Source organism: Hypanus sabinus, chromosome 8 (assembly GCF_030144855.1).
Source record: "Hypanus sabinus isolate sHypSab1 chromosome 8, sHypSab1.hap1, whole genome shotgun sequence".
In the NCBI taxonomy this organism is placed as follows: Eukaryota; Metazoa; Chordata; class Chondrichthyes; order Myliobatiformes; family Dasyatidae; genus Hypanus; species Hypanus sabinus.
This window is the reverse complement of record NC_082713.1, coordinates 23,069,050-24,222,482: the sequence shown is the minus strand read 5'-3', so window position 1 is coordinate 24,222,482 and position 1,153,433 is coordinate 23,069,050. Positions and strand designations below refer to the sequence as shown.

At 42.1% G+C, this 1,153,433-nt stretch overlaps 4 protein-coding genes and 1 long non-coding RNA gene across 14 annotated transcripts; 3 read left to right on the top strand and 2 right to left on the bottom strand.

Moving 5' to 3' along the window:
• The first annotated feature begins 94,219 nt into the window (after positions 1–94,219).
• Positions 94,220–141,134, top strand: LOC132397974 (insulin receptor substrate 2-B-like). The gene is made up of 2 exons (XM_059976830.1): positions 94,220–98,031; positions 138,626–141,134. The coding sequence occupies exons 1-2, from the start codon at positions 94,434–94,436 to the stop codon at positions 138,628–138,630; spliced, it is 3,603 nt and encodes a 1,200-aa protein (XP_059832813.1). The 5' UTR covers positions 94,220–94,433; the 3' UTR covers positions 138,631–141,134.
• A 60,349-nt stretch (positions 141,135–201,483) lies between these two features.
• col4a5 (collagen, type IV, alpha 5 (Alport syndrome)) lies at positions 201,484–477,929 on the bottom strand. 3 transcript variants are annotated; one of them, XM_059976826.1, is made up of 53 exons: positions 477,819–477,834; positions 477,537–477,679; positions 367,950–368,009; positions 365,419–365,508; positions 362,650–362,694; positions 361,270–361,314; positions 358,335–358,397; positions 358,192–358,245; positions 355,497–355,523; positions 355,326–355,406; positions 353,636–353,698; positions 352,048–352,083; positions 351,925–351,966; positions 351,666–351,755; positions 350,262–350,315; positions 350,120–350,179; positions 347,413–347,457; positions 346,750–346,803; positions 344,044–344,085; positions 341,593–341,683; positions 341,445–341,480; positions 338,669–338,836; positions 331,995–332,084; positions 330,101–330,190; positions 324,508–324,578; positions 323,379–323,570; positions 317,863–318,031; positions 312,529–312,621; positions 309,279–309,383; positions 302,607–302,704; positions 300,809–300,959; positions 288,213–288,326; positions 282,465–282,632; positions 280,139–280,228; positions 276,243–276,374; positions 274,239–274,337; positions 273,850–273,939; positions 269,737–269,876; positions 267,868–267,994; positions 259,475–259,555; positions 257,661–257,759; positions 255,949–255,999; positions 253,659–253,844; positions 230,538–230,671; positions 227,272–227,344; positions 226,094–226,165; positions 225,678–225,806; positions 225,216–225,314; positions 221,349–221,558; positions 219,174–219,351; positions 210,654–210,768; positions 205,915–206,087; positions 201,484–202,802 (listed from the first exon to the last, which is right to left on the bottom strand). In XM_059976826.1, exons 2-53 carry the CDS (start codon positions 477,621–477,623, stop codon positions 202,721–202,723), a joined length of 5,034 nt encoding a protein of 1,677 aa, XP_059832809.1. In that variant the 5' UTR covers positions 477,624–477,679; positions 477,819–477,834; the 3' UTR covers positions 201,484–202,720. The 3 variants fall into 3 exon arrangements, with proteins under 3 accessions (XP_059832809.1, XP_059832808.1, XP_059832810.1); XM_059976825.1 differs by having other exon boundaries at positions 477,537–477,929; XM_059976827.1 differs by lacking the exons at positions 477,537–477,679; positions 477,819–477,834 and adding an exon at positions 426,080–426,157.
• On the top strand, positions 202,395–288,176 carry LOC132397972 (uncharacterized). 3 transcript variants are annotated; one of them, XR_009513499.1, is made up of 3 exons: positions 202,395–202,536; positions 202,941–203,144; positions 288,161–288,176. It is a non-coding gene; the product is annotated as an uncharacterized LOC132397972 (long non-coding RNA). The 3 variants fall into 3 exon arrangements; XR_009513498.1 differs by lacking the exon at positions 288,161–288,176 and adding an exon at positions 258,873–258,889; XR_009513497.1 differs by lacking the exon at positions 288,161–288,176 and adding an exon at positions 217,797–217,815.
• A 137-nt stretch (positions 477,930–478,066) lies between the features above and the next one.
• Positions 478,067–883,668, top strand: LOC132397969 (collagen alpha-6(IV) chain-like). 6 transcript variants are annotated; one of them, XM_059976818.1, is made up of 48 exons: positions 478,069–478,224; positions 478,622–478,756; positions 478,925–478,973; positions 630,371–630,454; positions 726,169–726,303; positions 729,547–729,591; positions 734,189–734,305; positions 735,612–735,680; positions 736,842–736,877; positions 738,014–738,076; positions 740,634–740,669; positions 742,523–742,564; positions 749,442–749,543; positions 752,913–752,966; positions 753,906–753,968; positions 760,646–760,690; positions 762,200–762,253; positions 764,205–764,274; positions 766,970–767,080; positions 769,527–769,676; positions 773,207–773,302; positions 776,197–776,354; positions 777,989–778,061; positions 781,711–781,817; positions 785,163–785,346; positions 789,259–789,312; positions 794,451–794,522; positions 795,685–795,792; positions 801,365–801,586; positions 803,913–804,071; positions 812,195–812,362; positions 819,088–819,231; positions 834,451–834,564; positions 842,105–842,286; positions 843,972–844,035; positions 847,811–847,885; positions 848,673–848,780; positions 850,301–850,408; positions 855,205–855,276; positions 857,272–857,397; positions 858,355–858,471; positions 861,275–861,436; positions 864,004–864,102; positions 869,579–869,725; positions 871,331–871,447; positions 875,353–875,544; positions 878,464–878,750; positions 879,747–883,668. In XM_059976818.1, exons 2-48 carry the CDS (start codon positions 478,746–478,748, stop codon positions 880,005–880,007), a joined length of 5,112 nt encoding a protein of 1,703 aa, XP_059832801.1. In that variant the 5' UTR covers positions 478,069–478,224; positions 478,622–478,745; the 3' UTR covers positions 880,008–883,668. The 6 variants fall into 6 exon arrangements, with proteins under 6 accessions (XP_059832807.1, XP_059832801.1, XP_059832803.1 ...); XM_059976820.1 differs by lacking the exon at positions 749,442–749,543 and adding an exon at positions 748,851–748,943; XM_059976819.1 differs by lacking the exon at positions 478,069–478,224 and adding an exon at positions 478,384–478,518.
• An 18,481-nt stretch (positions 883,669–902,149) lies between these two features.
• Positions 902,150–1,152,678, bottom strand: eda (ectodysplasin A). Its single transcript, XM_059976828.1, has 8 exons — positions 1,152,373–1,152,678; positions 1,013,815–1,013,926; positions 962,955–962,978; positions 958,396–958,557; positions 953,652–953,686; positions 941,661–941,712; positions 931,985–932,115; positions 902,150–908,187 (listed from the first exon to the last, which is right to left on the bottom strand). The coding sequence occupies exons 1-8, from the start codon at positions 1,152,676–1,152,678 to the stop codon at positions 907,942–907,944; spliced, it is 1,068 nt and encodes a 355-aa protein (XP_059832811.1). The 3' UTR covers positions 902,150–907,941.
• Positions 1,152,679–1,153,433: the final 755 nt, after the last annotated feature.

The window sequence follows — 1,153,433 nt, the reverse complement described above, 5'->3', positions numbered from 1 at the left end:
AATTGCTACAATGAACTAGTGTGTTCTTTGGAATGCATTAGAGAACGCTGAATGAAAACATCCTCTATAAGTGTTTCCTTGGATTGTTTATAATGTCTTTTTATAATTTGTTCCAAAATGAAAGAGTTCCCATGGAAACAGTATATTATCTGGTTGTTTGCATGTAATTTGGATGTTTTTCTATTCATTCTGAATGTTTGAAACAGTTCTCTTGGGCGGTTAGGAGTGTCAGGATGATTTAAAGTTTACGAAAAATAATCTTACATGCCACTACTAGTTTCACTGTCAGTTGAGCAACATGGGGAATGCAAACTCCAAACAACTTTATTTTGAGTCAGATGTCTGCATTGTTTCTCTGGTAATGCTCTGATTCTTACCTGTCACATTTTCTAGTTTCTGATCATTGTATTAAAGATCCTGGTGTTTTGAGTTCATTATTCCATTCCCTGTGTTGTTACATGAACACTGAAACAAGTAGTGGCATGTGTAATTATTGTTCACAATGTTTAAGTCATCTGGCCCTCTGAACCAACCAGGAGTATTGTTTCAAACACTTGCAATGCATATACTTTTCTGTTCATTCAGTGTCACCACTGTTTCCATGACAACTTTTCATTCTGGAACAATTTATAAAAATATATTATAAATAACTCTCAGAGATACTTATAATGAATGTCTTAATTCAACATGCTTCTGGATATCAGAACTGTACAGTTAGGCCTTGTGCACTCAAGTGCTGAATGCTCCTTGTAGTCAGATACTGGTCACAAACATGAGAACGTCTGCAGATTCTGCAAATCCAAGGCAACACACACAAAATGCTGAAGGAACTCAGCAGGTCAGGCAGCACCTGTGGAAAGGAATAAACAGTCAACGTTTCAGGCTGAGATCCTTCATCGGAAGAGGGGAAAAAAAGGTGAGAAGTCTGAGTAAGAAGGTGGAGGAACCACTTTGAACTTCTTCCTCCCCTTCCCCCACTTTCTCTTTTTGACTTCTCATCTTCTTTTCCAATACTGATGAAAGGTCTTGGCTGAGTACCAGCCAGATACCAATGACTGTTTTGGCTTTATCCTAGTCTCCCACTATTACAACTACTCCACCCATTTTCCTTGAACATTTAATTGACATTAAGTAGCAATCTGGTTGGGGAGCCCAAATGTAAAGAATGTTAAATATCTGAATGAAGGGTCTTGGCCCGAGCATTTGAAGACTCTGGGCCTAAGGAGGGAAAGCATCAGCCATGATTGAATGGCGGAGCAGACTCAATGGTCTAAATGGCCTAATTCTGCTTCCAATGTCTAATGACCTTATGTACTAGTTCACTTAGCAGAGGGGTTCCCAAACTTTTTCATTCCATGGACCTGTAACATTAACCGAGGTGTCTGTGGACCCCAGGTTGGGAGTCTCTGATTTAGATAAATAAGTGGGGGAAGGGTAGAAAATCTCATTGAAACCTACCGAACATTGAAAGGCCTAGACCAGGGGTGGGCAAACTTTTTGACTTGAGGGCCACAAAGGGTTCTAAAATTTGACAGGGGGGCCGGACCAGGAGCAGATGGACGGAGTGTTTTGGTAATACACCTCATAAGAGAAAATAAAATATCATGGGATATGTAGAAAACATGTGCTTTAATTTCAATTGAAAATGAACAAATGCATTACAACAAAATATCTGTCTTTGAAGTCCCATGGTATTTAGCTATTTATTGAAATGACTTTTAAAACACTGAAAATTAAATGAATAAAATACAGCTTTTTTTTAATAGTAACAGTTATTATTTTAAAGCACTGAAAATTCTGTTATCCTTCAAGATATTATCATCATCACTCTCCTCCTGACTGTCTTTATTTCAAAAATGGTAGGAGATGCAGGTCTACTTGTCCTGCTCCTTCTTACTCAATTGTCCCCTGTGCCAAAACTGTGAGAGCGTGCCAGTATGCGGAGCTCTGTACTCGCAAATCCCCGCAGGCTATCTCCCTTAGTCGGAACGCTGGCTAATTGTGAGCCAGTTTGGATGTGCCAGGAAATGGGTCGCCACAAGGTCACAAAGTAAAGCGCAAATGTGGAGTAATACGCTGCACCTCAACAAAGGTCAATGTATATAGAGTGCGTCATCTATTGGGAAAACGCCAGAATTGCGGGGAAAAAACGTTAACAAGGTTTATTAATATAATTTCATCAAGTTCTGCGGGCCGGATTAAAAAGCTTAACGGGCCGCATATGGCCCACGGGCCGTAGTTTGCCCATGCCTGGCCTAGACAGAGTGGATGTGGAGACATGAAGTGGACATTTCCTACAATGGGGGAGCCAAGTCATTGGGAATAGCTGAGTGGAGATTGATCAGTTCTTGATTAACAAGAGGGTCAAAGGTTATGGGGAGACCTCAGTCTCCTCAGGAAATAGAGACAGCTCTGACCCTTCTTGTAGACAGCCTCAGTGTCCTTTGACCAGTCCAGTTTATTGTCCATTCGTATCCTCAGGTATTTGTAATCCTCCACCATGTGCACACTGACCCTTTGGATGGAAACAGCAGTCACCGGCGCCTTCATATAAGTTTTATATGTCTCTATTTCCTGAGGAGACTGAGGTCCTTTAACATCTGCCGGACGATGCTGAGGATGTTCTACGAGGCTGTGGTGGCCAGTGCTATCATGTTTGCTGTTGTGTGCTGGGGCAGCAGGCTGAGGGTAGCAGACACCAATAGAATCAACAAACTCATTCGTAAGGCCAGTGATGTTGTGGGGGTGGAACTGGACTCTCTGACGGTGGTGTCTGAAAAGAGGATGCTGTCCAAGTTGCATGCCATCTTGGACAATGACTCCCATCCACTCCATAATGTACTGGTTAGGCACAGGAGTACATTCAGCCAGAGACTCATTCCACCAAGATGTAACACTGAGCGTCATAGGAAGTCATTCCTACCTGTGGCCATCAAACTTTACAACTCCTCCCTCGGAGTGTCAGACACCCTGAGCCAATAGGGCTGGTCCTGGACTTATTTCCACTTGGAATAATTTACTTATTATTATTATTTAATTATTTATGGTTTTATATTGCTATATTTCTTCACTATTCTTGGTTGGTGCGACTGTAACGAAACCCAATTTCCCTCTGGATCAATAAAGTATGTCTGTCTGTCTGTTTATCCTAAGGTGATTAACTAGATTTGGTACAAATACAGGAGTCTGAAGACCCACATTCAACATCTTAGGAATAGCTGCTTCCTGTCTTCCATCAGGTTTCTGAACAGTCCATGAGCCAGTGAACACTTCCTCATCATTCCTTTTTCACAATATTTATTTATTACTTTGTAACATTTTTTTATGTCTTGCACTGTATGGCTGCCACAAAACAACAAATTTCACAACATATGCCAATGATAATAAACCTGATTTTGATTCTAAAAGCAAGTACTAGTGAAAAGTCAAGTCTTTTGCTTTTTATGAATTCTCAAGGATATGTAATTGATTTTGTGCTGTTTTCCCTGATCCAATAAAATACTCCTTACAGTCTCCAAAGACTACAACACCATGACTATTGTCAATTTCGCAGTCTTTTACAAATGATTTTATATACACAAAGCTATTTTGCTCAGTAGGAAGTGAAAGATGTCTCTCTGAAGAGGCCTTTGAACCTGAAGTTACACAAGTACCTTGCAAATATTACATGTTTGCTCAAGAATTGATTTGGAGATATGGATTCTGTGTACAACCAAATGCCATCTGCTGCTGGATCAACAGATATCAACAAATGCACACTTCTATAGTACCACAGCTGGAGGAACTCAGTAGGTCAGGCAGCATCTATGTAAAGGAATAAAGAGTCAATGTTTTGCGTTGAGACCCGTCATCAAGGCTGGAAAGGAAGGGGTAAGAAACCAGAGTAAGGTGGTAGGTGGAGGGGAAGGAGTACAAGCTGGAAGGTGATAGGTGAAGTCAGGTGAGGGGGAAGGTAATTGTGTGGGGGTGGGTGGATGAAGTGAGAAGTTGTGAGGTGATAGGTAGGAAAGGTAATGGGGCTGAACAAAAAGGAATCTGATAGGAGAACAGAGTGGACCATAGAACAAAGGGAAGGAGGAGCGGTACGAGAGGAGGATGATAGGTGAGAAAAGAAGAGGTAAGAGAGAAGCCAAAACAGAGAATGGAAAAAGTGAGAAGGGGAAGGGCTTGGGGAAGAAATTACTGAGAGCTAGAGAAATTGATGTTCCTGCCATTAGGTTGGAGGCTACCCAGATGGAATATGAGGTGTTGCTCCTCCAAGCCGAGAATGGCCTTATTGTGATCATTTTTTATTTTGCGAACAATGGATATTAAAACATTCACTATCTGTAAACTGGACCCTTCAGTATACTGACATGTATATCATCTGTTCCATCACCTGAAGAATTAACTTCATAGTATGACGTCCAAACTAGCCGCAAGATGTCTATTTTCATCTTAAATAAGTGAAATGGGAAACATGTTTCCTAATAACTTATACTGTATTTGTATTTTTAGTAAAGCTTAAGATTTGGATTGACTGAGACATTTTTACAAATTTAATCCCATTAATTTTCACAGGAATTGAAAAAGCAGATCCTCCTCCTATGCCAACACACAAGAAGGATGATAATTCACAGACAGTATTTGATAATTTCCTTACCACATTAAACATACTATTTCAATGTTCCCTCATGTCCTTGCTTTCATACTAACAAGCTATTCAGAGCCCCTGAGTGGAAAGATTATCTGGATCAGCTGAAACAAATGAAAGGCAGGTGTTTCTAGATGTTATGAGCATAGATAATTTGACTATGGTTTTTCTTTAAATTTGGGAAGTAATGTAATTTGTTCCAATACTAAAAGCAATATTTTTTTGTCATTAGGATTGTATTATCAATCATTACTGACCTCTCCCGTTAACAAGGAGGCAGAATGAAGGAGGGAGATTGAAAATCCCACAACAATAACCAGTGAGGCTGGGCACAGAAACAGGCCCTTGACCCATCTAGTCCATGCCAAAGTATTATCCTGCCTGGTCTCATTGACCTGCACCAGGACCTCCCGTCCATGCTCTTATCCAAACTTCTCTTAAATTTTGCAATCAGACCCGTATCCACTACTTACACAGACAGCTCGTTCCACACTTGCACCACTCTCTGAGTGAAGAAATTCTCCCTCAGGTTCCCTTTAAATATTTCACCTTTCACCCTTAGCCTATGACCTCAAGTTCTAGTCTTACCCCACCTCAGTGTAAAAAGCCTGCTTGTAGTTACCCTATCAATACCCCTCATAATTTTGTACACGTCATATTTATTACAGCTCTTGCTCTCAGTATTTATCTTTCTATTTGTACAAGTTGTCTTCCTTTGCACATTGGTTGTTTATTGGTCTTTGTTAATGTGTGTGTTTTTTTGTAAATTCTATGTATTTCTGTATTTTCCTGTAAATGCCTGCAAGAAATTGAATGTCAAGGTAGTGTATGTAGCGTATGGTAACATATACACATTTTGCAAATAAAGTTTACTTTGACTTGAAACAGTCGGAATGAATAGCACATTGAGCAGGCAGATTGAGTGGATTGCAGTAAACAAGATTTCTTCTTGGGCTTTCACTCTGGTTTTGTGGGTTCTAAAGTGACCCTTGGGGCCAATGTGGGAACTACAGACTCTTCCCGAGATGAGACGATGAATGGTAAGTGTAGGTGGGTGGTTTGCGGAGGTGTCGTTTTCCTTTTGCAACTTACACTGGGCTTCTACGTGCTCCTGATGCACAGTCTTACAGCCTTCAATTACGTCCCAAAATGCTCCTTCTCCATTTTGAGTGGTCACAGACCAGAAGCCAATGGAGATGTTGCATTTTTTTCCTAAGAAAACGTTCAGCACATCCTTGAATCTTTTACTTTGTTCATCAGGAAATCTCCTCCCATGAAGGAGCTCAGAACAGTAAGCCTGTTTCATGCAAACCATGTGGCCCATGTGATGTAGCTCAAAGAGCATAACAAGGGCCTCAGTGCTGACAATGCCTGCCTGGCACTGGTTCACTTATCCTTTCAGTGAAATTGGTGGATTTTGCAGACATGACATCGACTGTATCTTCAACTTCCTGTGGTAGTTAGTCCAATAACCTCACTAGTTGAGTGCAGTACACAGACAATGCTTTTTTCTTCACACCCCAAGAGCAAGATCCAAGATACCACAAGTAAACTAGAAACTCTGCTTGGGTCCTGCATTGTAACCTTAATTATTAAGTTGGTACAATCTGATTCCAGGCAATTGAATTCCAGAGATTCAAATCAGGTGTTTAAGAGTGGGGCTTTGAAGCATAATCATTCTTAAGTGGGGGACTTGTTGAATAAGTGAGATGATAGTGTTTAGAGCAACTTGGTACTGGTATTGTTTTTGCAGTGGTATATTTGAGTAGCTGAATGGTGAGTAGTTAATGAGCATTTTCTGTGAAGGCTCTGCAGGTTTTAATAGGGTGCAGGGAGCTGGGGAGAGAAGCTACTTCTTTGGTGGGTCTCCGTTAAGTGGTTAAGATCAATTCTACCCCAAAGGTTCAAAATAGTACAGAATTGTTGCTAAGGGAACAACTACACAAGGAAAAGGAAAAGAACTAATTATGCAAAGAAGCTAATACTCATTAAGTTTGGAAGGGGAAATTCAATTTATAAAACAGAACAATCCTCCTCTCTAAAAGGAAAAGCCCTTGCTTGCTCAACCTATCCTCATGCTTTCTAACTCAGGCATCATCCTGGTACATCTCCTGTGCACCCCCTCAAAAGTTTCCACATCCTTCCTTATAACAACACACACAAAATGGCGGACAAACACATCAGGCCAGGCAGCTTCTATGAAAAAGAGTAAACAGTCAATGTTTTGGGCCGAGGTGCTTCATCAGGACACTTAATTATAATGGGGTGACCCGAATTGAACATATTACTCCAAGTAATCTGATTTAACTAAATTTGAAAAGCAGTATAAGAGACTCTGCTTGTATTTGCATACCAAGTTTGGTGTAAAGATATGCAGATGGTAACACACCATGTGGGGTGGAACACTCAAGTGGGTTATGGTACCAGCAGTACAGCAGCACTCTCTCAGCAAGATTTTTTTTCATTGTTTAAAACTCATAGCTGGATGAACACGATGATGATGATGATTAATAACACAAGTAACACTTTTTTTTCCCCTGAAAAGATCAACAATATTAATTGAAAAATTGCTATGGTTACAAATCATCCTTCAGACCTCTGTATTTGAGCCAGAAAGACTCCATGCTAGCAAAATACAACACCCACATAGTGAGAGAAAATACACAGCCAGCAAAATGCTGATTGATCCGATGACTCAGAGAGGTTTTACTCATAACATAAAAACAGCCTTGTAAGTGCAATAATAAAAAAATTGTACTCACCACCCAATGTTTACCGGGGATGAATCAATGCCCTAGTCATCAGTATTGCCGCGTTATGTTCAATATACCAATTAGAAAAGCAATGCAGTTGCTGTGGAGGAGGGAGGGGGTAGTGCCTGGGAGGAAAGGACAGTGCGTCAAAGTTAACCTGATGTCATTCAATTGATTTTAAGTAACTTTACAATTATATGTTTAAATCATTATTCATCAGTTCAGATTAAAAATAAGCTCATTTTACTCATTACAACGTTCATATTACTGATATTATCTTTAATAACCAATGTATTGTTTTATAAACAGTTTTTCTTTAGAACATAGAAAAGTACAGCTCTGGACAGACCATTCAAAAGATATGAGACTGTAGTTTTACATACATGAAAAGTTCAGATTTGAGCCAGCGACTGCTTAGCATGTAAGAGCTGCAGTGCAAGTGAGTGGAGCAAAGTGTATTATTGGGAGAATTTCACCCAAGTTAGTAAGCTATTTTCTTGAAGACCACAGCGTGGATGTGGCCCCTCCAGTACTGCAAAGGAAGATAAATGTTAATGCTCGGACAGGATTATGTTTCGTACTTCAAATCCATGAATTCAGTGCCTTTTATATACACCTTGAAAAGGAGAATAGCACTATCCCTCTGTGAATCCCCAAGGCAATTGTGATCCTGTATCTTGGAGGTTGACATCAGGACATACTTTGGAAGGATAAGCCCTCAGAAGGTGTTAGGCCCTGATGAGGTGGTTAGACAATGAGCAGAGATGGAGTTGCCTGGGACTGTACATGCTGGAACTCAAAAGAATGAGAGGAGATCATATAGAAGCAATATAAAAGGGATAGACAAGATAGAGGCAGGAAAGTTGTCTCCACTGATAGGTGAGACTAGAACTGAGGGTCATAGCCTCAAGGTTTGGGGGAGTAGATTTAGGACAGAGAAGAGGAGGAACTGCTTTTCCCAGAGAGTGGTGAATCTGTGGAATTCTCTGCCCAATGAAGCAATGGAGGCTACCTCAGTAAATATATTTAAGACAAGTTTGGATAGATTTTTGCATAGTAGGGTAATTAAGGGTTACGGGGAAAAGGCAGATAGGTAGAGATGAGTCTATGGCCAGATCATCTATGATCTTATTAAATGGCGGAGCTGGCTCATCTGGCCAGATGGCCTACTCCTGCTCCTATTTCTTATGTACAGTACTTATGATGGCAGGGTACTGAAAACTAATGCTGACCAACTGAATGGAGTATTCAAAGACACCTCCAATTTCTTACTGTGGCAAACAGAGGTTCCCACCTGCTTCAAAATGGCATTAATCATACCGATGCCCAAGAAGCACAGGGTGAGCTGCCTCAATGACTATTGCCTGGCAGTGCTCACATCTACTGTAATAAAGTGCTTTGAGAGGATGGTCATGATTAGATTTAACTCCTGCTTAAGGAAGGACTTGGACCCGCTGTAGTTCACCTACTTCCACAATAGGTCTACGATTGATACAATTTCACTGGCTCCCCACTCTACTTTGGAGTACCTGGACAACAGCAATACATATAGTACGGCAGTTTCCTGTTATCAATTACAACTCAGTGTTCAACACCATCATCCAATTAGTACTAACCAAAAAGGTTCAAAATCTGGGCCTCTGCCCATCTCCAACCATCAGGCCAAAGTCAGTACAGATCAGTAATGATATCATCCCTTCACTGACCATCAATGTCGGTGTGCCTCAAGGATACGTCCTCAGCCCACTGCCCTATTCTGTCTATGCTGTTGGCTCTTTGAATAGGTGCAACTCAAATACCATCTATAAATTTGCCCTTGACACAATTGTTGACAGAATCTCAGATGGCAGCAAGGAAGAGTACAAAAGTGAAAAAAATTCGGCTGGTTGAGTGGTGCCACAACAGCATCCTTGCAAGTCCATTGAATTTACAAGGAATTGATTGGGTCTGATTTTGGAGTGTGGAGATGGTTTCTTTGGGCAACTTTGAAATGGCAGTGAGATGGAGGGAGGATGGAAGTGGGCCAAGGGAACAGCTGAATTTGACAAAAAGTTAAATGGGTATCTGTGTAGATCTGGTTCCCAAGTAACACATGTTGATAAGCATGGCGGTCCAAAGAATGATGGTCACACCTCAGAACAACATGTGTAAATTTTTCAATTCACAATCTTGGTTCTGCTCAGGCTGATTTCATTTACATTTCACCTCCTTTAAACACTGGACTGGATTGCTCACAACTTATAAAAACTTGCATCTATAAAAATGGTCTGCATCATTCATGGACTAAGAAAGTGTGACTGAAATCTGTGGAAATGTAGTCCAGAATCTGAGGACAATATTCATCACTTTTAAAATTCAATAGCTACTGGCTTAAGAATGCATTATTGGAATGCCAAGTTTTCAGTCAGATTTGATTTATCTACACATTATGTTTCTATAAGAACAAAAACTTTTCTTACTTTTAACATTCATCTTACATTAAGTACACCTAAATAATTTACAAGGAAAATTTCCCCAACAAACGTGGCGCAATGTTCAAATCTTCACCTAGTCTTACCGTCGATGTCAGTGTTCCACAAAATTAATTAAGACTTGAGATTCCCTCTTCAAATCATAATAGTCAATAATCAGCCTCAGCACTGACCAAATGGTACTGTTTAGTTAAAGTACATTAGATATTAGTTACCATCACGTTCCTGAACTGATGTGGATAACTTCACTTACCTCAACTCTGAACTAATTCCACAACCTACAACTCATGTTCTCAGTTTTACTTATTTATATTTATATTTTATTTGTACAAGTTGTCCTCTTTTGCACACTGTTTTTTGTCTGTCTTTATTTATGTATGGTTTTTCACAAATGCTATTGTATATCTTTATTTTCCTGTAAATATTTGCAAGAAAGTTAATCTCATGGTAGATTGGGGTCAAAGGCAGATGCAATCTCAATGGCTCTTCACACAGCCTTAGATCACCTGGACAATACAAACACCTACATCAGGATGCTGTTCATCAACTATAGCTCAGCATTTAACACCATCATTCCCACAACCCTGATTGATAAGTTACAGAACCTGGGCCTGTGATAATAAATTTACTTTGACTTTAACGAGTTACTGAAACATCTCCTTATAATAAAGTTGTCATTATGAGGGTTAGGGTTCTATCTTCATCATATTCTAAAGTGACTGTAGGATTTCTGGATCATCAATTTCTAAATTATTTCACAATTGAGAATCCTGCAAAATGCACGCTGTTTTGTACAGTATGTATGGAATTAAATGTCAGCACTAATAAAAAAAAAGGAGTGCCTACAGACCAAGATAAAAAATCAATGCAAAATGAAAAATATTTTTTCTTGGACTATGGGATCCACTGCTAATATGCCAGGATTTGTTTTGTAGTCTCTGGTTCCCAGTTTCTCTATAGTACCTTCAGGACTAATTGAAAGCTGAATGTTGTTTTTCCTTTACCATATCAGTCCTGAAGCACAGGAAATTAACATGCTGCTGTAAGTGTTAACTGGCTGCAGCTGGAAACAGGAAGACAGTGCCAAAGCGACAACTTGTGGACATGTACCTGCATCTTGCCGAGGTGATTATTTTCCAGAGAATAGTAGCCGAAATAATTATGCAGAAGGAAAACTTTTCAAAAGTTAAAAAGTACCTTGGATCCATAATACCAGAATGGCCCAATTGGGTTTACAGAAATTACATAATGTGGAATATTGTTCCAGCATCCTGCGCACAGTTAGAGGCAAAAGGTGCTTGAAGCCACAGCTGGAGTATTACATGAGTTCTAGTTGTCATACTATAGGAAGGATGTGATTGTGCTGGGGAGCACATAGGGAAGGGAGGACATCACCAGGATTTTGCTCAGTTTGGGGCACTTCAATTATGAGGATAATTGGATAGTCTAGACCTATTCAGTTCCTAAGGTTGTCATAGCCGGGGGTGGTTGTGGGGATAAGCTCCCACTACCTATAAAGTGCTCCAAATGGCATGTGTCTCTAACAGCTTCTGACAACCAAGGCCTTCTTGTGTGGCTTAGCTATTAGCCTAGTGGAACTGTTTCTAATGACAAGAGAAGGCATAAAGGTAGACCACTGGCGCCTCAAAACCAGATGCTTCAGGCAGGTGGGGCTCGTCAGCCTTGGACGGCAGCCTGCCTAGCAGAAGGAAAACTCTGATTTTAAGTCTCTGCTGCCTTGTGGCCATACCCACCCATGGGAAAGACTTCGGGAGTAAACATCAAGGAAGAAATCCAGAGCCAAGATGCCTAAGGCAGTTTGATGTTGTTTACAACTTCACTCTGGCAGCCTCTGTGACGACACTGGTGACAAGCTGTATCAGCACTTGCCCTTCCCTTGGACTACATCAGTGACGTGGAGAGGGGGAACCCACGGCATGGGCAACAGCCAGTTCTTCAAATCTTCCCGCCCAGGCTCGCACCCTGGAGTGGACATAGTCCACCAGGGACACAAACTTATAATACCCTGGGATTAATGGCTGCCTACTGCTACTAGACTTCTATTCCCTGGAGCAGAGGGGGTTGAAGAGGTGACCTGGCAAAAGTGTATACAATTATGAGGGGCTTAGACAGGGTAGATAGAAAACACCCATTTGTAAAGATGGGGCGACTAAGACAAAAGAATTTAGACTGAATGTGAAAAGTTGGAAGCTTATATGGGATTTGAGGGGGAATATTATTGTTGAAAGTGGTTTGTAGAGGTCTGGAATGTGCTGCTTAAAATGAAGATGGAGGCAGATGTCCTCACAACATTTAGGAAGATCTAGATAATTCTTGGATCCCCAAATCACAGAGAGCCATGGACTTAATGTGGGTAAATGGTCTTAGTATGGACAGGTAGAATTGGAGGCATGGAGGTGACGGATAAACAGGCATGTTGTACAGATCGATGAATGGGTTGTTACATGGGTAATGAAAACTGTAAAATCAGTGTAGAGATTCACATTTACCATTACTTTTCTTGACATGGTCACCGAGTCATTTGGCTTCAAAATAGGCCCTTCAGTCCACTGCATCGGCACTGAACATTGAACGCCTATCTACACTAATCCCATTTCCCCCTCTCACACCCCTGTCAATTCTACCCATTCCTATTCTCAATTCCCCTGCCAGTAGAACATAAAACATAGAACGTAGAAGAGTACAGCACCAGACAGGCTATTAATGCAGATCTTGATGCTGATTTATAGTGAATGTCCTCTTCCTGTGTGTCATCCATATCCCTCCGCTCCTTCCATAATTCATGGATCTATCTAAAAGCTACTCCAGCAAACAGACTGATTTCATTAATACCCCCAGTAACCCCACTCATTGAATAAAAAAAACTTGCCCCTCACACGGCCTTCAAACATTCCCCTCTAACCTTAAAAGAATATGATCTGGTGTTTGACATTTTAAACACTTCTGTCAGGTCTTTCCTGGCCTCTGATGGAAGGACAACCCATGTTTTTCCATGCTGTCCTTATTGCTCTTATCCCCCAATCCAGGCAACATCCCAGTGAATTCTGCATTTTTTCCCCAATCTCCACATCCTTACTATAAGAACTAGCATTGCACACAATACTCCAACTGTGGTCTGAATAAAGTCTTGGAGAACTGCGGTGAAACTTGCTTACTCTTGTATTTAGCTCTTCTACCAATGAAGACTAACAAGCCAAACACTTTCTTTACCATCTTATCACCTGTTTGAGCACTTTCCTGTTATAATTATATTCCACAACGGCCCAGTCTGACTTTATAAACAAAAGAGATTCTTCAAATGCTGGAAATGCAAAGCAACATACTCAAAATGCTGGAGGAATTCCCCAGGTCAGGCAGCATCTATGGTAATGATTAAGCAGTTGAGGTTCCAGGCTGGGCCCTTCATCAGGACTAGAAAGGAAGGGGGAAGAAGTTAAAATAAGAAGTGGGGGGAGGAGAAGGAGTGCAAGTTAGAAGATGATGCGTGAAGCCAGGTGCATGAGGGAAGGTGGGGGGAGGGCGGTGAAGAAATAAGCTGGAAGTGATAAGTGGAAAAGGTAAAGAACTGGAGAGGAAGAAGGAGTCTGATAGGAAAGGAGAGTGGGCCATAGGAGAAAGGGAAGGAGGAGGGGACCCAGGGAGAGGTGATTGGCAGGTGAGGAGAAGAGGTAAGGGGAGAGCAGAGTGGGGAATTGAAGAAGACAGAAAGGGACAGCAGAATGGGGAATGGAAAGAGAGGGAAGGAGTAGGACGGAAAAGTTACCAAACATTGGAGAAAAAAATGTTCATACCATCAGGTTGGAAGCTACCAGTTGGAATATGAGGTGTTACTCCCCCAACCTGAGAGTGGCCTCATTGTAGCAGTAGAAAAGGCATGTTGGACATGTTGGAATGGGAAAGGGGATCCAGCATTTTTGGGTGTGGTGCCTGTTTGATTTTAGCTTCCTAAATCGTACTGTATGTATGCTTCCTTTTCCATCTTCATTAAATTTAGGAACTCTCAAGTCATCCAAGGTTCCCTTACCTTACCTTCCTTGAGCTGAATCCTTAATGGACCATGCTGATCCTAAACTCAGATCAATTTGTCTTTAAACAAATATTTGTCAAATGTGAACTTGTCTAAAAACAGCTACTCACAATTAATGTCCCTCAGCTCCTGTCTTATCCTGTCATAACTTACCCTCCCCTGCTTAGTACTTTCCTGCAAGATCCTTTTTCCTATCTTAAAATATAATAAGTTGTCTCTATTCTCACTTTCAAGTCTATCACCTGCCCTAATTCATTTCCCAAAATGAGGCTCAGTATGTTCTCTCCTCTAATTGGATCTCTCTTGGATATGCCGAAGAAGTACTGCCCCACCTTGCATTAAGGAAGTTCTAACTAATAGTGGGGAAGTTAAAGTCCCCCAATATCATAACTGTTGTTTCTGCACCTTTCCATAATCTATCAATGTATCTGTTCATCATCTCTTGGTAGCAGTTGGGAGGACTGTAATATACTCCCTGTGAATAATTGCACCTCTACTACTTCTCTGGTCTATCCAAACTGCATCTGTGGAAGAGCCGTCTAGTGTGTCCTTTCTGAGTACTGAGGTATCCTACATCCTTATCAGTATTGCAACCACTCCACCTCTTTTAACCATGTCTCATCATCATCATCATTCTGTGGTGTGTTGTATGATGTGGGAGATCATGGCCTTGCCCATGACTGTTCCTGGCAAATTTTTATACAGAAGTGGTTTTCCATTGCCTTCTTCTGGGCTGCCTTTACAAGACGGGTGACCCCAGCCATTATCAATACTCTTCAGTGATTGTCTTGCTAGCGTCAGTGGTCACATTACCAAGACTTGTGATATGCACCAGCTGCTCATATGACCAAACACCATGTGCTCCCATGGCTTCATGTGACACTGACCAGGGAGCTACGCAGGTGCTACACCTTGCCCAAGGGGGACCCGCAGGCTAGCGGAGGGAAGGAATGCCTTACAGCTCCTTTGGTAGAGATGTATCTCTACCCCGCTACCCAAATTATGTCTGTTATTTCTAAAAGAGGAATGCTGAGCAGCCAATCTTGTCCCTCATGCATCCAGGTCTCTGGAATGACAGCAACGTTGTAATTCCATGTACTGATCTAGGCTTTAAGTTCATCCTCCTTACCATAATATTCCCGGTGTTGAAATAAACACATTCAGCTCATCCATATTTATTAATATGTCTCTTGCTCTCTTTCCTTTCAGTATTGCTTGTCATACTATCTTTCTTGCCCTCAATCCCACCACCTGCTGCCCTGCTGCTGTGGTTCTTATCCTCCTGCCACTCCAGATTAAACCCTCCTAAGTAAAACTAGCAAACCACTTGGCAAGAATATCGGTTCCCCTCCAGTTTAGGTTCCTCTCCAATACTAGAGGCAATTCCACAGGAATCAATTCCCCAACCAAACATCACATCTTTGACATGCGGGAGGAAACTACGGTATCCAGGGAAGCTCATATGATCACAGGGAGCGTATCCAGACTCCACACAGTCGGCATCCAAGGTCAGGATCAAACCCAGGACTCTGGGGTTATGAGGCAGCGGTAACAATTCTCATTTCATCAAAGTTCAAAGTAAATTTATTATCAAAGTACATACATGGCACCATATACAATCCTGAGATTCATTTTCTTGCAGGCATTCACAGTAGAACAAAGAAAAATAATAGGAGCAATGAAAAGCTACACACAAAGACTGACAAACAACCAGTGTGCAAAAGAAGACAAACTGTGCAAATACAAAAATAAATAACATGAGTTGTAGTGTCCTTGAAAGTGAAATGCAAGGTACTGTAACCAGCATATACTGCATTGGAATGGGTAAATAAAGGATAAAAGAGAACCACAACTTTGTCATTGGGTTTGGAGGTTTGTATGCTTCAATGACCTGGAGAGCTGGAGTCAGGGCTTTATGTCTTGGCTCTTGGTAGCATCACCAATGTAAACAGGTCATAAGGTAGAGGCCAGATAGAGTGGTCCAGTGGTCCTTCAGGTTCAGGGGTTCCATTCAGGAATAACAACCCTGACTGGTGAAACAAAATTGTTATGGAAACAGAAGTGAAGAATCCTTTTGAGCGTGACAGTATTCCTGGTCTCCACCTGGGACTTGTGTGACCAACAGTAAAACCAAGAGGAAGCTACTGACATGATGAACACCGTCAGAGATGCAGGACCTTCATTGCTGCCCTAAACACCAACAGCACTATGGACAGTAAGAAGTAAGACACATACACTCGGATGCTGTTCATAGACTTCAGTTCAGCATTCAGCACAATCATTCCTCAGAAACAGATTGGAAAGCTGAGCCTACTGGGCCTGAACACCTCCCTCTGCAACTGGATCCTAGACTTCCTGACTGGGAGACCTCAGTCAGTCCAGATCGGGAGCAGCATCTCCAACACCATCACACTGAGCACGGGGGCCCCCCAGGGCTCTGTGCTCAGTCCACTACTGTTCACTCTGCTGACCCACGACTGTGCAGCAATACACAGCTCGAACCACATCATCAAGTTCGCCAATGACACGACCGTGGTGGGTCTCATCAGCACGAACGACGAGTCAGCAACAGAGAGGAGGTGCAGCGGCTAACAGACTGGGGAAAAGCCAACAACCTGTCTCTGAATGTGAACAAAACAAAAGATATGGTTGTTGACTTCAGGAGAGCATGGAATGACCACTCTCCGCTGAACATTGATGGCTCCTCCATTGAGATTGTTAACAGCACCAAATTTCTTGGTGTTTACCTGGCAGAGAATCTCACCTAGTCCCTCAACACCAGCTCCATAGCCAAGAAAGCCCAGCAGCATCTCTACTTTCTGCGAAGGCTGAGAAAAATCCATTTCCCACCCCCCTCCCCCCATCCTCACCATATTCTACAGAGGAGGTATCGAGAGCATCCCAAGCAGCTGCATCCTGGTTTGGGAATTGCACTGTCTTGGATCACAAGACCCTGCAGTGGATAGTGAGGTCAGCTGAGAAGATCATTGGGGTCTCTCTTCCCACCATTACGGACATTTACACCACACGCTGCATTCACAAAGCTAACAGTACTGTGAAGGACCCCACTCACCCCTCACACAAACTCTTCTCCCTCCTGCCATCTGGCAAAAAGTACCGAAGCATTCGGGCTCTCACGACCAGACTGTGCAACAGTGTCTTTCCCTCTTTCCCCAACCCATCAGACTCCTCAATACTCAGAGTTCACACTGACATCTACATCATTTATTATTATATTGTAATTTGTCCTCTACTGTGCCTATTGTCTTGTTTATTAATTATTGTACTGTTTGTGCACTTTATGTAGTCCTGTGCAGGTCTGTAGTCTAGTGCAGTTTTTATGTTGTCTTACATAGTCTAGTGTAGCTTTGTGTTGTCTCACATAGTCTAGTGTAGTTTTATGTTGATTCATGTAGCACCAGGGTCCTGGAGGAATGTTGTTTCATTTTTACTGTGTACTGTACCAGCAGTTTATGGTCGAAATGACAATAAACTTGACTTGTCTTGACTTGAAGAAAAAATAAATGGTGAACAGATTTATGTTCATAACTCATGGCAATGACCTTCCTCCATCAGCTGTGTAGGCAGAGCATAAACACAGAGCAAAGAGTGAGACATTTACCACATGGAAATATTGGGAAGCAGAAAATGAGCACCACAAAACCAAATCTGTACCTCTTCTACCATGTGGGTATAGAGCGGTTTCAGGAAACATGTTGAAGGTTGCCTACTCACCATCTTTCTTTAATTTAGTATCGATGTTAAATTAAATATTAACATAATGCTTTGGACAGTAACTGTCTGTATTGATAAGCTGTTAGAATTTCAGACATCATTACCTGCTACCATTATTTATATTGATAAAGTATAATATTTAAATCAATTAAAGAGAGCATGCAGAAATCGCCCCTCAACAGCAACAGATTGAAACAGCTAAATTATTAACTCAAAGAATGTGAAATACTAGAATAAGAATTGCTAGTTTACTCAAATCCTTTAAGGCAATTATTGTTTTGTAAACCTTGCAGATAAATTTGAAATTTAGCTCCTGTATGTAATCAGAATTGTCATTTACTTACATATCTGAATCTCATCACTAAGACTAGTAAAGAAAGTCAAAGATTAGCCTTATCTGTCACATGTATATTGAAACACAGAGTGAAATGTGTCATTTGCATCACTGACCACCACCGTCCGAGGATGTGCTGGGGGCAGCCTACAAGCATTGTCATGTTTCTAGTGCCAACGTAGCACGCCCACAACTTACAAACACTACCCTGCATGTCTTTGAAATGTGGGAGGAAACTGGAACACCAGGAAGAAACTCATGCGGTCACAGGGAGAATGTAAAAATGTACAGATGGCGATGGGAATTGAAACCCGATCACTGATTGCTAGCGTTGTAAAGTGTTGCGCTAACTGCTATACTACCATACGACCCACTTCTCTGTGCCACCCACTGAGTTTCTCCACCATTTTCTGCATGTTGTTTCCTTCACAATCCGTCACTCCAGGAAGATTTCAAAATGCAGTGAAGCAAAAATATCTTCCAGGAAACCTTTGACTTGATCTAGTTAATGCATTTGTAGTCATAGTTACATCAAATGCAATCATTGCAATGATTGACAAGAAAATATAGCATAATCACTATGTTCATTGCATTTTAATTTGCAGCATACACCAACAACCTTGTCTAACTTGTTAGTAAATCGGAGAATGTAGATTGCTGTCCTACTGTAGTCTTGTATCGGCATTACTGCAGTCTGGGCGAAACAGAAATAACTAATTAAGGGGTTGCCTTATTGAATCATGCTTATATTGCAGTGCATAATTAATAGGTAAATCTTTGTCTGTGTGATGTATTATGATTATGATGTACATTGGATAACAGTGTCTAAATGAAGTCTTATGGGACTAATAGTAAGTTATTGGTCCCAAGTGACTGTAGAAATTGGTGATCTGATTGCTCAACTGTGCAGCAAATAACAGAACTTCACTGCAATCCATCAGACTCAAAACTGCAAATGAAAGACAGCTTGTAATTAGATACTGCCAGGTTACTTATCGCTAATATCCCTTCTTTTTAACTTACCAGCCAACTTCTAGGAGCTACTCAGAAGGCCAGGCAGCATCTATACTTTTTTCCATAGATGCTGCCCGGCCTGCTGAGATCCTCCATCATTTTGTGTGTGTGTGTTGCTTGGATTTCCAGCATCTGCAGATTTTCTCTTCTCTGAAATTCTAGGAGCTGCTGGATTTTACTATCACATGCACTGAAATACAGTGAAAAGCCTTTCTTGCACACTGTTCATACAGATCAGATCATTACACAGTACACTGAAGTTGGACAAGGTTAAATAGTAACACTACTCTGGTACACAATAAGATGCAAGTTCATACCGAGGCAGATTATAAGGTCAAGAGTCTAACTTGTACCTTTTAGTAGTCTAATAACAGCTGTGGTACATATTAATCATAATATGAAATTATCAGCACCATCCATTATCCTCCCCTTTCACTTGCACAATGAAAAACAAATAGAAATTCAAAGAACAACCTATAAGATACACCACTTACCAAATGCTGGCAGCTTATAAAATGTATAGAATATCATTAACGTGACAAAGTCTGCTGATGCTAGAAGTCCAAAGCAACACACACACAAAATGCTGTCGGAACTGAGCAGGGGCATGTTGGAATCGGATGTTTTTATTATACTTTTTCTAAGGTATTAGTTGAACTAATGCAAGACTAAAATCATAGTTTTAATCATAGTTTTTTACTGATATTATTTGCATTTTTAACAAACTCACGTATTTTCATTTTTATTTTAGAAGGCAGTATAGCAGTTAGATGTACTCTTTCATTTTTAATTGGCTAAGTATATTAGTACATTATACACATGTTATAATGGTTTGAATTATAGAATCTTTTGATTGGATTCTGCTATTTATGGAATTTTTTGTTATCTTGAGCATACAGGTGATAGATTTTCAAAGGAACCATCTTTTTATTGAAACTCTTTAATTACTCATCTCTAATCTGCGTTGTTACTTTGGTCTCATGGGAACTGTGCTTCCCTCAATCACAGGACTCTGCAGAAAGTGGTGTGGAGAGCCCAGCGCATCTTTAGATGTGAACTTTCCACTATTCAGGACATTTACAAAGATGGTGTGTAAAAAGGGTCCGAAGGATCATTGGGGACCAGACTCACCCCAACCACAAACTGTTCCAGCTGCTACCATCCGGGAAACAGTACTGCAGCATAAAAGCCAGGACTAACAGGCTCCAGGACAGCTTCTTCCTCCAGGCCATCAGACTGATTAATTCATGCTGATACAACTGTATTTCTATGTTATATTGACTGTCCTATTGTTCATACCATTTATTATAAATTACTATAAATTGCACATTGCACATTTAGATGGAGACTTAACATAAAGATACTTACTCCTCATGTACATTAAGGATGTAAGTAACACAGTCAATTCAATTTGTTTAAGCTTTAAAATGAATGATTGTGAAGAACGATTCTTGCTCATTCCTAAGCTCTTAAAAGAACACAGGGTTAAAATTACCGAGACCCAACAGGCAGCATCTATGTAAATGAATAAACAGTTGACGTTTTCTGCCAAGACCCTTCTTCCGGCAAGTATGGAATGTATGATCTTGCAGCCTCTGGGTGTTAATTTAGTTCTGGGCAGAAATTGATATCAATCAATATTCAACACCAATTTTAACATTAACAAATTATAGCTCAGTATTCACTAAATTGTGCAAGTCAGATCAGACAGAGAAAAGAAAAGATCAGCCAGCAGTCAAATTTAAAATGAACATCTGCTACATTCAGGTTAGTTGCTCATTGATTTCTTGGATATTGCAAACACCACTTTTTCTGGAGTTTCTAAAACATAAACTCAGTGGCCACTTTATTAGGTACCTCCTGTAACTAATAATCCGTAAGGATTCTCTGTACATCCTCCCCGTGGAATGTGTGGATTTTCTCCAGGTGCTCTGGTTTGCTCCCACTGTCCAAAGACATACCGGATAGGTTAATCGGTCATTGTGAATTTTTCCATGATTAGGTTAAAGTTAATTGGGTTTCTTCCCCATTCTAATGCTTCAGCTGAACAACTGAACCTCTTGACCATGCCTTCATGCTCTACGCATTGAGTTGCCAACACGTGATTGGCTGAATAGATTATTGCATTAAAGAGCAGGTGTACGTAACTATGTAGCCACTGAGTGTGTTTTTTTACTCTCTGATAGAATCTGCTGTCTGATGACACATTTATGTACTTTGCCAATGCCTCTACTCCTAAATGCCGGGGATCAGCAATTGCTGAGATACTCAAAGCACTCCTTCTGGCACCAACAATCATTCCACGGTCAAAGCCACTTAGATTAGATTTCTTCCCCATTCTGATATTTGGCCTGAACAACAAACAAACTTCTTGACCATACCTGCATGTCTTCATTATGTTGATAGTTGCATTAATGAGCAAGTGTCCCTAATAAAATGGCCACAGTGAGTATATAAAGTTGTGCAGGGATGTTGAAGGAGGACTCAGTCTCAACTTCAATGTATATACACAAACCAGCTGCTTTTTGAAAAGCATGCTGCCACATAAGTGCATGGTAATTGGGGAGCAATTCTCCTGTTTGGTTGCCAACAATGAATAGGACAGATTTCAGTGCTGACAGAGTCAATTCATGGAAACAGAGCCTTCAGCTCAGTCCTCCCAGACCAAAAAAGATGCCTTCGTGAGCTAATGATTCAGAGGGGAAGTTCAAGGATGAGTGATTTGTGGGCATGAGGGAGAAATATGATTGGTGGTCAGGATGGCTCAAATTGGGCCAAGGTCATGAGCTGGACAACAGGTACTATCTTAAAGGAAAACAGTTAGGTTACCAGCTATTTAGGGACCTATCTGAGACAGATTCCCTGGAACCTGTCCAGGCAGCCTTTACACTGCACAGGTGCTGAGGAAGCCTGCTTTTCCAGGACTTTCTTATCTTGGATGCCACTGCAGGGACACAAAAAAACCCTGGAATGTAACATGGCCCAAGCAGTGAGTCCATGATTTAATCCACTATTTTTCACAGAAATTAGGCTATAAGGCAATGGCACAAGGTGATCTTTCTGTGAGGCAAAGATTTCATGACTTAGTAATTTTTGGGTCATTTTTAATATATCCTGTTAAAATTAAGTTGATGTACTTTCAGATATCACTTGAATATTAAAAACTATTTTGTTTGAAATAACAGTAGGCTTCAAAATGGCAGAACGTATCAAAATATGAAAGTTCTGGCAAAGTCACTGGATTCTTCTATATAATTAATCACCCCTGTAAACGACACTACTCAAATCTTCCTTCAGTAAATTCTAAGTACAATATTGATGCAAACTGCTCTTTAGTTAACAATGGAAGCAATAGTATATAGCCAACAAGTAGATTATGACAAATCAGTGTCTCACTGGACTTTAATTTGGCATTACTGTATTTATTTTAGAGATACAACACAGTAACAGTCCCCTCTGGCCAAAAGAGGCTGTTTCATCCAGTTACACACATGACCAATTAACCTACAATACACCTTTGGCATGTGGAAGGATACTGGATCACCCAGAGGAAATCCACGCGGTCACAGGTAAAACATACAACTTCCTTACAGACAATGGCAGGAAGTGGACGGAGGACACTGGCATTGTAAATAGCATTACAATACCACTACGCTACCCTGCTACCTCTTTTCACACAGGCTTTATGTTCTTTCTTGGAGGATTTTGAAGTCATAGCTGTTTTTTTAAAACTGACAAACCTGCTGCTGTCACTCTCCCTGTGACCACGTGGGTTTCCTCTGGGTGCTCTGATTTCCTCCTGCATTCCAAAGGTGTACGGGTTAGTATGCTAATTAGTCACATGGGCATAATTTGGGGCAGCACAGGCTTGTTGGGCTGGAAGGGCCTGTTACCCTGCTGTATCTCTGTATCCATTCTAAAGAATGAGTGAATGATCTGATGAATGAAAAGTACATACTACTGATGTGTGCTAGAAGGATGTAACTCATTCATAAAAATATAAAAATTTGGGTCAATTAAAGATCTGATTTACAGGTATTTCCCTTGGCAAAAGTATTGAAAGGTGCAGACCTATGTCATGTGTAAGGAATTTAGATTTGGATTAGCTGTGATCTAATTCAATGGTCAAACACAAAAGGATAAATGTCCTTTTCCTTTACTGCGTGATTTGACCTAAATTTAGTTAGCTGGTTAGTAGGTTGTTCCTGTTTCAGTTAACTGAATCCTATTTATGAACTCACAGTGCAACTCAAGAAGACTAAATAAATCACCATTAATGTTGTCTTATTTAATTTCATAAATCCTTGCAGGTAATTACCTAGTAAATGGTCAGTACCATTAAAGCCATTAAGGTTGTTTACTGTAGTCAGCAACTATTTTGATCATAGGCCCGATATTAGAAAATGTAATAGTGCACGGGGCCCAAGGCGCAACTGAAGACCTTGAATACTCAGGGCTTTGCCATTGTGCACACTAAGAAAATCAGGCCTGCCAGGGGCCTGGAGTTAAATTCTGAGATATACGGGGACAGAGGGATGGTTAGCATAAGTCTAATCGGTAAAAGTATGAGTGGTTGATCAGTAATACTGGGCAACAAAGATTTTGCTTCCTGGATACACTTGGGTGTATCTTGGGGATTTTGGGCTGCTGATCATCAATATTACCATAAAATTTCCCAATTAGGCAACATTTTTTTAAATGCCTATTTGTTATTTCAACTCATAATTCAAATCAGAATAACTGATGCCAAGATTAAGGAAGACAATTTTGTTGTTCCACAAATCAATGACAGGCAATTTGAAGAACTTCTAGCAGGACCAGAGAAAATCTCATGGAAAGCATTCAAGGATGTTGCTGAAATTTTTCTTGTCAACTACAGTGCACCAAACTACATGCTAAGTATATAACTAAAGATTCATTTTCTGCTTTCCTATTTAGACTTCTTCCTTGCAAATCTTGGCGCTGTTAGTGACCAGCATGGTGAAAGGTTTCACCAGGACATTGCGGTCATGGAGAAATGGTATCAGGGCAACTGGAATCCCTCAATACTGGCTGATTATTGTTGGACACTTAAGGAAGAAACCTCAGACACGGAGTGCAAATGAAAATCAACAACAACACATTTTAAGCTCAGTTAAACTATTGCAAAGCGCAAGCACCATTATGTAATTAAATACATTATATTCAATAAACATTAATCTCTTGCTTCTCCAAATTCTTACGTGATACAAGTAGTTTGAAATCATATTTGTGTTCAGTTCAAGCAGTCCAGCATAAACAAAACCACTTTCTGATGAAGCAACACTAACAAAAAAAAAATTAGTTGTCCAGTGTAATTAGAGATTGTGTGCCTCAGTTGTCAATGGAGACAGCGGGGAGAGAGCAAGTGTAAACCTGGCATTTGGAGAGCAGCTTTGGGATGGGAAGAAAGGAGAGGACAGATGCTGCATCTGCTGATAAAATTTTCTCATCATGCAGAGGTCTAGTTTTAACAGGAAAAACAGTAATTCACTTGCACTTCTGTTAGTGAACTACATTTTCATATTCACAATCAGAATCAGAATCAGACTTTAATCGCCAAGTACCTGTGCACATACAAGGAATTTACTTCCGGCAGATGTTGTCTCTCTGCTCATAACAATAATAGTGATAAATATAAATGAAAATATAGATTATACATACAAGTAGTGCAATCCAAGTAATAGTTAGCCGACAGTTAACCGGCAGTTAACTGTTCAGCAAAGTGACCGCAGTAGGGAAAAAACTTCTCCAGTGCCTATTTGTCTTAGTCTGGAGGGATCTGAAGCTCCTACCAGACGGAAGCAGTTCAAACAGTCCGTGCGCAGGATGGAAGGAGTCCTTTATGATGTTCCCCGCCCTCTTCTTCAACCTGGAAGTGTACAGGTCCACAATAGAGGGCAGGGAGGCTCCAATGATGCGCTCGGCAGTCCTCACTGTGCGCTGTAGTCTGGTTCTATCCTGCTTGGTGGCGGCTCCAAACCACACAGTGATGGAGGTGCACAGGACAGACTCAATGACTGCAGTGTAGAACTTCAGCAGCAATTCCTGAGGCAGACCATATTTCCTCAAGAGCCGCAGGAAGTACATCCGCTGCTGGGCCTTCTTCAGGATGTTCACAATGTTGTCATCCTCACGGATGAAGGGGGATCTGAAACTTACAGAATATTAAATGATCCACATAGAGTAGATGTGGAGAGGATGTTTCCTATAGTGAGAGAGTCTAGGACCAGAGGCCACAGCTTCAGAATAGGTGCATATCTCCTTAGATGGTGCTGAATCTATGGAATTCATTGCCACAGACAGCTGTGGAAACCAAGCTATTAGGTAGATTTAAAAGGAGGTTGTTAGGTTCTTGATTAGTAAGGTTATGGAGAGAAGGCCGGAGAATGGGATTAGAGAGATAATACATCAACCATGATGGAATGGCAGAGCAGACTTGATGAGCTGAATAGCCTAATTCTGCTCCTATGTCTGATGATCTTCCATTGTAAATACTGAAAAAGTCAAAAATGGGTGCCACAATAGTGTAGCCATTACAGCTTGGAGCGTTACGGAGTCTGGAGTTCAACACTAGCACTGTTCTATAATAAGACTCTTTGAAATTATCCCCGTGAATGTGTGGGTTTTCCCTGAGTGCTCCGGTTTCCTCCCACAGTCCTAAGACTGGGTAGGTTAATTGATAGTGTTAGGATTAATCGGGGTGGTATGGTTGCTGGGGCAGTGTGGCTTGAAGGGGCAGAAGGGCCTACTTTGTGCTGTAACACAAAATAAAACAAAATAAAATAAAGAACAGATTAAGACTGCAGGGTTGACCATGATCATTCTCTGGTACTTGCTCAATGATCTGCTATTTGCAACACACCAGACCTTTTTGTCACCCCCTAACTATGCACATTAACAACTCATTGCCACAGCAACCCTGGCCTGAGCCCAGCATACAGAAGGTTCCCACCATTGTTTCCATCCCTCAATTTACGGTTATTTTTTTCTCCTTTTCTCCTACTGTAATGATGGCTCTTCAAACTGAACCATTAACTCTATTTCTCCTTCCTCAAAAACTGTATGACCTTCAGATTATGATTAGGCTTACGTGTCACATGTACATTAAAACACCAAAACATAAAGAGTAAAAGCACAAAATGCTGGCAGAACTCAGCAGGCCAGACAGCATCTATGGGAGGAGGTAATGACGATGTTTCAGGCCGAAACCCTTCATCAGGAGTGATGCTGTCTGGCCTGCTGAGATCTGCCAGCATTTTGTGTTTTTATTTATTTCCAGCATCTGCAGATTCACTTGTGTTGCCTTTGAAAACATAAAGAGTAATGTCTTGTTTCTGACAATGGTCAACACAGTCCAAGTACGTGCTGAGGGAAGCCAGCAAGTGTCACCATTCTTCCAGCACCAACATAGCATGCCCACAACTTACTAGCACTAACCCCAGCCTGTATGTCTTTGGAACGTGGGAGGAAAGCCATATGATCATGAGGAGAACACACAATGTCCTTACTGACAGCGGTGGGAATTGGGAGGGGGGGGAGAGTAAGGATTGATGGGACAGTTATCCATGTCATGATGGGGTCAAAGTCATGAAGAATTAAAGCCACGAGCAGGAATGTGTTACCAAGAGCCAATGCTATCCTATAATGAAAACGTTAATGAGCGCAGATGCTCGAGTCCTGAGCAACACGCAAGACACTAAAGGAACACAATTGGTCAGGCAGCATCTATGGAAGGTAATGGGCATTGATATTTGCGTTAACATTCATCATCTGGATGCAGTCCAAACGATGGGTGTTAAACCAAAAGGGCAGTAACTCGAAACATCAACTGTCCATTTGCCACCATAGATAAACACAAAGTACACTGCAAAAAAGTATGTGTTGATGCCACCATAGATGCTGCCTGACCCGTTGAGTTTCTAACCCATAATGATTTCACAGTCTCAGGCTACGTCCACACTACATCGGATAAATCAGTTACCGAAGCTTTTCCTCTTAGTTTTTACCCTCTGTCCACACTAAAATGGCGTTTTCGTCCCCCGAAACTGGAGCTTTTCAGAAACTAGGGTGTGTAATTTTGAAAACGTCGCTTGGGCAGATCAGTGTGGACGGAGTAACTGGAGAAATCTGAAAACGCTGTCAGGCCGCAGCGCGCCATTTCATTGTTTTCCAGAACGCAGCTTAACAATTTCAGAACAGATGGCAATGAGACTGAAGCCAGAAGAGTTAGAAATGTACTCACCAAATACTTTGACCCATAACTTACTGAATAAATAAGTATACTCACTTGGCCCTGTTTTCTGTCCTTGCTTCTTTGAAGGTGGTTTACCTATTTATCCAAGTACTTCTCTGACAGTAGATGTGTAACAGCCTAATGTAACATTGTATGGAAATACAAGGTAACACTGATGCAGACATGTTTTATACATTTAACAAGGTGCTTTATTAATGCAACAGAGTTAGTCAGTTTTTCAATGTTCGTCATCAGCCGGGTCATACAGTCCGTGAACTCCCTGTCGGTTGCCTCCATACGCTCCAGTATTTGTTTTTTTTTTATTTTTATGTCTTCCTGCGTGAGAGCCAACAGCTGCCCGTTGTTAAAGTTTTTCTAGTCTATAACTGCACAAATGCACACTTTCAAGGCGAAATTTGACAACAAACATGTCACTTGTTTTCGGTAGATGTGTCCTGCGCATGTGCAGTAGGAGGAGTTTCACCGAAATATCCATTTCAATGTGGATGGGGATATTTTTAAAAATGCATAGTGTGGGCGTCTATCGTTTTTACGCAAAACCGGCATTTTCAAAATTATCTGGTCTAGTGTGGATGTAGCCTCAGTATTTTAACAAGAGCTCTCAGAACAGCCTGATTTCTCTCCCTGTCATGCTTCAAAAAGAACTTTGCGTTGGGAAAGATTTTATCCCATGCAAGACCAACATAAAAACTGTATCAGAATGCAAATGTGAATGGGACCCAAAAGACTCCAGTCAGATTTCCATTGCGACACAAACGAGCCAGAAACAGTCATTGCCATGTAGGAAGGAAAATAACTGTGGTATGCAATAGAATTTTAAACTTTCTTTTCTTAAGTTATGGGATGTAGATGTCTCCATTATCACAGTGTGGCAATAAATAAGTGGAAGAAGTAGAACTAATTAGAGAGTTTGGAGAGGAGGCTTAAAATATTCAAAACTGTGGCAACCCACTTTTTGCGCAGGCGAACCAGCTCACAAATAGCCAGCACATGGGAGGAGACTTTGGTAATGCACCTCTGACGTCATTTCCGCCCGGAGAGGGCGGGCGCTAGGGATTAAATGCCAGCGCCGCGAAGTTTGAATAAACTCGTCTCCAAACGACTTACCGACTGCGTGTCATTATTTCAGCGCTGTGTGTAGCACATCGCTACATTGGTGACCCCGACGGTCCAAACGGGATTTGGACCAAAGATGACCGACTCTTCATCTGTTCATGCAGTTTCGTTAAAACTGCCGACTTTCTGGATGCTGCGACCATGCGGGTGGTTTAGCCAAGCAGAAGCCCAGTTCCAGATTTGGCAGATATCTTCTGATTCCACGCATTACTGCCACGTGGTGAGCGCCCTCGACCAGGAGACAGCCGCCCAGGTTGCGGATTTCATACAGTCACCCCCAGAAGAAGGCAAATATGAAGCATTCAAAGCGCTGCTCATTGGGACCTTTGGCCTCTCACGGCGTGAGTGGGGTGCTCGCCTGCTTCACCTGGACGGTTTGGGAGACAGACTGCCGTCAGCATTGATGAACGAGATGCTGGCCCTGGCTGATGGACAGAAGCCCTTCCTCATGTTCGAGCAAGCGTTCCTAGAACGATTGCTGCCGGCTGATGCAGATTTCAGCGACCCCCAGAAAGTGGCAGCCCAGGCAGACGTCCTGTGGAAAGCCAAGAGGGAGAGCGTGGCGTCCATCAGTCAGGTTACCAGGCCATGCGACCAACAGCGGACCAGACCAGGCCCGGCAGGGGGTCGCACACAACACAGAGGCAGGAGTGAGGAGGCCAGTGAACAGTGGTGTTTCTACCACCAGCGGTGGGGCACAGAAGCCCGCTGTTGTCGCCCGCCCTGCAAGGTCCAGGGCCAGGGCCAGCCACCGCTAATGACTATGGCGGCTGGCCACCAGGACATCCTCTTGTACTCCTGGGACAAACAGTCGGGACACCGCTTCTTGGTTGACACCAGAGCGGAGATCAGCGTCTGGCCAACGGGGTACAACACCTGCAACAGGAAGCCAGGACCCACCCTGAGGGCCACAAATGGCAGCACGATACGGACCTACGGCACCCGCACAGTGCAGCTGCAGTTCGGGACCAGCTGGTTCACGTGGGACTTCACACTGGCTGCGGTGGCCCAACCACTTCTGGGGGTGGACTTCTTGCGAGCTCACAGCCTGCTGGTTGACTTGCAAGGGAAAAGACTGGTACATGCTGAGACTTCCCAGACGTTCTCCCTGGGTGAAGCCAAGTTGCCCACCCCACACCTGGACCATCACGCTGTCGGACAATGAATTCACCAGAATCCTGGCAGACTTTCCATCGACTCTGGCACCGCAGTTCACGGCAGCCATGCCCAGACACAGGGTACAGCACCACATCCCGACCAAGGGACCACCCCTCCACGCCCCCGCACGAAGGCTCCCCCTGGAAAAGCTCTGCCTGGCGAAGGAGGAGTTCAAGAGGATGGAGGAACTGGGGATCATATGGAGGTCCGACAGCCCATGGGCCTCCCCCCTGCACATGGTGCCCAAAGCGACAGGGGGTTGGAGACCATGTGGCGACTACTGCAGACTGAACGAGGCTACCACTCCAGACCGCTACCCCATGCCGCACATACAGGACTTTGCAGCAAACCTTCGCGGGGCAAGAATCTTTTCCAAAGCAGACCTTGTCCAGGGATACCATCAAATCCCGGTGCACCCCGAAGACATCCCCAAAACAGCACTTATCACCCCGTTCAGCCTGTTCAAGTTCCTCTGAATGCCACACAGACATTCCAGTGGCTAATGGACGCGGTGGGACGCGACCTGGACTTTGCGTTCATCTATTTGGACGACACCCTTATAGCCAGCAGTTGTCGTCAGGAGCACCTGTCCCACCTCAACCAGCTCTACTCCCGCCTGAGTGATTTCGGCCTCACGATCAACCCGGCCAAATGCCAGTTCGGTCTCGATACCATCGACTTCCTGGGCCACAGGATTATCAAAAATGGGGCAACACCTCTGCCCACCAAGGTAGACGCGATCTGCCACTTTGCCTGGCCCAACATGGTCAAAGGCCTGCAGGAGTTCGTTGGTATGGTGAACTTCTACCACCGTTTCCTCCCCTCAGCAGCCCGTATCATACGCCCTTTGTACACCCTGATGTCGGGTAAAGGCAAGGACATTACTTGGGACAAGGAGGCCACGGCCGCTTTTGTTAAAACCAAGGAAGCCTTGGCAGATGCCGCAATGCTGGTGCACCCCAGAACGGATGTTCCGATTGCCCTCACAGTGGACGCATCCGACACAGCAATCGATGGGGTGCTGGAGCAGCTCATCGAGGTGCGCTGGCAACCTCTGGCGTTCTTCAGCAAGCACCTATGACACCTGAACTCAAGTACAGTGCTTTCGACCAGGAGCTGTTGGCACTGTATCTGACAATCCGGCATTTCAGATACTTCTTAGAAGGCAGGCCGTTCACCACGTTCACGGACCACAAACCGTTGACCTTCACATTCACAAAGGTGTCTGATCCCTGGTCAGCTCACCAGCAGCGACATCTGTCCTACATCTCCGAGTACACAACGGACATCCAGCATGTCTCGGGAAAGGACAACGTCGTGGCGGACGCACTCTCCAGACCAGCTGTCCAGGCCTTGTCCCTGGGGGTGGACTATGCAGCACTGGCGGAGGCGCAGCAGGCAGACGACGAGATGCTCAGCTACAGGACCACAGTCTCAGGTTTGCAGCTGCAGGACTTTCTCGTAGGCCCAGGTGATAGGACCCTCCTGTGTGACTGGCCAACCTCGCCCCATCGTCCCGGCAGCCTGGAGGCAGCGAGTTTTCAATTCCATACACGGTTTGGTGCACCCATCTATCAGGACAACCGTCTGGCTGGTCTCCAGCAAGTTCACATGGCACGGACTTCGCAAGCAGGTCAGTGAATGGGCCAGAACGTGCGCGCAGTGCCAAACAGCCAAGGTGCAGCGGCACACTAAAGCCCCACCACAGCAGTTCAGACCCACCCACTGGAGGTTCGACCACATTCATGTGGATATCATGGGCCCCCTACCAGTGTCCCGAGGAGCGCGGTACCTCCTAACTATGGTAGTCCGGTTCACGAGGTGGCCAGAGGCGGTTCCGCTCACCGACACAACTGCCGATTCCTGCGCCCCGAGCGCTGATTGCAACCTGGGTAGCACGCTTCGGGGTACAGGTCCCCATTACCTCCGACAGAGGCACCCAGTTCACCTCCTGCCTGTGGTCAGTTGTGGCCAGCCTGTTGGGAACGCAGCTACACCACACAACTGCCTACCACCCACAGTTGAACGGACTGGTGGAACGCTTCCATTGTCACTTGAAGTTGACTCTCATGGCCTGCCTGAGAGGACCTAACTGGGTGGATGAGCTTCCCTGGGTCCTGCTTGGAATTTGTACAGCACCCAAAGAGGATCTGCATGCCTCATTGGCCGAGTTGGTGTACGGTGCGCTCCTGGCCATCCCAGGAGAGTTCATACCAGCCCAGGGGAGCAAGGGGAAGAACCCGCAGCAGTCCTGGACAGGCTATGCGAAAGGCTTGGCAACTTGGCCCCCATACCCACTTCACAGCATGGACGGACCCCGACCCATGTACCCAAAGACCTGCAGAACTGTAAGTTTGTGCTTGTATGAAGGGGCGGACACCGGGCACCGCTACAGCGGCCGTACAAGGGGCCATTCAAGGTAATCAACAACAACAGGTCCAGGTACGTTCTGGACATTGGGGGGAAAGAGGAGGTTTACACGGTGGACTGACTCAAACCAGCCCATGTGGACTTGGCGCAGCTGGTCGAGGTTCAGGCACCACGGCGCAGAGGCAGACCTCCCAGACAGAGGCTGATCCAGACTGTGGACATTGGGGGGTGTATCGCCGGTTATGGGGGTTGGGGGTGTTATGTGGTGACCCACTTTCTGTGCAGGCGAACCAGCTCACAAATGGCCAACGCGCGGGGGGAGACTTTGGTAATGCACCTCTGACGTCATTTCCGCCGGGGAAGGGCGGGCGCTAGGAATTAAATGCCAGCGCTGCGAAGTTTGAATAAACTAGTCTCCAAACGACTTACTGACTGTGTGTCGTTATTTCAGCACTGTGTGTAGCACTTCACTACAAAACCATCAGCTTTTGGAGATTAACAGGCAGATTGGAATTGAGTGGGAATCTTAAAAGTTTTTTTAAAAGAAGGAAAAGCAAGATTGGTGTTTTCTGCTTCTGTTAAAACTACTATTGGACCTCTGGGTCCGCTTGAGCAATTTCCCCTTTGAGTCACACCAATTAGAACTTGTAACCTTAAAAGGGCATGCAATACCAGACTAGCAACAGAGTGTACTGTGGACTTTATGATATAGGAAGCAAAGCATTTCTTAAATTATCATGAGTATTGTTATAGAGATATATATAAAAAAAAGTGCAAATGTTCATACTTATAATGGCTGAATAAAATTATATCATTGCAATCATTCTTGGATGTAGGAGATGGTTAATTTCACAAAATAAAAATCTATTTTTGATCATATGAATTCTATGCTAAGTGTCCTTAAATGCTTATAACTGCATATCTCACTAATACTATGGGCTTTGTCTGTGGAAGCAGTCCTGGGCTTTGGCTAAGTGGGCTTCGGCGTAAGGGGACTTCGGTAAGCCTGTGTGATTGCTCGCTGAGGGGAAGAAGGTAAGGTCGCTAGGTGCTTTTTAGACTTATTCTATTAATTCAACACAGTTGTCCCTGATGACCACACCTGCAAGAGGTGCGTCCAGCTGCAGCTCCCATCAGCCCGAGTTAGGGAGTTGGAACAGGAGCTGGATGAACTACGGATCATTCGGGAGGCAGAGGCAGAGATAGATAGGAGTTATCAGGAGGTAGTCACACCAAAAAACCAAGAAGTAGGCAGATGGGTGACGGTCAAGAGAGGCAGGGGGAGCAGGCAGAGAGAGCAGAGCACCCCTGCGGCCATTCCCATTAACAATAAGTATACCGTACTGGATACTGTTGATGGGGATGACCTACCAGGAATGAGTTGTAGTGGTCCTGCCTCTGGCACAGAGGTTGAACCCTCAACTAGAAAGGGGAGGAGGGAAGAGAAGAGAGCGATAGTTTTAGGGGATTCTATAGTCAGGGGGGCAGATAGGAGATTTTGTGGGGCAGATCGGGAGTCTCGGATGGTATGTTGCCTCCCTGGTGCCAGGGTCCGGGACATCTCAGATCGGGTGCAGGCTATTCTTGAGAACGAGGACATGAACCCAGATGTAGTGGTCCATGTAGGGACCAACTATGTAGGTAAGGTGAGTGAGGTGGTCCTGCTTAGAGAGTTCAGGGAGTTAGGAGCGAAGCTGAAAGGCAGGACCTCCAGAGTGACAATCTCGGGATTGCTACCTGTGCCACGTGCGAGTGAGGCGAAGAATAGAATGATTATGCACATTAATACGAGGCTGAGAGCATGGTGCAGGAAGGAAGGGTTCAGGTTTTTGGATAATTGGTCTTTGTTCCAGGGACATTGGGATCTGTTTCAAAGGGATGGTCTACATCTGAACCGGAGGGGTACTAACATTCTTGCAGGAATGTTTGCCAGTGCTGCTCGGGGGGTTTTAAACTAGATGTGCAGGGGGCAGGGATCCAGATCCAGAGGGTTGGTCAGAAGGAGCATGGGGTTAAATGTGTAGAAGGTTTGGGTGAACTTGAGAAGGTCATCAAAATTCAAGGTGCAATTAGCCCGATGGAAGTTCAAGGAGCTGGGTTAGGTACAATAGACAGTGTTTTAAGCAAAGAGAGGAGGAATGGGCTAAGAATTCTATACTTGAATGCGCGTAGTGTCAGAAATAAGACAGATGAGCTTGAAGCTCAGATGAAAATGGGGAACTACGGTATTGTTGGGATAACGGAGACATGGCTGCAAGGGGATCAGGCCTGGGAATTGAGTGTACCAGGGTATACGTGCTATCACAGAAACAGAAATATGGGAAGAGGGGGTGGGGTGGCCCTGTTGGTGAGGAATGAGATTCAGTCCTTAGCAAGAGGTGACTTGGGAACAGGGGAAGTAGAGTCTGTGTGGATTGAGCTGAGGAACAGTAAGGGTAAAAAGACCCTAATGGGTGTCATGTACAGGCCTCCAAACAGTAGCGTGGATATTGGGTACAAGTTGATTAGGGAGTTAACATTGGCATGTGCTAAAGGTAATGCAGTCGTTATGGGAGATTTCAACATGCAGGTGAACTGGGAGAATCAGGTAGGTGCTGGACCCCAGGATAGGGAGTTTGTGGAGTGTCTAAGGGATGTATTTTTGGAACAGCTTGTGCTTGAGCCAACCAGGAACGAGGCTATTTTGGACTTGGTGATGTGTAATGAACAGGAATTGATAAGTGATCTTGAAGTAAAGGAGCCATTAGGAAGTAGTGACCATAACATGATAAATTTTTATCTACAATTTGAGAGGGATAAGGGCAGATCAGAGGTGTCAGCGTTGCAATTAAATAAAGGAGACTACGGAGCCATGAGGGAAGAGCTGGCCAAAGTTAAATGGGCCGATGCCCTGGCAGGAAAGACAGTGGATCAGCAGTGGCAGATATTCTTGGGGATAATACAAAAGATGCAAAAGCAGTTCATTCCAATGAGAAGGAAGGATTCAAAGAGGGGGAAGGGGCCACAGTGGTTGACAAAGGAAGTCAGAGATTGTATAGCATTAAAGAAAAAGAAGTATGACAGGGCTAAGATGAGTGGGAATACAGATGATTGGGAAAGTTTTAAGGAACAGCAGATCTTAACTAAAAAAGCAATACGGAGAGAAAAAATCAGGTATGAGCTCAGTCTAGCCAGGAATATAAAAGGGGATAGCAAAAGCTTTTTTAGCTATGTGAAGAGAATGAAGATAGTTAAGAACAATGTTGGCCCCTTGAAGAATGAATTGGGAGAAATTGTTATGGGAAACAGGGAAATGGCAACAGAATTTAATGCGTACTTTAGATCTGTCTTCACCAGGGAGGACACAAGCAATCTCCCAGATGTATGGATGGGCCAGGGTCATAAGATATCAGAGGAATTGAGACAGATTGACATTAGGAAAGAAACTGTGATGAGTAGACTGGTAGGACTGAAGGCTAATAAATCCCCGGGTCCAGATGGTCTGCATCCGAGGGTTCTAAAAGAGGTGGCTCAGGAAATTGCGGATGCATTGGTAATCATTTTCCAATGTTCCTTAGATTCGGGATCAGTTCCTGAAGATTGGAGAGTGGCTAATGTTATCCCACTTTTCAAGAAGGGAGGGAAGGAGAAAATGGAGAACTATCGCCCTGTTAGCCTAACGTCAGTCGTGGGGAAGATGCTTGAGTCCATTATTAAGGACGAAATAGTGGCACATCTTGATGGCAGTAATAGGATTAGGCCAAGCCAGCATGGATTTACCAAGGGCAAATCATGCTTGACTAATCTGTTGGAGTTTTTTGAGGGTGTAACAAGGATGTTAGACGAGGGCAAGCCAGTGGATGTTCTGTACCTAGATTTTCAGAAGGCATTCGATAAGGTGCCACATAGGAGATTGGTGAGTAAAATCAGAGCTCATGGCATTGGGGGCAGGGTTTCAACATGGATAGAAAACTGGTTGGCAGATAGAAAGCAAGGGGTAGCAGTGAATGGGTGTTTCTTGGACTAGCTGGAGGTCACTAGTGGGGTACCACAGGGCTCTGTATTGGGACCACAGCTCTTTACGATTTATGTCAACGATTTAGATGTGGGCATTGAAAACTATATCAGCAAGTTTGCTGACGATACTAAACTGGGTGGCAGTGTGACATGCGAAGAGGACGTTAGGAGAATACAGGGAGACTTGGATAGGCTGGGTGAGTGGGCAGATACTTGGCAGATATCATTCAATGTGAACAAATGTGAAGTTATCCACTTTGGAAGCAGGAACAAGAGGGCAGAGTATTGTCTGAACGGTGTAGAGTTAGGTAAGGGAGAAATGCAAAGAGACCTAGGAGTCCTAGTTCATCAGTCAATGAAGGTGAATGAGCAGTGCAACAGGCAGTGAAGAGGGCAAATGGAATGTTGGCCTTTATTACAAGGGGAATTGAGTACATGAGCAAGGATGTCCTTTTGCATTGTACAGGGCCCTGGTGAGACCACACCTGGAATATTGTGTACAGTTTTGGTCTCCAGGTTTAAGGAAGGACATTCTGGCAATTGAGGAAGTGCAGCGTAGATTCACTAGGTTGATTCCTGGGATGGCAGGGCTGTCTTACGCAGAGAGATTGGAGAGATTGGGCTTGTACATGCTGGAATTGAGGAGATTGAGAGGGGATCTGATTGAAACGTTTAAGATAATTAAAGGATTTGATAGGATTGAGGTGGGAAATATGTTCCAGATGTTGGGAGAGTCCAGTACCAGAGGGCATGGATTGAGAATAAGAGGTCAGTTATTTAAAACAGAGTTGAGGAAGAGTTTCTTCTCCCAGAGAGTTGTGGAGGTGTGGAATGCACTGCCTCGGAAGACGGTGGAGGCCAATTCTCTGGATGCTTTTAAGAAGGAGCTAGATAGAGATCTGATGGATAGGGGAATCAAGGGATATGGGGACAAGGCAGGGACTGGGTATTGATAGTGAATGATCAGCCATGATCTCAGAATGGTGGTGCAGACTCGAGGTGCCGAATGGTCTACTTCTGCACCTATTGTCTATTGTCTATGGTACAGGAAGCTATCATACTCTTTATCTTCTCCCTGCTTTTCATTTCATCCCCTCACCCCCACCCACCTACCTTCCCTCTCAACTAGTTTCACCTATCATCTTCTAGCTTCTACTCCACCCCCCCCCCCCCCAAATCTTCTTATTCTGGCTTCTTCCCCCTTCCTTTCCAGTTCTGATAAAGGGTCTCGGCCCAAAACATCGACTGTTCATTCCTTTCCATAGATGCTGCCTGACCTGCGGATTCTTCCACCATTTTGTATGTGTTACTCTGGATTTCCAGCATCTGCAGAATCTCGTGTTTACTCAGTAGGAAGGAGCTAACCTAAAAACCAAGTAATTAGAGGGATAACCAATGCTTACTGCATTATTAGTCCTATTGCATTTATTAAATTGTGACAGAAATCTCGGCAAATGTACTTAACATCTCTCTTTAGAAAGTTATTAATAAATGTGCTTTAACCATCCTATTCACATTATGCATTCTAGGAGTTAGATAAATTTTAATTCACAAATAAAGCTAATCTTTAAAAAATCTTTCAATCTAAATTGCTTGCCTTTTTGTTTCATTTAGATTATTGCTTTAATCACAACTGCGTTAAATTAGATGCCTTCAATAAATTTAAGAAACTTTGATGCAATTTATTCATTGTGGCATATAGAACTGAAAGAGGCCTCTCAAATGAGCCAAAATAAATTGAAAGAAAATTTAAAACTAGAGTTGGTTACCTCCCTGCTGTGTTTCGATGTAATGATACATTCATAGGCAAGCTAACTGCCAGGGGCTTGTAGTTAGCCAGTGATTCACAAATTGCTGAACAGACGGACATTTATCTGCTTCACTCAGCACATAAAACAAATTGTTTACAAACAATTGGAGCTCATCTGTAAACCTTGGTATCCCCAGTATGTCAAGGCTGGCACATCAGCTGTTGAGGCTACTTATATAAAACACAAGAAAACAATGTATAGTACTATGATAATCTATGCCCCAAAATCTTGCAATTTTAGTAGAATTATATTTGGCTGTAATCCCATTTGTCGCGTCATGTAGACATTAATATAACACGATCAATTTTGCCAAAATAAATGACTTTACTATCTTTTTTATGCCTCTCTTGCTTGCTGTTAAGATTTACTGGAGGCTCCATCATTTGGGCATATTTGTACAATCCCAAATTGAAATCAAATCATGTTTCTGAGCAGGTCTTAGGAACCTATCTTTTGAGTATATGTGAATTTTTACATGTTTAGGGGATGTAATTCTGTGACTTCTCCCGAAATTTAAGAGTTAAAATTGGGTGGTGGACAGGATTGGGAGGTGTGCGGTAGACATCAGGATGAAACGCATAGGTATCTGTACTTACAGTATTTAATGATGTTAGTATTACTAGAAAGTTGTTGGATGAAACATGCAGTACGATCTCTATTTACCATCAAACATCTCTGGCTGACATTAATTATATTAATTATTGTAGTAGTACTCCACCCCAGGGGGGCACATGAGTGGCAGCAGTGCTATTGATGTGTAGGAATATAATAGAACAATACAGAAAACATTGACCATGAATGTAAAGACTGAAAAAGCATTGCATGGTTTATTCTCATAAATATTTTAAATCTCTGGCTGATATTTCAAAGTAGCTATCTAAAATTTTCTTCATCCTTAAGACCCTTGTGAAACTGGATCCCAATTTCCTCTCAGTTCGGATTGGTCACAGTATCTCCTCCACAATGTCCATCAGCACTGGTGCATCACAACACTGTGTGCTTAGCCCTCTGCTCTACACACTTTACACTTATGACTGTGTGGCTAAGCACAGCTCCAACACCATATTCAAGGTTGCCATTGACATCACTGTCGTAGGTTGAAACAAAGGTGGTGATGAATCAACGTATAGAAAATCTGGCTGAGTGGTGCCTTTTCAACAACCTCTTATTTGATGTCAACAAGACTAAGGAGCTGATTATATACTTCAAGAGAAGGAAACCAGAAGTCCATGAGCCAGTCCTCATCAGAAGATCAGAGGTGGAGAGGGTCAACCACTTTAAATTTCTCGGTGTTTTTATTTCAGAGGAACTGTCCTGGGCCCAGCACTTAAGTGCAATTATGAAGAAAGCACAGCCATGCCTCTACTTCCTTCAGAGTTTGCGGAGATTTGGCATGACATCTAAAACTTTGATGAGTAGTGAAGGGTATATTGACTGGCTACCTCACAGCCTGTATGGAAACACCAATGCCCTTGAATGGAAAATCCTACAAAAAGTAATGGATACAGCCCAGTCCATCATGGGTAAAGCCCTCCCAACCATTGAGCACATCAACATACAATGCTGTCACAGGAAAGTAGCATCAATCATCAGCAACTCCCACCACCCAGGACATGCTCTCTTCTCACTGCTGCCACCCAGAAGAAGGTACAGGAGCCTCAGGACTCACACCACCAGATTCAGGAAAAGTTACTGCCCCTCAGCCATAAGGCTCTTAAATCAAAAGAGATAACTTCACTCAACTTCACTTGCCCCATCATTGAAATGTTTCCACAACCAATGGACTCACTTTTAAGGACTCCTCATCTCGTGGTCTTGATAGTTATTGCTTATTTATTTATTGTTATTATTCATTATTTTTGTATTTTCACTTCTTGTCTTCTGCACTCTCGTTTTATGCCCAAATTGATGTAGTCTTTCATTGATTTGATTATAGTTATTATTTTACATATTCAGTATGCCTGCTAGAAAATGAATCTCAGGATGGCATATATGTACTTTGATAATAAAATTTACTTTGAATTTTATGAGGTTTATATATGGTAAGACTCTTGGCAGTGTGGAGGACCAGAGGGACCTTGGGGTCCAGGTCCATAGGACACTCAAAGCAGCAGGTTGACTCTGTGGTTAACAAGGCATACGGTGCATTGGCCTTCATCAGTTGTGGGATTGAGGTTCGGAGCTGCGAGGTAATGTTGCAGCTATGTAGGGCTCTGGTCAGACCCCACTTGGAGTACTGTGTACATTTCTGGTTGCCTCAGTACAGGAAGGATGTGGAAACCATAGCAAGGGTGCAGAGAAGATTTACATGAATGGGGAGCATGCCTTATGAGAATAGGCTGAGTGAACTTGGCCTTTTTTCCTTGGAGCGATGGAGGATGAGAGGTGACCTCATAGAGGTGTATAAGATAATGAGAGGCATTGATCGTGTGGATAGTCAGAGGCTTTTTCCCAGGGCTGAAATGGCTAGCATGAAAGGGCACAGTTTAAAGGTGCTTGGAAGCAGGTACAGAGGAGATGGCAAGGGTAAATTTTTTACTCAGTGAGTGGTGAGTGTGGAATGGGTGGCTGGCAATGGTGGTGGAAGCAGATACGATAGGATCTTTTAAAGGACTCCTGGAAAGGTACATGGAGCTCAGAAAAATAGAGAGCTATGGGAAGCCCCAGGTAATTTCTAAGCTAAGGACATGTTTGGGACAGTTTTGTGATGAATAGTTTAATTTAATGCAATAAGGTAGCCCACAATTTACTAGAAAATAGACAAAAATAAGATAATAGCTATTGGCCTGAAAGTTTGTAACATGCCAATGAACACTTTGATCATGAGCTTACTGTTAGGAAATTCAGAAGGGAAACTGAATACAGATTAAGCATTCCTCTCAGAGGGAGCTGATCAGGCAAGTAACGGTTAAATCTCATAGCAGCAGGCTTTACTGGTGCTGCAGAGGCATGATATAACAGGGTATGAACAAAAAAATGAAAATTAAGGAAGTACACATGAGCCTGGCATTGTGGCAATTCTGGTAATGGACATTTTCCCTTATACAATTTACTGATCATAAACCAAAAATATGGAGTATGGAATAAAAATTCAGTTTTCTGAAATGAGTGAAAAATGGTAATCACGTAAATAAACACAATATTTATCCTTCTCCAACTTGACACTTTTAGCCCAGATGATTCACATTCGCAATACGGAAAATCACAGTACAGACTCTATTCTAGGAAAGCCACCCCTCTGTAACAGGGGCATTTGTAGTATCCTTATATGTGCATTGCACACTGTTGGATACAACGCTCGTATTCTGAAAACTTAGTCCATGAGTTCATCAGAAGCTTGGGAGGCTACAGAAAAATCATGGACTTGATGGAACACAACGCAAAATGCTGGAGGAACTCAGCAGGCCAGACAGCATCTATGGAAAAGAGTAAACACTCCATCTTTCCGGCTGAGACCCTTCATCAGAACTGGAAATAAAAGATGAGAGGTCAGAGTAAGAAGGTGGGGGAAGGGAGGAAGAAGTACAAGTTGGTAGGTGATAGGTGAACCCAGGAAAAGGGGAGGGGTGAAGTAAAGAGCTGGGAAGTGGATTTGTGAAAGGGATAAAGGGCTGGAGAAGGAGAATCTGATAGGAGAGGGTAGAAAAGGTCTCGGCCTGAAACACTGACTGTTTGCTCTTTTCCATAGATACTGCCTGGCCCACTGAGTTCCTCCAGCATTTTGTGTGTGTTGCTTGGATTTCCAGCACCAGCAGACTTTCTCTTGTTTATGATGAACTTGATGGAAGGTGGATGAAGTCCCAAATTTTAAATTACAGTTAATTTATTTTTGAATTAAAAAAAACATGGAGGTATATGATCCATTGTCAAGACAGGAGAAAACTGTATGAGCCACGCATCTATTTTCTGTCTGTATTGTATTTTGTGGCATGTTTATTATGGGTAATCTGTCACGTGGGTAGGACCACTGTAGAAACAAATGAGTATAGTTACGTATTCACGCTTTGGGTTAGTTAGTTACGAATAGAGAGGCGTTGAGTCACAGGAATGATATTTTGTTGTCGACTACTTTCGATTGTTAATAGCAACATTATCAGATCACTTAAATGCTAATTAGGATGTTATTAGAATGCTAACTAGATTGCTTAAATACATAAAGAATACTAATTCTGATATTGCTAATTAGAACACTTAATTATGCTGATTTGAATGCTAAGATCGCTATATTGCTAATTTAGTTTTGTTAGCTTTTATCACTATAAGATTGTTTGTCTTTGCTGATTTCATAATAAAGGATCAAACGTACATTTTTCAACTTTGGAACTTCGTTATTTGGAAGCATGTCAAGCTCCCGGTTTGGTCTCTCAGCAGTTTTGGTTTGTTTTAATGTAACCAGTACAACAAAATCCTATTGACAGGTCCATAATTAAAAATAGACTGCCTCAGGTTATATTCTTAAATTGACACGTCTAAAATAAAATTAAGAGTGGGGTGCTGAAGGAGCATCCATACCTCAGATCTGGGAATTGTTCCAAGTTCCCTTGCTGCTGTTGAATAAATCAATTATAATTGTTCCCGCCAATGGAAGGGTCAATGACTTTCCAGGGTAGACACATGAAGAACCAGCCACTTAAATAATGGCATTAACACTTAAGTGCACCCACCTTCTTATTGTGGCCTCTCCCTCCCTCACCACCTTCCTCTCCAGTCCTGATGAAGGGTCTAGGGCCAAAATATTGACAAAATAGGTTTATTCCTCCCCATAGGAGTCCCCAGAGGAAACCCACATGGTCACAGGGTAAATGTACAAAATTTTTACAGGAAGCAGTAGAAATTGAACTGTGCCAGCTATCACCTCCCAGCTTCTTACTTCATTCTCTCTCCCACAGAATGTTACCAATGTTACTTCCTCCTAACATGAACTGGTTTCACCTAAAAGCTGCCAACTTGTACTCTTTCCCTTCCCATCTCCCACCTTATTATTCTGACTTCCCTCTTCCTTTCCAGCCTCGATGAAGAGTCTCGGCTCAAAATGTCGACTGTTTATTCAATATAAACAGTCTGCCTGGCCTGCTGATTTCCTCCAGCATATTGTGCATGTTACTCTGGATTTCCAGCAATAGATGCCTATACATGCAGGAAGTGTACCCAACTTCAGCTCCTGACTGACAAGGTCCATGAACTGGAGTTGGAGCAGGATGCCCCCAAGACCATCTGGGAGGCTGAAAACCCCACAGCTGAGACTTTTAGTGAGGTGGTCACACCCAGAGTGCCGGCTTCAGATGGAAGATGGATGACCACTAGTTGAAGTAAAGGGAGCGAAAATTCAGTGCAGAGTTCCCCTGTGGCTATTCTCCTCAGCAACAAATATACCCTATCAGGCCAGAGTAGCAGCAGCTAGGCCAGTGACTCTGAGGCTCAGCAGGGAAGGGTGAAGTCTGGCAGAGTAATAGTGTTAGGAGACTCAATAGTAGGGGGGTGAACAGGAGATTCTGTGGCTGGATTTTGCATGGTGTCCCAGGTGCTAGGGTCCAGGATGTCTCAGAGTAGTTGCAAAAGATTCTCAAGAGAATGGATGAGCAGCCGGAGGTTGTGATGCACATTGCTGCCAAAGCCATAGATAGAAAGATGGAAGAGTCCTGTGCAGCAAATACAGGCAGATAGAAAAGAGGCTGAGGAGCAAGACATCCAAGGTAGTAATCTTTAGATTACTCCCAGTACCACGTGATTGTCAAGGCAGGAATAGGATGATAGTACTGTTGTGTATTTAATGTCTCAGTAGCATTGTAGATACAATGCCTATAAAAGGTATTCACTCCCCATGGAAGTTTTCATTTTTATTGTTTTACAACATTGAATCACAATGAATTTAATTTGGCTTTTTTTGACACTGATCAACAGAAAAAGATTCTTGTGTCAAAGTGAAAACAAATCTCTACAAAATGATCTAAATAAATGTACAAATATAAAACACAAAATAAGTGATTGCATAAGTATTGACTCCCTTCAAGTCAGACAGACAGACAGACAGATATACTTTATTGATCCCAAGGGAAATTGGGTTTTGTTACAGTCGCACCAACCAAGAATAGTGTAGAAATATTGCAATATAAAACCATAAATAATTAAATAATGATAAGTAAGTTATGTCAAGTGGAAATAAGTCCAGGACCAGCCTATTGGCTCAGGGTGTCTGACACTCCGAGGGAGGAGCTGAAAAGTTTGATGGCCACAGGTATTCAGTAGATGCGCCTTTGGCAGTAATTGCAGCCTTGATTTTATGTGCATAGGTCTCTAACAAGAGAAAATCTGCAGAAGCTGGAAATCCAGGTGATACACACAGCATACTGGAGGAACTCATCAGGCCAGACAGCATCTATGGAAACGAGTACAATTGATGAGTACATTGACTTAACTATACTCCAAGGAATATTCAGTGATTTGAAGTTCTCTTGTATCCATCTTGTGACTTGTGCTTTTCAATAACCTTTTTGCAGAGTTGTTTTGAGTGTTCTTTTGTTTTCATGGTGTAGTTTTTGCCAGGATACTGACTCACCAGCAGTTGAACCTTCCTGATATAGGTGTATTTTTACTGCAATTCAATTGAAACACCTTGAATGCACACAGGTTTATATATAGGTAGAACACTGAACTAATTATATGACTCCTAAAAGCAACTGGCTGCACCGGGAATGATTTGGTGTGTCATATTAAAGAGGACAAATACTTATGCAATCAATTATTTTGTGTTTTATATTAATAATTGATTTAGATCACTTTGACATGAAAGGGTCTTTTTCTGTTGAACATTGTCAAAAAGAGCCAAATTAAATCCACTATGATTCAATGTTGTAATACAATAGAACATGAAATCTTCTGGGGCAGGGGGGGGTGTTGAATACTTCTTATAGGCACTGAATATCGTTTGATTAAGCAGTCTTTGTTGTTTACATAATTCATAATGGATTATGTGTAAAAGTACGTGAATGGCACACATCATTATGCCACCACATCATAAGAGCATGCCTCACTTAAAGCCAAAATAAAATGCATCTCTCGAGCTCCCTTGTTTTTCTTTCAGTTAGTTTTATGTTTTAGAGTTACAAAATGGAACATATTCAGATGAATATGTTGAGGAGCTGTTGTAGGGGGCAGGGCTTCAGATTTCTGGATCATTGGGATCTCTTCTGGGGAAAAAAAAGGACAGGTTACACTTTAATCTGAAGCAGACCAATATCCTCGCAGACAGGTTTGCTAAAGCTTTTGGAAAGATTTCAACAAACTTGCAGGAGAATAGGAACTAGAGTGATAAGCCCAAGGATGGGGCATGTGAGGAAAGACAGGCAGATGATAGGGCAAAATTGTAGACATTTCAAATTTCAAAGTAAATTTATTATCAAAGTACATATACAACCATATGATCCATTTTCTTGAGGGCATACTCAAATAAATCCAAAATAGAATACAACCATAATAGAATCTATGAAAGACTCCATCAACTTGGGCTTTTAACAGATGTACAAAAGACAACAAATTGTGCAAATACAAAGAGAAAAAATAATAGTAAGCAAACAAACAAATAAATAAGTAAGCAATAAATATCGAGAACTTGAGATGAAGAGTCCTTAAAAGTGAGTCCATAGGTTCAGGGAACATTTCAATAATGGTCAAGTGAAGTTGAGTGAAGTTATCCCCTTTGGTTCAAGAGCCTGATGGTTGAGGGTTAGTAATTGTTCTGGAACCTGGTGGTATGAATGCTACGGTTCCAATACCTTCTTCCTGATGGCAGTAGTGAGAAGAGAGCATGACCTGGGTGGCGGGGTCCCTGATAATGGATGCTGCTTCTAATTTCTGACAGTCAAACTGAGCATAAAGGACATTGAGTTAATCTGGAAGCAAAGCCTATGTTGCTTGATTTCACTTTATAAGAGATGATAGCATGTAAGCCCTGCCACAACCATTGGTCCAGAATTGTCACTTTGCTCATCAGATACCTTTCCAGAGATCATACCTGGACCCCTTTCATTTTGTTTGGTTGCCAGACCTGAATGCCTCTGATCAGGCTATAGCATATGATGGATCTCATGATTCGTCCTGAGCTTCTGGTCTGGAAGACCAGCATGATTTTGTGAGGACACACTTGACAATGATTATTTTTATAAAGTCCGTGACAACTATGGCATATTTGACCAGATCCTCAAACCAGTCTTTAAACACAGCCCAGTCCACCAACTCAAAGCAATCCTGTAGCTGTTCCTCTGCCTCCCATGACCACTCCTTTGATGTCCTTTCTTCTGGAATCTTACTCTTTAGTTTCTGTCTGTATACAGGTTGGAGGAAGATAGTCAAGTGACCAAATTTCCCAAATGTGGTCTGGGCATGGAACGGGCAGCATTCCTTATCATAGTATAGCAGTGCTCAAGTGTGTTGGGACTCCTAGTGCTGTAGGTGATTTGTTGGGATAACTAGGCAGAGATTTTTCCAAACAAGACTGATTGAAGTTGCCAACACCGATTTTAAAGGAATTTCTGGTGTTTATTAAAATTCAAATAATTTGCACTAAATATTTTGTGCTATACCTTTAGAATTAGGACATACAATCTTTATTATGACTTTTGTTTGTTTATCATATGTAGCAGGGGTCCTAGCTTTTGTGACCTTCAACAATCCAGAAAATAAAATCATACTTTGCGAACGTTCACTTACTAAGTCCATTGTGAATTTCTGCCCATAAAATCCTAAAAAACAGAACCAATTGGCATACATGTGTTTTATATATCTTGAGATGTACACTCAATGGCCACTTTATTAGGTATACCTGTACCTCTGCTTGTAAATGTAAATACCTAATTAGCTAATTATGTGGCTACAACTCCATGCATAAAAACAGACAGGGATGGTCAAGAGGTTCAGTTGTTGTTCAGACCAAATATCAGAATAGGGAAGAAGTGTGATCGAAGTGACTTTTAATGTGGAATGACTGTTGGTGCCAGATGGGGTGGTTTGAGTATCTCAAAAACTGCCAATCTCCTGGGACTTTCACACACAACAGTCTCTAGAGTTTACCGAGATTGGTGTGAGAGAGAAAAAAAATACAATGAGCAGCGATTGTGTGGGTGAAAATGCCTTGTAAATGAGAGAGGTCAGAGGAGAATAACCAGAATGGCTCAAGCCAACAGAAAAGCGACTGTAACTCAGATAGCCGCATGTTGGTGTGGAGAAGAGCATCTCTGAATGCTCAGCATGCCAAACCTTGAAGTGGTTGGGCTACAGAAGGAGACTTCACTGGGTTTCACTCCTGTACCTAATAAAGTGGTCACTGAGTATATAATGCCATTTAATAGTAATAATTGTGAATACGAAGCATTTTTGAGTCAGAGATGTTATCGAGATGAAGGACGACCACACTACAGCTTGTGAGTAATTCTGAGAATATTTTACAATATGACTCATTAAAAATCTACAAGGAGCAGCTACTGGATGTTGAATAACATTACATGCTGTCAAAACAAGTTTGTACCCATCTTGTTTACTCTAAGCACAATTTTGCATGGCTGACTTGCTTTTGATAAATGCTACACAGACAGCTGTAGGAAAAAAGTTCATGAGGCTCAAAATAAACAGATTTTGGATTCAGTTCTTGTTACTCGGCTGGGAGTGAAAGCTGTATTATCAGATACTAGATATCTAGAAATCCCATTCAGAGGGCACCTAGTGACACAAAGTGCATGGAACGCAAAACAATACAGCACAGTACAGTACAGTACAGGCCTTTTGGCCCACAACGTTGTGTTGATCTTTTAACTATTCCATGATCAATCTAACCCTCCGTCCTGCATTACCCTCCATTTTTCTTTCATCCATGTGCCCATCTAAGAGTCTCCACTTGTGCGGTATCTGGATCTACCACCTCCCTTGACAGTGCTTTCCACAAACCCACCACTCTGAGTGTAAAAAAATACCTCTGAAATCCCCCATAATTTCCTCTACTCACCTTAAAATTATGCTCCCTTGGCTCAGCCATTTCCATCCTGGGAAAAGTCTCTGGTTGGCTATCAATGCCTTTTATTGTCTTTTACACCTCTATCAAGTCGCCTCTCATCCTCCTTCCCTCCAAAGAGAAAAGCCCCAGCTCACTCAACCTATCCTCATAAGACATGCTCTTTAATCCTGGTAGCATCCTGGTAAATCTCCTCTGCACCTTCTCTCGAGCTTCAACATTCTTCTGACAATGAGGCGACCTGAACTGAGCACAATACAGTAAGTGTGGTATAACCAGGGTTTTATAGAGCTACAACATTATTTCCTGGCTCTTGAACTCAAGACCCCAACTGTTGAAGGCCAACATACCATACGCCTGATTAACCATCCCATCAACAGTTGTGACAACATGGACCCTGAGATCCCTCTGTTCCTCTCCACTGTTAGGAATCCTCCCATTAACCTAGTGCTCTGCTTTCAACCTCAACCTTCTAAAACATATCACTTCACAATTTTCTGGATAACACTATCTGTCACTCTCAGCAGCAGCTCTGCATCCTATCAATGTTCCGTTGTAACTACGACAACAATCTACACTATGCACAACACCACCAACCTTCAAGCCATCTGCAAACTTACTAGCCCTCCTTTCCAATCAAGAGAAAATCTGCAGATGCAGGAAATCCAAGCAACACACACAAAATGCTGGAACGACTCAGCAGGCCAGGCAGCATCTGTGGAAAAGTGTACAGTCAACGTTTCCATCCAAAACCCTTCAACAGGGCCGTAAAATAGATGAGGAGTCAAGGGGAGGAAGAACCACAAGGTAATAGGTGAAACTGGGGGGAGGGGAGAGAGGTGAAGTAAAGAGCTGGCAAGTTGATTGGTGCTGTGTGCATACATCTACTGATGCTTCTGGACACATCATCAGTGATGTTCCTGGAATCATCGGATGTTTCGGGTCTTTCAACATCATACACCCTTCTCCAGGTGACCCAGCCGGGGCTGATCAGACCCCAGCTTGTGTCTAGACGGCTAGCTACACATGGCTCCATGGCTCCCCTCTCTTGAGCCACAGCCACCTCGAGGCCCTCTCTGCCACATCGGTGGTAATGTGGAAGGCTCTCCTCTTCCTCGTTCCATCAATGCCCAAATTGCTGTAGGCTCTGGCTAAGGATTGGGCTGTAAATCCCCTACAACCAACCTCCACTGGGAGACACCTCGCTCTCCATCCAGCCTGCTGGCAGTTGCTGACCAGTCCTGCATACTTAGATAGCTTCCTTTCAAAGGCCTCTTCCAAGTGATCTTCCCGTGGGACTGTCAGCTCCAGAATCACCACCTGCTTCGTAGACTCAGACACAAGGACAATGTCTGGTCACAGGGTGGTGGCTGCGATATGGTCGGGGAACCTCAGCTGCCTTTCGAGGTCCACCAACAGCTGCCAGTCTCTTGCAGAGGTCAGGATACCTGCAGATGTTCTTTTGTCAGCTATTGGCTGCTCACCAGCTCTTAAAAAGGCAATAGTCTGCTTGGAGGGTTGGGACCGCTTCGCCCACTCCACTCCTCCACTGATGGCTTCAGCGATGGTCTTCAGGACCTGATCATGTCTCCAACAGTACCGTCCCTCACCAAGTGCCCTTGTGCAGCCACTGAGGATGTGCTCCAGGGTTCCTCACTTGGAACACAGTGGGCATGCTGATGACTCTGCTTTGCCCCATATGTGCAGGTTTGATGGGCTTGGAAGCACATCGTACACTGCCTGGATGAGAAACTGGATGCGGTGTGGCTCGGCTTTCCAAAGCTCAGCCCAGGTCACTTTCCTCACCACCGCATTCTCCCATCTTGTCCAAGCTCCCTGTTGCTTCATTCCCACTGCTTTGCAGGTTCTCGTCTCCTCTACTGCTGCTCTCCCCTCCTCCTGAACTAGGCGGCACCTTTCCTTCCCTCTGACGGTGTCCATTTGGGGAGTTGGAAAGGATCCTGGCCCAGCTCGGCCTCGTGTGACCACTCCCACCAGCCTCCTGTGACACAGCCTTTCCTCTGCTTCCTGAACAGCTTCCTCTGCCCTCCACTTCCTGCCGGTCCTCACTTGGATCCCTGCTCGAGCCACCTTCGGATCACTTGAGTCCCTGTACTGTATCACTTCTCTGGCTCTTGTTACCTTGAATTCCTCCTCCAGGGATTTGAAGGGCAGTTGCAGTTTGTTGTGGTGTCCATAGAGTGCGATGCTGCTCAAGCTCTTTAGCAGCCCCAGCCATCTCCTGAGGTACTGACTCTCCTCTCTAAGGTTTCGACTGTCAAGATTGGAACTGCATAGACAAGGAGGGGCCACAGGATTCTGGGAAGAATGCCCTGCTGATACACCCAGACTTTGAACCTCCCAGGTAGGCCAGACTTGTCCCTGGATTTTTGCCAGCAATCCAACTCGGTGCAGGTCACCTGAATGGATGCCGCGTCCCTTAGTGAGCTGTCAAAAACCTTACAGGTGAAAGAGATACAGTGCTGTAGAAGGGGGAATCTGATAGGACAGGACAGAAGGCCATGGAAGAAAGAAAAGAGGGAGGAGGACCAGAGGGAGGTGATAGGCAGGTAAGGAGATAAGGTAAGAGAGTGAAATGGCTACCTAGATGGAATATAAGGTGTTGCTCCTCCAACCTAATCATGGCCTCATCACAACAGTAGAGGAGGCCATAAACTGGTATGTTGGAATGGGAATGGGAAATGTACTTAAAACAGGAGGCCACTAGGAGATCCCGCTTTTTCTGGTGGATCATGTGTAGGTGCTCGGTGAAGCAGTCTCCCAATCTGCGTTGGGTCTCCCTGATATACAGGAGGCCACACCGGGAGCACTGAATACAGTAGATAACTCCTGCAGTGAAATGTTGCCTCACTTGGAAAGGACTGTTTGGGGTCCTGAATGGTAGTGAGGGAGAAGGAGTAGGGGTAGATTTCTAACTGCCAACAGAATATCAACCATCTCGACTTCACCGCTACTTTCTCCAATTCCAACCTCACACTTTCCAAACGCACTGCTCTCCATTCTCCCTGTGCTAATCCTAACCTCACTATCAAACCCACAGATGAGGGGAGTGCTGTAGTAGTCCGGTAGACTGATCTCCACCTTGCTGAGGCCCAGCAACAAATGTTAGATACCTCCTCTTACTTACCCCTCAAACAGGAGCTGACGAAGGAGCGCCTAGTCTCCCACATCATCACCAAAATTATTAACTCCGGGTATCTCCCATCCGCTGCTACCACCCTCATAGTTCCTTCACTCCACACCTCCTGCCCAAGATCAACCAACGTGCCTGTCCAGGTAGACCCATTATATCAACTTGTTCCTGCCCCACTGAATTTGAGGCCTTCCTGGTGGAGGATGCATACCTTGACTCAGTTTTATTCCCCCAGTTCAGTCCCTTCTTACCTACATCTGTGAAACTTCACACGCTGTTGATCTTTTCAATGATTTCAAGTTCCCCAGCCCCAAGCATCTTATCTTCACCAAGACAAGGCCTCAAAACTCTCCATTTCTTTCTGGACACCAGACCCAACCAGTTCCCCTCCACCACCACTCTCCTCTGACTGTTGGAACTTGTCCTCAATAATTTTTCCTCTGGCTCCACTCACTTCCTTCTAACAAAAGGTGCAGTCATGGGCACTCACATAGGTCTCAGCTATGCCTCCCTGTTTGTCGGCTACATGGAACAGTCTATGTTTGAAACCTACACTGGTATCAGTCCCGCACTTTTCTTACACTACATCAACCACTGCATTGGTGCTGCTTCCAGCACCCATGTAGAGCTTGTTGACTTCATCGACTTTCCCTCACAGTTCCACCCTGCCCGCAAATTTAACTGGTCCGTTTCTGACATCTCTCTCCCCTTTCTCCATCTCTCTGTCTTTGTCTCTAGAGACAGCTTATTGACTGATTGTTATTATAAACCCGCTGATTATACCTCTTCCCACCCTGTTACTTGTAAAAACACCATACCCTTCTCTCAATTCCTCTGTCTCCACCACATCTTTTTTCCCATTCCCATTCCGACATGTCTGTCTATGGCCTCTTCTACTGCCATGAAGAGGCCACACTCAAGTTGGAGAACAACACCTTATATTCCGTCTGAGTAGCCTCAAACCTGATGATATGAACACCGATTTCTCAAACGCGGTAAAGCCCCCCATCCCCCTCCTTCACGATACCCCATTCCCATTTCCCTTTCCAACCTTAAGTCCCTACCTACCTATCACCTCCCTCCGGTGCTCCTCCTCCCCCTTTTCTTTCTTCAATGGTGCTCTGTCCTCTCCTATCAGATTCCCTTTTCTCCAGTCCTGTATCTCTTTTACTAATTAACTTCCTAGCTCTTTACCTCACTCCTCTCCCAACCCCCTCCTGGTTTCACCTATCACCTTGTGGCTCTTCCTCCCCTTGTCCCAATTTCTTACTCTGGCTCCTCATCTTTTTTTCCAGTCCTGCTGAAAGGTCTCAGTCCAAAACGTTGACTGTACTTTTTTCCATCGATGTGGCCTGGCCTGCTGAGTTTCTCCAGTATTTTGTGTGTCTAGTCCACCCTTCCACTTTCTCACTCAAGTCATTCATAAAAATCACAAAGAGCATGGGTCCCCAAACAAATCACAGGTCACCGACCTCCAGGGAATATTGGGGTTGTTTTTATTCCATTAGACATTACACCATATAAGTACATGTTGAATCATGGAGCAGTTAAAACTATCTTAGCAATTAGAATTGTCCAAAGTGAGTGAGGAAACTGGAGTGAATTGTTGGGAATATGGGGAAGGTAAGTGTAAGATTGTTGAAAATTAATTCTTGATCCTCAGTGATGATTTAATGGAGCCAAAGTCCGATTCTCCATTCTGTGACACTCCATTACTAACTTGTCATAACAATGGAACCAATAGACATTCTTTCCAAATCAGGTCGTGACTGTCTAATAAAGAGAGGAAAACTTTTCACCCAGAGGGTGTTTGGAACCTGGATCACACTGCCTGAGTGGGTGGTGCAGGTTGGTGGAACATTGATCAGAGCAACAGTACTGCAGAGGAAGCAGCTATTCAGCCTACCCAGCTATTATCAACTGTTACTCAAGTAACTCAATCTATCTTTCAGTAACCTTGTTTGACTTGGAAAATTTTCATTTCTTTTGTTTATTTTGTATACACTGCAGTAACTATGAGAAGCTCAAGAAAATAAAGCTTTCGTATTTCAAGTACAAGGGTTCTTTTGAGAAGCATTTAAGGTACTCTGACAAGTAGCTCAACAAGCACTTAAGCCGTCAAATCATAGAAAGCCATGGACCAAGTGCTGGTAAATGGGATTAATATAGATGGTCAACAGGGTCATGGTAGTTCTAGCCACAGACCTGCTTCTGTGCTGTATAACCCTGTGTTTTTGTATTTACTGTGAATGTCTCACGGTTGTGTATGGTAACATTTTATGTACTTACACACACACACACACACAGCCCCCCCCCCAAACAGAAAGTGATGGACACAGCCCAGTCCATCACAGGTAAAGCAACAAGTGCATTTTGATGGAGTGCTGCCACAAAAAAGCAACATCCATCATCAAGGACCACTACCCTCACTATAACCTCTTCTCGCTAAGTCCCGAAGTCCTTAAAAAGGGTCTCAACCCAAAGTGTCAACTCTACAACTATCAGGCTAGTAAGCCAGCACAGATAACTTCATTCACCATTACTCTACAATCTACACTTTCAAGGACTCTATACAACTCATATTCTCAGTATTATTTTTATTTTCATAATTTGTCTTCTTTTGCACTTTGGTGTTTGTCAACTTTTATCTGTTTATGGATTGTTTTGTGTAAAATTATATTCTATTTCATTTTGTCAATGCCTGCAAGGAAAGGAATCTCAAGGGAGCATATGGAAATATATAAATACTTTGCCACGGGGAGACCATCACAGGAGTTTTTCTTAACAACCCTGAGTCCTGATTAAGGATCTCTGCCCAAAATACAACTCATTATTCCTCTCTGTAGATGCTGCATGACTTGCTGAGTTCCTCCAGCATGTACTTGTGCTGTTCCTAAAACTTTCAGTGTGCGTTCAGAATCCTGTACTCCCTTCCTGATGGTAACAATGAGAAAAGGGCAAGTCATGGGCGACAGAGTCCTTTATGACGGATGTCACTTTTTTGAGGCACTGCCTTTTGAAGATGTCTTTAATGATGGCAGGTCTAGAGCCCATGATGGAGCTTTGTTTCTGAACCTGTGCAGTGACCTCTCCATACCAGACAGTAATGCCTACAGCAAGTCATTGCTTTCCAGAGATTAAGATTCAGATTCAAATTCTTCTATTTATCACATGTATATCAAAACATACAGTAAAATGTGTCATTTGCATTAAAAACCAACACAACTTAAGGATGCGCTTGGGCTTCCATTAGATTGTGAACTCGTAGACATTGGACCTCCAATTTCCCCAGAGCACTCACAGACTTGGCTTTGGACATCAGGAGGTGAGAAATAGAGAGCAATGTGAGAGCAAATACGTCTATCAAATTTGGAATGGCTGTTTTATAAAGAGCTTGTGAACTACTGATCCAGCCAGAAATGAGCACAGATGCAAAAACTTCTTATGAAGTATAATTTGTGGAGATTGATGAGATGAGGCATCAGAAGACAACAATACAGCTTGTCTTCTGCTTCTGGTGGAGCACACCAACTCCAACACTTCACCTCCCAGTGGCTGTAAATGTGGTCTGAGGCCCAGTCCTCACTACGACCGAGTCCACCCAGCTCCCCGGCTGTCCACCAATAAACCATTGAATCGGACTTGCAGCATTCCACATTAACAACGTCCAACAGGGTCTTGCAGTCACAAGAGAAGTGTTAGACTGCACACCATCTTCGCGCATCGACTCCTCCAATGCCTCTCTGATGCAGGCAGCAACATGATCCGCACCAAGTCCAGCACCTTCACTTTCTCCATTAATGTCTCCACTGATGGTGTAGACATGCAGTATTTTAAGTTCTTAACGTCCGTAGGAGTGAACATACCTGAATATCTTTTCAAAAAAAGTCTGATAATGATCAATTATTTTCCCAACACGGAGAAAGATGTTAAATACCACATTTCATGAAAAAGCCTGTGGAAAAGACTCTGCAGAGATACATCAACAATGCACTGCAGTTCTTTAAATAGAACAAATACTGTATTCTCCAGTTCAACGAGACCAAAATAGGTAGCAACAACTGATGATTTGATCTGGGAAAATTGTTCAACCAAGCATATCATGGAATTTGTTTTAGAGTAGACATACATTTATGTTGTTGGATTTGAAACATGGATGGAATCTTGGACTGAAAGATTATGTCAAAGAGTAGCTTGAAGTGTATGGAAACAGGTACACATGCATTTAGTTGGGTTTATTGAAACATCATGAGTATGATCTCTCTGTAGCTTTGAAAGTTGAATCAGAACATCATTAAGGAAATATAAAAGGATGTAGGAAATCTGGTGGCAGGCCCTATTAATAAAAAATTGTAAACCACAGGCACTTTTAGGTCAGAGGATCACCCATTTTTCAGACTGGGAGAACATCATAAAACGTAATTCACAAAGAAGCCACAGAACGTGATGAAGACTATATAATTTCAAGAAAGCAAGATACTGAGAGTGGCAATGTAACACATTGCTCAATCTGCACTGTAAAATCTTATCAAATTCTAGTAACAAAACTTGTATCACTCATCAGATTCTTTCCCGAAAATAAAGAAAAATATAACCTGGTGACATCATGTTAGCAGGTTTGCTTTTATTGTTCATTTTCTATAGCTCCAAGAGCAATGATGAGTTATTTCCTTAAATCATTACAGATTCCCTTTTATTGTTCATTTTGAATAGCTGCTATACTCTATTATTGTAGAATACAGAAGTTTTTTTAACGCATAGTTCATGATTTGCACTTGTCTGGTTATGTTTTTAAACTTCAGGCCATCTGTAACCAGTGAGGCGCTTTAGAAATGTAGCGAGAGCTCAGGACCTCTCAAAAGTTGATTAGGCTGAAATTAGGTTTCTCTTTGAAACTATGTGTGATCTAATAAATAATGCAGTATAGAATCTATACAATGTAAAAGAGACCCTGTGGCGACCCATTTCCTGGCACATCCGAACCGGCTCACAATTAGATAGCCTACGGGGGTTTGCGAGCACAGAGCTTTGGAGCCTCTGCGCCACGGGGGGCAGGTTGAGGGAGGCTTAAAAGTGAGGCTGAGGATTTCAAATAAAGTTTTTTTCCTTCGACTGCAGTTACTGACTCCGTGTCGTAATTTTAGCGCTGCATGTAGCACACCGCTACAACCCTGTATTTGTTTAGGGAGAAAGCTTATCATTGGTACAAAGCAATGAAAATGCTGAATGAAAACAAGCTTGCCAACATGATGTGACAGCATGACTCAAAAAAATTCTGAGCAGAAATATTTATTGAATGACTGGCTCTTGAAAATAGCCAATACCAGCCACCAAGCATGTTACCTCACATTAGTAAACCCTATATTAAACTGGACATATAGTAAACTCTATATTAAACTGGATATATAGTAAACTCTAGATTAGACTGGATCCATCTGTGTCAGGTTGGCATTGGAACTGGCTTTATTGTTGTCACATTTGCTGAGATATGGTGAAAAGGCCATTTTGTGTACAGTTCATACAGGTCAACTCATTAAACCATCCATTGATGTGGAACTGGGTAACACAACAACAGTATTCAGAATGAAGTGTTGTAGCTACAGGGAAAGTGCACTGCAGGTAAACAATAATGTGCAAGATCATAACAAGGTAGATTTTGAAGTCAAGAGCCTACCTTAATGTATGAGGAACTAGTCAGTAGTCTTACAACAGTGGGTAGGAACTGTCCTTAAGCCAGGTGGTGTATGCTTTCAGGCTTCTGCCCAATAGAAGAGGGGAGAAGAGAGAATGTCCAGATAGGTGGGGTCTTTGATTACGCCGGCTGGAAAGAAATGGTTAACATTTTAAGTCAATTACCTATCATTGAAGCTCTGATGTTGTTTTTCTCCCTATGCATTGTGACTGACTTGATGAGTGTTTTCTACACATTTATTTTTGTTAAATTTTGGACTCACTATTTTTCCATTTCAACAAGTAAGCTGCCTTGTTGATAATGATTTGCTCTGTATAGGATACCAGATTGCATTACTTTCTACCACTACAAGACAGAGTCATTTGCTCCATGTATGACACATGCATGTATACAATGTTCAGTATAAATGAGCTTTTCTAGACCAAGTTATTGATGATAACATTTATTCCATTCATCTTTAACCAAAAGTTAAAGTCCACTTTCTCTGTAGCTGTTACACTTTCTTTTGCCCCATGAAGGACCATGTAATTAATTGATCTGTATGAAAAATTTGTAACACAAGCTTTTCAATGTACCTTGGTATATGTGACAATTATGAGCCAATTCCAAATCCAATTCTACTCTCTTCAGGTAGTGCTTAACAAAGAATGTTCTGCTGGCCTGGAGAAAGAAGGTTGGTGAAAAATAGTTTACTGAGCAGATAGTCAAAGTAATTTGGCAGAATGCCAGAACTCCCCCTCACTGCCAAACTTGCTGGAGGCACATGACAAGATAGGCCAAAGCCTACATGGTTTCCTGAAAGGAAAATCCTGCCTGAATAATCTACTGCAATTTTTTGAGGAAATTACAAGCAGGGTAGACAAAGGAGATGCGGTAGATGAGCTGTACTTGTATTTTCAGAAAGCCTTTGACAAGGTGCTGCACACAAGGCTGCTTAGCAAGATAAGATCCCATGAAATTACAGGGCAGTTACTAGCATGGGTGAAGCAATGGCTGATCGGCAGAAAACAGAGAGGGAATAAAGGGATCCTATTCTGGCTGGCTGCTGGTTACCAGTGGAGTTCCACTGGAGTCAGTGTTGGGACCACTGGTTTTTACAATGCATGTTAATGATTTGAACTATGGGATTAATGGATTTGTGGCTAAATTTGCCGATGATACAAAGATAGGTGGAAGAGTGGGTAGTATTGAGGAAACAGAGAGCCTGCAGAGAGACTTAGATAGTTTAGGGCAATGGGCAAAGAAGTGGCAACTGAAATACAATTCTGGAAAGTGTATGGTCATGCACTTTGTTGGAAGAAATAAACAGGCAGACTATTATTTGATAGGGAGAGAATTCAAAATGCAGAGATGCAAAGGGACTTTGCATTCCGAATGTTAAAAGCCCTGAACAGATTAGATATGACAAAGTTATTTCCCATGGTTGGGGTGTCCAGGACAAGAGGGCACAACTTTATGATTGAATGACATCCATTTAGAACAGAGATGCAGAGAAATTCCTTTAGTCATAGGGTGGTAAATTTGTGGAATTTGTTGACACGAGTGGCTGTGGAGGCCAAATCATTGGGTGTATTTAAGGCAGAGATAGATAAGTTCTTGATTAGCTAGGGCATTAAAGGGTATGGGAAGAAGACAGGGGAGTGGGAATGACTGGAGGAATTGGATCAACCCATGATTGAATGGTGGAGCAGACTCAATGGGCCAAATGACCTACTTCTGCTCCTATATCTTATGGTCTTATGAAATGCTGCTGTCTGGCACTTTCCAAGCTCCAGGAGTATGTCCTGAGGGATGCATTGAAGTTTGATGCAGCCAACAAATGGTTTCGTGGGGAAGGATTGCAGTTAAAGACCCTGTTGCCCCTAGACACTGTGGAGCTCAAACACATAAAATAGGTATCATTCAGAAAGGACACATGAGCACCTTGTACAATCTACAATTCATTGATGTGATAACGCACGATTATTTGGACTGGTCGACACCATGAATGTAAAGAATGCCATGCACTTGTTTATTGTGTATCTTGTATTTTTATGAAAAAAGTTTATTTTTGAAATATTAAAAAATGTTCAGCTTAGAGAATCTACTAATAGTGACTTTATCTCATGAAGTAAATGTTCTCTTTTATTCATAGAATAAACACTATATCAACAATTCCCACATGGCATGTCATCTCATGAATAAGATAAATGGAGCCATGGTTTTCCCATGGTGTAAAAATCCACACCAAAAGACAGATATTTACAATGTACTGCAACTACGTTTAATTATGCTACAAAAGTTGATATACAAAGTCATTAACATGCACATTTAAATTTCTCCACATGACTAATAGTCGTGAAGATATTCACAAGACTGACACCAGACTACTATAACACGCTCTCTTCCAAACTGTGATGGGAACAGATTGCTGACTGATCAGATGCATAGATTGAATGATACACCGAAAACATCACAGAAAAATAATGCATCGTTTCTTCTTGACTCTAGGGCTCTCCTGACCAGGAACGCACAGATTAGAGAAATAGCATTCAGGATGGTATCAAGAAATCTGAGTTCATGCTTTAAAGTTTAAGGTAAAGTAATTATCAAAGTTATGTGTATGTTAACATCGACTACTCTGAGAGTTATTTTCTTGCAAATACATACAAGAGAATCCATGAACAAAACTGCTTCTTGGTGAACAAACCAATGTGCTAAAGAGAAACTGTACAAATGCAAAAAGACTAATAATAATTGTAATAAATAAATTGTAAGGATGTGCCAAAAGGGAGATCAGTGGGGAGGGATGAACAATGGACAAGGAAGTCACATAGGGAGTGACCCCTGCAGAAAACAGAAAATGGGGAAGGAGTGAAAATGTGCTTGGTGGTGGGATCCCATGGGAAATGGCGGAAATTATAGAGAATTATGTTCTGGACGCAGAGGCTGGTGGGGTGGTAGGTGAGGACAAGAGGAATCCTATCCCTGGTGGGGTGGTGGAAGGATGGGATGAGGGCAGACTTCTGTGACCACCATCAATGCTGCCCTCAACTGCATCTCTTCCATTTTGCACACGTTTACCCTCATCCCATCCTCCCACCACCGCACCAGGGATACGCTGCAAGCAGAACAAGTGGTACACCTGCCCTTTCTCCTCTTCCCTCACTACCAATCAGGGCCCCAAACAGTCCTTCCAGGAGAGGCGACACTTTACCTGGGAGTCTGTTGGGGTCACATACTGTATCCGGTGCTCCCGATGTAACCTCCTGTACATCGGTGAGATCCAACGTAGATTGGGAGACTGCTTTGCCGAGCACCTACGCTCCATACACCAGAAATAGTGGCCACCCATTTTAATTCCATTTCCCATTCCCATTCTGACTTCTCATTCCATGGCCTTCTGCACTGTCGTGATGAGCTCACACTCAGGTTGGAGGAGGAACATCTAATATTCTGTCTGGGTAGCCTCCAACTTGATGGTACAAACAGCGATTTCTCAAACTTCCGGTAATGCCCGCCCCACCCCACCTTCTCCATTCCCCATTCCCATTTCCCTCTCCCACCTTATCTCCTTACCTGCCCATCACCTCCCTCTGGTGCTCCTCCCCCTTTTCCTTCTTCCATAGACTTCTGTCCTCTCCTATCAGGTTCCCCCTTCTCCAGCCCTGTATCTTTTTCACTAATCAACTTCCTAGCTCTTTACTTCACCTCCCACTACCTCCTGGTTTCACCTATCACCTTGTATTCCTTCCTCCCCTCCATCCACCCTCTAACTCTGACTCCTCATCTTTTTTTCTCCAGTCCTGATGAAGGGTCTCAGCCAAAACGTCGACTGTACTCTTTTCCATAGATGCTGCCTGGCCTGCAGAGTTCCTCCAGCATTTTGTGTGTGTTGCTTTGGATTTCCAGCATCTGCAGATTTTCTCTTGTTTGTGACTTGGTTAGAGCAGAATAGCTCAGTTGGTTCCAGTAGCACTTCTCTGGAATGGTAAAAAAAAATCTTCCTTTTTCACCAGCTTCAAATGACATCTTCAGGAACAATCAGTTACACTGTTCAACACTTGATCCAAATAACTAAGACAGCACCATTTTTACTGTAACATAATGAAGTACAACTGATTTACATTTCTTAATTGTGACTACAGCCACCTCCTTTATGCCGATAAGTGTTTTTTTTTGCGAAGACTTAATTTTGTTATTGGTGCACTTGATAATAGACCTCCCTCAATGCTTTTGTTGTGTGATAGTTTATGGATTTGGACTATGGACTTATTTCTGTCTTATAATTTTTATATTCTGTGCTTTTGTCCATTCTTTCTTTTTTTTTGTGTACAGAGGGTTGGGGATCAATGTTCCTGTTCCGTTTTTTTGTTAGTTTTTTATGTGGGGAGAGGGGTATTTGGATGTCAATGTTCTTGGTTTTTGTGCGGGGGATGAGTTTGTTGTGTCTCTCTGAACTGACTTCCATGGTTTTCTTTGTTTCATGACTATCTGGAGAAGAAGAGTCTCAGAGTGGTATACCGCAAAAATGTATACTTTGACAGCAAATGATCCTTTGTTTTGTTGTCTCTAACACCACTGAGGCCATGGTGCTGGGCTGGACAAATCAGTACTGAACTTTGCCTGCATCTGGGGACTCATGCAAGCACTTGCAGCATGATGGTTACTTGTCTAGTTAAAAGCCTTATCAACATACTATTTAAAGTACTGCATGTTAAATTGCCGTCCATGTCATTGGAAGAATAACAATGATTCAGGGTGAATAGACAAAACATATTATGGGATTGCTGCCTGGTATGAAGAAAAGCAAAAAATACAGAAGATCTGATGATCAGTGCCTATTAGTCGAATAATATACTGTAAATCACAAAGCAAATTATAAATGTTTAAAACTACTAATTGATGGAACAAGGTAGACGGGGCAGACTATTTTTTCTCAATGTAAACGCAAGAGATTCTGCAAATGCTGGAAATCCAGAGTAACACACACAAAATGCTGGAGAAACTCAGCAGGTCAGGCAGCATCGAGAGAGAGGAATAAAGAATAAAGGACTCAAGTCCTGATGAGGGGTCTCAGCCTGAAACGTCAAATCTTTATTCCTAACCATAAATGCTGCCTGACATGCTGAGTTCCTCCAGCATTTTGTGTGTGTTACATTGCTTTCAATGTTTACACCATTCTCTGTTGCATGCCAGTGCTTGTAGGTTTTGTTTCCTCACCCAGCCCCATTCTTTTCTCATTCTTAAAAGAAAGTAGGTATCAACCAGTAAAGCAACTCTCAGTTAACCCCCAGTTGTGGCACACTGCAGCTCCACCTCATTATTTGGCTAAATCCATGTTCCCCATCTGTATTTTGCCAAAGCACACCAATCCCATTAAGCCGAAGTTTCGATAGTTCTGGATGTTTTGAAGAATGAGAAGTAAACTCAAGATTGTGAGGTAGGTGACAGGGCAGGCTATGAGGATGTTTTCTTCCAGTGGAGGAGACTAGGAACTAAGAGTCAGAGTCACACCAATCAATGATTTAAACGTTCAAAGTTCAAAGTAAATTACTCATCAAAGTACTGTACTTGTCACCAGGAGATTCATTTCATTGCAGGCACTTACAAGTAAATAAAGACTTACAGTAGAATTTATGAAAAATTATACATAAGAAAGACTGACACATCGAACAAGCAAAAGAAGGTGAATCATGTAAATAGTAATTTTTTAAAATTAAGTAATTCTGAGTTGTTGAGTCCTTGTAAGTGAGTCTGTAGGCTGTGGAATCAGTTCAGCATTGAGGAGAGTGAAGTTTTCCACACTGGTTCAGCAGCCTGATGGCTTTAGGGTCTGTGGTAAACTATGTGTATACCTGTCTGGACAAGCCCCTCTGCTGACTGCTCCTGTGGCTCCTCCCACAGACCCCTGTATAAAGGCGATTGGAGGCACTGCTCCTCCCTCAGTCTCCAAGATGTTGTGGTCACTTTTGCAGCTAATAAAAGCCTATCGTTCGCCTCCCGTCTCCGAGAGTTATTGATGGTGCATCAGGGTCATAACTGTTCCTGATCCCGGTAGTGACGGACCTAAGGCTCCTATACCTTCCGACCGATGGCAGTAGTGAGAACAGAGCATGGGGGCACTTGACAATGGATGCTGATTTCCTGTGGCAGTGCTCCTTGGAAATGTGTTCAACACTTAGATAAGTATGATTTCACTCCTTGACACTCATAAATATTTTAATGTCTTTATCCCAAAGAGGTGTGGGTGCTGAGTCATACATTCAATTCTATAGTAGAGTTTTGGACTGCAGATTAATGCGGATCAGGCAGGAATATGCAATTGAGGCAAAAGGTCAGATAACTATTCTTAGCAATAAAACAGTCAGGGAAAAAAAGGTAAAGACATTATGTGTTAAAAAGAGTTTGTGGTGGTGAAATATTTATCATTTTCACAAAATAATTGACAGAATTCAGTTTGCAGACTACTGGTAAAAAAAAAACCCTACAGTTTTCCTTTTTCAAACACTTCAAATTTGTTCTCTAGGTATTCCCAAATTGCCTCAACCATGTCTACATTTCAAAGTGGAAATCTTATGACCCAAGCAATTTTATCAGAGATCTGTTTATAATAAACAACATTGAAAATTTACACATTGCCTGTCAACATTTCTAATAATTGGACTTTTCTTGAGAATAACAATGAGGATAACTGCGAGTTACACAGCAGGCTTCGGTCTGTAACACAAAGTCTCCAGAAGATGCGTCCCCAGATGGGCCTCACTCCCACAAATTCAGCAAAAATGACATCTTGCTCTCTAGTTCTATACTAAAATGTACTGAAAGCCGTTAAGTTCCCGTACTGTCATCACAGAAGTAGATCAAACTCACTCTAAAAAAATCTACCCTGACACGGGAGCACCTTCACCAGAAGGACTGCAGCAATTCAAGGAGACAGCTCACCACCATCACACAGGTGGTTAGGCATGGCTTTATTATTGAAACTATAAAAATTGCAGGTAATGGGGTACGTGCATCAGGGTGGATTCTTTTCAAAGTTCAAAGTAAATTTATTATCTAAGTACGTACAGGTCATCATATACGTTCATGAGATTCATTTTCTTGCAGGCGTACTCAATAAATCCAATACGTGCAATAGAATCAGTGAAAGACAACACCGAGTATTCTATTGTGGTTACTGGATTTAATCACCTGTGTGATGGTGGTGGGCTGTCCTCTTGAACTGCTGCTCCCGCGTCAATTAGGTGCCCCAGGATTTTCAACCCAGTGGTGATAAAGGGACCTCAGATTTACTTACATGTCAGAACATTAAGCATCTTAGAGCAGGAGACACCAACCTTTTTTGCGCCACAGACCGGTTTAATATTGACAATATTCTTGCGGACCGGCCGATGGCGAGGGGTGTTAATCATGACCGGAATATAGGTGGTAGGTCAACTATGAGTCACTTATTAGAGGCTAATACACTCAATTTCGTTTCTAAAAGGGTTTATCTAACAAATTTAATATTAAACACACAGTGCATATTTTCCTCGCATGAATATAGTGATAAGTCAATTATAAATCACTTATAAGTAAATAGCATCATAACATTTTAAGTAACGTTTGGATATTAAACACCCAGCACATATTTTCCTCATGAACATATAAAATCATTGCAACACATCAATATCGCTGAATTAGTGGGAGCCCTGGGCTTGTTTCCCTGCAACAAGACGGTCCCATCGAGGGGTGATGGGAGACAGTGTTACTCGAAGGGGGTTCCTTATGTCCAGTCTATTCTGCAATTTAGTTTTCGTGGCTCTTAGCACTTGCTTCTGTCCCACTCACTTTTTTTCCACTCAAAAAACTCAATGGGTTTGTCTTTAAGTGCAGGGTGCTTGGACTTAAAGTGCCGGAGCAGTTTCATTGCCTCATTAGACAGCCTCCAGGCCCGAACTCCAGCCTCCCGCCTGCCGACAGACGCCTTGGCCGGGTGCGGCAGGTCGAGGGTGGGGTGAGAGGGCCCTGTGCCGGGGCCGCGGTGGTCGCAGCCCAGAGAGCGAGGAGGAGTGCGAAAGGTCACGCGCTCACCACCCCCCCCTGTAGATAGGTAGGATCTATCAGCCGACAAAAGCTTGGCTCGAGGGATGACTTTCAGTAGATCACAGAGAGAGAGGTAGCTGCTCTGCTACTTATGAAACCCTGAGCCTGAATTAGGTCGTCTGCAAATGTTTTAGCACTGGATTCCCCACGAACATTCAGTGTGCTAAAAACAGGTTTAGAGGCGGCGCCCATCTGTCCACGCTCCAAGCCAGTAGCAATGGCACTTCTCGGCGGCCGCGTGAGGTGGCCAGATACCCGAGGCCAACCAGTGATCCTTGGCGCTAGGGTATCACTGCATTCAGGCGACTGATGACTTCGCGTGGGTAATGACTTCACCTGTGTTCGGCTTCAACAGTTGGCGTGACAGGGAATGAGGAAAGGTGCAGCTGACTCATGTCATTTCATATTGCCAAATCATATCGTTTCCTCACGGCCCAGTAGCACATGCTTTGTGGCCCAGTACTGGTCCGCGACCCAGTGGTTGGGGACAACTGTCTTAGAGAGCTGGGTTTCCCAACCTTTTTCAGCCTTGGACTAATATCATCAAGCAAGGGGTACATGGACCCTAGGTTGGGCACCCCTGTTGCACAGGAACCTGCTGACAGTGAGCTTCCTTGTTCTTCGAGATGGTAGAGCTTGTAGATTTAGGGTGTGCTATAGGGGTAGCCTGGCTGAGTAGTTGCAGAGCGTTTGCTAAACACTGCGCACTGTAGTTGCTGTGTGATGGAAAAAAATTAGTGTTTAGATTGATGAATGGGTGCCAATCAAGAGGGATCATTTGTCCTGGAAGGTATTGAATTTCTTGGGTGCTTTTGGAGCTACACTCTTTTATTTAGGCACTAGCTGCCTAAGCAACCAGGATATCTTCAAGGAGTGATGATTCAAAAAGGCAGCATCCATCATGAAGGGTGGTCATCACCCAGGACATGCCCTCTTCTCATTGTTACCATAAGGAAGGAGTAACAGAAGCCCAAAGGCACACAGTCAATGATTGAGGAATAGCCTCTTTTCCTCTGCCATCAGATTTTGGAACTGACATAGAAACATAGGTGCAGGAGTAGGCCATTCGGCCCTTCGAGCCTGCACCGCCATTCAGTATGATCATGGCTGATCATCCAACTCAGAACCCTGTACCTGCTTTCTCTCCATACCCCCTGATCCCTTTAGCCACAAGGGCCATATCTAACTTCCTCTTAAATATAGCCAATGAACCGGCCTCAACTGTTTACTGTGGCAGAGAATTCCACAGATTCACCACTCTCTGTGTGAAGAAGTTTTTCCTCATCTTGGTCCTAAAAGGCTTCCCTTTTATCCTTAAACTGTGACCCCTCGTTCTGGACTTTCCCAACATCGGAAACAATCTTCCTGCATCTAGCCTTTAGAGTTTTATACATTTCAATAAGATCCCCCCTCAATCTTCTAAATTCCAGTGAGTATAAGCCTAGTCGAACATTGAACCCATGAACACAACCTCACTACTTTTCCTTTCTTTTTGTACTACTTACTTGACTCAACTTTATATATATATGTAATATTTTTATATATATACATATACATGTCTATATACCTCAAACTGTAATTTTACAATTTTTATTATTATGTATTGCAATGTACTGCTGCCGCATAGCAACAAATTTCACGACATATGCCAGTGACATTAAACCTGATTCTGATTCTGATTATTTTTTATATTCTTATCTGCTTTCACAGCTAGCAAAATACAAGATTGATCCTAAATGCATAAAGCACTGCTCTATTCTAATTAAAGTGTCTTGTTTGTATACTCAACATTAAAAATAGGATTATATAGGACGATATTCTTAGCAATAAAATTGTTAGTGACTAAAGGTAGCATAGCGGTTAGCGGAATTGCTTTTCAGTGCTAGTGATCACCAATCAGTGTTTGATTTCTGCCCCTGTCAGTCAGGTGTTTGGACTTTCTTCTTGTGACACTGTGGATTTCCTCTGAGTGCTTTGGTTTCCTCCCACAGTCCAAAGATGTAAGATTAGGGTTAGGGTTAGTCAGAGGTGGACATGTTATTTTGGTGCCAGAAGCGAGTTGACATATAATTTGATGCAAATGATGCTTTTCAATGTACATCTGGAAAAGTTAATATTTTTCTTTAGTTTTCCATTACAGCAGAAAGGCCCTGGGCAGAAAGGACAGGTGCAAGTCATTCAATGCAAGACATGTTGCAAGTTACCAAACCTCTGGGGCGCCTTGAGACGGCGATCTTGTGCAGCACAGATCACTGGATACGATTAAATATTCCCATTATAGCCTGATACAGTTGAGAATCACAACTGCATCCAAAATTTGTACAGTTAATAAAAATGTCTTAATACAATTGAATAATCCATTGTTGCTTAAAACTGACAGAAACAATACCAGTTGTGACCATACTTTTCGCTGGACTCCTTGTAGGAAACGTAGCTGTTGGTCAGAAATACAGGTGCATTTAAAAAAATTGGGGTCTTCGATTCCCAATATCTTGCTGGCAAACGTACTGTCTTGAGTACATGTAAATAAAATCAAAAATCTCAGAGCTTGGGGCGCTGTATCAGAGGGACATTAGGATCTCGTGCGTCATTTGTTTCATGGAATCCTGGTTAACCCCTTCCATACTGAACACAGTGATTTGGAATAATGGGCTTACCATACACAGTTAGGATAGGACTGTCAAGTCTCTCAAAAGCAGAAGAGGACATGTATGCCTCATGATCAACTTCTCACTGCACAAATGTATCAGTGCTGTCCCAAGACCTGGAATGTCTTGCAATTAAGTGCCGTCCAGTTTACCTGCCGCGGGAGATTTCTGTGATCATTTTGGTAGTGGTATGCATTTCACCTCAGGCCAATTTCAAATAGGCTCCAGATGATCTGAGCAATGGGATCAACGTACATGAAACAGCACACACTGATGCCTTTACGATCCTTTTGGGGGATTTTAAACAGGCCAGTAGCACTCACATCTATGATGAAGAAATGCTTTGTAAGGTTGGTCAGGGCTAGAATGAACTCGTGCCTCAGCAAGTACCTGGACCCACTGCAATTTGCCTATTGCCACAAGAGGTCTATGGCAAACGCAATCTCACATGGCCTTAGATCACCTGGACAATACAAACAACTATGTCAGGATGTGGCTCGGTGTTTAACACCATCATTCCTACAGTCCTGATCAATAAGCTACAGAACCTGGACCTTTGTACCTTTCTCTGCAATTGGATCCTCAACTTCCTATTCAGAAGACCACAATCTGTGCGGATTGGTGATAATATCTCCTTCTCACTGATGATCAACACTGGTGCACCACAGGGATATGGGCTTAAACAATTGCTCTACTCGCTCTATACCCATGACTGCGTGGCTAGGTATAGCTCAACTACCATCTATAAATTTGCTGATAATACAACCATTGTTGGTAGAATTTCAGATGGATACGAGAGTGCATACAGGAGCAAGATATATCAGCTAGTTGAGAGGTGTTGCAGCAACAACCTCGCAATCTCTGTCAGTAAAACAAAAGAGCTGATGTGAACTTGCGAGATTTATGAGATTTGGTTTATCAAATAAAACACTTTAAAATTGGACATTGAATCCATGAAAACTACCTCACTTTTTTTTATTATATATTATTTCCATTTTTGTGCTATTTTAATCTATTTAATATACATATTTACTAACTGCAGTTAGCATACTTTTTTTTCTATATTATCATGTATTGCATTGAACTGCTGCTGCTAAGTTAACAAATTTAATTACACATGCTGGTGCTAATAAACCTGATCCTGATCTGACTTTCTGATCTTTGACCAAGAAATCTTCCTAAAAATTGAGTTTTACATGTTTTGTTTCTTATTTTACAGCTTTTTTATATTTTCATGGAGAATTGAGAACAATTCGTTTAAACTGTTGTCTCCTTGTGCAATCATATCCTGGATTACCTTGCTTGCTGACCCCAGTCAATTTGAATTGGCAACAACATCTCCTCCACGATTTCCATCTAAGCTGTGTGCTTAGCCCCCTGCTGTACTCACTTTACACTTGTGACTGTGTGGCTAAGTACAACTCCAAAGCCATATTCAAGTTAGCTGATGACACCACAGTCATAGGCCAAATCAAAGGTGGTGATGAAACAACATATAGGAAAGAGATTGAAAATCTGGCTGAGCAGTGCCATAACAACAACTTCTTACTCAATGTCAGCAAGACCGAGGAGCTTATTATTGATGTCTGGGGAAGGAAAGCAGAGGTCGATGAGCCAGTCCTCACCGGAGATAGAGAGAGTCAGCAACTTTAAATTCCTTGGTGTTATTATTTCGAAGGACCTGTCCTGGGCCCAGCACTTAAGTGCAATGACAATGAAAGCATGGCAGTGCCTCTACTTCCTGAAGAATTTGTAAAGATTTGGCATGACATCTAAAACTTTGACAAATATCTACAGATGTGGATTGGAGAGTATATTGTCTGGCTGCATCACAGCCCAATAAGGTAACACCAATGCTCTTGAACAGAAAATCCTACAAAATGTAGTGGATACCCAGTCCCTCATGGGTAAAGAGCTCCCCACCGCCGAGCACATCTGCACGAAAAGTTGTAGCAGGCAAGCAGCATCCATCATTAAGGCTCTCACCACTCAGGACATGCTCTCTTCTAACTGCTGCCATCAGGAAGAAGCTACAGGAGCTTCAGGACTCACACAACCTGGTTCAGGAACAATTGCCACTCATCCATCAGACTCTTGAACCAAAGAGGACAACTTCACTTGACCCATCATTGAAGTGTTCCCACAATCTATGGACTCACTATGGACTGGAGAATAAGAATTTTAACAAAGACGAAGGGCTGACTCTAAGAAAGAACTGGAATACTATTTTAAGCAAGGTGTGACAGCGGAAACCTGTTTGTTTGAGGACTAACCAATCAGGAAGGGCGAAAGGCAGGAGTTGAGTATATACACCACCAAACTAGACATGCCTGGCATCTTCCTGATGAAGATCCGGAATTTGTCATCAAAACATTGGTTAAAATCAACACCTGTATTTGGCTGGAAGCCTGAGAAGAATTTATGTGTTATATGTAATTTGATAATAAATTTACTTTGAACTTTGATCTTTTATAGTTCTCGTCCAGTCTTCAATCCCTTTGCTTTGGCATCTAGATTTGATTTAACATTGAAGTTCTTATTCTAATCTATATTTTCTGGTTCAGACTTTAGCTAAGGAAATACAGTTACATTCCTGATTGACATAGATTCTAAATGTTCAGCTAGGAGTGTCAAGCTGTTTGCCTGTGCTGGAGATAGCAATTTTCTGCACACAGCACTCATAAAAGTCTATGGGAAAGTGCAAGTGGAATGCTCACAATAAAATCTGATAGTTAAATTCCAATGGCCACAAGGAAGTTATAATGGAACTGCCCACACAGACTTCTCAGTATTTAATTGCAGCTTTCTTCCTTCCCCCTGTGGAGATATTGCAATACCACAACAGAAGCAAGGATATAATTACAAGCTTGCATGCAGCATTTCCATGAGAAACAAGGGCAAAGGTACTTACAAGGAGAATGCAAAGCTTTAAATTAGAGACTGACTGCTATCACCCAGGCCATGACCTCTTGTCACCAGTACCATCAGGCAAGAGGTATAAAGGCCTTAGATCGCACATTGCCATGTTCAGGAGTATCTCACAGAAAGCTGGAGGAATTCAGTAGGTCAGGCAGCATCTATGTAAAGGAACAGAGAATCAATGTTTCAAGCCAAGACCCTTCATCAGGACTGCCTGACCTGCTGAGTATTTTGTGTGTGCTGCACTAGATTTCCGGCATCTGCAGGATCTCTTGTGTTTATGATTTGCTACTCCATCAGGTTGAGTAACGTTTATTACCCTACAACCTCCAGGCTCTTGAACTGGTGTGGACAACTCTGAATTGACTCTACAATCTACAGACTCACTTTTAAGGATTCTTTACAACTCGTTCTCAGTATTATTTTTGTTTGCATAGTTCGCTTTTGCACATTGGTTGTTTGTCAATCTTTGACTGTTGGTGTATAGTTTTTCATAAAATTCTTTTAGTTTTCTTTCTTCCTTATAAATTCAGCAAGAAAATTAATCTATGGTAATGTATACTGTATGTACTTTTTGAATTACATGTTTGACCTGGTACAATTATCCCCTGCTATCTCACGTTACTTTGCCTGAAGAGCAATTTCTCTCTATATGAGTTGCAATGCTATTGATGAATTCAAATTTTACAATTAAATGCTGATCTTTTCAAAATTAGATGAAAAGGTACTATATTTATTTTAAACCTTCAAAAGGAGAAACTCAATTTTAAAGTTGAATAGTAAAATGAATGAAAAGCAAAATAAAAATGAAATGCTGGAAAATAAACCAATTAACCTGGTTTGCAAGAAACGAGCTGACATTTAGAATGAACTTTCCTTCACAGGCATTAGAGTAGGATCCGCTCAAAATACTAAAATGTCTGCACCAGGAAGGTGGTAAACTTATGGAATTCTCTAACTAGTGGAGGTCAAGTCATTAAATATGTTCAAGAAGATGGTAAATGTTTTTCTTAATATAAAGGGATCACGGAAGAAGTAGGAAGATGGAAACACTCATGATCACATTAATTATGTGTATGTTGGAGAAACAAAATAGTCCTTTCATACTTGTATCTACTCGGTTTCTCCTTTCAGATTTTGTCAAACTTAATTTGCATTTCCAATATACATTTAAATCATCTCAAGAATAGGCTCTAAGGCAGTGGTTCCCAATTTCGTTAATGCTATTGACCCTCATCATTAACCAAAGTATCCAGGTTAGGAGCACCTGCAGTCTAAGGCAATGTAGTCTTGTCTTTCGAGGTTGGTTTGGGGTGAATTTATAAACCTAATGCACCGTGGCTAATTTTAAGAAACCATATTTGTATATATAAATGAAATCTATGTTCCTAAGATTGTGGTTGTCAAGGTTATTAGAAGTAATCTGAAGCTTGATACTTTCATCTTAAATTTACAGAATGAAAAAAAATTATAAAGTTGTAATTGTACATGTAATACCAACTGCTGTGCAAATTACTTTCCAGCTTAACTGCTTAACAACTGTTCCAGCAAGTCATAAATAAACACAAGATGCTGGAAATCCAGAGCAACACACAAAATGCTGGAAGAACTCAGCAGATCAGTCAGCATCTCTGGAAATTAATAAATTTTTCATTCCACCTAAGGTGTACATGAACACGTCTTTTGCTATTAATGAACAAAGGAATTTAAACCGCACACAAAAGATTGTGACCCTTTACCTTGTTGGCATGTTAAGTATATTTCATAATTGTACACAATTACATTTCATTTTCCAGTTTCTGATGCAGATGGTGTTGACAACATGGAGTTTGCGATGATTTGTCAGCAGATTTTAGAACTGGATTATTTATACTGTTTTTATTGAAGAAATTATTGATTCACCATGTTGAATTCAGGTCAAAAAGCGCAAAAGAACAGCCAGTTGACACAAAGGTTGGTGGTGCTGTGGATAGTGGTGAGCGTGACATTGATAGGATGCAAAACTGAGCTGAGAAGTGGCAGTTGGAGTTCAACCCGGATAAGTGAGAGGTGGTTCAAATATGACAGAATATAGTATTAATGGTAAGACTCTTGGCGGTGTGGAGGATCAGAGGGATCTTGGGATCTGAATCTATAGGACACTCAAAGCTGCTACACAGGTTGAGTCTGTGGTTAAGAAGGCATATGGTGCATTGGCCTTCATCAACCATGGAATTGAGTTTAAGAGCTGAAAGGTAATGTTGCGGCTATATAGGACCCCGACTAGTGGGCCAAAGGGCCTGCATTGTGCTGTAGGTTTTCTATGTTTCTTCTATGTTTCATTAAAAGTGGAATGACTTAATGAAACAGTAGAAACATCTACACTGAAAGCTCGTGAGGTCAGGTATGTGCGGCTACAAGAAATATTTATGTACGGTACAGAAACTGGTGCCACCTGCGTGTATTATTGCGATGCTGGAGAATTTGCAAGTGGGATGAAGAGGGGTGATATTTAGAAACGACTTTTTAAAGCATCATTTAGCAAGCAAATCACATATGGATGGTGTGCATAAGCTCGGGCGAGAAACTCCTTTATTATCCACTCCAAGCCTGCTACGTATGTTTTGTGAGAGTGCAGATGAACAAGTGCAAAAATGATCAAACCCAGAGGAGATCAAAGTTCTTATTGACAGTGTTTTGTTAGCAGTTAAAATTAATATCTCTATATATAAAATTCAGTGTGCACATGTTGTTGTCACTGGGCAGAAAATCGCACAACACAAGATTTTTGTGCACTCTGGTAATTACAAATTAGAGGGAACATTGGTGGGGGGAGGGGAAGGAGGACAGGCTAGAAGGTGATAGGTGAAGCCATACTGGTGGGTAAGGTAAAGGGGTGGAGGAGAAGGAATCTGATAGGAGAGCAGAGTGGACCTTGGGAGAGAGAGAAGTTGGGGTCATCCAGGGAGGTGACAGGCAGCAGAAGACAAGATGTAAGAGGCCAGATTGGAAAATAGAAGAGAAGAGAATGGGGAAGGGAAAAAATAAATTTACTGGATGAGGAGAAATCAATGTCAAAGTCATTGGGTTGGAGACTACCTAGATGGAATATGTAGTATTACTCCTCATTGTGGCAAAAGAGGATGCCATGGGCCAACATGTCAGATAGGAATGCAATCTGTTGGCCACTGGGTATTTTCACTTTTGGCAGATGGAGCGGAGTTGCTCAACAAAGCAGTCCCCCAAAAATTACTTCAGGTCTCATCAATGTACAGGAGGCCGCATTGCGATCACCAGATACTATAAGCCCCAACAAATTTGCGGGTGAAGTGTTGCCTCACCTGGAAGGACTGTTTGAGGCTGAATGGTGGTAAGGGGGGAGGTAAATGGGCAAGTATAGCATATGTGTCACTTGCAGAGCTATGTGCCAGGAGAGAGATTAGTGGGGATGGAGCATCCCTGTGGAAGTGGAGAGTGGGAGGAAGGTCAAGATGTGTTTGGTTGTAGGATTGATTTTCTGGTGGTACTGTTCCATCATGTTTTCCAGCCAATTTGCTGACCTACCATGTCTATTCGAATTGTTTCCCATCTTGCCTGTTTGTTATCCATCTCATCAGTCTCCTTTACAGCCCAGTTACCTACCCAGAGTGAAACTTGATTAGGCATCGTAGTGTTCCTTCCATTAAAACACGAAATAGAAGGGTTCAATGAGATAGAGCGAAACACAAGAAACTAGGAGCAGGAATAGGCCATCAGGCACTTCAAACCTGACCTGATATGCCATATGATCATGAGAGATCGGTGCTGGCCTCAGCCTCTTTCCTGTGCCTGTTCTCTAGCTGTACCGTTATAACATACCAACAAAAGACCTTAAAGAAAATCAAATTTCCTGCAATGAAATACTTCATGTCAAGCTATCGAATAATGTTGAGCTCCAAAGACATATTGAACTCTAAATGACTAGATTATAACAAGAAGTAGCTTCCATTTTGATCCTCCAGACCAAGATATTTTTTCCCTGAGGTTCAGCATAAACCTTAGTGCAGTGCACTATTGTAGAATTAGTTAAAGTAATAACTTAAAGAGTAAGATTTTTTTCCAAATAGCAGAAACTTCTAGATTCAGTATTAAAAATTGTTTTGTTTTTTAATTTATCCCTACAAAAATAATCTCAAACATAATTAACAGCAGAATAATGTTGAACATTTAGTCTCGAGCATCATGAGATGGCATGGTAGCACAGCAGCTAATGTAAGGCTCTATAGCACAAGCAGTTGGTGTTCAAGTCCGACAGCTATCTGTAAGGTGTTTGTACCTTCTTCCCATGATCATATGTGTTTCCTCCAGATGCTCCAGTTTCATCCTGCATTCTGAAGTTCAATGGGTTACTAAGTTGCAGGCATGCTAAGTTGGTGCCTGAAACATGGCGACACTTATGTGGCCCCCAGCATTCACTCAGACTGTGAGGGTCATCAACACAAACAATGCATTTCACTCTATGCTTCAATGTACATGCGACAAATAAAGCTAATCTTTAATCTTTTAATTCACGAAGAAGTTTGTTCCCAGAGAGACCATCCGCAAATAATTTTTAAGCAATCTATTTTTATCCCAAATGTAGTGGGAAAGAATTCTTCCAAGGTTGCTTTGACAAACATTCAGGCTTGGGCACATACTTGTGTTGTACGGTGCTTCTGAAATAGAATTCCATTAAACCACATTGGTCTCTGTTTCCAAAATTTAGTTACACTGATGTTGATGATCAAATTTCAGAAATGGAGTATGATATATATCCGGTGACATTTTGGCATATATTTTTTAACAGCATGTAACCAGGAACAAGTTCTTCTCGAGATTCCAGATCAATTTTTTTTCATTATGATTACATACTTTTCCTTGGCACTATTAGATTTAAAAATTGATTTAAGAAATTATTATATATAAAAGTGAGTGCCATATAGACAAAGCATTCCAATAGGGTACTGATCTTTGCTTGTGTGTGCAAAACAAACAGCAGAAATAGTTAAGGGAATAAAAACTGGTTTCTGAAAGAAAATGATCACTTCTGGAGAGTAACAGGTATTGTAATGAAGGAAAACCATTCGCCCATCTTCCCTTATCAACGTCCTACAAACTGCAAATGGGTGCGTGACTAAATAATTTTCCTTTAATGATGTTTGTGTAGAGGTAACTGCTGCTTTATTTCTAAATGATAGCAAATATCATCAGGGATTTTTGACTGAGATTTCTCAGCAATATCACTTCCAGTTCTGTGATGAAACTCAACAACATAACAAACAGGATCACTTCAGTGTCTGTAGTTGGTGGGATATTCTCACTGAGAGAAAACATAACAGCATGGCATTCCATTTCCATCCCTCTGCGAAGCTATCAAGAAACCCAGAGGGCATGAACAGATGAAGGAAACATTTTTAGGATCAGTGAAAATAGCAAGATGTTTACATAAACTTTAGAGTCTTAACATACCCTTTCACTGTTCAAGAATTACTTACTTAGCAAATACAGGATGTCACTTATTCAGTAAATAACTAGATATTTTACATATGCACACTTGAAAAAAGTCACAAGCTGGCAAAAAACAGGCATAAGGCAGGCAAATTTAGTACAATTATTGAAGTTTAAGGAGTGCTGAAATTAAGGAAAGACCTTTAATATTTATTTTAACAAAATTTTGTTCTACAGCTTTAAATAACATTACATGGAATACTGAAAAGAGAACTACAAATTACTTTATTTCTTTAATTTTACCTTCCTCTAAAGTATTAGGATATTGTTTTAACTGATGACCCAGATCAATGTTTATATGTCAAATAGTAACAGGGCTTACTTTGTTGCTATGGTTTTGTTTTGTTGTTCTATGAAACATGGTGGGCAGGCTATGTTGGCACTGGGAGATGTGGTGACACTAGCGGGCTGCCTCCAGTGCATCCTTGGTTTGTGTTTATTTTTAAGGCAAATGTCACATTTATATGTATGTTTTAATGTACACGTTATAAATAAATTAATCTAAATCTGAATCTGAAGAAAATCAATTTTTTAGGGAACTTTATGATGCAGGTAACTGTACCACCTCTGGTAGATTGGCAAAATGGTAAAATATCAAAATTCCTGATTTTGGAGGAACATCATTATTCTGAGATTTACAACTTTGTATGGCAAGATGCGGCATATTTACTCTGGACTCAGTTGTCATCAATTTTTTTTTCTCTTTTGGCTGAGGAATACAAGAAATGGTGGCTGAAGTAAGTTATTCAGCCCCTTTTATCTGCTTGTCTGATACTTTAACTCAGTGCACTTTCCTGCATTAGCTTCACACCTCTTTATTCCAAACATTAACTGATCAAGGGCAGAATTATTCAGCATGATGGCGGATTTAGGAACTGATCCTAGGACTTCTGATCTGTCCTTTGCCATGTGTATCATTGTTGAAAGGATGTTGCCTATCAAGAGGAAATTCTTCAGAATACATTTACAGTGATTGCATGCACAGTCCCCTAGTAGATCAAGACTGTTTCCATGTACTGTACTGAAATATATTGTAATCCTACTTAGGAAGCCTCCTCCAAAACTCTGCAATTTATTCATAATAGTAAGCAAAATTAAGAGCAATTGGCATGTTCACTGTTGTTAAGACTCTTACTTAGTTTCATGGATGAACATGCCTTGTCCACTTTTTCACTCAATCCCAAAGTGTCCTAAGAGCTATTATAGTATATACACAGAGACTGAATTACCACATCCCTCTGAGATTGAGAATGAGAAAAGATTTACAGTCTTCTAAATAGTGTAATTTCTCTTCATCTCTGACATAATTAACTGACACCTACCTTGTTTGTGAATTAGCTCCCTAATTTTGGTCCTGTCAGAAGGACTCTCAGCATTTATCGTGTCAATCCCCTCCAAAATTTGTATGTTCCAGTGAGATCACTTTTCAGCTCTTAAATACAGTGAATTAATTGGGCCAGCTGCTTATTTGGGACAACCCTTAGAGAATGAAAACTAATAGCCGAGAATCCCTTTGTTTATTTGGGACACAATGCCACTTAATTGGGACAGAGTACTGATGCCGAACAATTTCTAACTTGCGTAGTTGTGTGGCTTTCAGTTCAAAACAGTGATTTTTATCATTGATAGTTAGTGAGAAATAAGCAGTACATCAATTCAGAATTGTTTTGCTCACTTAAGTTTCAAGCATTCAGGCTTAGATATGCCAGAAACAGCCACTAGACATTACTAAGCAAACAAATTTTAAATAGCACTGTTCGCATGTGCTTGTATTATGTTATACATTTAAGCCGATGGACTCTGATTCAAAGAGTAATAATTTTGTTTTTTTAGTTTGACGTTATGCAGGAAGGAATGAAGGTAGTCCATTATCTGCACTAGGAATCTGTGCTGATTTTGTCCATTTACAGCCAATCAAAAGAACATGGCAGCGATGGAGTCTTCCATTAATAACTATTATGAACTAATGCATAATTTATATTACTGTAGTAGTATGGTTAGTGTACTAATTGTAATTTATTTTGTAGGTTTTCACAAATAAAACAGTGGAGGAGATGAATGCTTAAGAAAAACCATAGCAACTCATTTATTGAGCACCGAAAACTGGACACAAAGTGTGATAAAAATCCTTTACATAATTACCTCATCACATCAGACCAGCCTCTTAAAGTGAACCCCAACACCATGTTGGTGTTTGTGTACTCTGTACATTTCCACCAATTACATTATTCTACAATTTCATTTAAATGAATAATTTGTTACTCAGTTAAATAGTATGGAGTTTGTCTTTGCTATGCTTTTTAACTACTTCCATGAAACCTCGGCTAATTAGAGCAGCCACTTAACTGGGCCTAAATGCACTGGCCCTATGTGTCCCAATTAACCTGAATGGGCAAGGATGACCAAAGCTGCTAAATGCCAATCTCATTATTTCTTCATCCCACCGTCAAGTTGACCCCTCTGTCCTTGGCCTCCTGAAATGTCCCAACAAAGATCAACATATGCTTGAGAGCACGACCAGCATCAAATATCTTTTCATTTTCAAAACAATTAACCTAGAACATGATTTTTAGGAGTGCATAGTAAAGGGCCACTTACTTCCTGTTTAACAATAAACCCTGAGATGGTATCATAGAATAACTGCTAGTACACAATAAAACATTCACAGACATAAATGATGTACTTGGTAATAAATGATAATTATCCAAAGCTTTATTAAGAATGAAAACCACATATCAGTTCTCAGCTGCCAGACCAATGGTTCACAATTATGGTCTTGGCTTCCAAGTGGAACTGGATGCTGAAGGCTGGCACACACTTGAGTAACTTGATGTACTTGGCAATGTTTGTTACCTTCTGCTGCAGAAGGAACACAGTACTAACGGTTGCTGTAAATTCAAAAACCTGCTGTTAAAATTCATGGAGTGGATACTTTTGAAGGTGGATGTTAAAGGGGGTAAAACATAGGAACAGAATTGGGCCATTCAGCAGATCAAGACTGCTCTGCCATTCCATCATGGCTGATTTATTATCCTTTTCAACCCCATTCTCCCATCTTTTCCCCAACACTTTTGATGCCCTTAAAAATCAAGAACCTATAAACCTCTGCTTAAAATTTATCTACTGACTTGGCCTTCACAGATGTCAGTTGCAATGAATTCCACAGATTCACCACCCTCTTGATGCACCATCAATAACTCTCGGAGACGTGAGGCGAGATATAGGCTTTTATTGGATGAAAGAAAGAACAAGCAGCAATTGACCACCACACTACATCCTGGAGACTGAGGCCGGGGCTGTGTCTCCAATCGCCTTTATACCGGGGTCTGTGGGAGGAGCCACGGTCAGTGGGAGGAGCCACAGGAGCAGTCATTGGGGGATTGTGTCCAGACAGGCATATGTAGTTCACCACACCTCTGTATAAAGAAGATCTTCTTCATCTTTGTTATAAAGGGAGTTTTTTTCTATTTTGAGACTATGCCCGTTGATCCTAGGCACTCCCACTATTGGAAACATTTTCTCCGCATCCACTCCAAAACGAACCTTTCAATATTTGATAGGTTTCTGTCAGATTCCCCCTCCTCTCCCATTCTTCTAAACTACAGTGATTACAGGCCCTGTACCATCAAATGCCATTACATATATTAACCCTTTCGTTCCTGGGATCATTCTGGTGAACATACTCTGAACCCTCTCCAATGCCAGTAGATCTTTTCTAAGGGGCCCAAAACTGCTCAATATACTCCGTGCAGCCTGACCAAGGCCTTATAAAGCCTCAGTATTACATCCTTGCTTTTATATTCTGATCTTCTTGAAATGAATGCTAACATTGCCTTTGCCTTCCTTACCACCGATTCAACCTGCAAGTTAACCTTTAGGGCATCCTGCATGAAGACTTTGAAGTCCCTTTGCACCTCTGAGCTTTCTTCACATTTAGAATACATATTATGGTACAAAGACCCGGATTATGTTACAGTATACATGATAGGATATGAGAAACTAGATACCTGTGCAGTCAAGAAACATCCCTCCTCAGACAAGGAGTGCGCTGTCATATATCCTAAAGAACAATACCTAAATATTTTCCAAGAGAATAATAATATGCATTTGTGATTCAATTACCTGTCTGATATTCAGAAAATCTAATGAAGTTTTTTGTTCTGCACACAGCAGAGTCACAGCAGTTAGTGGCTCTCATTATCATTATATGCCATTAGTATGATGTCTATTGACCATGATTGTTCTTGGAATTTCTTTTTACTAAAGTATTTTGCCATTGCCTTCTTCTGAGCAGTGTCTTTACCTCAATACCAATGTTTTCTCTAATTTGTAAAGACCAATGCGTGCAAAAATCTTGCACTGTGCAATTTTTTGCTCAGTGACAACATGTGCGCCATTACACCTTAAATGAACTGGCAGTTGTTTTGCGCTTCGTGCCCTGAATTTGACATGGTGAATCAATAATTTCTTCAATAAAAACAGTATAAAAAACCAGTTATAACATCTGCAGGCAAATCATCAGAAACTCCACGTTGTCAACACTGTCCACATTAGACACCAGAAAAGGAAATGTGATTGTGTACAATTGTGAAATTTACTTAACATGCCAATGAGCTGGAGGGTGACAACCTTCTGTACGCAGTTTAAATTCCTTTGTGCGCTAGTAGCAAAAGATGTGTGTGCGGGTATATGTGTACTCCTTTGAGGAAACAATGCTTGCTACCTGTGGTTAGAGACCACATAACCAAATATTTTCACACTGACTGTACTGCTGCATGAGAAAGAAACTTTTCTAACATTACGTCAGTGGAATTCTTATTTTTCCCTCATTTGTGGCAGTAATACTTCCCACATTTTCCATATTGAGGCTTCAGTCAGCTAAGACCTTCACAGGAAGTTGTTCTGCTTATTGTCAATCAGAAGTTATGCTGAGGGCTTCTTCATAAGAGAGGGCAAATTGCATATCATCATTGAAAGGATTTAGGAAGATGTTTGTAACAGATACCAGATGGTGCACTTTTGTATTTTGCACAGTGCAGGTTAGTTCCTTTTTCAAGTGTCTCTTCAGCTCTTCAAATGGGGAAGACAACTCCTGCTCTTACCAAATCTTCTGGACTTTTTTTTTAAACTTATTGGTCTTCTACCAGCAGGAAGTCAGATAATTTCCCTGTCAGTGTTATATAAATTAGCTGGCTCTAGAGCTTCTGACAGGGTCAGCTTCCTCTGTTTGTAGGAGGCAGAAATATCTTATAAATTTATTACAGTACACAATTCAAAGTACAAAGTAAATTACGAAACGAAGTACATATATGTCATCATATACAACCCTGAGATTTATTTTCTTGCCACATACTCAATAAATCTATTATGGAATAATACCATAATAGAATTAATGAAAGACTGCAACAACTTGGGTGTTTAACCAGTGTGCAAAACACAATAAACTGTCCAAATACAAAAATAAAGAAATAATAATAGTCATAAATAAATAAACAATAAATATTGAGAACATGTGATGAAGAACCAGAATCAGGATCAGGTTTACTATCACCAGCTTACGCCATGAAATTTGTTGTCCACGTGGCTGCAGCACAATGCAATAATTCTAATAGAAAAAAACATGAAATATATACTGAAATATAAATAAATAGTTAAATTAAATAAGTAGTGTAAAAATGAAAAAGAAACAGTGAGATACAGTTCAATGTCCATTCAGAAATCAGATGGCAGAGGGCAAGAAGCTGTTCCTTAATCGCTGAGTGTGGGCTTTCAGGCTCCACTAGAAGAAAGGCAATTGTGGATTGGGTGTTGTGTAATGAACTAAATTTGATTAGGGAGTTTAAGATAAAGGAACCCTTAGCAGGTAGTGATTATAATATGATAAATCTTCAGAAGCTGGAAATCCAAAGCATTACAAACAATATGCTGCAGGATCTCAGCAGGCCAGGCAACGTCCATGAAAAAGAGTAAACAATCAACATTTTGAGCCAAAACCCTTCATTAGTGATCAAAGTATTTTAGAACTCACCCTGCAGTCTGAGAGGGAGAAGCTGGAGTTAGATGGATCAGTGTTATGGAGGAATAAAGGGAATTACAGAGGCATGACAGAGTAGCCGGCCAAAATTGATTGGAAAGGGACATTAACAGTGATGACAGCAGAACTGAAATGGCTGGCATTTCTGAAAGCAGTCCAGAAGGTACAGGATAGATACCTCCAAAAGATGAAGAAGTATTCTGAAAGGAGGATGACACAACTATGGCTGACAGGGGAAGTCAAAGACAGCATAAAAACAAAAGAGAGGGCATATCACAGGGCAAAAATTAGTGGGATCAGAAAGCTTTTACAAACCAACTGAAGACAACTAAAAAAGCCCTAAGGAGAGAAAGGATGAAATATTAAGGTAGGTTAGCCAGTAATATAAAGAGGCTACAAAAATAATTTTTCATGTATATAAAGAGTAAAAGAGAACAGAGAGTGGATATTGGACTGCTGGAAAATGAATCTGGAGAGGTAGCACTGAGGGACAAAATGGCTTAATAAGTATTTTGCATCATTCTTCACTGTGGAAGACACTAGCAGTTTTAAGAGTGTCGGGGGTAGACATGAGTGTAGTTGATACTACTAAGGAGAAGATGCTTGAGAAGCTGAAAAGTCTTTACGTAGTTAAGTCACTGGGACCAGATGAACTACAGCCTGGGGTTCTGAAAGAGGTAGCTGAAGAGATTGTGGAGGTGTTAGTAGTGATATTTCAAGAAGCATTAGATTCTGGAATGGTTCAGGAGGACTGATAAACTGCAAATATCACTCCATTCTTTAAGAAGGGAAGGAGGCAGAAGAGAGGAAATTATAGGCCAGTTAGCCAATCAGTGGTTGGGAAGATATTGGAAACCCTTATTAAGGATGAGGTTTCAGGATACTTGGAGGTGCATTATAATGTAGGTCAAAATCTTCATGGTCTCCTTCCATCTGTTGGAATTCTTTGAGGAAATAACAGTCGGAATAGAGAGAGTCAGCGAATGTTGTTTACTTGGATTTTTAGAAAACCTTTGACAAGGTGTTATACATGAGGCTGCTCAACATCATATTACAGGAAAGATATTAGCATGGACCGAAGATTGGCTAACTGGCAGAAAGCAAATGATGGGAATAAATGTGACCTTTTCTGGTTGGCTGCCAGTGACTAGTGATGCTCTACAGGGGTTGGTGCTGGGACTGCTTTTTATATTATATGTCAATGATTTGGATGACGGAATTGTTAGCTTTGCAGTCAGATTTGCGGACAATACGAAGATAGGAGGTAGTGCAGGTAGTGTTGAGGAAGCAGGGAGTCTGCGGAAGGGGTGTGTGTGTGTGTGTGTGTGTGTGTGTGTGTGTGTGTGTGTGTGTGTGTGTGTGTGTGTGTGTGTGTGTGTGTGTGTGTGTGTGTGTGTGTCTTTTGACTATAAAAACTGGGCAAGAGCAGAAGCATCTATTTCACAGCTGTTGGAATTTTCCTGACTGCCAACTATGCTATCAAAACTTACAGCATAAGTTGCCACTACTGGAGGGATCCTGACTTTGATGGAAAAAGAATAAAAAAATGTTTCACGATCATTCCAAGATGTTATGGGATACTGTGATTCTGTCACAGAAACTTCGGCTGAAAAAAAATTGAGGACTCAGTTTTATTACTACAGAAGCTTCCAAAAATAAACTACTAAAAATATAAAGAAGTGCTGAAAAGAACTATTAAAAATTACTTTTCAAAACTGCTATCAAAAAAAAAAATGTGTGAAGAGCTAGCCAGGTGTGGGAATGTCTTTGTAACCAGGAGGAAGATTATTATAGAAACAAAATAAAACTATCTTTCTCGGTAACTAGATCTGAAGGTTAACATCTAAACAAAGTAGCAAAAAGCTTTGAAACACAGACTTCAGTTCTAAATATCATGCACATGTCATTGGCCACGTGGAATACCTTCACCACTAAATTTGAGAGTTTTCTCTCTTCCTGGACAACATCTCCCACTCCAATAGCCCAGAAATAGAGAAATTGCTTAAAGTAGCCCATGGAATGTTGACATCAGATTAAGTTTTAATAAGGGTGGTGTTGGGGCTGGAGTAAGAGTGTGAGTTTGTGTTGGGGGGGGGATTGGTTGTGATTCTGCAGGTGAGATAGGGAGAAAGAAAGTATGGAGGGTGGACGGGAGAGGGTCAAAGGAAAGAGAAAAAACTTAAACAAGGCAGCAGTGGTCAAGGCTTCTTTGTCATTAGAAGAAATCACAGACATGTGTCCTCCATTATTCTCTGTGAAGTTTGGAACCTGCAATATCAAGACGGCATGGTCAGTGAAAAAAATGACAAACTTTACATCATTCTATGCTCTCATTAGGGAAATATCTTTGCTGTGTGAGATTTTAGGCCCAATAGCTCTAAATGGAGAAGGAGCATTCAGGATGGCATTAAGAACCTGAGTTGCTTTGTTCAGAGCACAAAGAACCCAGCAAAATCAGAGGAAGGAAAGCTCTATATCCCGAACTATCTACTGATCTGCCTCATTGACTACCTCATGCATGAACTGTGTCAATGGGTCTCACATTGGCTCCTACAACCCTCTTAGAATTTACTAAGGCGTTAAACTGAATCCTAAAAGACGACCTCAGAAGGAGAGCAAGATTAACATGCTTATACTTGGCCTTCTGGATTTAAGGAACAAAGTTGGGAGCAAAGTCAGGGAGAGCTTCCAGAAGGGAGAAAGTGAAAGGTATCGTGGGTGTAAAAGTTCAAAGGTGGGTTTAAGATGAATGACTAACTGCAAGTATTATGGCGAATGATGAAATAAAGGAGAGACAGGATGGAGCGCTGAGGAGTCAGGAGCAATAGCCCCATCCCTGGAGGGAATGTCATTGATAATAGAGCTGAAAATATCCTAAAATATTCTCAAAGGAGTTTCCTGAACGAACTGCAATGTCATCTTACATTAATCTCCAGATCCATTAAAGCCAGTAACGTTATCTAAATGCAAAACCAAAAATAAAAGGTTCCTTTATTTGTCACATATACAGTGAAACATTGAAACATACAGTGAAATGCATCATTTGCGTCAAATCAAATTAGCGAGGATTGCCTGAGTAATTCAAACATACCATAAATGTTACATTTAAACAGAAAGAATAAAACTCAATACAGGTATCCCACCTGTCACTGTTCTAGGTACAAAATTTGGAAACAACAAAGTCACTCAGAGTTCAGGCAGCTTTACTAAGTCCTCCTCATAAATATTAGGACGCTAATGCCTAATTGGAAAAGCTATCCCCCAGACTAGCCAGGCAACATACTTACAGATTTGTCCTTTCTGGATAACATGTGAAACTCCAGCACAATCCATGACATCCTGTCACACCGGCAGGACACCCAGCAGGGGAAGCAATGCTATGACATCCGGGTAAGAGTGGGAAAACCTGGGAGTTATCAACATTGATGCCACGTCTCATGAAACTCATGGCATCAGGCAAAAGAAACTAGCCCTGATTAAAACTTCCGTTTTCTCTCACTGAAGCAGCGCTCTTCATTTTGACCAACACTTGGAAGAAGCATTGAAAGCAGCAAGAGTACCATCTGTAATTTGGTTGGGAGACAGCAATGTTTATCACCGAGTGGTTTTAATACATAATCACCCAATGAGCTGTCCAAATCCAGGATATACTTGTCAAATCGGCTCTGCATCAGTTGGTGATTTAACAAAAAAAAGGGAATTAACTGAGACCATAGCCTCACCAGTCTACTTCTTGCACATGCATCTGTCCACAATAGCATTGGTAGAAGTGACTACCATAGTCCTTACGAAGACAAAGCCTGTCGCACCAAAGACATTGTTCATTGTATTGTGTGCTACTCTACTCATGCTAAACAGGATAGACTCTGAACAGGTCTGGTAGCTCAACAATAACGTCCATGATGTGCTGCAGACAATTGACAGCAGAATAAACGTCTACTGCCACAATCTATAATCTCATGGCTCAGTATCTCTCTTGCTATTATTATCCAGCCAGTGGATCAACTCTATTTCGGTTCTGCCATCCTTTTGTGACTGACAGTTAAATGGCTGATATGAAGAGGCCACTCTAAAAACATTCCTATCCTCAACAATGGCAGGGCCCAGCCAATAAGTATAAAAGTCAAGACTGATGAATTCACAACAAATGTTTAGCCAGAAGTAAGATCCATCTCAGTTTCTTTTTGAGATCTCCACCACCACAAAAGCCAGTCCAGTCAGTTCAGTTCACTCCACTTGATATCACAAATTTGCTAGGAACATTACATAAGCAAAGCCAATGAGACTAGACAAAATCCCAGCTGCAGTTCTCCAGAACTAGATGTACTTCTTATCAAGCTGTTCTGATATAATTACAACTCTGGGAGCTCCAAAATAATGTGGAAAAAATTGCCCATGTATGTTGTGTTCACAAAAATCAGGGAGAGTACAATCTGGCTAACAAATGCCAAATCAGTCTACTACCAATCATATGTATAAGTGATGACGAGCATTATTGACAATAGTACCAATAACCCACCTGGTTTTCGTCAGGATCTCATGACTTAGAACGTATCATAGTCCAATCCAAACATGGACCAAAGAGATGGACTGCATGTGAGGTGAGATAGCTTACCTTTGGCATCAATGCAGCACCTGACAATGTAGCATAAAGGAGTTGGAATTATAAGACCACAAGACATGAGAGCAGAATTAAGCTATTCAGCCCATCGAGTCTGCTTCACCATTCCATCAGGCTGATCTATTATCCCTCTCAACCATATTCTACTACCTTCTCTGCATAGCCTTTGATGCCCTTACTAATCAAGAACTTGTGAACATCCACTTTGAATATACCCAATGACTTGGCCTTCATAAAGGAAGGTGATCCTGGTTGTAGATTAATCATCTTGGCCCCAGGGCATCTCTGCAAAAATTCTGAAACTTATCTATCTTCAGCTGCTTCATCAATAACCTGCCTTCCACTATAAGGTTAAAGTGGGATGTTACAAATGGGCAAAAGTGTTTAATTCAATTTTCAACTCTTCAGCATGATTAAACAGTTATTGTATGTGTCAACTAACACCTAGATAACATTCTGGCATTGTCTGATGGAACAAATAATATTTGTAAACCAAAGTACAGACCAAATGATTTAAGGTGGCAGTTAAAATGAGATTATATTTTTTTTGTCTGTTGTGAGAACATGCTCGAAGGCTTTTCTATAGAGTAATATAGCATGGAAACTGGCCCTTTGGCCCAAGTGACCCATGCTGACCACAGCATTCTCCCTGCCAATCCTGGTTGTCTGCTTTCAGCCCTTCCATCCACATAGCCTCTGAAGGCAGGATGGCCCACTGGCTACCCATTTCAAATTGATTTCCCAGTCCCATTCTAACATCTCTGTTCGTGGCCTCCTCTACTGTTGTGATGAGGTCAGACTCAGGTTGGAGGTGCAACGCCACATATTCCATCAGGTAGCCTTCAACCCGATTTCTCCAACTTCTGGTAACCTCTCCCCCGTCCCCTTTTTTTTTCTATTCCCATTCTGGTCACCTTCCCATTCCTTTACTTCTCACTTGTCCATCAGCTTTCTCTGATTCTCCTTCACCTTTCTTCCATGGTTCACTGTCCTTTCCTTTCAGATTCCTTCTTCTTCAGCCCTTTATCCCTTTCACTCATCCCCTGCCTAGCTTCTTACTTCATTCCATCTCCCTCATTCACCTACCTTCTCCTCCACCTGGTCTCACCTATCACCTGCCAGCTTGTACTTTTTTTCCTCCCCCCCATTTATTTATTTTATTTAGCGATACAGCATGGACTAGGCACTTCTGGCCCTTTGAGACACGCCAATCCAGCAACCCCACAACTCCAATTAACCCCAACATAATCACAGGACAATTTACAATGACCAATTGATCTACCCAGTACATCTTTGGACTGTGGGTGGAAACCAGAGCACCCGAGAATACCTATGCATTCCATGGGGAGGTGAAACAGATACTCTTTAAGAACAGTGCGGGAATTGAACTCCGAACTCCTACACGCTCCGAGCTGTGATATCATTGTACTAATTGCTGCGCTACTGTGGTGCCCATGTTCTGACTTGAAGTTCTGGCATGTTCTTGCTGTGGCTTCTGCTTCCTTCCTTTCCATTCCTGATAAAGTGTCTTGGCCCCTCCATAGCTACTGCCTGATTTGCTAAGTTCTTCCAGCACTTTTTCTGTGTTTTAAAAGGCATAGGAGCAGAATTAGGCCATTCAGTCCATCAAGTTTGCCCCACCAGTCCATCAAGGCTGATTTATTTTCCCCCCAACCCAATTTTTCATCCTTCTCCCCATAACCTCTGATACCCTTACCTTACCCTTCCATTTTAAATATAGCTAATGACTTGGCCTCCCCAGATGTCTGTGGCAATGAAATCCACAGAATTACCACACTCTGACCAAAGAAATTCCTCCTCATTGCTGTTCTAAATTGATGTTCCTCTATCCTGAGGCTGTGCTCACTGGTCCTAGACTCTGCCACAAAAGGAAGTCTCTCCACATTCATTCTATCTAGGTCTTTCAATATTTCATAGGTTTCAATAAGATCCCCTCTCATTCATCTAAACTCCAATGAGTACAGGCCTGGAGCCATCAAACATTCCTTATATATTAACCCTTTCATTCCCAAAATGATTCTTGTGAACCTCTTCTGGATCCTCTCAAACACCAGCATGTCTTTTCTCAGAAAAGGGGCCTAAAGCAACTCACAATACTCCAAGCCCGGACTGAACAATGCCTTATAAAGGCTTGGCATTACATCTTTGCTTTTATATTTTAGTACTCTTGAAATGAATGCTAACATTGCATTTTCCTTACCACCAACTCAAACTGCAGATTAACCTTTAGGGAATCCTGCCCAAAGACTCCCAGGTCCCTTTGCACCTCTCATTTTTGAATTCTCTCCCTGTTTAGAAAATGGTCTATGCCTTTATTTCTTCTACCAAAGTGCTCAACCATATACTCCCCTACACTATATTTCATCTGCTACTACTTTGCTCATTCTCCTAATGTGTCCAAGTCCTTGTTTCCTCAACATGACTTACCCCTCCTCTTATCTATATATCATCCCCAATCTAGGCTACAAAGCCATCAATTTTGTCATCTAAATCATTGACATTTAATGTGAAAACATGCGGTCCCAACACCAATCCCTGCAGAACACCACTAGTCACCAGCAGCCAACCAGAAAAGGCTTTCTTTGTTCCCACACTTTGCCTCCTGCAAGTCAGCCAATATTCGATGCACAAAACCATTAAGACTATTCTTGATCAGGTCTTAACTAGCCCAATGATGGTAGATCTTGTCCCTCAGCAATGCTTCCCTACAAACTAAGTCATACTCACCAGCTTGTACTTCCCTGCCCTCTCCTTGTTACCCTTCTTGAACAATGGATCAACATTAGCCACACTCCAGTCCTTTAGAACTTCACTAGTGGCTAACAATGGAGCAACTAACTTTACACGGGCCTCCACAATTTCTCTGGCCTCTGATAAGCTCTGAGGGTGTACTTAGTCAGGTTCTGAGGATTTGGCTACCTTAATGTGCTTCAAGACTGCAAATACCTCCTTCCTCATAAAATACATATGATCCAAGACCTCATTACTTACCACCCTATTTTTTTTTGGCATCCACAATATTCTCCTTAGTGAACACTGAAGAGGTATAGACATTAAAAATGTTGCCCATCTCCTGTGGCTCCGCACAAAGGTGGCCCTGATAGACCTAGTTTCTCCCAGTCACCTTTTTACTGTTATATTAATGCTTCTAATATGCAAACACTAATGGAGAAAGGAAAACTGAGGTAATATCACAGTCAGATGAATGGTAGAAATGGTTAGTTTGATACATATAGAAAAGACGAGCTTAAGTTTGGAGAGTTCAATATGCAGTCTGAAAGGCTGCAAATTGAGCAGAGAAAAATTGAGGTGTTGTTTCTCAAGCCTGCATGAGAATTTGTTTTCATCCTGCAGGAGCCCACAGATAGATGGCCTCCTGATGCAATCCTGATGAAGTGTCTTGGCCCAAAACATTGACTGTTTATTCTTCTCCATAAATGCTGCCTGGCCTGCTGAGTTCCTCCAGCATTTTGTGTGTATTGCACAGATAGGTCAGCATCTGACAATTTACAGTGGCCAAGTAACCTCTGACCGTAAGCAGAGATATATAAAATCTTGATAACAAAGTGGACAAAGAAAAACCATGAGTAGATGGGAATGCAGGATTGATTAAATGGTGGAGCAGGCTTGAGCGACCAAATAACAACTGCAGTTTTCACATTGTATGTTCATAGTCCCTTAGGAGGCTAAAGACATTTAGCATGTCCCCATCTGCTCTTACCAATTTTTATCAATGCACAATAAAAAAAATTCTGTCTGGATGCATAGTGACTTGACTGGCAACTGATCTACATGTGATCACAAGGAACTGCAGAGAGATGTGGACACAGATCAGCACATTACAGACCAACCTTCTCTCTATGGACTCGGTCTATACTTCTTATCGCCTCAGTAAAACAGCCACCATAATCAAAGACCTCACCCACCCCCAGATGTTCTCTCTTCTCCCCTCTCCCACTGAGCAGAAGATACAAAAGCCTGAAAGCACTTACAACCAGACTCAAGGACAGCTTCTGTCTTACTGCTATCAGATTCTTGAATGGACCTCTTGTACAATAAGAGGCATAAACAGTCAATGCTTTGGGCTGAGATGTTTTGATGAAGGATCTTGGCCCAGAACAGTGACTGCTTGTTGCTCTCATAGATGCTACCTGACCTGCTGAGTTCTTCCAGCATTTCATGTGTGTTGCTCTGGATTAACAGCATATGCAGAAACTCTTGCATTTATATTTTGCAGTCATAATATTTTACTCAAGGGAGGGAGGATTAACTTGCCAGATTATATTTAGCACCTTTGTGAGAAGAATTCTAAATCCTGTACACTAAAACCAGGCCATTGCTAGGCACCATAACCTTGACTATGTCTCATTCATGTAAATATCAAGTGGAATATTTTAAGATGACTGGGCTTTGGTCTTTATGATGCTTGGGATGTTGGAAAGGGAATCACTCTGGACCAATGCAAATTCTTCACGATTATGTATGTTGTGATCCACCTTAGTTGACAAGTGATATGTTCACAGAACATTTACCACCACCTTCCTGACAGAAGCACATGTTGGAACTCATTCATTCTTTGCCCACACCTAATTGCTCTCAAGAAGGCGATTATAGTGAGCAGTCTTCAAATGAGTTAGTTATTCACTAGGGAGTTTCAGAGGGCATCTCGGGTGAGTCTGGAGTCACATATTGACCAGACCAGATTAGGGCAAGGGTGATAGATTTTCTCTTCTCATGGTGATTAAGCAACCAAATAGGTTTTAAAACAATCCAGTAACTTTCATCATCACTTAGACCAGCTGTTATTCCAAATTCCACATTATTATTCAGAATATAAATTTCACAGTTGCCAAGGAGGGATGTGAATTTGGGTCTCTAGATTGTTATCCAAGCCTCTGGTTTACTAAATAAATGCACACCACTAATGTACAGGGGCTGTCAGTGTTTGTTATGATTATCATTCAGCTAGCACTTTCACAAGGCTGGTATCTAATTATAAGGTGTATTGAGTGTTAAATTTGACGCTCTATTTTCCAGTTTCTGGTAAACCACAGCCGATTTCTCAAGAAATGAGAAATGTACCTGGATAAGAAATTTTAGATAATTGTAATATTCAGTTGCACTGTTCCTGTTTATTACCGACACTTTATTCAAATGTGGAATTACTCAGAACAGATTTTATTTAATTGCATTAACTCCACACTGCAGATTGAACTTGTTTGTCAAGGTGGTAACAATATTTTTGTATTCACAATGAGATGGTCATACTAACCAATAATTTGGAGGGCAAGTAGGCAGGCTGGCGAGATGAAGGTAAAATTTACCCTCAAAATGTGTCGCAAGGCAGTTTTACAACCATCTTTTAGGATTTGGATGATCAGTAGTTGTAACACTGAGTCACTGTCAGCTGGAAGGACAGGCGCACTAACACCAGCATACTAGAGGAGGCCAACATGAGCAGCATCTTCACCATTCTAAAGCAATACCGTAGCAACTCCAATGGTTAGATCATGTCTCTCGGATGACTTAGTCAGGTCTCCCCAAAAAGATCCTTTACTCCCAGACTGAGGAGGATCAGCGAGCCCCTAGTTGGCAAAGGAAATAACATCAAAAACAGCCTGAAGAAATTCAACATTACATCTGAAAACTGGGAAGACATTTCACTCACTGGATACCAGGAGATCAGGATCCAGTTTGACCAGGAGATCTGGTCAAGAGGGAGCTGTACTGCAGAGAACAAACCAAACCTGAGACTGAACAACCAAGAACACCCAACTGCTAACCACAGCCACCACATACTGTACTATTGCCCGCACTGCACCAGAATATGTGGATCCCAGATCGGACTCTAAACCATTTGAGGACCATTTACAGCCAATAAACAACCACTTAGCAGAACATCTTATCAGATTGGAGTGATTGTACTACTACCAAAGCCACTGTGGTAGTTAATTCCCGTACTCAGAAAACATTGTATTGTTTATCGAAAAAATAACTTGCTCATAATGACTGTTGATTGGGGGAATCTGAAGCACAAAGTGCATACGGCTAGAGGGAATCAGTGGGTTAAGCAGCATCTGTGAGAGGAAAGGAATTATAGATGCAAGGTCTTGACCTGAAACAGCAACGATCTCTTCTGCCCCACCCCCACTACCACAAATGTTGCTCGACCCGCCAAATCCCTCCAACGGTGTGATCTTTGCTTTCTCTTAGTGATGTTTAATGTATTTCTTCATCATGTCGACACAGTTTGGTATGATTGGTGATTTCAAAATCAGTAATGTTTTGTTTTCGTTTAACTGGAACTCTATAACATCTCATGGATTCCAGTCATATTTTATGACTCTAGCGACTATATCCTTACTTGAACAAACATCACACTACATTGCTTGCGGTTGTTATGTAGACAAATACATTTTTTACTGCTGTCTCCACTGTAACAATGCGTGTTTTTATTAAATAAAGTGGACCACAGCGTGTTAAAATTCACATATTTCCTTATATTTCCATTTTTGTGCAGTAATTTGTACCTATTTATCATTTAACTTTAATCATCTTGGGGACGATTGTTGCAGCAGGCAGGTGCCCTTGAGCCAAATAAGAGAAGCAGTTTGTTCCAGATTGTAGCGTACGCGCGTGCATTTTTTTTGTAAATTAGAAATAGAGGCCTTAATCAGTAAGAACATCTGTTTTTACGAGTCACAGATCTGAGAAACATCACAGTAGATTTGCAGTATTTTATCAACCTGGTGTGTGTGTGTGTGTTTTTAAAGCAGCATAATTTGGGAACCAACAGTTCTAAAACAAGTGCGGGATAAGGCGTATTTGAAATATCAATGAATCAGTAACGTAGAACCGCCCTGTAAAGACTGTCATTCCATCCGCCTTTATTTCTCATTATCAGTCTTAAGAACTAAAAGTGTCAGAACAGGAATATGTAGAATAAGCAGATTGGATTCATTCAATCTCCGGCATACCGAAGTGCGTATGAAGGTAACAACATCTCTTTTCACTGCGGATACCAAACGCTTATTCATCACGGATTTTGGTGTAAACAACACAAGAATGCGCAGGGGGTGGGGGTAAAAAAGCACGCCTGCGCTTGCACGGCGTTCTGGCAAATGCAGTTTTCTCAAAGGATTCCCTTTCGCGGAAAAAAAAAGTGTTTATCAACTACAACTCTCAGGAGGAATGAACATGGTGTGCCTCAACGTTTCTTCAAAACCGTTCGGGAGAGGTTGTCGATTTAAATGTAAATATAAAAGTTACAAATATATAAGACTTAAGTGAAGTTATATATTAAAAGCAAAACAAATTTTGCAAATCTGTTTCCCTTTCAAACGTTTGTTATATCTCAATTAACTGCCGGTTCTGCAGCATTAACTATATTATTCATCTCCCTTCCACTCCATTAGTCTTTCTGATGATAGCGAGGAACTGCTGGATGAATGTAAATTAACGAAAGATTTTTCCTTAAAAAAATTAGCGTATTGCAGCTTTAGCACCACCACTTGCGCAACAGCCAATAAGAACTGAAATTACTCAATTACAAACTGATTTACACAATACCTCGCCTCAGCAAAGCTTTGCAGGTCCAACAAACTTGGCACAGGGCGGGAGCGGAAAAAAAACACAGCCTACTGATCCCGCCCTCCTCGTATGCGATTGGCACAGCTGCAAGACGAATGAAAATGTACCAATTGACGTGCCGATCTATAGGCCACCGGCTTACGATTGACAGTACACCTGGAGAGCTGTGCAGTAGTAACTGGCAGGCCGCTCTGCCAATAAACTGGAGACCCCGCCCACCCACGTTAGAAGCAGCAAGTACGGTTCACTCTACGGAGCGTACGTCACAGGTTGTTTTTTTTGCCGTGACTGAGAAAAGGGGGGCGGGGAGAAGGGGGTAAAAATTAGTTCGTTCCGATGTGTGTGTTTTTTACGGGCAGCCAGGGAGATGTTTATGCAGCCAAAACCCTGAGGTAAAGTGATAGCCGAGCAATTCCGCGGGGAGGAGGTGGTGGCAGGGTTTCCTTCCATCAGGGGGCAGCCGGTACAATGGCGAGCTCGCCCAATTATTACCACCAGGAGCATTTACTACTACGCCGACACTACAACAACAGAGGGGACAATGAAAACAACAGACGCGCCGGAGATACGGCTGCCAGGAGAAGGACAGTGACAACGGCGGTGACGACAACAGCAGCAGCAGCAGCAACAACAACAACAACAACACACACGCCGTCGGTACCGCCACCGTCGTCGCCGGCGACAACGGTAAGAGGTGGACACGCGCCGGAGTCGGCGCCGCGCGACAGGCTCGCCGCCAACAACAACAACACGGTTCGGCTCGAGCTCGGAGTTCAGGCGCCTCCGCCGCGCGAGGCAGCGGCGGCTTCGGCTTCCAATGCGCGCGAGCCGCTGGCGGCCGGCGGCGGCGATGACGGCGGGGGCGCGCGGGAGCCGGTGGTCCCCGCGGCGCGAGCGGCGGCCGCCGCCACCGCTACCACCTCCACCTCCACTACTATGGACGGTTACGAGGACGTGAAAAAGCACGGTTACTTGAGGAAGCAGAAGCATGGTCACAAGCGCTTTTTCGTACTGAAGGGCCAGAGCCACCTGGGTCCGGCTAGGCTGGAGTACTACGACAGTGAGAAGAAATGGAGGAACCGGTCGACCGCCCCGAAGAGAGTCATCCCCCTCTATCAGTGTTTCACGGTCAGTCGGAGAGCAGACGCCAAAAGCAAGTACCTGATAGCCCTGTACACAAAAGACGAATACTTTGCCATGGTGGCAGAGAACGACCAAGAACAAGAGAGCTGGTATTTGGCCATAAGTGAACTAATGAATGAGGGGAAGAAGACGGTTATGGATCCTGATGAAGTGGAAGAAAACTATGGCAATTTTACCCCCGGTACTGTTTTTAAGGAAGTGTGGCAGATTAATGTGAAGCCAAAAGGGTTAGGGCAAACTAAGAACCTGACTGGGGTGTACAGGCTGTGTCTTTCCAGCAAGATGATCCATTTTGTTAAAATCAATTCTGATGTGCCTTCTGTGCATTTGCAGTTGATGAACATCAGGAGGTGTGGCCATTCTGAGAACTTCTTCTTTATTGAGGTGGGGCGTTCTGCTTCAATTGGCCCTGGTGAATTGTGGATGCAGGTAGATGACTCCGTGGTAGCTCAAAACATGCATGAAACCATTTTGGAGACGATGAAAGCTTTAAAAGCTTTTGCTGAGTTTCGTCCCAGAAGTAAAAGCCAATCCTCTGGAACTAATCCCATATCATTTTTGACTCGGAGACACCTTGGTAATTTGCCGCCTAGTCAGACTGGATTGCAGAGGCGTTCTAGAACAGAGAGTGTGACTGGGACTTCGGCATCCAAAAATGAGGCGTACCGTTTTCGAACATCTAGTGAAGGTGAAGGTACAATGACAAGGCCATTTGGGTCTGTAACTGGAAGTTTAATCCACTTAAATTCTGCAAGAATGGGCTTAAGTAGGGGAGATGGGGGTAGTAGGTATGTAAAGCCACCATTTGGCCCTTCAAACCATAGTAGGTCAGTATCTCTGCCAGTGACATACCTCCCATCTACCACAAGCCCTGTAAGTGTTTCTTCCAGTAGCGGACATGGTTCAGCATCTGATCCCCTCACTCGTCCATCAAGTTCATCTATTTGTGGCTCCCCAAGTGATGGTGGGTTTATTTCCTCTGATGAATATGGATCTAGTCCTGGGGATTTTAGGTACTTCCGGGTTCGGAGTAATACACCAGATTCACTTGGTAATACGCCACCAATTCAAGAAGAAAGTTGTTTGTGTGATTACATCTCAATGGACAGACATATTAATGCTGTAAATCCTGAAAGCAGAATACGAGATGACTACATGATTGCTGAGAAAGGATACAGAAAGAGAACCCATTCTCTAACCACCCCTGGTGCAGTGATTATGCATCAAAAGACTACGCAGACAACTTCATCTTTGGAAGAGTCTAATGTTGATTCAAACTATGGGGGTATTGGTAATCAGCTCTCATGTTCTGCATCACCAAAGTTGACCTGTAATCCTTACCATGGAGATTATAGTGATGTTGAGATTGGGTCATCAGTTAACCAAAGCCAAAATAGACAAAGAGATGATGGTTATATGCCAATGATGCCTGGAGTTGCATCTGCCAGCCATAATAGAAATCATGATTATATGCCAATGAATTTTAAAAGCATGTCTGCTCCAAAACAAATTATTTCTTTGCCGATAAGTCAAATGGACTCCAGGGGATACATGGTGATGTCCCCGAATGATAGCAGCTCTCCAGTGCGAAGCATGTTTACAGAATATAGTTCCAAACTATTGAGCAGCAACAATGAAAAGTTATCAAATAGTGACTATATGGACATGTCCCAAAGAAATCTAAATACACGGAAATTATCTAGTGATGTTTTCTATAATCACAATAGCCCTGAATCTCAAAAGTCTTACAGCTCGTATTATTCACTGCCTCGATCATTCAAAACTCCTTCACAAGAAAACGGTGAGCATGATGAATATGTTCCTATGTGTTCACCAGGAAGGTTGATGTATGGTGAGGCATCATTGTTTACTGGCAGTATTACCAACAGTGGTTTAATTCATGAGACATCTCATTCTCCAAGGACACTTAGCCAAGGTGATCGTGTTGTACAGAAAGGCAGGGTTGAAAGACCTACAAGATTATCACTGGGCATGCCGGAAGTAAACAGTTTACCACGACTGTTTGAGCAGAGTTTGCCGCCTGAGCCAAAAAGTCCTGGAGAATATATTAATATTGCTTTTAGTGAGAAAATTAGTAATACGCCATACTCACTTTCAGCAGAAGGATCCCCTTCTTCTCTTGGCTCCAGCAGTGAGCATCGACGCTCCCCATTGTCAGACTACATGAGTGTGGATTTGGATGTACAGTCACCAAAACCAGCTACTCTTTCCTCAAATTCTTTGACTGGTATACCCATTGTTTCAAGTTCAAGTGTAACTAGAAGCCAGCCAAATGATGCCTACATCAGTGTTCCTCTTGGTGCTGCTTGTGTCAACACGCCTGCGGAGGTAGATGATTACACAGAAATGACTTTTAATTTGGCGGTAACAGCCACTCCTTCTGCTTCGCCAAAGCCTGACAGTGCAGAGTTGGCTAGTCCTACTGACATTGTAAAGCGTTTGTGTATTATTGATCAGTATCCTAGTATAAATACCTTTCCTGTCCTCAATCCTCCCCCTGAAGCCAATCATGGTCCAAAGGTGATCCGTGCTGACCCACAAGGAAGAAGGCGCCACAGTTCGGAAACATTCTCCTCAACACCCTCAGTGGCATCCTCGTCTCCTTTTTTTGCTGATGGGAGTAAAAGGCACAGCTCTGCTTCATTTGATAATGTTTGGCTTAAACAAAATGATGTCAGTGATGAACACAGAAGTACCATGTGCAGGAATACATCTGCAGGATTTCAGAATGGATTGAACTATATTGCTTTGGACTTGAGGGAGGATCACGGATGTTGTGAACCGAATGGAGGTGTGCAGACTTCAGACCGACCCCACGTTGCCAACAGAATAGATTCTGGAGGCTATGCCAGCATAGATTTTACCAAATCTGATGGGTTGAAATATACCTCTACATCTGAAGGTTTGTTTTGCTTTTGTTTTCCATTTTTCAGGCGATCAAAGTACAAGGTTGTATGAAGCAATGAAATATTAACTGAATGTCAAAATGGAGGGTAGGAATTTCTGTAGGGACTTGACAAGTTGTATGCAGTGAAATGGATGATCTATAGTCTTGGGTTTGTATGCTGTAGATGTATTTAAATCTGGTTTGTTAAAACAACATTGGGAGGAAGTAAGAATAATTTGACTATCCTATTTCACTGCAAGTTTGCATTCACTCCACATTGAATGCATTATTTCATTATTTTCAGATATTGGCTTTTTAATGCAGTTTTGCACAACTACATTTTTCATCTTATACTTAAATGGTAGCTTAGGACAACAGATGTCTTTTTTTTAGTTTGCAGCAGTAATCACATACAGAGAATTAACCTTTGGAATTGGGGTAGGTAGATTGTATAGCTATTGTTACTTTTTTGTTCTGTATGATTTTACAATTGTAATTCTTGGTTTAAATTTGCTTGGGTGGGTTTGTTTCACTATACTTTAGCACGTCTTCCAGTCATTGGCTCCTCATAACAGTGGGGGGAAAGTGATCTTTATAACTTAATGTTTAAAGCCTGATGAATGGTATAGATCTAAATGATAAAACACGGTACTTTTGTTTGCTCGTTGTAGGACTAATCCAAGTAATTGTAGATTTTGGTCTGCAGGCTGGTTATTTTTGAGAGTATGGGGAAATGGACGCAAATAATTGACTTCCACTTTTGCTGCTTTTAAACTTGTGATATTTCTCCTATGAATAGTTAAACTCCAATCAGGAGAGGACAGGGGTTCCCAACCTGGGTCCACGGACCCCTCGATTAATGGTAAGAGTCCATGCCATAAAAAAGGTTGGGAACCCCTGGGATAGGGGGAAGTAGCACAATATACTATCAGAAGTGTGTTACACAAACTGAAAAGGGGATTTTGTTGATAATGAGGATGAGGAGTGTTACATTTTCATTGTTACTGCTGTGATATTGCCATATTCATTGTCTTTGTAAAAGTTAACTGATCTGATAGTCATCTTGAATTTTTGCCAAATTCACATATCCTAATGCTTCTTTAAAAAGGAAGTCATAATTAACTAAGCATGGAAAAATTTCATATTTTCTAATAAAGTATGGGATTTTTGGTTAACCAGGGTACTGTTATAGCAGTAATACTTATACCTCCAGTGATTGTTGAATTAACTGTTGTCTAGATCATGTTTTAAATGGTGAGTTGGTGATCTGTTGGCTTATTGATCTGTGAGCTTCAGAACAGCACAATGAGAGCCTAAGCTGTGGTTTCAGTGATGAATAAAGAGTAAATGTTGTAACACAATTTCTTACTGAAACAAAATGATGTACATTGTGCAAAAGACACCAGGACAAATGAGTATTATTGTGAGTGATGTTTTGAAATAGTATAGAGGCAGTTGAGGTAAACAACTTACTAGTTCAGCACTGCTTTTTCAGTTTACTTTAAGCACCAGTTTAACTTTTTCTATTATGTTCACAATTGTATACAAATTTAGAACTACTGAATAGTTAATGTTTTAATCGCATATTTGGAAAAAGACAAACTATTCATGCCAGGCATATAAAAGTTGATTGCATTACTTTTGGTCAGTGATTGTCGTTTTCATTTTATGCTTTGAAATTTAGCCATCGTATTTCTGGCCATCATACACTTTTGGGTGCAAATCCAATGAAGTTTAACACAAAAATCAGTTGAGTTAAATAACTTTCCAATTAAAAATCAAGCAAAATTTTATGATTTTTATTGTGTTTTGGTTGATAGATGATATGAAAGAATGCTACCAACATTGAGATATTTTATTACTTTGTTTAAAAACAAGGAAGTCAGAGATATATTAGCAAGAATATTTTTAAAACTACTGTAAATCACTACATTGCATGCAAACAAGGGGAATAGAAAAGTGTCTGTTTATCTCACCTTAAGATGGAAAAGTATTCAAAATCTTCCAGGGGTATATTCACACCTAAAATGGATGCTTACAAAAGATTGAGAGATTTAATTAAGAATGGGGGGCGATTGAGAGATTTAATTAAGAATGGGGGGGGGGGCGAGTGGAATAGTGAAATGTCCAAGGGTTTTGTTAAGATTGTGGGGAGACCTGGGAGATGGCAAATTTACAGTGTAATAACCTAAAAAAGCACTGGGGATGACAGTGACAACTGCTAAAATCAGTGGAATTGGCAAAAAAAAAGGCAAATGAAAAATAGGTTGGAATGGTATATACAGTGGTGCTAGAAAGTTTGTGAACCTTGTGGAGTTTTCTCTGTCTGCATAAATATGACCTAAAATGTGATCAGATCTTCAAGTCCTAAAAGTAGATGAGGAGAACCCAATTAAATAAAAACAAAAAGTTTGTTTATTTATTGAGAAAAATGATCGGATATCACATGTATCTGTTGGAAAAAGTAATGCCTTCTACGAAAGCTATTTGGAGTCGGGTGTTCCAATCAATGAGATGAGATTGGAGGTATGGATTGTAGAGGTGCCCTGTTGCCCTATAAAAAAGACTCAAGGTCAGGTTCCCAACTTAGCGCTCAAGAAAAACCTGTTTAATTGCACCATGCTTCAATCAAAACAACTTTCAGAGGACCTTGGAAGAAGAATTATAGAGTTGTGTGAAGCTGGGAAAGGCTGCAGAAACTTTTCTAAAGACCTGAGTGTTCATCAGTCCACAGTACAAGAAATTGTCTATGAATGGAGGAAGCTTAGTACTATTGCTACTCTCCCCGAGTAGATATCCTGTAAAGATCACACCAAGAGCACAGTGTGCAGTGCTGATGGATGTGGAAAAAGAACAGCAAAAGACCTGCAGAAATCTTTAGAACTTGGAAGTCTCTGTTCATGTGTCCACCGTAAGAAAAACACTGAACAAGAATGGTGTTCGTGGAAGGACATCATGGAGGAAACCACTGCTGTCCAAAAAGAAAACATTAATGTGCATCTTAAGTTTGTGAAAAGCCACCTGGATGTTCTACAATGTTTCTGGGATAATGTTCTGTGGACAGATGAGATAAATATTGAACTTCTTAGCAGAAATGCACATTGTTATGTTTGGATAGAAAAGGGCACAGCACACCAACACCAAAACTTCACCCTAACTGTGGAGCATTGTGGTTTGGGGCTGTTTTGCATCCTCAGGGCCTGGACAGCTTGCATTGAGGGAGCAATGAATTCAACATTGCATCAAGATAATGTACAGGAGAACGTTGTCTGTCACCTGAAGCTTAGAGTTAGATAATGCAATGAGTTAATGATTCTAAAGACGAGTAAATCAACAACAAAATGGTTTTAAAAATAAGAAAAATCATGTTTAGGAATGGCCAAGTCAAAGTCCTGACTAATCCTATATAAATGTTGTGGAAGGACCTGAAGCAAGCAGTTCATACAAGGAAACCCACCAACATCCCAGAGTTGAAGTAGTTTTGTAAGGAGGAATGGCCTAAAATTCCTCCAAGCTGATGTGCCTGACTGATTGACAGTTATTGGAAATGTTTGGTTGAAGTTATTGCTGCACCAGTTACTGAAAGCAAAGTTTCACATTTTTCCAACAAATACATGTAATATTGGATTAATTTTCTCAATAAGTAAATGAGCATGTATAATGTATTACAGATTTCCTTCTCTATCCGAATGTGGAGCATTCCTATGAAACCGTTTGTAAACCAAAATGTTGTAAAGCGAAGAAGCAATTACCATTAATCTATATGGAAAAATTTGAGTATTCCCAGACCCAAAAAATAACCTACCAAATCAAACCAAATAACACCTAAAACCTAAAATAACACGAACATACAGTGAAAGCAGGAATGATATGATAAATACAGCTTGTATACAGTAGAAGTATTGTATGTACGGTGTAGTTTGTCAAACTCGGGAAGATAGTGAGCCAAAATCTATTCGGAGAAAAAAAATCAGCACGTACACACATGCGCAAACAAATGCCTGCACAAGGCTTCACGGTCATTGTAGTCTTTCTCTGGGTAAACACGCGTATAAAGCAGATGTCTTTTTTTCTTAAAAGCAAAAATCCTCTTTGGTTAGCGAAAACAAGTGCGGTTGTAGGTCTTTGGTAACAGCGAGCTGTCATAAAGTGAACGTTTGAAAAACAGGTCACCTGTATTTATTTAATTAGATTATCTTTGTCTACTGATATTCTAACACTTCATGTGCCTTTACTATATATTTTTAAAAAATCATTGAACAGTCACCCCAAATTGCCAAGTAAATTATTGGAATATGTACTATATTCAGTAATGAATACCATGCAAACATGTTACTAGAAAAAATCTTTAAAAATGTACAGGTAATTTCCATAATGTTAGATCCAATGTTAGTCGACCAATGTGTTATTTTATGTGGAGGGTGGGATCGATGGTTACTGAAATTCATGTAATAAATTGGAAATGTCAATTATGGCAACCCTTTTAATCTACTTGAATGTAGTTTAAAAATGATGGTATATGTGCTAATCACACACACAACTATTCTAGAAACCAGTGACCATAATTTTTCACTGTCCTACTCTGATTAAATTTTTGGATCTCTTTGAATGTCAGTTTAAAAGCAGAATTTTTCTTTTGAATCAAAATAGGGAAACTCCAGTATCTCATTGCTTCGTAATCAGAAAGTCCAACTAAGTGTGCACAAATCACAAATTTCCATAACCTGCTTTGAAGGGAAAAAAATGGAAGTTTTTCAAGTTTGGATTGTGCTGTTGTCATTGTGACTTTTGTAACTGCAGCACTTACGATTTCATCCCTAGTATTTATAGCCCTCAATACCTAGGTCATCAATCAAAAAATATTCAAGATGCATTATTAATGAAAACAGTTGTGCATCTGTTGCTCTGTGTATAATTGCCAAGAATTTTCCTTAATAGTCCATTTTCATGATGCACATGAATATATGCAGTAAACAGTCTTTTCAATTTAGTTAGATGCTATAACCTATGTAAATAGGTTGTGAGCTTTCTTTTAGCTTGGCCATTTCAGGCTTATTGGTCATGTGTTTCGTGGATAGCAAAAATTTTTTTTAAATAATTTGCACTGATGTATCTTTAATTTTGCCCTTTTCCCCTCTTTTGAGGTATTTTTTGTATATTTAATTGGACTTGGAGAGCATCCTGCAGATAATGATATTTCCATGCATCTGTTTTTATCCTTGATGGTAGAGACTGAGAGTTTGATAAATGCTGTCAATATTATCTTGTATTTTGTATATTTTGGAGATGGTGTGCACTACACTGGTGAAGGCTATGAATATTTAGGCTGTTGGATGCAGTGCTTTGTTGTGGATTATATCAAACTGCTTAAGACTTTTGGGAGTTGCATCCAGGCAAGTAGAGGAGATTCCATTACACACCTGATTTGGGTAAAATTTAGTTTGGAGTTTGGAATGTTTTATTTTTTTTCTTTAAGCATGCATTGTGTGTCTCCCCACCCCACCAAATTGGCAACAGTAGATACTTTCTAACTCTTAACTAAAATGAAGTTCTCTCTCAATTGTGACGCATTCTTTGAATTTTTTCTCATTCATTCCTCCAAATGCAAACTCCTGAATTCCTCATTTGTATGATCTAGTCATTTCTCTTAAATTGTTTAGAAAACCAAAGCAGCTTTAAAAATGACTACATTTATGAATGTTGTGTTTTCCCCAGTAGAATTAACCTGTTAAGAATGTAATAAATGCCCAATCCTGTAATCTGGAAGAAAATGATATATAAACCATAAGCAGAAATAACAAATGAGTCATTGACTTTACTAACAAGATATCTCAATTGCTGCATATTACTGTCTGATAGGATACCTTATAAACATCTGGAACAGCTTTAAATTGTTTGAGTTTAACTTGAATTCTGGGATGTTCGTGTGTTAACTTGCCATTTCCCTTTAAACAGGCAAACCCAGCAAAAGTTTGACTATTTAAATCAAGAGCATAGGTACATTGAACATTTCTTTTTCCTGGTTAATGACTTTGCTTTGCCCTACCTAATAGAAACAATGTTTTAAAATTATTCTTTGTAGGCTGCAGAAATAATAGGCTAGGTCAACATTTACAATCAAATTTAATCTGCCTCTAATCTGAACAGACATTAAAGGTTGACCACATTGGTGGATCTGGAATTACAAAATAGACCAGACCCCATTAGCCAGTTGGTTTCCTTTCCCAAACGAGATTTGTACAAAGTTGATATTTCATGTGGATGTGTGCTTTTTATTCTAGACCTGTTTAAGTAAACAAAGTGCTCATCTTTCTCTTACTCTATTCCTGCACACCCAATTAGCAAATAAACTTCATTTTCAAGACAGTTGTTACTAATCTGTCAATAGTTCATTACTATTTGTGATCAGTGAAATGACAAGTGTTTATATATCTTTGACACATAGCAACCTTACATGTGTGGAATTCTTCAGTTGTCCATGCAATGTTTAAAAGTTCAGACCTAAATTATTTCATTGAACGCAATAGATTTGAATTAAAGCTATAGTTAATTAATGTGAAGCTACTATAGCTCAGGGTATTTTGGAGTTCAATTCTGGCATCACCTGTAAGGCGTTTGTTCTCGCAGTGAACTGTGTGGGTTTCCTCCAGGTGCTCCAGTTTCCTCCCACAGTCCAAAGACTTGACACTTAGTAGGTAAATCGTCCTGCTATTAGGCAAATGTTAAATAGGTGGCTTGTTGGGCCAGAAGGGCCTGTTCCACACTATATCTATAAATTATCCAAATAAACTATGCTTACAGGCTTGCAGATTGAATGACTGAGACAAAATTAATTTTGCATTGTTGATTATTCAACACTACATTTTGGAGTTCATTTGAATACCACAGAGGGGTTTGGGTAATCCCATGACACCCTGCCAAGTAATAAAAATTGGGATTTTATAGTACAGTACTAACATTCTTTTAATGCCATTCATACAATTTAGTTGGTTGGCATGCTACATATGTTGCTGTAGCATTTTTCTTATTGATTGCGTCCCTTTGTTTAGGATTTTATTAAACTTGTTAGAACGCATTAAATTTGATCAAAAATAAACTGCATGAGGAACTCAAAAGAACAGGCAGTATCTGTAGAGACAAAAGGATGGTTGATGTTTTCGGGTTGAGATACTGCATTAGTGTAAAAATAGTCAATATAAAGATGTGAGCAGTGAAGCAGAAGCTGGCCTTGTTTTGTCAACCCCCGCCCCATCTCCACCTCATGGTTCTATTTATCCACTACACTACACATAGTTCACTCACAGGTTCCTCCTACCCACCCCATCTGACCATCCAGTTCTGGTTCCCTCTCCCATTCACCTCTCTCCTAATCATCTGATAATTTAAAGCTGTACGAATGAGAATGATTAGAGTCCAGTACTGGTAGCCCTTTGTGTTCCAGTTTATTTCACTCCAGCAACTGCCTCCAATCTTTGCACTCTCCCAACGTGTTAATTCAGTTCATTCTATTTTTAACCTTTCTCTGCTTGTCTGCCTCTGTCTATTTTTCACTTGCTTTTGTCTCCCAGCTACATCTCTTCTCCCCTTCCCTATCTGGTGTAACCTGCCTATCATCTATTACCCATCTGTCCACTAATCATATTGGAGTCCCATCTCACTACACTACTTATTTTAAACTGGCCATCTTCTCTCTCAACACAGGTCCGAGACAGGGTTTTGTACTGAAATGTTAACTTCCTTTCAGGGCTGCTGTTTGACCCAAGTGATAGGTAGAATCCACATGAGGGGTTGATGGTGTCAGCTGGAGGAAGGGGTGGATATAAGTGAAGGCTGGCAGGTGTTCTCTTTATGCCGAGTTCCTGATTGACTTATTTAGAGATAACAGCACAGAACAGGCCTCTCCAGCCCAACAAGCTGCACTGCCCAGCAACCCACCTATTTAATCATAGCTTAATCACAGTATAATTAACAATAGCCAATTAACCTACAAACTGATACATCTTTGAAATGTAGGAGGAAACCAGAGCACCTGGAGGAAATGCACGATTTCACTGGGAGGATGTACAAACTCCATACAGACTGTTACAGAATTGAACATGAAACTCTGTGCTGTAACCGCATTGTGCTAACTGCTACACTATCATGGTGCCTCTTTGCAGTTTAATTTTGGTTCTAAAATTGGAATGTAGTTCTGATACAGGTACTCAGGACATCAGTAAACTTCCATGAAAGCAGTGCAAAATTAGTTTAATACAAAGTTGTCATCGAATAATAAATTAATCCACAATCTAGATTCCCACAATCTCAATGCATCTGTTGGACTGGTGTAATTATGGATCCAAAATTTAGGTTTTTTTTTCATAGTTAGGTTTACTTTCCCAAGCAAGTTCTTGTGTGGTCGCTTGTTGACTTGTACTTTTCAAAGCTAGGTAATTATCAAGCATAGAACAGAAATTTACAAATGTTTATTGTAGTGTATATCCACTCTTAATTGCTATATTTATAAGTGGAATGTGAGTTATAAATGTTGGAATTCATAGAGCATTCAAAACGTGTTTGTTTTCTGTCAGATGACATCAAGAGAAAGAAGAACAGCATTGAATCACAACTGTAACACTATTCATTGGGCGACAGGCTATTATACCATATGCTTGTGGAATGTTGGTTGCACTTGCAAGAAACTGTCGGATGAAAGTATGTCATTTAGTTCAACTAGTTTAGATGATCTTTCTCCTCAATGTGACCAGTTTATTCACCACATGAGTAGTGGTCCTAATCTTGTATTTATCTACACTTTTGTCATATTGCAGTCAGCCAAATTTATTCTTATCATAGGCATACATAGTGTAGATAGTTCCATTTATCAGAGAACATATACAGTATGCAACTTGAAACTTTTACACTTTGCAGACATCCACAGAAAACAGAACCCCAAAATAATGAATGACAGAAAAACAATTAGAACCCCAAAGCCCCTTCCCCCACCCCAACCATTTCAGCCAAAGGCATCAGTGCCCACCACCCACCAAGCAATAACAAAGTCCCCAAAGAAAGATCATGACCTGTAGTCAACAAAAACTATTGTTTACCCAACAGTTCGACAGGCTATTTCACGCTAACAAGGGACAGAGAGATGTCACCTATTTCACAGTGAAAGGGGAGATCACCAGTTACTGTTAGTATGTTACAGTCTGCCGCATCGCTTTTTAGTTGGAGATTCTCCAACTCAAGAACCTGAAGCATTCTTCCCACCATTGTGTGTGTGTGAGAGAGAGAGAGAGCGAGCGATCATTCAAGTACAGAGATCTCTGTCCGCAGCACCCACTGCCGCAAAATCCTGATGTTCCTTCTGCTGTGATGCCTCAGTCAGCAGCACCAGCCTGGAATTGGTTGTCCACAGAGCCACACTGTGGAGGTGCCATCTTCCATCCCATGCCTGGAGAATATTGGAAAATAGCTGGTTGGTCAGTGAGCTCCAAGAACAGGAACTCATCACCATGAAAAACTGCAATTTGAGTACTGTTGCTGATCAGGGTCCTCGATAGAAGCCCAGCTGCCTTGAAAAGGAAAAAAAAGAGATGTTAAAGAGAGGAATTTGAGCTGTTTCCACGGATCAGTTCAAAAAGTTAGTCATTTAGTGCCGCCATAGCTTCATGAAAATTGAATTGAGGAAAAAAGTGGAAGGGGAAAATACAGTCCGAAGTCATGTCAAAGTTTTTCCAGGTTGGTTCAAGAAAATGGGGAAGAAGCTGCTTTTGGGTCTTGAGATGAGGGCATAGTCCAGGAGATGGCAGTCCCTGATGATGGATTGCTTCTTGTAGATGTCCTCGATGGTGGGGAAAGCTGTACCCATATTGGAACAGACCAAATTCTCTATTCTCTGTAGTTTCTTGCGTTCTTGTATTCCCATTCCCGGCCATGATGCAGCCAATCAGAATGCTTTATTCATGTAGTTAGAGATAGGCCTATATGTGCATTCCGCAGCATTTCAGCTTTTTTGATCTATTCTCTTGTCTTTATATGAAAAAAATACTGTAGCTCTTAGAAATCTGAAATAACAAATTGAAAACTCTGAAATAAAAGCCAGTTCAGGGAGGCAGGAGGGTGTGACCACAAGGTGGGTTTATGGTACTGAAGGTGGTATTTGCTCTTCCATTAAGTGTGGAAATTATTTAGCCTTTATGCACAGGAGCAGAATGGATGAACAACTAATCACAGCATAATACTGAGGATTATTTAAGTTGGCTTATGGAAAAGCATAGTTGTGATGGGCACAATATGGCACTTTAATAAGCAGAACCATAAGCTTATATTCTTTGGATGATTAGCTAAGCCACATGTAACTTGGCATAGGGTCAGTAAGATCAGTGTTTCATACATTGGTAGAGTAAAAACATTTTCAATTTGTGTGGTATAAGCCAAAGAACAAACTACCACTGGGGCATTTGAATTGGTTTAGAACATGCTGGAACTTCGAATAACTGGGTATGTCAAATAATTTGGAATGGGGACCAGCTAGGAGGATACTGGTGAGAGGAAATTTACAAAGTTAAAGAATAAGACTAAAGTACAGTGTACTGAAATAGTTATTATTGATGTGTCGAGGAGAAACGGTCCACAAGTAATAGAATATAGAGTGGAACAGCAATTGCTAGGCCACTCGTTGATAACTGTCCCCACTACATACATTTTTAGTTAACTAGTAAGAGATTGGCCACCTTATTTCCAAAGAATCTAAGTTCCATTCTCCACCAGCGGCTCTTCAAACATAGGACACTGAATGTTACCTTTGAATTTACAGGAGATCTTCATCTGAGCCTAGTTTGTCCTCTTTATTGTATAACTTCCAAGAGCTGTTAAAATCACCAGAAATAAATTATATTTATATCGCCCCCTTTGTACTGCTTCTGCTGTTTTTGGTTTTCTCTAGATAGGGCTAATCCTGTCCTAGCAAACAACTTACTTTACATGTTTGATTTGGAATACTGGTGTCCACTGCATCAATAACTGTGTTTTGTAAAGTATCAAGCATGGCTTCCAATATAATGTAAAGATTCTCTCAATTCCAGGTTCATTGTTAGCATGGAAATGGGGCCCTTTGGATCAGTGTTCGTGTGGGCAGTCAGCTAAAAATCAATAAGAATGCTATTTTCCAAAACTGGGCCAATAGCCTTCAGAGCTTAAGTGTTCATCAAGTTCAAGCTTAATTGTCATTCAACCATATATACGAATACAGGGAAATGAAACAGCATTCCGCTGGGGCCAAGGTGCAAGACAGTACCAAAATGGTCACACAGCACAAGACACATATAATTATGATAGCAATTAAATGTACAGTCTCAAAAAATAAATAGCTCAAGACCCTGAGTTTCATGGTCTGTAGATTGGTACATGGGATGATTGTCCTGGAGTCACATTTCTGCAAGAACAAGTGCACAGCAGTTTTTCACATGCTAGTGCAGCTGCAGATGAATGGATAGTATTGATGGGTGGGAAGAGAACCCAACCCAGCCCAGACGCCTGCCACACCACATTGAGGGCCTAGTCTGTGAAACAACAGGGGCAACAAATTCTAATACTTAAAGTACATTGTCATCACCACCACATCAGATTGTGTTCCAGATTTTGACCATTGGCTTTACAGGGGAAAAATATCTTCAACTCCCCTTCCCGTTAATGTAAACATGCCACTCATCATAGACAACACTGCTAACAGGAAACAGTATCTCTCCTGTAGGTACCCTGCATAATTTGTGAGCACCTTTTAAGGAAAATAAACAACCTCATAAATTTTTGGTCCGGTTAAGATGGTGCCTGTGTACAATACTCCCACAGTCGACATCTGTTAGCCCACAAAACTATTTAATTTCACTACTTTTATCTTTTTCATCTGTTTTTCATCTTGAATGTGTTTCTGGAACTGTTGAAGCCTGTGATTTGCAATTTGGAGATTGGGTGATCCAGTGCTTTGCCATCTCCGAGAGGATTCTGGGAGATATCGAGCGTGAACCTCGTGGTGAGGAAACTGTGGGATGGGGTGCAAGCCAACATCCAACTCCATTTTGCCTGTTAAAGCTTCCATTATTTGCTGATTAAAGCAATGAGGAAGATTGAAACTTCAAGGCAAATGCAAAAGGTGAGCTCCTGCTGCCTGCCTTTTGATCACTGGCAGAATCGTTCTGCTGGAGAGGGGGCAGTCTGCTGCTGTGCTGGGAGAACGTTACCCAGGTTTTCTGCGTTTTGGATATGGATATGTTCTCAAATTATGGACAGTTTTCCAGTTTTATAGTTTTTTATATTCTGTTTTTTATCTGACCTTCCTTGGTTTTCTGGTGCAGGGGGGAGGCAGATGTAGGAGTCAGTGGTCCTGTTCCATTTTTGTTAAATTTTTTGTGTGGGGGAGGGCTATTTGAGTGTTGATCATGTTGTCATTCATTTCTCTTTCGGTTTTGTGGTTATCTGGATAAGGTAATAAATGAAGCTTTGAATCTGCTCTCTTGATCTTTTGTAGAGTAAAGTGATCAGAACTGCATAACAGTGGCCTAACTGTGAATTTATACAGTTGTATCATAACCTTTCTGCTCTTGCCCTCATAAATCAGGGCATAGAGTACAAGTAAAATGCTTTATGCCTTTTAATTGGCTTATCTACTTGATTCATCCTCCTTTGATCCATGAACTTGCATACCAAGATTATTCTGTGTTCTTCGTAAACGCGAGATTTTGCAGATGCTAGAAATACAGTAGCACACACAGAATGCTGGAGGAACTCAGCAGATTAGGCAGCATCTATGGAAAAGATTAAACAGTTGATGTTCTGGGCCACAGCTCTTCAAGAGTGGAAGGGAAGGTGGAAGGGGAAGGATTTCAAGCTGACAGATGATGGGTGAAGCCAGGTGAGAGGGAAGATTAGGTGGATGGGGGGGGAGAGGGGAGGGTTTGACTCCTGTCTATAAGGAGCTTGTATGTTCCCTCTGTGGATTTCCTCCAGGTCTTCTGATTTTTCTAATGCATGGGTTAGGTTTAGTAAGTTATGGGCATGCTATTTAATGCCAGAAGCTTGATGACATTTACTACAGGCTGCCCCAGCTTATGCTCGATGATTTGATTTAGTATACTGTTTCAATTGGACATGTGACAAATAAAGGTAAACCTAATCTAAGTCTGTGCTGGCCATTCAGCACCCATATACCCTAATTCTATTAGATTGTGTCCATAATCCTATCAATTTCCCCCAGATTCTACCACTTGCTCACATGCAAAGGCCAATAAAGCTATCAATTCCCAAATCTTGTGAGGTGGCATTACACCTTTAAAGGTCTGTGCAAAGGTCTTGGGCACAATCTTTAAAAATTCTATAAAACAAAGATGCTTTAAAAATTAATGAAATGGTAATTTTCTGAATATTAATTCCTATAAAGAGTAGCAAACAGTTTAAAAAAAACACTAAAATCAATATTTGGTGTGACCACTCCTTTGCCTTTAAAACCGCAGCAATTCTCTTGGATATACTGTTGTGCAGTTTTGTAAGAAAATTGGCTGACAGGTTGTTTCAAGCATCTTGGAGAACTTGACATAGTTCTTCTCCAGACCTTGGCTGTCTCACTTGCTTCTTTCTCTCCAGGTAATCCCAGACAGCCTCAGTGTTGTTGCCTTCGGGATTCTGTGAAGCTATACCATCTATTGTAGAACTACTTGTTCTTTTTGCCGAAGATAATACCTTGGCCGTGTGTTTGGGTTCTTTGTCCTGCTGGATAATGAAGTTGAGACTAATCCAACGCCTCCCTGTTGGTATTGTGTGATAGATGAAAATCTGCTACATTTAGTACTGAGGATTCCATTAATTCTGACCACATCATCAACTGTTTGCAGAAGTGCAGTCGCAAACCTGCAGGGGACATCTTCTATGCTTCACTGTTGGCTGCAGACACCCATCCATGTCACTCTTCAACTATTCCACCAGCTGTCTCCTGTTTGAGCCAGACATTTCAAATTTTGACTCATCAATCGAGAGCACTTGCTGCCATTGTACAACTCTCTAGTCTTCGTGTTTTTGTGCTTAGGTGAGTCTCTTGGCTTTGTTTCCACTTCAGAGGAAGGGCTTTTTGGCAGCAACTCTTCCATGAAGCCCACTTCTGACAAGACTGGACTGTAGAGGAGTATATGTGAGTTTCAGTAAGTTCAGAGCTGATAGTAGTGCTGGACTAATTCTGATTTAGAAGGGATGTTAGTTTGAAGTATCTCATCTACTCCATTCAGTTTCCATGACTGACCACCACATTTCTGTCCTCAATTTGGACTGTTTCTTTGGGCCTCTTCAGAAGAGCTTGGACAACACATCTTGAAACTCCTGTCTCCTGTGAAATTTCTGGTGAGAGATCCCAATTTGATTCCTCCTTGTTTCTGTTTCAGTTAATCAGTTTAGTTCATTCAACTCAGTATGCCATTGATCATTAGCACCTATTATCAGTGGCATCTTTGTTTCAAAGGTACATTTAATGTCAGAAATGTGTACAATATACATCCTGCAATTCTTTTTCTTTGCAACCATCCACAAAACTCCAAAGAATGAATGACAGTTAAATGTTGGAACCCCAAAGCCCCCCACCCCATCTCCCCCTCCCACATATAAGCAGCAGCAATGCAATGATTACCCCCTCTCACCAGCAAAAAGCATTGCCCCCCCTCCCACTGAGCACTCAAGCATGCAGCAAAGCATCAATAAAGACTCAGACTTGCAGTACCCCAAAGACTACTTGTTCACCTGGGAATTTGACTTGCCACAGGCCCTTGCACCCCCCCCCCCCCATTTCACAGCAATAAGGGAGACATAGCGAACAGCTCACTGACTTGCTAAGTCTGTTGGGTGGCTTTTTCTGAGCTCTGTGCCCAAAGAACTCAGGTCTCCGGGCATACGGCCAGCTTGCTGCTTTTGACCTTCTGCCTCCCACGACACACCAATTCCCTGCAGAGGCACCAACCTTGAGTCTACCTGCCTGTAGAGCCATGAATTCCTGAAACTCCGAAGGCACGCTAAAATTCTTGGCTGTGTCCTTGCTGTATTGAATAACAGCCAGTCATGAGACCCCGACTGGTCTCACTCCCGCAAAGAACCAAAATCAGTGTGTAACTCAAAGTCAGGGTTTTCAAAAGAACCCTGAAAGGGAAAAATAGAAACATTAAAGATAAATAGAGCTGTTTCTGAAGATGCAAGCAAAGGTGTCGTCGTTAAGTGCTATTGTCTCTAAGCTCTAAAAGTTGTGTTTAATTATGCACTGGGCTATATACCTACAAAGTAATCATGTTTTTATTTGAAATGTGGTCTGTTATTTAATGTTACTTTAACAAATTACGAATTTCTCAAACATATAATTTTTTGGAAAGTGAATGTTTGGAAGTCTATTATTCACTATTCTCTACTGCTACACTAATGCAGAAGACTAAAAATAAACATCTAAAACAAAATTTATATAAAAAATCTAGGGTACCTAAGATTTTTGTACAGTACTGTACTTGCACTGCCATTTTGTGGGTGGGCAACTGTTGCACATGGAAAATTTACCTGGTGTGTTGAATGAAGATCATGTTTGAATATAGTGTACATCCTAGAACAGTACAGTACAGGCCCTTCAGCAACCTTTGGAACAAGTGTCTACTGAACTTAGTTTTGGAACAAAAGTAATTTGAGACTAGGCTTTGGTGTGCTGGCAATTTGAACTTATGGAGAAATGTGTAATTTCAGTATTTTCAACCTTGAGCAGAATTAAAATTGTCATGGGATAAAGTTGTTCACTGTCTACCCAACCTATGTCACTCTAATGTACATCTCAGTCAGTTTCCTCTGTCAGCCACCTCTACTTCAAGAAAAGCAAACATCAATGCTGTCCTTGTCATTGAAACATTCTATCCAGAAGATATCCTGGTGAATCTGTTGTGCACTCTCTCTACTATAATCATGTCCTTCCTATAATGTGGTATCTGGAACTACACATAATGTTCCAACTATGTTCTAATCAATGATTTATAAAGTTCTACCAAAATCTCCTACACTTCTACTTTCATTCTAAGTGAATGAAAGCAAATATTTAGTATGTCTTTACCACCCCACCTAACTATACTTTCAACTTAATAATCTTTGTTCCTCTATTCTTGGGCCCTTCCACTTATTGTGTATGTCCTCATACAATACATCACCTTGCACTTGTCAGGATTTAATAGCATCTACTGTTGTCCTGCCCAACTTACCAGCTGATAGGTAATATTATGTAGCCAAGCATTATCCTCTTATCAAAAACAAAATGCTGAAGCAAGTCAGTCATCATGTATGGAGTGAAATAAACAGTTGACATTGCAGGTGTGATCAGATCATCTCACTCTTACCACCAACTTGGTGTCATCTGTAAAGTTATAGCTCATGCATTCACATTTAAATGTGTGTGTATATGCATACACTCTCACACAGATGTGATATATCTCAGTACAAATCCCTATAGTATGCTACTGGTAATAGGCTTCCAATCCCAAAGACAACCCTTTGCCAACACCTTGTTTCCAATTACCAAGCACATTGTGTATCCAGCTAAACTTGAATTCTATGGGCTGTAACCCTTGGAACAGCCTTCCATGTGGAACCTAGCAAAAGGTCTTGCTGAAGTCCATGGAAAACAACATTAACTGCATTGCCCTCATCCATACTGTATATTTAGTTACCCTAATTGGTCAGACGTAATCTGAGTATAATGACATAATGCTGAGTATAGATTAATACTGTCCTTCAGGACTTTTTCCAATAATTATCCTACCACTGAACTTGGGCTCCCTACTGCCTTTCTTGAGAGTCATAGTCATGTCAAAGAGACATGCCATTTGGTCGAGGCATCTACCATGATGATTGGCTACATATCCATATTAAATCTTTCAGCAATTCAGCTACTCATTTAGACACTTAAAATTTGTCAACAACTCTTATTCCACAACACACTTGGGCAGTGTATACTGGATACTCACCCAATGATGAAAGGAGTCTCCCTCAGATCCTTGAACTTCCCAACTTAAATCTACATCCCCTGGCTTTAAGTACCTCTATGGGGTCAAATTTTCTGCAGTCCACCTTAACTCTATCCTTCATATTTTTACATTCCTCTGTTAATTTCTCTTAACAACTTCTGGTCTAGTGAAACCAGGTGTAGCCTATAATTTCTTCACAACTGGAACACTCTATCCTAAGTATATTGTGGTGAATTTCCTCTATACCCTCTCTAGCACTATCACCCTTTCCATGTTGTGGTGACCAGATGTACATGCAATATGTCAACTTAACTCTTGCCAATGTTTTATAAGGTTGGAGCATTAGCTCCCTGCTTTCGTATTCCCATCTAATGCAGGCCAGTATTCTTGTATTATCTGTGTCATCTAGTAATGCTGAGAACTTCAAGGATACTTGTACACCATGTTTCTACTGTTCCTCGGTACTCCCTAGGACCCTACCATTCATAGTGTACATCCTAGAACAGTATAGGCACAGGCCCTTTGGCCCATGATTTTGTCAATAATTGCCAAATTAAACCAATCCCGTTTGTCTACCTGTTGACTGTGTGCCTCCATTCCCTGCTTATTCAGGTCTCCAATCAAATGTTTCTTAAAAGTTTATGTCATACCTACTTCCATCACCTCCCTTAGTAATGTGTTCCTGGCATCCACCACACTACATTTTTTTTAAAAAAAGCACATACCTTGTAAATCTCTTTTAAACTTCCATATCAGCTTAAAGTTAAGCCATCTAGTGTTAGCCCATGGAAGCAAGGCTATCTGCCCTATCTATGTTTGTCCTTCCTATGTCAGATAACACTCCAGAGTTTTAAATCAAAAATATTATATAGCTGCAATATGGTTTGCAGACTTTTATACTTGTTGACCTGACCAATGAAAGCAAACATGCCATATGCCTTTTTAACTACCCTTTTCATTGTGTTGTCTCTTTCAGAGAGCTGTGAATTTGCACCTTTGCTTTATATTAATGTTCCTAAAATGCCTTCCCTCACATTTATCAGGATTAAGTTTTATCTGGCATTCTTGAGCCCATTTCACTAATACAGTGATATCGTACTGTAGACCCAAGACTACTCTCAATATGGCCAGACCACCAATCTAGTCTCATCTGCAATCTTATACCACCACATCTAAATCATTTATGTATATTACAAACAGCAATGGTACCACAGCTCATCTCTGAAACACCACTAGTCACAGACATCCTATCATTAAAAACAACCCTCTATATTGCTCTCCTATTGCCAATAGTGTCTTGAAGAAAGGTGACACATTTCCTGTCTTCCAATCAAATGCTTGGCACATTTACTGCAAAGATTTAACTATCTCCATCAGCAGCAGACAATTATTCTAAACATTGGTGCTCCACAAGATTGTATCCTCAGTCCCTGCTCTACTCCTTGTACATTGCACGGCCAGATTCTGTTCCAACTCTATCTACAAGTTTGGTGCTGATTCTATCATAGTGGGCTGTAACTCAAATAATGATGAGTCAGAGTACAGGACAAAGATAGAGAGCTAAGTAACATGGTGGCAAGACAACAGGCTTTTTCTCAATGTCAGTAAAACAAAAGGCCTTGGAAATATAAGGGTAGTGGCATTAGGGGAAGGCTGGAAAAGGAACGTGGATAGAGAGGAACATGAGGAAACTGCACTTGATAATTTCTAAAGTCAGATATTTAGCCATTACTTAAACCAGGAATCTCACGGGAATTGTGGGCAACAACTCAGGAATTTCAAAGATTTGAACAAAAATTCAAGAAACAGAATACTGATAAATTTAATCTTGACAAGTATATGGTGTAGAAATATTGGCATCATTCTTATTTACGGATTTATGTTGAAGTACGTAAAGATGAAGTTAAAAAGAACCATGGAACATGACAGCATAGAAACAGACCTTTGGCGCTTCTCGGCTGTGCCGAACCATTTTTCAGCCTAGTCCCACTGACCTGCACCTAGACCATATCTCTCCATATCCCTCTCATCCACGTCCCTGTCTAAGTTTTTCTTAAATGTTAAAAGTGAGCCTGAATTCACCACTTCAACTGGCAGCTAATTCCACACTCCCACTACTCTGTGTGAAGAAGCTCCTCCTAATGTTCCCTTTAAACTTTTCCCTTTTCACCTTAACCCATGTCCTCTGGTTTTTTTCTCCCCTAGCCTCAGTGGAAAAAGCCTGCTTGCATTCACTCTATCTATACCCATTATAATTTTATGCACCTCTATCTGTTCTGGGACCTCTACTTTTTGTGATTTTTTTTTTTTATTAACGACCTGGATGTGGGGGTAGAAGGGTGGGCTGGCAAGATTGCAGATGACGCAGAGGTTGGTGGTGGTGTAGATAGTGTAGAGGATTGTCGAAGATTGCAGAGGGACATTGATAGGATGCAGAAGTGGGCTGAGAAGTGGCAGATGGAGTTCAACCCAGAGAAGTGTGAGATTGGAAGGACAAACTCCAAGGCAGAGTACAAAGTAAATGGCAGGAAACTTGGTAGTGTGGAGGAGCAGAGGGATCTGGGGGTATATGTCCACGATCCCTGAAAGTTGCCTCACAGTTAGATAGGGTAGTTAAGAAAGCTTATGGGGTGTTAGCTTTCATAAGTCGAGGGATAGAGTTTAAGAGACGTGATGTAATGATGCAGCTCTATAAAACTCTAGTTAGGCTACACTTGGAGTACTGTGTCCAGTTCTAGTCGCCTCACTATAGGAAGGATGTAGAAGCATTGGAAAGGATACAGAGGAGATTTACCAGGATGCTGCCTGGTTTAGAGAGTATGGATTATGATCAGAGATTAAGGGAGCTAGGGCTTTTCTCTTTGGAGAGAAGGAGGATTAGAGGAGACATGATAGAGGTGTACAAGATATTAAGAGGAATAGACAGAGTGGACAGCCAGCACCTCATCCCCAGGGCACCATTGCTCAGTACTAGAGGACGTGGCTTTAAGGTAAGGGGAGGGAAGTTCAAGGGGGATATTAGAGGAAGATTTTTCACTCAGAGTGGTTGGTGCGTGGAATGCACTGCCTGAGTCAGTGGTGGAGGCAGATACACTAGTGAAATTTAAGACACTACTAGATAGGTATATGGAGGAATTTAAGGTGGGGGGTTATATGGGAAGCAGGATTTGAGGGTCAGCACAACATTGTGGGCCAAAGGGCCTGTAATGTTCTGGACTATTCTATGTTCTATCAAATCTCCCCTCATTCTTCTACACTGCAGGGAATGAAGCCCTAACCTATTCAACCTTTCTCTGTAACTCAGTTTCTCAAGTCCTGGCAACACCCTTGTAAACCTTCTCTGCACTTATTAATATCCTTCCTATAATTAGGTGACAAAAACTGCACACAATACTTCAAATTCGGCCTCACCAACGTCTTATACAACTTCAACATAACATTCCAACTCTTATACTGAATACTTTGATTTATAAAGGCCAATGTACCAAAAGCTCTCTTTACGACTCTACCGGTGACGCCACTTTTAGGGAATTATGTATCTGTATTCCCAGATTCTTCTGTTCTACTGCACTCCTCAGTGTCCTACCATTTACCTTGTATGTTCTACCTTGGTTTGTCCTCCAAAGTGCAATACCTCACACTTGTCTGCATTAAACTCCATCGGCAATTTGTCAGCCCATTTTTCCAGCTGGGCCAAATCCCTCTGCAAGCTTTGAAAACCTTCCTCACTGTCCACTACATCTCCAATCTTTGTATCATCAGCAAATTTGCTGATCCAATTTACCACATTATCATCCAGATCATTGATATAGATGACAAATAACAATGGACCCAGCACTGATCCCTGTGGTGCACCACTAGTCACAGGCCTCCACTCAGAGAAGCAATCCTCCACTACCACACTCTGGCTTCTCCCATTGAGCCAATGTCTAATCCAATTAGAAGGAAATTCTAATTAGAAAGAAAGAAAGAAATTTGGTATATTCAGTACTCAACAGACCACACAGTAAAGATCACAATCAAAAGTTCAATAGAATGTTGAGATACAGCCACCAAAACAATGGTATATAGATTGTATCTGTTGGGAGGGTGCAGGAAAAAGTGATCTAGTTATACAAGGCTTTAGTCGGTGTATGCTTTGAATTAATGCTTCCATTTGTGGCCTTTCAGAAACAAAGGTAGCATTCAAGCTGGAGAAATGTAGAATTTCCACAAAAATTAGTCTTCTGAGAGAGAGATCATTTCTTGAATTAACCATAAATAACTATCAGTATCAGAAGAAAATTTTGGATTGTGTGATTTATGCTTGGAATAAAATTCCTGGGGTGGATCTCTGAAGGCAGTAATGCCTGAATGATTAAAAAAAATGAACAACAGTAGTATTAGATTCAGATTTATTATCACTAACATATATTGTGAAATTTGTTGTTTTGAAGCAACAATACAGTGCAAGACATAAAAAAAAATTACAAGTCTCAAAATAACAAGAGGGCATGTCCTGAATGTTGAGGGTCTTTAATGATGGATGCTGCCTTTTGAGGCACCTCCTCTTGAAGGTGTCCTTGATGATGGGGAGGATCATCAAGGACACAAGTAAGTATACAACAAGTAGGTATACAACCTTCTGCAGCTTCCTGAGATCCTTTGACGCCTCTTCCTGAACATGGAACAAAGTCTCTGCATTAAGACGAAGTGCAGGCCTTTTCTGCCTGGTGTTTCTGATTGATTTATTGCCAAACAGCAAATTATAAGCTACTTTTATTTTGTCTGTGCCTACTTCCCTGCTTTATCCCTAAAAGACATTTATATTCTTCATGCTTGTTATATTATTTGCTTCTCTCTGCCATTTTTCACTATCTGCCTGCCCACTGAGTTTCCTCCAACCTGTTGAATTGCTGTTAAGTGCAGCCCAAAAGCTTGATTTACTAGAATGCTGCTAGACACCAGGAATTTGATCTATCAAATTAGATTTGATAAGCTTGAACCATCCTTGTGGCAAAAAAAATACAGACATGAAAGAGGTATACAAGATCATGATAGGTATAGATTGTATAAATGGAAAGAAAGCATTAGCAGATGGTTCAGTAACAAATTTAAAGTATTGCTTGAAGGGATTTAGGGAATTTTTTTTATGCCGAACGTAGTTTTGACCTGGATCTCTGCATGTAAAAATTGTAGAAGCAGGCTCAATTGGAGCTTTGAAAACAATTGCATAGTTATTGAAAAATAATTTTCAGGGCCTGCGGAAATTAACAGGGAATGGGATTGAGATAGTTGGTCTGCTGGGAACTGGTATAAATTTGGTGGGTTGAATGGCAACCCTTTGTGATGCAAATACCTTGGGATGCTAATACTGCTCAAGGATGTTAGGGTTTCAGTGAAAATGTGTAAATGAGCATCACTAGAACAAAACCAATTTTACCTAACCTTCTTGGAAGTGGCCTATACTGGTCAATCAAATAATCACCTACCAGCAGCCAATAGTGTTATGAAGCAATGCATACAGTATGTGATTAATGGCAAATAGTTCAATTGATTAAGTGGGTACTTGTAATCTTTATTAAATTTTTGTTGATTACAGAGATGGGAGAATTTTACTATGATGTCGAAACTTGTAAATAATTTTCTGATTTAGTTAAAATGCTTGGGGTTTAGATTTCCAAAAGATGTGTTCTGTGTTTGGTTTTGTTTAAACTTCTCTGATATGCGCCAAACCTTCAAACAACGTTAATAATCTTGTAAAGTACTTTCTTTTCACTGAGGAAACTTAAGATGTTAAATTATGTAATTAAAAATAGTTTTCATTTGTGTTAGCATAGAGCAAATGGGCCTTAGTGTAGCCATAATATATGTGGATGAGAAAACTTTTAATACACTCAGACCCTACATAGCGCTGATTCACTACAACGCAGTTATTCAATTATTGAAATTTTTTTAAATGACCAAAAAATCATTTTAAACAACACTTCAAACTTCTCAAGAGTGGCTGCCATTACAGTAAGCATTTCAACCAGCTAATGAGCCATTCACAGCCAATCACATATTAGTTGATGCACTGGCTCCTCTGCGTGTGTAAATGTTCTTGCTCCCGTGCCAATTTCTTACTTTTTTTCCACCTCTGTCTGGAAAATGGCCTGGAACTTCCAGTGAGAGTAGTGCACCTAAGATGTCTAGGAAAAGCATTAGCATGAATATGAATCTACAAGTGATACGGCATATGGAAGCCAGTGAGCATCAGGTTGATGTTGGCACTTCTTTGAAGTTGCCTGCATTGATGATCAAAACAATTTTTAAAAAATGCAGAGAAGATAAAAGCTTCTGCAAAGACAACCTCAAAGTTATCATCAACAAAGGTAACTTGATCAAGAAGCCATTTGCTTGAAAAAATGGAAAGTAGACTAAATATACATGTGGATGACCAAACACAACAAAACGTGCCCCTAAGCCAGCTGATGAAAAAAGGAAGAAGCATCTTCGATCATACACAAGAAGAAGATACGTTGGTAACATTCACAGCCAGCGGAGGTTGGCTTGATAGAATTAAGCAACGCGGTAACCTCCATAGCATGAGCAGAGTATGGAAGAAGCTATGAACAGAAGTATGCAGCAACATCCAGGATTTCAAACTGAGCCAGTCATTCAGAGCATTGTTGATATGACCAATGAAGTGGGATTCGAGGATGATAATGGTGATGTTGAAGAGTTACTGCATTCTCATGGTAAGAGATTTAATAACAAGAACTTCAAGAATTGGCAGAGCAGACCAGGTGGGTGAATCTGAGGACACGGAGAAGAGAAAATGTGAGAAACCTCATAACAAAATTCCTCAGCACTAGTATGGCCTGTTTCTGTGCTGTAATGTTCTATGGTTAGTATCACTACAATCACACAAATCGAGGGCCAGTTCTTTGATAATAACCCTAACTGGGAGCAAAGCAATAAGGCAAAGAGAGGTGTTCTCAACATGATTTCCTGCTACTGAGAACAGCTTCGTGATAGCAGACTTAAGAAAGGGTAGTCAACTCTTGACCACCTACTTGAAGAAGAAGCCAAAGTTGAAGGAGGAACCACAGCCTTGTCCCTCCTCTAAGATGTAACCACCACCTGCTTCCCTCTGCTGCCATTGCAATGAGTTGCTGCTCCACTGATGTCCAGGTTAGGCCTATTTGCGTCTTTGTTACTTGACGAATTACTGTGTATACATAAAATTATATATCCAATATCTTAGCTTTGATTTTTTTTAAACAGGCACACGTGTCGATTTACGTAATGTTAGAATAATCCCGCATATCATTGACTTACATAGCGCTCAACCTCTGAGGAACGCATCCTCAGCGTTAAGTGGGGTCTGAGTGTGTATCTCAAGTATTCAGCAAAGGAAATTTTTAACTGTGGTTTATATTTGTTTTATTCAGGAATAGTTTATGTACACAAACTGCATTATTTATACTACAAATTATGGAACTTCATTGTAACATAACTTTAAATTAATAATTTTAACATTTCAGAACTAGAAAAAGTGTTAATTTTGAAATGCAACAATCTTGGCACCCTTTCTTAATGGAAGAGAAGCTGCATGAAGGGTGGGTTTTCAAATGTCTGTAGTGAGCTACTGTTCCAAGAAGTTTTGCGTTGAAATGGCACAGTTGTACATACTACATCCAGCCATTTTAAATACCCATTTCGACTTGTAGGGCAGGGTTAAGTGTTAGGAATTCTCACAACACAGATTGAAAGCAAGTTCTGACCACACTCCAATATCTAGAGAGCAGAGAATATGTAAGTTGAGTAGCCCCAGAAGGTATTTGTACCTGATATCTATTCATTGTCTGTAGTAATAGCCTATATAATTGTCTCAACAACTCTGATAGTTAAGTTTTTTTATTTAATGTTTTTCGTTTTTTGGTTTGATTTACATTGTTTTTTTTTAATTCATCCTATTATAGAACACATTCATTTGAAAAGGACAGTTATAAGAGGAAAAAAAACTTTTAGAAATTTTAAATTGTGTCCTACAGATCAAGTTCTCATGGGTGACTGAGGAATGAAATCAATTTGATATACCAAGCCCAATCAAGCCACATTTGTTCCACATCAATCACCTGCCAACACATGTCTGGGCCTGATATGGAAGGCACAGCGAGCACAGCGACTCTGCATCACTAGGGGTGAACAGCAAAGTATACCAAGGCTCCAGATAGTGAATGGACCTCAAAATACAGAGGCAATCTTTAAACAAGAGGGGACAGAGCCTCAGTATTGTGCATTAACAGAGTTGGGGGGCTGTACAAAACAGTGATCTAATTATGATAACTTGATGTGAAAAATCAGAAAATGATTTAATTCAATCTGTAACTAGGGTTTAATATCTGAATAAAGCAAACCATAAGGGCATGAGGTATGTGTTGCTTATGGTAGATTGAGATATGATAGGTAATATGTGGTGGCAAACAAAGATTTAATATATTTATTATTTGTGAACTATTAACGCAAAAGAACAACTCAACAGGTATAGTGGTACAGCCACTGCAGTCTAAAAAAGTTAAAGGTGATATCACCTTTCAGTTCCATTATTTTCTTTAGTACTAATTTTATAATAATTTATTTGAGATCCTCATTTAGAACTGCAGTTCAGTATTTCCAGAAGGCTATCACAGCCATCCTGATGCAAGGTCTCCACCCAAAATGATCAGCATCCTCCTGCATCCAACAATTACTGCTTGATCCACTGATTTTCTACAGCATTTTGCTTTTTCCTCCAGGTTATGGCTTATGTCTCCAGCTGACACACACATTTGTTTAATTCCTGCCCCATTTCCCAATATAAGTTGCCCAGTACTGGTCTGTAAGGGGCCCAAACTTTGACTGAAAGGATAAAATACCTAATCTTTTCCTTTTAACATCTGCATGGAAGCTCTTTACAATTTGTTTATTTCTTGTTAGCTTACACTCATTTTACTATTCTTTCTTTAACAATACTTTGGTTCTCTTGTGAATTCTCAAATGTTCTCATTCCTCAGGCTGTTGTTCCCTTTGGTAATATTATAATGTTTCTGACATGATGATGTGCAATCTGATGGTGTTTCCACTTGCCTACTAGCTTATTCTTAGCGATTAGAAGCTTTGGTTTAGGCATATGTGAGTAACTGCACTGCATTCAACATGATACAGTCTGCAGCCACTAATGGCGGTGGACAGATTGAATGTTTAGGGTGGTGGCATGATTGTTATTCAAGCAGGCTGCTTTGTCACAGTTAAGACCATAAGATATAGGAGCAGAATTAGGCCATTTATCTGCTCTGTTATTTCACCATGGCTGATCCAATTTTCCTCTCAGCCTCAGTCTCCTGCCTTCTTCCCGTTTCCCTTCATGTCCTGACCAAACAGGAATCTATCAACCTCTGCCTTAAATATACATAAAGAACTGGCCTCCACAGCTGCCTGTGGCAAATAATTCCACTGATTCATCACTCTCTGGCTAAAGAAATTCCTCCTCATCTCAGTTCTAAAAGGATGCCCTTCTATCCTGAGGATATGTCCTCTGGTCTTAAGACACTCCCACTATAGGAAACATTCTCTCCACATCCAGTTCATCAAGGCCTTTTCACTATTTGATAGGTTTCAATGAGGTCACTCTCCACCCCCCCATTCTTCCGAATTCTAGTGAATACAGACCCAGAGCCCTTAGACACTTGTCATAGGATAAGCCATTTGATCATGGAATCTTTTTCATGAACATCCTTTGAACCCTCTCCAGTTTCAGCGCATCCTTTCTAAGAGACCCAAATTTGCTCAAAGCACTCCTAGTGAAGCCTCACCAGTGATCAATAAAGCTTTAACTTTACATCCTTGCTTTTATATTCTACTTCTCTTGGAATGAATGCTAACATTGCATTCGCCTTCCTCACCACAGACTCAACTTGTAAATTAATCTTTAGGGAATCCTGCACAAGGACTCCCAAGTCCCTTTGCACCTCAGATTTTTGCATTTTCTCTCCATTTAGAAAATGGTCAACTCTCATTTCTTCTACCAAAATGCATGACCATACACTTCCTGACACTGTTTTCCATCTGCTATTTCTTTGCCCATTCCCCTAATCTCTCAAGTCCTTCTGTAGCCTTTCCACTTCTTGAAACTTAACGGCCTCTCCACCTATTTTCATATCATCAACAAAGCCATCAATTCCATCATCCAACTTTTGCACTTCAGATACCTGAGAAAACTTTTGGTATCCTCTTTAATATTATTGACTAGCTTACTTTCGTATTCCATCTTTACCTTAATGATTTTTTTTATAGTTTGCTTCTGTTGGTTTTTTAAAAGTTTCTCAATCCTCTTAACTGTCCACTAATCTTTGCTCTATTATATACCCTTTCTTTGATTTCTCTTGTTAGCCATGGTTGTGTCATCTCTCCTTTAGAATACTTCTTCCTCTTTGGGATGTAATAATCCTGTGGTTTTTGAATTGTTTCCAGAAATTCCAGGCATTACTGCTCTACCATCATCCCTAGCAGTGTTCTTTTCCAATCAATTCTGGCCTACTCCCCTCTCATGTTTCTATAATTCCCTTTACTCCATTGTAGTGCTGATACATCTGACTTTAGCTTCTCCTTCTGAAATTTCAGGGTGAATTTGATCAATTACGTCCACTTATCCCTAAGGGTTCTTTTACCTTAAACTCTCTAATCAATTCTGGTTCATTGCACAACACTCAATGCAGAATAGCTTATCCTCTAGTGGACTCAACCATGAGGTGCTCTAAAAAGCCACCTCATAGGGGCTCTAGAAATCACCCCTCCTGTAATCCAGCAGCAACCTGATTTTCCCAATTTACATGTATAATGTTGTCCCCCATGACTACTGTGACATTGCCCTTTTGGTATGCATTTTCTGTCTCCTGTTATAATTTGTAGTCCACATCCTTACAACTGTTTGGGGGTCTGTATACAACTCCCATCAGGGTTTTTTAACCTTTGCAATTCCTCAGCTCTATACCAATAATTCAACACCTTCCAACCCTATGTCACCTCTTTCTAATGATTTATTTTTCTTTACCAACCAAGCAATGCCACCCCCTCTGCCGTCTTGCCTATCCTTTCAATATAGTGTGTACCCTTGGACATTAAGCTGCCTGCTATAATCTTTCAGCCATGATTCCATGATGCCTGCAACATCATACCTGCCAATCTGCAACTGTGCTGCAAGTTCATCTACCTTATTCCATATACAGCATGCAATCAGATACATCATCTTCCATCCCGTATTCACCCTTTTCGATTTTGTCACACCTTGCTCAACCTTTTTGTTTCTTTTAAGGTCTTGCCAACATCTGCCTCTGCAACCTCTCCACTAACTGTTCTAACACTGGTTCCCATCCCCCTGCAACTTTAAACCCCAGCATGCAGCATTAACAAGCCTTCCCTAGGATATTAGTCCCCCTTCAGTTCAGTTGCAAACTGTCCCTTCTGTACAGGTGCCATCTTCCCTGCAAGAGAGCTCGATGATCCAAAAATCTTACACCCTCCCTCCTGCACCAACTGCTTAGCCACTTATTAAACTGTATAATCTATCTAGTTCTAGCCTCACTAGCACATGGCAATGGCTTGCAATCCTAAGATCACAACCCTGGAGGTTCTGCCTTTTAACTTAGCACCTAACTCGCTGAACTCCCTATGCAGATCCTCGTCACTCGTCTTACTTATGTCATTGATACCTGCATGGACCACGACTTCTGGCTGTTCACCCCCCCACCAATGCTGATGACTCGATCTGAGATATCCTGGACATTGACACTTGGGAGGCAACATACAATCAGGAATCTCAATCTCACCCACAGAACCTCCTGTCAATTCCCCTAACGAATCCCTATCACCACAGCGTGTCTTGTCTCTTCTTCCCCCTTCCCTTCAGAGTTACAGAGGCAGACTCTGTCAGAGGCCTGACCGCTGTGACTTTCCTTTGTTAGGTCAATTAGCCAACAGTATCCAGAGTAATATACAGTGGCATGCAAGGGTTTGGGCACCCCTGGTCAAAATTTCTGTTACTGTGAATAGCTAAGCGAGTAAAATATGACCTGATTTCCAAAAGGCATAAAGTTAAAGATGACACATTTCTTTAATATTTTAAGCAAGATTACTTTTTTATTTCCATCTTTTACAATTTCAAAATAACAAAAAAGGAAAAGGGCCCAAATCAAAAGTTTGGGAACCCTGCATGGTCAGTACTTAGTAACACCCCCTTTGGCAAGTATCACTGCTTGCAAATGCTTTCTGTAGCCAGCTAAGAGACTTTCAATTCTTGTTTGGGGGATTTTTGCCCATTCTTCCATGCAAATGGCTTCTAGTTCTGTGAGATTGTTGGGCCGTCTTGCATGCACTGCTCTTTTGAGCTCTATCCACAGATTTCCGATGATGTTTAGGTCGGGGGACTGTGAGGGCCATGGCAAAACCTTCAGCGTGCGCCTCTTGAGGTAGTCCATTGTAGATTTTGAGGTGTGTTTAGGATCCTGTTGTAGAAGCCATCCTGATTTCATCTTCAGTTTTTTTTATAGACGGTGTGATGTTTGCTTCTAGAATTTGCTAGCATTTAAATGAGTTCATTATTCCCTCTACCAGTGAAATGTTCCCTGTGCCACTGGCTGCAACACAAGCCCAAAGCATGATTGATCCACCCCTGTGCTTAACAGTTGGAGAGGTATTCTTTTCATGTAATTCTGTACCCCTTTTTCTCCAAACATACCTTTGCTCATTGTGGCCAAGAAGTTCTATTTCAACTTCATCAGTCCACAGGACTTGTTTCCAAAATGCATCAGACTTGTTTAGATGCTCCTTTGCAAACTTATGATGCTGAATTTTGTCGTGAGGACACAGGAAAGTTTTCTTCTGATGACTCTTCCATGAAGGTCATATTTGTGCAGGTGTCGCTGCACAGTAGAACAGTGCACTACCACTCCAGAGTCCATTAAATCTTCCTGAAGGTCTTTTGCAGTCAAACGGGGGTTTTGATTTGCCTTTCTAGCAATCCTACAAGCAATTCTCTCGGGAAGTTTTCATGGTCTTCCAGACCTCAACTTGGCCTCCACTGTTCTTGTTAACTGCCATTTCTTAATTACATTACGAACTGAGGAAACGGCTACCTGAAAACGCTTTGCTGTCTTCTTATAGCATTCTACTTTGTGGGCATCATTTATTTTAGTTTTCAGAGGGCTAGGCAGCTGTTTAGAGGAGCCCATGGCTGATAATTACTGGGACAAGGTTTGAGGAGTCAGGGTATCTATAAAGCTTTGAAATTTGCATCACCTGGCCTTTCCTAATGATGACTGTGAACAAGCCATAGCCCTAACAAGCAAATTAAGGCCTGAGACCTTGATAAACGTTACCTGAGAGCTCAAATTTCTTGGGGTGCCCAAGCTTTTGCATGGTGCTCCTTTCCTTTTTTTTTCCACTCTAAAATTATACAAAACAAAAATAATACACTAATCTTGCTTAAAATGTTGAAAAGTATGTTTCATCTTTAACTTTGACTTTTGGAGATCATTTCATCTTCTACTCACTTAACTATTCACAGTAACAGAAATTTTGGCCAGGGGTGCCCAAACTTTTGCATGCCACTGTTTCTATTGTTGAGGGGGATGGCTATGGGGTACTTTGTGCTAGCTCCTTAACCCCTTTCCCATTCCTCACAGTCACCCAGTTTTCTGTGTCCTATCTATCACCTCTTCATTCTCTTGAATGATCTGGTGTTCATTCAGTTCCAGCTCCAATTCCTTAACATGATTTGGTAGAAGCTGCAGCTGGTTGCACTTCTCACTGTTGTAGTGGCCAGGCTTACTTCATGTCTCCCTGCCTTCCCATCCTGTACAAGAGGAGCATTGTACTATCCTGCCTGTCATCTCTACCTAGCTGAACAGCTATAAAGAAGAGAAGGGAAAATCTTGTACCTTTTTTTTTCATTTGCTTTCTCTGAATCAAGCCTCTCTTTGCTGAGCCTCAAGGTGCTAAAGCCTTCGTCTGACCACCACTCAGACGATGGCCACTGTGCTTGCCCTTGCCTTCCTTTAATTTGCTCTTACTAATTACACCAATTGGCCGCAGTTCAAAGCTCCACTACACTGCCACAAACCACTCCTGCCTTTTATCCTCAGGCAGTGAACCTGATTGAAGTCCTATCTTCTCAAAACTTCTGAGGTCCATATTGGCCACTGGTCAAAGCTCTATTAAGAAGCCTCTTTAGAATTGTTGGATACTAAGAAATCTCTTTAGAATTGTTGGAACTCTACTCATTCAGATGAATGGAAGTTATTTTATCATGTACCTGCTTGTGCATTGCAGGCATTTTGGAATTCAGGCAGTAAAGTCACTTGTCACATGTTACCCAGCTCTGTCACATTCTTGTAACCACTTTATGTGTGGCTGGACCAGTTGTGTTTCAGAATCTGATTTGTTATTGCCTTATGTGATGAGAATTTTGATTTGCAGTAGTACAATATAAGGACTAAATTACAATGAATTTCAGAATAAATGGTGCAAATAATGAGTTGGTGTTGATGGGTTCATGGATTGTTCAGAAATTTTATTGTGGATGTGCAGAAGCTGTTTCTGAATTGTTGAGTATCACTTTTCAGGATTCTGTATCTCCTCCTTGATGGTAGTAATAAATGAAGGAAATGCTCTAGATGTTCAGGGTCCTTAATGATGGATGCTGCCTTCATGAGGGGTTACCTCTTGAAAATGTCCTCAGTGGTTGAGAGGGTTGTGCCCGTGATTGAGCTGGTTGAGCCTACAGCCCTTGATATCCTCCATATCAAGCTGTTTTGCAGCTAGTAAGAATGCTATCTACAATATACCTATAGAAATTTGCACATGGTGATAAGCCAAATCTCCTTATTATCCTCATGAAGTATAGCTGGTGGCTTTCCTTCATGGTTAGCGGTATAAATCTATTTTAATATATTGGTTGGTATTCCAATGAGAGCCATGGATGCTTTGCCAAAGAGAATTGTACAAATCTAGTTGTTTTTGTAAAGGTTTCTTTTCATGTTTTTCAAAAGGTCTGATGCCCATCAGTATCCTGACCCAATGTTTATTGCTCTGTCTCCGTAAATAAAGTACTGTCTGGTCAGTTAGTTCTTTATTCTTGCCTCCTTCATGCTAGGAAGCTGTGTTTCCTACATTGCAACAGTTTCAACATTGCTGCATTGAACTATTGATTTCCTGATCTTGCATTTCAAGAGTACTGGTACTGTGCATGGGTAATTGTGGCTGTACAAACAGAGTGCTATTTCCTTGTACTCAACCTGGGTGCAATTTTAGATATCACCAGTATCTGTTGGTAAACATTGTTTATGGTTTTACAATAATATTTGTAAATTTGGGGGCGAAATAACTAATACAATGTTAAATATATTAAAAAAATACAATGTACAGGCTTTAAGTCGGATTTGTACGTAAGTCGGACAAGTACATCTGGTATTATTTAGTGTCAGTTTGTCTTAGTATATATTTTACCTTTCAATGCATATAAAACACTTAAGAAACGTATGTATTCCAATAATTAAACCACTGTGTTGCTTAATAATAATTGTAGCTTTCATTGGGCAGGGCCTTTCACTTATCTCCATTGTTCTCACTTTATCTTTTAAAATTGTTCCGATCATTGACCGACTGTAGCCTAATGCTTTTCCAATGACCGAGAGCGTTTCATATCTTTCCAAATGCTTTATTATTTCCACTTTATTTTCAATCGCAATCGCTTCTCGTCAATGGAACAGAAACACTATGGGTAGTGGGTCCTGAGGTGCGCCGGCTCCTGAGGTCCGCTGGGTCCTAAGGACCACCGCAGTGAATTCCCCGGATCCAAAAATCCACTGCAGTGAGACAGGTTAAATGGGACAAGTGGGGGCTGTGCTGGGTTTGGGTATTTGATCCTCCACAATATTCCGCGTGGTAATTTAAACTGGAGGAGGCAGTGTTGCTTTTACGAGGTCAAGTTGTGTGCTCAACATCAACCTGGCACGGATGGTACGGGAGTCACTGGATCGACATCAACCCAGCACAGGAGCGGTCTGTCACTAAGTCGAACTCGGGAACCTCTGTTCTCTAGCCTGGCGCTCGCAACCAGCCGACAGGAACGTGGGATGGGGGTGCAAGGTCTGGGTGGATCTTACTAAGAATATTTTAAGCCAAATACAAAGTTAAGCACTCAACACAATGTCAACGGCAACGACTTAAAATGGCGGATGGCGTTCTCCTTTCTGGGTTTGTAAGTACGAGTTGTCCGTAAGTTGGACGTTCGTAACTCTGGGACTACCTATATTACAAAAACAGCTTGGGCAATAAAGAAGTATTTCCCAAATTTGAGTTAGTGCAGTAACTGAAATTCGTTCAGCAAATGTGAATCTCTGCGTAGTGAAATTTAAAAATCGCAGAACGATTTTTTTTAAAGAGACATTTATTACTTGAATTTTCTGAGTAGCTTCCTGGTTGTGAGCATTACCATGTGCTATTATTTAGTCAATTTTCCTGTCTAGCTGTAAATTGCTCTGTTTTACTGTTCATAAGTGTAAATCAGTCATTTCAGTAACAACATGCCAGAATGTGAATTTATTATGTTTAAACAATGTTGTTTGCTCTCTAATCATAAACCAAATTATATTTAATGTAAAGTATAGGTGATGTTATTTGTATAAACCTAAGATTTAGAGAACTTCTATAGTATATTTTTAAAGTGATGCATAAAACCCACTCCAAATGATAAACGAACAGAGTTGATGTGTGTGGTTAACCTACTGATGCAGTGGAATTTGAGATTACAATCAATTCTTAATACTGCATTTAAGTATCTAAACTGGTATTTCTCTCTTTTACTAATGCTCTGATTGTGACATATGTTAGTCCTAACCAAATAAATGTTAGTTGTTTGTGTTTTGAAAAAACAATCTTATTATATCTGGTACTAAGAAACCATAACTTAGATGGTTAGATAACATAGATCAGGGTTCTATATTAAATGCAAACACACAGTCACTGATAATTCTGCTTAGAATTTTTTGCTAAACCTGTGCCACTGAAGTCAGATTTTGTGGCTGTCTGCTCTTGCCCCCATTTTGTAATGCTCACATTTTATGTGAAACTTTGATTGGTAGATAAGTTGTACTTCATGGGTTGGATGGCAGTCTGAGGTACTAAAAAAATGAATGCTTCAGAATGTCTCTTGGGCATATATAAACGAATGTCTCTTCAACATATAAACTGAAGTATATTTTTTAAAAAATGTATAAAAAATACCCAAATGTAAAAACAATATAAAGCATTTCTAAATAAACTGAAATCATAAAAAAAATTGCTTAGATTTAGGTTCTTGCAGTTCAAGTGAGTGGAAATAGTACTTCCCTGATGGGGATTTGTAAACTGGAATTCCCAAGGAGTTTATCAGCAAAGAAAAGCTGGGAAAAAGCTGATAAACCTCTGATAATGTACGAAAATAATGAAATTGTGGTTAGGACTTGCTATCCAAATCACATTAAGAAAGTAGCATGCCTGTGTTAGAAGATGAAACCTAACTAACGTATGAGGTTGTGACAGAAAAATAATTAAATGCTAATGTAAAAATAATTAAACTGTGGAAAATTGCATAAAATGATGTGAATTTGATTTCTAACGCAGAAATTAAGAGCAATTCTCAAAACATAACTGGGTGGACAGTAAATGTTGACTTTGCTAACAACCCACATCCTGTGAATGAACTATAATTAAAAAGACTCTGAGCTGCAAGATTTTAAATAAATCTTGGAAAAGAATACAAATCTAATTGGAGAATGGAATTGGAGTGCTTGAACATAATCCTGGAGGAAGAAATATTGAATGTCATTCAGATTATTATTTAATCTGACAATTTTAAAAAAAAATTGCAGAATGTTTTGGTTCCAAGCTCTAGATTTGTCACATTTTGAGTGGGTGGTATAGATAATGTAATCAGGAGGCATTCCATTAATACTAAATAAAGCGTGTTGGATGATGTATATAACAAGGCAAGATAATACCAAGTATAAATTGCTAATGTAGTAAGAATGGATGATAGTTGTTGATAGAAGTAGCTTGTGACTAGGGGTTTTGTTTTAACTACTTCCACAGCACATACTATTCCCTTAATAGTAAAATAAAAATAACATTCAAAATGGTTGTGACATGATAAATCTCTAAGCTATAATTTTTAAGAAAATCACCAAAATATTTCCTGAATTGGCTATTTGGAGTCTTTGCAGCTGCAGCCCCCTCTTTTGTCTGTCTTTGGCTTCTCAAAATCTATTCATGTTGTCTCCAGCAACATCATTCAAAGATAAAGGATTGACTTCTGGTGACATACAGCCCCTTAACCACTTCTCTGAATAGTTTCACTAAAATGGTTTTCTTAACAGGATTTATCATTCATTCTTTTAGTCATTGTTCTTCCTGGGGAATACTAAGAAGGTTGTTAGAAATCAAGATCAAAGCTTAGTCAAAGAATAATGAAAAAGAAGGATTTGAAAGGGAAGAGATGGTATTAGGGAACCAATTTTCAGAGCTCAATATCCAAAGACAAAACTGAATGAAAACTACTTAAGAGATCAAATAAATGAAGTTTTAAGAGAATTTTGACACTTGAGGCTGTGGCCATGGATGGATTGTCTATCAGAAACTTGAGTGAATATGGAGGCAACCAGAGTTATCATGAGTAAGGGTGAACAGCTTTGGTGTTGAATAAGATGCGTGTTGGCTGGCAGGGACAAGGGAGAGCAGTATTTGGTAAGGATAGGATGTGCTGCGTCCTGCTTGTACTGAGGTGTATTAAATGAAAAAGGAACAGAAACAGGAACAGCACTACATTTTCCAAGTGGCTATGCTGTTTCCAGGAAGGACAGATTACTCGCTTTCTGTCTATGATCACTGACCATTTCTGCCCAGTGTACTCCATCTGTGACATTGGCTCAGTTCTATTCTCTGCATTCATACATCCCATTGAGTGGCAGGGTGGAGATGCTTCTCTACCAAAAGAGGTGTAAAGTGCTTCTTCCATCCACTAGCCTGCAGGTCACCCTTGGGGAAGCTGTAGCACCTGCTTAGCCAGCCGACTAGGGTCACGTGTAGCCATGGGAGCAAGTGGTGGATGGTCGTATGAGCAGCTGGAGCATATCACAAATCCTGGCTATGCAACTGCTGATGCCAGGCAGACAATCTCTGAAGTGTACAGTTGGCCCTCCTTATCTGCGGGGGATTGGTTCTGGGACCCCCACGAATACCAAAGAACGCAGATGATCAAGTCCCTTATATAACCTGTCTCAGTGCAGTGGACTTTAGGACCTAGTGGAGCACCGGACCTTATTTAACCAGTCTCAGTGTGGTGGACTTCAGGACCTGGCGGAGCTTGGGACCTGCCGCTCACAGCTGCTGCTGAATCCACAGTGTTTCTGTTCCATTGATGGAAAACAATCACGATTGAAAATAAAGTGGAAATAATAAAGCAACCGGAAAGAAGTGAAATGCCATCGGTCATTGGAAAAGTGTTAGGTCAATGATCGGAACAATTTTAAAAGATTAAGTGAGAATAATGGAGCATGTAAAAGGCCCTGCCCCAGTGAAAGCTACAATTATTACTAAGCAACACAGCGGTGTAATTATTGGAATACATATGTTTCTTAAGTGTTTTATATGCATTGAAAGGTAAAATATATACTATATACTAAGACAAACGTTTGACTAACTGACGCTAAATAATACCGGATGTACCTGTTCCAACTTCAAATCCGACTTAAAGGCGGACTCAGGAACAGAACTTATTCATAACCCCGGGACTGCCTGTACTTTCAAATCATCTCCAGATTATTTATAATGCCTGATACAAAGTAAATACTATGTAAATAGCTGTTATACTGTATTGTTTAGGGAATAATGACAAGAAAAAAAGTCTGTACATGCTCAAACAATGAGTGCTGGAGAGAAAACCTCCGGGTTTTCCCGATCTGCGGTTGGTTGAATCCATGCATGCTGAACCCGTGGATAAGGTGGACCGACTGTATTGATAATGGCTGGGGTCACCCGTCTTGTAAAGACACTGCCCAGAATAAGGCAATGGCAAACCACTTCTGCAGAAAAAAAATTGTCAAGAACAATCAAGGTCAAGACCATGTTCACCCACGTCATATGACATGGCACATGATGATGATAAATACATCCCAAAACACAGAACAAAGTACAGTCGGCCCTCCTTATCCGTGAGTTTTGCATACATGAATTCAACCAACTGCGAATCGATAAAACCCGGAAGTGCTCTTCCAGCACTTGTTCGAGCATGTACAGACTTTTTTTTCTTGTCATTGTTCCCTAAACAATGCAGTATAACTATTTTACATAGCATTTACATTGTATTAGGTATTATAAGTAATCTAGAGATGATTTAAAGTAAACGGGAGGATGTGCGTAGGTTACCATGGATTGGGATTGAAAAAAATCAGAAGTTCTCTTATTATGTAAGTCGGAACAGGTACATCCGATATTATTTAGCGACTGTTAGTCAATTGTTTGTCTTAGTATATAGTATATATTTTACCTTTCAATGCATATAAAACACTTATGAACATATGTTTCAGCGCTGGGCTCGAGAAGTTCCTGAGTTCGATCCAGTGACAGACCACTTCCGAGTGCGCTCTCCTTCTGTGCCTGGTTGATATGGAGGATCAAAAACCAAAACCCAATAATTAAACCACTGCGTTGCTTAGTAATAATTGTAACTTTCATCGGGGCAGGGCCTTTCTCACTTTATCCTTTAAAATTGTTCTGATAGTTGACCGACTGTAGCCTAACGCTTTTCCAATGACCCATGGCATTTCACCTCTTTCTGATTGCTTTATTATTTCCACTTTATTTTCAATCGTGATCGTGATTATTTTCGTGAACAGAAGCACTGCAGATTCAGTGCTCCGCCGCCGGGTCACAGCACTAAGACATGTTAAATAAGGTCTGGGGTTCCGCTGAATCCTAAGGTCCACCGCATTGAGACGGGTTGAATAAGGGACTTGAGCATCTGTGTTTTTTGGCATCCGCGAGGGGTCCCGGAACCAATCCCTCGCGGATAAGGAGGGCCAACTGTATAATCATCGTCGTGCTGCATCATTAATTCATTTGACCCAGTCTTGCTCCATTCCAAATATTCCCCTTTTTCCTTTCCTTTATCACCTTCTCTGTAATTTAAAGTCATCTCTTCTAATCTCTTTCCCAGTTCTGAAGAAATGTTATTTTTGTACAGAAGCTACCGGAGTATCTCCAACATTTTCTGTTTTTATTTTGGATTTCAAGCATCTGCAGTTTTATTTGATTTTTATTTGAAAATATGCTGTCTTCATTGGAGAAAAGGGGATCTGGATTAACCATAGAACATTACAGCACAGAAACAGGCCTTTTGGCCCTTCTTGGCTGTGCCAAACTATTTTTCTGCCTAGTCCCACTGACCTGCACTTGGCCCATATCCCTCCACATACCTCTCATCCATGTACCTGTTCAAGTTTTTCTTAAATGTTAAAAGTGAGCCCGCATTTACAACTTCATCTGGCAGCTCATTCCACACTCCCACCGCTCTCTGTGTGAAGAAGCCCCCGCCCCCATGTTCCCTTTAAACTTTTTCCCCTTCACCATTAACCCATGTCCTCTTTTTTTTCCTCCCCTAGACTCAGTGGAAAAAGCTTACTTACATTCACTCTATCTATACCCATCATAATTTTATATAACTCTATCAAGTCTCCCCTCATTCTTCTACGCTCTAGGGAATAAAATCCTAACCTATTCATCCTTTCTCTGTAGCTCAGTTTCTCAAGTCCCGACAAAATCCTTGTAAACCTTTTCTTCACTCTTATTAATACCCTTCTTGTAATTCGTTGACCAAAACTGCACACAATACTCCAAATTCAGCCTCACCCAATGCATTATACAACCTCACCATAACATTCCAACTCTCATACTCAGTACTTTGATTTATAAAGGCCAATGTACCAAAAGCTTTCTTTACTACCCTACCTACCTGTGATGCCACTTTTAGGGAACTTTGCATCTGTATTCCTAGATCCCTCTGTTCTACTGCACTTCTCAGTGCCCTACCATTTTATCACATTATCAACCAGATCAATGATATAGATGACAAATAACAATGGACACAGCACTGATCCCTATGGCACACCACTAGTCACAGGCCTCCACTCAGAGAAGCAATCCTCGACTACCACACTCTGGCTTCTTCCATTGAGCCAATGTCTAATCCAGTTTACTACCTCACCATCCAACTGAATCTTCCTAATTAACCTCCCATGCGGGACCTTGTCAAAGGCCTTACTGAAGTCCATGTAGGCAACATCCACTGCCTTCCCTTCATCCACTTTCCTTGTAACCTCCTCAAAAAACTCTAATAGATTTATTAAACATGACCTACCATGCACAAATCAGTGTTGACTCACCTTAATAAGTCCCTGTCTATCTAAATACTTGTAGATCCTATCTCTTAGTATTCCTTCCAATAATTTACCTACTACCGACGTCAAACTTACCGGCCTGTAATTTCTTGGATTGACAGTGTAGCTCAGGAATGAATAGGAAGTTAGTGTTATGGAAGGTAGATGAGTAGATTTAATGAGAAAGATGGTGTTTGCAGAAAGATCTGAAGACTGCTACGTGGATGATGGAAGAGTTCAGGGACGTCAGGGAAGGGTTAAGGAATATTGTACATTCATGTTGAAATTGACCTAATATTTGTCCAGCTTCACCAAGAACTACATTTAAAACTTGGGGGCTGTAAAGTGAATGATGCAAGAGTGGGAAATTGGGCAGTTGTAGATGCTGTGGTTAAAAATGAATTGGTAAAATGAATGTTTTCAGTAATTCTTTCTGTAAGCTATTCACAAAATAGAGTGCTTGTCGCCCCAGTTTTCAAAAATAACTATTGTCATATTTCCATGTGGGATTAAGAAAACAGCTTTTGGGTTCTAACCCTTTGCAGTATTTATACTCTGTAATACTGTGAATGGCTTTTATAATCCATGGTACATGGAGGAGAAAATTACTATTCACCTTTTTACTACCCTGATTCTGATAGTATCATCCAGACTTGTATGAATGTTTAAAGTAGTAGGATATTTCTGTTACTTACAAACTTAGAACACATGTCACTGTCAACTGAAAAGAATTGGAGCATCAAATTTCTGGAAGAGAGTTCCTAAAACTCCATTTATTACAGACTGTTATAGAATACCAGATTATATCGAAGTCACTAAATAAAACCCATTGAAGCATGTGCAAATGAGGTTAGATTCACTATTGTGCTCTCCATGATGACTTTATTATCGCACAGGAAATTTACTGATAGGAATTGTTCCTAGAAAAAGAAATAGTACTTTTGCAGCAAAATGTACAGAAGCTTGTTGATCAGCAGAATGGAGTTTCATATAGTCTTATTGAATGTTGTACTAGTTCTGAACTTGATGTTTACAATGAGTGAAATCTTGAACGACACACTTTAATGGTTCGCTGCATTTTGTATTTGTAGCATTCAGATTTTAACCAATTTATTTTTTTGTCTCCTACAGATTAATTACACCAACATGATTAAAATCCATGTCAACAGAGGAAAGGATTGAATGTACCTTTTCCCATGGTACTTACCATGCAATTGTACAACCTACTAGATGGAACTGGTACTGTCTGAAGCAGTCAAACTTTGCAAGAATACACACATCTGCTATTTTCCCATGAACAAGGTTGGGAAATGTCAACACATGAATCTCAACAGGACAAGGACAACAAATTTCTGCCTTTTTGGTACTTCCTTCAACAAAAAGACACTCTTCCTACAAGTTTCAGCTCAGCAAAAAAGAAAAAAAAGAGCCATAGCTAATGTGAACCTATTTACTGAAACTTTTTAAATCCATTTGAATGTTAACAAAGTAGTTAAATGTTCACCATTTTTGCAAAACATTTCACAAATATGTTAAAAAATCTTTTTATTGATGTTCCCCAGTTCAGGCACTAATGGGCTTTCTTCGATAGTGCCGCGTGGAGTTAAGAAAACAAAATGATTTGTAAGAAATATTACAATCATTTGTGGAACATAATGCATGTTCTGTGGGGATATTTAAGATTGTTCTGTTTTACTATGCACCCAGATATGTTATTTTGAAAGGGTAGCAATTTTGGGAAAAATACTTCTTACAAAGGACTAACAAGTTTTATAGATCACTTGTTTAAGTTTCACACCTTTGGAAAATCAAGAAAGTGTAGTTCAGCAGATCCCTCAGCTTCTCAGACCAGCTGTATATAGTTCATTGCTTTCTTCTTTTTTAACTTGTGCTGTTTAAAGGCAGTCATGTTGGAAATCTTCTGTGGCCTTGAGCCAAGTAGGCCAAATTATTAAACCTCGTGAATGTAGTATAGGTTGACACAAAGTTCAGACTTCTGTGGGCAAGCTATCTACTCTTGTCAGGTCAAACAAGGAAAATATTTGTAAACCCATTGAAAAGTTTATTTTATCAGGTATTTGATATGTTCACAATGTCATTTATGCCTCGACTTTGCTAAGACACTTTTCCTGTTTAAAAGCTGCTTTATTTCACTTTTTAAATCTATAGTGTTGTTGCTGGCTTTTGATCTGCATATGCATTATGTCAATGCAAATGAAAATCCACTGTCAGTATCTCTGACAGAATTAACCATTCAGGAATGTGCAGATTGCATTCTCCCTAAAGGCTTATCATGGTGCATGATTTTAAAAAGTAGACATTGACATTTACACTTTTCCTCCTTGCTGTTCTCTGGGTTTGTTAAAATTTTTGTGACACTGCCTTTGTAATAACACATATCTCCACATCCTCTTCTACACAACTGCAGAGGGAATGATGCCAAATATAGTCATCAATAGTGATTTTCTTTTCTGTCCCTTGATTTAATCTACTTGCTGTACAGTTTGAGTTTAATTTGGCTAGTGAGTGTGATTTTTGTCTCTGCCTCCCAACAATATTTTTTGTCCAAACCATAGCAAGGAGCATTTGTTTTCCTGTGGGTACAGTTTTGGACAGCTTAAGTTGAGGTTTTTCCCCCTATTTTATATTGAACAGAAAAACGTGAAAAGGTTTTAAAAATGTTTGTATTTTGTGTTAAAGAATGTAGCTTTAATTACTGGTATGTGATGGACTATATTTATTCTGGGTTAGAGGGGTTAATTTTGGTTCCAAATAAGACTACCCAAACTTCATTGTAGTCAGAAGTACTGTTTATGAAATCACATAAGCAGTACTTTCAATAAAGGGCATAATTGAAAAGGAACTTCAGTCTACCCTGTAACATTAGTCATAAGAGTTATGGACAATACAAATGTGCCACACCTTAACATGGGGATTCAAAGGTACTGGATGCAACCCTGATTGTTGTAACATTTATTATCAGATTCATGGAATTTATTGAGTGGTTCACTAAAGTTTACTGCAGATTTTCTCCTATTTTATATTTTCCTGAACAATTGAGATGGTGTTTATTATTTATGGTACCAACAGTTTATGGACTGTAGTACTACCCTTCAACAGTGTTAATCTAGTAGAAGATGTGATGAATGCTGGCTGCTTTTAACAGTGGTCTAAGTAATCAGTGATATTCTCACTGCACAAATTGCTCCAAACTACAGGATTTAGTATTCAGTTCAATTGGTCTATCTGTCTTTCATAAATTCTTAGATTGTACTTTAAAAATCATCAATTTTCTAATGTTGTTTCTGAAAAACAAAACAGAAGGTCTTTATTAAATCCAACTAATCTAAGCCGTCAGAATACGAAGGTGTATAACTTTGTCTTTGGTTGCTAGTGCTAAAAAGACACTAAATATCTTTTGCCCATTGTAAATGTTACTTAGTTCACATTAAATCAGTAGCTCCTATTTGATATGTTTCATCAAAGAACAATTTCATACCCATGGTTTTTCACTGATGGATAAGTCTGAATAAACACTAAAGCATTGTGTTTGTCCTGTTGAAGGTGATTGCATTGAATTTTTTTATTATTAGGTATATTTTTAATTTACCACACAACATATGGACAGGAGAATGGGTGGTTGGCAACAGAGTCAATCATGCTCTTCATTTTTTTTTTGTTTTATTCTTCTATTGTATATTACCCATCTAGCTGAACTGGGAAGTTTTGAGTGTCTGGAAACCACTGGTGCCTGGTTTCCACTAGAACTGTGAAATTGTTTAGTCTCCTTTGTGTACTCGCTGTTGTGCACAGAACATGTTTATACCAGTTTACTTGACCCTTTGACCTGAGAAAAGTATATGAAGATGAGAGAGTTTTAATTTTAAAAATTTTTGGGTAAGGTTTTGAATGATAGGCATAATATAAGTTAGTTAATCCTTTGCCAATCTGTAGGAATTCATCCAATTAATTTCTTCCCTTATTACAATTTTGTGCTGAATTGGAAAACAAGGGATTTAGCTTCCTATATATTAACTCAAGTGATTAATCATCTGAGATTCACTGTATTGGACAATGTTTCAGAATGCATTAAATAATTCATAATGAGATCCATCTAAATAACAATTAAAGTAAATTGGGTGCATCAGAGAGTCAAATTTGAGCTGGATTTACAAATGCAGTATAAATCATGGGTCCCCTCTCCCCACCCCACCCCATTCATGAGCTCTCCTTTTGCATTAGATGTAGAATGTTCTGTTTGGAAGAGTGGTTAAAAATGTATATCAAGTATCATCTGCACTTTCTTTTGCAGTAGCTATTGTAACCTTTAGTTAAAAGTAAGCAAGTTTTAAAGTTGGAGAGAGGCAGCTTCTGGAATGAATGATGTCTTTATTATATGCATTGGTGTATTCTCAGCTGTCTATACTCTCCGTCCCTTACTCTCTCCCCCTACAGTTTTTCTAAAATTTAACTTAATTTAATTGAAACTGGCAAGACAAAGTGATCTAAGCCAAAATTTAAAAAAAAAATAAAATGCTGGAATGACTGGGCCAGGTCAGGCAGCAGTGACTTAAACCAAGTTGGGGTGTATTTTCAGCTTTAATTTCCTAATATTGATCTTTTTCTCAACTGATCATTACCAATTACACCGTTTACGAGCAGCAATAGTGAAATGGTCTGAAAGCATATTGATTGTAATGATTTCTCCATTAGAAACCTCGACACATTAATTTCCATGGTTGTGTCATTCAGCTTGTTCACACCATTATTTTAATTTCACAATAGAGGAAATGGAAAAGAGCAAAAATTTGTAAAAATCTCAGATTAAAACAAAGCTAGCGAAGAAATAAAAGGGCTGGAAATTTGACTCTGATGTTGACAGTATGATTTTTGTTTCCAACTGCAGCTGATGAAGTTAAATATTGGGTGTTGTGAATAACAGGAATAATGGGATGTTGCCTATTTTGTGCTACTACCAGCATCTAATTTCTTTCCTCAATGGATTCATCTTGAGGTCAACCAGATAAAACAATTTGCACATTCGAGCACCTGCCTTTTCCTGTAAACCTCAACGAGCTGCAAAGAATGTTCTAATAAAGGTGATGTGCATTGGTAAATATATACAAATGTGAACCACCTTTACTTGAGCATTCTGATGGCATCCTAAATGAAAGGGGAATTTCAATGATTAACAGTAATACCCTAACATTTGTTTACTTAAACCCCTGGCTGCTTATGATGTTTGTATTGAGCTGTGTGATGAACTGCATGGCATAAGTAAAAGGTAATATAGGTGGTTACAATAATTATGAAGTGCGAAATGTTGCCTTTTGCAACAGTTGGTTGTGTTATCTGGTTTTCGATTGCTGCTAAATTTAGATTTTTATGCTATTGGTACAATAACTGCTACTTGACCTGTACTAAGGTAATGCTATTCTACAGCTTGTTCTAATGACTGCAGATTGCACCACTGGTAGTAAAGGTATGTGCTGACGTTGGACCACAGGTGGTACTATGTGGAATATATAATAGTAAGGTACAAATTTTAGTTACTGACCCAACCCAATGAGAATTAAGTGGTTCAGTGATAATTATAAACACCAGATACTGCATGAATATGTAATTATAGAGCTAGGAATACCATTCTGTTAAGAGATCTATACCAACAAAAATTGGGTGGGGGGAGGGAGGGATGGGGTTAGGGTTTTTTGGGATTCACAAATGCACATCTATTGTAAGACCACTATAGTTCTTAGGGGATTAACTATCCTATGTAGTTTCCTGAATTTAGTATAGTTAGAGATAATATTCTAGTACCAAAAGGTACTGAATGAAAAAATGTAGTAGATCTAATTGGGCTGGTACATTTTGGTACTAATAGGGTTTTTAGATTTTTTTGAATAGTTAAAACATAGTCAACATGTGCTGAGAAAGGAATACCAGGATCATCATACAGTTTAGTTAAGAAATCAAATATCTAGGTCCTGAAGGTTATCAGTGCAAGAAACTGAGCACTGGCAACTTGTGTGCTGATTTTATACAGTAACCTCAAAAGCCAACTTATGGCCAAATAGGTATGGCATATACAGTATGCAATGTTTTTCCTCAGTCTATATAGCTTAGAGTTATATAAATTATTCAGTATTGTGCTGGAAAGCTAATTCCGGATAAAGATTTACATATCACTTGGTAGGTACTGAAAAAATTGTTAGTGGTAGAAAGCAACATAAGAGCAAATGAGAGAAGGTACCTGCTTCAGTTTCAGGGGTAAAAAGCAGAATGATGAAGTTACAAATTCAGGGTCATCAAGATATGTTAACTATTTTTCTCAGTATATTGGTTAGTACCTATAATTTCTGTCCATCAAAAGACCCTTGCTGTGTTTTTTGTATGTAATTGGACTTCGCACAAATTGTAAAAAAATGAGTTGAGAATGGTATGCATTAAGTACAGTTAAATCAATGTTTAAAAATAATGGCTAGTTCTATAACTTGGTAAAGGAATGCCTTAATTTGAATATTGATTATGAACTAATGGGAGGAAGGGGGTAGAATAGAGAATTGGTTTGGATGGTTTACACTACACTTACGCAGGTACCTTCTCTCGTCTCATACATGCAAAATAAAAGTTGCATCTTCCAGACAATAGTATGCTGCTGTATAATAGTAAAAAAAACAAAGATGGAGCAATTGTATTCCTTTTGTAAATTAATTTGACAAATGGACATAGTTTTTCTTTTGGCTGTACAGAAAAGCAGAGGGTTGATACTCTATATATTGCTATTCCTGCACCACACACAACAGAAGGTTAAAAATATCTAACTTTATCTTGCTGTGTCTTCCACTGTAAATATTGTTTAGCATTTTAATGTTAATCCACCATGTCTGTGAATGGGAGACTGGCTTAGAGTTCTGTATAGTGTTTATATTTATCGCAAATGCTTTCCATAGAGCTACATGCAATAAAATTGTGTTCATGTTATTGCTTACATCTTGTATTTTTTTTCATTTAATTCCTATGTTTAGGAAGTGAACTGTTCTTGCTCAAGTTTTGTTTCCTGGTGCTCCTATTCTGCATTTATAATATTCACCCATATAACCAGACCTGGTTATTAATATCCTTTTGAACGCCTTTAATGGGGATTATTTGGCTCTGCAAAAAACTAATGCATTTCAGGTGTCCAATAGCCTATATTGATATCTGCTTTGTCCCTTGTCCAGTAAGGTAATTTTGCTTTTTTTTAAGAATATACTGCACATTTTGTATTTTCACAGTGCACTGAAGGAGGATCTCCTCTCATACCAGCTCTCAGAGCAATTCCATTCTGGTCGTATTTTCCCTGCAATGTACTTTTTATCCCAGCATACCTTTCCCATGCTTCCCAATCTGCACGTTTAAGTTGTTAAAACCGAAAGCCTACAGAAGGAAGTAAGAAATTCCACAATCCTGTGTAGTTATATCACAGCAGTTCAAAACAGCTGCACACTCTGCTTCACACAATAGGGATTTCTGTTTAACAGGCCCAGATCACGGGAAATTTAGCTTGATATGGTGAATGTAATGGAGCATTATATTACCGTAATTCCTCATAGGACATTTCAACTTATTTGGTCCATGCCCATTTACAGAGCAATCCCATTCTTGTCAAATATTCATTGCAATCTTATTCCCATAAACTACTCCCAGATTCTATAAGCAATAGGAGTAATTTACAGTGGCCAATGAACAATCCATGCACCTTTGGGATATAAGAGGAAAACCACATGGACTCAGGAAGAATGGAAACTCCACACAGACAAAAACAGAGAAGAATCAAACTTGAATCAATGCAGATGTGGATGAGCAGCTCTGTTAACTGCACCTCTGTACAACCATTTTATAGACCTTGAGATATCTTCAGGATATCTTTGTAGTTCAACCATTATGCTTGCTGCAACACTTTTAATTATAGCAGTGTTTCATTTCCTCTTTGGTCTTCCAATACTAACCATACCCCCCCACCCTTTCATTTTTCGTGATATGTTCCAAGTTTGCATTCTCCTAGAGCAAGAAAGGCAAATTTGAGTGCAATCTGCTTTGACTTCATTGCAACTAAATCTTACCTGTACTAGTTCACTGAAGATGTAATATTCAGTCACTTTTTCTAACATGATATTTTGGTCACAATGGAAAAATTAGTACTAGCAGAAAATATTCATATGTATTTGTTTTTAGGTCACAGGTAACAGCAACAACACAAATAACCTATAGAAGTGACTAAGTACAGATGATACATATACAATTTTAATCAATGAAGTACTACTAAATGTTTAAAACAATTCTTTAAACATATTTTGCGTGCTATTTTGTTAAGCCATCGTTTTTCATGGAACCATAGACGTATGACTTCTTGGTTCAGAGGAGCGATCAGAGAAAGAGTGTTATTTAATAAATTTAGTAATCATCTAGGAAGTGATACCATTTCCAATGGAGACAAATACTTTTTTTTATTTCAGCACAAGGAACAAAGTATTGACTTTGAATTCTGTCAATATTTTAGTTGCATCTCCTTTGTTGGATTTGGCAGATAGTGATTAAAAAAAAACCTTTAATCAACAATTTGCTGTTAACTTACAAGCAAATTAGCCTCTACAACTTTTTTAACAAAATGTTTTTCCCTGTAGAAATATTTCTATTATTCTCACTGATTTTAAATTTTCGATTTCTTTAGAATTTTGTTTCTTTACCTTCCTTGTGTGACATCCAGTTTGATTGTAGTAAACGGTCTCTCTTTATGCTCACACGTGACAGCACCCATAGAGTTTTTTCTTATCTGGACAGCTGTAAATCAGTTTTAGTGTGATAAGTTTCTTCTTGTAGCCAGGGAATCTCCTGAACTGATTTAAGTTCCTGCTGTTTTGACATTATTTCAAGTTCTCCAAGGACCCATTCCCTGGCTGCATCAATATCTCATCCGTATGCTGTCGTTCTCGAGCAAAACCTAAAAACATGATAGTGTCCACATACAAGATTATACTCTCATCTCATTACTACATGTCTCAGCAATTTTTACAGACATTGATTTGCAATGCTGCTCCTCATCTATAGTATTACATCACTGCAAGTTTCTTCCAAATGCAGGAAGCCAGGCCTTCAAATTTCAAATAAATTTATTATTCAAGTACATATATGTCACCATATACCACCCTGAGAATTATTTTCTTACCGACATTCAAAGATTCAAAACACATTTATTATCAAAATATATATGCAGTATACAATCCTGAGATTAGTTTTCCCACAGACAGCCATGAACCAAACACCATGGAATCTATTCAAAGAAACATCAAACACCCAATGCGCAAAAAAATAAATTGGGCAAATGACAAAAAAATGAGCGATAAACACAATATAAGATATCAAACCACAGTCACTGAAACAGCCTAAGGATCAGTTACAGTAGTATGTATATAATAGTTTGTATATATTTGAGATGATTTCTCTATTGAGTAGGATTTCATGGCTAAGTAGGGAGGAGTGTTGTGTATTTAATATTTGAGTAAACTTGCAAATAGGTTGATTAAGTATTCTTGTTCACTTAAATAATTCATTATTAATTATGTATAAATGTGAATTGCATACGTCATCACAATATGTGCACGCTTCACTTAAAAGTAAACACAAAGTTAGACTCTCATTCCCAGACTCCTGTGTTTTCCTTTGAACTAGTTTAATGTTTTGAAGTTACAAAGCATAACATTCACAGTAGATACAAAGAAACAAGAGAATCAATGAAAAACTACACACGATAGACAAACAACCAATGTGCAAAAGATGACATTGTGCAAATACAAAAATAAATGTGAAATAATAATGGAAGAGTAGGATGGAGAGAGCTTTAATGCTTTCTTGGTGGGGGATAGGAACTGGACATTCATGGTGAAAATGAAACCATCAGGGCCAGGGAATTGAAAGTTTTCTGAGGAGATTGTGAATATGAGAAAAGTGGCAGTTGTAGCTTTGAAGGGACTGAACCAAGTGCGATAGTTTGAAGTTGAAGTATGAGGACATGGGTTCAAGTGGGGCAGCAGCAAGCAGAGGCAATAGGCCTACCCGAAGAGTCAAGTTTGTAGATCTTGCGCAGGAAGTAGAAGCAAGCAGAGTGGGGTAAAGTGGGAGTTCTCCAGAGTTGATGAGGTCAGTGATGGTGTTAGAGACAGTTTTCTGATAGTCAGGAATGGGGTTTTCTTCAAATCAATTTATATTGCTACAGATGATTTTATCCGATGCCTTTAGCCTTGCTTCTCTGTGCCTGTGATGTTGTTGCAAGTCAGTTCTTCATTGCACCTCGACATACATGTACTTGTGTAAATGACAATAAACCCAACTTTGAAAAATCTATCCATTCCATTAACTAGAGAAACCCTTCTAACTTGTTCTCTTTACCTTTCCTTTCTTTCCCTGTACAACTGAACAACCTATCATCCTATGGTCTTGGCTCTGGCTGAAAACTTCCTCTCATCAGTATCAAGAATTGAATACTTCATAGAGAATAACATGAACCGAGGGGTTTGGAATACTCTGCTCCTCAGATTCAGATTTATTTATCACTTGGACTTTTAAGCATAGGGTGAAACAACAGACCTGAAGAAAGGTCTCAGCTCAAAGCATTTCAATAGATGCTGCCTGACCTGGTGAGTTCCTTCAACAGTTTGTGTGTGTCGTTTCGTGTTTCTGGCATCTGCAGAATTTCTTGTGTTTATATCATGAAATACGTTGTGTTAAAAGCCAACACAACCTAGCAATATGCTGGTGGCAGCCCACAAGTGTCATCACACATTTTGGTGCTCTATCATCCGGAAATAGTCTGAAGATCGAATTGGGTTTTACTGATACTTCTCCACAGTATTGTACTTATTGTATTGGCACGTGTCCAAGTTAAGGTTAAGGTGCTTGTCTAGTGAGCTGAAGGTTGTCTAGTGATCTTGGCTGAGGCTGCGTGTGTGTCCTTGAGCAAGGCACTTAACCACACATTGCTTTGCGATGACACCAGTCCTAATGCTCTTTCCTTGGGCAACATCGGTTGCGTGGAGAGCGGAGGCTTGCAGCATGGACAACTGCTGGTCTTCTGTTAAAAAAAAACCTTGCCCAGGCTTGTGCCCTGGAAACTTCCCAAGGTGCAAATCCATGGTCTATGGAGACTAACGGAGGCCTACATACTACATATTGTACTTATCCAACCATCATCTGCCAATGAGTGGTCCGAATCATCGACTGTTTACTGCCCTCCAAGGATACTGCCTTACCTACTGAGTTCTTGCATCATTTTGTGTGTCACTCAAGATTTCCAGCCTCTGCAGAATCTCCTGTGTCAGTCATCTCCTTGGCTTTCTCATGAAGTGTGGCCCCATGGGTGCAGTATATCTACTCAAGGTATCTTTATATCCAACTCACAAGCTTCATTCCCATATGGGGCCTCTGTTTCTTGTGTTTTTTTTTTATATTTAATGGGGCTGTTCCTTGCTCTCCTTCCATTCTGTATGTTGGGATCATTGAAGTGATTAGTATTTGTTCTCGTTCCCTAACCTTTGAGGCTCAACCCAGAAATACACAAGTGTGGGATCTTATTTAATCCTCATCTGAGTTTTATCATCCCATAACAAATAAGAGCAGGGAATCAGGTACTTTGAGTCTGCTTCACAATTTAAGGCCAATTTTTCTACCTCAGCATAATTTTCCAACATAACTCCTATTAGTTTAGGAAAACAGGGCCTTCCTCAGTCTAGAAATGTATGAATATATCATTTGAATGAACCCAATGACAGGACCTTCACAGACCTCTAGAATTGAGAATACCAAAAGGTTCCCCTCCCTTTGAATTAAGAAAGTTTTTCTCATCTCAATCCCAAATGGCCTACGCTAGTTTATTCTGGTAGTATGTCACATGATCTTTGACCTCTCCACATCTGGCATTCAAGCCCTTTAAGAATGTATAGCAACACATGAAGGAGCTGGAGGAACTCAGCAGATCAGGCAGCTTTTATGGCGGGGAATGGGCATTCAATGTTTTGGATTAAGACCCTTAATCAGAATGTGTTGTGTGGACATTCTCTTTCATTGTCCCAAATTGTCCCATTCTCATTCTCTCATAGCATATCTGCCATCTCTGGAACTAATTCAGTGAAGCTTTGCTGAACTTGTTCTAAGACAAGAAAATTATTTCTTTGGTAAGGAGAACAAAAATGCCCTAAACAACTGCAATGAGGCCACCTTACTCCTGTATTTTGATTCTTTCGTCACAAAGTTTAACATGGCATTTGGCCATGTAATTGCTTGCTTCTCCTACATGTTGTCCTGCAGAGATTACAAGCGTGCCTGGATCCCTTTGAACATTAACTCTGTTTGATCTCTACCTACTTAACAAACATTCTACTTTTCTATTACACACGTCTGTTTCTGTTACTTTCCACGTTTTACTCCATCTGCAATGTTTTTTTGTCCACTCACCTTGTCCATGTCTACTTGAACCCCTCTTAGTTACAATCCCAACTACTTTAATAGCCTCAGCAATGTTGGAATTATGGTATTTGGTTCCCTCAGCCAAATCACTGATATCGACTTGGTAAAGCAGGCAGACAAGCATGGATCTCTGCTGTTCCCCACCAGTCAGAGCCTGCCAGTCTCAGGAGGGCCCATAAATTCCAACTCAACTCCTTCTGCACAATAACCAATTCACATTCCACACCATTATATGACCACTAATTCCTTCTGTGTGGGCCTTCCAAAGATCCAAATACACCATATTTACTGGTTTCTCCCTTTTCTATTCTATTAGTTATGAAATGACTAGAGTAATACAGCACAGAAACAGGCCCTTCGGCCTAACTCGTCCATAGTGAACACAATGCCCGTCTAGGTTGGTCCCACTAAGTCCATATCCCTTTAAGCATCCTCAAAGAACTCTAGAAGATCAGGCAAACAGAATTTTCCTTTCATGAATCCAAGTTGGTTCTGCCCAGTCCTATTATCATTATCAACAACATTATCTGTCCCCAGCTTTAGGATATATTAATATCATAGATGTTGTGCTGATCTTCTCCGAGTATTAGTCAAGTCAAATTTATTTATAAAGCACATTTAAAAACAACCCATGTTGACCAAAGTGCTGTACAAACAATAACAGGTAGCTAAAATCACAAAAACAAGAAACACAGATATAAACAACAAGGCACTCAGCTTGTAGGCACAAAATAAACAACACATGAGCCTAGGCACAAGCCAAATATCAGCCACATCAGGAAGATTCAAACACTAGTGAATAAAGGTAAGTTTTGAGCCTAGTCAATGGAGGTGGCAGATCTGATAGGGTGGGGAATGCTGTTCCACAGTCTAGGGGCTGCAACAGCAAAGGCGCGGTCACCCCTGAACTTAAATTTAGATCGCAGGACAGCCAGGAGCCCCAAGTCAACCAACCTGCGGGGCCTGGAAGTAGAATAAGGGGTTAGAAGGTCTGCGATATAGGAGGGTGCCAGCCCATTTAGGGCTTTATAAACAAACAGGAGAATTAATGCATATCCCATTGCTGCTCATATTAGTATGTGGCTTGCGATGCAGCTAGTTCAATTGAAATTTCCATTTTCATCACGTTTTAACTACTAAAGATCAGCTTTGTTTGCCACGTTTACATTGAAGCATACAGTGAAAAGCATAGTGTGCTGCTTGTTGGCGCAAACACCGAGAATTACGCTGGAGGCAGCCCCTAAGTATCACCACGATTCCAGCAGCAACACAACATGCCCACGACTCAGTAACCCTGACCCGAATCATATGGGAGAAAACCGGGGCACCCAAAGGAAACCCACTTGGTCATGGGGAGAATGTTCAAAATCCTTACAAACAGTGGCAGGAATTGAATCCCGATCCAGGAATCACTGGAGCTGTGCTAACTGCCACATTACCATGCTATTCCTAGTTTACTAGTAAAGGCATCTAAAGATAAAGGTCAAGAATATAATCACAGCACATAGCACATTCTAGTTTTACTATTCATGGTGATTTGAAGCAATTACTCCTGATTTCCATCCAGATTTAAAGATTCTTTATATTGAAAAAGAAAATCAGCTTAAATAATTTTCTTCAATATTAAGAACTTTCCATAGAGTTATTTTATTTCTTTAATTTTTAACCTTACAAGGTCAAAAATGCTGACTCTTGTAGGTTTCAGTCTATTGTTGCTGGAAGCTCTCCCCATCTAGTTGACATTTGCAATACTTATGCATGAAGCTTAATAGTGAATAAGTAGTAAAATATTTGATCATGGAACTCTTGCTAACTTTTTCCATTCCATAACAATAAGTCACTGAGTTCATATGAAGCATGTCTACTGCCATCTGTTTGAGTCAGTTAGATCTGCACAATAAGGGCACAAACTGAGACCTTCCTCGTTTGTATAGATCTATTTAATTCTATTTTCAAGTCAGTGATCAGGATGAAAATATCTTGGAGGTAAAAAAAATTGTTAATATTCTTTTCAGCCAAAGGTGAGATACTCTTTACTTCCTAATTAACAGTTGTATTGTGGTCATAGTCATGTCAAGCCCGTTGCATCTGTGCCCTGGAACATTGAGCTGCCCATCCCTCAGCCATCTATGAGAAGAAGCCATTATACTGTATCTCAATCCCACATGCCTCTCTATGCCCTGAGCTCATTAACTTTCCGATCAAATATCTTGCATTAAAGTAAATGCAAGTTTAGTCTATTTGACTTTCCCAGATCCTTGGACTTGCTTTAATTTCTATACCTATCTCATACATGGGACCCTAGCAGGGTGGTTAATTTTACAGCGCTAGCTTTTACCAATTTCAATTCCCACTGAACGCCTGTAAGGAGTTTGTACGTCCTTTCCATGACCACATGGCTGCTCTGGCTCCCTATCGCACTCTGAAAGCGCATAGTTTAAGGTTAGTGAGTTGTGGGAATGCTGTGTTGGCACCGGAAATGTGGTGACACTGCGGGTTGCCTGGCATGTCCTCAGGCTGTATAGGTCTTTGATGCAAATAATGTATTTAATTCACTCCATGTTTCAATGCACATGTGACAAATAAAGCTATTATTTTTTTTTCCCCTAATCTTTGTTCTGCCATAATTCTGGCTATTGTTGCTGCTGTCCTCTGAAAGGCCATCTCCTCCCAGCTGTGCCCAAAATGATGTACATGTCATTAATAGGAAAGGCCAGAGGGAAATACTACACTCCTAGTCTACACCACCTGTCTTTCCTTGTGGTTACCCAGCTAACTGCTGCCTGTGAGCATCTCTCGAAAGTCGTTATTTAGGGACGTGGTATTTGGCTGCATTTGGTATCGCAACACGAAAATGAAAATCCCAAAACAAGTGTACTTGCTGGAAATCTCAAAATAAAATCAGAAAATACTGGAAATTCAAGCAACACCCACAAAATGCTGGTCGAACGCAGCAGGCCAGGCAGCATCTATAGGAAGAAGCACTGTTGACGTTTCGGGCCGAGACCCTTTGTCAGGTCAGGAAATCTGCTGATTTCCTCATAAATACTGGAAATACGCGCAGGTCAGGACGGATTTGTGCAATGAGAAACAGAGGTAGTGCTTGGGGACCCTTTGTCAGTACTGGCAGTGAATTGTTTGGGTTTAACTAATGTCACTGGGGAAAAGAATTTTATTAGTCAATTATCCACTTGAAGTGACCTATAAAGATTAGCTTTATTTGTCAGATGTACAAAAAACATGCAGTGAAATGTGTCAGCTGCATCACATCAAATCAGTGAGGATTGCTGCCACGCTTCTGGTGCCATCGTAGCATGCCCACAGCTCACTAACCCTAACCGCATGTCTTTAGAATGTGGGAAGAAACTTGAGCACCTGGAGGAAATCCACACAGTCATGGGGAGAGCGTACAAACTCCTTACAGACAGCTGTGGAATTGAACCCCAATCTTTACAACTGGCGCTGTAAATAGATTTCACTAACCGCTATGCTACGGTTCACTCTACTGTATTCTCAACATGAAAATCCATGCTATATTACTTTACGTCCCACTTATTTAACACCATTCCCTGTTAGTTGCTGGCATGCAAACCAGAAATGAGCTATCTCTTAACAGCTCCGTGGGATCACCTTCAAGTTGTCATCCAATCATAAACATGTATACTGCCAAATGAAACAATGTTCCTCCAGACCAAGGTGCACCACACAGTACATATTACTCACACGCAACACATAATGTAATATACTGTACCACAAGTAAGTCACATTTATGACACAAGTTAAAAAGTGAACGGTATAATGCTACCACAAGGAAATCTGCAGATGCTGGAAATTCAAGCAACACACACACACAAAATGCTGGTGGAACGCAGCAGGTCCTGACGAAGGGTCTCGGCCCGAAACGTCGACAGTGCTTCTCCCTATAGATGCTGCCTGTGGTCCACCAGCATTTTGCGTGTGTTGCTAGTATAATGCTGCTGATGTTTGAAACCTTCACTCTATGGATTACAACAGGTCATGATGATAATGTACCATTACCTTCCCTAAGGCAATAAATTTTACTCTTACAAGTAACCATTGCATGTCAGGAAGTAATTTCTTGAAGCATATAGTAACTTTGTCCTTGGTATCTTTTTGATACTCTGCAAGGATCTGTGAACTTACTTCAGAGAGAATAACACATGATAATGGGGGAAAGATATTTAATATTTTTACATTCTAGAAGACTTTGTTCACTCAGGCTCGTTGATTAAATACATAAGGCATCTGTTGGCAGATATGGTAATAAATTGGATTGCACTTTAGCTTTGTGGGAGAAGCCTGAGAGTGGTAGTGGAGGATTGCCTCTCTGAGTGGAGGCCTGTGACTAGTGGTGCGCCACAGTGAGCGCTGTGTCCATTGTTGTTTGTCATCAGTATCAATGATCTGGATGATATAATGAGGTTAACTGGATCTGCAAATTTGATGATGGCATCAAGACTGAGGGTGTAGTGGACAGCGAGGAAGACCATCAGAGCTTGCAGCAGGCTCTGGTCCATCTGGGGAAATGGGCTGAAAAATGTCAGATGGAATTTAGTGCATACAAGTACGAGGCGTGGCACTTCGATAGGATCACCCAGGGCAGGTCTTACACTGTGAGCGGTAGGGCACTGAGGAGTCTGGGAATGTGGGTCCAGAATTCATTGGAAGTGGTGACACAAGTAGATAAGGTCATAAGGAAAACTTTAGGCACATTTAGGCACATAAATCAAACTAATGAATGCAGAAGGTGAAATGTTATGTTGAAGTATAAGATTTTGGTGAGAGTTGATCTCAGTGTTGTGTGCAGTTTTGATCACCTACCTATAGGAAAGATGTAAATAATATTGAAAGACTACAGAGAAAATTTACAAGGATGTTGCCTGGTCTGGAGAAGCTGAGTTATAAGGAAACATTGAATAGGTTAGGACTCCTTGGAAATTAGAAGGTTGAGGAAAGATTTGTAAGCGATATCCATAATTATGAGAGGTATAGATAGGGTATATGCAAGCAGACTTTTTCCACTCAGGTTGGGTGGGACTACAACTAGAGGTCATGGGTTAGGAGTGAAAGATGAAATGTTTAAGGGGAACACAAGGGGAAGCTTCTTCAATCAGAGGGCTGTGAGAGTGTGGAATGAGCTGCCAGTACTAGTGGTACATGTGAGCTTGATTTCAACTTTTAACAAGAGGTTTGGATACTGAAGGTACACGGATGGGAGGGGAATGGAGGGCTATGGTCCTGGTGCAGATTAATGGGACTAAACGGGTTAAATAGTTTGCCATAGACTAGATGGGCAGAATAGTCTCTTTCTATGCTATCCTCTATTTCCAGGAATGCTTTAAAGGGCAGAAAAAATATTAATGCTCAATATTCTATTCACTACCACACTGTAATATTTGTCTATAAAGTAAAATGGAATTGCTTTAAACAGAATTATTTGATTAAAAGTAACGATTCAAAGGAAGCAGCAATGAACTCAATTATGCTCATAGTACTGCCAATTTTTCAATTGCAGCCTAACCTTAAATATTGACATGGAGAAAGTTAGTTCTTTTATTTTACATCCAGAAAATAAATCCTTGAAAAATTTCTTCCAAGAATCAGCAAGCTCATTGGCACTGCAATCTCCAGTTTGGCATGTTGTAATCACCAAGGCCATAAAGGTGGGAGACCAGGTTCAGAAACAATTATCACCCCTCAGCCATCAGGCTCTTGAACCAGAGTGGATAACTTCCCTTTGACTTCATTTGCTCCGTCTCTGAACTGTTGTCACAACCCATGAACTCACCTTCAAGGACTCTTCATCTCAGGTTCTTGATATTTGTTGCTTATTTATTTATTATTACTATTATTATTCTTGCTATTATTAAAATTTAGTATTTGCAGTTTGTTGAGTTTTGCACACAAGTTATCCATCCTATTGGGTGCTGTCTTTCATTGACTCTATTATGATTATTGGATTTATTGAGTATGCCCACAAGAAAACTTATCTCAGGGTTTGACATATGTATATATACTTTGATAATAAATTTATTTTGATGTTTTGAGCTTCTACAATGTCCTCTGGTAATGAGTTATCAATCTCGCCACCTACTGGTATTATATACAATCATGGCTGTGAATTGACACCCAATAAGCATTTGAGAAAATTGTAATTTTTCCCCCCATTATTAGCATTTCAGTCACAAATTGAGTTGCTCCTGTCAACTAATATCGCTGACTATTTTTGGTTAGTTAATTATCTGCTTGAAAAAAAAAACCCTAAGCACATTCTTCTGCTACTTTGCCAGGATTTATGCTTCTGCGCAGGTTAGAGTCCATTGCCTACCCTCCTGTTGGCTCCTGCCCAATGTCCTTTCCTCCTTGGAAAAGACAAGATTGATGGCTCCTGACAGGAAAATGAACAGAAGGTTCCGTCTACACCCTTTGCTCAAGGTTATTTCAAAATTTAATGTCTGTGAAAGACTTGCAGTTTAAATTCATGAAGTGTAAAAATTATTTAATCTTATTGTAAAATACTGGACAGACAATATTTGCATACAGCACCTCTGTTCTATTATCTTAATAATTTCTTATAAAAAGCAAATATGGAGAATGGAACAGGTGTATAAGACCATAAAACCATAAGGTATAATCATATAACTATATAGCAATTACAGCACAGTAACAGGCCATCTCGGCCCTTCTAGTCCGTGCTGAACACTTACTCTCACCTAGTCCCACGGACCTGCACTCAGCCCATAACCCTCCATTCCTTTCCTGTCCATATACCTATCCAATTTTTTTTAAATGACAATATCGAACCTGCCTCTGCCACTTCTACTGGAAGCTCATTCCACAAAGCTACCACTCTCTGAGTAAAGAAGTTCCCCCATGTGTTACCCCTAAACTTTTGCCCCCTAACTCTCAACTCACGTCCTCTCGTTTGAATCTCCCCTACTCTCAATGGAAAAAGCCTATCCACGTCAACTCTATCTATCGCCCTCATAATCTTAAATACCTCTATCAAGTTGCCCCTCAATATAGGAGCAGAATCAAGTCATTTGGCCAGTGAGTCTGCTCTGCCATTCCGTTACAACTGATATATTATTTCTCTCAACCCCATTCTCTTGCCTTCTTCCCATTACCTTTGATGCCCTTACTAATCAATAACCTATCAATCTCCACTTTAAATATACCCAATAACTTGGCCTCCACATCTGTCCATGGCAATGAATTCCACAGATTCACCACCCTCTGGTAAAATACATCCTTCCTTATCTTTGTTCTGAAGGGACATCTTTCTATTCTGAGGCTACACCCTCTCTCCTAGACTCTTTCACTTTAAGAAACATCCTCATCATGTGCACCCCGCCTAGTCCTTTCAATATTTTATGCATTTCATTGAGATCCTTCCTCACTCTTCTGAACTCCAGCAAGTGCAGGTCAGAGCCATCATTAACCCTTTTATTCCCAGGATTATTCCATAAACCTCCTCTGTATACTTTCCAATGCCAGCACATCCTTTCTTAGATATGGGGCCCAAAACTGCTCACAATACTCCACGTATAGTGCCTGACCAATACCTTATAAAGCTTCAACATTACATCCTTCCTTTTATAATTCTAGTTCTCTTGAAATTAATGCTAACATTGCATTTGCTTCATTACTACTGACTCAACCTGTAAGTTAACCTTTAGGGAATCCCACACTAGGACTCCCAAGTCCCTTTGTGCCTTTAATTTCTGAATTTGCTCTCTATTTTGAAATAACTTATGCCCTTAATCCTTTTACCAAAGTGCATAATCATAACCTTCCCTACACTGTATTTCAACTGCTGCTTCTTTGTCCATTCTCCTAGTTTGTCCAAGTTCTTCTACAGACTCCCTGCTTCTTCAACATTATCAGCTCCTCCACCTGTCCTCATATCATCCACAAACATTGTCCCTTGATATTTTGTTTAATATCCTTAATCAGCCAAATAAAAGGACTCTCAGCCTAAAAGCACCAACTCACAATGTAATTGCACCCCGATAATTCTCCCTTATGGGGCTAACAACATTGGTAGAGGCATGGGGAATTGTTCCCCCTCGTTTGCCACCTGCATTTCTGTGTAGGAAGCAGAAGAATAAAAATAAGTCACAAACAAAAGAAAATCTTCGGATGCTGGAAATCCAAGCAACACACACAAAATGCTGGAGTAACTCAGCAGGCCAGGCAGCATCTGTGGAAAAAAGTACAGTCAACGTTTCAGGCTGAGAGCTTTCAGCAGTACCGAAATGTCGACTGTACTTTTTTCTGTTGATGCTGCCTGGCCTGCTGAGTTCCTTCAGCATTTTGCATGTGTTGTTTGAATAAAAACTTATCTTTATATTATAAATGCAATTATTATTCATATTACATTATTAATAATATTAATTTTTAAGCAGCAATAAACAGTTTAGTGAGCATCTCCAGGAAACCAACTTAGTTTCCCCAGTTAAGACTTTTTATCAGAACCTACAACGGCCAGAAGGTAAAATGACCTCATTCCTTTGTTATTTGCTGAGTCATATAATGTAGACGATCACGGTCTTTCTATGATTGTGATCGGACTTGGCAAACTTTTCCACAGAAGTGGTTTGCTAATACCTTCTTCTGGACAGTGTGTTTACAAGATGGGTGACTCCAGCCATTACCAATAGTCTTCAGAGAATGTACCAGCTGTTCATATGACCATCCACCACCTAATCCCATGGCTTCACGGGACCCTGATCGAGGGGGTGGGGTCTATGCAGGTGATACACCTTGGCCAAGGGTGATCTGCAGGCTAATGGAGAGAAGGAGCACCTTTCACCTCCTTTGGTAGGGACATACTTCCACCCTGCCACCCTTAAAATTACATACGTGGGTATATTTTAAAATCACAAGAAGTGTAAACAAGGATTGATAGGATTTTCAATTACATTACCCTCTTTTGGTACAGTATACCAAAAACAAACTGCTCTCACATGAAATACCTTTGCTTCCTGATGGTGCTGACAGGAATATTACTGAGCGAGTCAGGAACATTGATCATGCTGACAGAGTGAGGCAGAACAAGGTAGGAGGAGGTTTGAATGGAATACAAGGCCGAGCATTAAAACTTAGAGCAAATAGTTTTTGTAGTTTGAATTCTATGTAATCCTCTCAGGATAATGAAAATGCATGTTCAGTTAAAGTGAAGCTTCGACACTTTTACATTGAAAGCATTTACTTCTGTTATGCTATTAATCAGGCTGGAGGTACTGAAGCCTGGAGTCCAACGATACCAGGCTCAAGAACAACTAATTGCCTTCACTCCTTAGGTTCCTCACCACCAGCTATTAACCTTTAACCATCAGGTTGCTGAACTAGGTGGATAACTTCAATCACCAGTACTCTGAACTGATTTTAAAGCCTCCAGACGCCCCTTAAAAAGACTCTTTGCAACTCATGTTCTCAGTAATTTTTTTAATTTGCTCAGTTCATCTTCTTTTGCACCTAGGCTGCTTGTCCATCTTTGTGCATGTATAATTTTTTGTAAAATTCAATTGTATTTCTTTTTTAGAAACATAGAAAATCTACAGCAGAATACAGGCCCTTCGGCCCACAAAGCTGTGCCGAACATGTCCTTACTTTAGAATTACCCAGGCTTACCCATAGCCTTCCATTTTTCTAAGCTCCATGTACCTATCCAGGAGTCTCTTAAAAGACCCCATTGTATCCGCCTCCACCACCATCGCCAGCAGCCCATTCCACACACTCACCACTCTCTGCATTAAAAACCTACCTCTGACATCTCCTCTGTACCTCCTTCCAAGCACCTTAAAACTATGTCCTCTAGTGCTAACCATTTCAGCCCTGGGAAAAAGCCTCTGACTATCCACATAATCAATGCCTCTCATCATCTTATACACCTCTGTCAGGTCACCTCTCACCCTCTGTCGCTCCAAGGAGAAAAGGCCGAGTTCACTCAACCTATTCTCAGAAGGCATGCTCCCCAATCCAGGCAACATTCTTATAAATCTCCTCTGTACCCTTTCTATGGTTTCCAAGTCCTTCCTGTAGTGAGGTGACCAGAACTGAACACAGTACTCCAAGTGGGGTCTGACCAGGGTCCTATATAGCTGCAACATTACCTCTCAACTCTTAAACTCAATCACACCATTGATGAAGGCCAATGCACCGTATGCCGCCTTAACCACCGTAGCAGCTTTGAGTGTCCTATGGACTCGGACCCCAAGATCCCTCTGATCCTCCACACTGCCAAGAGTCTTGCAATTAATGCTATATTCTGCCATCATATTCGACCTACTAAAATGAACTACCTCACACTCATCTGGGTTGAACTCCATGCAACTGCCTTCAAGAAAATAAATCTCAATGTAGTAGAGGGCTATGGGTAACCCTAGGTAATTGCTAAAGTAAGTATATGTTCAGCACAGCATTGTGGGCTGAAGGGCCTGTATCGTGCTGTTAAGTTTTCTATGTTTCTATTAGTATATGGTATCATATATGCACTTTGTTATTAAATCTACTTTGATCTTCGAACTTTTATTCATGCTATTATTAACTCGACCTGCACAATTGTAACTCACCACCTCAGTGTCTAAGAATGTATGGATATGGCCCAAGTGTAGAGAGCGACACACTGAAGCGGGTTAACAGTTCACTGACTTTAATGAGAACTGTTGCAGAATTTAAAGGAAAAGAAAAACAAATGCTAGGCCAACAGGGCCATTAACAAACTCTTAAACTGGAAGCTAAACGCCAACTCTGTGGGTGGAAGCCATAACTAAATTTTAAATGACTACCACTCCTTCACAGTATCAGTAGAAATGGTTGTCCTCTTTCCCGGTCAAGGATGATCATAAGCAGGGAGTGTAAATGCTGCTGTACTTTTGGTCAAGTCTCAATATGGCTAGAGGTTAACTGCCACCGTAGTGAGACAGTAATTAGCTGGGAAGTGTATACCAGCACAATTCCCAAACCTATTCCACAGCCGGCCTGCGCAGAAGCGTAGACCCCACAGCAGAGTTCATAGTTGTGATCACTTTGCACTACAATGGGCTTTTTGTTTGCTCCAGGCTTTAGACCACCTGGACAACACAGACACCTACGTCAGGATGCTGTTCATCGACTATAGCTCAGCATTTAATACCATCATGCCCACAATCCTGATTGAGAAGTTGCAGAACCTGGGCCTCTGTACCTTCCTCTGCAATTGGATCCTCGACTTCCTAACCGGAAGACCACAATCTGTGCGGATAGATGATAATATTCACTCCTTGTTGACAATCAACACTGGTGCACCTCAGGAGTGTGTGCTTAGCCCACTCCTCTGTATACACGACTATATGGCTAGGCATAGTTCAAATACCATCTACAAATTTGCTGACGATACAACCATTGTTGGTAGCATCTCAGGTGGTGACAAGTGGGCGTACAGGAGTGAGATATGCCAACTAGTGGAGTGGTGCTGCAGCAACAACCTGGCACTCAATGTCAGTAAGACGAAAGAGCTGATTGTGGACTTCAGGAAGTGTAAGATGAAGGAGCACGTACCAATCCTCATAGAAGAATCAGAAGAGGAGAGAGTGAGCAGTTTCAAATTCCTCAGTGTCAAGATCTCTGAGGATCTAACCTGGTCCCAACACATTGATGTAGTCATAAAGAAGGCAAGACAGCAGCTATACTTTATTAGGAGTTTGAAGAGATCTGGCATGTCAGCAAATACACTCAAAAACCTTTATAGCTGTACCATGGAGATCATTCTGACAGGCTTCATCGCTGTTTGGTATGGAGGGGCTACGGCACAGAACTGAAAGAAGCTGCAGAAGGTTGTAAATCTAGTCAATTCCATCTTGTGCACTAGCCTACAAACTACCCAGGATGTCTTTAGGGAGCGGTGTCTCAGAAAGCCAGCGTCCATTATTAAGGAACTCCAGCACCCAGGGCATGCCCTTTTCTCACTGTTACCATAAAGTAGGAGATACAGAAGCCTGAAGACACACACTCAGCGATTCAGGAACAGCTTCTTCCCCTCTGCCGTCTGATTCCTAAATGGACATTGAAGCTTTGGACACTACTTCACTTTTTTTTAATATATAGTATTTCTGGTTCTGCACATTTTTAAAAAATGTATTCAATATACATATTTGATTTTCATGTTTATTTATTATTATGTTTTATTTTATTCATTATTATTATTTTTTCTCTCTCTGCTAGATTATGTATTGCATTGAACTGCTGCTGCTAAGTTAACAAATTTCACATCACACGCCGGTGACAATAAACCTGATTCTGATTCTGAAACTGTAGATAGCTTATGTTGAATTGATGTTTTTCTTGAGAATGCTGCTTATCTGAGGTCATGTATCCATGATGCTGCTACAAGTAAGTTTTTCATTGCACCTGTGCACACATGCGATTGTAGCGCATGTTAATAAACTCGAGTTTGCCTTCTGACTACAGGGCTCTGCTTAATTTGCCTTCATCTCCTATCTTGAAAATTGAAGAAGCATAACGTGCACGTGAAGCACTCATGAATTTCTACCTAGATACATGCCCTGGCATCCAAAGAGTGGCAAATGCAAATACTTCCATTCCTTTTGAGTTCATATTGTTCAGCAGTCAGCAGCAAAGCCATTCAGCAATCCTAACATCCCATGATGACTTATAAAAAAACTTCCTAAAAAGAAGACATTGCCAATGATCTGGCTCTGGAAATCTTCTCTCTGCTAATCTTGTAAAGTAATAATTGTATCCTGTGTTCTGCAATCCACTCCAGATTAGTGCACACAGGGAAGTCATTGAGTGCTGGAACTCCCTTCCTATTCCCATTTAGCAAATTGAGTCTATCCGATTCGGAAGTTGCAGCTCGGCCAAGACTAATTTGATTGTGGCTGGCATTATGCCTGGAGTCAAGTAAGTCAAACCAGATTAGTTTATGTTAGAGAGAAACTGCTTACAAAACTCAGAATCAGAAGCTGCCACTTGTCTATAAAATAGTAATAAAAAGAAGTGTCTTATTATTAAACAACTATGTTAACTAGAGATAAAAGAACAAAGTTCAGCCAGCCCCTTGAGGAAAGGACAATTATCATGAAATTGCTGATAGTTTACAAACCACAGTCCGTGATGGCAGAAGAGTTGAGCAGATTAAATCTGTCTTTGTATGGTAAGTGTGACATTTTCAGCTTTGCCAGTCCTGCTATTGGGAAGGAATTAGTCACCGCCAGTGACCTTTGCCCAGTATTTCCACAGTTTATTTACACAGACACAGATGGGAAAACACATTCAGTTAGTCTAATCTGGTTTAACACTTAAAGCACATTTTCACAATACCTTTGCTAACGTGGAGCAGTTTACCTCTACCATAGTTATAATGTAAATGTAATGCTAACCCAAAACTTAAATTTGGTGTCAGGGCCCAATCCAATATCAATAAAAGCAGTTCAAAATTCTACAGTAATTGGCCAATTACAAAATATAATAGATGCTGAAAACCTATAAGGGAAATAGAAAATACCTAATTGATGTATAGAGAGGAAGAGCACAGAAATAGGCCCTTTGGCCCATCATGTCCATCCCGAACACAAAGCAGCCATTTTTTCTCTCATCTCGTTTTAATCTGACCACACTTCATTTAATTCCCCTTGCCCGCAACTCCTCCCTCAGCCAAGTTTAACCACTTATCTGTACAGTAAAGACAATTTACATGTGGCCAATTAATTCACAGCTTGAACATTTTGTAGGTTCTGGGAGAAGCCAAAGTGGACAGAGCAATCCTGCCTAGGCACTGAGTGAACATACGAACCCCACACTGACAGCACCGATTAAACCTGGGCCACCGGAATTGAGAGGCAGCATCTGTTGAGAACTAATCAGGGTTAACATTTCAGCAGAATTGGGAGCAATTGGAAACACACCGTGTTAGTAATTTATGAAGAAAAGGTGGAAGAGGGATAAAGAGAGCAAGGAAGGAGGCCTGTGTTAGGATGGTGTCCATGAGGGATTAAATAAAACAGCTGATACTGTTGCCCAATGAAAGAATGAGTATCTGAATCAGATACTAACAGGAGCAGATGAATATTGCACTTCAGCTTCAATAAACAGCACATCTAGTCCATCTTCACTGCATCAGGAAGGCTAACTGTATTACATAGGATGCCAACAACCTGGCTATTCCCTTTTCTTTTTTTTTCCTTCTTGGAGAAGATACCGATTTGAATGCTGGGATGACCAGACACAAGAGCAGCTTCCTCCCGTTTGCTATCAGACTTCTGAACCCAACCACCTCTATCACATCTCCTTTCTAGAGGTGCTGCCATGTTCTTGAACTATTAGTTCCACCCCTTGCCGTATTTTCATTTTAATATCGCTTTTTTCATTACGCTCAGTCAGAGGGTGGTGAGAGCTGCCAGCAGAAGTTCGATTCCAACATTGAAGAGAAGTTTGCGTAAGTACATGGATGGGAGGGTTATGGAGGGCGATGGTCCTGATGAGGCTAAACAAGTAAGTCTGGCATGGGCTGGATGGGCCAAAGGGCCTGCTTCTGTGCTCTATGACTCTGCTTCGGTTTGCACTATTGTACTTTACACCATTCGAGTGTGTTCTGCTCATCACTATATGTGTCATGATCAAGAGAAAGTCTGCAGATGCTGGAAATGCAAACAACTCACACAAAATGCTGGCAGAACTCATCTATGGAAAAGAGTAGAGTTGACGTTTCCGGCCGAGACCCTTCATCAGATTTATAGGTATCATGTTTATTATTGCCATGTATATTGTTTGCCCTTTGGGCTTCTTATGAGTAAGGTACTATTTTGCAGCCTGGTGTATTTGACAGAAAGGGTAATCTGAATCAGGACTAAGGGAAAACTGTTCGTCATACAGGACTGCACTCCACAACTAAGGCCCCCGGTCTCGGTAACTGAGCTGCACCAGGCAAGAGTCACTGGTGCTTGCACAGAAGCTGAGGCTAAGAAATCACTGAACATTGAACATATAATAGGTTCGAGGGAGGTGTAGAGCAAGTGGTGCAGGGGAGAGTGTCAGAAAACAGAAAATCATGGAGAGTCTGGTCTCTGTGGAACGCAGAAAGGGGTGGAGAGGGGAAGGCGTGTGAGTGGTGGTGTGTCCCTGTTGCAGATGTCCAGTCTGGTAGCATGAAAGGTTAGGATAAGGGGAATTCCTTTTCTCCTCTGTCCATCAGAGAGCTGTGAGAGCAAAAGTCTGGGAAATAGAGGACATGTGGGGGAAATGGAGGTGAGGAATAGATGCTTAATGTTTCAGAAAAGATAGAGAGGGAGGTAAGAGTGGGAGGGAGTGTTGAGTTGCACTACTAATCAGGGACAACATCACAGCTGCACTTAGAGGGGACATAATGGAAGGCTTGTCCACAGAGTTTAAATGGGTACAGCTCAAAAAGTAGGAAGGGTGCAATCACTCTGATGGGATTGTACTGCAGACCCCCCAATAACCTCTGGTATACTGAGGAACGGATGTGCAGGCCGATTAAGGAAAGGTGTAAAAACAATAGGGTTTGTTGTCACGGGGGATTTCAACTTCCCTAGTATAAACTGGGACCTTCATAGTGCAAATGGTTTAGATGAGGCAGAATTTGTTAGGAGCATGTAGAAGTGTTTCTTAAATCAATACATGGATAGTCCGTGGGTGGCGGAATGGAGATACATCTCCACCAGAGGTGGTGTAAGGTGCTCCTTCCCTCCACCAGCCTGCAGGTCACCCTTGGGCAAGGTGTAGCAGCTGTTTAGCCCCCTAGTCAGGGTCTCACCAAGCCATGGGAGCAGCTGGTGGATGGTCATATGAGCAGCTTTATAAATTCTGTTTAGGCTGTAGCTGGAGTATTATATACATTTCTGGTCACCCCATTATAGGAAGGATGTCGAGGCTTTTGAGAGTGTGCAGAAGAGGTTAACTTATTAAGAGTTATAGCGTGGAATAAGCCCTTCTGTCCCTTTGAGTCACACTGTCCAGCAACCCCTGAGAACTCTGACTTAACCCTAACCTAATCACAGGACGATTTACAATGACCAATCAACCTGCCTGCTACGTTTTTGGACTGTAGGAGGAAACCAAAGGGCCCAGAGGAAATCCACATATTCCACGGATATGCGGAGATTCCTTACAGAGGACGCCAGAACTGAACTCCGAACCCTTACACCCTGAGCAGTAATAGCGTTGTGCCAGCGCTAGGCTACTAAGGCACCCGCAGATGCTGAATGGATGTGTGCAACAGGAGTTTGGACAAACTTGGGTGGCTTGCTCTGGAGTTGCGGAGGTGGAGGGGAGATCCGATAGGGGTTTATAAAATAATGAGAGGCACAGATAGTGGTGGACAGTATCTTTCTTCCCCAGGGTTGAAGTGTCTCGTACCAGAGGGCATGCATTTAAGGTGAGGGGTGGCATTTTTAAAGGAGATGTAAGAAGCAAGTAGTTTATACAGAGAGTGGTGGGTGCCAGAGGTAGATACACTAGGGACTTCTAAGAGATATTTAGATAGACACATGAATGTAAGGAAAGTGGAAGGATATGGACGTTGTGTAAACATAAAGGATTAGTTTGGTTGGCCATTTATTTGGTTCCGCATAACAGTGTGGGCTGTACTATTCTATGTTCTATGTGAGTGAGGGGTTCATCATCCACGGTAGTGGGGAACCTGGATTTCCCGAAAAAGAAGAGCAGTACCGATGTCTTGGAACAAAATGTCTCATGTTGGGAGCAGATGCAGTGGTGATGGAGAAACTGAGGTAAAGGTTCAAAGGCTTCTTGAAATATGCAACCTGTGTAACGATTTCTGCGAACCTCTGACGCATGCCTATTAGATCATCAGTTCATGAGACATAGGAGCAGAATTAGGCCTTCCATCATGGCTGATCCTGGATCCCACTCAACCCCACACACCTGTCTTCTCACTGTATCCTTTGTCCTCACTGTAACCCTGATCGATCAGGAAATGATCAACTCCCACCTTAAATATACCCATGGACCTGGCCTCCACTGCTGTCTGTGGCAGAGCATTCCACAGATTCACTACTCTCTGGCTAAAAAATTCCTCCTTACCTCTTTTCTAAAAGGTCGCCCCTCAGTTTTAAGGCTGTGCCCTTCAGTTCTGATTACCCACAGCACAGGAAACGTCCTCTCCACATCTCCACCCTATCTAGTCCTTTCAACATCCAGTAGGTTTCAATGAGAACCCCGTGCATTCTCTAAATTCCAGTGAGTACAGGCTCAAAGCCGCCAAACACGCCAAATATGTTAACCCCTTCATTTCCAGAAACATCCTTGTGAACTTCCTCTGGACCCTCTCCAATGACAACACATCCTTTCTGAGATAAGGGGCCCAAAACTGTAGACTGTAAAAGCTGTACTCCAAGTGTGACCTGACTAGTGTCCTATAAAAGCTTAGCATTATCTCCTATTTTTATATTCTATTCCCCTTGAAATAAATGCCAACATTTCATTTGCCTCCTTTACCACAAACTCAACCTGTAAATTAACGTTCTAGGAGTCTCCCAAGTCCCTCTGCACCTCTGATGTTTGAACCTTCTCCCCATTCAGATAGTAATCTTCACTATTGTTCCTTTTACTAAAACTGCATTATCATACATTTCCCAATATTGTATTCCACCTGCCACTTTTTTGCCTATTCTTCCAGTTTGTCTAAGTCCTGAGATTAATCTTCTCTAAGATCAATCTAGCTCTTCTCTCCCTCATAGCCCTACATTTTTTGTATCTTCCCTTTACCTATCTAAAATTTTTGTCAAAGTTCCTAATGTATCTGCCTCTACCACCACCCCTGGTGAGGCATTCCATGCCCCCACCACTCTATGGGAAAAGAAATACCTATAATATCTCCCCTGTACTTTCCTCCAATCAACATGTAATCATACCCCCTCATATTAGCCATTTATACCCTGGGACAAAGTCTCAGGTTGTCCACTCATCTCTGCCTCTTACCTTCTCCAGACTGATTTCCATGTGACACCTTTCTTGTAACTTGGGGCTTTTTTTTCTTTACTGTCAATCATACAATTAATACTTTTCTGTCATCTGCAAAATTCCTAATCATGATCCCCTCCAATTATGTGCAAATGATATACACTGACCACAAAAAAAGTGTGACCTTGCAATGAAACTTGCTGAGCCTCATTGTATGCAGCCTAGCAGTTGCTAAATATTTAACCACTGACTATTATCCTTTGTCTGTACTGAAGGGATAAACATTGACAGTTACAAATTGCATCAGTGGTTCATAGAAAATGAACTTGGCGCTATGATGTAGAAAGATTTGTGGGCATGCACTACATAGCTGCAACACTTTCAAGTTATTGACAGAAAATATTAGATCTGATTGAATAACTGTGGAACGGCGATGGTGGGGAAGTCAGTGCCCACAATGGAACTGGCTGAGTTTATAAACTCTGCAGCTTTTCCTGATCCTGTGCGGTGGCCCCTCCATACCAGACGGAGACGTAAACAGTCAGCATGCTCTCTGTGGTACATCTGTTTGCTTGAGTCTTTGGTGACGTACCAAATTCCCTCAGACTCCCAATTAAATATAGCCACTGGCATGCTTTCTTCATAATTGCATCAAAATGTTGGGCGCACAGGATAGATCTTCAGAGATGTTGACACACAGGAACTTGAAACTGTTCATCCCTCTCTCTCTCTATATATACATTTTTCTCTCTATTTCTCTATCTCTTTCTCTCTCCCTCCCTTCTGCTCTCTATTTCACTCTATCTATCTCTTTCTTTCTGAGCTAACTTTTGACCACTGCTCCTGATTGTCTTCTCTGGGATGGTGACCATTTTTGAATCGTTGCCTTTGCTCGTCCTGCTTTTATTGTTGAATGTGTGCTTTCACTGATGGGTTCCATTTTCTATCAACTGGGCATTTTTAGCCGAGTTCCTTCCCCTGCCCTAGCTCCCAATCAAATGCCAGAGCCTCATTGTAAGAATGTGACAATCTTTGATGCAGTTCTAAGAAAAAGGATTTAGTGGAAGTTTAGAAGTTCCTTAAGATTGCAAAGGAAGGTTATTTTTTTTACTGATGGAGACACTAACTGTGTGAAGTTGAATCCGGTGGTTTTTGCTGAGCTGAAAGTTTGACAGTCTTACCTTGCCAATATTCAAGTAAACCTGGATTCCATTAATCCGCACCCAACAACCAGGTGTAAATATCCAAATAATAGTACAAAAAATGAATAAATTATAATGAACTAATTCAGGACATATATTCAATGGTCTCTTTATTATGTACCTCCTGTGACTAATAAAGTGGCCCCTCACTGTACGTTCATGGCCTTCTGTTGCTGCAGCTCATCCATTTCAAGGTTGGACACGTTGTGCGTTCAGAGATGCTCTTCTGCACACTTCTGCTTTTACGCATGGTTATTTGGGTTACTATAATCTTCCTGTCAGCTTGAACCAGTCTGGCCATTCTCCTCTGACCTTTCTCATTAACAAGGCATTTTCGCCCACAGAATTGCTGCTCACTAAATTTCTTTTTTTTGTTTTTCATGCCATTCTCTCTAAACTCTTCAAGACCGTGGTGCGTTAAAATCCCAGGAGGTCGGCACTTTGAGATACCCCAGCCACCCTGTCTGGCACCAACAAACATTCCATGGTCAAAGTCGCTTAGATTGTTTTTCTTCCCCATTTTGACCAACGACTGAACCTTTTTTCCGTGTCCGCATGCATCGAGTTGCTGACACATGATGAGGAGTACAGGCATATCGAATAAAGTGACCAGAATCTAGAACATAAAAACTAGAACCCTGTAGCCCAGTACAGATCTTTCAACCCACCGTGTTATGCCAACCCTTTAACCTACTCTAAGATTCCCTCCACATAGCCCTTTATTTGTCTTTAATCCATGTGCCTATCTAAGACTGCCTTAAATGTCCCTAATATATCTGCCTCTACCATCACCTCTGGAAGTATGTTTCATGTATTTGCAGCTCTACATCCCCCTTCAAACACCTCAGTGTTACGCTCCCTCATATTAGTCATTTCTGCCCTGACTGTCCTGTCCATCTATACCTCTTATTATCTTGTACATCTCTGTGAAGTCACTTCTCCTCCTCCTTCTCTCCAAAGAGAAAACCCGAGACCTGATAGAAAGTCTAGAATGAATATTAAAGGTGAGGTCTCTCTGTTTTGCTGAAGTAAAATTATTATCAAATTACAGTTCTGTCACCATATACACCCGAGATTCATTTTGTTGTGGACGTACTCAATAAATCCAGGAAGAATAATAACCGTAAAAGAACAAATGAAAGACCACACCAGGAAATCTGCAGATGCTGGAAATTCAAGCAACACACACAAAATGCTGGTGGAACACAGCAGGCCAGGCAGCATCTATAGGGAGAAGCGCTGTCGACGTTTCGGGCCGAGACCCTTCGTCAGGATGGACCGAAAGGAAAGATAGTAAGAGATTTGAAAGTGGGGTGGGGGGAATGCAAAATGATAGGAGAAGACCGGAGGGGGTAGGATGAAGCTAAGAGCTGGAAAGGTGATTGGTGAATGTGATATAGAGCTGGAGAAGGGAAAGGATCATGGGAAAGGAGGCCTCGGGAGAAAGAAAGGGGGGGAACACCAGAAGGAGATGGAGAACAGGCAAATAACTAAATATGTCAGGGATGGGGTAAGAAGGGGAGGAGGGGCATTAACAGAAGTTAGAGGTCAATGTTAATGCCATCAGGTTGGAGGCTACCCAGCCGGTATATAAGGTGTTGTTCCTCCAACCTGAGTTTGGATTCATTTTGACAGTAGAGGAGGCCATGGATAGACATATCAGAATGGGAATGGGACGTGGAATTAAAATGTGTGGCCACTGGGAGATCCTGCTTTCTCTGGCGGACAGAGCGTAGGTGTTCAGTGAAACGGTCTCCCAATCTGCGTCGGGTCTCAACAATATATAAAAGGCCACACCGGGCGCACCGGACGCAGTATACCACACCATCCGACTCACAGGTGAAGTGTCGCCTCACCTGGAAGGACTGTCTGGGGCCCTGAATGGTGGTGAGGGAGCAAGTGCAAGGGCAAGAGTGTCACTTGTTCCGCTTACAAGGATAAGTACCAGGAGGGAGATCGGTGGGAAGGGATGGGGGGATCCCACTACCAAGCACATTTCCCTCCCCCCTCTTTCTGCTTTCCACAGGGATCGCTCCTTACGCGACTCCCTTGTCCACTAGTCCCCCCCCCCCCAACCCTTCCACAGATCTCCCTCCTGGCACCTATCCTTGTAAGCAGAACAAGTGCTACACCTGCCCTTACACTTCCTCCCTCACCATCACTCAGGGCCCCAGACAGTCCTTCCAGGTGAGGTGACACTTCACCTGTGAGTCGGCTGGTGTGGTATTCCGGAAGTAGTAAGGGGCCGAGGGTTTAGTGAGATGGAGGAACTGAGGGAAATACATGTTAGTAGGGAAGTGGTGTTAGGTAAATTGAAGGGATTAAAGGCAGATAAAACCCCAGAGCCAGATGGTCTGCATCCCAGAGCTCTTAAGGAAGTAGCCCAAGAAATAGTGGATGCAATAGTTACAATTTTTCAAAACTCCTTAGATTCTGGATTAGTTCATGAGGATTGGAAGGTGGCTAATGTAACCCCACTTTTTAAAAAAAGCAGGGAGAGAGAAACCGGGGAATTATAGACCGGTTAGTCTGACATCAGTGATGGGGAAAGTGCTAGAGTCGGTTATCAAAGATGTGATAACAGCACATTTGGAAAGAGGTGAAATCATCGGATAAAGTCAGTATGGATTTCTGAAAGGAAAATCATGTCTGACAAATCTCATAGAATTTTTTGAAGATGTAACTAGTAGAGTGGATAGGGGAGAGCCAGTGGATGTGGTATATTTAGATTTTCAAAAGGCTTTTGACAAGGTCCCACACAGGAGATTAGTGTGCAAACTTGAAGCACATGGTATCGGGGGTATGGTGTTGATGTGGATAGAGAATTAGTTGGCAGACAGGAAGCAAAGAGTGGGAGTAAACAGGACCTTTTCAGAATGGCAGGCAGTGACTAGTAGTGTACTGCAAGGCTCAGTGCTGGGAGCCTGATAGTTGGGAAGTAATAACTATCCTGAATCTGATGGAGTGAGTACTGAGGCTCCTGTACTTTCTTCCTGATGGCAGGAGTGAGAAAAGAGCATGGCCTGGGGGTGGGGTTGCAGTTTACCGATGACAGATGCTGCTTTCCTGTAACAGCGCTCCATGTCGATGTGCTGAAATGTGGGAAGGACTCTACCCATGATGAGATTATTAAACACCTTTCTACACTTTGTGCATATACAGGCAGCTCCAAATTCATGCTGGAGCAATCATTTCCATGTTTTTAAGAGTGCCTATGAGTGTGCAGTCCACAGGCATTAAACTCACACCGACTAGGGACAGGATTGATACTGTGGTTCGACTAAATTTCCTGTGTTTGATTCAATGAAATTACATTTTATGCAATATAACACGTCATCCATATACTGTACATTTCAGTCAACGAAACCACTTCCAGTACACTGATTAATAATAGTGCACTTCACTTCCTGTTTGTGAATGATAAAACCTTGCACTTGTAGATTAGCTAAGCCATTTTGCAGAGACAAGATTAAGCTCGCATGAACGGTGGTGTGTTAAGAATTTGGTATGGTGCGCAACAGTATAATCAGTCGAAGATTTAAGCAAACGTTTTGTAAGTGGGCTGAAGGCAGCTGGCTTTGCGAAAAGAGTAAATCGCAGCTATGCGAATGAGAGCTGATGGATGGCATCAGAGGCATGGGGCTGAATGTCATGAACTAATCACGGATGACCAGCAAGGACTCTGGGCTGAAGCGGAAGCCGTTATGCAGGATATTTGGCACCTTTGGGTTTTAAGGATTGGAGCTCAAGCTAAAGCAATACCACAGACTGTGGAATTATCATTTGCTTAGAATACCAGAGATGTCATGGAGCACTAGGTTAGATCCTTGTGACTTTAATCACCATAGTTATCCTCGATTTCCTAGTTGTTATGGGTCACCAATATATCAGCAGCAGGGTGATCCTGGACAGCAACAAGTGTCGGGAGCAGGCTTGCAACTGGCCAAGTCCCGATGAAGGGTCTCAGCCCAAGACGTCAACTGTTTATTCCTCTCCGTAAATGCTACCCGACCTGCTGAGTTCCTCCAGCATTTTGTGCATGTTGCTCTAGATTTCCAGCACCTGCAGAATCTCTTGTGTTATGATTTGGGCCGCGAAACTCAGTCCTTCCGCAGAACCTGCATTACGGACACCACATTCAATCAGCAGTGGAATGGCTCTCCCATAAAATCCAATTACTCCCGGGACAGGGATCTACTTCCAGTCCTGCCTACTGAATAACAATGGGAGGAAATGGCCAGAATTCAGTATAGGTACAAGTATTCTAAAAATCTCAAAACCTGGCAGAAGGCTTGATTTATTTGAAACATAGATTTTTGAGGAAAATTAGGGTAGTTACATCTCCAGGGTCTGACAAGGTGTCCCCTTGGACGTTGTGGGAACCTACTGCAGAACTTGCAGAGCTCTGGCAGAGTTACCTGCCCTCACCTCTCTCTCTGGTGCTCCTCCCCCTTCCCTTCCTTCCATGGCCTTCCATCCTCTCCTATCAGATTCCTCCTTCTCCAGCCCTTTATCTCTTTCTCCAATCAACTTCCCAGTTCTTTACTTCACCCCCTGATGGCTGCAGACCATAGCTACAGAGTCAGTTAAGCACTGAGGTGAGTGCCAATGGTGTTAGGACTCAACTGCAGAGTCGGGACAGTGCTGAAGTGAATAATTCTCAAGGAGTAGTGAGAAAGCTGAACGACGATTCATTCCTTTGCCCTCAGCCTTGACACCTTGATCAAATTGTGCAAACAGCAAAGAAGTAGTAAGCAAAAACACGTGGAATATGAACTGCAGAATCCTCGGAAATGAGTCCACAGCTGCCGAGCTTAAGGCAAACTGGCCTTCATAGATCAGACTACTGAGTACAGGAGTTGGAACGTTATGTGGAAGTTGTACAAGATGTTGGTGAGGCCACATTTGGAGCATTGTGTGCAGTTCTAGTACTGTGCAGGAAGGATATCAATAAGATTGAAAGAATACAGAGAAAATTTACAAAGAGTGTAGTGACCTGAGGTCCTGAGTTGTAGGGAAACGTTGAATAGTTTAGGACTTTATTCCCTAGAGTGTAGGAGAATGAGAGGAGATTTGATAGAGGTATGCAAAGTTCAAAGTAAGCTTATTATCAAAGTACACAGGCATCACCATAAACAACCCTGAGATTCATCTTCTTGCGGGCATACTCCATAAATCCATCATACAATAAAAGCCATAATTGAATCAATAAAAGTCTGCACCAACTTGAGTGCTCAACCAGTGTGCAAAAGACAAGGATTTGCAAATACAAAAAGAAGGTCGTAATAATAATAATAAATAAATAAGCAATAAATATTGAGAACATGAGATGAAGAGTCCTTGAAAGTGCGTCATAGATTGTGGAAACATTTTATGATAGGGCAAGTGAAATTGAGTGAAGTTATCCCCTTTGGTTCAGAAGGGTGATGAGGAGTATAGGTAGGGTAAATGGAAGCAGGCTTTTTCCAATAGGTTGGGTGAAACTAGAACTACAGGTCATAGCTCTAGGGTGAAAGATGAATTATTCAAGGAGAACCTGAGGGAGAACTTCACTCAGAGGGTGATGAGAGTCCGGTTCGGGCTACCAACAGAAATGGTGGATGCCGCTTCAACTGCAACACTTAAACGAAGTCTGGATAAGTACATGGGTGGGAGGGTTGATAGGACTGAGCAGAATAATAGTTCTGCACAGACTAGACCGTTTCTGTACTTTGTGGATTTTTGGTCAGCCACAGTCCTACCTTTTGGACTGTAATTCTGACAATGATGTTTTTGTGTCATCTGGTGATGGAGGGCACTCAGTAAACGCACTACTTATATACGCACATTCACACACATCGCCTTGTCATCCTGCTGTCATTGCGCTGAGGGTACGCATGTCAATGCCTTCCCCGGTATATTCTCATTATGGGTCCTAAACTGAGCTGATGCACTTGGCTTTATGGTGCCCTTCCCACCATACGTAGTGGAATATTCCATTTCTTTAGTAAAGCTGATGTGTAAGTATGGTCTGGATACTGTTTTTAATATAGATACCTCTGTTAATTTAGTAATATGATTTTAACTACATTGTGGGGTGCATCATATTCCAATTCGTGTACAGTCTTAAGTGGACTTTGTTGGTGATTGCCCTCAGCAGGTGCTGCCAGGTGTTCACACTGGACAAGAAGTATGGAGCTCTTATTGTGTTTTCTTGTAGATATTATTTTGTAAAATAAGCATTTTTCACTCTTTTCGATCTCGTTTTTAAGTTTGATTTTTGATGCACCTAATAAGCAGCCTGACACTAAAGTGCAAAGTGTGCCCAGCCGTTTTTCCCTTTGGTCATAACCCACGTATCTAACACGTCTACACTTGAAAGATTTGAATGTTTTTGCCATCTTCAGAAGCAACTGCTGCAACCACAGCCTCCTGCCTTTGGCCGTGCAGTTCCAGCAATGCATCAAGGGCATAAACATAACAGTGATATAAAGTAAACCATTTGACAGCACTGACCTAGCGTAACCTCCAGATATTATTAGCTTCATCTCAGTTAACCACTGTGACGTGTGTTCTACTCCATTCTAAACCTATGCTGTTAAGGCAGACTATGCACTGGGGGACTGACATTCAGAACATCCATCAATTTCAGCTTGAGCTCCAGGGAACAGCAACAAGCTAGCAGCTGTGAAAATCTCTTTGAAAGGAATATCCTGCCTCTAATATAGAAATCATTATCAGAGAGGGTCATTTAAAAAAGCATTAGCCTTGCATTCTTTCCACGTGACGCATTCTTATCTTGTTCCATGAAGCACACCATCGTAAGGTGCAGAACACTAACATGCACTGACATGCCAGTGGGAACACATCTGGTTCCCTGTAGTGTTGAATTTGTAGTCAGAGCCCACTGAGCAAGTGAGGGTTGGACAGGACAGAAAATTCATAGCAGGAGTTGCTCACAGCTTACCCCCCCCCCCCGGTGGTTGACGTTAACAGAAGCGATGCAATAGTTTACAACGGGATATGCATAGGTGGGAATTTTTGAAGACGGAGAATGGCAACGTGTATTCCAAAAGCAAAGTTCTCTGGATCAAGGATAGCCATCCGTTTTTATGCCATGAACGAATTCCATTAAGCAAGGGGTCTGTGGACCCCAGGTTGGAAACTGCTGCTTTAGACCCTGAACAACTGAGGGCAAGTGGAAAATACTAGGGAAGAAAACCTACTTGCCAAATAAATTGCCGTTAGCACTTCATTTTGTCTCTTACATTAAAGATTAACTTTATTTGTCACGTACATTGAAACATAGAGTGGAATATATAGAATGCTAGAGGAACTCAGGAGGTCAGGCAGCATCTCTGGAAAGAAATAAAGAGTCAACATTTCAGGCTGAGACCCTTCACCAGGGCCAGTCCTGCTAAAAAGTATTCATCCATGGCATAAAGCCGGTTGGAATCCCTGATCTAAAGAACTTTGCTATCCTCAGTCTTTAAAGATTCCCATCTATGCATATCCTGTTGCAACCTATTGCATTACTCTGTTAACGTCAACCACCAGGGGGGTAAGCTGTGAACAATTCCTGCTATGAATTTTCTGTCCTGTCCAAACCTCACTTGCTCAGTGGAGGTCCGACTACAGGGAACCAGATGTATTCCCACGGGCAGGGCCAGAAACTTTTGGCAGTTTATTCCTTTCCATAGATGCAGCCCGATCAGCTGGGTTCCTACAGCATTTGTTATGCATTACTCTGAATTCCCAGCATCTGCAGAATCTCTTGTGTTTAACATATAGTGAAATGCATTGTTTGCATCAATAAAGGAAGATGGTTGTGGTGGTTGGAGGTCAAGCATCTCATCCTCAGGACGTCACTGCGGGAGTTCCTCAGGGACCAGTTCTAGGACAAAGCATCTTCAGCTGCTTCATCAACGACCTTCCTTCAGTCGTAAGGTCAGAAGTCAGGATGTTCACAGATGACTGCACAAAATTCTGCACCATTCATGCTTCCTCAGATAGTGAAGTAGTTCATACCCAAATGCAGCAGGACCTGGACAATATCCAGGCTTTGGCTGACAATTGGCAAGTAACATTTGAGCCACTCAAGTGCCAGGAAATTACCATCTTCAACAAGAAAGGCTCTAACCATCATCCCTTGACATTCAGAGGCATCGCCATCACTGAATCCCTTTCTATCAACATCCTGGGGGTTACTATTGACAGGAAATTGAACCAGTATAGCCATACAAACACTGTGGCTACCAGAGCATGTCAAAGGTTAGGAATCCTGCGGCATGCAACTCACCTCCTGACTCCCTAAAGCCAGTCCAACATCTACATGGCTCAGGTCAGGAGTGTAATGGAATACTTGCCACTTGCATGGATGAGTGCAGCTCCATTAACACTCCTAAGAAGCTTGACACCATCTAGTACATGATAGCCCACTTGATTGGTACCCCTTCCACAAACATCCAATCCCTCCACCATCAACGAACAGTTGCAGCAGTGTGTACTGTCTACAAGATGCTTTGCAATAACACACCAAAGCTCCTAAGGTATCACCTTTCAGACCCACGGCCACTCGCAGAAACCTGGGAACACCACCACTCGGAAATCCCACTCCAAGTCACTCAGCATCCTGACTTGGAAACACGTCACCATTCCTTCATTGTCACTGGGTCAAAAATCAAGGAATTCCCTCCCTAACAGCACTGTGGGTGTACCTACACCTCAGGGGATGGCTGCAGCAATTCAAGAAGGCAGCTCATCACCACCTTTTGAAGGGCAACTAGGGATGGGCAATAAATGCTGGCTTAGCTGGCGATGCCCACACACTGTAAATGAATAAATTTTTAAAAAAACAACACAGTCCGAGGGTTGGGGACAAGACACAAGTGCTGCAAAGTTCCCAGTGCCAACAAAACATGCGCACAACTCACTAACCATAAATCAAACTATACGCCTTCGGAATGTGGGAGGAAACCAGAATACCTGCAGGAAGCCCACGCAGTCACGGGGAGAAGGTGCAAGCTCCTTTCAGAACACAGTGGGAACTGAACCCTGACTGGTGATTGCTGGCACATCTTCAGATAGTTCACCTGAGAAGAAGAAAGCTTGTCACCAGAAAACCCTTCAAATAAGGACCTGAAAACACAAGTAGAGTCAATTAATTCAAAACTACAAGAATTCTAAAGAAACAGATCTTGTGGTGAGCAGATACTCAACAATACTTGACAAACAGAAGCAAAATAATCAGAAATGGCTACATTCATGTATTGAATAAGGAACAATAATTGACCAGGACTATAATATACGTAATATTGCTTAATTCAACTGTATGCATCGGCAGGTGAATGACTTGCTGACATATTGTTTTAATGGAGAATTTTCCAAAAAATCTGTCTTACTAGAAAAAACCTGTTTAAGTTTGCTTTACTCAATTTACCTTCTTCTATGACCATATATAGTACCTTTGTTTGTTGGTTTAAGTTACCAGCAGTCCCTCAGTATCATAAAATGTGATTGAAGGAAGATAATGTGAAAAGAACAAGTTCCAATGCCATGCAGTCTATATGTCATCTGAACTACTATTATGCTGCATTAGAATATCTATCCAGATTATACTTCGATGGAACTAGGCAGAATAACAGTCAGCCATGGATTAGATGGGCTGAAGGGCCTGCTTCTGGTTTGTGCTGATCTTTGTCACTACAACTATGCCTTAGGATCTTGGAATGGGATTGTATCTTGACTCTACACGCAACTGATCTATACAGGACAGCCTTCCCACCATCCCTCACTGACAAGATTCAAGAAAGATGTTTCAATGTCCATGTGAAAAATAAAACTAATCTAATCTGTGTTAAAGTGAGAAAATGGATCAAAAGTCATTCACTCATCCTACAGGGTTAGCCACCAGACCAAGTCATCCTTAATATTTAAGATCTTTCTGTGAAATTGGGTTATTCCTCTTTTGGCTTCCTCCTCCAGAAAGATGGGACCACAAATCTTGTTCTTTATGCTAGCTTTCTTTTGTCCATCACATTTTACTCTGCAGAGCTGTTGATGTCTTAAATATATATTTAAGACATGGTTGGATAGATTTTTGGATTGTAGGGGAATTAAGGGTTATGGGGAAAAGGCAGGTAGGTGGAGATGAGTCCATGGCCAGATCAGCCATGATCTTATTGAATGGCGGAGCAGGCTTGACGGGCCAGATGGCCGACTCCTGCTCCTATTTGTTCTTATGAGTTCCAGAGATATGACAGCAGATGGCAATGAGATCTGTGCTGTTGGCATTATCCATGACTAGTAGACATTGCCTGTACATGGTTTAATGGGGGTAACTACTGAGCAATAGTTACCTTGAAGGCTTCGCAGACTAAGGTCTTGATCCAGTGGTGAGGGGCCAAGACAACAAGAGATCACACTTCACTCTGTAAGTGTTAATCCTCAGACGTAAGCTCATATATTCATAGCTGACACTCGGACTGGTCTCCAAGTCCCTTGTTGGGCCTCATACCTTATTCCCCATACTTGGCTCTGGCCATACTTCTTGCCATATTCCCAGACATTGGCTCACACTTAACCACATTTCTAAAATCCTTATCTTTGTCTTTGCTACCTCTGTCCAGGACTACACCAGTGTTTATCATGCTGGTGTAGATGTTCTCTCATCCACACACCTGAATTTACCCAAATACCCTCTATCTATATCAATGAGCATCATTCCATTCATTCAATGCACCTGTCCCACATTAAGCCTCAATTAAGCAATGCTGTTTTTTTTCAATTTGCTATCCTTGTTTTAAAACCCATCATGTTTACATTTCCTTCCCTCTCCAAATTTTCCTCTGACCTTGCCTTACCACAGCATTTTTTAAAAATTAATTTTTATGCATTTCTACAATCACTACGACAAAAACCCAACTACAAGATAAGAGATTAATACAGTGCAAGATAAACATACAATAAAATGGTTCAAAATAATAATGAAAAAGCACCCAAAATAAAGTCATGTAGAGTTTGTATCCACGCACCCCCCCCCCCACAGAGAAAATAAAACTCCAGACCAACGACTGCAAGATGTAGGAAATATAAATTGGAGCATTCAAACCCCCAAAACTGTAAATGAAAATAAGAACAAAAGATAATAATGCCTACTACCAAGGAAAAACCACAGCATATTTGTATTATCCCTGAATATAATTGATCCACTTTTCGTGGCCATGTGTTCAGCAGCAAGGACCTAGACATTGGAACGTGCAACTTAAACACCTCTATTTTGTCACTTCTCTTTTGTCATTTAAGGTGTTTCTTAAAATTTACCTTTTTTTGAACAACTGACTACAAACTCCTCAGGTGGTTTGGTGTCAAATTTTGTTTGCTAACTATATTGCTGAGATGTTTTCCTGTGTCAAAGGTACTGTGATTATTTATTGCTACCGTTGTGATCTCTCCCTGATAGACAAGAGCTGCAAACAACATCAGCCTTTGCTACAGGAGCAGCTGTGAGCTTAGCCAAGCTCACCCACGATCGCAATGAAGTATTTATTTCCTAAAGCTCAATCACAAACACACAGGTTCATACAGGGAGAACAAGATAGGAAAAAGAGAAATGTACACTACTGGGATACAATCATATGGTGCTAGGGTGCCCCAGATACTAGCACGGTACTGCAGTAACTTTACGTATTGCACTGTACTGCTGCGGCAAAAAAAAACAAATTTCAGGACATATGTGAATGATGATAGACCTGATTCTGACATAGGTCTCTATTGTGGTCTGAGAGTGGGAAGGGGGGTAGGGAGAGGGGAATCATGGATGGGGAAAGGGGAAGGGAGGGGGTGAGAGCCGAAAGTACCAGAGAGACATACCGTAATAATCAAGAAACCAATTGCTTGGAATCAAATGACCTTGACTGGTGTTTCCTGGCTGGGTGTGCCTACACCAAAGCCATGACCCACCCCGGCACTCTTTCTCTGCCACCTGCCCCACACCCCTCCTGCAGAACTCTACCCTCCCCTTCCTCAACATCCTTTGCTCCTGCCAGATTTACAAACTCGCTCTCTACTCCACGTTGATAAATACAGTACTGTGCAAAATTCTTAGGCACCCTAACTAAATAATATGCTTAAGACTTTTGCCCAGTACTGTATGTCAAAAACATAATGTGAATTTGAACAGTTTGACAGGAAGACAGCTTAACGATCTCTTCCATTTGTTTCACTGTGCTCTGATTTTATTATTCATTTGGGGGCAGAGTAGATTTACCCAGAATGTTGCCTAGATTGGTGAGCATATCTTATTTAATTTAATTCAATTTATTCATTTTTAATTTAAATACATATATATATATTTCTTATTGTAAGTTATAGTTTTTTAATGTATTGCACTACTGCTGCAAAACAGCGAATTCACAACATATGTCAGTGATATTAAACGTGATTGTGATTATGAGGAAAGATTGAGCCAGCTAGGGCTTGGAGTGAAGGATGGGGAAGAATTTGAAGGATTTGATAGAGGTGTGCAAGAGTATGAGGAGAGCCAGATATTTTTCCCCGAGGCATTAATGGCTAATATTAGGGGTATAATTTTAAGGTGGTTGGAGGGAAGTCTAGAGGGATGTCAGAGGTATCTTTTTGATATAGAGTGTGGTGGGTGCAGGGAATGCCCTGTCAGACATGGTGGGAGAGACAAATGTGTTAGGAACATTTAAGAAACTCTTGGATAGGCACATGGATGATAGGAAAAAGGAGGCCTATACAGTGAGGAAGGATTAGATGGATCTTAGGGTAGGTTAAAAGGTCGGCACAGCATCGTGAAATGAAGGACCTTCACAGTGCTGTTACATTCGATGTTTTACGCCATCTCATTTTAAAGTCGTCAAACTATGTTAATTTCAGATCACATAGAGCATTTCTGAAGGCTTCATGGTATGTGCATCCAAATAACATGGAGAATAGGATCAGAGAGGTTATAGGTCTGATCTCCAATCTCTGTATTGCTAGTGACACGAACATTGGAATTGGATTCAGTACATTATGGGCAGAATAATCAATAATCAGACAGGCAGGCTCTTGCCCAATGTCCAGAGATTTAATTTGCTTGGTTTCAGTTATTTAGGAAATAAGAGACAGAATTATTTTAACAAAAATATATTAAGATAACTTCTAGCTAAAAAATAAAATTTTATATATTTAATTTAAAGATACAGCATTGTAACAGGCCCCTCTGGCCTAACAAGACCAAGTTGTTAAGACACAGTTACGCCCATGTGACCAATTAACCTACTAAGTGATATGGCTTTGGAATGTGAAAGGAAACTGGAGCACCCGAAAGAACCAACACAGTCATGTGGAGTATGTAGAAACTCCTTGCAGGAACTGAACCCAGGTCGCTGGTGCTGTATTAGTGTTATGCTTACCATTACGCTCCCGTGCCATCGGTAAAATGTGAAGATTGGTTTGGGCTGCTCCGAATAGTGCAAAGTATGGGGATAAATGTTTGTACAGAATGTCCTTATCCTGTGCTGTAAACTTGTAAGGCTTCATGTGACCATCTTACAGAATGTAAGGAGAAGGTCCTTCTTATGAAGAACATAGAACTTAATATGTAAGTCCATTCATTATCAGTAGAATATAAAGATTTCATTATGTAAAACATATCTCCAGAGTTTTATTTACATTGGTATACAGCTTAACCTATGGTTCCTTCTTCCAACTCTTTGGCAGGACAAATTTTGATGAAAATGACATTTTTTGCTTGGATTATCTATGCATTCCCAATTCGCACTACAGCAATTCTATGGATGATCACAGAACCCTCTCTCTTTTGCTCCGACTATGAAAAGAGAGGAGATATATCTGGAGAATGAGTTATTGTGCTGTTCCTGAAAAGGCCTTGTACATGGACGCAGACTCCTTTTGCTGATCCTGCCGTGCAATACGTTGCTTGTGATAAACCAGTAAAACGAGATGTTTGCTCTCTCAGGCTCTGACCTCTGCTCTTGTTCTTGGTCCCAGGAACCACTGAGAGCTCCAACTGCCTGGCTTATATTGGTGACTGCTCTCAATTACAGGAGTCAGGCATGTACTTTCAACGTAAGGGTGGTAATCAAGAAATTGTCATCATTAATGGAAATTTTAGACTATAAGACCCTAAAACACAGGAGCTGAATTAGGCCATTTAGCCCATTGACTCAGTTCCACTATTCAATCATGGCTGATTTATTATCCTTCTCAACCCCATAGTCTAATAATCAAGGACCCATCAACCTCCGCTTTAAATATACCCATTGACAGCTTCCACTGCCATCTGTGGCAATGAATTCCACAGATTCACCACCCTCCGGCTAAAGAAATTCCTCCTCATCTCTGTTCAAAAGGCACATCCTCTTATTCTGAGGCTGTGCCCTTTGTTCATAGGTTCCCCCACTAAAGGAAACACCCGCTCTATCTAGGCCTTTCACTCTGCTATGGAAAACAGGATTTGCAATTAACCTCAGGTGATGTTGCTGTTTGTTCACGATAGTTTTGATGTTCTCACGTGGTCTGTACATACCGGCTGTGTGGTGAAAAAGGGACAACAACGCCTCTTTTACCTCAGATGGCTGAATGGTTCAGGAATTGGACTTGAAATCCATTTTCATTCTTAAAGCTTTTTTATTAATTATTTTTGAAGATTAACAGAAAAGATACATTAAGTCAATATGTCATTATGTACAATAAAGAATTAAATTAGCAAATAACTGATTAACAAAGCTAAGCAATATATCAATAATAATAAGAAAAAATAAAGTGTTAAGAATATTTTTTTGAAAGATACAGAAAACAACCCCTACTAACTAAAAAAAACCCCTACTGACTGAAAAAAAACAAAAACAAAAAAAACCCATTGGGAGCACAACTCCAGAGCTATACATCATACAAGCTTCCAAAAAAAAAAGACCAATCTGCTAACTTAAATCCACTTAAAGAAAAATTGGAAGGAAACCATATTAATTAACTCAAATCAGATGATAGAAGTGGGCGAATGAACCCCACTTTTTCTCAAAATCGAATCGAGGATCAAAAGTTCGACTTCTGATTTTCTCGAAACTAAGACATAGGATTTCGGACTTGAAATCCACTGAGGGTTCCCCACCCTTCTCTGACCACTCACATGACTGGTGTTAGGGAAACATACGTCCAGCTGCCACTAACGGCTTCGGGGACGGTGCAGTAGCATAACGCTATTACTGCAGAAGGAACCTCGGTTCAATTCCACAACTGCCTGTAAGGAGTTTCTGCGTTCTCCCTGTCATCACATGGGTATCCTCCGGGTGCCCTGGTTTCCACTCACATTCCAAAGACATATGGGTTAGTAGGGTAATTGGTCACGTATATGATTGGGTGGCTCTGGCTCGTTGGATTGTGGGGGGTGCTACTGCACCCTATCTCGAAAAGAAAACATAATAAAAGATCTAACACTTCTTTTGTCTTTACACAAAGCTCAATGCAGCCATTAACATTCTCCCAGTAACAGAATCCATAATATCACTTGTTCAGTCATGTCAAATATCCACAAGCAAACAAGAAAATATGTCCGATTTCCATTCAAAATTCTAACTTCTCTATTACAAAAGTTGACGTGTTACTCATCTCAGACATTGAAACTGACCTAGGCCGAAGTTCCTTCTTTATATGAAAGCAAGCTCAGCTTCCTGTCGCTCAGAACTGTTGTGGTTATCTCAAGAGCAATAATATTCTTCCTTTGATTGGGTAAGTAAAATGTAATCTTGCAAGATAATAAACAGGGCTCTAGTCATAAAATAATCCTGTTTCCTTCCCTCCCACGACCCCAGATTTATCACAAACAAAAGGTTTAACCTAAGGGAGATGACATGGAGTAAACATGAGTTTTATATGACCCAGAAGTGTTGTATTTTTAGCAAGAGGAGAACTTGTAATGATTGTGTCATTTCAAAAGATTTTACCTGTCATCAGCTGCTTGCCCAATGGTGTGAAGTTCAAGGTATCTTCTGGATTGCAAGCTGACACAGAAAGAGATTAAACGTTTTTACCTCTTGAGAATGCTTTGCCATGCAGTTCAATTATGAGGGATCTATGGAAAAAAAAATCAGAGAATGTGGGATATACTCAGGATGTCAGGCAACCTCTGTGGGGTGAGAAATAACGTTGATTTTTCAGGACCATGTTCCTTGATCTTGTTATATATGCATAGAGCAGATACAATAACCGAGCATTAGGATTAAACATTTTTACTGAATCATGTCAGCTTCAGATCTGAAACATTAATACTCTTTTTCTATCACTACACATGCTGTCTGACATGCCAGTTATTTCCAGCCTTCAGTTTCTTCCCCCCAATTTTGAAAATCTTAATTCTTTTATTGCCTTTCAATGGCAGATCCATACATCAACAGTATTTGCTTTTTATTTTTATAAGGTTTCGGTACAGGTTTCGGGCCAATGAGCTCGTGCTGCCCAATTCCACCCATGCGACCAATTAACCTACCTACCCATATGTCTTTGGAACGTGGGAGGAAACCAGCTCACCCGGAGGAAACCCATCTGGTCATGGGGAGAATGTATAAACTCCTGACAGACAAAGGCTGAATTGAACTCTGGTCGGTTGTGCTGTATTAGCATTGTACTAACAGCTACACTATACAATACTTACCTTTCATTTCCCTTCGTACTCTGGCCCCATAAACAGTCGTCATTTTGAGTCTGGAGAATATAAGTTACCTCGTGGAAAGGAATTCCAGAGTGTAAAGATGTTTCCCAATTCCACTCCTTCAACATCCTGTTGTAATTTAGGACTTGATTTGCATTTTGTATATTTTCCCCAGTAGAAACCAGCTTTCAAATAGCAAATCCTTTTTCTACTATCATCATCATAATCATTATGTGCTGAGTCAATGGCCTGAGTGATCATGGTCTTTCCATGACCAAGATTGTCCTTGACAATCTTTTCTACAGATGTGGTTTTCCAGTGCCACCTTCTGGGCAGTACCTTTACAAGGCAGGAGGGTGACCCCAGCCATTATCAATGCTCTTCAGGGATTGTCTGCTTGGCGTCAATAGTTGCATAGCCAGAACTTGCGATAGGCACCAGCTACTTACACGAACATCCATCACCTGCTCCCATAGGTTCACACGACACTGATCAGGGGGGCTAAGCAGGTGCTACATCTTGCCCAAGGGTGACCTGCAGGCTAGTGGAGGGAAGGAGCGCCTTAAACCTTCTTTGTTAGAGACAAAACAGTATCTCACCCCACTATCCATAAACATCTCAATTAAATCACTGCTCAACTTTCTAATCTGAACAGAATACATGGCAAATTTATGAATGCTGTCTTCATAACTTAATCCTTTCAACCCTGTGTAATTACAGTGAGTTGCTGTAGTACCCATTCTAAGGCTAATGTGTCTTTCCTGAGGTTATTGTTCCTCTCTGCATCTCATGATGCATCAGGTGGCAATCTTGCCATTTCTTTAGCGTTTGTTTAACAAGCTCGATGCTCAACCCAGCACAGATGGAAAGTGTGAAAAGTGCCGGCCAGATTCAGACTCGGGATCACCTACCTCAAAGTCCGGTGTGTATGCCATTACACCACCAGCTGACCTTCCTGAGAAACAGCACCCAAAATTGTACCTATACAGAATTCTTGTTATCAGCAGTACATATTGAACAGGGAACATGTTCAAAAATGTATGTACATTTAACTTCCACATTAGATTGATATGCTGTTTTCATCATTTGTGTCAGAATCTGTTTGGAACCGAGACTGGTATTGTCATCTTTCATTTTTCCAGGGTTTGCAGTTATTTTATTTTCCAGTTGATCTGGAGGAGACGAAGCAATTTGAGGGCTTCCAGAAGAAAAAGAGGTCTCTTTTTAAAGTAACTAAACACCTCAGGGCAATTTAAAGAAGCTTCATCACACACAATAGCACTAGGAAAATGTACTTAGGACAAATGTCCAAATGCTTGATCAAAATATTTGGTTTTAAGGAGCTTCTTACAGGAGGAATAAGGTAAAGAAAGAATAATTGACACCGTCACGGAGCCTACTGCCTATTGAAAGCAAATAAACTGATGGCAGAACAACTAAGTTGGAGAATGTCAAATAAGCAGGAATTCAAGGGATTTAGAAATCTTAAGAGATCAACAGTATAGATGTGTAGACAAACAAGAGACTGGAGACCTTTAAAACAAGCATGCGATTTTTAAATTGAGCAGAAGATGGATTGAAACAGGGTCTTGGCAAGGAAGGTTACTTGAGGTGGAAATAAGCAGTCTTTGAGGTAGATGGAATTTGGAAATGGAATCTGACCTCAAGGCCAAAGAGCAAGGCAGACTACCTTTGAAGAACACAAGAGTAAATTGGATATAATCTTCTCTGAGGCAAAACACTTGGAAACAGCTGTCTCTATACATGTACGTTGTTGTAAAATGAGTCAAGAAGAATGAAGTGGGAAGCATCATGTGCATGTAGTACAACTCGCACAAGTCCATTACCCCAAACTCCTTCTTTACATTGAAAAAAGCAATTTACTGTCCGCTATTACAATTTCCCGATTTTTTTTTGTTTATTGCTTTGTTAATTTCATAAATTCCCTCTCTAATTCCACAAAACATTCATTTGAAGTACGGGACATGGGATATTCACAAATCTTTGCTTTGACATTCCACAGAACTTTGCAGGATCCTGTAGTGACATGCACAAATGTTTGTTGAAAGATGTAAGGTGCAACAAGGACCAACATATAGCAAATCTGTGTGGGTGTAGGTGGACCAGGAAAACCTGAATAGTATCACTGTACCTGTGAAATTATTATACTTATGAAAGTCTTTTGACTTATCGAATTGAGTTGTATTTCTTACATCTTTCACAGACATGAGTGAAAATCTTTATGTTACGTCGACGCCTAAATGTGCAATGTGCAGTCATAGTAATTTATAATAATTTATTATCTGTCCTTATTTGCAGGGATTTAAAATCTATGCTTGAATCCAATAGGTAATTATTCTCACTCATAAAGTAGGAACATTTCTTTTGTTCTCTCATCAGCATGGTAGTGTAATGGTTAGCAGAAGGCTTTATAGATCAGGGTTTAATTCCCGCCACTGTCTGTAAGGAATTTGTGTGATCTTGCTGTGACTGTATGTTTCCTCCGGGTGCTCGGGTTTCCTCCCTCATTCCAAAGGGGTGTGAATTAGGGTTAGTAGATTGTGGGCGTGCTATGTTGTTTCCTCTTGTGGGCTGCCCCCAACACATCTCCGACTGTGTTGTTAGTTGACACAAACTATGCATTTCACTGTGTTTTAATAGCTCGGATTACATGTGACAAAGCTAATCTCTCTGGATCCAGGGCACAAACTTAACAAATAATGCCAGTTTCACTCAGGACCAGCCTGTCCTAATTCACTTTCCTTCTGTCTTGAAGGTTCAATATTATTTTCCATAGGGAAAGGACGAATGTTCATGCAAATACTGTGAACCCATATGGAAATGTACATGGGCATGCAGTCACAAACACATGTTCGCTCCTGGAAATTTGTGTATTTTCCCTTTCACACATGCACACAAATTGATAGATAATCTTACACACACACATACACACACACACACACACACACACACACACACACACACACTGAACTTTGTCACAAAAACAAACACGTGCCAACATGTTTGCTGTTTCCACATGTACATAGGACGAAGGTTGTGCAGTGTAACCTTAAGGAGGAATGGACTAAGTTCATTAAAACAGACACAGGATTGTGAAGAATGTTTAGTCCCACCCATCAATTACAATGCAGACCACAGACAAGCATTCAGGCGTCCTGTTGTCAGCAGAGTGAGAGAAACGGAAAGCTTGCCACTAATCATAAACACAGGAGATTCTGCAGAACGCTAGAAATCTTGAACGACAGACACAATCAAAAGCAGTATCACCAGCAAATATCATGAAATTTAATGAACATTTAATGAAATCATGAAAAATATAGTCTTGCCAAAGGATTTTGGCCCAAAATGTCAACTGTACAGTACTTTTTCCCATAGTTGCTGCCTGGCCTGCTGAGTTCCTTTAGCATTTTGTGTGTGTTGCTTGGATTTCCAACATCTGCAGATTTTCTCTTGTTTGTGATATATCATGAAATTTATGCTGCAGCTGTACGATGTAATACGTAATAATAAAAATAATGAATTAGAGTAAACGTATGCATATATAAATAGTTAAGTTAAATAAGTAGTGCAGAAAAAAATAATGAGGCATTATTCATGGGTTCAATGTCCATTCAGAAATCAGATGGCAGAGGGGAAGAAGTTGTTCCTGAATCGCTGAGTGCATGTGTTCGGATTTTTGTACCACTTTACTGATGGTAGCAATGAGAACAGGGCATGTCCTGGGTGATGAGAGATCCTTAATGATGGATGCCATTTTCTGAGGCATTTCTCCTTGAAGATGTCTTGAATACTACGAAGGGTAGTGCCCATGATGGAGCGGGCTGAGTTCACAGCTTTCTGCAGCTCCTTTTAATCCTATGCCGTAGCCGCGCCCAACCCATACCAGATGGCGATGCAGCCAGAGAAAGTGCACATGTAGGAATCTGTGAGTGTTTTTAGTGAGACACCAAATCTTCTCAAACTCCTAATGAAATATAAATGCTGGAGGAACCAAAAAATCAGGCAGCATCTATGGAGAGGAATAAACAGTTGTTGTTTTGGTCTCAAATCCTTCATTGGGACCGGAAAGGAAGGGGAATGAAACCGGAATACAAAGGTGGGATGAGGGGAAGGAGCACAAACTAGTTGGTAATAAGTGAAGCCAGGTGAAGGGAAGGTGTGTGGGTGAGTGGAGGAGGGGGGCATGAAATAAGATGCTGGGAGATGATAGCTGGAAGAAGTGAAAATGTGGAAAGGAAGGAATCTGAGAGGAGAGGACAGCGGTCCAGATGAGGAAGGGACAAGGAGAAACCAGAGGGAGGTGTTGGGTAGATCAGAAGGGGTGAGTGGGGAACCAGAATGGGGAATGGAAATAGAGAGGGGAGAGGGGTTGCAGGACGTGCACCTAATCTGTTGAGGATTGATCAGATTGAAGACCTGGCAGCTCTCACCTATGCTGATACCAACATAAGTGGACATTGATTGATCAGCGACTTTATTTGGTACATATCTAACACCAGAAGAAGGGCAGGCACAGTGACATGGATCACATATTAATGTTCTGGCTTATTTATTCAGTTCAGTTCAAGTTCCAGGAGATAATCCCAAGATGGTCTCCTGCATATAAAATTACTAAACAATCTAATCTTGACACAAAGCTTCTCTAAAGTGTGTGCTGTACTCTCTCTATACCCGTGACTGTGTGGCTAGGCATAGCTCAAATACCATCTATAAATTTGTTGATGATACAACCATTGTTGCTAGAATCTCATATGAAGATGAGAGGGCGTACAAGATGAGGTATACCAGCTAGCTGAGCTGTGTCACAGTAACAATCTTGCACTCAGCATCAGCAAGATTGAAGAGTTGATTGTGGACCTCAGGAAGGGCAAGATGAGGGAACACAAGCCAGTCCTCATTGAGGGATCAGAAGTGGAGAGAGTGAGCAATTTCAAGTTCCTGGGTGTCAATACCTCTGAGGACCTAAACAGGACACAACACGTTGATGCAGCTATAAAGAAGGCAAGACAGCGGCTCTATTTCACTAAGAATTTGAGGAGATTTGGTTTGTCAACTAAAATACTCGAAAGCTTCTACAAATGTACCATGGAGAGCATTCTGGCTGGCTGCATCACAGTCTGGTGTGGAGAGAAGGGGGCAAAGCACAAGATTGAAGTAAGTTGCAGAAACTTGTACAATTAGCTTCATCTTGGTTACTAGCCTCTGTAGTATCCAAGAGATCTTCAAGCTGTATGGGTTCTAATGCCCTTCCCTTGGACAACATCGGTGGTGTGGAGAGGGGAGACTTGCAGCATGGGCAACCGGCGGTCTCTGGAAACTTTACAAGGTGCAAGTCCATGGTCTATCGAGACTAACGGAGGCCTACTACTACTACAGAAGCCTGAAGGCACATACTCTTCCATCCGATTTCTAAATGGACATTGAACCCATGAACTCTACCTCACTACTTTTATATTTCTGTTATTTTGGATTACAGTCGGCCCTCCTTATCCGTGGATTCCGCATGCGCAAATTCAACCAACTGCACTTGTTGTTCAAGCACGTATAGACTTTTTTCTTGTCATTATTCTCTAAACAATGCAGTATAACAACCATTTTACATAGCATTTACATTGTATTAGGTACTATAAGTAATCTGGAGATGTTTTAAAGTGTACGGGAGGATGTGTGTGGGTTATCGTGCATCGGGATCGAAAAATATCAGCAGTTCTCTTACTAAGTAAGTCGGAACAGGTACATCCGGTATTATTTAGCATCAGTTAGTCAAACGTTTGTCTTAGTATATAGTATATATTTTACCTTTCAATGCATATAAAACACTTAAGAACATATGTTTCAGTGACAGGCTCGGTAACGTAAGTTCTTGGGACTTGGGACAGATGGCTCCCAAGTGTTCTCCACTGTGCAGGGTTGATGTGGAGGATCAAAACCCCAAAACCTCAAAACCCAATAATTAAACCACTTCATTGCTTAGTAATAATTGTAGCTTTCATCGGGGCAGAGCCTTTCTCACTTTATCCTTTAAAATTGTTCCGATCGTTGATCGACGTAGCCTAACGCTTTTCCAATGACTGATGTCATTTCCCCTCTTTCCGATCACTTTATTATTAATCGTGATCGTGATTATTTTCGTGAACAGAAACACTGGGCATTCAGAGCTCTGGTGCTGGGTCCTAATGTCCACCGCACAGAGACAGGTTAAATAAGGTCCGGGGTTCTGCTGGATCCTAAAGACCACCATATTGAGACTGGTTGAATAAGGGATTTGAGCATTCGTGAATTTTGGTATCCGTGAGGGGTCCCAGAACCAAGTCCCCACGGATAAGGAGGGCCGACTGTACTTATTTAACTTATTTAATAGACACATTTATATATTTCGTGTATCTTGGATTTTTCTCTATTTATCATGCATTTCGTTGTATGACGTAAAGTTAACAAATTTCACAACATATGCCACAGATATTAAACCTGATTCTTACTTTTTTATAGGCACAATAGTTTTAAGATTACTGTTGGTGTGTTGTAATCTGACTAGTAATTAAGGGATTTACAACAATGTTTCATTGAATTAGCTAGTTATTTACTAAGGGAAGTTAACAAAAGCCAGCACTGTGGAGCTGAGTACACGACTTTTGGACAAACAAATCAGGAAGGTCACAGATTCAACGCTTGGATTTTGCTGCGCTAGCTGGTCTCAGCAAGGAAAACAAGACAAGTCCTCCCCAGGATACAAAGGCCCAACTTATATACAGCCGTGAAGAGCATTCTAACTGGTTGCATCACCGTCTGGTATGTAGGGGCCACTGCACAGGATTTGAAAACGCTGCATAAAGTTACAAACAGACAGCTCCATCACCTACCAGCCTTCTCCTTCCCACCCTCCCCCCACCTTCTTTATAGGGCCCCTGCCCCCTCCCTCTTCAGTCCTGACGAAGGGTCTTGGCCCGAAACGGTGACTGTTCATTTCCACAGATGCTGCCTGGCCTGCTGAGTTCCTCCAGCCTGTTGTACGTGTTGCTTTGACCCCAGCATCTGCAGTGTACTTTGTGTGATACTTCAGGACATATGTCAGAGATATTAAGCCTGATTCTGATTCTGAGCCTGCACACGTGACTGGATGTTAGGGAGACTGAAGGGATGGATCTGCCACTGCAGCAAATCTTCCGCCAGGTAGTACGGGGCATGTTCATGTTCCTTTTCCTTCCAATTCCACACCCTTTCCTCTGCCTGAGCCGTGGCATTCAACGGTCGAGTCAAACAGCACAGAGCTGGGAGCACTCACTCACTAACCGAGTCAGTGAAGCCACTCTTCCGAAGCCCGCTTGCTTTCCCATCACCACCGTCTCTGTGATCCTCTCCCCCCCACATGGATTGGTTCACTTCTGACTAAACATAACCTGGGGACTGCTTGTATCAGCATTAAGGCTGATCAAGCAACAACTCCCCCTTTCACCACTACTTAATCATTTCCTGTCAGAATCACCTTATGTACAGACACTCCTGAACCTAGCGACACTTGATGGACATAGAATTAATCAATGTATATAAGCAGTCATATGTATTATTTTTATTGTTTCTTATCTTATATTATCTTATCTTATATTGTTTTTTATCTCATTGTGATTTTTTTGTACTGCATCGGATTTGGAGGAACAATTATTTCGTTCTCCTTTACACTTGTGTACTGGAAATGACATTAAACAATCTTGAATCTTGAGTGAAAGAGAAGAGATTAACGCATTTCCAGACGATCATCCTTAAACTGAAATCCCTTTACGTCCTCAAGTCTCATCTATCTTAATAATACCCTCATCACAATAACTTTCAAAGATCTCCTATCTTTTCCGCAGAAGCAAAGTTTATTTCTCCATCATTGGTGGCTGTACTTTGAACTGCCAGGGCTTTGCGTTCTGGAAATTCCCTTTCTAAAAGTTCCTGCCTCGTCTATAAGTCATTCCTTAAAACTTAAACCTACTTAGATGTCAGCAAGGTAGTGCAGTGGTTAGCGCAACGCTTTACAGTAGCAGTGACCTGAATTCAATTCCCATCACAGTCTGTAAGGAATTTGTATACTCTCCCTGTGACCTTGTGGGTTTCCTCTGGGTGCTCTGGTTTCCTCCCACAGTCCAAAAGACATATGGGTTGGTAGGTTAACTTGTCATTGTAAATTGTCCTGTGATTAGGCTGGGGTTAAAGCAGGGCCAGGAGGGCCTTTTCCACACTGGATCAGGTTATAAGATAAGCAGCCTTTGCCAGAAATGTCAACTATTTACTCTTTTCCATAGATACTGCCTGGCCTGCTGAGCACCTCCGGCATTTTGTATGCGTTGCTTTGGATTTGTATAATAAAAATAGATGTCCTAACTTTTGGACACCTGTCTTAGTAATGCCTCACACGGCTCAAGGTCAAATTTTTATATAATAAGGTGCCTTTAAAGCACTGTGATATGTTTTATTGTATTAAAGGTTCTTATAATTGCAAGGAGTTGGTGTAGATTACTGACCAGGGAGTCTCACCAGGCTTCTGAACATGGAATGCCAAGTCCTCTTGGGCAGCCCCCATTCTTCTGTCCCCTACTGATTTCATTATCCAACTTCATGCATGGGGAGTGTGGGAAAGCCTAAAAAGCCACGTAAATATTCCAATCTCTGACCTTTTTTTGTACCTGAATTAAAGGATAAGAGAAACGGATTAGCAATGAGTAACTAGGAAAGCTGAATCCATATAGCGCTCCTGTCAATCTAGTCAGCAGTTAGTGGGATGCTCACCCATCTGTCACTGAGTGACAGCAGTGAACCATCATGAGCCTATTAAATATTAAATGCTAAAATAATTCCTCTAGTTCCCTTATTTCATTTATATGAAATCTAAAATTACATTTGATTTTAGAAGATATTCTAGTTATCATTGTGGAACTTGATCTAATACTGTGGCGTAGCAGTTAGCGTAATGCTATTACACCACCAGCGATATGCTGCTGTCTGTAAGGAGTTTGCACGCTCACCTCATGACCATGTGGGTTTCCTCCAGGTGCTCCAGTTTCCTCCCACATTCCAGAAATGTACGGGTTAGTAGGTTAATTGGTCACATGGATGTAATTGGGCAGCGTGGGATCATTGCGCAGGATGGGCCTGTGCTGTATTTCTAAGTTTTAAAAAATGGTTTAATATTTCATTTTCCTAGCTTTTCTTTCCTGAATCTCAGTTATAGCAATGGCTATTAAATGGCCGGTAATGTTCTTCGAGACATTTTTAGATTGTGATAGGGGCTATTCATTTGCAAGTTAATTTCTTCATCAGGTCTGTATTTTTGTTTATTAACTGGAGATTCTGGTATGAAGGTTTCCAAGCTCAACAGGCAGGGAACATGGATATATTGACCTTTTCGTGCTGAAGAAACCTAGTGTTGTGGGCATCGCTATGAAAACTAATTTCACTCTCTTGTACTATTGACTTTAGTGTTAATTAATATCGAGTCACTGTTGCAACTCCTTCAGCGAGCACTGTTCATTGCAGACTGAAGAAAGAAATCTCACAGCAAAAAAATGTTAAGTATTGACTGTGGTCCGTAACTCAAAACAATGTCTAGCTTTTAAACAATACGCACAAAATGCTGGAGAAGCTCAGCAAGTTGGGCAGCATCTATGGAAGAGAATAAAGGATCAACATTACAGGCTGAGACCCTTGACTTCTTCATCAGCAGACCATAGTCAGTGGGGATTAGAAATAACATCTCTGCTCACTGATATGTTCTGCATCTTCATTTTTAACAACTTTTATAATCCATTGTCCCACTTAACAAGTAAGGTTGACACCTAACTAGAAATACGAAATTTGTAGACTTTATGAGATATGTTGTTGGAATTTCTTAAGTCACGGAAAACATTGCAATATGTTAGGTAATTTTTCAGCTGGTGCACGAGATGCATGCTTAGCCCACTGCTCTATTCTCTCTGCACCCACGACTCTTGAGGCTAGGCACAGAACAAATGCCATCCATAAATTTGCCAACGACACAACTATTTTTGCGGATTTTTAGACAGTGACGAGGAGGCGTACAGGAGCGAGATAGATCAGCTGGTTGAATGGTGTTGCAGCAACAACGTTGCACTCAACGTCAGTAAGACCAAGGAATTGTCCGTAGACTTTACGAAGGGAATGTCGAGGTAACATACGTCAGTCCACTGCATAGGATCAGTAAGAGCTGCAGAAGTTGCAAAATGAGCCAGCTACAGAAAATTGTAAACTGCCAGGTCCATCTTGGGTACTAGCCCCCCCAGCATCTAGGACATCTTCAAAAGCCGATGCCATTAAAGGGCAACATAAATCATTAAGGGACCTCAGTCACCAAATACATTACTACCATCAGGAAGGAGGTACAGAAACCTGAAGATACACACTTAATATTTTCCCCTGTGGCATCAGATTGCTGAATGGACAGTGAACCTATGTATTTTACCTCACCTTTTTCCTTTTGTGTATTCTGTTTGTACTACTCATTTCATTTATATATTTCTGATTGTAAAGATTTAACCCTGATTCAGACTCTCTGTGCAGAGTTTGCACTTTCTCCCGGTGATCCTGTGTCTTTCCTCCAGTTCCTCTGGTCTCTTCCTGCATCCCAATGACATGCTGATTGGGAGGTGAATTAGCCATCGAATCGCAACCCAAACCGTCTACAATTCCTTTCCTCACTCAGAAGCTGCTTGATCTGCTGAGTTCTTCCTAGCAGATTGTTTGTTGCTCCAGACTGTAGTCTCTTGCGTCTCCCTGGTGTGTTAGACTAGCGCTAGAATCTCGGGGAGTTGTGGGGACTGTGGAATGAATAAATGGATTACAGGGAAGATTAGTGACGAATTGGATTGCTCTATGAGCTGGCATGGACTAGATGACCCAAAATAATCCCTACAATGATATTTGGAAAAACAGTATTAAGCATTGTCTGTGTGCAATGAGCCTGGAGTCGAACGTCTGTAGTATATGCTGCAATGATTGCCACTCCATCAATTCCATGCTCAGCCTCTCCATTTTGCGGCAAATGCATTTTACAGGTTCTCCCCTCTTACTAGCATGTCCCTCCCTCCCTCCCCTGCCTCTCCCTGTAAACACACAGTGATACCTACAATCTGCGATATGTAGTGCTGACTTAAAGATCTGGCCCCAGAATGCATGGCAGCACTTGCGGACGGTCTCTATTAGGTACTGACACAAGCAAGGCGTCTCACTGCATGTTTTGATGCACAGTACATGCGATAAGTAACCTTCAGACCCGAAGTTAATGAAAAGTAGAAAATGGGATTAATTCATGCAGCAATGTAACACTTGAAATCTTGATTGATGCAAACTATGAAAAATTAAGGAAAAATGCAGTCCTTTATAAACCATGGTGCAATTTCACTCAGTGTACTCGGAAGCATTCAGAAATATTCTTCACAGAAAGAATCCTTGGAATGTGTCCCACTCGTGGTCTGGAATCTGGCAATCCCTTGAAGTGCACTGGATGTTGAGAATCATATAATCGGGCCACATCTTGTTGCTATATTCAGTCTTGTTATACACTGGCATGTGAGTAAGATTGCAAATGTCAGAAATCTATGCTTGAGCTCACTTCTATTCAATTATACATGAGGTAAAGATTTTAACAGATTAAATTACATTTTGAAAATGTTCAAGGCTACGTTTCTTTTAAATTCCCTTTTAGGGGCTCGTGTGCTCACTGCCGGATGAAAAGCTGGATTAGCAGTTGTTATTTTGAGTCACATTATGGTGGAGGCAAATGATATCATCCAATGTGTGCTCAGCAAAGCACGCACACTTTCTGAAGAACTTTGTACCTCTGTTTTCCTAACATTTCGATCAACCCCTCCTGAAAGTGCTAATTCATCCTGTATACAACTCTGCAGACGCCTACTACTTTCCATTAGTTAGAGTTAATTTTTGTTTTTGCCAAATGATAAGAAACAGAGCCAATTCAAGGGCTCGACTGGCTATTAAATCACACAAAAAATATTAAGAAGACTGGAATGGAATACCCCACAAAGCTGCACTGGTGAATATAGCAGATTGTTGGCATTAACGTCACATTTTGTTTGAATCTTTTGAATGAGTCAGACAGATTGCTCATTTACCAAAGTTCCTTGGAGGGTTTGTGCATGAATAATGTTTACTTTCAAGCCCAACTTTTCCAAGGTCATGTTGTTGATGAGGAATCCTGCTGCCGTTAGACGCAGAAACTTTACCCTAAATGTTATTAGCTTTGTAGAAAATACATCTTCATTTCTGAAAACTTACAGACTTTTTATTTTAAACTGCCGTGCAAATTGAAAGGGAATTGATGTAGTAAATCTGGAAGTAAAAGAAAATAGAACAGTACAGCATAACACAGGCTCTTCAGCCCATGAAGTTGTGCTGACCCTTAAACTTACTCCAAGATCAATCTAACACTTCCTTCCCACATAGTCCTCCATTTTCCTTTCACCCACATGCCTATCTGAGAGTTTCTTAAGAGTCCATAATGTGTCTGCCTCTACCAGCATCCCTGGCAGTGCATTCCATGAACTCACCACTCTCTGTGTAAAAAAACTACCTCTGTTACCCCCTGTACTTTCATCCAAGCACCTTAAAACCATGTCCTCTTGTATTAGCACGGCCACCCTAGTCCACACAGATGTGTTGGCTGTCCATTCTCTGCCTGTCATCCTATACACCTCTATCAAGTCACTCCCAATGACTAAAGCTTACCCAGCTAACCTGAAAGTTGTAGCAGAAGGGGAAAGCAAAGGAGGTGCTTGAAGTTCACAATTTTAAGAGCTAGTGAAACATTGGGGCTGAGCTTTCTTTGGGAACCCCTTGCTAAATAAGGGGCAGGTTGGTAGCGTGGGTGGGGTGGGGGTGGGGGGGCAGCTCAGTGGCATACCTGCCAACAGAATTTTTTTACATACAGTGCAGGACAGGCCCATTGGGCTCTTTCTTTGAACCATGATGCCCAGCAATCCCCTGATCCCAATTAACCAACCAACCAGTATGTCTTTGGACTGTGGAAGGAAACCAGAATGTGCAGAGGAAACCCACCCAGTCACGGGGGGAACATACAAACACTCATTACAGGCAGTGGTGGGAATTGAACCCAGGTCACTGGTGCTGTAAAGCATTGTGCTAACCATTACGCTACTGTGCCACCCACCTTTACGATGCTTTACAGCACCAGCTGTAAGAACAGAGTTCAATTCCTGCCACTGTCTGCACATGCCTTCATCCAGTGTGGGTTGGTAGCTTAATAAACTGCTGTAAATTGCATCCGGTAATGATGTAGAATTTTGTAAATGAGTTTTTGAAGGTGGACTTTGGCTTGCTGGAACAAAGGGCCTGTTTCTGTGCAGGAGAGGGCACATGGAAGTCGATATACCAGCTAGTTGAGTGGTGTTGCAGCAATAACCTTGTACTCAACATAAGGTGAAAGAACTGATTGTGGCCTTCAGAAAGGTTAAGATGAGGGAACACACACCTGTCCTCATAGAGCGATCAGAAGTGGAGAGAGTGAGCAATTTCAGGTTCCTGGGTGTCAATACCTCAGAAGAGCTAACCTGGACCTAACACATCAATACAGCTATAAAGAAGGTAAGACAGCAGCGATATTTCATTACGGGTGAGAGGAGATTTGGTGTGTCATCAAAAGCATGCACAAGTTTATAGCGATGTACTGTGGAGAGCATTCTAATTGTGCATCACCGTCTGGTGGGGGGAGGGGCACTGCCATATAGGATCGAAGTAAGCTACAAAGAGTTGTAAAATTAGTCAGCTCCATCATGAACACTCACCTCTAATATTCAGGACATCTTTAAAGATATATATATATATATATACACACACACACACACACACACACACACACACACACACACATATATATATATATATATATATATCTTTAATGTAATTCAGTTCTTTTCCTCTCTATTATCCTGTATTGCATTGTACTGCTACCACAAAGTTAATAGATTTCACAACATATGGCGGTGATATCAAACCTGATTCTGTATGCCTTAAAGAGCTGCACATTATCTGATTACAACTTTGTTTTGATTCTTTTTGTAATATTAGATTTTAAATATGATTACAACTTCAGGAAAGCGGTCTAGCAAAGAATATACTTATTTCTTCTGTACTGAGAGGAAACCATGTTTCCAAGGCCTTTATAGCGATGTGTGTGTGTGCATGAGAGAGAGAGAGAGAGAGAGAGAGAGAGAGAGAGAGAGAGAGAGAGAGAATGTATTCTCATGTGGAAGGGATAAGCCTTTCAAAGACACTATGTAAAAGACAAGCAGGAAGGAAATATTCACAGAGAATTATTTTATCAAAACATTGATCAATATCTCCCACTCCTGTGCAGAGCACTGGTGTAGAAATCAGAACTGAGTGGGCTGGTTCAGGAGAATGAATATGATATTTGGAGAGTGAAGAGTAATCCAGTTGAAAAATTCAAGATTGTCAAAAAAGGCATAGATGTGGTTGTAGCATAGGACCGGTGCACCAGAGGACATACTGACATATTGTGGGTGAGCCACATTGGGTAGGAGCACTATGGTAGAATTTAGACTAAAGAGTAGAGAATCAGCCATTTGATCAAGGAGACATGTTGTAACTCACAGGATTATAAATCTTCACAATTTATTTCTGTGCAGGGTTAGTTGTTCTGTACATTTATGAATGAAACACAGATATTCAGACACTGAGGGAATCAAGGGACTGGATGGGGGAGAACACAGAATGGTGAAAAAGGTTTAAGCTGCTACATATCACCCCTGTTAGCATTGACTTTATGCCATAGAGATTGGAAGAACTTGAGCTGCCTTCTCTGGAGCTTCAGAAGCTGAAGGAAGACTTTATGGAAATTTATAAGGCAGACAGTCAGAATCTTTCTTCCAGGATTGAAATGCCAGATACAAAAGGACATCCATTTAAGGTGAGAGGGGGACAGTTTAATGACGTTCAGGGCTATTTTTTTATATATATAAAGAGACAGTTCGATGAGTGGAACAGGCTGCCCTGGGTAGAGATGGAAGCAGATATGATAGTGGAGTTTGAGAAGTTTATATAGATGAAAATGCAGGGAATGAAGGGACATGGATCACAAGCAGGCAGAAGAAATTTAGTTTAGTTCTATATTAGTTAAGATAATTTAGTTAAAATACATTTCATTTTAATGTATTTAAAACATTACATATAGCAACAGCCCTTTGGCACAGACTTTGTAGACTGAAGGACCTGTTCCTGTATTGTAATGCTCTAAATAGGAATAAAGGAGAGCTTTGTTACCCTCAGGGTTAACCACTTGCCTCTCAGGATTTGTTATTGAATAGGAGAAGCACACTGTGGAGAAGGTACTCTTTGATACTGGCAGTATTACGGGGAGAATCTAGACAATGCTACGAGAGGTACCTTAGGTCAGGTACCCCATTCAAGCTGCAAATTTTGCCTTGAAGTGGTGGACTTTGGATCGTTGTAATTATTTACCAGCATGTTGAACTTTATATCTGCTGAGAAATGGATGGACAAGTGTTCAGTGGAGATGCAGTTGAGAAAAATTAGATTGAAGCCCCAATTTTACAAGTTTATAAGATTATAAAAGAATGGTTAAAAGACACATGTATCTTTAAGTCAGTGGTTCCTTTATTTCAATTTTTTTTTGCTTTTTTAATGTTAAGTTGTTTGCAGCTGTCCTGGATAATATACAAGAAGGAACACTTTTGGAGAGAGATATCTTTTTGGAAGTGAAATATATGAAATTTTGGTAACCTCTGTGTTTGCTGTGATAACAGCAAAGAAGGAAAGACGAAAATTAGAATAGTGATGGAGGAACTGAATTGATAGAAAATAGTTTATAAACAGTTTGATCTCTCTTCACAAGTATTTCTTATAACTAATCATTTTACATACCTTCAGACAATACAAAAAGATAGGTATATTTAACATTAGAGGCCCCTTCGGAAAGCTGGAATTATGAAGCATGGTTTATATTTTGTGCATATTAAAAACCCCTGATCAAAACAATAACTACAACTTTTTACAATATCAGAAAATTCTTTTAATAATCAAAAAGGTTTATAAATTTTGAGGGTTGAACTGGGCTGGGGAAGGGAATATTTTCAAATTATCTGTAAAAACCAAAAAACAAAAATCAGTAGTTTGGTAGTAATGTGGGAAATCCCATAAAGTGATTCCAATAGTATAAAATATTGTTTTTTTTTCACAATTCTGCTACTTTTAACAAAAAAATTGGTAAAAATGCTAACTGAGCCAGTGATATGTGAAGCAAAATTGATACTATTGGTTGGCAAATGTAATGGTGAGATTCTTCAAGTGATGAAAAGCCTGGATACATCATATACACATTTTCAGTACTTACATAAAAACACCAAGGAAGTAACCTGCTGATGATTAATCATTAATATTTAAGAACCTGGGATGCAGTAGTTGGTTAGTAGCACCATGGAAATACTTCAAAAACAAACAAACAAAAATAAAAAGATGTATGCAATCTCATTGTTATGTTTCAGTCCATTACTCATATCTTGACAGAAAGTGCCATATGGAGATCACCCTGAAACAGAAGAACTTGGAGGCACCACGATTTCTTGTTCCACAACGCTCAGTTGCTCGTTCACTCTTTTCAGAAATGCACTGAATGCTCTTTACATGAGGTACGTACAATTATTATGTGTGAACAGTCTTCTTTTTTTTTGTTTTTCTGTTTGTTTTTGCTTTCCACAATAGCACCATTGTAAATGGAAGACAAAGCGCCCCACAGTTTTTTTTTATTTATTGAGCTGTTTTTCTTCTTCTCACTTGGTCTTGGCTGACGCCTCACTGCCGGGAGCCAATGCATTACGTCCTCTTCATACACACTTGACAACGGCTCACACGCGTTCGGAGCTCTCCTGCTTTCAGCGTCTCAGACTGTGGCTTACTATTGAAGGGAAGGGGAAGCAGTAATTGAAAAATTGTTCCACCTTATTCCAGCTTAATGCACTCACCGCGTAACGATTCAATACCTCCAGACAGTACACAAGATATGTTTTTCACTATGTTTGTATATTTTATTTAGATAACGCACAGAACAGGCCCAATGATCTGCACCGTCCAGCAACCCACCTATTTAGCACCAGCTCAATCTCAGGACAATTTACAATGACCAATTAACCTACTAACTGGAACGTCTTTGAACTGTGGGAGGACAGCAGGGCATCTTGCGGAAATCCATGTGGTTACAGGGGAGAATGTACAAACTCGTTACAAACTCTGAACTCAGGTACATGGGATATGGTATACGGGAGGCAGGGTTTGAGGGTCGGCACAACATAGTGGGCCGAAGGGCCTGTAATGTTCTATGTTCTACACCCTGAGGTGTAAAAGCGTTGTGCTGACTGCTCTACTACCATGTCTTTTAGTATTGGTATTGGATTGTTTTTTAAATCATTACAATAATAAACCAGTGCCAATACCAAAAGCAAAATCCTGTCTACCCAACAATAAACAACACACTGGGAAAGGAAATTTGGCATTTTTTCTTTACACCCCCTCCCCAACCCATTCCTCTGACAGTGAAACAGGTTCCCTGATTTCTGTGTCATCACAGCAGACCCAATTTAGGCAGCGCCCTACGAGGAAGAAATCTTGATTTTTCCCTCCCAAGCTTGAACACTGTGAAGCTCACAGGTACAGTAATATGAATGTGAAGGAACATAGGAAACTGCTGAGAGTAGTTGATTTAGCCCAGTACCTCACGGGTACATCCCTCCCACTATCAAAAGTACCTACTTGAGGCACTGCGTCAAGAAGGCAGCATCTTCCAGCAAAGATCTCTACCATCTTGGCCATTCCATCTTCTCGCGGCCACCATTGTGCAGAAGGTACCGAAGCCTGGGGTCCTACCAGTTTCAACTTCCTTTCATTTGTGTTTTTGAGCCAATCTGCACAATCTTAATCACTACCTCAGTAAAACAACTCCATGATCAATTTGCCCTACAATGGCCTATTTTTGTTCTAATTGTGTTCTTCCTCGTATAACTGTATATAATTTATGCCTTTCTTGTAAATGTCGTGTACGTGATGCTCTGCGGCTATGATCCCGCTGCACATGTCTGGGGGTTGGAGACCCACAAATCTACCAGTCAGGGCCAGGGAGTAGAGGTTGGAGCCCTGATATCTGAGAGTCTGTGACTCTGGGCCAGGGACTAGAGGTTAGGGGCATAACATCTGTGAGTCTGAGAGTTCAGGGCCAAGAACTGGAAGTTGGAGGCCTGGACACAGCCTGTCCTGAGGTTGGAATTGTGTGTGTGTGTTGTTCTGCTGTTGTTGTTTTGTTGTTGTTGTCGTTAACTTGCATTGCTCTGCTGAACACTATCAGCATGCTTTGTTGGCACCAGAACGTGAGGCAACACTTGAGGGTTGTCCCCAGCACTGTGCTGGTTGTTAATGCCAACAATGCATTTCAATGTACATGTGATAACTAAATTAATCTGAATCAAAAAATAGATTTTTCATTGCAACAATGTACTCATATTTAGGCAGGATTTTGACCTAGAGGCATTCAGTCATAATCATGTGGATGGGGATTTCATACCATTGACTCCTCAGCCAAATACATTTACCTAACGCCCAAACCTTATATAAATATCGGGATCAAAATGCTGTTAACATTGTAAATACAAGCTGATATTGATGTACTTAAGCACACTTTATTCCATAGCTGTACTTCTAACTTCATTTTTATACACTGCGTTTCTTTATTCTGGATAATTGTTTAAAGTTAACATTTTTTGTTGCATGTAGCGCCAATACACCATGGAAATTTTCTAATACATGTAAATGTATATAGCAAGTCCTTCTTATACTGCACCTCCTTGGCATACAGTATATGAGCTATCAGGGAAAGCCATTTTAAATCTATAGACATTACCCTGTTCTCAATTCAAACCTTTAAGTGTCTGGGATCTTTTGCTTCCCCTCCCATCAGAACCACGGGGAATATATTCTGAAGGGATTGATAACTGATCTAATGCTGACTTTGTTCCAGCCTCTTAGGCAGTGGATGGGTATTGATGGGAGAAGAGCAAATGGGGTTTTCACGGAGTTTGTGTTAACCTCGAATGTTCGAGCTAATTAACCTTGCAGAGCAGTGTCTGTGCAGGAATTTTAATTGGTGAATCTGTGGAATTCCGTGCCACAGACGGTGGTGGAGGCTAAGTCAATGGGTATTTTTAAAGCAGAGGTTGGTAAGTTCTTGATTAGTAAGGGTGTCCAAGGTCACGGGGAGAAGGCAAAGAATGGGGTTGAGAGGGATAATATATCAGCCATGATGGAATGGCAGAGCAGACTCGATGGGTTGAATGGCCTAATTCTGCTCCTATGTAATATGGCCTTATCCTAATGTGAAGAATGTGATGTCCAATGTGTCTCCAAAACTTAACTCCCTGATGTTAAGTAGCTGGCCAATATCTAATGTCACGATTCAGCTATATACACAATGCCTATTTGGTGCGATACCAAGAATGTTGATCAGTGGACACCATTAGCTGAACAAGATCTAACAATGTAAACACAGAGGACTCTGCAGTTGCTAGAAATCCACAGCAACACACATGAAGTGCTGGAGGAACTCAACAGGTAAGACAGCATCCATGGTGAGGAATGAACAGCTGATGTTGGACTGGAAAGGAAGTGGATAAAAGCTAGAAAAAGGTAGGGGGAGAACAAGATGAAAGTGATAGGTGAAACCAGATGGGGGTGCAGGGGAAGGAGGGATGAAGTAAGAAGCTGGGAAAGGTGGAAGAGGTAAAGAGCTAAAGAAGATGGAATCTGATAAGATTGGACCTGGGAAAAAAGGATTGAAGGAGCATCAGAGGGAGGTGATGGACAGGGGAGCGAAAGGGTGAGAGGGGAACCAGAAAAGGAATGGGGATGTGACATGATCTGATAATATTGATCATTATAAGATAGTACTATGACAGCAGCTTTAACCAAAAGGGATACCAGCACTCCATTCAGATTTCAGTTTTGAATGTTTTAATAATCCTCACCTGAACATCTCTGATGGCTCAACTGTGGCCAGCCAGAAACTGTATGAGTTGGCATAATAATTGCAAGTTCCCCGGCCATGGCATTCAATGAATGGTGCGGATCGGAACTCCTCCAGACAGGAACCAGGAGATGCTAAAGCTTGTCCAGATCCTTCAGCACCGGCACTTGTGTGCTGTAAAATACAACAACGTGGATTAAAAGAATTACCTCTGATGCCCCAATACAATGAATACATCGGTGTCTTATTGTCAACAGTACTTTATGCTGATCTTTGAATGATTTGCTTGTAATAAAGCTAAACATGGTTGAATAATCATCATACGGAACAAAATTATTCATATTAAATATCCTACAGTCATTCTATCAGACTTGCAGACAACAGGCCTCCAATCTCCGAATACTTACAGCAACGTTACAGACAGAGGGCATCGGAGACACAGCGTTCCCAAGAAAAGCTTAGAGAGGATGGAACACCGTATTACAATTACATCAGTGGCAAGACTTAAAAGTTTTAGACATGGTCCAGCAGGGGATTGTCAATTTCAGTTCTAGAAATATATAACTAGTTACAATGGAAAGTTCAGCAGACACACTGGTTAAAGCCTGCTTAACATCTCTCAGTCACACAACAGAAGCAAAATTTCAATAAAATACTTTACTGCTGTACCCAAGTCAAGGACACCCTGAGTGGGGTGTGAAAGATTCTGTAAAGCCGCCTGGCCATTGTTTCATTTTGAATTTCTTCATAACAGGTCCCACTTAACTAGAACTTTGTCCTGTATAACATGGGTGGTGGCCCAAGGTATTGCCATGTGAGCTTTGCACTAATGCTCGTGCCTCCTTGAATTCAGAGTAATGAAAATGTTCTTTCTACTACTGTGTGACATTGTTTGTAACATGGAGGTTGCAATTTTCCAGGACTTATCCCACAAGAGTTAATGCTATTAATGTGAAAAGCCCTACTGGCCCTAAGGTCCATCTATTCTGGGCTAGCCTGGTTTCTGCCTACTCCCATCTACCCGCCCTCCATAGCAATCTCACCTATATCTGCATCCAAACTTCTCTTAAACATTACAATTGAATGAATCCACACGTATTAGCTCCACTGATAGTTTGTTCCACTCTCTAGGAGAAGCATACTGCACAATACAGGCCCATTGGGCCACAATGCTGTGCCGAACATGTACTTACTTTAGAAATTACCTCGGGTTACACATAGACCTATATTTTTCTAAGCTCCATGTACCTATCCAGGAGTCTCTTAAAAGACACTATTGTGTCCACCTCCACCACTGTCGCTGGCAGTCCATTCCACGCACTCATCACTCTCTGAGTAAAAAACTTAACCCTGACTTCTCTTCTGTACCTACTTCCAAGCACCTTATATTGTGCCCTCTCATGTTAGCCATTTTAGCCCCAGGAAAAAGCCTCTGACGAGCCACACGATCAATGCCTCTCGTCATCTTATACACCTCCAAGAGGTCACCTCTCATCCTCCGCCACTCCAAGGAGAAAAGGCCAAGTTCACTCAACCTATTCTCATAAGGCATGCTCCCCAATCCAGGCAACATCCTTGTAAATCTCCTTTGCACCCTTTCTATGGTTTCCACGTCCTTCCTGTAGTGAAGTGACCAGAACTGAGCACTGAACTGAGTGGGGTCTGAATAGGGTCCTATATAGCTGTAACATTATCTCTCGGTTCTTAAACTCAATCCCATGGTTGATGAAGGCCAATGCACCATATGCCTTCTTAACCACAGAGTCAACCTGCACAGCAGCTCTGAGTGTCCTATGGACTCGGACCCCAAGATCCCTCTGATCCTCCACACTGCCAAGTGTCTTACCATTAATACTATATTCTTTCATCATATTTGACCTAGCAAAATGAACCACTTCAGACTTATCTGGGTTGAACTCCATCTGCCACTTCTCAGACCAGCTTTGCATCCTATCGATGTCACGCTGTAACCTCTGACAGCCCTTCACACTATCCACAACACCCCCAACCTTTGCGTTATCAGCAAATTTACTAGTCCATCCCTCCACTTCCTTATCCAGGTCATTCATAAAAATCACGAAGAGAAGGGGTCCCAAAACTGATCCCTGAGGCACACCACTGGTGACAGACCTCCATGAAAATATGACCTGTCTACAACCACTCTTTACCTTCTGTGGGCAAGCCAATTCTGGATCCACAAAGCAAGGTCTCCTTAGATCCCATGCCTCCTCACTCTCTCAATAAGCCTCGCATGGGGTACCTTATCAAATGCCTTGCTGAAATCCATATACACTTCATCTACTGCTCTACCTTCATCAACGTGTTTAGTCACATCCTCAAAAAATTCAATCAGGCTCGTAAGGCACGACCTGCTTTTGACAAAGCCATGCTGACTATTTCTAATCATACTATGCCTCTCAAAATGTTCATAAATCCTGCCTCTCAGGGTCTTTTCTATCAACCTACCAACCACTGAGGTAAGACTCACTGGTCGATAATTTCCTGGGCTATCTCTACTTCGTTTCTTGAATAAGGGAAGAACATCTACAACCCTCCAATCCCCTGGAACCTCTCCCGTGCCCGTTAATGATACAAAGATCAACACCAGAGGCTCAGCAATCTCCTCCCTTGCCTCCCACAGTAGCCTGGGATACATCTTGTCTGGTCCCGGAGACTTAACCAACTTGATGCTTTCCAAAAGCTCCAGCACATCCTCTTTCTTAATGTCTACATGCTCAAGCTTTTCAATCCACTGTAAGTCATCCCTATAATCGCCAACATCCTTTTCCATAGTGAATATTGAAGCAAAGTATTCACAAAGTACCTTTGCTATCTCCTTCAGTGCCATATACACTTCTCCACTGACACACTTGATTGGTCCTGTTCTCTCAGGTCTTAACCTCTTGCTCTTCACATACATGTAGAATGCCTTGTGGTTTTCCTTAATCCTGCTCGCCAAGGCCTTCTCATGGCTCCTTCTGGCTCTCCTAATTTCATTCTTAAGATCCTTCCTGCTAGCCTTATAATCTTCTAGAACTCTATCATTACCTAGTTTTTTGAGTCTTTCATAAGTTTTTCTTTTCTTCTTGACTAGATTTTCAATTGCCTTTGAACACCGCAGTTTCTGTACCCTTTCCCTGTTTCTTGGAATGTACCGATGCAGAACGCCACACAAATATCACCTGAACATTTGCCACATTTCTGCCGTACATTTCCCTGAAAACATCTGTTCCCAATTTATGCTTCCTGCCTGACAGCTTCATATTTCCCCTCACTCCAAGTAAACGCTTTCTTAACTTGTCAGTTCATAACCCGCTCCAATGGTGATAGAATTGTGATCGCTATCTCCAAAATGCTCTCCCACTGAGAGATCTGACACCTAACCAGGTTCATTTCCCGATACCAGATCACGTACAACCTCTCCTCTTCTAGGCTTATCTACATATTGTGTCAAAAAACCTTCCTGAATACACCTAACAAACTCCACCCCATCCAAACTTGCTCTAGGGAGATGAAATCAATATTTGGGAAATTAAAATCTCCCACCACTACAACTCTGTTATTATTACACCTTTCCAGAATCTGTCTCCCTATCTGCTCCTCGATGTCTCTGTTACCATTAGGTGGTCTATAAAAAACACCCAGTAGGGTTATTGACTCCTTCCTATTTCTAACTTCCACCCACAGAGAGTCAGTAGACAATTGCTCTATGACTTCCTCTTTTTCTGCAGCCATGACACTATCTCTGATCAAAGGTGCCACGCCCCCACCTGTTTTCCCTCCCTCCCTGTCTTTTCTGAAACAGCTAAAGCCTGGCACTCTAAGTAACCATTTCTGTCCCTGAGCCATCCAAGTCTCTGTAATGGCTGCAGCATCATAGCTCCAAGTACCGATTCACGTCCTAAGCTCTTCCGCTTTGTTCATGATGCATTAAAATAGACACATCCCAAACCATCGGTCTGAGCATATCCCTTCTCTATCTCCTGCCTATCCTCCCTCTCGCACTGTCTCCAAGCTCTATTTGTGAGTCAACTGCCCCTTCCTCCGTCTCTTTAGTTCGGTTCCCACCCCCCCACCATCAATTCTAGTTTAAGCTCTCCCCAGTAGACTTAGCAAACCTCCCCACCAGAATATTGGTCCCCCTGGGATTCAAGTGCAACCTGCCCTTTTTGTAGAGGCCATGCCTGTCCCAAAAGAAGTCCCATTCTGAATCTCTGCCCCCTGCTAAATCCCTCAACCATGCATTTATCCTCCACCTCACTCTATTCCTATACACACTGTTGCGTGTCACAGGCGGTAATCCCGAGATTACTTTTGAGGTCCTGCTTCTCAACTTCCCTCCTAACTCTCTGTAGTCTGTTTTCAGGATTTCCTCCCGCTGTAAGGCTACAACTGTTCCTGAACCTGTTGGCGTGGGCCCCCCAGTATTCCTGCACCTCCTCCCTGATGGTAGTAGTCAGAAAGAGGGAGAGAGGTCAAACGCAAGCTCAGGTAAAAGGAACTGCACTTCCTCTGAAATAATGAAATGGGGAGAAACTAAAACTTTGTCAAATCTTTTAGGGGTAAAAGATCTAATACAGACAATGGCTGACAGATTCACTTCCCTTGTTTTCTGCATTTCCTGTTACAAGGCTAAGGCAGCCATAGCCTGCATGCCTTGTCAAAAGATACTGTAGGTGGCCTGGAATTATGATGCACCGTGTGATGGTTGTGGATGAAAAAGGACAAGTTGAAGCATACCATCATAAAGGAGTATCCAATCCACAGTGACATCCAGCCATTTGGACATACTGGGATCTGAATGGTCTGACTGTGGATAGCTATCACCATTGCTGGGGCCTCACACACAGAGCACCTGTAACAGAGAATAAATCCACAGTTAGGTTTTGCATATACTGTTTTTCCTCTTTCTTGATGGGGCTCCTCCTCTATCAGGCCAAGTTGACCAACATTTATCAGTTATATAATTGCTTCACAGTTAGCAAGCAGGTTGGTAAATTTCTCTGGGGACAGCTGGCATTGAAAGCTTTCCTTCCCCTTTCCTTTCTCAGATCTAAGCAATGCCTTAACACTCTGAACAAACTGGTGAAAGGAAGCAAAAAAAAAACGGCAATTCATTTCCAACAGCATCTTTGAAAAATCCTTGTGATTGGCTTGGGTTTCAAAGATTCGAAGCACACTTATTCTTGAAGAATGTTCACATTATACAACTTGAAATTTGTCTGCTTATAGGCAGGCACAAAGCAAGAAACTCAAATAACCCAAAGACCGAAAGCCACAGCGCAGAGAAAGAGGGGAAAAAACACACACATAATGCAAACAACAGAAGCAAGCCATCAGCATCCCAAACCAGGCTGTCCCAGCTCCCTGGACAGCTGGAGTTAGGCCCAAGCAAGCCTGGGTCCCCAGTTTTCACACCACTGGAATGCGGGGGCATTTGAAGTGAGTTTTACAATAGAATCAGTTGGGATGCCCAATTGTTTCTTTGAGATACATCCAGATAATACCCAGGAAAAATACAGAATTAGTTGGATGATTGTGCAATTCGCATCAGTTGTGTTTCATGAAATACCTGGGCATTGTTTGTGAGAAATGTAGGATTGCAGCAGCAGCTTCTGACTATATGTTGCAAGGTCAATGTGTTCATAGCAGCTGGTCACAAGACTGGCAGCTGGGTTCTTTTGGTTCACCTTGCTCATTCAGCCATGTTAAAAACCCAAGATTCACGGAAACCTGAGCATCCAGTGCAGTGATAGCCCATTGAATATTACACTGGATTGGAAAACATAGCTTTTAAGGTAATACAGATGCTGGAAATCCAGAGTCACACACACAAAAGGAAGGCAGAACTCAGAAGATCAGGCAGACTCCATGGCATGGAACTGTTTGGGCTGAGACCCTTCATCAGGGCTTTGAGGATTTTTGTTTAAGGTAAGTAAACATTCCAGTTTGTCTGAATTTTCCTGCCGGGTCTCGGATCAAAACTTTGACTGTTCACACTTTTCAACAGATGCTGCTTAGACCGCTGAGTTCCTCCAGCATTGTGTGCGTTTTGCTTTGATTTCTCGCATCTGCAGACTTTTTCATGTTTTTCTTAATTTTCCTCCTTCCGGTTCAGCTTCTGTTTCAGAATGAGGGTCTTTTTCAGGATGAAAGGTCTCAGCAAACCTCAACTCCTGATTCTCCTCCATAGATGCTGCCTGACTTGCTGACTTCCTCCAGTATTTTGTGTGTGTTGCTCTATTTTACCTAGAGTAGCTTAAATTAAAATAAGCAGCGTGCAAAATATTAAAATAGTTATTTAAATAAATCAATACTTTGATTGAAACAGCAGAAGAAATCATTGTCAGGATTTAAACTTCCAATGACTGTAAAAACTGGGACAAAAATCAATGATTTATACATTTAGTTTGTCAGCCAAGTGTCAAAACATGTGTGCACACCTTTAATGAATAATCAGCCTTTCTGCATGATATGGAATGTACTCAATTTATGTGCACAAGCCCTTAAAATCTGTATTTCAGCTTCAGTCTAAGGTGGAAGAGAATAGTGCCACCTGCAGGCTCTCCTGCAAGGTGCACACCATCCTGATTTAAAAGCAGTATTACTCTAAATTTCTTAATCAATGTTCTACACTAGTGATCGCCAACTCATCGATCGCGATCGGCTGGTTGATCTTTGAGACTTTCCCAGCAGATCCCGAAAAAGAAAAGAAAAAAAATACACAAATACTGTTGAGAGATTGTTTCCGGGTTGCAGGGTTTTAGTTCCGTTCTTTCTGCCCAGTGCGCATGCGTGTAGCTCCCCCACCACACACTACACAGTGTACTTCAGTGGTCCCCAACCACCGGGCTGCGAGGAAACCATATGAGCCAGCTGCACCTCTCCTCATTCTCTGTCACGCCCACTGTTGAACTTGAACCCACGCGAGGTCATCAGCTGCCTAAGCGCAGTGATACCCTCGAGCCAGGGATCACTGGTTGGTGTCAGATAACTGGCCGCCTCGGGAAGTGCCGTTGCTACTGGCCTGGAGCACGGACAGGTGGGCGCTGCCTCTAAACTTGTTTACCACACCGAATGTTTGTGCTAAAATATTCGCAGACGACCTAATTCGGGCTCAGGGTTTTGTAAGTAGCAGAGCAGCTACCTCGCAGCGATCTACTGAAAGTCATCCCTCGAGCCAAACTTTTGTCGGCCGATAGATCCTACAAGGGGGGTGGGCATGTGCCCTGTCGCACTCCTTGCTCGGTCGGTCACTCTCTCCGGACTGCGACCGCCGCGGCCCCGGCACAGGGACCTCCGGCCCTGACCTTGTGCTTTCACCCCTCCCATGGCCAGCCGCACCTGGCCAAGGCGACTGGCGGCAGGCGGGTGGGAGGCTGGAGTTCGGGCCCGAATGAGGCAATGAAGCCCTCAAAACTGCTTCGGTACCCTGAGTCCAAGCACCCTGCACTTAAAGACAAATCCACTGAGTTTTTTTTCCCAGCGGAAAAAACGTGAGCAAGCGGGACAGCAGCCAAGTGCTGAGAGCCATGAAAACGAATTGCGGAATAGACTGGACAAAAGGAACCTGCTTCATGTATCGCTGTATTCCGGTCGTGTTTAACAACCCCCACCCCCGTCAGCCAGTCCACAAGAATATTCTCAATATTAAACCGGTCTGTGGTGCATAAAAGGGTGGTGACCCATGGTGTTCATACATTATTTCTACTTCCGGGTTGCGGGGTTTTACTTCCGATCATTTCTGTCCCGGTGCACATGTGAGTAACTAATTGATTTGGGGTTGATCTTGCCTTTCACTAAGGCCGAGGTAGGGGATCTTGGGCTTAAGAAGGTTGGTGACCACTATTCTACACCAAGGAGCTTTTGATCAAACTACACTATCAGACTGCTGCATTTCAAGACATTAGCTCACTTCTGACATTTTTAAGGGTTTTAAGGGATGGGCAGTAAAAGTCCTAAGAAAATAAATTTAAAAAAAATAAGTCATTGACAATTTGTCCTTACACACTATTCTGACTTGGAGATATATTTCCTTAGAAATGGAATTCCTCCTTATTTGGTGAGGTAAGCATCCTTTGAGCATAGTGATAATACCCAATTCAAACTCACTAAAAATATCATAAAATTGGAATGCTCAGAGATTGTTTCCTTTACTCTTAGATGCAGTAGAATATGATCTGTGCAGTCACAAACAGTGGTTGCTTGTCACATAAGCATATGATCTTCATTTGACGGGAGTTCAGTGATACTCGCCTTCACTGCACCCCCTCTGCGGCCCTCTGACTCTTCGACCATGTGCACACCCAGGCCCGCTATCACAGGCATGTATCCTTCCTGGGAAACTTGTCTTCACTGCCATTGTGTGCAGATTCCTCCTCCTCCAGCCCTTTAGCTCTTTCACCAATCAACTTCCCAGCCCTTTTACTTTACACCCTCTCCCCTCCCGGTTTTCCGTATCACCTGCCCCCTTGTACTACTTCCTCCCCTCCCCCCCACCTGCTCCCCTTCCATTCCAGTTCCGAAGACGGGTCTTGACCCAAAACATCGACTGATTACTCATTTCCATAAATGCTGCCTGGCCCACTGAGTTCCTCCAGCATGCTGAGCTCGTCGACTTCATTAACTTTGCCTCCAACTTTCACCCTGCCCTCAAGTTTACCTGGTCCATTTCTGACACCTCCCTTCCCTTTCTTGATCTTTCTCTCTCCATCTCTGGAGACAGCTTATCTACTGACATCTACTATAAGCCTACCGACTCTCACACCTACCTGGACTATTCCTCTTCCCACCCTGTCTCTTGCAAAAATGCCAACCCCTTCTCACAATTCCTCCGTCTCCACCACATCTGTTCTCAGGATGAGGCCTTTCATTCCAGGACGAAGGGGATGTCTTCCTTTTTTAACCAAAGGGGCTTCCCTTCTTCCACCATCAACTCTGCTCTCAAAGACATCTCTCCCACTTCCTGCACATCTGCCCTTACGCCATCCACTCACCACCCCACTCGGGATAGGGTTTCCCTTGTCCTCACCTACCACCCCACCAGCCTCTGGACCCAACGTATAATTCTCTGTAACTTCCGCCACCTCCAATGGGATCCCATTACCAAGCACATCTTTCCCTCCTCCCCTCTTTCTGCTTTCCACAGGGATTGCTCCCTACACGACTCCCTTGTCCACTCGTCCCCCTCATCCTTTCCCACCAATCTCCCTCCTGGCACTCATCCTTGCAAGCGGAACAAGTGCTACACCTTACACTTCCTCCCTCACCACCATTCAGGGCCCCAGACAGTCCTTCCAGGTGAGGTGACGCTTCACCTGTGAGTCGGCTGGTGTGGTATACTGTGTCCGGTGCTCCTGGTGCGGCCTTTTAAATATTGGTGAGACCCGACACAGACTGGGAGACTGTATCGCTGAACACCTATGCTCTGTCTGCCAGAGAAAGCAGGATCTCCCAGTGGCCACACATTTTAATTCCACATCCCATTCCCATTCTGATATGTCTATCCATGGCCTCCTCTACTGTCAAGATGAAGCCACACTCAGGTTGGAGGAACAACACTTTATATACCGGCTGGGTAGCCCCCAACCTGATGGCATGAACATTGACTTCTCTAACTTCCGTTAATGCCCCCCTCCCCTTCTTACCTTATCCCTGATTTATTTATTCCCCCCTTTTTTTTCTCTCTCTCTGCCCATCACTCTGCCTTTTCTCCATCTCTCTCTCTGGTGCTCCCCTCTCCTTTTCCTTCTCCAGCTCTGTATCCCTTTTGCCAATCACCTTTCCAGCTCTTAGCTTCATCTCTCCCTCTCCGGTCTTCTCCTGTCATTTCACATTTCCCCCTCCCCCTCCTACTTTCAAATCTCTTACTATTTTTTCTTTCAGTTAGTCCTGACGAAGGGTCTCGGCCTGAAACATTGTCAGTGCTTCTCCCTATAGATGCTGCCTGGCCTACTGTGTTCCACCAGCATTTTGTGTGTGTTATTTCATTAAGTTCAACTGTTGTTTCTTTGTCCCCCATTACTACCTCACTACCTCCCATTACTACTTCACTAGCGTCATTTTCCAGTGGTCCAATATCAACTCTCACCTCCCTTTTACTCTTTATATAACTAAAAATTTTCTGTTACCCTTCTTTATAGTATCGATTAGTCTGCCCTCATACTCCATCTTTGCCCTTCTTATCGCTTTTTTAGTTGCCTTTTGTTTAATTTTAAAAGCTTCATAATCATCCAATTTCCCAGTCACTTTTGCTACTTCATATGCCCTCTCTTTGGCTTTTATGCAGTCCTTACCTTCCTTTATCAGCCACTGTTGCCTACCCCTGCCATCTGAGAACTTCTTCCTCTGTGGGATATATCTGTTCTATGCCTTGTGAACTATTCGTGGACACGTCAGCCATCTCTGCTCTGCCATCATCCCCGCCAGTATCCTCCTCCAATCCACCTGGACAAGTTCCTCTATCGTGTCTCTGTAATTCCCTTTATTCCACTGTGAAATGGATACATGTGAATTATACATCTCCCTCTCAAATTGCAGTATAAATTCAATCATATTATGGTCACTGCCTCCTAAGGGTTCCCTTACATTAAGCTCCCTAATAAGATCTGGGTTATTACACAACACCCAATCTAAGATCGCCTTTTCCCCGAGTAGGCTGAAGCACAAACTGCTTTAAAAAGCCATCTCGTAGGTATTCAACAAATTCCCTCTCGTTGATCTGACACCAACCTGATTTTCCCAATCCCCTTGCAGATTGAAGTCACCCATTACAATTGTATCATTACCCCTATTCCATGCCTTTTCCAGCTCCCTTTGCAATCTCAACCCCACATCTTGGCTGCTATTTGAAGACCTCTATATGATTCCCATAATGGTTTCTTTTTACCCTTGTAGTTTCTTAACTCCACCCACAATGATTCTACATTCTCTGACCTTATGTCACCTCTTTCTAAAGATGTAATTCCATCTCTTACCAATAGAGCCACACGACCACCTATGCCTTCCTGCCTGTCCTTTCGATACAAAGTGTATCCTTTGATGTTAAGCTCCCAACTATGGCCTTCTTTCAGACATTACTCAGACATGCTCACAACATCATACTGACCAATCTCTAATTGCGCCAGAAGTTTGTCCACCTTTTTCCAAATGCCACACGCATTTAAATATAGCACCTTCACTCCTGCATTTTTCGTCCTTTTGGATTTTCCTTCTGTGGTACAATTTAACTCTTTTGTTCTATCTGCATTTGTACCCAGTCATTGGCTTGTCCTTCCTTACATTCACGTTACATCCATCATCTACTTGTAAACCTGGTGCCTCATCCTCAGCTCTATCATACTGGTTCCCTCGGATTCAAGTGCAACCCATCCCTTTTGTACAGGTCTCTCAGAAGAGGTCCCAATTATCCAGAAATCTGAATCTCTGCCCCCGGTCCAATTCTTCAGCCACACATTTATCTGCCACTTCATTCTTTTCCTATCCTCACTGTCACATGGCACAGGCAGCAATTCCAAGTCAACATGTGATTACTATAGAAAATGTGGCATGGGACAAAAGATATAAGGTAACACAAGGGGTAGATATTGAGGGTGAAGATTCTCCATTGAGTCAAATAAAACCCCCCACCTCCTTCAGATGGCCAAGTCTCAATATTCAAACTGGCCGCAGATCAGGGCTTCTTGCTCTGGTGAGATCAATGCACAGAAGCTCCAGTTGGGGGCTGCTGATGACGGCAACTGAATTTTCATTACATTCAGCTGCCATCTGAACTGGGATGAGAGAGAGTGGTGATTTTACATCTAAATATAATGTTACAGAAGATTTATTTTAAATCACTAATGTGAGTCACTCACTCTTTGTTTTATTGGTTGGTCTATACAGGCCGTCCCCGGGTTACGTACGAGTTCCGTTCCTGAGTCCGTCTTTAAGTTGGATTTGTACATAAGTCGGAACAAGTACATCCGGTATTATTTAGTGTCAGTTGGTCAAACGTTTGTCTTAGTATATAGTATATATTTTACCTTTCTATGCATATAAAACACTTAAGAAACATATGTATACCAATAATTAAACCACTGTGTTGCTTAGTAATAATTGTAGCTTTCATCGGGGCAGGGCCTTTCACATACATGCTCCATTATTCTCACTTTATCCGTTATCCTTTAAAATTGCTCCGATCATTGACCAACTGTAGCCTAACGCTTTTCCAATGACCGATGGCGTTTCATCTCTTTCCAAATGCTTTATTCTTTCCACTTTATTTTCAATCACGATCACTTCCCATCAATGGAACAGAAACACTGCGGGTGGCGGGTCCCGAGCTCCGCTGGCTCCCAAGGTCTGCTGCGTCCTAAGGACCACCGCCCTGAGACATGGGACAAGTGGGGGCTGTGCTGGGTTTGGGTATTTGATACTCCGCAATATTCCGCCTGGGAATTTAAACAGGAGGTCGCAGTGTTTTTTTTTATGAGGTCGAGTTGTGAGCTCGACATCAACCTGGCATGGATGGTATGAGAGTCACTGGATCGACATCAACCCGGCATGGGAGCGGTCTGTCACTGGATCGAACCCCCGTTCTCCAGCCCGGCGCTGATCTCCCTGCACCACCAGCCGACTGGAACTGGGGTGGGGGGTGGTGGTCAGGGTGAATCTTACTAAAAAAAAATTTAAGCCAAAGACTCAACACAATGTCAACGACAATGACTTAAAATGGCGGACGGCGTTGCAATCTGACTTAAAATGGCGGACGGCATTCTCCTTCCTCGGTTCGTAAGTACAAGTTGTCCATAAGTTGGATGTTCGTAACTTGGGGACTACCTGTATTCCGGAACTTTTTACTTAAAAGCACTCTGGGAGAACAATATCTTCACCCAATAGGCCTCAATGATTGAAGAAGGTAGTTCTTCATTACGTACACAGAGGAGATCCAGAGAGGGACATTTAATGCTGGCTTGATTGTGACAATGTGTGGCCGATAAAAAAAATGTACAAACACAAGAAATTCTGCAGAAGCTGAAAATCTAGAGCAACACGCAAGATGCTGAAGAATCTTAGAAGGTCAGACAGTATTTATGGAGAGTAAGAAACAACCAGTATTTCTAGCCGAGAAGAAAACTTATGAAGATTTACAAAATGTGTGGAGAAGAGTTTGCAGGACCATTTAGATCTGACTCACATTACATGTATGACATTAACCATTTCTCTCTTGCCAAAAGCACAGCAGTGATGAGTTTGACTGTTGCCTGCAGATGGACCTACCTGCTGATGAAGGGTCGAATGTTCTCTCCGTTCACTGGGGCCATGCTCATTGGCATTGGCTGAGGTGTTGAGAGCCAGTAGGAGTAGTCATTCCTTGAGGCGAAATTACACACGTTATTGACGTTACAGAACATAAATGGCATCGTGCTGAAGCGCCGCAGACAGCTCCCAGCCGTTCCTGGAGAAGAAAGGACAAAAATCAATCCATAGAAAAATATGGCAGAAGATAAAGACATTTGTGCCATTACACTGGTCCCAGTTCATAAAAAGAGTTCCAAGTATTCTATTTGCATGCTTATTTATTTCCCATTCTCCAACAATATGTTTTACTTTTAGTATTTATCCAATTTCCATTTGACATTTACCACACAATAGACTCAGCCAGTAAATTCCAGATCACAATAACCATTTCAGTAAATGCATATTCCTGCATATTGTCTCTGGAACTTTTGCCATTCCTCTGTAGATTCTGTGGACTCTCCATATTTCTTATTACCTTGATAAAACAGCCAAAATTAATTAAAACCCCCTGCCCATCCCAGATATTCTCTGCTCTCCCCTCTCCTATCGAACAGAAGAAACAAAAGCCTGAAAATGAGTAGCACCAGGCTCAAGGACAGCTTCAATCTAACTCTTGAATGGACCTCTTGTGTGTTAAGATGGACTCTTCACCTCGCCATCTACCTCGTTGTGATCTTGCACTTTATTGCATTTCTCCTGTAGCTGTTACACTTTATTCTACATTGTTATTGTTTTACCTGGTAATAATTCAAATCTGATCTCAATGAACTGTATGCAAGACAAGTTTTTCACTGTATCTTGGTATCTGTGACAATAAAAATGAAAAAAATGCCAACCGATAAATAAATCCAACCTATGTTATTTGTCTAATGACCTTGATAAGAGTTCTGAATGGACAAATCAATTCTGAAGAAATACACAACATCAGTTTGGTTGTTTACTATGCACTTGCCAGACTCAAGTTTATTGAGAGATCCGCTCCACTTCTACATTAAAGATTAGTTTTATTTGTCACAAGTACATTGGCACATCAATGCATACAGTGAAACGTGTAATACGTGTCAACAGCCAATACAGTCCCAGGATATGCTGGGTGGCAGCCCACAAATGTTGCCACACACCCCACCACCCGCAGATTTTTGGAATGTGGGAGGAAACCAGAGCACCCAGAGGAAACCCATGCAGTCATAAGGAGAGCACACAGACTCCATAGAGTCAGCTGTATGAATTGAACCCCAATGTCTGATCGCTGGCACTGTAAATTGTCATGCTAATCCTTTATGTTACTGTACTGCCTTCCTGTCCAACAGTTTGCTTCTATGACCATTTACACTTACATGTTGTGTTCCAGTTTTGATTAGACCCCATCTTGTGAAGGACCTTGGCTACGTTAAATTGATTATATATGTATATTATGAAAGAAACAGAGTCATTGTGTCATAGGAAAGTACAGCACAGAAACAGGCCCTTTGGCCCATCTAGTCTATGCTAAAACTAGCCAAACTGCCTACTCCACCAGGACCATAGTCCTCCATATCCCTACCATCCATGTACTTAACCAAACCGATTAAACATTGAAAATGAGCTCGCATGCAGCACTTGTGCTGGGAGCTCATCTCACACTCGCCTGATCACTGAGTGAAGAAGTTTCCCCTCATGTTCCCCTTAAACTTTTCACCTTTCTCTGTTAACCCATGATCTCTGGTTGTAGTCCCACCCAACCTCGGTGGAAAAAGACTGCTTGCATTTACCCACCCTATAGCCCTCATGATTTTGTATACCTCTATCAAATCCCCTCTCAATCTTCTATGTTCTAAGGAATAAAGTCTTAACCTGTTCAACTTTTTCTTATAACTCAGGTGCTCTAGACTTGGCAATATCCTTGTGAATTTTCTCTGTACTCTTTCAACCTTATTTACACCTTTCCTCCAGGCAGGTGACCAAAACTACACACAATACTCCAAATTACACCTCACCAATGTCTTATACAACTTCACCATAACATTATGCAAATATATAAATGGAAGTTTAATTGGTACACTTGCCTACCAATGGTTATGTCTTTTGTAGCAATAGTAACATCAACATTGTGTAGAATTAACAAACGTCTATTCCTTGTATGTTCTTACAGTGCAGTAATGAGACAATTCTCACCTAAATCTTGTCCATGTGCTCTCTCGTTCCCTTGTACGTAGAGCAGGGAGAAGCCGTTGTAGATGACAGTCGTTCCAGGAGGGCAACGTGGCACCTCAGTTGACTGACTGTGTCGGGTAATGAGGAATCCATGAGCTGCCAAACCACCTGGAAGGCCTGGTGACCCAGGAGGACCATCAGGGCCAGGAGGCCCAGGGTAACCTCTGTCACCTGTTGAAGACCATATTCATATGGGATAAGCAGCAGAATAAAATTATTGGCACACATTTGCTAAAATTGACAAGCAATATCTGTGAATGCTGGAAATGGATACCAACATATCTTTGACAGCGGTACTGCCTTGTTCGGAGTTTGAGGACATTTAGTATGCTACCAAAGAATCTTGCTAACTTCTACATTGGGGAGGATTCTGACTGGGTGCATCACCTTCCGGTATGGAGGACAATGCAAGAGACTGTAGAAGATAATAGACTCAGCCAGTTCCATCACTTGCACAACCTTCATCACCACGTAAGTGATGCCTCAAGAAGATGGCAACTATCATTAAGGGCCCTCATCATCCGAGGCATGCCCTCTTCTCATTACTACCATCAGGAAGGAGGTAAGAAGACTCACACTCAACGTTTTAGGAACAGTTTTTTCTCCTACACCCACCCCCACCAACAATCATCAGATTTTTGTACGGTTCATGAACCCAAGAAAACTATTCCTTTTTGGCGTTTTTGCATTTTTTAATATTTATAGTAATATTTTTTTACTTTACCATGGCTGCAAAACAAATCACAGCGTATAAGACAATGATAATAAACCTGATTCTGATGTGGAAATAAAAGAGATGATAAAGATTTTTCATCTGCTGTACACCCACTTCTGTATTACCTTTTAATAAATTCAATGGAAAGGAACTTGGGATGTGGTAGGGGTGGAGGGCGGTCTGCAGCTGATATACTGTACGATATAAGAGCGACAATCCACTAATGATCCTTTTCAAACTTTACTGAAGTTGAAACACAGTCCAATAGGTGTTATGTTCATGCTTCAGCCTACATATTACTGAGATTTTATACACTTCCATAATATCAACATGCCTATTGCCTTAGTAGGAAAATGTACAAAGGCTTGGGATTGGCTCACAATAAACACCATACTGTGCAAAAGTCTTAGGGGCACGTGCGCACGTACACACACGCACGCGCACGCCCGCGCACACACACACACACACACACACACACACACACACACACACACACACAGAGTTGGGAGTAACGGATGTTTGGAATAGCAAGGGTAGAGCACCAAGGGCAGGTGGCAGAGGAAGAATGCCAGGGGTGTGGGTTGTCTGGGTGTAGACACACCCAGCCCTGAGACACCAGGCAAGGTTATTTGATTCCAAACAATTGGTTTATTGATCATTACAGAATGTCTCTCTGGTGCTTCCTGCTCCCTCCCCTCTCCCTTACCCTCTTCCCACATGCAGTACACAATAGAAATCCATATCAGAATCAGGTTCATCATCAATCACATTTGTGTTTTTTTTGTGGTAGCAGCATAGTACTGTAAATGTAAGTGTCTTTCCTTTGGATTGAACTCAGCTGTTTGAATGGCTCTGGGTACCATTAGAGGTCGATGTCATGGAGGGTGGAACACAACCTGGTGATGCCACTTTCAACTTTAGGGACTTCCAGCCATAAGAACACAAACTAGCATCGCCACGTTCAATTCCAGTGGTTTTAATCCTTAAGAAATAAAAGCAGGAGTAGGCTACCTGGCCCTCTGAGCCTGCTTTACGCTTTATCAAGTTCACGCATAATCTGGCTCAGTATCATTTTGCAGCACCATATCCCTCGATTCCCTTATCAACCAGTCTCTTATCAGAGAGTTGTAAACTCTGCCAGCTCCACCACTGGCACCAGCCTCCCCAGCATCGTGGACATCTTCAAAAGGTGATACCTCAGAAAGGCAGCATCCATCGTTAAGGACCCCTCCTCACCCAGGATGTGTTCACTTCTCAATACTACCAACAGGAAGGAAGTACAGCAGCCTGAAGCTACATACTCAACATTTTAAAAACACCTTCTTTCCCTGCACCATCAGATTTCTGAATGGACAGTGAACCAACCCATGAACACTACCTCACTATCTTTGCTCTGTTTTTGAACTACTTTTTAAATTTAAAATTGTAATATATACTTCCTAATGTAATTTATAGTATTTTTATATATTGTATTTATCTGCTGCTGAAAAACAACAAATTTGTTGGCTATGTCAGTGGTATTAAACCTGATTCTGATTTTTTTTTTGAATGAATTCAGTGACTGAGCTGCCAAGACCTTCTGTGGTGCAGAATTCCAAAGGTTCAACACCATCTGTATCAACAGATTTTTTTTCTCATCTAAGTTCTAAAATGTCCTTATTTTAAAACAGCATCTTCCTGATCCTAGGCAGCTCAGTTAGTGGAAACATCCTCCATGCATCTACTGCTAACCTCCTTACAAAGTTTGAAAGTTTTGATGAGCTTTCCTCTCGTTATCCCAAACTTTATAGATTATTATCCTGTTCCATTGACTCCCTCCTCATACAGTAAACCTGCCATCCCTGGAAGCAGGTGTTGCTGCACTCCTTCAATGGCAGGTACATCTAGAGATAAAGATGAGCTTTATGTGTCGTGTGCATTGTAACATACAGTGAAATGCATCCTTTGCATCAAATCAGATCAGTGAAGGTCATGCTGGGCAACCCACAAGAGTCTCCACATTACCGGCGCCAGTGTAACATGCCCACGACTCATTAACCACCTTTGGAATGTGGAAGAAAACCAGAGTACTCTGAAGAAACCCGTGAGGTCACTGGGAGAACGTACAAACTTCTCACAGACAGCAGTGGGAATTGAACCCCCATGTGTGACTACCACACTATCATGTAGCCTCTTTTTGAAGGTAAAGATGAATCACTATACACATGACACCGGATGCACTCTCATGAAGGCAATTTCAATTAGAATCCCTTATTCCTGTGATCAAATCCTCTGTTTATAAAGGCTAACATACCATTTGCAAACCCCACCACACACCTCCAATGCCTGCTACTCCTGCACCTTGGCCACTAGAACACACAGATCCTAATGTACCAAGTTGTGCATGGCTTGATCATCATGGGGACAAGATAATTCAAATGATTAAATCACTTGTTGACTCTGCCCTGGATAGTACAGAAAGAATGTCTGTTCTGTGAATGTAATCTGGTAAGAATTAATTCTTAATAACCACTGGTGGACAGGGCAAAAGATTTTAAGGAAAAGTGGGCCGCAGTAGTACACCAGATGGAACCAATGTCGGGGTCCTGTACTCACTATTTTTGCAATGTTTCATTAACACACAATATTCTGGAGTGGAACCAAGGAACAAAGGAAAGGAGGTGGGAACCAAAGGGAGCTGATAGGCTGGTCATGAGGGCAGCTGAGGAGAAAGGGCGAGAGGGAATGGGAAAAGGGACACGATGTGGGAGGATTCAAAGGGGTGGTGTGGAGGAAGAGATGAATGTAAGTTAGAGAAATTGACGTTCGTTCCATCAGGGTGGAGGCTACCCAGACGGAATATGCTTGCTCCTCCACCTGAGTTTGGTCTTATTGTAGCAGTAGCTTTGTTTAGCTTTCACATTTTGGAAAAATATTGGGGGGGGGGATAAAAATTGAGCAGTATCCTAAATGCTCATACATCTCAAATAGCAAATATCACCATGCCATTGGCAATGGAAAGGGATAGGGCAGCATCCTTAGCTCTGGATTGGAAATTCCTTAAAATTAATGTTAATACATAAGAATCTTGCTGCAAGCTAATAATGAGTAACAACTACGCTTCCTACTCTTACCTGATTCACCTGAAGGGCCTGGACTTCCTTTTGGCCCAATTGGTCCGTTAAATCCAGGAAGTCCATCCTGCCCTGGGTCTCCAGGGGGTCCCAAAGGGCCTGGGAGAGAGAAGCATTTTTACAAAATCATTCAAATTTTACAAATGCTGGAAGCAGTTAGAAATCTTTGGAAAGAAAAGCAGAGTTTACATTTCAGGCCAAAAACTTCACAAAAGTGAGCCAATTGTGACAAAATTGTTTCTTGACCTGAAACATCAGCAGTTTCTGTTTGATGCCTGAGTATTTGCTGAGTACTTTTCTTTTTATCCCCTGATTTCTAGCATCTGCATTATTTCAAATTTCATTCTCTAATTCTGTAACAGAAGAGCAATAATTGGGACATGGATTCCCAGATTCCGAGTGTGCAAATTTAGTCTTTTATATTCACATTCAGGGCTACTGTATAAGTTATTGTTGTCTTACCTGGAGGTCCTGGTGAGCCAGCTATGCCTGGTGCTCCTTTAAGACCAGATGAGCCCGGTTGTCCTGGTAAACCCGGTTCTCCTTTCAAAGGTGGCAGTGATAGAAATGGTCCAGGTGGACCACGTGGACCTGCATAACAAAGGTCATGGGTTAAAATGGGAAAGACAGAGAAACTAGCATTTCTTCCTTCTTGTATTTGCACAGTTTATTATCTTGCACACTGGTTGAATGCGCAGTTGGTGTGGTCTCTCATTGATTTTAGGATGTACTTATTGACTGCCAGCAAGAAAACGAATCTCAGGGTTGTATATGGGGAAATACTTGTACTTTGATAATAAATTTACTTTGAACTTTCAACTTTGTCAGGATACAGAGGCTAAGCAAATCTAAAGATTGACAAGGCAGATAAAACCTACCTGGTTCACCAGGCAGTCCTGTTTCACCTGGAGACCCCTTAAGACCTGGAGGTCCAGGAGATCCTTTTGCCCCTGTGAAACAAGTGAGAACTTGGATGAAGCCACATCTTTCACCAAAATCCAATACTTAACTAATGAGCCATTCGCATCTACAACCGCACATTGCACTGAGAGTCAAACAGAGAAAATGGAGCAGATCCCACTGAAGTGGCGGACCTCATGTTGTACTGCCGGTCTCACAGTTGACTCAAAGGATGTGCTTAACATATTAAGCCAAATGTCAACTGAGTTGTCTCAAGGTCGGACCCACACTTGCATGGTGAGCAAGCAAGGTTCGCAGGTTCATTTGAGAGAGATCTAGCCCAATGATTACCAGATGGCAAACTGATCTTCATACTTAAGATGATTGCTTCTCATCTTGTATCTTTTGTAAAGACACACACAGAAAGTTCAGCCAACATTGAATTCAAATGGTTAATATTGTTAGCATTTCTAGCAGATATAGTAAGATTCAGTATGAGCAGGTTTACCTCTGACTATGAATTTAACATGATCTACCATTAGCTTATTAATGACAAAGCGGGCTTGAGTGGTCAAATAACTATGCCTGCTTCTTATTTGTATGTTCATATGAATGTTTCAGCTCTGAAAGGCACATTAATATCTCTGCTGGTACTTCCATGCAGTGTTTAGAAAGGGGCTTGCAGTATCGAAAATGCAGTGCTTCAAATGAAAAGTAAAACTCAGAATGTGGCGGCTTTGCAAGAGTTTTCCCCGATATCTTGTTCACAGAGTCACGGGGAGGATGTGCTTTCTTCTTACAGACAGCTGGGCCAGTAATAGCGCTATGCTGACTTTGCCACCCACGAGAGCTGTGCATGGGAGTCCCTCAGAAGAGTCTTCAACTGACTGTCCATTTCCTTCCACAGATACTACCTGACCTGCAGAGCTTCTCCAGCTCTTTGTGATTTCCTCCACATACCAGTATCTACAGTCTCTGGTGCCTAGGCTGATTGTGTTTAGCATTTTAGATCAAAATTCCTCAGCACTGTGCATGAAGAAGTTGTGCAACACCACAGAATTTTTAAGCTGCTTTATCTTAAAGAACAGTTGAACTGGATTCCAGCAGGTAGGAAGCCATACTATTCCAGAAAAAAATATGGTGCCTTCTTTCTTACCTGGGAATCCTGGAGGACCTGGAAAACCTGGGTCTCCTTTTGGTCCATTGAAGCCCGGTGGTCCTGGGTTACCCTGAAGAGATGCAAAATGAACTATTAAGATGCTCAGGTAAAGCTCTTACCAAATGATTGGATTGCAGGAATTGGATACTACCATGTATTTGGGCACATGGATGAAAGAAAAATGAAACAAAAAATATGGACAATTATCGGCTATGTAGGACAGAAGTGTTAGTTTGATTGTGAAGTAGGTTAAAACATCAGCACAACATTATGGGGCAAAGGGCCTGAACTGTGCTGTAGTGTTTTATTTAATTGTAAAGAAGATTCTTGGTTCTTTACCGATAATAGCTGTGTTCAGAGTCACTCAGATTTGGGAAAAGGCCTTCAAACAAGCTACCGACCCCTCTAACTTACACAAGAATCCCCAAAAGGTCTCCAAAACTGTATCAAAAAGCAAATGAGTGAAGAATCTAAAATCTAAAATAACAATAGAAAATGCTGTAAAGACTCAGCAAGGTTAGGCAGTGTTTCTGCAAGAGAAACAGAGACAATGTTTTAGTTTAATGAATTTCCACAGGTTCCAGTGAAAGATGAAAGACTTTAATTCAGTGTCTCCACAGATGTTGCCTGACCTGTTACATATTATTAGCATTTTCTCTTTGTATTTTTTAAACTCATTGGCTACTTTATTAGGTATGGCCTGCTTATTACTGAAATATACCTAATCAACCAAACATGTGGCAGCAACTCAGTGCATAAAAGCATGCAGATATGGTCATAAGGTTCTGTTGTTCAGACAACATTGATTAAAATGGGAAGAAATGTAATTGAAGTGACTTTGACTGTGGAATGATTGTTGGTGCCAAACAGGGTGGTCTGAGTATCTCAGAAACCGCTGATCTCCTGGGATTTTCAAATACAACAGTCTCTAGAGTTTACAGAGAATAGTGCAAGAAACAAAAAAAAAATGTCCATTGAGTGGCAGTTCTGTGGGCAAAAATGCATTTTTAATGACAGGGGTCTGAGGAGAATGGCCAGACTGGTTCAAGCTGACAAGAAGGTGACAGTAACTCAAATGACCACACATTACAACAGTGCTGTGCAGAAAAGCATCTCTGAATGCACAACACACCATATTTTGAAGTGGATGGGCTACAGCAGCAGAAAGTCACACCAGACTTTATTTCTGTACCTAATGAAGTTCCACTAACAGTGAGATAAAAAAAGTGCATATTGTGGGTTCTAAAATTGATAATACTTTGTGCCACTTTACAAATGAAAATAATATCAGGTGCCACAAATGGGATTTATGAGCTGCTGCTGGTTTTAGTTGCACAGCTTGGCACCACTTCCTACACTGCTAAAACTCACTGACTTAATTCCATATATCATATATCAAATACCATAATTCCATAAAATACTGCATTTAGAAGTACAGAATCTGTGGAATAGTTTAAATCTGAATATTTGTACTTCACCAAAAATAATCTGGAAACAATTCCTTCAATGGAAAGATGGTAAACCACCTTAGCACTCATTCACTAATTTCTCCAGACCATTTGACGAAGAATAGGACACAGATCATTGTTTAAATGACGAGAAACCACAAAATGATGCAGTACAATGGGATCTGGATATTGTTTTGCGTGAGATGCAGTAAAGTAGCAAGCAAGCATATCAGGTAATTAAAAGTCAAAATATGGGTTGGTATTCTGCAACAGGGTTCCCAGGTCTCTTTGCACCTCTGAATTCTGAATTTCTCATTGAGAATATGGAGTTGAGTTGACAATCATATCAGCTATGATCTTATTTTATGGCAGAGCAGATTTGAGGGGCCAGCAAGTTTGAACTTGCTTCTAATTTGTAGGTTTGATATACCCAAAATACCTGCTGTCACAGAATATGTTCAGCTTAGGGAGACTTTTGGGTTACAAGGGAGCTGAGGACTATATGTCTCAGGGAGGAACTGGAGTTAAAAGAATATTGTACCAACCATGATATAATCATATAACCATATAACAATTACAGCACAGTAACAGGCCATCTCGGCCCTTCTAGTCCGTGCTGAACACTTACTCTCACCTAGTCCCACCGACCTGCACTCAGCCCATTACCCTCCATTCCTTTCCTGTCCATGTACCGATCCAATTTTTAAAAAAATGACAACATCGAACCTGCCTCTACCACTTCTACTGGAAGCTCGTTCAACACAGCTACCACTCTCTGAGTAAAGAAGTTCTCCCTCATGTTACCCCTAAACTTTTGCCCCCTAACTCTCAACTCACGTCCTTTCCAACTCGCAATGGAAAAAGCCTATCTACGTCAACTCTATCTATCCCCCTCATAATTTTAAATACCTCTATCAAGTCCCCCATCAACCTTCTACGCTCCAAGGAATAAAGACCTAACTTGTTCAACCTTTCTCTGTAACTTAGGTGCTGAAACTCAGAAAACATTCTAGTAAATCTCCTCTGTACTCTCTCTATTTTGTTGACATCTTTCCTAAAGTTCGGTGACCAGAACTGTACACAATACTCCAAATTTGGCCTCACCAATGCCTTGTACAATTTTAACATTACATCCCAACTCCTATACTCAATGCTCTGATTTATAAGGGCCAGCATACCAAAAGCTTTCTTCACCACCCTATCCACATGAGATTCCACCTTCAGGGGAACTGTGCACCATTATTTCTAGATCACTCTGTTCTACTGCATCCCTCAATGCCCTACCATTTACCATTGATCTCAGTGAGCAGGTGATGAGATGGTTCCATTTTCTATGTGTAATTGAATCTTATTCATTCGCTTCAGTTTTATTTCATATTTCATTCTCTGCTCATCAGCATTATTTGCTTTGTTAATTCTCAGGGACTGTAGGTGAAGGCCAAAGAAAGATTTATGGATTGGACTGTCATTTAAATTGGCCCCATTCAATTCAATTTTTTTTGTTCTCACCCATTCTTTCTTTTGCAGATTGGTGGGCTGGGGGTTTGGGTGATCTGTTAGTTTTTGTGTGAGGGAGGGGTTGAGAGTGTTTGGGGTTTGCGAATTATTATTTCTTTTTCTTTTCTTGCGGGGGGGGGGGTGATTGTTGTCCTTCTTTTAATTACCTGAAGAGTTTTCTGTATTCTATAGCTATCTGGAGAAGACAAATTTCAGAATTGTATTCTACATACATAGTTTGATAATAAAATGAACCACTGACCCTTTGAATTGTCATGATTTTTAACATACACCAAAGACTGTAGAACCTTTACTCACTGGTCTTCCTGGTAATCCACTTTCTCCTTTAGGTCCGGGATATCCTGGAGCCCCTGAAAGACCAGGGTCCCCCTTTTCCCCTTTGATGTTCCCTGCCCCTTTCAAACCTGGACTACCAGGTTGACCTGGTGGGCCTATAAGAGATTAACATGTCATTAGTATTTTCTGGGTTGGAGCAAAGGAAATTAAGTTTACCACTGGCCACAAAATGGAAAATATACTTGCATGATTATAACAGCAGCTATTGTATATCATTCTTAAAAGTTGGACCCAAGGTAAACAAATCAATGTACAGACTATATTATATCAAAAATCATGTTTATCTCACCAGAAATATAAATTATTTGTCTAGAATCATAGAACAATAGAGCACAGATAGAGGCCCTTCAGCCCAATGCATCCATGTTGACCACAGTGCTCACCCAGCTAGTCCTAATCTCCTGCGTTTGATCAATACTCCCCTAAGCCCTGTCCCTCCATGTACCTATACCAGTGCTTCATAAATGCCTCAATGTAACTTTGCTGCACGTTTTAAACATGGAACAACATTAGCCACCTTCCAGTCATTGAAAAATGTAATGGTGACTAAAGATGAGGCAAATACCTCTGAAAGGGCCTCTGCAATTTCCTCTCTAGCCTCTCAGTAGGTTCAAAGATGCAGTCAATTTGTCTCTAGGAATTTATTCACCTTAATGCACTGTAAGGCTTAAATTCTCCCTCCTGGTAATATGAATGTCCTTCAAAATTTTTCTACTTGTTTCCTTTATCACCGCAATAAACATTGAGGAGAAATATTTGTTAAAACTCAGATCAACTTCCTGTGGCTTGAGACATAGGTGGTTTTGTCGATCTTGAGGGGATGAACTAACACCCAATCTACTCGAAATTACATCTATTTTTTTCAAAATTTCTCCCATGGTGGTTGAAAGAAAAGTGTTTTTGCTGGTGGCAATTGCATCAGAGCCCCCAATTATATTGCATTACAGACAGTGCATAGAAAGTGTTGAGATTTGTATCTGATCTGTTGTTACCTGACGTGCATTTTCCAAGAGGGAAGTATGGAGATGAATTGGAATTCTTGGTGGTGTTTAATATCCAATGTCCAGGGCTGCTAAGGCCAGTAGAATTTGCCCAGCAAGCTTCCCTGGAAACTTCATCCAGTCTATCAAATAGTGCCCTATAGTCATAGTCCCACAAAATAACTTCCTTTCAAATATCTATTTTTATCTGAATCTGCTTCTACCTTTTTTCTCCAGTAGTAGTAGTACGAGGGAGCTTGGAAGGAGGTACACACATATATATTTGTGCAGTACTGTGCACAAATCTTAGGCACATATATATATATAGCTAAGATGCCTCAGAATTTTGCGTAACACGGTAGCAATTTTATGTATTGCACGGCACTGCTGCCATTAAAAAAAGTCATGACATATGTGAGTGGTGATAAACCTGATTCTGATATGGGTCTTTATTGCAGACTGAGAGTGGGAAGGGGGCAGGGAGAGGAGTATCATGGTTGGGGAAAGGGAAAGGGAGGAGGGAGGGAGCAGGAAGCACCAGAGAGACATTCTGTAATGATCAACAAACCTGTTGTTTGGAATCAAATGATTTTTTGCCTTGTGTCTCAGGGCTGGGTATGTCTGCACACGGACAACCCCCACCCCTGGCACTCCTTCTCTGCCACCTGTCCCTCACCTCTCCTGTGGCACTCCACCCTCACTATTCACAACATCCTTTGTTTCTACTATATTTCGGAGTTGAAGGTCGTTAGGAAGATGTCTGGATGAGGAAAAACTGGCGGGAAAGGATGTACTAAATCGAAGTCCTGTTCTTCGCGGGCTGGCTTGGTTGGTCGAATCCATCGGTTTTTGCGAAGGGTAATTATGCTGAGCGTATTGGTGCGGGTGCTCCTGTCTACTTCGCGGCAATGTTGGGAGTATTTAATGGCTGAGATCTTGGAACTGGCTGGCAATGCAGCTCGCGACAACAAAAAGACCAGGATCATTCCCCGCCATCTCCACCTCGCCATTCGCAATGACGAAGTACTGAATAAGTAGCTGGGTGGGGTTACTATTGCCCAGGGTGGCGTCCTACCAAACATCCAAGCTGTCCTGTTGCCCAAGAAAACTGGCCACCCCAGTAAAGTCTATGCTTAGGAGTCTATGCAAAGGAGACTTGAAACTTGAAATATATATGGTTCATGGGGAGGACATACAAATTCTTACAGACGACACCGGAACTGAACTCTGAACTCCAGGATGCCCCGAGCTGTAACAGTGACATGCTGCCACTATGTTACCACGTCCAGTTTTACGTGTAGTTTTTCATCAACTATATTATATTTCCTTGTTCTATTGTGAATGCCTGCAGGAAAATAAATCTCGAGGTAGTATCTGGTGACATATACGCACTTTGATCATAAATCTACTTTTGAACTTTTTTGATCATCATGTCTTTTTATAAAACAACCTCCTTGTCTGATCATTAACCCATCACCTGATGTACTACCTCAGCTCAAGGAGTCAAAACATGAAGTGAAAATAGGCAACACAGCTCTTGAGGTTGATTCTCTGTTTGATAGGCTGCAAATACCTCAGTATGTTGCCCATATTCTTGACATCCTTAGTATCAAACACTATCAATATTTGTCTTTAATTGTGAGCAGCCACTGTCTTCAAGGATTCATAATTTTGAGCCAAAGAACCTCCCATCTCTGTCCAAAATCATTGATTCTTTACTCTAAGAACATGCCCTTTGGTTTTATCTTTAAGGATCTCCATCACCCAGGATATGGCCTCTTCTCATCATGGAGGAGATACAAGAACCTGAAGATACTCAACTTTTTAGGAACAGTTCTTCCTCTCTGCCATCAGATGTTTGAACAGTCCATAAATCCATGAAAACTGCTTCACTATTTTGCCCTTTTTTGTATTACTTAGTTCTTTTTATATATTTCTTAATGTATAGTATATTTTACGTATTGCACTGTACTGCTGCCTCAAAACAAATTTTGCAAAACTTCAGTCATAATAAACCTGATTCTGATCGAGTTTTCACGGTTTTCTTAGTATCATCTTCATTATGTGCCACGTCGTATGATGTGGGCGATCACAGTCTTTCCGGTACCATGATTGTTCTTGGTAAATTTTTCTACGGATGTGGCTTGCCATTGTTTTCTTCTGGGCAGTGTCTTTACAAGATGGGCAACCCCAGCCAACATCAATACACCTCAAGAGGTTGCCTGCCCGGTGTCAGTGGTCACATAACCATGACTTGTGTATGCACTGGCTACTCATACGGCCATCCATCACCTGCTTCATTTGACCCTGATTGAGGGGGTGGGGTTTAAGCTGTTGCTACACCTCGCCCAAAGGTGACCTGCAGACTTGCGAACGGAAGGAGCGTCTTACACCAACTTTGGTAGAGATATATCTCTACCCCACCACCCAATTTCTTAGTATGAACCTATTTAAACACAGGAATTTCTTTTTTGTGATCCTAAAAAGATGCAAGTAGTAAGGTAATTTCCCTCAAGTGACAGAAAATAATAGATGTAGAATGATTGCTAAAGTATAGGACAGTAAGTATGCCCATTTCTACAAAGAAGTACCTTACCCATAGTCAGATCTTTGAGGGAGCTAGGTGCATGTGGTATTGTGGGATAGGATGATAGTGTGGAATGGTGAAAATCTTCAAGGAGTAGTGCTTCAGAAAGTGGGTGTCCATCATCAAAGACCCCTTTCATCTAGGACATGCCTTCTTCTCATTGTTACTGTCAGGAAGGAGGTACAGAAGCCTGAAGGCACACACTCGGTGATTCAGGAACAGCTTCTTCCCCTTTGCTATCTGATTTCTAAATGGACATAACTTCACCACATTTGGTATTTCTGTTTTTGAACTATTCACACTCACACTGTAATTCATTTTTTTCTAATTTATCATGTATTGCATTGTATTGCTGCTGCAAAGTCAACAGATTTCACAACATATGCCAAGGAAATTAAACCTGATTCTAATTCAGAAATAGATGGCCCCTTTCTTCACATAGTTTGAACAGAACTAAAGAAACTTATTTTACAAAGTTAAACTTTCTGACAACATCAAAGCACTGGTCTTTTCTTTGAAGGACAAATACTGTACAGGTATTCTGTTGAAAGAAATTGAGATAAGGTTTAATACAAGGTCCAATATGTAAAATTGAATGTTCTAAAAAAGCAGTATACTCATCTGATGATAGCTTTAACCCTTCAAGCCTGCGAGAATGACACTAAGACTTTGACATGCCCAGCGATCTGAAATCAATCTCTGATTTCAATTGAATCTGGAACATCCCACTGCAGTTGCTTAATGGCTCAAAGCATTTCTTCATTTGTATTAAAATTATATATATTTTAATTTCAATTATATATTTTAATTGGCAAAATATGATTGACAAGACTGTCAAACCACCAATTAAATAACAGTCTTTTTTAATAATAAAGCTTTTAGTTTATAACTCACAGTAGTGCTGCAAAGTTTACACATTTAATCCCATCAACCCAACAAAATAACAACAGCATGCCAAGCAATAATTGCTTGTAGTATTACCTAACCTTGGGGACCTGGAAAGGGTCAAAGTTCAGTGAGATCCAGTTTCATTGTTAAGATTGGTCAGTCATATCATACAATATATGGCCAGAAGGCAGGGAAATAGGGTTGAAATAGAAAAATAAATCATCCACAATCGAATGGCGGAATAGACTCTAAGGGCTAAATGGATTAATACTGCTCCTATCTATTATTTATATTATTTATTGAGATGCATCATGGAATAGGCCCTTCCTGCTCTTCGAACCGTGCCACCCAGTAACCCCCAATTTAATCCTAGCCTAATCATGGGTCAGCTTACAATGACAAGTTAACCTACCAACGGCTGCTTCTTTGGATTGTGGGAGGAAACCTAAGCAGCTACGGAGAGAATGTACAAACTCCTTACAGACAATGGTGGGAATTGAACCCAGGTCACCTGTACTGTACTGTACTATAAAGTATAGTCTTATGGAGTGTATTTTTTAAATTTATACATTTACGGGAAGTGCGCGTCACCAGCTAAGCCAGCATTTATTGCCCATTCCTAGTTGCCCTTCAGAAGGTGGTGATGAGCTGTCTTCTTGAACCACTTCGGTCCCTGAGGTGTTTTTAAATATCCCAGCTCCAATATGACCCATAGCTAAGTTTTTATTTGGGGTTATTGGTTGAGGTCAAGGTGGCACGCTCCACTCTGAGTCAGAGCTGAAATGAAACACTAGGCTATATTTTAGTATCAATCTTAGCTGCACTGAAGGAAAAGCCCTACTTTGCACAAGATTAAACCAAGATCTGATTTCCCTCTCAGCTGGGCATAAAAGATTATCCAGCACTATGCTGAAAGGTAAAGGCTGTCCTCCATAACTTTGCCAATAATAATAAATTTGCAATGGTTGGAAAAGCTACAAATTTGCCACATTACTTTTCAGAATCAGAATCACACGTTTAATATCCCTGGCATATGTTACTGAACCTACATGGGAGTGTGCTATCTTAGATCTGGTCCTGTGCAATGATAAAGGTAAAAATAGTGATCTTGTAGTTCGGGATCCTCTTGGAAAGAGTGATCACAGTATGATTTTCTCATACAAATGGCGGGTACAATAGTTTGATCTAAAACCAGTGTATTATGCTGGCTAGTGTTGATTGGGAACACAGGCTATATGGTGGGATGCTTGAGGAACCGTGGAAGACTGTCAAAGAGATTTTTCACGCTGCTCAAATTAAGTATATTCCAGTTAAAAGCAAGGATCGTAAGGGTGGATAGAGCCAGCCTTGGATAACTAAGGAAATAGAAGAAGGCATCAAACTAAAAGCCTGTGCATACAAAGTTGCCATGAGCAGTGGGACACTGGAAGATTGGGAAAACTTTAAAAAGCAACAAAGAACCACAAAGCGAACAATAAAGAAAGGGAAGACAGATTATGAAAATAAACCAGCACAAAATATAAAAATAGATAGTAGAAGTTTTTACAATTATATAAAGTGGAAAAGGGTGGCCAGTGAATGTAGGTCCCTTGGAGTAAGAGAAGGGGGAATGGCAGAGGCTTTGAATGACCACTTGGTGTCAGTCTTCATGGTGGAGGACATGTCAAACATGCTAAAGAGAGATGTTATGGATGTGATGGGAGGTGAGGACCTTGATACAATAGCTATCACTAAAGAGGTAGTGCTGAGCAAACATGTGGGCCTGAAGGTAGATAAGTCCCCTGGTCCTGATGGAATGCATCCCAGGGTACTAAAAGAAATGGCAGAAGTTATAGTGGACTCCGGGCAGGTCCCAGCAGATTGGAAGACAGCAAATGTCACGCCACTGTTCCGAAAAGAATGTAGACAAAATGCAGGTAACTATAGGCCAGTCAGTTTCACATCTGTAGTTGGGAAAATGCTTGAATCTATCATTAAAGAAGAAATAGCAAGTTATCTGGAAAGAAATGGATTCATCAGGCAGACACAGCATGGATTTAGCAAAGGCAGATCCTGTTTGACAACTTACTGGAGTTCTTTGAGGATATAATGAGCTCATTGGATAGAGGGGAGCAGATAGATGTTATTTACTTGGATTTCCAGAAGGCGTTTGATAATGTATCACATAAAAGACTTATCTATAAGGATGCATAGAGTTGGGGGTGATGTATAAGTATGAATAGAGGATTGGCTAACTAATACAAAGCAGAGAGTTGAGATACATGGGTGTACTTTGGTTGGCAATCAGTGGTGAGTGGTGTGTCACAGGGGTTAGTGCTGGGACCACAACTGTTCACAATATACATGAACAATCTGGAAGAGGGGACTGGGTGTAGTGTATCTAAGTTTGCTGATGATACTAAATTGAGTGGAAAATCAAACTGTGCAGAAGATACAAAGAGTCTGCAGGGAGATATAGACAGGTTAAGTGAGTGGGCAAGGTCTGGTAGATGGATACAATGTTGGTAAATGTGAGGTCATCCACTTTGGAAGGGAAGATGGAAGAGCAGATTATTATTTAAATGGTAAAAAATTGCAGCATGCTGCTGTGCAGAGGGACTTGGGAGTGCTTGTGCATGAATCACAAAAGATTGGTTTGCAGGCACAGTAGGCTATCAAGAAGGCAAATGGAATGCTGGCCTTCATTGCTAGAGGGATTGAACTTAAGAGCAGGGAGGTTATGTTTCAATCGTACAGGGTACTGGTGAGGCTGCACCTGGAGTACTGTGTGCAGTTCTGGTCTCCTTACTTGAGGAAGGATATACTGGCTTTGGAGGCGGTACAGAAGAGGTTCACCAGGTTGATTCCAGGAGAGGGGGTGAGACTATTAGGAACGATTGAGTCGTCTGGGACTGTACTCATGGGAATTCAGAAGAATGAGAGGAGATCTTATGGAAACATATAAAATTAAGAAAGGCATAGATAAGATAAAGGTAGGAAAGTTGTTTCCACTGGTAGGTGAGACTAGAACTAAGGGACATAGCCTCAAGATTCGAGGGAGTAGATTTAGAATGGAGATGAGGAGGGATTGCTTTTCCCACAGAGTGGTGAATCTGTGGAATTTTCTTCCCAATGGAACAGTGGAGGCTACCTCAGTAAACATATTTAGGACAAGGCTGGATAGACTTTTGCATAGTTGGGGAATTAAGGGATATGGGTGAAGATGACTCCATGGCCAGATCAGCCATGATTCTATTGAATGGTGGAGCAAGCTTGATGGGCTATTTGGCCTACTCCTGCTGCTAGTTATTATGTATGTTCATATATCATGAAATATGCTGTTTTGCAGCTGCAGTACATTGCAATATATAATAATAATAATGTTATAATTAAATAAATACATTTAATAACTTAAATAGTGTAAAAAGAGAGGGAGAAATAGTGACATAGTGTATATGGGTTCAATGTCCATTCAGAGATCTGATGGTGGTGGGGAAGAAGCTGTTTTTGTAATACTGAGTGTGTGTTTTCAGGCTCCTGTACCTCTTCCTAAATAGTACCAATGAGAAGAGGGCTTGCCCTGCGTGATGTGGGTCCTTGATGATGGATTCTGCCTTTTTGAGGCATCACCTTTTGAAGATGTCCTCGATGCTGACATTGAGTGCAAGGTTTGTTGTTGTTGTGACACCACTCAACCAGTTGATTGCTCTCACTCCTGTACACCTCCTCGTCACCATCTGAAGCTCTGCCACAATAGCTGTACCATTGGCAAATTTATAAATGGCATTTGAGCTGTGCTTCGACACACAGTTGAGAGTGTAGAGAGTAGAGCAGTGGGCTAAGCACTTGTCCTTGAAGTGGGCTAAAGCTGACTGTAGGTGAGGAGGAGACATTAATTCCAATCTGCACAGACCTCTGCCATAATCATTTTGAGATCCAATTTCTTAAAACCACGAGCACTCATTAAGCTACAAATCCTGCAGTAAGTCCTTCAGTCACATGAACCAAGGCAGTGAACCATAAAGTTTCAACTTATCATTATCTGGTATTCAAACAATTGTTGATGACTTTGCCCTCAACTAACTGAGTGTAATTGGAAATTTGCTGCAGTAACTCAGCAGCTTGAGCAGCATCTGCTGTGGGGCAGGGGGTGTGGTAGGTGGGGGAAGGAATTTGTGATGTTTCAGGTCAACAATTCCATTGTCCCCCAAACAGACACTGCTTGACATACTGAGATCCTTCAGGAGAGAGTTTGTTTCTCCAGAGTCCAGCATTCATAGTGTCTTAAGTTTCCACGAGTCTCAGTAAAATGCTATCACGCTTTCATAGTTATATCAATAAGAATCAGACCTAATGTAGGGATTTTCATTTCCTGGGAATCTGCCATGTATGAAAGTCAGTGCAAAATGCATAAAATTCTGGAGGAACTCAGCACTTTCACCCTCTCTCTCACTGATGAAGATTTTATTCCCTGGACCAACAGCTTTGGTAACTAAACCATGATGGGGGACAAGTCAATGGGACTAGCCAGACAATGTCTATGGAAGGGAACAAAGAGTTGATCTTATGGGCCAAGAAACCTCATCAGAAGTCAGAGAATCAGATTGATTGTCCATTTTACACCGATTCATGATGGCTTCAATTTAAATTGCAAATTTTGTGTCTTTTGATAGCAAACTTGTTGTTATTGAGTCCACATTCCTGCTACCTACGGAGGACCCTGTTCTTCTTCCCATTCACTGTCCCCTTATCATGATTTTATCACCAAAGCTGCTTTATGTATCTGCCCATGAAATAAAATCTTAATGGGTTAGAGATAGGGTGAATTTAATGGATGGATTTTACTTCTTAAGTAAGATTGTGCACAGTGTGGAAGATGAAGTTCAGTAGTGTGGAGATCTGTAGTACTCCAATATTATTTCATGATATAGAGCTTAGGAAGAGGTGCCAAGTTATTGCTGTCTTACTGTGGTTAAAGTTTGCGGAACAGGATCAATGATACACAACAAGGGGAAATGCTTTTAATTCCATCTTCTGATGTATTGCTGCTATAATGGGACTAAAGAAGAGTAATAGCCCAGTCAAAATCTGCAAGAGCAGGAAATTGACAACTCTGCCAAGGATAATGAAAAGCTATATTACAATGCATTTGTTTTTACACCCCTTTAGTTTAGTGCCGCATTTTTTGTGCCATTCAGCTGTTATATTTGTATTGAGCATTACCACACACTGTGCATTGTAAGGCACTGGTCAGACCACACTTTGAACATTGTGAGCAGGTATGTACCCCTTATCTACAAAAGGGTATGCTGGCATCAGACAGGAAGCAGAGGAGGTTCACAAGATTTATCCTGAGAATGAAATGGTTAATGTATGAGGAGCGTTTGATGGTTCTGGGTCTGTACTTGCTGGATTTTATAAGAATGATTAAAAGGAGGTTCTCACTGAAAACCATTGAATATTGAAAGGCCAAGATAGAGGGGACATGGAGAGGATGTTTTTTATAATGGGGGAGTCAAGGATCAGAGGGCACAATCTCAGAATAGAAGGATGTCCCTTTAGAATAGAGGAGAAACTTCTTTAGCCAGGGGGTGGTGAATCTGTGGTAATCATTGATACAGACAGCTGTGGAGGTCAAGTCATTTAAAGCGGAAGTTCCTGGTTTGTAACGGTGTCAATGGTTATATGGAGAAGTCAAGAAATGAGGTTGAGAGGGATAACAAATCAGCCAATGGTGGAATGGAGGAGAAGATCTGATGGACCGAATGGCCTAATTCTGCTCCTATGTTCTTGTGATATTATGTTTATGGTCTTAAATTTTATGGTATAATGTTTACTGCGAGCTATATGTAAGCAAGGAATTACATTGCTACCTAATGTATATAAAAATGAACTGATCAGAAACTGACTGATCTTCTGTAGACTGCCAGTCACAGTTGAAATTAGTACCTTTCTGAGCAGTCCTGTTGATGCGCAAATCTTCATTTCTAAAACTTTCAATGTTCAGGAACACACACTTCCACTTCTCTACCATGCTTTTCTCTCACCTCCAATTAGTTAAAAGTCAGGGTTGTATTCTTTGCCTCTGACTTTAAAAGGATCATGAGGGAGAAATCCATTTTCAAGGGTAGCCTGTGCAAGCACACAGGATTTTATATGTACTCAGCTTCACTGATGTTACGCCAACGCTGAGTGCAAGTGACAAGGCTGAATTTCTCCCCACAGTCCACAAAGGCGGTCAGGTGCTTGGCTCAGACTGAGGTAGTTGGCATACTGACAACAAAGCAAGTTATCCATTGCTGGACTCTTTCCTCCTCCTACACAGCTCATACCATTATTTTTTACATTCCTCAGTGCTGAAGTTGTATTTTGTTAAAGATTAACAGAATGACCCAAAACTTACACTCCTCTTAGAAAGAGAATGTACTATAATATATTTTTTGAGAAGGGTTCAAAGGGTTCAGCAGTGTTTGGAGTAACAACATTTTGTTCTTTCTGTGGCGTGTACAGAGAAGATCTATTCTTCAGTTGAAGGGGAATGAAGATTTGTATCTTACTTTGTTGTTTACTGCTATGTATGTTACTGTTATCATGCTAATGCACGCAAGTTAATTATTGCTAAAGAGCTAACCTGGGGGACCTGAAGAGGGACAATATTCAACCAAAGGTCATCATTAGATGTGTCAGATATGCCACATGACAAATACGACTGCTGGCTGGAAACTTGATTAGCCAGTTAAAATGACAAGTTGAACTGCAGCAAATTCTCAACAAGAGCTGGAAGAGGGGAACTCAGCCATAAGCAGATGAGCAGGTTGCTTTGCACAATTTTCCACTTTATCTTTAAAGTTCTGTTGGGTGGATTTTCTTCATTATGTTTTTGTTTGGTCACAGGATTGGCGGGCAAAACAAACATTTACATATAAACATATGGATTAACATTATTTGTTACATGTATATCAAATACAGTGAAATGGGTTGCTTACATCAAATAAGATCAGCAAGGTTTGCGCTGATCAATCTTCAAGTGTCTCTATGCTTATAGCTCCAACAACTTACTAAACTGAATCATATATTTTTGGAATGTGGAAGGAAACCAAAGCACCTGGAGGAAACCCATGTGGTCATGCAGAGGATGCATTAACTCCTTCCTTCCTGCAGGAATCTAATGCTGAGCTTTCAGCTGGCACTGTAAAGTGATTGCATTAATTGCTATGCTACCCTGATGGTCTCTCCTCCAATTGCTCTCTAACTGTGGAATAGATACTCCACCAGTATCACTGAGGGAGAAGTGGAGGGGGTGTACACCATTAGTGATACCATTAATGAAGGAATGGTGATGCATTTCAACTCAATATGATATCTCATCTGGAGGAAACATGTAGACTCCGTTGAGCCTTCTTCTTGGTACATTCTCGATCTTCTGTCATTTGCCTGAAGACCAGCTCTCAATGTTTTAAGAACAGCTCATCCCATCACCATCAGACTACGGTGCATGAACCCATCAATACTACCTCCTTTTGCACTAATTATTTCCAGTTTTGCCCATCCTGTCCACAGGAATTAGAAGCTAATGAAATGAAAATGTAACTCCTTCAGGACCTAGAGTTAAACTCTATTTTAAAGTAAAGTTGCAGGGAATGGGAAACTAGAGTGCCAGAACAGATAGTGGAGTGGCTGTGGAGAAAGATATTGTTAAGCCTGCAGACAAGGTCAGGAATCAAAAGGCTGAGTTAGTGGGACTAATGTTTGGATCTGTGTATATTTCAATGTAATGTATGAAAGGTAAATAAGCTCAGGGCATGGATTCGCACATGAAATTATGACATTGCAGCCATTAGTGAGACTTGATTGCAGGAGGGGCAGGACAGGCAGCTCAATGTTCCAGGATGCCATTGTTTTAGATGTGCTAGAGTGTGAGGAATTAAAGGAACAAACAAATTTATAGAGAGATTGCAGACTTTTGCAAGAAACATATGGTTGCTATAGTAGGTGATTTTAACTTTCCACATATTGACTGGGATTCTCATACTGCAGAAGAGCTAGTTGGGAAAGATTTTATCAAATGCGTTCAGGAAAGTTTTCTTAATAAGTAAATAGAAGTCCCATTTCAAGAGAGTGTGATACAGTACTAGATCCTGGATAAGGGAATGAGACAGGGTAGGTGACAGAATTTTGAGTAGGTGAACATTTAACATCTTGCAATCATAATGTCATTAGTTCCATGGTATTATGGAAAAGGGTAGACCTGGCCCTGGGGTTGAGGTTCTATATTGGAGAAGAACCAATTTTGATGGTATCCAAAGTATCAGTAAAGTACGGATAGGGATAGATTGTTTTCTGGCAAAGGTGTACTTGGTAAGTGGGAGGTCTTACAGAGTTTGTATGCTTCTGTCAGAATAAAAGGCAAAGATAACAAGTTTACAAAATCCTGGTTTTTGAGAAATTCCTGGCAATTCTAGACAATGTTTCTCACCCTCTGTATTCCACCTTGGATGAACAGAAAAGCACTTTCAGTAATAGACTAAGACAACTGTGCTGTTCCAAATAGTGCTCCAAGAGGCCATTCTTACCTTTGGCCTTTAGACTCTATAATAAGCCAACCTATAGCAGCAGAAGCAATGAACCCCTCTGTTAGACAGTTTGAGGTAACTTATTTTTTATTCTTTCTTACTTCTAATTTTTTTAACTTGAATATCTGTGCTCTTTTAATGCTACTGTGACACTGTAATTTCCTTATGGGATCAATAAAGTATCTATCTTTCTAACAGTGGTCAACAATCCTCTAGTACACTGTCTATTTTGGCCACTCATCTTATACAAGTCAAAGGAGTGAACTCTGACTGATGACCACTGGGATGACCTTAGCCAAGTCTGTTCCTAGCCCTGTGCTAAGTGTGGATACCTAGGGCTTCAGACTCTTTGCGCAGAACAAGAGACCAGTTTGACAGTGAACGGAGGAGGCATTCACTGTGGGCAAGCTAGGAACATCTTTGCAAACAGGTTAAAACTGGACAATATAACTCAAGAGCAAACATTTTGGAAGGACCACACACAAAATGCTGGTGGAACGCAACAGGCCAGGCAGCATCTGTCGGAAGAAGTACAATCGACGTTTTGGGCCGAGACCCTTCGTCAGGACTGATTGGAGTCTTTGATCTATTAATTAAACATTAAAAAGATCTAAGACTTGACATGAAGTTCCCATTTTACAGTCAGAAAAATAAAACAAGCCCAATAGTGATGTTACTCCGCGGAAGAAAAACCACCAGCTGTTAAATAAAGCATTTCTTTTAAGTGTGTTAACTGCAGCCACATACGCAGTGATTGACTGGCTAATGACCACAACATCCTTTCAGTGCTTTTCAATTCAGGTCTGTTTTTCAATAGAAGAAAATATGAGTCAGAAGCCAGAATGCACCTGCTTGGCAATTTAATTTGTTTTGCTTCTTGTTTAGTTCTGAGCTCCCTCTATCATTTCCTGTAGTCTCTGGAATTCTCTCCCCCAGAGGGTGGTGGAGGCCAAATCTTTAAATATATTTAAGGGCGAGATAGATAAATATTTGTAAAATCGAGGAATTGGTTAAGGAGGGAAGCTGGAGACACCATTGATCAGCCATGAACAGGGGCTTGGTTGTGTGCACATTTTTTTTTACTTCAATTCAAAGATAGAAGAGCATTCCTCTATCACAGTAACATGACAGTTCCATTTCTCAAACCAACTATTTGCAATCATGTCCACTGGGAGCCTAATTTTCAAAATTCTCATTTTTCACTCACTTCAATTCCTAGAAACGGCAACATATCAAAAGAATGCATTCACTGAAAATGATCCACTTTTCCTGTAACAAGAGGAGGAGTGGGGAGATATTGCTTCAGATGGACAGATGCTGCCAGACTTGCTTACTCTACCACTTTTGCTTTTTATTTTGATTCCTGGCATCAGCAGCAATTTGCCTTCGGACTCCTGTGAGGTGAGCAACCTTTGGAACAACTTAAACACGAGGAAATTTGCAGATGCTGGAAATTCAAGCAACACACACAAAATGCTGGTGGAACGCAGCAGACCAGGCAGCATCTATAGGAAGAAGTACAGTTAACATTTCAGGCCGAGACCCCGTACTTCTTCCTATAGATGCTGCCTGTCCTGCTGCATTCCACCAGCATTCTGTGTGTGTTGCTTTGGAACAACTAGATGGTTTTATACCTCCATCAATAAGAAGAAACGGGACACACACTCCATGCCTAATGGGAGGAGGTCAGGCTGTGTGAGTCGGATTGAGGGCTGATGGAAGTATGAAACAGAACCCCCCAAACAATCTGAGTCCTGATGAAGGGTTCTGGACCGAAACATCGATAGTTTACTCTTTTTCCGTAGATGTTGCCTGGCCTGCTGAGCTCCTCCAGCATTCTGTGTGCATGTGATGCCTTGGATTTCCAGTATCTGCAGATTTTTTCGTGTGTGCCTCAACCAATCTACCTGTTTCTCCATGGTGATCTCCTGTTCTGAAGAAGCATATCACCTTTTATATCTATCAAGACTGCTCCACCATTCCATCATGGCTGATTTATTAACCTTCTCAGCCCCGTTCTGCTGCCTTTCCCCCACAAACTTTGATGCCCTGATTAATCAAGAACATTTCAACCTCCACCTTAAATATGCCCAATGAACTGGCCTGCAAAGTGTTCTGCAAAGAATCCACAGATTCGCCACCCTCTAGCTAAAGAAAGCTTTACTTATCTCTGTTCTAAATGGATGTCCCTGAATTCTTAGGCTGTGCCTTCCAATCCTAGAATCCTTCACCGTAGGGAACATCTTCTCCACATCGACTCTATCTACGCCTTTCATATTTCATAGTCTTCAATGAGATCTCCTCCCTCATTTTTCTAAATTCCAGTGAGCAGACACCCAGAGTATTGGCAAGATAGCACCAGTGAGCTACGGTGACATTCTGCAGGCTACATACAATACTTATAAATATACCTCTTTTGAATTACACTCAAGGCAATTTGAAGCACGTAATGTCCCATTAAGTAATCTACTTTTTAAACTACCTAACTACAAAACTTTACGACCTTCTGAAGGACTAAGTGGATTTAACTCTCAAGCAAGCAGTGGATGAAGGCTGGTGATGGGGTGGTGGGGGGGGGGGGGGGTAGTCCGAGTCAGGCTGAAACAGAGGAATAGGACCCCCTCTACCCAGCAACTTGTTAGCAAATGTGCAGTCACCAGGGAACAAAATTGAGGGCCTGTGAGCAAGGTTGCTGTATTGGAAGGAGATGAGAGATTGTTGTCTTCTATATTTAACTGAGACATGGCTTATTCCCAGCATGCCAGATGCGGTGATCAGATTTGAAGGCTTCTCGATTCACAGGTCAGTCCAAACTGCTGACTTGGAAAAGGCAAAAGTTGGAGGAGTGTGTTTCATGATAATCTTAGTGGTGCACTATCAACCTCGTGCTCCACCAACCTTGAACACCTAACAATCAAATGCAGTTTGTGGTGATGGAAGGGTGTACAGGAGTGAGATATACCAGTTAGTTGAGTGGGGTCACAGCAATATTCTTATATTCAGCATCAGCAAAACCAAAGATCTGATTGTGGACTTCAGGAAGGGTAAGATGAGGAAACACAAACCACTCATCATAGAGAGATCAGAAGTGGAGAGAGTGAGCAATTTCCAGTCCTGGGTATCAATATTTCCAGATCTAACTTGGATGCAACATATTGATGCATCTATAATGAAGGCTAGACAGCAGCTATATTTCATTAGGAGTTCAGGAAGTTTGCTTTGTCAATAAAATATTCAAAAACTTCTACAAGCATATTGTGGCGAGCATTCTGACTGGCTGCATCACCATCTAGTACGGGTGCATGGTGTTGGGGGTCTGTTCACAAGATTGAAGTAAGTTGCAGAAACTTTTAAAATTAGTCAGCTCTATCATGGGTACCTGCCTCCATAGTATTCAAGACATCTTCAAGGAGCAGTGCCTTAGGAAGGCAGCATCCATGATTAAGGATCTCCACCACCCAGGACATGCCCTCTTTGCACTGTTACTCTCAGGAAGGAGGTTCAGAAGTCTGAAGGCACACACTCAGTGACTCAGGGACAGCTTCTTCCTCTCTGCTATCCAAATTCTAAATGGACATTGAACCTATGAACACTACCTCATTACTGTTATTTTACACTACTTATTTAAAATTAACTATGTAATTGACTATATATGCTTAATATAACTCAATTTTTTCTCTATAATTATTTATCATGCATTTCATTGTACTGCTGCCGTACTTTGTACTTGTACACACCAACAAATTTCACAACGTACACCGGTGATATTAAATCTGAGCCTGATTCTATTTGACTAGGGAGTTTGCATCCGTGATCCTCATTGGAGTCTACATGCTACCAGTGGCCGACCATAATCAAGGGCTTGAGATACTGCATGATGCCATCTTCAAACAAGAAACCGTTCATTCCAACACATTGCAAATCATAGTTGGGGACTTCACCCAGACTCATTTGAAGAGATCGCTACCCAATTACCATCAGCATATAATCTGCAGCTGCAGAGTTCCTAACACACTAGTCCACTGTTAAACCATGATAAGGAGTGCTTACCAGTCCATGCCCAGACTATATTTTGCTAAATCTGATCACTTGGCTGTCCTTCTCCCGCCTGCATTCAGGCAGAGGCTAAAGAACAAAGCTTCAGAGATTAGGACAGAGGAGTAGAAGAAGCTACAGGATTGCTTCAAGTCAGTGAACAGGGTTCACTGTGTTCTTGAACTGTGTTCAAGACTCATCTGAATGAGTACACCATGGTTGTCACCAACTTTATTAAAACAGTTGTAGATGGAAGCGTCTTCACAAATTCAGAGCCTTCCCCAACCAAACCATGAAGCACGAGATCTGTAATCTGTTGACAGCCAGATCAGAGGCATTCAAGTCTGTTGACAGAGAAAGTTACAAATGGTCCAGGTATGACCTCTGGAAAGCCATCTCACAGGCGAACTGGCAATTCTGGACCAAACTTAAATGAATTTTGCTCTACAGCTGTGGCTGGACTAACAAAGATAAAATTAAGCAACATAAGTAACAATGGGGTTCAGCTTCCAGATGAGCTCAATGCCTTCTATGATTGATTTGACTACCAAAGCATGGAGGAACCATCATGGACTCCCACAGACCCTGATGATCCTGTGACTTCAGTCTCTGAAGCAGGGGTGCAAGCAGCCTTCAGGAGACTGAAACCACACAAAGCATCCGACCAAATAGGGTATTTGGCCAAGCACTAAAGAGTTGTGTGGAGGTTGAAAAGTTTGTGACTACTAAGGGTGTCAGATTATGAAGAGGAGGCAGGAGAATGGAGTTGAGAGGGATTATAAAGAGTAATGATGGAATTGCAAACAGCCTCAATATGCCGAATGGTCTAATTCTGCTATTACATCTTAGGGTCATATAATATTAAAGTAAATATCTTCCTTTTTCAATTAAGAGTAAGGACCCTCCACTCCTTAACTGGATATTTTTCCCTTCATTAACAAAATACTCCAAGTGGGGTCTCACCAGGGTCCTATATAAACTGCAACATTACCTCTCAGCTCCTAAATTCAATTCCACGATTGATGAAGGCCACTACACCATACGCCTTCTTAACCACAGATCCCTCCCAAGATCCTTCTGATCCTCCACACTGCCAAGAGTCTTACCATTAATACTATATTCTGCCATCATATTTGACCTACCAAAACGAACCACCTCACACTTATCTGAGATGAACTCCATCTGCCAATTCTCAGCTTAATTTTGCATCCTATCAAAGTCCCACTGTAAACTCTGATAGCCCTCCACACTATTCACAACACCGTCAACCTTTGTGTCACCAGCAAATTTACTAACCCATCTCTCCACTTCCTCATCCAGGTCATTTATAAAAAAAAACACTAATCATATGGGTCCCAGAACAGATCCCTGAAGCACTCCACTGGTCACTGACCTCCATGCAGAAAGTGACCCATCTACAACCACTCTTTGCCTTCTGTGGGCAAGTCAGTTCTGGATCTACAAAGTGATGTCCCCTTGGATCCCATGCCTCCTTACTTTCTCAATTAAGTCTTGCATGGGGTACCTTGTCAAATGTGTTGCTGAAATCCATATACACTATATCTACTGCTCTACCTTCATCAATGTGTTTAGTCACATCCTCAAAAAAATTCAATCAGGCTCAAAAGCCATGACCTGTCTTTGACAAAGCCATGCTGTCTATTCCTAATCATATTATGCCTCTCTAAATGTCCATATTTCCTGCCTCTCAGGTTTAGCAATCTCCTCCCTCACCTCCCACAGTAACCTGAGGTACATCTCGTCCAGTCTCTATGACTTATTCAACTTGATGCTTTCCAAAAGCTCCAGTACATCCTCATTGTATGCAGTATCTCAAGCACTTGATTATAGTCGACCACTAGTGGCACGTAGACTCCAATGCAAATCACAGATGCAAGATAAGCAAAATACTCATTAAGTACCTCTGCTATCTCCTTCTCTAGTTCCATACACACTTTCCCACTGTCACACTTGATAGGTCCTATACTCTCACGTCATATCCTTTTGCTCTTCACATACTTGTAGAATGCCTGGGGTTTTCCTTAATCCTGCCCACCAAGGCCTTCTCATGGCCCCTTCTGGTTCTCCTAATTTCTTAAGCTCCTTCCTGCTAGCCTTATAATCTTCTAGATCTCTAACATTATCTAGCTTTTTGAACCTTTTGTAAGCTCTTCTTTTCTTCTTGACTAGATTTACAACAGCCTTTGCACAACACGGTTCCTGTACCCTACCATCTTTTCCCTGTCTCATTGGAACATGTCTATGCAGAACTTCACAGAAATATCCCCTGAACATTTGCCACATTTCTTCCGTACATTTCCCTAAGAATATCTGTTTCCAATTTATACTTCCAAGTTCCTGCCTGATGGCCTCATATTTCCCCTTACTCCAATTAAACACTTTCCTAACTTGTCTGTTCCTATCCCTCTCCAATGCTCTGGTAAAGATGACAGAATTGTGATCACTATCTCCAAAATGCTCTCTCACTGAGAGATCTGACACCTGACTAGATTAATTTCCCAATATCAGATCAAGTACAGCCTCTCCTCTTGTAGGCTTATCTACATATTCTGTCAAGAAACCTTCCTGAACACACCTAACAAACTCCATCCCATCTAAACCCCTCGCTCTAGAGACATGCCAATCAATACGTAGGAAATTAGAATCTCCTACCACTACAACCCTGTTATTATTACACTTTTCCATGAATCAGTCTCCCTATCTGCTCCTCAATGTCCCTGTTACGATTGAATGGTCTATAAAAAAAAACACCCAGTAGTGTTATTGACCCCTTTCTGTTTCTAACTTCCACCCACAGAGACTCCGTAGACAATCCCTCCAGGTCTTCCTCCTTTTCTGCAGCGGTGACACTATCTCTGATCAACAGTGTCACGTCCCCACCTCTTTTGCCTCCCTCCCTGTCCTTTCAGAATCTTCTAAAGCCTGGCACTCAAAGTAACCATTCCTGCCCCTGAGCCATCCAAGTCTCTGTAACAGCCACACATCACATCTCCGAGTAGTGATCCACTGTCAGGGCATTGAAGCAAGGACCTGATATTTCCTGAGTAGCAAATCAAGAGGGGCAACAAAGGCAGCATCAAAGTTCAGGCGGAGATCAAAAATTCCAGGGAAATCTAAGAACCCATGTCCTCCAGGGCTGAAATGAGAGAGTGCTGAGTGCGTGGAATGGGCTGCCAGCACGGTGGTGGAGGCGGATATGATAGGGTCTTTTGACAGACTTTTGGATAGGTACATGGAACTTAGAAAAATAGAGAGTTTTGGGTAAGCCTAGTAATTTCTAAGGTAGGGACATGCTCGGCACAACTTTGTGGGCCACGAAGTTCTGTAGGTACCTGCTGCTGTAAATAAGGTAACCAGAATCGGGAAACAGGCAGAGTCAATATTTGGACAGACAGAGTTCAGATACAAATGCTGAAAAGGCTCAGGAAAACTCACTGGCACAATCCAGCCACAAGCAAGTGAAAATACAGGACTGAAATACACTGAGCAATAAACAGAGAGGCAGATGATAGGTGGAGCACAATGAGACACAGGTGGCAGCAACACAGGTAATATTGAGAAACAGATGAGAGACACTCACTAATACAGGGGCCGGAGGAGAGCAGGACTGGGGAGTCAGGAGCACATGGCAGTACAAAACCACAGACTGACAGTTAGGGGGAAACACACAAAAAAGACAAAGTTCAACTGGAGGTACTGACAGTAACCCCCCCCCCCCCACCCCCCGAACGGACGCCTCCTGGTGTCACGGCAGGTAGAGCTGGGTGCGGGTGATGAAAGTCCCTGATGAGAGAGGGGTCCAGGATGTTACGGGTGGGGACCCAGCACCTCTCCTCAGGACTGTAGCCCTCCCAGTCCACAAGGTACCGGAGGCCACGGCCCCGGCAACGAACATCCAGTACATCCAGTAGTTGGCGCACTGTGAAGGCCTCTGACCCATCGGTGAGCCATGTGGGGGGGACGGGGGACGGGACAGGACACAGGGGGTGGCTTGTGAAAGGCTTGATATGGGACACATGGAAGGTATGATGAATGCGGCAGAGAGTGGAGGGGAGCTTGAGACGGACAGCAGCAGAGCTGATGACCTTGGCAATGGGAAAGGGGCTGATGAAGTGAGAGGCAAGCTTACAGGACTCTACCTTGAGGGGCAAGTCTGGGGTTGAAAGCCCCACACGGAGAAGGGGAGAGCGAGGGTGCCTCCAAGTCCACTGACAACGGCAGATGAATGCCTTGTCAAATGGAACACCAACCTCCTCCTCCTGGGCAGGAAAGTGGAGGTTGATAGGCAAGGCAGCACTCAAAAGGGGACAGACTGGTGGATGAGGACGGATGAAAGTTTATGGTGTACTCGGCCCAGGGTAGCTGCTGACTCCACACAGAGGGGTTCTGGGAGACCAGACACTGCAATACTGAAGACAGACTCACAGAGGCATATAGAAGAATACAGAAGTTGGATGTGAATTGAGAACCCCTGTCTGACACAACATCTACAGGTATACCATGTTATTTAAAAACATGCAGTACTAGTAATTTGGCTGTTTCTTTGGCAGGGTGGAGTTTAGGTAAATGAATGAAGTGTACAGACTTGGAGAACTACCATGAAAATGGTGGTGTTACCATTTGACAGGGGAAGACCGGTGACAAAATCCAGGGCAATGTGGGACCAGGGCCTCTTGGGGATATACAGGGGTTGTAACAGGCCAGCAGGTGACCAGTTAGAGTTCTTGCCTTGAGCATAGACCAAGCAGGCTGAGACAAAGTTGTTGAGGTCATCTCCCATGGAGGGCCACCAGGACTGCTAACCGATGAAGGCCCGAGTACGCTTGGTTCCAGGATGACAGGATAACTGGGAAGAATGACCTCACTGCAATACCCGTGAGTGGACAGAGCTGGGAACATAAACACGGTTAGTGGGGCATTGACCAGGGGCTGCCTCGCTCTGTTGAGCAGCTTGCACCATGGCCTCAATGCCCCATTGTGCTGCACGCACAGGACAGTGGGCACTCTCAGAGGAGGAAAATCTTTGGGAGAGGACACCTGGTTTTCCATTCTGGGAACCGGGGCAGAAGGACAGTGTAAAATTGAATCTCGAGGAAAACAGGGACCAACGAGCTGGACAGAGTTGAGACGCTTGGCGGTTTGGATATATTCCAGATTCTTGTGATCAAGAATTTGCCACAAAGTTCTGTAGGTACCTGCTGCTGTAAATAAGGTAACCAGAATCAGGAAACAGGCAGAGTCAATAGTCAGACAGACAGAGTTCAGATACAAATGCTGAAAAGGCTCAGGAAAACTCACTGGCACAATCCAGCCACAAACAGGTGAAAATACAGGACTGAAATACACTGAGCAATAAACAGAGCGGCAGATGATAGGTGGAACACAATGAGACACGGGTGGCAGCAACACAGGTAATAATGAGAGACAGATGAGAGATGGAGTACTCAGTAATACGGGCCAGAGTCAAGCAGGAGTGGGGATGGGAGCACATGGTAATACAAAACCACAGACTGACAGCTAGAGGGAAACACACAAAAAGACAAAGTTCAACTGGAGGTACTGACACCCACGCTCTAAGCTCATCCACTTTGTTCGTAAAACTCCTTGCATTAAAATAGATACATCTCAAACCATTGGTGTGAGCGCGTCCTTTCTCTATCACCTGCTTATCCTCCCTCTCGCACTGTCTCCAAGTTTTCTCCATTTGTGAGCCAATTGCCTCTTCCTCGGTCTCTTCAGTTTGGTTCCCACCCCCCAGCTATAGAGGACACAGAAAAGAACATAAAAAAAATGACATTCTGAAAGTGCCTTAAAATCTAGTGTAAAATGATGCAACACGTTCCAAGGAAAAAATATGTCCATGCTTGGAAACAAGAAGGTACAAAAATAGTGGACAACTCGTCATCCCTGCCACAAGTTAACTGGCTAGTTTGCCACACAGAAACAGTGCACAGGTGTGCAGGAGAAAGCAACTGACTCATTTTTCACTCAGGAAGGAAGGTACAACTCCCTGTCTTACCTTGCCGTCCCGGCTGGCCTGGAAGTCCTGGCTGGCCTTTTGGTCCTTCCAGTGGAATTCCTGGTGGTCCAGGTGTACCTGGTGGACCTTGCTGACCTGCACTTCCTGGGAAACCAGGATCGCCTTTAAGACCTGGTGCTCCAGGAGCACCTGGGATACCTGGAATACCTGGATCACCTTTTGCACCTATATGGGAAACCATTAGTCAGTAAGCCATCATCTGAAATGCATTTAAGGTTAACTATTCATAAGCATGCCATTTATAAACAATTCCTCTGGAAATAACCATCACTTTTTGCATCCTCAGATAGCAGAGGTAGAAAGTCTCTATTCATCTATCAATAGAAAATTCTAGATTAAAGCTAAATACTGAAAACACAATAGATCAGGCAGCATCTGAGATGCAATTACATTTGCAGTTCATGAACATTTGTCAGATTTCCAGCTCCCACAGTTTGTTTTGATTTTCACATAGATTTAATATTGTAGAAAATGTTTAAAGGATTCTTACTCCATTAATGGAATTTGATGTCTAAGAGCAGGATACTTTCAGAAACTATCAATGGGATCTCAGTAAAGCTGTTTGTAGGAAACATTTCTAGGTTTGTCATGGTGTAGGGCTGTAATGGTTCAAACATCGGTTGTCACTGGCAGTGGAACTGTTCACCATGAAGAATCAATTGATGTCATTGCCTGCATAATTTGACAGTCAGGATTTCAGTCCTCAAAGATCAACAAGATCATTCCGAAGATAGCCAGAGATTTTTTCCCAGAATGGAAATAGCTAATACGAGGGGGCATAATTTTAAGGTATTGAGGTAAAGTATAGGGGGACGTCAGAGGTTGGATTTTTTAAACAGAGAGTGGTGGGTGTGTGGAATGCTCTGCCAGGGTGGTGCTAGAGGCAGCTACACCTTTTGGACATAAGAGAACCTCTTTGATAGGCTTACGTATGATATAAAAATGGAGGGAAAGATTAGATTGAGCTTAGAGTAGGTTAAAAAAATTGCGTATACTGTGGTCCAAAGGACCTGCACTGTGTTGCAGTGTTCTATGTTCTAGAAGATCTTTTGAGATACATGAAATTTGACATTTGGCATATAAAACTAATCTTCAGCCATTGCCACTGAAGGACAGGGTTAATTTGCAGTAAAGTGATTCCAAGATTATATATTATGCCATTTGGGCAGATATTCAAATTTACTTTAATTGTAAGCTGCATGTATATTGTACAGTATATGGTTCACCCATTTACCCTGGTGCTGAGATCAAACAGAATTCCTTAAAGGATCCTTTGTTGACGACTTGAAAAAATATTCTGTAATTTTAGTACAGTTCATGAACGTTCCTCCTGGCTTTAGCGGAGTACAGTGGGCTGCTGTCAAACTAGGCAGCCCAATTTAATAGTTGTCGGTGAGATCATGCCCAGTTCTCACACACGATGAATAGAGGGACCACTATCCTATCCAGCTATTAGCATTAGGAGCTTTATTTTCCACCGTTAGGTAAGCGTTAACTTAGGTAAATAGTAACCTATTTACAATAGGTTGAGGCTTGCAAGATAATCTCTTCTTTTGGCTCAAAGTTTATAATCCACCTCCAGTTCTACACCCAACACTGCATCCTCGAGAGAAGTGCTAAAGGTGAGAGTTAAACTCTATAGAATGTAGACTGCAGACAACACACGTACATCACAAAACCTTTGATCTCTCTTCGTACAGTATTTGCATGCCTGGACCACAATGCGAACTTTGCCTCAGTCACAGCTATCACATATTTGAAATCTTTTCATTTCATGTAGGTAAATATTATCCTGTGATAATTATTATTCTGTAAAAAAAAATGCACTTTAACACTTTGATCATGGATTGCAACTCACAGTCGTTCTGCTCTCTGCTCGATACAGTGCCCTGAATTATTCAGAAGTGCTGATGACCTTACATTGGCCTTCAAGTTTAATCAGTGCCATTTCAGATTTCCTTTTAACAGTGATTTTTATTTCACTTTACCAGTGGTATGCACAATGTAACAGTATGAAGCTAAGGAGAGACTGGTTTGAATTTCAGATTCAGAATAATTTTCAGCTTCACTATTAATTTTTTAACACATACACGGATAAGATTACTTTGTAGATTCTGATTTATTAACATCTACCATTATGAGCATAAAATTAATCTCTACTTGGATTAAATCCTCAATCAGTTGGAAATTAATACAGGATCAACAGCACCCCTGTTGATATAAGTTTCACCATAATACGCAACTGATTATCCTCCAGTTTCTTACTCACCTGGGAATCCTGGAAGACCAGGGGGACCTGGAGTTCCAAAGCCCGGAGGACCTGGAGACAAAAAGGGAAATGAGAGAACCACGTAACTAAAAGGCTGTTTTAATGCCCTTTCAGCTTGTTCTGTGTTAGACATATTGGCTGTCAGAACAGAACTACACCCAGACAATACTAACAGTGTATAAAACCAGTCTGCTGTTCCTTTCAGTAATTTCCACCTGCCCAGATTTCTGCATTTTCTTCCAGATCTCAAGCTCATTGTTGAACCAATTATCAAAACTCATGGGGCATGATAACGACCTTGGGCAATATTGTAAAATGATTGGTACTGGTTCACCTGCTTGATATATACCCCATTTACTTATCTGTTACCTTAGAAAAGCATTGAAAACATAAAAACTATTGCTTTCAAGAATGGCTCTTTGTAAATACTCTGACAGACAGATGGCAACATGAGATTTATATTTCCGATTTTTATAGAAAGATACACATTAGAATTTGATACTTCAGTTCCTGATGTACACATAGCATAGAAGAGGTTGATGGTTCAACATAATCAGATCTTTTCTAATTTGTTTTCCTCAAGTTCAAGTCTGTCATTCAAACATACATAAATACCCATGGATTCAGCCAAACAAAATGGCGTTGCTCTGGATTCAAGGTGCCATCAGTCACACACAGCTCAAGGCGCCTGTATAGTCCAAGACCCTAAGTCCATGAATGGTGCAGCAATCTGAAATCGATGACAGGTTGTCTACCGCCAAGCGAAGACTGGGTGCAGCATCGACTCCCGCTCGGACGCTGCGTCACACTGCCTCCAGTGGAGTGCGCGGACTCCAAAGCCTCTCTCCTGGATGGCTATAAACACGTGGCGGCCGAGGCCACGCAGCTCCCCCGCCGTCTGGCAGTAAATCAGTGAATCGGACTTGTAGCATTCCACATGAACAATGTCCCACAGGGTCTTGCAATCTCATGAAAAGCGGCTAAGATGATCATTTGCTGTTAGACTGTGCACTAACTACTATGGCACCTCTGACACAGGCTGCGGCACGATCTGCTCCTTCAGTTTTTCCACCAACGAGTAACTCGTTGATGGGGTAGACCTGCAATACTTTTATGTTCTTAACGTCCAGACCTATTCTTAGATATCTTAGTCAGGATGGACCAGCAAGCAGTTCCTGGGAGGATTATAGGCGAGAAACAACAAAAAATTATGCCTCTAACTCTGCTTTGTAAACAGCAACAATAAAAAAAACCTGCAAACAACTTAACCTATAATCTCTGTCAACCGTCAGTTCCCCACATTCTTCATTCTGTTCTACATAATGTCACACTCATTCAATAGTCTCAACTTTACTGATTGCATCATCTCGAAAACATCTAAGATAAAATTTCTCCTAGAATTTTTGAATCCATCTCTACCATTTCAATCGCTTCCATCATTTGATCTTCTAACAGTGCCCCTCCCGTACATCTCCCAGTCTTTTCCATCATCATGTTTGGTGGCATCAATTTGCTCTGAGAATCCACACTTAAAGCACTCTGCCTCTGTCTTTGTCAAAGTCTTCCATCCTGACCAAGTCCTAATCTCCTTCCTACGGACAGGTCTCCTTCAGGCTGACACTTCTGCAAAGAACTTCCGAATGTCTTTCGCAGCCTATAAGAACAAGGTAAGAATTGTGTTTGAGGCATTTTTTTTAAGGAATTGGACAAACCTGGATCTCCCTTTGCACCAGCTGGGCCAGGAATTCCATCACGGCCAGGTTGTCCTTTCTCTCCCGGTGGTCCTGGAGGCCCAGGTGTGCTCACATCACCTGCAGACAAAGCAATTGTTTAAAACCTGTTAATATGTTTGAACAATCCAAAGGAGAAATTAAACCGATACATGTTTCTCAGAATCTTCTTTCATTTATGCCCCCCTCCTCCATCTGAATATCACCCCTCCTTACTTGGATTGACCTGTTGCTCATCAGCTCTTGCTTCAGCCCTTCCTTCCACTCTTTATACTGGAATCTCTCCCCTCTACAGTACTGAATTATGCCTTTCGATTTGGTGTTTAATATTGTGTTTTCGCTCCTTTTTTTTGTTGCCTTTGCATAATTGTTTTTTTGCACGTGTGGTGAGGGGGTTGGTGTTTGATGTTTTTCTTTAAAAGGGCTGATTCCCCATTTCTTTGTTTCATGACTGTCTGTGGGGGAAGATGAATTTCAGGGTGGTATAAAGCATACACACTTTGATAATAAATGTACTTTGAATCCTGGAATCTTTAATCGATTTTTTTTAGACCAGGTGAATGGCATTGATACGAAAATTTGACAGTCCACTTACGCCTTCTCCCTAACCCCCCCCCCCCCCCCCCGACCATCCAGCATCTTGTGTGTCCCTCCACGTTCCAGCATCTGCAATCTCTGGTGTCTCTAAACAAGAGAAAGTCTGCAGATGTTGCATGTCCAGAGTGACACATACAAAATGCTGGAGGAACTCAGCAGGTCAGGCAGCGTGTACAGAAATGAATAAACAGTTGATGTTTAGCCTTGTGGTAAAAAAAATTCCCATCCTCCTTCTCTTTTCCCTTATTCCCTGCTCTGGACTCTTACCTCTTTTCCTCACCTGCCTATCACCTCCCCCTGGTGCCCCTCCTTCTTCCCTTTCTCCTACGGTCCACTCTCCTCTCCCATCATATTCCCTCTTCTGCAGCCCTTTACCTTTCCCACTCACCTGATTTCACTTACTACCTTCTAAGCTGGTTCTCCTTCCCCTTCCCCCTTCCTTCCCAGTCCTGAAGAAGGGTATCGGCCCAGAACGTCGGCTGTTTATTCATTTCCATAGCCGCCGCCTGACCAGCTGAGTTCCTCCAGCATTTTCCAGGTACATTTATTATCAAAGAATGCATAAATTACACAACCTTGGGATTTATTTCCTTACAGGTAGCCACAAGGCAAGAAATCCGAAAGAACCCAATTAAAGAGAAAAAAAGACCAACACCCGATGTGCAAGAGAAAGGGGAAAAACACACACAAATCGTGCAAAACAACTGAAGCAAACAACATCTCAAACCAAGATTGGATCCTCAGATCTGAACCCTGGAGCAGGCGCAAAGCTTCGGCTATCAGCTCATCGTACAGAGCACAGCAACCAGGGCAGTTTCCATAGGCTCTGCGCTATGGAGAGAGCAGAGACCATCGCGGAGAGTGAGTAAAATCGGGCTCTGCCTCCAATCCCGACACTCTATCCTTACAGTCTATCTGGGACAGCATTTAAGTTAACCAAATGATGGAACAGCAAAAGGTTCCGGCACCCCGGAGAGAGGAGTGAACATCGGGGAGTATATGATGACATATATATACTTCGATAATAAATTTACTTTGAGGTTTGAACTTTGAACTTAATAATGTTTCAGCTGCAATCCGCTCCTACCTAGGAGCCCACATTTTATAAGCTACCGAAGTCCACATCAATTATGATGGCCTAAAACCTTGAAAAAAATGATGTTTCCAGCCAATGTTATGTTTAAATATTTTTAATATACCTGGAGGACCAGGAAGTCCAATAAGGCCAGGAGGACCTGGTAAACCATCAGCTCCCTTCGGACCAGAAATTCCAGGAGTACCTGCAGAATAAGGAACACACATCTCAATGAGCCCATGCTATTTAGCTTGTGTGCAAAATTCATGAATGCGCTTCAGAATGACTTCAGCCATGTACAGTTATGTGCAGCTGAACAAAATACTTTTACCCTCTTTAATTAGTTCACAGAAGATGGGTCAGTTCCTTCTCTGTATCTCCAGCTAGCTCCACTTAAATCATTCATTAAGTTGCCAAGCTATTCTTGAACTTTACCTGATTAAACTTCCATAAGTCAGGAATATTTTCTTAAACTTGACCCAAAATGCACAGTATTTGCACTAAACACAGCAATACTGTTTGAACCTTTGCCTTGATTTAGTCGTGTATATTGTTGCTTGAGTTGCATAGAACACAGATCAGAATGGTACAATACAGTACCAGCCCTTTGAACTTTAATTTATGCCAAACCTTTAACCTACTCCAAGACTGATCCAACCCTTCTCTCCTACATAGCCCTCCTATTTTTCTTACATCCTTGTGCTTACCTAAAAGCCTCGAATATTTCTCATGTATCTGCCTCTACCACCACCTCTGACAGTGCATTCCATGTACCTACCACTCTGTGGGAAAAAAAAATATCTCTGACATCCCTCCTACATGTTTTTCAAAATGCCTTGAAGTTATGCCCCCTCGCATTAGCCATTTCTGCCCTGGGAAAAAGTCTCTGGCTGTCCACTCTATCGATGCCTATTATCATCTGGTACAAATTTATCAAGTTAACTCTTTTCCTCCTCCATTCCAAACAGAAAAGCTCTAGCTCACTCAACCTATCCTCAATAGACATGCTCTTCCACCCAGACAACATCCTGGTTTATCTCCTCCAGACAATACCTCTTTAAAGCTTCCCCCTCCTTCCTATAATGAAGTGACCAGAACTGAACACGATACTCCAAGCGTGGTCTAACTATGTTTTTATAGACCTGCAGCATTCCCTTGCAGTTCTTGCACTCAATCCCCTGACTAATGGAAGGCCAACATACCATATACCTTCTTAAGCACCCTATCAACCTGCAGGGCAACTTTCAGAGATCTATGGATGTGAGTCCCAAGATTCCTCTGCTCCTAAACACTGCTAAAAACCCTGCATTCTGCCTTCAAGTTCAACCTTGCATAGAAATAAACCACGTGTAATAGATGCTGCTTCAGCTAATTGTACTTGTCAGGACAGAATTCAACAAGGAGGAAAAGTGGAGAACGAGTTATGTGGATGCTACCACGATAACTTCATTTGAGTGTAGTTTGACTGTTTGCTTGTGTGTAGTTCTTTTCATTGAGTCCATTGTATTTCTGTGCTTTATTATGAATGCCAGCAAAAAATGAATCTCAAGGTAGTAGATGGTAACATTTATGTATTTCAATAATAAATTTCCTTTGAACTTTGACTGACAGAGCATTGTGGTCCTGCAGAAACTCAGAGATTGCTTTTGTGCTGTTGTGTAAATGTTTTTCTTTGTAATCATGTGAGTTTCCTCTCACATGCCAAAAATGTGTGGGACGGCAGGTTAATTAGCCAGGTGTGCAGGTGAGTGGTAAAATGTTGAGATGAATTGATGAAAATGTGGGAAGAATAGAGCTTTGACCGGCGACCAATCTGGCATTGGAAGTTTGCAAGGAGGGGATTTCATTCAGGTCCACTATTCGAGTAGAAAAGGGAGCAGCAGGTCGTGGAAGCTTAGACCAGCAACCAATCTGCAGCTGAGATTGATTAGCACAAGCAAATTAAAGGAAGGAACGGGCAAGCACAGTGGCCATCATCTGACTGGACAGAGTCAGAGTGGTGATCTCGAGGTTTTAGCTCTCCGAGGTTTAAGCGAAGACAGGCTTCAGTCAGAGAAAGCAGGAGAAAAGAAAAGCTCAAGGTTAAGATTATTTTTCTTTCCCTTGAGTTGAATTGAATTGACTTTATTTCTTACATTCTTCACATACATGAGGAGTAAAAATTTTTTACGTTACATCTCCATCTAAATGTGCAATCGTAGTAATTTATAACAAGTTATAATAAATACAGTCAATGTAACATAGAAATACACTCTAATCAGCGTGAGTTAATCATTCTGATGGCCTGGTGGTAGAAGCTGTCCCGGAGTCTGTTTGTCCTGGCTTTTATGCTGTGGTACCAGTTCCCAGATGGTAGCAGCTGGAATAGATTGTGGTTGGGGTGACTTGGGTGCCCAATGATCTTACAGGCCCTTTATTCACACCTGTCTTTGTAAATGTCTTGAATCATGGGAAGTTCTCAACTGCACAGTTAGGACAGTAGAGATGCTAGGCAGGACAGTGGAATGCACCTCTTGTGGGATGTGGGAATGCAGGGAGATCTCCAATGCTCTGGATAACTACAACTGCAAGAAGTGCATCCAGCTGCAGCTTTGAGTAATCTACATTAAGGTGTTGGAGCTGAAGCTAGATGAACTCTGAATCACTGAGGAGGCTGAAGGGGCGATAGAGAGAACATATAGAGAGGGAGTTACACCCAAGGTGCAGGACACAGGAAGCTGGTGACAGTTTGGAAGAGGAAAGGGGTTAAGGAGGCAGTGCAAAGTTCCCTTTCAGCAATTGCCCCTCAACAACAGGTATACAGTATATCACTTTGGATACAGTTGGGGGTGGTGGGGTAACAGAGGAAAATCATGGTGGTTGCGTCTCTGGCCCTGAGTCTGGCTCTGTGACTCAGAAGGGAAGTGGGAGAAGAGAGGCACATTGTACTGATAGGGGATTCGTTAGTTGGGTGAACGGACCAGTGGTTCTGTGGGCGAGACCGAGATCCTCGGATGGTATGGTGCCTCCTGGGTGCCACAGCCTGGGACATCTCGGAATGAGTCCTCAGCATTCTTAAGTGGAAGGGTGAACAGCCAGAAGTTCTGGTCCAAGCAGGTACCAATAACATAGGTAGGACGAGTGACAATGACAAGGTTCTGCAAAGAGAGTTCAGGGAGTTGCTAAGTCAAAGGGCAGAATCTCCAGGGTTGGGACCTCAGGATTGCTACCCATGCCACATGCTAGCGAGGCCAGAACTAGGAAAATTAAACAATTTTTTTTTTTTATTAGTTTTTCAAAACATTTTACAAATGAAAAACCCCAAATCCCAATGAGGAACATTAAAACAGTGCAAAATTAAGCATACAATAACAATATGCTACAAAGGAAGAGAATTTAGCAAAAAAAAGCACCTAAATTAAAGACAAGTAAACTTAGTGTCCTCCCCAAGCCCCACAACACAAGAAAAAACAACAGCAACTCCAGACCAACCACAACACAATATAGAGAGTATAAGTCAGGACAGCCAAACTCCCAGACTGTGAATACACTCAGCAACAGAGGATAATAATGCCTTCTACCAGAAAAAGAAAGGAGCTGAAAGCAAGGGACTGAAAAGAAAAAAAAACCCTAGTCAAGAGGAAGGTTATGAAAGTACTCGAAAAAAGGTCCCCAGACCTTATGGAATTTTAGATCTGAACTGAGAACTGAATAATGAATTTTTTCGGGGTCCAAACAGGCCATGATGTCGTTAAGCCATTGAGCATGAGTGGGCGGGGCAACATCTCTCCATCTGAGGAGGATAAAATTAAACAATTTAATGCGTGGCTAGAGAGTTGGTGCAGGGGAGAAGGCATAAGATTTTTTGGATCATTGGGCTCTCTTGCAGGGAAGGTGGGACCTGCACAGAAGGGATGGTTTGCACCTGCGCAGGAGTGGGGCAAAAACCCCAGCAGAAAGGTTTGTTAATGCTGCATGGTGGGGTTTAGAGTTACAGGGGGATGGGATCCAGACTGCTAGAACAGTTAGTGGAGAGGTTGTGGAGGTAGATGTTGCTAAGACCTCAGCCAAAGTCAGGAATCAAAAAGTTGAGCATGGTGTGACTAGTATCCTGAGCTGCGTATATCTCAATGCAAGAAGTACTGTAGGAAAGGCAGATGAGCTCAGGACATGGATCAACACTTGGAATTATGACGTTGTAGCTATTGATGAGACTTTGTTGCAGGAGGGGCAGGACTGGCAGCTTAGTATTCTGGGGTTGTGTTGTTTTAGATATGACAGAGCGGGAGGGTTTAAAGGAGGAGGGGTTGCATTAATAGTCAGGGAAAATGTCTCAGAACAGACTGGAGAACTTGACTAGGGAAGCGACATGGGTGGAACTGAGAAATAAGGAAGATATGATCATGTTAATGGGGCTATATTACAGACTACCTAACAGTCCTAGGGATTTACAGGAACAAATTTGCAAAGAGGATGCAGACTGATGCAATAAGCATAAGGTTGTCATAGTAGGTGAATTTAACTTTCCACATATTGACTGGGAAACCCCTACTGTAAAAGGACTAGATGAGATCGAGTTTGCCAATTGAGTTCAGGAAAGTTTCCTTCATCAGTACATATTAGTCCCAATGAAAGGGCATGCTAATGCTATATGGGATTTGCTATTAGGGAATGGCACAGGGCACGTGACAGAAGTTTGTGTCTGAGAACCCTTTGCAACCAGTTACCACAATGCTATTAGTTTCAAAGTAATTATGCAAAGAGATAGGATTGAGATTATAAACTGGAGAAAGGCCAGTTTTGATGACATCAGAAATGACATGACAAGTGTGGATTGGTTCAGGCTGTTTTCTGGCAAAGGTGTTCTTGGAAAGGTGGGGGGCCTTCAAAAACAAAATTTTGAGAGAACAAAGCTTGTATGTGCCTGTCAGAATAAAAGGTAAAGATAACAAGTGTAGGGAACTGATGCACCATCAATTACTCACTCTGAGACGTAAAGGCGAGATATCGGCTTTTATTGACTGGAAGAAGAACAAGCAGTGAGTGACCACCATACTACATCCTGGAGACTGAGAGACCGGGCTCAGGCCTCGATCACCTTTATACAGGGGTCTGTGGGAGAAGCCACAGAGCAGTCAGCGGGGGGACGTGTCCAGACAGATATATGTAGTTCACCACAGGAACTTAGATGTTCAAGAGAAATTAAGGCCCTAGTTAAGAGAGAAAAAGGAGGTGCACAGCAGGCATAAGCAACTAGGAACAAATGAGGTGCTTATTGAGTACAGGAAATGCAAGAGAACACTTATGAAAGAAATCAGGAAGGCTAAAAGAAGGCATGAGGTTGCTCTGGCAGACAAGTTGAAGGAGAATCCTTCACAGCAAAAGGATTGCTAGGGACAAAACTGGTCCTCTGGAAGAACAGAATGGTAATCCATGTGTGGAGCCAAAACAGATGAGGGAGATCTTCAATGCATTCTTTGCATTTGTATTTACTTGGGAGACAGATACAGAGTCCATACACGAGGCAAAGTGGCATCAACTTCATGGACCCTGTACAGATTACAGAGGAGGAGATGTTTGCTTTCCTGAGGCAAATCAGGGTGGATAAATCCACAGGGCATGCCAAGGTGTTCCCTCAGACCCCACGGGAGGCAAATGCAGGGATTTCCGGGGCTCTAACAGAGATATTTAAAACATCCTAAATGATGATTGGAGGATACCCAATTTTGTTCTGCTGTTTAAAAACAGATCTAAACATAAACCAGGAAATTATAGGCCGGTGAGTCTGACATCAGATGTGGAAAAATTATTGGAACGTAATCTAAGGGAATAGCCACAGCTCTGCACACCGTCCTTACACAGCTGGAGAAGAGGGATGCTTATGTGAGAAAACTATTCTTGGACTACAATTAAGTGTTCAACACCATAATTCCTTCCAGGCTCAAAAAGAAGCTCAGAGACCTCGGCCACCCTGCCTTGTACATCTGGATCTTGGACTTCCTCTCAGATCGCTGGCAAGTAGTAAGAATGGGCTCCCTCACCTCTGCCCCTCTGAACCTCAACACAGGAGTCCAAGGTTGTGTACTAACCCTCTCCTTTACTCTCTGTATACCCATGACTGTTAGCTCCAATCTGCTAATCAAGTTTGCTATTGATACTACATTGGTTGGCCTTATCTCAAATAATAACGAGGTATCCTACAGAGAAAAAGTCATCACCCTGACACAGTGGTGTCAAGAAAACAACCTCCCCCTCAATGCTGTGAAAACAAAGGAGCTGGTTGTGGGCTGCAAGACAAATGGAGACAGGCTAACACTTATTGACATCAATAGATCTGGGGTTGACAGGGTGAACAGCTTTAAGTTCCTTGATATACACATCACCGAGGATCTCACGTGATCTGTACATATCGGCTATGAGGTGAAAAAAGCACAACAATGCCTCCTTCACCTCAGAAGGTTGAAGAAGTTTGGCATGAGTCCCCAAATCCTAAGGACTTTCTACAGGGGCACAATTGAGAGCATCCTGACTGGCTGCATCACTACCTGGTATGGGAACTGTACTTCCCTCAATCGCAGGACTCTGCAGAGAGCGGTGCGGACAGCCCAGCGCATCTGTAGATATGAACTTCCCACTATTTAGGACATTTACAGAGACAGGTGCGCAAAAAGGGCCTGAACGATCATTTGGGACCCAAGTTGCCCCAACCACAAACTGTTCCAGCTGCTACCATCTGGGAAACGGTACCACAGCGTTAAAGCCAGGACCATTAGGCTCCAGGACAGCTTCTTCCACAGGCCATCAGACTGATTAATTCACGTTGATATAATTGCATTTCTATGTTATATTGACTGTCCTGTTGTACATACTATTTAATATAAATTACTATAAATTGCACATTTGGACTGAGAGGTAACGTAAAGACTTACTCCTCATGTAAGCGAAGAATATAAGAAATAAAGTCAATTCAATTCACTAACACACCTAATATATACAGTATGTATTTGGATAGACATGGACTGATTAAGGATAGTTAGCATGGCTTTGTGCATGGTAAGTCATGTCTAACCAATCCTATAGAGTTTTTCAAGGAAGTTACCAAGAAAGTGGATGAAGACAAGGCAGTGGATGTTGTCTACATGGACTTTAGCTAGACATTTGACAAGCTCCACATGGGAGGCTGCTCAAGAAGGTTCAAGATGAGATAGTAAATTGGATTAGATATTGACTTTGTGGGAGAAACCAGAGAGTGGTCATAGAGGGTTGCCTCTCTGACTGTTGGCCCATGACTAGTGGTGTGCAGCAGGAACTGGTGCTGGATCTTTTGTTGTTTGTCATCTATATCAATGATCTGATGGTGAACTGGATCAGCAAATTTGTGGATGACACTAAGACTGGGGGTGTAGTGGACAGTGAGAAAGGCTATCATGGCTTGCAGAGGAATCTGAATCATCTGGAAAAAGGGGCTGAAAGATGGCAGGTGGAATTTAATGCAGATAAGTGTGAAGTCTGGCACTTCGATAGGACCAACCAGGATAGGTTTTACACAGTGAAGGGTAGGGCACTGTGGAATGTGGTAGAACAAAGGGATCTGGGAATACAGTCATATAATTCATTGAAAGTGGGGTCACAGGCAAATAAGGTTGTAAAGAAAGCTTTTAGCATATTTGCCTTCATAAATTAATGTATTGAGTACAGAGGATGGAATGTTATATTGAAATTGTATAAGACATTGGTGAAGCCTATTTTGGCGTATTGTGTACACTTTTGGTCACCTACCTGCAGGAAAGATGTAAACGAGGTTGAAAGAGTGCGGAGAAAATTTACAAGGACGTTGCTGAGACTGGAGGAAAGATTGAATAGGTGAGGACTGTATTCTTCAGAATGCACAAGATTGAGAGGAGATTTGATGTAGGTATTTATGAGGGGTATAGAGAGGGTAAATGCAAGCAGGCTTTTCCAGCTGAGGTTGAGCAGGACTACAATCAAAGGTCATGGCTTAAGAGTGGACGTTGAGAAGTTTAAGGGGAACATGAGGGGAAACTTCTTCACTCAGAGCGTCATAAGAATGTGGAATAAGCTACCAGCGCAAGTGGTCCATGCAAGCTCGATTTCAATGTTTAAGAGAAGTTTGGATAGTAAGGATATGGAGGGCTATGCTTCCAGTGCAGGTCGTTCGGAGTAGGCAGTTTAAATGGTTTCAGCATAGACTAGATGGGCCAAAGGGCCTATTTCTGTGCTGTACTTCTCTAAGACTCTGACAAGAAGATTGAATTAATGTAAGCTTACTATAAATGGGAACTGGTGGTGAACATGTACTCACTGGGTTAAGTGTGATTTTGTGTTTAATCTCTCTATGACAAACTTACACTGCACCCTGAGCCTAGAGCAGCAAGTGACACGTGTCATTCTGTCCAGCCCAGCTGGCAATATTTGCAATGAATGATAAGCATATTTTTGAAGTTCCAGTCTAATACATTTTAATTACAAAAGGTTGAAATCTTTTGGAAAACAGGTTTTGCTTGAACTAGGGCTTACCTGGGAATCCTGGCTGACCAGGATCACCTTTCATACCAGGTGCACCGGGTAATCCAGGAAATCCGGGGGTACCTGGAGATCCTTTGCTTCCAGCACCTCCTGGTAAACCAGGAGGTCCTGGGTCTCCCTGGATTTAAGATAAAAGGAGCATGTGAGATACTAAAATGAAAAGGCAAAGGGCATCTGTCATGGGAAGCAAAGTAACGTAGTGGTGAGCACAATGCTTCACAGCATTGATTTTCTACCCTATCTGTACCCCTTTTGAATATACTTCACCATACTTCCAGTTACTCCTCAGCCTCCATCACCATAGGAAAAACAAGCTCAGCCTATCCAATCTCTCCCTATATCTAATGTCCTCTAATCCAGGTGAACATTGCAGCTCACTAAACTCCGGTTAGGCCACACTGGAATTGTGTTCAGTTCTAGAAGCTTTAAAGACACCATAAGACATAGGAGCAGAATCAGGCCATTCAGCCCATCGAGTTGGCTCGACCATTCCATCGGATCATGGATTCCACTCAACCCCATACACCTGCTTTCTCGCTATATCCTTTGATGACCAATCAGGAAACAACAGCTTCCACCTTAAATATACCCACGGACTTGGCCTCCACCACAGTCTGTGGCAGATTCACTACTCTCTGGCTAAAAAAATTCTCCTTACTGCTGTTCTAAAATGTCACCTATAAATTTTGAGGCTGTGCCCTCTAGTTCTGGACACACCCACCACAGGAAACATCCTCTCCACATCCACCCTGTCTAGTCCTTTCAATGTTCGGTAGGTTTCAATAAGATCCCCACGCATTCTTCTAAATTCCAGTAACTACAGGCCCAAAGCTGTCAAACACGCCTCATAACCCCTTCATTCCTGGAATCATTTTCATGAACCTCCTCTGGACTCTCTCCAATGACAACACCTTTCTGAGATATTGTTGACAATACTCCCAAGTGCAGCCTGACTAGTGTCTTATAAAGAATCAGAATCTGATTCCCATGGTAGGGGGATCAGAACCAATTGGTCTAAGTTGAGAAATGGGAGTTTTAAGGAAGAGGACATTTTTAGAGAGTTATTTACACCTGGGCTTTGCTGCCAATGATGAGATGGAGTCATCGAATGTAAAACAGTTCAGTACTGGAACTGCTCTTCCAGCCCACAACGTTTTGTCCCAAACTAATTGAGCTTCTACACCTAATTAAATTAACCCCTTCTGCCTACATAATGTCCAAAGTCCTCAATACATGTTATGTCTAAAAGCCTCTATTAAGCCCGCACTGTATCTGCCTCCACTATCACCCAGAGCAGAGATTTCCAGGCACCCACTGCTCTCTGAGGGACTTGCCCCGAACTTCCCCCAGTCATCTTAAATGCATGTTTTCCAGTATTTTGCTTTTGCACCCTGGAAAAACAATATAATACTTTAATACCATAAGACTTAGGAGCAGATTTTGGCAATTTGGCCCACTGAACCTGCTCTGCCATTCCACCATGGCTCATTTATTATCCATCGCAACCCCGTTCTCCTGCCTTCTCCCAATTACTTTTGACACCCTGACTAATCAAGAATCTATAAACCTCCACTTTAAATATACACAGTGACAATGTTAATGATTATGTGTAAGAGATATTTAGGTAGTCACTCAGACAGCAAGGCATGCAAGGATATAGACCTAATGGGGGCAGTTGGGAAAAGTATAGACTGACAAAAATAATGGATTGATGTGCTATTTCTGTGCTGTAAAACTCAACAGAAAACCTTTTTACACTGGGCGATTTTGCTATTTATCTAAAAGCAAGATGCAAACTGGTCTTATTTCCAAACATGAGAAATCCTGGGAATTTCCTTCTAAGGGAAGAGAAAGATTAACCTTCCGTCCAGGAATGCCTCGAGGTGGACTGACTGTTCTGCCGGGGTCACCCTTTTCACCTTTAAAGCCAGGCCGCCCAGAGGCACCAGGCTGACCTGGAAGCCCCGAGTTCCCTGGAGAGCCTTTGAGACCTGGTGGACCTATGGTGTGTAAGACAGAAATATCATTACATCAACCAGTAGTTCAGCAAAAGGTTCATTATGTAAACACATTTATCAAAGTCAAACTTGAATTTATTGTCAATTGTATAAGTACATGTATGCAGAGCAGCAATGAGAAACTTACTTGCAGCCGCCTCAAAGGCACAACATCATATGCACAGCATTCACAAGAAAAACATAAATTAAACATAAATCTTTGCAATTTTAACAAGAAAGAACACATTAACTCTATATATACACAGTATAATCTTAATTTCATTAACACAAACTGCTTGAGTGCCATGCTAGTGTAGCACCTAACATGATGTGATTACAGCCAGGGTGTTCCGGAGTTCGGAGTTCAATTCTGGCACCATTCCGCCTGGAGCCTCTGTATGTCCATTCCGTGGAATGCCTGGGTGCTCCGGTTTCAATTCACAGTCCAAAGAAGTACTGGATAGATTAATTGGTCATTGTGAGTTGTCCTGTGATTAGGTTAGGGTTAATCAGTGCTATGGGGTTGCCGGGGCAGCATATCTCGAAAGGCCAGGAAGGCCAACTCTATGCTGTATTGCTAAATAAATAAATAATCTCAAAACTTTGCTTCAGAATATTTGCAATTGATTTCTGTTTTAGTGAGGGATATTTGCATGAAGATGTTTGTGTCTTGAACTTTGCTGCCAACCAGTAATGCCAAATTGTACAATGAACACTTTTTTTGCTTCCAAATTAAATTCTGGGTGCAGAGTACAATGGAATTAATATTGGCATTGGCTTATTATTGTCACATGTGTCGAGATATAGTGCAAAGCTTGTTTTACATAATGTTCACACAGATTAAATCATAACACAGTGCATTGAGGCAGAATAAAGTCAAACAATAACAATGCAGAATAAAATGTTAAAAAAAGACTAGAAAATGCAGTGCAGCTAACAATGATGTTTAAAGTACAATAATGTATGAAGTAAATTGTGAGGTCAAGAGACTATCTTATTGCACAAGAGATCTAGTCAAGAGCCTGATAACAGTGGGATTGAAGCTGTCCTTGAACCTGGTGGTACGTGCTTTTAGGCTTTTGTATCTTCTGCCCTATGGGACAGGGAAGAAGAGAGAATTTCTGGGGTGGGTGGGGTCTTTGATTGCGCTGGCTACTTTATTGAAATAGTGTGAAGTATAGACCACAACAACAACAACCTCGTTACTCAATGTCAGCAGGACCAAGGAGTTGATTATTGAGTCCAGGAGGAAGAAACCGGAGATCCATGAGCAAATCCTTAACAGGGAGGTCAGAGGTGCAAAGGGACAGCAACTTTAAATTCTTCAGAGTAACTTTGCAGAGGATCTGTCCTGGGTAAACATGAATGAAGAAACCACAGCAGCACCTCTGCTTTCTGAGAAGTTTGTTAAGAGTCAGCATGACAAGCTTCTATAGATATACTGCTGGGAATTCACTGACTTGCTGCATCACTGCCTGGTATGGAAACAACACCTTGAATGGAAAATCCTACAAAAAGTAGTGGATGCGGCCCAGTCCATCACAGTTAAACCCCCTTCCACCATGGAGCACATCTACACAGGAAAGCAGCATCCATCATCAGGGACCGCCACCACCCAGGACATGCCTTCTTCTCAGTGCTGCCATCAGGAAGAAGGCGTAGGAGCCTCAGAACTCAGGAACAGTTATTACCCTCAACTATCAGACTCTTCAAACAGAGGGAGTAACTTTAGCCAACTTCACTCAGAACTGCTCCCACAACCTATGAAATCTCTTTCAAGAGTTCTTCATCTCATGTTCTCAATACTTATTGCTTATTTATTTCTTGTTATTACTTCATTTTTCCTTTTTTCGTATTTGTTGTCTTTTGTACACTGGTTGTTTTAATTTGATTCTATTATGGATAATGGATTTATTGAGTGTGCCCGTAAGAAAGTGAGCCTCAGGTTTGTATATGGTGACATGTATATATGTACTTTGATAGTAAATTTACTTTGAACTTTGAGTTTCTGTGGTCATGTACTGAGCAGCTTGCATACCAAGCCGTTATGCACCAGAATGCTTACTATGGTGCGTTGATAAAAATTGGTAAGAGTCAGCAGGGACATGTCAAATTTCTTTAGCCTGTTGAGGAATTGAGGGCTTGCTTGGCTGTGACATCAGGATCAGAGTATATTTAGCATTACTGAAAAAGGATGAGTATTTAGAGTTGATGGTCTCATTTCCAATATCCAATGCTACTACCAAGATATCAAGAGCATAAGACCATAAGACTTAGGAGTAGAATTAGGCCATTTGGCCCATCAAGTCTGCTCCGCCATTCAATCATGGCTGATTCTTTCTCCCCTCCTCAGCCCCACTCCCCGGCCTTCTCCCTGTAACCTTTGCTGCTATGTCCAATCAAGAACCTATCAAACTCTGCCTTAGATACACCCAATGACCTAGCCTCCAAAGCTGCCTCTCGTAATAAACTCCACAAATTCACCACCCTCTGGCTAAAGGCATTTTTCTGCATCTCTGTTTTAAATGGACATGCCTCTATCCTGTGGCTGTACCCTCTTGTCCTAGACTCCCCTACCATGGGAAACATACTGTCCACATCATAACCAAAGTTATTGAAAAAGAGATAGTACAGAACTAAGCTACATTTATTTTCTATTCAACGGCAAAGTCCAAGTCAGTCAAGGTTATCATCGTATGCACAAGTAGACATATGCACAGGTGCAATGAAAAACCTTACTTGAAGCAGCATCACAGGCGCAAGGCTTCACATAATGAGCATTCACAAGAAAAAATATATTAAGTAGGACTTTTACAAGAAAAATGCAATTATAACAGAAAAAGTCCATTTTAATGCAAAGTCATTATCATATTGCTTAACTGTAGTGACTGGGGTTTTGCCAGTTGGTTCAAGAACCAAATGGTTGAAGGGAAACAGCTGTTCTATAATCTGGTGGCGTGGGACTTCAGGCTTCTATACTACTTGCCTGATGGTGGCCGTGAAAAGATGTGATGACCCTGTTGGTGAAGATTTTTGATGCTAACGTTGCCTTTTTGATGTAGCACCTCTTGAAGATACTACCCATGGTGGCAGTGTTTCTGTGAACAGCTTCTATCCCACTGTTATAAGACTATTAAATAGTCCCCTAGGACAATAAATCCTCTCGTGTGATAAAAATAAACCCCTGACCTCATTATCTACTTCCTGACAGCCTTGCACATTATTGCTTGTCGGTACTACACTATCTCTGCAACTGTATCACATCATTTTGCATTCTGTTGCTACTCTTTCTCTGTACGATCTCAATGTGCTGATGTAGTGAAGTGATCTGTAGGGGCGGCATGCGATACTAAGATTGGTACATGTGACAATAATAAACTGCAGGAACTGCTAACTTGAGGCCCATGGCTGTTTGAGTTGGAGGTATCAGCACTATAGTTACACACCCTGTTCCTTTCAGGCGGCACAGTAGTGTAGCAGTTAGCATAAAGCTATTACCGTACCGGCGGCCCGGGTTCGACTCTGCCGCTGTTAGTAAGGAGTTTGTACAATCTCCCTCTGAACGCACGGGCTTCCTCCGGGTGTTGTGTTTGCCACCCACATTCCAAAGCCGCATGGATTAGGGTTAGTAAATTGTGGGTATGCTATGTTGGTGCCGGGAGCATGCTGATGCTTACAGGCTGCCCCCAGCACATCCTCAGTCTGTGTTAGTTGTTGGCATAAACAATACGTTTCTCTCCATGTTTCAATGTACATGTGACAAAGTTTATCTATCTACCTTTATCTTTGTTATGTTGTGTCTCCAAACTAAGGGCAAATTATCTGCCATAAAGTTTCTAAACTACTTCTGGCTATGATTAACCAGAATGATCTTTATACAAAGCTCAACAGAGAACCAGAAAACTGACTCTCATTAAATTGGTGCTCCATAAGGTGAATGGGGAATGCATTTAATTAAAAAAGAGCATAAAGTTACCTGGAAAGCCCATTTCTCCCATTGCTCCCTTTGGTCCTGGTCGTCCTGGAGATCCGGGTTGCCCGGGGAACCCAGGGTCTCCTTTGGGGCCTATATTGTTCATCATTAATAAACAATGTGGGGAAAAAAACCAGATGAGACAAATTCTCACTCTCAATGCAGGATGCATCTCACAGAATTATTGACAGAAAACACTTAAGACTGCAATTTCTGTCCCATAAAATACAATGGGGAAAATATCAATCAGACAGAGATATGTAAACCAATTAACAGAAATATTTAACAATGTCCTTGATAGCTTCACCTATTTATACACCCAAGTGACCTCAAATGCATCCCTTACGTTCTTCTCTGACTCTCTGACACAGTGTAGCACAGATTGTGCTTACCTGGACCTCCTGGCAAGCCTGGTAAACCAGCTTGTCCTGGTGCTCCTGGATCTCCAGGCATACCTGAAAAACCCTTTGGACCTGGAAGTCCGGGTGATCCTTAGAAAGAGAAATAAAACATTGGTTTTACACATATATCCTTATAAGGGCTTTACTGCACACCAGCTATATATTAGGAGTTTGAGGAGATTTGGTATGTCACCAAAGATACTAGCAGATTTCTACAAATTTACCATGGAGAGCATTCTGACTAGTTGTGTCAGTGGTGATGCCATTGCACAGGATCATAGAAGGCTCTTGAGGGTTGTACACTCAGCCAGCTGCATCATGGTCATTAGCCTCCTCATCATTAAGGACATCTTTAAAAGGTATGCCTCAAGAAGGGAGCTTTTGGTATGCTGGCCTTTATAATCAGAGCATTGAGTATAGGAGTTGGGACGTAATGTTAAAATTGTACAAGGCATTGGTGAGGGCAAATTTGGAGTATTGTGTACGGTTCTGGTCACCAAATTACAGGAAAGATGTCAACAAAATAGAGAGAGTACAGAGGAGGTTTACTAGAATGTTACCTGGGTTTCAGCACCTAAGTTACAGAGGAAGGTTGAACAAGTTAGGTCCTTATTCTTTGGAGCGTAGAAAGTTGAAGGCAGACGATAGAGGTATTTAAAATTATGAGGGGGATATATAGAGTTGACGTGGATAGGCTTTTTCCATTGAGAGTAGGGGAGATTCAAAGAGGACATGAGTTGTGTGTTGGGGGGCAAGAGTTTAGGGGTAACATGAGAGGGAACTTCTTTACTCAGAGAGTGGTAGCTGTGTGGAACAAGCTTCCAGTAGAAGTGGTAGAGTCAGGTTCGATGTTGTCATTTAAAAAAAAATTGGATCGGTACATGGACAGGAAAGGAATGGAGGGTTATGGGCTGAGTGCATGTCAGTGGGACTAGGTGAGAGTAGTGTTCGGCACGGACTAGAAGGGCCGAGATGGCCTGTTTCCGTGTTGTAATTGTTATATGGTTATATGTTATATCTATCATTAAGGACTTAACTACCCAGGACGCGCCCTCTTCTCACTTCTACCATCAGGGAACTATAGGAACCTGAAGACACACACTTAACCTTCCAGGAACAGCTTCTTGCCGTCAGATTTCTGAATGGACAACCAACCCATGAACACTACCTCTCTATTTAGGCTCTCTTTTTACACTACTTATTATATTTTTAATGTAATTTATAGCACATTTCATGTATTGCACTGCACTGCTACCGCAAAACAACAAATTTTACAACACATGTCAGTGATAATAAACCTAATTCTGATCAGAGTGTTAATCAAAATTAATGGCATACTTGTTTAAATGTATTAGAACTGCACATTATAATCTATGTCACCCCATTAAATTAATAGTTTAGCAGTGTGCACTTTAGAATGCACAGTCCATTCAGAATACCATCAGCACTTTGGTAATGATGGAAACTTAGACAGAATTGATGCTTCTTTTGTACTGTGCAGATACTGCATTGCATGAATTCTAAAGTAAAAATAAATGTTTTTTCTGATCAGACAAATTGGAAAAGTGCCTTGCTTTATATTGGCAATTAAAGCTGAATTTATGGATTCTTCATGCTGGTCCAAGTTCCCAGTGTTTACCAGAGATTGATATTAACTATCAAAGCTATGAATCTTATTTCAATTCTTTTCCACATTCATTCAACTAAGGGTAACATAGGATGTCTAATTGATCTCCCTGAAGTCCTGATACCACAATAAGCATAAATCCGGGGTGTTAAGCGCTACAGATACCAAGTTTCTTACCTATGCCCATATTGATGCAAAGTACGTTCATGTGCAAGAGAGCTCCAAATCATTACTGAGATGTTGGTTAACGTAAGAAAAAAAGAGATTTTATTGCTCTATATTTAACATCTGTTGTCTTTTTCGTCTTTCCTCCTTCTGCAATCACATTAAATCACAACGGAGGAACTTGTTCTGAATTTCTAACATACCTGGGAATCCCTTCTCTCCTTTTGGCCCTGGTTCAACTTGTCCCGGAGGTCCTGGAAAACCAGGCTCACCTTTAGGACCTCTACTTCCAGGGCTACCTGGGCCTCCAGGACCACCTGGAAGTCCTTCATTTCCTGTAATAGGCAGAAACATTATTTAACAAAAAAGCCAAAAAATAAAATTGCTCACAGATACTGGAATTGATTTGTGTCAACAGCCACTATAATTTAGAGTCCCAGATAACAATTTCTCCAACTTCTGGTAATTTTTTTCTCTACTTCTCTCTTTTTTCACTCCCCATTCTGGCTTACCCCTTCCCTTCTCCTCACCAGCCCATCACCTCCTTCTGTTTCCCCTAATCCTTCCTCTACTTCCAGGGTCCATTCTCCTCTCCTTTCAGATTCCTTCTTTTTCAGCCCTTTTCCTTCCCTAACTATCCCCTAACAGCTTTCCCCCTCACCTGGTTTCACCTATCACCTGAAGAACAAACACAAAATGTTGGAAGAACCCTGCACATCAGGCAACATTTATGGAGCAGAATGAACAATTGATGTTTTGGGCCAAGACCCTTCATCATTACTGGAAAGGTAGAGGGAAGAGGCCAGCATAACTCGCCAACTTGTACTCCTTCCTCTCCCCCACTTTCTTATTCCTGCTTTCTTTCCAGTCCTGACGAAGGGTCTCAGCTTGAAATTTCGACTGTTTATTCCTCTCCATAGATGCTGCCTGACCTCCACTATTTTGTGTGGTTTGCTCTGGATTTCCAGCATTTGCAGAAAGTCTTGTGTTAATAAATAACTTTTGTTCATTAAGCCGAAGTGAATTAAGAAGTTAATGAAAAATTAAAGGAACACTGAAACACGATGCAGTCTCTCCATTCAAAACTTCCACTAATAAATTGCGCGAGGATCAAACTGTTGCAGCTACTAGATTCTGTTTAATGTCCAATAACATTGATCGAGCGAATTTGAGGCTGAGTATAATGTGCTAATGAGACCATGTACTGTATGAAGCAATTAGTGTTCAACGTTCATGGATTTCTAGGTAAATCTCTGTATGACAACTGACCATAATTCATTCATTAGGAATTACAGTGCCAGAAAATGCCAGATCTCAATTGAATCCTGGTAGTCTGCTGGTCAGCAGTTTCATTTGGAAGCCAACAGCCAGTTGCAGAGCGTCAAGACCTTGGAGGTGACGTTGAGAAGTGGGGAGCATTATCTGCTACAGACCCATGCTGTCAGCAGCAAAGGGCTGGAAAGAGAAAAGGCGGGGAGGGGGAATAAACAAAAAATCCTCACCCCAGTGAACACATAGACAAAAGGCGACCAAGAGCAAGTATAAACAAGAAAAAGTAATCAAGTCACAAACAAGTATAAGTGGAGGATTTAATTATTTAACATTTTAATCTTTATTTTCTCATCTTGTGTTTCTGACAACTTTATCTGGTAGCAGAGACTCACAAAGGGTAAGAATGCCACTACGAGCCCATGCATGCCTTGGGACATCAAGGTGGAACTGGAATTAATTGCATTAAAATGCAATTTGTTAAGAAAGAACTTGGAAATGGCACCATTCCATTTTAAATTCTTTTTAAGCTCCTTTCCTACCAAATGGAAATAATTAAGTTTACATAAGTTTTCTTATTTTGTATTGATTCTGCCTCACCTCCCACCCTCCAGTCTCTCCCTACCCTACTCTGTGTAGGAGGATTTGAACTCCCCTGCATTGCCTGGGGAAATTATTGTTCCCTTCTGGTACTCCAGTTAAACCCAGTGCCTGGGTTTCTCCACTGAAGTTAACTCCAGTTCTTTATTCTGACGTAACAGCTAAAAGTTCTGAGACTTGCCATCAGCTGGCTATCCATTCATTGGTCTCTCTAGTCTTATGATCCTTATCATTTAGAACAGTGGTTGCCAATCTGTCAATCGTGCTCGACTGGTTGATCTTTGAGACTTTCCCAGTAGATCCCGAGAAAAAAAAAGAAAAATAAATACACAAATACTGTTGAGAGATTGTTTCCGGGTTGCGGGGTTTTAGTTCCGTTCTTTTTGCCCAGTGCGCATGTGTGTAGCTCCCCCGCCACACACTACACAGTGTACTTCAGTGGTCCCCAACCACCAGGCCGTGAGGAAACGATTAGTCAGCTGCACCTCTCCTCATTCCCTGTCACGCCCACTGTTGAACTTGAATACACGCGAGGTCATTACCCAAGCGCGTCAGGGGTCACTGGTTGGCCTCGGGTAACCGCCGCTTCGTGCGGCCGGCGAGAAGTGCCGTTGGTACTGGCCTGGAGTACGGACAGATGGGCGCCGCCTCTGGACATGTTCAGCATACCAATGGTTCGTGAGGAACTCGGTGCTAAAATATTTGCAGATATCCTAATTCAGCTCAGGGTTCCGTAAGTAGCAGAGCAGCTACCTTGCTGCGATTTACTGAAAGTCATCCCTCGAGCCAAACTTTTGTCAGCCAATAGATCCTACAAGGAGGGAGGGTGCAGGCCCTGTCGCACTCCTCGCTCAGATGGTCGCTCTCTCTGGACTGCGACCTCCACAGCCCCAGCACGGGAACAGCCGCACTTGGCCGAGGCATAATTAGATTAAATATGTAACTGATCTTGATATTTATTCTCAAATCTATCACTTTCTTGATTGCTTTCCAATAATCAACATAAATCAACAGTGCTTGATGAACTATGACCTTGAGGGCTGTTAATAGAACCTAGAGTTATTATAATCGAACTGCATCACATTGCACAGTGATGAATAATAGATGGGTACCTGACTACCAGTGCAGAATAAAGTTTCCATTTTAAACTGTAAGGTCATAAGATATAGGAGGAAAATTAGGCCATTTGGCCTATTGAGTCTGCTCCACTATACCTTATGGCTGATCCAATTTTCCTCTCAGCCCCAATCTCCTGCCTTACCTGTATCCTTTCTGTGCCCTGACAAATCAAGCATCTATCAACCTCTGCCTTAAATATACATAAAAATTTGGCCTCCACAGCTGCCTGTAGCAACAAATTCCACAGATTCACCACTCTCTAGCTAAAGAAATTCCTCCTCATCTGAGTTCTAATAGGACACCCTTCTATTCTGAGGCTGTGTCCTCTGGTCTTAGACTCTCCCACCATAGACAACATACTCTCCACATCCACTCAATCAAGGTCTTTCACCATTCCATATGTTTCAATTAGGTCAGTCTTCTGAATTCCAGTAAATACAGACCCAGAGCCATCAAACGCTCTTCATACAACAAGCCGTTTAATACTGGAATCATTTTCGTGAACCTCCTTTCAGCACATCCTTTTCTAAGATAAGGGGCCCAAACTGGCTTGCAATACTCCAAGCGAGGCCTCACCAGTGCATTATAAAGTCTCAGTGTTACATCCTTGCTTTTATATTCTAGCCTTCTTGAAATGAATGCCAACATTGCATTTGCCTTCCTCACCAGCGACTCAACCTGCAAATTAGCCTTTAGGGAATCCTGCACAAGGACTGACAAGTCCCTTTATGTCTCAGATTTTTGTATTTTCTCTCCATTTAGGAAATAGTCAAACCTTTCATTTTTTTCTACCAAAGTGCATTTCCCAACATTCTATTCCATCTGACATTTCTTTGCTATTCTCCTAGGCTGTCTAAGTCCTTATATAGCCTCCCTACTTCATCAGTACTAACTGCCCCTCTACCTACCTTCATATCATCTGCAACCTTTGCAACGAAACCCTTAGTTCCATCATCCAGATCACTGACGTATAAAGTAATAAGAATCAGTCCCAACACAGTCTCAGGCGATCTCATTTGGCAAGAGTAGAGGGTAAGGGTAAGAGGAGATAAGAAATACAAAACTTGTTGAAATGCAAACAAGCACCAGCACTAGGTTAATTTACACCTACCTTTTGGACCTTGAAAGCCAGGGCTTCCAACAGGACCTGGAGGGCCTGAAGGGCCAGGTTTTCCCATCAAACCCATATCACCCTTTGGACCTGTAGGTAAAGTACAGATTGGGAATTATACAGAAGTCTTGTTAATGAAGCTACCCCAAACACTGTACCCAAATCTGACAAGCTGTACCCTCAGCTTAGAAAGGATCTCTACTGAATCTCACCCATATTTTCTGCTTTCATCTTTGTTTGAAGGTCTCATTCAACAGTTAAATGAAACTGTTTTTATACTGTGTTTAGTGCACAGAAGTATTTCAAGAAGGTTTGTAGGGGTTAATTTCTGAACTTATTCTACTACCTAAGGATTCACTATCAAGGCTTCTACATTTCATGTTCTCAGTATTATTAATTAATTAATATTATTTTATTTGCACATGCTGCCTTCTTTTGCACATTAGCTTTCTGTCATCTTTGTGTGTAGAATTTCACTGATTCTATTGTATTTTTAATTCTATGATTCCACTATTCTTTGAGCAGAATTACAAACACCAACATTTCTCAAAGAGAAATATTTTTTTGCCTCATTTCTATCAAGTGGGAAACCCCTTTTTTCTTAAGCAGTGAACCCTGGTTCTAGATTCTTACAACAGGAAACCTCCCTTCTACATTCAGCCTGCTCAGATCCTCATAAACTTCAGGTGTTGCAAGATTAACCTGTCCGACCTTTCTTCACATGATAGCCTGCTCATTCCAGGTATCAGTAATACATCTGCGAATTATTCTCCAAAAGATTAATATCCTTATTTAAGTAAGGAGACCAATATTGTCACAGTATTCCAGATGCAGCCCTAGCAGCACCCAAGCTAACAAGCAGAAAGCTACTTTGATATTCAATTCCATGACTAACAAATGACAACATTGCATTAATATTTTCTAACTACTTACACTATTTGCTGTGCTGTGTTAAATTTTGTAAAATTATTAGATGGAAGTCTGAACAATTCCAAGTGACACTTTAGCTCTTGATGAGCCTGCAGCATGTAGGGTGTCTGTACATTTGTTAAAAGTTTGCTTATAGCGGTTGTATTCTTACACTATAGGTTCCTTAATAGCTGCCGGATTCTTTCTTAGCCACAGGCACTACTGGCATGACAGCAAAAGGACCAAAGAAATTATTTTTCTCTGCGTATCTCTCAACGCTTTTGGATTGGAACCTGTTTATTGAGGCACTTCTCGTTCATTTCTTGGGACTTCACCTAAACCAAGGTGCCTAGCACGGATCCAGACTGTTTTCACCAGTCGGAATTCATAATTCCCCTGACAATGGTGACAATCAAGTGGCAGCTGAGTATTATGAGCCCTGAAATCCTCATGTGACTTACTATGTAGTTAGTATTCAGTCCAGTTTACTTGTGCTTTCTGTTTTATGACAACAAAGTAGCCTTAAGTTATTTTGTTGTACTTATTTCCTGGACACTCGAATTGTTTTGGGTCTGATCAACCCATACCATCACACCCTATTTGCATTTTCATCTTCTGTGATTGCACAGATCCCTCAGTATCTCAGAGCACTTACATTTCTCATTGTTTAGATAGTAAGCTTCTTTATTTTTTCTTCCCAACATTGACAACAACTTATTTTTCCACATTATATTAAATTTGCCAGATCTTAGCTCATCCATATATCTATCTTTACCCTTCACAACCTTCCTACCTCTCTTTGGGACATCGGCAAGTTTAATGATACCGTGGGATAATTCATCCAGGTCATTTTACTGTAAAAGGTAGCTGGTTGATTTAGTGAGATATGCAAAGCAGGTGTCTATTACACTTTGCACTCACTGGGAGGAGCCAACCCCTCCCTAATTTATGAAAAGTGGCCAGCAATGGAACAAAGAAACCAAAATATTAGTTCTAGCAAAGGATACATACTTCCTGTTATATAAGTAGTAGAAAGACTGCTAGGAATTTATTTTCTTTGAGGAGGCTCAGGAGACTTGGGTCCCACACTACTGGGTCTAGGAACAGTTACTACTCAACAGTCAATCTCCTGAACCAGTGCGGATAACTTCACTTACCTCAACGCTGAACTGATTCCACAACCTGTGGGCTCACTTTCAAGGACTCTACACAGTATTCTTTATTTACAATTTATTAATTATTATTATTATTTGTTCATGTTTGTATTTGCACTGCTCATCTTCTTTTGACAATGGCTGTTTGTCCATTTTTGTTTGTGCGTGGTTTTTCACTGACTTTCTTTGTATCGACTGTGATTGTCCACAAGAGAATGAATCTCATGGTGATAGATGTGACATGAATTTACTTTCAACTTTACCTGATGGACCTGGGCGCCCATCGAATGTTGATCGACCTGGAGGACCCGGAGGACCTGGTAGACCTGGACTACCTGGTAACCCTGGATTTCCTTTGTCTCCGGGAGGGCCAGGAATATCCAGACCTGGAGGACCAGGGTCTCCCTTATCACCAAACGGGCCTGGTGATCCTGGTTAACAACATGGAAACAGATTATCACTAATAAATTCATGAAATGTTACTTCCAGATTCAGAATTACCACTAGCAATAGTTTACAAAATGTTTCCTTTACTAACTGGGTCTGCCTTTTGTACATTAAATTCATCTTAACTCCGGTTTACTATTGTTCAGCTAGAGACATAAGTTTCTCAATTTATTTTTGGGACCATTGATGTTTTCTGTATTTACTTCTGGAAAGCAATAAATATGTCCTTACTTACTCTTTGGAAAAGAAGTGAGTTATTTATTTATTTAGAGATATGTGCAGAATAGGCCCTTAGAGTTTCGAACCCCACTGCCCAGCAACCCCTGATTTAATCACAGGACTAGTTACAATGACTTGTATTCTCTCTCTCTCTCTCTCTCTCTCCTCTCTCTCTCTCTCTCTCTCTCTCTCTCTCTCTCTCTCTCTCTCTCTCGCTCTCTCTCTCTCCTCTCTCTCTCTCTCTCTCTCTCTCTCTCTCTCTCTCTCGCTCTTGCTCTCGCTCTCTCGCTCTTGCTCTCTCTCCTCTCTCTCTCTCTCTCTCTCTCTCTCATAAACTGCTACATTTGTTTATTTCTGTCCAAGTTTTAGGCAGCACTAGGAATAATAAAGCTCCTTTAAGCACAGAAAGTCAAATTAAAAGACAGAGAGACCCAGGGGTACAGGGACCTAGTTCCTTGGAAGTGGAAATATCAGTAGATAATGTGGTGAAGAAGTCCAATGATGTGCGTGATTTCATAAGTCAGGGAACTGCATACAAGTGATGGGTTGTCATGTCACTAGGTGTTGGCGAGACCGCATTTGGAATATTATGTGCAATTCTGGATGCCATTCAGCTGGGGAGAGTGCAGAAAAGATTCACAAGGATGCTGCCAGGACTGGCTGGCTTAAGTTAAGATGAAAGGTTGAATAGGCTGGGACTGGTTTCCCTGGGGTGAAGGAAGCTGAGGGCTGACCTTATAGAGGTGTACAAAATCAAGAGGGACACTGATAGAATACATTATTACAGTCTTTTCCCCAGGGTAAGGGAGCCTAAAACTAGAGGGTATTGGTTTAATATGAAAGGGGAAAGATTTAAAGTGGTCCTGGCAGGCAGGAGTTTGAACACACAGTGGGTAAATGTCGTTTTGAAAGACATTCGGACAGGTACATGGATAGGAAAGTTTTGGATGGATCTGGGTCAAATCCAGGCAAATGGGACTGGCTCAGGAAGACATCTTGGTTAGAATAGGCATATTGGACCAAAGGCTCTGTTTCTATGCTTGTTATTTCTATGACTATGACTTAGAATAGCCAAGTCAATTGTGCAGGATATTATCAACAACAGATATTCCCCTCTCCCCACCTTTTCAACCTACTCCTCAGCTTTTTCCCTCCAGTCCTGCAAAAGGGCTTCAGCCCGAAAAGTCGACAGTACTTTTTTCCATAAATGTTGCCTGGCCTGCAGAGTTCCTCCAACACTTTGAGTGTGTTGCACAGATATTCATTACTTATTTATCTATGAGAGTTCTTATTTCTTCTTTTCGTAATTGCACACTTTGTTGTCTTCTGCGCTCTGGCTGAATGCCCTAGTTGGATGGTCTTTCATTGATTCTGTTCTGGTTATTATTCTATAGATTTATTATGCCCATGAGAAAGTGAATCTCAGTGTTGTAAATGGTAACATATACGTACTTTGTTTAAAAAAAAATTACTTTGAACTTTACTGGAAGGAAAGGGAAATATGATTGAGGTCGTGAATGAGTTTAGCAAGGCCCAAGGGCGAAGGGGGTGGCTAACACTAAATTATGAGGCCCCAGGAGAAAATGACCTTGAGTAGAAGTCGGTGTGAGAGTGGAGTAAGAGAGTGTGATGCCATGGAATCTGGAATTTAGGTGAAAGAAATTTCAAATGAGTAACTCAGGTAGATAAGACAGGCAGTGAAGGAATCACTGGAGAGGAGTACTGAGATAATGGTCACCAACTCCAATGTATAATGTCACCATCTGTCATATATTTACATTAACTGGTGAAAGAAGGGAACGTGAGGAGATTAACTGGTCGAGTTCTCCCTTACAAGTTGGTCTGTGATGCAAAATGTAACCAAACCCTTCCCCTCCTCTCTAGAGCAGTGGAATCCTACTTCCATTACACACACCAGCACCTTGCTGAGAAGCGGTATTGCACTAGTGCATGTCCTGGACATCTCTAATTGTCTCCGTGTTCAGTATCAAATCTGGGTTTCCGGTTTTTGAACATTTCTGGGGGTGTGAGGGAAGAAAAAGGAAATATCACTGTACAGAGGAACTGCAAGAAATTTATGTCATAGTCGCGCATCAGCTGGACGTTCTGTCAGAAGACAATTTAAAGAAAACTGTTAGGTTAAAAAAAGCTCTCCACCAACATACATCAGTAATTGCACTTTTTTACTATGGAACAGATTTCCACAAATAAACAGGGACATAGAAAATCAAATGGCTTCTCTTAACAAGTGTATTATATTAGATGCCCAGTGGAAGTCAAGCACTACCAGATTACAGTGCTTAAACTAGTTTGTACTTCAAATATTCAATTAAAAAACTAGCATTAATTATTCCCACAGTGCAATGAGCAGGGGAAATCCATTCGTTCACCTCTTTGGAGTACAGGAGTTGGGGTGTACTATATGTTGAAGTTGCTGATGTCGCCTAATTTGGAGTATTGTATGCATTTCTGGTCACTTACCTACAGGAAAAACGTCAATAGGATATAAAGAGACACGAGGACCTCAGTTATAAGGAAAGATTGAATAGGTTAGGACTTTATTCCCCAGAGTGTAGGGGAATGAAGGGAGATTTAATAGAGGTATATGAAATTATGAGGGGTATACAGACTTTTACTGCTGAGGTTGGGTGAGACTTGAATTGTGGGTCATAGGTTAAGTTGAAAGTGGAACATGAAGGGGAGCTTCGTCACTCAGAAGGTGGTGAGAATGTGGAATGAGCTCCAGTGGAAGTGGTAGATGAGGGTTTGATTACAATTTTTAAGAGAAGTTTGGGTAAGTATATGGATGGGAAGGGTATGGAGAGCTATGGTCCAGGTGCAGCTCAATGGGACCCGCAGAATAATAGTTCAGCAAGGTAACTGTTTCTGTCCTGTAGTGTTCTATTACTCCATGGAAGAGAATAAAACTTGGACCAGAATATCAGTGGGTGTAGCTGTTTGAATTTTCTTGCTCATCAAATCAGATTCTGCAATTGCACATCAGTCTGGTCGTTCCAACAAATGCTCTTAACATTCTCTACATATTCTTAAAACAGGCCCCTGCTATGGCCGGGATCCACTCAGTTGGTGCATGGACATATTTGGCATGTACATAATTTACACATGGATAATAAGGAGTTAATTTTGGACAAATGATTTTAATCATGAGGAGACCAGCAGATGCCAGTTATTACACACGATTTGTAAATTGACACTGATTTCCCTTTTTGACAAATCTTGTTTCTGTGCCATTCCATACACTTTGGGATCTACAATCTCGAATATAAACATACGTGAGTCTTATGTGCAGTTTAATATTGCCAAGATTCGTGGAAAGGTGTTGCCAAACATCTTTGGATGCCAGTACCAATTTAGTAGAACTTACCTGAAACATGTCAGCATCTCAAAAACCTGGAAACACACTTCCAGCAGAATGTGAAAATGAAATTAAAAACCAAATTATCCCATGCAAGTAATCTAGGGTTCTACTTTTCCAAGAGAAATTTCTCAAAGCAGCCTCAAACAAGTGTGTTGGTCCAGTTCCCAGGTTTGGGAGAACATTCAGAATTATGGTCACAAATTTTCCCACACTGGGTATTGGGATTTTTGGTTTCCAAGTTGCACGAGAGCTCCACCTACAGACTAGCTTGGCTGCTGACACAGGCAGGTTCATGGGACCAGTTAACAGAAGCGTGTGAGAGACATTATGAGACAAAAAATTGTATATGGTTATATCTGGTTATAAAAAGCTTTGCACCACAAGGGGTCATTTTTCTTATTCCTTTTTCATTTGGCTTTTACTCATCTAGAGGTTTTCCAACAAAGGGGAGAGAACTAATTGTAATGTATCCCACACCAAGAGAATAATAGCCCTGAATATTGTGGGCTTAAATCCCCTCGATGGTTACTAGGGCTGTGGATCCCAGAGCCCTGCGTGTGATTCTACAGTCACTATAGGTCTATTTCAAATAAACTATCCTTACACAAATTCTACAAATACCAGGTATAAAATCACTGGAGAGGCCAATTCATTGACTATACTTAAAGCAGAGGTTAATAGGCTCCTGTTTAGTAAGGGTGTCAAAGGTTACAGGGAGAAGGCAGGAGAATGGGGTTGAGGAGGATAATAAATCAGTCATTATGCAATGGCAGAGCAGATTCGATGGGTTAAATGGTTACTTCTGCTCCTATGTCTTATGGCATCACAATGGAAATTCCAGGACCATTGCCTGTGGATTTGTGGGTCTATTTTCCCTGGGGAGAAAGTCCAAGTGGTATTTCATGTGGTGAGGTTCTTACGGTGGGTTGGGCAGAAAGACAAATTAAGATAGAAATGTCTGGAAACGTTAAGTTTCTGTGGAAAATTAAACAGCTGATTCTTTGGGTCATGATCTTTCAACAGAAATGTTGAACATGTTTGAAGTTGCAGAGAAGAGGGAAGTGTAGGAGGAATTGAAGAGAACGTCTGTGATAAGGTGCGAGGAACGAAAGAATGAGCATGATGAGCTGGCTGGGAGATGGCAGCAGAGGCTTGTTATGTGACGGTGAAGATGAGTGAGAACAAAGGAGAGAGGAAGACTGCATTTTCTGAAAACCTGAAAGAAAATAATGCTTGAAGTTTTCATTGATGTTAGGCTGCATGTCAGCTGAGAATAAAATAACAGTTTTATTTTCCCTTCATGTAAACACATAGGAAGTTTGAGTAAAATGTGCTTTAGGGCTGATTGCTGACACTCAGAGAAACATTGTTTTTGTTAGCTGGTTACTCATTAATCAATATTGCGTTCAGTTCTGGTGGAATGATGTGGAAGGTGTAGCGAGGGGGCAAAGCAGATTTACCAGGATGTCTTGATTAGAATACATGTATTATGAGGATAAGCTGAGTGAGCTCGAGCTTTTCCCTTTGGAGCGAAGAAGATTTAAGGTGACTTGATAGAGGTGTACAAAATAAGAGCATCGATCGAGTGTGCACCCAGACACTTTCTCCCAGGGCAGAAATGGCTAAAACAAGGAGGCATAACTTTCAGGTGACAGGAGCGAAGTATAGATGGGATGCAAGAGGTTTTTTTTAACACAGAGTGATGGGTGCATGGAACTGCCAGGGATGGTGATAGAGGCAGATACATTAGGCACATTTACAAGACTCTTAAGATAGAAACACTGATGATAAGAAATGGAGGGATCTCTGTGAGGAAAGGGTTAGATTGATCTCAGAGTAGGTTAAAAGGTTGGCATGAGATTTTGGGCCAAAGGGTCCATGCTGTGCAGTAATGTTCAATGTTCTATCTGTTAGTTCCAGGCATTCAGAGCTGGACTTACTGATGCACTCCCAATGGAATTCATACCTGGTGGTCCAGGCAGTCCAGGTGGGCCTTGTGGACCAGGTGCGCCTTGAAAGCCATTTCCAGGTGGGCCTGGTGGACCGGGAGGCCCGGAGGGACCGGAGAAGCCTGGATCACCTGAGAAAGAGACATAAAGTTTATCAAGAGCCATCTTTCTCGCGAAACAACCCTGCATCATTAAACGTCGACAGCATACACAGTCCCATTGATGCAAATCGACTTACAAGTTCATCAGCCCTGGAGTCATTTAAGCTGACAACAATTGATAGTTTTTTTTTGACTGAGGTGACTTTCTTTAAGTTCAGTTAAACACAACTGGTATATCTAGTGACCACTTTACACCTGGGATGTTAAATCTTCCTCCCCACACGTCTTCAACCTGGGTGATTTTCTTTATCTTCTTAGAAAAATTATTTTTATTTGTATGTGTGTGCTGGATCTCTCTACTTAAGTCAATGTTATTGCCCGCCCTTAATTTCCTTTAAAAAGTGTCCTTGTACTTGAATTGTTTCATCTTGTGTGGACAGGGAGGTTCTGGATTGCAGTCGAGAAAGAGGCAATTTGCAGTACCAAAGGAACCACTGCATAGGTTTTAAGAGGCCTCGGTGAGTTGCGACAGTGCACCTTGTAGATGATACGCTCTGCAGCATCTCCATGTGCTTCCCAAAAGAAGGAGTTAATGTTCAGGATGGTGAATGTGCTTCCATTTGAATATTTTTACAGGAGCACCGTCGCGAGTGTCCTTCCCAGTTACATCACCATCTGGTCTGGGAATTACAAAGGATCTAACCACAAGTCCCTATGAGGTCTATTGAGAGGATCACTGGTGACTCTCTTCCAACCATCAGAGATATTTGTCAGGAGCGCTGCACAGGCAGGGCCCTTACTATTGACAGTCACTCCCTCCCATCCATCCAACAATCTCTTTTTCAATCTTTCTATTAATATCAAAATAGTGGATATACATAGTATTGCTACACAATTGTTGGGATTACATTGTTAATAGATAGAGTATATAATTATATATTCAGTTAATACAAGGGTAATAAACCTCCCAAAAATGTTCAAATACAAATGTAGTTCACAAAAAAGGATTAACATATCCAAAAATAAAAAAAAATACACCCCCCAAAAAAACCAAACTAACCAATACTAACCTAACAGAAAAAAAAAACTGAGAAACGAACATGGGCTGTTTATAGCATCAAAAAAAAACCAGGACCTTTAGTGTCACCCGCTCTGAACCTCCCTACATATAATAACAACACAAGAACAGGTTTGGAAAGGGGTCAAATCACATCATATGAAAGTGTTGAATAAAAGGCCTCCAAGTCTGATCAAATTTAATAGAAGGATTGTATATAACACTTCTGATTTTTTCTAAGTTTAAACATATCATAGTTTGAGAGAAGCAATGAAACGTGGTGGGAGGATTAATCTCCTTCCAATTCAGCAAAATCGATCTTTTAGCCATTAATGTGAGAAATGCAATCATCCGACATGCTGAAAAGGTTAAATGGTGTGGTTCTATCATTGGTAAACCAAAAAATTGCTGTAATAAGATGAGGTTGTAAATCAATTTTCAAAACAGTTGAAATAATATCAAAGGTATCTTCACAATATTTTTTCAAAGCAGAACATGACCAAAACATATGAGTTAAAGAAGCGGTCTCAGAGTGACATCTGTCACATACTGGACTTATATGAGAATACTAATGAGCTAATTTATCCTTAGACATATGGACCCTATGAACTGTATCAACGAATGTTTAGCACATATAGAGGATGAGTTAACTAATTGAAGAATTTTTTCCCATTTTTCAATAGGTAAGGCAAGCTTAAGTTACCTTTCCCAATTATTTTTAATTTTATTTGATGCATCTGAATGAATTTTCATAATTATGTTGTAGATAGATGCTATGGCACCTTTCTGAGAAAGATTTAAGTCTAAAAATTTTTCCAAACTATCCATAGAGTATAAGTTCGGGAAAGTAGGAAGGAAGGTATTTAAAAAGTTTCTAACCTGTAAATATCTAAAGAAATGAGATCAAGGTAAATTATATTTGTTAGGTAATTGCTCAAATGACATGAAACAATTATCCAAGAAAAAATCAGAAAATCGTAATATACCTTTAGTTTTCTAAGTCAAATAGGCTTGATCCATAATAGAGGGATAGAAAAAAAAAGTTAGATATAATAGGACTTGCTAGGAAAAATTGATTCAACCCAAAATATTTCTTAAATTGAAACCATATTCGTAAACTATATTTAACTACTGGATTATCTAATTGTTTATACAATTTAGAAAGAGTGAAGGGAAGCGAAGTTCCTAGAATAGAACCCAATGAAAACCCTTGTACAGATTTACATTCAAGATTTACCCAATGAGGGCTTAAAGTTACATCCAAGTCCCACAACCAAAATTTCAAATAGTGGATATTAATTGCCCAATAGTAAAATCTAAAATTCGGCAGCGCCAGACCACCCTCCTTTTTAGACTTCTGTAAATATCTTTTGCTTAGCCTTGGATTTTTATTCTGCCAAATATAAGAAGAGATTTTAGAATCAACACTATCAAAAACAGATTTCAGAATAAAAATTGGTACCGCTTGAAATAAATATAAAAATTTAGGTAATATAATCATCTTGATAGCATTGATCCGGCCTATCAATGACAAAGACATTGGCAACCAATTAGTAAATAACTGTTTAATCTCATCAATTAAAGGTAAAAAGTTTGTCTTAAATAAATCTTTATGTTTTTTGGTAATTTTGACCCCTAAATATATAAAATAGTCGGTAACCAATTTAAAGGATAAACGTCCATATATTGGGATGTGCGTATTTAGAGGAAATAGTTCACTCTTATTAAGGTTCAGTTTGTAATCCGAAAAATTACTAAACTGAGCCAACAAAGATAAAACTGCGTGAATGGATTCCTCAGAGATATACAATAATAAATCATCTGCATATAATGATAGTTTATGTATCTCATTCCCACGGGTAATACCAAAAATATTAGATGATTCCCGAATAGTAATTGCTATACATTCCAGGGTAATATCAAATAGTAATGGACTAAGAGGACAACCTTGCCTGGTGCCCCGAAATAAACAAAACAGGGAGATCTTTGATTATTAGTGTTAACCGAAGCTATTGGGGTATGATGTATCAATTTAACCCAAGATATAAATGTCGAACTAAAATTAAATTTATCGAATACAGTAAATAAATATGGCCATTCAACTCTGTCAAATGCTTTCTCAGCATCTAATGAAATGACACATTCTGGAGTACTACATGAAGGAGTGTAAACAATATTCATTAATCTCCTAAAGTTAAAAGAAGAGTACCGGTTTTTAGTAAATCCAGTTTGATCCACAAATATAATTCGAGGTAACACCTTCTTCAACCTAACTGCCAATATCTTACAAAAAATCTTGGAATCTATGTTCAATGAAGATATCGATGCACACTCAGTGGGATCTTTATTCTTTTTTAATATTAAGGGGAAAAAAGCCCTATAAAATGATTGTGGTAATTAACCCAATCTAATTGCTTCTTTAAAAACTCTACCTAACCAAGGAAAGAGAATAGAAGAGAAACATTTAAAAAAAATACTACTGTATAACCATCTGGACCTGGTGTTTTACCAGAATTCATTGAAAGAATGACGCCTTTTATTTCTTCATCTGAAATGGGAGTTTCTAATATTAAATGTTCTTCGGGTGATAATTTCGGAAAATACAATTCCTTAAGAAGTCATACATAATATTAGGGTCATTGGGAAAATCAGAATTATATAAAGAGGTATAAAAATCTTGAAAAGATTTTTTTATTTCGTCATGATTAACTGTCAAATTATCATCTTGTTTATGAATCTTAATGATTTGGCATTTAACCAAGGTAGTTTTCAATTGATTAGCTAATAATTTACCTGATTTATCACCATGTATGTAAAATTTACTTCTGGTTTTCATTAATTGGTTTTCATCGAGGATGTAAGTAATAAATTATATTCCATTTGAAGCTGGACTCTGTTTATAAGGCTCCTTACTAGGAGCACTGGAATATTTCTTATCAATTTCTTTGATCTTATCGACCAAATTACTTTATTCTTAATATATTTCCTCATACCGATAGAATAGGAAATAACCTGATCACAGATATATGCCTTAAAAGTGTCCCAAAGTGTTCCATTGGAAATTTCTTCTGCAAAATTAGTTGAAAAGAAGAAATCAATCTGTTCCTTCATAAACACAACAAAATCCAAATCTTGAAGCAAATTGGAGTTAAATCGCCATTGTCTAATGCTAGGAACTGTACCCATTAATTTGATAGAAAGTTTCATTGGAGCATGATCAGAAATGGTAATAATGTCATAGTTACAGTCAATCACAGATGGGAAGAGACGAGAGTTGATAAAAAAAATAATCAATTCTAGAGTAAGAATGATACACATGTGAAAAAAAAAGAAAACACTTTATCCTTGGGGTGTAGAAATCTCCAAATATCCAAAATTCCAGAATCATTCATGAAGGAATTGATAAGAGTAGCCGACTTGTTTGGTAAGACTTGAACAGATATGGAACTATCCATCCAAGGGTTCAAACAACAATTAAAATCAACACCCATCATCAGCATATATTCATTTAGATCAGGGAAAGCAGTAAATAAATTCTTAAAAAAATTTGGGATAATCCACATTCGGAGCATAAACATCAGCCATAACCACTTTTTTATTAACAAGTAACCCAGTAATAAACAACAATCTGTCATTCGGATCGGAAACAGTATCATGATGAACAAATGTAATTGAGGTATCAATAAAAGTTGAAACACCTCTTATTTTAGCATGCAAATTCGAATGAAACTGATGTTCCTTCCAAAACCTGAAAAAAACTCTGATTATCCTCTTTCCTCACATGAGTTTCTTGTATAAAAATAATATGAGCATTTAATCTTTGGAATACTTTAAAAGTCTTCTTCTGTTTAAGTGAATGGTTTAAGCCATTTGTATTCCAAGAAACAAAATTAATAATCTGAGTCATAATTACATAAAATTAACCCTTTGGTATGTAAAGAAGCATAATGCGAATGCGGAAGAGGAACAAAAGCTCAGGGAGGAACGGAAGGTGACGACACTGTATACATCTTTGTAGTTCTAAGCCAGCCCAAATAAGAAAACTGAAAAAATAGAAAGACCCCCCACCCTCCACCGGCAAAGCTCCCAGACTGAGCTTGAAGGCGGCCAGAAAAAGAAATAACACTAAATCTACCCCTGTTTCTCCAGAAGGCAACTCCAAAAATATATGTTAAAATGAAGATCACTCAAAATCCAAAAAAATAAGGATTATACTATAACAATCTTCATAAAGTAATTTCTGACAATGAAAAGAAAAAGTAAACATCAGCATATATTATAAATCGGAAACAAAGACATAAGTAATTAAAAATAACATTTAAAAAAAAGGCATTATGGAAAAAAATGGCGGAATGAAAGTACAAGAGGAAAAATGAAATCAGAACAAACTGCCATCTTGATTATACAAAACTAAAAGAGAACCAAGATATTCCTCCAGAAAAAAATAAAAGTCCCCCATCAATCATTAATAAAAATGTCAAAAATCAAAAATTAAAAAAAAAAGATTAAGAAGATTAAAAGGGGAGAAGAAAAGAACGAGTATTTCAAGTAAAAAAACTATAATTAAAATATAAAATATCACTACACTAGCTTATAAAGATCAAACTTCATGGTAAAATTATAGGCTTTAAAGAAAAAAGCGCATAAGGACATAACCAGGACTACAAAACCATAGATTAATTAAAAATGTGTGTCCGAAGCAGGTGGATAGTGATCATCCAAAAAACTTTGAGCAGCGGTTGTAGTAAGAAAAACATGGCATTGCCCTTTGGGAGTAGTAATTCTGAGGCGCGCCTGGTAAAGAAATGCTGGTTTGAGACTCTTTTCATAACATTCCGACATGAATGATTTAAAAGCCAATCGTGCATTCATTACTTCTGGGCTATAATCCTCCACAAGACGGAATTGATAGTTTTGATGATGGATCATACCTCGTTGATGAGTGACGCGGATAAGATGTACTTTAACATGCACATAGTGGACAATCACTGCTCTCGGTCTGGCCCCAGGGCTCAAATATTGGGGAAAGGAGCGATAAGAGCATTCAAGTAAATTTCGTTTGGAAATTCAGAGGTAAATGCATCCTTTAAAAGTTGAGAAAAAAATTTTACAGGGTCCCCTTTCTCGAAATCTTCAGGGGGCCCAATTATACATAGATTCTTTCTTCTGGATCAGTTTTCAAGATTGATGATCTTGGATTTGCAACTCTCCAGCTATTTAACTGTCGAAAACAGAGCTTGTTGTAAACGATCAACTTTCTGATCTTTCTTCCGAGCGTCGTCCTATAGTTCTGTGATTTTAGATTGTTGTTGTTTAACTTCGTGATCGAGCGCAGCCAAAGAGTCCTGAAGTACCTTAAAAGCTTCTTTAATATTTTGGTGTAGCCTAATAGATTGTGCCTTCAAAAGATCCAACATTGTCTCGTAAGTTAATTCAGTTTTCTCAGGCTCACCTCTTTTCTTCTTAATGCTCCCATCGGTATCTTTCCCATTTTTTGAATCGGTCCCTTTAGCTCTTGTGATCATCATGCTCTTCTGTGCCTGTTTCTTCAAAAATTCACAACCAAAGCCCCAGAGAAAGTTCAAAAATAAGAGTCTTCTAGTGTAGATAAAAGTAGGTTAAATAAGGGTGATCCTGGGTTAAAAAAAGTAACGGTAATGGAGAGAAGCCAGATCCAACCTCACTCCGTGAACGCCTAGTGGAGAAGCCCACGTCCAACAATCTCTTTGGCCTTCTATCATCAGGCAGGAAAGAGCACAGCATTAGGATAAGTTCTGTAAGGATGGAAAACAGATTCTTCCCCCAGGCCGTAAGATTACTGAACTCCCTACCAGCACTCAGGTGTCATTGGAATGGTGCACCAGTAGTGTTACACTCTTCACTTTTTAAATTGTTTCATAAATGCAACTTATTATTTGTTAATTTATTTGAGGTGTTACATGTTTGAGTTCAACGTCTAAGTCAAAAGAACTCTTACAGGCAGAAACAAAACAAAGAAACCAAATAGAACCCATTAAAACAAGACAGTCAAATACCCAATATGCAGAGAGAAAAAAACAGAAAAAAACATGTGAACAATAAAAGTAAGCAAATAGCATTCAGAACTGAAGTTCACAGACGTGAGTTCACACTGTGATAGCTGCAGGCCACAGCCCCAGTTCGTGGCTCACAGAGTAACGTGTTGAACTTCATTGCGAGGATGAATAAACCTCGTAGAGCAGCGATTTGAGCTGGCCTGCACTTCGTCTCTGGCCTCGACACCCTGTCCTTTTCAATTTGGCCCAACGTTCAAGTTGTCCAGAATTTGCTCTTGGATCTGGACCCTGCTGCTTCGATACACTCTTGGGCTGCTGCCTTGCCACCTTAGTTCGGCCCATACTCAACTTCTCCAATTTGGCTCATCTCTAGAGTACTGTACTGTTCAAAAGTCTTCGGCACATATCTATAGCACGGTGCCTAAAACGTTCGTATAGTACTGTAGTAATTTTATGTATTCTACTGCACTGCTGCCACAAAAATAATCTCATGACATAAGTGAGTGATGATAAACCTGATTCTGATATTGGTCTCTACTGTGGAATGAGAGTGGAAAGGGGATAGGGAGAGGGGAATCATGTTTTGAAAAAAGGGAAGGGAGAGGGAGGGAACAGGAAGGACCAGAGAGACATTTTGTAGTGATCAATAAACCAATTGTTTGGAATCAAGTGACCTTGCCTGATGTCTCACCCATGCCACTCGCTGCCCCTGACACACCCCTGCCACCTGTCCTACATCCCTCCTGCAGCACACCATCCTCACAATTCCCAACATCCTTTGCTCCCACCAGATTGACAAACTCGCTCTCCGCTCCACGTTGACAAACACAGTTGTGTGTTACGCACCTTGGTCTGAAGGAACGTAGTTTTGTGGGGACGGGTGAGTCCTGGGCTGGCTGTTCAGCTCACTTAAGGAAGGTGAAGTATCTCCCACAGCCTCTCCTTTCCAGCTGCAGTGATTGCCGCAGGACCACTGTTCGGCTTGCCTTGCAGGAGGTCACTCACATATGGCCTCTCCTACACCACTCTGTGCATAGAAATGCCTCCCCTGGCATCCCTGTTCTTACTCAGTTTGCTATGTCACAGCACAACCGAGTGCCCAGCGGTATGACTGGGCGGGCAGGCTGGGCTCATCAGCTTTGGCTGGCAGCCAGCCGAGGAGAAGGACAACCCCGATTCCAAACCCGGGTAGATAGGTCTCGTTAGCCTTGCCAGGTAGTCTGTCCAGGAGAAGGAAAACTCTGATACTCAACTTTACAGCCCTGCGGTTGCTGCAGTCGTCGTAGCTTACTGTGCCATTGTGGAACGTCCCCCAGCCTAAAAGGTGGAATTGGTCTGAGCACACTGACACTCACTATAAACCTACACAACACTGGCTAGAAGTATAATCATGTCTTCACTCCTGAGTTCCTTTCTTCCCTCCTATCTTCATAACCGAAGACCCAGCCATCAAACATGTGTACAGTTGAATTATAAATAATAAACTGAATTTGAACTTGAACAAGTTTATCAGGTGGTGCAGGGGCGGAACATCCACACAAGCGGTATGGATACAAGAGTATTCCACTGCATTCCCGCAAGTCAGCAGATGGTGAAGCGTTTCCATGTAGATGACAAGAAAGTCTTGTGGAATCAGGAGGTGAGCAGGTTGAGGAGAGTACACTAACTTTTGATTCGCCCTTGAACCAGTGTGTAGGTTAGTCCAAGCAAATCAGAATAAACTAGGTTGACTTACGCTGGAACTGTAACTCTCCCCTGTATCTATCAGACCCATTCTTTAATAGGCTGACGTGCAAAAGAGTGAGAGAACCAGCCACAGGTGGGGGGTCCTTTGGACCCTTTGTGGAATAGTTGTCATGGCAACCAGCATTTAGTGCATCCAGCAAGTGGACCCTGAGCTGGGTAAAGGGAGGTTTGTAAGAATAGTCTGAGGGTCAGTGTGGAGCCAACCCACTTCTTCCACAGGTTCAGGCAGAATATGCCTAGATGAGACACAGCATGCACTGTTGAGCTGAAGTTACTATTAGCATCAGGGGATGTAAATGGGAAGACTTCCAAGCACACAGAATGTATCTCAAAGTTGGTGCAGGCAGGATGCAGAAAAGCTAGGCCATTATCTTTTGAATAATTGAAGAGGCAAAGTGTTGATGAACCAGATCACAGCAGGACAATACCATAATGTAAACAATAACTTCTTGTGACTGCAAACATCACTCAAGTGCTAAATGGATATTTATTCCACCAAACTGTCGGCTTGGAACTACATGGCAATTTTGAATGTATCTTCACGGACACTTAAGTGAAATCTCAGAAGCCCATCTATCCTGGAAAGATCTTCTCTGTTGAGTAACTGGATCATTTCTGGAAGCCCTGTTCATCATTGGACAGTGATGCAAGGCGAGCGTAATTCTCACAGTGCTAAGCGGATTTATGAAAAATTGAAACATTCTATAGATGTGTGGTGGAAAGTGTGCTGACTGGCTGCGTGGGATACTGATGCCTTTGAGCAGAAAATCCTGTAAAAGATTGTAGATTCGGCCTGGTACTTCATGGGTAAAGCCCTCCCAATCATTGAGCACATCTACATGAGACGTTGCTGTAGAAGAGAAGCACCCATCATCAAAGATCCTCACCACCCAGGCCATGCTCTTTTCTCACTGCTGCCATCAGGTGCCTCAGGACTCGCAGAAACAGGATCAAGAACAATTACTAACCCTCAACCATTAGGCTCTCAAAAAAGAAGGAATTAATTACATTCATTCTACTTCTGGTGTTCCCACAACCAATGGCCTCACTTTAAGGACTATTTATCTTGTTATTTCATGCTCATTACTTATTGCTATTTATTTATATTTGCATTTGCACTGTTTGTTGCCCATTGATCCTGTTTACAGTTACTATTCTATAGATTTGTTCAGTATGCCCACTGGAAAAGAATCTCAGTGCAGTGATATATGTGTACTCTGATAATAAATTTTACTTTAATGTTTGAATTCATTGGTATTTTACAACTAGGACCAGGGAGTAATTGTAGGACTGTCACGGTCCCAACCATTAATTACCCATTTTCTCCTCATTCCCTTTGATGGTGGCACACCTGGTTCTCATCAAGACCTGCAGCACAAAAACCCCACTTTGCACCCACTCATTGCCAGACCATTGCTTCAGTCAGTGTGGTAATTCACGTTCCCAGCTGCTTAGAGTGGTGTATTCCAAGTTTTACATCAGTACCGATGTTTACATGTGAAACTCTTGTCTCTCTGTGTCAAGATACGTATTGTCTACCGCTTGCCTTCCTACGCTCCCCGTCAAGTCAAAGTGTTGCCTGCCGCCTGTCTCCTGTTTGCCATTCAGCTCCTGCATCGCCCTGTGTCAAGAACGGTTTTGCCTGCCTCCTGCTCCTCCGTTCACCCACACTGTTTGCCTGTGTTAACTCTGTCTCTCGACTGCTTAGAATTGTGTATTCTAAGTTCTGCTCCCGCACTGTTTTCAGGTGTTAACCCCGTCTCTCCGTGTTAACAGGAGCATTGCATGCCGCCTGTCTTCCCGTTCATCCTTCCGCCTGCTGCTCTCCTCAAGCCATGCTCGCACCCTGGTCTGCATCCCAGCTTTGCCTCGTTCTGCCTACACTCTCCGTTGGCTTGGTGCTTAAACGCTGCGTTCCCACCATAGCGACCTGGGTTCGATCCTCCGGTCAAGCCTTCCTGGCTCTTCGGCTGTCCTCTGCCTAGTCCTCGCTCCCCGGCCTTCCCTGTAACCCGTTAATAAACACTTCAGATTACTCTACCTCTGTGTCTGTGTCCTGTGTTTGGGTTCGCCCTGTTCCATTGCCACAAGGACATACAGTCGGCCCTCCTTATCCGTGAGTTCCGCATGCGCGAATTCAACCAACCGCGAATCGCGAAAACCCAGAAGTGCTTTTCCAGCACTCGTTGTTCGAGCATGTACAGACTTTTTTTTTCTTGTCATTATTCCCTAAACAATGCAGTATAACAACTATTTTACACAGCATTTACAACATATTAGGTATTATAAGTAATCTAGAGATGATTTACAGTATATGGGAGGATGTGTGTGGGTTATCGTGGATCGGGATTGAAAAAAATCGGAAGTTCTCTTACTAAGTAAGTCAGAACAGGTACATCCGGTATTATTAAGCGTCAGTTAGTCAAACGTTTGTCTTAGTATAAAGCATATATTTTACCTTTCTATGCACATAAAACACTTAAGAATGTATGTTTCGGCGCCGGGCTCGGGAGCAGAAGTTCCCGAGTTCGTTCCAGTGACAGATTGCTTTCGAGTGCGCTCTCCATCCATGGCGGGCTGATGTGGAGGATCAAAAACTCAAAACCCCAAAACCCAATAATTAAACCACTGCATTGCTTAGTAATAATTGTAGCTTTCATCCGGGCAGAGGCTTTCTCACTTTATCCTTTAAAATTGTTCCGATAGTTGACCGACTGTAGCCTAATGCTTTTCCAATGACCCATGGCATTTCACCTCTTTCTGATCGCTTTATTATTTCCACTTTATTTTCAATCGTGATTGTGATTATTTTCGTGAACAGAAACACTGCACATTCAGAGCTCTGGCAACGTCCACCGCACTGAGACAGGTTAAATAAGGTCTGGGGTTCCACTGGGTCCTAAGATCCATTGAATTGAGACAGGTTGAATAAGGGACTTGAGCATTTTGGTATCCACGAGGGGTCCTGGAACCAATCCCTTGCGGATAAGGAGGGCCGAATGCATTGACTTTTCACACTTAGGTATTAACATCTCACACAGAAAGCTTATGGTTTTGACTGGAGCTTGAGTAAGTACTGAGCTTTTTGGGCCTTCCTGTTTTTCAAATCAGAGATAACAAGTGTTACTTGGAAAAAAATTGTGAAAGGGAAATGGTTCAGTCAGTGATATGAAATGAAAAGGGAAAAATGAAAAACGGTGAGCTTGTCTCACCTTCTTTTACTGTGCTCTCATGATGGCTGCAATTAAGCAAACTGTCACAATGGACAAATAAAAAAATCAGTGTGCAATATTATTCTAAGCCATCAGAGATCCACTACAGTGCTTTGTACACTAACCTACTACATACCTTTGTACCTTCCTCCTGTTGCCTTGACTGATATCCACAGTACCAAGGGTGGCACGGTTGTGTTTGGTCAGTGTAACACTATTATGGTATCAGTGACCCAGGTTCAATTCCTGCTGCTGTCCGTAAGGAGTTTGCACTTTCTCCCCGTGACCTTGGGGTTTCCTCTGGGTGCTCCGGTGTCCGTCCACATTCCAAAGTCATGCACGTTAGTAGCTTAATTGGCCACATGGGTGTAATTGAGTGGCTTGGGCTCGTTGGCTCGAACTGTGCTGTATCTCTAGATAAAAATAAACACCGCTGAGACTCGTCCCACATTTAGAGCGTACCTTTTGGTCCAATGGTGCCATCTAATCCTGGTTGACCCGGTAACCCTGGTAACCCAGGGAATCCCCCATCACCTTTTGATCCCGGTCTCCCATCACTGCCTCTTGGACCAGGAGGACCTGGAGGTCCAGGAAGTCCAAAGCCTGGATCACCCTGTGAAAAATTGGGAGGAGTCATGAGACAGATCTTAAGAGTTACTTCATTTGCTTGATTATATTATCAGTACATTAGCAAATACCTGTTGAGGAAGCAGGGAATTTGCAGAAGGACAGACTGATTGGGAGAATGGGCAAAGAAGTGGCAGATGGAATACAGTGTGGGGATGTTTAGGCTCATGTACTTTGATAGAAGGAACAAAGGTGCAGACCATTTTCTAAAAGAATTAAAAAATATCAGCGGTGTAAGGGGTCTTGGGAGTTCTCTTGTAGGATTTCCTGAAGGTTACCTTGCAAGTTGAGTCGGTGGTAAGGAAGGCAAATGCAATGTTTGCATTCATTTTGAACACAAATCAAGGATATAATGCTGAGGCTTTATAAGGCAATTATACTGCACTTGAAGTACTGTGAGCAGTTTGAGCTCCATATCTAAGAAAAGATGTGCTGGCATTGGAGAGGGTCCAGAGAAGGTTCATGAGAAGGATTCCAGGAACGAAAGGAGCGTTTGATAGCTCTGGGCCTGTACTCACTGGAGTTTAGAAGAATGAAGGGGGATCTTATTGAAACATTGACTACTCAAAGGCCAAGAAAGAGTGGATGTGCTGAAGATGTTTCCTATAGTGGGGGAGCCTAGAACCAAAGGGCACCGCCTCAGAATAGAGGGACCTCCATTTAGCTAAGAGATGAAGAGGAATTTCTTTAGCTAAAGGGGGGGGTGAATCTGTGGAATTCATTGCCACAGATGGCTGTGGAGGCCGTCATTGGGTATATTTAAAGTTGATAGATTCATGATTAGTCAGGTTGTTAAGGGTTATATGGAGAAGGCAGGAGAATGGGGTTGAGTGAGATAAAAAAATCAGCCATGCTGGAGCAGTCTGGATGGGCCAAATGGCCTAATTGTGCTCCTATGTCTTCTGGCCATACAGAAAACATGCTCAATATTCAGGGTTGTGAATGGTGAATCTTACTGAGAGACTCAGGGGCTGAGCTTTGTATGTTGTTGCTGACTACTGCAATGTGAGAAAGAATGATTGAGTTGCTTGTGCAGTGTATAACACAGGACATCCACGATGCCTGAAAAAAACACGTCACCCAGGTTCTCTCGTGTATTTCTGGTTAAAGCACTCGAGCCAGTTCCCACACTATTAGTACCTGACGTCAATTCATGAGCGATAGGGTGGGTGGGAAGTAATGCATGTCTGCTCTGTGAAGGTACTATTAAATATTTCTTTAGTATAATAAATCAGACTCTTGACCTCACAATCTCCTCACCGTGATCTTGCACCTTATTATTTGCCTACACTTCACTTCCCCTGTAGTTGTTACACATTATTCTGCATTGTTTTATTTTATCTTGGTGTACTTTAATACACTGTGCAATGACCTAATCTATTTGAACAATATGCAAGGCAGCCTTTCCATTGTACCTTGGTACACGTGACAATAATAAATCAACTCCAATCCAATTCTAATAATACATTATTTCTATGTAAAAGAGTGAAGTAGTCATCAACATTTCTGCCATTGCATATGGGAAAAGAAGCCATTCTGTAGCTTTGATACCTCAATAACAATTTGGGTTTCATAGGAATCTCTGGTTAACACCAGCACTACCAGATTTTTATCTGAAGCAGTAAATATCCACCTTTGGCCCAGGGCGGCCCGGTTGACCTGGTGTCCCGTCGAGGCCTGGTCTTCCTGGATTTCCCCGGGAACCTGGTATGCCTGGATTTCCTGACAATCCTGTGAGAAGTTAATTGAATAATACAAAGGGGCAATTAACTCAATGCTATGGCTGACATCTTAGAGAGTATGTTTGACCCAAACTCAAGCTTCACACCATGGCACACAATATTTTCAATACTTTCCGTGTATAACATGCAAAAGCATCCCAAAATGTTTTGTAATGTCATCACAAACAAGAGTTTAGACTGAGCCACACAAGGATTTGGCAACACAGATGACTAAAAGGCTGGTCAAAGTAGTAGATTTTAAGGGCCGTCTTATAGAAGGAGAGAGAGGTACAAAGGCGAAATGGTTTAGGGAATATTCTCCTCAGCAAGGTTCAAGATCCAAGTTTATTTGTCACGTGTACATTGAACCACAGAGTGAAATGCATCGTTTACATTCATAGCCATCCCCCCTCCCCCCGAGAGTGTGCTGGGGGTAGGGCACAGGTTTCACTATACATTCTAGCACCAACATAGCATGCCCACGATGCTCAGCAGAACAAACGGAGAGGAGGATGCAAGGACAGTTGGACAAGCTGGGTGAGTGGGCAAAGGCACGGCAGATAGAGTTTAATGTTGACAAATGTGAGATTATCCATTTTGACTCAAGATACAGAAAGGCAAGTTGTTATCCTAATAGTGTTAAATTGAAAAAAGGGAATGTATAACAAAAACCGATCCTTTCTACAACAGTCACTATAAGCAAATGTTCACTGAAAACAAGTATTTAGGAAGGAAAATCATATATTAGCTTCCAATATAAATGGGTTTTAAGTAAGAGCAGGGATGTCTTACTGCAGATGTACTTAGTGAGATCCAGTCCAGAGTTGTGTGTACAATTTTGTTCTCCTTACCTGTGGAGGGATGCTCATACCGTGGAAGATATGGAATGAAAGTTATTAGACTGATTCCTGGGATGGCTGTTGTATGAGGAGAGACTGGATCCTTTAGGCTAGCATTTCACTGGAGTTTAGAAAAATGAGAGGGAATCTCAAGCCTGCAAAACTCTAACAAAACTCGACAGACTATAGGGAGTCAAAAAATCAGAAAAATGCTGGTATAAAATCTCCACAGGTCAGGCATCTGTCAAAAAAGAAATAGTTGATGTTTCAGGCTGTAGACCAGTTCATGTGTCCAAGTTGAAATGAGAAAGGATTCTGCACAAAATCTCTGAGGAAAGTGAGCTTCAATGGGTTTGTTATTGAAACTAGAAGCACCAGGGTGGAAGGATGTCTTAAAGGTATTCACAAGCTTAGCTACCTATGATGAAGTTCATTTACTCCACAGTTTGAACTCAATTTCCTCCCTGCATCACAAATTTAATATCTGTATGCTATACTTCCACTTCTGTTTGTTATGACCATTACAGTTGGCATGTTTCTGACACAGAATTACAATTTGCCTCTTCCTGCACTCAATCATAAGCTAAATATTCCAAGCCCGATTTGGAGGGTTAACATTTCCCCATTGCCTATTCAGACAATTAGCTGTTCATGATCCAGTGAGATAAATGAAGAGCAACAACACACAAAATGCTGGAGAACTCAGCAGGTGAGGCAGACTGTTTACCCTGTTGTCGACTGTTCACTCTTCTCCACAGATGCTGCCTGGTCTGCTGAGTTCATCCAGCATTCCGAGCTCCTCAGTAGCTCAGGCAGTATCGATGGAAACAAATAAAAGCCGACATTTTAGGCTAAGAACCTTTTTTCAGGACTGGAAAGGAAGGGGGAAGATGCCAGAAGAGAAAGGTGGGTGAAGGGGAAGGAAAAGCAAATAATAGGTGAAGCCAAGTGGGGTGGGAAAGATAAAGGTCTGGAGAAGAAAGAATCTGACAGGAGATGAAAATGGACCATGGGAGAAAGGGAAGAAGGAGGGACATTAGGGGGAGGTGACAGGCAGGTGAGGAGAAGTAAGAGGCCACAGTGGGGAATAGAAGAAGAGTAAAAGAGGAGGGAATTCTTTTTTAACTAAAAGGAGAAATCAAAGTTCATACCATCAGGTTGGAGGTTACTTGGATAAAAGCGAGTTGTTGCTCCTTCACCCTGAGAGTTGCCTCTTTGTGGCAAGAAAGGAGGCTATAGATCAACAGATTGGAATGGGAGTGGGGATAGGAATTTAAATAATTGGCCACTGGTAAGTTCCACTTTAGATGAATGGAGTTGAGGTGCTTGACAAAGCACCCCTAATTTACATCTAGTCTCACCAGTGCAGAGGAAGTCACAACGGGGGCACCGGATACTAAGGGCAACTTTGACAGTTTTTCAGGTGAAGTATTGCCTCACCTGGCAGGACTGTTTGGGGTCCTGAATGGAGGTAAGGGTGGAGGTAGATGGCAAGTATAGCATATCTGTTGCTTGCAGGAATATGTGCCAGGAAGGAGATTAATGAGGAGGGACAATTGGACAAGGTATCACAGAGGGAGAGATCCCTGTGGAAAGCAAAGGGGGGAGATAAAGATGTGTTTGGATCTGATTGAAGATGGCAGAAGTTTTGGAGAATGATGTGTTTGATGTGTTTTTGGATAGGTATATGGCCAGGAAAGGAATGGAGGGTTACAGGCTGAGTGCGGGCCAGTGGGACTAGGTGAGAGTAAGCATCGGCACAGACTAGAAGGGCTGAGATGGCCTGTTTCTGTGCTGTAATTGTTATATGGTTATATGTGGAGACTCACGGGGCGGTAGCTGAGGACAAGAGGGGTTCTGTCACTGTTAAGGCGATGGGAAGATGGGGGCAAGTGTGGAATTCTGGGAAATTGAGGAGATGCAGGGGAGGACAGCACTCATGATGGAAGAAGAGAATGTCTGTTCTTTGAAGGAGGACATCTCTAATTTCCTGGAAAGGAAAGCCTTATCCTGAGAACAGATGTGGTGGAGACAGAGTACTGGAATAGCATTTTTATAAGAGAGAGGGTGGGAAGAGGTATAGTCACGATAACCATGGGAATCGGTGGGTTTGTAAAAGATGTTGATAACAGCTTGTCTCCAGAGCCAGTTATAGAGGGATCACAAAAGTGGAGGGAGGAGTCAGAAATGGACTAAGTGAACTTCAGTGCAGGGTGGGTGTGGGAGGCAAAGTTAATGAAATTGACAAGCCCAGCATAGATGTATGAAGCAGTACCAATGCAGGAAGAGTTGGGAGCATTTACAGGAAATGTTTGGAACATGGACTGTTCAATGTAGCCAACGATAAGGCAGGCATAGCTGGGGCCCATGCAGGTGTCCATCGCTAGCCCTCGAGACTAGTGAAAACGGGAGGATCCAAAGGGCAAATTTTTCAGGGTGAGGCCCAAACGGAGGAGGGTAGTGGTGGAGAGGTCTTTTGTTGAGAAAGAGCAGAGAGCTTTAGGGTCTTCTGATGGGAATAGGAGTGTAAAGGGGCTAGGCACCCATGGTAAAAATGAGGCAGTCTGGGCCAATGAACTGTAAGTTACTAAGGAGATCAAGAGCATGCAAAGTATTGCAGATGCAGGTGGGAAGGAACAAAACCAAGTGGGGGTAGAATGAAGTCAAGGTATGAGGCCAAGCTTAATGTGAAAAGACTCTAGTGCTGGACCTGAGGAGGGCTAAGGCACCGGTGACTGTTGTTTCCATCCAAAGGGTCAGTGTGCACATGGTGGAGGATTACAAATACCTGAGGATACGAATGGACAATAAACTGGACTGGTCAAAGGACACTGAGGCTGTCTACAAGAAGGGTCAGAGCCGTCTCTATTTCCTGAGGAGACTGAGGTCCTTTAACATCTGCCGGACGAAGCTGAGGATGTTCTACGAGTCTGTGGTGGCCAGTGCTATCATGTTTGCTGTTGTGTGCTGGGGCAGCAGGCTGAGGGTAGCAGACACCAACAGAATCAACAAACTCATTCGTAATGCCAGTGATGTTGTGGGGGTGGAACTGGACTCTCTGACGGTGGTGTCTGAAAAGAGGATGCTGTCCAAGTTGCATGCCATCTTGGACAATGACTCCCATCCACTCCATAACGTACTGGTTAGGCACAGGAATACATTTAGCCAGAGACTCATTCTACCGAGATATAACACTGAGCATCATAGGAAGTCATTCCTACCTGTGGCCACCAAACTTTACAACTCCTCCCTCGGAGTGTCAGACACCCTGAGCCAATAGGCTGGTCCTGGACTTATTTCCACTTGGCATTTCCACTTATTTAATTATTTATGGTTTTATTTTGCTATATTTGTTCACTATTCTTGGTGCAGCTGTAATGAAACCCAGTTTCCCTCGGGATCAATAAAGTATGTCTGTCTGAGGACACAAGTTCAATGGGCCAGGAGCAGGCAGAGAAAGTGAGCCTTCCCGGACAGTTAGGGTGGTGGATCTTGGGTAGGAGGCTAGAAACGAGTAACGCCGGTAAGGGAACATTGAGTTTGGTGGCTGTGGATGGGAGTTCTCCAGAGGTGATGAGATCAGAAATGGTGTCGGAGTCAAATTAGTGTCTAGAGAGTTGCTACCTGGTCTCAGCAAGGTAGAGGCCAGTCTACCACACTACAACAGCACTCCCTTTGTTTCCAGGTTTGATGGTAAGGTTGGGACTGATGTGGAGAGAATGGAGGACAGTGCGTTTAGAGGGGGGTAAGGTCCTTGAAGGAGTAGTAAGTGCTGAAGTTGAGCCAGTTGCTGTCTCGTCGGCAAATAGAGATTTAAAGGTCCAGAGCAAGCTCTCCAAGAAGGGGAAGAGGTTTGATGAGAGGAGAAGGGGTCATCAGTACAGGGAATTCTTCTCAAAGAAGTGGGCTTGGAGACAGAGGTGATAGAAGAACAGCTCGGTGTCGTAGAGGATGCAAAACGGACTGAGCTGCGGACAAAAGGGGTCAAGGTTAAGGCTCCTGCTGAGGACAGAACGTTCTGCTACAGAAGGGAAGGTTAGAAGGAATAGCAAAGAGACGGCAGGGATTTGAGCTGGGATCGGGGGTGGGGGAAGAGGGCAGAGGAGTAGGGAAGGTTGGGTGTACGGGGAAGGTTGGGCGTACAGGGAAGGTAGGGAAGATGCAGATGGAGGCTATGGGTACCCAAGAGTGGCAAGAGATCCTGAGAGACCTGGGGTTGGAGAGTGGAATGGGAAGGGGGGAAGGGGAGCCCAGGGGCCCAGTGGCAGTGAGGAAAGTCTTGGCCTGGAGTGGTGATGTAGGTCTGGGCTGGAGCCAGAGTTAGAAGCTGTGAAATTCACAGTCTGAAGGCACCTGGGATTATTGGAACCAGGGTAGGTGATGGTGGTATGTGGTCTGGGGTTATTAGAGCCAGAGTTCACAACAATTGTATCTGCAGTCTGGAGGCATTCAGGGCTGTCAGAAATGGGGTCAGGGGTGTCTGATTGGATCAAGGTCTGAGTGGGAGGTGGCAGGAACCATGGTCTAGAGACACCCAGGGCCACTGGAGCTAACATTGGATTTGGTGGGATCTGCAGTCTGGAGACAGGCGATCTCCTGATTCTTCCCGGATGTGAGGAAGATGAAGAACTGGCAGTTGGAGGCAGGGATCCAGTGAAGGATGAAGTGTTGGAGAGGTGCATGGTGGGTGGAGGAGAGAGAGGCACAGAGCTGTGCCAGAGATTGAGACCTGTCCCACAGGTGATAGCAGAGAAGGTGGTGCGTATAATTTGGAGGGGGAAGTAGTGGGAGAAGCAGTCACTCGACATAGGTACCTGGATCCTTGCTGGATCCAAGCGAAGAGGCCTGGATTTGGAGCTGGAAGCCATGTGGAACAATATGCTGGTGAAGACAAGTTCTCAGGAAGGATTTGTGGCTATGGTAGCGAGTCTGGGTGAGTACATGGTCGAAGAGTCAGAGGGCAGTAGAGATCACAAAGGGGGAAGAGTGAGAGATAGTATCACCGAACTCTTGAAGAGATTTAAATTTCTTTAGGATAAACATCCCACAAAGAGACTTTGCAGTGGAGCAGCAAGCCGTAAACACAAGAGAATACATACACGATGCTGGAAGAACTCAGCAGGTCATTCCTGATGAAGGGTCTCGGCCCGAAATGTTGGCTACTCTTTTCTCACGGATGCTGCCTGACCTGCTGAGTTCTTCCAGTGCTGTGTACGTGTTCTTTGATCCACAGCATCTGCAGTTGTATATTTATGTGTAAATACAGGAGGTTCTGCAGATGTTGGAAATCTTGAGCAACATGCCCAAAACGTTGCTCAGGGCAGGCACCATCTATGGAAATGCATAAACAGTCGACATTTTGGGTGCAGACCCTTCATCAGGACTGGAAAGGAAAAGAAGCCAGAGCAAAAAGGAAAAAGTGGGTGGAGAAGGAAAGGAGGACCAGCTAGAAGGTAAATGAGCAGCTAATTGTTGAGAAATTCTCCACAATTGAGAATTACTTGTTCTTTTATCTGATGATGCAACGAGTTCAGGCAAGAAATGTGCATAACTACCTATAGCAACACACATAAAATGCTGGAGGATCTCAGCAGATCAGACAGCATCTTTGGAGGAAATGAGACCCTTCAGTAGCCTTGCACTCAGATATGTAAGTTGAGGATTTTGATATGTTGGAGGTGATGTATAAGTGTATTTTTGAATCACTACAATTTAAAGAAACAACATTTGTGAAAACAAACCTACCTTTTGGACCAGGTGGACCAGGAAATCCAATACCGGGCACTCCCGTGTCACCTTTTGGTCCCTGGAGGCCTGGTGAACCAGGTTGACCGGGCAGACCTGGGTCACCTATACAATAGAACAAAAGATTTATGTTATTGCCAACAGGAAGATACTGGGTCTGTATCTGCTTTCTCATTCCTTTCAGAGTGCATCTGATAGGCACAGCTGTAAACCCTATGCATAGACGTACCACTCAGAAGGTTTAATAGTGACACCGCGTTTATCCACAATGACCAAATCTTTGTCTTAAAATCCAACAATCAGTCATCTGATTCTACTGGCTGTACTCTAAAATCAATTAAACACAGCAGTATTTTTATCTTCTCAAGGTTTCTTACTCGAATAAGCAGTTTTTTTTCCATCTAAGCTTGTGAAGTGAGTTTCTCTAAACAAAAGAAACATTACAGCTAAAATTAACCTGACATTCAGCAGATGCTGGAAATCTTGAGCAACACACACAAAATGCAGGAGGAACCCAGCAGGTCAGGCAGTATTTATGGAGGGGAATAAGCAGTCGGCGCTTTGGGCCAAGACCCTTTAACAGTCCTGGTCCAAAGCATTCGCTGTTTAATGCTCTTCCTAGATGCTGCCTGACACCTCCCTTTCCCTTATTAGGAAGAGAGAGAACCTGTGGCTTGCCGAATGCCGGTTGAAATGCGATAGTCTTTGGGGTAACTGCAAGGTCTGTGTCTTTTCTATTGTCTAGCTCACACTTGTGCTCGGTAGCGGGTGCACTACTTTTTTTGCGGGGGAGGGGGGATTGTTGCTTGCTACTACTTACGTGCGGGAGGGGGGAGCTGGGTGGGGAGGACTTTGGGTTCTCATGTTTAAACGTCGTTCATTTTTTGGGGTGCTTCTCTGTTTTCGTAGATGTTTGCGAAGAAAAAGCACTTCAGGATGTATATTATATACATTCCTCTCATGTTAAATTGGATCTTTGAACCTTCGAACCTTTGACTTGCCAAGTTCCTCCAGCATTCTGTATGTGTTGCTCACAGCTAAAGTTAAATCCATGACCAAATGATTCACAACTAACCAACATGGTCCAATTCTTTCCAATAACATCTAAATTTAAAAAAACACATACATTTGTCTACTGCCTACTGATTTCATCTCCTGATAAGCAGAGGAGGTTCACCAGAATATTGCCCAAAATCAAAATCGGTTACAAGGAGAGACTGGTTTTGCTGGGTTTTCTTTCCTTTGAGCAAGAGGCCAAAGGGTAACCAATAATCAGCAACAGCTCGGCCTCAATACCTCCTTTTGCAACTAGATTCTCGATTTCTTGTCAGATGGATTTGCAATAACGTCTCTACAATCACCATTAGCAAAGGTGCATTACAAAGCTGTGCTTCACTCCCCTGCTACTTTCTGCCAAACTGAGGAGGCTGAAAGAGCTGGACTGACGTCATTCTACAGATGTGCAGTAGAGAGCATCCTAACAAGCTGCATCACTGTGTGGTACGTAAACTGCACTGTGGCAAAGAGGAAGGTTTGACAACAGGTAATCAAAACTGCCCAATGCATCATTGGCACCAGCCTACCTACCATCAAGATGTATATACAGAAAGGTGCTGGAAAAGGGCTGGTGAACGAGTGTAGATAACTTCACTCATCTCAACACTGATCTGGTTCCACAACCACAGACTCACTTTCACACTCTTTAGCTGAGCTTTACTTACGTATTTATTTGTCTATCTATTCATTAATTTGCTTATTTATTACTCTATATATCTTTACATTTGTTTGTTTGTTCATTCATTCATTTTTGTATTTGCGGTTTGTCTTCTTTTGCACGTTGGTTGTTTGTCAGCCTTTATGTGTGGTTTTCCATTGATTTTATTGTATTTCTTTGTTCTACTGCAAATGCCCACAAGAAAAAGAACTTAGGGTGAATATGTGACATATATGTACTTTGATAATAAATTTACTTTGAATTTTCAGCTTTGATAGCGATGCCTAAGATTATGTGAAGCATGTTTTATTCATTTACTTTTTGAGATACAGCATGGAGCAGGTTCTTCTGGGCCTTCGAGCTGCAATGCCCAGCATCTCCCGATTTAACCCTAGCCTAATCACAGGACAATTTACAATGATCAATTAAGCTATCAATTGGTACGTCTTTGGACTGTGTAAGGAAACTGAAGCACCCAAAGGGAACCCATGTGATCATGGGGAGAACGTACAAGCTCCTTACAGGTATTGGCGGGAATTGAACTCGGGTCACAGATACTGTAAAGCATTGTGTTAACCACTACATCACTGTGACAAGTCATGATAACAAATGTAACTTTGCACTCATATCTTTCTAAGTTCTATAATCACAACAATGCCACAAGCATTCGTATGTACTGGCTTCAATTTAATTATTAAGTGGATACTATTTGCCAAGGGCCACTGAGCGCACTGGGCAGGTATTGCCTCCCTATCAAACACCTTTTGATCTGGTATAAGTCAAGCTCTGGATTCACCCTTTCCACTTGATCACTCCTTTGAAATGCGGCAACCTACAATGGGTATTAGGACTTCTGAAAGTGCTAAATGGCCATGGTCATTGTCAAATTCTGCAGAAGCTAGAAGGAACATCCAGTTATTTGTTATCCACTTTGGTTCAAATATTTAGAAGGGCCTGCAAGAGACTGCTGAAGGATCTTGGCTTAATAGGCATGCAGGGGATCAAGGGGATAGTTGTGTGATAGGAAGTAAATACCCTCTTTCATTTTAAATGCAACATTTGCTCCATATTTTGCAGTGCACTTGCTTTCATTCTTACAAAGGCCCTTAGAGGCAAGATGTTCCAGAATGATCAATTATTGCCACAAGGAGAGTAGATCTCTGCCTAAGTCTTACTCTCGCTCGCACTCAAACCAACTTTAGAAGAAGTGCTGCAGAAACATTTTCCCACCCAAAGTTCAAAGAACCTGCATTTCCCTCTGGTCAGATTTGGCATCTCCCCCCTTGCACTACAGATTAAGGGGATGTGGTCCAGGCAAACATTAAAATGAAGTTCTCCCAACTGGTGATCAGCTAGTCCTTGTGAAAGGTTTTAGATTAATTAGCTTAATGTATATTTTATAGCTTTTAAGCAGAAAAAGCAACTTATTGTTCTCTTGCTTTAATTGCATCACAGTTCTTCAGCACAGCACCATTGTACAAACACACACTTATAGACATCAGCACAAGTACAGCAGCTAATGACTCATCGTCTCACCTGGAGGACCTGTTGGCCCACGTTCACCTGTAACCCCTGGAGGACCAGGTGGACCAGGGTCAGAGATGGTTTCGCCCGGTTCACCTTTAGCACCTGGACAGAATAGGAGGGAAGTAATGATGGGTGACAGGCACAGTTGAACATTTACTAACTCTAATTCAACGAAAAAGCATTTTCACTAAAACCTCCATAAAATGACCCTGAGTGTTGATCTCGGAATGGCACACAACAAATTAGTAGAAGAGAACATTTGAAAATTTGACTGCTTTGCTGATTTTGCCATTAATTATGAGTCCATAATTCTTCATCAATCACTCGATCTGCCGGTTGTCTCACCCTTCGATGTGTTGCCTATTTTCTCAGATCTAATACCAGAAAGTGAATACAGACATGCAAGACCAATGAATCAAGGACAGTGATTAATATGGGAATGCAATTCTGTTACCGTCATGGAGACGTGGGTGAAAGATGTGCAGGATTGGTAGCTGAACCTTCTGGGCTATGGAATTGTCTGATGACATAGGGGCTCGTGTAAAAGAGAATATTGTATAGATTGAGGTTAGAAATTAAAAGGGGGCAATGCTGGTGAGAATGAATTACAGGTCTCCAGGTTATTGGTCAATATAGAAGATTAGATTTATAGGTTAAAATAATAGGGTATAATAGTGGAGGATTTCATCTTCTCCAATACTAGGAAGCAAAATAATTGCAAATGCTGAAAAGTTGAAATAGAAACAGAAAATGTTAGAAACATGCAACAGGTCAGACAGCCTCTGCGGAAAGAGAAACAAAACTACAATGTTACCTCTGATTCTCTTTCCACAGAGGCTGCTTAATTTTTCCAGCATTTTTATTTGTATTGTCTAATAGTGACTGGGATCACTTCAGTGTGTAAAGCTCAGAGAGAGTGAAATTTTTAAAGATCCAGCAGCAGAGCTTTTGGAGTATATCAATACTTCTACTAGAAAAGGAGAGATATTGTATCTAATTTCAATGGGATTGCATCTCTGAGATGGCCCACTCGGTGGTAATAAATTGCCTAGATCTGACATGCTTTATGAGTTGTCCTGGCTGGAGCTGGTTAATGAATGGCCCAGGTTCAACTTGGTTGGTGAGTTGTCCCTGGAGTTGCTTAAGCAATTGCTTCGGTTGGTATCAGTTGTCAAACTGCCAGGAATTGACAGCTGGAGGTGGTTAAAGATCCTGAAAAGGAACAAAGCTGAATACAATATTGAAAGACACGCAAAAGTGGACTGGGAGTAGTCAACTACAATAAGCCTACAGCTAGATAGATGATACAGGCTTATGAAGTGGGTAGGAGTTCTAGAGGAAATAAGGATGATTTTGCTTCCATCCAGACAGTGTTTGAAATCTGGATCACACTGCCTGAAACGGTGGCAGTGTGCTCAGAACATGATTTAGATGATCATTTGAAAAGACATGGCATGAAAAGCTAGGACTGAATGCTAAGAAATGGGATTTGAACAGATAGATTTGATAGCCAGCATAGACACAATGCACCAATGGCGTGCTTCTGTGCTGTATAACACCACATCATCACTGAAAAAGGAGTTTATAAAGTTGTACCAGTCTAATGACCAACTTTCCACCAATAACTTTGGTAAAAATGGCCATTTTAGGGAAAAATTAAGAGTTGATGGCATTTAAAACTTTTACCCTACCTTGTTCACCCTCACAAACAACCCAAACTATCAAATTTCTCTCTATTGCACATTGTGAACCTGTAGCTCAATTGGGAGTAGCCTTGCTTCTGGGGTGGGAGACTGTGATCTAAGTCTCAATCCAAAAAACTTAGCACAGAAATCTACTCTGGTGTTTCAAGCTTATAACGAGGCATCTTGGCACTGTTTAAAAAAAAATCTAGAAAGCTATCTGAGTTTATCAAGCCGAAGCAGGCTTGGAATGATGAAATGGTGGAGCAGACTTGACGGCCTAATTCTGCTCTTATGTTTTATAGTCTAAGCAGCTCTTTTCTAGAATTAAACACAGGCCCTGTCTGATCCAAGACAGATGCAGAATATTTAAAACAGAGAACACTGACCAGACTAGAATCCAACAACATAGCTATGAATAGGTTCACTTTTCAAGAATGATTCTAACAAGTTTATAGAAGGCAGCAGTGTGGAAATCATTCATGATTAGTTTAAAAAAAATGAGAAAATCAAATTTTCCCATCACTTAATCTAATCTCTGTCCCTTTTGGGCCTTGCCTGACTGAAATCAACATAACCAATTGAATTATGGTAGATATTTTGTATGCATGGTTAAGTCCTGTGTAGAAGCATAATCTTTCTATTGTTCAGAGGCCATCACTTCTTTTTGAAATATTGGAGTAGGGATGGTTCTTTCATTCATTATGTCACATGTCGAATGACATGGATGGTCAAGGTCCTTCCAAGACCATAATTGTTCCTGACAATTTTTTTCTACACAAGTGGTTTGCCATGGCTTTCTTCTGGGCAATGTCTTTACAAGACTGGAAACCCTAGCCATTACCAATACTCTTCAGAGATTATCTGTCTGGCATCAATGGTTTCATAACCAGGACTTGTCATATGCACCAGGTACTCATATGACCATCCACCACCGACCCATCCCCATCCACGGCTTTACATGACTTGTACATGATCAGGGGTACTAAGCAGATACCACACCTTTTCTAAGCGTGACCTGCAGGCTAGGGAAGGGATGGAGCACCTTGCACCTCTTTTGGTAGAAATGTATCTCCACCCCACCACCCACAGAGAAGGTTAATGGTGAACAACTGGCACAAAGTAGTTCAATATGGAGAAATGCATGGTGGCACTCAAGAATTAAACAAGGTAAAGAAATATATAAACAGCAGGTGTGCACAAGAACAGAGGGATCTCTGCACATGCACAGATCCCTGAAGGTAGCAGGGCAGGTATGTAAGCTGCTCAAAAGCAGCTACAGAATAACTCGTCTGAGGCATTGAATTAAAAGCAAGGAGATACTGCTGGAATCACATAAGGCAATATTTAGACCACTGCATATATTTCTATCACAGTGTGGGAAAATCATGTTACTTGGGAGTCCTCATGCAGGATTCCCCAAAGGTTCACATGCAGGTTGAGTTGAGTTGGTGGTGTAAGGAGATCTGAAAGATTATTCAATATGGACTGTTCCGTTAAAAAGAGAAAGAGCGTGTGTGCTACCTCAGAGAGAGAGAGGGGGAGAGAGAGAGAGGGGGAGAGAGAGAGAGAGAGAGAGAGAGAGAGAGAGGGGGGGGAGAGAGAGAGGGGGAGAGAGAGAGAGAGAGAGAGAGAGAGGGAGAGAGAGGGGGGGAGAGAGGGGGGGAGAGAGAGAGAGAGAGAGAGAGAGAGAGAGAGAGAGAGAGAGAGAGAGAGGGGGAGAGAGAGAGGGGGAGAGAGAGGGGGAGAGAGAGGGGGAGAGAGAGGGGGGGAGAGAGAGAGAGAGAGAGAGAGAGAGGGGGGGAGAGAGAGGGGGGGGAGAGAGAGAGAGAGAGAGAGAGAGAGAGAGAGAGAGAGAGAGAGAGAGAGAGAGAGAGAGAGAGCAACGAACAGCCCGTGAGTTGCCATGGTTATGGCAGGGCGGAGCTATATGATGGACAGCTGGTGTTCAGCAGTTGTGGAATATATACAAGGTCAGTAATCAGACGCACAGAGACACACGGAAGACACTGACGAAACTGACACTGGATGAGCTTTGTGTGCCCACGACAAGGGTGGGTTTTGCACACAGTGTGGAAAAGGGGTGACCGGTGGAAAGCTATCGGTGGAAACCCTTGCCTGGGTTGATAGTTTTACCACGTGAAAACGGCACTCTCTTTGATGTGACTTTAACAAGAAATCTAAGCAGGAGGACGAGGTTGAAGATTTGACAGCACTGGCACTGGGAAGACAAATCACCTCTCTCTCTCTCCTCAATCCACTCAACTCAATAACACGAACTGAACTGACTTCATACCCATACCATCGTAAGACTGTATCATTTATCACCTGAGTTTGGAGAAGTTTGGAAACTTCATTTACTCACTTATATGTGCATAAACATTGCTAACCTGTTTGCCTTATCTTGTTTTATATTGCTTTATTACGTTGTTACTAATATAATAGTGTTTTAACAGAAGACAGGCTCCAGGTGTGTTCCATTTCTGCTGGTCCTTTTTAACCCATTATGGGGTATGTCACAGTGGTGAGGAAAACAAATGCAAAGTTAGCATTCATTTCAAGAGGACTAGAATATAAAAGAAAGGATGTAATGCTGAGGCTTTACAAGGCTTTGGTCAGACTGTACTTGGAATATTATCAGCAGTTTTGAGACCCTTACCTAAAAAAGGATGTGCTTGCATTGGAGAGGGTCCAGAGGAGGTTTACAACAATGATACTGGGAATGAAAGACTTAACATATGAAGAACATTTGACAGCTCAGGGCCTGTACTCACTGGAGTTTATAAGAATGAGGGGGATTTCATTGAAACCGATCAAATATTGAAAGGTCCAGATAGAGTAGAAGTGGAGAGGATGTTTCCTATAATGAGGGTGTCTTTGATCAGAGGGCAGAGCATGAAAATAGAAGGACATCCCTTTAGAACAGAGATGAGGAGGAATTTGGTGAATTGTGGGATTCATTGCCAAAGGCACTGTGGAGGCCAAGTCATTGGGTATATTTAAAGTGGAGGTTGGTAGGTTCTTGATTTGTAAGGGTGTCAAGATTACAGAGAGAAAGCACGAGAATGGAGTTGAGAGGGAGTTTAAATCAGCATGATGGAATGATGGAGCCGGCAGTGGGCTGAACTGTCTAATGCTGCTCCTATGTATTTTGATCTTATGGCAGCAGGCATACAAAGGAGATTAATGAGCATGCTGCCAACAAAGGAACGTTTTACTATTGACTCTTCTGAGAACAAAGCAAGCTAGGAGTGATTTCATCAAAGTTATGAGGTGCCTTGCTGTATGAAGAGGAAGAACCTGTCATGGACAATAGTAGAGCATATGGTATATTGAAGGCAAAGTCTCAGAAGGAAGTTCAGGAAATTACTTATATTACTGGTGCTGGTATGCAACACTGACTGAGGAAGCGGTGGAGACAAGAAACTGTAGCAGATTTTAAATGTAGCTAGATGAATATTTGATCTGCCATCACCTACAAGGCTACAGGTTAATCTAAACAGCTTATTTTACATCTAGTACTGACTGGATGGACCATGTGGCATCCCGTTTGACTTATGTCTGAATTTGGCCAAGAATATTAAGTTGTCAGTTGGGTCCAATCATGCATTACTTACACCAGTTAGAGAAAAAGGACCACTGGTACAAATGAGTAACATACCTGGAATACCAGGGGCTCCGGGACGTCCTGAAACTCCTTGTGAACCTTTTGGGCCTGGATACCCAGGTGAGCCAAATCCTGGTGGTCCTGGCAGTCCCCTTTCTCCTGGAAATCCCAGTGGACCTGGGTCGCCTGGTGGTCCTCTCTCTCCTTTGAAGGCCAAACCACCCTGGAATGAAATCCAGTGAACCATGAGTAAGGATGGAATGTAAGAGGATGGAAACTTTTCTGGTTAGCGCTTACCAAAGAAATGGCTTATGGTTGACTCTCCATGTTGAGCCACCGTATACCAGGGACATCAAATCTGTGTAGAAATTCATCTTCGCTGTACTGTCTGACTGCAGGACATATGTGGCAAAAGGGTCTTCTGCGATGTCTCTGGTATTCAAATCCACTTATAACACGCGTATGTACTACAATATCACACGTTTAGTGCTTGTGACCGGATCTGAGGGGCTGTCACCAACCAGAAGCCTCTCTAGACCAACTACCTTGTTACTCTGGCTATAGAAAGCTGATTATCCTGAAGTGAGTGGTTCACCTCTTTTCCACAATCGACAAGGCACAAGTTAGGATTAAAATGAAATATTCTCTGCCTGGCTGAGAGCAGTTTTGACAATACTGGAGAAGCTCTACATCATCAGGGACAAAACAGACTATTAACTATTCAAAACATAGTGTCAGCAGTACGTACTGGCTATTAAATGACCTCCATTTACTGAGAGTTCTCCATCAGATTCCCCCCAACCTGCGACCTCTAACATCAAGACAGGCAAGGGCTGTAGCTGCATGAGAATACCACTTCTTGCTGGTTCTCCTCTGAATCACACATCAAAGTGACTTGAAAATATATCACGGTTTCATCATCACTGGATGAACCCTGAAACTCCCTCCCCAGTTGTCTGAGTGCATTCATCAGAATGACAGTCAGGCAGAAGATACAATAATGCACTACCGCCAGGGTCAAGTACAGCTTCGCTGATGCTCTGTAAGACAACTGAACAGACCTCGATTCCATTGGATGCTCCCAGACTACAAATCTCTCTGAATCCATTGCTGGCTCTGAATACCTCCATACCGGTGACAGTACCATTGGCAATACCGGTTCTAATGATCCTGAGTGGATCCAGAACCCGGATTCCATCGCCATCAATGCCGGTTCCTATGACCCTGGACACATTCAAGACTACTAATTGTATAACCTGTAGCTCCAGCTTCAGCCTGGACCTTGACTATCAGCATCTTCAGACTTCACTACGCTATTGACTGCATTGGTGCTGCTTCATGCAGCCATGCTGAGCTCGTCAAATTCAACAATTTTGCCTCTAATTTCCACTTTACCCTTAAATTTACTTGGGCCATCTGTGACACATCTCTCCCCTTTCTCGATCTCTCTGTCTCTATATCTGGAGGCAAACTGTCAACTGACATCTTTTATAAATCTTCTGATTCCCATAGTTGTCTTGACTATACCTCTCCTATCTCCTGTAAAACTGCGATACCATTTTCTCAGTTTCTTTGCCTCAGTCGCATCTGTACTCAAGATGAAGCTTTCCATTCCCTCCCTCTACTTTTGATGCTACCGTCACCCACACCTCCTCCATTTCCCATACATCTGCACTCATCCCATCTTCCCACCGTCATAATACTGACAGAGCCCCTCTTGCCCTTACCCATCAGCCTCCACATCCAACACATTATACTCCACAACTTCTGCTATCTCCAAAGGGACTTTACCACTAAACATATCTTTACCTCCCCATCTCCATACCACCCACCACAAGCAGGAATTCCCAGTGGCCAAACATTTTATACGTCATATGAATGTCACATTATATGTCATATGTCATAGGAAGTCATTCCTACCTGTGGCCATCAAACTTTACAACTCCTCCCTCAGGGTGTCAGACACCCTGAGCCAATAGGCTGGTCCTGGACTTATTTCCACTTGGCATGATTAACTTGTTTTTATTTCATTATTTATGGCTTTATATTGCTATATTTCTACACTATTCTTGGTTGGTGCGGCTGTAACAAAACCCAATTTCCCTTGGGGTCAATAAAGTATGTCTGTCTGTCTTTAATTCCATTTCCTGTTCCTGTGTCGATCCATGTGCCAAGATGAGGCCACCCTCAGAGTGGAGGAGCAACAACTTATATTCAGTCTGGGTACCCTCCAAGTTGATGGTATGAATATCAATTTTGTCTTCAGGTAAAGAAAGTTCCCCACCATCATTCCCCACTCTGAAGCTTTACTTCTTCTCTCCTGCCTATTACTTCTCCCGGGTCTCCTCCCCCTTACCTTTCTCTTATTCTCCACTCTCCTCTCCGATCAGATTTTTCTTCTTCAGCCTTTGACCTTTCCCACACACCTGGCTTCAACTGTTATCTTCCAACTTGCCTCTCTCCCCACCCCACCCCCCACCTTCTTATTCTAGCATCTCCACCCTTCCCTTTCTGTGCTGAAGAAGGGTCTCAGCCCACAACATCAACTGTTTATTCTTTTCCATTAATGCTGCCTGACCTGCCGAGTACCTCCAGCATTTTGTGTGAGCAGCGTAACAATATCAGATCTATGTCAGGGTGGTACAGGCACACTGGCACTTAGTGTGAGAGGAGGGTGGCAGGATGCGTTCAGGAACCTGATAGCAGTTAGATGTGGTGTGTGTGAAGCGGGAGGTGAGGTGGGGGAAGACATTAGGAGTCTGCCATGCCCATTGTTACAGGGTAGGGATCTGTCTAGTGGCTAAGGGTCCAGGGAAGAGCAGGAGATTGCTTTGGAAAGAGGGAAATTGCAGGATCAAAGTGGAATCTGGATTCTGAAAAAGTGAATGGCAGAGTTTGGAAAGGCCATAGGTTGCTGGGACCGATGATCTAAGGAGTGAAGAGAGCTTAAAAGAGCAGATAACAGGCAGTGGGGACTATGGGCTTCCACACTGGTGCCTTGGAAATAATATTATATAGTCTGGATATAATACTATATATAGACTTATATAACACTATATAAGTGCCCAGTGGGAAACTCCCCTAAAATTATACAGTCCAAGAGTTATAAGGAGCTTTGCACAGAGAATGACATCAATATATATACACGAGAATGTTGGAAATCCAAAGCAACACGCACAAAGTGCTGGAGGAACTCAGCAGGTCAGGCAGCCTCTATGGAAATGAATAAACCGTTGATGTTTCAGGCTGAGACCCTTCCTCGAAACTGGAAAGTGTGAAGATAACAAAATCAAAGAGTAGGTGGTGTGAGAAGAAGGATAGCTAGAACGTGATCGGTGAAGCCAGGTGGGTAGGAAACGTAAAGGGCTGGAGAAGGAGGAATCTGATAAGACAGGAGGGTGGGCGATAGGAGAAAAGAAAGGAGGCAAGGATCCAGGGGAGATGATAGGCAGGTGAGATGAGTTAAGGGGCTGGAGTGGTGAGTAAAGAAGAGGGGAAGGGGAGCAGCACATCAGTATTACAAGGGTAACTTATAATAGGAATATTCTGAATGTTATGAAATGATCTAAATGATCATAATCATGTTTGTGTAATTATAATAACATTTCAATTACATAATGTTGGAATTACATTATTACGCAACTGAATTTCTGGGCACACGTCTCTAATGATTGGTCTCTTGTGACTTCTTGAAACTACAATTTATCAGAAGCTGCTTCATTATCTTATTTACAATGGATCTCTTTAGCCTTTCAAATTAATATGCTACTTAGTCTCATGCTTTTGCTTCTCCTTACACCATGCTCTCATTCCCAGTCAAGCACAGGCACTTGCCAATAATGGGTGTTACGATATGGTAACTGCTCTACAAGTGGCCACAGGAAACTGCAGTGTTACGGACACAGCTCAGCGCATCAGAGGAACCAGCCTCCCTTTTACAGGAATGTATGCACCATTGATCTGACAGCTCCCTTCCCAGGGAAGTGGGGTAGGGGCAGGTGGCAGTGATCATGGTGGACGTTAGACCAACGACCAGCAGAACTGAGGATCCAGTAAGGAGCCTTGTGGACTGAAGGGGAGCAAATAATATGGTGATTGGCTGGAGGAGGGTTCTTCGTTGGGAGGTAGTGTGGGGCATGGGCTTGAACTGGGGTGTCAGATTGTCTGCTGAGTCTTGACTGATCAATGGAGAGAGGAAAAGAGGAGCCTGGTATGGGATTGCTGCCAAGGGCTATTGATGTATTGATGTAGTAGGAATGGGTCAGTGATATCTAAAAGACATAGGCAGTCTGAATTGGGTCACTGTTCCACCACAGATGGACATTACTAAATACTAAATCTTGCAGTGCCCAAGGACAGATACATTAATATTCCCATTGTACAAGAAATTACATCATCTGATGTGCGTCTGATATGGATATTGCATTAAATGTGATTCATGAGCAAACCAATTTTCCAAAGGAGATTGATTTAGTCCAGAAATACCGAGTTTAAAACAAAAACTATGCTATTCAAATAAATAGCCACATTATCGTTTGGAGGCCACAATGGGTCTATTGGACTGCCATATAAACCCAATTGGTTTATGTATGTTCTTCATTAAAAGAAAATCTACTGTTTAGCTTGATCTTCATGTGATTGCATACCAAATCAAATTTAACACCTTCAAAACTGGCCAAGGAAGCCACTGAGTTACCAAAAAGGTGTCTCAACATTTCTTTCTCAAGGCTAACTAGAAATAGCAATATTCTATAACTAAATAGCAATAGCAACAATTGCACAAAAATACACATATTTTATTCCCTTCTTTTCATGTCATTTCTCCAATAAGAGTTTTTAAAAACATATTTCACAACAACACCACCCTTATAATCCAAGGCTCATGACGTGTTCTTGAGAGCAATGCTAAAAAGTCCAACAGCACTGGCTGAACCATAATGACAGTAGTACTATGCTTAGAAATTTCTTTCTGCCTCTGCTTCTGTCCTGGCAGAGACCAAATAGAGTAACAGTGGAAGAAGAAGAACTCAAACTATTAAAGCTTCCCTGAGACATCACATGGGACAATAGAGATTCTAATACACTAGGGATTCCCAACCTTTTTTATGCCATGGGCCGATACCATTAAGCAAGGAAAATTCTCCCTCTTGTGTTTCTTGATCTTGCTACTTGAGATTCAGTGTCGTGCAACCCTGCCACTTTGATTTTGCCCATGCCTTCATTAACCAAGTTCAACACTTGCCTTTATTGGGCTCTTCCTCACACAAATTTTAAGTTTTATGGTTATGAATATGCTATTGTGATGGGGTTATTCCTTATGCTTGGTGTCGGGGGGAGGGAATTATGTTGTATTGTGGGAAATGAGTGCTCAAGTGTAGGGTTTTTTGAACCTATCTGACCAATTGACATTATTTTACCCAGGAATCTCTCTTGAAGCTGTCCTGTAGACTGATGTAGAATAGACAAAGCTGTCACAGCCTTAAGTCCCTGATTATTCTGTCCCAATATAGCTTGTCTATTGTTACCTGCTTTCATTTAGAATGCTCAAGGGTAGAAAGGATTTTACTTACAGATTCTCCCTTGGGACCTGGTGGACCTGGTGATCCATCTCTTCCTGGATTGCCACCTAATCCTGGAAATCCTGGTGGCCCCGGGAAGCCAGGATTTCCTGGATCACCTTTAGGACCCGGAAAACCAAAACCATCGCCTCTATCACCTTTAGGACCAGGGGATCCTGGATTACCTGGAATGCCTGGTGGTCCCTGAAAATAATTAAAACAGGAATTTCTGGCTGATGCAGGACATTCTCGTGCTGACAACCAGATGAGAGCCAGCAGCAAGCAAAAGATAAATAATTCCAAATTGCTAGTTCTTAAATTCAGTACTGAGTCGGTACTAAGGAAGGAAAATGTAATGTTAGCTTTCATTTCAAGAGGATTAGAATATAAGAGCAAGGATGTAATGGTGATGCTTTATAAGGCATTGGTGAGACTGCATCTGAAGTATTGTGAACAGTTTTGGGCCCAATAATTATGCAAGGATGTGCTGGTATTGGAGAGGTTTCAGAGGACATTCATGAAAATGATCCCAGGAATGAAAGGGTTGATGGGTATGTGAAATTTTTGATGGCTCTGGGCCTGTACTCACTGGAGTTTAGAAGAATAAGAGGCAATCTCATTGAAACCTACCAAGTGTTGAAGAGCCTGGAGGGAGTGGATGTTTCTAATAGTGGGAGAGTCTAGAACCACAGGGCACAACCTCAGAATAGAAGGAAGCCTTTTTAAAACAGAGATGAGGAGGACTTTCTTGAGGCAAGTGGTGGTGAATCTGTGGAATTCATTGCCACAGGCAGTTGTGGAGACCACGTCATTGGGTGTTTTTAAAGTTGAGGCCGATTGGTTCTTTATTAGTCAAAGGTTACAGGGAGAAGGCAGGAAAATGGGGTTGAGAGTTAAAATAAATCAGCCATGACTGAACAGCAGAACAGAATGGGCCAAATGACCTAATTCTGTTCATATGTTTCATGGCCTTTATCTCCAATAATGAAATAGCACAACAGGAAACATACATCAAATAGTAAAATTCAGGAAAGCAAAGGGGAAAAAGAAGTATATACAATAGGAAACTTTGAGAAATTCTTTACTTAAGGACATTACTTTATTTACCTGCCTGAACATTTTTGGCTCAACAAATACTTACAGGTGGTCCCGCTACTCCAATTAGACCTTTTGATCCTTTGTCTCCTTTATTTCCATTCTGTCCTGGTGGACCTGAAACCAACCAATGAAGCAATAAAATTCTCAGTAGATGTGAAGTAGCTACGTGCATTATGTTTATAGAGCAAGGTGGGGCACAATGGAAGAGTTAGTAGGGCTGCTGCCTCACAGCTCCAAAGACCTGACCTTCGGAGTTTTTTCTGTGACCAATGTGGGTTTCCTCCATGTGCTGCAGTTTGCTGCTACATGCCATAGGTATGTGGACCTGGAAGTTAATAGGACTCAGAACATTGCTCCTTCTCTGAATGTGTGTGGTAGAATAAAAATAAAATAGGATTGGCATAAATGACAGTCACCACAAATTTTGTGAGACAAAGCTGTGAGGCTCTATAACTTTATTTAGAAACATAGAGGTAGGATAATGGATAATAGTCTTAGAATGAATCTAGGGGTGCTACTTTCACCCAGAGTGTAGAAAGTATATGGAATGCACAACTGGAGTAAGCGAAGGAAGCAGAATCACTGACAGAACTTAAACAGTTTTGAGGTGAGCCCTTAAATAGCCTTGGTATAGGGCCAATGTATGAAGATGGGATTAGTCCAGTGGTGTGTAGCAATGTGGTGGGCCAAATGGCCTTTTTCCATGCCTTCTGACTTTAAGGATGGCATGGTAGTGTAGTGGTTAGCATAATGCTGTAACAGTGCCTGCGACAAGTGTTCAATTCTGCTGCTGTCTGTGAGAAATCTGTACGTTTTTCTTGGGCATGCTACGTTGAGCCCAGAAGCTGCCCCTCGCACGTTGCACCTTTGGACTGAGTCGGTCACTGACACATTTCTCAATACACGTGACAAACATAGCAAATCTTTACTTCTTTTATTTATGTTGCAACGGCCCACAGGTCAGTAAGTGGAATTTCAACAAATGCTCGTCCAGTTCTCAAAGTTAAAGTAATTCTAATAGCAGTGAGGAAATGCTCTAAGCTGGAATACGGGACATTTTGTAAGCTGTATGAGCAGTGTACAGTGCCCCAGTTAAGGACAGTCTCATCATACAGAATGTGGGAGGGAATTGGCATTGACGATTGAATGATAGAGCAGTCTAGATGAGTGAAATAGCTGCTCTCAGTCATGGTTCATGACCTTGGATCCTTTTCAGTGATTCTACATCATGAAGCCACTCAGAAGTATCTTCTGAAAGTGGGAGTGCTGCAAGCCATTGCTTTTTCCCCAAGTGGATTGGTTAAAAAACATGATATATAAAAAGAGATACTGCATGTGGGGTATACTTGGAAGTTATCCATTGTTCATGTACACTCCACATGGAACACCAGTCCACAGAAAAATGAAAACGTATTTGCCATTTCAGCTACTTCTACATTGATTCTATTCTGAATCAGGTTTGTTATTATTGCCATATGCCAAGAAGTCTTGGAGGAAAGGTAGATGAGATCATGATAAGGTCCAGCACCTGGAATTATGACAATGTAACCATTAGTGAGACTTGGTTGCAGGAGGGGCAGGACTAGTAACTCAGTTTTCTGGGGTTCCATTGTCTTAGACGCAACAGAGTGGGCGGTATTAAAGGAGGAAGGGTGGCATTACTAGTCAGGGAAACTGTTACGGGAGCGCTCAGTCAGGACAGACTGCAGAAATCATCTGGTAGGGAGATATGGGTGGAATTGAAGAATAAGAAAGGTATGGCCATGTTGATGGGGCTAAATTACAGATCGCTCCGTAGTCTGTGGGATTTAGAGGAACAAGCTTATAGAGAGGTTACAGACAACTACTAGAAACATAAGGCTGTTATAGTAGGTGATTTTAACTTTCCACATATTGAATGGGACTCCCATACTGTAAAAGGACTAGTTTGTCAAATGGGTTCAGGAAAGTTTTCTTAATCAGTACTTAAAAGACCCAATGATAGAGTGTGGGATACTTTATCTGTAACTAGGCAATGAGACAGGGCAGGTGACAAAAGTTTGTATAGGGAATCATTTTGCATCTAACGATCATAATGACATTTGTTTCAAAGTAAATATGGAAAAAGATTGGTCTGGTCCACGGGCTGAGATACTAAACTGCAGAAAGGCCAGTTTTGATGGTATCAGAAAGGATCTGGCAGGTGTGGATTGGGACAGGCTGTTTTCTGGCAAAAGTGTACTTGAAAAATGGGAGCCCTTCAAAAGTGAAATTTTGAGAGTACAAACTTTGTATACTGTAGTTCATATTGGTTTCTTTCAGTTCTATGGTTTTATTTGTGTTCTCACCCATTCTTTCTCGTTGCCAGTTGGTGGGCTGGTGGTTTGGATGATCTGTTAGTTTTTGTGCGAGGCAGGGGCTGGGGATGTTTTGGGTTTATGAATTTTTGTTTCTTTTCTTTTTGCATGGGGGACTGATGCCTTTCTTTCAACTACTTATATGGTTTTCTGTACTTTGTGGTTATCAAGAGAAGAGCCAAGTTTCAGAGTTGTATTCTCTGTACATACTTTGATAATAAAATGAAACTTTGAAACTTTGCATGTGCCTGTCAGAATAAAAGGTAAAAATAACTGGTTTAAGAAGCCTTGGTTTTCAAGAGATATTGAGGCCCTGGTTAAGGAAAAAAAGGAGGTGCATTGCAAGTATAGGTAGGTAGTGTCAGACACCCTGAGCCAATAGGCTGGTCCTGGACTTATTTCCACTTGGCATGATTAACTTATTATTATTTAATTATTTATGGTTTTATATTGCTATATTTCTTCACTATTCTTGGTGCAGCTGTAATGAAACCAAGTTTCCCTCGAGATCAATGAAGTATGTCTGTCTGTCTGTCTGTAGGAACAAGTGAGGTGCTTATGGAGTATAAGAAATGCAAGAGAACACTAAAGAAAGAATTCAGGATTGTTAAAAGAAGGCATGAGGTTACCCCATCACACAAGGTGAAGGAGAATAAGAGCAAAAGGATTGCAAGGGACAAAATTGGTCCTCTGGAAGATCAGAGTAGTAATCCATGCATGTAGTCAAAAGGGATGGGGAGATCTTAAATGGATTTTTTATCATCTGTGTTTACTGGGGAGATGACACAGAGTATATAGAGGTGAGGCAAAATAGGTGTTTACTGTCTTGAGGCAAATTAGTGTAGATAAATCCCCAAGGCCTGACAAGGACTTCCCTTGGACCTTGTGGTAGGCAAGTGCAGAGATACTTAAATCATCCTTAGTGACAAGCAAGGTTCCGGAGGATTGGAGGATAGCAAATATTGTTCTCATTTAAGAAAGGCTCTAAAAATAAACCAGGAAATTACAGACCAGTGAGCCCAATATCAGTAGTAAAGGTATTCTAAGGGACCAGATACATTTGCATATGCAGCATGACAGATAGGTGGATTAGAGATATCCAGCATGGCTTTGTGTGTGGTAGGTCACGTCTAACCAATTTTATAGAACTTTTCAAGGAAGTTACCAGGGAAGTTGATTAAGGTGAGACAGTGGAGGTTGTCTACATGGACTACCTGTATGAGAGGTTGGTCAAGAAAGTTCAGTAGTTCGACATTCAAGATGAGATAGTAAACTGGATTACATATTAGCTTTGTGGGAGAAGCCAGAGAGCGGTAGTAAATGACTGGCTCTCTGACTGGAGGTTTGTGACTAGTGGAGTGACACAGGGATTGGTGCTGGATGTTGTTTGTCATGTGCAATCAATGACCTGGATAATTATGTGGTTAACTGGATCAGTAAATTTACAGATGACACCAAGATTGGTAGTGTAGTGGACAGCGAGGAAGGTTATCATGGCTTGCAGAGGGCTCTGAACCAGCTGCAAAAATGGGCTGGAAAATGGCCGATGGAATTTACTTAGGTCTTACATAGTGAACGGTAGGGCACTGAGGAGTGCTGTAGAACATGGGTCCATAATTCAGTGTACGTGGCAACATAGGTTGATAGTGTTGTAAAGAAAACTTATGTAAATTGGCCTTCATAAGTCAAGTATTGAGCAAAGGAGATGGGATGTTCTATTCGTATTGTATAAGACATTGGTGAGGCCTAATTTGGAGTACTGTGTGCAGTCTTGGTCACCTACCTACAGGAAAGATGGAAGTAAGGTTGAAAGAATACAGAGAAAATTTACAAAGATGTTGCTGGGACTGGAGTATGAGGTATAATGAAAGATTGAATAGTTCAGGACTTTATTCCTTGGTACGCAGAAGACTGAGGAGAGATTTGATAGAGGTATACAAAATTATGAGCAGTATAGATAGGTACAAGTAGGCTTTTTCCACTGAGGGTGGGTGGGACTACAACTAGAGGTCAAAGGCTAAAAGTGAAAGGTGAAGAGTCTAAGGGGGAACATGAGGGAAAATTTCTTCATTCAGAGGTTCATGAGAGTGTGGAACGAGCTGCCAGCGCAAATGGCGCATGTGAGCTCGATTTCAACTTTTACGAGAAGTTTGGATAGGTACATGGATGGTGGAGTGTGGAGGGCTATGGTCCCAGTGCAGGTCAATGGGAGTAGGCAGTTTAAATGCTTCAGTGGGGACTAGGAGGGCCTGTTTCTCTGCTGTATGTATTTTTCTATGAGCATGTCATGAAATTTGTTGCTTTTGCGGCAACAGTACAGCATAATAAAAATTCTACAAGTTACAATAGAAATTATAAAAAATAATTCAGTAGAGCAAAAGGAGAGCAAAGTAGCAAGGTTCCTCTCATGGGTTCATGGACTGTTCAGAAATCTAAAGGTAGAGGGGGAGAAGCTCTTCCAAAAGTGTTGAGTGTGTGTCTTTTAGCTCTTGTACTTCCTTGCTGATGGTAGCAATGAGAAGAGGGCATGTCCTGAATGATCAGCATCCTTCATGATAAATGCTGCTTTCTGAAGGTGTCCTCGAAGGTGGGGAGGGTAGTGTCCATGACGGAGTTGGCTGAGCTTTTCACTGAATTGTGCATTGGCGACTCCATACCTCATGGTGACACAAAGTGTCAGAATGCTCTTTATGGTACTAACATAGAAGTGTGCTAGGGTCTTTGATGACACGCCAAATCACTTTGAACTCCAAATGAAATAGAGCCACTGTTCAGCCTTCTTCATAAGTGCATCAGGGATGTATTTTGCTCAGAATCTCGCCCTTCCTACTGCTGGCTCCTCCATGAGGACTGGTGTGTGTTCTCCCAGCTTTCCCTTGCTTGAGGTGTAAGCCCCCAAAAGCCAGCAAAATTAGTTCTGCTCAGACTTAAAAGCTCCGAGAAGTGGAAAGAAGGACTGTGATTCTTGGCACTGGGGTGATTGAATTTAAACTGGCAGATCCAGTAGTAACGACAGTATGATAGCGCACTCAAGCTTTAGAAGGCCAGAGACTGAAGGAGAAATAATTAAAAAACAAATGGCACTTCAGAGTTCCAGTCTGTGACAAGGCATAGAGTTGGAGTAAAGAAATTGTTAATTTTAACACAGTAAAAATGAGCATGTGGAACTATGCACAAATGAGATTTTGACTGGCTGAATTACAGAGAGTTATCTCTATACTTAACTGACATTAGCATTTTGTACGTAACGTAGCTAAAGAAAACATTAATAATATGAAATTGCAAACCTTGGTGGCTTACCTGGATGACCGGGCGGTCCAGGAGGTCCTGGTAAACCAGGAATACCATTACCAGTATGTACGCAATGAATACAAGTATCTCCCTTATCCCCTACACAATTGACAGATGGAGAAAGAAAAAATATTACTCATTTGAAACCACTGTAAAAATTATTGCCTTGACTCTTAAAAATTTTCCTCTGCATAATATATATGTCTCTGGCCTCAAAGAGTGAGCATCACTTAAAGATGCTTCAAGTACGGCAGAAATGGAGGGCTCATGGTACCTCCATTTCATACCCAATGAAACTCTGAGGTACACCTAGTGACACAAATGAAAATTGGGCAGAATTTTGTCTGTTGCTCCTATTGTATCAACCTTTCTAATTTTGTTCAACAAGTTCAATTTTGCTCCTGATGTGTAATTCTAAATGTAAGAAAGCATACATACAATATCAAAAAAAAATAGCAAACACAAAATACACTGCAGATGCTGTGGTCAAATCAACACGTACAAAAGCTGGATGAACGCAGCAGGTCGGGCAGTATCCGTTGAATATAGTTGAAAAAAATAGCAATTGCATTTGTTGAAGTTGAGGTAGAATTTACTCGCTGGAGTTTAGAAGAATGAAAGGGAACTCATTAAAATCTATTGAATATTGAAAAGACTAGATAGAGTGGATGTGGAAAGGATGCTTCCAAAAGTGGGTGAGTCTAAGACCAGAGGGCACAACCTCAGAATATGAGGTGTTCAGAACAGCAACGAGGAGGAATTTCTTTAGCCAGAGGGAGGTGAATCCATGGAATGCAATGGCATATGTCATAATCAAAGGTTATGGGGAGAAGGTAAGAGAATGGGGGTGAGAGGGACAATAAATCAGCCATGATGGAATGGCAGAGCAGATTCGATGGGTTGAATGGCCCAATTCTGCACCTATGTCTCATGGTCTTAACGTGGTTGGTGGGAGAGAAGGGAAGATGTTTGTTGTACATCAGGCACAAGTTGCAGCATTTTTTTTGCATCATCCAAATACCATGATCATGGTTCATTGGATATACAATGCAATACAACTTCAGGAGAGATTATCAAAAAGATATGTCAATGTGCAGTGGGTGTTCCAGTCTACAGTAATAGGGCATTGCTTTGAGCACCTTGTTCTATTGCTATATGGCACAGGTGTTAGCCTACCCATTTGATTTCAGACACAGATAGTCAACAGAACACTGTAGTATCATCTGTACTTAGCATAGCAAATGAAAAGTAAATCTATAATTGCTCATATACTGTGCTTTAAACAATGGAAAATGATGTACAGTGGTGGCTCTGTCATACTCCATTGCAAAATGCAATGCTATTGAAATCAACAAAATTGAATTTCAAAGGTAAAGCACAATTAGCATCTGCTACTGTTTTCTATGTTTAACCATAGAGATCTAGTCTGAATCTCTATTCTAGAGGCCTTTACAGCTAAAAAGGAATTAATTTGATTAGTGATCAACAATTCCCACAAGATTGTGACCCAGATGAGATATTCACCAGTGTTCAGATATCTCCAGTCTCACATTACTCCAATGGCAGAGTAATCCAAGACCAAGGCTTTATATTTTCTGAACAGTGAACAGTAAACATGCAGTGGACTGCTCTGGCAATGGAGGCTCCCTAATTAGAGCAATAGAACATAAGGCTGAGAAACAAATGTAAGAAGTCTTTAAAAAAAGAAAGCACAAAATGCTGGCAGAACTCAGCAGGCCAGACAGCATCTATGGGAGGAGGTAATGAAGACGTTTTGGCCCGAAACGTCGTGATTACCTCCTCCCATAGATACTGTCTGGCCTGCTGAGTTCTGCCAGCATTTTGTGCTTTTTATTTATTTCCAGCACCTGCAGATTCACTCGTGTTGCCTAAGAAGTCTTACCTTTTAGTCCAGTTTCTCCAGGAAAACCTGGTGGCCCTGGCAAGCCCGGTAAGCCTTCCAATCCTGGCTGGCAACGTATTCCGGATAAATCTAAGGAAATGAACAGACTATTTCAAATTCACTGCAACACTGATAACTTCTCAAGGAAACAATAAATTTGACATCATTAATTGCAGACATTTGCCCTAAGATCTGTTATACAACAGTTACCATATTCATTACCAGTAGAGCTCTTATCGAAGCATTGCACAATGGTGTTACACTGTAATTATATTGTTAGGAATCATATGATACAAAGAATATAAAATTATTACAATGGGTACAAAAGGTGTTACACGTGGTTATAAACTTTTCAAGAAAAAAGAGAACCCAGTATGGGATAAATAGCATATTTAACTTTTTCTAGAATCTTTCTAGAGCAGGTTTTCCCAACCTGGGGTCTATGGACCCCTCGGTTAATGGCAGGGGTCCACGGCATAAAAGAGGTTTGAACTTCCATAGTAGAGATTGCTTCAACCTGTGAAGAAGTAGAAAGCCAAAGGTTAACCTCAGACTCTGACAAAGAAATGAGCCTGGTGGCCCAGAAACTTCTTCACCCACAATGTGGTGGGAATGTGAAACAGAGAAGTGCTGTACTGATGTGCTACGACACTCAGTTGGTAAGAGAATAGGTTATTCAAACTTCGCGCCGCTGGCTTTTACTCAGTACTGTTCCCGCCCTCTCCGGGCGGAAATGACATCAGAGGTGCACTACAAAAGTCTCTCCCCGCGTGGGGGCTATTTGTGAGCCGGTTCGCCTGTGCAGAAAGTGGGTCGCCACATAACCCCCCCACCCCAGAACCAGCAATACACCCCCCCAATGTCCACAGTCTGGATCAGCCTCTGTTTGGGAGGTCTGCCTCTGTGCTGCGGTGCCTGAACCGTGACTGGCTGCGCCAAGTCCACGTGGGCTGGTTTGAGTCGGTCCACCATGAAAACCTCCTCTCTCCCCCCAATGTCCAGAACGTATGTGGACCTGTTGTTCTTGATCACCTTGAATGGCCCCTCATATGGCCGCTGCAGTGGTGCCCGGTGTGTGTCCCTTCCTACAAATACAAACTTAAGAGTTTTGCAGTTCTTTGGGTACGTGGGTTGGGGTCCGTCCCTGCTGTGAAGTGGGTATGGGGGCCAGGTTGCCGAGCCTTTTGCGTAGTCTGTCCAGGACTGCTGCGGGTTCTTCCTCTTGCCCTCTTGGGGCTGGTATGAACTCTCCTGGGACGGCCAGGAGTGCGCTGTACACCAACTTGGCCAATGAGGTGTGCAGATCGTCTTTGGGTGCTGTGCGGATTCCAAGCTGGACCCAGGCAAGCTCATAAACCCAGTTAGGTCCTCTCAGGCGGGCCATGAGAGCCGACTTCAAGTGACAGTAGAAGCGTTCCACCAGTCCATTCGACTGTGGATGGTAGGCAGTAGTGTGGTGTAGCTGTGTTCCCAACAGGCTGGAGATGAACTGGGTGCCTCTGTCAGAGGTAATGTGGGCCGGTACCCTGAAGCGTGCTACCCAGGTTGCAATCAGCGCTCGGGCACAGGAATCGGCGGTGGTGTTGGTGAGCAGGACCGCCTCTGGCCATCTTGTGAAACAGTCTACCATAGTCAGGAGATACCACGCTCCTCGGGACACTGGTAGGGGGCCCACAATATCCACATGAATGTGGTCGAACCTCCGGCGGGTGGGTTCGAACTGCTGCGGCGGGGCTTTAGTGTGCCGCTGCACCTTGGCTGTTTGGCACTGTGCGCACGTTCTGGCCCATTCACTGATCTGCTTGCGAAGTCTGTGCCACGTGAACTTGCTGGAGACCAGCCGGACGATTGTCCTGATAGATGGGTGCGCCAAACCGTGTATGGAATTGAAAACTCGCTGCTGCCAGGCTGCTGGGACGATGGGGCGAGGTTGGCCAGTAGCCATGTCACACAGGAGGGTCCTCTCACCTGGGCCTACGAGAAAATCCTGCAGCTGCAAACCCGAGACTGCAGTCCTGTAGCTGAGCATCTCATCGTCTGCCTGCTGCACCTCCGCCAGTGCTGCATAGTCCACCCCCAGGGACAGGGCCTGGACAGCTGGTCTGGAGGGTGCGTCCCCCACGACGTTGTCCTTTCCCGAGACATGCTGGATGTCCGTTGTGTACTCGGAGATGTAGGACAGATGTCGCTGCTGGCGGGCTAACCAGGGATTGGACACCTTCGTGAACGCGAAGGTCAATGGTTTGTGGTCCGTGGACGCTGTGAACGGCCTGCTTTCTAAGAAGTACCTGAAGTGCTGGATTGCCAGATACAGTGCCAACAGCGCCCGGTCGAAAGCACTGTACTTGAGTTCGGGTGGCCATAGGTGCCTGCTGAAGAATGCCAGGGGTTGCCAGCGCCCCTCGATGAGCTGCTCCAGAATCCCATTGACTGCTGTGTTGGATGTATCCACTGTGAGGGCGGCTGGAACATCTGTTCTGGGGTGCACCAGCATCGCGGCGTCTGCCAAGTCTTCCTTGGCTTTAACAAAGCGGCTTAGCCTCTTCGTCCCAAGTAATGGCCTTGCCTTTACCCAACATCAGGGTGTACAAAGGGTGCATGATACGGGCTGCTGAGGGGAGGAAACGGTGGTAGAAGTTCACCATGCCAACAAACTCCTGCAGGCCTTGACTGTGTTGGGCCGGGGGAAGTGGCAGATCGCGTCTACCTTGGCAGGCTGAGGTGTTTCCCCGTGTTTGGTAATCCTGTGGCCCAGGAAGTCGATGGTGTCGAGTCCAAACTGGCATTTGGCCGGGTTGATTGTGAGGCTGAAATCACTCAGGCGGGAGTAGAGCTGGCGGAGGTGGGACAGATGCTCCTGAAGATTACTGCCGGCTATGAGGATGTCGTCCAAATAGATGAACGCAAAGTCCAGATCGCGTCCCACTGCATCCATTACGCGCTGGAACATCTGTGTGGCATTCTTCAGGCCAAATGGCATTCGGAGGAATTCGAACAGGCCCAATGGGGTGATGAGTGCTGTTCTGGGGATGTCTTCAGGGTGCACCGGGATTTGATCGTATCCCCGGACGAGGTCTACTTTGGCAAAGATGCTTGCCCTATGCAGGTTTGCTGCAAAGTCCTGTATGTGCGGCATAGGGTGGCGGTCTGGAGTTGTAGCCTCTTTCAGTCTGCGGTAGTCACCGCATGGTCTCCAACCCCCAGCTGCTTTGGGCACCATGTGCAGGGGGGAGGCCCATGGGCTGTCAGACCTCAGTACGATCCCCAATTCCTCCATCCTCTGGAACTCCTCCTTCGCCAGTCGGAGCTTGTCCGGGGGAAGCCTTCGAGCACGGGCATGGAGGGGTGGTCCCTGGGTCAGGATGTGGTGCTGAACCCCATGTCTGGGCATGGCTGCCATGAACTGCGGTGCCAGAATCGATGGAAAGTCCACCAGGATTCTGGTGAATTTATTGTCAGACAGCGTGATGGAGTCCAGATGTGGGGCCAGCAACTTGGCTTCACCCAGGGAGAATGTCTGGAAAGTCTCGGCATGTACCAGTCTTTTCCCTTGCAAGTCGACCAACAGGCTGTGAGCTCGCAAGAAGTCCACCCCCAGGAGTGGTTGGGCCACGGCGGCCAGTGTGAAGTCCCACGTGAACTGGCTGGTGCCGAACTGCAGCTGCACTGTGCGGGTGCCGTGGGTCCATATCGTGCTGCTGTTTGCCGCCCCCAGGCTGGGTCCTCGCTTCCTGTTGCGGGTGTCGTACCCCGTCGGGGGCAAGACGCTGATCTCCGCTCCGGTGTCGACCAAGAAGCGGCGTCCCGACTGTTTGTCCCAGACGTACAAGAGGCTGTCCTGGTGGCCAGCTGCCATAATCATTAGCAGTGGCTGGCCCTGGCCCTGGCCCTTGCAGGGCGGGCGACAACGGCGGGCTTTTGTGCCCCACCGCTGGTGGTAGAAACACCACTGTTCACTGGCCTCCTCACTCCTGCCTCTGTGTTGTGTGCGCCCCTCTGCCGGGCCTGGTCTGGCCCGCTGTTGGGCACGTGGCCTGGTATTCTGACCGACGGACGCCATGCTCTCCCTCTTGGCTTTCCACAGCACATCTGCCCAGGCCGCCACCTTCCGGGGGTCACTGAAATCTGCGTTGGCCAGCAGCAGATGTATGTCCTCGGGCAGTTGCTCTAGGAACGCCTGCTCAAAAATGAGGCAGGGCTTGTGTCCTTCAGCCAGGGCCAGCATCTCGTTCATTAATGCTGACGGTGGCCTGTCTCCCAAACCGTCCAGGTGAAGCAGGTGGGCACCTCGGTCACGTCGTGAGAGGCCAAAGGTCCCTATGAGCAGCGCTTTGAATGCTGCATATTTGCCTTCTTCTGGGGGCGACTGTATGAAATCCACAACCTGGACGGCCGTCTTCTGGTCAAGAGAGCTCACCATGTGGTAGTAACGCATGAAATCAGAAGATATCTGCCGAATCTGGAATTGGGCTTCTGCTTGGCTAAACCACACGCGTGGTCGCAGCGTCCAGAAAGTCAGCAGTTTTAGCGAAACTGCGTGAACAGATGAAGATTCGATTATCTTTGGTCCAAATCCCGTTTGGACCGTCAGGGTCACCAACATAGCGATGTGCTACACATCGAGCTAGAACTAACGACACTCAGTCGGTAAGTTGCACTCGAGACTAGTTTATTCAAACTTTGCAGTGCTGGCTTTTACTCAGTACTGTTCCCGCCCTCCCCGGACGGAAATGACGTCAGAGGTGCATTACAGAAGTCTCTCCCCGCGCGGGGGCTATTTGTGAGCCGGTTCGCCTGTGCAGAAAGTGGGTTGCCACAGTGCCGGGTGTGACTGAAGTGAATACTACAGGTGCATGGAAGAGTAGAGAAAGTGGAGAGTGATAAACTGATGGACTTCGTTGAGGAAACAAGGGAGGAGGTTATGGAAGCATGAATATCAGGATGGATTAGTTATGCTGAAATACTCCCTTCTCCTTTGCCCCCTACACCACTGGTGCGTACAGCAGCAATGAAATCTCCATCTCTGGTGGAGTTCAGAGCTTCTTCTCGGTTTCCACTACTATCAGTCGTGCAAGTCCTGGGTGGAGACTGAAGAATACCCTCGCACACAGATGTAGGATTCTTCAGTGCAGCTTTGTTTCTGTAACAACTCTGTTGTACTAGTCAGGGTTGTCAGCTCTGAGCTGAACCCCCGAACCTGGAGGACAGGTGGACCACTCTTAGCTTGGCCTCAGCCTTCTGACCTGCTTGGCATGTGTGACCCTGCCAAGAGCCAAAGCGTAAAGCCCTAGCCCCAGACAGCATAGGTCATGAGGCATGCAAGCCTCCAAGTCACTGGCTGCTATGTATTCAATTCTATGTCATTTTGCATCCCATTTTAGATATAAGGCATTCTGCTAAAATTGTTTGAAAGCAGGAGACGGACCTTTTTTTTCTTTTAACTGCTAATGTTGGGAGTTGCATTGGCATGGAAGAAAGTTCCTGACATGTGCTACAGGAGAACTAACATTTTCTCAGATACCTTACTTACGAAGCTCAACACTGTTTAATCTCAGTCCTCACCTCATGCTTTCAGCTGTCAAAATTCTGGCTACATGCTGCAGAGCTGTTTTTTCTTTCCTTTCGTTTCATTCATTTGGTCACACTCTCACTTTTGAGTTAGCTCGCCTTGTGTTGAAGCCCAGCTCAGGTCTTGAGCACATAAGCTAAGCATATGCTTTAAAGCGGTAGTGAAGCTGGCCGCGTTGTTAGAGCCACGGATCTGAGCAAGTGTTAACCTGTGGACTCAACAGCCAGTGTAACTGGATCTGAAAAGCTCCCATGACGATGTAAACAGCAGTGCCTCTGTCCAGTCAGGATCAGTATGTGAACTCATTGAAACCCGCTGAACGTTAAAAGGCCGCGATAGAGTGGATATTTCCTATGGTGGGAGAGTCTAAGACCAAAGGACAATAGAAAGGCATTCACTTGGAGTGGAGATGAGGCAGAATTTCTTTCGCAGGAGAGTTGTGAATCTGATGAGTCCATTGCCACAAGTGGCTGTGGAGGCCAAGTGATTTGGTATATTTAAGGCAGAGGTTATTCAGAGTGCCATAGAATCAGATTCTTGATTAGTCAGGGTGAGAAGGGATATGGGGATAAGGCAGGAGACTGGGCCTGAGAGGAAAAGTGGATCAGCCGTGATGAAATGGCAGAGCAGACTAGATGGGCCAAATGGCCTTACTCTGCTCCTATAATTTGTGGTCTAATGGCTTTTTCCATTTTATTTGCCATTTGTGGAGTATCATCTTGTAACCATTAATCACCACCTGGGTAGATGCATTGATAAAAAAAGTTTAGAGGGATGTAGACAAAACACTGGGAAATGGAACTAGCATAGGGCATGTCAGCCAGCACTGATAAGTAAGGTCAAAAGGATTGTTTCCATGCTACCCCTCTACAAAATATCATCAATTTGTTGTCACCTCCTTGGCAGGACCTCAGGAATACAAGAGAAACAAACTCTTCTTTTCTTCATTTTCCTATTTGGAATATTTCTTTGCATCGTAATAAGACATACGTTTTACTGGTTAACTTAACCAGATACTTAGTTATGGATTTAAGAATTATTTAAACAAGACATTTACTTGTACAAATTACAATTCCGTGAAGACACTACCGCAATAGAAATCTACCTGGAGCGCCTTCGGAATAACCAGGGAGTCCTGGAGGACCACGGGGGCCTGGCGGACCAGGTTGTCCTGGTGGCCCTGGAATTGCATATCCAGGTGGGCCTTGATCACCTTTCTGACCCCTTTCACCTGGAAAACCAGGGGTGCCTGGTGGTCCCACGCTGGACTGACCTGTAGAAAATGAAAGTAAACAAGTTTAAGAAAGCAAACATGGTTAAGATTTTAAAGATCCACAGCTGAGATAACTCTACCGCTAGAAGCCATTCTGGATCCTAACGTTTCACGTCAATAAATATTTAACTATCGCTTGACAAATTTCAGTTCTAATTCATCAATATTATGATGTGAAAGGCACTTGGGTTCTCACTATAATAACCATAGTAACAGAAGTTCTCCTTTATCCTGAGAACACCAGCAGTGAGCACTGAAACATGCTTATTAATATTCCCAACGTTCAAAGCTGTGCGATGATAGGTAGGAAAAAAGAAAAGGATTATTTTGGGTGTTGTGGAATGAGTTTGAATAGCATTATTTTGGGAGCAAAGCGTCAAACTGAAGAACTTGCCTCACCTCATAAGTTACTGCTTTATTAAGGAACAAACCTACAGAAAAGGCTCAAATTTCAACCTCTTACCTACACTACCGGATAAGAAAAGACGAAAATAGTGAGAAGTGCCTATGTGATTTCCTTGACATCCCTGTTCTGAAGAGCTATGAATTTAGTGGCATGACCACAATGCAGTTTGATTAACTTGTTTACTGACATGATCCAATTTGCAATTACTTACAATTCCAGAGAAGAAAAGCAGCAGAGCAGTGCAAGTTGGTGTGGTATTTCTTCATAACTCACGCACGACGCTGAACTTCTCATCGAAGGGCAATTCAGGTGAGTTGATGGACTTACTCAGCAAGCAGAACATTTATGGGGGACTTGGAGAGTCAGACCCACATTCTTGGATGTGGAATCAGCTCTGATTACTTTGATTAATGGAAGATATATTGGGCTCTGAGATACATTTTTTAATTTAATATTTTTTAAATTTAGTGATACAGCACATTAATAGTTTCTTCCAGGGCAAAAAGCCTTTACTGCCCCAAAGTACCCATGTGATTGATTAACCTACGACCCCATACCTCTTTGGAATGTGGGAGGAAACCAGAACGTCCAGAGGAAACTCATGTGGCCATGGTGAAAACGTACAAGTTCCTTACAGACAGTGGCAGAATTAAACCTGTGGTTTAATAGTGTTATGCTAACTGCGACACTGCCATGCCAACCCAGGAGCAGGGCCACTCAGGAGGGAACTGAGGCAACACACTCACTGCACAAAGGCAGGTAAATATCTGAACTCTCTGCCCAAAAAGGCCAGTGACTCCAGAGAAGACCAAAAAACCGTGGGCCCCTAAGGGTTTCAGGACGGATTGAGTGGGAGAACATCGGTGAGCTGCTGATTGTAGAAAATGCAACTGAGGACTGAAATTTTCTACCTTGTAGTGGATGCTCACTGACAAAGTGCATTTAAGGCAGCTATCAATACATTATGGGAAATTAGGGAAAAAAAAAGGAATATACACATCAGGAAAAAGGGTGGGGCTATAGATTAGTCAGGATCTTCCCAAAAAGTATAAAAGCGTGAACTGTCAAAATATTACTTGCAGGAAGAAATATAACCAAGTTGTCTATCTTCATCTCTCCATCTTCCTCTAAAATCAATATTTATAGTTTTGCTCTAGGTTTGTCACAAAAGGCTGCATGGCCTATTCCAACTTCTATTTCTTACACTCTTAGTAGGCTTGAGAGGCTGAATAGCAATTGCATCCTTATAAACCAAACCTATGGGGTGCAGATTGAGCAATTTTACACCTCTGCTTCCTTTATCACAGCGTCTCATTGACACAGCAGGACCAGGGACAAAATGACCCTCCCAATACGGATGCCAGGGAAAAAAGCAAATCGTATTTGGTTTGGGCACAACCAAGCTTCCCGTGGGGTGTTGTTCTAAGTAATACAATATGCCTAGATTTTGCAACAGTATGCCAAATTAAGTTTGCTCTCTCAAGAATGGCCATGTATTGACATACAAATAAGCTTCAGGCAAGAGCTTATCGAGGCCGTAAGGGATTATGTGACTCAACGCAGAGCAGGAAAGAAGAGTTTTGAGAAATTAATAGAATGAATTGGGATATCATAGATAACTGGTTTTTGTTAAGATTTTATACCAGTGGAGATCTTCTGCTCTACTTTTGCATGAAAAGTTTGGTTAATCTGACTGTTCTGTATATTTTGGATACTTAGCCAACTTCACTTTAATCTGGTAGGCTTTAAAAAAATGTATAAATAAATATCAGGGATGGCACACAGCTCCAGCTACTCAGGTTCAGCCCTAACATCGAATACTATATGTGTGTGGAGTTTGCACACTCCGGCGGTGAAAACTTGGGCTTCCTCTCAAAGGCCTGCAGGTTGCCATGGCAGTTTGTCACTGTGAATTACGCCAGACGTATAGGTGAGGGGTAGAATTTGAGGGAAAATTGATGGGAATGTATGGAGAATAAAATGACAATAGAGTAGAATTTGTGTAAGTGGGTGTTTGCTGGTTGCTATGGACTTGATGGGTCAAAGGACCTTTCCTGTGTAAGTGGTTGTTTGCTGGTTGGTATGAACTTGATAGGCCGAAGGACTTGTTGTTGTGCTGTATGACAAAACTAAATGTTTCAGGATAAGACACAGAGACAAGGAATTATTTGATTTTACATCCATACAATTAATATACCTCACCTGGAGGACCTGGTGGACCTGGTAAACCTGCAGGTCCTGCAAGGGGAACAGCAACAGGTTAGTACATAATCACATCTTTCTTTAACAATTAAAGTCCTTAATTGGGAAGGGTTTGAATGAAATACACCAATATTAAAAAAAAACTAACCCGGAGGGCCTCGATCTCCAGTTAGACCAAGGGAGCCAGCGGGACCTGGGTCACCTTTCTGTCCAATGGTATCACCTGGTCTTGAAATAACCTGGAGAAAAGAAAGGGCAAATTTTATGATGATTATTGGTAGCAAAATTACATTAAGATCTAAATTTCCAAAGCAGTCCCAACAGAGGTAAGGTAGAATAAATTTCCCCATATAAATGTATTTGACAATTGTTAGTTTAGTTAAGTTCTTTGAATTATTATTCCTATGTGAAGAAGCACTGTGTGACCTCATTGTCAAAAGGGTGGTAAGGTAGAGTAGAGGCTAGTACAATGCTTTACAGTGCCTACGATCTGGGGTTCAATTCCCATTGCTGTCTGTAAGGAGTTTGTACCTTCTCCCCACGACTGTGTGGGTTTCCTCAGGATGCTCTCATTTCCTCCTACAATCCAAATGTGTATGGGTTAAAGTTAGTGCATTGTGGGCTTGCAATGTTGGTGCTGGAACCATGGCAACACTTGTGGGCTGCCCCCAGCGCATCCACAGACTGTGTTGGTCAAACTACGCATTTCACTTTTGATGTACATGGGAAATAAAGCTGATCTTATCTTAGACCCAAGAGGTACTGTAGATGCTGGAAACCTAGAGCAATACACACACTGTGCTGGAGGAGCTCAGCAGGTCAGGCAGCATCTATGGATGGGAATGAACAGTCGATGTTTCGGGTCAAGACCCTTCATCAGCCTCTCAGATTTTTTCTCAATTTACTTTAGTCTTGTTTTCTTCTATTCATTATCCTACAGATTAACAGCTCCATTTTGCATTTATCTTTTCAGGATTCCACAACCCTGTGTAAATGCCAACCTGTCAGTAGATTTTTTTTCCCGTTGCGAGCTCTGATCCAGTGTAAAAACACATGAAGGTGACTCTTTATTCTTCTCTGAAGATGCTGTCTGAACTGCTGAGTTCGTCCAGCATTTTGCATGTGTGCCTGTGTTTTTCCGGACTTCCAGCATCTGAAGAAATTGTTATGTTTATGGTGTGGGCAGTTAAGAGTTCTTTACGCTGAAAGAAAACTTCCACATTCCACAAACCTTGGCTGGGTGTACATCCAGCACATAGAAGCTGAAAGCTACTATATTGCCTTTACTGTCCAATTTTGGGTTCTCAACAGACAGATCTTTTTTTTCCAGCTTTTTTTTTTCTGAAAAATCCACTGTTTTAAAGCCCCAACAAAAGCCAGTGACTCATCCTTGCTCAAATCCACTCTGAGAATTTTGAGTATTTAAACAATCTCCAGTCCAGACTTCTTGAAAGGGAAAGGATATACCAATTAAACCACTTACATCCTCTAGAATAGCTTTAATTACCTGCCTGGTTTGAAAACTGAGTAAACTGAAGCCTCTGACCTTGTGTCAAAGTCTGTATTTTGTTTATTAGGGCTAGATTCAAACCAGGAACTTCAGAAATTTATCGAGTCACTGGCCAACACTTGTATTAAATAAGTATTAGGATAGGGTCCTATAGCGACTATATTATTCTACAAATTACTGAGAAGCCTGAACAAATAAACCATAGACATTAAGTAATATCTTACCACTGACACACGAAGAACTTAGAAACATAGAAAACCTACAGCACAATACAGGCCCTTCAGCCCACAAGGTTGTGTCAAACATGTCCCTACCTACCTCAGAAATTACTAGACTTACTCATAACCCTCTATTTTTCTAAGCTCCATGTACCTATCCAAAAGACTCTTAAAAGACCCTATCGTATCCACCTCCACCACTGTTGCTGGTAGCCCATTCCACACACTCACCACTCTCTGTGTAAAAAAACTTATCCGACATCTCCTCTGTACCTACTGCCCAGCACCTTAAGCCTGTGCCCTCTTGTGGCAACCGTTAACTTAAATCAGTTAATGAAATAAGAATGCTAGTGATAGTGATCATGAGTCTACAAAACTGTCTTAAAACTCACTTGGTTTAGTAATGCTCAGCAGGTTAAGAAAGTTTTAACTTTTCTTGTCATAAACATAACTACCAATCTGCAGCAATCTTTACTGGCCTCCTCTACCTCTCTCTTTGCTTTTATACTGGCTATTTTTCCTCTCTATTCTCAGTGCTGATGTAGGGCCTTGAACCTAAATGTCATCCCCAAGGAGCTGCTCAACTCCTCTGGGTTCAACCAGGCCTTGTGCTGTTCCAGCTCCCAGAATCTGCAATCTCTTATGGCTCCGACAATGTGGTTGACTCTGAATTTCCTTCCATTTTTAGGGCAATTAGAGATAATTTTCCAATTTCCGTGCCAAATTCAAGAAAGGTAAATACTGTAATTTTGTCTATTCACTAGTTTGTTCAGCTATATCCAATCAAGTTTACTGGTAATCTGTCAAAGAATACATTAATTTGCATCATTAAACATGATGGTAGACACAGAAAATTGTCTTGGATACTCACAGCTCCCGGTGGACCAGGGAAACCAGCGGTACCTTTCTGACCCTAGTCACACAAAACAAAAGTTAGTTAGAACTGTAAATATTTTAGATCATGAAATAATTACTTAGCCTCCAAGAGAATGTATGAAGATGAAAGAAGCATTCATCATCAAGGACACCCAGCATCCAGGCCATGCTCTCATCTCACCACTACCATCAGGCAGGAGGTACAGGGGCCTTAGGTCCCACACCACCAGTTCCACCGGGTTCAGGAACAGTTATTACCCTACAACCATCAGGCTCTCAATCCAGCATGGATAACTTCATCCACCTCAACAGTGAACTGATTCCAAAACCTATAGACATACTTTCAAGGACTCTACAAATCCAATTAAACCAAGTTGAATTGCCAATTCAGACCATACATGGTGTTACGTGACCATGGATTTCATTTATTGCGGGCATCACTTTAAATGCCTGGACTAAGCGGGAGCATGACGTCAGTGTAACAGAATGCGGACAGGCTGCTGGGACATGAGAGGGTGGGAGAGAGGGAGGGGGGGAGGGGGAGAGAGAGGGAGGGAGAGAGAGAGAGAGAGAGAGAGAGAGAGAGAGAGAGAGATAAGACTCTAGACTGTGAGCAGCCGCTTGCTACAGTAATGGGTGAAGTTTGATACTTTGCCCAAAGGTTTGGGTGCATGAGTGGCACACGGTACATATTGGATATGTGACTGTCACTTCTTAAAATCCATACGTGGAGTATTCTGTGGCGACCATTTTCATTAACCCTTACATGGATCCGAGTGTGTTATGTGGTGGCCACTTGTGCTAAGGAATATTCCGTGACTGTCACCTTGTGATAACTCTACGTGGATTTTAGAACACTACTCATTGGCTGAGATCTTCTGTGACTGCTATCTTGTTTCCCAGTGTGGGACTTTTGATATTCTTTGTGAACGCCTCCTTGTTACACTTCAATGTGAATTTACACGTTTCTCCTCTCACCTATTCCGTGGGTTACCAGAACTTTTCAGCTTGCCATCTTAAGACTTTAAGAACCGTCCCTAAGCCTGATTTGGGAGCCACAAATGCATAACACTGTTAACTTCTGTTTAGGAGAGTAGTTTGTTTAATCTTCTGTATTTTGGGTAGATACTGATAAAAATAATTGTTTAACATTAAAACTTGACTCCGGTTGTGGACTTGTGCTGCTGGTGTGTAACAGTGGATACAGATGAATGAGACAGACCTCTGTGGCTCAGGTGCATAACATACATTCAAAATAGCGAGAGAGAGAGAGAGAGAGAGAAAAAAACCACACATTGTTATCCAAGAAAACACATGTATAGTTCAAGACCCTGAACGACATGCAATCAGTTTCAATGTCCTTCCACCTATTGAACAGTGGAGGGCAGCATTGACAGGCGAGGCCAACTCCCAATTGAGCACAGACTCCACGCTTGAGGCCTTGTCTTTACTATAACCAAGGCCACACTGCTGCCTTGTTGCCTGCCTCTCCACCAAACATGAAGAACAGGCCTGCAGTGTCTCATGTTACCAATGTCCAACAGGGTCTTGCAATCGTAAGGGAAACATCCAAGACAGTCGCTCACAGTTACACCTCATGCTGCTTTGTGCACCAACTCCAATGTCTTTGAGTGGCAGGCAGCAGCACTGTCTGTACCCAGGTGAGCTCCTCCGCAACTTCTCCAGCCTATCTGCCAGCTCCTCCTTCTCCCGGCCATCCGCCGGCTTCTTCTTCTCCCTGTCATCCACCGGCTCCTCCTTCTCTGACTCATCCACCTGCTTCTACTTCTCCCAGCCGTCCGTCAACTTCTTCTCCCGGCCAAGGGCCAGCTTCTCCTTCTCAGACTTGTCTGCCGGCTCCTTCGACACCCAGTTCAGTGGCTCTGAACCTCAAACAGACCGCTAATGCGGTATACCTGAGGTACCCGTTGTTCTTGGAGGACAGTATAGTCTTACCGTCATAAAAACACATTTAAAAAACAAAAGAGTACCTCTGGTTGAGTAATTTTATAGGCTCTCTATATGGCTATGCCAATCAGCACCTCCCAATTTCTAATTTAATTCTCACATTCTATGTGCAGCTACCAAACTACCTATCTCTGTTCAATGGTGGCCAGTGATACACTCGCTACTGCGAATTTATAAGCAATAAGGATCCAGCAAGATCACCAATTCAATGTACACAATCTCCCTATGGTGTCAAATTTCCATAAACTAATTGCTTCAAAAGACTAGTTTTAGTAAAAAGTGTTCTTAAAAACATTAATGTCAACATCTTATTTTTATTCATTTAAATGTCAATGATGTTACACTTCAGGCTGGATGTTGTACAGTCCTGGGTTTAATTACAAGTCTTTGCAAAGTTATCTGATGGCAGAAGTGACGGAGATGTAAACAGCACACATGAGGTTAAAAAAAATATTTCTGACCCTGAACTTAATTCTATGACCCTCTCTTTTTACCTTTCTGAATATAGTGATAGATTCTCCCTTGTTTAAGAGCCTGCTACCCATGTTTGGTAAAGTATCACAAGACAGTTTGTCCAGATGGTTAGAAACTTCAGAGCAAGAAAAAACTGGAAAAGGGATGGTTTCAGTGATCAGGAAGTTTGATGTTAACAAATTTGTCAAAATGGTTCTGCTCCTGAAAGTTTATCCTTGCAAAGTGGTCTGACTTGTGCTGTAAACTCTGCGTAGTTTACCTTCTGTCCATCTCTGCCTGGTGGTCCGGGCAAGCCTGGATTTCCTGGGAGACCCTGTTAAAACAAAAGATGGTGTCACTCTACTGTTACAAAGCATTTTCACAAGAGCTGGGTGTCCTCAAAATGATTCCATTGGTGGTCAATCAAATTGTAGGCCCTGGCAAGCAAACTGTGGAAGCTTGAGTAGAGAAAATTAGATGGTTGCCACCATGGACAGGGTCTTGCCGATGCTCTGCAGAAATCTGGCAGAAAAGTGGAGACGACGCAAGGCCAATTGACAAAGAATCCTGTCAAGAGAGTAAGTTTTTAATTCAGAGGCTGCTCTTGGCAATTTTCTGGCAGAATTGCAGAATAATAAAAATCCCTGCAGGGCTGCCGTAGTAACAGCAGTTAGTGTGATGCTATTACAGCTCGGAACGTCAGTGTTTGGAGTTCAATTTCAATTACGTCCGTAAGGAGCTCGTACGTCCTGCCTGTGAGCGCGTGGGTTTCCTCCCACATTCCAGAGACAAGCCGTTTAATAGATTAATTAGTCATTGTAAATTGTCCTGTCACTGGGCTAGCGTTAATTGCTGGGTGGCGCCGCTCACTGGGCCGAAATGGCCTGTTTCATGCTATATCTTTAAATAAACAATAAGTGTTCAATTTTGTTCAGGTACTTACATCAAATCCTGGATTGCCTGGTTCTCCATCTTTACCAGGTTTTCCCTGTGTTAAGAAAAATAGAGAAAAAAAATCTGGAAACTAAATATTTAAACATGACTTGCTTTCAACAGAGGCTAGCAAAAGGTAACAGGCACAGATGTACTACAATACCTAACATAAAACTGTAAATAAAGTGCAAATTTTCCCTGAGAAGTTTCATCAGAGCAAATGTTTTGCTATTGAGGAATGAAGTCAATTTTTAAATAGTTTCTAACTGAGTAGCAGCCCCTTGCCTATCTGGTACAAGGTACATGTCTCTAACTCAAAGCCCAAATCTAGACCCTGCACAATGGATGTTACAAGCTGACCCACCATCCCCCCCCCCCCCCCCCCCCCCGCCAAATAAGCTTTGGGAAGGTTGAGAACTTCAAGTTCCTAGGAGTGAACATCATCAATAGGCTGGCATTGTCCAAACAAATTGAAACAATGGAGAAGGAAGCTCATCAGAACCTCTGCTTCCTCAGGAGGCTAAAGAAATCTGTCACGTTCCCACTGCCCATCAACAATTTTTATCGTAGAAAGCATCCTATCTCGAGGCGCCATGGCTTGGTATGACAAACTGCTTTCTGCCTGTTAGGGCAAGTGACTGCAGAGAGTTGTGGACACAGCTCAGCATATCACAAAAACCAGCCTCCCCTCCATGGATTCTGCTTACACTTCCCACTACCTTGATAATGCAACCAACACAATCAAAGGCCCATCCCACCCCAAACATTCTCTCTCCTCCTCACTCCCCCCCTCCCCATCAGGCCGAAGATACAAAAGCATGACAGCATCTGGCAACAGCCGCAAGGAAAGCTTTCTCCCCACAGTTATAAGACTATTGAATGCACTCTTGTACAGGAAGATGGACTTCTGACTTTATGATCTACCTCATCATGGATCAACAGATAAAAGAGGAAAACAATACAAGGAATAAAGTACAAAAAATGGGGATGTGATCACAGCCATTCAGAGAGGGGTAAACCGAAAGCCAGTACACTGCTGAAATGTTCAGAGAGGGGTAAATCGAAGGCCAGTACGGTGCTGAAGTGTTCAGAGAGGGGTAAATCGAAGGCCAGTACGGTGCTGAAGTGTTCAGAGAGGGGTAAATCGAAGGCCAGTATGGTGCTGAAGTGTTCAGAGAGGGGTAAATCGAAGGCCAGTACGGTGCTGAAGTGTTCAGAGAGGGGTAAATCGAAGGCCAGTATGTTGCTGAAGTGTTCAGAGAGGGGTAAATCGAAGGCCAGTACGGTGCTGAAGTGTTCAGAGAGGGGTAAATCGAAGGCCAGTATGGTGCTGAAGTGTTCAGAGAGGGGTAAATCGAAGGCCAGTACGGTGCTGAAGTGTTCAGAGAGGGGTAAATCGAAGGCCAGTACGGTGCTGGAGTGTTCAGAGAGGGGTAAATCGAAGGCCAGTACAGTGCTGAAGTGTTCAGAGAGGGGTAAATCGAAGGCCAGTACGGTGCTGGTGTTCAGAGAGGGGTAAATCAAAGGCCAGTACGGTGCTGGAGTGTTCAGAGAGGGGTAAATCGAAGGCCAGTACGGTGCTGGTGTTCAGAGAGGGGTAAATCGAAGTGTAGGCTGCAGTAGATGCCAGGTGATGGTTTTCCACTTTGATGGAAAAATCACCACTCAGTCCAACACTGAAAGAGTCATTGGAAGCTCAACACCACCCTCATTAAAGAAGGGAAGTGCTTTGTTCATTTGCCTTAACAAAAATTAAGATGAATTAATATATGTAATTAATTATTTTATATATATATGATTTACTTGTTAATATTCTTTAATAACTTTCATTTTAATAACTGTAAATACAGTTCAATTTTCCAAATGTTTCTGATTGTTAGTGACATACAGGGAGAATGGAAAAGTCTGTTGATAGTACACGCTGTCAAAGACCATTAGAACAGACCGAGGCATGTCCTCGCAATTCTCTGTCTCAGTGGAATTGCTACTCATGGAGCGCTCTGCTTTGTGACATGGATATTCGGGGTTCTGCCTGATAGCCCCAGTGACTTTGGTTCAAACCTGACATCAGCTACTATCTAAATGGAGTTTGCATGTTCTTCACATGACTATAAAGGTTTTCTCCAGAAGGGAATTTTATAGATTAAAGCCCAGATCACAAAACCCTTTGTGGTTAATTCAACAACAATGAATTACACTGAATTTGAGTTATATAGGACAGAATTCATCTTCAGAAAGCACTCATGTCTACTGTTGAAAGTGTTTAATTTATCAGAATGAGTGGGGATCTCATTGAAATCTATTGAGTATTGAAAGACAGAGACAGAATGTACATGGTGAAGATGAAGTGGGTGAGTCTAAGAACAGAGAGCACAACCTCAAAATATAAGGATATCCCTTCAGAACAGAGATGAGGAGGAATTTCTTTAGCCAAGAAGGTGGTGAATCTGTGGAACTCGTTGCCACAGATGGCGGTGAAGTTATTTAGGATATTTAAAGTGGAGGTTGATAGGCTCTTGATTAGCAAGAGCATCGATGGTTATGGGGAAAAGGCAAGACAATGGGGTTGAGAGGTATAATAATTCAGCTGTGATGGAGTAGCAGAGCAGAATCGATGGGATGGCTGGCTTAATTCTGCTCCTGTGCCTTATGGTCTTCATCCAGGCCAAAAACTGCTGAATGAATAACTGCGCAGAGACTCCTCATTTAGTACTCACCCTCTTTCCCGGTTCTCCTGGCTCACCCTTCTGACCTTTGGCACTATACCCAGGGGGACCCTACGACGAATGAAATACGGAGTGAATGACAGGTGAACAACTCTCTAAACTGCTGCAGGTAAACTCTGTATTCCATACTTACAGGAGGGCCAGGGAAGCCCCTCTCTCCAGGTTCACCAGGTGGACCAATGTCGCCCTACCAAGAACAAAACTAATTTTAGGTGCTATTCACAAGAAGTTAAATGGAAGAATGTAAAGCAGATCACCATATGCTTCGCAACCAATGGATTATTTGTGAAGCACTCACTGATTTAATATATAAAAATTCATTGTGTGCTCAATAAATTCCCAATGGAAGCAAATAAGCTCACAAAACAGCCAATAAAATCTTTGTGCAGGTGGCTAAGTAAGAAGCAAAGGGGTCAGAACAAAGGGAGACTTCTGCCAGCAGAACAATTGTAACTTCTGCATTCCCCTCAGCCAGCACTTGGGGTCCTGGATTTAACAATGTACACAAAAGGCTGCACTTGTAACAATGCAATAGCAATGCTTCAGTACTATGGAGGAATAATGCGCTCTGTGCTGCAATTATTCTTAATCACAGGATATTTTAGCTAGAAGCTTAGATTAAAGAGCTTATCCTGATGTGTTGATTAGCCAACATGTTTGCAAATCTGAAATGGAATCACAGACAGGGATGGTCACAGACTCTTCCCACTGCAGCAGACTGCAGTGTTGTGTTGGTCGCAGGAATATTGTGATTGGAGGTTGGAGACGCTCCAACCTGTGCCTATCACTGTAGCAACACTGGCAACTGCTTGCCATGCAACATCCCTTTGCCCAACTGGCAACAAACTGCATACACTTTGAAGTTAGACAGAAAATTACAATGTGGCAAGTGATGAATCGGTTACCCAATTTACAGTTTGCCAAGAAAAGCGGGATCTCCCAGTGGCCACCCATTTTAGTTCCACTTCCCATTCCCATTCCGACCAGTCAATCCACAGCCTCCTCTACTGTCACAATGAGGCCACTCTCAGGTTGGAGGAGCAAAAACTTATATTCCATCTGGGTAGTTTCCAACCCGATGGCATGAACATCGATCTCTCGAACTTCCGGTAATGCCCCCCTCCACCCCTTTACCATTCACCATCCCCTTTTCCCTCTCTCACCTACCTTCTTACCTGCTCATCACCTCCCTCTGGTGCTCCTCCCCCTTTTCTTTCTTCCGTGGCCTTCTGTCCTCTCCTGTCAGATTCCCCTTGCTCCAGCCCTGTATCTCTTTCACCAATCAACTTCCCAGCTCTTTACTTCACCTCTCCCCGCACTCCCAGTTTGAACCATCACCTTGTGTTTCTTCCTCCCCTCCTCCCTCCTTCCAACTCTGACTCCTCATCTCTCTTTTCTTCCTTCATTCCCGATGAAGAGTTTCAGCCCAAAATGTCGACTGTACTCTTTTCCATAGATGCCGCCTGGCCTGCTGAGTTCCTCCAGCTTCTTGTGTGTGTTGCTCGGGTTTCCTCCTGTTTGTGAGTGAACCAGTTACCTTGTCTCCTTTCTGGAAATCCACCCCAGGAGAATTCAGCTGCTCCAACTGTCCTGGAGGGCCGGGAGGACCCTGGAGCCCTGGGTCACCCTGGAAAGGATCAGCACAAAAGCAGTGAAAAAAATTGCCGTTTTGTGATTTAACCCATCGCAAACTGGAGATGTCAGAAAATCAAAGACAGTTGTGAATCACAAGTATGACCACCAATGATAAGAGGTGACAATTAAAAATAGAAAAATGTAGATGAAGATGTGCTTACCTTTTCCCCTTTGGGTCCTTGGAAATTCAAACCCATGTTCCCCTAGGGGCAAAAAGGAGACTTGTGAGGCTACTTGTGATGAATACTCAGTTAAAAGGAGAAAGCTACCTTCACTCATCTTACCTTCTGTCCAGGGAGACCAGGAGGACCCGGGAGACCCTAGAATAGATGGAGCAGTTTTACAGTGAATAATTGTAACTTGATTCAGTCCCAAACCTGTTTTGGGAGATAATTTTTTTTAACTCCACAATTTAGCATGGGGTTTCCAGGGAAGGGTTGCACTGATGAAGGGGCTTCAGGAGAAGTTCCCTCACTACTGGACACTCAGCCCTCACCTGTGGCTCCGAGTAGCTGTTTCCATGTGACAGCGGCCACACCCCAGCACACCAATTCGACAGGTGGGCTAAGCCAGGTGAGGGTAGCCGGCGGGCCTCATACCCCGGTGGAATAGGGACACGCCTGTGCGAGCATGTGAAATTGTGTCCCACGGACTGAGCGTATGAGATTTGCAGTGACATCCAACAGCAAGGAAGATGGGCCTGCAGCACTCCGTGGAGAGCGAAGCCGCCAGAAACGTCATGGCCATCCACTGCGGCAAACAATCCACAAGCCCTGTTTGCGATATGTGTTCGTACCACTGGACCCGGACTTCTGAAGTTGAGAGACCGCAACAGCTTTTCCACTTTAAAAACGCTCCGGCACAGGTCTCCTGTCATCATTGCACAACCACCACTCAGTGCCCAGATTACAAATCAGTGGCCCTGTTTCGTCTTGCCCAACAGCTCTTTTGTCTACTCAAAATGAAGTGGTGAGCAGGCTGTGAATCTATCTTTCCCATGGCTGGAACCAGATGTACCAGCTAAACCAAACTTGGAGAAACTTCAAACAAGAGAGATCCTTTGGCCTAAAACGTTGTCTGTGCCTTTTTTTCCCCATCGATGCTGCCTGGCCTGCTGAGTTCCTCCAGTATTTTGAGTGTGTGTTGCTTGGAGACACTTCTTTATTTTCCCCAACTTCCTTTACCCTTTAGTCTGTTTGAAATCTAGTATCACTTGACCCTTTCTGAATCTGAATCCTTTTTTTAGTAATTTTTTTGTTCATGTATAGAGGAGCAGAGTTAATGACAAATTATAATTTTAACCGATGAAACATGGCAACCCAATCTTTGTTTTTTTTTAGTTTAGTTTTTCTTAGTTTAGGGTTTTTTTCCTCTTTTATAAATATCTTCATGATTAATTACTAAGAGTTTGGGAGGCTAAACTCTTCTTGTTACTTGAAATATGTGTTTTTACATGTTAACCGTTATTAATGTAATCCCAATCTCTGTGTACCATTATCAATAATGATATGCTTATTAATTTGAAATTTAATAAAACGATTGAAAAAGAATGAAATCTAATATCACTCTGTCACTAAAAGTGCAATTTTATAAAATTTGTGAAACCCCACTGTAGTCTTACTCAAAGGCAGAATAGACTTGATTTTAGCTTGTTTAATACTTTATGTTCCAAACCCAAAAGAATGCGGGTACCACTCCCGATTCAGGGTTTCAACTCAAAATGTCGGCAATCCCTTTCCCCACAGACGCTGCTTGACCTACTGTGTTCCTCTCATAGCTTATTGCTCCAAAAGAATGCAATTCTGCGAGGTCTCCTGCCATTGCAATTGGTTCCGTGGATGAAGTTTTGAAAGTGAAGTGCTATTAACATACCGGTTGACCTGCTGGTCCTGTTGAACCTGGTAGGCCTTGTGCTCCCGCTATACCTTGGGGTCCCTGTGAAGACAAAGACTTATTAACTTTGTGTTTATATCCTAAACTTGAGATTTTTAACATTAATCCAAGAAACAATGCAAATTTACAGATCCACTATCAAAGTTAAGCTTACTACAGATTTAATGCAGTGCTAAACTGCTTCTAATTTACTCTTACCATAGTGGGCACTTGGTTGAGTGGACAGATAGGAAGATACCTTCTGTTTTTAGCAGCTGATTAGCATTTGAAGTGGAGATAAGAGAGATGCAAGCTCTAGAACAGTAGTTAAAATGCATGAGGAACAGATCCAGATTGCAGGGACAAAACAGAGATTTTTAAAAAACTGCCTGTAATCCGAGTGTCCAAATTTAAAAGTTAGAATCGTTTGAAGTACTTGGAACAACACCAACGACATTGTCCAATGGCACAGTAAATGCTGATTACTGATTACACTAGATGGAGAATACCACAAATCACTGTACATTTTCTAGTGAGCCTAGGTAGGAAGTAAGCAGATGGAATCAGGTGCAAGTTGCAAATATCCTTGACCTAGGCACTGGGAGACATGGGCAGCACGTGCATAAGGCTGGTAGGAAACGACTGATGACAGGCAGAAATCTCCTTGGCTTAAGCGGTTCTGGTGGAAGGGGTCTGGAAGGCCTCAAGATATCTTGGACTGATTTTCGGGTAGGACTTCTTGAATAAGCTCTTCCTCTTAGCCTTATAGGACAGGTAAAAGAATTTAAAAGTTGATCCTTTCCAGCCATTCACGCCCCCGTTCCCACTCTGCTAAACTGGTGTGAAGCTTACAACTTCTTCACTCTCAGGCTGCTGACTGAAAAAAGCAGGGCCCCATATGATGTCATATTTATTTAGCGATATGTGTAGGCCCTTCCAGCCGCGCTGCCCCAGCAAAGCCCGACAATTCCGATTAATGCTAACCTAATCACGGGCCGATATACAATGACAAATTAACCCACTTGGCACATCTTCGGACTGTGCGAGGTAAACAAAGCATTCCACAGTGAGAGTGTACAACGACTCCTTAAAAAGGAATTGAATTCTGAACTCCAGCACCCGAAAATGTAATAGAATCACGCTAACCATGGCACCCAAAGTCTAATGGTTGCTTCAGAGACTGTAGACTAAAAGAGATAGGATGGATTATAGAGGTCCTTGATGATGAATGGTGGGGGTCCTTGATGATGAATGGTGGGGGTTCTTGATGATGGATGGTGGGGGTCTTTGATGATGAATGATGGGGGGACTCTTGATGATGGATACTAGGGGTCCTTGATGATGAATGATGAGGAGTCCTTAATGATTTCTTGTGACGGCACTCCTTATTATTAATGTTTAACTAGTTGCCCTTGAGTAAATCTGAAACTAGCACTATTCCAGCACCAAGAACAATTTATAAAGGCTTGTAAGTCATTTCAAAATATTGACGCTTCTGTCACCACAAAAAATAGTTAATATTTTTGACCTGACTGAGTAAAAAATTTTTACATAATCTCTTTTCAATAGTTTTGAATCATAAGTTTTGATCACATAGATATCCATAATCAAACACATGCAGAGGCCCATCTAGTAACAATCTGTGTTGCAAACTCTGCTAAGAAAGAAGGCAGGAGACTTTGATACTTACTGGTAATCCTGGCAGGCCAGGTGGTCCTGGGTCTCCTTTTTGATTTGAAAATGGTGGTATTATCACCTCGCCAGGGTCACCCTGACATGGGAGGAAAATAAAGTGATTAACGTGAACTAGAACTGCAGCATGTAAAGAGGGGAATGAACAGCTGGACAACTGAGGACTTACCTTGCTTCCTGGAATCCCAGGAGGACCCTGCAAAATGAAAAACATGTTCACAGAATAGAAAAGTGCATTTGAATAACAGACCAATTCTGTCCCCAGATCCTGCAACAATTTACTGACAAGATGGTGCACTGGCAGATACAATGAGAGCATTTAAAAAGCTCTTAGATAGGGGTATTCATGATTGAAAAATGGAGGACTATGTATGAGGGAAGGGTTGGATTGATAGAGGTCTGCATGATGATAGGAAGCATAGATTAAATGGATAGCCTGATACTTTTCCCCAGGGCAGAAATAGGAAGAATGTAAGTCTATGAAGGAGGAAAGGATTACATTGACCTGAGAGTAGATTAAAAGATCGGTTCAACTTTGTGGGTCAAAGGGCCTGTACTATGCTGTAGTATTCTATGGACTATTAGTCGTCAGTTTCAAAGTGCAATTATTATCAAAGATTGCATAAATTGTACAACCTTGTAACTGCCTGTAAGCTAACAAATCTCAAGGTTGTATAATTTATACATTCTTTGATAACAAATGCATTTTGAAACTTTGAACTTCCAATGAGTAACAGTACATAGAAGCACTACAGCGCAGTACAGGACCTTTGACACACAAATATGTGCTGACCTTTTGATGTTATGGCCCTCCATTTTTCTATCATCCACATGCCTATCTGAGAGTTTTTTTAGATGCCCCCAATGTATCTGCCTCTATCACTACCTCTGGCGGCAGTTTTAATTCATGGCAGGGCATTTCATGCATTCATCACTGAATTTACCTCTGATATCCCACTTCCTCACCATATGTTCCTCCAATCACCTTAAAATTATGCCCCATGTTAATTGCCATCTCCACCCTGAGACAATGTCTCTGACTATCTCCTTGATCTATGCTTCTTGCTATCTTGTACATCTCTATCAATTCACTTCTCATCCTTCTAAGAGTAAAATCATAGCTTGCTCAACATCTCAGCATAAAACAAGCATTTATACAGTAAGACATTTCTTTTAGCAACTACTGCTATTTTCCCTTTATCTAGCTCTCCTTTCTGTCTGATATTGCCTGCTCAGTTGCATGTGATTACTGCATTGCAGAGTCTATCGGCAAGTGTTGCTACCATTCACAATGCCAGATGGGAAACGTCACAGTTCTTTGACCAAGGTGGGGGGATGGGGGTGCACGTAGGGCAGCATTGGGGAACTCAGTGATGGTTCTTTCAGTCTCATTGGCCTGAAATCCTCTCCAGTGAGTCCTCAGTTGTGTGGCAAACAATGACATCCTGGACGAATTCACTTTCAAACTTCAACTATCCTCACCTGAAGCATGTGCACACGCAAGGACAGTGCAAAGGCATACAGGTGTTTCCCTTTATATTCACATGCACACAAACTTGCATAAACAAACCTTTCAACATGCATATGTGTACATGCGCATACACACCCATATAGACTCCACAGGGGTAATGGGCACACATTAGGAGTCAGTACACTGGCTCTCTTTATTCCCCCTATCTATTGACCTGGATAAATTATTCAGATGGAAGAATGCAAATATTAGGTGTGAGCCTTGCAACCTTTCACAGTATAGAGTTACCCATGTCACCCTTTGGGGAAATGGCCTACAGAGAGACCAAGACTGTATAATTCTCATTCCTGTTTTCATAGACACAGCTGGAATGGTCGAAGACAGGTTACAGGTGATTTATTTGTCCAGAGGGAGCGAGGAATTAAATCTTGCAGAGGAAAATTTAGTGGAGAACTCAAAAGTTCACAGGTCATAAAAGGAGAACATTTTAAAGAAATGACAATCACAGGAAAGTTTTCAAGCCAACAAGCATTCATCAGCAATAATGAAAGATCATTAATGTGAAACATTATCTCTGCTTGGTTCACCACTAGTGACCAAGTGAACGTTTGCACACAGGAGTTCCACCACCTCTGCTAAAGGCATATTCTTTGCAAAGGCCATACCAAAGTCTCACTGAATCACCGATTCCAGCTTTTATTCAAGCCTTTGTACACTAGAAGGGGAGGACAGAGAGATGTCCTGGTCTTATCAAGTGCTTGTATTGATGTTCTCCCACTTCATAAAGCACCTTTATAAAATTAAGTTCAACCCTGAAGTGTGTCAGCAGAATGGTTGTTCCATTCTCCCACAACCCCTTGCAACAGCATTCCACTTCAACGTCGTGGAACATCCAAGACAAGCTCATAGAAACAGTGGCCGCGAATAGTTCATGACTCAGCTTGTATAAACATTCTCGATGACTCTGTTCAATTAAAAGCTGGTTATCTCTTGGTTCCAAAAATAAATTGACTGTTGATAGAAATCTAAAGCCTATGGAACACAAGGAAAGAGAATATGAGCAAACCTATTTCCAAAGGGATTAGCGTTGGGATTTGAAACATGTCTAACAGCCTCTTAAACACCACTATCATTTCTCCGTCCACCACTGCCCCCAGCAGTCCATTCCAGACATGCACCAGCTTCTGTGTTATAAACCTTGCCCCACAATCCCTTTCAAAAACTGCTTCCTCTTTGCCTTAAATATATGTCATCGAACAGCCAGCTCTATACCTCTCATAATCTAATTACCTTTAATCAGGTCTTTCCACCAGAAAAAATAATGCAACTTTGTCCAACCTTTCCTTATTTTGTGTGTATGTGTAATCTTATTACAGTGTTGTTGTTTACTTACCGGAGGCCCCTGTGAGCCTGGGAGGCCAGATCTTCCTGGGTAGCCAATCTCTCCCTGTGTGATAGAAAGAAAAATGTGGACACTTTGGAAAGTACACTAAAATGCGAATAATCTGGCAGGAAAAGTGGTTGAGACGGACGCACCTTTGTTCCGTTGCAGCCTGGTATACCTGGTGGGCCTATAGGGCCATCATGACCTGGCAGACCCTGCAAAATGGAAATAGGATAAATGTTAAATAAAAGATGCAAAAGAAAGGAAGTTTTTCCTTTTCTTACATTTTCATACAATGTATGGATTTGTGATTCATAGATAAATGATGTAGGAACAATAGTTCAGGGGAAAGTATGCTCACGGTATCTGGGAGACATCTACACATGCACTGGAGTTGCCAAGGCATCGAAGGTTAGGGACCAGGTGTTGGTGAGTGGAATTAGTGTGGTGAGTCAGTGTGTCCGGGAGGTGCCTGCTGTTGAGTATTTAATGCTTCAGTAAAATCTGAGTAGTCTTGTAAATATATTGTTTGATTAAGCATCCTTTGTTGTTTATAAAATTCATTATGCTTATATGTAAAAATAAGTGAACTGCATACGCTATGACACAACCATGTGATATGTACGCACCTCTCTTAAAGTGAAAGAGCAAACTGAGACTTGCATCTCTTGGACTCCTGTCTTTTTCTTGCAATTAGTTTTTATGGTTTGGAGTTACAAAGCATTAAGATCTGTGAGTCCACAAGCCCACCGGAGGCTGGAGAGATCCAGAGGCGGTCTGAGCTGGGGCTGGAGGCCTGTCTCTGCGTGTGAATGGGTGGCCGGGCGGGGGTAAGGAAAGGGACTTGTTTTACTGCTGCTGTTGGCAGGGTGTGTGTGTGTGTGTGGTAGGATCACCCTATACAAATCAGCCAGGAGAGGATGGAGTCACCCCCTCAAGTGGTTGGATCACTCAACAAATGGCTGAGCTACTTGGGTGAAGAGATGCAGCCAACCAAATGGAGGGCCTGAGTCACAATGGTTACCAGAGTCATAGCATGGAAACCTGGACCCTGACAAGTGGAGTGCTGCTCTTGCTTAATGGAAGGGGCATGGGGAGTTTCGCAGTCGAGGTGTCGTGTCAAGGAGGAGGGGTGGAACCAAGCTGCAGAAGGACTTAGACAGAGTAGGAGAATGGGCAAGAGAGTGGCAAATGGAATAAAGTGCTGGAAAATGCATGGTCATGCACTTTGGGAGTAGAAATAAATGTGCAGAGAATTTTCTAAAACGGGAGAAAATCCAAAAATCTGAGATGCAAAGGGACTTGGGAGTCCTTGTGCAGAACAACCTAAAGGTTAACTTGCAGGTTGAGTCAGTGGTGAGGAAGTCAAACGCAATGTTAGCATTCATTTCAAGAGGTCTAGAATACTACAGCAAGGATGTGATTCTGAGACTTAATAAGGCACTGGTGAGGTCTCACCTTGAGTATTGCGAACAGTTTGGGCTCCTCATCTAAGAACAGATGTGCTGGCATTGGAGAGGTTTCAGAGGAGGCTCACAAGAATGAATCCTGCAATGAAAGGGTTTTCATACGAGGAACGTTTGATGACTCTGGGTCTGTACTTGCTGAAATTTAGAAGGATGAAAGGGGGAATTTCATTGAAACCTTTTGAATGTTGAAAGGCCTACATGGAGTAGATGTGGAAAGGATGTTTCCCATGGTGGGGGAGTCTAAGACAAGAGGACACAGCCTCAGGATCGAGGGGCATCCGTTTAAAACAGAGATGCGGAGAAATTTCTTTAGCCAGAGGGTGGTGAATTTGTGGAATTTATTACCACAGGTAACTGTGAAGGCCAGATCATTGGGTGTATTTAAGGCAGAGCTTGATAGGTTCTCTATTGGACATGGCGTCAAAGGTTACGGAGAGAAGGCCAGGAGTGGAAGACAGAACCAGCTATGATCGAATGGTGGAGCAGGATCGATGGGCCAAATGGCCTAATCCTACTCCCGTGTTTTATGGTCAAACCAATGGGGCTGTCACCCAGTGAAGCAGCAGACTCATAATCTCAAGGGGTGCTGCCAACTAAGAGGAGGTCATTCATCCAGGGACAGGGCCGATATCACTAGTGAAGGGACGTGTCATCCACAAGAGGGGGCAAAGTTGCCCAATGGGAGGGAGGTGAGCAGAATCACTCCACGCTAGGGGTTTTGGGTGTGAGATTAGCCAGGTGAATGGTTCTGAAAGGTTCGGTAGGGTGGCATGGTAGTGTAGTGGGCCGTGCAATCACTTTACAGTGCCAGTGATCATTGATCGGGGTTGGATTCCCGCCACTGACTGTAAGGAGTTTGTACATTCTCCCTGTGACTGTGTGGGTTTCTGTCCACATTCCAAAGACATACGGTTAAGATTAGTGAGTCGTGGCCTTGCTATTGTGGCACTGGACATAAGGTGACCTCAGCACAATCCTCGGACTACGTCGTCCCTTGACACAGAACAAGTCATTTTGTTTCGATGTACATGTGACAAATCTTTATTTCTTTTATTTTATTTCCTTAATATACAAGGTTGACCTTCATTGTCTGATATCCCTGGCTCTGTCCTTGTGCCTCGCTCTTTACTCTAGAGCACAGAATCTCACTATTGTGTCTCTATTTGTTCTCTGTCAGAGCAACTCACTACTGCCATCCTTTGGCCCTTCCTTTGCAGTCTTGGGGTAAATTAAAACAAATCAAAAGTGTAAATATATTTAAAAAAAAACAAACACTATTAAACATGCACACATAAAGAAATATGGCTTTGGGATAAAGATAAAGAGAGAGGATAATCTTGTAATTTCTAAGGTAGGGACATGTTCGGCACAACTTTGTGGGCCAAAGGGCCTGCATTGTGCTGTTGGTTTTCTATGTTTCTATAAAGAGAGAGACCTTGAGACATGGAAATAACAGTGCATAAAACCAATGTTCATTTTACTGTTTGTTCCCATGTGTAGATATCTTAAAAACTGAGAACTGTGCAAAATAAAAATTATTTTATAATTGTGAAAAGACAGCGTCAGAGGTGCAGGAGAAAGAGTTCTGAAGCAAGCTGATAAAATGATCGATACTTACTGGAACACCAGGGGTCCCGGGGAAGCCTGGAATGCCAGGGGGGCCCTGTCAAACAACAGGAAACAAAAACAAGGTTAACACGACCATTGTATATCAGTGTCATCTTTACAGCTTGCTGGTATAAGCACAGGATTAGCTAGGTCCTCGCACATTAACTGTATTCTGTTCACTAAGTAACAAAGTACAACACCTTCGGCCAACGGAGAAGGAAGTATCCTTTACTTTATAAACACTTCCATAAGACCACCATTGCCGCAAACCCAATCACATTCCTGAGGGAAATAACCGCCTTTCCAAATGCTGACAAAACTCTTTTACCACTTAATGCACTGAACTCTCACTGACCAACACCTGCCAGTCAGAACTGGGTCACCACCACTTTAAAGCAGATGTTTATTTGCAGGAACACTGCCAACTCCCTAGACATCCACAATGGAAGTACTACCTGCTCACACCAGCTGCCTGAGCAGGATATCACCAGCTTACTTCGGTTTTTTCCACAACTGCTGCACTATCAGTGCGCACCAGGGACGTCAACAACTCATACCAGATGCCCGCAAAAGAAGCATCCCACCGGCTTACAATGCACTCTACTGATCAGTTCAAGGTAGGGATATCTAGGTGAACACCAACCCATTTACTAGAACGGTGAGCACCAACCCAGAGACGAAATGGAATTGGCCAAATATTCCATGCACATCAGAGTTCTACAAACTGTGCCCATGCCAGGATCTACATTGTGTGTCAGACAGCTGTCATCTGTCTTGCTACATCATCCTGTTCACACCCTAAAGGGTGAGTGAAAGAGGGTTGCTTTCTCAACAACACCAACACCCAGCTGTACTGTCTAAAATCTTGTTCCCTTTACCATTGCATTTCCCCTGTACTCAACAGTCATTTCCTTTGACTCATTAACATAACTGAGTCACACAGGGCGGGGTCATGTGGAGCAAAGGGGGCATCCTCAACACCCCATCACCAGGTCATAATCCTGCACGGTCACATCTAATTGACAAAATTCCAGAAAACAGACACGTGGACAAAGAAGACGTGGTGCATGCACAATTTATCCAAACTGTGAGCAACATGCCAAGGATTTATCTGCAAATGGGTTCTCCCACTTCATTAGGACAAACAGCTGCAGTGGGTTCAGAGTACTTTCATATCAACACTACACTGGGTTCGGAATAGTTGAATGAGGCAACACAAGGTAGGTGGTATGTAATCGGCTGTTCGTCATACTGGGTGTATACCCTTACAATACTATTGGATGCTGGAATTGTATCCGCTCTAGATCCTCTGAACCCCGACCGTAGCTATCCCGCACGTTTAGACTCACACCAGTCAGTGCATTCCTCTGTCACTCCTGAGGTCACTTACTCGTATTCCTTTTGGGCCTGGAAACCCAGGTGGTCCAGTCTCACCCTGGGAAGAGAGGAGAAAGTACGGACTGTAATCCACGTTTGGACATATCAATGTTTTAATACTGTAACGTGCTGTAATGTTTCACTGCTAATGTAATGGTTTCTCTGCAGCAGCAATGTTTGGGTTCAGACTAGAGATAATGGGAGATAACAGGGTTATCCAATGAGAGGAATGTTCTTTCTTGTGGGTCTGGAAGAGAGATTTTTGCAGTCTTCCGTCGGTGAGAGGAAGAAGGAAGACGCATGTGGTGAGAGCCGGTAGACCACCGGACGGAGTGGACTGGGAGCGAGTGTCTGAAGGTCAGTGACACTTGGAGGAGATCGATGGTTGATGAATGGCCATATCAGTGAGCTCCAACGTGCACTTTTGACTTTCTCTTTAAAATGGGCCCTTTTTATTTTCTTTACTAACCCTATAGTCAGATGAAGATTTATAAAGTTCAATCATTCAATTGCACATGGTGTACTGTTTGATAACTTGCGGTGCAGATTTGTAACTGGGCAACAAACCATGCAGCATCCACACAAACAAGATCTCTCAGTTTGGCCGGGCCAGAAATTGTCTTCCCGTAGACAAACACGTGCTGCCCGAGCCTGAGGGTGACAATACAAAATATAGGAACCAATAGCAGGCAATATTACCCACAAGACCGCTGTCCCCATTCAATAATTTTTATATCTGATCCCCAAAACGTTTAATCCCCTTATAATCCAAAAACCTAACTCAGCCTTACATTGAAATCTATAGCTTAGGTGGATGGACTTAGAAACTTGCATCTACTTACTTTCTCTGAAACTCCAAGTTTTTAGCTTCAGAGTCAGATGATTCCCAATTGGTAATCACTCCTTAGATTGTTTGTCCCAGCAGATGTGCATAGGTGGTAAGGACACTAATGCACATCTGCTCAGCTAAACATCTCCTAATCTGTGCAGGTTAACTGATCTCATCCTCATTAGGATATCCCTAATGGATGAGTAACCCTAAAGTAAATGTGGAACATTTTCCTTGTCACCATTCAGTGACAAATGCTCTGGAAAGGATGCAGACTTATGGAGGGTGCATGAGGGCTGATCTAGCAGACTGTAACCCTTGGTACCCCGCTTCAGACTGCAATGCAAGGTCCCTGAGGGCTGCTTGGAGGAAAAGAAATAATGACAAGAACGAGAGCTTGGCATATGTTGAAGAGATGAAATATATCAAGAAGAAGTCACAAGATTTTCTCTCCAGATATCTTTAGCCCGAACAGGTTGCAAACTCTTTGCTACTTTTCTCTTAAAAATGTATTTATTTTTTATTCGGATGCAAGCATTTTCTGCACCTCCCTTGCTCTATGAAAACTTTTCACCCCCTCCAGTGCTTACCCTTGCCTGTTTCTAAAGTCATTAAATCTGTATCCATTGCCCTTGTAGGCGGCATCTCCGAGATCACAATTTACTGTATGAAATACAGTAATGTGCAGAAGTCTTAGGCTCATATATATAGTGTAACTAGAGTGCCTAAGACATTTGCACAGTACTGTGTTGTCAATGTGGAGCCGAGAGTAAGTTTGTAAATCTGGTGGGAGCAAAGGATGTTGGGAATGGTGAGGCTGGAGGGCTACGGGGAGGGTTTGGGACATGTGGCACTCTTATACATTCACTCACGTATACACACACACACACACACACACATATATGCATACATTCAAACACAGGCAGTCCCTGAGTTACGAATGTCCGACTTACGGACAACTCGTGTTTACGAATGCAGGGAGTAAAATGCCATCTGTCATTTTAAGTTGTTGCCGTTAACACTGTGTTGAGTGTGTAACTTTGTATTTGGCTTAAATACTTCTTAGCAAGATTCACCCTGACTCTCCCCACCCCCCCCCCCCCTTTTTCCAGTCAGCACCATCTTGTCCCATTTAACTTGTCTCAGTGCAGGTGGATTTTAGGACCTGGGGGAGCAGAGGACCTGTGGCTGCTGCTGAATCTGCAGTTTTCTGTTCCGTTGACGGAAAAGATCGTGACTGAAAATGAAATGGAAAAATGAAGCGATCGGAAAGAGGTGAAATGCAATCCGTCATTGGAAAAGCGTTAGGCTACAGTTGGTCAACGATCGGAACAATTTTAAAGGATAAAGTGAGAATAATGAAAGTGTGAAGGCCCTACCCAATGAAAGCTACAATTATTACTAAGCATCGCAGTGGTTTAATTATTGAAATACATACGTTCCTTAAGTGTTTTATATGCATAGAATGGTAAAATATATACTATAAACTAAGACAAATGTTTGACTTACGCTAAATAATGCTGGATGTACCTGTTCTGACTTATGTAAAAATCCGACTTAAAGACACGCTCAGGAACAGAACTCGTTCGTAACCCAGGGACTGCTTGTATATGCGTGTATATATACAAAGTTTGTAGATATATGTGTGCGTATATAAAGTGCTGAAGGTACTCAGCAGGTCAGGCAGCATCTATGGAGAGGAATAAACAGTTAACGTTCATCAGACATCCCAGCTTGAAACAGCAACTGTTTATTCCTCTCCACAGATGCTGCCTGACCTGCTGGGTTCCTCCAGCACTTTGCATGACTTGGCATGAAATACACACACAGACTGAGTAAATCAGACTGCATTTCTAAAACTGGCTTCATTTGAAGATATGAGTTTTATTTTCAAGCATTGGAATTGGGCGCTCCTGATCACCAAGCTGATGAGGTAACAACATTCTTTCTTACCTTTATCCCTCTTGCTCCAGGCGGCCCTTCAGGACCTGGGAAACCAGGCAAGCCTATATGACCTTCTAGTCCAGGCAGGCCTCTCGCACCCTGTACAGCCATTAAAACAAATACCTTAAGCGTAAGGTTCAGACACTTGCTTCATAATGAACTGTGAAACACAAAAGACCAATCCCATTGCAAATACCATTCACTATCTTAATCAGAATTTCTCCAAGCAACTGAAATCATATGTCAGTCACGTTCTGCCAAGCAGGGATTCGGGGGGAGAAAGAGCAATGTAAAGGCACACCACGTTGAGACTTGCAGCTGGAGGCTTGGTGTCTCAATTCATTTGAAATTTGAACTTTTAACACCACGGGCGACAGAACACAGGACCTGGTGTGGTTTTGTACAAAGGAACAGAGTGCAGGAGGAGGAATTGTGAAATTCTCTCTGATTGTCTGACCTTGTATGTCCATTTAGAACAGAGATGAGGAGGAATTTATTTAGCCAGAGGGTGACGGATCTGTGGAATTCATTGCCAGAGCTGGCTGTGGAGGCCAAGTCTCCAGGTATATTTAAAGCAGAGGTTGATAGTTCTTCTTTATTCAGTGCGTCAAAGGTTATGGAGAGAAGGCAGGAGAACTGGGTTGAGAGGGATAATAAATTAGTCATGATGGAATGGTGGAGCGGACATGATGGGCTGAATTGCTCAATTTTGTTCCTATATCTTTTGGTCTTATATCCTGGAAATCCCACTCCTTCTCTTTAGGTAGATTTAAAAGCATCTTTGTCAAAATTGATCCCACGTGTGTTGCACTTTTCCCTCACTGTTAATTCTTCCCAACATGTGTTCGTTCATATGATGAAATCTTAACCATTTCCTCAGTCCATTCCCTCACAGTGGGACATCTGGGTTTTTTCCAGTTTTGCAATATAATTCTTGCAATTGTGATGAGACCCACCTTTAAAATAGTAAATCTGTCATTGTTTACATTAGGTATCATTGTCCTATCACCCAGGAGACACAGCTGTGGGCACAAGGGCAGTGTAGGACCAGACCAATTCCCCAACAAATGAAGAACTTTACACCAAAATGGATGAACCATGGAACACTCCCAAATCATGTGAAAATATCTGCCCAGCTCATTTTTACATTTCCAACATAAATGATTATCAACAATCCCCATTTTGTAGAGTCTAGTTGGTGTCCAATAATATCTGTGTACTATCTTACACTGAATAAGTTTCCCTCTCGCTTCCCTAATATGTCTACCCACACTTGATAAAATATTTGACTACTCATTATCTTCAATATCGCTTCCACGATCCTTCTGCCATACTGCTTTGAGATTGTTACATAGTTCACTCCTGTCATGGGATGGCTGTGTAAAAATGCTGTACTGTATCTGCTCTATGATATGCTGTGTTGCTTTGTAAAATAAGAATAAATAATAATAAAAATATGAATTACAAAAAAACCCATCTTTGTCTGCTTTTGGGAAATAACCTCACAACATCAGCCTGCTGACAGCTCTCTTTCCAAAAGGCAATTGAGATTAATCAGTGAACTGTGTAGGGACAGAAGACAAATTAATCCTGTCAATACACACTCAGTGCCCACTTTATGATGTATCTCCTCTACCTAATAAAGTGGGCAGTCAGTGTATGTTTGTGTTTTCTGCTGCTGTAGCCCATCCACTTCAAGGTCAGACTTATTTTGCATCAGAGATGCCCTTCTGCATTCTGCTGTTGTACTGGTGGTTATCACAGTTACTGTCACCTTCCTGACAGCTTGAACCAGTCTGGCCATTCTCCTCTGACCTCACTCAGTAATAAGACATTTTTGACAACAGAACAGCTGCTCACTGGATGTTTATTTTTCTCACCATTCTCTGTAAACTTTGGACACTATTGTGTGTAAAATCCCATGAAATCAGCAGTTTCTGAGATACTCACACCACCCCATCTGGCACCAACAATCATTCCACAATCAAAGTCATTTAGATCATATTTCTTCCCAATTCTGATGCTCACTCTGAACAACTGAGCCTCTTTACCATGTCTGCATGCTTTAATGCATTGAGCTGCTGCTACGATCGACTGATTGGATATTTGCATTATCAAGCAGTGCTACTGGTGTACCTAATAAAGTGGCCACTGAGTGTGGATGGGTACAAATAGTTCCAATCTTGAACCACAAATGCCCCTCAGAGCATCAGTTCAATATAATTTGTCATGCTAATGCCCAATAGGCTTTGCATTTCCTTTTGGTTTAATTTGGCATTGCTTTCATTAGACCTTTTTTTAAATCCAAGACCACTTTCAATCTTTCAGGGACCTCACTGTGTGCAACTCTGGTCACCCCATTACAAGAACGTTGCAAGACTAATATGTTCCATAGAACCAGTGGGGTATAACTTGTCCTGCTGGTGCCCCATAGGCTTTTTATCTGTCCCTGGTTTTATTTGACGATTCATGCAGCAGGGATCCTTCATGAGGAATTGTGTCCCAGATCTTTGTGGAGCAGAAGAGCTTTGGAAATGTACCTTTTCACCTTTCACACTGCTGCAGTCACAATTGGATATCGATTTGCACCCATGACAAGCCTGCAATGAAACACAGAGCAGTTATTGAACATTAACTCCTCGCAGGGCCAGCTTCTCAATGTCATAAACCCGCTTACTGAAAGAAAGAATGATTATCATTATGTCAAGGTTTCAATCGATGGTTTAAAGTAGTCCCAGAAAGTGGCTATACAGGTTGATGTGATAGTTAAGAAGGCTTATGCTTGTCTGTATTAGTCGAGGACACTGAGTTCAAAAGTCAGGAAGTTATGTTGCAGCTTTATAAAACTCTAGCTTGACAACATCTGCAGTATTGTATTCAGTTCTGGTTGCCTCATTATAGGAAAGATGTTGAGGCTTTGGAGAGGAGGCAGAAGAGATTTACCAGAATGCAGCCTGGATTACAGGGCAAGTGCTATAACGAGAAGTTGGACAAGTTATGGCAGTTTTTCCTACAGTGTCGGAGCCCAAAGGAAGATTTGATAGAGGCATATTAGATTATGAGAGTCACAGATAGAATAGACAGGCATTATCTTTTTTCCCAGGGCTTCCTGGGGTGGTGGAGGCAGATACACTGCGGACTTCCAAGAGATGCTTACACAGGCACATGAATGTAAAGAAAATGGCAGGATATGGACACTGGGTGTAGGCAGAAGAGATTAGTTTAGTAAGCCATTTGATGACTAATCTAATTGGCTTGTCACAACGTTGTGAGCTGAATGGCCTTTTTCTGTGCTGGACTGTTCTATGTTCTAAATCATAAGTATTCAGTTTGAGGAACACAGATTTTGTTGGGATTTTTTTTACTCTAAACTTACTCAATTTGCCACAAATGTCATGTGATGATGCTTATTCTGTAATTATTTTGGTGCAGCAATAGATTGAGATAACCACAAAGCTTTAAATTATTCTGGATACTGTTTTGGGTGTAGCCCCTTGTTCTCCCATTTTTCACTCACATGGTGGCAATTTGTCGCAGAACCTGCACCAAGTTTACAGGTGACTCTTTTTAATCAACAAGCTTCTCAAGCAAGACCAATAATTGAGCTCCATTCACTTCTCACTGGATCACAACACACTCATGCCAGCTGATCTCAATCAACAATTAAGTGGTCACCCAATTCCTGTTTGCTTTTTCCAGTACAAAGGGTACCACTCATGATTCAATGTACCCCTTACTTCTGTTAACTTTCTCCCCTTCTTTTTTTTTCCCCCTTCTGTGAATGAAGGACATGTCCAGCTGGCTTGTTCTAATCTTCTTGTTCTAATCTTACAACTCCCAAGTATTTTTTTCCCGACATTTCAAAGACGTGCAGTAAGTTGTGGGCATGCTGCACTGGCACTGGAAGATGGTAACACTTGCATGCTGTCCCCAGCACATCCACGGACTGCGTTGGTCGTTGAAGCAAAACATCGAAATGTCGTTGCCTGTTTCGATGCACGTGAACAATAATTAAAGCTTGAGTGGTGGGATGGACATACGTCTCTGCCAAAGGGAATGTAAGGCTCCTTCCTTCAGCTAGCCAGCAGGTCACTCCTGGGCAAGGTGTCGCACCTGCTTAACCCCCCCCCCCCCCAGTCAGGGTCACGTGAGGCCACAGGAGCAGGTTGTAAGAGCAGCTGGTGCGTATGACAGGTCCAGGTTATGCCACCACTGAAAGGACAATCTCTGAGGAGTATTGATAATAGCTGTTTTTTTTTGCTCCTTTTTGCATCAAGTGGTGCATCAGGCAGCGTTTTTGGCCATTTCCATGGCATTCATCTGTTCTTTACGAGACTGAGCTGCTAGCTCAACGCTCAACCCAGCACAAGGTGGAAGGTTGGCTGGGTTTCAATCCGGGGCCACTTGCCTCGAAGTTCGGTGCGGATGTCACTGCACCACCGGCTGGCTAATGGCTGGGGTTACCCATCCTGTCAAGGCACTGCCCAAAAGAAAGCAACAGCAAACCACTTCTGTAGAAGATTTTGACAAGAACAATCATGGTCACCAATGTGGCATGGCCCATAATGATGATGATTACAGATAATACAAAGGTTTATTTCTAAGGAATGCCAGCCAATAGATGCACTCACTCAACGAAGGAAGTAATTTTGAGGTCTTATTATACGATCATAAAACCATAAGATATAGGAGCAGAATTAGGCCATTTGGCCCATCAAGTGTGATTCACCATTTCATCATGGCTGATCAATTTTCCCTCTCAACCCCAATATCCTACCAATATCCCTTCATGCCTTGACAAATCAAGAATCTATCAATCTCTGCCTTACATATACATAAAGACTTGGTCTCCACAGCTGCCTGTGGCAAAGAATTCCACAGATTCATCACTCTGTCTAATGAAATTCTTCCTCTCCATACTAAAATGACGCCCTCTGAGACTGTGTCCTCTAGTCTTAGACTCTCCCACCATAGGAAACATCCTCTCCTCATTATCATTCAATAGCTTTCAATGAGGTCACCCCTCATTCTTCTGAATTCTAGTGAAGACACGCCCAGAGCCATCAAATGCTCTTCATACGACAAGCCATTCAATCCTGGAATCATTTTTGTGAATCTCTGGACCCTCTCCAGTTTCAGCGCATCCTTTCTAAGATAGGGAGCCGAAACCAGCTCACAATATTCGAGGTGAGGCATCACATCCTTAGGAATTGACTCCAACATCTTACCAACCACTGAGGCCAAACTAATTGGCCTATAATTTTCTTTCTTCTGCCTTTCACCCTTTTTGAAGAGTGGAGTGACATTCGCAACTTCCCAGTCTTCTGGAACTATTCTAGAATCTAGTGATTCTTGAAAGATCATTACTAATGTCTCCACAATCATTTCAGCCAGTTCTTTCAGAACACTGGGAAGTACACCATCTGGTCCAGGTGATCCTTCTACTTTCAGATCTTTCATGTTCCCAAGAACTTCCTCTCTAGTAATGGAAACTTCACACACTTCATCACCCCTGACACCTGGAACTTCCACCATACTGCTAGTGTCTTCCTCAGTGATGTAAAATACTTACTCAGTATGACGGACATTTCCTTATCCCCATTACTACCTCTCCAGTATCATTTTCCAGTAGTCTGATATCCACTCTCACCTCCCTTTTACCCTTCATATATCTGAAGAAACTTTTGGTATCCTCTTAAATATTATTGCTTAAATAATATTACTTTTGTATTCAATCTTTATCTTCTTAATGACTTACTGGTTGCCTTCTGTTGACTTTTAAAAACTTCCCAATTCTCCAACTTTCCACTAATTTTTACTATGTTATATGTCCTCTTTATGGCTTTTATGTTAGCTTTGACTTCTCTTGTTAGCCGTGACTGTGTCATCTTGCATTTAGAATACTTCTTCCTCTTTGGGATGTATATGTCCTGTGCCTTCCGAATTGCTTCCAGAAATTCCAGCCACTGCTGATCTGCCTTCATTCTCGGCAATGTTTCTTTTTTAATCAATTCAGGCCAACTCCTCTCTCATGCCTCTGTAATTCCCTTTACTCCACTGTAATACTGACACATCTGCCTTTAGCTTCTCCTTCTTGAATTTCAGAGTGAATTCAATATTATAGTCACTTTCCCCGAAGGGTTCTTTTACCTCAAGGTCTCTAATCAATTTAGTTTCGTTGCATAACACCTAATCCAGAATAGCTGATCTCCTAAGTAGGCTCAACCATGAGCTGCTCTAAAAGCCATCTCGTTGGCATTCTTGAAATTCCCCCCTTGTGATCCAACCTGATTTTCCCTATCCACCTCCGTATTTAAATCCCCCATAACAATTGTAACATTGCCTTTTCGGCATGCATTTTCTAAACCACATCTTTACAACTTTTTGGGGTCTATATATAATTCCCATCAGCAGCTTTTTAACCTTGCAGTTCCCTCACTCTACCGACAAAGAGGTGACTCTGTATCACCTCTTTCTAATTACTTGCTTTCATTTTTTTTACCAACAGCGCAATGCCACCCCCTTGGCCTTCCTGCCTGTCCCTTTGATACAGTGGGTATTCTTGGACATTTAGCTCTCAGCTATAATCTTTCAGCCATGATTCAGTGATGCCTTTGGCATCATACATGCCAACCTGTAACTGTGCAGCAAGTTAATTTACCTTATTCCATATACCACGCACATTCAAATACAACTCCTTCAGTCCTGTATTCGCCCTTTTCTTATGCCAGTATTCGAAGAGTTGCAACTGTCAATGTGTCCAACAAAATCTCTCAGTTTTGTGATTTTGACCAGATAATCCTTTTTACTATTGTGGATTGAAAACTGGCTAAGACACTACAGATAGTCTCCACCTTTATTCTTTAAAACAAACCTGAAGCCCCCCCCCCCATGTTCTAAGATTAATAACTCATATTCTAGGGAAGTATTCAGAATCAGGTTTAATATCACTGGACTATGTCATGAAATTTGTTCACTTTGCAGCAGCAGTTCAATGCATTACATGATAAATACAGAGAAAAACTGTTACATTAACAATATACATGTATATTAAATAGTTAAACTAAGTAGTACAAAAACAGAAATTTTAAAAAATGACCATTCAGAAATCAGATGGCAGAGGGGAAGAAGCTGTTTCTGAATCGCTGAGTGTGTGCCTTCAGGCTTCTGTACCTCCTACCTGAGAGAATAGGGCATGTCTTGGGTGCTGGGGCCCTCGATGATGGAAACCACTCCTTGGAGATGTGTTGGATGCTGCAGAGGTTAGTAACCAAGTTTGAGCTGGTAATTGCACAGGTTACTGCAACTTACTTTGGTCCTGTGCAGTAGCCACCCCCCCCCCCCCCCATACCAGATGGTGATGCAGCCAGTCAGAATGCTCTCCATGGTACATTTGTAGAAGTTTCTGAATATTTTAGTTGACAAACCAAATCTCTTCAAACTCCTAATGAAATATAGCCATTGTTTTGCCTTCTTTATAGCTGGATTGATGTGCTGGGACCAGGTTAGATTCTCAGAGACTTTGACACCAAGGAACTTGGAATGACTCAATCTCTCCACTTCTGATCCCTCTATGAGGATTGGTTTGTGTTCCCTCATCCTATCCTTCCTGAAGTCCACAATCAGCTTTTTCATCTTACTGACATCGAGTGCAAAGTTGTTACTGAGACACCACTCAATTAGCTGGTATATCTCACTCCTGTACACCCTCTTATCTCCAAATGAGATTCTACCAACAATGGTTGTATCATCAGCAAATTTATAGATGGTAGTTGAGCCACACAGTTACGGTTATATAGAGTAAAGTAGTGGGCTAACCACACACCACCGAGGTGCGCCAATGTTGATAATCAGCGAGGAGGAGATATTATCACCAATCCACACATATTGTGGTCTTCCGGTTAGGAAGTCGAGGATCCAATTGCAGGGAGTAGTACAGAGGCCCAGCTTCTGTAGTTTATTGGTCAGGACTGTGGGAATGATGGGGTTAAATGCAGAGCTGGAGTCATGAACAGCATCCTGACATAGGTGTTTGAATTATCCGGGTGATCCAAGGCTTTCTGAAGAGCTATTGGGATTGCATCTGCTGTAGACCTATTGTTGCAATAAGCAAATTGCAATGGGTCCAGATCCTTGCTGAGGCAGGAGTTCAGTCGAGTCATGACCAACCGCTCAAAGCATTTCATCACTCTAGATGTGAGTGCTACTGGACGATTGTCATAAGGCAGCTCACACTACTCTTCTTGGGCACTGGTATAACTGTTGCCTTTTTGTAGCAGGTGGGAACTTCCAACCGTAGCAGTAAGAGGTTAAAAATGTCCTTCAATACCCCCACCAGTTGGTTGGGATAGGTTTTTCAGAGCCTACCAGGTCCTCCATTGGGTCTTACCGCCTTGCACTCTCCTCACAGACAGCCTGACATTGGCCTCTGAGACAGAGATCACAGCAGCTCCTACCTGAGCACCCCTTAGTGCAGCATTTCAGAACGGTCGGGATTACTAATACAGGAACGGCACTTGAGCCGACAAACCTCTAATTCTGATGTAAGATTGCTACCGGAGTAGAACGAGCACACAATCTCGTTTACTGAAGATAAGTCACTTGACTCCCATTAGTCAGTGCTCGAGACTCATTCATGGAAGGGAAAATGTTGATGATTGTGGTGAAAGGAATGGAAATGTAATCCTTTTCCTTTGCTCAGTAGCCGTGTCGAGGATGAGCTCTGTGAACGGATTATACTGCAGAGATTTGCTTTAATTTTGCACGGGATGACAATCACAGGAAAGTGCGCCATCTAGTGGGGAACGCGACACTGCACGCTTTGCAGACTTCCTCCGCTCTCGTATTATAAGTTACCACAGAGCAGGTATTTCATTATCTGACACACCTTCCCACCTTACCTCCAGTATCATGGCCCACCACGGATCAGCAGATAAGCCAAAGGGCACTATCGGTCCCTCACTGGGCTTTCCAGCCGTAATGTCAAAGATCCTTAGTGGCTTCGCGAGCGAGAGAGCAGAGGGCGAGAGGGGGGACGAGGCAGAGAAATAAAGACAGACAGAAAAAGAGAGGGAGATCTTCAGCCCTGACAGTTCTGAATTTGATTCAAATCCAGGTCTCAGGGCGACTGGACTATATCTTAGCCCAGTACACCACACAGATCTTTAAAGCAGTGCTTCTGTTTAGAAATAATTGACTTCCAAAATCATGAAATTAATTATTTCCTGCTGAGACTCGCAAAACCATTGCTGTTGACACAGGCGGATCTGACAGAGGCATATCAGCGCCACCTAATGACAGATTGCCGGAAGGCACCATTGCAGCTCGAAATCCTGCATCTGAGCCGCAGCGTCTTTCTGCCTGCTAATTACTCTTCACAACAGAGTCTGATGTAAGATGCCTTTTTCCAAAGTCTAGAGCCAGACATGAAAACAATACTGCCAGCAGAATGACTAGGCCTCGACTATGGCAATGATTAGCTTCATTAGCTTTATTTGTCACATGTATATTGAAACATATTAAAACATGCTTTGTTCTGTGTCACCGTACTTCCAGTGCTCGCATAGCATGTCCACAGCTTACTAACCCTAGCCGTACAACTTTGGAATATGGGAGAAAGGAATAAGATGGGTGATCTTGAAATTCGGCTGCAGATTGGCAAGTATGACATTGTGGCCATCTCTGAAACTTGGCTAAAGGATGGCTGCCATTGGGAGCTGAATGCCCAAGGATATACAGTATATCGGAAAGATAGGTTAGTAGGTAGAGGGGGTGGTGTGGCTCTCTGTATAAGAAATAATATTAAATCATTGAAAAGAGATGACATAGGATTGGAAGGTGTAGAGTCTCTATGGGTTGGGTTAAGAAATGGCAAGAGTAAAAGGACCCTAATGGCAGTTGTATACAGGCCTCCAAACAGCAGCCGGGATGTAGATGACAAATTACAGCAGGAGATAGAAAAGGCTTGTCAGAAAGGCAATGTCATGATAATGGTTGGGGATTTTAACATGAAAGTGGATTGGGGAAACCAGTTCAGTACCGGACATCAAGAGAGAGAATTTGTAGAATGCCTAAGGGATGGCTTTTTAGAACAGCTTGTTGTTGAGCCCACTAGGGGATCGGCTGTGCTGGATTGGGTGTTGTGCAATGATCCAGCGGTGATAAGAGAGCTTAAGGTTAAGGGACCCTTAGGGAACAGTGATCACAATATGATTGAGTTCACATTGAAATTTGAAAGGGAAAAATAAAATCCAATGTGTCAGTATTTCAATGGAAGAAAGGAAATTACAATAGCATGAGAGGAGAACTGGCCGAAGTTGACAGGAAAGGGATATTTGCAGGAAAGACAGCAGAGCAGCAATGGCTGGAGTTACTGGAAAATTGGGGGAAGTGCAAGACAGATATATTCCAAATAGGAAGAAATTTTCAAAGGGAAGAAGGACAACTACTGTGGCTGACAAGTGAAGTCAGAGCCAAAGTAAGAGCAAAAGAGAGGGCATACAAGGAAGCCAGAGCTAGTGGGAAGATAGAGGATTGGGGAGCTTTTTAAAACTTGCAGAAGGGAACTAAGAAGGTCATTCAGAAAGAATTATGAAAGAAAGCTGGTGACTAATATCAAAGAAGATACTAAAAAAAATTTTAAGTATATAAAGGTAAAAGAGAGTTGAGAGTAGATATAGAACCAATAGAAAATCATGCTGGAGATATTGTAATGAGAGACATAGAGATGGCAGAGGAACTGAATGCATATTTTCTATCAGTCTTCACAGTGGAAGACATCTGCATTATACTAGACATTCAAGAGTGTCAGAGAAGTAAAGTTTGTGCAGTGCAAATTATGACTGAGAAAATGCACAGGACGCTTAATGGTCTGAGGGTGGATAAACCTCCGGGACTTGATGGAATCCACCTTCGGGTTCTGAAGGAAGTAGCTGGAGAGATTGCGGAGGCATTAACGATGATCTTTCAAGAAATGATAGATTCTGGAAATGTACCGGATGACTGGAAAATTGCAAATGTTACTCCGTTATTTAAGAAGGGTGGGAGGCAGCAGAAAGGAAACTCTAGACCTGTTAGCCTGACATCAATGGTTGGGAAGTTGTTGGAATCGATTGTTAGGGATGAGATTACAGAGTACCTGGAGGCATATGACAAAATAAGCCAAAGCCAGCATGGTTTCCTGAAAGGAAAATCCTGCCTGACAAACCTACTGCAATACTTTGAGGAAATTACAAGCAGGGTAGACAAAGGAGATGCAGTAGATGTGGTGTACTTGGATTTTCAGAAGGCCTTTGACAAGGTGCCACACATGAGGCTGCTTAGCAAGATAAGAGCCCATGGAATTACAGGGAAGTTACTAGCATGGGTGGAGCATTGGCTGGTCAGCAGAAAACAGAGAGTGGGAATAAAAGGATCTTATTCTGGCTGGCTGCCAGTTACCAGTGGAGTTCCACAGGGGTTGGTGTTGGGACCACAGCTTTTTACGATGTATGTCAATGATTTGGACTACAGTATTAACGGATTTGTGGCTAAATTTGCCAATGATACAAAGATAGGTGGGGGAGTGGGTAGTGTTGAGGAAACAGAGAGACTTAGATAGTTTAGGGGAATGGGCAAGGAAGTGGCAAATGAAATACATGTTGGAAAGTGTATGGTCATGCACTTTGGTGGAAGAAGTAAATGGGCAGATTATTATTTAGATGGGGAGAGAATTCAAAATGCAGAGATGCAAAGGGACTTGGGAGTCCTTGTGCAGGATACCCTAAAGGTTAACTCCAGGTTGAGTCGGTTGTGAAGAAGGTGAATGCAATGTTGGCATTCATTTCTAGAGGTGTAGAACATAAGAGCAAGGATGTAATGTTGAGGCTCTGTAAGGCACTTGTGAGACCACGCTTGTGTGCAGTTTTGGGCTCCTTATTTTAGAAAGGATATACTGACATTGGAGAGGATTTAGAGAAAATTTGAATTCGCAAGGATGATTCTAAGAGTGAAAAGGTTACAATATGAGGAACGTCTGGCAGCTCTTGGGCTGTATTCCCTGCAGTTCAGGAGAATGAGGTGGATCCCATAGAAACATTCAGAATGTTAAAAGGTCTGATCAGATTGGATATACCAAAGCTATTTCCCATGGTAGGGGATTCTAGGACTTCAGGATTGAAGGACGTCCTTTTTGAACTGAGATGCGGAGAAATTACCTTAGTCAGAGGGCGGTAAATCTGTGGAATTTGTTGACCGAGTGGCGTGGAGGCCAAGTCATTGGGTGCATTTAAGGCAGAGATAGATAGGTTCTTGATTAGCCAGGGCATCAAAGGGTATGGGGATAAGGCAAGGGAGTGGGGATGACTGGAAGAATTGGATCAGCCTATGATTGAACGGCAGAGCAGACATGATGGGCCAAATGGCCTACTTCTGCTCCTATATCTTATGGTCTAAAACCAGAGCACCTGGAGGAAAACCACATGGTTATGGGGAGAACATATTTCTTTCCTTACAGTTTCTTACAGAAGATATACAATTCCTTACAGACCATGGCGGAATTGAACCCTGATCTTTCAGCTGGTACTGTAAATACTTACGGCACAGCAGTGTACTGGTTAGAGCAATGCTTAACGGTACCTGCGTCCCGGGGTTCAATTCCCGCCAGTGTGTTTGTACATCCTCCCAGTGATTGCGTGGGTTTCCTCTGCATGCTCTGGTTTCCTCTCACTGTCCAATTACATATCGGTTGATAGGTTAATTGGTCATTGTAAATTGTCCTGTGATTAGGCTAGATTTAAATCAGGGGATTGCTGCACAGGGCCTAATCTGCATTGTATCTCAATAAAATTAAAAATACATTGTCAGGTAGGTGGGAGGGGAAAAATCTTTCCAATGACTTTGAAGGATTTGCAAAGTCAGCATTGATGGCATTTTTCCAGTGCCTTGAGATGCCTGATTGAAGTAGTGCAGATCCTAGAAGAATATAGTTTGATGGAGATTCTAGTAGGCCCCGAGCTTTGTGCCATGTCTATGATTTTGAATTTTAAACAAACTTTTTGTCAAGTTACCGAAGTCTGTGCTGGCTGTAATGATAACTTTCAATGTTGATGTTGGTTTTGGCCAAGAGGGGCTCCAAAGGTGTGGGAAATTGTTCTAATTTGCTGGAGTATCACCATGAACAAATTTTGTCAGAAGATGGTAGAGGATTTTTTGCACATAAATGGTTGTATGATACAGCTCAAGCACTGAGATTCAGGTGGATGGTTCTGGAGTGGGGTCACTGTAGGTCGAACCATGAAGATCTAAATATCAGGACTATTCCCATGGACATTTGTTGGAGGAGAGATATAACATGGTGGTGAGAAGGACTGAGAAATATTTTGGGACAATGATACAGCCAGTGGGCCTTCACAGAGATTAGTTCAGTTGTATACCAATAGCTGATTATGGATTTCTGACTAAATATACCTATTTTATTCATCATATTCTTTCACACATTTGGTTAACAAAATCTATCAGTCTATGATCTAAAATTAACAGTTGTCATTGCTGAAACAGACTTCCAAAATCTAGCATCCTTTATGCGAGGAAAAGTCTCCTAATTTCAACCCATATGGTTGTACACATCACTTCCCCCACAAGCTCTAGTTTGAATCTTAGCGCTTCTCCTAGTTCAGAGGAAGGGTTCCTGAATGGAAACATTAATTGACCATTAATATTCTTTTTCCACAGTTCTTCCAACATTCTTGTTTTGGACTTTAGAACATTAATTTTAGTCTATGCCCTGTCCTTCTTAATTTCTAATATCTGCAAGTAAAGAGATTTTCACTAAGACTTTCACCCACAATTGAGCACATCTAAAAGGAGTGCTGTTACAAGAAAGCAGCATTCATGATCAAGGGCCCCCAATACCTAGGCTATGTTCTCTTTTCACTGCTGCCATTGGGAAGGAGGTACAGAATTCTTAGATCCCACACCATCAGTTTCAGGAACATTTATTACCTTTCAACCATTAGGCTCCTGAACTAGTGTGGATAACTTCACTCACCTCAACTCTAAACTGATTCCACGACTCACTTACAGGGTCTCTACAACTGAACAGTGTACAACTCACACTCTCAGTATTATTTATTTTTTGTTTGCACAAATTTTCTTCTTTTGCACATTGTTCCTTTGTCAGTCTTTGTTTATGTATAGTTTTATTTATTTATTTCCCTGTAAATGCTTGCAAGGAAATGAATCTCAAGGTAGTATATGATAATATATACATCATCAAACTCATCTGCTCCTTATGCCACTGGCATTTATGGCAGCCATGGAAGACCTCTATCTCTGTCTGTCCTTGGCTATCTTCTCTATTGTGCCAAAGGTGTGTCAGGGTCCTCATTTCTGTCTCAATGGTACAGTGCCAAGTTTTCTTTCTTCTCCTTCATTTCTTTCAAGATCCAATGAAGTGTTGCCTTGATCATGGAGTTGGCCTCTCTTCTCATCATGTGCCCAATCTATCTCCAAGGTTTCCTCATTCTGAATGTGGCCATGCCCTCTTGATGACACTGAACGAGTAGGATGTGGTTGGAGATCTCTCTTGGCCAAAAAATATGGAGGATCTTCCGGAGTCTGTGCAATGATGACAGCCTGACAAGCTCATTCTCTGTCATGCACCAGCAATCTGACCTGTAGAGGAGTGTGGACATAACACGGCTCTGGTACAGCTTCACCTTGGTGTGGATTCTGTACTTGCTTGATCCCCATATGTTGTTCATTGATCTGGATGATTCTAGCTTTGCTGGGTCTGCACTAGATGTCATCCTTGGTCCCAGCATCCTGTCAAATGATGCTGCCCAAGTTGGCGAATCTGCCAGTGCTGGATAAGTGGAAGCCATGTGGCTTGACAAGAGGAAGAGATTCTACATTAAGGATCATGGTCTCAATATATACGTACTTTGACAATAAATTGACTTTGACTTCAAGCTTTTCGCTACTGACTTAATCAGCTCCCGTTGACATCTTCAGCACTGTCTACCAGCCTCTTGCTCGCTGCTGCCAGAGGAAGGTGTCTGCATGGGACGGTCTCTCTCTCTCTCTCTCTCTCTCTCTCTCTCTCTCTCTCTCTCTCGTCTGCTGCTCCCAGAGGAAGGTCCCTGTATTCAAATTGTCTCTCTACTCCCACTCAATGTCAGAAGATGATACCAAAGTCCTGGGTCTTGGCCAGGGTCTAATTGAGGCAGTTTGTGGGTTGAACTTTGTAGTTCACATTATGATGGGTTTCTGGTTTCTGGTTGCACCTTTCTTGTTGACTTTTTAATCGAAACAGTCTGACTCTATGCCTGAAGTTAACTAATGGCACAGAGCTAGACTGAACTGAATTGAACTGAACTGAATATACCTGGACTGGTTCAATGATACGTACTTTGGTGTTTTATATTCTGTGTTTTTTGCTGATTGCGTGATTTGTTGTCTTTTTTTTGTGCATTGGGGGTTTGATGTTTTTTCTTTGAATGGGTTTTCTTCCTTTGTTCCATGGCTGCTGTGGAAAGAGAATCGCAGGGATGTATATACTGCATACCTACTTAGATAATAAATGTACTTTTGAAGGTGAATGAACGATTGAACATCAGTGAAGTCTCTTCCTATTTGAGAACTCTACTCATCATATAATACTTGAACTATAGGTATCCTTTAGGTAAATCTGTGACGGACAAACCCAAGGCCCCAGAACTGGTGACAGTGTCTAGAACTTTGTTGCAGCATAACTTTAAGCCCTTGCACTCAAGTCCACTGTCAAGCATAATGGCCAATATCCTTTGATAAGCGATCAGGTTGTATATGTTTTTTTTAAACCAATTATAAATTGGAGGTAACCCAATTTAGTATAAGTGCTAAGTACAGATTTTATTAAGCTCTGAAAGCAGAGGCAGACCAATTTCTGTGCTATATATTTTATCTCCAGTGTGATGACCTGACTTTTGCATAGCCTGATATCCACTTGGTGCAACTTTGTCCATTCACACAATCTATCAATGTCCCTTCTTATTCCAATGCCTTTACATGGTTACAATTCAGCTGCTTTGTGACTCCGGCAAATTTTATTTGATGGTTTTTCTCTTCTGTCATCTTGAAAGAATTTACAAACAAGTTCCCTGAACCAATATTTCCATGGATTCAGCCCTTGCTTCAGGGTGTGTCCTGTGGTTGATCACAGAATGATTACTCAGAGGTACTTTGGGTAAAGGCGCTATCACTTGATTACATTTCAATGAATAACTTGAGTGAGAGACATGCCATGCTTGGTCTCTCATTTCAGTTAGCAGAAGATTTTTGATTCTGCTTGCATCTTACCGTCATAGTTGCGAACAGCCTTCATGAGAGAGGGACTGTCAAATATTCAGAAAAGATCATGGCAAGGTAAAAATTGTGAAAGAAGGGAGAAAACTTTGAACTTAAGTGAACTTGAATGAGAGTGAGAGCTTGCGTGAGATGTTGAAGTGATGGGATGGACAGTAGTTTTTGATGGCCTTTAGATGATGGTCTCTTTTGGGGCTTTGCTATTGCTTGTATGGTGGGTGGTGGGGGAAGGGTTAATGCTTCTACTGGATCAAGTGGGGGGAGGGTCAATGCTTTTGCTGCTGTTTGTGCGTGGGAGGGAGGGTGGACCTTTGGGGTCCTGATGTTTTCTGCCAGTCATTCATTGGGGTTTTCTTCTGTTTCATGGACGTCTGTGAAGAGTAAGCATTTCTAAACAACCACAAGACATAGGAGCAGAGTTAGGCCATTTGGCCCATCGAGTCTGCTCTGCTATTCAATCATGACTGATCCTTTTTCTCTGTCTCCTCCTCAACTCCAGTTCCCAGCCTTCTCCCCGTAACCTTTGATGCCATGTCCAATCAAGAACCTGTCAATCTCTGCCTTAAATACACCAAACGACCTGGCCTCCACAGCTGCACGTGGCAACAAATTCCACAAATTCACCACCCTCTAGCTAAAGAAATTTCTCTGCATCTCTGTTTTGAATGGACGCCTCTCTATCCTAAGGATGTGCCCTCTTGTCCTAGACTCTCCCACCACAGGAAACACATCCTTTCCACATCTACTCTGTCTAGGACTTTCAACATTCGAAAGGTTTCAATTAGCTCCTCCCCATCCTTCTAAATTCCAGCGAGTACAGACCCAGAACCCAAAACGTTCCTTGTATGATAACCCTTTCATTCCTGGAATCATCCTTGTGAACCTCCTCTGGACTCTCTCCAATGCCAGCACATCTCTTCTAAGATGAGGACCCCAAAACTGTACATAATACTCAAGGTGAGGCCTCATAAATGCCATATAAAGCCTCAACATCACATCCCTGCTGTTGTATTCTAGACCTCTTGAATATTGATTGTATATTGTATACATTCACTGATATTAAATTGAACCATTGAAAATTTGACATATATCTCTCAATAATTAAACATCTAGACTTTCAGTCTTCAGGAAAGTTGCCACAGGGTACACTCCCAAAATGCTGGAGAAGTTCAGGAAGCCAGGCAGCATCTACAGAGAAGTAAACAGTTGATGTTTCTGGCCAAGTCTCTTCAAAGAGGATGCAAAGATGCTGCCTGGCTTGCTAAGAACTTTCAGCACTTTCTGTGTGTTGCTCAAGATTCCTTGCAGATCTCATGTGTGTGATTTACCTCCGGCTACAAATGATTAATTACCCTTGGTAATCTTTAATCCCTTGAATTCACGCACTCGGTGGAACCTAAGCAGACTGGCATAAAATCACAAGCAAATAAATGAATATTAGACAATTGAAATTTGAACAACATGTTTCATTTCGAAAGGGTCAGGAATAAATGTGTCTTCAAACAGAGATAAATCTTCATCTTCTACCCTTAATAATCTGCTACTACATACAGGAAACCATCAATTGTTCATCTGGACTAACAGAAGTGAGAGCTATAATTAACTATTTCTTATTGAAAGAACTGGTTTCTCACAGCTGTTACTGCTCATCCTATTAAAATCCGCACTTTGTAACTTGTATTACATCATGTAGGTCTTTGAAATAAGGATTGAGAGAGAGAGAGATATCAGAAAGGTGAAGAGAGAGAGAGAGAAGAAATAATAGAAAGTCGATAAAAAAAGAATTGGTGATGAAAAAAGTGAGCAAAAATAGAAATAAAAGAAAGGACAAAGAGAGACAGAACGAGAGTTTTCTACCGTACAGGTCACAGGAAGGCCCAAGATCTATAGCAGGTAGCATTTTGCTATATGTTTTGATGTTTCAATCGTGACAAATAAAGCTAGTTTTAGATTATATCTTAGATCCTCTGGTGCAGCAACATTGCAAAGGGAAGATTAGCGAGGACTTAGGATAGTGGTAACAGAGCTAGCAGAGATGCTACTGTCTGTTCAATCCTGCCCCCCGCCACATAACTTTACAAGTGACTGTGAGTTTCCTCTGTGCGTACGAGATTCCTCCCCCCAAAAGAGCTATGGGCTACAATGTGACTTGGCCTCTGTAAACCGAGTCTAGAGTATGGGTGACTTGTAGAGTCTTGGGGAAATTGAGGGGAATGGGGGAGAATAAACTGGGATTGGGAATTGGATGGTCATCACAGGCTTGATGGGCCCAGGGGCCTGTTACTATACTATATGATTCACACTTTTTTATTTGTTCTTACTTATTGGTTAAGTTATCTGAACACAAAACAAGGTGCCTGCATTAATGATTTAAGGGCATGAATTCCAACTTCAATATGTCAACTGAAGAATTTAAATTCAGTTAATTAAGCTAATGTAGAATAAAAAACCTTATAACTATAACAGTGAATGAAAAACTAGTGGAATGCCCTTAAGTTTATGATTGTGTTCTATGGCTTTTGTAACTGTAGATCCACAGGAATGCCATTAATTTGTAACAGGTCTACAAGCCCCCGGTTACAAACTCACCCACAGTGTGTTGGTATTGGGTTCACTGTCCATAAAACGCTAAACTCAAAAGGAGATTTTAAGCCTTATCCAATACAGGTATCTACAGGTACCCTCACTGTAGGGAAGTCATACTGTACCAATCTACTCTTCAAAGACTAGCGCACTTTCTTGTCTAGTCTCTGTGGTACGGTTTAGCTGCCAATAGTCACTATTTGAGTGGTAGGTCCTTCTGCTCTACCAAGAAGATACTTCCAGATAACTAAATAGCTAAACAGTTTATTTTAATGATACACATTTAAATTTAGACAATTGTTTTTTTTAACACATAGTTCAAACTCAGAAGGATTCTGGTTTATAAAAGATTTCCAAATTACAAAAGATTTATAAACTACGAAGGATTTCAGAACATTGGTAAAATTCTTATTAACTAAAAGAACATACCAACGAGTTGCAGATAAATGCATCTTCTGTTGCAAAAACCACAGGTTGAGGAATGAATTCCAGTTCTTCTTTCTGCTACCTTGTCCTTCCGTCATTCCTAACAATCCCCAATGCTTTCCAAATTGTATATTGTTTTCCATCTAGATGACATTATCTGCACGTGATGTTTTTCAGATACTTCTGCTGGGGCAAAATAATGGTCTAAAATCTTCTGGGTACAGAGGCACTAGTCATCCGACATTAATGCTGTGAGGGCTGACTGACTCTTTCAGTACACAAATATTCCAACTATTGACCGATCACCTATTCCTGCAACCATGATTGATGAGCTAAGTGACAAAATCAGTCTGATCTGCAAGCTTCTTTGAACTCAGACACAATAATGCAAATAACTTGGCCAGTGTTGTCGGTTTTGATGCAGGACAATTAACATAACCCCACTGTCTTACATTGATTAAACATGGGCATACAAGACCTCATTGTTTAATTATTTACAAGAAGCTGAGCAAGGAATATTGGTTAATAATTTAACTTTGTCACAAGCGGCTCTGACCCTCTGGAAAGGTTAAGCTGCTGCGCTCAAAAGCTGAGGTTAGCAATAAGTTTCTCGGGCCCTGGAAAGTGAATATCCATTACAGCAACAATTCCATCACGTGGAATGCCACAATACATGAAGGAGATTCAAAACCACCTTCCTGAGGGGCAACAAGTGCTCCCCTTTTGCCAGAGATGCCCACATCTCAGAGCTGAAGGGTTGCACGGCAACTGCTCTGCACATTACCTCAAGAAACTGCAGAGAGCTGTGGACGAACCTGGGGTAGACCTTTATTGCTGTCTGTGGAAGCTTGCTGTGCACAAATCAGATGCCACATGTCCTTCATTGCAACAGTTCTACAGAAGTACTTCACTAGGTGCACGCTAAAGGATGTTAAAATGCATATCTTTTTAGTCTATATCTATTGTCTACTGACTGGTACAGGTTGGTTGATGTGACTAGTTAAACTATTATTGTTGCACAGTGGAAACACCTGGAAGGTAAATCCAGGTGGATTCATGGCTACCTTTTCACAGAGCAGCTTCTTGTTGAATTGTACCCCCAGCATGTTCAGAAGAGCAATCTTGAAATGAGGGCTGTGAACTACAAATGACCTTTACTTGTAAGATAGAGCCAGCTCACAAGAGGGCAGTACCATGCTTTTTCCTCAAAGCCTCTCCAATTTCCCTGGCACAAGATACTTCCAATGATCTAAAGCACGTTCAGCCCTTTTGGCCAGAAACACTGCAGTTCTACAAATTAGTTTTCAGTTTCTGCTTGATAACCGCATATTAACAAAGCCACAGCTCTTACAAAACGGTAGTAAATGTTAAACAAAGGACATCAAGTAATCAACAATGCTACAGATTTACCAAGTAAAAGCAGATTCCTGTTTGTTGTGCATTTTCTCTCTGAAGCATTTGTTTCACTCAATTTGCAGTCTCCCAAGAGGCAAAATTTAACTCAAGAGTGGGAGCCAGATATTGACAGTGGGGCTACCATTTGATCATGGGTGCCCAAGAATGGAAAAGCCCGCAAAAAGCGGTTAATACAGTCCAGTCCGTCGCAGACAAAGTGTTTCCTACCATTGAGCACACCTACAAGGAGCGCTGCCTCAAGTTGCCACTCACTTTAACTCTCCTTCACGTTCCCATTCGGATATGTCCATACGTGGCCTCCTCTACTGCCATGATGAGGCCAAACTTCGGTTGGAGGAACAACATCTCATATACCGTCTGGGTAGTCTCCAGCCCCTTGGTATGAACATCGAATTCTCCAACCTCCGGTAATTCCCTCCCTCTCCCTTCCCCCATCCCACCTTCACTCTGTCTCCTCTTCTAGCTGCTTATCACCTCCCTCATGATTCTGCCTTCTTCTACTACCCACAGTGCTTTCCCCTTAGATTCCTTCTTCACCTCTCCTGCCTATCCCCTCCCTGCTTCCCCTCCCCCACCCCTTGATCTTTCCTCTGATTGGTTTTTCACTGGGCACATTCCCCTCTTGCCACACCTTTTTTATAGGGCCCCTGCCCCCTCCTTCTTTAGTCCTGACGAAGGGTCTCGGCCCGAAATGTTGACTGCTCCTTTCAACGGATGCTGCCCGACCTGCTGAGTTCATCCAGCCTTTTTGTATGTCTTGAGCTGCCACAAGAAAGCAGCATCCATCATTAAGGATGCCCACCATGCTCTTCTCTCACTGCTGCCATCGGGAAGTAGGTACAGAAGCCTTAGGTCCCACACAACCAAGTTCACGAACCAGTTACTACCCTTCAACCATCAGACTCCTGAACCAGTGTGGTTAACTTGACTCACCTCAAATCTGAGCTGATTCCACAAGCTACAGATTCCATTTCAAAGACTCTACAACTCACATTATCAGTACTGTATCATTAATTTCTTTCTATTTGCATCAATTGCCTTCTTCTGGTTGTTTTTCAGTGATTTGTGTGTAAGATTCTTCCTTTGATTCTATTGTATTTCTTTGTTCTGCTGTGAATGCAAGAAAATGAATCCCAGGGTAGTATATGGTCATATACTGTATATACGTACTTTCATAATAAATTTACTTTGACTTTGGGGGTGACATTGTTGTTCAGCTCTGTCTTTGGTGGACGTTTCAGTTTCATCACCCTTCTGCACCATGTTATGCCCCTCCATCAGTTCATTGAAAATTTAATGGAACTAAAATTAGCTTAAACCTATATTCAAAGTCAAGACCACCAGGTACAAGTAGTGCTGCTGTCCCCATTCAATTATGAACACATCTTTGTAACACAAAGATCCTGCCAAAGGGTTTCGGCCCGAAACGTCGACTGTTCTTTTTTCCACAGATGCTCCCTAGCCTGCTGAGTTCCTCCAGCATTTTGTGTGGGTTGCTCTGATTTCCAGCATCTGTAGATTTTCTTCTGTTTATGATACAAGTTTCCAGTGTCTTATCTGAATTCAGGGATCTTAGAATTGGAACTGGAATTGGTTTATTATTGGTGCACATATAGGAATAGATTGAAAAGATTTTCTTACATACTATTCACACACATGAGATCATTATACAGTGCACTGAACTAGTGCAAGGTAAAGCAATAACAGAATGCAGAATAAGGTGTTACAGCTACAGAAAAAGTGCAATGCAGGTAAGTAATAAGGTGCAAGATATTAACAAGATAGATTGCGAGGTCAAGTTAGCCTACAAGGGAACTATTCAATGGATACATAACAGCAGGTTAGAAGCTGTGCTTGAGCCTGATGATAATTGATTTCAGACCTTTGTATTTTCTGCCAGATCGTAGGGGGAGCATGAATAGAACTATAATGAAAAGATTGTCTTGCATCCTGTTCATACAGATCAGATCGTTACACAGTGCGTTGAGGTAGATCAAGGTAAAACAACAACAATGTAGAATAAAATGCAACAGGAAGTGCAGTGCAGGTAAACAAGAAAGTGCCAGATCATAATGAAGTAGATTGCAAGATCAACCGTCAATCTTATTGTACTAGAGAACTATTGGGTAGTCTTATAACAGTGGGGTAGAAGCTGTCCATCTTGTCATTCTAGGAACCCATTCAATCAAGTCTTATAACAGTGTGGTAGAAATGTCCTCGAGTCTTTCCTTGGGTCCTTGTGTCTTCCATCTTCTGTATTTTCTGTCCAATGGGAGAGAGGAGAAGAGAGAACATCTGGGGTGGGGGTTGGGATCCTTGATTTTGCTGGCCGTTATACTGAGGCAGTGGTAAGTATAGACACAGTGAATACAGGGGAGGATGGTTTCCGTGATGAGCTAAGCTGTGTCCACAGATCTTTGAAATTTCTTGTGGTCTTGAGCAGAGTAGTTGCCATTCCAAGCCGTGATGTTTTCTATGGTGCATCGATTAAAAATTGAAAATGGTTAATGGGGAAATGCTAAATTTCTTTAGCTTCCTGAAAATGCAGAGGCATTGGTGAACTTTGTTGGTCATGGCATCTATATGGTTGGACCAGAACAGTCTATTAGTGATGTTCACTCCTAGGAACTTGAAGCTCTCAACCTCAGCAACAATGAGGTCCTTTCTACAGATACCATACCCCCAGAACCTTACTGTCAACTCTTCATTAAGATTGTGAGATTTCAAGTAAGGGAATACCATGGACAGTAAACGTTTCAAGTGATGTGGATCTAATGCAGGCAAATGGGACCATCTTAGACGGGCACTTTGACTCATGGACATGTTAGGCTGAAGGGCTTGTTAGTGTGATGATTGGCTTTATGACTCTTTATCTGAACTTTATTCAGGGGCATACAAAAGTTATTCACGAGAGTTGTACGTCATACTGAGATCAGAAAGTGCAGAGACCAACTACAGCAACTGGACTGGTTAGCTAATGTTCCTTAAAACTGAATGAGGAATCATTCAAAATGAGAGGTAAACAGTACCTACTAGAGAGTAGAGCTCAACGGAGGGGGCTTGTTCCTCTACATCAAAGGGGGCTGGTAACGCAAGGAAATAATGTGGTGCAGTGGTCTAGATGAAGGGTCTCAGCATGAAATATGAACAGTCCATTTCCCTCCACAGATGCTACATGACTCACTAAGTTACTCCGACATTTTGTTTGCTGAGGGGCACCCAGGCCTGGTCTTCTTTACACCTAACCTTCTCCCTTTCCCAGATCACTGTGGCAGGGTTCATCCCTCCTGTCCTGCTGCCAGAGAGTTTCCATGGCCCTGAACGGGAGTGCAGCAACAGGTGAGCAGTAATCTGTACTCACCCACTGGCCCTCTCATCCAGGAGTAGCAGAATCTCTCTGAATGAACTTCCCAACTCAAAGCGCAAAGTAGATTTATTATCAAGATATGTATATATCACCATATACTTCTCTGAAATTTATTTTCTTGCAGGAATTCACAATAAAATGAAGAAATACAGTATTATCAATGAAAAACTATTAACAATGATGACTAACAAACAACCAATGTACAAAAGGAAAACTGTGTAGATATAAAAAAATTAAAAATTGAATAAACATTGCTGATAACATGAGTTGTAGAGTTCTTGAAAGTGAGTCCATGGGTGATGGAACCTGCGCAGAGTTGAAGTTATTCATGATGATAGCTGAACGGTAATAACTGTTCCTAAAACTGGTGGTATGGGACCTAAGGCTTCTGTCCCTCCTTCCCAATGGTAGCAACAAGAAGAGAGCCCGGCCTGGACAGTCGGGGTCTTTGATGATGGGTGTTGCTTTCTTGTGCCAGCGCTCCATGTAAATGTGCTCAGCGGTAGGGAGGGCTTTACCTGTGATGGCCTGGGCTATGTCCCATTTGGCACCCACCAAATGGCTCCTGACAATGAACCTGACACCAGCTCATAGGCACAGGACGACTTTGATAATCTTCTTGGAAAGCTGAAGGGTGCTGGCAAAGTTCTTTTAAAAGGTGGATGTGTTGGTACGATGTGATTTGCCAAATGATTCTTATCTCCTCAGACTAAAGAACACATACAATCCCAGTCTTTCTGGTGCCCTAACAATGGACTTGGCCTCAGTTGATAAGCTACCAGTCGAGGATCTGTTTAACCCAATTGAGACAGGAGGAATATCCATCACTCTCACAATCAGTAGGGAATAATAAAATAAATCAAAATGAAGGCACCCTGAGTAATACGACCTAATCGTGGGACAATTTACAATGACCAATTAACCTACAAACCAGCACGTCTTTGGACTGTGGGAGGAAACCAGGACATGCGAAGGAAATCCAAGTGGTGACGGGAAGAACAAACAAACTTCTTGCCGATAGTGCTGGAATTGAACTCCAAACTCTTCTGAACTATAATGTCCTGAGCTGTAATAGTGTTTTTAAAAAAAGTTTTATTAAACAAAATATACTTTATTCAAAAATAAAATTATATACAATAACCATTCAAAAACTTTCAATTCTTTACAGTTGGTACCATTACTGTCTTTACATTTTCAAGGTTCAAAAGTTTTGCCACCCACGTGGCACTTTGTTCTTTCATATTTACATTCAGGGGTATACCCCAACCCCCCACCCCTCAACTCCCATGGGAGAAGAACCCTAGGCTGTGGTCCTTCCCCACCGGGCTATCTTGGCCCTCTAATGCTTACTCTGCAAGGAGCCTACCATCGGAAGTGTGAGACAAGTACAATCCCCATGGCTCTTGTTAGTCCACGGGAGGGTAATAAGGCATCCCAAATTCCTTACCGCAAATTGTACTTGCAATTGCTGTCTGGGGAACAGTTCTCAGTGGCTGGTTATAATACAGAAGTTCACAATGGGGTTGGAACTTGATGGACAAGTAATGCAAATGTGCCAATTACATCATCATTGATGTGCAAATTGGCCAGTGCAATTTAGGAGATAAAAGATGATGCTGGATGGCGATCTTTAGCGTTTATTCTGCAAACACCGTCTGCCATTGTGAGACTAAACTAACCACTGACCTGATATTAAAATCACCACAAAACATTAAGCCTGAAAATCACAGGTTAACTCTCATGCTCCCAGGACACATTCCACACCACTAGGAAAGCTCACCAACACAACTTTTTGAGAAGGCTGAAGAGAGCCGGACAAAGTACATCCACACTCACACCGTTCTACAAATATGCAGTAAACAGCTTCCCAACATGCTGCACCACTGCATGGTTTGGGAAGAGACTGTGAAAGCTCCACAACGGGTGATCAAAACTGTCCAACACATCCCCCGCACCAGCCGTCCCACGATCATGGACAGGCGTACAGGAAGGGCTGGCGACATCATGAAGGATCCCACCAACTCTGCTCATGGACTGTTTGCCCCACTCCCATCAGGCAGGAAGCTGTGCAGCATCCACACCGGAACCACCAGACTCAAAAACAGTTCCTTTCCCCATGCAGTAAGGCTGATCAACACCTCCACTCATTAACCCACCCCCCCCCCCCCCACCACCAATCTTCAGGGATCTACCACTCTCTCTCTAAACTTTCCGCCTGTTACCTTAAACGTATGCCCGCGAGTGTTTGACATTTCCACGCTGGAAAAAAAGACCCTGGAGATCAACCCTATCAAAGCCTTTTGTAATTTTAATACCAATCTACACACCCACACACTTACAGTAACTCAGTCCCTTTTTATCTATTGTTATGTATTGCATTGCACTGCTGTTGTAAAATTAACAAATTTCACAACCTATGCTGGTGATATCAAGCCTGATTCTAATATGAAACTATCAATTATTCACACAATTGTTAGGGCACCAGAAAGATTGGGATTGTACTGTATGTGTGCTTTAGTCTGAGGAGATGCTAAGATTTATTTGGCAAATCACGGTGTACCAGCGCACCCACCTTTTATAAGGATGATGCAAGTGCGCAGTTCAGCTTTCCAAGCAGATTATCAGACGTCCTGTGCCTGTGAGTTGGTATCAGACTCACTGTCAGGAGCCAGCTGCTGGGTGCCAAATGGGTTTCAGCCCAGTCCATCGTGACTAAAGTCATGAATCAGGAACAGCTTCTTTCCCTCTGCCATCAGATTTCTGAATGGACATTGAACCTATGAACACAAACTCACTACTTATTTAATTCGTGGGCTCTCTGCTGCTGTTGCTCAGGCCTGCCTTTCTTTCTTCAGTTAAGGAAGTACAAAACTAGATAAACAAAGAGTAGTATCGTGGGATGACTTATGACCTTTGTTTTACTAGTAATGGGAGTATACTGAAAACTAGTGACTTCATAATATAAGTAATTGGATCCCAAGTCTTTAATTAAGAAAATCAGTCCTTGGTGTTCTCTGCACATCAGGAAATTTTAAGTGAATCCACTCACAAACCAGGTTGTTTACTGAAAGCACAAGGGCCTGTCTTGTTGTAAATTATCCAAAGAGCTTAGTCCTTTTTAATACAGAATCCTGTGGGAATGTTCAACAGTGGTGTGAAAGGAATTACATTGAAAGTTGTGGCAGTGATCATGTGTCTTGTCTCTATGACCTCACTGTTATTCATTTACTGTGGTGAAATTAGCCATTTTCAATGGGTTCATTTTGAGTTTCATCAAACAGGCATCTCTACTGCGTTGCTACCTTGTCAAGGCAGGTTCTGAAAAATCTAATTTCTCAGACAGGTGAAAGCCATTCCTTTGTAAAGTTGGTAATCTAATCTTCCAGAATCTACCTTTTGTGTATTCATGAGCACCCAAGAAAAAAGTAAAAGAATCCAGAAACAACTGGATTATACTTCAAAATTCCGTCTGTAAGTTATGCCACATCTTGAAACACGTCTCCTAAAACAACATTGTTTTCGAGTATAGTTCTGCACGGTGAAGGAGACTAATCTAATTGGCTGATTCAGAGAGAAATTGCACCATTGCTTGGTTGGGACTTGGCATTTGAACCATTTGCAGGTTGTATCTAAAAGTAATGCTGAGGAGAAGCTGGTTAGGAGAAGCTGGTTAACACATGGTTAGGATTTCCAGAACTGATGAATATCCAGTGGCCTCTGCAGCAACAGTACTTGTGCAGATTGAAAGACTGTTTTCCCCACTCTCCCCCCTTCCTTCTCTCTTTTTTCCATTCCCCGTTCTGATTTCTCTCTCACCCCTACTCTTCCGCTCACCTGCCCATCACCTCCCTCTGGTTCCCCTCATTCTTCCCTTTTCTCCATTGACCCACTGCCCTCTCCTATGAGCTTCTCACTTCTTTATCACATTACCTTCCACCTATCCCCTTTGAGCCTTCACTACCCCACCCACATGTTTCCTCTCACATGGTTTCACCTATAGAATGATAGAACATTACAGCACAGAAGCAGGCCTTCTGGCCCTTCATGGCTGTGCTGAACCATTTTTCTGCCTAGTCCCACTGACCTGCACTTGGACCATATCCCTCCATACACCTCTCATTCATGTACCTGTCCAAGCTTATCTTAAGTGTTAAAAGCGAGCCCGCATTTACCTGCGCAAGAGCCCTTTCTACACTCCCACCACTCTCCATTTGAAGAAGCCCTCCCCTAATGTTCCCTTTAAACTTTACCCCCTTCACCCTTAACCCATGACCTCTGTTCTTTTTCTCCCCTGGCCTCTGTGGAAAAAGCCTGTTTGCATTCACTCTATCTATAGCCATCAAAATTTTATATACCTCTATCAAATCTCCCCTCATTCTTCTACGCTCCAGGGAATAAAGTCCTAACCTATTCAACCTTTCTCTGTAACTCAGTTTCTCAAGTCTTGGCACCATCCTTGTAAACCTTCTCTGCACTCTTTCAACCTTACTAATATCCTTCCTGTAATTCGGTGACCAAAACTGAACACAATACTTCAAATTCGGCCTCACCAATGCCTTATACACCCTCACCATAACATTTCAACTCTTATATTCAATACTTTGATTTATAATGGCCAATGTACCAAAACCTCTCTTTACTACCCTGTCTACTTGTGACGCCACTTTGACGGAATCTTGTATCTCGTATTCCTAGATCCCTCTGTTCTACTGCACTCCTCAGTGCCCTACCATTTACTTTGTATGTTCTAGCTTGGTTTTTCCTTCCAAAGTGCAATACATGTATCATGTAACAGTTTATACTCCTTCTCCTCCCCTCCACCCCACATTCTGTCCCCTTCCTTTCCAGTCCTGATGAAAGGGTTTTGCCTGAAACATTGACTGTTTATTTCCCTCTATAGATACCGCCCGACTTGCTGAGTTCCTCCAGCATTTTTCACTTGTATGTGGTTTAATATTTTCAGCATCTGCTGAATCTTCTGTGTTTATAGCTTCTCATTTCTGCTTAACAAAGTCAGTGGGATGCTTTGCCTCAGCGCAAGAGTTAACGGTCCAAAAGGTGGTACCACTGGTAGTCCAGTCCTGACTCATCGCTACACTGGAATCAAGCCCATATCTTTATGTTGAAATTTCTGAACGAGGCCTTGAACCCAAAACCTCTAGACCCAGAAGAATCCCATTACAGGCAGACACGTATTATACTGAAGATGCCTTAACCAGCCCTACTTTTATATTATCATCTTAATATCAGCATTACTGGCCATGATTTATGGTTCAGCTCATCATCTCCCTGACCAGAATGTTTGCAGCTTATTTATGAATCGTGATTAGGTTACTGGGCTAAACCAAGAATAGCCTGGTGTTTCATAGCCGGGATTTCAAAATAGAAGCCTTGGCAATATGCAAGGAGAAAAATGTGGAAGATGGGGGCAGTGGATACAGGCTTCCATTAGCACTGCTTCAGAGAAAAGGGGTCTCGCAATGATACTGATGTTGAAGTGTAGTTTCATATTAATTTGGGCAGCTAGCAATAAAGATTGCTAGCTGTTTGAGTTCATGTGGGAGAATGGGCAATGGGTGGGGAAGGGGTTGGAGGACAGAATTGGGACTGGGCCATTCTAGGAACAGCTGATCTCATCCTCACTCGACTGCACACATGTAGACAGTTAAAAGATACCAATGGTTCCTGACCAGAGCACCAGACAGAATATACCTCTCACTGCCTGGGGCAACAGCTGCTTTCTACAACTGGGATCAGATAACATAGGACTGGGGACAGAAATCAACGAACAGTACACTAAACCACTAGTGACAGGTTTAAAATGTCCTTTTTAATTTCTTTCTAATCAAAGTGCTGCCATTGTTAACTATTCACTTAAGGTCCTATCTAAACATTCCTTCTTGGGCATTAATATCGAGGACCTTCTTATGTGCACAACCCTGTCCACTTGCTGCTTCCTGGAGAGAAGCCAAGCTCTGCTCTGCAGTGCCTGAAGCTACAACTCTGTGGAGTCTCCCGGTGCCTCCAGGTTTTCTTCAACATATTCCAAGGCAGGAAGAACGAAAAGTCTGCCTTCCAAATAGAAATGAAGAACTGGAAGACCTCCAACTTTTATCTTTGCTTTTAGGAGTGTTTTCTGACCACTGGCCCTCAGACTAAGGATTCAGGTCAAAGTGATCAGTCAATGTATCCATTCCGACCAAAGTATGCATTAAAGCTCCCCAGTCTCCATCAATCAAATTTCAGATCACATTCAAACAAAACAAACAGTGAGATGTGTCATTTGCGTTACCAATCAACACAGCCTAAGGACGTGCTGGGGGCAGCTTGCAAGTGTCACCACACACACTAGCGACAATATAGCATGCCCACCACATTCAGCAGAACACAGAACACAACAACAGTAAGACAAGCCCCTCTCCTCCCACCTGCAAACACGAACAGACAGTCTTCAAACTCCAGGACAGGCCTTCAGCTTCCTTGACTCCAATCAATCTCTGAGTTCTGATCTTCAGTATCTACCTCAGACTCGCCAGTGATGGGATCCAAACTCCAGGATCTAACTCTGGGCATGTCGACTGACCGGCCCTCGTGTCTCCTGCTTTCATTTGTGGAAGCGTAGGCCAACCAAGTCAACAGATTGTTTACTATAGCTGTGTAGCTCTTGCGCTTCACCAGCAGGACCAAAGGGGACCTTGAGTGCGGGAGCGCTGGAACAAGTTTTATAGTCTTTCTGGGTGTCAACAGCTCTGAAGATCTATCCTGGGTCGAACATATTGATGCAACTACAAAGAAGGCACTAAAGTGGTTATATTTCAATAAGATTTTGAGGAGGCTTGGTATGTCTCGAAACAGTTTTAAGATGTCTACAAGTAGACATCTGTGGAGAGCATTCTAACTGGTTACCTCACTGTCTGGTTCGGAGGGGCCACTGCAAAGGATTGGAAAAAGCTGCAGAAAGTTGTAAACTCAACCAGTTCCATCACGGGCACTGGCCTTCTCAGCAACCAGCACACTTTCAAAAGGCAATGCTTCAAAAAGACAGCATCCATCATTAAGGACGACCTCCATCACCCAGGACATATTCCCCTCTCATTGCTACCATCAAGGAGGAGGGCTGAAGACACACACTCAGTGCTTCAGGAACAGCTTCTCAGCTTCTTCCTCTCTGATTTCTGAACGGACAATGAACCCATGAACACTGATTTTATATCATTATGTATTGCAATGTATTGCTGCTGGTTAACAACAAATTTCATGACATATGCCTGTGATGTTAAACCTGGTTCTGATTCTGAGTTGGGGTGTTGAAAATCAGAGGTGACAGTATCATGCACACACACATTAAATGCTGGAGCAACTCAGCAAGTCAGGCAGCATCTGTGGAGGGGTTTTGGGTTGAGCCCCTTCATCAGGACTGGAAAGGAAGTGGGCAGAAGCCAGAATGAACTGGTTGGGGGGGGGGAGGGAGGGGAAGGAGTACAAGCAGGCAGCTGATAAGTGTGGGGGAACATGAGTGGGTGGGGTAGAGGGGAATGAAGTCAGAAGCTGGGAGGGGGATGGTGGAAGAGGTAAAAAGCTGAAGCAGTAGCATTTCGTTAGGAGAGAACCGTGGGCCTTGGAAGAAAGGGAACAAGGAGGAGAACTAAAGGACAAGTGAGGAAAAGGCAAGGGGTGAGAAGGTAACCAAAATGGAGAATAGAAAAACAGAGAAGGCTGGTTGAAGGATAAATTAGCAGAGGTTAGGGAAATTGATGTTCATGCCATCAGATCGGAGGCTACACAAACTTTGCGTGCATTGCTCAAGTTTTCCAGAATCTGCAGAACCTCTTGTGTTTAAGATCAGTGTCAGCCTCACTGGATGGCATCTCCAATTGTTTTGCACCTACAGGATGCTGCAGTTCACACTTACTAAAGAACATTGGAAAGAAAAAGAGGAGGAGGCTGTATGGCCCCACTTGCCAAGGTAAGGCCTTGATGTGATCTTATAAGGAACATTTTGCACAGGTCTAGTTTCCTAACCCAAGGGATGATTGTACTTGCAATAGTGATAATGCAGCAAGGGCTCATCAGACTGATTCTGTGCTTTAAATAGAGGCCATTGTCCTTTGCTGAACCTGTATCATTTGGTTCCTCTAACATCCAGAAATCTGTTGATCTCTATCTTGATTAAACTCAGCGAATATGTCTCTGCAGCTCTCACGAAAAGAGAATTTCAAAGACACAATACACTGGCTGAAGAAATTCCTCCTCGTCTTAGTTTTGAATGGTCACCCCTCCACCCCACCGCTCTGAAACTCAGGCTCAGATTTTGAACGTTCCACTCAGGGATGGCGACCAAACTCCACGATACATTTCTATAAGTTTACTTCTCTTTCTCAGAAACTCGATCTGGTTGATCTCTCAATGTAGGATATACCCACCTTTCCAGGATTCAGTCTAGTGAATTGCTACTTCACTCTCACGACTGTAAATAATATCCTTCACAAGCCCAAACCTGCCCACAGTATTCCAGGTGTGGTCTCATCACTGCATTATATAATTGCAGAAAGAGTCTTTTATTCCTGTACTTAAATCTTCCAGTAACAGTGGCCAACATATCCTTCATATTCCTTACGTTTACTGGAATGGCAGATTAATCTCTAGTGATTTGTGTACAAGGACGCCAATCCTTGAAAGTAGCAACACAGGTAGACAACGTGGCAAAGATGTTGCATAGCATGCTTGTCTTTATCAGAGGGGTTGGGGTGTCATGCAACACCCAAATACAATATTGGTGAGACACAACTTGAAATGTTGTCTGCAATTTTGCTCATCAAATTACAGGAAAAATATGATTAAGGTAGAGAAGGTGCAGAAAAGATTCCCAAGTTCGGAGGTTTTTTGGGATTAGCTCAGCTAGGATAGGAGAGACAAGTTGAGCTGAAGGGCTTACTCCTCTGCTGTATAAGTCTTTGACCAGATGATAATGTACTGAGGTGGACGGAATATTGGCGCATTGTTGAACTCAGCAAAGTTTTGTTTGAATGTTCTCTGGGAATGATCAACAAAACCTCACCAAGATTTTGCATAATAATGTCTGTGATCTATCCTCACAGACAGTCTGTGCAAGTGGCTGCCACTGTTGGTCTAGGGTCAATCAACAGTGAAATCAGGGCTCTATGTTGTATTGACCAAAGATGACCTCTTAACTAATTCCAGAATTATACACTGCTATGTTCTTGCATTTTTTTGAACATTCATCTGAAAGCACCATGTTCAATTGCACTGTGGAGCTCAGACACCAATGGGAGATGGATTTTCAGTAAACTATAAGATCATAAGACATAGGAACAGAATTAGACTATTCAGCCCATCAAGTCTGCTTTGTCATTCTGTCATGGCTGATTTATAATCCTCTCAACCCCATTCTCTTGCCTTCTTCCTGTAACTTTTAGATCATATCATCCTCCACTTTAAATATACCCAATGACTAGGCCTCCACAACCATTTGTGGCAATGACTTCCACAGATTTACCACCCTCTGGCTATATTAAAAAAATCCTCCTCATCTCTGTTCTAAAGGGAGGTCCTTGTATTCTAGACTCTCCCATCAGACTAGGAAACATCATCTCCACTCTATCTAGGCCTTTCAATATTTGATAGTTTTAAATGAGATTCTACCCACCCCCCATTCTGCTAAATTCCAGTGGGTACAGACCCAGAGCCATCAAACACACCTCATACATTAACTCTTTATTCCGAGGGTCATTCTCATGAACCTTCTCTGAAACCCCTCCAGTTAGCACACTCTTTCTTAAACAAGGAGTGAGAAACTTCTCACAATACTCCAAGTGCCGTCTGACCAATGCCTAATAAAGCTCAGCAGGACATCCTTGCCTTTATAGTCTACTCCCCTCAATGCTATCTTTCAGTCCATAGCTTACGTGAGCATTTCATTTAACTGATGTTATTCCCCCATCACAAGCAGGACAAGAAAATCAAAGCAAGAGGTCGGATAGACGACAACGCGGGAGCTGCTCACAGTGGACTCTCTGAAGCCTGTCCAAGTAACAGGAATGAACTACAGAGTAATTGACTTTAGAGAGTATTGATGTTGTTACTGTCCTAGGGAAACAGATTGGAAAATCATTTGAATGGCATGCAGCAGCTTTGGACACTGCCTGGCAACTGACACTGAAGAGCAGGTGGCCGTCATGTGGGTCGGATGTTTGTGTCGGATAAGTCAGTTCCTATTGGAAGTGAATACTCCAATTCTTCTGTTACATTTCACAGAGCTTGCAGTAGCATAGAAAGATCAGAGGTCAACATGTAAACACTAAAGCAGAAGAACAAAAAAACAAGTATTGAAGACGTTCAGAACCAACATAAGCTGAATGACCTACTGGGCGTTTCTCAATTTCTCTCGTATTTCAGATTTCCTGCAACTGAGCTGTCCACCAGCATTCGATCCTGAGTCCGGGTCCTGTCTGCATGTGTGTACAGGTGTTCCCCAAGTTCTCCAGCCCGCAACATCCCAAAGACATACTGGCAGTGTCCTGACGAAGGGTCTTGGCCCGAAAGGTCGACTGTACTGCATCCAATAGATGCTGCCTGGCCTGCTGCATTCCACCAGCATTTTGTGTGTGTTGCTGGCAGATTAATTGACTTTTTTCTATTGTCATTTAGCTTAGGTATGCAATGAGAATTAGGGAGCAAATTGAAGGAGGTGTGAAAGAGAATAAATCGCAGCATTAAAGAAGATCAAAACAAGGCTCAACTGGACCAATGACATTGCTCTGTTTGTAGTCATCCTAGCCTCAATGGCTAAAGGCCTCCTTCTGTGTTTCAATAAGTGTGATATGTGAACCTTTGATGCTCCAATCCCACCCCGTTAGGGATCCTCACTGGTGTGCTGGACATTCCCGTCACTGGGAACAGATGCGCTAGCGGCATTCCCCTCTTAAAGATGATTTCTCTTGCTGTAGTGTTCCTGACACTTACGGCTATACGCCTCGCATGTACCACCCCTGGTCTCTGCACTTCGGGCCTCACCAGCACTACCGCCAGAAATCGTGTCTCCCCTTCAAGATCGTCCGGGGTGTCTACTAACAGGGCTTCGCCTGTCGGCACTCCAGGGAATCTGGGAGTCCCCATCACGAGTGCTATCTCCCCTGGTCGTATCACCTTGGGTCTCGCCTGCGTACACCACACCGTCCCTCGTTTACACTCCGGGTCCAGCCCTTGGGGGGCAACCCCTTCTTCAAACACTGCTCGAAACACTGGATGCACCGAGAGGGTCTCCAGAAAGTGTTCCCCCCTTTCTCCTTACAAGCTCCCAGGAGCCATCACACAACGGGGGAGTTAGTCCCCACCAGGAGGGCAGCACCACCGGTTTCCACCGGGTCAGGACACACCAACACCAACGTCTCAATAGCTTCCAACACTCCCACATCGCCCTCCGAGAACTCCAATCTCACCGATAGGTCCCCATCGTACGGGTAGTCACCCTCGTTCACACCCCAAATCTGCAGGGCGTCAAATGGGGTTACGGGCAAATGCTTTAGATATTTGTTGTAGAAAGACCGGTACAATAAGGTCACCTGTGATCCCGTATCAAGAACGGCTTTTGCGTAAACTCTAGGTTTCCCGACACCTCTCCCTTCTTAGTCACAGGGGGGCTTGCCCTCTGCGGGACTCCTTGTCTTTCACAATCCCACTGAAAGTGTCCCTTCTCTCCACAGCTATAGCACACCCTTGGCCGCCCACAGTCCCGCCTGAAATGCCCCTCTTTCCCACAGTTAAAGCACACGCTGCCCGCCGCCCCTCCTCTCCCGGGATGGCCCCCGCTCCCAACCCACTGCACGGGCCGCCCCCGGGAGTGAGTACCTTCACTGTTCTTCCCCTCTTAGGGTGGTCCCTACTCCCCTGGGGGTTTTCAGTCCTCCACCCAGCCACCGCTTCCTGTATCGCTGAGGATCTCTCCCGCCCGAGCCCCTTTTCCGCCCCAACACTCTCTCTTCCTCCCGCACCTCTCTGATCAGTTGCTCGAACGATGGAGGGGGGCCCTTCCTATAAGCCTGCCGGATAGTCCACGCCACCTTGTCCTCCTCCAGAGAGCCAATGAATATCTGACTCATCCTCACGCTAGCCACGTCAGGCGCCTTCACTACCCCCCCCCCCCCCGGCGCCGCAACCCTGTAAGCATCCCCTCCATCCGAAATATGTACCCAGAGAGCTTTTCCCCTCTCCGTTGTTCCAGGCGTTGGAACTCTGCTAAAAGCAGCCAGGGTTCCCCTGACAACCCAAACGCTCCCTCCAAAACTTCTATGCATTCCTCCACTGAAGCCCCAGGCTTCTCAGCTTTCAACTCCTGGACTGTTTTGGCTGCCAAATCCCTCAAACTTCCCACCAATCGCTGCCTCTTCTCCTCCTCTGAGCCTGGCCACTCCTCTAACATCCAAGACGTATGCTCGATCCAGGTCTCATAGTCCACCTCCCCGTCCGGAGTAGGCTTGGCTCCTGAGAACACCCTCAGCTTCAGCCGTGGCCTCTCGGCCACTCCCGCCAGGGAATTAAGTGTGGCTGCCAGCTCTGAGGCTTCCACCCTACCTGGGGGGTGGGGCCTAGTCACGCCTCCCCCCCAACCCCCCTTTACTAGAGACGGGCACCTCTCCGGGGGCCACCTCTAGCTCTAGCTCCTCCTCCGGTGTCTCCTCATCCTCATCCTTGGAGAGGGTGTGGAGCCCCCACAGCCCTGCCTCCCCCGGAACACTGACCGTCGCCGGCAGTTCCAACGTCATGCCGTCAGCACTCGTACGAACCAACACCTCTTTACCACACTGTCTAGCTACCAATTTTACCTGCCCAATACCTTTTACCAAACTTAACCCCCGCACTAACGCATCCCCCGAAACTCGAAAATCCACTCCACTCACTACACAGGTATACTGCATCAGTACATCTTCCAACTTGGACCAGCTAACGATCTTATCTCTGTCCATCTCCGCTCTGCTGCCTGCGCGATTCCACAGCCCCTGACAATCCAATCCCGGGACGAGCACCCCACAAATGTAACACTTACCCAACAGGCTGGTATATCTCTAGGGGAAAAGGAGATCCAGCCACTCACCAACCCCACCTCCCGTACACGCAGGTGCTATAAGAATCAAGTTTATGCCTCGCGCACACACACACCATATCAAACTCAAACCAGATACCGTTATGGAATACACTTTAAAGATTTTACTAAAACTAAAAGAGTACTATGCAATACAATATATATGAAGGAAAAGAAAATAAAGTAGAAGGCGCCAACTTATCAAAGTTCAGTCAGTTTAGTGCACATCGTTGGAGCTCAACCATTGAACCATTCGACCCCTCGTCACTTTCCTCCGACCTTCATGCCCTTGCACCTGGGACCACCCTGGTGGTCGACCAAGCAGTGCAGCGCACGTCCACCTTCCTCGGCGTCTCCTTCCCGCCTCCCCTGAAAAGGCCGTGAAAACTCCCAAGCTTCCAGCCTCTCAAGACAAAATAACATTCCTCATTGGTTAAAAAATGAATACAATCCCCATATCAGCAAGCCCAAAGCTAAACAACTGAGAGAGAAAACACTTATCAAACATAAAAGCATTCCTACTCTAGCAAACCAAAGAAGCCATGTTGATTAACATACACAGTACATTTTGTTACACTGGATGCATGAAATTCTCATGTTATGAATGGAATGTAATTTTTTTTTACTTATGTGTAATGAGCAAGTGTTAGATAAAGACTATTTACAGTTAGCACATAAATTCAGAGTCAAAAATGATGGTGATCTTAAGCTATCTCAGTATATATTCCAAAATCTAAAATACTTCCGGCCCTAAGAATTTCTGATCGGGGGTACTCGATCTCTGCTCAGTATAAATGGCTACTTGATGGCTATTATGGATGTTATGAGCTGAAGGACTTATTTCTGCAGTCAATGCATGACTCCATGACTCAAATCTCTTCAGGGATTTCTGCTCTTATCTTTGGTATGATGCAAGTTCCCTAGTTTGCCTTACCTCAGTTCACTTTTTTTTAACCTTATCTGTCTATAAGTGTAACATCTGCTAACAACGAGTCTATCACTGATAACAACACAGACAAGCACAATTACTGTTGCAGGTTTAAATCAGACCAAACATCCTGGGGAGAAGCAACAACACACAAAATGCTGGTGGAACGCAGTAGGCCAGGCAGCATCCACAGGAAGAAGCACTGTTGACATTTTGGGCCGAGACCCTTCGTCAGGACTAACTGAAAGGAAAGATAGTAAGAGATTTGAAAGTAGGAGGGGGAGGGGGATATGTGAAATGATAGGAGAAGACCGGTGGGGGTGGGGTGAAGCTGAGAGCTGGAAAGGTGATTGACAAAAGGGGTACAGAGCTTGAGAAGGGAAAGGATCATGGGACGGGAGGCCTAGGGATAAAGAAAGGAGGAAGGGAGCACCAGAGGGTGATGGAGAACAGGCAGAGAGACAGAAAAAAAAGGGGAGGGGTCAAAAAACTAAATACATCAGGGATGGAGTAAGAAGGGGAGGGGGGCATTAACGGAAGTTAGAAAAGTCAATGTTAGAGATCTGCTAAGTTGGCATTAAGATAAATGGCATAAAGTTGTTTGCCAGTATCATCACTGTCCATACTTCAGCTCGCAGTAAAAGTTCCAGTTACTCTGTGTTATTGTCTAAACAAGGACGAACAAATGACAAAAAAAAGCTACAACTAGCTTCAATATTAAGGACTTAAAAGACGAGACTCAGATTAGTTTCTAACAATGATTTGGAGCATAGGATTTCGGAGATGTAAAAGAGCCAAGGCCCACTTTGTTTCCCCCTGTCCTTCTGATTTCTGATTCAACATCCTGGTCTCCAGCCCCATCTAGGCAGAGTTTATACGTTCTCCCTGTAACAGTAGGATTCCTCTGGCCTATGTTTCCTCCTTATTCTGAAAACAAGCAGCTTCTACTAATGTATTGTGGAGAGCATTCTGATAGGCCGCATCACCATCTGGCATGGGGGTGTGCGGCTTTGCTACTGCATGGGATCAAAACAAGCTACAGGAAGTTGTAAAATTAGTCAGCTCCATCACAGGTACCAGCCTCCATAGTGCCCCAGTCACCTTCAAGGACAGGTGCCTCAACGTCCATTATTAAGGACCCCCATCACCCTAGACATGCCTTCTTCTCACTGTTACCGTCAGGAAGGAGGTACAGAATCTAGAAGGGTCACTCTCATCGATTCAGGAAGAGCTTCTTCCCCTCTGTCATCCGATTCCTAAGTGAACATTGAATTCATGAAGACTAGCTCATTTTTTAACTTCAGTTTTTTCACTATTCTTAATTTAACTATTTAATATAGATACATATTTACTGTAATTAATTTATTTTTTCTATATTTATCATGTATTGCATTGTACTGCTGCCACTGTTAACAAATTTTATGAGATCTGCAGATGATATTAAACCTGATTCTTATTATGATTCCGATGCAGAATCAGATTTAGTATCACTGTCTAATATGGCATGAAATTTGCTGTTTTGTAGCAGCAGTACAGTGCAAAGTCATAAAAATTGCTATAAGTTGCAAAACAAATAAGTAGTGCAAAAAAGAATAATGAGGGAAAAGAATGATAATATTCATGGGTTCTGGGAACATTCAGAGATTGGATGGCAGAGGGAAAGAAGCTGTTCTTAAATCATTGAGTTTGGGTTTTCAGGCTCCTGTACCTCCTCCCTGATGGTAGTAATCAGAAGAGGGTGTGTCCCAAAAGGTGAGGCTCTTTAATGATGAATGTTGCGTTCTTGGGGCATCACCACTTGAAGATGTCCTCAATGGTAGGGAGGTTGTGCAGGATTAGTGGTGTCCGATGATTAGCATGGATCTGGATGGAGCTCAAAAGTCTCATTTTCCGTCTCAGCATGTTCATATTGACATACTTTGTTCAGATGCTGCCTTAATGCAACCCTAACACTTTATTCCAGTGTTGGACATCCTGCCATCTCTCTATGTCCAGGCTTCTAATGAAGATTAGCTCATCAGTAACAAAGGACACCTGACTCTGCTGCGGTCATACCAGCATCTCCCAAATGAGTGCTCCTCAAGCATCTAAGATGGTCCTCCATTCAGCAACACCTTTCTTTTATAAAACAAATGTCAAAACATGCTGCTGCCTGTCTGGTTGGGATGATCATATCAGGAAGAATCTGTTCTGTTACAACTGTTAACCCAGCACCGTTTATAAGGATACACTTTGCTATCCTGATTTAAAACTTGGCGAAGTGAGTGTTGGAGGCAAGTTGGTCAGTAAATTCCCTACTTCAATGATTAGCAAGTAGACATTATGAGCAGCAAGTTCACTCCATTAGCCCATGTTTCTGGCAGAGAATAAACAAGCTGAAGAGAGCCAGAAAATGGTGTTTGTGATGTTTGAAACTCTGAAACTTGTAAATAAGGTCATACAGTATGTTGTAGTCCATGGTATATTCTTCATGAAGCATGTTACATGCATATTTGTGGCATGCTCCCATCCGTACTTGGAGCCTAGGGCAGCAATGGAACGGGAACTCTATTACAATCACATTTGGCCTTAATCGAACATTACAGCACAGCACAGGCCTTTTATTGTGCTGATATTCTAAAATCAATCTAACCTTTCCCTCCTACATAGCACCCCATTTTTCTTTCAGCTGGACTATGAGTTTCTTAAATGTTCCTACCATATCTGGCTCTACCACCAACCTTGATGGAGTGTTCCATGCACCCATACCTCTCTGTGTTAAAAAAAAAACCCACCTCTAAGATCTCCCCCCATACTTCCCTCAGGTCAACTTAAACTTACACCTGCTCAGACTAGCTACAGTATATCCGCCCAGGAAAAAATTCTCTGTTTGTCCACTCATTATACATCTTGAACACCTTTAATGAAGATAAATTTCCCCTTTTGCTTTAAAGAACATCTTCAACTATCCATATCCAGTTTATCACATACAGCTTTAGGGGAATAATTATTTTAAATGGATACACAATATTCCCAGTTACATTGCTGTCCGATTCTTTCAGCATTGCTCAGGTTAATGTTGCTGAGGCAACAATGATGTGATAGATGATGCCATTCATTACAAATCAATCTGGACTTAATCTCAGTGTTACAAAGTGCAAACTGATTCTTGGTTTCTTGTACAACAGGAGCAGCTTCACTTCAAAATTATTCACTAGGCTGTAACCAATTTGAGAGGTCTTAAACAAGAGAAAATCTGCAGCTGCTGGAAATCCGAGAAACACGCGCAAAATGCTGGAGGAACCCAGCAGGCCAGGCAGCATCTATGGAAAAGAGTACAGTCGATGTTTCGGGCAGAGACCCTTCAGCAAGACTGAAGAAAAAAAGATGAAGAGCAGATTTAAAAGGTGGGGGGGGGGGAGAGGGAGAGATACATGATAGGTGAAACCAGGGTGGGGGGGGTGGTGAAGTAAAGAGCTGAGAAGTTGATTGGGGAAAGGGATAGAGGGCTGGAGAAGGAGGAATCTAATAGGAGAGGGCAGAAAGCCATGGAAGAAAGAAAGGGGGGGAGGAGCACCAGAGAAAGGCAATGGGTAGGCGAGGAGATAAGGTGAGAGAAGGAAAAAGGGACAGCGAATTGTGCAGGAGTTGGGGTGGGGCATTACCAGAAGTTTAGGAAATTGATGTCCATGCCATTAGGTTGTAGACTACCCAGACGGAATACAAAGTGTTATTCCTCCAATCTGATTATGGCTTCATTGCAACAGTACAGGAGGCCATGGATCAACATATCAGAAAGGGATGGAATTAAAATGGGTGGTCACTGGGAGATCCTGCTTTTTCTGACAGATGGAGCGTAGGTGCTCCGTGAAACGGTCTCACAATCTACGTCGGGTCTCACCGTTTCACCAGAGGCCACACCGGGAACACCAGATACAGCATATGACCCCAACAGACTCACGTGAAGTGTTCCCTCACCTGGAAAGACTGTTTGAGGCACTGAATGGTAGTGAGGGAGCAAGTGTCAGGACAGGTGTAGCACTTGTTCTGCTTGCAAGGATAAGTGCCAGGAGGGTGTGGATGAATGGACAAGGGAGTCGCTTAGGGAGCGATTCCTGCGGAAAGCAGAAAGTGGCAGGGAGGGAAAGATGAGCTTGGTGGTGGGAGCGCTATCGTCTCCCTCTGATACTCCTCCACCCCTTTTCTTTCTTCCATGGCTTTCTATCCTCTCCAATTAGATGCCCCCTTCTCCAGCCCTGTGACTCTTCCACCAACCAACTTTCCAGCTCTTTACTTCACCCCTCCACCTCCCAGCTTCACCTATCACCTTGTGTTTCTCCTTCCGCTCCCCCCACCTTTTAAATCTACTCATCTTTTTTTCTCCAGTCCTGCTGACAGGACCCGGCCTGAAACAGTGACTGTACTCTTTTCCAGAGATGCTGCCTGGCCTGCTGAGTTCCTCCGAGCGTCTTGTGTGTGCGTTGCTTGACAGGTCTTAAGTATGGAATGGTGTGATGTACTATTTAACCTGGCAATGGATATCTTAGAATTACCTCAGGAGACTGAATGGAATCATAATTCAGTCACCTCTGCTAGAAAATGCATGGGTTTGAGTGTTAGGGTGTTGCAGACACAGGAGACTGCAGGTGCTGGAATCTGGAGCAGCCGACAATCTGCTGGAGGAAGTCAGCATGAGGAGCTGCATTTGTGGGATGAAATGAATTGTCAACTTCGATCCAAAATGTCAACACCTCCTTTTCTCCCACTGACGTCGCTCAACCTGCTGAATTTCCTCCAGCAGGTTGTTTGTTGCTTCGGATATTGCAGGTAGGGTTTGGGCCCCATCTCTTGTATATATAGACTTACCTGAGAGCACCATACCTCCCCCAAAAAGCATTTTACGCTACTCTCACAGAAACTTCTATATTCCTGCATAAGTTTGCAAAATCTGTAAAAATGAAACAAAACCTGCAGAAAAATTATCCTCATCCTCGAACCCTTTCTCTCTGCAGACAGTGCTGCCTCAAACTGCCAGATATATCCAGGTTGCAGAATGGCTAACACAAGTGGGCTCATTTTTAAGGTGTAGGGAAGAAAGTATAGGAAGGATGTGAGAGGTAGGTTTTTTCACAGGATGGAGGGTGCGTGGAACACATTGTCAGGGTGATGGTAGAGGTAGATACACTAGGGACATTTCAGAGACTGTTAAATAGTCACATGGATGAAAGGAAAATGTGGGAGTGAGGGGTTAGCTCGCTCTTGGAGTAGTTTAAAGGGTTAGCAACATTGTGGGCCAAAGGGTCTGTATTGTACTGTACAATTCTATGGTCTAAATCTATCCTTTGGAAAATGGGTGAATTTCCTTTTTGAATCACTGCAGTCTGTGAGATGAAGATGACCAGCTAGTGACTGGTGACCCATTTCAAAGTGCAGTTAAAGTTAAGCACATTACCGGAAGTCTGGAGTAAGGCACAGAGCAGACTGGGAGAGGAACTGCGGAGTTGCAACATGGAAGGGCATCAGTGAATAACCTTGTAGAATTGAAAGATAATCATTTGAGAAGAGAAGCTATTTCAAAAACAGGAAAGTTGAAAAATGCTGAAAATGCTAACCAAACTTACAGAGTTTTTTTTTGAGGAAGTTAGCAGGAAAGTTGATGAAGGCAAGGCAGTGGATGTGTTCAACGTGGACTTTGGCAGGGCATTTGACAAGGTACAGTACGGGAGGTTGGTCAAGAAAGTTCAGTCGCTCTGCATTCAAGATGAGGGAGTAAATTGGATTAGACATTGGCTTTGGAGGAGAAGCCAGGGAGTGGTAGCAGATGGTTGCCTCTCTGACTGGAGGCCTGTGATTCGTGGAGTACCGCAGGGATTGTTGCTGGGTTCATTGTCATTTGTCATCTATATCAATGTTTCGGATGATAATGTGGTTAACTGGATCAGCAAGTTTGCAAATGACACCAAGACTGGGGGTGTAGTGGCCAGTGAGGAAGTCTATCAGAGCTTGCAGCGGAATCTGGACAAGCTGGAAAAATAGCTTGGAAAATAGTAGATTGAATTTAATGCCAAGTGCTACACTTCGGTAGGACCAAACAGAGTAGGTCTTACACAGTGAACAGTAGGGCACTGAGGAGTGCAGTAGAACAAAGAGGTCTGGGAACACAGATCCATAATTCTCACAAGTGGATCGGGTGGTAAAGAAAGCTTTTAGCACATTGACCTTCATAATTCAAAGTATTGAGTAGAGGTACAACTAGAGGTCATGGGTTAAGGGTGAAAGATGAAAAGTTTAAGGGGAACATGAGGGGAAACTTCTTCATTCAGAGGGTCAAGAGAGCGTGGAACGAGCTGTCAGTCCAAGTGGTGCACGTGAGCTCGATTTCAACATTTAAGAGAAGTTTTCAAAGGTACATGGATAGTAGGGGTATTAGAGGGCTACGGTTCCAGTGCAGGTTGATGGGGGAGTAGGTAGTTTAAGTGGTTTGGTAAGGACTAGATGGGCTGAAAGGCCTGATTCTGGGCTGTACTTTTCTACAGTCGTGACTCTAAAAAACTTCAGTAGCTCAGGCAGCATCTGTGGAAAGAGAAACAGAGAGCATTTTGTGTCTGCAGTCCTTCAAATTAAGGATAAAGTACCTTCCAGAGGAAGTGGTTGAGGCAGGTATAATTAACAACATTTAAAACACTCTTGGACATGTTTAAGGATAGAAAGATGTTGAGGGATATGGGCCAAACATGTGTCTGATTAAATGGCATCTTGGGAGCATAGAACACACTGGCTGAAAGACCAGCGTCCATGTTGTATTATTTTATGACTTCATTAGAATTTTGCTGACCTGATTCTGACTTGACTCTATACCTTAGGGGAAAAGGTGTGGATATTTTGGCTAAAGCAAAAGAAAAAAAATGGTGTTTTGAATGAAGTCTGTTCATTTATCATTTAAATAGGCCAATCACTGGCAGGTGCAAAAGTAAAAAGGGGAAATGGGAGGAAAATAAGTATTATCTTTGTTAACATCAAAAGGAGCAGATTGCATTCCTAATTTTACCAGAGGCCAATACATTTATCTACAATGCACTGGGAGAGAATAAATTAATCTCTATTATTATACCAGGAAAAAGGCCTCTAGGCCACATTCTTCAAACGTAAGAAGATTTTCTGCCTTCGGCTTCTCTCAGCACAATCAGTGTTTAATGTATCTGGGTGTCCTTCCTTGCCACATTCCAGAAATTTATCCCCGCTTAGGTGAACAAACAAACTAACAGCCTAGAAATTCAAGAAAAACTTCTAGCCTTAAAACTCCAGAAAGTCTTGCCCTTCCCCTGCAAGGCATCCTGGAAAATGCCATGAAGGGATCCAGTGATCACTGCAATTATCTCATAAAGAAAGGAACCTTTCTCAACCTCAGCGTGATGCATGGTCACCATTTTAATGTAGGAAAGATGGCAGCCACTTTGTGAGCTGCTAACTCCCACAACTGAATGACCAGTCAGCTATCCTGCTGATACTAGCTGGGTATAAGTGGTAGCAAAATTTGCAAGTACTGTGGATTCCAGTTAGCTGGGCCATCAGTTAATCGAGGCAGCCATTTATTTGTCTATAAGACCATAAGAGATAGGAGCAGAGTTAGGCCATTTGGCCCATCGAGTCTGCTCTGCCAATCATGACTGACCCTTTTTTCCCTCCTCAGCCCCACTCCCCAGCCTTGTCCCCATGACCTTTAATGCCATATTCAATTAAAAACCTATCAAGCTCTGCCTTAAATATGACCCGGTCTCCACAGCTGCATGTGGTAATAAATTCCACAAATTTACCACCCTTTGGCTAAAGATATTTCTTCCCATCTCTGTTTTAAATGGACGTCCTTCTATCCTGAGGCTGTGACCTCTTGTCCTAGACTTCCCCCTCCCCCCCCCACAAGGGAACCATCCTTTCCACATCTACTCCATCTAGGCCTTTCAACATTTGAAAAGCTTCAATGAAATCCCCCTTCATCCTTCTAAATTCCAGTGAGTACAGACCCAGAACCATCAATCATCCCTCGTATGATAACCTTTTCATTCCCTGAATCATCCTTGTGAACCTCCTCTGAACCCTCTTCAATGCCAGCACATCTTTTCTTAGATGAGGAGCCCAAACTGTTTACGTAACTCAAGGTGAGGTCTCACCAGCACATAAAACCTCAGCATCAAATCCCTGCTCTTGTATTGTCGGCCTCTTGAAATGAATGCTAACATTGCATTTGCCTTCCTCACCACTAACTCAACTTGCATGTTAACCTTTAAGGTGTTCTGCACAAGGATTCCCAAGTCCCTTTGCATCTCAGATTTATGGATTTTCTCCCCGTTTAGAAAATAATTTGCACATTTATTTCTTCTACCAGAGTGCATGACTAAGCATTTTCCAACATTGCATTTCATTAGCCACTCTCCATCTGCAGCCTACCTGATTCCTGAAGACTACCTGCTCCTCCACTAATCTTCACATCATCTGCAAACTTGGCAACAAAGTTATTTGGGCCAACTCTTAAAGGGCAAAAACAAATTGAGAAAATAGCTGTAATTCCATTTGTTTATTCTGGAGACTATGTTGCTTAATTGGGACAGTAGATATTTGCCAAATGGTTCCTAACTAACATCAGTTGTCTGCACTTGTGTGGCTATTAGACATGCTGTGTTTGGAGAGAATAGTTCTTAAATAGCGTCAGTTGTCTGTGTTTGTGTTCTGATCAGTGATTCTTTTCATTGATAGTAGATGAGAAATCAGCAGTAAGACAATTCAGAACTGTATGAAGACAGTCCATTATCGGCACTAGGTGTCTGCACTGATTTTGTTCATTTACAGTCAAACAAAAGAACCCGGCAGGGTACACTGGATAAATTCCTCTGTTGATAATCATTAGGAACTAATACACAGTTTTATAGTACTGTAGTACTGTTAGTGTTATAATTTCTGTATTTAATTTAGATAAATAATTTGTTACTCAGTTAAACGGTAGTTCAACTTTTTTATACCTTCTTAACTATTTCCATTAAACTGGTTAATTGGGGCAGTCACTTAATTGGGCCAAAATGCATTGGCCCTGATGTGTCCCAATTAACCAGAATCCACTGTATTGAAACTACAACAGATCTGATGAAGTATTAGGGCAATTTAGATAAGTAACATACAAACACACGTCTGTGCTGCTTGTAACCTGACCCATAAGGATCTTATATTCCTTATATTCCTCCATATTTTTAGCTCTTATAGAAATGCTAAACACAAAACCGATGAATTGCATGGCCACAACAAACCCTTCCAACCCTACTGTTGGCAGGAGCAAAAACAGCTACATCTCATTTAAAATGAAGCTTCACTCAAAAGTTGCCTTTTATGTCAGTGGATATAGATAGATAGATAGATACTTTATTAATCCCAGAGGTAATTACACTATCACAGTAGCATTACAAGTGCACAGATATACAAAAATAAAAAATATCAGAAGAGAAGAAAGAAAGAATAAAACCTCAAATAGTGTAACAGAAGGGGTCATCACTTCCCTGGCTATAGGTTGACTCATTATAGAGCCTATTGGCTGTGGGTAAGAATGACCTCATGTAGTGTTCTTTGCTACAGTAAAGTTGTCTTAGTCTATTACTAAAAGTGCTCCTCTGTTCAGCCAAGAGGGTGAGGGTGCAGAATTGCCAGGATTTTCTGTAGGATCCTTCACTCTACCCAGCCTCCAGTGTGTGCAGTTTGACCCCTATAACAGAGCCAGCCTTTCTAATCAGTTTATTGAGCCTGTTGGCATCACCCATGTTGATGCCCCATGCCCCAGCACACCACCACATAGAAGATTGTACTGGTGACAAGAGACTGGCAGAACATGTGGGGAAGAAGCCTGCATACTCCAAAGGACCTCAGTCTCCTCAGGAAGTAGAGGCAACTCTGGCCCTTCTTGTACACAGCCTGTGTTGGTGCTTCACTCAAGTCTGTCATCCAAATGCACCCCCAAGTACTTGTGGGTCATCACCACATCCATGTGCTCACCATCAATAGTAACAGGGAGCAGTGCAGGCTTAGTCTTTCTGAAGTCCATCACCATTTCCTTTGTCTTACTGATGTTGAGTTGCAGGTGATTCAGCTTGCACCATTTGACAAGTGCTCCACCAGGGCCCTGTATTCATCCTCCCGTCCTCCCTTTATACATCCAACAACTGCAGAGTCATCAGCGAATTTCTGCAAGTGACATGACTCAGTGTTGTAGCAGAAGTCCGAGGGATCTTATTAAATCCTACCGGATACTGAAAGGCCTGGAGAAAGTGGACGTGAAGGGGATGTTTCCACTACTAGGTGAGTTCAGGATCTGTATGACTGACCATGTATATATAAAAGAAGAATTAAGCTATTTGGCCCATCGTGTGTGTGCGTTCCTCCATTCAATTACCATTGAATTTTTTTTTCCAACTCCATTCCCCCACCTTCTCCTCTTTACCAATCATTAAATTATCAATCTCTGCCTTAATGCACACAATGACTTGGTCTGCATAGCTCACCGTAGCAATGAATTCCACAGATTCACCACACTCTGACTGTAGGACTTTCTCTTCATATCTGTTTTAATGAGATGTCCCTTTATTCTGAGGCTGTGCCCTCAGATCCTAAACTCTCCCAGTAATGCAAACATCCTCTTCACGTCCACTCTGTCCAGCCTTTCAGTGTCCAGTAGGCTTTGATGAGATCCCTCTCCCCCACCCACATCCTTCTGAACATCAAATCCAGGCCCAAGACACCTACCAACACTCTTCCTATGTTAAGCCAGGAGTTCCCAATCTGGGGTTCGTGGAACCCTTGTTTAATTGTATTAGGCCATGCCATAAGAAAGGTCGGGAATCCCTGCATTAATCTTTCATTCCTGGGATCATTCTTAAGATCCTTTTCTGGGCCCTCCCCAGGGCGAGCACATCCTCCCCCTGATACTGGGCCAAAATTGCTCACGATATTCCAACTAGGGCCTGACCAATGCCTTATAAAATGTCAACATTACAGCTTTGCTTTTATGGTCTAGTTCTTTCGAAAGGAATGCTAATACAGTGGATTCAATGTCATTAGGACACATTGGGACAGGTACAGTTTGGCCCAGTAAAGTGACTGTCCCATTAGCTGAAGTTTCATGGAAATTATTAAACAAAGGTATAAAAAGACAACTTACCATTTAACTAACAAATTTGAATTTAAATGAGATACAGAATAAATTAGAACAGTAACAATACTACTGGCAGTTGTCAGTCATATCTGATGACAAAAGGAGCCCAGCGCCATTGAGTTTTAAAGTGTAAAAGTCATTGCACTAAGCCAGTTCCACTCTCTCGACTCAGAAGTCAGGTCCAGTAGGAAGAGTAGACACCACAACTGTGCACTTCCCTGTCTGCAGTGAATGGCCATGACCTCTTCTGTCTATCATCATACCCTTCGCTCTCCACATAGTGATGAAGAGTTGCAGAACTGCCTTCTTGGCTGTTGGATCTCACCATAGATCTCATCTGCCCAGTCCACCTTCGCCTGCTAGGGCAGCATGTCCCTATCTCACCAGGGTGTGAGACCCGCCAGCTACCCTCACCAGATCTGGCCCGTCTGTTGATGCGGACATACTGGGATGTAGCCACTGTTGCATGCAAACAGCTACTTAGAACCAAAGGTAAACACAAAGTACACTGCGGATGCTGTGGTCAAATCAACAAGTACAACCAAGCTGGAGGAACTCAGCAGGCCGGGCAGTATCCGTGGAAACGAACAGTCAATGCTTTGGGCCGAGGCCACCTGACAAATGGTCTTGGCCCGAAACGTTGACTGTTCGTTTCCACGGATGCTGCCTGGCCTGCTGAGTTCCTCCAGCTTGTTCATACGTGTTGATAAAACCAAAGGTGATTGAACATGTGGTGTTCCCATAACAGCCATAATACAGTCACTTTGCACTACACATCTATAAAAGTTTGTCAAGGTTTTTGATGTCATGCTGAATCTCCACAGCTTCTAAGGAAGTAGAGGTGCTGTCATGCTCTTTGCAATTATATTTATATGATGGGTCCAGGACAGGTCCTCTGAGATAGTGACACCCAGGAGTTTAATGTTACTGGCCCTCTCCACCTCTGATCCTCTGATGAAGTCTGGCTCATGGGCCTCTGGTTTCCCTCTCCTGGTCTATAGTTAGTTCCTTGGTCTTGCTGACACTGAGTGAGAGGTTGTTGTTATGACACCACTCAGCTAAATCTCGCTCCTGAATGCTGATACATCACCACTGTTGACACGGCCCACAACAATGGGATTATCAGAAAACTTGAATATGGCGTTGGAGCTGTACTTAGCCACACAGACATAGGTGTAAAGCAAGTAGAACAGGGGGCTAAGCTCACAGCCCTGTGATGTACCTGTGCTGACAGTGATTGTGGAGGAGACGTTTTTACCAATCCGAGTTGACTGGAGTCTGCAAGTGAGGAAATCCAGGATCCAGTTGCACAAGGGGTATCGAGGCCCAGATCTTGGAGTTTACTGATTAGTTTCGAGGGGATGGTGGTATTAAATGCTGAGCTGAAATCGATAAAGAGCATTTTGATGTATGCATTTTTGCTGTCTGGATGTTCCAGAGTTCTGTGAAGAGCCAAAGGGATGGCATCTGCTGTGGACCCATTGCTCCGATAGGCAAATTAGAGCGCATCCAAGTCGCCACTGAGATAACGATCAGACTTGTACAGGTTGGTTCAAGAACTGAATAGTTAAAGGAAGTAGCTGTTCCTGAACCTGGAGGCGTGGGACTTTAGGCTTCTGTACCTTCTGCCAAAGCAGGCTGCAGGCGCAGAGGTAATCCAGCACCACTGCTATGAAACCAACATTAGCCAATAGGAGGCAGTGGAGGTAGCCAGGCATGTGACACAACATGGTAACATAATGCTTTGAATAGCAGACAGTGGTTTGCTAAGACATACCATAGCTGTCTATCTGCTCAGCAAGACAATTGAGTACAGCTGATTCCAATGGAGATAAACTGAACAGCAGAGCTCAAACAATGGGGCACTGTTTATTAAAAGGACAGAAATCAATTTTATTTTAATGTAAAATTCTTTACTTCTCCTCCTTAAAAGCAGGAAGTATATTGAGCATACAGTTTAAATAGATTAACATGACAGGATGGCTCAGGGGTTAAGGAGAATTTTTTTGTGGTGCATTTAAAGTAGATTAAAGAAAATAAAGGCCGCTGTACATTACGTTGCAACAACAAAATGGTTGCCATGGGGATTATCTGTCCTGCGGAGTTTAATTTGACTTTGCTGCATCTGTGAAAACGCGTAATATGTGAGTTCCACCAAAAGAGAATGGTGGCAATTTTTCAAGATATGTTTAAATTGTTTGGTGTACTGACCTGGAAGGAACATTAGGATCGTAAAAGAAAATTAGCTGGAAAAGCTCAGAAGATACATAAAGTGTGCAGTACTTGGCAATAGAACATGTATGTGCACTGAAGCTGGTCATCGTCCAGTCATTGCTCCCACAGAATTGCAGAGAACTTATTAGACTGTGTACAGCAGATTGGAAAACAGCAGACTCTTTTTGATTCCCCTTCAGTGCCAAACCCAAATCCAGGTGGTCCAGGAACAGGGATAACTTTAAGTGCTTCAGGCCAGACAGAGGAACACTCTGGCCATGAGCCCTCAACACAAGGGAGTAGTGTTATTGTGGGTGATGTGCCTTGAAAGGGCAGAGTCTGGTGTCCTATCTTCACATCTGCTGGGAACTGGCATGTTACACAGGCCATGTCAAACAGAGAAATATAAACAAAAGTGCTGGAGAAACTCAACAGGTCAGACAGTGTAATATTTCCTCAACATGAAATATTAACTCATCCTTCACAGATGTTGCCTGACCTGATTATTTCTCTTCATCTGTTTTTACTGCAGGTTTCTGGCATCCTCAGTTTTCATTTTGCCTTCAATCCCCCAAGCCTCTTTGCCCCTGCACCAATTCCTGTGCATTCAAATGTCCCTGGGCTGAGAGATTTTCACTGTCTCCCAGGGGGGCAACAGCTCCATAATGAAATTTCATTCTTGTTTTCCCCAATGTCTCACCCCTCTTTATCCCTGTAATTTTACTTTCATTGAAACCTATTGAATATCGAAAGGTCTAGATAGAGTGGATGTAGAGAGGATGTTTCCTATAGTGGGAGAGTCAAGGATCAGAGAGCACAGCCTCAGAATAAAGGAATTAGAATGATATGGAGGAATTTCTTTAGCCACAGGGTAGTGAATCTGTGGAATTCATTGCCACAGGCATTTTAGTGCATTTTGAGGCAGAGGCTGATAGATTCTTGATTAGCCAGGGTGTGAAAAGATACAGGGAGAAAGCAGGAGATTGGGGTTGAAAGGGAAATGGATCAGCCATGATGAAATAGCAGAGCAGACTTGATGGGCCGAATGGCCTAATTCTGCTCCCATGCCTTATAGTACCAAAGAATGACAATAACGAATCTTGACTCTTGAATCTTTAACCTCCAGCACATTAGTAGATTGCTTTTCATCACCACCAGCTCCCAAATATAAACAGAAAGGTTCTGGAAAAAGGCCAGTAACATTATGAAGAATACCCCCACCTGTTCATGGACCACTTGTCCCACCTCCATGAGGGAAGAGGTTATCTACTGTCCATGCCAGGATCACCAAAGCTCAAAGTTCAAAATTAATTTCTTATCAAAGTACATATGTGTTACTGCATACTACCTTGAGGTTCATTTGCTTGCAGGCATGATTGAAAAAAAAATACACTAGAATTCATGAAAATCTATACATCAACAAAGATTGACAAACAACCAAAATGCGAAAGAAAACAAACTGTGAACATAAAAATAATATGGAGAACAAGAGTTACAAAGAGATCTTGCAAGTGAGCCTGTAAGTCATATAATCTGTTCAGAGTAGTGGTGAATGAAGTTACCTAAACTGGTTTAGAAACCTGGAGGTTGTAGGGTAACTAACAACTGTACCTGAATTTGATGGTGTAGGACCCAAGGCTTCTGTACCTCCTGTCTAATGGTAGCAGTGAAAAGAGAGCATGGCCTGGATGGAGGAGATCATTGGTAAATGATGCTGCTTTATTGCGGCAATGGTCCACATAAAGGTCTTCGAAAGTGGGGAGGGCTTTACCTGTGATGGATTGGACTGTATACTTTCTGTAGTCTTTTTTTTATTCCTGGGAAGTAATGTTTTTATACCAGGCCATCATGCAATCAGTTAGGATACTCTTAACTGTGTGCCAAATCTATGCAAATTTCTGAGGAAATAAAGGCACTGTTGCAACTTCCTTGTGATGGCACTTACGTGTTGGCCCCAGGACAGATCATCTGATATGTTAAAGCCAAGGAATTTAAAGTTACGATCCTCTTCATCTCCATTCCTTTAATGAGGACTGTCTCATGGGGTTCTGGCTTGTTCCTCCTACAGCTGATAACCAGCTCTTTGGGTTTCCTGATGTTAAGTGAGAGTTGTTGTTGTTGAGTGAGAGGCTGCTGATGATATCCAGATCACAGTCACAGGCCTTTAAGACTCAACACGGCAGCATTTGCAAGTGGGTCACAAATAAAGGGTCCTAACTTTATTAAATATTAGAGTAATGAATTTGCAAGATATATTTGAATATTTTCTTTTCGAAGTTCAAAGGTAATTTTATTACCAAAGTACATAAATGTCACTATATATAACCCTGAGGTACATTTCCTTGCAGGCATACTCAATAAATCCAATAACCATTGTAGAATCAATGAAAGACTGCAGCAACAGGGTGGACAACCAGTGTGCAAAAGCCAACAGATTGCGCTAAACAAAAAGAAAAAATGAAATCATAGTAAAAATAATGAATAAATAAGTAAACAATAAATATTGAGAACATGAGCTGAAGAGTCCTTGAAAGTGGGTCCACTAGTTGTGGGAACAGTTCAGTGACGGGGTAGGAGAAGTTCAGTGAAGTTATCCCCTCTGGTTCAAGAGCCTGATGGTTGAGGGGTAATAACTGTTTCTGAACCCAGTGGTGTGGGTCCTGAGGTTCCTGTACTTCCTTTCTGATAGCAACAGCAAGAAGAGACCTATTAGAGCATTAGATTTCTTTTAAATTAATTTATCCTCTCGTGGCAGTGATGTGCATAGTTAGTTGTCTCGCCCTTAAAATTGATTGATGGTTGGAGATAGGAATCAGAATCAGGTTTATTAACACTGACATATGTCGTGAAATTTGGTGTTTCACGGTAGTAGTACAATGCAAGTTACAATAAAAAAAATAAGATAATTAAATAGTGCAGAAGAGGAGTAGTGAGGTAGTATTCATGAGTCCATTCAGAAATCTGATGTGCTGGCTGATTAGGGTCATTATTGACGTATGCCACATTCTTGAGGCACTGCCTTCTTAAGGCACCACCTTTTGAAGATGCCCTCAATGATGGGGAAGCTTCTGCCCATGATTTTCCTGGCTAGGTCTACAACCATCTACAATTCCTTTTGGTTTTATGCATTGGCTTCTCCATACCAGGCGGTGATGCAGTGAGTCAGAATACTCTCCATGACACATCTGTAGAAATTTGCAAGGATCTTTGGTGACGTACCAAATCTCAAACTCCTAATGAAGTCCATCTGCTGTCATGCCTTCTTCATGATTGTATTACTGCTGCATCACACCAGGAGGTTGAAGGACTTGGTGTTTGTTTCCTGTTTCTGTTTCTTCCTGTTTCTTCAGGAAACAGAAATCCATGCAGGCAGTGGTGAACCTCATCACTGATGTCTGTCTTTGTAGATAGGTGGCTCCAAGGTATTGAAAATACCTTGGTACTGATCCTGATACTAACAGGGTAGTGTTGGGCAACAGGAGCAGGGAGGCAGAAGATATTTGGCTTTCAGCTATTTGGTGCAAAACCCATCCATTCACACATTCTTCAGTGCAGGAATCAGTGATGCCTTGGAGCTCAGCCTCCACATGAATTTGTCTCCAAGCATTATTTGTATTGATCTTGTTTGTGAAGTGGAGGTGACTAAAGTTGATCAGTTTCCTGTGCACCATCTAGATCTGCTTCACCGCATGTGGAGGCTCCCCCACATTCAGGTACAGTGTTGCAGGTCTCTTAGTACTGTTAAGGATCCCACCCATCCTCCAGCATCCTCCTTGACTTTCCACCACCAGGCAGGAAACTCCGATGCATAAAAACATGAATGGTCATAATGGGAGACAGTTTCTTCCCTCAGACTATCAGGCTTCTGAACTCCCTGCCGCATCACCTCTGAAGAGTCACTGGTTGTCACTGTTCCAAGCTTTACAATATTTAATTTATGCAGTTCAGTTTGTTACTTATGTGTGATTCACCGGTAGATTTTATCCTTACCTTCAAATTGTGTTATGTGTACTAATGTGCTTTATTCTACGGTTTAGAGAAATGCTGCCTCATTTCTATATACATTATATGGTGTGTTATATAGACGTTTATAGTTAAATGACAATAAACTTGACTTGATGAATGTTGAGAGCTGGAGTGGTGTCATGGTCTTGTCAGATCCAGCTCTGCACTGAGACTGGGTCTGTGCAGGATTTGTCGGTAAGTAAACACAGTGCATGCCATGTAGCTAGTGTAGAATGGTAAATATTTCTGAGGGCAGCGCAGGGCTTGAGAGGAATTCTTGATAATCTCAAATAATCCCAAAAGCCTACAAATTGTGTAAATTGTGTAAATGCTGTGTTGGTGTTGGAAGCGTGGTGACACTTGTGGGCTGCCCCCAGCACATCCCTGATGCAAACGACATGTTTCACTGTATGTTTCAATGTTTTGATGCATGTAACAAATAAGTCTAATCTTTTATCTGATCTTTACCTTTACTTCAAGTAAGACCAAGAACCGTATAAGGACACACAAGGTCAGAGACAGTCTGGGTGATTTCTAAGAGCTACGTGTGATTTGGGAAACCCCTCATTCCTTTTGTACCTAAACCACAATTTAACTTCACTCATTCAGTCTGACAGCATCTTGAAAATGAAGAACAATTCTCAATTTGAAGCTATTCTTTTAACATCAGCAGACAATCTAATTGTGATTCCAGCTCATTTTTATTTTGGTTCCCACAGTCTTCCTAGTTTCACTGCATGATTTGATGTAGTCACTTTGGAGGAGTGTGGGATACCAGAGGCCTCACCCTGCATGTTTAGAAGAGATGAGACATTAGACCACAGGAAATAAAATTCCGAAACCAAACTGCTCTGCGTGGGTATTGTTATTCAGCGGCTTTCATTACAAGGCAAGCTGGGTTGAGTGAGCATCCCGTTTAGTCTAACCAATAACTTTCAATCTAACCCTACAGGAATCTGAAGGTTACATTCTTTAAACAGAGGTGACCTTGAGTAAATCATCACAGAAGTCTAGTTACATGCTCGACAAGTTCTGTTTCAATGCACATCTCAAGGTTCTCTAAAGTAAATAGCCAAGCAGGACTACTTAGCAATGAGCAGTTTCAAGTGCTTTGAGAAATATTTTGATCTCTGCATTCAAGATGGAAGGCTCTTCTCTGAAGGAGCTCTTCCTGTTTATTCAGAAGAATACGCCTGTTCTGTGGCAGAGTCCTCAGTCGTCCTCTGGTTTCTTTATCAATAGGGCCAATCAAAAGGAATTTTAAACAAATACAATTCAGGAAGCACTGAGCTGTTCAGGCAGCATCTGTGGCAGGAGAAACATGTCGTGTTTGGCATCTGGGAATCTTCAATCAAAACCGGGAGAGGGAAAAAATGCAAGCTTATAAAACACAAAATTCTGGAGGAGCTCAGCAGGTCAGGCAGCATCTATAAAGGGGAATAAACAGTCGATGTTTTGGTCTGAGACCCTTCAACAGGACTAGGAAGGAAAGGGGAAGAAGGTGGGGGAGGGATGTGTAGAATAATCACAATCTAGCAAGTGATAGGTGAAACCAGATGAAGGTGGGGAGGGATGTGTAGAATAAACGGACCATTTCTGGATGTGGTTAATGTGAACGTATTTATATATATTTTTTGGCAGAAATACAGTGCGGAATAGGCCTTTCAGGCTCTTAGAGCCACACACCGCTCAGCAATCCACTGATTTAATGCTAGCCTAATCATGGGATAAATTGCAATGACCAGTTAACCCACCTGGTACATCTTTGGACTATGGGAAGAAACAGGAGCACTCGGAGGAAGCCCACTCGTTCCACGGGAGGATGTTGGGATTGAACTCTCGAAGCTCCAAGCTGCAATAGCTCTGTGCTAACCACAACGCCACCGTGGCACCCCATACAGGAGCAGCGGTCAGTATATTAATCTCCAGTGTCGATATACTGTGTCATACCCATGTGCTGTGGTTCTGGGGCTTGCTTTGTAGGCAAGATCCCATGAAAGGAATGAAGAAAACTGAGTCAACAAGAATAAGAAGTTAGAAGGCATTAATTCCGAATCACAAAGGCACAAACACGTAAACACGCAGGTGTACACAAAAAGGTAAACACACGTACACAAACACATAAACACACGTGTACATACACTTCCTCACTTTCACATTAGAGAGGAGACCTACCATCAGTAGGAGGTACAGGAGCCTGAACCCATAAACTCAATATTTTAGGAACGCCCTTTGCCATCAGATTTCTGAATGGACAATGAACCTATTAACACTGCCTCACTATTTCGTGCTGCTTATTTTTATATGAATACTTCTTATTGTAAACACATGTGAAATATATTTTAAACAACAAATTCCATGACGGATGTCAGAGATAATAAACTTGATTCTGATTCCACAAAGATATGGCTTTTATATTCACTTGAAATGACAATTCTGCACTTTACAGAGTCACATGGCTCCTGTAGTTCTGGCAGACTTCTATACCAAATACTCTGTATAGCAGCCTAGCCACCACATAAATACAGAACAGCACTATTAATATCATCAGGGAACCCACCCACCTGCTCATGGACTATTTGTCTCACTCCCATTAGGGAAGAGATTATGTAGTGTCCACGCCAGGACCACTAAAGTTCAAAGTAAATGTATTATCAATGTACATATATATCATCATATACAACCATGAGATTTATTTCCTTGTGGGCATACTCATCAAATCTATAGAATAATAAAGACCACCCAACTAGGGCATTCAACCAGGGTGCAGAAGACAACGAACTACGTGAATGCAAAAAAGATGAAAGAATAATAAGTAAATAAATAAATAATCAATAAATATCGACAACATGAGATCGAGAGTGCTTGAGAGTGAGTCTATTAGTTGTGTGAACATTTCAACAACAGGGCAAGCGAAGCTAAGTGAGGTTCAAAGGTTCATTCTATTATCAGAGCAGACAACTCTGAAATTCTTCAATAGCCAGGAAACCAAGAAAGAAAAGAAAGGCAGCACGATCATCATCTCCGTAATCCCACCTCCCTCATTGCTTTAATCGGTGAACAACAGAAGCTACAATCAGCAAAGTGGAGCTAAACATCGGCTTGAACCCTGCCCTGCAGCCTGCCCACTACGAGGTTTGAACACACTGCTTCTGCCGCACTCCTCTCACAGACTGCAGGGTGCTGGAACACCCAAATGGTTTCCAAACTTCCGCACTCAGCTTGATGTTTCAATTGTCCTCGTCGCTTTAATCGGTGAACAGTGGAAGCTCTAACTGGCAAAATGGGATCGAGCGTTGGCCCTGCAGACTGCCCACCATGAGGTTCACTCACGCTGCCTCTGCCTCCCGGAATCCTCTCGGAAATGGCAGAGCGCTGAAGCACCCAAACAATCTCCAAACAGCAAAAGACGGGCTGCAACAGTTCCAGAATCACATTCAAGATGAGTAGCAAAAGTAAAAGACATAAAATAAGTGAAAAAGATAGTTTTGCGATCTATCTAGAAGATGTTGACCAAAGAAGCATTGTACACAGGCGCCATCTTGACCAGAAGTTATCCCCTTTGTTTCAAGAGCCTAATGGCTGAGGGGTTCACTGTTCCTGAACCTGGTGGTGCAAGCCCTGAGGCTCCTGTACCTTTTTCCTGATGGCAGCAGCAAGAAGAGAGCATGTCCTGGATGATGGGAGTCCCAGATGATGGATGCTGCTTTTCTGCGGGCTGTATTTCATGTAAAGGTACGGAATGGTTGGGAGAGCTTTAACCGTGATTGACTGGGCCATAATCACTACATTTTGTAGGATCTTCCGTTCAAGGGCATTGGTGTTTCCATACCAGCTTGTGATGCAGCCAGTCAATATACTCTCCACTACACATCATTGGAAGTTTGTCATAGTTTTAGATGTCATGCCAAATCTCCACAAACCCCAGAGTACACTTGTGTACAGGAAATGACATTAAACATTAAACAAGAGTGCGGTATTTAATAACAGAAATGTGTAACTATGTAAAATCCTCTCTCGAAAGTGAAGCACAGATTAGTCTCTACTTCGGCAGTAGGTGATTTCCTACCCACTGAACCACTGAGTGCTTCCAACAAAAAATTGTTTGCAACTCCAGATTCCAGCTTCTGCACTCCTTTACGTTTCTCTCTTATCCACTGTACTTTGCTTTGTGATGTGTACCAACCTTCCACAAATTAAACCAATTAATATGCTGTTAAACTATAAGACAATGGAGCCAAATTAGCCTACTGAGTCTGCCTCACTAAATAACAATGGCTGTTTTTTCAACCCATTTCTCTCCATAACCTTTAATCTCCTTACAAACAAGATGCTTTTAATCTCTACCTTAAATGCACCCAGTAACTGATCTGCACAGCCCTCTGTGGCTTTAAATTCCACAGATTTCATCTCTGGCTGATGAAATTCCTCCTCATTTCGGTTATAAAGGGAGGCCCTACTAAATTGAGGCTCTGCCCTTGGATTCTAGAGATTTATCTGGCAGCATGGTAACGTAGTGGTTAGCACAAACGCTTTACAGTACAGGTGATTGGGTTCAATTCCCACCACTACTTGTAAGGAGTTTGTACGTTCTCCCTGTGACTCCAAGGGGGTTTCCTCCGGGCACTCTGATTTCCTCCCACAGTTCAAAGGCATACCAGTTGTTAGGTTAATTGATCGGTCGATGATTTAATCCTACCCGTGATTGGGGTAGGCTTAAATCAGGGGATTGCTAGGTGGCGTAGCTCAAAGGGCTTATTCTGTGCTGTATCTCAATAAATAAATAAAACATAAAGAAAAAACATCCTCCATCCAGACATTCTTAGTATCTGATAGGTTTCAATGAGATTCCCCCCTCATCTTTCTGAACCATCAACGACAGACCCAAAGACATCAAATGCATCTCATACATTCAACCTTTCTCTCCTGGGACAATTCTTGTGAAGCTGCTCTGGGCCCTCCCCAAGGCCAGCACATCTTTTCCCCAGATCTGTGGACCAAAATTGCTCAAAATAATGCAAATTCACCACAGACTCTTTACATCACCACAAATTCTTTGCAGTTATGTCGGCTGATGATGGTCATGACTTGGGTCAAACAGAAGCAGAAGCTATTGCTTTATGGGTATTTGATTAATCCTACCTGGGAGTTACGTTCTGTAAGATCAAGGAGGGCCCAGTCTAGGTGATCATCAGGTTTGACCATCTCACCGGATGTAGAAGCTGTCACAATAAAAAACACCTGACAAAATGAGATCAATATTCTGATCTTTCACGGCTTCTTCCTTGAAATGTGTGAATGACTTGCTAAAGTATCTGTATATTGTTGCTTCATCTATAAACTCCTCAGGAGGAGATGGTTCCAGATTACAGCAGATGGATGGTTTATCTTTTCATTTGCAAGTTAAGGAGTTTTATCATGTATATTCCAAGACCAAATATTAGGAAGCTTTCGCTCATGTCAACCTGAAACCAAGATTAACAGGTGTACAAGAAGACTGCTTAAAGGGAGGACTTGTATTTGTCAGCAGACTAGGAACTTTATGGCGTACCTGAGAAATTAATCTTCCTCTTGTCAGATCATGGTGCAGCAGTTAATATCGGCACATACCATCCAGCTTTGAAGATTTTTAAAAAACATTTAGAAGCTCCTTTTTAACCCACAGCATTTTCTTTCTTCACAACAGTACTGTAACTTAAAGCTGAACAGCAGTACAGAGATGGAAATGGCCAGCTTTATAAAGAAGATGGCTATGAAGTTAACAGCTGCTCACAAACCTAACCAAGAGTCCACTGTAAATCTTCCAGTAATACCAGGTGGTTATTTAAGATTTCCTGCCTCTTTGCATTATTATTTATACACATAATCACACAGTACAGCTAGACACCGAGGGTCAGATGAGAAATGCCCCCAAAAGCCTTCCCAATGCAGTTTGTTTAACCTTTTATCATTTTGATTTACAGAGAACATTCCACGACCAACCAATTGCTTCAACATGACCAAGCAAGCACTGTGGTCATTAACACTTCGATAGTTCTGCACGAGTTTTCCTTTAAACTGAACACACCATTACATTCCCTGAGAAACTAATGTTTACACACATCCATTTAATTCATATGTCTTGGGGGCATAAAGAGCAGGACAAAAAGCACCCGAAGGATTGTTAGACGCATATTTCAGCAATTGAACAGCACTACAGTGGATCGGGGTTTGGGGTTGCTGAGTGTTCAATAATTTACGCACTTAGCTAAATCATTAATTCTGGCCCATTCTTACTGTAATTTGGGAATAAAATTAGGTATCACATTTAGCAAAAAGGAACTTGGGCTAATATTATTTTTGTGCAACTGTATGTTGCTATCATAACTATATACGCAGTGTGCAACTTTATGTACTGTGTTTTGTACCTTGCTCCACACCCCCCCCCCCCAGGAGTGCTGTTTTGTTTAGTTGTATACATTTATATGGTTGAGTGACAAATAAACTTGAACTTGAATCTAACACTGCTAAAAGTATGAGCATAGTTAAATAGGAAAGGTTACTGGGTCGCAGGGAATAGTAGTACTGTAATTAAACTTGCCTCTTATTCGTAACTTTGGTGTTTATTGTGGATACAGTATATACTTCAGACACATTCAAGTGAGGGATAACTGGTCTTGGAATAGAACGATTTACAAAGTCAAGGTCATAGTAAATTCCTTTCTTTATGTCTCTTTTTCTTCCTCCTTTTCAAGATGGTTGGGGTTCAGTCAAGGTCCTGATCTGCAAGTGGCAGTGAAACTGCTTTCTTTTATGCAGATGATTCCTGTCCCTGGAGCTTGTTGGCCAATCGTTTTCCAGCATTCTCCGGGGGCAGCTTGGAAGATGGTGCCTCCGGGGAGCAGCCCTCAGGACAACAGGTTCCAGCTGGGTGTTGCTGACTAAGGTGTCGAGGGAGATGGGACATTAGGATTTTGCAGCGGCAGATGTATGGACAGAGGTCTCTGTAGTCGAGCGGTCACACTCTCTCGATGGGAGGAGAGTTTGCTGCTGATTCTCGAATTTGGGAATAAAAAGCGATGTGACAGACTGTAGCACTGTAATACCGGCTGTCAGTTCCCTCTTCCACTGTGAAAAAAGGGTGATATCTCTCTGTCCCTTGTTAGTGAGAGAGTGAGAGACAGAGAGAGTAAGAGAGAGAGTGACAGAGTGAGAGTGAGAGAGAGAGAGAGAGTGTCACTCTGTGGCATGCCAAATTGTTGGGCAAACAATGACTTTTGTTAACTGCAGATCATGGTCTCTCACTGTGTGCTTGCCTGTAGCTGTTGGAGGGCACTGACACTTCTTGCTGGAACAGGCAGGGGGAGAGGGGGGAGGCTAATGCATTGGTGCCTTCCTGCTGTTTGCCTGGGGAGAGTGTTTTCCTGTCATTCAGTCTTTCGGGGTTCTCCTGTTTCTCGTGGATGTCCGTGAAGACAAGTATTTCAAGTTGTGTACTGCATATATTCTCTGATAATAAACAGAACCACTTGAAAGTCAAAGTACATTTATTATCAAAGTATGTGCACAGTATACAACCCTGACACTCGTCTTCCCACATTCAGCCACAACAAAGAAAGCCATGGAGCCCTTTCAAAGATAACATTAAACCCTCCCCACGTGCAAAAATAAAGCATGCAGACAGCAAAAAAAAAGAGCAAAAAACACAGAATATAAAACACCAACCCACAGTCATCAGAAGAGTCCAGGCATATTCAGTTCAGTTCATTCTAGCGCCATGACATTCGTTATCCACAGGCTGCCCCAATCAAAATTGCACAAAGTAGCAACAAGCAAAGGAGCAACCAGAAACCAGAAATACCCCATAATGGGAACTACGGAGTCCAGTCCACGAACTGCACTGACTAAACCTTGCCCAAGACCCAGGACTCCGACACCATCCTCCAAAAGCACTGAGGGAGACAGGGACCTTCCTCCGAGTTCAGTGAGTGAGATGAAGAGACAGACCATCACACGCAGACACTATCTAATGATCAGCACCAGCAGGTTAATACGAGAGCAAAAGCACCTTGCCATATTATAAACTGACACAGCTGCCCAGTACACAGGCCACTGTGTTGTCCGTTCCAATTGTTCATTTACACCCTACATATATACAGAACTGTGCAAAGATCCTTGACACCCTACATGTGCACAGCACTATGCAAAGGTCTTAAGTATACTGACTATATACTGTGCAAAGGTCTTAGGCACCCTACATATATACAGTACCTCGAAGCAGGTTGTCCTAGCCAGGCAGGGGAAGGGGTGGGTAATGGGGATAAGCTCCCACTACCAATTATATGCTCACAGTGGCGTGTGTATCAGATAGCCTTGGACAGTCGAGTCTGGCTCTTGGCCTTCACGTGTGGCTTAGGTACTGAGCCTGGCAGAACTGTTTCTACTGATAGGGGCAAAGGCGGATTACTGGCACCTTAAAACCCGTCACTCTGGGCAGATGGAATTCATCAGCCATGGTTGGCAGCTCATCTAGCAGGTCAAAAACTCTGATCTCAACACACCGCTGCCTTGCAGCTACACCCACCTATGGGGATGGTTTTGGGAGTTAACCCCAAGGGAACACTCTGGAACTGGAGTACCATAAGCAGGCCTATATTGTGTTCAATACCGACTGGCAATGCCTGCAAATTGTATCAATCTCTGCTGTTCCTGTGGGTTCATTAGCTGTGTGGAGAGGGGGAGCTTCCTGCATGGGTAACTATTTGTGCTCCATATCATACTGTCCTGGCTTACATACCAACTGAACACAGACACAACATTCATGGTCGACCCCAACCAACAGAAGGCGCCATATCCAAGCACAACATGAGAAGCGGAGTTTCATAAAGTGTCCAGGTCTGCATTCATCCTTTTGGGCAGTGGAGAGAGATGTATATCTAAATGATGATATTCCACCAGAATTGCTGCTTCTAAATGATTTTAGAAAAGGCCATTGACCTGAACCATTAACTTTTCTTTCCCTTTCTACAGATGCTGCCTCACCTTCTGAGTATTTCCAGCTTCTGCTGTTTTTATTTCAGTTTTCTGACATCTGCAGTTTTGTGCCATTTTCACCGCTCAGCAAATATCACAAAAAAACAAATGAAAAGTCTTAGCTTTTGAGGCCTCCCGCTTCCTGCCAACAGTTCATTGAAACACTCTTCCCTCCACCCTATCCCCCCCCAACCACTTCCAATTTCTTACAGCTACATTCCATATAAATGTATCCAGCTGGCAAAAGGACAGGAGCTGTATCTGACTGTATTACGTAGCAGCTAACTGCTGGAGAAGAAATGAGAAGAGTTAAAGTAGCCTGAAACTCAAACCTCTGCCCTATGTTTGTGAGTATGTACTTTGCACTGTGCCCAGCTGAAGCCTGCTGTCTGTTAATGTTCCACACTTCCACCTATCCCTTCACTATACTCCATCCTTCGAATGGGTTACAATAGCCTAAATGACCAATGGTCTGCTGCTGCTCATTCAGCAACTGTGGATCAGGCAGACCCTGCAAGAAAAGAGGGGATAAAATTGTAAAACGGTACAAGAATTGTTGCTGGCATTTTCTCTTCAAAAGTGCATTCTTCATTCTGTCTTTATGAGTTGCTGTACCATGGAGTGGTTTCAGAATGAAGTCTGCAGGGAAACTAAAGTATCAATGGAATACAAAAGACATAGCTTGGAGACACGTTATTTACTTTTGGCAATATCACATTTAAAATGCAATACATAACCACAGCCAGTGAGACCAGTAGAAACTTCCGTCTGCAACTGACTTTCCCTGCCCATGGCCTAAAGGCAGGATATGAGAGCTGACTGGTTAAACAAGTACCTGCAAAGCTGACAAATCACAGCCACCAGACATGTGAGGATCTGACTTCAAACAAAAACAGCCATTTGTTTCACGTTGATAGAAGGGAAAAACTAGCAAAACACCAGAGGAGCTCAGCATCGATGTTGGGAAATGGACAGTCAACATTTCGGCTCCAGATCTTTCATCTGGACACACGCTATGTTATAACTATGTTATAGTTTCCTGTCCTGCAAAAAGCTACCCCCCACTCACCCATCCTCCTCCCGGAAGATTTTTTTCACCCACAGGTAACTGAAACCACTGGCGGGGGAATAGAAGAAGTGGAGACTCTTGCAACATTTCAGAATCATTTCAATAAGTACCTGATACAGCCTGCCTGCCATGGAAGGCTGTGAACTGAGTGTGGGAGGTTGGTTATTACAGATGGACACTTGGTGGCTGCTATGTGCCAGTGGACAGAACGGCCAGCATCTGTGCTGTATGAAACTTTGACTCTCTGAGATCCTCACATATAGTTCATGTGAAGCTTTGTTAGGAACATCTTTCACTTTTCAGATTTGCCGGTAATGGGCCCCTTCCTGAAAGTGTTGTTTCTCGCTGGGGCCTGACGCCATTCCTATCCATTATGCACTGATCTCAGTAAGAGGATCAGTGCTACGGAATGATAATCTTCATCCTAAACACGAGATTCTGCAGATGCCCGAAATATTAACTGTTTACTTCTCTCCATGACTTACTGAGTTCCTTCAGCATGTTGTTCACGATCTTCATCGTGTCCCCACCCAACCTTTCCACAAAAGCACAATTGACCAGTAATCAATGACTGCCCTACCCTAGATCAGCTAACTAGATCACAGGCCAGGACAAGCTAGGGATAATAGGGATGCCCATGGTCACTTTGTACATTATTACACTGGGTGCTGTGTCACTGCACGTAACCTTTGAGCACCCAGAGGTGGATTTTATCCTAGCTTTAAGGAAATCCTTACACAGTGAATCCTGAGCAGCAGCAGTCTATGGTCTGAAAGGGGACTAAAATTAAACTTTGCACATGTGTGAAGTTCCATCCGCAATATGAAAGCACAATTGCCAGATTAACTAACGCCTAGAACTTATTTCATTACTGACCATGAGTTTTCTTTGATGATGGGTTGTCATCCAGGAGTTTCAGGACCCACAATGTTGAAAGCAGCTTTTAAATCATTATTTCTCTAAATGATCCAGAATTATCTATACTTTTTATCTCAAAGTCTAGCCTGCCTTTCCATTTTGCTGAATAAATATTTTTTCTAATCTCTAGTTATGATTGTAGTTACGTTCATGGTTGTATTCTTTGCATTTGTCCTTCAAGTCTTTGTAGGTAGGTTTTCACTGATTCTGTTGTAACGAATTCCTTATAAGAAAATGAATCTCAGGTTGTATATGGTGACATATATGTACTTAATAATAAACCTCCTTTGAACTTTAAACTTCGGGATCAATGCAGTAGGTGTAATTATTTTTGAATGGGGCGCTGAATCACAAGCGTGCGATATCATAAATGTTTCACGTCCCTACTGGGTGGCATAATCTCTTGTTTCTTCCAACACGAATGGGCTTTATAAAGACCTGGAACACATCCACACCCAGAGTTACGGTCTCTTCCAAAGGAAGCAAGTTCGGTAGCACAGGGCCGATTCTGTAATGGATGCTTTGTTCTAGATGGTGTCATTGAGGAAGAGCATCTGGAATGCCAATGCTCATTCTCTGGGAATACAGAACAGTCCAGCATTGCACAAGCCACTGGCCCGTGAACAAACCTGACCAAGATGCCAGTCACCATCCCTTATTGTCAGTCCTGATGCAAGGTTTTGACCCGAAATGTTGAGAATTCCTTCCTCCTCCACAGATGCAGGCTGACCCACTGAGTCCCTCCAGCACACAGTTTGTGGCCCCCCACATTCCTCCCTTTACTCTGAGCCCTCAGGGAACAGTTGTAAATCAAAGTAGCTAGAGTGGAATGGAATGGAATGTAACCAGCCCAACTCTTTGAATCACTCTAATCACAATCAAATCAAAATCAGTGCAGTCTTCCCAGTCGGTAGGGCTCTGATCCTATGAATGCCATCATCATTTTCAGCGCATTGATGGTACGTACACAGAGGAAAGTTGCCACGGTCAGCGATGAAGGTTGATATGAGACCATAAGACATAGGAGCAGAAATAAAAAAAGGCCCTTTGAGTCGACTCCACCATTCGACCATGGCTGACTTATTATCCCTCTCAACCCCATTCTCCTACCTTCTCCCCATAACGTTTGACGTCCTAACTAATCAACCTCAGCTTTAAATACACCAAATGGCATGGCCTCCACAGCTGCGTGTGGAAATGCATTCCACAGCCTGATCACCCTCTGGCTACAGAAATACCTCCTCATCACTGTGCTAAAGGGGCATTCTCCTATTCTGAGGCTGTGACCTCTGGTCTTAAGGCTCTCCCACAATTGGAAACATCCTCTCCACATCCACCTGAACTAGGATGCCCTTCAGTAGTTGGCAGGTTTCAATGAGGTCCCCCTTCATTCTTCTAAACTCCAGTGAGTACAGGCTTAGAGCTTTCAAATGCTTCTCATATGCTAAACCTTTAATTCTTGGGATAGTTTTTGCAAAATTCCTCTGAACCCTTTCCAATGCCAGCACATCTTTTCTTAGATATGGAGACCAAAGCTGCTCGCAATAAATACTTCATATGTGGTCTTGCCAAAACATTATAAAGCCTCAGTATTACATCCATGCTTTTCTATTCTAGTCCTCTTTAAATTAATGCTAACATTACATTCGCCTTCCAGATTACTAACTCAACCTGCAAGTTAACCTTTAGGGAATCCAACACTAAAACTGCCAAGGCCTCTTTCCCTCCGATTTCTGAATTTTCTCTCTTTTTAGGAAATAATCTATGCCTTTATTTCTTTTGAACTGAATTGAATTGACTTTATTTTTTACATCCTTCACATACATGAGGAGCAAAAATCTTTGCGTTATGTCTCCGTCTGATTTTGCAATGTGCAGTTTATAGTAATTTGTGATAAACAGTATGTACAACAGGATAGTCAATATAGCACAGAAATACAATTCTATCAGTGTGAATTAATCAGTCTGATGGCCTGGTGGAAGAAGCTGTCCCGGAAACTGTTGGTCCTGGCTTTAATGCTGCGGTACCGTTTCCTGGATGGTACCAGCTGGAATGCATGGCCAAACACTTCCATACATTGCATTCCATCTGTTACTTCTTTGCCCATTCTCCCAATCTGTTCAAGTCCTTCTGCAGACTCCTTGCTTCCTCTACACTACCTGCCCCTCCACCTATCTTGGTATTATTCACAAACTTGGTCACAAATCCATCCACTCTCTGACAGTGGTGTCTGAAAAGAGGATGCTGTCCAAGTTGCATGCCATCTTGGACAATGTCTCCCATCTACCCCATAATGTACTGGTTAGGCACAGGATTACATTCAGCCAGAGATTCATTCCACCGAGATGCAACACTGAGCGTCATAGGAAGTCATTCCTACCTCTGGCCATCAAACTTTACAACTCCTCCCTCGGAGTGTCAGACACTCTGAGCCAATAGGCTGGTCCTGGACTTATTTCCACTAGGCATAATTTACTTAGTATTATTTAATTATTTATGGTTTTATATTGCTATATTTCTACACTATTCTTGGTTGGTGCGACTGTAACGGAACCCAGCTTCCCTCGGGATCAATAAAGTACGTCTGTCTGACATCAAGATCATTAACATATAAACATGGGAAGTAACAGACTCAACACTAGTTTCTGTGAAATACCATTAATCACTGACAGCCAACCCGGAAAAGCCCTTTTTATTCTCACTGTTTGCCTTCTTCCAGTCAGCCAACCCTCTTTCCATGCTGGTATCCTTCCTGTATTACCAAGGGCTCTTGCAGCTTCACGTGCAACACCTTGGTGATTTGCTCAGGTGACTTGGCTAGACGTGGTTTTGTTCAAGGCATGGATACAAGTCTAATTTCAAACAAGGAGCATTGGTCATGTATCTGGGAGACTCTAACATGTTGAAGGCCATTTGAAAGGATTGGGAGGATGTAAATCCCAGGAAATGTTACAAACTGGTAGCTTCAATACTTTCTTCCTTGTCCCTACTAACCACCGTGGTTATCTATACTGTCAGAGTAAATTTCACTTTAGAAGGTTTCTGTTAACCAATTTGTTTTTGTTTTAATTTAGAGATACAACATGGTATCTGGCCCAATAAGACCATGCTTTCCAATTACACCCACGTGACCTGCTAACCAGTGCATCTTTAGAATGTGGGAGGAAACTAGAAAACCTAAAAGAATCCCACACAGTCTTGGGACAAACTCCTTACAGACAGCAGCAGAATTAAAGCCGTGCCACTGGCCCTGTAATAGCCACCCCAGTATCATTCCAGGGCAGTCAGTGATCCCTTGGTGCCCCATCGGAGTGGTTGCTCAGCAGGTCACTTCACTGTGAGAGTAGAGTGAGCAGAACCACTCCTCAGAGGAGCATGCTGCAGCTGAGTAACGAGGGCACGTCCAATCAACGGCAACTTTCAGGTAAGCAATTAGACCAAACAGGACGTGCCCACTTTACACTGCTGCCATCAAGCAGGAGGTATGGAAGGCTGAAGACGCACACCTCAAGGTTCAACTGCAGCTTCTTCCCCATTGCCATCAGCTTAGAACATAGAACAGAGGGCACCACAGCACAGTACAGGCTCTTTGGCCCACAATCTCGTGCTGACCTTTTAACCTTCTCTAAGATTATAACCCTTTCCTCCCACAACATCATCATCAATATTATCATTATGGGCCCTGCCAATGACGTGGGCGATCATGGTCTTCCATCTTGTTTTCACTCTGTCTACCAAGCGAGGTGTCATTGCCTATGGGGAATACCCCTTTCACGGTGGTTGCATTTTCCATGACCATGATTGTCCTTGGCAAATTATTCTACGGAAGTGGTTTGCTATTGCCTTCTTCTGGGCAGTGTCTTTACAAGACCAGTGACCCCAGCCATTATCCATACCCTTCAGAGACTGTCTGCCTGGCATGAGTGGTGCATAACCAGGACTTGTGATATTCACCAGCCGCTCATACGACCATCCACCACCTGCTCCCACAGTTTCACATGACCCTGATCAGGGGAGCTAAGTAGGTGCTGCACCTTGCCCAAGGGTGACTTGCAGTCTAGCAGAGGGAAGAAGCGCCTTACACCTCTTCTCATTGCGACATATCTCCACCCCACCACCTCCTACATAGCCGTCCATTTTTCTATTATCAATGCATCAGGTTCTCAAACAGACTGGAAAAACCCTAAATCTACTTTGGACTATATTTCTCTCAACTTGCCCTGATGTTGTTATGTTATTTTTGATGATTATATTATGTACAATTTATGTTCACCTGTTTATATAACTTTTGAATTTTTGGGGTTTGTAATGTACTATGCTGATGCAAAATCCAAATTTTCATAGCATGTATCATCCTGGCAATAAGCTTGAATTTTATTGCAGTTACTACCACCCCAGCAGTATCAGCTGACAGTCAAGTAGTTTGGTTGATTTTTATAGGTTATAGAATGATCTTCATACAATTCCCTTTCCATTCATTCAACAAGATGAAGCTTTTAAGTTCTTGATTGAAAGTACCCCACCTTAGAACTTTCATTCTTGATTCCTATTTGCTCCACGCTCTTGGGAAAAGTTCAGGGAAGTAGGACCTTGTATAAAGTTTCTGCGGTAATTCAATTGTTAACAATGCCCTTTAGTAGATACATATATAAAAAAACTGACTGCTCTCTGTGACTAGCTGCCAGCAACGGCTGTCTTTTATATCATTTCTATTTGATATTCAAAACCATTGAAAGATGCCATTGCTTCTCCCTACCTCTACAATTGTCACCAGCCCTGTAATCTTTCAAGATACTGGCACTTTTCAATTCTAGTCCTAAATCATCTCCCCATTTAATTGCTCAAAAACTGGCGGATGTACCTTACACATCCAAGATGGTGCACTTTGAAATTCAGTTACTAAACCTTTCCAGATGAATGCCTGCTTCTTTTGCTTAAATACACTCCCTCATTATACAAGCTTCTAGTAACTTATCTTAGCATCTCCTTTCAAAGCTTAGTGTCAAACTTCATGATGCACCTTTGGCTAAATTGCTCAAAAGAATTACTCCAACATACTGTACTACTAATAAATCTGCACTGCGAGTCATCACACCATAATGGAAGGTACCTCACAGTAAGTTTAAACACCAGGACTTATCTGGATTCATGGGTGGTCAGGGTTTCACCCTCTCTCAATTCAAAAACCTTTAATTCCACCACAACCTTGTCTTTTCCACTTAGCAAGCTGAATGAACATATTTATGGGGTAATGTACATATTTAATGACTTCACTTAATCCTTTAAGAAAACTGTAATGATTTATTTGTAATAAAAGATGCATTATTCAACAGTTCATGAACAAATTCATGATAATCATATCAATAATATTGTCGAAAAGCATCTGAACACCTAACAAAAATTCTCTTTGTTCCTCATAGAACAACTTTGCATAGTTATGATGCAATTGGACAAGCAGCAATTAGGAAATGGCAGGCACTCAACTATAGAGTTTTTAAAAATATTTTATTCTAAACAAAATATGGCATAAACAAATCTGCTTCATTTCCAGAAGCATCTGTTGAGAATATTGCAAAAAACAAAGTTTACCTTTAATTTTACGATAAATGACTTGTTGGTGATGGTTTCCATTAACTGGAAATATCTATAAATACGGTCTGAAACTCCACAACCACTAATCCAAATGTACAAGTGTCCCAATCACTCAGTTATGGTTTCATGTTTATAGGATGCTATGCTGTTTATCATCAAGTTCTAAATATCAGAAGAGTCCATTAATGGCTTTTATATGTAACACAGTTTTGGTCTATATAATACAGATGGAATCCCACAGATCTGATTAAACGCCAGTTTCCTGCAAGAGCTCATGGCCCAGTGCCAGGCAAATACCTTCTTCTTCAATGTCAACAAGGCAAAGGAGATGGTTAATGACCTCAGGAGTACTCACACCACTCACATCTCTCACACCCATCCTCACACCGGCAGCTGAGCAGTTTCAAACTATTGGGAGTGCAAGTCTTACACAACCTCTTGTAGTCGCAGAGCACATCCTCCCTAAGTCAAGAAAGTGCATGAACGCCTTTACTTTCTGAGAGGGCTGTAGAGAACTCAACAAAGTACATCAGTATTCACAACCTTCTACAGCTGTGCAGTTCAGAGTATCCTAAAACGCTGCATCACTGTCTGGTACAGAGTTGGCATGATGGTGGAAAATAGGGCTTTACAACAGGTAATTAAAACTGCCAAATGCATCACCGGCACCCACCTATATATATATATATAGAGATATATACATATAGAGTGAGGGAGCCCAAGACTTTTGCACAGTATTGTAAGTATTGTATGTGTCAATGTGGAGCTGAGAGTGAGTTTGTTAATCAGGCAGGAAGAAAGGGTGAGGGACAGGTTACAGAGAAGGAAACAGACTTCACAACATATGCTGGTGATAATAAACCTGATTCTGGTTCTGAGGAGTGACGAGGTGGAGGGTGGCACAGGTGAAGACACGCCTTCTCCCCAACCCTGGGACACCAGGCAAGGTTATTTGATTCCAAACAATTAGCTTATTAATCATTATAGAATGTCTCTCTGGTGTTCCCCGCTCCCTTCTCCTTTTCCCAACCATGATTCCCCACTACCTGTCCACTTCCCACTCTCAGTCCACAATAGAGACCCATATCAGAATCAGGATTATCATCACTCACACGTCATGAAATTTGTTTTTTTTTGTGGTGGCAGTACAGTGCAATTCATAAAATTACCACAGAGCTGTGAAAAAGTCCTAGGCTTCCTAGGTATACATATGTGCCTAAGACTTTTGCACAGTTCGGTATATACAAAAAGATGCTGGAAAAAGGCCTGCAATATCACGAAGGATCCTATCCACCCTCTTCACGGACTGTATGTCCCATTGCAATCAGAGAAGTGTTTACACATCATCTATACTAAGACTGCCAGACAAGACAAAATCAGTTATTTCTCCCAAGCTGTCAGGCTCCTCCACCCACTAACCCACCCCACCACATCTCCACCACCAGTACTTTATAGTTTCCTGTTAGTCACATTATGTACAAATACTCCTGTACCTCACGTCACTTTATATACATACAATCAGTCTATGTATATATGCTAATCTTATGTATTTATATTTATCGTGTTTCTATATTTGTTGTGTTTTTTGAAACATAGTTTTGTTCTGCACACCTGGTGTACTGAAGTATGACAATAAACAATCTCGAATATTGAATCTTGGTCCATTATGGCTGCTACCTGTAAATGGATTGTGTGTGCAAACCTCTTGGTGTGCATTTGCAGTTTGAGTATGCTTTGAGCTGTGTCCACCTATATGTGATTACACATCAGTGATTCTTCACGTGTCCTCTAAGTACATCTTTGTGCACATGCATGGGTCTACGTGCTTGCTTTTGCATGCTTACCAAAGCATTGCCTGTACCTTCATGTATAAAAGGGGAGAAAATGCCAGCACTTAGCCTAATATGAGCTTGGACATTTCTCCTTAGAGTGAAGATGTTGAGAGGTGACATGATCGAGGTGTACAAGATGATAAAGGGCATAGGTTGAGTGGACAGCCCAGGGACTTTTTCCCAGGGTGGAAATGGCTAATACTAGGGGACATAGTTTTAAGGTGATTATAGAATTTTATTCTCAGAATAGTGGGCGCCTGGACTACCCTGCCAGGGACAGTGGTAGGGGCAAAAATGTAAGCAACTTTTAAGAAACTCTTTGACAGACACATGGATGAAAGAAAGCTGGAGGGTTATTTAGGAAGGAAGGATTAGATTGATCTTTGAGTAGATTATAAGGTTGTCACAACATCGTGGGCCAAAGGACCTGTCCTGTGCTGCAGTGTTCTATGTTTAGTGATGCCTCCTTGTTATTGATCTAATCATCTAAGTATAGATCTAACAGGCCCCAGTGCAGACAACTGGGATGTGCAAAGCAGATATGGTGGTCCAAAGGACCTCTGTCTGTGCAACATGACTCCATAACTCTCTCAATCTCTTTTAACTGCCTTCACTTGAAGCAGGTGGACCATGACTATTATTTCAGCTTCTCAATACTCTGGGCAAGTTGGAGTGTGGAATGACTCTGGAATGGACAGTCTCTTTGGCAATAAATGAGCAACTAATGAAGTTACAGAATCTGTGCTCCAGCACAGAACAGTACATATGCACAGTGGAAAGGAAGAACAAACGGACACACTACGGGACGCCCGATGTGATCACGCATCTCCCTGCAAGCATCAATCTCCTACTAATCATACAAGTGGTCTAACTCCTTGCCTAGAGTGAAAGAAGCCATTGATCACTGGAGGTTCTTCCTGTACATGGGAACAGCATAAGAGCAAATTGTTTTCTGGATCAGGTCTCCATTGTAACAAGATTTAGTGCTGTTCAGGGACTTGCATGCTAAATCTGGAGATTTTGCAACAGTGAATCTAAGATTCCAACACAACATCTACTCCAGCAACTGTCCTTAATTTCTATGAATGATCTATCTCTTTATGAAAGGTCACAAGACAAATTCAGGCCAAGACAATCCACCAGCTTCTGGGCCAACAGACATACACGCAGACATGCAATTACAATTAAATATTTGAAAGTTAATTAGAACTTTTAGTTAGAGCCCTTAATGGACAATCACCATAAACATGCATTAAGAGTCCAAGTTACATCTAGATTCAAGATTCTAAATTGTTTAATGTAATTTCCAGTGCACAAATATAAAAGAGAACAAAATAATTGTTGCTCCAGGCCTGATGCAGCATAAAAAAACACAATAAGATAAAGAACACAATAATAAAAACACATTAAAATATAAATACGCAAGATAACTTATATACAAAGATTGATCGTATGTCCATAAAGTGACTCAAGGCACAGGAGTGTCTGCATATAATGTGACTCTCACAAGAAATGATAAAGTAGTAGTGGTGAGGTGGGTGGAGGAGTGGGTTAGTTGGGGGGGGGGTGTTGATCAGCCCTACTTTTTGGGAAAAGTAACTGTTTTTGTGTCTGGTGATCCTGGTGTGGATGCCTACTCCCTGATGGGATTGGAACAAACAGTCCATGTGCAGGTTCGGTGGGATCCTTCATGAAGTTACTGGCACTTTTCCTGTACATATGGCAAGTAGACTGGTGCCAATGAGGAGTTGGGAAATTTGACCAGTTGTTGTAGAGTCTTCCAGTCTGCGACAGTACAGTTTCTGTACCGAGCAGAGATGTAGCATGGTAGGAAGCTCTCTACTACACATCTGTAGAAGGACATGAGATTTGATAGGTATAGTCCAGCTCTCTTCAGTGTCCTCAGAAAGCAGAGGTACTGGTGAGCTTTTCTGATTGAGTAAAATGTGTTTTGGGACCATGAGAGGTTGGTTGTATGTGAGCTGCATTTCCAGGAATGTGACAATACTTGCAGTTTCCACTGCTGTGTCACAGATGTAAAGAGGGGTGAGGCTGGTGCAAGTTCTTCTTCGTGTTGTTGACACTGAGGAAGATATTGGGCACCAGGTCCCAAGCTCTTCCACCTCCTCTCTTTTGGCCATCTCATGATTGTTGATGAGCCCCACCACTGTTCGGTCATCGACGAACTTGACAATGTGATTACTCGGATGCTTGGTTGTGCAGTCCTGTGTGAACACGGAGTGCAGCAGTGGGCTCGGCACACACTTCAATGGGGCACCCGTGTTGAGGATGATGGGAGGTCATGATTACTTACCAATGTACTAGTTCCTGATCACAATAAACCTTTCAACTTTGGAGCAGCACAGCGGCTCAGCTGTAAAGCTGATACCTCTCACCTCCAACAACCCAGGTTCAACTCCAATCTATTGTGCTGTCTATGTGAAGCTTGCATTTTCTTCTTGTGATTTCATAGGTTTCCTCTGGTATCGGAAAGACGTGCAGGTTGGTAGGTTAATTGTTCTCTGTAAATTGGCCATAGTGTGTTGGTGAATGGCGGAATTGGTAACAGGGAGGATTGAGGTATGAGTGGGAAATACAATTGAATTATGATTATTAAGAAAGTGCTGGAATTTCTCAGTGGCATTCCAAGTGCTCTTTCTCCAATTTGAGCTTTAACCACACAAACTTGTGGCACCACTAGAAGAAGAACCCTAGTATGAGGGAGATGCAGGAAACCGCAGCTGCGGAGGCCTGGAGCAACAACCTGCTGGGGGAATTCATGGATTGAGCAGATCTGTGGGAGGAAAGGAACTGCTGGCATTTCAGGTTCTGATGCAAGGTTTGGACCTGAAATGTCATCATATAGATTGTTTGTAGGACTTTGCCGTGTCTTTCTCTAGGATAAACAGAGCGAGATCTCTCTTTAGTGCATATGATCATATTTACATTATTTCACCTCTGAGACTTAGTTCCAATTGCAGTTTTGCTGAGATCCCTTGGCATACTCTTTTCTCAAATTTGGGAGACAAGATTGTGGCATACTCTTTTCTCAAATTTGGGAGACAAGATTGCAAACTTGTGATGACAGTTCTTTGCCACCAGCTGATAGAATATCAGCAGGGATTCCATCTGTTCCTGAGGTCATGTTGGTCTTTCCAACATTTTGGCATTCAGGGATGGTTGAGAGACTGGCCTGGATAATCAGTAGTGGGGTGAGTTCAGGGATGTCAATGTCCATGACTGAGTCACAGTTGAGAAGTTCTTCATAGCATTTTTTCCAGGGGATGCTATTTGTTATTAAGTTCAACTCTATTTGGTCTTAGTCGCACTTTGGGAGTGAGAGCCATACATGATGTTGATGGCACTGAAGAAACTATGCATGTTATTGTTGTCAGCAGAATATTGGACCCACTGTGCACTTTCATCCACCAGTGTTCTTTGGGTCATAGGTTTTCAATTAGATCTTGGCCTTCAGGTTGCTGTAGAGTTGTACCATCTGCTTTGAGAGGTTGTGGTAAAGAAACATAGGACATCTGAGAAGGCTTCTGGAGATAAAGGAGGTGGTTGGGCACTGATACGTTCTACAGTTCAGTACTTGTCATGGCACAGGTGCTTCAGTCGTCTTAATAATCTCTCTCTCCGACAATGATTATCATCTAACAAGTAACAGTGCCTGCATCAGAAGTATCACCATAACATCTCTGGCAAAGCACTGTACAACAAGACTATATACAGTATATATATTCCAAGCTGTCAGGAGGAAAACTCCTGGAGATAGTTTTCCTTACTCCTTCATGCCTTGCCAGATGATTACACCTTTTCAGACCATGGCATTGAAGATGTCCTGGGGGATCAGTTCGTCTTCCCTGGGATGTGAGGCCAGATTCTTTATAGGACTGTATACAGATATGACCAACACACCAGCATGTATATCCACTGTGTTCTCAAACTGTAAGTGGCAACACCAGCTCATTCCAATTCCAACTCCGAGAGCCTTGACCCACCTGCTCCTTGACCCAAAAGAACTTTTTAATCCTGCTGCCCCGATAGAGAAGGCTCACGGAGTTGTGCACTTGCATTCATAGATTGGATTCAATGTTCACAAAAACATGACTGTTGCACTGCTACCTCTTTGAGTCTTGCAACCAAGGTGGTAAGCTTTCCAGTTCTTTGTGCCACATTCCTGTTTGCAACATGTGCGGCTCTCAAATTACCTAAACAGTGGTGCTAGAAAATTTACGAAGCAAGATAATTTCTAGAATCAAAGTCTACAAGAGAGGGGAGTATGTGTGAGCGTCTAGCCGCATAAACACTGTGACTGAAAGACCAGGTTAGAGACTGGCCTGTGGCTAGTAACTTCTTTGACACCCTAAATTATTCACTGCCCACGAGGTATAAACCAGGACTATAATGGAATATATTCCACTTGCCTGGATGACTGCAGTTGCTACCTCATTTAATCCCCCCTCTGTAGAGTGCATTTCAGTGACTCACCCAGTTTACTGATGCAGAACCTTCCCAACCCCACACCTCTATTACGATGAAGGACCAAAGCTGATTGGGAACACCACCATTTCCAGGTTCTCCACCATATAACAAACCACCTTGACTTGGAAACAGATCCTTTCTCACTGGGTCTACATCATGGAACACCTTCTGCAGAAACACTGTGGGAATACCTTCTCCAGTGCACTATTGCAGGTTAGAAACATGGCTCGCCACTACTATAAGGGCAATTAGGAGTGGGTGATAAATGCTGGCTCTGCTTGCATCCCAAAAAACAAAAAAAGAACACATCACCGAGGATCTCACTTGGCTGGGTGGTGAAAAACAGCCCCTCTTTCACCTCAGACAGCTGAAGAGCTTCGGGATGAATCCCCAAATCCTAAGGATTTACTACAGGGGCACAATTGAGAGCATCCTGACTGCCTGCATCACTGCCTGGTATGGGAACTGTACTTCCCTCAATCGCAGGACTCTGCAGAGAGTGGCGCGGACAGCCCAGTGCATCTGTGGGAGTGAACTTCCCACTATTCAGGACGCTTACTGCGATAGGTGCGTATAAAGGGCCCAAAGGATCATTGGGGACCTGCGTCACCCCAACCACAAACTGTTCTAGCTATTACCATCCGGGAAACGATACCGCAGCATAAAAGCCAGGACCAACAGGCTCCGGGACAGCTTCTTCTACCAGGCCATCAGACTGATTAATTCATGCTGACACAATTGTATTTCTATGTTATATTGACTCTCCTGTTGTATATCTTAGTGTACATACTATTTATTACACATTACTATAATTTGCATATTCAGACGGAAACGTAAAGGTTTTTACTCCTCACGTATGTGGAGGATGTAAGGAAGAAAGTCAATTCAACATACAAACATATGAATTTATAACCTTTTCAATGCTGATTTAGTAATTGCTTCATTACTGTCACTTTTACTGAAATACAGTGAAAAGCTTCGTTCTACAAGCCATCCAGTCAGAGTTAAGACACAGATCAGCAACAATTAACAGGGATGCCCATATAGGCTTGAGGGTTTAAGAGACCTGCTCCAGTTACTAGATAATAAATTATACAAAATTCATGAATGACTGAATTTTGTACGTGATTCCATATGAAGGAAGCAATAACCCTTTTCCACACAAGTGTAAATTAGTGTTTCCTTTGACAGTAAGTATTGCACTTCTGAGAGTGACTGGTATTGTTACTAAGCATTGCCTTAGGTAACTGGAGTGAAATGCAAAGGGTAAATGTCACACCAATATGGCATTGTAATATACAAGAGCAGTGATGACCCAGGGTGAATCTCTAGACTATGTTGATTTAGCTATCTTGCACCCCTGACAGCATCTAGCGTTAAAGTTACCTTTTAAAAGGCTGAAGGAGAAAGTAGCGAAGTAGTTACCAGGATTCCTCTTTCTAATCGGTGATTCATCAAATCCTCGGATAAATTGTTTATATTTGACACTGGAGAACAGGATTAGAGTTATCTATGGGAACTTGCCCCTTACTCTTACACAACTCACTACAGAGAGGCAGGGAAAGGGTATATGTGTGTGTGTTTCCCCCTCACCTGGTTTCACTATCACCTGCTAGCTTGTCCTCCCTCCCCTCCTCTCTACTTCTTATTCTGGCTTCTTCTCCCTTTCCAGTGCTGATGAAGCATCAAACCCAAAAACACTGACTATTTATCAGCATCCAGAGATGCTGCGTGATGCTGAGTTTCTCTAGCATTTTGTGTGGGTTCCTGTGCATGTATGTGTATGTCTTCCTTCATCCATAAATAATGAGAATTTGTACCCAGATGTTACATGCAACTGGATACACAAGCCAAATTATCTTAAGGAGATATTCACAGTTAACACACTCCCCCCCCCCAACCATCTCTCCTCTCTTCATCATGATTGATAAATCCTGACAGTCCCCTTAAGACCATTTGGAAATTTACTGAAGGTAAAGAAAGGTGTGCAGATTCTACCACACTAGAGGTAGTTAGCGTCACTTCAGAGCTGTAGATTGTTGAGCACCTCCGCTCCAACAACAAAAAGCAGAATTTCCCGGTGACCAACCATATTTATTCCTATCCCCATTCCTGGTCCAACATATTGGTCCATGGCCTCCTCTTCAACCATGAAGAAGCCACTCTCAGGTCAGAGGAGCAACACCTCATATTCCATCTAGGTTGCCTCCGATTGATAACATGAACATCAAGTTCTCCAACTTCCCCCTTCTCCAATTTCCCCTTCACCTTTCCCGCTTTTTCATTTCCCCACTCTAGTCGCCATCTTCTCCTTTTTCTTGTGAAGTTTAATGGCAGTTGGCAGATCAGCATCTGATGTATTACTGCCACCTAATGAGTTGGAGTGTGGAGCAAAGAGACAGGAAGTATATCCACTAAATTACACCCCTCAAAAGAAATTCAAGAAATATCCAGAAGTCAAATGCTTTCAGAAAGTTAAATATGCATTTATATAATTACAATGGCAGTGATATCCTAACAAACTTTAAACTGTGTCTGTCCCAAAAATCTCAATTTAGCAATTAAATATTTTGTTTGCACCTCATTGGAACTGCATTCAAACATTATATGCCGTAAGGCCTCCTACTCCTTCTCCTCACCTGCTTATCACCCCCTCCTTCCCTTTCTCCCATGATCCATTCTCCTTTCTTATCAATTCCTTCTTCTCCAGTCTTTAGCCTTTTCCACTTATCACCTTCCTGTTTCTTACATCATCAACCCACCTGGCTTCACCTGTGATCTTCTAACTTATCATCCTCCCCTTCCTCCTACCTTCTTATTCTGACATCGTTCCCTCTTCTTTTTCAGTCATGATGAAGATTCTCTACCTAAAATGTCTACTATTTATAAATTTCCATAGGTGCTACTTGGGTTTAACCAGCAATCTATGTGTAACACACACAAAGTGCTGGAGGAACTCAGCAGGTCAGGGAGCAACTATGGAAAAGAGTACAGTTAATGTTTTGGGAAAAGGGGATGGGGAATAGTGAAGGGGGGGGGGGGGGCGGGGAGAGCATTACCGGAAGTTTGAGAAATCGATGTTCATGCCACCAGACTGGAGACTACCCAGACGGAATATAAGGTGTTGCTCCACCAGCCTGATTGCGGCTTCATCATGACAGTAGAGGAGGCCACAGAACATTCTGTTGGTTGCTCTAGATTTTCAGTATCTGCAGAATGTCTTGTGTTTATAAAGAAACATTAATAGGTATCGCTTCACTTCCTTTCTTCTAATTAACTTATTCTGTTAATCAGATAATGTTAACAAAAAGTCTGGTCTTTGTAGGACTTATCCAATCAGATAAGAAGATCTGCCCTCTTTGAAGGACAAACGTTTACAAAAAGGTCTGAAAAAGCAAATATATGGCCTAGGAAGCTGTCAGATTGCAATTTATATCTCCTTGACTCTGGAGTTTAGCTGGCTGAGCAAACAATCCAAAATTGTTTTGAGGTATGATTTCCAATATCATTAAATCGCTTAAATACATATTTATTTACCTTCTGCTCATGATAAGATATATTTTTAGCCAGAGGGCGGTGAATCCTTGGAATTCATTGCCATGAACCGCTGTGGAAGCCAAGTCATTGGCTATAATTAAAACGGATGTTGCTAGGTTTTTGATTAGGCAGGGCATAAAAGGATATGGGGATACTGATAGGTCTACTTAGCACGAAGAGAGATCAATCACGATGCTCCCTCTTGCTCTCGATCTTCCTCTGCTTCTCCCTCTTAAAAATATCGATTTCCAGGATATTGTACTGTATATAATTTGTGGGTGTCAGGGAGCTGCTATCAATATATAAACATATAACAATTACAGCATGGAAACAGGCCATCTCGGCCCTTCTAGACCGTGTTGACATGGAAGATATGTAGGAGACTCCCGGAACTTCCGGGAGAGGTGGGATGTCTGTGAAGAAACCTTTGAACAGACTTAATGGACTGAAAGGCCTAGTTCTGCTTCTATGTCTTATGGTCTAAAATGATAGGAAATGAACACTGGACAGTTCATCACAATTTGTATACAAGAATCTTCCCACTAAGGATTGTGTTCAAACTAATGTATCCTGTACACATTCATGTGTGTCACAAGCAAGAGAAAGCTCAAAAGGCTAATTTGTTCTTTAATGAACGAAGCTAATCTCATCTTTAATGAACCAGTTTTAAAGCAATTGATAGAGAGAATCGCACCTTATTAATATGATAATACACAGCAAAGTAAGTCACTGGTTACAATGTGATTATTTGTGAAATATCTAGAATATATATTAATTGAAATATATAGAAGGATACTAGAAAGAGGCCAAAGCTTGTCAAAAACAAGGTGGAAGAAAGAATGATGAAAGTCATTTTAATTTAAAAGCTATCATTTTAAAATGAGTGCTCAACAAGCAGTTCCAGGAGATTAAATACTCAATTCTTAGAAGATTTGAAAAGGCTACTTTAAAAAGCATATGGGAATCCTTGGTTTTATAAATAGAAGCACCAAATACGAAAGCAAAGATGTGATGTAAAACCTTTATCACCAGTTAGGCTTTAGATTCAGGACTGTTTCAAATCTGGATTGCTAACCTAAAATAAGATGTCAAAACCTTGGATAACAATATTTGCAAAAGCAACTTGACCAAACATTTATCAGATGCATAAACATTTGGTCCATTTCTTTCCCAGAGATGCAGCCTGACCCGCTGTGTGTTTCCAGATCTTCATGTTTTACTTTTGCATTTCCAGCATCTTCGCTCTTTAGTTGGAACAATCCCAAGAATGAAGGTCCCGTTAGTTTGAAGAGAAGAAACTGGGATTGTTTTCTTCATGACAGAAGGGGGGAGAGGGGTTTAGATGTTGATAAAGGGTGTTCAGAATCATGAGGAACAACTGAGATTGAAATTACTTCCACAGGAGAGAAGAGCCAACAGAAACAAGAGAATTGGCAAAAGAACAAGGGGTCAAGTGAGGAAATTTTCATAATGACAGTTGTTACGATCAAAGCTTCGCCTGAATGTATATTGGCAGTGGATACAATAGCAACCTTCAAAGGAGATTTAACCAGTATGAAGTAGAACTATTGCACATGGGCCGAGTAAGTGGAGAACTTATTAAAAAAAGACTGTGCAAGTATGATAGGCCAAATTATTTCCTTCTGGACTACATGATACTAAGAAACCACACCTGGTGAAGCAGTTGATCCGCTGATACTTTTGTTTCTGAGGAAGTCAACTTTCATACATCTTTTGTTGATAGAGTAGCTCAAAAAATTTAAAAAAATCTAATGTGGTACAAATTTAAATGGGCCCGGCCCACAGGCCTTCGGGTGAAGTTAGTACCAAATTAGCTGAACTCAAAAGAAAAGTTCAGTCTTTCTGCTCTACGGAGGTGGTGTGAGGAGGAATGCTTTCTCCTATTGTCCACTCTTTTCTCTTGTCAGGTTCTTTCTTCCCCAGCCTATGACCTTTCCAAACCACCTGGCTTCATCTACTTCCTTCCAGCTAGAGTCTTTCTCCCTCTCCCCATCTTTTCATTCAGGCATCTTCCCCCTTCCTGTCCCATCCTGATGGGGCCTCAGCCCAGAACATCAGCTGTTAACTCTGTCCATAGATGCTCCTGAGCCTGATGAGTTCCTCCAGCATTTTGTGTGTGTGTTGCAATCAATTCTTCAGTTCATGTTAACTGTCTGTCGGAAGAGTACAGGTAACATTTTATTTTACATTCCAGTAAGATCATAGAACAGTGCATTTCCCAAATGGCGAAAAAATGGGAGAATAGACTGGCAGGCTAACAGAAACAGAAGATAGGCAGAAGTAGCAAACATGAAGAAATCTGCAGATGCTGGAAATTCAAACAACAACACACACAAAATGCTGGTGGAACACAGCAGGCCAGGCAGCATCTATAGGGAGAAGCATCCCTATAGATGCTGCCTGGCATGCTGTGTTCCACCAGCATTTTGTATAGGCAGAAGTAATTTTATTTTCTGATTGGCAAGATGAGATATGTGGTACATCACAGGAAATGGTGAGTGAGGCCTGATCTTTTCAATTTATATAGATAGGTTAATTAAGTGGGCATAGATCAGGAAAATGGAATATGATATGAGAAAATGTGTATTTGTTCAATTTGGTAGAAAATAATTTAAGAAAGCATTATGTACATTGTGATAAGTTCTATTATGCTGAAGGATTTGGGTGTCCAAATGTATGATTCACAAAAGGTTAGTAAGCAGGTAAAGCAAGAAATTAGGAAAGTTATTTGTTGTTGCTGGGAGAATTGAGTAGAAATTAGGGAAGTTATGTGTCAGAACCATTGGAACTGGAATTTGAATTTGTCACAAGAATCAATGACAATGAAAAACTTGTCTTGCATACTATTCATACAGATTAAATCATTACACAGTGTATTGAAGTAGAACAATGTAAAATAATAACAGAATGCTAAAAGCTACAAAGAAAGTGCAATGCAGTTAAACAATGAACAAGATCATGACAAGGTAGATTGTGAGGTCAAGAATCCATCTTATCATACAAGAGTCTAATAACAGGTGGGTGGAAGTTGTCCTTTAGCCCACAGCTGGCATACATGTTTTATATTTGTGTCCTTATTGAAATGAGGATAGTAATGCACCACGAGTTTAGTAAAAGGTTTATTGCATTCTCACTTGGAATGGGTAGGCAGCTATTAATGACTGGAAGAGCAAGGTGGAGCTTGATTGAGACATACAGGACCCTGAAGAAGGATGTGGAGAAAATTTTTTCCTCTTTAGTATGGGAATGGGGAACTAGAGGTATCTGTTTTAAACAAAAAGGTGTTGTTCATTCAAGACAGATAAGATTTTTGTTTGCTTTCAGAGGTAATGAGCATTTGAAACTCTCTTCTGTAAGGACTGATGAAAGCAGAGTCTTTGAATATATTTAAGACAGCCGCAGACAAAGAAAATTCTCAAACATGATTGTGAAAGGTTAGTACAGGCAGACAGGGGTGCCATGTTACATATTGCTAAAGGTGACACTATTACAGCTAAGCACATTGGAATTTGGAGTTCAGTTCTGGTGACCTCTGCAAGCAAGCCTGTACATTCCTTCCTGTTTGCACGTGGACTTCCTCCAGTTTCTTCCCATAGTCCAAAGATGTACCGGTTAGTATGTTTATTGGTCATTATAAGTTCTCCCGTCATTAGGCTACGGTTAAGTTGGTGGGTTGCTGGCGGCACGGCTCGAAGAACCAGAAGGGCCTATTTTGCACTGAATCGCTAAATAAATTAATAAATAAAAGAAATGTAGTGATGGGGTTACAATCAAATTTTTAAATGCAGATCAGCCTTGAGTGAACAAGTGGCTTATTCCTGTTCCTAATGTCTCTGATTGCACAGTATATTCTACATCAAATGTACTGCACGGTGCGTGTATGTCTATTATTCAAGTCAATACAAGGCTAATTTCAAATTTGAAGATTGGTATTTTTCATTAATCAAAGGTAGTAAGATGAAGGGGAAGTGGTTGAATGGAGATAGTATGATTGTATTGATTGTATTGACTGGCTATAAAGTCTCACAAAGCTAAAAGTCTACTTCTGCTCCTAGGAATCAACACATTCAGCTAGAAAGGAAAAGCAGAAACAATCATAATCAGAAAGCACTACAGCACAGAAACAGGCCCTTCAGCCCATCTAGTCCATGCTGAAATATTATTTGGTTTATTTATTTTACTTAGAGATATAGTGTGATATAGGCCATTCCATGATTTCATGCTATGCCACCAGCAACTCATCGATTTAATCCTAGCCTATTCAAGGGAAGCTTTCCGATGACCAATTAACCTATTAACTGGTATATCTTTAAACTGTGGAAAGAAGCTATAGCACCGGGAGCAAACCCACAGATTCCACAGGGCGGACATATAAACTCCTCACCGAGGATGCTGGGGTTGACCTCTGAACTCTGATGCCCGGAGCTGTAATAGCACAGTGCTAGCTGCTACACGACCACAGCACCCCATCTGCCTAGTTCCATCGATCTGCACCTGGACCACAGCCCTCCACTATTATCCAAACTTCTCTGAAATGTTGAAATTGAACCTGCATCCATCTCTTCTGCTGGCAGCTTGTTCAGCACTCTCACCATCCTTTGAATGAAGAAGTTTCCAGTTAGGTTACTCTTAAACATTTCAACTTTCACACTTAACCCACGACCTGTAGTTTTAACCTCAGTGGAAAAAGCCTGCTTGCATTTACACCATCTATACCGCTCACAATTTTGTATACCTCTACCAAATCTCACCACATTCTCCTACACCCCAGGGAATAAAGTTCAAATCTATTCAAATTTTCCCGAACTCTGGCCCTCAAGTCCTGAATATACCCTGGTAAATTTGCTCTGTACTCTTTCAGTCTTTCAGAAAATGGGAAACTCTAGGGATTGTATTGTACAATAGAGACCGCAATCCGTCTGGAGGTAGCATAAGTAGCTAAAAGCAATTTACGGAACAGCATGTAGGTCATTAAGCCTCATATGTAATACATGCTTTCAAGTAAACATGAAATGACAATGTATTCAATGCTGTAAAAACAGTGTACAGGAAACAGTGTAGTTATTAGGAAGCAATTGCTATGCTCACATAGTAGGTGGACATGTTAGTGCCAAATGGGAAGTAAGTACAATGAAGTGATTGGCAGATGATGGAAACAATAGTATTTGACCTGAATTAATGTCACACCTTGGGCCTAGTCCATTGTTGAGGAGCACCTCACCTTCTGGTTCCTCAAAGCCTATTCACTTTCCTCACCCCTAACACTGTATTTTGTGCAGAGTTCAACAGTACAATGAGCACTGAGCACTGTTATATGGAGCAATTTAGAGCAAGGACTTTAGATCCATCTGTAAGAAAACCTTGTCTGTGGCACTCTGTTAACACAATAAAAGCTAGACCACCAGAACACATCAACTCTAAAATAGTTAAGCTCATTAGCAGCCTTTGATTTTGGAAACATAATAATTGTGGATATAGCCAAAATTAACAGAAAACGTTGTGATGGTTTACTGAGGGACAATAGTTGTCCTCATATCAGTGGTGCTGGACTCAAGACAAAATAGCAATTTGGGGGATGTGCACTGATTCTGAAAAATGGTTCCATTGATGTCGGTGGAACAAAATGTAAAAGCCAGATTACAATTCTCAGACGCTATATCATGGATTTAAAAGTAAATTAAAGATGATTCTGCATTATTTGCAGTTCTATTATAATTATACAGTACATCTTGGCTAACCCGATCATTATGGTGTTTCAGGTGAAGTGTATAAAGTTATAGTTATAAGAGTCACAATGCTATTTCTAGTAACAGAAAACTAATTCAACTGATATGGTTCTAACATTCAGGAAAAACATCAATGCAGAGCTACAAGGGCACAGGGAGAAGCACATTGGTGAATTAGCCTCAATACCATTCATACTGAACAGCAAGGCCTACTGGTTGCTAAGCAACAGAAAGGCTGACACTGCAGTGATTTGGAAGCAGGCACTGGCGCAGTCTCATTTCATAATGGAGAGCAAAGGTCCCACAGTGTAACTTGTGTATCCCCCTCCCCCCCACAAGAGATTATTAACAATAGTGTTAAGATCGTAATGTGTTTGATACTTCCACCAGAAGATTAGTCAGAGTCATTGCATCAAACAACACAGAAGGGTCCTTCGGCCCAACATGCCCTTCCACCTCTCGACACTAATCCCATTTACGCCATCACTATGTACTTCACCCTGCCATGTTTGCATATTTTTAATATTGTCTAGTCTACTTCCAATCACTCTATGGCTGGACTGCTGTCGCTTAATCCATGCTAACTTCCCCCCTCGCTCTGTCCATCACTACTCCTGGTTCACCTTACACGATCCGATAGGCTACTAACCTTTCAGGTCACTCGAGCCCCGCCTCAACTCTTCCCTTTTGCGTCGGCACGAGCTCCAGCTGGCCGGGTCTGCTTTCATTCTGGATCCTCTGCTGCACCTCAGGCCTCAAAACCTTGCTTTGCTCTGCTCTTCTCAGACTGCTCCAGCTTCACCCAGCGCTCTACCTCAACGCCCTTCACTTCCTGCGACCCATGGCTGATTACTGTTGCACATTCATTGCTTGGTTGCTCCTTCACTCTGCCTCTCCCTGTCACAGGTCCACGCTACATGGTCCGCTGGACACCACCTTGCTGTAGTTCTTTCAGGTCAGTATCAGGTTCAATATCTCTGACTTATGTGGTGAAATGCCTTGTTTCGTGGCAGCAGTACTGTACATTGCAATACATAATAAGATAAAACCATATAAATGGCAATAAGAAATATATAATTAAATATGTAGTGCAAAAAGAGAGCAAAAATAGAAGTGAGGTAACGTACAAGGGTTCATTGTCTATTAAGAAATTTGATTGCAGAGTGGAAGAAGAAAGCCCTTAACTCCGAGTGGAGTCATCGGGACGCCATAGTGACAGCATTTTTTAGCATGTTTTCTTGTTTTTACGAGGCCGAGTTGCTAGCACAATGCTCAACCCAGCACGGCTGGAAAGCGTGCAAGGGAATGGGCTGGATTTGCCTTCGCTCCAAAGCACGGCACTGTTGTCACTACGCCATCAGCCAGCTCGAGTGAAGAAGCTGCTACTAAATTGTTAAGTGAGTGCCTTCAGGCTGCTGTGTACCTCCTCTACTTTCTGCGAAGGCTGAGGAAAGTCCATCTCCCACCCCCCATCTTCATCACGTTCTACTGGGGTTGTATTGAGAGTATCCTGAGCAGCTGCATCACTGCCTGGTTCGAAAACTGCACCTTTTCTGATCGCAAGACCCTGCAGCGGATAGTGAGGTCAACTGAGAGATCACCGGGGTCTCTCTTCCCGCCATTACGAACATTTACATGATACGCTGCATCCGCAAAGCAAACAGCACTATGAGGGACCCCACGCATCCCTCATACAAACTCTTCTCCCTCTTGCCATCTGGGAAAAGGCACCGAAGCATTCAGGCTCTCATGACCAGACAATGTAACAGTTTCTTCCCCCAAGCCATCAGACTCCTCAATACCCAGAGCCCAGACTGACAGCTTACTGCCCTATTGTCTTGTTTATTATATATTGTAATGCCTGCACTGTTTTGTGCATTTTATGCAGTCCTGGGTAGGTCTGTAGTCTAGTGTAGTTTTTTTTCTGTATTGTTTTTTATGTAGTTTAATCTAGTTTTTGTACTGTGTCATGTAACACCATGGTCCTGAGAAAGCGTCTCATTTTTACTATGTACTGTACCAGCAGTTATGGTCAAAATGACAATAAAAGTGACTTGACTTGACTCTTCGATTAAAGCAATGAGAAGAAGGCACGTTGGTGGTTGGGAGTCCTTAATGATGGATGTCACCTTCTTGAGGCATTGCCTTTTGAAGACGTTAATGCTGAGTTTGCAACTTCCTGCAGCTTTTTCCGATCCTGTGCAGTGAGCACTCCATACCAGATGGTTTTGCAACCAGTTGAAATGATCTCCGCAGTTACCTCTGTAGAAATTTGTAAGTCTTTAGGCGATATGTCAAGTCTGTTTAAACTCCTAATAAAATATAGCCAGTGTTATACCTTGTTTCTAATTGCATCAATACGTTATGCCCTGGAGAGATCTTCAGAGATGTTGACACACGGGAACTTGAAACTGCTCACCCTTTTCGCTGCTGATCCCTCGATGAGGACTGCTGTGTGTTCCCTCGACTTCCACCTCCTGAGGTCCACAATCATTTCCTCGTTCTTACTGATGTTGAGGTCCACCCGGAGCTCAGATCCACCCGAGCTCCACCCTGCCAGATCCACTCCCAGTGTGCCAATTCTAAAACAGTGCATCCTCACCAATTTTGGCATTGGCTGATTACCCAGCACCCTCTTCACTTTCCATGGTCCACTTCCACTCGGCCTGCTTGACCCTGTGGTTCATTACTATTCATTACTTAGTTGTCTCCTCATCCTGTTCATTCGTACTCTTGGTTCACTCTACATGGTCTGCTAGGTCATTGCCTGCAAAAAGGCAGGTATTGAATCTCCCTATTATAAATACGGATTCTCCACAAACAAAAATTGCCACACTTCAACACAGTAGAAAGCTACTGCGTACAAGGTAGACCCTGGCCACCTTCCACAGAAACTCAGCAATCTGTTGGCATTGAGCAATATTATTATATTATATGGGAAAAGAGTGAAAATTATCCTGTAATCCTGATCAATATAGCTCCATACTTATATCATTGTGTGGAAGGCAAAATAGAAAAAAGGTCCAGGACACACACCACCAGGTTCAGGAACAGTTTTTTCTCTTCAACCATCAGCCTCCTCAACCAGAGGGGAAACTTCATTCAACTCCACTTACCCCATCACTGAACTTGTCCCACAATCTATGGTTCACTTTCACGTTCTCAATATTTATTGTTTATTTATTTATTTATCTATTATTTCATGTCTTTCTTTCTTTTTTTATTTGCACAGTTTATTACCTTTTGCACTGGTTATCTGCCCCGTTGGTGCAGTTTTTCACTGATTTGATTATGGCTATTGGAAATGAATTTCAGGGTTGTATACGGTAACATGTATGTAACAAATTTGATAAATAAATTTACATTGAACATTGAAAATAATTAAACGTGGCCCTCAGCATCAATGAAAAAAACATATTAAATTCCATAATAACTAGGCAGCCAATATTTAATTTTTGATTGATATCCATGATCTTGAATGTAAAATTGCACAAGATCATTATGCATAAAGTTAGAAACAAAAAGGCATACTATTTTTGCTAAATTGCATTGACATGGCTGTTAATTCTTTTATGCTTTGGCTTGCATTGGGTATCTATTACTACACAAATCTGAACATGATTTGGAAACTAATCACAGAATAAATTGTGACATTGATTGCTGCATTGGTGCTGCTTCATGTAACCATACTGAGCTTGTCAAATTTCATCAACTTTGTCTCTAACTTCCACTCTGCCCTTAAATTCACTTGGTCCATCTTTGACATTTCCCTGATCTCTCCGTCTCCATCTCTGGGGACAGACTGCCTGCTGATATATTTTAATCCTACTGATTCTCACAGCTACCTGACAATAACCCTTCCTATCCTGCCATTTGTAAAAATGCCATTCCTTTACTCAGTTCCTCCGTTTCAGCTACATCTGTTCTTAGGATGAGGCTCTCCATTCCAGAACATCTGAGATGTCCTCCTTCTGTGAAGGATGGGGTTTCCTTTCCCCTACCATTGTTGCTGCCCTCACCCACATCTCCTCCACTTCACAGACACCTGACCTCACCCCGTTGTCTGGCTGCTATAACAGGAATAGACTTCTTTACCTAGCACCACATGAGTGTCCGTATCTAGCACACTATTCTCCACAGTGTCTTCCATCTTCAACAGGATCCTACTAGTAAATACATATTTCCCTCCACAAACTCCTTTGAGCTTTGTGGCTCCCCACTTACCCCTTCTCTTCTCATCACCTTCCTATCCCCTCGTCTGGTGTCCCTCCTCCTTCCCTTTCTGCCATGACACACTTCACTATCCTATCAGATTCCATCCTGTTTAGTCCTTTATCTTTTCCACCTGTCATCTCCTGGCTTCTCACTTCATACCCCCTCCCCCACCAACACCTTCCCCTTCATCTGGCCTCATCTGCCAACTTGTACTCCTTCTGCTCCCCCCGCCTCCTTATTCTGGCCTTTTCCCACCTCCTTTCCAGTCCTGATGAAGGGCCTTAGCCCAGAACACTGACTGGTTATTGCTCTCCGTGTCTCACGTTCCCCCAGCATTTTGCATCTGTTACTCTGGATCTCCAGCATCTGCAACGTCTCTTGTATTTAAAATCTCACGACATAATAAACCTGGTTCTGATTCTATCAGTCCTTGTCATGAGGATGACTGAGTCAGTGAGCTTGGTGCATGGCAGGCTTCAGATGAAACATAATGTTTAAGCATAACAACATTTTTTAGTAAGTTAACTCCTACTGTGCCAGGAAGATTTAAAAGTACATTCACATCAATTGGATAGAGTCAGAGAATAACGTATTGATGATGTGAAAATACTGTAACTTCACCACATTCCTCCAACTCTTCTGAGCTAAATATGCAGTCCCACGCTGGCATATCTTTATTGATACTGGTAAAGACACCTCTAGAAGCACTGCCCTAACCCCACCTCAGGTAGGAAGCAAACACTTGGCAGGTGTCTCAACATAGTTCGGGGGGACTACAACAGCCATGTCTGATTCTATTCACACCCAACAAGGGCTCCTTATAGAAAGAATTCTACTTTGCCGGTGCTGCTGCTGGCTTATTTACTCCATCCTGATCAGAGGCACCATTCCCGCCTTCAATTTCTGGATTCTTAACCCTTATCTCAGCAAATGTTTGGTGAAAGACCAAACTTGAACCTTGAACTCAGCTGGTATTTATGGAATGCTGGCAGCATAAGTTGTTGAACTATTTGAGCCATTAGATTAAGAGTTATTTCTAAACCACCAAGTGTATTTATGAATCGAGGTACTGGGTTAATTCACTCTATTCCTCATCCTAACCGTTGCTGGGTAAACTCGTTTTCACTGTCTACACACAGTCTATTTCCCCATTTCCTCTTGTATTATATCGTATAATAGTGAATTGTGTGCATGTGTGATCTATGGTGTGCCTGTTCTGATACAGTCACGTCCCTACTCCTTAATCTTTTCCAATGTATCTGTGCTCATTCAATTCAGGATTCCTGATCAGCCCAATTTAATCGCACCAGATTTATGGCCATACTCCAGCCCCAAGGTTTTAAATCTTGTATTCTATCCCCTGTCATACTTGGCCACTCTCTTCTCCTCTATCTGTCCAGTTGCCTGGATTAAGCAAGTGCTTTCGTATCTCCCTATGTTGATCTATGTCAAGAATTTTTTTCTATTATTCAACTCTGAAGTGGATTGAGATGTTTGGCAATCCTAAACAATGCCGCAGATATCCAAGTTGTCATTAGAACTACAAGCTAGATGAAAGTCTGTTTCATATTAGATAAACAAGCGACTTGCAGATGTTGGAAATCTTGAGCAACACACATAAAGTGCTGGATGAACTCAGAAAGTCAGGCTGTATTTGTTTATTGCCCTCCATTGATTGCTGCCTGAATTGTTGAGTTCCTCCAGCATTGTGTGCGTCTGTGTGTGTGTGGTTTAGTACAAGCACTTGATTCTAATTTCCATCAATATTAGGTCCACTGAAGACAGAGGCATTCTCACATCATATATAATAGATTGGCAAATAGCTAACTAAAACAGTGGTGTGTGCCGTCGTTCATTTGCCTGTCAGTGAGTTCATCCATCCAGATATCGGGTGATGCAGCTTGCTGAGTTGCTGCCTCACAGCCCCAGTTCACTCCCAATCTTCACTACCACCTATGTGTAGTATGCATATCTTTCCTCTGACGGCATTGCTTTCTGGATGTTCCAGTTTCTTCCCATCTCCTGAAGGTTAGTTGGATAATTGGCTGTAAATGACTTTTAGTGTGCAGGTGATTTGTAGAACCTGGGCAGTTGATGGGAGTGAGGGGAGAATAAAAATTGGATCCAAATGACTGCATGATGGTCAATGCAGACACTGGGGGCTGAAGAGTTGGTTTCCCTGCTGTACGAGACCTTGACTCTGTGAGATGTGCACTCGCACTAAATGTAGATTTTCTATTTGTGCTTGCATAAGAGATACAGGCTGTAAGTATTGGCAGGCTATATACTGTTTACGTCCTACTCTTGCAATAACATTTAAATAGATAAAGACTTGACTGAGTAGCAAAATCTGGGTGGAATGGATGAGAATATGGGGATATTAAAAATAGGATTAATCATTAATGTAGAGTTAAAGTACATGGAAATGCCTGTTGTCAATGTAAGTCTTTATCTACTCGACCTTTTCCCAATAACTCACATCCTCAAATTCCGGCAACATTCTTGTAAAATTTCTCTATATTCTTTCAATCTTCTTGATATCTGTCCTGTAGGAATGTGACCAACTCTCCACACAATACTCCATGTTTGCCAAAGAAAGTAAATAGACAATAGACAATAGGTGCAGAAGTAGACCATTTGGCCCTTTGAGCCTGCACCGCCATTTTGAGATCATGGCTGATCATCTACTATCAATACCCAGTTCCTGCCTTGTCCCCATATCCCTTGATTCCCCTATCCATAAGATACCTATCTAGCTCCTTCTTGAAAGCATCCAGAGAATTGGTCTCCACTGCCTTCTGAGGCAGTGCATTCCAGACCCCCACAACTCTCTGGGAGAAGAAGTTTTTCCTTAACTCTGTCCTAAATGACCTACCACTTATTCTCAAACCATGCCCTCTGGCACTGGACTCTACCAGCATCTGGAACATATTTCCTGCCTCTATCTTGTCCAATCCCTTAATAATCTTACATGTTGCAATCAGATCCCCTCTCAATCTCCTTAATTCCAGCGTGTACAAGCCCAGTCTCTCTAAACTCTCTGTGTAAGACAGTTCTGACATCCCAGGAATTAACCTGGTGAATCTACTCTGCACTTCCTCTACAGCCAGGACGTCCTTCCTTAACCCTGGAGACCAAAACTGTACACAATACTCCAGGTGTGGTCTCACCAGGGCCCTGTACAAATGCAAAAGGATTTCCTTGCTCTTGTACTCAATTCCCTTTGTAATAAAGGCCAACATTCCATCCAATCCTCAGGAACTGATCCTGAATCTAAAGAACATTGGAAAATGATTACCAATGCATCCGCAATTTCCAGGGCCACCTCCTTTAGTACCCTAGGATGCAAACCATCTGGACCTGGGGATTTGACAGCCTTCAGTCCCATCAGTCTACTCATCACCATTTCCTTCCTAATGTCAATCTGTTTCATTTCCTCTGTTACCCTATGTCCTTGGCCCATCCATACATCTGGGAGATTGCTTGTGTCTTCCTTAGTGAAGACAGATCTAAATGTAGAAAGAGCCAAAATAATTCCAAACTTAACAGACATTCACAACAATCTAAACTGATCTTTACTAAAAATTTTCTAAGTCTCAAAACAATCAACATGGGGTTCAGTTGAGTTGGATTACCAGCATTTCAGGTTTGGGTCCCAGAATCTAAACCAGAATGGCTACATTGATAAAGAAAAGAGATTCTGCAGATGTTGGAAATCCAGAGAAATATAATATTGTTACATTCTACTGTTTTAATCAGCTTATTGCCTATGCATTAAATATGATGTGAGGATTCCTCTGTCTTCAGTGGACCTAATATTGATAGGAATTAGCACTAACAAGTGCATGTACTGAAAAACAGACATAAAATGCTGGAGGAACTTAGCAGGTTAGACAGCATCAAGGTTAACGAATAAAGAGTAGATGTTTCGGGCCTAGACTGTTTATTCCATTCCGTTGTGTTGCGCCAACATTTTGTGTCTGGTATTTTGAATGATGCCTTTTTTAATTGGATATATGGAGTCATACAAAGTTGACGGCATCAGATCACCTAGTTTTTATAGTCAACAATATTCATATCTTTTGAAAGTGGCTAATTAGTTGAATCTGGAGATTTTATCTTTTTCTAGGCAAGCTGTACAACAGGATTAAACTTTAGACATATTTCACTGTCTTCAATCACATATCTTTCACAAATCTCTATACGGTCTGGATTTTGCAATAACCAACTTTCACACATATCAGATTGAACATTATCCTGATTAAAAAAATCTAGCAATATCTTCATCTTCATTCATGCTTGTCTTTATAAACTATGCCTAGCCCACACATTTATGATTAATGCAATTTTCCTATATGTCAGATTTAACATTATCTCAATTGGTAAAACCTGGCAACATCTTCATTTTTGTTCAATCTTGTCTTTATAAACTATGTCTATCCCACACAGGTATATAATCAACGAGATCTGAAGAAAATCATCCTGCAGCATTTATGTGCATGATTTTGAGTGGAATGTGATTCACAATTGATGAATTCACACCTCCTGCTCAAACCTGCCAAATGCTTAATGAATTATTAACGGCATTGGTGCTGAAAACTTTTGCAATTTCACCAACAAAGCTTGGGGGAGGCAGACACGTGACAAGAAATGTGATCAGAACAGAGAACAAATGTGTATCCCCTTTCCCTACTTGTCATACAGAATGAATGCACCATAGAATCACCGGGGGAAATGGCCTCAATCTGTACAATAACACTTCAATGATTTTTCCAAAATTTCTGCATGTTCCTCAGAGTGCACTTTAGTGTTACTACTTTGTGCCAGCTACAACCTCTTCTTCATTATAGGAAACATCTTTAGAGAGGGGACTTAGGCCATATACAGTATCAGGATGCTGACTGAACTAGGGAGAATGTATTATCTGGACAGGTTGAGCAAGCGAGGGCTTTTCTCTATGGAGTGAGCGGTACCCTGATAGAGGTGTACAACATTGTAAGAGGCATAGATTGAGTGAATTAGGGTGGAAATGGCTAATAGAAGGGGGAAATTTTTAAATTGATTGGGAGAAGTCGATTGGGTTGCCAGAGGTAAGTTCTTTACACAGAGAGTGGTGGGTGCAGGTAATGCCCAGCCAGAGGTACTGATAGAGGTAGATGCATAAGGAACATTTAAGAAACTCCTAGATCAGTTCATGGATGATAGAAAAATGGAGGGTTATGTGGGAAAAGGATAGATTGATCTTTGAGTTGATTAAATGGTCAGTACAACATTGTGGGCAGGCGGGCCTGTATTGTGCTATAACACCCAGTCTTTTATATTCCAATATCATTCTTGAGTCAATCAACATCTCCTGCAGATCTTAGTTGACCATAATCCTCTGTCAAGCTGCCTTATTTGGGGATCTTTCTACCAATACTCTTTGCTTTAAATCTTGTTCCATTATCTGTGATCCAACATACAGCCTCTAAGTGTCAGGAAGTCATCCTAGATCAGGTCTCAAATCTCCCAGAATACGTACACAATGCTGGAAGAACTCAGAAGGTCAGGCAGCATCCGTGAGAAAAGAGTAGCCAACGTTTCGGGCCGAGACCCTTCATCAGGAATGGGGGGGAAGAGAGGGCCGAAGCCCAGTAATAGAGATAGGGGAGGGGGAATGGCTAGAGGCGCCAGGTGGAGAACCAATCAGAGGAAAGATAAAGGGGGGAGGGGATAAACATGAAAGAACTGTAGAGATAAAGGAGCAGAAAGTCGAAAGAGGAGAGAGGCAGAGAGGGACCTGGGATAGGGGGAGGGGGAGGGGGAGGGAATTACCAGAAATTGGAGAATTCAATGTTCATACCACCAGGCTGAAGGCTACCCAGAAGGTAGATGAGGTGTTGCTCCTCCAACCTGAGTTTGTCCTCATCATGGCAGTAGAGGAGGCCATGTATGGACATATCTAGCTGGGAATGAGAGGCAGCTTATTTTTGTGTCTCAAATCTCCCAGTTGTTCTACTGATTCCCATTGAAAGGCATCAGCCAATGGCCCAACGATTCCAAAACATGAACCACATACGAAGAAGATCTTACTCCTGAAGCAAATCTGATTGCCCTTCCACAGATGTTGCATGATCTCCAATTCTTTCTTGCAGTTTCCCTTTTTATTTATGATTTTCAGTATTTATACTTATTTTTGTTTTTTCTCACCGAAGTGAGAATCCTGGCTGAATTTTCACTTTTCCCTGTCACAACGGCATCATCAAATACAATGTTATTCCCACCTTTAGTAAACCAACAAGGATCAAAATGTGCAGAAACTTAATGCAATTTTTAAAGAGTTAGGTAACATGCATTGCAGATCAGAATTTAGAATATTTGAAATATCTTCCTACCAATTCATCTCCTCTCCAGTCCCCTAATGAAAAATGTTATAGATTATTATCTGAAGCTTGCTATTCAGTTGCAGTCAAACTTAGCAATGTATTTAAGAGTTAAATGAACACAACATAAGTCTCACTGAAAAATAAGTTGAATGTTTTTGAGTCCCTACAGGATAACATCTTTATTCAGCATTCCATATTTCCTTATCACTCACCAGGCTTATCATACACACTTGAGTGAGTTCAATGTGAAGGCATTTCAGCTTGGCAATGCAATACCAATTTACACTTTAAGTTCCACGTTCCAGAGCTCAACAATGGACACTATTTTCTCCCAAGACCAACTTGTTTTTCAGTTGATGTTTGTCCTTTACTTGTTGGTTTGGGCGGCGGGGGGGGGGGGGGGGGGGGTGGAGGGGGAGGGGAAACAAAGCTGGACCATACAATCTACTATTCGGTGAATTCAAAGGCAGAGTAAAAGTGAGGAGTTTTTTGAGTTGCTAACTGCCTTTCTTTCCTTTATGTTCATCCATGTTTTGGCGTCTCAGCTGTGTGTGCCTGACATGTTAGAAGTATAGATTGTCTCGACTGTGCTAAAGAGTCCAACTACATCATAGTTATTAGAGTTGATTTGCTTCCTATATTCATTCTACCTCATTAAGTTATGAGTTTTCTATTTAAGAACACCCTGCATTTGTGGTTAATTAGCTCTTCAAATTTTTTGGTCTTTCTCATCAAACCAGTCCAGGTAGAGAAATCAAGAGTCTCTTCACAGATGTTCATCTTGTTAGACCAGGTCAATCAAAATGCTGAACACATGACGCAATTCCTCTCAAATGGGAGTTGTTGGCTTATCTGTAAGGCTGGGAAAAGAAAGCCATGCTGGGAGACCTTAGAGATGCCTTAATTATGAAGAAAGGATGCAAATCTCATCGTTCTGGCGACAAAGCAAAAACCATCCACAACAGCCCCTTTCCCTTGGCCAAAGAATTGTTCTCCTAATTACTGTGAGAATCCAACACTACAGGTATAAATGACATAGTTCTCAAAGCCTGGCAGGTGTTAAGAAAATTGCGGGGAGCAGCACCAACCACTGTACATCGCATTTCTTGACCCACAAACCCTTTGACACCTTAATTAAGAGGGAATGTGAATCATCCTTTTCAAGTCCGGGTTAGTGCTTTTGAATCTTTAGACTTAAGTCTGCTTCAGAAGGGCATGTGAAACTGAACTTAACCAATAGATCCACAACAATCTGGTCTTGATGCAAACTGGCATCAGGAAAGGTTGTGTCATGCTTCAACATTTTCGCATTCTTTCTCACCAAAATTCCACACCTCATCTAAAACATGTTTTCCACCAGGATGGAGCCAGAGGATAAAAGGTTCAACCAGCACTTTCTTCACTTCAGAACCAAAACCTTTGAGTTGCACTCTTCACCCAGTGTATGCATGTGCATAGGGGCCATGCACTAAGTCGATGTCGACTCATTCACTGAGACCACAAAGAATGCAGCTCATGCTTAACATTTAATCAACAGCTTCAATTTTCATACATCTAAGGAAATAAACGTCTGATGATCAAGATCACTACCTGGCACAAGGCCTACTGGGCAAAGGAAAGCTTTACTCACCTGTATTCTTTGAAGAGATGCATCTAGAAGCAGAATTAGGGTACAGAACTGGAAATTTTACCTGTAGCTTAACTTTCTTATATTTTTATATAATCACCTGCAGTATACATATGCAAGTCCAGAGTAAATTTATCATCAAAGTACATACGTATCACCATATACAAACCTGAGATTTGTTTTCTTGCGGGCATACTCAGTAAATCCAATAACCATAATAGAATCAGTGGAAGACATCATCCCATTTCTATCCCTGAGAATGAACTTCTGAGACAAAAGTTCTATTCAAAGCTGTGGAGCTGCAAAAAATTACCAGGTGGGTGAAGAAAAAGAATGACAGAGTTCTCAAAGGCTACTTGAAAAAATGCAACATGCCCACCAATATATTGGAATCCGTATACGAACTGTCGATGTAGAGATAACATTAAGAACGTCCAGTTCAATCATTGGAAACAGATGAAAGTCCAGTGTAAAGGAGCGCACTACCTCATTATCAACTTCTGAACCAAAGGACCTTTGGTGGAATCAAATTATCCTTGATCCCAAGAAGGGACTGTCTACTTAGAAGAAAGTAAACTAACGTGATTTATGAATAAGGCAAATGGAGGCAAAAAGCAATTTGGTCTCCACTCTGTTTCTTTCCAAAATTCCTATTGTATATTTTGTAGTCATTATGTTTAGATGCATTTGCATTTGGGAATGAAATGCCAATAATCTTGTGCTTTCTAGTATTGCTATTCAGCGCTATAGAATAAATGATAAAGGATGTTAGGATTACAATCTCAAGCACAAAACCAATAATATGTTAGTCAATAATGATTAGATGATATTCACTTGATCAGAAGCAATTCTTAAAAACCAAGTGCGTTACAGTCTTCCACTCTGAATCACAAAGACAATATTTTGTATATTGTCAGTAACTCAAGATGAATTGAGTTATCCTCAGACCTGGCGTTAATAGTGGCACTTTCACCTCTGTATCAGAAAGGAACGGGTTCTAGTCTATTGAATCCAAAGTCCTCGGCTGACTCTCCATTGCAGGACTGAGTGCTGCACAGTTGAATTACTGTTGTTCAATACTACATTAACCAGAGGTTCCTGTTGCTGTACAGCAAGCTCCAACCAATGCCACTCTTTAGCTAATGTTTCTCTCCCAGCTGAACAGCCAACAGATTGTGTGGTCACTATCAGATTACTGTTTGGGAGAGCTTACTCAAACAAGTTGGTTATAGTATTACTTATATAACACCATGGTTATGATGTTTACTGCTATGCTGTAGGTATTTCATTTTAGCATTTCTATAAGGGCAGTCTGTTCTGCTTTTAGCACGTTTGGGTTTGAACTGAAGATAAAGGGCTTTGTTGTTCAACTTAGGAATGTTGTGTCAGCCAATCAGGTTGGTGGAATTGGGAAAAGGTTCTAGAGAACGCTGGGTAGAGAGTTTTTGTGATGGACACAGGTGTAGGTTGAGGTCTGTTTGGTGGGAGCTGAAAAGAGAAAGGAGGGAAGATGGCTGAGGATGCCATCCCTGTTGCACAAAATGCTTTGTCCAGATGAATGGCTTCAAGGAGGAAGGAGCGATACTCCTATGGGAGAGCCCATTTGTTTCAGAAGCAACATTCGGAAGGTGGTGCCTGTTTTCATGCAGGTGCAGTCCATAGGCTCAGTGCATGAATTAAAGACAACTTCAAGATAAGCTCTAACTTATGTGCACATTTGGACTGGGTTAACTATAATAGGTCCTTGTAATTTTTTCCTTATCTTTTTCCTCCTAACTTTTCATTAAAGCTGTCATTTGTAAATAAACTTTCTTTATAATTGTATGCGGTGTACGGCCTGTTATTTCTTGCTGATGGCTAATTTCATGGGGGCAATATTTACACAGTATTCACACAGATTGGGTTTGGATGATTGAGATGTCCCAACTTCCTGGTTTTGGTGGGACCCAAGTCATACTGACCATAGACATATAGAGTTGAAAAAGGTAGCTTTTTCACCGCTGAGTCCAGTGGCTGTTAGTGCGGGGCTAACAAGCTGCATCTCTAGAGACATCCAGTAAAAAGGGGTTTTGCTTACAACAGTAACTGTGCATAAAATAATCTTGAGTGATAATGGACTTTGGATTGCCCATCAGCCTTAGGAGATGCTATATACATATTGCCATGTGGATGAAGTTAAAAAAGAGTAAGTGCTCAGAACCTACTTGAAAAAGTGCAATTAATTTATGGGAATTCCTACACATGAACTGTCTACATGGAGATTACATTAAGAACCTATGATAATTCAATGTTCTATTTTTTCTCTCTATTATCATGTATTGCTTGTACGCAATGTCAACAAGTAATCACCACATTTGCTGGTGATATTAAACCTGATTCTGATACACTTGTGTTCTTTTCAATCACCCTCAGTTATGTCTTGCGTTTAGCGAATAGTCTTACATGACCTCAATAATGCCAAGAGCTTCTTAAAAAAACTTGCAGGTTTCTCATGCTGAGTTTTGTAATGCATCTTTTTGTGTGCAGGAGAGTTTCTATTGAGCAGGAATAGACAGTGAGTGGAGTGAAGAGAATTTTATATTTTTAGATCAACAGAAGCACAGTGAGGTGATTGAATCTTTTAATCTTCCAACCCACAAGCTGTTAATTTCAATGCCTGAATATTACCAGTTGATAATGTGCTTGTAATGCAAACTATGCAAAATCACAGATGATCGAAATGATGAAATCAGATAGAAAGCAGACAATTTTTCCACTGTTATGTAACAATACTATGTGATCTTAGCTCCATAAAGCCAGAATGATTTTCTGATCCCATATACACTCAGTGACCACTTTAATAGGTACACCGGTATACATGTTCGTTAATGCAAATGTCTAAACAGCCAATCACGTGGCAGCAACTCAAAGTATAAAAGCATGCAGACATGGTCATGAGGTTCAATTGTTCAAACCAACATCAGAATGGGGAGAAATGTAATCTAAGTGACTTCGACTGTGGAATGATTGTTGGTGCCAGCAGGGGTAGTTGAGTATCTCAGGAACTACTGATCTCCTGGAATTTTCATGCACAACAACCTCTGGAGTTTAGAGAATGGTGCGAAAAACAAGAAGCATCCAGTGAGTGGCAGTTCTGTGGGCAAAAATGCTTTGTTAATGAGAGAGGTCAGAGGAGAATGGCAGGAAGGCAGCTGCAACTCAAATGACATCAGTTTACAACAGTGACATGCAGAGGAGCATCTCCAAACAAACAACATGTCAAACCTTGAAATGGATGGGCTACAGCAGCAGCAGACCGTGAATGTACACTCAGAGGCCACGTATCTAATAAAGTGGCCATAACATAGATGCTAGAAGTCACGATGGTTTCAGCTTCTGTTTGTAGGCTTTAGCAGTTTGGTAATCGATCATCTACTGCAAAGGGATAGTAGGAGATTTCATTAGCTAATGTAAGAGCAGGTTATAAGATGATAGATCAGTTGTTATTTTTTCTCTTTTAAATTAGACCACTGAAGGGCCAGGTTTTGAGCCAGATTGTGTAAGATATCGAACAAAAAATGGTATGCTTCAATGACCAACAATAGCAACAACTCCTCAAACCTACGTAAGATTTTTAATTTTCTAAAATATTTCAAGGCTTTCTCAAGGCGTGTTATCAAACAAAATCAGCTGCAGAGGCATGTTATCAGTGATCAAAGGGACAGGCTGTACAAGCAAAAAGAAACTGTTTAAGGCTTGAAAAGGTAAATACAAAACTTGGGAATGAGACAGCAGCCACATCTGTTGGTGCTGTTGGGCTAAAAATCAGTCTTGCATCACAGTCTAGAAATGGAATTATATTAGTAGCTTATGTTAACTTGATTTCCTTCCATAAATAAAATCAAACAAGCAGCTTTTCCCTGATTGGCAGTTCAGCTGACAAGTTGCAGTCTGATTTTGCCTATGTCTGCAGAAGTGTCACGATCATTCCTGCTTGCACTTGCGTCCCCAGTTGCCAGTCTTGAGGGCATGACATGCACCTAATCTTATGAGTAAATTGGCATTTCTGAATTTCCTTCTGTCACTGTGATAGTTCATCTGGTTTCTTTCAAGAAATGGTAGAGTACCACTTCAATTTTTAATTTGGGTCACTGAATTTTGAATTGTCATCCAATGGAAATAAATTTCCTGTATCAGTACTTTCAATTCTATATTTTTTCATTAAGTTACAACAAAGATACGCCCTGATGCAGCGAGAAATTTAAGATTCATGATAACTGGAATCAACTAGATTATTGAGATCCACATGCTCAGGAGGATATAATCCTTCCAGTGAATGGAAGTGTACCTATCCAAGTAGGATGATGAATATATTATTTGCTCAGATGGGCCAAAGATAAACTTTAACATTATTTATGCAACCTTGGATGGAGTAAACCTGAGATAAAAGCAATAAAATCTTTTGCACAATTTAAGAAACTCAAATCAGTTACGATGTGGGTAACAATTAAAAAGTGAAAAGTTGCCAAAGTAAGCTTCATAAATTTTATGGCTTCGTTGGTGTCTCACCTGAAAGGTTGCTGCATCCGAAGATGAATGAAGTCCTCATTTGAGAAGAATGCTCCAAATGTATTTATCCAAGAGGTTTAGCGCTTGTCTACATCAGTTGACCATAAGATCATAAAACTATGGAACAGAATTAAGCCATTCATCCCATGGGGTCTGCTCCTTTTCATTTTGGCTGATTTATTATCCCTTTCAACCCCATTCACTTGCCTTCTCATCATAACCTTTGATGCCCTTACGAATCAAGAACCCATCTAACTCCATTTTAAATATGCCGAATGACTGGGCCTCCAGAGCCATCTGTGGCAATGATTTCCACAGATTCACCACCCTTTTCTCCTTACCTTAAGAAATTCCTCCTTACCTCTGTTCTAAAGTGATGTTCGTCTATTCTGTGGATGCACCCTTGGTTCTAGACTCTCCCACTAACGAAAACACCCTCTCCACATCCAGTCTATCTATGCCTTTCAATATCCGATAGGCTTCTTTGAGATCCCCTTCATTCTTCTAAATTCTAGTGAGTACATGCTCAGAGCCATCAAACACTCTTCATACTTTAACCCTTTCATTTATGGGATCATTCTAATGGACCATCTCTGAACCCTCTCCAATGCCAGCACATACTTTCTTTGATAAGGGATCCCACACTGCTTATACTCCAAGGATGGTCTGACCATTGTCTCAGCAATACATCCTTATTGTCCAGTTGACTCCAGAGCTGCTACAGCTCTCTGACTTCTCTCAATTATCCATCACTGGAAATGTTCATTCAATTCAATGCTGTGAGATAACCACATTGAAGGTCAGATGTAAAGTGCCCACAGCTGAAGAACTGGCAGTAATTCTGTGCATAGGCTCATATTGGAAGAAAAAATACTTTAGCAACCCACTGCTCTGGAAGCAGCTTAATGTTCCAGCAGCTGGTGAACGGGCAAATAAAGTGGCAGGAGTGGAGAACGCAAATCAGCAATGAATCAAAGTAAAAGTTCCACTCAGTGGTTGGTAAAGGCTACCAATTCAGTGTGAAACTGTATGAGTTGCACTTCTTTCAAGTCAGATATGAAACCAAGGCAAGCATGCCCACTGGGTAGGGTTATAGAACTCTATGATGTTATTCTAAAATTGATTGGAGGAGTTCTCCCTGGGAGCCTGCCTAATATTTAAGCATCATCTGATATTTATAAAAGAAGCAGATTATCTGATCTCTTTCACTGTCTTGTTAATGGAAGCTTGCTCTGATAAAATTGGCTCCGGCACATTCTTCATTATGACTGTAAATGTGCATCCAGATTGCTCTATGACTTTCTGGAACTTGGAGTTTGGGGCCCTGTCACCGGTGTGTCTGGAGTTTGAGGTCCCATCATCAATGAGAGTTTGAGGCCTGGAGTTTAGGATCCCCTTGTTAGCTAGTTGTAGGTTCAATACCAGCGATTGGAGCCCAATAAAGGAGCATCTTATCCCTACAGCTATTATCCCAGAGTGACCTGAAGACTCCATACAGTCTCCGCCAGAAAGGCAGACATGATGGATCGTGGCTGGAATTGAACAAACAGCTGCATTCTACACCATTAGTCCAGAGGCGACATTTCAAATTTCATGAGGGAGTTGGAAAATTTAAATTCAATTCATTTAATTAATCACAAATTTTTAAAAAATGAGTAATATGTTGTAAAAACAAACCTTTGGTTCATAAATGTCATTCATGGAAGGGTATCTTATCCTACCCTGAGGGATTGGTTCACCTCTTGACATTTGTACACTCTTGCGCCAGAACACAAGGCCTAGATGAAGAATGTGATGAATTGCTCTCCAGCTTCACACCACTGGTATGTCAATGGCACAGTGTGCATTATTTACAAAATACACAACAAGGCTCCTTCAGCACTTCCCAAACTCATCCAGCAGCACCAGCGCATGAAATGCCTGGAAGCAACAGTTTTAATTCACCCAGGCAAATGACATTATAGACAATAGACAGAGTAGGCCATTCAGCCCTTCTAGCCAGCACCGCCATTCACTGTGATCATGGCTGATCATACACAATCAGTACCCCATTCCTGCCCTCTCCCCATATCCCTTGACCCCACTATCTATAAGAGCTCTATCTAACTCTCTCTTGAATGCATCCAGAGACTTGGCCTCCACTGCCTTCTGGGGCAGAGCATTCCACATATCCACCACTCTCTGGGTGAAAAAGTTTTTCTGCATCTCTGTTCTAAATGGCTTACCCCTTATTCTTAAACTGTGGCCTCTAGTTCTGGACTCACCCATCAGCGGGAACATGCTTCCTGCCTCCAGTATGTCCAATCCCTTAATAATCTTACATGTTTCAATTGGATCCCCTCTCATCCTTCTAAATTCCAGTGTATACAAGCCCAGTCGCTCCAATCTTTCAACATATGACAGTCCCGCCATTCCGGGAATTAACCTTGTGAACCTGCACTGCACTCCCTCAATAGCAAGAATGTCCTTCCTCAAATTTGCAGACCAAAACTGCTCACAGTACTGCAGGTGGGGTCTCACCAGGGCCCTGTACAGCTGCAGAAGGACCTCTTTACTCCTATACTCAATTCCTCTTATTATAAAAGCCAGCATGCCATTAGCTTTCTTCACTGCCTGCTGCACCTGCATGCTTGCTTTCATTGACTGATGTACAAGAACACCTAGATCTCGTTGTACTTCCCCTTTTCCTAACTTGACTCCATTTAGATAGTAATCTGCCTTCCTATTCTTGCCACCAAAGTGGAAAACCTCACATTTATCCACATTAAACTGCATCTGCCATACATTTGCCCACTCACCCAACCTGTCCAAGTCACCCTGCATTCTCATACCATCCTCCTGACATTTCACACTGCAGTTTGCTAATGTTACTTTTAATCCCTTCATCTAAATCATTAATGTATATTGTAAACAGCTGCAGTCCCAGCACCGAACCTTGCGGTACAAAACTGGTCACAGCCTGCCATTCCGAAAGGGACCCGTTAATCACTACTCTTTGTTTCCTGTCAGCCAGCCAATTTTCAATCCATGTCAGTACTCTCCCCCCAATACCATGTGCCCTAATTTTGTCCACTAGTCTCCTATGTGGGACTTTATCAAAAGCTTTTTGGAAGTCCAGGTACACTACATCCACTGGCTCTCCCTTGTCCATTTTCATAGTTACATCCTCAAAAAACTCCACAAGATTAGTCTAGCATGATGTTCCCTTCATAAATCCATGCTGACTCGGACTGATCCTTCTACTGCTATCCAAATGTGTCGTAATTTCCTCTTCTATAATTGACTCCAGCATCTTTCCCACCACTGACATCAGGCTAACCAGTCTATAATTCCCTGTTTTCTCTCTCCCTCCTTTCTTGAAAAGTGGGACAACATTAGCCACCCTCCAATCAGCAGGAACTGTTCCTGAATCTATAGAACATTGGAAAATGTTTACCAATGTGTCCACGATTTCTAGAGCCACCTTTTTAAAAACCCTGGGATGCAGACCATCAGGTCCCGGGGACTTATCAGCCTTCAGACTCAACAGTCTATTCAACACCGTTTCTTGTCTAATATAAATTTCCTTCAGTTCATCCTTTACCCTAGTTCCTTTGGCCACTATTACATCTGGGAGATTGTTTGTGTCTTCCCTAGTGAAGACAGATCCAAAGTACCTGTTCAACTCATCTGCCATTTCCTTGTTCCCCATAATAAATTCACCTGTTTCTGTCTTCAATGGCCCAATTTTGGTCTTAACTATTTTTTTGCTATTCACATACTTAAAGAAGCTTTTACTATCCTCCTTTATATTCTTGGCTAGTTTACCTTTGTACCTAATTTTTTCTTGGTGTATTGCCTTTTTTGTTATCTTCTGTTGCTCTTTAAAAGCTTCCCAGTCCTCCGGTTTTCTGCTCATCTTTGCTACGTTATACTTCTTCTCTTTTATTTTTATACTGCCCTTTACTTCCCATGACAGCCACGGCCACCCCTTACTCCCCTTAGGATCTTTCTTCCTCTTTGGAGTGAACCGATCCTGCACCTTCTGCATTATTCCTAGAAATACCTGCCATTGTTGTTCCACTGTCTTCCCTGCTAGGGTATTGTTCCATTGAACTTTGGCCAGCTCCTCCCTCATAGCTCCATAGTTCCCTTTGTTCAACTGTAATACTGACACATCCGATTTTCCCTTCTCCTTCTCAAGTTGTAAATTAAAACATATCATATTATGGTCACTACCTCCTAATGGTTCCTTTGCATCACCCTCAATGGAAAGGTATTGCCGTTCTTTCTTTGTGCTGTGTTCAGATCCTGAAAGTATCTACCTAAGACCACAAGGACAGCAGAATATTGAGAAAGTGGCTCAGCACAATCTTCATTAGTGTTACTTAACCTACCAGCTATCACAACTTGCTCTCAATGAAGGAAAAAAAGCTCAAATCACACAGGAAGAGTCACATTGAACAATTCAGAAACAGCTTTTCCCCTCCACCTCAGATTTCTAAATGGCTCATGGACACAATCTCATTATCTCTTTTTACTGCACTATTTATTTATTTTGCAATTTGTAATAATTTTGTGACTTTGCATTGTTGGGTCATAAATAGTTTGGTGTATAAAGGATGGATATTGGGGCCTGGTGGAGGACTTTGTCAAATGGTGCGAGCTGAATCATCTGCAGCTCAACATCAGTGATGGTGATGGACTTTAGGAAGACTAAGCCTGTGCTGCTCTCTGTTACTATTGATGGCAAGGACATGGATGTAGTGAGAAACTACAAGAACCTGGGGATTGCACTGGATGACAGACTTGAGTGGAGAACCAACACAGAAGCTAAAACAGCATTTTTAGTAATAGACTTACACAACTGTGATGCACCGAAGAGCTCTAAGTGAGGTCATTCTTACCTTCGGCCATTAGGCTCGATAGTGAGTCAACCTATAACCAGGGAAGTGATGATCCTCTCCTGTTAAACTGTTTCTCGTAACTTATCTTTTTTAGTTTTCATTACTTCTCTTCTAATATTTGTCTATTTGTATTCCTGTGCACCTGTAATGCTACTGTGACACTATAATTTCCTTTGTGATCAATAAAAATACCTATCTATCTGCAGTGCTGCCAGCAAATATCATATCACATAAAAGAGTGATAATAAACTTGGTCTGATAACACAGGATGTGTAATAGCACCTTTAAGGGAACATGCTTTCACTTAACAATGAGTAATCCTACTCTTTAAATCAAAATCAGGTTTAATATCACTGGCATATGTCATGAAATTTGACATTATGCAGCAACAGTACAATGCAATACATTATAATAAAGCTGTAACTTACTGTCAAATATATATATTTAAGTTAAATTAAATGAGTAGTGCAAATACAGGAAAAAAAGTAGTGAGATAGTATTCATGGGTTAATGTCCATTCAGAAATCTGATGGTAGAGTAGAAGAAACTCTTTCCTGAATCATTGAGTGTGTTTCTTCAGTCTCCTGTACCTCATTCTTGATGGTTGTAATAAGAGGGCATGTGCCAGGTGACGGGGATCCTTAATGATGGATGCCACCTTTTTGAGCATGCACCCATGTTGAGTGTGATGTCATAGATTAAATCCTGAAATCCAGAGCAGCATGCACGGAATTCAGCAGGTCAGGCTGCATCCATGGGGAGCAATAAAGAGTCGGTGTTTTGGGCTGAGACCCTTCATCGAGTTTGGAACTGGAAGAGGAAGAAGCCAGATAGACGGCGTGGAAGCAGGCCTTTGGCTGACACTGACCATCACTATATTACACTAATTCTACACAATCCTTATAAAAATGACAACTTCCTTCTTTCCTTTTCTGGCTTCCATAATCAAAACAGTCAACTACTTGCAAGTGATTGAACAAGTATTCTCCACAACTGTTACTCTTAGGCAGGAGTTAAAGAGATAGGAATTCAGACAGGAAAAACAAAATGTAGATGATATGAAGAGGAAAACAGATATAGATGAAGGAATGAAAGGCACATGTTCTGATGTACTTGATAAACAAATAGATCTGAATTTGTGCACCAGCAGCACTCTGAACAGAGTGTCCCAGTGCATTTTGCATCCAATGAAATACTTCTTCTGGTAGTGTAGACACTGTATGAACTGTGATGGGCAATTTGCACCCCCCCCCCCCAAGCTCCCATGATCAGTATTACAATAACAACCATAACATTTGTTCAGTGACTGTGCTGGACACTGGCCAGGAGGCCAAAGAAAATTTCACTCTGTTCCTTAGGGGAAAACAATGTCATTGGATCTTGTACTTCTAAGCCAGGGGTATGGAACGCACGATTAGGTTAAAGCCTCCATCAACACTCTCCATTATTGGTAGTAATAGACTGGTCTCCGGAGTGGCAATGCTCCCACTGCCTTCGGTCTCCAGAGACAAATTAGCATCTTGTCTGATGGTGAGATATTCCACCGAACAAATTCCATTTTCCTGAAACATCTCACGGAGACAACAATGGCTGTAAACATTATCAAGCAGCCACAACTTATGCTTTTTTTTAAAGCGTCCGTAGTCAATCTCACATTGTTTTTGCATTCTGAGAATTCTTGTAGCATCTTCTCCCATCCCTCCACCCCTCTCTGATCTGTAGATAAATGCCAGTACAACAGCAGGTAACACGGCAAAGTTTCCAGAGGCAAACCCTCAAACGCTTGCAACACGCTGTGTCAACTGGCTCAGATTGTTTCGCAGTGAAACCATCGAGACAGATTCCTTTTGCCTACCGTTCGTCAGCATACAGACCGGCGTATTGGCTCCTTAAGATGCTAGTCCATGTAAAGGCGGGCTTTTTGTTTGATATCAGGGATGAGTCCTGCTTTCCCGGCACTGGTTAAATTGCACGGCACTGTCAACCTTCCTGTCAGTCGCATCTCCACACAAAGCAACGCTTGAGTTCTGATGGGGAAGGACCCGAAGTAACGCAACAAAAGCCGGCTGGAGTTAATCGTGTCCAAAGGGGGGGGGGGTATTTCGCACTTGGCCACCGCACGGGGACATCCACACACCCGTCAGTGGAGCGAGGGGGTAAAGAGACGGAGAAAGCCGTCTTTCCCCTGGGCTCTTCAGTCCAGCACGGGTTACGTTTGACAGGAATCAGACAGACAAAAGATAACGATCAAAAAGTACTAACAAGTATTTTTTCCCCATTCCTCTCGACTGAACTTCCCCTCCCCACACACACACTTCAGTGGGAAGCAGTTTGCACCGATTAGTCTCAGGGGAGGTGGCGGGGAAAGGGAAACTCTCTATACGTTGCACTTCTACGCGAAAAAGTGTAAATGAAATGTCAATTCCTCACCTAATACCGAGTCACTGATCATCCAGAACAGAGCAGAACCGATCCACCATTACAAGCAGCCAGATACAACAGTAACCTCCTCCAGTGAATGTTAAGAGTCGGCTGTTAGTTCCCCATCGCCTTGCAGAAGTCAAATCAATACTGTCTTTTGCCATTTCAATGTGGTTCCTTGGCGCCGTTAGTAACACGCGATTCAAAATAGTAACGACTATACCCCCCCCCCCCAGTTAAATCGAAATAGTTCCCCAGACTCCTTTCTGCTGTTTCTCAATATCGTAGGTATGATTCTGGATACTTTTTCTTAAGTCTAGAAAGAACAGAAACGGTACTCACCGCCGCCTCAGAGTTCGTCACCCAAGTTGTTAGCAACGATAGCGACAAGATTAGAGCAGGAAAGGTAAAATATTTTCCAAACTTCATTTTCTGGCTCTCGACAAGAGACTGATCAACTGACTAACTGCACATCCACGCATGTTCTATTTGGAAACGGGGAAAAAGAATAAAGCTGTTTAGAGCGCGAGAGAGAATAAAATCAAAGGAGCCTGTGAGAAACTCAGTGAGTGTGCTACATTTATCTGCTTCCTCTCTCTCTCTCTCTCCCCCCTCTCAATCTACCTCTCTCTTTCACAAAATTTCTCTCTCTGTCCTCTCTCTAAGCAGCCCGGCACGCTCTCTGTCTCCAGAATTCTTCGGCAATCACGCAAAAAAAAATGATGCGTTCGAGGTGGAGGGAGTTGAGCAATAGATCAAATCACCTCGAAAAGGCAAATGCGACGTGACGCCCCGCCCCGTCACACAGCTCGTCTTCAACAACCCCCTCCCTCCATCTCCTCTATTGTTTTTTTCCGCACAACTTTGATTATTTTAGTGGACTGGGGGGGGGGGGGAAGTTTAGCAAACTTTCTTTGTGTGGAACTATTATACTTTAGCGGTTATATTAAAAAACCTACACTAACGTTAGCAAGGAATTTGGACGCTGAGGGTGGCTTAGGGAAAATAGCTTGCTGATAATGATAAAGAAGTGAGTATAATCTGTTAAACAATGTATTAAAACATCGGCTAACATCGTAGAACTAGTTACTTGGGCGTTCTGCTACTGTGGCTCTAATCGTACTAATACACTTGCTCCTATTTTTGGAGTGAGACTGTAATATGCTGTAAATTGGGAGGGGGGTTCTTTCTAAAAGGTTGAGTATGAAGACTCCTCCCCCTTCCCCCAGCACCTCTCGGAGTCGGAGAAATAAGGTTCCGCGTGTGTTCCGACTAAACTCTCTCCTTGGCCGCGAACACGTTGCGTTTTAAATTAAATCGTGAGGTAGTGTTTATTCTTTAACCTATTTGGTGCGTGTTTCTTTTCGCTCCGTTATTTTGCAATTCAAATTCATGCTTTCTCTCCCCCCCCCCCACCTCCCCTGAAGATGGTGCGTGGAGAGTCGGTGATCTTTCAATGACCGAGGGTAACGCAATTCGATCGTTCCGAGGTGATCGCAAGGCATCTCTGAAATCTCCCGTTCAGCATCGGGAATTCCAATCTCCATCAAAATGAGCAGCGGGTGAGTGAAAATTCTGCGGAATCGAGCAAGCCTTGTTAGAAGCTTTAATTTAAACCTGCAGCCGTGCCGGAGTAGGAGCTACCTCGCTTATAACTGTTGTGGGTGCCCTGCTCTGTTCTGCAGCAGGTTCTGATGCTGTCTACTGAACCTTTTAAAACTTCCTTTCAGAATTCTGCTAATCGTCCTGAGTTGCCTGGCTGCTGATCTTGTCCGAGCGGTGAGTTTATGTGGAGGACGGTTTTCTTACGTTTGAACGAGCTGTTCGTGATAAATGCTTCAACTGCATATTGTCTTGACTCCGGCAAGATTCCCCCCCCCCCCCCACCTCGTAAATACCAATTCTCTCAACCGCCTAAATATTATACCCACAAGAAGTCTGTGAAACATGGCTTTCAAATTCTTTGTGATGTTATTGGTGTATCGAACCTCCATGGATAATTTTGAATATACAACAGCCGTGGTTGAGAATATGCTTTATTGATTGTGAGGCATAATAATGTGATTTTTTTTGTTTTTAAAAATAATTTCAAATATTTTATGGAAAAAGGAAACTGCTTTGTTAAAGATCAAAGAAATTGAGCATATTTCTAATCCTGCTTTGTAAACAGTTGTACCTGAGAGGTGAACGCTCTCAGGGGATTTTAAATAACCATTTAAAGGGTGGGTTCAGGTAAGGAGTCGCTGGGGAAGTTATTTTTGTTGAAGAATTGCGCTGGAACAGTGTTGTTTGCCTTTTGGTTAAAAGCTGTCACTGGTGGGGCGTATTGACATTGGCAAGTTTACACTGGGTTAAAATCGTCAGCGTGCAGTTCACAGAGTCATTCATTAATAGCAAGCCATGGGGTAAACCCTGCACCTGGGTGAGATCCCCATGGGAACACACTGGATAGAAATCAGTTTGACCACTGATTAAATACACAGGGAAGTGCACATATTCTAGTGTGCTGCCTGCTTATTAGGCAAGGATGAGTGACTATTATAACAGCCAATCAAATACTGAGAGTAATGGCCAGAGAACATGCAGTTGGGTTAGTCAGTCTGTCTCTCCCTCTCTGGAACCTGTTAGCAACAAGTGGAATGCTGTTAATTTTTTAATTTATCTGGGTACAGAGTGGAATAGGCCCTTCCAGCCCTTTGATCTGTGGCACCCAGCAATCCCCAGTTTACACTAATCAACATACCAGCCGAACACCTTTGGACTGTGGGAGTAAAGTGGAGCACCAGGAGGAATCCCCATGCGGTGATGGGGAGAATGTACAGACTCCTTATAGGCAGGGGCGGGAATAAAGCCTGGGTCGCCTGCGTTGTAAAGCATTGTGCTAACCACAATGCTACTGAGCCACCCTCAGAGATCAGAGTCTTATGTGGTTAGACCTGCCGCCATTTAATGGGCCAAAACATCAGTGTGACTATATACCGGAGTTCCCAACATGGGGTCCACTGACCCTTGCTTAATGGTATTGGTCTATGGCATAAAAAAGATGCCATACATTTTATTATCTGCAAGGTGCTTGAGTTGTCCTGGACAGAATGTGAAAGGCATCACCATGGGAGTGCAGCAGTTAGCATGACACTAGCCCTGCCTGGGGCATGAGAGTTCGGAGTTCAGTTATGGCGTCCTCCATAACGAAGGTATGCATTCTTCCTGTGAGCACATGGGCTTCCTCCGGGTGTCCCGGTTTCCTCCCACTGTCCAAAGACACACCGGTTAGTGGGTTAACTCGTCATTGTAAACCATCCTGTGATTAGGCCGAGATTAAATTGGTGGGTCGCCGAGCAGCACATCTCGGTGGCTGGAAAGGTCTGTTCCACATTGAATCTCTAAATAAATAAATAAAATGTAAAAATAAGCTTTTCATTCCATTGAGGCATAAAGGGCTCTTTTTTTGACTTTGCATATTTTAATTGTCATGAGTAATGTATCTTAATAAACATGAGATACTGCAAAACCTAGAAATCCAGAGTAAAACAAACACACACTATGCTGGAGGAACTTAGTAGTTAGGCAGCATCTATGGAGAAGAATAAACAGTCAATTTTTTGAGCCAAGACCTGATGAAGGTCTTCCAGCATTTTGTGTGTGTTTATGTAACCCAATTCTGTTTTGCACTTTACGCTTTATAAGGAGTAAGATGACTTTCTGGGAATCCTCTTCCATAGACTATGTGTTATGCCAACAGCAACATGTCCCTCGGTTTCCTGCTGAGATTTGTCAGCTTGGCTCAGTCCGGAGATAGATACTGACCCTTTGCCTTCTTTGTGTGGCTTTGCTTTACAGTGTGTAATGATTCAATTAACTGTGGCATCACAATCCTTATTAAGCAGTGCGGCCACTGTGAGTAATAGTTTATATACAGATTCATTTATTTATCATGCGCATCAAAACATGCAGTGAAACACAACATTTGTGTTAATGGCCAACTCACCCAAGGATGTGCTGGGGGCAGCCCACAAGTGTTGCTACACGTTCCGGCACCAACACAGCATGCCCACAATGCTCCGATCAACACAATGAAACAGAGCATACAAAGTGACAAAGCAAGCAAAAACAACACAAATTAATCTGACCGTAAGCAATCAGGCTGTGATATTCATGAAATGCAGGGTTATTTCTCAGGTTAGGTTTGACTAAAAACAAATGTCAAATACCAGCTTTTTAGCATATTCACTAATTCACATGCACCTGTCCATGTGAAAGACATGACGTCTTTAAGAATGGTGAATTCTAGGAGAATCAAGTGTTGTGTTACTTTTTCTCCTCTTCTGCAGGTAGTGATTGTGTTAAATACTTACATGGGCATTGGCCGTCTCCAGGGTCAATGTTAGGCTGTGCGCCCAGGTGACGAATGCTGGCGGCTGATTTACTAGTCTCTGATAAGATCACTGATCAGTAATGGTGGACACAATGGCTGAGAGGCACTAAAACAAACGCTCTCCCACTTATATTGCGGTCATTGTTTGTGCACATTCAATGACTGGACCTGGAATTTACCTAGTCCCATGTGTCCCAGGTCAGTAGAGGGAAGTACATTTACACACAGAGGTCATCAGGCAAGGTTAATGTTCTGATGCTAACTCATAGTCAGATCTGCTTTCTAAACAACGATTCATTAAGAACAAGCACTAAATTGGTGTCAATAGTAGTTGATTTTAGCATATTTGTATGAATTGGTCTCATTTTCACACATTACCACAGTTTATTGTTGCTGCTTAGATTAACCCAGGAGAAACTTCCCCAGTAAAGGAATGTGCTACTAGTAAGACATCATGAATAAAATAGCAGTTACACAAGCTGATTATAGCTTAACAGTAACAAAATCAGTATTGCCATGAAAAATATTTGGTAGGTACAATGATTTCCATTTAAGATTGAATGTTGTAACTAGATAAACTCACATTTATATTGTTTGTATCTTAACATGTACATGGGTTTAATGTAGACAAATAAGTAGGTTTGCTTTTATGTGTTTTTAATTATTTAAGAATAGACTTTAAGGATAATTATGTAAATATCGATTGCAATCGACAACAAACCAATGGGTTTTGTTATACAGAACATACAGATTAAAAATTGGCCCTTGGCCCATCTACCAGTGTCAATGATAATGCTCCATTGAAGCCTCCTTCCATTTCTCTTTATCTGTTTCTGTCAATGTACACTCAGTGGCCACTTTTTTAAGTACCTCATGGCCACTGAGTGCATGTTCATGGTCTTCTGCTGTTGTATCTCATCCATACCAAGGTTTGACATTCAGAGATGCTCTGCTGCACACCACTGTTGTAACACATGATTATTTGAGTTACTGTTGCCTTCCTGTCAGCTTGAAGCAGTCTGACCATCATCCTCTGATCTCTCGCATTAATAAAATGTTTTCACCCACAGAATTGCTGCTCACTGGCTGCTTTTGTTTATCACACAGTTCTCTGTAAACTTTAGAAATTGTTGTGCGTGAAAATCCCAGGAGATCAGCTGTTTCTGTGATACTCAAGCCATCCCACCTGAGACCAACAAACATTCCATGCCCAAAGTCACTAGATCTTGTCTATTTCTCCATTCTGATGTTTGGTCTTGAGCATGTCTGTATGCTTTTATACGCTGATGCTAACACAGGATATTTGCATTAATGAGCAGGTTTACAGATGCACCTAATAATGCAACTACTGAGTGTATTTGTCTTTTCTAGCTTTTCTAATGTATTTGTGCTCAACAATATAGTCTTATTTTGAGATCTGCATCCTGATTGGTCACTGGGTAAGGTGATCCTCCTGTGTTCCCGAAGAGATTTATTGCTGCAGAGATGCTTAATGCTGAAGCTGTTCACACTGCTACCTCAGATCCAGAAAGCTCTTCTATGATTTTAACCCTTGGCTCACTGTGGAGTTTGCAATTTCTCCCAGTGGTCATATGTATTTTCTCTAGTTGCTCCTGTTTCGATAAGGATCTGTTGGTTGGCTGATTGGCAACTGTTAGCTTGTTTTTACCTCAGGTAAGTGGTAAAAGAATTAAAAAGGGGAATTGGGGGCTTGTGAGAGAGAGTAATTTGTAGGGCAACAGAGAAATAGGAAAGGTTGGGGATGGGAATTGAGACTGATGGGATTTTACTTTTGGGGACAGGCATTAGATTCCAATGGCTGAAAGGGCTCTGTATTGTATTAAATGCAAAAGATTTTTTTTATCATGTGAGTTCATTGGTGTAGACTGTTCCATATCTCAAATTAAATTCTAAATGCTTGTTTCTTAACACCTCTGGATTCAGATGACAGCTTTAGTTTAAATCTTGACCCCTATGCATTTGCATGGAAAGATACAATCTCTTTTAGGATTTTATGAATGCGGGGTATTTACTATTTGCTTCACATTTAATCTGGGTGAGACTGCACAAAAGGCATTAGTTAACTATTTGACTGAGTTGGACTAATCACCATCACCTGAGCCCATGCTTTAAAAAAAATTCACGCAGTTGTACTGCTCAGCAAAGGAAAATGCAGAGCATTTGGAATTCTGATGAGGTCATTTGCAATGCTGTCTCTTCAAAAAAGCCGAGAACTGAGTCAACAGGGACCCTTGTGATCCATCTGACCCAATCACACACAACAACAGACTGAATAAAGTTCAAACAAGTTCTTGCACTTAAGATTGATGGTAAATTAAACCCTCAATTTCACTGTAGCCTGTACCGTATTTTCAGATATCGATTCATGATTACATGAATTAGCTGAACCATTTGATTATATTCCAAACTAATTTACTTTTGGTCTCTTCCATGTTTAAATAAAAAGGAAGGCAGACACCATGATCAAGTTCTACTGAAGCAAATGAGGTACCTTCATATAAACTAAGTGGGAAAATGCAGGCATTTATAATTTTAGAAAACGAGTGTCTAGTCTACCATTACACCACTCCCTCAGGTAGTGCAGGATTACAGCATTTTCTGTTGAACAATGGAACACTGTTTCACCTCAGATAATCAGCATGGGGTTAGGGAGGGATGGTAGAGTATGACAGGAGTAGAAAATGCCAGTATAAGTTGTACATCACTGTCTTCACATTCCTCTGAGTGACCATCAGCTAAAAGTGGGAGATGTTATTTATTTGCCCTTTTTTATAAAGGAAAAAGAAACTCAAAGATTAGTGGGGGAGAGGTGAGGAAAATGAAGGACTTATATAAAGTAATTCCTCAGTAAAAAAAATAAAATGGTATTATTTACAATTGAATAACCAAATGTTAATGACAATTTACGTAGAGGAAGTGTTAGATAACTAGCAGCAAACCAAATTATCTGGACATCGGTTTTGATGCCTTTAATTCTCCTGCAGTCATAGAAAAGTACAATGCACAAACAGGCCATTCAGCCCATCTAGTCTATGCCAAACCATTTAAACTGCCTACCCCTATCAACCTGCACCAGGACCATAGCCATCCATACTCTTACAATCCGTGCACCTGTCAAAACTTCTCTTACATCAAGCTCACATGCACCACCTGTGTTGGCAGCTCGTTCCACAATCTCGCGACCTTCTGAATGAAGAAGTTTCCTCTCATATTCCCCTTAAACTTCTCGCCTTCCACCTTTAACCACGAACTCTGGTTATAGTCCCACCCAACTTCAGTGGAAAAAGCCTGCTTGCATTATCCCTCCTAATTTTGTATACTTCTATCAAATCTCCTCACAGTCTTCTACATTCCAAGGAAAAGTAGTGTAAATTGGTGTATTATAATGACATGAACTGAGCTACAGTAAAAAATAAACTTTGTTTTACATGCTGTCTGTACAGATCATTACATTACATCAGTACTCTGAGGTAGTACAAGGGAAAACAATAACAGTTTGCAGAGTTCCAGAGGAAGTACAGGCCCAGGAGTGAAAAAGGGGCACAGCCATTTCTAAGTAGATTTTGAGGTCAAGAGTCCATACTTGGGGAATGTTGGCAGTTGTATAACAGGGGAATAAACGCTGTCCTTGAGCCTGGTGGTAGGTGCTTGCAGGCTTTTGCCTAATGGGAGGCAGGGAGAAAAGATATGTACAGGGTGGGTGGGATCTACTTTACCAAGGGAGTGAGAAGTGTCGGCAGAGTTGCTGGAGGGGAGTTCAGTTTTCATGATGTGCTGGGCTCTGTCCACAACTCTCTGCAGTCACTCGCAGTCATGGACAGAGCGGTTGCTGTGATGTGTGTGGAGAGGATGCCTCCTTTGGTACATTGATCCGAAACAGAAAGGGGACAACCCAAATTTCTTCAGCTTTTTGAAGAAGTAAGGGTGCTGGCGCTCTTTCTTGGCCATGTCGACTATGTGGTTGGAATCAGGTCAGTCTTTTAGTGATGTTAACATTAAGGAGCTTGAAACCTTCAGTCGCCTTGATCTCAGCATAACTGGTGTCACCAGGAGTGGGTACGCCTCACCCCAACCTCCCCATTTCGGGGTTAATGACCAGCTGTTTGGTTTTGCTGACTTGAGGTTGTTGTTATAACACCATCCCATTAGGCTCCTTATCTCCTTTCTGTACTCTGACCCATCATCATTTGAGATTCAATCTACCATGATGCTGTCTTCTGCAAACTAGTCGATGGGGTTAGAGTAGAAGCTGGCCATGGCGTCAGGTCTGCACAGTGAGTAAAGTAGGGGGTGGGGCAATAGTGTTGTGGATAATTATGGCAGAAATATTGCTGCCTATCGTTACTGATAGTGGTCTGTTGGTCAGGAAATCAAAGGTCTAGTTCCAAAGGGAGGTGCTGAGGCACAGATCAAGGAGTTTGGAGATGAGTTTGCATGAAATATGGTATTAAAGGTGGGGCTGTAGTCTAATGTAGTGATCTTTATTGTCCAAATGCTCCAGAAATGAGAGTTGTATTAGGGAGATAGCATTCACTGTGGACCTGTTTTGGCAGTGGACAGATTACAGAGGGTCAAGGTTATGCCATGATCAGCCCCAAAAAGCACTTCATGATGGAGGATGTCTGAGCCCCTGGACTGTAGTCGTTAAGGCACACTACCTTATATTTCTTACAACAACACACACAAGATGCTGGTGGAACACAGCAGGCCAGGCAGCACGAAGGGTCTCGGCCCGAAACGTCGACAGTGCTTCTCCCTATAGATGCTGCCTGGCCTGCTGTGTTCCACCAGCATTTTGTGTGTGTTGTTGTTTGAATTTCCAGCACCTGCAGATTTCCTCCTGTTTGCTCTTATATTTTTTCTTAGTTCATTTTCCTTCATAGTGTTTGTTTGACCTGCTGTGTTCCTCCGGCAGTTTGCTACACCTGATTCCAGCTTTGCAGTCTTTTGTGTCTCCAATTGAATAATTTCTTTTAATGTTTACAAGTCAAATAATGAAAATATGTAATTAGATGCCTTTTTAAAATAATACTCAATGTCCTCAGCAGTCGGGCAGCATCTACGGGAGGACTGTGAACAGTTGACAGTTCGGGCTGAGACCTTTCATCAAGATCGTCAACAGAGGACTGATGAAGGGTCTCGGTCCAAAACAGCAACTGTTTATTCTCTTCCATAACTGCTGCCTGACTTGTTGAGTGCCTCCAGCCAAGATTCCCAGCATTTGCAGAATCTCTTGTGTTAGTGGTCAGTGTCCTATAGCATTGAGCAGAGTTCAGTTTTTGAGTGATGGAGTGTGGTATTAGCAGGCTGCAGATATAGTCACTACCCCATTTTTTAAGAGTAAGAGATTTTGCTGATTTTTTTGTTTATAAAACTGCATGTCATGCTGCAATAACCCTGTTTCATCAGTGGGGGCACTGCAGACAGCCGCCGCATGTAGGTGTAATAATATGTATAACCTCAACTTCAACCAGCTAAGTAACATGAATATGAATGCACCAATTTATTTTTGTAAAATAATCTAAAAGCCATGAGATGTTCATTATTCTTAGCTTGTGGAAATTGTGCATTGTATAAGCTGCTGGTTAAAGTGGTAAGAGAGTAATTCGGTTATGGAGAGGGTAAATTGAAATCACAAATCTAAATAAATATTTAGTACAGAAGAGGCCATTCAGCCCATTGGTCCAGCCAGAAACTATGCACAATTCTGCAGGCTATGACAGTTCAAGGACTCATCTTATACTTTTATATGTGCTGAGGGGTTTGGCCTCCATGTATTTAGGAAGGGAATTTGAAATGCTCCCATTTTTATTGCATTGAATCATTTTATTCAATTTCCCTGTAACCATCTATCAATGAATTAAATCTATTTTCTTCATTATTGGCCTGTCTGCTTTACCCAGTCTGGCCTGAACATAATGTTATACACCTTCATGAAGTCACTCCTCAGTCTTCTCAATTCCAAATAGAACAATTCCAGTTTCTCATAGAGTCATAGAGCACCTCAGCACAGAAACAGCCCATCTAGTGAATGCAAACTATTACTCTGCCTAGTCCCATCGACCTGCCCCTGCACTATGGCCCTCCATACCACTTTCACTCAAATTTCTCTTAAATGTTGAAAATGAACCCACACCCAGCACTTTCACTGGCAGCGCATTCCATATTCTCACTGCCTTCGGAGTGAAGAAGTTCCTCAAAGCTATCATTTCCAGCCCTGGAAATATCCTGATAAATCTCCTGTGCATGCTTATCCGGCTCCTCCCTGTCGCGCAGTGACCAGAGTTCCACATGGTGTTTTATCTGGGTTTGGTTAATATCTTACATGGTCCTAGTCTGGCACATCCTCTCTCATACTGTGATCTGAGTATCCTGTGCACCCTCACAGCTGCTTCTGTGTCTAACTGCATGATAATATCTTGCAGTCTGGTTAATTTTCATATCCCGTAGAATCATCAAGATGATATTCAGCAGACAGCAGATCGGAAATCTTTCTTTTCCACCCTACTCCTACACTTTATGGCTGATTTATTCAGAGAACTTAGAATGATCTCAAAGATTTTCACACTTTCTTTGTATGATAAGATCAGCTTTATTTGCCACATGTGCAGAGAACCATACAGTGAAATGTGGTGTTGGTGTCAAATCAAATTAGTGAGGATTGCGCTGGGCAGCCTGCAAGTGTTACCATGCATCCGGTGCCAATGTAGCCTGTCCAGCCCTAACCATATGTCTTTGGAATGTGGGATGAAACAGGAACAACCGGAGGAAACCCACATGGTCACGGGAGAATGTACAGACCCGTTACAGACAGTGGTTGGTATTAAACCACAATTGTACTTACATTGGAAGTTCCTTCCCTGCTTGGCAAGGGGCCAGAATATCCTACATCAACCTGAGCCCTTGTGGGTATTTTATGTACGCTTGGTTTAGGCACAGCTGGCCTTACAAGGGTATTCCGAACCTGTACAGCAAAAGCTTGACCTTGGCCCTGGCAACCTCTCAGGTTGGGTGGGGGCAAGGGGATAGAGAGGATGGGGTGTTGGTCGGATGGGTTAGGTGCTTTTGATTATCACCACTGTCTGTACGGAGTTTGCATGTTCTCCCCATGACAACATTGATGCCCTTACTAATTTAGCAAATCAAGTAATCAAGGCCCTTTACTCTACAACTTGTTATGGGCATGTATATTGGTGCTGGAAGTGTGGTGATACTTGCGGACTATCCCTATCACATCATAAGCGATGAATGTAAATGACACATATCACTGAACGTTTCGATGTTTCGATGTGCATGTGACAAATAAAACTAATCACCTAGTTTCAACCTTCACTTGCCAGCCCATATTCTTCCCTTCCTTCCACCATCTTATTCTGGCATCTTCCCCCCCCCTCCTTTCCAGTCCTGATGAAGGGTCTCAGCCCAAAAGGTTGACTGTTCATTCCTTCCCATTGAATATGAAAGTATTATGTCTCTTCCCTTGCTGAAGTCTGGAGAACTTGGGAATAGCTTCCCATATCCTTAACACTGCATTTACCATCTGTTCATAAGGATGTTACTAAAACTGGCACTAAAGCACTGATGGGCTTCCTGGTTCATGTCCAGCTGGAACCTGCTAAGTCGATGGCAGTGGGGCTAATTGATTCTATGTGGTAGGATTTAGTGACATAATTACTTTCCCAGTAACATTAATGAGCTGGTCTGGCTAGACGTTCTTGTGTATCGCAAATCTTTGTGTTTGAAGTAGCCCTGAATACTAAATGGATTCTGCTGATCACTCCATTCAAAAGAAGCACTGCTAAGAGTCATCTCTGTAAAATACGCAACGTGTGTCAATTACTTTGTCAAATAAACAGCCCTGGAAGTAAGCTTGGCTTCATTGTCATAAAATCATTGATTAGTCATCATCATTAAGTGCCGTGACATATGACGTAGCCGATCATGGTCTGCTCGTGACCGTGATTGTTTTTGGCAAATGTTTCTACAGAAGTGGTTTGCCATTGCCTTCTTCTGGGCAGTGTCTTTACAAGACGGGTGACCCCAGCTATTATCTATACTCTTCAGAGATTGTCTGCCTGGCATCAGTGGTCGCATTACCAAGATTTGTGATATACACCAGCTGCTCATATAATCATTCAGCCGCTGTCCCCATAGCTTCACGTGACCATGACTGGGGGCTAAGCAGGTGATATACCTTGCCCAAGGGCGACCTGCAGGCTAGCAGACAGAAGGAGTACATTACACCTCCTTTGGTTGAGACGTATCTCCTGTACTATATCTGTTAGAAGTATATTGTCCATGGATCATCACCTTGTCGTGGTGGACAGGCTTGTGAGTTCCCGAGATCTCAAGAGTGATGCCATCTGGAGTTCAGCTCCTGGTAGGGTCACCTATGCTGATAAGGTAAAGGGGGAGGTTCCAGCAAAAGAGCAATTCATCCAAGAGCTTAATAGTGGAACTGGCAGTGTTGCAAGGGCGTGGCGATGGGACAAACCCAAGTGCTGAACACAGGTGCGAAGGCTGAGTCAGGAGGCGTTACGGTCGTAGTGAGCATGGGATGGGTGCCAAGGGAGTCTTTACCCAGAGTCTTGGTCTTCGTAGAGAATTCAGGAATGATGCTAGACTTAGAACTGATAGTCCTAAGAACCATGGAACGAGGTTACTCATACACAAGTTGACCAACGAACTGGCAGCTTCTTGTTGTGCTCACAGGGTTTTTATACTGCGTTTGCTGATGGAAGGCAGGTGGTTGTAATTAGTGGAACCCGAGAATGATTGGAACTAAACAAGATGATTGAGGGCCAATTCCTGAGGTAAATAGCCAGGTGGGTGCTTGCCAGAAGGGACCATGACAGGTAGAAGATGATGACAAGTCACAGCACCAGTGAAGACGGAGGAAGTCTGTAGCAGCAAATTGCCCCCAGTCAGTTTGCATTCCATGCCTCTGGCCCCTGAGCCTGATCCGTCAAGGACCGCGTCCATGCTTCAGCCTCCCTATGTTAAACAAAGTGACGCACAGGCGTTCTCCATTAAAGGAATAACCCCCTAGGTTGGAGAACATCATACTGGACTTGAATGATCTCACTATTGACATCTATGAGAAGTAATGATTCCTTCAAGATTCTACAAATAGGATTACACAAAAGCCATGTAGATCTTGTCACCCTGGGACAACTAGCCTCTATTTGCCATGATGATCACTTGAAGGAAGTTTTTGTATGAGGGCAGTAATATTGCACACCCACTTACTTTTTGGATTCTGCAGATGTCCAGCGGCTTCCTGCTGATGAACGTTTGCTTTGATGTTCTCACAGCCGAACAGCTGAGGTTCTCTGGCGATTCCGGATTGGCAGCAGGTGCACCTTAACCCTCTGTGTGTTGCATAGAACATCCAATGGGAGATGATAAATATAGATTCACTTTCTGGCTCTTTTTGTGAGCCTCGTGTGTGATCTTTTATTGTGTGTTGTTCTGGTCACTTACAGGAAAGATACTAATAGGATTGAAAGGGTACTGAAAAAAATGACAAGGATGTTGCTAAGAACTGATGACCTGAGTTATAAGGAAAAATTAAATAGGTTAGGACCTTTTTTCCCTGGAGAACTACTAAATCTGGTCTTAAACATTTTTATATTCTTCAAGGGATTCTTTCAAACCCAGCATCCTAAAAGTGATGTCTGCTTTTTTCTTCATCCTGACTAGAACTCAATATCTCTTGTCCACTAGGGTTCACTGTACTTGGAATGTTTAGCCTTCACCCTAATAGGACAGTGCTCGCCCTGGGTGCTTGATATAACCTCTTTCAAAGCCTCCCACTTTCCAACTGTTCCTTTGCCTTTAAGTAGTTAACCAATTAACCCCGGCTAGATCCTACCTCATACCCTCAAAGTTGCCCTTGTACCAATTCAGTTCTTTAACCTGTGGAGCTGATCTATCCTTTTTTATAACTATATTAAAACTGATAGTACTAAATCAAAATGCTCCTCAACTGCCACTTTACTTACTTGACCCACTGTATTTCCCAAGGGGAAGTCCAGTATTGCTGCTTTCCAAACAGGCTCCTCTGTGTCTGGAGCTCCCAACATGGGGCCCATGGACCTTTCTATTCTTTGTAGGGATCCATGGAATAAAAAAAGGTTGGGGTCCCCTGCTCTATATATTGTGCGAGGAAACTGTCTTGGATGCATGCCACAAGTTCCACCCCGTCTGGGTTCTTTGTACTCTGGGTGGCTGCCGCAAATACTACCCTTACGATGACTTGTAATTTCTCATCACATTTGCTCAAGTTCTAGCTGATTATTAGGGATGTCTCTAATATCTCCCTGGAACTTCAGTAAGGTCTATACTACTCCTGAGGATTACACATTTTAAGACTCTCTCTGATCAGTGACACGGAGACCTTTTTGGGCGGATCACCCTTTGGTCTGGCCTGTTGATTTAAACTGATGATACAAGAGCAGAACACTGAGGGAATCATGGATTCTGGGATTTATATGCTTTGAAAATCTATCTTGGTATTTAATTACTTGCCTGAGGAGGCAAAAGCTATCCAGATTAGTGCTGCTTCTCTGTCTGCACGCTGAGAGATGACAAAGCTTTAATCTACAAACTGCTATTTTCACCAATAAGCTTATATTATTGCAGGTGCTACAGGTGCTCAGTAGACTGAAGAAGGCAGTTCTGAAAAGTAGGACTGGAGACAAGAGGGGAACATTGATAATGGACTCAATATAAATGAACTGGAGCCCTGATTAAAGGTCTGGAACCCCAATTCAGGGGCTGGATCTCCAAATCAATGTTCATCTTAAGTATTTTTTCTTTATAACAGACAGAGTCAAAATGCACTTACGGCCTTCAGAACAGGGGCTCCCAGCCTTTTATATGCCATGGATCAGTACCATTAAGCAAGGAGTTGATGGACTCTAGTTTGGGAACCCCTGCTTTAGACCATAATTTTATGATCATAGGACATTGGAGTAGAATTAGACCATTTGGCCCTTCATGTCTGCTCCACCATTCTATCATTGATGATTTATTTTCCCTCTCAACCCCATTCTCCTGCCTTCACCCTGTAACCTTTGATGTACCTATCCACCCCCTACATTACTCACTATGCAGTCAGGACTGCATGGGCAGATTCTCTAAACTCTGGAATTCCCTCTGGATCGTTCTGAATCTTTACCTCTCTTTGTTTCTTTAGCAAACATCTTAAGACCCATCTCTACGGCAAGCCTTTGGTTAAATATATTCATTGCTGAATATGCAAGCATTCCATTGTATGGAATTTTTGCAATAATGCTGTTCTGATTGTCCTGTCACATTTTTCCCACTGATCCAATTAAATCCCTCAGAATCTGAATCTGATCTTATCTGCTTCACTTAGCCCCCCTTAGATCTTAATCTTTCATTCTGTACCCACATGGCTGTCTTATATTTCTCTCTTTCCTTTATGCTCCTATCTCTGACTTATTGCATAGAGTAGCCTCTCCCTTTACCCCTGTTTCTAAGTGAAATGAGTCCAAATTTATATGATAGCCCACAGACTTCCTTCAATTTATTTAGTGTGGAGTGAGCACTTCCCTTTTGCTAACCAACTAGTCTGTGTTCTGAGATTAACATGGGTTTCATTGGCCCCTCACAATCAGAATCAAGTATTTTTAGCACTGTCTTGTATGATGTGCAATGTGTTGTTTTGCAGCAGCAGTACAGTGAAAAGACATGATATTACATTACAAAATAAATGAATAATATAAAAGCAAAGGAAAAATGAGGCCATATACACAAGAAATTCTTCAGATGCTGGCAATCCAGAGGATCTCTTGTGTTGCTCTGGATTTCCCGCATCTGCAGAATCTCTTGTGTTGCGATTTGCTGCTCCACTGTGAAGTTTCTTCAAAGAATGCCTACCCTGAAAAAGATTAAATCTTCTCTTCAGGAACTCAGTGAGACTTCTCCCCCACCTTCTTATTTTGGCTTCTTCTACCATCATGATGAAGGGACCCTTCCTCAAACGTTGAATGTTTATTCCCCTCGATAGCTGCTGTCTGACCTGCTGAGTTGTTCCAGCATTTTGGAATAATGAGGTAGTGTTCAGGATTCGTTGTCTATTCAGAAATCTGACAATGGAGGGGAAGAAGCTGTGCCTAAATCATTGAGTGTTTGTCTACAGGCTTCTGTACCTCCTCCCTGATAATAATAACGAGAAGAAAGCATGTCCTGAATGGTGAGGCCATCAACGAGTACAGAAGAATTGAGGTAATTGATCAGCCAAGTTCATGGTGTTAGAGTGGACCTCCAACTTGGGCACTTCTAGACAATACTAGCCCTCACAGACAGGGCTGAGCAAGTTACCTAAAGCTGGGTCACTTGAACATTTTAAAATGCAGGAGATAAAATAGCTGGATTGGAGATACTGCGAGAATACAGAAGCTTCTGCCTGACTTCCCATTTTGTTGTTCTGTAATTCAGCTCGATCTATCCTCTGAAGTATTTGCCAACTTTTCAGACAGCGCTGGATAGATCAAGATCTCTTTGTTTTGTGGAGGCTGTACAGGACACCACCCTACAGGCTTGGCTGCATTAAATCACACACTTGTCGTTAATTTCTTTGAACTGGTGAGGCAATAACTATGCTACAGGGACAGTGACACCAAAGTTTTCATTCAAAAAGCTCAGTGAAATGTTTGTTTGAAACAAAGATATTTTGTTCTGACAACAGGACATCAACCTGAAACATTAATTCTGCTTCACTAGCCATGGATGTTGTCTGAGCTGCTATGTATTTTGAAATTTTCTGTTTCTTTGCATCTGCAGAATTTTGTTTTTTGATTGCTACAGAAAGTAGTGGATACATCCCAGTGCCATCAAGGTTAAAGCCCTCTCAACCTTTGAGTACTTGTTGCAGGAAAACAGCATCCATCATCAGGGACCCCACCACCCAGGTCATGCTTTCTTCCCACTGCTGCCATCAGGAAGAAGGTACAGGAGCCTCAGGATTTGCACCACCAGGTTCTGGAACAGTTATTACCCCTTAACCATCAGGCTCTTCTACCAAGGGGGATAAGACTATCAGACCATAAGACAAAAGAGCAGAATTAGGCCATCTGGTCCATTGAGTCTGCTCCGCCATTCAATCATGATTAATCCTTTTTTTTAATCTCCATCTCAACCCCAGTTCCTGGCCTTCTCCCCGTAACCTTTGATGCCATGTCCAATTGAGAACCTATCAATCTCTGCCTTTAATACATCCAACAGCCGGGCCCCCACAGCTGCACGTGGCAACAAATTCCACAAATTCACTACCCTTTGGCTAAAGAAATTTGTCCACATCTCAACTTCACTTGTCCCATCACTGAACTGTTTCCACAACCTAGGGACTCAGTTTCGAGGACTGTTCAGGTCATGCACTCATATTTATTGCTTATTTACTTATTACTATTAATATTCTTTTGTATTTGCACAGTTTCTTGTCTTTTGCACACTGGCTGTCCATCCTGTTGGTGCATTCTTTCATTGATTCTGTTATGGGTATTCGATTTATTGAGTAGCCCACAAGACAATAAATCTATAGGTTGTGTATAGTGACATATATGTACTTCGATAATAACTTCATTTTGAGCTTTGAACAGTTCAAAACCCAGGTACATGGACTTTCATGTGGAATCCTATTCAGAGATCAGTGCATAAGAACAAAAAAGTGATGGATACAGCCCGGTGCATCACAGCGAGACTCCTTCCATCACTGAGCACATTTACAAGGAATGCTGGCACAAGAAAACAGCATCCATCATCAAGGAGCCACGTCATACAGGCCATGTACTCTTCTCACTCATATTATCAGGCAGGAGGTGCAGATTCAGGAACAACTATTATCCTACAACTATCAGTCTCCTGAACTGGCGTGGCTAACTCCACAATCTATAGACTTCTTTCAACTCTCATTCTCAGTATAGTTTTTCTTTTACCTGCACCATGTATCTTCTTTGAACATTGGTTGTTTGTCAGTCTTTGTTTATGTATAGCTTTTCATAAACTCCAGTGTATTTCTTTATTTTCCCGTGAATGCCTGAAAGAAAATAAATTTCAAGGTAGTATATGATGATACATACATATTCTGATAGTAAATTTACTTTGAACTTTGAGGTGTAGGGCTTTCATGTGCCTCGGCTCTTTGTGCACTATGGCAATGGTTTTAAATGTTTTTCAGGCAATCCACTTTAACCAAATAGAAAATGAAGTGTATTTTGCAGGTTGGTAGTTGCCGTTATTAAATATTTGTTTAGGTTTTGTCTGCTGGTTAAACTCACCCCATGAAGTCAGCAGAATGAATTTAGAAGACGAGTGTAGCACTGACACTACAGTTTACCCAATCCATTCCTACCAACCCAACTTAAATATCTAGGAATAGGTGCTTAAGGGAACGACAGCCTTCAATGTAAGTAAAACGTGTATCCTGAATAGCTATCTCTCTTAGTATCTGCTGTCTGTTTCTTTAGTTTTTCACTATCTTTCTTTACTATTCAACAGCCAGGGCCAGAAAGCAGCATTAATACCCCGAGGGAGTTGGTGCTGAGACTAATTCCATTCTTTGAAAGCAACCTGCCACCTTTAATATTTTATAACTTTTGGTCATGTAGTAATCCAGTGAGTACACCCTCAATATTATTTAAAAATGAGTTGACTTTGGCATTACTTTAAATGATGAATATGTAGCAGATTTTAATGCCAGGGCTATTACATAAGGTGGGAGTGTTAATTCAGATCAAAATAGCAAATTTACTGGTTTCATTATGTGACATTGTTGGGTAAGATAGTTTTGTTCCTAAACTGTTTCATTGACTGTGGTTTGCTGATTCATATTCTATGCTTTTCATTCTTTTTCTTTTGCTGTTTCTGCTACTGTATTTGTTCTTTTTTGTGCATTAGAGGTTTGATGATTTTCTTTGAATGGGTTCCATGGTTTTCTTTGTTCCATGATCGTATGCGGGAAGACAAATCTCAGGGTTGTTTATTGCATATGTACTTTGATAATGAATGTACTTTGATTTAGCTCCACCTTTCACTGGAGCAGTTTAATCTGCTTGTTCAAAGAAGAATGCATGATATCAGCTTTTACATTCAGCAATGTAGGGAGTGGAATTAAAAATGCAACATTTATCCCGATGCCATTGACCCTTCTCATTAGCTACTTGGATGTTAGGTGCAATGGAGCAATCACTCTAGTGATATAACATGTTCTACCCTCTGAAGTGGTTAGCACCTTCCTAGGTGGTCCTGGAGGGATCAAGAACTCTTTGTTTTGGTGAGCGAGTGAGGAGATTTACCATTCATCGTTCCTGTTGGCAGCACCAAATCCTGGTTGTGTCATTCACTTAATGGATGAATCGATTCATCCATTCACTGATAATGGATGAATCGGTGAGCCAGGAGCCTTGCATTGCTGCTAGTATGTGTGCAAAGAGTTCAGTGAAAATTATCAGCAGATAATTTGTTGGATTTTTCTCTCAGCACTGAGTATTTCAATCTGCGTTCCAAAGTTATCAATATTGCAGGTTTGTGTTCTAAGGGTTGAATGGTTGAAGCACATGGCTGATAGGCAAGCTACATTGTTTCCCTGTAAATCAGAAGGGAGGTGATAACTAAGGGCGAGACTTTGGAGATGCAGCCACCAATGATAGATATTTCAGCCTAGGAATGACTCAGTGTTTGGGTGAGTATTTTGCAGACCACTTTCTGTCTCCATCAGGCAATCACAGCAGCTGACAATACTAGACAGATGAAAGCCGTCTGGATCAGTGTATCAAAGGGCTGGGCAAGCTCTAACAGAAGAAATAAAAACAGAAAGTGTTGGAAATACTTGGCAGGCCCAGCCGAATCTGTGGATAAAAGAAAACTGTTAACTTTTCAGGTTAATCCCATGAACTCTCACTGAGGGTTGAATCAGAACTGATGCAATGGACAACTTTTACATTCCAAGTAAAGGGGAGAGATGGGAAAAATCAGAATCATATTTATTATCATAGACATATGCTGTGAAATTTATTGAAATGTGGCAGCAACACAGTGCAATACATAAAAATAAAAGCTATAAAAAGAGAGGAGAAAGGTACCGAGGTAGGTTTCGTGGGTTCAATGTCCATTCAGAAATCTGATGGTAGAGGGGAAGAAGCTGTTCCTGAAACATTGAGTGTGTGTCTTCAGGCTCTTTTACCTCCTCCTTGTTGGTAGCAACAAGAAGACAGCGTGTTATGTTTCAGTAAGAAATATATAAAAAGGTAGCATAAAAATTATGTAAAATAGAGTTCATGAATTCATGGACAATTCAGAAATTTGATGGTGATGGGGAAGAAGCTATTACTAAAACATTTAGTATGTCTCTTCAGGCTCCTGTACCACCTCCTTGATGCCTTGTCCTGGATGGTGAGGGTCCTTAATAATGGGTGCCACCTCTCTGAGGCATTGCCTTTTGAAGATTCATCAATGGAAGAACAAAGGGAATGTCTGCAAAAGGCGGAGACTGAAAAGGAAAAAGTGTCTATTACAAGCCTTCAAGATGAGAGATTGTTTAATGTTGTTGCCAGTACACATCTATAAATGAAAACAAATAATTCTTACTCTGGATCCAATGCAGCATATAAAACACACTGTAGGATAAAGGACACAACAATGAAAAAAAAAACACAGTATAAATACATAATATAGTATATATAGCTAAATTGATTATATGTCCATGATGTGCCACATGATATTGAAGTGTCTGTAAATAAGGTGACTCTTGACAAGAAATGATAAAGTAGTGGTGGTGGGGTGTGTTAATGGGTGGAGGTGTTGATCAGTCTTACTGATTGGGGAAAGAAACTGAATTTGAGTCTAGCAATGCTGGCATGGATGCTACATAGCCTCCTTCCTGCTGGGATTGGGACAAACAGTCCATTAGCAGGATGTGTGGGATCCTTCATGATATTGCTGGCCTTTCTCCAGCACTTTTATATGTGTGTATATATCCTTGATGGTGGGTAGGCTAATGCTGGTGATGCGTTGGGCAGTTTTGACTACCAATTGATGAGCTTCCTGTCCGCCATTGTGCCGTTTCCATACCGTGCAGTTAGGATGCTCTCTACTGCGTATCTGCAAAAGTTCAAAAGTACTGCTCGCAATTTCCACTGCTGTGCTGCCGACGCAAAAAGAGATGGGAGTTGTTCAAGCTCTCCTGAGGTTCATAACCATTTCCTTTATCTTCTTGATGTTGAAGAAGAGGACCCTGACAACTCTTCTTCCCACCTTGCTCATGTCAGGCTTTATTTCAATCTCCTAGTTTATCCTAGAATCTTCTAGATTCATTGCATCTCTTTTGATGATGAAAATTTCTATGCCAATGTTTCTGAGATATTTTTCTTTTTCAATACCTGTAGATTTCTCTCCTCCTCAGTTGACAGGAATTTTAAACACTTAGCCTCATCTCCCATCCCATCCAACTCCATGGTCAACAGATCACTCTCCTTAGTTTCAAAGTGATACAACTTCCCCTGCCAGGCTTCTAAAGGGACTGTTCATTGTAAGGCTCCAAGGTTCATATGTCCATCTCATCCAAAGCCTGTTCCCTTTCTCTTGTTACCGTCCCATGTATGGAGATTCAGTGTTTCCTTAATGCCTTCTCTTCCTGTCATGCAGGTACTCAAAACACTCCTTCCTCATCAAACAATGATTCATTTCATGTTGACTAATTTGTAGGACTATATTTTGGGATCACAAAGAGGCCTTTTCTATACTGGAGAAACCAAATGCAGGTTGAGTGATTGCAAAACAATCCAATTAAGTTTGTAAGGACAGTCCTGGGCTTTTGGCTGTCTGTTACTTTAGTTCCCAATTCTCCTCCCACCTTGACCACTCTATCTCTGACTTGTTATATTACTCCAATGAGAGTCAGCTCAATGAATATCTCATGATCAGGGACTCCACAGCTCTAAATTGAACTATTTATTTTTAGTTAAATTGGGCACCTCTGAAACAGCAACTTTGAATACTGGTGGCAATAGTGGGTAGAAAGGTTGTATTGTGTGCAGTTTTGGTTATGTACCTGCAGGAAAGATGTAAACAAGGTTAAAAGTATCTCAGCCCAAAACGTCGACAGTGCTTCTCCCTATAGATGCTGCCTGGCCTGCTGTGTTCCACCAGCATTTTGTGTGTGTCGTTGTTTGATTTTCCAGCATCTGCAGATTTCCTCGTGTTTTCACAGAGAAAATTTGCAAGGATTTTGTCCTGTCTGGAGGACCTGAGTTATAAGGAAAGGTTGAATAGGCTGGGACTGTATTCTTTAGAATGAAGAAGCTTGAGAGATTTGATAGAGGTATACAAAATTAAGAGGGGTATAGATGAGTAAATGAAAGCAGCCTTTTTCCGCTGAGGTTGGGTGGAGCTACAACCAAAGGTCATGGGCTAAGGGTGAAAGGTGAGAAGTTTAAGGGGAACATGAGAGGAAACTTCTTTGCTCAGAGGGTCATGAGTGTGGAATGAGCTGCCAACAGAACTGGTGTATGTGAGCCATTGAACGGAAAGTAGAAAAAAAGTTGTATATTCATTTGTCACAGATTCCTTTTTGCTCCTGATTTTTGTTCATTGTTGACCTTAGTTCTCTTTGTCAACTAAATGTGGTGAATATTTGAGGCTTTTCTACCTTACTGCTTTAATCATGTGAGTGTTGGCAGTTATCTTGACTGGGTGAGGCAATATTGATTCTGAGCCTTATCCTACCATCACTCAGCTTCTCTGCCTGCAGACTGTATTGTCTAGTGTTTAAGGATTTGACACACCCAGTGCTGCAACCTCTGTCTGATTCTTGGTCAGAGAAGTTCCCTTCAGCAACAGCCTAACACCTCTGGTTAGCCAGGTTAAATGCTGACCTCTGGGGCTGTTTGTGTGGAGTTTGCACATTCTCCCTGTGACTGTGTGGGGTTTTTTCTGGGTGCTGTAGGTTCTATATATATATAACTCAAAGGCATGCAGTTTGATGACTGCTGTAAATTGCTTCCTAGTGTGTGGATGAGTGGCAGAGTCTGGGGGTTGGGGAGGAGTTTCCAACAGCAATCACAAGATGGCAGTGAATCGGAATCAGGTTTGATATCACTGTCGTTCTGTGTCGTGAAATGTGTTTGCGATGTGGTAGCAATACATTGCAACACACAATATTAAAAACTATAAATTGCAGTAAGAAGTATATATATATAAGAAAATTAAATTAAATAATTAATGCAAAAAAAGAGGGAAAAATATTGTAGTGGTGGTCATGCATTGATTTTTCATTTGGAAGTCTGATGGCGGAAGGGAAGAAGCTGTTCCTGAATCACTGAGAGTGTGTGTCTTCAGGCTCCTCTAACTCCTCCTTGATGCAGTGAGAAGAGGGGATATCTTGGGTGATGAATTGCTACCCACTCCCGGGCCACAGATACTGAGGTCAATGTAAGCTTGCTTATCATAAATTCAGTTTGGTAAACTCATGCATTGCCACTGAACCATATGCATCATTTGTATTCAGTAGAAACATTATTTGGCAGTGTATAGCTTTATTGTCTGTTCACTCTTGGAAGGAAAACCATTTTGTTATAGCACATTGTTTTAAACTGTAGTGTATTTCCTTTGCTTAATTCGTATTTGAACATAGATAGTTGCAAAGCAACATCAGTGGTTATTGTGGGATTCTCTGCATCCACCTGTAGCTTTTGTTAGAGGAAAGCCCACATTCCAAAGTGGTTTTGGTTAACCAGTCATGCATGAATCAGTAAGTATGGGGCAGGGCTGCTGACCCTCCCAAAGTAGTTGTTAATAGAAGATGTGGCTTCCAGGTTTCTATCAATCTCACATTCCTGGCTTGTATCGCCAACTTCTGATATTATCCAGGTGTTCCTTCATTTACCCTGACCTGTGCTCCAACATGGTGAAACAGAGCTTGGGTTGGTCAAAGATGACTCAAAAGAATGATTCAAAGCAGATGTGAATCAGGTTATTAATCTTCTGCTCTGCACTACCTGATGTTTGCCTTGTGTCTTGTGCTGTCGGACTATTGCACAGCATAATAGACCATAGCCTTCGGCTACCTTGTCCCAGTTACCACACCATCTCAGCCTAGACGTATATGCTAGCAAGTTGTCTGACTATTGGGTTCTATCAAGTCTGATCTAATTCCCAACCAACATGTACAAGTGTGCATTTTCCAGCAGTAGTCACTAAGACTGTTTAACCAGTGGAAGAGAGGATAGAGAAGGGGAAACGGATGGGGAAATTTGTCCCACCAAATTCCTACTCTACAGTTCATGGAGGCCAGAGCTATCACTGTCATCCTGTCTACCACTCAATTTCTCCCTGGCTTCTGCTTACCCTTTCTGAGGTTCCCAACCTGGGGCCCACGGAGCCCTTGCTTAATGGTATTGGTCCATTGTATAAAAAATAAAGATTGGGAACCCTTAGACTAGAGGGTTAAATTGATAGGAAAACTGAAATAAGATAGGAGAAGGCTTGAGGGGAGAATCAACACCATGGTTAGCCTTTACTGTGCTATATTTGCACAGCATATTATTTGAAATTAGCTTGTTTTCATTGGTAAATGTACATTTATGGTGCTCAGGCAGATTACTGATGTGTGGGAATCATAGAGTACCATAGCATCAACCCATCTAATTCACACCGACCTGATCTTCTGCCTGCTCGCATCTACCTGCATCCAGACCTTATCCCTCCAAACCCCAGTCTTCTATGTACTTATCCAAACTTCTCTTAAGTATTACAATCAAACTCATATCTCCTACTAGTCTGCCTGGCAGCTTGTTCCACACTCGCACCACCCCCTTAGATTCCCTTAAAACATTTCATCTTCCACTTTACATCTATGATCTTTAGTTATAGTATCATTTGATCTGAGGGGGAGAAGCCCGCCTGCATTCTCCCTGCAGGTAGGTAACCGGAATGCACACTATACTCTAATTTTGGCCTTACCAACATCTGAATCAGGTTTATTATTTATTTATTAAGATAAATAATAAACCCTCCCAGCCCTTCGAGCCATGCTGCCCAGCAATCCCCCGATTTAACCCTAGCCTAATCACGGAACAATTTACAATGACCATTTAACCTACCAACCAGTATGTCTTTGGACTGTGGGAGGAAACCAGAGAACCCAAGGAAACCTACGCAGTCACAGAGAGAACGTACAAACTCTTTACAGGCAGTGGCAGGATTTGAACCCCATCGCCTGTAAAGCGATATGCTGACCACTATGTTACCATGCCACAGTCATATATCTCTGATATATGTTGTGAAATTTGTCATTCAGTGGTAGCAGCACAGTGCAATACATAAAAAAATACAAATTACAATAAGTAATATTTATAATTAAATTAAATAAGTAGTGCAAAAAGAGAGCAAAAATAGTGAGGTAGTGTTTATTGTCTGTTCAGAAATCTGATGGCAGAGTGGAAGAAGCTGTTCCCGAAATGGTGGGTGTATGTCATCAGGCTCCTGTACGACCTCCTTGATAGTAGCAATATGAAGAGAGCTGTCATGAAAATCCTAAATATTAAATGGTTGTGTTATATTTAGTAATTATATTGGACATTACATGTCAGGGTTGTGTCAAAAGAGCTACCTCTCAATCCGGACGGCGATCGAGATTATAAAGGTAGTGTTTCACTGCAGTTTGTCTGAGTTGAGGGATTCATGAGAAAGGGCCAGTAAGAGTAACTCGTGCCAATGGAGCGACCATTCTTTGAGCAGCCATTGTTGTGGATGTGCCAGTCTTTTGAGTGGCTTTAGCTCATCGGGCTTGGGCGAGGTACTGTAAAATGTCTGATAAGTTTCTCTTTTTCTGTTGTTATTTGTTCATTCCTCATCTGTTAGGGCATAGTAGTTCAGTGACAGTGGCTCCTGGACAGTGTTTTGTACTGTGTGAGGGATGTGAGGAGTCTGGGAGACCTCCAGTCTCCAGATAAGCCTCTCTGCACCAGGTTCAATGAGTTGCAGCTCCTGAGAGAATGTGGTAAGTAACTGGAGCTGTATCTCGATGACGACAGACTCCTAAGGAGAATGAGGAGGTGATAGACAGGAACTACAGGGCAGTAGTCACCCCTAGGCTGCAGGAGACAGATAACTGGGTGACTGTCAGGAGAAGGAGGGGAAATACACAGAGTACACCTGTGGCTGTTTCTGTCAACAATAATACTACAACTTTTGCAACAATAATATTACAACTTTTGATAATATTGAGGAGGCGACCTACCTGGGGGAGCCACAGTGACTGGGTCTCTGGCACAGAGTCTAGTGTTGTGGCTCAGAAGAGCAGAGGTGAAGAGGACTGCAGTGTTAGTAGGAGATTCCTTAGTCAGAGGAACAGAGATAAGGCCCTGTGAGTGCGATAGAGACACCCAGATGGTATGCTGCTTCCCTGGTGCCAGGATCAGGGGGTGTCTCAGACCTGGTCCATGTTATTCTCAAGGGTAAGGGTGAGCAGCCCAAAGTCCTGGTACATATTGGCACCAATGACGTAGTTAGACAAGGTAAGGAGGTCCTGAAGGGAGATTTGAGGGAGTTGGGTAGAAAGTTGTGAAACAGGACCTTCCAGGGTAGTAATCTGGGGATTGTAGCCTGTGAGGGTAAGAATAGGATGCTTTTGGCAGGCGAATGTGTGGATGAGGAACTAGTGCAGTGGGCAAAGGTTCAGATTAATGGATCTTTGGAATCTCTTCTGGGGAAGGTATGGCCTGTACAAAAGGGATGGGTTACATCTGAACCCGAGGTGGTCCAGTCTTGTGGGCTGGCAGCTAGAGTTGTTCGGGTGGGTTGAAACTAATTTGGCAGGGGGATGGAAACCAGAGTGATAGTGTTGAAGGTGAGGTAGTTGGTGGACAAATAAAGTCAATGTGTAGTGAGACTGCTAGCAAGGAGAGGCTGATGATAGAGCAAAATTACAGTCAACAGGATGAATTGCAACGTAAAAGGTGGACAAAAACGAAAAGGGTGAAGGTGTTATATTTGAATGCATGCAGTATATGTAATAAGGTAGATGAACTTGTAGCATAGTTACAGATTGGCAGGTATGATGTTGTAGGCATCACTGAACCATGGCTGAAAGAAGATTATAGCTGGAAGCTTAAAGTCCAAGGATCCGCAGTGTATCAAAGGGATAGACAGGAAGGCCGAGTTCTGTTAGTAAAAAATGAAATCAAATCATTAGAAAGAAGTGACGGGTTTTGCCCAATCATTAGGCTTGGAAGGTGTTGAATCTTTGTGGTTAGAGCTAAGGAACTGCAAGGGTAAGAAGACCCTGATGGGAGTTGTGCACAGACCTCCAAACAGTGGTAAGGATGTGGCCTACAAGTTACAGCAAGAGTTAGAAAATACATTCCAGAGGGCAATGTTACCATAGCCATGGGGAATTTCACTATGCAGGTAGACTGGGAAAATCAGGTTGGTGCTGGATTCCAAGACGGGTAGTTTCTAGAATGCCTATGAGATAGCTTTTTAGAGCAGCTCGTGGTTGAGCCCACTAGGGGATCATTTGTTCTGGATTAGGTGTGTGCAACGGACCAGACTTGTTTGGAGAGTTTAAGATAAAAGAACTGTTTGGGGCAAGTGATCATACTATGATCGAATTCACCCTGAAATTTGAGAAGGAGAAGCTAAAGTCAGGTGTATCAGTATTACAGTGGAGTAAAGAGAATTACAGAGGCATGAGAGAGGAGTTGACCAGAATTGATTGGAAAAGAACACTGGCAGGGATAACAGCAGAGCAGCAATGTCTGGAATTTTTGGAAGGCACAGGATATATATATCCCAAAGAGGAATATCCTATATCCTAAAGCAGGGGTGTCAAACTGATTTTAGGTCATGGGCCGGATAGGGCAAAATGCAGCTTCATGCGGGCCGGATCAGTCGGGCGCGTGCGAACGCAGCTTTCATTGCCTCTGTTTTTTCAGCCTGTTCTCATGTGTCTCAGTCTCTGCTATAACTACAAAGTGTTTCACTTCACAAATTTCATTTCTTATGAAGAAGACTGCTGAGCAAGCATTATTTTTATGATTGGTATTAACTTACAATCATAGGCTTCATATCGCCGGGCCATTAATAATTAAAATAATAGATCTATCTAAAATGACCTCGCTGGCCGGATATAATTGTACGCCGGGCCGGATATGGCCCACGGGCCTTGAGTTTGACATCACTGTCCGAAAGGAACGATGACCCAACTGTGGCTAACTAGAGAAGTCCAAGCCAACATAAAAGCCAAACTGAGGGCATGTAATTGAGCAAAAATTAGTGGGAAGTTAATCTTTTGAAAACCAAATGACTGCAACTAAAATGTTTTTAAGAAGGGTTAGGGTAGCTGAAGAGATTGTGTAGTCATTAGTAATGATAGTTCAAGAATCACTAGATTTTGAAATGGTTCCAGAAGACTGGAAAACTCCACTCTTCAAGAAAGGAGAGAGGCAGAAGAAAGCAAATTATAGGCCAGTTAGTCTGATCTCAGTGTTTGGGAAGATGTTGGAGTTGATTGTTAAGGATGTGGTTCTGAGGTATTTAAAGGCACATGATGAAATAGGCCATAGTCAGCATGGTTTCCTGAAGGGAAAATTTTCCCTGACAAATCTGTTGGAATTCTTTGAAGAAATAACAAGCAGGATAGACAAAGGAGAATTGGTTGATTTTGTCTGCATGGATTTTCAGAAGCTCTTTGAACAGGTGCCATACATGAAGCTGCTTAACAGGCTACAAGTCTATGGTATTACAGGAAAGACTCTAGCATGGATAAAGCTGTGGATGATTGGCAGGAGGTAAAGAGTAGGAATAAAGACAGCCTTTTCTGGTTGACTGTCAGTGACTGGTGGTGTTCCATGGTGGGTTGTGTTGAGACTGATTCTTTTTACATTGCATGTCAATGATTTGGATGATGGAATTGATGGCTTAGCTGCAAAGTTTGCAGATGATACAAAGGTAGGTGGAGGGGCAGGTAGTTTTCAGGAAGTCAAGAAAGACTTAGACAGATTAGGAGAATAGGCAAAGAAATGGCACAAAGAACTTGAAAGTCCTCATGCGTGATTCCTAAAGGTTAATTTGCAGGTTGAGACTGTGGTGAGGAAGGTAATTGCAAAGTTGGCACTTAGATTAAGAGGACTAGAATATAAAGCAAGGATGTAATGTTGAGATTTTATGAAGCTCTGGTGAGGCCTCACTTGGAGTATTGTGAGTAGGTTTGGGCCCCTTAGAAAGGATGTGCTGAAACTGGAGAAGGTTCAAAGGAGATTAGCAAAAATGAATCCAGGATATTGATTAGAATTCAGAATGAGGGGAGACTTCATTGAAATCTATCGAATGGTAAAAGGCCTTGATAGAATGGATGTAGAGAGGATGCTTCCTATGGTGGGAGAGTCTGAGAACAGATGACACCACCTCAGAATAGACGAGTGTCCTTTTAGAACATAAATGGGGGGGGGGGGGTTTCTTTAGCCAGAGAGTGGTGAATCTGTGGAATTCATTGCCACAGGCAGCTGTGAAGTCCAAGTCCTTAAGTATATTTAAGGCAGAGGTTGGTAAGTTCTTGATTGGTCAGGGAATGAATGAATATGGGGGGAAGGCTAGAAATTAGGGCTGAGAAGAAAAATGGATCAGCCATGATGAAATGACAGAGCAAACTCGATGGGCCAAATAGTCCAATTCTGTTCCTATATCTTATGGGTCTTATGGCCTAATGTTATACTCAGTTGTAGGTAAATTGGGAATATGACGTGATGGTTGCAGTGCAAACCCCAGTTTCAGGTACTTCTTGTTTGTTGATGCATCTTCTGAGTGGAAAGGTGTAGGGCAAAGAGAAGAAGATTAAAAGACAATGTTTTAGTTGGGAATCTTAAGGCATGAACCTAATAATTGATATTCTCCCATCTTTATACAAATGGAAAAAAGTGAAGCAAAATTGTCCTAAAGGATCTTGGCTGCCGGACAAGAGGACAGGCTGAAATTCCCATTAGAACCCTTCCAGCTGCCCCCCCCCCCTTTCTTTGGTTTCCTGCAAACTTTCTGTGAAGTTAGAAAAATCTGTTTTATTTTTAACAGAAGAAAGAGGACAAAATGCAGGCAGTTTCAATTTGTTTATATTTCAGTAGGTCAAGATAATCTTTGACCTCCACAGCAGCAAAATCAAAAGTGAGTTAAGACAGCCATGTGCAATGTTCACGACCTCATTTGTTCCTAGCAGGACATCAGAAACATCAGGCTCCTAACTCCTAATATCCCTCCCTTTCCTGTCAATCATCGTGTTTGGCATCTCCTAATCACTACTGCTTGCCTCACAGTTTCCTGTCTTCCTGGCCCTGCTGTTTTTGTAAGTTGATTGAAACTCTCAGTGCTGAAGGAGAGTATTTGGTCCTTTGTTTTTTCAAGTGGGCAGTCCGATTTAGTCCGTTCCCTAAAGTTTCTCATCCACAATACACCAGTCCATTCTATTAATGGATTCACCATTCTCTACCTTTTGAAGTGGAGTGTTTCAAATCCCATTGTTTCGCCACATCTCACCTTGGGATCGTGTTCCAGTGTGATGCACCATGAATGTGGTTGCTTCCATTTGCATTCCCCTTTTAATCTAGAATTGGCTTGATTAAGTTCAAGCACAAGCAAGAGAAAATCTGCGGATGCTGGAAATCCAAGCAACACACGCACAAAACACTGGAGGAACTCAGCAGGCCAGGCAGCATCTATGGAAAAGAGTACAGTTGACGTTTTGGGCTGAGACCCTTCGGCAGGACTGGAGAGAGAGAAAAAAAGATGAGGAGTCAGAGTAAGAAAGTTGAGGGTGCTGAGGAAGAACCATAAGGTGATATGTGAGACTGATGGGGGGGGGGAGGGGTGAAGTAAAGAGCTGGGAAGTTGATTAGTGAAAGCTATACATGGCTGGAGAAGGGTGAATCTGGTAGGAGAGGACAGAAGGCCATGGAAGAAAGAAAAGAGAGAGGAGCACCAGAGGGAGGAGATAGGTAGGGAGGGAGATGAGGTGAGAGTGAGGAATGGGGAATGGTGAAGTGTTGGGGAAGGGCTTTACTGGCCTGATTAAGTTCAAGGTTGGCAACGTCATTGGGATGTGCTAATTTAACCACAAAGCAAACGTTAAGGCTTGGACTTTGCTGTTTTATAGAGCTGGCTATGCTCAGTCACTCTTTGAAACAACCATTGCTGCTGTTTAAAATTTGCTGCGTACAATAGCCTGACCTTCACAGTAAATGAATGACTTTATCAATGGACTAGTGAATGAAGGAGCGGTATTGTTATTCTACTGAGTTGCTGGTAGCTGGAAAGCCTGTAGCTCTATCTTCTTAAAGGCAAATTGTTCTGACTAAATAGTTAACAGAACATAGTAAAGGTAATCCAGAAATACCATGTGGAAAGTAAGTCTGCTCATTTCGGTCGGTTGATAATTCACCTGCATCATGCACTTATCTTGGGTTACTCAAGCCCAATGGTCGATCGGAGGTCTGGAAGTTGAGGCCTGATAACCGAAGCCCTGTGTTTGTGAATCTCTGCAAGTCCACTGGGGAAGGTGAGGCCCAGTGCCTGAAATCCACTGGGGACTGAAAGCTGAAGACGATGGCATGGGTGTGTGTGAGGGGGGGGAGGATTAGGGGGCTTGTTTCTCTATTGTTGATTTGTTGCTTGTGTTCTGCATTGTTCTGCTGAACATTGTGGGCGTGCTGTGTTGGTGCACGGAATGTATGGCACCACTTGTGGGCTGCCCCCAGCACATCCTTGGGTGTGTTGGTTCTTTATGCATTTAAAACCACAGAACACTACAGCACAGAAAACAGGCCATTCGGCCCTTCTAGTCTGTGCTGAAAATTTATTCCGCTAGTCCCATTGACCTGCACCCAGTCCATAACCCTCCAGATCTCTCCCATCCATGTATTTATCCAATTTATTCTTAAAACTTAAGAGTGAGCCCACATTTACCACATCAGATGGCAGCTCATTCCACACTCCCACCACTCTGTCAAGAAGGTCCCCCTAATGTTCCCGTAAACATTTCCCCATTCACCCTAAAGTCATGTCCACTCGTATTTACTTATTGACATTTACTCTGTCTATACCCCTCATAATTTTGTAAACCTGTATCAAATCCCCCTTATTCTCCTATGCTTCAAGAAGTAAAGTCCTAACCTGTTCAATCTTTCCCTGTAACTCAACTCCTGAAGACCTGGCAACATCCTAGTAAGTCTTCTCTGCACTCTTTCAATCTTTCTGATATTATTCCTATAGTTAGGTGACCAGAACTACACACAATGCTCCAAATTTGGCCTCAACAATGTCTTATACAACCTCATCATAACATCTCAACTCCTATACTCAATACTCTGATTTATGAATGCCAGGATGCCAAAAGCCTTTACAACCCTGTCTACCTGTGATGCCACTTTCAGGGAATTATGTATCTGAACTCCCAAATCCCTTTGTTCCTCTGCACTCCCCATTTACTGTATGCTTCAGTGTACATGTGATGAATAAATCAGAATCTTTGTGACACATACATTAAAAACAATACCAGCAATTTGACATTCACAGGTGAAGATCTTGAGACAATCAAAGGTAAACCATATATGGTTCAGCAAAATAATGAAAACAAAAGGAAGTATATTAGACATGATAGAAAATGAGTAATTCTTCTTGCATTGTACAATTGTTTTACCATAAACTGGGAACAAGGAGCAATGAAGCATAGTTTGCAAAAAACTAGGTTCTTGTAAGTTCTGGAGTAAATATTATAGTTCTGTGAACAGGGATTCTAAGAGATTGAAAACTCAGTGAGGTTACCTATTACTCAGAGAAGCCAACAGCCTCTTAGCTGACTCTCTACCAGCTTATGAAACTACTTGTTCTGACATGATTGAAATTTCCACAGCATGGACATGATTTAGAAAGAAGAAAGCATGAATTATCCAGTTTTGTTCGTAATCTTAAAATGTCCCAACATACTTCGCCACCCACTAATTAATTTGCAAGTATGGTCATTGTTTTAATAAAGCAAAGGATGGCTGACAATTTATGTAGAAGAAGACCCCACAAACTGGGGCAGCCAAAGAATTTGTTTGATTGAATGATACTGATTGATTCCAGGCCAGAGCCTCTGATATGATACGCCAAAGAATTTGAATTACTGAACCTCTCCATCTCCAGTGCTCATTAGGGGTTCAGAGGTGGAGAGGGTCAGTAACTTCAAAATTCCTTGGCATCATCATTTCAGAGCATCTGTCCTGAGTGCTGCACGTAAGTGCCGTCACGAAGCTGTGCCTCTACTAAGTTTGCCCAGATTCTAAAACTTTGAAAAGTTTCTATAGATGCACGGTGGAGCATATCCAGACTGGTTGCATCACAGCCTGGTGTGGAAACAGGAATGCCCAAGAACAGAAAGGCCAACAAAAATTAGTGGACAGAGCACAGTCCATCACAGGGGTGAATCCCTCCCCACCTTTGGGCACATTGACAAGAAGCACTGCCACAGGAAAGCAGCATTCATCATCAAGGACCCCCACCATCCAGATCTCATTACTGCCATCGAGGAACAGGTACAAGATGCTTAAGGTCTCACACCATCAGGTTCGAGAACAGTTATTGTTCTTTAACCATCAAACTCCTGAACCAGTGTGGATATCTTCATTCGCCTCAACTCTGAACTGATTTCACAACTTATGGACTCAGTTTCAAGGGCTTTACAATCATGATCACAGTATTGTTTATTTATGAATTTATTTATTATTATAGTTATTTTTGTACTTGCATATGTTGTATTGTTTTGCACATTGGTCTTTGTGTGTAGGTTTTTCATTGATTTTATTGTATTTCTTTGTTCTACTATGAATGCCTGCAAGAAAATGAATATGGTGACATTGTATCTACTTTGATAATAAAATTTACTTTAAACTCTATGCCGGGAAATCAGAGAGACCTTGCTGCTCAACTAGATACAAACAAATTTCTTAATGTCAAGGAGGTTTATCTAACACAAACATGGAGTGTCTGCAGGGGCAAGGAGAAGCAAGCACTGGGCACAGGTAAGTGCCTGGGTAGGCAAAGATGATGGTTTCACCTTTCCCAAAAATTAGTTGGAGAAAGTAGCAGCTTGCCTGGAATTCAGAAAACAAGGTCATACAGGAGCTGGGAAGGGAGGATTTAAGATTAGAAACATAGAAACATAGAAAATAGGTGCAGGAGTAGGCCATTCGGCCCTTCAATCCTGCACTGCCATTCAGTATGATCATGGCTGATCATGATCAACTCAGAACCCTGTACCTGCTTTCTCTCCATACCCCCTGATCCCTTTAGCCACAAGGGCAATATCTAACTATCTCTTAAGTATAGCCAATGAACCGGTCTCAACTGTTTCCTGTGGCAGAGAATTCCACAGATTCACCACTTTCTGTGTGAAGAAGTTTTTCCTCATCTCGGTCCTAAAGGGCTTCTCCTTTATCCTTAAACTGTGACCCCTCGTTCTGGACTTCCCCAACATCGGAAACAATCTTCCTGCATCTAGCCTGTTCAATCCCTTTAGAATTTTATACGTTTCAATAAGATCCCCCCCTCAATCTTCTAAATTCCTGTGAGTATAAGCCTAGTCAATCCAGTCTTTCTTCATATGAAAGTCCTGCCATCCCAGGAATCAATCTGGTGAACCTTCTCTGTGCTCCCTAAATGACAAGAATGTCTTTCCTCAGATTAGGGGACCAAAACTGCACACAGTATTCTAGGTGCGGTCTCACCAAGGCCTTGTACAACTGCAGTAGAACCTCCCTGCTCCTGTACTCAAACCCTTTGCTATGAATGCCAACATACCATTTGCCTTTTTCACCGCCTGCTGTACCTGCATACCTACCTTCAATGACTGGTGTACAATGACACCCAGGTCTCGTTGCACCTCCCCTTTTCCTAATCGGCCACCGTTCAGATAATAATCTGTTTTCCTGTTCTTGCAACCAAAGTGGATAACCTCACATTTATCCACATTAAATTGCATCTGCCATGAATTTGCCCACTCACCTAACCTATCCAAGTCACCCTGCATCCTCTTAGCATCCTCCTCACAGCTAACACCGCCGTCCAGCTTCGTGTCATCCGCAAACTTGGAGATGCTGCATTTAATTCCCTTGTCTAAATCATTAATATGTATTGTAAACAACTGGGGTCCCAGCACTGAGCCTTGCGGTAGCCCACTAGTCACTGCCTGCCATTCTGAAAAGGTCCCGTTTACTTCCACTCTTTGCTTCCTGTCTGCCAACCAATTCTCTATCCACATCAATACCATACTCCCAATACCGTGTGCTTTAAGTTTGCACACTAATCTCCTGTGTGGGGACCTTGTCAAAAGCCTTTTGAAAATCTAAATATACCACATCCACTGGCTCTCCCCTATCCACTCTACTAGCTACATCCTCAAAAAATTCTATAAGATTCGTCAGACATGATTTTCCTTTCACATATCCATGCTGACTTTATCCGATGATTTCACCTCTTTCCAAATGTACTGTTATCACATCTTTTGAATTTTGAAAAATTATCACAAATGCATCCACTATTTCTTGGGCTACTTCCTTAAGCATCCCTTTCTTGTAAATTCAACAGCACTTGTGTGGAAACTGCCAACTTAGGTAGCATTGCAAGGAGAGCAGGATGATAAACAAGAAGGCTTAAGATATGAAAAGAATAGAATTCAAAAGGGAGTCTACGAAATAAATTTTCTTAGACAGTGCTTGATATCTGGAATGTGCTGCCATAGGAATGAATGACATCAGATATGATCACTACATTTAATAACCATTTAAGTAGGCAAAGTAGGCAAAAATGCAATGCTAAAGCGGGAAAATAGGAGCAGTGTAGATGGGAACATGTCCTTTGTGGATTTGGTGAGCTAAAGAGCCCATTTCTGTGGTGTACAAGTGTATTTCTACAGATGTTCCATGGAGTACATTCTAACTGGCTGCATCATCATCCGGTATGGAGGGGGCCACTACACTGGATTAGAGAAAGCTGTAGAGGGTTACATGCTCACCCTGCACCATTCGTGGCAATAGCCTCCCCACCATCAAGCTCAACTTCAAAAGGTGATGCCTCAAAAAGGTGATACCTGGGAAAGCCCCCATCACCCAGGACATACCCCCTTCTCATTGCTACCATTAGAGAGGAGGTACAGGAGCCTGAACACACACACATTCAATGTTTTAGGGACAGCTTTTCCCTCTCCTCCATCAGATTTCTGAATAGTCCATGAACCAATGAACACTACCTCACCGATTTGTTCTCCTTTTACACTACTTATTCACATATATATTTATTATTATAACTTGTAATATTTTTATGTCTTGCGTTATACGGCAAAACAAAAAACTTCACGTGTCAGTGATGATGAACCTTATTCTGATTGATCCTGTGAGTCCTTGAGTAGATGTCAAGGTGAATTAAGAGAGCGGTAAGTCTTTGATAGAGTCCAGGCTGCAGGAATCTACACTCAGTGGCCACTTTATTAGGTACACCTGTACACCCGCTCGTTATTGCAAATGTCTAGTCATGTGGCAGCAACTCAATGCATAAAAGCATGCAGACATGGTCAAGAGACTCAATTGTTGTTCAGATCAAGCATTAGACTGGGGATTAAAGGTGTCCCAAGTGATTTTGACCATGGAATGATTGTTGGTGGCAGACGTGGTGGTTTCAGTATCTCAGAAGCTGCTGACCTTCTATGATTTTTACGCACAACACTCTCTAGAATACACAGAGAATGGTGCAAAAAGCAAAAAATAACATTTAGTGATTGGCAGTTCTGTGAGCAAAAACACCTTGTGAATGAGAGAGGTTCACTCACTTGGCATTCAGGATGAGATAGTAAATTGGATTAAATATTGGGTTCATGGCAGAAGCTAAAGTGTGGTAGTAGAGGGTTGCCTCTCTAACTGGAGGCCTGTGACTAGTGGTGTGCCTCAGGGATTGGTGTTAGATCCATTGTTGTTCATCATCTATATCAATGATCTGGATGAGGATGTGGTAAATTGGATCAGCAAATTTGCAGATGACATCAAGATTTGGGACATAGTTAGACAGCAAGGAAGGCTATCAAAGCATGTAGCAGGATCTGGACCAGAGAATCTTAATTGGATAGGTTCAAGTTAGATTCAAGATTGTTTAATGTCATTTCCAGTACCCAAGTGTAAAGAAGAATGAAATAATTGTTACTCCAGTTCCAATACAATACAGCCCCCCTTCATCTGGTCTGCCCAGTCCTCCAGCTTCAAATCGGTCATGAGTCCGGGAGCATCCGCAGAGGTAAGGAAACACCTTGTCTTGTCAGATTTCATTCAGTGGAAAGCATAGCTGTCCACGAATTAGATAAATTGCACATTGGGAACTTGAGTACAAACTCCAATGCAGCTGTAAGGGAGGTTAAAATGAAATCATTCCTCCCCTCCTCTGTTGGAACAGAGAAGGACCTATGGCACTATTGTGGAGAGGAGCTGGGAAGTATTCCTGGTCCCAGATCAAAATTTATGACAGAAAGAGAGACATACTTTATTGATGCCGAGGAAAATTGGGTTTCGTTACAGCCACACCAACCAAGAATAGTGAAGAAATATAGCAATATAAAACCATAAATAATTAAATAATAATAAGTTAATCGTGCCAAGTGGAAATAAGTCCAGGACCAGCCTATTGGCTCAGGGTGCCTGACACTCCGAGGGAGGAGTTGTAAAGTTTGATGGCCAGAGGTAGGACTGACTTCCTGTGATGCTCAGTGTTGCATCTCGGTGGAATGAGATGCATCAGATTATCATTATCTCATTGCTTTGTTGTTACAAGTTTGCTCTGGTGATCCCACGTCCAGCACATAATTCTCCGTAATTTCCACCGTCTCCAACGTGATTCCACCACCAAGCACACTTTTGCCTCTTTCTCACTTTCTGCTTTTCACAGGGATCACTCCCTATGTGACTCTCTTTGTCCCTCCCCACCGTTTTCCCTCCTGGCAGTTATCCTTGCAAGTGGAGCAAGTGCTACATCTGCCCCTCCACCTCCTCCCTCACTACCATTCATTGCCCCAAACAGTCCTTCCAGCTGAGGCGACACTTCACCTGTGAGTCTGTTGGGATCACCGGTGCTCCCGGTGTGGCCCCTGAGATCCGACGTACAACGCGAGACCACTTCTCCGAGTACCTATGCTCTGTCCGCCAGAAAAAGAGCCATCTTCCTGTGGCCACCCATTTTAATTCCAACATATCAGGCCATGGCCTCCTCCTCTGTCGCACTGAGATCACACCAGGTTAGAGGAACAACACCTTCTATTCCGTCTGGGTAGCCTCCAACCTGATGGTATGAGCATCAATTCCTCGAACATCCGACAATGCCCTCCCTCCCCTCTTGCACCATTCACCATTCCCCACTCCTATTTCCCTCTCTCACCTTATCTCCTTGCCCTCCCATCTCTGGTGCTCCTCACCTTTTCTTTCTTCCGTGTCCTTCTGCCCTCCCCTTATCAGATTCCTCCTTCTCCAGTCCTGTATCTCTTTCAACAATCAACTTCGCAGCTCTTTACTTCCCCTCTCCTGTTTTGGCCTATCACCTGTGTTTCTTCCTCCTCGTTCCCCCACCTTCTTACTCTGACTCCTCATCTTTTTTTCTCCAGTCCTGATGAAGGGTCTCGGACCGAAACGTTGACCGTACTCTTTTCCCGAGATGCTGCCTGACCTGTTGAGCTCCTCCAGCATTTTGTGTGTGTTGCTCTCGTGATTAGCTCCCTCCTTTCTGACAATATAACAATGACTACACTAAAAATATTCTTGAAAGTTGCTTGCAAGTTTGTTTTTTAATGCCAGTGTATCTTTAGCTTGGTTGGCAAGGGTGATAGAAGGAAAACAAGAAAGGCACAACAGCAAATTTGTGATCTTGTAATTAATTCTGATTTGGTGTTTGCAAACAGCAATCTTTATAAGCCTAATTAAATAGACAAAGTCATTTAGTTTTTAAAAGTGCTTTCTAATGAGCTGTATGCATGGCTTTATGTGATTATATACTACTCACAGGAGACATTTCTGACTCCGCGAACAGTGTAATTTTGCCTGTGAACAGTTCGTATTGACTGGGAAAGATTTGCAACTAAGATTTTAAACTTTTGCACTGGAACATGTCACATGATTTTTTTTGTGGGAGGTGGCAGATTCCACATAGGATATGGAATGGAAGTTAAGAGGACACGTGATCGGTAAGGAGTCTGTTGAGGAAGAGGGGAGACTCATCTGGGCAGAGAAACTAGGAAGCACGCATCAGCCTTGTGGCTGAAATCTCTGTCTGTGGAGCAAAGCGCGCAGATGCAGCAGCCTCAGTAACAGCTCATATTATAGTTAGGATCCAGGGTACTGTTTGGGTGTGCAGCTCAGTCTCAGTAGCAGCAGGAATTTGAGCTGAGCTGATTGTACACAGCTGGCACCATATTACTAATGCCAAATTAGAAAACCTAACTAAAAATAATAAATGCTGAAATGCTTGGCAGATCAGGCTACATCAAGTTATTATTAAAGGTTGAAGACCTTCCATAAAGCTCTTCTCTTCCCACAGATGCAGCCTGGCCTGTAAAGTATTTCTCAACAGTTTGTGTTTTTATTCTGGTTTTCCAGTCTCTGCCATTTTTTTATTGATTTTTTTCAATGCAAAGAGTTTGACTACAGTTATTGAGCCTGTTCCAGTAGAAGTTAGACATCGGATTAAAGTCTTTTTATTTGCTGGTATTAAAGTAGTTATTCCCTCATTCTCTTCTGTGTGTAGAAGGATTATGTCAAACGGCAGAGCTACACACAGGACAGCTGCCTCCTGCATTGGATGTGACCATCTTTGTGAGGGTAGATTACAAGCAACTGTAGCTATTCAACCATAAACAGATCATGTTTGACCATTATCTGTCCCTATTTGCTGTGTGGGCAACAAACGTGGGCCAAGATCAGCTGAATCATTTCAGGTAAGAAATCAGTACTTATTACAACATAGCAGGACACCTTTCTGTCAATTCAGTCCATACAGGTTTCCAGGGAAACCCTCCCATCCTAACTCCTCTGTATCCCTGTAACTTAGTCTCTCTCACACGTACCCATCATTTCCTCTTTGCTTTCTCTTTAACCTACACAAAAGGATAACGTAGCAGCCAGTTAACCTGCCAGCAGGTCTTTAGGATGTGGAAGGACATCAGATCATCATGTAGGAAACCCATGTGGTTATGGAGCAAATGTATAAAATTAATGCAGACAACACCAAGGTCAGGATCAAACACAGGCGTCTATAGCTACAAGGTGCAGTCTAACTGATGCATCGCTGAAATTAGCCATTTTGATAAGAGGGCAATTTTAATCTAACCCACCCAAAGGGTAACTGATGGTGCAGTGCTGATGTGGGTCTCATCAGCAAGAACGACGAGTCAGCTTACAGAGAGGAGGTGCAGCGGCTAACGGACTGGTGCAGAGCCAACAGCCTGTCTCTGAATGTGAACAAAACAAAAGAGATGGTTGTTGACTTCAGGAGGGCACGGAGCGACCACTCCCCGCTGAACATCGACGGCTCCTCAGTAGAGACCGTTAAGAGCACCAAATTTCTTGGTGTTCACCTGACAGAGAATCTCACCTGGTCCCTCAACACCAGCTCCATAGCAAAGAAAGCCCAGCAGTGTCTCTACTTTCTGCGAAGGCTGAGGAAAGTCCATTTCCCACCTCCCCATCCTCATCACATTCTACAGGGGTTGTATTGAGAGCATCCTGAGCAGCTGCGTCACTGCCTGGTTCAGAGATTGCACCATCTCGGATCGCAAGACCCTGCAGCGGATAGTGAGGTCAGCTGAGAAGATCATCGGGGTCTCTCTTCCAGCCATTACAGACATTTACACTACACGCTGCATCCGCAAAGCAAACAGCATTGTGAAGGACCCCACGCACCCCTCATACAAACTCTTCTCCCTCCTGCCGTCTGGGAAAAGGCACCAAAGCATTCGGGCTCTCACGACCAGACTAAGAAGAAGAAAACCCTTAACTCCAAATGGAGTCATTGGAATGCCGTCATGATGGCAGCTTGTTAGCAGGCTTTCTTATTTTTATTAGATGAAGTTGCTAGCTCAACACTCAACCCAGCACAGATGGAAGGCATGCAAGGGAACCGGCTGGATTTGAACTCAGGAGCCTTTGCTCCAAAGTCCGGTGCTGATGCCACTATGCCACCAGCCATCAGTGGCTTAAGAAGGATCTTGTATAAATTTAGTAAAACACGGCTGTTATTCCCTGTTTGTTATTTATTTCATTTTTATTTAGAGGTGTAGAATAAAACAGGCCCTTCCATCACAATGAGCCACACGGTCCAGCAACCCGCTTATTTAGCACTAGCATAATCACAGGACAATTTAATCACAAACAAGAGAAATTCTGCAGATGCTGGAGGTCCAAGCAACATACACAAAATGCTGGAGGAACTCGGCAGGCCAGGCAGCATCTAGAAAAAGAGTACAGTCCACACTTCGGGCTGAAACCCTTCGGCAGGACTGACTTATAATAACCAGTTAACCTCCTAACCAGTATGTCTCTGGAATGTGGGAGGAAGTCGAAGCACCTGAAGGAAGTCCATGTGTTCACGGGGAGGATGCACAAACTCCTTACAGACAGCATTAGAAGTGAACTCTGAACTCTGATGCCCCAAGCTGTAACAGCACCATGTTATCTGCGATGCTTCAGTAATGTCAGTTTTCTGACATCTTAATAAAGATGAATTTGTGATATTGGTGTTAATAACTAAATGATGCAGATGAGCATAAGACCATAATGCCTTAAGACATAGGAGCAGAATTAGGCCATTTGGCCCTTCAAGTCTGCTCCAGCCCCTCCCACCCTTCTTATTCTGGCTTTCTTCCCCAGACTTCCCAGTCTTGATGAAGGGTCTTGCCCTAAGTTTATTCTTTCCATAGATGCTGCCTGACCTATTGTGTTCCTTTAGCATGCAGTGTGTCGCTCTGGGTTTCCAGCATCTGGAGAAACTTTTGTGTTTATTTCGAGTGCATAGGGACTTGTAGCTCTTGAGAGGTGACCAGCCTATCATTGAAAGGATTTCAGACAGAAACACTGGCTTCTTTCTTCAGAGTGACATATCTCTGAATTGCTTTTACTTTACAAGGCAGAACTAGTTTAACCCCAAAGAGCATGGACTTGTAGTTCAGCTATAAATTGCTACATCTGACAGTAGCTGTGTGTGAATGCACTGAGTTTCGGCAAGTTGTTTTTGTGGTCACTGTCTGCCTTTCTTGGATGCGCTCTGGTTATGGATTAGGGAGTGGTTTCCTTGGTGGTTACTTGTAACCATGCTGCAGATTCTAATTGCATTAAGGCATGATGCCATGCTGAGGATGAAGAGCAGAATACACAGATGACTAATGGAGCTGTCTGCACATGATAATGGAAAATCTGGTCTTTTCTTTTTAGTTAGATCAAAAAATGTCTAATACCAGAGGGCATGCATTGAAGTGAAAGGGGGTAGCTCAAGGTGGATATGGAGGGGTAAGATTTTCACTCAGAGGGTCATGGATGCACGGAATGCACTGCCTGGTATGGTGGTAGAGGCAAACACATTAGAGGCTTGAACTGCTGCTGCTAGGTTAACAAATTCCACAACACATGCTGGTGATAATAAACCTGATTCTGATTCTGAACATACAATCAGTCTATGTACCTGCATATAAGACCATCTTATGCATATATGGGCTCACTCAATAATTGCTTGTAGATTACATTTTATAGGATTGTTTTTATATATACTGTATATTTATTATGTTTTAATGCTTATTGCATTATTTTTTACACTGGATCAGATCAGAACCATTTCATTCTCCTTTACACTGAAGAACGACAATCTTGAATATTGAACATGAGGAATAGTGTGGAGAGGAGTGGCTGATGTGAATGGAGTGGTGCCAGAGGCCAACATTCAGTGGGGTTTCACCCTAGAATAAGCGGACACCTTCGGGGGTCAGAATCAGGGAAAAATAAGAGATTGCTACTGCAGGGCTTTGCTCTGAGCAATGTTATTCCAAGCTGGAAACACCAAGGTAGCCTTTGATGTTAGAGGTATTGTGTGCTGTGCCTTTTATCTTCAGCATTTGCAGTCGTGGATGTGGAACTAGGTTATGGATTTGAAGATAAGAGTGTGTTAGACCTTTATGAATCAGAATGAACAGCATTCCAAACTCAAACAGGAAATCCTGTGTATCACTATTATTTTGATCCTTTTTGGAGGCTCACTCAGTGTTGTATAGACCAGAATCAGGATGATTATCGCTGACATACTGTATGTATGTTGTGAAATTTCTTGTTTTGCAGCAAGTTCTAATTGGATTGCCTTTATTACTTACATCCTTCAAATACATAAGGAGTAAAAACCTTTACGTTACGTCTCCGTCTAAATGTGCAATCCATAGTAATTTATAATAAATAGTATGTACAACAGTTTAGTCAATATAACATAGAAATACAGTTGTGTCAGCATGAGTTAAGCAGTCCAATGGCCTGGTGGAAGAAGCTGTCCCAGAGCCTGTTGGTCCTGGCTTTTATGCTGCGGTACCGTTTCCCAGATGGTAGCAGCTGGAACAGTTTGTGGTTGGGGTGACTCAGGTCCCCAATGATTCTTCGGGCCCTTTTTACGTATCTGTCTTTGTAAATGTCCTGAAAGCTTACTATAAGTTACAAAAAATTAAATAAAGAGTACTGAAGAAGTTTAACGACGTAAGGTTCATGGACCATTGAGAAATGTGATGGCGATGATATTATAGTTTTAGGTTAAATTGGTTCACAGGACTTTGTGAAGACTAAGATTACTTTCTTCTTCTCTGTAAACTGGATGGTCATTTTTCGATTACGACTCCTTGTGCACATGGTTTAATGGTTTCCAACATGTAATGGGAAAATGAACACAACAATAACTGCGCGCTCGTTTGCTGCTCGATGTGCACTTGGAGCTAATTACAGTAGTCATCTTTGTTAGGGCCTTTTATTGAGTACTCTGTACCTTTGAGGACAATTGCCTAACTGCTCCAGCGACTGAGGTAGAAGATTAATGCAATCATGAGAAAGGTACACCTACTCCATTAGGATTTTGAGATTTGGTACGTCACCAAAGACTCTTGCAAATTTCTGTAAGTGTAAGGTGGAGAGCATTCTGACTGGCTGCAACACAGCTTGGCACAGCGCTTTCAATACACAGGATCGCAAGAGGCTGTAGTTCTATTACGGATTCAGCCCTCCTGCCATTTAGGCCATCTTCAAGAGGTGAGGCCACTAGAAGGAGGCATCCATCTTTAAAGACTCTCACCACCCGGAACATGCCCTCTTCTCATTTCTTTCAAGGGGGAGGAGGCATGGGAGTTTGAAGACCAACATTCAATGATTTAAGAATACAGGTGTCCCCCACTTTACAAAGGTAGAGCATTCCTATGAAACCTTTCTGAAGCCAAAAAGGCATAAAACAAAGAACTATTAATTTATACGGAAAAATTTTCATAAAAGCGAAAATCCTGTTGTAATTACTAATATAGGTCTTTTGTAAAAATGAAGCCGCGTAAAGCGAACATTCGTAAAGCGGGGGAAACTTGTAGCTTCTTCTATTCCCCCATCAGGTTTCTAAACAGTCCTTGAACACTACCTCATTATTCATCTTTTGTGCTATTATTTTGCTATGTAATAATCCTTAAGTATTGCACTGTACTGCTGGCTCAAAACAACAAATTTCAGGACATAGGTGAGTGATAATAAACCTGATTCTAATTCTGAGGTACCAGTTAAATCTTGGAAGTTCTGCCTGTAACCAGACTTAGTTCCAGTTTGAATAGATTCAGCTCGGTGCTTAGGGCAATCACTGGAAGCAGACCACTCCAGCCTTCATGCACTCCGCTGCCACAGTAAGGCCACTGGCACAATCAAAATCTCCACCCACCACAGACATTCTCTCTTAATTTCTTTCCCATTGGGCAGAAGGTACGAAAGCATGAAAACATATAGCACCAGGCAGAGAGGCAGCTTCAACCTTGCTGTTATAAGATGATTAAGCAGTTCCTTAGTACAATATGTTGGGCTCTTGTCCTCACATTCTACCTAGTTCTGATCTTACCCCTTATTATTTATCTGCACGGTTTTTCCTCGGCAACCATTCGACTTTATTCTACATTGTTATTGTATTACCTTGTTCTTCTTCAGTCACTGTAATGATCTGGATGACTAGCATGCAAAACAAGCAGCAAGACACACTGTATCTCAGGTTGTGAGATAATATACCAATTCAAATTCCAATTGTAATAACGAAAAATGGCCTGATTAAATTTTGTATGTGCCATACATCCCACAGAAATATAAGAAATTGTGAAATAAAAACAGGAAGTGCTGGAAATACCTCATTAGGTCAAGCTGCATCTATGAAAAAAGAAACAAGGTTAACATTTCATTTCAAAGATTCAGGATTGTTTAATGTCATTTTCGGTACACAAATATAAAGGAGAGTCAGAATCAGGTTTTATATCACTGGCATGTGGCGTGAAATTTGTTAACTGTGGCAGCAGTACAATGCAGTACATGATAACTACAGAAAACAAACTGAATTACAGTAAGCATATGTATATTAAACAGTTATATTAAAACAGGTAGTGCAAAATAACAGAAATAAAAAAAATAGTAGTGAGGGTTCTTGGGTTCAATGTCCATTGAAAAATCAGATGGAGGAGGGGAAGAAGCTGTTCCTGAATTGCTGAGTGCGTGTCTTCGGGTACCTTCTACCTGAGGGTAACAGTGAGAAGAGGGCATATTCTGGGTGGCGGGGAAATAAAGTAATTATTAAAAAAATAACAGACTGAAGTAATTGTTACTCTGGATCTGATGCAGAACATAAAAAGCACAATAACATAGAAAACCTACAGCACAATGCAGGCCCTTGGGCCCACAAAGTTGTGCTAAACATGTCCCTGCTTTAGAAATTGCTAGGGTTACCCATAGCCCCCTATTTTTCTAGCTCTTAAAAGACCCTATCATATCTGACTCCACCATTGTTGCCAGCAACCCATTCCACGCACTCACCACTTTCTGTAAAAAAAACTTACCCCTAACATCTCCTCTGTACCTACTCCCAAGCACCTTAAACCTGTTCCCTCTTGTGACAACCATTTCAGCCCTGGGAAAGAGGCTCTGACTATCCACACGATCAGTGCCTCTCATCATCTTGTACACCTCTATCAGGTCATCTCTCATCCTGTGTCGCTCCAAGGAGAAAAGGCCAAATTCACTCAACCTGTTGTCATAAGGCATGCTCCCCAATCCAGGCAACATCCTTGTAAATCTCCTCTGCACCCTTTCTATGGTTTCCACATCGTTCCTGTGGTGAGGCAACCAGAACTGAGCACAGCATTCCAAGTGGGGTCTAACCAGGGTCCTATATAGCTGCAACATTACCTCTCGGCTCCTAAACTCAATCCCACAGTTGATGAAGGCCAGTACACCATATGTCTTCTTAACCACAGAGTCAACCTGTGCAGCTGCTTTGAACATCCTGTGGACTCGGACCCCAAGATCCCTCTGATCCTCCACACTGCCAAGAGTCTTACCATTAATACTATATTCTGCCATCATATTTGACCTCCCAAAATGAACCGCCTCACACTTATCTGGGTTGAACTCCATCTGCCTCTTCTCAGCCCAGTTTTGCATCCTATCAATGTCCCGCTGTAACCCCTGACAGTCCTCCACACTATCCACAACACCTCCAACCATTGTGTCATCAGCAAACTTACTAACTCATAAAGGTCACAATAAATATAGATACATAATATAGCTTAAATACATAGATTGATCGTATGTACGATGATTGATTGTAAGACGATGCTAAGTTAGACCTCATGGCTTCACTCAGACACTGCTGTGTTCATTGAGTGTCTAAAAAGCTGAAAATATTAATTTTCTCCAATGGAATCTCTTGCTGATGTGCTTACCGAGTTCAGAAATGGAGATGAGGACATCCTTTCTTAAGCTCCACACACGTGTATTGGGAGTCCATTGAAAGTTACTTACTATGTTACTGATGTTAATACTTACTTCTGATCATTCATTCTGTCACTTGTGCAGACAGCTATCGATGACGAACCATTGTGGATGGGAAAACATTCTCCCAGGTATGAAATGGTTGATAATTGTCAAGGTCATTAGACGAGATCTTGCCCTCTCCTTCGAGTGAGGCCACCCTGCTGGAATACTGGAAATCTTGGCCTTTGTTTCCAGTTACTTGAATCCAGGCATTCTGACTGGACGGAGAGATTGCCCAGGTTGATAATTGAACTCTTTCAGAAAATTATTAATACAAAAATTATTGAGGTTAGTGTTGACGCAGGACTTGGGAAGAAACAGAAGCCTCTGCCCTTTTGATAATGTTTGTAACCGGTTCACTTCAAGCGACAGGAAAAGTAGCACACGTCTGACTCGGAATTACTAGGCCATGGGGAACAATACTTGCAGTGCATGTTGGGAAGAGAGGAGGTGCTAAGAATTCATAGAGAATCCCATTTTATTGGAAGTTGAGGCGGGTTAAATTGTATTGTCAGAGAAAGGGGGAGAATGGGAAGAATGATGCTCCTGCTCAATCCCCCCTCCCCCCTTTGTTTCATTATCTTTATCCCAGTGCAAAGTATGTCTGTATTATCCAGAAACACTGGAGTACTGTGAATCATTTCCCACTAGAAAAAGAATACTATGGAAGTCAGAAGAGTACAGTACAGAAACAGGCCCTTCACCCCATGATGTTGTACCAAACTAATTAAACACCTGACTAAACTAATCCCTACATGTGACCAATATTCATCCATTATCTACACATTCACGTGCCTTTCCAAGAGCTTTTTAAACTCCTTTTCTCATATCTAATAAACCTCTGTCATCCACTACCTAGTAGCCTATCCTAGGCACCCACCACTCTGTTTATATATAAAAAAATGTTCCATACATCTCCTTTGATTTTACACCCTCGCCTACCTTACTCTCACTAAAATTAGCTAGGTTAATTTCTGCCCTTCCAGCAATAGGTCTACTGAAGCTTTGTTGTCCTTCCAAGGCCACCTATGGCCTGTGGCACTCAGTGGTGGAGAGTTACCCATATATGCACAGAATCTCTCCATCAGAAGCATGCAAATACCATGCATGAGCAGTTGAAAAATATACAAAAATGGAGAAAACTCACCTGCACACTTCATCATTCCTTCCGGACAGCCTGTGGCTCTAAGAAAACTAATATATCTTGTGCCGTGAACCTGCATAAGATACATCTGTCTTCTCAGAACCCGTAGAAATGTGATAGAAACAAGTCATAGTTGACTCTGAGGTACTGCCTTTATAGAAAGGATAATTTGTTAATTAAAGGAATGCAATCATCCTTATTTGGGGGTAACAGCTCCTGCCATCAAGGTTTCTCCTCAACGTATCATGCCAGGAATCTGGAATATTTTCAAAGCCAGCTTAAAAGGGTGATGAACCTCTGGAATTAATTGCCATGGAATGCTCCGGAGGCCAAGATATTGGGCACATTTAGAGCAGAGGTTGATATATACTTGATTAGTGAAGGCTGCATGGAGAAGGCAGAAATTTGGGATTGAGAGGATAATAAATCAGCCATGATGGAATGGACGGAGCAGACTCGATGGGCCAAGCAGCCTAATTCAGCTGCTATGCCTTATCATCTAAAATGGAGGCCAAACAACAATGGCTTTTCAGGAATCCATTCATGTTTCTAGAGTATAGATAGCGAATGCTGGGGGACCACTTCACTTTGGAAAACAAAGCAATCTCATGTAGTATTTGGTGATTTCCATTACTGTCCCATATCTTGTACGTTTCCAGAAGGTCAAGATGGATAATTGGGTGGTCCAACAGTTAAATAACCAGCAATCCTGAGAGCAGAGTTCATTTCCCACCATGCCAACTATGGAATTCAGTTAATAATCTGGAATTTGAATGAAAAGGAATTGTAATAATTAGATGGCATTTTATAAAATTTCAACTGGTTGACTAAAGTCCTTCAAGCGCAGAAATCTCTTAGTGAGTCCAGACTTAAGGATGTGTTTGATTCTTAAATGGTCACTGAAGTGCAATAGAACACCCAGGCAGTTCAAGGAGAATCAAAGACAGAAAATAAATACCCAGACCTTGAAAAATCAACAGAGTAACTTCTAATCCAGCCACGTACTTGTATTGATGTCATGATCCTGCAATATTAGGTCCTGAAGGATTGTGCTGAGCAGCTGTGTGGAGTTCTCCAGCGCATTATCAATCTGAGTCCCATCCTGGAAAGGGTCCTGACTGTGGTAAACATCATGCGTGGTCCCAGTACCCAAGAAGGGCCAGTCAAAAGTCTTGAATGACTATCGTCCAGTGGCTCTGACCACACACATCATGAAGACCCTAGAGAGGCTGGTCCTGGCTCACCTCTGACCCCTGGTCAGATCAGCCCTCAACCCCCTGCAGTTTGCCTACCAGGAGTCGACGATGCTGTCATCCACCTGGGTACTATTTACTCCCATTTGGGTAAGTAGGGCAGAACTATGAGAATCATGTTTATTTTTTATGTCTCAAGTGCCTTCAATACAGCACAGCCCTTACTACTGAGAGTAAAGCTCCATTCAGTGCAGGTTGGCACTTAAATTGTATCTAGGATAATGGATTACCTGACTGGCAGACCACAGTTTGTGCAGCTTCAGAGTTGTGTGTCAAACGTGGCTAAAAGCAGCACCAAAGATCCACATAGGATTGTACTGGCTCCCTTTCTAGTTACCCTGTGTACCTCAGATCCTAGATACATATTATGTTATCTGCAGAAATTCTCTGATGACTCTGCAATTGTTGGATGTATAAAGGGAGGATGGGAGGATGAATACAGGGCCCTGGTATAGGACTTGTCAAATGGTGCAAGCTGAATCATCTGCAGCTCAACCTCAGTAAGACAAAGGAGATGGTGATGGACATTAGGAAGACTGAGCCTGCAGAGCTCCCTGTTACTTTTGATGGTGAGTACATGGATGTAGTGAGGGCTTATAAGTACCTGGGGGTGCACCTGGATGATAGACTTGAGTGGCGAACCAACACAGAGGCTGTGAGCAAGATGGGCCAGAGTTGCCTCTACTTCCCGAGGAGACTGAGGTCCTTATAGAGTATGCAGGCCTCTTCTTCACATGTTCTACCAGTCTGTTGTTGCCTGTATAATCTTCTATGCGGTGGTGTGCTGGGGCATTGGCATCAATGTGGGTGATGCCAACAGGCTCAATAAACTGGTTAGAGAGGCTGGCTGTGTAATAGGAGTGACACTAGACACACTGGAGGCTCTGGTAGAACAAAGTGCCCTACTGAAAATCCTGGCAATTCTGGATAATGTTTCTCACCTCTTGCATGCCACCTTGGCTGAACAGAGGAGCACTTTTAATGATAGACTAAGACAACTGTGCTGCTCCAAAGAGTGCTATATGAGGTCATTGGGCTCTATAATAAGTCAACCCATAGACAGGGAAGTGATGACAGCCCTGCTGTTAGACTGCTTGAGTTAACGTATTTTTTACACTTTCTTTATTCTTTCCTGATATTTGTATACCTGTGCACTAGCAATGCTACTGTGACACTGTAATTTCCTTTGGGATCAGTAAAGTGCCTACCTGTGGAGATTCATACTCTAGAGCTTTCCCTGCATTATCTTCAGCTCTTTCGGGTCTCCGTTATGACTCACTGACTGGAATTATATTCTGTCTAGACATCTATACAGTTTGATCAGAATTTAATCAGATCTGTAGCCATTTCAATACTTTGTTCAATATTCACTTGGTCTTTTTTGAATTGTTTGTTACATTATGGTTTGAGCTATCTAAAAATGTCTTGATCACTCTCTCTTTCACCCTATTATTTTGATAACTTTTGTGAATATGTGAGTCACTCGGCATTCCCTCTTGGCGCTCCTTCAGATGTGCTGTGTCTTAAATTTTATCTTCCAATTCTCTTGCTTTATGTCTTTGTTTTGCAACATTTTACCCCTTTTATTTCTTTTGCTCCTTTCAGGCCCCTAGATATTTGTAGGCTTAGTTATATTGAAACAAGTTTCTGATTCTGAGTTTTTGATATAAATTTAAAGTATTGTATGTTAGATCAAATTTGCTGTTGTCTGGGCATGCCTTTAGGGCATTCTTCCAACCTTACATGTTCCCTGCCAAAATGAAAATGCCTTTGGAAGCAAAAGACAAAAGCTGTGGGAAATACCCATTCATTCAGTCAGCGTCTGTGGAAAGAGAAGAGGAGTTAATGTTTCAGGTTAATGATCTTCCAGCAGACCTGGGCAAGATCAGACCTCAGACCTCAGAATCAGAGTAAGAATCAGGTTTAATATAGACAACATATGTCACGAAATTAGTTGTCTTTGTGGCAGCAGTACAATGCAATACATAATAACAGAGAGAAAAAACATGAATTATATAAGTTAACTTAAATATGTAGTGGAAAAATAAAAATTAAAAAGCACTGAGATAATGTCCATGGGGTCAATGTCCATTCAGAAATCAGATGGCAGAGGGGAAGAAGCTACTCCTGAATCACTAAGAGTGTTCCTTCAGGCTCCTGTACCTCATCCCTGATGGTAGCAATGAGAAGAGGGCGCATCCTGGTTGGTGGAGGCCCTTAATGATAGAGGCTGCCTTTGTGAGGCATCGTTCCTTGAAGATGTTCACAATTTCCTGCAGCTTCTTTCATCTGCTTGTCATATCATCTGCAAACTGTGCAACCAATCCATCAATTCAGTCATCCAAATCATTGACATATAATGTAAAAAGAATCGGTCCCAACACAGACCCCTGTGGAACACCACTAGTCATTGTCAGCCAGTCCCTTTATTCCCACTCTTTCCCTCCTGCCAATCAGCCACTGCTTTTTATCCATGCTAGAATCTTTCCCACAATACCATGCTCATTAAGCAGCCTCATGTGGCATCTTGACAAAGGCCTTAGCTGGAGAACAAGAAATCTGATAGGGAAGTTGACAAGGGAAGAAAGGGAAAGAGGAGGGGCACCAACTGAGATAATAGTCAAGTGAGGAAAAGAGGTCAGAGTGGAGAGTTGAAGAAGAGGGAAAGAGGAGTGGAATTAAAATTACTGAAAGCTGGATTTGATTGAACCTGTGGTTGGGCCTCATTGTGACAGACGAGGAGTCCATAGACCAAAATGTTGGAACAGGAATGGGGTAGGAATTAAGATGGTTGGCAACCAGGAAATTATGCTTTTTGCAGATGGAGCAGAGGTGCTTGACAAATTGGACCCCCAAACTCCTTTAGATGTCACCAATGTCAAGGAGGCAACACCAACACCACTGAATATAGTAGACAACCCCAACAGTTTTGCAAGTGGTGTTGTCTGACCTGGAAGGAATTGGAGGAAATGAATGGACAGGTGCAGAACTTCATTTGCTTGTAGGGGTAAGTGCCAGGAAGGAGATTAGTGGAGAAAGAAATAATTGTTACTCTGGATCTGATGAAGTACAAAAAAGAACAAAATAAGATAAGGAACACTATTTAAAAAATACACAACAAATATAAATACGGAAGATAGCTTGTTTACATAGACTGATTGTATGCCCACAATGTGACCCCAGGCACAGGGTGTCTCTATAAAAGGTGACTGACAGGAAATTATAATGGTTAGGGATGTGGAAGGGGTGAGTTACTAAGTGGAGGTATTGATCAGCCTTACTGCTGGGGGAAAGTAAATATTTTTAATTCTGGTGTCAGCCTACTCTAATATCTATCAAACGCTTCACTCCTATATAGAGTAGCCCTAATTTTTCTATTATCCATGTACCTATTAAAGAATTTCTTACATCTCCTACTGCAGGCCTGGAGCCTTACCATTACTCTTAGGGTCTGTGGACCCCAGGTTGGGAACCCCTGCCCTAATGTATCTGTTTCTACCACCACGCTGGCAGGCTGATCCACACATAAAGTGTTTTCTCAATAGTTTCTGATTGGCTGAGCCCAAGCCTGGCTATACAACACATCCCTGCATTTCCCCTGTTAAGATCTACGGCAGGCAAATAGCTTACCTCTTATTTTCTATACTCTAGAGAGTGTAGTTGCTGTCTGCTTAATCTCTGCTACTCCAAGGATCAATATTGAGCTGTCACTGCATTCCCTTTATCACAAGTATATACTTGTGGTAGGAAGACAAGACGTCACCTACGGACAATACTGGCTTTGGAGGAGGTGCTTTCCAGTGTAACTTGACTAGCAAAAGAAGACCTGCAGATGTTGGAAATCAAAGTAATACACACAAAATGTTGGAGGAACTTAGCATGCAGGCAGTGTCTATGGAAAAGAGTAAATAGTCAACGTTTCAGGCCGAGACCCTTCCTCAGGACAAAAAAAAAGTTTGACTTGTTCACTTATTTCTGTACCTCCAGTTGTTCTGTAATCATAGCCATGACATACAAAAATAACAGAACAAGGCACTGAGAACACTTGTCAATATATTAAGAGGCAGCAGTATCAGATAGAAAATGTTTAGATGATGTAATTTTAGCATAGGGCAGATTTAAATGGGGTTGGGTGAACATTTTGATTCTGAGTTGTCAAAGGTTAGAAAGTAAGTCTACATGAAAATTAACTGCTTAACAACTGAACGCGAGAGATTCTGCACATGTTGGAAACCCAGAGTAACATACAAAATGCTGGAGGAACTTGGCAGGTTAGAAACATCTACTGAGAGGAATAAACAGTTGACATTTCAGGCCAAGCTCCTTCATCAAGACTAGAAAGGAAGGGGAAGAAGCCTTAACACAAAGGTGGGGGTTGGGGGGGGGGGAGAAGGATTACAAGCTGGTAAGCGATAGATGTGACCAGGTGAGAGGAAAAATAGGTAGATGGGGGAGGGGTGAAGAGAGAAGCTAAGAGGTGATAGATGGAAAAGATAAAGGGCTGAAGAAGAAGGATTCTGATAGGAGAGGAGAGTGAACCATGGGAGAAAGGGAAGGAGGAGGGGCACCAGATGGAGGTGATGGGTAGGTGAGGAGAAGAGAAGGGATAAGAGGGAATAAAGAGTGGAGAATTGAAAAAGAGGAGGGAGAAATTAGAGAAATCAATGTTTATGCTACCTAGGTGTTCCTCCAACCTGAGAGGGGCTTCATCATGACAGTAGAGCAGTCTTTAAAAACCATTAAGCTCCTTTAATTAGGAATAATAACAAACCACCTTTATTGAAGCTGTGACAAATAAGAGTTCATTGCTGTTCATTGCTAGACCTGTTAGTCAGAGTTACAAAGGGCAAGATAGTTAAATCTCAACAGAAGCAGTGCAACAAAATTTGAAGTCAAATTCGGAATCTAATTTATTGTCACAGGTGCAATGGAAAGACTTGCTTGCAGCACCAGCATAGCACAGAGCTTCACGTGAGCAGAATTCACAAAAAACATAAATTATGTTGGATTTTTACAAGGAAACATTGTCAGAGCAAAAATATAAAGTCTTAGTTAATACAAAGTGGTCATAGTGTTGCTGAATTGAGTGGGGTAGTGCAGGTTGTTTCAGGAATTGAATGGCTAAGGCAAAATCTTTAACCTTCTGGTGTGTATATTTAAGCTTGTGCATCCCCTGTCCGATGGTAGCTCTGAAAAGATGTCATGGCTTGGTTTGTGGAAATCTTGGATGATAGATATTGCATTCTTGATTCAGTGCCTCAAAACCATCAATGCAATATCTTCATTGCTTGTTGAGGATAACACCAATGGTGGGGCGGGATGTGTCTGTAAAGCACTGGGCAGAGCCCTTTACTCTCTGCAGCTTTTTGCATTCTTGTGCATTCAAGGTGTCTTACAGTCCATGGTGCAATCAGTCAGGATACTGTCAAAAGTTTACATCTTTTTAGTAGTTTATTACAGTGTTCAATGACAAGCTGGTCCTCTCTAACCTTCTAAGAAAGTAAAGTCACTGATGTTGATAGATTTGTTCAAGCTGAGCGGCAATCGTCTGAATGGACATAGTCAGAGTGGTGATCCTAAGGCTTTACCCCTTCGAGGCTTCAACGAAAGGAGGCTTCACTCAGAGAATGCAAAGGAAAGAAATGCTCAAGTTTTTTTCCTCTCTTCTTTATATCTGCTCAGCTAGGTAGAGATGACAGGCAGAATAGTGCAATACTCCTCTTCCGGAATGTGGGAAGGCAGTGAAACCTTCCGTATCCCTGACGACTACAACTGCAGGAAGTGCATCCAGCTGCAGCTTCTAACAAATCACATGCAGGATTCTCTAAAGGTTAATTTGCAGGGTGAGGTGGTGAGGAAGGCAAATGCAATGTTAGCATTCATTTCAAGAAGACTATAATATAAAAGCAAGGATATAATTTTGAGACTTTATAAAGCACTGCAGTATGGTAAGGTCTCACTTGCAGTATGTATTGTGAGCAGGTTTGGGTGCCTTAGAAAGGATGTGCTGAAACTGGAGAGGGGTCAAAGGAGGTTCACAAAAATGATTCCAGGATTGAATGACTTATCATATGAAGAGTGTCTGATGTCTCTGGGCCTGTATTCATTAGAGTTGGAAAGAATGAGGGGTGACCTCATTGAAACCTATCAAATGGTGAAAGGCCTTGATAGACTGGATGTGGAGAGGATGCTTCCTATGGTGGGAGAGTCTAAGACCAGAGGGCAGAATCCTTTTAGAATGGAGATGAGAAGGAATTTCTTTAGCCAGAGGGTGGTAAATCTGTGGAATTTGTTGTCCCAGGCAGCTGTGGAGGCATGTCTATTTAAGTCAGAAGTTGATAGATTCTTGATTGACCAGGGATGAAGGAATATGGGCTGAGAGGAAAATTGGATCATCCATGATGAAATGGTGTAGCAGACTTGATGGGACAAATGACCTAATTCTGCTCCTATATCTTATGGATTTATGTTGATATAAAGGTGTTTCCTGTGTATTCTTATTTCCAACTTTAATTAAATTGGCAAAAATTCTGTCAACACAGTCAGTCAATAGGGATGAGACCACGTTTTCCCCAAGACTGTCAGTATTTGATTGCACACTGTGGATATTTGTTGGCTGTGCAATTGGAATAGGATTAACATGCATACTTTGAGTATACTCTTGTAATAGCAGCTTCACATTCCTGATACAACAATTTCATTGCTGGAACTACAGAAGAGAAGATTATGATTCTAAGTAGTTTGCTTAGAAGTGTTTCTATTGACATTTCCCTCTGTGGCTTGCTGAAGTTAGTGGTGTATCAGAAATCATCAAAGCACCAGGCAAACAATGAATGAGTCTAGGAGGCAGATTAACTATGTAAGCAGTCAAAGAGGACTGTCTAATGGGAATTCTCCTTCTCACTGATGAGATTAAAATGGAGGCATATGAACGACTGAGCTCTTTGTTTAAGACTAAGTATTTATCATGTGCTTCATTTTACCCATTTGACCTTATTTGACCAAAGTAGATGTTTTTCTTTCTAAGTTTGCGAGGTACTAATATTTCAGAATCTGAATTGTTGTGCTAACTTTGGAAATTTCTGTAAACGATTCTGCAGTTGTACATAAGCCCTGCAAAACTACTTAATTGCTATTTTTAATCTAGAAATCCCTTTCTTTCTCAGTTTTCTCATAAACTAGTTCTCCCTTCCTGAAGACTTTACTGCTTATGGATATAATGGTTCTGTTGGAGATGAGAGTTTATTTTTAAGCAGTGAATTGTAATGCTCTGTGATGCATTGTCTGAAATTCATGGATTTAAAAGTTCCAGGGGCAGATTCACGAGCAACTTTCAACTGAAAATTGGCTAATGTTTAAAAGTACTCGTGTAACTTGATAACTAACTGAAAGCCAACAAATTTTCAGGGCTGTGGGGAAGGAGCAGGAGAGCATGGCGGAGGCAGGATAGGGCGGAGTGGCCTCTTCTATGCTCTTTAATTGTATGACATGTTCCTCAAAGTTAAGAGTGGTTGTAGAACTCAAAAGGCAAAGTGCAAAATAGCTGCAACCAGTTTCAGAAACCCATTGGGAAGTGGATTTTGATAACCAGGGAAAGTTATGATTCTACTGTTGTGTTTGGATTCAAGCATCTCTGGATCAATGCTCCCTCTAAAGTGTGCTATGTGTGCATCTTTTGCTACTAGCACTCAAAAAGTTGTCACCCTCTACCTCGTTGGCATGTTAAGTATATTTCAGAGTCGTACACAATCACATCTCCTTTTCCGGTTTCTGCTGCGGAACATGTTGACAATGTGGCATGGAGATGATTGCAGAGTTTAGAGCTGGCTTATTTATACTGTTTATATTGAAGGGATTAGTCAGAGCACACATGTTGTTGTCTCTGGGCAAGAAGTTGCACAGCACGAGAGTTTTATGCATATCGGTCATTACAAGTTAAAGGGAACATTGCCCTGTGTACACCTCCCTATCAGCTCTCTGTGCACAGTGGTAAACACTCAGGTTGTAACCCCTGAAGTGGGGTCTCATCTGAGCTCCAGTGGAATTGGCTCCTCTACAGCAACAGGTAGTAGATGTCATTCTAACGTTGTTAAACTTTCAGGTGCACAGAGACCTCCCACCTGGACTCCCATATGAAGACACAGCAAGGACCACAGGAATATTACAAAAGGGTTAACGAGCTCTAGGAGAGGAAGACCAATCCAAGCACGGATGAAAGATTATAAGCATCTGTTGCAACAGATTATGCAAGGTTCTGTCACTTGATGACATGAATGTATCCTGAGTAAAGCTGTTTTTCCAAACCATGTTATATGGTACTGAGCCAGAAAGTTGGAGTTCATTGACAGTGTGAGAACTAGTGTGTTAAGTGAGTTTACTGCTAGCTGACCTGAGAGTAATGCTGGGGGTCAGGTGTTTGATAGGCTGCATAACTACTTAAACTGATTACTTCTGATTGGATAGAGTTTGTGCACAAGGAGACTGTAGGCCCTTTGTGTTGTGGCACTGACTTATGGACATAGGTACAGGAGGCTGGTTCAAGATGAATATTTGCCCATGGTAGGTAAAGTATTTCATTGTAAATTAACTTGGGTCAGGTTTCTGGGATTACATGCTCAAGATTCCTAACTATTTTTTAAGGTGCTCGTTATATGAATAACTTAACATAGAAGGTGGCCATTTGGTCCATCAAGTCTATCCTAGCAAAACACAAGATGCTGGAGGAACCCTATTGGTCAAGCAGCATCTGTGGAGGAGAATGAACAGTTGACGTTTCAGGATGAGACCTTTCATCAGGTCTAGAGAGGTGATAAGTGAAGCCAGGTGAGGGCGAGGGTGAATGGGGAGGGGGGGGGCAAAGAATTGAGAAGCTGGAAAGTGATGGGTGGAAAAGGCAAATAGCTGAAGAAGGAAACTGATAAGAGTGAACCATGGAGAAAAGGAAAGAGGAGGGGCACCAGAGGGAGGGGATAGACAGGTGGGGAAAAGGGATGGGGTAAGATGTGAGCCAGAATGGGGAATGGAAAAAGAGAGAAGGGGGGAGGTAGGTGAAACCTGGCACTTGGAACAATTCCATCAGCCACGTTTATTTATTTTTCTGCCCCTCCTAGTCAGCTCATTCTTGATTGTCCTCCTATCTACATACAATAGGGGTAATTAATAGCAATTAAGTCACCCACCATGTAGCAAGTCTCTGTGATGAGGAAAGCCAGGTAGTTAAAATGAGAATGTGCAGACTGTACATGTTTAGTATGCCAGATTTTGGGATAACTTTTAATTTACGTAATCCATGCCTATGTGGTATCACCCATCATTTCTTCTGTAAAAAGAGGACCCGATTCACCTGTTTCAATGCTGCGAAGCATGGTGGGTGAGTTGCTGGGGTAATATTCAGAGGCCTGGAAATTGATCTCAGTTCGAATTTTATCGTGGCCGATGGGAAATTCAATGTCAAGAAATTAACTAGGAACAAAAATCTTCTGACAGTCATGGTGACTCTGAAACTTTTGTAGTGCTGTTAAAAAAAACTATTTGATTCAAAAAATGTTATTTAGAGGAAGAAATTTTTCTTGTTTACTCAGTCCCGCTAATTCTATGAGCATATTTGTAGCGTGTAAGACTTGGTTTATGATGAGCATTACACATGCCAACTGCGACATCACGACTGTTATGTTTTATATATTGGTGGAAATGATTTATTGTTATCACAGTAAAATGGTTTATTAATATTATTTATGTCATGATTTGCTTGGTTGGCGTACAAACAATGTGTGGTGTATAGTGTAGCAGTTACAGAGGAGGTCTAGTGCAGGTAAATAATTAAATGCAAGGGGCACAACAAGGTAGAACGGGGAACCAAAAATCTTTAGGTTATGAGAAACTCCGTAAAATAAAAGGAAGGCTGGAAGGAGACTTGATGTACAGAGCCTTATCTAATAATATGACATTGCATTCCAATGATGAGATAGAGCAATCTCCATTCTGAAATTCAGAAGGAGGGGAAAGGTTTAGATTTAAAAAAGTACTTCCACAATGTCTTCAATCAAGAGTTTAATTGAAAGAGTCTAATGCGTAGCTGCCCCCTTTGTAGTAATAAATGACTCTGTGGAGACTCAGTGGAAAATATTTTGGTTTTTAGAGACTGCACGCTCTAGGCAAAGGAGCAGCCTTCATTGCAACTTCCAAAATGAAATTGGATGTAAATCTGAGGGGGAATAATTGCGGTGTTCGTGGAAAGAGTGAGAAAATATACAAATTAAAAGCTGTTTTCAAAAGCCAAGTGGTATCTTCCCTGCTGAAAAGTACGTAATGCTGGTTATGGCCATCACATATATAGTAGTGCGATTACTCGAGTCCAGTATGATATTCTCCTAAGAGGTTTGTCTGTAGTTGAGTCCTCAGGTGGTGTAGAGGGTGGTGATCTGGGATTCATGTATGATGGATTTGAGTTCCTGCAGATACTGGAAATCCAGAGCAACACAGACCAAAAAAAATGCCGGAGGAACTCAGCAGGTCAGAGCACATTTATGGAAATGAACAAGCAGTTGAAATTTTAGGCCAAAGCCCTTCATCAGGGCTGGAAAGGAAAGGGGAAGATGTCAGAATAAGTTGGGGGGGAGGGGAAAAGTATAAGCACGAAAGTGATAGGTGAAGCCTGGTGGGTAAGCGAAGGGGAGGTGAAGTAAGAAGCTGGGAGGTGGTAAGTGGGAAAGGCAAAGGGCTGGAGAAGAAGGAATCTGATGGGACAGGAGGATGGACCGTGGGAAAAAGTGAAGGAGGACGGGCTCCAGGGGGAGGTGATAGACACATAAGGAGAAAAGGTAATCAGCAAAGTAGGGAAATGAAGATGAAGAAGGGCAGTGACAAAAAAATATTCTGGAAGTTGGAGAAATTGATGTTTAGGCCATCAGGTTCGAGATTACCTAGACTTGCTCCTCCAACTTGAGAGTGGCCTCATTGTGGCAGAAGAGAGGCCATGGACCGACATGTTGGAATGGGAATGGAGATAGGAATTAAGGTAGTTGCCGTGGGAAATCCCACTATTTGTGGATGGAGCTGAGGTGCTCGACGAGGCAGTCACCAATCAATGTTAGGTGTCAACGATGTAGGGAAGGTCACACCGGGAGTACTGTATGTAGTAGAAATTCCCATCGGATTTGCATGTGAAGTGCTCCCTCACCTGGGAGAACTGGTTGGGGCACTGAGTGGAGGTGAGGGGGGAGGTGAATAGGCAGGTATAGCACTTCTGCTGCTTGTAGGGATCAGTGCCAGGAGAGAGATGAATGGACAAGGGAATCATGGAGAGAATGATCCCTGTGGAATGCAAAGAGTGGGAGGAGGTAAAGATGTGTTTGGTGATAGGGTCCCATTGAAGAAGGCAAAGTTGCAGAACATGATGTGTTGGATGTTGAGGCTGATGGGGTGGTTGCTGAAGACAGGAGGAATGCTATCCCTGTTAAGGTAGCGGGAAGATGGAGTTAGTGTGGATGTCTGGGAAATGGAGGAGATGCAGGTGAGGGCAGCATCATTGGTGGAAGAAGAGAAAACCTGTTTGAAGGAGGAGGACTCCTCTGATATTTTGGAAGGGGTCTCATCCTGGGAACAGACTCAGCATTGAAAGTGGAACTGAAAAAGGAGAATGACATTTTTGGAGGAGACAGGGTGGGAAGAGGGATAGTCAAGATAGCTGCGTGAATCAGTGGGTTTATAAAAGACATCAGTAGACAGTCTGTCTCCAGCGATGGAGACAGAGACATTGAGAAAAGGGAGAGAGGAGTCAGCTATGGACTAAATGAATTTAAGGGCAGGGAGGAAATAGGAGGCAAAGTTGATGAAATTAACAAGCTAGGCATGGGTGCATGAAGCAGCACCAAAGCAGTCATCAGAATAGTGCACATTGAGGAGGCCTTATAGAAACATATAAAATTATGAAAGGGATAGATAAGATAGAGGCAGGAAAGTTGTTTACACTGGTAGGTAAGACAATAAGACATAGGAGCAGAATTAGGCTATCTGGCCCATCGTTGAGGAACCATATGAGGAATGTCAGGCAGCTCCTGGGCTGTATTCCCTTGAGTTCAGGAGAATGAGGGGGGTCTCATAGAAACATTCCGAATGTTAAAAGGCCTGAGCAGATTAGATATGGCAAAGTTATTTCCCATGGTAGGGAAGTCCAGGACAAGATGGCATGACTTCAGGATTGTAGGACGTCCATTTAGAACAAAGATGTGGAGAAATTATTTTAGTCAAAGGGTGGTAAATCTGTGGAATATGTTGCCATGAGTGGCTGTGGAGGCCAAGACATTGGATGTATTTAAGGCAGAGATAGATAAGTTCTTGATTAGCCAGGGCATCAAAGGGTATGGGGAGAGGGCAGGGGAGTGGGGATGACTGGAAGAATTGGATCAGCCCATGATTGAATGGTGGAGCAGACCCGTTGGGATGAATGGTCTATTTCTGCTCCCATATCTTATGGTCTTTGGGGTATAGTAGAGTATAGGGAATGAAATTTAATTGCAGATTCAAGTACTGTTCCCTTATGATTTGCAGTGGCAATGTTGCAACGTTGTGGTATAAGTGTAGCCTCGATTACCACCAGCACACTGAGGTGTACGATAATTTAGATTCAGAGTCAGATTTACTTATCCCAAGTACATTGAAACATTCAGTGAAGTGTGTCGTTTGCCTCAATCAACTCAATGAAGGATGTGCAGGGGGAAGCCCATAAGTGTTGCCAAATGTTCCAGTGCCAACATCGCATGTCCACCATGTTCAGCATTTTCAATTTTTTCTCTTTTTTCCATTTCAAAACAGTAGTTTTATTGTAAGAAAGATTGTGGGTAACAGGCAAGTCTGTAAAGAGGACAGCGCAAACAGGAGAAGATCTGCCAGTGCTGGAAATCCAAAACAACACACACAGAATGCTGGAGGAGCTCAGCAGGCCAGGTGGCATCTGTGAAAAAGAGTACAGTGGACGGTTCGAGTAAAGAGAGCAGCACAGAATTGGAAACCATTCCGAGTCCTAACAGTCACTGTGATTAGGAATGTCTTTACTAGTCAATCCAGGTTCTAAAAGATAAATGTAAAAATATAATTGTAAGTCTCTTGATCGTGTAAAATTAATTAAAATAATTTATTTGATAAGTAAAAACCAGAAATAATGGTTGAACCTGGATATGAGTAAGGTTTGGTTGTGCTGTGGTGTTCTTCATGATTAATATGGTGGCATTTGCTCTTTAGACCCATGGTGACAGCTTTTTATTTGAGAGCAATGTTTCTGAATGTGTTATTGTTGCTGACCAAAGAAAGGATTGCAGGCTGAGCACTGTTGAAAAGCACGGCTATGATGGAATGGTTCTGAATAGAATCAAAGTTAACTGAATCGGAGGAAGGAAAGTCAAATAAATGTCAGAGGAGCTGGATCAACATGGAAGGAAATAGCCAATTGTGTGACCCAAGGAGCAGAGAGCGCTGTTGCTATTTGTACTGTTACAATAAGAACAAGAAGCAGGGAAAAGCCAAAACTTTACCATGTTTGCAGATTACACTAGAAAGGACCACAAAAGACTGGGAGAAGGCAGATTGAATAAAAGGGACTTTTTGGGATTGTTAGTGGAGTGGAACAACCAATAATCTTTTTATTCTGGCAAATATAATGTCGGGAGACTTGTAAAGATTAACAAGCTGTGGTAGCATGAGCCAAATTGTGGTAGAATGTAAAGAACGATTTGGTGAGGTATGGTCACCTTACCTTCAGACATTCCTGTGTCGAGCTCTGTTTATGGACGTACAATCAATCGATGTATGTAAGATAACATATATTCATATTTATTGTATTTTTATTATTGTGTTCTTCATCCTATTGTGTTGCATCAGATCTGGAGTAACAATTATTTTGTTCTCCTTTACTCTTATGCACTGGAAATCTCCTTAAACAATCTTGAGTTGTGGAGCTTACTGAAACTGTCAGCACTGAATCATTGCTGCATTAAAAGGAGCTGATGAATAGGATCTGCTCTTGTTTCACTGGTGTCAGGAAGAAGTTCGGTGTTTATCTGGCCCACACTATTGGGAATGCTGGGAATAATTACAGTCATTGCTTCTGAGGCATCAAGTTCTTGTACCAGAGGCAATGTGTGTGAGTTTGATCACTAGTTCACGTTTTGTGAATGAGAGGGAGAAGCTTCCTGGCCATACTAGGATATCTTCTCGACTAATCCAAAGTTACCCATGATAAGAAGCAATAACTGGTGACCAAGATCTCAGAGCTTCACCTTCCTTAAGGATATTAAGTGATTTAATTGCTTTGTGATGATGTAGAATGGGCTGTCAGAAGAAAAGTGGGAGGCAATTATTTCAAAAAAGTTGGATAAGTGCCTGATAAAACAATTGGCAGAGGATTACAAAGGAGAAAACACATAGTCCAATCTTGTAGTACATGCTTTATAGCATAAAATAATCATCTAATACAATGATTCTATCCTGTGCGTACAGATTCCAGTGAATGGTGCATATTTCCCAATTGACTACTTCCAGTGAATATTGGATATATAACTAGCACCCAACATGGGTCATGTACAGGAAAGCAAGTTTGAACAGTAAGGGCAGGATGTGTGCTGTGCTGCTGGGGGGGATTATGAATTACTTGTGGGTTTCCTGGGGAATGATTTGGAGAAAATTTTATTGGTCTTCACAGAGCCGAAATGTACAGACCAAACTGTGAGTCAGAATAAATCCTGAGGTCTCAGAAGCCATTTTTTTTTTGTTGCCAATTATGACAAGTTGTGGATCATCCTGCAGAGCTTTCAGCAGGAGCGGGAGGAGAGCTGACTTGAGACACAGCAGGTTACCTACCATCTGGGAGCTACACTCCCGCTTCCATATGTCTGAATGGTGTTGTAACAGTAGATCTGGGTTTTTAACGCAGCAGTGACAGAAATTGCCTACTTTTTCCAGCCAGAGACCCAACCTGTTCCTCAGCGTCTGATGGCCTTAGCCTCTGGATCACTGCAGCTGACGGCTGAATGGTGCACACGTCCTTACCGTCATAGGTCATTGAGGAAGGTTCAATAGTTAAAAGTTCAAAGTAATTTATTATCAAGGTATGTATGTTACCATACACCAACTGGAGATTATTTTTCTTGCAGACATTTACAGGAATAAAGAAATAAATTAGAATTTTATTGAAAACCAAACATAAATAGACATCTAAGCCAACCAAAGAACACAAGAAGACACACTGTGCAAATAAGGAACTCTGGGCACATGAGTTGTAAAGAGGCCTTCATACTGAGTCTGTAAGTTGTACAAACAGTCCACAGTAGTAGTGAATGAAGTTATCCACACCAATTCAGCTGGGACTTAAGGTTTCTTTGCAATGATAGTAGGAGCAGAATTAGGCCATTTGGTCCATTGAGTCTGCTTTACCATTTCATCATGGGTGATCCAATTTTCCTCTCATCCCCAATTTCCTGCTTTCTCTCTGTATCCCTTCATTCCCTGACCAAACAAAATTCTATCAACCTCTGCGTTAAATATACATAAAGACTTGGCCTCCACAGCTGCCTGTGGCAAAGAATTCCATAGGTTCACCACCCTCTGGCTAAAGAAATTCTTCCTCTCCATTCTAAGAGGATGCTACTCTATTCTGAGGCTGTGTCTTCTGGTCTTAGACTCTCCCATCATAGTAACATCCTCTCCACATTCACTCTATCAAGGCTTTTCACCATTCAATAGGTTTCAATGAAGTCATCCCTCATTCTTCTGAATTCCTGTGAATTGAAGGCCCAGAGCCATCAGATGATCTTCATGTGACAAGCTATTCAATCCTGGAATCATTTTTATGAACCTTCTTTCAACCCTCTCCAGTTTCAGCACATCTTTTCGAAGATAAGGGGCCCAAACTTGCTTACAATACTCCCCATGTGATGCATTACCAGTGCTTAATATAGTTTCAACATTATATCCTTGCTTTTATATTCTAATCCTCTGTAATGAATGCTAACATCCCATTTGCCTTCCTCACCACAGACTCAACCTGCAAATTAACCTTTAGGGAATCCTGCACAAGGACTCCCAAGTCCCTTTGTGCCTAAGTTTTTAGTATTTTTTCTCCATTTAGAAAATAGTTAACCCTTTCATTTCTTCAATGAAAGTGCATGGCCACACATTTCTCAACACTGTATTCCCTGTGCCATTCTTCGTCCATTCTCCTAATCTAAGTCCTTCTATAACCTCTCTACTTCCTCAAAACTACTTGACCCTCTGCCTATCTTCATATTGTCTGCAAACTATGCAACAAAGCCATCAATTCTATTTTCCATATCATTGATATATAATGTAAAAAGAATTGGTCACAACACAGACCACTTTGGAACACCTCTAGTCACTGGCAGCCGGTCAGAAAAGCCTCCCTTTATTCCCGCTGTTTGCCTTCTGCCAGTCAACCACTGCTTTATCCATGCTAGAATCTTTCCTGTAATACCATGGGCATGTAGCTTGTTCAGCAGTCTTGTGTGTGGCACCTTGTCAGAGGCCTTCTGAAAATCCTTCTCCTCTGTGTAGTGTTTATTTGGTGTTTGCAGTCAAGCTGGAAGGATGTTTGTTCTCTTTAAGTACATGAGGTTCCAAAGTATCAGGAAGTATGAATGAGAGCAGGACCTGGGTACGAAAGTCATAAATTCCAATAAGTCTGGTCTTGTGGGTCCTTTGCTCAGTGTCTTTGTAACCCTAATGACCTTTGTGTAACTTACTTGATCAGTTTACATAGACTTCAGTAAGACAGTTAATGAGGTTCTGTGGGATTAGCTATTCTGGAAGTTGGATTTCACGGAATCCAGGGAAAGCTGGCTAATTGGATACACAGTTGATTTGATGTAGAAAGCAGAGTGCGATGGTGGAAGATTGCTTCGTGGATTGGAGGCACATGACCAGTGGGTCAGTGTTCAGTTCATTGTTGGTTTTCATTGAGGGGTCATCGGTAGAAAGGGTGAACAGTTTTAAGTTATCCTGCTATAGGTAAGATTTTACTAAACTGAAAAGAATACAGGAAAAAATTAGAGTCACAGAAAGCTACAGCTGAGAAATAGGCCCTTTGGCCCATCTAGTCCATGCCAAATTGTTACTCTGCCTAGTCCCATCAACATGCTCCTGAATCATAGCCCTCCTTTCCTCTCTGGTCCATGTACTTATCTAAACTTCTCTTAAATGTTGAAATTGAACCTGCGTCTACCACTTCCTCTGGGAGCACGTTCCATATTCACACCACCCTCTGAGTGAGGAAGTTCCTCCTCAGGTCGCCCCTTAACCATGACTCGTTATGAACATGATCCATGTTCAGGTTTCACCCAATCACAGTGAATTAACCTTAACTATACCAAGACTTGAGGGGCTGAGATATAAAGAGAGGTTAGACAGGCTAGGACTTTATTCCCTTGAATATCAGGAGGCTGAGAGGTAAACTTAGAGAGGTTAATGTAATTGTAGGTTATGGATAGACTGAATGTACTCAGACTTTACTCAGGCTTAGGGAATGAGGTTACAGGATTAAGGTGAGCGAAGTTTGAGGGGAAACCTTTTTACACAAAGGGTTGTATGTATGTGAAATAAGCTGCTGGGGAAGTGGTTGAGGCAGATACAATGTCAAAAGTCTGGCAGGGGTATCTGAATTGAAGATTGAAGATCTATAGGATTAGGACCAAATGTTCGCTACTGGGACTGGCTTGGATGGGATACCTGGTCAGATGGGCTGAATGGCCTGTTTCTGTGCTGTTTAATGATGAACTCTAAGGAGCAGTTTAGGCCACAGTTGTATGCTTTTCTTTTCTAAAAATGATTTAAACAACATGATCACTCTCAGTGAGGGGCTTGGATCGAAAATAAAATATTATCTGGTTCTTCTCCCTTTTATTTTATTTGTTAATATTTATAAAACTCTTGATAATTTCTTCTATGTGTAAAATGTCAGTGTTTACACGTGTTTGTTTGTCGTGAGTTTCTGCTTACGTTATAAACAGCTTTTTAACTGATCTGCAGTGATGCACATACTGAGTCTGTGGGGAGCACCTCTAGGATTGATTACTTTATTCTCTGGGTGGTCTGCAAAGCAATTTGTGTCCTGTGGTACCGATGACTTAAGCTGAAAGCCATGTAACTGGGGCCATTGCCAGCAGCAATTGATCTAATTCACGGTCAGTCTCTTTGTTTGTGAGTTTGTGACTGTTTGCTTCTATCAAAATGGACAATTGCATTAGACTTGAGCGAATGTTCATGGTGCTCTCCTGACAGATTGTTGGGTCATTCTGACAGTACAAGATGTACGTAATATGAACATGTCTGCTTTGTTCTCCTGATCGATACTGAACTATACGATTCTATTTAATCTTTGTTGAGCTTTCTTCAACTGGCACAGCGCACCAAAGATGAAAGGTGAAATAGAAATGCCTGGGATTTCTCTGACTCATACTGAAAAATCGAAATGTTCATCGGAAGAAATAATTTACATTTGTATTATAAAGAACAGAGAGGACAGAAATGAGCTTTCCAACCTTTTAATCTTGGTTTAAATTGCACAAGGGGTTCCATGTATTCTGCCTCTCATCTCTCCCTCTCAACATGCTCATGTATTCTATTTGCCATTTGTGCTTTTATTTAAGTACAGTTCAGCCAGCCACAAGGAGACAAGAAAATAGGAACAGAGCAGCCATATGGCCTTAAGCCGGCCACACCATCTATATGAGAAATGGCACTGAAGTAGTTTATGTTGACCTCTTCTACCCAGTTCCCCCCACCTTTCAATCCTTTCATCTTTCAAATATTTAGCAATCTCCTTCCTTGACTTGCTCTTTGGGAGACTATAATCAGTATGGATCAGATATATCATCTCTTTGGTTATCAACACAAGCACACCTTTAGGGTGCATTCTTAGCCCGCTACACTCATGACTGTGGGGCTAGGCACAGCACAAACACCACCTGTAAATTCTTTGATGACACAACTGTTGTGGACAGGGTCTCAGATGTGACGAGGAGACATACAGGGATGCCTTGCCGAGTGGCGTCGCAACGACCACCTCACACTCAATGTCAGCAAGAACAAGGAATCGACTGTGTATTTCAGGACAAGGTAGACAAGGGCAGTCCTCATCGAGGGGTCGGTACTGGAAAGGGTGAGCAGCTTCAAGTTCTTAGTTGTTAACATCTCTGAAGTTCTATCCTGGACCCAACATACTGATGCAGTTACGAAGAAGGCATGTCAGTAGCTATATTCTACTCGGAGATTGTAGTCATTAAGGACCCTGGCAAATTGCTGCTGGTGTACCATCGACAGCATTCGAACTGGTTGCATCACCGTCTGGTATGGAGGGGCCACTGCACAGGATTGGAAAAAGCTGCAGAGGGTTATAATCTCGGCCAGCTCCATCATGAGCACTAACATCCCCACCATCGAGGACATCTTCAAAAGGAAATGCCTCAAAAAGATGGCACCCGCCACCCAGGACAAATCCTACAAAAGGTAATGGATGTGGCCCAGTCCATCACAGGTAAAACCCTCCCCACCAGTGAGCTCATCCACATGAAACGCTGACGCAGGAAAGCAGAACCCATCATCAGGGACACTCCCCCCCACCCCACCCAACCACACAGGACATGCTCTCTTCTTGCTGCTGCCATTAGAAAGAAGGGTCGGGAGCCCCAGAGCTCACAGCACCAGGTTCATGAACAGTTACTACCTCTCAACCATCTGGCTGTTGAACCAAAGGGGATAACTACACTCAACTTTACTTGTCCCATCATTGAAAGGTTTCCACAACCAATGGACTTACATTCAACTACTCTTCATCTCATGTTCTCGATATTTATTACTTTTTAACTTGTTTTTATTATTTCCGTCTATTTTGTATTTGAACAGCTTGTTGTCATTTGCACGCGGGTTAAATGCCCAAGTTTGTGTGTTTTTTCATTGATTCTGTTATGTTTATTATTCTATGGATTTATTGAGTATGTCTGAAACAAAATGAATCTCAGGACTTGTATGTAATTTGATAAAAAATTTACTCTGAACTTTGAACATGTCCTTTTCTCATTACTACCATCAGGATGGAGATAAAGAACCCAAGGACCCACACACAATGTTTTAGGAACAGTTTTTCTCCCCCTCTGCCTTCAGTTTTCTGAGCAGTCCATGAACCCCTAAACACTACCTCACCACTCCTCTTTTGCACTATTAATTATTATTGTAACATAGTAAGTTTTTATATCTTGCCCCATACAGCTGCCACAAACCAAAAAGTCCATGACATACTTCAGTGATAATAAACTTCATTCTGATTCTGGAGCTTATCATTGACTGTCATAATCTTTATATTTATGAGTTTTGGTTTTAGAATGCCCCCAGGTACAAATGCTTGTTGAGCAACCTTTTTAAATCTGTTCATGATATTATGGATATCTCTCTGTGAAGTTCACAATTTGAAATCTCCTTAAACTAATCATTTAGTTTTGACGGTAGTGACCAGAAGTCATGGCAGCTAATTTGTGTATTAAGTATTTCATAAAAAGTACTGAAATAAACTATTAGATAATCTGCTTTGGTAAAATTGAGCGATAAATATCGGTCAGCTCATTGGTAAGAAGTCTAGTTAAATAAGATAGCAGCTTCTGATCTCTGTCAACTATAAAGCCCTGAAGTGAATCAAGTTTGAAATAATCTTGTCACAAATTCTAGTCATAGTTCCTACCATAGTGGTGGCTGTAAACTGACTCAAAAATGTAAATATGCCTCAGAACATTCAGCCAAGGGAGTTTCTTGTGAGAACTGGAATGAAAGGTGATTCTGTTTTGAAATCAGTCCTAAGGAACTGGCATTTGGCATTAGCTTGCAGTTTCCAGGTTTTATTGTGTCTTCATTCAGCTTTTGTAACAATGGTTTACGTTGAGCAGACAGTGCAGGCGAGACTTTGAAATGGTAGATTAAAGGTTTCTATCAATTATGATAAAAATCATGAAAGGCCCTTATACATGGCAAGGTAAGGCAAACCCACTATTGTTACTGGTAGCACGTATCCTTTCATCCTTCATGCTATCCAAATGTTGATACTTTGCCAAAATCAAAAGCAACTCTGAGCCATGAAGGGAATTGCTTTGGGAGTAAAAAATTGTACTTTTACTTAGGGAGAATGATAAAAGATAAAGGAAATAGACAGCAGGTCAACTGACAACAAAAAGAGGTGAAGCATCTTTTTTTACTCCATAAGGTTTCAGCCCTCCCCTCTCTCTGACTTCTTCGGTTGTCCTTTTGTTCTGAACATCACAGGCTATTAAAAGTAGAAGTGGGTGTGCCTTGATTACTTCTGTTTCATTTCCTCCTGAGCATTGTCATCGTTGGTTACCCAGTATCTAAATCTGGAAGGCAGCAAGACAGCTCAGTAAATGGCCCAAAGAGGGGAATATCTCAGCTCAGGAAAAGTGTTTTGAATTATACCACATCAAGCTATGGTTGAGTTAGAGTTTAGACCATATTCTAGGAACTGGGACGAAATTTCAATCAATTAAATCCATTGAATTCTACCAGCAAGTAGAATTAGTGACAACATAGTGGAGGAGAGTTGTAATTTCAAGACTTTTTACATGGATTGGTGTGTAGCTTGATTGGTAAGAGAGCTCAGATGGAATTGTCTGGCATGGCAGATTTAACATTTGTGGGATTCATCTCCTTACAGGCAGCCACTAAACAAAGAGACCCAATTGAACCCATTAGAAAAGAGGATCGTCAAACCCCCAATGTGCAGAAAGAAACTGTGTAAGCAATGAAAAGTAAGCAAGTAACATTGAGAAATGAAGCTCACAAAAGTGAGTCCACAGCCACAAAGGCAGTTGCAGCTGGTCCAGGAGCCCCTTGGTTGCAGGCCACAGCCTCTGTTCCGCGAAGAGGTGAGTAAACCTCATGAGCAGCAAACTGAACACCAATCTATCCCTGCCCTCTGGTGCCAACACTTTGGTATTTTCAATCTGGCCTGGCTTAAATTGGCCAAAAAGCGGGTTCCTTGTTCTTGGACCCTGGCCCTTCTGCTTCGATACACTCTCAGCCCAGGACCCGCGGCCTCAATTCAGCCTGTACCTGACCTTTTCAATCTGGCCCGTCACTTAAATCAGTCAAATATTGGCTTGTTCCTCGCACTCAGGCCGGGGCCCCACTACCTCGACTCTGTCTTGCCTCAGTTCTCGCACTTCAAATCAGCTCAAAAGTCTGCTCCAGCAATGCCCAACATTGGCTCATTCCCCTCTCCCAAGCCCGGGCCTCACCACCTAAACTCAGCCCATAGACTCCACGCCACAACCACCCTGCACTTTCGAGACTTCAATTCACACTGCAAAAATGCCAGGTTGTACAGGCAGCTTGGAAGTTTGACTCTGTTAGGGAAGTTCCGAGCTATTGATTGTAGTGGTTGCTTTCTAGAACAGTGTGATTAATAGAATAGGTAGTAGTTTTCTTTGCTGCCAGCAAGTTGTCATTGTGTTTCATCAGTCCATTATGCACAAGACATAAACTGAGCTAGTCGGAGTTATATAATTGATATATAATTTATGTTCTGTGTGTTGTCTGCAAGCAGATTTTTCATTGTCCCTGTATCATACCATGCTTGTGCACGTGACAATAAATTCAGCTTGACGTGAGAAATGTTCAGCATACCACAGCGTCTTTTCTCACTGTGTCAGATGACAGTCCTCCTCCACTTATAATACAGTCCAGCTCACCAATGCTGCTGTCCTTGTAAAAACATCTGAAATACTCACACAAGACTCCCACCATCCCGGTCATGCTCACTCCATTGCGAAAGAGGTTCATGGAGCCTTCAGTTCCACACCACCAGGTTCAAGAACAATTATTACCCTTCAACCATCTGGCTCCTGAGCCCGCGTGGATAACTTCACTCACCTCAACTCTGAACTTATTCTGCAACCTATGGGCTCACTTTCAAGGACTCTACAACTCGTGTTCTCAGTATTGTTAATTAATAATAATAGTTATTAGTTTTTTTTTGTATTTGCCTAGTTTATCTTCTTTTACACATTGGCTGCTTGGCGGTCTTCCTTTGTGTGCAGATTTTCATTGATTCCATTGTATTTCTTTGCCCTACTGTGAATTCCTGCAAGAAAATGAATCACAGCATAGTGCATTGGCATCATAAACATACTTTGAAAATAAGTTTACTTTGAACTTTGAAGTACTGGCAACACAGGTGAGGGTAATGATTGTCATGCAGACTCAACTCTGTATGTTTTTCCAAGGGAGAGACTGGTACAGCTGCTGATCAGCCATCGGTTAAGAGTGGTCCTAAGTAACCTGCTCTTCTTGTTGTGCCAAAGTGTCTTTCCTGTGACACTTCAAACTGAGAGCTTTTATTGCAAACCACTCTATAGGCATGAACCAATGTGCAAGTCTTTCTAGCCTCCTCTTCTGCATTTTTCCCTATTCAGAATCAGATCAGAATCAGGTTTACTATCACCGGCATGTGACGTGAAATTTGTTAACTTAGCAGCAGCAGTTCAATACAACACATAATCTAGCAGAGAGAGAAAAAAAGTAATAGTAATAAATAAAATAAAAAATAATAATAAATACACAAGTAAATCAATTATGTATATTGAATAGATTTTCAAAATGTTCAAAAACAGAAATGCTGTTTGTTTAAAAAAAAGTGAGGTAGTGTCCGAAGATTCAGTGTCCATTTAGGAATCGGATGGCAGAGGGGAAGAAGCTGTTCCTGAATCGCAGAGAGTGTGCCTTCAGGCTTCTGTGTCTCCTATCTGATGGTAACAGTGAGAAAAGGTGCTGGAGGTCCTTAATAAAGGATGCTGCCTTTCTGAGACACCGCTCCCTAAAGATGTACTTTGTAGGCTAGTGCCCAAGATGGAGCTGACTAGATTTACAACCCTTTCCAGCTTCTTTCAGTCCTGTGCAGTAGCCCCTCCATACCAGACAGTGATGCAGTCTGTTAGAATGCTCTCCATGGTACAATTATAGAAGTTTTTGAGTGTATTTGTTGACATGCCAAATCGCTTCAAACTCCTAATAAAGTATAGCCGCTGTCTTGCCTTCCTTATAACTACATCGATATGTTGGGACCAGGTTAGATCCTCAGAGATCTTGACGCCGAGGAACTTGAAGCAGCTCACTCTCACCATTTCTGATCCCTCTGAGGATTGGTATGTGTTCCCTCGTCTTACCCTTCCTGAAGTCCACAAAAATCTCTCTTATCTTACGTTAAGTGCCAGGTTGTTGCTGTGGCACCATTCCACTAGTTGGCATATCGCAGTCCTGTACTCCCTCTCGTCACCACCTGAGATTCTATCAACAATAGTTGTATCATCAACAAATTTATAGATGGTATTTGAGCTATGCCTAACCATACAGTCATGTGTATACAGAGAGTGGAGCAATGGGCTAAGCACATACCCCTGAAGTGCGCCAGTGTTGATCGTCAGCGAGGAGGATATGTTATTACTAATCCGCACAGATCGTGGTCTTCTTGTTTGGAAGTCGAGGATCCAATTGCAGATGGAGGTACAGAGGCCCAAGTTCTGTAACTTCTCAGTCAAGATTATGGGAATTATGGTATTAAATATCGAGCTATAGTCGATGAACAGCATCCTGACGTAGGTGTTTGTGTTGCCTAGGTGGTCTAAAGTTGTGTGAAGAGCCATTGAGACTTTGTCTGCCGTTAACCTATTGTGACAATAGGCAAATTGCAATGGGTCCGGGTCCTTGCTGAGGCAGGAGTTCAGTCTAGTCATGACCAACCTCTCAAAGCATTTCATCACTGTCGATGTGAGTGCTACTGGGTGATAGTCGTTAAGTCTGCCCACATTATTCTTCTTTGGTACTGGTATAATTATTGTCTTTTTGAAGCAAGTGGGAACTTCTGCCCATAGCAGTGAGAGGTTGAAAATGTCCTTGAATAGTCCTGCTGGTTGGTTGGCATAGAGCCTTATCAGGTACTCCATTGGGACCTTCTGCCTTGCGAGGGTTCACTCTCTTTAAAGACAGTCTAACATCGGCCTCTGAGACAGAGATCACAGGGTCATCAGGTGCAGCAGGGATCTTTACAGCTGTAGTTGTGTTCTCCCTTTCAAGGTGGGCACAGAAGTGTTGAGTTCATCTGGTAGTGAAGCATCGCTGCCATTCATACTATTGGGTTTCGCCTTGTAGGAAGAAATGTCTTGCAGTCCCTGCCAGAGTTGTCGTGCATCTGATATCACCTCCAACCTTGTTTGAAATTTTCTCTTTGCCCTTGAAATAGCCCTCCACAAATCATACCTAGTTTTCTCGTACCATCCTGGGTTGCCAGACTTGAAAGCCACAGATCTAGCCTTCAGCAGACGGCGTACCTCCTGCTTCATCCACGGCTTTTGTTTTGAGAATGTACAGCAAGTCTTTGTGGGCACACACTCATCCACACAGGTTTTAATGATGTCAGTAACAACCGCCGCATACTCATCCAGGTTCAAGGATGAATCCCTGAATACAGTCCAGTCCACCGATTCAAAGCAGTCCTGTAGGCGCTTGTGTACTTTCATTGTCCAAAGCTTCTTGGTCCTGACCACTGGTGCAGCAGTCTTCAGTCTGTGCCTATACTCAGAGAGTGTTAGCACGTGGCCAAGTGGCTAAGACATTAGTCTAGTGATCTGAAGGTTGCTAGTTCGAGCCTCAGCTGAGGCAGCGTGTTGTGTTCTTGAGCAAGACACTTAACCACACATTGCTCTGTGACAACACCAGTGCCAAACTTTATTGGCCTAGTGCCCGTCCCTTAGATAACATGGGAGACTTGCAGCATGGGCAACTGCTGGTCTTCCATACAACCTTGCCCAGGCCTCAGACAACATCGAAATCAATGGACAGCCGAAGAAGAGGAAAAATACTCAGGGAGCAGAAGTACAGCTAGGTGATTAGACTTCCCGAAGTGAGGGCGTGGAATAGCACAGTAGGCATTTTTGATGGTGGTGTAGCAATGGTCCAGTGTGTTGCAAGTGATCTGTTGATGGTAATTGCTTAGTGATTTTTTCAGACTGGCCTTGTTAAAATCTCCCTAAATGATAGTGAATGTATTAAGGTGTGCTGTTTTGTGCATGTTGATCCCATTGCTCAGATCGTCTAGAGCCTGTTTGACATTGACCTGAGGTGGAATGTAAACTGCTAGCAGAATGACCCCAGAGAACTCCCGTGGTAGGTAAAAAGGACGACACTTTACTGCTAGATATTCCAGGTCTAGTGAGCAGAATTGGGACAGCACTGATATATTTGTGCACCAGGAAGAGTTGATCATGAGGCATATTCCTCCACCTCTGCTTTTGAGAGACTCTGTAGATCTATCCTGACAGTGTATAGTAAACCCGTCGATCTGAATCGCTGTATCCACTATGGAAGGGGTTAACCAGGATTCCGTGAAACAAAGGACACATGCCATTTCTCTCCAAAATATATAGAGCGCCTACAACAGATGAAGTAAAATTGTGCATTATTTCAGGCCCTGAAGTTAATTATGGATGACGGAGTTATGGTTTGACTGTGAGGAAAACCGCAAGAGACAATAGTGGTGGGTGAACGGAAAGGGAGGATTTAAATTGTTCTGATTTCTTTTGTAGTTTAGACCCTATCAACCTCTGAAAATCAGTTGCTGAAAATCTGAGCATTCTTAACTGATATGGAAACTACACCATTGAATTGCAAGTAATGTGTCTAGGTCACAAATCAGGCTCAAAGTGGACAAGCATAAAAACATGAACACATAATGTCCTTTGAAGAAGGTAGTTATTTTACAAATTCTTGTGTAGTATGGCCATATGACAGGAAATAAAATGACAAAAACGAGATGAAAGCTCCTTGGATATGCCATACAGATAAAACTAGCTGCTGGCTAGGAATTTACCTTTGCCGTCAAAGAACACCTGGTTCTCCCAACCTGTTGGTGCAGAGACAGCTGTTTCCACTCTTCTGTCTCAGAATTAATGATAATGTTTCAGTTGTCCCGAACACAGGCCATTCCTTCAAGACCTTTTGGAGTCCCAGCGTACGTCTGTGTCCTGTACTCTTTGTCCTCACCATTACATTAAATTCACCCTTTCATGTAACCAACCCCACCTCCGACCTCTACATTCCTCCTGAAAGGGATAATGAAGGTTCATTCACGGAACCTGCACAGATTTCAATCTTTCCTTGATCAGACGTTGAGTGAGAAATGGAGGTGTGGTTTAGTTCTGAAAGAGTTACTTTTTAAAAATTTAATCTGGCATTCCTTCCTCCCTCTCTTCCCCCTCTCTCTCCCCCTTTCTCCTTTCCCCCTTTCTCCTTTCCCCCATTCTCCTTTCCCCCATTCTCCTTTCCCCCATTCTCCTTTCCCCCTTTCTCCTTTCCCCTCTCCTTTCCCCTCTCCTTTCCCCCTCTCTCCCCCTCTCCTTTCCCTCTCTCACCCCTTTCTCCTTTCCCTCTCTCACAGCCCTCCCCTCCCCTTCTCTCTCCCCCTCTCCTCCCCTTCTCCCATCTCCCCTCCCCCACTTCCCTCTCCCCTTCACTCTCCCCCTCTCACCCCTCCCCCTCTCCCTCTCTTTCATCCCCACCTCTGTTCTCCCCCTCTCTTTCCCCTGCTCTCTCATTCCCGCCTCTCTCCATTCTCTATCCCTCTCACTCCTTCCTTTCTCCCTTCTCCTCCCTTTCTCTATTTCTCACTCACTCACCCCTCCCTGACCAAGATAACTTCTAAAACAGTGTCTTTCAGTGATGAGCAACAACTTGTTATCTTCTTATTTATTGAAGAAAATTCACTGCCAATGAAATAAAGGTAGTCTGTCAGGAAATAATAACCTCAGCCTGTGATAAAGCCCCATATGGTAGTTTATTCTGGAATGTTAGATCACATGGAATCTAGGGAGAACCAGTGATACGGATTCAAAATTGGCCCAGAGGTAGGAAACAGGGTTAGTGGTTGAAGGCTGTTTATCAGAATGAAGGCCTGTGACTGGTGGTGTGTCCAGGAATTGGGGTTGTGACCCTTGTTATTGGTTGTTTATGTAAATGAATTAGATGTGCATGCACAAAGGCTTAATCAATAAGTCTGCATCTGACATGAAATTATGAGGTGTTGATAGCAAAAAAAGTTATCTCAGATTACAGGGGGATTTTGATCAATTATGGAAGCAGCAGTTGGATTTCAATACAGATAAGTGTGACGTGATGCACTTTGAAAGTCAAACTAGAAAACTAATAATGGTAAGGCTGCAGGGAGTGTGATTGGACAAACAGACTTGGGTGTACAAATGCATGGATCTTTGAAAGCAATGTCGGGTAGACGGGATGGTGAAAAAGGCATTCAGCATGCTGGCCTTCATCCGCCAAGGAATGAGTATAGTACAAGTTACAGCTGTCTGCTATAAGGACTTGTCTACTAAGGCAAAATGGGTGGAACTGAGGAATAAGAAAGAGTTAATCAGTTGTCATAGAGATAATTGGTTGTTATAGCCAGGGGAGGTAGTAGGGATAAGCTTCCACTACCTATTAAATGCTCCCAATTATGTATGTCTCAAATAGCCTTTGACAACCGTGTATTTCCTGGCCTTCACGTGTGGCTTAGCTAGTAAGCCTGGAAGAACTGTAAGACAGGAGAAGGGGCAAAGGCAGGTTACTGGTGCCTTAAAGCCAGTTGCTTTGGGCGGACGAAGTTCATCAGCTGTGGTTGACAGCTTATCTAAGAGAAGTAAAACTCTAATCTCAAGCCTCTGCTGCTTTGCGGCTAGAACCACTCATGGCGAAGACTTGAGGAGTAAACCCCATGGGAAAAAATTGGAACTGGAGTCCCTAAGGCTGAATGGTAACTCCTGCCACGTAGCTGGTGCCAAATTGTATGGGTCTCTGCCATTCCTGTGGGTTCATCTGCTGTGTGGAGACAGGGAGCCTGCTGCATGGACAACAACTTGCTCTCCATACTGTAGTGCCCTGGCTTGTGTACCGACATGCGTATAATGTAGACAGCTAGGACACAATATCCATGGTCGACCCCAATCAGCGGAGCACTTCGTAGATCAGTGTTTGTTATAGACTTCCCAAAAGTCAGTGGGATTTAGAGGAGAAAATTTGTAGAGAGATTACACTCTTTTGCCAGAAAAGTAAGGTAATAATGGTAGGTGATTTTAATTTTCCCATACTATATAAAAAAAAGGATAGAATGGAGTTTGTCAAATGTATTCAAGAAATTTTTCCTAGGGCCTAACAAGGCTTCTTCTTGGAACTTGGAGGATTCTAGGGCAGAAATTGCAGGGGCCCAGGCAGAAGTATTTAAAACATCCCTAACCACGGGTGAAGTGCCAGAGGTCTGATAGTTAGCTAATGTTATTCAGGAAAAGCTCTTAAGAATTAAGTTGAGAAATTATAGACCAGTGAGCCTGACATCAGTAGTGGGTAAATTATTGGAAGATATTCTAAGAGACAGGACATATAAGTAGTTGGATAGACAAGGCCTGATAAGGGATGGTCGACATGGCTTTTGTGTGGTAGGCGATGTCTAACCAGTCTTAGAGTTTTTCAGGGAGGTTACCAGGAAAGTTGATGAAGGCAAGGTAGTGGATATTGTCTACATGGATTTAGCAAGGCATTTGACAAAGTCCCGCATGGAAGGTTGGGCATGCAATTTCAGTTGCTCAGCATTCAAGATGAGGTAGTAAATTGGATTAGACATTGGCTTTGTGGAAAAAGCAGAGAGTGATAATAGATGGTTACCTCTCTAACTGGAGGCCCTTAACGAGTGAAGTGCCGCAGGGATCAGCGCTGGATTCATTGTTTGTTTATCATCTCTATCAACAATCTGGGTGACATTACGGAATACTGGATCAGCAAATTTGTAGAATGCATAAAGGTTGTGAGCACAGTAAGGAATGCTTTCAAAGCTTGCAAAGTAACCTGGACCGCCTGAGGAAATGGGCTGAAAAATGGCAGATGGAATATAATGCAGACAAGTGTGAGGTGTTGCATTTTGGGAGGACAAACCAGGGCAGATGGTACACAGTGGATGGTAGGGCACTGAGGAATGTGACAGGACAAAGGGACCTGGAAATACGGGTCCGTGATTCCTTGAAAGTGGTGTCACAGGTACATAGGGTCGCAAAAAGGGCTTTGGGCACATTGGTCTTCGTAAATTAAACATGAGTATAGGAGTTTGGATGTTGTACTGAAGTCGAGTAAGGTGTTGCTGAGGCCTAATTTAGAGTATCATGTGCAGTTTTGGTCCTGTACCTACAGAATAATATTTATAAGCTTGAAAGGTTGTAGAGAAAATTTATAAAGTGTTGCCAGGACTTAAGGACCTGAGTTAAGAGGGGAACATTGAATAGTTTAGGACTTTATTCCTTGAAGTATTGGAGAATGAGAGGAGATTTGACAGAGGTATGCAAAATTAAGAGGGGTATGGGTAGGGTTTTTTCCATTGAGATTGGGTGAGACTGGAACTAGAGGTTATGTGTTAAAGGTGAACTGTGAAATATTTAAGGAGATCATGAGGGGGAACTTCACATAGAGGATGATGTAAGTTTGGAACAAGCTACCAGTGGAAGTGGTGGAATGCAGAATCAATTGCAATGTTTCAGACAAGCTTGGATAGCTACATGGATGAAAGATGTATGGAGGACTGAGGTCTGGGTGCAGATAGAGAAAGCCAAACAGAAGAACAGGTTGGCATTGGCTAGAGTGCCAAAGGGCCTGTTTCTCTATGACTTTATAGCTCCATACAAGACATTGGTGAGGCTGCACTTGGAGTACCATGTATAGTTTTGGTCATAGTTTTGCTGCACTTGAAGGACTGTTTACAGTTTTGGAAAGATATGGTTAAGCTGGAAGGAATGCAGAAAAGACTTTATGAGGGTGTTGCCAGGATTAGAGGGCCTGAGTTATAGGGAGAGGTTGGCCAAACCCTGTTCTTCATTGCAGAGTGAGAGGTAACCTAATAGAAATGTACAAAACTGTGAGAGGCACTTATGTTGTGGATGGTAATGGTCTTTTCTCTAGGGTAAGGGGAGACCAAAAATAGATTTAGGTTGAAAGTGGAAAGATCAAAAAGGGACCTGAGGGGAAAATTTCTCATGTAGAGGGTGGTGAGTACATGATACGACGTGCCAGAAGAAGATGTTGAAGCAAGTACAATAGTATCATTTAAAAAGATCTGGATTGATATATAGAGAGGTGGGGCTCCGACAGATACGCACTGAATGCAGGAAAGTGGGACTAGCTTGTGGGTACACAGTCAGTGTGGACTAGTTGGGCTGAAGATTGTGTATCCATGCTGAAATGCTCTATGACGCCATGGCTCTCTATGACCAGTACATGGAATGCACCATATATAGATAAAATATTTTGCCACAAGAAGTTGAAACTCCTTCATTGGAACCAAATATAAATATCTCTTGACACAGAATGAATTGTAATCTGCTTAACAGAAGCCCAGTAGGTTATTAGTCCAATTAAGTAAAAGAATAAAACAATGTTTTCCAAAGCCTTCAGGCTAAAAGCTCATTATAAAATGGTGAGGTAGACTCTGTCAATGAGTCAGCACTGTTAACCTGCTAATGGCAGTGTCACTTCAGCCTGGATTATTGTGGCCTGTACCAAGGTATGTTGATTTTAGCTGGGACTGTAATGCAGGCGCATTTCTGAAACCCCAGGGCTAAGAGAGGGCATTGGGCCAACTTTTAATTACTGCCCTTTGACCTCTTAGAGGTGGATTTTGGTAAAAGAGTGGGCTGGAATATTATCTGCTTTAGATTAGTTTGTCAGTATTTTCCAGACTTGTACATCAAAAGAATGTATCGACAGTATGAAAGATCTTTCACGGCCTCAGATCAGTTCAGTGTGCATTATTTACACTTGGGGGATAAGCCACTTTTGTTGGTTAGGAAATGCAGCAGCCAACTTGTGCAGAACAAGCTCCCATAAGCAAATGTGTTGACAATAGGTTAGTCTATTTTATTAATGCCATTGATTCTGGCAATAACAATTACCTAAAGATGCAGAAGGTTTTTTTCTTTACAAAATACTGCCCTGCCTGCCTGAGAGATAGACTGAATCTAGGTTTCATATCTTGGTTGAAAGATCCAACTTTTGACAGGCAAATGAAATTAAATTACCTCCAGTTTTTCTTTACTATTGTTAAACATTTGATACTAATGATATTGGTTTAAGGGAAACTAATATTATGTGAGGCAAACTAGCTTACCATCACCTACTTTCCAAAAAATCCCACCAGATAACCATTTTATATATAGACACACGAGAATGCAGATACTGCAGTCAGGTTTAACATATTCTTCAATTTACTACCGTGATAGATAGCAGGCAGGGCCAAAATGCAGAAGCATACATGGTGGGAAACAGTGCAATAGAAAAAACAGTTAAATTAGTTAAATGAGTAAATTAGTTCATTATTGCAAGGTGTGAAAATCTTTATTTTGATTGCCTTCCACGTAGCTCTTTTCGTCACATCAGTACTAGGTAATGCTCATTATAAAAGTTTATTATAAAATGGTGAGGTAGACTCTGTCAATGACTCAGCACTGTTAATCTGCTAATGGCAGTATTGCAAACAAAAAGCAATAATATAATGAAGAATAAAATGTCATGGTTACAGTGAAAGTGCAGTGCAGGCAGGCAATAAAATGTAAGGCTACGATGAGGTAGGTTATAAGGCCAAGAATCCTCCTTATCGTACAATGTGGCTGTTCAATAGTATTATAACAGTGGGATAGAAGCCATCCTTGAGCTTGGTGATGCTTCTGTGCTCTCAAGCTTTTTTGTCTTCTGCACGTTGGATAGAGGAGAAGGGAGATTATCCAAGGCGTGTGGATCCTTGATTATGCTGGCTGCTGTACTGAGGCAACCAGCGGTGTAGACAGGGTCCATGGAGGGAAGGCTGGTTTCCATGACGTGCTGAGCTGTGTTCAGTTCTTTGCAGTTCAATTATAGGAAAGATGTCAGCAAAATAGAGAGAGTACGGAGGAGATTTACTAGAATGTTACCTGGGTTTCAGCACCTGAGTTACAGGGAAAAGTTGAACAAGTTAAGTCCTTATTCTTGAGGGGGGACTTGATAGAGGTATTTAAAATTATGAGGGGGGATAGATAGAATTGACACGGATAGGCTTTTTCCATTAAGAGTAGGGAGATTAAAACAAGAGGACATGAGTTGAAAGTTAAGGGGCAAAAGTTTAGGGGTAACACGAGGGGGAACTTCTTTACTCAGAGAGTGGTAGCTGTGTGGAACGAGCTTCCAGTAGAAGTGGTAGAGGCAGGTTCAGTTTTGTTATTTTAAAAAAATTGGATAGGTATATGGACAGGAAAGGAATGGAGGGTTATGGGCTGAGTGCAGGTTGGTGGGACTAGGTGAGAGTAAGCGTTCAGCACAGACTAGAAGTGCCAAGATGGCCTGTTTCCGTGCTGTAATTGTTATATGGTTTATATGTCATATGTGCCATACCATATTCAGGTAGGATACTCTCTATGGTGCTTCTGGGGTCAATGGAAATGTGCCAAATTTCTTCAGCCCACTGAGGAAGTAGGACTGGTGTTCTCTCTTGGCAGTGGTGTCCACATGTGTTTGAAACAGGACAGACTATCGATGCTCAATGCTAGGAACCTCTCAAAGCACGCTGTACAGTCAAAAAGAGGCATTGTTCAAATTATGTAAGGAGGCTTACGGAAACAATGAGTTAGAGGAGCATTTCAAGCATCATAAATTTTCTTTGTCTGTGTTATGTGTTACTGTTCGTTTTAACAATAGGTTCTCAGATTCAGTTCAGATAGGCAGAAAAATGCATACTCCAGTTATCTACTTAAAGCTATATTTATTGGGACAGAACAGAGCAAGCGTTAAAATACTGGATGCACAGGCTTCTCTCACTGCAGCACACCTCCCATTCTACCCGATACATGTGCAGTGCCATTCACGACCAGCCTCCCAAGGGCTCCATTTTAGACCCTCTTCACCGATATGAAATGGTGCAGCAAGTGGACCGACACATAGGACCTTCTGAAGCCTCCAAATCAGAACCAAACGCCACTTGTCACCACTCTTGACGCGTACCAGCCCTGCGTTCATCTAACTTTCGTGTTCCCGTGGTCCTGTTGCATTCTCATAGTTGTAGTAATCAAAGTTCTATAATATTCAAGGCCACAGCGGTGGTGAGACATTCGTTGAGCGCAAGGATTAACCTTTTACAGTACAGTTGCCCAAAGCAGGGCTGTGGGATTTGCTTTGTAGGTCAGGTTGTACTACTGATGGAGAGAGAGAAACTGAGCCAATATTACAGAAGACTTCGAGCAGAAATGACTGGTTCTAATGCAAGCAGTCCTGATGAAGGAAGGGGCTTCGATCTGAAATGTTAAATCAGATTCACTTTCCACAGCTGGTATGTGAGCAGCTGAATTTTCCTAGCATTTCATGTTGAAACAGACCTTGTATTCTTTTGGGATACTGTTTGTTAGCTACAACCACTGTGATGTAAATATTTGGCCAGAATATCTGCCTTAATGCATTAGTCAGCATGCCTGTAACCAGGTACTTGCATAAGATATTGGAGGGCATCTGAAAATTTGTGTTAAAATATGCTGGAGTGGATCTCCAGATTATAAAATTCTACGACATGTGAAAGGAAGATTAGTGTACAGTGATTTCCCACCACTGCATGTAAAGAACACACACAAAATGCTGGAGGAACACAGCAGGCCGGGCAGCATGTATGAAAGAAAGTATTGTCGACATTTCAGGCTGAAACTCTTTGGCAGGACTGGAGAAAAATAAGCTGAGGAGTAGGTTTAAAAGGTGGAGAGAGGAGAGAGAGACACACACAAGGTGATGGGTGAAACCAGGAGGGGGAGGGATGAAGTAAAGAGCTGGGAAGTTGATTGGTGAGAGAGACAGAAGCCATGGAAGAAAGGAAAGGGGAGGAAGGAGTTAATGGGTGGGCAAGGAGATGAAGTGAGAGAGGGGAAAAGGGATGGGAGATAGTGAAGGGGGGACCAGTGGGGGGACATTACTGGAAGCACGAGAAATTGCTGTTCATGCCATCAGGTTGGAGACTACCCAAGCAGAATATAAAGTGTTGTTCCTGTAAGGAGGAACATGTAAGGAGTTCATGTTGTTCAGAAGTTTGTTTGATCTCCCAGAGACTGCAAGGGTTGCCTCCAGTGCTTCGGTTTCCTCTCACTGGCCACAGATGTACTGGTTGGTAGATTAATTGGGCGTTATAATTGTCCCACGATTAGGGTAGGATTCAATCGGAAGATTGCTGGTCAGACTGACTCGTGGGACCAGAAAGGCCTATTCCATGCTGTGTCTCAATAAATAAAGTTTGTGTCAAATCACATTGTGCTGGCAGTTTGCAAGTGTCACTAAGCTTCCAGCGCCTCATAGCATGCTGGAAACTCATTAAACCAAAGCACCTGTCTTTAGAGTGCGGGAAGAAACCAGAGCACCTGAAGGAAACCCATGTGGTCACGGGGAGAATGTACAAACTCCTTACAGACAGCAGCGGGAAGTGAACCCTGACCTCACAGCTGGTGCTGTAAAGTGATGGGCTGACTGCTACAGTACTGTGCACCACTGAAGGCAGCCAAAGCTTTTTCCTCATGACCTGTTGGCATGGCAGAGAGAGGAGATCATGAACGGGGGAACTGATACGCAATGAGGGTTGTAAAATGTGGAGTTAAACAGTGATAGAGTGGTGAGGGTGAAAAACAACCATGATGTATTTGGGGCGAATCAATCAAAGGTGGTGGGTAGTTAGTTATGGTCAGGGTTGCAAGAGTGACTGAAAAATGATAGAGGTCAAATAAAATCTAAAGAGGAAAGAATTTGGGTAAAGAATATGGACACTTTGGCAGTGACTCATGTAAAGTTGGGCCACTTAAATAACATCATAGCAGTCCTCAAAGTGCAGAAGAGCTGAAAGAATTTCTACCTTTTTGCTTTCTGAAGAGAAATACTGATATTGGGATATATTTTGAGAGTGTTTTGGTTAATGCAGCCCAAATGTGAGCAAAATCAGTAAAATATTAAGTATGTTCTGTATAGTCATGTGAAATATATTAATTAAGTAATATCTAAACAACTGCATTTTTATAATGTTACTGGGAGAACATTGTCAAATTGAATGCAGAATCCAATATCTCTTAAACTAGTTTTTTTTTATGACACTATCACCATCCACTCCTTTCCCTGGCAACTACACAATTTTTAAATTCCTGAGATGATCTCTTCTGGCTTCCTGCTACACCCTGCTGCAGCATTTCATTTACAGAGATACCACATTGCGTCCAAGGGGATATCTAGTCATCCATTTACCTTTGTTGCTTTCACTGAAGGATTTTTCTGACTTATTTCTAGATTGTTCCCACACACAAAGGTGCTCATTGCAGTGCGATTCTTGGGGCGGCTATGATTTATTCAACCAGCTGGTGTATATTTATGCAAAGGTGGGCTGCATGACACTGGCCTGTGTCACAACTTGGCCCTGTCCTGTTCGCGTGAAGTGTTCACGCACAGGCTTCCAGCTGGGTAGCAAGTTGGCGTGAAATTGATGGATGTTTTTATTTAAAATAAAGAGATTTTTATTTACAGTGAATGTATTTGTTCTAATTATCTTTCTGAAAAGCCTTGTCTAATTAATTATGTAGTGAGTGGCATCCTTAGGGCAGGGCATAACCGGTGGAGACAATGGCTCACACCCCAGGTTCAATCCTGCACTCCAGAGCTTACTGTGTGAAGATTGCATACTCTTCCCATGACTGCGTGGATTTCCACTGGGTGCTCCAGTTTCTTCCTACATCCCAATATATATGGATATAAGTTGGTAGGTAAATTGGACACAGTAAAATTTAAGTATTTTTTATTGAGATACAGCACAGAACAGGCCCTTCCAGCCCTTCAAACTATGTTGCCCAGCAACCTCCAAATTAATCCTAGCATAATCACAGGGCAATTTATAATGACTAACTAATCTACCAACCGGTAAGTCTGTGGACTATGGGATGAAAACGGAGCACCTGGAGGAAACCCACGTGGTCACGGGGAGAATGTACTGTCTTTACAAACAGCAGGGGGATTCTCCCGGTTTGTAAATGGCTTGTAGAATTTAGGGGCGTGTTAATTGGAATGTGGGGAGAATAAAGTGGGACTTGTGCAGGATTGGTATGAGCGAGTACTTGATGATTCACGGGTCAAAAAGCCTAGTGCTGTCTGATCTGTGAATTTTATCATCTAATAACCCAAATTGCTTAGATCAAAATACCATACATGTACTGGAGATTGTACCATGTATAGGATATCAGTAATATGATTTTCTCACCATATTCGTAAACCAGGCAGGGATGCTGCTGGTAAATTTTAATTCAAACATTCAAAGTACATTTATTATCAAAGTATATATGTTGTATACAACCCTGAGATTCGTCTTCCCACAGACAGCCTTGAAAACAAAGAAAACCCTGGAACCCATTCAAAGAAAAATATCAAACTCCCAATGTGCAAATAAAACCAAATAGCCCTAATTGGCAAAAAAAATCGAGTGAAAAATGCAGAATATATAATGCCAAACCACAAAGTGATGGAAAGTGTCCGGACATTTTCAGTTCAGTCAGTCTAGCACTGTGTCACTCACCAGCCCCTGTTACCTTGACAACACGCCCTATACTGAACTCTCTGTAGGTCTAAAGGGTGATCACGTGTCAAAGAGTCATAACCATACAGCATGGAAGTCCACCAACATGCTGACTATCAGAATAAAGTTACTCTGATCCTCTAGTACTTTTCTCACATTGCCATTAACTTCCTATGCACACTAGGGGCATTTCACAGTGGCCGTTTAACCTAATCACCATACAAGGTGACCATAAAACTACACAATCTGCGACTCAGTACATCAATTTGCAGCTGGATTCTGGACTGTCATGCCAGTCGCGCCCAGACAGTCAGACTGGGCAAGTACACGCACTTTAACCTCCCTGACCGTGAACACCAATACACCACAGGGATATGTCCCGAGCCCACTCCTTTACACTCTTTTTTTTTCATCGGTCCATTAACATTAAAACTTTAAAAATTCAGTAAATTAGTCATTATTTGTAACGGGGTTATTCCAGTCTATAATAATACATAATATTTCAACTCTCATAGTACCTTGGGGAATTATTTTAAAATTCTCCATGTTGCTATGTGTCTCCCCTCCGTTCATCCAGGCAAAGAAAGAAAGATAAAAGAAAAATAGATTATAAAGGAAAAAAAAACCCTGCTAATGTTGTGAATGAAAAAAAACACAACATTACCCCCCTCCGTTGTGCGGGTCATGGCAAACACCATGATTACACACGTGAATCCCGTGAATCTCTTTTCACCCGTGACTGTGTCCCTGCCTATGCCACCAACTCCATCATCAGATTTGCAGATGACTCCACAGTGATTGGATGAATTATAAATAACAATGAAAAAAAAAGCAGAGAGGGGATACAGAAACTGTACAAATCATGCAATAACCATAACCGTTCAGTCAACATAATAAAACAAATGACATTAATATACCTCCTTCAAAACAGTCTCCTGTATATCTAATCCCTTTGTGAAACCAGTTATATAAAAGTTGATTATCCATTGTAAAAGGGATGTTTATTTTGAATTAAAGGTCTCTTTGCTAAAAAAGATTTCTTTATCTCATCATCAACATTTATCTTATTCCATAAATCAATCAAATGTTTTAGTATAGGAGGTTCTTTCTTTTCCCGTATCCATTTAGATTCCCATTTATATATAAAATCTTCTGGTATATTTTCTCCTGTTTTGTCTAATTCTATTCTAATCCATGCCAGTTTATCTTTATCAAAAAAAGATGCAATAAATCTAAGTTGATTTGCTTTGTAATAATTCTTAAAATCTGGTAATTGTAACCCTCCTAGGTCAAATTTCCATGTCAATTTTTCCAACGATATTCTTGACATCTTACCTTTCCAAAGGAATTTCCTCACAGATTTATTTAACTCTTGAAAAAATTTCTGCGGTAATTGTATTGGTAGTGTTTGGAATAGATATTGTAATCTAGGGAATATATTCATATTTTCACTCTTTTCTGTTATTTCCAATTAAGGGCTTATTTAAGAGATAAACTGGGTCAAACAATGTTATTGCTGAAACCTAATGAAATAGAAACTATAATATTTTAAAAAATTAAAAAAAATATTTCTGGTATGTATAATTTGATTCAAAAACAGGCAATTAAACAAGGAATTCATAAGTCAAGACAAAAATGGGAAACTGATTTGAATATTAAAATTGATGAAACAAGTTGGTCAAGATTATGTCTTGACAGTATGACAAATACAATAAATGTTCGACTAAGATTAGTGCAATATAACTTTTTACATCAAATACATATTACACCACAAAAAATAAATAGATTAAACTCAAATTTATCTGATCAATATTTTCGATGTAATCAAGAAATTGGTACATTTTTACACTCTACTTGTTTTAAAATTCAACCTTTTTGGACAAATTTAAGAGTTTTACTGGAACAAATTATTGGAATACAACTTCCACATAATCCAACATTATTCTTACTAGGCGATATTGAAGGGATAAAATCGAAATCCAAATTGAATAAATATCAGAAAGAATTCATAATAATTGCATTGGCAGTAGCCAAAAAAGCTATTGCAGTTACTTGGAAATTGGATTCATAGATCGTTGGAAGAATGAAATTTTTAGCAGCATTCAACTTGAAAAAAATACTTATAATTTAAGAGATAAATATGAAATATTTCTGAAAATTTGGCGCCCTTATTTACAAAAAATAGGATTAAATATATAGGTGCTCCGAAGATAAAATTATTAGTTATCTGGGGAAAGAAATAAATATTAAAGCTATTATGAACTCCATGGAGCATGTGGGGATCTTCTGATATCCAGGCTTTCTTTCTTTCTTTCGTTTTCTCTTTTTTTTCTATAGGGATATGTTAGGGGGGAGGGGTTAAGGGGAGGGGGGAAGGGTTGACAATTTTTTTTCTTTCTGTAACCTATTTGAAAATTCAATAAATTTTTTTTTAAATATAATAAAACAAAGATATGATTATTGATTTCAGGAAATCAAGAAGGTATGAACAAACTCTACTATTCATAAATGGTGAAGCAGTGGAAAGGGTTTTAGGTTTTTTGGGAGTGAACATCACAGAGGAGCTCTCTTGGACCACCAGCATCTCCTTCATAGTAGGGAAGGCTCAGCAGTGCCTATACTATCTTAGAAGTTTAAAGAGAGCAAATCTGCCCCAAAAGCAGCTGGTAAAACTTTACTGATCTGCATTCTGACCTGCCACATGATAGTTTGATACACTAGCTGCAAGAAGGCCGACCTACAGTGTAAAAGCTTTTCAGTGAGTGATCAGGACTTCACTGGGACACAACAACCAGATATGGAAACCACACAGAACTCACTCTGTCTACATGTGGCTTGCAAAATTGTGATGGACTCATCCAACCCTAGTAATCACCTGTTCACCTAATCACCTGTTCAATCTCCTGCCAATCTCCTACAGAAACATCTCTGCATGGACATCCACTGGAAAATAGCTCTGTCCTCAGGGCTGCCATGCATCTGAACGATGTCCCCCACCCACCCGTAATCCATAATCTCTATGGACATTCTCTAAGTGCAGTGCATGGGTGTGTGCAATATTTGGGCTTAAGTGGGGCAGCTGCCTTCCTTTCATTTCAGAGTACTTTGAGGTGCATCAAAAAATTTTGGAGGAGTGCAAGCTGGCAGGTAGTAGATGAGACCAGGTGAGGGTGAAGGTGAGTGGGTGAAAGTAGAACACAGAAATAGAAATCTATAGCATATTACAGGCCCTTTGACCCACAATTTTGTGTTGACTATTGTAACCTATTCTAGAAACTGCTTAGAATTTCCCTTTTGCAGAGCCCTCTATTTTCCTAACCTCCGCGTACCTACCTAAGAGTCTCTTAAAAGACCCTATTGTATCCGTTTCCATCACCACCGCCGACATTACATTCCACCCACCCACCACTCTCTGTGTGAAAAACTTACCCCTGACATACCCTCGGTACCTATTACCAAGCACCTTGAAACTATGCCCCCTTGTGTTAGCCATTTGGGTGGGTGGGAGGATAATGATGTAAGAAGCTGGGAGGTCTGGGAGCATCTGCAGGAAATCCGCACAGTTCCAGTGAGAATGTGCCAACTCCAAGCAGGCAGCAGTTGGGAACAAGAGAAAATCTGCAGATGCTGGAAATCCAAGCAACACACACAAAATGCTGGAGGAACTCAGCAGGCCAGGCAGCATCTCAGGAAAAAGTGCAGTCGAAATTTTGGGCTGAAGCCCTTCAGAAGGACTGTTTCTTGATTCTGGCTCATTTGATTATGTTCTTTGATTATGCAATCCCTCCTCCAACATGTGTGATGAGTTGGAGATTGCCTGACAATCTATCTTTTGTGTTCTTAGCTGAGCCAGCTACCTCGCAGATTACAGGACAAGGCATTGCTTTGATCTTCAAGTTTGGATTGTTATCTTGAAACTTTCACTCACATCATCACTGAACTGATTCCACAATCTATGGACTCACTTTCAAGGACTGTGCAACTCACGTTTTCAGTATTATTTATCTGATCTATCTATCTATCCATCCATCTATCTTTCGTGCATGCACTGTCTTCTTCTGCATATTGATTGTCAGTCTTTGTGTGTGGCTTTTCATTGATTTTATAGTATATCTTTATTCTGCTCTGAATACCTGCATGAAAATGAATCTCAGGGTAGTATTGGTGCAATATAGTTGCTTTGATAATAAATTTACTTTGACCTTTGTTAACTGTACTAATATCATAAGATGTGCACTGGCATTGTCTGCTCTGTATATATATAAAAAAACATTTCTCAACAGGTTTCAAACCCAGCAGAAAGCTTTGAATGGATGATTCTTGCTGGTCTGAAATGTTAAGAGGTCAGAGGTGAAAATGGTATTGATGGGAGCTGTTTCACCTCTCGTTGCCTCGTTGGCAAGCTACCCAGTGTTATGTGTTAAAGTCAACGTTAACTGATACAGTAGGAACCTAAAATAAGTCAAATAGGAGGATCAGCTGATCAGAAATAATCAAGTTAATGACTTTTTCCAGTCACTTTCAGGGGGATGTAGAACTCCTCTCTCTCTCTCAGCAACTTTAACAGTCTTTTAAAGTGCCTCCAACCGTCAGATCTGTAGTAACTTTCCCATACTGGTGCAATTAGATATTTTGTTCTATTTTGTGACATTCTGAAAAAACTTATAATCTAAATATGACTGTAAATTGCAAATGCTTCAATTTTTTAATTGTCAAACAAAGGTAGTGTATAGGTTGACATAACACTATTACAGTACCAGCAACCTGGGTTCAATTACATCGCTGTCTCTCGGGAGTTTGTACGTTCTTCCCATGCCTGGGTGGGTTTCCTCCGGATGCTCCAGTTTCTTCCCACATTCCAAAGACATGCGGGCTCATTGGGCCAGAAGGGTCTGTTACTGTTTTGCACCTCTAAGTAAATAAATATTGTCAGAGGAAGAAGCACGAGTTTGTGGCCTTTATGTTGGCAGGGATGACACAGTGGTGATAGTTGGGTAAGAGATAGGATGAGGACAGCAGTTTAAAGGGTTCTCTTTATAACTCAATCCCTCAAGTCTTAACAGCATCCACACAAATCTCCTCTGTACTCTTTTCTGTTGCTGGGTGGGCAAAGCTGAATATGATATGGTAAATGTGGCCTCACCAGTGGATTGTAAGACTGCAATGTGACATCCCATCTTCTATACTCAGTGCCCTGGCTGATGAATGGCGGTGTACCAAAAGCCTTCTTCACCTCCCTGTCTACCTGCAAGGCCACTTTCAGGGAAGTGGGTTCTCCTTCTCCTATTCCCTGTGTCCTACAACATTCCCCAGGGCCCCATCATTGACTGTGAAAACCTACCTTGATTTGACTTTCTAAAGTGCAAACTTTACGCTTATCCAAAGTAAACCATAGACCGCAACAACCTTAATGGATTTGGCAGAATAAGGGGTCCAAGTTTTTGTTGGTAGGGAGTTCCAACCTTGGCCTGGTTGTTCTGCACATCACAGGATGTTTCGCACACATTCAGGAGGTGCTCTGGCTTTGCTTGTCAGGAGATTGGTCTGAGATTAGGAAGGAATTGGGGAATTACTAGGAAGGTGAAGGGCTCTGAATGGGAGGCATATTAGCCTTAATTCAGAGGGTTTTGGTTACAATCAGAAGGCTGTTTGCTGTGATCCTTGTGGGGGGGTGGGTTGGGGCAGAAGTTAAGCGCTGTTTGGAAGACGGTTTGGATAACCTTGTTTTGCAGGGCAATTCAGGGTGTAGGAAGTGGATATGGAGATATTGGGTGGTGCAGAATCGCCCTTTTTGAAGTTAATTGTGATGCTTTGGCCACTGTGCAGTACACCTTTTGGAATGGAGCTGTAAATTGGTTGATTTGCACTTGAGTTGGTCTCAAAGCAGAAAAAAGTAGCTTGTGGGAAGTAAGATCTAAAAAAGATCTAAACGAGATCTAACAAAGATGGCCATATCATCAAACCTGAGGTAATGAATGAAAATTTCTATGAAAAGAGCTTTGAATACATGGATGCCCTAGGGAATCTGAAAGCAGAATGCAACTTGTTCTTACCTGCCAGTCTTTGCTCTTGTACCCCTCCCTCAAGAAACATTTACAGAAAATGTCATGGAGATGTTGCTAAAATATAAATGCACGGTGAAAATAAACACAGAATGTAATGGTATCTTCAATGAACACTTGAGGTTTGGAATATTTTTAATACCTTATCAAAAGATTGCTGCCTCGAAGTTCATCTCCATCAGGGGAATACAGTGATAGCCATTTCCAGGTCATTTTGCATCAGGTTCAAATTCACTTCGTTATCACACATACATCAAAACATATGGTGAAATGCATTGTTTGTGTTAACAACCAGTGTAAACTAAGGATATGCTGGAAGTAGGCTGCAAGTGTTACCACTCATTCCAGCGGCCACATAACATGCCCATGATGCTTGGCAGAACAAAATAGAACACGACAAGCAACAAAACAGAAGCAAAACAAACTCCCTTCCTCCCTCCCACTGACCCACTCACACACACATCCAGTTCTCTAACCCCGGGACAGGCCTCTGGGCCCCTAGTGGATTTGCAGACTCGCAGATGTAGGCCTTCAATTTCCCTGTGGCCTTCAGACTCATACACCTAGAGTTTCGACTTCTAGAGTCCCAATCGACTTTCTGAAAAAGCAACCAATCTTGAGTTCCCCTTGAAGATGAAGCACCTCGCCCTGAAACACTGATTGTTTACTCCCCTCCATCAATGCTACCTGACTTGCTAAGCATTGCATACGTATTGCTCTAGATCTCCAGCATCACAATTTCACTTGTGTCTATGAGTTCTTCTTGCCAACCGATGCCATTTCCACATTAGGGCCATGCAGGATGAGGTTGTTCCCCACATAATGTTTCTTTTGGTGGATTGGAACTTAATTGGAGCATGTTGCCCCGAGAGCAAAGTTCATTATGCACTCTCAGTCTTGGAACTTGCTGGAAACATCACTTGCTTACCTTGCTTAAGGACAAATCTGAGCAAGAGTAAGCCATTTTGTAAGACCTTGGCTGATCTGATCCTGCTCTCAGTTCCACCTCCGTCTGACCCTGTACCCACTGATTTCCCTACAGTCCAAAACCCTGTCTGACATGACCTAAAATATATTCAGAGATTCAGCCTCTGTAGCTCTCAAGAGTTAAAGAACTCCAAAGATCAATAACCCTCCTGGGTAGAAATTCATCCTCACCTCTGTCCTAAATGAGAAACTCTGCCCTTATAGGTGTAACCCTCAGGCTTGCCCAGCTCGTGTCCGTCTAGGGGAATCAGCCTTCAGCCCCGCCAAACTGGGTAATCACCTTTGTGTGGGTGCTGTGTAATGTACCCCCAGTTACAACCCCACAATGCAAAATATCAGACAGTACACCATATGCAATTAAATGGTAGACTTTATGAATCTTAATCTGAAGATAGGGTTAGTAATGAAAATAAACAAAACCGAAAACAGGGCCCCAAGTCAAAGTCACAGTTCCAGTTCGAGCTCACTCCGTTGTCATCCTTTCACCATCGAACTCCTCCAAACGTTGCCGACCTTCAGACCCTCAGATCCCAGTCCACTCCGTTCGTCATTCTACCAGCTCTCTCCACTCGCGTCTTCCCTCTTCATCTCTCCTCGACAAAAGACCGCAAAAGCCCAGCTCCCAGACACATAAGAAAGAACAACATGTCCTCATTGGCTAATCCCTGCATACCAACCCCGTTATCTCCTTGCCATAACCCAAATATTGCTGCTACCGAGAAACCATTATCTCAGCAGTGAAACATTACAAAGAAGCCATTACATAGGTTCCCTGTAAGGAGAAACGTCCCCTTGGCATCTGATATCCTTCGGTTTTCATCCTCCAAGACCACCCCGCAACCCCTCCTCATTCCATCAAACCACCCATACCTCTATTCCAGCTACTCATTTTCACAATCTACTGCCCTGTAGGTTCCAAGTTTCAAAGTTCAAAGTAAAATTTATTATCAGAGTACGTACACGTCACCATATACGACCCCGAGATTCTTTCTTTTCTCTCAAATCTATAGAATAGTAAATGTAAACAAACTGTGTAAATGCAGATATAAATAAATAGAAATAAATAACAAGCATGAAATAACAAAATAACAGAGTCATTAAATGAGTGCAGTTACCAAGTTTTGGTCTGATGGTTGAGGGGTAGTAACTGTTCTTGAACCTGATGGTGCGAGTCCTGAGACATTTGCAGCTTCTACCTGATGGCAGCAGCACGAAGAGAGCTTGGCCTGGATGGTCAGGATCTTTGATGATGGGTGCTGCTTTGCTACGGCAGTGTTTCGTGTCGATGTGCTCAATGGTTGGGAGGGTTTTACTCATGATGTACTGGGCTTTTCCACTACCTTTTGTAGGATTTTCTGCTCAAAGCCATTGGTGTTCCCATACCAGGCACACTGAAGTGCTGTTGTGTTTTATTTGCAGTTAATTTATATAATGGGTCCAGGACAGGTCCTCTGAGATTGTGAATTTAAAATTACTGACCCTCTCCGCCTCCGATCCACCGATGATTACTGGCTCATGGTCCTTTGGTTTCCCTCTCCTGAAGTCCACAATCAGTTTTTTGATCTTATGGACATTGAGTGAGAGGTTGTTGTTATTACACCATTCAGCCAAGTCTTCAATCTCTCTCTCTTGTATGCTGATTCATCACTACCTTTGATACAGCCCGCAACAGTGGTGTCACTAGCAAATTTGTATATGGTGTTGGATCTGTACTTAGCCACCCAGTCATGGGTGTAAAGTGATTAGAGCAGAGGCTAAGTACACATCCTGTGGTGCCCCTGTTCTGATGGAGATTGTGGAGAAGATGTTTTTGCCAATCCAAACTGACTGGGGTCTACAAATGAGGAAATCCAGGATCCATTTGCAAAAGGGGGTATTGAGGCAAAGGTCTTGAGAGTTTACTGATTAGTTGAGAGGGGATGATGGTGTTAAAAGCTGAGCTGTAATGTAATGAGTATCCAGATATCTGCATCTTTGCTGTCCAAGTGATCTGAATCAGATCAGCGTCAGGTTTATTGTCACTAACGTGAAATTTGTTGTTTTGTAGAAGCAGTACAGTGCAGTACATAAAATATACTATAAATTATAATAACAGATATATTAATAAGGATAAATAAGTAGGGCAAAAAGAGAGCAAAAGTAATGAGATAGTGTTCATGGGTTCATTGTCCATTCTGAAATCTTATGGCAGAGTTGTCCCTAAAAGGTTCAGCAACAGTTTCCACAAGCATCACTGGAGGCTTCTAATGATCATTAGTGTCCAATGTCTTCCAGTACAGTTCCTCAACTATTTATCAATGCTGCTTATCCCACCCGTGGCTCACTGCCATCCGGATCTACACTCTTAACATGTTCACAGTCTCTTTTGTTGGGCCTTGGGCACAGATCTGTTTGCAACAAGAGAGGGAGAATGTGTGAGGTTCCATACATACAGCAGTGTGTTCATCCAATGCACCCACTAGCAAGCACTAGGTTCTCAGTTATTGCTAGATTGGCTCTTTCATGATTCGGGCTTAGGCCAACTCAAATATGAAGCTGAACTTTGAGTCCTGAAGAAGGGTTTTGGCCTGAAACGTTGTCTGTTCATTCTATAGATGCTGCCTGACTTGCTGAGTTCGTCCAGCATTTTGCATGTGTGGCTTGGATTTGCAGCATCTGCGGACTGTCTCGTGTTTATGATTAAGCTGAACACAGCCCTTGCTCAGAAGTATCATGCGGTGTGATATCTCTGATATCGAGAAATTTCTAAAAAGAGATAAACCAAAAAGTGGGTGCAGTCACAACAGGTTATCATGCAGTCAATGCAAAAATCACAGTTGCTACAATTATCTTCAAGTAGCACATATTCTACTTAAGTTAGTGTGGTAATTTGGTAATTTTCTCTCTTTTCTTGTGTGTGTTTCACTCTGACCCCACACCTCCCCCTCAACCTGTTTTGTAAAAAGCCAGTGATTAACCTGACCAAATCTGCCCTTCACTGCAGATGAGGGTAAATGGGGTTACTGTGCTGTGAATTCAGAAAGCAGAAGCCCAGGCCTTTTGGTGTATGCACCCTACAGCTCTGCATTCCTTGTGTTATTGAAATTTTAGAAAGAGTTTGAAATGAAAAGATTGCTAGCCTCAGGGAATACCTCACTGCTGTGTGTTACAATGCCCAGAAATTCTACTGAAGTCTTAAACCTGGAATGTCTCCTAGTGCTATTAGCATAAACTGTTCTTTTATTCTCCATGTCAAGTAATGTTACCGGGTCCTTATTAACCATCATTTAATAACAATTTCCCCCACCTCCACTCCCACTCCCTTGGTCCCTCTGCCCCTCCTACCCCCACCATCACCACTTTACTATTATGCTACAGTGTAGATAGGAACGGCTTTATTTTAAATCTCTCAGCCCCTGCAAGTTGCAGCAGATTTTGTCAAATGGCAATGCAGCACAAACTTCCAAAGCATCTTCATCACCGGCAAAGCCTCCCAAACTTGACACCTAAATATCCACATCACTGACGATCCTTAATGTTAAGACATTGAAGTTGTACCTTGAACAGAAGGAATCTCTGTGCCCTATGTTTTATGGTGCCAGTGATCACTGACTAGGGTTTAGTTCCTACCACTGTCTGTAAAGAGTTTGTACGTTCTCCCCATGGCTGTGTGGGTTTCCTTTGAGTGCTCTGGTGTACTCCCATATCCACAGATATACGGTTTAAGGTGGGTTAAGATGTGGGCATGCTTATGTTGGTGTTGGAAGCATGGTGACACTTGCAGGCTGCCCCCAACACATCCTTGGACTATGCTGGTCATTGATGCAAACAACATATTTCACTGTATGTTTTGATGTTTCAATGTACACATGACATATGAAGATGATCTGTTTCCAGTCATTTACTCTGTATAAGAAGGTTGAATTTGCTACATCCCTGTAGCTGTTGCACTTTGACCATTAGATTTTAAATTGAAAAAATATGTTGAGAAGAACCAAGAATTGCCAGAGAATCAGAGTATACTGCTCTTCTGAAAATGCCTCTTGTCATCAGCAATTGAGCTTTAAATAACACCACGGTCAGCTTTTCTTACAGTATTTATATCAGGTCTGTAAAGCGATGGTCCAGGTTAAACATTGCAGGAGCAAATCAATGCATTTTCTCAAAAATTGGCTTTAAATTTTTGATGCACTAAATGAGGGAGGGTTGGAGACTATGGACAACAAACTGGAAGTCACAAAGTAAAATTGCAAAATTGGATGAACACTGTTTTAGTAGATTGGAGACAAGTGACAGTAGATGCTATCATTTTACAGTGGTTTGTTGCTCTTTAAGAGTGTTAAAACCCAACCTTGGCTGTTCATTGACAGCAACTTCTTGCAGGCACTGCCTTGTTGAAAGTGAATAGGTGCTTCTAAAGAGATCTCTGCATGGCAGCTAAAGGCTACCATGGAAATGTGTGAGAGCAGAGGTGTAGGGTGGGGTAGGGGTAGAAAACACGGGTGGAGGAATAAAAGTATATCAGACAGTTGGGGAAGGATGCGGAGTGAAGAAAGGCATTCGTGTTGTGCTCTATGACCATATGTGGCCCCAGCACCCGATCAGCAGTAACCATTAGTCTTCAGATAGATCAGATTCAGGTTTATTATCACCAGCAAATGTCGTAAGATTTGTTGGCTTTGTGGCAGCAGTACAATGCAATACATAATAATAGGAAAAAAATGGTGAATTGCAGTGTGCATGTTTGTGTGTGTGTGTATGTATGTGTATATACATATATGTGTGTGTGTGTATGTATGTGTGTGTATATATATATATATATATATATATTTACAGTGCAAAACTAGAAATAAAAATGCTGTCAAGTGGTGTTCATGGTTTCAATGTCCATTCAGAAATCGGATGGCAGAGGGGAAGAAGCTGTTCCTGAATCATTAAGTGTGTGCCTTCAGGCTTCTGTACCTCCTTCCTAATGGTAACAGTGAGAACAGGGCATGTCCTGGGTGCTGGGGCCCTTATTGATGGGTGCTATCTTTCTGAGTGTTCGCTCCTTGAAGGTGTCCTGGATGGGCTGTGAACTGGGATTAGCAAAGTATAACTGAAACTTCAAAATAAATTTATTATCAAAGTACGTTTCTGTTACCATTTGCTACCTTTAGGTGTATTTTCATGTGGATATTTACAAGGGGAAAAGAAATACAAACGAAATTATGAAAAAATATACATAAAGTTGACAATTAAAGTGCAAAATAAAACTTGCATGTATTTGTTCATTATGCGCTGTGTCGTAATGACGAGGGTGATCATGGTCTTTCCATGACCATGACCGTACTTGACAAATTTTTCTACAGAAGTGGAAGTGATTTGCCAATTCTTGCTTCTGGGCAGTGTCTTTACAAGGCAGGTGTCCCCAGTCATTATCAATACTCTTTGGAATTTGTCTGCCTGTTGTCAGCGGTCGCAAACTTGAACTTGTGATGTGCAGCAGCTACCAGCTGATCTCATGGCTTCATGTGACCCTGTTCGGCAGGGGGAGGAGAAGGGCTAAGCTGATGCTACACCTTGCCCAGGGTGACCTGCGGGCTAGCGGAGGGAAGGAGTGCCTTACACCTCCTTTGGTAGAGATGTATCTCCACCCTGTGTATGAATTATTTACGGATAATGCCTTTGATTAAGGGTAAATGCCAATCAAGCAAAGCCTCTACCAAATTACACCACTGGCCTAACAACTGGAGGGCTTCATCTGCTGACTCTGAAGGATGTTAGCTACCAACAGAGAAAAATGTTTGCTACTGACAAAGCTGATACACATATTACATTGGAGAGTGGGTTCAATAGGATATTTGGGGTGGGTTCAATGGGACAATTGGGCTTTAGAAGTTGCAATGTTGCTTATATCCTAAGGTGGAATATGAGGTGCTATTCCATTAATCCATGGGATCTCAACCTTTTTCATGCCATGGACCCCTACCATTAACCAAGGTGCCCACAGACCTCATGTTGGGAACCCCTGCTCTAAGTGTGTCTAGGACTGTATTCTGAAGGCCCCACATCTTTGTAGCTCCTATCCTTAGGCTTTGGGTTCTCAGTTGTTGAGTTGATTCAAGACTGAAACTCATTATTTTTTGACCAGCATGGAATTTGAGGAAATAGATTTCAGGTAGGAGAGTGGATCAGATATGTAATCAGCAGTGATTTTATTGATGGGCAGAATGGACTGCTGGGCTACACAACCGACTTGCACCTTTATTTCACACCGAATGCAAAGGATCTACAGGGGCGTGCATTCCGCAAAAGACATTCTCACGCACTATCGTAGATATAGCGGCACTTGGATGAAATGTTTGAAACTTTAAGTATCATACAAGTACTGCAATGTCACTTGTCTCAACAAATGAGAGATGTTATCAAAGCAGATTCTCTGAGTCAAGTCCTATTTGCGTTTTGGTCTGAGCTTCAGATATTGTAGCTGAATTGCAGACAAAATAGAAGAAATTGGAAAGAAATATTTACATGCATTAACTGGTAATTTGCAAAGCCTAGTAAGGACTCACTTGTTGAAAGAGAAATGGCTGTTAGTTTTACCTAATTAATTGACTTTTAATCAATGCACAAACCTTGGTATACTGGAGGCACAAACATGACAGATGCTGGAAATCTGGAGCAACGCATAAAATGTTGGAGGAATTCAACAGGTCAGGCAGCAACTGTAGAGGGAAATGTACAGTTGACGTTTCAGGTCAAGGCACTTCAAGATTAGAAAGAGAGGAGATAGCCAGAATGAAAAAAGGTGGGGGAGAGGAGTGGAGTAAATACGATGAGTGATAGGTGATGGGGGTGTGATTGGCAGGTGAGGGAGAGGGAGTGTGGGAATGATGTTACAAGCTGGGGGGAGATAAGTGGAAATAGCAGAGAGCTGCAGAAGATGGAACTCGATAGGAGGGAACAGTGGACCACAGAATGAAGAGAAGGAGGACTGTGTGGGTAATGGGAAGATTGAGAGTGTGGAGGAAGGGAAAGAGATGGGGGATGGAGCCAATGAGGTAAAGGAAGAAAGGGACATAAAGAGTTACCAGAAGTTTGAGAACTCAATATTCATGCTATCAATTTGGAGATACTAAAATGAACTAAGGGGTGCTAATCCTCTAACCTGTGACGAGCCTCAACTTGGCATTAGAGAAGGCCATGGGCAGATATGTCGGTGTGGAATTAAAATGGCTGGCCACCAGACGATTCTGGCTGGTATTGTGGTATTGTGGAATGCTCGATGGAGTGAGCCTCCAATCTGCGTCAGGTCTCGACCATGTAGGGGAGGCTGCAGCATGGTTGCCAGATGTAATAAATGACGCTGGTGCATTCACAGTGAATGACTGCCACACGTGGAAATAGAGGTTTCCCCCGCTGTCCGAAGGTAGAGCGTTCCTATGAAGCTGTTTGTAAGCCGAAATGTCGTAAAGTGAAGAAGCAATTACCAATAATTTATATGGGAAAAATTTTTGAGTGTTCCCAGACCCAGAAAATAACCTACCAAATCATACCAAATAACACATAAAACCTAAAATAACTCGAACGTGTAGTAAAAGCAGGAATGATATGATAAAGACACAGCTACAAAAAGTAGAAATATTGTATATACAGTGTAGTTTTACTTATCAAAATCAGGAAGAAAGTGAGCCAAAATCGATTTGGAGAAAAAAATATTGGCATACATACACAACTGCTCACACAAGGTTTCACGGTCAATAGACAGTAGGTGCAGGAGTAGGCCATTCAGACCTTCTAGCCAGCACCACCATTCACTGTGATCATGGCTGATCATACACAATCCGTACCCCGTTCTTGCCCTCTCCCCATATCCCTTGACCCCGCCATCTATAAGAGCTCTATCTAACTCTCTCTTGAATGCATCCAGAGACTTGGCTTCCACTGCCTTCTGGGGCAGAGCATTCCACATATCCACCACTCTCTGGGTGAAAAAGTTTTTCCGCATCTCTGTTCTAAATGGCCTCCCTGTGGCCTCTAGTTCTGGACTCACCCATTAGTGGGAACATGCTTCCTGCCTCCAGCGTGTCCAATCCCTTAATAATCTTATAAGTTTCAATCAGATCCCCTCTCATCCTTCTAAATTCCAGTGTATACAAGCCCAGTCACTCCAATCTTTCAACATATGACAGTCCCGCCATTCCGGGAATTAACCTTGTGAACCTACGCTGCACTCCCTCAATAGCAAGAATGTTCTTCCTCAAAGTTGGAGACCGAAACTGCTCAGAATACTCCAGTTGTGGTCTCACCAGGGCCCTGTACAGCTGCAGAAGGACCTCTTTACTCCTATACTCAATTCCTCTTGTTATAAAAGCCAGCATGCCATTAGTTTTCTTCACTGCCTGCTGTACCTGCATGCTTGCTTTCATTGACTGATGTACAAGAACACCTAGATCTCGTTGTACTTCCCCTTTTCCTAACTTGACTCCATTTAGATAGTAATCTGCCGTCCTGTTCTTGCCACCAAAGTGGATAACCTCACATTTATCCACATTAAGCTGCATCCGCCATTCATTTGCCCACTCACCCAACCTGTCCAAGTCACCCTGCATTCTCATAACATCCTCCTGACATTTCACACTGCCACCCAGCTTTGTGTCATCAGCAAATTTGCTAATGTTACTTTTAATCCCGTCATCTAAATCATTAATGTATATTGTAAACAGCTGCGGTCCCAGCACCGAACCTTGCGGTACCCCACTGGTCACAGCCTGCCATTCCGAAAGGGACCCGTTAATCACTACTCTTTGTTTCCTGTCAGCCAGCCAATTTTCAATCCATGTCAGTACTCTGCCCCCAATACCATATGCCCTAATTTTGCCAACTAATCTCCTACGTGGGACTTTATCAAAAGCTTTCTGGAAGTCCAGGTACACTACATCCACTGGCTCTCCCTTGTCCATTTTCATAGTTACATCCTCAAAAAACCCCAGAAGATTAGCCAAGCATGATTTTCCCTTCATAAATCCATGCTGACTCGGACTGATCCTTCTACTGCTATCCAAATGTGTTGTAATTTCATCTTTTATAATTGACTCCACCATCTTTCCCACCACTGACATTAGGCTAACCGGTCTGTAATTCCCTGTTTTCTCTCTCCCTCCTTTCTTGAAAAGTGGGACAACATTAGCCACCCTCCAATCAGCAGGAACTGTTCCTGAATCTATAGAACATTGGAAAATGATTACCCATGCATCCACAATTTCTAGAGCAGCCTCTTTAAGTACCCTGGGATGCAGACCATCAGGTCCCGGGGACTTATCAGCCTTCAGACTCAACAGTCTATTTAACACCGTTTCTTGCCTAATATAAATTTCCTTCAGTTCATCCTTTACCCTGGTTCCTTTGACCACTATTACATCTGGGAGACTGCTTGTGTCTTCCCTAGTGAAGACAGATCCAAAGTACCTGTTCAACTCATCTGCCATTTCCGGTCATGGTAGTCTTTCTCGGGGTAAACACACGTATAAAGCGGGGGTCTTCTTTTCATTAAGAGTGAACTGTTGTAAAGCAAACATTTGAAAAACGGGGGCCACCTATACTGATTATAGGCCTGCACGGTGGTGAGGGAGAAGGTGAAGGGGCAAGTGTAATACTGAGTGCAATTGCACTCTGAAAACTGCCTTCTTCACTGGAATCTCCTGCTGGCAGTGATGTGGGATTAATAATTACCACCTTAGGCAAGTATTTATTTATTGTTTATTTATCAAGATACAGTATAGCATAGGCCCTTCCATCCTTCGTGTCACACTGCCCAGCAAATTCTGATTCAGCAGTAGCCTAATCATGGGCCAATTTACAATGACCAATTATCCTACCAACTGTTACATCCTTGGACTCTAGATGGAAACTGGAGCACCCGGAGGAAACCCACACAGTCACAGGGAGAACACACAAACTCATTACAGGACAGTGGCGGGAATTGAACCCGGGTTGCTGGTACTGTAAATCGTTGTGCTAAGCACTATGCTACTGTGCCACCACAAATATGTGCAGGAGTATCAGTGTGGTTAGTGTTGAAGAACTGACATTGAGTCATATTAATCATCATTGCCATCAATGACAGTGAATGAACCTAGTATATTACTCAAGAAACTTCTCAGGATAGTGGTCAACAATGCCCACCAGGCTAGTATTGCACTGGCGATCCAGCAAAGCTGAAATTTTGTGCCGTTGAACCAGGGTACTATTTGACAGCATGGTTGCATCTTTTAGATTGTGTTTTTATTTATTTTATTTAGAGATGCTCTATGATAACAGGCTCTTCCAGCGCAATGAACCCGCACGCCCAATTATACGTATGTGACCAACTAACTTGTACATCTTTGGAGTGTGGAGGATACTGGAGCACCTGGAGGAGACCCACATGGTTGAAGGGAGAACTTGCAAATTCCTTACAGACAGCCGTGGAATTGACCCAGATTGTCGGCATTTTAATAACATTAAACTAACAGCTATGCTACCTCACTTCTCTATACTTTGTCCTTTTTTAAATCCTTTTTCATATAACTCGGTCTCCCTATTAGTGCCCGGAATGAAATTTGTGGGTTCAGTAACAACAAATATTGGTATTGCATCCTTAACATAAGTAAGGGGTGGTTTCTTTACCTATTTTATTTAGCAATACAGTGAGGAGTAGGCCCTTCCAGCCCTTTGAACTGCATCGCCCCAGCAACCAACGAGAAACCTGATTAACCCTAACTAGTCATGGGACAGTTTACAATGAATAGTTAACCTACCCAGTACATCTTTGGACTGTGGGAGGAAACCAGAGGAGCCAGAGAAAACATATTCCACGGGAAGGATATACAGAACGGTGTTGGAATTGAACTCTGAACTCCGGAACACAGTGAGCTTTAAAAACGTGATGCTAACCACTACACCACCGTGGTGTGCTTTAAGAGATTGGTGAGACAGCTGTTGCAGATTCAAAGTAATACTCTTTGTGTAAGACTAAATTTGCTGGCTTAATGATATGGGCTAAACTTTGCGGCCACATTCTTAGCCATAAGGTTTTTAAATATTTATGGACGCAAGAAGGGCATAGCTCAAGCTCCTGCTTCATTTCCTTTGTTCACACAGAGCGGAAGAGGTTAGAAACTTTAATCAAAGGTAGGTGAATTAGTTAGGTTTGGAGGAGTATCTAAACCAGAAACAGAGAGGAATTCCAGTGAATGCTAATGAAATAGACAAAATAGACTGCAACTGAATATAAAACAGTCATGTAGTCACCTGGATAAACTTGAAGATCCTCTGGGAAAGCTCTCAATGCAATGATCCAGTTGACATATGCATTCATGAAATTAAAATTGTTCTCCAAATGTTTAAAATATTGCATGCTTAAAAGAAAATTGTTAAATCAATGCTGGTAGTAGTTTGTATTAAATAGCCACCCACACTGAAGACTCTGTTTCCTGCAGGTCTTTCACATGAAAACTAAAAAAGCCTTGGAAGAAGCACCAACATGTTAAACATACTGTGCACACCTAGTACTGTGTACTGTGCTGAACTGTTTCATGTTCTATATTGAAGTGTACTGCTTCCTCTTATCCTCTACCTCCCAATAGTGTCAGGTTCAATTCTGTAGTGAACAAACATTATGCTGAGAGAACTCAGTGGGTCGAGCAGCAGCGTTGGGGATGGAGAAGGAATTGTCACTCATGCCTCTGAGTTTTTCCAGCAGATTGCTTGTCGCTCCCAAATCCAGCAATTGCAGCCTCTTCTATTTCTGTTGAATTCTGCAGGGCTGGTCACAGGGGGGCCACGGCTGAAACAAACAAATTGGAACGTTGTAGGATGAGCAAATTATATCAGGCACCCTTCCCCAGCCCTGGGTCGTCTTACTTAAATTCCCAATCTGTTAACTCTGCTAACAGTGACACACAACATTTACAAATAATTTCTGATAAGAATCTCGTCAGTGAAAGCCAGTGCCCTTTTAATTTCTGTTTATCTTGTGTAACATTTTTCAGTCTCCAGAAAAGTTGCCTGTATTATTCTCCCAATATTCTTACTGCAGGCTCATAGCCTACATAAATCTAGTCCCATTTTCAATCAAGCAAGACGGCCTTGCTGATGCTAAGCACCCTGTGTATGTGTGACACGGTTTAGTCAGCTTTTGCTGCATAGTTAAGGGTCAGGATTTAAGCAGGTTTTATTGCTCCAGACCACACAGATTGGAATTGCTCCCAGGAGTGAAAGTGTTATGGGGTCTCATAAAAAGGACTGTGAATCATGGAAACTGATATGATATGCTGCCATCTTGTATGTTTCACACTCCATGTAATATTTCCATTTGCTATCCAGAAGGAAATTATTCATAGTGGAGTTCAATTATTAATAATGAACTCAAATTGATTCAGTTGATGTCTGAAGTTCACAGATGAGACTAGAACGAAGCCGAGATTCTCTGGTCCTGCAGCTGCTGAGTGTAAATAGGGTATTTGTGACTGAAAAAAGTAAATGCAGCTCAAACTAGATGCAGACTCAGTTGACATTTTAAACACCAGCTCAAAACCTATTTAAAGCTACTTTTAACTAACACCTTTTTGGCTTTCGTTTTCATTTTCATTTTGAATTTTTATTTTATTTTCATGTTTACACTTTATCTCATTGAACTACATTGTTTATATGACAATTACTCTAAGTTGCAACACACACAAAATGTTGGAGGAACTCAGCAGTTCAGGCAGCACCAACGTTTCTGGCAGAATTTTTATTTTAGTGTCTTGCCCCTTCCTTTCTAGTCCTGATGAAGGGACTCAGCCCAAAACATCGACAGTTCACTCATTTTCACAGATGCTGCCTGACCTGCTGAGTTCCTCCAGCATTTTGTCTGTGTTGCTCTGGATTTCCAGCTCCTGCAGAATCTCTTGTGTCAATAAATAACTTATTATTGTCATGATATTAATATTAATATGGAAGCAAGTAAATCAAAGATCAGCTAATAATGCATCATTACTGATACAAATATGGTGGTGTTTCTAAACTGCTTTTGATAGGGTAATGTTTTTGTGCTAATTATTTCATTGGGTTCTCTTTATCCAGTTTTAGAACTTTGGTGTAGATCTGCTCATATTTTAGGTCATATTTATGCAGAAATAGGGATTATTCTTCTGGGTTCACAAACTTTCTACCACCATGGTATGTTTCCAACTCCCCTGATACAGAGTGAAGATGGAAAGACTTCAAAAAAATATAAACAGAATAATTGGATAGCTGGAATATAATATGGAAAAATGTGAGGTCATCGCATCCACTTAGGTAGGGAAGAACAGAAGGGTGGAGTATGTTTTACTCATGATGGGTTAAAAGATGTCATGAATCACTGAGAGTCAATGTGCAGGTACACCAAGAACCTGGAAGGTAAACATTTTGTTGCTCCTTATTGCATGAGTTGGAGTGGTGAGGTGGGAATACATCTCTGCCAAAGGAGGTGTACTCTTTCCCTCTGCTAGCCTGCAGATTACCCTTGGGCAAGGTATAGTACCTGCTCAGTGTTACCTGAAGCCATGGGAGAATATGGTGAATGCTGGTGCATTTCACAAGTCCTGGTGATTCAACCACTAATGTCTGGCAGACCATCTCTCTAGAGTATTGATAATGGCTGGGGTCGACTGTCCAGATGAAGGCAATGGCAAACCACTTTTGTAGAAAAATGTGCCAGGAGAATTCATGGTAATGGGAAGACCATGATGCCAATGTCATACAACACAGCACATAATGATGATGATTGTAATAGTAGAGATCCCATTCTGCTGTTAGACTCTTGAACAGTGTCTCTGAAATACTGTACATAGGTCTTGCCTCCATACCTCTGGAAGGGAGGACCTATAACAAAAGAAGTGCACAAAGATTTATCAGGTAGGATCTAGGGATGGGAAGAGTATATTCTAATTGATTAAACAGATCAGTTCTGTGTTGTTTTCAGTCTAGAAAAATGAGGGGTGATCTCATTGAAGCATTACTCTGTCAGACAAAGTAGATACTGGGGGTGAAATTTACTCAACTGGGTGTCTGGAATCAGTACCCCCAGTCTCAAAATAAGGATCCAACTAATTTGCACTGAGGTGAGATTTTTTTATCCAGTGATTTCTGAATATTGATTCAGGCAATGTATGATGCAGTTAGTGCAGGAAAGTGATGTAGACAATAAAAATTATAGAATCCAGTTCAGGCATAAAGAACCAAATGACTTATTTTTGTTTTTACTTCTTAACGTTCAACCTCAGATCATTTAATCTGATCATATAGAAGACAAGAGATTCTGCAGTTTTCTGGAAATTCAGAGTAAATCACTAAAGATGCTCGAGGAACTGAACAGGTCAGGCAAGCTTCTCCGGAGAGGAATAAACAGTCAAGTTTTTGAGCTGACACCCTATGAACAGGGTATCAAAACCTTTCTAGAAATGAAATGGGATTGGTCATGGATGTAACATAGACAGATACCGCTCAGAAATACACTCAGTGGTTACTTTATTTGGTACTCATTAATGCAACTATTTTATCAGCCAGCCATGTGGCAGCAACTCAATGCATGTGGACAGGTCCAAGAGGTTCAGTTGTTGTTCAGACCAAACATCAGAATGAGTAAGAAATGTGATCTAAGTGATTTTGACTGTGAATGATTGTTGGTGCCAGACAGGGTGGTTTGAGTATCTCAGGAACTGCTGATCTTCTGGGATTTTCACACTCAACTGTCTGGAGCTCACAGAGGATGGTGTGGAATGGTGTGGAGCTCACAGAGGATGGCGTGGAATGGTGTGGAATGGTGTGGAGCTCACAGAGGATGGTGTGGAATGGTGTGGAATGGTGTGGAGCTCACAGAGGATGGTGTGGAATGGTGTAGAATGGTGTGGAGCTCACAGAGGATGGTGTGGAATGGTGTGGAATGGTGTGGAGCTCACAGAGGATGGTGTGGAATGGTGTGGAGCTCACAGAGGATGGTGTGGAATGGTGTGGAGCTCACAGAGGATGGTGTGGAATGGTGTGCAGCTCACAGAGGATGGTGTGGAATGGTGTGGAGCTCACAGAGGATGGTGTGGAATGGTGTGGAATGGTGTGGAATGGTGTGGAGCTCACAGAGGATGGTGTGGAATGGTGTGGAATGGTGTGGAGCTCACAGAGGATGGTGTGGAATGGTGTGGAGCTCACAGAGGATGGTGTGGAATGGTGTGGAGCTCACAGAGGATGGTGTGGAATGGTGTGGAATGGTGTGGAGCTCACAGAGGATGGTGTGGAATGGTGTGGAATGGTGTGGAGCTCACAGAGGATGGTGTGGAATGGTGTGGAGCTCACAGAGGATGGTGTGGAATGGTGTGGAGCTCACAGAGGATGGTGTGGAATGGTGTGGAGCTCACAGAGAATGGTGTGGAATGGTGTGGAGCTCACAGAGGATGGTGTGGAATGGTGTGGAATGGTGTGGAGCTCACAGAGAATGGTGTGGAATGGTGTGGAGCTCACAGAGGATGGTGTGGAATGGTGTGGAGCTCACAGAGAATGGTGTGGAATGGTGTGGAATGGTGTGGAGCTCACAGAGGATGGTGTGGAATGGTGTGGAATGGTGTGGAGCTCACAGAGGATGGTGTGGAATGGTGTGGAGCTCACAGAGGATGGTGTGGAATGGTGTGGAGCTCACAGAGAATGGTGTGGAATGGTGTGGAATGGTGTGGAGCTCACAGAGAATGGTGTGGAATGGTGTGGAGCTCACAGAGGATGGTGTGGAATGGTGTGGAGCTCACAGAGGATGGTGTGGAATGGTGTGGAATGGTGTGGAGCTCACAGAGGATGGTGTGGAATGGTGTGGAATGGTGTGGAGCTCACAGAGGATGGTGTGGAATGGTGTGGAGCTCACAGAGGATGGTGTGGAATGGTGTGGAGCTCACAGAGGATGGTGTGGAATGGTGTGGAGCTCACAGAGGATGGTGTGGAATGGTGTGGAATGGTGTGGAGCTCACAGAGGATGGTGTGGAATGGTGTGGAGCTCACAGAGGATGGTGTGGAATGGTGTGGAGCTCACAGAGAATGGTGTGGAATGGTGTGGAATGGTGTGGAGCTCACAGAGGATGGTGTGGATTGGTGTGGAGCTCACAGAGGATGGTGTGGAATGGTGTGGAGCTCACAGAGGATGGTGTGGAATGGTGTGGAGCTCACAGAGAATGGTGTGGAATGGTGTGGAATGGTGTGGAGCTCACAGAGGATGGTGTGGAATGGTGTGGAGCTCACAGAGGATGGTGTGGAATGGTGTGGAGCTCACAGAGGATGGTGTGGAATGGTGTGGAATGGTGTGGAGCTCACAGAGGATGGTGTGGAATGGTGTGGAATGGTGTGGAGCTCACAGAGGATGGTGTGGAATGGTGTGGAGCTCACAGAGGATGGTGTGGAATGGTGTGGAATGGTGTGCAGCTCACAGAGGATGGTGTGGAATGGTGTGGAGCTCACAGAGGATGGTGTGGAATGGTGTGGAGCTCACAGAGGATGGTGTGGAATGGTGTGGAGCTCACAGAGGATGGTGTGGAATGGTGTGGAATGGTGTGCAGCTCACAGAGGATGGTGTGGAATGGTGTGGAGCTCACAGAGGATGGTGTGGAATGGTGTGGAGCTCACAGAGGATGGTGTGGAATGGTGTGGAGCTCACAGAGGATGGTGTGGAATGGTGTGGAGCTCACAGAGGATGGTGTGGAATGGTGTGGAGCTCACAGAGGATGGTGTGGAATGGTGTGGAATGGTGTGCAGCTCACAGAGGATGGTGTGGAATGGTGTGGAATGGTGTGGAATGGTGTGGAATGGTGTGGAGCTCACAGAGGATGGTGTGGAATGCACAAAAATTTCTTGTTAATGAGAGTTGCCGGAGGAGAATGGCTAGACTAGTTCAGGGCGACAGTCACTCAAATACCTATGCATTATACCACTGGTGTTCAGAAGAGCATCTCTGAATGAACAAAACATCCATCCCTTACTGGTAAGATGGAGGCATGCTCGGTTGCAGCAGCCTCGCCAACCTGCGGTGTAATTGATCGCCCTTTGCGTCTTTTACGATCACAAGATCCTGCTGGATATTGAGAATGTCAGAACCGCAGGTCTGCCCCAACTGCAAGCTGCTTGATAGCAGTGGAGCGGGACTTGTTGCATCCCAGTTTTTCTGTGGCAGCCACCCAAGGAGGAAGGCACCAATGGCGATGCACGGAGGTGGAGCGCTGCCCAACAAGTGGTGTAAGTGATTATCTTGGGCATTTTTCTTGTGACTGCAAGGCCCTGCTGGACATTGGAATACTGCAAGTCCGACGCACTGGTTCAATGGGTAGACCGACGGTAGGGGAGCTGTGCACCCTTGGTTGTTGCATAGACCAGACCCTCGTGCTCCAGCTAAACCGGCTGCTGCTGCCCAGACGGAGTGTGACACAGTGGGCTGAGGGTGGGGCATGGCCCCACCTGTCAGTGCTGCTTTCCAACATTTGCTCAGAGGAAGACTACCTGGATTTTGTTCATCTGTGGCTGCATTAGCGTGTGACAAGTACTGCTGTGCCCGCGATGTTGCAGAAACATGGCTTCAGGGCAACATCCCATGCACCGTCAATCTACAGGCCATGACTCTCAGGGACACAGACTCGATTATTATTTTTCTTTGTAATTGTATGTTTACTGCCAACGTAATCGTGTGTGCTGTGTGTGACTGCTGGTACTGTGTTTCGAGCCTTGTTGCCGGAGGAACTTTGTTTCATTTGGATGTCTTTCATCTGCATGGTTAAGTGATAATTCAGCTTGAACTTGCACCTTGAGGTAGACTGGCTACAGTAGCAGAAAACCACTAACATACACTCTGTGGCCACTGTATTAGATAGAAGAGGTACCTAATAAGTTGGACACTGAGTGTATATTAAAAAAAAATACAAAATGCTGGCAGAACTCAGCAGGCCAGACAGCATCTATGGGATGAGGTAGTGACGACGTTTCGGGCTGAAACCCTTCATATTAACTGTTTCATGCGGTCTGAATGTGCCAGTAATATCCAAAATAAAACTACAGCTACTATAAACAGGAGAAAATCTGCAGATGCTGGAAATCAAAGTACAGGTTTCCCTCGCAATCCGAAGGTAGAGCATTCCTATGAAACCGTTTGTAATCCGAAATGTCGTAAAGCGAAGAAGCCATTACCATTAATTTATATGGGAAAAATTTGTGAGCATTCCCAGACCCAAAAAATAACCTACCAAATCAAACCAAATAACACATAAAACCTAAAATAGCACTAACATATAGTAAAAGCAGGAATGAAATGATAAATACTCAGCCTATATAAAGTAGAAATATTGTATGTACAGTGTATTTCACTTATCAAACTCGGGAAGACAGCCAACCAAAATCAATTTGGAGAAAAAAATTGGCACGTACACGCCTATGCATGTACATGCATGCATACGCACGTGTACGCACATACACGCATGCGCAAACAACTGTCTGCACAAGGCTTCTTGGTCATTGTAGTCTTTCTTGGGGTAAACACACGTATAAAGCGGGCGTCTTTTTTTCGTAAAAGCGAAAATCCTCTTTGGTTAGCAAAAACAGGCTCTAATGTAGGTCTTTTGTAACAGCGAGCTGTCATAAAGCGAACGTTCGAAAAATGGGGGCCACCTGTAATACACTCAAATTGCTGGAGGAACTCAGTAGGTGAAGTAGGTAGCATCTATGGAAAAGAGTAAACAGTCGATGTTTCCGGCCAAGACCCTTCATCAGGAAGCTACAGTATAGCTACAGGTGTCCCACGCTTTATGAAAGTTTGCTTTACGCCACTTCACTTTTACGAAAGACCTACATTAGTACCTGTTTTCGCTAACTGAAAGAAATCTAAGGAGGATTTTTGCTTTAATGAAAAAAGGCGCCCGCTTTAAACTTATGTTTACCCTGAGAAAGACTATCATGACTGTGAAGCCTTGCACGGGCAGGTGTGTGCGCATGCGTGTGTGTGCTGATTTTTTTCTACAGATCGGTTTTAGCTAAATCTTCCCAATTCTGGTAAGTGAAACTACACTGTACATACAATATTTCTACTTTATATAGACTGAGTATTTATCATATCATTCCTGCTTTTACTATATGTTAGTGTTATTTTAGGTTTTATGTGTTATTTGGTTTGATTTGGTAGGTTATTTTTTGGGTCTGGGAACGCTCAAAAATTTTTCCCATATAAATGAATAGTAATTGCTTCTTTGCTTTACGGCATTTCAACTTACGAAAGGTTTCATAGGAACGCTGCACTTTCGGATAGTGGGGGAAACCTGTACTGTGTCTCATAGCTTTCTAGCCTGTAATTGTAGTATGCCCCTGTGCTGGTCCTCTCCCATCCTTCAGGGATACTTTTGCCCCAGCAGTAAAGAACTTTGCCCCAGGTTTAAAAGGAAGCTCTGGCAGGCCCTTCAGTAAGGGCAGGACTGCTAGGACCTCCTGTGTTTTATTATCTCATGTAAGTCAATTCACTGTGACAAACTTGTAAGCAAAACCTGGGGATTCTTTACAATACTTCAAATAATTAAAACTCTTAACAATGGCTCAGTGGGCAATACCAGAACTTTCCTGTACAAGTTACTTATTTACCTCCTTGTTCCTGTTGTCTGCCCACAATTGGCTGTGCTTCCCTCTCCAGTTGTATTAATATATTTCCCTGGAGGATGCCAAAGGGTTGTTTTAATTATTTATTCTCAAGATGTGGGCATGTCAATTCATTGTGTGTATCTCATTGTTCTGGAACAAGACCAATTCAGAGAATTTTACTTGGCAACCTTATTTGGATGGGACTGATCAGTTATGAATTTGCGTTTCCATGCAGGTGTCATTAGGAAATTAATAATAATTATTGTACATTATAATAGTCCAGCATCATATGGGTTCCATTTTTATGTCTGGTTTGGCCATGCTACCCTCTGAGTTCAGTTTCTATGGGTTATTTATTCAGTGCATTGCCAGACAAAACAATTAATGTAATTAGGACAGTACTGTGCAAAAGTCTTAGGCACAGGTAAAAAAAAATCTTTAAAGCAAAAATGCTGTCAAAAATAATGAAATGAAAAGTTTAAAAAATACTGTAAAGAGCAGTAAACAGTTAAAAAAAACTAAATGGAATCAATATTTGGTGCGACCTCCCTTCGCATTTAAAACTACATTAGTTCTCTTAGGTACATTGCCGTACCGTTGTAAAGAAAATCAGCTGATAGGTTGTTTCAAGCAGCTTGGAAAACTTGCCACAGTTCTTCTGCAGACTTTGGCAGCTCCAGTTGCTCTTGTTTCTCTAGGTAATAACAGACAGCCCAGATCAGGGCTGTGTGGAGACCGTATCATCTGAAACTATATAAAAAAATCCAAGGAGCCTAAGACTTCTGCATAGTACTATATTTACATAACTAATTGGTAATATTACTGGTTATATTAGTTACATTACCAATGTAATTTAACCAATGTACACTACAGAAGAATGGATATTCTGCAATTGATAATTTGGGACATTTCATAGAAGAGGCCAATCTGCAAGTCAGAATTTAAGTAAATGTTGCGGAGGCGCATAATGAAAAGCATTACTAATTCCCCTTGATTCCCAAAAAAACAGGTTGTTAAAATGGAATGTTGGTTTCAGAAAGTTAAATCTTTCAGAGATAACATCTATAATTTTTACCCGTCATGTTATACAAACACTATTAATCTAACCCTATTGTTTTATGGCATAAATGAAAATGACACAAAAGCCATTGGAGACTACTTTCAGCTGTCCTGTAGCATCTGGGTGGAAGTCTGAGATAAACATGCCTGCTGCTATAACTGGATCTCAGGGTTGTATATAGTGACATACATGAACTTTAAATTTTCTTTGAACTCTGTGGATAGCATACTCCCATGCAGTTTGCAAATGACGCATTGGTGATTCGTGAAGACTGTTCACAGATCCCAGTAAATGTTCGATTCATGAAGGATGGTAGGTTGAAAAGGTGAATAGGCTGCTCGGGTTCCAATTGTTCCGATCCAATGTGGCCAGCCAGCTCAGAGGCTTATGGAATTGTTTGCTTCAGGGAAGGTCCTCTAAACTTGCCTGAAGCACTCGCTTGGATGGTCTACTTTTGAAAGGGTGTTGCATCTTTCAAAGCTTTGCTTCTTCGTGATGGTCAGTCAGTTTTCCTCTTGCACTGAAACTGGAATTCCCTACTACTGGAGCTGTAAAGTGCAGATTTGAATTGAAGTGGAGGTGTGATGAGGAAAACTTTGTCAAGCTGGTTTGATTGTCCATTCTTCAAGTACCATATTCCAGGTCTTTGTATTTGTTTGCTTTGGGAATGTGGGTGGCAACCCATCTAACATGCTGCATAATGATGAGGTATGTTGGAAAGCACATGGCTTGTTTCTGATCTTAAAAAGCCACTTTCAACACTGATGCTCTTGTTTCCATTCCAATCCACTCCATTTGCACTGTAGGACAGGTAGTGAGGAGTAAATCTGAAGCTAACATGATCACAGCAGTTCTGTGTATAATCCCACTATTTTCACCAGCAGGTTGAGGGATCAGGGTTGTACCAATACTCAGAACTGGTAAAAGTTAGTACTGTGAGTTCCATAAGTATGTACAGTCACATTCAAACAGTTACTTGTACATTTTTTTTATGGGATTACTTTTATATTTATTGTGGCTTTTTTTATTGTGTTCTTTATGCTTATTGTTTTTTATTGTGCTGCATCAGGCCCAGAGTAACAATCACTTCATTCTCCTTTACACTAGTGCACTGAAGAATGATGATAAACAATCTTAAACCTTTAATCTTGAGAGATTGTGAGTCTAATGTGGTGTATAGAATACCTTTGGTATTTTATTCAGACTTCTAGAGTTTTTTTTGTTTCTTCCTGTGTTTTTGGCTGCCAAGAGTTAGGTTTGATTAGCCATGGCAAGTGAGTTTATGTAGGCAGTGTCTGGGTAGTACCAGACGATGTTAGATTCTGTGGCTCTCCTCCAGTGAAATGCCTTATCGAAGTGTATTGTAATCTTGGTAACGTAGGGCTGCATATATGGAAATAAAACATCTAACTTCTGCGTTCAACCTGTCCTTAATACTGCTCACTTTCAAGGAAAATCCACAAATCCTGTTGCAACAAGCCAATTGTGCAAAGTTGGGCTAATTTGGGAAACACAGGAGCATTGTGAGAAGGGCGGCCATTTAAAGATGGCCTCTTGTGTATTCAGCAGGAATTAAATTACAGAGAACCAGTGAAGCCTTTGGCAGTGAAAAGCTTTCGCAGCAATGAGGACTCTAAATTAAGTCATGTTGACAACTATTAGGTCAGGCTGCGGAAGTTCTAGTTTTAGCACATGGTGCTCCTTTTGATAACTGAACTCGGGAAAGGATGACCCAGGCCGCAATCCTGGCAATTCCAGACTCATTAATGGTTCCATTTCACAGTTAGATAGTTCCACTTGCTCTCCAGGCTTTCACCATAAGACCATAGGACAGAGATGCAGAATTAGGCTATTCAGCCCATCAAGTCTCTTCTGTCATTCCATCATGGCTGGTTATGCACCCTCTCAGTCCTATTCTTCTGCCTTCTCTCTGTAAGATTTGACACCCTGACTAATCAAGAACCTATCATCTACACTTTAAATATACCCAATGATTCAGCTCCAGAGACATCTGTGGCAATTAATTCCACAGATTCACTACCCTCTGTCTAAAGATTCCTCCACATCTCTGTCCTTAATGGAGGTCCCTCTGGCTTGAGGTCCTGCCCTCTGGTCCTAGGTTCATCAGCTATTGGAAACATCCTCCCCATATCCACTCTATCCAGACTTTTCAATATTCGATAGGTTTCACCGAGATCCCTCCTCGTTCTTCTAAGCTCCACAGAGTACAGGACGGACCCATCAAATGCTCCTCTCATTCCCAGAATAATTCTCTTGAACCTCCTCTGGCCACTCTCCAATGCCAGCACATACTTCTGCAGAGTCCCTGCTTCCTCAGCACTATTTGTCCCTCCACCTATCTTCATATCACTGCAAACTTGGCCATAAAGCCATCAATTCCATCATCCAAATTGGACTCCTATGACATGAAACGAAGCAGCTTCAATAACTGCCCGTGTACAGTACCACTAGTCAGCAGCAGCCAACTAGAAAAAAGGCTCCCTTTATTCACACTCATTGTCTCCTATTCATGCTAGTCCATGGGCTAGTCTCTTGTTAAGCAGCTTCATTTGCAGCTGCTTATCGAAGGCCTTCTGAAAATCCAAGCAAGTAACATCAACTAACTCAGCTTTGTCTATCTTGCCTGTTATTTCCTCAAAGATTTCCGACAGATTTGTCAGTCAAGATTTTCCTTTAAGGTAACCGTGCTGACTTTGATCTGTTTTATCATGTGCCTCCAAATTCTCTGGAATCTCATCCTTAATAATGGACTCCAACATCTGAAGTCAGGCTAACTGGCCTATAATTTCCTTTCTCCTGCTTCCCTCCCTTCTTCAAGAGTAGAGTGATATTTGCAATTTTCCAGTCCTCCTGAACCAATCCCGAATCCAGTGATTCTTGAAAGATCATTACTAATGCCGCCATAATCTCTGCATTTACTTCTTTCAGAACCCTGGGGTGTAGTCAATCTGATCCAGGTGATTTATCTACCTTCAGACCTTTCTTCTTTCTAAGCACCTTCTCCATAGTAATAGCAACCACACTCACTTTTTCCACCTGACACTTAAGTTCCTTCACCATTTTTTGCCCCCCATTACTACCTCTCCAGCATCATTTTCCAGAGGCATGATAACCACACTCACCTTTCATTTACTCTTTATATATTTGAAAAAAATCTTCCGGTATCCTCCTGTTGTATATTATTGAATAGCTTCCCTTCGTATTTCATCTTTTCTCACTTTATGGCTTTTTACTTGCCTTTTATTGGTTATTAAAAGATTCACAATTGTCTAACTTATCACTAATTTTGCTATATTGTATACCCTCTCCTCTACTTTTATGCTGTCATTGACTTCCCTTGTCAGTCATGGTTATCTCATCCTCCCTCTAGAATATTATTTCATCTTTGGGATGGACTGAGATATCATGTGCCTTCTGAATTGCCCCCTGAAACTCCAGTAATTGCTGTCATCCCTACTAGTGTCCACTTCCACTCAACTTTCCCCAGTTCCTTTCTCATGCCTCCGAAATCCCCTTTACTCCACTAATAGCGATGCATCAAACTTTATTTTCTCTTTCTCAAACTACAGGGTGAATTCTATCATACTATGATCACTGTCCCCTAAGGGCTCCTTTACCTTAAGCTATCTAGTCAAATCTGGTTCATTACTCAATACCCAATCTAGAATTGCCTTTCCCTTGGTGGGCTCAACCACAAGCTGCTCTAAAAATCCATCTCCTAGGCATTGTACAAATTACCACTCCTGGCATGGTTTTCCCAATCACTGACCTGATTTTCCCAATTTACCTGCATATTGAGATCTGCCATGACTATTGTAACATTGTCCTTATTTACATGTCTTTTCTATTTCCCGTTGAAATTTCCTACATCCTGGCTACTGTTTTGAGGTCTGTATATAACTTCCATCTGGGTCTTTTTACCCTTGCAGTTTTTTTTTAATCTCTACCCACAAACATTCTACATTTTCCGATCCTATGTCACCTCTTTCTGATCTGAATTAATTTTCTTTTAACAGAGGCACCCAACACATCTACCTAAGTGCCTGTACTTTAGATGGAAGGTGTATCCGTTGACGCCCTTACTAATCAAGAACCTATCAAAATCCACTTCAAATACACCCAATGACTTGGCCTCCACAGCTTACTGTGGTAATGAATTCCACAGATTGACTGCCATCTGCCTAAAGAAATTCCTTCTCATCTGTGTTGTAAAGGGACCCACAGAAGTGCACCAGATTGAAGTGGTTAAAATTTCTTAATGTCACAGAGCCTTCCTTCAAAATGGGGAGGAAATAGTAAGGAAACTCTCAAAGCTTTGTTGTCTATTGCCTAAATCATTGTTAGGTGACTTCAATTGTATCTAGTTCTCATGGGTCATGTATAATAATGCGAACGTTTTCCCTGACCTACTGTTTGGGTGGGAAGTTAAGACTGTGGAATCTGTGTGAACTGGGAATGTTCCAAATGTCATACAGACATAATTAGGTTCAAAAATGCTCAGTCATTACTTGCAATTAAAAATTTAGTTATAAACTGTTATTATTGCCCATGTTAGTTTAGTTTAGTGTTTTTTTTCTCAATATATATTTTTTTTACTTATTTTCAAATTTTTTTTCTTTTGACGATTATTTTTGTTTTTTTTCATATATAATTATATAGACTTGATTGATTAATGTACTTTTTTTGTTGATGTTTAATAGGATATTGTTATCTTATTACTAATGCAATTTCAAGTCTATTGTATTTATAACCTATTCATTATTATGTTATGTTTTTTTTATATATATATGAAACTCAATAAAAAGATTGAAAAAGAAAAAAAGAAAGAAAAATTTAGTAATTTTGTTGTTCAACATTGAATTAAACTATATCCCCTGCTGTATACAATTGTTTGAAACTTATGCACAAGTGATGAAAAGCAAAAGAATCAAAGCTCAAGAAGTAAATATCTTTTGTATAATCCCACTTAAAGAAATTTGTACTTCATCTTACTGCGGTATGAATTAGTACCTGTGGCCATGGTTTTCTACAATGCAACCATGGAGCTGAAGTGATTTGTAAAAGAAAATATACATCTGGAGCGAGACAGATTGAGAAAGAGGAAATAACTGTTAAGGATGCATGGGAACAAGTTACAGGCCATAATCTAATCAAGTAGTTCAAGGACATCTTCATGAATAACTATGAGAGGAAGTCAAAAATAAATTGTGAGAATCCTAATGTTTAACATCAGACGAAAGACAGAAGTAACTTATGAACCAGCGTGCAGTCCCAACATTTTAGCCCGACACATTGTTGAATTTTTTGCCTCTCCCCAAAAGGTGCAGAGAGCATCAGAATGACACAGTGGTGTAAAATGAAGGAAAATGAGGCCCAGTGAGAGAAACATCACAACACCTTCTTCATCCCCAGCAAAGCAGTTGTTTAGCCTACAGGAAATTTTCCCTGGCTCAGGCCTCTACTGTAAAGGATTCGGGGGTCCAGTAGGAGAATAGATAGACCTGGAACAGCAGTGAAATTTGTTCAAGGCTCTGTGGAAGAAGAAAGCATTGTAGTCAAAATCTCAGGCTGTTCTTGGACAACACAATCATTGCCCTTGTCAAAACTCAGGCCTAAAACGAAATGTGCATTTGATATTTTGATTTTCAAAAGACTTTGGCTACAGTAATTGAAGGGCTCAGGGAAATGCCTTATTTTCTATGTGTTCTGGGAAGGGAAAGTCACCTTATGGGCACACAGTATGTATATAAGCTATCTTATGTATCTACAGTTATTGTAAGTTTTTATTAGTATTATCATGTTCTTTATCCTTTTTGGGTTCTTTTTGTGCTGTGTCAGATCCGCAGCAACAATTATTTCATTCTCCTTGCACTTGTGTACAGGAAATGACATTAAACCATCTTGAATCAAATTGAGGTGCCACGGTAGTGTAGCGGTTAGCACAACACTATTACATTTGGAGTTCAGAGTTCAGTTCTGGCGTGGTCTGTAAGGAGTTTGTACGTTCCCCCTGTGACTATGTGGGTTTCCTCCAGGTGGCTTAGATTCTTCCCACAGTCATAGGTTATTAAATTAATTAGTCACTGTAAACTGCCATGTGACTAGGCTAGTGTTAAGTAGGTGGTTTGCTGAGTGGTGTTGTGACTCGTTGAGACAGAAGGGTCTGTTCTGCACTGTATCTAAATAAATAAATTCATAAATAAAATACATATTTTGCTCTTTCTCAACACAGATAAAGACTGAAGGTGTCTCAAAATAGTGTACTACTTAAAGTAGTTTAGGCTGTAATTAAAAAAAGAAAGGAAAGTTAGTCTTTCCTGCTCCAACTGTATTGATGTCACAGCCAAAAAGGATAACCATTTCTTCTATTTCCTCAGGAGGCTGAAGAAATTCGCGTGTTCCTGTCGACTCCTAACAATTCTTATCAATGCACCATAGAAAGCATTCTGTCTGGATGCATAATGGCTTGGCATGGCAACTGCTCTGCATGTGACTGCAGGAAACTGCAGAGAGCTTTGGACACAGCACAGGAACCAGCCTCCCTTCTATGGACTCTGCCTGTACTTTTTGCTGCCTTTAGTGAAGTATCCAGCTTAATCAGAGATCCCCACCCACCCTGGACATTCTGTCTTTTCCCCCTCTCCTGTCGGGCAGAAGAGGCATGTACCACTGGCCTCAAGGTCAAATTCTGTCCCGCTGTTATCAGACTCTTCAACGGACCTCTAGCACGATAAAATAGCCTCTTGGCCTCACAATCTGTCTTGTTGTAATCTTGCAGTTTATTGTTTACCTGCACTGCACTTTTCTGGTCACTTTTAGACATTGTTCTGTATTATTATTCACCTCATTTCACCTCAGTGCTCTGTGTACTGACTTGATCTCTATAAATAGTATGCAAGATAAGCTTTTCATTTTTCTTGGTACATTTTACGTATTAATACTTACCCCCCCCCCCCCCCCATAACAGGGAATTGTAACCAAGGATAAGACTTAATGGTTAGATACACAGCTCATGCACTCTGTGACTGATCAGCACTCTTTTTAAACATTAGGGGATCAAAAAGAGTTTCACTGTCTGTCATTAAGTCCACTGAATGGGAAAGAGGAAGAAATTGTTGTGCAGAAATGATTAATATTTTGCACTGGAATCTTTATAATTGGTGAACGTTTAGTAACGCAGGCCAGATGTTGAACTGAAATGGTACTAACCCTCCCACAATAACCATGCTTCATGGGAGGGTGGGAAAACTTTAATTGTTTTTCTCTCTCTCAGTACTCCTTCCATTATAAACAAAAAAACATTCTCTTTGGGTTGTGCAGCCCTGCATGTGAATTTCAGAGACCGCTGCCCCTGTTGCCTCAAACAGTTACTGGTATTTGTATGACCTTTAAAAAAAAAACAAAATAGAATTTGAACTCCAGAACTTCTCTACTATGAGTATAAAGTTTGCGAGCCTGTATTTAAAACATATTTCACATGTGGCCATTTAGAATTTCTGAGTATGTTGCCATCCAAATGGAACGATCATCTGCCATGATTCACTGCACTGGGGAGGAGTGAGTGAGTGTCATTATCATATGTTGGAAATAGAAAGGACAGCTTAAAATTTGTACAGATTTCCCCAAATATCTGCCCATATTTTGCTATAACTTGGAGGGCAGTATCCATGGTTACTTGATGTAACCATGGTGTTGGTCAAAAGGCCTTTTCCTTATATGAGCTGAGACAGTGGGCTTATTATTCATCTTCGCAGCATGTAGGAACTCTGGGGGTATCCTGTCTTCTCTGTTATTGAATATCAAACATTGTTTTTAAAGCATCTCTAACTCTTCAAAGCACTTTGAAGCTCCTGCTTCTGCAATCTGATGTTCCAGCCTAAATGAAAGGACTTTTATAGTACCAGAGCCCAAAAAGAACACAGTGACCTTTGACCACCTTGTAGCACTGATGCCCACTGTTACAGTGTGTTCTGATATGGTGCCTGCTGCCACAACAGGTCAACTGCAGATGTTATTTTGTTGTCTCTCCACTTCCATCAACTGGACAAGAGTAATGCATGCTTTAGGCTGTCGTTCATCAACCACAGTTCAGTGTTCAACACTGAGGTCCGAGGGGCCTGTTCCTGTGCTGTACTGTTGGAAATTCTATGCAATCAAATTCAAGTTTAAGTTTATTGTGATTTGACTGCACATATATACAATTAAACAAAACAATGTTCCTGCGTACCATGGTGCACCCACAATGCATATATCACGCACAGCATATAAAGGAAAATACCATAAATAAGTCAGTAAAATATAATTCATAATGGTATGTACTGCACAGCACAGGGAAACAGGAAGCAGTGAACAGCTAGCAGCTTGTGTCAGGTCTTCAGTGGTGGCAGGGTATTGATTAATCTTATAGTCTGAGGGAAGAACCTGTTATCCAGTCTGGCAGTCCAAGTCCTGATGCTTCTGAACTTTCTTCCTGATGGTAGTGGGTCAAGGAGATCATGGGATGGGGGTAGAAATCCTCATCAATGCTTTGGACCCTTCATGTACAACACACCCGATAAATGGCACAAATGGTGGAAGGGTGAGCCCGGCGATCCTCTCAGTGATTTTTTTCTATCACCCCCTCCAAACCTATCTCCAAGCTCCAAGATTTGGGCCTCTCTGCTTCGCTTTGCAATAGAATACTTGACTTTCTCATCAGGAGACCTCAGTCAGCATGGAATGGTAATGATATATTTGTCATGGAGGCCGGTGACCAGTGGTGCGCCTCAGGGATCTGTTCTGGGACTCCCTACTCTTCGTGATTTTTTATAAATGACCTGGATGAGGAAGTGGAGGGATGGGTTAGTAAATCAGTTTTACTGATGACATAAGGGTTGGGGGTGTTATGGATAGTGTGGAGGGCTGTCAGAGGTTACAGCAGGACATCGATAGGATGCAAAACTGGGCTGAGAGGTGGCAGATGGAGTTCAACCCAGATAACTGTGATTGGGGAGCATGCCATACAAGAATAGGTTGAGTGAACTTGGCCTTTTCTCCTTGGAGCGATGGAGGATGAGAGGTGACCTGATAGAGTTATATAAGACGATGAGAGGCGTTGATCGTGTGGGTAGACAGAGGCCTTTTCACAGGACTAAAATGGCTGTTGTGAGATGGCACAGTTTTAAGGTGCTTGGAAGTAGCTACAGAGGAGATGTCAGCTGTAAGTTTTTTACTCAGAGAGTGGTGAGTGTGTGGAATGGGCTGCTGTCGACGGTGGTGGAGGTGGATACGACAGGGTCTTTTGAGAGACTTTTGGATAGGTTAATGGAGCTTAAAAAATAAAGGGCTATGGGTAACCCTAAGTAATTTCTAAGGTAAGGACATGTTCGGCACAGCATTGTGGGCCAAAGGGACTGTATTGTGCTGTAGGTTTTCTATGTTTCTGTGACATCTCCTCCTTCCTGATTATCAACACAGAGGCACCTCAAGGCTGCATGCTTAGACCTTGTTCTATTCTCTTTACAGCCACAGCTATGTGTTTAAGTACAGTCCCAATCAGCTGAAATACCAGCTATTAATTCACAGGCAACAAAACTTTTTGGCTGATCATGGGTGATGATGTGTCAGTGTGCAGGAGTGAGATAGAACAGTGATTGAGTGGTGCAACAATAAAATCTTTACACTGAATACCAACAAACAACGAGCTAATCGTTGACTTCATATGGAAGAAGTCAGGAGACCACATGCTGTTTCTTGTTGGTGGGTCGAGTAAGCAGCTTCAAATTTCTAGGCATTAACATCACAGGTGACCTGTTGTGGTCCCAGCATGTAAATGTAATTATGAAGAAGGCATGTCCGTGCATTGAGTTTCTAGGAATTTTAAGGAGATTTGACATCACATCAGATTTTCTACCAAACATCTATAGATGCACTATTGAACATATCCAGACTGTTTGCATCTTTCCAACACACAGGAATGCAAAAGGCTGCAGATAGCCCAGCCCTTCATGGAGACTGTCCTCCTGACCTTTGACAGAAAGTTCAGGAGTCTCTGCCTCAGGAAGATAGCACCTATCATCAAAGATCCCCAGCATTCCCCATCTGGTCATGCCCTGAATTTGCTACTACTGTCAGGCAGGATGTACAGAAGCCTGATGTCTCACATCACCAGTTTCAGGAACAGCTACTTTCCCACATCTATCAGTTTTTGACATTGACACTATCTCAGTGATCTCCTCTTCTTCAGCTGTCCATCGATTTTTGATGATGGCTGAGGCCCGGGCAGGGTTGTATGGGAGACCGGCAGTTGCCCATGCTGCAAGTCTCCCCTCTCCACGCCACCGATGTTGTCCAAGGGAAGGGCATTAGGACCCATACAACGTCACCGGTGTTGTTGCAGAGCAATGTGTGGTTAAATGCCTTGCTCAAGGACTCAACATGCTGCCTCAGCCAAGGCTCAAACTAGCGACCTTCAGATCACTAAACCGACACCTTATCCACTTGGCTATGCGTCACACAACTCAGCAATAGAACACTAGGGACCACCACTTACACAAAAATGAACTTGTCTCTGATTGTTTCCAGGAAAAGTTATTGTTTTTGCACAGTCTTTCTCAATCTGAACCTAAGTGCCTGTGATGCTGCTGCATGCCATGTTTTTCATTGTGGCTGCATTCGTGCATATGATAATAAACTTGAAACTTCCCAAAGCACTTAACCTACCAAGCCTGTGAAAGGAATATTAGAGTAAATATTTGACAATGTGGTAGGTTTTGGAATGGCCTAGTCTCCTTGCCCATGGAAAGCTGTGTTTGTGATGAAGTGAGTGTAGTGACGGTACGCCTGATTGTGAGTTTGTCCCATGAGGAGACACTATGCAGGTGAAACTTGAGTTTAGGAAAATGAGGTGGGATCTGACTTGCTGAAAGACACAAAATTTGTAATAAGGTTTGATGTGTGGATGGGTGAATATGTTTCTGGATGGTCTAGAAATGGGAAGTTGTAATCTCAGAATAAGGGTTGAGTTGTTAATGGCTGAACTGAGGCCTTAACGAGAGCTGAACCTTCTTCATGCAGAGGGCAGTGATTCTTTAGAATTCACTGTGCCAGGAAGCAGTTTCTCCAGCTGGCACAGTGATGCAGCTGGTAGAGCCACTGCCACACAGCTCCGATGACCTGGGTTTAATCCTAAACACTGGTAAAATAGCTCAATATTTCTGGGGCAGCTTGGTAGTGTAATGGTTAGCGTAATGCTGTAAGTTTAGTGTAAAATCCCTATGCTGTCTGTAGGGAGTTTGTATATTCTCTTCAACACCATGTTAATTTCAAAGATCAAAGTAAAAATTATTTTCAGAGTACATACATGACACCACACAGTACAATCCTGAGATTCTTTTTCCTCCAGGTACTCTGTTTTCTCCACATTTTAAAGATGTATGGTTTAGGGTTAGTAAATTGAGGGCATGCTGTAAGACCATAAGATATGAGAGCAGAATAGGCCATTCTGTCCATTGTGTCTGCTCTGCTGTTCCATTGTTGCTGGTTCTGGATCCCACTCAGCTGCTTTCTCGCCACATCCCTTGATGTCCTGACCAATCAGGAAATGATCAACTTTGCCTTAAGTAGATGCATGGATTTGGCCTCCATCGCAGTCTTCGGCAGAGCATTCCACAGATTTACTATCTAGTCCTTTCTAGTCCTTTCAACATTCAGTAGGTTTCAATGAGATTTCCATGCATTCTTCTAAATTTCAATGAGTACAGGCCCAAAGCTGCCAAAGGCTCCACATATGTTAACCTCTTCATTCCCAGAATCTTCCTCATGAACCTGTACATTGGTGCTGAAAGCAAGGCAACTATTGTGGGCTGCCCCCAGCACATCTTGGACTGGGTTGCTCATTGACATGAACAGCACCATTCACTGTATGGTTCAATGTTTCAACATAAGAAGTGAAGCTAATCTTTATCTTTAGGGAGCTGTGGAGCCCAGTCATTGATTACAGGCACACCAAATGTTGACATATCTTTGAATGTTAAAGGATTGTACTTCTCCAGAGATGCTGCCGGACCTGCTAAATATTTCTGGCATTTCTGCTTTTATTTTCTTATTCTCAGAAGTAATTTTGTTCCTGAGTGAGGATGCCAGTAATAGAAGAATTTTAATGTAAATATAAATTTTAGTCATTCTGAGCTTTCAAAAGTCAGGTCGTCTCGACACTGCTTAATTGCAAGGACCAGATCGCTGAATTCCAGTGCTGATTTACCAAATGGTCCCAGAAGCAAACAACACATACGTTTTTGGCTTCCTGGCTACAACAGAAGCAACCCTTTCCTTGTGGTCCCACTAGGCGTGGTGCGGGAGGTTATTGCATAATTCTCCTATCATTTTGAAGAACTTTGTCTCATAGAACCAAACATTAGAGATCCGATCAAGTACTGCTTCATGGAGCAATTGGCATCATTTTCAATAAAACAGCCAGGATTTTTGAAACCTCAGATGACTGTCTCCTCTTCTGGCTTCCTTTAGAAATATCCCAAAGGCCACAACACTAGAACCACCAGTAGTGAGTATAATTATTATCAATCATTTTAAAGAATATGGGGATTGCCGGCAAAGGTCTGCAATAATGTTCATCTCCTCACCCACCGATGCGTTGAACCACTTCAGGGCCAGTCACATTGAAGTGGAACAACATAGCGGCCAAACAGGGTAATTACATCGGATCTCCATCCCTGAGGGCAGCAGTGATTATTATTTCCCACTGTAATTATCATTGTTACCCACTGCAATGTCTTAATGGATTACAGAATTCACAATGTGAATTATTGGGTGAGGGATTTGAACTCATACCAGATGCTGGCGTGTTTTTGGATGTTTAAAAGATTTGTAGGATATGGGAACAAAATGTAGAAATTATATTTGTGGCAGAAAGTTCTTCCCATCCCTATGGAATGATAAAGCAGACTGATGATGCTGGATGATTTTCTTATTCATATTTCTTAAATTCTTCTGATCCGCTTCAATTGATAGGACAATGGCCTGAAACAAATGCCCTGCTTCTCCAGAGATGCTGCCTGACCTGCTAAATATTTCTGGCTTTTCTGCTTTTGTTTTCCTGTTCTCAAAAGTAATTCTTGTTCCTGAGTGAGGATGCTGATGATGGAAGATTTTAGTGCATGCCTTCAGATCTGTGCCCCAACACACAGGTCCATAACAGCCCTTATCTTGAGAAAACTCAGTGCTACCTTTATTGAGCAACACACACAAAATGCTGGAAGAACCCAGCAAGTCAGGCAGTGTCTATAGAGAGGAGAATACAGTCAATGTCTCAGGACAAGGACCTTATAAAGGATCCTGGTCTGAAAAATTAATTGTTTTCTCCTCTCCATAGATGCTGCCTGACTTACTAAGTTCCTCCAGCATTTTGTGCATGTAGCTCACAAGTTCCAGCGTTTGCAGAATCTCTTACAATATGCCACCCTTCTTACTGCGAGGCAGCATGGTGCTGTTGCATCATAACTCTAGCGACTCTTGTCCGATCCCGATCATGGGTGCTGTGTGCGCGAGATTTTGCTTGTCCTCTCCCTGACAATGCACCTTTCCTCCAGATGTGACAGTTTCCCCGTCTTCCTCCACATTCCAAAAGGTTGCCGGAGAGGAGGCTGCTGTGAATGACTAGTAGTATGGGTTCACGGCCTTCTGTGAGAGAGAATAATTGTAAGGAAAAGAAGGCAGGGCTAATGAGATTGCATCTCTCTTTAGGAGCTAGCATGGAGCCAATGGGCTTAATGGCCTCCTTCTCTCTCACTGTAAGTACCACCACCCGCTGCTGACATGATAGTGTTTCAATTTGAAAAACATTTAAAAGCTAAACTAAGCTTTACTGGACTCCCAATTTTAAAAGGATTTAATTAGTTTATATAGATAAATATAAACTAATTGCCAATTGGATGTTGCTGACTGTGAGGCAGCATTAGAGCAACTAAATCTGAGTGAGCAGTGGGATTTAATTGTGTTCATGTTTGGGTAGGATTCTTTCACCAGAGTAACCAGCCACAGCAACCCTCTGCCTTGTCATCTTTCCTGCTGTTCTAACATTTTAAATTCTCCATGGAAATTTCTCACCCTACCTTGTAACCTTACAACCTTCTGAGATACCTCTATTCCTCTAAGTCAGGCTTTTTGGACCTGGTTCAAATCATCTATTTATTGCAAAATCTTAAGCTATATTTGTGAGCTCTAGAAGTTTACCTCTTAAACCTCCCTACTTTCATCATTATGATCCTCCTTAAAAAATATCTCTTTGGAAAAGGGCTTAATTACCACCATTATTTTTTGCTTTGACATTGTTTTTTTCCAGTTATGCCTCTGTGATTCCTCTGGAGATGATTTATTGCATTATTGTACATAGAATGTACAACATTTGAATTGAATTGAATTGACTTTATTTCTTACATCCTTCACATACGTGTGGAGCAAAAAGCTTTATGTTGAGTCGCTGTCTGAATATGCAATATGCAAATTAAAGTAATTGTAGTAATATCCATTTAGTGCAGGCCTTTTGGTCAATGATGCTGTGTTGTTCAATCTGACTCTTCCTCTGCCACATAGCTCTCCATTTTTCTTTCATTTGTGTGCCTACCTGAGAGTCTTTTAAAAGACCCTAATGTACCTGCCTCTACTACTAACCCTGGCAGGGCATTCTATGCACCCACCACTCTCTGTGCAAAAAAACTTAAATAAAAGTTTTTTTGGCTGTCCTTTCGATGGTGCCTATCAGGTCACCTCTGATCCCCCTTTGCTTCAAAGACTATGCAAGGAAATGAATCTTGGGGTTGTATATGGTTGTCGTATACTGTATGTACTTGGTAATAAATTTACTTTGAACTTAGAAGAGAAAAACCTAGCTCGCTCTGCCTATCCTTATTGTAGAATTACAAATTATGATTATGATCTCTCTGCCTCCCTTCCCTTCGTCTTGTCTAGCTCAGTTCCATGGGTGTTATGTTTTGTAAATTCAAAACAATAAACTACTTCAAAGGAAGATATGGGAGTCTGAAATGCGGGTCTAGCTTCGGGTTTACTTTAAGTGAGGCATGCACATACCAGCTGGTGTCATGATGACGTATGCAATTCACGCATTTATACATATAACCTGTAATTGATTATTTAGAAAGAATGTTTAATCAATATATATATAAAAGATTACTCCAATATTATTGAAATATTAAATATGCAATAGGCAGTGATGATTTTCTAATATTTTGACATTTGTGAAGTTTCAAAATGATTAGTCAGAGGATGCTCCTTTGTGGAGGCTATAATTGTAAATCTATCCAAGTGTAGAGGTCATGGGATAACAGTCAGTATTGGAACTTGGCTGATTTTGTTTCAGGAGCCCAAAATGCTAAACTGGACTTTGAGTCCCTGTTGAGGATTAGCTACCTGACATAGATTGAGGGGATAAAAAACTGGCAGATTCCACTGTACAGGTTTTATACGTACAAGAGATTGCAGTTGCTGGAATTTTGCAACAGACAAAAACTCAATGGGTCAGGCAGCAAGAAAATGGACAGTCAATGTTTCAGGTTGAAATAATTCATCTTTGGATTTCCAGCATCTGCAGATTTTCTCACGTTTCAGATCTTTCATTGTCCAACTTTCTTCGTAGATGCTGCATTCCTCCAGCATCTTGCGTATCATTTATAAAATGTACACCAAGCTCAACTTCAGGAGTTTTATACGATGAAGTATTTTGTTGACATTGCATGTGTCAACTGATGGCTCTGTGGTTTAATATTAACTATCGCATGGGCAATGTGGCTTTGATCCTGAAGTGGATTTAAGCTAGGATTCTCACTTTGGTTCTGTGTGTACATGTTGAGTGTGGACACAAATGGATTTTACTGCATTTTCCAAATGAGCAGTGTGCCAACAAGACTTATATAGATGAGCATGAAGGATATTATCTGTTGGAATGCTTCTCAGCATGAAGGTATGTCTTCATAAATCCAATCCCCAACATCTTTGAATAACTTTAAATTTTAAGTGAACCCTTTTTAATGTATTCTCTTTTGCCTTGGAATCTATTGTTTTCCTTAAAACTGTGTACTTACTTTTGAACATACCTTATGCAAGCCCAGGCTGTTGAAGGAGCAGCATGGATGAAGAGAGGTGTGGAGAAGACATGTGGAACTTTGAATTTGTACTGTTTCTGATCAGCCTTAATGAAAGAGAGTTGCTTTCTGAGTCAGCAGGAATCTAAAAAGACTTTTATTATTGAGAAAGCAGACAAGATCCTATCTCGTAATGCAATGAAAATTTCAACTTGACTGATTGTTGCATAAAGGCAATGTTAGAAATGAAGAAAGGAAGCATGCAAATTCAGAAGAACTGCCAATTGGACGAGAAAAACACCCAAGGGTGTTACTTATCACATCTAAATAATAAAAAGTGCAATAAACAAAGCAAACAGTATGCTGGTTACTTATTTGAAAGTGTAAGTAGTTTTTCAGGTTGGAGGTACTGCAGTCAACCCATCTGGTACATGTCAGAGATTCAAATCACAGATATCAAGTCTTGAACATCGTCTATAAGACCATAAGATATAGGAGAAGAAGTAAACTATTCAGCCTATCGAGTCTGCTCTGCCATTCAATCATGGGCTGATCCAATTCTTCCAGTCAGCCCCACTCCCCTGCCTTCTCCCCATACCCTTTGATGCCTTGGCTAATCAAAAACCTATCTCTGCCTCAAATGAACCCAATGACTTGGCCTCCACAGCCATTCGTGGCAACAAATTCCACAGATTTGCCACCGTCTGACTAAAGTATTTTGTTCTAAATGGACATCCTTAAATCCTGAAGTTGCACCTCTTGTCCTAAACTCCCCTACCATGGAAAATAACTTTGCCAGATCTAATCTGTTCAGGCCTTTTAACATTCAGAATGTTTCTATGAGATCCCCCCTCATTCTCCTGAACTCCAAGGAATACCTCCCAAGAACTGCCTGACATTCCTCAAACAGTAATCCTTTCATTCCTGGAATCATTCTCGTGAATCTTCTCTGAACCCTCTCCAATGTCAGTATATCCTTTCTAAAATAAGGAGCCCAAAACTGTACACAATACTCCACGTGTGGTCTCATGAGTGCCTTCTAGAGCCTCAGCGTCACATCCCTGCTCTTATATTCTATACCTCTAGAAATGAATGCCAACATTACATTTACCTTCTTCACCACCAACTTGACCTGGAGGTTAACTTTTAGGATATCTTGCACAAGGACTCCCAAGTCCCTTTGCATCTCTGCATTTTGAATTCTCTCCCCATGTAAATAATAGTCTGCCTGTTTATTCCTTCCACCAAAGTGCATGGCTGTACACTTTCCTACATTGTATTTCATTTGCCACTTCTTTGCACATTCCCTAAACTATCTAAGTGTCTCTGTGTCCTCAAAACTACCGCATCCGTCACCTATCTTTATATCATCAACAAATTTAGCCACAAATCCATTAATCCCATAGTCCAAATCATTGACGTATGTCATAAAAAGCAGTGGTCCTAACACCGACTCCTGTGGATCTCCACTGGTAACTGGCAGCCGGCCAGAATAGGATCCATTTATTCCCACTCTCTGTTTCTGCTGACCAGCCAACGCTCCACCCATGCTACTAACTTCCCCGTAATCTCATCGGCTCTTATTTTGCTAAGCAGCCTCGTGTGTGGCACCTTGTCAAAGGCCTTCTGAAAATCCAAGTACACCACATCTACTGCATCTCCATTGTCTACCCTGCTTGTAATTTCCTCAAAGTTTGCAGTAGGTGAGTCAGGCGTTCAGTAAACCATGCTGGCTTTGGCCTATCTTGTTATGTGCCTCCAGGTACTCCATAATCTTATCACTAACAATCGATTCCAGCAACTTCCCAACCATTGGTGTCAGGCATACAGGTCTATAATTTCCTTTCTGCTGCCTTCCACCCTTCTTAAATAGTGGAGTAACATTTGCAATTTTCTAGTCATCCGGTACAATGCCAGAATCTATCATTTCTTGAAAGATCCTCTTTAATGCCTCCGCAATCTCTCCAGCTACTTCCTTCAGAACCCGAAGGTGGATTCCATCAAGTACCGGAGATTTATCCACCCTCAGACCATTAAGCTTCCCGAACACTTTCTCAGTCATAATTTTCACTGCACAAACTTCACTTCTCTGACACTCTTGACTGTCTGGTATTCTGCAGACATCTTCCACTGTGAAGACTGATGCAAAATATCCATTCAGTTCCTCTGCCATCTCTACGTCTCTCATTACAATATCTCCAGCATGATTTTCTATTGGTTCTATATCTACTCTCAACTCTCTTTTACCTTTATATACTTAAAAGTTTTTTTAGTATCTTCTTTGATATTAGTCGCCAGCTTTCTTTCATAATCCATCTTTACCTTCCTAATGACCTAGTTTCCTTCTGCAAGTTTTTAGAAGCTTCCCAATCCTCTATCTCCCCACTAGCTCTGGCTTCCTTGTATGCCCTCTCTTTTGCTCTTACTTTGACCTACCGGGAAGAGATGTATTTCTCAGCTATATAGTGTATAGAGAGTCCCCAGCTTATGATGTCACCTGAAATCAGAAATCAATAATCACCATGTGGGGGAGAGGATCGTAAAATCAGTGTTGATGGGAGAGCTAAGAGGCAGGAGAAGAGCTGCTAGCAGCTGGCCTCACTAACTCAGTCACTACTAGTCCAGCTCCGCTCAACCTAGCCCCAACGTTTTGTGTCTCAAGGGGTCAGAGTGAGCAAAGAGTTACGCGGAAATGGTTAGAGTCCTGCAGCAGCCTGCCCGTCTCCACAATACTTGTTTGTACTTATTGGCCATCTCTGAGTTGGGCATTCATAGCCCAGAGTGGACCTGTATATTGTTCGACACACCCCTGTCCCCCTTGTGATAATTTGGCATACCAATCAGTACCACAGAGTGGGTATTAACTGGGATAGGGACCAGTGTCAACATTTTAAAAGACTGTGCCAAGTCTCCAAATGTGATGATTTTCAAAACCATTATCAAAGAGGGAAAATGGGGTCTCCAGGAATTTGGAACAGCTGCAGTAGTTTCAACTAAGCAGAGCATTTACAATTTAGAGGAATGTTGCCAAAATGCTTAAATGCACATCTAACTAATACAAAGGAAAACTATTTGTTGTTTTGTGGCAGCAGCACAGTGCAAGACAAAATATTACTATCAGTTACAACAAATCAATAAATACCACAAAAGAGGAATAGTATGGTAGAGTTCATGGGTGTTTCAGAAATCTGCTGGTGGAGGGGAAGAAGCTGTTCCTGGAATGTTTTAGCAATGCTTTCAGACCCCTGTACCTCCTCCACGATGGTAGTAACGAGAAGCATGCTTTTCCCGAATGATGTTGCCCTTCGTGATAGATGACGTCTTCTTGAGGCATTGCCATTTAAAGATGTTAATGGCAGAGAGGTTTCCATTTTAACAATTAAAGATAACTCATTTTAAAGTAAGGTGAACTGCTTCGTTGCTCAGGGTGGACATTCACGTTGAATGGTTCACTTATAGAATCTAGGAAGCTTTACAGAGAAATGTAAATGAAGTATTACTGCTTTTAGAAAAACTTCATGATGTTCAGTATACTGGCTTTGAATAGCTGTTAGGCTTGCTTGTAAGTACTTGCTACTGCAATTCATTCTGGCATTGCAGAGGTTATTTATTTTGCGGTTAGAGTTCAATGAAGAAGCTCTTTTTCTCAGGAAAATTTACGCCTTTAGGTTATAAAGTTTGTGCAGATTATACACTGGGTGCTTGAATGAATGTAAGAAACAGTATAGCTGAAAGGCAACTGGAAGGCAGAACTGCATTGCAGCTGCTTTACTGATAGAATCATAGTCATAGATAACTACAGCACAGTAACAGGCCCTTTGGCCTATCTAGTCCATGCCGAACTAATAATCTGCCTAGTCTCATTGTCCTGTATGTGAACTATAGGCCTCCATACCCATCCCATCCATAAACCTGTTCAAATTTCTCTTAAATGTTGAAAACAAAACTGTGTCCACCACTTCCAATGGCAACTTGTTCTACACTCAGAATCAGGTTTAATATCACTGGCTTATGTCATGAAATTGGTTGTTTTGTGGCAGCAGTGCATTGCAATAAACTATATTATAATAAGAAATACATGTAAAAGAAATTAAATAAGTAGTGCAAAAAGAGAGGAAAAAGTAGTGAGATAGTGTTCATGGGTTCATTGTCCATTCAGAAATCTGATGACAAAGGGGAAGAAGCTACTCTTGACACATTAAGTGTGTGTCTTCAGGCTCCTAAGTCTTCTCCTCAGTGGTACTAATGAGAAGAGAAAATGTCCTGGGTGATGGGGGTCCTTAATAATGGGGTCCTGGGTGCTCGGGAGGCTAGTCATCATGGTGGAGCTGATAACTTCCTGCAGCTTTTTCAGTTCCTGTGCAGTGGGTCCCCCCATATTAGAGACTGCTCTCCGTGATACATCTGTAGAAACTTGCAAGTGTCATTGGTGACATATGAATTCTCCTTACACTCCTAATGAAATATAGCCACTGTCTTGCCTTCTTTGTAATTGCATCAATATGTTGGGCCCAAGATAGATACACAGAGATGTTGATACCCAGGAAATTGAGATTGCTCACCCTTTTGACTCCTGATCCTTCTGTGAGGACTGGTGTGTGTTTCTTCAACTTCCTCTTCCTGATGTCCACATCGATTCCTTGGTCTTGCTAGTGTTGAGTGCAAGGTCAACCAGCTGACCTATCTCCTGTCCACCTCCTCATCACCATCTGAAATTCTGCCAACAATAATCATGTCATTGGCAAATGTATAGATGGGGTTTGAGCTATACCTAGCCACACAATCATGGGTGTCGAAAGAGAAGAGCTGGGGTTATGCACACATTCTTGATGTCAGGGATCTAGTTGCAGATAGAGGTACAGAGTCCCAGGTTTTGGAGCTTGTTGATTAGAACTGAGGGTATGATTGTGTGACTTTCATTACCCTCTGAGTGAAGTAGTTCCCCTCATGTTTCTCTGAAACATTGTTGATAAGCTTCTGCAGAAAGAAGGATTTAGGTTTAGAGCAACACACTAAATGCTGGAGGAACTCAGCAGATCAGGCAGCATCTATGAAGAGGAATAAACAATCAATGTTTTTGGTTAAGTCCTTTCATGAGTCCCGTTGAACTGTTTCAGCCCAAAATTTCAACTGTCCATTTTCCTCCATAGATGTTGCTTGGCTTGCTGAGTTTTTCTAGGATTTTATCTGTATTGCCCTGGAATTACAGCATCTGCAGAATCTGTTGTGCTTTAAATTTAGAAACTTGTTTGAACTATTTTTCAAGCATTGAAGTGTCTAATCAATGTCCCTTCCGCAAACATGAGAAAATCTGCAGATGCTGGAAATCCAAAGCAGAACACACAAAATGCTGGAGGAACTCAGCAGGTCAGCCTGCATCTATGGAAAAGAGTACAGTCAACAGTTTGTGCTGACCCCCGATGAAGAGTCTCGTCCCGAAACGTCCACTGTTTACTCTTTTCAATAGATGCTGCTTGGCCCGCTGAATGTCACTACCTTTTTTAAAGGCTTTTCTGAATCCACAAAATTTTATCATGCAGGTTATGAAACAGCTCTCACAAGCTCGCTCAGGTATGGTTACTTTCTTTCAGGAACAGCAAACTGAAGTTTGAGATTCCCACTCTGTTCTCACAGTCAGTCAGAGTATGCCCACCTTGAAAACCATACTTGTGTTGATTCTTGTGTTGCTGATATGCCCCACTTCTTTGCTCATTGCTGCATTGCACGTCAACTGACCCTTCATCTCATGCTATCAATATTTATTGTTTGATTATTTATTTATTTATTTATTATTATTATTTCTTTATTTTTGTATTTGCATAGCTTGTTATCTTTTGCACACTGGTTCATTGAGCAGATGGAGTGGATTTCCTGATTCTATTATGGTTATTATATTGTAATGAATTTATTGAGTATGTCCATGAGAAAATGAATCTCAGGATTGTACATGGTGACATATATGTACTTTGATAATAAATTTATCTTGAACTTTGATGCTCTTAGGGCAGGGGTTCCCAACCTTTTCCATGCTGTGAACCCTTACCATTAAACGAGGGGTCTGTGGACCCAGGTTGGGAAACTCTGCCTTAGAGGGAAGTGGAGAGCCTCCTGCTTCGGTGTCACATTTGAAAGAGCCATTTGGCTCCATTGTGGAGCTCCCCAAAGGTGCTGACATTTGTAGAAGGCATGTGCCTTGGCAGTATTTTGCCATGATTGCCTCTCTTTGGTCACGTACCTTGCTCCATTATTTGTTACTTTCTGATCTGATGAACATGAAACCATTTACACCCATTCTCCATTCCACCACTAGCATAATTTTTCTTGTTTCTTGTTTCACGGATGTCAATGAAGAGTAAGAATTTCAGGTTCTATACTCTATACATTCTCTGATATAGTATAAAAAGGAAACATTATTCTGTAGTTCTCGACCTTCATTGCCTTTTTATTGTGGTAACTACAAGCCTAAGGGATGTTTTGTACAATTTATAAGCTTAATGGATTCTGCAGATGCTGGAAATTTTAAGCAATATAAAATGTTGTAGGATCTCAGCAAGTCAGATAGTATCCTATGGAGGGGAATAGAAGATTTAAACTTATTCACAGTAGGTGTGCCTCCAAGAGATTTCAGAGTGCAAATCATAAACACAAGAGCTTCTGTAGATGCTGGAAATCTTATACAACACCAATAAAATGCTGAGGTCCCTTGCTGCCACTATCAGGGAGTTTTCTGCTTTTGCCCCAAGGATTCTGCATTTATTAACACCCTAAGGGCCCTGCCACTCACTTTGTGTCCTGCCCCAGTTTAACTTCCCAAAGTGTTCACTTTGCACTTCTCCGAGTTATATGAAGTGATTGCTTTTCACATCGCAGTTCATGAGGGGAGTTTGTGCTTGTAGCTTGGGATTGGTTGCAACCACTGTTATATGTATATAGTTCTCGAAAATGGGAGATGTAAAGCAGCAATGAGTGAATCATAATTGACATCGTTTGTGGACATGAGTGTACCAGATATTTATGTCCTAAAGCATGGCACTCCTGATTTTTTTCACCCTGCGGAAATAGCACATCGCCATGTGTGAATTCCTTGCTTAAAATTGTTGCTATGGTTGCAGAGCAATGTGAAACAAATGAAGAAAATACAAACCCCATGATTTGAAATTTAAGAGCTAATATTTTCAACATTATTTTTCATTAGCTAAGTAACTAGCGTAGGAGATATTTTTCTCCCCCGCTGGATCGACATTGGCTTTCATTTACAGTATAAGTATGTATGTATCCAACCTGGGCTTTGAAGGTTGGCAGTGCCAGATGGATCTGGGTGGAAGGGTCATTGTGCTCCAGGTTTGGAAACTGGTGTCATGCCTGCTTTTGGAGAAGTGCTCGCTCAGCATTTCGACAGGGAGTCTACCAGCCCACTATCTTTATTTTTGGCAACATATTCCTCACGTCATAAAAAAATCTAACTTTAGATTGCTACAAGGGTTTAATAGAATAATAGTTTTATAAAAAGGTTGGTTCTGTGAAAAATACTTAACCAAGCCCATTCTTTGGATGATGACCACCCTGACTGTAATCTCTTGCTCGAGCATAATTCCTCGAAAAGCTGTCAGTTCCAGTTTAATCGAGGAACAGTAAAGAAATAAGCATTTCAGTTATTTTCCTCTTGGCTACTGGCACTGCAAAAATACATCAGGGTCAGAGAGTCATGGAAAGATATAACATAAAATCTGGCCCTTCGGCCCAGCGAGATGATGCCAACTTTCAGACATCCACTTAGACTGATCCTGATTCATTTCCCCAAATTTCCATCAACCCTTGCAGATTCCCCAACTCACCTACATAACGGGACAAATTACTGCCTGAGTTAACTTACCAACCTTCTTGTCTTTGGGATGTGCGAGGAAGCCCACATAGTCACACAAAGTCTGAACATTAACGTCTGACCTGGGTTACTGGAGCTGCAACGCGGTGCCTTTACTGCCTGTGGGACCAGCTCTGCCGTACTGTCCTCCTAATGTTCATTATGTGTCATGTTGTATGATGTGGGTGATCATGGTCTTTCCGTGACAGTGATTGTCCTTGGCAAATTTTTCTATAGAAGTAGTTTGCCGTTACATTCTTTTGGGAAGTGTCATTACAAGACGGGTGACCCCAGCCATTATATGGGCGAAGTATAGCACCTACTTAGCACCCCCCCCACCCCTGAATAGGGTTACATGAAGCCAAGGAAGCAGCTAGTGGATGGCCATATAAGCAACTGATCACAAGTGCTGGTTATCTAACCGCTGACGCCAGGCAGACTATCTCTGAAGAATATTGACAATGGCTGGGGTCACCCATCTTGTAAAGACACTGCCCAGAAGAAGGCAATGGCAAACCTATTCTGTAGAGAAATTTGCCAAGAATAATCAAGGTCATCAGAGCGTGATAGCCATTGTCATAAGACACCGCACATAGCGATGATGCTCTGGATTTCCAGTATATGCAGAATTCTTGTGCTTATTTAAATGTAATTTGTCGTTTTGCCCCGTGTCTTTGCCGAAGGGACGGAGAACAAGATAATTGACATTTCTGCCTCATTAAAATTCACCCAGGCATTGCTGGCACAAAGATGGTGTGAAAATGAGTTGGGTTCCAGTGTAAGCAGGTTTCCACCAGGGTTGCCGGAAGTTAGGGAAGGAACTTGGTGGAATGCCTTGGCATGCTTTGTGTTCACTCACTCAAAGGATGACAGCTAAAGTGGGGCTGGTAGGAACAAAATTCCTATTAAATCTTATATTAGTGCTTTCTAGTGATGAGGAGAGAAATGCAGGAGAAGGAAGCTACGTGATTCATGGGTTTTGTACAGTATGGCAGATATCTGCTTAGAAGGGTAAGGAGATGGAATTTTTCTCTTTCTAGGGCACAAGTATAGAACAGTTTGACTAGTCCCACTGAGTAAAGGATTACATCCCTTTGCTCTTGATCACATTTCCTCAGCTATGCCAGACGCAACACAGAGGCAACAGTGACCAGCATCTGCACATATCAGAGGGAATTAAACTGCCTCAGCTTGTATTTTATTCCCTTTTCTCTTTTGTTTTCTCTTCCTTTTTCTTTTGGGAGTGGAGGATAAGCTCAGCTGACCTGCACTGCATTTCACTACTGATACATCCTTTTGCCCACGTTCTAACTCTCTACCTGCTTCCAGTCACTCATTAACCAAATAACCGTAAGTACAATTCATCACCATGATCACTGCAGGGTTACCTTATCACAGACATGCACCCTACCCAACCCTCCTCCAGACAGTTTCTTTTATCTCCTTCCAGTTACATTTTGAAACTCGGTAAGACTTTAAACTAATTGAAAGCAAAAACGTGCATCCAGGAAATGCGTATCTAACCTCGTTTTTACTTTAAGCGAGATGCGTACATTTGATCTGGTAGTGTGATAACATATGCAGTTTACTTATTTTTACATATAAGCTGTAATGTAATTTAAACAAACACAAATGGTTAATCAAACAATATAATTACAATATTACTCAAATACTACTGAAATATTAAATATACAATACTTCCTAGTTTTATCAAAAGATCTTCCAAACAAATTATGACCTCTATTTCTCTTCCCACAGATTCAGAATGACCTGCCGAATATAACATTTCTTTTTGAATCTCTGGGTTGGAAATGGTGACATCCATGTATTGTGATAATAAATTTATTTTGGACATTTTTTTTACATAATTAATAAACATCTACCCCACTACATGTCAAAGTCTGAATTTGCTGACTTTCCACTGTCTGAATAAATACTCGGCATCCCCTCCATGTTTAACCCTTTACAGGAGGGTTGACTGATTGGAAGAATGAATGGCAGATTTAAAGTCATTGAAATAGTCATTGTACAGCATGGAAACTGGTCTTCTGGCTCAATTCATTCATACTATGTTTCCAACGAGATAGCCCCATTTGGCTCATAGCCCTCCAAACCTCTCCTATACAGAGAGATATCCAGGTGGCTCTTATTGCTAATGTATCTGCCTCCACCGCAGTTTTTGGTAGCCAATTCCAAATACGTACCATCAAATGAAAGTGTTGCCCCATGATGTTCCTTATCAATCTCTCACCTCTGATCTTAAATGTAAACCCTCTTGTTTTTACACCCCTCTCAATCAGAAAAAAAGGGTTTTTATTCCGCTCATGATTTTATGTACCATTATTGCTTAATCTGTTTTCTTATAAACCATAGAATCAAACTAAGAAGCAATCTGGTACCACAGCACAACACAGAAATAGGCCATTTGGCCTATCCAATCTGTGATAGCACATTTAATGCTGCCTGATTTTACTCCCTGTTGTTGTTGTTATTGGTTAATTATATTAGCCAGGATTTTGAAGCCAAACTCCCACCCAAACCTTTCAGTTTCCCACTGAGCATCAAGTTATGTTAAAGTGACCTTGATTTATCATCACCTGACAGCTGTTCACAGTATACGATATTTGAAATCTGCCAGACTTCACCATAAAGTTGTTTACTTAAACATAAATAAATGTTTCTTTAAAGTAAATCACTCCAGAGGGATTATAAATTTTGAGCCATGTCTCCACACTCTCATGTCAAGGGTGTAAATAGATATTTCCCTTTATTTTGCTGAAGAGTAAACTGGGACACTGGTTTGTGTATTGGTTGCTGCGATCTGTTTCTAAAATGGCTTTTTCAGGCAAATCCACTTCAATGATACAGCTTTGCATGTTTATATGGTAGTTTAATTCAGGTACTAGAATGGCTGCAGTCTAGACAATTGCAAAGGCATGTATGTTCCATATGCATTTTGGGGTTTGATTATTTAGAGATACGGCCCAGTAACAGGCCTTCCCTGCCTGACAAGCTCATGCCGCCAAATTATACACCTGTGACCTGTTGTGTATTTTATGTTTTAGTGGTATTTGAGTAGTATTGTAAATATATTGTTTGAGTCAGCATACTTGTTCTTTAAATAATTCATTTTAGTTAAATATTTAAATACATGATGCGTGTGCGTTTCACTTGAAGTAAACACAAAGTTAGACTCTCGTGTCTTCTTTTAAATTAGTCTAATATTTGGAAGTTACAAACCATAACATGTTCGCAGTAGACAGCCAATATTCTTTGGATGTGGGAGGAACCGGACTGCTTGGAGGAAACCCACACGGTTACAGGGAGAATGTACAAACTCCTTACAGACAGCCGTGGTATTGAACCTGTGTTGCTGGTACTGTAATAGTGTTACACTAACGGTCACACTAACATGCTGTTCCTCTTGCTATATTTCATGCTATATACTATTACTATATTACTAAAATTACCATATTACAACTACTGTTATTACTATAACTATATTACTACAATTACTATATTATTACAACTACTATATTATTAATATTGCTATATAATTAAGTTTGTATATTTCTACTTGATGCTGAATTAAACAGCTTTTTCTTCTGCTTATTTGTTTATTCTTTGCTTCTCCCTGTTTAAAACTTTTTTAAATTATTTTTATTAATTGAGAAGTGTTCATTCTTTTGTAGGTTTTGTATTGGGTTATTTTTAGTTTGCTGTGTCGTTTCAGAGATTTTTTTCTGGTGTTACTTCACTAATGATAAAAACCTTGACCAGATAGGAATCACTTACGGACGTTTTGTTTGGCTGACATAACTCCCTGCTCCCTGTGTACTCTGTCGAGCTCACTCGCCTGAGTTTCCAGGCTGTCTCTGGCCTTGTTGTTTCTGGTAACTGTCTGCATTTGGTCCAGAACCTTTGACTCACAAGATGATCTGGCCATCATAGAAAGTTTCCACGTAAAACAGAACTTGGTGTAGCACAACTCGTTCCCAGGAACACACGCTGAGACAAACTGCAACTGATCTCAGTGAACGATGGTCCTTTCTCCTGCCTGAAACTTGCTGTTCTTCCTGTGCAGGAAGACTGTGACTAGAGCTGGCAGCCTTGTGCACTCCACAGTCCAGGAGTATATGTTGTGAGAGGCAATAAATTTGGTGCAGTTGCCACAATGACCACATGAGAAAGGGCAATTTGAGTTTGTTTTCCTGCTGCTGATGCCCAGTGAGGAGCTGGAACTTGTGTTCAGACTGCTCATGGAAATTATATAAGAGAAAGGGGCAGCATGGCAGTGCAGTGGTTAGCGTAACGCTATTACAGTGTCAGTGACAAGGGTTCAATTCCCACCGCTGTCTGTAGAAGAGTTTGTATATTCTCCCGACGACCACGTACATTTCTTCCAGGTGCTCTGGTTTCCTCTCACATTCCACAGGTGTACAGGTTAGTAGGGTAATTGGGCTCGTTGGGCTGGAAGGGCCGGTGATATGCTGCATCTTTAAATAAAAAATAAATAGCTTGATGTAAGGTGTGTGCACAACTGGAACGCATTGATTTGTACCATGTGTCTGAATGTGCTCTATCACATGTGCAATTTTTGTCAACAAGATGTATATTTGAAAGAAAATAATTCTTATTTTCATCTTTATTATAGCCATCTGAGCAGTCTGCTTATCAGCTGCTGAAACCCTCCATCTTCATTCCCATTCATCTTGACTCCTGGCTAATCTCTTTTCTGTGCACTTAGGATGAATCAGAAATCCGTGGCTCACAACCTGATTCATAATAATTCTTGTGCTATCTGGCTTCTGGTTAAGCAATACCTCAGTTCTGCCCATGATCCTACCTCACTTTTCTCCTTCTCCTAGATAGGCCGAGATAAAGTGAATGTGGAGAGGATGTTTCCAATAGTGGGAAAGCCTCGGGCCAGAGGACACAGTCTCAGAATAGAAGAATGTCCCTTTAGAACAGAGGAAGGATTTCCTTAGCCATATTGAACTGTGGAGGCCAAACTTTGGGTATATTTAAAGCAGAGTTTGATAGTTTCCTGATTAGTAAGGGCATCAAAGTTATGGGGGGAAGGTAGGAGAACAGGGTTCAGTGGGATAATACATCAGCCGTGATCAAATGGCAGAACAAACTCAATGGGCTGAATGGCCTAATTCTGCTCCTATGTCTTATGGTCCTGCCACCCAATAAATCTCCAGTACATTGGCACTTCTCCAATGTTGCCCTCTTGAACATCTAAATTTTAATCCCATTTCCATTCAATTGGCATTAACAAACCTCAGCTCTGGATTTCTCTCCCCAAACCTATTGGCCTTCCTATTTCACTTCCCTCCTATTAGTGTGCTTAAACAGTTAGCTTTCATACCAAATGTTTGTTCATTTGTCCTAATGTGGTCAGAGTCCAATTTTGTTTGTTACTGTTCCTCTGAAATATATTTTTATCATTTTAAAGTCTCTATATAAAGTAAGTTTTAAGCTGGATATTGGCATTTGACTAATTTCAGAATATGCCCATATAAATATGCCAGTATTGAGAGATATGACAAGATTGGTGGGAATATGTAAGATGTTTGTACATTCTCCCTGTAAAAGTGTGAGTTTCCTCCCAGTGCTCTGATTCCTACCCACATATCATACTGGTTAGAGGTAATAATTGTGGGCACGTTATGTTTATGCTGGAACCATGGTGACATTTGCAGGATGCGCCTTGCACTGCCTCGGACTTTATTTATTTGTTATTTATTTCATTTCGAGATACAGCACAGAAAAGGCCCTTCTGGCCTTTTCAGCCATGCTGCCCTGCAATTCCTCGATATAACCGTAGCCTAATCATGGGACAATTTACAATGCCCAATTAACCTACCAACCAGTATGTCTTTGGACTGTGGGAGGAAACCAGAGCACCTGGCGGAAACCAAAGTGATCATGGGGAGAATGCACAAGCTCCTTCCAGGTGGTAGCGAGAATTGAACCTGGGTCACTGGTATCATAAAGCGTTGTGCTAACGCTATGTTACTACCCGCCCACAGTACTGTGTTGGTCACTGACTCAAAAGCTGCATTTCACTGTATGTTTTGATGTACATGTGACAAATAAAATTAATTTGATTTAAGCTATTTTGGAGACAAAATTGTTGAAATGCAAGGCTCTACTTGTGGGAAAGCTTCCATCTGGTTTTGATGTCAGATAAGGCATTAAATCTCCAAGTCTTGGGTCATAGAATCAGTTATTTCTCTTTGATTTGTGTTCCTCTACAGTGGGTAAAGAAAGCACCATAGATCTGTAAATCTAAACTAAATATATACAGGAAATACTCAGCAAGTCAGGCCACATCAGCAGAGAGAGTAATAGAGTAACATTTCAGTTCAATTTTCTTACATCAGAATATTATTAATGTACACTTTCTGCTCTGTGAGCTTCAAAGAAGGAATTTCATTGCACCCTGGTGTAAATGAAAATAAGCTAACTTAAGTCTGACTGTCCCAGCTCTGACAAGTCCCTGACCAGAAGCATCAACTCCCTCAACAGAGGCTGCCTATCTGAGGAATCAAGACATACAAAAAAGCTGGATGAACTCAGCAGGTCAGGCAGCATCCGTTGAAAGAAGCAGTCAACGGATACTGCCCGACCTGCTGAGTTCTTCCAGCTTGTTTGTAAGTCTTGATTTGACCACAGCATCTGCAGTGCACTTTGTGTTTACTATCTGAGGAACGTTTCCAGTATTGTCTGATTTTATGTATGTACCGTGGAGTTACTTTGGGGTGTGCAGTACTGGCCTGATGGTCCCCAACTCAGTAATTACATTGAGAGTTGTGTGGAGATTTTTGGAGCATGATTACTGCCAGGGTGGCTGTTGTATGGCTGGAAGCACTTCTGCCTCCGAGTCAGAATATCTGGGTGCTTATATCCTAATCCAAAAATTAAAAGTTAAAGTTAAAGTCTGTCCCGAGCCTTATAGGCTCATCAGGCTGGTGCTTATGGCGGTGAAGTGGCTGAGAGTATGAGACTCCCCCGGATGGGACTCTGATCTATTGTCCTGACGAAGGGTTTTGACCCGAAACGTTGACTGCTTCTTTAAAAGGATGCTGCCCGACCTGCTGAGTTCATCCAGCTTTTTTGTACGTGTTGATTTGACCACAGCATCTGCAGTGCACTTTGTGTTTGCTAATCTATTGCAAGGTTAACCCCTAGCATTTTGCCGGTACCCATTTTCAGCTGGGTGGATTGGAGCAGTGTGTGGTTAAGCTGGGGCTCGAACTCACGACCTTCAGATCGCTAGTTCAACGCCTTAACCACTTGGCCACGCATCACACACATCCTAATCCAAGCTGGTATTCTAATGTAGCATCAAGGGAGTACTACATTGACAGGGATGTTCTTTTATTATTATGTCATACAATAGGTTTGATGCTCAGTACACTGCCTTAAATTGACATAAATGTTTCAAATGTATAATTTCATGGAAGAACATGTGACGTATTCCCTGATCAGCATTGCCAGAAGTCAGAAAAGAGTACTTTATCTGTCACGTGAACATCAAAACCTGCAGTGAAAGGTGTTGTTCGTGCCAAATCAATTCAGCTAGGATTGTGCAAGTGTCGCCACAATTCTGATGCCAATATAGCATGCCCACAACTCACCAACCCTAATCTTTGGAATGCGGGAGGAAACCCAGGCGGTCATGGAGGGAAGGTACAGACTCATTGCAGATGGGAATCGAATCCTGATCTTACAGTTGGTGATGTAAAGCACTGCTCAAACTGCTTCCCTACTCTGCCACCCATAGAGAGCAATGTTTAAAGTGATTTTGCTATTTGCTATTTGTGGGATCCTGCTGAACCCTAATTGACTGCTGCATTTCCTACAGTATAATCCTGCATTTCAGTATTTCCTAAAGCACTTCCAACTGAAATGAAAGTCGCTATAATAAATGGCCGAATTTAAGCAACACCAGGCGAAACTATCTTTCGCAGTTGTCATGCATTCCGTTTTAAAATTTTCCCAGGCTCATGTGATGGCACTGACTTACTGTGGCATGCAATTTCACCTTTACCATTTTCCCTTTGGATAACTTAATTGAATTATGGAAACACATGTGTGAAACTGGCTGTTGTCAGCTATTTGTCCACATGTCGTTTCTGACACATTGTGTAATGGCTAATGTTTACCCTCCTGGAATTTCTTGTAGTAAGTATGAAGCACAGTGCATGAGGACAGAGCTACTGCCAAGACAGCTCAGCATAGATAGCTGTGATCAAAGTTTTCTCATCTGCGTAACGAGTTACAGCAAAGATTGGTTAATCTTCTTACCAAAATGCAAGGAAGTGGGTCAAAATCTCCTTCCATTGTGGAAAATAATACTCAGCCATATAAATTGACTGAAGCTCACCAAGTCTACTTGGTCAGCACGTATGTAATGCTGGAGGAATTCAGCAGATCAGGCAGCATCTGAGGGAATGATAAACAGTCAACTGTTTCAGGCCGAGATCCTTCATCACAACTGGAAAGTTTTCCTCCGGCATTGTGTGTGTGTGGGTTGCCTTGGATTTTCAGCAACTGCAAATTTTCTCGTGTTTGCAAGTCTACTTTGTGTCAGCAAATATTTATTCCACAATGAACGTGGCTGTAGTAAATGGTCTAGTTATTATCTCTAGTTTGTGATGATGATTATAACAGTGACACATCAGAAAGTATGCAATTGGCTGTACTATAATTTGGAATGTCCATGAAGGGTGGTCGTCAAATGCAGGGGTTTTCTTTGAGGAGTGGTATGAAAAGATACAGTGATGATGGATTGGACATAACTTCAAAGTCAGAAATCTAAAAGTCGAGTTTATTGTCACTCGCAGAAGTGCATGAATGTACAGGTACAATGAAAACCTTATTTGTAGCAGCATCACAGGCCAATAGCACCAGATAAGTAACATTCACAAAAAACATCAATTAAGCATAAATTATACAACATTTTTTAGAAGTAAGAACACAATTAGAACAATTAAGGGTGGCAGCGTAGTGGTTAGTATAATGTTATTACAGTGCCAGTAACTCAAATTCAATTCCACCATGACTCATAAGGGGTTTATATGTTCTCCTCATGACCATATGGGCTTCCTCTGGCTGCTGCAGAATCATCCCAGATTCCAAGTGATACAGGTTGGTTGGTTAATTGGTCATATGGGTGTGACTGGGCAGTGCAGGTTCACTGGGCCAGAAGGGATTGTTACTGTGCTGTATCTCTAAATAAAGAAATATTTAAAAAAAAACACAGAAACAGTCCATTTTAGTACCCAGTCAAAGTCACCATGATGTTGCTAAGCTATAGTGTTGAGTTTTGCTGATTAATTCAAGAACCGAATGGTTGAAAGGAAATAGCTGTTCTCGAACTTTGGGAGGAGTAGAATTTTTTGGGCTTCACACAGTGATGTGGTATGTTACCTACAGACCAAGGTAATAGGGAGTCATTGCTAGTAACTTCTCTTGTACTCATTATCAAAAGTCCTGGTGACTGGTTGTGGCCTCACTGTGGCTCTCTGATGATCTTGTATATATGGCAGACATCAAGGGCAAATGTAATCTGTTTGTGTAAACAGCTGTGTAATCTGTTTGGTTGAGGGTGAAATGTAAACCAAGGTACTTTGGACTCCATCAAATGTGGGAGCATTCAGAGGTACATGAACAGGTAAGTAGAATATATGTGGCTCAATGTAAGGTCAGATAGTCAGAACATGCAATTTTAGATAGATTCGGGACTTTTAAGAGATGTTTAGATAAATACATGAATGTGAGGAAAGTGGAAGGATATGGACGTTGCGTAGGCAGAGGGGATTAGTTTAATTGGCCATTTGGTTAATAATTTAATTGGTTCTGCACAACATTGTGGGCCAAAGGATCTGCTTCTATGTTGTACTGCTCTGTTTTCTGTTTCATTTAGCTATCCCTCTGAAGTAGCCCCACTTCCAGCATGTTTGTGCCACTATGTTCCGAACCTCACCTCCAACCTTTGTTAAGAAGACAAATATTTCAGTGTATATAAGAACAAAGAGATTGACTGCATGAAACTGGGTCAAGTTCATACTTGCCTATTCGTTCTTTCCTTTATGTTTGAATATGTTAGCAGTGTGAAGGAGTTCAAAATAATATTTTAATTATCTTGTTGAAGACTTCAAATAAACAGATTCTGCATTTACCATAAATGATACTTGCAGCATTGCTCACTTCTGTAAATGACATGTACTTAGGAAGCAGTTTATTTTAAGATTATTTCTGGAATGAAAAGAGATAAATTTGTCAATGAATTATGTTTTTTTAAACCAGCAAGATGGAGGCATCACATTTACTTGGCACTGGGTGTTAGGAAAATAACTTCAAGAACAAAGATTCTGCAGAATTAAACAGCTATATTAAATAAGTATTGCAAAAAGAGAGAGAAAAAAGTAGTGAGGTAATGTTTTGGGTTCAATGTCCATTCAGAAATCAGATGGCAGAGGGGAAGAACTGTTCCTGATTTGCTGAGTGTGTGCCTTCAGGCTCCTGTACCTCCTCCCTGATGGCGGAGGGGAAGAACTGTTCCTGAATTGCTGAGTGTGTGCCTTCAGGCTCCTGTCCCTCCTCCCTAATGGTGGAGCTGAGTGAGCTTACAGCTTTCTGCAGCTTATTTTGATTCTGTGCAGTACCTCTTCCACCCACTCCCCCACCCCCAGCATTACCAGATGGTGATGCAGCCAGATAGAACACTCTTCATGGTACATCTGTAGAAATTTGAGTGTGTCTTTAGTGACATACCAAATCTCCTCAAACTCCCTCTGAAGTATAACCACCAACATGCCTTCTTTGTACCTGCATCAATAGGTTGGGCCCAGGATAGATCCTCAGAGATGTTGACACCCAGTAACTTAAAATTGCTCATCCTTTCCAATTCTGATTGAACAACCAGAGCTTCCTTTATCCTTCATAGGCATTAAAATTGACATTGTCCCTCACGTACAACATTCTTTCTGATCGTCAACACACTCACGTTCATACAAAATTTTCACAGGCCAAACACTTCAGGTTTTCGTAAGGTAAAGCTGATTGCGCAGTTTGGTAACTGTTCATTCATTTGCTTTCAGCATTACAAATGAGAAGTGCTGGTGCAGGGTTCTGACCTGCTGCATCTTTTCCTTCCACAGATGCTGTTTGATCCACTGAGTTCCTCCAGCAGATTATTTGTTCCTGTATCTGCCATCTCTTATGTCTCTCTTATACCGGCCATTTTGTTTTCACACTGGTGTTGGGACTCAGATGTTGAACGTAGATGAAGAAAAGGTTTCTGTCATTCACTCTTTGTCCTTTTTCTCTCTCTGTTTCATGGATGTCTGTGAAGAGTAAGAATTTCAGCTTGTATACTATATAAATTCTCTGATATTAAATTGAACCACTGAAGCAGCAAGCCATTGATTTAGAACCCTGCCAAGTGCTACCAAGCAATGACCAGTCGGAGCTGTGATACACGAAGGACCTTTGAAAGCCAATCCTGATTGTGTTTCATTTGTTCAACTCTTCAAAACACCAACTTTACTTCACAGAAAAGCCAACAGGTTATCTTCCAAATACATACAAAGTGCTGGAAGGATTTAGAAAATCAGGCGTCATCTATGGAGAGAAATACACAGTTGACATAAATAACTGTTGTCCGAAATCACCACCACTCAGGCCATGCTCTTTTCACATTGCTGCCATCAGGTAGAACATACAAGAGTCTCAGGACTCAGACCACCAGGTTCAAGAACAGCTACTACCCCTGAACCATCAGGCTGTTGGACAAAAGGGGTAACTACATTAACTTGCCCATCCATTGAGATGTTCCCACAACAAATGATCTCACTTTAAGGACTCGTTATCTTGTTATTTCATGTTCTCATTATTATTGCTATTTATTTATATTTGTATTTGCACAATTTTTTGTCTTCTACTCTCTGGTTGCTCTTTCAATGATCCTGTAGTAGTTACTATTCTATAGATTTGCCGAGTTTGCCCGCAAGAAAATGAATCTTGGGGTTGTATGTGGTGATGGATATGTACTCTGATAATAAAATTTCCTTTGAACTTTTACACTTTGAACATTTTGGGCCAAGATTGTTCATTAGTATGAAGTCTTGATGAAGGGTTGTGGCCTGAAACATTGACTGTTTATTCCTCTGTATCAATGCTGCTTGACAGTGAGTTCCTCCAGCATTTTGTGTGTGTTGCTCAAGATTTTCACATCTGTAGAATCTGTTGTATTTGAGGTTATCTTCCTTGCGCCTGGTTGCCAAGGAAGTTCTGTGACTCCAGTTTGCTGGCGTGTGAAAGATGAAGTTTGTCCCTGCTTATGCACATGCTCCAATCACCACAGACATAGTTAGTGCTCCACTGTAAATTAGCCCAATTACTGAAGAAAGGCCATTGATTTTAGTCCTGATGACACCAAGTCTGAGTTCATAAATACCAATATATCATCCAGTCAAGATGGTGCTGAGTCTGTGAGTCCAGTGGGGAAGTCGAAGACTAATGTCTGTAGCCCATGGAGGCTGGGGATTGGAAGGGACTGAGGAACAGGGCTTGCTTTACTGTTGTTTTGTTGTTTTGCTTTTGCTGATTTTGTTGCTTGTGGTGTTCTATCAATATTGCAAGTGTTCTAAGTTGGTGCTAGAATGCCCTTGGGGCTACTCCCAGCACTCCATTGGGTTATTAATTCAACCAATAGATTTCCCTGTATGTTCTGATGTACATGTGATGAATGAATCTGTATCTGAATATGGATCAGACAGCATTATACCAAAGTCCATGCTAGACCTCCATAGGCCAATTGTGACTTGATGAATCATCTATATCTAGCCTTCCCTGGTTGAGGTTGATTATGGATGTTGCATCCTAGCTGCTGAAGTTGATATGCAGTACAGGGAAGTACGATATAGAGAGAAAACTGTCGCCCATGCACCAGGCTCCCTCTCTCCACACAGCTGATGTATCCAAAGGAACGGCAGAGATCAATACAGGTTGGCACCAGCAGCATTGCAGGAGTTGCCAGTCAGTGTTGAACTCAAAGTAGGACTGATTACATATGGACTTTTCCTCAGGGTTTACTCCCAAAGTCTTCCCCATGATTGAGTATAGTTGCAAGGCATCGGAGGTTCGAGATATGAGATTTCCTTCTCCTAGATGAATTGCCAACCACAGCTGACAAGCACCATCTGCCCAAAGTGACTATTTTAAGAAGCCAGTAACCCACTTTTGCCCCTTCTCCTATCAGTAGAGACAGGTTTGCCAGGGTTAGTAGCTAAACCGCATGTGAAGGCTGCGAGGTGAACTTGGTTGATGGAGGCTGTTTGAGACAGACACCATTGGGGATCATTTAATAGGTAGTGGGAGCTTATCTCAACTCCACTCCTAACTACAACAACCTTAAGGAATCCTTGATGAATTAACTCATCATCTGCAAGGAGAGAAACATGAGGTCTGTGGACTTCCAAACAAAAGAAAATCTGCAGGTGCCGGAAATCAAAGTAATACACACAAAATGCTTTAGGAACGCAACAGGCCAGGCAGCATCTATGGAAATAAGTACAGTCGACGTTTTGGGCTGAGACCCTTCAACAGCATTGGTCTGCTGTAGGGGCCTGGCCCAAAATGAAGACTATACTCTTTTCCATAGATGCTGCCTGGCCTGCTGAGTTCCTCCAGCATTAGGTCTGTGGACTTAGTAGCATGTCATGCAATATATTTACCAACTGAATCCTCAGGAGAATATGTTAAGATATGTTAATCTGCTGCAAGGAAACTTCAAAAACCTTTTTATTTCATACTTCCTAATGTTAAATTGTATCTTATTTTTCTTTTACAGGGGATTAAGACTGGCTATGATGGGCCGTGTGATGGACGAGACTGCAGTGCTGGTTGCAAATGTTTCCCAGAGAAAGGGGCAAGGGTGAGTGAGAAACAGTTTGGATGTATTCTTGTTTACCACTATTTTGTTTCCATGAACATGCTGAGCCACAAGTCTACTAAGAGGAAGAGATGTTTCAGAACTTAGCCTGAGGGTCAACAATATCAACACTTATTGGTTAGGGATGAAGCATGTTGAAGATCCTAGCTTCAGTTTGTTTGGAATGGAGACTACATTTTGGATGATGAACTCTCATTTAATACAGAGATAAAGAACCTGTATCTTGTCTTCCACAGCAAGAGTGCATGCCAGCTTCCAAAGACTCTGAGAAACTGATAGTTTCGAAAGTGTTGCCATTGCTTAATCATAGTTGGAACTCCCTAACGGATTGTAGTGTGGGAGTACCATCACCAAAACAACTGTAAATTCAAATGTTTCTTCTTGTTTTGAAGCACAACTGACTGACCCTTTTTTACAGCAGACCCCACCTCCCTTCTTTGAAAGTCCCCACAATGATTGATCCAATAATAACTTATCCACTCCCATATGAATGGGACGATCATTATAAGATTTGATTTAACATGGGCAATTGTGTGGCAAGCACTGGGGGACAGGGAATATTCTGAGAATTAAACTTAGCTTGTTTAGTGGAACTTCCAGGCAATATTAGTTCACACAGAGTGGAGAGAATGTAAGTCAATCATAATAACTGCGATTAATAGATTTTTGCCTGCCAGAAGTATTGAAGGTAATTGTGAACTTCTTATTAAGAAGAGTGTAAGTAGAAGAGTTAATAAATAATTAGAAATTTGTGCAAAACTTTGTAGGTAAACCATTGTTGAAAAGTGTGGGTGCGGTCGTTGAATGTTCTAGTTAATAGGGTTACATAGCAACATGATGACAAGGATGGAAACTATAAATTTACACTAGGCATGTTTTTACTGGGCAGAGAAGGGAAGGTTATTAAGTTGTTAAAAGATGACTAATTATGTTCAATTAATAAGGAAAGATTAATTCAAAAAGTTTCATTCGAAATGGTTTAAAGAATATTTAGAAATTTAAGATGGCTTTCTTTTTGCAGACAGTGAATGCTTTTGAATGGTTAAGTCAGTGATGAGGAAAAAGTAGATTCACATTTAAAATAAAGAATGCAGTAAGGGAGTAGGCATACTGGAATTAGTTTTGATTATTTGAGTCACAGACATGGCGAATAAACTCTTCTTGGGCTTCCTGCCGGGAGCAGATATTGATTTTAACCACGTTTCAAACTCTGCCATCTTTATCAGAGATGATGCCTGGGCACACTAGTCAGGTGGTCTTTATACCCCCCGTTGCCCAGCCCTCCTAATTGGTTAATCCTCCTCCAATCAGGTTTCTGTGGTCCCACCTTGTTTACAATTGAATGCCAGTTCTTACTTAGAGCAAGACCTCTGCCTTTGTTAAAATTCTTTTTGTCTAGTTTTATTTCAATGGCTTCCTTCACCAGGTGGTCCCCAATCTTGATTGGATGAGAAGAGTTTATCCGTCATATATGCCAGGAAAGCACTAGCTCCATTCTGGGAAATGGACCAGTGCCATTTAGTTGCTGATCAGTTTCTGGGACACAAGCGATTTTCCCATGGGATGGAAAACAAATCATTGTTGCTTTTTCTGATGATGGCAGAACCCAATGAGACACCTACTTTCCTGATGTCTTTTGATGAGGGAAGATATGGATGTAACTAAGGACCATAAATGTTATAACTGATTGGAAGCCAACATTTCTCTGTAAAAGATGGGAGTGATCTTCTTCAGCTAATTTTGTTGCTGTTGGTAGCTGCTTTCAATCTTGAAGTGTCTATCTCACTGTATTGCCAGATACATGAGAATTGTACAGTACAGAAACAGATTTGGGTATCAAACCGATTGGCGATTGCCGGTATTGCATGCGATTGAACTAACCACTCCTCTACCATGCCACCTTCACTCAGACACTGCCGTCTTACCCATGGTGTCACGTGAAGATTTCTTGCTGATCCTGAGTGAAGGTCACTGCCTACTGGCATTGCACAGTCTTCTGTAGGATCTGGGTGATGGACTCCTCTATTCCCTGCCATCTGATGCACTGTGAGCCTGACAATGCGCAAACCATCTCGCTGTGCTTCACCATCAGTCTTGTCATAGCAGCACCCCTGTTGTCACTGTGGGCCAGGCCCTCTGGGGAAGTGTGGATTCATCCTAATGATATTTTAGTTAGCATTTTGGGCATTTACACAACATTCTCCTTGTGAGTGTCACAATTTGACATTGGTGCTAAACTCAGCGATAGTCAAGGGCACCAAAAATGCTGAATTTCTGTTTCAGTTTTCTTCCTGCTCTGGATCTTTTCATCGCTGATTGCTGACAAGACATCAACAAGCTTGGCTTCAGCACTTTTCTCTTCTCTTCGAACCTTACACCCTCCCACCCCCGAACATACTGTCCTCCACGCGCTCTGCATCAATCTTGACCTTACCATCAAAGCCACAGATAAAGGGGCTGTTGTTATAGCTTGGCAGGTTGACCTCTCCTTGCTGAGACCAAGTGGCAACTCTCAGACACCTTCTCTTGCCCTTCAAGAGGACCCCACACGGGACCATCAGGCCATTATCTCCTGCACCTTCACCAACCTCATTAACTCTGGACATCTCCCATCCTCTGCCACCAACTTCAGTTCCCTTACTCTGCACTGGTCATGTCTACCTCCTACCTGAGATCCACAAACCTGACTGTCCAGCTAGGTCCATTGCTTCTGCCTGCTCCTGCCCCACTGAGCTTGTGTCTGCATACTTAGACTCCATTTTATCTCAACTGGTTCAGACCCTTCGCACTAATGTCCACGATACTTCACAGAGTCACTCTCTCCTCAAAAACATTCAATTTCCTGGTCCTGATCGCTTCACCTTAGTTATATATGTCCAGTCTCTATGCACTTTTATCCCCCATCAAGGCCTTAAAGCGCTCTGCTTCTTTCTTGTCAACAGGCCCGACCAGTTCTGCTCCACCACCATCCTCCTCCGTCCAGCGGAAGTGGTCCTCACCCTCCACAATTTCTCTTTCCGTTCCTCCAGTGTTCTGCAAACTCATGGTATACCCATCGGCACCTGCAAAAGCCCCAGCTTTGCCTGCTTTTTCGTTGGCTACATGGAAAAGTCTATGTTCCTAGCCTTCCCTGGTAATGCTCATCAATTTTTTTCTGCGTTACGTTGACAACTGCATTTGTGCAGCTTCATGCACCAGTGCTGACCTCGTTGATTTAACCAACTTCAACCTTAAATTCACTTGGACCATTTCTGACACCGCTCTCTCCTTTCTTGACCTCTCTGTCTCCATCTCTAGAGACAAACTGTCTACTGACATTTTTTATAAACTTCCTGATTCCCACAACTATCTTGACCATCCCCTTTTCTCAGTTCCTTTGACTCCACCACATCTGTTCCCAGGATGAGGCTTTTCTTTCCAGAACTTCTGAAAGAATTGGATTTCCCTTCCTCCACTACTGATACTATCTTCACCTGCATCTCCTTTATTTCCTGGACATACGTGCTCTCCCCATCTTCCCGTCAGCTCAACAGGTATAGAGTTCCTCTTTTCCCTACCTACCACCCCTTGATCCTCTGCATCCAACGCATCATTTTCCACTACCTCCGCCATCTTCAACGGGACCTGACAACCAAGCATACATTTACCTTGGCCCCACTCTCCAATTTCCACATGGATTGCTCCCTCTGTGATTCCCCTGTCAGTTTATTTCATTCCCACCCCACCACCCACCAATCACTCTCGGGGCACTTAACCCTTCAAATGGCAGAAGTGCTGCACCTGCCATTTCACCTCCATTCAGGGCCCTAAACAATCCTTGCAGGTGAGGCAACACCTCACCTGTGATTCCACTGAGGTCATCTACTGTATTCATTGTTCCTAATGCATCCTCCTATGCACTGGTGAGACCCAGCGTAGGCTGAGGGACCAGCTCCACTCCATCCGTAAAAAGAGGGATGTCCTGGATTTCCTACCCCACTCCTATTCTGACAAGTGGATTCATGGTCTCCTCTTCTGCCACTATGAGGCTACTCTCAGTTTGGAGGAGCAGTACTTCATGTTCTATGTATTTAGCCTCCAACATGATGGCATGAACATCAATTTCTCCAAATACAATATTTTTTTCATTGACCCCCCCCCCTTCCCTCTTCTTCAATTCTCCACTCTGGCTTCTTACCTCTTCTCCTCACCTGCCTATCACCTTCCCTGGTGCCCCTTCCCTTTCTCCCCGGTCCACTCTCTTCTATCAGATTCCTTTTTCTCCAGCCCCTTACCTCTTCCATGACATTAATCCCATCGAGTCTGCTCCACCATTTCATTATAGCTAATCCCTCTCAGTACCAATCTTCTGCCTTCTCCCTGTATCCCTTCATGCCATGACTAATCAAGAAACTATCAACCTCTGCCTCAAGTATACCCAATGAATTCCACAGATTCATGACTCTCTGGCTAAAAAAATTCTCCCTCATCTCCATTCTAAATGTACGTCCCTCTATTCTGAGATGTTGTCCTCCAGTCCTAGCCTCCCCCACCATAGGTAACATCCTGTCCATGTCCACTCTATGGAGGCCTTTCAATATTCAATAGGTTTCAGTGAGATCCCACCTCATTCTTCTGAATTCCAGTGAGTACAGGCTCGAGCCATCAATCAGTCCTCATATAGTAACTCTTTCATTCTTGGAATCATTCTTGTGAATCTCCTCTGAACCCATTCCACATCACCTCCCAATTTCTTATTCTGTCTCCCTTCCCTCACTTACGTGGCTTCATCCCATTGTCTTCTAGCTTGTCCTCCTTCCCCTTCCCTACATTCTTATTCTAGCATCTTCTCTTTCCCTATCCAATCTTGTTGAAGGGTCTCAGTATGAAATGTCGTCTCTTTAGTCCTCTCCATAGATGTTGCCTGAACCCCTGAGTTCCTCAAGCTTTTTGTGTGTTGCTCTGGAGTTCCAGCATCTGCAAAATCTCTTGTGCTGTTGAATATCAGTTTCTTAGTTGGGTACTAATGTAGTTTAGAAATGGAGGTATACACTCAGTGGCCACTTTGTTAGCTACAGGAGAGGAACCTGGTATGGTCTTCTGCTGCTGTAGACCATTCTCTTCAAGGTTCAACATGTTGCACGTTCAGAGAAGCTCCTCTGCCTATCACTGTTGTTAACACACGGATCCTTGAATTACTCTCTCCTTCCTATCAGCTTGAAACCGTCTGGCCATTCTCGTCCGGCTTCTCTTCTTACAGGCATTTCTGTCCACAGAACTGCTGCTCACTGGAAATTTTTTTTTGTTTTTTGCACCATTCTCTGTGATCTCTGGACTCGGCTGTGCATGAAAATCCCAGGAGATCAGCAGTTTCTGAGGTACTCAGACAACTCTAACTTAACACCAACAATCATTCTACAGTCAAAGTAATTTAGATCACGTTTCTTCCCCATGCTGATGTTTGGTCTGAACAACTGAACCTCTTGACCATGTCTGCGTGCTTTTATGCGTTGAGCTGCTGCCACATGATTTGTCTGATATTTGCATTAAGTGGCAGCTGTATAGGTGTACCCAATAAAGTGGCCATAAGTGTAACAGTCCAATTCCCCACCAGGAAGGAAATTACTTGTCAGACCGTCGGATTTTAGTGACTTCTGACTGCTGTCAGAAATGTGCTTGGCCAGCAGTCAGCTGTACCAAACGCACAATGTGCATCTGTAATCAGGGTGGACAGTAACTGCCGACCTTGGCAGCAACACATTGTGGATAAGGATGAGAAAGGATACAAATGGAAGCTTCAGTGCCAATAATGATCTTGTCCTTGTGGTACTTTTGCTACATAGCTATTTGCTGGGAAAGAGTGAGCATCATAGACACTTTAGCTAAACTAAAACTCTTTCCATCTGCTTTGAGCTAATTCGGTTTTTAATAGCAGGGTTAATTGGGGGATATCCAAGCAAAGTATTTTTTTTCTCAGTTTGATGTTTTTCACCCAGCTGTCCAGTTGTGGAAATACCGGAGGTGATTTGATCATTGGAAGTTAGAGAAATCAATGTTGTTAGATTTATGTATAATAAGAATTTTGCTTGGATTGAAGCAGGGCTCTGCCTGTGGTTGGTGTTCAGCTGGGCACTAATGGCAGCAGAGATCCCTTTGTTCCTAGTCTAACATTCTTCCTTCAGGTAACATATTAAATCAAGTTAAGTGAGCATCTCCACAAATTTTCCTGAGGCCATTTGGGTCTGACTTCAGGAGGAATACCTGACTAGAGCAGCAGAATGTCTTCAGAGATCTTAAGGATCAACAATTGAAAATGAGAGCTCCTCTTACTATGAGTATTACTCACCCAAAGCACATATATGTATTTTGATAATAAATTTACTTTGAACTTTGAAATGAGCTAAAAGGATTTGGAAGTAGTTATCCTTGTGTCCATTGCTGCTGGGGTTTTACTAAGGATTTTTTACTTTTAACAAAATTGCGTTTTTGCTTAAGAATCTAAAACTTGCATTCTCTGATCAGTTCAGTGAATAACTATATAGCTTTCTTGTCCATACTTGTTCCACTAATTCCTTGCTTACTTTAAATTAAGAGTTAAATGAATGTGATATGACACTCTGGCTTTCTGATTAACTCCCGGACATTTTCAATTCCTGGCCCAAATTCCATTGGTGTGTGTGTGTGTGGTGTATACAGTACAACCAATCTTTGCCAAATGGCTACTTTTTTTAGTACAACACTTAGAAAGCTTTTACCCTGTGTTAGAGGAGATATTTTATGATATTATCAGTCAGAAAATGGAGTGAGGTTATCATAATTAGTGCCTTAGTTAAATCTCTGGACATTATTCCCAAGATACTGTATACCATGGATTACTGCAAGTGTGGACAAGAAGTTCAAATAGCTGTTTACTGAACTGATCACAATGTGTAAACCTTGGGTTCTTTAGCAAACATGCAATTCTATTAAAAGTAAAAGCTCAGCACAGTTGTAAAGATAACCACTTCCAATTTTTTTTTATTACTGTAGTTGGTAACACAGGACAACAAAGATACTCTTGAGGGTGTATCTTATGGAGTTTGGGCTGCTCATCATGAAAATCGCTATGAAATTTCCCTATCACACACTTTTCTTTTGCAATCACCCATATTTGTTTTTTTCAATTCATAATTCAAGTCAGAATAACTGATGCCAAGATTAAGGAAGGCAATTTTGTTGGCCCACAAATCAAGCAGGTCATCTGTGACAGGCATTGCAAAGAACTTCGAGTGGGACCGGAGAAAATTGCACGGAAAGCATTCAAGATGTTGTTGAAATTTTTCTTGGCAACTACAGAAAACCAGACTATGTGCAGCTGATAGAGAACAAGGTTCAAGCATACAAAACCATGAAGTGCAACATGTTACTAAAGATTTATTTTCTGCATTCCCATTTCTACTTCTTCCTTGCAAATCTTGGCGCTGTCATTGATGAGCATAGTGAAAGGTTTCACCAGGGCGTTGCTGTCATAGAGAAACAGTATCAGGGCAACTGGAATCCATGAATGCTGGCTGATTATTGTTAGACACTTAAGCAAGAAGACTCAGACACTGAATACCAATGAAAATCATTGACAGAACTATTTTAGCTGTTGAACTATTGCAAAGTGTCAGCGCGTCTATGCAATTAAACACATAATATTCATTATAAGTTAATTTCTTGTTTCTCCAAATTCCTACATGATGCAAGTAGTCTGAAATGATATTTTTGTTCAGCTTCAAGTGGTCTATCATAAATAAAAGCAATTTGTGAGGAAGCGACGTTTTTGAAAAAAATACTTTGTCCAGTGTAATTGATATAGTTTAATGTGCTTCCTATCTTGAGCTGGAGCATCTCAAGTTCTCTGAATGCACTCTAAATATGGACAATTGGCCACTGATTGTTATCAAAACAATCCTCATTTACTGTCAAAAAGTTAAATTCAACAGCTGTTTAAAATAGAGAAAAATTAAATGGAATGGGAAGTGACAATGTAGAGTTTGAATCGATAGCTAAGGGAGAACTAAACAGCAACACACTAAAATGTTTCTGTGATGTAGTGTTCTTTCATTATGCCAATAGCCCTTCCATTACCCAGGGTGAAAAATTCCCTTGAATTGAGCAGGGCAATACTAAGCAGAAGCACTGAATGGTTGCAATATTGTTGCTGAAGTACTGGGAATCTTCCTGTTAATTCTACTGCTATGAAGACTCCATGATTAGGACACATTGGCTTACATTGGAAGCTGAAGAAATTGCAATGGACATCATTAACCTCCCAGATACTTGATTGCTGTGGACAGGCAATGAGATTTTTCTGATTGAAACTGGAAAATTTCATGACATACTAGGTAAAGAAAGTGGAGTGATGGGACATATTAGTGTGGCATGTTAGCTTCCAAGGTGCCTGAGATGCTGCAGTGGCTCAGGAGCTCACATAATCAGAATGGTAAGAAGGGTATCCTCCTGTCAGAGTGTTTTCCTTTACCATTTTCAACTATATTTTGGAGTGTATGAACCAAAAAACTTGATTCCATAGATAAGCCGATAGTAGCTGCTCAGACTTAAAACAGTCAAAGAGACCTGGTGAAAATTAGGTGTTTGGGCATCAAAGCGAAATGTTGGATTCATTCCTTGTACAATGGAAGATGGATGGAGTTGTCCAATGCAATCAGCCTAGCCTCAGGACATCACTGCAGGCGTTTCTCAGGGGGGTGTTGAAAGACCAACTATCTTCAGCTGCTTATGATCCATCCATCATGGGTCAGAAGTAGGAACGTCCATCTATGATCGTACAGTGATCAGTTTCATTTGCAATTCTTCATCAAAGGAAGAAGCCTATGCTTGCAGGCAGCAAAACCTAGACAACATTCAGCTGTGGGCTGAAAAGTGACAAATGAGAGTCATGCCACAAAAGAGGGGCATTGTCAAACAACCTATTATCCTTCCAATAGCATTGCCAGGGCTGGGTCCCTCAGCATTCTGGGGGATCAGCATTAAACAGAAAGGCAGCTATAGAGCAGTTGTATAAATACTATGATTATGTGAGTGGGTCAGGTGAAGGATACTGCCAAAGCCTTTCCACAGAATTTGCTAATAGAGAGAAGAAACACTCTTCAATTGCCTGGATGAATGCAAGTCCAGCAACTCTCAGCAGGCTCAGCACCATTGAGGACTAGGCAGCCTGCTTGATTGGCACTCCAACACCAAACCTAATCATATTTTCCCTCCACCACCGGCTCACAATGGCTACAGTATATGTTCTCCATAAAGCTTTAACCTGTTCAGGCTACTCTGACCCACCTCCCAAGTCCATCACGAAGGACTAAGGCCAGCAGGCATATTGGGAACAGCAGTATCTGAAGGTTCCCCTTTAAGTCATACACCATTCTGACTTAAAACTATAACACCAGTACTTCATTGTTGATAAGTCTAAATTCTAAAAGAAATTCCCTAATGGCACTGTGCGGATAACTTTATTGAAGGACAAAAGGTCAAGGGGCCAGCTCAATGCCACTTCCTCCAGGGCGGTTAGGGATGGATAATACATGATTGCCATGTTATCAATGTCTAGTCTCCGAAAGTGAAATAAAAAGGCAATTTACATGTTATTGATTAAGAGAAATTTGCAAGGATGTTGCCAGGACTTGAGGACCTGAGTTATAGGGAAAGATTGAATCGGTTAGGACTTTGTTCCCTACAGCACAGGAGAATGAGGGGAGATGTGATAGCGGTATACAAAATTATTTGAAGTATAGATAGGGTAAATGCAAGCAGTTTTTTTCCACTGAATTTGGGTGAGACTAGAACTAGGCATCATGGGTTAAGTGTGAAAGGTGAAATGTTTATGTGGAGCATGAGAGGGGATATTTTCACTCAGAGGGTGGTGATGGACATCCCTACTTCTAACTTGATGATGGATGGATGAAGCAGCTCAAATTAGTTGGTCTTTCAACACTCCCCTGATAGTCTCCTGCAGAGATGTCCTGAGGCTAGGCTGATTGCATTGGAGCAAGCTGCCAGTGGAAGTGGTGGATGTGGGTTCAATTTCACCATTTTAAGAGAAATGTGGATAAGTAAATATTGATGGGAGGGCTATGGAGGGGTATGGTCCAGGAGCAGGTTGATTGGACTAGGCAGATTAGTAGTTCAGCATGGACTAGATGGGCAGAAGGGCCTGTTTCTATGCTGTAGTGCTCTATAACGCTAATTAGGGATGGGTAATAAATGCTGGCTTTGCTAGCAATGCCCAGATCCCAAAAGCGATTTACCAAGTACTTGTTATTTGGCAGGATTTATAAATTAATAGAAACCATTTCAGTGAGAGTTACGCAGAGTTTTCTGTAGCAGCTGCTACATTCCTTCACAGTGAGAAGACAACATTAAGGAGGAGATGGAGCACAAGGAAACTGAATGTGTCATGCTGATGGCTGTCGTATGGTCAACAGACGTGGGTTAAGTAGGAATCAACCATAGTTACTCTATGTAAGGATCAAAGACTGGACTGTATATCCTTGGTATAATCAAGCATCTGACATGCACTGTCATCAATTCCAGATTCTACCACAGCAATAGGTAAAAATTATTATATTATATGTTGGATGTTTACAGCACTCTGCGGGCGGTTTTAAAACATCCTGCCTTAAAGCATTCCTCAGAGAATGAAATTTTGGCAGTGCCTTCAGGAATACAATGCTTGGCTTCAATGCATGTCGAGTTCATATCAAGATTAACCAAAAAAAAACATACATAAGAATCACAAATTTCATCAACACTTTGACATTTATAGCCTCTCTGGAGCTTGACCATAAATTGGAAGGGAAATTTATTGTTGACCTCTAACAATGGATGTGTGAAATCAGTGGAATGTAATATTCAAAGGTATTTTGTACTCTGACAGGTGTAATTCTTCTTTGTAATGACTGGAAGGTATGTGAAATTCCAACCTATTCTTCAGCCTGAGGATGCCTACTCCGAGGTGACTTAGTAATTCTTGGTTGAACAATCACTGCTCACTACTCTTCCCTTGCCTCGAGGTCTTTTCAGGAATTACCATGAATGTTCTCCTGACTAATGGTCAGGTAATACCATGTACCCACATTCAACTAGTTTATTAAAGTTTCTGTTGGATCTTTAGCCTTGTCCAATCTCTTTGCAACCCACTAGCTTAGACTTATCTCGGTAGTTAAGGGTGGTGTGATGTGTAGTGGTTAGCACAACTGTTTACAGTATCAGCAACCCAGCTTCAATTCCCACTTCTGTTTGTAAGGAGTGTGTACCTTCTCCCCGTGACCACATGGGCTTCCTCTGGTTACATGGGTTTCCTCTCACAGTCCAAAGACATAGTGGTTAGTAATTGGTCATTGTAAATTGTCCCATGACAATTAAATCAGGGAGATTGCTGGGCAGCATAACTTAAAGGGCCAGAAGGGCCTATTCCACATCGTGTCTTAATAAATGGGAAAAACCACAAGAATCTTGAAATGGTTCCCTTGGTCTGTCACACACCCACTCACACAGATGTTTCGTAGGCTCAATCCTTTAATGAAGGTGTATGTCAACCTTTGCTCTACTTAATTTCAGCCGGGCCAGGAACTGCAGAAACTTGTTGCAAAGGCAGAGTGGGAGTGGCAGCCAGCTTTCGGAACAGAGGTCTCCGCCATTGTAAATTGTCCCATGATTAGGCCCGGGCTAAACTGGGGGACGCTGATCAGGATGGGTTGATGTGCTTATTCTGCACCGCATCTCAATAAATAACACCTGTCAGCGATAGGCTGCGCAGTGATGCAACTCATAGAGCAGTTACTTTACAATACTGGCTTTGGTCCTAAAATTCTGTCTGAGTCAAGTTTGCACATTCATAGGACATAGGAGCAGAATCACTGATCAGGGTTCTGTAAGGAGCTCGCACATTCCCTCTGTGACTGCGTGGGTTTCCTCCGGGTGTTCTGGTTTCCTCCCACACACTGGGTTAGTGAGTTGTGGGCATGTGATGTTGGTTCCAGAAGCATGGCAAAACTTATGGACTGCACCACGACAATCCTCGGACAGTGTTGGCTGTTGGCAGAAACGTTGCATTTCACTGTAGGTTTTGATGCACTTATGACAAATAAATCTAATCTCTTTAAACCTTTTAGGCTTGTAGGACATAAGCAGGTCCTTAAATGCCAAACCTAGGAGGAATTGGTGGCAGGCTAGATGAGTGATGAAACCAGGAAAGCTATGTCCCATATCCTGCATAGGACCAGGAAATATGAAGAATACTTAATAAATTATTTTCCTTGAATAAGGGGTAGGCCATTTAGAACAGAGATGCAGAAAAACTTTTTCACCCAGAGAGTGGTGGATATGTGGAATGCTCTGCCCCAGAAGGCAGTGGAGGCCAAGTCTCTGGATGCATTCAAGAGAGAGTTAGATAGAACTCTTATAGATAGTGGGGTCAAGGGATATGGGGAGAGGGCAGGGACAGGGTACTGATTGTGTATGATCAGCCGTGATCACAGTGAATGGCAGTGCTGGCTAGAAGGGCCGAATGGCCCACTCCTGCACCTGCTGTCTATTGTCTATTGAAAATAGTATTGCACACCTCCCTTGATACATTTCATAAGATGCTGGGTCTTCACCTTCAACTGTGCGAATGGTGATGATGCTGGTCAAATACAAGCCAGTGTAACTATACTGCAAAAGAGGGACAAGGCAGGGTTACATGGGCAAAGATCAGGATTACATTGGCAGAGAACAGACCACCTTGGGCAACAAGGTCATGGTAGAACAGGGCAGAGCTCTCACTTAAGAGCAACGTTAGAGTGGACTTCTGGGGGAGAGTAGATTACGTGGGTGGAGTGCATTGTATGTTGGTGTTGAACTAACTGAAATACCTTTATCATGACAGTTATAATGGAATTTGGACGAGTAGGAACAATGAGAAACCGCTGAGATTGATGGTAATGGGGAGTAGACTTAGGGGGTGAGTACATAAAGCCTGTTGCTTTATAAATAGGGAGTGGAGAATATGAAGTAGGTACATTGTTCTGATGCAGGACAATCCACTGTACTTAGTGCCAATTACTGGCTGTTTCATTGATTGAATGTCTGCACTGGAGACTGGTTAGTAAATCCAGAGAAGCAAATGATGTAAAAATAGCAGTGGGAAAATTTAAACCAATATTTGTTTAGATGAGAAGTTAACATCCTTTGTTATTTTATATTTGAGAATCAGTGAAATTACCAATTACTTAATGGTTACTTATCATCACAAGAATGTCTGCAGATGCTGGGAATCTAAAGCAACAAACACACACACACACACACACACACACACACACACACACACACACACACACACACACACACACACACACACACACACACACACACACACACACACACCTGGAGGAACTCAGCAGGTCGGACAGTACCAGTGGAAATGAAATGAACAGATAACGTTATGGGCTGAGGCTCTTCTCCAGCACTGAGAAGGAAGGGGGGTGACACCAGAATAAAAAGGTGGGGGGGGGTGGGGGTCGGGGAAGGAGGTTAGTTGGAAGGTGATAGGTGAAGCCAGGTGGGTGGGAAAGGTTAAGGGCTGGAGTAGAAGGAATCTGGTAGGAGAGGGGAGTGGACTGAAGGAGGAGGGGGCCACGGGAAAGTGATAGGCAGGTGAGAACAGATAAAAGGCCAGATGTGGGATTAGAAAAAAAGGGAAGGGGAGGGCATGTTTTTTAACTGGAAGGAGAAGTCAATATTCATGCCATCAGGTTGGAGGGTGCCCAGACGTAATATAAGGGGTTGTTCCTCCATCCTGAAGGTGGCCTCATCTTGGCACCAAAGAAGGCCATTGACCGACATGAGGGAATGGGAATGGGAATTGGAGTTAAAAGTTTTGGCCACCGGGAAGTTTTGCTTTTGGCGGATGGAGCAGAGGTGCTCGATGAGGCCGTCCTCTAACTTACAACGGGTCTCATCAATGTAGAGAAGGCCTCATCGGGAGCACCAGATACAATAGACGACCCCAGCAGCTTTGCAGGTGAAGTGTTGCCTCATCTGGAAGGACATTTTGGTGCCCTGAACAGAGGTGCGGGAGGAGGAAATGCCAGCATTCCTGTATTCATAATCATTAGTGGTCACATTCTTGTATATCAGTCAAACTCATATCATCCCTTATTATGGGAAAAGTAACGGTGCAGCATGTTTCAAGGGCAGTACAATGACACAGCTGGAAGGGGGGTGGGGGGGGGTCTGGTCTCTTGCATCTCCAGAGAGTCGAGCTCATTCTGAGTTTTGGTGCAGACATAGGGTCATAGAGCATGGGAACAGTCCCTCAGCACAACTCCTCTGACCAATATGTCAACCTGAGCTAGTCCCATTAGGCCAAGTTTGGCCCATTTCCCTCTAAACATTTCCTCTTCATGTTCGCGATGAAATGTCTTTTACTCATTTCTAATTATATCCAGTCCTTCCTCTAGCTGCTCATTCCATTTACTTACCGCCATTTTTGTAGAAAGTGTTGCCTCTCAAGGTCACTTGTAAATCTTTCTCGTGTCACCTTAACTCAATGTCCTCCAGTTTTAGAATCCTGTACCCTAGGAAACAAAAAACTGTGATCATTTTTCTTACGTCTCTCCCATGTGATTTTATAAACGTCTTTAAGGTTGTATTCAGCCTTCTCCACTGCAAGGAACAGTCCCGGCCTGTCCAATCTCTCTTTATAATTCAAGCCATCCAGTTCAGGCAGCATCCTTCTGAATCATCTCTGCACTCTTTACTAGCTTAATCACGTCCTCCTTCTAATATGACTACATGCGCTTCACACAATATTCCAGGTGTGGTCTCACCAGCATCTTGTACAGAGGTAACACGATATTTTATCATTTTCTACTCGGCGCCATGAGCTTTCTTCACTACCCTGTCCAACTGTGTCACCACTTTTAAAGAGCTATGTCCCGTACCTAAGATCTCTAAGTCTCCACATGGCCCTGCTACTCATTGTCTAGGGTCCGTCTTGTCCCGAAATACATTGGTTCACAGTTTTTTAAAGTTAAATTCCATTTGTTATTCCTTTGCCTGCTTTTCCAGCTGATCAAAATCCTTTTTATCCTTTGACAACCATCTCCACGATCAATTTTGGGGTCATCTTTAATCTTCTTACATCTTCAAAGAATTAATTAATATATTACAAGAGACAGCAGGACACCCAGTAATGACCCCTGTGGCTTAACACTGGAAAATTGAAACTTTGAAAGAACAGTCCTCCCATACCTCAATCTGATTTCTTTCATAGGACCAATTTTGTATCCACCAAGTACACTGCAGATGCTGTGGTCAAATGAATACGTTCAAACAAGCTGGATGAACTCAGCAGGTCGGGCAGCATCCGTTGAAAGGAGCAGTCAACATTTCAGGTGGAGACCCTTCATCAGGACTGAAGAAGGAGGGGGCAGGGGCCCTATAAAGAAGGTTTGGGGAGGGTGGAATATGCCCGGTGAAAAACCAATCAGAGGAAAGATCAAGGAGTGGGGGAGGGGATAGGCAGGAGAGGTGAAGAAGGAATGTAAGGGGAAAGCACTATGTGTAGTAGAAGAAGGCAGAATCATGAGAGAGGTGATAGGCAGCTGGAAGAGGAGGCAGAGTGAAAGTGGGATGGGGGAAGGGAGAGGGAGGGAATTACCGGAAGTTGGAGAATTCAATGTTCATATACCGTTTGGGTAGTCTCCAGCCCCTTGGTATGGCCACACTGATTCTTATGGAGATCTGTTCCCTCCCTACTCTTTAGTTCTTCATATACTTGTAGAGTCTTCTTGGATTCTTCTTTACTGTAACTGCCAATTATATTTGTATCCCCTTTTTGCCATCCTGATTTCCTTCTTAAAAGTACTCCTACATTTGTTATACTCCTCCAGGAACTCAGTTGATCCAAGCTCCCTCTACCTCTCATATGCTTCTTTTTTTCCCTCATCATGTTTGCATGTTCTCCCTGGGACCCTATGAGTTTCCTCCTGGTGCACTGGTTTCCTCACATATTGCAAAGGTTTGCAGTTTATTGCCATGATAATTTGCCTCTAGGATTGAGGAGGAGGTAGATTCGATAGGAAGGGCGGACAGAATAGTTTACAAGGAAAATTAATGTGGTAATGGGAATGCTTTATGGGCTGGGAGAAAATTGACAGGCAAATCAATTTTAAGTTTAAGTTTAATTGTCATTCAACCATACTTGAATACCTGTGAATACCCCCAAACGAAATACCATTACTCCGGTGCCAAGGATCAAAATACAGCACCAAAGGTCATACACAGCACAAGGCACGTATAGCACATATAAAATAGAAGTAAACATACAGTCACAAAATTGTAACATAGCCCAAGGCCCTGAGTGTAATGGCCTGTAGATTGATGATGCATGGATATTGCTGGCAAGAACAAGCCCACTGCAATCCACAGACGAAGGTAGTCCAGCTTGTCTTCCATTGAGCAAATACTGGAGAGCAACACTGGCAAAGAGGGGTCAGCCTCCAAACCAGTATGGACTCTGCATCACGTGGCCCCCAGTGTAAACTCTCCTGGATACCTGCAACAGGTGAGCCCGTGGCACAAGGCCTAGTCCGTGCTACAACCAAGGCTGTGCCACTTCCCCACTGTCATTCTCGCCAATAGACCAGTAAGCTGGACTTGCAGTATTCTATCTTACCAATGCCCAACAGGGCCTTACGATCACAAATATTTCTGTAACAGGCAGGAACACGGCCTGCACCAAGTCAAGCTCGTCCAGCAGCCCCACTATAGGGCAACTCATTGATGGCGTAGACTTGCAGTACTTGAAGCTCTTAATATCCAGAAGGGTCTTGAGATTGTGAAAAGACACTTAAATACGACAGTGGCACCTTTGGTTGGACCCAGAGAGGCCACTGTGTCCAAGCGCACCACCATCTTGCACAGAAGTGGCTTCCTGTATGAAATATTCTATGCCTTCAAGCTACTGCAGAGTGATAATGGTGCCTTACCTTGTTCTATCTTACAGAATTTTTACTTTGATGTTGATTAATATATTGATAGTTCATGAACAAGAATAATTGAAATGGAAAAATCACATTTTATTCAAGTTAAGAACATTGTTCTCAGGTCTGGTAGCAGGTTCCTGCTTGTCTTGTTAGTCATGCACCATAAGCTCCACAGGGCTCCTAACCTGCGGGAAAAGAATTGAGGCTTTTTCTTGATATTTGATATAGAAGTCAAATGGGCTCCAATTTCCAAGCTATTATGTTGCCAAAATATGTGGCTGATAAAGTTCAAATTATTGTTCAAATTTTTGACAGAAGCTTAAAAGGTTTCCGGAGGTGCAATGTAGTTCAGCAGGTCATTGGAGAAATTTAGATTAGATGTCTATCAAGCTGTTGATCATGACTCTCTGTTTTCAGTCCATGCTCAAAGCAAGTACTATCCTCATGGAATCTTAAGCACAGAGATGCCTTTTGTACTATTGATGCCATAACTGTGTACCCCACCCCCCATCCCATTCACAGAGCTTTGATCTGATCCATTGACTGTGATATCATTGTTGCAAATTGGCTTTATATATAGCCTCACTAAGTTGGCAACTTATTTACACCTTTGCGTTGCCGATCCCAACTTGCTATTCTTCTGACTTTGTTGAAATAGATGGCAGAGCAAGATTGTGTCCAGCCATAAGGCAGTGGTTCACAGTGCCAATTGGGTGTTCAGTTTTGAACTTCCCAGTGTATTCCTAGTTAGTTCTATTTAGCACACAGTAGTCTTTATTCTCAGAGTCATAAAGCCATAGAGCACTACAGCACAGAAGTAGGCCCTTTGGCCCATCTAGTCCATGCCAAACTATTATTCTGCCTATTCGCATTGGCCCATACTTAACCATAGCTCTCCATACACTCCCAACCATGTACCTGTTCAAATTTATATTCTATGTTTCCTTTGAACCCACATCCACCCACTTAGAGTACTGTGCTCAGCTCTGGTCACCTCACTATAGGAAGGATGTGGAAACCATAGAAAGGGTGCAGAGGAGATTTACAAGGATGCTGCTTGGATTGGGGAGCATTCCTCATGACAATAGGTTGAGTGAATTCAGCCTTTCTTCCTTGGAGCGACAGAGGATGAGAGGTGGCCCGATAGAGGTGTACAAGATGATTAAATGCATTGATCGTGTGGATAATCAGAGGTTTTAGAGACTGGCGAGTGTGTGGAATGGGCTGCCGGTCCTGGTGGTGGAGGCGGATACGATAGGGGCTTTTAAGAAACTCCTGGACACTAACATGAAGCTCAGAAATATAGAGGGCTGTGGGTAACCCTAGGTAACTTCTAAGGTAAAGATATGTTTAGCACAGCTTTGTGGGCCAAAGGGCTTGTATTGTGCTGTAGGTTTTCTCTGTTTCTATGTTTCTGCTGGTAGCTCATTCACTCTCACAATGCCCTTTGAGTGAAGATATTCCCACTCAAGTTCCCCTTTATCCTTAAACTATGAAGTCTTACATCATCTATTTGACCACTATTGCAACTTTGCTTTCTCTTGTTGCCAATTGAATCACTTGTAAGTGTTATTAGTACTACCAGTGGACAGGTAAAATAGCTGATTTGTCAATGGCTAGCCCCTAACATGCATGTCTGATTAGTTTTGAAATGATGAGAAAAATTGTTTTTTCAAGAAAGACTATTTGTAAAGGAAACTGCTAGAAAGTAGGAGAATAGGTGACATATTTGGCAGTCCAGCACAGGTGAATCCCTTGACACCATTTAGCACATCTACAAGGGACGTTTTTGCAGGAAAGCAGAGTCCATCACCCAGGGCCCCCTCTGCCCAGGCCATGCTCTTTTCTCATTGCTGCTTTCAGGAAGGAGGTATAGCAACCTTAGGTCACACACCACCAGGTAATGGAACAGTTATTACCCCTTGGGCATCAGGTCCTGAACCAGAGTAGATAACTTCACTTACCCAACACTGAACTGATTCTGCAACTCATAGACCCACTTTCATGGACTCTACAATTCATTCTCTCAATATTATTTATTAGTTATTATTTATTATTAATTTGTTTTTCTTTTTGCATTTGCACTTCTTTATGCACTAAGGTTGTTTGTGTGTAGTTTTTAATTGATTCTATTGTGTTTCTTTGTACTTATTGTGAATGGCTGCAAGAAAATGAATCAAGGTAGTACATAGTGACATATATGTACCTTGATTATAAATTTACATTTGACTTTTGATTTTACACAAGCTGCTGTGGGTACAGCAAACTCTTTGTACCAGCATAGCTGTACAGTCTCCTTCAAGTTTCTGAGCCTTACCTGTACACCGACTCCATGCATTTTATTAAGCCATGTAGGTATATGGGTTATGGTCAGAAGTGGTTCACTCAGTCCTGTAATAAGGTTGTGACAAATTTGACTGTAACCTCAACTCAGCATTCCCCTCTGTGTAAATTACCATTCTATTCCCTTGTCTAGCAAGCATCTATCTCCCTTTAACGTAAAATCTTTCTAAGATTCTTCTGTGGTCACTTTTTGAGAAAAACTGCTTCAATCATTCACGGTCATCTGAGAAAATAGGAAAATTCAACTATTTTCTGTCTTAAATGGACAAACCCTTGTTTTTAAACAGTGACCTCTAGTTTTAGTTTTTACAAGAAATGTCCTTTCTAATCCTCTTTTTATTCTGTAAGTATAATTAGTACCTGAATGATTGAAGATAAATTTCTTCTAAATGTTTTTACCTTCAGCCAATATCTGGATTTAACTCTCAAGCGACACAGGCATATTTGCTGCACTTAATGCAATCTAGTCTTGTGAACATATAAACCTGCCCTACACTCAGAGAGTACAGAATGTGCCTCTGCTCTTGTGCCAATTAGCTTAAGGCTGCCTAATGGACTTGTTTATCTAATCCTAGCAATGTCTGAACTTCTTTATAAGCCTGAACTTGTGTTTCATTCCAAGCTGAATAGGAAAACAGAATGTGAACGCAAAAATGTTGCTGTGACATTGGGCTGGACAGATAGTTAGCAGAACATAAAGATTGCTTATACGGAATGTAGCAGATTTCCTCTTTCTATCTTCAATAACTTAGGAGTGTATTGGAACAGAGGGATTTAAAATTAGAGCTTGAGATGGCATGGTAATGTTACAGTTAGCGTAATGCTAGAACAGTGCCAGCCACCTGGGTGTAATTCTACTGTTGTCTGTGAGGAGTTGTACGTTTTCCCCATCACCGTGTGGGTTTCCCCCGTGCTCCAATTTCCCCCCACATTCAAAAGACGTACGCGTTAGAAGGGTCTCGGCCCAAAACATCGACTGTACTTTTTGTCCCAGTGATGCTGCCTGGCCTGCTGAGTTCCTCCAGTGATTTGTGTGTGTTGCTGGGATTTTCAGCGACTGCAGATTTTCTCTTGTTCGCATTAGAGGTTTATTGGACACATGGTTGTAATTGAGTGGCACGGGCTCATTAGGTGGGAAGGGCTGTATCGCTTTTAAAAAAGGTGCATAGTTCATTCAAAGTGGAAGCACAGGTAAAAGCAGCGAAAAAGACGTTTAGCATGTTGGCCTTCGTCAGGGTGTGGTGACCCATTTCCTAGCGTAACCGAACCGACTCACAATTCGATAGCCTACGGGGGTTTGCGAGCACAGAGCTTTGGAGCCTCTGCGCCATGGGGGGCCGGTTGACAGAGGCTTAAAAGTGAGGCTGAAGTTTTCGAATAAAGTTTTTTTTCCTTCGACTGCAGTTACCAACTCCGTGTCGTAATTTTAGCGCTGCGTGTAGCACACCGCTACAAGGGCACTGAATGTAGGAGTTGGAATGTTACTCTGCCGTTGTATGAGTCATTGTTAATGCCACACTTGTAGTATTCTGTACACGTTTGATGGGCCTATTATAGAAAAGAAGTAGCTGAACTAGATAGAGTACAGAGAAGTTTCATGACGATGGTCCCCAAAGCAGCCGTGTATTCCAAACACACAAAGGTTTTCAAAGCAATGCATTGCCTGAATTTGGATGGATTGAAGCTGGGTTTTGTATGGTGTAGGTTCCAGTTTCACTAAGACAATCATTAGGTGCTTGGATGTCACTTCCGTAATTCTATAACACCTATGTGGCCTGGATCATCCACGGGGCAGTCACACAGAAACAACCTTCTATTGCTGCCATAGAACCTAGTCCAACATGATGTAACGGTACCTGTCTGAGCAGGTCCCAATGTGGCACTGGGACCCAAATGCAGGTAGGTCACCTTTAAGGGCATCCTATATTATAACAAAATACTCTAGATCTCTCATTCTACCTTGTCATGACCCTGGCACCTTATTTGTCTAGCTGCACTACATTTTCTTTGTAATTGTTTTTCATTTGCTGTTGTTTTCCTTTTATATTACGATGTATTTAATGAATGGAATAATCAGCAGGGTGGCATGCAAGCAAAACTTTCCATCGTATGTATGACAATAATAAACAAATTACCAATTTTCCTGTCCTTGGTCCTTGCACTATGAGGTTAATTTTGTGATGCTAAAGTAGAATACTCCGGATACTAAAAATCTGAAGTGAAACAAGAAATCCTGGAATGTTTGGCAGCCTTGTCAATGCTTGTGGAGAAACAGAGCCAATATTTAACAGCATGGTGAAGGAGGCATTCAAAGTTCAATGTAAATTTACCATATACACGCAGACTCTGCTTAATGCTAAGGATGCATTCCTCTGAGGTGGGCCGTTATGTAAATCAGCACTACACGGGGTCATTCTGACATTACGAAACACTCTGGTTCCGTCAGCAGCGTAAGTCCAGGGAAGACAATCTTTGGCCCCGCTGAACATGTGAGATTGGGTCACGAACCCACCCCAAAACTCCCTGTTAGTGTGGATGCTGTGTAATTCGTCACCCAGTTACAAACAAGTGTCACGAAATAAGACAGCACACGACGTACAATTAAAAGATTTACTTTAGTGTCCCTCACCTGAGAAGCCTCCCCTTAATCCGACCATCCCAAATGGGTGGCACATTCTCCTGTCGCTTATCTTCAGCTAACCCAAACATAAACTGAAAAACAAGCAGCTTGTGCAGAACAGCACAAAATGAAATACAGAACAGCATAAGAGTAAAAGATACGAACCAGGGCCATACATTTATGTAAATGGATTTGTGTGCCTGATAAAAATAATCAAACCCAAGATATATGATATATTATTTTATGTTTATGCAGTAATTCGTGGACTAACAAGGATGCAAATAGGCCTAACCTGTACATCAGTGGAGCAGCAAAATGTCGCAGCAGGGAAGCAGTGGTGGTTACATCTTAGAGGAGGGAGCAGGCTGTGGGCCCTGCTCTAACTTTGGATTCTTCTCCAAGTAGGTTTTGAGATTCAACTGCCTTTTCTTTAGGTCCCTCTCATGAAGCATAGCAGGAGATCATATTGAAAGCACTTCTCTTTGCCTTATTGCTTCGCTCCCATTCAGGGTCATTACCGATGAGCTGGTCCATGATTTGTGTGATTGTGGTTATGCTGGTGCTGAGGAATTTTGTGGTGAGGCTTCTTGCCTGGTGCTCCCTCTTCTCCATCCGTTTCAAGCTGTTTTCCAGCCTGGTGAGGGACCAGGAACGTTTACACGCATGGGAGAGGCAGAGCGCAAACTAACAGGTGATTGGCTGTGAGTGGCTCAGAACTGATGTAAAGCGCTCTCTTTGGCTGATTAAATGTTTACTGTAATGGAGGCCACTCTTGAGAAGTGTCAAGTGTTGTTTAGAATGAATTTTTTAATCACTGGGCTGTAACAAATCAGCACGATGTGGAGTCTGAATCATTTTCATTTCATAGCTTGTCACACCAGACAGTCAGCCATTCTCATCTGGCGCGTAGTGTCAGGATTGGTCTCCTTTCGGGTTAACTGAGTCACGGTATGAATGTTCCAGACTCGACCCTTGCTTTTTACGAGGCTGAGTGGCTAGCTCGACACTCAACCTGGCACAGATGGAAAGCGTGCCCGGGGGGGGGGGGGGGGGGGGAGGGTGTGGTGAGGGGTGGTGCTGACTGGGTTCGAACCTGGGGGCCTTCACTTCCAAAGTCCGGGGTCTGAATGTACTACTTTAAGATTCATTTTTCTTGAAGACGTTCACAATAGCACAAAGAAATGCAATAGAAGCAATGAAATGATGTGGAGTTGTGCCAGCTCCAACTCACCTGTTTCATGTCCCTGTCATTGCCCTTGTTTGCTCTTTGACTGGGACAAACTGGTACCACTCATTATTTTGTCCCCAGGCAGCCTGGTTGTGCCAGAACCTGTGCAACCCACTCAGTACTGCAGATTCTCCATGCTTGCTCTGTGCTATAGTATTTGCGAGCTGGAATTTTTTTATGTTTGAAATGTTCACGAGCCCCCGGGAGTTCTGCAGTAGGCGGGAAGTGGTGCTGCTTCTTTGAGGCACTGATTAGTTTGTAGTGGAACAAGGTCAAATCACCACAATGCATCCCAATAATAAATGGAGCATGTCCCCTGCACGAGGCGGTTTGCACTCAGTTCATTGCTGGTTGCCCCTTAAGCAATTGTGCTAAACGTTGGCCATATGTAAGAATTAGAATTTGTTTTCAAATAGGAAGTAATTTGTTGGTGCTGCTGCTTATGTAGTTTGAGCACCCAAATCTGACCTCTTTTCTCTCCTCCATTAGTAGTGCAATGCTTTATGCTGCAATATGAATCCATTGGTTAATATACAAGTCTTCACCTGGACTGAGCTGGTAAAGCCATTCACCTCACAGTGCCAGAGATCTAACTCCAATGCTAACCTTGGCAAATGGGCGTGCAGAGTTTGCACGTTCTCCAAATGACTTCATGAGCTATCTCCAAGTGCTCTGGTTTCCTCCCACATTCCAAAGATGTGTAGGCTTTTGTTTCATTAAATGCCTGTCCCTTGAAGGCATTATGAGAATATTATGAGAATGTGGGGAGAATACAGTGGAATTAATGTAGGTCTCCTGATTAAGGCCAGTGTGGTCTCAGAGGACAAAAGCCTGTTTTGTACTATGTCTCTCTGTGAGTCTCTACATGGACAGTGGCAATCCATTGGTGATTCCTCTTTGTGGGATGCCATTCCAGAGTACAATCCTAGCCTCATCCAGTGAGTCCACATGTGTTACCCTGATCGGCCTTTTGGATAGAATACAGATGTAGGAATTCCTATTGATATTTGCTGCTCTCCTACACAATGGTTTGTTTTGGCGGACAGCAATCAGCATGAGAGGTCATTTGTTGCTGTCACACCGCAAGGTTTAACAAGAGCTTGGTTGCTTTGTGGCCGGTTCTGTGGATGATATGAAGATAGGTCTAGGGGCAGGTAGTGTTGAGGAAGCAGAGGACTGAGACAGATTGGGGGAGTGGGCAAGGGTGTGGTAGAATGAATATGGTGTTGGGAAGTGCAGGGTCATGCACTTTAGCAGAAGGAATAAGGCTTGGACTACTTTCTAAATGGGGAGAAAATTCAAAAAATCTGAGATACTTAGGGAATTGGGAGTTCTCTTGCAGGATTTCCTAAAAGTTAACTTGCAAGTTGAGTTGGTGGTAAGGAAGGCAAATGCAATGTGAACAATTATTCTGAGAGGACTAGAATACAAAAGCAGGATGTAATGCTGAGGCTTTATAAGACGTTGAGAAAGTCCCCATAGCGATTGAGATCCATTGGTCCAAGACTTTGCAGCAATCGTTAATGCTACTTCCACATTAATACCTTTGTTAAATTCTTCTCAAGATAAGAAACATAGATAGAGTGGACAATCAGAGACTTCTAGCAGAGCTGAAATGGCTAATTTTAAGGTGATTGGAGGAAATTAAGGTAGGAATGACAGAATTAACTTCTTCACACAGTGGTGAGTGTATGGAACACCCTGCCAGGGGTGGTGCTAGAGGCAGATATGTAGGAGGCATTTAAGGATCTCTTAGCTAGACACGTGGCTTATATAAAAATGGAGGGCTATGTTAGAGGGAAGATTTAGAGTAGGTTAAAAAATTGGCACAACATCATGGGCCAAACATGCTGTAATGATCTATCTTGGATGCCCAAATTCTTATCAAACCCTCAGGTTTCTATGGCTCACCTGCAGATTTGCAAACTGCGCCTGAGGTCAGGATTGAACCTGGATCATTGGCACTGTGAGACTACTGCTTTACTAGCTGTACCACTATACTGTTGTTAACTTATAGACTTACCGAGTCGCTGGCAAATGCCTAATCACTGTCTACCGATAAAGGACAATGAGATGAATTCCAGAGAACATAGTTAAGGGAAGGATTATTGCCGTTGATTAAGGACAGAGAGTCATCTCACAGATAAACTTCATAGCTTCTAATGTCCCAGGAATGCTGAAGCCTAGTACTGTGGAACACCAGAGTTCAGCATTCCAGCAAAATCTCCACTTTGACAAGTCCTGGTTGGATAATTGATGTACTGCTCCCAAATAAAGCAGAACGTTTTAATTTGAGTAATTTGTAGAATTGCAAGCATTTCCCTTGTTATTATCAATCCACTTGTTTGAAAATGTATAATTTACTGATTATTTTGTTTCCTCTTCTAGAGTTGTGGTTTGCAATAAAGTCTTGGGCTGCTGCTGCTTAGTTCCTCTGTTGATAACATCAGAGGCTCATGGCTCAGTGCTGAGGCGAGAGCATTATTTATGATGTGCTCCTTGCACCAGGGGCCCCGAAAGTATTTCCTAAATGGTAAACAGTTGGAAGAAGTCTGTACTCTTACTACTTGTCCAGGAAGTTTGGGGCTCTTGCACTAAAATTATTACAGAAAAATTCCAGTTATCCATCCTACTGTATTCCCATTAGATTAACCTATGGATCAGTGCACCTGCAAGAAAGAGGAGAAATTTTGCTGGTTAACCATCAGGGTTAAACTGAATGCCTAATGCTCATCAGTGGAGTCCCTAATTTACACTCACATACCCACCTCTCCTACAGTATCTTCCTGCCATAAGTTACCACCGTGAGATACTTTGTATTTCCAGTGGTATTACAGATCTAAATTCTGTGACATCCCCATTTATTTGGTTGCCCTCATACCCCCCACCTCCCTACCCTTCCAGGAAGGACAGAAATGCCTTTGATAGTGACACAAGAGAGCCAGTTAATTGCAAGGTCAATTCAAAGACTGCCACTGTTTCCCTCTGTGCACAGCTGTTCCACATCTGTGTATACAAACATCATCTACACTGGGACAAAATTCTGGACACCATCGTGGAAATTGTTGATGGTTTGACAAGCAAGCTCATGGCTACCTTCTCAAGGACGAAGAAGTCAATCCTGATGTCATTGATGATGCCCATGCCATGATAATTAAAAATGCCTTGTCCAACCAGGGTAAGATCAGACAAGAATGAACTGGACAGATGCAGTTTATATGTAAAATGTTTATTTGCAAAAACATATTTGACTGATATTTCACAAATGAATCTTCATTTTGTACTCTAGGTGTTCTTTACTGAGAGATTATATTGAAGAAGTAATCTGTTATTTAGAATCAATCTGTTCCACTTGTTGGCTGATTCTACAAAAGAGAGCACTGGGATAAATGTTTATAATTTGTAGATGTCTGTTTAAGCAAATTTCCTCTTGCTCTTTTGAAATTTATACAGCAAGCCTGGCTTGTTTAGGACACAATTGACCTCTGCCTCTCTGAGCTGGTTGGACAACGATAGCAATCTTTCTGTAGGAAGAAGAAACATGAAGGAAAGAAAGAAAGAGAGTGGAGGAAGAGAGAGGGAGGGATGGGGGTGAGAGAGATAAATGTGATGATATATACCTTTCTGGTATTTTGTACCCACTTTTGAAGTGTTTTCACTGTTGAAAGAAATGGAGTAACAAATTTACTCACAGCATGGCCAGCCATACATCCTGTTTTAACATACTGAGCAGTTTCTGGAAACGGGTCACTTTTCAGTGAGATTCCTTCAACTGATCACTTTAGGACAAGTGACAAAGTTGCTAAGTTGCTACCTGCCCTACCAGGAAAACGTGAAGGCTGTGGAGTGTGGGAAGTGATTCCTGTGACCCACTGCAATGGTGCCCTCCAGCTAAAGGGACGAAGATTGACTGAGTCATTCCAAGGTGGATGTCAAACCTGTTACCAGTGGGTTATATGTTCAATAAGTGCCCAATTCACTCTCATGAATTATATTGTGCAACTGAAAAAGTAGCCTGCTGCCGACATTCCAGTACATCACCTTAGAAGGTGCTGTCTTTCAGATACAATGTTGAACCACATAGAACATAGAGCACTACAGCACAGTACAAGCCCTTTAGCCCACAAGGACGTGCTGACCTTTTAACCAACTCTAAGATCAATATAGCCCTACCCACCTCCATCTTTTTTATCATCTATGTGCCTATCTAAGAGTTTCTTCAATGTCCCACATCTCCACACTTATCTACACATCTGCAATACTTTGAAGAAGAAAAAGAAAGATATCATTAGTGCCTTAACGTGTCTCTATTTCAAGCGCTATGGCAGATTTTCAAGTCATTGGCAACTTTCTGCCTGTGGGGGCTGGCCATGCACAAATTTTTTTATTGCAGGAACATGGACTGTTTTTATTTTGTGCTCTATGACTGTAGTTCCAAATTGGAGCACTTCCAAAGAGCTTGATTGTTAATAATACAGTTTAAGATAGCCGAGAAACATGAAAGGCTCTCTTTTCCTTTTGCGTTTCCATTCTGTTGGTTGAATTCTCATCAAAATCAAGCACATAGTCTTGCCACAGATTATAACAGACCCAAGCATGTTAGAAATCAAATTATGCAGTAGTCCATTGGTTTACAAGGAACTTCTTAATAAACTACAACGCAAAAACTCACCTCCCTTCAATCGAAGTATAGGCAACCTGATCAAATTCAATGTGTTGTTTTTGGCAGATTCATAGGTTATTCCCATGGTCCTGGCAGATATCAGAAACAAACACTTTCCACCATAGCAGTGTTTTCTGAAACTAGAGGGCATATGTCTAGCATAAAGCGTCTTCCACAAATCTGTGGTAAATTATTTTTTCCCGAAGTGGGATTTGAGTCTCAAATACACTCAGTGGCCACTTTATTAGGTATCTCCTGCACCTAATAACGTGGCCATTGAGTGCACATTTGTGGTCTTCTGCTGCTGTAGCCCATCCACTGCAAGGTTTGACGATTCAACAATGCTCTTCTTCACATCGCTTCTGTAACACGTGGTTATTTGTGTTAGCGTCACCTTCCTGTCACCTTGAACCAGTCTGGCTATTTTCCTCGAACCTCGGTCATTAACATTGCATTTCGACCAGCGAACTCTCACTCACTGAATGTCTTTTGTGTTTCACACCACTCTCTGTAAACTCTAGAGACTTGTGTATGGAAATCCCAGAAGCTTCTGAGATACTCAAACCACCCTGTCTGGCACCAACAATCAATCCACGGATCGAAATCACTGAGGTCAATTTTCTTCCCCATTCTGATGTTTGTCTGAACAACAACTGAACCGCTTGACCATGTCTGCATGCTTTTATGCGTTGAATTGCTGCCATTTGATTGGCTGATTAAATATTTGCATTAATGAGCTGATGTGCAGGTGTACCTAATAAAGTGGCTACTGAGTGTAACGTCCAACTTTTGTACTCAGTGCCCTGATTAATGAAGGCCAGTGTACCAATAGCTGCCTTCCCCACCCTGCCTACCTGCAATACCACATTCATGGAACCATATGCCTGTACTCGTAGCCTCATGAAGCTCTTCGACTGAACTGACATTTGTTAGAACAGGGATAAGTCTGTAGAAGTTCTGTATTTCTTTGATCAGAGTTGTATCAGCTTGTTTTTTTCACGGCCACGTCATTGCAATCAAAGCAGTCATTAGCGGGACAGTTAATATGTAATATTTTAAAAACTTTATGGTTATAGAAATGCTCTTTGTGTAGATAATTATGAAAATGTTGCAATGTTTGTCTGTTGCATGAGAAAGAACATCTGGCAATAGCATGCAACCTCTGAAAGTCAAGTTGATATGCTTCTCCACTTGGACATGTTTGAACAAGTGTGTACTTCTGCCACCATGGAAAGACTCCTACAAATTTTGCAGTGCAATTTTCTTTCATGAAAGATGTAAAATTTCATTTTGAAACATGGAATACGTGTAGGTGAAGTCAATGGATGCACGCCAAAATACTTCCATGTTGCCCTGTAGAAACCATTTATTACGTAGGTTTGGGGAAATGAACGGTTGTTAAAATTCTCTGTAATTTTGAGATTTGTTGTTGGTCAAAATTCCATGAACTATGGAATAAAATTGGCCTTTCTTCACCACTTTACTCCTGTGTGTGAATTCAGATCCCTACTGTACATGATTATTTCATTGGGACTTGCGTATAATATGGTTACTCTACTTTATGAAAGCAGATGCTGAAGGGCCTGTTTCTATACTGTACTTTTCTATGACTCAATGAATCTATTTGCAGAATGTGTCAGTGAAGTAAAGGTTTGCTTAGATTATTTCTGAACTTGTTTTGGACTATTTTCTTAACATTCTCTGTTGATCCCTGAGAAATGGAGATAGTGAGTGAATGGCTGAGGGAGTAGTTTCCAATTGTCAGTAAGAACTATGTTCTTTTTGGAATATTATTGACAAGTATGACCTTTCTTTAGCACATCATAAATTTTGGCTTTATACTTGGAAGCTTGTCTTACCTTAACATGGAGCCCTTGTGCTAAACATTTCAGTTATTAATTCCTGATTATATAGTTCTCCAGTATTCTAGATTGCTATTGTGCCCTCCAGCACAATGAGTTCCTGCTTTTATTGCAGTAGCAGTTCCGTTAGCCGAAGGGTTGGAGAGAAAAAACAACATTCCTTTTTCACGCCATTCCGGATTTTGACAAATCATATGATTATAACTTTAATATTTAGCTCTTTAACTAAGCCAAGATATTTAACAGAAACATTATCTAATAAAATATGATAAAAGTTAAAATTAACACTGAGCTACAAAAAGAGATTAGGAGAGCTGCGAAAACTCAAGTTCAAGTTCAAGTTTATTGCCATGGGTGTGCATACATAGAATATAAATGCCATGAAAATTAGCTTTTTGTAGCAGCATGACATATATAAGTTAACAAATTATACATAACGTCCATGACAAAATAAACATAATGACACTAGTGCAAGTAAATTAATTGCCACAGACAGTTGTGAAGGCCAGATCATTGGGTATATTTAAAGTGGAAATTGATACTGTCGTTTCTTGATTAGTCAGGGAATCAAAGGTTATGGGGTGAAGGCAGGAGAATGGGGTTGAGATGGATAGCAAATCAGCCATGATGGAATAATGGAGAAGTCTTGATGGGCCAAATGGCCTAATTCTGCTCCCATGTCTCATTAAATTGGTTTATTATTACCACATCTACTAAGGTGAGAAACTTAGTTTTGCATGCCATCCATATAGAATATTTCATCTCATCAGTGCATGGAGGTAACACAAAGGAAAAGCAATCACAGAATGCAGAAGGTAGTGTTACAGTTATAGATAAAGGGCAATGCAGCAAGGCAGTAAAGTGTGAGGAGGTGATGAGATATATTTTCAGACCAAGAGTCCGTCTTATCATCCAAGATGTTTGTTCAATAGTCATTTGAAAGTAAGCTAGAAATTGTCTTTGAACCTTGCTTGTACAGATTTTCAGACAGCTGTATCTTCTACTCGATGGGAAAGGTTAGATGGAGGGAAGTTTGTTGTCTTTTGCATGTTGGTTGTTTGCCCATCCTGTTGGTGTGTTCTTTCATTGGTTCTATTGTGTTTCTTGCATGGAATCTTCAGGGCACAATATGCTGGAGGAACTCAGAAAGTTGAGCAGCATTAGTGGGAGGCAAAAAGGAAGCTGTCAAAGTTTTGGGTTGAAACCCTGGACTCTGGTTACACTGGCTGCTCTACCGAGACGTGGAAAATTGTAGTCAGAGTCCATGGAGGGAAGGCCAGAATGACTAATGCTCATTTGCATTCAGATCTACTGTGATGAAACGCTTTGAGAGATTGGCTATGGTCGGAATCCACTCCTGCCTGGACCTGCTGCAGTTTACCTATTACCACAGTAGGTCTGCAGCTGATGCAATCTCACTGGCTCTCCACAGAGCCTTGGATTACCTGAACAATAGGAATATCTACAGTAAGTCAGGTTGCTATTTTGAGTACAGCTCAGCATTCAACAAAACAATATCTTCAGTTCTAATCACCAAGCTCCAAAATCCTCACTGGCATACCACAGTCAGGGCAGATTGGAAATAACATCTCCTCCTTGCTGACAGTCAATGCTGGTGTACCTCAAGGATGTGTGCTTAGCTCCCTGATCTTCTTTCTCTACACCAACAACTGTGTAGCTCGGCACAACTGTATAAATTTGCCGATGACATAACTATTGTTGGCAGGAAATCAGATAGTGACGAGGAGCAAGGAAGATCATCTGGATGAGTAATGTTGCAATAATAACCTTGCGCACAACGTCTGTAAAATCAAGGAACTGATTGTGGACTTCAGGAAGGAGAAGTCAAGAAAACACACCTCAGTCTTCATTGAGGAATCAGCAGTGGAAAGGGTGAGCATTTCCAAGTTCTTGAGTGGTGGCATCTCTGAAGGTCTATCCTGGGTCCAACATACTGATGCAGTTACAAAGAAGGCACAACAGCAGCTATATTTCATTAGGAGTTGAGGAGTTTTGGTATGGCACTATAGATTTGCAAGTTTCTGTAGGTATACCGTGGAGAGCATTTTGACTGGTTACATCACTATCTGGTAGGGCTGGCCACTGCACAGGATCAGAAAAAGCTGCAGAAAATTGTAAACTCAACCAGCTCCGTCATGGACACTGGCCTTCTCAACCTTTGATCCCATCGCAACAAGAAGATGGGATCCATCATTAAGGACTCCTGTCAACCAAGATATGCCCTCTTCCCATTTCTACCATCATGGAGAAGATACTGGAGCCTGAAGACACACATTCAATGTTTCAGAAACAGCTTCTTCCCCTCTTCTATCAGATTTTTGATTGGAGAATAAACCCATGAACACTAACTCTCTTTTTTTTTGTTCTCATTTTACACTACTTATTTAATTTAACTTTTATACTAGTATTAAAGGTGGTGAAGAATCAGTATGCAGGAGGGAGATTGAAAATTTGGCTGACTGGCATCATAACAACAACTTCTCACTCAGTATCACCAAAACCAAGGAACTGATTATAGACTTCAGGAGAGGGAAACCAGAAGACTCCTCAATGGAGGATCAGAGGTGAAGAGGGTTCACAACTTTAAATTTCTGGAGGTTACTATTTAAGAGGACCTGCCCTGGGCCCCGCATGTTAGTGTAATTGCAGAGAAATCATGGCAGCTCTTCTACTTCCTTAGGAGTGTGCAGAAATTTGGCATGACATCTAAAACGTTGATAAACTTACATAGATGTGTAGTGGAGAGTATACTGACTGGCTACATCATGGCCTGGTATGGAACCACCAATGCCTTTGAACAGAAAATCCTACAAACGGTAGTTGATTCAGCCCCATACATCACGGGTAAAGCCCTCCCCAACCATTGAGTTCATCTACATGAAACACTGTCACAGGAAAGCAGCATCCATCATCAGAGATCCCCACCACCTAGGTCATGCTCTCTTCTCACTGCTGCCATCAGGTAGAAGATACAAGTGGCAAAGGACTTACACCACCAAGTTCAAGGACAGTTTCTACCCCTCAACCATCAGGCTCTTGAACAAATGGTGATAATTGCACTTAATTGCCCCATCATTGTAATGTTCCTACAACCAGGATCTCACTTTAAGGACTCTTTATCTCATTATCTCTTGTTTCATTACTCATTGCTATTTATTTACATTTACATTTGCACAGTTTGTTCTCTTCTGCATTCTGGTTGATCTTTCATTGATCCGGTTATAGTTCCGATTCTATAGGTTTACTGAGCATGCCCGCAGGAAAATGAATCTCAGGGTTGTATATGGTGTCATATATGTAGTTTGATAATAAAATTTACTTTGAACTTTAGATCTTTCTTATTGTAATTTATAGTTTTTATTATGTATTGCAATATACTGCTGCGACAAAACAACAAATTTCATGACAAATACCAGTGATAGTAAACCTGATTCTGATTCTGATTCTTGTTTTCATAATGTGCTAAGTTAAGAAAGAGTAAAGGATCTCTTTTTCCATAGAGTGGTGAACCTGTGGAATTTGTTACCACAGACAGCTGTGGAGGCCAGTTCATTGTGCTTCTGTATTTAAATATGGCCCTAGGTCATATTAGGGGTTTTTCGATCAGTTCAGGAGCCTGGTAAAGATCAGCTTTATTTGTCACATGAACTGTTTATTGAAACATATGACATGCCTCATTTGCGTCAGTAACCAACACAGATCTGAGAATGTGCTGGGGGCAGCCAGTAGGTGTTACCATGCTTTGGACATCACCAATGCATGGCCACAACTTACTAACCCTAACCAAACTTAAAAGTTCAAAGTAAATTTATTATCAAAGTACAATTATGTCACCATATACAACCCCGAGAATAGTTTTCTAGCAGGTGTACTCAATTAATCTATAACAGAATAATAACCATAATAGACCTCGCCAACTGAGTGTTCACCCAGTACACAAAAGACAACAAACTGTGCAAATACAAAAAAGAAAGAAATAATAATAATATTTACTGCTGAAGAGTCCTTGAAAGTGAGTCCATTGGTTGTGGGAACATTTCAATGATGGGACAAATGAAGTTTTCCCATTTGGTTCAAGAGACTGATGGTTGAAGGGTAATAACTATCCCCGCACCTGGTGATGTGAGTCCAGAGGCTCCTGATGGCAGCAGAGAGGAGAGCATGCCTTGTATGGTGGGGAACCCTGATGACGGGTGCTGCTTTCCTGCGACAACACCCCATGTAACTGCAGGTGAGTCTGGAAGCTCCTGTAGCTTCTTCCTGATGGCAGCATCGAGAAAATGACACAATCTAGTTGGTAGAGTCCCTGATAATGTATGTCAGCCTCCTGAGACATTGCCTCTTGTAGATGTCCTTGATGATTGTGAGAGTTGGTCAACATCGATCAACTTAATTCAGATTAAAGAGAAGTAAAGAAATGGAGAGGGAAATGTAAAGCTCAAACTGTCGCCTGTAAAACAGTATGGTCACTATGAGTGGGGCAGTTGAAGCCGGAAAAGTTCAAGAGGTCAGAATTCAAAGAGCACACAGAATTCAGAGGGTTATTGGCCCAGAGGAGATCAAAGGCATTAGGAGAGAAGAGGCCATGGTGGAATTTGACATGAATGTTGAAAGTTTTAACTACTATCAGGCAATGTTTTTGAGTAAACACATAGTAGAATTAGTACACAAGCAGCAAACATTTAGACAACTTAAAGTGTTTGCAGAGTAAAAAGTGGGAGGCTGGCCATTAGTGCATTAGGATCAAGAAGAAATGAGTGAATAAAGATTTTGACAACAACACAGAATGAGATGATAATGGCTCATTGTGCTTCCTACCAGCACTTTTGAGCCCATTCATTAGTTCAGGTCCCATTCTTCTACTACCATTCACCTATGTCCTTAAAATATTTATTTTCCAAATATATATCCAGTTTCCATTGAAAAGTTACCATTGAATTCAATTCTAGAGCCATAATAGAGAATGAATGTCAGGTCACAGCAAGTGGAATAAAGTTATACTATTGCTACTCCAGTTATTGTTGGAAATCTTTCCTGGAAAGGAGATATTTATGCCTTTACAACTTAAGTACATGAACCTTGCTGATCAAAGATGTGTGGACATCTGCAGCAGGTAGAATGAGAATTAAAAAATACGAAGCTGTGTGTTGGTTAGCACACTCTGAAGGATGATTTGATCAGGAAATTATTTCGTTCAGGCTGGGAGAGGGACAGGCAAAGGCCACTGGTGATTGTTTAAGCTAATCATCATTCAACAAAGGTTCTCTGTCACAGGGTACTTATTTTTAGATTAAGTTAGCTCTTTTTGTGTGACTGTGAGACATACTGGATGCTGTGGGCAAGTAACAAGATTCCTAAGTTAATAAAGTCATGTTTGAATTCATTTTCTTAAGAATTCACTTTAACATAATTTCTCACTCACTGTAGAAAGTTGTAGCATCCTGATATAGGTCTTTTTTCTAGGATGCAGTGTTTCAGTTTTCAGGCAAACATTTATGCATTAAGTTGTTGCAATTTCTAGTGTTCACGTTTTCATTCAAGATAGACTTGCATTGACGTATGCTTCTCCCAGAGGGTCTTTCTATACTATACCTGTGACCTTTGACCACCAGCTCTGTCGGAGGTTACCTGTCAGTTTTGTTCATGAAGTGCAAGGCTGGAAAATTTCCTGATTATATGATCCCGATTTTACTGGGGGTTTTTTTGCACAAATTAATTTAAAAGAATGAAATTTAGTTGAAAATGATTTATCCTTCTTTTGAAGAATCAAGGCGGGCAATTGCCTCGCCTGCAGAAAGAATTCTTGCTTCACCTGAGGGGATCATGCTGCCTTTCAACACTGGAATGCATTCTTTATGTGAAAAAAAACTGGCATACAATAAAAACATTCTGGTACAGACAGGTAAGAGTAAAATTCCATTCCAATGAAGTCTTGCCTCCCTGTCTAGTGCTTGCATCCTATATTTCTGGAAGGAAGGTCACACACACTGATTTGTAGGATCTTTATATCACTTTCAGCCTTTGGTGGCTTCTGGTTGAACAATCATGCTAGACTTCACCTTTGCCCTGTAGTTAATTTTCTCTCAAGTACTGATTCATTTCCTTTTACAGAGCAGAGGCTGAATTTGCCATTTTTATAGGTGAGCTCCAGATCCTAGCTTATCTTGAAAAAATATTATTTCCTCGTTTTCCACTTTAAATTTTACCCCAGAGTGCTGAATATGTCACTACTAGTACTTTAGCCATATACTTAAAGGAATATTACCTATCCTGCCAAAACTGGCCATGATTTTGTACAGAGAAATCTATTTTCTCTTTTGATAGACGCTGCCTGATCTGTTGAGATTTTCCAGCATGTTCTGCTTTTACTTACTAATTTTGTATACCTCTCTGAAATGTCTCAAACTTCTTTGCTCCAAGAAGAGCAACCACATCAGCTTCAGTCTAGCTTTGGAACTGAACTAAGCTGAAATAAGAAGCATTTAGAAACATAGAAAACCAGGCCCTTCGGTCCACAAAGCTTTACCAAACATGTCCTTACCTTAGAACGGGGGTCGGCAACCCGCGGCTCCGGAGCCACATGTGGCTCTTTTACGTCTGTGCTGCGGCTCCCTGTTGCTTTGGGAAATAATTGGTTGTGGCGACCCTTTTCCTGGCACATCCGAACCGACTCACAATTAGATAGCCTACGGGGGTTTGCGAGCACAGAGCTTTGGAGCCTCTGCGCCATGGGGGGCAGGTTGAGGGAGGCTTAAAAGTGAGGCTGAAGATTTCGAATAAAGTTTTTTCCTTCGACTGCAGTTACCGACTCCGTGTCGTAATTTTAGCGCTGCGTGTAGCACACCGCTACATGGTCAGTATTTAATTAAAATGTATTTTATGTTAGTTTGTTAGTTTTTGAAATGTAAATCTAAATTTGAAGATTATGGTGATCTTGTACAATCTAAATAAGACGTTGTGGCGACCCATTTCCTGACACATCCGAACCGGCTCACAATTAGCCAGCGTTCAGGCTAAGGGAGATAGCCTACGGGGGTTTGTGAGTACGTGTCTTTTGCAGCATCCGCGCCCATGGGGGGCGGGTTGAGGGAGGCTTAAAAGCAAGGCTGTTTAGTTCGAATAAAGCTATCTTTGACTGCAGTTTACTGACTGCGTGTAGCACACCGCTACAACGTGTTTTTATCGCTGGCTGTCCAGAGGGGAGGTGCTGAAACGCTTTGTCGCGTGTCTGGAAGAAGTGAAAACTTTCCTGGGCAGCAAAGGGCTCACCTTTCCTGAGCTGGAACAGCCAGAGTGGCTGGAAAAGCTACACTTCATGGTAGACATGACAGCGCACCTGAACACGCTGAACACAGCTCTTCAACGGGGTAAGGACGTACAGCCCTGCACATGTTGGAGGATGTTTTGGCATTCGAGCGCAAGCTGACGTTGCTTGCCAGAGATTTACAGAAAGGCACATTGTCTCACTTCCCCAATTTGACAGAGTTCAAACAAGGTCACGACATGATAAATTCGGAGTATTTACATTCTGCAATCATCGCAATGCAAACATCGTTTGGGAAACGCTTCTGTGAGTTCAGAGAGGAAAATAACACATTATCCTTCCCGGTCACTCCCCTAAGCATCGATCCATCCCTACTGAATACGACTGCATTGTCAGGTGTGAGTCAACCTGACCAAGTATGATAAATATTTTAATTTCCTATTATTTTACGTATATTCATATGTTTTCATTGTTCAGTGAAATAGTCCTTTTATTTTTCAGGTTGACAGCTGGCTGACGTTATTTTTGGTTTGCTGCTGGCGGCAAATTTAAGTTTGGCGTTTTTCATAAATACAAGAAGGACTCAAATAGACATTGAGTATTTTACTTAAAAGTAACCTTCAACCCAACGTCTTTTTTTCGGAGGTCAAAATGTTTTTGTTGCATGCAGAAATGTAATTTCGTTTTCTCTGCAGGAGTTCATCAATTTCATAAATGCAACACATTATAGTTTGTTTATACATAGCATAAAGGCAAAACAAAATGCTGTATGCAGTGTTATTTCATTTTAAATGTCAAACGGGTTTTGCGGCTCCCAGTGTTTTCTTTTCTGTGGGAAACGGGTCCAAGTGGCTCTTTCAGTGGTAAAGGTTGCTGACCCCTGCCTTAGAACTACCTCCTCTATTTTTCTAAGCTCCATGTACCCATCCAGGAGTCTCTTAAAAGACCCTATCATTTCCACCTCCACCACCATCACTGACAGCCCATTCCATGCACTCACCACACTCTGCGTAAAAAACTTACCCCTGACACCTCCTCCGTACTTACTTCTAAGCACCTTAAGACTATGCCCTCTTGTGCTAGCCATTTCAGCCCCAGGAAAAAGCCTTTGACGATCCACACAATCAATGCCTCTCATCATCTTGTACGCCTCTATCAGGTCACTTCTCGTCCTCCATCGCTCGAAGGTGAAAAGGCCAAGTTCACTCAACCTGTTCTCATAAGGCATGCTCCCCAATCCAGGTACCACCCTTGTAAACCTCCTCTGCACCCTTTCTATGGTTTCCACATCCTTCCTGTAGTGAGGCGACCAGAATTGAGCACAGTACTCCAAGTGGGATCAGACCAGGGTCCTATATAGCTGCAACAATACCTGTCAGCTTTTAAACTCAATCCCACGATTGATAAAGGCCAATGCACCGTACACCTTCTTAACCACAGAGTCAAGCTGCATAGCAGCTTTGATTGTCCCATGGACTCAGACCCCAAGATCTCTCTGATCCTCCAAACTGCCAAGAGTCTTACCGTTAATGCTATATTCTGCCATCATACTTGACCTGCCAAAATGTACAACCTTACACTTATCTGCGTTGAACTCCATCTGCCACTTCTCAGTCCAGTTTTGCATCCTATCAATGTCCCGTTGTAACCTCTGACAGCCCTCCACACTATCCACAACACTTTTGTGTCATCAGCAAATTTACTAACCCATCCCTTCACTTACTCATCCAGGTCAAGAGTAGGGATCACAGAACAGATCCCTGAAGCACACCTGGTCACCGACTTCCGTGAAGAATATGAACTAATTAGAGATGTATTGGAGACAAACAAGGGTTTCTATTTTAAAGACATTGATATAATTAAAAACACAAGAGATTCTTCAGAGCTGGAAGTCCAGAGCAACACACACACAATGCTGCAGTATTCAGCGGGTCAGGCATCTGCTATGGAATTGAATAAATAGTTGACATTTTGAGCCAAGCACCTTCTATAAGATTGGAAAGTTAGGAAAAAGTCACCAGAATACAAGGGTGTGGGGAGGGGAAGGAAAACTAGCTAGAAGGTGAAAGGAGAAGCCAGGTAGGTGGGAAAGGTAAAAGGCTCATGAAGAAAGAATCTAATAGGAGAGGAGAGTAGACTATAGCAGAAAGGGAGGAAAGAGGATTGGTGATATGTAGTTGAGGAGAAGAGGTAAGAGGCCAGAGTGAGGAATAGAAGGAGGGGGAAGTGGGAAGAAACAAATTACCAGCAGGAGAAGTTGATGTTCACGACATCAAGTTGGAGGCTACCTAGATGGAAAGTGAGATGTTCCTCATATCCTCCATCCTGAGAGTGGCCTCCTCGTGGCAAAAGAGACCATGGGCCAATATATTGGAGTGGGAAGGGGGATAGGAATTAAAATGGTTGGCCACTGGGAAATTTTGCTTTTAGCAGATGGAGTGGAGGTTCTTGACAAAGCGGTTCTCATTTTATGTCAGGTCTCACCAATGTAGAGGAGCCCACAATAGAGGCACTGGATACAATGGACTATCCCAACAGATCGGCAGCTGAAATGTTTCCTCCCCTGGTAGGGCTGTTTGGGGCCCTGCATGGGAGGAGGTGAATGGGCAAGAATAGCATTTCTATCACTTGCAGGGATATGTGCCAGGAGGGAGACTAATAAGGAAGGATGAATGAACAAGGGAAACTTGGAAGGAGCAATCTCTGCAGAGGGTTAACCTCCGTTTGGTGGTGGGATCCCATTGAAAATGATCGGAGTTGCAGAGAATGATGTGTTGGATGTTGGATGGGGTAGTAGGTGAGAACAAGGGAAGATGGGGCGAGCATAGATGTCTGGGAAATGGAAGAGATGAGGATGAGGGAAGCATCAATGGTGGAAGAGGAAGGGAAACTCAATTCATTGAAGAAGGAGAACATCTCTGATGTCCTGGAAAGCCTCATCCTGGGAATAGATGTGATGGATTTGAAATAAATACTATTTCATTTTCTCAGTTTCTTGGAGGCCTGTGCGCATGGAGTGAGTGTGAAGGTGTGCAAGATAGTGAGTATAAAAGGAAGTCTTAAAAATGATTTTGCCGGACTATTTGAAGCCAACAGTACGTGGCAAGTATGGACAGCAGGTAAATGTGTTTTAGTGTGGCGGAAGCTACTTGGATGAATTTCATTTCATGGCATGTAATTTAAAGCACATTGGAGAATTAGGGAACAGGTATAAAAGGGGGCTTCAAAAAGTTTATAAATCTGTTGCTCTCTCAGTCCTTCTCATTGATGTTCTGGAAGTCTTCAATGCATTGGGAACCTTGGGAATTAGTATGTTGAGTGCCAAAGCTGCTTGGAATTTGATGAAAGAGAAACCCATTGGGTAGCATATGGTTTCAGTCAGTAACTAATTCACAGTGACTGATGTGGCTTCTTGTAAACCAATTTGTTTATATTGTTAGGGCAGTTTTATAGCTAGCAAGAGGTAGGCCAGGGAAAATAAATCTGTATTTAAATTCATTCAGAGTCCCAGCACTCTGTTACTCATTAAACAAAGAATAACTCTAATAAGTATTCTCTGGCAATAATATCATCACCCAGTTGTGTGTGTGTGTGTGTGTATGAATGTGCTTCTGTACTTTGCTTCAAACAGATGTCTGATTATTCTTGGCTGTTAATAGGGCTCTTGCTGTCATCTACATTGGGAAAGAGTAGGAGTGTTGAAGTGGCCCATTGCCAACCTCACGACAGGTTAGTTTTTGATAGCATTCTGCTGTCTGAAGCACTTGAAGCTGCTTCATGCTGATACTGTCCTATTTCATTCTTTTGTAGGTGGTCTTCTAGCTAGGTGGTCCCGATACACATTTCATAGTGAATCAGCCATTTTTACTACTCCTGAATTCTGCCTTCTTCCTTTCTTTCATCCTTCACCCATACCAAGATGAGCCCCTGCTGGAAGCAGCCAGCCCCCTTCAGAACTCTGCCTGCAGTTCTCGAGGTGTGAGCAACACTTTAACCTTACCATTCCTTCATCTCCAAATAGTCACTGTCTGAAATTTCGATTTCTTTTTTGGAAATACTAGGTTCAAAATAATAGAGCAATAATGCATAAGCTGCCTGTGAGCTAAATTTCCTAGACATGTCTTTACTCTGAGAATGTTAAATGTCATTCCTCAGTTTGAGATAATAAATTAAAGCCAAAGACTAAATAGGGTTTACAATAGTCATAATCCTTGCTAATTAAACCAATTAGCTTATCACTCCCATATTACTTATAGCTTTTTTAATATTATTGTCACCATACTTGGAAGGACAGTGTGTTGTCTTCACTCTACTCAGCAGCATTCCAGTAATACATGTCCCTTTCTTGGGTACTCCTGTATATTCACTATCTGCTACTGCTACAGCCCATCCACTTCAAGGTTAGACATGCTGTGTGTTCAGTGATATTCTTCTGCACACCACTCCTTTAATACGTGGTTATTTGAGTTACTGTTGCTTTCCAGCCAGTCTGGCCATTTTCCTCTGACCTCTCTCATTAACAAAGCATTTTCGCTGACAGAACTGCCTCTCATTGGATTTTCCTTTTGTCTCTCGCACCATTCTCTGTAAACTCTAGAGACTGTTGAGTGTGAAAATGCCAGGGGATCAGCAGCTTCTGAGATACTGAAACCATCCCCTATGGCACCACCAATCATTCCACAGTCAAAGTCACATTCCTTCTTCATTCTGATAATTAGTCTGAACAACAGCTGAACCTCTTGACGATGTCTGCATGTTTTTATGCATTGAGTTGCTGCCACAAGATTGACCGATTGGATAGTTGCATTAAAAAGTAGGTGCTCAGGTATACCTAATAAAGTGGTGACTGAGTGTATACTGCAAGACTACAATTGGCAGAGCACAAAAATACAACTGCAGATGCTGTGGATCAAAGAATATGTACACGACGCTGGAAGAACTCAGCAGGTCAGGCAGCATCCGTGAGAAAAGAGTAGCCAACGTTTTGGGCCGAGATCCTTCATCAGGAATGGGGGGGAAGAGAGGGCCGAAGCCCAGTAATAGAGATAGGGGAGGGGGAAGGGCTAGAGGCGCCAGGTGGAAAACCAATCAGAGGAAAGATAAAAGGGGGAGGGGATAAGCATGAAAGAACTGTAGAGGTAAAGGAGCAGAAAGTTGAAAGGGGAGAGAGGCAGAGAGGGACCTAGGATAGGGGAAGGGGGAGGTAGAGGGAATTACCAGAAATTGGAGAATTCAGAGTTCATACCACCAGGCTGGAGGCTACCCAGATGGTATATGAGGTGTTGCTCCTCCAACCTGAGTTTAGCCTCATCATGGCAGTAGAGGAGGCCATGTATGGACATATCTAGATGGGAATGAGAGGCAGAGTTGAAGTGGGTGGCAACTGGGAGGTCCTGTCTATTGTGACGGATGGAGCGTAGGTGCTTGACAAAATGGTCCCCAAATCTGCGTCAGGTCTCGCCGATGTAGAGGAGGCCGCACCGAGAGTACCGGATGCAATAGACAACTCCAGCAAACTTGCAGGTGAAGTGTTGCCTCACCTGGAAGGACTGTCTGGGGCCCAGAATGATCGTAAGGGGGGAGGTGTGGGGACAGGTGTAGCATTTGCGCTTACAGGGATAAGCACAGCACATTTTTCCCTCCCTACCCCTCTCAGCTTTTCGCAGGGATCGTTCCCTCCGCGACTACCTGGTCCACATGTCCCTCCCCACAGAACTCCCACCCGGCACTTAACCCTACTCTTTTCTCACGGATGCTGCCTGACCTGCTGAGTTCTTCCAGTGTCATGTACATATAATTGGCAGAGAGTGTGCAGTTCTCCCTCCAAATTATGCGTGGCTGTTCTTCTTGCCCTGCTTGCTTCCCCCATCCCAACCAAATGCTGGTGAGAAGGATTCGTCAATACGTTGTGTGTTCGAAGTAAAAATGTCGATTTTGTTTGAGTGGGAATCACAGAAAATAGGACAAAGAAACGGGTCTAACCATCTTTGTCAGCACTTATCCTCCACAGAAGATAATGGTACTGATGACAGTTACGCAACCACTGCTTTTTACTAACTCCCCTCTATGTTTATCCTTTCACCATCTGCCAGTTTCCTTGTGCTTCTTGTTTGAAATGTAATAGAAGCAAGAATGATGAAGGATATGGTACACTTTTTTGTACTGTTTGCAGGTGTTCTTTGTGGGTGGTCATTCTTCTTTAATATATCATCAATGATTATCTAGTAGTTTGAATGAACGAACAACTATCTAAATGTTCCTACTTACCCATTGCGAGAAACTGCTGTTAGCAGCAAGAGCTGACTTAAGGATAGGCTGGTGATTTTTGAGAGACCATCTCATAGATTTCTTCAGTCCATTCCAGTCAAGCCAAAGGTATATACTTTAAAAAATGCAAGAATTTACCACAGGCAGTAAACTTCATTTCTACCTCATTATTTGATTTACCACTCAAAACTCTAAATTGGGCTGCAATATTTCTCACTGAGCAAGAAGGCTCTCCTATTTCAGACTGCCTGCTATGTCTCTTTCCCCATACAATCATAGATGGTTGTCCATTGTATCTGACGATGACAGGAAACCTGTGCAAGACATTTTTTAAATGGAAAAGCTGTTGCCCTGGGACAGTTCCACTTTCTTGACCTCAGATGTCCACGTTCGATTGTATAAACAAGCGTCACAAACTGGGGTCTTCCATAACATCTTCTGCACCTTGCCTTGACTCTTTCTCTCCAAAGAGTGTTGCAGCACTGCCCCTCTGGGTTTTGAATCTCACTCTAGATCTCATCTGGCCTGTCCACTGGAGCTGAATTCGCATGCTAGGAGAGGCATGTTTCTATTTCACTAGGGTATGAAGTCACCAGCCACCCCAACTGTCGAAGCAGTGTACTGGGGAGCAGCCTCTGTCATATGTAGACAGCTACTTAGAGCCACAGGTGAGAGTTAAGTGTCCGGTGGGGACCAAAGATGAGTGAGCTGCCCCAGAATAGATACAACAAACCCCTTCACCAGAGGAACTACCCCTCCATGAACATCCCATACACTCACATTGAGAAATATAGTATAGAAATAAGCCCTGGGGTTCAACTCATCAATGTCCATCTCATTTAAGTCCCATTTGTCTGCAGTCATCCACTTGCATTCAGTTCACTTAGCCCCTCTTGCGTTCAATCCTCTTCGAACTTGAGTTCTTCCGCCACATCAGTTTCTGTTCTACCTGTATGGATCACCCTGAACTAGAAGGCCTGTGTGCTGAGCTTCCTAACCTCAGACTAGGGAGTAATAGAGCAGTTATTCATTCTCATTGACGTGATAATGAACCTGATTCTAATGAGTAGAGTGGATGGGGGAGAGCCAGTGGATGTGGTATATTTAGATTTTCAAAAGGCTTTTGACAAGGTCCCACACAGGAGATTAGTGTGCAAACTTAAAGCACATGGTATTAGGGGTATGATATTGATGTGGATAGAGAATTGGTTGTCAGACAGGAAACAAAGAGTGGGAGTAAACGGGACCTTTTCAGAATGGCAGGCAGTGACTAGTGCGGTACCGCAAGGCTCAGTGCTGGGACCCCAGTTGTTTACAATATATATTAATGATTTAGACAAGGGAATTAAATGCAGCATCTCCAAGTATGTGGATGACATGAAGCTGGGTGGTGGTGTTAGCTGTGAGGAGGATGCTAAGAGGATGCAGGGTGACTTGGATAGGTTAGGTGAGTGGGCAAATTCATGGCAGATGCAATTTAATGTGGATAAATGTAAGGTTATCCACTTTGGTTGCAAGAACAGGAAAACAGATTATTATCTGAACAGTGGCCGATTAGGAAAAGGGGAGATGCAACGAGACCTGGGTGTCATTGTGTCATTGTACATCTGTCATTGAAGGTGGGCATGCAGGTACAGCAGGCAGTGAAAAAGGCAAATTGTATGTTGGCATTCATAGCAAAAGGATTTGTGTACAGGAACAGGGAGGTTCTACTACAGTTGTACAAGGCCTTGGTGAGACCGCACGTAGAATATTGTGTGCAGTTTTGGTCCCCTAATCTGAGGAAAGACATTCTTGCCATAGAGGGCGTACAGAGAAGGTTCACCAGATTGATTCCTGGGATAGCAGGACCTTCATATGAAGAAAGACTGGATTGACTAGGCTTATACTCACTGGAATTTAGAAGATTGAAGGGGGATCTTATTGAAACGTATAAAATTCTAAAGGGATTGGACAGGCTAGATGCAGGAAGATTGTTCCCGATGTTGGGGAAGTCCAGAACAAGGGGTCACAGTTTAAGGATAAAGGGGAAGCTTTTTAGGACCGAGATGAGGAAAAACTTCTTCACACAGAGAGTGGTGAATCTGTGGAATTCTCTGCCACAGGAAACAGTTGAGGCCGGTTCATTGTCTGTATTTAAGAGTAAGTTAGATATGGCCCTTGTGGCTAAAGGGATCAGGGGGTATGGAGAGAAAGCAGGTACAGGGTTCTGAGTTGGATGATCAGCCATGATCATACTGAATGGTGGTGCAGGCTCGAAAGGCCAAATGGCCTACTCCTGCACCTATTTTCTATGTTTCTATTAATTCTGGAAAACAAAGTATAAAAGCACCAGCTGTGATTGTGATCACACTTACTATGCTGCAAGTTATGTCCTGTATTCTTTCACTTTAGAGTTGGCATCACAGCCTCCACAAGGCTGAACATTGGACAAACTTAATATGCAACTCTGATCTGATACTCAAATAGCAGGTGCAATAGAATGGAACACTGCAAAGCTAAAAATGTAGTCTTTGAGACACAACATTAAACCAAGTTACTTAACCCTCAGTCAACCTCACTAATGCTCATTATCTGAGGGATTGAGTTCAAGAGCTGCTCAGTCAAGTTGCAGCTCTATGAAACTCTGATTTGGAGCAATATGGTCAGTTCCAGTCACCCCATTATCGAAAGATTGTGGAAGCTTTAGAAAGAGTGCAGGGGAGATTTACCAGGATGCTGCCTGGATTAGAGAGCATGTCTCATGAGCCAGGTAGGGCTTTTCCCTTCAGACTGAGGCGGGATCAGAAGTGATGTGATGGAGGTGTACAAAATGGTTAAGAGGCGTAGACAGAGTGGACAGCCAAAGTCTTTTTCTCAGGGAGGAAATGGCTAATATAGGGGGACATAAGGCATTTAGATGAAAGTACTGGGAGATGTCTGAGGCTTTTTTTTAACATGGAAATAGTGACTGCCTGGGACACATTGTGTAGGGTGGTTATAGAAGCTGACACTTTAGGGGTAAAATGATAAGCACATCGATGTAAGAATAAGGAGGGCTATGTGCTTTGTGGATGGAAAGATTAGATTGATCTTGGAGTAGCTTATATAGTCAGCACAATATCTTAAGCTGAAGGGTCTGTTCTGTGGTCTCTACTTTTTTATGTTCTGTGTACTGTGTTCTATATCTGGCGTAGAGATCGTAGCTGTGGGAAAGATGTAGTGCACATTATTTGCTGTATTCACAAAGTACAGCTGTGACACACTGCAGATGCACTTCATGGACAGTGAAATAGTGTCCCAGAAACACTGAGATGCAATCTAAATGCAAGTTTTTTTTGTTCTGTCGATGCTCATTCATTACCAGTCACCAGAGCAACCCAGATAAAGTTGACCTTCCAGCCAGCTACTTCCCAAGGTGGTGCAGCTGGGATGGGGTAATCTCTACAAAAGGATCACTTTATCTTAAATTTGATAGCAGTTCTGGATACCCATTCACATTCAATCACCATCCCAAGCTATTCACCGAGAGGAACTGGAAAAAAAATCAAACTGTTGGCAGGCTTTAGTTGACCTGCTGGAATGAATGATAAAATGGCCTGTGTTTGCCACTTTGCTTGTTTTCTGCATCTGTCGTGTGCAGCTAGTGCTTGGCCTCCAGGAGGAGCAGACAGAATCGAGGGGAGGGTTTGAGCTATGACAATATCATACACAGCTGAGACGAACTGTGTGTTCAGAACATGGGCTCTTTCTGAGAAATGCATGCAGGGAGAGAAGGAGGAAGATTCTTAATCATCTTAATTTTCAAGTACTTCTCTAATTGATTTCTGAGACCATTATCATATGAAAAACTATGGTATCAATGCTACAAAGTGGAACCCTAGCCCAAAGCAAGTTTGTGGCTTCAAGCTACACTAACAATCAGGGGGAGCAGCAGAAATGCCAAAATTTGTAACAGTCAGCATTAAAGAGAAGTGCGAATATGACTGAATTTACTTTGAATTTGTTCCCTTCTCTTTTCTGACTGATTTGCTTAGGGTTGTATTTTGCCAGTGTGTCCATCAATTATGCCTGTAAAGGACATATTTTCAAAGACATTCCAACTTCAACACCAAACACAACTGCTGTTATTATTGAAGGATGGAATGTGCCCAACAGTCATCTGGCAGTTCAGGCCCCTATGACATCAGAGGTCGTGCAATCCAGGTACCTTTTGGTTTTGCATTACCTGGAGCAGATGGTTGAGAGTGCCCAAGGGCATTAGGCCCCTAAAAATATATGTCTGAGTCCTCAGTGGCTTGGCTAACCTTGTGGGTGCAGGTGAGAGTGAGTATGTAAAAGAGTGAATGAGAAAGGAAGTGATGGTTGATTACCTTTCCACTTTGGGGGCTTGTGATATTTGCCCTGGTGTGCAGCAGCAAAATCAGCAGGGAGATGAAAATTATAGGTGTTTGTGTTCATACTTTATCTTCCTATTCTGCTCACTGTGGTTTCATTTCCTGTGATCAATCAAGAGATATTTGATGAGTAAAGTTGTCTGTTCAACATTGTGAAAGCACTCTGTAGTTCATGATGTGTCCCTGAAGAGGAACATAGAACACTATAGCATAGTCTTGATCCAAAACATTGACTCTTAATTCATTTCTGTAGATGCTGTTAACTAAACTGCTAATTTCCTCCAGGATCTTGTGTATATTACTGCACAGTACAAATCATACAAATCATTTGGCCCCTGATATTGTGAAAAGACTTTAACCTACTCCAAGATCAATCTAATGCATCCTTTCCATATAGCCTTCCATTTTTTCTATCATCCATTCAGCTAAGGTGTCTTGTATGTTCTTAATGTATGGCTCCCTACAAGCAAAGCATTCCATGCACCTCTTTGTACAAAATCTACAATTGACATCACCCTATGCTTTACTCCAAAAACTTTAAAGTTATGTCCTTGTATTAGTGATGTCTGCCATTGGAAAATGTTTCTGGCTGTCCATTCAATCTCTTATCATCTCTGTCAAGTCACCTCTCATCCTTCTTTGCTCCAAAGAGAAAAGCTGTAACTTGCTTAACTGTTTCTCACAGGACATAATCCAGGCAGGTAGGTATCTTCTGCACCCTCCTAAAGCTTCCACACTGTGTATTATTAAAATAATGAATTACAGGTTATATGTAAAAATCTAGTAATTGCATACATCATCACGTTTCCACGTCAAAAGTAAAAGATGAAGTTACACCTGCATTCTTCAGGCTCCTTTGTTTTCTTTGAATTAGTTTAGTGTTTTGAAGTTACAAATCATCACATTTCCTATAATGGGGTGACTAGAACTGAACACAAGTGTTCCACGCATGCTCTAGAATTCTTTTTTTTTGTGTGCCATACTCTGCCAGAGTCTCGGCGACCACATTTTTTCAAGTGGTTGTCTTGGAGGAAAGATTCTGTGAGTGGTCCCCCACGTCCTTCTCACAGCGCAGTGTTTTTCTTTATGAGGCCGAGTTGCGAGCTCGACACTCAACCCGGCACGGATGGAAAGCGTGTCCGGGAACGGCCCGACTAGATTCGAACTCGGGAACCTTCGCTCCGGAGTCCGGTGCTGATGTCACTAGAGCTGCAATATTACTTTACTTCTCTTGCATTGAGGAGTAAGTAAGAAAGGTAATGGTGAATAGAGGCAAACACTTGAGAAACTAGGGAGTTTGGCAGAAATGTCAGAGTTGTATGAAATTTTTGACCTGGTACTTATCCCACCAGGATTGCATATCAAAAATTTTGTTGTGAAGCCCCCATAATTTTCTGCCAGCTCATTTTAGTGGATTATAAAATACAGGGAAGCACATGCCTGAATTCCTGATAGACAGCGATCACTAAAGGGCAAGAAACCAAGAACATTGTAAGGCAAAGTAGTTTAGTTGGACCAGAACAACAAAACAAACAGTGATTGCTGATTTTTTTCAGTCATGCATTTATGATTGATGGATGACTGATAGAAACAGAAATATCAAGTTACCCAAGGTTGTAGATTTCAGTATTGAGTTCAGAAGGTTGCAGTGTGTTGAGATAGAAGATGATGTACAGTGCCTTATTCTTGTGTTGGACCTTGATGTGAATGATTCCCTTCTCTGAAGGACGTTAGAATTCAAGATGCAGTTGAGTGGTTTCAGGATCATTATAAAGCTGTCCCTGCTACATAGCACTGCCCAGCAACCTATGTGGTCCAGGTCTCTTTCCGCAACTTGGAGCCATATCTCAATGAAGTCAGATGTGACTGATGAACTACAGTAAGCTTACTTTGGAGATATTGGCTACTTACTCGCATCACTGCTGAGACACCACTATGCGATCCCTGCCAAATCCTTCAAATCCAGTGATAGGACAAGTGAACCAGTGTCAGTGCCAGCACTGAAAATCTGATAACATCCAGTCTGCTTTGGTGGACAGACTCTATTATCTATACGAGGGCCCTGGATCCCTGAAAGAGGCATTGTACTCAATATTCTTAATAGCAAGCAAATGCTTCTGGATTTTCTAGAGTCTCCCATGTTTATTGAAAGCTCAAGTGAGAGGATGGCTTATTTATTTGGTTGGAGATCCTTTGGATGCCTTTGTTTATTTTTTAGAAGTTGATTACAATGCTTCTGAAAGGCAGATGACGATATCTGCACATTTGTTCTCTTTATTGCAACATAAAACATTCTTAGATATTACCAGATCATGAAGTCAATCAGAGATCTAGTTTCTTTCATTCTTCTATGTTAAGCTATAACTCCTTCAGTTCACAAACACTGCATGTTTGCCTGTTGGAAATTTGCAATTGCGCAGTCAGCCAGTTTTCTTGCCTTGAGAGGTGTTCTCCTGTTCAGAGTAGTTTTGTGCTGTGAACTTTACTCACTTGGGGCTTGGGTTACAGGATTATAACTCTTTACAAACTGAAAAAAGCATCTTTGGTCATTGATCCAAAATACCAATTGTTGTAGCATCTGTTGAGAAGCATTACACCTTTAAAACCTCCAGACTCTCCTAAGTTGCCTTTCCCTATCTTGACCACTTTCTGCTCCCATATATTCCTGTTGATCCATTACTTGCACGTTCTACCTTGCCAATTTACTTGTAAGTAATCCTCTGGTTTAAATTTATGACTTATGCTTAATAGCCTTGTGTATTTTCATCAGAATCCTGCTTTCAGATCTGAACAACTCTTCATCCTGTATTAGCTCTGACTGACTGCCTTGTAGTTGTTTTAAATGGTATCAAGCACCTGAACAAGAGTTGAATCAATGTATAGTGCTCTCAGTCTCCTTTAGAAATAAGATGTGCATTTCTGTTGCACTTTTTGTATCCTCAAAACATACTCCTTTGAAGCAGTACTTTAGATTTCAATGAAATCTTGATCTAAAGTAACATCTTGTTCAGTGAATTGGGCTATACCTTTTAATATTGTTGTTTTTATGTTGATATCATTCAATGATTTGGCAAGTTGAAGCCTGAGATATTATTGCTGCCAAGTTTTCTTTCAGCTTTATCTGTTTTAACAGTGTTTATGCATTGATGAATCTATTTTCCTACATAGAATATTATGCTGCTATTTGAGTTAAATTTAATCCATCATTGATTTTTCCATACAACTCTTCGGGCCAAAATTCTTCATTATTTTTGTTGGTCTCTCAGTGAATACCTATCAACCCCTTCAATGTAATCCCACTGCCCCATTTTCATGAAATGGTAAGAGCATGCTTGCAGACCACTATTATTTCTAGAAGTCATCAATCACCTTGTAAAGGACAGACCCTCTGCTCATATAAAGCACATTGGTGAATGTGCAAAGGTGTGCAAGGAATCACCATCCATTACTAATGGTGGACCTGGGTCACCGTAGGAAAACTTAGAATTCTCTGATCACCTCTAATAATCTGTTCGCCCACTGGGAACTGGGCACTGAGTTCAAAGATGAAAACCAGGTAAGGTGAAGGTGAAAGATTTGTCACATGTACATCAAGACATTGAAACATGCAATGAAATGTGTCATGCGTGTCAGCGACCAATGCAGTTTGGAAGATTGTGCTGGGGGCAGCCCGCAAGAGTCATTACGATTTTGGCACCGACATAGCATGCCCACAACCCAACAACCCTAACCGTACTTCTAGATCTTTGGAATGTGGGAATAAACTGGAGAATGCTGAGGAACCTACAGGGAGAATATACAAATTTCTTAACGTTGTGGGAATTGAGCCCCAATTGGTGATCGTTGGTGCTGCAAAGAGCAGTGCTCACCAACACGTTACTGCAATCGCATCAGAATCGCATGTGGATTATTAGTTGCTGCCTTGAGTGAGAAGGAGCAACTTTCAAATAAATAGACTAGTGAGTGGCTCTGAACCCTTCATATGGCAAGACAGTTTGGTAAATTGGAAATGTGTTGCCTATTGGTGTGCTTTTTTGCATAAGTAACATTCTTTTGAACGGTGTTCACTGGGAAATAAGAATTTCAGCATTCAGGATCTCCTGTTGTGATTTCCCCCACCCCCCAAATTCCTATTTCATTTTCTCTTTGCATTTCAAAGATTAGCTCTGTGTGTCATGTGCTCTTACTGCACTGCCCTCCAAATGCCATTTTCATCTTCTCCTTTGCATTGCCCACCCACGATTGTGCCCAGATGCAGCAGCCACTTGTTACAGACTTTGGATTCAAACATCATGCTTTACAACTTCTGCTTTTAACTCACAATTGGATCCAGAACGAATGATCTCAAAAGCAAGGAATTCTGCATTTTTAAAATCTTTATAATTGTGATTTATAAATGGGTTTAAAAACGTGAATGGTGTCAGCAGTGAGCAGAGACTGAAGCGTCTCCACATTGGTATCTGCAGGTCACAGACGGCTCAGCAGCTGAGCCTAATGCTGCCGCTGCTCACGATGGATATGGAGCCACACCTGGGGCAAGGGCTGTCAGAACCACCTGGAGACCCTCATATCATTGTACAATCTCATTCCCACTTTTCCACGAGCCTCCCTCACCTTCACATTCCCTCATCTCCATGGAAGCCAGCAGGCAACACATTGAATCCTTCAATACCTTCAGTAGTCAGTGCTTCAAGAAGGCAGTACCATCATTAAATCACCACCCAGGACATGCCCTCTTCTGATTGCCACCATCAGGGAGGGGATACAGGAGCCTGAAAACACACACTCAACATTTTAGGACCAGCTTCCTCGCCTCTGCCATCAGATTTCTGAACAGACCAACCATCAACTTATGAGCACTACCTCACTTTTTACTCTCTATTTGCACTACTTATTTATTATTTTATGTTTCTTTTGTAGCTTACTGTCATTTTTTTCTATATTGCCCTGTAGTGTTGCCACAAAACAGCAAATTTCATGACATGTTAGTGACATTAAACTGGATTCTGATTCTGATAGGACTGAGCTTCAGTCCCAGTTGGGTTTTAATGATTGGTAATGAGAGTAAATCATGATAAGAATTTCTTAAAGAGATCTCCTAATTTCCCAATACTTTTGAGGAGATGCCAACTCCCCCAAGTTGGCATTAAAGCAACAAACAGTGCAGACAATGGAATTTCTAGGCTAATACATCCTTTGTTGCCAGGGAGCATGACAACTGGAGAAACCAATATATATCCTGATGTCAACCCAAAATTTTGACAGATCTTTTCCCTCCAACAGATACTGAGTGGTTTCAGCAGATGTTCTGTTGCTAACCCTGAGGATAGCATGGTAGCATAGTGATTAGCGCAACACTTTGCAGTTCAGGAGACCCGGGTTCAGTTAAATAGATGATATTGAGAACATATGTGGTAGAGTCCTTGAAAGTGAGTTCACAGGTGAAACACTGCAGAGGCAGGTTGTGCATCAACAGTGTTACTGTCTCCGACACTTGATGACTCCATTTCTGTCACCAAAATGAACCACAATAAAAATCAGAGGGGCTGAAGTCTGACTCTGCTCCCTACCAATGGTCCAGTGCTTCTTTGCAAACATTGTCCTGCAGTGGTTTATGTGCCAGCATCACATTATTTGCTCCATTTATCCTCTTATTGAACCTTCTCAAATTGAATTAGATTCCTACGTGTTCATGGCTCATGAAATTATGTGCAAAATAAGCAAGTATTGAACAAGCCAGTAGCTACAGGCTACAGTATTGACATTTTAAGCAGATGGCAGAGAGTTTCGTACGGAAAGCTGGCTGCCACTCCCACTCTGTCTTTTTGTAATTGCAACAAGTTTCTGCAGTTCCTGGCCTGGCTGAAATTAAGTAGAGCAAAGGTTGACATACACCTTCATTAAAGGATTGAGCCTACGAAACATCTGTGTGAGTGTGTGTGTGACAGACCAAGGGAACCATTTCAAGATTCATGTGTCGTTCTATTTTTATTTACTGAGCTAATACACAGAACCGGCCCTTCGAGCCGTGCTGTCCCGCAATCCCCCGATTTAATCCTAGATTAATCACAGAGTAACTTATAATGACAAATTAACCTACCGACCAGTGCGTTTTTGGACTGTGGGAGGAAAACGGAACAGTCGGAGGAAACCCATGCAGTCATGGGGAAAATGTACAAACTCCCTACAGGCAGCAGCGAGAATTGAACCCAGGTTGCCGGTTCTGTAAAGTGTTGAGCTAACCACTACGCTGTCGTGCCACCCTGTCTTTTGAGGTTAGAGAATTGTGAGTTTCGTTGGGGTGGGGTGGGAGGGCGTGGAAGTGGAAAATTGAGACTACCAGTCACTACCTTTTAAAAGCAATGTTTTCCCCATGGTTATATCCTTAATTTGTAGGGAATTTATATACAATGATCACATGTGTTTACTTCTTACAGTTAATTGTAAATATATAGGGCTTTTCTGTATATACTGCCTAAATAATTACACTATATACCTCCTAAATAATTCCAACACTGCTCACTTCAATATAAATATCTTTACATTGCATTTAAAGTGCTTTGGGACTTTATGACATTCAATATAAATGTGGTTTTATATCTTTCATTTGCTTCTGCCACTAACATTTTCCTAGATAAACAATTTGCAGATGTTTCCCTGATCTGGTGTTGTTTACATGCACACATCTGCATTGTGGATTCGTGCTTCAGATGAAATAAGCAATCAAATACTAACCTTCAGAATAAGGAATTCTATGAAGACTGAAAAATTCCCATGTCTCTATTGCATTACTGTTCATGAAATCAATTCATGAGTGTCACATTTCTTTGCTGCTTCAGAAACACAGTAAGTAGCATTCTGAGTGGTTGCACCATCGCCTTATATTGAAGGTACCAATTTGTAAGATCAGAGAAAGCTACAGAGGGTTGCAAACTCGGCCAGCTGCATTGTGAGCATTCGCCTTTCCATCGCTTAGAACATCTTCAATAAGCGATGCCTCAGAAAGTTGGCACTCATCATGAAGGACCCTCATCATCCAGGTCATGCCCCCTTCTCATTGCTAATGAGAAGGGGGCATGAGATTGCTAATTCATAAGGCCAGTGATGTTGTGGGGGTGGAACTGGAGTTTCTGACGGTGGTATCTGAAAAGAGGATGCTGTCCAAGTTGCATGCCATCTTGGACAATGTCTCCCATCCACTCCATAATGTACTGGTTAGGCACAGGAGTACGTTCAGCCAGAGACTCATTCCACTGAGATGCAACACTGAGCATCATAGGAAGTCATTCCTGCTGTGGCCATCAAACTTTACAACTCCTCCCTCGGAGTGTCAGACACCCTGAGCCAATAGGCTGGTCCTGGACTTATTTCCACTTGGCATAATTTACTTAGTATTATTTAATTATTTATGGTTTTACATTGCTATATTTCTACACTATTCTTGGTTGGTGCGACTGTAACGAAACCCAGTTTCCCTCGGGATCAATAAAGTACGTCTACCTATCTGCCTGTCAGGGGGAAGGTACAGGAGTCTGAAGACACACACTTAACTTATGAGCAACAGCCTTCTCCCCACTGCTACCAGATTTCTGAACGGACCACGAACACTATCTTGCGTTTTGCTTTCTTATAGCTCTACTTATTTATTTTTATACATTTCTCATTGTAACTTATCATAATTTTTAAAGTATTACACTCCACTGCTGTCACAAAACAACGAATTTTACACCATGTGTCAGTGATAATAAACCTGATATTGATTCTGAAATGAGTTGAAACATTCAGCAGGTCAATCAGCATCTATGGAAAGAGAAACAGGGTTTAATCTTCAGAAGTGATTAAGGGGCTTGGAGCAAAAATACTGCCAGCTTATTTCTCTCCATAGATGCTGCCTGATCTGCTGAGATCCCCTATCATTTTGTGTGTGTTGCTCTTGTCACACTACAGTCAGCAGGCCACTTTGCATTTCTGCCTTTCATCAATCTCCCCCAACCCCCATGCCTCTTCTCCTTCCCTTTCTCCCATGACCCACTCTCCTCTCTATTAGATTCCTCCTTCTTCAGCTCTTTACCTCTTCCACCTATCACCTTCCAGCTTCTCACTTCACCAACCCACACCCCACCCTCCACTACCACCACCCACCTTCCACTACCACCACCCACCTATCTTCCACCTCATCTGGCTTCACCTATCATCTGTCAGCTTGTACTGATTCCCCTCCACGCACCTTCTTATTGTGACTTCTTCCCCCCCGCTTCCTTTCCAGTCCTGATGAAGGGTCTCTACCTGAAATGTTGACTGTCTGTTTCTCTCAGTAGATGCTACCTGACCTGCTGAGTTCCTCCTGCATTTTGTGTGTGTTACTCTGGATTTCCAGCATCTGTGGAGTCTCTTGTGTTCACCAAGCTCCTCTTTCTGCAGTTGTTGCTTGCCCTGTTTCTGGCTGTTTCTGTTTTTATTGCAGATCTTCTGCACCTGTTGTTTCTTCTTGGTTAATTCCCTTCACTGTTGTTTAGCTCCTTTTTTGAGTCAGTTCCTGTGGAGCAAGGAGGACTTACTTCCACTCCAGCTCTGTGGGTTCTGAGATCATTGGTGTGGGAATCCCAGGTGAGGCAGGCATTGCTCGTGCTTGTGTGCCAAAAACCCACAAAAATGTTGGAAACATACCAAAGGGTGATTTAATCAGCTTTTCCCACATTTGTCTGTTGCATAAGTAAGATTACTTTTTCTTCTCTTTAAGCTGCATCTCAGATGACTGGCTTACAATAATAGATGATAAGAGCAATATGGGACTTCCCATGTTTGTCATAAGCGGGGCTGGAGTTGCTTATGATTAGATAGTTCGGGAGGTCGCATTAATGTTGGGTTTCCACACATTTCTGACAAAGAGATTTGTGATGCCCAGTGGTTTTCTAGATGCTCCTTCACTTGGAGTGCTTTTGAGAGGGACTAAGGGTTTAAATTTTACCAAGATAGCTTATAGTAGGTATCTATCTTGGTTGTTTAGTGAAGAGCAGTAAAACAAAGTAGTATGCAGACCATGGCCTCACTAGGGCAAGGCACACAAATGCTGGGGGACCTCAACAGATCAGGCAGCATCTATGAAGAAAAATGGGCATTTGACACCTTGGGCCTAATGAAAGGTCTCGACCTGATACCTTAACTGTTCATTTAGATCCACAAATGCTGCCTGACTGCATTTTGTGTCATTTGCTTGAGATTTCCAATATCTGCAGAACCTGTTGTGTTTATTGTGTGACTAGAGCCTTGATGCTGGAAGTGTTGGGCAAGGAGAGGAGAGATTCACTTATCAACACTATGGATTAGAATGTTCTTACAGAGAAATTATTACTGGTGTCTTTCCTGTGCTTTGAGGTCCCTGCTGTCAGTAATGCATGTCTCTGAAGAGTTTATCAATAGAGTTCATTGTCCAATTTCATAGGTGTATTATGCACAGTAGACGTAGAGCTTTGTGTCAAGTTTGATGCTTAGATCATTCATTCTATTCCTCAGCTGTACTGATACACAGGAGATTAATTCCATCATCCATGCCTGCTTTTGCAAAGAGTTGGTACATGAGGTGCAGATCGATTTCTGTGATAAGTAGTTGACTACATACATACATTATAGAATGAACTTCAAAGAATTATGGAAGAGTTACAAACAGAACAAGCAAGTTTATAAAGAAAGGACATTTCTTTAGGCTAATTTCAGTAATTTATCACTATCATTATTAATTTCTGAGTTTGATCTAGGTAAACAAATTTTCTGCTGGAGAGTGAGTAACCTCAGTAATCATGATTAATCATTCATTACATATCTTTTGGTGTGCCGTAGTTCACACTCCAGTCCGGAGATGTCATTAGTTTGGTTATTGCAATCTGCTGTACAAACAGTTTAGTCTGAGGTCTACGATCAGATGGAAAGATGGCATACCAGGGGATTAGTAATCTGGAGCAAGAAACCACAGAAGTAGCTGAGAAGGAAATCGAAGACCGCAGGAGTAGCCAAGGATACAATTAGAGGGTCTCAAAGCAGAATTGGGTCAGACACTCATTTCTCACTACTACCATCTTATAGGAAGTACAAAATCCTTACATACCATACCACTAGGTTCAGGAACAGCTATTATTCTACAGGACCGCCATGAATAACTTGTCTGATTCTATGACTTACAGATTAGACAATAGACAATAGACAATAGGTGCAGAAGTAGACCATTCGGCCCCTCGAGTCTGCACCGCCATTCTGAGATCATGGCTGATCATTCACTATCAATACCTAGTCCCTGCCTTGTCCCCATATCCCTTGATTCCCCTATCCATCAGATATCTATCTAGCTCCTTCTTGAAAGCATCCAGAGAATTGGCCTCCACCGTCTTCCAAGGCAGTGCATTCCACACCTCCACAACTCTCTGGGAGAAGAAGTTCTTCCTCAACTCTGTTTTAAATAACTGACCTCTTATTCTCAATCCATGCCCTCTGGTACTGGACTCTCCCAACATCTGGAACATATTTCCCGCCTCAATCCTATCAAATCCTTTAATTATCTTAAACGTATCAATCAGATCCCCTCTCAATCTCCTCAATTCCAGTGTGTACAAGCCCAATCTCTCCAATCTCTCTGCGTAAGACAGCCCTGCCATCCCAGGAATCAACCTAGTGAATCTACGCTGCACTTCCTCAATTGCCAGAATGTCCTTCCTCAAACCTGGAGACCAAAACTGTACACAATATTCCAGGTGTGGTCTCACCAGGGCCCTGTACACATGCAAAAGAACATCCTTGCTCTTGTACTCAATTCCCCTTGTAACAAAGGCCAACATTCCATTTGCCCTCTTCACTGCCTGTTGCACTGCTCATTCACCTTCATTGACTGGTGAACTAGGACTCCTAGGTCTCTTTGCATTTCTCCCTTACCTAACTCTACACTGTTCAGACAATACTCTGCCCTCTTGTTCCTGCTTCCAAAGTGCATAACTTCACATTTATTCACATTGAATGACATCTACCAAGTATCTGCCCACTCACCCAGCCTATCCGTCTCCCTGTATTCTCCTAACGTCCTCTTCGCATGTCACACTGCCACCCAGTTTAGTATCGTCAGCAAACTTGCTGATATAGTTTTCAATGCCCTCATCTAAATTGTTGACATAAATCGTAAAGAGCTGTGGTCCCAATACAGAGCCCTGTGGTACCCCACTAGTCACCTCCAGCCAGTCCGAGAAGCACCCATTCACTGCTACCCTTTGCTTTCTATCTGCCAACCAGTTTTCTATCCATGTTGAAACCCTGCCCCCAATGCCATGAGCTCTGATTTTACTCACCAATCTCCTATGTGGCACCTTATCAAATGCCTTTTGAAAATCTAGGTACACAACATCCACTGGCTTACCCTCATCTAACATCCCTGTTACACCCTTCACTTTCAACGACTATTATACAATTATCTTTAATCTCAATATCTTTTTGATTTGCACAGTTTGTCTTCTTTAGCACTTTGGTTGTCTGTCAGCCGTTTTTCGTATGTATTTTTCATGTATTGCGTTTCTTTATTTTGCCTGTAAATGCCTGCAAGAAAATGAATCTCAAGGTAGTGTACTTGAATAATAAATTTACTTTGAACTTTGAATTAAAGCCCTTTGCAGTGAAAGTTTGATATTGCAGAACTTGCATTTTCTTCAGTGTTGCATTTTACTTTGGGCCTTAAGTTTCAACTGCCTGTAACTCTCAAAGCAAATAAGCCATTTGATTGGTTAAAGTGATATACTGGTGCAGGGGGAAGCAATGGCCAAGCCCACCATGGAACATACAGTCTTATTGCATGTTTCTGTGGAGCCCTCATCACTAACCTGACTAGATAACTTCTAACCACATTCTTGCAGCTCCAGTCACCAGAGTATTGAACACATGAATGGCCACTTAGACCGAGGGCCCATGTCGCAAAGCTGGAAGAGATACTTAGTAAAACACCTGATATGGCTGAAGGAACATGGAATGTGGGTTACTGGAAACTGGAAAGCTCAAATGTTCATACTAGGCAGTAGGCTACCCATTTAGTAGATGACGTGCTGTTTTTCCAATTTGCATTTGGTATCACTGGTACAGTAGAGTAGGCCAAGGATAGACAAGATGGATGGAAAGATGGAAAGGGGAGCTGAAGCAACATGATTCAGATTTATTTATCACACATATATATCAAAAACATGAAGTGAAATGTGTCATTTGCATTAACAACCAACACACCCAAAGCTGAGCTGGGAGCAGCCCACAGATGTCGTCTGACATTCCAGCACCGACATAACACGCCCAAAGTGCTTGGTAGAACAACACAGAATGGAACAAAACAGAACACAACAAGCAGCAAAGTGACAACTGAAAAACAAACTCCTTTCCTCCCCCTCACACAGGTGGACCTCCAACCCCAGGCCTCTGGGCCTTCAGTCTCCAGTCTCCAGGCTTTGGCCATCAGGCTTTGACTTTGTTTGCTCAACTTTTCCTTGTATTAGATGATGGGACATTTATTACTGTGTTTTATTACAGAGGTTTCTGCAAAGTGCATTGACCATCCTTCCAGATAAACATAGTTGTAAGTTACAATGGAAATTCATCTGCATATGAAAACACAGAAAAGGCCCATTCTGGAGTTTGAGGCCCATACTACTGCTGACCCCTGCTGTTCATTTCTGCTTTTTGATGAATTGCTCATATCAATTGGGCTGCCAGTGCACAGAACTCCATTACAGCCTTTTCCAAAGCAAGCCATGCAACCAGAAGTACTGATTATAATTAGCGGGCAGCGATTAGATTATATCATATTCAGTTGTGCATATCTGTGTTAAATTACACAATGAATCTTTTCCAAATGACTCAGACACACATCCAAACAAGACAGTTATGGCTTTAAAATATATATATATATATGTACAGTAAGCCACGGCTGCCAGTTCATTTCTGTCAGAGATCTTCAGTGAATTGAAAGTCTCCTTTAGAATGTCAATCAAACATTGTAGGAAAATGTACTGTTTGGATATTCTGGAGGATTTTTAAATATCTGTTACAGTGACCAAATTGTGAGATAAGAAGATATCTGCTCTCTACTTTAGCCTCTTAACTCCTGCTCTCCCTTTCATAGCAATCGTTATTTAATCAAGGTGGCTTTGCTAGCTAATATCAGTCATGGGCTATTTTATTTTATTTACTTATTTTTATTTCGGGGCACAGAGCTGAACGGGCCCTTCTGGCCCAGCGGCCCACCTACTTAACACTAGCCTAATCACAGAACAATTTACAAAGACCAATTGACCCACCAGCCCATAAGCTGGAGGAAAGCCATGCAGTCATGAGGAGAACATAAACACTCCTTACACATGGTGCTGGAAGTGAACTCTGAAAGCCCCAAGCTATAATATTGTTGCGTTAATCACTATGCTACTGTGGTGCTTATTCTCGTTTGGAACTGTGCATAATTTGCATAATTTCTCAACATTTAGTTTTATTAATATCTTCAACTTTAACTTATGTCAGGATGTAAATTGAATTGAATTGAATGATCTTTATTGTACAATTGTACATAGGTACAATGAAACTCTGGTTGGCTTCCTCTCAGGCAATTAAATAAAGCAGTAGATTAAAACAAGACAGTAATAAAAAAAAGTATTAAATTGATAAATAGCAGAAAATGAGTTGCACAGTAATGCACAAAGTGCTGTTAGTGCAAGTATTTGAGTCCTTGTGTGTGCTCACAGTTTCAGTCACTGTTCTGTGGGAGTGGTGTGATGGAGGCCACAGCTCTGGGGTAGAAGCTGTTCCTCAGTCTACTTGTTCTGGTATTTAGTGTCCTGAACCTTTTGCCGGATGGAAGCGGGTCAGACCGGGAGCGGGCAGGGTGTGTGGTGTCTCTGGTTATATTGAATGCTTTCCTCCTGAGTCTGCTGGAATAGATTCTTCACCTCACTATGTCTTTCAGTCCTCATGCAATATTTGTACAACACTCAAATTTGCTGTCACTTAATTACACAGCCTGAATTCTTTTTATTTTATTCCACTCATCAGAATGATATCCTGCCAGCCTTATTTGCCGCCTTTCATTTATCAACAGGAGGAAGCTTTCAACATTGTCACTGTTGTCAATCAAGTAGCATTTACTGAGGTGTCAGTCCATATCTGCAGCCCTTTGTAAATTGGAAGATTGGATTCCAGCCTGTATTATTTCAATGGCTTCACTGTTTTGTTTACTGATAAGCTGTGTCACTAATGTCGGGTGATTAGACAGTTATCAGCGCTCTTGATTAGTATGGATAGTTGCCATAATTCACTGAATTGAAGAGGACACACCAAGTACTGGAGGAGCTCAGCAGGTCAAGCAACTTCTCTGGAGAAGAATAAAGAGTCGACATTTCAGGCAGAGACCCTTTATCAGGACTGGAAAGGAAGTGGGAAGAACTGAAATTCGCTTGTTTTCTTCTACCTCAGCTTTCTCATTTGATTAATACGTAGAAGGAGGCTGTTTGGCTCACTGAGTCCATGCCTTCTCAGAACAATCCCATCAATGTCATTTCCCTGCAACACACTCAAACCTAGAGGAACTTAGCCGTCAACAATGAATCTTTTGTGCCGAGACTCTTCGTCAGGACTGGGAGAGAAGGAGGAAGTCGCCAGAGTAAGAGGGTGGGGGAAGGGAAGGAGCTCAAGCTGGCAGGCGATATCAGGTCAGGGGGAAGGTGGATGGCAGGGAAGGGTGGGATGAAGTAAAAACCTAGAAGAGGTAAAGGACTGAAGAAGAAAGAATCTGATAAGAGAGCAGAGTGATCCATGGGAGCAAGGGAAGGAGGAAGGGCGCTAGAGGGAGATGATAGGCAGATAAGAAGAAGAGAAGGGGTAAGAGGGGAACTAGAATGGGGAATGGTATAAGAGAGAAGGGAGAGGGGAGAGAAATTACTGGAAATTAGAGAAGTCTATGCTTTCCTACTCCAGTTTCCTCACTTTATTTCTCTGTAAGCCATTGTCTTCCACATCAACTCTACCATGATTCTCCAACCAGTCACGTGGGCCAGAAGCAATTTACTGTATCCTCCTAACCTCCTAACCATCCCATCTTTGAGTTGTGGGGAAAGAACAGGAGAACCTGGAGAAGAGCAGCTGATGGTGTGGTGAATGTGCAAGTTTCACATTCGTATTTTATGGACTCAACACAGGTTTCTGGATTTGTGGGGTTCACTGGGGTTATCAATAGATACAATCCATTCATTGAAATGATGTTAGTTCCTCCTACCTCTGCTATAAGTAGAATTTCAAATGCCCCAGAAGTCTTGGATGAATCTCTAGAACACTGTCATGAGTACATGATCATGTGACTGACAGACAAGCAGTATTCTATCAGGTGATCAATTTCTTCCCCTTCTCTATTTTCCATTCCCCATTTTGCCCCTTCCTTTCTCCTCAGCTGCCCAATACTTTTTCTGCCCCTCCTCCTTCCCTTTCTTTCATAGTCCACCCTTCTCCACTATCATATTCGTTCATCATCCCTTTACCTTTTCTACCTATCACTTCCCAGCTTCTCATTTCAGCCCTTCCCCACCCATCCACCTTCTCCATCACCTGGCTTCACCTGTCCCCTGCCAATGTGCACTCCTTTCCTTCTCTCTGCTTTCTTACTCCGGCTTGTTCCCCCTTCCTTTCCAGTCTTGATGAAGGGTCTCAGCCCCAAATGCCAACTGCTTATTTGCCTAATAGATGCTGCCCTGAGTTCCTCCAACATTTGAAGCAACAGTAGAATCCCTTGTGTTTATAATTGAAGAACATGTTTGCTTTGCAGATTGCTATAAAATCCCACATCGTAACCAATAGATATATAACGTGACCACATCATCAGGATCTGGAGAACCAGTGGAGATAGAGGTGTATCCAGGTGATAGTATCTCCAAGAATACATTCAACCTGCATTGGCAAACCCTAAATCATAAGATCATAAGACATAGGAGTAGAATTAGGCCATTCAGCCCATCAACTCTGCTCTAGTATTTGATTATTGCTAACATATTATCCCTCTCAATCCCATTCTCCTGTCTTCTCCCTGTAACCTTTGATGCCCTTACTAACCAGGAACCTACCAACCTCTACTTTAAATGTAGTTTTGGGGCAAAAGGTGTCTGAAGCTTTACTCCTGCTTCTCCCACCGTAGGTGCTGCCTGACCTGCCGATTAGATCTGGCAGTTTGTTAGAAACATAGAAAACGTATGGCACAATATAGGCCCTTCAGCCCATAAAGCTGTGCTGAACATGTCCCTACCCTAGAACTACCTAGGCTTTACCCATAGCCCTCTATTTTTCTAAGCTCCATGTAGCCATCCAGGAGTCTCTTAAAAGACCCTATCGTTTCCACCTCCATCATCGCCGCCGGCAGCCCATTCCACACACTCATCACTCTCTCTGTAAAAAACTGTTCCTGACATCTGCTCTGTATCTACTTCCAAGCACCTTAAAACTATGCCCTCTTGTGCTAAAAATTTCAGCCCTGGCGAAAAGCCTCTGACTATCCACACGATCAATGCCTCTCATTATCTTGTACACCTCTATCAGGTCACCTCTCATCCTCCGTCGCTCCAAGGAGAAAAGACCGAGTTCACTCAAAGTATTCTCATAAGGCATGTTCCCCAATCCTTGTAAATCTCCTCTGCACCCTTTCTATGGTTTACACGTCCTTCCTATAGTGATGAGACCAGAACTGAACACAGTATTCCACGTGGGGTCTGACCAGAGTCCTATATAGCTGCAACATTACCTCTTGGCTTTTAAACTCAATCCTATGGTTGATGAAGGCCAATGCACTGTATGCCTTCTTAACCATAGAGTAAACCTATGTAGCAGCTTGAGTGTCCTATGGACTCGGACCCCAAGATCCCTCTGATCCTCCACACTGCGAAGTGTCTTACCATTAATACTATGTTTTGCCATCATATTTGACCTATCAAAATAAACCACCTCACACTTACCTGGGTTGAACTCCATCTGCCACTTCTCAGCCCAGTTTTGCATCCTATCAATGTCCTGTTGTAACCACTGACTGCCTTAATTCAGCCCTTGTTCTAATTCAGGTTTCCATGAATTTCAGTATTTTGCATCTCACAGGCTCAGCTCTTTTCATTTGTCAGTTCTCTATCATTCCCTTCTGTCTACACCTTCTCCAACAGATCAGTTGTGATGAAGTGTACTCCACACTCCCTCAGCCAGCAGCTCCGCCACTTGCATCATGCAGTCTCTCTTATCTCCACCCAGCTGCAGGCACTCGTGTCCCTCCACCAGTCATAGATTCCTACAATGAACGTAGGCTGATCTTTTGGTGTGATAAAGAAGTGCTGCTGCACTGGTGGAAGATACCATCTTTGAGGAGATAAGGCGAGTCTCCATCTGCTCTTTCAGAGGATGTTAAAAAAAATCCCACCAATAAGTGTAGTGAAGAGATGGGGAGTTATACTGAGTGACCTGGGCATATCTACCCCTACACGAACATTGACAAATTAATCTAGTCACTCTCTCTCTGCTGTTTGCAGAAGCATAATCTCTACAAATTGGACATCACTTCCAATAACTGCACAATGTACTTTATTAGTTGTAAGTTCCTTTGGGATGTTTTAAGTAGAATAACAAAGGTTATTTTTATACATTATAAAATACAAATACATTTTAGTTCCTTTATTAAATCTTTATATTATCTGTAGCTGGGAGATTCAATCAGTGGCCACTCTATTAGGTAACCCCAGCACCTAATTTAATGGCCACTGAATTTATGTTCGTGGTCTTCTGCTGCTGTAGCCCCATCACTTCAAGGCTCGAAGTGTTATGCATTCAGAGATGCTCTTCTGCCCACCACTGTTGTAACGTGTGTTTATTTGAGTTACTGTCACCTTTCTTTCAGCTTGAACCAGTCTGGCCGTTCTCGTCTGACTTCTCTCATCAGGAAGACATTTATTTCCACAGGTCTGCTGCTTACAGATTTGTACTTTTGTTTATTGCACCATTCTCTGTAAGCTCTAGAGTAGTGGTCACCAACCTTTTTAAGCCCAAGATCCCCTACCTCGGCCTTAGTGAAAGGTGAGATCGACTCCAAATCGATTAGTTACACGCATGCGCACCGGGGCAGAAAAGACCGGAAGTAAAACCCCACAACCCGGAAGTAGAAATAATGCATAAACACCGGGGGTATCCACTCTTTTTTGCACCGGAGACCGGTTTAATATTGACAATATTCTTGCGGACTGGCCGATGGGGGGTGGGGGCTGTTAAACACGACTGGAATATAGCGATCTCGAAGCAGGTTCCTTATGTCCAGTCTATTCCACAATTTAGTTTTCACAGCTCTCGGCACTTAGCTGCTGTCTCACGCTGTTCACGTTTTTTCTGCTGGATAAAAACTCAGTGGGTTCGCCTTTAAGCACAGGGGGCTTGGACTTAGGGTACCGAAGCAGCTTAGAGGCCTTCATTGCCTCATTAAGCAGCCTCCCAGCCCGAACTCCAGCCTCTGCCCACCCGCCACCAGACACCCTGGCCAGGTGCAGCTAGGTGTTGGGGGGGGGGGAGGTGCATGGAGAGGAAAAGGTCAGGGCCGGAGGACCCAGTACTGGCGCCGCAGCGGTCGCAGTCCGGAGAGCGAACGAGGAGAGCGACAGGCCCATGCCTGCCCCCCTTGTAGGATCTATCGGCCGACAAAAGTTTGCTTCAGTAGATCGCAGTGAGCTACCTGCTCTGCTACATACGAAACCTTAAGCCCGAATTAGGTTGCGGATATTTTAGCACCAGGTTCCCCACGAACATTCGGTGTGGTAAACATGTTTAGAAGCGGCGCCCATCTCTCTGCGCTCCAGGCCAGCAGCATCAGCACTTCCCGCCAGCCGCTTTCCAGGCCAGTAGCATCAGCACTTCCCGCCAGCCACTCTCCAGGCCAGTAGCATCGGTGGTTCTTGCCGGCCGCGCTCTGGGCCAGTAGCATCGGCACTTCCCACCAGCCGAGCGAGGCAAACACTGGCGCAAGGGTATCACTGCATTTAGGTGACTGATGACCTCTCATGGGTTCAAGTTCAACAGTGGCCGTGACAGGGACTGAGGAGAGGTGAAACTGACTCCTATCGTTTCCTCGCAGCCCGGTGCTTGGGGATCACTGAAGTACACTGTGTAGTGCAAAGGGGTTATGTGCGTGCGCACTGGGCAGAAAGAACAGAACAAAAACCCCACAGCCTGGAAACAATCTCAACAGTATCTGTGTATTTTTTTTCTTTTTTTTTCTCGGGATCTACTCGGAAAGTCTCAAAGATCGACCAGTCGATCGTGATCGACGGGTTGGCAACCACTACTCTAGAGACTGTCTGCTTGAAAATCCCAGGAGATCAGCAGTTTCTGAGATACTTAAAGCTGCCCATCTGGAACCAACAAGCATTCCATGGTCAAGGTCACTTGGATCACATTTCTTCCCCGTTCTGAACAACAACTGAACCTCTTGAACATTACTGCATGCTCTTATGTACTGAGTTGCTGCCACATGATTGGCTGATTAGATACTTGCATTAATGGTCAAGGTTACTTACAGGTACAACTAGTAAAGTGGCCACATCCTGCAGCACCAACAATTAAAAGTTCTAGTCTGATTTCTATTGTGTGGGATGAATCGATATTTGCTACTAATGCATGGGCCTCTCTTCAGGGAAGTAAAGAATTGTTGCTGGTTGCTTTTAGATGGTTAGGTACACCTGGCCTTGAACAAGATTGGTCATTGCCCAGAGGGCAGATAAGGGTGAATAGTAAAGTCAGAAACGTAGAATAATGTATTTTCCCAGAATCACACAATTACAGAGGATGATGTACAGGGCAGACACCAGCCATTTTATTCAACCAGTCCACACTGCTGTTTATAATCACAAGAGATTCTGCAGATGCTGGAAATCTAGAGCAATACACACAAAATGCAGGAGGAACTCAGCAAGTCAGGCAGCATCTCTGGAGAGGAATAAATCTGAAGGCGGGTCTATGCTTGAAATTTTAACTATTTGTTTTCCTCCATATATGCTGTCTGACTTTCTAAATTCCTGTGGCATCTTTTGTGTGCCACACTGTTGTAAGAGGCTTCCATCTTCAATATTTAACCCTGTCATGGCATAGAATTAAGTGAAGAATAGCTAAGCTGTTTCCAGTCTTCCTCTTTTGACTATCTGGTCTCCTGTAGATAAATATAGGGAAGATTTCAATAAGCTTGAGAGAGAGCAGAGAACAGTAACAGGGATGTTGCTGGGACCTGACAAATTGAGTTATAAGAAGAGGTTGAATAGATTAGGACTTTAATCCCTGGAGTGCTAGAGAATAAGGGAAGATTTGATAGAGGTATACAGAGTTATGAGCTATACAGATAGGGTGAATGCATACAGCCTTTCCCCTGAGCAACACACAGAAAATGCTGGAGGAACTCAGCAGGCCAGGCAGCATCTATGGAAAAGAGTACAGTCAATGTTTCGGGCCAAAGGCCAAAGGCTGTATGTTGTATACATTCTCTGTTAGTAAATGGAACATTCTTTGTATGTCTTAATTTTTCATAACAGCCTTAATTTGATCATCCCTCAGCTTTCTCTTTTCAAGGGTAAAGAATCCCAGCTTGTTTATCTATTAAGTAAAACCTAATATTTCTGATACCATCTTTGCTTATCTTTTTTTTTGCACATCTGATTGCCTTTATAACCTCTCTTGTGATTGAGTATCAAGCATTGCACTACAAATGTGGCTTGGACATGATTTACCAAAACTTTGCTACTTTTTGGTCCCATCTCTTCAGAAGTAAACCCTTGTACTTTGCTTGCCTTTACACTGAATCTGTTACATCCATAGATACTTAAAGTAGTTTATTTATCTGTAATTGTTAGTTTGTTTCTCCACTCTGGTTAGATATTTGCTTCTGAGTAACATAACCTCCTTATTTATTGTGCCGAGATGTTAATTCATTACATCTCTGTGTTCTCCTTAATTTGATAATATTGGCCATCAAAAAAAGTTTTATTAACGCCAATTTAAATGATGTGAAATATTTGTTTTGTAGTCATTATACTTCGCAAAGACATAAAATTACTATAAAGTACAGAATCAAATAAACAGTCCAAAAAGAAAGAATAGCACAATAGTGATCATGGACCGTTCAAAAACTTGGTAGAGGAAGAGAAGAAGCTGCTTCTGAATTGCTGAGTATGGGCCTTCAGGCTCTTGTACTTCTCCCTAACGATGGTAATGAGACGAGGATGTGTCCTGGATGCTGAGGGATGTTGAGAGATAGATGCTGCCTTCGTGAGGCACCACCTTTTGAAGGTGTCTTCATCGCTAGGGACATCTTCCTTATCTGCAGCCTAATTAATGTTTTATTATGCTTTGCTACAGTTTCAAAGATTCAGGGGTAGGCAACCTCAAGCACAAATGATTTTCTAGCATGTGTTATTCATTAATTTGAGGCAATACATAACTGGATGTATTTAAATGGATAATTCCCATATTTCAAGTTTTTTTTATGACATTTATCTGGCCCACCGTCCGCTCATTAATACACAATTCAGTCCACAGAGGCAAAAAGGTTGCCGACCCAAAGTATGCATGCAGCCCTGAGATTCATCTTCCCACAGCCAGTTTGCTCTGTTATTGACTGTTTCCCCACCTCAATGATAAAATGTGGACCATAAGTATGGTAACTCTATTTTCAATTCTGATGTTTAAATCGTTAATGATAAGCCTTATTTATCACATGTACAGTACATTGAAATGTTGAAACATACAGTGAAATATGTTTTTTTGTGTTAGTGACCAACACAGTCTGAGGGTTGTGCTTGGGGCAGCCCTTACCAATCGTCAGACTCTGGCAACAACACAGCATGCCAAGAGCTTACTAACCTTACTAATGTGTGTGCCTGTGGAATGTGGGAGGAAATTGAAGCACCTGTAGGAAACCCACACCGTCAGGAGGAGAGCATACAAACTTTTTACCAACAGCGCTGGGAATTTCTCCGGTTGGCAGTCTGCGGTGAGTGGGGTGCCACAGGGGTTGGTGCTGGGCCCGCAGCTGTTTACCATTTACATTATAACCATATAAAAATTACAGCATGGAAACAGGCCATCTCGGCCCATCTAGTCCGTGCTGAGCGCTTACTTTCACCTAGACCCACTGGCCCGGACTCAGCCCTATATAACCATATAACAATTACAGCACTGATGATTTGGAAGAGGGGAATGAGTATAGCATAGCAAAATTTGTTGATGACAGTAAACTGAGTGGAAAAACAAATTGTACAGAGGATGTGGAGAGTTTGCAGAGGGATATAGATAGGTTAAGTGAGTGGGCCAAGGTCCATCAGATGGAATACAATGTTGGTAAATGTGAGATCATCCACTTTGGAAGGAATAAAAGAAGAGTGGATTACTATTTAAAAGGTGAAAGATTGCAGCATGCTGTTGTGCAGAGGGACTTGGGAGTGCTTGTGCATGAAAAGTTGGCTTGCAGGTGCAACAGGTTATGAAGAAGGCAAACAGAATGTTGGCCTTCATTGCTGGAGGAATTGAATTCAAGAGCAGGGAGCTCATGCTGCAACTATTCAGGGTACTGGTGAAGTCACACCTGGAGTACTATGTGCAGTTCTGGTCTCCATACTTGAGGAAGGATATACTGGATTTGGAGGCAGTGCAGGGGAGGTTCGCCAGGTTGATTCCAGGGATGAAGAGGTTAACCTATGAGGAGAGATTGAGTTGCCTGGGACTATACTCTCTGGAATTCAGAAGAATGAGAGGGGTTCTTATAGAAACATACAAAATTTTGAAAGGGATAGGTAAGACAGAAGTTAGAAAGTTGTTTCCATTGGTAGATGGGACTAGAACTAGGGGACATTGCCTCAAGATTCAGGGGAAAAGATTTAGGACAGAGATGAGGAGAAACTGTTTTTCCCAGAGAGTGGTGAATCTGTGGAATTCAAGCAGTTGAGGTTTCTTCACTTAATATATTTAAGATACAGTTAGATGGGTTTTTAGATAGTAAGGAATTAAGGTTTATGGAGAAAAGGCAGGTAATTAGAGCTGAGTTTACAGACAGATTAGCCATGATCTTGTTGAATGGTGGGCTAGGCTCGATGGGCCAGATAGCCTACTCTTGCTCCTGTTTTTTACGTTCTTATGTTCTTATGAATTGAACTCTGATCACTGATATCGTAAGGCATTACACTAGCAGCTACGCTACAATGCTTCACAGTGTTTGTCTCAGAACTAATTCTTGTGGGACCCACTTTTCATCTACTGATGCTCTGAATAGCTTCTCTTTCCTTCTCTCCTTTCAATCTGTTCTGAGCTAGTTCCTCCTCTTTCTACTGCTGTCTGGGCACAGCATGTTCTGATCTCATTCATTAAACAATTGTATAGTTCTTAGTCAAAAAATCCCTTAGGGAATCTAGGTAAGTTACTTCAGTTGCATTCCTCTTGTCAACAGACACAATTAATAGATGTGATTTTCTTTGTGGTTCAAAGTACAGCATATTATGATTTTGCAGAGTTTATTGGTTATTTTGGAGAAAACAATGTGGAGAAAACTAGTTAAAAGTGAATAAATGTTCTAGATTATGAGGACAAATTGAAAGTGTTGGGTAATGTAAGGGGTGGAAAATATGCATAACTCACAACCACTGAGGTTGAGTTGGGGTTCACTTTTAGAAACTGGTCTGACGTGATGACGTAATGACGTTAAGTTTTTACTGCTCTTTATGCTCGATGTTTTGGTTGACAATAGAGGAGTTTTACGGTTTCTCTTAAACGTAAAATGCCTCTGCCATTTTATTTATGAAAACCTACAACAGTGGGCCCAAGGCTTTTCCATATCAGGCTTTGAGCCTAAACCCAAACTCAAAGATGTGTGAATAGCAAAGGGGCACACCGATGCAAGCTGCTGTTTATGGTTCTTCTCCAAAAGTAGCCAACCACCAACAATTAATGCTTGCAAGGGTTTGGATAACCCCCTTTATCGCATTCCAAAGATGGGTTAGCGTTAGTAAGCTGTGGGCATGTTATGTTGACGCCGATAGGTGGTGACAATCACTGGCTGCCCCCACACCCCCTGCACACTTGGATTGTGTTATTGCGTTGGTTGTTGATGCAAACAGTACATTTCACTGTATGTTTTGAAGTGCACTTAACAAATAAAGCTAATCTTTACCACCCAGGACATCCTCTCTTCTCCTCCCTCCCATCATACAGATGATACAAAAACTCGTAAACAAGTGCCACCAGTCTCAAAGACAGCTTCAATCACGCTGCTATAAACATGTCAAACAATAAGATGGACACTTGGCCTCACAATCTACCTCGTTGTGGTCTTTTCCCTTATTGTCTGCCTGTACTGTGTTTCCTCTATAATTGTAACACTAAATTCTGCAATCTGGTATTGTTTTACCTTGCACTCACTTAATACATTAAAGCTCATTAAAGCTGTATTTTATTATCAAATATTATGCTGGCCAGTAGTGTGGCATCTGCACTGGCTTTCAAAGGCGAGTGGTTCCGGGTTCCCATCTGGTCGGCTCCTTGCACGCTTTCTATCTTTGCTGGGTTGAGCATTGGGCAGGTAACTCGGCCTCATAACAAGCAGGCAAATGCTAAAGGAAAGGCAAAGTTGCCACCCAATTTGCCACAAGGCGTAGAGAGCAACAGCAACCTTGAAGCATTGATGTGATGAAGTGATCTGCATGGATGGCAGGTGAAACCACTGTTCACTCAACCTTGGTACATAAAACAATAATAAGCCCATTATGAGCCCACAGTGCCCAAAAGACTGCTGCAGACGAGAGAAAAAACAGCACAGCATTTGACTCCACAAACTAACCCTACCTTAACTCCAGCCAAGCAAAGACAACTACACCTACTTTAACCACAATGAACCATCTTCACTTTAATGCTGTCCTATTAAACTATTTATCAAAGATTGCAGGTCATCTGATCTGGTCAGCTTTACTACGTTTGACACAGGGTCCAGAAATAGCCTCATTAAATCATTAAAAAAACATATCCCAATAACAACTACATCTCTGATGCACTACACTGGAGGCGTTTGTGTGTTTCTTATGGATTTTGGGCTCGTGATCATGAAAACCACCATGTATTTTCTCTATCATGCACCATTAAAAAAACCTGTATTTGTTATTTTGTTATTTCAATTTTAAATTCAAGTCAGAATAACTGATACCAAAATTAAGGAAGGCGTTTTTGTTGGTCCACGAATCAAACAGGCAATGATAGGCAATTCGAAGAACCACTAGTGGGACTGGAGAAAATCACATGGAAACCATTCAAGGACATTGTTGAAAATTTTCTTAGCAACTACAGAGCACCAAACTATATGCAGCTGCTTCAAGCATACAAAGCCATGAAGAGCAACATGTCACTAAAGACTCATTTTCTACATTCCATTTAGACTTCTTCCCCGCAAATCTTTGCACTGTCAGTGATGAGTATGGTGAAGATTTCACCAGGACACAGAGAAACAGCTTGCTGATTATTGTCGGACGCTTAAGTGAGAAGCCTCAGTTACTAAGTACAAATGAAATCAGCATTTTTAGCTTGATTGGTCTATTGCAAGGTGTCAGCATCATAATGCAATGATATTCAATAGAGGTTAGTTTCTTGTTTCTCCAAATTCCTATGTGATACAAGTAGTCTGAAATTATATTTGTATTCAGCTTTAAACAGTCCAGCATAAACAAAAATAACTCAGAGGAAGCAACACTTTAGGGAAAAAAATTGTTTTCTAGTGCTCTAATGCCACAGCTCAAGATTATGTAAACTTGATTTGGGAAGTTTCTGAACCCGGAGCAAGAATACTTGCAATTGAGCCAGCTGTGCTTATGAACTGGTGCTTAGAAACATTTTAAAATCATTCAAGAATTTGTTTAAGCCAAGAAATGTTTACATTGCTGACACAATTCATGCATTTTATGATTTTTAAAATGCCTTTCTACTTTTGTGGAATGAGCGGGTACAAATTTACTAGGCTACCACTCTTGGCTCTGTACTCTGTGGTGATGAATTCACTATGAGAGATCACTTAAGTATGGAAGTTCCAGCAAAATGGTGCCAGCAGCTAATGGCAAAATTCTGCGGATAGCTTGCAAAACTACTAGATACTCTTCTTTGAAATATACTCCTTCTGAATTGAGGTTGATCACAACCTGTAATTTCCTTTTCAAGGATTAATTTTGAGCGGACTAAGCAATCTGGCACTTCTGCTATCTCCTTCGGGATTCAGTGAGGTGAGCAGAGAGTGCAGCTACAACCATCACTGGGGGCACATGCTGCATCAATCCCTAATGGTGGAACACAAACCCGTCGATTGCTCCATTAATAACCATATAAACAATTACAGCACGGAAACAGGCCATCTCAGCCCTTCTAGTCCGTGCCGAACACTTATCTCACCTAGTCCCACTGACCTGCACTCAGCCCATAACCGTCCATTCCTTTCCTGTCCATATACCTATCCAATTTTACATTAAATGACAATATCGAACCTGCCTCTACCACTTCTACTAGAAGCTCATTCCACACAGCTACCACTCTCTGAGTAAAGAAGTTCTCCCTCGTGTTACCCCTAAACTTTTGCCCCCTAGCTCTCAACTCATGTCCTCTTGTTTGAATCTCCCCTACTCTCGATGGAAAAAGCCTATTTACGTCAACTCTATCTATCCCCCTCATAATTTTAATTACCTCTATCAAGTCCCCCCTCAACCTTCTACGCTCCAAAAAATAAAGACCTAACTTGTTCAACCTTTCCCTGTAACTTAGGTGCTGAAACCCAGGTAACATTCTAGTAAATCTCCTCTGTACTCTCTCTATTTTGTTGACATCTTTCCTATAATTCGGTGACCAGAACTGTACACAATACTCCAAATTTAGCCTCACCAATGCCTTGTACAATTTTAACATTACATCCCAACTCCTATACTCAATGCTCTGATTTATAAAGGCCAGCATACCAAAAGCTTTCTTTACCACCCTATCCACATGAGATTCCACCTTCAGGGAACTATGCACCATTATTCCCAGATCACTCTGTTCTACTGCATTCCTCAATGCCCTACCATTTACTATGTATGTCCTATTTTGATTAGTCCTGCCATGCTGATTAAAATCGTCGCGGATGAAAGGGGAAAGCCGGAAGTGGACAGGCACTCAGTACTGCCTACCTGCATTCGGCTTCTTTCCTTGCTGCTGCTGGCAGGCGGAAGGTGCCGGAGTTTTGGCTCCTCCTCCTCCAGCTCAGGAGCAGCTGGTGTCCTGCAGCCATCAAGCTCCTGGCTGGGCTTCACTCGCCTCAGACTGAGTTGACTCCGCAGCTGAGGACTCACTGTCGGGGACTCTGCACTTCACGTTCTATCTGTCTTTGTTTACCTTTTTTTTTACTATTTGTGCGATTTGATCAAGGTGCTTTAGCGCTGAACTTGGCTCTTGGACCAGCTTCACCCACTGCAGTGAATCCAGACTGTGGGCTTGCATTCAGGGACTCCACGGTTAATGTTGTTTGTTTACTTTTTAATTGTTTGTATGATTTATTCTTTTTTGTCACACATTGGGTGTTCGAACTTCTTGTGAGGGCTGCCTGCAAGAGGACAAATCTCAAGGTGGTATACTATAGGCATACTTTGAAATTTGAACTTTGAACTTCATTGACATTGTAAAAGGACACAATGTCTGCAGAAGCCTAGTAGCCTTAGTTACTCTATTTCTCTACAGGGCTTCACCTGATACACAAAGAAAGTTGTGGTGCACCTGGATAGCGTTGCGCTAACCATTACATTACTATGGTACCCAAATGCTTTCTTTCAGCACTTTGTTACAGCAAATGTCTGAATAAATCTTTCAACTTCGGTGCATAGCAGTCAGTGTTAAGGAAAAGTAAACTTCTCCATCAGAGGTGCTGATCTCCAACTTACCAGGAGAAGCCCTGAGCAATCCACTAGGGGGTGAAGTGTCCAAGAGTCTTTCTTCGATCTCCTGGGTCACTGGCAGCAGGTCAGTTCATCAGAATCAGAATTAGGTCCTATATCACTGTCATTTATGATGAATTCTTTTTTGTTTTGTGGCAGCAGTACAGTGCAAAAACCTAAAATTACTATACCAGTCAACGACATGACAGGGAAAAATAGTTTTAAAAAAGATGGGCACAAAGTGATCCTATCATTCTTTTTCTCTGCTTCTCCCAGGGAACGTTGATGACAAGCTTAGTCCACAATACACCAAGTACAAACTTGGTATATAGTATCTAACCTTGGAATAATGGATTTCCTCAAGCACTTTGTGTGTCTTGCTTGGAAGTATAGGCACTTGTGAAAATTTACATGCTGTGCAGTAAATCACAGTGGACCAAGAGAAAGCACAAGTTCAGCCAAACAACTAAAGTGGGACCCTGACTTTTAGCATCACAATTTTGAACTCAAAAATACTGTTTTCAATCTTTCCAACTCTTAGGGAACCAATCACAGTGCCTACAAAGTTGAAGTCAAAGTCAAAACGAATTTCATTATCCAAGTAAGTATTGTACAGGTTAGCATACACTACCTTGAAATTCATTTTCTTGTAGACATAATGACATACAATATAATTTATGAAAAACTGTGCACAGAGATTGAGAGACAAACATGCAAAAGCAGACAAGCGGTGCAAATAAAATAATAAATAATACAGAGAATATGAGTTGTAGGGAGCTTGAAAGTGATTCTGCAGTTTGCAGGTGAGTGAAGTTATCAATGATGGTTCAGGAGCCCGATGGGTGAAGGGTAATAGTTGTGGCTCCTGTACCTCCTGCCCATCTGATCTATCAATGTAGCTCTATACCTTCACCTTGGAAAGATTGAAAACAGTATTTTTGAGTTTGAAATTGTGATGCTAAAAGCCAGGGTCCCACTTTAGTTGTTTGGCTGAACTTGTGCTTTCTCTTGGTCCACTGTGATTTACTGCACAGCATGTAAATTTTCACAAGTGCCTATACTTCCAAGCAAGACACACAAAGTGCTTGAGGAAATCCATTATTCCAAGGTTAGATACTATATACCAAGTTTGTACTTGGTGTATTGTGGACTAAGCTTGTCATCAACGTTCCCTGGGAGAAGCAGAGAAAAAGAATCTTAAATTTATGATAGGATCACTTTGTGCCCATCTTTTAGAAACATAGAAACATAAAAAATAGGTGCAGGAGTAGGCCATTCGGCCCTTTGAGCCCGCACCGCCATTCAGTATGATCATGGCTGATCATCCAACTCAGAACCCTGTACCTGCTTTCTCTCCATAACCCTCGATCCCTTTAGCCACAAGGGCCATATTTAGCTTCCTCTTAAATATGGCCAATGAACCGGCCTCAACTGTTTCCTGTGGTAGAGAATTCCACAGATTCCCCACTCTCTGTGTGACGAAGTTTTTCCTCATCTCGGTCCTAAAAGGCTTCCCCTTTATCCTTAAAATGTGACCCCTCGTTCTGGACTTCCCCAACATCGGAAACAATCTTACTGCATCTAGCCTGTCCAATCCCTTTAGAATTTTATACGTTTCAATAAGATCCCCCCCCAATCTTCTAAATTCCAGTGAGTATAAGCCTAGTCCAGGGGTCGGCAACCCGCGGCTCTTTCATCTCTGTGCTGCGGCTCCCCGTGGTTTGTTAGTTTTTGAAATGTAATTCGAAATTTGAAGATTATGGTGATCTTGTACAATCTAAAAACGTTGTGGAGACCCCATTTCCTGGCACATCCGAACCGGCTCACAATTAGCCACCGTTCCGGCTAAGGGAGATAGCCTACGGGGGTTTGTGAGTACATGTCTTTTGGAGCATCTGCGCCCACGAGGACGGGTTGAGGGAGGCTTTAAAGCAAGGCTGTTTAGTTCGAATAAAGTTACCTTTGACTGCAGTGTCTTTATTTTAGCGCTGCGTGTAGCACACCGCTACAACGTGTTTTTTATCGCTATTAATATACATCACCACTGCCAATGCCTGACATCCGCCAGTGCGCGCTTTCTTTTAATTCTTCGATCCAAGGTAGGCTAACTATGGAGTAACCTTCAACCCAACGTCTTTTTTTCAGAGTTCAAAATGTTTTTGTTGCATGCAGAAATGTAATTTCGTTTTCTCTGCAGGAGTTCATCAATTTCATAAATGCAACACATTATAGTTTGTTTATACATAGCATAAAGGCAAAAAAAAACCCGTTGTATGCAGTGTTATTTCATTTTAAATGTCAAACAGGTTTTGTGGCTCCCAGTGTTTTCTTTTCTGTGGGAAATGGGTCCAGATTGGCTCTTTCAGTGGTAAACGTTGCCGACCCCTGGCCTAGTCAATCCAGTTTTTCTTCATATGAAAGTCCTGCCATCCCAGGAATCAAACTGTTTTTTTTAAAACTAGTTTTAATTTTTTAAAACTATTTTTCCCTGTCATGTCATTGACTGGTATAGTAATTTTAGGTTTTTGCACTGTACTGCTGCCACAAAACAAAAAATAATTCATCATAAATGGACCTAATTCTGATTCTGATGAACTGACCTCCTGCCAGTGACCCAGGAGATCGAAGAAAGACTCTTGGACACTTCACCCCCTAGTGGATTGCTCAGGGCTTCTCTTGGTACGTTGGAGATCGGCACCTCTGATGGAGAAGTTTGTTTTTCCATAACATTGACTGCTATGCACTGAAGTTGAAAGATTTATTCAGACATTTGCTATAACAAAGGGCTGAAAAGAAAGCATTTGGGTACCATAGTAATGTAACGGTTAGCGCAATGCTATTATAGCCTGCGGCATTGGAATTTGGAGTTTAATTACTATCTGTAAGGCATCTCTTTTCTTCCTCTCCATAAAATGTGTTGTTTCTCCCCAGATGCTACAGTTTCCTCCAACAGTCCAAAGGTATATGGGGTAGTTAATTGGTCATTGTAAATTGACCCGTGATTAGGTTAGGATAGTGTTTCCCAACGTTTTTTAGCCCAACACCCCTCTAAAGCACCTTCATACTTGTCAACACCCCTCTTAGGCATAATACACTTATCAGCACCCCCATAGTGTAAAAACATGTCTACCATATGCTAACATGAGAATAATGATTCTGCTTTAAATTTGTATTTGTCTTTGTACTTAAGCGCTTTAGTGCAGCAGCTTTGATAAAAAATGGGATACTTGAGCTTGATGGTTTTTATCAAGAGTTGAAATATCTGTTTCAAGTTGTGACAGCAAAAGCCTTAAGACTCCACGTGTAACAATGTCCAAGCGGTTTCTCTTTTTTTGAGTATGTGGTTCACTGCAATGTTGCCTCTTTCAACAAGGAAGGAGGATGGAAATGCAATGAAGAGCAGTTTGACTCTTCTCAAAGACCAGAAATTTCATTTGAGTGTATCCACATACCACAAAAGTTGACACCTTGCAAAGAAATGGGTTAATTACTTAGTCCAGAAGCTCCAGATCATTCAAATCCTTGAATCGATTCTGAAAATCCTTCTTCAGTGACTGTGGATGTAACCGACGCTCTTTCAAATCACTGTCTATGGAAGAGAGTGCCACACTTTCCATGCAGGGAAACCGAGAACATTTTTCTCCTAATGCTTTGCTTATTTATCTCCAATTTTCTGATAAGAGTGGTCACTGCACTTTTTGTCTAGATTATATTGAAATTCTCACCTGGCAGTTTCATATTTATAATGTTCATTTTGTCATACAGATCGACTAGGTATGCCACATCTGGCTTGTACACGCTGGAATTAAGGAGATTGAGAGGGGATCTGATTGCAACATATAAGATTATTAAGGGATTGGACAAGATAGAGGCAGGAAATATGTTCCAGATGCTGGGAGAGTCCAGTACCAGAGGGCATGGTTTGAGAATAAGGGGTAGGTTATTTAGGACAGAGTTAAGGAAAAACTTCTTCTCCCAGAAAGTTGTGGGGGTCTGGAATGCACTGCCTCGGAAGGTAGTGGAGGCCAATTCTCTGGATGCTTTCAAGAAGGAGCTGGATAGGTATCTTATGGATAGGGGAATCAAGGGATATGGGGACAAGGCAGGAACCGGGTATTGATAGTAGATGATCAGCCATGATCTCAGGATGGCAGTGCAGGCTCGAAGGGCCGAATGGTCTACTTCTGTACCTATTGTCTATTGTCTATCTCCACATGGAAGTTCAATCTTGTTTCCCAAGCTCTCGTCAACTTTGAGCAACAACTCAGTCACAGTGTCAAAAAGATCAAATAAATGTTTCAAGCAGCAGCCTTTTGACAGCCAATGCACTTCAGTGTGAAGAAGCAAGCATTCAAACTCCTCATTGTTATCTTGGTGTAACTGGTGAAATATACTGCTACCTATCTAATGAATGAACTTTAATTTTGTTGATAACAGATATTACAAGAGTCATACTTGAAAAAAAGTTGCTGACTGAGTTTTTTGGCTGTGAGATGATGATGGTGAATTACACAAAGGATGGCAAACAGACTCGGGATTTCTTTTTTCATAAATGCCACTAAACCAGCATGGTGACCTGTCATTTACGGTTCTCCATCTGTTGCACAAGAAATCGTGTTCCTAATCGCAATACTTTTATCCTAAATATACATTTTGAGCTCATTGTAGATAGTCTCTCCATTGAAATTAGTTTTTAACTTTTTACAAAAGAGAATCTTTTATAAACTTTTCCATTTTTGATAAACGGTCATATGCCATGAACAATGCCTTGTTGTATCGCACAATCGACTCATCCAGTTGTATCCCAAATTCTGTATTTTGTAGCTCAATGCCTTCACTCATTTTCTCAATATGACAATCTACAAAGAAATTGATTTTAAAATACTGGTATTCATTTCAAGAACAGTGATGAGCACTTCTGGTACAGCAAGCATTACTAATCTTTCACCAGTAATATTTTCCACACTTTGCTATCATTCTGGAAATGTTCTAAAAAGCAGTGAGACCACTATCAAGGTCATTTTTAGCTTTCTTAGCAAATGACTGGAGTGTGCAATGTGTTTCAAATGCTTCTTTCATCTTCTGGAACTGCATAATACCATAAGTAGCCTCAACAGGGTGTCTTTTACGAAAGTGTTCCTGCAATCTTGATGCTTTCAAGGCTTCATTAGACAGGACGGTATTAGAAATAAGACATGTGGAGCGTCCCTGATCTGACGGAAACACAATAAAATCATACTCCAGGTATGTAACATTGTATTGATGCACTTTTTGTAGTTTCTGTTTCTCAGCACGATTAGAATTCAAGATTTCACCACCTTCTGACACATAGAGATCACACTGTACATATTTATCCATCATTAATGGGGTTCATTTAAAATTTAAAAAAGCACAGAGTGGGAATGCCTATTGGATATTGATGATGGCAGTGAGTTGACGTGGATGGAACGATGGTAGCGGCATGCAAAGGAATGGCGAGGAGAAGATGAAGATGATCACAACAGCGAAAACTACATTGACAAGGACACAGATTGGAATCTGAATGTTAGTTGAGATAGAGCTAGTGTTCAGGAATCTACCTTTATATTCTTCCAGTTAGTGTGATCGACCAATCACATTAAGGTCTCATAATCCCAAAAGATGGTTCTTGACCGCACATCTGAAGCTGAGGTTGTGTTGAACACCTTGAGGAATTCTTGGGGTTGGCAGGTTCACTAATTGGTTACATTTCACTGTTTAGTTCCAGCTGGCACTATATTGCTGTGTAACCTGTTTTCTCTGGATCTGTAGAGAAAGTTGAGAGGGTGCACTTGATTTACCAATTGTTAAATTGCGTGAACTCATTCTGTGCCGCAAGTCAAGTGGAAATGTTGGGCACCCAGGCTGCTAATTTATGCATCCCCAGTAATGTCTATTTGGTTGGTAAGGATGGATAAGATGGCTGAGTTTTAGATGCATTGTGGCAATGAGTACTCATCGCCTGCAGAGCTACGGTTCTTCCTGTGTTCCTGTGCCTCATCTTTTCACGCTATATTACTAAATAAATAAAAATAAGTAAACTTATTTAATTCCTTTTACTGTCTTGGGACATTTCAGAGCTCCTCACATCTAAATAATCATCCAAGTAAACAACGTTACTGCTGAAATCACAGCAACCAAATTGCACATTGCAAGCTTCCATGAATAGAAATTTGGTACCTAAAGCATTAAATTGTTCTGCTATTTCAGGAAGACCCAAATTATTTGACAGCCATTGCTTCAATGTCAAAATGCAGGTGGTGATTTTCACCAGTCAAGTTCTCCAATGCAACAAGATGGTAACGAGGGACGGCAGGAATAGGTCCCTTTTGCCTTCTTGGAGTTTTTCATCTATTTCACTAACATCATTCTGAGAGTACCGTACACCCTCGGTACTGCATTAGATTGATACTACTGTCCACCTTCTAATATCTCTTGACATGGCTATTTTTTCACTTCAGAAATGAGAATGCTCCTAACAGTTACCAAGATAATGACTGAGACCAACTTTTAGTATGTCAGTTGAGGGCTAAATGCTGAGGAGATGCCAGGTTTATTCCAAAGTTCAAAGCTCAAATTTCAAAGTAAATTTATTATGAGAGTACATATATGTTTTGGATGTACATTGAAACCTCATGAATAGTGAAATGCCTAGATAGAGTGGACACGGACCGGTTATTTCCTACAGTGTGGAGCCTAGGACAAAAGGGCACAGCCTCAGAATAGAACGATGTCCCTTTAGAACAGAGATGAGGAGGAATTTCTTTAGCCAGAGGGTGGTGACTCTGGAATTCGTTGCCACATACAGCTGTGGAGGCCAAGTCATTGGGTATATTTAAAGCGGAGGTTGATTGGTCCTTGATTAGGAAGGGCATCAAAGGTTATAGGTTGAAGGCAAGAGACTGGAGTTGAGTGGGATAATAAATCAGCTGCAATGGAATGGTGAAATGGCCTAATTTTGCTCCAATGTCTTAAGGCCATATGGACTTATGTAATGTTACACTACCTTGAGATTTACTTTCTTATAGACATTTACAAAAACAACAGAAATTCAAAAGAATGTTACAAAGCAGGAGTTTTGCACTGAGGTTGGGTGAGACTGCAACCCAGGTCATGAATTAAGGGTGAAAGCTGAAATGTTTAAGAGGATCATGATGGGAAACTTCTTCATTCAGAGGGTGGTGAGTACTAGCGCAAGTGGTGGATGTGATTTTGATTTCAACAATAAAGAGAAAGGTGGATAGGTACACGGACGGAGGGGTATGGAGGGCTGCGTTCCCGGTGCAGGTCGGTGGGAGTAGGCAGATCAAACGTTCAGCATGGGCTGGATGGGCCAAAGGGCCTGTTTCTGTGCTATAGTCTTCTATGACTCTTTGAAAAACTCGACATAAAGGCGATTAACAACCAAGGTGCAAAGGAAGACAGCCTGCGCACATAAAAATAATGCTGAGAACAAAGTTGTGAGGAGTCCTTGAAAGTGAGTCTGTAGATCATAGAATCAGTTCAGAGTCTTGGTGAATGAAGTTGTCTCTGCCAGTTCAGGAATTGTGTTTTAGGGTCTCTTAAATTCAGCTGACAGAATTTTGTTTTGACATGGCACCTTGAAAGACAGTTTAGCCATACAACTCTCATTCTGGACTGCACTGGAAAGTAAACCAAACTTATATACTTAAGCCTCTGGGATGGAACAGTAAGCTCAGAACTGAGATGGATACCAATCTAGACCTAGCTGTCACCTTGAGCAACTAAAATACTGTGCAGTTTTCTCTCCAGTAGTACATATTCTGTTTATCCTTGTTCGAATTTGGAGGCAAGCATGTGCTTTAGAAGTTCTAATATTCTCTGGATGAAGAGGTCGGGTATTTTTATTTATTCAGATTTATTCGTGTCTATGTTTCTCCTTGCATGTCAGAAAATAGACAGATCGTGCTGTGCCAGTAACCTTCCAAAGTGATGCATCATCAGTCTATATACTGAGCATCAACCATTTAACTGAGTTCATGCATTAAATAAGCTTCATTAATTTTTCAGTAGGCAATATATTTCCAGTCTGTGTAATCTGGTACAGACAGAGCCTTTGTATCAGTCAAATCCCCCCATACAAAAGCATGAAGACAGCCAGGCTTTAGAAGCCTATCAGTGTTGCCTCACACTTGGTTCATTTCCTGCTTGCCAGCTTCAGAATTTCATTATCAGGCAGATTCCCAAATTAGCCGTTAGGCTGGGATTTGCAGAGACTCTTTGTCTGGAATTGTCTGGGGTTTGAGGGGAAGAATTTTCTTGTCACATGGTGTGTTCATCAGAGACTGATGGGTATTTAGAGGGAAATATTCTAGTCTAGATCACAAAATCCTGCCTTCTGATGGTCAGTGATGTGGACTTGATGATCTAATATGCTTTCATTATAGACCTCTGTCTACTGGTGCCAAGAACATAATAATCACTGACTGCTTGAGCCACGCAATGTGGAGAGAAGACCTGATTAGTACCCCTGGATACTGAGTTCAGGTTCAGCTACATTAACCTTCTGTGGTAATAAAGCCAATTCACATAGCGCTGTTTTGCTTCATCTCGGCACTCCTTAAATGGTCTTTAGACAAATTCCTCTTGGTCAAGCCTCACATGCAAGGATGAAAATGTTACTTTGTGCAAAAATAGCCTATTTTCTCCAGCCTCTGAAACTTCTCTCTTCCTATACCATCTTACACAGTAATAATTTTCTGAGGAAAAGTAAGGGGTAAAATGTCAAAAATTAAGCAGGAGAAAAGAAAAAGTAATTTTAGTAAGATAGAATAAGTGAGCAGTGTAGTCCCAACACTGGGCAAGGGACAGATGTTTGGCTCTGCAGTTGACTCATTTGTAATGCCAAGAAGTTGCATATTTCCACTCTTTTTGACAATTGCCCCCTGAAATATTGACTTGTCAGCTGTGGCCAGAGCATGTGTAGACTTCATGTGTTGGCTTAAATAGCCAATGTTACTTGGAGGGAAGAGTTAGATTGATCTTAGAGTGGGTTGAAGGGTCAGGAAAATATTGTGGGCTGAAGAGCCTGTACTGTGCTGTAATGTTCTATACAACTTAGATAGGATCTGGTTTCTTGTGGCCTCCACCATTCTCATGTGTGGAAGAATATTTGGTTCCCATATTGACATCATTAACCATGTCAAAAGCTGCAAAGTTGGAACGGAAGTAAATCATCCTTGATGTTGTGCGACTGCCCAAGAAGAAGGAAATGCTCTCTTCTGTTGAGCAGATGTAGTGTTGTCCAGGGGTTAGATTCTAGTTGAAGTGGAATTTAGTAAAAGTCACTTAAGCATTCTGCTTCTGACTGGTGCTCTTGTTGGAAACTGTTAGCGTGTCTTCTAAAGTTTATTCTAGGAGCTTATCCTGTCAACATACATCTTTATAAATATGGTTTGTGTAAGAGCTCGTTTTATTGTGGACCTTGAGGAAGAGCAGAGGCTGGGTTTGAACTAATGTTTGAACCAAGTGCTCAGACTTGTTGGAGCTTGCATATGAAAAACTACCCTTATCCCAGAGCCAGGACTTTCAGAAGGAGAAAATTGGCAGTTGGGCTGAATATTTGGCGTTTTTCTCTTTGATTTAAATTTGAATGAGGCCAATCTGTGTACATAAATTATAGGTTTAAATTCCATAGATGAGGGAAGGGCATTTGATAAATGCTGAGGTAAAATAAAATGGCCTTTCTAATGAGCCAATCATGCAGCTATTTAGAACTGCCTGAAGCACGGGGGGGTTCAGTCATTTATCCCTTTGCTGGCCATTGTTAGGAGGCTCTAGTTTTTAGCCAGCAATGAACTATGTTTAAATATTGCGCAATTACGCAATATACGCAATAATTACGCAAAAATTGCACAATCCCCTGGATTGCTCAAGTCTTTTTCAAGCATCTGCAGGTTAACATCATGCAGCAGTGAGAAAGTATGCTGGAAGGGAGTTCGTGCTCACCAAGCCTTCTATGATGATGATAATTATGCTATCTGCAAAGGGCCTGGCTTGGAACTGACTAATCAAAGGTGGGCAGCTGCAGTGAAAGAATTCACCAATTAGTCTATCCTCATGTGGGATATCTGACAAAGTATTGGCTAAGTGTGGGAAGAAGTCCAGATAAAATATTTACCTGTACATCATTACATAGCACATGGGTGGACTACCTGACAGCTGTAATTCTTTATCCATTGAGGAGTTATTTGCAATCAGGCCACAGTCTGGGGTATAAACTAACTTAGCACAGGGAGTAAAAGAAGGAATAATTCTGTTAATAGCTCCAAGTCTGCTTATAATAGAACACAGAGCCTAGCATAGCACAGCTGAAGAACTGCCCACTTGTGAAGAAACACTTCACTAAATCAGGACCAGAATCGGGTTTAATATCACCGGCATATGTCATGAAATTTAACTTTGCTGCAGCAGTTCAATGCAATGCATGATAAATATAGAAAAGATGAATTACAGTAAGTGTGTGTATGTGTGTATGTATGTATATATATATATGTGTGTGTGTGTGTGTGTGTGTGTGTGTGTGTGTGTGTGTGTGTGTATTTGTATGCATCTTAAATAGTTAAGTTAAATTAAAGTAGGGAAAAAACAAAAATTTTTTAAAAAGTAGTGAGGTGGTGTTCAGGGGTTCAATGTCCATTCAGAAATCAGATGGCAGAGGGGAAGAAGCTGTTCCTGAATCACCAATTGTGTACCTTCGGGCTCTTGTATCTTCGTGATGGTAACAATGAGAAGAGGGCATGCCCTGGGTGGTGGGGGTCCTTGATGATAGATGCCACCTTCCTGGGGCGCCATTCCTTGAAGATGTCTTAGTTGCTATGGAGGCTAGTACCCGTGATGGAGCTGTAATTTTACAAGTTTCTGTAACTTAATTCAGTCTTGTGCAGTAGCCCCGTCCCATACCAGATGGTGAAATCAGAATGCTCTCTGCAGTTTATTTGTAGAAGTTTTCAAGTGTTTTAGTTGACGAACCAGCTCTCCACAAACTCCTAATGAAATATAGCCACTGTCTTCCCTTCTTTATAGCTTCATCAATATGATGTGTCCAGATTAGGTCCTCAGAGATCTTGACATGCAGGAACTTGAAATTGCTCACTCTCTCCACTTCTGATCCCTCTGTGGAGACTGGTATGAGTCCACAATCAGCTCTTTGATCTTTACTGACGTTGAGTACAAGGTTGTTTTTGCAACATCACTCAACTAGCTAGTATGTCCCACTCCTGTGCGCTCTCTTGTCACCATCTGAGATTCTATAAGCAAAGTAGTCCCTTCTGCCTCCACTATATCTATACGGTACCTCCATTTTCTGTATAATCATTTCTCATTCTAAGAGCCTCTTCAACATTTTTGCTACCACTACCATTCCTGGCAGTACATTCCAATCACTCTGCATAAAAAAACCTTACCCTGCATGTCACCTTTGAACATAACCCTTTCACCTCAAATGCGTGCTCTCAAGTGTTAGACATTGTGATGCTGGGAAAAAGAGATAACCAGCTGTATACTCTATCTTTGTCTCTCATAGTCATATAAGCTTCTCTCAGATATCCCCTTGGTCTCTGCTGCTCCAGAGCAAGCAACCCAAGTTTGTCCAGCTTCTGCTTTTAGCACATGTCCTCTAATCCAGGCACCATTTCACTAAATCTCTTCTGCATCATCTCTGAAATCTCCAGTAGGGTTGTGAGCAGAGATATCATAAGGTGGAGTGAAAGTGCTCTCAGTAGAACTTCTGCTTCAGACTTCTCTGTTGAAATTTTCATTTATTTCTATATATTTGGAGATAGAACACAGTTACGAGCCTGCCCCCCCCCCCCCATGATATCATGTGAACGATTGACCTCAAACAAGAGAAAATCTGCAGACACTGGAAATCCGAGCAACATACACAAAATGCTGGAGGAACTCAGCAGGCCAGGCAGCATCTGTGGAAAAAGTACAGTCGACATTTCGGGCCGACACCCTTTGGCAGGGGCTGGAGAAAAATGCTGAGGAGTAGATTTAAAAGTTGGGGAGAGGGGAGAGAGAACCACCAGGTGACAGGTGAAACCTGGAGAGGGAGGGATGAAGTAAAGAACTGGGGAATGGTGAAGAGGTGAGAGAGGGAAAAGGGAATGGGAAATGGAGAAGAAGGGGTGGGGTGTTGGGGGGCATTACCGTAAGTTTGAGAAATTGCTGTTCATGCCATCAGGTTGGAGGCTACCCAAACAGAACATAAGATCTGATTGAAACGTTTAAGATAATTAAAGGATTTGATAGGATTGAGGCAGGAAATATGTTCCAGATGTTGGGAGAGTCCAGTACCAGAGGGCATGGATTGAGAATAAGAGGTCAGTTATTTAAAACAGAGTTGAGGAAGAGCTTCTTCTCCCAGAGAGTTGTGGAGGTGTGGAATGCACTGCCTCGGAAGACGGTGGAGGCCAATTCTCTGGATGCTTTCAAGAAAGAGCTGGATAGATATCTGATGGATAGGGGAATCAAGGGATATGGGGACAAGGCAGGGACTGGGTATTGATAGTGAATGATCAGCCATGATCTCAGAATGGCGGTGCAGACTCGAGGGGCCGAATGGTCTACTTCTGCACCTATTGTCTATTGTCTATAAGGTGTTGTTCCTCTAACCTAAGTGTGGCCTCATTGACCTACTAACCCATATATCTTTGAAAAGTGGGAGGAAAGCGGAGCACCCATGGGAAATCCACAGGCTGACAGGGAGACTGTACAAACGGCTTACAGACAGCGGTGGAATTACACCCGGCTTGCTGGTGTTGCAGTAGAGCTTTGCCAGCAGTGACACGACCGTGCTAACCTTAAGATTAGCTTCATTCGTCACATACACATCGAAACATCGAAGCATACAGTAACGTCTCAGTTCCCTCGGGGGTGTAGTAGAGCAGTTGGCAATGGTCACCACACTTCCGGAGCCAACGATGCATTCTAGCACCTTACTAATCCGAACTTGTGCATCTTTGGAATGTGGAGCACCCGGAGGAGACCCACGCAGCCATGGGGAGAACGTACAAGCTCCTTACAGGCAGTGCCGGGATTTCAGCCCTGATTGGTGATCGCTGGCGTTACAAAACGATTGCTTTAACCACTCTGCTACAGTGTCGTCCCCAACTGATTTCGTTTCATGCCCTATTGGTTGAAGGGCAAATGAACTCATTTCTCTGGGTCAGATTTAAATAGAGCACACTGGCATTTCGATCGGATTGGTTACTCCTGACACAGAACGTATTTTCTTTGCTATGGATGATGATTGAATGGTGTTGCTTTTATTTAGAAGGGCTTATTTTAGAGACTTCAAATAAACAGACTGATAGAGAGAATCCAGAATCACTGCATTAGCTCAACAGAACTGATGCCAGCTCAAAACAAAATCAGAGTGCCAGGTCAATCGGGGTCAATGATCCTTCCCTAGTGGCACCTTGTATCATGCTCATATCCTGAAAGTTCATAATAATTTTAATGTTACACTTGTAGTTTTAGGGCTTAATAGTTTGAAGGGAAGACTAGGTAATTGCTATATAAAGCTCTACAATATAATGTAAGAATATCTCAACAATCTACAATTCCTGGAAAGAGCAGAAGCATTCAAAACAGAGATGATGAGGAATTTCTTCTTCCTGTGGGTAGCGAATCTGTGGAGGCCAAGTCACTGAGTATATTGAAAGCAGAGGCTGATGCATTCTCGGTTAGTCAAGGCATCAAAGGTTACGGGGTGATGGCTGGGGAATGGCGTCGGGAGGGATAATGAATCAGCCACGATGGAATGGCGGAGCAGACTCGATGGGCTAGATTGTGCTCCTGCGTCTTATGGTCTCATCTTGAAAGACTAGACCGAAAATGCTGGAAACACTCGGCAAGTCAGGCAGCATCTGTGGGTGAAGAAACAGAGCTAACAGCTCAGTTCCAATGGAGAATCATTGGGTTTAAATATTCACTCTTTCTTCATCCACAGGTGCTGCCTGATCTGAGGAGTATTCTCAGTTTTTGTGTTTTTATTTAATATTTACAGCATGTCCTGTTTAATTCGATTTTTTTATCTTCCATGAAAGCCTGGAAGATTATTTATACCTGAAGGAAAATGTACTGCAACAAAGTAATGTCAAGGCATCGATGTATGCTGGAGATAAAATTTCACAACTCACAGTGATCGGGGGATGTACAAAGGGAGAACAGAGGAATTAACTACTGTCCTGGTTATGAGCTATTGTGAGGAACTTCATTTTTCACAGCATTTTGGGATCTAGGTGTTACTGATAGGCCAGTTACTTCCCTCTCCTGCAAAATTCCTTCTTCTTCAGCCCTTCACCTATCAGCTCCCAGCTTCTTACTTCATTCTCCCTCTCCTTCACCGGATCTGATGAAGGGTTTTGACCTAAAACGTTGATTGTTTATTCCCCTTCAGAGATGCTGCCTGGCCTGTCGAGTTCCTCCAGCACTGATAAGGCCAGAATATATTGATCACTCCTCTTGGCCCTTGGGAAAGCGGTGGTGAGGCATCCCCTTGGAATCTGAAACAAAAGAACTGACTATCTATTCATTTCCATAGATGCTGCCAAACCCGCTGAGTTCCTCCAGCATTTTGTATGTGTTGCCCTTGGAACTGCTGCACTCCTTTGGGTGAAGGTACTCACAAAAGGATGTAGATCCAGCAACAGCGAAGCAACATAATATATCGTGAGAGTGCGGAATGAGCTGCCGACACAAGTGGTGCATGCAAGCTTGATTTCAATGTTTAATAGAAGTTTGGATAGGTACATCAATGGTAGAGTTATGGAGGGCTATGGTCCTGGCGCAGGTCGATATGAGCGGCAGTTTAAATGGTTCGGCTGGTTTAAATGGGCCAAAGGGCCTGTTTCTGTGCCATACTTTTCTATGATTCTATGTGACTGTGCTGTAGATAATAGGACCTGAAGCCCTGTCCCAAGTGCTGCCTTAGGAAGTGCTGCAAAAACAGTTCATTGTTTTTAAATGTCCCTGGTGGTCAAATATTTACAAGCAGTTTAAATCAATTTAAATTATTTGAAGTCATTTAAAAAGTAATTCAAAATAATAGCTAAGAAATCTAGTAAAAGTTGAAATAAATAATCAGAAATGATTAGCAAATCACACCAATATAATGAATGAGACTTTTGTCTGTGTGTTAGAAATGGCTAATACATTGAGGCTAGCTTCCTCAGAGTTTAATTTCAGTAAAGAGCATCTGTGAACAAGCATACCACTTAATGGTTTGATTTCATTCTCTACTACTTTAGGAGAGCCATTACTACATTTAAGATAACAGTTTGATAGTACTATAGCCTACCAGAGTGTTAGCCAAAGTTTTGGTGCTAGAGTCTCTGCAGTGGGACATAAACCCACAATCTCCTATTTTAGAGTACAGCCAACCAACCCACAGCTGATGCTACAGTACTTTCAGACATCCCCAGGATCTGATTATTGCCGTAAAAGGGCACTGTTACTACTCTGACATGGAATACATTGCTAACCGCTGCAGACTGAATGACCATTATATTCCCATCTGCCACAGGTTTAGCAGTGCAGGGGTTAAAATAGAAATAGCTGGAAACACTCAGGTTGGGCAGTACCTGAGCTGAAACAGTAACTCTGCTCTTCTTCTCATAGACGCTGCCCGACCTGCTGAGCATTTCCAGCATTTTCTGTTTTATTGCAGAGTCCCAGCATCCGCAGCTTTTTCGATTTCCTTTCAGTGTGGAAAAGTTGGATTGCTTGTGCAGGAACTTCAGGCACAATATCAACAGTGGCAAAGTACACAGCCGTGCACGCCAAACACTGGAGGAACGTGGCAGGTCAGGAGGCGTCCATCTATGGAAGGAAATGAGCAGTTGACGTGTCTGGATGAGACTCATCATTAGGGCTTGAAAGAAAGAGAGCAGAGTGCAGAAAGTCAAGTCAAGTCAACTTTTATTGTCATTTCGACCATAACTGCTGGTACAGTGCATAGTAAAAATGAGAAAACGTTTTTCAGGACCATGGTGTTACATGACACAGTACAAAAAACTCGACTGAACTACATAAAAAAAACAACACAGACAAAGCTATACTAGACTACAAACCTACACTGGACTGCATAAAGTGCACAAAAACAGTGCAGGCATTACAATAAATAATAAACAGGACAATAGGGCAAGGTGTCAGTCCAGGCTTCGGGTATTGAGGAGTCTGATAGCTTGGGGGAAGAAACTGTTACATAATCTGGTCGTGAGAGCCCAAGTGCTTCGGTGCCTTTTTCCAGATGGCAGGAGGGAGAAGAGTTTGTGTGAGGGGTGCTTGGGGTCCTTCACAATGCTGTTTGCGTTGCGGATGCAGCGTGTAGTGTAAGTGTCTGTGATGGCAGGAAGAGAGACCCCGATGATCTTCTCAGCTGACCTCACGATCCGCTGCAGGGTCTTGCGATCTGAGATGGTGCAATTTCTAAACCAGGCAGTGATGCAGTTGCTCAGGATGCTCTCAATACAACCCCTGTAAAATGTGATGAGGGTGGGGGGGGGGGTGGGAGATGGACTTTCCTCAGCCTTCGCAAAAGGTAGAGACGGAGTATAGGAGTAAAGGTCTTCTGGCTTCTGTTCTTTCCTTTCCAGTGCTGATGAAGGGTCTCAGCCTAAAACGTCAACTGTTCATTTCCCTCCATAAATGTCTCCTGACCCGCTGAGCTCCACCAACATTATGTGTGTGTGCGTGTGTGTGCTGCTTCAGTTTCCCAGCATCTACAGTCTCTCCTGTGTGACATGCACAGCAGCATTATTTATAATTGTGTGGCATTACCAATGACAGCAATCATTTTTTTAGTCCAGTGGACTCTTCTACAAATCCCACAATGCCCTGGAGATTGGTTCACCTGAAATGGTTTATAGTTCTGGTGTTTCTGGGCCTGTCACCAGTTTGTTCATGACAGAAATAGCTCCAGACTGCCCTCTAGTGGGTGAAAATACTCAGCACACAAAGCTTCAGCTGTTAGCAAGCTTGCTCAGAGAAATACCATAAACAAGGGTTCCCAAACCGTCTTCATGCCATGGGTCTCTAACCACAGGGGCCGTAGACCCCAGGTTGGGAACCCCTGATAGAAATTTTATTCAAAAACAATATATACAAAATGGAAGAAACGGTTTTCTTCATATGCCCATTGCTGTCCTCTCTCTACATTTGTGCTGTTGCCAGGTCTATGTATTTGTAGTGTCGTTAACGTAATCCTTAGCCCCAATGTCCTTCAGGTGGCCTCTTTAGACAATACACCCTTCCAGCACCCTGCACAGCCACGGAACTCACCCATCCCGTTACTGCAGCTTAATGCACCCAGCAAAGATATTTCTGATGTTTTTCAAACACAGAAGGAATCTTACTTCGGTTATTTATGTAACGTACATACATAAGTCCATCACAGGCAAAGCCTTCTCCACCATTGAGCATACTTACATAAAGTAATGCCACAGGAAAGCAGCATCCATCATCAAGGACCTCCACCATCCAGACCATGCTCTCTGCTCCCTGGTGTTTTTGCAGTGCAGGAGATTTAGGACTCACACCATCAGGATACAGAGCAGTTATTACCCTACAACTATCAGCCTCTTGAATTTACCTGCATAACTTCAATCAGCACTACCCTGCGCTAGTTCTATAACCTACAGGCTCACTTTCAAGGATTTTTTACAACTCATGTTCTCAGTATTTGTCTTCTTCTGCACTTTATTTGTTAGTCTACATCTGTTTTTCATAAACTCTGTCATATTTCTTTATTTATCCTGTAAATGCCTGCAAGAAAAAGAATCTCAAGGAAGGATTACATACATCGATAATAAATTTACTCTGAACTTTCAACTATGATGACACACGATGTTTCCTCAGTGTAACCAGTTCCTGTGAATCATATTATTTATGTGTTTCATTAAGATTTATATTTGTAGATTACGACTCCATTTCTTGATTGTATTTTGGAGATCATATCTGCAGTGTAGCCTCTAAATCAGAGGGTTATGAATTCAAGTCACGTTCCAGGATTTGAATACATATTTTGGGTCCATAGGACACTAGGGAGGGACTACATTGCAAACTTTTAGACTCTTTTGGAGTCACTTCCAAGGACTCTTTGTGATATGTATTGCTCATTTATTTATTATTATTTCTTTCTTTTTGTGTTTGTGGAGTTTGTGTCCTTGGTTGAATGCTGAAGTTGGTGTGGTCTTTCATTGATTTTGTTATGGTTATTATTCTATGATGATTCCATTCTATTGTGGATTTATTAAGTATGCCCACAGAAAATAACCTCAAAGTTGTATTTGGTGAAATATATGTACTTTAATAATAAATTTACTTTGAACTTTGACTTTTAGTGAGAGGTCAATTGATTGCTTCTCAACTCTTAACTTTCAACTCTCAGCACCAAACACAAGTGGCCAGATAATTTTCCTCTCTGCTGTTGTCCTCAGTTACCATATCAACGTGACAATCAACTCAGCCCTATATGGAGGGTTGTAATCATGCAAGGGTCTCCTTATTTCTAGCTCGGAGAAATGTAGGCCCTCTTCTCAGTGGCTGAGGGAGTTTCTCACAGAAATCACAAACGCAAGAGATTTTGCAGATGCTGGAAGTCCAAAGTACACACATAAAATGCTGGAAGGAAATCAGCAGCTCAATGGAAAGGAATACACAGTTGATATTTTGGATCAGGATCATTCATCGGGACTGGAAAGGAAGGGGGAAGAAACCAGAATAAGAGGATGGAGGGAGGAGACGAAGTACAAGCTGGCAGCGGATAGGTGAAAGAAGGGGAAGGTAGGTATGTGGGGGAGGGTAGATGAAACGAGAAACTTGGACGTGATGGGTGGAAAAAAGAAAGGGCAAATGCAGGCGTCTACAGGATTAGTTTCCTGATCAGTCAGGCCATCAAAGGATATGGTGAGAAGGCAAGTGTATGGGATTGGGTGGGATCCGGGATCAGCCATGATGGAATGGCGGAACAGACTCGTTGGACTGAATGGCCTAATTCTGCTCCTATGTCTTATGGTCTTATGGCTGAAAAAGAAGGAATCTGATAGGACAGGAGGGGCATCACAGAGCGATGATGGGCAATTGAGAAGAGAAGGGATCAGATGGGAGCCAGAATGGAGAGTGGAAAAACAGAGATGGTGAAAGGGGAGAGAGATTACTGGAGGCTCAAGAAACTGATGTTTCCTGTCGCCAGGTTGGAGGCTACCCAGATGGAAAACGTGGTGTTGCTCCTCCTCCAACCTGAGAATTCCTTCGTTGTGGCAGTAGTGGAGGCCATGGACTGACATGTCAGAATGGGAATGGGAGGTGGAATTAAAATGGTTGGCCACTGGGAAATCCTGTCTGCTGTGGACAGAGTGAAAGTGTTCGACAAAACAGCCCCCCAATCGATATCAGGTCTTACCAACGCAGAGGAGGCTGCACTAGAAGCTCCAGACACAGTAGATGACTCCAGCAGACTAGCAAGTGAAGTGTTGCTTCACCTGCAAGGTCTGTTTGGAGCTGTGGATGGTGGTAAGAGAGGAAGTGAGGAGGCAGAGGACGTGTAGAATTGCAGGATTAAGTGGCAGGAGAGTGATCAGTGGAGATGGACAAATGGACAATGGAGTCATGGAGAGAGTGATCCCTGCAGAAAGCAGGGAGCATAGCATACCCACAACTCACCTACCCTAACCTGTACGTCTTCTTGGAATGTGGTAGATAAATAGAGCACCTGGAGGAAACATTGGTATACTCCGGGACTCTGGGAGACCGTACAAGCTCCTTCCATATTGGGTGCCAATGATAAACCCTTTCCATCCGTAGATCTTCAATATAGAAACAGCAATGGTCTTAATGCTCCACACAGCCAAATATTTTCTCTGCACAAGGCTCACTCAAGAATGAATGCTTATTGGAGATAACAACAGGGATCTTAGTTGATAAGATGATGTCAGGAAGGAGAAGAGAATATCAAAAGAGCCCGTCATTACATCGTCATGTAAAATGCAGTGTTCTTTCATTTTTCGATTAATTTCCTCCTAATGTTTTTTTAAACTTAGGGCCCACCAGGACCGCTCGGGCCACAGGGACGCAGTGGGCCACCAGGGTTTCCCGGACCAGAGGGGATAACTGGACCGAAGGGTGAGAAGGGGAACCATGGTCCGCCAGGCACTAGCGGAATGAAAGGAGAAAAGGTGGGTAAGAAGTAGCTATTGTTGTTCATTCAGGTGTCTGTGAGTGCAATATGTCACAGGTTGACACCATCAGTGAAATCTCGGTCTTTGCCCCTTCCTGTTGGTGATTCCGTTATCCCAGCATCAGACCAGCTTTCCTGCTATTTGAACTTCCCATCAGCTTCCCTGTTCCTGAAATATTTCCTGATATCCATTATGTGAAAAACAAAAGCAACAAATATATATCAAGTCACTCAGTTTTGGCTCCAGGGAAAAGACGGTCAGGAATTCTTCCTTAGTTTCTTGTCTTGAATGTATGTTCACCTGGAAAATTCAGCTCCGTCCGAAACGATGGAATGAAAGTGACTGAGGTGGAATTAATACCTCCATGCAGGTTATATTGTTGTTCAAAACCAGTCAGCTGACCGGGAGTCACAAGAGACTTAAGATGCTAAAATCAGGAGCAGATTGCAAGCTGCTGGAGGAACTCATTAGGTGGAGCAGCATCTGTGTAGTGAGGAGAGGAATTGTTGACAGTCCTGAGTCTGGATGCAAGGTTTCAACCCAAATCGTTGAAAATCCCTTTCCCTCTACAGGTGCTGCTCGACCTGCTGAGTTCCTCCAGCAGGTTGTTTGTTGCTCTATAAAACTACAGACTGGGGTTGGGGGAAAAAAACAGCCGCTTGTCTTTCTGCCTGAAAAAATAGCTCGAGTTCTTTGATGGCTTGCATTCACATTCCTAAACCTCTTTTGTTCAAATGTCCAGCTGGCCAAATATTGGATGCTTCTGTTGGGTGAATGAGCAGTTGGGCTGATATATACTGCTCCGCATTCACAGGGAATCCTGTAAACGTTTTACAACCAAAGCTTTGTTGGGGGCTGTTGAGCATCACATCATGAATTCAACATGGTGTCCCTGTTCATGAGAGCTTCCATTAAGTTCAGCTTGGTCCCCCTGTGGTCGGGGTTTGATAAGGATGCCACTGACCCTTTGGAACACACCCTTACATCAACATACTTCCTCTGTAAGGGAAACAACTATGAGCAAACAGTGGGAGTGGCCATGGAATCACCCTTGAGGCCAACTTTTGTTAATTTCTACATGGAGGTCTTTGAGGAGGGGGCTCTGAGTTCATCACCCTTGCACCCCAAATATTTCTTCAGATACGTTGATGACACCTTCGTAGTGAGGCCTCATGGACTCCAGGCGCTCCAACGGTTCCACGACCATCTGAACAGTTTATACCCAAATATTCAATTTATGTTGGAGATGGAGAAGAACGGTTGCCTCCCTTTCCTGGACATTCTAATATGACTAAAACTAGATGGTTGCTTTGGACATGGCATCTATCGGAAACCCACTCACACAAAATTATACCTCAAGAATAACAGCCACCATCACACCTCCCAACATAGTGCGGTTCTTTCTACTTTGATTAAACATGTGAAAACTATTTCAGACCCGGAGAATCTCCACGAGGAAATAAGATGACTACACACAACGTTCCTAGAGAATGGCTACAAGGTGAAGGAAATCAATCGAGCCCTTAAGAGGGTTGATGGAAAGCCCAGGAAACATAGCATTGAGGAGGAACCTGTCACTACTGCCCCTCTCCCCTAAGTTTCCACGGTTTCTGGAAGGATTGGCAGGATCCTGAAGAAATACCGGATCAGTACTATCCACAAGCTCGTAAGGAAGCTCAGATCACAGCTTATGCAGGTAGAAGATGACCTGGGATGACTGGCACATTCCCTGTGAATGTGGAGCAGCATACATTGCCCAGACGGAACAACGGAAACCTGATTAGATGAGGACTAATCAATCAGGAGGGACGGACGGCGGGAGTTGAGTACATATACTACCGGACTATACATGGCCAGCCATCATACCTGAGGAAGATGACAGAGTTTGACATCAAAACTTTGGGTAAAACTGATACCTGTACCTGGCTGGAAGCCTAGAAAAAGTTAATTCGTCACATACGCCGGGAAAGCACTAGATCCTTTTTCTATATCTGTTGGATACTTTAGGGGTGTTCCTTCTGGATTATATGTAGGTCAGATTACAAGCCGTGAACAATCTGTGATCTTGCAGTGTCCTGTACCAGAATTAATTTAGCTTCACTTTGAATCTTGTTCATATCTTGAAGTTCGCAGTTCGGTTAATTTGGGATTTCCTCCTCCGATATAATCATTGTCAACCTCTGGTGTTTAGCGATTATTTACAAATATGCCCATTTGCTGCCCATATTTGACTAAGCCGTATTTATGCCCCGTTACCCAAATGCCCTAAAGTTCACTGACCAATCATATTTGCTCATGAGCCAGTTCAAATACTCACAAGCAAATATAATTGGTTAGTGGATTGTGCACAATTATCTGCATTTAAAAGCCTACATCCTAGGATTGGTATTTTAAAATATATTGCCATCAGATTTTCACCCTATTATTTTTATATATAATTTTGCAAAAAATTAAAGGTATATATATATATACCAAGCATGCCTAAGACTTTTACGCAGTGGAGCAGAGAGCAAGATTGTAAATCTGGCAGGAGCAAAGGATGTTGGGAAAGGCATGGGTGGAGTACCACTGAAGGGGTGTGGAATAGGTGGCAGAGAAAGACACACACCCAGTCTTGAAATACACAGTGTGTGTATATATTAAATTTTGAATATTATAAGTAAAAGGTTGAACATTTATGTCCCTTTATTCTTAGATGGTAATAATGAGGGTGTCACAGTACCACAGTGGTTAGCACAACACTATTGCAGCTCAGGGCATCAGAATTGGGGGTTCAGTTCCAGCATCCTCTGTAAGAAGTTTGTATGTCCTCCCGGTGAGCATATAGGTTTCCTCCGAGTGCCTCGGTTTCCTCCCACAGTCCAAAGGCGTACCGGTTAGTCAGTTAACTTGGTCATTCTAAATTGTCCTGCGATTAGGCCAGTGTTAAATAGACAGGTTGCTGGGTTCACAGCACGCTGGGCTAGAAGGGCCTGTTCCTTGCTGTATCGCTAAATTTAAACATAAATAAATAATGTTGCCTTAATAACGATATTCTGTTTTGTTCCCTTCTACTGCCTGCTACTGTCTCTCCTGTGACACTGATGTGTGTTTAAAACATTCTCACAATGTTCCTATAAACCTGCAGGCTGACTTTACAATTTCCAGTTAAGTGAACATTATTTGTTTTAATTATAACTTGACATAACTCACTGGTTTCACTCTCAATGCAGAAATGTTTTTTTCTCTCTCTTATTACAGGGTCCAATCGGTGTGCCAGGATTTGTTGGGACAAATGGGATCCCAGTAAGTATTTGTGTTCCTGTTTATGAGGATCACTTGTTGCCAAAGTAATTCTATGTAAATCATGATATCTTACAGCATTGCTAGAGGATGTTTAACCCTTCATCCTCATGCTGGATCTCAGATTGATATTCATAAACACAAGAGATTCTGGAAATGCTGGAAACCCAGAGCAACACACACAAAATGCTGAAAGAGATCAGCGGGTCAGGTAGCATCTATGGAGAGGAATGAAGAGTCAATGCTTTGGGCTGAGACCCTTCAGCAGGACTGGAAAAGAAGGGGGAAGAAGCCAGAATAAGGAGGTTAGAGAGGGAGAGGGTAGAAGGTGTTGGTGAAGCCAGATGAGGGGAAAGGTGGGGGAGAGGAATTGAAGTGAGAAGCTAAGAGGTGATAGGTTGAAAAGGCAAAGAGATGGATAAGAAAGAATCTGCTTGAATGGGAGAGTGGACGACGGAAAAAAGGGAAGCAGGAACGGCACCTAGAGGGAAGTGATAGGCAGATGAAGAGAGAGAGTAGGCTGAATGGGGAGAGAAGGGAGGGGGGGAGAAATTACCCAGAGATAGAGAAATTGATGTTGACACTGACAGGTTGGAGGCTTATTTGAGCTTCTTCCCCCTTCCTTTCCAGTCCCGATGAAGTTTCTTGGCCCGAAATGTCAGTTCTTTCCTCCTCTCCGTAGATGCTACCTGTCCTGCTGGGTGACTTTTACCTCTTTTTGTTGTGCAGTTGCTTGAACTCTGTAGTCCAGCTGGTGGCTCCCTATCCTCGCTGTTAAAATCCTCTCGTTTATCTGAATCTGCATTGCAAATACAATCGCAGAGCGTTGCCCTCTGCTGGAATTCAGGGTAAATTGCAGGAGCGAAATAATCCCAAATACTAAGGACACACTGCGGAGAAGAGAGCAACTGTGAAATGAAAAGAGAACCTGATGTCGCCTAACACCCCAACGGGGAGCTAAACACTCGGCAAACTCCTGGGTAGGTGGAATGAAGAGGGACATGGAGGCAGGGAGTGAGGAAGAGGAGTCCAACTGGAGGAGGGAATGTGATTGAGTGATTCGTGCTGTACAGTGGAAACTTTATCAGATGACACTAACAGTGTTAAAAATGAAAATTAAAAAAAACCTTGCTGGGAGCATATTAAAAAATAATGAATTATTCACTATTAACAGGAAGCACCGGAAATGGAATTAGAAAAGGCAAGAAAATGCTTAAATCTGCTAATCATGGAAGAGAGAAAATAAAGGCTTATCAAATCTGAGTTGCTGCTTTTCATGGTGAAGTTCAGTAAAGCAGATTAGTTTTCTCGGATGTGAAAGAAAATGAGTGCATGGGTTAGAGTCAGAGCCACAGAGCAGCACAGACATAGGCCTTTTGGCGCATATAGTTCATCCCAAAAACATTTGAACTGCCTAATCCCAGCGACCTAAACTGGGACCATAGCCCACCACACTCCTACCATCCACGTACTTATCCAAACCTCACTTAAACATTGAAATCGAGCTTGCGTGTACCGATTGATCTGGCAGCTCATTCCACACTCTCACGACCCTCTGAGTGAAGAAGTTTCCCATCATGTTCCCCTTAAACTTTTTACCTTTCACCCTTAACCCATGACCCATGGTTGTAGTCCCACCCAACCTCAGTGGAAGAGCTTGCTTGTATTTACCCTGTCTATACCCCTCATAATTTTGTATATCTCTATCAAATCTCCTCTCAATCTTTTACGTTCTGAGGAATAAAGTTCTAACTATTCAATCTTTTCCTACAACTCAGGTCCTTGTAAATTTTCTCTGTAATCTTTCAACTTTATACTTGCATCTTTCCTGTAGGTAGGTGACCAAAACTGCACACAATACTCCAAATTAAGCCTCACCAACATCTTATACAACTTAAATATATATTCGTATCTCTTGTACTTAATACTTTGATTTATGAAGACTAATGTGCCAAAAGTTCTCTTTATGACCCTAACTACCTGTGACACCACTTTCAATGAACTATGGACCTGTATTCCCTGGTCCCTTTGTTCCACCACACTCCGCAGTGCCCTGCCCGTTCATTGTGTAAGACCTACCCGGTTGGTCCCACCTAAATGGAACATGTCACACTGATCTGCATTAAGTTCCATCTGCCATTTTTCAGCCAATTTTCCAGCTAATCCAGATCCCTCTGTAAGCCACAATAGCCTTCCTTACTGTCCACTACAGCCCCAGTCCTGGTGTGATTCAGTGTAGCAGGTTAGAGGAGGAATGTGTAAATTGCCCCATTGATCCAGTTATTGTTGTTATATGGGACATTGCAGCTGAGACCATTTCATTAAAGATACAGATTAAGATCTTTATTTGTCGCTCGTACTTTGAAAAATACAGCGAAATGCATCGTTTGTGTCAATGGCCAACACAGTCTGAGAATGTGCTGGGGGCAGCCTACAAATGGCACCACATCCACAACATACTCACCCTAACCCTAACCATACACCTTTGGAATACGGGGGGGGGGGGGGGAAACCAGAGTACCCAGAGGAAACGTGTAGGATGTACATATTCCTCTCCGTCAGCAGAGGGAATCGAACCCCAATCAGAGATGGCTGGTGTTGTAAAGCTGTCACTGTGCCGCTCTACACTACGGCACTGCCCATGTCTCTGACATTACCACGGTGACAACGGTATATCTTCTCGCCTTAGCAATGCTTTGCACCGACTCTGTTTGAGACCTCCTTGATCAACAGATACATTTGTTCCCATTCCCGTCTTAGTTACATTCAACACTTAAGTGACATTCCATTTTCCTCCCAAAATTATCTCCCATAGTTGTAGAGTCATAGAATTATACAGTACATGAGGGGTCCATACAGTCCATTGCGTCTATGCCAGCTCTTCACTCGATCTATCCCATTAATCTCACTGTCCTCCTTGCGTAGTGGGGGTGGCATTGCGTAGCTCTGCAGCGTCAGCCATCACCATTTTGGTTTCGATTCCCGTCACTGTCTGTAAAGAATCTGTACACTCCCCCGGTTACCATGTAGGTTTCCTCTGTTGCCCTAGTTTCCTCCCCTGGTCCAAAGAATGGGTTAGTAAGTTGTGGGCATATGCTATGTTGGTGCTGGAAGAATAGCGACCCTTGCAGTCTGCCCCCAGCACATTGCCAACACAAGCATTGATGCACCATCAATAACTCAAACTGAGACGTAAGGCGAGATATTGGCTTTTATTGACTGAAGAAGGAACCAGAAGTGAGTGACCATCATACTACGTCCTGGAGACTGAGGCCGAGCATAGGCCTCAGATCGCCTTTATACAGGGGCCTGTGGGAGGAGCCACAGGAGCAGTCAGCAGGGGCGTGTCCAGACAGGCACACGTAGTTCACCACATTTAGTTCACCACAGGCATACATTTCACTGTATGCTTCGATGTTTCAAGGCACTTGTGACAAATAAAGCTAACTTTTAATCTCACTCAATCTTTATTCTCTTACCTTTTTAAGGTACTTCCTTAAACAAATCATTCCAGTTTGCTTTTATGATCTATTTCTTGTTAACTCTTTTATTTGAACCTCTGTGGACGTTTGCTGGAAAGACAAAGGAGGGCTGTCTATGAAGTTGCCACTGGTTGCCCAAGACCAGGGTGATGGCCGTTAGTTTCAGGGTGGCAACAATGAGAAAAGCTCTAAGATTATTTGGAAAAGGCTTTACATTGTAGCCGCCTCAAGTGGGCCTAACCCTGAATCCCTTAGTGTTCACGGTGCTGGGGATGAGAAATTGTTCTATTATCCTTCACATTGTCATACAACATGAAATCAGGGTCTGTCTGCCCCATAGCGACACACACAAAATGCTGGAAGAACTCAGCCGGTCTGGCAGCATCTATAGCAATGAATAAACAGGTTGAGGTCCTTCGTCAGGATTGAAAAGAAAACGGGAAAGAGTCGGAATAAGAGGGTGCGCGGGGGTAGGAGTGCAAGCTACAAGGTTATAGGTGAAGCAGGGTGGGTGGGGTGGAAGTAAGAAGCAGGGATGTGATAGGTGGAAAAGGTATAGGGCTGGAGAAGAAGGAATCTGATTGAGGAAAGTGGACCGTAGGAGAAAGGGAAGGAGAACGGGCAACAGGGGGAGCTGTCAGGCAGGTGAAGAGAAGAGGGGAGCCTGAGTGGGGAATGGAAGAACAGAGAAGGGGAAGGGGGGGGGGGGAAATTACAGGAAGTTCAAGTAGTTGATGCCAAAATGCCTAACCAGGCTAGCACCATTTGCCAATGTTTGGCCCATAACTTTCTAAGCTGTTACAATCTGCATACATATTGAATGTGGTCACTGTACCTTCCTCAAGCATTTCATCATTCCACACACACATCACCCCTTGTGTAAATGAAAGAATCCCCAATCCTCGGGAAAAGACAGAGTATATTCACCCTGTGATTATATACATCTCTATAAGATCACCTCTCAGTCTCCCGGGAGTAAATCCAACCTCTTTCCCATAACCCAGTCCTTTAAGTCCTGGCAACATGCTCAATAAAGAACGATTAAAAGTTGTTTCATTCTAAATATGATTTGCCAAAGTATTTTGTTCTTTTATACACGGTATGTTACTTTTTAAAAGGGTCATCCAGGTCAACAAGGTCCGAGAGGTTTTCCTGGTCTGGATGGGTGCAACGGCACCAAAGGAGATCCTGGTTCCGATGGTTTTAAAGGATATGCTGGAATACCAGGATTGCAGGTGGGTAATTGATGCAGTTTTGGATTGACTAATTTTCCAGGGGAAATATTTAGTATGGAAGGATGGTTTCAAATTTATTTGGTTTAGACTGCGACTTATTCAGACTGGCAGTGAATAGATGATGTGGTTGTTTCGCTAAAGAATTCAATGCACCAATTTATTTGATTATCCATTTCAGAGATCAATTCAGCTGAACTTCAATTTGCCCATTCTCGAAGGTTTCAGTGTTGAATTATTGTACACTGAGAGGTGGCCTGAAGGCTTAGTGCTGCTTTATTCCACCATCTGTTCTCTCGATATAGCAGACATTAACTCTAGACTTTCATGCAGATATTTATCCACAAATGATAATGTCAAACAAGCATTGTAATTGTAATTGGAATTAGTTTATTATTGTTAAATGTACCGGGGTGCAGTAAAAAGCTTGTCTTCTGTAATGTTCGTACAAATCAATTCATTACACAATGCATTGAGATAATACCATAGACATAGAGGCAGCCAGCCCATCGAGCCAGCTCCACCATTCAATCATAGTAAATTTATTTTTCCTCTCAACTCCATTTTCCTTCCTGAACCCCATAACTTTTGATGCCCTTACTAATTAAATACCATCTACTTTAAATACACCCAATGACTTGGCCTTCACAGCTATCTGTAGTAATGAATTCCACAGATTTGCAACTGTCTAGTGAAAAAAATTCCTCTCATCTCTGTTCTAAAGGGACATCCTTCAAATCTGAAGCTGTGCCCTCTGGTCCTAGGCTCATACTGTTGGAAACATCCTCTCCACATCTACTCTATCCATGCTTTTCAAGATGTGAATGTAGGCCCCTAGCCATCAAATGTTCTTGTATTAACTGTTTCAATCCCAGGATCATTCTCGTAAACCTCCTCTGGACCCTCTCCAATGCCAGCACATCCTATTTTAGATATGGGACCAAAAACCGCTAACAACACTCCAGGGGTGGTCTGACCAATGCCCTAAAGCCTCAGCAATAATACAAGGTAAAACAAATACAGAATGCAGAATAAAGTGTAACAGCCACAGGGAATGCTCCTTGCTGAATGCTCTGTACTCCACTTTTGAATTTTGGTTCTTTGGGATTCATTGCTGTATTTTGGATGTTCTGACTGAGGATGTAATTTTAGCCGCTTGCCTCTTAAAGGTGTGACCTTGTATCAATGTGCTAGCTTCGACTGGACCATGAGCTTTTCTTCCTCTTCGGGAAACCTTTGAAGAATAATCCAGAACCTGGTGAAATCCCAAGAGATTTTTAAATCCCTGATTTCTGCCTTTTCCATCCAGGGTGAAGTTGGTCGAAAAGGCTCCAAAGGAGAGCCAGCCTACTACTACAGCCCGTCCGCTGGATCAAGGGTGAGACAGCCCAAGCGGTTACACTGGTTCTGAGGTTATGGAGAAAAACTGAGCGTCGGAAAGCCAAAATAAGCAAAGGAGCAGAACGTAGAATCAGGAATTGTTGTTACCTTAGAAATTATATGATGACCATCTGTGCATTTATTTTACTCAGGTTGACATGGTAATGCAGTAGACATTATTGTAGGTTCATGCTGATTATGGAAGATTTGTGTTAATTTGTGTTAATCCCTTACAACCTGGACAGGTCACAGTTGATGAAGCTGTTGTAACAATGCAGGAAAGATCAATGCCAGTCTTTGCATGCAGGTTTTCAATTCCTAATGGCATTTTGGATTCATTGCCTTGTCAAAAGACAACGCACCACTTCAGAACTGATGTGTAATCAGACCCTTGCCATCTTTGAAGCCAGATTACATTTCCATGAGGAGAGTACTTTCAATCCATTATTGAGCCTCTGGGCATTCTGGCAAGGCCTGTGTACCTATTGATGCTCCATAATTGACCTTAAAGGGAGTCCCTACCTTTTAAATGCCATGGGCCAATATCAGGAAGCAAGGGGTCTGTGGACCCCAGGTTGAGAACCCCTGCCTTAAATGGAGTGGTTCGGTGAGCCGCTTCAGAGACCACACTGACTGACTTGGAGTCCCGTGTACACCAGTCTAAATGAGACATACCTCCTGACGGGCTTTAGTGAATGAAGTATGGTTTTTCAGCCTTCATTAATAAGTCTATTTTTTGTTCATTCCAACTAGTTTTTGTTAATTTATTTCCAGATTATTTTCTGAATTTAAGTTCCTCATCTGCTAGTGTGGGATTTGAACACAGATATCTGGATTATTGGTCTGATAAATTAACCCCTGTAGTCCTACCAACCTCATTAGACACCTTTATCGACAGGTAATGAAATATGCTGGGAGAGAAGAAGGGCTTCACTACAGCAGAGTCTCTTTTGTAGGTGCCTCTCTCTTGCCCAGATAGGCTCTCAGGGCCATGAAGGGCACTGGGACCCACGTCGAAGCCATTTGCTTTTCTTCAATCTTGGTAAAAATAAAGTCTGTGGTAGTTATTCGTGGTTCAAATGTCAATGTTTCATTACATTTATTTGTTAAATATATTCATGTTTAAAGTTGCCTTGATCTTTTCTTTCCTCTCCCACAGGGTGAGCCTGGCCTCCCAGGTTTGGACGGGTTTCCTGTGAGTATCTGAGCAGCACATGTTGTGTTGGGTGGCAGGATCAAAGGAACTGTGTCTGACCTTGGTATTTTTGCATGTCTAGCAAGAGGGGGCCCCTTAATTATTTGGAGACACAAAGATGTTGGAAGGTGCAAAGTGCTGGAATCTGGAGCAGAAAAAGAACAATTTGCATGTAGACGATAAAAAAATTGTCCACATTTCTGGCCTTCATGCACAGTTTAGACCCAAAATATTGACAAATTCCTTCCACCCGCCCCCACCATAGATGCTGTTTGATCCACTGTGCCTCCAGCATGCGTATTGGGTGCACAATCCACAAATGAGTTTCATTTCCAAAATTGCTCTGGTTCCTGTTCTCAGTGATTGTTCTACAATAGGTAACTGAATTTATTTTGTCATTTTTGCATACTGATCATCATCGTCATTTCGTGCCGTGTCGTATGACAGGGCGATCATGGTCTTATGATCATGATTATTCTTGGCAAAGTTCTCTGCAGGAGTGGTTTGCCATTGCCTTCTTCTAGAGTCTGTACAAGTTAGGTCACCCCAGCCATTATCAATACTCTTCAGGGATTGTCTGCCTGGTGTCAGTGGTCACATAACCAGGACTTGTGACCTGCACCAGCTGCTCATACGACCATCCAGCACCTGCTGTCGTGCCTTCACGTCACCCTGATCAGGGGGCTAAGCAGGTGCTACATCTTGCCCAAGGGTGAGCTGCAGGCAAGTGGAGGAAAGGAGCACCTTACACCTCCTTTGGTGGAGACGTATATCCACAACGCCATCCACCTGGAAGGTTAATGGTGAACAAATGGCATAAAGTAATTCAATATGGAGAAGCGTTAGGTGGCACTCGGGAATTAAACAAGGCAAAGAAATATATAAAGAGCGAATGTACACAAGAACAGGGGGATCTCTGCACATCCCTCGCAGGCAGTGGTGGAATTAAACCTGGGTTGCTGGTGCAGTAATGGCATTTATTTCTGTCCTAAGTGGCCTACAATCTCTTATCTGTAGGCTATGTGCACCTTACATGTCTCAGTGGGGATCACTTCACGAAGTCCAGTGTGTACGGACTCATCTCAGTCTCTCTTCATAAGGTGACCTGGCTCACATGTTTCTGCTTTGTCTTGCAGGGTCCGAAAGGTTTACCTGGTCCCTATGGTCCCCAGGGATCTAGAGGCGCCCCTGGTATTCCAGTACGTACTCTCAGAAAAACAAACCTGTATTTTCTTTCATCTATCTCAGACCATCTGGTAGGAAGGGTATTAATTAAAGGTGACGATAGTTTTGTCTTCCTGTTTTATTCTTTGCCAGATATACCGTATATTCCGGAGTATATGCCGACCCCCCCCCCCCCATTTTCAAGGTTAAAAAAGGGATATTTTCATGTTATCTTTGTATAAGCCAACCCCTTTTGTAGAGGTTTTTGATTTAACCAGAAAAGATCACAAGATCTCACATGCCAGTACTCAGCTTTGCCGGATCCGGAACCGGGAAATCTTGTGAACCAGTACCTGCTGAAAAAACAGGCCTACACACTGTAGAGCGTTATATGTGGATTCTCAATAAATAAATCAGGGAGGGAAATTTTGGATTAGGTCTCCAATGGTAAATAACCCTCAGAATTGTAATGCCCATGAAACCATTTAGCACCCATCGTGATCTCGTTAAAACATAACACGGGGTGGCGGTATCAGTACATGTACTCAGTATTGACTTTGCGACCACCATGTACAAAAGATTGAAACAAGTGCGATATGATGCTGGCTTCAAGCTGAAGGTTGTTGATTTTGCTAAAGAAACGAATAATTCGGCAGCTGCTAAGAAGTTTAGTGTAAATGAGAGAGAGTGGAGAAAGGCAGAGGACACGCTGAGGGAAATGCCAATGACGAAAGGTGCAAACCGCGGGAAAACATGTCAGTGGCCAGAGCTGGAAAAAAAAAGTTTTAGAGTGGGTGAATCACCCGCGATCGTCAGGATACATTATTACCAGAGAAATGATTCGAGTTCAAGCATTGAAATGGGCCAAAAAACACTGTGAGGTCAGCAAAAATTTCAAAGCTACGTGATTTATGAATGGACGTGATCTTGTGTTGAGACGAGAAACAAAGATTGCTCAGAAAATTCCCGCAGGGTGTTGATGTTTACGTTCAAGAATGCTGCTGGGTGGACGAAGCCGGTTGCTTGGAGTGGGTTAAAGAGGTGTGGCGTTGACATCCGGAAGGTTACAGGAAAGAAAAGTTGCTATTTGTCTGGGACGTGTTCAAAGCACACTTGTCGGGTGAGACAAAAGCAGCGTTGAAAGCTGAAAATACGGACATTGCAGTTATCCCCGGTGGTTTGATGTCCGTGCTCCAGCCACTAGATGTGAGTTTAAACAAATCATTCAAAGAATTCATGCGACGACAGTGAACAAAATTGACTCAAAAACAGCCAATAAATACGACCTGTCTTTCGTGCATTCGTTGTTCCGAAGTTTTCACCCTCTGTATAAGCCAACCCCCTAATTTTAGGACCAAACTTTAGGGCCAAATTCTCGGCTTATTCACCAGTATTGAAAAGTAGTGCGATCTTCTGTTGCCTTCAGACCCTGATAGTCTAAAGGAACTAAATTAGGTTCTTCAGCCCACTGAGCCTCCTCCATCTAATCCTGGCTGATTTTTTTTCAACCCTATTCTCCTGCCTTCTCCCAATTACCTTTAACCTCCTTTCCAATCAAGAAACCATCAATCTCTGCCTTGAATGCACTCAGTGACAGCTTACACAGTCGTCTGTGGCATCAAATTCCACAGGTTCACTATATTCTGGCTGAAGTGGCTCAATTCAATGGGACATCCCTTTGTTCTGAGCCTGTGCCCTCTGTCCTAGGCTCTCCTACCAATGGAAACATCCTCTCCACATTGACTCTATCCAGGCCTTACAATATCCAGTAGGTTTTAGTGAGATTGCCCCTCGTTCTTCGGAACTCCATCAAGTACAGAACCAGAGCCATCAAATGCGCCTCATATGTAGAAAGTTTTTCATTTCCCGGATCTTGTTCAGATATCTGTTAATTTAACAGTCCATAAGACCATAAGGCATAGGAGCAGAATTAGGTCATTCGGCCTATCGAGTATTACGGCTGATATATTTTACCTCTCAACCCCATTCTCGTGTCCTCTCCGTAACTTTGACACCATTATTAATCAAGAGTCACTGCTTTAAATATACCCAATGACTTGTCATTCAAGAATGTCTGTGGCAATGAATTCCACAGATTCACCACACTCTGGCTAAGGAGTTCCTCCTCATCTCCGTTCTAACTGGATGTCCTTCTCTGTGTGCGATCAAAGCCAGCAGCTCAGGGTTTTACCCTGTGGCTGCTTTGTTTAAATATTTGCCAGTGTCTCCCCCTAGTGGTGAAAACAGTTATTGGCGAGCTATAGGAGCACCAGCAAAGTCTCAACTTCAATCTCATGCAGGAAGAAAAGCAAGTTTTAGTACCAGGGGCAGTGAAGTGTGCCCATACATGGAGGATCAGCAGCATTCCATCTCCCTTCTGGGTGACATGCCCACCCTGATGGTTCTGCACTCACGCTGTACTTTATGGGGACAACTTCCTGATGATGTTGCCAGAGACAGACCTATACCAAAGCTGATCTGGAAAGAATGGCAATAAAGTTAAATATTTAAGTTCCCTTTGAGTGTTTGTAGTTCATCATCTCAATGTTATTTCTCTGAGGAACCTTCTAATCTCTTGGTCTTTTTCCGCAGGGTCGCCCTGGCCCACTGGGATTTCGGGGACAGAAGGTTAGTGACCGTTCAACTTGATCTCTAGTGTTTGCTTACAGAGGTACAGGGAGATCTGTGCAGGCGCTCCTGCACTTTGGCTTGGTAACGGGCGTGCAGAGGGTGGTGACGGAAAGCTGCCCTAAACTCTTGACAAGAAGCGCATCACAGAGACTGTGCTGAGAACCTTGCTGTTTCTCATAAATGTTAAACATTTGGATTGAATGTACGATGTACAGTACTGATGAAAATATATATGGCTGGAGTGCCTAAAGGCTTTAGCATAGTACTGTATTTTTCCTGTTTCCCAATAACACTTAATACTGTTGAGCTAATACAAAACCAAATACTCTTAATCCTGTTTTAACCAATATACAGTGCTGTGCTAAAGTCTTAGGCACCCTAGCTATATACTGTTTATGCCCCTAAGGCTCTTGCATGGTACTGTATATGTAAGCCTGCAGATGACATGAAAATCATTGTGATATGGATAGTGGGTCGGATAGATTTAGGCCATAGAACATTATTGATGGTTTACTAAAATAGGTAGAGCAAAGGCAGATGGAATTTAATCATGTTAAGTGAAAGATGATGCACTTTAGGAGAATTAAAGATATACACAATGAATGGTGGAGTCCTAGGTAGTATTGGGACAACAGAATCTTGGTTTACAAGTGCTAGGATCTCTGAAGATGGCAATGTACAGAAATAGGTGGTGATGCAGGCATAGAAGGTACTTGAGTAGAGCATAAGAGCAGTTTGGTGGAGTGCAACTTTATAAAGCATTGGTCAGGCCACAGATGGACACTGTACCTTATACAGTTCTGGCCACCGCACTGGGCAGAAGGTCAGGTCGGTGTGAACTAGCTAGCCATAAGGTCCCATTTCCATGCTGTAGTACTCTATGACTCTACAACTAGAGCAGGGGTTCCCAACCTGGGGTGCACAGATCCTGACGAAGGGTCTCGGCCCGAAACGTCGACTGTACTTCTTCCTATAGATGCTGACTGGCCTGCTGCGTTCCACCAGCATTTTGTGTCAGTCCCTCAGTTAATGGTAAGTCCACAGCATAAAAAAAAGGTGGGAACCCCTGGACCAGAGGAAGGATGTCTTGTAACTAAGAGGGCAGAGGGGAGATTCGCCAGACGTTGCCTGGGTAGGAGCATTTCATTTACGAGGATAGACTGGATAGGTCAAATTTCTTTTTCTTGGAACACAGGAAGTTGGGGAATGGTGGGGGACCCTGAGAGAAGTATACAAAAAAAAAGGCATAGAGATTGGCAAGCCATATCCCACAGCAAAGGGCAAGTGGGCATAAGTTTAGGGTAAGAGATTTGATGTGTAAAGGGCATTTGAGGAAGAGGTTTCTCATCCAAGCTGTGGCTGGAATTTTGAACACACTTCCCGAGCCGGTGGTGGGAGCAGGTCCTCTCATAGCATTTAATAAGTCTCTCGATGAGGGGGCTTAGATGGGTACAGTCCAAGTCCTAGTGAATAGGATCAGTGTAAATGCAAACCTTATGGTCAGTTTAGGCACGGTGGGCTGTTTCTCTGTTGTATGGCTCTGTGAGATATAGGATCCTTTTTAAGAGCTAGCAGAGCCACAATGGGCAGAGTTGATGGATGATTCTGCTATTCTCAGATCTTTGGGTATGTCCACAGGACTCAGGGAAGCTACAACATTGAATAACGTGGTTACAGAGGGCATGCGGTGGTGTGAGACCATCTTGAGGCACAGAGACTGAATGTGTAGGGCCACACACACACGCACACACACACACGCACACACACACACACACACACACACAGTTCGTACTATGCAGTGTGGTTTTCAAAAAATGTTCTTCTAAATTTAAAATAAAACTGTATTTCAGGGTAACATGGGATTAGGATTCCAAGGACAGAAAGGGACAAAGGTAAGCATGTGGTGGGGTGAAAACTCCAGCCAAACTACTATGTTCAATATTTTCCATCGAAGGAAGTACATTCTTACTCATTATAAATAAAATATCTGCATTTTCACTATGGATTCTTCTATTGTGAACCCTGTAATCCCAGTTACAAACACGTAATATCAATGTACACTCAGTGGCCACTTTATTAAGTATATTCTTGGTCTTCTGCTGCTGTAGCCCATCCACTTCAAAGTTTGACATGTTGTGCTTTCAGAGATGCTCTTCGGCACACCACTGTTGTAATGTGTGGTTGAGTTACTCTCTCCTTCCTCTCAGCTTGAGCCAGTCTGGCCATTCTCCTCTGACCTCACTCATTAACAAGGTGATTTCATCCTCAGAACTGTCACACATTGGATGTTTTTTTTTGCACCATTCATGGTCCTGAAAAACATTGTCTCATTTTTACTATGTACTGTACCAGCAGTTATGGTCGAAATGACAATAGAAGTGACTTGGTTTGAAGTTCTAGAGACTGTTGCGTGAAGATCCCAGGAGATCAGCAGTTCCTGAGATACTCAAGCAACCCCGTCTGACACCAACAATCATTCCATGGTCAAAGTCACTTAGGTCACATTTCTCCCCATTCTTATGTTTGATCTTAACCTCTTCACCATGGCTGCATGTTTCTATGCATTGTCGTACTGACACATGGTTGATAGATTAGATAAACAGCAGGTGTACAAAGTACCTGATAAAGTGGCAACTGAGTGTCAGTATGACCAGAGAAGAATCTGGGAAAATGAAGCATTTTAGCTTAAGAAGTTACCTCTTCCTGCACACCTAATCCTTCATTGATCTCGAAATGCAACAATTTGCCTATTGAAGTCATTGATAATATCCTCTCTTTGTCTCAAGAATTATTCCAGGTCACTCTGATAACCAATCACATTCCTGACTGGCATACTGCATCCCCTGTTCCATTCAATATGTACTTTTGTTTCATTGCTTTTCTCTTGCATGAATAAATACTCCTTAAAATCTGCCTTCCCAGTGCCAGGAGGTTCTATCAAGAGATGCAAGTCTAGATCTCTGCACATTCCACTTGTCTGACAGAGAGCATGGAATCGGATTTTCTCTGCCTGGGAATGGTGGCATGGTGATTAAATGACTGAACTTTTATCAAGAAACCTGGGCCAATTAGGTTGAATTATAACATAGTTGTAGACAATTTAAACCCAAAAAATTAAATAAATTTGGAATGAAAGTTATTTTCAGTATTGCTGACCATAAATCTATTAGCTATGGTTTCCTCTCAGAGAAGGAAGTCCACCGTAGCTGGTCTGCAATATAATTAATTAAACTCAATCCAGGTATTATAGCGATAACAACACCAGCAGTTTTGCCTACTTCTCACAAAAACAGAATCTCTCATTTAGTAATGTAGAGAATCATGGAGCAAAAAAAGATTCCTATTCTTATTGACTCATTTCATTGTAAAATTTCTCTGAAGGCATCTACAATCTGTGCTTATTAAAATGATTGAAGATAGTAACAAGGCCATCTTTCAAAATTTCTCATCAACTATCCCATAACCTTTCTGTGTAACATTCCTAAAGTAGCAATAATCAATATTCAGCTGAAAAATGGAAAAGATTTGTGCGATTCTGAAAAGTTAAAAGGAGATTACATTTCAGATCAGCAATTGTCCATTAAAATGACATGAGTGTTAGATATTGAAGCAAACACTAGAAGTTGGATTGAATTAAGCAATAATCAACACAAAAGATTCTGCAATGCTGGAGTTCTAGTGCAATGTATGAAATGTTGGAAGAGTTCAGGTGACCTGCTTGGTTCCTCCAGCATTTTAAATGAAGTAAATTTATTTCAGTCTCAGAACTTATGTAATCTTTGATCAGCTGCAAGAATTGCCCCACTTAGTTACTCTTTTGTCCTAAGGAACATTGAATTTCATTTGGACTGGATGTGTACATTCCTTAAATAAACTTGATAGGGAATTTGTACTTCTTCCATTTTATTGTAGTACTGTAAACATCCAACGTAGCAGCATGGAGCTGTCATCCTTTTCCCCCTTTATTGCTAGCAAGGGACTTGTTTTTTTGGTTCAGTTTTTGGCAAATTTTCTGTTTTAGTTCATTTTTTGGCAAAATCAGATACGTTTGATAAATAACAGATGAGTAATCCATCAATTTCTATAATAAAGTCGGTAATCATTATAAGCACTGAATCATTAAAATACACTACAGTATCAGGTCATTACAGTTAATCCACTGACTATTGTAACCCATACGTACATTTGGAATTCAAAACAAGTAAAACCCACTGTGCATGGGTGACAACATGGAACTATGTTAGTGAAGAGTAAATATTTCAAAGTGAAGATTCAGAAGTGGTTTGTTTTGGTTAAAGCTAAACAGTTCAAGATCTACCAACCATAAAGCCAACCAGTTCAGTCAGCTGTTCTAATGGAATATTATTGACATGAAACATTCCCCACCGTTGCGGCCTGACCTTCTCAGTATTTCTAGCAGTTCGGATCTGCTTTATTTGGCAAATGTACACCGAAACATTGAAAAATATAGTAAAGTGCATCTTTATTGTCAATGACCAATACAGTCCAAATATGTGTGGGGGAGGGGGGTCAGCTCACAAATATCACCAAGCTTCCTGAGCCAACATAGCATGCCCACAGCCTACCAATCCTGTGTCTTTGGAATGTGGGAGGAAACTGGAGCACCTGGAGGAAACCCACATGGTCACAGGAAGACACATTACAAACAGCAGTGGGAATTAAACTCTGATTGGTGATTGCAGGCACTATAAAGTGATGCACTAACCACAGCGCTGCCATGCATTCCACATTTAGTTTGCCTCCTGCTCTTTAAATAGAAAGAGTATAATAGTGTTTTTTTTTCACACCCAGGCCTGTAGTTATTGGACGTCTCCGTTGTCCTTATATTTTAGTTAAATGTTAAAGCTGCATTTATGGACTGCAGCAGAACGAGGAGGTGCCAGGTGTTCATCTGATAGTGTTAGTACCTGGGGACAAGTTAAACAATGTGTTGGGGGGCATGTCGAGCGACTTGTTAGGCCTATTCCAACTGGAATTTAGAAGAATGAAAGGTGATTGTATTGAAACATAGAAGATTCTGAAAGAGATGTTGGCAGAGTGTGTTTTTCTTTACTAGGCAATCGAGAACCAAGGAATCATCTACTTGATAGAGAGATGAATAAATATTTCTCCTCTTAGATGTTCACGAGTTTTGGGAGCCCCATTGGTTTGTGTAGTAGAGAATTCCAACAATTCATGACCTTCTCGATGACTGGATGTTTTTGATGTATTCCTCAATGGACAGAGTGTTGTTCTTTGAGCGAGAGAGGGTGTTCAGGGATTAGGAAACAACCAAAGAACTGAGGTCAGAACCTGATCCGCCATGACCTTGGTGAATGGCAGAGCAGGTGCAAGTGCCACCTATCTCATTCCTGCTCCTCGTCCTTATGTGCTCAAATCACAAATAAAGAAACAATATTGAAAATGCAGATATCTGAAACTGAGAATGAGTGAGTGCATCCTAGTTACATTGTCCGTTACTTTGTGTTAATAAACAGCAGGCGACTGCAGTAGGGTGACTGACCGCCTTTAACTGATTCTTTTGCTGACTTGATTCTCGTTTGCTTTCAAGCAGGTTGTATGTGAGACCACCACGCTCCACTGACTGTGTAATCACGTTGCAGCCAGCTCTCACTGTGATTGAAACCACTTGTCAATGACGCAGTTCTCCTTTGATAAGTGTGCTTGGCAGCTCTTGGTTTTTAATGTCAGGCAAACCTTCTAGAAAAGAAGTGAGTGGGCATCTTAAAGCACTGTGTCACCATAGATGCAGTGGGGGAGCTTGAGGGGCTCCTGAAATTGAAACGGCCTGAATACAATTCAGTAGCCAATAGCACCAGTTAATCACCTTATATTCAGCATGGAACCTGGCTGTCCTCACTTTCCTAAACACAAGAGGTTCTGAAGATGCTGGAAATCCAGAGTAACACCTACAAAGTATTTGGAGGAACTCAGCAGGTGAAAAATAGAGGACTGCGTGTAACCCGAGGTTATTTCTAAAGTAAGTACGTGTTCGGGACAGCATTGTGGGCCGAAGGACCTGTATTGTGCTGTAGGTTTTCTAAGTTTCTATCTTGGGAGGGTCTTGATCTGAAGCGTCAATTGTTTATTCTTCTTCATAGATGCTGAAATGCCTGCTGAGTTCCTCCAGCATTTTGTATGTTTTACCAGCTTTAGTCTCCCCCACTCTCCCCCCACCCACCCCATCCCTCCAGCGCTCAATTTAGGAAATGGAGAATGTGATAGAGGTGAGCATAGTTTAAACTGCTGTAGGTTCTTTGAATTCCTGCTGGTCATAAGTGAGGGGATGACAAAGCTGGTCAGCTGTTGATGATTACTTAGAGTAGATATGCAATGGTCTCAGTAGAAGCCAAGCTGCCTGCAGGAGCTGATGCAACCAAAGCAATCAAGAAGATACTTTTAAAGAAAACTTCAGAAACTTGGTGAGGAAAAGGAGCCCCACAGACAAGCCTGGGTTCTGATGGTTGTTTTGTGCTTGGCCAAACTAGAAATTCTCAGATTTCTTTATGACATTGAAACAAGCTGTTTCAGCTTGTCCAATCAATACTGGCTCACATCCTCAGTAATTTTCCCTGTTACTTATTCCCACCAGTTCCTCCACGGATTCTGACCAAGTGATAGTAGTAGTTGGTGACCTACAGAAAGGAAATTCTAGTTGTCATTGCAATCTCTTCCCAGAGCTTCCTATGGATAGGAGGCAATGCAGATTAGAGGCAAGGGTGGGACTGAGTACAATCTACGTGTGCAGACAATTCCTCTGAAGTATCTGTCCTATACATAATGGTCAGTGACGACCAGAACCCCTTGGGTCATTGCCATAGAAGGTGAAAAGAGAAGACAAAGGCTTACAATTGGGATAAAAGGAATTACTAGAGTACTGTACTGTATTGAAAGAAGCAACCAATAGGTGCCAAGCTGTAAGTCTCTAGCTGCCTTTATTATGCTTCCATAGATATTCCACGCTCCATGCCCAGATGTGTTGCTATTTTCACCATGATAGATGCTGTGTGCTGAATCACCCACTCCCTCACGTCCTCTACTCCTGCAGGTCTGGCTCATGCTGCATGCTACTAAATTCCCCTGACCCAATCCCCATGGCTGTGAGTATCCCTCCTCAGCTACAGGGCTTGGCCTCTTGTATCAGAATACAAAACCCCACACCCATAACATCCTTCAAATCTCCTTTTCATTATTTTATGTCACCCCTCAGCACATTCTGCCACCTTTCAGTACTTTCCATTCTTCGCACCCTGTTGCAGATCCCTATTTCCCATCTCGCATTCCTTTCTTCCTTGTTTTTTCCCCTCTTCACATTTTAATTCTCCACCTTTGGTATCATCCAAGGGCTGAAAGCTGACTGTATTTCAATGTATCTTCCTTTGCCTTTGAGCTATGTGGCATCCTGCTTTCGTCCTTCTTTAACCCACTGAACAGCATTGCCTGTTTGGTGGCGAGCGTACTCTGCTTGTCACAATGTCCTTGACCAACTGGAAACTGCCCAAGAGCTGAGGCCAATCCCTGTACAAGCATGATTAACTACTTCATTCATCTAAGTTTTCCAAACGTTGCTCATGGAAACATTTGTGAAATACTTAAGGGAAATGTAGTTAACCTTTTCAATATTTCTCAAACAAGCTTTCTTGCCCTGTGCATACACCTTGCTAACTTGCTCTTCTTTCCCTCTTGAGCACTTCCTCATGCTTCCTACTTCACAGGAGGCAAAAGGCTAAGAGAGTTGGAAATGGGCGGTGTTATAATGACCGTGACTACTCTGGCTCAGTTCAATGCATGGAGCCTTTTCTCACTCATCTCTTTGTAAGTGGCCTCTGACCATTCTGAGGCTCCTGTATGATGATATTGACTTTGTACTTTCACTGTGCCAGGTTCTGGGCTGTAGTATGGGCATACCAACTTGGCTCAATTTTGGTCTACCTCTTAGCTTCTAACCTTTGGATTTTCTTCCATAACCCTTTTGGCTTGTCACTGATGTTGTTCTCAAGAACGTTTTCTAATCCTCCAGTGGTGGGTTGGTTACTTTGGGAATTATTACTTTGGTCTTTATTGCATTGGAACTGTTTCTGTTACTAACCATAACTAACGGTTTCCACTCCCCTTCTCCAAACCCCTCCCTCTTCCCTCCACTTTCCCTGACCTCAGGGTGATGTTGGCCTTCCTGGCCTCCCTGGCCGTCCAGGAACTATCTCACAGGTCTCAGGGCCTGGTTTAAACATCTCAATCATAGGAGAGAAGGTAATACTTGGGAGCGAGTTGTAAACTGGACCAATGGTGGTACTGGAAGAACTGTGGTTGGATAAGTGATATTCTTTCCCAACCAAGGACTTACGACCATATTTCTCTTCCTTACTAAATTAATTGATGATTCCTGCAACTGGCTCAACATCATAAACTCTGAGTTATGTTTATGACAGTTTAAAGGGCTATGCTTTGAGCTCTCAAAGTGCCATTCAACAGCTTCCCAAATGACACAGGAACTGTTGAACTAAGTAAGTTGGGTTACAACAGCAGAGTTAACTTGGAGCGCACCTGTTGGATTAAGAATGTATTATTGGTGGGTGAGTGCTCCTCTTTGGCAAGGCTAAACATTGCAGATTCCACATCCTAACCCAGACTGTCGTATGGTCCAGTGCCTTGTTTCTTACCAGGGCAGCCATTGTCCCAGCTAACAACAATGTGTATAATGATGTCAGGAGAAACATTTATGCTTCCTTCCCGATTGCTGCACTTCAGGGAGACGTGGGTCTTCCAGGTCCTCCGGGCCCTCCACCAGCCACCGGAACGCTTGAGTTTGCTAGACCAGCTGGATTTCCAAAAGGGGACCGAGGTGAAAAGGTTTGTGGACAAAATGGAGGCGGGTGGCCAGGGTGGGGAGGATGAAAGACATCAGTGTAAAGTTAAGCTTTCCTTCCGGAGGTAAGCTAGACCGACACACAACCCAAAAGGGTGTTGGCTTTCGTCTTGGCGGTCGAGCGTCATGGTGATCACTTTGCTCATTAAGAAATATGCAGGTGAACTTTTGTGTCAATGTCTCCACTGGGCAGCTTCAGTGTGAAGGACAGTGAATTTAGCTGCCTTGATTTGAATCTTTAATGGTGTTCCCCTTATGATATCTTTTGAGTGGGACCTCAGTTGGTTCTGAATTCCGGGAATTATTTTGGTATCATTTTGGTATGAATGTGCCTCCTTGTTAAGATTGGTTGTAAGCATATTTTATAGAACATGGAATGTAGAGCAGGACAGCACAGGAACAGGAACAATGTTGAGCTGAGCTAATTAAATATGTAAAAAAATGCACAACTGAGCTTATCCCTTCAGCCTACACACTGCCCATATCCTTACATATCCTGCTCATTCATCTGCCTTTCCAGGAGCCTCTTTAATACCTCCATCATATTTGTCTCAACCCCCTACCCCAGGCAGTGCTTTCCGGGCATCTACCACTCTCTGTAAAATAAATTGCCCCACGCATTTCTTTTGAACTTATCCCCTCTCAACTTAAATGCATGGGTGTTTGATATTAGGGGTTTCACAGATCTGAGATTAGGGAGAAAAATACTGACTCTGTACACTATCCATACATCCATAATCTTATAAACCTCAATCTGATCTTCCATCAGCTTCTGCTGCTTCAGAGGAAACAAGTTTGTCCAAACTCTGGTTTTAACACATTCCTCTAATGCAAGCAACAGTCTGTTAAATCCCTTCTGCACCCTCTCCCAAGTCTTGACATCTTTCCTGTAACGAGGCAAACAAAAATTAATGTAAGACTGTAGATGTGGCCTTACTAGAATTTTACAAAGCTGTAACATAGCTTTCTGACTCTTGAACTCAATTCTTTAACTATTAGAGGAAGCAGGCCATATGCATTCTTTAGCACCTTATCAACCTGTGTAACCACTTTCGGGAAGCTATGCACTTGGACTCCAAGATCCCTCTACACAACAATTCTGTTAAGAGTCTTGCCATTAACAGTGTACAGTCCTTTTACATTTGATTTCCCAAATTTGGCATGGTTAAGCTCCATTTACCCACCCATATTTGAAATTGATCTAAATCCCATTGTTTCCTTTGACATTCTTCTGCGTTCTCTACAACGCCACACACCTCTGTAATGCCCGCAAACTTACTAACCCAACAACTGCAGTTTGAGCCCAGTCATTTATATATATATATATACCATAAATAATAGAAGTCCCAATATGAATCCCAGAAATTACAGACTGCCAGCCAGAATATGACCCATTGGCTACTGCCTTCTGAATCCAAATGTTCAATTCCCCATGGATCCCACACACCTTTATCTCCTGAATGAGTTTCCCATGAGTATCCTTGTCAAATGCCTCACTAAAATCCATGTAGACCATGTCCACAGCTTTATCTTCATCAATCACCTTTGTCTGGGGGTATTCCACAAGCACCTACAGTGATGTTAAATCTTTGCAGTGCGAAGAGATGAATTTTCATTTCAGTAATTTGGGCTTATTACTTAATATACTTATTATCAGGGCATTCCTGACTTGTGATGAAGTACTGATCGGGGAGTTTGTTCCGGCATATTTCCCATGGAAACTATCATTTCCTTCAAAGGAATTGCATTGGGTTCCCAGAGCAAAGGGCAAGTTAAAAGGTTATGCATTATGCACAAATGTAAAATATTTGTAGCCCACCTTCTGTTTACTTATTTGACCACATATGGGCAATTCAGCCTTGTAATTGGAGGGTATATGACCAAGGGGAACAAAGAATGCCCTCACCCACATCTCCTCCATTCCGCAGAGATCTGCGCTCACCTCATCTCCCCACTACCTTAAAGAACACAGAGCAGTACTGCACAGTATAGGCCCTTTAGCCCATGATGTTGTGGTGACCTATTAACCTGCTCTAAGATCATTCTAACCCTTCCTTCCCACATGGCCTTCTACTTTATTTTTATCGATGGGTTTAAGATGTCTCTAATCTATCTGCCTCTACAACGATGTTCCGTGCAACCACCACTGTCTGTGTAAAAAAAAAACTGCTTATTAGACATATCTTCCTTCACGAAGCACTGAGGACAGTCCTTAACCTACTGCATAGTTGCCAGGTTCTCCTTCCCTGCTCTTCTTAAAGGCACAATATTAGACATTTTCCAGTATTCAGGCACTTCACCCCGATATTTTCCTCCAATCTTGCATTAGCCTTTTCTGCTCTGGGGAAAAATGTCACCACCTGTCCACTCTATCTATGCCTCTTATAATCTTATCCACCCCTATCAAGTCAACTCAACTACCTTCAATCCAAAGAGAAAATCCCTGCCCTACTCAATTTATCATCTTAATACATGCTCCCTAATCCAGGCAGCATCCTGGTAAATTTCCTGTGCACCATCTCCAAAGCTTCCAGACCCTTCCTGTAATGAGGCGAACAGAACTAAACACAATACTGCAATTGTGGAATATGTGGGGCAATTTAAATTAAGGAGGTTTCAGGTATGAGTGTGATTAGTTGTTGCTGTTGATAAAGGAGCTTAAAGTGAATAAGTGATCATTACAAGCTGAGAAACAGTGGCTAGGAGCAGGAGATGAAAACCATTATTCCACAAAGAGTGTGGTTGATCTTTTTGTGGGATTTCACAGATCTCAATGATCAAAAGCAGATTGGTGAAACAATATACATCAATGTACCTGTTAATTTTCTTGCTTTTAGAATGGCTACATTGGATGGGAAAGTGCTGACGCATTCACTGAGTTCATTGTATTCCCCAAATAACCAGTGAGCTCACCAATTAACAGAGAGAGGGGGAAGTTGAAGCCTGATTGGTATCATCTCAAAGTTTGCAATGAAACATACCAAACATGGTAAACTCATTGTCCAATTACACGCAACGTTCAGTATTTTTCCCGACTGGTAGAATACCTGGATCATTGTTGGCTGCTACAAGCCTATCAGTGATCATACTTGCAGTAAGATTTTGAGCTGGCGGATTCCAAGCATCACTGAAGAAGTGTATGCGTCAAAGCTCATTGCTCAAGATATGTTATCTATTAATATTTTGCTAGCTCTTCTATAATATAACCCATTGATGACCCTGGATCTGTTTTAATAGAGGATGGCAATGTAAGATTTCCTAAAATGGTCTTGGAACTTGATATACTGTGTTAAGTTGGAGCTTATCTAATGAATCACTATTGTGATGTGTCCCCTTATTCCCTTTCTTCATAGGGCGATAAAGGGTTACCTGGTCCTCCTGGAAGGCCTGGATTCCCTGGTCTACCGGTAATGTTTCATTTTTTCCAATCACAAGGTCTGAAGTCAGTACCTAATACTGAGAGAGAGAGAGAGCAGGGACCTCTTCTCCTCTGTTGGTTTACACTTCCTTGTCTGGGATCTCCTGGTTCACTCTTGCATGTGCTGAACTTCTCACTGAGGCGACCAGGATTCTCCAGGATTAGTCTGTGGACACATTTGGTACATTTGGAATCGGTTTTGAAAGGGTTAGGGTTAGCAACGACCCCTGGCAACACCTCTAGCCAGTTTAAAGAAAATACCACTCCACCATCACCTTCTACTTTGTATAATCAAGCCAATTGTGTATCCACTTAGCTATCTCTCCCTGGATCCCATGTGATTTAATCTTCCTTTGCAGCCTTCCATGGGGAACCTTATCAAAGGCCTTACTGAAGTCCATATAGACTACTTCTACTACCCTGCTCTTGCTGACGATGGTTACATCTTCAAAACACTCAAGATTTCATGAGGCATGATCTTCACACACACAGCTGTGTCGACAATCTTTTAAAGAACCCCAGTCTTTCCAAATCTTATCCCTAAAATTCCCTCCAATAACTTACCTTCCACAAACATTAGGCTTATTGGTCAATAGTTTCTAGGTTTTTTTTCCCCAGGCCCTTCTTAAATAAAGGGACAAGATTAAACATCCTCCAGTCTTCAGGCACTTCACCCCTTGCTAACGATGGGGTATCAGGCAGGACTTTGGAGACTCTAATCATGTGGCTTAGGTGTGAATCAAATTAGGATACTTTACCTAAATGTGTGAAGGTTGCTTAAGAGTTAATGTTGCTGTGATAATATATCTGTTGCATGCACTAAATGGGACCAGTCATTTCACTTTGTATTATCGGTAGAAAGTCATACCATTTGCATGTGCCAGCTATGCCATCTGCAATACGTGACTCACAGTGTCTTCTTTTCCAGGGTTATACAGATGTACTCAGCTCAAAAGGAGAGAAAGGAGTCCCTGGTCTCCCAGGTGCAAGGGTATGTGAGTGTATTTTAATGATGTTCATTCTCTTTCTGCTAGTCCAATATAATCCAGACAAAGTTTTCTGTCCAAAATTCAAAGGATAGACCAGTTATATTGCCTTCCACAGAAGAGGTAAAAGAAATAAAGATTAACTTTATTTTTCACATGTACATTGAAATATGTGGTGTGTGTGTGTGTGTGTGTGTGTGTGTGTGTGTGTGTGTGTGTGTGTGTGTGTGTGTGTATGACCAACACTGCCAAGGATGTGCCGGGGAAGCACACAAGTGACTCAATGCTTTTGGTGCCAACATAGCATGCCCACAACATACTAATCTGTAAGTATTTACGATGTGGGAAGAAACTGGAGCAGCTATTGAGCCCAGTTCTAAAGCAAGCACTGTGGGTTGGTATTACTCTAAATGAGTAAACATGGAGCCTTGGCCAACCAACAGATCAAACTGAAAGACTGGAGGCACAATCCTCACTAGTTTAGGTACTGTAGCCACCTCCATGCTTCCCCAGTGTGACCTTGCCTTAGGCAAGGGTGCAGGCTGAACATTTAGAAATTAGGCCTTTTAGATGCTGGGCTGGAAGAAGAGAGACAAGTGATATTGATAGGCCTGACACACACTTCCATACAAAGAATGACAGGGAGAGCTGGGGGGAAGATGTCAGTTTGAGCACTGCAGAACACCAAACTGATCTTTTATTATTGGAACAAATTGAGTTATTAATACAATGCAGATGATCTAATAAGAGTAACTTGTTGTACATTTTTAGAAGCAATCTCAATCAGTGCAAGTAATCGCCAAAGGTGGTCCACCATGAAACAGAAAAAAATGTTTTTTAGAAGTTATATCTACATTTTTCTTGGGAATATTGTGTATATGTTATGTGTGTGCACTATATATATAATTTTATATTTATAATTAATCAAGTAGTGCAATAAGGGAGCAATTGTCTATTTGTCTATTTGCATTAAATACATTGAAAGTTTCATTAATGCATTAGAATACCAACATAAAAGTGAACAGTTAATCCTATCCATATTGTTGCTTTTATTTTATTTATACATTTTTCAGCGTCTGACCAAAATTGAGTTTTTTTTGTTCCACCTCGGTACACGTGACAAAATTTAGTATAGTAGTGTTCATTTCTGGTCCCCTCATTGTAGGAAGGGTGCAGAAGCTTTAGAGAGGGTGCAAAGTAAAATTACCCAGGATGCTGCTCGATTAGAGAGCATGTCCATTGAGGATATGCTGAGCTATCAAGGGCTTTTCATATTGGATCGAATGAGGAGTCAAGGTAGCTTGATAGAGTTGTATAGGATGGTAAGAGGCATAGTATGGACGGCCAGATTCTTTCTTCCAAGGCAGAAATGCCCAATATGACGGATCATAATTTTAAGGTGACTAAGGGAAAGTATAAGGGGGCTGTCAGAGGTAGTTTTTTTTTACACAGAGATGTGGATGTGTGGAACGCGCTGCCAATGGTGGTAGTAGAGGCAGATACCTTAGCGGCACTTAAGAGACACTTAGAAAGGCATGTGGATGAAAGAAAAATGATGAGCTCTGTGGGTTGAATACGTCAAAGGGTTAGCACAACGTTGTGGGTCGAAGGGACTTTATTATGTTTCTTGTTTATTTTCTATCCCTAATTGCCCTTTGGTGGGTGCTGAATGATTGAACTCCAGTCGCTTATGGGAAACTATTGATTCTCTGTATTCCTTCTGGTGAATGTATACCCTTTGTGCTAGCGGAAAGGGAGCTCCAGAATTCACAAGCAACAATGGCAAAGTTCTGTTCAAATATTTCTAAAGTAGGATGGTGTGTGAATTGGAAGGAAATTTGTAAGTGGTGGTCTTCCTAGCTTGTAGAGGAATAGGCTTGTCAGTGTAACTTGGATGAGCAACTGCAGTGCATTTTGTAGATGCCACACAGTATAACCACTGTGAACCATTAGTGGAGGAAATTAACATTCAGGATTGTTGGTGTCAGTTGGGTGGTGAGTCATTCACTCCAGGGCACCCATCTTCCAGCTCCTTTGTCTGTAGCTGACCCATTGTGAGATGAGGAGCTGCTACGTGCTTGTTCTTGCAGAGAGGTGGCTCCAGAATAACATCCCATGCACCATGAATTTTCAGCCATGCCACTCATGGAGCTGTGCTAATATTTATTTATTTATTGACTGACTGACATACAGTGAGGAACAGGCCATTTTAGCCCTTCAAACCATGCTGCCCAGCATCCCCAGTTTAACCCTAGCCTATCTTGGGATAATTTACAATGACCAATTAACCTACAGACCGGTATGTCTCTGGAATATGGGAGGAAACTGGGACCCCCAGAGTCAATCCATGCAGTCACAGGGAGGATGTACAAACTCCTTACAGATGACAGTAGGAATATTATTTAATTTGTGAGTTTATGTGCCATTGTAACAATATGTGCTATGTGTGGCTGCATGTACTGCCTTTTGCACCCTGCCCCCAGAGGAAGACTGTTCTGTTTAGATGTGTATGATTGAATGACTATTTAGCTTGAACTGTTATTCGATGTTCAAGGCACCAGGAGCATAAGCATCACGTTAATTTTAAAAGACAGTGTTATAAGGTCTCACACAAGAAAATCTGAAGCTTCTCTGCATGATGCATGAACCCCTTGACCTATAGTAACTAACTGTATGGGTATATATTAACTCTGATCCTGAATAAAGTACAGCGTGGTTTAAAAACCATTTTGGAAGAGAGTGAAAAGATTATTGACTGAACACTGCACTTTTCCACTGCTATAATCCAACCGATGGATGAACATCCAACAATAAAATGTTAACATGTCTTTATGCTTTAGCTGAAGTAATAGAAATTGTACAGAAACAGGCTGTTCAGTCAAAACAATTGTGTTGCTGAATCCTTGACAGGAGCAGGGCTATGAATCCTGTGTCTCATAGTACTCCCTGACCTCCTTGTAATCTGTGCTTCTGTGGATGTCTCCAGGCTGATTCTTCACTACGTTGCTCAGGAGGTGCTTGTATTATAGGTTGAGATGGGACGTTAAACTGATGGTTGCTCTGCTCTCTCAGGTCAACAAAAGTGATTGCTATTGAGGAAGAAAATTGGCCCACAGCGATTTCTGCAAACAGTCATTCAGAAACCAAGTGCATCAGCTCAGATAGCAGTTGTGGAGTAGGAATTTTCATCACAGTTATGGAAAATTGGGAAATACCATAAATATTTTAACTTGCAGAATAAGGTGTTTGGAGAGGACAAGGCTATGAAAGAGTAGATTCCGAAAGAGATATAATAATGTCAGTGGTGGCAGTGAGTCCTGATAAAGGAGATGATGGATCCTTAATCATAAGTGCCCTTTCTGAAGGAACTCAGCCAGTCAGACAGCATCTATGGAGAGGAACCCATGATCAAAGATCCTCAGCATCAGGCCATGCCCTTTCCTCATTGCTGCCATCAGGTAGAAGGTACAGGCGCCTCAGGACTCACATCATTAGGTGCAAGAACAGTTGAACAAAAGAGGATAACTGCACTGATCTGTTGAGATCTGTGATCTCACTTTAATGTCTACTTATCTTTTTTAATTTCATGTTCTTGCAATTTATTTATATTTGCAATTGCATAGTTTGTTGTCTTCCATGCTCTTGCTCTTCCATAGATCCTGTTTACAGTTACAGTTCTGTAGATTTGCTGTGTATGCCTGATCTCAGGGTTGTATGTGGTGACGTATATGTATTATTGATAATAAATATCACTTTGAACTTTTTATGAATAAACAGTCAATGTTTTGGGTCAAGACCCTTCATCAGGCTCATATATATACCAAGGGTGCCTAAGACTTTTGTATAGTACTGTAGTAACTTTATGTGTTGCTCCGTACTGCTGCCACAAAAAAAAACAAATTTCATAATGTATGTGAGTGATGATAAACCTGATTTTGATGTGGGTCTGTTTTGTGGACAGAGAGTGGGAAGGAGTTAGAGAGAGGGGAATCATTGTCCGGAAAAAGGGAAGGGAGTAGTAAGCGCAAAGAGACATTCAGTAATGAACAATTGACCAATTATTTGGAATCAAATGACCTTGTCTGGTGTCTCAGGGCTGGGTGTTTCTGCACTTGTACCACCCCTTGCCCCGGCACTCCTCCTCTGCCACCACTCCCATACCTTACCTGTGGCGTTCTACCCTTCCCATTCCCAAAATTCTGTGCTGCTGCTAGATTTACAAACTCGCTCTCTGCTCCATATTGACAAGTTCAGTACTGTGCAAAAGTCTTAGGTACCCTAGCTATGTATATTGCCTAAGGCTTTTGCATAGTACCATCTGTAATGAAATTTTTTTGCGGCAGCAGTACAGTGCAAGGCATAAAAATTACTAGAGGTTACCATACGAATCAACAAATAAATAGTGCAAAAGAGGAATAGTGAGGTTGTGAGCATGGGTTCATGCAGTGTTCAGAAATCTGATGGCAAAGAGGAAGCTTCTGTTCTTAAACCAGTGATTATGCATCTTCAGGCTCCGATACCTCTTCTTGGATAATAGTCGTGAGAAGAGTGCAAGTCCTGGGTGGTAAGGGTCCATAAAGATGGATGCTGATTTGTTGAGGCATTTCCTTTTGAAAATATCCTCAGTGGTGAGTAGGTTTGAGCCCATGGTGGAACAGGTTGAGTCTACAACCTACTCCAGTCACTTTCAGTCCTGTGCATTGGGGCCTCCATATCAGGCAGTGATGCAACCAGTCAGAATTCTCTCCACGGTACATCTGTAGAAATTTGCTAGAGTCTTTGGTGGCATACCAAATTTCCTCAAAAGCCTAACAAAGTATAGCCACTGGCGTGCCTTTATTTTGTGACTGCATCAGTATGTTGGGCTCAGGATAGATCCTGTGAGATGCTGAATTCCCAGGAGCTTGAAACTGCTCACCCTTTCCGCCACTGACTCTCAATGAGGACCATGGTCCTGACTTACTCCTCCTGAAGTCCTCCGCTTCTTGTATTCATCTGTTGATTTTCCTCTTTTCAAATAATAATAATACATAGCAAGAAAATGCTGGGAGAGTTTTTTTTTGGTTAGGTATTCTGCATCATAAAGCTAGCTCTGTGGATAGAAGTTGACAGTTCACTATATTATACACCAAATACTATCATTCAATACTTTCATCTCCTCAAAATAAATCAATAAGCTTCAAGAGCTTGGCCTCAATACCTCCTTGTGCAAATGGATCCTCAATTTCCTCACTTGAAGACCCGGTCAGTTTGGATTGGCAACATTTCTTCCACAATCTCCATCAACACAGGTGCACTTAGCTGTGAGCTTGGCTGTCTGCTCTACTCACTTTATACCTATTGCTGTGAGGCAGTTCCAGTGCATATTTATGTTTTCTGATGACGCCATTATTATGGGCCATTATTACGCCATTACAATGGTGATGGATCCGCATACAGGAGGGGGATTGAAAATCTGGCTGAGTGGTGCCACACAACCACCTCTCACTCCATGTCAGCAAGACCAAGGAGCTGATTATTGAGTTCAGGAGGAGGAAACCAGAGGTCTGTGAGCCAGTCCGTGACAGGGGATCAGAAGTGCAGAGATCAGCAACTTTAAATTCCTCAGTGTTACCATTTCGGAGGATCTTTCCTGAGCCCAGTGCAGAGCTGCCATTGCAAAAAAAGCACTTCCTTAGAAATTTTCAGTTTAGAAACAGTTCTTAGAAACATTAAGTTTGACTTCTACAAATTTGTGGTGAGGAGTAAATTGTCTAGTTGCAGCACGGCCCCCAATGAAAATGTTAATGCCCTTGAACAGAAAATCCTCAAAAGGTGGTGGATAACACCCAGTCCATCACAGGTAAAGCCCTCCCACCATTGAGCATGTATACACAGGGCACTGTTGCAGGAAAGCAAGGATCCATCAAGGATCTCCATCAATCTGACCATGCTCTCTTCTTACTGCTGCCATCAGGAAGAAGCTACAGGAACCTCAGTACCCACTCCACCAGGTTCAGAAGCAGTTATCGCCCCTTAACCATCAGGGTGTTAAACTTCGCCTACCCCATCACTGAAATGTTCCCACAATTGAAGTACTCTCTTTCAAGGACTCTTCATCTTATGATCTCAATATTTATTGTTTGTTTGTTTATTTATTTATTCTGGTTTGTATTTGCCAAGTTTGTTGCCTTTTATACATTGGTTGCTTCTCTGCCCTGTTGGGTGCAGTCTGTTATTAATTCTATTATGCTTCTTGAATTTATTGAGTATGCCCGCAAGAAAATGCATCTTAGGGTGGTATATGGTAAAATGCATCCTAGGGTGCTTTGATAATAAATTTACTTTGAACTTTGAATTTGACTGGAGCTGCCATCAACTTAGATCATATAAATGCACTCGTGAACATTTTAAACGTTTCTCGAATATTCAATTTAACAAAAACTAAACAAAACCCTAACACTGTAAAGAATACCAGATCAGTTTTAAGTACTTATAAATATCTTTCAGCAAAGATAATAGCAGTTAATCATATATTGATACAACAACTCCAAGATGCAGCTTACAGACTCGAAAGAGGAGGAACAAAAGTGTGTCCAGGGTCATTTTTGTTCTTCATTAAGACCTACCTGGCATTTTCATGATCTGCAGTGTTTTGAGTGGCTTTGTACTGAAAAATTCCTTATTCTTTATTCTACCTCAGGGAGTTTCAGGCCGGGATGGACCACCTGGGATTCCTGGAAAGAAGGTAACTGGCCCTTTGCCTATGTATATGTGAAATTACTGAATTGCTAAGAGTATTGTCCTGCTTTATATCCTTTACCCCCTCCTCTTTCCTTTCATAATGCCTCTGACTACTCTTAATAACTCCTCAGGACAACTAAATAACCCACGTAAAATTTGCAAGTGCAAACTTGAGAACCTGCCTCTGGGTTTTGTCCATTAATTTCTTCGCATCATAATTCAGCTTGGAGTAACCTGTTTTCCTTGACTTTCTTACAGTATCAAATGTCACTGAAGATCTGTGAATTTTAACCAGATATTAATAGTTTGTTTTTAAATCAAAGGGTATAGTTAGCATGGAAGTTGGCAAGAGAAAGGAGATGCATGGAATTATGTCCCAACTAAAGTGAAATTGTATCTCTTGTTACTGCAATAGGTCAGTGAAGTACTTCATTCTCTGATCCTCCACCGTCACATATAGGCATACACACGTACACAGCCATTTGCACACATACATATTCACAACAGACACACGCCATTTCATTCGACATCTCAGCAACCTTGCGAATATACTGATATTAGATAAATGTAAAAGCCTATCTGCCTATTACTTGAATTTACTTGAGCCACCAGTTGCTCCCAGTTCTCCCGAGTGAAGGTCCTTGACTTTGAATGATCTTTCCCTCCCTCAGTGCTGTCGGAGGATTGTGCTGGAGGAAGCTTTAATCAACACAGATTGTAGATTTGGACTCTAATTCAGGTTTATGATGTGTTCTAGTACTGGTTACTCATCTTTGTTATACTCCTGGATGATCTTTGAATCGGAGAGGTCTGCAGATAATGAACAGTGAGAGGAATTGTGCTGAAAAACGCCTTTTGATTTTGTGTTTTTACTCTTTCTGTTTTGCTCTTTGTGTGAATTTTTTTGCATGTGAGGAGAAGGAGGTTTGATGTTTGATGTTTTTCTTTGAATGGGTTGGTTCCATTGTTCTTCTTTGTTTCGTGGCTATCTGTGTGGAAAACAAATTTCAGGGTTGTATACTATGATAAAAAATGTACTTTGAATCTTTGGTTGACAAAGACAGGTATAAAGCACACCCTCCAGTCCTCTACCCCACTTCTGTTTCCATGAAAGGCTGTACACACCATGTACATGCAAGCTGATCTTGGAACAACATGTCAAGCAGCATTTTGTGCATTGGAACTCCAATTTTGTACTCCTATGAGTTAAATAATTTGCATGGAACCAACTTCCAATAATTATTCTCAACTTAAAATTACAAATGGTCACTTTTCTGTGTGTGGAAGTTTGCAATGTGCTAACAGACTGTCCCATATCCTGCAAACACAGCAGTTATTGCTCTTAACTAAACACAAAGCACAGTAAACTGCTTGTGACTCTCTGAAGTCACAACATAAACAATGATCTCTATGAAACCTCTTCCACCACTCAGGGATTTCCCCTCCACTTCATGCAATTAAATTCTATAGACTTTACAAAGTATGGGATTTAACATTCAGAAATCTTTTTAAGGGTCAACCGGGCTTTCCTGGGTCAAGTGGACGAGACGGATTCCCAGGAATTAAGGTATGTTTTCCAGTGATTTCAAAACGATCAACAAATAGTAATAATGTTTGGTATTCTTAACAGTTGCATATCTCTAAATTAACAACTTAAAAATAATTAATAAACCTTGTAAGTAACCTGCTCAAACTCATGTTGTCATATCAGTTGAATGAAATTTTCCAAGTCGATCAGTTGTGCAGCTTGAGCTGAAATCAGGCTACTCTTTGAAGGATTCATGACTTCAGTTTTCTGGTCTTCCCAGCTCCCTTGTCAACTTTTCAGGTGCTTTCCCAACTGTACTTCGTTCGTATATGTGTAGACGGTGAATGTGTGGCTGTGTGCCTTTCACTCCCGAGGGCTTTCACGATCTAGCTGATCCATCTACTCACCCAATATGATGGTGTGCATTCCAAGAAAGATTATAGAATGCTGTTCAGGATTAGGATATTCCCGTTATTCTATTCCCCTCTGACCATAGTGTTACGAACCCCATTTCATTATCTGGTCATCGGACTTGAAGCACCTGTGGCAGATGTAGTGCATTCAATTGTTTTTCCGAGTTGTTGCAAAATCCTAGATTAAGTCTCCTAGCTCTACTGAACCTGCGTCTTGAATAAACTGACTGGAAAAGGCATTTCATGAACTGCACTGTGCTTCAAAATGCATCTTTATGATTTTTCTGGAAAAATCAAGTGGGAGAAAAATTGAAAGGTGTTGGAAACTTCCATTAAATCCAGAAATGAACGACCCAGGTAAGAATGCTGAGTTGCACTGGAAGGATTAACTGAGAATTTGATTTTGAATTTGGCATCCTGGGCTGAGCACACGTTGCCTATATTGTGTGATGAGTGTTATGCACCTAAGAGTTTTGCAAAATACTGCAGAAATCTTAAAGCAATGATCAAAAGATTCATGAGAATTAGTAAGGAAAACTTTACATTGATTGTATGTGACCTGGAAATCTGGAACTCGCCATATACAGGGGTGGTGGAGACAGGGTTGTGCAGGACTTCCTAAAGGGAATTAAATCCACATATTCAAGCTAATACCCAAGGACATTCATTTAAGGCTGGAGACATCCATTTGAGGAAAGATTAGGGATTCCTTTTTACACAGAGAGTAAGGGAAGGGAAATGGGATGTTGTGCTGAGCTATATATACCTATTCCAAGATCAACCTAGCACTTCCTTGCTGCACAACCTGTAGCCTGATGAACCTCTTAAATATTGCCATTGTATCTGCCTGTACCATCACCCCTGGCAGTGCACTCCAGAATCCACCACTCTCTGGCACCCTAGCTATATACTGTATATGTGCCTAAGACTTTTGCACAGTACAGTACAGTATGTTACTCAGTCCTCGAACCATCTGCTAATGAAAACCATTTGTTTCTATTTATCCTACCAAAATCCATTCTGATCTTGCGCAAATCAATGTTGTAGCTTAAAAAAGTAATTGTTATGCAGTCTTATGGAGAATGCTGACAGGAGTTCAGTGACGGTCCAAGTGCGAAAGGAGAGACCTGGACCCAAAATGAACAGTTCATTGAGTTTTAATAAGAACAAAGGAAAATAATAAATGCTAAGCCAACTGGGCTGCTAACTAAAAACTCTAAAAACTAACTGAAACTTAATGCGTCACTGCGGCTCCAAAGCAGTAATCTTGAGCTAAATTAATACTGCTCCTTTAACAACGTCTATCTAAATCGCTAATCTTCTTTCCCGGAACTTGGACTAAGGTAAGCAAGTAGCATTGTCATTGTTGTGCCTTGATCAAGACTTGACAAGACTGAAGCAAAAGTAAGAGAGTTAAATACAATTACGAAGCAAACCGAATTGACTGGACTCTCATGTGCATTCTTACGTGGGTGACTGCCGTCTTCTTTCAGCTGCCTGCCACCCAAACTCCACAGCAGTGCTGGTAGTTGTGTCAGAGCGCATCTGCTTGCAACTAATTATTTCATGTTTTCTAGGGTGATCAGGGCGAAGTGGGTCCGCCAGGGTTCACAGTGTATGCAGATTCACGTGGTATTATTGGTAAAGGTATGGTCTAGCTAACGATTTGTTTCCTGATCATCATAATTTAATAAGACTTTATCAATACTCTTAACACTATGGCTTCATTCGTACTCTTTAGTAAGAAATAAAAATACTTAATAACTCTGCAGCTTGCATTTTGTGTTTCTCTTTTTAATCTTTGGTGTAGTATTACTCTGAGGTCTCTGTAGCTTTCTGTACTCATTGAGTTGGAAACACTGGTAGAGATATGACAATGCTGCTTCAATCTGGTCCTGGAACCTGCATCAGTTTGTCAACTGTGGACTAATTGGAAGCAACCTCTTTTCTGCCTGATGGTTGGGTTCAAGTCTTGCTCTGGATATGTGATCATAGGCATATTAGTTCACATTTTAGTAAGTGCTGGAGTATTGTTCTGTTAGGGGAGTTATTTTTAGAAAGACTGAACCTCTTTCTGCTCCTTCATATGGCTACAAATGGTGGAGACATTTTGATGGAAATTAGAGAATTTATCCTTGATGTCTGTTTTAAAAGAGCATGGAGACATCAAGAAGTTTTGGGAGAAAATTCCCACACTTTGAGTCTTGACTATCAAGGACATGGCTTTCAAAATTTTGAAGTGCTACATATCAGGAAGCCAGAACTGAAAAGGTACAGAGATCTCAGAGAGTTGTAGGAGGTGATGTAGTAGAGAAGAAGACAATCTCTTGGAGAGAATTTTAATTTTACATTAATCCTAAATTTCCACTTACATCATTTGCTCAGTATACTTATATTGGCACGTGTGCATGATTCAATGTCAGATGAGGTTTAACTGTGATCACCTCCTTTGTTGCCTAACAACTTATTAATTGGGTCTCTTATTCAATCCTTTGACTTTGCCGAGGGATGCCAAAGCTTGTAGGGATGACAGGGCTCCCCTCGCTCAATGTCAGCAAAACCAAAGAACTGATTATTGACTGCAGCAGGAAGAAGCTAGAAGTCGATGAACCAGTCCTCGTTAATGGATCAGAAGAAAAGTTAATCAGCAGCTTTAAATTCTTTGAATTATTATATCAGAGGATTTGTCCTGGGACCAGCAAGGAGGAGCCATCACAAAAATGCACAACTTTCTCAGTGGATCCTCTACTTTCTCAGAAGTTTGCATAGACTCGGCATGTCATCTGAGATGTTGACAAGCATCTATAGATGTACAGTGGAGAGCATGCAACATGGCCTGGTATGGAAACACCAATGCCCAGAACAGAAAAAACCTACAAAAAGTAGGGGATACAGCCCAGTCCATCACAGGAAAATCCCTCCCCAGCACTGAGTGCATCTACCAGGAGCCACATCCATTATTAAACCCCTTCCCCCATCCAGGCCATGCTCTTGTCTTGCTACTATCATCAGGAAGGAAGTACTGAAGCTTTAGGTTGCACACAACACCACCAGATTCAGAAACAGTTATTACTCTACAACCTTTAGGCCCATGAACTGGCCAGGATAATTTCACTCATCTGTACTCTAAACTGATTCTACACTTTGAAGAACTCTTTACAAATCTTGTTTTCAGTATTATTTTTCATTTACGTATTGGTTACTTATCTGTTTTCATATAGTTCTCTGTAAATTTTACTGTATTTCATTATTTTCCTGTAAATGCCTACAAGGAAAAAGTATGTCAAGGTAGACTATCATATACATACTTTTAAATAAATGTAATAAATTTGCTTTGAACTTTGATTTATGAACCAAACCAAACCAGAGCACTGTCCAATCAATTTTGCTAGAGGGAGACATAGATGGACTTGGTCAAAGTTTGCTCTCATTATCTGCAAAGGAGATGATCCCTTATGTGAAGTACTGTTGTTGTTGAGTGCCGTCGACGCTGTCAACTCTATAGATAGTGTAGTTATAGTTGCGGCAAGATATGGAAGTAGATTGCCAGGCCTGTCTTCCATGCAGATACTGCTGTTGCCCTGGTTGGAACCCAGCCAGATTCGAACTCAGGGATATCTGCCTTGTAGTCCAGTGCTGATACCACTGGCCGGCCCATGTGAAGTATTAGACCCCTTGAAATGTCAATACAAGCCCATTTCAACAAATCTCTAAAAGAGGTGGAGAAAATTTGAGGGGAAAGTTGAAAATATAGGAATTTTTGTTTTAGTTAAGGAACTTCAAACCAATTAATGTCCTTGGATGGTTATTAATATGATGATAAGTTGAGTGAGATAAAGCTTTTCTCATTGGACTGAAGGGGGATGAGAGTTGACTTGATGAAGTGTAAAAGAGTTAGATAGAATGGATAGTCAGCACCTTTTTCTCAGGATGGCAAAGCCTAAGACCAGAGGACGTCTGTTTAGGGTGAGTGGAGGAAAATTAAGGGAGTATGTCAATATTTTTTTTACATACAAAGCAGTAAGTTTCTGAAATGCACTGCTGGGGGTGGCATTTGAGTCTATTAGATGAAAGAAAAATGGAAGGTTATGGGCTGTGTAGTAAGGAAGGGTTAGATTAATCATAGAGTAGGTTAAAAGGTCGTTACAATATCATAGGCCATACTGTGCTGTATTCTATTTTCTATGTTCTACATATCCTTGCTTGTTGATATATTTGTATTCATATGGAATAGTCCTAACTATTGTTAAGCCATTTGAAGTAACCCCTTTTCAACCTTGTGTCTTGGATAACTAAACTGACACTAGGAAATGAATTCTAACCTGATGTTTTCCTGTTACAGGCCCTCCTGGGGATTCAGGCCCACCAGGATACCCAGGTGCTCCAGGAATCCAAGGTTTTCAAGGCCCACCAGGATTACCTGGATTTGCAGGATCTCCGTCACGAATTCCAGGTACATTCTGTGCGAGGAAAAGCTCACAGGTTAACGTTTCTCAAACATTTAGTTTTAAGGTTAAAGGATAAAAATCGGTGATCGTGAAACAGAAATCAGTAAACTCATTGCTAGTGTCTTTAAAGCGGGAAGCAGAGCTGATGTTTCAGCTTGTGAGGTAAGAAGAAGAATCAAGAACTAGCTGCTGAAAATTTTGCAATGCTCTGTCATTCAGTGCAAACTCATCTGACTCTGCTTGGGCCCCTTTGCCATACAATACTCATTTCTTTTAATTTTGCTCATGTTCAGAAAACTGTTGATCTTGAACATCCTTAGCCCCATGAGGTCACGTTGTCACCGATAAATTGCACTCTGAAAACTTGCAGATGTTCCTCAATCGCACTTTATTTACTTGTGCACAAGGAGAACAGAATAGGCCCCGTCACCACACTGCTCTAAAGTCCAAGCAGAGAGATGCCGTTTTCATACAGAATTGACTTGTGTGCAGATTTTAACCAATTAGTAACCTACTGGATGTTCACATTCCTTCTTTGCATAATTGATCACCAACCATACTACAATAATACAGGTATTAGTAGCTAACAGAATCTATGCATGAAAGGCCAATAATATTTCAGAATTCGTAAAGTAACTGACCAATCATAAGTGTCACCCTAGAAACCTTTGTTTGCATCTTTATCTTGTCTTGCTATGTAACTGGCTCCGGCCCCCTGTGGTGTAAAGGGAAGCTATACTCTTCAAGTGCCCCTCATGCCTGAGTTGACTGCAGTCATTGTCTGTAGTCTATCTTTTCCTGAGCATGATCTTTAACACTTACAGTACGTTGTTGCAACATCCTCAGCGGAGAATTTCAAAGTTCCTCAGCTTTAGGAGATCATTCCCTGTAGTTGGGGATTCTCCATTCCTCCAACCTTTCTGCAGCTCCATACTCCCTGGTGCATTTACCGGGATGAGTCTGAAAGAGATGGGTCAGGCAAAAGAGACTACAGATGCTGGAACCTGGAGCAACAATCTGATGCAGAAACTCTGTAGGAGGAAAGGGATTGTTGAAGCTTCAGGTTAAATACCTGCATCAGGACTGGTTAATGTCCTGATACCAGGTTCCACATTAGAGGTATCAACTTCCTTTTTGCTCACAGACACTGCCTACCTGACTGAATACCTCCAGCAGAATGTTTGTTGGAAGAGAATGTGGACTTCCCAACATCCCACTGATAACTTTTTTATACTAAAGGATGTTTCCCATGGTGGGGGAGTCTAGGACAAGAGGGCATAGCCTCAGGATAGAGGGGCATCCATTTAAAACAGAGATGCGGAGAAATTTATTTATCCAGAGGGTGGTGAATTTGTGGTGTTTGTTATCATAGGCAGCCGTGGAGGCCAGGTCATTGGGTGTATTTAAGGCAGAGCTTAATCGGTTCTTAATTGGACACGGCATCAAAGGTTATGGGGAGAAGGCCAGGGAGTGGGGCTGAGGAGGGGAAGAAAGAATCAGCCATGATTGAATGGCAGAGCAGACTCGATGGGCCAAATGGCTTAATTCTGCTCCTATGTCTTATGGTCTAAATTTATGCATTCTAGTTCCATTACCAATTCAGGCATTAGACCTGTTGCCTAGGAACTACAGTAAGGTAACCTTTCAATGTACGTTGTTCAATTTAATTGGCAGCGTAATGTGTTCAGTGGAAAGCTTGCTTATATTGCCTTGTTCAATCCAATGTCTAAATCTCACTGTCTCCAGAAAATCAGAATCATCATGTATGCATTCAGACTGATGTGAAACATGTTTGTAAAATTCAACTCATTATTACTTCGCATTAAGTTAGGATGAATCACAGATACTGGGATCAAAATTCTCCTCAACTATGCGGGCTTAATGTACAATTTAGAAAAGCATATGTCTTCAGCTCTGCTTCTCATATCTAGTTCCATCTTGTATGTTCTGCAGACAATAGGGAGCACTATGTCTACAGTTTTGCTAGTTTATGGAGAACCTTCAACCACTTTCTCATGTAGCTTTTTTACTCCTTTTTCAAAGGGGGTTTATTACAGCATCCCATCATCACAATGAAGCAACTTCTCATAATTCACTCTATTTACAGTCAATAGCTTCAAATTATAACAGTCATTCTGGGTCAAAATGTACCTGAGTGCTGCCCACAGGTCCCAAAAAGGTCCCCAATTTATGCATGGATACTACTTGCTCCTTCTCCGGGGACATGTGGAAATGATGTAGCTCTGCATGAGGGGTAATCAACCAGCTTGAACAGAACCCTCAACTGTCCATTCTCTGAAAGTGTAGTTTGCCACTTCAGTCACGCCCAGGGCGCATAGGTTGGTTTAGTAACAGCGATGACTTCTACAACTGGTGAATCTTTTGTGTGGGGAGATGTTAACTTGATTTCATCTGCCAGTAAATGTTTGATTTGTTTCTCCCCTTGGTTAGGCCCAAAAGGTCGTGAAGGATTCCCAGGAATTCCAGGTCCTAAGGGAGAAAGAGGTGCACCAGGAAGGGAGTCATATTCACTACGTGCAATTCCAGGCCAACCTGGTCTACCAGGCCCTCCAGGACCAGCAGGACCACCAGGACTAAGAAGTACAGTCTTATAAATGTTGTGATGAAATTTGCATGCATTTTCTTTGGAAATTTAGATGGTCAAAATGCACTGAAATTTGGGCTAACTTTGAATTACAAGTAGTTGACTTTAACAACGCATATTTTGGAGTAATTTCATAACGTGAGTTCAGATCTCCAATTTCCATGTCAGTCATTGTGCTTTGCTCTATTCTGAAAGAGGAAGTCTCTGAGAGAATCATTAGTTTTAGTACAAGATGGTGAGAGGAACGTAGCCTTGATAGATGCTTCTCTAATCTTCCTGAACCAAGTAGCTTGGATAAAGGGTCATGTTCATTGTGCAGGACACCCACCAAGATAAGAAGGAGATGAGGGAAGCTTAACTGTTGGCATTATTTCACATTTGGGATTTGCATTCAGAGATCCCTGGTGTTGAGTTCTCAGTAGGCTCCATTCTCTCCTCATGACTACCATCAAGGAGGGGGTGTACGATCCTGAAGACACACGCTCAGCATTTTAGGAATATCTTCTTCCTTTCTGTTGTCAGTGTCCTGCTGTCACTATTTTGCTCTCTCTTTGCATTACTTGTTTTACATTTCTCATTGTAGCCTACAGTAATTTTTATGTATTGCACTGTAGTGCTGTTACAAGACAACAAATTGATAACAACCCTGATTCTGATTCTGAACACTTGCCCATCATTTTGGCATCTGGAGTTTTTAACCTGCTGGGTGGGCTACAAGCAAGCCCAAAGGCAGCAGTGCACTTAGAGAGATTCTGGCTTCGTAGAGGCAGGAGGAAACATAATGAGACATCAGAGCCTGCTGTCCAGAACCTCTTACTGTAATCAAGAGCTTGGATAAAATCAGACCCATGTACTAGGCACCATTTCTACATCAGATACATATTAAAGGATATAATTCCTTATTCAATACTTCTTTTGGAGTATTGATCCAGAAATTAATGCACATTATTCCCAGGAGAACACCTGGAATTTAATAGCATTGGTCCAGACAGTATCCCCCTTTACACCATCCACTACTCACCTCCTCCTCTCAGGCCACCTCCATTTCAATTAATACTTCCACTCATCTCAAATGCCGAAGTCTCCAATCTCAACCTTCCTTGATTTCTCAGCTGTCTGATGTCACTTCCCCATTGCACCAGGTTCAGTTGCTGCCATCTTTCATGTGTTTTAACTGTCCTTGGCTTTAGTACTTTATACACTGGTTTCACTGGGGATTCAGGAGTTGTGAATTAACATTATGGATTCTGTTGAAGAAGGCTGCATGCTAATCAAAACAAAGCTTGCTTTTTTGTTAAGTTATATTCTCGTTCTGCTTTTTTGAGTGATTCTCTTACTGATACTTGTCCAATGAACTTGACTTCTAGACTATGGCATCTCAGCAGGTAGTGTGGATAAAGGAAATCAATATATACCTGGTTGGGAATATTGTTGTATCTTCTGACTAACAATATTCTCAATAATGCTAAAATTTGGCATCTTATACATTAGGTATTTAAGCTTCAGTAAAACCTCTTGACTTTGTAAAAAAAGTTTCTCAACCCTATTATAAATCATCTATCTCATATAATTGTGAGATATAATAATTTTACCATACATAATAACCTTGAGTCCAGGCTAAATTATGTGATTATTCGTGAAATAAACATGTGTATGTACTTTTATATTGGTAGAAAGGTTTGAGGGATGCATCCATTAGCTATGTTAAGCAGAAATTCCTTCACATTAAGTCAAGGGTCCTCCAATGTAGTTAGATGATGCATGAAATTTTTAAATGATACTAAGGGTTCTAAAATATTTAACAAGGGAGAGAATGAAAGTACTTTTTTTAGTGTTCATCACATATTGGTTTCTTTCTGAGGCAGTTACCTTTGTTATTCAGTCATTAATGTCAATTCAAAATGGTGGCAGCCAAATCACATCTTGTGAACAAGGTTCAAGTAACAAGGTTAATGATCGGGTAATCTAGGTTTCTTTCAGCTCCATTTGAAGGATAAGTATTGATGAAGGTGCTATGGACAACTTGCCTGCCTTTTTTTAAGAGCATGCCACAGCTCTTTGTTTTACAACACCCTGAGATGACAGTCTGGGTCTCAGCTGAAGGATAGAACCTCTGACAGTGCAGATCTCCAACAGCTCACAAAGTACAATCGGCCCTCCTTATCCGCGAGTTCCGCATGCGTGAATTCAACCAACTGCGAATCGGGAAAACCTGGAAGTGCTCTTCCAGCACTTGCTGTTCGAGCATCTGCAAACTTTTTTTCTTGTCATTATTCCCTAAACAATGCAGTATAACAACTATTTTACATAACATTTACATTGTATTAGGTATTATAAGTAATCTAGAGATGATTTAAAGTATACAGAGGATATGCGTAGGTTATTGTGCATCAGGATTGAAAAAAATCGTAAGTTCTCTTACTAAGTAAGTCGGAACAAGTACATCCGGTATTATTTAGCGTCAGTTAGTCAAACGTTTGTCTTAGTATATAGTATATATTTTACCTTTCTATGCATATAAAACACTTAAGAACATATGTTTCAGCGCCGGACTCAGGAACAGAAGTTTCCGAGTTCGATCCAGTGACAGATCACTATCGAGTGCGCTCTCCACCCGTGCCTGGTTGATGTGGAGGATCAAAAACCCAAAACCCCAAGATCCAAAAATTAAACCACTGTGTTGCTTAGTAATAATTGTAGCCTTCATCGGGGCAGGGCCATTCTCACTTTATCCTTTAAAATTGTTCTGATCGTTGTCCAACTGTAGCCTAACGCTTTTCCAATGACCGATGGCGTTTCACCTCTTTCCGATCACTTTATTATTTCCACTATTCTTCACTTTCACTTTATTTATTATTTTCAATCGTGATCTTGATTATTTTCATGAACAGAAACGCTACGGATTCAGAGCTTTGTCGTCGGGTCCTAATATCCACTGCACTGAGACAGGTTAAATAAGATCTGGGGTTCTGCTGGATCCTAAGGTCCACCACATATAGACAGGTTGAATAAGGGACTTGAGCATCTGCATTTTTTGGTATGCGCAAGGGGTCCTGGGACCAATCCCTCACAGATAAGGAGGGCCAAGTGTACATTGGTGCGTAGAGCCTTATGGATCTGAGCTTGAACCTCACAGTTTCTGATTTAAAGACAATACAACTTGCATCTCCAAACTCAGCTCTTTAGAGTATCTTTTACTCTTGTTTGCGCAAATTTTTTTTAATAGTTTGTGTGCTGATAAAGAAAATACTTACTGTGCCCCTTGATAGTCATGGCCATCTTTTTAATTACTTCAGTTTATTGCTTTAATATCTCATGGCTTTAACCATTGGGAGAATTCATAAAATGAAGGTTTAGTTGTTTAGACCTCTCGCCATCACATTTAAAATTTAACATTTTAAATGTGTTAACATTTTGCATAGCAATACTGAAACAGAAAGGATGGTAAAATGCAAATATCGCTTTGCCTCATCACTTTCTGAAGTTCACCACTGAACCTACTGCTTGTTTTTGATGACATGTCCAGAAACTGCTGGCAACGGAGTCCCTGGAGAACGTGGACGTCCTGGCTTACCTGGACCAAGAGGACCCCCAGGGTTCAGTGGAAGCAAAGGATATAAAGGTGAGTAAATATAACTGATAATAAACATATAAGTTTCTGCAGATGCTGAAAATCCCATGTAATACCACAAGCACCTGAGGAACTCAGCAGGCCAGGCAGCATCCATGGAGAAGAATAAACAGCTGATGTTTTGGGAAGGGTCTCAGAATAAAATGTCAACTGTTTATTTTTCTCCATAAGTACTGCTGGTGTCTTGTGCATGTTAGCTATCAAATTAATGCTTGTCTGTTACTGGCATCGGTATTAGTTTATTTTCTTGTCACGTGTTCCTAAATACAGTAAAAAGCTTTTTTTTTGTTTTCCGTGACAACACACACAAAATGCTGGAGAAACTCAGCAGGTCAGGCAGCATCTATGGAAATGAATAAACAGTTGATGTCTCAGGCCAAAACACTTCATCAGGACTGAAAAGGAAGGGGGAAGATGCCAGAATAAAAAGGCAGGGGTTGTGGGGAGGGAAGACGGCTAGCTCGTAGGTGATGGGTGAAGCCATGTGGGTGGGAAAAGTTAAAGGGCTGAAGAAAAGGAATCTGAGACAAGTGGAGAGTGGAACACAGGAGAAAAGGAAAGAGGAAGGGACCCAGGAGGAAGTGATAGGCAGATGGGAAGAGATAAAAGGCCAGAGTGTGAGAGTGGGGAATAGGATAGGATGGGAGGGGGGAGTGATTTTTTTTACTTGAAGGAGAAAACAATTTTTATGCCATCAGGTTGGAGGCAACTCAGATGGAATATAAAGTGTTTCTTCTCCACCCTGAGGGTGGTCTCATCTTGGCACAAGAGGAGACCGTGGGCCGTCATGTTGGAATGGGAACGGGATTGGGAATTAAAATGTACAGCCACCAGGAGGTTCTGCTTTAGGCGGATGGAGCGGAGGTGCTCGACGAAGAAGTCCCTCCAAACAGATCACGCAACACAGAATTACAGTAAGGCAGTAAAAAGAAAACATATTACAGAATAAAAGGAAGGGCAGTCCAGGTAGATAAGGAAGGTACAAGGGTAATAACATGGTAGACTGAAAGATCAGGACTTTATCTTTTAGCATTTAAGTTAGTAGAATAAAATACTTTGCAGATGATACAAAACTGAACTGAAGATTCACTAGGATGTAGATCAATTGCAGATATGTGTGGAAAAATGGCAGATGGAGATTAACCTGGTTAACTGTGAGGTGCTGCGCTTTGCAAGATCGAATGTAAAAGCATAGTACATAGTCAAAGTAAGAGCCTTTACAGTGGGCTCCAGGGATCCAAATCCATAGCTCCCTGAAAGTGGCTACGCAAGTGATAGAGCAAGTGTATGGCGTGTTTGCCTTTATTAGTTGAGTAACTGAATTCAAGTGACAGGAACCTGTGGTGTAACTGTATAAAATCCTGGTTAAACAACATCTGGAGTATTACACATACTTCTGGTTGCCCTTGAAGGATGTCAGGGTTTTGGTGAGAGTGCAGAAGAGGTTCAGCAAGATGCTGCCTGGATTTAGACGGCAGGGGCTACAAGGAGAGTTTGGGTTGTTTTCTCTGGGTCAGTAAAGGCTGAGAGGAGACCTGATAGAGGTTAATAAGGTTGCGAGGCATAGTAAACAGTTGCTATCTTTTTGCCAGGGTCGAAGTGTATAATACTAGAGAGAATGCATTTAAAGTGAGAGGGGTTAGGTTCAGAGGAGATGCCTTGCACAGACAGTGGTGGACGCCTGGAATGTGCTGCCATGGTGATGGAGGCAAATCAACAGAGGCATGAAGAAGGCTCTTAGACAGCCAGAGAATGGAGAGATATAAGCATTGTGTAAGCAGAAGGGATTTGATGACTAATTACTGTCCTGGAGTGGGAGAGTAGGGGGTGGGGTAGGGGGCTTGTTTTGCTGTTCTTGTGTTGTTGCTTGTTGTGTTCTGTGTTGCTCTTCTCAAAATGCTGGGCATGCAATGCTGGCACCGGAATGTGTGGCGACACTTGTGGGCTGCCCCTAGAACATCCTTGGGTGTGTTGGTTGTTAACGCAACTGCTGCATTCCACTGTATGTTTAATGTACTGTATATGTGATAAATAAATCAGAATCTACAAAAGTCTAAAATTAAAAGGCACAATATCATCTATCCATACTTCTCTTCCAGTGGAATTTACTCAAATTCTTAACACCAAAGGAAGCTCTTGTGGTAAAAATGATAGCTTCTATGACCTGAAACTATACATATGACATGCAAAACTGGAAGCTGTGGGACCCATTATTGATTGTTGGAGATTAAAATGGCAACTGATAGGCACGGGTATGCTTTTATTGCCAGATGCGTGGGATGCGTCATTCTGCTGGAAGAAGATGATGTTAGCAGTCATGTGTAAAGCTGAACTGATTCCCATGCTGTCAGCTGGGAGTTCAGAGCTTTGGACATTGCCTGGCCTTGTATAGTTGAGCCTCTGTTAAGACAAAGACAGCACAACTGGCCTTGCCTCCCATGCCCAAAGCTATGTGGCCCTGTAGGACTCTGAGTTGAGAAGGTGGTAGGTTAGGGAGGCAATGAGTGGATCTTATGGTACCTCTCATAACTTAAAAATAGATTTTGAAAATGCTCCAAAGATTCAAGATTGTTCATTTTCATTATCATTGCTCATTATCAGTACATGAGGGTAAGTGAGAACAAAATGATTGTTACTCCCAGATCTTATGCAGCAAAAAGAAAAACACAATAAAAAAAGCACAATAATTAACACAATTGAAAATTATTATTGTTTTTGTTCTTTTTTATTGTGTTCTTCATACTTATCATGCCTTTGTGTATGTGTATATGTATATATATCCTGGAACCAGGGAAAAGGTTTGTCCTTCCTTTTAATTTCAGTCACTGTTTTACACAAAAATAAACTGCAATGTGTTATTTAAGTGATGTGTTTCCTGTTGCCAGGTGAACCAGGAGATTGTGTCTGCGATGGCATGATTACTGGAGGACTTCGAGGTCCTGCTGGTCCTTCTGGAGAGACAGGAAGGGCTGGAGTTAATGGTGGCAAAGGACGATGTGGAGACCCAGGACCACCAGGGGATCCAGGGCCAAGAGGCGATTCAGTAAGTAATTATTGCGTGGGAGCTCTAATCTTTTATTCTGATACCACAACAAATATGAGAAGATGTCGTATGTCAAAAGGTAAATAAGTTTAACCCATTCTCTAGCATAGGTTTTTCCCTGTGTCTCTGATTTCTGAAAAAGTGGGAAGAAGAATGGATAAGATCAGTTTAAATCAGTTTTATGGGTAGGGTGATTACAGGAGGAAATTTGTAGCAATTTTTCTACGTCATAGTAACAATTTTCGGCCACTTATCTAAGAAAGGAGAGAGTGCAGAGGAGGTTCACAAGAGTAATCCTGGGAATGAAAGGTTTATTATGAGGGGTGTTTGATGGCCCTAGTTCTGCATTTGCTCAAGTTGGGAAAATGGGAAAGGGAGGGTGGATCTCGTTTATACCTGTGGAATATTGAAAAGCGTAGATAAAGTGAACATTGTGTACATATTTCCTTTAGTGGGGGAAGCTAGGGTCAGAGGACACAGCCTCAGAACACAGGGATGAGGACAAATTTCTTTACCAAAGGTGACAAGGAGAAGAGCAGGAGAATGGGGTTCAGGGAGATATTACATCAACCGTGACGCAATGGTAGAGCAGACTCGATGGGCTGCATGGCCTAATTCTCTCTCTGTCAGAAACATAGATCGAAGTAGGCAGTCAGAATCTTTTTGTCAGGGTGGAAATGTCAAACATATGAGGAGGTGCATTTCAGGTGAAAGGGGGAATGGAAATGCATTTTTCAGATAGGAACAGGGCAGTGGTGGAAGCAGATATGGTAGTGGTATTAAGATGCTTTCAGATATGTAGCAAATGGAAGGATATGGCAGTTTCAAGAGATTTAGTTTAATTTGGCATCTTGTCAGTGCAGATACTGTGGGGGGTGGCATGTTCCTGAGCAGAATTTTTCCATGCACTATGCTTTTTGTTCTAAATTCTATAGGCTGACTTGCAGGTGGAGTCTGTGGTGAGGAAGACAAATGTGATGTTAGCATTCATTCCAAGAGGACTAGAATATAAAAGCAAGGATGTAATACCGAGGCTTTGTAAGGCACCGATGAAGCCTCGCTTTGGAGTACTGTGAGCAGTTTTGGGCCCTTATCTGAGAAAAGATGTACTGACCTTGGAGATGGTTCAGAGGAGATTCAGGAGCATGAATTTGGGAATTAAAGGGTTATTATATGAGGAGTGGTTGATAACCTTAGCCCTGTATTTACTGCAATTTAGAAGAATAAGGGGTTTCTCATTGAAAGCTATTGAATGTTGAAAGGCCTCGATAGAGTGGATGTGGAGAGGATGTTTCCTAGAGTGGGGGAAGTCAAGGACCAGAGGGCACAAGCTCAGAATAGAGGGGTGTCTATTTAGAACAGAGATGAGGAGAAACTTCTTTAGCCAATGGTCTGTAAATCTGTAGAATTCTTTGCCACAGGCAGCTGTGGAGGCCAGGTCATTGGGTATATATAAAGCAGAGGTTGATGTGCTCTTGATTAGTCAGGGCATGGAAAGTTATAGGGAGAAGGTAGGAGAATAGGGTACAAAGGGAAAATAGATCAGTCACAATGAAATGGCAGAGCAGACTCTGCCCCTATCTCTTTTGGTCTTATGTTGATGGACAATGCTGACTATCTCTTTGGTGTTTTAGGGTTCTCAAGGTGTACCAGGAGGGCAAGGTCGTAAAGGACAAAAAGGAGACTCATCATTTATATTGGCAAAAGGTACAAATAAATATTGTTTCACCATCTCAGCACACAATGCCACTCTGAAACAGAAGGGTCACCTGTGCAATTTGGTTGTTGCTGTTGAATAGTTTCCATTTTGAAGAGTAAAAGGGAGATCCTGCTGTACCAAAGCCAAGGGACCTTCTGATATTCCAAGATTTCCACATTTCCAAGTGAGGGTTGATAAACCTGGATAGATTTGACATTCCTGAACATGGAGATTTTTGATCTCATTATGGTAGGACATAGAGGAAAGTCAGGAATGTTCCCTCATGGTCATGCAGCCCCATCAGCTGCAGTAATTGGAGTGCTGTTTCTGCTCTCTTCTCTACTGCCAGTTTCGACACTACAGTTCATTTACTCTCTGAACTAATTATGAGATTCATAATTTAAAAAAAACTGTTCCAGAGGAAGTCAGGAAAAATTCTCCAAAATTATGGCTGGGATTGCCTAATGTAACCACCAGACATGCATCCTAGTATTACCATAAGATCAAAAGAACAGAATTAGGCCATTCTGCACATCAAGTCTTCTCTACCATTGTCATGGTTCTGGTTGGCTGTTCCCCTTTAACACTTCCTTTGCCCCAATTTCAGTCAATTGCTGCTAGTTACCCAATTACCGTACATCTGGCTTTCATCAGAGACTGGGAAATAAATACGATGGCGACTCTATCTCACAGGTTGTCAGTTTGTTGGTCAATTCTCGTGTGATACTTCATTCCCTGTTCTGATTAGAACCGGTGGTTCTAAGTTCCGCTCTAGTTTCTAGAAAGTCCCTGTGAATCCCGTCTCCTTGTCAAGATCCCTCTGGTTTCCTGCTCTACGTTCTGGTCTACGCCAGCCTCCCCAACTGAGTCGGCGTGCCAGTGTCCTGCACTTGGGTTCTCCTCCGTCGCCCCCGTGTAACAACCATTCTATTATGGCTGATTTATTAGCCCTCTCAACCCCATTCTCCTGCCTTCTCCCAGTAACCTGTGATGCCCTTATTAATGAAGAAGCCATCAACCTCTGCTTTAAGTATACCCAATGGCTTGACCTCCACAGCCATCCTGGAAAAATAGGAACTTGTTGCAAATGAGTAAGAGGAATGACAAAATAATGTGATTTTTCTTTCAAATGCGTCTTTCCTTTTGTAGGAAGCAATAAAGAAACAAATGATTGATGTGCTCTGGCAATTATCATTCTTTACATCTTTAACATCTATGTCTGACACATTTGAAGTTTAGTGAAGTTACCTGATTTTAGAACAAGAATGATGAAATTACTAAAATGGTAGTGGTGCGGTTCACCAATTTAACCAAGTATATAGACAGTTCTGGTAAAAAGTACAAGCTGTTTCATTCTATAGGATTGCGGTGTACTTTCACCATTTTCTCTATGTTCTGGATCTTCTGATTTCATGGTATTTTGTTTTTGTTAAAGAAGATGAACAAACAGTTCCAATATTCCTCAGTCCATTATTTTAGCAGTGCTACTAACTGATCTGATGCAGAACAGGTTAATGCTTCCACTAAAACAGATTTGTGACTGAGATTTTCCAAACCAGATTTAATTAGGGAGCTTAAGGTCACGGAACCCCTTAGGAGAGAGTGACCATAATATGGTAGAATTCACCCTGCTGTTTGAGAGGGTGAAGCTGATATATCAGTATATCAGTATTACAGTGGAGTAAAGGGAATTATGGATGCAGGGATGATGACAGAGCAACAATGGATGGAGTTTCTAGGGACCAAAATGGAAGGTGCAGGATAGATACATCCCAAAGGAGAAGTATTCGAAAGCCAGATGGCATAAATGTGGCTGACCAAGGAAATCAAAGCCAACATGAAAGCAAAAAAGAGGCCATATAATAGAGTGTAAGTTAGTGGGAGATTAGAGGATTGGGAACCTTTTAAAAACCAACAGAAGGCAATCAAAAAAAAAGCAATAAGGAGTGAAAAATGAAATATGAAGGAAAACTATCCAATAATATCAAAGAGGAGACAAACATATAGAGAGTAAAGCAAGACGAGAGTATTATCAGACCACTGGGAAATTAAGCTGCGGGGGTAGTAATGGAACATAGAAATTGTGGATGAAGTGAATAAATATTTTGTATCAGTCTTCACTGCGGAAGACATTAGCAGTATGCTGAAAGTTTGAGAGTGTCAGGAGGCAGGGTGGGTGCTGTTGCTATTCATGGGGAGTAGGTGCTTGGGAAGCTGAAAGGTTTGAAGGTAGTTAAGTCACCTTGACCAGATGGACTGCACCCCATATTTCTGAAAGACATAACTGAAGAGATTGTGGAGGCATTAGTAATGATCTTTCAAAAATCACTAGCTTCTGGCAAAGTTCCAAAGGACTGGAAAATTGCAATTGGTGCTATACCCTAAAAGAAGGGAAGGAGGCTGTAGCAAGGAAATTACAGGCCTGTTAGCCTGGCTTCAGTGGATGGGAAGATGTTAGAGTCAATTGTTAAGGATGTGGCTTCGGGGTACTTAGAGACCTATGATCAAATGGGCCAAAGTCAGCATAGTTTCCTTAAGGGAAAATCTTGATCAACAAACCTGTTAGAATTCTTTGAAGAATTAACAATAGACAAAGGAGAATCGCTGGATGGTGTGTACTTGTATTTTCAAAAGGTCTTTGATAAGGTGCCATACATGAAGCAAGATAAGAACCCATAGTATTACAGCAAAGGTACTAGCATGGAAAGAGCACTGGCTGATTGGCAGAAGGTGAATATTGAAAATAAAGGGCACTTTTTCTGATTGGCTTCTGGTGGCTAGTGGTGTACTGCAAGGGTCGGTGTTGGGACCATTTATTTTTATATTGTACATCAGTGATTTGGATGACAGAATTGTGGGCAAGTTTGCAGATGATTCAAAGGTAGGTGGAGCAGCCTATCTGAGGAGCAAATGGACTTGGGTGTCCTCGTTCAGGGATCCCTAAAGGTTAATTTGCAGGTTTAGTCAGTGGTAAGGAAGAAAAATGTAATGTTAGCATCAATTTGGACAGGACTAAAATATGAAAATGAGGATGCAATGCTGAGGCTTTGTAAGGCACTGCTGAGGCCTCACTTGGAGTGTCATGAGCAGTTTTGGTTACCATATCTAAGAAAGGATGTACAACATTGGAGAAGGTTCAAAGGAGGTTCATAAAAATGATTCTCGGATTGAAAGGCATATCACATGAAGATCATTTGATGGCTCTGGTACTCAATAGAAGAATGGGGAGGGGGTGTGAAACACCTAGATAGAGAGGATGTGGAGAGGGTGTTTCCTATAACAGTGGAGTCTAGGTCTAGAGGACTCTACCTCAGAATAGAGGGATGTCCATTTAGAACAGAGATAAGGAGGAATTTCTTCAGCCAGAGGGTGATGAATCTGTAGAAATCATTGCCACAGGTGACTGTGGAGGTCTGGTCATTGGAGTGTATTTAAGGTGGAGGTTGATAGATTCTTGATAAGTCAGGAGATAAAAGGTTACAAGGAAAAGGCAGGAGAATGGGGTTTGGAGGGAAATGGATCAGCCATGCACAGATGGCCTAATTCTACTTCAATGTCATGGCCTAATAATATGAAACATGGAAAATTCAGGTGAATTTATTATATTTGGTATATTTCGACCAACGTCAGAGATTAACAGTGATTTCCATTTTGAAGGACAAAAGGGAGATCGTGGTGTTCCAGGACCACGGGGACCTTCTGGTGATCCAGGAAATCCAGGAAGGGATGGCTTTCCAGGTTTATCAGGACCTCCTGGTTTACCGGTAAGTACCATTGGAGTTCCATGCCTTCTAATGTTAATGTACGTTAACGTTGGTAGTGCTGGGTTCCATAATTTTTGCTCCCTGCGCCTAGAGGCCACTTCATTAGGTAGAAGAGTGGAACCAGGTGTCGTCTTCTGTTGCTGTAGCTCACCCTCTTTGAGGTTCAACGTGTGTTTTTAGAGATGCTCTAATGCACAATACCATTGTAAAGTGTGCTTATTTGAGTTCCTGTTGCCTTCCTATGACCGTTCTCCTCTGACCTCGCTCACTAACAAACTGTGTTTGCCCACAGAACTGCCGCCCACTGAATTTTTTTTTTTTTTGCTTTTTGCACCATTCTCTGTAACATTTCTGGAGACTGTTGTGTGTGAAAATCCCAGATCAACAGCTTCTGAGATACTCAAACCACCCTCTCTGACCCAATAATCATTCCACAGTGAGTCACTTAAAATCACATTTCTTCCCCATTCTGATGTTTGGTCTGAACAGGACCTGAACCTCTTGACCATGTCCGCATGCTCTTTTACCAGTTTTTACAGAAACACCAGCAGGAGTGCCCTGACCAGCTGCAGCACAGTCTGGTATGGGAATTGCAAAGCATATGACTGTAAAACCCTACAAAGGATTGCGAGGACTGCTGGGAGGATCATCAGGGTCATATGTAAGACCCTTGATATTGTCATTGATCCCTCTGATCCATCCAACAATTTAGATAGGTCCTAATCCTAAACTGGGCTTATTGGCCAGAAGAAGAGGCTATGCATCTTTACAAGTAATGGAAGAAAGCAGTGGAGCATCATTCAATTTATTGCATGCTTCCACATGGTTGATTGGATGGACAGGGTGTCAGGAGTATGTTAACCCTGCATCTCTGTTGAATTAGTTTATGGGATGAAGGTAAAAGAGTGGTACGGTAAGGTAAAGGGTGGTATGTAGTTTAGCGGTTCGTGCAATGTTTTGTAGTACCTGCGATCCCCAATCCTTTTCAATTCCTGCTGCTGCTTGTAAGGAGTTTGTATGGCCTCCCTGTGACCAGGTGGATTTCTTCCGGATGCTCCTGTTTTCTCCCACATTCCAAAGATGTAACGGTTTGGGTTAGTAAGTTGTGAGCATACAATGTCAGTGTTAGAAACATGGCGACAGTTGTGGGCAGCCTCCCCCCACCCCCCGGCATTGAATTGGAAATGGTGTAAGTGCAGTGCAAAGCTGGCAGCACCTACAGAGAGAGAAAACCAGAGTTAAAATTTCATATCAGTGTTTTTTTCACTACTGATAAATAATTTCCAATATATGTATGTCACTAATGGGTCTCACATTGGTAAAACCCGACGTAGACTGAGGGACTGCTTTGTCAAACACCCTCGCCCCATCTGTAACAAGCAGGATTTCCCAGCGGCCAACTGCCCATTCCCATTCGGACGTGTCAGTCCATGGCCGCCTCTACTGCCACAATGAGACCACTGTCAGGTTGGAGGAGGAACACTTCACGTTCCATCCGGGTAGCCTCCAGTCTAATGGCATGAACATCAATTTCTATAACTTCTGGTAGTTTTCCCCACTACCCCTTCGCTCTATTTTCGTTCTCCATTCTGGCTCCTCTCTTAACCCTTCTCTTTTACTCACCTGGCCATCACCTTCCACTGGTGCCTCTATACTTCCCTTTACCACATGGTCCACTCTCCTATATTAGACAATAAACAATAGGTGCAGGAGTAGGCCATTTGGCCCTTCGAGCCAGCTCCGCCATTCAATGTGATCATGGCTGATCATCCACAATCAATAGCCCGTTCCTGCCCTCTCCCCATATCCCTTGACTCCACAATCATTAAGAGTTCAGTCTAACTCTTTCTTGAAAGCATCCAGAGAATTGGCCTCCACTGCCTTCTGAGGCAGAGCATTCCACAGATTCACAACTCTCTGGTTGAAAAGGTTTTTCCTCAACTCCGTTCTAAATGGCCTACCCCTTAATCTTAAACTGTGGCCTTTGGTTCTAGACTCCCCCAACATCGGGAACATGTTTCCTGCCTCTAGCGTGTCCAATCCCTTAATAATCTTATATGTTATCTTATATTCTTATTAACAAGCAGGATTTCCCAGTTGAATAATCTTTTATAATAATAACAATTGCTATTGTTCAGCTTGTTAATAATTGTTAAATAATCTTATATTATCAGATTCCTTGTTCTTCAGCACTTTACCTTTTCCACCTATCTCCTCCCAGCTTCTGACTTCATCACCCCCCCTCCACCTACCTATCTTCCCCCTCACTTGATTTCTTCTAACTTGTACTCCTTCCCTCACCCCAACCTTCTTATTCCAGCTTCTTCCCCCTTTTCTTCCAGTTCTGATGAAGAGTCAGCCTGAAGCATCAGCTCTTTATTCCTCTCCATAGATGCTACCTGATCTGCCGAGTTCCTCCAGCATTTTGTATGTGTTACTCTGGATTTCCAGCATCTGCAGAATCTCTTGTGCTTCTGATGCCAAATATGATCTTTATCTCCCTCAAGTATGCATAACTGCAATTGTTAGTAAAGTAATGGAAACTTTCTGTCCCTAGCGTAAAGGGACCTCATTTTGAAATAGTAGCCCAGACACTCAGATTCTGGAGATGCTGAAATTTTAAGCAACATGCAAAAGCTGTTGGAAGAACTCAGAAGGTCAAGCAGCATCTGTGGAGGGGAATAGACAGTCAATGTTTTGGGCCAAAACTGTTCAGCAGGACTGGAAAGGAAGGGGGACAAAGCCAGAATAGGAAGGTGGGGGGGAGGGAAGGGGAAGAAGGACAAGCTGGGAGGAGATTTGTTAAACCAACTGCGGGTGTAGATTGGTGGTTAGTGGATGGGGGATGAAGTAAGAAGCTGGGAGGTGATAGGCGGGAGCTGTAAACGACTGAAGAAGAAGGAATTTGATAGGAGAGGGCAGTGGACCATGGAAGCAAGGGAAGGAGGAGGGACACCAGAGGGAGGTGATGGGCAGGTGAGGAGAACAGAGAGTGTGAGAGGGAAACCAGAATGGGGAATGGAAAAAGAGAGATTAGGTCATTATTGTAATAATTAACCCAATGTAATCTAATTTTAAAACTTCCTGGTTTGTGTAGCCAATAACAAGGTCAACTACACACAAAATTCCATTATCAGGAGAATTTCTGCTTAATCTGGAATGGGTACCACTTATATACAGCTCCTTTAGGTATTTTGGGTATGGGGGGGATCATTCCAGTGATACTAAAATGAATTAAACAGCTGTTAGGTTTGTGCTCATGGGGTTCCACAAGACCAAGTATTCTTGCACTGACTTAGTATGAGTTGCAGTTGGTTTCACTACTTGTCTGATTATGTTGTACAGGGAGACCGTAGACCTGGTTATCAGGGTGATAAAGGATTCCCGGGCAGCCCTGGCCCAAGGGGACCTCCAGGAGCCAGAGGTGAGCCAGGAAGTGGACTCCCTGGACCTCCAGGCTTCCCAGGCCCCCCAGGTGATCCAGGATTGGATGGTTCAGCAGGATCACCAGGTTATCCAGGACCGCCAGGTATGGAAGCCATGAAGATGTACGCCATTATTCAATATTCCACTTAGGGCAACATTAAAATGGCACCCCATTGCTGAAATGGCCAAGTAACCATTAAAGTCTGCATAGTTTTTTTGCTTAAATTCTTTGCAAATTGATTTGAACAAGATCATAAATGAATAAGTTGATTGGTGAAAACATCAAACATAGGCATCATTAGCTTCAGGTGGGTGGTGAACTGGGACAGATCATTGTTATTTGCATCTGAGATCAGTGAAGTGATAATTATGCAGCTTAATCAGTGGTGACATTCTGATTGCAATGTACAACAGTTATGGTGTAGAATGGATATTGAGTGTGTTCCTATTTAAATTGTTTGCACTCCATCTGGAAGTCATTTTACAAAATCTCTGGTCCCAAGAAACATGGGAGCCAGCTATCTGTTTTCTCGGTCGCAGATCTCATATCCACATTAAGCTGAAGAAGACAGTCATCTACTATTGGAAATGTCTACTTGTGTGACTGTCCACTGATATCAGGACCTTAGGAAGAGGTGTTGAGGTACTTCCCTTACATGCTGAAGCAGGATGAGGCTGCCGTAGGTCAGAGTCGACCATGGACGTTGCTGTCTAGATATGCAAGCCTGAGCAGTGTGATATGGTGGACAAGCTATTGCCCATGTAGCTTGATGCATCTGATGAACGCAAAGGAATGGCAGAGACCAATGTAGTTTGGTGCCAGCAGCATTGCAGGAGTTGCCAATGTTCATTGATCTCAACGTAGGACTGCCTTAGGGACACCAGTTCCAGACTGTTCCCGCTGGGTTTACTCCCGAAGCCTTCCCCTTGAGTGGTACGGCCGCAGGGCAGTGGAGGTTTGAGATCAGAGTTTTCCTTCTCCTGGACGAGCTTCCAACCATGGCTGATGAGCCCCATCTACCTAAAGTGACTGATTTTGGGGCACCAGTAACCTGCCTTTGCCGCTTCTCCTCTCAGTAGAAATGGTTTTGCTGAGCTTAGAAACTAAGCTACATGTGAAGGCTAGGAGCTGGACTTGGTTGTCAGAGGCTATTTGAGGCTCATGCCATTAGGAGCATTTAATAGGTGGTGGGAGCTTGTCTCTATTCCCAGCCCCGGCTATAACAACTTCAAGGAACCTAAGCCAAATTCAGGTCTTTCTAATGGATACAAGTCAACTCCAGCCAAGGTTACAGAGGTGGCTGGTAAAACCACCAACAAATGCTGTGGCCAAAGTAGAAATTGCCTGAAAAATGTATACGATTACTTAATATCTACAGAGTAGAAGCAGCCTAATGGTTCCATGCCTGTGATTATGCTTCAGGGGAAATAAGGAAATGACATGTAATGCTGGTCTCGCCAGCCATCCCAAATACATAAAATTAATTAATTGGATCACATAAACGGTAAAGATCATTGGATGTGTCTACAGACACATGAAACCAATCAATTTACCTATCAGCTTCAGATCTATTTCACTTCCTCACATTCCACCACAAGCTGGTCTTCGTGTAAGTTCCCAACTCCTGCTTTCCATCTTCCCACAGCCTTATCCTGTAGCCCAGCAACTCAATTAACGATGCTTCTGGGCTGTCCACAGATATGCATAATAATGACTAAGGGAAGGACCTGAACTTGGTGAGGCAAGTGATGATGTTGCTGGGGTTGTGAACAGCCCAAGTGACAGCTAGCTTGAAAATGAGGTGGGACATTGGACTCAGATGAATATTCCATCGGACAAGTTGGCAGGAAAAACTGACAGAAATGCATGATGGTTTGGTGCATTGTAAGACCTCGCCATAAAACCATAAGACTCAGGAGCAGAATTAGGCTATTCAACCCATCAAGTCTGTTCCGCCATGGCTGATCCCAGATTCCACTCAACCACATACACCTGCCTGCTTGCTAAAGGGCCACTCATCAGTTTTGAGGCTGTGCCCTCTAACTCTGGATACCCCCCACCTTAGGAAACACCCTCTCCACATCTACCCTATCCTTTCAATATCCGGTAGGTTTCAATGAGATTCCCCCCACCCCCACACTTGCATTCTTCTCTCTGGAAGGCCCTATTCATTTTCCAGAGAATGGATTTGTGACACACATCCAAGAGAGAGGTATGAATGACTGTGCAGCTGCTGAATGATGGCACAGTTCAACACAACACAAGCAACAATTGAGTGAAGGGTGGGACTGCTCAGACTGGCCTGCTCCTGTGGCAGTTATTATGGCTGTAAAACTTGCAGAATACCATGGCAGTCCAGCCATGTCCTCTGACAAGTGCTCAGCTAGATACATTTTAGGGTTGGTGGTAATGGGGCTCCATAGAGGACAAACCAGCTGTCATCTTGCAAAAGGCACCATTATCCTTGCTCTCTTGCCTTGCTGCCCAGTCCCAGCAAGCTTAGCAAGTCTTTCATCCATCTACTTGTTCTTTAGTTAGGAGAATGAAATAGAGGATACCACTGCCACAGTGGAGATTAACTGCAAGTGTCTCCAGCTGGAACCTGCAAAGGAGACAATCATATTAAAATTCATTGTCAACATGACAGTCATTGGAAGAGTGGTCCTTACCCTAACAAGGGATTCCAGTTGGGGCAGGAGTAAATTGTAAAGCTTCAGTGAAGTGCTGGCACCTCACACCTTGCATCACAATGACATAGCTTGTCACTAAAGTTCATGCAGGATTGTTTGGTGAAGGGTCTCAGCCCGAAACGTCGACTATTTACTCTTTTTCAGAGATGAGGCCTGGCCTGGCACCAGCATTTTGTGTGTGTTGCTTTGGATTTCCAGCATCTGCAGATTTTCTCTTGCTTGTGATACTACTACTACTGCAAAATCTCATTGAGGGATGCCTAACCCAAAGAAGTTTATATCTTCCCTTCGATGGGTGTTCAGTGATACTCCCTCTCTCTGATCCTCCTCTGTGACCTCTGCCACCCTCTGACCTGATGAAGGGTCATGGACCGAAATAGTGACTGTTTACTCTTTTCTGTAGATGCTGCCTGACTTAATAAATTCAACCAGTGTTTTGTGCCTGTTGCTTTGGATTTCCAGCATCTGCAGATTTTATCATGGTTGATGATTCCTCTTAAGTAGCTTTGGTGGCTAAATCTTTTTTTCATGCAGAATGCATTTTTGGCTTTGAGAAATCAAGTGAACCTGTTAGCTGAAGTACTGTGTTCCAAAATAGCAGTACTGAAGTCACAAACACTGTCATCAGACCTACTCCGCTATTCTTAAATTCTATAGGCATAAAAATGGTGCAAACGATTCAATTTCTCATTTCTGTGGTATTTTAAATCACACTTTCTATCATTGCTTTGTGGATCAATTCCCTTTTGAAACTTGTGCTGAAATCCCTTTCATTATATTTTCTATTCTCAGAAGTTTCTCTATTGTATCTTTAAGTCTGAATTTTATTACCTTTCCTATCCCCATCTTGTTCTTCAGTTACCAAGAATTGTTCCATCGCTTCTTTAAATATAGATTCCAGTTTTCAAGCATCATTTTAATCACCTCCAGATAGATTTTGGAAAAAAGGAACTTGGATACATATTCTCTCAGCAGTGACAACATCCAAATGTGGTACAGTCATGTGTTAAGTAATGAAATCCAAACAAACAAGATGTTTAAAGTCTGTTTAGCACGGGGCGGCCATCATGTTTTACCTCCCAGGTAATGTGCAACAGATTTAAATAGGAACGCATACCGATATCTGTGCTTGGTATAAATCAGATTAAGCTGAATTTAAAGAATATGGTATTTGGCCTTCAGCGACAATTGCAAAAGGACTTTAGAGTTGAGGTTACCTATTCATTCCTATCAGATGGTGGCATGTAAAGAAAGAGCAATCACGTTTCCACTGTTGTTCCTGCCCCTCTTGATTCATTTCACGTCCTTTGCATGGACACTACAGGTGACTGTTGCTGCGGGGAAACCGCTGGCGAAGGCGACCGGCAGAGACAGGGAGGTGAGAGGCCCGAATTCTCAGAAAAAGGTTGTCATTGCAATGATGGCCGGAACCAATCCCACCACCCCTCCCCCCAACTCCTCCCAACCCTTACATCATTGCCAAGAGGATTCAGTGTCATAACTTGCATGTTACAACTGTACATGTCACATAACGTCACCCAAAATTGTTTCCTGTCATCTTTCTTGCATGCCCTAGTGCACGTTATCGTGCAACATGTTTAAGTGCTGTGTTTCATTTGAACTAATGGATTGAAAGTGTCAATCACTATATTCTCTTTAATTGTATTATTACTTGCCTGTCATGAAATGGATGTCTTTCTCAATTGTGAAAAAAAATTGCAAACAATTGTTTGCAAATTTGATTAACCATTCTCATTTGAAAAATTATTCTTCCTTCCCCTTTCTGCTTGCTTCTGCCCTATCCCAAAGATGATGTATCTATCTTGTGGTACCATCCAAGCATGATTTATACCTGGTACTTTGAGCTGGTAGCCATTCTTCCTTTGCAAGCTTAGAGCAGGGCCATCTAAACCTGTAGCTGTAATGTGCTTCAAAACAAAGTTGCTTTTAAATGTTCCACGAGCCTGGATTTCTCTGCAATCTTCTTCAGCCCTATAACTCCTTAAGTAACTTCCTTCCTCTAATTTGATCTCTTAGTGAATTCACAACTAACTTCTTTCCTTCAATTTCCTCCTATAATATCCTCCAGAAATATTTCTCTGACCATGTTTTTGGACCTCTACTAGCTATCATTGTATATGGATTGACATCAATTTCATTTTGGCAACACTGCTGTGAAGCACTTGAAAATTTGCTGAGTCAAAGAAATGGTTGTAGTTGTTGTCAGTTACCTCCTTCACAAGTCACAAAGTGTCCAGGTTTGTCCCAGTAATGAGTATCAAGTTGACCCCCAGCACTAGCTGATACAAGGCTTCTGATTTATGGTTTCTTTGGCATTCTGAGAGGAATGATACTGACAGACCTGCAATACTGTTGAGGCTACATCTTTAGAAATCAGCAGGCTGAGAAAGAAGTATAGTTGCTCAGAGTTTCTACTCAGGTTCGGGCATTGCCAATTTACTGATGCTACAGGACTGTGGCAGAAGCCAGTTCAATCTTTGTCTGACTATTTGACATTAGTGTTACTACACACCAATCAGGGGATTAAACCTTTGACCATTACTCCTTTGTCTCCTCAACGCATGCAAAAGATAGGTGGAGGGGCAGATAGTGTAGAGGCAGCAGGGAGTTTGCAGAAGGACTTAGATTAAGTAATGAAGGGACAGTTGGAATATAAGGTAGGGAAATGTATGGACATACTCTTTGGTACAAGGAATAAAAGTGTAGACTATTTTCTGATCAGGGAGAAAATTCAAAAATCAGAGGTGCAAAGGGGCTTGTGTATTCCCTAAAGATTAATTTGCAGGTTGAATCACTGATAAGGAAGGCAAATACAGTGTTAGCATTCATTTTGAGAACACTAGAATATAAGAGCAAGGATGTAATTCTGAGGCTTTATAATGCTGAGGCATTGGTCAGACCACACCTGAGTATTGTGAGCCATTATTGGCAAATTATCTAGACATGTTATCTAATAACAGATATGCTGGAATTGGAGAGGGTCCGGAGGAAGTTCATGAGAGAATGATTCCAGGAATGAATGGGTTAACATATGAGGAGTGATTGATGGTTCTGGGCTTGTACTCTCTGGAGTTTAGAAGAATGGTGTGTGGGGGGGTGGAATTTCTTTGAATCTTATTGAATGATGAAAGACCTAGTAGAGTGAATGTGGAAAAGGTGTTTCCTGTAGTAGGTGAGTCTAAGACCAGAGGGTATAACCTCATATTAGAAGCAAGATGAGGAGGAATTACTTTAGCTGGAGGGTAGTAAATCTGGGAAAGTGTTTGCCACCGATGGCTGAGAAGACCCAGACATTGGATATATATAAAACAGTGGTTGATGGGTTCTTGATTAGTCAGGACATCAAAGGATAGGGACAGAAGGCAGGAGAATGGGGATAAGAAGGATAATAAATCAGCCATTCTGGAATGGCAGAGTAGGCAGGATGGCTGAAGGACTTAATTCTGCTCCTATGTTTATGGTCTTAAAATGCTAAGGAATGGGGGCTGCAACTGTGGAGGGCAACAAGCAGGCAATGTTTCAGGCAGAGACCCTATGGCATTCCTCCCCTATACCAATTCTCAATAAATACAAGTTAATAGACAGACAGAAGCTCTCACTGTATGTATATGAACAAAATACATACAAGATAGTACCTGTCTGTTAGTGGGGTGAATGGGCAGTCTATCATAGTGTCATGCAGGATAGAAACAGACCTCTAGTTTTTTTACTGATCGTCAACAACCTAGTCTAGGCTAAGTTCATACCAGTCCTATTTTATTCTCTTCACATTCCCATCAAGGTGATTCTACCTGCCACATATCTCCATGCAAGGGGTAATTTCCAGTAACAGAGTAACTGACCAACTGACATTTCTTTAGGATGTTGGAGGGAACAGAAGCATATAGAAGGAACCCATATATTCAGACTATTCGGCCAGAATTACACCTTGCCAATGACAAAACAGCATCAGCTCTACTGCCTGGGGAATATAATTCCACCAAGACCAATTCAGAAATATTATTAATATGGAGTTTAGAAAAATGTGGGGGGACCTCATAGAAACATTTTGAATGTTGAAGGCATGGACAGAGTGGATGTGGCAAAGTTGTTTCCCATGGTGGGGGAGTCTAGTATGAGAGGGCATGACTTAAGGATTGAAGGGCACCCATTCAGAACAGAGATGCGAAGAAATTTTTTTAGCCAGAGGGTGGTGAATCTGTGGAATTTGTTGCCACGGGTGGCAATGGAGGCTAAGTCCTTGGGTGTATTTAAGGCAGAGATTGATAGGTATCTGAGTAGCCAGGGCATCAAAGGTTATGGTGAGAAGGCGGGGGAGTGGGATTAAATGGGAGAATGGATCAGCTGATGATAAAATGGCGGAGCAGACTCGATAGGCTGAATGCTCGACTTCTGCTCCTTTGCCTTATGGTCTTATGGTCTAATGTGGATTCTAGAATTTTTGTTAGAAATAATAAAACAAGTAAAATAATTGCCTTTTACAAATAGGACTGAATACGATGTATAACCTAGAAAAATAATAGCCTATTCTTTAATCCAGCTACAAGGGAGATCACGTTTTTTAATTGGTTTTGGATTTAAGATACTAATTACTGTTAGCAGGTGTTTACATGGCCTCTCTTTATTCATTCACTTCATTATTTCAGTTTGATATCTTCTAGCAGTGAACACAACTGTCAAGCACAAATTTTTTAAAAAGGTTATGGACTATTTTGGCATGAATCTATCTGTGGGTTCAACTTTACACCCCTGCTGAAGATAATGCAAAATATGTTCATACATTTCTAATTAGTCAATGTGAATCTGATCTGCCAGTACATGTGCATGCATATATGCTTGTATAGATCCTTATGTATATGCATGTGTGTGTATATGTGCATATACAGTACACATGTGTAATGCATGTACAAACAAGAGAAATTCTGCAGATGCTGGAACTCCAAGCAACATACAAAAAATGCTGGAGGAACTCAGCAGGCCAGGAAGCATCTATGGAAAAGAGTACAATCGATTTTTCGGGCCAAAATGCTTCAGCAGGACTAGAGGAAAAAAGCTGAGGAGTAGATTTAAGAGTTGGGGAGAGGAGAGAGAGGAACACCAGGTGATGGGTGAAACCTGGAGGGGGAGGAATGATGTAAAGAGCTGGGAAGTTGATTAGTGAAAGAGAAGAGTCCATGGAAGGAAGAAAAAGGAGGGAGGAAAAAGCAGAGGAAGATGATGGGTGGGCAGGAGATAAGGTGAGAGAGGAAAAAGAGGATGGGAAATGGAGAAGGCTGGTGGGGGGTGTAGGTGGGGGTAGTACCAGAATTTTGAGAAATTGATGTTCAAGCTATCAGGTTGGAGGCTACCCAAACGGAATATAAGGTAGGTATTGTTCCTCCAAGCTAAATGTGGCCTCATGGAGGAGGCCATGGATGGACATATTGGAATGGGAATGGGAAGTGGAATTAAAATGGATGGCCACTGGGAGATCCTGCTTGCTCTGGCAGATGGAGCAGAGATGCTCAGTGAAGCGGTCTCCTGATCTATTTCGCGTCTCACCGATATACAGGAGGCCACACCGGGAGCACCAAACACAGTAAACAAACTCACAGGTGAAGTGTTGTCTCACCTGGAAGGAATGTTTGTGGTAATGAGAGAGGAAGTATAGGGGCAGGTATAGCACTTGTTCCGCTTGCAAGGGTAAGTGCCAGGAGGGAGATCAGTGGGGAGGGACGAATGGACAAAGGAGTTACGTAAGGAGTGTTCCATGCAGAAAATGGAAGGGGGAGGGAAAGATGTGCTTGGTGGTGGGATCCCATTGCAGATGGCGGGCGTTTTGGAGAGTTATGTGGTGGGGTGGTAGGTGAGGTCAAAAGGAGCACTATCCTCAGTAGGGTACGCAAGTATCATGTGTATGCAACTTTGCATGTGAGGGTGTGTGCATGTTCAAGGTATATGAAAATGTGGGATGTGAGAGAGAGAGAGAGAGAGAAAACAAAAATATTCCAGACCACTCATTTTTTTTAGAGAAGGCGTGCTAAAGCAGTTGGCCAGTTGGCCATTTACCACCGACACTAAGAGACACTAAGGAGTTGTAAACCTTAGGAAATCTCTGACCTGATCACCTGTGGATGCTCAATTACTGAATATAATCAGGTTCATGTACTTCTCAATGCTCAAACAAAATCAAGGGATATGGAGATGTTGCAGTGAGTTAGTAGCTTAGATCAGTCTGAATGGTGCATCCAGCTCAAACAACCAAATGGCCTCCTCTGCCCATGTTTCTAATGTTCTTGTCTATATATGCATGCATGTGTACATTGTATGAGTATATCTGTGCATGTGTGTATATATGTGTGCACATATATACATGTGTGTATGTGCATTTGTTCTTTGTAATCTGTATATGTGTAAGCTAATGTATATGTGTTTGTACATGTGTATAAATCTGTGCTTTAGAGGTTTTTTCTGATTGTAATATTCATGATCTTCCTCTTCGATGTGATTTGGCAGGAATCACACTTCCCTGTTTGATCCCAGGCCTCGGAGGTGAGATAGGATTGCCGGGACCTACAGGACTGCCAGGTAGGATTTCTCTTCAGGACTGTTTAGGTGTTCTTGGTTTGAGCCATTTTCTCCACCAGTTCCTCTCTCTTTGATCTCTACAGCAACATTTCAATAGTGAGGCAAACATATATTTAGGAAAGTCAAGCCTACAGAAAATTAAAACAATGTGTTTGTGGGGGCTGTCAAGACAGTGTCTTAACATATGATTCCATGGTTAGTTGAGTAGTTCCAACTTCACAAATTAAGGTCATTTTGTATAGGATAAGTCTCGTGAAGAGAAATTGTTTTATGGAATAAACTTATAACATACTTATTTATACTAATTATTTCAATTTTAATTGGGAACAGTATTAATAAATTTACATCTATGCTACTAAAAATGGATTTATTATTTAGTGGACAGCAGGAGTATTATTTAACGAATATTACTGCCTGGGCTTTTGGTTATTGTTATTTTTGCTCTCCTTAGGACATTTTAATGTAAATCATAACATCATGGTTGTACATTTTATATAGCTTGCAGGGATCAAACTGCATGAACAAAATGCCTGTTCCGTATTTCAATATTTTTGCACTAAGTTTTTAACACTTAACTCTTAATATATTTGAATAATTAAAGCAATTGTGAAGTAAATCAGCCCTTCTCCTTCAGTCACGAGTTTCAATAGTGGTTTATGCTTTTGAGTAGATGTAAATCTATAAACAGGAACAGGAGTCAATCCTTTTCCTTTTGTTGCTGACTCTATCATTGTGATTGTTTTTAGTCAAGTTTGAACCTGATATTTAAAGATCGCTGAGGACATGGCTGGAATAGTGCATGCAAATCCTTTTTTTCTTGTGTGATGTAGACTTTACATGGAGTGAGCCTGTTGGATGATACATAAGATATTTTCCTGGGGTGAAGGCCCATCTGTAAGTGAGTCAATAGAGCAGAAGTCTCCAGCAGAGTATAAGGAAATCACCTTATGCAAAACAGTGTGAAAAGGAGAAATATTTGTGGAGCTCAGCATCTATGCCACCAGGAATACACCTTAAATCAGTTACGACTTCTCTATATAATGCAAAGTTTGGAAGAAGTAAGACAGTAACAAGATTTGAAGCTGTGCCAACAGAAGTATTGATCAGTTTGATTTCTCTTTTTTTTCTCTTTTCTGGTTCTTCATTGTCAAATGCACTTTAGGTCCAAAAGGTAGACCAGGCTTTCCAGGCAGTCCGGGGCGACCAGGACCAAACGGACTGAAAGGAATCCCTGGATTTCCAGGCTTTTTGGGTGAAGCAGGCTTTCCTGGTAAGTGTGAATTTTATAATTTAGGCATTGGTAGATGGAAGGAATAAAAACACAAAATGCTGGCAGAACTCAGCAGGCCAGATGGAAGGAGTTTGCTCTCAATTGCTTGGAATTATGTAGGTATTTGGGGTTGTCAAAGGGATATGGGTGAGAAGTTTCATCTAATTGGGATGGTAATATGGAGTAACAGCATTACAATCTAAGTAACATTTTGGTAAGAGTGAGTGCTGGTTATATCTGCATCCAGTAGGATTCCATTGTTTCTAATGAGGCCATTCTCAGGTTGCAAGAGCAACACCTATTTCGTTTGGGTAGCCTCCAGAAATAACACTGATTACTTCCAATAATCTCTGCCACCTCCCCCTTCTTTCTTCGTCCAGTTCCCATTCTGGCTTTCCTCTTACATTTTCTCTTTACGTATCCATTACCTCCCTTGATTGCCCGACCTCCTTTTGCTTCGCTGATGGTTCACTCTCCTCTCCTATTAGATTTCTCCTACTTCAGCTCTTTACCTTTTCCACTATCACCTCCCAATATCTCACTTCATCCCTTTCCTCTCACTTGGGTTCAGCTAACGCTTGCCACCTCGTGCTCCTTTCCAACCCTCCCCCCACCTTCTTTCCTTGTCTTCTTTCTTCTTCCTTTCCTGTGTTGATGAAGGTTGCACTTGCGCTCCATAGCTGCTATCTGACCTGCTGAGTTCATCCAGCACTTTGTGTGTTGTTCCACCGTTTTTAGATGAGCCGGTAAATAATGGCAACTTTAAAATAAGACAGAAGGACTTGAAGAAAGATAACACACAAAATGCTGGAGGGACTCAGCAAGCCAGGCAGCTTACAAACTTCCATTGTTTGAAATTGTAAATGTTGGTGTTACTCACTTCTCAGTCTCTCTCCTTGTCTTACACCTCTGCTTTTAAAATGGTTTATCAACCTGAAATGTTTTAAGCTGCATATGGTATGAAAGCACTTGGAACTTTTCACAGTCCATCTCTCACACTGCTCCTGTGTGGAATGAAAAGCATCCTGTGTGATTTAATATAGAAAATAAAACATGGTTTTATTTGGCAACTCTTTTTAAACTCGACTGTTGGTAACACTACCCAATGCCTTTGTGGTGAAAGCTTTCGGAGTTCCTAAAATTATTTCAATCAGCTTGCCATCAGGATCTGTAAAGGAACTCACAGACGTGGTGGAATCCCACCACCCCGCACTCTGTTCATGGCAACCAATAAATTTCGTAATAAACTTTTGAATTTTTCATGGCTCTTTCTCTGATCCTGCCTAGTCTCGCAAAATCCAAACTATAAGTCAAATGAGAAGTTGATGATGTGAAATTGGAAGGTTATGAAATTTAATTTTCCTTCTTAACGATGGCTACTTCTGATGTCACTGAACTAATCCAAAAGGATTGTTGGATTAGTTCAGTGAACTAGCTGTTGATTGGATGTCAAGTACATCCATGTTGATTGGATGTCAAGTACATCCAATCAACAGTTGCCTCACTAGAGGGCATGTTTTATGAAGACAGGTGAGCGAGCTAGAGCTTTTCTCCTTGGAATGGATGATTAGAGGAGACTTGATAGAGGTACACAAGATAATAAGAGGCATGCATAGAATGGATAGCCAGACACTTTTCCCCAGGGTAGCAATGGCTAATAGAGGGATCACAATTTTAACGTGATTGGAGCAAGGTATAGGGGGAATGTCGGAGTTAAGTGTTTTATACATAGAGACCAGTGGGTGCTTGGAACTCCTGTCAAGTGTGTTGGTAGAGACCAATACTCTAGGGGCAATTAAGAAGCTCTTCAATAAGTTTTGTAGCCTGGGAAAAATGCACACTCAAGACAACAAATACTTTTTTCAGGTCTTTAATTCCTTTATCTGTGTTAGATGTTTTAATGTAGGAAGAAGGTATCAAAATAAAAACAATAAAATGAATTAAAAATAAACACACAGTTCGTGTTGTTACTATCTCAGTTTAATTTCAATCCACACACTTGTGTATCAACTAGTTAGGTATGCAGTATGAAATTAAAACAAAATATAAAAAAACCAATACAGTAGCATTTCTAAAAACAATACAAACAACATTAAATTCCACAAACCCTGTACCTTATACACAACATCGAAAATATAAATAAATACATCTTATCTTAACTAAGAGGTTGGCACACACATGCGTAACTTCCAAACACATATAGGCTAGAGTAGACCCTGAAACGTGTTTTCCTCACTCATGATACGTAAACACAGATTAACACATTCACATACTCTGTTACATTCATATTTGGTTATGAAACAATTAAAGAAAGATAAAAATAAACTTTTACAATGACCTTTACAGTATGTTCCCTTGAGGTTAAATTACTTGAAAGACTAACCTACTAGCCTGATAAGGAACTTCACACAACTATGCTATCCAGTGTCGATACCTTACTCGAGAAAGTCTAAATCTAAATCAATAAATTTACATTTTACAGTAAGCATGTAAAGTTACTGATATTCTGATGGTGCAGATGACAGATTTAAAGTGTGTTCCAAATAGAATATTATATTATAGTCATACTTATTTGAAAGACAATCATTTAAATCATCTTGGGGCTTAATATACTTCAGGAGGGATCATATTTTAGCAGGAAGGTTGTCAGAAGTCCTGAAAGTAGTCCAAAAAGTGCCCTTTTGCCTGCATTTTACTGTGAACAACAGGTGAACCTGGCACTAGATCTATGCAGTAAATAAGATGATTTTGTTACTTTGGAATTTCTGGACAGCCTGTTTTTTTTCATTATCTCCTATTGCTGTTTTCTGGCCAATGATCTTATTGTAACCTATTCAACTAGGTTGGCTCCATTTCTTCACTTGTTTTTTTATCTGTCACTGAGTTTTAACTGAAGCTGGCTCAAGTGCAAAATACAAGTACATGCACAATTTGTATTATTTCATAAAACCATAAGACCACAAGACATAGGAGCACAATGCTCAAGGTGAGACCTCACCAATGCCTTATAAAGCTGCAGCATCACATCCCTGCTCTTGTATTCTAGACCTCTTGAGATGAATGCTAACATTGCATTTGCCTTCCTCATCATCGACTCAACCTGCAAGTTAACCTTTAGAGTGTCTGCACAAGGACTCCCAGGTTCCTTTGCATCTCAGATTTTTGGATTTTCTCCCTGTTTAGAAAATAGTCTGCACACTTAGTTCTACTACCAATGTGCATGACCATCTATTTTCTAACTTTGTATATCATTTGCCACTCTCTTGCCCATTCTCCTAATCTGTCATAGTCCTTCTGCAGCCTTCCTGCTTCCTCAACAATGCCTGCCTCTCTACAGATCTTCGTATTGTGGCGGCTCATTTCCTAGCGTATGCGAACCGACTCACAATTAGATAGCCTACGGGGGTTTGCGAGCACAGAGCTTTGGAGCCTCTTCGCCATGGGGGGCCGGTTGACAGAGGCTTAAAAGTGAGGCTGAAGTTTTCGAATAAAGTTTTTCCTTCGACTGCAGTTACCGACTCCGTGTCGTAATTTTAGCGCTGTTTGTAGCACACCGCTACAGTATCATCTGTAAACTTGGCAACAAATTCATCTGTTTCATCATCTAATTCAGCAGAAAAAGAAGCACTCCCAAAACCAACCCCTGCAGAACATCATTAGTCACCGACAGCCAACCAGACAAGGATCCTTTTATTCCCGTTCACTGCCTCCTACCAATCAGCCAATGCTCTACCCATGCCTGTAACTTTCCTGTAATGCCATGGGTTTTTTCCTTGGTAAGCAGCCTCATATGTGGCACCTTATCAAAGGCCTTCTGAAAGTCCAAGTATACAAAATCCCTTTATCTATGCTGCATGTAATCTCCTCAAAGAACAGGTTTGTCAGGCAAGATTTTCCCTTAAGGAAGCCATGATGACTTTGTCCTGTGTCACCAAGTACTACATAACCTCATCCTGAAAAATTGACCACAACATCTTCCCAACCATTGAGTTGAGGCTAACTGATTTATAATTTACTTTCTGCTGCCTTCCTCCTTTGTTAAAGAGTGGAGTGACATTTGAAATTTTTCAGTCCTCTGACACCATGCCAGAGTCCAATTTTGTTTTGAAATATCATTACTAATTCCTCCACAATCTCTACCGCTACCTACTCGCTAGGGTGCATTTCTTCTGGTCCAGGTGACTTATGTACCCTTCGGTCTATCAGCATTTTGAGCAACTTCCTTCTTGTAATATTAACTGCATTCACTTCTCTTCCTTCACACCCTTCAACATCTAGCACACTGCTAGCATCTTCCACAGTGAAGACTGCTGCAAATTACTCATTTAGTTTGTACTCCATCTCCTTGTCTCCTGTTATTATTTCTCCGGCCTCATTTTCTAGTGGTCCTATATCCACTCTCATCTCTCTTTTTTTACATTCTTGAAAAAGCTTTTACTTTGATATTGTTTGCTAGCTTGCTTTTATATTTCATCTTTTCCCTCCTAATGATTCTTTTAGTTGGTCTCTGTAGGCTTTTAAAAGCTTCCCAGTCCCCTATCTTCCCATTAATTTTTGCTTTGTTATATGCCCTCTCTTTTGCTTTAACTTCCCTTGTCAGCCACAGTTTCACTATTTTTCCCATCTGAGTATTTCTTTGTTTTTGGAATATATCTATCCTGCACCTTCTTCATTTTTCCCAGAAACTCACACCATTGCTGCCCTGCTGTCATCCCTGTCAGCATATTCTTCCAATTTACTTTGGCCAACTCCTCTCTCATATCATTGTAATTTCCTGTACTCCACTGAAATACTGCTACCCTGAGGTTTGTGCTTAAGCTTCTGCTACCATTTTAGTATAACTAATCAAGCAGCATTGGTTTAGCTGGGTGAGGTAAGGGACTTCGGAGTTGTAAGTTATTAAGGATTTTTACTTTCCTGTCTAAGGAAAGGGTTTGGGGCCTGAAACATTAAACTTGAGGTACTTTGGACAACTGGGGCAATTAATGAAAATTAATTGACAACATAAAAAATACCAGTTCATTCATTTCACAAAGAGGCCTCAAAAAACCGTACAGAACAAAAATGCAAACTCACCTTTCGTAAAATACTGGAGGAATTCTACAGGCCTGGCCTGCTGAGTTCCTCCAACATTTTGTGTCTGTTGCTTAGATTTCCAGCATCTGCAGATTTTCTCTTGTTTTTAGTTCATCTTTCATGTCTACTTGAGAGCACAATGTCAGTTGAATGTACATTTTACACTCTGTGAAATGGCTACCCATTCAATCAGCTTCGTAGGCCTTCCAAATTATTAGCCTCTATCTTCGGGCATTATCTGGCTCTTCTGTAAGTAGCTACAACATATATTTTTTATGGTCTATATATGAAGGAACTGGCTTTCCTTCTTCTAGAGAGAGAAGATTATGGTGGACCATCATTCCTCAGGATATTTTAATTTTCGTAGCTGTGAAAAGACTATTGATTTTGAATGGTGGTTTAATTCTTGCACTCCTTAACTGCAATGGGTGTAGCAATTCTCCTGCGTTACTAGCAAAGACAAGGTTTCACTAAATTTATGTTTGAAATCTTGCAGGGTTTCCTGGACCACGAGGTGATGATGGGCTACCAGGTCTTCCTGGATTGGATGGGAATGAAGGACCCCCTGGAAAAATAGGTCTTCCTGGTTCTCCAGGCCTAAAAGGTCTCCCAGGAGATGTCTATGGTGCTATACAGGGTAATCCAGGTCAATCTGGACAGCCTGGTAAACCAGGATTGAAAGGAGCTCCAGGAAGCCCCGGTTTGCCTGGTCCAAGAGGTAAAATGTCAAATGCTATCTGTTCTGCTGCTCCACCTTTTAATTTGCAGAAACCTAGTAAATTATTGCGATGTTAACAAAGAGTGAGTCATAAACTGGCAAAAGTCTCCACTTTGGCAGTGTTTTTGAAATACAGTGAAGAGGGCCAAGGTTTGCCTGCAAAAGGGTGTTAGGTTTTTTCCCATCTTAATCCCAATCAGATATTAATCATTTGGCAGCTAAAGCAGCTGAGTAGTTGTCATTTGGTGTTCATTGATCATTATATGTCCAGGTGATGAAACTGGGTGGATTGATGCAAGCTAGAGTGCCCATCTCCATCACGCACCCAACCTCGGTGCTGTTGTCACCAAATAACTAGACTCTGACAACTCGCACAGTCTATCTCTCATACTTTATTGACTTGTGCACAAAGAGAAAAGATCAGCCTCTCTCATTGAGCAGCTCTGAAGCTTGAGCAAAGAAATGCGACTTTTATGTACAAATTGGCTAGATGGATACAAATATTGATCCATTAGAAACATTATTTCTCTAATCCCATCATTTAGTTATTTAGGTACCAATGAGAATACATATTCCAGCTGTTAATAACTAATTTAATCTATATATTGAAGGTCATTAATACTTGAGAATTAGTAAATTAACTGTCCAATAATAAGTATTGCCCTAGAATCCTTCACTTACATAAATTAGCTTGTTCTGGTATGCTTGGGGATCTTGGTTCCCAGGCTCGAATAGAAAGACTGTACAAAAAAGAGTTCAGATTTCAAGGGCCCTGTTCAGCAAGGATGTCTGCACGCTGCCTCTGTCAGCTTCTTATCTCGACTCTTACCTCACTGAACTTCCACATTCTAAAAGTCAATACGAAAGGAAGCCCATCTCTCAAAGGTTCAGTAGAGCTGTTCAGTGTCTGCACTCTGTTGGGTCAGTGCACCGTGTTAACCTTTACACTTCTGCAACTTCCACAGTGCTTTCAGGGCCATGCACCAGTGAGGCTGTACCTGACACATGGGCTACACATGTTGGAACTGGGCCTAGTCCTAGGGTTAGCTCGTCTTAAAAACTTCCATGAGATCATAAACATTGGAGCAGAGTTAGTTCCTTCAGCCATCGAGCCTAGTCTGCCATTCCAACATGATTGATCTATTATCCCTCTCATCCCCATTTCTTGCCTTCTCCCTGTAATCTTTGATGGCCTTACTAATCAAGAACCAATCAACCTTCACTTTAAAAATATCCAATAATTTGGCCTCCACAGCTGCCTGTGCCAATGAATTCCACAGATTCACAACCCTCTGGCTCAAGAAATTCCTCCTCATCTCTGTTCTGGAGGGACATCCTACTATCATGTGCCCCTGGTCCTAGAATTCCCTGCTATATACCACATCCACTCTATCTAGGCCTTTCAATATTCATTAAATTTCAATGAAATACCTCACATTCTTCTAAATTACAGTGATTACAGGCCAAGAGCCATTAAATGCTCATTGGGAACGGGGTGTAGTTGATGGTAATAGTAGGTCAAGATGGTCACAGAAGGCTATTGCAGTTACTTGGAAATCGGATACATATTTAAGTATAGATCGTTGGAAGAAAGAAATTTATAGCTGTATTCCACTTGAAAAAATTACTTATAATTTAAGAGATAAATATGAAACATTTTTGAAAATTTGGCGCCCTTATTTACAAAAGACAGGATTAAATATATAGATGCTCCGAAGATGAAATAATTGGTTATTTGGGGAAAGAAATAAATATATATATTAAAGTTATTACGAACTCCATGGAGCATGAGGGGATCTCCCGATATCCAGGCAATCCTTCTTTCTTTTTTTTTATTTTCTTTCTTTCTCATTTTTTTCTATAGGGATGCTAGGGGGGAGGGGTTAAGGGGAGGGGGATGGGTAATATACATTTTTTTTTCTCTACTTTTATTTTGTAACTACTTGAAATACAATAAAAAAAGTTTAAAAAAAAAGATGGTCACAGAACATTTGAGCTAAGCGTTGGAGAGGGGAAGGGGAGCTGGAAGAGCGCCTCAAAAATGCATTTTGAGCTTTGTATGGAGGTGCTTCTTGAAGGAAGCCTTGTCCTTCAGTACCGGTGGTCTCCAGAATTTCCTGAGCAAATAATAAATTAATTTCTAATTACATCTGAGGAAGAAGGGGAGTTATCAGCAATGAGATTACCACTAATCTCACTGCTATATACTACACCTTGTACTTGAGATTTTAAAATTAACTTTTACAGAATGGATATTTCACTAAACAAACGCGATGTTGAATCTTAATCCATTTAATCAACTTTTTTTAAAAATACAATCATCCAGGTGCTGATGGCAGGCCAGGACGTCAAGGCACTAAAGGTGAAAGAGGGGATCCAGGCCTCCTTGGTCTCCGAGGTCTGCCAGGGTCTCCGGGTCCAAGCACGATACCTCCTCTGGGTTTCTCGGGAGAAGTAGGCAGGGTCGGTCTGCCTGGACGACCAGGTGAGTCTCAAGTTAGTTACTCATGGCTTCCAGAAGACTTCCGGCAAACAGTGGACACTTTGCACATACAGGAGGCTTAAGCCTAAATGATTAAAGAATGTGGGGTATTCTGTAAGAAGAAGGGTTACACTAAGTAATGAATACGTGTCCGAAGAGCATGATTCTGAGACAGCTTACAATTATGCAGTTTTACTTCCAGATTCTACCACAGAGTTTTGCAGAATCATGAAGCAACACAGATCCATGTTCAAGGAAATTTCAGCCACATAATCACAAGGCAACAAGTATTTAAATATTGCGTACATTTTAAATAAGACATAAGTTTATGTTAAATTCCCCTTTCCTTCCATTATTTTCTCTCCAGAGTGGGTTCCTTGGTTTGGAGAAGGGGAAGTGTTAACTCCAACTGTTTCTTGGCAGTTGGCTGCGCTGTTGCCTTACAGTAGCAGCCAGCTGGAAGGGGCTGAAGGTGGTCTGATATTTCGTGCAGGTACCTTGTTGAAGAAAGGCCCTAAAACGCGCCCAAATGGAAAGTGAATGATGGGCGGCAGGGAGGGGGTGATTATTCTAGCCCTTAGAATTCTAAGCATATTTTGGACTACAAATAGAACTGCTCACAAGATTGCTGCCTGAATTTAGTACCAAGGAGATCTATCGCCTGCCAACATTTAGGACGAAGATGTGCTTAAAATCAATCAAAATTAATGACAAAAGATGCAGAAATTCAGTAACCTTTTCAAGGTAAAAAACAGACAACCAGTTTGTTGCACTCCCTTCATTTTCACTAAATTTCATATCTTCAAGGATGATTACTGCCTCCTTGATCATTGTACCTTTTCCTCCTTAATGATTAAAGCACTATTGCAGATCATAGAGGTAATAAAGTGCTGGAGGAACTCTGCAGGTCAGGCAGCCTCTGTGGAGTGGAATAAGCAGTCAATGTTATGGCTGAATCAGGACTGGAAAGGAAGGGGGAAGAAGACTGAATAAGTGAGGGGCAAGAGTACAAGTTGGCAGGTGATAGGGGAAATCATGTGATGGGGAAGGTGGCTGCATGGGGGATGGGGATGAAATAAGACACTGGATGATAGGTGGAAGAGGCAAAGGACTGAGGAAGAAAGGATCTGATAGGAGAGGACAGTAGGCAAGGAGGAGGGGCACCAGGTGGAGGTGATGGGCAGGAGAGAGAAGAGGTGAGAAGCAAACTAGAAAGAGGATTGGAAAAAGAGAGAAGGGGAAGAGGAAGAGATTACTGGAAATTGCAGAAATTGACTTTCACAATCCTGTTCTCAGGGTGAATGCAACTGTGTAGCATGGAGATCAATGTAGCTGGAAGAAGAAAGTGTCTGAAGGTGTTTGACAGTTATTGACATGATTTTAGTGATCGTCTTACCTTAGCTTCTGGAGAGACAAGGCTCTGCACTTGCTGACATCTGGTGCAATAAGCAATCTGCTAGACGAGCAAAGCCTCTGCGGGAGGAAGGGAATTCACAAAGTTTTAGGTCATATTCTCGCATCAGGTCATTAATTCCTGGAGATGGCCTCGACACAGCTTGTAGAGAATCTGCCCCACAACACCAGCAACCCCAGGTTCAATCCTGAGCTCCGGAGTTGTCTGTGTGCAAATTGTATGTACTCCCTATGGCCAAGAGGATTTCCATCGGCTACTCTACTTTCTACGCAAATCCCAAAGACTTGAGGGCTGGTGGATTAATTGCCCCTAGCGCATAAGTGAGTGGTAGAATTGATGAGAATGTGGGGAGAGCAGAGGAAACGTTAATTGAATAGCATTGCTCTGTGATTGATTGATTTTCTTCTGTGTAATAGGGAATCATGGAAAGATGTCAGGAGCACATTTTAGCAAAAACACCTGATCCATCAGGGGGTGAAAGCTACTCTTTGTTAGGGAGTCGAGTAGAAGTTTGCTTCTCACCCTTCTCCATCTCAGATTTTTTCCCATTCAACCCTCATCACATCTGGAAGTACCCACCGTCCCAGCCCACAGCATCAGATTCAGCTAAAGGTTCTTTCTGAGAGAATCTTCCAGTATCATGTCATTGGCTTCTCTGCAAAACTGGATACAAAGACTATGTCCTGAAGAAGGGTCTCGTCCCGAAACATTGAACGTTTACTCATTTCTATAGATGCTGCCTGGCCTGCTGAGTTCCTCCAGCACTTTGTGTGTATTGCTCTGGAGACAAAGTTTGTGGTTGAGAAGTTAAAATAGGTTAAGCCTCATAACGTGAAGTAAAGAGCAAGTCTCTCTCTCTGTCAGCTCTGCACTTACTTCTTTCTAAAGGTTAAATGATTCTCTCTTTAAGTGCAAAAACACAAGTGATTCTGCAGATGCTGCAAGTCCAGAGTAACACACATGAAATGCTGGAGGAAATCAGTAGGACAGGCAGCATCTCTAAATTGTAATAAACAGTTCATGTTTTGGGTCCAGATGAGGGTGTCAGCACAAATTTTGACTGTTTATTCCTTTCCATGGATGCTGTCTGATCTGCTGAGTTCCTCCAGCATTTTGCATGTGTTAGTTTGTTAGGCATTGTTCCTGTTGAGTTCATTTTCTTCCTTGCACACAAGTACCTCCATGCTGAAGAGCTCCTGTGTTCCTGAGTTGTGCGGACAAACCTTCAATTTGCATATATATTGTATTTAGAGGATGGGTGGAAATGCAAAATGCAGTGATCATTCTTCATCTGGAAAAGGAGAAGGATTTATCATCAGGTAGCAGATAGCTGCAGGGAGATCAAGGAAGCATAAAATATTCTGATTCAGTCACCAAGTATCCTAATCTAATACGGATTACTGAAGATTTCTTGCTCCAGTTTCTCTTCACAAATGCTCCTGGTATCTATCCACGATTTCTCTCTGACTGGTGAACAAAAAGTGGTGAGTTTAGACTACAACAGTTCAATAAACACCCACCACCTTCTCCAAGGCAATTAAGGATGGCCAGTAAGAACTCACCTTCCCAGTGACACTCTCACCCTGAAAACAAAGAAAAAATATGGACTAACTGAGCATAACTTACTCTGTGCAACCTCAGGTACCAACGATGGAACTGGAATCCTGTGATGTTTGTTTTTTCAGGAAAGGTTATTGATGGTATTTTCTTTGACAACTCTGTGACTGGAATTTATCAATTTCTGATTAGATTTCAGGTCTGTGGTTATATGACCTATTGCGGGGAAGGGATTAGTTTGTCATCTCTCAGTAATTTTTTTTAAAAGGGAAATTCTTCCATTATTATTTGACTATCTCTGTTCATCTGTTCACATTTGTTATATTTCTGCATGCTTCTGTTCCATCTACCATACTTCCATATCTGGTCTCAATCGAATCGGGTGTGGTCTCTACATGTAGGCTGTGCAGGTGAGAGGGACTTTCTGTAGCTTAAAGCAAAATGACTTAACCCATCTGCTTCGTAAAGCCGAAGTCGTTGCTGCCTATGCATTCTGCCTATAGAGTGGAGCCCGCTTATTATCAGCTTTTAATTACAGTTTCAACACTTTCTTTTGGGGGGGGGGAGGTGCATACTCTTTCAATCGATCAGAGTAAGTCCAGTCTTCAGAGTTGCAAGATGAGAGGGGTTGTAACAGAGGCACTTAGGTCAAGTCAAAGGAACTGTCATGATGAGTATTTCAAACCTGTGGAAGATGACTGTGGAACAAGCAATGCTGCTTTACGAGTAGGAGTACATAGCTAAAGAAAAGTATCCTTTTATTTACCTCTGCGCAACTGGCTTCTTAAAATCGGACAACCTTCTTGACCGTAACCTTGTGGGCATCAGTAAATCCTCCATATCTCTCCTTACACCCTGATCTGAAGGTTACCCCCATCGTTTGGAATTAAATGACAAAGTCATAATACACCAATATTTTTCCGAGAAAATGAGCAGGCTCCACTGTAATCATGCTTCTGGCTAAAACTGTGGTTGGTCAGCCCTGGCAGTGAGCATTTCTTGTAAATTAACATGGATAAATTGTTACCAGACTGTTGATGTGACACTTGTTTGCAAACTGCCCTGGCTTCTTAACATAATGGCTTAAATATTTGTGTTAGTATTAGCAATGTCTGGTCGGGTGATATTCACGCTCATTCTTATCAATAATTTGCTATTTATGACTTATAAGTTATTGTTTCTCTATCTAATCTACTTATAAAAAGTTCCTAGACTGCCTGACTTTAAATGTGATTTTTTTCACCCATTGAACAGATGACCAGGTCCTGCGTCTTTACAGTTAGCAAGTTTGACATGTAATAAGCTATCCTCTTCATCAGAATCAGGTTTATTATCATTGACACAGTCAGGAAACTTGTTGTTTTGTAGTGGCAGTATAGTGCAGGGCATAAAAAAATTTCTCTTACATTACCATAAGAAATCAAATTAAAATAAATAGTGTTTATCGGTTCAGGGAACGTTCAGAAATCAGTGGGTGGAAGGGAAAAACTTTCTCCTGAAACATTGAATGTGTGTCTTCAGGCTCCTCCCTAATGACAGTAATGATAAGAGGGCATGTCCAGGATGGTGGAGAGAGTCCTTGGACGCCAACTTTTGAAGATGTTCTCAGTGGTAGGGAGGCTTGCGCCTGTGATGGAGCTGGCTGAGGCGACAACCTCTGTAGCCTCTTTCAGCCCTCTGTTTCCTTGTTAGAGGAAACTTAGTGCTGTCTTAGCAGTTCCTGTCTTGTGGGTGCAGTTGAACTCGCAGGCTGATACTTAGGGCCAGCCATAAAGGGTACAGAACTCTGGAGCACTAATACAAGGACATGCAGAGTTCACCAGTTGTACTCGTGTAGATCCTTGGGGTGTGTTTGGTTATTTCATGCAGTTTCTGTTTTAAAGCGTAACAGTGCTCCTAGGCTGATCATCTGACAGCTGCTTTCCTTTATTAAGTTGGGAGAACATTTAAACAGCAGGCTTGGCAATACCTTTCATAAAATTTAAGTTACATGGGAGATGGTTGAAAACCCAAAATAACAGAATAAAGAGCTATAAAAGCCCAGCAGGTCAGAGAGTTTAAGATCTGGAACCTCTCATTAGACTCATTTTAGCTGTCATTCCTAATTCCCACTCTTTATCCTTCTTTGTCCCGAGAGTAATAATTTTGCACTAACTCTATCACAGATGGCAGTGATCAGCCCGAGAGTTATTGTTAATGTGTGAAACTGCACAGTGAGTGTTGCAGCATGAAGTGAGCATAATTCCTTCTTCCTCCAACAGTCTCATGTTCTACTCGTGTAATGCTCAGGACATCTCCCTGTTCATCAGGCTCAAACCTGGAGTCTTCTCATTTTTGTGCAACCAAAAAGCGCATCAAGCGTACCGCAGGGGCGGCACAGTCTCATAACCCTGGTTCAGTTCCCATCGCTGTCTGTAAGAGTTTGTACATTCTCCCCGTGACCATGTGGGTTTCCTCCTGCTGCCCCTATTTCCTCCCACATTCTAAAGATGGGTAGGTTAGTAGGTTAATTTGTCACCTGGGTGTAATTGAGTGCTGCTTGCTCATTGAATTAGAAGGGTCTGTTGCCATGCTGTTTCGCTAAATCTAAAATCATTTTAATTTACCTGCTGAGCCCTCATAGAGCTTTCTGTGCACGCAAAAGTATAAGAAATGAAGAGAAATCCTAATTCTTGCAGGATTTTTTACAATTCAGAAGAAATCACAAGCAAATTAAGGAGCAATTTTCTAACTTTATATCCCATGCTTTGTCTGCCAAGAGCATATATCAGATTTTCAATGATATGCGACACCTATTGGTGAGCAGAAAATCAGAAAGCAAACCATTTTTTACCTTGGGGCTTTTACCATACAATTTTGTGTACAGAGTGGAAGCTCATTACACTGGGACACAGTTGCCAAGTTGTAATTATAATGTTATAGTCCTATCGCCAAATTATATTCCCAACGGAATATTTGTTTTCATTTCAAAATGTTAATTTCAAAGCCACATTATGCACAATTCAACATGATAGAATTTGATGGAAGTTTCAGAGAGCAACCTTTCTTCATTTAGTTTGCAAAATTTTGTTCAACCCATCTCTTTGGCTCCCAGGTGTATGATTCAATGCATTTTCAGGGATGATTTTTGAAGCCCTCCATTGGTTGAGGTAGGCCTTGGATATTGCGTCCTAGATGACTGTGTGATACACAAGCCTGGGCAGTACGAAATGGAGAGCAACCTGTTGCTCATGCAGCAGTCTCCCCCTCTCCATACAGCTGATAAGTCCAAGATAACAGCAGAGACTGATATAGTTCAGCACCAGAGACATTGCAGGAGTGGCCAATCAGCATTGAACTCAATGTTGGATTGCTTCAGGGACTCCAGCTCCTGGTGTTCACTTGGGGTTTACTCCCGAAGCCTTCCCTATGAATGGGTATAGCTGCAGAGCAGATGAGGTTTGAGATAATGTTTTCCTTCTCATAGATGAGCTCCCAACCACAGCTGAAGAGCCCCATCTACCCAAAATGACTTGTTTTAAAGTTCCAGCAACCCAACTTTGCTCATTCTCTTGTCAGTAGAAATAGTTCTGCCTGGCTTATTAGCTAACCCACACATGAAGGCCAGGAGCTGGGCTTGGTTGGAGGAGGCTATTTGAGATGCACACCATTGGGAGCATTTAATAGATGGGGCTAAGCTCCACCAGCAGTGACAACATAGGGAACCAGACATCTGTCAGTTGGAAGACAAGTAGTTGTCCAATAATACAAATGTTCAGTTTCCTCTGGAATTAGCCCTTGATCTGGGAGCTTGACATCTGTTTCAGTGCAGTGGAGTGAGAGCTAAGGGATGGTTATGCAGTATTTGATGTTCTTAGTATTCAGCAGTGACTGGTGATCGTAAAAAAGATACACAAGATGAGTAAGTACACCTTTGCTTGGATCCAGAGTGGCCGCTACATCTGAATATACTAGATATCAGCTAGTGACTTGTAGTTAGCTTGTTGAATTTAAGGAATCCAGATAAATGAATTCCCTAAGTTCATCAAAAAGTCCGAACAGTAGCTCTATATGTGCATTTTGAAGCTCTCATGCATCCATCTCACCGATTCTGAGGATGTGAAATCAAGAGAACCTTTATAGGATGTACTTTATTTGTGTCCACAGATAGTCTGACCTGACTGTAAAGTCATTTGTATACCTCCCGCTTTCAAGGTGATCTTCCTTCAGTGTCAGCTTGGGAAAAATGCAAATGGTGATGCAAGGTGTGATTAGCAAAGAAGCTGTAGGGATGATAAACTGCATTGGGTCCTTATCTTCACAAAATGCTTGTGATATGGTCTTTCCATAACCGTTACTGAGTGGCATTTGCACAAAATTTTAGTGACACAGTTCAGTCTGAGGGAGAGGCAGTCAGAGTTCTCAGTAAAAGAAAACCACCACGGTATTGTAATTGATGGAGACGAAAGAGACTGGACATGCAGGTATCTGGAACCAAAAAAAAAACACCCACAAACTACTGGAGGAACTCAGTTGCTCAGCAAAAGAAAACCAAAAGTAGTTTTAAAGAATTCAAGCCCGAAATATGCTCATTATTTTGGTATGGATTCTGTTTGAGCGTGAGTTTGGAACCATTTGAATTTTCCATTATGGAATTAAATTAGTAAGGCCGAGCAAACCCCGGATTGAGCCCAGGTCGGTTAAGCAAGGTGATATCCTCAGAGGTAATGCTGAATCCAAGGCCACGTGAGCGGTCAGAGGTGGGAGAGAGAGGAAAAGCTTTCAAAGATTAGTGAGAATGTATGTGAGCTTTGGGGAGGGCAGGAATAGACTCTATTGTCAACACTCACTCAGTTTCCACATAGCAAGAGACTATTGTGTAAAATATTGTACAATGGTTGGAACCTTGAACTCCATAGACTAAGTGCAGGCCAGTACATCTGGACATGACAGGAACTGCGTTGAATTTTCCATCATGCTGAATGGTAAGCAGGAGGGCACTAATAGGCGAAAAGAAAAGAGAGTGAATTTGTCACTGCAGTACATACTAACCACATAACCAGTAAAGAGCAGCCAGACTGCCGAATGTGTTTGTTGTTTCGTCAGAGCCAACATGATGCTTTGACACCTTCCTGGCCAAGGTTTGACATTAAAAGATGAATTGACCTTCTTGCAGGTTTTCCAGGGCAAAAAGGATTCACAGGAGACCGTGGACCTTCAGGGCCTTCTGGTATGAAGGGATTCCCAGGAGTTCCAGGAGACCCAGGATTCCCTGGGCAACCAGGCCCCCCAGGTCCTCCAGGAGAGCCTGGTACTGCTGTTTATTTACCACCTGGACCGAAAGGTACTCTGTTTTCCTTTATTAAAATTATTGATTGTTATTTTGCAAGAGTGTCTTTGTTTTTATCTTTTGACACCAAGGCAGTGCAAGATGGGCATCAGCAATTGGCAAAGAGCCTTGCTGCTTATCAGAACAAGAGATTTAAGCAAAGTATCACAATACTCGCTTTGACTATCAGATCATGGAGGAACAATCACGAAGCCTCCACTTCTCCCAATGATCCTTTGGTCTCAGTATCTGAAGCTGACCTGTGGGCTGCCTTCAGGAGGGTGAATCCAAAGAAAACATCCAGAGTGGATGGGGTACCTGGCCACTGAAGTCCTGTGCTGATCATCTGGCTGGTGTGTTCACTGATCGTCTTTAACATCTTACTTCAGCAGTAAGTGGTATCCAACTACTTCAAGCAGGCTTCAATTATACTGGATCAGTGTACAGGAGGGAGATTGAAAATTTGGCTGAGTGAAGTCATAACCACAACCTCTCACAGAATGTCAGCAAGGCCAAGGAACTGATTGTATTCTTCGGGAGAGGGAAACCAGAGGTCCATGAGCCAGTCCTCATTGGGCGTTCCTTGGTGTTACTGGTTCAGAGGACCTGTCCTGGACCCAGCAAGTAAATGCAATACGAAGAAAGCACAACAGTGTCTCTACCTCTTTAGGAGTCTATGTAGATTTGGCACATCATCAAAAGCTGACAGATTTCTATAGAAAGTGTAGTGAGGAATATATTGACTGACTGTATCATGGCCTGGTATGGAAACTCCATGGATTCAGCCAGCACATCACAGATAAAGCGCTCCCAATGACTGAGCACATCTCCGTGAAACACTGTCTTTGGAAATCAGCATCCATTATCAGAGATTCTCACTATCCAGGCCTTGCTCTTTTCTCACTGCTGCCATCATGTAGAAGAGCCTCAGGACTCGTGCCACCAGGTTCAGGAACCCCTCAACTACCAGGCTCATGAATAAAAGGTGTCACCACTGTTTGGATACGGCTCAAGTGCGGAGCTAGAGACACTGAAGCAGGTCGATAGTTCACAGACTTTAATTCAAAAAAGGGAAAATTAAACAATGAACACTAGGCCAAACAGGGCCATTAACTAAAACTCTCAAAAGGGAAACAAAGCCTACACTGGGGCCGAAAAGAATATCCAAACATTAAATGAATACCGCTAGTCTTCAGAGTCAGTTGATTTTGATAGTCCAATGGCTCAGGGAAGGCCGAATGCAAAACGGCAGTAAACCTTTGCTGTGCTCTGTTCAAGTCTCGACAAGCACTATGTCAACAAAAATGGAGTTAAATAGTATCACGATTAAATAATAATTACCTGACATGTGCAGATTCACAAGCACAATTGCCATATCTACTGCGCTGCCGAATCCATGGTTGTGACAAAAGAGAATAACTACACTCACTCACCCATCTATTGAGATGTTCCCACAACCAATGATCTCATTTTAAGGACTCTTTATCTTGTTATTTCATGTTCTCGTTATTTATTGCTATTTATTTATATTTGCATCTGCACAGTTTATTGTCTTCTGGTAGATCTTTCATTAATCCTGTTATAGTTACTGTTCCATAGATTTGCTCAGTATGCCTGCAGAAAAATGAATCTCAGGGTTGTGCGTGATGACATCTATGTAATCTGATAATAAAATTTACTTTGAACTTTGCAAAGCTGCAACATTACCATCAACCAACAACAAAGTTGAATATTAATCCCAACCCATCTCAAAATTCCCACTCACAAGATCACTGAGTCAGTACAACTCTAAGATTAATGTAAGACTTTGGAGTTGGATTGTAATTCATTTGAAACTGTAGTAGTCTAACTGACTCTGATACTAAGGGCCTGATGCAGAACCTTTCTCCTCCTCACTCAGAGTCTGCTCAAGCTTAACATTTGACTTGCATTCCCAGTAAAATAGAACAGTCTCACTGTGCATCGACATTGTAAGCAACGCACACAAAATGCTGGAGGAACTCAGCAGGCCAGGCAGTATCAATGGAAAGGAGTAAACAATCAACGCTTCGGGCTGAGAACCTTCCTCAGGACAGGGACCCTTCATCAGGACTGCTGAGTTCCTCCAGCATTGTGTGTTTCCATAGATACTGCCAGGCCTGCTGAATTCCTCCAGCATTTTGTGTGTTGCTTTTCCATTCTCTGCAGATTTTCTCTTGTTTGTGACCAACATTATAAGTGTTGGTTCACACACATTTACTATCAATCTTGTCTTGAAATCTACCAGAGAACTATTGGCATTAGAAATATTAATCTTTTCAATGTAACAGTGCTAAGTTTACATGGCAACATTACTGATGGTAATTTCTGTTGCCAATTTGCTGTCAGGATCTGCAGAACTAAAGCTGTTAAAGTTCTTTTAAGTGTTTCTGATGAGTTCTCCTATCTTTCATTTTTGATTACTTCGCTTAGGGAATTGGCTAATCCCAGAACTCAGTTGGTTGAATACTTATATTTTGACCCTTATAACATTTAAAAAGAACCTGATTCCAAGAGTGAACCAGATTTCACCTGATGGACGTGTTTAAGATATCAGGATTCAGATAAACTGTAACCCTTGGTCCAATGGATCAGACACAAGAATGACTTGGAACATTAAGAATAAAAGTCATTAAAAGACAACAATGGAGTAAATTCTGTGGCAATTAGGACTTTGCCATACAACAGATCAGAATCAGAATCAGAAGCAGGTTTAACATCACGGATATATCCTGTGAAATTTGTTAACTTAGTGGATGCAATAAATGCAATACATGATAATTTAGAAAAAAATAAGTCAATTACAGCAAGTATATATATGTATATTAAAAGTTAAAAATAGTCCAGAACAGAAAATGATATAAAACAATGCGAGGTAGTGTTCATGGGTTCAATGTCCATTTAGAAATTGGATGACAGAGGGAAATAATCTGTTCCTGAATCACTGAGTGTGTGCCTTTGGGCTTCTGTACACCCTTCTTGATGGTAACAGTGAGAAGAGGGCATATCCTGGGTGATGGGGGTCCTTAATAATGGATGCTGAGGCACTGCTCCTTTAAAATATCCTGGATACTAAGGAGTCTAGAACCCATCATGGAGCTGACTAATTTAACAACTTTCTGTAGCTTCTTTGGATTCTGTACAGTAGCCCACCCATGCCACTCCCCCCCCCCATACCAGACGGTAATACAGCCTGTCAGAATGATCTCCACGGTACATCTGTAGAGGTTTTCTCAAATTTAAGGTGACAAACCAAATCTCCTCAAACTCCTAATGAAATATAGCCGCTGTCTTGCCTTCTTTATAGCTGCCTTGGCATGTTGGGACCAGGTGAGATCTTCAGACCTTGACACTCAGTAACTTGAAGTTGCTCACTCTCTCCGCTTCTGATCCTTCTATGAGGATTGATTCGTGTTCCTTCATCTTAACCCTTCCTGAAGTCCACAATCAGCTATTTAGTGTTACTGATGTTGAGTGCAAGGTCGTTGCTGCAGCATCTTTCAACCAGCTGATATATCTCGTTTCAGTACACCCTCTCGTCTCCATTTGAGATGCTGCCAACAACGGTTGTATCATCGGTAAACTTACAGATGGACTCTAAGCTACACCTAGCCACACAGTCATGGGTATGGAGAGAGTGCAGCAGTGGGCTAAGCACATACCCCCGAGGTGCACCGGTGTTGATCGTCAGCGAGGAGCAGATATTATCACCAATCCACACAGATTGTGGTCTTCCGGTTAGGAAGTGGAAGATCCAATTGCAGTGGGAGGTACAGAAGCCCAGGTTCTGCAACTTCTCAATCAGGATTGTGGGAATGATAGTGTTAAATGCTGAGCTATGAGCTATAGTCAACAAACCACTTCCTGACATAGATGTTTGTATTGTCCAGGTGATCTAAGGATTTGTGAAGAGCCATTCAGAATGTGTCTGCCATAGACCTATTGTGGCAATAGGCAAATTGCAGTGGGTCCAGGTCCTTGCTGAGGCAGGATTTGGTTCAATCAACACGTACAAAAGCTGGATGAACTCAGCAGGTCAGGCAGCATCCGTTGAAAGGAGCAGTCAACATTTCGGGCCAAGACCCTTCATCAGGACTAAAGGAGGAGGGGGCAGGGGCCCCATAAAGAACGTTGGGGGAGGGTGGAAAACCAATCAGAGGAAAGATCAAGGTTTGGGGGAGGGGAAGCAGGGAGGGAATAGGCAGGAGAGGTGAAGAAGGATAAGGGGAAAGCACTATGGGTAGTAGAAGAAGGCAGAATCATGAGAGAGGTGATAGGCAGCTAGAAGAGGAGACAGAGTGAAAGTGGAAGGGAGAGGGAGGGAATTACAGGAAGTTGGAGAATTCGATGTTCATGCCAAGGGGCTGGAGACTACCCAGACGGTAGATGAGGTGTTGCTCCTCCAACCTGAGTTTGGCCTCATCATGGCAGTAGAGAAGGCCATGTATGGATATATCCGAATGGGAATGTGAAGCAGAGTTGAAGTGGGTGGCAACCGGGAGATCCTGTTTGTTGTGGCGGATGGAGCGGAGGTGCTCGACGAAGCGGTCCCCCAATCTGCGTCGGGCCTCGCTGATGTAGAGGAGGCCGCACCGGATGCAATAGATTACCCCAACAGAGTCACAAGTGTTGCCTCACCTGGAAGGACTGTTTGGGAGCATCAATGGATGCTGCCCGACCTGCTGAGTTCATCCAGCTTTTGTACATGTTGATTTGACCACAGCATCTGCAGTATACTTTGTGTTTACTAGGAGTGTGTTCAACCTATGACCAACCTCTAAAAACATTTCGTCACTGTAGATATGAGTGCTACTGGATGATAGTCATTAAGACAGCTCACGCTACTTTTCTTGGGCACTGGTATAGTTGTTACCCTTTTGAAGCAGGTGGGAACTTCTGAATGTTGCAGTGAGAGGTTGAAAATGTCCTTGAATACTCCTGTTAGTTGGCTGGCATATGTTTTCAGAGTGGTACCAGGTGCTCCATCATGGCCTGCACCTTGCTGGAGTTTACCCTCTTGATGATAGCCTGACATAGACAGAGATCACAGGGTCAGCTGGTGCAGCAGGGATCTTCACAGCTGTAATTATATTTTCCCTTTCCAAGTGGGCGTAGAAGGTGTTGAGCTTGTCTGGTAGTGAAGTATCGCTGCCATTCATGCTATTGGGTTTGGTTCTGTAGGAAGTAATGTCCTGCAAACCCTGGAAAATTGACATGCATCCAATGTTGCCTCCGACTTCTCTCGGAATTGTTTCTTCATTCTTGAAGTAGCTCTCCTTACATCATACCTGGTTTTCTTATACAGACCTGGATTGCCAGATTTAAATACCACAGATCTAGCCCTCAGCAGACGATGAACCTCCAGGTTCATTCACAGCTTCTGGTTTGGGAACGTACAGCAAGTTTTCTTTGGCACACACTCATCCACACAGATTTTAATGAAGCTGTTAACAACTGCAGCATACTCATCCAAATTCAAAGGTGAATCTCTGATACAGCTCAATCTGATTCAAAGCAGTCCTGGAAGAGCTCCTGTGCTTCCCTTGTACATACCTACTTGGTGCTCACAATTGGCACTGCAGTTTTCAGTCTCATCCTCTACCACAGTACAACCAGGTGATCAGACTTTCTGAAGATCCATTGAATATCATGAACATTGGAATTGCCTGTCTTTAATAATGGAAACCTCTTGGAAATGTTGGGCTGTTATCTCACAAGGTAATTTAGGAGATAATTTATTTAGAGATACAGTGTAGGACAGGGCCTACCAGCCCTACAAGCTGCACCACCCAGCAAATTACCTACTTAACATTAGCAGGACAATTTACAATGACCAATTAACCTAGCAACTGGACTTACTTGGACTGTGTGAGGAAATGGGAGCACTCAAATGAAACTTATCTGATTTATGGAGAGAACATACAAACGTCTTACAAATGGTGCCAGAATTTAACTCTGAACTTCACCATGCCCTGAGCTGTAATAGCGTCAAGCTAACTGCTAAGCTACTGTGACACCATAAGGTGCTTCAGAAGTACGTGTTTTTAAATTATATTTTACAAAAATATGAAGTGAGAAAGGTGCAGTGGTTTGGAAATAATGTCGCAATCTACCTCGTGTTTTCTTCAACACAGGAGAATCTGAAGATGATGGAAAACTTGAGCAACACTTAACAAAATGCTTGAGGCTGCCTGACTTGCTGAATTCATCCAGCATTTTGTATGTGTTACATGTTTTTAAGTCTTTTTGGTGTTCAGCCCTCCTCAGAACTGTATGTGGTTTGTAGAAAGATGTGAACAAAAAATCTGCATTTTTGCTCCTCTACTTGTGATCTTATCCCTGCCTCTGAGCAATTTGAGAACTGGAGATTAAAAGAGCCTTGATAACTAGGTAGATTACATTTTCTGGAAGATTCCATTCACCAGGTGTGCTTTACTGATTTTGAATTATTGTTAGGCTCCCCAACCACATTAACATCAAACCTTCATAAAAACTAAAGTTCGTGAAAAATTCTTGGACTTTCAGCACAGGTACATAGGGAATATCCAGAGCAGATAGGGAATAATCGCCACAGTTTGTACATGGCTGATCCAGGAAGGTTCAGGAACCTGCAATCATGTTGCTTTGATTTCAACCTTTACTGACTTAACTTTAAGATGCTTTAAATGTGGCACAGTATGAAAATTCTGTTGCCAATTATTTTATGTCTTGATTTGGTGCAGGTGAAGCGGGCTGCAGTGGTGTAATTGGATTTCCAGGAATGCCTGGCCCTCCAGGCCTGCCGGGATTTGATGGAAGGAAGGGAGAAGCGGGCAGCCCAGGAAGACCAGGCTACCCGGGCCCCCCGGGCAGGACTGGAGAGAAAGGTGAATGTCAAATCGCAACTGTAATACTATATTACACTGTAGATTGAAACCCCTTCTTGTGGGGTTGGGGGGGATCTTTTAATGGGAGGAATCATTTTGGACTATAAAACTATAAAATATAGGAGCAGAACTAACCCATTTGGCTCATTGAGTCTGCTCCGCCATTTCATTATGGCTGATCCTTTTTGTCTCGCAGCCCCAATCTCCTGCCTTCTCCCCATATCTCTTCATGCCCTGACTAATCGAGAATCTATCAACCTCTAACTTAAGTATACCCAATTGCTTGGCCTCCACAGTGGCAACAAATACCACAGATTCACCACTCTCTGGCTTAGGAAATTCCTCCTCATCTCTGTATTAAAAGAACACATCTCTGTTCTGAGGATGTGTCCTCTGGTCTTAGACTCCCACTACCATAGGAAACATCCTCTCCACATCCACTCTATATAGGCCATTCAACATTCAATAGGTTTCAAAGAAGTCACCCCTTATTCTTCTGTATTCCAGTGAGTAGAGACCTAGAGCCATCAAATGCTCTTCATATGACAAGCCTTTCAATCCTGGAATCATTTCTGTGAACCTCCTTTGAAACTTCTCCAGTGTCAGTATATCCTTTCTTAGATAAGCGGCCGAAAACTGCCCACAATATTCCATCAAAAGGCCTCACCAGTGCTTTATAGAGCTTCAGCATTACCTCCTTGCTTTATATTCTAGTCCTCTCGAAATGAATGCTACAATTGCATTTGTCTTCCTCACCATCAACTCAACCTGCAAATTAGCCTTTAGGGAATCCTGCACAAGGACTCCCAAGTCTTTTTACACCTCAGATTTTTGAATTTTCTCTCCATTTAGAAAATAGTCTCTGCTTTTATTTCTTCTACCAAAGTGCATGGCAATACACTTCCCAACACTGAATACTATCTGCCATTTTGCCCATTTTCCAAATCTGTCTCAATCATTCTGTAGCCTCTCTGCTTCCTCAAAACCACCTGTCCCTCTGCCTATCTCTATACCATCCGCAAACCTGGCCACAAAGCTGTCAAATTTGTCTTCTAAGTCATTGTCCTATACTCTAAAAAGAAGCAGTTTCAACACAGACACCTATGGAACACACTAGTCAGCAGCAGCCAACCAGCCAAGGCTCCCTTTACTCCCACTCTTTTCCTCCTGTCAATCAGCCAATGCTCTATCCATGCTAGTATCTGTACTGTAATACCATGGACTCTTAACTTATTACACAGCTTCATATGTGGCATCTTGTCAAAGTACAAAACATCCAATTCATTTCTGTCTATCCTGTGTGCTATTTCTTCAAAGAATACAAACAGATTTTTCAGGCAATTTTTTTCCCTTAAGGAAACTATGCTGACTTTGGCCTATTTCAACATGTGTCCCAAGTACGCCAAAACCACATCATTAACAGTCAACTCTAGCATTGTCCCGACCACTGATGTTAGAATAACTGGCTATAATTTCCTTCCTTCTGTCTCTCTCTCTTCTTGAAAAGTGGAGATATATTTGCAATTTTCCAGCTTTCCAGAACCTAGTGATTCTTGAAAGACCATTACTAATGCCTCCAGAATCTCTGTAGTTGCCTCTTTCAGAACCTTGGGGCATATACCATTTTGTCCAGGAAACTTATCAACCTTCAGATCTTTCAGTTTCTCAAGGACCTTCTTCCTAGCAATGGGAAATTCACACACTTCTGACTCCTGTCTTTCTCAAACTTCCGACATACTGCTTGAGTTTTCCAGTGTGAAATGGAAGACACCGGCAATATTTTGTATAATTAAATCATTTAAAGTGTTTTAGCTGAAGGTGCTTTGACTGATGGTTGAGGTTCATAGGCCCCCAATGTAAGGATAAGGTTTCCAGAAATTCAGTTGTATAATCAAAATCAGAATCAGATTTATTATTACTGACATAGAGTTTGTTGTGAGTTTTGTTACCTTGTGACAGCAGTTCAGTGCAAGACTAAAAAATTAATTGCTTTACAAAACTAATAAGTGAATAAGTAGTGTGAAAGATGAAAAATGAGGATAGTGTTCATCAACCATTCAGAAAGCTGATGGCAGAGAGGAAGAAGCTGTTGCTAAAAGTGTGTGTGTTCAGTTTCCTGTTCCTTTCTATGGTAGTAATGAGAGGAGTGTGTGTCCTAGATGGTGACGGTCATTAATGATGAATGTCACCTTCTTGAGGCACCACCATTTGAAAATGTCCTCGGCGGTGAAGAGGCTTGTACCCATAATGGAGCTAGCTGAGTCTACAACCCTCTGCAGTCTCTTTCGATCCTGTGCATTGCCTGTCCCTTCTAATATGACACTTCTGAAAATTAACTACCTGGAGTGAAGTGTAATAACGGCCATTTCCAAGTTAATTTGTGTCATCACTGGAATTTGACATGGGACTTTCCAATGAGGTTCATTCGTGCTGCTGACAGAATTTCCAGATCACTCATGCCTGCAATAACAGTGTTCCCTGTGCAGTGCTCCTTTTCAAGTTCGTTCAAGTTTATTGTCATTCAACCATACACATGTATGCAGCTAAATAAAACATCATTCCTCTGGGGCCAATGTGCAAAGCACAGTACATACTGTATAATCACACACAGCACATGAGAATTACAATCCAGCACATGTCATCACAAAATAATATAGTATAAATCCCTTAGTAGTATGGTTTGAAGATTGACAGTTTGACATAAAGTGTGTTTCATGTTCATGTAAGACATTATAATATTACTGGCACTCTTATAATAAAACAAGCAGTCATAAAAGTTTGTGAAACAGCATCAATAAAATGTCAGGTTTAAGTTTTTTACTCAGAGTGGTGAGTGCATGGAATGGGCTGCCAGCAATGGTGGTGAAGGTGGATACGATAGGGTCTTTTAAGAGGCTTTAGATAGGTACATGGAGCTTAGTAAAATAGAGGACTATAGGTAAGCCTAGTAATTTCTGAGGTAGGGACATGTTCGGCACAACTTTGAGGGCCAAAGGGCCTGTATTGTGCTGTAGGTCTTCTATGTTTCTATGTTTCTAAAAGATGAAAAGTGACTAGTGCAGGATGAGAGGGTGTCTGAGCTGGGGAGTGGGAGGGGAGGGGAAAGTCAGGGCAGCCACTTATTTAGGACAACTCTTAAAGGACAAAAAGTAATCAAGAAAATAGCTGGGGTTTCCTTAATTTATTTTGGACATTATGCTGCTTAATTGGGGCAGGAGACTGTTGTTGAACAGTTTCTAACTAGTGCCAGTCATGTGCACTTGCGTAGCCATCACACACTACACTATGTTTAGAGTGAACAGTTTTTAAATAATGCCAGTTGCGTGTGTTTGTCTTCAAAAAGCTAATTCTGTCAGTGATATCTGGTGAAAAATACACAGTAAGACAATTCAGAACTGTTCTGTTCACTGTGGTTTCAAGCATTCAGACTTGAAGATGTCAGAAACAGTTGGGGATGTAAATGAAATGATTTTACTACATCAACAAGTTAGGAACGATGTAGTTATTTGAAGGCATTGACAATCATCTTGAATATTACAATGAAAATGAAGATTTGGAGGATGTAATCATCAACGGCATTGTTTTATGGCAGTCTATTATCAGCAGCAGATTTCTGCACTGATTTTGTTCATTTACAATCAATTGAAAGAACACAACAGTGTTCACGCTACACAGATTCCACCATATAGGAATGACAGTTTTATAATACTGTAGTAGTATTGTTCATGTTCTAATTTGTTCTACATTTCATTTTAAAACACTTTGTTACCTAGTTAGATGGTAGTTTGTCTTTTTTATGCATCTTTAACTATTTCCATGAAACTTCTGCTAATTGGGGCAGCCACATAATTGGGTGAAAATGTATTGTTTGTGATATGTCCCAATTAACTGGAGTCCACTGTACTTCAAATAACCAAGTTGCCTTTGGAGCAGGAATAGAACACTTGTATTTCTGACCATTGTGTGCAGCTCTGGGTTCTGCATTACAGGAAGCACAGAGAGACTTTGGAGAGAGTGCACAAGAGGTTCACCAGGATGTTGCCTGGATGAGAGAGCATTAGCTCGAAGAAGAGTTTGCACAAACTTTGATTGTTTGTTCCGGAGCATCAGAAACTGAGGAGTAACTCGACAGAAATATGTAAACTTTTAGGCACAGCCAGGGTAAATAATCAGAGCCTCAGTCCCAGGAAAGAAATTCAAAATGCTAAAAGACACAGTTTAAGATGAGAGGGAAATTAAGTAGGATGCACAGGGCATGCTTTTTATTTGCACACATAGTGGTGGGTGTCTGGAATGTGCAGCTGGGAGCTGTTAGAAGCAAATATGATACATGGGTTTAAAATGCATATAACTGGCACATGACTTTGCATGAAATGGAGGGATAAATTGGTAAATTGGTTTATTATTGTCGTATGTGCCAAAGTGCAGTGAAAACTTTGTTTTGCATCCCGTCTATACAGATCATTTCATTAGCATTGAGATAACTTAAGGAAAAGTAAGTGCAGAATTAAGTGTTACAGTCACAGAGAAAGTGCAGCACAATAAGGTGCAAGGCCATAATGAAGTAGATCCCATTGTACTACAGTCCATCCCATTCTACTACAGGACCATATAATTGTCTTGAAACAGCAGATCGAAGCTGCTCTTGATCCTCGTGGTATGTGCTTTCAGGCTTTTATATCTTCTGCCTGAAGGTGTGACTACAAATCCCTGCAGTTTTTAGCGATCACAGAGGCAGCAGTTGCCACTCCAACTCATGACGCGAGATCCTTCCAGATTAGATCCCTTCTGTGGTGCATTGTTGGAAATTGACGAGGGTCAAAGGGAACATGCCAAATTTCTTCAGCCCCCTGCTGGACATAGAGGTGCGGGTGAGCTTTCTTAGCCATGTGGTAGGACCAGGATCAGGCTGTTGGTGATACTGACTTCTAGGGACTTGAAGCTCTCCACCCTGTCATCCTCAACATCATTGATCTAAACTGTAGTGCATTTAACTGTCACTTTTCCTGAAGTCAGTGTCCAGTTCTTACACTGGCAAATGGAACACGTCCAGGAAAATTATAATTAGTTTAATTTGGTCAGCACAGATATCGCGGGCTGAAGGGCCTTTTCCAGTGTTGGTTCAATAAGGCTGCTCTGCCATTCACTAAGATCATAGCGAAGGTACAGTAGATGCTGCACTTACTTTACTTTATTGTCACCAAACAATTGGTGCTAGAGCATACAATCATCACAGCAATATTTGATTCTGTGCTTCGCGCCTCCTGGAGTACAAATTGAAGTAAGTATAATAAAAATTTAAATTATAAATCATAATTAGAAAATAGAAAAGGGAAAGTAAGGTAGTGCAAGTCAGGTCCGGATATTTGGAAGGTACGGCCCAGATCTGGATCAGGATCTGTTCAGCAGTCTTACCACAGTTGGAAAGAAGCTGTTCCCAAATCTGGCCGTACGAATCTTCAAGCTCCTGAACCTTCTCCCGGAGATACCTCGGATGCCCCAGTATTTTTAACCTGCAAATCCAGGAGAAATCATTGAAAGTCTTCTAATTGAGCTCTGCACTGAAGTCTAGCTCTCTTCTGACAATTCAGTCATTTACCTGCTGGGCCCTTTTAAATATGTAGATCAACCACTGATGACCCAACGAGGAAAGTTTAGAATCCCCCTTGCTCCAGACTGCTTACACCCCACCTGTCCGTTATTCAAGAGGCCCTCCTGAAACCCTCTTCCTCTATAAGATCAATGTTGTGTTCCCATCTGCCAGCAAAATTCTGGCAGGTGAGCCAAGAATTACATTTTCCTAGACATGGAGACGTCATTTAGTTGCTCACATTGCCCAATTCTCACATCTGTCCCACCAGTCCAATGTCTGTACTCGTATTAAAGTCAAAGTCATCAGTGCCGATCTATTTAGATTGCTTAGGGAGGCAGTTCACTCCATATACTAATCACTCTCTGTGTGAAAAAGTGGCTTCTCAAGTTCCTATTACATTTCTTCCACTCACCTTAAATCTATGCCCTCGATTCCCTAATCCTGGGGAAAATACTGTGACTGTTCAACTTGCCCATGCTTCTTATGGTTTTTTATATCTCTAGAAGATCATCCCTAATTATCCAACACTCCAATGAAAAGATCCCAACATTTTAAAGCTTACTTAAAAACTCAGTCTATTAAGTCCAGGCAACATAGTCATAAATCACCTCAGATCACTTTACAGTGTGCCTCTTTCCAAAGCAAGGCGACCATGGCAAATGCATTATTTCAAATTCCGCCTCAGCAATGTCTTACACAATAGACGATGAACAAGTTCACCAACAATCAAGAATAAATGCTTACGAATATGTAAGACCTATCATAGAACATCACAGTATAGTACAGGCCCTTCAGCCCACAATGTTGTGCTGACCTTTTAACCATCTCTAAGATGAATCAAATCCTACATATCCCTCCATTTTTCTTTTATCCATGTGCCTATCTAAGAGCTTCTTAAATGCCCCCAATGATTCTGACTCTACCACCATCTATGGCAGGCTGCTACACACACACACACACACACACACACACACACACACACACACACACACACACACACACACACACACACCACCCTTGGTGTAAAAAAAATCATCTCCAACATCTCCCTCATTCTTTCCTCCAATCACCTTAAAATTGTGCTCCCTCATTTTAGCCACTTCCACCAAGGGAAAAGGTCTCTGGCTATCCACATGATCTACGCCTCTTATCATCGTGCGCACCTCTACCAAGTCATCTCTCACACTCCTTCACGTCAAAGAAAAAAGACCTGACTCGCTCAACCTACCTCAGGCAAGAAGTGCATGAATTCAATAAATTACATGAGAATCTATCACTTCATTCCCACTTTTGAGTGAATGAGTATTCTGATTGATTGCTCAGTGCTAAATTTCAGGTGTATCATAATTTATTTTACTGCAACAGATGGTTGTGCAGCTTCCAAGGCATCTCATAACCAAATGTGATTGTCATAGTGATTTACTTCTGGTTTGATTAAGCAAAGCCAGCTTGCTTTTTCCAAAGGCAGTGTTATCAGATTTAGTTAATAGCTCTTTGATGAAAGAACAAAGCAGGCCAATGATGAAGGAAATTCGGTAGGTGTTAATGTGAACTTCCTGAAGGCGTCTTGACAAGATATCAAGACTGAAAGCTATGGAATAAAATGAGCTGTTGCTGTTTGGGTAAAAAATTGACTAACAAGCAGCAAAGCGCTGTTATGAAAAAGTTTTGTTTGGGACAGGAGGGAAGTATTCAATGGTGTTCCCTTAGGGTTGATACCAGAACCACTGCTACAATTGAAATACATGAATGATTCTGATGTGTAGGTCAATTTCCAAATGATCTGATGGCAAAAAAATCTGGAGCCATAAATATTGGGAAAGTAATAGACTTCAGGCTGCTTGGATGGTGGTTATGTAACAGGTGGAATTTAATGCTGAGAAAGGTGTTCCATTTCATTAGAAACGTGAGAAGTGGCAATATATCTGTGCATAGTTTGTCGGAAGTGGTAAGGCAGTTTGAGGCTCTTTGTTCTATCTAGTCCAGGCTGACCTGTTTTTTTGCCTAGTCCTATTTACCTGCATCTGAACCATAGCCCACCACTGATCGTTGATTCCACTCTTGCAATCACCCTGAGTGAAGAAGTTTCCCCTCAGGCTCCCCTTAAATATTGCACCTGTCACCCTGAAGCTATGTTGCCTAGTCTGATCTCTGAACCTCAGTGGAAAAGAGTGCATCTACTCAGCTTATTCTCATAAATCCATATATCTGTAAAAGATCTCCATTCATTCTTATACAGCCCTGGAAATAAAGTCCTATCCTGTTCAACCTTTCCCTATAACTCCGTTCAGCATCATCCTTGTTAATTTCCTTGCACTCTTTAAAACTGATTAGCGTCTTTCACGTTGTCTCTTACAACTTTGGCATAATATCCTAATTCCTGTTCTCAGTGCTCTGAGAGGCCAATGTGCCAAAAGCTCTTTGTGACCCAATCTACCTGTGACATTATTTTAAAGGAATTATGGATCTGCATTCCTAGTTCCCTTTGTTCTACTGCACTCCTCAGAGCTCTACCCATCACCAGATAAATCCTACCATGGTTTGACCTCCCAGAGTGTAACACCTCACACTTACCTGCATTAAATTCCACCTGCCTTCCTTGCTGTGTACCCAATCTTGGTGATATCTACAAATTGCTGATCCGGTTTACTACATTATCATTAACAGCCCCAGTACCAATCCTTGTGGCACACCTCTAGTCACAGGGATCCAGTCATCTACTCTGCTCTGTGGCTTCTCCTACCAAGCCAATATTGTATCCAATTTACTACTTCATCCTGAATACCAACCCTAAGGCAAGGAGCAGCCTCTCACATGCAACTTTGTGCAAGGCTTTCCTAAAGTGCATGTAGACAACATCTACTGCCTTTCTTTCATCAAACTTACTCACAACCTTCTTGAAAAACACTACAAGATTGGTTAGACATGACTAACCACACACAAACCAATGTTGACTATCCAAGTAAGGTCTTGTCTATCCAAATACATAGAACCTTCCAATAATTTACCCATGATTGACATCAGACTGACTGGCCCATAATTTCCCATCTTATCCTTAGAGCCTTTCTTAAACAACGGAACAACCTGTTTCACACATCTGCTTTTCAACTGGAATACATCCCTTCTAGTATTAGACTTCTCAACCATAAAAAAATTACCTGCTGTCAATTCCTAGACCTCACTGGATCTCCCCTTAGCCTTTGTCATTCCAGGGAAAATAATCCAAATTTGACAACCTCACCTATGGCGCATGACTTCTAATCGAAGCACATCCTGATAAACCTCCCTGAAAATCCTCCATATTGTCCTGAAATGAGGTGACCCAAACTGAATGCAGATGTTGCCTGACAAGAGTTTTATAAAGGTGCAGATTAATTTCTTTATTCTTGCATAGAAACACTGTGAGCCCACTTGAGTTGTATGATCTCCTTCTGTGCTATAGCCATTCAGTGAAGTGCAGTGTAAGGAAACTGGGAGGCTTCCATTTTCACAACACGTTTCACGTCACTTTTGAAGCAATGTTGGCAACACAGTGACTAAACTTGGTGGCCACATCATTAGGTACCTCCTATACCTAATAAAACGCCACTGAGAGTATATTTGTAGTCCCCTGCTGCTGTAGCCTGTCAACTTTAACATTCCTGGACATTAAGAGTTCTGATGAAGGGTCCTGGCCTGAAACATTGACTGGTTACTCTTTTCCATAGATGCTACCAGACCTGATGAGCTCCTCCAGCATTTTGTGTGTGTCACTCCAAGCTTTGATGTGCTGTGCATTCAGAAATGTTCTTCTGCACACTGCTGTTGTGACATGTGGTTATTTGAGTTACTGTCACCTTCATGTTTGCTTGAATCAGTCTGGCCATTCTCCTCTGACCACTCTCATTAGCAAACCCTTTTCACATCACAGAACTGCCACTCACTGAATACTTTTTGTGGCCCTTGCACCATTCTTTGTAAACTCTAGAGACTGTTGTGTGTGAAAATCCGAGGAGATCACCAGTCTCTGCGATTGTCAAACCACCCTGTTTGACACCAACAAACATTCCACAGTCAAAGTCACTTAGAACACCATAACACATAGGAGCAGAATCAGGCCATCTGGCCCATCGAGTCTGCTCCGCCGTTCAATTATGGTTAATCCTTTTTTAAAATCTCCTCTTCAACTGCAGTTCCTGGCCTTCTCCCCATAACCTTTGACACCATGTCCAATCAAGAACCTATTGATCTCTGCCTTAAATACACCCAACAAACTGGCTTCCACAGACACCTGTGCCAACAAATTCCACAAATTCACCACCGTTTGGCTAAAGAAAGTTCTTTGCATCTTTGCTTTTAAAGGGTGCCCCTCTGTCCTAGACTCTCCCACCATGGAAAACATCCTTTCCACATCTACTCTGCCTAAGCTTTTCAACATTCAGAAGGTTTCAATGAGATCCCCCCTCATCCTTCTGAATTCCAGCGAGTACAGACCCAGAGCCACCAAACATTCCTCGTATGATAACCCTTTCATTCCTGGAATCATTCTTGTGAACCTCATCTGGACCCTCTTCAATGCCAGCACATCTTCTCTAAGATGAGGGGTCAAAAACTGTTCACAGTACTCAAGGTGAAGCCTCACCAGTGCCTTATAAGCGCTCAGTATCACCTCTTTGATCTTGTATTCTAGACCTCTTGAAATGAATGCTAACATGACATTTGCCTTCCTCAACCTGCAAGTTAACCTTCAGGGTTTTTGCACAAGTACTCGCAAGTCCCTCTGCATCTCAGATTCCTGGATTTTCTCCCTGTTTAGAAAATAATCCACACATTTATTTCTACTACCAAAGTGCAGAGCCATGCATTTTCCAACATTGTATTCGAGTTGCCACTTTCTTGCCCATTCTCCTAATCTGTCTTGAGTCCTTCTGCATCCTACCTGGTTCTTCAGTACTACCTGCCCCTCCACTAATCTTCATAACATCTGCAAACTTGGCAACAAACCCATCTATTCCATCATCTAAGTCATTTATATACAGCATAAAAAGAAGCGGTCCCAACACCAACCCCTGTGGAACATCACTAATCACTGGCAGCCAAACAGAAATGAATCCTTTTATTCCCAGCCACTGCCTCTTAGTAATCAGTCAATGCTGTAACCACATTGTTAACTTTCCTGTAATAACAAGCAAACTTGATGACGGTGAGGACAATATGAGGTTGATGTTCTGGAGCATGTTAATATTAAGGGAGAGGAGGTGTTGGAGTTGTTAAAAAACATTAGGATGGATAAGTCCCAGGAGCCTGACGGAATATTCCCCAGGCTGCTCCACAAGATGAGGGAAGAGATTGCTGAGCCTCTGGCTAGGATCTTTATGTCCTCGTTGTCCACGGGAATGGTACCGGAGGATTGGAGGGAGGCAAATGTTGTCTCCTTGTTCAAAAAAGGTAGTAGGGATAGTCTGGGTAATTATAGACCAGTGAGCCTTATGTCTGTGGTGGGAAAGCTGTTGAAAAAGATTCTTAGAGATAGGATCTATGCACATTTAGGGAATCATGGTCTGATCAGGGACAGTCGGCATGGCTTTGTGAAGGGCAGATCGTGTCTAACAAGCCTGATAGAGTTCTTTGAGGAGGTGACTAGGCATATAGATGAAGGTAGTACAGTGAATGTGATCTACATGGATTTTAGAAAGGCTTTTGATAAGGTTCCACACAGTGGGCTTATTTAGAAAGATAGAAGGCATGGGATTCAGGGAAGTTTGGCCAGGTGGATTCAGAATTGGGTTGCCTGCAGAAAGCAGAGGGTTGTGGTGGAGGGAGTACATTCAGATTGGAGGGTTGTGACTAATGGTGTCCCACAAGGATCTGTTCTGGGACCTCTACATTTCATGATTTTTATTAATGACCTGGATGTGGGGGTAGAAGGGTGGGTTGGCAAGTTTGCAGATGACACAAAGGTTGGTGGTGGTGTGGATAGTGTAGAGGATTGTCAAAGATTACAGAGAGACATTGATAGGATGCAGAAGTGGGCTGAGAAGTGGCAGATGGAGTTCAACCCAGAGAAGTGTGAGGTGGTACACTTTGGAAGGACAAATTCCAAGGCAGAGTACAAAGTAAATGACAGGATACTTGGTAGTGTGGAGGAGCAGAGGGATCTGGGGATACATGTCCACGATCCCTGAAAGTTGCCTCACAGGTTGATAGGGTAGTTAAGAAAGCTTATGGAGTGTTAGCTTTCATAAGTCGAGGGATAGAGTTTAAGAGTCACGGGGTAATGATGCAGCTCTATAAAACTCTGGTTAGGCCACACTTGGAGTACTGTGTCCAGTTCTGGTCACCTCACTATAGGAAGGATGTGGAAGCATTGGAAAGGGTACAGAGGAGATTTACCAGGATGCTGCCTGGTTTAGAGAGCATGCATTATGATCAGAGATTAAGGGAGCTAGGGTTTTACTCTTTGGGGAGAAGGAGGATCAGAGGAGACATGATAGAGGTGTACAAGAAATTAAGAGGAATAGGTAGAGTGGACAGCCAGCGCCTCTTCCCCAGGGCACCACTGCTCAATACTAGAGGACGTGGCTTTTAAAGTAAGGGGTGGGAAGTTCAAGGGGGATATTAGAAGAAGGTTTTTCACTCAGAGAGTGGTTGGTGCATGGAATGCACTGCCTGAGTCAGTGGTATAGACAGATACACTAGTGAAATTTAAGAAACTACTAGACAGTATATGGAGGAATTTAAGGTGGGGTGTTATATGGGAGGCAGGGTTTAAGAGTCAGCACAACATTGTGGGCTGAAAGGCCTCTACTGTGCTGTACTATTCTATGTTCTATGTTAACTTGGTAAGTGGCCTCATGTGTGGCACCTTGTTAAAGGCCTTCTGAAAGTCCAAATATACAATATCCACTGCATTGAAGGAAACCCTGCTGATTTTGTCCTATCTTGTCCTGTGTCACCAAGTACTCCATCACCTCATCCTTAACAATTGACTCTAACATCTTCCCAACCACTGAGGCCAGGCTAATTGGTCTATAATTTCCTTTCTGCTACCTTCCTCCTTTCTTGAAGAGTGGAGTGACATTTGCTACTTTCCAGTCCTCTGGCACCCATTCCAGCGTCCAATGATTTCTGAAAGATCATTTCTCATGCCACCACAAACTCTAATGCTACCTCTTTCAGAGCCCTAGGGTGCAGTTCATCTGGTCCGGGTGATTTATGTACCCTTGGGTCTTTCAGCTTTTTGATCACCTTCTCTCTTATAATAGTAACTGCTCCCACTTATCTTCCTTCACACACTACAACATCAGGCACACTGCTAGTGTTTTCCACAGTGAAGACTGACACAAAATACTCAATTAGTTCCTCAGCCATCTCCTTGATCCCCATTATTATTTCTCCTGCCTGATTTTCTATCCTATAGTGGTCCTATATCCACTTTACTTTCTCTTTTACTTTTAATGTACTTGAAAAAAAATTTACTATCCACTTTGATATTATTTGACAGCTTGCTTTCATAATTCATCTTTTCCCTTCTAATGATTTTCTTATTTGCTCTGTGTAGGTTTTTAAAAACTTCCCAATCCTCTATCATCCCACTGATTTTTACTTTGTTGTAAGTCCTTCATTTTGCTTTTACAATAGCTTTGACTTAGCTTGTCAGCCACAGTTGTACTATTTTACCATTTAAGTATTTCTTCATTGCTGGTATACTCATGTCCTGCACCTTCCTCATTTTTCCCAGAAACTCGTGCCATTGCTGCTCTGCTGACATCCCTGCCAGCAGCTCCTTCCAATTTTCTTTGGCCAAATCCTCTCTCATACCACTGTGATTTCTCTTATTCTACTGAAATACTGCTATATCAGACTTCACTTTCTCTCTATCAATTTCAAGTTGAACACAATCCTATCATGATCATTGGTTCCTAAGAGTTCCTTTGCCTTAACTCCCTAATCACCTCCGGTTCATTACGTAACACCTAGTCCAGTATAGCTGATCCCCTAGTAGGGGTCAATGACAAACTGCTCTAAAAAGCTATCTCTTAGCATTCTACAAGCTGCCTCTCTTGAGATCCATTACCAACCTGATTTTCCCATTGACCTGCATGTTAAAACCTCCCATGACTACCATAATAGTACCCTTTCGACTCACCATTTCTATCTCGTTTTGTAAACTGTGATCCACCCCCAGCTACTGTTGGGAGTCCTGTATATAACTGTCATCAATGTCCTTTTACCCTTGCAGCTTCTTAACTCAATCCACAAGGATTCAACATCTTCCGATCCTATGTCCCATCTTTCTACTGATTTGTTGCCATTCTTTACCAGTAGAGCCAACCATCCCCTCTGCCTACCTTCCTATCCTTCCGAAATAACATGTAATCTTGGACATGCCGCTCCCAACTACAGCCACAATTCAGTGATGGCCACAACATCATGCCTGGCAATCTGTAATATTGCAACAAGATCATCCACCTTATTTCTTACACTGTGTGCATTTAGATACAACACCCTGAGAACTGTATTTGCTATCCTTTCTGATTCTACATCCCTAATGATTTGATACTCAGCCTGTTGGCTGCAACTCAGTCCCATCACCTGCCTGCCATTCCTGACAGTCTGACTGCACGCTATCTTTACTTTTTTACCATCCATCCTATCCTGATTCCCTTCACTCCGGTTCCCACCCCCTGCCAAGTTAGTTTATACCCTCCCCAACAGCTCTAACAAACCTGCCCACAGGAATATTGGTCCCCCTTCGGTTCAGGTGCAACCCATCACTTTAGAACAGGTTATACCTCCCCCAGAAAAGATCCCAATTATCCAAGAACCTGAAGCCCTGCCCCCTGCACCAGCTTCTCAGCCACACATTTATCTGCCAAATCATCCTGTTTCTACCCTCACTGGCATGTGCACAGGCAGCAATCAAGAGATTACTACCGCGGAGGCCCTGCTTCTCAGCTTTCTACCTAGCTCTCTAAATTCTCTTTTCAGGATCTCTTTGCTGTTCCTTCCTATGTCATTGGTACCAACATGTACCAAGGTGTCTGGCTGCTCCCCCCCCCCCCCCATCACATTTCTTCCCCATTCTGATGTTTGGTCTGAACAGCAACTGAACCTCTTGACCATTTCTGCATGCTTTTGTGCATTGAATTGTTGCCACATAATTGGCTGACGAGATATTTGCATTAATGAGCAGGTGTACAAGTGTACCTAATAAAGTGGCCTTTGAGTTTATGTTATGTAAGAGTTACTGCAGCCAATACGTGCACAGTATGCTCCCACAAACAGGGCAGTGTGATAAAGGGCAGGTAATTGTGGCAGTGTTTATTAAGGGATAAATATTTGCCAAGCCATGCCAGAGAAAACTTGCTTTTCATTTTCAGGAATAGTTCTATGAAATCTCTCGTGTCTGCTTGAAAGGATGTTAATTAATATTTCACCCAAAAGCCTCAACCTCTTACAAAGGGGCACATCCTCAGCACTGCACTAAAATAGTTTTTGAAATGTGATTTGAACCAAGGAGCTTTTGGTTCTGAGGTAAGAAATCTATCAGCCAAACGCTTGGTATTAGACATTTTAATGAACTGGGCAATGTATGAATCAGTTTAATGTTGGCAAAATTATTAAAATTTGTCATTTTTCCTTAGGTGATAGAGGCAACAGAGGACCACCTGGAATACCATATTTTGTGGACTTCCTAATACCTGCACCACAGGGAAACCCTGGCAGTCCCGGAGTTCCGGGTTTCCCTGGCCCTAGAGGTATTGTTTCTGCATTTGAAGCTGGAGTGCGCTTTGATCAAGTAATATGAGGAAGGAACCTTGAATGAGTCTGTTTCTGAGTATCTGCCGCAGAAAGAAATAAATATTAGCTTTATTTTGCACATGTACATTGAAACATATACTAAAATGCATCATCTGAGTCTAATCATATCTGTCAGGATTGGTCGGGCATCTGAAAGTGTCACTACACACCAGCGACAACGTAGTGTTCCCCTAACTTGCTAACTCTAACTGTCCCATCTTTGGATTGTGGCAGGAAACTGGAGCAGCCGGAGGAAACCCACATAGTCACGGGGAGGACGTACAAACTCTTCACTGACAGTGGCGGGATTCGAACCCCGATCTTACAACTGGTGTTGCAATAATACTGAGCTAACCACTGCACCACAGTTCTGCCCACAAGTTGATTATTAGTTCATCTTTGGCATGCCGTTCACATAAGTGACAGGGCCCACAGAGAGGCAGGAGGAAACCCAGAGCTGGACCCCCGGTCTGAATCACATCACCAGGGCAATCTGTTGGAACTTGCTGTGTCATCTAGAGGCGGAGACACCTACTGAATTTCAGGATAGAGGAGACAGATTGAATGTGGGGTAAAACTAGTGCTGCAACACTATAGTACAAGTTAGAAAGTACTTTTGTTTCTTTGTTACCACAGAAAAGTTTAGAAACAATATTTCATCAATAACCCAAATAATTGGTGGCCTTTTGCTGGTGAGGTAGGGGTGGGTGCACCGAAGAACACTGAAGTTGACAGGCCTGTCTCAATCACCAGGACCAAATTTAGCCTGTACAGTCTCCTTCCTCTCTCACCAAGCAACGTGTCTTCCCTTTCCACAACATAAGAGGGACTGGAAATAGTTTACAAACAGGACCAGTCCACAAGATGAGGGGTGTCATCACACTGAACCATAACCTTAAGTAATTCATTATCATCCACATTATCAGTAGAGCAAAGATCCAGTGTCTTCAGACTTTGGACTGAGGCTGATGGGCCAGAGATGCATGTCGAACTGGTCAGGAGCCAGAACTGGTTTTCATGCATGAAAAAAGTATTGGCTCAGGTCATCTGCAGGAGTATTGCATGGGATCATTGCTCCAGGGAGGGTAGTGCTCAAACATCACCCTTAAAGTATATCTGATTACATTTTATTTTGAGTTTTCTATAACTTTCTCTTAGAAACTGCATGCACCTGGAATGGCATTTTTCAATTTTAATGAAGGCGAAGTCTTAGGCTCTCTCTTCAGCTTCCCTACTCTCAGTAGGCAGAGTTTTGACTCAAGAGCATATGATCAAAAAAGTTATTTTACTCTCTGGACAGACTGTACAAGGGCAATCTGCCAACCTGCCTTTGATGATGTATGGTCTATGAATAGACATCTGAATCTGCTACATGTTTGGAATGATGCTTTTCATCTCCACACCTAGAAAGTAGTTAAAGTGTTCGGTTCCTTGACTTAAATCTGAGATATTTGGCTTCTGAGTCGCCAGATGTGAAGAAATTCTCTGCACTCATGCCTTAAGGACTTTTTAATGTTTTAGCAGGCTGCGTGCAATTTTGAAATCCTGAGTGGCACATGATATAGTTGGTGTGATCTTCAACCAATAACCACAAGTAAAACTATTGGATTAGAGTTCTTCAGCTATCTGTCTTGTATGCCTTGTTTGTTTCTTCCTGCTGTACACACTCCGTATGAAGATGGAAAGCAGTCTTGACCCAATTATTGACCAGTCCATAAACATCAGAATCACATTGCTCCTACTTGATAGATTAAGTTGAATAGCATTTGCTACCACTAAATGAGGTACCAAGATATTTATTAGAGTTACTAAACATTTTTTATTAAGCAGGTGTGATGGGAACATTGAAGTTTTGTCCATCTTGGCTATCTCTGTCATGAACCAGCCTGACTCAAATATCCTGCAAGTTTTAGCGCTTATTGGTTGGAAGGCCAGGTTGAGAGATGGAGCAAGAAAGGGTGAAAATATTCAATCTTAACAAGCTTCTCATTCATAGACAATAACCATTCTGACAATGAAATCAGGATTTTCCAGTTAATATAAGGATCCTCTTTTGAGTCAGTATGGGTGGAAGTCAGGAACAGGAAGGGAGCAGTTACTGTACTGGGGGTATTCTGTAGGCCCCCTGGTAGCAGCAGAGATAGCGAGGAGCAGATTGGGAGACAGATTTTGGAAAGGTGCAAAAATAGCAGGGTTGTTATCATGGGTGACTTTAACTTCCCTAATATTGATTGGCACTTGATTAGTTCCAAGGGTTTAGATGGGGCAGAGTTTGTTAAGTGTGTCTAGGATGGATTCCTGTCACAGTATGTTGACAGACCGACTAGGGGGAATGCCATACTGGATCTAGTATTAGGTAACGAACCGGGTCAGGTCACAGATCTGTCAGTAGGTGAGCATCTGGGGACAGTGATCACCGCTCCCTGACTTTTAGCATTATCATGGAAAAGGATAGAATCAGAGAGGACAGGAAAATTTTTAATTGGGGAAGGGCAAATTAAGAGGCTATAAGGCTAGAACTTGCGGGTGTGAATTGGGATGATGTTTTTGCAGGGAAATGTACTATGGAAATGTGGTCGATGTTTAGGGATCTCTTGCAGGATGTTAGGGATAAATTTGTCCCGGTGAGGAAGATAAAGAATGATAGGGTGAAGGAACCATGGGTGACAAGTGAAGTGGAAAATCTAGTCAGGTGGAAGAAGGCAGCATACATGAGGTTTAGGAAGCAAGGAACAGATGAGTCTATTGAGGAATATAGGGTAGCAAGAAAGGAGCTTAAGAAGGGGCTGAGAAGAGCAAGAAGGGGTCGTGAGAAGGCCTTGGCAAGTAGGGTAAAGGAAAACCCCAAGGCATTCTTCAATCATGTGAAGAACAAAAGGATGACAGGAGTAAAGGTAGGACCGATTAGAGATAAAAGTGGGAAGACGTGCCTGGAGGCTGTGGAAGTGAGCGAGGTCCTCAGTGAATACTTCTCTTCAGTATTCACCAATGAGAGGGAACTTGATGATGGTGAGGATAATATGAGTGAGGTTGATGTTCTGGAGCATGTTGATATTAAGGGAGAGAAGGTGTTGGAGTTGTTAAAATACATTAGGACGGATAAGTCCCCGGGGCCTGACGGAATATTCCCCAGGCTGCTCCAAGAGGTGAGGGAAGAGATGGCTGAGCCTCTGGCCAGGATCTTTATGTCCTCGTTGTCCACAGAAATAGTACTGGAGGATTGGAGGGAAGCAAATGTTGTCCCCTTGTTCAAAAAAGGTAGTAGGGATAGTCCGGGTAATTATAGACTAGTGAGCCTTACGTCTGTGGTGGGAAAGCTGTTGGAAACGATTCTTAGAGTTAGGATCTATGGGCATTTAGAGAATCATGGTCTGATCAGGGACAGTCAGCATGGCTTTGTGAAGGGCAGATGGTGTCTAACAAGCCTGATAGAGTTCTTTGAGGAGGTGACCAGGCAAATAGATGAGGGTAGTGCAGTGGATGTGATCTGCATGGATTTTAGTAAGGCATTTGACAAGGTTCCACATGGTAGGCTTATTCAGAAAGTCAGACTGCATGGGATCCAGGGAAGTTTAGCCAGGTGGATTCAGAATTGGCTTGCCTGCAGAAGACAGAGGGTTGTGGTGGAGGGAGTACATTCAGATTGGAGGGTTGTGACTAGTGGTGTCCCACAAGGATCTGTTCTGGGACCTCTACTTTTCGTGATTTTTATTAATGACCTGGATGTGGGGGTAGAAGGGTGGGTTGGCAAGTTTGCAGACGACACAAAGATTGGTGGTGTTGTAGATAGTGTAGACGATTGTCAAAGATTGCAGAGAGACATTGATAGGATGCAGAAGTGGGCTGAGCAGTGGCAGATGGAGTTCAACCTGGAGAAGTGTGATGTGGTACACTTTGGAAGGACAAACTCCAAGGCAGAGTTCAAAGTAAATGGCAGGATACTTGGTAGTGTGGAGGAGCAGAGGGATCTGGAGGTACATTGTCCACAGATCCCTGAAAGTTGCCTCACAGGTAGATAGGGTAGCTAAGAAAGCTTATGGGGTGTTAGCTTTCATAAGTCGAGGGATAGAGTTTAAGAGATGCGATGTAATGATGCAGCTCTATAAAACTCTAGTTATGCCACACTTGGAGTACTGTGTCCAGTTCTGGTCGCCTCACTATAGGAAGGATGTGGAAGCATTGGAAAGGGTACAGAGGAGATCTACCAGGATGCTGCCTGGTTTAGAGTGTGTGGATTATGATCAGAGATTAAGGGAGACCAACCAAGAGAGTTCAAGGGGGATATTAGAGGAAGGTTTTTCACTCAGAGAGTGGTTGGTGCGTTGAATGCACTCCCTGAGTCAGTGGTGGAGGCAGATGCACTAGTGAAGTTTAAGAGACTACTAGACAGGTATATGGAGGAATTTAAGGTGGAGGGGGTTATATGGGAAGCAGGGTTTGAGGGTCGGCACAACATTGTGACCTGAAGGGCCTATAATGTGCTAGACTATTCTATGTTCTATATGGTATTAATCCGGCATTAATGGGAATGGAGGGGGTGTCAGTTGCATGAATATGCTAGTTGAATAAAAAATACTCAAAAATAATTACTATACATCACGCATTAGTGTTCTCTGTGTGGACTTTTAAATAAATTTCCTGGCAGTTTGTTCACCCCTTGTCCTTTTAAATAGCAATCTTTTAATGTAATTTGATATTTTAAGGTTAAGCAATATTAATATACTGTAAATCACAGCAAAAAATGCTTAATAAATCAAATAAAATATGCTTGTATAAGAATGCTGGATCCATAAATACCAGTGGGCAAGAGTTTACTGAAAATTTAATTCAGCATATAGCAATGGTTGGATGATTCCTTGGCATGATTGTTGGGACATGTAAAATACAACCCCCTGGTCATACCTGGTGTTGCTCACACGGCTGTCAACATGCCAATGGGTGTTAAGGGAAGAGATTTCAAGAATGTTGCCAGGATTAGAGGGAACGAGTTATGGAGAGACGTAGGCCAGGCTATGTCCTTATTCCTTAGGGTGCAGGGGTTACTTAAAGAGATATGGAGGCTTAGAGAGATTTGTGCTGAACACAGGAAATTGGGACTGGTTGGATGAGCACCATTGTTGGTGTGGGCTTGTTGGGCTGAAAGGTCTGTACCTGTGCTGCATTGAAATGTCAACTAATTCTCTTGCCACAGACCCTGCCTGATCTGCTGAGAAGTTTCTTCCACCATTTACTGTTACTTCAGATTTCTAGTATCTGCATTTTCTTAATATCCAGATCCTCACTTGTCTGACAGATTAACTGACTAGCAAGTCTTGGTGGCCACTGACCAATAGCAGTGGCCACTTGAGGGCTTGAGACTGTCTGCCTTGTGACATGTTACAGTTGCCTGATGCACAAACGTGGAGAAATCAGTGTAACAGCAAGTGGTGAGCTGATAATGACCAAATCATTTGGTTACCATGTGAGCTGTAGTTAGTTCTTAGGTTAATGCATAGATGTCTTATTGATGAATAGGACAAGGGCAGAAATATGCTGTTCATCTGGGGTGGGGGGGAGTGGATACATTTACCATTAGTATTACAATCAGTTCCTCATTCATGGAAATAAAATGAGAAAGTGCGGGAAATATTGAAAGGGATTAAAAAGGCATCTGTAAAAACAGTGAAATTGAGTCAACATTCCAGACCTTTGTGCTTTGATCCAAACCTTTTTCACTGAAACCCACATCAGGGCACAGCTCTAATCCCGGGGTCCATAGTCTGCCCTGAGCAACAGATATGTAGTAAGAATGTTGGCTTAGTGTTTATGATCCAGACATATCAACCAGAAAGATCTCAATCTTCGAATACGTACACAACGCTGGAAGAATTCAGCAGGTCAGGCAGCATCCGTGAGAAAAGAGTAGCCAACGTTTCGGGCCGAGACCCTTCATCAGGAATGGGGGGGGGGGGGCGCGGGAAGAGAGGGCCAAAGCCCAGTAATAGAGATAGAGGAAGGTGTAGGGCCTAGAGGCGCCAGGTGGAAAACCAATCAGAGGAAAGATAAAGGGGGGGAGGGGATGGGGATAAGCATGAAAGAACTGTAGAGATAGAGAAGCAGAAAGTTGAAAGGGGAGAGAGGCAGAGAGGGACCTGAGATAGGGGAAGGGGGACGGGGAGGGAATTACCGGAAATTGGAGAATTTAATGTTCATACCACTAGGCGGGAGGCTACCTAGATGGTAGATGAGGTGTTGCTCCTCCAGCCTGAGTTTGGCCTCATCATGGCAGTAGAGGAGGCCATGTATGGACATATCTAGATGGGAATGAGAGGCAGAGTTGAAGTGAGTGGCAACCGGGAGATCCTGTCTGTTGTGTCGGACGGAGCATAGGTGCTTGATGAAGTGGTCCCCCAATCTGCATCGGGTCTCGCCGATGTAGAGGAGGCCGCACCGGGAGCACCGGATGCAATAGATGACTCCAGCAGACTCGCAGATGAAGTGTTGCCTCACCTGGAAGGACTGTCTGGGGCCCGGAATGGTGGCAAGGGGGGGAGGTGTGGGGACAGGTGTAGTATTTGCGCTTGCAGGGATAAGTGCTAGGTGGGAGTTCTGTGGGGAGGGACATGTAGGGACCAGGTAGTCGCGGAGGGAACGATTTCTGTGGGGAGGGACATGGCAAGTGGCAATGCAAGACTGCTGGTATTGACCATTGTTCTGGGATAAACCGTGATTATGTTGGTAGGGAGAGGAGTGAGAGTTGATTGAGTGCTGATGAGCTGGTCCATTGAAATCGGTGGTGAGGATTATGTGGTAATTACATTGGCTAATTAGACCTGTGTGTGGACACCAGATTGGTACTAAGATTATTGTATTTATTGATAACAATCAAATATTCATTATATTTGATCTCTAAGAAATAATACAAATTTAAAACCAGTTGCAAGTTCTATTCATACAATTAAAATTGACAAATTGATTCTGTTTCAATAACTCACATTTAATTTAATTTGTAAAAAAATGCCTACTTTAAATTCAACAATAATATATTGATTGGATCAAAATAACTCAGTCTATTATTAAGACTCTAAGATATAATTTCAAATAAATTTTACTGTCAGACTCATAAAAACACCAGTCATGAACCCTTAAATCTGATGTAAGGAAATCATTATGCTGTTGCTTGGCAGAAATCTGAATGGAAACTGGCTGGTAATATATTACAGCTTTTGAGTTTTTATAAATGTAACTGAAGGCACCATTTTCTGGTTGTAAACAATTAAAGCCAAACACATGTCCTGCAAAAAGTTGTGGGCACAATCGTATTTGAGCATAAATGATAATGAGCACAAATGATGTTTTGTGCTGAGGTAAAACCAATGGAGTGAAAGCCAAATCAACAAAAATTCAAAGAAAGCTTTTAGTGAGCGTGATTTTGCAGCCAATTTGGATTCACTGGGGCCCGAGCTAATCTCAACCTAAATAATTGATTTTAATGTTTCTATATTTGTCTTTCCATAGGAGATAGGGGCTTTCCAGGCCTTCCTGGTCCTCCGGGCTTACCAGGACTGAGAGGTCTCCCTGGTCGTGAGAAAGGAAAACCTGGAGATTTTGGGATCCCAGGTTCTCCTGGAGCACCAGGACTACCGGGGCCGAAAGGCTTCAGCGGCATTTTTGGTTTCCCTGGAATGGTGGGAGAAAAGGTAAGAGTTTTGATGCCCATAAATCATTTCTTTGCATTGATTAATTGCTCCTGTCTGAGGCAATGAAACAAGTACAGGCCCAATGGAAAAAAAATAGATACAACAAACGCAGACAGACAGACACAGCAAAAACAACAAACTGTTTAATAAATACAAAAAGAGGGGGAAAAAAACAAAAAAAAATTATAATAAATAAATAAGCAATAAATATTGAGAAAATGAGTCCATTGGTTCTGGAACCAGTTCAATGTTAGGGTGAGTGAAGTTATCCCTTCTTGTTCATGAGCCTGATGTTTGTGGGGAGATAACTGTTCCTGAACCTGGTGATGTAGGACCTGGGGCTCCTTTTCCTCCTTCCTGATGGCAGCGGTGAGAAGAGAACCTGGCCTGGATGGTGGGGGTCTTGATGACTGATGTTGCTTTCCTATGACAGCACTCCTTGTTGACATGCTCAGTGGTAGAGAAAGCCTTACCTGTCATGATTAGGCTGTACCTCTACTCATTGGTTTCCATACCAGGCTGTGATGCAGCCAGTCAATAAGCTCTCCACCATACATTTACAGAAAGTTTTAGGTGACTTGTTCCACTACTACTTGACATTTCTACCATGGGGATAAAGGTTCTGAACTTTCTTCCCAATGTGGGTGGAAATCTGAGCATCTAGAGGAAACCAACACAGTGACAGGGAGAACATGCAAGGCTAAATTAGATACTATCAAAAGTAATGATAGAACCTGGCTTTCTCATCCTGAGAGACTGGTGAGCTGAATATTGGTTCATTTCCTTTGCCATTTCTTAACTATCCAATGTACTTATTTCCATTTCTGTCTGCCAAAGACCCACACCGACTTTAATTCTTTTTTATTACTTTTTACAGTCTGTAATACTTTTGCACCCAACTTTTACTTTCCTTATCGATGCTTTAGGTCATCCGTTACTGATTTCTGATATTTTCCAAATCTTCAGGAATATTCCTTTCCTTTCCTATGATCCAGTATCACCGGGGTCATTAAGCCTTGGGTCCCATATCATCAGTTTCTGGAACAGTCATTATACTACAACCATCAGGTGCCTGAACCAGAGTGGATAACTTTAGTCATTTTCACTTTACTAACACTAACCCGTATGTCTTCGAAATGTGGGAAGAAACCAGAGCATTCAAAGCAAGCCCATAAGGGGCCAGAGAGATAACGTACAAACTCCTTACAGTCATTCTCAAGACCTGAACGCTGATTGCTGATTGCTGGTGCTGTAAAGTGCTGTGCTAGCCGCTATGCTACAGTGGTGCCCAGGTTAATCTTTATCTTTAATCTGCACACAAGCACACACATACAGTGGCGGAGGTCAGAATCAGAATCAAAGCCACGTCTCAGAACTGTGAGGCAGCAGCTCTACCCACTAGTGTTGGGCATTAGCTATCACACTGGATAGGGACCAGACACCCATCTGGTAGCCAGGGCTCACACATCACTTTGGATTATTTAGATTCAGCACCTTCTCCCAGCTTCAAACTCTTTTCCATTGGATCAGGAGTCAGATCCCACCCCCACAGTTCAGAAGTCAGATTTAATGATTAAGTGGTGAGATTAAGCATTCTTCCTGAACATTAACTATACAGCCATAACACAGGAAGAATTAAAACACTGTGTACAATTTTTTTTCAAATCACATGATTTTTTTCACAGGGTTATGATGGACAGCCTGGTCGTCCTGGGAGGCCTGGCGAATTAGGACTCTATGGTCCGAAAGGTAGGAAGCCATAATCTCTGTTTATGCATTATTACTAATACAACTTTGCCCCTGGCATCCTCACGTGAAACTCTTATACAATTGCTGCCAAGAATTACCAACTTTTTTTGGACTGCTTGATTAAACATTTGTTGGGAACCTGTGAGAGTTATGTGTCTCAATCAGCCATTGCATCTGGAAGTACAGTGACTTCAAATCTATGAGTCTCTACTGACTGAGATAATAAGCTTTACAGAATGGCAGCAAACCTATGTCTTTCCGGTGTTCAGAGGGGCTCGGTTTATGTCAAAAGTGACAAAGGCTGACTGCTGTTAGGGCTTGTTGTTCAAATGTTTAAAAAAAAACCCTGTGCTTAGCTAGCACTTATAAATGGAGGCAAACACTGCAAACAAAAGCAAAATGATTATTCTACAGTATTAGAAATCATTAGCTGGATTATTGTCCTGTAAAAAAAATTCTGGGGTCTGCACATCAGGACGATTATGCACTTTAGAAAAGGTACAGAGGAAATATAGCAGGATATTTCAGAACAGAGATGAAGTAGAATTTCTTTAGCCAGAAGGTGAACCTGTGGAATTCATGGAGACCAAGTCTTTTGACATGTTGAAAATGGAGCTTGATAGGGTCTTAATTAATAAAGGGTGTCAAAAGATACAGGAAAATGGCAGGAGAATGGGTTTTCAGTATGAGTAGAATATTGATAGAAACATGACTCCCTTTGACAGTTAAAATCACTGACAATAGATCTAAAGGAGGGTGAGAATATTTTCACCTGGGTGCTCATCAGGATCTGAAAAGTTCAATGCAAAATGGTGCTGGAAGTTGGTGTCATAAGTAATTTTATATGTAAGTTGCTTGATACTTGGAGATAAAGATCTGAGCTAAGGTTTAAAAAAAAAGACAGAAGCTAGCTATCCCAGTGTAATAGATCCATAAACATGTATCAGTACTATAAACTTAGTCTTTCAAACAACCATCTCAGACATAATGGACTAAATAGTGTCCCGTGTCTATGACAACTCTAGTAAAGCTACAATAGTGGAAATTTAATGGAGTCATTGAGTGTCTTGAAGATCAGAACAATTTTAATCATAAACTTTATGCAGCATCCGAAATTTCTTTTACTTCTTAGAAGTTATACAGTTGCATCATGGTTAGATTGCTAGGAAGGATATTTGAATCCTGCTTTTGCATCTGGGGAGTCTTTCCAAGGAATTAATGGAGGTATTAATTAAATATAAATTGCTTAATACCATTCTGTTAAAAGTAAGTTAAATATTGGTGACTATGAACTACCGGAGTGATGCTCTTCCAGGAAAGATATCTTGCCTGAGATTCTAGAGTATGGGATCCCAACCAATGTTACCTCTAATTCGTAATTACCAGTGTGCGCAAACATCTTGTGCTGTGTGGTTTTTTGCCCAGTGAGAACAACATGTGTGCACTGAATTTTTAAGTGGAAGTAAATCTGAAGCTGTTCTAAGGATAATTAACAACCAAGTCCAGTGTGGTGTTCATTGTTTAAAAGAAATAAAACAACACACATCAATGAGTTTTATTGCTCGTGTACTGTACGAAAGCACATGGTAAAATCAATCTTTTCTCATATTATTAAGTATACTTGAATATTAGTAACATGACAACAAGATAGTGGGTAGTTTAAATTTCTTTGTGCACTATTTGCAAAAGATCTGTGTGTGCGTACTCACACACACCTTGGAACATTGTTCCCAACCTGGGGTCCACAGACCTCTTGCTTAATAGCATAAAAAGAGTGGGGTACCCCTGCTGTAGTTATTAAGATCTGAGTGGATGATAACATATTTTAGGGAAGTTGCTTCTCATCTAAATTAATGGGCCAAATCTTAGTAGAGCAATGGATCTTGCATTGTGCATATTTGTTGATTACTGACTCAGTCCGAAACTTTAGTCCTGTAAATTGCTGGACGAAGATGCACCTTGGACGTTGGTGAACAACTGCATGATTTGTCTTCATAACCTGCTAGATGGAAGAGCTGAGAAAGAAGTAGGAATGTTGAGAGAAATGAGAATTACAGAAGAATGATTTGAGTCCAAGCCAAAAGAGAAATACTGAAAGAGACAGATAATCTGGATTAAGCAAGAAAGGAAAAATAGGAGAAAAATAATTCCATTTGTAATAAGAAAAATTACAAGTGAGAATAAAATTTAATTTTGAAGTAGTTAGCTTCCTGGGCCAGGAAGTGTGATGGGTGTAAAGTTACTATTGCAACATTTTTCTATAAGAACTCTGGCTATCAGCGATGTTCAATGTGCCACACTGGCAATTAAAAAAAAGTAATGAGATGATGTGGGTGCAGGGAAGCAAAATGTTAAGATGAGACAAACTGCAGGTCATGCACTTCTCAGTCAGAAGACATGCAAGGGGGTAAAGAGGACGACAGTTTCCCCCAGAAGTCATCTAAAAATGTGATCGTCATGGAAGGTTTTGTTTGTGTGCACATTCACCCCTTCACGCTAAGGATCTGTATCTGGGCTCCTGGCTAATTTTAATTTTCTGAGGTTGCTGAGACATTTTGCTGAGTAATTAATGAGCTTGCATTCTTTTAACCTGTAGGTTTGGGGCGTAATGAATTTATTTTCCAAAGTCTCTGCAGGAGATGTTATTTATCTCTATTTGATTTATGTTGCCTGCATTGGAAATGTTTCCTGAAGATTAATCTTATTTCCAGACTTACCAACAATGCCAGAAGATTGATGCTTGAGCCTCATGTGTGAGATCAAGTTCTCTCATCTTATGTCTGTCATGGTTATGCTGAGAAATGCTGGCATTTGTCCTGCTTTCTTCTACTGAAGAAAGGTCCAAATGAAAGAAAGTAATGTTCAAGTTTAAGTTTAATTGTCAATCAATTATGCATGAATATCCATGAATACCGCCAAACAAAATTGCGTTTCTCCATGGCTAAAGTGCAAAGCACAGTACCAACAGTCATAAGGCACATATGGCACAGTAAAATACGGTCAGATAAAGAAAGTATATCATTCAAGTCCCTGAGCTCATGAATGCTGCAGCTGAACACAATGTGGCTTGTCATCTTCTGAGCGAACAATGGGGGGAAGCACCAATTCCAGCACGGACCAAGGACGCCAAGCCACACTGCCTTCAACAGTGTCGTGCACCGGACACCTCCGGCTCCCCTCGCCAGCCATAAAGAAGCAACACCGCGACTTGAGGCGCGGCCCGCATTACGACCGAGGCCACACAACTCCACTGCCATGCCCCACTTTCTACCAATAAGCTAGTGAATCGAACGCAGCATTCCACACTAGCAATGTCCAACAGGGTCTGGAAATCACTAAAGACATTCACTCACTGTTAGACTGCACACCACCTTCGCCCACCAACTCCTCTCTGATGCAGGCAGCAGCACGATCTGCACCATCCAACTCCCTCAGTTTCTCCACCAATCAGTGCTCGCCGGTGGAGTAGACCTCCAGTACTAAGTTCTCAATGTCCAGCAGGGCTTTGTGATTGTAAAAGATACGTTTTAAAAAGGCAGTAACCCCTTTGGTTGGCTCCATAGAAGCCGTTGCATCTGTGTGTACCGCCATCTTACCGGAAACCAAGTGGGAAGGCTTCCCATTACTCCAGGTGGGATCTGGTCAAAAGGGAAAGGCTTACCAGATGTAAGCGTTCCCATTTTGGTGTACATTCTAGCAGTGAAATGCCCATTGAAGTGATAGGCTTCACATAGTCAGCATGCTCCTGACATGATATCATCTCTTCACTACACAGGTGAGCCCGGTGAACCGGTAAGAGCACTGACGTACGGAGGACGGAAGGGAGATCCGGGACAGCCAGGATACCCAGGTGAGACAGGAAGAGTTTTCATTCCCAGAGCACTTCTCTTTCCACATTTCATGAATGATAAGTTCATATTTTTCATTTAGAAGTCCAGACTGTCAAAAACATGACACAGTTTGTGCAGCAAAATAGACGCACAAGACATTGCGGATGCTGGAATCTGGAGGACACGAGAAATGATGAAGGAACTCAAAACGTCAGGCAGCGTCTGTGGAGGGAAATGGACAGTCAATGATTTAGGTCTTGGGCTGAAATGACAACTGTTTTTTTCCCCTCTGGTGATGCTGCTGACTTGCTGGATTCTTCCATCATTTTGTGATCCAGACTAGTGGTACGGCTGCCCCAGTGCCTCCTCCCTCACCACCATCCAGGACCCTAGAGTTTCATTCTGGGTTAGGCACTCTTTAAAACAAGCGTCCAGGTGAAGGTCTCAATGCAAAATGTTGACAATCCACTTCCCTCCGTAGATCCTGCCAGACCATTGAGTTCCTCCCACACTTTGTTGTGTGACTCAGTTTGAGTCTGTGTTGTGCCAGGAGGCTTAATGAGTGTCAAATTCTACAGCCTATGAAGAAGTTAAGGCTGCAGCAGTGTTCACTTACAGGTCCCAAAAGTTACACCCAAAAATTGCGCGAATAGAAGGTTGTGAGTATTGATGTGCTTAGTTATCCAGTTATCATTAAGTTAAATTGGCCGTGTCTTTCTTAATGATGTCACGTTGTTCCACCCAGTTACTTGTTCATTTTAACTATGCCTATATTGTTCACTGAGCTGTGTCTTTACCCATGATTAGGTGCAAGAGGGCCAGCTGGTTTGACTGGTGACCCTGGCTTCCCCGGTAGCCCAGCAGTCAATGGAGTCAAGGGATTTCCCGGAGAACCAGGTCGACCGGGTTCCCCAGGTGAGAACCTACACAGTGTAATAAAATCATGGTAAATAATGGGACCGTTCAGCCATTAGCCCTAAAACAGCATTATCTTTTTAAATGGTCCAATCTAATCTAATTCCATTTCTACTTACTGTAGAAAGTACTTAGTGCTTGACAAGGAATGTGAATAATTGTATTCTTCAAGAGAGGGCATCAATCTACACCTTGTTCTGTGAGTGAAAGATTATTCTAAAAAGAACTTGTTTCCACTAAATTCATGTAAGTAGTTCCAGACATCAAATTGGCAAGGACACGTCAGAGCAGAAAGCTGACCACATGTTGCTGTTACTTAAAAATCATAAAGCCCTCAGCAAATCTGGCCATGTTGGTGGAAAGAGGAAGAGTGGTAATGTTTCAGGTTAAAAGTTTTTTATCAGAATGAGGAAAGAAAGAAAATAAGTTAACGAGAAGCTACATTTAGTGTGGGAGATGATTGGGCAGGATAATCTCTGTTGCCAGAATTGTTTTAGGGATAAAATGTAAACAAGGTCCTTCTTTTTTTTTTAAGAACACATTGCCCTGATTTCATTTCCCTGATTTCATTTGAATTCATTTAAATCTTACATCCATCCCACAAAGTGAGGGAGTAAAATTATTTTGTGTTGTGACTCTGTCACAATGTACAGACTTGTGAATTTATAAGTCTAAGGGCTTGTAGAAAGAAGCTGTCCCGTAGCCTGCTGGTCCTGAGCTTTATACTGCGGTATCACTTCCCAGATGGAAGCTGCTGGAACAGTTTATGGTTGGGGTGACTGGTGTCCCCACTGATCTTCCAGGCCTTCTTTCTGCACCTGCTGCTATAAATTTCCTCAATGGTAGTAAGTTCACGTCCGCAGATACGCTGGGCTGAAGCACTTTCTGTAGTTTCTCAGTCTGTTTTGGTTTTCAGCATCTGAAGCATAAGAGAATTCAAAATGATTGACTGTTTTCATATGCACCAATATACAGTGAGAAGCTTCTCTTGCATACTGTTCATACAGGTCAGATCATTACAGAGTGCATTACACTGCTGGACACTGTGTGCATACTACGTTGGCGCTGGAATATGTGGTGACACTTGTGGGCAGCCCACAGAACATCCTTTGGTTGTGTTGGGTGTTAATGCAGATGACACATTTCTCTGTATGCTTCGGTGTACATGTGATAAATAAACGAATCTGCATTGAAGAAAGCTACCATAACCAAAGTGAGGAATGGATTTGTAGGGAGCTTCTTGCATCACGTCACCTCGCTCCAGCGCCTGAATGGAACCACCTCCCTGTGCAGCGTGGGGGGAGGTGTGGAAGGAACTGAGTCCCCGCTGCCAGTGGCAAGTACAGACCATCACTGAAAAGCTATCCCACAGTGGGGCTGCACCTCTTCTGTAAGTTTGATCAGGCAGCTATCTGGAACTCATCTTCTACCTCTGTTTCATTTCGTGGTACAACGATGGTTAGCTTATCGAGGTCATTTCACAGCTGTCAGATAAAGTGCTCCTTTTGTTCTTGGCTTAGGTTCTCCAGGGATTCCAGGCCCTCCAGGAAATCCAGGCTACCAAGGCCTTCGAGGACCTCCAGGTCCTCCAGGACGTCCATCCTATTTTAGTTACCCAGGACAGAAAGGTACTTACTGTCACTCGATGGAGCAGTTTGGTTATGTATCTCTTAACAGAGGAACGGAAGGAATGTAACATAATGTCATGTCTTCCCTGATCCATATGTTATATGCAACGAAGTCTGCTAATGATTCCTGCCACATCCTTAGTGAATTCATATTGGGTTTATGTTGACTGAGAATGAGCTACATTGCACAGGCAAAGCCTGACAAATCTCAGGATGTGACAGAATGGTGGTGAGTTGAATGATGCAGAACTTCCCTTCCTTTTATTTCTTCTGAGGTAAATCTGAAGAAATGTATATTGGCCTAGTCTAAAATGAGGACAATCTCTCCAATTAGCAGACATTGTCTGTATGACTAACACTCACTGTGTGGATTACATTCCGGTTGTTCCAGAGCAGCAGGTCCACTGTCTCATCAGGAACAGTAGGGCAAGATATTGAAAAGTATTTTATATTTTAAAAGAAACAGGTTCTTCCTTCCTTTTGTAGAACATAAACCAGTACAGTGCAGGAATAGGCTTTTACATCATGGGCTGTAAAATTAAATGTCTAACTAAGCTAAGCCCTTATGGCTGCATGATATCCCTATCCTTACATTGTCTGCACATTTATGTGCTTAGCTAAAAGCCTTTTAAATGCTTCTGTCATGTTTGCTTCCATTACCACCCTGACAGCACATTCCGGGCACTCACCACTCTCTGTAAAAAAGAACTTGCCCACGTAGCTCCTTTTAAATGTGTGCCCTCTGCCATTAGACTATCCAGCTCCCGGAGAGAGATACAAGCTTGTCCACCCTATCTATTTGTTCATTTGATACGTCCCATGTCATGTGACTTGGGCGATCATGGTCTTTCCATGACCATAATTGCTGTGACAAATTTTTCTACAAAGTGGTTTGCCATTGCCTTCTTCTGGGCAGTGTCTTTGCAAGACATCTGACCCCAACCATTATTAATACTCTTCAGAGATTGTCAGTGGTCATATAACTAGGACTTGTGCTAATGCCCACCACCACAATACCTCTCATAATCTTACAAACTTTTATCAGGTCTCCCCTCTGCTTTTGCTGCTTCTGAGTAAACAACACAAGCTTGTTCAGACTCTCTATAGCACAAGGTGTCTTTTGGTTTCAAAGCATACAATGAATCAGAATGAAGTTTGTGATAATTGGTATATGTCATGAAAGTTTATATTTTCTAACAGCATTACAGTGCAAGACATTTAAAAATTCTACAGGTTGTCAATAAGTAAATAGTCAAATTACAAGGCAGTGTATGTGGGTTCATGGACCACTCTGAAATCTGATGTTTGTGCGGAGGGGTGGGGGGGCGGGATGCTTAGCTGTTCCTAAAACATTGAGTGTTCATTGACAGGCTCCTGTACCTCCTCCTTGTTGGCAGTAATGAGAAAAGGAGGTGTCTCAGGTGGTGAAGGTCTTTAATAGACAATAGGTGCAGGAGTAGGCCATTCCGCCCTTCTAGCCAGCACTACCATTCACTGTGATCATGGTTGATCATACACAATCAGTACCCCGTTCCTGCCCTCTCCCCATATCCCTTGACCCCGCTATCTATAAGAGCTCTATCTAACTCTCTCTTGAATGCATCCAGAGACTTGGCCTCCACTGCCTTCTGGGGCAGAGCATTCCACATATCCACCACTCTCTGGGTGAAAAAGTTTTTCCGCATCTCAGTTCTAATTGGCCTACACCTTATTCTTAAACTGTGGCCTCTAGTTCTGGACTCACCCATCAGCGGGAACATGCTTCCTGCCTCCAGCGCGTCCAATCCCTTATTGATCTTATTTGTCTCAATCAGATCCCCTCTCATCCTTCTAAATTCCAGTGTATACAAGCCCAGTCGCTCCAATCTTTCAACATATGACAGTCCCGCCATTCCAGGAATTAACCTTGTGAACCTACGCTGCACTCCCTCAATAGCAAGAATGTCCTTCCTCAAATTTGGAGACCAAAACTGCACACAGTACTCCAGGTGGGGTCTCACCAGGGCCCTGTACAGCTGCAGAAGGACCTCTTTACTCCTATATTCAATTCCTCTTGTTATAAAGGCCAGCATGCCATTAGCTTTCTTCACTGCCTGCTGTACTTACATGCTTGCTTTCATTGACTGATGTACAAGAACACCTAGATCTCGTTGTACTTCCCCTTTTCCTAACTTGACTCCATTTAGATAGTAATCTGCCTTCCTGTTCTTGCCACCAAAGTGGATAACCTCACATTTATCCACATTAAACTGCATCTGCCATACATTTGCCCACTCACCCAACCTGTCCAAGTCACCCTGCATTCTCATAACATTTTCCTGTCATTTCACACTGCCACCCAGCTTTGTGTCTTCAGCAAATTTGTTGATGTTACTTTTAATCCCTTCATCTAAATCATTAATATATATTATAAACAGCTGTGGTCCCAGCACCGAACCTTGCGGTACCCCATTGGTCACAGCCTGCCATTCCGAAAGGGACCCGTTAATCGCTACTCTATTTCCTGTCAGCCAGCCAATTTTCAATTCATGTCAGTACTCTGCCCCCAATACCATGTGCCCTAATTTTGCCCACTAATCTCCTATGTGGGACTTTATTAAAAGCTTTCTGGAAGTCCAGGTACACTACATCCACTGGCTCTCCCTTGTTCATTTTCATAGTTACATCCTCAAAATACTCCAAAAGATTAGTCAAGCATGATTTTCCCTTCATAAATCCATGCTGACTCGGACTGATCCTTCTACTGCTATCCAAATGTGTCGTAATTTCATCTTTTATAATTGAGTCCAGCACCTTTCCCACCACTGACGTCAGGCTAACCGGTCTATAATTCCCTGTTTTCTCTCTCCCTCCTTTCTTGAAAAGTGGGACAACATTAGCTGCCCTCCAGTCAGCAGGAACTGTTCCTGAATCTATAGAACATTGGAAAATGATTACCAATGCGTCCACAATTTCTAGAGCCGTCTCTTAAAGTACCCTGGGATGCAGACCATCAGGTCCCGGGGACTTATCAGCCTTCAGACTCAACAGTCTATCCAACACCATTTCTTGCCTAATATAAATTTCCTTCAGTTCATCCTTTACCCTAGTTCCTTTGACCACTATTACATCTGGGAGATTGTTTGTGTCTTCCCTAGTGAAGACAGATCCAAAGTACTTGTTCAACTCATCTGCCATTTCCTTGTACCCCATAATAAATTCACCATTTTCTGTCTCCAATGGTCCAATTTTGGTCTTAACTATTTTTTTGCTATTCACATACCTAAAGAAGCTTTTACTATCCTCCTTTATATTCTTGGTTCGTTTACCTTTGTACCTCATTTTTTCTTGGCGTATTGCCTTTTTTGTTATCTTCTGTTGCTCTTTAAAAGCCTCCCAGTCCTCCGGTTTCCTGCTCATCTTTGCTATGTTATACTTCTTCTCTTTTATTTTTATACTGCCCTTTACTTCCCTCGTCAGCCACGGCCACCTTTTACTCCCCTTAGGATCTTTCTTCCTCTTTGGAATGAACCGATCCTGCACCTTCTGCATTATTCCCAGAAATACCTGTCATTGTTGTTCCACTGTCTTTCCTGCTAGGGTATTGTTCCATTGAACTTTGGCCAGCTCCTCCCTCATAGCTCCATAGTTCCCTTTGTTCAACTGTAATACTGACACATCTGATTTTCCCTTCTCCTTCTCAAATTGTAGGTTAAAACATATCATATAATGATATCATATCATATAATGGTTCCTTTACCTCCAGGTCCCTGATCAACTCCGGTTCATTGCACAACACTAAATCTAGAATTGCCTTCTCTCTGGTAGGCTCCAGAACAAGCTGTTCTAAGAATCCATCTTGGAGGCACTCCACAAACTCCCTTTCTTGGGGTCCAGTACCATTCTGATTCTCCCAGTCTGCCTGCATGTTGAAATCCCCCATGACAACTGTATCATGACCTTAGCGACATGCCAATTTTAACTCTTCATTCAACTTACACCCTACATCCAGACTGCTGTTTGGGGGCCTGTAGAAAACTCCCATAAGGGTCTTTCTACCCTTAGAATTTCTCAGTTCTATCCATACTGACTGTACATCCTCTGATTCTATGTCCCCCCTCGCAAGGGGCTGAATATCATTCCTCACCAACAGAGCTACCCTACCCCCTTTGCCAGTCAGTCTGTTCTTTCGATAAGATGCATATCCTTGAATATTAATTTCCCAGGCCCTGTCCGCTTGAAGTCATGTCTTTGTTATTCCCACAACATCGTACTAGCCAATTTCCATTAATGATGAATGCCATTTTATTGACACACCTTTTTTTTGAAGGTGTCCTCAATGGCAGGGAAATTTGAACATTACTGAATGTATATCTAATTATTCAAAATTTAGCATTAAGGTACAGCGAGCAGTTAGGGAGGCAACTTGTTAATTATTTAAATATTTGAATAAAGATGGCTTACTACAATTATATAAGGTATTGGTGAGACCACATCTAGAATATTGTGTGTAAGCCCAGTATCCATGCCAAGCAAGAATATACTTGCAAAAGAAGGGTGCTATGTAGATTCATTAGGTCGATTTCTGTTATTGGAAGATTTTCCTCTAAGGAGAGGATAAACATATTGGGTCTATAGAGAAAAAAGTGTAGATCACATTGAAATATTTAAAATTTTTACAAAGCTTGATAAAACAACTGCAGGGATGATACCCTTCCTCAGTGGAGTACCTGCAATGATGAGTCACAATCCCGTTTAGGATTGTTGTTCAATTAGTAGCTTGTCTTCAAGAATAATGGTTGTTTTTATTCTTCCAGGACTCCAAGGTTCTCCAGGGCTAGATGGTTTGAATGGCTTGCCTGGACCTAAAGGCCTACCAGGAAAACCAGGTATTTGTCAATTGGAAGTTCACTACATTCTGTTGGGAATTGAAGCACCACGCTATTACACAATCCCATTACCAGGATCCTGTGTGTCGGACTTAAGAGTTACAATCTATATGATGTCCAAAAAATGCCATGTGCATAAGAAAATGGCATTTTAATTCAGGTAGGACCTTAGCACCAATTTTAACCCAGTTCTTCTGGCAGAAGCTATATGTATGGGCAATAAAATTGTTCTTCATAGTTTGTTCATCATCATCCCACTAATATTCCAAGACTGAAGGTTTTAACAATGTGATTTAAGCAACCATCTTGGGGCAGTGGGGGCATATCTCAAATATGTAACTGAAGTTCCAAAGATATTATATTATGCTGTCTGTAATTTTAAGCATAGGTCTGAGTAGGACGTCTACCCTAGGACAAAAACCACCCTACATCATTGTCTCACTTCAAGCTGAAGGCAAACATAAGTAGAGGGCCAAAAGTAACCATGAAGATAGCATCTTATTTTAGGTCTGTGTCCCTTCTAAGCACCTATCTGACTGCCGAAAGAGACATTGGTGCCTAGTCCAAGGGATAGGAGGAGTCAGCCAGCAGTCCCAAGTTCACAGGTATCATCACTCAAAGAAGTCTCGATGACCCAAATTTGGACAGAGTATTTTGGAAGCAGGGAGAATGCTGAGCACAGAGAGAAGGCCTAACCCTTTCTTCAAGAAGATTTACTGGTCTTCCCATGCAAAGAAGAAAAAGTTGTTACAGTATAACTGTTTTCTTCGAGGTTTATCAGGGAATAGTTTTCCAGAATAATTCTAAATGCTCACTCAACCAAATTCCATCAGACTGCAAATATAAGATCACTTCTTTGATGGACTTAAAGTGGCAGAGTGGTTAGCTTTCAAGCTAATTATCCTGAGATTTGTTTTTTTAATTTGCAGACATAAATACAAAACACATGTAGCAGGAGAGTTTAAATTAATAAATGATTTTTATTTAGATTTACAGCACAACCCAACAAGCCTGCAGCTCCTATGTGATCAATTAACCTACTAACCCATACATCTTTATGTCCTATTAACCCATACATCTATTGCCCTATTGTCCTGTTTATTATTTATTGTAATGCCTGCACTGTTTTTGTGCACTTTATGCTGTCCTGTGTAGGTCTGTAGTCTAGTGTAGCTTTCTCTGTGTTGTTTTTTTACGTAGTTCAGTCTAGGTTTTGTACTGTGTCATGTAACACAATGGTCCTGAAAAACATTGTCTCATTTTTACTATGCACTGTACCAGCAGTTATGGTGGAAATGACAATAAAAGTGACTTGACTTGACTTTAAGACGTGGGAAGAAATTGAAGCACCCAAGGGAAACCCAAATTGTCACAAGGAGAACGTACAAACTCCTCACAGGCTGCGGCAGGAATTGAACCCAGATTACTAGTGCTGTAACAGCATAGTGCTAACTGCTATGCTACCATACCACCCCCTAGAATCTAGAATAAAATGCTGAAAGCTGTTCTAGAGTTTTTGAAACTACTGATAGAAAACTTTCCATCGGAACCTAGCTCAATCTATTGGTAATTTCATATCCACCAGTGTGATTGATACTTAAATAGCTCCATTGCTCAGGAGCTGCTAGAGGCAGATAATGCATACTGTGCATGCTACTGAAGTCTGTTCCCTGCAAACAAATAAAAAATAAAAACCTATTTTGACATGTAGAGTAATGGTCTATTTTTAAAACCCATGGATTTATTTCAACATCTTCTTCATCCTTCGTCCTCACGTAGTTAACATTTGTAGCTTCTGCCTAGGAAACATGGAATGTGTATGGAGTAGGTTGGTGTGGAAATTCTGAGAACTATTGGCTAGCAATTTCCGCTTGGGTTCCCAGCCCACATCTGCTGAATCTATGGCATTAGGATGAGGACAACTCTTAAGGAAATTCCCAACCAGTGCATCAAGGTGATTGGGGAATTACTTCCCAATGTTTCAACTATTTTTAGGGGCTGTTTTGGCAGCATTACCAGGAAATCCGGGCCCACCAGGTCGCAAGGGTGAAAGGGGAACGCCAGGCCTGGGAATAGGAAGACCAGGATATCCTGGACCAAAAGGACTTCGAGGAGATCCAGGTAATTAGGACAATTGACTGTACAACCCCACCATATGTTATGATCTTATAGACATCCTGTACATAGGAACAAGTAGGAATGAGTAGGAATGAATTTGCTGGCTGCTGTGGAGCATTAGGAATTTTTTGCCATGTGGGAATGGACATTACGTAGAACATAGCATGATACAGCTCTGTTCAGGCCTTATGGCCCACAAAGTCATGCTGAGCTTTTAATCTTCTTCAAGGTAAATCTTCCACACAGCCCTCCATTTTTCTTTCATTCATGTGCTCATCTAAGAGTAACTTAAATGTTCCTAATGTACCTGCCTCTATCAGGGAAGTTGTCAGATATAAATTTAAAACCCAGTCCAATCACAGTCAGTGGGAACTCTTTGCAAGCCCGGGTAGGCGTAATATTAATGCAGAATGGTGTTTGACCTGAAACGTTAACCCCATTTTTCTATTTAACTTGCAACATCTGCTGCTTTTGATTTTCTACGGCTAAAGTGCAATACCTGCTCATTTATCTCCTCGCTCATCTCCACTCATGGCCCCAAATGCCCCTTCCAGGTGAGGCAACACTTCACTTGAGAGGCTTCTAGGGTCACCTATTGAAGCCAGTGCTCGCGATGCGACCTCATCTACATTGGTAAGACCCATCGTAAATTGGGGGGACTATTTCATCGAGTACCTGCACTCCATCTGCCAAAAATCAGAACTTCCTGGTGGCCCAACAGTTTAATTCTGATTCTCATTCCTGTGCTTGACACGGACAGGAACTAGAAGAGAACTGAATGTGGGAGGACTTTATATAACTACACTTATATATAAATCACACCTTAGAAATTGAAAAATATTCTTTTAATTGTAGATATGAATTGTTGGCAGGAAACTAAGTCAATAGTCAGTTTAAACATAGAATAAAAAGTTTGGATTGTTAATTGATTGAACCAGTAATTGTTTGTTGCTTGTTTAGGGCGTGCTGGACCTTTGGGTCTTCCAGGGAAGCCAGGTGCCCCAGGTATTACTATTCCTTCGAACATTCCTGGGAAACAAGGTGACCCTGGTCTACCTGGAGTACTAGGTCAAATGGGTAAGTATTTTTTTTGTTGCAAAATCTCTCTCTATTCCAATTAGGATGTAAAATGCTTATTGGAGACTTAAGTCCTCAAGTCCTGGCAAATTAACTTGATTTTATTTGGAATTATGATTATGTAGTGCTGTTTACTTCAGTGTTTGTGATCGAAAATGCACTTTTTCTAGAAGAAAATAGCAAGTTAAGATTTCGGACAAGCAGTGGTGGAGTGAATATGCTGATTCAGCACAGTCAGCAGCAGCACTAACTACTGTCTGGAATCAAGCATCCTAATGGCCTGTGTCCATACTAAACCTTTGTCATGCAACATTAATGATATCAATGTCAAAGTCAAAATTGAATTTATTGTCATGCACAGGTCCCTGTTTTCATAGATGTCATTAACTCTTGCAGCAACATCACAGACACAGCATCAGAGAAGTAGCATTCACAGGAAAGAACATAAATTGAACATGAACTGTGCATAAATTTACATGAAAGAACACAAATTGAACAAAAACAGTCTATTTTAGTGCAAAGTGATGAAAGTAGTCACAGTGTTGCTCTACTATAGTGTTTCAGGTTATGCCACCTGGTTCAAGAACAGAATAGTTGAAGGCAAGTAGCAGTTAGAGCAGAAGACCATAAGATTTAGGAGCAAAATTAGGCCATTGGACCCATCAAATCTGCCTTACCTATTTGTCATGGCTGATCTAATTTTCCTCTCAGCCCCAATTTCTTGCCTTCCCCTCCACGCCCTAACCAATCAAGAAACTATCATCTCTGGCTTATAGACATAAAGGCTTGGCCTCCTCAGCTGCCTGTGGCAATCAGTTCCACAGATTCACCACTAACTGACTAAGGAAATTCTTGAAGCTGGTGAAATGGGACTTCAGGCTTCTGTATCTCTTGCGGATGCCCTGGCCCAGAGATGGCAGTGATCTTTAGAAACATAGAAAACCTACAGGACAATACAGGCCCTTCGGCCCACAATCCTGTGCCAAACATGGCCTTACCTTAGAAATTACCTAGGGTTACCCATAGCCCTCTTCCTTTCTAAGCTCCTTGTACCTATCCAGGAGATCTTAAAAGACCTTATCATATCTGCCTCCACCACCGTCACCGGCAGCCCATTCCACGCACTCACCACCCTCTGTATAAAAAATTTACCCCGATATCTCCTCTGTACCTACCTCCTAGCACCTTAAAACTGTGTCCTCTCGTGCTAGTCATTTCAGCCCTGGGAAAAAGCCTCTGACTATCCACACGATCAATGCCTCTCATCATCTTATACACCACCTGTCAGGATACTTTCAACAGTATATCTGTAGCAGTTTGTTAGAGTTTTCAGTGATAAGCTAACCCTCCTAAGAAAATAGAGGTAGAGGCATACTTTCCTGGTGATTGTATCCATATGCTGGGCATAGGGCCATTCATTTGAGATATTAATGGGCAGGAATTTAAAGCTGATGACTCCCCGCTGCTGGAATCCTTTGTAAACTGGTGTATGTTTGCTCCCCCCCTCCTTTCTGAAATCAACAATCAGCCCTGTAGTTTTACTGACACTGTGCGAGAGTGGCACCACTCAACCAGATGGTCTAATTCACTCCTGTACGCTGACTCATCACTCCCTGTGCCTTCATTTAGCATTCTCCACTCTCTCCTCAAGGTTTCTTAAGTGACAAAAACAGAACACATTTTTCAGTAGGTGGCTGGTTCAGAATAAAAGAACATTATTAACACAGAAAACTGTCATTAGATGCATTAACAACACACGAAAAACTCCTGACTAAGGGTCTCGGCCCGAAACGTCGACAGTGCTTCGCCCTATAGATGCTGCCTAGCCTGCTGTGTTCTACCAGCATTTTGTGTGTGTTGCTGAAAAACTCTCAATTGGTTTGCATTGGAGTAGTGTTAAATACAGTAGATGCAAGGTCGAAGTTGAAAGTATATTTATTATCAAGCTATATATCAGCATATAGAAACTCAAGATTCATTTTCTTGCAGGCATTCACAGTAGAACAAAGAAATACAATAGAATCAATGGAAAACGACACACATACCAAAGCAACCAACGTGCAAAAGAAAATGAACTATGAATTTTTAAATAAATAAATAGATAGATAGATAGATAAATAAATAAATAGTGTCAAGAATGAACTGTGTTCTAGAGTACTATTAACAGTAACCTCTCTTGTTTCCACACACTTTAGTTTTACCGTAAGCTAAGTATCTCCCACCAACATTAGGTTGATATGTTTGCAGCATTTTGACCATAAGACATAGGAGCTGAATTAGGCCATTTGATCAATTGAGTCTGCTCTCATGTTCTGTAGTGGCTGATTTATTATCCCCCTCAATCCCATCCTTTTGCCTTCTCCCTGTAGCCTTTGACACCTTAATTAATCAAGAACCTATCAACTACTGCTTCAAATATCCCCAATGACCTGAACTCCACAACATCCTGTGTCAATGAACTCCACTGATTCACCACCGTCTGCCTGAGAAACACAGGATTCTCACCAGGATCAAACTTCTCACCAGTTCCCAGATAAAAGTTTCTCTTGAAAAATTTGAAATATCGGCACTTGTCCTTCAGTCACCTTGACTCAAAATTAAAAATCCCTTGCTAAACTATCCCACCTTTGTACCTCATTGATCACACTTTGAAGCAACTTTTACATAATAGGCACTTTAAGAGTTCTGTGAAAGTTTTCATCTGAAATGTCTTGCTAGCCTTGGATGAATACTATCAAGCAAGTAGAGACAAAAGTAAATTATGTTTACAAACTGAGGTTTACATTTGTTTTATATTTTGTAGGTCCTCAAGGTTTTCCTGGACCTCCAGGACCACTAGATAACGTGCTGATAAAAGGAGATCCTGGAAGTCCAGGTTATTCAGGGCCCCCTGGACCAGCAGGTATACAAGGAGATAGTGGATATCCAGGAAACCCAGGAATTCAAGGTTCTCCAGGATTAAAGGGTAAGAATTACATTAAAGTGAAGCTTTATTGCTGGTTCAATTTGATGCTTCAGTATCTTACTGCCTGGTACACCACTGACGTTTATGATAGCAATGAAGGCAATCCATCTCTGGCGGTGCTTAGAGATTCCTTCACGGTGTCAGCAGCTTCCTCTCAGTTTTCACCACTGTCAGTCATACAAATCTCAGGAATACAGCCGAACTCGGGTGTAGAAGGAAATTTCATTGCTGCTTCCATAACAATTTTTTTTTAGTCGCCAGGGTTGTCAGCCTTGAGCTGAACCCCCAAACCTGGAGGACCAGTGGACCCCTCCTAGTTTGACCTGTTTGGCATGGGTGACTCTACCAAGAGCCAAAGCATAAAGCCCTGAATCCAGCCAATATAGCTGTCTGAGTCATTTAGTCAGACACGCCTCCAAAACATGACAAGGTTGTGATTTTCTTGGTGGTTTTTTCTGTATCCACTGGGGATTAAATATTTACATCAGAAAGCATCTGCTCGTAGCTTATGTATTTCCTTCATATGAGATCATCATCCTCCAGCATCCCTAAAATGTATCCTCCTGTCAGAGAAGGAGAGTGTCAAAGATGCATACAGTTATCTCTGAAGCCACATCTTAAGGTTCATTTTGGTGCAGTATATTTTGGAGGGAGGGATTAATTTAATATGAATGACTCCATGCCATTAAATGCATTTTTGTTTGTTTTTTAAGTTTGTAGAATAACTGTTAGCTTGATGTTTCATCAGGGAAGGGTCTTGGCCTGAAATGTCGATTGTTTACTCTTTTCCATAAGTACTGCCTGGCCTGCTAAGTTCCTGAATTTTGTGTGTGTTGCTTTAATACATATATTTATTGACAATATTTTATAATTATGAGAATCCCATCAAGAAATTAACTAAGCACTAGAGATTGTGCTGATTCTGAAAAGCAGGGAGTCCATAGTCATGGGGTTCTCATAATGATGGTCACAGAAACATCTTTCAGTTCCCCTAAATATGTAATCTGCTCTACCGAATGCCCTTCACTGTTTCCATTCAATTCAATCCCTTTCCCACTGCTACCATGATGTTGATTATCCTGCTTCAGCATTGTCACCCTGAACAGTCACAACTGCTTGCACATTATGGCTCTTCCTACTCCTTCAAGTGGCTATCCTTCTGTGCCTGTGAGGTGGCCAAATCCGGAGTATACCAATCAGGAAATTCTCCTCCACCTAAAATGCTGGAAGAACTCAATGAGTCAGGCAGCATCTATGGAGGGAAATAAACAGTTGCCATTTTGGGACAGAGTGGAAGAGTCTGAAAGAACTGTGGAGATACGGTTATCATATCAAGTGATCTTTTGTGTATTTTCTGATTTTATGGACATAATCATTTTGAAGACATCTGTAAAAATGGAAGTCATTCATTACCTGTGAATGAACTGTATTCTACATTTTTTTTGCTCTTGTGTCAATAATGTCACGTTTTTCCACATTATATTGCATTTTCAGTGTTCTTGTCCACACAGTCTGCTTATAATTTTCAGAATCATATTTATTTCCACTGTCATATATGATGTGAGATTTGCTTTATAGCAGCAGTGCAGTGCAAGGGCATAAGATTGCTATAAAGTACACAAATAAATAAATAGATTATAAAAAGGAATAACAAGGCAGTGTCCAGGGGTCAAAGACTGTTTCAAAATCAGATGGCAGAGGGAAAGAAGCTGTTTCTGGATCACTGAGTATGAATTTTCAGATTCTGCGCCTCCACCCCCAATAGTAATTTCCCAGTGAAGTCTCTTTATGTTCGCCTGTTCCCTCACAACCCCATCAGCAGACTTAGAAATGTGACTTGTTGTTCCTTCAGTGAATTTGTTATTGTGGGTTGGGAGTAGCTGGGCCATAGAGCCACTCCCTGCCTTATTCAGGCAGCACGCTAGTGTAGTGCTTAATACAATGCTTTACAGCACCAGTGACCTGGTTTCATTTCCCACCACTGTAAGGAATTGGCACGTTCTCCTTGTGTCTGTGAGTTTCCTCCCACGGTCCAAAGGCACACCAGTTGGTCCGGTAGTTGGTCATTGTAAATTGTCCTGTGTTTAGGACAGGGTTAAATTAGTCATTGCAGGGTAGTGTAGCTTGAAGAGCTGGAAGGGCTACTCCACATTATATCTCAATAAATAAATAAATTCCACTAGTCACAGCCTGTCAACCTGGGAGAAATCTGCTTATTCCTTCTCGTTCTGTCTGAGAACTAAGTCACAGTCCATAGAGATGTAGTAAGGGCTCTAACCATGACCAGTCTCCTGTGTGGGGCCTTATCCACAGCCTTCAGAAAATCCAAATATCCCACATTCATTGGTTAATCCTTATCTGTTCTACTCAGAGAACTCCAATAGTTTGATTTCCCTTCCATAAACCTACACTGACCCTACTCATTTTCTTTTCATGTTTTTGTATTTATTATTTCAAGGTGTTCTTTTATTAAAATTCTCAGATTTATATTCTGTTCAATTGCTTTATAGCTAGAATGCTATTAAATCCATATTTAAATGTAAAAAGATCTTTATGCTTGGTTTTAGGTCAAACATCAGAACCAGGTAGAATGGGATTTCCAGGAACAGATGGTCCTCCTGGTGAGCCAGGCTATCCTGGACCACGAGGGGATCCTGGTCTGAGAGGTAAGATGTAATATTGTGTTCTCCTTCTTGTTGGCATAAGCTTATTCAGTAAGTTAATATTAACAAATTAATATTCCAGGAAATTCAGTATTTCGGTAGCCTACCATATTACTTATATTCCGTTCTGAATCTTTATTGGTCAGAAGGTGTTTGGAATATTGTGAGCATTTTTGGGGCATATTGGTATCAGAGAAGGGCCAGAGGAGTTTTACGAGAATGATGTGGGGAACAAAAAGGGTTAATATATGAGGAGCATTTGATGGCTCTGGCTCAGTACTCAATGGATTTTAGAAGATTGGGGGTAGAGATCTCATTGAAACTTATCGAATATTGAAAAGCCTACATAGAGTGCATGTGGAGAGCATGTTTCCAATAGTGATGAGAGTCTAGGACTAGAGGACACAGCCTCAGAATAGAGGGACAGCCCTTTAAAACAGAAAAGTGGAATTTCTTGCGGCAGATGGTAGTAATTCTGTGGAATTCATTGCCACAGAGGGCTATAAGGTCAAGTTTGAAGAGGAGGTTAGTAGGTTCTTGATTAGTAAAACAATCAAAGATTACAGGAAGAAGTCAAGAGAATAGGGTGAGAGGGGTAGTAACTCAGCCATGATGGAATGCTGGAGCAGACTTGATGGACTAATACTGCTCCTATATATATTATGGTCTTTTTTTCAAAATTAATTTCAAAACCGGTATCAATTGGTTACAAAGGAATAAAACTGTTCACGGAGAGAAAGATATAACAGAATGGATATCTTTTACAAAAAGTTTGAAGTTGCTAAGATGGGATTACTGGTGTTAAATTGAATGGAAATTTAATTTTTGTTTTGTATATGAACACAATTTAATTATAAGTAGAGAATATTGATAGAGATAAAATACGATGGGATAGATAATATCATTCAGATTGCACCTTTTCTGCCCAAAATTATCTCCAGTACAAACAGTGCCCATGCTCCAATGAACCAAGTGATGTCAAGGAACTGGAGAAGTGCCACCATACCTTATTGCCCCAGGCACTTGATTATTGCCCTCAAACCGAGCACAACGTAACGGTTTACCTATTATTAGCAATACTGTACCTGCAAACATTTGTAAAATTTATGTGGAGGTGTGCCTGAGAAGCAACTTTGCTAATAATCCCAGCATGTCATGGTCAGAGCAGTCAGTTAGTTGGTGCTGAGATTGCTTTTCTGGATCTATTTCCCCATCCAGATACTCCATCCAGTCCTGTTAATCACTTTCTGGAGTGTCACTTTTCCATTTGCTTCATAATAAATAGATTATAACATTTTTTCTACTACTGATCTCCTAATTGTTCTAAACCTCCCCATTTTCTCTCCTCCCCTGTTCTTAGATAAGAGGTTAACCCTTTCCAAAGTGTAATAACCCTTGAAGAATGCATGGAATTTTGGATGAAGGCACCTATAGCATAATTCACCAAAGTCAACTTTTCAAAACACAAGGATTCAGGTCATCAGGTCTTGGGGATTTATCACTTTTTACTTCCATTGATTCCATCTATTAGAATCATAAAATCATAGAAAAGTAGAGCACAAAAAAGACCTGGGATTCACCGATAAAGGACCTTTTATCAGTTTAGTCCATTCTGGACCATCAACCACCTAATCCTTCATTTCTGGTCTGCCAGGAAATGCAGGATCTCCTGGTGGCACACATTTCAATTCTAGTTCCTATTCCCATTCTGACATGTCAGAGCTTAGCTTTGGTTGAGTGAACTTGGCCATTTCTCCTTGGAGTGACAGAGTATGAGAAGTGACCTGATAGAAGTGTATAAGATGATCATGTGGATAGTCAGAGACTTTTTCCCAGGGCTGAAACGGCTAACATAAAAGGGCACAGTTTTAAGGTGCTTGGAAGAGGAGATGTCAGGGGTAAGTTTTTTACGCAGAGAGTGGTGAGTGTGTGGAATGGGCTGCCAGTGACAGTGGGGGAGGTGGATACAATAGGGTCGTTTAAGAGAATCCTGGATGGGTACATGGAGCTTAGAAAAATAGAGGGCTATGGGTAACCAGAGGTAATTTCTAAGTAAGTACATGTTCGGCACAGCATTGTGGGCCGAAGGGCCTGCATTATACTGTAGGTTTTCTATGTTTCTATTCAGTCCATGGCCTCCTCTACTGCCATGATGGAGCTAAACTCATGTCAGAAGAGCAACACCTTATATTCCATCTGGGTAGCTTACAACCTGATGGCACAAACATCGATTTTTCAAACTTCAGGTAATTGCCCCCAACCCTTTACCATTCCCCAGTCTTGTTTCCCTTTCACACTTTCTCTTCTTACCAACACATCACCTCCCTCTGGCGCTTCTTCCCTTCCCTTTCTTCCATGATATTCTCTCCACTCCTATCAGACTCCCCCCTTCTCTAGCCCTTTACCTTTTCCCCCCAATCAATTTCGTAGCTATTCACTTTACCCCTCCCTCTCCCCCAGTTTCACTTATCACCTGTTAGCTTAGACTTCTTCCTGCCTCCCTCCGCCTTCTTATTCTGACTTCTCCCCTTCCTTTGAGCCCTGATGAAGTGTTTTGGCCTGAATCATCAACTGTTCACTCTTTTTCGTAGTTGCTGCCTGGCCTGTTGAGTTCCTCCAGCATTTTGTGTGTGTTGCTTTGAATAATGAATAGGTCATTTATTCCACACTTAAATTGTTGAGTACAGGTGGTGTACCAAGAGACATGTTGGCCAACTAACTTTGGGATCATAGAGGTGAGATAATAACTTTCAAAAATTTATATGATAGTCTCTACAGGATTTCTTTCAAAGTCGGCAACAATAAGGGAAAATAAGGATTGCTTATGGAAGCAATACTCAGTCTAAAAGGTTGAATCATGAGACAACACACTCCTACCACAGCTCTCCTTCCTTTCTGTTGACTTATTCTGGCTGTTGGATCTCCATCAATGTCAATTGATGATTGTCTCTCTGTTCCCCAGCAATATTTAACAATAGGAAGGGTGAAATGAAGCACAATTAGAGGCAGAGGGGTTAAAACAGCAGCAGAACAAATCGTATCAACTCGAAATGCCATGACGCCAGATAGGCCAGATTCATGAATCAATGGATAGGAAGGAGATTTCATGAACTTCATCTAGCATTGAGTGGAAATCAACAAACTATGTGTAGAGACTTGTCAGAAAAAAACCTCTTAAGTTTCTATCAGATTAGGATTTCTAAAATGTATCAAACCTATCAAATTTACCAGTCTCTCAGAACTTTAGATTTGGATCTAGCCTTTGAAGTTTAGAAATTTTATAGATGGTTGTGTTGCAATATATAAAATAACTGGCGGATTGGAAGAGCAGATACTGAGAGGATTGGAGAACATCCTGTAGAACTCAGGATAACAGATTAGCAGCAATTTAAGATCTGGAGAAATTCCATCATTTAGAAGTTTGTGAATCCTTAAAATTTAGCATTCCGGTGCGTTGCAAAAGCTCAGCTGATAAGCAAGATAGATTTCTGTGTGAAAGACAACTGTGGAATATTGAATTCCAATTGTTGTGTTTTGGCTATAATCTTGTAGAAGAGCCAAGTGATTCTTCCGGTTTGAAAATGATCATGCTGTAGCGGTGTGCTATACGCAGCGCTAAAATTACGACACGGAGTCGGTAACTGCAGTCGAAGGAAAAAACTTTATTCGAAATCTTCAGCCTCACTTTTAAGCCTCCCTCAACCTGCCCCCCATGGCGCAGAGGCTCCAAAGCTCTGTGCTCGTAAACCCCCGTAGGCTATCTAATTGTGAGTCGGTTCGGATGTGCCAGGAAATGGGTCACCACATAACCCCCCCCCAGAACCAGCGATACACCCCCCAATGTCCACAGTCTGGGCCAGAACCTACTTGGGAGGTCAGCCTCTGCGCCGAGGTGCCAGAAACTCGGCCAGTTGCGCCAGGTCCACATGGGCCGGTTTGAGGCGGTCCACCGTGAAAACCTCCTCTTTCCCCCCAACGTCCAGCACGAACGTGGACCCGTTGTTCCAGAGCACCATAAACGGCCCCTCGTATGGCCGCTGCAGCGGTGGCCGATGCCCGCCCCTTCGTACAAACACAAACTTACAGTTCTGCAGGTCTTTGGGTACGCAGGTCGGGTGCCGCCCGTGCTGTGAAGTGGGTATGGGGGCCAGGTTACCAAGCTTCTCGCGTAGTCTGCCCAGGACTGCTGCGGGATCTTCCTCTTGCCCCCTTGGGGCTGGTAGGAACTCCCCGGGGACGACCAGGGGCGCGCCGTATACCAACTCGGCCGACGAGGCGTGCAGGTCGTCCTTGGGCGCTGTGCGGATGCCGAGTAGGACCCAGGGAAGCTCGTCCGCCCAGTTGGCTCCTCACAGGCGGGCCATGAGGGCCGACTTCAGGTGACGGTGGAAACGCTCCACTAGCCCGTTCGACTGTGGGTGGTAGGCAGTGGTGTGGTGCAGCTGAGTCCCCAAAAGGCTGGCCATAGCTGACCACAGGCTGGAGGTGAACTGGGCGCCTCTGTCGGAGGTAATGTGGGCTGGTACACCAAAGCGAGATATCCAGGTGGCGATCAGGGCTCAGGCGCAAGATTCGGAGGTGGTGTTGGTGAGCGGGACCGCCTCTGGCCATCTTGTGAACCGGTCCACGATAGTCAGGAGGTGCCGCGCTCCACAGCAAGTCCGCCCGGGCTGCCACCTTCCGGGGGTCACTGAAATCCGTGTCGGACAGCAGCAGGCGTATGTCCTCGGGCAGCTGCTCCAGGAATGCCTGCTCAAACATGAGGCAGGGTGTGTGTCCGTCGGCGAGAGACAACATCTCATTCATTAAAGCCGATGGAGGTCTGTCGCCCAAGCCATCCAGGTGCAGTAAACGGGCAGCCCGCTCGCGCCGTGAGAGTCCGAAAGTCCTGAGGAGCAGGGCTTTGAATTCCGTGTACTTGCCGTCTGCCGGGGGCAACTGTACGAACTCCGCGACCTGGGCCGCTGTGTCCTGGTCGAGGGAGCTCACCACGTAGTAGTAGCGGGTGTCTTCTGAGGTGATCTGGCGAACGTGGAATTGGGCTTCGGCTTGCTGGAACCATAGGTTCGGGCGCTGTGTCCAGAAACCCAGTAGTTTCAACGAAACCGCATGAACAGAGGCGGCGTCGGTCATTTCTGGTCCAAAAATCGCTTGGACCTTCGGGGTCACCAATTGTAGCGGTGTGCTACATGCAGCGCTAAAATTACGACACGGAGTCAGTAACTGCAGTCGAAGGAAAAAACTTTATTCGAAATCTTCAGCCTCACCTTTAAGCCTCCCTCAACCTGCCCCCCATGGCGCAGAGGCTCCAAAGCTCTGTGCTCGCAAACCCCCGTAGGCTATCTAATTGTGAGCCGGTTCGGATACGCTAGGAAATGGGTCACCACAATGCTCTACTTTAACTGATTTATCTGTGTGAATCTAGTCATTCTCTTTCCTTATGCCATCTATTAATTATGAATTACTGTATTCCATATAGGTTTACCAGGGCGTCCAGGTGCCCCAGGGCCACCAACACAAGGAGAAGAGATTCCCAGGTATCCGGGTGATGTTGGACTGCCAGGATATCCTGGATCACCTGGCCCTCGAGGAGACCAAGGTAGCCCGGGTTTTCCAGGATTTCCAGGTATGCGTGTTGCAACATTACTTTATTTCTAGAGTCAAAGAGTATTGCAGCACATCGCATCCGCGCTTCCATTTTTGCACATCCACACTAAGTCTGTTTGCCGCAGTACATCTGTATCTTTTTATATGTTGCCGACTTACATTTCTTATGCCTAGTAATTGTATCTAGTCCCACCTGGTCTGGGAATGGTTTCAGATATTTAACCACAATATTTGTAAAAACTACTTTTCCTTCAAACTCCCTTTCAGTCTCCTTCATTTCACCAAAGCTGCATGCCCTTTGAATTTTGATAGCCCTAACTTGCTGAAAAAGATTCTATCTACTCTATCGATGCCTTTTATAATTTTGTAATTGATGTCACGTCATTTCCTTAGCCTCAGAAAAGTATTGTTACACTGCTAAACTCCGCCTCCTATCAGCAAACTAATTTTGGATCCTGTAAACCTGTTCACCGAGGATCCTCTAGGCTGTCACCTTCTTGACTAGACCTTCAGATTCTGGGACAAAATCAGGTTTATTGTCACTGGCATTAGTCATGAAATTTGCTGTTTTGGCAGCAATACTTTGCACGTATAAAAATAACTATGTTACAATTTAAAAAATAAAATTAATAGTGCAAAAGAGGAATAAAGTGGTGTTCATGGGCCATTCAGAAAGCTGATGGCAGAGCAGTAGAAGTTGTTCCTAACATGTTGAGTATGGGCCTTCAGGCTGCTGTACCTGCACCCTGATGGTAGTAATGAGAAATGGGCATGTCCCAGATGGTGAGGGTCCTTAGTGGTGAATGCTACCTTCTTGAGGCACCACCTTTTGAAGATGGTCCTCACTGGCAGGGAGGTTTCTGTATGTGATGGAGCAGGCTGAGGCCATAACCCTCTGAAGCCACGTGAGAATTGTCAAGCGCTTTACTGATGTCCATATAGACAATGCCTATTATCTTGGCTTCATCAATCTTCTTAGTTAACTCTTCAAAATCTTAACCAAATTAGTGAGGCAGGATCTCAAAATGTTTAAAATCAATTGTAACCAATTTCACCATTGTATGCCTTGATTTCATGTGGGCTGGGTCATTTTGCCAGTGGGAAACTTTCAGGGGAAGTTGATTTTGTTTTTGATTGTATTACTGTTTTTAAATTAATTATGCTGCTGAAAATACAAGCTTATTTGAGTCTGAGACGAACATCATAAATGAACTCATAAAACCTTTAACTGAACATCTGTGCTGATAATTTTATTGTTCCAACATTATTTCTTTAGTTTAATGTATATATTAAAAAGTATAAATAATTCATGGATGCACCATGCTAATTCCTTACTTGCACAAAATTATTTCCTCTTTAAAGTACTCTTCTTTGTATATCTCTATCCACTGGCACATTAAACAAACCAAAACATGAAGCATTTGTTTGTGATTAGCTGCGATGTTCATGCTCATCATTCCCAAAAGAAATCTAATGTAGGGTTCAAAGGAGAAACATTAAAATTTTAGTGTTGAGAAAGTTGTTTGATGCGGTGTTCATACTCCCCTTGAGATTGTAAATGGGAGCAATATTGGAGTTGTGTGCATAGGAAATTTTACATTTTTCTTTGTTCTTTATGATAAAGGTCTCAAAGGTGAGCCTGGAAGTCCTGGCAGAGTGGGACCGAATGGTTTACCTGGCTCTCCAGGTCCCGTGGGAGATCCAGGTCCAAAGGGATATCCTGGATTACCTGGGCCAGAGGGTAAGTACATACCATTAAAACAAAACACTGTACAGGCAGTCCCTGGGTTACAAACGAGTTCCATTCCTGAGTCCGTCTTTAAGTCAGATTTGTACGTAAGTCAGAACAAATACATCCGGTATTAGCGTCAGTTAGTCAAACATTCGTCTTAGTATATAGTATATATTTTACCTTTCTATGCATATAAAACACTTAAGAAACGTATGTATTCCAATAATTAAACCACTGTATTGCTTAGTAATAATTGTAGCTTTCATGGGGGCAGGGCCTTTCACGTGCTCCGTTATTCTCACTTTATCCGTTATCCTTTAATATTCTTCCGATCATTGACTGACTGTAGCCTAACACTTTTCCGATGACCGATGGTGTTTCACCTCTATCCAAACGCTTTGTTATTTCCACTTTATTTTCAATCGCGATCGCTTCCCGTCAATGGAACAGAAACACTGTGAGCAGCGGTTCCCAAGCTGCGCCGGCTCCTGAGGTCTGCTGGGTCCTAAGGACCACTGCACTGAATTCCCCGGATCCTAAACTCCACCGCACTGAGACGGGATAAATGGGACAAGTGAGGGCTGTGCTGGGTTTGGGCATTTGATCCTCCACAATATTCCACATGGGAATTTAAACTAGAGGTGGCAGTGTTTTATTTACGAGGTCTAGTTGTGAGCTCAACATTAACCTGGCATGGATGGTACGGGAGTCACTGGATCGACATCAACCCAGCACGGGAGCGGTCTGTCACTAAATCGAACTCGGGAACCTCAAGCCCGGTGTTGATCTCACTGGGCCACCAGCCGACCGGAAAAGGGGAGGCGGGGTCAGGGTGAATCTTACTAAGAAAAATTTAAGCCAAATACAAAGTTAAATACTCAACACAGTGTCAACGGCAACGACTTAAAATGGCAGATGGTATCGCAATCTGACTTAAAATGGCGGACAGCGTTCTCCTTCCTCATTTCGTAAGGACGAGTTGTCCGTAAGTCGGATGTTCATAACTCGGGGTCTTCCTGTACTGAAGATTGCAACACTTGGATATTCTGTTATTTATTGGGGCAGCACAGTGTTAAAATGGGTAAAACTACTACCAAATAATTCCAGAGGTCAGGGTTCAATCCTGCCTTTCAGTGTGTGAAGTTTTCAAATTCTCTCTATGTCTGTTCTGGTCTCCTCCAGTTTTAATGAACTGTGGGCTGGTTGGTTAGTGGCCATTGTAAATATGGTTGAACCTAGGGGAAATTCAAATGGTTAAATTTGATATCAGAGAATGTATACAACCTGAAATTCTTACTCTTCACAAACTTCCATGAGACAAGGAGCCTCAAAAAATGAATGATAGTAACATCTGGACCTCAATACCCTCCTCCCCTTCCCACGCACAAGCACCAACCCCCGCCCCATGCAAACAATAGCAAACCCCCCCCCCCCCACCCCAAAGAGACCTTGATCTGAAGTCCATCAAAAACTACAGTCCATAACCCAGCACTTCGGTATCTTGGACAGGCTCTCTCTCCATCGAGAGAGAGAGTTCAGTCCTGCATCAACAGCAGCAGAGACCAGTAACTCGCTGTTCCCATATTACTGGAAAAGTAAGGAGTATAAATGGGATTAATGTAGGATTCCAACCACAAGAGAATCTGCAGATGCTGGAAATTCAAAGCAACAGGCATAAAAAGCTGTAGAAACTCAGCAGGCCAGGCAGCATCCATGAAAAAGAGTGAACAGTCAACATTTCAGGCCAAGACCCTTCATCAGGACTGGAAGAAACGATGAGAAGTCAGGGCAAGCAGATGGGAGGAGGGGAGGATGAAGTACAAGGTGGTTGGTGATAGGTGAAAGCAGGAGAGGGGGAGGTGTGAAGAAAAGAGCTGGGAAGTTGCTGAAAGAGATAAAGGGCTGGAGAAGGAAGAATCATAGGAGAGGAGAGAAGACCATGGAACAAAGAGAAGGAGAGTAGTACCAGAGGTGATGGGCAGGTAAGGAGATAAGGTGAGAGAGGGAAACAAGAATAGGGGAATGCTGGGGGGGGGGGGGAGTGCAATTACCATAAGTTCAAGTAATCAATGTTTATGCCATCAGGTTGATAGCTACCCAAATAAGGTGTTGCTCCTCTAACCTGAGTTTGGCTTGATTGCGGCAGTAGAGTAGGCCATGGACTGACATATTGGAATGGGAATGAGAATTAGAATTGAAATGGGTGGTCACCAGGAGATCCTGTTTTTTTCTCTGGCAGCCCAGAAGTATTGGATTAAGTGGTTGATGATTAACATGGACTGAACTGGTTGAAGTGAATCTGGGTTTTTCTTTAAATCTCTGTTTAGTACCAGTTTGCAATTTTTTCTTACAAAACTCTTCACATTTTTGATCCTACATTGCAAAATGCTCTTTATGCTTGTGTGCCAGATTTCAGTCATATAGAGATTTATCTCAGGGCAGACAAAATACTTTTTATCATCCTTGAAAAGGTTTCAAAGAGTAGCCACCACTGTACTGTAGGAAATACATCAGCCAACTGTGATACTGAGCACATAATCAGTGTGTTAATGTTCACTGAGAATTGACTATTGGCTGAAATAGTGCAAGTAAAGCAAAGGACATTTTAAGGGGGTAACTCTGGTCTCAACACAATACAGCTCTAAGGGATGATGTCTGTGGCAATACAGCAAGTCCATCAGACATTGGTCAGCATGGAATGTCCTGCAGACGTTGCAAGAGGACTTGATGGATACTGTGGGGTGGGTCTCAGGGCAGACTGTCCACAACATCTGGTAGAACACTTAATCACCAGATTACAAGCATTAAGACTTTGCCTAGCTGGCAGTGAGAGGAGCCTTCCCAGTCAGACTCTTCCTAGAGCATCACTCCCACAGTGCGTTACCCGCGAGATGACTACAGTGGGGGGGATATGATCGCTCACCTTTGTGTGCACTGTGGGTTGTAGGAAGTTTCAAGGGCTGGTGTCACAGTTCACCCTGAGCAGCTGCATGACAGAGGACTCTCTGATCTACGGGCTGTTTCTCAGTTCACACACAGGAAAGACCTTCAACTTGACTGGCAGGTTCCAGGCTGAATGACACACTGAAGTTTGGTGCAGCTGCCACAATGGGCTCGGTAAGGAAGGAGCCAGGTTGGGTGAGGAAACCCCTCAACTATTGTAGAAGGAAACCACCCCAGGGGGCCACACAAGTGGCAACAATGCAGATAGTTTTAAAAAATACAACAGAAGACTAATTGATGCATTGTCTCTGATTATAAGAGTAAAAAGGAATTGGGAGATTTATTCATGTCATTCTTTATTGTAAATAACATTTATTTTGATGAAAAAAAGTGTCTGGGTTGGTGTTTGGAACCCTTTCCTTCTAACTCATGTGCTACCTGTGAGACTCAGTGCAAGACTACTGATTGAAAAGACTATTGAAAGATTCCCTAGTGCAATAGATGGACCTCACAATCTACTTTGCTATGATCTTCCACCTTATAGTCTACTACCTGCATTACACTTTATTGTGAATTCTGTTATTGTTTTATCTAATACTACCTCAGTGTCCTGCAAAGACACTGCCCAGAAGAAACATGGCAAATCACTTCTTAGGAAAAATTTGCCAAGAACAATTATGGCCATAGACACCATGATCACCCATGCCATACGACACAGATGATGGTGACCTCAATGCACTATGTAACAATGTAATCTGTATGAATAGGATACAAGACAAGTTTTTCACTGTAACTTGGTACATGTTACAATAATAAACCAATTCCAGTTCCAAGGTTGCATGTTGTGAATTGACTTCAGCATGCATTTGAACCTTGACCCAGCATGCAGAGTTCCCATTAACTTAACAGGTTTACAGTACTTTGGTATTTCCCATATGTCATTGTTTCCTAATTAATTCTTTCTTCCATAGGTTACCCGGGGAATAAGGGTTTGCCAGGACGGCCGGGAGATCCATCCCGTGGTGTGAGTGTGGGCTACACACTGGTAAAGCATAGTCAGTCAGATACTGTGCCGGTCTGCCCGTTGGGGATGAACAAACTATGGGATGGTTACAGCTTGTTGTATGTGGAAGGGCAAGAAAAGGCACATAACCAGGATTTGGGTAAGTGCATTTGATGGCTCTGTGCCTGTACTCACTGGAGTTTAGAAAAAATGAGGGGGGGGGGGTGGTTCTCATTGAAATCTATCAAATATTGAAAGGCCTCAATAGAGTGACGTAGATAGGCCGAGATTTTTGCTATCATGGGGGAGTGTAAGACCAGAGGGCACAGCCTCAGAACAGAAGGAGAGAGATGCAGATGAATTTCTTTCATCAGAATGTGGTGTACCTGTGGAATTCATTGCTACAGATGTCTATGGAGGCCAATTCACTTAGGATATTTAATCACAGGTTGACAGGCTCTTGAGTAGTAAAGGTGTAAAAGGTTAATGGGAGAAGGCATCAGATTGGGATTGAAGGGTATGATAAATCAGTCATGATGGAATAGCAGAGCAGACAGTGGCCCGAGTGGCTTAATTTCTGCTCCTATGTCGTCTTGCCTTATGGTCTTGTGACATAATGTGTGAGACTTCAAAGAGGCCTTCAGAGGAACATTTAACATCCAACAATATCACCAGCAACAGAGAATGATTTGGATGTAAGCAGCCAGGGAAAGGTCTGGAAGTATTTGAATACCAGCCAGTTTGAAAAATACTTCTGAACAACAACGTCATCAGCAAAGGTCGTCATTGTAAAATGTCAGTAAACACAAGAGATTCTGCAGATGCTGGAAAAACACAGCAACACACACAGAGTACTGATAGACCGGTAAGTCAGGTCGCATCAATGAGGGAAAAAAACCATCAATCATTTTGATTATCCTGTCACTACATTGTAGATACCTAAAACCACTTCTTATAATGTTGTTTACATTGTAAGTACATGCTGATTTCCAGGTATTTATGCACACTTTATTCCACACTTGTCCTTTATAATTTATTTTTTATAATTGTTGAATTGTTTTTTGTTGGATGTCGCACCAACACACCACAAAAGATCCCTAACACATGTAAATGTATGCAGTGCATAAAGCTGATCTTAGTCCTAAACAACTGACATTTTGAGCCAAGATCCTTCATCAGGACTGGAAAAGAAGGAGGGAAAAGTCAGAATAAGAAGATGGGTGGGGGGGGGGGAAAGGAGAACAAACTAGCTGGTATAGAGGAGACCGGTTTCCCTTCCCCACGCATTCTGGCTTCTGCCTCCTTCCTTTCCAATAGTTTCAGCCCAAACTATTGACACTTTATTCCGCTCCGTTGATGCTGCCTGACTTACTGAGTTCCTCCAGCACTTTATGTGTATTGCTTATTCTAAAAGTTAATTGGTTTTAACTGATTTTAAAGCGGGCCTCTCCAAAGGAAAAGCGGGGAGCTGATTCTGAGTGTAAGAAATAAAGTTAATTCAATTCAATTCTTACTGGAAGATGGACATTGCCGGTGAATTACACCTCCATGATCAGGAGGAGCAAGAGTCATGCCCGAATAAACTTGGAGAAACAAGGGCGGATTCTGAGAAAACTGGGCCCCTCAGGGACTCAAATCTGTTGTAGATAGTAGCAATGGTATTTTAATCTTAAACTTATGTAGTGCTGTTGGTGAATAAACTTCTGTAAAAAAAAAGGAGCCACGGCCAGCACCTGTCAGCGAGAATACAGTTCAGATGCTGTAGTTAGCCAGTCTTGAATTAGCTGAGTGTTTCCAGTCCTCACCCATTCAAAGTGTGTGCACTGCTGGCACAGTCTAAAGTTGAAGTTGTAAGAAATGTTGGTAAGGCCTAATTTGGAGTGTTGTGTGCATTTCTGGTCATCCTTCAGACAGGAGGGGCTTGTCAGCCTTGGACAGCAGCCCCACCTAGAAGAAGGAGAACTCTGACTTTTTGCTGCCTTGTGGCCATACCCACCCATGGGAAAGCCTTTGGGAATAAACCCCAAGGAAGAAATCTGGAGCCGGAGTCCCTAAGGCGGTTTGATGTTGTTTACAACTTCTGCGATGACACTGGTGCCTACCTGTATCAGCACTTTCTCTTCCCTTGGACTACATCAGTGACGTGGGGAGAGGGAGCCCATTGCATGGCCAGCAGCTGGTTTTTCAAATCTTCCATCCACAGTCCATCAGAGGTGCAAACCCATGATCCTCTGGGATTGACGGCTGCCGACTCGACTCTGGTCATCCACATACAGGAAAGATTTCAATAAGATTGAAAAAGTACAAATAAAATTTACAAAGATGATGCCAGGAATTGAGAACCTGAATTACAGGGAAGATTGAATTCTTTAGGACTTAATTCCCTGGAGTGAAGGATAATGAAGGGAGATTTGCTAGAGCTATACAAAATTATGAGGGGTATAGATAGCAGGCTTTTTCCACTAAGGTTGGGTGAGACTAGAACTAAAGGTCATGGGTTAAAGGAGACAGGTGAAATGTTTAAAGGAACACGAGCGGGAACTTTTTTACTCAAAGCATGGTGGGAATGTGGAACGAGCTGTCAGCAGAAGTGGTGGAAGCGGGTTTGAATTCAACATTTAAGGGAGCTTTAAGTACATGGATGGGAGGGGTATGAAGGGCTATGGTCCAGGTGTGGGTCAATGGAACTAGGCAGAACAATGGTTCGGAATAGACTGCTGAGCTGAAAATCCTGTTTCTGTGATGTTGTATTCTATGATTCAATCACTCTGACTCTTATTAGAGAATGATCAGGCTTTGTCCACAGTGAAGCAACAATGACTGACCTCTTGGAGAAGTTGCCAAGTGGCAGCTGATTTTCATGGCATCCTTAGTTTGCGTCAGCCCCACGAGTGGGGGAATGGATCTGCATATATTAGGAGAAGGATGACACTTTAAAAGTTAATTATTAGTGGAAAGAATCTGGTTTACATTGAAAATGGTGGGTGAATGTAGAATTAGTGCAGGGGCTTCATGGCACGGATCTGGATTCTGCTAATTACTAGTATTTCTAAAAATTCCTGTCTTCCCTTTTCTTCAGGAATGGCTGGTTCGTGCTTGCCTCATTTCACCACGATGCCTTTCCTGTATTGTAATATTGACGAGGTCTGCTACTATGCAAGCAGGAATGACAAGTCCTATTGGCTTTCCACCACCGCTCCCATTCCCATGATGCCAGTCTCCAGCTTCCTGATCCAAAATTATATCAGCCGCTGCTCTGTCTGCGAGGTGCCATCTCAAGCTATTGCTGTACACAGCCAAGACATTACCATCCCGCAGTGCCCTGGTGGCTGGCGAAGTCTCTGGATAGGGTACTCTTTCCTTATGGTTAGTGCAGCTTTCCTTCAGCGAACTTGGCATTGACACCATGAAGAGTTTGAGAGGTAGAAACTGAATGGGTGTGGCAGGGACTGTCAGGATTGAAGGTTCCTTCACAAGATATGTTGAGCCGAGCAGAGATAAGGGTGAAAAGAAAATCATGTATCTCACATGAGCTCTAACACAAATTATTCAGCTATTTTATGTAGAATTAGAATCAGGTTTATTATCACTGTCTAATATGACATGAAATTTGTAGTTTTGTTGTACAGTGCAAGGACATAAAATTATTATAAATTATAAAATAAATAAATAGTGCAAAAAAAGGAATAATGGAACTAAGGTAGTGTTTTTGGGTTCATGGACCGTTCAGAAATCTGATGATGGAGGGGAAGAAGCTGCTCCTGAACTGTTGAGTGTGGGTTGTCGGTGTCCTGTACCTTCTCCATGACAATAGCAGCCAGAGAAAGGTACGTTCTGGATTGTGAGGGTCCTTAATGATGGACGCCACGTTCTTGAGGAAGCACCTCTTGAACATGTCCTCAATAGTACAGCTAGCTGTGAATACATCTGCAGGGTTAGAGTGATTAGTGTAATAAATAATTAAAGTGAATAATTTAAAATCTGACTCAGAGGAACATATGATTAATTTTATTTCTTTCTAGTATGTACATCTACTGAATTATGTAATTTGGCAGGTTTTTATAAAAACCACGTTATTAAAGCAGCCTTGAAGTCATAAATAGGGAAGTTTTTCCACAGAGTCCAGTGAATCAGAAGAGATCTAAGACAATCTGTGAGTTTCAGTGACCATTTTAAGAATTCCAGGTTTAACATAACTTAAACTCTCTGAGTTTCACTATGGGATTTGAATTGATTTCCTGATTATTAATTCATGCTTTTAGATTGCTAATCCAATGATATAGCCACAGACTGTAATTGCGAGGCAACCTGCTGATCATGCAAGTTTTTAATGCCTTGCTTCTGGGCTCTTTCTTTCCTCAGCACACGGCTGCTGGCCCAGAAGGTGGAGGCCAGTCTCTCGTGTCTCCAGGCTCCTGCCTAGAGGACTTCCGTGCCACACCCTTCATTGAGTGCAATGGCGCGCGCGGCACCTGCCACTACTTCGCCAACAAGTACAGCTTCTGGCTGACGACGGTGGAGGCAAGCCGACAGTTTGAGGAGTCGCCGCCCTCAGAGACACTGAAGGCAGGCCAACTGCGTACGCGGGTCAGCCGCTGCCAAGTCTGCATTAAGTACTTGTAGCCGCCGCCCGGCCAGAGGTTTTCCTGCTGCCGTTTCTCTTGCCCGGTTGGCTAGCACAGGCGTGCCCTTCTGGCAGGTCACCAGCAAGTTTCATGAACTCTGTATATTAGAAGGAGATGGTTTCTAATGCGGATTGTATAAAACAAGGTGCTACTTCATTCCTACCGCTGTGCAAAAAGCTTTTATTTGTCTTCGTCAGGTCAGATTCCACATAAGCAAACCAATAACAGAATCAATTAGTGGCGGTGTCACTGGGTCTGGTCTAGTCAGATCTTTACAAATAGTAGTCCCTCATTTCTGCTCATTGCATTACTATGTGAGCAGGACTCTACAGAAGCCACTAACGAAGACCAGCATTTGCCTCTGTATGAACTCATTGCAAAGCTGAAGTAGGCTGGGTCCAGATCTCTGCTTTTTCATGTATATTTCAAGTCCCAACCAGAGCAGCAATGCAAAGTTAACGTTTATGTCAAATCTGGAATGTTGTTCTCCCTGTTGTAATGCACATAATTGATTTTAATGCTCATAATTTGTGTCTAATTATTCTCCACTCATTGCATTCTACTGGAAAAATTAACCTGTTTTTATTGGGAGACTTTGTTGTACGCTCTGGCTCAAGTTGTTTCTTTAAATATATTCTGAGGAAAGCAGTTCCGCTGTATATTGGGTAAATTGTTGTAAGCCCTACCATGGCCCAGCACATCAACTAACAGAATGTGGTCAAATAATTAACGTTGGAAATAGCAATGAGAGTGTTTTCCAGGCACATTAGGTAGATGCTTATTGCTTTCTTCACGTCGACACCCACAGTCTCATATTTTCATTTGTTCTCAAGCAAATGTAAAATTATATTTTGATTTTCCATAATGGTTTGTCTGGTTTGCGTTATGGATTACTTCATCTCAACTACATCACAGGGGTCTTCATTGACACTTAGTGGATTTAGAGGCTGACAAGGAATGCCAGACCTGTCACCTCCTAAAAATAAATTAGTCCAAGCATTGAAGGCTTTCAAGTATAAATGTACTGTGTATACATTATTAGTTTGCTTTGTTGTGGAATTTCACTTTGAAGGTCACAGCCTCCCACCAACCCAAATAAAAATTGAGTTTACTTTCTATAACCAATATTGTTCTTGCAATTCTCCCAAAGTTAAAAAAATATATTTTTGAATGTTATCTGCCTTAATTGTACAAGTTGCCTTTCACACCAATCTGCTGCAGTCCACCAGAAACAAAATATAGTTTATTGTGATGGTCATTTTGGTTTAAAGCTGTCTTTGTTATAGGACAAAATAGGAAAGGTGCTCAACATAACTTAACACAAAGGTGCTCTTTTAAAAGTTCATGGCTACCTCAGAAAGTGCAAACATTGCCAAAATTTCTCACTTCTTACCACGTTATTGCAATAACTGAGAATTGATAGAAATGTATTGATAGATCTGCCTGGTTCGATGGAGCTTCTTTTGCCTTATTTCCTCCACATAAAAAAAAGTTTTCATACTCCTCAGTGAAGTGGCTGAATATAACACTGAATTTTCTGTAAGCTTAGAGCAATGCATAAACAGTCACCTTCTGCAAATCCATTTGGCTTTGACTCACATGGTGAAGTCTCTCAGTCATTATTTCATGCCAGTACAGAATACTTTATTCCACAAAAAAAAGTTTAATGTTTTATTCGTTACCAAAAATTGGGAAAGAGACCATTGTAAAACCAGTTTCATGCTGGCTAAGCAAGATACATTGGCACATATTTCAGCGTTTAATGGTGTGTTAACAGAGAACGAAGATAAGATGCATATGCATCCTTGCAATTGCTATCCTATAAAACCTCTTAAAAATACATTATGTTGGAAGATTTGTCTCCCCTTCGCTCAGAGGAAGTTGATTGAAAAGAAAATTAAACCTTAGAAGACTTAAAAAAGAAATGGTAAACACAGGAAATTCTACAGATGCTGGAAATCTTGAGCAACACATAGAAACTGCAAATCAAGCAGCATCTGGCTTCAGTCCCTTTCCTTTCCTGTCTTGATGAAGGGTCTCTGCCCAAGGCATTGACAGTTTAATCCTTTCCATAGGAGCTGTCCGACTTGCTGAGTTGCTCCGCCATTTTAAGTGTGTTTCATAAATAAAGGGGGCTTGATTTAATGCTCAAATCATATGCAAGAGATCCTAACACACCCTGAAATAGAGCTGCTGATGGTTTCTGCAGTACTTCATAAATACAATGCTTTGATACAATCTGTTTTGAAATCTATAGTATCTGTTACTTTTCATGTCTGCTTGAGTCTGTTGGTATCAGTTGTAAATGAATGTGATAATATTAGTCACCAGCATGAGGTAGAGTGATAAATGATTTCTGGATATGTAATATCAATCTGATGAGACAAAGCTTGCTTCTTTATTGTTCAATTTTATAATCCACAGATGCTATGGATCCCAGCAGGGACATTTTACAAAGCAGTGCAGCCAGTTATTCTGAACTTGGTACCTTTTTTCTCAGAGGCATGCCTTGATACTGCAGTAAAAGTTTTGTTTTAGCAAGAAGATAGAAATCGGATGTACAGGAACAGCTTAACTGTCCCATGAGACCTTCATGAAGAGTTATGTTTTTATAGCATTGTAAGGCCAGATTCTAGCTTTGTCACTGAGGATCCAATCATCTGCCATGTCCCAAAACCCAGCAGAAGACATTATTAGAAGCCTGGTAAAGATTTGGATCCATTCTTGAAATCTGAGGATAGGTTTTTCAAATCTACACATGATGGTAGAATACGAATATACTTTTTTTTGCCAAAAGCATTCCAAAAACAGTGACTATTCATGTAAAAGAAAAACAACGTGTTTTCAAAACCCCTAATATGTTGGTATTCACGCTTATTTAGAGATTTACAGCACAGTTACAGGCCCTTCCAGCCTCTTACCATGCCACTCAATTATACCCATGTGATCAATTAATCTACTACACCCTATATGTCCTTGGAATGTGGGAAGAAACCAGAGCACATGGAGGAGATCCATGCAGCCGCGGGGGATATGTACAAACTCCTTACAGGCGGTGGTTGGAATGGAACCCAGGTCGCTGGTGCTGTAATAGCGTTGTGCTAACCACTACTCTACTGTGTCACTCGCATGGTGCTATTTCAATAATTTCAATGCACTGCTGTAGCCTACAACCTAGCTTTTCATTAAAGGGAATTAGGGTGCAACCATATTCCACTGAGCCTACTTGTGAGCACTTGAATACCACCCTCCCATACCCCATAAGAAAATTGCCCCTACCCTTTCTGGACTAGCAGCTCTGCCACAGGTGGCTAAGAAAGAAATCACACTTCTAAATTCAGCTGAATTGCTGTCAATTGCACTTATTATCTGTTAATTGATCTTTTCCTCATTTTTAACAAGCTGACAATCCAAATCTTCAGATTTTTATTGTTTTGTCTGAGATCTCTATACCTAGAATTAATACTTATATCTTCAAATGGTATTTGGTGCAACTGAAATTTTAAATTTAAATGTTTGTACTAAAAGAATATGAAGCTGTATAAATTCAATTTATAATCACCAAATGTTAAATGCTAGCAAGACAGCTTTGCTTTTCCTTGGCCATTGATGTTACAGAGATACGAACTGGCAAAATAATAAACTCGTTCCTGACAAAAGGGTTGTGTTTAGTTTCCTTTGCTTGCTAACTGCAAATGCCTAGTAAAAATAAGCTCAATAAATGGAGGATCTGGGCCCAGATGAAATTTGTCCCAATTTCAGCAGCAGTTGACACTGTACTTCAAGAGGAATGGCAAATATTACATTTCTAGATCCAGACTTACCAAGATTTTTAATGCCAGTGGCCCCTACCATTAACCAAAGGGTCTGTGGACCCCAGGTTGACCTTCCAGTGAAATTTGATATCTGTCTCTGTAGCCCTGGGAAGAGCCCGTAGATCAGACATCCTCTGATATGGAGCTGGTGGGGAGGAAGTGGGACATAGATCCCTGCATTGGTCTCTAGAAGTGTGCCCTTTTTAACAGCATCCATCCCAAGGGCAGTGTGTATTGAGGATGATATCTGATTGGGAAGACCCACTCACAACCAGCCAATCTGCTTAGTACTTGTTAGTCAGATCTTGTGATGAGGTTGTCTACCAGAGAGTTTGGACAATTTGCTTAGAGGATACAGTGACACTGTCCTGTAGGCTGTGAAGGATGTTTCTTGCTGATCACTGCTTGATGGACTTAAGATCAAAAGTATATACTTGGAAGTCCTTTTACACAAACAATAAGCTGTGTGGCAATATCCAGTAGAGGAGCTGATCCTCTCTTCTGCAGCACTAGGGACTAATAGAACCTCAGCTTGGGGGACATATACCCTGAAACCACAGTCTGATACAGCCACATGCAAATGTGGTTATCAGGATGAGCAACAGTGGGTACAATTTTGCCCCTATTCTTTGGGGATGTGCATTGTGACCTGTCTGATTTGACCGAAAGCTATAGAAGCAGGATTAGGCCAATTGGCCCACAGAGTCTGCTCTGCCATTTCAACTTGGCTGATACAATTTTCCTCTTAGCCAAAAAGTCCCGCCTTCTCCCCATATCCCATATCCCTTCATGCCCTGACCAATCAAGAATCTATCAACCTCTGTCTTAAATATACATAAAGACTTGGCCTCCACAGTTGCCTATGGCAAAGAATTCCACAGATTCAGCACTGGCTGAGGATTTGGCTGCAGGATGTTGATGATGAATTACACAATGCATTTCAAGCAGACTCGGAATTTATCTTTTCATAAGTGCCACTAAACCAGCATGGTTAAACCACCTGTCCTATAAGGTGTTCCATCTGTTGCACAAGAAATCATGTTGAAATCAGAATGCTTTTATCCTCAATATACACTTTAAGCTTGTCATAGATTGAGTCCCTATTTATATAATCTTTTAACTTTTTGTAAAAAAAGTCTCTTGACAAAAGGTTTCCATTTTTGATAAAGTGTTATATGCCATTAGCAGTGCCTCATGGTCTCATACATTTGACTCATCCAATTGTATCCCAAATTCTGTATTTTGTAGCTTTCTACACAGGTGATACTCAATGTCTTCACTCATTTCATCAATACAACTAACTATAGAGTTATTACTCAAAGGAACTGATTTTAAAATATTAGTACCCATTTGAGAACAGTGGTGAACACTTCTGATATAGCAGGCATTATTAATCTTTCACCACTTGTATAAGATTTTCCATACTTTGCTGTCATTTTGGAAATGTTAAAGAAAGCAATGAGGCCACTATCAAGGTCAGTTTCAGCTTTCTTGGCAAATGACTCGAGTGTCCAACACTGTTCAAATGTTTCTTTCATCTTCTGGAACTGGGTAATACCATAATTAGCCTGTTCAGGATGTCTTTTACATCATTGTTTATCAATCATTAACGGGCTGAATTAAAAGTTAACACAAGCTGGGAATGTCTGTCGGATGTTGATGATGACTGCATGGTGACACGATGGAATGATGGCTCTATTTCACCGCTTGGTTCTGGCCAGTGCTGTATCATTGCACAACCTGCTTTCTGTAGATCATTTGAGAAAGTTGCGAGACAGTACTTGACTTACTGTTAAATTGCATGAACTTTTTCCATTCCACAGGTCAAGGGGAACTGTTGGGCACCCAGGCTGCTAACTTTTGCATCCCCAATAATGTCTGTTTGGTTGGTAAGGTCAGATCAGATTGCCAAGTTTCAGATGTGTTGTGGCGACGAGTACTCATCGCCTGCATAGCTATGGTTCTTCCTGTGTTCCTGTGCCTCATCCTTTTTATTTTGGAAATGCTGGCTCTACTAATGGTCAGTCAGGTCTCATGCTTCAAGCTAGAGTGCCACTTACCATCCCTCTGACGACTTCTATTTCCCCTAATGTTCCCTTAGGACTCATAACCACCCCTGTTAGGAATTGCTGATTTAAAGGAATCATGAGAGTGAAGTGATCCTTGGCAAGTGGAGAGAGATTGCAATAACAAGCCAGAGCAATTACAATTTATGTGGACTTGATTAAGCCATTAGTCAGGATATTGTATTGTAGATATAAGTCCCACCAGAAATGTGTGTGGAGCAATCTCTGTTAATGTTTCATTGGAGTACTAAAGGGACTGACTTCTGAATGAGAAGGCCCTATTTGTCCAACCAGATGAACACAATGGGACTTATGGCAATTCTTGAAGAAGATGAGTAATCCTCAATGCTTCTGATCCACATTTGCTCCTCTGGCAATATTAGTGAAACATTCTGTACTTGGTCAGCATCATATTGCTAGATATCTAACATTACTCTGTGAAATCACATTACAGTTGTGGTAATACTGTATTTCAGAAGAACTTCATTAGTTATGAAGTAATTTGATTTGTCCTGAACTTATGAAGAGGATATATGTAAATCCAACCTGGATTTATTTCAGAGAGAACAGAATGAATCCTGACTCCAGGGAAGAACCGGCTGCAAACAAGGCAATAATGTTGGAGCATTTAAAATCAGCAATGCACCAGAGGTTAGAAGGAGCACAGAAAGCTCAGCATTGAAAGGCTGTCTTACTAAGACCAAAGACCATAAGACATAGGAACAGAATAGGCTATTCGGCCCATTGAGTCTGCTCTATCATTCCATCATTGCTGATTATTATTCCTCTCAACTCCATTAAAGTCATAGTAAGAGAGGTAGTGAGAAAGGCAAAGAAAATGTGTTGGAGAACACACTGTGATAGTATTGGAAAAGAGATCCTAGTAGAGGAAGTTTGAGGTATGATATGGAAAATGAGGAGAGATGGAAAACTTGATGCATTATTGGTTTTGAATGGTGGGGAGAAGGTAGCAGTTACTGACTGAAAAGGCAGAACTATTAGCAAAAGTATTTGTCAGTGTACATAGTTTGGCCAATCTGAGTAATGAAGACGGGTGTTATAGGCTTGGAAAACAAGCCTCAGATTGCTGAGAAAAAAGAATGTTCCAATTGCTGCTTGGATGTTGAATTTACATTGACTGAACATAAAAGGACTAATAATAGTGCTGGTCAGATATTACCGGGGAAAGATGATAATTATTACAGCATGTTTACACAGTTATAGGATTCAAAGCTTCTGTTTGTCTTGGAATGTTTTAACACAATATGGGTGGAAGCGCAACTTCCCTCTTCATGGACATTAGTTGCTATTTTCCCTATATTGACACCTGTTAAGGATCAATCAGATCCTTCCAGTTATAGACCCAGTTTGCTAACTTCATATGTATGTAAGATAATGGAAAACATTGTAATAGCAAAACTTTCTTATTTTGTGGAGAGTCATGGAAAATTAGCTGTATACCAGTCATGATTTCGTCAAGGGGAAATGATCATGGACTTGTGTGAAGTTTGGAATCTGATATTCATAAGGCCCAAGTTTATACAGAATCAGTGGTAGCAGCTTTCTTTGATGTAGAGAAAGCTAATGATATGCAATGGATACAAGGATTATTGCTTGAACTTGAAAAGATAGGTGGTGGAATGTTCAATTAGATTCAAGATTTTTTGAGTGACAGGAAGGTACAAGTTGGTGTGGGAACAACATTTTCTAATGAGAATGAGATAGAGAATGGGACTCCACAGGCAAGTGTGCGTAGCCCACTCCTTTTTAATATTAAGATTAATGCTGTTTTCTTAAGTATTGTTCAGACATATCCAAGTTGTTGTATGCTGGTGATGGTGCAGTGTGGAAGAAGGGCAGGAATATTAATTAAAAGTTCGGAGAGAGTAGGCAGATCTCAATGAAGTAGAGGAATGGGAATTTTCTGCTGCAAAGAATCAAGTTATTTGTTTTCTAAAAAGAACCGTCTCTCAGTCGATCTCAAGTTATATAGTAAGTCTCTTAAACAAGAGTCAGTGATGATGTTTCTAGGTATGTGGATACACAAGGCTAATGTGGAAGGTGCATGTGAATAAATTTCTAGAGAAGTGTGAAAAAAGCTCTTGCTGTGCTCAGGTGCTTAGTTGGGTGTGACTGGGCTGTGAGTAGGAGGTCATTTAAACACGTGTATATTGCTTTAATCAGTTGTCTTTGACTATGGATATATTGCCAATGGGTCAGTCTCAACAATGGTCTTAAAGCACCTAAATAAAGTTCAAGCTCAAGCACTATGTTGTGGTGCTATTAAATCTTTTCCAATTGCCCCTGTACCTAAAAAGACCAAGGTAATATGTCGAAGGACTGGTGTCCTGTCACACTCACCCCAATAATAAGCAAATGCTTTGAGAAGCTGGTGAAGGACTACATTTGCAGCATGCTGCCACCCACACTGGACCCTCTACAATTCACCTACGGACACAACCGATCGACAGATGATGCAATAGCAACAGCTCTACACACCATCCTTACACATTTGGAGAAGAGGGCTGCTTATGTGAGAGAGCTGTTCTTGGACTACAGTTCAGCATTCAACACCATAATTCCCTCCAGAGACCTCAGCCTTCACCCTGTCTTGTGTAGCTGGATCCTGGACTTCCTGTCAGATCACCAGCAGGTGGTAAGAGTGGGCTCCCTTACCTCTGACCCTCAACACAGGTGCTCCTCAGGGCTGTGTTGCTACCCACAGCTCCAATCTGCTAATTAAATTTACTGACAACACCATACTGATTGGCCTAATCTCAAATAATACTGAGGCAGCCTACAGAGAAGAAGTCACCATGCTGACACAGTGGTGTCAAAAAAACAACTTCTCCATCAATGTCGCAAAAACAAAGGAACTGGTTGTGGAATACAGGAGGAATGGAATCAGGCTATAGACATCGATGGATCTGAGGTTGAGAGGGTGAACAGCTTTAAGGTCCTCAGTATAAACATCACTGAAGGCCTCACATGGTCTGTACGTACTGGCTGGGTGATGAAAAAGGCACAACAACACCTCTTTCACCTCAGATGGTTGAAGAAGTTTTGTATGACCCCCCAATTCTAAGAGCTTTCTATCGGAGCACAATTGAGAGCATCCTGACTGACTGTATCACTACCTGGTATGGGAACTGTACTTCCCTCAATCGCAGGACTTGGTGGAGAGTTGTGCAGACAGCCCAAGGCATCTGTAGATATGAACTTCCCACTATTCAGGACATTTACAAAGACAGGTGTGTAACTGAAGACCTGAGTCACCCCAGACACAAACTGTTCCAGCTGCTACCATCCAGGAAACGGTACCGCAGCATAAAAGCCAGGACCAACAGGCTCTGGGACAGCTTCTTCCACCAGGCCATCAGACTGATTAATTCATGCTGATGTAACTGTATTTCTATGTTATATTGACTATCCTGTTGTACATAATATTTATTATAAATTACTATAATTGCCACATTGCACATTTGAACGGAGATGTAACATCAAGATTTTTACTCCTCATGTAGAAGGGGTGATTGATAGGTTTGTGGCCTAAGGTAGAAGGAGATGAGTTATTAACATCAAACTTTCTGATTAATCAATCAAAGAGTTGAACTACACGTGCATGTAACAAGAGCATCTTGGATCTCCAGGTGGTCCACAGCAGGGGTGATTGATAAATCTGTGGCCTAAGGCAGAAGGAGATGAGTTATACAGCTCTTGTTACATGCATGTGCAGGTCAACTCTTTGAGAGATTATGCAGAAATTTTGAAGTTAATAACTCACCTCCTTCTAACTTAGGCCACGAACATCAATCACCCATGCTGTGGACCAAGATGCTGACTTCTACAAAGAAGGTATCCGTATGCTCCAGGACCGCTGGACTACGTGTGTAAATGTAGGAGGGGACTATATTGAAAAATAAATGTGCTAGCTTTTCTAAAATTGACTCCTTCCGCCATAGGCCATGAATCTATCAATCACCCCTCATATATGAAGGATATAAAAAATAAAGTCAATGCAATTCAATTCAATTTCAGCATTACTAGCAGAAATGGGTGAATTACCTTTATGTTTACACGAGTGATACTGAGCGATGGTTCACATATGAGGACTTAAAGTTGGTCATCCAATATTAGCAAAGTTAGTGTTGGGAGCACTGTATTCGTAAGTCCTCTGTTTTGGGCAGATGAGAAATGAATGGGAACAAAATCGTGGGTTGTTTGATGTGGATTATAGTCCCAGTGTGCCCTTTTCTGATATTCCTCCATGGTTTTTCCCTTTGCCTGTGGTTGATTTAAGCCTACAAGAAAAGATCAAGATGAAGATTGATTGTTTATCAGTGGTCATGTAGTTCAGCAATATATGCAAGGCTTCTTAAATATGGTTCAAAAGATCCAGTGACAAATCACTCAAGTATATCTATTTATGCTCCAAAGTTACAGGTGATTATTAAGAAAAGATTATCAGATAAAGTATCAGTGTTCATGTCTGATATGGTTGCTATGATTTTAGCCTGGGAATGGGCTTAAGAAGAATACACTGAATATGTGCTCTGATTCATTCTCTGCTTTGACATTTGTTAAAACAGGTACTTCAAACTGTAGACCAGACAATCTTTTAGAGATTGGACAAAATCTGTTGAGGCTGTGGGGTCTAGGTTTATTTCTAATGGGTCCCTGCTTAGTTTATTCAATATTTGAGTAATATTGTAAATATAATGTTTGATTAAGCATTCTTTGTTTGTTTATATAATTTTGGGTTATATGTAAAGGTACATAAATGGCATACGCCATTACCACTCACTAGCTATGCTGTTCCTGGATTGTCCCTTGGCTTATACTTGGATCTCTTCAAACCCAACATCAGAAGGTGTTTGCAGGTCAAACAGCTGAGACAAACTGAGGGATCCTCAAACAAGGAGGCTTGATGCTTCACTCCTGGGCACACAGTTTTGGAAGACAGAACTGGCCCACTCTCCTACACAGTGGAGACTGCGTCTGATGTCATCTGGAGATGACACCTCAATCGGTCGAGGAGAGCAGAGTCATTTATTAGCGAAGGAAGGTGTCCAGTGCTGTCAGTGCTTTCCGCAGTTCCAGAAACTCCTACAATGACCTCGGAATATACCCCAGAACCTGAAATTGTTGCACAGCCACGTGTTCCACTCACCAAGCAGAGTAATGCCACCCCCCACCCCACCCGTTGTCAGGAAAGACGTTATCCCACAAGGGTAAGAAATCCCCCACAGCGATTATATGTTTAGGTCAGAATAGTGTTGCAATGAGTGACTGGGAGCAGGACACCGACATGTGGATAGCATTAACAGTAGTGTGTTTATTAACAGTTGCCAGGAAGGCTGGAGAGTGAGGATTAGATACTTACATAGACATGAACATGGGCAACAAACCAGGGGAGCCTGGACTTGGACCCGGACACAGGACTTGGACTTGGACAAGGAGCCTGGACTTGGACTGGGAGTAGCAGCAAATGCCCTGAAATACTCAGCTGGACACGAGACGACAAATCCGCACAATGACAGACAACTCATATCTTGGCTTGGAGTGGCGGCAAACTGCCGGCAAAACCCAGCTAGACACGAAAACGACAGAATTCCCGAAGCAACTTAGAGTCTACGATTCTCGGCAGCCTGGAACATGCATTGCCACGCTGGCTGAGGTGACGGTCCACCCCGAGTAGATTTAAGCCGGAGTTTTTATGCTGCTGGTTCGGTTGAGAATCAGGTGCCTCAATCAAGGAGCCCGGTCGAACACGGGGAAAAGGAAATTAACAGAAATGAGGACCCAACAGACAGACCGTGACAAATAGGGTGCAATGTATTCAATATTTCAGTAATATTTGAGAAATGTAAATATACTTGATTAGGCTTTGCTTGTTTACATAGTATGGGTTACATGGAAGAAGTACATGAATGAAATACATCATTGAGCCGCCACGACATATGTGAGGCACCTCACTATAGAAAAACTATGTAGATAAAACATACCCCGGCTCCTGTGTTTTCTTTTGATTTGTTTCTAGAGTTACAAAACATAACTCCTGCCCACCTTGAGGTTGAAACAAGTGAGGTGGCAAACCTTCTAGTCAAACACTCACTAACAATTAAGGATGTAAATGTACTGGTACCTTTGTACGTACGGGAGATGAAAGCCATAATTAAAAAGTCAAGTCAAGTCAAGACACTTTTATTGTCATTTCAACCATAACTGCTGGTACAGTACATAGTAAAAACGAGACAACGTTTTTCAGGACCATGGTGTTACATGACACAGTACAAAAACTAGACTGAACTACGTAAAAAAAACAACACAGCAAAAGCTACACTAGACTACAGACCTACACAGGACGGTGTAAAGTGCACAAAAACAGTGCAGGCATTACAATAAATAATAAACAGGACGATAGGGCAAGGTGTCAGTCCAGGCTCTGGGTATTGAGGAGTCTGATAGCCTGGGGGAAGAAACCGTTACATCGTCTGGTCGTGAGAGCCCAAATGCTTCGGTGCCTTTTTCCAGACAGCAGGAGGGAGAAGAGATTGTATGAGGGGTGCATGGGGTCCTTCATAATGCTGTTTGCTTTGCAGATGCAGCCGCAGTGTAAACGTCCGTGATAGCGGAAAGAGAGACCCTGATGATCTTCTCAGCTGATCTCACTCAGGGTCTTGCGATCTGAGATGGTGCAATTTCTGAACCAGGCAGTGATGCTCTGGATGCTCTCAATACAACCCCTGTAGAATGCGATGAGGATGTGGGGTGGAAGAAGGACTTTCCTCAGCCTTAGCAGAAAGTAGAGACGCTGTTGGGCTTTCTTGGCTATGGAGCTGGTGTTGAGGGACCAGGTGAGATTCTCCGCCAGGTGAACACCAAGAAATTTGGTGCTCTTAACGATCTCTACTGAGGAGCCTATAATGTTCAGTAGGGAGTGGTCACTCCATGCCCTCCTTAAGTCAACAACCATCTCTTTTGTTCACATTAAAAGACAGGTTGTTGGCTCTGCACCAGTCCGTTAGCCGCTGCACCTCCTCTCTGTAAGCTGACTCGTTATTCTTGCTGATGAGACCCACCATGGTCGTGTCATCGGCGAACTTGATGATGTGGTTCGAGCTGTGTGTTGCAGCACAGTCGTGGGTCAGCAGAGTGAACAGCAGTGGACTGAGCACACAGCCCTGGGGACCCCGTGCTCAGTGTGATGGTGTTGGAGATGCTGCTCCCGATCCGGACTGACTGAGGTCTCCCAGTCAGGAAGTCTAGGATCCAGTTGCAGAGGGAGGTGTTCAGGCCCAGTAGGCTCAGCTTTCCAATCAGTTTCTGAGGGATGATTGTGCTGAATGCTGAACTGAAGTCTATGAACAGCATCTGAATATATGTGGGTTAGGGCCAGGTGGAGGGTGGTGGCAATAGTGTCATCTGTTGAACGGTTGGGACAGTACGCAAACTGCAGGGGGTCCAGTGAGGGGGGCAGCAGGGTCTTGATATACCTCATGATGAGCCTCTTGAAACAGTTCATGATGATGGATGTAAGTGCAACGGAATGGTGGATGTGATCACTGTGGCAACAAACAAAGTAGGGATAAAAATTGAAAGGACGACAATTATATAAAATTCAGAGGATAGTGAGCACTCAACTGGGAGACCAGTATAACAGGAGGGAATAAATTATACTGGCAAGTTTAAGAATTGGACATAGTAGTTCTGAGCAAGGAATTTTTCAACCTATATGCACAATGAGGGCATTTGTAGTGAGTACTCTAGATAAGAAGCTGTGAAGTGTATATTGTTTGAATGCAGATTCTATGATTGTCAAATTAAGATCTTGGCGACAGGCACAGTTTAACGTGAATCATTTATACAGATATCACTGTCGTTGTAATGTGTATTTTACACATTGGACATGTTTTCTGAAAAGTATTAGACATTTTGCTGTTATTTGAGGTTTTTTTTGTGGTGGGGAGGGGGAAATTCTTTTCTCTTTGTACCACACTACAGCTCAATTAATTCTTCCATTTGTGCCGTGTTGTAATACGTGGGCATCATGGTCTTGTGGCAAACTTTTCTGCAGAAGTGGTTTGCCATTGCCTTCTTTTGGGCAGAGTCTTTACAACACAGCTGACCCCAGCCATTTTCAATACTCTTCAGAGATTGTCTGCTTGACATCAGTGGTTGCATAGCCAGGACTTGTAATAGGCGCCAGCCGCTCATACGACTATCCACCACATATCTAGGTCAGGTCAGATGTATCAGTGTTACAGTGCAGTTACAAAGGCATGAGAGAGGAACTGTCCAAAGTTGATTGAAGGGAATGCTAGCAGGGATGATGGCAAAGCAGCAATGGCTGGAGTTTTTGAGGGAACTTGAAATGCACAGTATAGATACATCCCAAAAATGAAGAAGTATTCTAAAGGGAGGGTGAGGCAACTGTGGCTGACAAGAAGTCAAAGACAGCATAAAAGCAAAAGAGGCTACATATAATATCACAAACAATAGTGGGAAGTTAGAGGATTGAGAAGCTTTTAAAAACCAACAGAATGCACCTAAAAAAAGCCATAGTGAGAGAAAAGATGAATACGAAGGTAAGCTAGACAAGAACATCAAATAGGATTCCTAAACGTGTTTTTCAGATATAGTAAGTGTAAAAGAGAGGCAAAAGTGGATATGGGACTGCTGAAAAATGACACTAAACACAAAGAAATAGTGGATGAACTTACTAAGTATTTTGCTACAGTCTTCACTGTCAAAGACACTAGCAAAATGCCAGAAATTCACGAGTGTCAGGGGGCAGAAGTGAGTGTAGATGCTGTTACTAAGGAGAAGGTGCTTGGTAAACTAAAAGGTCTGAGGGTAGATAAGTCACCCTGACCCGATGCTGTGCACCCTAGGGTTCTGAAAATGGTAGCTAAAGAGATTGTGAAGACATTGGTACTGATCTTTCAAGAATCACTACATTCAGGATTGGTTCCGGAGGACTGAAAAATTGAAAGTATAACTCCACTCTGTACAAAGGGAGAGAGGCAAAGAAAGGAAATTATAAGCCAATTAGCCTGACTACAGCGGTTTGTAAGATACTGCACAAGGAAGTAAGCCAAAGTCATCATGGTTTCCTTTAGAGGAAATCTTGCCTGCCAAATCTTGGAATTTTTTGAAAAAAATTACAAGTTGGATAGACAAAGGAGTGCAAGTGGATGTTGTCTAGATGATTTTCAGAAAGCCTTCGACAAGGTGCCGCACGGGAGGCTGCTTAACAAGGTATTACAGGAAATATAATAATGTGAATAGAATATTGGCTGACTGTCAGGAGGCAAAGAATGGGAATAAAGGGGCCTATTCTGGTTGACTGCCAGTGACAAGTAGTGCCCTGCAGGAGACGCTATTAGGGCCACTTCTTTTCACATTATATGTTAGTGATTTGGATAACGGAATTGATGGCTTTGTGGAAAAATTTTCAGATGGTACAAAGATAAATGGAGGGGCAGGTAGTGTTGAGAAAACAGGAATTCTGTAGGGAACTTGAGCAGATCAGGAGAATAGGCAAAGAAGAGGCAGATAAAATGTAGTGTAGGGAAGAGTATGATCATGAGCTTTGGTAGAAGGGTCTCGGCCCGAAATGTCGACAGTGCTTCTTTCTATAGATGCTGCCTGGCCTGCTGTGTTCCACCAGCATTTTTTCTGTGTTGCAAAGGTTTTTAAATTCATTTTGGGGATGTGGGTGTTGCCAGATAAGCCAGCATTTATTTCCCATCCCTAGTTCCCCTTCAGAAAAGGTAGACTATTTTCTAAATGGAGAGAAAATTCAATAATCAGACCTGAAAGTCCTTGTGCAGCATTCCCTAAAGGTTAACTTGCAGATTAAGTCATTGGCAAGGAAGGCAATTGTAATGTTAGCATTCATTTTGAGAGGACTAGAATATAAAAGCAAAGATATGATGCTGAGGTTTAAAACCACTGGAGTATTTTGAGCAGTTTATGCCCCTTATCTAAGAAAAGATATGCTGGCATTGGAGAGGGTCCGTATGAGATTCACGAGAATGATTCTGGGAATTAAATGTTCAATGTAACTTTCATTTGATGGCTCTCAGCCTGAACTTGGTGGAGTTTAGAAAAATGAAGGGTGATCTCATTGAAATCTATTGAATATTGAAAGGCCTAGATAGGTTAGATCTGGAGAGGATGTTTCCGATTGTGGGTGAGTCTAGGACCAGAGGGAACAACCACAGAATAGAGGGTCACCCATTTAGAACAGAAATGAGAAGGAATTTCTTTAGCCAGAGGGTGGTGAATCTGTGAAATTCATTGCCACAGGCAGCTGTGGAGGCCAAGTCATTGAGAATTTTGATTAGTCATGGTGTCAAAGATTACGGGGAAGAACCAGAAGAATGTGCTTGAGGTAGGTAATAGATTAGCCATGCCAGAATGGCGGAGGAGACTCGATTGGCCGAGTGAACTAATTCTGCTCCTCTGTCTTACGGTCTCTTGGAAAATGAAGAAATCCCGTAAAATGCATGAAAAACTACACAGAACAAAGAGCGACAAGCATCCAATGTGCAAATGAGGAAATAAACAATACGGAAATTTGAGCTGCAGAGTCTCCGAAAGTGAGCCCATAGACTGGATACAGTTCAGCGCTTGAGGCAGGTGAAGACATCCACGCCGGCCCAGGAGCACGATGGTTGTAAAGCAAAGTTGTTCCTGAACCAGGTGGTGTAGGAACCAAGACTCCAGCATCTCCTGCCCAATGGTGGTAGCAAGAGCAGTGAAGCAGTAGTAATTATATCATATAACTGGTCATGTTATGATATCAGCACTGAGTTGCAGAATCTACCTAAGTAATGGTTCTGGGAAATATGTTAATTTATTGATAGTTTGTTAGGTTATTGAGTATCTGATTTAGCACAGTACTATAACAACTATGCCAAGAGAAAGGGAAATTAATATCTGAATATAAGATGATTAAAATTACTTCTGCCCAGATGATCACATAATTCCGGCCGTTTTTCCAGCTCTGTTTTGCAGATCATGTGATTTGCAGACGCCAGCCTGTCAATGGTAAATCAGGTAACATTTCATTAAACTGATATACTAGCCTTCCCTACAAGGATAAAGTACATACCTCAATTGCCATTATATTGAAAATGTTAAAACCGGCTGTTGGCCACCACCAGTGAAGCTGTTGCTTTTCAGATGGGACAATAAGCTGAGCCCTCTCAGGGATATGTGCACTGGTGCTATTGGACAATGAGTGAGAAGGCAATATTCTTGTGGCTTGCCTCAGATTTTTTGTCACCCAGATTACTGGAGTAGATATCCTGCCTTAGTCTTGGGTTAACTTTTTAAAGTTCAAATTTCATGTGGATAGGGTGGTGAAGAAAGCTTTTGGTATGCTGGCCTTTATAAATCAGAGCATTGAGTATAGGAGTTGGGATGTAATGTTAAAATTGTACAAGGCATTGGTGAGGCCAAATTTGGAGTATTGTGTACAGTTCTGGTCACCGAATTATAGGAAAGATGTCAACAAAATAGAGAGAGTACATAAGAGATTTACTAGAATGTTACCTGGGTTTCAGCACCTAAGTTACAGAGAAAGGTTGAACAAGTAAGGTCTTTATTCTTTGGAGCGTAGAAGGTTGAGGGGGGACTTGGTAGAAGTATTTAATATTATGAGGGGGATAGACAGAGTTGACGTGGATAGGGTTTTTCCATTGAGTGTAGAGGAGATTCAAACAAGAGGACATGAGGTGAGATTTAAGGGGCAAAAGTTTAGGGGTCATACGAGGGGTAACTACTTTACTCAGAGAGCGGTAGCTGTGTGGAATGAGCTTCCAGTTGAAGAGGTAGAGGCAGGTTTGATTTTGTCATTTAAAAAAAAATTGGATAGGTATATGGACAGGAAAGGAAGGGAGGGTTATGGGCTGAGTGCAGGTAGGTGGGACTAGGAGAGAGTAAGCATTTGGCATGAGCTAGAAGGACCAAGATGGCCTGTTTCCATGCAGTAATTGTTATATGGTTATATTCAATGTAAAATTTATTATCAGAGTATATACATGTCACTACATACAACCCTGAGATAATGTCTTCTATGGAACAGTAACTGCAAACAGGGCCAATAAAAGAGCAAGAGCATAGAAAGCAACAAACTGCAAATGCATATACTTATAAATAAATAGCAATAAATTAGCAGAGCATGAAATAACAAGATAAAGTGTCTTTAAAGTGAGATCATTGGTTGTGGGAAAATCTCAACAGATGAGTGTAGTTATCTTCTTTTGTTCAAGAGCCTGATGGTTGGGGGGGGGGGGGTAGTAACTTATTTATCTAGAATGATAGTGTTGTACATTTCCTTTCCCTCCCTCCCCCCCCCCCATTCTGACTGTGAACCTTATCTACAGTAATATCTCTTACCTGCATTGGGTCTGTATCCCGGCACTCCCAAACAAAGTACCACTCCAAATACCTTTTAAGCATTTAGGTTGCATCTGCCTCATTAGCCTCCTCTGACGGCTAACTGCTCATTCCAGATAACCATCACAACCTTTCAGATAAACTTATCCCTTAGGTTGCCTTTCAATTTCTCCCCTCTAGCGTTGTGTGCACTGTGAGAAATATTCTGTCTATCATGTCTACGTTGCTTGTAAACTTGTAAGCCTCAGGCTCTGTGTAGCACTGACAATTAACCCAGTTTATAAAACTTCTCCACACACAAAATGCTGGTGGAACACAGCAGGGCCAGGCAGCGCTGTCAAAAGTTTCGGGCCGAGCCCCTTCGTCAGGACTTCCTCGTGTTTATAAAACTTCTTCTTGTAACTACAGCAAACCCGCCCCCCTCCTTCCAGCTGAAAAACAATTCACTCCCCCTCTCATCCTCTTCTATTCCCACTCTGGACTCTTACCTCTTCTCACCTGCCACAGGGTTCGGTATTGGGACCACAGCTGTTTACGATTTACATCACCGATTTAAATGAAGGCATTGAGAATAACATCAGCAAATTTGCAGATGATACTAAGCTGGGTGGCAGTGTGACATGTGATGAGGTTGTTAGGAGAATTCAGGGTGACTTGGATAGGCTGGGTGAGTGGGCAGATACTTGGCAGATGACGTTTAATGTGAATAAGTGTGAGGTTATCCACTTTGGGAGTAAGAACAGGAAGGCAGATTATTATTTGAACGGTGTAGAGTTAGGTAAGGGAGAAATACAAAGAGATCTAGGAGTCCTTGTTCATCAGTCACTGAAGGTGCATGAGCAAGTGCAGCAGGCAGTGAAGAAGGCTAATGGAATGTTGGCCTTTATTACAAAGGGAATTGAGTACAAGAGCAAGGAAATCTTCTTGCATTTGTACAGAGCCCTGGTGAGACCACACCTGGAGTATTGTTTACATTTTTGGTCTCCAGGGTTAGGGAAGGACATCCTGGCTGTAGAGGAAGTGCAGCGTAGATTCACGAGGTTAATTCCTGGGATGTCTGGACTGTCTTACGCAGAGAGGTTAGAGAGACTGGGCTTGTACACTCTGGAATTAAGGAGATCGAGAGGGGATCTGATTGAAATATATAAGATTATTAAGGGATTGGACAAGATAGAGGCAGGAAATATGTTCCAGATGCTGGGAGAGTCCAGTACCAGAGGGCATGGTTTGAGAATAAGGGGTAGGTCATTTAGGACAGAGTTAAGGAAAAACTTCTTCTCCCAGAGAGTTGTGGGGGTCTGGAATGCACTGCCTCGGAAGGTAGTGGAGGCCAATTCTCTAGATGCTTTCAAGAAGGAGCTGGATAGGTATCTTATGGATAGGGGAATCAAGGGATATGGGGACAAGGCAGGAACCGGGTATTGATAGTAGATGATCAGCCATGATCTCAAAATGGCGGTGCAGGTTCGAAGGGCCGAATGATCTACTTCCGCAGCTATTGTCTATTGTCTTGATCCAGTTGTTTACTAAGCCCACATCACCTGCATTGATCAAGAACAACTCTTCTCAGCATCTGCAGAAACATAGATTAAACTCCCGAGAGACGTCAAGGGGTCTGTGCTATGATTGAGTGTCTTGATACCAACCCCTCCTTCCACTGATGGAGACAGCATTAAACAGTATAGTGTTTGTGTGAATAAAGGGATGCAATTAACCTGCAAACTTTGATTTAAAATATCATAATGAATTGCCAGCCCAAGTCTAAGGATTTGTTTTCAGGTCTGACCTCATCCCCATAGGTCAGACTAGATAAGGACAAACTTCCCCAAAAGAGCAATAGAGAACCAGATCAATTTTTAAGACCGATTCAGAAGATTGTGCTCATGGTGAGTAATTGCAACAGCTTTTTATACCAAGCTTGGGCTGATAGGATTTAAATTACTGAGCTTCTGTGATGGCACTTCAGCTGATCTTTTTAGATCTCCGTGGATGCTTAACCACTAGTCCACATTACCCATTACTTCTAAGATTCTTAATTGGCTTTGAAACATTTTGTACGCCTTTTGTTATGAAAATACTCGATAAATATCCATTCTTAATGTACCTGATATAATCAGTTTTTTTTTGAAAACCACACTCATTTGGGATGGGGGAATAATTTGCCTTCCACTGTATGTGCTAAGTGTGCAACTCCTGCATGTTGTACACGTAAAATAGATAAAGGGGAGGCAGTGGATGATGTATATTTGTACCTTCAGAAGGCATTTGACAAAGTCCTGAATGTGATTCTGCTTATCAAGTTAAGAGCCCATGGTATTAACAGGAAAGTTACTGACATGGCCGATTGGTAGGACACAGCGAATGGGAATAAAAGGATCCTTTTCTATTTGGCTGCCAGTGACCAGTGGTGGTCCTCAGGGATCAGTGCTGGGACTGCTTTTTATGCTGTGTATCAATGATTTAGATGATGGAATCGATAGCTTTGTAGCCAATTTAGCAGATTATATGAAGATTAGTGGAGGGGCAGGTAGTTTTGAGGAAACAGGAAGGCTGCAGGACTTAGTTTAGGAGAATGAGTAACTGAGATACAATGTTGGAAAATGCATGGTAATGCAACTTGGTAGAAGAAATAAATGTGCAGACTGTTTTCTAAATGAGGAGAAAATCCAAAAATCTGAGATGCAAAAAGACTTTAGAGTCCTTGTGCAGAACACGCTAAAGGTTAACTTGGATTCATTTCAGGAGGTCTAGGATACAAGAGCAAGGATGTGATGCTGAGGCTTTATAAGATACTGGTGAGGCCTCACCTTGAGTACTGTGAATAATTTTGGGATCCTCCTTTGAATAAAGATGAGCTGATGTGCCGGCATTGGAGAGGGTTCAGAGGAGGTTCACAAGGATGATTCCAGGTATGAAAGGGTTACCATACGAAGAATATTTGGTGGCTCTGGGTCTGTACTCGCTGGAATTCATAAGGATAAGGAGGGATCTCATTGAAACCTTTTGAATGTTGAAAGGCCTAGACAGAGTAAATGTGGAAAGGATGCTTCCCATGGTGGGGGACTCTAGGAGAAAAGGGCACAGCCTTAGGACAGAGGGGCATCCATTTAAGGCAGCGATGCAAAGAAATTTCTTTAGCCTGAGGGTGGTGTATTTGTGGAATTTATTACCACAGGCAGCTGTGGAGGCCAGGTCATTGGGTGTATGTCAGTGATATTAAATCTGATTTTTTTTACTATCAGCCAAAGCTGATACTTTCAATACCGAAGTGTTAGTAATTACTGCACAAAAGCCCTTAACACTGTGATAGCAAACACCATATACAATTACCCTCCAGGAGAAATAAGCTGGAAACTGAGGCAGGAAACGTATTTTTTCCTGAAAGAGATTACCAAGAAAAACAGCAGAAGCTTTATCAACAACATCCTAAAGGCAAAGAAAGGGTTAGGTATTGAACCAATGAATGGAGGACTGGGAATTGGTCAGAAGTTAACTGAGGAGAACTGTAAGATTTATTGGCAAAATATAAAGGGAAGGCAACTTATATGAAGCAATAAAATGGTGCAAATTTTTTAAATGTGGTTATTAGTGCACAGGGATAATTGTTTACTTAATTATAAAAATGGAAATACATGTTTATAATTTTATTATGTACAAAAAACATTTCCCTCATTTTATCATATTAAGAAATCAGGATGGAAATTATTAGGTAGCCAAACAATTTTGGTTATATTTTCATAGTGTTTTAGATTGGTATGATCCACATGAGGTATTGTTTCTGCTATGAAAGGTAGCAATGTAATTTTTGCTTCAAGTGAAAATATTGAAAGCAGGCCAACATTTTTGAAGGACATGTACAGTTTTAATATATGTACTCAGTTTTCATAAAGATGTTTAGTAACTCAGTATACAGCAGGTGAACAGCGCAAACACTTCAACTAATACAAAAATATATATACACAATACAAATAAATTATGTTAACATCTTCAGAACACACTCAGAACCAACACATTTCAGCACAAGGTCATTCCATCATTGTTAAAAGATGACTCCCTCAAACAATCTGGTTTTCTCTATGTTCTGCTATGGAAGAAACAATATAACATTGAGGTACTTTATTATATACACTACATACAGATGTGTATTGATGCAAAGGTGTTGGATATCATTCAGAATAGAAGAAGATTGAGCATCAAGCATTAGAATATTATATCATGAAAAACATTTTGCCTTGGTCCTATTTAATTTTTTTTTAATATTTCAAGTCCTTTGAATTCATTAAAGGTTCCTAAGAGGGAGAGTGGATAAGCCACCACAACCTTTTAAATACTTCCACTGGTGTGCATCTCAAATAGCCTCTGAAAACTAAGTCCAGCTCCTGGCCTTCACGTGTAGTTTAGCTACTAAGTTCAGAGAACCATTTATTTATGGGAGGGCAAAGGTAGGTTATTGGCATCATATAACCAGTCACTTTGGGCAGACGAGGCTCATTGGCCAAGGTTATCAGCTCATCTCGGAGAAGGAAATCTCTGATCTCAAACTTCTGCTGCCTTGCAACTCTACCCGCTATGGGGTTCACCCCTGGAGTAAACCCCAAGGAAAAATCCAGATTGTGTCCATAGGGGAGTTCTATGCTGAGTTCAATGCTGACTGGCAACTCCTGTGATGCCACTGGTGCAAGCTACATTGGTCTCTGCCATTCCTTTGGATTCACCAGCTGCAGGGAGATGGGGACCCTGCAGCAGGGGCAACTGCTTTGTTTTCCGTATTGTTCTGACCTGGTGTGCGTAGACAACTAGCAAGGAAGCAACATCCATCATTGACTCTAATCAATGGATGGCCTTTTGATTTACAACTATAAAACCAATTACAGCCCAACTTAATAATGTAGCCAAGCAGATTGCTGTAACACGCATGAAAATGCAAGGTGACAATTGTATATTTTGAAACATGATAAGGCAAACATAGCTGACGGTTTGTCAGGAGAACAGACAGGGAGAAAACGGACACTGGCCCATTTATTCAATGGCCATTTTGTTAGGTACAGCTGCTCATTAATGCAGTTGTCCAAACTGTCAATCATGTGGCCTAGTGGATTAGCTTGCCTTCGGAGTTTCAGGATTTTGTGGCCCTGGAGTCAGGCAGATTTGAGGTTGATGCCTCAGCAGGAAATCGACGTGGGAGACAGAAGACCTCTGACTGTGTGCCCAGAGACCCGAGTTCTTTGGGTACAGAGATTGGAAAAAGGGATGCAACGGACTTTTAACATTGTCGATCAGCAAGTTCTGTTATGTCTCCCCCTCACTGTGAAATGGAGACACCTCTTTTTCCCTTATTAGGGAGAGAGGGAGCCTATGGTACGTCGAATACCGGGTGAACGAGTAGTCTTCAGGGTACTGCAAGTCTGTGTCTTTATTGATGCTTTGCTGCATGCTTGAGTGCTCAGTGGGGGGGGGGGGGGGCGGATGCTGATGGGGGAAGGGAGATCGTTGCTTTGCTGCTGCTTACATGTGGGAGGGGGAGCTAGGGGGGTTGAGGTTCTAACATTTAATTGTCATTCATTCTTTGGGACACTCCTCTGTTTTTGTGGATGGTTGCGAAGAAAAAGAATTTCAGGATGTATATTGTATACATTTCCCTGACATGAAATGTACCTTTGAAACCTTTGAACGCAATACATAAAGGCATCCAGACATGGCCAAGAGGTTCAGTTGTTGTTTAAACCAAACATCAGAATGGGGAAGAAATGTGATTAAATGTCTTTAATCGTGGATTGATTGTTGGTGCTAGATAGGGTGGTTTGAGGTTCTCAGAAACTGCTGATCTCCTGGGATTCTCACACCTAGCCGTCTCTATAGAGTTTAGAAAGAATGTTGTAAAAAAAAAGAACAGTGAGCAGCAGTTCTCTGGACGAAAACACCTTGTTAATGAGAGTGGTCAGAGGAGAAAAGCCAGATTGTTTCAAGCTGATAGGAAGGCAACAGTAACTCAAAATATCCAAACATTACAATGCTGAGTTGAATGACTGAAGTGTGGCTTTCTAGGCCTTTTCCAAAGTCAGTTAAGGGCCTGGAGTCATATTGAGGGCAGACTGGACACGCACAGTCCATTTGCTTCTCAGGGCTTTCAAGACAAATATCATTTCACATTCTGATCTTGGATTTTCATTTCCAAATTAATTTAACTGGTCAAATTTAAGCCTCCTCAACCTCCAGGCTGGGAGTCAACCTCCGGCATTTCACATAAGGCCAGAATTTTAGACAATAGGCATTTGGATAAGTGGACGCCAACTATTGCCTCAGCATGATTAATGGTGTTCACCAAAATTCTGGTGAACAATTGGCTGAGGTAATCATCCTTAATGTCTTGCAGAAAGGATTTTGAACAGGCAAAAGGAATAAAAAGGAGCTCAAAGAAAAGGCATTAGCTGATGTTCTGATATCGTGAGAGGAATGTCCTAAGTCAATTCTAGTTTATCCTAACTTTGCGATGCAAACTAAAGCAAGAAAAGTGGAAAACGAATATCAGCCTAGGCAGCCAAGAACTTTTGCTGGAATGTTTCAACATAAGAAATTGAGAGAGAAAGGAGTGTGACAATCATACCAGGTACAATATCCATACACGCAGTCCAATTAGGTCATGGGCTGAACTCCGACATGTGAGTTATTGATTTCAAGGCTGTGCATCTGTGTAGAAGCAGTTAGCTCTGCTCATTGCTACCATCAAAGTGGAGGTACAGGAGCATGAAGACACTCACTCAACAGTTTTAGGGCAGCTTCTTCTCCATCGCCATTAGATTTCTGAATGGACAATGAACCCATGTACACTACCTCACTTTCTCTTTGCCCTCCCTTTGCACTACTAAGTGTTGTATACACATATAATTTCGTATTGTAATTTATAGCTTTTTATTATGTATTGCAATGACTTGCTGCCACAAAACAGCATATTTCATGATACATGCCAGTGATATAAAACTTGATTCTGATTTTAATTCAGCTCTGTCGGTCATGGTAGAAGAAAGACTGCGGTTCAGACGGGAGGCAGACACTGCATAGCCACCTGTGTGAAAATCCGGATAGGAACGACGCAAATGGACAAACAGAATGAAAGGAAAAGAATCATTACAAGAGGCAGCATGGGCAGTATTATAGTTGAGATGTACAGTCCTAGTGACCAACAACTTTTTAAAAAATTTTAAGTATCTGTCTCAGAGGTCATTATTCATATTAAGTTTAAGATTTCTAAGAGTATTTTCGCTTTTTGCCTAACTTTGACCTTGTGCCAGTAGCTACCTGTAGGCTAGTCAACTGGCTTCAATGTTGTCCCCACCTCATACCTTCACATAAGCATCTCCAGCAGAAGTTAATGGGAGGCCAAGATAGGCCTTTTATTTTCTCAACAAGTGCAGAAGATGCAAAAAGATTGTAATGCTTGGGTCAACAAATCAGTGCCCAGGAACATTAATCTTGTTATTCAATATTGCCGATTTTATAGCAATGCCTTCACTTACTTGTTTTTTAAGGAAAGATCCTTAACAATGAAATACAATTACATGGAAACCTTCACCATTTAGCTTGTATTTTTGGCTCATATGTTCCCACTCTGGAAATTCACCTGCATCATGGTTGAAAACCACTATTTCTGCAGAAAAGACAAAGATGCAATATAAGGTGCATTGGTAGTTCAGTGGTGGAAATCTCGCCTGCCACGTGGGAGGCCTGCGTGCAATTCCCAGCTGGTTTGTGGTTTTGTGGGAGTCACGGTAGTACAGCAGTAAGTGTAACATTTGATTACAGTGCCAGGGATCCTTGTTCTGCAAGCAGTTTGTGTGCTTTCCCCTTGTTTGGTTTCCTCCAGAATTCCACAGATGTATGGATGAATGGGTAAATTAAGTCTATTTGGGCATAACAGACTTGTTACTGTGCTGTATCTCAAAAAATACTTGAACGTTAGATCTAGTTCTGTCCATCCACAAGGAGATGTTACTAAAGGTGACATTAATTGTTCAAAATATCTTTTTTCCCTCCTTCCATTAAATTTTAAAGTTTTACTCTAAAACTATATTGAAATGCAGGGTAACACACACAAGATGCTGGAGGAACATCTATGGAAAAAAGTACAGTCGACTTTTCGGGCAAAGAGCTTTGGTCTGAAATGTAGACTATACTCTTTTCTAAAAATGCTGCCTTGTCTCTTGAGTTGCTCCAGCATTTGTGTGTGTTGCTCAGATTTCCAGCATCTGCAGATTTTTTCTTGTTTGTGATTGGAATGCAGGGTGTCCCTTTCAGCTCCTTGAACACTGCAACATTCATGTCACAGCACTTCAGGATGCTAATACCTAATATAATTTCCATTCCCTTCACTTGACACCATGCAAATTTAATCCAGATTGGACGCCTTCGTTTTATGCAATTGGCTGCAAGTTGTAATATTTCACTCAGTCACAAGATGGCAGGAATGAGATATTGTTTCCATTTAGTTTGTAATGTCTCTGATAAAAAAAAGTTACATGTTTGAAATGTACCAGACTGAGACATTCCAAAGGTTTTGTGAATACAATCCATCAGGAACTCGAGGACCACAAAATCTAAAACTAATAATACAACTCCAGTTGCAGACATTGAGCTTATGACTATGGGCACAAATGCTTAACTTTTCTCTTCCTCCCACCACAGAAGCGTTTCGAACAGTATCATATTGGGTAGCTGCAGTGAATTACAAAGCAGAAAAGATTCTCAGACATCATTTTAAGAAAAGTCTGGTTGGGAATTTGCAAATAAGGGTAAAACTTTTCCTTGAAATAATGGAGAGTTTTCCCAGTCTGGAGAATCAGTAACTAATGGACACTGTTTCAGAATGAGAGGCATGAACGAACATAAGAAAAATGGGTGTAATTCTTTGGAGCTCACTCTGAGAGCTCTAGCTCTGAATATATTTATGATGGACTTGGGGCAACCAAGCAATGCACTCTCCCAATGCAAAGTGACATCCAATTGTTCATTTCACAGTACAGAATTTCCAAGAACTACGTTAAACAGTTCTCTTTATTCTCAGCACTTTGCCTACTTTCCTTGATATGTAAGTTAAACTCATTGAATTGTGTCTAGTTACACAAGCGAAGATGATCGGAGAACAGGCCACTATTGCTCTTTTCTAATCATTAACAGGTCCCGTCCTTAACACCCACTTGTCTTTAGTTCATTCTGCTTTCAAAGGTGAAAGCGTTGCATGCTTTGAAGGTTGAACATCTGTCAAATGTCCATTAATTCTGTAAGGGTGTTCTGCAGAACAAATTGAGTTATTCCAGTCCTCTAGGAGAAACATGGACTGGGGAAATCAACTCATTAATAGTACTCCTATCACTGTTATAGACATTAAGAAGAACAGATGCTGGGACCTTGATACAAGGCTGACAGAGTTGTGCCAATTTTGGTCATTTCTTGATACAGCTCAATGCAATTCATGCTCATTCATGGAAGTACATCAGGAAAATGGGAATCAACTTGATTTGGATAAATGAAATAAACTGTCTTAACTTATGCTGTACTTTCGATACAAATTTTGCATGACCTCATTAAGGATGCTGCCTTATTTTTCTGTTTTCAGTTCTGTACTCGACTCCCTCATTTCCCACACCTATGGGGATTCTCCTAGTCTCACTGCTCCAAAGAAAGTTGTATGCTTGCTCATATTTATAACTGTATCTTCGTACGTCATCTTGACTGCAATCTTCTGCCTGGCTTTCAGTGGGCACACCCCAGCTGTGTAGCAGGTATTGAATTTCGACTTGCGGTTTTCAATGCTGCGTGTACACTGCAAGAATGGCTTGTCGTCTACAAGTACCTCGTGGCTTGCAAAGTCAGTAAAGTTAATGTAGTAAACCTGAGAAAAATAAAGAACAATGTGTGAACCATGTCCTTAAAATAGAAAACAGTCAGTTCATAATTAAGAATCTGATATGAGGTACCGTTTTGGGTCTAAACAATATATACTCAGGGGCCACTTTATTATGCACACCTGCTCGCTAACGCAAATATCAAATCAGCCAATCATGCATCTGCAACTCAACGCAGGTATTGTCAAGAGATTCAGTTGTTGTTCAGACCAAACATCAGAATGGGGAAGAGATCTGATCTAAGTGACTTTGATCATGGTATGATTGTTGGTGCCAGATGGGATGGTTTGAGTATCTCAGAAACTACTGATCTCCTGGGCATCTCATGCACAATGATCTCTAAAGTTTATGGAGAATGGTGCAAGAAAGAAGAAAAAACAGCCAGTGAGAGAGAAGTCTGTGAGAGAACACACCTTATTAATGAGAAAGGCCAGAGGAGAATAGCCAGATTGGATCAAATTGACAAGAAAGTAATAGTAGCTCAATTAACCACATGATACAACAGAGGTGAGCAGAAGAGCACCTCTGAGCACATAACACATTGAACATTGAAGTGGATGGGCTACAGCAGCAGAAGACCAGAAACATAGGGCCACTTTATTAGGTACAGGAGGTAACTAATAAAATGGCCACTGACTGTATTGTTGATCCCATTAGCAATGTCCTGACCTTTTGGCAGGTGTGTTGTGCAGAGGAAGTATTATAATTGTATGTTTGGCTGAAATAAACACATGGAGCAGCATTTTTTAATGGAAACAAGAAGACTGGCAGATACCAATATTTGAAACATTGCTGGAGTTACGATCAGCCCTTTCTGTACATCAGTACATCAACACTACCTTCAGAAGTGCTACAACATTGGCTTTGGTACCACTGCTGGGAGATCACAAATGAAACAACTATTAAAGATGGCAACAAATGTTCTATTTTCAACTTCATTTTCTACCAAATGTATTTCTCTCTGAAATAATAATCTTTCAGAAAGAATACTTAGCATTTAGTTGCTGCTAGGCCATTATCCCTCACTCTGGGGCACAGGCTCCCAAACTTTTTTATCCCATGGAGTCTTACATTAACTGAGGGTTCCTTGGACTTAGCCTCTTATCTTCTCAGAACCTTTTCCACCATCCAAAAACCCTGCCCATGTGGGGATTAAACTCACACTATAAATTTGTATTGTTAAACCAACCCCTATGGGGCCCAATTCAATTATAAATCGGTTCAGTCATTGACAGATGCAAACAGCATAAGTTTGACTTGACTGATAGTTAACAGAAACAAAAGGTTAAAAGTTGATACACTTTTCCTTTTCTAATTTTATACTTGCCAAACCAAGCAATGTCAGGATCAGGGAATAAAGTACCCTCAATTTTTCCATTTGGCATTGTTGCTGAATAAATCAGAGGCTTGATTTTCTCTGGGAATTAAGTATTTTCCACAATCTGGAAACACAAACAGCAGCAAGGACTCACAATCAGCAGATAAGCAGTGTGCTGCTTCCAGACGACAAAAAGAATTCCATTCACACAACTCACACTGCAGTGACTTTATACTGGATGCTTTAGAACTTGTTGGGAACTTCACCCGACATGTGAGACTTTGCTCTCTATAAAATGCTTTTTTTTTCTGGCAAATGAGCACAAATGTTGTGTGCTATGCACAAATTGTGTGTAGTGACATTTTCAACTTCACATCTTGAAGAAAAAACAGTCCATACTTATTCACAGAACAACCACCTCCATGACCTGCATCAACACGTTGACATCGTGTGGAGGCTTGCGTGCTTCAAGGACTCCATCGGGCAATGCCAACTCAGGGCCACCCATGTTGCAATGGCTGTGGACAAGATGCCAGATGAAGATTGATCCAACCCCAGCTTCCGAACAGACAGACACATATCAGCCCCTCCTTGGCCACAGTTCACCTTGAATCAGTTCAACTTCTCAACATATACTGGCTCGGTTGTCGCCCAGAATAAAAAGGTCCATGTTCACAGTGCCCAGAGTCAGTCCTCTTTGAAAAGTATACTAAACTCTGCACATTGATGAAGGAAGAGCAGTAGATGTAGTGTATATAGATTTCAGCAAGGCATTTGATAAGGTATCCCATGCAAGGCTTATTGAGAAAGTAAGGAGGCATGGGATCCTAGGGGACCTTGCTTTGTGGGTCCAGAACTGGCTTGCCCACAGAAGGCAAAGAGTGGCTGTAGACGGGTCATATTCTGCATGGAGGCCGGTGACCAGTGGTGTGCCTCAGAGATCTGTTCTGGGACCCCTACTCTTTGTGATTTTTATGAATAACCTGGATGAGGAAGTAGAGGATTCGGTTAGTAAATTTGCTCATGACACAAAGGATGGTGGTGTTGTGGATAGTGTGGAGGGCTGTCAGAGGTTACAGTGGAACATTGATAAAATGCAGAATTGGGCTGAGAAGTGGCAGATGGAGTTCAACCCAGATAAGTGTGAAGTGGTTCATTTTGGTAGGTCAGATATGATGGCAGAATATAGTATTAATGATAAGGCTCTTGGCAGTGTGGAGGATCAGAGGGATCTTCGGGCCTGAGTCCATAGGAAACTCAAAGTTGCTATGCAGGTTGACACGGTGGTTAAGAAGGTGTATCGTGCATTGGCCTTCATCAATCATGGGATTGAGTTTAAGAGCCACAGGATAATGTTGCAGCTACATAAGACCCTGGTCAGACCCCACTTGGAGTACTGTGTTTAATTCTGATCACCTCACTATAGGAAGGACGTGGAAACTATAGAAAGGGTTGTTACGTCTGCAGCCCCCTCCTTTGTGAGAATCGCAAGATCACTATTGGGTTGAGTCAGGAGACCCAGGAAATGAGAGGGACACGTGCGGAATGTCTCGTTCCCCCAGCAATTTAAAGCTACGGGACACGGCCATTGTCTCTTGGAGACAAACTTGTGGATTGGAAATATTATGCTACGTGGAAGCCCTCAGGCAAAGTGGGCTGGTTGGGGGAGGGATTGCATCACCCCCAACCTGATTGACATCTGCGACCCTGTGAGTCAGGATAAAAGAGGGTCAGTGGGAACAGCCCCTCAGACACAGCAGAAGAAACGCTAGCGATCCCGTAATAGCGGAAGCGAAGCCATTGGAAGGAGGCCCCATGCGTTCAGTTCCGTTGCCTGGAACTGGTGGCTTGTTCCATGGAAAACGGCTTTTAGCTAACAACGGGGAAACCAACTCCCACCCCCCACCCCCCCACCCCCCCGACTCAAAGGATTGGCATCATAAAAGACCCGGGCAAGTTTAACCCGTCTCTCTCTTAAACCCAAAACGCTGCAGCTTGGATGAACTAACAGTGACTTTTATATTTCCATCGGACAATACATTATCCCCTAGACAACGATAGAGCTATTTCTTATTGGTTATCATTATACCCGAACTTTTAGATTTAGTATTGACGACGTCTATTATCTGTATGTTTGCATTAATCTTACTTTTGTGCCCCTTTTTCAATAAATACTTTTAAAAATAGTACCATCAGACTTCAATGGACCTCTCTATCTTTGCTGGTAAGTGACCCAGTTACAGGGTTACGTAACAAAGTGGAGTTCTCGTCTCGCGATTTGACACTAAATTGGAAGGCCAGTGAATCGAGCTTGTAAGTCCAAACTTGGATCTGGTTACGCGGGTAGCCAGACGGGAAACCAGCAAATATGGACATAGGTGAATTTATAGAAAACCCGACTCTGGAGGCGCTAGAGGCGGCCACCAAATCAGACTTGATAAATTTGATGAAGGGGTTAAACCTCGTAGAGGTGAGGTTGTCAATGAAAAAGCGGGAGGTGCGAAGGGCAATAACTCAGTATTATATTGGGAAGAATGTGTTTACAGCTGAGGTATTGGAAAATATCCCTGAAGAGGTACCAGCTAGTGGGACGACTCAGTTAGAGTTGGAGAAATTAAAGTTGGAACATGCACTTCAGTTAAAGCAGCTGGAGGCAGCTGAGAGAAAAAAAGAGAGGGAAAGGGCTGAGAGAGAGAAAGAGAGGGAGTATGCGCTCCAGCTAAAGGAGTTAGAGGTGAAACGAGGGCATGAAATGCGGTTAAAACAGCTGGAAGCAGCTGAGAAAGAGAAACAGAGGAAACATGACTTGGAGATGGAGAAGTTACGGCAGGAGCCACAAGTTCCGGGGTCAGACCGAGAGGAGCGGTTCAATGTTAATCGAGAGTTGAGGCTAGTACCTCCGTTCGAGGAGACGGATGTTGATAGTTATTTCTTGCTTTTTGAAAAGGTGGCAGTGAATCAGAAGTGGCCCAGAGATCATTGGGTGGAGTTGTTACAAAGTGTGTTAAAAGGGAAGGCACAGCGGGCATATACGGCGTTGGCCATGGAGGAGGTAGAGGAGGAGAGTTATGTCAACGTAAAGGCGGCCATTCTCCGGAGTTATGAGTTAGTACCAGAGGCGTATAGACAAAAGTTTAGAAATTTAAAGAAAGAGTGGAATCAGACGTATACCGAGTTTGCCTATGAGAAGGGTGTGCTCTTGGACCGTTGGTGCACAGCAGAGATAGTGGAAGAGGATTATTGGTGTCTCAGGGAGTTAATTCTGTTTGAGGAATTTAAAGGTTGTGTTTCGGAGGATATCCGGATGTATTTGAATGAGAAGCCGAGTAAGCCAATCTCAGAATTTGCTAGGTTCGCAGATGAATATGCCCTAACCCACAAGTCAAAGTTTTCCTTGAATAAAAGTTCCCAGAGAGACCATGGGAACGATCGAGAAAGTCCATCAGCTGAGGCAGACGTCCCGCCTGGAGCTAGTGGTAAGATTGAGGGGGAAAGGCCTGACGGCCAGAGATTTCCGGGCTTGACCTGTTTTAATTGTGGAAAGGGGGGGCATATTGCATCTCGGTGCTTTGCTCCGAGGAAAGAGACAGGGAAAGGGAAAGCAGCAGTCCCTGTTGGATGTGCCGTGGTAATTAGTAAATCGACAAGAGAGCCCCGGGTAGACAGAGTACGAGAAGGGTCTGAGACTTGTCTGTCACACAGAACCGTGTCTGTGAGGGACGGAGACACACCAGTTCCCGTACGAATCTGGAGAGACACGGGGGCTGAGCTGTCGTTGATCAGCAGTAAGGTACTAGAGTTTGGTCGCAAGACGAGAATGGTGGCTGTGAAAGGACTAAGTAAAGGGACAGAAATGGTGCCCTTACATAAGGTCATTATGGATTGTGAGCTGGTGTCTGGACCAGTTGAAATAGGGGTGCGATCAGACTTCCCGAGAACTGACGCGGACGTCCTTCTTGGTAACGATTTAGCAGGTGGTAAGGTTTGGGCAGCAATGATGCTGACAAGCTGGCCGGTGAGTGTTGCGGCCCCGCCCCTAGATTCCAAGATCTATCCCGCATGCGCGGTCACTCGCAGCATATCGAGAGAGGCAGCTGAGAATGAGAGCCATTTAAATCCGGCCAGTTTCGATTTGGCCGAGACGTTTCTACCGACCCTGTACCACAAGGGTTTAGAGGATGGTAAAATGAAGAGTTGTAAAGTGAAAGAGGGTAAGGGAGAGGAGGTAGATCTGCCCTTAGCGAGGAGAAAGGTTCTAGCGGCAGAAAATAAAGATGAGGAACCGATAGAGCAGTTAAGAGGTCCAGAGTTGGACAGGGATGATCTGTCTGGTTTGGCAGAACTGTTTGAAGAAGTTGAAAATTCTAAAGGTGTTCCCGATAATGAAATGAGGGCAATTCTAGATGAAAAGGGTGCTCTTGCCTTGAAGAAGTCTGCTGGATTGGCAGATGAGGTTGTTTCAGCCCGCGGGGTTGAGTTTACTCCAGAAGGGAGTTGCTCAGAGAGTAACTGGGAGGATCAGGGGAACTTAGAATTTGAAAAGGGTACGGGTATTGAAAGCCTGGAAGAGGCCAATGTCCTGTTGAGTGTGTCCAAGATGGGGATGCACGTGGTACTGAACCTAGTAACGGAGCTCAGAAAAAGTCTGAGGTATTTGATTCAGTGGAACGAGATGGCCGTCCTTGTGGGTCAGAAAGACTTGGTTCAGTGAAGAACGGGTTAACCTTGGTAATAGTGGGAAGTGAGAATTCCTAGGTGTTTGTGCTCGAAGGTGTGTTCAAAGTTAACGCGGAGCTCAAAAATGGGGAGATAAATATTATTATTGAAGGAAACGGGAAATATGTAGTTCCCAAATCGAATGAAGAAATTTAAAACCCTGCGGATCGCTTACAGATTAAGCCGGGAGATGACGGGGGTGGGGGGGGGACACGCTATTGTTATTCCAGAGTGTGGTGTGAAAAGGCAGAATTTGAAATGCTGCTTGAACAAACAGTTCGAACTGAAAACACATAGCCTGAAGGGTCCTGAAGAGAGGGCTAGCCACCTGTGTAAAATTAAAGAATTGGGTGGAAATTCAGAAGATGGTCTAAGTTTGGGACACGGTGTTGATAAAATAACCCCTATGAAAGAGGCAGGCGAGAGTTTACCTCGCCCAGGTACCCAAGCTCCCCACGTGGGAACTAACCGGAAAAGAGGCGATGGTTAATGGGGACACCATTTTTAAATAGCAAAAGCTGGTTGTACGGGATTTCGACAAAGCATGTGAATAACAAAGACAACCCCATGGAAGCCTGCCTGTTAAGTTTGAAAACAACCGAAAGATTTGTATTTGCATAAACTTTTGTAGATGCACGTTAGCTAAGATCACAACTCCTTAGTTTTGTTGCTGAAGGAAAGAAATAAAAATAGATGGTTATTAAACTGAAGTCTGATGCTACAAGATTTTAGTAAGGTACAAGATGTTAAGATATTAAAGGAAGTGACACTGTAACTGTTAACTGTTTGGATGCTGAATTGAATGTATAACTGTATTACTCTGTAGTGAAAAGGAAAAGCTTTTGTATTGTGTTAGGTTCTACAATCCTGCAAGACTCAGTACTACTTCATTTTAACCGCTGGTAAAAACATGTTGAAGAAAGGGGGTGTTATGCCTGCAGCCCCCTCCTTTGTGAGAATCACAAGATCACTATTGGGTTGAGTCAGGAGGCCCAGGAAATGAGAATTAAAGCTACGGGACACGGCCATTGTCTCTTGGAGATGAACTTGTGGATTGGAAATATTATGCTACGTGGAAGCCCTCAGGCAAAGTGGGCTGGTTGGGGGAGGGATTGCATCACTCCCAACCTGATTGACATCTGCGACCCTGTTAGTCAGGATAAAAGAGGGTCAGTGGGAACAGCCCCTCAGGCGCAGCAGAAGAAACGCTAGCGATCCCGTAATAGCGGAAGCGAAGCCATTGGAAGGAGGCCATGTGCGTTCAGTTCCGTTTGCCCGGAACTGGTGGCTTGTTCCACGGAAAACGGCTTTTAGCTAACAACGGGGAAACCAACTCCCCCCCCCCCCCCCCCGACTCGAAGGATTGGCATCATAAAAGACCTGGGCAAGTTTAACCCATCTCTCTCTTAAACCCAAAACGCTGCAGCTTGAAAAAACTAACAGTGACTTTTATATTTCCATCAGACAATACATTATCCCCTAGACAACGATAGAGCTATTTCTTATTGGTTATTATTATACCCGTGCTTTTAGATTTACTATTGATGACGTATATTATCTGTATGTTTGCATTAATCTTACTTTTGTGCCCCTTTTTCAATAAATACTTTAAAAAATAGTACCATCAGACTTCAACAGACCTCTCTATCTCTGCTGGTAAGTGACCCAGTTACAGGGTTACGTAACAGGGTGCAGAGGAGATTTACAAGGATGTTGCCTGGATTGGGGAGCATGCCTTATGAGAATAGGTTGAGTGAACTTGGCCTTTTCTCCTTGGAGTGAAGGAGGATGAGAGGTGACCTGATAGAGGTGTACAAGGTGATGAGAGGCACTGACCGTGTGGATGGTCGGAGGCTTTTTCCCATGGCTGAAATGGTTGCCTAGTCACATTTTCAAGAAATTCAATCAGGCTTGTAAGGCACGATCTGCCTTTGACAAAGCCATGCTGACTATTCCTAATCATATTATGCCTCTCCAAATGTTCATTAGATCTGCCTCAGGATCTTCTCCATCAATTTGTCAACCACTGAAGTAAGACTCACTAGCCTATAATTTCCTGGGATATCTCTACTCCCTTTCTTCAATAAGGGAACAACATTCACAACCCTCCAATCCTCCAGAATTTCACCCATCCTCATTGATGATGCAAAGATCATTGCCAGAGGCTCAGCAATCTCCTCCCTCACCTCCCACAGTAGCCTGGGGTACATCCCGTCCAGTCCCAGTGACTTATCCAACTTGATGCTTTCCAAAAGTGGTGTGGATCCTTAGGCTCCTGTATCTTCTTCCTGATGGCAGAAGCTAGAAGAGAACACAGCCGAGGTGGCGGGGCTCCTGGATCATGGATGCTGTTTTCCTATGACAATGCTCCATGTAGATGTGCTCAACAGTGTGGAGGGCTTTACCTATAATAGACTGGACTATATCAACTACTTTTGAGGGATTTTCTGTTCTAGGACATTGGTGTTTCTGTCCCAAGGCTATGATGTAGCCAGTTAATATACTTGCCATTACTCATCTACACAAGTTTGTTAAAGTTTTAGATGTCATGCCAAATATTTGCAAACTTTTCAGGAAATAGAGGTGCTGCTGTTCTTTCTTCGTAATAGCATTTACATGCTGGGCCCAAGACAAATCCTCTAATATTACAACACCAAGGAACTTAAAGTTGCTGACCTTCTTCACCTCATCCCCTGATGAGGACTGGCTCATGGACCTCTGGTTTCCTCCTCCTGAAGTCAATAATCAGCTAACATGAGGAAATCTGCAGATGCTGGAAATTCAAGCAACACACACAAAATGCTGGTGGAACGCAGCAGGCCAGGCAGCATCTACAGGGAGAAGCACTGTCGACGTTTTGGGCTGAGACCCTTCGTCAGGACTAACTGAAAGGAAAAATAGTAAGAGATTACTATCTTTCCTTTTGGTTAGTCCTGACGAAGGGTCTCGGCCCGAAGCGCCGACAGTGCTTCTCCCTATAGATGCTGCCTGGCCTGCTGTGTTCCACCAGCATTTTGTGTGTGTAGTCTCAATAATCAGCTCCTTGGTTTTGTTGACATTGAGAAAGAGGTTGGTGTTATGGCACCACTCAGCCAGAGCTTCAATTTCCTTCCAATGTGCTTATTCATCACCACCTCTGATTCAGCCAATGAAAGTGGCACCATTAGCAAACTTAAATATGGAATTGGAACTGTACTTAGTTTACACTTATGATTGTATGGTTGAGTAGAGCAGGGGACTAAGCAGACAGCTTGTGGTGCACCTGTGCTGATGGAGATGGTGGAGGAGATGTTGCCAAGCCAAATTTGCAGGAGTCCGCACGTCAGGGAATCGAGGCATCATTTGCACAAGGAGGCATTGAGGCAAAGGTCTTAAAGCTTATTGATTGGTTTTTGCCACCTAATTGCAAGCTTTTAGAGACAAGCTCAGGATATGTGGCTTTTGTGAATCTTCCACATTTTAGAGGATCAGATATTTTGCAACTCCACTCCCAGTGTACCAAGTCTTACCAAACACACTGAGTCATATATTATCATGAAAACATTCCAAAGTAATTGGCAGAGCTTCAGCTACTTTATAATCATCTTTCAATAAATCCTAAAGTACACAAATATATAATGAACATCAAAATCACATACAGGAAAGGTCAGCCAAATACTAATTTCTTTAGTTAAGTTTCAATTTTGTAATGTTTGCCAACATTCTTCATTGCTGCTGTTATCAATTTGAGGAGTGAAGTTTGAAGCCACCACAACCACAGCTTGTAATGTTACAAAAACTGTTACAACAGAGAATACTTTCTCTTCTGTTATGGGTTTTATCAATCCCTACATGTTGCCGCCTAGCTCGAAACACTGTATAAGCAGCTTCACTGGCATGTTATACATAGACTTTATATTTTAAAAGCAAACACACACTTTTCCTGCATGGCTTTCTACACATTTTTGAACCTACTGCTGACAAGGTTATCCCTACGCCTTTACAGAGTTACAATGGCTGTTCTCTCTTATTGACGCCAACAGCTTTTTATATTGAACTTTACCACAGTCAAAGGCCTTTCAAACAGATTTTAACAGTGTGTCTGTACGTTAGCAGATCTTGGCCCAGACTTGGCTTCGAAGACACAATAGATTTTGGATGTGGAAGACTGGAACCAAAAGACAATCTACATAAGGAAAGTAATGGTTAATGTTTTAGACTGAGACTCTGCCTAAAATTTTGATACATTTTTATTTTAGGCACTTGAGAGGATAACTATTTCAGGACAGATGAAATATAACTTTGATATAGTTGGATAGTCAGAAAATATGGAGCTTTGTCACTAGGGCACCAATAGACAGACTGGAGTTTTTCAACAACACAGTAAGTGATCATCCAGATATGGCATGATCTGGATTCTGGGTCTCTGGCTTCAAGAGGATATTCGCAATCTATATGGCTAACTGAAACAAATGTGGATAAATGTGGGGTCATCCTCTTTGGTGCACAAAGTAGAATAGCGGAATGGAGCGGTAATAACATTCTTGCAGGGACGTTTGCTAGTGCTTCTTGAGGGGGGTTTAAATTAAATTTGCAGGGGGCGGGGATCCAGAATGTGAGAGGGGATAGCGAGAGGAAGAATAAAGGACAGGTGGGGACTACACGGTTCCGGAATATTAAGTGTGTACTAGAGAAAGGTGAGGCGGAACAAGTGATAAGGAGGACACATGTACAAAGGGATGGTCTGACGGAACATGGAGTTAAATGTGTTGAAAGAATAAGTAAATTTAGGAAGGACAACAAAATTCTAGGGGTGTATAGCCTGATGGGAATTCGGGGAGCTGGGTTAAGCACAATAGGCAGCGATTCAAACAGAGAGAAGAGAAATGGGCTAAAAATTCTATATCTGAATGCACGAAGTGTCAGAAATAAGGCGGATGAGCTTGAAGCCCAGGTGCGAATGGGTAACTATGATGTTGTTGGGATAACGGAGACATGGCTGCAGGGAGATCAATCCTGGGAAATGAATGTACAAGGGTATACGTGCTATCGTAGGGACAGAAATGTGGGCAGAGGGGGTGGGGTGGCCCTGTTGGTGAGGAATGAGATTCAGTCCTTTGCAAGGTGGGGACATAGGGTCAGAAGTAGAGTCTGTGTGAATAGAACTGAGAAACAATAAGGGCAAAAGGACCCAAATGGGTGTTGTCTACGGGCCACCAAACAGTAGCATGGATATTGGGTGCAAGTTGAATAGGGAGTTAACATTGGCATGTGGCAAAGGTAATGTCGAAGTAGTTATGGGGGATTTCAACATGCAGGTGAACTGGGAGAATCAGGTTGGTGCTGGACCACAGGATTTTGGAGTTTGTAGAGTGCCTATGGGATGCATTCTTGGAACAGCTTGTACGAGAGCCGACCAGGGACAAGACTATTCTGGATTTAGTGTTATGTAATGAACAGGATTTGATAAGTGATCTTGCAGTAAAGGAGCCATTAGGAGGTAGTGATCATAATATGATAAGTTTTTATCTGCAATTTGAGAAGGATAAGGGCAGCTCGGAGGTGTCAGTGTTGCAGTTGAACAGGGGAAACTATGGAACCATGAGGGAGGAGCTGGCCAAAGTTGACTGGACGGATAGCCTAGCAGAAAAGACAGTGGAACAGCAATGGCAGGTATTCTTGGGAATAATGCACAAGGTGCAAAATCAGTTCATCCCCCAGAGAAGGAAGGATTCAAAGATGTGGGGAAAGGGGCCACAGTGGTTGACAAAGGAAGTCAGAGATTGCATAGCATTAAAAAAAAGGAAGTATGACAGAGCTAAGGTGAGTGGGAGGACAGATGATTGGGAAGTTTTTAAGGAACAACAGAACTTAACTAAAAAGACAATACGGGGAGAAAAAATGAGGTACGAACGCAAGCTAGCCAGGAATATAAAGGAAGATAGCAAAAGCTTTTTTAGGTATGTGAAGAGAAAGAAGATAGTTAAGAACAATGTTGGGCCCTTGAAGAATGAATTGGGTGAAATTGTTATGGGAAACAGAGAAATGGCAGAATTTAATGAGTACTTTAGATCTGTTTTCACTAAGGAAGACACAAGCAATCTCCCAGATGTATGGATGGGCCAAGGACATAGGGTAACAGAGGAAATGAAACAGCTTGATATTAGGAAGGAAACGGTGATGAAAAGACTGATGGGACTGAAGGCTGACAAATCCCCAGGTCCAGATGTTCTGCATCCTAGGGTACTAAAGGAGGTGGCCCTGGAAATTGCAGATGCATTGGTAATCATTTTCCAATGTTCCTTAGATTCAGGACCAGTTCCTGAGGATTGGAGAATGGCTAATGTTATCCCACTTTTTAAGAAAGGAGGGAGGGAGAAAACAGAGAACTATCGACCTGTCAGCCTGATATCGGTGGTGGGGAAGATGCTAGAGTCCATTATTAAGGATGAAATAGTGGCATATCTAGATAACAGTGATAGGATTGGGCCGAGCAAGGGTAAATCATGCTTGACTAATCTATTGGAGTTTTTCGAGAATGTAACCAGGAAGTTAAATGGGGGAGATCCAGTGGATGTAGTGTACCTTGATTTTCAGAAGGCATTTGATAAGGTCCCACATAGGAGATTGGTGGGTAAAATCAAAGCACAGGGCATCGGGGGGAAGACATTGACATGGATAGAAAACTGGTAGGCAGATAGAAAGCAAAGGGTAGTAGTGAATGGGTGTTTCTCGGAATGGCAGGTGGTGACTCGTGGGATGCCACAGGGCTCGGTATTGGGACCACAGCTGTTTACAATTTATGTCAATGATTTGAATGAAGGCATTGAAAATAACATCAGCAAATTTGCTGATGATACTAAGCTGGGTGGCAGTGTGACATGTGATGAGGATGTTAGGAGAATTCAGGGTGACTTGGATAGGCTGGGTGAGTGGGCAGATACTTGGCAGATGATGTTTAATGTGAATAAGTGTGAGGTTATCCACTTTGGGAGTAAGAACAGGAAGGCAGATTATTATCTGTACGGTGTAGAGTTAGGTAAGGGAGAAATACAAAGAGATCTAGGAGTCCTTGTTCATCAGTCACTGAAGGTGCATGAGCAAGTGCAGCAAGCAATGAAGAAGGCTAACGGAATGTTGGCCTTTATTACAAAGGGAATTGAGTACAAGAGCAAGGAAATCTTCTTGCATTTGTACAGAGCCCTGGTGAGACCACACCTGGAGTATTGAGTACAGTTTTGGTCTCCAGGGTTAAGGAAGGACATCCTGGCTGTAGAGGAAGTGCAGCGTAGATTCACAAGGTTAATTCCTGGGATGTCTGGACTGTTTTATGCACAGACTTTAGAGAGACTGGGCTTGTACATGCTGGAATTAAGGAGATTGAGAGGGGATCTGATTGAAATATATAAGATTATTAAGGGATTGGACAAGATAGAGGCATGAAATATGTTCCAGATGCTGGGAGAGTCCAGTACCAGAGGGCATGGTTTGAGAATAAGGGGTAGGTCATTTAGGACAGAGTTAAGGAAAAACTTCTTCTTCCAGAGAGTTGTGGGGGTCTGGAATGCACTGCCTCAGAAGGCAGTGGAGGCCAATTCTCTGGATGCTTTCAAGAAGGAGCTTAATAGGTATCTTATGGATAGAGGAATCAAGGCATATGGGGACAAGGCAGGAACCGGGTATTGATAGTAGTTGATCAGCCATGATCTCAAAATGGCAGTGCAGGCTCGAAGGACCGAATGATCTACTTCCGCAGCTATTGTCTATTGTCTATTTTTTTTAATGGTGAGAAATGGAGAAATGTTGACACATAAAAGGATCATGCATGACCCTCTTCACAATTCGCTGAAAACAAACTTGGGTGCTGTGAGCCATTAAGAAGGCAAATGGTGTGTTGGCTTTTCTAGTGAGAAGGTTTGGGTACTGGAACAAAGATATTTAAACTCATTTATTTAAGACAATAAGATACAGGAGCAGAATCAGGCCATTTGGCCCATCGTGTCTGTTCTACAATTTGATCGTGGCTAATGCATTTTTCCCCTCAACCCCGTTCTCCCTCCTTCTTCCATGTACTTTGACAGCCTTTCTAAACCTGTGAATCTGCACCTTAAGTCCTTGGTGAGATTGCTTCTGGAGTATTTATGTAGATTTTCATCTCTTTATTTAAAAGAGACTAAGTAATTCCAAGTGACAGTACAGCAAATATTGATTAGATTGATTCCACTGAGGGCTCCTCTATGAACAGATCAGTCTCAGTCCTTGGAGATTAGAAGCACAGGAGACTATCTCATTGAAACATACAATGCTTTATAGGGGTTGGCAGGGTGGAAGTCTTCCCTTGCTAGAATCACAGGGCACAGGTGGGTATGAGATGAGAGGTGACTTAATAAAGGCGAATAATGTGACAGAGTGGACAGTCAGTGCTTTTTTCCTCAGAGTGATTAATACGAAGGGACATAAGTTAAAGGTGATTGGTTGAAAATAAAGGGGAGATGTCAAAGGTAGGTTTTTTTTTACATAGTGGTAACTGTTTGGAAAGCACTGCCAGCGGTAGTGGTAAAGGCTGATACATGAGGGGCATTTAGAGAGACCCATAGATAAAAGAAAAATGTACGGTTACATGGGATGGAAGGGTTAAATTGATCTTAGATTATTTTAAAAAGTTGGCATGATTTGTGGGCTAATGGAGCTGTACTGGGCTTCTGCTTTATGTTCAGCCCCAGAATAAATCACTTAGCACCTGCAGTGAGGAGAATTTTCTTCATATGGAGAGTGATGAACCTTGAGAATCCTCTGTCTTCGAGAGCTGTAGACATTCAGTTACTGAGTTCATTCAAACCGTACCAAATGTATGTGATTCTATTACAGAAATCAAGGAATACTGAAATAAGAGGAACTTGGAATCAGACGGGAAGATCACTGAAGTTTTGAAGTGCAGGCTCAAAGGGTTAGCCTGCTTTCTCTTAAACTTGATGTTCTTGGACAGGACAGGTTTTGATGAATCCAGGTTTATAAAGGACAGACATGCATAGGAATTACGGTATATTGAGTTATCAAAGGCATTTAGTCAGGATTACAATAATCAATCCCTTCGGGACAGAATTGGTTTAGGATGAGTGGGTAGCTGTTAACTGTGGCAAGCAGATACAAAATACTGAATTAAGCCTCTGGCAGTGACCTATTTCACTCTGTCAAACACAGATCTCTATTACAATAGCCTGGCATCTTTATTCCACAGAATTCAACCTTCTTGGTTAAAGGCAACTATCGCCTAGATTTTTTACTTTACTTCTCAGAGCATTTAATCTCACTGTTCTATTAATGCCAGTAGCAATAACACAAGAGAATAGGAGCAGGAATAGGTCACCTGTTGCTCCATGATTCAAAGTCAATATGGTCAATCTACTCCGGGCCCAGACCTCAGCTCTTCTTCTGTGCCAGCAGAGCATGCTAGGTCTTTTATTTTTGGAGCAAAGGAGGATGAGAGGTGACTTGATAAAGGTGTACGTGATGGTAAGAGGCACAGATAAAGAGGGCAGGCAACACTTTTTTTCCCCAGTGTGGATATAGCTAATATGAGAGGGCATCGTTTTAAGGTGACTGGAGGGAAGTATAGGGCAGAGGGATGAAAGAGATGGGGTCGGAATTTTTATGCAGAGACTGGTAGGCATGTGCAACGTACTGGGGTAGAGGCAGATACACTAGGGGCATTTAAGAGACTCTTAAGTAGGCACATGAATGAAAGAAAAATTGGGGTTATGTAGGAGGGAAGGGTTAGATTGATCTTTGATCAGGTTAAAAGTTTGGCACAACATCGTGGGCTGAAGGGCCAATACTGTGCTTTAATGTTCTATGTTCAAAGTTCTAATTATTTATCTTCAAATTCAGCCAAAGAATGAAGGGCAGATTATGTAACTGTTCAGAGCCCCAGGGCCTGGATTAATCTTGCCTCATTTTAGGATATCCCATGGATACTTTCTCGCTGTAGTCAATGAATCTAACCCCATCTTACTCTTCACTGTAGTGGAGTACTCAATCAACACCACAGTTGTCTTGGTTGAAATCAGCAAAAAAAAAGGAGAAATGATAGGTAGGAGACTCTGAGGAAGGGAAGGATCAGGCTAATCTTCGAATAGGTTAAAAGGTTGACACATTACGATGGGCCAAAAGACCTGTACTGTGCTGTAATTTCTGTGTTCTTTAGAGTGAGAGTCATACAGCACAGGAACAGGCTCTTTGGCCAAATAGGTCCAAGACCTATTTGGCCCATATCACTTACACCTTTCTCTATCCATGTACCTGTCAAGTATCTTTTAAATGTAGTTATTTACCTGTACTATAGCAACTCATTCCATATATGCATCAACCTCTGAAGAGCAAGTTGTCCTTTGGATTACTTTTTAGCTTTTTTCCTTTCTCGCCATTTGTTGATATATTCACCACATAATCTCAGCTGGCAAGGTCTAATGTAGATGGGATGACTTCTACTCAATCAGGAAGCAAGTGGCATGAATATCCAAGTACCTGTCACATTAATACTCTTCACTCCACTTTAAACCTTCACTTCTTGGCCAGCTACTCTGTTCCAATGGAAACAAATTTAAGGGACTTCACGTCAACTTCCCACCAGATGCAATTCTTCTGGACTCGACACTGAATTCAACCACTTCGGTGAGTGAAACCCTTGCAGCAAATTAGATGCTTACATTTCAGATATGGAATATTTTAGTTTGTAATTTCAGATAATTTTTCTGCTCCTCACACTGATAGCTTATGTTATATTTTGTCTTGATTCTTACTTAATCCATTACTAAAATTCTTTGCCGTACACTATCTTTCATCTCTCTCTTAACGTGATAATTGGGCTCCTTAGCCACATCACTGATACAGATTCAGATTAGTTGGGTTCAAGTATAATCTCTGCAAATCTGAGTCAATCTATACCTCAAATTCTAGGCAGTCTAACTGGCTGACTAACCTTCTTGTGAGTTCTTATTCAAAGACTTCAGAATATACAATGAACCATATTCACCAGTTTGCTCTTACCTATTTTATCTATTAATCTTCAATGAGTTGCAGTTAATTAGTGAAATATGAATTATCTTTCACAAATCCAGTTGCTTCTGTGCTGTCCCTTTATTTTTTTCAGAGTATTCTTGTCATGGGTGGGGCTGGCTAATTCGCCGGATGAAAGCCGCTTCCATCCTGTCGGTTGATGATTGGCTCCTTTAAAGGATGCGGCCACTCTCTCCCACCTGTTGCCTTGGGCATCACAGAACCAGTTTTCATTTCTGGGCGTCTTGGGGTGGTGTAAGAATAGCACGTGCGAGTGACGCCACCTCTTTCTTTTGTCTCCGTGCTCTGCTTCAAGGTGAAGTTGTGACCAGCCTTAAGGGACCATTGAGAAAGAGAGGCTCCCCGTGTAGCATGCTTAGTTTTATAACGTGGGGAGATTTAAAGGAGTACCTGTTAAGTTAAAGGGTGACTGTATGTCTGTAATGTAGTTCTGTGTAGTTTACACGAGGACTTGTTAGTTAGACGTCCAGTTTGGTGTTTCACTGGTCATTTTTAAATAGTTAACATGCCCATTCGCGACCCTTGTCTTCTGTTTCACTCACTGAAGCCTCAAATCTGCCTCCACACTACAGTTCTTTTATTACATCCTCCAGATAAGTGTGAGGTGGTTCATTTTGGTAGGTCAAATATGATGGCAGAATATAGTATTAATGGTAAGGCTCTTGGCAGTGTGGAGGATCAGAGGGATCTTGGGGTCCGAGTCCATAGGACACTCAAAGCAGCTGCGCAGGTTGACTCTGTGGTTAAGAAGGCATACAGTGCATTTGCCTTCATCAATAGTGGGATTGAGTTTAAGAACAGAGAGATAATGTTGCAGCTATATAGGACCCTGGTCAGACCCCACTTGGAGTACTGTGCTCAGTTCTGGTCACCTCACTATAGGAAGGACGTGGAAACCATAGAAAGGGTGCAGAGGAGATTTACAAGGATGTTGCCTGGATTGGGGAGCATGCCTTCTGAGAATAGGTTGAATGAACTCGGCCTTTTCTCCTTGGAGCGATGGAGGATGACTTGATAGAGGTGTACAAGATAATGAGAGGCATTGATCGTATAGATAGTTAGAGGCTTCTCCCCAGGGGTGAAATGGATACCATAGGAGGGCACAGTTTTAAGGTGCTTGGAAGTAGACACAGAGGAGATGCCAGGGTAAGTTTTTTACGCAGAGAGTGGTGATCGGCTGCTGGCAGTGGCGGTGGAGACAGAAACGATAAGGTCTTTTAAGAGACTCCTGGATGGCTATATGAAGCTTAGAAAACAGAGGGTTATGGGTAAAGGCTAGGTAGTTCTAAGATAGGGACATGTTCGGCACAGCTTTGTGGGCCAAAGGGCCTGTATTGTGCTGTAGGTTTTCTCTGTTCCCATGTTTCTGTTCCTGTTTCACCATTGCAGCTGATTGGACTGTATCCTCAACTCCCCATTCTTTTTATGTAAGTACGATGGCACATGTGGTTTAATTCCCTTAATAGTATGGTCTGTTTTAACATTGCTCCCCTTCATTAGATTTGGCAAGGAGAGAAAACAAATTAGATTTAAGATGCAGAGAAGGTAGTGGAGGAATGGATAGGGCAAAGGGAGTAAATGTGACAGGTTGAGACCAGGGTTGCCATGGGGATGTTGATAGTGATCTACTCAATAGACAATAGGTGCAAGAGTAGGCCATTCAGCCCTTCTAGCCAGCACCGCCATTCACTGTGATCATGGCTGATCATACACAATCAATACCCCGTTCCTGCCCTCTCCCCATATCCCTTGACCCCACTATCTATAAGAGCTCTATCTAACTCTCTCTTGAATGCATCCAGAGACTTGGCCTCCACTGCCTTCTGGGGCAGAGCATTCCACATATCCACCACTCTCTGAGTGAAAAAGTTTTTCCACATCTCTGTTCTAAATGGCCTACCCCTTATTCTTAAACTGTGGCCTCCAGTTCTGGACTCACCAGCTGGAACATGCTTCCTGCCTCCAGTGTGTCCAATCCCTTAATAATCTTATGTTTCAATCAGATCCCCTCTCATCCTTCTAAATTACAGTGTACACAAGCCCAGTCGCTCCAATCTTTCAACATATGACAGTCCGGCCATTCCGGGAATTAACCTTGTGAACCTACGCTGTATTCCCTCAATAGCAAGAATGTCCTTCCTCAAATTTGGAGACCAAAACTGCACACAATACTCCAGGTGGGGTCTCACCAGGGCGCTGTACAGCTGCAGAAGTACCTCTTTACTCCTATACTCAGTTCCTCTTGTTATAAAAGCCAGCATGCCATTAGCTTTCTTCACTGCCTGCTGTACCTGCATGCTTGCTTTCATTGACTGATGTACAAGAACACCTAGATCTCGTTGTACTTCCCCTTTTCCTAACTTGACTCCATTTAGATAGTAATCTGCCTTCCTGTTCTTGCCACCAAAGTGGATAACCTCACATTTATCCACATTAAACTGCATCTGCCATACATTTGCCCACTCACCCAACCTGTCCAAGTCACCCTGCATTCTCATACCATCCTCCTGACATTTCACACTGCCACCCAGCTTTGTGTCATCAGCAAAATCGCTAGTGTTACTATTAATCCCTTCATCTAAATCATTAATGTATATTGTAAACAGCTGCAGTCCCAGCACTGAAGCTTGTGGTACCCTACTGGTCACAGCCTGCCATTCTGAAAGGGACCCGTTAATCGCTACACTTTGCTTCCTGTCAGCCAGCCAATTTTCAATCCATGTCAGTACTCTGCCCCCAATACCATGTGCCCTAATTTTGCCCACTAATCTCCTATGTGGGACTTTATTAAAAGCTTTCTGGAAGTCCAGGTACACTACATCCACTGGCTCTCCCTTGTCCATTTTCATAGTTACATCCTCAAAAAACTCCAAAAGATTAGTCAAGCATGAGTTTCCCTTCATAAATCCATGCTGACTTGGACTGATCCTTCTACTGCTATCCAAATGTGTCGTAATTTCCTCTTTTATAATTGACTCCAGCATCTTTCCCACCACTGACGTCAGGCTAACCGGTCTATAATTCCCTGTTTTCTCTCTCCCTCCTTTCTTGAAAAGTGGGACAACATTAGCCACCCTCCAATCAGCAGGAACTGTTCCTGAATCTATAGAACATTGGAAAATGATTACCAATGCGTCCACGATTTCTAGAGCCACCTCTTTCAGTACCCTGGGATGCAGACCATCAGGTCCTGGGGACTTATCAGCCTTCAGATTCAACACCGTTTCTTGCCGAATATAAATTTCCTTCAGTTCATCCTTTACCCTAGTTCCTTTGGCCACTATTACATCTGAGAGATTGTTTGTGTCTTCCCTAGTGAAGACAGATCCAAAGTACCTGTTCAACTCATCTGCCATTTCCTTGTTCCCCATAATAAATTCACCTGTTTCTGTCTTCAATGGCCCAATTTTGGTCTCAACTATTTTTTTGTTATTCACATACCTAAAGAAGCTTTTACTATCATCCTTTATACTCTTGGCTAGTTTACCTTCGTACCTCATTTTTTCTTGGCGTATTGCCTTTTTTGTTATCTTCTGTTGCTCTTTAAAAGCCTCCCAGTCCTCCGGTTTCCCGCTCATCTTTGCTATGTTATACTTCTTCTCTTTTACTTTTATACTACGTTTACTTCCCTTGTCAGCCACGGCCGCCCCTTACTCCCCTTAGGATCTTTCTTGTCTTTGGAATGAACCGATCCTGCACCTTCTGCATTATTCCCAGAAATACCTGCCATTTTTGTTCCACTGTCTTCCCTGCTAGGGTATTGTTCCATTGAACTTTGGCCAGCTCCTCCCTCATAGCTCCATAGTTCCCTTTGTTCAACTGTAATACTGACACATCCGATTTTCCCTTCTCCTTCTCAAATTGTAGATAAAAACATATCATATTATGGACACTACCTCCTAATGGTTCGTTTACCTCGAGGTCCCTGATCAAATCCAGTTCATTGCACAACACTAAATCTAGAATTGCCTTCTCCCTGGTAGGCTTCAGTACAAGCTGTTCTAAGAATCCATCTCGGAGGCACTCCACAAACTCCCTTTCTTGGGGTCCAGTACCATTCTGATTCTCCCAGTCTGCCTGCATGTTGAAAACCCCCATGACAACTGTATCATTACCTTAGCAACATGCCAATTTTAACTCTTCATTCAACTTGCACCCTACATCCAGACTGCTGTTTGGGGGCCTGTAGATAACTCCCATAAGGGTCTTTCTACCCTTAGAATTTCTCAGTTCTATCCATACTGACTGTACATCCTCTGATTCTATGTCCCCCCTCGCAAGGGACTGAATATCATTCCTCACCAACAGAGCCACCCTACCCCCTCTGCCAGTCAGTCTGTCCTTTCGATAAGATGTATATCCTTGAATATTCATTTCCCAGGCCCTGTCCACTTGAAGCCATGACTCTGTTATACCCCATCGTACTTGCCAATTTCCAACTGAGCCTCAAGCTCATCTACTTTATTCCTTATACTTCGTGCATTCATATATAATACTTTTAATTTGGTACTCCCCTCACCTTTCATATCAATTCCTATTTCCTTGGCCATACTGTATGATCTCTTCTTGAGCTTTCTACTCCATTTATTCTGTTGTCCTTTTTAACTTTTCTTATTTTCACTTTCCCTTTAACTCCATCTTTATATTTCCAGTTCATCCTCTCCCTCCCACTACTTAGTTTAAACACATCCGTGTTACAGTGGCAAACCTGTCTGCCAGAATGCTGGTCCCCCGCCTATGAAGGTGCAACCCGTCCCTTTTGTACAATTCATCCCTACCCCAAAACAGATCCCAGTGGTCCAAGAATGTAAATCCTTGCTTCCTGCACCAGTTCCTCAGCCACACATTCAGATCCATTATCTCCCTGTTCCTGCCCTCTCCAGCACGAGGAACTGGAAGCAAACCAGAGATAACCACCCTGTAAGTCCTTTTCAGCTTTCTTCCGAGTTCTCTGAAGTCCCGCTGCAGAATGTCCTTCCTCTTCTTCCCGATGTCATTTGTGCCAACATGCACTACCACTTCTGGCTGTTCACCTTTACCCTTGAGGATTCCCTGCAATTGGTTCATGATGTCCTGGATCCTAGCACCAGGGAGGCAACACACCATCCTTAAATCTCACCTGTTGCTGCAGAAACCCCTTTCCGTACCTCTTACTATGGATTCCCCTACTACCACGGCTCTTCCTGATGTCTGACTCCTCGGCTCTGCTTCTGCACCGATTTTTGGCTCGCAGACCTGTCCGCCTCTCAGACTGGCAGTATCTTCTGTCCTGACAGCTTCCAAGAAGGTGAACCTGTTTAGGAGAGGTACAACCCCTGGGGTCTCCTGTACTTCAAGCATCCTTTCCTTCCTCATCGTCGCCCCCTTTCTCTCTTCTGGTATCCTCAGTGTAACGACCTCACTGTAGGTCCTGTCCAGAAAACCCTCATTTTTGCGGATAAACCTGAGGTCATCCAGTTCTTTCTTCAGTGCTGCAACATGCTCCTTCAGAAGCTGAATCTGGACACACTTTCCTCAGCTGTAGCAGCCGGGGGCACTATCAGTGTCCCTGACCTCCCACGTCATGCACGTAGCACACTGAATCAGCTTAGTGGTCATGTCTTCACCCTCTGCAATTGTGCCTGGTGTAGTCTCCTCACTGAAGACTCTCGAGCCAAAGACTAGCACCTTTCACACCAGGCACTTCCCTCGACCAGGCCACTCAGTAGTGATCAAGAGGTCATTGCAAATGGCAGCAGAAATGGGGAAGAAGGAAGAAAGAAAATATTACAGATGATGAGTTACAGTGCAAGTAGTCAATTCTGATGCAGACAGAAAAGATAAGTTACCCAAAGGCACAAATTTCAATATTGAGCCAAGAAAGAACATGAGACTGAAGAAATATATGTCTGAATTTTCTAAGTAACAGTTATTTGCATGTGTATATATAATACTGTTCACAACTAAGAGATTACTCAATTAAGACATAGTTGAGGCATTTTTTCCTCTTATGGAATGATGAGTCTTTGGACCATTTCTTTACAGGATGTTATGAACACAAGATATTCTGCAGATGCTGGAAATCTAGAGCAACACACACAAAATGTTGACATTTTGGGAAGAGACCCTTCACTTGGTCTAATAGTTATTTGTAGAGATATATAGATTCTTGATAAGGGATGAAAATTTACCAGGAGTAGTCTGGAATGTATTGCTGAGACAATCAGATCAGCAATGATCTTATTGACAGTGACAGCTTGAGAGGTGGGGTGGCCTAGTCCTGACCCTAGTTTGTAATTCGGTGATCTCTTTTGTACTTGTTAGGTATACATTTTAGATTGTTTATGATTTTACCACAGTTGAATTACACTGGCCGTTTACATGAAATGGGGAAGAATGCAATAAACCATGAGCAAATGATTAAAAACCTTTACAATTAAATGGAACTTATTTGGTCTAATCAGAAATTGATTCAATGATGGTACAGCAGGAAAATGAACTATATTGAATTGCTTAATCCTTGTACAACTGGGAGTGTACCAATGAGAGGCACAGTGACCACTTCCATGTTGGAATGATGGGATGGGATGTACAAATGTATTTATCTGTACCTGTGTTAGTGACATGAACACAAAACCGGTGACAACCCTACCCATGTCCACCACCAAACCCAGCACTTGCCCACAACTAGTCATTAGGTCCAAGACCGTACTCACTTCTACCTGACTATAGATGAAGTAGGTGCCATCCACAAGTACCTCCAACTGTCCACTTCGGCTGTGTAATCGGAAGACCTTATGATTCAGTGAAGATCGGACCCAGTCGGCCAGAACACCACCTATGAGATCTCATCGTGAGAAGGGCAGTCACTCAATACATGGAAAAATATGCAGCAAAGTTCTAAAATAAAAAGAAACCTAACTAACATTGTTAAAACAATGGTTTATTGGCTTTAAAAACAAAAGGACCCTTGCATGCAGTAATGAAATTCATCTGAATGACAGGCTCAAATGCACATTGAATCAAAATATTAACTCTGTTTCTTCCTCCCCAGAAGCTACCTGACCTGCTGGGTGTTTCCAGATTTCTGCATTTGTTTCATTATATCACATATGGCAGTAAGATAACCCCACCTTCTTCTAAACTCTAAGGAATATATATTCTGATTTCTATACCTATTCCTTATAGGTCATAAACACAAGAGATTCTGCAGATGCTGGAAATCCAGAGCAACACACTAGAAGTGTTGGAGGAACTCAACAGGTCAGGCAGCATCTATGGAAAGGAATAAAGAGTTGACGTTTGGAGCCGGGATCCTTCATCTGGACTGATCAGGCCTGAAACGTTGACTCTTTTATTTCTTTCTATAGATGTTACCTGGCCTGCCGAGTTCCTCCAACAGTTTGTATATATTACAATAGGTCAACGTTCTTGTCCCGTGAATCAGTCTAACGTATCTCTCTTTGAGTACCTCTAATGCCATTGTTTCTCTTTAATGTTGGGACAAGGACATTCTGCAGTGCACATCTTAAGTGTCACAAGTGCTCTGCATAATTCTCATAACACTGCTTCATTTCTAAACACCACACCTCTTATAATAAAGGCCAACAAGCTACTTGTCTTCCTAACCACTTGCTACACCTACCTAACTTACTGCATTTAAGGCACAAGAAAACTTAGCTTTGTCCTTTCTCCATTGAGATAATAGTCTGCCATTACACGCATGAGCTCACGTCCTACGTTACACTCTGTTGCTATGCTTTCTCCTATTCACTCAGCGTATCCATCTCCAGTTGCAAAGTCTTAAACATGCCGTCCTACCCACTTCCCTGTCATCTGCAGACCTGGATATGTATGTGTCTCTCTGCTACCAGCCCCAGGATATTCAAGTACATTGTATGTAATTAAGGGCGACGAACTGATACTTGGGGCACTAGCTACATCCCTCCGAGCGCAGTAGTATGAAAATATAAAAGATTTCCACCTTAAAGGACAGCATCACCATATAAAAAACATGGCAGAAACCTTTGTGGGGTTTAATCTGACATCATTGGAGATTTTTGAGTAACAAGTTTGGAACATACAACGTGGGATCAGAGGAATTAGTGGTCAAGGAATAAGCATAAAGATAATTCAAATTCTAGGCTTTTTTTATTGTGCAATTTCTAAGCGTTCCAGTTACTAGGTAATATTCATGCAGTGTTTCCTGGGAATCATGTGGGATTACCGGCTACAGTGGATGTTCCATTTATTTCAATTATTGAGGTACTAAATGGAATTGGCCCTTCTGGCCTTTCGAACCACGCTGCCCAGTAATCCCCTATTAACCCTAGCCTATTCACGGGACAATTTACAATGAGCTACCAACTGGTACACCTTTGGAACGTGGGAGGAAACCAGAGCGCCGAGAGGAAGCCCGCACAGTCACGGGGAGAAAATACAAACTCCTTACACACAGCATCAGGAGCTGAACCCAAGTCGCTGGCTGTGCTAACCACTATGCCACAGAATAAAGGGACTGAGACAACGAGGAATTTCTTTAGCGAGGAAGTAGTGAATCTGTGGGACTCGTCGCTACACAGAGCTGTGGAGGCCAAGTCACTAGGTGTACTTAAGGCAGAAATTGATATGCTCTTGATTGTTAAGGGGGGGGTGGGTTTAAGGGTTACAGGGAGAAGGTAAGACAATGGGGTTGGAAAAGTTGACCATAGCTGAGTGGTCGAACAGACTCAATAATGCGAATGGTCTAATTCTGTTCCTATTATCTTATAGAGATGGCATTTGGAAACCTGAGCAAATTCAAGGTATGAGAAGGAAATGAGTCCATGGAGATTGTAATTGTGGCATGGTCTCTCCCCTTGCAGCTGACGACTGTGGATACAAAGAATGTGATCAGGAGAAAACCAGCTGATTATTTTACCACAAAAGGGAAAACTGCATGTCAAGTAATTGGAGAAAGGGATGATCCTAATCATGGAAGTTACAGAAAACATTTGATCTCAAGAGTGCCTGGTTGGGGTGGCAAGCTGCTATAACCATCCCTGGATCCAGCCACTAGAAAAGATGGTCCTTATATACCTTGAAGGTAGGGGATATATTACAGGGTACAGCAGCTACAGAAAAGAGACAGAATTAGCCATCTTAGAGTTTATAGTTATACTTTGCTTCGGTCCATTTGTTGTGCCTTCAGCAACTCGAAGGAATGCATTCTTTATCTCCCTGTGTTTGTCCTTAAGAATCCCTCTCTCCACTTTGGCATTCACAGTAGCGGTTTAAATACCGCTAATGTTTTAGCCTCCACCACCATCCTTGGCAAGTCATTCCAGGCACGCACAACCCTCTGTTTAAAAAACTTACCCTTGATATCTCCCCTAAACTTCCCTCCCTTAATTTTGTACATATGCCCTCTGGTGTTTGCTATTGGTGCCCTGGGAAACAGGTACTGCCTATCCACCCTTGTTGTTTATTGCTTGATGCTACTTGTTTATTTATTTATTATTTCATTTGTTTTATTTTATTTTTGCACAGTTTGTCTTCTTTTGCACGCTGGCTGTTTGTCAGTTTTGTTTGTGTGTATTGTATTGCTTTCAAGAAGGAGCTAGATAAGTATCTTATGGATAGGGGAATCAAGGGATATGGGGTCAAGGCAGGAACCGGGTATTGATAGTAGATGCTCAGCCATGATCTCAAAATGGCGGTGCAGGCTCGAAGGGCCAAATGGTCTACTTCTGCACCTATTGTCTATTGTCTACTTCGTTCTACTGTAAATGCCTGCAAGAAAATAAATCTTTGATGATAAATTTACTTTGAAGTAAAATTAAGAGATAGACATGGAACTTTTTTTAATGCTTTAAATGTCTTAACAGTAATTTATTCAATATTTCACCTGTTCCCTTTCTACAATGGAGAGGATGGCCACTGTAACAGGAATACAATCCTTCCCACTTGCAATTATAAATAGCATCCCCAACATTTCAGTGTTGAGTCTCACTAGCAACTGAGATTCCAGTACAAGAATTTTACAAAAGCCACAGAGATGGAGATTTGTTGTTTTTTTGTGAGATGAACAGGAAGATGTTGAAAGCCACTTTTGCAAGGGTGTAATAATTCATTGCCTCTGTCTCTCCTCTGTCTCTCAACATGTTTTTTTCTGTAACTGGAGAGTTACGCGCTGCTGACGGTGAATGGCATTAAACTCTCCGGTTGTTTTGCAATAGAGAAAGAGTGAGATGCTTAGCTTTGATGTTTCTACTTTCATTCCCATTTAACACCACTTCTCTTGGTTAGTGGTAGGTGGATTATAATAGCCAATCGCTGATGAGTTAACTGGATCATACTTAATAAAAAAAATCTTTTTGCTTCTTACTTTTAAACGTATAATTATCCACCACAGTAGCTTAGGAAGATTTACTTTTGACATGTAAGGATAACTGGAGATTTGCAAATCATTGTAAAGTGGCCAGGGATTAACTGCTATTCAGTCTAATGCTCTTGCTTCATATAGTTTCAAAGAAAATGCATTCCAGTTACTCAACAGCCATTACCTGCTTTTGACAGATCCTTCACCTTATGTCACCAAACGATACATCACAATGACAACCAGTGCAAACAAAATGCATGCAGTAACTAGAAATATTAATCTATATTTATTTATTTAACCTGCTAAATGGATTAACTGTTGAATTGACTAAGAGCACCTTGCTTTTTAACGTGCCAGTGTTGAAGTTTTCATTCAAACAACGATATTAATGCTGAAAATATTCCCAATGCACCTCAAAGAACCACAAGCTGACAGAAATAGATGCTGAGCCAAAGAAGGCAGTTGACTGAAGGTTTCTGCTGAAGAGGCAGACTTGTAAGAAGGTCTTGCAGGAGGCTGGGAAGCTGACTTGGATGAAGAATTAAGGGAGGGAGTGACAAACAAAAGGCAGAATAAGTTGGAAAGCGGGGGGGGGGGGGGGGGTGGGAAGGGTCTCTGATCAACATTAACGCTGGTAGTGAATGATGTTGCCCAAACTAATTATCTCTTTTGCAAATTACAGCTAATCCCTCTGTTAACAGGTCTGAAGTACAATAATTCTCTCAACTCTCCACTTCTTCCTCCCTCTGTCTCTCTCCTCCTGTGGTGAACTATGTGCCTGTCGGGACACACCCCTGCTGACTGCTCCTGTGGCTCCTCCCACAGGCCCCTGTATAAAGGAGACCTGCGGCCTGAAGCTCGGCCTCAGTCTCCAAGACCTTGTATGATAGACACTCACTCCTGGTTCCTTCTTCCAGTCAATAAAAGCCGATATCTCGCCTACGTCTCAGTGTGAGTTATTGATGGTGCATCAATTTTATTGACTGGAAGTTTTAAAACATGGAACCCGTTTTGCGTCCGGACCGGTTGGATTTGGACCCTCAAGACCCTGATGCAGCTCTCGCTTTTGAACACTGGCTTGCATGCTTCCAATCGTACTTGGCGGAGCTTCGTGCGACTGAACCCGCCGTTATGCACAGAATCCTACTCTCGAGGGTCTCCTCCAAAGTTTACTCCTTTATCCGGGACCTGCCGACCTACGAAGGGGCACTGGACGCCCTCAAACGACAGTACCTGCGGCCGGTGAACACCGTCTACGCAAGACATCGCTTAGCTACCCGGCAACAGCGGCCTGGCGAATCGTGCGCTGAGTTTCTCCGAGCACTACAGACACTCGTCCGAGCTTGTGACTGCAAGACGCTCACGGCAGAACAGCATGTGGAGCTGCTGGTGCGAGACGCCTTTGTGACGGGACTGAGGTCAGTGTACATGCGCCAGCGGCTGCTGGAGAACTCGGATCTTACCTTAAGCTCGGCGATAGAGAAGGCCAACGCTCTAGAAGCTGCTTTGCATAACGCCGACGCTGTCCAGTCGCGCGATTCCCCGCCGGTTTCGTGGACGCCTCAGACCTTGCCACCGCCGGCTCCCGGGAGCGAATTCGCCAACGCCGCCGCCAGTCGCCATTCCACGAGCTCCCCGACCCAGACCACGGCTGTGGCCCGTAAGAAACTCGTGCTTTGTTATTTCTGTGGCCAAAAGAAACATCCTCGACGACGCTGTCCAGCGCGAGAAGCGACCTGCTCCAGCTGCGGAAAGCGGGGCCACTTCGCCAAGGTCTGTAAGTCTCAACCTCGAGCGGAGTGCAGCGCTGCGGGTGAAACGTGGGGGCCGCCATCTTGCATGCCGGGATGTGGGCGGCCATCTTTGTCGACGTCAGTACGCCCCGCCCCCGATCCTCCGATGCTGACCGGGTACCCCGACGGCGATCCAACTCTGGCCACTGTGACTCTCGACCAAAGCGCCCCACACCAGCTCGCAAGGTCCATGATGGACATCCAGGTGGAGGGGCACTGGACTGGATGCCTGTTTGACACGGGCAGCACTGGGAGTTTTATTCACCCGAACACAGTGCAACGCTGCGGACTTGCAACGCGGCCGGTCAGTCGGAGGTTCCATTTGGCCTCTGGGTCGCAGTCCGCAGACATCCGGGCGGGTTGTGTAGCGACTTTGGTGGTGCAAGGCACAGAATATCGGGACTTTGAACTGCTGGTCATGCCTAATCTGTGCGCACCTGTGCTATTGGGGCTGGACTTCCAGAGCCATCTCGAAAGTGTGACTATGGTATACGACGGGCCCCTCCCACCACTCACTGTCAAGAATCCTCAGTTTTGTGGGACTTCTTCACATACCCCGCTACTGACCACACACACACACAGACACACACATCCCATCCAGAACCAGGCCAACAGCTGCGCTACCGACACTTGCAGCCTCTCCACTCTCAAGATCCCTCCCCCACCGCTGTTCGCCAACCTGACCCCCGACTGTAAACCTGTGGCAACCAAAAGCAGGAGGTACAGCGCGGGGGACCGGGCCTTCATTCAGTCGGAGGTGCAGCGGCTGCTCAGGGAGGGGATCATTGAGCCGAGCACAAGCCCTTGGAGGGCCCAGGTGGTTGTTGTTCGGACTGGGCAGAAAAATAGGATGGTGGTGGACTATAGTCAAACCATCAATAGGTTTACGCAGCTTGACGCATACCCCCTACCCCGCATCGCGGATATGGTCAACCAGATTGCTCAGTATAAGGTGTACTCGACAATAGATCTGAAATCCGCTTATCACCAGCTCCCCATCTGCCCAGAGGACCGCCCCTACACCGCCTTCGAGGCGGGCGGCCGGCTCTATCACTTCCTGCGCGTCCCTTTCGGTGTCACGAATGGTGTCTCTGTCTTCCAGAGGGAAATGGACCGGATGGTGGACCAGTACCAACTGCAGGCCACATTTCCCTATCTGGATAACATCACCATCTGTGGTCATGACAGGCCAGATCACGACGCCAACCTCCAACGGTTTCTCCAAGTGGCCGCAGCTCTGAACCTTACTTATAACAGGGACAAGTGTGTTTTTGGTACCACCCGCCTTGCTATATTTGGGTATGTCGTGGAAAACGGGGTTATTGGGCCTGATCCCGAACGTATGCGCCCCCTGTTAGAGCTCCCTCTTCCCACCACTCTCAAGGCCCTCAGACGGTGCCTGGGGTTTTTTTCCTATTACGCCCAATGGGTCCCCCATTACGCAGACAAGGCTCGCCCCCTGGTCAAGTCTACCTCGTTTCCCCTCTCTGCTGAGGCCTGCGCGGCCTTCAACTGCATTAAAGCGGACATTGCCAAAGCTACGATGCATGCAGTGGACGAGACCGCTCCCTTCCAAGTGGAGTGTGATGCCTCCGATTTCGCTCTGGCTGCTACCCTTAATCAGGAAGGCAGACCAGTAGCATTCTTTTCTCGCACCCTCCAAGGCTCTGAAATTCGGCACTCCGCGGTGGAGAAAGAAGCCCAGGCCATAGTGGAGGCTGTTAGGCACTGGAGGCACTATCTTGCTGGCAAAAGATTCACCGTGCTGACCGACCAGCGCTCGGTTGCGTTCCTGTTCAGCAACCAACAGCGGGGCAAGATCAAAATGATAAGATTTTGCGGTGGAGGATAGAACTCTCCACCTACACCTATGATATCCTGTACCGGCCTGGCAGACTCAATGAGCCCCCTGATGCCCTATCCCGGGGAACATGTGCTAGCACACAGCTCGACCAGCTGTACGCCCTTCATGCACAACTTTGCCATCCGGGGGTCACCCGATTTTACCATTTTGTGAAAGCTCGGAACCTGCCGTACTCCCTGGAGGACATCAGGACGATGACCAGGGACTGCCAAATTTGTGCCGAGTGCAAACCGCACTTCTACTGTCCTGACACGGCACAACTTGTCAAGGCCACCCGCCCTTTTGAACGCCTGAGTGTTGACTTTAAGGGCCCCCTTCCCTCCACTGACCGCAATGTCTATTTTCTCAGTGTTATTGACGAGTTCTCACGGTTCCCCTTTGCCATCCCCTGCCCCGACACCACTGCCACGTCCGTCATAAAAGCCCTGCGCCAGCTCTTCACTCTGTTCGGGTATCCCTGCTATATCCACAGTGATAGAGGGTCCTCCTTTATGAGTGAGGAGCTGCGCCAGTACTTGCTAGCTAGGGGCATTGCTACCAGTCGGACCACGAGTTATAATCCCCGGGGTAATGGCCAGGTGGAGCGGGAGAATGCCACAGTGTGGAAGGCCACACTTTTAGCCCTTAAGTCCAAAGGGTTGCCGGTCTCTCGATGGCAGGAGGTCCTCCCTGAGGCACTGCACTCTATCCGCTCTCTGTTATGTACGTCCACCAATGCCACCCCTCACGAACGCCTATTCTCTTTTCCCAGGAAGTCTGTCACTGGGACCACCCTACCAGTTTGGCTGACGTCCCCGGGGCCAGTGCTGCTCCGGAAACATGTGAGGAGCAATAAATACTCCCCGCTGGTGGAGAGGGTTCACCTTCTCCATGCGAACCCCCAGTATGCTTACGTGGTCTTACCTGATGGGCGGGAGGACACGGTCTCCATCCGCGACCTGGCACCCGCAGGTGCAGCAGACCACTACCCTGAAGGCTCTCCGGTAACTGTGAACCCTGCACCAGAGGTGACACCGTACTCACCAGGCCCTACACAGACTCCTCACGACACTTGTATACCGGGCGTTTCGTACGCATTTATACCAGGCGCCTCGCACATGCATGAGGGATCACCGGCGCCTAGTGGGCAAGAACACGCGCAACCCCCGTCCCCTGTGCAATCGCCAATGTTGCCGGCACCTATGCGGTCACAGCCGGTGCTACGTAGATCGCAGCGACAGATTCGACCGCCTGATCGGCTTGACTTGTAAGAACCTTCGCTACATGAGGACTTTTTCAAACGAAGGGGGGGTGAATGTGGTGAACTATGTGCCTGTCGGGACATGCCCCTGCTGACTGCTCCTGTGGCTCCTCTCACAGGCCCCTGTATAAAGGAGACCTGCGGCCTGAAGCTCGGCCTCAGTCTCCAAGACCTTGTATGATAGACACTCACTCCTGGTTCCTTCTTCCAGTCAATAAAAGCCGATATCTCGCCTACGTCTCAGTGTGAGTTATTGATGGTGCATCACCTCCTCTCTCTGCTTTAAAGACCACTATTATAAACTCTTCCTCTGAATATACTTTTGGTCATCCTTCCAAATATCTTATCAATTTTTATGATAATTTCTCCACTAAGAACCTTACGTTGTTGTCCATGTTAAATTTGTTATGTAAAACTGAGCTATCATTGAAATTGCTTCATAAAGAAGCAATTTATATATTGAAGAGAACACTGTTTAATGATTTAACTATTTCTGGATTTTGTCTTCATTTAGGATGTCTATGCTAATACTCCTGATAAAACCTACCAATCAACTACTATATGAAGAAATCTGCAGATGCTGGAAATTCAAACAACACACACAAAATGCGGGTGGAATGCAGCAGGCCAGGCAGCATCTATAGGGAGAAGCACTGTGACGTTTCGGGGCGAGACCCTTCGCCAGGAGTCAGGGTCTCGCCCCGAAACATCGACAGTGCTTCTTCCTATAGATGCCGCCTGGCCTGCTGCGTTCCACTGGCATTTTGTGTGTGTTGCTTGAATTAACTATTATATAATACACTCAGGGTAAAGTACCAGATGCACTTCAGTATGTGGCCCAACATAAGACACAGAGAGAAATGTAAGGGGATATCATAAACACTATTTAGGGGTAACAAGATGAGATGGTATCGTGGCAAAACATTATTCAATAATGGTATTGCATGAACAAGATGTGCCGAAAGGGTGTGTTTCTGTGCTGTACTTTTCTACGATTCTAACTATCTGATTTTCTCTGCATTACACTGCGTAATGACAGAATACAGAAAGATCATGAGTTGCTTTTACATGTTACTTTATCAGCTCACTGACTTCCAATGTTATTAATACTATAATTCATGAATTTAAATCTTACCTTGTTTAACTTGAATCACTGAGTCATGACCCTGGAGGTGGACAACTTCCATCTGCAAGTAATAATTACAATATTATGTTCTCACAAATCAACGAATATGTTGTAAAAAAAAAGGATTACTCCCTACTTGTACATAGCTTTCTCCTTTTGGTTGTTCTTTCTTTCCTTTCTTTTCTATAAGTGTATACCTCAGATAAATATTACTTGGAGATTTGTGGTAAATATGACTATATGATATATATGTATAGTATCTGAAATACATCTTATGGAACTTTAATAAAAAATAAATTACAAAAAAAAGAAAAAAAAACAAAAATCCTGTCATCTCAAACACAGCAACTCAAAACCAGAAAGACTTATAATAATGATAAATGGTTGAACAAACACTGTAAATAGGAAGGCTAACTTCCCTTCTCAGGAAATGAAACTGACTTCACACAAATCCATTTTCTTATCCACTTAATTTCTGTCTGTTTTCTGTTCATTTAATTCCTCTCTGGCAACATATGATGCTAATCTTTCCTTTTAGGTGTTAATGAGACACTGCACATTTGAGCATTGAATTTTCATGTTTCCATCTTCTGCTTCATTTGCAGTTTCTCTCTTTGTAAAATTAAGGCATTATTTATATTTTGTGGCGCGTGGTTAAGGTGTTGGACTAGTGATCTGAAGGTCACGAGTTCAAGTCCCAGCCAAGGCAGCGTGTTGTAAAATTGAGCAAGGCATTGCTCCAGTCCACCCAGCTGAAAATGGGTACCAGCAAAATGCTGGGGGTTAACCTCGCGATAGACTGGCGTCCTATCGGGGGGTGGGGGGGAGGGATGGGGGGGTAGTCTCCTACTCTCAGTTGCTTCACACCACGGAATCTGGCATAAGCACTGGCCTGACGAGCCGCAAAGGCTCAGGACAGACTTTAACTTAACTATTTATATTTTAACACATTATACAAGAGGAAGAAACCTGAATCAATCTGATGCAATATCACATAACTCTAAGTGGAATAACATTAATGCTGTCCCAATTCCATCAACTTCACCTTTTCTATCTGTTGTTTGCCAAAATCAGCAAGGGCAATTGAATGATATTATTGTTATGAAACTGAAGCCAGGCAATAATGTACAGATATTGATCTAATTGCACGGTGAAGCAGATAGGGATCAGCAACTAACCCACTTAAGGCTTAGGCTCTCGTAAAGATACAAAAGGAAGTCTTCTGGCCCAGTCAGCATCTCTGTTCTTGTAAGAGAGGGTTTCCCAACCATTTTTATGCCATGGAGCCTTACCATTAACTAAGGGGTCCATGAACACCAGGTTGGGAACCCCTATTGTAAGAGATTACAAGATCCTGCCACACATGTAATACCCTCATCTTTGCACCTCTTCATTATTTCAAACTCCACAGGACACTAGAGGGAGTCAATACTTTAAACAGCAGGGAACCCCTGCTATGTCACTGCCTATTCCATCTATGTTTCTCACTGCTTGAATAAAGAAAGCATCCAGCATAATGAAAGGCCTCTCCCACCCCCGATGTTCTCTCTTATACCCTCTCCTATCGGGCAGAAGATACACAAATCTGAAAGCACCTACCACTAGGCTCAGGGACAACTTCTGTCCCGCTGTTATCAGACTCTTGAATGTACCTCTTGCTTGGGAAGATGGACGCTTGGCATCACAATCTACTTGTTATGATCCTGCACTTTACCATTTACCTGCACAGCACTTCCTCTGCAGCTTCTACACCTTTCTATCTGCATTATTATTGCCTTACCTCTTTCTACCTGTCATATGACTTTGATCTATATGAACAACACTCAAGACAAACTTTTCACTATATCTTGGCACATGTGACAATAATACACCAATTCTAATTTCAATGAAAAGAGAATACTTTGGATTACTGTTGCTTCTTTTTCTTGGAAGCAGTATGTCCATCTCTGTGGCCAGTGAGACAACCTACTGCTATCATAGCATTATCACACTTGTCTAGTCTTTAGGGTGTGCGTCGCTCTCACCGGAAAACAAGGCTTTTCAGTGCCTCCTCCTAGTCACTCCAACCCTCTACAACACTATGCATCTATAAGATAGACCCACTAACTCAGATTTCCCTTACATTTTCAGGTCTTATCATGAGAAGAGCAGAGGTGGGAAAGACCTGATCAATTTGGACATCTAGACATAGAATAAGTAATTCCCTTCAAGCTTAACTCTGTGGCTACCAGCAGAATCTTCAAACTTCTGTCCTCATCTCTCATGGAATATGATCGACAGACAGGAGCTTGCCAATCGCACTGGCTGTCATTATGGAATCTAACATAAGCATTAAGAGATTTTCACATCACATCGCCAAATCTCCAAAACCCTCTTCATAGCCTGCAATACTCCTGGCCAAGCTTGTCTTCTGGCAGGAAATGTTAGGTATCCAGCAAAGCACCTTTCTTGTCTGCATTAACTCACAATGTCTAGTGCTACGTTTAACCACCAGATCATCTGAATTGTATTAATATTGTCTTCCAACATATACCTTTCATATTCAGTAATATAATTATGTGAGACAACCTGCCCAAGGGCTGCCTGTTAACATAGATTGGACTTGACACTTCAACAAGAGTTCAATCAGCTGGCTACTGTTTCAGGAAGAGTATTATTCCTCTGTAACATAATTATCCCTTTGCAGAGGCTGATGCTTTTTGTTTTGTGATTCTTGCTGTTCAGTGGCCAATAATAACATGATTTTCATTTCACAGAATGCCTTGAGGAAGAGTGTGTTCGATTTGTTTAAACATATACTCAATGGCCATTTTACCAGGTAATCCTGAAGCAGCCAGTGAGTTTACGCTTGTGGTCTTTTGCTGCTGTAGCCGATCCAATTCAAGGCTCGACATGTTGAGCATTCACAGATGCTCTTCTGCACACCACTGTTGTAACACATGGTTACTTGAGTTACTGTTGTCTGGCCATTCTCCTCTGGCCTCTCATTTCCAAGACAATTTCACCCACAGAACTGTTGCTCAGTGGATTTTTTTTGTTTCTTCCATCACTGGATTTTTTTTTCCCTGAAGTGCTCTGCCATCAACAATATTTTCCATTCTAAATACTTTTACAATGTCAACAAAGCTCATTTTGGCTGGTCTGGTTGGAGCAGTTAAACTTCTAAGCAACCTGCATGCTCTTCCACTAATTCCACTCAGTTACACAGGCACATTTTTGGCTGGCGGACCATTATCTACCCCGTGGAGGTAGGATGCCAGGGCTTCGTCGGCACATCAACGACAAGGTTACTCTGTGATATGTCAGTAACTGGAGCGAGGCTCCGGAGGGCTGCCAGAGAGTTGGCTGAAGCGGCAGTAAAGGGCAGCTTTCAGCTGTGGCTGAGAAGGAAGGACAGAAATTTGGGGACCAATTAACTCCATTGGAAGCTGCAGGAAGTGAAGAAAGATGTCACTGCTGCTGTTCCACCACCAGGAGATGTACCAGGGCTAAGGGAGTGAAACATCAATGAATGGTGCTTCCAGACTGATGACCCCGCAGCTGACCGAAGAAAACTATTGGAGGTGTGGCAGGCAGCAATGCCTAGCAGGAAACAATATTTCCCTGTAAATCTCATTGTCTATATAGTTGAGATGCATTCTATATTGAGTTCAAGTTTATAGATAACCATAAATTATAAGTTGTATAGTTAACATATCTGTACTACTTGAGTAATATTGCAAATATATTGTTTGGTTAAGCATTCTTTGTTGTTTACATAATTCATTATGGATTATACAAAGAAGTAAGTGAATGCCACCACATCATAAGCATGCACCTCACTGAAGTACAAATGTTTGTAAAAAGAAACTAAATGTACACAAGTTTCAACTTTTTCTTTCATTAGTTAATGGGCTGAATGGCCCAATTCTGCTCCTATGCCATAAGTTTTGGAGTTACAAAAGGTAACATAATGACTTTTAAGTAAATTCCAATGTGAAACAGAGCTTTTGATGAGGGCTGTGGGAGTTGTAATAACCCAGCAACTGAGCACATACCACCCAACTCAGAAAACTTCGATCCTGCTGTTATCAGACAGTTGAATGGGCCTCCTGCATGCTGAAGGATGAAATCCCAGTCTGCCAAACTATCGAACCACGGCTCTCTCATTTTGTCTACCTACTCTGCATTTGGTTTTCCTTCCCACTGTCGAGATGCACTCACATCTGGAATTATCTGTCTGGATGGCATGTAAGCACAAGCTATTCATTGTAACTCAGCACACGTAACGATGATGAATTAATCATGTTGCTGCATTCACCATATAGTCTTACATTTAAAGAATATATGTTTGGCTGTGGTAATGGAGAATTGGTTACATCAGACACTCTCTTTGCTGGGTCAGTGGTGAAATGGGCCACCAGCTTCATGTTCCTGGGAGTCAAAATCTCACAGGATCTATCCTGGGCCCAACATATAATGATGCATTCCAGTAGGAGCTTAAGGAGATTTGATATGTCACCACAGACTCTAACAAATTTCTATAGATGTACTGTGGAGAGCATTCTGTCCGGCTGCATCTCCATCTGGTATGTAAGTTCCATTTCACAGGATTGAACCCTGCCACAGAGGGCTGTAACTCAGCCAGCTCTGTCACAGTCACAAGTCTCCTCACCGTCAGGGACATCTACAAAAGGCGATGCTTAAAGAAGGGAGCATCCATCATTAAGAACCCTCAACATTTGTGACATGCCACCTTTTCATTATCACCATCACTAAGGAGGTACCAGAGCCTGAAGACCCACACAAAATGTTTTAGAAACAACTTCTCTTTTGCCATCAGGTTTCTGAATGGCCCATGAATCTAAGAACACTACTTAAAAAAAAAACTTTCACACTATTTATTTACTTAGTTTTATTGTAATTTATAGTAAGTTTTTAATGCCTTGCACCGTACCTCCGCCACAATACAACAGATTATAACTCTGTGATAATAAGCCGGATTTCTCATTCACCTGGAAGAATTTGGCTACAGCAGTGCAAGTTGATACTCAGAGCATAGCAGAGGACAAAATTGCAATTAGCTTGGCATACTTTATCTTTACACATCATCTGGCACAAGCACCCAGTGACCTCTAACCAGGCCTCAGCTGGCATAATTTTAGCACCTGTCCACCTGAGATGATTAACAGTGGGTCACAAGACACACAGGTGACACCGCCATGACAGACCATGCTAGCCCCCAGTGAGTTGAGCAACTGGACCATCTGTTCAATGTCAACTAGAGCTGGTGACATGGCACCATTTCAGATATTAACAAGTAAACACTCAGTGGCCACTTTATGAGGTACACCTGCTTGTCAGTGGAAATACCTAATCAGCCAATCACGTGGCAGAATCTCAATGTATAAAAGCCGAGTTGTTGTTCAGACCACACATCAGAAATGGGGAAGAAATATGATGTAAGTGACTTTGACAGCGGATGAATGATTGTTGGTGACAGACAGGGTAGGTTGAATACCTCAGAAACTGCTAATTTGCTGGGACTTTTGCACACAACAGTGTCGAGAGTTTATGGCGAATGGTGTGAAAAACCAAAACAAGTTCAGTAAGTGTCATTTATCTATTTTATTTAGAGATACAGCATGGAATAGGCCCTTCTGGCCTAACAACCTGCACTGCCCAGAAACCCACTTATTTAACCCCAGCCTAATCACAGGAAGTTTACAATGACTAATTAACCTTCCAACTAGTACAGCTTTGGACTGTGGGGGGAAACCAGAGCATCTAAAGAAAACCCATACTTCCACAGGGAAGACGTACAAACTCCTTACAGAAAATGTCCGAATTGAAGTCTGAACTTTGATGCCCTGAGCTGTAATAGCATGGTGTAAAAATGCCTTGTTAATAAGAGAGGTCAGAGGAGCATGGACAGAGTGGTTGAAGCTGAGCAGAAGGCGGCATTAAGCCAAACAGCACGTTTCAACAGTGGTGGGCAGAAAGGCATCTCTGACCTTGAACCAGCAGAAGACCACGCACACTTTATTAAGTACAGGAGGTGGCCACTGGGTGTATTCTGACAGGGCTTTAATGGCACAGAAAGAAAAGTACTGTGATAAAATAATCTACAGTGTATAAGAAGAGAGGATTGACACATCTTTTCATCTCTCTGTTCCCACATGAAATTAGCTTTGGCTGTTTGAATCCTAAAAGTTCCTAAAAGACAGAGCAACAACAGCAGAAACCATTTCCAGTGGCATGGTAGTGTAGTGGTTAGCATTAACACTACTGTAGTACCAATGAGTCATAAGTAGAATCAGGTTTAATATCACCAGAATATGTTGCGAAATTTGTTGTTTTGCAGCAGTAGTACATTGCAATACATAATAATAAAATCATAACTTACAATTAGAAATATATATAAACAATTAAATTAAATAAGTATTACAAAAATAGAGGGAAATAAAAGAAAAACAATATGGTGAGGTAGTATACATGGGTTCATTGTCCATTCAGAAATCTGATAGTGGAGGGGAAGAAGCTGTTCTTGAAATATTGAGTGTGTGTCTTCAGGCTTCTGTTCTTCCTCCTGGACAGCAGCAATGAGAAGAGGGTGTGTCCTGGTGATGGGCGCCCTTTTTGAGGCACTGGGGCTTTTGAAGATGACTCTGGTATTGGGGAGGCTAATATCCAAGATGGAGCAGGTTGAGTTTACAACTTACTGCATCTTTTTCTGATCCTGTACAGTGGTGATGCCACCAGTTAGAATGCTCTTCATGGTATATCTGTAGAAATTTGCTGAAGTCTTTGGTGGCATACTAAGTCACCTCAGACTCCTAATGAAATTGATCTGTTGTCGTGCCTTCTTTGTAATTGCATCAATATGTTAAGCCCAGGATAGATCTTCAGAGATACTGACATCCAGGAACTTGCAACTGCTCACCCTTCCCACTGCTGAACCCTCAGTGAGAACTGATGTGTGTTCCCTCGACTTCCCCTTTCTGAAGGCCATGGTCAATTCCTTGGTCTTAATGGTGCTGAGAGCAAGGTTGTTGTTGTAACACCACTCAACCAGCTGATCTATCTCGCTCCTGTACACCTCCTCATCACCGTCTGAAACTCTGCCAACAATAGTTGTGTCACCAGCAAATTCGTAGATGGTGTTTGAGCTTGCTTAGCCACACGCTCCTGGATGTGGACAGAGCAGAGCGCTGGGCTAAACAGGCATCCTAGAAGTGTGCCAATGTTTACTGTCAGTGAGGAGGAGGTGCTATTTGCTATATAAAGCAGTCAAAGATCCAGTTGCAGAGGGAGATACAGAGGCCCAGGCTTTGGATCCCGTTGACTAGAACTGGGGGCATGATTGTGTTGAACACTGAGCCGTATTGTCCAGGTGATCCAAGGGCAAGCTGAGTGGAGAAAGAATCCACCGTAAACCTATTGTGGTGATAGGCAAATTACAGCAGGTCCAGGTGCTCGCTTAGGCAGGAATTGATTCCGGCCTTGACAGCCTCTCACAGCATTTCATCACAGTGGATGTGAGTGCAACCGGATGATAGTCATTGAGGCAGCTCACTCTGCCCTTCCTCAGTATTGGTACGATCGTTGTCCTTTTGAAGCAGGTGAGGACCTCTGACTACATCCACGAGAGACTGAGGATGTCCTTGAACACTTGCTTCGGTTGGTTAATTCTTCACTTGGGTGTAGTTGGGCTGGAAGGGCCTGCTACCACTTTCCAACTCTAAACTAAAAAACAACACTTTTGCAGCATATCAAAGCAGTGAATAAATATTTGATGATGCTCAATGAAGATGTTAAGTGTTTTATTCACTGCTTTGATATGCTGCAAAAGAATTAACCCACTAACAAAGGAAAAGCACACGGTCATGGCGAGAATGTACAAACTTCTTACAGACAGCAACAGGAATTAAACCTGGCAGGGCACTGAAAACCTGTGCTAACCAACCGAAGCAAGTGTTCAAGGACATCCTCAGTCTCTCGTGGATGTAGTCGGAGGTCCTCACCTGCTTCAAAAGGACAACGATCATACCAATACTGAGGAAGGGCAGAGTGAGCTGCCTCAATGACTATCATCCGGTTGCACTCACATCCACTGTGATGAAATGCTGTGAGAGGCTGTCAAGGCCGGAATCAATTCCTGCTTAAGCGAGCACCTGGACCTGCTGTAATTTGCCTATCACCACAATAGGTTTACGGTGGATTCTTTCTCCACTCAGCTTGCCCTTGGATCACCTGGACAATACCAAAACTTACAGAATAAAACACTTAACATCTTCATTGAGCATCATCAAATATTTAGGCAGTTGAACATTGGTAGGACATTGGCTTTTAGCAGCAGTTTCATTGAGGAAGAAACATAAAAAAAAGACTGACAAGTTTTTTGGGATATTCTAGACTTTACAAGCTGAAAACACAGCCATCAGTGGTGAAGATATTAAATCTGAGAATTGTATGAGGTTAAGATTGGGACATGGGAGAATTAAGGGTGACCTCTTGGAAGTTTATAAAATTGTGAAGAATATAGATAAGTTGGAGAGTCATTGACTTATCCCCAGTGTTGGGCAGTCCACTACTGGAGGACACTGATATAAGAGGGGAGAGATTTTAAAAAAGATCTGAGAGGTAACGTCTTTACACAAGGCATAATGAGTACCTGGAATGAGTCATGTGGGGGCATACAATTGCAACATTTGTGGCACCTAGATAGGTAGCTGGAGGGTTACAGGCCTGGATGTGAGCAACTGGAACTAGCAGGGAGGATGCTCTAGTCAGCATGAGTCAGTGGGACTTTTTTCATGCTGTAGGAGTCTAAGTGTAGTTAACTTAGGATTGAGCATGGAAGAATGAGACAATAGAAGGATTTTAAAACAAGGACAAGAAGCTTAAAATGGAGGCATTGTTAGGTTGGGAGCAAACATAGGACAGTCAGTTTGTTGAGTGGTCACAACTTAATGAAAGGATGTTGAACGATGTAGAGTTTTAGATGAGAAATTAAACCCAGGCAGGGCACACACAATGGGTGGCTGAAACCTTCTGGGAAGTGTTATTGAAGAGAGAAAGCGGTACAAGTTCATATTTCCCAGAAAGTGGCAAAAGGATGACAAAGAAGTCTTGTGGCATTCTTGCCTTCATCAGCCAAGACACCAAGTACAAGAATTGGGACATCATGTTACAGTTGGACAAGAGATTGGTCAGCTAGACTTGGAGCACTGTGCACAGTTCCAGTTTCCATACTCTAGGGAGGACGTGCTTGAAGGGTGCAAGGAAGATGCACAGGATTTTGACTGGATTGGATGGCTTGAGTTATTAGAAAAGATTGGATGGACCAGAGAGCAAAAAAGGCAGAGAGATTTCAAAATAAAGGTGTATAAAATTATGAGTGGCATAGATGGGGTAGCCAGATCCTTTTTCCCAAGATCATCATCATCATTATGTTCCATGCTGTATAACGTGGGCGATCATAGTCTTGTGACCATGATTGTTCTTGGCAATTCTTCTACAGAAGTGGTTTGCCATTGCTTTCTTCTGGGCAGTGCCTTTACATGACAGGTGACCCCCACCGTTATCAACAGTCTTCGGAGATTGTCTGACTGGCGCCAGTGGTCACATAACCAGGACTAGTGATGTTCATCAGCTGCTTGTACGACCATCCACCACCTGCTCCCATGGCTTCATCTGACCCTGATCGGGGGAGCAGGTGCTGCCCAAGGGTGACCTGCAGGCTAGCAGAGGGAAGGAGTGACTTTCACCCCCTTTGATAGAGATGTGTCTCCAACTAGCCACCTATTTCCCAGGGTAGGGTTGTCTAAAACTAGAGGGCACAGGTCTAAAGCGAGAGGGTGGAGACTAAAAGGGGAGCTGAAGGTTAAGCTTTTAACTCAAAGTACAGTTGGTTCCAAAAATGAGCTGCCAGAGGAGGTGGTGGAAGAAGGAACAATAGCAAAATTTAAAAGGTATCTGAAGAGGTACTTGAATGAGCAGGGCATAGAGGGAGCTGGAACAATGAAGCCAAGAGGGAGTAGTTATAGAGAGGCATGACAGTTGACATTGATACAGTAGGTGGAAGGGCCTGTTTTTACACTGTATCTCTCTATGACCTGAAGTTTATAGAGAACGATTAAGCAGCTTACCAGGAGTTCATCGAAATGAATCAAATCTGGCTGAGGAAGCTAGAAGAATAGCAATCAAATCTACTTAATGTTAAAGAAGTCCATGAGTTCCTTGTTATGTTGTTGGAGCACAAAAGGCAAACTCATGCAAAGCCATAGTGGGTACCCAAAGTGAAAATAACAGCTTAGAATTTAATACTCCAGAGGATAAACTCAAAATCATCCGCTAAAATATACTAAGTTTAAAACTCCAAAGTCAACTATTCAGCCAAATAGATATAAGAATTCTAATATCATCTGTCCAACCTTTTCCCCTTAGAGTTCAACTATCCATGCAATAACTGATGCTTTACTCCAGTTTTCTTATTTTGTATTTTTTAAACTTCAGAAACATTTTGCTTCAGTTGAGCCTTTCTCATACTTTCATATAATTTACGGCATGAAAATAAACCATACCAATTAGGCCATAAGAATGTAAGGTATATGAGCCAAAGTAGGCCATTTGGCCCATTGAATCTGCTCTAACCTTTCCTCATTTTTCTTCTCAGCCCTCATTTCCTGCTTTCTCCCTTTATCCCTTCATGTTCTGGCTAACCAATCTCTGCCTTAAATATACTCAATGAGTTGGCCTCCACAGGTTCACCACTCTCCGGTTAAAGAAATTCCTTCTCATCTCCATTCTAAAAGGGTGCCCCTCTATTTTGAGGATGAAAGCAGCATCCAGAGACACAAGAGACCACAGATGGTGGAATCAGCAGCGAAAGGTAATGTCACTGCAGTTTGCCTTGTTACATACCCTGTGGGTATCTTGTGACTGTCTTATGACCATGATGTAATTGAGTACCTGGTGAGCGTGATGTAATGGTCTTGTGATGGTGGGGTGATGTAATTTCCCGCCAGTGTGAAGTCACATGTAATTTTCGAGCCAGTGAGAGGTCATGTGATGGCCTGTTTCAACAAGTATAAAGGGGGAAAGCCTAGCTGTGACACTGGTCAGTTTGTTGCTTAATTCGTCAGTGACTTCGTTATGCTGCGTATTCGTCTCATGACGCAGTTTTGTTTTAAAGTGGAATTTTACTTTCTGTCTTAAGTCTCAAAAGTTATTGCCAGCAGTTTTCGCCACAACGCTGCCAGTTTTGATTCCTACCTTTGCAGTCCAGTGGGAGAGTGAAGATTTATGGAAGTATGGAAACCCAAAGGATTGAGTAAAGTTGGTGTTGTCATCAGTAATACAGGGTCGACTTTATTGAATCCTCATTCAGAAGGTGGTAACCTGCATCCGAGATAGCTTCTGCATTGTGAAAGCAGAAAGAGCTGGACGCAGCATTTCGCCAAGGAGAAGGTAAGTGCCTTTAAGCCGTTTTTAATTTCCTTTGTCGTAAATCCTTCATGCAAGACATATTTCGGCTGGGATCAGCAATAAAGCCATGCTGTTGTGGAATTCGTTACTTCAGGAAAGTCTCTCCTAATTGACTGTGTAAATCATTTAGACTTTTGCAATTACTACATTTAAGAACTGTGTTCGCATGTATCGCTTTAAGAACCGTTCGAGTTGCCATAGAGCCATTAACTTCCGGTTAAGTTAGTCGCTTGTTTACTTTTTGTTTTTTATTGAGCAGTGTTTAATAAATGTTTTATTTGTTTATAGAAAAACCTGTCTCAATTCTATATCGATTGCTGCTGTATCATAACAGACTGCACAGTATTGGCCACACTGGTCTTAAACAATCCCTCATTTGTTGCTGTGTTAAAATCACTGTGAGTACTCCTCCACGAAGGTGAGCATCATGATTAGCTGAAGGGTATCTATAAGTTTTGTCATTTGTCAATGATTACCACATCCCCAACAACCCAATAGAATTCACACGAGAAATGTGCTAAGTATACTTACTGCTGTTCGACTGTCTGAAGCTTTGTCCAAAGTACCTGAAAAATAGAGTCATATGGTAATACATAAAATTACTTCCGTTTCCTTTTCTGAATCATTCCATGTCAATATTGCCATACTTTGTTTCCAACCTGGTTATGTATGCATATTATTTCCAAAAGCAGATTTCAGCCCTGTCCATCAAGCTGTTTAAATTCAGGAGGCTTAGCTGGTGTTCTGCCTTTCTGGATATTGGGGCAGGACTTGGAATATGCAAATTAAGTTAGATGATGCTATTAATAATGTTGCAACGTTTAATCCAGACTGAGCAGGAATATCGATATGGGCTCTCACGAGATGATAGGATACTGAGCCTTTGGGAGAGGTTTGTAAAAATAACTTATTCAAGATGAGTTTCTTGTATTAACTTCCTTTCAAGACAATGATGGATGCAGGAGTTTTCCTCTGTGTTCTCAATGTGATGTCTTTCTATACCATAAGACACTGGACCTCAACACTGAACAAATCACTGAGCACAACCTATGGACTCACTTTTAAGGACCCTATAACTTATGTTCTCACTGTTATTTATCTATATATCCATCAACAGTGGCACACTCGGCCTCTTTGGGTCCAAACAAAGGTGTAATTGGTTGTCCTTAGCGCAATCGCAAGGCACTGTTGGACATTGAGAACATCAAGTGCTGCAGGTTCTGGTTACCGAATTATAGGAAAGATGTCAACAAAATAGAGAGAGTACAGAGGAGATTTACAAGAATGTTACCTGGGTTTCAGCACCTAAGTTACAGAGAAAGGTTGAACAAGTTAGGTCTTTATTCTTTGGAGCGTAGTAAGTTGAGGGGGGACTCGATACAGGTATTTAAAATTATGAGTGGGATAGATAGAGTTGACGTGGATAGGCTTTTTCCTTTGAGAGTAGGGGAGATTTAAGCAAGAGGACATGAGTTGAGGGTTAGGGGGCAAAAGTTCAGAGATAACACAAGGGGCAACTTCTTTACTCAGAGAGTGGTAGCTGTGTGGAATGAGCTTCCAGTAGAAGTGGTAGAGGCAGGTTCAATATTGTCATTTAAAGTAAAATTGGATAGGTATATGGACAGGGAAGGGATGGAGGGTTATGGGCTGAGTGCAGGTCAGTGGGACTAGGTGAGAATAAGCGTTTGGCACGGACTAGAAGGGGCGAGATGGCCTGTTTCCATGCTGTAATTGTTATATGGTTATATGGTCTGTCCCAGTGGTGATTTGCATGATGGCATTGGAGCTACATTTCTTGCACACAGTGCTGCTGGCAGCTACAACCAGGGAGAAAGGCACCAGGGAGAAAGGCAGTGCATGGTCCAACAAATGATGCAAATGCTTTTCTTGGACAATTTTCCTTTTTTTTCTTAGCTATCATAACGGTATGTGATGTGTGTGACTGTTGGTACTGTGTTTTGTACCTTGGCCCTGATAGAACACAGATTTATTTGGCTGTATTCATGTGTATGGTTGAATGACAATTAAACTTGAACAAAGCTACGATTGACTGATTGATTTATTGTTGTTTCTTTTGTATTTGCACAGTTGGCCAACTTTTGCACATAAGCTGCTTGTCAAGTCTTTATTTGTGCATAGTATTTCATTGATTCTGTTGTATTTCTTTGCTCTAATGTGAACGCATGCAAGAAAAGAAAAATCAGGGTAGTATATGGTGACATGTACGTAGTTTGATAATAAATATACTTTGACCATTGAACAGCCCGGGAGTATTAAAAGGGAGACAATGGTAACCTAATTTCCACATCTGAAGCATCACCAATGACAAATATCCCATTTAATAGAAGCCCTTCCTTACTACAAAATAGACCACTGTCCCTTCATTGTCATTTAGTCTAAACCTTGAAATTCCCTACCAAACACTGTTGTAAGAATAACTTCATTAGAAGAACCACAACATATCCATGTGCTGGCTCACATCACCCTCTTAAGGGCAATGAGGCATAAGTGATAACAACTAACCTTCTCAGTAATCCCTACACTACATGAATTTTAAAAGAAGGATTTATTTTCAGTGACCATTTGTTGGGTGTCTTAAAAGATTTCTTCACACCACTGCCCCAAACAGTTGTTTCCATAGCTGAGAATGTTTTTCGTTTTAAACAATAAAGTTTGTTTGTGGAGCATAAAGTTTATTTGCTGGGAAGTGCATTAGATTTATTATTCTCTCAGTCTGATGTTGACCAAATCAAGTTGCCGATGCCTAGTCGTTCTACTGATAAGATGCTCCCAGTTACATTAACACCGGAGTTAAAGGGTTGCTTGGAGGTTCTGTAAATGTATCAGTCACTCTTCCAGACTCTCATGTGGAGATCAGTCCAATAATTTCCAAATATGAACTGACATAAGATCACCTGCATGTTTATGACCTAGAAAGACATTCCCTGTAGACATTCCCATCAGATTTTCCCTGTAATCCATACTCAACAACTTTCCTCAGACTTTACTGTAACAATTATACCAAGAGGTTTGGTGGAATTTACAGTGACCAAACAACCAACCCACCTGATGTCTTTGGGATGCAGATGAAAGCAGAACACCTGGGAGAAACCCATGCTGTCACAAGGAAAAGTTGCAAAGTCCACAGAGACAGCATGGGGAGGACAGGACTGAACCTGGGTCACTGGGGACTGAGGAGGCAGCTGCACATTCCATGATGCTCATCTCGTAATATTTTAATAGGCATGAATGAACATGTTCAGGAGTGAAAAATAGAAACAGCCCTCCCAACTACAAATGAAAAAAGGCTGCCAAATGAGTTACCAAATTTATCTTCATTTGTTGTGGCTTCATTAAAGTAGTATATCTGTTTTCTCAGTTGAGACACTTTTAGATCCTAAATGGTTTTTGCTCATTAATCCTCATTAATTAATGAATTGGTAACAATAATTAAGGACCTTTTTTAAGGAAGTGGTTTTGCTAGGAATTTCAGCTGGCTTCTGAACTGGAGAGAAACAACGGAAGGCCAAGCAGATGTTTTTTGCTCCAGATGTAGTACAGCAATGTCTGCTTTGTACAGGTGCCCTAACAGTGAAGCTTTAGACCAGGTCTGCCACCATTGCAGAGGAAGGGGAGTTGGTTGCTGGCTGCAGGTTAGGGGTGGGCTGCAGACAGAATTGAATAGAGAAGATTGGTTCAGTGTGATTGGACAGAGGACCAGGCTGGGGCCCAGAGCTGAAGAGAGGAAGAGCATTTGACAACAATGGGGAAATTAGACAGGTAGAATTGGGGTCAGGCAGAAAAGTGGAAGGGAAACAGTGCGAGGTGGAAAGTCAATCAAAATCTCTAATGACATTAAGAGTTGAAGGATTGAAGTGTTCAATAAAAGAAACACTTAGAAAGATCTGTCAAAAAAGTCCCAAGGTCTACAAGTTAAAAGCAAATTACTGAGTATGTTGGAAATCTGAAATGCTTGAATGTGACATAGCACTGTGGAGAGATGGAGATACCGTTCCATGTCATGACCTTTCATCAGTTTTGGAAAAACACAACAGAATATGCAGATGCTGGAAATCTTGAGCAACACTCAGAAAATGTGGAAGGAACTCAGCAGGTCAGGCAGCAACAATGGAGGGGAATAAGGAGCTGACATTTCAAATTGACGCCCGTCATCAACATTGGGAAGGAAGGGATTAGAATCCTGTATAATAAGGTTGGGGGGGGGGGGGGGGTAAGGAGTTCAGGCTGACAGGTTGCCAGCTAAGAGGGAAGGTAGGTGGGAGAGGAAAGGGGAGAAGGGTAATTGTAATTTTGAGCAGAGATTCTCTTTGATTAATGAATTGGTACAATAATTAAAGATCTTATTTTAAGGAAAAAGAATGTCTTGTTCCTTGGTTACATGTATAAATGAAGCATTCTCGAAAACACATTCAAAAATTATTAAAATTTATCTTTTAATAAGACAATTGAAAAGTAACATAATTCCTGAATAGTTTTGTCATTGTTATTAATTAAATTCCTCTCCTCGCCTTGGGCAGCAACCTTGGCATTTGTCTGTTTTTCACTTGGCTGATTTGCTAGCTCGCGCTTAACCCAGCACGGATGGAAAGTGTACAAGGAGCCAGCCAGATTCGAACCCGGGATCTCTTGCCTCGAAGTGCCACTACACTGCCGGCTGGCTATGGGCATTGCATTTCATATATAACATAAAAAATGCGATCGTGGAATTGAAAGCTTTGGTGCATATGCATTAAAAAATCAAGGAAAATAAAATAAACGCACTTTACTCTCAGTGAGATTTTTGGTGCTGCACTAACGATGACAAATATTTTATATCTGGTTTCTATTTGGTTGTTTTGACAGCTTTGTGAATAGCACTAATTTCACCAGTAGGCCACCAATGTGTACACCCAGTCTGTAAGGATTTCAAAACATATCCTTCAATGTTGTGTATTCTTGGAAACGTCCAGCTGGCGCCAAGCCGCCATGGGACGTTTCCTGTGAAAATATCTCACTGTTGTCTGGTTGCAAAAAAAACATTTACTGCTTCCTTTGGCAGAAAAAATAACCGTCATGTATCTTTTTTGTTCTGTGTGGGGTTTAAAGAATCGACGGGTGGCACTGCATGCCCTATGTGAACAAAATTTTTGTATGTGCCATCTTGGGCAGCATGCCATAGTTTCACCACCCCTAAGTTCCTTGAGTGGAACTTGTGACATCCTGCCATTTCTTTCTCCTGTCAGATTTCTAGCTCATCAAACGGTTACTGGCTTACCTACTGGCCCTGGTGGTCCAGGAGGTCCTGGCTGGCCAGGTGGACCTGGCGGTCCAGGAACTGACAACACTGCTGTCCCCGGTATTCCAGGGATTCCAGGGATTCCCGGAGGCCCTGGAGGACCCGGCGGCCCCTGTGGACCAGGTGGACCCATTTTCTTGCCTGCAATGTAATGGAGAGAGTTGGTATAGGAATTTGGTAATGAGAAAGAGTGAGAAGTTTGTCTTGCATACTGTTCACACAGATCAAATGATTACAAGGTGCTTTGAGGTAGAAAAAGGTAAAATAAAGTGTAAATGCTACTGAATAAATTGCAATGCAGGTAAACAGGTATGATAAAACAAGGTACATTGTGAGGTCAAAAGTTCATCTTTTCTTACAAGACATCAGTTCAAGAGTCTGACAACTGGGATAGAAGCTGTCCTTGAGCTGGGTGGTAAGTGCTTTCATGATTTTGTATATTCTACCCGATAGGAGAAGACAGAGCCTCCGCAGTGGGTGGATTCTTTGATGAATAACAAGTACAGGGTTCGCATTAGCAAGAGATGTCTTGAGCTACTGAGCTGAATTTGAAAGACATCAGTGATCCAGATTCTCTGGAAAAACAACATCACATTGACAAGCAACTGATTTTTATGGTAAATGCTTCAAATCAGAGTGTGAAGCATCTTACAGGGTATTTTGGCAGTGGCATAAAGAAGTGCTGGAGTTGCACAGATCCACAAATACATAATAAAAATTTCGTGCCTATTGATTTTATCTTGTTATTTTGTCAAGCTGATGGAAAATAGTGCCAAGTTTAAGTTATTCTGGCCCCAAGCTGGTTACATCATTAAATCCCAATTGAATTGAGACGAATGTTACACACCACATTCCACATCTATACCTCCCATGAGAAAACACTATTAACAGTCAAGAGATGAGAGGAAGCCGAATTTACTTAAGACCCCAGTTTTTCACCAACTTCAGAAAAATCAAATGAGAGATATCCGAAAGCTACAGGCACTTGTGGGACATCTGCAAATTGCTGCTTCAGTTGGCCACAGCAGCAGAGTTCCTCAAGGGAAAATGGGTCTGTAGGGTAATATGAACATTTATTCTTAAATGATCACATCCAAGTCTAGTTGACCCTCGCTTTCTCTTTCTCTGAAAACAATCAGTTTAAAACTTGCTTCCTCATCCAAGTGTTCAGTTACCCACAGCTGATGGCCCCTCCCCTCTTGCCCCTGTAAACCATCGGGGATGCATATCTGTATAATGTAACACTATATGATTTAATTTCTACAGGAGTCAGGAGCAAGAGTCAGAGCAGGAACCTATAAAAAGGTAAATTTTATTGATTAGTTAATTGGAGGGCACTTCAAGCAGCTTGGTAGCCTAGCGGTTAGCATAACACTGCTACAGAGGCAGATCAGGATTTAATAAGGAGTTTGGATGTTCTCCCTGTGACCACATGAGTTTCCTCCAGGTGCTCTGGTTTCCTCCCACACTCCGAAGAGCTAGAGTTAGGGTTAGTGAGTTGTAGGCATGCTATGTAGTGTGGCGACAATTTCGGGCTGCCCAGCCCAACCCTCGCAGAATTGATTTGATGCAAACAGTGCACTTCAATGAACACATGACAAGCAAAGCTAACTAAGTTTTAAAGTAAGGTTAAGTGAAGCAGCCAATCTCAAAATGGTCTGTTAAGAGTGGGGAACTGATTCTTTAGCAGCAGGAGGCTGCGAAGAGAGATCGATCAGATCTGGTAAGTTTTGCTTTTCACTTTTAGAATAAATGCAGTGAAGACAGTGTGTTCCTCCTGTATGACGTAGGAGTACAGGGATATTCCCTGATGACTATATCAGCTCAGTAACTACGTAAGGAATTGGAGCTGATGGTGGATGTACTGAGTACCATACAGGATGCTGAGAATATTACAGATCAGAGTTTCAGTAAATGGTTATTCCTGAGGTGCAAGCATTAGGGAGCGACTGCCAGCAGAGGCAAGGGGAACAGATAGACAGAGCAAGTATTATTGCTATTACAATGCCAGAGGCCCGGTTTCAATTCCTGCCACAGTCTTTAAGGAGTTCAAATATTTTCCCCGTGACTGTGTGGGTTTCCTCCGGGTGCTCTCATTTCCTCCCAGCTCTTAAAGACATATGGGTTAATTGGATGGCACAAGCTCATTGGGCCAGATGTTGTGTCAATTACAGAGGCCTGTTCAAGAAAGGCACAGGAATGGCTGCTCAAAGTGCCAGGGTTTGAGAAGAGATAGGGAGGGATAAAAGAGAGGAAGGGGCTGCATGACAAGCAAGGGAACAATATCACAGCTACAGTTAGAGGGGAAGAAATTAAGGCTCATTGACTGAACTGATGTGGGAAGAACTCAAAAGAAGAAAGATCCAATCACTATGATGGTTTACACAGCAGATCCCCAAATCCCCATAGGTACAGAAGGGTACAGGCAGATTATGGGAAGCAGCAAAACCAACATGGTTATCATGATGAGTGACTTCAACTCCCCCAACATGGACTGTGAACTCCGTAGTGCAAAAGGTTTAGGTGGGTAAGAATGAGTTATATGTGCTTAAGGGGGTTTCTCAAAGCAGTATTGATAGTTCAGTTAGAGGGGTGGTGAGTGAGCTAGCCATCTGGGTTAGTAAATGGACACGAGTAGTTTAGAGGGTTATGGGCCAAACACAGGCAGACAGGACCAGCTTGCTGGGCAACACAGCTGGCAGAGAAGAGTTGGGCCAAAGGCCTGTTTCCTGCTATATGACTCAATATTGTATCGGTATATTACAACATTCTACATTCTGTTAATGTTTTCTTTTTGTACTTATATATAGAATGGTTTGTGTGGAATGTATGTAAACAAAAAGCTTTTCACTCCATCTTAGTACATGTGACAATAACAACCAAATAATAATTAACAGTAATAATAAAGTAAAACTGGACTCTGTATAAATTCAATCTGATATTTGCAAGCAGACCGGGCCAAGCACTGAAGAAATGCCGTTGAACTGTAATGTCAGTTCTCCCTACAGATACCATCCTACCTGCCGAATCTTTCCAGGGCTTTTGATTTGATTTTACTTCAGAGTTCTGGCTTCTGGAGTATTTTAGTTGTGTCCCAGACCCTATGCTAGGTGATGTAGTATTTACAGACTGGAGGATTTTGGGTTGGAGTCATCTTCAGTAAAAGATATCGGAACACTGATTTCTCACCCACAACCCTCACTAGAAATAATGCCCAAGACTGTTGAGCGAGAACATAGATAATGTTGGGTTAAAAATTAACCATGACCATACAGTCTCGTTTATTTCCGCTGCCTTGGCTCACACATAAAGAATCTATTGTCCAAGGGCACAACATGAGTCAGTACCCTCAGGAACTGGAAGAGATGATTTGTGTAAAAACTATTCATAATTGGATTCAGAAACTGTGGGAGCTTAATAATTGCATTATTTATTTTAATTGCAGATGGGAGTGGAAGTATTCCCAGCTCATAAGCATGAAAATCTCCACTGGAAACCTGCAGCACTGAGAGATAATATCATTATCAATTGTGAAGGATTCTGGTATATGTTTTTGGCATATTTTTATTAGTGTAAAATGCAAATTTAAGCAATTTTGCAAAGATGAACACACACATTATTAGGGAAATATATTCTGCATTTTCACGGATTATGTTAGGATTCCTCTCCTGGCTCCTTTCTGAAGCCCTTTACCTGTGAACTATTGGGAAAAGCCTGCTTTAATCTACACCATTGTTTTCATTTATAATTTAATGGCTTCTGTGACATTGCCTCACATCTGCATCATTCTGGCAAAAAAAGCCTCAAAATCTACATATTTTTACTTCCTTGCTCAGTTACCTCTTCGTAACCTTGTAATATGTGTTTTCCCTGCAGACTGTAACTCAGGATACACTGAGAAGTATTAGGATTTTAAGATACAAATCATCCTCCCAGCCTGTAAACAGCTCCAGAGAGTTATGTAATTAACCTCCTTTATTATCCTGCAAATATTACCCCTTCAAGTAATTATCCATTTCCACTTTGGAAATTATTTATGAATTTGTATTCCTCACCTGCTCAAACAATTAATAATTCGCTGCATATATTTTTAAAAAAACGTGTGATTTACAATTGTTAGGACAAATACCTTAAATCCCTGGTTACTGACCACTGGAAACAATTCCTGACTTATTCCTGTCAAAACCTGTCATGAGCTTGAACATCTTTGCTGGAGTGCTCCTGAACTTTCTGTTTGAAGAATAGCTTGCTCCTAGTAACCAAATTTTATGTTTCAGTAGACCACTGAATTCTGTACCACCCCCTGGAGCTGAATCTGATTTCTTCGCACGTTTTAATTGAAGCAGATATCCCTTTGGCAGGACAGGTGGGTGTGAGCCAAAAGCATAGCTTGAATTTTGATGATTCCTTTGATGGCAACAATAACAGTTTCCATTTCTGAATTGTAATCCAAGGTAAATAGAGGGGAATACAGATTTTAGTTTCAAACTTCCAAACTCCGTGCCAAATTTGTCAAAAGATAACCATTTTCATCCTACCTTTCCCTTTGCTTTTGCTTTTACCTAGAAAAGAAAACAAATCAAATCAGAAAGAGAAGTTCTGATTAACAGACATCTTTATTGCAGTTCCAACATGTTTAGATATTTAATACATGGAAAAAATGTGTTATCAGTTCATTGATTTTTGTAAAAATCACAGTTGCTGTTATGAAACCCTAAATGTTCCACTGGCAGTGAATAGATATTAATTGCATGTTGCAAAGATCACCAAACAGCTTTATCCCTTTATCCCTCCCCCCACTTCTTATCCCCCCTCGACCATTCAATGTTACTTCTCTCCTGATGAGGGGTTTCGGCCCAAAACGTCATTATTACCTCCTCCCATAGATGCTGTCTGGCCTGCTGAGTTCTGCCAGCATTTCGTGTTTTCTGTTTTTCATTTATTTCCAGCATCTGCAGATTCACTCGTGTTGCTCATGAAAGACAGCTGTTTTCCCTCTGGGTAATTGTAAATCAAAGATATGAGGAGGCAAACACTGCCAAAGAGTTATTCTCGTGTTTTACAGCTGCACACATGGAATTGGTGAAAGATAGTGCTTCTCCCCTCATTTACTCTTCAGCTGAAGGTAGTTGAGTCCGAGGACCACCACATTTGTCATTGTTTTATGGTGAACCTGTGGAATTCATTGCCACAGGCGGCTGTGGAGATCAAGACATTGGGTATATATAATGGAGGTTAATAGGTTCTTGACTGCTAAGGCATGTCAAAGACTGTGGGGAGGGAATGAGAGAGAAAATAATTTAGCCGTGAAGGAATAGCAGTGGAGATGTGAAGGGCAGAATAACCTAATTCTGCTCCTCTATCTTATGGTCTTATTGTTGTAGCATTCCCCTCCGCACTTGACTGTCTCACTCACTCACACACCAGCCACCCGTCCAGCTTCCATTCCACCAAGCAAACACCAGACTGCAGCAGTGACGGGAGCACCACAGGGCTCGAAGAGGCAGGTATTAGTATTCCATTCCGAGAAGATGTGCAGATCATAAAGGGTACCAAACAGCTCAGAATTCCATGCTGAGACCCCCGTCAAATGAAAACATGCCAACAGAGGGTTCGATATGAAAATCTGGAACCTCAATGGGAAAGACTACTTCTAGAAATCTCAGGGAGAATGTTAGAAAAATACATTAAAGGTTGTTTAAGACAGTAAGACCAGTGGAATTCATATAAAAATTCTGCACTTATTAAGGTTCTGTTTACATTTCGTAGTCATTTAATCCCTTGGTTATTAGCCCAAAAGGACAAAAAATTCAATCTGTATACATTGATTAAGGCGGAAGTAATTGAGCTAATTGTGAGAACGGCATTATATAAATTTAGTTTAAAGGACCAGAAATCACTGTCTCCTGCGGTTTAAGGGAATGTTTCTCAAAAGAAAAATTAAAACAAGAAGTCACTGAACCTCTTAGCCATCTGTGAACTTCGTCCAGATCTTACTGGGTTTCTGGCATTTACGGCCAAAGATTGCCAATGTATGTCATGTTTGATAACTGAGCATTTATCAACATTACTGGAAGACTACAGAGAAAGCAGGGATGATTGACTCTAATGCTAGTCTTGGACATCTGCCCCTTCTAAAAGTTGGACTGTCTGCTGCATAAATAGCTCCTTTGCATGAGTGTGCATAGATTGACTGCGAGAATATATCCTTTGAATTTCAACTACTGAACACAAATTCCTTTCTGCTAGGATGACAGTACTGCTGCACCATTTTGATCAGCTTTCATCCAAAGCGTTGAACACTTCTGCATATTATTCATGCATTTCTTACTCAATGTAGTTCATCGTCTATTAAACTGCACTGCAGTTTATTGCCAATTCATTATCTAAGATGTAAAGCAGGCATTAAATTTCAGTAGCCAATTAAAATCATAAAACACCATAGCACAGAAACGGCACTTTTGGTCTATATTCTGACCAGACCCACCAACCAGCATTTACAGCAAAGCCCTCCAGACCTCTCCCATCCACATAATTATACAATTTTCTCTTAAATTTTGAAATCAAACCTGCTTTCACTGCAGTTTTTTAGCAGCTCGCTCCATGTATGCACCACCCTCTGAGTGAACAAGACCTCCCTCAGGTTCCTCATAAATATTCCCCTTTCATCTTTAACCCACGGCCTCTAGTTCCCTTCTCACCCAGCCTCAGTGGAAAAACTCTCCTTGCATTTAGCTCTACCTGTGACATCAGGCCCAGGCGAGGATGGAAAGGAAGCAAGTGCTGGAGTATCTGAGTCCAAGCTCAAGGCATGCTTTTGGGACTGAGACAAAAACAGGGTACTTGACTAGATGCTGGACAAGAATCCAGAACGAGACAGAAATCAAAACACGCAATTGCAAACTGAACTGAAGTTGAGCTCATGATTGAGCACCAAACTCGAGTTCAGGTGCTCCTTAAATACTAAAATCCTGCTGCCAGAACATGGCCGCCAATTAGTGGAGTGGGCCTGAATCTTTAAAAGAGCAGCGCCAGCGATCCATACTCCGGAGCAATGGATTGTCTAAACCCAGAAGCTGCCATGGCCAGGTGCGTACTATAACACTACCAATATTCCTCAGAATTTTGTATCTCCTCTCATCCTCCTACGCTCCAGGCAGTAAAATCTTAACCTATTCAACCTTTCCCTATAACTCAGGTTAGAAAATTATGAATCACCTATTCACTCCCTCGTTCATCAGTGCAAATGATTAAGGTGAATATCATGAGGTTTTTCATCCTCAAAGATGTTCAGAAGGCAAGAGCGTCAGAGGGAACAGCACCACTTTCAGAAAACCATGCACAACCTGCCCCTGTTAATGGGTGTAGCTGTGGGGAGGGGACTCTAAGAGATGAAGGCCCTACAATGCCTTGGAGCCATCCAAGATCAATTTCCCAACTCAACCACTTCCTCTGGCAGTTCATTCCAAGTACTCATACCCTCTGTGTCAGGAAGTAATCTCTCAGGTCTCTTTAAAATCTCTCTTCTATCTGTGTCCTCTAGGGTTGTTCTCCCAACCCTGGGGAAAAGATTGTAAACACCACCTATGATATCCCTCATGATTTTATAACCTCCTAGGAGGCAGTCGGATGGCAGCATGCTTGGTCGCAGTGGCCTGTCTGGGTCCAAATGAAGGTGTAATTGTTTGTCCTTTTTATGCCTATTTTATGATTGCAAGGCACTGCTGAATAAGGACATCAAGTTCTGAGGATCTACTCCAATAGTGAGTTGCTTGATAGTGGTGGAGCTGTACTAGTTGCGCTCTGTGTCGCTGTCTGTAATAGCCACCCAGGAAGGAATGCGTCAGAGGTTGTGCACGGTCCAACAAATGATTGTCTTGGACATTTTTATTGTGATTGCAAGAACCCGTAGTAAATTTCATGCACAACAGTCTCTAGCACTTTCAGAGAATGGTGCAAAAAAAGAGAAGAAGCACCCAGTGAGTGACAGCTCTGTGGACGAAAACTCCTTGTTAATGAGAGGTCAAGGGAGAGTTGCCAGGCTGTTCCAAGCTGACAGTAACTCAGATAATGATGCGTTAAAACAGTGGTGTGCAGAAGAACATCTCTGAATGCACAACATGTTGAACTTTGAAGTGGATATGCTACCACAGCAGAAGGCTACTATAGGTTCACTCCTGTACATAGCCACAAAGTGCATATTGCAAACTGTATGGAAAAGAAAATTGTTCAGAAATTGAACTATTTTGCTAAACCAGTTGTTGACTCATTAGGCAAGTTGCAACCCGCTCTTTCATTAATTCCTGAAGTCAGACTTGAAATATGTGTGACATGCATTCTCAAAACTTAGTTTGACAGTTAGTCACACTGACAGGCATCAGTGTTGCTTTCAGCTTGTTAATGGAAACACTAAGTTTGTGCATTCTCCACAAATACAATCTTGGAAAAGAACTTCTTTAAGATCTCACCTCATGCACTGATCACTAAGGAGCTGGGACCTGTCTAAAACCCCTTTGAACATCTCCCTTGTGGAATATATTTGAAAGAAAATTGGCCACATCTCAATTTCTGCTCAAAGCACTAGTTGTGTGTGCTTGCAGATTCTCTTCACCCATAGAACCATTAATAATTTTGAACTCAGCAAGCAGACAGTCAAAGTAGTACTCTCCCACATAACATGCTATCCAATGAGATCCAAGGGAAGCATCTGGTCCAGATGGAGTAACACACAAAAAGTACTGGAGGAACTCAGCAGGCCAGGCAGGGTCTGTCGAAAAGAGTAAACAGTTGACGTTTTGGGCAATGACCTTTCATCAGGACTGATAAAGATCAGACGGAGTACCTGGCCAGTTACTGAAGACTTGTGCTGACCAACTGACTGATGCATTCACAGATAACTTCAACCTCTTGCTTCAGCAGTGTGTGGTACCCACAGGCTTCAAGCCTGCATATTTTCTTCACATACAGAACTATTGATAATTTTGAACTCAACAAGCTGATAGCCAAAGTAGTACTCTTCCCTCAGTCACACCAGTGCCCATGATAAGTGTGGTAGCCTGCCTCAATGAGACTATCACCCAGTGGCACTTCCATCCACAACGATGAAGTGTTTTCAGAGGTTGGTGTCGAAACATATCAGTTCCTATGTGAGTAGTGGCCTCGATCCACTCCAATTTGTCTACTGGAGCAACAGGTCCACACTCAGAGGTCAAATCATTGGCTCTTCACACAACTCTGGAACATCTGGACAGCAAAGGTGCATACATCAGGATGCTCTTTATCGAACGTATCTCAGCATTTAGTACCATCATCCCCTCAAAACTAATCAATCAACACCAAGAACTGGGCCTCGGTATCCCTTGTGCAACAGGATCCTGGATTCCCTCACTTGCAGACTCCAGTCAGTTTGGATTGGCAAAAACATCTCCACCACAATCACCATCAGCACAGCAGCACCACAGGGTTGTGTGTTTAGTCCTCTGCTCTAGCTTGGTATTACCTGTATGACTGTGTGGCTAAGTACAGCTCAAACACCATATTCAAGTTTGCTGATGACACCACTGTTGTGGGCTGTATGAGAGGTGGTGAGGAATCAGCATTCTGGAGGGAGACTGAAAATTTGGCTGAGTAGTGTCATAACAACAATGTCAGCATGACCAAGGAACTGAATACAGGCTTCAGGAGAGAGAAACCAGAGCTCCATGTGCCAGTATTCATTGAAGGATTAGAGGTGGAGAGGGTTGGTAACTTTAAATTCCTGGGTGTCACTATCTCAAGAGGACCTGAACCGGACCCATCATATAAATGTAGCTGCAAAGAAAGCATTCTCCCTCAGGAGTCTGCAAAGATTTGGCATGACATCAAAAACCTTGACTAACTTCTATAGATCTGTAGTTTAAAGTGTATTGACTGGTTGCATTAAGGCCTGGTATGGAACACCAATGCCTTTGAGTAGAAAATCTTGCAGTAGGTATTGTATTCAGCTCAGTACATCATGCGTAAAGCTGTCACAACCATTGAGAACACTGGCACAGGAAAGCAACACTCATCATCAAAGATCCTTAGCACCCAGGCCATGCTCTTTTCTCGCTGCTGCCATCAGGTAGAAGGTACAAATGCCTCAGGGCTCACACCACCAGGTTCAAGAACAGTTACTACCCCTCAACCACCAGGCTCTTAAATAAAAGGGGATAACTACACTCATCTATTGAGATACATGACCAATGATCTCACTTTAAGGACTCTATATTTTGTTATTTCATACTTTTGTTATTTATTACTCTTTATTTATATTTGCATCTGCACAGTTTGTTGTCTTTTATGCCCTTGCTTTTTCATTGGCCCTGTTTACAGTTATTATTCTATAGATTTGCTAAGTATGCCCACAGGAAAAAGGATCTCAGGGTTGTATGTGGTGACAGGTATGCACTCTGAAAATAAGTTTTACTTTCAACCAAATTCAACTTAAAAATAAGTTTTACTTTCCAGAGAAAATATAGCACAGATGTTGGCCTGTGACCTAAAAGTGCAGTCTAATCAGTTCCAGTTCCCAGTACTACTATTCTTGCAATTTTTTTTTCTTTTAGTGGCATCACAGTAAGCAAATGAATTCTTACACTAACTCCAGTTCTTTAGTCCACTGTTTTAAGTCAGTCCCCTTTTGTTAGCAACACTTTAGTTGCTGAGAAAAGCTTCTTTTCTATATGCTAACAGTAAATATTTACCAAAAATGGTTCCAGGTTAGAGAAGATTACACTAGATAAGTGGAGCTGTCATCTTTGGAGCAAAGAACATCATTGAAGAGATGTACAAGGTCCTGAAGACACAAAAGACTGGCACACTTTCCCTCCACTCTCAGATTTCTTATGGTCCATGAACACTACTTCACTATTTTGAATTCTTTTCCACTATTTTTTATATTTTTTTATTGTAACTTAAAGTAGTTTTTAATGAATTGCACTGTACTGCAACACATTTCATGACCTACATCAGTGATAATAACTCTGATTTCGAATCCTATTCTGCTGGAGGAATGCAGTGGGTCGAGCAGCATCTGTAGTGGAAATGAATCATTGATGCAACATCCCAGAATCAGAATCAGATTTTATATCACCGACGTACACTCAGTGGCCACGTCAGTAAAGTTCAAAGTACATTTATTATCAAAGTATGTATACCCTATACAACCTTGAGATTCAACTTCTGGCAGGCTGCCACAAAACAAAGAAACACAATAGAATTCACAAAAAAAAACCATACACCATAAAGAGTCATAAATACCAAGTACGAAAAGTAAAGAACAAATTGCACAAACAATAAAAAACAATCCACAGAACATGAGCCACGAAGTCCCAAAAGTAAGTGTTACAGTACAGCAAAAATAGTGAGGTAGAGTTCATGGGCTGGTTCTTTGTCTGTTCAGAAACCTGATGGTGGAGAGGAAGAAGTTGTTCTTAAACATTTTGTGTGTGTTTGTCTTCAGACTCCCGTACCTCCCCACTGATGGTGGTAATTATAAGGGAGCATGTCCTGGGTGATGGTGGTACTTCCATGATGGACTCTGCATTTTCGAGGCATTGCCTTTTGAAGATGTCCTCGATGGTGGTGGGGAGGCTAGTGCATGGAGATGGTTGAGCTTGCAACCCTCTGAAGCTTTTTCTGTTCCTGTGCTTTTTCTTCCCCCCCCCCCCATTACTAGAGGGTGATGCAACCAAGTCAGAATGCTCCCCACAGTACATTTGCAGAAATTTGCTAGGGTACCAAATCTCCTCAAAATGTCAACAATTCCTTTCCTTTCCCGAGGTGCTGCTTGACCTGCTGAGTTTCTACAGTTAGCTGTCTATTGTATAAGATTATGATGGATTTAGAGTAAATAAGAGTAAAAAAACAGGCTGTCCTAGGTCATTTGAGTTGTTTTTTCTGAACAAGAGAATAGTTTGCAGAACAGTGAGCTTGCATTGAGAGGGGAATGGAGAAATAAAGGCACAGCGTCAGGATAGGGAGGCTTTTAAATACAGATATAATAATAGCATTAAGAATGCCAAAAAAAAGAGCATTGTTGAGGTCTGCAGTTGGTGAGAGAGTACAGTGATGATCCTGGGAATCATGGCTGAATGAATTTAGTCTGAAGAGATTTGAAGGGCAGGATAATATTCTTACAAACGATTATCTGGGGCAGTGAAATCTTGTAAAGCCTGGCTTGGATTTTTTCTGTTATCAAGGTATAGGGCTTAGAGCTAGTGAACCATAATAAAGTTAAGATTATTCTCACTTAATGGAAGGCAAAAGAATGGAGCTTCAGTAAGAAAATCATACAAGTCATCTCGTGGATTTGAGGTTTGTGATAGAGGCATTATATTACAAAGGCAATATCAAACAAAATTTGACAGTGAACTACAGAAGGAGATATTAGGGCAGATAAGTAAAAGCTTAGCCAAAGGGGCAAGCTTTAAGAAATATCTCATAGTGAAAAACAGACAGTCTTACCAGGTTTAACAAGCTTTATCCAATTATTTCTTTGCATGTGTAAATCCTTTTCACTTGGGACACATTGTAATCCATGACATGTTAACGCAAATTTTATTCCAGAGATCTCTGTTACACAATATGACTCTTACACAACAACACTGACCTAGTAAATCTCACAACACTGAGCAGATGCTAAACCTAAAATTGAAAGCAATTATCAATACTGAATGTACGCCAAATGAACCCTAATCTCTTTACTACTTTTGCACTTTTTACCTCTTCCTGCATGTGTAACAGCCAGATGGAAAATAAGCATGACCACAGTTGCATTCATTGATTGAAAGTCTATATTGTGCTCACGCCCTTAACCTCTCCCTTTGATCAAAGAAGCTTTTCAGATTGTGGATACTGTGAAGATGCGCTGGGCAAATATGATGGGTGTGAAGGGATACTCCAATTTAGCAATGATGCTTGGGAGTAAATCCATCCACTCTCAACTCCTGATAAATGTTAATAAAAGAGAGGCAGGTGGAATAGAGGTGGATGAACGCAAGAGACAGGGATTGGTGATGGGGTCAGGGTTGGTATGGGAAAGGGAGCAGAAAAGGACAGTATATTTTCCAATTTCAGGTAACCATCACCTTTGTTGTTTCCAGCACCCCTCTCCCCTTCTGATCCTTCTCCTGCCCGTCTATTTGTCTTCTGTTTCTTTTCCACAGATGCTGCTAGACCCACTGAGTTTATCCAGCAAATTGTTTATTGGTGTCAATTGAAATATATGTATGCAATTTCAATATAACATCCCAACTCCTGTACTCAATACTTCAACTTATGATGTGTCAAATGTGCCAAAAGCTTTCTTTACAATCTTATCTACCTGCGATGCCACTTCCAGAAATTATGGATCTGTATTCCCAGATCCCTGTGTTCCACTACACTCGTCTGTTCCCTACCACTCACCATGAAAGACCTACCCTGGTTGGTTCTCCCAGTGCACAACTCACATTTGCCTGCATTAAATTCCATCTGCCATGTTACAACTGGTCCAGATCCCTCTGCAAGCTCTGATAGTCTTTCTCGCTGTCTACTACACCCTCAGTCTTGGTGTAATATGCAGATTTGCTGATCTAGTTTACCACAATATCATGCAGATCATTGATGGTGTTGAGATCCCTGTGGCACACCACTGGTCACAGCCTCCAGTCAGAGAGGTAACTCTCTACTACCATTCTCAGGCTTCTCCAACAAGCTAATGTCTAATCCAATTTACTACCTCATCTTGAATACCAAGCAATTGAACCATAATGGACCAGCCTTCCATGCAGGATATTGTCGAAATCCTTATTTCAGTCCATGTAGACAACATACACAATGTTGCCTTCATCAAAAAACTGTAAATTGGTTAGATATGACCTACCTCACACAAAGCCATGCCACTATCCCTAATCAGTTTATGTCTATCCAAATACTCATTTATCTGGTCCCTTGGAATACCTTCAAATAATTTACTCCCTACTGATGTCAGGCTCACCAGCTCATAATTTCCGGGCTTATTCTAACTATCCTCAAATCCTGCAGCACCTCACACGTGACTAGGAATGTTTTAAATGGCTCTGTCAGGGCCACTGCAATTCTGCACTTGCTTCCCACAGGCTTTAAGGAACCATCTTGTCAGGCCCAGGGGATTGGTCCACCCTGATTTGTTCTCTTGCCCTCTCTTTCTTTGCTCTTGAAATACTGAATAAAATGGCCATAAGCATCAAACTTTATGTCTCATTCGTGACTTACAAAGAAGCTTTGGATCGCAAAAGCCTCAAGATTCAACAATTTTAGTGAGTGATAACATCATTACTGTTACCTCTCAAAGTCCCAGTTGAGAGAGGTCAGCCTACAAGCCTCTGGTGAAGCTGTGAAGGCCAACACCATGCAGAGTGGATTCAATGGATTACAGAAACCTTGATGAACTCCAACCATACCAACAACTTCAGAGGACAATAGGGACAGGGAAGCCTATGCTCCACTTAGGAGCTAAGGGCCCAAGTAAGTAACAACATTACTGAGGAGCCTATTACAATCAATACAATTTTGGTTTCTTGTGTTCAAGCTCCACTTAATTGTACAACTTAGCATAACTTCACTGCTTTTGATTTATCTTTCTCTTCAGCTACTTGCTCCTGGCGAGAATAGACCCCATAAGATGCCCCGTTCTGAATGTCGCCATACTAAGCACGGTCCAGGGTCAGAGCTTATGATCAGCCGATGGCCACATATGTGCATGGCATCAGTGGCTTGCCCCGAGATGAGTCCTGTGATATATTGCTGATGACGGTGTGCAGGGCCTTGCTGTGATTCCAAGTCAGCAAAATATTTAAAGAAAAGTCTTCCTACTCACTCATTCAATCCAGAGACAAATCCAAGTCTGACTGTTCATGCTGCGATCCGCAGTGCTGCTTCTCGTGAAAGTTTATTCCAGTTCAATGATTTCCTTTGTTCCCTCCTAGTCTCTCACTTTCCACACATGACATTAGCTTGCTCACTTCAAAACATTCCATTCCATATTTTGCCAAGCAGAAATTCCACAGCCATTTACACAGCATTTTTGCAAGGGTGTTCACATATTTCATATTTTGTCTTAAATATTAATTACACTATGGAAAGTTCAGACTGTTATTTAAAGTTTGATATTAACTTCAGCTTTCTGGACTCCAAATCAACTTTATTTGCTTAACTAACTTAGTTATTCGCTCCAGGCACTGAGAGCTCAATGGTGGGGACGGCTTTGCCCACGACTGGCTGGGCTGTATTCACTACTTTTTGTAGGATTTTCCATTCAAGGGCTTTGGTATTTCCATATCAGGCTGTGATGCAATCTGTCAATATACTCTCCACAACATATCAAGAGAAGTTTGTCAGAAAGTTTTAGATGCTATGCTGAATCTTTGCAAATCCTCAGGAAGTTGAGGCGCTGCCACGTTTTTTTTGTAACTGCTTTTGCATGCAGGGCCCAGGACAGGTCCTCTGAAATGATACTACCAAGTAATTTAAAGTTGCTGACCCTCTCCACCTCTGGTCTCCAGATAAGGACTGGCTCATGGACCTCCAATTTCCTCCTCCTGGGGTCAATAATGAGCTCTTTGGTCTTACTGACATTGAGTGAGGGGTTGCTGTTGTAACATCACTCAGCCAGATTTTCAGTCTCCCTCCTAAATGCTGATTTGTCACCACCTTTTCGTCTGGCCTACTACAGTATTGTCATCAGCAAACTTGAATATGGCATTGGAGCTGTGCCTGCCCTCACAGTCATAAATGTAAAGTGAGCAGAGCAGGGGGCTAAGCACACAGTCTTATGGTCCACCTGCGCTGATGGAGATTGCAAAGAAGATGTTGTTACCAATCTGAACTGACTGGGGTCTGCAAGCAAGGACAGCAAAACTACAATCATCCAGCACACTTGAGACTTTGGAGGCCCCAGACTGTCAAATTTCCATATGATTGTTATTGAAACATGGAGAATTCCAGCACATTTTCAATTTTCTGATAGGTTTAAAGGTAGCACTGGAAGCACCACCCTGGTATTTTAAGTGTGGAAATGGGACTCTGGTGAGTTTGAATGGTAAGGGAGCCCCCGCAAGTTCAGGAAGATTGCAGGAAACATCACCTTGCGAGCCAGATACTGAACTGACAGGATCTCCTACAACGTTTCTACAGCAGTTAATTCTTTGAAGACAAAGGCAAGAAAAATGATATAAGACAGGCCAAATTATGTGGAACAGTGGAATTGCAGAAGTGTTAAATATTTTGTGTCTAAATCTACAAAAGATGAAATAAAATTCCAATAAAGAAAGGGAAACCATGTATCCAATAAGCAATTAATTAGAGGAAAAAAAACATGAATTAAAATTTGCTGTTGAAAAAGAACCGGATGGATGGAAAGTAACTGTAGATGAAGGGAGTGAGAAATAAACTACAACATGGATACACATCACATGATAAACACAAATGATCCAGAGATTTTGGAAATCTTGAGCAACACACACAAAATGCTAGAGGAACTCAGCCAAGTCAGGAAGTACTTACGGAGGGAAATAAACCGTTGCTGTTCAAATGATCCATTTAAAGGTTTAAAAATGGTTTTAAATATTCATGAGTAACTAGTGAGTCACTAGTGAGACTATTGAGTGAGAGTCAGAGCCTCCTCTATTCCTTGAGGAGATTGAGGTCCTCTAACATCTGCCAGACGATGCTGAGGATGTTCTACAAGTCTGTGGTGGCCAGTGCTATCATGTTTGCTGTTGTGTGCTGGGGCAGCAGGCTGAGGGTAGCAGACACCAACAGAATCAACAAACTCATTCGTCAGGCCAGTGATGTTGTGGGGGTGGAACTAGACTCTCTGACGGTGGTGTCTGAAAAGAGGATGCTGTCCAAGTTGCATGCCATCTTGGACAATGACTCCCATTCATCTCCATAATGTACTGGTTAGGCACAGGATTACATTCAGCCAGAGAGTCATTCCACCGAGATGCAACACTGAGCATCATAGGAAGTCATTCCTGTCTGTGGCCATCAAACTTCACAACTCCTCCCTTGGAGTGTCAGCCACCCTGAGCCAATAAGCTGGTCCTGGACTTATTTCCACTTGGCATGATTAACTTATTATTATTTAATTATTTATGGTTTTATATTGCTATATTTCTGCACTATTCTTGGTTGGCGCGGCTGTAACGAAACCCAATTTCCCTCGGGATCAATAAAGTATGTCTGTCTGTCTTTCTGTCTAGTAAAAGATGCTGCACAAAATGATTAGGGAATTCACAAAGTAAATGTGCAGGTTCAGCATACAATTTGAAAGGCCATTGTTACGTTCTCCTTTGTTACAAGAGGCTTGGACAATAAGAATACGCAAATCTCTCCGCAACTGCAGAAGGTTTTGGTGGACACATGTTAGGAGTGCTAAGTATTGTTTAGCTTTAAAAAGAGTGCAACATAAGCTGATTGGCTGATTCCTAAAATGAACTGGAGAGAAAGACAAAAAATAATCGCCCTGAAGTATGATGAAGGGTTGCCTCAATTGCAGGTTTTTAAATCCTTAGTTGGCATGATAGGGTTGATATCACGAGCAGATAGCCCAAAAGGTTAGAACAAGGCTTTATAGGCTGCAGCTAAGAAGCTGGACACATAGCACTGAAACGAGGAGACACTTAAATGCTCTCCACTCTTAGTTGGCATAGCGTGTTTGTTTACTCACTGAGAATGTTCAGGACTGAGATAAAATGTTTAGACAACACAAACACATCAAAGGAAGTGGGACTAAGTCATCAAGTTTATTCAAGAGACAGTATGTACAAGTTCAAGCTTACTGCCATTCAAACATACACATGCATACAGCTGAACTAAATCTATTCCCTCTTCGGCCAAGGTGCAAAACACAATGCATATACTCACACACAGCGCATAGTATCAGACAATAATATTTATAATAGCCCCTGAGTGGCATAGTCTTAAGATTGACAGGCTGACATAAAGTATGAGGTGCATGTTTATGTTAGAATGTATCATGTTACTGACACTGTTATAATAAAAGAAGCAGTTGTATAAATATCTAAAACAGCAGAAATAAAAGATGACCAGTGCAGGATGAGAATGTGTCTGTTGGTTGGAGAGTGGTGGGGTTGGGCAACAGTAGGGCATTCAGACAGGGTGTTGGGTGGAACCTGGGGGAAGAAACTGTTACCCCAGCCTGATAATAATGCCTACTTCTGTTCCTATTTCACACCAATTGATTAATATTGCATTCTTGTAGCAATTGCTGCATCATAGTCATTGCATAATATGCTAATATACTTTGTTGAAAATTTGCATATCTATCTCACTTCATTGCTTGACCACAATCTAATCATGAGTCAATCTGACCCTGGTAATTTTTTCTTCTGAAACACTGCTTCACTGTGAAAAGGAAGCTGTTTAAAAGTATAGCCAATCCAATTGTAGCTCAACTCAAACATGAAGGCCTGTCAGAACATCCAGACTTATGAATTCCTACATTGACCATGAATTCCCATAGCTATGATTTCAGAATCTAAGGCTGAAATGTGAGCAGCCTTCAGGAGGGTGAGCCATGGAAAGCACCTGGTACATGGCCAAGTTCTAAAGACCTGTGCTGATCAAATGTCTTGAGTGTTCTTTAACCTCTCACTTTGGCCATCTCAAGCTGATGTCACTGATATTGGTGCCAAAGAAGAATGTGGTAACCTGCTTTAATATCCATCATCCAGTAGCACTTACATCTACAGTGATGAAGTGTTTTGAGAGGTTGATGGTGGAAAATCAACTGCCTAAGAAGCAACTTATATCTTGTCCAATTTGCCTACCGGCACAACAGGTCCACAAAAGGTGCCATCACAATGGCTCTTTACTCAACCCTGGAACATCAGGACAGCAAAAACTGTATTCATCAGGATGTCCTTTATGGACTAAACTTGGTATTCAATACTACCATCCTTTTTAATCAATAAGCTTCAAGACATTGGCCTCTATTCCTCCTTGTACAATTGGATCCTTGATTTCCTCACTTGCAGACTCCAGTCAATTCTGAATGGGAACAACATCTCCTCCAGTCTCCATCAGCCGAGGTGCACCTCAAGGCTGGTGTGCTTAGTCCCTGCTCTACTTGTTTACACTTATGACGTGTGGCTAAGCACATTTCCAATGCCAAATTCAAGTTTGCCTACTACACCACCGACAAAGACTGAATCAAAGGTGGTGATGAATCAGCATGTAGGAGGAAAACTGAAAATTTGGCTGAGTGATGACAGAACAACAACCTCTTACTCAATGACAGCAAGGCCAAAGAGTTGATTGTTAAATTCAGGAGAAGTAAACCAAGTCTATGAGCTAGTTGTCATTGAGGATCAGAGGTGGAGAGGGCTAGCAACTTTACATTCCTCAGTGTTCTCTCAAATCCTCTCAAAGGATTTGTCCTGGGTCCACTACTTAAGTACAAAGAAGGCACAGAAGCACCTTTACTTCCTTAGGAGTTTGCAAAGAGTAGCAATGACTTCTAAAACTTTGACAATCTTCTACAGATGTGCAGTAGAGAGTATATTGACTGGCTATATCACAGTGTGGTATAGAAACATCAATGCCCTTGAACAAAAAGTTATGGATACAGCCCAGTCCATCACAGGTAAAGCCCTCCCTACAGTGAGCTCATCTACATGGAGCATTGTTGTAGGAAAGCAGTATCCATTGTTACGTACTCGTGACACATGACAGTGGTGCCCTTGTCATGTGACTGGGGTTGAAGCTATACTGGACTTGAGGTGATGGTCTTGTGATGGTGGAATGATGTCATTTTCCTGCCAGTAGAGATCATGTGACGGTTTTTTTTCACAGGTTATAAAAGGTAGACCCCACCCTGTGAGGAGGGGCAGTTCATGGCTGGATTTGCCAGGTTGACTTCATGCCACTGCGTGTTTTAAGTGATGACGCAGTTTAGTTGAAGGATGAAGTTTTTATTTAATGCCTAAAGTTTAAAAGGTCATTGTCAGCAGGTTCTTTATGATTCTGTTAGTTCGAGACAGTGGAGAGTGAAGATTGGAAGTTCCAAAGTTAAAGATTGAGGAGAATCGCTTTCTACGGTGAAACGGGGGCGACCTTTGTTTGATCCTTAATTGGAAGGATTTCGTTGACTATCTTCATGTTAATCCCTGGGTTTACCAGAAAGGATTGAGGATAGTGTGGAAGGAAAGGTCAGTGCCTTTAAGCCATTCTGTTTCGTAAATTCTTCGTGGGAAGTTCGACGTCGGGGATCGGAGCCAAGCGACGTGAAAGAGAACCTAAATCGTCCTATAAAGTCTCTCCTTTTTTTAAATGGACTGTGAGCATATCGAACTTTTGGCAATACCACTTTTAAGAACTGTTTTTGGAATATCACTTTAAGAACTGTTTTTGGAATATCACTTTCTCAGAGTTTGAGAATGACAGTCGGTGTATTTGCCCCTCTGTTGCGGTCTGGAGGTCAGAGGTTGAGAATGACAGTCGGTGTAGCTGCCCCTCTGTCGCGGTCTGGAGGTCAGAGGTTGAGAATGACAGTCGGTGTTGCTGCCTCTCTGTTTGGGCTGCCGCTCAGCAGCTGTTTCCGGTTACGGTAGTGTTTGTTTACTTTTGGGGGGTTTGTTTTCTGTGTTTAATAGACGTGTTGTTTGTTATAAGAAACCCTTGCCGAACTCATATATTTATTGTTGTCTGAATACGTAACATTAAATATGGGGGCTCGTCCGGGATTGAATCATTTGAGTTTAAATGCTTGCTGACTTTTAAATCGGTGGTTTGGAAATGGGGATTACTCGGTTCTTTTGTTTGGCTTGTTGTGGTATTCGGCAGCAATGAATATTGATGAGTTTCTGGCTTCGCCAGCTGCGGAGGTGTTGGCGAAGGCGAAAAAAACTGAGGTGTTTGAGATAGCTAGTAGATTGCAACTTAAAGGTATTTTGCAAACTACATCTAAGGCTGTGATACAGAGAAAAATCGCGTCACACTATGTGGTCTCGGGTGTTTTTGATGATTCGAATTTAGAGTCGTTTCAAACAAGTAATCTGGAGATCCAGTTCCTAATCGAACAAATGAAATTGTAACAAAGTAAAGCTGATTTGGAGAGGTGTAAATTGGAGGCGGAACAAAAGCAGAGAGAATTTGCATATGGAATGGAGGAATTAAAGTCTGGGAATCAGTCTTCTGTTTCTAAAAAACCGTTTGTTGCTAGTCAAGAAATTAAATTGGTCCCTCCATTTAGTGAAACAGAAGTGGAAAGGTATTTTCAACATTTTGAAACTATTGCTCGGATGTCAGAGTGGCCGAAAGATAAATGGTCAGTGTTGTTACAGAGTGTAATTAAAGGCAAAGCATGACAAGTTTACACAGCTTTAACAGCTGCGCAAGCAATTGATTATGATATTGTAAAGAGGCATATCTTAAACGCATATGAGTTAGTCCCAGAAGCATATAGGGAAAGATTCAGAAGTTTGAAAAAGTCTGTGGAAAAAACTTATGTGGAATTTGCCTATGATAAAGCTGTGTGTTTTGAGAGATGGGTTTCTTCTAAAAATGTAAATGGGGACTATGACACATTGAGAGAGCTGATTTTAATGGAGGAATTTAAAAGAAGCATTCCTGTTGAAGTAAGGACCTACTTAATTGAGAAGGATACTGTTAAATTGCAGGACTGTGCTAGATTAGCTGATGGGTATGTTTTAATCCATAAGAATAAATTTCCTCAGGGCAGAAATTTTAAAAGGAAAAATAACATGGAGATTCCAGGTAAATCTGAAATTAAATCAGAGGTTAATCAGAAAGTTGATGAGAAAGGAAAGCCTGTGAAGGAAAGACAGTTTGGTCTTACTTGTAACTATTGTAAGAAGCCTGGCCATGTAATAGCTAACTGTTTCAAATTGAAAAAGAAAGAGAAGGAAGCAGTTCCAGATGCTTGTGTGCAACATACTGAAGCACCTGTAAAGTTACAGGGTTTGATTAAAACCAATGAGGCTTTGTTAGAGTCTGACCAAGTTAGAAAGGGATATGATCATTTTATAACTGAAGGGTTTGTATCCTTGAAGGAAGGATCTACTCTGGTGCCAATAAAAATCCTTAGAGATACTGGTGCTTCTCAATCACTGATGTTAGATAGTGTGTTGAAGTTTAATGAAGAGTCTGATACTGGTGAGGTAAATTACATAAGAGGTGTTGGAAGTGACTTTATGCCTGTACATTTACATAAAGTAAATTTAAAGTCAGGGTTAGTTACTGGATTTGTTAAAGTAGGATTACAGCATAGCTTACCTGTGAAGGGTATTTCTTTATTGTTAGGTAATGACTTGGCAGGTGGACAAGTTTTTCCTGAAGTGCATTTGACAATGGAGTCAGAGGAACCAGAGTTGAATTCTAACACAGATTTTTTCTGTGTTGTGACTAGAGCTATGGCTAAAAAGATTGATGCGCAGAATGAGGTTGTTACTCAGGACTGTTCAACTCAGGATTCGAGTTTTGAGGATGTGTCAGAGACTTTCTTATCTTCGTTGTTTGAACAAGATTCTTGGAGTAAGTCTGACTATAAAGATTTATCTTTGTCTCGGAAGGAGATGATAGCAGAGCAGAATAGAGACTCTGAGATTACAAAATTAAGAGAGCAGGTTTTACTAGATAGTGAAATTGATAAGGTGCCAGTAGGATAATACTTGGAAAAAGGAGCGTTGATGAGGAAGTGGAGATCACCTACAACTCCTGCAAGTGAGAACTGGAATGTTGTTTGCCAGGTAGTTGTTCCGAAAGTTTATCGAAATGAGATTTTGACTTTAGCTCATAGTGTGCCTTTAGGTGGACATCAAGGGGTAAGGAAAACTGTGGACAAGATTTTAAAACATTTTTACTGGCCTGGTCTAAGAAAAGATGCGGTGATGTTTTGTAAAACGTGCCATACTTGTCAAATTGTGGGTAAACCAAATCAGGTTACACCAGTAGCTCCATTACAACCTATCCCAGCATTTGGTGAACCATTTTCTAAAGTTATTGTAGATTGTGTTGGTCCATTACCAAAGACAAAAACTGGTTATCAGTATTTGTTGACTATCATGTGTACTTCTTCTAGGTTTCCAGAGGCAGTACCACTTAGGAATATAAAAGCTAAAACTGTGACAAAGGCCCTTATAAATTTTTTTACTTATTTTGGATTACCTAAGGAGATACAAACTGATCAAGGCAGTAATTTTATGTCTGGATTGTTTCAACAGATAGTTTATAAATTGGGAGCTAAGCAAATCACTTCGTCTGCATACCATCCGGAATCGCAGGGTGCCTTAGAGAGGTTTCATTCTACCCTCAAGAATATGATTAGGACATTTTGTGTGGAAAATGAAAGTGACTGGAATGAGGGTATAAACTTACTTTTATTTGCAGTAAGGGAATTGGTACAGGAATCTTTAGGTTTTAGTCCATTTGAACGTGTTTGGGCATAGAGTTAGAGGACCTTTAGCTTTGTTGAAAGAACAGTGGATTAGTAAGGAAGTACACACTAATTTGTTGGACTATGTGTTGAAATTTAAGGACAGGTTACATAAAGCTTGTAGCTTAGCTAAGGAAAATTTAAAGTTGGATCAGGAGAAAATGAAGACTTGGTATGATAAAGAAGCTAGGATGAGGATGTTTAAGCCTGGAGATAAGGTGTTGGTTTTTTTCCCAGTGCAGACAAATCCTTTACAAGCTAGATTTCATGGTCCTTATGAAATTGTGTCTAAAATCAATGATGTGGATTATGTGATAAAAACTCCAGATCGTAGAAGGTCAACACAACTTTGCCATATAAATATGTTGAAACCATATTTTGAGAAACAATCTGATACTGTGACTGTTGTGGTTAGTGAGAGTGAGTTTGATTTAACTAGGAACATGATAGATGATTCATCTGACTTTCATTCTAAATCCAACATTGTTTCTGTTAGGTTACCAAATTCAACCATTCTGGAAAATATTGATGAAAAATTAGCACATTTACAGTTAGAGCAGAGACAACAGATGAAGGACTTTAAATTTTTAAATATAAGGAGTTGTTTCCAGATGTTCCGAGAAGGACTACTATAGCTTCACATGATGTAGATGTTGGAGATGCCAAACCTATTAAACAACATCCATATAGGATGAACATGGAAAAATGTGAACTTGCTGAGAAAGAAATTGAATATATGTTAGAGAATAATATCATTAGACATTCTAACTCGAATTGGAGTTCGCCATGTGTAATGGTGCCAAAGCCAGATGGTAGTATTAGGTTTTGTACGGATTATAGGAAGGTGAATGCTGTAATGAAAACAGATGCATATCCAATTCCTAGAGTAGATGATTGTGTAGATAAAGTTGGAAAAACAAAGTTCCTTACAAAGATTTATTTATTGAAAGGGTATTGGTGTGTTCCATTAATGGACAGAGGTGGAGAGATTTCTGCATTTGTAACTCCATCTGGGTTATATGAGTATAAAGTTCTTCCATTTGGGATGAAGAATGCCCCAGGTACTTTCCAGAGGATGATTAACTTTGTGATTCAGGGATTGAAAGATACTGATGCTTATATTGATGATTTAAGTGACAGGAAATGATACTTGGGAAGCACACATTATTGCGATGGAGAAATTGTTTGAAAGGCTTTCAAAAGCTAACTTAACTATTAATTTAGTTAAGAGTGAATTTGGACATGCCACTGTGACTTACCTTGGTTATGTTGTGGGTCAAGGTAAGGTAGCTCCTGCTCAGGCAAAAGTTCAGGCAATTTTAGAGATTCCCACTCCAACGGGGAAAAAGACTCTCAGAAGATTTTTGGGAATGGTAGGATATTATCGGAAATTTTGTAAGAATTTTGCTAATGTTGCCCTTCCATTAACTAACCTTCTGCGGAAGAATGAGAAGTTTGTATGGACGGTGCCTTGTCAAGAAGCATTTGAAAAATTGAAAACAATGATATGTCAACAACCGGTGCTTAAGGCACCTGACTTTGGAAAACCTTTTTCATTGGCTGTGGATGCTAGTGATGAGGCTGCAGGAGCAGTATTAATGCAAAGGAATGAGGGTGATGAGGTTAATCATCCAGTAGCTTACTTTTCTAAGAAATTTAATAAGCATCAAAGAAATTATTCGACAATAGAGAAAGAATTGTTATCTCTTGTTTTAGCTTTGGAATATTTTGAGGTATATGTTAGTACAACTCAAAAACCATAATCCGTTAGTTTTTCTGAGTAAGATGAAAAACAAAAACAGAAGATTATTAAATTGGAGTTTGATGTTACAAGAGTACAATATTATGATAACTCATATTAAAGGTAAAGATAATGTGGTTGCTGATGGTCTATCTCGATGTTGAATGTACACTGTAATTTTTTTTATGGAGTGGTTTTTTTTTTCAATTGTAACACTCCTACTGTATTGTGAGTTATAAGCTGTTATATGATGGTGATGTATATTGTGTATTTTATAAAATTTATATCTTTGTTTTTCTTGTAAGCAATTGTTAAAAATTTTTGTTCTTGTCAGACCAAAAATGTTTTTTTGGAGGGAGGTGTTACGTACTTGTGACACATGACAGTGGTGCCCTTGTCATGTGACTGGGGTTGAAGCTATACTGGACTTGAGGTGATGGTCTTGTGATGGTGGAATGACGTCATTTTCCCGCCAGTAGAGATCATGTGACTGTTTTTTTTTTCAGGTTATAAAAGGTAGACCCCACCCTGTGAGGAGGGGCAGTTCGTGGCTGGATTTGCCAGGTTGACTTCATGCCACTGCGTGTTTTAAGTGATGACGCAGTTTAGTTGAAGGATGAAATTTTTATTTAATGCCTAAAGTTTAAAAGGTCATTGTCAGCAGGTTCTTTATGATTCTGTTAGTTCGAGACAGCGGAGAGTGAAGATTGGAAGTTCCGAAGTTAAAGATCGAGGAGAATCACTTTCTACGGTGAAACGGGGGCGACCTTTGTTTGATCCTTATTTGGAAGGATTTCGTTGACTATCTTCATGTTAATCCCTGGGTTTACCAGAAAGCATTGAGGATAGTGTGGAAGGAAAGGTCAGTGCCTTTAAGCCATTCTGTTTCGTAAATTCTTCGTGGGAAGTTCGACGTCGGGGATCGGAGCCAAGCGACGTGAAAGAGAACCTAAATCGTCCTATAAAGTCTCTCCTTTTTTTAAATGGACTGTGAGCATATTGAACTTTTGGCAATACCACTTTTAAGAACTGATTTTGGAATATCACTTTAAGAACTGTTTTTGGAATATCACTTTAAGAACTGTTTGGGCTGCCGCTCAGCAGCTGTTTCCGGTTACGGTAGTGTTTGTTTACTTTTGGGGGGTTTGTTTTCTGTGTTTAATAGACGTGTTGTTTGTTATAAGAAACCCTTGCCGAACTCATATATTTATTGTTGCCTGAATACGTAACACCATCATCTGGGACTCTCACCACCCCGGTCATGTTCTCGTCACTGCTGCCATCAGGAAGAAGATACAGGAAACTCAGAACGCACACCACCTGTTCAGGAGCAGTTATTACCCCTCAGCCACCAGGCTCTTGAACCAAAGGAGATAACTTCACTCAACTTCACTTGCCCCACCACTGAGATGTTCCCACAACCAACTGACTCACTCTCAAGGGCTCTTCATCTCATGTCCTCGATATTTATTGTTTATTTATGTATTACTATTATTTCTATCTTTTGGTATTTGCACAGTTTGTTATCTTTTGCATACTGATTGAGGTCCCAAGTTGGTGTGGTCTGTCATGGGTTCATTGAGTAAAAATGATTCTCAGGGTTATATATGGTGACATATATGTACCTTGATAGTAACTTTCCTTTGAACTTTGAATAAGTCTCTAAATATTGCATAATTATTATTTTTATGTATTGCCACAGTTTTACAGCTGTTTCATGTTTTTCAACTCAGAACACTTTGTTTGAAATTCTTTTGGATCAAACTATATATAAATATTCCAAAGTTTCATGGTGGTGTAGAAAGATTAAGCGATTCAAAATGCTTCTCATCACCAGGCCTTCATTACATCGGGATTGCATTATCTTTGGAAAATCAAAATTAAACAGATCTTGGAGAAATAAAACACAAATAAGCTGGCTCTAAGAGCAAGATAAAGTCTCTTCAGCATAGAAAAGTGCACACAGCAAGTCCTGTTTGTGACTGTGCTTTCAAGTATCTTCATATTAAACATTGGATATCTAGGTCTTAAGACAAATTTACTTCAATGCACTGTCATCTCTAACTTTCAGTCTATAGCACTATAGGATGTATGGGCAGAATCAGGCTGTTTAGCCCACTGAGTCTGCTCCACCGTTCAATATTGGCTGCTTCTTTTTAACCTCCATTCTCCCCACCTTCTCCTCACAACCCTTAACTCCCTTACAAATCAAAAACCTAAAAGCCAAGAGCACATTGCCCATTATCACATTGAATGCTGACGAGGGCTTGAGCCTACTTTTCTTCCCATTTCTAAGGTTCTCTGAGAATTCAATGTGGTGCTGCTTTGATTATAATCCTGGAGCTAGATTGGTGGGTTCCTATAAATAAATATTGTATCCATATAAAATACTTAAAACAGTTTTAGGTCCTCAGCTTTGATATTTATGCCAGAGTGAATAAAGACATTAAGAAACAGAGGATTAAATATGCCCTATAATTTTCCCTAGTGCCTTTTATCTCTCAGTTTGATGGAAATCATATATACTCAAGACAGGGATTGAACCAGCCCTGAGGTTTTAAACGTAGAACATAAGAGTAGAGTTAAGCCACTCAGCCCATTGAATCTGCTCCACCATTTGTTCATGGCTGATTTAATCTCCTTTTCAACCCCTTTCTCTCCGTAACCTGTGAGGGTATCACAGAACCCATCAAGGTGCTAAGTGCTAAGAAGTGCTAAGAACCCATCAAGCTCTGCTTTAAACATACCCAATGACAAGGTGTTCCCTCGGAATTTATGGGAGGCAAGTGCAGAGATTGCCAGGTCGTTTGTCTTTTGTGACAATGACCAAGACAGTCCAAAGATGTGCTGTGGGCAACTCACAAGTGTCAACATGCTACTGGCACCAACATAGCATGCCCACAAATTACTAACCCTAACACAAACATCTTTGGAAGGTGCGGAGAAGCAATTCCTAAAAGTTGAGAATATTCAGTCCCTCATAAGAAAACATGGAAGTATGAAACGACTGTCAATAGCTGATTTTTACTGAAACTGATGCCACAAGCTAACATATAATGACATCTAGAATGTTGGACACTTGCTCAGTCCTACATATCTGGAAATCACTTACTTCCTGAGAGGAGTGTGACTGTGATTACAATTATTTCCAGGCCAAGTTGCTCCACTCCCGAAACTTCATTGGGCATTGCACATCTCAAATCAATTTTGCACCAATGATGTAATTTCCTCACCACTCATGCATGGAATTTGGATCATATTGTTCCAAGAAGTTCCCCGATTTTCATAATTCTGCTGCGTAGAAGTGCTGATTGAGCATGTATCATTGAGCGTCCATTGTGCAATGTCCAAACCCAGTTCTCTTGCTTTTAAAGTAGAAGAGCAACAGAATTGACATGTCTGCTCCTTGAACTTCCATTAGGCATTGATCTGTGGGAGCAACAAACTATCTGCTGGAGAAACTCAATGCATCATCCGTGGGAAAAAAAGAGTGTCAATGTTTTGGGTTAATCCCCTGCATTTCTCTCTTTCTAATTATAATTGCATAATTATTGAGCCTTCCTTTGAACTCTGCACAGATTAACATGGTACACACTTAAAGGTCTCATGATAGCATTGCAGTTAGTGTGCCTCTTTACCACGATGGAGATCAGCGATTGGGGTTCGGTTTCTGCCTCTAACTGTATGGGATTTATAAGTTCTCTCCATGACCATGTGGGTTTCCTCCAGGTGCTATTTAGAGGTCTGATGCATGGCTAGTCAAATTCTGTAAGCATCCTTCTCTGAATGCAAGTTGATTTTCCGATGGAGCTCTTTGGCTGGAAATGCCAGTTCCATTTCTATGCAGGTGGTACCTGTGCTGCTGAGGGTTTCAAACATTTTCTGTTCTATTTATTTCACAAACCAGATTTCAGAGGGTAACAATTATTTACTGAGGCAAATGGTAATTTTTTGGAGAACATCACATAAATTTTGATTGATAAGAATACTTTTTGCCAAATTAAAATGTCAGTCAGCATGAACAGAGCCAGATAAAATAACTGACCCCCAGAGTCTCAGTTCATATCTGCAGTGGGAACACACCAAACGGGATCTGTTTGGCAATTAAGAGGGTGCATTGAGAGGAAGGACGTTTTAGCACTGCAAGGGTATCAATACTGAGGAGAACCAAAGTAAAAAAATTATACTATGATAAAACATTTTCTGGCTAAGGACTGAAATCTTAATTGTTTGACATTTGGCTCACCACGTGATGATTTAAGCCTCACAAAGATCCAAGTTAGTTTGCTCTTTTTAAATTTACCAGCTTCATTTTTATTTAGGGTCATAGAGCAAAATATAATAGAAACAGGACCTTAGGCCCTGTAGCCCATACCAACCTGTTTTTTTACCTCTACACAATCACTCTACAGTAACAGTTGCCTTATTACATTTCTGAATACAAAATAATGATTTGATTGTTACTCACCAAAGTTGGTCCTAACAAATGACAGTTCAGCAGCAGGTCAGACTACAATCAATGAGTCTATGTTACTTGCAAAGTGGAGACACCGAGCTTTGAAGCCCTCCATACTTCTCTTAGTCATGTACCTATTCAAACTTCGCTACCATCAATTCTGCTGGCAGCTCATTCGATGCTCACACCACCTTCTGAGTGAAAAAGCTCCCCCTCAGATTCCTCCTAATCATTTCACCTTTCACTCTGAACCTATGACCTCCAGTTCCATTCCCACCCAACATCAGTAGATAATCCTGTATATATTTACCCTAACTAAACCCCTCATAAATTTGTATGCTTCTATCAAAGTTCTCTTCAATCTCCTACGCTGCACGGAATAAAGTCCGAACCAATTCAACATTTCCCTATAACTCAGAGCCTCAACCCATATTGGCATACTTGCAAATTTTCTCTGCACTCTTTCAAACTTACTGATATCTTTCCTGTGGGTAGGTAACCAGAACTCCACACAATTCTCAAAATTATACCTCCCCAACATGTTATTTTGAGAAAAGTTCCCAGAACCCTTTGTTCTACTGCACTTAAACATAACAGTCAAAATCCTGGATTCAATACTTCGCTTTATAAAGGCCATTGAGCCAACAGCTCTCTTTATGACCTTTCTGTTAGTTTCATTCACAACCCACGCCACACAGACACATCACGGCATCCCCCCCACCCCCCACCCAACTCCTGGTGTCATCTGCAAATTTGCCGGTCCAGTTTACCACATTATCAGATGATTAATGACAATAAATCCAGCACTGATCCTTCCAGCACAACACTTGGCACAGGCAGCTGGTCAGAGTGACGGCTACTAATTATAAGCAACACGCACAAAGTGCTGGCAGAACTCTGCCAGCCAGGCAACATCTATGGAAAAGAGTATGGGGTGGTTTATGACAGCAAAATAGAGCTTTGGCCAGCAGTCAATTGGCATTTGGGATTAATTAGTATGAGCAAATTAAAGGAAGGCTTGAGTAAACACAGTGGCCATTGTCTGAGTAGACACAAGAGTGGTTCTCTTAAGGCTTTAGCTCTTCGCTGCTTCACTCAGAGAATGCAAAACTCAAATGTTTTCCTTCCCTTCTTTGTATCTGCTCTGCTAGGTAGAGATGACAGGCAGGATAGTGTAATGCTCTTCCTGCACGATAAGGGAAGTTGGGGAGACCTGCAGTATCCCTGACCACTACAACTGTGAGGAGTGTGTCCAGCTGCAGCTTCTAACAAACTGAATTAAGGAGCTGGAGCTGGATGAACTCCGGATCATTCGGGGGGCTGAGGGGGTGATAGATGGGACATATGGAGAGGCAGTTACACCCAAGGTGCAGGACACAGGAAACTGGGTGGCAGTCAGGAAGGGGAAAGGGGTTAAGGAGCCAGTGCAAGTACCCCTGTGGCCATACCCCTCAACAACTAGGGGATACTGTAGGGGGTTTGACCTAACACAGGGAAGTCACAGTTGTCAGGGAAGTGGGAGGGGGGGAAGGGGCACGCTGTGGTGATAGGGATCTGTTTGTTAGAGCAATGGACAGGAGGTTCTGTGGGTGAGAATGAGGTTCCCGGTTGGTATGTTGCCTCCTGGGTACCAGGATCTGTGATTTCTCGGATCGAGTCCTCAGCATTCTTAAGTGGGTGTGTGAACAGCCAGAAGTGGTGGTCCATGTAAGTACCAATGACATGGTAGGATGAGTGACGAGGTTCTGCATAGGGTGTTCAGGGAGTTAGGTACTAGTTAAAGGGCAGGACCACCAGGGTTGTGATCTCTTGCCATGTGCTAGTGCGGCTAGAACTAGGAAGATTATGCAGCTTAAGACGTGGCGAAGCAGTTGGTGTAGGAGGGAGGGCATAAGATTTTTGGATCTTTGGGCTCTCTTGCAGGGAAGTGGAACCTGTACAGAAGGGATGGTTTGGAACTGAACTGGAGGGGGTCTAGATCCTAATGGGAAGGTTTGTTAACACTGCATGGTGGGGTATAAATGAGAGTTGCAGGGGGATGGGAACCAGAGTGCCAGAACAGTTGGTGGACAGGTTGTGAAGGCAGATGTTGGAAAGACCTCCCACAAAGCGAGAATCAAAAGATTAAGCATGGTGGGACAAAATCAAAAAGGGTGAATACAGGACTAAATATGCTGTATCAGAATGCACACAGTATACAGAATACGGTAGATGAACTTGTAGCACAGTTGCAGATTGGCAGGGATGATGTAGGTACCATGGAATCATGGCTGGAAGATTACAGCTGGGAGATTATTGCCCAAGGACACACCTTGCATCGAAAGGATGGGCAGGAAGGCAGAGGGGGTGGCATTGCTCAGTTGGTAAAAAATGAAATCAAATCACTAGAAAGAGGTGACATAGGGTCAGAGGTATTGAATCACTGTGGGTAGAGCTAAGGAACTGTAAGGGTAAAAAGACCCTGATGGGAGTTGTTTCCTGCCACCCAAACAGTAGTAAGGATGTAGTCTACAAATTACAATGGGAGATAGAAAATGCATGAAAGGCAATGTTACAAATTGTTATGGGTGACTTCAGATTGGGAAAATCATGTTGATGCAGAATTACAGGAGAGGGAATTTCTAGAGTACCCACGAGATAGCTTTTTAGAACAGCTCATGGTTGAGCCCACTTGAAGATCAACTATTTTAGATTGGGTGTTCTGCAATGAAACTGAGTTGTTCAGAGAGTTTAAGGTAAAATAACACTTAGGGACCAGTGATCATAATATGGTCGAATTGAAACTGAAATCTGAGAAGAAGAAGCAAAAGTCGGATGTATCAATATTCCAGTGGAGTAAAGGGAACAACAGAGGCATGAGAGAGGAGCTGGCCAGAATTGACTGGAAAAGGACACTGGCAGGGATGATGTCAGAGCAGCAATGGCTGGAATTTCTGGAAAGAATTCAGAAGGCACAGGATACATACATCCCAAAGAGGAAGAAGTATTCTAAAGTCAAAATGACTCAACCATGACTAACAAAATAGATCAAAGCCATGATAAAAGCCAAAGAGAAGGCATATAATAGAGCAAAAACTGGTGGGAAGTTAAAGGGTTGGGAAGCTTTTAAAAACCAACAGAAGTCAACTAAAAATTTATTAAGAAGGTAAAGATGGAATACAAAAATAAGCTAGCCAATACCATCAAGAAGGATACCAAAAGTTTCTTCAGATACATGAAGTGCAGAAGAGAGACAAGAATGCATATTGGACTGTTGAAAAACGGTGCCTGGAGAGATAGCAGTAGGGGACAACAAAACAGCGAATGAAATGAAAAAGTATTTTAATCAGTCTTCACTGTGGAAGACACTAGCAGTATGGTGGAAGCTCAAGGTGTCGGGGGCATGAAATGTGTGAAGTTACCATAACTACAGAGAAGGAATTTGAAAGGTCTGAAGGTAGATAAATAATCTGGACCAGATGCGTACACCCTAGGGTTCTGAAAGCCGTGGCTAAAGAGGTTGTTGAGGCACTGGTAATAATCTTTCAAGAATAGCTAGATTCTGGAATGGTTCCTGAAGACTGGAAAGTTGTAAATGTCCCTCCAATCTTCAGGAAGGGAGAGAGGCAGAAGAAAGGAAACTATAGGCCAGTTAGTCTGACATCAGTGGTGGGGAAGATGTTACAGTCAATTATTAAGGATGAGGTCGCAAAGTACTTGGAAACACATGATAAAATAGGCCATAGTCAGCATCGTTTTCTCAAGGGAAAATCTTGCCTGACAAATTTGTTGGAATTCTTTGAAGAAATAACAAACAGGATAGACATGGGAGAATTGGTTGATGTTGTGTACTTGGATTTTCATAAGTCCTTTACAAGGTGCCACACATGAAACTGCTAAAGAAGCTATGGGCCCAGTATATCACAGTAAAGATTCTAGCATGGATAAAGCAGTGGCTGATTGGCTGGAGGCAATTAATGGAAATAAAGGGAGCCAGTGACTAGTGATGTTCCACAGGCATCTGTGTTAGTTCTGATTCTTTTTACGTTATATGTTAATGCTTTGGATGATAGAATTGATAGCTTTGATGTACAGTTTGCAGGCTATATGAAGACAGGTAAAGAGGGAGGTAGCATTGAGGATGTAGAGAGACGACCTAAGAACCGAGAGATCAGGAGAATGAGCAAAGAAATGGCAGGTGGAATACAGTGTAGGGAAGAGTATGATTATGCACTTCGGTAGAAGAAATGAAAGGGTTGACAACTTTCTAAATGGAGAGAAAATACAAAAAACTGAGACATAAAGGGACTTGGGAGTCCTTGTACAGGATTCCCTAAGGATCAATTTGCAGGTTGAGACTGTGGTGAGGAAGGCAAATGTGATGTTAGCACTCATTTCAAGAGGACCAGAATATAGAAACAAGGACGTAACGTTGAAACTTTATAAAGCATTGGTAAGGCCTTGCTTGGAGCACTGTGTGCAGATCTGCTTCCCTACCTTAGAAAAGATGTGCTGACATTGGAGAAGGTTCACAGGAGGTTAACAAAAATGATTTCAGGACTGAATAGCTTGTCATAAAAGGAACATCTGATGGCTCTGGGCCTGTATTCACTGGAATTCAGAAGAATGAACGGTGAGCTCATTGAAGCCTATCGAATGGCGAAAGGCCTTGATAGAATGGATGTGGAGAGGATGCTTCCTATGGTTTGACAGTCCAAGGCCAGAGGGCACAGCCTCAAAATAGAGGAGCATCCTTTTAAAACAGAATGAGGGGGAATTTCTTTTGCCAGAGAGTGATGTATCTGCAGAATTCGTTGCACAGGTAGATGTGGAGGCCAAGTTTTTATGCATATTTAAGACAGAGGTTGATGGATTCTCGATTGATCCGGGCATGAAAGGATGCGGGGAGAAAGCATGAGTTTGAAAAATTTGATCAGCCATGATGAAAGGATGAAGCAGACTCGATGGGCCAAATGGCCTAATTCTGCTCCTATATATCTAATATTCTTCGTAAACAGTCAATACTCCGGGCCTAGGCATTGACTGTTTACTTGTTTCCATAGATGCCGCCTGGCCTGCGGAGATCCTCCAGCATTTTGTGTGTGTTGCTTTGGATTTCCAGCATCTGCAGGTTTTCTCCTGTTGATACCATTTATTATAATACTGCATAATATCTAAGTAAAAATGAATTAGGGCTGTGAATAGCATCCAGTATCCCGGAGTATCTGCCAGTCAGGCAACTTCCAACCTCATGAGCTTGTTGGATTACAGGAGCTTGACTGTAGCAGGAGCTGCTTCTCAATAACATAGATTTCTGCTGTTTGCCACAATTCTGCAGAACTTTACATAATTGCAACATAAGACTGGAATTTTAAGTTTATGTTCATCCCTCATTAAATGTAATTCCACAAAAGCTGTAAAATCATTGTCCTGATGGAAGACTCTGCCCCAAATCCTCCAGAGAGAATTTGTTTTTGTTATCTGACTCCGCTAATGATGTTCATTTTTGAGGCTTTGGGAAACTGTCCAAAATTAAACTGTTTCATTTAGGCACAAGAACATTAATTTAATCATATAATTATAATGTAATTTTAATATATTAAGAAAATGGCAAAGGTTTATGAAGATAATTATAAAAGTATTTTATAAATGTCTATTTAAAATCAGGTTACTCAGAGGTGGTGAACTGATATTGACTAGCACTCCATATAATTTTTGACATATTTACAGCTCTGGTAATGAAAATTCAAACTTGCAGTTGTATATTCATACATTGAAACCAGAGAGAGCAATTTTCAGACAAACTGCATAAGTGTGCACAATTGCACTGTTGTATGAGTGGCAACATGAAAGCCTTTCTAGAAAATCTTGGGAAAGCAAATTGTCAAAAATATTGTAGTGCTCCAGGGGTGGAAATGGGTGGGGGTGGGTTGACAGTCTGTCCCAGCATTCCTGGTGTCTAGCACTATTTATTGTTCTTGGGTTAAAATGCTTTTGTGGGTTATGTTGGGATGTTCAAGTTCATTTATTGGTACATTTTAGGTTGGGTTATACAGTTATTCACATGTGTGCTGCTGAATCTCCTTAACTGTAACCAGAGTGTGTGAAAATCAAGTCCCTTGTCTATATGTGATTGAGTTGGTTCTCTCACCAAGTCATAGCACCCGGTCTGTTTTGTGCTTGTCACAATAAAAGCAGCAGTTGAGTTAAACAAGCTTCTCTCACCTGTCATTGTGGACCGAATGCTTGCCACATTGATGGCAAGAGTGGAATTAGAAATTGATGGCAAGATTGAAGAACTACGACACCAGATGGAGTACCTGAAGACCCGGGGAATAAGTTGAGGGAACGACCAGTAGGCCTTCCTCCGCATCCCGGAGACGGGCTCCCAAAGACGGGATGCTGATACCGACGGTCAATCTGGGAACAGAGCACACTAACTTCCCAGGGAACCCCAACAGGGCAAGCATACGCAGGCTCCCCAGCCTGGTGGACACAGTGGAGCACATCACCTACCTCCCTCATATCCCGCACTAGGGAACCCAAGTCGCCACAGTCATGGGAGGACGAGCAACATGGGCAGGGGCCACCGACGCTGGTGGAGCAAGAGGAAGACCGACAGGCCTCAGCAATTCATGCCACAAAGTCCACCCTGAAGCTCCTGAGATACAATGGTACCAGTCAAACTTGCCTCATGGCACAACGGAGACAGCGTTCTACTTCGCCCTGGTGCTGGAGGGGGGAATGCCCTGCGGGCCCTCCTCAGCCTAACGCTGGCTGAGCAGCGTGACTACAGGGCCCTCATAGCATTCCTGGAGCGGCGTTTCAGGCAGAGGTCGCTGGATGAAATAATGAGGGAAGAACTGGGCAGCAGGCAGTACCGTGAGGGAGAAAGTCTGGGGGCATTCACAGCAGATCTCTGCCACTGTGCTTGGCATGGTTACACCCCGTTCCTTCCCCCAGCCCAGGAAGAGCTAGCCGTCCACGCACTTGTGAATGCTCTGACACCGCAGCGCCTTTGGCAGCATGTTTCCCTGACATCACCATCATTGCTGGCAGATGCAGAGAGGGCATAAACAATTCTAGCCCCCAAGTCTTTCCAGCATCGCCCCGCATGCCGCAAGCCGAGTCTTGTGCCACCGAGGCACTGACAAGGAGGAGTCTGTGAGACGGGTCTGACCAGCACCGCACCGGCCTTGCTGCGTGTCACGGAGTGATCGCTGTTACCAGAGAGGAAAGCCAGGCCGTGTGGCCTGGGACTGCCCCTCACCAGCATCACACCACAACCCTGTATCAGGAAACGCTAAGTGGGCGGCACCAGCTGAATCCCTCAGTTGTCACCTCCCCGAGCGTGCCATTTGGGTGAAGATCAAGGCTTATACAAGGAATGCATGGTGGACACAGGGTCAACCATCAACATCATCCACCTGGGTGTCTTCCCCAAGGCAGACCAGCCATCCCCGCCTGGGAGCACAACGATGGCGGTCCAGCTGGCTACGGTCACCGGTGACTGTGCAGCAATGAGAAGGAAGAGGAGGCAGCACATTGCAGTGGAGGAAAACACAGGGGAGCACGAGGCGTGGCTAGCCAACAGCTGGGAGTCCTGCATCATTGGCCTCACCTACTACTGCACTAGGAAGCTTGTGTGGACGTGGCGAGGGCTCTACCTCGGCACTGAACTGTGGCTCTCCAGTAGGGGAGCTCCAGAAGACCGACCCGACAGGAACAGCAACAACCTCCACCGGTTTCACGTGGCCACCGCCATGCAACACGCCTCACCGCAGCTCAAGGGAACACAGTGGAACCAGGGGCAAGTGGTGATGGCTTCAAGTGGCAGGTGGCGAGGTAGACCTCCCCAACACTGAACAGCAGCTGCACTGTGAGCAGGTGAGCGATCCCGTGCTGACTCGGATGAGGGAATGGCTGAGCGTGGGACAGCGGCTTGAGTGAGCAGGGAGCTCCACCCTGGATCCAGAGATCAAAGTTCAGTGGGGAACGCCGGAGATGTGCGACGGGTCGCTGTTCCGCTGGTGGCAGCTGTCTAATGGTGATAGACATCTCCTGCAGCTGGTCTTCGCCTCCGGGGCTCTGAGTCACGGGCTGGTGTGGGCTCTCCGTTTTGGGGTCACAAAGACGTTGGGCAAGCTGTGTGAACGCTTCTGTTGTCCTGGGGAATGGGAGCTGTTCGTGCACTGCAGTGACATTTGCACGTCCCAGAAGGAGTCAGGCCACTAGGCTAGGGCACCAAAGCCCCAAGTTCTCCACAACAAAGGAGAGACTTTCTCCAAGCTTGGAAGCTGTTGGAAGGGGTCGAGATAGGTGTTCGACCACATCTCTGATGTGGTGTATCAGGTGCCTGAGCGGAGGAAGGTCATCGTGCTGCACCAGGACTGGCTGGCGAGGCTAAAGATGCCCTGCCTTTTGCCTCACCAAACAGTGCCTTCCATGGGGGTGTGAGGCTATAGAAACCGCACAGCGCCCCAGGCAGCAGGGTCGATCACCACCGGGACTTTTTGACTTTATTGTGGACTCTAGTTGCCGGGGGTAGTTAACCCCTCAGGTGGGAGCAGTGTGGGGGGGGGGGGGGGGGGGGAGAGACATCGATAGCCCACACCAGCTTCCTATTGGCCAGCGCCATTATCGTTCTTGTTTTAAATTGCTTTTGTGGGATTATGGTGGGATGTCCAAGCTCATTTATTGTTACATTTTAGCTTCGGTCATGCAGTTATTCGCAGGTGCATTTGTGGGTCACACTGACTGTAACCAGGGTGTGGAATAATCATCTGTATGAGACTGAGTGGGTTCTCTCCCTGGGTCATAATGCCAGATCTGTTTTGTGCTTATTGCAATAAAACCAGCAGTTGAGTTAAACCAGCTTTTCTTGTCTGTCATTATGGACCGAATACACGACACAATATGTACTGATGCAGTTTACAGCAAAATCGACAACTGAGAACTGAATGGAAACACTGGGAAAAGGGGATTTCCTTCCACTCTGACCTGTGTAATTCCAGATAGGTTAGGCTCCATTCATATAGTATAATGAATCGAAAGGACAAATATCGATAAGACCACATCACATAGGAGCAGAATTAGGCCATTGAGTCTACTGTCAGTCAGTTATGGTTGATTCTCAACCAACTTCTGCCTTCATTCCATAACCTTAGACACTGTTAATAATCAGGAACCTATTTAGACACTGTTAATAATCAGGAACCTATCAATCTCCACTTTAAATCTACCCAGTGACTTGGCCTCTACAGTCATCTATGACAATGAATTCACAGATACACTACTTTCTAGCTGAAGAAATTCCTCTTCATCTCTGTTCTAAAGGGACTACCTACTCTTAGGCTGTGCTTTCTGGTCCAGGCTCACTCCACTAGCTGAAACATTTCCAGTAAGATGGCGACACATTCTGTCACAGCGGTGATCATCTTAAGAGTCGCTTGTCTTGTGATCGCAAGACCCTGCCGGACACAACCGATGTGCAATACTGCAAGTCTGAGTTGCAGATCCACCGGCAGGTGGCGGGGGGACTGCATGGCCTAGGTCGTAGCAAGGAGTGGGCCTCAAGCTGTGGTATATAGCTGCCCAGGAAAGAGGCATCAGAGTCGGTACGGCACAGTGTCCATGATGGAGTCAGTTCTGCCCCCAGTGTGCGAAGACAAGTAGGATTGTGTTCAACTGTAGACAACTGGAACATTCAAGGACTCAAGGATTCAAGAATACGGGGAAGGCCATTTAGAACGGAGTTGAGGAAAAACTTTTTCACCCAGAGAGTTGTAGATCTACGGAATGCTCTGCCTCAGAAGGCAGTGGAGGCCAATTCTCTGGATGCTTTCAAGAAAGAGTTAGATAGAGCTCTTATAGATAGCGGAGTCAGGGGATATGGGGAGAAGGCAGGAACAGGGTACTGACTGTGGATGATCAGCCATGATCACAGTGAATGGCGGTGCTGGCTCAAAGGGCCAAATGGCCTACTCCTGCACCTATTGTCTGTTGTCTATTGACTTGGGGTCTCAGACTATTTTTTTTTGTGTGTGACTGTATCTTATCGATCTCTTACATGCACAACAAATGCATTGTGCTATGTGTGAGTGTTGGTACTGTTTTGCACCTTGGTCCCGGGGTAATGCTGTTTTGTTTGGCTGCATTCATGGGTAGGTTTTAATGAGATACCCTCTTCTAAATTCCAGTGATTACAGGCCCAGAGCCATCAAATACTCATCATGCATTAACCCTTTCATTTCTAAGATCATTCGTAAACTTCCTCTGGGCTCTTTCAAATGCCAGCACATCCTTTGCAAGATACGGGGCCCCACACTGATTCCAATATGCAAAATGAGGTCTGATGAATACTCTCTAAAGCTCATCAATATATTCTTGGAGTTACTGGTGTAGCAGACTGGGGTGCTGCTTCACAGCATTAGGGCCTTGGGATCTATCCTGATCTGGGATGCCGTGTGTGCAGAATTTGCCTGTTGCCTCTATAGCCACATGACTTCCATCTGGAGACTCTGGTTAGTTAGCTAATTCTTGTAGGTTGATGGCAGGAGAAAATCACAGAGAATGGTTTAGGGAGTTGATGGGCAGGTGTGAGAGAGAATGAGTTGCGGGACGCTGGGAAATAGGGTGGTGTGACTGGCAGGGTTGCATCCCTGGGAGGCAGCGTAAGCCCAACGGGTTCATCAACACACACACACACAGTGCTGGAGGGACTCAGCAGGACAGACAATATCTATGAAGGGAATTAAACAGATAATAATTCTGACTGGGGCCCTCCAGCATTCGTGTGTATGTGTGTACCTCAAGATTTCTAACATCTACAGAATCTCTTGTGTCAATCATCTCATTAGCCTTTTCTGTTATTATAAACAGAAGCAAGTTTTCACCAAACAAGAAATGCCCTTACATATTGTCAAAAACAAAATTTCGACACTTCGGGATAGTTAATGTTGTTTTAAATCTTCTATTTAACAAAATTTCCATTTGAAAATTTACAAGTAGTAGCTTGCTGTTGGCATTAATCAAATATGTCTATCCATGGCCTCCTCTACTGTCAAGATGAAGCCACACTCAGGTTGGAGAACAACACCTTATATTCCGTCTGGGTAGCCTCCAACCTGATGGCATGAACATTGATTTCTCTAACTTCCGTTAATGCCCCTCCTCCCCTTCTTTCCCCATCCCTGATTTATTTATTTTCCCCTCCCCTTTTTTCCTCTCTCTCTGCCCATCACTCTTTGCCTGTTCTCCATCTCCCTCTGGTGCTCCCCTCCACCTTTCTTTCTCCCTAGGCCTCCTGTCCCATGATCCTTTCCCTTCTCCAGCTCTGTATCCCTTTTACCAATCACCTTTCCAGCTCTTAGCTCAGGCATGGGCAAACTACGGCCCGAGGGCCATATGCGGCCCGTTAAGCTTTTTAATCCGGCCCGCAGAACTTGATGAAATTATATTAATAAACCTTGTTAACGTTTCTTCCCCGCAATTCTGGCTTTTTCCCAATAGATGACACACTCTATATACATTGACCTTTTGTTGAGGTGCAGCGTATTACTCCACATTTGCGCTTTACTCTTTGTTCGGCTCGACCTATTTGTGTGAACAGGCGTTCAGCGTCATGAACATCAACAAAGCCAGCCACAGATCCAAGTTAACTGACCAACACCTCAGATCCATCCTGAGAATCGCCACAACAAAACTAAATCCAGACTTTGATGCGCTGGCTAAAAAGGGAGACCAACAACACTGTTCCCACTGAAATTAAAAATAAGTTTCTTCGTTGTGTTATATAAAAAATGCATTTGAAAATATTTTTTTCAATAAGCCTCACATGTTACATGTCATTTCTGTTAAGTGATGGACATGAGTAGTGCGCAGGTGCACGTACGTTCTCAAAATAAAAAATGCGCTCCAGATCAAATAACGCGCTCCGCATACTGGCGCGCTGTCACTGTTCTGTCCTTGTGCTGGTCGTTGTTGAGTTTTGGCACAGAGGACAATTGAGCAGGACAAGTAGACCTGCATCTCCTACCGTTTTTGAAATAAAGACAGTCAGGAAGAGAGTGATGATGATAATATCTTGAAGGACAACAGAATTTTCAGTGCTTTAAAGTAATAACTGTTACTATTAAAAAAAATAGCTAAATACCATGACAGATATTTTGTTGTAATGCATTTGTTCATTCTCAATTGAAATTAAAGCACATGTTTTCTACATATCCCATGATATTTTATTTTCTCTTATGAGGTGTATTACCAAAACACTCTGTCCATCTGCTCCTGGTCCGGCCCCCCTGTCAAATTTTAGAACCCTTTGTGGCCCACAAGTCAAAAAGTTTGCCAACCCCTGTCTTAGCTTCACCCCACACTCTTCTGTCTTCTCCTATCATTTCGGATTTCCCCCTCCCAATCCTAATTTCAAATCTCTTACTACCTTTCCTTTTAATTAGTCCTGACGAAGGGTCTCGGCCCGAAACGTCGACAGTGCTTCTCTCTATAGGTGCTGCCTGGCCTGCTGTGTTCCACCAGCATTTTGTGCGTGCTGCTTGAATTTCCAGCATCTGCAGACTTCCTCATAAAGTGTCTTAACATCTACAGCCCAGTGGTTCTGATGTCCATCAATATGAAGCGCTTCGAGAGGCTGCTCATGGTATGTATAAGGTCCAGCTTCCCAGACAACCTCAAAAAAACTGCAATTTGCCCACTGCCAAAAATAGTCCACAGCGGATACCATCTTCCTGGTCCATCTCTCAGGCTTCTGAACAGGAATATTCAGGAATATAACAGGAATATCTGAATAGACTATTATTTATTGCTACAGCTCTGCCTTTATTTCCATAATTCCGAGACCTGGGAGCCAATTACTCCCTGGTTAGGCAGCAACACATCCTGCATAAATACACTAAACACTGGTGCTCCACCAGGTTGCATCCTCAGACTCCGACTCCAGTCTCTGTACACTCATGATCGTGTGGTCAGATTTTGCACTAAATCTAGCTACAAGTTTGCAGATGATCTCAAATAACAATGAGTTGGAATGCAGGAAGGAGACAGAGAACCTTGGGGCATGGTGTCTTGGGACAAAGCTGTTCCTCAATATCAGAAAAACAAAGAGCTGAACATAATTGGATGTCAGGTCATAGCAAGTAGGTTGTGAGATCATGGTCACATCTTATTGTACCAGGGAACTGTTCAATACCCTTGTAACAGTGGGATAGAACTTGCACCTTTGAGCCAGGCTGGATGGGAAATGCTTTCATGCTTTGCATCTTCTGCATGATGGGAGTGGGGAGAAGAGAAAAGGCCTGAGGTGGATGCTGGCTGCTTTAGCAAGGCAGTGAAAAGAGTGGGCAGAGTCCGTGGAGGGGGGAAGGGGGTTGGTACATTTGCTCCTGTCCACATCAATGGTGCCGAGCTCAAGAGGATTGAGAGCTTCAAGTTGCTAGGAATGAACATCACCTAAGGCCCATCTTGGTCCGACCACATTGACACCACAGCTAAAAAGAAACTCACCAGCGTCTCTACAAGCTCCTCTGACCCTCACCAATTTCCGTCGATGTACCATATGAAGTACCTCGTCCGGATGCATCACGGCTTGTATGGCACCTGCTCTGTCCGTGGTAACTGCAGGGTTGCGGACGCAGCTCAGCATATCACAGAGAACAGCCTCCCCTCCACGGACTCTGCCCACTCCTTTCACTGCCTTGCTAAAGCAGCCAGCATCCACCTCAGGCCTTTTCTCTTCTCCCCACTCCCATCATGCAGAAGATGCAAAGCATGAAAGCACTTCCCATCCCGCCTGGCTCAAAGGTGCAAGGTCTATCCCACTGTTACAAGGGTATTGAACAGTTCCCTGGTACAATAAGATGTGACCATGATCTCACAACCTACTTGCTACGACCTGACATCCAATTATGTACCTGCACTGCAGTTTCTCTGTAACTGGAACACTATTCCACATGCTGTTATTGTTTTACCTTACACTATCTCAGTGTACTGCTGTAATGAATTGATCCGTATGAGTGGATTTTAGCTGTACCTTCGTCCACCTAACAATAATTAACCAACAGTCTTGGATCTCATTACTTCCCTCACGTTATACAGGAACCCAGAAACTTTTACTCATTTTAGAGTTATTCTTTCTCTCATCCAATTTGCCATTCTAATATGATTTTTCTGTGTTTCCCTGTAGTTATCTAAATCTCCACATCCACCATTTATCTTCCTCCTCAATGTACTCCTCTGTTGAATTCAAAATTCAACTGCTCCTATTCTAGTTGACTTCCCCCAACTTCCCTCACCCCAGGATCTCAGGCCTGTGGTAACCCACCACTCTATTAGTCCTTGGGTCCAAATAAATAAGGTTCTACCGCAACTTCCCTTTCCTGAATCATAATTAATTATTAATGGCTCCGTCTGTCTAAGTAGACAATGGATGCGCCCAGTTTAGGACTCAGTTGGGTGTGGAACAGCGTCGGCTGTGGCTGAATAAGCCGATTCTGGAGCGGCAGTCCTTGGCACTGCTCCTGCACACGAAGGCTGATGGCTGCGGCTGGGTAGTGACTGCCACAGCTTTCCTTCTCTCTCTTCTGTCCCACCACAGTCGAGTTTGTTTTTCCACTGCATTGGTAATGCCTGTACGTACAGCCTATCACCAGGTGCAGCAATTTGCAGCTGTCTCTTCCCAAGTGTCCACCCTGATATCAGCAGACTTCGGGTCACGTTTAGAAACGTCCCTGTAATGCAGCAGTGGGCACCCTTTGGGTTGGGATCCTGCGGCGAGTTCTCCGTATAGGACATCCTTGGGGGTACAGCCATCCTGCAAGCGGCGGACGTGGCCAAGCCAGTGCAGTCGTCGCTGTGTGCAAAAGACATACATATTTGGCATGCTGGCCTGGTCCAGGACGTCCTTGTTTGGCACGCGGTCTTTCCAGGATATGCCCAGGATCCGACGCAAGCGCCGTAGGTGGAAGCTGTTGAGGTGGTGCTCTTGGCACACTTAGGTTGTCCAACCTAAATCATAATACATCAGTGTCATTATGAGAATATGACACAAGATTAGTTTTGCACAGTGGTGGTACACAAAAGCTTGAATAGCAATTGCTTACTCCATTTTGATGGACCAGAAAGCTAATGGAGCCTAAGGATTAATTCACAGTTTTCTTTTTAATTATGTCCTTGCTTCTTTCCTAAATACACAAGAAATGGGTTTCAGTACCAGCAATTCTTGCATGTTGCCACTTGTCACAAATAAGACTGCGTTGACAGCAGGCAAACCGCGTTACCAACTGTGGCATTTAATCTGCATGACACCTGCATTTGGCACTGAACAGATTTCTAGAACAGGCATGTGTTTTGTCTCCAGTCCAGTGTGCTATCATGTAAGATGCGGCAGTCATTTCTGCAGTGAGTTCATGGCGCACTTACAGTATTGGCTGATTTTAGCATCTATTACCGAGGCAATTAAACTCAAAGTCATGGAGTAATACAGCATGTATTAAGTTCAGTGTTATGAGTGCTGGACAGACCTGATGAAAATGGGGTAAAGAGTTAACCATTCCCCCCACCCCCTTTGAGAACTATGGACCATTGCTATTGCTATGCTGCTAATGAGAGAAAGAGATGAAGCACAGAGGTAGGAACATTGGCTACAGATAAGAAGGAGAGAGAGAGACTGTTGATTTATTATATTTTGACTCTTCCTGGATTACTTACATTTCACTATAAGGATGTTACTTTGCTTGTTAACATTCCTCAGGAGACAGCAGGAGTGGCCTGATTTGATGGACACAGTCATTTAGAGTTAATGGATAGCTGAAACCCCGTTAGTAAGGATAAAAGACAGGTCTGTGGAGACACCCTTCAGACACACCAGTGGACACTGACTGAGTGTTGTGGACCCACAAGAAAGGTGGGGGTTTCAGAGGCCGAATCAGGAGATCGGTCAATAAAGCTCACAGTGTTACGGCAGGGCCGGTGGGGACTTGTGTGTGTGTCCACTCATGCCAGAGTGACGAGTCCACCACAGAAGAACAGTCTAGCTGAAGAACAGATGGGTCATAGCTGAATGACCACAACGATACGATGGAATAAGAAAGCAACAGAAGGTCTGCCTGCTGCAGCCGTTATATCTCGCTCGCTCTCTCTCTCTCTCCAACAACTTACGATACAACAACCACAACTGCCTCAGCACGCATGAACTGCACTGAACTTTGTACTCTTGTGTGACATGTCATTTACCCCTAGACCCTGATAGAGCTTGTTTATTATTGCTTATTATTATTCCTACACTTTTAGGTTTATTATCGCTAACCTGTTTCATATGTATATTTGCATTTTTGATACTGTATTGTGCAGTTTACTAATAAACACTTTTAGTTTTGGTACCACCAGACTCCAACGGATTCTTCTTTCTTTGCTGGTCTGTAAACCCAGTTATGGGGTACGTAACAGCAGCAAGTGCATCATTACTTCATTACAAAAAATGATCCTTCTCCAAGGATCATCACCTTCTTGTGGTGGAGAGGCTTATGGGCTCCTGAGAATCCAAGAGGATGCGTCTGGATATTAGCTGGGTAACGCTTAGCCAGGAGGAGTTTCTAGACAAAGACAACCAAGACCTTAGCATTGGAACCAGTGGAAGATGATGACACATCACAATCGGAATGAAAGCGGAGAAAGGCTGCATAAGTACCGTAGATTCCGGACTACAGAGCGCACCCGATTAAAAGCCGCACGCTCTAATTTTAGAAAGAAAATCAATTTTGTACTTGTACAAGCCGCACCGGATTTTAAGCCACAGGTGTCCCACGTTGTAATATGAGATATTTACACAGAAAGATATTACACGTGAGGATTTTTTAACTTTTAATTAAATCCGTATGGTAACATAAACAAATACATATTGCAAATACTTTTTTTTCGAACAGTGCCTGTAACACAGCTACTTTTAAATATACATACGTATCGGTAACACACAAATTACTTTGCTTATACTTTTTTACTGAACAGTGCACGAACAACATTCCAATATCTCCTAACGACTGGTAAAAAAATATATATACTGCAGCCTACCAGGAAAAGTTACTGATCGCCTTTAACTTAAAAGCTGCATCATATGCTTTTCTTCGAGTGTTTTCCCTGTTGATGAGGGTGAGTACAAATGACTGATTTACAATAATTTAATTGTGAAAGTGCGCTTGATTTATCGTACAATTTCATTGGACCTCTGTGAACTACTCATCAATTTTATTGGTCTTGCTATGATCCCAGACCCCTCCTTTGTGAGAATCGCAAGAGCACCTGTCGAGGGGGTGGGGGGTCAGTAGACCCAGGAAGTGAGAGAGAGAGAAACATGCCAAATTGCACGTTCCACCCGGGATACAGAATAAGACGACAGCGACTATTGTCTCATGGAGACCATGTGAAAAGCCCTCGGGCAAGGTGGGCTGGTTGAGAGAGAGATTGCATCATCCCAACCTGACTGACTCCTGCGACCCCGTGAGGAAGTATAAAGGAGAGTCTCAGGGGGACAGCCCCTTCAGACGCACCAAGAAGACAAGAGAGAGTGATCCCGCAGCAGCAGGAAGCCATTCTGAAGGAAGCCACGTGTGTTAGATTCCGGGATTGGAATTTGTGGCTGGAATCACAGAAAACCGCTTTTAACTAACATCGGGGAGATGAAACCAACGCTCCCCCAAGTTCACAGAAGATTCATCAAGACTCGGCAAGTTCTTTCTCTTCTCCCCCAATCTCTCTCTAGCCCCACGTGAAACCCAGCGATTTTCAAAGGGCTGAGGCCTGCAGACTTTCTGAGTGACTTTTATATTTCCAACGGACAATCTATTAACCCCTAGACAACAGCAGAGCTCACTTAATGATGAGTATTACTATACCCGCGCTTTAGATTGAGTGTTGACGATGTGCGCTATCTGAATGTATGTATTAACCCTACTTTTGTGTTCCTTTATAAATAAAACGTTTGAAAATAGTGACATCAGACTTCAACGGACCTCTCTATCTTTGCTGGTAAGTTCTCCAGTTACGGGATTCGTAACAGTTTACTGTTACGAGGCAAAATGTTTTTGGCGGCATGAAAAAAAAACGTGCATTAGCCGCACCGAAGTATAGGCTGCAGTGTTGCTGCAGTGTTCAAAGCGTGGGAAAAAAGTAGCGGCATATAGTCCGGAATTTACGGTAAAGGGTTCCCAGGTATCTTACACTCCATGCCACTGGACTCTGACCCTGATCTATCAAGCAGCTGCCTGGACATCAGTCTCCCACATTAAACAAATTCATGCATAGGCATTCTCTATTAAGGAAATACCCATTTAGGAGAACCTATTCAACTGGCAAGATCACACTATGTATGACCATGCATGCAAATATATGTATTAAGATCAAGAGCAATCTTTTCTGTTTACACCACTGCCAAATTCTAACAAATCCACTTGCAACCTCCTGCTTCAAGAAAAACTCTCCTTCTCTGTAGCTATTCATTTCATCCCTGCAATGATTTTTTGCACACTTTCCAAACCCTTCATATCTTTCCTGAAGTGCGGTATCTAGAACTGGCCACAATACCTGAAACCAATGTTTTATAAAGAAATTCACCATGATTTATTTGTTCCTGTACTCTAATTGATCAATTTGTATTTTTTAAACAACTTTCCCCACTTTCACCAGAAAATATACAGTATATATGCCTAGATGCATTCTGTAATTGTGGTGGTAGCTGTTTAAGAGACTTTCAGGTAGACACATTTATGCAGGGAATAATGGGAAATTTATTATGTACATGGAGAAGAAGTTCAGCATTGTTTGGCATTGTGTTTGGAATATCCATTGTGGGCCAAAGGACGTTGCTGTGCTGTACTGTTCTATGGTCAGTATTCTGCTGCTTTTGGAATTAATCCTGCTGAATACAACCTCATTTCCTTTTAAAATATAACATTTCGGATTTTGTAGGATTTATTGTCATCTTCCACCTGAAGAGTACAGATATTCCTCTCACAGTTCACCATTACTCCATTTTTGGTATCATCTACAAATGTGAATACTTGACCCAAGGAAAGTAATGAACATATCAATATATTATATAAGAATGCATAATCTTCATGAATCAGATTTATTATTGCTGATACATCATGAAATTTGTTGTTTTGTGGCAGCAGTACAGTGCATCACAAAACTTTGCTATTAGCGACAGTAAGGAAGAAATAGAAAAAAAGTAATGCAAAAAGAGAACAAAAAGTAAGGTAGTGTTCATGGGTTCATGATCATTTCAGAAATCTGATGGCAGAGGGGAAAAAACTGTTGCTAAAATGTTGAGTGTGTAACTTCAGGCACCTGTACCTCCTTCCTGAAGGCAATAACGAGAAGAAGGTAGGCCCTGTACGTTGAGAGTTCTTAATAATGGAATATACCTTCTTGAAGCAATGCAGATTGAAAATATCCTTGGTGGTGGGAAGACCTGTGCCCATGATGGAACTGCTTGCGTTTACAGCCTTCTACAGCTTTGTCTGCTTCTGGATATTGGTACCTTCATACCAGAGGGTGATGCAACCTGTCAGAATGTTCTCTGTGGTACATCTGTAGAAGTTTTCTAGAGTCTTTGGTGACATAAAAAATCTCCTCAAATTCCTAATGAAATATAGCCACTGGCATGCCTTTCTCATAATTGTATTAGCATGTTGGGCCCTGGACAGATCTTCACCGATGTTGACAATATGGCATTTTCAAGATTAGCTTTCCTTCTCTGCACTTGGTTTTTTCTGCTTTGCAAAAGAGTTCCAAGTGAAAATCTATAAAAAGGTCGCTTACTAAGTAACAATCTATAATTAAAGGCTACTGATAATAGAATAACAAGCCACAGCACAAAGCTCTTTCATATTCATTCATATAATCTAAAATAAGGTCATATACTTCTGAAATGGTAAAAAGATCAGTAAAGATCCGAGGGGGATAGATAGAGTTGACGTGGATAGGCTTTTTCCATTGAGAGTAGAGGAGATTCAAACAAGGGGACATGAGTTGAGAGTTAAGGGGCAAAAGTTTAGGGGTAACACGAGGGGGAACTTCTTTACTCAGAGAGTGGTAGCTGTGTGGAACGAGCTTCCGGTAAAAGTGGTAGAGGAATGTTTGATTTTGTCATTTAAAAAAAAATTGGATAGGTATTTGAACGGGAAAGGGATGGAGGATTATGGGCTGAGTGCATGTAGGTGGAACTAGGTGAGAGTAAGCGTTCGGCACGGACTAGAAGTGCCAAGTTGGCCTGTTTCCATGCTGTAATTGTTATATGGTTATATTCATAGTTCCATTATTTGGGGTGTTTGACATAAGCTCCTGTTTAACAAAACAAAAGCTGGAAGAACTCATCAGGTCAATCAGCATCCACTGTGGCAAAGGGCTGGTTGACATTTCAAGGTGAGACCCTGCATCAGGACTGAGAGTAGAGAGGAAAGATAGCCAGTTAAAGAAGTGAAAGAGAGAAGTGAGACCGGTGACATGGGTGATGATGGGAAGATGAGTGAGGAGAAGAGGGATGAAGGGAGAAGTTTAATTCAGAAGGTGGTGGATGATAGAAAGAAAATATGGGTGGGGGGACAGAATGGGGATGGATGGAGACAGGCCAGAAGGTTATGAGGAACCAGATAAGAGAGAGATGATGGGCAGATGGAACCAGATAGTGGAGGCTCTAAGGTGGTGTGTGGTAAGGGGGCAGATGGTGGTGAACCAGAGATTCAACTCCTGCAGCTTTGTCTACTGTAGTTGCTACTTTCAATTTGGCCTCTTTTACATCAGTGAGACCAAGGGTCAACATGGCAACCATTCTGTGGAGCATAACTGCTTAGTCTATAATGGCCTTCTTGAACTACCAGCCACACATATTTCTATGCCTCCCCCATCCCATTCCCTCAACCAACTGGTCTGCCCTGGAGGTTCCAGACAATAAGTGATCCAACCAAGACCTCAGTGATGGAACTGGTGGGGACGATGACACATTACAACGGAAGTGAAGGCAGAGGAAGGCTGCAAAAGTGAAGGGCCCCCGTCATCTTGTATTCAATGTCACTGGACACTGACCTGAATGCCTGGTAGCTGACTGTGCATCAGCCTCTCCATGTTAAATAACTCACACACAGGTGCTCTGTGTTAAGGGAATAGCTCCTTAGGAGAACATCATACTCAACGAGATTGCCCTATCTATTTGGTGAGGCCAAATGTAAATTAGAATAACAGTACCATCTGTTCTCCGTTGGTAGCGTACTAACGAAAATACCAGCTCCATCTCACTCCTCCAGCTCACTTACATATACTGAACATTGTCCCTCTACAATATCCATCTGATGCAGCAATCTGACTCAAAAATGTTCACATAACTACCCTTTTGACTCCAACAATGTGCATGTTTTGCAGAACTTTTCCAGCAGTTTGTTTTTCTTTTGTTAACATCCAGCATCTGCTGTCCCTCATGTCTCCTGTTTAACTGCATTTTGACTATATGAGTCATCTTTCTTTAATATGTCAGCCAAAAAGCAATCAAAAAGTTTTTTGTCACAATTAGCGTTTTCTTGGAAAGAACAAGACTGTCCTTTCTAATTGGGTTTCTTACCATCAATCATACATTTTGCACTTTTATTTAGAAAATAATAAAAGGAGGCTTTGAAAAATAATTCTAGTCCTTTTGATTCCATTCGCCTATCATCAATCACTGAGTTCACTAAAGCAATTGCTCGGGTGTAGATTCAGCATATTAACGACCTCCTACAATTATTGGCTTGAAGTAAGAAGAATACTGACCATCCAAGACCATGGCACAAAGGGGATGTGATAGCTTCATATAAAGTTCAGTAGAGATCCCCAATTATGTGAGAGCCTCTTAGAACCAAATAAAATCTCCCAGAGCTCACTACTGGCTACCTTGGAGAGAACATTATCAGCACACGCGAAATGGTGTATATTCATAGTGCATATCAGATATTGGCCCAGCATATTGGGTGCCTGCACAGGGAATGAACCAGTCATGCTTACACATTGACTGAGAGCAGATCTGCCAGTCTGGTATGATGCTAAAGCTACATCTGTATGGAGATCATCTCTCACCCCTCTCTAAGACTGGGCAGGAAGATGTTGGGGATGGTAGATGCTAGAACAAGAGGTACCTGAGTGGGAGAGAGGTGGGAACAATGCCAAACAAAGTGGTTTCTGATACTGAAATCAGCTGTTCATGAATATAACTCAAGATTTGAAGAATTCACTTGAAAGTCAAGTGTCGCAAAATGCCAAGAAAAGGTCATTACTACATCCACTCTTCAAGAAAAAAGGTTTTCAATTGCAGGGTGCAGGAAAACGATATGCTTCCAGACAAGGGGAAATTTTCATAGAAGTTTCAGTCACTTCCATTGTTCTATATATTACAAGCTAGTGTCAATCTATCATCGAGTGTGATTAAGGAGACACCATGTGGACAGAATATCCAATTGCATTAGATGAAAGTAAACCTCATTTACAAGTTGGATTTGGAAAGTCCAGCTTAACTCTTGGTTGGCATTTGGATTGAAAGGTTCCTCTCTGGCAATGAGTTATTTAGGCTACCCAGCCAATATGAATTCAACACAGTTTGCACAATTATTGTATCTTTCCATTCAAGTGCAATTGGCAGAATAAGATGCCTGGATATCCCGACTGACACCTCTTCTCAGTGCTGCCATCAGACAGGAAGTACAGGGGCCTGAAGATCCAGACCTCAAATTTCATCAGTAGTTTCCTCCCCATGCCACCAGGTTCTTAAACCAACCTGAAAAACTTCAACAGTGCATTGGGATATGTATATGTTTTTTCTTCACTCTTATTCTTACATCTGTCATTAATTTATTCTGTTGTTTATTTTTGCACATATTTATGCATAATTTACCTGAACTAAAGCTTATGTCAATTGTGTTGTCCTCTTGATGTGCTGTAATGTGCTGCTGTTTCAATAAGCTAACTTTCATGACATTAATATGCACCCTGTGCACGTATGCCAGTAACAACACTAAACTTGCATTTGAGATTATGTAATGAGCTTAATATCTGTAAAATCTAACTTTGCGACAATAAGTTTAAAATCTAACAAATATAACAAAGTACTATCAGCTACTTGGAGTATCAGGTTAACTTAAGCAAAGGAAAATTGGACATCCCACTAATATGTCCTCAGGGCTTGTTCAATCCCCAATTTAAATATAATGGTTTCCTATGAAATGAAGAGTAAAAGGCATGAGGGAGATTTATACAGAATAATTAAGCTTCTGTTTCTCTATGCTTTGAATCATTCTGGAATAAATAACAAAGATAAGGACCTAAAATGGTTTAAGATATAATGTTTTATTTATAGGGACCCACACTATTGGGCTCTCGGATTACAATCTGCAATGTACTATGAGGCAGGGCCACATTGAATTATCAGAGAACATTAGAAATAGGAAGGGAAGCAGGCTTTGTGGCTCCTCAAGGCTTCTTCGGCAGTCAATAAGATCATGGCTGATGTGCCCTTGAGGTCAACTCCACTTTCCTGCCTGGTTCCTGTGACTGTTGACACCACAAAACTTTCTGCAGTGCCCAGTGAATATGCATTCACCTTCCACAGTATCCATGGTAGAAAATTCTGAAATTTCTTGACCTTTTCCAAGATGAAGGCCCTCTTCATCTCCACCATAATTGACTCTTTAACCTAAATCTCCAATGGTCAACATTTCTGGACACCCTTACCAGGAAGACTGACCTATTAAGCCATTTTACAAACTAATGTGTTGTCAGTAAGATTGCCAAGAGCACTTCAGATCTTCCAGACTCCTTCAGGATCATAAATTGGGTGGAGAGCTCAAGAATTTGTCTGAAACCCAGATATGTTAGAGCCTGTTCTTCATAACTCTTGTCTACAGATTTCAATATGGAGTGGCATCTTTCAGCCATATAGGAGAGACAAAGTGAGTCTGCGAAAGAATTTAATTGGGATGTACAGACTATTCATTGATACAGGTGAAAAGGAGCAAGTTATGACCAAGGAAGCCAAAGCAAATCAGCTTACAAATGATTGTGGCCATGATATTGCAACTATATAGTGCAGAGAGAAAAAAATATTTTAAAAAAATGCTCATTTCTGTGACCTTGTCTTCACACACCATCCCCAAACAGTGGAAAAAAAAACCTGACCAAATTTTGTTGAACAACATACACACAATGCTGGAAGAACTCAGCAAGTCAGGTAGTACATATGGATGGAATTAAGTAATCAATGTTTCAGCTTGAGATCCTTCATCAGAATCAAGCCCAAATTTTATTGAAGATTATTACATTATTATACACATAACATTTGATTGCTTGATTAAGGTAATCCAAGGTCAAGAACAATCTGTCTCAACATAAAAAAATTAATTACAGTAAGTAAGAAAGGTCTATCAGTGACATCACAGGGATAGTATTCCACTCACTTTAACCACGTTACCACTGAATCCAAGTGGAATATCATGGATGATCCAACCAGCTCTATCGGAATCCGAGGAATCCAGAGCACCCAGAGGAAATGACAGGGTCACTGAAAAAACATGTAAACTCCATACACTCAGCACAGAAGACCGTAAGACATAAGGGCAGAATTAGGCCATTCAGCCTATTGATACTGCTCCACCACTCCATCTTGGCTGATCCACTTACCTTTCAACTCCATCCTGCCGCCTTCTCCCGGTAATCTTTCATGCCCTGCCTTAAGGGCCTATCATCCTCCGCCTTAAATACACTCAAGGACCTGGTCTCCACAGCCAAGTGGCAACAAATTCCATACATTTACTAGCCCAGGCTAAAGAAATTCCTCATCTCCATTTCAAATTGACCTCCCTCTATTCTGAGGCTGTGCCCTCTAGTCCTAGACTCCCCTACCATGGGGAACACCATCTCCACATCTACTCTATCTAGGCCTTTCAAAAATCGATAGATTTCAATGAGATCTCTCCTCATTCTTCTAAATTCCTGCCAGTACAGGCCCAGAGCCAGCAATCATTCCTCATATGATGAGCCTTTTATTCCTGGAATCACTTTAGTGAACTTTCTCTGAAACCTCTCCAATGTCAGCACTTCCTTTCTTACATAAGGGGCATAAAACCGTACACAATACTCCATGTGAGGCCTCACCAGTGCCTTATAAAGAAGGTTAAGGTTTGCTGAAGCTGTTGGCAGCAGCTAAAAGAGGTACATCGCCGTAACGTCCAATAGCACTATGCTGCCTTCTAAGAGGGCAGTGCAACCTTCATCTACTTCCTTTTGCCGTGGTTCTTGAAGAGCTGGAACACATGTACCCCTGGATATCTTATTAAAATACAGAACTTTTCTCAGCAAGTATTCACTAGGGTGGACTCAATGCAAAAAAACTGGCTAAGCATACGAACAAAATTCAATGGAATAGGGGTGATAATTTTCATTTGAAGTGCAAATGTTTCCTGTTATTGTTGTTAAGTCCACATCCAATAATACTGTTAGATCCTGTATTACATTCAATAATAACTCAGTTGCACGGCATGCTTTTAAAATTCTGTACGTAATGGATCCCAGTTAAATAATGACAACAATCCAATTAAGATGCATATCATAAAGCTTCTGCACATAAGAATTCTAATAAGGACTCTTGAGAGACTTTGAGTAGCTGTCTGTCATCCTTTAAAACCAAGCCTGTACCTCTACCCATGCTCTCACCTCCATCCCTTTTGACTATTTATTCACCTCTTTCTCCTGGCTCTTTGGGTTGGCTTCGCTTCATCCGATGAATCACCTGGACTTGATTTCCATGTCGTAGTGCCAGATCGTCTATAGGTAAATAATTCATCATGTGCGCCTGGTGAAAGAAACATACAAAAAATATATATTAAGTCCAGTGTTGAAAACCTGGTATTGAAGGTTGTCCAGCAATACAATGGTGAATTGCTTTAGCATCCACCATTTCGATGGTAATCAACACAGATATGTTATGTTGTTAGTGTTTGCTGATTCTAAGGAGCCCAGTTAGATCCTAACCTCGGTGCTGCCTTCTCTCTGTGACTATTTTTGCACTATTTATTTTATGTAATTATATACGGTTCTACACAAAATCCTGAGGCACATACAGTGAACATACTGTAGTTAAGGTGCCTCAGACTTTTGCAGACTACTGTAGCAATTTTGTGTATTGCATTGTACTGCTATCGCAAAAGAAAACATGACATGAGTGATGATAAGCTTGATTCTGATATGAGTCACTATTGTGAATTGGGAGTAGGAAGGTGTCAGGGAGAGGGGGAATCATAGTTGGGCAAAGGGGAAGGGGGAGGGGAGGGAGTGGGAAGCACCAGAGAGACAATTCTGTAATGATCAATAAACCAATAGTTTGGAATCAAATGATCTTGCCTGGACTCTCAGGGCTGGGTGTGTCTGCACCCCTGCCACCCTCCCCACCAACCCCCCTGCCCTGGCATTCCTCTCTGCTGCACCTCTCCCATGATGCTCCACCCTCGCCACATCCAACATCCTTTGCTCCCGCCTGATTTATGAACTTACTCACCGCTCCACATTGCCAAATATAGTACTGTACAAAGATTGTAGGCACCCAAGCTATATATATGTGCCTAAGACGTTTGCACAGTACTGTATATGTATGTCTACATATGCATACATATCTTACACACATACATATAACCATATACACATACACATATTTCTAAATGTAAGTTATGGTGTTTTTTTTAATGTATTTTAATGTTTTGCTGCCACAGAACGATACAGTTCACAACATGTCAGTGATATTAAACCTGCTTCTAATTTTCCAGGTACACCAATTTCCTTCTGTATCTGAAATTATGCCAGCTGGCTAAATAGCATTTGAAAACTAGCTCTTCTACGTGAGTAAATGGCAGGAAAAAAATCAAAGGTGAGTGATAGTCATGTGGCAAGGCCATCAGTAGTAGGGAACAGAGAAATAGGGAGAGAGGAAGAGTAGTAAAAATTCACCCTGGATTTCAAATGAGCTGAATAGCCTCCTCCTGTGTCACATCCAGAAGGTTAAAAAATGTTATGCTGAACTTGTCAGACGGCATCAATAGAAAGAACCACACGTGACCTTGCATCTGAAATGTGGATAGATTCTGAAACGCAGAGAAGGGCAGAAGAACAAAGGAGAAAGCAGTCTGAGAGATGACAGAAAAGCTTAAGTAACAAAAGGCAAAAAAGGGCATGTTGTGAGAGTAAAGAAACAAAAGATGATGGTAATGGGACCACAATCATTCTATCAATGCATTGAACTAAATTTTGAGGCAGGAAAACAGGATGCTGACTAAATAAAAAGTAGGAAAATTGTTAGTTTGTCCTGGATCACTACACCAAACATAAAAAATAATAATGCACGTATCTAGGAATCTGCTCTGGAGAATCTGATCTGTTGATATCTACAGAGCTGGTAACCCTGTGGTGGATGTTCTAGGAGAGGTTCATCAATCTCCTTAGACGGCAAAACAGGACACCAACTACTATCACATCTTTCACCAGACAGCAAATCCAAATAAGATTTCTCCAAAACCCTGTAATTTCTATACGAAAATTCTACAAATGTACCATGGAGAGCATTTTGACTAGCCACATCACCACCTGGTATGGGATGGAGGGGAACGGGTCTACTGCACAAGCTCTGAAGTTGTAAAATTAGTCAGCTCCTCGTGGGTATTAGCCTCTATAGTACACAATACATCTTCAAAGAGCGGTTCCTCAGAAAGGCAGCATCCATTGAGAATGGCCCCCATCACTCAGGACATGCCCTCTTCCTGTTACCATCAGGATGGAGGCCTGAAGGCACACACTCAGCAATTCAGGGACAGCTTCTTCTCCTCTGCCATCCGATTCCTAAATGGACATTGAATCCACGAACACTACTTCACTAGTTCTTATTATTTCTGTTTTCGCACTACCATATTTAAATTTAGCTATTTTATATATATACACACACACTTACAGTTCAGTTATTTGTTTCTTTATCATTTATTGCATTGTACGGCTGTCACTAAGTTAACAAATTTCATGATATTTGCCGGTGATATTAAACCTAATTCTGATTATTGTTTTAGCTATTTGTACAAGAGACAGAGAACAGGCTAACAAAGCAGAGAGTTAATGTCATTTCAGTTTTAGGTCGAGCTCTCTCCCAGCACCTTCCAATTATACAATATTTAACTGAAAATTACAGCAGCTTAAAGGTAACTGTAGCTGAGAAGTGTGAACCCGTACAGCTTGTAGAACAACTCAGTCAGCCCTTGGCCTGGGTGGGTTTTTTTTTAGCGTGTCACACCAGTCAGCCATTCTTGTCTGGTGCCTGGTGTCAGGATTGGTCTCCTTCCGGCTTAACCGGGTCACGATATGAATGTTCCTGACTCGACCCTTGATTTTTACGAGGCCGAGTGGCTAGCTCGACACTTAATCCGGCACGGATGGAAAGCGTGCCCGGGGGGGCGGCCCGGCTTAGATTCAAACTTCGCTCTAGAGTCCAGCACTGATGCCATTGTGCCACCAGCTGGCCTGGGCGATAAACACAGTTAATTGTGTTTCCAAATCATGAACAACAAAACAATAACTCTCCAACAGCATTTCTGCTTGTCCTTTTAGCTTGTTACTTTCCAAGTGGATTTCAAAACATCCCATTATCCGACTCTCAAATGCACTCAACTATTCTCTGATCTTCCTTCCTAATCAGCCGTGCACACATAAACTATAAGCTATGCAAAGACACTGGCGGTGCTATGTCTACTGAGTGCAGTGGTAGCCAGCTGGAATAGGACAGACTGGGTGGTCTCCTGCATTAATATCGACCCAATTTATTCAGAATTTGCAAAAATCAATTTCATTCTTCCTCTTCGTGTGGTTTCAAACAAAAAACAAGCAGAAAAATTAAAGGAGAAAGTCACCTCAGTGTGCATTCCAAAACAAAAAAATACTATAACCAGGCAGTTGTGAAATGTCAGAAGGAATGTTTTGATGTGAAAAGTACGTGGAGAACAAAAAAAACACAAAAACATAGAGCCAGAAAAAAAGAAGCAGATTCACTTGGTCATCATATGTACATCGAAACATGTGGATATCCCTACACACGAATGAGCTCCCACAACATTATTAAATACAAAGTTCAAAGTAAATTTATTAGCAAAATACGTATATGTCATTATATACAACACTGAGATTCATTTTCTTGCAGGCATTTGCAGTAAATACAAAGAAACCCAAAGAATCAATGAAAAAAACACACATGAAGATGGACAAACAACCAGTGTGCAAAAGACAATCAACTGTGCAAATACAAAAAGAAAGAAGAATAATAAACACTGACTATCAAGAGCATGAGATGAAGAGTGCTTGATCCATGATCTGATTCAAGGAGAAAAAAATAAGATAGATAGATAGATAGCTAGATAGATAATATTGAGAACGAGTTGTAGGTTTCTTGAAATAGGCTGTGGAAATTATTCATTCCAGTTCAGCAGCCTGACAGTTGAGGGATAATAACTGTTCCTGAACTTGGTGATGTGGATCCTGAGGTTCCTACACTTTCTTTCTTATGCCAGCAGTGAGAAGAGAGCATGTATTGGAGGGGTTGTGACTATCACATGGTCGGAAGGCATGCCACCTGCCAATCAAGGTTTGACCCCTCCTCGCCCATCATTGCACAACAAACCATTGGACCCTTTAATTAGCCTTGTACTTGGCCTCGAGCAATTGGCCTTTGTAATCAGCTTAACTCTGCTGGCACTGAGCCCTTGGCCCCACTGTGAATTACCTGGGCTGGGTGGAACGGCGTTGAAGAAATTGTTAGTGAGCTGTGCATTGAATAGGATTGGGAGCGTGGATCATTGTGCCTAATAGCATAGAGCTGTGCACACTGGCGCTCAGCCCTCCAGCAGTGGCGGGATCTTCCTGTGGCCACACACTTCAATTCCACAGACCACTCCCCCTCCGATATGTCTGTCCATGGCCTCCTCTACCATCAAGATGAGGCCACATGCAGGTCGACGGAGCAATACCTTATCTCCCGCCTAGGTAGCCTCCTACCTGCCGGCATGAACATCCAACTCACAGACCTCCGTTGATACCCCTCCCCCCCTTACCCCATCCCCATCTATAATTTTAGTCTGGTTCTCTTTCTCTCTCTTTTCCCCCCTCACTATAATCTCCCCCCAGCCCTACCTTTCTTTCTCTTTTATTTTCCATAATTCTCCACCTTCCCCCTAGCCCATTTCCCTTCAGCCTATCACTTCCCAGCTCTCTACTTCATCCCTCCCCCCACTTCTTATCCCCCCTCGACCATCCCATGTTACTTCACTCCTGATGAAGGGTTTCGGCCAGAAACGTCGTCACTACCTCCTCCCATTGATGCTGTCTGGCCTGCTGAGTTCTGCCAGCATTTTGTGTTTTTATTTATTTCCACCATCTGCAGATTCTCTCGTGTTGCCATTGAATTATTATTGCTTTGCTTACCAAGAAACAATGAAAAGCCATTTTCTGTATGCTATTCAGCCACATCATTCCATACACAACTACATCAAGGTAGTAAAAACAAAAGAGGCATGGAGAATATAGTGGCGCGGTTATTCGGATGCATTTATTTGTTCATTTATCACGCATACGTAGATCGAAACAGACAATGAAATGCGTCATTTGCGTTAACAATCAGTGTAGTCTGAGGGTGTTGCACTAAGTGCTGACACACATTCAGGCACCGATGACGCATGCCCACAATGTTCAGCAAAACAACACTCAGTCAGCATACAACAACAGCAGCAAAAATAAAACCCTTCCTGCCCACCCCACCCACCCACACAGGTGGGCCTCTGTCCCCAGGACAGACAGCCTCTGGGTCTCCTAGCTCCAGACCACGGTTTTCGTCTCATTGACACTGAACATCCGACCTCCTAAAGTGAGACAGGCAAATAAGATTCAGGGTCCATGAGTTAAATTGAATTGAATTGACTTTATTTCTTACATCCCTCACATACGTGAGGAGTAGAATGTGCAATGTGCAATCATAGTAATTTACAAAAATTTATAATAAATAGTACAGTTAACGTACATAGAACTACAGCTGTATCAGCATGAGTTAATCAGTCTGATGGCCTGGTGGAAGAAGCTGTCCCAGAGCCCGTTGGTCCTGGCTTTTATGTTGCAGTACACAAGTTAGAAGGTGATGGGTGAAGCCAGGTGGCTGTGAAATGCAGACAGGAGAGGAGACTGGACCATGGGAGAAAGGGAAGGAGGAGGGGCATCAGGGGAGGTGATAGGCAGGAGAGGAGAAGTAGTAAGAGGTCAGAATGGGAAATAGAAGAGGAAAGGGAGAGGGGGAAAAGAAAAACAAAATTACTGGAAGGAGAAAGAGATGTTCATGTCATTAAGTTAGAGACTACCAAGATGGGATGGATGTCCATAGATATGGGCAAGCTATGTTGGCACCCGATGCAGTGGGACTCGCCAGCTGCATCCAGCACAATCACAAAGCAGGCGTCGTATCTCACTGTATGCTTTAATGTTCTGATACAGTATGACGCGGTGTTTACTATACAAGACCAGTGCCTGGTTTTTTGACGTACAGTGAAGGATACCTCGCATCAGGCTGAGCAGTGGTCAGAAGCAACAGTGAAGGTTAGGGGAAGGGACCTTGGGGAGGGAAAACAGAAGAGTAAGTTTTACAGTTGGGATAGTTTATGAAACAGGCTTTTAGGGCTGAGTTTGCTAGGCAGTGGACAAGGTATGCTAAGGAAGAAGGAAAAATTGTTACTTAGCTTGCATGTGGTATTTTTAAGGCTATGTTGCCTCTGGAAGGCCAATTTTCCCGGTGTTTCCTACGAGGCTCCACAAGGGAAGCTGAATAGGAAATCTCAACAGCCCTTGTTGCTCTAATGCAGAAATTAACCAATGTTGCAAGGGTAACTTGTGATGGAGAACACCCTATCAAATTTTCAGGGTGACAGAAGCTAATCTGAGAATGGTCAACCTGTTTTGCTCATGGAGAAATTACATTATCAGCAAAAAAAAAATCCAAAGAGCTCATCCTCATGAGCCAGACCTAATTAGGCAGAGAAGGTCAGTAGCTTTAAAGTTCTTGACATGAACATACCGGAGGATCTGTCCTGGGAACAGCAAGTAAGTGTCATGACAAAACATTTACTTTTTAAGAGTCTTGTGTAGATTCAGCACAGCACCAAAAACTTTGACAAACTTCTACGGATGCACTGTGGTGAGTATTCTGACTGGTTGCATCATGTTCTGGTATGGGAACACCAGTAGCAGGAATGGAAGAGTCTACAGAAAGTGGTGGATACATCCTAGTCCATCACAGGGGAAGCCCTCCCCACTATTGTAAACATTTGCATGGAGCCCTGCAACAAGAAGGTGGTATTCATCATCACAGACCCTCACCACCCAGGACATACTGTCTTCTCATTACTACCATCAGAGAGGAGGTATACTAACCTGAGGACACACACTCAAAGTTTTATAAAAAGGTTTCTTCTCCTCCACTATTAGATTTCTAAATGGTCCACGGACACTACCTCACTATTTTCACTCCTTTTGCACTTTTTCTTACATATAAATTACAATGTTTCCACTGACTGTCCTGTTGTACATACTATTTATTACAAATTACTATAATTGACATTGCACATTTAGATGGAGACATAACATAAAGATTTTTACTTCTCATACATAGGAAGGATGTAAGAAATAAAATCAATTCAGTAAGAAACAGTGTATTTATGTATTGTTCTGTACTGATGCTGGAAAACAACAAATTTCATGACATATATCAGTGATAATAAACCTGGTTCTGAATCTTGCAAATCCCCCCTAACCCATTACTTCCAGAATCCGTGGTTTTATTTTAGATCTGAAAACACCAGTATTTTTAACTTTTCTAAGTATTTTAATAATGCCTTTAATGCAACAATGAAGTTTACACTGCTACTTAGAAACATCAAATAATAAAACATTACTAAGTTACTTGAAATATTGGGACAAATGATGAATAGCTAGGTTAAGCAAAGTCATTTTTTAAGGGGTTTCCTAAAATACAGGAGAGAGGAAAGAGATGAGAAGTGTTCTTTCCTTGTGTAACAAGTTTGAGTGATCCACTTCATACAGTAGGGAGGAGGAAACACTGTTTGTCAGAGCTCAGCCTGCAGTAATCCCGAGGAAAGTAAAGCAAGAGTAAAAATCACCCTGACCACCACAGTAAGCAGTCAAAGTACATGCAACTGAGCCACAGACAAAGGAAAATGTATTACCAAAGTACATACTGTAGATGTTACCACGTGCTACTTTGAGACTCATTTGCTTGCAGATATTTACAGGAAAATAAAGAAAAACTACAGAAATTATGCAAAAGGTAAACAAAGACTGACACATATCCAAAAGATAGACTGTGCAAAGAATAAAAATAAATAATGCTGAGAACATGACTTGCCCAAAAGTGATAAAGAGAGTCTGTCAGTTATGGAATCAGTTTAGTGTTGTGGTGAGTGAAGTTATCCAGGCTGGTTCAGGAGACTGATGGCTGTTTCTGAAACTGGTGATGTAGGACCTAAGGCTACTTTTCCTCCTCCCAATGCTGCTTCCGAAAAGACAGCATGGCCTAGATGATGGCAGTCCTTGATGACGGATGCTGTTTTCTTGTGGCAGTTCTCCATGTAAATGTGCTTAATGGAAGGGAGGGCTTTGTTTGTGGCCAACTGGTCTCCTGTCACCACTTCCTGTAGGTTTTACCCTATTTAGTGGGTATTGGTGGTTCCATAGCACGTCAGAGTCAATGATAATTGACTCTCATTTGCTCTACTCTGGATTAAAGTGATAGAGTCACTAAGTCATAGAGCACTACAGAAATAAACAGGCCATTCAGCCCATCCAGTCTGTGCTAGCTTGGTTTTCTGCCTGGTTCCTTTCACCAGCACCTTAGCCATCCATTCCCCTTTCATCCATGTACCTATTCAATCTTCCCTTAAATGTTGCAATTGAACTTGCACCTTTCACTTCCATGGACAGGCTATTCAACACTTGCACCACCCTCTGAGTGAAGATCCCCCTGAGTTCCCCTTTAAAGTTTCACTTATCGCCCTAAACTTATGACCTTTAGTTCCAGTCTCACCCAACCCAAGGAGGAAAGGTGTCCGCATGTATTAATCAGATCTATACCCCTCATAATTTTGTGTACCTGTACAAGGTACACTCACCTCTCATTCTCCTGTGTTCCAGAGAATAGGGAATATGGTCCTATCCTATCCAACCTTTCCCTTAAACTCAGGTCCCTGAGTTTCAACAGCAACATATACATGTTCATTGCACTTCTTTTAAGGTTATGGTATATTTCCCAAAGTTAGAGGTCCAGAACTGCACACAAGACTCAACATTTAGCCATGCCAATGCCTTCTATGCCTTCAAAATACATCCCAACATACCTGTATTCAATGGTCTGATTTATAAATGCCAATGTGCCAAAAGCTCTCTTATGACCCTCTCTACTGGGTAATTTTAAAGGTCACAGCAAATTTAATGGAGTTGTGCAAAGTCAGGTCTGGGTTCCGGGAATCAAGGCTTTGAAAGGCATTGAAAACATGGGAGAAATTTAAAATTAAGCTGCTTAACTCAAGTCTTTTTTAAAAAAATCTATTCAATATACGTAATTGATTTACTTGTTTATTATTATTATTTTTATTTATTATCTTTTTCTCTCTGCTAGATTATATATTGCATTGAACTGCTGCTGCTAAGTCAACAAATTTCACGTCACATGCCGGTGATAATAAACTTAATTCTGATTCTGATTCTGGAAATGGCTGAACTGCAGTTGCGAGTTTGGACAAAGATAGCAGGGTTTAGGATCACTTCACTGTGTGTAAGGTAGTTAAAGGAAGGTTAACCAGAAATGTGTTACTTTGAGTCAACTTTGCAGACAACAAGTGCAAGAGGTTTCAGCAGCAAGCAAGCTAAGGGTCATGTGTAAGTAGACAGACTTTATCTTTGATGGATTCAGTTTATATTTCAATTCAGAATTTAGCACAATTCTTACACCACTAATGTCCTTGTTCAGTTTTAGGTATGTTGGAGGAAAGAAGAAGTGAGTGGTGAGGTTTCAGTGACTACAATCCCTGTCACAAACTCGGTCTAATAGCAGCAGCATCATCCTCATTATGTGCCATGTTAGCAATTTTTTCTATAAAAGTGGTTTGTGATTGTCTTCTCGGCAGTCAGTGTCTTTACAAGACGGGTGACCCCAGCCATTATCAATACTCTGGTTCAGAGATTGTCTGCCTGGCATCAGTGGTCCATAACCAGGACTGTGATATGAACCAGCTGCTCATACAACCATCCAAAACTTGCTCCCATGGCTTTATGTGACCCTGATCAGGGGACTAGGCAGGTACCAAAGCCTGACCTGCAAGATAGCAAAGGGAAAGAGCGCTTTCCATCTCCTGTAGTACAGACATATTTCCACGCCACCACCCAATAGCATCCAAGTAAAATATGGAAATTAAGGGTTGAATAATTGGGATTTTGCCAGCAAAGTGACAAGTACCCTGAATAGGCAGTTTTACTGATTATTGTGTTTTCTTAGGTGCTACATGCCTTCACTGCTGACATCATTTCCATCAGTTCCCTTGGAAAACTGAATTTAGTCGCGGATTTAAAACTTAGCTCTATTTCGGTAACAAAATAAAACTAATCCATCGATGAATGATTTTGGGTCCAGTGGAACAATCCCCCACATAATAAAGAAAGCTTGAAAAGAACATAAATCAGGAAAGAAACAAACAAAAATCACTGAATGGCACTGATGCAGAAAGTGCACAGGTCACTACACCACCAGGGATGTGACACCAAGAGCAAAGAAGTTTCTCAGGCGCTAAAAGGTAGCAAATTAAATATCTGATCCACTGGTTAAAATTTTTATCAAAATGTACTAAATTTCATAAACTTTCCAGAGGGCTAAAAAATAGCAAATACAAATCCTCTTTTCAAAAGCGGTGGGTGGAAGAGGGAGACAGGAAGAGGAACAGTATAGGCTAATTATTTTATTGTCTGTTACAAAAAATTTTAGGAGCTTTAATTAATTACATTAATTTAAATTAATTTGTGTTGTTATTAATTACAGGCGGGCACTTCAGGAAAAAATCATAATTGACAAAAGGTTCTTGACAAGAAAGGTTGATGATGTTATGTTGAGTACTTCCAGCATAGTCTATTTTTCTTCCAAGCAGCTAAGTAACTTGCAAAGACAATATTACGAGTTTGCATGGGGGTTATAGAGATGCTAAGTGAGTGAAGATTTGGCATATGGAATATAATTTAAGAAAATATGAAATCCAGTCAATTTTAGTTAATAGGGACACTCAAGACTAATTCATTTTGGCCCAGTCAAGTTTCATAGAAATTGTTGAAAAGGTATAAAAAAGAGTAAGTATCATTCAACTGAGTAACAAATTATGTACTTCTGTGAAATACAGAACAAATTAGAACACTACTAATACTACTGCACTACTATAAAATGGTCTATTAGTTCTTGAAAATTATCGGCAGATACTCATTGCTGGGTACTCGCATGGAGTATCCAGGGAGTGGTAGCACCTCTGGTGAAGGGGCTTGTCTTGTACATTCCAGGGCAGCTCACTCATCTTTGGTCCCCACTGGACACTCAGATCCAATCTGTGGCTCCTAGTAGCTGTTTGCATGCAACAGCGGCCACAACCCGGTACGCTGCTTCAACAGGGGATTAAACCATGTGAGGGTAGCCAGCGAGCCTCATACCCTGGTGAAATAGGGACCTGCCTATCCTGGCATGTGAAGTCAACTCCAGTGGAATTGGGCGGATGAGATCAACAGTGAGATCTAACAGCCAAGAAGGCGGTTCTGCGAGAGTGAAAGGCACGTTGAGACACAGAAGAAGTTATGGTTATCTATTGCAACAAAGAAAGACATGAGCTTGTAGTTGGGAGCTGAATGTCCAAGGTTACATATTATATTGGAGAAGTAGGAAGTAGAGAGTGGTGTAGCTCTACTGGAAAAGAATGACGTCAAATCAGTAGAAAGATGTGACATAGGAAGATGTTGAATCCTTGTGGGTTAATTTAAGAAACTACAAGAGTAAAAGGACGCTGATGGCAGTTATATACAGGCCTCCCAACAGTGACTGGGAGGTGGATCACAGATTACGATGGGAAATAGAAAAGGTGTGTCAAAAGGGCAATGTTATGATAGTCATGGGAGACTTATCGATTGCGAAAATCAGGTTGGTAATGGATCTCAAGACGGTAAGTTTATTGAATGCCTAACCCTTGGCTTTTAGAGCAGTTTGGCTTGGGTGTTATGTAATGAACTGGAGGCAATTAGGGAGCTTAAGGTAAAGGAACCCTGAGGAACCAGTGATCACAATATGATTGAGTTCAACTTGAAATCTGATAGGGAGAAAGTAAAGTCTGATATAGCAGTATTTCAGTGGAGTAAGGGAAATTACAGTGGCATGAGAGAGGATTTGGCCGAAGTAAATTGGAAGGAGCTGCTGGCAGGGACGTCAGCAGAGCAGCAATGGTGTGCGTTTCTGGGAAAAATGAGAAAGGTGCAGGACGTGTATGTTCCAAAAATGAAAAAAATACTCAAATAGTAAAATTATTAGTAAAATAGTACAACCGTGGCTGACAAGGGAAGTCAAAGCAATTGTAAAAGCAAAAGAAAGGAGATACTGTAGCGGTGTGCTACATGCAGCGCTAAAATTACGACACGGAGTCGGTAACTGCAGTCAAAGGAAAAAACTTTATTCGAAATCCTCAGCCTCACTTTTAAGCCTCCCTCAACCTGCCCCCCGTGGCGCAGAGGCTCCAAAGCTCTGTGCTCGCAAACCCCCGTAGGCTATCTAATTGTGAGCCGGCTCGGATGTGCCAGGAAATGGGTCGCCACAACACAACAAAGCAAAAATTAGTGATAAGATAGAGAATTGGTAAGTTTTTAGTGGGTGGGAAGATGTTAAAGACAATTGTTAAGGAATCAGAATCAGTTTTATTATTACCGGTATGTGACGTGAAATTTGTTAACTTAGCAGCAACAGTTCAATGCAGTACATAATCTAGCAGAGAGAAAAAATAAATAATAATAAATAGAAATATTAATAATACATAAACAAGCAAATCAATTATAGTATATGTATATTGAATAGATTTTTAAAATGTGCAAAAACAGAAATACTGTATATTAAAAAAATGTGAGGTAGTGTCCAAAGATTCAATGTCCATTTAGGAATCAGGTAGCAGAGGGACAGAAGCAGTTCCTGAATCGCTGGGTGTGTGCCTTCAGTCTTCTGTACCTCCTACCTGATGGTAACAGTAAGAAAAGGGCACGCCCTGGGTGCTGGAAGTCCCTAATAAAGGATGCTGCCTTTCTGAGACACTGCTCCCTGAAGATGTCCTAGGTACTTTGTAGGCTAGTACCCAAGATGGAGCTGAATAGATTTACAGCCTTCTACAGCTTCTTTTGGTCCTGTGCAGCAGCCCCTCCATACCAGACAATGATGTATTCTGTCAGAGTGCTTTCCACAATACAACTATAGAAGTTTTTGATTGTATTTGTTGACATGTCAAATCTCTTCAAACTCCTAATAAAGTATAGCTGCTGTCTTGCCTTCTTTATGACTACATTGATATCTCTGGACCAGGTTAGATCCTCAGAGATCCTGACACCCAGGAACTTGAAACTGCTCACTCTCTCCACTTCTGATCCTTCTATGAGGATTGGTGTGTGTTCCTTTGTGATACCCTTCCTGAAGTCCACAATCAGCTCTTTCATCTTACTGATGAAAGAGGTGATAGAGTACTTAGTAATGCAGGACAAGATAGTACAAAGTCAACATGGTCCCCTTCAGGGAAAATCCTGCCTGATGAACCTATTGGAATTCTGAGGAGATTACAAGTAGGATAGATAAAGGGGAGGAAGTAGGATAGTTAAAGGGGATGCAGTGAATGTTGTATATTTGTACTTACAGAAGGCCTTTGACAAGGTGCCACACATGAGGCTGCTTACCAAGTTAAGAGGCCATGGTATTACAAGAAAGTTACTAACATGGTTAGAGCATTGGCTGATTGGTAGGAGGCAGTGAGTGTAAATAAAAGGATCCTTTTCTGGTTGGTTGCCAGTGACTAGTGGTGTTCCACAGAGGTCGGTGTTGGGACCACTTCTTTTTATGCTGTATATCAATGATTAAGATGATGGAATAAATAGCTTTGTTTTCAAGTTTGCAGATGATATGAAGATTGGTGTAGTTACAGGTAATGTTGAGGAAACAGGTAGGTTGCAGAAGGACTTAAGACTGATTAGGAGAACGGGCAAGAAAGTAGCAAATGAAATACAATGTTGGAAAATGCATGGTCATGCACTTTGGTAGTAGAAATAAATGTGCGGACTATTTTTTAAACAGGAAGAAAATCCAGGAATCTGAGAAACAGAGGGACTTGGGGGTCTTTGAGCAGGACACCTTAACACCAGGTTAACTTGCAGGTCGAGTCGATGGTGAAGAAGACAAATATCATGTTGGCAGTAATTTCAAGAGGTCTGGAATACACGAGCAAAGATGTGATGCTGAGGCTTTAAGGCACTGGTGAGGTCTCACCTTGAGTACTGTGAACAGTTTTGGGCCCCTCATCTTGGAAAAGATGTGCTGGCATTGGAGAGAGTCCAGAGGAGGTTCACGAGGATTATTCCAGGAATGAAAGGGTTATCATACGAGAAATGTTTAATGGCTCTGGGTCTGTACTCACTGGAATTCAGAACGCTGAGGGGGGGGATCTCATTGAAACCTTTTGAATATTGAAGGGCCTAGACAGAGTAGATGTGGAAAGGATGTTGCCCATGGTGGGAGAGTCTAAGACAAGAGGGCATAGCCTCAGGATAGAGTAACGCCCTTTGAAAACAGAGATGCGGAGACATTTCTTTAGCCAAAGGGTCGTGGATTTGTGGAATTTGTTGCTACATGCAGCAGTGGAAGACAGGTTGTTGGGTGATTGATAGGTTCTTGTTTGGACATGGCATTAAAGGTTACGGGAAGAATGCTAGGAACTGAGTTGAGGAGGAGAGGAAAAAAAGGATCAGCCATGATTGAATGGCAGAGCAGACTCAAAGGCCAGGTGGTCTAACTGTGCTCCTATGTCTTATGGTCTAAGCACTGTGTAGTGTCTAACATCCACCCTGTGTGGTAGCTGTCTCCTGGCCCAATTAAATGGCATTGTGTCCCAGATAAATAAAGGAAATCCCAGCAATTTTCTTGATAACTTTTTGTTCTTTAAGAGTTGTCTCAAATAAGTGGCTTCCAGATGAGCTGACGGACTAATTAACCGGAATCTACTGTCTTGCACATTGGCAGGAAAAACAGAAAGGAAGTTATTGACCAAAGGTCGAGGTATCGAAGAACTTCAAAGACTTTATTTGCGAAGGGATGTTAATGTGTTGAAAGCTGTACGAGGATGATTTATTTGTCTAATTCCTGAACTGGGCCTGTTGACTCGTGACAAAATTTTGGACAGCCTAGGCAAGAGTTCAGAAGAGTGATGGATGACAGGACTGAAGCATACAAGGTCCTGAAGAATCTCCAAAGGCTGGATTTGGAGAGGATACTGTGGAGAAAGGATCAGCTTATAAAGCTGGAATTTTTCCTCTCTAAACGCATGGAATGATCTTCCTGTGTTAGCAGAGTATTTGGATAATTTTCAAGTGATAAATATTTGATAAGCTAGGCAATGAATGAGGAAGACAGGGAAGACAGGCTCAGAACGAGATCAGCCAAAACTTTATTAAATGCATGGCAAGTTTGAGAGGCTCCTAATTTATTTGTCTCATCACCACTCAAATATCTGGTTATAAACATAAAGAAGCTTCAACCATATTTCAGCACCTCCTTTCCTTCCCCCAACTAACATTTTGGAGTCCATGACTCGATCAAAATCAAGTTTAATTATCATTCAAACCAAACATGGATACAGCTGAACGAGACCGCATTCCTCAGGGGCTCAGATGCAGAAACATACATACACATTCAAAATAGCGAGAGAGGGAAAAAAGAACATAGTTATGCAAGAAAATACGTTTTTAGTGTCAGACTCTGAGTGTGGAGTCCCTCAAACTGATGGTACCCAGCAATCTATAAGACCACAAGACGCAGGAGCAGAATTAGGCCATTTGACCCCTCGATTCTGCTCTGCCATCCCATCATGGCTGATTCCAAGTCCCGTTGAACCCCATACACCTGCCTTCTCACTATATCCTTTCATGCCCTGACCAATCAGGAAACTATCAACTTCTGCCTTAAATATACCCACAGACTTGGTCTCCACCCCAGTCTGTGGTAGAGCATTCCACAGATTTACTACTCTCTGGCTAAAAAAGTTCTTCCTTACCTCTGTTCTAAAGGGTTGCCCCCCCCTCCCCCACCCCCCAGTTTTGAAGCTGCGTCCTCTAATTCTGGATACATCCACCATAGGAAACATCCTCTCCACATCCACCCTATCTAGTCCTTTCACCATTGCAGTCCTTACTCTGTTGTGGTCCACGCTACAACAGAGGTGACACTGCTGCCTCGCCTCCAGTCTTTCCTCCTCACAAGGGAATCAATCTCCAATAAGGTCTTGCGCTCATGAAAGAAACATCCAAGATGCTCTTGCTCATGGTTTCACTGCAAGCTACCTTCGCGCACCAAATCTGGCACCTTCAAGTAGCAGGCAGCTATATGGTCTGCACCCAGGTCAGTTCCTTCTAACTCAATCCAGCTTCTCCTGCCACCCAGCAGAACAACTCTCCCCCTATGGCCCAATGACCAGTTCTTAAGATATTGTCTAACGATAAAAAAACACATTTAACAAAGAAAAAAACACCTTTAGTTGGCCGTCAAAAAGCTGCCGTGTCTACACATGCTGACATCTTACTGGAATGATACAGTTATGAACATGATGGAAGTAGTCATTGCCAAGGTGGATAATCAGAGACACAAGAGATTCTGCAGATGCTGGAAATCCAGAATAACAAACACACAAAATACAGGTCAGGCAGCATGTATGGACAGCAGTAAAGAGACACTTCATTAGAATTCTTAGGTGCTGCCTGACATTGCAGTTCTCCAGCATTTTGTGTATATATAATCGGAATTAAGCTCCCTTTATTGCCCTGACGTGCACTAATAATTCGGCAGTTGCTTTGAAATAATTATGCTTTGGGCATTATGGCAATTGAAATGCGATTCTAAAAACACCTGAAGTAAGAATTGTTTAAGACAGGTTAGTGTTCAGAGGATTTCCAGCTCTTTTATAATCAGACAGATTAAAAACTAATACTTCATTCTGGCAGTGAAGTTATGTGTGGATGGAAATGGAGGGGTGTGGAAATGTCTATGTCATGAGAGTCCAGGCAAGGTGTTGTTGTGTTTTTCACCCGAACATCCAGGACTTGGTCCTCATGCCATCTCCATATGTTCTCTCCCACCTGGACTCTATACATCAGTGGCCCGTATATGGCTGCCACTTTTCAGTCCGGTAACCACGTGCAAGATCTGACTGTCCCACGCTGAAGCTTCATGTTGAAGTGTTTGAACTGTCTGTTCTCCACATCACGCCGTACATATGGTTTGAGAAGATCTATGCCGGACCTCAGGTTCGTGTTCAGAAACATCATCTCTGGAGTCTGATTAGTGGTTGCATGTACTGTGTTACGATAGGCAAGGGGGAAGTTGTCTATCTTGTATTATAGTGGTCGATTTTCGCTGTCCCTTGCCTAGATGGTTTCCTTGAATGTTTGTACAAATCTTTTTGCTAAGCCATTTGTGGATGGATGGTAAGGGGCCGATGTAAAGTGCTTGATTCCATTGTTCTTCACAAAACTTTGGAATTCTTCAGGGACAAATTGTCGTCCATTGTCTGTGCAGATTTGCTCTGGTATGCCATTCCTGGCGAACATGGTCCTCAGCACTGTAATGGTCTTTTCCGATGTGGTTGTCTTCATTTTGATGGCCTCTGGCCATTTGGAATGTGCATCAACAGCGATTAAAAAGATAGACTCCATGAATGGTCCAGCAAAGTTGATGTGCACTCGTTGTCATGGTGATGAAGGCCACTCCCATGGAGAAGGGCTTGTGGTGGTGTGTTCTGGATCCTTTGACATCCAGAGCAGTGCTTGGTCACGTCCTCAATTTGTTTATCGATTCCTGGCCAACACACATAGGCATGGGCAAGACTTTTCATCTTTACAGTGTCCAGGTGCCCCTTGTGCAGTTCCTCCTGCACTCTGGTGCGCAGCTTGGGAGGAATCACGACTCGTGAACCACACATTAGTGTTCCCTGACACACTGACAACTGCTCCTTCCTCGCTGAGAAGGCTGGAAACAGTGTGTTACCCCGCGTTGGCCATCCCTTTACCGTGATGTCATACACTTCTGACTACGTAAGGTCATTGCGTGTTTCCCTTTCAATGAGGCTGCTTGTCGCTGGTAATTGTTCAACTATTGTTGTGTGAAAGACCTCTGCTGAATGCATTTGAGTAGTTATCTCATAAGTTGGCAGTGGTAAACGTGACAACCCATCTGCGTTGCCGTGTTGCTTGGTCCCCTTGTGTTCAATGTCATACCTGTGACCTCCTAAGAAGAGAGACCATCACTGCAGCCTCTGTGCTGTCATCACTGGAACGCCTTTCCTTGGGTTGAAGATTGACACGAGAGGCTGATGGTCAGTCAACAGGGTAAACTTTTGGCCATACAGGTAGTGACTGAACTTCTTGACTCTCCACACGAGGCTTAGGACCTCTCTGTCAATCTGTGCATGGTTGTGTTCAGCTGAAGTTAGCGTTCTTGAGGCAGAGGCTATTGGTCTTTCTGAGCCATCTGGAAACTTGTGCGATAACACAGCTCCTACGCCATGGGGGGAGGCATCAGGAGCTAGCTGGATAGGTAAGGAGGGGTCAAAGTGCGTGAGTACCCCTTCCGAAGTTATGAACCTTTTAGTTTCTTGAAATGCTCTCTCACAGCTCTCAGTCCCTTTCCAGTGTGTTCCTGACTGTAATAGTACAATTTAGTGGGTGTAGGACTGTGGATAGGTTAGGCAAGAACTTGTGGTAATAGTTCGCTAGACCAAGATATGCTCTCAGCTGAGACACACTTTCAGGTGATGGTGCCTTAAGCACCTCATCTATCTTGTCTTGAGACATGTGTAAGACATCCTTGTTGATCACATGTCCACAGAATGAAATTTCCTTTTGAAAAACTCACACTTCTGTCGATTAGCTCTGAGTCCATATTCTCGTAACCTGGTGAGCACTTGTTCAAAATTAGAAAAAGGTTCATCACCTTTTATGGTGACAATGATGTCATCCAGGTAACACTGAGTCCCCAGAATCCCCTGCAGGACCTGGTCCATTGCCCTTTGCCAGATTGCAGGAGCTGATGCTATGCCAAACACCAACCTGTTGTACCGGTAAAGTCCTTTGTGTGTATTTATTGTCAGGTATTTCTCGGTTCCAAGGTTGACATAGCCGGAGGTGGTAACGAGGATAAGCTCTCACTACCTGTAAAGTGCTTCCACATGGCTTGCGTCTCAAATAGCCTCTGTCAACCGAGTCCAGCTCCCGGCCTTCACCTGGCGGAACTGTTCCTACCAACGGGAGAAGGGGCAAAGCTGGGTCTCTGGCGCCTCAAAACCAGATGCTTCGGGCAGGTGGGGCTCGTTAGTCCTGGTCGACTGCCCACCTAGGAGAAGGAAAACTCTGATTTTAAAACGTCCGCTGCCTTGTGACCACACCCAATCATGAGTAAGGCTATGGGAGTAAACCCTGAGAAGAAATCCGGAGCCAGAGTCACATTGGCGGTCAATAGGGAGGACTTCATCAATCTATTGTCCGGCAACTCCTGCAGCCGAACAGGCCACCATGTGTAAAGATCTTTGTGCCAGTGGGTCCTGACCTCTGAGGCTGAGAGAGTGGGACTGTCTCCGTGCTAAGGCTTTTTCATTATACGCACAGGTCCTTGTGTTGTGCATCTTCGTCTTCTTTCTTTCTTCAAAAGTCCTACGGCGATGGGAGAGCAGCGAACCAACAGGTGGAGGTGACCACTGGGTTGCAGTTGCAAACCTGCACGTCGGTGGCCCTTGGACAGATGGTCGTTCTCCTCTGAACCCAGGGCAGTAGGGGTCCGGCAGCATCCAGGGAGTGGGCTGCCCTTTTTAGGACAACGCTGCCCACCCTGTCGTCAGGGAGGGGCCTAGAAAAGGTGGTCTAAACATCGCCTGCCCTAGATCATCTGGCCAGTTAACCGCGACTGATGGATCACCCAATCATTGCGGTCGAAATCAAAATCAAAAGAAAAAGATTCTACAACTAGGAGCATGGAACGTTCAGATCTTAATGGATAAGGAAAACACTGCAAGACCTGAAAGGAGAACAGCTCTCATTGGTAAAGAACTTGCTCACTACAATATTGACATTGCAGCGCTGAGCGAAACCAGGGTTGCAGATGAGGGATCCATTACTGAGCTTGCCAGCGGCTACAACTTCTTCTGGAGAGGAAGGGCGCAGAACGAAGACAGGCTCCACGGAGTGGGCTTCGCCATAAGGGGTACCCTGATGAAACAGCTCCCCGACCTGCCTGTTGGCATCAGCGAAAGATTGATGAAGCTACGTCTGCCCCTCAGCCAAAATCGACATGCAACTATTATTAGTGCCTATGCCCCCACCCTGACCAGCCCTACAGAAACCATACAGCAGTTTTACGCTGACCTTGACTCCATCCTGAGCTCAGTGCTGGCCAGTGAAGCTGACCTTGCTGGGAGATTTCAATGCCCGAGTCGGCCAAGACCATGATCAGTGGAGCGGAGTGCTCGGCAGACAAGGAGTCGGGAAGATGAACAGCAATGGCCTTCTGCTTCTCAGCAAATGTAAAGAGTATGACCTCACTATCACGAACACAGTGTTCAGAATGGCCAACAAATTCAAGACAACATGGAGGCACCCTAGATCCAAACAAAGGCATCTGATCGATTATGTCATTGTCTGTCAACGTGACATCCGAGACGTAGTCATCACATGAGCCATGCGAGGAGCAGAGTGTTGGACGGACCACAGACTCCTCCGCACCACCCTCAAGCTACACATCGTTCAATCTCACAAAAAGCGTCTAAAGGCAGTACGGCCATCCTTTAACACCTCCAAACTTCAGCACCCTCTGTGTCTACGCGAATTTCAAAATACTCTTAAACAGAAACTATCAACAAACCAGCCACTCACGGGTAACCCAATCCAGAAATGGAGCCACTTCAAAAATGCTATAACCGGAATGGCAAAATCAACCCTAGGCCACAGAAAGCGCACCCACCAAGATTGGTTCAATGAGAATAGCACCATCATCGATGACCTACTCACCAAGAAGAACAGGGCATTCAAAGAATGGCAGGATGACCCGAACTCCACCTGCAAAAAGGACAGATTCAAGTCCTATCAGGCACTCGCTCAAAGGGAAATCCGTATAATGCGCGACACATGGTGGAATAAGAAAGCGGATGAGATTCAGCATTATGCTGACACAAACAACACCAAGCAGTTCTTCAACGCCATCAAGTCTGTCTTTGGTCCCTCAAAGTCAAGCATAGCTCCTCTGCTTTCTGCAGATGGATCCTTGCCTATCAAGGACAAAAAGGGCATCAACACCAGGTGGAAGGAACACTTCAGTCAGCTGCTGAACCACCCCTCCACTGTCGACCAGTCAGTACTCGACCAGATTCCCCAGAGCCCAGTCCATGAGCACCTCAACATCCCCCCGTCCCTGACTGAGGTCAACACAGCCATCAAACAGATGAGCTGTGGCAAAGCACCAGACAAGGATGGCATTCCTACAGAACTGTACAAAGCCCTCAACCAGGAGTCACTCGGAGCATTCCAGGACATCCTGGTCAGTATCTGGGAAGAGGAAGTAATGCCACCCGACCTTCGGGATGCTGCAATAGTCACCCATACAGAAACAAAGGCCCGCGCACAGACTGTGGGAACTACCGGGGCATCTCCCTACTTTCCATCACCAGCAAAATTCTGGCTCGCATGATCCTCAATAGATTTATTTCAACAGTATCCGAAGGAAACCTCCCAGAATCGCAGTGTAGCTTTCAGCCTAAACGCAGTACTGTGGATATGATCGTCACTGTTAGACAAATGCAGGAGAACTGCCTGGAGCAGAATATGAACTTGTACTTTGTCTTCATTGATCTGACTGTAGTGTCTGATACTGTCAACAGAGAAGCCTTGTGGACATCCTCAGGAAACTTGGCTGCCCTCCAAAGTTCATCAACCTCATACGCCTCTTCCATGACAACATGACTGGAGAGATTCTCTCAGCTGACGAACCTAGCGAGAAATTTGACATCTCCAACGGCGTTAAACAGGGCAGTGTGTTTGCACCTGTACTCCTCAATCTTTTCTTCACTCAAGTACTAATGTAAGCCATCAAAGACCTAAACCTGGGCATTTATATCAGATACCGCCTGGATGGGTCACACTTTGACCTATGTCGCCTTGCAGTACACACAAAGATCTGTTCATAGAAGCGCTCTTTGCAGATGACTGCGCATTCATGGTGCACCAAGAGGACCACCTATAAACAATGGTCAGCAGATTCTCCGCCGCATCTAAATTGTTCGGCTTAACAATCAGCCTTGGTAAAACAGAGGTCCTCCTGCAGCCTGCACCTAACAGCGCCCTGCCACAGCCATGCACTATCATCGATGACAACTTCAAATACCTGGGGAGTACCATCTCCAGCAATGGTGCCCTTCATAAATAAATCAAGTCAAGGATCCAGGAAGCAAGCCAGGCACTCGGAAGGCTCCGGGTCAAAGTTCTGCAGCATAAGGACATTCGCCTCCCCACTAAACCGAAGGTTTACAATGCTGTTGTGGTCTCATCATTTCTATATGGCTGTGAAACCTGCACACTGTATTGCAGACGTGTCAAACAGCTTGAACAATTCCACAATCACTCTCTGCAATCAATCATGCAAATCTGCTGGCAAGACCGTATCTCCAACCTAACAGTCCTGGACCGAGCCAATTCCACAAGCATCGAAGCCAAGGTTTTGAAGGCTCAGCTCAGATGGACTGGGCGTGTGATCCGTATGGATGAGTTCAGAATGCCACGCCAGTTGTTCTACGGAGAACTGGAGCAGGGCAACCGTACCCAAGGTCACCCAAGGAAGACGTACAAGGACAACCTCAAGTCAAACCTTAAGTGGACCAAACTCCAGCCCCGCGATCTCGAACACACTGCTGCTGATCGGTCCAAGTGGCGCAGTCTATGCTCCAAGGCAGCGCATGCAGCACCTCAAGGCGAGTCAAGAAAGACACAGGAAGGTGGCTCCTGCCCCAACAAGCGGTGCTCCTTGCCCTATCTGCGACTGTATCTGCGCTTCGGACTTCGGCCTTAGAAGTCATATGCATACCCACAGACGTTGACTGCACAACACATTCATCTTTCTCAGACTTCGAGAGACTACTACTATCGCTTGTTGCAAAAAGTTTGTCATGACGACTCCACAAGGAGTTAAGGGTGCGCACGCGCACGCACACACACACACACACACACACACATTTCTTGGATGTTTCATCAATTTCCATTTGGAGATAAGTTTCAGTCAAATCAATTTTTGTGAAATATTCCTCTCCTGACAGGGAAGCAAAGATGTCCTCAATACGGGGTAGGGGATCCTGTACTGTGCGGAGCACTGGGTTGACAGTCACTTTAAAGTCGCCACATTGGCGCACCTTGCTCGGTTCTCCTGGTTTTGTGCTGGAGGTTTTCTTCATCACTGGAACAATAGGTGTGGCCCATTCACTCCAATCCACCTTTGACAGGACCCCAGTCTGCTCCAGATTCTTCAGTTCCGCCTCTACTGTAGGACGGATTGCATACAGCACTGGTCTGGCTTTGTGAAATATTGGACATGCATTTTCCTCAATCTCAATCTTTACCTTCGTGCCCTGAAGTGTTCCTATTCCTTTCATGAACACTTCCTCAGAGTCAGCAAGTATTTGTGACAGTCTCTCAGATGTAGCCTTGCTGCCCTCCTTTGCTGACACATCAGTGTCTTGACGGTGTGCCAATCCAACTGGATTTTCCTGAGCCATTCACATCCCAGCAATGGTGGTCCTCCACTTTTCAGTACATAGAGGTTCAGCTGCTGTGTTTTATCTCTGTAGGTCACTGTCACTTTAATTTTGCCTTCGGAATGTACTTTCTGTCCTGTGTAAGTCTTTAATAGAAGTTTAGTTCATTTCGGATAGTCATTTGTAGTTGTGTACAGAGATCAGTTAAAGCTGAGCCAGTGTCCAACTCCACTTTTAGTCTCACGCCCGCCACTTGTAGAATGATCCATATTACTCTTCGATCATCTGTCTCTTTCACGCTGTGAAGTTACCGACAAGACAATTCACTTTCATCGGAGTCGTCTTCATCAGAACTGCCTTCTTTCATTTTGTGTACCTTGTTTTATTTTCCTTTCTGGGGTTTCTTGTTTCTCTGTATTTTGCCGTTTTTCTGCTTTAATTAGTTTTGCATACTCTGCCAATGTGGCCCTGTTTGCCACAGTTTCTGCATTCTTTGTCTTTAAACCAACAGTCATCTGGGTCATATGACCTGTTCCCACAATGGTAACATTTCTTTCCTTCATTCCTGTTCAGTGACATTTTATTTGTGGCATATTCCAGAGATTTTTGTTGTAACTTGGAAGCATCCCGTGCTACTGTTTCCATTGATGCTGCAATGTTTAGCACTTTCAGGAACGTAAGGTCTCTTTCACACAGAAGCTTCTTCTGTGCGGTTTCACAGTGCATGCCACACACTAACCTGTCCCCCCAATGCGTCTGATAAACCAGCTCCAAATTGACAATGTTCTGATAACTTGCGCAATTCAGCACAATATTCAGAAATGCTTACATTTTGGCTCTGATTCAGAATGTGAAATTAAAATCTTTCAGCAATGACCAGCTTTTGGAGAGTGGCTACTATTTGATTGAACGTTTTGTCAGCTGGCTTTTCAGGGGTTAACAAGCTCCGTAGCAGGCCGTACATTTTTGCTTCCATAATACTGAGTAAGACTCTGGCTTTCTTTTCATCATTAACAGCATTAGCCTCACAATATAACTTAAGTTGCCCAGCCTTCAATGTCAGTATTACAGTTGAACAATGGAGCCATGAGGGAGGAACTTGCCAAAGTTGACTGGAAGGATACCTTAGCAGGGATGACAGTGGAACAACGGTGGCAGGTATTTCTGGGAATAATACAGAAGGAGTAGGATCAGTTCATTCCAAAGAGGAAGAAAGATTTTAAGGGGAGTAGGGGGCAACCATGGCTAACAAGGAAAGTCAAGGACAGTATAAATATTAAAGAGAAGAAATATAACATAGCAAAGATGAACGGGAAGCCAGAGGATTGGGAAAATTTAAAGAGCAACAGAAGATAACTAAAAAGGCAATACGGGGAGAAAAGATGAGGTATGAAGGTAAGCTAGCCAAGAATATAAAGGAGGATAGTAAAAGTTTCTTTAGGTATCTGAAGAGAAAAAAAATTAGTTAAGACCAAAGTTGGACCCTTGAAGGCAGAAAAGGGAGAATTTATTATGGGGAACAAGGCAGATGAGCTAAACAGGTACTTTGGATCTGTCTTCACTGGGGAAGACACAGACAATCTCTCAGATGTAGTAGTGGCCAGAGGACCTAGGGTAATGGAGGAACTGAATGAAATTCACATTAGGCAGAAAATGTTGTTGTGTAGACTGATGGGATTGAAGGCTAATAAATCCCCAGGGCCTGATGGTCTGCATCCCAGGGTACTTAAGGAGGTGGCTCTAGAAATTGTGGACACATTGGTAATCATTTTCCAATGTTCTATAGATTTAGGATCAGTTCCTGAGGTTTGGGGGGTAGCTAATGTTATCTCATTTTTTAAGAAAGGAGGGAGAGAGAAAACAGGGAATTATAGACCAGTTAGCATGACATCAGTGATGGGGACGATGCTGGAGTCAATTATAAAAGATGAAATAGCAGCACATTTGGAAAGCAGCAATAGGATCGGTCCAAGTCAGCATGGATTTATGAAGGGGAAATCATGCTTGACTAATCTTTTTTGAATTTTTTGAGGATGTAACTATGAAAATGGACAAGGGAGAGCCAGTGGATGTAGTGTACCTGGACTTTCAGAAAGCCATTGATAAGGTCCCAACATAGGAGATTAGTGGGCAAAATTAGGGCACATGGTATTGGGAGTAGGGTACTAACATGGATAGAAGATTGGTTGGCAGACAGGAAACAAAGAGTAGGGATTAATGGGTCCTTTTCAGAATGGCAGGCTGTGACTAGTGGGGTACCGCAAGACTTGGTGCTAGGACCACAGCTATTTACAATATACATTAACGATTTAGATGAAGGGATTAAAAGTAACATTAGCAAATTTGCAAATGACACAAAGCTTGGTGGCAGTGTGAAATGTGAGGAGGATGTTAGGAGAACGCAGGGTGACTCAGACAGGTTGGGTGAGTGGGCAGCTGCATGGCAAATGCAGTCTAATATGGATAACTGTGAGGTTATCCACTTTGGTGGCAAGAACAGGTAGGCAGATTACTATCTGAAAGGTGTCAAGTTTGGAAAAGGGGAAGTACAAAGAGATCTGGGTGTTCTTGTACATCAGTCACTGAAAGTAAGCATGTAGGTACAGCAGGCAGTGAGGAAAACTAATGGCATTTTAGCCTTCATAACAAGGGGAGTTGAGTATTGGAGCAAAGAGGTCCTGCTGCAGATGTGCAGGGCCCAGGTGAGACCACACATGGAGTATTGTGTTCAGTTTTGGTCTCCAAATTTGAGAAAGAACATTCTTGCTATTGAGGGTGTGCAGCATAGGTTTATGAGGTTAATTCCCGGGATGGCAGGACTGTCGTATGTTGAAAGATTGGAGCGACTGGGCTAGTATACACTGGAATTTAGAAGGATGAGAGGGGATCTGCTTCAAACATATAAGATAATTAAGGGATTGGACACACTAGAGACAGGAAAAATGTTCCCGATGTTGGGGGGAGTCCAGAACCAGAGGTCACAGTTTAAGAACAAGGGGTAGGCCGTTTAGAACAGAGTTCAGGAAAAACTTTTTCAGCCAGAGTTGTGGATCTATGGAACGCTCTGCCTCAGAAGGCAGTGGAGGCCAATTCTCTGTAAGCTTTCAAGCAAGAGTTAGATAGAGCTCTGAAAGATATCAGAGTCAAGGGATATGGGGAGAGGGCAGGAATGGGATACTGATTGTGGATGATCAGCTATGATCACATTGAATGGCGGTGCTGGCTCGAAGGGCCGAATAGCCTACTCCTGCACCTATAATGTCACTATCAAATTCTGTAACAGTTCCAATCATCGCCACCTTTGTTATGTTAATTATGCCCCGTTCTCCCTTTATTTTCCTTTTGTTTTGACTCACTTGTCCTTTCTGCTAGCACCATGAGCGCACTACATCTAGATGTGTTTGTGTCTCTCCCTCTTATCTCCCTTCGGGGGCAGGCAGACCCTCAGCCCCTGGGTGTCAGCGCCAGCTGTGGTCTCGCCTCGACGTGTTGGACTGTGTCTCATGGTCTCCCGACGTTCCCAACCCTGGCTGTGCTCCCGTTTCCTGTCAGACTCGCGGCCTCGCTCTGCCTCCTCCTCCTCCCGCTCCTTGGCTCATTCCTTGCGCTCTTCCTCCGAGTGTCATTATCAAATAAAACACAGTGTTCCGTTAAGATGGAGGGTCGCCAATTTGTTGTGTATTTGTCCTGGTTACACAACAATGCTATTAATAAAAACGCTGGAGATGGGAGCTAAGGTTCATGGTTCTTTACTGGCAGAAACCAAACTTGGCACACACGTACAGATCAATACGTGCCTAATAGCGCATGCAACAACATGTCCCTACAACATAAAATTCTCCCTTATTATACTGTAGGCCATACAGAACATCTTTGATTTTGACTTTCCAGCACATATGGATATTTCCTAAATGTGTGAAAGACTATACGTGCTCAGGAGCCACTTTATTAGGTACAACACCCTTTGTTCATGGTAATTTGCTGTTGTAACTCAGCCACTTCAAGATTCAAAGTGTTAGACCATAAGACATAGGAGCAGAGTTATGGCTGACCCTGAACCCCACTATACCTGCCTTCTGCCATATTCTTTGTTGCCCTGACCAATTAGGAAACAATGAACTTCCACCTTAAATATACCCATGGACTTGCCTTCCAGTGCAGTCTCTGGCAGAGCATTCCACAGATTCACTACTCTCTTTGGCAAAAAAAAATTCTTCTCACCTCTGTTCTAAGAGATCAATTTTGAGGCTATGCCATCTAGTTCTGGATACCCCCACCACAGGAAACACATCAATTCCATTTTTTAAAACATTGACAAACAATGTGAAAAGTAGCGGTCCCAATACTGACCCCTGAGTGTTACATACCCCATGGGTATCTTGTGACTGTCACACGAGCATGATGTAATTGAGTCTGTGCTGAGCATGATGTAATAGTCTTGTGATGGTGAGGTGATGTAATTTCCTGCCAGTGAGAGGTCACGTGATGGCCTGCTTCAAAAGGTATAAAAGAGGAAAGCCTTGCTGTGACGCAGGTCAGTTTGTGGTTTAATTCGTCAGTAACTCCATTATGCTGCGTATTCGTCTCATGACACAGTTTTGTTTTAAAGTGGAGTTTTACTTTCTGCCTAAGTCTCAAAGGTTATTGCTGGTAGTCTCACCACACGCGGCCAGTGTAGTCCAGTCGGAGAGTGAACATTTATGGAAATACGGAGACCCAAAGGATTGAGAAAGTTGGTGTTGTCATCGGTAATACAGGATCAACGTTACTGAATCCTCATTTGGAAGAGATAGTAACCTGCATCCAAGATAGTCCCTGCTATAAGAGCAGAAAGGGCTGAAGCAGGATTATTCGCCAAGGAGAAGGTCAGTGCCTTTAAGCCGTTTTTAATTTCCTTTGTCGTAAATCTCTCAGGCAAGGCGTATTTCAGCTTGGATCAGCAGTAACGTCACGTCATCGAGGAATTCATTACTTCAGGAAAGTCTCTCCTAATTGACTGTGTAAATCATTTGGACTTCTGCATTTATCACTTTTAAGAACTGTGTTCGCATTTATCGCTTTAAGAACTGTTTGAGTTGCCATAGAGCAGTTAAGTTAGCCATTTGTTTACTTCTGTTTTTTTTATTGAGCAGTGTTTAATAAATGTTTTATTTGTTTATAAAAAACCTGTCTCAATTCTATATTCATTGTAGTCGTATTGTAACACTGAGGAACACCAAGAGTCACTGGCAGCCAACCAGAAAAGGCCCGTTTTATTCCCACTGGTTGCCTTCTGTCTGCCAGCTATTCTGCTATCCATGCCAATGTCTTTCCTGTAACATCACAGGATCTTATCCTGTTATGTAGCCTCATGTGTTGTGTGTTCAGAGATGCTCCTTTGCACACTACTGTTGTAATTGCCGTCCTGAAGATTCTGGCTGTTCTCCCCTGAAGTCTCGCATTGACAAGATGTTTTTGCTCAGGGGACTGCTGCTCACTAGATTTTTGTTTCTTTTGCACCATTCTCTGCAAACTTTAGACACTGTTGTGCATTAAAACCCCAGGAGATCAGCAACTTCTGAAAAATTTAAACTACTCCGTCTGACAGTATCAATCATTCCCCAGTCAAAGTCACTTTAAGCACATTTTGTCACCATTTTGATATTTGGTCTGAACAACAGCTAAATCTCTTGACCATGTCTGCATGTTTTCATGCATTGAGTTGCTGCTACATGATCGGCTGACTGGATATTTGCATTAACGAGAAGGTGTATGAGTATACCTAATAAAATGGCCACAGTGCATATAAATGGAGTCTCTCACTGTCCATAGTGAAAGTATGTATAGCTAGGGCCCCTAAAACTTTTGCTCAGTACTGTAGTGATTTTATGTATTGCACTGCACTGTTGCAAAAAATAAGAAATGTCATGATGTGTGAGTAATGATAAATCTGATCCTGATATGGGTCTCTATTGTGGACTGAGAGTGGGAAATAATGGTGGGAAAAGGGGAGGGGTGAAGAGAGGAATTGGGAAGCTCCAGACAGACATTCTGTAATGATCAGTAAACCAACTGTTTGGAATCAAATGGCTTGCCTGGTGTTTCAGGACTGGGTGCATCTGTACCCACACCACATCCCCTGTCCCTGGTACTTCCCTGCCACCTGTCCCACACCCATCTCATGGTTCTCTACCCTCACCATTCCCAACATCCTTCGCTCCTGCCAGATGTACAAACTCACTCTCTGCTCCATGTGGACAAATACAGTACTGTGCAAAAGTCTTAGGCACCCTGGTTATATATATTGCATGTGGCTAAGACTTCTGCACTGTATTGCAGGAGATGCAGTCACTGCAAGAAACACAAGCTTCAAAGTATCTTTGCCAAAGGACTAATAGATCTGATCTCACTGACATTACAACACCAAGCCAAATACCCACTATGTCAGTACATTTATCATTGGCCTTGTGAAGTTTGAACAGTCAGTTCTATATACTAATATTGGTTTATTTACAAAATGCCTATCTATGCAGTGGACAAAAATAGAGAGCCATAGCACAAATATTAAAATTACCCCATGGTCTCAAGAGCAGTAGAGATATGTGAGAAGATAAAAGATGAGGATCCATCAGAAAAAACAAGATCTCCCAACGGCCAACCATCTTAATTCCACTTCCCATTCCCATTCCAATATGTCTATTGTTGACCTCCTCTACTGTTGCAATGAGGCTACACGCAGGTTGGAAGAGCAACACCTTATATTCCATCTGGATAGCTTCCAACCTGATGGCATGAACATTGATTTCTCTTAACTTCCAGTAACTGCCCCCACTCCTTCACCATTCCTCACCCCTGTTCTCTCTCTCACCTTATCTCCTTGCCTGCCCATCACCTCCCCCTGGAGCTCCTCCTCCCTTTTCTTTCTTCCATGGCCTTTTGTCCTTTCCTATTGGATTCCTCCTGCTCCAGCCCTGTATCTCTTTCACCAATCAACTTCCCAGCGCTTTATTTCAGCTCCCCCCCCTTCCCTATTTTCACCTATCATTTTGCATTTCACCCTCTCCTCCCCAACCCTTTAACTCTACTCCTCTTTTTTTCCTCTCCAGTCCTGCTGAAGTGTCTCGGCCCGAAATGTCAACTGTACTTTTTTCCACAGATGCTGTCTGCCTGGCCTGCTGAGTTCCTCCAGCATTTTGTGTGTGTTGCTTGGATTTCAATCACCTGCAGATTTTCTCTTGTTTTTGATAGGATCGGACTAAGCTCATCCCATGAACATTTGCTGGACTTTGCACAAGAAAGGGAATCAAAGAAGAAGAAGAAAGCCCTTAACTCCGAGTGGAGACATCAGGACGCCATTGTGACGGCATTTTTTTAGCAGGCTTTCTTGTTTTCACAAGGTCGAGTTGCTAGCTCAACGCTCAACCCAGCATGGACGGAAAGCGTGCAAGGGGGCCGGCTGGATTCGAACTCAGGGGCCTTTGCTCCAAAGTCTGGCGCTGATGCCACTATGCCATCAGGGAATCAAAAGGTTACCAGTATTGTATTAGCTCCAAGAAGAGGTTGGATAAACTTAGTTAGCTTTCTAAGCATTAGAGAATGAGGAAATGTATGATAGACATGTATAAACTTATGACAGAATAGGTAGGGGTACAAATATAAAAAACTAGAAGACAACAGTTTGAGTTGAAAGGACATGTGTGAGGCAACTTTTTGTTTCAACCAGACTGATGGTCATCTATGACTCGCTGTCAGGGGTAGCGGTGGTGGAAATGCACATGATTGCGGTGTTCAAGAGGCATTCCACCGGCCCATGAACATGCAGGGAATGGAATGATATAGGTTACGTGCAGGCAGATAGGTTTATATTAATTTTGCACAGACACTGTGGGTGGATGAGCCTGTTCTCGTGCTGTGGGGTTCTATGTTCTATTGCTCTTCGAAGTACCACACCCCTCACAATAACCCTCTCGTCAACAGTGCAAATTAGAATGGGCGTGCAGCGTAGCACTTGCAGAAGACCCAACCCTGGCAACCCCCTTGGAAATGAGCGGCAGCAAAAGTCAGAGCCCTCAGGAAGGAGAACTAAAGCTGAACAGAAGAGGAACATAATGTGTGGTGTCAAGACCTGCAACAAAGGGGGGAGGGGGAGAAATGGTGTGGAAGGGTTAGCAACGATACAAATACGCCAAGAGGGAAAATTAAGCCAGAGGCAAGTACAGGACTGGAAGGCTGCTCACCGTGTTCATACTGCAGTACCAGCAGTCTAAACTTGGTTAAAGTTTACAATACAAAATTTGGTCAGAAGCAACACTGCAGAAGAATGTTGACAACTCAAAAACCTTCAAGGTATTATTTTGAAATAATTCATAACTGAATTATTTAAGAACTGTAACCAGATAGAGGCATAATAAATCTTAATATGAACATCATGAGGAGCATTACAAAAGGTGGGCATAACATGCCACCACAACAAGTATTTGACAACTTTGCATGTACTGTCCAGATATTTATCATGTGCCAAAAAAATGTTCAATCTCTTTTCTCCCCAGTTTCCTTCACTGTACTAAACTAATCTGTACCACAATTAATACCAGCTCCACCCCTATAAAATAGTCTGAATCTGGATTGACCTCAGGTCATTAAGATGTTATTTCTTTATTTAGAGATATAGCACAGTAACAGGTGCTTTCAGCCCACTGGGCCTGTGCCACCCAATTATACCCATGTGAATAATTAACCGACTAACCCGCATGTCTCTGGAATATGGGAGGAAACTGGAGCACCTGGAGAAAACCCATGTGGTCATGGGGAGAACATTTAAACTCCTTACAGGCAACGGCGGGAATTGAACCGAGGTTGCTTTCAGTGAAATAGCGTTATTCTTACCGTTATGCCATCACATCACCCTATTCACTGAACCCTGCCCCCCAGTTACGCCTTTATTATTTCTCTAATTTTGACAATTACAAAAAAATTCTTGTTTGTCTCCCCTTGTTCTACTGTCAATTGACTTGCAGTATTCTAAAATTGCTGTCCACGTCTTAACTCAGACCATTCCCAAAATAACTCATTAATACTGAGCTGATTGACTAAGCAAACTTTTCACTTTGAAATTATCATCCCATTTTCTAATCTCTCCTCAGTCTTGCTCCTTATTACTGCTATACTTCTACTGGCCCCATAAACCCCTCTAGGTATATCTACTCCTCCAAGAGATCATCTTGATCAACCCTGAATATTATCATTTCACCATGGCCAATTGTGCCTAGAGCTGGCAAGGGGAAATGAACTGGAATAGCTTTCCTAAACTTCTCTGGATTGAAAAATTTATTTTAAATGCATTCTTTAAAACCTTCTTCCAGATCCCAGGTCACTTGACTTTATGTGGATCAGCACCTAGTTTTATTTCAGAACACTGTTTTGCTCTAAAGGAAGGGTAAGACAAGGGGAAAAAGACATCAAGGAATCAGCAGGTGAAAGGGTGAGCAGTTTCAAGATCCTGGGTGTAGGCATTTAAGACCATAAGATACAGGAGCAGAATTAAGCCACTTGGCTCATTGAGTCTGCTCCCTCTCAGACACCATCTCCTGCCTTCTCCCCATATCCCTTCATGCCCTGACCAATCAAGAATTTATCGACCTCTGCTTTAAATTTAGCCAGTGACTTCACCTCCACAGACACTTGTGGCAATGAGTTCCACAGATTCAACACTCTTTGGCTAAAGAAATTCCTCTTCATCCCCATTTCAAATGGACATCCCTATATTCTGAGGCTGTGTTCTCTGGTCTTAGATTCCTTCACCATAAGCAACATCCTCTCCACATCCACTCACTCCATCAAAGACTTTCAACATTCAATATGTTTCAATGAGATTCCCCCTCAATCTTCTGAATTCCCGTGAGTACAGGTCCTGAGTCATCAAATGTTCTTCATATGATAAGACTTTCAATCCCAGTTTCAGTGCCTTATAAAGCCTTAACATTACATCCTTGCTTTCATATTCTAATCCTCTTGACATGAATGCAAACATTGTATTTGCCTTCCTCAGCACAGACTCAACCTGCAAATTAACCTTTAGGGAATCTCACATGAAGAATCCCAAGTCCCATTGTACCTCAGAGTTTTGAATTTAGAAAGTCGTCTATGCTTTATTTGTTCTACCAAAGTGTATGACCATATACTTCCTGACGCTGTATTCCATCTGCCACATCTCTGCCCATTCTCCTAATCTGTCTAACTCCTGCATCCTCTCTGATTCCTCAAAAATACCTGCCCTTTCACCCATCTTCATATTGTCAGCAAATACGGCCACAAAGCCATCAACTCCATCATCCAAATCATCGACATATAATGTAAAATCGATGTAGACCCAACACCACCTGTGAAACACCACTAGTCACTGGCAGCCAGCCAGAAAAGGCATCCTTTATTCCCACTCTTTGTCTCCAGCCAATGTTCTATCCATGTTAGTATATTTCCTGTACTACTGTGGACTTTTAACTTGTTAAACAGTCTCACTTTTTGCACATTGTCAATGGCCTTCTGAAAATCCAAGTACACAGCATCAACCGGTTTTCCTCTGTCAATCCTATTTGTTATATCTTCAAAGAATTCCAATAGATTTGTCAGGCAAGATCTTACCTTACTGACTTCAGCCTATTTTATCATATGTCTCCAAATACCCAAAACCACACCCTTAACAATTAACTCTATCCACTGAGGTCAGACTAACTGCCTCTCTCCCTTCTTGAAGAGTGGAATGACATTTGCTATTTTCCAGTCTTCCGGAAACATTCCAGAATCTAGAGTTTCTTTTCAGATCATTACTAATGCTTCCACAATCTCTTCAGCCTCACCTTTCAGAACCCTGCTGTGTAGACCATCTGGTCCAGGTGACTTCTCTACCTTCAGACCTTACAGTTTCCCAAGCACCTTCTCCCTAGCAACGGCAACCTCACTCACTTCTGCCCCCTTCCCCAAAGTGCTAGTGCCTTCCACAGTGAAGACTGATGCAAAGTACTGCAACGTTGACCCCAGACGCTGCATAGCCTGCTGAGTTCCTACAGAAGCTTATCTTTTCTTCTGCCCAATATACAAGCATCATTGCCCTTTGCTTCCAGCCAGAAAGATTTATTGTCCTTGGATTGGATCTGCCATGTCGTAAATTTCTTCAATATATCAGAATCAGGTTTAATGTCAGTGGCATATGTCATGAAATGTGCTGCTTGGCAGCAGCAGAAATTTTCAATACATAATGCAAAAGAAAAATCAAGGGTTTTAATGTCACTGCCCGTACACAAGTGTGAGGGAAATCAAAACAATGCCAATTCCGGATCCAATGCCGCACAAACAATAGGACAAACAGCACAATAAATATAAATACGTACGATACACAGACTGTTGTCCATAAAATGATGCCATACACAGGACTATTTGTACATAGGGCGACTCTGACAGAAAATGATAAAGTAGTGGTGGTAAGGGGTATGGAGAGGTGAGTTAGTAAGTGGAGGTGTTGATCAGCCTTATTGCTCGGGGAAAGTAACTGTTTCCGAGTCTGTTGGTGCTGGTGCAGATGCTACATAGCCTCGTTCCTGATGGAAGTAGGACGAGGCAATGAGCAGGATGGGTGGGTTTCTTTATGATATTACTGGCCCTTTTCTGGAACCTTTCTTGTATATATGTCCTTGATGGTGAGTAGGCTGTTGCTGCTGATGTGATGCGCAGTTTTGACTATCCATTAAGGAACTTTCCTGCGTACCATTCAGCGATGTGGCATATTAGGAAGCTTTCTAATGCACATCTGTAGAAAGGTGGGAGTATAAATACGCTCTCTTCAAAATCCTCATACTGTAAAAAATAGTGAGGTACAAGCCATCAGAAATCTTAAGGCTGACAGGAAGAAGCTGTTCCTTTGGTCGATATCTTCTGGCTATATTTCACTACTTTTATGTCTTTTACATTGTTTTTCATTTTGAACATGATTCTGGAATTGTTGGAACTTGTGATTTGCTGTTTGTGTGTTTCAGTGCTCTGCAGGGGATTCCGAGAGGCAGAGGTAACATGCAGGAACCTCATGGCGAGACAGACAGACAGACAGACAGACGTACTTTATTGATCCCAAGGGAAATTGGGTTTTGTTACAGTCGCACCAACCAAGAATAGTGAAGATATATAGCAATATAAAACCATAAATAATTAAATAATAATAAGTAAATTATGCCAAGTGGAAATAAGTCCAGGACCAGCCTATTGGCTCAGGGTGGCTGACACTCCGAGGGAGGAGTTGTAAAGTTTGATGGCCACAGGCAGAAATGACTTCCTATGACGCTCAGTGTTGCATCTCGGTGGAATGAGTCTCTGGCTGAATGTAATCCTGTGCCTAACCAGTACATTATGGAGTGGATGGGAGTCATCGTCCAAGATAGCATGCAACTTGGACAGCATCCTCTTTTCAGAAACCACCATCAGAGAGTCCAGTTCCACCCCACAACATCACTGGCCTTACGAATGAGTTTGTTGATTCTGTTGGTGTCTGCTACCTTCAGCCTGCTGCCCCAGCACACAACAGCAAACATGATAGTACTGGCCACCACAGCCTCGTAGAACATCCTCAGCGTCGTCCGGCAGATGTTAAAGGACCTCAGTCTCCTCAGGAAATAGAGATGGCTCTGACCCTTCTTGTAGAAGGCTGTGAACCTATGTTCAACTCCATTGATCGCCAATTAAAGCAACAAGGGAGATTGAATTAATGGTTGCATGCCTTTTTAATCTTTGTTGTCAGAGAGAGGAGACCATCATTTATTGCTGGTGAGATCGCTCTGCTATCGGAGGAGAAACTGCCTCTTATTGCTGGTGAGATCATTCTGCTAAGGAGAAGGAGAATGTTGCCCAGGTTCTCTGCATTTTGGTTGTGGACTTGAACTGTGGACTATTTTTTCACAGTCTTAAAAATTTTCTATTCTATGTCTTTCACCTGATCTTTCTCTTCTTTTGTGCGCGGGAGAGGGAAATTTGGAGGTCAATGTGCCTGTTCCATTTTTGTTTATTTTTTTTGTGTGAGGAAGAGGGAATTGGGGGTTTATGATCATGCTCCCTTTCTTTTTTTTTCTTGGTTTCATGGCAATCTGGTGAAGCAAAATTTCAGTGTATACTTTGATTATAAATGAACCTTTGTTCAACAAAGAGGCTAAGGAAATGGGGAAAATCAGGTACACAGAATCTGCAAATAGAAGAGTATGATCTCAATGACTGGCAAAGCAAGCTTGATGATCTAAATAGCTAACTCCTGTTGTTTTTTGTTCCACTGAACCCTGAGCTGGCAGTACAACTGAACAATACGTCAATCTATTGTTTTCAAAGATCAAATTAAATTTATTATCAAAGAACATATATGTCACCATATACTGCCTTGAAATTCATTTTCAGTAGATATTCGTAATAGACCAGAGAAATGAAAGAGAATCAATGAAAAACTACACACAAATGTGCAATGTGCAAAAGAATACAAAGTGTGCAAATATAAAAAAGTCAGTCAATACTGAAAACATGAGTTGTAGAGTCCTTGAAAGTGAGTCCATAGATTGTGGAATCAGTTCAGAGTTGAGGTGAGTGGAGTTATCCACTCTGGTTCAGGAGCCTGATGTGGTTCTGGTTTTAATCATAGAATCAGGGAAAGACAATATTTATGACAACATATATCAAATATCAAATGATCACTTTGGACAAACTCAATGGACAGTTAGAGTATTTTCAATCCCAGGATCATACTTCAACTTCAATTGCACAAAGATAATTTGCAATGTCTATAGATCTCTATGTATGTAATAGTGACATCACTATACTGATCTTTGAACGAAATTAATCATTCTCAGTGCATATGAGAATCCATATCTACATAAAGTATGCCTTTTACTTTTTTTATTTAGATGGTGTCCAGTTAAAACTCGGTAGTCATTTCATTAGAGAGAACTGATCTGAGCAGATACAAATGTTAGCTTAATCTAACCAAAACCTCATAGCTATTCTACAACCAGAAACTAAGAACATAAACTTCACATAAATTTTGGTCCATTTAAAAGTTTCCCCAAAGCTGGTTTTCTGCACAGATTTTGGCTGTAGGCATGCTGTTGTCTTTATTTTTAGCGATTAAGATCTCACATCTGTGTTACATTGTGTCTGAGCCTGATCTGCATTTTTGCTGCCCAACTTGGCTTTTATATCTGTTGGAGAAATACCACTTTTAAAAAAAGCGTAAAAGCAGATAAATCTGTTGTGGAGGGAGAGGCAGACTGACCATTAACAGATGCTTCACTCCCTTTCTTGGCATCATAACTTGCTTTTCACTTCTACTAACCTTGGATTGCTCATTCCTTCAAGATGTCTTCCTACCACTCTTCTATTCCTTTGGTCCTGTCAGTGCCAAAGTTGCTAAGCACTTCAGCTCCTTGGGATCCTGTAACACGGGGGTTCTCAACTTGAGGTCCACATTCACCTCAGTTAATGGTAGGAGTCCATAGCATTAAAAAAAAGGTTAGGAACCCTTCATTTAACAGAAACTTGATGACTAATATTAAGTGTAACTATTGAATATTATTTTTGTTGTTAAAATGCATTTATGTATTCACCCTGGTAATGCTAAAGTAGCTGCCTTAGCCTTTAAGAGAAAACGCTGACATCATTGTGCACATGGTGGAGTAAAAAGATTTGCAATGTTCTAGAATGAACATTGAGTGCTGGGAGCTGCATTTCCTAGATCCAGTGAGCAAAGGCCAATAATATTTGATAATATCAATGTAAATTCATGGTAGCACTCACATCTACAGTGATGAAATGCTTTGAGAGATTGGTCATGACTAGACTGAACTCCTGCCTCAGCAAGGATCCGGACCCATTGCGACTTGCCATGGGTCAAGTTAGGTCAACAGCAGATGCAATCTCAATGGCTCTCCACACGGCTTTAGACCACCTGGACAACAAAACCATCTATGTCAAGATGCCGTTCATCAACTATAGCTCAGCATTTAATATCATCATTCCCACAACTCTGATTGAGAAGTTGCAGAACCTGGACCTCTATACCACCCTCTGCAATTGAATCCTCGACTTCCTAACCAGAAAACCACAATCTGTGTGGATTGGTGTTAGCATATTCTCCTTGCTGATGATCAACACTGGCGCACATCAGGGGTGTGTGCTTATCCCACTGCTCTACACTCTCTATACCCATGACTGTATGGCTAGGCATAGCTCAAACACCATCTATAAATTTACTGCTGATGCAACCATTGTTGATAGAATTTCAGGTTGTGATGAGAGGGTGTACAGGAGTGAGATATGCCAACTAGTGAAACAGTGCCACAGCAACAACCTGGCACTCAAAGTTAGTAAGACGGAAGAGCTGATGGTGAACTTCTGGAAGGTAAGATGAAGGAACACATACCAGTCCTCATAGAGGAATCAGAAGTGGAGAGAGTAAGCAGTTTCAAGTTCCTGGGTGTCAAGATCTTTGAGGATCTAACCTAGTCCCAACACATTGATGCAGTTATAAAGAAGGCAAGACTGTGACTATACTTCATTAGGAGTTTGAAGAGATTTGGTATGTCAACAAATACACTCAAAAACTTCTATAGATGTACTGTGCACAGCACTCTGACAGGTTGCATCACTGTTTGGTCTGGGGGGGGGGGGGGGGGAGGGAGGCTACTGCACAGGACCGAAAGAAGCTGCCGAGGGTTGTAAATCTAGTCGGCTCCATCTTGGGTACTAGCCTGCAAAGTACCCAGGACATCTTCAATGAGCAGTGTCTCAGAAAGGCAGCATCCATTATTAAAGCCCTCCAGCACCCAGGGCATGCCCTTTTCTCTCTGTTACCATCAGGTAGGAGATACAAAAACCTGAAGGCACGCACTCAGCAATTCAGGAACAGCATTCCTAAATGGACAATGAACCCTTGGACACTAACTCACTTCTTTTAATATATAGTATTTCTGTTCTTTTGCATGATTTCTAATCTATTCTAGATACGTATACTGTAATTGATTTCCGTATTTATTATTCTGTTTTTCTTTTCTTTTACATTAGGCACTGCATTGAATTGCTGCTGCTAAGTTAACAAATTTCACATCACATGCCAGTGATAATAAACCTGATTCCGATTCTGATTCTGAATTTGTTTATACTTGTGTGTAAATCAATATTAGTAATTTGACATGTTTTACATATGGATGTTTTAGATTTCCTCTAGTAAGATATCGGCGCTGCATAGCGTGGTTGTGTAAAGTTCCTTACTGGCCAAGTAGGTTAGTTTTTCTAGGTAATTTATTTTCAAGGCAATATATTGTAAAAAGCTTTTTGTAAAAGGTTTATTTTTTTCTTTATTCTTTCATTACAGAGTGTGAATGTAATGGAGTAATGTGAATGCGTTGATCTCTGCTCACATAGCACGAGCAAGGAGAATTTGTTTCATGGTCTAGCCTATACGTGTTTGGAAGTTAAGCACATGTGTGCCAAAGTGAGTATACCTCTTCGTTAAAATGAGATGTACTTATTCATGTCTTTAATGTTGTATATAAGGTACAGGGTTGGTGGGATTCTAAAGCTGTTTGCATTGTTTTTCAGAATTGCCACTGCCATATTGGTTTTGTGTATTTTGCTCTATTTATTTGTTACTGCATTCTAGTTATTACTAGTTGATACACAGGTGTGTGGACTGAAATTAACCTGAGATTGTAACAGCAGGAACTGTGTTTTTTTAAATCTAATCTGTTGTTTTTATTTTGATACCCTCTTCCTGCATTTAAACATCTAAAACAGATGAAGGAATTAATACCTGAAAAAGCATTTGTTGTCCTGAGTGTGTATTTTTCCCAGGCTACACAAGATAGAACCAAACATGTACAATGACAGGAGAGGCATGTTGCATTGGCTGAGACTTCTGATGTTAGCTCATATAAAAATGACAAGTTCTTTTTATTAAAACCTCATATATATACACACACACACACACACACACACACACACGTCTGTTCACAGCTTGATTACAATTACCTCAGTTCAGCACTGGGGATTGCTATGCCACACTACGTTTGTCTTAGTATATAGTATATATTTTACCTTTCTATGCATATAGAACACTTAAGAAGTGTATGTATATCAATAATTAAACCACTGTGTTGCTTAGTAATAATTGTAGCTTTCATCCGGGCAGGACTTTTCACATGCTCCATTATTCTCACTTTATCCTTTACCTGTATCCTTTAAAGTTGTTCCGATCGTTGACCGACTATAGCCTAACACTTTTCCAATGACTGATGGCATTTCACCTCTTTATTATTTCCACTTTATTTTCAATCGCCATCGTTTTCTGTCAATGGAACAGAAAACTGTGGATTTTAAGTTCTATCGCTGAGCAGCAGTGAACCGTCTGATTGGCCTATCAGAGTTCTCTTTAGGAACTTGTTGACTTGATCAGCATTTCCGATCTGGCTATCGTTCTTGATCGCACTTAATAAAAAAAAACAGCAGCAGCCGCAGGCGGCAGGACACTCCGGATCCTGAGGTCCACCCGGACTGAGCCAGGTTAAATGGGACGAGTGGGGGCAGTGCTGACTAGAAAAGGGGGATCAGGGTGAATCTTGCTAAGGAATATTTAAGCCAAATACGAAGTTACACACTCAACACAGTGTTAACGGCAATGACTTAAAATGACAAACGGCGTTCTCCTCCCTCCGTTCATAAGCACGAGTTGTCCGTAAGTCAGACATTCGTAACTCGGGGACTACCTGTACATCTTTAGAAAGAAGTGACAAAGGGTCAGAGAATGTTGAATCTTTGCGGGTGGAGTTAAGAAACTGCAAGGGTGAAAAAAAACATTATAGGAATCATATATTGGCCTCCAAATAGCAGACCAGATGTGGGGTTAAGATTTCAATGGGAACTGGAAAGGGCATGTAATAAGGGTAATGCCACAAATGTAATGGGGGACTTCAATATGCAAGAGGACTGGGAAAATCAGGTTGGCGTCAGATCGCAAGACAGGGAATTTGCTGTATACCCAAGAGATGGCTTCTTCGAGCAGCTTATGCTTGAGTATACTTGGGGAAAAGCTAACTTAGGTTGAACGTTGTGAAATAATTCAGATTTTATTAGGGAACTTAAGGTAAAGGAACCCTTAGAAGCCAATGATCATAATATGACTGAATTCATACTGCAATTTGAGGGGCAGAAGCACAAGTCAGATGCATCAGTATCACAAAAGAATAAAGTGTATTACAGAGGCATGAGAGAGGAGCTTGCCCAGGTGGATTGGTGGAGGATACTGGCGGGGATGACGGCAGAGCAGAGATGGCTGAAGTTTCGGGGAATAGTTCACAAGCCACAGGATAGATATGTCCCACAGAAGAAGTAGTTCTCAAATGGCAGGGGTTGGCAACTGGACAACTGTGGCTGACAAGGTAAGTTAAGAACTGCAGCAAAGCCAGGCAAAGAGCAATATAAGGTAGCAAAAGTGAGTGGGAAGTTGGATGATTGGGAAGCTTTAAAAATCCAACAAAAGACAGCTAAAAAGCTAGAAGGGAAAAGATGAAATATGAAGGCAAACTAGCAAATAGGATACTGAAAGATTTTTCAGTTATATAAAGAGAAAAAGTGGGGGGGGGGGTAAGAGTTGATATTTGATTACTGGGAAATGATGCTGGTAAGTTAGTAATGGGGGACAAAGATATAACAGATAAACTTAATAAGTACGTTGCATCTATTTTCACTGTGAAAGACACTAGCTGTGTGCCAAAAGTCTGTGAGTGCCAGGGAGCAGCAGAGTGTGCCACAGAGGGAAAAATGTGAGCCAAACTGAAAGATCTTAAGGAGGATAAGTCACCTAAACCAGATGGACTACATCCCAGAGTTCATGAGAGGTTGCTGAGGAGATAACAGATGCATTGGTCATGATCTTTCAACAATCACTTGATTCTGGCATGGTTCTGGTGGACTGGAAAATTGGAAATGTCTTTCCACTCTTCCAGAAAGGAGTAAGACAAAAGTGAGGAAATTATAGGCCAATTAGCCTAACCTCTGTGGTTGGGAAAGTTTTGGAGTCCATTATTAAGGATAAGGTTTGAGGATACTTGCAGACTAATGATAAAATAAGTCGAAGTCAGCATGGTTCTTGTAGGAAATCTTGCCTGACAAATCTGTTAGAGTTCTTCGAGGAAGTAACAAGCAGAGTGCACAAAGGAGAGGCAGTGGATGACATTTACTTGGATTTTCAGAAGGCATTTGTTAAAGTGCCACACGTGAGGGTGCTTAACAAGATAAACTCCCCAGGCATGACAGGAAAGATACTGGTGTGGATAGAGGAATGACTGACAGGCAGGAGGCAGTGAGTGGGAATAAAGGGGGCTTTTCCTGGTTGGCTGCCAGTGGCTAGTGGTGTTCCACCTGGGTCAGTATTGGGATTGCTACTTCTCAGATTGTTTGACAGTAATTTAGAAAGGGGAATTGTTAGCTTTGTGGCCAAGTTTCCCAATGATATAAAAATAGGAGGGGTAGGTAGTGCTGAGGAAGCAAAGCAATTGCAGCAGGACTTAGACAAATTGGAAGAATAGGCAAAAAAGTGGCAGAAACAATACAGTGTTGGGAAATGTACGATAATGAATTTTGAGAAAAGGAACAAAAATTCAGACTGTCATCTAAATGGGGAGAAATTTCAAACATCAGAGATGCAGAGTGACTCAGGAGTCCTCGTGCAAGACTCCCAGAAGGTTAATTTACTGATTGAGTCTGTGGTAAAGAAGGCAAATGCAATGTTGGCATTTATTTCAAGGGGAATAGAATATAAAAGCAAGGGGATAATGCTGAGGCTAGTCAGGCAGCACTTGGCATATTGTCAACAGTTTCGGACCCCATATCTCAGAGAGGATGTGTTGTCATTGGAAAGAGTCCAGAGGAGGTTCACAGCAATGATTCCGGGAATTAAGGGGTTAACATATGAGGAGTGTTTGGCATCTATGGGTCTGTACTCACTGGAATTTAAAAGAATGCTGGGGGATCTCACTGAAACCTACCAAATGTTGAAAGGTGGATGTCAAGAGGATGCTTCCTATGATTGGGGTGTCCAGAACTAAAGAGCACAGCCTCAAATTGAGGGACAACCCTTTAAAACAGAGGTAAGGAGGACTTTATTTTTAGCCAGAGCGTAGTGAATCTGTGGAATACTCTGCCACAGACACCTTCTCACGGGTTATAAAGTGAAAGTTGAGAGTCTCCTGATTGCTCTGGGCATCAAAGGTTATGCAGAAAAGGCGGGTGTTTGGGGTTGAGTGGGATCTGGGATCCAGCCATGATTGAATGGTGGAGCAGACTCGATGGGCTGAATGGCCTAATTCTGCTCCTACGTCTTGTGTCCGTACAGCTAGAAGGTGATAGGTGAAGCCAAGTGGGAATTAAAAATAAAAGGCAGGAAAAGAAGGAATCTGATACGAGGAGTGTGAACCATAGGAGAAAGGAGGAAGAGGGGACCCAGTGGGAGTTGATCGCTGGTGAGAAGAGGTCAAAGGTCAGAGTGAGGAACAGACGAAGAGGGGAGAAAAGGGAATTTTTTTTTTAAACCAGAAGGAGAAATCGATCTCTAATCGACATTAGGTTAGCTAGAATAAAAAGTTTTAAGTATTAGCATTGGAACTTTCAGGAATGCAACAGCACAGGTGCAAGGTGATTTGGAACAGAACTAAGGCCAATTAAAGGGAAATCTATTTGTCTCCAGCAATGGTTTAGCATCTGGAGTAGTCTGAAATTTGTGAAGATAGATTCAAGTTTGGCTTTCAAAATAGATTGGTTCAGCACTTCAAATGAAAAATAAACTATGATGCTGAAGTAAATGGTGAAGGGAAAGGGAACTGGTCACAATGATGTTACTCTTGTGAAGTGTGAGCAGAAAGAAAAAAAGAGGCTAGATAGTTGATTTCTGTGTCACACCTTATTTATTAATCAACACTATAGTGACATCTTGACAACTTGGCTCAAAAAATAATAGACTCATAACTTTCACACATGGCCATTATTCACCAATTTGTACAGGACACTTTGTAGCTCCCTCACATTCAGTATGTTTGACTGTCAAGTAAAAATGGTTTAGATTCAATTTCCAACTTTTTATCCTCCTAACCCTTCCCCTACCCTATCTATTTGCCCATAACCCACACACGCCTCCCATTGGTTCCCCTCTCCACCTCCTTCCCTTTATTCTATGTTCCACTGTCCTCTCAAATAACATTTTCTTTAGCCCTTTGTCATCTCTCAGCTTCTTAACTCATTTTCAATCCTCTTCCTCTCACCCACCCCACCCTCAGGCCTGGATTTGCTTATCTACCACCAGTCTTGTTCTAACCTATTCATTTCCCCCACCTCTTATTAAATTTATTCATTTATTTATTTATGTATTGAGCTACCATGCAGTACAGGCCCTTCCAGCCCTTTCAGCCACCCTATTCAGTAATCCCCCGATTTAATCCTAGCCTAATCGTGGGACAATTTGAAAGGAGCAATTAATGTATCAACCAGCACATTTCTGGACTGCAGGAGGAAACCAAAGCACCCGGAGGAAACACACATGGTCAGACAGAGAACAGTGGAAGAAATGAACCTGTTTCTCTGGTATTGTAAAGCGTTGTGCTAACCAGTGCGCTACCATACCCCTACTTCTGTCTTGCCAGTCCAGATGAAGGGATTTATGACAGCTAATTAACACAATCGTATGATTGTTTTTCCAACTTTATTGTGTGGGCTTAATGTTTGCAGCTAAGATAAAAAGCAGTCAGGCACAGCTCAAATGCCATCTATAAATGTGCTGATGATACAACCATTGCTGGCAGAACTTCAGATGGCGAGGAGAGGATGTACAGGAGTGAGATACATCAACTAGTTGAGTGGTGTCGCAGCAACAACCTTACACTCAACGTCAGTAAGGTCAACTGATTGAGGACTTCATAAAGGGTAAGGCAAGAGAACGCACACCAGTCCTCTTAGAGGGATCAGAAGTGGAAAGCACGAGCAATTTCAAGTTCCTGAGTATCAATATCTAAAGATCTAACCTGGACCCAACATATCGATGCAGCTACAAAGATGCCACAACAGCGGCTATATTTCACTAGGATATTTGAGGAAATTTGGTACATCACCAAAGACGTGCGGATTTCTACGGATAGGGAGCACTTTAACCGGCTGCATCACTGTTTGGTAAGTGAAGGGGGCTCCTGCACAGGATCAAAATGAGCTGCAGAGAGTTGTAAATTTAGTCAGCTCCATCGTGGGCATTAGCCTCCGTAGTATCCAGGGCATCTTCAAGGAGCGGTGCCTCAGGAAGGCTGACTCCATCATTAAGGGCCCCCATCACTGTTGTTCTCATTGTTACAATGTTGAGAAATGTATGGTTGTACATTTTGGAAGAAGAAACAATCGGGCAGATTATTATTTAGATGGGGAGAAAATTCAAAAATCGGAAGTGCAAAGGGACTTGGGGGTCCTAGTGCAGGATACCCTAAAGGTTAACCACCAGATTGGATTGGCAGTAAGGAAAGCGAATGCTATGTTGGCATTCATTTCAAGAGGAATTGTGTATAAGAGTAAGGAGGTGTTGATGAGGATCTATGGGGCACTGGTGAGACCACATTTGGAATACTGTGTGCAGTTTTGGGCCCCCTATCTTAGAAAGGATGTGCTGATGTTGGACACAGTTCAGAGAAGATTCACTAGGTGATTCCTGGAATGCAGGGACTAACGTATGAGGTGCGCTTGTCGGCTCTTGGATTGTATTCATTAGAGTATAGAATAGAAACATTTCGAATGTTGAAAGGGTTAGACAGAGTAGACGTGGAAAGGCTGTTTCCCTTGGTGGGTGAGTCCAAGACAAGAGGTCACAGTCTTAGAATTAGAGGGTACCCATTTAAACCAGAGATGAGGAGAAATTTTTTTAGCCAGTGGGTCGTGGATTTGTGGTATTCGTTGCCACATACAGCTGTAGAGGCCCAACCATTGAGGGTATTTAAGGAGGAGATTGATAGGTATCTAATTGGTCAGGGTTTCAAGGGACATGGGGAAAAAGCAGGAAATTGGAACTAGATGGAAGAATAGTTTAGCTCAAGGTGGAGTGGCGGAGCAGACTCGATGGGCCAAATGGCCTACTTCTGCTCCTTTGTCTTGTGGTATTGCCGTCAGGAAGGAGATACAAGAGCCTAGAAGAACACACTCAATGATTCAGGAACAATTTCTTCCCCTCTGCCATCAGATTTCTGAATGGACATTGAACTCATGAAATCTACTTCACTGCTCTTTAATTTCTATTTTCGCACTATTTATTTAATTATTTTTTTACATATATACTTACTGTAATTGCTAAGGAAGCCAGTAATAGATAACCAAATCTAAAGCTGTATAGTAAATTCTCTAATCCAGCTTTGGATAATATCCTGCCAGAGCGGCTGCATACCTTTGCAATCACCTTCTTGAAGAACCTGTGCAATTACCCTATCTGATAGCAATTCAAGCATGGGGCAATGTAGAATTGAAATTTCAGGCCAGGTGATTCCCATTGCAAGGTCTTATGTCTTTTCTACCCCTGTAATAAACAATAGACAATAGACAATAGGTGCAGAAGTAGACCATTCGGCCCCTCGAGTCTGCACCGCCATTCTGAGATCATGGCTGATCATTCACTATCAATACCCAGTCCCTGCCTTGTCCCCATATCCCTTGATTCCCCTATCCATCAGATATCTATCTAGCTCCTTCTTGAAAGCATCCAGAGAATTGGCCTCCACCGTCTTCCGAGGCAGTGCATTCCACACCTCCACAACTCTCTGGGAGAAGAAGTTTTTCCTCTACTCTGTTTTAAATAACTGACCTCTTATTCTCAATCCATGCCCTCTGGTACTGGACTCTCCCAACATCTGGAACATATTTCCTGCCTCAATCCTATCAAATCCTTTAATTATCTGGAACAATTATCTGGAATAATATGGAACAATTATCTCTTTACTTATTGCTTGATACACCATTGGCATTTAGGGCAGCAATAAAGGTTCTCGATCACTGGCGGTGTTCAGGGCTTCCTTCATTGCGTCAGTAGCTTCCTCTTGGCTTTCACTACTGTTGGTCATGCAAATCCCAGGTGGAGACTCAGGAATACTGTCGCACTCAGATGTTGAAGGATTCTTTATTTCTGTTTTACCTGCCGGGGTTGTTAGCCCTGACCTGAAGTCCCAAACCTAGAGGACCAGTGGACAGCACTTAGTCAGATCTCTACCCTTTGACCAGTTCCTTAAGGTTATTATAGCCAGGGTAGTGGTAATGGGGACAAGCTTGCACTACCTATTAAACGCTCCCAAAGGCTCCATTTCAGAGTCCCTGACAACCAAGTTCAGCTCCTGGCCATTATGTGGGGCTTAGCTACTAAGCCCGGTGAAACTGTTTTGACTGACAGGAGAAGGAGCAAAGGTGGGTTACTGGTGCCTTAAAATCAGTCACTTCAGGCATATGGGGCTCACCGGCATTGGTTGGCAGCTCATCCAGGAGAAGGAAGCTCATTTAGGAGAAGGAAGACTTCAATCTCAAACCTCCACTGCCTTGTGGCTATACGTGCTCATGAGGAAGGCTTCGGGAGTAAACCCTGAGGGAAAAATCCGGGGCTGGAGTCCCTAAGGCAGTCCTACATTGAGTTTAACGCTGACTGACAACTCCTGCTATGCTGCTGGTACCAACTGTATCGCTCTCTGCTGTTCCTTTGGGTTCATTAAATGCATGGGGCCTTGCTACATGGGCAATCAGCTTGCTCTCCACATTGTACTGCCCAGGCTTGCATAGCCAGATGGCTGGGATGCAATATTCATGTTCAATTCTGACCGACAGAGGCTCTCAAGAACTCAACCCTTTGACCGGTTTGGAATGGGTGACCCTACCAGGAGACAAAGCATAAATCCCTAACTCCAGCCCACGTGGCTCACCGCCTCCAAACCACGACAATGTTGTGGGCCTCTTGGAGGGATCATGTCTTTAGCACTCACAGATCTATTGTTATCCTGCCAAAAGCACCCACATCATACATATAACTCAGTTAGGAAGCAGTTTACATTTCCATTGCTATCTCTGTCTTGCCTCTCTGTGCACTTGCTTTCTGCCTGCTCCTCGAGATTGTGCCCCACGCAAAACCACTTCACATTCAACCTACCCTCTCCGTGCTCATGACTATTCCACACACCACTTTTGGCACTTGATCCAACATGGCACTCAAAGGTTCTTAGTCTGAATTGTCTCATCTAACATTACTTCTGTATGGGGTGTCTAGAGTAGCACCTCTGGTGGGGGGCCTGCTGTGCCCTTTTTCAGGGCAGCTTTGGTCCCCACCTGGCGCTCAGCTCTCACCTGTTGCTCCAAGCTGCTATAACACGTGCAGCAGCCACACCCCGGTCAACCGTCTCGGCAGATGGGCCAAACCAAGTGAGGGTAGACGACGGGTCTTCGACCCTCGGTGAGGTAGGGGATTTGTCTGTCCCAGCGTGTGAAGTCTGACCCTGACAGATTGAGCGGAGGAGACCGATTACTGGTCCAACTGGTCAAGAAGGTAGGCCAGCAGGCGTTTGTGGAGCGCTAAGAGCACGGCAAGACACTTAGACGTCCTGGTCATCCAGCGCAAGAGGTGGTGTTCTCTTTAAGCTCACCTGGCAGAAGGCAAAGGCAAACCACTGCTGTAACCTACCAAGTACATGATTTCCCAGTATGTCAGAGCGGCATGGAGGGAAATCACCCACCAACTGGAATTTCCAGATGCAACCTAACAACGACGATGAACATCGCTTAATGCCAAGTGTATGATTTAAACTTGTAGAAGTACCTCATTTACATTTAACCTCCTGGAAAGTTCCAAGAAGTAATAAACCTTTAATCAAATCCAGGAGTTTTACAAACCTTAATCCTTCAACATATAAAAATACACTGCACCTTTCGCAGATTTTGAAATATTTTATGTAATATAATACAGGTTTATACAATATTTATAAATTACTTAATCTACTCTCATTTTATAGACTGTTATAAGTTACAGCTGTCCTGAACCAAAACACTATTAATGATTCAGCTATCGGTCAAGGTTTCTTACTTGCATTAATTTTTGTTTAACTTTTTTTTAAAAAAGACAAGATCCCCACATTCTCATTTCATTAGCATTATATCATATCATCTACCTTTGGTAGATACAACTACATTTAGTCTAGAGTGATTTAACTTGTTTGAAGGTTCTTTTTTAGTTTTTTTTAAAGCTGTGCTAATTCTCCAGGTTCATTTAGTTACCCAGGCGCCAGCACAATGCTTTTCAGTATCAGCAACCTGGGTTCAATTCCCACCGCTGTCTGAAAGGAGTATGTACGTTCTTCCTGTGACCATGTGGGCTTTCTCCGGGGGCTCCAGCTTCCTCTCACAGTCGAAAGATGCACCAGTTGGTAGGTTAAATGGACATTGTAAATTGTCTTGTGATTGGGCTAGGGTTATATTGGGGGTTGCTGAAGAGCTTGAAGGGTCATAAGGGCCTATTCCAACCAGTATCTCAATAAATAAGGGCAAATCTACTTTGAAGAGCGCAGAGAAATTTTACAAGGAGGGTGCCAGGACTTGAAAACCTGAGTTATAGGTTTAGGTTGAATAGGATAGGACTTTATTCTCGGAATGTAGGAGATGCAAACAGGAAAATGAACGAGGGTCATGAGTTAAGGGTGAAGGGGAAAATATTTAAGGGAAACATGAGGGGGATCTACTTCACTCGGAGGGTTGTGACAGTGTGGAACAAGCTGCCAGCGCAAGTAGTGGATGCAGTTTGGATTTCCCCACTTAAGAGAAATTGGATAGGCACATGGATGGGAGGGGCAAGAAGGGCTATGGTCTGGGTGTTACAGAGTGGGACTAGGCAGATTCATTGTTCGGCACGGACTAGATAATCCGAAGGGCTTGCTTCTGTGCTGTAGCACTCGCTGACTCTAAACCTTTCCAGAAGAATGGCCTCAATGGCCTGAGTCATAGGAAGAGATTGGGCAGACAAGGACTTTATTCCTTGGAACAGTGGAGTCTGAGGAATGATCTTGTATAGATGTATGAAACCCTGATGGGCATAGACAATCAGTCCCATCCCCCCAGTGAAAGGGTTAATCAAAAGCTAAAGAGCATCTGATTAAGATAAGGGGGTGGAAAAAGGGACCCCAATGGCAACTTTAACCACACAGAGGGTGATGGGTACATGCAACGAACTGCCAGAAGAAATGCAGATACCATTACAATGCTTAAAGTTGATTTGGACAGGTACACGGACAGCAAAGACATAGATCATGGGTTCCCAACCCTTTTTTTTAATGCCACAGACCCCTACCATTAACCGAGGAGTCTGTGGACCCCAGGTTGGGAAAGCCCTGGTTTAGAGGGATTGGATCAAATGCAGGCAAATGGGGTTTGCTCAGGTAGGCAAAATGGGGGACATGAATGAGTCAGACCAAATGGCCAGTTTCCAAGCTGTAGGACACTACTAAAATGAGAAAAGGCCCAGTAAAGATTTTCCACCTTTCAAAAGACAATGCAGATGGTATAAAAATCCTAAATTTAGGCATGAAATAAGCAGGACCTCACTAGTGACACTGAGTTTAATGAAAAGTTGGATGCAGAAAGCATGCAAATTAGTTCTATATTTTCATTTGGAAGCTTTGGAGATTGCACAATTTTACACACTCCAATTTCATGATTAATATTTAAAAGCCAGCCTGAATAATAAAAGGTGCAAAACTAGTAATGTACTTCTAAGGAAACAACTAAGTGGGAGTGTAAAGCCTATTTATTTGAAAATGATGATACATTGTTTAATTTAAAGCTATTTGCTCTGTTATAATTCATATATTTTCATGACAGAAATTTTAAACCAAAAAGAGACATTGATTTTTCAGTGCTATTCTTGATCAATCCACCCAGTTACCATCTGCACTGCTCTCCTTTTTAAAATTGAATTACCATTTTCATGTCTTCCCATTTATGAGGGGTATAAATAAGGGAAATGCAGACAAGCTTTTTCCATTGAAGTTGGGTTCTAAATTAAGGACAAAAAGTGAAATATTTGAGGAGAATCGTAAGAGAAACTTCTACACTCAAAGGATACTGTGAGGATGGAATGGACTGCCACCTTAAGAGGTTTATGTTGGTTTGATTGCAGCATTTACAAGAAGTTTGGATAAGTACATGGATGGCAGGGGTATGGAGGGCTATGTTGCAGGTGTGGCTCAAGGGGAGTAGGCAGAATAACACTTCAGTATGGTCCCTGTGGGCCAAAGGACCTTTACTATGCTGTGGTGCTGAATGACTTCACCACTTATCTTAGCTTCATCTGAAGTCTCAACACCCCCTGACCTGCGACTAGATAGTCCTACCTGCAGTTTTGGTTCTGTCCCTTTCCTGCCTTATTTTCCCTCAACCGAGAGCACCGTGTGCTGAACCAAACTGTAGTATTAATGGCAGTGTGGAGGATCAGAGGGATCTTGGGGTCCGAGTCCATAGGACACTCAAAGCAGCTGTGCAGGTTGACTCTGTGGTTAAGAAGACATATGGTGTTTTGGCCTTCATCAATGGTGGAATTGAATTTAGGAGCCAAGAGGTAATGTTGCAGCTATATGGGACCCTGTCAGACCCCGCTTGGAGTACTGTGCTCATTTCTGGTCGCCTCACTACAGAAAGGATGTGGAAACCATAGAAAGAGTGCAGAGGAGATTTACAAGGATGTTGCCTGGATTGGGGAGCATGCTTTAAGAAAGCAGGTTGAGTGAACTCGGCCTTTTCTCCTTGGAGGATGAGAGGTGACCTCACAGTGGTTTCCTGATAGAGGTGTATAAGATGATGAGAGGCATTGATCATGTGAATAGTTGGAGGCTTTTTCCCAGGGCTGAAATGGCTGCCACAAGAGCGCACGGGTTTAAGGTGCTGGGGAGTAGGTACAGAGGAAATGTTAGGGGTAAGTTTTTTTTTACACAGAGAGTGGTGAGTACGTGGAATGGGCTGCCGGCAATGGTGACGGAGGTGGAAATGACAGGGTCTTTTAAGTGACTTTTGGATAGGTACATGGAGCTTACAAAAATAGAGGGCTATAGATAACTCTTAATAATTTCTAAGGTAGGGACATGTTCGGCACAGCTTTGTGCGCCAAAGGGCCTGTATTGTGCTGTAGGTTTTTCTATGTTTCTGAAGCTGAGGCTGTGGGTCTGTACCAGCTGCTCTGGGCTTCATATCTGAGGACTCACTATCATTCCAAATGCTACTTGCTTAATTTTATTGTTCATCCGATTTGCATCTTTTCCTCTTTCTCTGCACATTGAGAGTTTGTCATCTTTTTTAAATGGGTTCGCTGGGGTTTCTTGTTTTTGTAGCTGCCTGTAAGGAGACGAATCTCAATGTGTTATAATGTATACATCATTTGATAATAAATGTTCTTTGAATTAATCACAGCTAATATTCACCTTCTTCTCGCAATATGCTGCTCCCATCTTCCATCCTCAAATGCTGACTCCTGCTCCTGTCCATCCCAACTCTATTCATGGGGTCACATTCCCTCACTTCCCTCCATTTCATGCTCCCTAACCCAGCAATTCCTTTCCTTTCCTTCGCTTCACCATCAATTTCCCTCTGCACATCCCACACACTTCCTTTCAATCACTCCTTTAAATTCAACCCACCTCTCCTATCCAGTCCTCAAAACTTAACCCACCGACTACCTAGAGTTACCTTTCAGCATGCTTTTAATATCCAATGATGGGACTGCCGTCTCCTTTACCCAGTGTAGTAATGTGCAAAATGAATTTTTTTTATATTTGATGGATATGTTCTTGCTCAGACCCCCAGTAAGTACACATGCAACTCACAAAATGCTGGAGGAATGGTCCATGCTGAGATGCCAACTGCTTTCACTTTTCCATAGATGCTGTCTGGCCTGCTAAGTTCCTCCAACATTTGATGTATGTTGCTTGGATTAGCAGCACCTGCAGATTTTCTTGCTTGCAATTATATATGCCTCAGTGAAATTGCTTCTCACACTTCTCAGCTCTAGAGAATATAGGTCCAAGCTGCTAAATCTCTTATTTGACATCCACCAATAACCTACACCACCACCCCAACACCACACCACTCACAACCCTGTTCTAAGAAACTATCTAGTGAACCATTCATTCCCTCTATTGCAAATTTATCTTGAGGATGGGAGACCAGACCCAGACACAAAATTATATTCTTATTGGAAATTGTCTTCACTCTTGTACTGAAATCTTCATGCCACAGAGGCCAACATACCAATAGCAGTCCTAAAGCTTGCTGGACCTGCTGTCCAGCTTTTAGTGATCTCTGCACAGGGATTCTAACACTCCGAACTCTAATACTTTTCAGTCTCTCACCATTTAAAAAAAATAACCTGAATTATATTTGTTCAGCTGAAGTGCGTGACTCCGCATTTTTCAAACTTATATCACACGAGCCACCTCTTTGCCCATTTTCACAAGCCTTTCTATATTGCCTTGACACCTCTGCATTGTCTATTCTGAGCCCCTTAATTTAACAAGAACATCACACACACACACACACAATTACTTTTCTTCTACAGTTGAACAAGAATGCCACAGTCTAGAAAAGCTCCTCAGTTTGAATTATTTATTGTGAATTTAAAATCAGAAGTATGGTCTTATTCAGCAGCTGCAATGAATCGACAACATTTGATTTCTACACAATGCAAAGTAATCCAAAGCCAAGGAAATTTTTAAATATCCAGAAACTCTGATAGATTTTTGTGAATTCATTTCCCAGGGTAGGAATGTAGTAGGCCTCCATTAGTCCTGATGGACCATGGATTTGCATCGTGGAAGTTTCCAGGGCGCAAGCCTGGGCAAGGTTTTATTTAATGGAGGACCGGCAGTTGCCGAAGCTGAAAGCCTCCCCTCTCCACGCCACCGATGTTGTCCAAGGGAAGGGCATTAGGACCCATACAGCTTGGCACCGGTATCGTCGCAGAGCAATGTGTGGTTAAGTGCCTTGCTCAAGGACGCACAGGCAGCCTCAGCCAAGGCTCGAACTAGTGACATTCAGATAACTAGACGAATGCCTTAACCACTTGGCCACGCACCAACACAGGGTAGGAATATCAAGTACTGGAGGAGGAGAATATTTAAAAGAACTGTGCAGGGAAATTGTTATTTACATATAAAATGGTAAATGCTAGGAACTGGATACCAGGAGGAAGCAAAAATAATAATGGTGTTTAAGAGGCAGTTGAACAGACAAATGGATATGCAGGAAAGGAAAAGGTATGCATCATATATAGGCAGAAAAGAGTCGAGTTTATTTGGCATCACATTTGGCGCCGACATCATGAACCAAAATGGCCTGGTTCCATACCATACTGTTCTATGTCCAATGTTCTGCCCCTTTTAGAATTGACACATTCTGTTCAAAACGACTGGTTTTAAACAAAACTTATTGCTTCAGTTCTCTTCAGGAAAGTTTGTGGATTCAGTAGTAGCAATTAGACTCAAGGATTGGGGAGGAATAATACCTTTCCCTGCTTTCTTGCTGCGGTTATCACGCTTCTCCTTTGACAACCTCCATACTTTTGCCACAAAAATAAACTTGCCTCTATTCCTTTGAGATAAATGCGGCACACGAGGAAGCTGTGAATATATGTACTATATGCTGAGATGAATGTAGCATATGGTGACATATACGCACATTGATAATAAATTTACTTTGAAACTTATCAGAACACGCTTATTTTGAACTCTGATCATCTGGTCTTTACAAAAACTACCATATATCGGATTTGGACTTGTTCGGCAGCTGCTGCTCTTAACTAACACCCGGTCAAAATTTGCCCTCCCTTAATTTAGTACCTTCCCACAAGATCCAGTTTTAGCCTTACTCATAACTTTCTTAAAACATAATGTGTTGTGGCTGTTATCCATAAAAGGGCATATGAAGCAGACTCCATCTCCAGTTCAGTCTTGTCCAGATATTATATTAAAAGTGAGAGAGCAAGAGAATATACAATGAGCAATCTGAAGTTCAAAGTAAATTTGTTATTGAAGTACGTATAAATTACCATATACTACCTTGAGCTTTATTTTCTTGCAGGTACTTGCAATTTAAAAAATACAAGAGATATTTTTTCTTTAGCTCAAATCATTCTCTATTAGACTTTCTCAGCCAATGAGCAGCCCGAACATCACACCAGCTGACCTGCCAAAATGTAGTTTATTGTCAAACAAAAATACATTTCTATAATGGTTAGAATGACCATGTACATTCATAAAGAGGACATTTGTGCGTTATCCTAGAATCATTTTCAGAGAGTATTACCGAGAATATTGATGGTAAAGGTAGGAGGGGTTACATGAATTCACTCAAAATTAAATTAAAAATGTAATGTAATTAATATCTACAAACCAAATGTAGGTTTAACGTTAATACAAGACTCTCAATCAGAGCTCCTGTACGATAAAGATGAATGTCTACCACATCATGGCCCTTGCACCTTATTTGTCTATTAGCACTGTACTTTCTCTATAAATGGAACACTATTCTGCATTCTGTAATTGCTTTTCTCATGGTACTTTCATGATTTACTTTCTTTTGGCATGGCATGCAAAATAAAGATTTTCACTGTATCCCAGTATATGTGACAATAATAAACCAATTACCAGTCAACCACGATCATATGGAATGGAGGGCCAACTTGAGGGGCTGAATGGTCACCTCCTGCTCCTATTTTTCTATCTTCTTATATAATACTTTAATGCGTTTTTTAAATTTCTCATCCTCCGGCTCATTTTCTGTACTTGCGAAATTCTAATTTTTCCATACCTTGGATTAGACCTTGAAATCAGACTGATGACTCAGGCAAGAATGACACTCACATGACCATAATACATAGGAGCAGAATTAGGTCATTCAGCCCATCAAGTCTGCTCCTCTTTTCCAACATGACTGCTCTTGGATCCCACTCAATCCCAAACACCTGCCTTCTCTTGATGCCCTGACCAATCAGGAAACAATCAACTTCTGCCTTAAATATACCCACAGACTTGGCCTCCACTGCAGTCTGTGGCAGAGCATTCAAAAGATTTACTACTCTATGGCTAAAAAGATTCCTCCTTATTTCTGTCCTAAAGGGTTGCCCACCAATTGTGAGGCTGTGCCCTCACCATAAGAAACATCCTCTTCACATTCAGCCCATCTAGTCCCTTCAACATTTGGTAGGTTTCAATGAGATCCCCCCCCCCACCACTCCCCCCCCCGGCATTCTTCTAAATTCCGTGAGTACAGGCCCAAGCAGGGGATGGATTGAACATCTTGTTTAGTTTTTTTTGTGTGCACAATGAAATAGAAAGGCTTTATGTAACACTTTTCACAATGTCTTGAATGTCCCTAAGGGGCTTGACACTTCCAAAGTTAAGTGACTTACAGCAAGGGAACAGTGGAATACAATTTGTCCAATGAATTTTCGTAAATGTGAAAATTACCAAGAGAATCTAGCTCCTGACGTTATTGACAGATAAATAATGCCTTTGGCAGCATGGGAAAAAAATTCTCTACACCTCTCTGAAAAGTTGCCATGGAACATCTCTAACCATCTAAGGGCTGGCGGGGTGGTGCAATTAAATCTATAAAGTGGGATCTCCACCAGTGCAACGCAACTTCAGTGCCCAATCAGCCTGATTAGTTCGTGCTTATTCAGGATCCCAAATCTAATCCAAAACCTTATCAACATAGTCTTTCCATTCTGTGAACAAGATTATACATTCTCAAGTCAAACCAGGACAAAGTTACTTTAAGTTAAATTGAATTAGATAGTATTGATTTTTATAAAGGTGTGGCGACCCATTTCCTGGCACATCCGAACCGACTCACAATTAGATAGCCTACAGGGGTTTGCGAGCACAGAGCTTTGGAGCCTCTGCGCCATGGGGGGCAGGTTGAGGGAGGCTTAAAAGTGAGGCTGAAGATTTTGAATAAAATTTTTTCCTTCGACTGCAGTTACCGACTCCGTGTCGTAATTTTAGCGCTGCGTGTAGCACACCACTACAAAGGCACAATTTTGAAGCTAGTGAAGTGAATTTTTATTTCCCTAGCAGGTGCAAGCATTCTATCATACAACTAACTCACCAAAACCCTAAAGGACAAGATACAAGACAGAGCATGTAAACCAAAGCTAATGGCATCTGCTATCGTGGGAATTAACAACTATTTACCAGCAGTGATTCTCAACTTGTAATTCTATCTCCTTTTAAAATGATATAGATATTCCAGTAAAATTAAAGATTAAGAACCTTGAAACAGAATTTCAGCATCAAGCGCAGTATGTGGTTCTATTTCTTGGAATTGCCTGACATTTTTTTGATTTGCAAAAACAAATCTAAAGCTTGAGGCTGCTTGTTGTGCATGTGTATTCTATTAATGACTAAACAAATGGTTGAAAAATAAACTGTCTCTGTACCAGAAGGACTGATATATTATATACCCAACAGAGTTTAAGCTTCACAGTCTATATGTTTCTTTCAGTCTAGGTTAACAACTTAATAGTGACATAAAGCTTGCGGTGAAACTAAACATAACAAATGAGAGATGGGGAGGAAAAAGCCAAGTAAATAATGGGATAACAGCAAAAATTTACTCCAGACTTCTTTAATATCAGAGCGACTTCACTTGTGAATCTCCCTTGAAACATTCATTCTATATTAACCCTTGCCTGTTGGTCAGATTTAAAGCAATTTATTCATGAGCATAGTTTAACGTTTTAATCCTCCAGTCAAAGTTCATTATCAAAGTAAGTATTATGTCACCATGTGCTACATTGACATTAATTTTCCTGCAGGGACAGAAGGCCAAAGTAGTATAATAGAATCAATGAAAAACAGCACACAAAGACTGAGAAAAGCAATGTGCAAAAGAACAGGCATAGAGAGATAGAGAAAGAGAGGGAGAGTGATATATAGATAGATAGACACAGATAGAGAGATAAATAGAGAGAGATAGAGATATTGAGAGACAAGAGACATGGAGGGAGAGGGAAAGAGTGATTGAGAGAGATGTTGAAACTGAGGCATAAAGAGAGAGAAATGGGGGGAGGGGGCACGAATGGAGAGAGAGGTGTTGGGGGGCCTGGATGGAGACGGGTGGGGGAGACACAGAGATGGATAATACTGAGTACATGAGTTAGAGTTCCGGAAAGAGACTGCATAGATTGTGGAATCAGTTCGATTTGAGGTGAGTGATCATATTCACACTGATTTAGGAGCCTGATTGTTGAAGGGTAATAACTGCTCCTGAACCTGGCAGTGTAGGGCTTAATGCATCTTACCAAATGGCTGAAATAAGAAGAGAGCATTGTCAGGATAATCATGGTCCCTCACGATAGATGCTCTAACTTACGTAGGTGGAACATTCGCTGATCGGCAGAAAACAGAGAGTGGGAATAAAAGGGATCCCATTCTGGCTGGCTGCCGGTTACCAGTGGAGTTCCACAGGGGTCTGTGTTGGGACCGCTGTTTTTTATGATGTATGTCAATGACTTGGACTATGGGATTAATGGATTTGTGGCTAAATTTGCCGATGATACAAAGATAGGTGGAGGAGCGGGTAGTGTTGAGGAAACAGGGAGCCTGCAGAGAGACTTAGATAGTTTAGGGGAATGGGCAAAGAAATGGCAAATGAAATACAATGTTGGAAAGTGTATGGTCATGCACTTTGGTGGCAGAAATAAACAGGAAGACTATTATTTAGATGGGGAGAGAATTCAAAATGCAGAGATGGAAAGGGACTTGGGAGTTCTTGTGCAGGATACCCTAAAGGTCAACCTCCAGATTGAGTCAGTTGTGAAGAAGGTGAATGCAATGTTGGCATTCATTTCTAGAGGTATAAAAAACATCACACACAGGTGTGATGTTGAGGCTCCATAGGGCACACGTGAGATCACACGGAGTATTGTGTGTAGTTTTGGGCTCCTTATTTTAGAAAGGATATACTGACATTGGAGAGGGTTCAGAGAGGATTCACAAGAATGATTACAGGAATGAAAGGGTTATTGTATGAGGAACATCTAGCAGCTCTTGGGCTGTATTCCCTGGAGTTCAGGAGAATGAGAGGGGATCTCATAGAAACATTCCAAATGTTAAAAGGCCTGAACAGATTAGATATGGCAGTTATTTTCCATGGTAGGGGAGTTTAGGACAAGAGGGCACAACTTCAGGATTGAAGGATGTCCATTTAGAACAGAGATGTGGAGAAATTTCTTTAGTCAGATAGTGAGTGATAAATCTGTGGAATTTATTGCCACGAGCATCAAAGGGTATGGGGAGAAGGGAAGGGAGTGGGGATGACTGGAAGAATTGGATCAGCCCATGATTGAATAGTGGAGCAGACTCAATAGGCCGAATGGCCTACTTCTGCTCCTATATCTTATGGTCTTACGATCTCTTTATTTGTGGCACCACTCCTTGCAGATGTGCTCAATGGACAGATGGGAATTCATCTGCCAATTGCAGTACAATTGAGGAGGGAGTGGATGAGAAAGGATAGCAAGCATCCGCCAATGGATAGGTCAGCACCTGAGATGAGCAATGACAATATCGTCACCTGAGTTGGGATGTGAGCAGGAAGCAACAGCCAATGCAGAACGGGGCTTATTGTTTATAATATAGGAGTGGGGGTTACTACATTCTCAGTGCTGTCATCATTTTTAGCTGGATATTGTGTTATAGTTCCGTGCCCTCTCCCATGTCAGAAGAAAACAGGCAAAAGTCTGCCTAAAATTCAGTGTCTCACATATATATATATATGTATATATGTATCTATACATACAGACACACACACACCCCTCCCCCCCACCTGGAGGAGCTGAACAGGTCAACTATAACGAGTGGACATTTCAGGACAGAAACCTTCATCAGGACTTGAAAGGAAGGGGGAAGAAGCTGTGTTATATTTTTAAAGGTACAATTGCAACCCTCAGTACCAGATTCAAATATGTGGGTTTTCTGGAGGAATTGACTTTCATTGAATGAGCAGATGCATTTTCTAATTGTTAACCAATCTATGAATTCATCCAGTTTTTAAATTACTGTATATTTATTCTCTCTCTCCCTCTCTCCCTCCATTTTTTTTCCTCCCAGGCTGCTTGCACTGTTGCCCTGGAAATAAGTCCATTATTTCTGAAGTTATTCAGCCAATCATTTCTGGATTTCTTTTAATTCATTTATTTATGGCTGCTATTTAATGCTCATCCCCAACTGCTCTTGAACAGCTCTCAAACTGAGAAGATTCTTAAAGGTCAGTCACATTGGAATGGGTCTAGGTCTGGGGCTGTTGTCACATAGAGCTGACAATATCAACAAATTCCACTCTCCAAATGCATCAATTTGCTTCTCTTATATGAACCTCAGGTTTTAAAGTCACTACAGCATTTTTAGGCTATATTTAAATATTTAAATATCCAAATTTAACTGGATTGACTACCATGGTGAGATTTGAACTTACAGGTCAACAATTGATACTGTAACTTTCTATAGCTTTATATATTAGGGTGCCTGCATCGCTACTGCAAAAAAAAAATCATGATATACCCAAGTGATGATAAGCCTGATTCTCATATGCGTCTCCATTGTGGACTGAGATTGGGAAGTGAGCAGGGAGAAGGGAATCATATTTGGGGAAAGGGAAAGGAGAGGAGAACGAATGGGAAGCACCAGAAAGACATTCCCTAATGATCAATAAACCAATTGTTTGGAATCAAATGGCAATACCTAGTGTCTCAGCACTGGTTGTGTCTGCACACTGCTCAGGCACTCCTTCACTGCCACCTGTCCCGTAAATCTCCCATAGCGCTCTACCCTCGCCATTCCCAACCTCCTTGGCTCCAGTCAGATTTACAAACTTGCTTTCTCCTCCACTTTGACAAATACAGTACTGTGCAAAAGTCTTAGGCACCTTAGCTGCAGAATATACATGTGCCCAGGGCTTTTGCATAGCACTGCACATCTCTTGGGGTGGTGGGGCTGCAAGGGGTGCTTAGTTTGCAGTTCTGTAAATAAAATTAGATTGCCATCAGTACAACACATCTTCAGTATGTCTTATGAACTTCAGACTTCAGTCCAGCATCTAAAGGAAAGAGGTTATGATGTCAGTATCACATTGTTGTGGGAGCTTTTTGTGTACATCTTCCCTGGCAAATTGCAGAGCTGGGAAATTGAACTGCTAATATATATCACAGTGATCTACTAATATGTCCCAGTCCTTACCTATATCCCAGTGACATCTGGCCCCACCTCTAATGTGTTTAGCACGAATAAATAGAGTATTCACGGACAACGTGCAGTGGTATATGGTCAAAAGTCTCTTTAGCTGAGGATGTTTCCCACAAACCCTTGACCTCCTGCAGTAGGTACCACAGCATAATGACCAGAACTGCCAGCTTATTTATTTATTTAGAGGTACAGCCTAACCCTTCTGGCCCTTCAAGCTGTGCCGCCCAGCAATCCCCCGATTTATCGCTAACCTAATCACGGGACAATTCACAATGACCAATTAACCTACTAACACCTTTGGACTGTGGCAGGAGACCGCAAGCACCTGCAAACTCACACACTTCACCGGAAGGACGTACAGACTCCTTACCGATGACTCTGGAACTGATCTCCAACTTCTGAAACCCAGGAACTGAAAACAGCACTATGCTACCATGGCGACCCAGGCTGGTAAACTATTTAACACCCTGCTACAACCCAGTGCACATGTATAACCTGTCTGAATACCCTGTACTCACTCCCCCACTCCCCAACTCACAGACACACCATCATCCTGCACTGGTCATTTTTCATCTTTTATTTTTACTGCTTTACATATTTATTATAATACTGACAGTAACATTATACTGTCTAACATAAACATACACCTCACACTTTATGCCAACCTGTTAATCTTCAGGCCAGGCCACGTAAGGAATTGTACTAACATACATGGAGAGGTAGAAGGAAGTGTGGAAGACCTAAAGTTCCTTGGAGTTATGTTGTCAAAGCAGCTGACATGGACCACCAACACCTCACTGACATGGACCACCAACACCTCGCTGACCTGGACCACCAACACCTCGCTGACCTGGACCACCAACACCTCGCTGACGTGGACCACCAACACCTCGCTGACGTGGACCACCAACACCTCGCTGACATGGACCACCAACACCTCGCTGACATGGACCGCCAACACCTCGCTGACATGGACCGCCAACACCTCGCTGACATGGACCGCCAACACCTCGCTGACATGGACTGCCAACACCTCGCTGACATGGACCACCAACACCTCGTTGACGTGGATCACCAACACCTTGCTGACATGGACCACCAACACCTCGCTGCTTGTAAAAGAGACACAACAAAGACTCCTCTTCCTCAGAAAGCTGAAACAGGCCAAACTCCAACAAAAGCTGTTGCTTAACTTCTACAGAAGCACAACTGAAACCATCCTGACCAACAGTGCCACAGTACGGTATGCCAGCTGCACAGCCGCTGAGCGACAAGACCCGCATCACATAGTGAAGGCGGCCCAGCGAATTGTCAGGATGGAGCTCCCATGACTAGACACCATCTATTCCAGCAGACTCGAGAGGAAAGCAATCAGCATAACCAGAGACACCACACACCCCGGCCACTCCCATTTGACCCGCTTCTGTCCAGCAAAAGGTTCAGGACACTAAAAGCCAGAACAAATAGACTGAGGAACAGCTTCTACCCCAGAGCTGTGGTCTCCATCACACCACTCCCACAGAACAGTGACTGAAACTGTGAGCACACACAAGGACTCAAATACTTGCACTAATGGCACTTTGTGCATTACTATGATATTCTGGTGCTGCTGCAACTCATTTTCTGCTACTTATCTATTTAATACTGTTTTTCTATTACTGTCTTGTTTTTATTTACCGCTTTGTTTGATTGCCTGAGAGGAAGCCAATCAGAGTTTCATTGTACCTATGTATAGTGACAATAAAGACCATTTATTTATTCATTTTCTGACTGTACTGCATGTGACTACATGCATTACGTTGTGTACCTTGAGCCCAAAGGATGATGTTTTGATTAGCTGTCTACATTGCACGCTTAAAAGGCAGTAAACCTGAACTTGAACTTATAGTGAAATCAAGCGCCATACTTTAAATGCAACCTTACGCCATCGACCGTGTGTGCATAACTAAAAATGCAAAGCAAAGATGGTTCAGGTGGTGTAACTGGAGCCAGATTCACTACTCAATTACAGGACAAGAGTTTGTTATTCAGTGTGAAAATATGTTATTTTAATCCAATAATTAATATTAACACATCCTCTCCTACTCAACACTTCAACAACCACAGGGGTGCAGAGCAATATGGCCATTTGGGACAGGAAAGTGTGCACTTGGAATTGAAAGTTATATTGCATGAAATTTGCCGAGTTCATTGTTGCTCACAGGTGCAACTCATCCTCTGTGGGATGCTGTTTTTTTAAACATTTTTAAACACAGAGGAACAAAGATGGCTTTACATTTGTCCCCGGCAATTGACAAACTGATTACAATTTGCACTAAAAGCTGCACTCGCTCTCAGGAGTGATTATAAGCTCAATTTCCACTCATATCTTTGCATATTAATCAAACATATGTCAGTGATAATAAACCTGATTCTGAACAAGGGCTGCCAAGAGCCATCAGAATTAGTCAACGGTTTAGAGCAAATCTCTTTTTGGAATAAAAAAATACGCTGATGTACTTGAGAGTGATAGCTTGGAGCACTTAGCAAAACGCAATTGAAAATTAGTTGACCACACAAAAATAATCATTTTGAACTCTTCTATTCAAAGTTAAGTAAATGAAAACTATTGTTTTTTTTAAACTTACAGTATCTATTTCCTGGTCTCATTCAATACGTACATTTAATGTGTATACAATATGCATCCTGAAGTTCTTTTTCTCTGCAAACATCCACGAAAACAGGAGTGCCCCAAAGAATGAATGACAATTAAATGTTAGAACCCAAAGCCCCCCCCGAACTCCCCCCTCCTACGCATAAGCAGTAAAGCTATGACCCTCCTACCAGCAAAAAAGCATCAGCATCCTGCCCCCACCGAGCACTCAAGAGTGCAACAAAGCGTCAATAAAAACAGAGAACAACACACACAAAATGCTGGTGGAACACAGCAGGCCAGGCAGCATCTATAGGGAGAAGCGCTGTCGCTGTCGAATAAAAACAGAGACTTGCAGTACCCCAAAGACTACTCGTTCACCCGGTTAGTCTACACACCACAGGCTCGCTCTCCCTCAGAAGGGAAAAAGAGGAGTCCCCATTTCACAGTGAGAGGGGAGACACAACAAACAACTTGTTGATTTATGATGTTAAAAGTCTGTTGTGTTGCTTTTTCCAAACCCTGTGCCCAAAGAACTCATCAGATTCTTAATAAAAATTGAAGCTTTTACGAAGGTGGTTCACTGGTGCAATTGCAAGTAGAGAAAAACATCAATGTCACAAGAACCTTTTCAAACATACACAAATACAAACAGTGAAACCTCGCAATGGTGATTTCTTAGTTCAGGACCCATGTCCATGGAGGAAAATACACACTGGAAAGGAGTTCCTGGTTTAATGTCACCAAAGACTCAAGTAAATTTCTACAGGTGTACCGTGGGGAGCATTCTAACCAGTCATAACACCATCTGGTATGGAGGGGACACTGCACAGGATTGGGAAAAGCTGCAGATGATTGGAAACTCAGCCAGCTCCATCATGGGCACTGGCCTCCTCAGCATCGAGGACATCTTCAAAAGACGATGCATCAGAAAGGCAGCAACCAACAGTAAGGGCCCCTTCACCCACTTGATCGCTGCCATTAGAGAGGAGGCACAGGACCCTGAAGACATACACTCAGTGTTTTGGGAATCTTCTCCTCTGCCATCAGGTTTCTACACAGAAATAAACCAACCCCCATGAACACTACCTCACTATGTTTGCTCTCTATCTGTACTGCTTGTTTAACTTTTTTAATACAGTCGGCCCTCCTTATCCGTGGATTCAACCAACCACGGTTCGGGAAAACCCTGAAGTTCTCTCTCCAGCACTCGTTGTTTGAGCATGTACAAACTATTTTTTCTTGTCATTATTTCCTAAATACAGCATAACAACTATTTACATAGCATTTACACTGTATTAGGTATTATAAGTAATTTAGAAATGACGTAAAAGTACAGGCAGTCCCCGGTTTATGAATGAGTTCCATTCCTGAGTCCATCTTTAAGTTGGAACAGGTACATCCAGTATTATTTAGTGTCAGTTAGTTAAACATTTTTCTTAGTATATAGTACATATTTTACCTTTCTATGCATATAAAACACTTAAGAAACATATGTATTTCAATAACTAAACCACTGCGTTGCTTAGTAATAATCGTAGCTTTCATTGGGGCAGGGCCTTTCACATGCTCCATTAAAATTGTTCCGATCATTGACTGACTATAGCCTAACGCTTTTCCAATGACCAATGGCGTTTCATCTCTTTCCGATCGCTTTATTACTTCCACTTTATTTTCAATCATGATCGTGATTATTTTCGTGAACAGAAACACTGCAGATTCAGAGCTGCACCGCCAGGTCCTAAGGTCCACCGCACTGAGCACGTTAAATAAAGTCCAGAGTTCCACTGGGTCCGAAAGACCACCGCACTGAGCCAGGGTAAATAAGGGACTTGAGCATCTGCATTTTTTGGTATCCGCGGGGGTGTCTCGAAACCAATCCCCCGTGCATAAGGAGGGCCGACTGTACTTTTCTTATTATAACTTATAGTTTTTTATGTACTGCACTATACTGCTGCCGCAAGACAATAAATTTCACAACCTACGTTAGCGATAAGATACCAGATTCTGATTTAAATTATCCATTTCTCATTGATAACCTAAAGAGAAAGTTCACCTCTCTGATACACAAGATCTCTTTGTCTATCGTCTGTGTCCAATATCTGAAAACAAGCAATAGAACATAAAACATTACAAGACAGTACAAGGCCCTTTGGTCCATGATGTTGTGCTGACCATTCAACCTACTCTAAGATCAATCTAACCCTTCTTTCCCACATAGTCCTCTATTTTTCCATCATCCATGTGCCTCTCTAAAGAGTATCTTAAATGCCTCTAATGTACCTACCTCTACTACCAATGCATATAGGTAAAATGGTACCTGTTCAGCATTCAGAGTCAACACTGATTCAAGATTCAAAAACCTTATTGTCATTCTAACCGTACATCAGCTCTGCAGGGCAGAATGAGACAGCGTTTCCCAGGAGCAGTGCAATCATAACATAACAAATGCACCACTAAATAATAAACATCACAATAAATAGTAAAACTCAACAGCCACATGTCAGTTAAAAACATGATGTGAACATTGGCAAGTCTTTTTTGGTGCTGGCTGTTGCATGAAATCCACTGTTGCAACAAACAGTAAGACCTCGGGTTGCTAATGTGGCAGATTGGACGAAGTAGATAGTGTCCAAAAAGAAAAGAGTCACCGGAACAAGTCTCCTGTAAGATCTCCATGACTGTCTATTCAATAGAACAGAATTAACCCTATTCACATAATCCAAATGTAAAAAGCCAGTCTAATACTCTTGTAAAACTGGAAAAATCCTGCTTGGCTAATCATTTGACCTAAGCTCGAGAATTTTCAAGCTCTGTGTCATGAAAGTAAAAGGGCCCATGAAATTACTGTATCTACAGAGCACGAACTTTCTCTCACATTAATAACATCAATCAACACTTCTAGAATTGATCATTGCTCATTTTCATGCTGCTCGTGCGAGAGAGCAATGCATTAGATCATTTTCACATTTCATGCCTTACCACAGTACTTTACCGCACGGAAACAGCTTTGAGATGTCCTACAGATAACAAAGAAACAGTGTGGAAATGTATAAACACGAAATGACCTGCAGGTGCTGGAAATCCAAAGCAACACAATGCTGGAGGAACTCAGCAGGCCAGGCAGCATCTAAGGAAAAGAGTAAACATTTGCCGTTTTGGACAAGGACTCTTCACCAGTCCCAATGAATGGTCTCGATTTGGAACATCCACAGTTACTCTTTTCCACAGATGCTGCCTGTCCTGCTGGGTTCCTCCAGCATTTTGTGTGTGTTGCTATAGAAATGTATGTCTTCTCAATGAATTAATGCCATGCTTGTAAAGTCACAGATTTTCTTATGGTTTGTTGTTATAAACCAAGTTTAATTATTCCTTGGCTATTGTGAGAGACACCAATTCACAATACTCTCCATCTCCATCAGTTAATCAATCTTATGACCACGTACTCTATCCAAAACCCCCTGAACAACTTATACTCCATTGAGAGTTGCAAACAGCATTTAAAGGTCCCTCTGCAGTTACTGTCCACACTGGGTACCTCAGGATGTTAAATAAATCATAGACCTGTACCTTGAGATCTGGACTACTGCTTGTTCTAACAGTTAATGTAATTAAATTGAAGTACTTTTTTAAAAAATGGTGTCCATGACACTACCAAAATATACTTAGCAGAATTGGCTAAAAAATATTACCCATTTGATCGACTGATGCTCTTCACAGAAGGAAACCTGCTTTCCTGAAGAAGGGTCTTGGCCTGGTACGTCGAATGTTTATTCATTTCCATAGGTTTATTCATGTTTATTGCCAGGTCTGCTGAGCTCCTCCAGCATCTTGTGAGTGTTGCTTTGGGTTTCTAGCATCTGCAGATTTCTCGTGTTTATGCCCTGCTTTCCACATTTGGTCTGGCCCAAGAGCTATAAGATTTATAGCTACCACTGAGGTGTGTGGGCAAGCAACTTAGGTCAGAAGATAACTGACACTGGGCAATAACTAGATGCTCACATCTTAAGAATGCAAAATGGTGATTAAAACTCAATTGGAGTCATACTGAACAGAAAAACCCTTCTGCACAAGTCAACCAAAAATCAATTTTCTACCTGGGCTGGTCCCATTTATCTGCAGTTGTCCTATAGCTCTGTAAGCCTTTCCTAACCGTGTACCCGCAACTGGCAGCCTATTCAATAAAAATTCAAGGTACATTTATTTTCAACGTATTTATGTAGTAAACAACCCTGAGATTAGTCTCCCCCCACTAAAACAAAAACCATGGAACAAATTAAAAGAAAAACAGCAACCACGCGCCCCCCATACACAAAAAAGCACTGTGTTTTAAAGTTGTCCTCAGGACCCCTTTAGATTTTAATCCCCTCTTGTCTTAAATCTGCACCGTTTTAGATTCCCTTATCCTTGTGAAAAGGACCATGAACGTTCACCTTACCTATTCCCCTTCTTAATTGTACATACTTCTTCAACATCTATCTCCCTTCAAGCTTCCAATACTCCAGGGGAAAAATCCCCAGCCTATCTAGTCTCTACTTATAACCCCAGTCCTCCAGTCTCAGATCCAGATCCTTGTGAATCTTTTCTGCATCCTTTCCTGCTTAATGATATCCTTTTTATACATAGGAGACCAGAACTGCACACAGTATTCCAAGTATGGTCTCACTATTGCTTTTTACTGCCGTATCATAACATCTCAGCTTTTGTTCTCAGTTCCAGCACCATTGAAGACAAGCGGGCTAAGCACTTCCTTCACCACTCTGTCTACTTGTGTCACCACTTTCAGGGAATGATGTACTTGTACCCTTAGCTCTGTCCTACAACATTCTCTAGGGGTATACCGTTTACCGGGCAAGTCCTATCGACTTAATTTGTCAAAATGCATCACCTAGCACTTGTCTGTCTCCATTCCTCACTCACTTTTCCAGTTAATCCAAATCCAGTTGTGATCGTAGACAACCTTTTTCGCAGTCTACTATACCATCGATTAGGTTATCTTCAAACTAACACTCACTGGCCACTTAATTAGGTATATCTGTAATGCTTATTAATGCAAATATCTAATCAGCCAATCATGTGGCAGCAACTAAATGCACAAGAGCATGCAGACATGATCAAGAAGTTCTGTTGTTGTTCAGACCAAACACCAGGATGGGGAAGAAATGTGACCTAAGTGACTTGGACCATAGAGTGATTGTTGGTGCTAGACAAGGTATTGTGAGCATCTCATAAACTGCTGATCTCCTGGGATTTATACACACAACAGTCTCTAGAGTTTACACAGAATGGTGAGAAAACTAAAAAACAAATCCAGTTGTACGGGCACATATGCCTTGTTAATGAGAGGTCAGAGGTGAATGGCCATTGACAGGAAGGCAACAGTAACTCAAATAACTATGCGTTACAACAGCAGCATGCAGATAAACATCTTTGAATGCACAACATTTTGAAACTTGGTGGTTGCTCTACACCAGAAGACGACAAACACACAGTGAGAGGCCATTTTAATAGGTAGGGAGGTCACCTAACAAAGAGGCCACACATGGTATTCAAATTCCTAACTACATTTTCATCCAAATTATTAACGTTTATGAGGAACAACAGTGGACCCAGTATTAGCCCTGTGACAATATGCTAACCACAAGCCTCCAATATGAAAACAACACTCTAGAATGGGGTGCCCAAACTTTTTTTATGCTATAGACCCCAGTTTGGGAACCATTGCTCTAGAACCACACTCTTCATTCCTTCACCAAGCCAATTTTGTATACAATTGATTAACTCACCCAGTATCAATGACTATGTCGCCACCAAAGCTGCAATCTGCTAATTAAATTTACTAACAACACCTATCCCTCAATGTCGCAAAAACAAAGGAGCTGGGTGTGGACTAGAGGAGGAATGGAGACAGGCTAACCCCTATTGACATTGTAAAGGGGGTTTCCTCTTTTTTTCTTTGTTACTGTTGGGAAAGGGCTTCTTTGTTTTGTTAAAAGCAGGAATGTTTCTTTGTTGCGAGAGAGTGCTGGAAGCTTGTTTGGGTTAAAATTTACTGATAACGAGAATTGTATTCCTTTGTAAACCAAATGGGGATTAATGTTCTTTCTTCTGAGTCTGTAAGCTTTTGTTGACGGGCTTTTGGGCAGATTGGCGCGAGGGGGTCGAGAGAGAGGACGCAATGCTGTAAGCTGGGCGAGGAACGGACCCCAAGCGGGGGTCCGAGGCCAGGAGGTACTCCGAGGAGGGGGGATGAAGCCAGATGTGCTTGGTTGACCACTCGGAGGGTCCTGAGCTGCAAGTCGAGGAGTTCGGAGGGTCCTGAGCTGCGAGTCGAGGAGTTCGGAGGGGAGCGAATGGTGGCCAGAAGACTTCAGTAATTGAGCTCCAACGGTTGTGCACGAAGTGGTTTGGACTTTGATAAGTTTGGCGCCTTTTCTTTATTTTTTCTTCATATATACTGTATCATTATTAATCACTTAGTTATAGTAACCTTTATAAATTGTATTCATTTAATCGCTTATGGTGAACTGTCTGTTTTTGGGCGAGGCGGGGACATCACACAGCATCCACACCAGCTGATTACCCAGTTTGGCAGGTGAGAGAAATGATTCTTAAGGAGTCCATTTAGAATGTGCTGACACAGAAAGAACGTGCAAAGCAACTTGCAGGGCAATGTATAAACCAATTTGCAAAATCAGGATGAAACAATAGCTTGCTGATTAAAGAAGCGATACGGGTAACGGGAAGACATGCTTAACGGTTGAACAATAACGGTGTTAATGCGCTGAGGCTGATAAGTGGGCCAAAGGGGTAATCACATTTGTAATTTTGTAATGAGATTAAGGAAGAATGTCTGCACCTCACATGGGTGCAACTCACAAAGTCGTAAACAAGTAGGGTATAAAAAACTGTGCAAAGTGTAATTCGGCACTCAATCTAGCAGGAGCTGGTTGGGTCCGACTCTGCAGACTCGAAAAATAAAGTTTACCGTTCTGCAAATTGCTGAGACTCAGTGTGTTTCTGACAGCGGGGCCGAAGGCTGCTCCCCCTAGACGAGAACGAGCTGAGAAGTTTGGCATAAGTCCCCAAATCCTAAGGACTTTCTACAGAGGCACAATTGAGAGCATCCTGACTGGTTACAACACTGCCTGGTATGGGAACTGTACCTCCCTTAATCGCAGAACTCTGCAGAGAGTGGTGCGGACAACCCAGCGCATCAGTAGATGAGATCTTCCCACTATTCAGGACATTTACAAAGACAGGTGCATAAAAAGGGCCTGAAGGATCATTGGGGACCCAAGTCACACTAACCACAAACTGTTCCAGCTGGTACCATCTGGGAAATGGTACTGGAGCATAAAAGCCAGGACAAACAGGCTCTGTGATAGGTTCTTCCACCAGGCCATCAGACTGATAAATTCACTTTGATAGAATTGGATTTCTATGCTATATTGACTGTCCTGCTGGATATATCATTTATTAAAAATTACACATTGCACATTTAGACAGAGACATAACGTAAAGATTTTTACTGATGTGAAGGATGTAAGAAATAAAGTCAATTCAACTCAATTCAAAATCCCATATTATTTGACTCTCCACATCAACCTACCTTATGAACCTTTGTCAAAGGCTTTGTTAAAAGTCTGTGTAGATAACATCTACTACCCTTTCCTTATCCATCCTCTCGGTCACCTCTTCAAAAAACAGTCAGTCAAAATCAAGAGACATGATTTCCCACACAGAATGGCATGCTATCTCTAATCAGTCCTTACCTTATCTGCAATACCCAAGCTCTATATTACAAAATGAATCTGTTACTTCTCATTTCAGTCCATTATAAATAAAAACACTTTAGCATCAGTCTCATAAAATCTCACACTGCTTCATAAAATAAAAAATATTTATATTTCCATGTACTATACTGATGGCATAAGACATATAATAATGGATTTCTTGACTATTCAAAGTGATAAAAATTAATTCATCCACAAAGGAAACAGAAAATCAGCCAAGAAATTCAGTATTCCAGTCATACCCCAAAAACTATCTGATTAAGGGACTTCAACCTAAAATGTTGATTCTGTTTTTTTCTCCGACGATACTGGTTGAACTATGATGTGCTTCCAGCATCTTCTATATTTGGTTCCAATAGGTCAATGCTGGAAAGAATTAAGAGACATATTCAAAATGTTCTTACATAATTTTACAATAGACTCTGTTTTTCACTGACTCAACATGATCTGCTTTCATCGTTTCTTTATAGAGCATGTCCCATCAAACTTCCTTGAGAAGGTCATGGTGAGCAACTTCTTAAATTACCCCAGGAAGGAAGTTCAACTTTATAGATTTAGTTGCGATGAAGGTTGCTTTTTTTTCCCCAAATCACAGTAGTGTGGTACTTGAGGGAAACCTGCAGTTCTTTTGTCATTTTCACTTGTAGAGGTCATGAGTTTGGGAGGTAATGATCATTTTGCCTCAGAAATGTAACTGCAATTCACATTGCAACAGTTGTATTACAATGGCAAAGGAATTGAAGATTCACAGGAAGGGGAAGTGGCCCAATTGAACCAGTCACTTTGACTGTTGTTGGATCTATATTAATCCATAATACAGATCCACAATTTTTTGAAAGTAATGTCACAGGTAGATACAGTCGTAAAGAGAGCTTTTGGCACATTGGCCTTCATACACCAAAAGTATTGTATTTAGGAGTTGGGATGTTCATAGAAGGTTTAAAAAATAACTAGAAAAAAATGGGACTTGAAGGAGAAAATCTCAATAAACCGAAGTATTTTCTAAATTGTACCTTTGATTTGCTCTTAAAGTACAGACGTTGGCTAATAACATATTTCACTATATGATAAGGATTTTTTTTTCTTTCTCTACCAACAGCTTCGATCTTGGTAGTGGGCTTAGTTTCTTTTTCTTTTGTATAATAAAATTACCACATTTCAATATTACGATTTAATTTAATTTACATGAATATAGAGAAATGCAATTCCAAGTATGATTCAAATATAATGTATTTGATAATATTTCATCCTTTTTTGACTTATATATCTTCTTGTAATCTGTATTCTTCTATGTAGAAATTAATAAAAATATTGAAAGAGAGGAGTTGGGATGTTAAGATGAAATTGTACAAGATTGTGGTGAGGCCTAATTTGGAATATTGCGTGTAGTTCTGGTAACCTACTTACAGGAAAGATATCAATAAGATTGAAAGAGTACATAAAATATACAAGAATGTTGCCGGGACTAGAGGACCTGAATTCAAACGTTCAAAGGTCCAATTTAATATCAGAGAAATGTAAACAATTTACATCCTGAGGCAACACGAGTGTTCGAGCAGTCCCATGTTACTTCACTCCTGATGAAGGGTTTCGGCCCGAAACGTCGTCACTACCTCCTCCCATTGATGCTGTCTGGCCTGCTGAGTTCTGCCAGCATTTTGTGTTTTTAATATACGTCCTGAAATGGTTTTTCTTCGCAAACATCCACAAAAACAGAAAAGTGCCCCAAAGAATGAACAACAGTTAAACGTAAGCTCTCCTCCCTCCCGTGCATAAGCGGCAACGAGCAACAATCCCCCCCCTCTCCCCACCGGCAAAGAAAAAGCAAGCATTGGTACCACCTCTGTGCAATCAGTGCGAGCAAAGCAATAGCAAGGACACAGACTTGCAGTTACCCCAAAGGCTTGGTGTTTCATCCAGCATACAACACACCACAGATTCTCTCTCTCCCTAATAAGGGAGAAAAAGGTGTCTCCGTTTTTCACCAGCAATCGGGCAGACATAACAAACAACTCACTGTTTACGAGTTATATGGACAGATTGGATAGATCAGGACTTTATTCACTGGAGTGTAGGAGAATGAGGGGAGAATTTATAGAAATACACAAGATTATAAGGGGTATAGATAAGGCAAATGCAAACAGCTTTTTTCCACTCTGAGGTTGGGTGAGCCTAGAACCGGAGGTTAAAGGTTAAGGGTGAAAGGTGAAATATTTAAGAGGAACATGAGGGTGGTACAAGTGTGGACTGAGCTGCCAGCAGAAGTGGTGGATGTAGGTTCAATTTCAACACTTAAGAGAAGTTTGGATAAGTACATGGATGAGAACGATGTAGTGGCTAAGGTTCAGGTGCTGGTTGATTGGACTGGACGGAATAATTTAGTGCAGACTAGAAAGGCCATAGAGCCTCTTTCTCTGCTGCAGTGTTCTATGACTCTATAAACCAACAACTGAAGATCAATCATACTGCTCTGTAGATGGTGCAAAAACTGTCAGGTGATGAGTTTCTGATTTGCTCTTTTAGCAAAAAGATAATATGCTGGCCAGATGAGTTCCTGGTAATCCATCAAGATGTTGATGATTGAGAACTCTCTGAAATTAATACCAAGGAATGTCTAGGGTGAACGCTGAGATTGTCTCCGTGGCAGAGATCTTTGCCTGGCACTCTCATGGAATGTGTTTCATTTGTCACTAATCAGTCCATGCCTGCATGCTGTCTAGGTCTGTGGTATGCTGGCACAAGCTGTTTTATTGGCAGAGACTGAAAATGGATTTCATATCGAATACTCATTGTCTGATGTCAGATGCTTCAATGAAATAACATTGATGGAGCAAAAAAAAGAGAAAAATGTAATGCTTAATCTTTTATTTCAATAGAAGACCACAGGATTTCTTTGTTTATTTCGCAAACTCACCACATAAAATTTTAATGTTAAAACTGCAAATACATTAGCTTTATTTGTCACGTGTACATCGTAACAAAGAAATGCATTGCTCATATCAAGTTAAATCAGCAAGGATTGTGCTGAAAAACCTTCAAGTATCACCATGTTTTCGGTGCTACTGTAGCATGCCAAAACTCACTAACCTGAACTTGCACGTCTTTGAAATGTGGGAGGAAACCCACAGGGTCATAGGGAGACTACAAACTCCTTACAGGCAGAGGCTGGAATTGAACTCCAATCTTACAACTGGCTCTGTAAATGTTGTGTTAATACCCTGCAGCCAGATAGCTAAACACAGTTTGATAATCAAAGACTGGGCTCATCTTACATTATAACCTCTATATTAACCTCTTAACCTCTATATTACATTATGCCATGGCATGTCACCAAGTTATCTAATGGTGGGACAAGGTGATCTAAAGGAGATGCTTCAATCAGAAACCAAACTGGATATTTGGTGTCAAATGGACAAAGGCAGCCTGATGCAACACCCTCAAAATGCTGAAGGAAATCAGCAGGTAGTATCCGTGCAGACAAACTAAGCACCTATGTTTCGGGCTGAGAACCTTCAAAAGAACTAGAAAGAAATAGGACATAAACCAGAATAAAAGGGTGGAAGAAGGAAGAGGAACAGGAGCCAACAGTTGTTAGTTGAATTCAGATGAGAGGAAAAAGTTGGTTGGTGGGGTCAGGTGAGGTGGTGGAGAGAGCAGGAATTATGTGAGAAGCTTTGAGATGATTCATGGAAGGGTAAAGGGCTAAAGAAGATGGACTTGATAAGAGTGGACAGATGGCTATGGAATAAAGGGGAACTAGAAAGAGGACAGTTGAGTGATGGGTAGATCATGAGGACTGGGTAGGTGAAAGAGAAGGGTAATGGGGCCAGATAGATAAGAAAATGCAAAGTGTGGAGGGGGTAGAGGAATAGAGGGGGGTGGTAGGCGGAAGTTGGAAAGTTCAATGTTGATGCCATTGGATTTGAGATTACCAAGTTAAAATATGAAGTGTTCCTCTAATTTACACCAGACCTCAACCTGGCAGTAGAGGAGGCCATGGACACACTAGCCCATGTGGGATGAGAAGTGGAACTAAAATGACTGGCCACAACCGAGAGAGTGAAGGAGCTCAACTTTATGCTTGCTAAACTCTGCTCAAAACGTGAGAAAGCACCCATCCCCTGCAGCAGATCTAATGTTAATAAACCATGCTAAGATGTAAGGAAGATGAACAGATGAACATTAACTCTCACGAACACTACTATCACTAATCGGTGAATACAAAAATATCACAACAAATATTCTTCCTTGTGTGCCCTTGACAAGGTGAATTAACTTCTAAAAAATGCAGCATCTCTGGTAGAACACTGGTCTAACTTCTTTTTATGATAAATTAGATTGAATCATATTCTTCATTTTGAACTAATTATATAAACATGCATCTTCTACTTGCTTTTATCAGGGAACTGAAATCTGAGTGTTCCAGTTTCTCAGAATATCCCCATAAATTTGAAGCTGCTTCCAAGCAGATTCAGGGCTGCAGAATTTCTGTGCTCAGCCAGCCTGCATACCAACATGAAGAATCCATTCCCAGAAACTTATGAATATCGTATTTCAAGCAGCACAGAATTTCAAAGCAACTATAGAGATTTATTTATAAAAGCAGTTTGAATACTTCATGTACATGACAGCAGAAACTTACAGGTAGGATTCAGGATCCTTGTCAATAACTTTAGCAGAAAAATCGGGATAAATTATAATAGACAAACAGAAAACGCTGGAGATACACAACAGGGTGGGCAGCAGCTACAAAGACAGAAACAACATTAGGTCAATAACAATTCATGTGTTATCGAAATAAGTAAAAGTCAATCATATGCAGAAAAGGCATGACTTCAAATACAGAAAATTATGACACAGACCATTTCTAGTCGTGTAGGATTACAGCCAAATTGCCTAACCTCAAAAGTTGCTGCTCAAGTTGATAGGGTTGTTAAGACGGCGTATGGTGTGTTGGCCTTCATTAATTGGTGTACTAAGTTCAAAACCTATGAGGTAATGTTGCAGCTCTATAAAACTCTGGTAGACCACATTTGGAGTGTTGTGTTCAGTTCTGGTCACCTTACCACAGGAAGAAGTGGATGCTTTAGTTGAAGTTGCAGATGAGATTTCGAAAGATAAATACTTTATTGATCCCAAACAGTTACCTCAAACAGTCTAACAGAAGAGGATCATCACTTTCCCGGCTATAGGTTGACTCATTATAGATCCTAATAGCCAAAGGTAAGAATGGCCTCATATAGTACTCTTTGGAGCAGCACAGTTGTGCAAGTCTATTATTAAAAGTGCTCCTCTGTTCAACAAAAGTGGCATGCAGAGAGTGAGAAACATTGTCCAGGATTGCCAGGATTTGCTGTAGCAAATTTGTTCTACCAGTGTGTGCAGTTTGACTCCTATAACAAAGTCAGCCTTTCTAATCAGTTTATTGAGCCTGTTGGCATCACCTGTGTTGATGCCACTACCATAGCACATATCCATATAGAACATTGGACTGGCAACAATGGACTGGTAGAACATGAGGCCTGCATACTCCAAAGGGCCCCAGTCTCCTCAGGAAGTAGGGGTGACTTTGGCCCTTTTTGTACACAGCCTCTGTGTTGGTTCTCCACTCAAGACTGTCATCCAGGTGCACCTGCAGAAACCTGTAGGTCCTCACCATATCCACATCCTCACCATCAACAGCAACAGGGAACAATGCAGGCTAAAGTCCATCACGACCTCCTTTGTCACACTGATGTTGAGCTGCAGATTAATCAGCTTGCACCTTTCGACAAAGTCCTCCACCAGGGCCCCATATACATCCTCCTGTCCTCCCTTTATGCACCCAACTATTGCTGAGTCATCATAGAATTTCTCCAGATGGCATGTTGTATCTAATGTCTCCAGGTGTATAGGGTAAACAGAAAGGAAGCCAATGTGTGTGTTGAAGGGAGCAAATACAGTCCCCTGTAGGGTCCCAGTGCTGCCTTTAAAGCCATGTCTGACACATAAACTGTGCATTAACAGTGCACAGTTGCATAAACTGTGGTCTGCCAGTCAGATAGTCTATTATCCAGGATACAATGGAAGCGCCAGCCTGCATTGAATGGAGCTTTCCCCTCAGTAATAAGGGCTGTATGGTATTGAAGGCACTTGAGAAATCAAAAAAAACATGATCCTCGTAGTGCTGCCCTGCTTATCCCAATGGGATAGGTTCTGTTCAGCAGGTAGATGACAGCACCATTGACTCCAATGTGCTCCTAGTAGGCAAACTTCAGGAGATTGAAGGCAGATCTGACCAGGGGTAAGAGGTGAGCCAGGACCAGCTTCTCTAAGGTTTTCATGATGCGTGAGGTCAGGGCCACTGGACGGTAGTCAGTCAAGAATTTTGGCTGGTCCTTCTTGGGCACTGGGACCATACCTGATGTTTTCCACACAGTTGGGGCACCCTTTCCACTCAGATTGAAAATGCACTGGAGAACTCCACCTAGCTGCTCAGCACACTCCTACAGGACCTTGGGATACCGTTTGGATTAGAATGCATGTCTTATGAGGAGAACTTGAGTGAGTGAGCTGGGCTTTTTCTCTTTGGAGTGAAGGAGGATAAAACAGCTGACTTGAAAGAAGTGTATAGAATGATAAGAAGCACAGATTGAATAGGTATCCAATACCTTTTTCCCCAGGATGGAAATAGCTAATATGAGAGGGCACCATTTTAAAGTGTATGGAAGAATATGTGGGGGTGGGGAAGATTAGTTTACTTTAAATGGTAAGTGGATAGAATGCAACGCCACAGTTAAAAGAGACAGATACATTGGGGAAATATAAACAACTTTTAGCTAGGTACAGGAATGATAGAAAAATGGAGGGCTATGTGGGAGGGAAGCATTAAAATTATCTTGGAGTAGGATAAAAGGGTCGGCACAACATTGTGGGTCATAGGGCCTGCACTGTGCTGTACTGATCTACATTCCATGTTCCATCCCTAACCTACCCCCTCCGAAACACATGGACCATTGATAATTGTGCTGGATGCTTGTATGTGACTTACGTATTGGCTATCAAATGAAACATTATGGTTAGTGGTAGTTGCTACTAGCTTAAGGAACTAGCACTTGGTTAGATTATTGCAACTCTCTACAGTATATGCTTAATTTAAGTCAATTCCCAGAATAATCAGATGCATCTCCTTCATGCAGTTCTTCTATCTATGCAGATCCTCATTGTACCGCACAAGGACAACCAAAGTACACGGCAATGAAGACCAGGTGATCTCCATTATGAAGTGTTGATGAAGGAGTAAATATTGACAAGGACACCCATGTGCTTAATCAGAATAGTGCCACAGGAATATTTCTAACTGGCTGGGAGGAGAATTGGGCCCTCAGCTTCCAGGGCTACATGCCATGAAATCTCACCAATGACCATCTCTTCTGCCGGATGACAGGAAGTTGGCATGCCCCCATCAACCCTCACCCATTATCGATGAACCATAAAAATCATCTTATCACAGATTAGTACGGTAACTGATCTTCCCACGGCTGCAAGAAACTGCAGACCTGCGGACATAGCTCGGTACATCAAGGAAATATTTCTCACCTCAGTGGACATTGTCTACACCTCTCACTGCCTCAATAAAGCAGCCGGCATTATCTCCCCACGCTCACAATGGGAAAAAGATTTTTAAAAATCAAAGCTTGAAGTAAATTTAATATCAAAGTACATTTATCACCATATATAATCCTCAGAGTCACTTTCTTGTGGACATAATCAAATAACCTTAATAGAATCAATGAAAGACTGCATCAACAGGGCAGACAACCAGTGTGAAAAGGACAACAAACCATGCAAATACAAAAAAAAAAGTAATAATAATAATAATGAATAAATAAGCAATAGATATTGAGAGCATGAGACAAAGAGGCCTTGAAAGTGAGTCCATAGGCTGTGGGAATATTTCAGTGATGAGCAAGTAAAGTAGAGTGAAGTTATCCCCTCGGACTCAAGAGCCTGATGCTTGAGGGGTAATAACCTAGTGGTGCAAGTCATGAGGCTTGTACCTTCTTCCTGATGGCAGCAGTCTGATGAGAGCATGACCTGGGTGGTGAGGCTCCCTGAAATGCATGCTGCTTTCCTGTGACAATGATCTGTGTCGATGTGCTCAATGGTGGGGAGGGCTTTACCTGTGATGGACTGGGCCGTATCCACTAACTTGTAGGATTTCCATTCAAGGGGATTAGCATTTCCATACCAGGCTGAGATGCAACCAGTCCATATACTTTCCACTACACATCTATAGAACTTTGTCTAAATAAAAAGAAGTGCCCACTTTTTAAGCAGTGGTTCCACAATGCCAGCATCCAATATCTGTTACTGAACAGAGTTCAGGAGAGTGTCCAGGAGGTTCACAATACTCACAGGTTTAGAACAATTGGGATGGTGGGTTTGGGGGGGGGGGGGGGGGGAGGGAGGAATGGGATCTCATTGGAACCTAGTGAGAATTTAGTTTGGTTAAATATACTATTGTGGCGACCCATTTCCTGGCACATCCGAACCGGCTCACAATTAGATAGCCTACGGGGGTTTGCGAGCACAGAGCTTTGGAGCCTCTGTGCCACGGGGGGCAGGTCGAGAGAGGCTTAAAAGTGAGGCTGAGGATTTCGAATAAAGTTTTTCCTTTGACTGCAGTTACCGACTCCGTGTCGTAATTTTAGCGCTGCGTGTAGCACACCGCTACAATTGGTGACCCCGACGGTCCAAACGATTTTTGGACCAGAAATGACCGACGCCGCCTCTGTTCATGCGGTTTCGTTGATCACCTCAGAAGACACCCGCTACTACTACGTGGTGAGCTCCCTCGACCAGGACACAGCGGCCCAGGTCGCTGAGTTCGTACAGTCGCCCCTGGCAGACGGCAAGTACACGGAATTCAAAGCCCTGCTCCTCAGGACTTTCGGGCTCTCACGGCGCGTGTGGGCTGCCCGTTTACTGCACCTGGAAGGCTTGGGCGACAGACCTCCATCGGCTTTAATGAATGAGATGTTGTCTCTCGCCGACGGACACACACCCTGCCTCATGTTTGAGCAGGCATTCCTGGAGCAGCTGCCCGAGGACATACGCCTGCTGCTGTCCGACGCGGATTTCAGTGACCCCCGGAAGGTGGCAGCCCGGGCGGACTTGCTGTGGAACTCCAAAAAGGTGAGCGGGGCGTCCATCGCACAGATCTCCCAGCCACGCTCCCGGCAGCAAACCAGTCCAGGCCCGGCCGCAGAGCCCGCCAACCCCCGGCCCAATGAACACTGGTGCTTCTACCACCAGCGGTGGGGCACGGAAGCCCGCCGTTGTCGCCTGCCCTGCGAGTTCCCGGGAAACGCCAGGGCCAGCCGCCGCTGATGGCTACGGCGGCTGGCCATCGGGATAGCCCCCTGTATGTGTGGGATAGAAGGTCGGGACGCCGGTTTTTGGTCGATACTGGGGCTGAGATCAGCGTTTTACCTCCGACGAGTTACGACACCCGCAGCAGGGCACTGGGTCCCCCCCTGAGGGCCGTGAATGGCAGCACAGTAAGGACCTATGGCACCCGTCAGGTGCAGCTACAGTTCGGCTCCAGCCAGTTCACGTGGGACTTCACACTGGCCGCCGTAGCCCAACCGCTTCTGGGTGCGGATTTTTTGCGGGCTCACAGCCTACTGGTCGACCTGCCCAGGAAGAGACTGGTACACGCCGAGACCTTTCAGACGTTCTCCCTGGGTGCAGCCCAGTTGCCAGCCCCTCACCTCGGCTCCATCACGCTGTCCGACAACGACTTCACCAGGGTCCTGGCGAATTTCCCATCGGTTCTGGCACCGCAGTTCACAGCGGCCATGCCCAGGCACGGCGTACAGCACCACATCCCGACCCAGGGACCACCCCTCCACGCCTGCGCTCGGCGGCTTCTCCCGGACAAGCTCCGACTGGCGAAGGAGGAGTTCCAGAGGATGGAGGAATTGGGGATCATCCGGCGGTCCGACAGCCCATGGGCCTCCCCCTTGCACATGGTGCCCAAAGCGAAGGGAGGCTGGAGACCGTGCGGCGACTACCGCAGGCTGAACGAGGCTACCACACCAGACCGCTACCCTGTGCTGCACATTCAGGACCTTGCAGCAAACCTGCATGGCGCACGGATCTTCTCCAAGGTAGACCTCGTCCGAGGGTACCATCAAATCCTGATGCATCCTGACGACGTCCCCAAAACGGCTCTCATCACCCCGTTTGGCCTTTTCGAGTTCCTCCGCATGCCATTCGGCCTGAAGAATGCCGCACAGACGTTCCAGCGGTTAATGGACGCGGTGGGACGGGACCTGGACTTCGCGTTCATCTATTTGGATGACATCCTCATAGCCAGCAGCAGTCGTCAGGAGCATCTGTCCCACCTTCGTCAACTCTGCGCCCGACTGAGTGAGTACGGTCTTACAATCAACCCCGCCAAATGCCAGTTCGGACTCGATACCATTGACTTCCTGGGCCACAGGATTACTAAAGACGGGGCAACCCCTCTGCCCGCTAAGGTAGATGCGGTCCGCCACTTTCCCCGACCCACCACGATCAAAGGCCTTCAGGAATTCGTAGGTATGGTCAATTTCTACCGCCGCTTCCTCCCTTCCGCTGCCCAGATCATGCGCCCCCTGTTCGCCCTGATGTCGGGTCCGAGCAAGGATATTACCTGGGACGAGGAGTCCGCCGCCGCTTTCGTTCAAACGAAGGAAGCTTTGGCAGACACCGCAATGCTAGTACATCCCAGAATGGACGCCCCTACCGCCCTCACAGTGGACGCATCAAACTCGGCAGTCGGTGGGGTGCTGGAGCAACTCATCGCAGGTCGCTGGCAACCCCTGGCGTTTTTCAGCAAACACCTGCGACCACCCGAGCTCAAGTACAGTGCTTTCGACCGGGAACTGTTGGCGCTCTACCTGGCAATCCGGCATTTCAGGTACTTCCTAGAAGGTCGGCCCTTCACCGCGTTCACGGACCACAAACCGCTTACCTTTGCGTTTACGAAAGCGTCCGACCCCTGGTCGTCCCGCCAGCAGCGCCACCTGTCCTACATCTCTGAATACACGACGGATGTCCGGCACGTCTCGGGAAAGGACAATGTCGTGGCAGATGCGCTCTCTCGCCCTACCGTTCATGCCCTTTCCCAAGGGGTAGACTTTGAGGCACTGGCAGAGGCGCAGCAGGCGGATGAGGAGATTCCGAGTTACAGAACCGCAGTCTCCGGTTTGCAGCTCCAGGACCTTCCCGTGGGCCCAGGTGCGAGGACCCTACTCTGCGACGTCGCCACCGGCCAGCCCCGTCCCGTCCAGCCCCGTCCCATCGTCCCGACAGCCTGGCGGCGCCGTGTTTTCGACTCCATTCATAACTTGGCACATCCCTCCATCCGGACAACTGTCCGGATGGTTTCCAGCAGGTTCGTTTGGCACGGACTCCGCAAACAGGTCAGTGAATGGGCCAAAACGTGCATGCACTGCCAGACGGCCAAGGTGCAGCGGCACACCAAAGCCCCACTGCAGCAGTTCCATCCCGCCCACCGGCATTTCGACCACATTCATGTGGATATCGTGGGCCCCCTGCCAGTGTCGCGCAGAGCGCAGCACCTCCTGACTATCGTGGACCGGTTCACGAGATGGCCAGAGGCGGTCCCGCTCACCGACACCACCTCCGAATCTTGCGCCCGAGCCCTGATCGCCACCTGGATATCTCGCTTTGGTGTACCGGCCCACATTACCTCCAACAGAGGCGCCCAGTTCACCTCCAGCCTGTGGTCAGCTATGGCCAGCCTTTTGGGGACTCAGCTGCACCACACCACTGCCTACCACCCAAAGTCGAACGGGCTAGTGGAGCGTTTCCACCGTCACCTGAAGTCGGCCCTCATGGCCCGCCTGCGAGGAGCCAACTGGGCGGACGAGCTTCCCTGGGTCTTACTCGGCATCCGCACAGCACCCAAGGACGACCTGCACGCCTCGTTGGATGAGTTGGTATACGGCGCGCCCATGGTCGTCCCCGGGGAGTTCCTACCAGCCCCATGGGGGCAAGAGGAAGATCCCGCAGAAGTCCTGGGCAGACTACGCGAGAAGCTCGGTAACCTGGCCCCCATACCCACTTCACAGCATGGGCGGCACCAGACCTGCGTACCCAAAGACCTACAGAACTGTAAGTTTGTGTTTGTACGAAGGGGCGGGCATCGGCCACCGCTGCAGCGGCCATACGAGGGGCCGTTTATGGTGCTCCGGAACAACGGGTCCACGTTCGTGCTGGACGTTGGGGGGAAAGAGGAGGTTTTCACGGTGGACCGCCTCAAACCGGCCCATGTGGACCTGGCGCAACCGGCCGGGTTTCCGGCACCTCGGCGCAGAGGCCGACCTCCCAAGCAGGTTCTGGCCCAGACTGTGGACATTGGGGGGTGTATCGCCGGTCCTGGGGGGGGGTTATGTTACGACCCATTTCTTGGCACATCCGAACCGGCTCACAATTGGATAGCCTACGGGGGTTTGCGAGCACAGAGCTTTGGAGCCTCTGCGCCACGGGGGGGCAGGTCGAGAGAGGCTTAAAAGTGAGGCTGAGGATTTCGAATAAAGTTTTTCCTTCGACTGCAGTTACCGACTCCGTGTCGTAATTTTAGCGCTGCGTGTAGCACACCGCTACACTATTAACTTTTTTTTTTCTGTTTTATTATAGTGTCCTATAACTGAATTTAAAGTTTTCTTAGAGATTTAAAGCTAAACTTAAGATGGTGCTGGTTTTTTACTCTAAGAGATTATATTATTTTGGTTCTTTTTTTGTTTAATACATGATGGAATGTAAACGCTCTCCTTTGTTGAGACGTTATCGTCTTTCTTGCAAGGTCATTTTATTTCTTTGTGTGCTGGCTGTGGGGAGGGTGAGAGGAGACCGACAGAGCGGCCCATGGCTTTGTATCCTATGTTAGTTCGCTTGCCTTTTTTCCGGGCTTTTGGGAGGGTGGGTGGGTCTCGAGTTAGGAGTTTTTTCCCATTGGGTGGTTCCAGAGCATCCGTGTTTTTTATATGGTTGTATTCTTCATCACTGCCATTTTTGATCATCCCGTATTGGTATGTGTTCTGCACATTTATAAAGTAAATTAGAATACAATTATAGTATGACAGTTAAACAGATTAATGTAATAAGTTGGAATATACGTGGTTGGAATCATCCTATTAAATGAAAAAAGACTTTTAAAATTATTAATCGATTCCAACCTGATACAATTTTTGCTCAGGAGACGCATATCAGGACGGGAGATCAAAATGGGATTTTTTGGATGGTGAAGTGACTTACAGCTCCATGCTTCTTCTCAGAGTAAAACTAAAGGTGTATCTATCTTTATTAAATCTAATATATTTACTCAAGAGGATATTGAATCATTCTAATTGTAGATTTCTAATTGTTAAAGGAGTGATTTGTAATAGAAAAGTTGTTTTGGTCAATTTGTATGGTCCTAATTTAGATGATCCTTTTTTCTAAAAAGTATTTGCTTTATTGCCAGATTTAAATGAATATATGTTGATAATGGGTGGGGATTTTAACTTGTTTAAATCCTATAATTGACAACAGCTCAACTAATCAGCGACTTCCAAATCATCTCGCGTCAGGTTTTTGACTGATTTTGGGTTGATCGAATTATGGAGACATTTGCACCCTGATAACAGAGATTATTCCTTTTTTCTCATGTCTATAAAAAATATTCGAGGATTGATTATATTATAATTGATCCCCGCCTTTTGTCTAATGCTAAAAACAGTGAATATGACGCTATTGCTATATCTGATCATGCGCCTTTGAGTTTGTCCTTTGAATTTGACGATGTCATTTTTGCCCGTCCACCATGGCGCATGTCTCAAAATTTATTGCAAAACTCTGATTTTATCAGTTTTATTGAAAGCCAGATAAAAGAATTTTTTCTTTTTAGTGATATAGGAGGTGTCCAAATTAATTATAAGGGACATATTTAAAGCATTTTTATGTGGTCAGATTATTTCATATTCAGCTAAACTTAAAAAACAGACTAAAGTAAAATTAGTTAAAATTTCAAAACGAACTAAAGATTTAGATAATATCTATGTGACTTCCCCTAATATTGACTTATTTAAAAAAAGGGTGGAACTTCAATCACAATATAACCTATTATTAACTCATCAAATTGAAGGTTATTTGCTTAAGTTAAAAAGCCAATTATATATGTCTGGAGATAAAAATAACAAACTACTTGCATCTCAATTAAAATCCGCTGGAGCCAAAAGTCAAATTTTGAAAATTCATAGAAAGGATGGTACCCTGGCTCGGGAATATGAAGAAATTAATAAGATTTTTCAAGATTTTTACACTGAACTTTATAAATCTCAATGTCCAGTAGATACTTCTTAAATGAATGCCTTTTTACAAAAGATTGCTTTTCCTCAAATCTCTGTTGAGGCTCAAAAAACTCTTGATGCCCAAATCACTGAATCCGAAATTCATAAAGCTATTTTTTCAATGCAATCTGGTTAGGCCCCGGGACTTGATGGTTAGCCTGTAGAATTTTATAAAAAATTTGGAAAATTGCTTTCTCCATATATGTTGGAGATGTTTAAAGTATCTTTTGTGAAAAGTGATTTACCCTCTACTTTTTATGAGGCTTCTATTTCTTTAATTCTGAAAAAGGATAAAGATCCTACTGATTGTGCCTCATACAGACCTATTTCATTATTGAATGTTGATGCTAAGATTCTGTCAAAGATAATGTCCAACCAGTTGGAAAGTATTTTGGGTAAAATTATTTTTAAAGATCAAACAGGCTTTATAAAGGGTCATTATTCTTTTTCAAGAGTTCGGAGACTATCTAACATTATATATTTGCCCTCTTCTAAAACTTCACAATGTGTTGTATCTTTGGATGCTGAAAAAGCATTTGATCGAGTCGATTGGAAATATTTATTTAATGTTTCAGAAAAATTTGGTTTTGGTGTTAATTTTAATAATTGGATTAAAATGATATATAAACCTCCTATTGCTACTATTGTCACTAATAACTGTAGGTCTCCTTTTTTTCAGCTATCACGGGGGACAAGACAAGGTTGTCCATTAAGTCCTTTGTTATTTAATTTAATATTAGAACCCCTTGCTGTTGCTCTTCTTGAAGCCAAAAATATTCATGGGTTTTTGTGAATGAGACCATGCACAAGATCTCTCTTTACGCTGATGATTTACTGGTATATATATCTAAGCCTGAAGAATCTATTCCTGCTTTGCTAAAATTATTTGACAAATTTGGACATTTTTCAGGATATAAAATAAATTTTAGTAAAAGTGAATTGCTTCCTTTAAATGCATCTGTCTCTATATATGATAATATTCCTTTTAAAGTTAGATTCTTTTAGGTATTTAGGTGTCATAATTACTAAAAAAAAATATAAGGATCTTTATAAAGCCAATTTTCCTCCCTTAGTGGACTCTATGAAGTACTCATTCAGTAGATGGAGCCCACTTACATTTTCACTTGTTGGCCGTATTCATGTAGTTAAAATGAAGATTTTACCAAAAAAAAATTTATTTATTTCAGAATATTCCTGTTTTTTTTGACTAAGAAATTTTTTGATCAGGTTGATTCGATTATTCTATCTTTTATTTAGGATAATAAAAGAACAAGAGTTAGTAAATTTCATTTACAAAAGTTGGAAAAGGATGAAGGTCTTGCTTTGCCTAATCTAATAATGTATTATTGGGCTGTTAATTTGCGATATATGTCCTTTTGGTTATATTGAGTTGATAGAAATAATCGGCCAGTTTAGGTAGACCTGGAACTGACAGCTATGAAACAGTTCTATTTAACCTCGTTATTAGGAGTTGTTCTACCTATACTATCAGATAAAGTTGCTAATTTAAACCTATATCCAGTGGTTAAGCACTCTTTACAAATTTGGCTCCAGTTCTGCAATTTTTTTAATCTTAAAAAATTTAAACTTTGTAGTTTAATGTATCGTAATTACTTTTTTAACCCTTCCCTGAGTGATCCAATTTTTTTTATTTTGGAAAAATAAAGGTATTAATTCTTTTTTGGATTTATTTAAAGAAGGCAGATTGATGTCTTTTGAACAATTAGTCGATAAATATTCTCTCTCATATTCACACATTTTACAATACCAAGTTAGACACTTTTTACAAAAATAATTAAGTAATTTTCCTTACATATTGGAGGCTGACTTGTTAGATACTATTATGAACATGAATCCCTCATTGAAAGGTTCTATTGAAAGAATTTATTATTTATTATTACAATGGGATAAGCGTCCTTTACTTAAGATTAAACAGGACTGGGAGAAGGAACTCAATCTGACTTTTATCTGGGAGGATTGGACACGTATTCTGAAGGTGGTTAACTCTTCTTCGATCTGTGCTAGTCCATCACTGATTCAATTTAAAATTGTACATCATTACCATTTGACAAAGGAGAGACTTTCTAAAATATTTCCCAATGTTGACAAGTATTGCGATAGATGTAAAACTGAGATAGCTACACTGACACATATGTTCCGGTCATGTTCAATACTAAAACAGTTTTGGAAGTCAGTCTTTTCGACAATTTCTAAAGCATTCACAATCAACTTACAAGCTAATAAATTGACTGTGCTTTTTGGAATAATTCTTCAAAATATCCATGGTATTTCTATGTCTGACCAACATGTTATTGCATTTGTTACATTGATAGCTAGGAGGGCCATCTTGTTGAAATGGAAGGATAGATCAGCTCCTACTTTGTCACAATGGTTCTCTCAAGTGATGATGTGTCTCAGCTTGGAGAAAATTAGAAGTCGAACCTTTGAACCTTTATTTGATTTTGAGAAGAGATGGGGCTCATTTGCTCGTTTTATCATTTGAGTTAACTGATAGATTTCTCCACGATCTAACTGTAAGTTTTTTTTAATGTATTTTTCTTTCTTGTTGGTGGTTTGATGTTTATTTTTAGAAGCTTTCTGTATGACGCATGACTCCGGGGTTGTACGCCCAATGGGTTTCTTTTTTTGCTTAAAAGGATTTTTTTAATTCACAAAAATTTTCAATTTTTAAGATAGTTTCTTTTTTTGGGGCATTGTAAGTGTTGTTACTTCGATGTACCTGTGTTATTTTTGAATAATAATAAAAAGATCTGAAAAGGAGTATTTTCATTGGTGGGATCCTTCATGATGTTACTAGACCTTTTCTGGCACCTCTCTGCATATACATCTTTAGTGGTGGAGGGTAGGCTGTTCTCAGTGATGCGTTAGGCAGTTTTGACTACCAGTTGTAGAGCCTTCTGGTCTGCCGCAGTGCAGATTCCATACCATGCAGTGATCAGTTTGTTAGGATGCTTTCTACTGTAGAATAATATGAGCACAGTCCAGCTCTCTTCAGCCTCTTTAGAAAGTTCAGGCATTGGTGAGCATTCTTGACTGTGCAGGATGTGCGCTGAGACCATGACAGGTAATGTGTGACGTGCACTCCCAACAGTTTGAAACTGCTTGCAATTTCTATTGCTGTGCTCATCTCTGGGGAGGTGGGGGGGGGTAGGTGTTGAGTGTTGTGAGTTCTCCTGGAGTCGATAGCCATCTCCTTTTTTTGTTGTCATTAAGGAAGATGTCACTTGGACCATAAGACCTAGGAGTGGAATTCAGCCATTTGGCCCATTGAGTCTGCCCTGCCATTCAATCATGGCCGATCCTTTCACTCCCTCCTCAATCCCAATTGCTGCCTCTTTCAGAACCCTAGGGTGCAGTTCATCTGGCTCAGATGACTTACGTATCCTTCGGTCTTTCAGCTTTTTGAGCACCTTCTCCCTTATAATAGAAACTGCACCCAATTCTCTTCCTTCACACACTACAACATCTGGCACACTGCCAGTGCCATCCACAATGAAGACCGATGCAAAATACTCATTTTGAGTTCATATGCCATACTCCTTGTTCTCTGTCATTATTTCTCCGGCATCATTTTCTAACAGTCCTATATCTACTCTCCTCTCTAATTTTTTTTTAAAACATACTTGAAAAAGCTTTTACTATCCACATTGATATTATTTGCTGGCTTGTTTTCATATCATTTCCTTCCTAATGATTCTTTCAGTTGCTCTCTGAAGGCTTTTAAAAGCATCCCGATCCTCTGTCTTCCCACTAATATTTGCTGTTATATGCCCTCTCTTTTGCCTCCTGTACATTAGCTATGACATCCCTTGTCAGGCACAACTGGCCTATTTTGACATTTGAGTATTTCTTTGTTTTTGGGAAAACATCTGCCCTGCAACTTCCTCGTTTTTCCACAGAAACTCACACCAAATCTACTCTGCTGTCATCCCTGCCAGTAGTTCCTTCCAATTTACTTTGGCCAACTCCTTTCTCATACCACTGTAATTTCCTTTACTCCAGTGAAATACTGCTGCATTAGACTATTTTTTCCCTATCAAATTTCATGTTGAACTCAATCATATTGTAATCACTGGCTCCTAATAGCTCTTCTGGGCTCCCCAATCACCTCTGGTTCATTACATAACACTCAATCCAGTATAGCTGAACCCCTAGTAGGTTCAACAACAAACTGCTCTAAAAAGCCATCTCATAGGCATTCAACAAACTCACTCTCTTGAGATCCATTACAAACCTGATTTTCCCTAATCGACATGCATGTTAAAATCTCCCAAGACTATCATAACATTGCCCTTTTGACACACCTTTTCTATTTCCTGAAGTAATCTACGCTCCACATCCCAGCTACTGTTGGGAGGCCTGTATATAACTGCCAACTGGGTCCTTTCATCCTTGCAGTTTCTTAACTCAACCCACATAGGACCTTCCAATCCTATGTCACAGCTGTCTGCTGATTTGCTGCCATTCTTTACCAGCAGAGCCATGCCCTCTCTGCCTACCTTCCTATCTCTCTGATACAACGTGTAACCTTGGACATTTAGCTCACAACTACAGCCATCCTTCAGCCATGGTTCAGTGATGGCTACAACATCATACTTGTCAATCTGTAACAGTGCAACAAGATCATCCACCCTATTTCTTATACTCCGTGCATTGAGATATAACATTTTGAGTGCTGTATTTGCTACACTTCTTGATTTTGCATCCCTAATGCACTGATACCTCTCGATAGACTGACATCCTATCCGGGGGGGGAGTCATCGTACTCTCAGTCACTTCACGCCACGGAAACCGGTATAAGCACCGGCCTGATGAGCCTATAAGGCTCGGGACAGACTTTAACTTAACTTTTTAATGAACTGACACTCACCCTGCTGGCTTCAATTTTGTCCTATTTGCCTGGCACCAGGCTTCAAGCTCTTCCACCTCCTCTCTGTAGGTCAGCTCATCGTTGGTGGTGATGAGCATGTCATCAGTGAGTTTGACAATGTGATTACTTGGGCGTTTGGTGTCATATGCATGCAGAGCGTACAGCAATGGGCACAGCACACAGCCCTGGGGAGCACCCACATTAAAGATGATGGGGAGGGAGTCTAACATCCAAATGCACAGTGGTCTACTGAAGAGTAGAAGTTTGTCTATCAAGGTCTGTGGGATAATAAGTGTTGAATGTTGAACTGAAATCCAGAAACACCATTCTGCAATAAGACTTAGATAGAGTGGATGTGGAGAGGATGTTTCCTATAGTGAGTGTGTCTTCGCCCAGAGGGCACAGGCTCTGTGTAGAAGGACATAGCTATAGAACAGAGATGAGGAGATATATTATTTAGTCAGAGGATGGTGAATCTGTGAGTTCATTGCCACAGATGGGTGTGGAGGCCAAGCTACTGGGTATATGAAAAAATAGAGGTTGGTAGGTTCTTGATTAGTAAGGCCATCAAAGGTTACGGGAGAGAATGGAAGAGAAGGCAAGAGAATGGGGTTAAGAAAGATAATAAATCAGCCATGATTGAATGGCAGAGAGACTCAATGGGCTAATTGGCTTAATTTTGCTCAAGTTCTAATTTTGCTTAATTTTAATCAAGTTACCGGAAGTTGTCAAATTCTGCATTGTCCAGCAGGTTGCAACGTGCCTAGGTGGAAGGCAGGCAATATTCTTCCTACATTGGGCCTCAGTGTAACAATGCAAGAGACTGCACACTGATGTACTTGGATGTGGAGGATGTGGAGGTCCCTAATGAGTATTTTATATCAGTATTTACCGAGGAGAAGGATGAGGAGGATATGGACATCAGTACCAAGAGTATTAATATGCTAGAGCATTTCACAGTAAAGGAGGAAGTAGAGTTGGATCTGTGAAAGAGCATTAAGATGGATACAGTCATCAGGGCCTCATAGGATACATCCCAGGTTCTTGACAGATGCAAGTAAAGAGATTGCTGAGGTCTTGGTCAACATCTTTGTGTCCTCTCTGGCCACAGGCTAGGTACCAGAGAACAGGAGAGTAGCTGATGTTCCATTGTTCAAGAAGAGAACCAGAGATAATCCTGGAAACCAGAAAGTCTCACATCAGTGGCAAGGAAGTTACCAGAGAGAACTCTTGGGGATGGGATTTATGAGCGTTTGGAAAACCATGGTCTAATTAGGGACAGCCAGCATGATTTGTGCAGGGCAAGTCATGTCTTACTAACTTAATTGAGTATTTTGATGAGGTGACAAGAATGATAGATAAAGGTAGAGCTGTAGATGTTAACAAGCTTGATTTTAGTAAGGCATTTGACAAGGTCTCTTGTGGGAGGCTCAGCCAGAAGACCAAGATGCAAGAGATCCATGATAAATTGGGGTGGTTTGGTTTCAGAATTGGCATGCCCATAGAAGACAGAGTGAATTGGTTTAAGGGACTTATTCTAGCTGGAGCTCTATGATTAGTGGTGTTCCATGGGGATCTGTACTAGGACGTCTGATGTTTGTGATACATGTAAATGAACTAGATGAAAATGTTGATGACTCAGTTAATAAATTTGCAGATTATATAAAGACTGCAGATGTTGTGGATAGCATAAAGGACTGGCAAAGAATACAGTGGGATATAGATCAGCTGCAGATATGGGCAAGGAAATGGAAGTTGGAGTTTAACCTGGCCAAATATGAAGTGATACACTTTGGTACATCATATGCACACTGGCAAGACCCTTAAAAGGTGCTGATGAGCAAAGGGATCTTGTGGTCCAAGTTCCTAGCTCCCTGATAGTGGCTACATTGGTTGATATGGTGGTTAAGGCAAGCTTGCCTTTATCAATCAAGACACTGAGTTCAAAAGCCAGGAAGTTATGTTGCAGTTTCACCACTTCTGGAGTACTGCATACTGTTCTGGTTGCCCCATTGTAGGAAAAATGCCGAGGCTTTGGAGCAGCTGTAGAAGAGATTTACCAAGATATTGGCTGGGTTACAGGACATGAGCTCTAACGAGAGGCTGGACAAACTTGGGTTGTTTTCCCTGGAGTGGCAGAGGTTGAGGGGAGATTTGATGGAGGTTTATAAGTGTAGGAGTAGGATAGAGAGAACAGACGGTAACTTTTTCCCCAGGGTTGAAATGTCTAATACCAGAGGGCACGTTCTTAGGCTGAGAAGGGGCAAGTTCAAGGGAGATGTGAGGGGCAAGTTTCTTTGCTATACACAGAGAGTGTGGGTGCCTGAAATGCACTGCCAAGTGATGGCGGAGGCAGATATAATGGGGATTTTAAGCAATCTTTAGTTAAACAGAAGGTTATTAGTTTAGATGGCCATTTGATTACCAATTTAATTCATTTGACACAACATTATGGGCCAAAGTAACAGTTCCTCTGTTGTACTGCTCTATTGCAAATAGCATTGTGTTTTAATTTGTACAAAGCTCTCAACGTTCTTAGTCAAGCTTTGTGGCTATTTCAACAGACAAGGATAAAGATTATACAGCAATATGTCACTTTATTCTAAATAAGAGATATGCCAGACCTCAGCAGGTTATAATTCAACAAAACGTCCACCATTCTATTCAGCTTTGCTGCTCTTTATGACAAATGAATAACCTACATTTGCTTTGGTTTGGCTTCTTTAATCACAAGTATATTTTGTTAATTAGGTCTTCAACCTCCCCCAACCACTGGATGCTAAAGTACGTTTGAAAAATAAAGCTAATCTTCATCTGATAACCGATATCCAGTCTTCAGCTCCTAATGTAAACTGCCATCTGGAATCTGTTTGAAGCTAAAACGACATCTTTGCAAATAAACAGTGCTCACTACAGAGCTCAGACTGCTGCCCACAGCAGGGAGCTGACTGTTCGAAATACATGGTTTGCAAGAAGATGTGACCATGAGACATTCTTGCGTGCTTCAGCCAAACTTAAAACAATGGGGTTCTATTAATTGGCCTACATCAAAACAGGCAACGTGGCCTAAGTTATTTTGTACCATACTGACTGAATCCAAAGATGCCTGCAGACCAGACTGATATCATTCAAAAGGTTCAAAAGTTCATTTATTATCAAAGTATACAACTCTGAACTTCTGCTTCCTTGGATAGCCACGAAACCAAGAAAGAAAAGAAAGTCAGTATGATCATCAACCCCCAAACCTCAACTCCAAGCACAAAAAAAAGATCAGAAACAGAACAGGCACATCAACCCTCAAATCTCCTCTGAGAAAGATCGGGCAAAAGACACAGAATATAAAAATCTATAACGCTGGGGAGAAAGGGTCTGTAATCCAAGTCCACATCCAAAATGCAGAAAACCTGGGCAACATTATGCAGGCATAGCAACAGGCCTCTCTGGTACAGAGCGATCAAAAGATAGGCAGCCGGCACTCACCCCTCCGCACTCACCTAGATGTTTCAATCTTCCTCAGTGCACAATGGAGGCTTTAATCAACAAAATGGGAGTCAAATGTCAGCTTGCACCTTGACCTACAGCAGAGCTTGTGCATGCTGCCCGTCTCCCTGAACCCTCTCAGAGACTGCAAAGTACCGAAGCACCCAAACAATCTCCAAACTTCCATATTCACCTCAAACAATGGAAGCTTTAATCGGCGAAATGGGGTCAAACATTGGCTTGCGTGCCGTCGCGCAGCCTGCCTACCATGAGGTTTGCTCATGGGGACTCTGCCTTCCAGAATCCTGTCGGAGACTGCAGAGCACTGGAACTCCCAAACAGTCTCCAAACAGCAAATCGCAGGTTCCAGAATCACATCCAAGACAAAAAAAACATGAAAGACATAAAGAAAGTGAAATATACAGTTTCATGATCCAGCCACAAGACGTTGACCAAAGGAGCATTGTATGTAGGCACCACCTTGACTGGAGCCCCTTAGTATATCAAACGTGGTCACGGGCATGGTTGATCTATCAATAGTTGGGATCTTTGAGTACACAGCATTAACTTTGTTTGTCTGGGTTCTATGTCTTCAGAAGCTTTTAGACTATCCTTGTGATTTACTTTGACTCATTACAGGCGGCTCCCATTGTAGATGTGGAATTCAAAGAATGCATCATCAGAATATTTAAGTATTGTAGATACAATCGCAGCTTTTGAAATTGTTTTGAATCACCTGCTGTTATCTTTGCTCAGAGCGATTTAAAAAACCTGTGGTGTATTTCACTTTGGAAGGCTCTTACCAAGGAACTCCAGGAGAATGCCTGCTTGTCATGATGAACTGAGACCTTCATATCATCAGTTTCAGTGTCTCTTCGATAACTAAGATCAGATTCACAACGCGGGAAAACAGAGTGCAAAATTATGTGTAAATTTCCAGAGAAAGTGCAGGCTGACTGTCTGCAATGAGGTTGACTCTGCCGTCGAGAGTCCATCACGTACTGTACCATAGTCTCAGAACACAGCTCCCACTTGTCCCTCTCACTGTTTCCGATTAATAGCCTACATATTCTGTTGTTAATGATAAAGATTAGATTTACTTATCACGTGCATTAAAACATCATAACATACAGTGAATTTAGTCATTTGTGCCAACAACCTACACAGAACGAGGATTGTGCTAGCTTCACTTAAGATTGCAAGCTTCATCATGGTTCCGGCATCAACATGGCATGCTCACGACTTATTAACCCTAACCCCAACGCATGCATCTTTGGAAACCCAAAGGAGGAAACACCCATGGTCACAGAGAGAATATACAAACTACTTACTGACAATGGCAGAATCAAAATCCAATCTTCCGATTACCACCCCACTAAATTGGAAAATACCAATCACTGTAATTATTTCTTTGTAACTCACTGCCCTAGTATCTTTTCCTTGTTGCAGTTTGAACTCCATAATTTGTGTAAGCAAGCTGCCTATCTTCCTACATAATAGCAGGAAACACTTTTCAGAACCAAGTACTTCATTGCAATATCTAGAGATTACAGTTGCTATAGCAATTTTCATGTAGCAGTTAGGATAACACTTTTACAGCGCCAGCGATTAAGTTTCCATTCTCACCATCAGCCATGTGGACTTTGTACATTCTCTTCATGACCACATGGATTTCATGCAAGTGCTCCAGCTTCCTTCCACATTCCAAAGATACACAGTTAGAGTTAGTGAGTTGTGTGCATGCTGTGTTGGTGCCAGAGGTATATCAACACTTGCAGGCTGCCCAGCACGATTCTTGCTGATTTGATTTGGAGCAAATGATGCATTTCATTGTATGGTTCAATGTAAATGTGACAAATAAAGCTAATCTTTATCTTTAATCTTCACGGTCAGTCTTTCAGAAGCAATGCATTTTACTCTGGTTTCCTCCCACGTTCCATAAGACATGGGAGCAGAATTAGGCCATTCAGCCCATCAAGTCTGCTCCACCATTCCACCATGGCTGATCCCAGATCCCACTCAACCCCATACACATGCCTTCTCGCCATATTCTTTGATGCCCTGACTGATTAGGAAACGATCAACTTCCGCCTCAAACATGGACTTGGCCTCCACCGCAGTCTGTAACAGTCTGTGCCACTACTCTCTAGCTAAAAAAATTCCTCCTTACCTTTGTGCCCTGTAGTTCTGGATGCCCCCACCCTAGGAAACATCCTCTCCACATCCACCCAATCTACTTGAAGTAGTATGAGTTAGTAAGTTGTGGGCATGCTTTATTGCTGCCAAAAACATAGTGACACTTGTGGACTGCTGACAGCACATCCTCAGAATGTGCTGGCCATTGATGCAAATGACACATGCTTCAATGTACAGATGTCAAATAAAGATAATCTTTAATCCATCAATTCCATGAAATAATCCAGACCTAAGCATCAGCTTGCTCACCTGTCTAATGAATATTTTAGCTCCTAGAAGTTATTGAATAATAAAATTTTTTGGAAGGCAGTTCTATTCTTCACATACAATCCTTCCCTCAAAAAGACAAAAGCTAAAGAAATAAGAGAAAATATTTCCCATTCATTCACATCAGGCATAAACTCAGCTCCCCAATGAATGGAGAACTGATCCATGTGCTACAGTCAGCTTTCCAGAAAATATTTGGTGAAATGCCATTTTGGAAGTTAGCGAAGAAGATAAAAGTTCGTACTGTAACAGATAATAACAGCAATGAATGAAGTTTGGTTGGCTAACAGGAAACAGATCAGGCATAAACATGTTGCTATCTAATTGGCAAGATGTACTGTGTGTGTTTTTCCACAGAAAGCAGTTTTGGGTTCTCAACTTTTAACAATCTATATAAATTACTTTGATGAAAGGACCTAAATGAAGAGGACATAAAGAAGACTACAAATGGATTTCGATAGGTTAAGTGAGCAGAAATGATCTGGCAAATTAAGTAAAATATGATAAAATATGAAATTGTCATTTGAGCATGAAAAATAATCAGACAATATCAAAGTGGTAGGAAATTGCAGGGCTCTGAGACATGGAGGGATCTGGTGTCCTGGTTCACAAACGGCTAGTATTCTGGTACTATGAGTTACCAGGAAAGCTAGCAAAGGAGATGCACACAAAATGCTGGAGGAACGCAGAAGGTCAGGCGGCATCTATGGAGGAAAATGAACAGTCAATACTTAGGGCCGAGACCCTTCATCAGCACAGATTATGCTTCTGTTATTAGTGCATTGGTAGGGCCACATCTGGAGTACTGGCGTCTTTAGTGAAGGAATGATGGAACTATATTTAAAATAGACTGCAGTGGAGGCCAAGTACACATGTTTAAGGTGGAAGTTGATAGTTTCTCGATTGGTCAGGGCATCAAAGAATATGGCAAGAAGGCATGTGTATGGGGTTAAGTGAGATCCAGGATCAGCCATGATGGAATGGAAGAGCAGGCTCAATTGGACGAATGGCCTAATTCTGCTCATATGTCTTACAGTCTTATGTACCATGGAGAACACTCTGACTGGCTGTATCACTGAATGGTATTGGGGGGTGGGGGGGTGGAACTACTACACAGGAATGAAAGAAGCGACAGAAAGATGTAAAATTAGTCATTTCTATCTTGTGTACCAGTCCCTGTCGTATCCAAGACATCTTCAAGGAGCAATGCCTCAGAATGGTGGCATCCATCATTAAGGACCCCCATCACCCAGGACATGCCCTCTTCTCATTGTTACAATCAGGTAGGAGGTACAGAAGCCCGAAGGCACACACTCAGCGATTCAGGAACAGCTTCTACCCCATTCAATTCCTATACGGATGTTGAACCCATGGTGAACTACCTCTTTTTAAAATATTATTCCCATTTTGCACTATATTTAACAACTTAATATGAATATACATATACTTACAGACAGAGATATTTTATTGATCCCGAGGGAAATTGTGTTTCATTACTGTAAATTACTTGTTTTTTCCCTAAATCATGATGTATGCATTGTACTGCTGTCACTAAGTTAACAAAATTCATAACATATGCCAGTGTTATTAAATCTGATTTTGATTATCATTTGTAACAACTATAAGACAACTAAATTCAACGTTCAAGTTGAAAGTTAAATGACTTTCAAGTTCAAGCTTATTGTCATCTGACTGTACAACCAAATGCAACCAAATGCGACAGTGTTCCTCTATACCACAGTGGAATGTCCCGTAGGTACCTATTCTGTAATATGGTTCTCCAGGGTACCTATCCCCAAGCAAAAACTTTTTCCTCTAACCCCTCATTCACTAGCACCCTCTTCTCTTCCAATCCCTAATCCTAATAACATCCCTCAAGCAAAAGCTCCCCCATGAATCCTGGTCAATGCCTCCATTGATTTTTGAAGGGTTATTTCAAGGGTGAAGAGACAATCTCGAACTAGATTGGAGGTGACATCGGATGCACAGCAACTCTGGCAGGGTCAGCAAGGCATTACTTCCTACAAAGCGAAACCCAGTAGCATGAATGGAAGCGATGCTTCATTACTAGCTGAACTTAACGCCTTCTATGCCCGCTTTGAAAGGGAGAACACAACTACAGCTGTGAAGATCCCTGCTGCACCTGATGAGCCTGTGATCTCCGTCTCAGAGGCGGATGTTAGACTGTCTTTAAAGAGAGTGAACCCTCGCAAAGCAGAAGGTCCCAATGGATCATCTGGTAAGGCTCTGAAAGCCTGCGCCAACCAACTGGCGGGAGTATTCAAGGACATTTTCAACCTCTCACTGTTACAGGTGGAAGTTCCCAATTGCTTCAAAAAAGGCAACAATTATACCAGTGCCTAAGAAGAATAATGTGAGCTGCCTTAATGACTATCGCCCTCACATCGACAGTGATGAAATGCTTTGAGAGGTTGGTCATGACTAGACTGAACTCCTGCCTCAGCAAGGACCTGAACCCATGGCAATTTGCTTATCACCACGATAGGTCAACAGCAGACGAAATCTCAATGTCTCTCCATACAGCTTTAGACTACTTGGGACATCACAAACACCTATGTCAGGATGCTGTTCATTGACTATACCTCAGCATTTAATATCATCATTCCCACAATCCTGACTGAGAAGTTGCAGAATCTGGGCCTCTGTACCCCCCTCTGCAATTGGATCCTTGACCTCCTAACCATAAGACCAAAATCTCTGCAGATTGGTGATAACACATCCCCATTGCTGACGATCAACACTGGCAACAGGGGTGTGAGCTTAGCCCACTGCTCTACTCTTCATATACACATGACTGTGTGGCTAGGCATAGCTCAATTACCATCCATAAATTTGCTGACGAATCAACCATTGTTGGTAGAATCTCAGGTGGTGACGAGAGGGCATACAGGAGTGAGATATGCCAACTAGTGGAGTGGTGCCACTGCTACAACCTGGCACTCTACATCAGTAAGACGAAAGAGCTGATTGTGGACTTCAGGAAGAGTAAGATGAAGGATCACATACCAATCCTCATAGAGGGATCAGAAGTGGAGAGACTGAGCAGTTTCAGGTTCCTGGGTGTCAAGATCTCTGAGGATCTAATCTGATCCCAACGTATCAATGTAGTTGTAAGGAAGGCAAGCCAGCGGCTATACATTATTAGGAGTTTGAAGCGATTTGGCATGTCAACAAATACACTCAAAAACTTCTATAGTTGTACCATGGAGAGCATTCTAACAGGCTGCATCACTGTTTGGTATGGAGGGGCTACTGCACAGAACCGAAAGAAGCTACAGAAGGTCGTAAATCTGGTCAGCTGCATCTTGGGTATTAGCCTACAAAGCAACCAGGACATCTTCAGGGAACGGTGTCTCAGAAAGGGAGCGTCCATTATTAAGGACCTCCAGCACCCAGGGCATGCCCTTTTCTCACGGTTACCATCAGGTAGGAGATACAGAAGCCTGAAGGCACACACTCAGCGATTCAGGAACAGCTTCTTCCCTTGTGTTATCTGATTCCTAAATGGACATTGAACCCTTGAAGACTACCTCACTTTAAAAAAAAAATACAGTATTTCTGTTTTTGTACATTTTTTAATCTATTCAATATATGTAATTGATTTACTTGTTTTTTTTTCTCTCTCTCTCTGCTAGATTATGTATTGCATTGAACTGCTGCTACTAAGTTAACAAATTTCATGTCATACGCCGGTGATAATAAACCTGATTCTGATTCATTAACACTGAACATCAAAGCCATACCACCCCTCCTACCCTAAGCAATACCCCACTCAGTTGCAAGCAGCTCCACACCCATAAATAGAAAATTCTAAACAAGCCCCACCCCAAGCTGACCCCCACCTTGCACACAAGCATATGAAAGTACTGCCCACCTTTCCCACTCTTAATAAGATTAATGATTAAAAAAGATAAATTATCAAAAAAAAAGCAAGTGAAGTTGAACCAGGTTAAGGAAAACATGAAGGACCCTGCCATTCAAAAGTGACAGGGTCCAGTGACAGTGTATCTCCAGTAACAAGATAGACAAACACAAGAAGGAGAACTTTCCCCGCCGCCTGTATAATTAACTATTCAGAGAAAGGTTATAAGAATATAAATTCCATTCGTACAAACTTTACGTAGTTACATCATTAGTGTATCATAAATTCATTTCATATATATGAGAAAATCTGCCAATGCTGGAAATCCAAAGTAACACACACAAAATGCTGGAAGAACTCAGCAGGCCAGGCAGCATTTATGGAAAAGAGTAAACAGTCAATGTTTCAGACTGAGGCCGTTCATCACGACTGGAAAAAGAGATGAGAAGTCAGAGGAAGAATGTGGGGGGGAGGGGAGTAGACAGTCGACCTGCTGGTCATAGAACCTTCACCAGCACCCACTGCCAAGTATTCTGCACGCTACGTTCTTGAGAGAGAGTCCTTGAAAGTAAACCCAGTCTTGACATTTATTGCTTTTTTTTTGTATGTGTACCGTTTGATTTTTCTTTTGCACAAAGGTTGCTGTCCATCCAGTTGGATACTTCTATTGATGCTATAGTGTTTCTTGTACTTACTGTGATGTTTCCAAGGTTGTCACACCGAGGAGTGGGAGTGGGGACAAGCTCCCACTACCTGAAAGTGCTCCTCACAGCATGCGCCTCAAATAGCCTCTGACAACCAAGTCCAACTCCTGGCCTTCTCGTGTGGCTTAGCCTCTAAGCCCGGTGGAACTGTTTCTACTGACAGGAGAAGGGGCGAAGGTGGGTCCTGGCGCCTTAAAACCAGTACTTCGGGTAGATGGAGCTCGTCAGCCTGGGAAGGCAGACCATCTAAGAGAGGAAATCTCTGATTTCAAACTTCTGCTGCCTTGTGGACTCATGGGAAAGGCTTCAGGAGTAAACCCTGAGGACAAATCCGGAGCTGGAGTCCCTAAGGCAGTCCGACGTTGTTTTCAACCTCATTCTGGCAACTCCTGCCACGACACTGGTGCCAAGCTGTATCGGTCCTTGCCCTTCCCTTGGACAACATCAGTGGCATGCGGGGGGGGGGGGGGGGGGGGGCAGACTCGGAGCATGGGCAACTGCCAGTCTTCCATGCAACCTTGCCCAGCCCTGCACCCTGGACAGGACACAGATCCATGGTCTCGCGAAACTAACGGATGCCACAGACACTTACTGTGAAAATGAATCTCAGGGTTGTACATGTCAACATATATGTACTTTTGAGAATAAATTTACTTCAAACATCTTCTTGATGATAATATGCAAGCCAGGATACTAATGCAGACCCAATCTCAAAAAGAACAGCAGAAGAAATGTTCTGGCATCCCAAACAACCAGCCAGACTTGCACAATCTGAGGATTCTTCTGTCTCGTCATAACCCACAGAACCAGACAGAAAGCAATATGGTGATATTTCATTTTAATTATCTTTTAATTTTTCAGAAACTGGGCATCATTTATTGCCCTGGAGTCAAAGTTCTCAATTGTGGCAGTCCTTCCAATGAGAGTATTCCAAAAGTGTTGATGGGTAGGTAGGTAGGTTCAGCATTTAGACCCAGTGACAATAAGTTCATTTATTTATGTAATTTACCGAGCTACAGCGAAGAACGGGTCCTTCCAGCCCTTCAAGTGATGCTGTCCAGCGACCCCCGATATAACAGTAGCCTAATCACGGGACAATTTACAATGACCAATTAACCTACCAACCAGTACCTCTTTGGGCTGAGGGAGGAAACCGTAGCATGTGGAGGAAACCCATGCACACACAGGGAGAATGTACAAACTCCTTACCGACAGCTGCAGAAATGCTCAAATCTAAATGGAAATCAGTTGCTCCTATATTTACTGCACCTATTGTTCACGGTAGGTCAAACATGTCATTCTTCTTAATTTCGTTTTGAAACTTTTCCCTATTGACTAGTATAGCATCATCTGACAATTGGGAGAGAAATCAGTATTACTACACACTGGGGTGAAATAATGGAAGTCAGCACCATTCAACTTATTCAATGGAAATCTGACAAAGCTGCACCAGAACTAAACATGCACCTGCAACTAAACATGGAAACTAGGAAAGTGCAAACTGTATTTCTTTGAATGCTTCATAATGGTCCCTTACTGAGAAATTTACCATTTAAATACAATGTGCTGCGTAAGGTTCCTGTACCTACCTGACACAAATAGAACATATTCAAGGATATAAAAGAGTAAGAAGTTAATGCATGATAAGTCCTGAATACTACCTATCAAATCCTCTGGGTAAAAATTAAAATCCCATTTCTTCTTTAATTGCTTATTTTTGTCTATTTAAATTTCATAATTGTTAATGTAAAGTTTTATTTTTCCTGCCTTTTCCCAACTTGTCTTTCCAGGCACTTTGAGTTCAGAACTCTGCACTCCAATTTTTATTATTTGCACAGTTTGTTTTCTTTTACCCATTGGTTATTTGTCAGTCTTTGTCTGTGAGCAGATTTTTTTTAAAATTGACTCTATTGTATTCCCCTGTTCTACTGTGAATGGCTGCAAGATGTTGAATTACCAAGTTTGTATATGGTGACATACAAGTACTGTGATAATAGATTTGGACTTTGAACTTTAATTTGGCTCATGTTGTCAAACAATTTATCCCTCTGATTATTTGAGGAGCTCTAAATCGACTGTCTTATGAAGACAGCTATTAAATATTCTGCAGATTGTTACTACAAAGGAAGCAGCAAAAGCCTACAGAAAATATATGGGCAAGTGGAAAAACAACAACTTACAGATATCAATTAAATTCACAGTGGCTCTTTTTTTTCAAAAAAAGTAACTTTTATCTAAAACTAAATTTAGGTGTTGTGAGGAAGTGTACCCAGGCTTTCAAAATATACATTTAAATATTGAAATACACCAACATTCCACTTCATCCATTTGGGATGAAGTTCACTCACGAACCAAGTGCTGGGGGAAGCATTTAAGGAAAGGAATAAAGATTCGCCGTTTCAGGTTGAAACGCTTTGTTGCTCTGAATTTCCAGTGCCTCTGCAGAATCTCTTGTGGGATGAAGTTAAGGGTGGCACATTGGCATGGCTGGTATCACACAGCTCCAGAAACCTGGGTTCAATCCTGACCTTGGATGCTATCTGTATGGAGTCGGACATTCACTGAGCCCACGAGGTGCCAGGGGCTTCCCAAAGATGTGTATGCGGGTAGGTTAACTGGCCACTGTAAACATACTCAAAATGTTAGATGAGTGCTGGAAATGAATAAGAACGTGGAGAGAAAAAATAAAAATGGTTAATGAATTTGAATTGAATTGGCTTTATTTCTTACATCACATACACAAGTAGAGATCTTTACATCTCCATCTAAATGTGCAATCATAGTAATTTATAATAATTGGAACAGTCAATGCAATATAGAGTACACTCAAATCAGCACGAGTTCATCAGTCCGATGGCCTGGTGGAAGGAGCTGTCCCGGAGCCTGTTGGTCCTGGCTTTTATGCTGCGGTACTGCTTCCAGGATGGTAGGAGCTGGAATAGATTGTGGTTGGGATGGTTTGGGTCCCCATTGATCCTACGGGCCCTTTTTACATGGGAAATTCACAACTACAGATGTGCTGGGCTGTCCTCACCACTCTCTGCAGAGTCCAGTGATTAAGTGCATCAGTGTGGTGTGGCTCATCTCCAAAGCTGTGAGAATTGGTTAAATGAGCGAAGGGAAGGAAACAACCAGCAAGATAAGGAAAAAAAACGAGAAAGAGAAAAATCAATGTGCCCAGGTGCCAGCAGTGGAATTGAAATGCTGCCTGCATGGAGATTCATCCCAGTTTAGGAGTGGGACACGAAACATTAATAATTCGTTTTGTGGAAATTGTGGCAAGGTGAGGGTTAAGATAGCATGCAGACAAGGGCCTCCAGAGCCTAGCTCCTCTCTGTACAGTATGGAACCACGAATAGCAGGTATATCAAGACAAGTTGAGAAATCAAACAGAGGACAGTACAGCACACACTAACTATTGGACAATTCTTTTACTAACACAAGCGTATAAATTGCTGTAACATCCAGTCTTTATTGGTTACTAACAGCTGAAGAATGCATTGTGATTTGTTCTAAATGTATGCAAATAAGGATTTTGAACATGCACAATGTTTCTAACTAGGTCAATATTAGTATAAAGATTGACAATTCTGAGCTGAAGCTTCAGATCTGCTTGGTGACTGGTTGAACTGTTCTCTTTGCACACATCTAAATAAATTGAGAAATAAATGCAAGCTGTACAGTGAATTGACGATGACAGTTTCACAAAATTTATTTATTGAGATACAGTGTGGAATGGGCCCTTCCAGCAATCTCCTGATTTAATCGTAGCCTAACCACGTGACAATTTACTAAGACCAATTAACCTACCAACCGTCTTTGGAATGTGGGAAGAAACTGGAGCACCTGGAGGAAATCCACGTGGTCACAGGGAGGACATACAAACTCCTTACAGGCAGCAACGGGAATTGTACCTGGCTTGCTGGCAATGTATATTGTTACACTAACCACCAGGCTACAGTGCTGCAGCAGTTGTACTGGAGCTGCTGAATTGCTCCAGCAGATTGTTAATACCTTCTCTTCTTTTGCAGTCCCTCACTGCTGTGGATAACTCCCACCACCCCCACCCCCACGCCCTAGCTTTGTGGGGTCTGAGGAGGCTAATGAGTTCCTGAAGATTCTACTGCATGTGGTACTTGACAAGGGTGGCTGAGCGTCTTGAGATGTTGTGACTGACTGCCACTGTTTGAACATGACATCCAAGTGCACACATCTGAGCACTTGGAGATTCACCAAGTCAGTAATTTGTCTTCGATCTCAGCAAACTTCAGTGGTTCAAATTTGTGTTGCTTATATTAGGTTCTAAGGGGGGGGGGGGGGGGAGAAAATCGGTGTAAACCTCTACTTGTCAGGTAGAACTAAAACACCTGGAGCAGACCCACATGGTCTTGGGGAGAACGTACAGACTCCTTACAGAGAGTGGCAGCATCCAAACCCTGATCACTGGCACTGTGAAGTGTTATACTCGTCGCCAAAACTACCATGCCATCCTTATCCTGGATAAAAGGGAGATGGCAGCAGATTTCTTGCTCTCTCCCCCTACAGCCCTCAGTCTCCTAGATCATCGTGGTTTTACTGGCCTCAGCACCGAAATAACTTCACAGCCTGTGGACTCACTTTTAAGCACTCTGCAGATCATATTCTTGTTTGCCATTTTTATTATTTAGCACAATTTGTCCTCTTTAACAGATCGAATGTTTGTTATGTGTGGTTTGTCATGACTCTACTGTATCCCTTTATTTTCCACTGGGTGCCTGCAAGAAAATGAACCCCAAGTTAACACGTGGTATAAACACCTCAATAATAAATTTACATTGTACTTGGAATTTTTGAACTTCTCTGAGCATCCCTAGTACTGTACAGTAATCAAGTTCAACATTCATGCAGGCCTTTGTGTTCAACCTCCACAGCAATACTGCCACTGCGACAAAGAGCATTCCTTCTTTGATGTACTGGAGCCCAGCTTTTACAGAGGTGGGGGTGGGGGGGGGGGGGAAGAGGATGTACTACACACAAGGCTGCTCTAGGGAACGCATTCATTTCAAAGCGTGAAGCATGATAAAGGCTTACTGAAATACATGAGATGTTTGCAGTTACCACCTTTTGAACCTCCATAGTTCTTGACAATGCAGAGCAATAGATCTTCTCCTTTAACTAGCTTGGTGAGACAATGACAAAATAAAAATTTTCATCAGACTTGGACTCCAACTCTCTAATTACTGTCACATATACCAAGACACGGTGAAAAATTTAGTTTTGTACGCCATTCATGCAGATCATTTCAAAACAAACATATGTTAAGGTACAACATGAGAAAAAGGAATAACAGGATGCAGAATATATAGTACTACAGTTAGAGAAATCAGTTCAGAGTCAGATTTAATATCAACATACACTGTGGCATGAAATGTTAACTTTGCGGAAACAGTGCAATGCAATACATTAGAGAGAAAAGAAAACTGAATTTAAAATATACACACACAAATAATAGTTAAATTTAAAAGGTAGTGCAAAAAAGGTAAATAGAAAACAGTAGTGAGGTAGTGTTCAAGTCACAAATAGGAGAAAATCTGCAGATGCTGGAAATCCAAGTAACACAAAATGCTGGAGAAACACAACAGGCTAGGCAGCATCTATGTAACAGTACAGTCAATGTTTTGGGCTGAGACCATTGGGCAGGACCGGAGAAAAAATGCTGAGGAGTAGATTTAAGAGGTGGGGGAGGGGTGAGAGAAACAAAGTGATAGGTGAAACCGGAGGGGGCGGGATAAAGTAAAATGCTGGGAAGTTGATAGTTAGAAGAGACACAGGGCTGGTGAAGGGAGAGTCCAATAGGAAAGAACAGAACCCATGGAAGAAAGAAAAAGTGGGGGGGGGGGGGGGAGCACCAGAGCAACACAATGGGCAGCAAAGGAGATGAGGTGAGAGAGGGCAAAGGGGATGGGGAATGTTGAAAGGGGGGGCATTACTGGAAGTTAGAGAACTCGATGTTCATGCCATCAAGTTGAAGGCCACCCAGATGGTGTTGTTCCTCCAACCTGTGTGGCCTCATCGCAATAGTAGAGGTGGCCACTAATTAACATATCATGTATAAAGGGAGGTCAGGAGGGTGAAAGTGTATCTTGATAAATCAATCCATGGCCTCCTCTACTGTCACGATGAGGCCCCTTGCAGGTTGGAGGAACACCACCTCATATTCCTTCTGGGTAGCCTCCAAGCTGATGGCATGGACATCCATTAACTTGAACTTCTGATAATTTCCCCCACACCCCCCTTCATTTCCCATTCCTGTTTCCCCTCTCTTACCTCATCTCCTTAACCACCCAACACCTTCTTCTGATTCCTCTCCCTCTTCTCTTTGTCTTCTAACCCCTCTTATCAGATTGCCCCTTCTCCAGTCCTCATCTCTTTCACCAATCAACTTCCCACCTCCAGGTTTCACCTACCACCTGCCACCTTGTACGTCTTCCTCCCCTCCCCCCACCTTCAACCCTTCCTTTTTAGTCCTGAAGGAGGGTTCTGGCCCAAAACATCAGCGAGGGAATTGTCAACATTTCAGGTCAAAATCTTGCATCAGGACTAAAGGAGGGTTTTGACCTGAAATGTTTACAATTCCCTCAGCACCCACTCACTCCAACCCCCACAGATGCTGTTTAAATAATATGCCAATGCCCAGGAATAGGAAGTGCACAAAAGTTAGTGGGTACAGTCCAGTACATCATACGTTAGTCCTCGCCACCACTGAGCGCACTTACATGGAGCGCTGCCACAACACAGCAGTTCTGACCCAGTCATCTACCACATTATACACGCTGATGTTTCGGGCCAACCCTTTCTTCAGGACTCCTAAAGGAGGAGGATCTCGGCCCGAAACATTTATTTCCACGGATGCTGCCTGGCTTGCTGAGTTCTTCCAGTATTTTGTGTGTGTTCCCTTGGGCTTCAAACAACTGCAGAATTCCTTGTGTTTAAGTTATAAAAGCCTCCATGCCCAGGAGTGTTGATGCAAGAAACAGATTTAGCCAGAACAGAAGCATTAGCATCCATGTGGAGAATATACTTTCTGCTGCCAGCAGTCCTCAAGCTACACCACGGCTCCATTCCAGAAAACCATCCATAAACCAGCTTTCCATAAGTCTAAAACAAATCATTTCAAACAGGGTCGATTAACGTGAACATTTGCTTTTGTCTTCCAACTGATACAGAAATATATCCGATGGCTAATATTGATGCCTTAAAGTACAAAGTTTTTATAAAGCATTTTACAAGTGAAAATAGATTGACTTACCAGTTTCCAAAATCAATATCTTAAGTGTCTGTGAACCAGCAACTACATTAAAATAAAGTACTGCCAGGATGTGACATTAAGTAGATCTTATTGAAGAATGATTGTTAATTGAATGTATTCATTTTATTCAGAGATACAGCGCAGTAACAGCCCCCTCCAGCCTAATGAGCCCACTGTTCAATTACACCCATGTGATTAATTAACCCACTGCTCTGTATGTATTCAGAACGTGGAGGAAACCTACACAGTCACAGAGAGAACGTACAAACACCTTGCACTGACTACACTACCAAATAAGTAGCTTCTAATTCATTCTAAAAATGCTTGTGTTTCTGTAACTAACTTTCTTATCTTGAGAAATCCTTGAGATGTTTATGGGAAATTTTGACTAACATGGGACTTCCCCAAGTCTAACCTCCTGTAATCCAAGGAGTGGCTGCATTTGAACTCAAAGAGACGGCGAGACCTGCGCCACAGGGGAGAAGGAACGTGAATCTACATCAGGGTGTAACCCCTAAGCCATGAACCAGACAAGCTCAGCTTCCCTCCTGGGTCCTTGACCTAGACCAGGGGTCAGCAACCTTTACCGCTGAAAGAGCCACTTGGACCCGTTTCCCACAGAAAAGTAAACACTGGGAGCCGCAAAACCCGTTTGACATTTAAAATGAAATAACACTGCATACAACGTTTTGTTTTGCCTTTATGCTATGTATAAACAAACTATAATGTGTTGCATTTATGAAATTGATGAACTCCTGCAGAGAAAACGAAATTACATTTCTGCATGCAACAAAAACATTTTGAACTCCGAAAAAAAGACGTTGGGTTGAAGGTTACTTTTAAGTAAAATACTCAACGTCTATTTGAGTCCTTCTTGTATTTATGAAAAACGCCAAACTTAAATTTGCCGCCAGCAGCAAACCAAAAATAACGTCAGCCAGCTGTCAACCTGAAAAATAAAAGGACTATTTCACTGAACAATGAAAACATATGAATATACGTAAAATAATAGGCAATTAAAATATATATCATACTTGTTCAGGTTGACTCACACCTGACAATGCAGTCATATTCAGTAGGGATGGATCGATGCTTAGGGGAGTGACCGGGAAGGATAATGTGTTTTTTTCCTCTCTGAACTCACAGAAGCGTTTCCCAAACGATGTTTGCATTGCGATGATTGCAGAATGTAAATACTCCGAATTTATCATGTCGTGACCTTGTTTGAACTCTCTCAAGTTGGGGAAGTGAGACAAAGTGCCTTTCTGTAAATCTCTGGCAAGCAACGTCAACTTGCGCTCGAATGCCAAAACATCCTCCAACATGTGCAGGGCTGTACGTCCTTACCCCGTTGAAGAGCTGTGTTCAGCGTGTTCAGGTGCCCTGTCATGTCTACCATGAAGTGTAGCTTTTCCAGCCACTCTGGCTGTTCCAGCTCAGGAAAGGTGAGCCCTTTGCTGCCCAGGAAAGTTTTCACTTCTTCCAGACACGCGACAAAGCGTTTCAGCACCTCCCCTCTGGACAGCCAGCGATAAAAACACGTTGTAGCGGTGTGCTACATGCAGTCAGTAAACTGCAGTCAAAGATAGCTTTATTCGAACTAAACAGCCTTGCTTTTAAGCCTCCCTCAACCCGCCCCCCCATGGGCGCGGATGCTCCAAAAGACACGTACTCACAAACCCCCGTAGGCAATCTCCCTTAGCCTGAACGCTGGCTAATTGTGAGCCGGTTCGGATGTGTCAGAAAATGGGTCGCCACAACGTCTTATTTAGATTGTACAAGATCACCATAATCTTCAAATTTAGATTTACATTTCAAAAACTAACAAACTAACATAAAATACATTTTAATTAAATACTGACCATGTAGCGGTGTGCTACACGCAGCGCTAAAATTACGACACGGAGTCGTTAACTGCAGTCGAAGGAAAAAACTTTATTCGAAATCTTCAGCCTCACTTTTAAGCCTCCCTCAACCTGCACCCCCCCCCCCCCCATGGCGCAGAGGCTCCAAAGCTCTGTGCTCGCAAACCCCCGTAGGCTATCTAATTGTGAGTCGGTTCGGATGTGCCAGGAAAAGGGTCGCCACAACCAATTATTTCCCAAAGCAACAGGGAGCCGCAGCACAGACGTAAAAGAGCCACATGTGGCTCCGGAGCTGCGGGTTGCCGACCCCCGACCTAGACCATCAACACTGAGAGGAAGAAAGAAATATATTCATGTTTTTATTCAGACAGGGGATTCAACAGCAAAGTCAAAGTCAAAATAAAAAAGTATAAGCAAAGTACACATGCGTTAGCATATATTACCTTGAAATTCATTTGTGTAGGCAGTTACAGGAAAGAAATACAAATAAATTTATGAACTATAAACAGAAAAAAAACCGAATGGCAAACTGCAAATCATGCCTACACGGATCTATGGCGACATGTATTTTCACTCAACCTGATATTTGAATTTATTTAAATCTCACATCAGTCTCAAAACGTGAGGGAGTAAATATCTTTGCATTATGACTCTGTTGCAAAGTACAGGTATGTGAAATTATAAGTAGAAAGAAGCTGTCCCATAGCCTGTTGGTCCCGGCTTTAATGCTGTGGTAGTGTTTGCCAGATGGAAACAGCTGGAACAGTTTTTGGTTGGGGTGACTGGTGTCCCCAGTGATCTTCCAGGCCTTCTTTCTGCACCTGCTGCTGCAAGTACCTCAGTGGAGGGAAATTCACATACACAGATGCCCTGGGCTGTTTGTATCACTCTCTGCAGTGTCCAGTAAACAAGGTTGGTGCAATTCCTTAACCAGGCAGTGACACAGCCAGTCAGTATGCTCTCAATGGTGCCCTGTAGAAGTCCTTGAGGATTTGGGTGCTCATGTCAAACTTCTTCAGTCACCCGAAGTGGAAGAGACACTGCTGTGTGTTTTTTTTTTGCCACAAAGCCAGTGTGTACAGTCCAGGTGAGATCCTTGGTGATTGTGTATACTAAGGAACTTGAAACTACTCACCCTCTAAACTGCAGACCCATTGATGTTGATCGGGGCAAGCCTGTCTCTGTTCCTGCTGTCATCCACATTCAGCTCTTTTGTCTTTTGGACATTGAGGGAGAGGTTATTATCTTGGCACCACTGTGTTAGGGTGCCAACCTCTCCTCTGCAGGCTGTCTCATCACCGGTAGAAATAAGGCCGATGAAAATCATGTCAACTGTGAATCTCATCAGCAGATTGGAGCTGTGTGTGGCAGCACAGTCATGGGTGTAAAGAGAGTAGAGGAGGGGGCTCAGGACACAACTCCGGGTGGGGGGGGGGGTCACCTGTGCTGAGGGTCAGAGAGGCAGAGGCAAAGGAGCCAAAGCTTACCACCTGTTGGCGCTCCAATAGGAAGTCCAGGATCCAGTATCACAAGGCGGTGTGCAGGCCAAGGTCCCCAGGTTTCCTAACGTCTGGAGGGAATTATGTTGAATGCTGAACTGTATTCTAAGGTATGCATCTCTCTTCTCCAGGTGAGAAAGGGCAGTGTGTAGTGCTGTGGTTAATGCATCATTAGTTGACAGGTTCCATCGGTAGGTAAGTTGTAGGGGGTCCAGCGTGGGTGGTAGCAGACTGCAGATGTAATCTTTAACCAGCCTCTCAAAGTATTTGCTTATAATTGAGGTGAGTGTGACAGGGTGCCAATCGTTCAGGCATACTACCTTGGTTTTCTTAGGTACAGCAATAATAGCAGATGATTTGAAACAGGAGGGCACTACACACTGGGAGAAGAAGAGATCAAAAATGTCCACCAATAAGCTGTTCTGCACACATTGAGGACACGCACTGGATGTTGTCCAGCCCCGCGGCCTTGTGGCTGTTGACACGTTGGAATGTTCTATGTACTTCAGCCTCAGAGATGACCAAGGTGCAGGTCTCGTCGGCAGCTCTCCTCAGAGGGTCAGACCTGTCAGCCTTGAATCAAATGCAAAAAAAAACCATTTCGCTCATCCCGGAGTGAGAAAGCAACACTGGCTGTACTGCTCCATTTCCTCTTGAATTCTGTGACAGTGTGCAGTCCTTGCCATACTCTACGTGTGTCATTGTGACTGGATTTTATCCATGTTGCCATTATGCTACCTAGATGGCTGTACGCATAGTGGCGTCTCTTGAGCTCTTCTTGTTCTCCGGAGGTGAAGATTTTATCCCTAGTGCTGAGAGCAACACGCACTGAACTATTTATCCAAGGCAAACCCAAACATACCTGGACTGATATGTGCTGGAAGACTGGGTAAGCTCTGGGTGTGTGGTTTTATGAATATTGATGGTTTTGCATAGTTCATTGAGAGCCAGGTTGTTAACAGCCTGTGGTGGGATATACACATCTGTAATAATAACAGACATGAATTCTTTCGGCGACCAGAAAGGTTGACATAGCAGCATAAGGTACTCCAGATCCGGGGAGCAAAAGAATGAGGGTATGCGCACTACCTGGGTCGCACCATGAAACATAAAAGTCAAGTCAACTTTTATTGTCATTTTGACCATAACTGCTAGTATAGTGCATAGTAAAAATGAGACTGTTTTTCAGGACCATGGTGTTACATGACACAGTACAAAAAACTAGACTGAACTACATAATTAAAAAAACACAGGAAACTACACTAGACTACAGACCTACACTGGACCACATAAAGTGCACAGAAACAGGGCAGGCATTACAGTAAATAATAAACAGGACAATAGGGCAAGGTGTCAGTCTAGGCTTCAGGTATTGAGGAGTCATAGCTTGGGGGAAGAAACTGTTACATAGTCTGGTCGTGAGAGCCCAAATGCTTCAGAGTCTTTTCCCAGATGGCAGGAGGGAGAAGAGATTGTATGAGGGGTGCGTGGGGTCCTTCATAATGCTGTTTGCTTTGCTGATACAGCGTGTAGTGTAAATGTCCGTGATGGCAGGAAGAGAGACCCTGATGATCTTCTCAGCTGACCTCACTATCCACTGCAGGGTCTTACTCCCCCACCTTTACTTTTCCCAGAGAGGTCTTTAGGCCTGTCTGCTCGGAACACAGAGAACCCAATGGGTTTGATGGCTTGGTCTGGTACCTCCTCTGACAACCAGGTTTTGGTGAAGCATATGCTACAGTGCTTTGTTCCCCACTGGTAGAAGATTCTGGCTCTCAGCTCACACAGCTTGTTGTGCAGGGATTGTATGCTGACCATCACTGCCAAAAAAGATTCTTTCAAAGCTTAATTCATAAAATCTAGCAATTGATCTACATGCACCAACAACACCATTATTTAAATAGAACGTTTAACACAGAAACCATTACCAGAGATGTTTAAATGTAGGAGGCTTGAAACAATGCAGTTAAGTTCTCTGGCGAATAAGACTAGTGATGAATACAGCAAGTAGGGGTTACTGCAGGACAGAACACAGTTTGGAAAGCTACAGATATTTACACAGTGTGGGATTGAGCTCTGATTTTAACACAAGATGTGCAAGCCATTGACCTGAAACTTTACACTTCAAGTTATGTTTGATCTGCTGAGCTTTTACACTATTTTTCAATTTTAGCTTAATAAATCAAGGTTTTGTTGACAGAGTGCACAGGGGTTGAGGCACCCTCTGAGCCGTAAAACATTATAGAGGTGAGAGTTGACATTTTGCGTGTACGTTGCTAGTTCCCTTGGATAAGATGCAGAGAGTTAACCTCCCCTCTCCATTGGATTCAGCTCTGATATTAACCTCTATTCTGTTCAACTGACACCCACAAAATCAGAAGAAGGAATATATCCAACGCTGGAATACATCCAATGCTGAAATGAATGCAAGGCGTTGGACTCAGGCCATCTTTGCCAGTTCTATAAATGTTATTGTCACGTAGCAATAATGAGAATCAATTCCTTGTCAACAGCTTCTACTCCTGACCAATAGAAGTTGAAGTGCATGTCCCACTCAAGGTCTGGGAAGCAGATGGTGCTCCCGCACAATTTCAATGACAAGGAGGATGCAAAAAGAGGCGTTGATGACTATGTAGGTGTTATTTCCTGCATTGATTCAGAACTTTTTCCTGTAAATTTCTACTCTGCTCTCAGTTTCACGTACCCATCTCTGACTCCTTGCTTCCTTTTCTGCATCTCCCTGTTTACATCACACCATAAAAACACAGGAGAATTGGCCCATTCAGCTCATCAAGTCTGCTCATTCCATCATGTCTGATTTTCCCCCTCAACCCCATTCCCCTATCTTCGTCCCATAATGTTTGAAAACCTAACTAATCAAGAACATAGCGATATCTGCTTTAAATATACCCATTGATATGACCTCCACATATTTACCACCAACTGGCTAAAGAAATTCCCCTCTCATATCTAACAGGAGAAAATCTGCAGATGCTGGAAATCCAAGCAACACACAAAAATTGCTGGAGAAACTCAACAGGCCTGACAGAATTTTGTTTGTGCTTTCCCCCTCATCTGTTCAAAAGGGGCATCCCTCAAGTCTGAGGCTGTGCCTTCTGGTCCTAGATTTTCCCAAGGGCTAGCAACAAACTTTGATGCTCTCTTCTTCTTCTCCTACATCCAGTTTCTTCCGAGACTTTCCATATGACGCCTCTGAGCTTTTTTCCTGAACTTGGGTTCTCCTCTACCACATAACACTTAAATGCATCTCATCTATTCCTAGCTCACTCTATTATCACTCCAACAGCCTTCACTTTCAATGGACATTTTGTGGATCATCCTTCATAAATTCCACCAGCTTCAACAAAATTCCACCTACAGGCATTTTCCTTTCTGCTCCCTTTTCAGCATTTCAAAGGTACTTTCCCTGTGATTTTATGGTCCACTTATTTAACTACATAAATCGCCTTATGACATTTCAGCCATGATTGTATCATGGAAAATACTCGATGGGGTGAATGGCCTAATTCTACAGATGGCTCCCGTTTTTCCAACGTTCGCTTTACGACAGCTCGCTGTTATGAAAGACCTATATTAGTACCTGTTTTCGCTAAAAGAGGATTTTCGCTTTTACGAAAAAGACGCTCGCTTTATACGTGTGTTTACCCCGTGAAAGACTACCGTGACCGTGAAGCCTTGCGTGGGCAGTTGCCTGCGCATGGGTGTATGTGCCGATTTTTTTTCTCCACTTCGATTTTGGTTCGCTGTCTTCCTGATTTTGATAAGTGAAACTACACTGAACATACAATATGTCTACTTTATATAGGCTGTATATTTATCATATCATTCCTGTTTTTACTATATGTTTGTGTTATTTTAGGTTTTATGTGTTATTTGGTTTGATTTGGTAGGTTATTTTTTGGGTCTGGGAACACTCACAAATTTTTCCCATATAAATTAATGGTAATTGCTTCTTTGCTTTACAACATTTCGGTTTACAAACGGTTTCATAGGAACACTCTACCTTCGGATAGCAGGGGAAACCTGTACTATATATTATGATCTTCCCTGTGGAAGATGTGCTTTCACCTCTAGCTTTTGCACAATCCAGTAACACAAACAGTCCTTCCAGAACTTGCACTTTCTCTCCCCAGTCCAGAGCACTGCATTCAATGTTCTCAATCTGGTCTCCCCTACAATGGAAAAAAAAACAAATGCAAATTTGGGTATTCACTTTGCAGAGCATCTGCATTTAGTTTGCAAAAATGACCCTGAACTTTCAGTTTCTTGTCACTCTAATTCTCCATTCCTTTGACAAATTCCCACATATGAGGCTTGTCCAGATGTTTACGTTGCTCGACTTCAGGATGAATTAGTAAAGTGGATTCAGTATTGACTTAGCGGAGTTGACAGAGCGTGATGGTGGACAAATGATAGTAGATGACAGTCTCTCTTACTAGAGGCCTGTGACTAGTGGAGTGCCAAAGGGATCAGTGTTGGTTCAGCTTTTGTTTCTCAGCTATATTAATGATTTAGGTAATAATCTGGTAAAGTGGATCAACAGATTTATGGATGACACCAGGAATGGAGACGTAGTGGGTAGTTATCAAGTTATCAAATATTGCAACGTGATCTAGACCAGCTGGAAAGAAGGACTGAAAAGTGACAGGTGGAATTTGATGCAGACAAGTACAAATTGTTGCACTTTGGTAGGACCAACCAGGGTAGGACTTACATAGTGAATGGTAGGGCACTGAGAAGTGCAGAACAAAGGGATATAGGAATATACTGTAGAACTATACATCCTTAACAATGGCATCGCAGCTAGATCAGGTTGCAAAAAGGGCCTTCAGCACACTGGCTGGCCTTCATAAATCACAGCACAGAGTACAGGAGTTGTAATGTACTGTTGAAGTTGTACAAGATGTTGGCAAGACCAAATTTGGAGTATTGTGTGCAGTTCTGGTCACCTAACTACAGGAAAATTATCAATAATATTCAAAAAGAGTACATTGTATTTACAAAGATGTTGCTGGGATGAGGACCCGAGTTATAAAGAAACTAGGACTTTATTGCCCTGAGTGTAGGAGAATTAGGGGAAATTGATAAAGGTACATAAAATTATGAGGGGCATATATAGGGTAAACTCATGCAGGCTTCTATACTCCCAAGTTGGGGGGAGGCTAAAACTAGAAATCATAGGTTAAGGGTAAAAGGTAAAATATTTAAGGAGAACCTGAAGACAAACTTCTTCACTCAGGGAATGTCAAAAGTGTGGAAAGAGATGCCAGTAGAAGTGGTGGATCAGGTTTGATTACAACATATAAGAGAAGTTTGGATAAGGACATGGATGAAGATGGGTCAACAGGACTAGGCAGAATAACGGATCACCATGGACTAAATGGCTTGAGGAGCCTGGTTCTGTGCTGTAATGCTCTGACTTTACGCCCTTCACATTTCCTATACTGACATGCTGGGAACTATGACTACATTTCAAAAAGGATTTCATGTGTGGAAAGGTACTTTGCAATGTGGTGAGGCAACTATATAAAGGCAAGTCCACAAATGAACTCTTACCTCTGCCCTAGTCTGAAGCATTCAAGCACTGAAAGACAACAGAGAGAGGATTTACAGATGAGTTAACATAAATGGTTGTAAAGGGGGTTTCTTCTTTTTTCTTTTGTTAAAAACAGGAATGTTTCTTTGTTGCGAGACAGTGCTGGAAGCTGGTTTGGGTTAAAATTTACTGATAACGAGAATGGTATTCCTTTGTAAACCAAATGGGGATTAATGTTCTTTCTTCTGAGTCTGTAAGCTTTTGTTGACGGGCTTTTGGACAGATCGGCGTGAGGGGGTCGAGAGAGAGGACGCAATGCTGTAAGCTGGGCGAGGATCGGACCCCAAGCGGGGGTCCGAGGCCAGGAGGTACTCCAAGGGGGGGAGGGATGAAGCTAGATGTGCTTGGTTGACCACTCAGAGGGTCCTGAGCTGCGAGTCGAGGAGTTCGGAGGTGATAGAATGGTGGCCAGAAGACTTCAGTAATTGAGCTCCAACGGTTGTGCACGAAGTGGTTTGGACTTTGATAAGTTTGGCGCCTTTTCTTTATTTTTTCTCTTCATATATACTGTATCATTATTAATCACTTAGTTATAGCAACCTTTATAAATTGTACTCATTTAATCGCATATGGTGTACTGTCTGTTTTTGGGCGAGGCGGGGACATCACACAGCATCCACACCAGCTGATTACCCAGTTTGGCGGGGCCGAAGGCTGCTCCCCCTAGACGAGAACGAGTGTGAGCGAGCCTGAGGTGACCCAGGGGGCAACACGGTAATTGCTTCAAGTGTAAGGAATGATGTACACAGTAATGATGCAGCACTGTGATAATGTTTCCAACTCTATCATATGTTTTTGTTTGCCTAAGGGGGAAGGTGAACAGCCAGACGCCATGGTGCATATTGGCATCAACAATTGCAAAATGCAAGTAGATGGAGAAAATCTGGTTGGTGCTGTATCCCAAGAGAGGGAATTTGTAAAATGCCTATAGATGGCTTTCTTTTTTAAGAAAAAAGAATAGCTTGTGGTTGAGCCCACTAGGGGAAATGGCAGTTCTGGATTGCATGTTTTGTAATGACACAGATTTGCTTAGGAAGTTTAAGGTAAAGGAACCCTTAGGAGGCAATTATCATAGTATGATAGAATTCACCCTGTAGTTTGAGAAGGGGAAGCTGAAATCAATTGGATCAATGGAGTAACGGGAATTTAGATATGAGAGAGGAGCTGGCCAAAGTTGATTAGAAGGGGACACTGAAAGGAATAACAGCAGGACAGCGATCGCTGGAGTTTATGGGAGAAAATTCAGAAGGCACAGAAAAGAAAATCTCAAAGATGAAAAATCTAAAGGGAAGATAATGTTACTGTGGGTGAGAAGGGAGGTCAAAGACAGCATTAAAGCAAAAGAGAGGGCAGATAATATACCTAAAATTAATGGGAAGGTAGAGAATTGGGAAGCTTCAAAAAAAAACAGAAGACAACTAAAAAGAGAGAAAAGATGAAATATGAAGGGAAGTAGCCAATGATTTAAAAAAAAGTCACAAAGTATTTTACAAATATATAAAAGAGTAAAAGAGAGACAAGAGTGGATATCAGACTGCTGGAAAATGATGCTGGAGAGGTAGTAATGGAAGATGATGAAATGGCAGATGAATTTAATAGGTATTTTACATCAGAATTCACTGTAGAAGACTGTAGCAGTATGCCAGAAGTCCGAGAGTGTCAGAGGGCAGAATTGAGTGTAATTGCTATTACTGATAAGTAGTATTAGGTGTGGTTGGCATGTGGCCTAGTGGATAAGGCATCGGTCTAGTTATCTGAAGGTCACTGGTTTGAGCCTCAGCTGAAGCAGCGTGTTGTGTCCTTGAACAAAACATTGCTCTGCGACGACGCTGGTGCCAAGTTGCTTTGGTCCTAGTGCCCTTCCCTTGGACAACATCGGTGGCGTGGAGAGGAGAAGGCAAGGCTTGCAGCTTGGGCAACCGCCAGTCTTCCATACAACCCTGCCCAGGCCTGCGCCCTGGAAACCTTCCAAGGCGCAAATCCATGTGTCTCATGAGACTAACGGATGCCTAAAAAAAAATAAGGTGCTTGAGGTAGACAAGGCCTGACGGTAGCAGGCCTTGCACCAGATAGACGACATGACAGGGTTCTGAAAGAGGTTACTGAAGAGATTGTGGAAGCATTAGTGATGGTCTTTCAAGAATCACTAGGTTCTGGAATGGTTCCTGAGGACTGGAAAATTGCAAATTTCACTCCACTCTTTAAGACATGAGGCAGGCAGAAGAAAGGAATTTATAGGCCAGTTCACCTGACTTCAGTGATCGGAAAGCTGTGGGTTCTATTATTAAGCACGAGGTATTGGCAGTTCTTGGAGACACATTGGCAAAGTCAGCATGGGTTTCTAAAGGGGAAATCTTGTCTAACAAATCTTTTCGAATTCTTTGCGGACATAATAAGCAGGATGGACAAAGGAAAATCAGTGGATGTTGTTTATTTGGATTTTCAGAAGGCCAGAGTTAACAGAGTGCCACACGAGGCTGCAAAACAAAATAAGAGCCCATGGTATTATGGAACAGGTGGCACGGATAGAAGATTGGCTGACTAGCAGGAGTCAGAGTGGGACTAAAGGGGGCCTTTTCTGGTTGGCTGCTGGTGACTAGTGATGTGCCACTGGGGTTGGAGTTGGGGCCGCTTCTTCTCACATTGTATGTCAATGATTTGGATGAAGGAATTGATAGCTTTATGGCTAAGTTTGTGGATGATCTGACGACAGGTGGATGGACAGGCAGTGAGGAAGCTGGGTATTTGCAGAAGGACTTGGGACAGATTGGGAGAACGGACAAAGAAGTGGCAGAAGGAATATTATGTAGGGATGTGTACAGTCATGCACTTTGGCAATAGGAATAATGAGGAGGATTATTTTGTAAATGGGGGGGGGGAAAAAAATTCAAAAGTCAGGAGGTGCAGAGGGACTTAGGAGTCCTTCTGCAGGATTCCCTACAGGTTAACTTGCAGGTTGAGTTGGTGGTAAGATAAGTGTGATGTTAGCATTAATCTGGAATATAAGGATTCAAAAGTAAGGAAGTAATGATTAGGGTTTATAAGGCATTGATTGGTCAGACTGCATTTGTAATATTGTGAGCAGTTTTGGGCCCCTTATCCAAGAACAGATATTCTGGGCTTTGAGAGGGTCCAAAAGAGGTTCATCAAAATTATCGTAGGAATGAATGGGTTAACATATGAGGAGCATTTGATGGTTCTGGGCCTGTACTTGCTGGAGTTTAGAAGAATGGGGTGGGGAGGGGGGGGGGGGAAATCGCTTTGAAACCTTTTGAATATTTAAAAGTTTGGATAGAGCAAATGTGGAGAGGAGGTTTCCTATAATGGGGTAGGAGTATCCATTTAGACCAGAGATAAAGCAATATTTCTTCAACCGGGGGGGGGGGGGGTGAATGTGTGGAATTCATTGCTACAGATGGCTATGGAGGCCAAGTCATCGGTTATATTTGAGGCAGAGGTTGATAGGTTCCTGATTAATCAGGGAGAGGGTAGGAGAAACGGATGAGAGTCATGATAGAATGGCAGAGTAGGCTCAATGGGCCGAATGGCCTAATTCTCCTCCTCTGTCTTATGGTCTTGGAGATATAGAAAGGTGGCAGAGGACATTTACCGGGATGCTGCCTGGATTAGAGATTCCGTTTTGTGAGGAAGACGGGGCTTTTCTCTTTGAAGTGAAGGAGGAAGAGTGGGCGACTTGTTAGGGGTGTACAAGGTGATAAGAGGCATATATGAAGTAGACAACCAGCTCCCTTCTTCCCAGGTCAGCAATGGTCCATACCAGAGGGCATAACTTTAGGGTGATTGGACAATAGCATAAAGGGGAAAGCCAGTGGTAGGTTGTTCTTTTTTGGTAAATGCATGGAACACACTGCTGGGTTAGTTGTGGAGACATACACATTAGAGACATTTAAGAGACTATTAGAGGTGCACATGGATGACAGAAAAATGTAGGACAAAAGGATTAAATTGATCTTAGAGTGGGTTAAAAGGACAGCCCAATACAGTGGGCCAAAGGGCCTGTAATCTGCCGTACTGTTCTACGTGCTTTATAAAAAAAAAACTAGGCAAGCACTTGAACCTGAAATAAACAAAAATTCCTGATGGAACTCAAAGGGCCAGGCAGCACTTCTTCATCTTAACTGTCTTCCTGATTGTTCACTTCTCTCTTCAGAAACTGCCTGACACAATGAGTTCCTCCAGCTGCCCACTTGTACCCCAGATGCTTGTGCCTGTAAGTACTTGAATCTCCAAGGTTTAGAAGGGTAAATGGGTTTAGTGCAGAATGGTTGACATGGAAACAAGGCTGAAGGCCTTGTTTTGGTCCTGTACAATTCTCAGATAGTTATATCTTCCCATTCTGCTCTGTGACTTTAATTAATCCAACCCTGTGGCTTTGCTTGACAGCTCAAGCCCTGCATTGTAGACTTTGCTTTGTGAATTAAAGATTAGTTTAAGTCATATACACATACAGTGAACTGCTCTGTTCAGCATCAATGACCAGCATAGTCCAAGATGAGCCGTGTGTAGCCACAAGAGTCACTGTGCCCACCACTTACTAAGTCTAATTTGTACATCTTTTGGAATGTGGGAGGAAACGGGAGCACCCAGAGAAAACCCATGCAATCAGAGGGAGAACGTACAAACTTCTTACAGACCATAGCAGAAATTAAACCCCAATCTTACAGCTGCCAGTGTACCCCCATAATGTGAAGTGTTTTTGTCAGTGTTGTGAATTACATCCAATTACCCTCAGAAAATGATCTTGTGAAATAAATTAGGATGTTTTACTATGCTAACATTATTAATAAAAGATACTGTCGTTAATAACCTTGTCTGTTGAAAATCTAAATGACATGATTTAAAAGAACGATCTATTAACCTGTATATAAACACACTCAATAAACAAAAGTTATATTGATATACAACATACAAACGCTCACATTCAAAATAGCTGAACTAATGTGTCCCTTCATATTTCAGGCATTTCAAATGAGGTTTCAGCACATTGCAATTTGGAAAATGTGCATCAAAAGTTTGAGTGAAGCAAACTGAAACAGATTGTTTTGTTCAGAGGTTTATTTGAAGACACTGTCAAGGTTACAAACAATACTATTAACGAAGGTGGACCAATGATTGTTCAAAGTAAATCTATCATCAAAATATATGCTGTATATGTTACTATGTACTCCCTTGAGATTCATTTTCTTGTGGGCATTCACAGTAAACACAAAGAGACAATAGAATCAATGTAAAGCTGCCAAGATGGAAAAAACAACCAACATGCAAAAGACAAACTGTGCAAATACAAAAAAAAAGCATAATAATAATAGTAATGAATTAATGTTGCAAACACAAGTTGTAGAGTCCTTGCAACTGAGTCCATACGTTGTGGAATCAGTTCAATGTTGGGGTGAGTGAAGTTAACCACTCTGGTTCAGGGATAATAACTGTTCCTGAAGCTAGTGGCGTAGGACCCAAGGCTCCTGCAACTCCTTCCTCCTGCATGGTGGGGGTCCTTGACAGTGGATACAGTTTTCCTGTGAGAACACTGCTTGTAGATGTGCTCAATAGTCAGGAGGGCTTTACCCGTCATGAACTGGGCAGTATCCCCTCATTGTTAGCACTAATGATGCAGGACTGCGACTCCAGGCACTGATGGCGTGTAACTGAACCCAGACCCCGGTAGGGAGCAATGGGGACATTAGTGATCCTGGATTTTGAAGGAAATCAAAATGGAATCCGGTGCAAATACATAATTGATCAGGAGAGAGGAACAGACAATGTTTCACGCTGGAATGTCTCTGTCAGACCTCCAACCTGAAAATGTTGCCCATTTCTTGTTCCACGTTTCTATCAAACACTTTATATCCCGAGGATATTCCGAAGAGTCTCAAAGAATTCTTGATACCTGAAGTACACTGAAGTCCAACAAAATTAACAACCTGCACGAAACAGCAATGAAGTCAATGAGCAGGCAATCTAGTTGTTAATGAGTCAGACGGAGGAATGTTAAATGTATCTATTACATGGGCTTCTTCATCAGTTTCTGTACATTCCTCTTGAAGTGGATCAGGAAGTGGAAGTCAGAACACACAGCAGTACTCCTTGAGGGGTCAGTGTGTAAAGGGTGAGCAGCTGCAATTTCCTGGGCATCAGCCTCTCACCTTGGACCAATATACAGATGCCATCACAACACTAAGTCATTAAGAGTTTGAGATTTGGTATGTCAAAGACTCCTTCTACAGATGTATAGTGGAGAGCATATGATTTGTTGCATCACAATGGAGGCTCTCATATAGAGGATTGCAAAAGGCTGCAAAGGATCATAAACTCGGCCCACAATTCTTTCTTTCACTGAGCACATCTTCAAGAGGCAGTGTCCCAAGAAGGCAGCATTTATCAATCAGGCCCCTCACCACCTCGGACACGCCCTCTTCTCATTATTAGCATCAGGGAGGAGGTACAGAAGCCTGAAGACTCACACTCAATGTTCTATGAGCAGGTTCTTCCATCAGATTTCAGAAGTATGTATGAACTTGTGAACACCGCCGCATAACTCGCCTTTTGCGCTATTTCATATTTATTTTTGTAACGAACTAATTTTACATCCCGCACTGCTTCCGCAAAACAACAAATTTTACAACTTACACACGAGTGAATCTGCAGATGCTGGAAATAAATAAAAACACAAAATGCTGGCAGAACTCAGCAGGCCAGACAGTGTCGTCACTACTTCCTCGCACAGATGCCAGCATCTTGTGTTTTTATTTTTTTTAAATCTTACAACATACGCTAGTGACAGTAATCTAATTCTGAACTTCTGACGTGCTTGCAGAATGAATCAAGCATGAATTCACCTACAATTTTGTCCAAGCACTAACAGCTATCTGATTAGGTTGGTCAGGGTCGGCCATGGATGTTGCATCCCAGCTGTCTAGATATGCAAGCCTGGGCAGTACAACATGGAGAGGAAGCTGTTGACCACGTGGCAAGATCTCCCTCCCCGTGTATCTGATGAGCCCAAAGGAATGGCGGACACAGATACATTCGGACAGAATCTGAAACTTGAGAACAGCAATGCAGAAGGAAAAATAAAAGCACAAAATACTGGTAGTATTCAGCAGGTGACCAGTGGAGAGGAAAACAATGTAATCGCCTAAGTTAGTGACACTGTTCAAATGTCATTCCTTGACTTCAGTATTTTCCTTCAAATTTTTTGTACTCTTCTTATAAAAGTAATTTCTCATCTTCAATAATTATTATAAAAAACAAAATAATTTACAAGAACCAGCAAGTAAAACATCATACTGAATATGAAAGTTGTCATAAAATCAAGTCATTTGAAATCTGTCTAAGTGACTGCTATTAATCAATCTTCACAAAATCCTATTTACTTTGTTTATCAAATACAAGTCAAATATTTGTAACAGTTTCCCCCATCTATTTTCTTGAAATGCAGTAACCTTTCTCCAGGTGAAGTTCTCTCAATTACGACGACCTTTCAATAATGTGGTTTCTTTTTGTGTTGAGTTAGCTTTCCTATTGTTATTTAAGCTGTCTTGTCCTTCAATCTATGAATTCCATCCCCCCCCCCCCCCCAGACTCTGGGTCTACAACATTTTCTCTCCCAATTCTTCATTTCTGATGAAAGATCCAAAACATGTCTCTATTTTCAGATACATCTTGACCTGCTGCGTAGCTCCAGCATATCCTGCCTTTATTACAATGCCTTGCACAAGTGAGGATTTCTTTTTTTATTATTACTGGGCACCTTCGCTAACCTTGATCTTATTTTCAACCACTATCTACCTGTGCCTCTTGCAACAGAAACCACTTAACAAGAGTTCCTCTCCCTTCTTTGAGGGCTATAACTGCAGTACTGCCAAAATATTTAACACAACATTCTCCTTAATAAGGATCGCTTGTATTAATTTTGCCTCAGAGCATTAAGCAGTGATTTTACCAATGAGGTAATTTAATCAAAATGTCATTCTGTTGACTTACTGCCAAACCCTTCTAGCAGAAGCCTGTTAAGTCTGGAGGAGTTAGACATCTCATCAAAAGAGTTAAACATCTTGTACTCCATAATTACACCACCATAGAACAGCCTTCAAAAACGTGTACTTATTCAACCTAAGCTCAAGAGATTCTGCCATTGCTGGAAATTCAGAGCAACAGACACACGAAATGCTGGAGGAGCTCAGGCCAGACAGCATCTGTGGAATGTAATAAATTGTCAATTTCATGGGCTGAGACCCTTAGGGAAGGAGTACAAGCTTTAAGGTGATAGGTGAAGCCAGATGAGTTGTGGAGGCTGGATGAAGGTGATATGGGGAAAGGGCTGGACAAGAAGGAATCTGACATGACAGAAGAGTGGACCACAGGAGAAAAAGCTGCTCACAATTTTTGGTTACTCTAAATGCCTGTGATTGCATCGATCTGCTACAATCTGTCAACTTGTGGTTGTGCCAAGTAACCTCAGAAATAGCAAGTTATTGTCGGTACATCACACAAATCTCATCCCTGCACATTAGTGGGATTAACACTAGGTATATGCTCTCAGATGTGCATTCCTGCAATTAGCAACTTTGAAAACTTGAAAATATCTCCAAAATAAGCAGCATGAAAAAAAAATTGGTAGAACAAAGTATATGTTAGGGCATCATTTTTTAGTCATTAAAAATCTTTGCAACTCTGAACATTGTTTTTGTTTCAAACACTAAACATATTTAACATAGGACACTTTAGTATTTTACACATATTTGAGGAAGAAAAATAAAGTGTATAGGGTAAGAAGACTCTGCAGAGAATTAAGAGCAAACCAGCAATGGAATTTTACATTTCCTTTCTACTGTAATATTTGCTACAGCTGGAATGGTCACTAACCCAGTTCCTGACAGCTTCAACATTCGGATGTGGTTTCTTTGAATGGTAGTACAAGGAAACTGAGAAGCACAATGAAGCCTTGAGGTACAGTGTAGAGCTCCCTTTCTGTTCATTTCTCTGGCAAGCTCATATATCAGTGTTTTCTTCTCTTGAGTAATTCAGTAAAAAGTTCCATGATGCTTCTTCACCTCCCACCTTCTTTCTCAAAACAGCCAAATCTTGCTGTATCCCAGATTTCTGCTGATCCTCTTGGGCATAGGACCATATAGTCAGAGCGTTGCCCCTTATGCCCACCAAGTCTATACAGACCGTCTCAATTGCCTGCATTAACTCTGTATCCATATCCTGCTTTGCTTTGTCCATGTAAGTGCTTGTCTAGATGACTTCTGAATGCAGTGACCATACCTGATATCTCCAATTCCTCTGGCAGCAAGTTCCCAATATCAGCCATTCAGGTAGGGAAAAAAAGTGCTCTCCTCCAATCCCATTTAATGCTCCTCCCTCTCCCCTTAAATCTATACTACTACTATGAGAATAAAGTTTCTGACCATCTAACTTATCTATGCCTCTTTTAAGCTGATGTACTATCAAGTCAATGCCCTCCCCTGCTTCTTCAAGGGAAAACAAAGGCCGTACAGTCGGCCCTCCTCATCCACAAGTTCCGCATGCGCGAATTCAACCAATCGCGAACCAAGAAAACCCGGAAGTGCTCTTGCAGCACTTGTTGTTCGAGCATCTGCAGACTTTTTTTTCTTGTCATTATTCCCTAAACAATGCAGTATAACAAATATTTTACACAGCATTTACATTGTATTAGGTATTATAAGTAATCTAGAGATGATTTAAAGTATACGGGAGGATGTGCGGTTATCGTGGATTGGGATTGAAAAAAAATTGGTAGTTCTCTTACTAAGTTGGAATAGGTACATCCGGTATTATTTAGCGTCAGTTAGTCAAAAGTTTGTCTTAGTATATATTTTACCTTTCTATGTATATAAAATGCTTAAGAATGAATGTTTCAGCACTGAGCTCAGGAAAGTTCGATCCAGTGACAGATCGCTCCCTAGCGCACTCTCCATCCGTGCCTGTTTGATGTGGAGAATCAAAAACCCAAAACCCAATAATTAAACCACTGCATTGCTTAGTAATAATTGTAGCCTTCATCAGGCCAAGGCCGTTCTCACTTTCTCCTTTAAAATTGTTCTGATTGTTGACTGACTGTAGCCTGACGCTTTTCCAATGACTGATGGTGTTTCACCTCTTTCTGATTGCTTTATTATTTCCACTTTATTTTCAATCATGATTATTTTCGTGAACAGAAACACTGCGGATTCAGAGCTCCACCACTGGGTCCTAATGCATTAAGACAGGTTGAATAAGGGACTTGAGCGTCCACATTTTTTTGGTATCCGCGAGGGGTCCTGGAACCAATCTCTCACGGATAAGGAGGGCCGACTGTATATCCCATCTCTCCTTATAACTACAGTCCCTCCACTCTGGGCAATATTCTCTGCACCCGCTCAGGGTTCACATCCTTCCTATAGTGTAGCAAGCAGAACAACCACCCCCCCCCCCCAAAACTCACATTCCACGTGTGATCTAACATGTATTTCCCCAAGATCCAAATAAACTCCAAACTTTCATATTCTGTGCTCTGACCTATGTAGGAAAACATGGATGGAACATAGGACTTGAACCCAAAGATCTCTGTTCCTTAACGTCTTCCATTCCCATCTTACTTCCCAAATTCCATTACCTCACACTTGCCAGGATTAAACTCTGCCCAACTTTCCGTCTGAACTATATCATTATCCTTAGACAACCTTCCACACTAGTCACAACTCTACCAACACCCGTGTCAACTGCATACTTAATCATACCCACTGCACTTACATTCAAGGCATTCATATAAATTACAAACAGCTGGTGTCTAACACTGATCACTGTAGTAAACCATGAGTCACAAGATTCAAATCAAAAAAAAGCATGCTTCATCCTTACCCGTCACCAAGACACTTTTGGATCCAAACTGAGCCAGTTAGCCTGACGTCCACTTAATGTTCTGAATCAACCAACCAAAAAGGCTTATCAAATGCTTTTCTAAAGTTCTTGCAGACAATGTCTATTATCCTGCTTTCATCAATCTTTGTTATCTCCTCAAAAAAAAACCCAGTCAAATTAATGAGGCAGGACTGCTCCTAACCACCGTCAACAGTCCCTGCCTTTCCAAATGTACATAAATCCTTCAACACACACAAAATTCTGGAAGAACTCAGCAGGTCAAGCAGCATTTCTGGAAAATGAGAACAGGCCATTAACGTTTCAGGCCAAAATGTCAACTGTACTCTTTTCCCATAGTTGCTGCCTGCCCTGCTGAGTTCCTCCAACATTTTGTGTGTGTTGCTTGGATTTCCAGCACCTGCAGATTTACTCTGGTTTCAGTATTTTCTCCAATAATTTTCATACCATTGATAAACTCACTGGTCTGTGGTTACCAAGCTTATCCCTGCTTATCTTCTTTTAAAAAAAAGGGAGGGGGGGGGGAAGGAACAACAATATAAATTGTGTAGTTTCCTAGCATCTCTGCAAAGGAACTTAAACAGCATAGAAGCAGCCCCTTGGCCCACCAAATTCATCTGACCTTCAGAGCATCTATTTGTATTAAGTCTAACCAATCTCCTTTTATCCTCCATTGATTCACCCCCTCCCCCAGATTCTACCACGCAAGCTCAGGGCTATTTCACAACGGTCAACTTCCTAGCAACCTGCACCTCCTCACCTCTTTGGGATGGGGGGTGGGGGGGTGGATTAAACAAGATTGGAACACATAGGAAACTAATGCAGGCACATGGGAGAAGGTACAAACGCCACAGTGGTGAAGATTTAGCCTGGTTTACTGGAGCTCTGAGAGAACAACCAGTCCAGCCCTTGTGCAAACCCTCCTCCATTTCTTTGAATGCCGCCTACGTTGACATCAGGTGAGTTTGCACCCCACAGACAAGGATACCACATCTGGAGGAGTTACAATGTCCTTTCCTCTTCGCTCCTTCCAAAGTCCTTCCATATTGGCATTTCTCCATGGAAACTGAGCCACTTTTTCAGAAAAAACTGACTGGCAAAAGTAAAAAGAAACAACCCGACTTGTGGCTGGTTACACAAATGAAGTACAGTCGGCCCTCCTTATCCGCGAGTTCCGCATGCGCGAATTCAACCAACTGCGAATCGGGAAAACCTGGAAGTGCTCTTCCAGCACTTGTTGTTTGAGCATGTACAGACTTCTTTTTCTTGTCATTATTCCTTAAACAATGCAGTATAACAACTATTTTACACAGCACTTATATTGTATTAGGTATTATAAGTAATCTAGAGATGATTTAAAGTAAACGGGAGGATGTGCATAGGTTATCATAGATCAGGATCGAAAAAAAAGCAGAAGTTCTCTTACTAAGTAAGTTGGAACAGGTACATCCGGTATTATTTAGCATCAGTTAGTCAAACGTTTCTCTTAGTATCTAGTATATATTTTACCTTTCTATGCATATAAAACACTTAAGAACGTATGTTTCAGCGCAGGCTCAGAAATGGAAGTTCCTAAGTTCGATCCATAAAAACATAGAAAATAGGCGCAGGAGTAGGCCATTCAGCCCTTCGAGCCTTCACCACCATTCAGTATCAAGGCTGATCATCCAACTCAGAACCCTGTACCTGCTTTCTCTTCATAGCCCCGATCCCACAAGGGCCATATCTAACTCCCTCTTAAATATAGCCCATGAACTGGCCTCAACTGTTTCCTGTGGCAGAGAATTCCACAGATTCACCACTCTCTGTGTGAAGAAGTTTCTCCTCATCTCGGTCATAAAAGGCTTCCCCTTTATCCTTAAACTGTGACCCCTCATTCTGGACTTCCTCAACATTGGGAACAATCGTTCTGCATCTAGCCTGTCCAATCCCTTTAGAATTTTATACTTTTCCATAAGATCCTCACTCAATCTTCTAAATTCCAGCAAGTATAAGCCTGGTCGATCCAGTCTTTCTTCATATGAAAGTCCTGCCATCCCAGGAATCAATCTAGTGAACCTTCTTTGTACTCTCTCTATGGCAAGAATACCTTTCCTCAGATTAGGGGACCAAAACTGCACACGATACTCCAAGGTGTGGTCTCACCAAGGCCTTGTACAACTGCAGTAGAACCTCCCTGCTCCTGTACTCAAATCCTCTTGCTATGAATGCCAACATACCATTCGCTTTTTTCACTGCCTGCTCTACCTGCATGCCCACTTTCAATGACTGGTGTACAATGACACCCAGGTCTCGTTGCATCTCCCCTTTTCCTAATCGGCCACCATTCAGATAATAATCTGTTTTCCTGTTCTTGCAAGCAAAGTGGATAACCTCACATTTATCCACATTAAATTGCACCTGCCATGAATTTGCCCACTCACCTAACCTATCCAAGTCACCCCGCATCTTCTTAGCATCCTCCTCACAGCTAACACCGCCGCCCAGCTTCGTGTCATCCGCAAACTTGGAGATGCTGCATTTAATTCCCTCGTCTAAATCATTAATATATATTGTAAACAACTGGGGTCCCAGCACTGAGCCTTGTGGTACCCCACTAGTCACTGACTGCCATTCTGAAAAGGTCCCGTTTACTCCCACTCTTTGCTTCCTGTCTGACAACCAATTCTCTATCCACATCAATACCATACCCCCAATACCACGTGCTTTAAGTTTGCATACTAATCTCTTGTGTGGGACCTTGTCAAAAGCCTTTTGAAAATCTAAATATACCACATCCATTGGTTCTCCCCTATCCACTCTACTAGTTACATCTTCAAAAAATTCTATAAGATTCGTCAGACATGATTTTCCTTTCACAAATCCATGCTGACTTTGTCTGATGATTTCACCTCTTTCCAAATGTGCTGTTATCACATCTTTGATAACTGACTCTAACATTTTCCCCACCACCGACGGCAGGCTAACTGGTCTATAATTCCCCGGTTTCTCTCTCCCTCCTTTTTTAAAAAGTGGGGTTACATTAGCCACCCTCCATTCCTCAGGAACTAATCCAGAATCTAAAGAGTTTTGAAAAATAACCATTAATGCATCCACTATTTCTTGGGCTACTTCTTTAAGCACTCTGGGATGCAGACCATCTGGCCCTGGGGATTTATCTGCCTTTAATCCCTTCAATTTACCTAACACCACTTCCCTACCAACATGAATTTCCCTCAGTTCCTCCGTCTCACTAGACCCTCAGTCCCCTACTATTTCCAGAAGATTATTTATGTCCTCCTTAATGAAGGCAGAACCAAAGTAGTTATTCAATTGGTCTGCCATGTCCTTATTCCCCATGATCAATTCACCTGTTTCTGACTGTAAGGGACCTACATTTGTCTTAACCAATCTTTTGCTTTTCACATATCTCTCAAAGCTTTTACAGTCAGTTTTTATGTTCCCTGCCAGCTTTCTCTGAATCTTTTTTCCCTTTCCTAATTACGCCCTTTGTCCTCCTCTGCTGGACTCTGAATTTCTCCCAGTCCTCTGGTGTGCCGCTTTTTCTGGCTAATTTGTACTTTGTATGTTTCTTCTTTGGAATTGATACTATCCCTAATTTCCCTTGTCAGCCACGGGTGTACTACCTTCCCTGGTTTATTCTTTTGCCAAACTGAGATGAACAATTGTTGTAGTTCATCCATGCAATCTTTAAATGCTTGCCATTGCATATCCACTGTCAACCCTTCAAGTATCATTTGCCAGTTTATCTTAGCTAATTCACATCTCATACCTTCAAAGTTACCCTTCTTTAAGTTCAGAACCTTTGTTTCTGAATTAACTATGTCACTCTCCATCTTCCACCATATTATGGTCACTCTTACCCAAGGGGCCTCGCATGACAAGATTGCTAACTAACCCTTCCTCATTGCTCAATACCCAATCTAGAATGGCCTGCTCTCTAGTTGGTTCCTCGACATGTTGGTTCAGAAAACCATCCCGCATACATTCCAAGAAATCCTCTTCCACAGCACCCTTACCAATTTGGTTCACCCAATCTATGTGTAGATTGAAATCACCCATTATAACTACTGTTCCTTTATTGCACGCATTTCTAATTTCCTGTTTAATGCCATCCCCAACCTCACTACTACTGTTAGGTGGCCTGTACACAACTCCCACCAGCGTTTTCTGCCCCTTAGTGTTATGCAGCTCTACCCATATCAATTCCACATCCTCCAGGCTAACGTCCTTCCTTTCTATTGCATTAATCTCCTCTCTAACCAGCAATGCTACCCCACCTCCTTTTCTTTCCTGTCTATCCCTCCTGAATATTGAATATCCCTGGATCCAGTGACAGATCACTTCCGAGCACGCTCTCCATCTGTGCATGGTTGATGTGGAGGATCAAAAACCCAAAACCCAATAATTAAACCACTGCATTGCTTAGTAATAATTGTAGCTTTCATTGGGGCAGGGCCTTTCTCACTTTATCCTTTAAAATTTTTCAGATCGTTGACTGACTGTAGCTTAACGCTTTTCCAATAACCGATGGCGTTTCGCTATCTTTCTGATCGCTTTATTACTTCTACTTTATTTTCAATCGTGATCGCGATTATTTTCGTGAACAGAAACACTGCAGATTCAGAGCTCTGGCACTGGGTCCTAATGTCCCCGCATTGAGACAGATTGAACAAGGAACTTGAGCATCCGCGTTTTTTGGTGTCTGCGAGGGGTCCTGGAACCAATCTCTCACGGATAAGAAGGGCCAACTGTATGGAATGGAGGAAAAAAAAATTGTGCCTGTCTGCGAGAAGGAATATCTGATGATGACAGGTTCTGGAGCTGGAGGATGGGAGCATTCAAAAGGTGAACTAAAGCAGCACTTAGAAAACGATTTAGAAATAAAAACATAGAAAACCTACAGCACAATACAGGCCCTTAGGCCCACAAAGTTGAGCTGAACATGTCCCTACCTCAGAAATTACAGGACTTCCCCATAGCCCTCTATTTTTCTAAACTCCATGTACCTATCCAAAAGTCTCTTAAAAGACCCTATTGTATCTGCCTCCACCACCGTCGCCGGCAGCCCATTCCACGCACTCACCACTGTGAGTAAAAAATCTTACCCCTGACATCTCCTCTCTACCTATGCCCCAGCACCTTAAACCTGTGTCCTCTTGTGGCAACCATTTCAGCCCTGGGAAAAAGCCTCTGACTATCTACACGATCAATGCCTCTCATCATCTTATACACCTCTATCAGGTCACCTCTCATCCTCCGTCACTCCAAGGAGAAAAGGCCGAGTTCACTCAACCTATTCTCATAAGGCATGCTCCCCAGTCCAGGCAACATTCTTGTAAATCTCCTCTGCACCCTCTCTATGGCTTCCAAATCCTTCATGTGGTGAGGCGACCAGAACTGAGCACAGTACTCCAAGTGGGGTCTGACCAGGGTCCTACATAGCTGCAACATTACCTCTCGGCTCCTAAATTCAATTCCACGATTGATGAAGGCCAATACACCGTACACCTTCTTAACCACAGAATCAACATGTGCAGCTGCTTTGAGCGTCATATGGACTGAGACCCCAAGATCCCTCTAATCCTCCACACTGCCAAGAGCCTTACCATTAATACTATATTCTGCCATCATGTTTGACCTACCAAAATGAATCACTTCACACTTACCTGGGTTGAACTCCATTTGCCACTTCTCAGCCCAGATTTGCATCCTATTAATGTCCCACTGTAACCTCTGACAGCCCTCCACACTATCCACAACACCTCCAACCTTTGAGTCATCAGCAAACTTACTAACCCATCCCTCAACTTCTTCATCCAGGTCACTTATAAAAATCACTAAGAGTAAGGGTCCCAGAACAGATCCCTGAGGCACACCACTGGTGGCCGACCTCCAAACAGAATATGACCCATTTACACCACTCTTTGCCTTCTGTGGGCAAGCCAATTCTGGATCCACAAAGCAAGCTCCCCTTGGATCCCATGCCTCCTTACTTTCTCAATAAGCCTTGCATGGAGCACCCTATCAAATACCTTGCTGAAATCCATATACACTTCATCTACTGCTCTTGAGTCTTGTGCCTTAGTCACATCCTCAAAAATTCAATCAGGCTCGTAAGGCACAACCTTCCCTTGACAAAGCCATGCTGACTTCTCCTAATCATATTATACCTCTCCAAATGTTCATAAATCCTACCTCTCAGGATCTTCTCCATCAACTTACCACCCACTGAGGTAAGACTCACTGATCTATAATTTCCTGGGCTATCTCTACTCCCTTTCTTGGATAAAGGAACAACATTCATAACCCTCCAATCCTCCAGAACTTCTCCCGTCCCCGATGATGCAAAGATCATCGCCAGAGGCTTAGCAATGTCCTCCCTCCCCTCCCACAGTAGCCTGGGGCACATCCCGTCCAGTCCCAGTGACTTATCCAACTTGATGCTTTCCAAAAGCTCCCACACATCCTCATTCTTATATCTACATGCTCAAACTTTTCAGTCTGCTGAAAGTCATCACTACAATCACCAAGATCCATTTCCATAGTGAATACTGAAGTAAATAATTCATTAAGTACTTCTGCTATCTCCTCCAGTTCCATACGCACTTTTCTACTGTCACACTTGATAGGTCCTATTCTTTTACGTCTTATCTTCTTGATCTTCACAAACTTGTAGAATGCCTTGGGGTTTCCCTTAATCCTGCTCTCTAAAACCTTCTCATGGCCCCTCCTGGCTCTCCTAATTTCCTTCTTAAACTCCTTCCTATTAGCCTTATAATCTCCTAGATCGCTAACATTACCTAGCTCTCTGAACCTTTTGTAAGCTTTTCTTTTCTTCTTGACTAAATTGATTACAGCCTTTTTTATACCATGGTTCCCGTACCTTACCGAAACTTCCCTGTCTCATTGCAATGTACTTATACAGAACTCCACACAAATATCCCCGAATATTTGACACATCTCTTCCATACTTTTCCCTGAGAACATCTGTTTCCAATTTAAGCATCCAATTTCCTGCCTGATAGCCTCATAATTCCCCTTACTCCGATTAAACGCTTATCTAAAAACACAAAATGCTGGCAGAACTCAACAGGCCAGACAGCATCTATGGGAGGAGGTAGTGACGACGTTTCAGGCCGAAACCCTTCATCAGGAGTGAAGTAACATGGGATGGTCAAGGGGGGATAAGAAATGGGGGGAGGGATGAAGTACAGAGCTGGGAAGTGATAGGCTGAAGGGAAATGGGCTGGGGGGGGGGAAGGTGGAGAATTATGGGAAATAAAAGAGAAAGAAAGGTAGGGTTGGGGGCAGATTATAGTGAGGGGGGGTAAAGGAGAAAGAGAACCAGACTAAAATTATAGATAGGGATGGGGTAGGGGGAGGGCAGGGGTATCAACAGAGGTCTGTGAGACGATACCCCTGCCCCCCTTACCCCCAGCTCTCTACTTCATCCCTCCCCCCACTTCTTATCCCCCCTCGACCATCCCATGTTTCTTTACTCCTGATGAAGGGTTTCGGCCCGAAACGTCGTCACTACCTCCTCCCATAGATGCTGTCTGGCCTGCTGAGTTCTGCCAGCATTGTGTTTTTATTTATTTCCAGCATCTGCAGATTCACTCGTGTTGCCTTTAAATGCTTATCTAACCTGTCTGTTCCTATCTCTCTCCAATGCTATTGTAAAGGAGACAGAATTATGATCACCATCTCTAAAATGTTCTCCCACTGAATGACCTGACACCTGACCAGGTTCATTTCCCAATACCAGATCAAGTACAGCCTCTCCTCCAGTAGGATAATCTAAATATTGTGTCAAGAAACCTTCCTGAACATACCTAACAAACTCCACCCAATCTGAACCCCTTGCTCTAGGGGAGATCTCAATCGATATTTGGGAAATCAGAATCTCCCATCACGACAACTCTTATTATTACAGCTTTCCAGGATCTGTTTCCTATCTGCTCCTTGATATCCCTGTTACTATTGGGCGGCCTATAAAAAACACCCAGTAAAGCTATTGACCCCTTCCTATTCCTAAACTCCACCCACAGAGACTCCGTAGACAATCCCTCCATGGCGCCTACCTTTTCTGCAGCTGTGACACCATCTCTGATCAATAGTTCCACACCCCCACCTCTTTTGCCTCCCTCCCTGTCCTTTCTGAAACATCTAAAACCGGGTACTTGAAGTAGCCATTCCTGTCCCTGAGTCCTCCAAGTCTCTGTAATGGTCACCACATCATATCAACAAGTACTGATCCATGCTCTGAGCTCATTCACTTTGTTCATAACACTCCTTGCGTTAAAATACACATCTCCAACCGTCAGTCTGAGCGAGTCCCTTCTCTATCACCTGCCTATCCTCCCTCTCGCACTGTCTCCAAGCTTTCTCAGTTTGTGATCCAACTGCCTCTTCCCCAGTCTCTTCAGTTCTGTTCCCACTGTGGTGAACTACATATACCTGTCTGGACACGCCCCCCCCCCCACTGCTCCTGTGGCTCCTCCCACAGACCCCTGTATAAAGGCGATTGAGGCCTGAGCCCAGCCTCTCAGTCTCCAGGATGTAGTACGGTGGTCAATTACTGCTTGTTCTTTCTTCTAGTCAATAAAAGCCAATATCTTGCCTGGCATCTCGGAGAATTATTGATGGTGCATCACCCACCTCCCAGCCATCCTAGTTTAAACTCTCAGCCAAGTTATTGGTCCCCCTGAGATTCAAGTGCAACCCATCCTTTTTGTACAAGTCACACCTGCCCCAAAAGAGGTCCCAATGATCCAGAAATCTGAATCCCTGCACCCTGCTCCAATCCCTCAGCCACGAATTTATCCTCCACCTCATCCTATTCCTATTCTCACTGTCGCGTGGCACAGGTAGTAATCCCTCGATTATTACCTTTGCGGTCCTGCTTCTCAACTCGCTGTAGTCTTTTTTTTCCCAGGACCTCTTCACTTTTCCTGCCTATGTCATTGGTACCAATATGTACCACGACTTCTGGTTGTTCTCCCTCCCACCGAAGGACGGTGGACACGATCCGAAACATCCCGGCCCCAGACACCTGGGAGGCAAACTGCCATCCGAGTTTCCTTCCTCCGCCAGCAGAACGCTGGATTATTATTCCAATAAACACTACGTTTCAATAAAATTGCAGTAACATTCCAAATGATTAAGTAAACCTCACAGCTCGTTTTAAAGGGATTTGATGAGCAGTAGGTAATCGATTGTTTTGATAATGGAAATTCCAATCTAATTGTATGAATGTTGCTAAACAAATTACTTGGCTGAATAAAAGCCCACATCAAAAAGAGTTCGAATCGCATCACTAAAGCTCAAGTCAGCAAACACAGTGCCACATTCCTGCGACGGCGTCAGCAGATTGAGAAAGGGACCCCACTCACCTCGGGAGCAGCGGCGGCGGCAGCAGCAGCAGCTGATCGCGTTTCCCACTCAGGCTTGTTCTCAGGACGGGTACCATCCGGTGTTGGTGCGCCTGAAGTCTCGCTCCTGCTCTGCAGCCTCAGTTCCCGTTTAACCTCGGATCGGAGATCCAAGTAGCAAACTAGAGTGACCAGGTGAAGGCACAGCGACAGCACAAAGAAACTCAGGAAGATACCACAGTTATTGCACTGCTTCCTGCAGCTGCAAGTTGTGGGAAGATCTTTTTCGCAGTTTAAAAGTTTTCCCTCGAAACTTTTCGTTGGCATTTTTAGAACTTACAAACCAAAAAGTTTTTTTTTAATTCTAAAACACAAAATGTAATTGACTTTTTCTTAACTCCGTTTAGTTCTCAACAGCAGCACCTTACTGCGCTGAAGTCACTCAGAAGTGAGTGGTCAATTCTGGGAGACTGACTGAGGTTAAAAGCACATGTCGATCAAACCAGCAACAGCCCACCTCACGACTGTCTCCGTTTTCCTATTGGTCTTTTGTTCCGTCCATCAAATAAGAGCGTGATAACTCTGGGATCAGTTTGGACAACAATATCATTTTCAAATTCGTTCGGCAGGGATGAGGGCAAAGATTTTTTAAAGCAGGTAAAGGTCAAAGTGCATATTTTATTCGATATAAAATGCTTGCACGTCGACGTCAACCATAGCATGAAACCGGCGCAACTTTACAGGAAACCTTTGGTAGGGGTGGGGGGAATTTTTTTTGTTTATAAATGCACAATTAGCTGATGCGAATTGGACGAAAATGCATGGTCGCATCATTGGTGTGATCGTTCTTGCGACTTCCGGAGCCTTTGTCCTGCGTCAAAGTGTTAAGTATCGATACCCAGCCTGTTACCAACATACCATGTCCTATGCTGGGGAAACCGTGCAGCTAAACTCCCCACATGCTGAGTTACAATTGTCTCTGAATATAAAGAGAAACATGCTGCAGGAATCACCATAGGTTAATTTTTCCTGCAACTTCTTTAGGGCTGTGGTAAGTTATAATATTGCTGAGGTTAAAAAAA

Coding starts and splice junctions, on each gene's coding strand:
- LOC132397974 (XM_059976830.1), top strand. CDS start 94,434: ATGGCGAGCTCGCCCAATTATTACCACCAGGAGCATTTACTACTACGC.
- col4a5 (XM_059976825.1), bottom strand. CDS start 477,623: ATGAAGTTTGGAAAATATTTTACCTTTCCTGCTCTAATCTTGTCGCTA. Junction 352,084..353,635: donor CAGGACCAGCAGGTCAACCG/GTATGTTAATAG, acceptor CATCTATTCTAG/GGTCTCCCGGGTCCTCCTGG. Junction 230,672..253,658: donor AGGCCAGCCGGGACGGCAAG/GTAAGACAGGGA, acceptor AATCTCTTATAG/GCCCACCAGGTCAACCTGGT.
- LOC132397969 (XM_059976818.1), top strand. Junction 729,592..734,188: donor TTGGGACAAATGGGATCCCA/GTAAGTATTTGT, acceptor ACTTTTTAAAAG/GGTCATCCAGGTCAACAAGG. Junction 742,565..749,441: donor AAGGACAGAAAGGGACAAAG/GTAAGCATGTGG, acceptor GCTGCACTTCAG/GGAGACGTGGGTCTTCCAGG.
- eda (XM_059976828.1), bottom strand. CDS start 1,152,678: ATGCCAACGAAAAGTTTCGAGGGAAAACTTTTAAACTGCGAAAAAGAT. Junction 953,687..958,395: donor TGGACCACCAGGGCCAGTAG/GTAAGCCAGTAA, acceptor TCTATTTTTCAG/GTACTTTGGACAAAGCTTCA. Junction 908,188..931,984: donor TCATCTATAGTCAGGTAGAA/GTGAGTACGGTC, acceptor TATTTTTCTCAG/GTTTACTACATTAACTTTAC.